Source organism: Ictidomys tridecemlineatus, chromosome 2, assembly GCF_052094955.1.
Source record: "Ictidomys tridecemlineatus isolate mIctTri1 chromosome 2, mIctTri1.hap1, whole genome shotgun sequence".
Classification (NCBI taxonomy): domain Eukaryota; kingdom Metazoa; phylum Chordata; class Mammalia; order Rodentia; family Sciuridae; genus Ictidomys; species Ictidomys tridecemlineatus.
The window spans coordinates 117,845,558-118,766,976 of NC_135478.1; the positions used below are offsets into that span (position 1 = coordinate 117,845,558).

Genomic DNA, 921,419 nt, shown 5'->3' on the forward strand with positions numbered 1-921,419 from the left:
GTCCAGTAGCATCTGTCACACTGCTGCCACCTTGTCCTCACACTGCATTATCTTCATATGAACCGTCCTTCCTGCTTGAGGGGCCGTTCCCAACCCTTTTCTCTGCCTGCCAAACTCCCACGCATCCTGCAAAACTTACACTGGTCTCCTTCAAAAAGACTCTGGCCTCATCCCTGACCTGTTCACCTGGGAGATGCCTAGGAAGACAACAATAGGCCCCGGGGTTGGAGCTCCATGGGGCATTAGTGATCCCGGCTCCGGGAAGACGGGTCAGAAGGGGGCCAGGGTGAAGAGAAGACATGATCATAAGGCAATCAAAAGGTTTTTACCATTTTCCTTCCTTCCTTCCTTCCTTCCTTCCTTCCTTCCTTCTCCTCCTCCTCCTCCTCCTCCTCCTCCTCCTCCTCCTCCTCCTTCTTCTTCATCTAATTAGTCTTCAGATTTCAGAGGTTAGGAAGTTCAAAATATTTTCTGTGCCAGGCGCAGTGGTGCACACGTGTCATCCCAGCAGCTCAGAGGCTGAGGCAGGAGGATCTCAGGTTCAAAGCCAGCCTCAGCAACTTAGCAGGGCCTTAAGCAACTCAGTGAGACCCTGTCTCTAAATAAACACAAAAAGGGCTGAGGATGGGGCTCAGTGGTTAAGTGCCTCTGTGTTCAATCCCTGGTACAAAAAATAAAATAAAATAAAATGTTTTCCTGTGGTCACCTTTGTTGGTGCTTCGACAGTCAAACTGGTTTGATTTTTATTTCCTTGGACCTAAGCTTTTTATGCTTCTGGAACAAATTGAGCCTTGACCAAACCCTCTGCCCAAAGGCAGATTGAGGACCTGGGTCCACACCACCCCCAGCCATAATGACGACCACAGGTAACAGGCTCCGTGAAGGTGTGAGGACCAGAGCCCTCCAATAGCAAAAGAGCCGGGAATCTACCCGCTGAACTAGGGTATGGGAGACCCCCGCGGCTGCCGGAGGGGGCGCGGCAATCCAGACGGGCTACCTGGAGGAGGCCTCCCTGCCTGGTGGCCTCCACCCCACTCCTCCACCTCCACGACAGCGGCCGGCCTTCTGCCTGTCCAGCTGGGGCCCAGCCAGCTCTCTGCAGCCCTTGTCAGTGTCCCCGCGCTCAGGTGAGGTGAAGAAGCATTCGAGAGCAAAGCCCCAAATTAGGTTGTCTGGAATTTCTCACTGGCGCAATTAACGGATCCCAGGCGCGGCTAACTGTGTCGCTCGTGTCCAGTGTACCCAGCGGCTGATGGATCCCTCCCTCCGTGCTGCCAGGTCCAGGGGGCGGCGCCAGGCACCGGGAGGAGAGGAGGCTGCCCGGGCCTCTCACCTGGCCAGGCTCCTGCAGACCCGGGGCTCAGCCCCCAGGCCTCAGAGCGCAGCGCCCCAGGCCACCGCACTTGGGAGGGAGCAAGAGGCCTGGTTTCTGTGTGTGTCCTGCACCCGTGGACGCCGTCACCTCGGGGTTGGGTGGCAGCCTAGGAATTGGGGAGGATGCAAACCCTCAGTCCAGACAGGGGAGATGTAGGTGCCAGCAGTCGAGTGTGCAAATAGGTGTGGAACTAAGTGTGAGCGTCCAGGGAAGTGACAGAGCGGGCCTGAGTGTGCTTATGAGAGCGAGGGACAGAGCTGTGTGCATATGCACGTCCCTGTGTCCACAGTGAGCCTGGCAGGAGGGCGTGGCCGGGCTTGGCCAGGTGTGGCTGGGGCGTGGCTCTAGGCCTGTGTAGTGGGGCGTGGCCGGGGCGTGGCCGGGGCGTGGCCGGGGCGTGGCCGGGGCGTGGCCGGGGCGTGGCCGGGGCGTGGCCGGGGCGTGGCCGGGGCGTGGCCGGGCGTGGCCGGGGCGTGGCCGGGGCGTGGCTCTAGGCCTGCGTGGCTGGCTGGCGTGGCTGAGGGCCTGTGGCTGGGGCGTGGCTGTAGGTCCCCAGGTGGCAGGAGCAGGGGTTCTTGGACGGCTGCCTGGCTGCACTGGGGGCCGCTGTATTCATAAGTGTGGCTGTCCCTGTTCTTTGCTGCAGAAGGGTCACAGTGCCCTGACGTCCAACATGGCCACAGCACTGGCTCCAGCCAATTACTGCAGAAATTCAAGAACCCATGTGCGGGTCGCTGCCGTCTCCTCCGCCCTGGAGGGAGACAATGTGACAGAAAACAGGCCCCTTGGGCTGTGTGGTGCTGAGTGTGGGATTGCGGCACACCCCAGCCCAGGCTCAATGACACGGGGACTGTGTGTCTGGGAGAGTGAGGGGAAGTGGGGCGGGTGGGAGGGAGGAAGGAGCACCACAGAGCAGGGCGCTGTCCAGTGCTGGGTTGGGGATGTTTGTTACTGCAGTGTGACCCAGGGTGCACTGACCCACACAGGGACCATGTGAGGGAAAGTGGGAGGGAGTGGGGGGTCTTGGAGCAAGAGAGTGTCCTGATTTGATTTGGGTTTAAACAAACCTCTGTAGGATACGTCAGAGAAATCCTGGAGGCTTATTGGAGTCGGATCTAGGAGTGGGGAAGGAAGTTCAGGGGAAGAAACAGAAGGCTCCAGTTCAAGGCCCTACCCCCTATGGCCCTGCTGCGGGTCCCTCTTTGGAGAGGGGGCTTAATGACATCTGCCCCACAAACTCACAGAGTTGGCTTGCAAAGCCAGGGAGGTGGCGCCCAGGACAGTGCCTGGAGAGGCATCAGACGGAGGTCTTTGGGAATGCTGCACCGTTTTCAACAAGGGGCGTGAGCATCTGCAGACTTGGGTGTCCACAGGGTCCTGGAGCCGAAGCCCTGCAGACACCGACGGCCCACGTGTAATTCCTAGTGACAGATAAGGACGTTGGCCCAGAGACGGGGAGAGTCAGTGGTATTCAACTACCACACGATACTTGGCAGCCGGTTTCAACGACTTCCGGATGAATGGATGGACCATGGCCACCCCTCCAGGGAGCCGGCCACCGTGCCCCCCTGTGCGGACCTGCATCGCTGCAGACATGGCTAGTGGATCCCCGCATGCTCTCTGCCTCCCAGGCAGCCGCCTAGGATCCCCAGGAGCTCAGAAGGAGGGAGGGAATTTGGTTCAACTTCCCTGTTCCGTTGACCTGGAGGCCAGGGAAAGGCTGTGGGAGTCCGTGTGGAGCAGCTGGTCCACTCTGACCGCCTGCTCCGTCCGCCTGCCCAGAAGCTCCCGAGAAGGCCTCGTCCAGCTGGGCGGGCAGGGGCTGCCAGCGAAGGGCACAGCTGGGCCTCTGGCACGGGCTCCTCCCAGTGTCCCCTGCCTGCGCAAAGCCACAACGGGCCCGCTGGCGAGGTCCCTGCTGCTCCTGCCCGCCCGCTCCGCACAGCTGCTCTTTTGAAAGCCCTGCATGGGAAGCGGTTGATGCGGCTCTCTGTTCCCTTTACAGACCATTGTCCCCTCCTCGGCGCCAGCCTGCTCTTCCCTGGGTTGCTTAATTAGCAGCATTATTAATGCCCAGAGGAAAGTCACCAGATCCTCTCTCTCGGCAGCCCAGCTCGCAGGACAGCCACAGGCAGCCAGGAAGCCGGGTCCTGTGCCAGGAGGGCCCTCCCCAGCCCTGGGACCTTTCTTTGCCAATACCCAGCTGGGGACCGCTTGGCCTGCCTCCCTGGGGCAACCACAAGGCCCCTGTGGGGGACAGGCAGGGAGGGGGACTTGTCGGGAGCCTGTCTGAGTCCCCCCAGGGGTGATCAGCCCTCCTCTGAGCAATGGGTGCAAGTTAAGTTTGGGGGGAGAGAGGTCAGGGCCCCAGCTGTGGGATGAGCTCAGAGGGAACAGTCAAGTCCTCACCACTCCCAGGAGCAAGAGTAAAGGGAAATGTGTCCAGGAGCTGTGTGACCTTGGGCCCACCTAACACCCTCTCTGTGCTGAGTTCCTTCTGTGTGTTCCACGGACCTGGTCCTGGGCTAAGCCCTTCATGTGCACAGACCCACCCTATCTCCTTCTTCTAGAAACAGGTCCCCTGCTGCACTCCAGCAGCCTAAAACTTAGTGCCTTGAATCACCCATGAGGTTTCCCCTTGACTCCCTGCAGTGACCAAGAAGGTGGCTCCAATAGGTGGAGGAGCAACCTGGGAAAAATAGCTGGGGGTGGGATAAAACCGCTCTTTCACATGGTGACGTTGGCCGGGAGCCCCGCTGACCTCGCCCGAGGGTGGGGATCCTCCGTTCCCTGTCCAGGGCCTGCTTGGTGGCCTGGGTAAAGGACGAGCATCCCGGGGGAACCAGGGACCAACGTGTGGCCCTTCTGTGACCTCACCTTGGAAGTCTTGCACCATCAATGGGAGGGGGAGCCGCGTGTGGCGGTGCACCCCTGTCCTCCCAGCAGCTCGGGAGGCTGAGGCAGGAGGATCGCGAGTTCAAAGCCAGCCTCAACCACAGCGAGGCCCTAAGCAGCTCAGTGAGACCCTGTCTCTAAATAAAACACAGAACAGGGCTGGGGACGGGGCTCAGTGGTCGAGGGCCCCTGAGATCAACCCCTGATACACCCCCCACACCTCAAAACAGGGAAAGGGACCAAGGGTTGGGAGGTGGGGCACGCTGGGGAGTGAGGTTGGCCAGATTAAACCGTTACGTCGTGGCCGTGCGTGCGCCTGTAGGAACAGGGACAGATCCCACCTGGAGGTAAAGTGTAACACACGATGAAAAACGTGGGGAAAGAGGAAAGAAAGCGGCTGTCACCTGCTGTCACCTCCCCTGGGCTGCGTTGTCAGGACTGTCCTAAATGCTCGCCCAGGTTCAGGGCAGGGGCTCGGGCTCCTGACAGGTCCTGAAGGTTAAGGACGATGGGTCCGTGGTGGTGAGTCTTTGGAAACACAGCCTTCCACACTCTTCACGACAACTGTGCGTGGAGTACCATCATCATTCCCATTTCACAGACTGGGAAAATGGTGTTCAGAGAAGTGCAGTAGATTACCCAGAGACACACAGCCAAGTGGCTGATGAGGGAAACGAACATATTCAGTCTGACTCCAAAACTCAGCCTTTTTCAAACTTTAACTTTTCCGTTTTTAGCTGTAAACTCTTTCCTTCTCTTCTGCCTCAGGATGTGGGAAAGAGAGAGAAGGAGACACAGAATAAAGGCCTGGGCTGGCTGTGTCTCCAAGCTTGGAGGAGCTCAGTTTCCAAGACGGTCTGGGGGTCCCAGGTGGCTGCCCCCCAAGGTCCCCTCGGGTCACACGAGAGCCTGCCCCCTCCCTGGTCCCGCTGTGTCCTCTCTGCGGTCCAGGCTGGTGTCCTTGCCTCTGGGGTCCACGCCCCCCAGCTCCGTTCCCCGAGGCCCGACCCCCCAGCTCGTGTTAGAGAAGGTGACCTGGGGAACCACTGGCAGCCACCAGAGTGACCTGCAGGTGCCAGAGCCCCGGGCTTGGGGACACCGGCGGGGAGTGGCCCGGGGACGGCGGAGGTGCACAGTCCACCCACTGCCCGTGTCCCTAAGCAACTCCCAACGTGACAGCTTCCAGGGACGGGGACCAGGGACCGGGACCAGGGCCGAGGGCGGTGACTGAGGGCCCCTGACGTCAGCCCGGCTCCCTGGCTGCTGCACGTCACTTCCCGGGGCCTGACGCGTCCCCTTGACGTGAACACGCTTTGACTATAAAAAGCAGGGATAAAAATAGCCACCATGTCATGAGGTGTAGGAAGAGGGACGCCCCCTCCCCACGCGCAGCAGCAGTGACGCGCAGAGTCACCCAGGCTTCGCGGAGCGGCTCCCGCAGCCTACCCCACCCCCCCGCCTCTGCCAGGATCGCGACAGCTGACAATGTCGGTGGCGCCTGGCAGCTGGTGACCCAGGGGAGCCTGCGGAGGACAGCGCACAGCCTGGCTCTGGACACCTGGGCACTTGGGTTCCACCCCCACCCCCTTCTTCCTTCCTTGCTGTGTGATCTTGAGCAAATGAGCAACTTCTCTGGGCCTTAATGTCTGCATCTGTAAAATGGGACCCATGATGCCAGGAGACCCCGAGGGGCATGGGGGGGTGGCACCTGGAGAGCAGGGGCTGGGGTCCCTGTGTCCCGCAGGCAGGCTCAGCCAGTGCCCATTTCCCACCAGGACGCTCTGCGGAGAAGCCCGGGGAGCGGCCTGGGGCCTGGGAGCTGAGCTGCCTGGTTAACGTTCCATTTAGTGCAACAAACAACACAATCAGCCCCCCCCCCCAAAGGAGGCAGGCCAGGGCCCCCAGCCTCGCTGCTCATGGCGTCCACTTGGGCTCAGCCCGGAACCCAAGGTCGCACCTTCTGGGCCCGGGGAGGGTAGTGTCCAGCCGTCACGGTGACCTCGGGCAAGGGACAGGCAGCCAGAGATGGCCTCCGAGTGGCTTCCCCAGCCTCCGTCACTGTCTGTTCGCACCTGGGATCCCCATGAAGCGTCCGCAGTGGCCCCCAGGCTTGGCCTCCAGTGCTGGTCCACCTGGGGGCATGGGCGAGGCGGCACCGGGTCTTGGCTGGACCTGGTCTCAGGTCCGAGTGCCGCTGGCTGTCAGCTGACCTGCCTGGAGGTCAGGGGAGGGGGGACTCAGGGAAGTCGGTCCTGCTCCGCCTTCCTCTGGTCCTGCAGTGGGCTAGCCTGGGCACGTCCCTCTCCTGGCAAGAGAGGGCACGTCCAGTCACCACGGGGATGGGAAGCCTGTGTTCTTGGCCAAAGGTGTCACACAGCTGAGCTCAACCTCAGGACACCAAAAGGTCACCCAGAGAAAGGGTACAAATGCTTCTCAACTTACACTGGGGTTATGTCCCAATAAACCCAAGCTAAGCTGAATCACAAGTAGCACAGCCGTCATGGAAAACGGTCGAGATGGCTCAAAATCTTAAAAACCACGATGGAGTACTACACAGCCATAAACAAGGACGAACCCTGTCATCTGTAACAACACGAAAGGGACCGCAGGACGTTATGTTTAATGACATGAGCCGGATTTAGAAAGACAAGTACTGCTGGATCTCATACATGGGACATGGAAAATACTGATCTCAGAAGCTGAGAGAAAACTGGTGGCTCTCAGATGGCAAGGGGGTGGGGAGGTTGCTCAGTGGGTGCTGTGTTCCCCTGGGTAGAAGCACGCAGTGCTGGTGTACCACTGTGACTCTAGATGACAATAATGAATGGCATATTTTTAAAAGCAGGAAGGACTTTTGAATGTTTTCAGCACAGAGAAATAATAAATGTTTGAGGAGGTTTATATGTTTAGCCTGATTTAAACATGACACACCGTGTACAGGTATCAAAACATCACTACCAGGTACCCCATGAATATGGATAATCTTTGCTTTTATGTGTCAGTCAAAAAACAAATTTCAGCCTGTCATCCCAGCGGCTGGGGAGGCTGAGGCAGGAGGATCGTGAGTTCATAAGCCAGCCTCAGCCACAGCGAGGCCCTAAGCAACTCAGTGAGGCCCTGTCTCTAAATAAAATGCCAAATAGGGCTGGGGTTGGGGCTCAGGGGTTGAGTGGCCCCTGAGCTCAATCCCTGGTACCAAAAAGAATTAATATGATTTTTTTTCTATGAAGAAAACAACAAAAGAGGAAAGTGCGCTGGCCCCACCGACTCCCAGGCGCCCCGACTTGGCCGCTCAGGCGCTCCAGTGCCAGCTCATCTCCGCGTGGTGCTGGGGCTGCCTGGCCCCGGGTTCACTGCTGCTGTCCGCCATCGCGAGAGAAGAAGGGACACCTGTCACAAGCCCAGGCACAGGTCCAAAGTCAGGCGCGGTGGCTCCTGGCTGCGAGGCTTGCTGTCCCACGCTGTCGCAATCATAAAGTCCAACATTCCCCAGGAAGCCTCCGAGTCCTGACCAGCTGTGGACAGGGCGAGGGGGGCACGTGGGATCAGGGCTGCCACCAACCCACCCAGCGGCCACCAGGCACAGCCCTGGGAGGGAGGAGGGTCCCTCCAGCTTCCCAGGAAGAGCTCCTGAGAGCAGGAGGAGGCAGGACCTGGGGTCCCGCACCTCCCAGGACCACAGAGGGGACGTTTGGTTTGTCCTTGGAAAAGCAAACCCAGAAAAAATGCTTTGGTTCACTGTGACTCCACCAAGGCTGAGGTTTTTTGTTGTTTTCTTAGAGGGGGCACCAGGGATCAAACTCAGGGCCCTCGACCCCTGAGCCCCACCCCAGCCCTGTTCTGCATTCTATTTAGAGACAGGGTCTCCCTGAGCTGCTCAGGGCCTTGCTGTGGCTGAGGCTGGCTTTGACCTTACCATCCTCCTGCCTCGGCCTCCCTATCGTAGGGTCTCTGGCCATCTAAAGCCGATGCCCCATTGGGAAGTCACTGCCTGAGACCCCATGGTGGAGCCCCTGGGCACCGGGAAGGACTCCCCGGAGAGCCCAATGGCGGGCACTTCCCATGGGGCAGCCGGTGCCTCTCCTGAAAGGTTGGAGACCAGCCAGGGTGCCCCCCCTCCCAGGGACGTGCCTTTCAAGCCCCCAGGCCCAGAGCTGGAAGGACAACCAGCCACCTGTGGTCACAGCCAACGGACCTCGGGTGTCAGCTGTCTTCAGCCTCCAGCCCCGTCCAAGGTGGCTCCTGGGAGGCCCACAGAGGAGGCCGGCCGCAGGACCCAGCACCCGCTGACGGTCGGCCCAAGCTGCCCGCTTCCTCCCACCCCGGGCAGTTGGTGGACTCCGCTGCCCAACGTCTGCCTGTACCTAGAGCTCTCAGCCGGGGACACGGGGACACTTACCCATGGGGACATGTCCTGATAAATGTGTCACCGAGTGACAGTCCTGCGAACGTCATCGAGCATACTTACACAGACTATGACGGCCACGAGGTCACCGAGCGGTATGATTTTCCGAGACTGTTGTCCCATCTGCAGTCTGGCCCCGACCAAAGCCTCCCTGCCCACGCTCAGCCTTCAGACTCAGACCCGACCCTCCCACGTCCTCTTGCCAGAACTGACTCCAAGGGGACCCTCTCCCAACAACGGCTCTACCTCCTACGGGTTTTGCTGAATGACAGACCACAGCAAGACCTCCTGGCTCGGAACAAGACGATCCGCACTGGATTCACAGCTCCAGGGGCCCGCGGGCAGCCAGGGCCGGGCTCAGCAGGGCTGTTCTTCTGGCCGGTGACTCTGCAGCCCGCCGCTCACCCCAGGGGCATTTGACCCTCACCCTGCAGCAGGCCGGCCCAGGCTCATCTCCATGGCTGCTGGACCGGTTTCTGAGAAAAAGTAGGAAGTGCCAGTTCCATTAAGGTCCTGCCTAGAAGCGGCACGATGCCATTTGTGAGGCCCTAGATCGGCTGACACGGAGCTCTGACTTGGATGGCACTGCTTTCCCAAAAGGCCACATTGAAGTCTTAACTGTCCGCTGCAAAGTGACTCGTGGTATCTGTAGTTGTGGGTTAGGAGGTAATGAAAGTTAAATGAGGTCCCGGGGTGCAACCCTGATCCACTGGAATGCTGGCCTTGTAAGAAATATCTCTCTGCTGGGCGTGGTAGCTCAGGCCTGTCATCCCAGTGACTCAGGAGGCTGAGACAGGAGGATCAAAAGTTTGAGGCCAGCCTCAGCAAAAGTGAGGTGCTAAGCAACTCAGTGAGACCCTGACTCTGAATAAAATACAAAATAGGGCTGGGGGTGTGGCTCTGTGGTCAAGTGCCCCTGGGTTCCATCCCTGTCACCCCACCCTCTGTCATAAAGAATCTCTCTCTCTCTCTCTCCCCCACCCCCCATGACAGGACATAGAAGTAAGGTGACTGGTGGCCAGCCATAAAGGAGTCCTCATTAGGACCCAACCTGACATCAGGCTTCCAGCATCAGAACCATCAGAACCGACCTTGCTGCTGCCTGGGCCACCCGCCCCCTTCCCTATGGCAGCCGAGATGGCTCCCACCTCCAGATTCAGGAATGGGAAACAGACGCCAGGTCTCTGTGGACGGAGTCTCTGAGCCACACCACAAGTAGGCGCAGATGAGGGAGGTGCGGGGAAGGGGGCATGGAGGCTATTTCCTGTCACTATGCCACCGCTGACCCCACGGTAGGGAATCCGTGTGCCCCTGTTGGAGTACCAGGCACGGCGGCTCTGTCGTTCTCTAGCCATGTGGCATTTGTAAGTCGCCCAAACTCTTTGAGCTTGTATTTCTTATACATCTCTGCCACCTGGGGCCATCAGGAGAACTAAGAGCAGCAATGTCGTGGAGGTGCCTGCTCTCGCTGGGCGCCCAGGAGGCCCTGCTGGCCACATCAACACCCCCACGCGGACTTGTAACACAGGGTGGAAGACTGGGCCTCCGCTTCAATTCTGTCTGTCATTGGCAGCTGTGCGGCCTGGAGTGAATCCCTTGACCTCTCTGTCCATTTCTTGAATGTACAAGAGGGACAATGATGACCACTAGCTCCCAGGGATCGTAGGAGTCATCCAATGATTCCCACAGGCAGCTCAGCTCCGTGGTGGGCAGCAGTTGGGTTGCTGGAGATGGAGGTGATCGTGATGAGTGGGACGTACAACTAGGAATACTGACATTCGGCTCTCAGGGACACGGGGGTGACCAACCTGGAAGGCCTTGGGCCAGGGGAGTCTTGCACTATCCACACAGGTTCAGTCACAGGAGACCAGGATGCCAATTCAGTTGGTTTAAGACAGAAATCTTGGCTCTTGTCACCAAAAATTCCACAGAAAGAGAGATGTGAGGCAGGACACTGGACATCGGCTTCATCTGGACATCTTCGTGGTCCTGGTCTGCTGTTCTCATCACCGGTGGCCTTCTTCCTCCTTAATCTTCATGGAGTGGGGCAGGTCATAAACTGCCCAGGACCAACTCCTGGGAGGACCGGGGGCTGCCTTCACCTGGCTCCAGAGCAAAAATCCTGAAGGGCTCTGATTGGCCAAAGGTGGGTCACATGCCCATCATTGGACCAATCAGAGAGTGGGATGGTATGATTGGCAGCCCCCTCAGAGGCTCGTGCAGGGAAGAGGAGGCGCGGAGCCTGGGGGAGAGGGCGGTGGGCGCGGTGACCTGGGGACAGAACAGAGGCTGCAGCTCGCTGCCCCGAGTGGCCCGTAAGGCCCAGCCAGGGCGAGGGGCCCGCTCAGCTCAGAGCAAGAAAATTCCTAGAAACAGACCCCACTCCCCGCTGCTGACCCTGCCGGCCGCGTCTCCTGCCCCGGTCTCCTGTGCCTGGGTGGTCCCCGTCCCCGGTCGCTGGCACGCTCAGGCCCTGCCCTGGCTTTGGTTGCCCGTTCCTGGACAGGTCGCCCAGCCCAGGGCCACCGCCGCCCAGCTGCGTCCCGTTGTCACCTTGGAAGCAACTGGCTCCACGGTCCCTGTGCAGCCCGCCCCCGCGTCCAGCGCCGTGTGCCGTGTGCTCCAGAGAAACGGGGTCCACGGCGGCCGACTCGCCTCCCACGCCCCCCCCCATCAGCGCCTGGCTCCGAGGAGCTGCGGGAAGGCGGCCTCTCTCCCGGGCCCCCGACGGCTGCCGTGCAGCGGGAGGACAAGTCCCCAGCCTCGCCTCACTGCAGCCGCCTTCAGGGCTCAGCCCGCAGGGTCAGAGAGGACAGAGGAGGGGAGGCGGGGTGCGGGCTGGGCCAGCTCTCCTCATGCCTGGCCAGAGGGTCAGCCAGGCCAGCCCGGGACCACACCTCCTGCCTTACCTCGGCTGGCCAGGGCTGACCCAGCCTCCCCGTCTCAAAAACAGGATGAATAACAGGGTGCCGATCCCCTGGGAGAGCGGGGTGCTGCTGAGGGTGAGATGAGGAATAGGAAGGAAGTGCCAGCTGATAACATCACCACCACCATCACCATCACCACCACCATCATCACCACCATCATCACCATCACCACCACCACCATCACCACCACCATCATCACCACCATCACCATCACCACCACCATCACCATTTCCACCACCACCACCACCATCACCACCATCATCATCACCATCACCATCACCACCACCACCATCACCATCACCACCACCACCATCACCACCACCATCATCACCACCATCACCATCACCACCACCATCATCACCACCATCACCATCACCACCACCATCACCATTTCCACCACCACCACCACCATCATCTCCACCACCACCACCATCATCATCATCACCATCACCACCATCACCACCACCATCACCATCACCATCACCACCACCATCACCATCACCACCACCATCATCACCACCATCACCATCACCACCACCATCACCATTTCCACCACCACCACCACCATCATCTCCACCACCACCACCATCATCATCATCACCATCACCACCATCACCACCACCATCACCATCACCATCACCACCACCATCACCACCACCATCACCATCACCATCACCACATCATCACCATCACCACCATCACCACCATCATCACCATCACCACCACCACCATCACCATCACCACCACCATCACCATCATCTCCACCACCACCACCACCATCATCATCATCACCATCACCACCATCACCATCACCATCACCACCACCATCACCATCACCATCACCACCATCACCATCATCACCACCACTACCACCACCACCACCACCATCACCACCACCACCATCACCACTACCACCACCATCACCACCACCACCACCACCATCACCACTACCACCAGCATCACCACCATCATCACCCCCACCACCATCACCATCACCATCACCACCACCATCACCATCACCATCACCACCACCATCATCATCACCATCACCACCACCATCACCATCACCATCATCACCATCACATCATCACCACCAACACCACCATCACCACCACCATCACCACCAACACCACCATCACCACCACCATCACCATCATCACCACCATCACCACCACCATCACCATCATCATCACCACCATCACCACCACCATCACCACCATCATCACCACCATCACCATCACCATCACCACCACCACCATCACCACCATCACTACCACCATCACCATCATCATCACCACCATCACCACCACCATCACCACCATCACCACCATCACCACCACCATCACCACCATCACCACCATCACTACCACCATCACCATCATCATCACCACCATCACCACCACCATCACCATCATCATCACCACCACCACCACCATCACCACCACCACCATCACCATCACCCATCCCCTTCGTCACTCTGTCACTGTTAGGCCGTCCATCACTGGTGGCATTTCCCACTGTCCTCCTGCAGGTCACTGTCACAGTCTGGGCTCTGGTCAGATCTCTCACCTGCCCCTGTCCCCTACTGACTCCTCCAAACCAGTGCTCCTACTCAGAGCCCTTCTGTCACCAGAATAAACCCAGAGACCCTCCATGTGACACGGAGCCCTTCCCTGGGCCCCTCTCCACCTTCTCCCCCCACAGTCCAGGTCCCACCCAGGTACCCGTCTACCCAGTGTGCGGGCCCCGTGTCTGTGCCTGGGCCTGGGTCCCAGGGTGCTCTCCCCCGCTGCCTGCCAGACCCCCTGGGCCCCTGTCCACCAAGCTGCCACCACCTGCCGCCACCCAGCAGTGCCTGGGAGGGTCTGGCTCCTTCCCTAAAAGGGGAGAAGAGGGGGAGGGGTGGGGCGTCGGGGACACGTCGGCACCAGCTGTCACAGGGATGTGCAGGAGCTTGCTCTCCATCCTGTGAAGGGGACTGCACCCTCCCTGGGGTGCACTGGCAGGTACCACGGACCAGGTGGCACTCCCACAGGTCTGCCTGCCCTGTGTCCTCTCTGAGCAGGACCAGCCCGCACTTCTCAGGGACTCACCCTTTTGGGAGTGGAGTGAGGACCAGGGATTGAACCCAGGAGCAGTCAACCACTGAGCCCCGTCCCCAGCCCTGTTTTGTGTTTTATTTAGAGACAGGGTTTCACTGAGTTGCTTAGGGCCTCGCTGTTGCTGAGGCTGGCTTTGAACTCACGATCCTCTTGCCTCAGCCTCCCGAGCCACTGGAGTGGCAGGTGTGCACCACCACACTGGACTATTTTATTTTTTATTGTACATATTGTTGATGGTTTCCGTGTGATATTTCCCCAAGTTCCAACAGTGCAGACTGATCCAATCAACCTCCCTTTATCCACCTCCGTCCCCAGCTCTGTAAACCGCTACTCGATGTTCAGTTGGACTTTTTTTTTTCTTTCTTTCTTTAGGTTGTACACATGAGAGGGAAGGTGGAGCACTTACCTTTCTGCATCTGACTTATTTCACTTATTTCATGCGGCTTGGGAGGCTGAGGCAGGAGGATCTCGAGCTCAGAGCCAGCCTCAGCAGCTGCGAGGCCCTAAGCATCCCTGACTTTCCCCTGGCTCTGTGAACAGGGGCCCAGGTCTCCATCCTGAGCTGGGCCACTCGAAGTAGCCACGCTGGCCTGAAAGGAAGGGCAGCCTAGACCCCAGCCCCAGACCCCAGCCCTTGGTCCCCACCTGCATCTGAAGCTGTACTGGCCGCCCACCCGCCTGGCCATTGCTGGGGTCAGAGGTCGCGGGACAGGGCAGCCAGGGTCCCGGGCACCCCTCCCAGGGCTCAGGCGCAGCCTGCAGCCAGAGTGCAGGATCCTCACCTCCTAAGGCCAGATCAGAGGCTCGAGAGAGGGGCTGGGCCCCAGGTGGCCTTTAGCTCTGCTCGGGTCCCCCACCCTAAGGGGCACAGTGGCTCACCACACCCTGTCCCAAGCCCCAAGGGAAAAGCTGCCTGCGTTGGGGTTTGAGCCCTGTGCACCTCCCAGGCCTCAGCAAGCCCAGCCCCTCAAGTCAGGGCGTCTGGCGGGACTCGAACCCAGGGCCGTCAGCTTTCCAACGTCCCGCATACCCACCTCCAGCCAGGGGAGCCAGGCTCCTGGGACCCCAGAGGACTTGGGCCTTGGGCACAGGTGGCAAGTGACTTCACATCCCTCTTCTGCAAGGCCGTCACGACCTGAAGCCCACCCCATCCCCCCAGACCCCCGTTAACACAATGCGAGGAGAAGAGTCTAATAGAACACGCGGAGTGGGAAATGGGTTCAAGTCCTGGCCTCGGACCCTGCGTCAACCCTGCTCCCTAAGCTGGCATTGCTCTGTCCCCCGCGGGCCCCAGCCTGACGCAGGGTCGGCATGTAGTAGATGCTCAGTAAACACACGCTGAGTGGCCATCGCTGCAGGTCCCCCCAGACGCAGGGTCGACGTCCCCGTTGCCCACACTCCCAGGTCCTCCAAGATTCCAGATGGGGAAACGGCTGGTCCCCAGGGTGGGGACGTCCAGCACGAGTGGCAGTGTCCTCTCCATCGAGGACGTCCAGCTCCGTGGGTCACAAACGTAACAGCCACAGATAGCACAGCCAGCCGGGGGGGGGGGGGGGGCACGCTCCTGTCCTGCTGCCACGTCCGTCTGTCCCACAGAGAGGCCGGCTGAGGCTCCCAGAGGCAGGGCCCCGGGGCCGGGCAGAGTGTGCAGGGCCTGGCCAGCTCCTGTCCCTCACTCCCCGCAGCTCCCCTCCCCCGCCTGGCCGGCCCCTCAATGAGCCCTTTGTCCCCGAGGGGCTCAAAGCTCTGAGGATCCCTGGTTGGGACAAAGGCGAGGAGGGGGCTGCTGGGGTGCCCAGCGGGGGCTCCAGACTCTGCTGAGAAGAATGTGCTCCTGGGGGTGGGGTCTCCATGGGGCCCTGGATGGGGGGACAAAGGCCACAGCCACAGTGCACGCTGGCCCTACCCTGGGCAGCCCTCACGGACCCCAGCCCTGCCCACCCGGCCAGACCTGGAGGGTTCCTGCCCCAGGAGCAGGGGACGCAGGAAAACCAGCCCCCCCCCCCCAGGATGCTCCTCCTCCTGCACAAACAGCTGCTCGGGCAGAGTCGGCCCCCACGGCCCCTCGTCAGCAGCAAGACCCCCGCTGCACTCGGGCCTTGAGATCCTGGTCTAATCTTTTTTTGGGGGGGCCCAGGGAATGAACCAGGGGCCCTCGACCTCTGAGCCCCATCCCCAGCCCTCTTGTGTTTTATTTAGAGACAGGATCTCCCTGAGTTGCTTAGGGCCTCGCTAAGTTATTGAGGCTGGCCTCCTGCCTCAGCCTCCCAAGTCACTGGGATGACAGGTCTGATCTTTTTAAAAATAAAGAGATTCGGGGCATCTTCTGTGTACCTCCCCTGCCTCTCTGGGGATAGATGGGGCACCCCATGAGGCACTGGGGCACATTGGGGCTGCCACCTATTAGGTGATCTTCTTTCCTCTTTCATGGTCGGTGGCCCCAGCCCCTCTGAGCCCCCTTCTCTCCTTCTGAAGGCCGCCAACAGCAGGGATTTACGGAACTACAGGGTCCGAATTCTTCATGTCACAAACCAGGAGACCGAGGCCTGAGATGTGTTGTCCTTGGGCTCATGAATTGCAGGTCGTGGGGACAAGTTTGAGGTCAATGAAGTGGCCTGCCCTGTCCAGGAGGAAAGACAATGTGTCCTATTCCTAACACGACCGTTTACTGAGCACCTGCGAAGGCGTGGGCACTCGGCTAAGTTTAGTTCTTTCAAGAGGTCGGTAGGAACTGAAGTTCAGAGAAGTGCGGTGATCTGCCCAAGGGAGCCCAGCATTCCCCACGCTGTCCTTCCTCCTCCATCAGCGGCCCACGAGCCCCACAGGCGCAACTCAGACATGGCTAGTGTGGCGCTGGGTGATGGAAAGAGAAGGCGTAGGACCGGAGTTAGGACTGGGGGGGTCCCGGGTGGGGTGTGAGACCCTAAGTGACCCCGTGAGTCATGGCTAGGTGTGGCCCCCTGTCAGTGCGCGAGGAAAGGCTGACCGCTTCTAACCCAGGGAGCCGGCGTCGCTCCTGTGGCGGGGTCATGCTGGCGGTCCCACGGGGAGGGGGTGTCACTCCCGGGGTCACCTTATGTCACAGGAGAGCCTGTCTCAGCAGACGGGGCTGAGAGGCCCCTGCGGCCTCAGGGAAGCCACACCGTGGGGCCCCTGGGCCACGGGGAAGGAACTTGGGGGACCTCTGAGAGCCGACCGCAGCCCCGGTCACCAGCCAGCGGAAGGCCAGGGCCCTCGGCCACGCCGCCCCCAGGAATGCAGCCGGAGTGTGCTCTGTCCCCCTGAAACTCACCCACAGGCTCGACTCTCCAGGCACCTGCAGAAAGGTAGCTGGCCCTGGAAATAGCCAAGGTCACAGGGTCACGGTCCAGTTCTGCAGAGCCTGGGTCAGTCCCCACGAGATCAGGGCTCCAACGTGGGTTCAGCTTCCTGCTCTCTCTGTGTGACCCCTCTGGTGGGCTTTCCTCCCATGGGATGCCGTCCACCATGTTGTGACACAGTCATGAAGCTCCACCAGAGGCTGACTGGACGGGGCTGCCCGATGTTGGATGTGTGGCCTCCAAAGCTGTGAACTAAATAAACCTTTTTACTTTATCAAGTTTCCACCTGCAGGCATTTTGCTACAGCAACAGAAAACGAAGACAGTAGCAACAGAAAACGAATGGACTGAATTTTTTTATAACTTTATTTTATTTATTTCTTTTTAGGTGGTGCTGAAGATTGAACCCAGGGCCTCGCACAGGCTAGGCGAGCCACAACCCCAGCCCTGAATTTGTATTCACATATTAAAGGTGTATCTAAGCCATTATTTCCACATGTACTCAATATACAGAATTTTAATTGTACTTAGTGGAATATTTTATCCTCTTATTTCTTCGTACTAAATCTTAGGAAGCCAGTGTGGTCGTCATACTTACAAACATGTTGCCGTTTGGGCAGCCGCATCTCAAGCACTCAAGGGCTACAGGGGGCTGGTGGTGACAGAGGGGACAGGGCAGGGATGGACATTTAATGGACTCTAACTCTATGCCCGAAACCTCCCCTCCAGGCAGTTTATATGCTGGGTTGAACAGAATAAGCTCCTCTTCATCCCCCAAAACCCTACACAGACGTGACCTGCCGGGAAGCTTCCTCAGGCCTCTCACGTGAGTCTCTCACAGTCCTGTACCGTGTTGGGCGCGTTCCCTGCAGGGTTGTTTTTTTTTTTTTTAATTTCAATTTTTTTTTTGAGGGGGCACCAGGGATTGAACTCAGGGCCCTCGCCCACTGAGCCCCACCCCAGCCCTGTTTTGTGTTTTATTTAGAGACAGGGCCTCACTGAGCTGCTTAGGGCCTCACTGTGGCTGAGGCTGGCTCTGAACTCGCCATCCTCCTGCCTCAGCCTCCCCAGCCGCTGGGATGGCAGGCGTGGGCCACCGCCCCTGGCTGTAATTAACTAATGAGCGCACTCGTGTCTGCGACAGAACACCTGAGGAAAGCGCCCTAAGGAGGAGACTCTGCCTCGCAGTTGGGGTGCAGGCTCTGTGGGTACGTGGCTAGGGGCCTGTCCCAGGGCAGAACCTCATGGTGGGAGGGCCGGGTGAGCAGGGCTGTCCCCTCATGGCCGCAAAGAAGCAGAGAGAGAGAAGGGGTGGGGACAGGAAGTACCCCTGCAGGGACCTGCTCCCACCTCCCGAGGGTCCACTCCACTGTGGCCGCCTGCGAAGCCAGAGCCTGCGCCCAGTCACCTCCCAGGAGCCCCCGGGAGCCGGACAGCCCGGCCGTCAGCACAGGGACCCTGGGGACAGTCCAGGGCCCAAGTCGAACAGCCAGCTCGGAGCCGTATCGGGACCCCAGGGACATCTGCTGCACCGAGTGGCCCTGGGGGGGCCAGGGCAGAGCGTCACAGAGGAATGAGAGCTGCCAGCCCCCACCCCAACAGCCGCTGTGCAGGCCTCAATGTGCCACTGTCACCTCCGCCCGTGTTCCTGCCTCACACTGGCATCAGGGCCCTACAGGAGCCCTCCAATGGCTGCGGGCTGCGGAGGAGGGAGCAGCACCTGCGAGGGTCATGTGGGGTCAGAGGTCACGGTGATTCAGAGGCCACAAATCAGGCAGCTGATGAATGTCCTGCCCGGGGCTGGGGTCCCCTGGAACACACTTTGAGAAACACCTGGAATGTTCAAGAGGAGGACAGGGAAGGTCCTGTGACGGCCTTGAGCCTGGGACAGAGGGCGCCAAGCTGAAGGTAAGGTGGGTGGCAGGGTGGGCCTGGGCGAGTCCCGCTCCAGCAGGGCCTGGGGGGACCTCTGGGGTGGACCAGGGCCCTGAGCTGCTGGGCAGGGCCCCCCACGGAGCTGTCGCCCAGCCTGAGCATGGACACCGCAGTCCCATGTGTCCTGGAGCCTGGCCGTTGGCAGGGGAGGCCGCGTCCAGGGCAGGACAGCCCAGCCCCAGAAGCCACCTGAGCCCTCTGAGGTGCTCCCAGGGGGACAGCCTGGGCTTCCGGAGCCTCTCCTGTCCACAATGTCCACACACACTGTGTCCCGTGACGACCCCATGAGCTGGGCCTGTTTCATAGGTGGGGACACACGGTACAGCACAGCCACCAAGTGGCTTTCCCTGGCCCCCTCCCTCCCACACTGTCAGATACCAGACCCAGGTGATCCCACCCCCAGGGGGCTCTGTGTGACAGCTGGAGACATTTTAGGTTGTCCCAATAGTGGAGGGGCGTGCTGCTGAGATCTGGTGGGCAGAGGCCAGGGATGCTGCTCACCCCGGAGCCAAGAAAAAAAAATCATCAGCCACATGGGGCACGCAGGTCCTCCCAGGGGCTCAGGAGGCTGAGGCAGGAGGATCTCAAGTTCAGAGCCAGCCTCAGCAAAAGTGAGGCCCTAAGCACCTCAGCGAGACCCTGTCTCTAAATTAAAAAATAAAAAGGGCTGGGGATGGGGCTCAGAGGTTAAGTGACCCTGGATTCAGTTGCTGGTACCAAAAAAAAAAGAAGAAAAAGAATCATCAGGCTCCAAATGTCAACAGGGGCCAAGGGGACCAACCCTGAAGTGACCCAATGTGCAGCAACGTCAACACACACACACACACACACACACACACACACACACACCAGGGGAATTTGAAGAATCCAGCGGAAAGTGGGAGGGGAGAAAGGCAGCCCCGCCCACAAAGGCAGCCCCGCCCACAGAAAGCCCCGCCCACAGACAGCCCCGCCCACAAAGGCTCCACACTCACCATTAACGTCATATTTATTGTTATTTAGCTGCTCAGGAAAACATATACAGGTATATACAATCTGCATGAATACGGAAGACCGCACTTTACATTAAGAAAAAAATAACACTCAATTCATGAGCTATTGTCAGTCTTCCAACCAAGCATCTCAGAAATGAATTTTTCTTTTTAAGAGTCAAAAAAGACGACAGGATTGCCTAACACACAGCAGAGTCGAGTCTCCTTATTTTACATGTGCAATAGGAACAGCTCCCTCTCCCTCCCGCAGAGCGCCCGGTGCAGGCGCGGAGTCCCGTGTGTTTTCGTCATTTGCTCTGATTCTGCCCGTGAAAACCAAAGGACAGGAAATGACATCCTTTCGCTTAAGGCTGTTCGAAAAGCTGATCCGATCTGGGGCCGTGGGGAGCGAGGACGTTGGAAGCTTCCGAAGTTTCTAGAATGGCAAGGACCACAGGCTGATGGCCACGTGCGGGCGGCCGGTGGGGCCAAGTCCAGGACACGGGTCGGGTCCCCCGGCCTCCAGCCACCAGGGAGAACCGCTCCTGTCTAGGACCGCGACCCGAAGCTCTCCAGCAGCTGCGCAGCGGACCCCAGGGGCGCGGAGGTGGTGTGGCCCAGCACCTGGCTCGTCCTGCAGCCCGTGGTGGGGACAAGCCTTCCCTCCGCCCGCCACCTGCTTCTGTCCACCCCTGTGGCCAGGGCTGCCTAGGTCAGAGGGCCCAGACCCCAGCCACAAGGGCCAGCCAGGGAACCAGGAGGAGGGACAGGGGACACAGGGTTTCCTGGGCTCTTCTCTCCCTTGGCTGAAAAGTTCTTGGAAATAAACAATGTGGGCGTGGTACGGGAGCCCGGCCTCAGGCCACTAAAGGACACTCCATCTGTAAACTCTGGGGACCCCACAGGCAGGGGCCTGGGAGGGAGCATTTGGAAAACCCACTCACCAACGAAAAACTGAAATAAAAGTGAGCGTCACCATCTGAACAAAGCAATGTCACCTCGCTTCTCGTCTGACCCACCCTGGAATCGGTGTGACCCCCACCCCCAGAGTCCCAAACGCTTTTTTCACAAGGGCCAGCAGCACCCCAAGGTGTCCGTCTGTCCCTGCCAACATGGGCCTCCAGTGACCGCCAGCGTCTGCCCCAGTAGAGGCAGTTCCCTCCTGAGACACGGGGACATGGCTCTAGTTTTAGAAATCAAATCAAAAGGGGGGGAAGGGAGTCCAAGGTTAAAGAACAAAAGGCCCGGATCAGGCTGGCAGCTGGCAGAGCCCTGGAGAAAGGACGGGACTCCAAGCAAGGGGCCCCATCCTCCCAGGACTGGCTGCGGCGAACAGGAGCAGAGAAGGGGACACACCCAGTCCCCTAGGTCCCCAGGAAAGAACAAAGGCTTCCCCGCGGGCACCTGAGGTCCCTGGGCCTGGAATCCCCGGGGGAAGACCAGAGGCCGCTTAGCCCAGGCCTAAGGCAGAGGCCCAGAAAAGGAGAGAGAAACCTCACTGCCGGGCCTCCTTCCCAGGGCAGCTGGGCGCACCCTCAGATCCAGGCGGGGAGGGCCAGCTTCCAGCGGGACAGCCAGACTGAAGACGAGCCCGGGGTCCAGAAGTGTCTGTCGGAAGGAAAATCTCTCTATTTTCTTAGGGAACAGACAAAACATAATCGCAGGCGGAATACCTAAGGGGTATGACTTGTTTGGCTCCTGTCTGGCTGATGACAGTTGGGTGTCAATAGATAATATTGCGATGACAATCCTTCACCCGGCAATATTCCAAAAGTACTCTTCTCCAGGATTTCCATTTTAATAAGCAGTGAACAAAAGGGGGGGGGAGATGGGGGGAGGGAGGAAAATAAAAGAGAATTTTTTTAAAAAAAGGAAAGCAACTCTTGTCTTATTACGAAATAACAATACTTGGACACAGAAGCTTCGGGAACAAAATAAAGGAAAAAAAAAAGAGGTCATCTAAAAGGGTCGGCCAGGGTTACAGAGAAACGGGGAGCTCTCTACAGGAAAAACCAAGGCGGAGACAGAAGTGGGCTAACTGGGCAGGGTTCACACTGCAACACAGGCGGCAGTTCCTTTAAAAAAAGAAAAGGAAAAAAAAAAAAAAGAAAACTTTTGAGGTTTTTTAATCCCCCGCCCCTTTAAATCAACCCTTTCGGGTCCATAAGCCACTGAGCGGGCACCAACCTAGACCAAAAACAACCCAATCGCTCAGCCACAGTGGCCCTTTCCTAACGGGGTGGGGACAGGTGGGGGGGGAGGGCCTGGGGGGGAGGGGGCTCTCGGCGACTCAAGTGAGGGCGGCCACGAAGGTCCCGAATCGGTTGGAGATGTCCGAGTGCAGGGACCGCCAGGTGGGCACGGAGGCGCGGGCCTTGGCGTCCCCCACGTCGTCTGTGCAGTGGACGGACAGGCACTGCAGGTGGCTGCCGGGCTGGGCCGAGGCCTTGCTGATGGCGTCGTGGGCTGTGGAGGGACAAGAAGCGAGAGGGCAGATGAGTGGTGGGCGTGGCTCTGGGGGAGGGAGGTCGAGAAGAGAGGCCACGCCTGGGCCTCGACTCCCGGCAGAGATGGTCTGGGGGTCTGGAGGTCGTGGCTGGGAGGCCGCAGCTCCTCCCTGCCGCTGGGTCCCCGTGTCCCCCTGGGAAGTGGAATCCAGCAAGATAAACCCGGGAGTCTCCAAGAGCCACTGACACAGGCGGGTGGCGGGCTTCCTGGAGGAGGGGCGTCTAAGTGGGGGCCTCGAAGGACGCGTAGGAGTTCGCTGGACCACGCCCGCGGACGGAGGCGGGGCTTGTCCCAGTCCAGAGCAGCCTGTCCTCTGGTCCTCCAGACGGACATTTGCCCAGGGCCTGAAGGGTGCTGGAAACGTCTTAAGCCAGGGCCATGCAGGCCAACCCTGGGCACCTCGACTACAAAGAAAAGACACTGAGACACAGAGGACCCACCTGCCCGGGTCACGCAGGGGAAATGCACAGCACCTCCCCAGGGGAGTGGACAGGATGGGGAGGGGCCTGTGGGTGCCCAAAGGGTACAGCCAGGGGCAGGCAGAGGCCCGGAGTCCCTCAACCCCTGGCTGGGCAGGGCCCCCACCCCACAGCTTGGAGACAGGGTGGGACAGGAGGGGGAGCCTCCCAGGACACCTGCCTATCTTTCATCCCTCCCTTCTTTGGGTTTAGCCTTCTGACTCCAGTTGAGGAGAACAGGAGCGCGCAGCCCAGAAAGGCACAGACACTTTCCTGGAGACACACAGCTCCAACCCAAAGGCTGAGAGACTTGGGTGCTAGCCCCACAAAGGGAGTCTAGTCCCCTCCTCTGAAAATGGAAATGTCCACCTAGTGCACAGACCTCTTTGAGTGTACTAGGTGTTCACAGAAAAGTGAAGGGCATTCCTCAGAAAGGCAGATTGTAAGCTGGGCACAGTGGCACCCGCCTGTCATCCCAGTGGCTCAGGAGGCTGAGGCAGGAGGATCTCGAGTTCAAAGCCAACCTCAACAACAGTAAGGCCCTAAGCAACTCAGTGAGACCCTGTCTTTTATAAATAAAATACAAAATAAGGCTGGGGATGGGGCTCTGTGGTTGAGTGCCCCCGAGTTCAGTCCCGGGTACCTTCCCCACCCCCCAAAAAAGGCAGACTCTTAAGTCCTCAAGGCAGCAAAAACCAAGGCTAGACTCCCCACCAGCAGAGAAGTACCATCCCCAGCTGCTGTGTGAGGGAACGTTACAGACCAACCGTGAGGAAGACCATGCATCCTGTGTACCCTGAAAATCCCCTCCATCTTCTCCTCACAGACCCCTAGAGACCACAGGTCGCCATGGTATCTGTTAGACATGCTCGAGGCAGAATCCGGAGGCCATTCACACCTTAGTGTGAATCAGAGCAGGAGCACACAGACCTGCGAGTTCTGAGGGTGAGGTGGAGAGAGAATGGAGCAGAGTCTGGGGGACCTTGAATTTACTGCTGTCCAGTGACCAGTGACCAGCGTCGGACTGTTCTCCTTTTTCAGAGAGGGCACCTAGCCTGCCCAAGGTCACGCAGCCAGGAAGGGACAGGAAGTTTCATTTGATCACAGACTAACGGTGACCGTCTGCCTCGGGAAACGTGGAGAAGGCTGGGATTGAGGATGGCTGCAGGGGACACCCAGACACTGAAGGCCACGGCCCACGCACCTCCACGCCGCAGGCCGACCCAGGGCCTGGGCCTGGAAGTAGCCGCTGCCGCCCAGCCTGCCCTCTGGGATTAGGCAGGAGGCCTCAGCCTACAGGAGGACCCTCCCGAGGGACAGACCCACGCCAGGCCAGGTGTGACTCACTAACTGGGTTGGGGCCCCTCCCCAGAGACTTTGGGACCTGTGAGCTGAGAGGGGCCAGGCCTGGGGAGAAAGGATCCTTCCCTCCCTCACACCATGGATGAGCCCTTACTGAGGAACTACTATGTGCCAGGCAGCACGCCCGCCCTGTGGATCGAGGCAGAGACAGGACAGACACAGGCTTCGCCTTCCCCCTGGAGCTGATGACCAAGGGGCAGTGCCAGATGGTCACACTGAAGTCACAGCGGCACTGCTGTGTGTCAGGGCTCCACCACTGTCCCTCTCTGGTCCTCAGCTGTCTCGCTCTCAAGTGGCGATGACCTCATCCCCCTTGGGGCCTTGTAACAGTCTGGCAGACATCGCGGTCCCCAGGTAGGGCGGCTGGAACTGTCACTGGGGTCTGGGAGGGCCAGGAGGCCAGGGGTCTTTGCAGCACCCCGCTTCCTGGGAAAGAGGCCTGCTGGGATTTCCTAGGCTGCAAGATCTGCTGGGCGCGGCCGAGCGCCTTGGGGACCCTCCACGTTCACATCCACTTTACAGACAGGAAACTGAGGCAGTGACAAGACCCCAACCGGTCCCCACCCGCCTCCCTTGGTGGAATTTCCCCAGCAGCATCGGGAAGGAGGAGTCCAGAGACTGTCGTGGCACTGGGTGACCCGGCGCTGGGGCCCAGAGAGGGTGAAACACATGCCACAGAGCATGGACCTGGGACTCCCCGAGCCTGGGCCCAGGAGGAGGGAGCGCCACGGCAGCCTGGTGTCCACAGGTGTCCTTAAGGGAGCGCGTGGTCGTCGGTGAGCTCTGGACACCCCAGCAAGACCAAACCCATCCTCCGGGGACTCGCTCCAGCGGGGACCCAACACGCCCTAGGACGGTGGCCCCCGGGGAGGCAGATAAATCAGTCCCAAAGAAGACCCTCAAGTCACAGCCTGCCCCAGTAGGGGAGAGGCCCCGGGTCCCCAAGCCTCAGGACGACAGGCAGCCGTCCCTCCCCCACACCAGCACCAGAGACAGAACCGTCCCCTGCAGAGTCCCTGGGGCTGGGGATGGCCCCAGGCTGTGGTACCAGTGCTGGCAGACACCAGGGCACCCAGCGGGTATTGTCACGTGTCCCACTTGGTCACTGCCAACTGTGGCTGCAGAGGGGAGGCAGGGCAGTGCCCAGAGCCCTGCAGTGACGTGGGTGGCCCTCGTCCCCACTTGACAGACTGGAAGACTGAGGCATCGGGTGCAGGTGGATGCCCCCCTCGAGGCCCAAGGTGCCCAGGCCAGCGGCTCCTGTCCACAGACCCCGGTTTGCTCATCTGTCACTTGGTGGTGGCAAGTCTGGGCCGAGCTCAGGACAGCTTGGGGTCCATATAAAAGAAAGAGCTGGCACTGACGGAGTGGGTTGGTCTCAGAGGCAGGGACCTCTGGGGCCTCTCCCCTGGGGCAGCATGGCCCGAGGGGCCTCTGGCGGGTGGGGACAGATGGGCCAGGTTGCCCAGCAAGGACAGCTGTCGGGACCTGTATGAGCCAGGACAGGCCGCCTGTGTCCCGTGCCCTTGGTAGAGGCCTGGAGGTGGGCTGCCCTTACTGTCCCTCCGGCCACGAGCCCCAGGTCAGATGTCATCTTGGGCACATGTTGACCCCCAGTGGGGACGGTCACCTTCACCAAGGGGAGGAGAGAACAGGCAGCAGGTGCCAGAGGTACTTGTGGAATAATCAGTGGCCCCTTTTCTCCCATGGGGCTCAAAAGTGACAGGGGCCACTGTGTGTGCAGCAGAGGCCTGTGTGCCTGTCACCACAGCTCCAGGGCCTGGCTTGGGGGGAGGTAACAGGCCACTCCGAGGGATGAAAGCGCCGGGTCCAGGTGAAGCGCCGCAAGCTGCCGGCCAGGGTGGCCGAGGACAGGGGAGGGCACCTGCCACCACCTGGGGACACTCGGCTGTCCCCTCCCTTCTTCAGGCCCCCACGGTGGGATCTCAGGTTTCTGAAAGTCCACCGCAGAGCCGCCTCGGTTTGAGTGAGACGCGGGAGCTGGGGCCGGGGACAGCCACCCTGCCACCCTGGGACCCTCGGGCAGGGAATTTCTGGCCCAGCCACCTTCTGTCCCTGTGCCCACCAGGGGGATGGCCAAGGGTGTGGAGGAGGAGGACAGAGTGGCCAGTGCCTTGGGCCAGCTGTGAGCCGGGGCCACATCGGGGTCCCCCTGGCCGCTGTGGGGAGAACTAAATGAGAGAATAGAGGCCAGGCCCCACGCAAAGGTCAGGGCCCCGAGTCCCAGCCCTCAGCAGCCCGGCTCTGGAGATGGCCAGGGCTGGCCCTGCCGCTTGGGGCACTTTCTGTGCTGGCGGGGACTGAGGCCAGGCTGAGTCCCCGGGATTGTTACTGAGACTCTGCAGCAGCAGCGGGGCCGGGCACCTCGTCTCCTCCAGATGAGTTTGGTTTCCCCTTTACTTGGACCTGGGAGGGGACTTCTGTGACAGGTGTCACTCGGCTAGCGGCTGGCTGCTGGGACTGGAAGTAAGGCCCCAGGATGGCGGCCACAGGGCTGGGCCAGCTCCTCTCTGGGCCTCCCCAAGGCCGCGGCACACACGCCTGTCCCCAGCCCCAGGCCTCCGTGACCCCTCGCTGCCCCCATCCTCCTGTGTGAACCGGGCGGGCCTCCGGAAGCCAACCAGAGTCCTCTCTTCGGCTAGAACCTTCCATGGCTCCCCACTGCCCTCAGGGTGAAGCCACAGGCTTGGCATGACCTCCTTCCTCCGCTCTGCCGGACTCCTGCGTCCCATCTGGCGGCCACCCTGGGGGACGCTTCTCCAATGCCCCTGCCGTGAGGTGCCGAGGCCCCGCCCCTGGCACGTGGCCCCGCCCCTGGCACGAGAACACGCCCCTGGCAGGAGGCCCCGCCTTTGGCACGTGGCCCCGCCCCTGGCACGTGGTCCCGCCCGCCTGTGACGTCACGGGACCTGGCTCTGCCTAGTCCTGGCCAGAAACGCTGCTGACCTAAGGGCAAGGTCTGAGTCAGGCCCCGCCCCGACAGGCCACCAAAGACGAGAGCCCCTGGCGCCTTCCGCAGCAGGTCGGCCTCGGGCTTTCCTCCCTGAGCCTCAGCTTTATCCCCGTGAAACAGGTAGGGGCCCCAGCTCCTGGCCCAGCGACACCCGGTCCCGTGGGCCAGCACCTAGCAGGTGCTCAGGAAATGGTGCTCCCGCCCTCAGGGCTCCGTCCCAGGCCAGGCTGGTCTCTAGTGCTGGGGGGGGAACCCAGGCTCCCAGCCCACAGCGAGAGCAGTCCCCAGTACCCCGCCTCTGTGGGTGTGGGGTCCTGAGCACTCACCCCCAAACCCAGACAGTCCTTCTGCAGAACCCGTGACCCTACAGAGGGCCCCAGGGGACATGTCCACATTCAGCCCTGGCCCCTCCCTCCTTTGAGCTGCAGGATGGGGCCCGGGGGTGCCTTGGGCTCAGGGGCAGCAAAAGCAAATCCCGGCCGGACGCTGGTGGCAGACCAGGGGTCTCCACGGCCACCAAACAAGCAGGAACACAGCGATCCCATGACCCACGGCCGGGCTGTGCCTGCCCCTGCCCACACTTGACAGCTGGGGGCAGCTCTGACCAGAGCTCGGAGGCCTGGGTTCAGATCCCGCCCTGGACCCCACAGGCCTGCCGCCCACCAGCTCCACGGTCCCAAGCAGGTCGACCTGCCAGCCTCAGTTTCCCCACCTGCAGAAAGGGCTGGCAGTCCCTCTAGTAAGGGCCAGCGGAGCCCAGAGGGGGGACCCTAGGACAAACGCCTATGTGACTCCGGACTGTCTGCTTCCTGGCATGCGGCAGCCACCAGAGAAGCCTTTGTTCACTGTTTCCATGAGGGACATCCTCATCTCGGTTCTGTTTCCCACTTGCTGTGTGACCTCAGGCAGGTCACGGCACCTCTCTGGGCCTATTTTGTCTTCTCTGAAAGGCCGGGGGTGGGTGTCTGTGCGACCCCCTGTTCCTCTGGCGCACTGCTGTCTTACCCTGATGTAGGCAGGGGCCTCCCAAAGTGAGGGGCCCTGAGATGTCTCGGCCCTAGTGCAGGGAACCAGCACCCACACCCCGAGGATCAGGGACCCAGGGACAGTGACACCCCATCTGGGCATCTCGCAGGGACCATGCAGACCCACGGCAGGCCCAGGGGACGGCCTCCCTCCAGCCCAGCCCTGCACCTGGGTCCTCTGCCGGCTCTGCACTCTCCTCTAGGTGACAATCTCCTGCCAAACCCAGCCCCCGCGGAGCCAAGCCTGGGGACCAGCTGTTCCAGGGGACCACCTCCCCCTCTCTCTGGTCAACAGTGACTTGCTTTTAGGACAAGGGCCCAAGGCTCACAGATGCGATGGGAAGGAACCAGGGTCACCCAGCAGCTGGGGATGGGCCCTGATGAGCCTCAGTGCGTGCATAGCCACTGTCACCGGGCAGCGTGGCCTGGCTGGGCTCCTGGAGAGCAGGCCCGGGTGCCCTCTGTCCCCGGTGCAGGCTGGCTGGGAGGGGCCCTGGGCCGTGGCAGCCGGTGCTGGCCGCTGGGCAGGCCCGGGAGCCCCGGAGACTGATCCGAGTTGACCGGGCTGCGGGCAGCTGTCACTTGAACTGAGCTGGCCCAGGGCTCCGCAGGGGAAAGCATCAAGGGCAGAGCGGAGCTGGCCTCCCGGAGCCCAAGGCGGACAGGACACGGTGGGGACTGAGGGCTGGGGACCTGCCCTGGCCCCGAAGGAGGGGACGCAGAGGGCCACGGTCCACAGAGTGGACAGAGGGGCGGGCGGCCTCCGGGGGCCCGGAGCTTCCAGCCATGCAGCCAGTGACCTGTGACAGATGAGGCCTGCGTACCCCAGGGCCACTCATGGCCGGTGCGCACCGAGACGTGACGGCCCAGGGCAGCTGAGCGCCAGCCCCTCCTGCCCGCACAGTCCTCCCAACACGACAGGAGACGGCCCAGCAGGGAGCCACTACCGCCCAGGCTGGGAGGGGAAGGCCCGGCCTCAGGTCCTCATCTGGACCCAGAGGGACCCACGGTCTCAGGACGAGACACAGGGACACTGCAGGCCAAGCCTCAGCATGGCTCTGGATGATGCAGTAATGGTAGCTGCCACCCAGGGTCACCAGAATCATTCTATCTGAGACCCCATGGGCAGCTCAGCAACTTCCCACACCCTATCACACCCAAGTCGCCCCTATGCTGTTAGACACAGTGCTGAGCCGCATTATGCAGGACGCTGTACCTCTCTGAGCGTGTAACCTGGAGCAACTCAGCACCGGGGAGGCCTCCCCAGGTTCCCAGGATGCACAGCGCGTGAGCCGTTCAGCAGACGGCTCCCCGAGCCACCAGTCGCTGCGCTCAGAAACAGCCCTGGGCTCCCCGGGCCGAGGCAGGGAGCCGGGTCCCCCAAGCCTGCTGTCACTGAGCAGCTCTTCCGGGCCTGGGGCTGGGGTGGCTGTTCCGGGGGCTTCGGGGACTCATTCCCCATCGGGGGCAGCGGCGGCTCTGGGACGCCGCTCAGCGGGGTGGGCAGGGAGGACACGGGCCTGCTCACCCACCCAGTCCCCACAGCCCTGCTGGGTCCCCAGGAGGGCTCTGCAGGGGGGACAGCCGTGGGACCGTCACGCGGCCTGGGTCTGAAACCACCCGCACCAGGCACTGCCACGCTGTGCCACCCGGATCAGCCCCTTGGGCTCCCCATGTCCCCATTTCCTCATCTGAGAAGTGGGTTTGGTCCCCTCTCCTGCTAGGAGCCCCGTGGGACGGCAGGAGCCCACGTGACACCCGGGGCTGGGGCCAGGGTCGGGGAGCCAGGAAGACCTTGAGGCGTGTGCTGGGGGTGACAGTTGAGCGCAAAGGTTGGCAAGGGACAGAGCAAGAGGGCCACCTCAAGCCCAGTGTGACTTCTTCAGAAAAAAATCTTAAAAAGGCCGGCCCCAGGCCCCGGGGTGGAAATAGAAGAAGAGGAAGCTGCCAGGCTCCCGTGGGATCACTCATGGGAGGAGTTCGGACCTCATTCCTGTGAGCAGTAGGGAGCCACAGCAGGCTCGTGAGCAGGGGCAGCGCACGGTGAATCTGTCCGAATTTATAAAAGCCTTGCCCAACCCCATTCACTCCGGCTGTGGCACAGGACACCCGAGCTAGGAACACACAGGGCCCCGGTTCTCCCTCTCTGTGCAAGGAAGGCCAGGGCCCCCGCCACTACCCCCTCAAAGGCCCCAGAGAAAGCCCCGGTCTAACCAGGCCACCCAGTTCTGTTCCCACTCAGCTGGTGACCCCTTCCAGGGACACCACCTCTGTCCCTCCATGTCCCCCCACACAGAGCGTGTGACCATGTGACCCATGCATCACATCAGCGAGTCCTCTCTGAGGGTACAGGGGGGTAGTCTGAGGCCCAAGGAGGGGTGCAGATGCGGCCCAGGTCACCCAACGGTGACAGATGGGTGGAGGGACAGCCACCTGATCTGTGCTTTAGTCTCCTCAGCTGTGAAATGAGATCACAGGCCCGCAGGGCAGGGCTGTGGCCCAAGTGACAGGAGACTATTAGCAATGACAGATAGGGATCACAGCCGACACCCAGCCCAGGTTGGGCTCTGACCCACGCTAATCCCCACGGAGACTGGGAGGCAGACTCCTCTCAGCCCCGTTTCACAGATGAAAAACCTGTGAGGGTAGTAGACCCCAGCACACGGGCCGGGCCGGCCCACCGTCTGCCTCTGCAAATAAAGTTTTATTGGAACACAGCCAAGCATTTTCTTTGTGGCTCTTTCCACCCAGTTGAGGCAGAGACCGTAGGCACTGCTCAGGGTCTTTTGGAGAAATAATGGCTATGTGAATATCTGGGCACCCTGGGGCCCAAACAAGTTGACACAAAAAATTAACCATCACTTTGTGTAAATCTATCTGCTCCCAGGCCCTGGATGGAGGAGGCCGGCTGAGCCTGAGGGTGAGAAGTGGTCCTTGGCCCAAGTTCCCCTGAAGAGGAAGCAGTCCTGGGCACCCAGCAGGTGCTCAACACATGCTCCTGGTATGTGACGATTTGCACCATGGCCCTAAGGGATCCAAAAGGTCCTACGGCTCACTCTGGCACGGGCCATCCTTCTTGGGCTGCCGTGGAAACCTTTCTGACCTCCTGCTTAACAATCCATAAAATATGAAATGTGGGTGGGGGAGGCCTCTAGAAATCTCTTAAATAATAATGATCCCGGCCGCCGCCATAGCGCACGCCTGTCATCCCAGCAGTCGGGAGGCTGAGGAAGGAGGATTGAGAGTTCAAAGCCAGCCTCAGCAATGGTGAGGCCCTAAGCAGCTCAGTGAGACCCTGTCTCTAAATAAAATACAGAATAGGGCAGGGGATGGGGCTCAGTGGTCGAAGGACCCTGAGTTCAAGCCCCAGTACCAAAATAATAATAATAATAATACCACCACCACCAAGATGTGTCCACAAACACAGCACAAGAAGGGCGGGTCTCTGAGGCCGAGCAAGCCTACCATGCTGGGCCACAGGAGATAGGTAGGGGTCCTGAAGCCTCTTATGGCCTCAACTCCAGTAGACAGTGACAGGCTGGGCAAGCCTGGTAATCCCAGGGACAGCCTGTGATGCTCACAGTTGAGCTGACTCATCCCCTGAACAGCCTAGGAGGGCCAAGGTGTTGCAGCTGGGAAATGGCAGGGCTGGATTTGAATCTGGGTCCACATGAGTCCAGAGCCTGTCTGTATCTTTTTAACCAGGCCCTGGTTCTTCCTGGCCTGGAGAAGAGAGATGGGTGGAGCAGTTGCAGCTATTTTGGGCTTAGAAAGAGCTGGCTGGTTGCGTCCATCACAACAATGGGGAGGAAGCCCCAAGGCTGCCCATGTTGCCCCTCAGCCCCTCCCCAGCTTCTGGGGAAGGGGTATGCCTGCTACAAACGATCCCCACTTGATCAGACTGAGTTCTCCTCTCCAGCCCCAGAAAACCAGCATGAGGCCCTGCCTGAAGCTGTGTGACCTCAGGAGCATCACTTGCCCTCTCAGAGCTGCCATCCTCTTTATAAGTGGCAGGAGAGCTGACTGCCAGGATTGTGACCTGAAGAGTAGGTGTTCCCCACCCCAAGTTCTCCTGCGGACTGCTGGGAAAAGTGCACTCATCCCTGCCCTGGGGGTGGAGAGCGTTGGGAGGTGCTGATTGGCTTGGCTGAGTGTCAGCGAGTTCTGGCGTTGACCTGGAAAGGTGGGGCGTGGGCTCCGCCAGGGAGTGTGGGAAGAGGCGGGCGCAGGGGCAGGTGCTGACTGAGTCAACGGCCTCACCCCCAGGATCTTCCCAGGACACGGCACCTTTGGCAACGCCCACAGGCAGCTCTGGAGGGATTCGGCCCGTGTCTCAGGAGGGTTAACACCAGAGACTCTGCTCCCAGGCAGAGGTCACAGTCCTTGTCCCTGAGACCAGGCTGGGGGCGCAGGCGCATCAGGGCAGAGACCTGTGCGGCCCGACGGCCCACGCCAGCGCTCCGTCCCCGCTTCACCAGAAGCAGCACACTGTCACCAAGGGGGTACACATCTCCTGCCAGCTGTCCCCTCTACCTGGGCCACCTGTGTCCCTCCTCCCTTCACCTGGCGGCCTCCTGCCTCGGGGCTCTCCCAGCCCCCCTACCGTCGAACTTGCAAATGTCCTGTGGCCTGCTGCAGCGCCCACTGCGGCCCTGGCAGCTGCCACAGATGCCCGCTACCTCCACCCCCAGGGGAGGAACAAACCCCAGGGAATCTCTAAAATGGCCAAGACGCACAGCACAACCCCCAGGCCTCCAGACAGACAGACAGAAACTTCCAGGGAGACCGTGGCACGGGGCCTCCCTGGAGGTCCGCCGACCCTGTGTCCCCAGATTGACCAGGACCGAGAGGTCTGTCCACACCCCGTCCAGAACCCCGCGGGGCCAGCTGGAATCCTCCCGGTGCTTGGGGCCCTGTCGTGACCACGAAAGCAGACGGCGGCGTCCCTACAGGACAGCGGGCCGCAGCTGACCCTCGGCCAGAGCCAGAGACCCCGCCACTTCTTCCTCCCTGGGAACGAGGACCCAGGGAGGCCCCTCCCCCAACCAGCACCCCGCCCCGCCCCGCCCCAGCAGACCTCTGGGAAAACCTCTGGGGTGAGTGGGGGTCAATTCCAGGTGTGAGCATCAGCTAAATGACCTCCCCACAGCCCTGGCGCCCTCTGGGCAGGAGGAGCCGGCTGGGTGGGGCCTTGGCTGGGTTTGTTTTGAGGGTGTCCTTAGAGAGAATCCGGGCACTGGAGGGCAATGACCTCACCCTTTCCCAGGAAAGGGACCACAACCCAGACCCATCCTAAGCACAGGTAGACAGCGCTGCAGTCTTCCCTGCAGGGGGCGGGCGTTGTTCCCTTTTAAAGGTTCAGAGAGGTGGGTGACTTGGCCCCCATCACACAGCACAGAACAGCTGACTCAAGATACAACCAAGTCAATTTCCAAGGCCTCTTCTTCTTTTGTTCACATCAGAAACAGGGACAGGGTTCAGGTGGGAGAGAGGAAGGAAAGAATAAAACGCACTCCCCACCTCCCCTCTCAGCCTGCCCACTCTGCACCTGGAACACGTGAGGCCCCTGGGGATGTGATTCCCACATACATGTCCCCTGAAGGCGGGATCTGACAAAGGCCGGACCTCACCCACTCGGGGTCTGAGCCCAGGCATCCAGGAGCCCTCCCAGGGAGGCCTGGGGTGCAGGAGAGACTGCGCAGAGCCCGCCCACCTGGACAAAGCCCGCCCACCAGCAGAACCCGCCCACCTGGACAATGCCCGCCCACCTGCACAGAGCCCGCCCACCTACACAGAGCCTGTCCACCTCAACAATGCCCGCCCACCTGGACAATGCCCGCCCACCTGGACAATGCCCGCCCACCTGCACAGAGCCCGCCCACCTACACAGAGCCTGCCCACCTCGACAATGCCCGCCCACCTGCACAGAGCCCGCCCACCTGGACAAAGCCCGCCCATCTGCACAGAGCCCACCCACCTGGGCAACACCCCTGCAGAGGCGGGGCCAGCTGCCTATGGGCGGGGCAAGGAGAGCTTCCTGTCCCTGTTGCCAAGCAACAGCTCCCACCCAAGGCCCCACCAGTGGGTTCTCCAGGAACCCTACAAGCCCTACAAGCCCAGGCTCTCCAAATGCCGGCCTGGGGTGTCCGGCAGCGCAGCCTCTAGCACGGGTGGCTTTTACATTTTTAAATTAAATAAAGTTTAGAATCAGTCCCCTGCTCACAAATCACTGCATTTCAGGGGTTTGACAGCTGCATGCGCCCAAGGACACGGCGCTGGGAAGGGCAGGCGGAGGGCATTTATGTGCTCGAGGAAAGTTTTGGGGATGCGCTGGTCAACGCCAGTCTGCGGCAGTCGCCGGGCCACCAGGGCTTTCTTGCAAAAGGCAAACTTTGTCATTTCAAACCGAAGGTTCCGTGGGCGGAGGTCTACTGCGGGTCGGGGGAGCCACAAAGGACAAAGCGCCCAGCAACGCGCACTTCTCCTGGTGCCCACAGCTGACCCGGCTGAACAAGTGCGGCACCGGCCGCTCAGGAGCCCGCTCAGCCTGGCTCCTTCCCAGCGACGCTGCAGCCAGAGGGCCCTGATCAACCCGGGTGAGCCTGACCTTGAACCTGTGGTCTGACCTAGTCCAATCACAGAGGGGGAGAAACGGCGACCCGCCTGAGGACAGAAGACGGGTCAAGGCCAGGCCAGGACTAAAACTCCCACCCAAGTCCTCTCTGGCCAGCACAGCACATGCACCCATGACCCTTTGCGGCAAGACAGAGCCAACACTGGTGGACGGGGAGACACCCGGTCCAGCAGACAGGGGGTCGAAGGGGGCCATTCCCAGATGGAGAAACTGATGCTCAGGGAGGGATGCAGGCTCCCAGGCCAAGGTGATTTCCAGCACTTCAGTTGCCAGAGAGGACCCTGGAGCCCTCCCCAGCAGGCCCTGGGGTGAGCAGAGAACCCAGCGGGTTCAGGTCCCACTCCTTTCTTTTCCCAGCTGTGTGATCTTGGACAAAGTGCTTTGCCTCTCTGAACCTTGATTTTTCTGCAATGTAAATAGTAGTCCTGCCTTAGGCAGAGAAGCACACACTCAAGAAAGGGTAAAGGTACAGGAATAAGCTGCCGAAGGGGATGGTTATCATGGTCCCTTCAGGTTAGTACACAGCTGTTTTTAACTTCCTCTTACACAAACCCACGGAAGGTGTTTGGATGTGCGGGCTGGGACGGGAGCCCAATCTGCCCCACCACGACTGTGGACTTGGGGGACTCTATTTTTGTAGCCCAAGAGATAAGAATTTTCATTTGACGTTATTTAATGGTTGGAAAGCAGGAAGGCTGTTTCATAACAAATGAAAATTACATGAAATTCAGACTCCGGTGTTCCTAAGCAGAGCTGTGTCAGCCACGACACACCCGCCCGGGTACACTGCGGCCCCGCCTGCATGACCAGGTCGCAGTTAGGAAGCAGTGACAGAGACACTCGGGGCTGAAAACCTCCAGATATTCACAGCCTGACCCTGGACAGGAAGATGGGTGGGCCCTGCATTGGATGGTCAAATCACCCCCGTTTCACAGCCAAGGAAAACTGAGGCTGAGAGGGCAAGGGTGGGGCACAAGGCCCCACAGGGAGGGGGCCTGCTGGGGTTCAGACTCTGGGAGAAAATGTTCCCCCTTGGATTCCACGGCTGGAGACCCAGCGCTGGGCTCTCTCAGAGGCTGTGGACCCAGCTCTGATTTGGGTCACTTGCAGAAGGGACTAAGTCCAGCACTCTGTGCTGAGTCCCTCTAATACACTTGCAGAAGGGACTAAGTCCAGCACTCTGTGCTGAGTCCCTCTGGTACATAGGGACAGAGGAACGGTGCTGCCAGGTCCCCAGACCAGCCCTTCCTGGAGCTCTGTGCCCTGGGGAGAAACCACTGCTCTGGGCTTAAGCCCCGTGTGGGGCTCCCAGGCCAGGACACCCCCGTCCCCCGCAGCCGCCCCGCGGAGGCCCTGCCGACATCCCCCCACGGCCTGGCTGGGCCTCAGCAGGGAAATTGCCCGCGACTCACTGGAGCGCTGTTGGACTCTGTCACAGACGATCACGTGAAATGGAGCCGGCTTCACCTGGAGCGCTTGGTGCTCCTGCTCTGGAGGAGCTGGGGAACCCGAGGTGTTCAGGGACCCGGGGAGGGCCGCCAGCGTGGCAGCTGGGACAGAGTCATCAGGTCACAATGACGGCTGGCACCTAAGTGGCACCCACTGTATGCCTAGGGGAAGGTCCACGGCTGGCCACGCCACTCCGCCTCAGGGTGGCCTTGCAGGTCAGTGGACGGCCCTGAGAACAGGGCTCGGTGGCCAGAGCCGGGTTCCGGTGGAGGCCCTGCCTGGTCATTTCCTAGTGACGACAGGAGAAGCCAGCTCACCCCGGGGGGCCTCAGTTTTCTCACCTGTCAAATGGGAACAAGGAAAATAAACGTCCCCAGGAGTCCCAGGGAGTCAGCAGCCCTGTGAGGCTCAGCGTCCTCGGGGCGGCTGGCGGACTGGGGCTCCCGGCCTCCCCTTGGAGGCTGGGTGGAGGACAGTCAGAGGGAGGGTCTGGGGAGGGCCTAACTGTCCCAGCGTTGTCCCCAAGGAGACCCCACACAGAATCTCCCAGCCACGAACAAACAAGGCCCTGAACAGGCCAGAAACCCAGCCCCCACCGCCCTCCAGGAGCCCCATTTGGGGACACAGCTCCCCAGGGGCACCAAGAAGAAAAGGGGGCCCCTCCGTCCCGGCTGCTGCTGCCAGCCCCGCGAGGACCAAGAGGGGCCCAGGGCCTCTGAAAGGCGGCCGGCGGGCGCCTCAGCTGCGTGCGGTGGCTCCGATGAGTTCATTTTACCGCGACAGAATATTAAACAGCTCCCGGGGACAGATGCTGGGCTTTGGTCTCCGAGGAGCGAGGAGCGAGGGACACAGGCCGCGGGCCGCGGGGGACTCGAGCTCTGCTCCGGCAGCTCCGGGCCTCTCGGGGCCTGGCGGGCCGCGCCCTCAGGGTGACCTCGGGCTCGCTCTGCTGGCTCTGGGGACCGAGTGGGGCACCAGCGCCCATTGTACAGAAGGGGACACTGAGGCAGGCGTAGCAGTGGGACCCCGCGGGCCGCAGGGGAGAGGGCGCTGGACCGAACCCAGGCCCCAAACGTCCCCTTGGCCCTTGACGGACAGGGGTCCCTGAGCACACCAGAGGACGGACCCCGACCCACAACGGGGTCAGCTCTGGGGCTCGGACCCCCACCCTCAGAGCCGAGCAGCACCCGCTCTCCCCTGGTGTAAGAGCCGTCTCTGAGGACGCGAGTTCAAAGCCAGCCTCAGCCACAGCGAGGCCCTAACCGCTCAGGAGACCCTGACTCTCAATAAAACTCAGCGGGGGCTGGGGTGGGGGTCCAGGGCCCTGGGTTCAATCCCCTGCACCAAAAAGAAAAGAAAAGAAGAAAAGAACCATCTGTGAGCCGGAGTGGCCCCCGAGGCCGGGAAACCTGTCTGGGCAATGCCCTTGCTCCTAAGCTTCACCGCAGCCTCCCCATTCCAGATGGGGAAACCGAGGCCCAGTCAATGGGGAGGATCCCCAAGCAGCCGCCCAGCTCAGGACAAAGCAGCAAAGCAGGCTCAGAGTTCAGACTCAGCCCACCGCTGACCAAGGATGGTGCACCCATCACCACAGCACAGAGAGGTCAAGTTACCCGCCCGGTGTCACACAGCCCCAGGTCAGAGGCCTGACCCTTGAGCTGGGCTGCAGCAGCGCTCTCTCGGAGGACTTTGGGGGACTTCTTCCCTTGGGGACTTTGTTGATACTGACATTTCTTTTTCTTCTCCACCCTCAGGAACGAGTAACAACAGCAACAGTTAAGCCGTGTGGCAGCTCAGGGGTGCGCGCTGCTAACCATGAAGCTCTATGTGAGGAGTGGGCTCAGGGTCCCAGACCCCCGGGGGGCTGACCCCGCCAAGGTCCTCCTTCAAAGGGGAGGGAACTGAGGCCCCGGGAGGACACCCACGATCGGTAGCGAAAGGCCCGGTCCTGCGTCACCTGTGCCTTCCAGAGTCCCCCCGCCCAGGCCACCTGTCTAGGCTGCTCTTGTGCACACAGCTCCCAGGTGACGGAGGCCCTGAGACCTGAGCTGAGAGCTGCTTCTCCTGCAGTGGGGTCCCCGTGCCAGGGGCAGCCTGGCCCAGCTGGCAGACAGGAAGAAGGAGGGGACAGATCTGGGTTTGCCACCTGCCGCCAGGCTCTGTCATCTGTAAAAGGGGTCCACGGCTTCCCAGGGGCAGGAGGGTCCACGGGCCACACCAACAGCCCTGATCCTTCCACGGCCACAGAAGGGCGTGGGCATCTGGGGGCCACTCTGACCTCAGGCTTCTCCTCTCCTGGATCTGGGGGCTTGGATAAGCAGAAACTGCAGGTGCAGGTCTGGGAACCCAGCGGGGCCCTGATTCCACCCCTTCCTGGGGCAGAGGCCCCCCTCCTCCCACCTGTAAATCGGAACCTCTCTGCTGATGGGGCAGAGGCCAGGCGCGTGGCCGGGCCTGAGTCTGAACGGGTGACATCTCCACCCTGGTCCCCAACACACCGCAGGTTCCACGCGCACCCCAAAAAAATGCAAAGGGCGGGCCTCCTTCTAGGGAAGGCCACCGTGCCTGCCCCCCCTGCGGCCACAGAAGTGATTTGTAGCCTGACACCTCCAGAGGGGGACCCGGTGGCCGTGTCCCTGGACTCCAGGGAAGAAAGGCCTCGTGCTCCTGGGCGGGCGGGCGCTGGGCTCCAAAGGGTTAAGTCCAGCTCTGGTCTCTGGAAGGGGACAGACAGCAGCTGAGGTGGCCCGGGGCCCCCTGCCCCCTCCGCCTGAGGAGTGACCCCTGACATTTCCACTCCGGGCTGCACTCGCATTTAAGAAAGGGAAGGAAAATGGAACCTCTGCACAAAGACAGGCAGGTTGGGGAAGGGAGGGCGGGGTGCAGACCCCTCGCTCTCCAGGGAAAAGAAAGACCCAGAAGGGAGGCAGAAGGGGTGGCGGGGAATTAGAAGGTGGCAGACCAAGCTCCCCGAATCCACAGGCTCCACGACGTTTTCTGATTAATTAACCCTGAAAGGGGGTCCCTCCCGCAGCCCTTCCTGGGGGAGGCTGGGCGGCCTCTGGGGGGACTCTCTGAGAGGTCCCGGGGGGGCTCAATCCCGTCTCGAGCCGGGGATGATAAGGAATTTACCAAATGAGATTTGCGCAGGGGAAACCCTAATTAAGAGGTTGGTCTCCGGTTAATTGCCCTCCAGCCCGGGCGGGCGGGCGGGCGGGGGCCCAGGCAGACGGTTCCCAGCCTGACCTCATTAAAGAAGAATCATAACCAAATAGACGACGGCGGAAAGCCCCAGGTCCACCAGGGCCCCGGGATCGGGTGGAGGTGGCGGGGCGCAGCTCCTGGTGGACGGGAGGGCACCGCTGACCCAGAAGCGCAGCCCGGCTCCCCCCGGCAGCCCCTCGGGGCTCCCCGACCTTGAGGTTGTCCCTGACCCGGCTCCGTCTCCCCCCGGAGGCTGCCTGACCCCCACCGACCCAGGGGGACGCCACAGACCCAAGGACTCCAGGCCTGGCCCTCTGGGGTGAAGAATGGATTCTGTCTCGAAAAAGAGAATGTGGGGGGCCCAAAGGAGCCAGCCACGGATTGTTCCAGAAATAAAAGGGGGATGCAAAGAAGGTTTGGGCCTGGTCTTTCCCGTGATCGGAGGACCCTGCCTGGGACCCACCGCCGGCGGGCAGGGGGTTCAGCTTCCCGTGAGCCTCCGGGACACCCCACTTTGGTCTGGTTCAGCTCTGAGCGAACCATGGAGGTGGGGAATCAGAAGAGGGTTTTCTTTTTTCCCCAAAAAAACAAAATCTGAGAAGAGACCTGCGGCCCCATGGGCTCTTGCCCACCAGGGTGCAGATCTGGGGGGAAACCCAAGAAGAAAAGCAGCCGGGCGTGGAGGGGCGGGGCGCACGCCTGGCATCCCAGCGGCTCGGGAGGCTGAGGCAGGAGGATCACGAGTTCGAGGCCAGCCTCAGCCACAGCGAGGCCGCGAGCAGCTCAGGGAGACCCTGTCTCTACATAGACATCCAAAAGGGCTGGGGAGGGACGGGGCTCCGTGGTGAAGCGCCCCCGGGGCCAATCCCTGGTACCTAAAGAGGAAGAGAAGCCAGGCGGGGTCTGTCTGTCTGTCCGGCGTGGGCGACCCAGGCCCACAAGGAGAGAGGCAGGAGCGCGGGGGGCGTCCTGGGGACCAGCTGCCCTGCTTGTCCTGGAACCGTCCCAGGAGAACGGGCTCCATCTACCCTCCTGTAACCACTGTCACCAGCTGTTTCAGGAAGCGCTCATCCTACCAAGGGGCTCATCCTCCACAGCCTACCCAGGCCGCCCTCTAGGGAGCACGCAGGGGACCCCAGGGACCGGGAGCTCTCCGGCTCTGCAGAGGGTCCAGCCCCTCTCGCACACTCACCCTGCAGACTGAGCTCAAGGACCGCAGCCACTGAGCGCCTGGGCCCGCTGACATCCCAGGGGCTGGGGAGGCTGAGGCAGGAGGATGGCGAGTTCAGAGCAGCCTCAGCCGTGGCGAGGCCCTGAGCAGCTCAGGGAGACCCTGCCTCTCAATAAAATGCAAATTAGGTCTGGGGACCCGGCTCCGTGGACGAGGGCCCCTGAGCGTCCTGCGGCCCAATCCAGCGCCAACCCGAGCCACCCCACCCAGACACAGCTCCTGCCGCCCACGGGAAACCAGGCGCCCGAGAAGGACTCCCGCTGCCGGCAGGGACGCCGCCCCCCACCTTCCCACAGCCACCCCTCCCCCGGGAGGTCCCCGTCCCCCTGCCCAGGAGCTGGAGAGCGGCGGTTCATGCCCAGGCGGCGGGCATTCGGGACGTGCCAGGTGCTGGCCGCGCGCTTCATTATCCCCTTAATCCTCCCCCTGCCCAGAACCACAGCTGGGGGCCGAGGCCGGGGTGGCCAGGGGGTCAGCAGCAGGAGGCTGCAGCCCTGCTGTCCCGGTCCCCCAGGTCCCCCAGGACGGGCTCTGACGTCTGCAGCCCGCCCCCTCCAGTGGGGCAGGGGCTGTCCCAGGCCACAGCGTCTCAGCGAGCTCGACCCTCAGCAGGCGGGGGGGGTCCCGGGCCTGGCCAGCCCCACACCCCTCCAGGTCTCGGGGCAGAGAGGGCAGGGCGTCAGGGTGGCCGAGCCCCGCGTCCCTGGGCCCGGGCAGGAGGCCCACCTGGGCTCACGGCCAACATGGGCAGCGGCCCCCTCTCCCTGACCCCTGGGCCCCTTCAAGACGCCGGACGAGCAGACCCAGGCTCAGGGAGGTGGCCCCACTGGCCCCAATGCCACCACGTCGTCCCCAGGCCTGGGGTTCTGACAGCCCTTCCCCTGGGACAAGCTCATGGCAGACACTTGACCAGCTCGGGGCCCGGCCTGGCCACTGCCGGGAGGGAGGCCCGGAGACTGCCCACGGCTCCCGCCTCAGGCCTGGTGGTGGGACCGCACTCTGCCACCCCCACTGGGTGGCCTGGGGACACTCGCTGTGCGTCTCTGGGCCTCAGTTTGACGGCCACTAACCACAGCCTCCTAGAACCGCTTTGCCTCTCGGGCGGCCGGGAAGGAAGGGCAAAGAAAGCATCCAGAAGGTGGGTGTCAGGTCAGGGTGGCCCGAGTCCCCTGGACAAGGCCACAAATCGCAGCCTGCACAGCACAGGGAGGAGCAGGACGGGCCTCACCATCTGGGGCAGGCTGAGGCCCAATCTGGAGGCCCCGAGCACCTCATCGTGAGGGCTAGCGGGGACGTCCCCTTCCCTAACCTGTGCCCCAAGCTATCGGGAAAGCTCTGCCTCCCCGAGAGGAGCTGGGTCGGGGGAGGGGAGACTTTCTCTTGGACGTGGCTGAGCCACCGTTAACTTCACATCTACGAGGTGCCACGGATCCCCGCTTCCTGGCTCCTTTCACACTCTGGATCAAAGCTAAGCTGCTCATCGGATGGTGCCTACAAGCCCTGAGCAGTCGGGTGCTGCCTACCAGGACTCTCTCCTCCCACCCAGCACCCCATGTTCGTTCCTGGAACACGCCAGCTCAGTCCTGCCTCAGGGCCCCCCTCACGTGCTGTTCCCTCAGCTCACACCCTTCCTGCGCAGCTCGACACAGCGGGCTCCAGGGTAGAGATCTGGGGACCCAGGGATGGGGTGGGGGGGACGTCACTACAGAAGCCTGGAATGGGCCTGATGGGAGGGTCTGCCGCTGGGGACCAGCACACACTTCAGGTGGACACTACTGTCCCCAGAGAGCGGGCTGTGCGGCAGTGACCAGAGCCCCTCTGCCCCACATCACCACCCCACGGAGACCCGGTGGCCCTGTCCAGAGACCCCCTTCTCATGCTCTGCCTGGCCCTGCCCAGCCGGTGACATCGACCTCAGCTGCTGTCTGTCCCCTCCCCTGAAAGCAGGGCCTGGGTCTCCACTGCCGTGGCGGGCCCTTCCTGCGTGTTTGGGGACTGACTCTGGACTTTCTATCAGCCGTGGCGACCAGATCTTGAAGACTGTTTCCCGTCTAACGCCCCCATCACTCTCCTGCCGGGGGCTTCTGGACCCTGGCACCACGGCTGTCCAGGTCTGGGTGGCTCTGTGTTGAAGGGAGGGCGTGGGACTGACCTGGCCACCACGGGATAGCCAGCAGCACCCAGGTCTCCACCCGGAGGGTGCCAGAAGCTACTCTTGGAGAAGTCATAGGGACTGTAACCGTTTTGCAGGGAAAACAAAACGAGGCTCAGAGAGGTGAGTGCACCAGCCCAAGGTCACACAGCAGAGCTGGGATCAAACCCAGGCCTGCTGGACTCGTAAACCGTCCAACTGACCGAGGCACAGAGGCTCAGTCTCAACCCCTCCCTCCCTCCCTCCCTGTCCCTGGTCAGCCCAAGCCTGCGGGTTCCTGAGTCCCCACCCAAGGCCAGATGCAGGGGCTGTGTTTTCTGATGGAGAGCTCCCAGGCTGCCCAGGCCCCTGGCAGAGTGCTCGGAGGCCAGGGCCACTCGTCCCGCCAACTCCTCCAGGAAGAAGGCGGACGTGGCTCACACCTGTCAGGGAACCGTCTCCCGGGAGAGCTGTCAGGCAGAAGGAGACCCCTCCGCGCTGCCCCAGCCCGAGCTCTCCAGGTAGCACCCGGCCCTGCAGCGTCGGGGAGAGACCTGAGTGTCCCCAACAAGGAGGGATGACACACCACCCGTCCCCCTGCCCCCCAGGGCCCATGCCAGGTCAGCAGCCAGGCTGCAGGGAGGGTGGACCTGAGCTAGCCCTGGGGCCAGGTTCTATATGCAAAACACCTGGCACACAGTAGGTGGTCAATAAAAGCTGGTCAATAAAGGCCTCGTACATGTGCTGTGCTGGGCAGGCTTCGGAGCCTCAACTCACCCAACTACTAATTCAGTGACTCCTCCTCTCCCCATGAGGGAGAACTATTATTACCCTCTCCAACAAGGAGGAAACAACACAGAGAGGCGAAGTAACCAGCCCAAGGTCACACAGCTGGGAAGGGGAGTTGCTGGCTCCAGAACCTGTGCTTTCCATCACACACTAGAACACTGGCCACCACCTCACAGAACCTCTGGGGGGGCAGCGCCTCTCCCCTCACCCCACCAGGAACCCAAGCTGAGCAGCTTGCTGGCAAGAGCAGACCTGAGACCCAGAGCACTCCTCTGGTGGGACGCGGTGCCGTCAAGGTCTCCCCAAGGTCAAGAATCATCCGCACAACGAGGGGGAGCAAGTACTGCTGCCACCCGCCGCTGTGTGTCATGGCCCCTTCCAAAAAGGCCGGGAAATGCCGGGTTCCAAGAGCTGTGGCGTTGGTCTGCACAAAGCTGAGCCAGGAGAAATCAGATCCTACCTTCCCAGGGAGGGGGGTCAAGAAGCAGGAAGAGAAGGTCAAAGCCAAGAGCCCTACAGTCCAGTCCTCAGTTTACAGCTCTGCTGTGTGGTTTTCGTGGAGTTGCCTGCCCTCTCTGGGCCTTCGTTTTCTCTGCTAGAAAATCTTGTGTGGAAGGGCACAGAGATGGAAGAAGAATCTTTCCAACGTTAGGAATGTTGCCTAAACATTCACCCGAGTGTCATTTTGACGGTGAAAAACCGCAAGCAGGTGTTTGGGGGTGCTCATCCACCGCAGCCAGACACCTAGGCTTCCCAACGACTCCACGTCCACACTCCCGGGCAGGGGACCTTGGCCAGCAGACACGGGCCCCGCGAGCTCCCAGAGACGTTCCAGGACACTCAGCGGCAGGCTCTGGCCAGGCTGCATGGAGCCGGCCTCCTGAGAAGTTCCGAGTCTCCACTCCTCCCCACACCACCACGGAGGCCGGCCCTGGTGGCGGGGTGCCCGCGGAGCTGTCCCTTGGTGGGACCTTGAGGGACCCGGCTGCCCTGTAAAGGGGAGCAGGAAGGGGCGCCCGGGCTGGGGGTGGGGAGGCCTCGCACCCAGAGGATCTTGGGAACGCCCCAGGACAGAGGGCGCCTGCTCCAGGCCACACAGACAGCTCAGGTTCCAGGGCCAGTCTGTCTGTCTGTCTGTTAGAAACAGCCCCAGCCCACCACGGGATGGAGCAGGGGCAAACCCCGCTGTGGGAAGACCCGCCTCCAGGGACGGCCAAGGCAGGACCTCCCGTGGCCTCCAGACCGCCCTGACCTCCAGACTCAGGACCCGGAGGGAAGGGCCTCGCCCCACCCCGACCCCGGCTCCTGCCGGCTCCACAGCAGATCAATTGGACTCTAAAGTTTAAAATGAAACATATTTCTGTTTGGGAAAAGAATTTCATTAGGGGGAAAATATAATATAAAAATACCCATTTAGAAAGAATGTGCTATTAATTCTTAGCACTTTTATGCAGAAGGGAAAATTGCTTTTTTATCTAAATGGTTTTTCTGCATAAGCCATTTACAATCTTCTTTGACTCTCTGTAACAGGCCCCGCTGCCATGTGCACAGGACAGCCAGCCAGGGCTGAGCACACCCTGGACACGTCTCCCACGTGGGCCCTGGGACTCCAAGGGCACCTCGGCCACAGGGACCACGGTCCTTTTTTAAGGAAGAGATAAATATTGCTGGGGCGGGGAGGGGGGGCTTGCCGACAAGGAAGGAATAGACCTTTCAAGTTCAAAGGAAATGTTTCAGCCCAGCGCGGTGGCGCACACCTGCCATCCCAGCGGCTGGGGAGGCCGAGGCAGGAGGATCGCCAGTTCAGAGCCAGCCTCAGCAATGGTGAGGTGCTAAGCAACTCACTAGACCGTGTGTCTAAATAAAATGCAAAATAGGGCTGGGGATGGGGCTCAGGGGTCGAGTGGCCCTGAGTTCAATCCCTGGTACCAAAAAAAAAAAAAAAAACAGGCAAGGGACAAACTCGGGATCATGAAAACAAAGTATTTTTAAACTTGAAAGCAACACACCAGGAGAACACGAAGGCTATGTTCCCAACACACCGAGTTCCTCTCCCTGGGAAAAGTGAGAGTGATCTCCAGGTTCTCAGGGCTGTGCAGACCCCGGTGCTGAGCCGCACCATTCTTACCCACAGAAGAGAACAAAAAGGGGGAGGAGGAGGAGGGGGAGGAGGAGGAGGGGGAGGAGGAGGAGGAGGAGGACTCTGCAAGGAGAAGTCAAGTCACAGGTGGGGACGGGGCAGGCTCCTGGCCACGCTGGCCCACCCTCCCCCAGGCTCCAAGTCATCTCAAACTTCAAAATTCGCTACTTTTTTTTTTCCCCCAAAAAAAAATGTTTTATAAAAAAGCCTTTCAGCTCTCTCTCCCTTGGATTCCCAAAATAACTACTTAATACCAACTGTCGGGAGCTAAATTAATTCATTAAGGGAGGCAGGGGCTGGGACGGTGCTGGGCGTGGGGCTCCTGGGGTGTCGCCGCCAGGAGCAGAAACGCCTCTGGCTTCTGGCTTCCGGCGCGTCTGGCCCATAAATTCTCCCTTGAAAACCAGGAGCCCAGAAATGTCACCGTCACTGCTGATCCAGGTAACAGGTGTGCCCCGCCGCCCGTCCCTCCCACCGCGCCTCCCTGTCCCCAGAGAAGCTTCTGGAAGATTTAGTGTCCAGCTGGGGTGCTGTGCTTGCCGGAAGGGGCTCTGGGGTGAAGGCTGCATCAGACCCTGTCCAATTTCAAGGCCGACACCGACGCCCATTAGACCTCAAGGAGCCACATAAAAAGGACACTGTCCCCTCGTCTCTGCAAACGCCCGTGTCCTCGGAGTCCAGTTGGTGGCCGCTGGCTCAGGGCCAGGGCACCCGGCCCGCGGGGCTCCCTCTGCAAGGAGGCGGCCGGGCCCCCGCGAGGGGCAGGGAGCGGAGACCACGGTGTGGGGCTGGGGACCCTTGCTGGCCACCAGGCCCGGGGTTGCTCTGGTGTGGGGGCGACTCCACAAAGCAGAATTTTGAGTCATCCCCCCCCCCCAGGAGGCAGACAGGCTGTGACAGGGCCAAGAAGAGGGGGCAGCCAGAGAGCCCGGCTGCAGGGCCACGTGTCCAAGTGACACAGCCCCCCTCTGGAGGCCGGTGACAGCCAAGGCCAAAGCCGGGCCGCCCCTGGTCCTTTCCCGGCGCACCCCGCCCCAGCTCCGGAGACCCGAGCACTTCTCCTGCCTTCGTTGCCGGTCACCCCACGCCGTGCGCGACACAGGGCCCCTACGAGCATTTGTCAAAGCGGCGGGGTAGAAGGGGCTCACGAGGACACCCCCGGTGCCCGCAGGCGCTCGGCTCCCAGCGCCTTGGGAATTGATGCTGGGGCACTCCAAGGACCAAGGGACCAGAAGGCAGCCCGCGTGCTCCGGCTGCCCCCAGGGATCTGGGAGGCTGGGTCTGCTCAGCAGCCGGGCTAAGCCCTCCTCGGCGACCAGAGGTGGCCCTGGCCCCCTCTTCCTGGGGAGACGGTGGGAACCGCGCCTGGGGGACCTTTCTCCCGTGACGGGTGAATGGTCCCCATGAAGGCGCACGCGCGCACGCGCACACACCTAATCCCAGCCAAATGCCTCTCACCCCGAGCACAGGATAAGCGCCCATTCACCAAGACTGACCCCCAGTCGTCAAAGGTACCAGCACATTCAACAGGCCCTAACCGGATTACAAATGCGGCAAAAACTGACCCCACTGAGATCAAGAAGCCTCCACCCCAGCCCGACGGGGCCCAAACTTTACACGAGCAGACGCTGGGCGGAGGGGGGGCTTCTCCAGGCTGCGTGGGGCGGTGCGTGTGCGCGTGCGCGGCTACATCCGCGGGCACCCCGAGCTGGACGCCCCAGGAATCTGGAAATAGTCACGGCGGAGGGATCGTGAAATTGCTTCCATTTTTAAAAAGCCTGATTTTGATCCCTGGCCTCCCTCCCAACACTAAGCAGCCACCCAGAGTTGCAGAGTGGGGGACGGAAGGGGTCCATTTGTTTTCAGCCAATGGTGTCGCTACTAAAGCCTGAGGCCCTGGGGTTCGGGTTCCTGGTGGTGGCTGATCTGAGTCAGGGAAACCTTCCTCGTTCTGAATTTGTCTGACTTGGGTTCCCTTTTTACCTGCCATTCAGAAAAAGAAAAATATATATATATATGTATGTATGTATGTATTCAGTAGGAGGCCAGCTGGGGCACGTTTCCGTTCCAAGAGGTGGGACCTGCCTGCAGTGCCCGTGACTGTCCCTGAAGGGTTCGGAGCTGAGAGGCTCCAGCGGTCACCTTGCAGGTCACCAGGGGAAAGGTCACTCCTTTTCCCACCCCCTCTTTGATGGAAAGATCTGGGCACATCTTCAACCCTCGACGTGCGTCTGCAGCAGGCCAGAGGGGCCATGCCTCTGCAGGAGTGGGCCACGTTTCTGGGGGGACCCATTGGGCCCCTTCATCACCCTGATCGCCTGCCTCAGCCGCTAGCTCAACAGAAACAGGCCAGGGTTGCTGAGGGGACCACCGGGCAGTGCGATCTGGTCCTGTTTATTTCCCCCCAGGAATGTGGTCCTTTGGGAGCCCCCAGCTCCAGGGGACTAAACCCAGACAAAAAGTTTCAGCCCTGAGCGATGAGGCTGCCCCCGACTTGACCAGAGGTGTTAGCGGTGTCTCGCGGGGAGACATGATTTCCCATTTCTAAACCTCAAGGTTGAAAGAACCTCTGGCCCTTGTGGACCTCCTCCTCCCAGGTCCATTCATCCCAGCAGCTAAGAGATCAACGGCACCCAGCCTCCACCCAGTCTCCCTAGCTGGGGGCAGGGGTGCTTCTCTCTCCCTGCCTTCTGCCTCCTGGAAGGGAGAGGGGGCGCAGGGGGCTTCGGGCCACACCATTTTCAAGGTTGTTTGAAGCCCCCGGAAGGAGGACAGGACAGTGACTCCTCAGCCGGCCCTGGTCCTCTGCAGAAGGCTGGGAATTGCAAAGCTGGCTGTTCTGTGCAGAGCCCCCACCGCCTCTGATCCTAGGATGGGCCTGAAGAGGGGCTGCGGCCCTGGTGGTCGGTGCCAATCACGCACAATGCTTGTGCTCCAGGCCCCGGGGCGTCTGCAAACAGGGTCTCCCAGTAACTGAAAAGGGTCATATCGTTTTGTGACATCTCACCCAGCCCTGCTGCCTGGATGAGCTAAGCTGTGTGTGTGTGTGTGAGAGAGAGAGAGAGAGAGACAGAGAGAGAGAGAGTGAGTGTGAGGTTCACTCATTAGCTGTCACCTCACGTTGCAGGGGCTCCCAAATCCAACCAGGAAAGCCAGACAGGCACACGGGCCCTCGACGCGGGACAGACCCACTTCCCGGTCACACCACCCAAAGCCAGAAAGGCCCCAGATGGTGTCATTTGTCCCTAAAGTTGGGAACCACTTGTGCTGGACAAATGAAAACTTAGCGCTCAAAGGCTCTTTTTAAAGAGTTGTCTCACCCGGAGAAGGAAAAAGTAAATTTAAATCAACACGATCGAACGCGTCTGAGGGCCACTTGGTGGTCACAGGACAGGCCCCTGGAACAGGACGCAGGAAATTTTTTTTTTTTAATTTAAGACAGTTACCAAGTTAGTGTCCAATGAAGGCAGCCGTGGCGTCGGGTGTCTGAGGACTGTGGCGGGTTTTTGAGACGTGGAAGAGAAAACAGGCCGTGGTTCCCCCCCCCATGTCTCTGAAACACCCAGCTTGACAAAGACCCTCGGGGTGCCAAGTCCGCAGCACCCCTTCACCCAAGGGGACCATTTCCTCAAACACTTTTTCTGCTGCACCTGAGTCACCCGAACCAAAGGCCAGCAAGCCCAGACCGCACCCTGGGAAACCCAGGCAACAGAGGGACCAGAACCCCAGGAGCAGGCATTTTGAGAGAGTTCCAGAACCTTCCACAGAGCAGTCAGAGACGGGAGAGAAGACAGAGGCTTCGATTCACACGGCTGATCCCACCAACTCTAGGGAAAGCGGGGTCACAGGGGTGCGCTGGGCGTCGGAGCTTGTAAGACAAGAGCGTCAGACCTGCTTCCCGCCCCCGCGACGGGAGGCTGTGTGGAGACATTTATGGGTGGTTTTGGTTTTCTCCCCCTTCCTTCTTTTGGACCAATTCATTCCATGTAAGATGCCCCTTCTGGGACCTCCAGAGAGAGCCGGCAGGAATGTGCTAAGAAACTCCAAACTGTTAAATTCAATTGCCTCAGGTTTAAAGGGCGTCCGGGTCCCCCGATGATGGATAAATCGTGGACGGCCTTGCACGCGGCTGCCATAAAGTTCGCTCTCTGATCGGCTTTGCGAGCAAGCAGTGATTATGCGGACTCGCAGCCTTCTCAGCCAAGAGGGAGAGCCGGAACTTGGGGTGCTGCGGTGCCAGAGTGACACTCACCAGGTACCCACCGTGTGGCTCCAAGATAGCCTTGTGAGGCCCACAGTGGGAACCCCTGGGAATGTGCCCTGTAAGGCCTGGGGAAGCTGTGGCCGGGTCCCCTCCTGGGCAGTGTTCTGGAAGCCGACTCCACTTCCTGAGGCCGCTGATTAAAATTCAGGCCAGGAAACAAAGCAGGCCCTGACCATCACACCCATGTCCTTCAAAAACCCTCTACACACACCCGGGTAGATCAAACTTAAGTTTACATGGACACAGGGGTGCACGCCTGTCATCCCAGCGGCTCAGGAGGCTGAGGCAGGAGGATCGCGAGTTCAAAGCCAGCCTCAGCAACAGCCAGGCCCTGAGCAGCTCAGTGAGACCCTGTCTCTAAATAAAACACAGAATAGGGCTGGGGACGGGGCTCAGTGGCTGAGTTCGACCTCTGGTAACCCCCCACACCAAAAAAAAAAAAAAAAAAAAACTTAAGTTTGCTTTTCAATCCTGGACACAAAATAAGTTTGGGGTTTGCTCACTAACTCTCAGCTCTCCCACAGCCTCTGGAGCCACAGGCCCCCAGTGAGGTCGCATCTCAGCTGCATGTTCTCTGCAGATGGAGGAAATGAAAACGACTGGGCCGCTTTCACACGGGGCCAGGACATGGGCCAGGAGCCCAGAACCAGCTTCTCCTTCAAATCCCATGTGCGGCTTCTCAGGGACCCTGAGTGGCACGGAGCTAGGGAATGCAGGCTGGGCTTCTGTGCATCAGGACACGGAGGGTCCCCGCCGGCAGGGCCATGACTAATTCCAAAGCCCAGCGTTGTCGTTGGTACCAAAAGATCACAATACAAGAGAGGCATTTCCATAAGTGAGAAGCGGCTTCCCACAACTGGGGGGAGGCTGGGGGCGGGGACCACCGGTTCCCAGAGATTCCTGCCCTTTCGGGGAAACGAGCATGGTGCATCCCAGCCACAGACACCTCCACCAGCCCCACGCACGCTCGGGTACAAAACCCAGCGAGGGGGAGCGGGCGTCTGCTCCCGAAATACCCCAGATCAAAGTCGCCCGCGGCTCGGGAGGCCGAGATTTTGTAATTAGGATCTTCAAAATCCTCCCTCTATTTTTAGGACTTGCGCTCATTCAGCCTTTTGCAGAATCAGAAACTGTCAGCTAAGGCCACTGAGACTGGAGGGCTAGCTGGCTTCCCCGGTCACCTTTGGGAAAGCAGATTAAGGGTGAAGTTGAAGAGTGACTTCAGATCTGATGGAAATACACTCGGCCGGGCCCGCGTGGGGTGCTGGGGTGGGACCAGGGGGCGGGGTGGGGCGGGGGTCCTGCACCTGCTAAACTGCTCAGGGCCCTGTTCCTCCCTGCTGACCCCTGACCTGTCACCCTCCTGGGCCACACTCTCTCAAGCCAGCCCCCCCTAGACCACTTTGCTTGGCTCTCGTGTTCGTGAGAAGGCGGGGAAGCTTGCCAAGTGTCCTCGGAATGTCCCTCCTCTCCGTCACACCTGCGTAGACAGTCAACATCTCCACCACGGGCCACCAAATCCCACGCTCAAATCTGTCCACCCGGGACGCACCTAAAAATAGACAGCGTCCTAACACAGCCACGATCCCCAGCAAGGCCAACCCCGGACGTGCGCCCAGATGAGGAAGCCGGACTCCTCGGGCCCTGCAGACCCCAAACCCGGGTGGAACGGACACGGGGTGTGGGGGTGGGGGTCCAGAAAGGGACAGAAGGTGCCCAGACCCATGACGGGGGAGTACCCCAATCAATGGAGGACCCCTCGCTGCGGCGGGATTTGGATTTTTCCCGGTGCCATGTGCCGGGAAGGCCTGCCTGTCCTCACATGTTCCCCAGACACTTGATCCTATTATATAAAGCTTCAGCCTTTTAATCTCTAAAATTAACCAAACAGAGGTAAATACAGTATTCCTGCCTGAGAGCATTTAGCTCCTAAACACTTTCGGTAACGCAGATCGCTCCCCTGAGCAAGGAACACAATCCAACGTCATTGTCACTCAAGTGGAGAAAAAGGGGCCACCAGTGGTTTGCTCAATTTTGCGGCACAGAGCGAGTCTGGGAGATCCCGTGAAATCCCAGCGACTCTGCCCTGCCACGGGGGAAAGACCGGGCTCCTCCAGTTTCACCTGGCCCTGGCGGGCTGTTTATTAAAGATGTCTATTTTCTATCAGCGGAGGGTATCGAGTGACTTCTTGGCGAGAGGAACCCTATTTTCAGGACTTATTAAGATTCTTTGTGGAAATTTAAATACCTCTGTCAGGCAAACAAAATCATATCAGGAATCATAGGATTTCATTGCTAGAGAGCGAAATCAGATTAACCAACCCACGCGTCTTTCCTAGATCCCCCAATAAAATAGGAGAACATTCCAACAGTCTCCTGCTTCCGGTCTGCAGGGGCCCTCTCCAAGACATCGAAATGAAATTTATAGGAGAGGAAGCTATCCCGAGAAAGCCTGGCCGTCTACGAAAAGTTGTCTGTGGGCAGAGGGAGGAGAAGGTCCAGGCACGTAGGGCCCAGGAGAAGGTGGTGGACACGGAGAATCCAAACAGGCCGACAATTTCAGTAGCAGAAACCATGAGAAGTTCGACCCCGCTAAGCTTCAGCCCCTTAAAACATCGTTGTCCTCTATTAATATTTAGTAGAAATATAGAATCGCAGATGTATTCCGGGTTGGGGTTTTATGTCGGGAGGCGGATCAAGAAGACAGGTTTATGTCAGCCATGAAATATTGAATAAGCACCAAGGAACAGTAGTGGGATGGCCGAGGCGAGCCAGGGAGCGGCTCCCCAAGTCAGCTGCACAAAGGGAGCCCCTATCTGTTTCCATCAGCCCTGATTAACACCTGCGAAGTTTTGGGTTACATCTTCCAGAGGCACAAAAGTCACAGGAAGGCATGCGCGCTGGGTGATCTCCCGGGAAGCGGGGACTCTGGTGTCCCCGGCTCCTCCCAAGCAAGTTTGAGAATGTGAGCCTTAAAAATTCTCTGCCTGGTGTGAGGAGGGGGGCGGGGGGAGAGGACTCGGGAAAACAGCTCTGGGCTGGGAGGCTGGGACCTCTACCCTCCCTGCCCCACGTCGGAAGAAATTCCCGGCCCGCCTCGTCTTTCTCAGGCCTGCCTGACTCTGTTCCTTCTGGAACGCTGGGAGAGAAGCATGACATTCCAAAAATTTTCTCCCACATCCCTGGAAAAACATCGGACTTCCAAAAAGGGCCAGATCGGGGACGGAGAGCAGACCCTGACATCACTCGGGTGTCAGGGTGTGGGAAGGGCCCCTCCAGGCCGCCCTGGGTCTGGAGGCGGAGGACTCCCAGCTGAAAGGGGGTCTGGCGGGAATGAGTGCAGACGTTGAGCTCAGAGTTTTGAAAAGCATCATTTTTTCCAACTTCACGTCCACCATCTCTATCCTACCCTGATCTTTCTTTCTCTCTTCTGGAATTTCCTCCAGAGCCACACACACACACACACACCCTCCTCACCAAGACAGGTGGTGGGTCCTGCAAAGGATTCTTCAGCTCACATCCCCCCTGTTGAACGGGTCCAAACTCAGGCTAGTTCCCCCCCCCCCCCGCGATGATCTCACCCTTCCCCCACCCCAACTCTGTGCCACCTCAGGATCCGCTGCAGAGTCTCATGATATAAAAGTTGTCGGGTGGGGGGGGGGGAAGTCGGGGGAGGCGGGTTGCTCTCCTAGTTTAAGAAATCGTGAAATCACATGCGATTCTGGCCCAGACGCTTCCAGACCTACCACTTGCCAATCAAGTTTCTTCCCCTGCGAAGACGTCCCAAGCCCATAAGACACTCCGGGCACGTCCCTGTGGCTATGCGTCCTGTACAGTTCTGAACCACGATTCGTTCCTCCAATCCCAGCACGGATCATTTTGTTAAATACCGACTAGTATTTTGTCATCGGAGCGGGGAATTTCAGAAACGGTGTTAATATTTAATCACATTAGTACTGGCGTGTTTTACGGTGTGACAAAATAAAATATCATTACAAAAACGGGCTCTGCTTCCAAGGGGGTGGGAGGGCGAGCAGAGGGCTTGCTGGCCTGGAACCCGGACAAGGTAGGCGCAGAGACACTGGCTAAGGGGACCCGGGGCACGTGGATTAAGGAAAGGCAGAATGGTTTTTGGCTTTAATTTTTTTTTTCCCTGACTCTATTTCCAAGTGGCACACTTCACTCTGATTTTCAGTCTAGGGACTCGGGGGCCTGTGGAAAGCTCAACGCACCTATTTACACGCCGCGTGCAGATGGGACTGGAGGGTGTGATCCTGATGAAAAGTTTGATCATCCTTATTTACTAGCAGGAAGGGAGCAGCCGGGGAGGCAGGTACCTTATAAAGCCTCCGCTAGCAGCCCCAAGGCCACAGGAGCGCCAAGAGCCTCAGCCCCCGGCCTTCTCCAGGAAAACCTTCCCACACTGCAGAGAAGACAAAGGAGGTCAAGTGGGTGTCCCCGCCCGGCCTAGAAGGCGGCCAGCCCCGCGGGTCCCCAAGGAAGCCCCCTGTCCTCTCAGACACAGGGGAGGGCCTCGGGCCGCCCAGAGGGGACCCTCCAGCCTAAGGAGACCAGCGTATGTTCCCCCCAGATATTTTTTCTCCTCTGTGATAATGAAGCAAACAAAACAAAACATTCTCTAGTGACATTTCCTCCTTCCCAGGCTGCCTCTCGGCCCCTTCCCAGTGAAGGAAGGGATGGCAGCGGCTGGCGGGAGAGCCGCTAAACATCAAAAATCTCATTAAAGCCACCACAGACTTCTCCACCTGGTAGGGCCCTCTACTAGGGATGGGAAGGGCCACTGGTCTTCTTTACTGATTCTCTAAATGGGGTGACTGTGGTGTGTTTGTTTTTTTTAAAACTTTTCTCACCCATTTTGACCAATATGTTCCTAATTACGGAAGGGGGGGGGAGGGGGAGGGCGGCCAGGCCAGGCCAGGTAGAAGTGACAGGGCTGAGATTTGTGCTAACCAGCTATCGATCGGGCCAGATCGAGATGTTGTGTACAAGAAAATAAAAGAGAAAAAGGGGGAGGGGGTGCGGCCAGCAGGATGCCGTGTCCAACTCCATTTTAAAAAGGGAGAAAAGGGAAAACAAAATAAAAAGGGCCCAGGGTCCCCAACTAACCAATTTACGGCCCTGCCTGGGCGCAGCCTGCAGAATGCCCATGCCCGGCGGCCGCGGCGTCTGCCCTGCATGCTAAACACCAGGCTTCAAATGAGAGCGCGCGTCCCTGCGTCCCAGGCTGGGCAGGGACCGGGAACAAAGAGAAAAGCCAGCCAGGGCCTCCTCATTCAAGAACGGGAAAACCTAGGGGGGACGTCGTCCTCCGCCATGGGCGCCTCCAAATCCCCAGTTCTGACCACCTGGCTCCGGGATCCACTCCTGTCCCCTCTCCCCTTTCCAAACTGACCCTCACCCAAAACCCAGGGGCAAGAGATGGCCAGACATGGGGACATGGGCTAAGGAAGGAGAAGGGAAAAAACTCCAAGCCAAACCAAGGATCAGGGCACCTTGTTTTAAAGGACAGCACTGAGTCACCAGCTCCTGACACCATGGAAATATTCTACCCTGTGAGGCCCAAGGAATTCAACTAGGGCTTCAAAGAAAAGAGGTAAAGAAATTTAAAAAAAAAAAAAAAAAAAAGGAGGAGGAGGAGGAGGAGGCTGGTGTTACTTAATTTTAAGAAACTACTAGCTCTATTTTTCTAATAAAGCCTCATTAAAATAAATAGAGACCTATTATGGCCCGGGCATCTTTAGGCTGAAAGAACTGCTTCTACTTTAGCGGGAACAGGGCTCCAAGGACCAGCCCCCGCCCCTCCCACCTTAAGGCCTCCAGGCCTGGTGAGAGGGGTGCTTAGAATGCTAAGGAGAAGTGGGACCGGACATCTGTCACCAAAGCCAAGCGAGATATTGACAAACGCGGGTCCTTTGTGTCTTAGGAATATATATACATATCCCCATCCACAAATGATTTCCTAATGGAAGGGTCTGGTCTCTGCCAAGCAGACCTCACCCCAGCCCCAGGACACTGCCATCACATGTCAAGGAGAGGCCTCCTGGGGAGAGGGCCTGCGTCCTGCAGCCGGCCAGGTCTCCAGGTTCGGGCTGTTTTCTAGTGAAACTCTGATAGTCAAGAAGAGGACAAAACAGCTCTTCATTTAGGAGCTGATGTCCAGCGAGGCCTTGTCTCTGCGTGGCGCTGCCCGACACCAAGGTTGGCAAGTTTTTCTGTGAAGATGCCGTCACCTGAGAGCCCAGGCTGGCTAACTAGGAAAAGGTGGGGAGACCCGGACAGAACTTTCCAGGTGTCCCGCCAGGAAAGGGGACACACACAACTCCTAAGAAGGGACCCCAGCCTGAATGTGGAGGGTGAAGGGGGGTCCGGGTGTGAAAAAGAAGTGGCCTGCTTCTCTGAGCACTGCTCCATGGCCCAGCTAGAAGTGGGGGGCTGGGGACAGAGGGTTAGTGCGTGGGACTCTGCAAAGATTTCCCCAGAGGGTGGCATCTAAGTTCTTACCATCTTGCGGAGACAGAATCTACCTGGCAGCACCTGGTGGTGGGCATCCCCTCGGCTCTTGATATAACCAAAGGAGGGGTACCCAGCTCTGAGTGGGGCCCTGCGCCCTCCAAGCCCTGAGGGACCCGAGGGGCGGGGGCTGAGGCCTGCCCAGCGGATGGGGCGGGTCACCCGGAAAGGAGAGGGAGCGCGTGCGCATATACCTTCTTTGCTGTTGGGGTTCTGGGGTTTGGCCTTCTCCCAGGGCGCCAGCGTCTTATCCTCGTCCGCGCCGTCCACCAGGGTCTTTTCAGCCGGCATGTACCAGGTGGCGCTGTGCTCTGCCATCAGTGAGTCCAGGTCGATGGTGCTCATGGCGCTCTTGACGGCCTCGGAGCAGCAGCTGCCCAGCTCGCTGTCTCCATTCTGCCCACCTGAGGCCCCGACGGCACACTCGCCCTTCTTGCCACCCTTAAGCCCCAGGGGCTGGTCCTCGGAGATGCTGAACTGCTGCCTCTGTAGCTGGATCTGCGCCTGGAGGATCTCCAGGGGGTGGATCTCGTCGGGTGGGGGCGCACCGCTGCTGCTCGTGGGGGTCCGGACCTGCTCCAGGCCCGGCGTGCCCGGATGGCCAGTGCCCCCGCCCCCGCCATAGCTGTCGGGGGTCGAGGAAGAGGTAGACATGATACCCAGGCCGAGTGGGGGCGGGGGCGCCTTGGGTCCGTGTTCCCCGGCGCCCACCCCTCGAGTAGGGAGTTTGGGCGAGCCGGTCACCAGGGGACTCCTGCTGGCTTTGGCCAGGGCCGGGGGGTTGTCGGAACTGGACGACACCTCGTCCTCGTTGGCATAGCTCGTGCTCACCTCGTCCGAGGCGAACTCACCCACGTGCGGTGAACTACCATCCGATTTGGCCCCACCGTCCAGGGACGCCATGAGGTCCTGCTGGTCCCCCAGAAGCAACTCCGCCCCCTTCCCCCACGACGGCGACGTAAGTGCCTTCTCGTGGGGCGTGGGCGCCCCGCGCGTGTCGCTCACAGAGCTTCCCCCGACGGCCGCGCCTGGAGCCTGCTGCTGTCCTGGGCTCACCCCAGGCGCGCCCCCGCTGTCCGGAGCCGCTGAGTACTTGTCGAAGAAGGTCCCAGGACTCACGTGACCACTGTCCCTTTTTCTGCGACCCCGTCCCCGGCCACCTCCCCCGGGGACCGGCTTGCCGTCGTTCCCCGACGTTGATTCTAGGGTGTAGTTGGGAGAGAGGCTGGTGCCGTCCCCCTGGCTGGGAGGGTTTGGCGGCCCCGAGGCTTTGGAGCCGCTGCTACTGGTCCCTGATGGGCCTCCGGGTCCTGGGGCCCCAGGAGCAGTCCCCCCCGGGAAGTAATCCGAGCCCGGGTTGCCGGCCACGGCAGTGCCGTCGGCCTCGTTCTGGCTCAGTTTCCTCTTGCCCTCGGGTGGGTTCTTCTTGTTGAAGGTCACGTTGAGGTTGGGGGCCCCGAGGCTGGCGATCATGTTCTGGCAAGCCGTGGAGAGCGCAGCCAGGCAGCTTTGGCCAAACAGGTTGTCCTTGGAGCTGGGTTTATTGAAGGAGCCCAACGAGAGCGCGCCCAGCTTGCTGGCCGAGGCGCGCTGGCTGGGCTGGAAATCCGGCTGCTGCGGGTAAGCGCCCCCGCCGCCGCCGCCGCCGGAGCTGCCGCCGCCCCCGCCTGCGTTTGGGGGTGAGTTCACGCCGGGACCGCTGTGCGGAGTGGCCTGCCGGCTCCCTGGGCCAAACGGAAAGCCCGGCTGGCCCCCAAGGGCTGGCGCAGCGAAGTCCGGCGGCGGGGGTCGGCGATCCGAAGGAGCGCTGGGCAGCCCCACCCCGGCCCCAGGCGACTGCAACTGGCCCAGGCCAGCCAGGCTGCCCCCGAACTGGAGGCCGGGCGAGGACAGCGCCGGCACGTGGCCCTCCCCGGGCATCCTCAGCGGCTCCTGCAGAGGGCCCCGGAACAACACGCCAGAGCCCCCGGGCGGAGGGGGAGGCGCCAGGCTGGGGTCATGCGGACCACAGTCAGTGGGCAGGCCGGAACCACCCATCCTGCGGGGCACCAGGTCTCCTGGCGGCGGGTGTGGGCCTGGGAACCACGCGCTCTCCTGTGCCAAGTGCGGCGCCTGCTGCTCAAAGGTGCCCAGGCGCCCCGTACCCGCGCTGCCGCCTTCGCGCTCAAAGTTCGGCTGAGCCAAGCCACCCACCGGACCGCCGTGGACTAGGCCACCCTGGCCCACGTCCCCTGGGTGGCCTAGCTGGGCCAGGCTGGGTTGGCGCAGCCGCTGCTGCTGATTCCGCGAAGCCATCTGTTTAATCATGAGGGCCGCATTTTGGCGCTGTTGCTGCTGCTGCTGCTGCTGCTGCTGTTGCTGTTGCTGCTGCTGCTGCTGCTGCTGCTGCTGTTGCTGCTGTTGCTGTTGCTGCTGCTGCTGCAGGGACTGGTGGTCCGGGGGGGCTGGGTGCTGCAAGGGAGGCCCGGAGGGGAAGCTGTCGGGTACAGGAGGAGTGAACTCGCCGGGGAGGCCCGGGTAGGCGGAGGGCGAGAGGTGGTTGTCCAGAGCGCCGTTGTGCATGCTACCATTCCACGAAGCACAGCGGTCCACTCCTGCGCTGCCCGGGAAGTCGAAGCGCGGCCTCTTGGCCATGTTCATGTAGGGGGGCGCGTCGAAATGCTGCAGCCGCTGGTTGGGCGCCTGCTGCGGAGGGGGATGCTGCATGTTGAAAACAGGCTCGGAATAAGGGTGCATGCTCCGGTTCTCCAGCCGGTGGATGGGATACTCGAACTGCGCGTGCTGGCTGGGCAGCATGGGACCCCCGTCCTGCAGGCCTCCGCTGGGCGTGCCAGCCTCGCCCTGCTGGGGCCGCGGGAGAGCAGGCGGGCAGGAATTTTGTCGAACCAGAAGCCCGGGTGGCGGAGGCTGCTGTTGCGGTTGCTGCGGGGGCTGCTGCTGGGGGGGTGGCGGGGCCTGCTGGGGAGGCTGCATTAACGGGTGCCTAGAGCCTACCCCGGGCTCCAGACCCACAGGCATCTTCCGGGCCCCGCCAAACCTCTCGAAGAACACGCCATGCTGCTGTGGCTGCTGCGGTGGCTGCTGCGGTGGCTGGGCGTGCATTTTGGACAAGCCCACCATGCCCGCGGCTCTGGGCATGGCCGAGGCAGCCGGGAAAGCGCCCCCGGGAACCTGACGACCCGCTGCATAATGAGGCAGCTGCCCCTCGGAGTCGGAGGGCGAAAACATGTCAAAATGTCCCGAGGGCGCCTCGCCCGCGTAATTGTATTCCAGGGAGTCGACGGTTCCTTGGTTCGTCACCCTCCGGGGCTCCAGACTGTGGGAATCGGAGCCGCTGGAGGCGGGCAGGCCGTGGAAAGATGCGGCCCGGTTAGGGCTCTGGTCCAGCGGCAGGCATGGGGCAGGCACGGCGTGGCCCGAGGCACCTGAACTGTGGAAGTCCGGGAGGTTTCCAGGTCGCTGCGGGCCGAAGCTCTCCGGCCCCTGGCTCTCCGCCATGTGCTCATAGCCCTCTGCGAAGGGCGGCTGGCTGCCCAGGCCGCCGGCCGCGCCTCCGTAGCCAAGCAGGCGACCCCCGTGCAGGCACGAGGCCCCCGGGTCTGGGCCGCCGAAGTTGCCCCCGAAGTGGGGGTGATGCTGGTGGGGGTGGTGGCCTCCCGGGTGACCATGGTGAGGCTGCTGACCGCCGAAGAAACCGTGCACGGGCTGCGCCTGCAGCCCCCCTGCGTGCAACTCCGAGTGGCCCCGCGCGTGGAAACCGTATGGCTCCATGTTCATGCCCAAGATCGGGGGCTCGCCCAGCGCGCTCATGGCAGGGTCCACGGGGCCAGGGGGCCCCCCCGTGTGAAAAGCAGGAGCCTTAAAGTGGGCATTCATGCTCAGTCCGGTCTCGTTAAAGTTCCTCTCGCCCTGGCCAGCGTTCCTGCTGTTGATCTGGGGCTCGAATTGGTCCAGCCCAAACATACTTGGCGGGGGGCAAGGGGGGATCAATAGGGCATGACAGCTTGCTCTCCGTGGCGCGCCTCCGGCCAGCTACGCGTTCCAGCCCAGGATTGGGCGCTACGGGACGTTCGGCACCGCGGGGGCGCAGCGCGCACGGCCACCCCGCCAGGGCGTGGGGAGGCTGGGGGCTCTCGGCTCCTCTCCCGAAGCTCTGGATCTGCCCGGGCGGGCCTCTCACATCTTGCGAGGCCGCGGGGCCTCCAGGAGCCGCGTGGGGGGGCCCATGCCCCAGGCGGTTGGCACAGCCGCGGGTGGGTTTGCGGGGAGGGGACCGGGCCGCGGGCGAACGTAGACAAAAAGTTAAGTGGGGGAAACGGGGCGGGAAGGGGGTTGGGAAAGCCGAGCAATCACCTTCTTAAGTCCGATCGGGTCGGTGGGGGCGCCCCAGGACGCCGCCCGCAGCCTCCCGGAGTCCGCGTGGAGCTGCTAGGGGCCGGGAGGGAGACCCTGAAAAGCCGCGGCTGGCGTGGGGGCACCGACCGAGAGGCCCTCCCCCCTCCCCCCGGAGTCCCTGCGCCCGGCAGCCCGAGCCTCGGCCGAGCACGATCCGCTCGCTCAGTCCCCGCCGGCCCCGGGCGAACGGCTGCTGCTTCTTCAGCGGGTCGGAGGTCTAGAGGCTCCGCTCGGCATCGTCGGTACCGGCCCCCGAGCCGAGGAAGCAGCGGGGCTGGGGAGGCGGCAGGCGCCGGGATTGGAGCGGGGGGTCGGGGGAAAGGCGCGGCTCCCCTGCCCGGCGGCGGGTGCGCTGCGCCCCAGCGCGCCGCTGCTCGGCCACGTCCCGCCGCCCGCTGCTTCTGCCCTCCGCCGTTCGGTGTCTGAGTTCGCGGGAGTCTCCGCGTCCCGCTGCAAGCTCGGGCGAGTACAGAGGCGAAGGGTTGGGTGGCTCCGAAGCTCCGGTTCCCTGCCGCCGCGCCGAGGTGCTCCGCGAGTCCCCCTCGGACCCGGGGAAGGGGGGCGTACGCGGGTTGGGGGCCGCGCGGGGCCGGCGAGCCGAGGCGTTCCGGCTGCGCTCTCCGAGCCGGGAACGGGGAGGGGGGCGGGAGCAGCTCTGGGGGGTCCGCGCACCCCGCTCCAGGCTGGCGGGGGGGCTCTGCGTGGGGCGTTCGGAGGGTCTCGGCTCCCCTCTCTGTCTGCCTCTCGCCCAGCGCCGGGAGAAGCAGCAACAAGTTTTGCATTTCAGCAATCAATTTCAGCCATTACATCTGCACCAATCAGCGCCGCCCAAGCTCCGGGCCCGGGGCGGGGCTCGCTCTTAAGGGTGGTCCCGGGTCCTGGCTGCTGAGGCCCCCGCCACGGACCCGCACTACCCCCGGCGCTGGGGTCCCCTGCTCCCGCCTCGCCTCGGGGTCCGGCGCCAATGCACTGGGGGCGCGTCCTGGCCTCCGGGCGCGGGGGGCTGGAGAGGGCGCGGGCGGAGGAGAATGGCGGGAGCTTGGCTTTGTTCACCCCCCTTCCCATTCACACTGTTCTCAACTCCCCACCCCCAACTGGAGCGAGACCTGCCGGGTGGGCAGGGGGCGGGGAGGTGGGCGGCGAGCGGTGCGGGGCGCTCAGACAATGGGGTCGCCTGGCAAAGCCCCTGGACGCGCCACGGAAAGTCTCTAAGTGTCTGCGGCTCCTCAGCCGAGGGGTGAACCCTCCTCTGCTCTCCACTGGCGGCGCCCGAGCTGGCCCGGCTGGGGATTTTGCTGGAGGTTAAAGCAGACCCGGAACCCCGAAGTTAGGGTTCTCCTGGAGAGACCCCGGCTCTTGCTCTTTCTTCCTTTACTAGGGCACGCACAATTGTCCCTTATTGCCACTGTCTGGGGTTTCCGGTTCTCAGCCTCTGGCTTGGGTTGGAGGAGCCACGATCACTCTGCCACTTCATGCGGGGATGCGGGGGGGGGGGGACATCGGAGGAGCCCAGCGCGGGAGCGGCCAGGCCGTAGCCTTAGCACCTGGGAGCCTCGGGAAGACCCGCGCGTAAAGGGCGCACGAGTCGGCCGCAGCACCTTGCTCCAGCCACCCGGGCCAAGGCCCAGGCCCTCTCCCCGGCGCGAAGTTGGCCTCCTTAAGAGATCAATTAAACTGAAGAGGCCAAAGAACGGAATTGGGTTGTGATACTAAAATCAATAGGAGTAATTTAATATCTGCCCTGCTCTTTATGAAATATTTATCCCAATAATCTTAGTTAAAATGTTTAGATCTTCCTGATGCCCACCGAGGCTGAAATCTATCTTGCAATTAGAAGTTGAAAGTTGGAGGTGATGGAGGATAGTGTTTATTCTGGGTGCGTGTGTCCGTGCCCACGCGAGCCTGTGTGTGTGCGTGCGTGCGTGTGTTCTCCGCTCTGAAGAGTAAGTAGGAGACAGGAGCAGGGAGAGGCCTTTCATTTTCTTTGCCATAAAATTGCACCAGGCGATCTGGCTAACAGACCTACACTCTTAGGAGAAAGGGAGGAAAACAAACAGAACTTTCTTTGGAGGGCCCTGATATCGCTATTAAATCTAAATAAAATTAAGCATGGTATATAAAATGCCTCCTTCCCCCCCACAAAAGAAAGTGTTTATCGCCCAAGTCTGTCTAGCGTTTGCTAAATTGCGCATGAAATCTGAAATGAAATAAACGTTATAATAAAACCAACCCCTGAGCCCTTTTTATTTAAAAACCTCGGATTAAGCACTCCACAGTCGCCGGCGCGAGTTAAAAAGTTACCATGTCGTGCGCGCACCGATTCATGGCTCCCCCCGGAGCTGCAGCCAGCAAGGTGACGCTGGAAAATGGGGCTCAACTTAGGAGGTGAGAGGAGGGAGCGGCAGGGGGCAGACTCTCCAGGGACTTCCCAAGAACCCCCCTCAAAAAAAAAAAAAAAAAAAAAAAAAAAAGAACAAATACTAAAACCCAACAACTTTAAAACTCAAAGATGAAGCAAGCTCAGGTCCAAGGTCCTTCCTGGAGTCCACAGATATCTATATTTTTTTTCTTTTTGAAATTAAAAATGAAAATCACCCCCACCAAAAATGGGGCCCATAAATAAGCACCAGGAAGAAGTATTTGTACAGGGTGGTGGAGTTTTAAAAGGATTTTTCTGCAGGATCAGGTTGTTGGTCTGTGATTAAATATTGATTTTGTGTAATTAGTTTTCATGTGAACTATCCTCTTGCTGATAGCTTAGAGGTTTCAGAACTAGAGAAGAAATGGAATTGGACATGGAAATTATTACTTAGCAAAGTGACAGGAAAGGGAGGGCCCGAGAGAAGACTGGGGCTTGGCTGATTTAGGCACAAAGAAATTAAGGACCTGAGAAGGCCTCTGGTGACCCCTTCCCAGGGCTCCTGGGCCACAGCAGGGGAGACGGGGACCTCCTGGGCAGGAAGGGGGCCCAGTGGGGGGATGGCTGCCTGTCGTGAGGAGCACCCCTCCCGGGCAAAGGCCTGTGCAGAGTCGATGACACCAGGTCACCCCTTGGCTCTGGACTGTGAGTGTACCAGGAGGCAGCCGTGTGCGACGGGAGAGTGGGGACCCGCCCGGGCCTGGAGGGGTGGGGGTGGGGAGGGCTGGCCTGCAGCCCGGGGACAGCCATGACTTCACGCCGGCGGGCGGGGGTCCCCTGCACACCTGGGCAGGTTTCCTGTGGAATAACTCTGTGCGCCCCAGGGAGGGGGGTGTGGGAGTATTTTTCTGGGGCCGTTTCCAAGACTCGGCTCTGCGAGGTGTGTGTGTGTGAAAGGAGGGTGTGTTGGGCCGCCGTGTTTCTGTCCGGCTGTGTGTCTGAGTCGCCTTTCTTGAACACTGGGCATGTTGTGCGGGGCGTGTGGCCGCGTCCTGCACTGCGTCTTCCCCGGGTGACACTCCCAGGCCCTCTGTGTGTCTGTCCGTGGCGGCGGGGCCGTGCCGGGGCTGCGTGGCAGCTCTGTCTTGCGCCCCAGCCCGGGGGCGCCCCGCTCTGGGATCTGCGTGGGCATCTGCCTGCGCCCCTGCTCGCGTGGGTCCTTGTCCCTCTCTGCAGGTGCGAGCCGTGTGCCTGTGCCCGTGCCCGGCCGGGGCCGGGGAAGCGCTGGCGTGTCTGTGCACGGCGTGGGCGCCCCTCCTGTGCCTCCCTGCCAGGGCCGCGCAGTTTCTTGGGAACGGACACACTGCCCCCTAGCGCCCAAGGAGTGCAGAGTCCCGCCGGCGCAGGGCCGGGAGCCGCGGGCGCCGCAGGGTCCCCCGCGGGCCTGCTGCCTCCTCTGGTTCCGAGTACCCCCGCCCTCCGGAGTGTGCTGGCAGCGGCTGGAGGGGACTCCTGGGGCAGGGAAGGTGAGGGAGGGTCACAGGATGGAGCCCCAGGGCTGGTGACAAGTGGGGAAACCGTCTGGAATGGCCTCAGTAAGGTGCCCCAGGCTCCCTATACAGGCTGGGAGGTAGGGATGGTGGGACCGGCCAGACTGGGGGAGGGTCGCTAGTGACCCCCCTACACACTCCAGGAAACGCAGCAGCACCCAACACTGGTCACCCACTGGACACACAGGCTCCACACCTGCCCAGATTCCAATCTCATCTTCAACACTCTGAGCTGTGTGGGCTGAGGTGAAATATTGCCTTCTCTGAACCTCAGTCTCCCTTTGGGAAAGGGGAAATGAAAGCCATTTTAAATAAGCCATAAGATTGGAGGCAGAGTGTGACACACAGAAGGCTTCCATTTGATGGTAGAACCTCTTCTCACTAATTCCTCAGCATTTGAATCTAAAGAAGTGGAGAATAGAGAAAGGATCCCGGAAAGATCTGGTTTCTTTCTTTCCTTCTTCCTTTCTTTCTTTCTTTCTTTCTTTCTTTCTTTCTTTCTTTCTTTCTTTCTTTCTTTCTCTTTCTTTTTTTGGTGGGGGGAGTTCTGGGGATTGAACTCAGGGCCCTGGATCACTGAGCCCCAGCCCCAGACCTATTTGGTATTTTATTTAGAGACAGGGTCTCTCTGAGTTGCTTAGCAACTCACTTTTGCTGAGGCTGCCTTTGAACTGGTGATCCTCCTGCCTCAGCCTCCCCAGCCCCTGGGATTATGGGCGTGGGCCACAGCACCTGGTTTAAGATTTTTTTTTTTTGGAAAGGTGGGCCCTATTCACCAGCCAGGCTTTGAGAGAAAGAGCAACCCCCTTTGATGACCCCCTCAATGCCCCCGCACCCCCATGCTGCTGTAGGGTAGATGCACCGGCTGAAACCTCTGAGAAGCCCAGCTGTGGCCAGGACAGGGAGAGGGGGTGGTTGCTAGGCAACAGCATCCCCTCCTTCTCTCTACCCAGGATGCCTGGTGTCTTTGGGGATCTCCTACTCGCTGAAGGAGTACTTACTGAATGCCTACTGTGTATTTTTTTCCTCAGTTGGGGAACTCAGAAAAAAAAAGAAAACAGTAAAGCCAGATCAGAGGACACCCAGTATTGGAGGTTCAAACGGTCATATCAATAAGGGACTAAGTAGCTATGCTGGGAGGAGAAATAGAGGAAAGTTCCCAAGGGGTTTGAGGATAGAATAGGAGTCTGACAACACAGCCACAGGCCTTTCCAAGGAGATGGCGGGTGGGCAGGTTCAGAGCAGCAGGACCTGGATCAGAAGGACCTCCAGGGCGGCTGGGGAGTTTGGGCTGTTCTGAAGCGGTTTCAAGTAGAGCCAATGACAGGGACAAGCCGGAAAAGGTCTCTGGAGACCCGAGGGCCCCCTTGCTTTGCTTGTCACGGTGGACCCAGAAGCCGGTCCACCCGGTGTCCTTGGAAATGGGGGGGGGGGGGCACAGCCAGGCTGCTTACACAGACAGGCCCCTTCACTTGGGGCTAGAAACTCTGCTCCCTGGTGGCCTGAGAAGGCTCGTGTCCTGGGTTCGAAGCCTGCAAAGCCACCCTGGCCCCTGGGCAGCGTGAGGCTGTCTGCGCGGTATTAGGGAAGCGACAGTCTAGAAGGCACGGAGCTCAGTGACAGACACAGAGCACCGCATCCCGCATCCCGCGGCCAGCTTGTGAGGTAAGTTCTGTCATTTGTTCTTTGTGGTCCTGGGGATCAACCCCAGACCTTGTGCCTGCTAGGCCAGTGCTGTACCCCTGAGCTGCATCCCAGCCCTTGAACTTCATTGCCCTGCTCAACCTGGAACTCAAGATCCCTTTGCCTCGGCCTCCTGAGTGGTTAGATTTAGAGGCATGTGTCCCTGCTCATGGATGGCTCCCTTATTTTTCCCATTTTATAAAGAAGGAAGCTGAGGAACAGAGAGGCACGGGAACTTGCCCAAGGTCACACAGCCACTAAGAGACTCCAGAAGTCTGCAGCTTGGGCCTGGGTCTGCGCCACCAGAGACTCCCAGCCCCTCCTCCTCCACTCTGTCCTTAACTTCCTGCTTCCCAGGCTCTGGGGCAAACAGACCACGGGGTTAGGGACGGGGCACACCAGGGAACTTCCCTGAATGTGGAACAAGAGGTGGCTGCTTCCCAGCTCAGTGGCCAGTGGGCTCCCCGTCCCACCATCACCTCCGCAGAGCAGCTCCACGCCAGGGCCCAGGCTGGAGGCTCCAGGGCTGGCTCCTGCTTCTAACCCCTGGGCACTCCAGGGTCCTAACAGCAGAGCCACATGCTTGGCTGTGACACAGAACCTCAATGGCACCACTGGGCTGGGAGGCAGGCAGCTCAGTGGTCAGGCCTCGCCAGCAGGGCCTGGGCTCCATCTCCAGAAAAAGCAGGGGGAAGGGGAAGGGGAGGGGGCAGGAAGGGAGAAGGAGAGGGAGAGGGAGGAGGGGGGAGGGAGGAGGGGGAGGGGGGAAGGGGAGGGGGCAGGAAGGGAGAAGGAGAGGGCGAGGGAGGAGGGGGGAGAGGGGGGAGGAGGGGAGGGAGGAGGGGGGAGGAGTAGGGAGGGGAGGAGGGGGAGGGAGAAAGGAGGGGGGAGGGAGGAGGGGGGAGGGAGGAGGGGGGAGGGAGGGAGGGAGAAAGGGGAGGGGGAAGGAAAGGAGAGGGAGAGGGGAGGGGGAAGGAAAGGAGAGGGAGAGGGAGAGGGGAGGGAGGAGAGGGGAGGGAGGAGAGGGGAGGGAGGAGAGGGGAGGGAGGAGAGGGGAGGGAGGAGAGGGGAGGGAGGGAGGAGAGGGGAGGGAGGGGAGAGGGGAGGGAGGAGGAGAGAGGAGGGAGGGGGGAGGGAAGGGCCACTCAATCGCTGGAGGCGCACACAGCAATGACAAGGGCCACCCTCTGCACAGTGCACAGCTGCTCCTTAGACTCCCTGAATCTTGAAAGCAGCCCTAGGAGGCCCTGCCCCCATCAGCCCCAGGACTGAGGCTGAGAAGCACAGAGACTGCCCCAGGCCTCTCGTGCTGGGCCTGGTGTCACTCTGGGTCCCTCCACCTCCTCCTACACAGCTTCTCTCCCCAGCATCCAGCCATGAGCTTCCATTTTCCATTCTCTAAGCAGCGTGCGCTGACCCCAGGCCCCGGGCCCAGGCTGACTCAGACCAGCCCCACAGGCTGCAAGTGAAGGCCCAGGAACTCCAGCCCGCCCAGCCTCCCCCTGCAAGAGTTCTCATGCCGCAGGGAGAGGGGGAGAGGAAGAAAAAGGAAGGGGGGAGGGAGGGAAAAGAAGTCCCCCGGGTGTGGTGGTGCACACTGTAATCAAGCGCTGAGAAGGCTGAGGCAGGAGGATCGCCAGGTTGGAGGCCAGCCTCAGCACCTCAGCAAGATCCTGTCTTTTTAAACAGGGCTGGGATGTGGCTCCGCTGTAGAGCATGTGAGGAGCGTGCACAAGGGCCCTGGGCTCACACACCTGGGCTCACACACACACACACACACACACACACACACACACACACAGGGTCATCACTGCCCAGGCCTCTTCTGCTGGGCCCGCGGCCTCCTCCTCCCTCTTCACTGTCTGTGCCCGCGGCCCTCAGGCCCTTGGCCCCGGGACTCGGCTGGAAAAGGAGCGTCATAAACAGAACCAAGTGAGCAGGTGCCAGGGGAGCTGGGTGAGTCAGCGCTCAGTCCGACTGGCTGTCCGTCCTCGGCACCCGTCCCTGTCCCCTGTGCCCTGTCACCCCTGGCTGGAGGCTCCTCCAGGCCGCCTGGGGCAGGTGCAGGGAGAAGTCCTGTCCCCAGGGCCGAGGACCCCGCTCCCAGGAAGGAGCCCGCGCCTGATGCCAGACGGGCCTCTGCAGCAGCAGGCGGGCACCTGACGGGGACAGTCCCTGTGTGCCCGGCCAGGAGGACGCTGCCACAGTGGCCTCCCCTCCCCGCCGCTGCCTGGTCTGGAAAACCCCACCCGAGCAGCACCTGGGTCCAGCAGCCTGGGGGGGGGGGGGCCCAAGGTCATGGTCAGTGCACCCTGGCCAGCGAGTGGAGGGGACGAGAGTGTGGAAAGGGGCCTCCTCCTGGCACCTGTGGCAAGAGGGACACGGCCCCCAGCTCCTGGACATTCCCTGTGCACGGAGCGCCTCTGGGGTCCCCGGGGAAGCCGATTTCCAATTTGTTTTTTGAGGGGGCACCAGGGATTGGACCCAGGGGCCCCCACCTTGGCCCCGATGAGGTCATCTGGGTTTGGTGACTCCGCAGCTGCCAGGACAGTCGCTCAAATGTTCACCCTCCGCCCCTGCCCCAGGCAGAAGGCCACCCGCCATCACGCAGGGCCGCTCCCAGGAGCCCCGGAGAGGAGATGGACGCGTCATTGGGGGTCTCCATCATCCCCATGAAACGTCCCCCGAATCACAGGAGCAGGAGAGGGGCAGGGAGGGGCGGGGCGCGGGACACGGGACGCTCCACAGGAGCCCTGGACCCCTCCCGCCCTGGTGTGACCCTTCCCGCTTCCCCGGGGGGGGGGGGGGGGGTCCCTGGTGGAGGGGGGTCTGGACGTGCGCACGTGGGCACACACGGCCACGCAGGTGTGTCCCCATCCTGTCCATGCCCAGCTGCTGGCTGTTGAAATCTCTGTCCCCTCCCAGGGCCTGACCACCACCCTCCCCACCGGATCTGAATCCCAGCAAACCAGACCGCACACCCACACCGCACCCCGCCACCCACACCGCACCCCGCCACCCACACTGCACCCCGCCACCCACACCGCACCCCGCCACCCACACTGCACCCCGCCACCCACACCGCACCCTGCCACCCACACCGCACCCCACCGCCCACACCGCACCCCGCCACCCACACGGCACCCCTCCACCCACACTGCACCCCGCCACCCACACCGCACCCCACCGCCCACACCGCACCCCACCGCCCACACCGCACCCCGCCACCCACACGGCACCCCACCGCCCACACCGCACCCCTCCACCCACACTGCACCCCGCCACCCACACTGCACCCCACCGCCCACACCAGCACCCCACCGCCCACACCAGCACCCCGCCACCCACACTGCACCCCACCACCCACACTGCACCCCGCCACCCACACCACACCCCGCCACCCACACAGAGGAAACATCCTTTGAAAATAAAAATCAGTCGGGTGCAGTGGCGCTCACCTGTCATCTCAGCGGCTCAGGAGGCTGAGGCAGGAGGATTGCAAGTTCGAGGCCAGCCTCAGCCACTTAGGAGACCCTAAGCAACTTGGTGAAGCCCCGTCTCTAATAAAGAATTAGAAGGGCTGGGATGCGGCTCAGGGGTTAAGTGTCCCCGAGTTCAATCCCTGGTACCAAGTCACTAAAGAAAAGGAAAGGGAACCTCGTTCCTCACTCCCACAGTCTCTGGGCTCTGGCGCCTCCCCTCGCCGCCCGGCCACACTGGCCCCGTTCCTCCCTTCCTGCCTTTGCAGGAGCCGTGCCCAGGGCTTGAGGGCTCTTGGCTCAGTTAGGGTCAGCTGAGCCAGTCCTTCCCGGCCACTTACACCCGATGGCCTTGACTTGCTCTCCTAGGTCTGAGGTCTGGGCGTTGTCGTCACCATCAGACCCCCCACCCCAGGGACCAACATGGGGTGACTTCTGGGCACCGTGCAAACTGAGTTCCGGTGAGCCCCCTGCATCGAGGACACCAGGACCTACAAGTCTTTAACTGAGCACTTACTATGTGCTGGGTTCCAGTGGCTCCCGCCATCCTTGGCTCTCCTGGGCTGGTGGACAGGGCTGCAGTCTCTGCCTCCACACCATGTGGCCTTCTCCTGGTGTCCCTGGGTCCAAACATCTCCATAGCACGTTCGACAGTCTGTCCACCAACCAACCAGAAACCAGGAGCAGGCCCTGCCCGGGGCTCGGGGCGGACCAGCCCAGGAAAACTTGATGAGGACGCAGCTCGCGGTGGGGACGGGCCCCAAAGAGTTGACAATTATTTTATAAAATAATCAGAATTATTTTGATTCTAATTGTGTCATAAACATTTGATCATAACTGTATGCAATGTGTCATCGGCTTCTGTTGTTTTGATCAATTGGAAGCCAATAATAATCGCGCTAACTCAAACCTGAAGGAGTCACTGTCTTTCCCAGGGCCCTGTGATCCCGGGAAAAGGAACCAGTAGGAAAACTTTTAAAAAGTTATAGTTTGGGGCTGGGGTGGGGGCTCAGTGGTAGAGTGCTTGCGTGACATGTGTGAGGCCCTGGGTTTGAGCCTCAGCACCACATACACATAAATAAAATAAAGGTCCATCAACAACTAGTCTATATTTATATATGCATATCTTTTTTTTTTAAAGATATAGTTTGACCTGAGTGGGATGAGGGTTTGGATGATCTCTTTTTGGTACCAGGGATTGAACTCAGGGGCGCTCAACCACTGAGCCCCATCCCCAGCCCTTTTTTATATTTTATTTGGAGACTGACTCACTGAGTTGCTTAGCACCTCGCTAAGTTGCTGAGGCTGCATTTGAACTCATGATCCTCCTGCCTCAACCTCCCAAGCTGCTGGGATGACAGGTGTGTGCCCCAGCAACTGGCCAAAAGTCATTTTTTAAAATGGGATTGAAACACACCTGTCCAAATATTAGCTCTTTCTTTCTTTTTAAAAATATCTTATTTTGTTTGTTTATTTTTATGTGGTGCTGAGGATTGAACCCAGGGCCTCGCACATGCTAGGTGAGCACTCTACCACTGAGCCACAACCCCAGCCCGGCTTTTTCTTTCTAATAATTGCTTTAACATTTTGGTTTTCTTTTTTTAAATTTTTTTGTTTATTTATTTATTTATAGGCCACACTGAGGATCTAACCCAGGGCCTCACACATGCTAGGCAAGTGCTCTACCACTAAGCCACAACCCCAGCCCTCTAACATTGACTTTTAAAATGAGTAATTCACCAGCAACTAATGCATCCATCACACTGTGTAGCCTCCACCTCTCTCCAGCTTCAAACACTCACATCCTTACAAAAAGGAAGTCCCAATTCTCATTCCTCCCTCCCCTAGTATCCTAGCAACCATGAATCTTCTTTCTGTCACTGGGGATTTGCATACTATAAACCCCTCATGTAAATAGAATTACACAATATATGGCCTCCTATACCGGGCTTTTTTTAAGTGGCAAAATGTTTTCATAATTCATCCACATGGTAGTGTGTATCAGCATCTCATCCCTTTTCATGGCTGCATACTATGCCAGCATATAGCTAGATTACACTTTTTTTTTTGTCCCAGTTATTGAACCCAGGGGCCCTCCACCCCTGAGCCCCATCCCCAGCCCTGTTTTGCATTTTATTTAGAGACAGGGTCTCACTGAGTTGCTTAGCGCCTCACTGTTGCTGAGACTGGCTTTGAACTCGAGATCCTCCTGCCTCAGCCTTAGATTGCTCTGTATTTATTCATCTTTGGTGGACGTTTCTGAATCCTGTTGGCTGCTGTGGACACGTGTGGACGTGAAGGTGCTTCTCTTTGTTTCATGTTGCTTTGTGGTGCTGGGACTGAACCCAGGGCCCTCCACCTGCCACCGAGCTACTCCCCCAGCACTAAGCTGCTTGGTTTTGAACATATGATGTGCCAGGCGCAGTGTGGGCGCTGCAGGAGCAGCAGATTTCTCTAGAAACATCCTGCTCCCTGGAGCCCCGGGTCTGTGCATTACAGCGAGTGACAGACGGGTGGATCGTGAAGCACGTCACCCTCTGGTGGCTCCTTTTTGGAGCCCCAACTCTGGCCTCAACAAATCATTGGCTGCACAAACGAGTGAATGACAGAAGCCGAGTCTTGGCCTTGTCCCCTACGGGCCCTCCAGGGCGGGCAGAGGCACCCAGTAGGTCCCCGCCATGCCTTTCCTGGGTAAGTGGCCCTGCACAGGTGCGGCTCAGCCCCGAGGTCCCAGCCCAGCTATCCGCTGGCCGAGGTCCCACCTGCTCCACATCTGGACGTGGAGGAGGCTGGGACTCTCCAGGGAAGGGGGTCACCACGTCACATGCGGTGTCCCTTCCCACCAGGACCAAAGGTTCCATCTCATGCAGCGGCCACGGCTGCTCAGCCTCCGGGGCACCGGGCGCAGGTCTGGGGTCAGCATCAGCTGATGAGCTTTTGGGGACGTCCCCACCGGCTGTGCGCCCCGCACACACAGGTCTCTTTGTTGCAAAGGAGTCCAGGGCCGGGGGGGGGGGGGCGCATGAGGAAGGAGCCAGCAGGCCTGGGTGGGGACCTGCGCTAGGAAGTCCCAGGGCCAGCCAGCCTCCCACTGTCTTAACAGCAGTGCGCGGCAGTCCGCGGAGTCCCTTGGGCGCACCTGCGGACACCTGCTCCTTCTGAACTGCCTCCCCTGGACTTGGCCCCATTTTACAGATGGCAAAACTGAGGCCTGGGGCCGGCTCAGGCAGGGCTGTTGGATCCTCCCAAGGGCCTGCTGTGTCCTCTCCGTGCTGCTGACAGCTCACAGGAGTCCCCCTCCCAAGCTCTGCCCCACAGGGCACCCAGGAGGGCGTCTGAGGACCACCTGGTCCCAGACACTCCTGTTCCTTCAGGTTGCACATGGGCTCCCTCCACCTCTCCTCCCCGACTGCCTTCCTCCCTGGCCTGAGCAGCTCCCTCGGTGCCAGATCTCACCCCAGAACTGAGATATTTTTGGTACCAGGGATTGAACTCAGGGGCCTAGACCACGGAGCCCCATCCCCAACCCTATTCTGTGTTTTATTGAGAGACAGGGTCTCACTGAGCTGCTCAGGGCCTCGCTGTGGCTGAGGCTGGCTTTGAACTCTTGATCCTCCTGCCTCAGCCTCCGGAGCTGCTGGGATGACAGGTGTGGGCCACCGTGCCTGGTTACTCAGAGCTTTTAACAAGTGACAGGGACAGTCCCTGATATGTGCAGTGTCCTAAAGCAGGCAGACATGTCCACTACCCTCAGAGGCAGAGGGGCACTGGGCAAATAACTTGGACTTGAATCAGAAACACCAGCTGTGATTGGGGACAGAGGTGCACACCTGTGGTCCAAGTGCCTCAGGAGGCAGAAACAGGAGGATCTCAAGTTTGAGGCCAGCCTCAACAACTTAGCGAGACCCTGTCTCAAAATTGAAAAATAAAAGGGCTGGGGACGTGGCTCAGTGGTTAAGCACCCCTGGGTTCAATCCCTGGAACCAAAAAACAAGACAAAAGAAAACAACTTAAAGGCAGCACCAGCTCTGCCTCCATCCTAACAGGCTGTGACCGAGGCGGAGACAGAAGCGGGTTCAGGTTCATTGGGAAGAGAAACTCTGACGCCGCATGCCCCTGCTCTCCCACGCCTGGGCACCTCCCCAGGAGGACTGAAAACAAGTGGCCCAACAAAATAGGGACACAAAGGTCCCCAGTAGCATTCTTCACAACAGCGCAAACCTGGAAACCACCTCCAACAGAGGGCTGAAGGAACCACGTGGTCTATCCGCACAGCAGAGTAGTACGCAGCCGTGAACAAGGAGTGACGGAAGCCCTCTACATGTGACCGCGAAGATGAACCTGGAAAACGTCACACCATGCACCACTAGCCAGACGCGAAGGGTTAGGCATGGCCGGATTCTGCTTGCATGAAACATCCAGAAGAGGCAAGTTCAGACACAGGAAGCAGCTGAGTTTCGTCCAGCGTGCTGGGTGACCTGGGGCAGTCAATGTTCTGCTCTGAACATCTCTGGGCATTAGGGTTAGTATCGCCTTTGACCCTGTCGACCTCATTGGGCTCCGAAGGCTCACACAGGGGACCATGGGCCACAGCATAAAGTGCCGCAACAAGGCTGTAATTGCCCAAGGAACAGCACCGTGGCAACAGGAGCGTCCACGAGTAGAATCCTTGGACTCCCCAAACAGCTAGACACCCTGACGTTGGCCAAACTTTCCCCCCATTTTCAAAGGGCCCTCGTCTGCGTTCTTCAACAAATTCTCTGGAAAAAGAAAAAAAAAAAGTCCAGGGCTGAGAGAGGCTCCTCCAAGTCTGACCTGCCAACGTGTCTCCCCTGGGTGCCTGTCAGGAGGACCAGGGCGCCCGCGAGGGTCTGCTCCTGCGAGCTGAGAGCAGGTCTGTCTCCTGGCAATCTGTCCTGGTAAGGGCGGAGCAGCAGCAGGAGCGCCCCCTGCTGACACTATGTGGTGTAAGCCATGTTCCTTCTCACCTCTGGGCCTTTGCACATGCTGTTCCCTATGCCTGGAATGCTCTTCCCTGGCATTGGCTTCTTATTGTGGCACTAACAAAACATCACAAAGGCTTAAAATAACATAGTCCTCCTGTGTGTCGGCTCTAGGGACCTGAAGTCCGACATGGGCCTGGCTGGGCGGTCACCAAAGTCCTGGCAGGGCCAGGCTCCTCTCTTGAGGCTCCAGAGGGGATTCTGTTCTGTTGCTTCTTCCAGCTTCTGGAAGCTTCCACGTCCCTTGGCCCCTGCTGGCGACACTGCGTCTCTCCAGCCACCCGCCCTGCTCACCTCTCCCTCTGACTGTGGTCTGGGGGGGGGGGCTTCTGCTCATTTTGGACTCATGGATTAAACTGGGCCACCCGGACAACTCAGGATAATGTCCCCATCCCCAGATTCCATAACTGTGTCCTCAGCGAGACTCCTTAGGGACAGGGGCATGTCTCTATCACCTGCACATCCCCAGAGCGCCTGGCCAACACAGACGGAGCTCTCAGGACACAGCCATTGAGTGGGTGAGCCTGGGTCCCCTCCCACCTCTGCTCTTCCTGGCCGTGTGGCCCCCAAGCCCAGGGTGGCTGGCCCAAGGTGGGTTTGTACCGTGGCTTTGGAAATTGTTGCAAGAACTAAATCAGATGAGGTCCCGAGGCACACAGTAGGTGTTCAGCTAAATGACAGTTCCTTTTGCTCTTCTGGCTGTTTTGTGGAGACAGGTTCATGTGGCTCTTGGGGGTTGATCCCAGGCCTCCGAGTTCTCCGTCCAAGAATCAGGTTATAGGAAAAGAAAATAGAGTGGGATTAGCTGTCCTAAGGTAGGGTGGCTCAGCGGCCAGTCTCCGGAGCAGACACGGAAACACCAAGGGCCGCCTTTGGAGGACCAGCGAGAGGCCTGCAATGAGAGTCTTGGCTGCGTCATCAGCAAGAAGAACACAAGAAAGCATTTCAAAAAAGCATCTGTCTGCCTAGGTGCGGTGGCCCACGCCTGTCATCCCAGGAGCTCAGGAGGCTGAGGCAGGAGGATTGCCAAGTTCAAAGTCAGCCTCAGCCACAGCCACAGCGAGGCCCTAAGCAGCTCAGTGAGACCCTGTCTCTAAATAAAACACAAAGTAGGGCTGGGGATGGGGCTCAGTGACCGAGGCCCATGGGTTCAACCCCTGGTACCCCCTCAAAACAATTTTTATGTGCACACAGTAGGAGCTTCTATCCAGCACCGGGCAGAGGTGGAAGTCTGGATTGGAGGCAAATTTCTGACCTTGGTCAAGTCACTTCAACTTTGGGGACGTGGGAATCAGAGGAGGACTCACTTGTGAGAAGGAGCTGAGAGGAGGGATAGAGAGACCCCCTTGGCACCTGGTGGGTGTGCCCAAGGGTGAGGCCACTGTGGGCTCTGACAGTCCCTCGTGGAGGGGGGCGGGAGCCGGGGCCCCTGGACGTCCCCCACAGTCAGCGTCAACTTCCCGTCAGGCGGCGACTCCTGCCTGGTTCCTGACTTTGGAAGGTGTCCCCGGCACTTGCAGCTCTTGAGCGGGGCCCAGTGCTGAAGTGGTCACAGGCTCCTCCCCTCTTCTCCTCCCCTTCTCCTTTCTGACAGCTGGAGTCAAAGAAGCTGCTTTTGAATTTCAGGAAGAGAAACACACGCACGCAGCCACCCAAACAGTCAGCTGCAGGACAGCATGTCCCCTGTGGTCCAGAGCGGGAGGCCCGGCCCCAGCCTCACAAACACTCAGCGTCACTGCGGGTTATGTAAGCGCGGTTTGGGGCCGTGAGCTTGGCCCTGGCCCGGGGTTTGCAGAGAGTCTGGGTGAGGAGCTGTTTGGCTCAAAATAAACCCAGGAGCTCAAGGCGAGGGGAGGAGACAGAAGTCCCGAGGCTCGGCCCAGGGCATATTTAGGCGAATAGTTTGGAGTGTGCAGGGCTCAGAAGAGGCGACGGATTTGGCCACCGGCTCTCGGGGTCCATCATGCAAGGGGCAGGGGCTGAGGGTGTCGCAGTTGACCCCTTGCATGGGTCTCGTTGCTCCTGGAACACGGATTCTTTTTCCTTTGAGGTGTGCCAGGGAGTGGGGTGTAGTCTGGGCCCAGCTCTCAGTAGCCTGACGCAGGGACTCGGGTGTCAACCCACCCTGTCAGGTAAGTGGCTCTGACGGGGCGGTGACCCAGGGAGCCTGGGGGCCTCCAGGCGGCTTGCTCTAAGCCCACGGCTCTCTCTGCAGCCCCAGGCCTGGCCCAAAGCCAGGAGGACACACGCCTGGCTCCTTGCCCTTGGGTCACTATGGCGGTGATCTGTGGCCACCACCACAGAAAGAAGAGCACTCTTGGCCACCACTGGCTCCTTGCCGGGCGTCACACAGCCTGGCCTCCTGGCCTCCTGGCCTCCGTGTTAGTTTTATTTGGTTCCTCGGCCACCCACCACGGGGCGCCCAGGTTGCTCCGGGTCCCCAGAACAGACCTGGGCCAAGGACCTGGGTCAGGAAGACTGAGTCAGGAGGGGGACTTGAGGGAGGAGCAGAGCCAATAAAGGATGCGGGCACTGGGTCCGCCCTGCCGGGGGCCCGGGGACACGGGGTCACCTCAGTTGACCCACAGGTGGGACTAGGGAGCTGGGTGTCCCCACCAATGTCATCCTTCCCTGGCTGGAGACACCAGAGGCTGCGGGTCTTCTGGCCAGCCGCCAACTTGTCTGGCGGGAGAGCATGGGGCCCTGCTCAGGTGACCTCAAGGGTGGCCCAGGATGTGGGTGGGGCACAGGTGACAGGAACTTGATCCACCCATCCAGTCTGCTGGCACCTGTGTGCCTGCTGACGCCCTGCTCTGAACAGACACAGCCGGGAGGGCAGGGCCACCAAATACTAGCGTGTCAGGTGCCACAGGAAAATGTCAACACGCCATGTTTGCAAAGTCCACAGGCCAAACGTCACCAGATTTTGCCTTCCCTGCTGTGGCCAGAGTGGGCACGTGCATGGCCTTGAAGCTCTGGTCTTCCCACCCCTCAGCTGGACAGGGAATTGACGCCCATCTCATAGGACTGGAAACCACCAGACACAGGGCACCCTCCATCGCTGAGGTTCATCTTGTATTTTTCTCTTCTTATCACCAGAGCTCACCACATCCAGGACACATCAACTGCAAACTCCATCTCAATTTTAATTAATTTATTTACTTATTTTGGTCTCAGGGATTGATCTCAGGGGCCCTCGACCACGGAGCCCCGTCCCCAGCCCTGTTCTGTGTCTTATTTAGAGACAGGGTCTCCCTGAGCTGCTCAGGGCCTCCCTGTGGCTGAGGCTGGCTTTGAACTCAAGATCCTCCTGCCTCAGCCTACCGAGTCACTGTGATGACAGGTGGGGGCCACTGCGCCCGGCCCACATCTCAATTTGAAAGATGTGAAGAAAGGAGAACTTCTTGGGTGGATGGGTGGGGCCTCCTTCCAGTTTTGCGGATGAGGATGTTCTTCAGTATTTTCTGTGGTGCTGGTCCCTTGAGGGCCCGGGGCCTCGTGAGTGCTAGGCAGACGCCCTACCCCGGAGTCACATCCCGGGTCAGGACATTATTGGGGTGGAGGGCAGGGATGGAACTAGCCCATTCTTCCCATGTTCCCTGCTTCCTGCCCCAGGGGCGGGGTCCTCAGCAGGTCACCCCAGGGTCAGGCTCAGGCAGACTCTGCTGTCAATGCCACGTGGCACGAGGAGTCGCGGCCGTGATGAACCGAGTTCTGCCATGTCAGAGAGAAGCCGGAGTCGCCAGCACTGCGCCAGTGGGCCACACCCTCCTCCTGGCCTGGCCAAGATGACTCAGCCCCAATCATCCCCCCAACTGTCCCACCCTGCGGACTCCAGCTGGGGCCTCCTGCCCCAAACCCGCAGGACGGGATCCTCAGGCTGCGGATGGCGAGATGCAGAGGAGTGTCCCACTGGAGGACCCACACTTGGCTCGTTGCCCTTGGGCCACCATGGCCGTGATTATTTTAATTAATTTAAAAGCTCTTGTCCACTGTCCCGGGCTTTTCCAGTGCTCCCCCCGCTCCTCTGCCTCCTGCTCCCGGCTCTGCGCACACCCTGTGGTCAAGGGCCTCGGTGATGGTGACATGGTGACGGCTGCGGCTGGAATGGCCTCCCTTTGGGGACACAGGTTGGCCCAGGGTGACCTGCCAGGGGAAGGGACATAGCAAATTTGAAGCCTCGAGGAGGAACCTTTGAAGTCTTGGGGACTTCATCCAGGGCCACTGTCCCCCTGAGCCACGTCCCGGGCCCTTTTTCCTTTCCTTTGGGACAGGGCCTTGCCGAGTCCCGGAGGCTGGCCTCCAGTGTGCTCCTCCCTCCTCAGCCCTGCCAGGCTGCTGGGACGACAAGTGTGCGCCGCTGCATCCAGGTAAAGATCTGGAGCATTTTGTGCGTGACATTCTGGTTAGGGGTGTTCAAAATCTGTGCGAGTATCCCCAAATTTGAAATAGCTGAAATCAGAAGCACTTTTGGTCCCAAGCATTTCCAATCAGGACTATGCCCAGTGTTTGCCCTATGGATGCCACAGTCCTGTGACGGGAACCAGGGTTGCTTGGAGACCCTGGGAAGGCAGGTCTTGGCCCCTGGACTCCTCGCTGCCCAGGCTGCATCCGTGTGGCCTGGGGGCGCCCCACCTGATCATTTCTAGTTGGAGGCCACAGGAATGACAGAGTCCCTCAGGGGCACTGGGGAGCAGCTCAGTGTGGTGACTAGACAGCCCTCAACCCGCCTGTCCCGCTCCTTGCTGCCAGACAGGTGCTAGCACGTTTGCACATGGTGTCACCCTCCCAGGCCGTCCCCAGCCCTCCACGTGTGCACTCGACACTCAGGACCCAGGCAGCACTGGGTGGGCCAGTTCTCCTCGTGGCTCATCTGCAACTTTGTGAATCTTAATTTTCAAGACCCATGTTTTTTTGGCAAGTGTAGTAACAGGTTTGGTTTTGGGGAGCAGCACTGGGGATGGAACTCAGGGGCGCTCTATCACTGGGGCACACCCCAGTCCTTTTCATGTGTTGAGATAGGGCCTTGCTAAGTTGCCCAGGCTGGCCTCGAACTTGAGATCCCCCTGCCCAAGCCTCCTGAGGAGCTGGGACTACAGGCGTGGCCACTGTACCCGGCCGGGGCACTCCTTTTGATGGCTGTGTGATATTCCTGCCACGAACAGCTCTTGTCGATTCTCCCACAGATGGACAAGCAAGTTCTTTCCAGCCCTGCTCTGTGACACGGGCCACTTTTTTCATTCATCTACAAAATGAGGTGCCACAGATGGCTTCCGAGTTTCCAAGGGCTGGCCAAGTGAAATGCAGCCCTCTCTACCAAGTTCCCGGTCAGTCAGAGGGACAGGACTGGCACAGGCCCCAAGGAACCCGAGAAACCAAGGCTGAGTGCTGGCTCTGGTGGGGGGTGCTGGCGCAGTGGGGGTTCACTGGGTAGACAGGGGGAGGGAGGGAGGAAGGCAGCGGAGGGAATGGGACAGAGCTCCCTGGGGCTCACAGATGAACCCAGGACGGGTGAACCCCGCGTCACGTCCAACCAAAGGACAGGGAGTCATCCTCCGCGGCCTGATGTCGGGATGTGCCCTACTTTCGCGGATAACTACAAAGAATCAAATTTTCTGGAAAACTTCACTACATGGTGGAGTTAGCTGGGTGTCAGATGAGCGCCTCCGCCCTGCCCCTCGTGGCCCCTGAGCTGCAGAAGGCAGGAGCTGGAAGGCCAAGGGGCGCTGTGGGGGAGGGGCAGCCGTGCGGAGGGATCCCAGGGGGCTCTGCGGGGCGGTGACCACACGGCAGCAGGCCAGTGGGTCCTGTCCCTGTAGGACGCCGTCTCCTGCCGTTATTTATGTCGCTACAAACTCCAGGAAGTCCTGGCTGATGTCCAGCCCCGTCCTGTGAGCATGAGCCCACGAGGTGGCGGATCTAGATCTCCTTACAGGAAAGAGACCAGAGCCCACGGCCGGGGAGCTGGGGACAGACCGACGGCCGTGCAGAGGCTGCCATATGCTTAACGTGCTCCAATTACACAGGACGCTCCAGAAATCACCGCTCTGGGGTGAGCGAGGGCAGTGGCCATCACCACATGTGGACAGCCCTGTCCAGGGTGAGGGTCTTCTCACTGCTGAGCGGCTCCCGAGAGGGCGGCCTAGGCTCACAGGGGCCGGTGCACCGCTCACGGGTGGGTGTTTCCCGGACACCCAGCACCAAGCTGGCTCCAGGCGGGAAAGAAACGAAAACAGGCTCCCAGGACCTTCCAGTCCAGTGGGGACATGCACGCACATGGCAGCCGTGTGAGTGCTAGGAATCAAGGCAGATGGAAGGGTCCAGAAAGGCCCCGAGAGGTGGGAGGGAGGGAGCTGAGGAGCTGACAGATCTTCCAGGCAGGGACAGCATGGGCTGGGGAGCTGCCTGGCAGGCAGGAGCAGCAGGTGGCAGGCCACTGTGGCTGGAGGGGATGGAGGAGAGGGCCAGGGAGGATGCCCAAGGCCTCTGAGCTAAGCGGGAGCACCCTGGGCAGAGGAGGGACGTGTCTTTGATACTTAAAAGAACCCCTGTGGTCTGAGGGGAAGCGGGGGCAAGGGACTCTTGAGCAGTCACCAGGGAGCGGGTGGTGGGAGGCGGCTGGGCTGCAGCAGGGAAGTGGGAAGTGGCACCACTCGGGCTGAGGTGGGGCCTGAGGTGGGGCCGGCAGGACGTGTGGCACTGGCCCAGCCAGGGAGCCGGGGCTGCTTGGTCGTGCCCTGGTGCTCTCCACAGGGGTCCAGAGCCTCAGTGTCCCCCTGCACACATGTGCTGACTGCTACCACATCCAGGGGTTTGACCCTCTCAGGATGATCTCAGGCTTCTTCTTGGACCCCTCGTCTCTGTCCCCTCCTGTCCTCTTGGTTTCGTGGACAGATAAAGCCCACAGGAATAACCCTGCGCCTCTGCACCCACAAGGCAGAGCCGGGTCTCTCCACCTGCAGCCCACGACACTAGAGCAGACGCGACCCTGCAGCCCGAGGCAGCGGGGCAACACTGGGGTGGAGTTAGGTCACGGACAGTCATCACCTGGGTGAGCCCCGCACAGGCTGGGGCGGAGAACCGCGGTGCTGGCTCCCGCAGAAGCCATACACGGGTCCCCTGGCCCGGCCATTCCCAGGCTCCCAGCCCACCACCCGCCGGAGACCCCCCCACCTGTCTGCAGCCTCTGAACATTTGAAAGGCCCACAGGGCTTTGCTGATCAGACACAAGGAGTCCAGCTTCTTGTTCTTTGCCTGTAGAAAACCCGTGACGACGAGGGAAGCAAGAGCCCTTCCATCTTAGCGGGTTCACGGTTCCAGTCGGTTCCGTTTTAGAATTTCTTAGATCTGATTCCTTATTTGTTCCATCTTGAAACTCTCAAGGTCTTCATTCCTTTAAAAATCCAGCCTAGCTCTAATTCCCACGCCACTAGAATACTCTTGATCTCATTTCTAACCATGTCCACCTCAGAACTCTGGAATCCAGTGAGGGAAATAGGTGTGGGTCCCGCCCAGCTACGAGCATCTGCCTGTGCCCGATATTCCTTCGTCCGTCTTTCTGAGTGGCAGCTGAAGCCAGGCGCAGAGCTGGGAACTGAGGAAAAAGAACCCGGTGGGGTGGGGTGTGGGGGGGTTAACACTCCTAAGTAAACTAAATCCATGCGACATGTTCTTTAAGTGCACTGTGCACCAGGCACACACATGAGATGGGCTGGACCCCAAGGCCTGAGGCCTTGGGTTCTCTTTCAGGTCTGTAGGGTGCACACACAGGGCGGGTGGGTTTGCCCAGATCTAAGGGGTTCGCCCGGAGGTGGGGTTCTGAGTGCTAAACCCAGGATAAAAGATTCTGGGCAAACTGGGGTGGTTGAAACCCCTCGAGTCAGGCGTTTTTCCCTCTAGTACTGGGGAGCCAGGGCCTCACGCATGCTAGGCAAGAGCTCTGCCACCGAGCCACGACACGCCCCAGTCAGAACCCTGTGCCCACTGTGAGCTCATCTTCCCTGGGCCAGGCTCTGAGTTCTAGCAGGAGGGAAGACAAGACTGGCTGGCAGGGGCAGGTAATCCCAGGCCAGGGGAAGTCAAGACTTCCTGGGCAGCCACACCCATGGGGTCTGACGCCCCAATTCTGCTGATCTAGATGGGCTTCAGAGCCCCCCACCCAGCACAGCAGGACTGATTAGCCTAACTGGGTGGAGCGGGCCAAGCTCATCGATATGAGGGGCCAATTTCCCAGCAGCCCCCAGCCGGGCACAGCTGAGCTACAGCTTCCGTGAGCTGCAGGGTATTTGGAATAGGGCTCAACCTTGGAGAAGTATTAATGAAAATGTCACAGGCACTAAAGTCAAAGCAGATGTGAAGCCGGCTACACGGGCAGACACAGCTGATAAGAAACAGCCCAGGAGAGAACAAAACCTCCTGAGATTAGGTCAAGGGCAGACCAAAAAGAAAAAAAAAAAAAAAGAAAAAAAGGCATCGGGGGTCCCCCATGGCAACTCGGAGAAACGCTGTCGCTCCCGTGGAACAAGCTGACATTTCTGTGCTGCTGCGTTATATATTGACATCCCGACAGGGCAGCGTGCGGAGGGCTCCACATCAGCAAATAAATATTACGTCTCCATCTTCAGCTAAGCAGAGCCGCGGTGCATTCCTATTACTTCATGTGGATTAACCATCTGGAAGTTGAATCAAGCCACAGAGTAAAGAATGGGATCCAATTTTGCATTCACCAAAATAAGCCGTACTAGTCTCAATTTATGGCAGATGGTTATGCAGTCTCAGCGGGCCAAAAAAATCTCTCCGCAAAAGAATAAAGTTTATGCCAATTACTGTAATAGGAACCAGCACCACAGCCGTGCGGGCCTGGCTGAGATGGCAGACAGCGCCGTACAGCTCGTCAACTGCAGGGGGCCCGTGCCACAAGGGGGACCCCGCTAATTCATTAAGATAACACGAGAGGAACGGAGCAGGGTGAGCCATAAAACAGAAATATTTCCTTGCAAAGGATGGGACAGCAGAGAGGATGGGACAGCCGAGGTGGAGTGGCTGCTATGGGGACAGGGCCTGGCCATGCTGCAGGCAGGGTCAGGGAAATGGTTAACTGAAGTGGGGAGGTGACCTGGTGGCTGAGGGCTGGGAGGACAGCGATTCAGTTCTGGGCTCCTCTGCTTCATTCGCCTGCTGAGCATGGTCTACCTGCTGAGCCAGGGCCACCGACACGGCGGGCATCTCTCTCTGGAGCTCCCAGGTGGGCCGAGACGGTGGCACTCAAGGTGTCTTTGAGGATGTGGTCCTTGGCCTGAGATCCAGGATGAACAGGGGAAAAAAGGACTCTGGCCTCAACAGGAGTAAGGCCCTCGTGGCTGAAGCTTGGAGGTGAGAGGTGGCAGCCAGGCAAGGATGGAATGGGTGGCGGGGACAACACGTCTGTCCGTCCTGAAAGCCATGATGGAACGACAGGACCTGCCTTCCTTCTGAGGGTTCTGGGCTGCAGGAGGCTGAGCACGGCTTCTTGACCTGAGGGCCTGTTTTGTCAGGCGATGGAGGTGGTCACCCCACTGCCCAGGTGGCGTCAGGGTGTGACGATGCCCTGTGGAAATGGTGGCTCTGACAAGACGTCCATGCCCTGCGGGGGCTGAAGGAAGGGAGCTTGGGGCACATCAGGCTACAAAATGACATCAACTGTCTCCTGCAGGCCCCTGGTTGTGCCTTTCAATCTGTTTGATTTCAAAGTCGCTGGCTTAAAAAACGCTGGCATTGGGGGCTCTCCCAGGTGACCCACTGTCCCAGCTCACCCAGGACTGTCCTGGCTCTAGTATCAAAAGCATGGCTTCCTGGGCCACCCCCGACCTGAGCCAACCCACAGGTCAGCCAAGGGCCAAAGCCGGAACTGCAGGGATGCCCGCTGTTGCTGCTGCGATGGCCCCGACCTCCCCTGGCCAGGAATCAAGGTGCAGAGGCCAGGACCACTGAGGGTCCACTGCTCAGCAAGTGGACGTGGCGAGAGCTGGAGCTAAGGCCCCCATGTCCAGGGTGGCTTCTGGGGGACAGCATGGGTATCAGTCGTGCCTGCTGAGCTCTGGCCTCTCTGGACTGGCTGGCCAGGAGGGACGGCAGCACAGTGAGCCGCTTCTCCCTGGCTCGCCAGACACCGCCTCCCGCTCCCACCCGGCCGCCCTCTCACGCTGGTGGCCCAGAGCCAGGGCTTGGCCAGGCAGTGCAGCCACCCTGCTCCCCCACCCCCCAGGACACTGGGCGCGGTGCAGCCCATGGACAGCCTGAGGGAGAGAGGGCTGGAGCGGGGAGCGAATTCCAGAGCAAGTGGGAGAAGCCACCGCCCAAGGCCCGGCTCTGACATGTGCGGGGCGCTCGCCAGCAGGACGCAGGCGCTGACCTCAATCGCACAAGTGGAAAATCTGAGCCCAGCGGCTGGAAGGGGCTGGAGGAATCCTGACCCCCCCCACAAGCCCCCCACCGCCTGTTGGATTTCTGGCTCCCTGGAGCAGTGAGCTCACGGGCCACCAGATGCTGACCCGAAAACCTCATCCCGCGAGGAGGAGGCACCCGCAGCCACGTGGAGGAGTGAGCTGCAGGCGTCAGGGGCTGAGGGGTCTGAAATAAGGATCTCCTGGGGGTGGGGGCAGAGCTGTTGGGGTGGGCCAACTACCCACAATCCCACCTGCTCCTGAGACCGCCTCGTGGTTCCCCGAGTGTTCAGCGTTGGAAGCTGCCCCTTGCAGCAGGCAGGAAGAGGTCCCCTCCAGCAGGTGCTCTGGCAACCACCCCTAGGTACTTGGTGGCAACTCAGACAGGAGGCCAGGGTATGGAGAACCTGACTCCCCACGTTCCCAGCAATGACACAAATCAAACTCAAGGGGCAGGATCCCTGCCTACCAAGGCGGCCTGGGTGGAGGCAGAAGGCAAGGGGCACCCAGGGCGCCACCGAGAGGGACACAAGCACTCCTGGCCCCGGGAATAGGCAGGCACAGGGGCTGCTCCTCAGTGGTGTCTGGACACAGGGTCCCAGGGGCACTCTTCACCACAGGGCTCGGCTCACACCCACCCTCAGGCAATGCCACAGCCGAGGCTGCTGGTTGTGCCCTTAAATCTCCGTTTAAATCAAAGTCTCTGGCTTAAAAATTGCAGTGGGGAGGCCATGGTCCCAGGTGGCTCTTGGCGTCAACCCTGGCTCTGCCACTATCAGCGATACGACTGCGGCACTGACCGTGCTGACCTGTGCCCGTTTCTGCATCTGTGAAGCAGGTGACTGACGGCGCCGATGTCTAGGGGCCTGGCACACAGCAGGTGCTGGGAAGAACTGGCTGGGCCTGTTTGGTTCTTTGCAATCTGACGAGCTGAGACACCGTGGGAAAAACCTAGAAAAGGGGCCGGCAAAGGACGGCCCTGAGCCAACCCAGCCACCGCCTATTTGAGTAGCTTCACTGGCACACAGCCAGGCTGGCTCCCTTAAGTCATGTCCGAGGCTGCTTTGGTGTCACAGGCAGGGACGAGTGGCAGCAACCAAGGCTCCACGACCCACATTGCCCAGACTACTTATTATCTGGTCCTGTGCAGCAAAAGCGCATCGCCCCCTGACCTGAAGGAGTGGGAGCTCCACATGGCTGCTGTGGCCTCCCAGTCCTGCTCTCCTGGACGGCCAGCAGCCAGCACTCTGGATGGGAAGCACTCACAGAACCTCACGGTGACCTCATGGGCCATGGGAAAGTGGGGACAGTGCTGGGGAAGCGCTGTCAGTATTCCGGGCTACCCGAGGCGAGGCCCCCCGTTTAGCACACACGGTAACAAACACTGCGAGTCTCGTCCCACTCCAGGAGCACCCACCCTCCTGAGTGCAGGGCAGTTCTGCTCCGACTCATCAGCAGCTGCTGTCAGGACATATAAGGGATCAACAGGGCAGAGCTGTCATGGCACTTTACCGCTTCTCAGAAAGCTGGGGAGTAAGCAGAGCCAACCCAAGGTGGGGTCTTGGGGACTCGGGAATGGCCTGGCCTGACAGTGCCCTGTCAGAAGGTGGGTCACCAAGCCTGGTGAACAGCCCAGCACTGGCACCCAGAACCAGGTCTGCACCCTACGGAGGGAACTGGACATTTGTGAACCTGTCGCCAAGCAGAGCATCTAGAGATGAACAGCTACAGACACTGGATGAGAGAAGGGGGGCAGAGGGGGAGAGAGGGAGGGGGGGAGAGAGGGAGAGAAAGGGGGGGAGAGGAGAGCCTAACTAGCCAGAACTGTCTTTACTTCACTGAATTTCCTGTGGCAAGACTCTGTCCGCATGTCCTGATTCTGCCCTCTGACCTGCGGTGGTCTCGCTGGGAAGCACGCTGAGAGCCATTTCCATGGACAACAGGCGCGTCAAGAGTGGCCTCCTTACACATGAGACTTATGTGCCTGCAGCCATGAGGCTGGCGAGTACCCTGGCTCGGCCTTCCTAGGGGCAGAAAGACGTCACTGGTCTTGGCTGTGCAGGTGACAGGGATGCTCTAGAAGTTGACGGTGGAGGAGGCTGATGAAGGTTACCTCACAACACCCCATCTGGTGGCCTGGCAAACCAGACGCGGCCTCACTAGTCAAATACGGCCTGTGTCTCAAGTTTTGCTGGAACAGATGCTGGCTTACATACCACCGTCTTTGGCTGTTTCTGCGCGAGGGCAGAGCTGAGGAGCTCGCACAGCCCGACATATTTACTGCTTAGCCTTTTGTAGGAAGTAGGTGGACCTCCATCAGAGGTCTTCGGATGGTGTGGACCAGGACATACAAGGCTGGCAGGATTCCACCTCCATCTGAGAGCGTTTGGGGAGACTTGGGGACCAACATGGACTTCTGGCTCGGCAGCCAGTCGGTGGCGAGGTTACTGACTGCAGCAGCGGTACCTTCTGGGGGTGGAGGATGGCCTCAGGAGTCTGGCTTAGGACTTCCCTAGTCCCCAACCTGCCTTGCAGGTGCCTGGAAAGGGAGGCGGCAGCATGGGCGTGGCTTCCCGCTTCTCTTATCAACTTAGTCCCATCAGCCACTGAGTTACCACAGCCTGCTGGCTGCTGCGACTTGGCTGATGAGGTCAGAGACAACATTTCTTGATTGTCCACTCAGCCCACAGGACACAAAGGGGCCTGGGCACAGGTCAGCAGATAACTGTTGTGGGCAAAAAGGAGCAGGTCCAGGAACAGAGTTTCCATCAAGGGAGGTGACTCTGGGGAACAACTGTCACACCTGCCCTTGAGGAGTGCCCAAGCTAATGTGGGACAAGACACTGGAGACTTAATAAGCTGCGTGAGCTGCGGCAGCCCCGACGGCATCCCAAGAAGACGAGGTTTCCTGCGTGAAGCGGCCCTGGCTGGCCCCGGGGCTCTGAGGAGTGGGCAGGAATGACGGCTACAGAGACAGCGTGTCCATTTCAAGGGTCTTCCAAGAAGAGAGGGCAGGAGTCCTCTGAGCTCTTTGCCTGTGCTTTGAAAAAGGGGCACCTGGAACCGAAGCCAAGACAAGACGGGTGGGCCAGGGGATCTTTTCAAAAGTCCCTCCTCATGGGACTCTAAGCTGCAGCCAGGATGGAGCACCACTGTGTCTCGAGCTGACTTTTTCAAATTGGCGCCTCCAGCAAAACAGATCAGTTACTCAAGACATGGGACCCCAAAGACCCAGCTCTCGAAGAGCCCGCCTGGGATGGGGACGTTCTTCTTTTGTCCAGGGACACATTTTAACTCACAATTTAAGTTGGTAAGAGAAATGTGTGGAGGAGTCACGAAGCAGCGATGCCCCTCCTGGGGAGGGCAAGCCACCCTGGGGGAGCAGCAGGGACAACAGAGTTCTAAAGTGTCCTTTGAACAAAACAGCGGCCCACGACATGGCGGTGTCAGATGGGAGGAAGGATGGGACACAGGATCAGCGTGTCAGACGGATGGCCTGCCTGGCCTTGGGGCTGCTGGAGAGCTGCACTTCCCACTTCTTCTAGTGCCGTCCGGGAAGAGGACTGGTTCTGAAGGGCACCGCCACTGCTCAATGGCTCCAAAGCAGAAAGCATGACCCGAGCAGCACTGGCAGCGCTCCTGGGAAGCACCCCATTCCCGCAGGAGCTCCAATTCAGCAGGACAACCTGGAAATTGGCCTTGACACTCTCCCTCCCTCCCAAGCACCCCAAGGGCTCAACTCTACAGTCACCAGTGCCACCTGGAAAAAACATTCTGGAGCCAGAACTTCTCCTTTCTGTGGCACTTAGGACACCAAATCTGAGGGTCTAAGAACCAAGTGTGAACTCCCTCCTTGCAGATGAAGGATCACGAACTCCCACACCAGGCCCTTGCAACCAAGCTGCTAGGACAAGACGGACAAAAATGCTGGTGGAATCTCTCGCTTCCTCAGAGGAGGTCAGTGCAGGAAGATGGGCTGCGAAACGATTTACCAAGCTGAAGAAGGGCCGGAGAGGTCGACTTTAAAAGCCAGTTATGATGCCCACAAAGACAGGAGATCCAAGTGAGTTCAGTAGGAGGCGGTCTGGTAAATGAGTGGGACAGGAAGAGAGCGCTCACCCAGGAAAGGACCTGCCATTTGTTAGTGATGTCTCAACTGGCCCTGGTGGCCTTGGGGCTGGGGGTCCTGACCTCCATTTCCAGATAAGGAGTCCAAGATGTGAGGAGGAGCCAGGGGTGTGCTGACTGTGCTGTGGCCCGAGGCTCCTTGGGTCCCTGCTGCCTTGGGCCAGGCGTCTGCTTTCTTGTCTGTACCCTGACTATAGTGTCTAACGTCCCTCTCCACCATCTCTCGCCTCTTGCCCGACTACCACGCTGACTTGGAGTTTATCTGTCCCTAGTTCTGTCACCCACGTTGGGCTGTACAATTCCTTTTTTCCATCTTAGACCCTCTAGTAATACTGAGTGCCGGACCCATGACTGCTCAGACCGACGAGAGCGTGAGCGACAGACCATCACCAAGAGCGCACACACCTCATCTGAAATGGAAAACCAGAAGGCTCACCTCGGAAACCAATCCGAACACTCTGGAAATGCAGCAATCTGTACCGAATTTGTCCACCCTGACGGCCATCTCTCCCAAGGCTGTGTACTCTAGAAAGCAGATAAAACCACAAAATAGTCGTCGCTCGTCCAGAAAGAAGAGACCAGAGAAGACACTGTCCAGAGGAGAGGAGAATCAGCCCTAGACCACAATGCCACGATCTTGAACAGTCAGGATCTCACTTCAAAAAAATATTCTCGATTTCCATATTTCCCCCTACTGGAAAAAAAATGTTTTAAAAACCCCTTTAGTTTACTGCTGAGCTTTTAAAGACAGAAAATTATTTCAGAAACCAAGAGTAACATCCTACTGTGTCACGCGTGCCTTTCCAAAAGAAGTTTGCAATAAAAACACAAAACCCGTTTCTTCCCCTTTCTTTTTCCCAGAGTGGGAGTGCTACATACCACAGAATTCTAGACAGACCCGTAGAGCGGGCTGCAGTGTTCCGCACCAGCCGAAGCATCAGGGAAACAACCACTCGAGCACACAAGTAGCATTTTGTGATCAAATTTATTTTTTGTTTAAATTTCATTTACTTTGTTTTACTGTAATTTACACAAGAGACTGCCAAGTAAACTAGGTATTTTACATTCACCACACATTCCCTCAAATCTCCACAGTTGTTAGAAAGACATTAAAATCCATGTGCCGGGCTCTCATTTCCATGTGTGCCCAAGCTCCCAATGAGACTGCAGATGCCAGCAAGAGTTAGGTTTGTTAGGAGAGAGGCCTGGACTCTCCACAAATCAGCATCGCCTTCCTCGCACCCGACACTCTGCATGCGACGATCACGCTCTGACAGACCCATTACCCTCAGAGCCCCGAGAGGAAACATGGTCTGTATCCTGAGGACGCGGAGGACGTTTGAGACGGGCGTGTGCTGCTGAGGTACCAGGGTCTCAATGCGGCAGCACTCGGGTCGGGACACAGGACACGTGGGAAAGCGCAGAGCAACAAGGGCAGGACTGTCAGCAAATCGGATGACTACTGCGCTCTGACCGCAGGGCCGGGGTGGGGTTAGGAGGAGCAGGGGGTTACAGACGACAGTTTGTGGCCCGAAGGCCTCAAGGATATCACTGCAGTCAAGCTTCCAGGCCTGACAGGGGAAAAGCTGCATCCAGACAGAGAAAGATCTACCCAGCCACTGCTCCTTCTTTAAAAAAAAAAAAAAAAGTGGCAGTGACGTCTAACCAGCACTTTCCTGAAGCCTCCTCAGAGAATGTCACTGGGTGTCTACCAGAGAGCAGATCCAAAAGTCGGGGTCACCAGCCCCCCCAGGGCCCTGAGCGGCAATGAACCATCCCACCTCGCAGGCAGCCCCCAATCCGAGTGCACTGCCACACAGAAAGAGCACACTGTCCCCATGGCCCCACCGGGCCCGGCTGCAAGGCTTCTGGACCGTCTGCGCGGTCTCTGCATTAACCCCAGAAAACAGCCACTTCAGAAATGAGACCCCGGGAGGCGCTGGCGCCCAGCCTTTCTATGCGGCCTCTGATACCATTCAGACTGACTTCTTTATCGATCTGTTTACCTAACAAGAGCCTGAAAATGTTCTAGTGTTTACTATAAATCACAAATCGTCATCTTCATTTTTCTAGGTTTGATGTAGAAAAATACTTGAAATTTAAAATACAAAACTCCAATAAAAACCAGAAAAAATTTTTTAAAAGGATTTTCCCTTCAAACTAGTAAAAACTGGCCTGTAACTTTACTCCTTATTTATTAGATATCATCAAATTTGGCTGGAAGATAATGACCATCCAGAAATAAATAGTTATAAATACATTCAGAGTTGACATTCCAGATTCATGGGAGTACCAAAAAGTTTTGAAGGAATCTCTCTGTGGGAGTCTGCTGCTTATGGGACTAAAATAAAAATTGAAAGAGACTGATTTAAAAGAACAGAAAAATAACAAAAGGCTATATATGTTGGTCCACAGCTTGACATTTATGAAACATACCAGCTCGTATCACATCGCAGTCAATTTGTCCATTAATGGTTTTACTCTGATAATTATTAAAATCTGTTCCAGGTATATATATTGAAAATATTTTCTTTTGCATTCTTGCTGAAGATAGGTACAGTACGTTGGAGAAAGTGTACTAATCCCTTCAGGATGTTTGTATGTACATATATACACACGCGTGTGCATCTGGGTCTGCAGCTCTACATGCGTTCTATATACAGCCACAGACACACACACACACAGACACATGTGGCTGGGAACCTGTGCGTGTGTGTGCGTTTCCACAAGCACACGTCGGAAACTTCAACACTGCAGGACACTGGTCAGATTCGTCTTCACTCGTCACTGGCTGCACTGGTTCCCCTCACTTGACCTTGATTACGTAACTGCAAGAAAAGCGGAAGACGGTGAGAATGCGTTACCACGCAGGGGACGAAGGACAGTAGCTTGTCCCGCACACTCACCAGAAAAAAATCTGTCAATGTGGCAAAACTTTTGGAAGAAAATTTATCCCAACTACTGCACCTTAAAATTTTACTCTGTTCAAACAGATTCTGGTCTTACTAATGGCATAACATTTTGTTTCATCAGATGGAAAATTAAATTAGAAGCAAAATAAATCACAGAAGCTTAGCAGAACTTAATAACAACAGTAACCCAAGAAAAACTTTTTTAAAATGAACACTATATAAAGAGAGAGCTTCTGCAGAAGCCTGGGAGAGTCGCTCCATTCTTATTTGGTACAATCACCCCTTTCCATGGATGGGCACCCCAGTCACTGCTTAGTTCTGGGAGCAGCAGCTCACTAAGGGGGAAGCAAAGAGCCATGGTGGAGAGGGGAGCCTCCGGCCCCCGTGAACATCGAGGTTCGGGGTTTGCCCCTGAGAACGGGCCGTCACTTCTGTTTCCCTACACTCCTTCCAATGTGCGGTTCCGACTGTGGTATGTATTCTTATTCCCCTTTTAGGGCAATCTGTTATCTGGGCATATGAGTTGTATTAGATAAATAAGATCATGGAAATCTTTTGCTATTAGTTAAAAAAACAAAGTGCATTTACACAGAGAAAAACTAGCTCAGAGGTAACTGAAGGTCAATCATGGAGGAGCGCTCTGTGTTGCACAGAAACAAATCTCACCTAATTTTTTTAAGGGAATCAATCACCAAGGCTGGCCCTTACAGTATGGGGTGAGGGCTCTTTGTTTCCTCACTAACCCTACAGGGCCCTACTGAGCAGCAGGCCAGTCACCTGGTTACTGGAACCAGCCAGCTTCCAAGATGATGCCTGCGATAAGCAAGGGCACGGGCAGCTGGCTCCTGATGTGGCACTAAGGGCAAGCCCTGACGACTACACTCCACAGGAGTCTCACAGTGTGACAACTCAGGCGTTCACTGTCTGTTTCTAAACTATCTATCTACTATACTTTAAAAATAAAGCCACATTTAACACTTGGTCAGAGCCCCTGTGCTCAGCAAGTCAACTCCCCCTTACCAACAGGTACAGGTTTGAAACATTCTTTTTATCCAGGTCTTCACTTACACAGTGTGATATTGTCTCTGACCCTACAGGGGACTCATCTAGACATCAGCAGCCGACGTGCCTCGGACGGTACCCTTCTTACGCATCTAAACGTAAAATAAAATCATGAGCTGCTAAAATCAGACTCTGAGTAGGGGTTAGTAAGCAAGAGGAGAAAGAGGACCTAGATGAGCTAATGAGGGAGGGCCACCTGTTGACAGCCATATCCTCCTGTGAGTGAAGTGCTGAGGCCCCGCCAACATTCCTGGCCTAAAGACTCTTGCAAAAGGCTTTCCTTACAGACTGAAAAATCTGTGGACCTTGTATCATCTTGTATCTGACAAAGGCCTACAGACGGACAGGAACTGATCAGAGACACTGATGGTACATGAGCCATTGTCAATACAATGTGACAAACTGCCCCTAATCGTGGTTTATACTATTATAGTCCCCAGACCAGGCAGAAGCCATGGGGGCAGGTGTGTGTGTGTAGGGGTGGAACGGGACCTCTGCTGCTTCTCAGACCAGGTCTCTCGGGTTCTTTAAAGCAAGGTTGCTGAAAGGAAAGTGAATAAAAGCAGCAAGCAAGCCCAGATACAGGATGGCAGAGAAGCGAGGAGGGAAGGATCAACAGAAAGGGCAGGCGTTAACAACAGACTATAGACAGACAGACCTCAACGAGCAAAACCAAAGAAAATGTGATCAACACACTGCCTCTACCCGCCAGAGGCCAGCGGGGAACCACAGGGGGGACACCTGTCCCAAGAAGCCCTGCAGGTGATGGGCTGAACCCCAGCAGCTCTGTGGGGGCCCATCCTCCTAGGTGCCAGGTCTTCTCTACCTGACCAAAACCTGGTCACGAGAAAACGAGCAGATTCTGAAAGACCTGTGAGTAAGAGCATCACAATACATTGGGTGATGCCACCAGGCATCGGGAGGCAGGACCTGAGGGCAGGGCAAAATCCTAAAGAGCATTTGAAATCACCAGGCCTCACGTGTGCATGCACCCCACCATCTGAAGATGCCCAGACCCACTCTCATGGCAGCAGAAATGCCACGAGGAACTAGGCACTCCCCGGTGACTGAGAGCTAGAGAACTTAGGTAGGACTCCATATCAAGACGGTCAGCTGTACGGGACTCGGATCAGCCTGGCCACGTGGGTGCGAGGATGCAGGGCTCATCACCTGGGGCTCTGAGCTGCTGTCTCCCCCACACCTTCTGGAACCCCATTTCCAACCCACATGTGACTTGCGTGGAGCAGCAGCTGAGCCCACAGATGGCAACCAGTCACCAGTTCCCCACCGGGGGTCCCGCCATGGGTTCAGGTCATCAGGAGACTGAACTTGCACAGGCAGCAGGAGTGGAGAAGAGGTGTTGCCGAGTTCTATCTAAGAACTTCCTGGGACTCAGAGCCCAGGCCAGGCGGGGAGGGCTGCAGCCACCCGCTGGCTAGCGCTGCCTGCTCTTCTTCATGTGGGACAATTCTTCAGTGAAACACCCAGAACCAAGAGAAGGCCTTTTTCCCAAGGGCTCAAACCAACAGAAACAAGCTCATTTTCTGTTTCCTCTGGGGGTGGCAAAGACTCGCCAGCAATGGCAGAGTTGTGCCACGAGCCTAGGTAAACGCAAGCCAGCACACAGCTCCCCATGCACAGGACACCAGCTGCACAGAGGGGCCAGAGGTGGACAGCAGTGTCTTCAAAGCCTGGGACACGTGGAGGAGGGAGCGACCATAGGCAAGGCAGGAAGAAAGCAACTGAAACTGGGTGGGGTAGTGACAGATGCTTCTCAGGGGCAGAGAAGGCACCTCACTGTTGAGAACAGGGCACAAAAGTGGGCAAGAGGCAGGGAAAGGAAGGAGGGAGGCACCACAACTCCCGCATCTCCTCATCCCACCCGGATCTGGCTCTCAGAGCCCTGCCACTGAGAAGGAGAAACTAGGGCTAATCTAGAAACCAACTCAACTATGATGTGATCCAATGGCAAAATACGCTCCAAACTTCAAACAATCAACCTAAAGAAATTTGGAGCAAACTCCATTCATAAGTTGGAGTCTGCCTATAGTTTACTTTGTGTATAAGATAAGGTTAAGACATTTTATTGCCTTATAAAGAAAATATGTCCGAGCCCTCTCAGAAGGTTTGTATAAAGCTAATTAGAAGCAGACCTGTGTAATCACCAAAAGTAAGCAATTTTAAAAACAGATTCTTTACAATGAGATGTGCCAGAGAAATAGGTTCCCTCTGTGCCAAAGAACCTGACATGCGGCCACTCTCCCCCCCCGGCTAAACTAGGCTCCCCCTCACCCGCGGGAGTTGGTCAAACACACGCGCACCTGTGGGCTTCCAGAGCTGGGCCTGCTGGCAGGACTCGAGGTGACCACATGGAAACCACTAGCAGGCCTTGGACATTCCTTGGGTTCGTTTCCCCTCTGGGGCCTTGCTGCCAACTGCAGACAAGCGTGGCCCAAGGCAAAACCAAAACCAGACACATGCAAGAGGAAGCCAGAGAAGAATCCATCCCTGAGAGAAAGGAGACACCCACTGGCGACAGGGCTGCTGCGGCTCAACCCTAACCCAGCAGGCTGACCTCCTGCCAGGGGTCCCCAGAAGACGCCCCAAACTCAGAACAAGTCAGCACTCACTGCAGATCGGGGAGGGAGGAGGCATTTTCAGATCAGCGGCCACACCAGCCTTACCTTGTGCACAGAAGAGGGAACCAGAACTTCAATCAGCTGTGACAAAACTGAGCCAAAGGCTCTCGCTTCTGACAAAAGGACTCTAAAAGGACTGAACTAATGTGACAAGTCCTTGTTCTCTCTTCTGTTAGAGAAGTAATGCATGAGAAGAACTACAAAACCACTGGGCAGTTCACAGGTGACAAAGTCCACCTTCAGGAAAGATGGTCAATAAGAGAGGAGTCAGAACCCAGGAAGCAGGCATTAGTGTCTAGAAACTCCACTGTGATGCAGACAGAGCAGAGAGAGGCTTCAGGAACACTCTTCCTAGTTCTAGGTCTACACAGTTTCAGACAGGGGAAATGAGGGGATTCCCATAGAATGGCAAGTCTTACTGTTTCTAGTTCTTTCTGAGTCTCGTCTTCCATTCTCCTAATATCCTCCATTGTCAGATCAATCCACTTGTCGATCCAACAAAAAAGCTGGCGATGAAAGTTTGTAAATATCCTTTTTTCTTGCTTTTAAAACAAAGAAGAAAAGTAGCATAAGATGGCAAAAGTCTGAGATTAATGACACACTGACATTACATGTCCCAATTAACCCACGAAACTCAGATTTTTAGTTTGAAGCCTAGTGGAAATCTTAACTCCACCCTATTATCATCTTGAACGGCAAAATAAAGACAAAAATTTCTCTGTGAAGTGGGAAATGATCTCCCCTGGCCGAGGGGTAATGATCTAGTAGAAATGGGGAAAAAAAAAAAAAAAAAAGTGGTGTGCACCACCTGATCCAGCACACTCCTGCTGGACCTGATCTATTTTTACCTTTTCCTAAAGGTCAGTGAGCAAAGGCCAACAGGATTTTTTCTTGCTATAAAATTACACATTGTCATTCTTCACCTCTCTGCATTTCAAGGGAGTACTGAGAGGTGGCACAGAAAAAAATGGACTGAGAGAAAGAGAGACCTGGGTTCCTTGGGATAAAGAGGTTTTATTAAATTAAGAATTCTTACACACCACTAATTTTTCAGTGTTGCGTTACTGCCACTACACACAAGTGTGTATGTGTTATATATATATATATATATATATATATACATGGCTTATACACATATTTGTGTCTATATAAAAGCCACGTATACTATAATGGTTTTAACTGCTGAATGACTTAAGCTGTACTCAATGTTCTTGAGAGAAGCGAGTGAAAACAGTGAGTACTGTTATATACCGAGAACAATCTTCAGCTTTTCTAACTTTTGTCCGTGAACTAACTTTATCGATTACATGTGCGACTTCTGCTCATCTAGTCCTCCTCCCACGAGGGAGGAAGCCAGTGTTCCCGCAGAGCCGGCTGTGGGCCAACAGCCAGCAGGCACTGCGGGGTTCCTGTCCTACAGCTATGGGGGAGCAGACATAGCTAGTGGTGGGAATCAGAAATATAACGGGGGCTTCCTTTGAATGATAATGAAATAAATATTCATACTACAGAAAAAGTAAAGACCAGGACACTTTCCTGGTTCCTTGTGGATTTCTAATCACGTGCATTTTGTTGTTGGTTTGCTTTCGGCACCGAAGTCTGAACCAGGGCCCCGTGAGAGCTGCACAGTGCTCAACCATAATGGGTGCTATGTAAGCGCAGCTCCCTGTCCTCAGAGATCTGAACTACCTATATGTTGCTTTCCCTTTAGTGATAAGGACAGAAAAACAAAAGCCAATTAGGGTCTGGGTCCTCAGATCATGTAAAGTTAATTCAGAGTGCCTTGTTCTCAGTGAGCACCTCTAGGGACCCCCACACGATGGCACAGTTGTGTGTGTCACAAAGACGGGGTAGGGCAGCGGAACCTTCAGGAGGCAAAGCCTACCCACTCCCTCCAGCCAGGCCCAGGATTCCCTGGGGACACGCTGTGTGTGGCAGTGCTAGGTAGGCCATAGGAAAGCCTTCTGAATGGAACCGCTCTGCACTTCCCCAAGGAAATTCCTTAAAACCTCAGGCACCTGTCTTTGTGGTTTCTAAGGATAAAAAGGGCAGAAACTGATTGCACAAATAATTTTCATCTCATAATGGAGGGGGAAAAAGTAATAGCAAAAAAAAATCTCCTGCCAGTAGCTACCTCAAATCTGAACCTGGCCCCAAGGCACCCCGTTCTCAACAGATGTTACCTTCTGAATGAAGTTCTCTACTTTGCTCTGCAAGCCCCACCACTTGAACTTGATGGTCACTAGCTTGTAGGCACACATCCGAGGGCAGTCAGTGTCGTCTGCCAGCTCCTTCTGCGTGAGGGAAATTGAAAAGGAGAAATGTTAAAACCAATGGTCGTGCGACACCATCGCAGACATATGTGAAGAAAATCAATCACAGTCTTGAGTGTTTAATTCCAATATGTGGAAATTCAAAATCATTTCTGAAAAAGCAGCAGCCCAACCCCCCTGCTGGGAACAGTCCTCCCACAGACCAAGGGACTTCCATCTGACCTCCAAAATTCAACGGGCATGCTGCTGGGCCTCAATGGCTACTCCTCTCCAGATGCCTTATTAAATACCAACCTCTACTCACATCATGTCAAAAGTGAGCTTTTACTACACATGGATCTTCCTAACACCAGTACCACACACCCGCCTGTGGAAGTGGTGAGTCACACTAAAATGTCAAGGACCTTCAGTCGTCTGTGCATCTCCAAACACTGGCCAGTGCAATGGCACTGCTCATAAGCTGCACAGATGATATAATATGGATTTTAATTTTCACCAATGATTACATCTCCCAGCCAGGGAATGAAACCCAGTCTTGTTCTGGACAATAAGAGTGTGAGGAAAAGGACCAGAGAGAAACTCAGGGATCAAATGGATTAAGAGAGTCAAAATATAATGTCTGTAATTTATTTTCAGGAGACGACAAGAAAAAAGCAATTAGCAGCAGAAGCCACAGATGTCTGTCACCCTGCTTTCAAAGTAAGAAAACTTATTCTTAATGTGTAGGTTTCACCAAAAAATAATTTAAATACCAAATGCAGTCGGGTTCCCTGTTCTCGTTTCAGTTTTCCGGATAGTTTTGAAATTTCTCACTAAATCTCCGTCAGGGGTGGCAACCTGTGGCACTTGTGCCTTCGACCATTAGTGACCGTGGGTATTTTCAGGAGGGGGCTTGTGTGTTGACTTGGGTCTGCTTAGTGGAAGGGTTCCCTTTCAAAGTGGTGTGTGCAGGAGACCCAAACAGTCCTGAGCAGGTCTAGAGAATGGAACAGGCCCCTGGCAGGAGGCCAGCCCCATGTTCCTGCCCCCGGGGCCCCCAGTCTAGTGGGCAAGGAAGGCACAAAGCAAAGAAAACGGGACACGGAGGCCGACTGCAGGGATAGTCTGGGAAAGGACAGTTCCCCAAGCCTAATCCCCAAAGCTGGTGGCCTGTGAGACCACAGTAAACAACAAAAGCCCCCAAAATGTCATATTCTGAAGATTAAATAAAGCAGTACATGTTCCATGCTTGGTAGGACTCCAGGGCTTAATACACATTAGTTTCCTCTGTTCTTATTTGTTAGTAGCTTAATTTATTTCTTTATTTATTTTTATGTAATGCTGAGGATTGAACCCAGGGCTCTTCGTGGGCCAGGCAAGTGCTCTACCACTGAGCCCCTTATCTGTGACTTTCAATCTTCACACAAGTTTAACCAAATTCTTCTTCTTCCAAGAAAACAGTTCGAGTCCCGTGCACTGCAGGGACCTCCTGCAGAAACTAAATCACCAAGCCCAAGGTGGGTGCTCCACTACACAATGCCAGTCACGCCAGCCGCCACCGCTGCTTCCTCTGGTCCCAACCCACTTGGGCATCCTGCTCTCAGAACACTGAATGTGAGCGAAGGTCCTGTCCACTCAGACAATCGATTTCAGAAAAGGAGGAATTTCCAGATCTTTACTCAAAGACCTCATGGCTATCTTTCATTTATTCGACTACAGAACCACATCACATTTCCCCAAAAGTAGGATGTCCCCATATTTATTTTATGTACCAGGGATTGAACTCAGGGACACTCAACCACTGAGCCCCATCCCCAGCCCTATTTTGTATTTTATTTAGAGACAGGGTCTCACTGAGCTGCTTAGGGCCTTGCTAAGTTGTCGAGGCCGGAGCTACTGGGATTGCAAGTGTGCACCACTGTGCCCAGCTGATGTCCCAGTTTTAAGTGAATCTAGGGATATGCTCTATGAAAAACTTCTATCTTGTTATCAGTGGGAGTAAAAGTTCTGTGGAGTCCTACATGACTAGCTTTCCTCAGGATTCTGTTCTAATGCAACATTTCACCTGATGTTTTGTTTTACCCAGAGACAGGTTCAAGGCTGTCCTTGAACTCATGATCCTCCTGTTTCAGCTTCCCGAGTAGCTGGGATTCAGGTGCACATAACTGTGCCTGACTCATCTTCTGAGCACATATCCTGGCAAGGGGTTGAATCAAGGAGGTAACATCAGCAAGCTTTAAAAAAAACAAACAAACAAAAAAAAGATGACAACATGCTGTCCCTTTGTAGGTGAGTTCCACATGAACAGAGCGAGCTGGCTGGCCTAGTTCCATTTTCCCATGATCTCTCCCACCTCACCAGAGTGCCTGTGAGATTCAGCCAGTGGATGTGTGAACATAGACACCGGGATGAATAGGTGCTTCAACCAGGGTTCAGTGGGCACCATTTACACTTCCATCCGTGCAACGTTCTGTCAGGGCACCTGAACATGGCTTAAAGAAAAGACCACGATTGGGGGCTGGAATTGTGGCTCAGCGGTAGAGCACTAGCCTAGCACAGGTAGGACCCGGGTTTGATCCTCAGTACCACATAAAAGTAAAGGCATTGTGTTGTGTCCATCTACACCTAAAAAATAAATATTTAAAAAAAAACCCCACAATTACGTATACACACAGCAATGACCCCCTCCCCCACTGTCCTTGGTGTCGGTCATCTATTTCAGAGGGGACACACCTCCTGTTGTGGCCCTGGGCCAAAAATGGGCACACTGGCATCTCTCCCTCATTTTTCTTGGTGCCGGGGATCCCACCTAGGAGCACTTTAGCCACTGAGCTTCATCCCTTGTCCTTTTGTTTATTTTTTTAGTTTTGAAATGCAGTCTTGCTAAGTTGCTGAGGCTGGCCTTGAACTTGTGATTCTCCTGCCTCAGTTGCTGCAATTAAAGAAGTGTGCCGCCGCGCCCAACCCAGCTTGCTCTCTTCTTGACCTGGAAGTCCCTGGCACCAACTTGAGTCTGGTGTGCGGGGTGGTCAACAGGCCTTCCATGAGCTGTTGCTAGCTTCGGAGGCTCAGCTTTGCTGAAATAAGGACTGTCTTCCGGAGATAATCTTTCAATAAGCACTGAGCTCATCCCGAGGAACTTTCCGACCCAGGCGACAGGACTTGTGTACGTTTGGAATATGGAACTTGAACTGTGAAGTCCAGCCTGCAGTGCCACCCTAGGAGCTCCCATCACGCACTCACTTCCTGTGTGACCAGCAGGATCCTTGACCTCTGTGGGCCTTGCTCCTCTGGCAGGAGCAGGCAGGGCAGCTGGACTTAGCAATTTTCTTCATTTTCTACTGAGGCGAAACTGAAAGCAGGGTTGAGTGAATTTGGCTCCTCAAGGGTCAGCGTTGACCCAGAACAACGGATTATAAACACAAGTGTCCTTTACATTCAAAGATTTGTCTTAAAACTTGCTGGAATCTTATTTTTATTCTATAGTACGTTTTGGCTTACTAAAACACTCACCTATCTTCCCAGGCCGGATCTCCTCTCTAGCTGACATCGCTCCCTCTTACTGATTAACCCCAAGAAATCTTCCAGATAGAACATTCAAAGGTCCTTCCTGTGAACCTGGGGTTGGTGACAGCTTCTGAAACCCCAAGCACTAGACACCGCTCTCCACGAAAACCTCGGATGTTCCTGGTGAAATACCAACTCTTCAGAATTCTACCTCAATTTTATAAAAACACAGGAGGAAGAATGGTTCTAATTAAGAGTTAGCAAAACGATGTACAAACACGCCTCTGCCCAACTCGGGTTCCAAGCACGGAGCGCACATATGTGACACCAGCAACTAACCAGGTTTGTTCATCTCATACTTTCTATTAGATCTGGGGAAGAGGCTCAAATCAATTAAATTAATACTGGCAATTTATTAGGTAATATTGTTCTCTAAAGCTTATTTTAAAAACTAAGCAATGAAACAAAAAAAGCAACAGTTCTCTAAGATGTATATCCATTCTCAATCTACTTTTTGTTTTCCATCCATTTTAACAAGTAATTATTAAAAGACTACAAATCATTCAGGGAATAATATGTAAACCAACCAAAGTTCAAACAGATAAAAAGCCTGCTACCTTTAATTTCTGGTCTCTTTGGCACAGTATTGATAGCTCACATAGGAGGCACAAAAAATAACTTCCAGAACCACAATCCCAAACAGCCCCAAGAGAAAGCTGAGCACACACAAGCTGCACATTTCTTCAATTGTTTTCGAATAAACACAGTATTTAAGGTCTCACCCAATCCTGCAAGTGACTTACAGGAGTCATCTCTTTTTCTGAGCTATGGCCTTTGAACTCCTGATTAAATTAAGGACAGGGATTTAAAAATCCTCCATACTAGATGACAAAACAGAAAACTGTAAAACTGTCCTTACTCTTTCTGTAAGCAAAGCCTGAAAGAACCCTTTTGGTGCGTCTTTCTGGGAAGAAATCTAATACTATGTAATAAAGTCTTAAAGCTGTTTATATCCTACCACAGACCCTTTAATCTGTTAATTTCACTTTCAAAAATGTATCCTATTCATCAGGTAAGGAAACAGCAACACCCTAAATTTATATGTAACAGCAAAACCCCATACTTATTAATTATTAACCTCAACACTCACTAAGAGAGTGGTGAAATACTTCAACGGCCTTCCAAACAATGGGCCATTATGCAGAGAGCCATTAAAGGCCATCTTTCAAAGAACAGCTCACAATGTGTGTTGGAGGGGGCACCAATATAAATAAGGTATCTCTATATATGGTAAAAACATTTGTAACAAAATAAACTACAGGAATCATGAAATATACCAATAGTAGTAATTAAATGATGAAAATAACAAATGATTTTTATTTTCTTTTGAGTATTATTTTTTACTTTCAAAACTCTCCTATTTTATCACGGGGAGGAAACTATGTTTAAAAAAATTGGCTCTAAAAAATGTGTTGGCACACAGCCACATATTTTAGGACAAAGATTTACTTTGCTCTAAGTTATCTAGATACTATTTCAAATGTTAATTCCTCTTTAATGATAAACAATTTAAATGTTTTTCTGCTTTTTTAATGTTTAATAAATCAAAGCTATATGAAATCAAACTAATAGTTGAATTAAGATTATTTAACAGACAAATCTTAGTTCAGTCCATATTTAATTTTTCCTAAAAATAGCCACAAGGTGTATAAGCAAAGAAAAATAGAACCAACCCTTCAGGGTCATCAGAAACATTCTTTTGAAGAAACATGTAACCTCCAGTGTGAAAAATCTCACTGGGGCAAATATTTGGAATCCCACAGGAACCAAAAAAGTTCTGGCATGTGTACCCAGACCCTAGGAGCTCAGTCAGGGGTTAGAAGAAGCCTTCTTTTTGGTCTTAAACAATACCACCTTTTCTGATTCATTCTTCTTCATTGCTTAAAAAATAACTCCCAAACCAGCAGGGCCTGGGGTGTGCTGAAGCAGGAGGATTGCTCACTTGAGCCTAGAGGTCTGAGGCCAGCAGTAGACAACACAGTGAGACTCGCCTCCCCATCTCAAAGAGTCAAAATCTGAATTCAGATCTGAATTCCAATCCAGCCCAACCTCACATTTCCTTATCTAAGGCAAGACAGTTAAAATTAATTCTCCTAATCTAGGAGCAGACAAAATTATTTTGCTGATAAATGAATTTTATAGAGATCAAAGCATGAAAATTTCAAAGGCCAATTTTTAAAGAAGGTAAAGACTCACTAGTTACAAAAACGAGCTATCAGAAGTGTATGAGATTGGAGCCATGGGCTAGCAGAAGTATCCCAAGTTATAACTCTTTTCCACATAATTTAAATTTCATCAGTAATATAGCAAGCACTGGTTGGTTCTGAAACGTTTCCAAAATTGTATTTAAATAGTTTGTATATTCACTGAATTCCTTACATTTCATTTACTAACTATAAATAAAGCTCACAAACTCAAATCATGTTTTTAATTTAACGAGGACTATTAGGTTACCCTAAGGTATGTGGATGAGGCCTACAGGGGAGGAACATGGCTGGAACCACACAGTGTAACCAAACACACACACGGCATGCAAATGGGATGGGGAGCAATCGGCCCACGCTGTCCATGAGAACTAGTTTCTTGAATCAGTGACAAAAATATACAAATGTAAAAAGATTAAAAAAAAAAAAAAGGCATTCTGGAAAGTAGGTTTTTAAAAACACAGTCCTTTTGCAGTCTCGTGAGACCTGTCAACTTTACATATACTTATTCTGCTTTAAAAATGTGTTGGGGTAGGGCTGGGGTTGTGGCTCAGAGGTAGAGCACTTGCCTAGCGCGTGTGAGGCCCTGGGTTCAGTCCTCAGCACCACATAAAAATAAATAAATAAAATGAAGTTATTGTGCCCAACTACAACTAAAAACTAAATAAATATTTTTTTTAAAAATGTGTTGGGGTAAACATGGACCAGTATGTGGTCCACTTAACCAACTAGTACGTCACAAAGACACAAGAGCTTCTAAGAGGTCCACACTCCCTTCATAGTGTAATTGTTCGATTCCAGGTAATCCGAATGTTCGATTCTGGCAGCTCACTCAGTTTCCTTCTAGAGTTCATTAAGAAAGTCCCAAGAGACACACTGCCAGGGCAGGCGCCAGTGCATGCGTCAGTAAACATCAACAAGAGGTCACAGAATACATGTAAAGTATGTGCACTGAAATTTCAAGTGAAACCCCAATTTTCCAACTCAGCCATTCTCTCAACTTTATTCAGATAGCTGTTTATTTTTTGGTGGCCTTCTAGACAGATCCATGTTAAATATTTACATTTTTCTAAGTACATGGCGAATCCGACCTTTAATTGACTTTTATTTGGTGTAAGACAGTTAACGTGAATCTAGCAAACACTTACTAAGCACCTTCTACGAGCACAGCTCTGTACTGGCCACTGCCACGTATGGAGATAAGGAAGATACAAAGGCTGTGGTCTAATATTTGAGAAAGAGGAGGTGGGAAGTTAGACAGCACAAACCAATCACCACTTGATGCAGGACACACCAAGTGCCACGAGAAGGTCATCCATGAGACCTTTCGGGGGTCAGAGGCCAGAGAGTCCCATCTGCTTGGGTAAATGGGGCATGTTAAAAAACAGAAATAGGGCTGGGGCTCAGTGGCAGAGCCCCTGCCTAGCATGGGTGAAGCACTGGGTTTGATCCTCAATGCCTCATATAAATAAATAAATACACAAAATAAAGGTCCACGGACAACTAAAATGAATGAATGAATGAATGAATGCAGAAGTAAAATGTGACAAAGGTTCAAAGAGTTAAACTAATGGTAGGTCACAATCATTTTACAAAAACAGGCAAAATAAAATTCATATAGAAAAGCTTCTGGCCTGGGAAAGGATAATCAATCACATTTTTCTAGACTTACCCCTACCATACCCCCTCCCATACTGGGGATTGAACCCAAGAACTAGCCACATGCCCAGCCATTCTTATTTTTTATTTTTAGACAAGGTCTCGCTAGGTCACTTAAGGCCTTGTAGAGGCTGGTCTCAAACTTGTGATGCTCTTTTGTCAACCTCCTGAGTGGCAAGGTTTTCAGTCATGCACCACTACACCGGGCTTCCAACCTTAATTTTTGTGTGGTTCAATCTATTTTAGTTACCAGGACTATGACATGTGCTGCATGTTTGTGTTCATTCACTGTGGAAGAGACACATGTACAAGTGAAACCACAAGTTCACATTCAAATGAAACTCATGAGGAAGACTTGTGTTCCTGACAGTGTCAGGAAGAGGCTCTGAAAGAGGCCCCCCGGGGCAAGTCCCTCAGCCTGCATCCAAGCCTGGTTTCTGCACTCAGCTCCGCCAAGAAACAGGGACATTAAGGGGCCAAGATAAGCTACAACTAATCATGTTTCTCAGGCACTTGGATTCTTGGAGACCGGGCACGGCTTGTTTTGGCACCCTGCGAGGAAGTTAACACAATACTTAAAAAGTACTAAACGTATTTAAAAAATTTAACCAAAATAAACAAGTCACCAACCCTGGAACTCAAAAACAAATATCAAACAGCATGTGAAACAAACAAACCCAGCCGTGACTGTAGGTCCAAATGATTACACTTTGTCTAAAACATGGCCTAACCAGAAACTAACCATGGAGCCTCTCTGGGTCCCCCACCAAGGGTTTCAAACCTAAGATCACAGGTGGGAAGAGATTTTCAAGCACCTTCACGTCTTTCCCAACCCTCAGACATCCTGTTCTGAGACATGAGCGCACCATCAGTCTTTCCTACTAGGGTGGCCACCAAGAAGAGGACACTGCCAGGAGCCACCAGTTTCTGGTCTCTTTCCTGCCAGTCACAGCAGGAAGATGACTTCCATAGCTGGGTGATAACGCCTTGCTCAGGGCCCCTTTCTCTTCTTCTCTCCCTAGGCTACATTCTCTTCACCTTAGGCTACTGGTGACCAAGGCTACCGCCACCTCCTCACAGATGGAGGACAGGGAGAGAGAGGAACCTTGACACCAAGAGAACAAACTAGCACCTCTGTATCTCTGCCACAAAAATGGCAGCTCTTCTCTGCTACAGTGGGTCCAGAATGGCCACTACTGCTCTTCTAAAACAATCTGAAATGTGACTAAGCAGGTAAAACAGAAAGGGAGGCCGAAAGGCCACGCTCCAGCGGCTGGAGCTCTGTCTCAGACTAAGGCGAACAACGAAGACAGACAGCACACGCCTTTATGATTAAAAAGAGCACACACAGTTAGATAATGTCCCAGCCACCGTAATTTCTGGATCAACTTCTTAGTTGACCCTTGCTCTCATCCTTCAATGTTCAGTGAGACTCCCAAGACACGCTGAGCACTCGAAGGGACAGACGCTTCAGCAAAGCCTCCTACAAAGACCTTTAGAGGCCTGATGATTAACTTTTGTACATATGTAGACACAGGAGCTTAAGTCTTCATGGCTGGCTTAAATGAAGAAAGAAATGAGGCCATGCCACAGGATAAGGATGACACCATAATCTTCAAAGGTAGTATTTCAATTTGTTCAGATGACAACTCCTCACCCAGATCAGAGGCAGTGAGCTGAAAAGCTAAAGGAATCCACATATGAAACATTTTTGATAAACCAACCAAATAGGTAGTCATGTCATTGTCACAATATGCAAAGCCCCAGAAAGGTGCAGCAGAAGCATGTACATGTGTATGTGTGTACACACACACACACACACACACACACACACACACACACACACACACACGGTGCTGTGGAGAAGCAAGACATTCACATCCATCAGAAACACACAATTCTGCCTTGAAGCAAAAACTTCCATCAGGTTACACGTCGCTCTCCCATTACTATGCACGGTCACTCATCAAGCGTTGAACCCTAAGTAACAAAATAGAATTCATGTGCTCAGAATTTCAAAAATTTGTTCTTCAGAGGGAAAAATGAATGTGCAACTAAGGTCTGCATCTCTGGGTCTGTAGTTTTAAAAAACAAAAGCTACTATATCATATCATAGTTGTTTTTTGTTTTTTTTAAATGTGCACTTAACAAAGGTGGAAAATACAAAAATCTTCTCCTGGTCAGGGAAGCTCTCCACTGGGAGATCCTCTGCCCTGTGCCTGAGCCACACCCAGCCCTCACTGAGCATAGAGGCACAGGGTGTCGGACAGGCTACCCGGAACATGTTTGGCAACCCCAGATACTCCACCGAGGGAACTTGAGGCAGCAGACAGGGACCAGCAAGACCCACGTCAGATTTACAGACGTCACCCACTCCAAGAGATGACGAAGGTGGAACAATCTCCTTATTTTCAAAGACAAAAGCAAGACAATGACAAGAGGCACAGTTCACTGTGCGCATCCTCTGCGCAGGGAACTTGCTCACTGCTCCATCACTCCTTACAGTAACCTTCTAAGGGACTAAGAGCCTCATTTTTGAGATGTGGAAATCGAGGCTCAGATGAAAGGTTATTATTCCCCCATTAAAAAATCGGTACAACATGGCTGCAAATGATGGTGTGACCTGTCACACAGTCACACGTGCACACAACATAACAGGACTCAGACTCTCCTGTACCCCCTTACCATCCCCCTCCCGTCCCAGCCCCTCTCCTCTCCTTGCCTGACCTCCCTTCAGTTTTCACTCCACACCCCTTTCTTTTCCTTTTTCCATTCCAGCTTCCACATATGAGAGAAAACACATGACCCTTGACTCTGAATTTGGTTTATTTCCCCTAACATCATGTTCTCAAGTTCCATCCACTTTCCTGCAAATGACACGATCTCATTATCATTATGGCTGAATAAAACGTCATTGTGGATATATGCATTTTCTTCATCCATTCATCTGCTGAGAGGCACCTAGGCTGGTTCCACAGGTTTTCTACTGTGAATTGTTCTAACCGCGGGTATACACGTGTTGCTACAGCACGGTGACTTTAACCCTTTGGGCTAAACACCAAGGAGTGGCATAGCTGGGTCATATGGCGTTTCCATCCCTGGTCTTTTGAGGAGCTTCCACGCTGACTTCCACAGCGGCTGTACTAATTGACAGTCCTACCAACAGTGAAACAGTGCCCCTTTTCTCCACCTCGTCTCCAGCATTTGTTATTGTTTGTATTCTTGATGGCTGCCACTCAGACTGGAGTGAGAAGAAATCTCAGGGTGGTTTTGATTTGCATTTCCCTAATTGCTAAAGATGTTGAATGTGCTGGCCATTTGCATTTAGAGAAGTGTCTGTTTAGCTCATTTGCCCACTTATTTGTCTTATTTTTGTGTTGGTTTTTTTTTTGAGTTCTTTATATTCTCTAGATATTAATCTGCTGTCAGAAGAGTAGCTTGCAAAGGTTTTCTCTCATGGTTAAGTTATTTAAGCCATAACTTGTACAGATTTAGTGTTTTTAATTCATCTCCATTAGTGCTCGTGTCACTTACAGATCCCCTGATCATGGGAAATGCACCACTGGTGTAAGAATCATGAAATTCTGACAAATATCAGGCATTCACAGAGCCACACAATTGTCATGGAACAAAAGCAAGCTGGGGGTGGTGATGGTGCACGGGATTGGTGATCTGGGGGCCACTGGATTAAGAGTGAGATTCTGCTGCGACTCCACACCTTACACACGTAAGACTAGCACAGAATCAGGTGACATTATGCTGCTGCTTCTACAACTCCTGTTTCTCTGGCCACATCCTCATGTGTAAAATGAAGCAGCTGTACTTGCCCCAGAGGAAAGTCGTGAAGATTAAATGTGACCTTGCTGAGTGCCCACCAAGGATGCCTCTCCCTTTATCCAGTCTAGTGTAGATAGGCAGTAAACACTGCAAAACTGAGAGGGAACACCAGCATGGAATACACAGGAAAAGTTTTTTGAGATCACAGGGGCTGGGACGTAGTTCGGTAGCGGGGTGCCTGCCAAGTATGTGTGAGGCAAGAGGTTCCATCACCTGCCCCAGCAAAATAAAAACACCACCAGAGGTTGAAGATCCACTCCTGGCCTTGAATTCTCCTTGGAATGTGGACTGGTAAGGCGCAACCTTCTGCTGAGCGCCCAGATGGGGGCGGCCCACAGGCCTTCTGAAGGGCTGCAGACCCAGCACCCGGCACTCACAACCCGTGCCTCGGGTCCAGAACAGGATTTCCTCTTCCTTCCTCCCATAGCTACATGTCTGTCTTCCTGATCCCTCCTCTTATTTAGGAAGTATAGCATGCTTCAACTGCCATCATTCACCAGGGTTAAACTCATATTATTTCTAAAGACCGAACCTATTCCAAAAATTTAAATAATCATTAATTTCGAAAGACAAAGCAATGTTAATCAATGCGTATATTCTAAGTTCTTAAAAGTCAACAGTCAGGTAAAAATTCCAGCATCCAATACATCTGTGACCTGTTATATAATTAGGAGTTCCCACAGGAAAAATCTGAAACCAAGAGTGCTAAACCCACCTCGGCATGCAGCACTGCCTTTTAAAATCTACGCCTGAAACACTGACAATCTGAAGAAGATTCAGAACTTAGTTCCCCTCCAAGCCTCAACTCACGCTCCTCTATGTTCTGCAGCAGCAGCACCAGCTGTAGTCAGTACCCGCTGGAGCAGGACGCCCCAGCACAGCGAAAGCGGCCTCCGGGAAGCCACTGGCGGGCCTGCTCCTCCGCTCAGAGGGAGCCCAGGGCCTGGAACAGAAGCCTGGAAAGGGTGGGAACAATCTGCAGATCCACCAGAGTGAACTTAGATCACGCATGCTGAGTCGGCTCTTTAATTTGTAAGTGGCAAAGAACACACTCTGGGGTTCGAGTTTCCAGCCATGGTCACTAAGCTGGGAGAATTCTGAACTGAACTCTGCCCAGAGGACAAACGCGAATATGAAATCAACCACAAGTCATTTCTTGTAAACCAAGTCAGAACTCATTCCTCCTTTTGGCTGATGCACCAGACGGTCCATAAAACACTCTTGACACTGATGGAGAACCGCTCCATGAGTTATCTGAGTTATCGGTGGGGGTGACAGAATAATTCCCTCCCTATAAGCAACAACCAGCACCTAGACACCCTTTACCGATGCCCTGGACCAGGGGCACTGTGTACAGACTGGTGACCAAGTCAACCCTGTGGGTGGAAAGTCTGCTCAGGGCAGGCTCGGGTCCTTCAGCTCTTCTTCTCCTGCCAAATTAGCTGCAATAACTTGCCGTCAACGTTTGGTCTGTCATTTCGTTGAGTGGAGAGCTTTCGAGTGCGTTATGCTTCCACGGCAATTCAAATCACCACTTGGCCACTGTGTCTCACTTCCATGAGGACAGTAAGGGTGCCCCCTTTATCCAAAAACAACTACTTGCCACAAGAAGTGCTCTCTGGAGTCCTGCTTTCTAAAAATGTAACTATTCAAAGGGCAGGAACATGAGCTTGGATGAAGCAAACCTGTTCAATTTTTACTAAAACTAAACTTAAACCATAAGCCTTCATTTAACATGGATTTTTGTACTGTTTCAAGTCTCAAAAGAGAACGTTACAGCCCCCAAAGACTAAATCACTTGTCTCTCTTAAGAGTTATCAGAATAGCATTATACTGAAAGTGACAGTCGGGCTCTGCTCTGTTTGTTAATGCAGCACAGACTTAACTGGCCAACTGCAACTGGTCCTAAGTTCTTATCACAAATAAAACAATTTTTGTGCCATTTCTATTTTTCACTTAAACGTCCCCAGCTTTCCAAGACTCAGGACCTGTCAAGTGCTCTGTTGCCAAGACTCTGCCTGTCAGAAAGGTCAGCCTCCAGTACCTTCCAGTTGGGTCCCAGAGGGCCTCTCTTGGTCTTGACTGACTGGAATAATGCTGGGTCTTCATCAGTTTTATAGTCCTGTAAAGAAAAACAGAATCAGAGGCTGAAAAGAAAACCAGAAAAAAACCTTTAACCTTACCAGAATAGCCCTCTTTGCAGCTACCAAAACTCATTCAACTTCCTATGCTTTTGCACGCAAGTAGTAAAATACTCCTGCATGCAATTAAGTTCACAGTTTATTCTCTTTGCTTTAAACTTTTATCTTAGGCAACATGGCTACAAAATAACAAGTAATAAAAGTCCTGATCAGCAATCCACCATGACCGGTTACCAGACAGCTATCTGAGAACGAATCTGCCAACACTTTTCAACAGTCTCAGCATTTTGATACAAAGGTAATCACATTCAAGAAATAAAACACACCACCTCATCTTCAACAACACCTGCAGATGGCTGTCCTGGACTCCTGATGCCCAGAGAGTGTCCCCTGTGACACAGATCAGAAGTACTGACCACGTCCCCCTATCTCTCCTGTGGTGAGGTCTGCTCTGGATAGCTCCAGTTCTTGGTCAACCTCTCCAAAGAGGTTGTTTTCAGAGAGCTGTAGGAGGCACAGATCTGGGTTCCTCAAGGAAGAAGGACTACATTCCTGTCAGCCTCTGTCAAAGACAGTAAAGGTCAGGTGTCATGGGACTGACATAGCTATATCATGCCACAGAGGAAGGGCGCTAAACTCTAGACTTTGTTCAAGGTTCTAGTGCATGTAAATTTCATTGGCCTTAATCCCCTATTCCTGACAGAATGGAGAAAATAAAAGGAGTAAATCTTTTCTCACCTATCTGCTTTATAAAAGTTCTTGTCATTATACACATATACATACTCTAAGGATAGAAATAAAAAATTATTTGTGAAGTGCCAAAAATAAACAAGCTGTAGCCATGCGTAGTGGTGCATGCCTATCAGGCCAGCAACTCAGGAGGCTAAGGCAGGAGGATCTTTAAGGCCAGCCTCAGTAACTTAGCAAGGCCCTGTCTCAAAATTTAAAAAATGGCTGGAGAAATGACTCAGTGGTAAAGCACCCGGGGGTTCAATCCCCAGCAAGTTATAAGGTCAGAGGTAAGTTTAACATACTTCAGAGAGAGGAAGTATACACGTGGGGAGTCCCCCCTTTTTTTTTTTTTGCAGCATTTGCGAAGGGAGCACCGACTGTGGGGAACATGTCCAGACAAGTCAGGCAGGATACCCTACCTAAACCACTGTCTGGGAGATGAAGGCAGCTCCAGCACAAAGCAGGCCCTGGACATGAACAAAGATCTAATACCAACCTTCACAAATCAAAAAAAACATGTTAGAAGCTGCCATTCAAAACTCAATCACTACTCAGTAAGCGATATAGCATGTTAATTTGTAAGGAGAAAGTTATAAATAAATTATGCAAAGAAAAAGAAATGTGAGGGTCAGGGAGAAAATAAAACTTGAAAGAAAGATAATTGGGTAAATATGTGACCTTGAACTTGAAGCCTGTCTCAAGGTTGTCCAGAAGCTACAAAAAGGCCCCACAATGGGCTAAAAATGTTGAACAAGCAAACTTAGCTGGTGACACCGAATTTTAAGGCTGTAAAAACATGCCATGTGGCACAGCTATGGGCATGAGGTCAGCCGCCATGACGTAGCAACAACACACTGAGAGGAGCTGCCTATGAGGAGTTGGGCAACTGAAGTCACTTGGTAAGCCTGGGCTTAGCGCAAAGCAATATTACTGCCAGCAGTAGGGATCCTTAAATTCCAACTGAGAACTGCACCCTCAAAACTTCACTTGTGATGAAGATTCAGTTGTACAGGTGGTCTTGCGCCTGATTCGCCGTGAGAAATAAGTCCCCTGGGACAAGTCTGCCTGTATACCGCACAGCACTGCTGCCAGTGCACGAATGCATCTGAACTTGCTACTAAGGCAGAAAGGACTTTTAGGTGATACTGGCACAATGTTTTCTTTAAAAATTCACATTAATGGTCACATCCCACATCTTTGCAGAAAAAATTCTGGCATAAAATCTGCAACAATCACATAGTGAAATAAAGTAAATAAAAGAAAAACAACTTTTCTTTTAGGTCAGAATAATTAAATTAAGTTTAAATTTAATTAAAACCCTCAATCAGGCTTGCTTTTTCCCCCCAAATTAAAAATTAACATCATATTAAATACTCCCTTTCAGCATCATTTCCCTCAATCAAAGCCTATCTACTGAAGGGCTCCACGCAGAGGGGCACACACAGGATGCTGTCAGGGAGAGTCCAAGGGCTCAGAGGAGGAGGCCCAACCAACACATCCCCGACTCCTAGAGTCAGGCCAGTTGGAAGAAACAGAGATGAAAACGAAACAAAACAAACAAGACAGCCAGACCCCAGGAAGCACATGGAACTGCCACAGAGAGCACAGCGAATTATAGGCAGAATTGGAACCAAATGAAACAAGCAAGGAACCCATTTTTAAAATGAATTTTAAAACATTTAAAAATAGAAAAATCTTACTGTTATAACTAAAATATTTTGATGATTAATTTTTTTAAAAAAGTGATTTATATATATGTGTGTGTGTTTAGTTGTAGACAGACACAACACCTTTATTTATTTTTAAGTGGTGATAAGGGTTGAACCCGGGCCTCACACAGGCCAGGCAAGTGCTCTGCCACTGAGCCCCAGCCCACCCTGAGGGTTAAATTTTAATCAGCAGTATAATGTTCCAAAGCCTGGCCAATGTTTGCCAGTTTATCTCATCCATTTTTTGCCTATTGACTGGGGAGTGTCATGACACACCACACTCATGACACTGGTGGTTTTATTTTACAAAACCTGAGCAACTAGGGAGCCTGAAGGAGTGGAACAGTCAATACCATACATTTCCTGCATCCGAGAGGCCATCAGTTACAGGATGCACCATTATTTTATGTACCATTAGGAAGAAAAACACTCAGCCAATAAAACATGCCGTAACTGGAAGAAAACTTCTGATTTTGGATTTATTAAAATATGAGGGGGGAGGAGGTGGGACTGTAGAACTGATATTCAGAGTGCAGAATCACTATGAATGTTAAACCTGCCCACTTCAAGAGAAAGATAAAATATATCCACAAAATAGAGCATACATAATTACTGCTAGGGCTAAAGGAATAACAACAATGGCAGCAGATGACAAGGGCAGTAATCCACAAACCAAGAAACAACTAATTTAAGAAAAGACAACTTGGCCTAAATTGCGGTCAGCATAAACCATTGTCACGTACAAGTAAATTAATCAAGGGGCAAGTCTCCCCAGAGATGGACCTGGGTAGGGCTATGAGCCCAGGGAAGGTTTGGTACACTGAATGGGTGAGACGGACCTCCATGCGTGCTCCTCCTCACAACACCAGTCCCATTCCAGGCTGACAGCTTCAGGAAGTCTCCATTAAAATCTGACATAGACTAACTGATTACAGAAAGTATAACAAAGATTCAAAACTTTCCTGCTTTGGACCTCATACACTGTTCCCAAAAGTCCATTTCTGAAGCTTCGTTATCAGTGCTGGGTGATCAGGGAGACACTTTTCTCCTATGGATTCACACAATCATGGAGGTGAACTGAACCTCAAGTACCCAAAGCCCTTCATTTTCTAGATGAAGAAACCACGGTCCAAGAGGAGGTGGCCAGGTCCCCTCCCTCAGGACTCTACATCCAACCTTCCCAGCCTCGTCTGGGGCTCGTTCTGGCACACCACAGTAGAGGATGATGGCAGAAGCTGCCAACAAACTCTTGCCTCATCAGATCACTTCAAGAGCACCATGAAGCCATGGCACAAGAGATGCCCAGGTGGACTTTCTTACGAGGGAGATCCATACACATGTATACGGGAGACCAAGTTTCCCCTCTCTGCCTTTTCCTCTTGAATGCAAAACAGCAAACATTAAAGATATCATACTGAAAATGCAAAGAAACCCAATTATTAACAATAGCACTTTAACCTTGACAGTTGAGAATAATGCATCTTGTCAAAACCTAGGAATTTTTTGTGCTTTTTAATGTTGGTTTGAATGTGTAAATGTTTAATCAGTTGAATTAAGTAGCAAGATATTAAAAAGCAAGTAGCAGATGTAGTTTTAACAACCTCGGTTTTGCATCCCTACAATAAACATTTAATTTTTCTGAACAGTATCTTCTCTGCTACAATTTTATTGTTGAGTATCTGGTTTGGTCTTTCTGTATTTGAAAACTGGCCGATTTATATCCGTATCACAATGAACAAATATATTCCTTCATGTATGACAGTTTCAGTATACAGAATGCAACCTCAGCTACCAATTATAGCTGCAAATGAGCAATAGTGTGGAATGAGACAGCCTGCTGGCTTTGTTAGTATTCTGTCTCCTTTGGGATCCCATGGGGAAAGGGGAGGCTCTGATGAAGAGAAGCCCTTGGCTCATGGTTTATTGTGCTTGCCACCAGCTGCAGACTTCTCATCTCATTAGTTCTTTTAGAATACTGTGGGTGAAGACAGCTGTAGCCTACTTGAGTCTTCAGCTCCTGGGTATTCTCAAGGCTGAATTTGCTATGCACTCTCTGTAATCCTTGGGAAAATAAAAAAAGCAAATTCACCAGGCCAAGGAAATGCATTTTTAAAATGGCTTTTAAAATCATGTTTAAAAGTAGAAAAATATTATTGCTAAGGTGCATTGTGTTTCAAATTTTTGAAGATCCAATTTTAATTATCTGTATAATGCCCAGAGGCCTGGCCAGGATAAGGGCTTAGTAAAACCATCATTATCAAGTTAGGTATAATGTCCCTAGACACTACTTGCTCCACCAATAACAGTGTCTGAACAACATGAAAATCCAGTGGTATCAGCATAAGGTAGATTGGGATTAGTGTTAATACAACTCTATTTAATTGAAAACTCTTATTTAAGCAAAAATGAAAGCGAGTCAAAGTCAAGAAGCCCTTTGGAGAACAAAATAAAATATAATCTGGCAAGTAAATGGATTACTGAGTCTTCATGCTGGAGCCACAGAATACGTTCATTAAATTCTTATAAATAACTTGTTTTCTGTCACTGGAATACAAAAGTTGTGCTACCTCTCGGGTGTACATCTGTTACTCACTCCAGTTCTCAACAGAAATTCTCAATAGAAACCAGATTCATTTTGAAGACAAAGAATATTAGTTTATGAATCTTTTAGCACAGTGGCTGTCCCCCAAAATCCAAATACAAAATCTGTGCAATCCAGCCTAAGTATGTCCTTCAGCCCAGGTTGAACTCATGATTATGAATGGGAAAGTGAGTTGGAGATGAGGAGCATGCTGGTAGGAGTTTCTTGACAGTTTGTGGAAAAATCAAGATGTGCTCCAGACACCAGACACTGATTAAAGAACCAGGCCTGGGTTCCCACAGGTGAGGCTAAGTGTACACTAAGGAAAGAACAGGCAAGTCAGCAAGACCAGCCACTCCCAGATACCCAACCTCTGCTCATTTCTAAGGATCAAGGCCTGCCGGCCACATCACCCCCACGCCCCGGGAAGGGGGGATTTTGCAAAGTCAAAATAAAAACTTGAAAGGGTTATTAGGGCCTTGCAAACGGGCGTAAAATACTTTCCTTTAGTACAAGATGATTAATTAGGTGTCTATTCAAATAGCTCGAAGATAATCACTAAGTTAAAAATGAATGGGTACTGCTGCCCGACTTAGCAAGGCTTACGTCCTCTAATCACATCCTAAAACAAAAAGCCTAGGATTGAAGAAAGAGCTGAAAGAAATATGAAAATAAACAACAAACATAATTTAGTAGCACTGCTCTGCATTTTTTAAAAGTGTAGTTGTACTTAAAAAAACAAAAAGTTTCTGGATCCTATCATCATGGACCAAGTGCAAAATGCATAACTGAAGCTGATGGAATTCAAGCCAGCCCCCAGAGGATAAGCCCATTTAAAAAATATTTGCATTAAATGTTGTAATAGCAAATAACAGAGGTGTAAAGAGAAATAACATTTACTAACTTGTTTAAGAAACTGATTTCAACAGTTATTTTCCAATAAGCAGCTTTCTTTTCTATTTTTAATTACATCTCCCCAGTGACTCCTCACCCTTTCAGGTTCCCACAGAGTACCATTAATATAGTATAAGTAAATCTCATTAATTCAGGCCCTACCACCTTGGAATTCATAATCACTCGGACAGGGGCTGGGTTGAAGTTTATCTTTGCATGATCTATGAAAAAAAGATCTGCTACACAAATTAATAGAGTAACAAGATCTCAGGAGGGCTGTTTAAACAGTTCAGAAGTGTTTTAGAGCAATTCAGAAGCATTCATTTGCATATAATTATTATGCTAATTACAAATCATTCTTATCTATTCATTAAAGCAGATTCCCAAAGGACCACTAATTGTCAATAACTTGTTGGCCTAGTTTCTGTTACTGAATGTACCTCAGAGGAACAAAACTGCATTAAAAAATATTCTACAGTTCAGCCCTCTCATTAATCCGTCCTGGCTTTCCACCAACGAGTTCTACAAGCTGAATTTTTAAACAACTGTACTGAGAACCGCAATCAAATCTGCACCTCAGACAGAACACTTCTGTAATCTTCTGATCACATAGAGACTCTCCCAAAGACTCCTGGTAGACAGGCATGATCCTGGCATCTACGAGGCATCCACAGGGAACCTCCAAGGAGCTCCCTGCTACCTGTGGTCACTCTGATGGGTACAGCACTATCTTCCTGCCTTCTGATCTCATCTTTTCCACAATCAGAGGTCACCAACACTGCTGTTTATGAAGGCACACCTCAAAAGCGTTTGGAAGATTACAAATTAATAGAAAAGGTGGTCAGAATTTCAGACCTAAAAAAAAAAAAAAAAAAAAATCACAGGAAAATGCCTGATACATCATTTCATATGCACAACACAGCAAGGAAAACCAAATATTATGCTATAGCATTAGACAGGAATGAGCACTGGGAAGTGAGAAGAGGGGGTTCCTGGGCAATCCTGAGCTGGTAAGGGCCCTCAGCAATTAGTAGCCTGCGGGCCCCCTCCTCCATCCTTCCCTCAGGGGAGCTGGGTTTGGGTATATTTCATGTACAAATATGCAATATATTTATTATTGTAACATTATACTTACTATATGTTTATTCTTAATTATGGCGTAAAAATGAGTATATTTAAAATTCTAGACACCAATGAAAAGAGTTTTAACATTGACATGACAATACCATTAAATGTGCTTGTCTGTCAAACAATCATCTATTTTAAAATTAAATTGCACATACTTGAAATGCAAGTGACATGTTTAGGAAAGTTTTAACAATGATATATCTGCTTTCTTTTAAATGATAGCAGATCACTGAGCATACTACATTGAATTCCCTCAACTAAAATGGGGGAAAATATCCTATTGAAAAATCTGAGTGCACCCTCTCCAGTAAAATGTTAGTTCATAACTTGACCTTCAGCTCCTAAATCCCATGATACACTTCAATCATTAGCACTAATTTAACAGACATTAAATGGGAAAATTATTAGGGAAAAAAAAGTATCATTTCTTTACAGTAAGAACAAACTCTATTAAGAGCATCATTCTTGCTACTATTTTGGAGCACTTACCTACAGCCAGGCAGCGTGTCTCCCAGTCAGCTCTCCCCACCACAGAGCAGGGGGGCAGGGAAGTGAGCATCTTGGCCTGAGCCCACCCTTGCAGAGCACAGAAACAGGGACCCAGTCGCTGCCCTATCTGATACCAAAGCCAACCACAAAGCTACATCACGAGTGTTTTACACTTATCCTTTGATTATACTCCAGTACTTGAAGGGATCTCTGCTCCTTCTCAGCCTAGAGAGCCTCCTCTAAGAAAGAGGTGACATTGATGAAAAGAGGCTTTCTATGAGGGACACACTTTAAAAACTTGCCTTGAAGCTGTCCAAACTAAGTTCTTTAAAACTACCTGCCATTAGCTGCTCAAAAACAACTTTCTGGTTCTCACCAGGGAATTCATTCCCACCCAGGGAACTGGAGCAAATTCAACTTCACACAACTCCCTCCTCACTTTTTTTTTTTTTTTTGCTTAAAACATAGAAGAAATCAGGAATGAGCATTCACATTGGTTCTAGTAAGAAGACATTTTGTGCAAAGTATGCTGTACACAAATTTTTAACAGAGTTAAAGAGCCTTGCTAGGATTTCAGCAAGCCTGAAATAAGCGATATTGCTTTTCCCACAAGAGGGCGCTGCCAGCCAACTGTGTCTTCAAACACACCTGGCGTTCTCCAAGTCCACTACTGGAAGTGATCTGAAAGAACTTGACCATGTAAGGCAGCAGAATAAAGTGGGAAAACATTTTCACATTTCTTTATAATAGGAACCATGCTTACATTTATTTATATCTTCTCTGCAGATTGGGGGAGATCTCCTGTAACTTACCACAAGAAAGACCTGGACAGTGGTTTGTTTTGCAGCATAGCAAAGGCAGGAAGACATGAACACGTGACAAGTGCAAATTTTTTAAGTATAAGCAAATTCACTGCTGCTTCAAAACCTGCACAAGCTGTTTTCTCCCTCCGTTCAGGAGGCCACTATACAGATCCATCACAAGGGAGGAGCTGGCTCCCGCTCCCCGCTTCTTCATTATGCACGCATTAATAAGGAGCCTTTGGAGTTCTCCACAGACATCAGTGATAAGTTACCGACTTTTAAGACAGAAATGAATGTCTAGGCTCATTTTAACAGCAGAAGGAAGCAGCACTCCACTGAGATCAAGTGTCTGCTCCTGCTGGAGAGAACTAACCAAAGCAGCATTTGGCAACCACAGGACTTGCTGGAGCTCAGCCACCAACTTCTCATCAACAAAAGCTCTTTTCAGATCTAAAGACTGGGTAGCCACTGAACAGTTCTGAGAAGCAGAAAGCCCTTCTTAGGAAATAAGAAGCAACAGTTGGAAAAAATGTAACATCCAAAAGGGAGAATGAAGTAGAGCTACAGTTCACGGTGGCCATCTCAGTTCTCACCGACCAAAGGCTGTGTCATTTTATAGCTCAAAAACTAACAAATATTAACAATTTCACATGGTTTGATCGAATATTTAACTTTTGTCAGTCAGATTTCATTACTTTTTTAACTTTGAAGAGAAAAAATTTAATGTTAATCAGATTATTTAAAAAAAAACAGGGCTGGGGATGTGGCTCAAGCAGTAGCATGCTCGCCTGGCATGCGCAGGGCGTTGGTTTCAATCCTCAGCACCACATAAAAATAAAATAAAGATATTGTGTCCACTGAAAACTAAAAAATAAATATTAAAAAAATTCTCTTTAAAACACACACACACACACACACACACACACACACACACACACACACAGAGTCATCCCAGCTTGGGAGGCTGAGGCAGGAGGATCCCGAGTTCAAAGCCAGCCTCAGCAACTGTGAAGCGCCTAAGCAACTTAGTGAGACCCTGTCTCTAAATAAATAAAAATACAAAATAGGGCTGGGGATGTGACTCAGTGGTCGAGGGCCCCTGAGTTCAATTCCCAGTACCCAAACAAAAAATAACAACAAAACATTGTATGACTTTTCATGTCTTTAAAATTAACACTTTAAAAAAGGCAGTGCAGTAAAATATATATTTACTAAGATTATCTACTCAAATATATAACACCTAGGCACCAACAGAATGTACAACCAAAAAAAGAACCTCCCAACCTTTCTGAAAGCACAAGTAACAAACTCTGCTTAAGATGCTGCCAAAACTTAGATGCCTCCAAATATACTGACCCCAGTGTCATCAGATTTCAATCAGCAAGGTTAACACTTACAGTAATACTCAAAACAGCAATATAAATATGTGTGTGTATGTTTATTTTAAAATAGTTCACATTCATGATTTAAAATAAAACCAAATCATATAAATGTACTTTCAAAGGCAATGAATTAAAAAAAAAAAAAGAAAAATCAAGCTTATTCCTGGCCTCATCTAAAAGGAATATTGTTCTGCCTACTAAAACAATTCACCAAATAAATGAATAATAACCAAAGAACAAATGGTGAATGGTAGGGAGAAAAAATCCAAAAAGTACAAAATTTCAAAACCACTTCATTATCCTTGACATCACAAACCTTAAAAAATGAAAAAAAAAAAAAAAAAGAAAAAAGAAAAAATATCCTAGAACTTATTAAGTTGATAAGAGAGCCCAACAATCTTATGATTTTCTGACATCCAACTAGAATGTGTGGGGGCTGTTCATTTAGCAAATTCGAATCTCCAAACTTCCCAGCTCTAATTAGCCCCTGAACCCTATAACTGGGCTGCAGCCTGGGGCCCAGCACTGGTCCATGCCAGCTGTGCCCTTTGGTGAAGGAACATCCAGCACCATCTTCTAAAGAAACAACAGTTGAAACAAACTATCTCCAGGACACTTGGAAACACTCAAGCTCATCCACAGATAAGTATCTTGTACTTTCCTTAGATACGATTATTTCTTTATGTGGAAAAATTTACTCAAACACCACACAGCAAATACTAAGTTCCAATAAACATTATTAGAAGAGCAAATGAAATAATGTATGAGTGGCGTTCCCTGTAAGAAACCAGGCCAAAACACATCTTTGGGTCTCCAAGCTTTGTATTCTATTGCATATTCATAAATCAAAATATGCCAGAGTTCAGTAGGGGAGGGAGGAAGTGATCAAGACCACTGAGGAAAGCAGAGAACTAGGGAAAATGCAGGGGAAACAGGCAGCGGTTTCAATCAGCAACAGAAAGGAAAATCTCATGATCCCATGCTCCAGAAAGGCAAAAGGCAGCAGCCCTGGGTGGAGCCCTGAGTCCCCTCCCTCTGGATACAAGGCTGTTCCTTGGGCTACAAATTTCTTAACAGTACAAATAAAGGTTGAGGTGAATGTTGTTTGACCTTGGCCTCCAAATCCTACTAGAAGTCTGCGTTCTGTCTGATCTTGATCACTAATGGTGAGTCAGAGCACAGCTTTCTCAAAGGTGAGCAAGGCCAGGAATTACCGGGAGAGCTGGACAGACCAGAGCAAGGCCTCCCCCCAGAGATTATCAACAGAGAGAGGGCAACAAATTTTCATTTCTAACATGCTTGCCCAAGGGCAGACCACCCTTGAAGGGAAAGGGCCACCAGTGTTCTGGTCTGATCTGGGTCATAAGGACTCTGACAATCTCTGAAGTTGGCCACAAGGATCCCTGGAAACCCTCAGGGAATCAAAAGAACTTCTTAACTTCCAAGGAGTGCAGGAGACTGGGCTTGCCAATAGCAGGTCGCTGCACACTGGCCGAGTGCTTTCCAAAGAAGACAAAACCAGGCAAAGAAGAGGCAGCGGTGCTGAGGGAGAAGTAATTCTAGGTACTGCAATGAAGCTGAGCTTTATCCACAGCCCACCCTCAGCAGGGACGGCCTGTGTCCTCCAGGGTACCAAACAAAGAAGTGACTAGTGAGTGACCCTACAGCTCTGCCACAGGAGCTTGTGCTCACAGAGCTGCCCACCAGAAGCTCCTGTGCTGAGACGGACAGTCCAGAGTTCAGCAGACAAGGCCCACGGCCCAGGGAGGGAAGGGTAGCTACCTGGGCAGGTACCAGGGCTGCAGAGGGGCTGTGGCGCCCTGAGCCGCACCGTCACACAGCCTTTCCTGCTTTCCCCAAGGAGAACCCTGGCAACTGGAGAAAGGCACCAGGAAAAAGGAGAGAGATCCAGGGCAAATAGGACCGCCCAGGTCATTATCCTTAGATTCAGGTCAGGACAAGGGGCATGGTGGTATTTAAGGTCGAGCATGGTGTTAATATTTAAGGTCGAGCATGGGCTCAATCCCTGCATGGGGGCATACAAAAAGGAAGAAATTGGGTGAAATCTGAGCCTTATCTTAAGAGCCGCCAAGCTTACTGGGTAACCCCCCAAAAAGAGGCCCCTCTGAGCTCTGTAGGGAAGTCCCGGTACAGGAATCTATCAATCAGGGCACCCTGCACACCCTTCCTGTGACCCAAAAATGAAATGGAACACGAGTTTCTAACTTGTGTCTCCTCATTTCTGGGAAAACCATCTCCAGTGAAACATCACTATGGTCCCCAAAATGTAACTCTTGGTTCTGAAATGCCTCATAAAGGAAAACTATTTCACCACAAATTAAAGCTGGACACATGAGGTCAACAAGTCTGCTCTCTTTAGCTTGCTATATTACAACATCGAACTGACCTATATTTTTCTGCTACATCTTCCAAACAATACTTTTATGTCACTAATATTTGTCTTTTACTGATATCTAGAAAACATATGTTAAGATGCATCATTTTTAGAAGAATACATCTAAATATTTTGAATTAACATTATTTCTACTACCAAAAAAAAAAAAGCCCATAAATCACATAACATGTACTGCAGAGGAAGGCCAATACCAATCCTTTTTGGTTTCACATAAATACCTTAAAATATGGTTCCAATTTCTCTCTCGCTTTTTTTAAACAGTGCTCATTTTCTTTCAAATTACTTCCAAAAATGAAGGTCTCTCTGATGTTAATCGTGTGTACACTTCAGCTTATACTTTAAAAGAGTCTTCCTCTCCTGGGAAGTGACTTTTGTATACAAATCATGGAAAGCTACTTAGACAAAGTGCTGGGGATGATTAAAAGGGGCCAGATTCAAATTTATACCTTAAAAAAAGCAGAAGCAGATGTCAACTGGCTTATTTTGTGTACATTTTGGAAATGAGTTGAAGATATGCATGTGCATCTCATCAGGACATTTAAAGAACCCTCAACTTTTTCCTGCAGCTATCATCAATGACAACTTTAGAAACTGGAAAAACAACAATAACGACGACAACTTTAAACTTGCCTTCTCGTGTTCTATGCTGGACACCTGACTTACCACAACAGACCTAACCTCTTTAATGTAACCAAAAAGGTGTTTGTTCACTTAGAAACAATTCAGAAGTTTTAGAAAAGACGACACATCATGTATTTTTCCTTTTTTAATATTTCTTTTATTTTTTTAGTTGTAGTTGGACACAATACCTTTATTTTATTTATTTTTATATGTGGTGCTGAGGATTGAACCCAGGGCCTCACACGTGCTAGGCAAGCGTTCTACTACTGAGCCATAACCCTAGTCCCACATCATGTATTTTTCATCATCTAAAATGAGCAAGTAGCATTTTGTTCATTTACTACTTGAACAATAAAAACTTCAGCTTCTCCAAAATGCCTCCCCCGCCTTGTTTTTGTCTGTTCTGAGAACATCGCTATCCTGAACTCATGGGCTGAGGCCTTTTAAAAAAAAAAAAAAAAAAAAAAACACTACAGAGAAAAACACTCTGCAAATTCTCTCTGATCCACTAAAACTTGACTGTCAAGCTCACTCCATGCTAGGAACCAAGCATCTTGCTGTGTCCTAGAAACACAGGACTGACAAGTATTACTGTCCTGGTCCCCAGGGAGCCCCCAATTCCCAGAGAAAGGCTATTAAGGAGTGACACCTGGGTTAGACTTAAAATGGGGGGAAGGAGGTTCGAGGGCTGGGGCCGGCAGGACGCAGGTAGGACATGTGTTCTGCTGCAGCCTGGTGAGCTCTATGCTTGCTGTAAGTAAGGCAGAAGGCCCCTTCCTTCTTGAAGATGTAACATCTTAATAACCCTTCACCCCTGTCCCTTGAAACAGGAAAAATGGTTTTGTATGGTGGATACATTCTAATGAGCCAAAAGAAACTGAGACATTTAAACAGAAATCCCAGGCTTCTCACTTGTTTCTTCAGGAAATGTTATCTTCTAGCAAACCACACAGAGCAGCGTCTAAAGCAATAGTCACATACACATTTCCCATAAGGTAGACACAAAAAGTCCTATCAACCCATGTACTGAAATATATATGATTTCTGTAGCAACTACTCTGTGAACCTGGGTCACATTGACAGATTTTTACAACAAATCCTTGTTCCTAGAGTTATTGTGACAATGTCACTCTTTGATTATGTAAACATGTCAAACCATGTAGCCAAGTATTCAGTTACACCAGGGGTCAAATCACATCTCTCCTGCACATGATGAAGTTAGCAGTTCATAATGACAATCAAAACACAGCAAGTCGACAACACCATCGATGTGGAGTCTCCCGACAACCTAGCAGAGTCAAACCCTAAAAGTAATCAGCAGTCACTCTGAATTAAAATGGTTGGGGTTGTGTTTGTGTTAAATCCACCTGCAATGACAGAAATCTCCACTAGGTGGAGCTGCATCGAGCTTCACTCTGAACAATTCTTGATTTCTTTACTCCCCAGTTATTTTAAAGTTATTTAAATTTTGATAGGACTTGCCTATTTACCCTCTCAAAAATTCTAATGTAATAACTGTTCACACGTTTATAAAGCAAGTAATATAAAACAACACAACCGCTTAAAAGTTGATTTAAAAAAATTAGCTCACTCGGAAACCCTGAGCAGTTGGACAGAGAGGGAAAAAAAAAAAAAAATCACTCAATTAGGACAAAACCCTCCAGAAGTGTCAGTGCCACAGTCTGAACTCTGAGAGATCCCCACCCTGCAGCAAACCTCAGGTTGTCCCCCGCCTCCATCCCCCAAACCATCACCAATACATTTATTTGAAGAACTAAGGGTCAAATCTTATCAACTTTTAAACTGGGTAGGATAAGACAGACACACTGCTCTGCCGAACTTTTGGGCATTCACAACAGCACAGGTAAGTAGATCTGGCACACAGACGACGGGGACAAATTCTAATTAGTTACGTGATCTCCCACTCAGAGGAAAGTGCTCTCTCCCTATCACAGAAGCAGTGCTGAGAAAAACAAAGGAGGAACCCAGCCAAGGCCTCCGAGCACAGGCCTCGACAAGCCGATCCCTGGTGAAGGTGGGTGCCCTGTGTACCCAGCAGGAGAGGGATGCCCCAGCTGAGCTGGGATCTGGAGGGTGGGTGTGACCATAAGCCAGCACCCACTCAATGCAGGCCTCCACAGTCACTCTGGTCCTCTACACAAGCACTCAGCGAATTTGGGAAGAAAGGGAATCATACCTGCGTCCCTAGTCCACTTCCCTCCTCCCAGGGTAACACAGGTGATCACCCCACTGGGTGCAGGGCCTCCCCACCCCACCTTACTTAGCTTATTCTCACTACTCAGCTCTCGATTCAAATGTCATTCCCACCCTCAAGGAACAAGTTTTCAGCATTAAAAATTAACTACTGGCCTGGCAGGAAGGGGTCTGAGGTGATCCTGCCCACAAATGAGGTGCCCTCCCTGAAGCACAGAGGGAGCCTCCAACTTGTCTCTGACCACAGACTTTGGAGACGGCTGACGGAAAGTCATTCTCCTGGATCAGGCTAGACTGCCTGGCCACTGGTGTTGTGCAGACAGCAACAGGAAACCCAAAACATCACCGAGGACATCCCCCCCAGACCTCTGCATACACCTGCCAGTCCTCCCCCTCCCCCTTCCCATCTTAGGTTTTACCCTATCACTCCACATGAAGAACAGCCAATTCCTAGAAGTGGAATTCTGCTCGGTCAAAGGACATGTATGTGTGTTAATTCTGCTACACCAGTTTGACCAATTTATACTCCCCTAGGTGAGGAGTGGGAACGCTGCTTTCCTCCCCTCTTTTCCCACTCCTCGCCCCCTTCAGGCTGACACCAACTAACCTCACATCCCAGTGTGAGCTCTCAACTCGCAGGTCAGTCTCCTCACCGTCCTCAAGCTCCTCGGGTGAATCTGAAGTCTCCCTGAGAAAGTGGGACCTGACCTAGATCCTGGAGGACATGTAGGCTTTGGACAGAGAGTAAGAAGTCCCAGAAGGGCGATGAGAACAGGTAGTGAGCCGGGACAGGAAAGCACAGGACGTAATTGATGGCAGGCTGGTTTGAGGAAAGGAAGACAATGACTGACAAAGTGGGGCCTCACCTGGAAGGACTGAGGGCCAGGGGACAGAGCACTGGACTGACGGTCAGAAAGCCCACTTCTGGCACCAGCCCAGCGATCATGAGAAAAACTAGCTCACCTGGGCTCCAGCTTCCTCACTTGTAAAACAAGAGAGGTGGGCCCCGAAACCACGCTCTGAAGCTGCAGAAGTGCACGTTCAAAGTGAACTTTAGGGTCAAGGCTAGTGTCAGACAAGCAGGACTGCAGTGGTCGAGGGGACAGGCAGGACCTCCTCAGCCCCACAGTCCAGTCACCCCACACTGACAAATGGAGGGGTACCAGGAAACTGCTGAGACAAGCACGGGGACAACTTTCCATGCCGGGACGGCAGACAGGAAAGGATGCGTTGAAGAGCGGAGCCCTGCCCACAGCTCTCACTGCGGCCCCCTCCCCGTCACTCACCCAGCCTCTGCACCCCATCAGGCAGGGCAACGCTCTGCTTTGGTCACTTTTAGGCTTCAACTTTCACCATCAAAGGCCCCTTGGCCTCTTTTATAGCAGAAAAATGTGCAAATTTGTTTTTTTTTTAATGTCAGGTTTGACAATTTCTATGCATCAGTCTTTCTTGAATTATGCACAACTGAGAAAGTGCACTGATGAAAAAGCTGTGACCCAGCGTTCACACCAGCTGAGAGTCGGACACAGCCAAGATGATCGCGGACAGATGAGAGCAAACGGAATGTGTACATCCACACGGGGGAGCGCTACTTAGCCACAAAGAAATACCTGACACCGCTACAATGTGAACTGATCTTAACAACACCACACAGCAGGCAACCCATCGACACGGAATACCCAGAACAGGCAGATCCCAAGAGACTTTAGAGATCTGTAGTTGCCAAAGTTTGGGGTGGGCAGCCATGGGAAGTGCTAGGGTTCGGGCTGTCCTTCTGGGGTGACCAAAAGACCCCTGGACTAGAGAGCATGGATGGCTGAGCATACTGAATACACTGTTACAGAACCACTGCACATTCTAAAGTGGTAAATTTTATGTTATGTGAATTCTATCACGATTAAAAAAAAAACACACTTCTGCAAATTCAATACAATTTAAAATAAATTTGCATCTACTCTTTTTTTTTTTTTTAAGGGGGGTGGTACCAGGGATTGATCTCAGGGGCCCTCAACCACTGAGCCCCATCACCAGCCCTATTTTGTGTTTTATTTAGAGACAGGGTCTCACTGAGCTGCTTAGGGCCTTGCCGTTAATGAGGCTGGCTTTGAACTTGAGATCTTTCTGCCTCAGCCTCCCAAGCTGCTGGGATGACAGGCATACGAGACCATGCCTGGCTGCATCTACTCATTTTTAAAATGTAACTTGGAAAACATGAGCTGTGAACACTGGAAAATAAAACCACACACAAATAGGTGCGTGCAGACTCCCACCCGAGGCTGGTGGACGCAGGCTCTCGGAACCCCTCCACCACTCCAGTTACTAAGGACAGCAGTGACAAGGGCCTGGTGAACTGCACTGCTCACGTGCTCACGTGTGACCCTGTGGGGTGATAAGCCTTTACCTCACACGAGGTAATGAAAGCACAATGAGGTCACGCAACCTGCCCAATATAAAATGGTAGAGTCTCAGAACCTCAGGTTGAGGGCGATCTCATTTCAGAATGTCTTAGTGCATCTCCACCGACTCACAGGCACAGGCCACACACCACTCACACAGAGTCATCTGCAGCCTCTGCGTGCGCAAAACTTCCACGACAGCACCCTCTCGAGCGCTGTCCTTGGGTGTTCTCCTGGCCAGCAGAGCCTTTGCTCCATTCCAGAGGGCACCCTGGGAGGGAAGGAAGAGCCCCAGAGCCTCCGGGCTCTACACAACCTGCCTTACTCCAGTCACTCCAACCACCAGCCATCTTGCCTGAGAACAAGAACAAAGAACTGCTTTATGCTCCCAGCAAAACCAAAGAGGCGCCCTCACTCTGCTGGTGAACAGCAGGGTCTGCACACCTGCAAACCCCAGGATCGGCTCAGTGCAGCCATTCTGACTGGCCACCACCTCTGAATTCCTCTTCCAGCGTACCCCACTGTCCCGAGATGCCACACAGTTCTTGTGACCAACTCTGGGTCAGCCGAATGACTCACTCATTCATTACCCCCAGTTACTGTTCTTCCCCTCAGCACTCCGTCACATAAAGTAAATCATGGCTGGAAAAGATACTGAGAGAAATAAAAGACTGAAAAACAGACACCTCATTTGAACGACCCTCACTTCTAAGGTTTAGAAAAAACCTCTGTATATAACTTCAAAGGTAGAAATAACCTTAAAATTGAAGTAACTTCAAATCACAGGACCACTAAAATTAAAGAAGGTTCCTTCTCAGTATCTGCTCTTCTAAGTAGAGAAGTGGCTCTAGCAGTGTAGGGACCAGACAGGCACAGGGTCACTGCTGTCAGCTCCAGTGATTTCTGAGAAAAGGTCAGAAACCTTTAAGTTTACCATTAAATTTCAACAGCAAAACCAGACATTCTTTTGGTTTATTTCTGTTTGTGTTTATTTCTGTTCAGCTGACAACACTACTCAGGTTCAGAGAATAAATACAAAAATAGAAAAGGAAGGTGATGCTGGCTGAACCTATTGTGCTTGGCCATGACAAACCAGGGCTGCTGCTTCCCCACAGCTCTGGCTCTCTGGACTAGCAGTGAGGGACTCACTGGTTGTCTTCATATGCAAAAAATCTTAAATGTGCCCTGCAAATCCACCTGGCACTTGGCATGCTACAAAATAAGATATGTCGGAGTTAATATTCACAAAACCTCAGCAATAAAATATGAGGGTCTTAATTTGGCATGGGGATTATTTTTAATGGCAAAAACTTAAATCAAAGCCTAAAGAACCAACAATCAAAACAGAAAGCTAAAAAAGTATTAAATTAAGCTATTGCACATAAAAAAACATTTTCCACAAAAAAACTTTAGCTTTGGCTCAATTACTAAAAACTTACGTGTAAGTTACATTTTTTGCCTTCTTAATCACACTTGAAACGTATGAAGGACTCATGTTAAAGAAACTCAAAGGGAGGGTGGGGAAGGGGCCCGGGAGAAGGAAAGACGGTGGGATGAGATGGACACCATTACCCTAGGTACATGTAAGACTGCACGATAGTGTGATTCTACTTTGTGCACAATCAGATAAGTGAAAAATTGTGCACCATTTGTGTACAATGAATCGAAGAGCTCTCTGCTATCATGTGTAACTGATCAAAACAAATAAAAAATAAAAAAACTCAATAGAGAACACTTCTGTAAACAATGTTTTTTCAATAAAAACACACACCTGTGTACACCAGCTATACTGTAATTTCTTAAAATGGATCACTTGCACAGAGGCAAGATATACATAGAAACAAGTCGCCTTCTCTCACTCTGAATCTCTTTGCTGAGGCTGAGCTCCAGGCTTATTTCAGTGTGCAAATACAGGTCATAAAGGAAAGAAAAAAATCACTTTTACATGTAAATTGGGATACATTAAAATGTCATCAAGTGGCATTTTACTTACTGCTGGTTCAACTTGACTTCGATCTGCAATATCTATGTGGACAATTTCGACAGTTTTCCATGTGTTTGGATCCAAACTGTGTACCTATAAACAACAAAGAGAAATGAAACAACAAAATCTAGATTACTCTTGTTAGGTAAAACTATCACACTTACATGCATAATCTCCATCTTGAATCTTAGAATACATTATGGGGAATGAAAAAAAATGCAAATTACCTATCATATTAGCTGTCTGATCTTGAGGGATCTAGGAATTATTACAGCCTTAAGCACCCCCAAATAAGGGGGGGGGACACCAACACATGAAAGAAATCTGTCAATGTCACCTGGTGGTAGTTCTCATCTGACCTGTGTTAAAACAACAAAGTCTTGAAAGCTGTAGGTCCCATGCTAACACAAGGAGTCTCATAATCAGGCTCCAGGCTGCACTGTACACTCCAAAACCTCTCCTGAATTTGCTATACCCAAAGCGGTTCATTTTCAGTATGATGTTGACTCCTCTATGCTTTATTGCTGGGCTTTTATTTCTGAAACTTCATGAACCAATTAAGGATTGTTTAAGAACTGCCAACAGATACACCCACTTGAGAGCTGAAAATGGCAGACTAACTAACCCACACATGAATTAAAACACACCAAACTATCTCATCTAAAACCTAAATTTTAGAGAATTACTATGAAATGTCAAATGATCACTTGAAAGAAAACTAAAATACTACAAATTAAAATTCAAAAGGTCTATTAGAAGGCATCAATTACAAAAGAGCACAGTCCTAGAACAATAATAGAATCGTTACCACTAACAGTATATCCTATGATTGGAATGGTAGTTCTCAAACTGGGGTGTACATCATAAAACCAACTCCTGGATCCCACTCTAGAGCTTGGGATCCAGGAGCTCTGGGGTGGGGACTGAGTATCTGCATTCCTAATGAGTTCCCAGATGCTGCTGCTGGCCCAAGGACCACACATTGTCAGTGCATCCACCAAGGATGCCAGATGCCCTTTCACATTTCCCAACAAGCCTTAAGAATCATGTCTCTGAGTCCAAGATGATGTTCTTTTTTTTTTTTTTTGGTGCTGGAGATTGAACTCGGGGCACTCGACCACTGAGCCACACCCCCCAGCCCTATTTTGTATTTTATTTAGAGGCAGGGTCTCACTGAAGTTGCTTAGCTCTTTGCTAAGTTGCTGAGGCTGGCTTTGAACTCCTGCCCTAGCCTCCTAAGCCGCTGGGATTTACAGGCATGTACCATATGTCCCGTCCTAGCTGATTTCTTGAAGCTTGCTTTGGGGATAAATGTGCATCAACTTATAACAAACCAGAAGCTTGTCAACATTTTTGTAAATTATTCAAAGGACCTTCCCCCTCCTGACTTCTGGTCATTTCTCTGACATCCACCAACCCATACTCCAGTAAAGTGGGTAGGAGGTGAAAATGAAAGCAATCATTCCGTTATGCTAGAGCAACTCTGGCAAGTACACAGAGATGATGGCATTCTACACTAATGGTTAAAACTGGGTTGGGGGATTATCAGTAAACTTTGATGATCCACTCTCTCCCCGTTCCAGACCGTGTCATGGTAAGAGACTGACAAGGAAAGCCCCCTCTGTTTCTGGTTGCTTGCTTGCCTCACCTAAATTTGACATCGTCTGATGCGGCCAGCGACTAGTCTGATGCAGGTAACTTCACTTTGTTGACGACAGAATACACTAGACACAGTAATTCCCTTTCCAGGGGCTTTCTGCGCTGAAAGTGAGGAGCAGCAACTTAATGTTTTTTTCTTGTTTTTCTTTTATCTAGAACTATTTGTTGTAGTTGGCCCTAGGTGACAGAGGAGTACACAAATGGAGCACAGCTTCTCCTTCCTCTGGCTGCACAGGGTGCAGTCACTCCAGCAGTGTGGCCATCCATGTACATGGGGTGATAATGCCTGTCTCAGGCTACCCTCCTCCCAGCCCTCACAACTTACGTTGTCTGATGTTCCCAAGTCTGGTTTGTGCCATGTCTCAATTTTAATGAAGAAATCATCTTTCATATATTCATTCTGTAGAAAACACAAGAGGAAAGTGACATGATGTTTCACCAGTTCTCTGGAGCTTGTGTACACAGGAGCCTTTACCAGCACCAGCACCATGTCATGCTTTGACTCTACCAAGAGACCTACCTCAAGTGATTAACAATCATTAGCTACTGATCTTTACAGACTTGTCAAGCAAACTAAATGCTGCATGCTTCTAAATAATGTAAACAGTCCATCTTGTCATATAGCTTATAGGGCTAACATAATAATATAGTAAATGCAGCTGTGAGGTTTGGTCAGTAAATCTGGCACTAAAAGGAGGCAACAAAAGCAAAATGAAATCAACAGGGAGATCTGGAGACAAGACTGGAAAGAGCCCATTAGCCCTGGGGACATACGGTGGAGGAGGACTGGGGGGCGGGGAGCCATGAAGCAATGGGTAATTTTAGTTTAAAAACAAAAACAAGATAATTACCAAAAAATTAAAAATTACAATATGGACTAAATAAAGATAAGAGAATGGAACACAAAAAAAGTTTTACTCACCGTTACAACTGAGGCACAATGGAGAGGCAGGCAATGAAACAGGAAAAATTTCAGAATATTAATTGGAGTCAAAACAATCTGTCCCAATATTTTATGCCACAAAGACTAAACTACCTGAAAACACAGAACATTTAGTAGCTTATGTTTTCAAAATACAGTTTGTACACAAGTGACACCATAGGATACCTTAGATTATGAGGTCCAAATAAAATATGGAGACTAATGTAACTTTAAAATAATGCTGGGGCTGGGGCTCAGGGGTAGAGCACTTGCCCAGCACTGGATTAGATTCTTAGCACCACATAAAATAAATAAAATAAAGATCCATTGACAACTAAGATAAATTTTGAAGAAATAAAATTAAGCTTAAAAGAATAATGTCACAAGAGCAAAACACTATAGAGTTAATTTAGCAAATGACAGCAGCTGTTTCAGAAGTCTGTCATCTCCCTCTCCTGTCACGTGGCAATGTACGTAAACTACTGTTGAAAGTCCACCAAGCAGAACTTCTGAGTGTGGGTGAGCTTTCTTTAGGATCTCAAAGTATGCATCTGCTCACCCTAGAGCCAGCACAGTCAGCAAGGACATCAGTGTGACTGTCATCTGGGAGTAAACCCCATGCCCTTCACAAGGTAGCCACTCTCCTGCCATCACTCAAACAACCCTTCTCAGAGACCCGGGCACTGGGAGTCCTCGCTCCTCCTCCTCAGCGCAGAGGGGTGAAGTGCTGCTGGGGACGAGGCTTACTTGTCCTGCAGTAGGGGTAGGCATTCCAGGCTTTCTCGTGAAACACCAAGGAGCCCTCAGGAGCAATCATTCTCACGAAGGTGGGAACTTTGCTGTAAGGAAAGAGAGATTGAGAATTATTGTATTTTCACTTTGGTGATTAACTTTTTTGTATCAAAAAATACTTTTATTAAATGTGATCATTACTCTAGATTAATCAGGTAGAAAATTAACATAAAAGTAACAAAATGATTGAGAAAGTTAAATTATATAGAGGGATTCTGTTGTTTTTAAATTTTTAAATAGAAGGAATTCTTTCTTGGAGTTTTTTTAATTATTCCCCTGGTATGAAATCTGAGAGTTAACCAAGCTGCCCTAGCTACACATAACTACAACACAAAATTCTCATGTAGTAAAACTATATTATGCTAGTTCCTGAAACACAAAAAGCCCCAGAATAAGAGAATAAATATCTCTAAATAAAAGTCTAATATATTTTATAGAAAAGGCCTGACAAACAGTGACAATGGGAAAGATCACATAGAAAATGAGAAATCCAAACATAACCAATTATAAAATCCTATAGGCTTCACAGGTGACTGTCACTTGCTGCCTCTAGTATGAAAAGGGCTGCATACATGACTAGCTCCCACCAAGCTTATGCAACTTCCTCATAGTCAGGAGCAGTCCCAAAAGACAGACAAAGGACATCCACCAACATATCACCAACAGCAAACACTGCCCACAGGGCTGGGTTGATACCCAGCATCGCAAGTCCGTGCATGTCCCCAACACACACACACACACACACACACACACTCTCCTCCAAGCAGCTGGGGGTGTAGCTTGGTGATGGAGCACCTGCCTAGAAAATCCTATTAACAAATGGAAAAATCAGTTACCAGTCTTCAAAGAAATGCAAACAAAATGATCATTTATTTTGACTGGAGCCTTCTGTAAGGAGAGGAGCTTCACCACAAAAGGTTTTCACACATACTAGACTCAAATCTTGACATCACTGAGAAGCTCCAAGATGACCTGGGCTATTACTGGCTTCTCTGAATGTCTCACGTATTAGTAGGGTTCACATTACCTACTGTGCAGGTTCTGAGAAGGTTCAATCAGAAAGCATCTGTAATGGACTCAGCACACTGTGCAGTACAATGAGAGCACAAATAATGGTAGTCAACAATTTTAACTATGATCTGCCATGAAGCAAATCACACCTTTACTCATTTAAATCATCCAATAACAATGTGAGGTATTTCATCACTTCAGATAATCAGCATGTAAGAGGCTAAATATCTATAAATCAAAACTATATCCTCCAACTTCAAGCAATATAAACACATATTTCCACATAGCTGTTTCTCTGAGACCTTTCAAATAAAACTTAGTTTCTTCAACTAAAGAACAAACTCAGAAGACCTGGCATCCAGCAAGGACTTTTAGCCTATAATAAGATTAAGCAGCCAGCCAGAGCTATTCTTTTGTTGAATTTTGGAGGTTAAGCAAGGTAAATGGTGAGAAACAAACCAGCCAGAGAGCTAAGCACCAACAGAAGAGGCAGTGCAGACAACCCTCCTTGGAGCCCTCAGATTTCAGGCTCGAGGTACTACAAACAGGTGCACAGCTTGGGACTTTCACCTATTCTGGCACATTAACTCAGGAAAAGAAAAACTAATGTACTATTACATATGACAGTTCAACTGAGATTCCAAGGGCATAAAGAGGTTTACATGTGCCGTCACGGACTTCAAAGATAACAACAGAGCACTAACTCTTTGATCACTGATTCTTTTCAAATCGTGGGATGATTCAAACTTCAGAAATACAAAGCCAGGATAACTGATCATAGTATTACCTTAAAAGTCCAAGAACATCTAGTACAAAAATCTCACATTGCTGAAGAGCTAAAATCAATAGCCCTTTAAATATGGGTGAGACTTAACCAAAGTATACTGCAGCACATACAATTAACCAAAGGCGAGCTACGAGATTACCAGTTTGTCTGAGAGTGGGACAAATACCTCTCAGTAATTCAGCTGGTCAACTTAGAAAAGACAGACCAAAACCAGCTATGAAACACATAGCCACCTAGCTCAGAAACACTTTTAACTTCCCTAGAGTGGCCAATAGTGACAATCTTTAAGTAGTCATAAAATGTTCTAAAATTTGTTGACTCGAATAGAAAAACAAAGTGGCAGCCATTACACAGGCTGTCAAGAACCACATCTACAAGAGGTGGCACTACTTCTCCATCTGCGTCCCAACTGCCCACTCTACTCTCCAGGACCCTCCCCCCCCATGTGAATTCCAACAATTCATTTTTTATTTGTTTCTTTTGATTTATTTAATAAGGTCCAAATCTTTGAGTTGGTTTTGTTTCAAATTTACTGTCTCTTCTACATGTAACATAAGAACATTGACACTGCTCCTAATGAATTCAAGGAACTGGCTGACCTTGAGGGACATGCACAAATGAAGTAAATAAGATTCTACTTTAAAGAGGAGCAATTGTCAATAATGGCAACCTTGAGGGTTTCGAACAAGGCAATTCAGGTGTGCCATTTATATATAATTAAAAGCATGTACATCATTTTTCCATCAGGAGGTCACTTTAATAAAATGCAGGAAATGCTGCTTAGAGGGCCTCAGAGAAGGGAAAATACTGAATGAATTTACAAAATGAGCTAGGCCTTCAAAATAGAGCACGGAAAAGGACATTCCTTCGTATGTTCTCCCCAAACTATTCATGAAATGCTATTCTCCCACAACAAGCCAATGTTCCCAACTTGATTTCAAGGTAACTTCGACCAGATCTCAGCTGTTAACATAAGAACTACTCACAGCAGAATGCCCAAAGCTGGACGGTCCCTCCTCCTCCCCACTCTAAATGCACTTTAAAGATGTTTAATTTCATGGTAAAATCCTACCACAGAATCTTATTCAATTATGTTGAAAGGAGATAGTATTAAGATCTCAGGGCTGGGCATGGTGGCACAAAGGGCTGAGGCAGGAAGATGGCAAGTTCAAAGCCAGCCTCAGCAAGTTAGCAAGGACCTAAGCAATTTAACAAGACCCTGTCTCTAATTAAAATATTTAAAAGGATTGAGGATGTGGCTCAGTGGTTAAGCACCCCTGGGTTCAATCCCTGGTACCTAAATTAATAAATAAATATATAAAATAACAATAAATCTCACCTTAATAATGGTTGTAAAGCTGTTTGTTTTGAAGCAAGGCAACTTTGTTACAGCAGTATAGGAAAAGAAAGGTTTAAAAGACACATAACAAATCACTATCATGTAACTTCTGATCTTGAAGTATTCCTTTTTAAGTTCTGATTCCTGAGATAAATACTTTGGCAAATCATTTCAAACAGCATTTTTCCCTTGAAAAATTTATATCTACCTATAAATAGCCACTGAAAAGTTCTATTTCTTATCCTTCTCCGTCCTACGGAAGAATTAAGACCAAATTACTATGCCATAAATAAAGCAATTAATCTTTCACTTTGTAATCTACTGAAAGAGATCTTAAACACACTGAGCATGTCACTCATTTACCCATACAAGTGTTTACTGAGTGTGCACGGTGCCGGGAGCTGTGCCAATACGGCTGAATAAACAGGGATCAGTCCTTACCTTCCAGGGAAGGAGGCAGAAAACAAACTCTAGACAACAAAAGGCAAAGAGAACTATCAGTCTCCTGCAGTGCAGTGAGATGAGGAAGAGTCAGCAAGGGAGGGCCCTCTGAAGGAGTGACAGGACAATGGTCACCAGAGGGAACGGATGCAGAAAAACAAAATGGCCAATCCTATGGTAGCACAAGACTTGGCCTGCTAGAGCCACTGAGGCCTCTAGCATGGCTGCACTGTGGTGACCAAAAGAGCGGAGACAAGATGAAGATGAGGCTGGCTAATGAAGTGGGAAGCCGGCAGATCACATGGGGCCCAGCCCACCTGATGGCCCAGAGTCTGGATTCTGTTCTCTGTAAGGAGGGAAGCCAGTGAGGACACCAAGAAGGGAAATGACACAACCTGCTCTTAAGTTCTGAGATCCTTCTGGATTTGTGAGGAACATTAATTAGAACAAGCAAGAATGAATGGTGGTCAAAATTTTTAACTCAAAATGGATAACAACCTAAATATAAATGGAAAATAAAATTCTTCCCAAAAAAACATAGATGTAAATCTTCATAACCTCTGGAATAAGTAATATTTATAATTGACACTAAAACATGAACAATAAAAGATAAAAAAAAAAACCAATAAAGTGAACTTCAACAAAATTAAAAACATTTAAAGCTTTTAAAGATACTGTCAAGGTCTGGGGTTGTGGCTCAATGGCAGAGCGCTTGCCTAGTACGTGTGAGGGACTGGGTTCAATCCTAGGCACCTAATAATTAATAAAATAAATAGAATAATAAAAGAAACATAAAATAGAGGTATTGTGTCCATCTGTTACGAAAAAACAAAAAAGTAAAAATAAAAAGACACTGTCAAAGAAGTGAAAGACACCCCATAAAATAGAGGAAAAAAAACTACAAATCCTATATCCATTAGATATTAGTATCCAGAATATATAAAGAACTCTTACAATTCAGAAACAAAGAAACTCAAGTCAAACACAGGCCAAAGATTTCAACAGAGAGTTCTTCAAAGACATACAAATAACCAAAGTGCACAAAGATGATGTTCAATACCATTAATCATGAGGAAAATGCAACTCAAACCAAGTAAGGTACCATTTCTCCTCCCTCCCCCCGCCAAACAGAGGGCTATAATCACACAGATAATAACAAGTGTTGGTGAGGTTATGGAGAAAATGGAATCTTGTATCCTCCTGGTGGGAATGTAAAATGGTGCAGCTGCTTTGGAAAATAATTTGGCAGTTCCTCAAAAGGTCAACCATACTTATATGACCATCTTATGACCCTCCAACTCCACTTGCTGGCTCTCTACCCTGGAGAAATGAAAACACATTCACACAAAAAACTATGTCCAGGGCTGGGGCTGGGGCTGAGTGGTTGAGCACTTGCCTGGCATGTGTGAGGCCCTGGGTTCAATTTTCAGCACTGCATATAAATACATGAACAAAATAAAGGTCCATCAACATGTAAAATAATAATTTAAAAAAACTTATGTACAAATATTCACAGCATTATTCAGAATAGACAAAAAGTAAAAACAACCCAGATGTCCAACACAAACAAAATGTGGTATTTTTACACAATGGAATATTATTGGCAACAAAAACGGCAGCACTGATACGTGCTTTAACATGGATGAGCCTCAACAGCATGCTAAGGAGAAGAAGCCGACCACAAAAGGCACCTCTGTGGACAGGGACTAGGGCCAGGAGCCAGAGGAAGGGGTAATAGACAGCGCCTACAAACAGCAACAGGGTTTCTTTTTCTTTTTACACTGTAGAAGATATTCTCAGATCAGATAGAAATGGTAGTTGCACAATTCTGTGAACACCACTGAGCCCTTTGAAGGATGAGTTTATGGCAGTAAATTATCTCTATATTTTTAAAAACCCAAATGAAAACGAGCAAACTGGATGTCTACACAGCAGTCTGGAGACGACGGGAAGGGTCGAGAGAGAGGTGACGGTGACAGTGACTTATGTGTGTCAGACCAGCAATGGAGATGGAGGAAGAAGAAAAAAGAGAGCATAAGGGAAAAAAAAAGAAAAATGGTTTAAAATCTGAATTTGTGGAAAAGGAATAAATGGAGATTAAACAACAAAAACAAAGTATCTTTCACCTAATAAGAGAAGAATAGTAATGAAAAAGGAGATAAACCATGAAGAGGAAAAAACATAATTCAGAAAATATTTCTGATGTCCTTCTGGAATAGAATTACTCTCAATTCAGAAAACTTCCCACCATGTGACACATGAAGTGACCCAACTACATACAAAGAAAAAATGACATGCCCACAATGACTGACGTTTGACTCAGGAATGAATTGATTATTTATTGACTCGTTACTTGTACAATATGTTCTCTGAATATGAAGCATCGTCCACATTTATATTTTCTGGCGACTTAAACTTCTCCTTTTTAAACATAACTTAAGTTCCTGGAAAATGATTACTTTTTGCTTACAAAAATGAACTCTTACCTTGAATAAACATGAAATTTTAAAATGACTTTCAACAAAACCCCTGCTGTTTTAACTTCTGGAAAACAGGGCCATTCTAGAGCTGACAAAGCTTTACAATCTATCATCCAGGACTGACTGACGGTGGTGATGGCATAATGCTTACAAGAACTGAAAAAGAACAAAGCTTTCCCCAAGAAGTGACAAACTAACAAAAAGAACAAAAAGGACAGATCAGTGTGTTGTCTCGGGACAGCTGAGCTTTCTCTCTTAACCATTTCAATAGCTACAACACATTTCATTGTTCTGCTTCAAATTTCTTTGCCTAGCCAGGTATGTTGGTGCACGCCTGTAATTCCAGAAACTCTAGAGGCTGAAGCAGGAGGATCACAAGTTCAAGGCCAGTCTCAGCAATTTAGCAAAGCCATAAGCAATTTAGGAAGTCCTGTCTCAAAATAAAAAATAAAAAAAGGACTAGAGATGTGGCTCAGCAGTTAAGCATCCGGCTCAATCCCTGGTCAAAAAAAACAAACAACTTTGCCCACTAAATTGCCTTCCTTCACCATCACCTACTATAGAAAGTCTGTACTAAACAAGGAAAGATACTCAACACTGTTGTAGAAAATGAGGTCCAAGACAAATAATGGAAATATATGACCAGGTGTCAAAATGAGTGAAAGGAACAAAAAGTGATGAGTTGAGGGAAGAAAGGTTAATATAGCACATGAATAGAATTCAAGAGGCCAAATGCCTCTGCACACAAAAAGGCCCAACATTAAAAAAAAGTGTGAAGGACTGAACAAACTGAGGCTGGGGGAGCAGGTGGCACTGAACAACTGACAGGTTACTTCCAAAGGACAGCAAAGAGACTGACCTGCTTAGAAATAAGGATTTTTGTTCTGAATGGAGGTGTAACAACTAAGGTCACATGAATAATCCTGACGACCTTGCTAAGTTTATTTTGGAGGACTTTAGACTTAAAGGCTTGTGAGAAATGAGATATGGTGGAACCTGAGATTCCAGAAGATTGCTCCATGTAGCCCCATGGCACTCACTTCAGGAATGGGAAAATATGCAGACTCTCCCTGGGGATCAGAAGCAAAGCAAAATGGTTAAGAGGGCAGCCTCCAGATCACAGCTGAGATTCCTGTCCTCTGCCTGCTACCAAAACAGCAGTGAGATGGGGCCAGTGATGAAGTTTCTGGGAAAACAGACTTATAAAATGTCCCTTGTCGAGTCACTACTTTGGGGGTTAGACACCTTGTGCCAAGACTGTTTCTCAATCTTCTGGTTGAGATCAAGTATACACGCTTAAAGTAGTATTCTGCTAGTGGGAAAGCACACTAGCCAGGGAATTCGGAGACTTTGGTTATTAGGAGTAAAGTGAACCTCAAAATTCCAAGCACCTCAAGTGTAAAATGAGGTGCTGATAGCCTCAGCCAAACTGTGAAATGTCACTGATGATGTTACACGGGACAGTGCACACAGTGTGGGTCAACTAATGGGATCAATGCTGGGAAAGAAACACATCCTGAAGACACAAACCTTAACTCTCCCAGGAAGAGAGCTCCATTAAGTCTCCAGAGAGGGTGGGTGCACCTTTAAAAAGCTAACCTCATGCCCCTGAGGAAACTAAGGGGATGTGCCACCAGCCATGCTCTGGGTCGAAGTTTTCTTGCAGTACAGCAAAGGCCTCAGCTCCTATTGCTAAATTAGGTGTTCTGAAATGAGACAGAAATTTGTCCTTCCACAATATAGTTGTCCTGTGTCCAATGTGCCTTCAATGTGAACTTAGGAATTTGAGTACCAGCATCTGATAGTCCTGGCCCCAACAGCCATCCTCCCTCTCAGGCTGACCACCAATCCCTGACTTGTCTTATCAACGGGTAGGATGCTGGCCCTTTCTCATTCTTACCTGAGTGGATGCTCCCTTCCCTGTCCTGTCTCCCACCTCTCTGTGCCTCCATGCTCAGCTGCCACCTGTGCCACACAGTCTCTCCACCCAATCTGTTCCCCTGTTCCTTTTCATGGGAGACCTGGGTTCTGGTCTTGTTGTCAGACACCCAAGACTGCCACTTCAATCAAAAAATCACCATCTTGCCACTTATTGGCAATGTGACTGTGGGTAAACATGTGCCTTGGTGTCTGTCTTCTTATCTACAATATGTGCACAGCCTTTTTCACAGGACCATAATGATGGGTAGGAAACAAGTGTGGGGAAAGGATAAAACTAAAGGGTGCTTGGAATGATGTCAGCTCCTTCTAGGATTGAAGAAGCTGTTCCAAAAGCCCAAGTGTGCAGGCAGGCTGGCCTCCAGGGAGCCAAGACTTTATTTAATCCACTAAAAGCCTAAAAGGAATTTTGAACCTCAGGCCCAAATAAGCTCTTAAGTAAGAATATCTTACTGACCATATTTATAGGCCTCTTCAACTAGACAGAGTTATTATTTATGGCTGTAGTGCTACCTAAATCAGATGTTTCAGAAGTGGTATTTAACAGTCTTTCTCTTTCTCATTAAAAAAAAAAAAAAAATCACAAAAGAGTAAGAATGTTTTTAAATCACCCACATCCTACAATCAATTGATAATCTTTCTTTTCATCTTAATAAATCTTTCTAGGCTTTTTTCAGATTAGTTTTTTAAAAATGTGAAATGTATTATATATACATGCATTATTCAGCAACTGACCATATGATAATGTGGCAAGCATTGCCAACAATCAAACTCTTACTATTTCAACCAGAGGATATCAGGAATCTGTTTCAACCTATCTTATTTACATGGAACGCTGATTTTAAAAGGTCTCACAGCTGGGTGCACTGCTGCATGGCCTGCTATCCCAGTGCTTGTGAGGCTGAGAAAAGAAGAGGATGGCAAGTTCAAAGCCAGCCCCAGCCACTTAGTGAGGCCCTAAGCAACTTAGTGAGACTCTATCTCGAAGTAAAAAATAAAAAAGGGCTGGGGTCGTGACTCAGTGTTAAAGCACACCTGGGTTCAATCCCTGTTATCACAACAAAACAAAACAAAAGGATATCACAGACTAATAGAGAGCTTATATACTTATTGGTTCATTTTACAATTACCAGAAAGAGTCCAACATTTATAAAAGGAACTCTAATGTGTCAAAAGAAATCAATTAATGTGTGAATTAAAACTTTAGAAAAGTAAAGCTAAGTATGTATAAGCAACACTATCATCATTCATCATCATTAAACTGTGCCATATGGAATACCCAAATATTCTGTCAAGAGATACTTCTTTAGATATTTGTTGCTAACAAATTTAAAGACACCATAAGTCAATCTCTGGATAACTGATTGATCAGTCACCAACTTCACTATTTCTCAGGTCAAACCTGCAACAGAAACAAAGAAATGCTGTATTCTATCAGAAAATAATGATAAAATTTAAGATCTATAAAGTGATAGCCTATTTTATATTCATGTATCATCATAAACCAATCTGTAGAGTTAAACTGAGAAAATAAGAAAAATACTAATCACCACAGCTCATCTACACTGCATGGAACTCTACGAAACAGGAGCATAATTTACTGGACTATGAAGAAAATAAAAGCAAGAAGAAAGCAGAAATTGCCTCCTGCTCTTAATAACCTGGGAGATGACTGACAGAGGGACTTTTAAAAGCCACTACTCATCTTTGGCTCTTGGGTGCCTTTGGCTCTGACATGCCTTTCTATTTTAAAATATTTATGGCAAAGATAGAGATTCGACTACCAAATTTAGGAAAATGTGCAAAAGAACTTGGATAAACCAAAACAACAGTGGACAGTCAAGTTATACGAGAAATCCAACTGGTCAGTTACAACGAAGATTTTCGCCCTCACTATGAAGAGATTCAAACTTAAATAAGAGGCTAATTTCTGTGTATAAAATTGGTAAAAATTTAAACAAGAATAATATGAAAAATGAACAGTAGCAAACTCTTGGAAGGGCAATTTGGCAGTAATGTCAAAATTTACAATGAATATGCCCTCCCAGAAATCCAACTTTCACAAATTTCTCTTAGACAATAGTAATCTAAGACATAAGACTTATGTACAACAAAGTTCACTCAACCGAAACATCATTTTTAAGAGACAAAAAGTAATACCTAAAAGACTCTGTAACATAAAGAATGGTTACGTAAACTATGGCATGCACATGCTAAAAAAATGTTACTCGACTTTAAAAAGAATCACATGGATATGAAATAAAAACATGGAGATGTCTGTTTATGACCTGTTATTACACAAAAAATTAAGCAATCCGTCCAGTATGAATCTTCTCATTTTAGCAGAAAACCAAAGCTGATAAAAATTATACACATACACATGCTTATTTTTTAAAAAATCTTTGAGTAAGTACAGAAAAAATGATCTAGAAAGATAAACCCTTAAACCACTCACTGCTAGTGTTCTTTTCTGTGGGTATGGATATTTGATACAAGGGCTAGGGACCAAGTTGTCTTAAAGTTCTCTTTGTTGTTTGAATTTTTGTTATAAACAAACGAAATTTGTTTTTACAACTTAAAAATAACCAATAAGGAAGAAATTCTCTCAAGAAATTAAAATGCAACACATTGTCACATTGAAATAAGAAATGTACCTCAGCATGTCTTCTAGTAAGATAGGTAGTTTTTACATAAGCTGGGAACTTATGGCCTACTGACTTAATGACTGAGCATCGAAGATGAATACCCCACTTACCTTTTCAGGTGATATATTTTGTGTGTATACTGTCCCTTTTCACCATCCTTCTCATAAGGTTCATTCTTTAAAACTTCAATTCCTTCTCCACCACCAGTCTCATTCTTACTAGCTTCTGCAACAGAGTACAGCTGCCCAACCTGATACTAAAATGTAAAAGAGCACAGATTTTCACTAAAAAATACAGAAATGTCCTATAGTAAAACCTTAATAGAGAAGACAGAGAAAAGTATATCCAAACCATGCAGCACGTGATCTACATGAAAATACAACCCAAGCTGGAAATTAACGTTTAAAAAAAGACAAACAGCAGGTGATCATATAGCTTTCAGTATTTATATATTTTATAGGATTTCCATTATTCAAAAAATGCCAGTTATAAATATTTTGTGGTTTTAACACATACTATCCATTTATGCAGAAAATTTCTTGACACTTTGTTCAACTTTTAAAAAAAAAAATTTTTTTTGTACTTTCCAAAGCATTTTTACTTCTATTGTATCACATTTAACTTCATGAAATTCTGAGGAAAGTATGGCAGGAACATAACTGTCACTGTGTCAATTAAAGCTGAGCAACCAGAATACTGTTCTCAATAAAAAGGAGGGTACAAAGTTTAATAACAAACGCTTGAAGAGTCAAAGTACAATGGGGGTCCAAATTTTAGAACTCTGTTTTTTTTTTTCCTCATGACTTACGTATGACATCCCAATTTGGCCCTTGCTCAACTAAACAGTACTGGATACCCGGAATCGGAACTTTAAAACAAAAGTCTTCAAGTAAACAGGAACTGCTTTAAAAATATCATAAATATACGAGTATTACCATAAAAGGCAGTAACTTGCTGACAAGTTTTTCATTAGTGAACCTCAATTCTCAGTGACCTGCACCTACATTTGTGAGGAAACAGCACTGTCCTCTGTCACTATCAATTCCCATAAGCAACAAAAAGCAAAGTTCTCATGGTTTAACTTGTTCTAGTGATGAAGCCACAGCACCAAACCAGCTCCAATCTCTTCAAATCTGATAAAACTTTTTCATTCCAATGAAAACAGCTTAAAGAAGCATTTTTTTCTTTATATTATCAAAGTAAAGGCACAAAAATCTATCTCCAAGAACTCATAATCCAAAATTAAAATCTGATTTAAGGAAATAAGAGTCACTATAAACTGAAAATATTAGTATCTAAAAAGCTTGAGGGGATACGCGCTGAGATGGTGGCTCAGTGGCAGAGCACTTGCCTAGCACATGCGAGGCCCTGGGTTTGATCCTCAGCACCACATAAAAAGAAATAAATAAAATAAAGGTATTGTGTCCAACTACAACTATTTAAAAAAGAAAAAAAAAAGGATGCTATCTTGCAGATTAATTTAAAACACACACACACAATTTTACTCAATTTGGAAGGGTTTAGGAAGCTGGAACCAAACAAATTTCTTACATAGTCCAAAAATAAGTGTCTAGGGACTTTAGACTGCAAAGGGGCTGTTACAACACTAGGGTTAGTCTAGTCACACCACAATCCTTAAGTCCTTCAGAATGTACTTTTCGACACTGTCATATACATAAACAGGATGAAAATGTCTCAACCAAAAGGTAAATTTGGTCTTGATCAACACAGAGTAAGAAAGTTCACAGAGACAACTAAATAACCATATCCAAAAGAAGTGATTGATGTACTGATAAATTGTGGCATGCTACTAGGCCTTCCTCTTGTTCTTATTTTAAGAATGATTTCAACCAGGCAGGGTGGAGCACACCTGTAATCCCAGTTGTTCAGGAGACTGAGGCAGGAGGATCGTGAGTTCAAAGTCAGCCTGCGCAATGGCAAGGTAATTAGCAACTGAGAGGTCCTGTCTCTAAAGAAAATACAAAATAGGACTGTGGATATGAATCAGTAGTTGAGTGCCCCTGGGTTCAACCCCTGGTACCAAATACTAATAATAACAATTATTATTATTATTTCAGTAGAGACAAGAGACATGCTTAGTAAATCTGAACAAAAGGCTATAAGTAGTGTGGGTGACAATACCAAGACTCAGAAAGATTTCAACAAACTGATTCAACCAGCTGAAACAACAAAAAAAGCCTAACAAAAACAAATGTCAAGTTGCACATTTAAGTTCAAAACAATCAACTGTGCAAATAAACAGGGGTCCTGACTTGTCTCCACTGTGCTATAACACAGTAAGACGTCAAACAATACTGGGAAACCACTACTGGGACCCACAAAGCTGTGCTCATGTCTACATCACTCAGGACCAGAAGGCTACTGGCTACTCTTTTTCAGTTCCTGCGTTTCCCCCCATCTTCTGTCAGCTGTCACCTCTTAGGTTATCAGTTTATTTTGTCCCACTTCCAATTCACTGCTTCTAATCTATTGACAGCTCTAGGAAAACCAGACAAGTAAGTAGGAACTGTGTGCAAGTAACACAAGGCCCCGGGGAGTTTTATGAGGCCTGCTACTCATATCTTCAATTAACAGACAGCTTTTTCTTTTTTTCATCATTTCTAGCTCTACTACAAGTGGCTGCAACTGCAGGACACAGTTCCTCTATAGGTGATCTATTTCTATGGCACACACAAATCAAGAAAGATAAGCTGTCCCAGTCAGATGTTGGTCAGACTGTGTCTGGAACACTGTTTTCAGTTCAAGGAAACAAATATGACACACACAGCCATGTGACCTGTTGGGGAGGAAGCCTAGAGGTCTCGTTATATTAGGCCAAATAAATGTGCTGGGATGTTTAACTTCATGACCTTTGAAACTGGAACAAAAAGTCTTGGCAGGTAGTGGGGTTGGCAGGAGAGCCACCATCAGGAAGTCTGAAGGGGTACTATAAGCAGAACAGGGCAGACTCTATATCCAAACCCAAGTGGGGTGAAGTGTGAACAACAGTCAGACATTAAGGGAAAGCAGATTTTGGCTTAAAGAAAAGACAAATGTTTTAAAATGCCCAATAGTAAAGCAGTTGCTTTTATAGGCAGCCAGCTACTTAACCTGAAAAGCTCTTCAGTTGAGGCTGGAACCTCATTTCCCTGGGATGGTGTAGAAAGAATCCCTGCACTGGTTAGACTCTATTCTTTTGGGGGACTGAACTGAAGGCACTTTACCATGATGCTACATCCCCAACCCTTTCCTAAATATTTTGAGACAAGATCTAGCTTAGTTGCTTAGGGCCTCTCCAAAATGCTGAGGATGGACTTGAACTTGCCATCCTCCTACCTCAGCCTCCTGAGAAGCTGGGATTTTATTCTTCACATTCTGCAAAAAACAAGGCAGTAGAACAGAAATTTGTTTGCAACTGATTATCTATAATATACCACAACTCATATTTTGTTACAAAACTGGAATTAAAAAAAATGAACACTACCAAGAAATGAGTTTAGATAAACACATCAAAATAAATTATGCCAATAATTTTCAGAAGAAAGACTTACCTCCTGAACAGAACATGGCAAAACCACACGGCTAAAATAACAAAAGAAAAAAATACGTATTACACTTTAATGGCTTTAAACACAGATCTCTAAGATTTAAAAAAATCTTTTACTTTAAATCCAATGATACAATAGATAGGACTCTTAAATCTGAAAATAAAATTATGTCATTTATCTAAGAGAGACTTTGCAATTCCCACAACCCTAAATAAAGGTTTCTAAACTACAGGAAAAAAGCTACCTCCCCTGAATTCCAATGATCATTTGTACTAAGTGTCCTCATTGTTCCAGGACCCCAAAGATGCAGTTGCAGCAATTCTTATAAGTAAAATTAAACAAGAAAAAAAAAAACTCATCATTGAAAATTGCAGGGTACAGAATATATTATCTGCCCTCATGAAATTTTTAGATGGTTTCATCGACCATCTATATGCTGTTCGTTTTGTTTTTATGACACTTCTCAAAGAATATGTATTTTGAATTTCATAAAAAATGTTTCCAGAAACTGTTTCTCTAGTACCCAATTGTTCAAGTGTCATCAGGTAAAAATAAGTAAGGGATCCTTTCAAATTAACACACACACCAAAAAAAAAAAAAAAAAGAAAAAGAAAAAAAAAACTCTTTTATTAAGGAAACTATCTTAAACTTTATAATTACAATAATTTTTTCCAGGGTAGACTCAATAAGGTTGATAGATGTTTAATCCTGTCCAAGAATTTTCTATTGGACATACTAAAAGGATATCCTTATAACTCCATTTTACCTATATGGATACAGTATTAAAGAATTATTTTTAAAAATATTATGGTGTTATTATATGTCAGAATATTGCACTTTTTCTAAGTTTTTACAGAGATGCCTTATTTCCATCCTTAACCATTTCTACCATAAAATCTGAAAACCAAAGTACTCTTTGTAGATTAATTGTCTCACAACACTGAGCTCCAAGACAGCAACTTCCTTTTCCCCTTACTTGGTTCTCCTTAGTCTTTTATTTAAAGTAAAAAAAAAAAAAAAAAGCGGGGGGGGGGGGGCAGAAAAACAACAACAACAAAAAAACAACCTCACAGTCACCTCAATTGTCATTTTACAGAAAATTCCCAATGGTTTTACTCACTCCAGTTTCTCCTCAGCTGCACTGTTTTTGTTTTTCTCCTCAAGTAAGTCAGTTTCTTGTTTACATTAGTGGCAATTTTTTTTACCTAGACATTCTTAGTTGGCTTTATTTTGCACAATGTGAAGAGGGTATTAACTGTACCCCAGGAATACTACATCTCGTTTTCATCTCAGCAGCACCTCCATCTCCTCTCCACAGTCCCCTCAAACATTTGCCCTGAATATTCACATCACCTTAATCTCCAACATGAACTGGACACGTCGCCTGTTATTTGCTCCCCTTGACTAAGGGTCACTTGTCACTCTTTCTTACTGATAATGGTGACTTAAAAACGATGACAATCTCAAAGTTACAATGGTCACTGGTTTCAATTCTCATCAAGAATAAACTTGTTCTAAGTCCCTCCATAGCTAAAAATCTCTAATCATCTTAGCTGTCCCCTCAGGGTACACACTCACTGCTCACTGTCTCAGTAAACAGGGCATAACTTGGGGGAGAAAAAGTTAGAAAGACAGAGGTGGGACATTTTCAGGGCTTGGAACACTATGGAAAGAATTAAATGAATTACAGGCAAAAAGGAGTCCTGGAAGGTTGTTCCAAGAGGTAAATGATGTAATTACAGAAGACCCAGGAGGTCATCCAGAGGTGGTTAAAAGCACTGAGGGTCAGGAGAATGAGGAATACAAGTCTTCTGGAAGGGTCTTCAAGTGTTACTAATAAAGACCTGAACCAAGGGGACTGTAGAGACAAAGGGACAGAGAGGAAAGAAAAATATTCCCTGTAGTCTCAAAAAACCAAAAAGAAATCATAGTTGAGTGATTTCAACAAATATGCACTAGCATGAAGATCCTCATTTTGTTTAGTAGCACTTTCAAAGAAATTTCTTTCACAAAACGAAAGTGATTAAGACATTCAGAGTGATGAGTCAAGAAACTTCTTCAAGATTTGCTTAGTAAAAAGTAAATGGGAAAAGGAACTGACAGGTTTTGATTTTCCATTATTATTCTAAAAGCAAAATTCAATTTTCAGAGTAATTTGAAAATTTACAAACATCTCTGAAAATCCTTGTGAAATTTTTTCCATTACACTAATGGCAACTTCATCTACTGCATTAGTAATAAATGGACGGGAACTCACCCACGCTCAAAGTAATTCCTGACTTTTAAATTTTTATCAAAAATAGAGTTTTCTAGGACAACAAATATTTGCCGAAGTATTTTAGTTTACCAATGTCTTTATATAGGAATGACTAATTCACTCTCCCGACCAAAACAATTTCAGAAAGATGACTGGAGAGTAGAAAGAATCATTTTTTCATTCAACCATACGAGTACTTAGACTATGCTAGACCATATTCCATACTAGACACTGGGAATGAGTTAAAAAAAAAAAAAAAAACAGCCCTTAACTAAAGAAAAGTCTATAAAGAAAAAAAAAAAAAAACCACCCTGGGAAAGACACACAAGAGAAGTAAACATCCAGAAGGGCAATGTACACCTTACGAAAAATAATCAGACTCAGGGCACACTTCAACTTTCGTTATTTCAGTGCATTTAAATTTTCATAGGGAAAGGAAACATTTGCAAAAAGACTAGTGTGCAAATTCTCAGCAGGAAATACTTTCCATGAGCTATGTACTACTTACAAAATTGTCAAAGGATCAATTGAAAACTTAAATTCACATTTTGGAGGGAGAAGATAATTCCAACAGAAGAAAAAAAATGACTAGATATCTGACCTAAAAGCAGTTCTACAACTCTCTATGGGGCTTGAACCCAGACAATTTCTTCCTGAATTATATCCTCAATTTGTCTTAATATCTGCTACTACCTACATCATATATTAAAATAACAAATGCATGATACATTGTTATAAGAAACTTGGAAGTTTTATATAAACCCAAAGTTCAGTATTATAAATGAGCTTTAATTAGAAAACGTCACTCTACAACAAAATACAAAAACATCTTTTCACAAAATTCTGTCACTGACAAAAGTTGTAGTTTTTCATCAATTCAGGAAACAAGTGTTTGTTGAGCATCCACTATGTGCTAGGGATGGTTCAAGAATCAGGGGGTAGGAAAGTGGGGAAAATGGGCAAATTGGTGGACCTTACATGTATTAAGAATACACCTAGCGCTGTGGCTGTGGCTCAGTGGTAGAGTACCTGCCTAGTAAGTATGAGGCACTGGGTCCGATACTCAGCACCACATAAAAATAAATAAATAAAATAAAGATATTTTTAAAAGACAGAGAATACACTAGGAAAATAGGAATTCATTTGAGCAAAGACCTAAAAATGATGAGTAATTGAGCCAGCAGAAGCATATTTCAGGCAGAACAAAAACCAACAGGTCTTCAACAGAGCTCATAGTTAGATCAGTGATGGAATCTTTTGAGGCTGGACTGGGCACAGACAGGAAAAGTAATCAATGGGACTACAGCAAGGAAAAAAAAATCAGATAAGGCCTTGCAGGCTGTTGCACAGACTTTGACTTTTATTCTAAAGAGACAGTGTGTCTTTGGGCGGTTTTAAGCAGGGAAGTGACATGAGTGGCTTTTTAAAGATTAGACAATTAACGCTACAAGTAAGGTGTCTGGAGACAGTTAAATTACATCAAAAAAAATTTTCTTAAAGAATTTGGAATGAAAACGTGAATTTGGGAAGAAAACAAAGAATGGGCCAAACTAAAAAATCCCAAGCTGCCCCAGAAAGGGAGGCTGAAGTCAGGAACCAGGTGTGACAGCTGAATACTGACAACCAGATTTTCTGCGATGTTAAAAGACCCCGACAGTTGGGGAAAAAAAAAAAAACTTAAGTTTTCAACAAAATCCCTTGGCCCTGCTGCACCCGACAACCTCTCCATTTGACAGTGAATGGGTCTAACGCCCCACCTTAACCAGTGAAGCAGATGGGTCCTCTAGAATCAACCCATCTAAAGACCTGGGGAGTGATACTCCCGAGCAGGGAGGAAGCTCTCGTGCCAAGGCACCTAGCTGCCCGGCGGAGCACGGCTTATCGGGTCTCAGGACTGCCGCAGAACTTCAGGGCGCCAAGCTCCCGAAGGTAGGGATGCCTTCACCTGGCAATCGCATCTCCCGCGGGTGACAAACAGACTCCACCCCGGGCGACAAATCACTGTCAGACCACCGCGTCTTCCCCCACCCCCGGAAGCTGCGGCTCCGTCCCACCGGTGGGCCTGGGAACGGGCCCGGGCCCAGACCCAGACCGGGGGTGGGGAGGGCCGGGGAAGAGGCGGGTCCCAGCGGAAACTCCCGGCCGCGCCTTCCCGAGCCACGCGCCGGGGCCCGCACGCCGCCGCCTGCGCCCGGGGGAAAAAGGCGGCCGTGTTACCGCGGCAACGCCCGGAGGGCCTGGGGGGCGCGCCGCTGAAGGCCCAAGGGTGGGCCGGGGGCGCACGCCGAGGAGCCGGAGAGCGGCCGGGGAGCGGCCGGCCGGGAGCTCACTACGCTTTAGGAAAATTTCGCCATTTCTCAGTCAATGAATCTTCCACAGTCATCGTCCCAAACCCTCCTTCGCGCCCACCGATCCACTCACAATTCCTTAATCAGCACCATCTTCCCGGAACCCCCTCACAGCTGCCGCCGCTACCGCCGCCTCTGCCGCCACCACCGCCGCTACCGCCTCTCAACACGCATGCGCGGCCCCGCCTCCCTAGCCGCCGAGCCACTGCTACGCCTGCGCGTCCACACCCTTCCGCCGCGACCCGTTGCGTCAGCGCGCCAGTAGGGGGTTAGCTCCGCCCAGTTGCACGCCCCAAGGGGCGCACGAGGCCTCCCCGGCATCTACGCAGAGCGCTGGAGAGCCAGTGCCTTCTATTGCGCCTGCGCGAGAGGAGGGCGCAAGCCTGCCTGCTTTCAGTGACTCCTCCCACCAGCGGCCGGCGCTCTAGGCACGTGTGCAGCCTACGCTTTCCGGTGAGTGTTTCAGTAGGTTCCCTGGAAGGCATTTTGCGGCTGTTAGTGCTGTGCTCTCCCTGCTCGGAGAGGAGCCCCTCTTAGCTGCCCCTCAGTTCCTCAGGCCTCCCTGCAGATTTCTGACGGGCTCTGGATGCCGGCCTTGCGGGGTCTGCACCCTCCGGGTTCTGCCGACCTGGAGTCCGCAGGAGGCTGTTCCGGATGCCCAGAAACTCGCTGTCCTCGCAGGTCCTTGCCCCGACTGCTAGTCCCCCACAGAGGTGAACTAAACCAGTTCTACCGGCCTCTCACAAGCTTAATTCACCATTCCCCGTGTATGTAATTGTGGAGTAAATAGCTCCTTACAGTACAAATGCTAGTGGATTTACTGAGGCAAACCAAAAGATTCCTGAACTCACGCAGTGGGTGAAACCCTTATTGCACCAGTTGATACAACACAGCCCTGGTCAAAGAGCGTCCCCTAGAAAGTAAGGGTCCTTTATCTGGGGTCTGAAGACGTTTTAGTGAGGCTCCCAGGAAATTTGTGAACCGCCAAAATTCATGCATCGTTTCATGTTTTTGCACACTTTTCTAGGATCTATGGCTTCATTTGCTTTTGTTTACTCAGCATTTTGTCTTCCCATTTTTCCCTCCTTCTTCCCTTCCAGGATGATCTTCATTGAAAGTATTTCCACAAAAACTAGGAATATTTCCAAGAATGCTTTAATTTTATGGAATATAAAAGCGTAGAACATAATATTGTGCCACTTTGAGAAAGGCAAGGTTGGTCTTTAGAGTAGAGAGACTTGGCCTGAATCTTCCAACTCAAGATACATGTGTCTCTCAGATGCTCAGTTGAAGGGTCTGAAAAAGAAGACAGATCTGTGTGCAACAGATTTGTTTAAAGGAATGAAGTACCTTTGTTACATATTACCTGATGTATAATAGATGTTCAGTGAATGGGAACCTTTTTAAAAGTTTCCAGAGAGCGGGTGCAATAATTTAAATTAAGATGTAAACCCTGAACAGCAAGATGGCAGGATAGAGGGGGTCATGTTCCAAGCTGCTCTGTAGTATGAAATCAAGAGAGCAGACAGACAGTTTCTCCATAAGGTGAGCAAATGAAAAAGGGAGGGGCTCTACTGGAATTTAAAACTGGACATTCAAGGCAGACAGGGGTCATAGGAGGTTGGATATAATAAAATAAGGCAAAAATCCCTAGCAGCACAGCCACTGCCATGCCAAGCCAGAAGCACCACTCAGAGCGGAACCCTCTGTGAGCACAGCGCAGAGAGAAGGGAATTAAAGGAACCCACATTTTGGGAGGTCTCAGGTGTGTCTGGCCATGGACCGTTAGAGATCAAGGACATCACCCAACAGACCTGAAAGATGTGCTGCATGATATCTGTTTGCAGGGAAAGAAGCTGCCATCTCTCTAGACAGTGAGCAGAGGACAGGGAAGGAACTATTTTGCAGCCACATGCAGAGGCTGGCATTTGAGAGAGCTAATTGCTGGCAAACCCAGGTTTGGCCTGAAATAGAGGCCTGGTAAACACACACCGCATGACACAGAGTGTGCTTACGTGACCAAGAAAATCAAAAGTGGAGAGAGGTTTACACAGGGAACAACTGGGGGTGGAAACCCACCCAGTTCTACTGCTCCCTCTGCTATCCAGCTGCTTGCCAGACAGGCTGGGAGAGACGCATCTGGCCAGGAACTCAGAAGGGCTGGGGCAGGAGAGATTGTTTGGAGACTGAACCCAGGACCAGGAAGCATGGGGTCTGAAGGTGATGTAGAGACTAAGAATTGGCTCCCCCACTACAGGAGTGGAACCCAGGTAAGATCCCGGGAGTGCAGTCCTCCAACGTGGGCTAGCAAGTACTGGGCACTGAGGTGCACTGATTTAAAATCTCCAGACCAATTGACATTTAGAGAAGAGCCTGCAGCCCACCTAAGACTAAATCCCGCTTTCAGGAATTCCACCTACAGGATTACCTCTCTCACTCCAGCAATCCAGAGGTTTCAGCATCACACTCCAGATGGCCCTATCTAAAACTGCTGAGAAGAGAAGCTGAGAATATTTTGAACTCCAAAAGAAAACTTAACTTTTTCATCAAGATTTTTTTCTTTTCCTTTTTTAAAAATTCTTTTCCTTTGTTTAATTATTATCTTAATGATGCCTGGATATTTATACATTTTCATGTATTTTTCTCTTTTCCAGCATTAGTTTTTTGTGAATTCAAATGTTCAATTAGTATATTCTAGTTTTGTTTTGTATTACTTTAATATTTTTTTAATTTTTAGTTTGTATTTTTTTTCCTCCTACCTGTTTCCCTTGATTCTCTTTTCTTCTAATACCAACTTTAACTGGTCTCTCCTTCACTGTTTCTCTAATTTTTTACTTCTCTCTTCCCTTATAATCATCACATCTTTTCTTTTTAAAGAGAGAGAGAGAATTTTTTAAAATTTATTTATTTATTTTTTAGTTTTTGGTGGACACAACATCTTTATTTTTTATGTGGTGCTGAGGATGGAACCCAGCACCCAAGCGCATTACGCTTGAGCCACATCCCCAGCCCTCATCATATCTTATATCATTTCTATTCTCTCCTGCTGAGGGCCATTGCCAAGTAGGAATGACACATCGAAATTTCCTTGCCAGCGTACCCCATGTTAAATGGACTTGCCTTGGAAATCCGCTGTGACCTTGCATGTGTGTTTGAGAAAGGTGACCCTGCTCAAGGATGAGGGTGGATCCAGGTTTAAGGTGTATCCTGCAGGTTTGAGGAAGTATCCCGTTCCTTGGGTTTAGGGCGTTCCCGGTTTAAGACAAGTTTAGGGCAGTTCCAGGTTTAAGTTTATTGCTGCTGGGAATAGGGCGTTCCTGCTGCCTGAGTTCCCGTTGAGTTGGAATTGAGAAAGTTTTTGGGACGTGAATTGGCGGCAGAACTTGGATTTCCCCAGAACGTGTTTGTAGAGGGCCGGTGTGAGTTCGGGAATAAAGGATTGCTGTTTGAATCCAAAAGATGTGTGGTGGCTCGTGATTCAGTGCCCAGCCAAGACTGTGGCACTTTCCTTGTCCACCATCTGAAACTATAAACCCTTTTGTAAACTGGCTGTTTTTATTGTAGGTAATAACCAATCACAACATTTCTGTTTATTGTGATAATTAACATTGTAGATATTATAGTAGAAACTCTTTGGTCTGGGTCCTGGGTTTGTGGCTCAGTGGTAGAGCACTTGCCTGGCATGTGTGAGGCATTGGGTTCGATTCTTGGCACAGCATATAAATAAATAAATAAAGATACATCATCAACTAATAAAATTTTAAAAAAAAAGAAACTGTTTGGTCTAATGCTGTATATTGTTTGCATTGGTTGTTGTTGTTATTTGTCTCTCCCTAAACAGTGAGGTACCAGAAAACTTCAGGGACACTATAAATCCACAGCATAGAAACTCTACTGCCACAGTTCCATACTGGTAAATGGGTAGACACACAAACAACATGAAAAAGCAAGGGAACAAATCGCCCCAAACAAACCAAGATGCTTGGGCTGGGGCTTGGGCTCAGTGGTAGCGCACTTTCTTGACATGTGTGAGGCATTGGGTTTGATTCTCAGCACCACGTATAAGTAAATAAAGATCTATCAACTACGAAAAAAATTGAAAAACAAACCAAGATACTCCCACAACAAAATCCATTGACACCGCAGTGGAAGAAATGTCAGAGAAGGAGTTTAGAATGTACGTGGTTAAACCGATCTGTGAAGTAAAAGACTGTATAAGGAATGAAACCAGAAAATACAGGAAGTGAAAGATCACTTCAATAAAGAGAGATTCTGAAAAGAAAAAAAAGGCAAAGATTCTTGAAATTAAGGAAACCATAAACCAAACTAAAAATTCAATAGAAAACATCACCAACAGACCAGAACAATTGGCAATGAAGAAAAAATATATGATCTTGAAAATAGAGTTTGCCACAGAGAGATGTCAAGAAACCATGAACAGAACTTCCAAGAATCATGGGATAACATGAAAAGACCAAATTTAAAATTTATCAGGATAGATGAAGGCACGGAGATATAAACCAATGGAATACACAATCTTTTCAGTGAAATAATATCAGAAGATTTCCCAAGCCTAAAGAATGAAATGGAAAATCAAATACAAGAGGCTTACATGACCCTAAGTGTACAAAATTGCAATTAGCCCACAGCAAGGCACATTATAATAAAAATGCCAAACATACAGAATAAGGATAGAATTTTAAAGGCTGTGAGAGAAAAATATCAGATTACCTATACGAGTGGGAAAAGGGGACCTCAGCTGATTTCTCACTTCAGACCTTCAAAGCTAGGAGGTCCCATATCAAGCTCTGAAAGGAAATGGATGCCAACCAGGAATCCTAGATCCAGCAAAATTAAGCTTGAGATTTAAAGATGAAATAAAACCTTCCATGATCAACAAGAGTTAAAAGTATTCACAGCTGGCTGCAGGGGGCACATGCTTCTAATCCCAGTGGCTCGGGAGGCTGAGGCAGGAGGATTGTAAGTTGAAAGCCAGCCATGGCAAAAGCAAGGTGCTAAGCAACTTAGTGAGATCCTGTCTCTAAATAAAATACAAAATAGGGCTGGGGATGGGGCTCAGTGTTTGAATGCCCCTGAGTTCAATCCCTGGTTACCCCACCCTCCAAAAAAATTTGCAAATAAAAAGCCTGAACTACAGAACATTCTCAACAAAATATGCCGTGAAGATGAAATTAAACAAAATTGAAAACCAGCAAGGGGGGCTGGGGATGTGGCTCAAGCGGTAGCACGCTCGCCTGGCATGCGTGCGGCCCGGGTTCGATCCTCAGCACCACATACCAACAAAGATGTTGTGTCTGCCAAGAACTAAAAAATAAATATTAAAAAAATTCTCTCTCTCTCTCTCTCTCTCTCTCTCTCTCTCTCTCTCTCTCTCTCTCTCTCTCTCTCCCCCCCCCCTCTCTCACTCTCTCTAAAAAAAAAAAAAAAAAAAAAAAACCAGCAAGGGGAAGGATGACAGGAATAGTTAAGCAAAGAAGAAACTGATGCAAATTAAAAACTAGAAATAAAACAAAATGGCTGGGAATACAGATCATATCAATAATAACCTTTGATGTTTATGATCTAAACTCATCAATCAAAAAACAGACCCAATAATATGCTGTCTCCAAGAGACTCACCTCATAGACAAAGACATCCACAGACTGAAGGTAAAAGAATGGGGAAAAATATCACATGAATGGCATAAACAAGCAGGGGTCTCCATCCTCATATCAGATAAAGTGGACTTCAAGCCAAAGTTAATCAGAAGGGACAGAGAAGGACGGTTCATGCTTCTTAAGGAAATTGTACATCAGCAAAACATAACAATCGTAAATATTTATGCCCCACACAATGGAGCAGCTACATACATCAAACAAACCCTTCACATATCAATCAAATAGATCACAACACAATAATACTAGGTGACTTCAACATACCTCTCTCACAGTCAATAGATCTTCAAATCAAAAACTAAATAAAGCCATAGAACTAAAAATACAATTAATGATTTAGATTTAACAGACATAGAATATTTCATCCATCAATGAACAAATACACTCTCTTCTCAGCAGCACATGGATCCTTCTCTAAAATAGACCATATACTATGCCACAAAGCAACTCTCAGCAAATACAAAAAAAAAAAAAATAGAGATGAAACCCTGCATTCTATCAGATTCCAATGGAATGATATTAGAAATCAACGATAAAATAAAAACAGAGCTACAATAACACCTGGAGACCAAATAATGCACTATTGAATGACAAATGGATAGCAGAAGAAACTAGGGATTTAAAAAAATACTTAGAGGTAAATGAGAACATTGATACAGCATATCAAAATCTCTGGAATACTATGAAGGCAGTGCTAAGAGGAAAGTTCATTGCATCGAGCTCATTCATTAAAAAGAAACAAAGCCATTGGGCTGGGGATGAGGCTCAAGCGGTAGCATGCTCGCCTGGCATGCATGCAGCCCAGGTTTGATCCTCAGCACCACATACAAACAAAGATGTTGGGTCTGCCAAGAACTAAAAAAAGTAAAAAATAAATATTAAAAATTCTCTCTCTCTCTTTAAAAAAAATATTTTTAAAAAGCCATTGAGGGGGCTGGGGATGTGGCTCAAGTGGTAGCGCGCTCGCCTAGCATGCGTGCGGCCCGGGTTCGATCCTCAGCAGCACCACATACCAACAAAGATGTTGTGTCCGCCGAGAACTAAGAAAAAATAAATAAATGTTAAAATTCTCTCTCTCTGTCCCCCCCCTCTCTCACTCTCTCTTTAAAAAAAAAAAAAAGCCATTGAGTAAGTGACCTAAACTTACATCCCAAAGCCCTATAAAAAGAAAATTAAGTCAACACCAAAGGCAGTAGAAGACAGGAAATACTTTTTGCCACTTATGAATCTTCACGAATGGTACATCTTTTCACTTACTTAGGTTTTCTTTAATGTTTGTCTGCAGTCTTTTATAGCTTATAGAGTACAGGCTTTGAAATATTTTGTTATATTTATCCTGAAGTATTTAATATTTTTAGATGCTATTTAAATCTTTTTTTTTTATTTTGAAGGATACTATATAATTTTCCTTGGTGGATTCAATTATAGTAGTATTTTAACGTATTTAATAATTTTCCACATAAATAATGTTTTCTATGAATAAGGATGATTTCTATCTTTGTTTCAGTCTTTATGATTTTTATTTCTTGTTTGTGTTTCATTACACTGTTTAAGAGCATCAGGAAAATGTTGGTAAAAGCGAAATCAGTCTGAATAGAGTTTATCAATTTTATTGATTGTTTCAATAAAAAAAGTTTTCTTTGATTTTTCTCTACTGTTTTTTATATAATTGATTTTGACACTTTTTTAGTCACTTTGCCCATTGTGTGTGTGTGTGTGTGTGTGTGTGTGTGTGTGTGTGTGTTACCAGGGATTCCGTTGTAGTTTTTCCTAGTATTTGCTTAAAAGTTAAAACTTCTATAATTTCTTTTAGACTTTACGCGTCTTCAAGTAGAAGCATTTAAAGTAATAAATTAATCTCTAAACTCTGCTTGAGCAGCATTTCACACTTTTTAATGTTTTTATTTTCATTCACTTAAAAATATTTCCTAATTTTACAATTTTTTTGATCTTTGGATTAGTTAGAAGTGTATTGTTTAATTACCAAATATTTGCACATTCTCTCCATATTTTTTTGTTTTAATTTCCAGTTTAACTTGGTTATAACCTAAGAATATATCGGGTATGACTTTAATTCTTTCAAATTTATTGAAACTGGTATTAAGCCCAGTTTTGCATTTTTGCCTCATGTGTTTTGAGGTCTTGTTAGTAGGTGCATACACCTTTAAGACTGCTGTCTTCTTAATTATTCTTGTCATGATGAATCTTTATGCTTGATATTTCCCTTTTATTTCCTTTGTCCTTGAAATTTCTTCTTCTGAAGTCTACTTTGCCTGCTATTAATGCAGCCATTCCAGCTTTCTCATGATGTGTTTTCATGTTATCTTCTTGTTACTGCTCTTAACCTACTTTTATATCAATAGTATCTTGTGTGCATTGTGTAGTTAGATATTGCATTTTAATCGAGTCTGACAATCTCTGCCTTTTTAAAAAAAAATTTTGTTTCTTTTAGTTGTACACAATTCCTTTGTTTTTATTTATTTATTTATTTATTTTTATGTGCTGAGGATGGAACCCAGGGCCTCGCAGGTGCTCGGTAGCACTCTACTGCTGAGCCACAACCCAGCCCCTCTCTGCCTTTTAAGGGGAATGTTAGGCCATTTACAATTAAAAAGGTTGGGAAAGTAATTGAGTTAAATCTACCAACATTATTTTTCAGTGTTTACTCTAACATTAAAAACATGATCTATAAATAATCACAGTCTATCATCAAATTAAATCATACTATTTCACATAGAATGGAAGGAACTCACAAAGGTACACCTCTTTCTCCTTCATCCTGTCCTTAAAACCTCACAGATACATCTGTTTTTAATTTTGCTTTAAAATAGTCTGTCTTAAAGAAATGAAGAATTAGGAAACAGTGTTTTTTCATCTACTTATCATTTATTCAGTACTTAGAATGTGCTGGGTGTTCTAAGTGCTTTGAATGATTTGGCATATTTAATTCTCTAAGATGACACATGAGGTGTAGGTACTACTGTGTATTTTAAAAGTAAGCACACTGAGAAATAGAAAGATGATTAACTAATCAAGGCTAGTCAGCTGGCCAGAACATGAACTCAGGCAACCTGGTACCACAACCTCAGTTTGGGATTTTTGTTTGTTTGTTTGTTTGTTTGTTTTTCTGGGGATTGAACTCCAGGACACTTGACCACTGAGCCACATCCCAGCCCAATTTTGTATTTTATTTAGAGACAGGCTCTCACTGAGTTGTTTAGTGCCTTGCTATTGCTGAGGCTGGCTTTGAATTCATGATCCTCCTGCCTCAGCCTCCTGAGCTGCTGGGATTACAGGCGTGCACCACCGCTCCTGGCAGCCTGAGTTTTTAACCAGTACACTCTACTGCCTCCTTAAATTGCCTGTAGCCTGGCATAGCAGGTGTGAAAGGAAGTATACTTGCCTTGATCCTGACTTTAGTAAGAATGCTTTAGGAGTCTCTTTTAAGTACGGCTGCTGTAGGTTTTTGGTAGCTGCCCTTTAGTAAAGGTGTTCTTTTCCTAGTTTGAGTTTTTGTCATTATTTAGTGTTGTATTTTACAAAATGCCTTTTCTGGCTTTTTTTTTTTTTTTTCCTGAGATAATGTTTGTTCTCTTTTGTTAGTTCGATGTCTTCTGTTACTAGATTTTCTATGTTGAGTTGTGCTTGCATTTTCAGAATAAACATTAGCTAGTGGTGGTTTGTATTTATTATTTTTTTTATTTCTCATTTGTCAGATAATTTTAAGTTTTAGGTCTGCTTAATAGTTCAGGAAATCAAGATTGTGAAAATGAGAGAGATTTATAACAGTCGTTATTTAACCTCAGATGACAAACTAGTGGCTTACCAGCTAGTTTTAAATGAAGATGACTTCTGTATGTTTATTTCCACTGAAGAGGGTTTTTTTAAAGCACTTATCTATTTTCTAATATGTAATACAATTGTAAAGGTCTGGCGAATCGTCGGAGGGAGAGACCACACAAGAGACTTACTCCATGCAATTGGCAAAAGGGGATTTATTGGGGATCCATTCCAGCGCGCTGGGACTCTGTGCTCACTCAAGAAGGGAGAGCAGCCCAGAGCCCAGAGCAAAGGTCAAGCAGAGCTTAAGTACACTTTTGGAGAGGGCGGTGGGCTTTGCATACATCAGAACAAATCATCATGAGGCGCGGGGAAATTGAACAACAACTCTGAGATGTGATTGGCACATTCATTGGCGGGAATAGCTCGGGCAGGGGTGATTCCTAAGCGTTTACACATTCAAACTGATTGGTTCGGGCCCTGTGACAAACTGCACAGGGCCCTAGGCTAAATGGCCAGTAGGGCGTTCCTATCTCAGGAATCTGGGTGTAACAGAGGAACTCAATAATACCTAATCTTTTACATTTTAATTCAAGCCTTCCAGCTTAGAAACTTTACCCTTTCACAATAATGTTTCACAATTCAAAATGTACACAAGACTATGCAGGCTTGATTCCTACAGAAAATAATGCCATCCATGCCTTTATATCCTTGTGGAAATTTTTTCTTATCTAAACAAAATGTTTATTCTGTCTTCCTTTTTTTTTTTTTTTTTTTTGTGTGTGTGTGTGTGTGTGTGTGTGTTAGTTTGCATTACAGGGATTCAACCAAAGACCCTGCACATGCTAGGCCAACTCTCCACACTGAGCCACATCCCCAGCCCTTTCTATTTTATTTTTGAGACCAGATCTCACCAAGTGGCCCAGGCTGGCTTTGAACTCGCAATCCTCCAGCTTTGGCCTCCTGAGTAGATGGAATATTCAGGCGAGGACCATAGCGCCCAGCTCTCCCTATCTTTTATTTTCAACATAGTTGTGATATGAACACCATCATGCGTCTCATCTTTTTTCTTTGATTTATCTTTTTTTTTTTATTGGTTGCTCAAGACAACACAATGATCTTGACATATCATACATTTGATTCAAATGGGGTATGAATTCTTATTTTTCCACGTGTACAGATTGCAGGACCACATTGGTTACACAGCCACGTTTATACATCCAGCCATACTAGTGTCTGTTGTATTCTGCTGCCCTCCCTATCCCCCCCTAAGGACTGAGGAGACTTGGTTCAGGCAGAGAAGGAGAGCTCTGGTGTGTGTTATGGCACGTTTACCAAACAAATTGGCCTTTACTGTTTGGAGTTGCTTGGAAAATGAAAGTCACAAAGGAGAGTTGGAGACTGAACAAAACCAGGCTTTGTGACAGACTGTGAAGGTGGACAAGTGAGAGCTTGTAGTGAAATCCAAACCAAGCACGTCCCTGTGGAGCGGTGAGATGGCAAACGGGAGAAGTCTTTGGAGACCTGGTGCCTCTGTCGTTGCCTCTCTGGATCTGCAGCCGGTGATCTGGTGGTTGGCCCAGGCTGCTGGGAGGCGTTCAGCAGAGCCATCATGAAGCAAGAAGAGCTGGACCTGCCTTGGAGGACAAGACGGACAACCCAAAGTCCTGCAGGTATTTTTCTCTGAGTTGGTCCCTGTATAGTGTGCAATCCAACAGGGCTCCGTTCCTGCGTAATGTGCAACCAGGGTCAGGACCCAGCTCCAGGATTCGTTTTCTCAAAACTGAAACTCTGCACCCATTAAATAATGAGCCCCATTCTCCCCTCCCCCAGTCCCTGGTAACCCTCCTTCTCTCTGTGTCACTGGAGCCCTCCACGGTCTCCACCTGAGTGGAAGCAGAGCTTGTCCCTTTTCTGTGAGCGGCTCATCCCACTCAGCCTAACAGCCTCGGTGTCTGCGCAGTGCTAAACCCCTCCCCCCGGGTCGAGTGAGACCTGCTCACACCACACATCTCCTCATCCGCTCAGCCACCTGGACACTTGGATGCTCTCACATGATGGCGGTTGTGGCCAGGGTGGCCGTGCCCGTGGATGTACAGACACCTCTCTGGGGCACTGCTCTCTCCTTCGGATCTTTAATGTCCTCCAAAGGCCCGTGTGACACAGGCGTGTCCCCAGGTGGCACTGTTGGGAGGTAGGGCCTAGTAAAAGGAAGACAGGTCACTGAGGGTGTGCCCTTGAAAGGGACTGCGGGACCCTGCCCCTCCTCACCCTCCTTGCTCCTTGGCTTGTGGTGTGAGCAGACTCACTTCACCGTGTGCTCCCATTGTGATGTCCCCAAAGCCAATGGGGACAGTCGGTCCTGGGCTGGAATTTCTAAAACCAAGAGCAAAATGAACTTGATCTCTTTATAAGTTAATCATCTCAAGTTTTCTTGTGTGTGATGGAAAGCTAACACACCTGCTTTCAATTGGGGGATGTACACCAAGAAGTGGAACTGCAGGATTGTGTAGTAACTCTGTTTCTAATTTTTTGAGGAACGTCACACTGTTTTCCTTAGTGGCTGTGCCTTTGTACTATCAATGAAGGGGGTTCTGATGGTTCACGTCCTTGCTCTTGCATGTAATTTTCTGGCTTTTTGACAGTAGACATAGTAATAGGTATGAGGCATCTCATTGTAGTTTTGATTTCATTCAACTAATGATTAGGGATATTAAGCATCCTCATATTGCTGTTTGGGCCATTTGTAGATCTTTGGAGAAAATATTATTTAAGATCTTTGCCCAATATGTGTGTGTGTGTGTGTGTGTGTGTTTGTGTGTGTGTGTGTGTGTTAGTTACCAGGGATTGAACCTATGGCCTTGTACGTGTGAGGCAATCACTCTACCAATGGAGCTATATCCCCAGCCCTTCTTTGCCGAGTTTTAAATTTAGCTTTTTTGTTATTATTGAGTATTAGGAGTTCTGTACCTATTCTGAATATTAACCTCTTTTCTTTTTTCCCTTTGGGTACTGGGGATTGAACTCAGGGTCACTCGACCACTGAGCCACGTCCCCATCTCTGTTTTGTATTTTATTTACAGACAGGGTCTCACTGAGTTGCTTAGTGCCTCTCTTTTGCCGAGGGTGGCCTTGAACTCATGATCCTCCTGCCTCAGTCTCAAGAGCATGAGCCACTGTCCCGCCCTGATTATATAATTTGGAAATGTTTTCTCCTCATTTTCCTGTTCCTGTTTTCTTCTATGTACCTCTTAGAGATCACAGCAGCAGGAGGTGTAAATTTTACTGAAATTCACACCTGAAATCCAGTTGGTTTATTTTTTTTTCTTTCATTGCCTCTGCCTTTGGTGTTACATTCAAGAAAGCATCGCCAAACTCACTATCACACATGCAGGCCTCTCATCCATCTTGAGTGAATTTGTCTCTATGGTGTGAGGGAAGGGTCTGATGTCATTCTTCTGTTTGTATATCTAGCTTTCCAAGCACCACTGAATGGTCTTGGCACTCTTGTCAAAACTTGTTTGATCACACAGGCAAGGGTGTGTTTCTGGGCTTCCACCTTGACAATACAGGTCTGTATGTATGTCTGTACCACACTGTTTTGATTATTGTAACTTTGTAGTAAGTTTTGAAATCAAGAAATGTGAGCTCTCCAACTTTGCTCTCTTTTCCAAGACTCTTTTGGCTGTGCAGAGTTCCTTCAGTTTCCATATGCATTTTACAATGGGTTTTCTGTTTCTGTAAAACAAAATAAAAAAACCCCATGCTATTGGAGTTTACATTAGATCCATTGACGGTGATGGGCTTCCTCATTTTGTATTGCTGTCTCTCTGTTGTGCAGGTGCACCATAATTTAACTTGCCTACTATTGGTTGTCACTGGGTCATATACAACAGTTGCTATTACAAGATTCCTACAGTAAATAATCTTTTACAGAAATATTCCACACACGTGTATGTGTAACTGTGAGAGCAGTTCCTAAATGTGGAATTGAGTCAAAGAGTTATGTGTTGTCATGAGCCAGCCATAGGCTGTGTGTGAGCTGTGAGCATTTGAGCGCAGGAGGGGACTGGAATGACGTTCTGCGCTGACTGAGCTGTGTGACATACGTGTCCTTTTCACTCTCTCTGCCTGTGATCCCACACAGCACCTGAGATGGGCGTGGCCTTCCCAGACGTCAGTCAATCTGCTGATCACAGACATCATGAAGTTAGACTCAACCCCCTGCATGCCTTATTTGGAAAGAGCATTCCATGGAACCTCCCTAAGTGTGCCTCCCCAGATGGCGGTGGCCTGGGGCTGGGGTTGTGGCTCAGCGGTAGGGCACTTGCCTAGCATGTGCAAGGCCCTGGGTTTGATCCTTAGCATCACATACAAGTAAATAAATAGAATAAAGATATTGTGTTCAACTACAACTAAAAAAATAAATCAAAAACAAGGGTCCAGGTGCAAGATTTCTTTTTCCAATGGACCCTTAAGGCTGAGAGTCGTCCCTGATTCCTGCAAGTAAAAGGTATTTCTGTGGGTTGTGGGCTGCTTTTGCCATTTTTCTTAAGTTATTGGTGCAGCCAGCTCTTGTGAGCCCAACTCAGGTTGCCAGCATGGCTAGGAGGTGATAATGTGTATCTGTAATTTTAACAGATTTTGCCTGATTATTCTCCCTAAAGACAGCACAAATTTACACTTATATTGGCAATATATGAGAGTATATTGCCTCAAACTCCACCGACATTCTTTTTTTCAGACATCCATTATTCCTGAGGGCCATTACCAAGTAGGAATGACGCATCGAAATTTCCTTGCCAAGCGTACCCCATGCTGCTTAGAGGACATTCGATGGGACATTGCATGCATGCTTTAATAAGGTGACCTTGCTCAAGGACCAAGGCGGATCCGGGTTTAGAGCTGATCAGGTTTGAGGAAGTAACCGGCTCCTTGAGTTTAAGGCGTTGCCAGTTTAAGATAATGGGTTTTAGGGAAGTTAGAGGTTGAAGATTATTGCTGGGATTAGGGTGTTCCTGCTGCTTGTTCCCGTTGAGTTCTCATGAGATTAAAATGGGATTTGGAGATAGCCTCGTGGAGTAGGTGAATTGTGCGGGAGACGGCAGAACGCGATTGTCCCTGGACCTGTGTGGAGGCGGTGTGAGAGCTGGAATAAAGAATTGCTGTTTGAACCTACAAAGCTGTGGTGCCTCCTGATTCTGGTGCCCCCCAAGACATCAGCACATTATTATTATTTTTTTTTTTTTGGAGGACTCAGACCCCCTTGAAGACTCTCACTGAGTTCGAGTCCGCTTAGGGAATCAAACATAAAGTATCTGTCCCAGGGTCTGAAGACCAATCAGCTAAAGCAGCTGGTACCAAAGAAATTCTCATTAAAAGAAATGAGTCCTGAGCACCTCCGAGTCCTGCTAGAGAAAGCAGCAGACTCCCTGGAGACCCTAGTCTTTCAGATGCGTGGGATCAGACAGCTAATGCCATTCGCCAACCTGGGACCGCTGCACCTGGCTCAGAACCTTCCTCTTCTGTGGGCAGTCCATCTCCACGTCTGCCTGGAGAGCCTGCTGCTTCCTGCTGCTAGGCGGATCCTGTTAAGACAAGGGCTGCACCCACCCCCGGAGTGCTGTTTCCATCTGCCCAGTTTACCAGGGTGAAGTCAACCCCGAGAAACCTGCCCAGGTTCAGTTGCAGTTGATGCAGTCCACGATGGACATCAGGCTGGCCTTGCCATGCTCCCACATTTACACCTCCTGCTGCTGGGTGCTCTAAGAGGTAGGACTTCTACTGCCTGAAGCCCAGTGGGTGGTCGGGATTATTGACATGCGCATCACATGAGCTGTGTCTCCCGGCTGGGGTGGGGTTCAGTGTGAAGTGCCTGCCTGGCAGGGACAAGGCCCCGAGAGCCATCCCCAGAACCACCCCCTGCCCACCAAAAAAAGAAAAAAAAAAGGCTTCTCTTGTAAGTGTCTCTAATTGAGTGTGTATGAGAGGGTCGCAAGTTCAAGTCCAGCCTCAGCAACTGAGGCCCTAAGCAACTCAGTGAGACCCTGTCTCTAAATAAGATACAAAATAGGACTGGGGGTGGGGCTCAGTGCCCGAGTGCCCCTGAGTTCAGTCCCCAGTACGTGCCCCGCCAAATTTAAGTTTAGCATTTTACATTTGGGTCTTTAATCTACCTGGACTTAATTTGGGGGCCAAGTACAGGGATCTAATATTTGTGTGTTGTTTTCCACATGGAAACCAATAGTTTTAGCACCACTTATTAAACAGTTTGTCATACAGTGCGCTAATTCTGACATATATATCAATTTTTTCCAGGTTTTCTTTATCTGTGACATTTTTATGAATTTCCCATTTTTGAAAAATGTGTTTTCTCCGGGTTTTGGTCGGGGTGCTCTGAGACTAGTAGATCAAGATTATCATCATGTTGTTCAAAAACCTTCCACCTTCTCAGGGATTTATTGGGGGGTGGGGCTTGATACAAGAACTGAAAGAGGTGTCTTAAAACTTCCCGTGAAGCTGGTGGATACGCCTTCTTTTCCCCTTTGCAGTTCCATTGACATCTTCACCGCGTACTTCTTCAGACTCTGCCGTCCACTGCACAACCATCTCAGGTGAGCTGACCGCCCAGGTGTGGTGCCCTTCTACCTGTGCGCTCACCTTTCACCTGGGGTTGGATGGCGGTGCCCGTGGCTTTGGCAAACTCTTCTTCTGCAATCCACTTTATGCATCCTCATGGCTCTAGACTGGTCCATCATGGGAACAGGCCCCCATTGATCCGTGTTACTGTTAATAGGAATTTGAGTTGTTTCCAGATTTTGACTATTACAAATAGGGCCCCTCGTTTTCCTGTGACATCTGCCCTCCTTTCTATTGTATGGAAGTGAAATTGACAGCAACGAGAAACTGCCAAATAATTCTCAAAAATCTTAGACACATGTTATGCTCCTACGGAAACCTGTGAGCCTTCGGTCAGTCGGTGAACTCATCAACATTGTGTTCTTGATCTTTTTAACTTTTAACTCTTCTGACAGATGGTAATGCTTCCTCATGGTGGATTTAATTGAATTTTTCAAATGATTAATATCCTTGTTGTCCATTCACATAGCTTCATTTGTGAAGAATCTGTTAAACTTTTTCATCCATTTTTAAAAAAATGGTGTCGCCTTCTTTAAATTGAGTTGTCGAGTTTGTTTTTAATATATTCTGCATATGCGTTCTTTGATACTTGTGTAATTTACCTAATGTATGATTCATCTAATGATTTTTAAGATACATAAGTTTTTAATTTTATTTTTTTATTTTTTATTTTTTTTTATTTTTTAGTTCTCGGTGGACACAACATCTTTGTTGGTATGTGGTGCTGAGGATCGAACCCGGGCCGCACGCATGCCAGGCGAGCGCGCTACCGCTTGAGCCACATCCCCAGCCCAGTTTTTAATTTTAATGAATTAAAACTTATCAAAATTTTAGACTTTATGATTCACACTTTTGGTGTCCAAAGGGTTTTCTCCTGGAGAGTCTGTGGTTTTAGTTGTTCTATTTGGGCCTTCGAGCCATCTCAAGTAAATTTTTGTAGCACAAAGTAAGGGTTGAAGTTCGTTTTGTTGTACGCGCTTATTCAGCTCCATATGTCTCTATCCTTACGGTCATAACACACAGCTTTCCTTACTGTAAGTTTGTAGCAAGTCTTGAAATCAATCCATCTTGTTGATTTTTCAGAGTGATATGGATCATTCATTTGCATATTAATTTTAGAAAGAGCTTATCAATTCCTACAGAAACAAACCTGCTGGGATTTTGAGTGAAATTGCATGGAACCTACTAATGGATTTGGGGAGAACTGACCTCATTACAATATTGAAATTTCCACTTCATTAACATAGTATATCTCCATTTTTTAGGTCCTTCAATCTCCCTCAGCACGGTTTCGTAGTTTAGATTGACAGGTCTAAAGCATGTTGAATTCGTTCCTGAGATTTTGGTTTTGGGGTGGTGTTATGGCTTGGATATGAGGTGTCCCCCAAAAGCTCACATGTGAGATAATGCAAGAAGGTTTAGAGGAGAAATGATCGGATTATGAGAGTCTTGACCGGTCACTGAACTGGTCCCTGATGGATTAACTGGGTGGTAGTGGGGGCAGTGGGGTGGCTGGAGGTGGTGGGCATGGGGCTCTGCCCCCTGGGTGTGTGTTTGGTGTCTGGAGAGTGGAGTCTCTGCCTCCTGGTCCTCATGTGAGCTGCTTCCCTCTGTCACACTTGCCACCGTGAAGTCCAGCCTCACCTCGAGCCCCGAGGAAGGCAGTCGGCCGTCTATGGCCTGAGGCCTCTGAGACTGTGAGCCCTCAAGTGAGTTCTCCGTCCTCTACGGCTGTTGGGGCCAGGTCTTTTGTCACAGAAGCAAAAAGGCTGACTAAAACACATCCTGTCCCAAGTGGTGTTTTCTTACTTGAATTTCCACTTGTCCCTACGCCTGCACCCGGGCGTCACCTGTGCACCTTCCTGCTTCCTGTTACAACGGGCGCTCCTCTCCTGCCTTGGTGGGACTTTGTCCCCGTGTCTGTCTTACCTGACATCAGTCAGCGTCTCCTTCCTCCCACTCCCACTTTCGCGATTCCCAAAGGTGCCTTTCCCCGTCACCTGCATCCTGGTTTCCTCTGTCACCCACTCAGCTGGCTCTTGGTTGTTTCCAGTCCAGGCTGACAGCCTCGTCTTTGGCCTGCTCGGGTCACTGGTGGTCAGCGTCGCTATTGTCTGGCATCTGTTTTGTGGGTCTTTGTCGCTGTTTTCTTTATTCTCACTCTTCTCTCTCTGTACCATAACTCTTGCTCCTGGCGGTTTTTCTGGTGGCTGCTGTAGGATGTCCCTGTAGGATGTCCCGTCTTGGTTCTCACCGCAGCTGGGCGCTGGCCGGACACCAGGGGGCCCTGGGTCCCCTCCTCAGCCCTCATCTAGATAGACAGTAAGAGGCCCTGGCCCACCTACAGCTAGAAGAGTATTCAAGTCCAGTCTGTGTAGGAAACCTGAGTCACACGGTGCCATTTACTCCATTTCCCTTCCTGTGCGTCACCATGGGATTGCTTTAAAGTGTGATTAACGCCCTTTACCCCATGTGATGACTTTGCCCTTACAGTTCTGTACATTTTAATGAGGTCGATGGAACACCGTGGCTTTCCAGACCCACCTCCGTGTTCACCACCGCTGGGCCTCCTGGCTGCTGCGGGAACGTGTCCCCCCCCCAGTCCCGCCTTTGCCCTCCGTCTCCCCTTTGCCTTTTTTTAACACAGGTCTGTCAACATGAATTTTCTTTCAACTAAAAATGTCTTCATTGGGCCTTACTTCTTAGGGACTGTTTTTCCTGGAGGTAAGATTCAGGATTAATCATCTCTTTTCTTTCAGACCTTTAAAGGTGTTGCTCCTGGTCTTTGGTCTTCGGTGTATGGGATGAGAGTCAGAAGACGTTTGGATCCTTCTCCCCTTGTGAGTGATGTGAGGTGGGGTGATGTGAAAGATTTTGGTTTTTATCATTTTGATGATGTTGCTCGTAGACTTTTATTTTTGTGGTTCACTGAGCTTCCTATCAGTTTATGTTTCTTTCACTCCGAATCTGTCTTCACCATTATTCGTTCCTGCAAAATTCTTTTCCACTGGCTTTTCTTTCCCTGTTCTGGGACTCCAGCTACATGTACGGTACACCTTCTCATGTCGTCCGTGAGTCCCTGAGGATCTGTTCATTTTTTAAAATAAGAGAAATGAGGTGGAGAAGGGGAAGGAAGAGGACGGGATCTCAAATGGAAATCGAATCCTCTGCTGTATGCACACCTCAGGACGAACCCAGCCACCCACTCTCTGTGTAACCATAAAGCTGTAAAAAAGGAAAAAAAGCTGGGGATTGGCTAGGAAAGACAGTGGAACAAGACGGACATCATTACCCTAAGAACGTGTATGAAGATTCAAATGGTGTGACTACGTTGTATACAACCAGACATGAAAAATGGTGCTCTATGTGTACTATGAATTGAAATGCATTCTGCTGTCATGTAAAACAAATTAGGATAAAGAAACAAGTGAATAAATAATAAAGGATTGGCTGGTTTCTGTTGGTGTCTTTCGATTCACATATCCTTCAGTCATTCTCAAATAGCACTTAATCCATCCAGTGAATTTTTACTTAAGATACAATTTGTAAGTCTACAGTGTCCATTTATTGTCCTTTATGTCTTTGGACATAGCTATCATCGTTAAATTTGGTGCCTGTGATTTTCGGTGTCTGGAGTCCTTTCTTGGTCTATACCCCGTGGATGTCTCTGGGTGTGGGTCACATTTACCTGTTTCTGTTGATGTGAGGCACTGGGGATGGCACTCAGCCCAGGCCTTGCACACACTAGGCCCTAACTCTGCCCCTGAGCCACATCCCCACCCTTACATGAGGGACCTCTGGATTGTATCTTAGACACGAAGGATACATGGTAAAGACTTTGGATTCCATTCTGTTCTTCCTAAGAGTATTGATTTTTTTCCCATTTTTTCTTTTATTCTTCCTTTCCTTTCTAAAATCAGCCATTGTGGGGGAGAAACTGGAATCTCTTATCCCTTCCTCAGTTGAGCGTTTAGCCCCTTCTCTGAGCTACTTGGAGTCTACCCTTAAGGTGTGCGCCACAAGGCAGCCAGCAATTTGGACAAAGTGCAACTGGGGCCTTTTCGGCCCCTTTAGCACATTCCTCGTCACCAGCTACTGCACTTTCTCTGAAATCTATCCTCTGGGGCATGAAAGTAAAACTGTGAACTTTTAAAATATGCTTGCTATGGGGGGCGGGGGGCAAACAGGGAAACAGAAAACCCAGCCCCCCCCCACCCCCCACCCCCACCCCCCTGCAACGGGATCTTTCTGCTTGTGATTCTCTCCAGCGCCTTTGGGTGGATGGGGGCTTTCACCATTTTGTCCGGGGTGTACAGTTGTCATATTCCGGGAGGTGTTACTTGGCCATGATGAGACGTAAAGTCTCTGGGCTGTTTTGTGCCTGCAGTTTTATAGACACCCATCCGGGGGCAGCGATCCCTCGTGGTCCCTGGTGAGTCCCTGTTTTAAGCGTGGATAGCATTAGGTGACGGGCAATGGTGACATCAGGCATTTTCTCCAGGCTGTGGCTGTTGAAGCCGGCAGCAGTAACTGGACTCGAGTTGGTCACACCTGAGAACGGGTCCCCTGCACTACCCTAGTGAGCAGGCGGCCAGCTTCCAGGGCAGGTGGTTTGAGTAGATCTTATTTCACATCCACGAAGAGCCCGATCCCAGAGGAACCCATTCCACGTGGTCAGTAAACATTAAATCGTGATGACAGACAGCGTCAGCCCTCGTGAATGATCCCCAAATCACATATCATTCAGAGTTATGATCAATTGGGGTGTGCCCAAGGAAGAGAAAATTGCCTACAATATTAGGAAGTTCAAGATACAGAACCATCTGTGACTGGATGGAGGGGGCTGTAACATAAAGATGTATGAGGCCATTTGTAAAACTAATTTCTCTTTCCATTTAATCTCTTGTTGCCTAAGAAAATGCGGCTAGTAATTAAGATACCATTCTGGTCTTGCTTGTAAATGCTGTTGCCTTCATTAAATTTCACACTTGTGAAAAGGAGCTATTAAGACACAGCCTAAGGTAACACTTTTGAATAGCTAACTTTGTTAAAAAGATGTTTTCCAAATTTCTTGCAATAAAATGTAATTGCATTTTCTGTTTTTACTTGCATAGAATCTTCTCACATATTATCAATCAGAGATAAGTCTTGGTGCTAGAGGGGATATTCTGTTAAACCGGAACAGTACAGTGACTTTTGAGTTTTCCTTCCCTTGCCATATATAATTAATAAAGTTTTCTGATTTCTCTGAGAGTTTTTCTTACAATTCACTTCTCATAAAGTTAAGGAATGGCAAGGGTTAGAGTCTAGGATAGATACTATTATGTATTTGAAATTGTGTCCAGTTTTTAAAGATTTGTGATTAAATTATCCAAAGTTTTTTAAGGAGTAATCAATAAATAATCATTAAGCCTAACACCAGAATACCTTGATAGAAGCCATAAAGTTAAATAAAAAAACAGGGAGGAGGAGAGAAAAAGAGAAAAAAACCACTATGCAGTCTTTTATTGTTGGTGATATAAAGTCCTGGCCAACGGAAACATGTTCTGCTTGTCAACTGTGGACACTTAGCCTGACAGTGGCCCACTCTGGTGATCCCAGCAACTCGAGAGGCTGAGGCAGGAGGATCACTAGTTCAAGGCCAACCTCGGCAACTTAGTGAGACCCTGTCTCAAAATGAAAAGGGCCAGAATGAAGCTCAGTGGTAGAGTACCTCCTGAGTTCAGTCCCCATAAGGAACGATACATAATAAAATCATTGCTACTATATGTACAACAGTGAACTTCGTAGGACAAATCTGTGTTTGCTGTGATCTGTCTTTTTCCAATGACCTTGTAAGTCCTAATTTCTGGGATGAGACTATCAAAACTGATGAAAATTCCTTTAGATTGAATGTTAGCATGATCTTTAAGCATCCTGTATCAGTGCATCTTAAGACAAACCTTAATTCAAATGTCCATGTGTAGCTCAGTCATGTATGAGAAACACTGAATACTTCTGTTATTTGTTTTTCCCTTTCATGATTTCTAAGAGTGACAATATTCACATGCTTGCTTCCACTTTGTTTCCAGATACTGATACCAGTATTCTTTTATTATGCATGAATTTTTAACCTCCAAAGACCACCTTAATGAAAAGTTATCTAGTTTTATTTTAGGTTTATTTTGTTCTTTGGTTTTCCCTGGATTGTTAATAGACTAGGAGTTACTGTGAACAAATACACTATTTTACATCCCCATATGAGGTCACTCATTGTAACCGTCCCCTCTCAGCCATAGTTGGCTTTCCAGTTTCAGTTACCTGTGGTCAACCAGGGTCCAAATATGTTTAATGGAAAATTCCATGGGTAGGAAATTGACAAGTTTTACATTGGATGCCATTCTGAATGACCTGATGAAATCTCACACCATGCCATCTGGGATGGGAATCATCTCTTTGTCCAGCATGTCCACCCACACTGTGCTTTAGTTCCTGAGTAGCTACCTCAGTTATCAGACAGACTGTCTTTGCTTGGCAGTGCCGATGGAACATGTCCCCTCGGATGAGGGAAACTACTGTACTCTGCGGGGCTTATTTCATTTAACATAGTATCCTCCAACACATTGCAAAAGACAAAAGTCCCTTCTTCTTAAAGACCACAGAGTATTGTATTGGGTGCATATAGCTGTAGTCTTTGTCCCTCCATCTGTGGATGGACCCCTAGGCTGGTTAGGCATCTTGGCTCTTGTGGATAATGCTGCAGTGATCAGGGAGGTGCCAATCTCCCATATCACACCGATTGCACTTCCTCTAGGTCAGTACCTAGATGAGGCTGCTGAATCCTATTTGTAATTTTTTGAGGAACCTCTGTACTGTCTTCCACAATGGCTCTATGAGTTTATATTCCCCCAACACCGGGCACGGGCTCCTTTTTCTCCACATTCTCTCCAGTAGTTACCTCTCATCTCTCTCTCTTTCTTTTTCTTTTCTTTTTTTTTTTTTTTGGTACAGGTACTGAACCCAGGGATGCTCTGTCACTGAGCTACATTCTTATCCATTTCTGTGTTTTAATTTCAAGTCAGGGTCTTTGCTGAGAGCCATTGCCAAGTAGGAATGACGCATTGAAATTTCCTTCCAGCGTACCCCATGTTGCTTAGAGGAAGGACTCGTGGAAATGGACTTGCCTTGGACATTCGCTGTGACATTGCATGTGTGTTTGAGAAAGGTGACCCTGCTCAAGGACCAGGGTGGATCCGGGTTTAGGGAGGATCCTACTGGATTAGGGTGGATCCAAGTTTAGGGTGTATCCTGCAGGTTTTAGGGAGTATCCCGCTCCTTGGGTTTAGAGCGTTCTGGTTTAGGACAATCTGGGTTTAGGGCGGTTCCAGGTTTAAGGTTATTCCTGCTGGGAATAGGGCGTATCCTGCTGCCTGAGTTCCCAGTTGAGTGGGATTCAGAAAGTATTGGGGATTAAAAGCCTGGTGGAGTACGTGAATTTTGCGGCAGAACAAGAATTTCCCCAGAATGTGTTTGTACAGGGCGGGTGTGAGTTCGGGAATAAAGAATTGCTGTTTGAATCTACAAAACTGTGAGTGACTCGTGATTCTGTGCCCAGCCAGATTGCGGCAGGTCTTGCTGAATTAGCTGCCCAGGCTATCCTTGACCTTGTGATCCTCCTGCTTCAACCTCCCAAATCCATGGATTATGGGCGCACACCACCATGTCCACCTCTTTTTGATAACAGCCACTCTAGCAGGTGTGAGGTGGTATCTCAATGTGGAATTAATTTATGTTTCCCTGATGATTAGCTATGGTTTTTTTTTTTTTCATAAACCTATTGACTGTGTGTCTTGAACCCAGGGGTACACTACCACTGAGCTACCTATGTCCCCAGCCCATTATTTAAAAACTTTTATTTTGAAACAGGGTCTCACTATGTGTCTCAGGCTGGCCTCAAATTTGTGATCCTTCTGCCTCAGCCTCCAGAAAAGCTGGGACTACAGGCCTGCACTCTTCACCCAGCTCTTTGCCCATCATTTAATCAAGCTCCTTTCTTGTATTAAGCCGAGTTCCTTTTATGTTTTTATATCAGTTTCTTATGAAATGATTGCTTTACAAATATTCTATCCCCTCATGTCGGTCGTCTCTTCACTCTTGTTTCCTTTGCTGCACAGAATCTTTCCGAGTTGTGTAAATCCCATTTCTGTTTTAACTTGTTGTGTCTTTGGGGTCACATCCAAAAAATCATGGCCCAGATCAAAGGCCCCTTAACTCGACTTGATCTGCAATATTAAGGAAGGATGGATAAATGTGGCTACATAAAAATTAAAGAGCAATTTGCATCTAAAAACACCTTAAGTGACAAACTGAGAGCGAGCCTTCACGGTTTATCGTCACAGGGGGCTCATCTCATGAATATACTCGGAGCTTTGCAAACACGAGAAGAAAAGTCAAAGCCCAATACAAGACCTTGCAGAAACTCGAGCATCCAGTTCCCAGGGAAGCAAGGCCCAGCGGCGTTAGAACCGAGGAGTGGACGCTGCGGCCACTTGAGTGAAATCAGGTCAAAGCCGCGCGGCGACGACAGGTGAGGAACCGCTGGGCGGCAGAGGGCGCGCTGGGTGGCAGGTCCCGCCACGAGGCCACACGCAGGTTCGTGACGCGCATTTCTGCCAGAGGCCGGAGGGACAGAAACCCGTGGTCGTGGGCATCAGGGTGGCGGGTGGCATGGGACGTGCGGGAGCTGCGGAGGGCGACGGAAGCGTCGCGATTTGGTCACGGGACTGCGTGCGCCTCAGAGCCCACGGCGCCGCCTCCACCCCAAAGGCGCAGGTTCCCGGACGCACTCAGCGTGCAAAACCCACACCAGGGGGGCATTTCTTACCAGCTCGGTGAAAATCCGAAAATGGGAGGTGCTGGGACAAACAGACCCGCTTACCTGGTGGGCGCGCACGACGGCAGGGGGATTTGACGACACCGGACAAAAGGACGCGCGCAGGTATCCGTAGGCCTGGCAGGTCCCTTTCTAGGAGTGTATTCCATTTTAAAAGTATTTTATTTTTAGTTGTAGATTGACTTACTAACTTTATTTTTTTATTTTTGTGGCGCTCAGGATCAAACCCAGCGCCTCCCCCTGCAAGGCTAGCCTCTACCACTGAGCCCCAGCCCAGCCCGTACTCCACTATTTTTTTTTTTTTAATTGCACCAGGGATTGAACTCAGGGCCCTCGACCACTGAGCCCCATCCCCTTGTGTTTTATTTAGAGACAGGGTCTCACTGCTGCTTAGGGCCTTGCTGTTGCTGAGGCTGGCTTTGAACTCGGGATCCTCCTGCCTCAGCCTCCAGAGCCCCTGGGATGACAGGTGTGGGCCACCACACCTGGCTCCATGCACTCCATTTTTATTACTGCCTGAGTCCCACCTCAGTGATAAAGTCTGTAAACAAGTCAACATAACACCTGGCATTTTGCCAGAGAAATGTTAGAGTTCTTAAACAAGTCTGGATGGTGCCTGGCAAAATGCCAGAGGGAGTGGTTTGAGAAGTAACAAAAGTGAGCCATTAAGTGTGGAGGTTCCTTATTGGTTGACTGATGTATCTAGTTTATGCTAACTAAGATAAGCTGTGCAAAATGTATAAATACCTCTGTTATCCTACAATAAACGGCTCCTACTCCTACTGTATCAACCTACACAAGTTATTCACCCCCCGGGTTATTTTGCTGCAGCCGGACTGCCGCACCTCAGCACACAAAATAAGAGACTGCGTTGGTTCCTGTGGGTCTGCCCAGGAGACTGTTGAATGCACATATGAACAGAGAAGGACGTTCTTCTCCCTCCCCCTTTCACACACACACACACACACACAGTACCTGCTTTACATTTCCACGCTGTTTGCTCTCTCAGGTTGTCTCAGATGCTTACATTTCATTCCATAATGAACGGCTTCTTTGTGGTTTTTTGGTGAGGATGCGGCAGGGAGGTAGGTGGTGTTTGAATCAGCCTGGCTGCATTCTACTGACTGCAGATTTTTTTTCTGAATCTCCTTCGTGCATGTTAAGATCTGCGCTGCCTTTTTCTGTTCAAGCCATGCCACAGGCAAACCCATTGCGTATATTATGTGACGTGTTCAGGGCAGATACAGGATAAATGCCCCAAACTAGAATTGCTGGATAAAACGAGAGGAAGGCGTATAACTTTGAATATTCACAGATGGCCACTGCTCGATGTCATACCTATTTCTAAGCTTACCTGTGACGCCTGAGAATACCCACCTCCTTCTGCAAGTCTTGCTGACAGACTATGTTAGAAAGTTGGGGGATTTTTACCAAAACGATGTGATTGTAGTTCCATTCCTGGGTCGGTGTAGGGTGCTGGAATCGTTTTCCTGGCTGGTGTGAATCGCAGACCTCTTTCCTTCTTTTCAGTTGGGTCTTGAATTTGCTTATGGTTTTTTTTTTTTTTTTTTTTTTAACCTAGAATTCTTTTTATGTGGTTGAATGGAATATTTCCTTTCATGGTCTGTGGGTGTCGGGTCCAGTAAACTGGTCTTTCCAGGTGACTGTTTCAAGAAGGGTGCTGCCTTTCCCTCTGGTCTTGGTGGCTTCCTTTGTGCAGTCAACTCTGGGATCACGCGGACGTGTCCTCCGGCCTAGTGTGACACACAGGTCCAGTTTCATCATTTTTTCAAATAGTTGCCCTAAGGCCGTTTACTGAGCCCTGTGTTCCCTGGCGGGGATCTGAGCCACCTCTCCTCTCATTTATTCACTTCCCGTTTGTTAGAGCTCCTGTCTGTGCCTCTGCTTTTGTTTCACTGGTCTCTCTGTCCCCTGCCAGTACCTCGACCTCTGCATTAGTCACCATGATGCAAAGCTCACGCAGGCCACCCGAGGAGGGGAAGCCTTTATTCAGCTCACAGTTTTGAAGTGAAAGGCCAAACAGAGAGTGTGGGCTCCAGGGAGGTCCCCTGGTGTGGCAGGTGGCAGGAGCCCTCCAGGGACCTCAGGGCTCCCCGCAGGCCCCACCTTTTAAAGGGCCACACCCTCTACGCCCCGGGAACCACTCCCAGCTCAGGAACCTTGGGAGGGGAAACCCCCAGCCAGGGCGCCCCTCCACAGACCGCAGCTTTGGCTATTGGACAAGAGGCTAGGTCTCCTGTTACATTTCTTCCCCTCAGAATTTTTCTACATGTTTTTCTTCTATGTTTCCAAGTGAACTTGAGAGCCACCCTGTGTGCTCCAACAATAAAACCCTGCGACGGAAGGAAAACTCATACTAATCAGAAGTTAAAAGAAAAAAAAAAAAGAATTTGCCACATGCAGTGGCGCGCACCTGTCATCCCAGAATTTATATATTCATCAATAATAAAAGTGTTAATTCATAAAAAACAACATGCAAATTGACAGGTATAAATCCAGCCGCATCAGCGATCCTATTATGATGGAGTAAATATTCCAAACAAAGATAAAGTTGTATGCTATCTAAAAGAGACACGCTTCACATTAAAAGGGTCAAAATAAAAGGTTAAAAATAAATGCCATGCAAACAGTAACCATAAAATAACTGGAGTAATCATATGATTATCAAACAAAATAGACTTTAAAAATGTCTGCAGAGGCCTGGGGATGTGGCTCAAGCTGTAGCGCACTCGCCTGGCATGCATGCGGCCCGGGTTCGATCCTTAGCACCACATACAAACAAAGATGTTGTGTCCGCTGAAAACTAAAAAATAAATATTAAAAGATTCTCTCTAAAAACAAACAAACAAGCGAACAAAAACGTCTGCAGAGCCCGGCCCAGTGGCACACACCTGTCATCATCCCAGTGGCTCGGGAGGCTAGGGCAGGAGGATCCTGAGTTCAAGGCTAGCTTCAGCAACTTAGTGAGGCCCTGTCTCTAAATAAAATATAAAAAAGGGAGCTGGGATGTGGCTCAGGGGTTAAGCACCACTGGGTTTAATTCATGGTAGAAAACCAGAAAAAAAAAACAAAACTACTACTAGGAACAAAGGAGAAACATTTCATAATGATATAAGGACCAAAAACTCAGGAACTTAACAGTTATCCACACCCTGAACATATAGCCATAAAATACATGAAGCAAAAAGTGGTAAAATTGAAAGGAAAAAGAATTCAACATTTATAGTTGCAGATTTCAATACTTGCAGTCATCTCTAGAAAGACTAGAAAGTAGGATCACAGAAAACTTCAACCACTTTGTCAGCAACTTGATGTCAATGAAACACATAGAACTGTGATAGAATGGACATCTTTTCAAATGTGTAGCAAGCATTGTTGATAAAATTGAAAGGATCAAAATTATTCAGTCTGCTCCAGACCCAGGGAATTAAATAAGAAACCAACAATACAAAGATACCTAGACAATCCAGAAGGACTGGAAAATTATTAGCACACTTCTGAATGGCCCATGAATTGAAGAATTCACAAAGGACGTTGGAGAATATCTTGAACCAAATGAAGTGAATGCAAACATAAAATTTTGGGGATGCCACAAAAGCAATGCTTTAGAAAGTTACAGCTTCAAACATGTTAAAAAGGAAGATAGATCTAGAAGTAAAAAATCTAAGCTTGTACCAGGAGAATTTAGAAACAGAAGAGCAAGTCACGCTCAGATGACTGGAAGAAGGAAAAAATAGAATTCAGAATAGAAGTCCATTAAACAACAACAACAAAAAATCAATGAAACCCAAAACTAGTCCTTTAAAATGATTTTTATATATGGTTTTTAGCAAAAAGACACAAATTACCTAAATCAGGATTGAAGGAGAAGACTTCATTACAAACTCTAGAGAAATTAAAAAAAAAAATTGTAAGGGAATAATCTGAATTTTTAAATTAGAAATTATGCAACTTAGATAAGTTATATAAATTCTTAGGACACAAATTATCAAAACTGACTTATGGGGGCTGGGGCTGGAGCTCAGTGGTAGAGCACTCACCTACACATGTGAGGCACTGGGTTCAATCCTCAGCACCACATAAAAATAAATGAATAAAGTAAAGGTATTGTGTCCAATTACAACTCAAAAGAAATATTTTTTAAAAACTGATTTACAAAAAATTGGATATATATATATTCAGTTTTATATAATATTATATATATATATATATAATTCAATTTTTAAACTTTATATATAAAGTTTAAAAACTGAATTAGTACTGGGCACAGGGGGGCACTGCTGTCATCTCAGTGGCTCTGGAGGCTGAGGCAGGAGGATCATGAGTTCAAATCCAGCACAGCAAAAGTGAGGCCGTAAGCAACTCAGCAGGACCCTGTCTCTAAATAAAATACAAAAAAGGGCCAGGGATGTGGCGCAGTGATTTTATGTCCCTGGGTTCAATCCATGGTACAAAAACAAAAACTCCAATTGAATTAGTAGTTAAATATTTTTCCTACAGAGAAAAGTCCTATCTCAGATGACTTTCCTGGAAAGTTCAGCCGAACAAGTATTCATAGCAAGTTTTCAGACTTTTTTAAAAAATGCAAGAGGAGGTAATACTTCCCAGCTTACTCTATGCAGTCATTGTTACCCTGATGTTAAAAACAGAGAAATCACTGAAAAAAACATCAGAGAAATGAATATCTTTTATAAACAGATGTGAGCCAGGCTCAGGGACACACACCTGTATTCCCATTGGCTTGGGAGGCTGAGATGTGAAGATTGCAAGTCCAAAGCCAGCCTCCGCAACTTAATAAGACCCCGTCTCGAAATTAAAAATTAAAAAAAATGATGGGGATGTGGCTCAGTGGTTAAACGCCTCTCAGTTCAATCCCTGGAACCAAATAAATAAATAAACATATATGTGAAAATCACCAACAAAATGTTAGCAAACAAATCCAGAAGTATCTGAAAAGTATTATTCACCAAGACCAAGTGAGACTCGCTGCAGGAATGCAAGGTTGGTTAGCATCCAAAAATCAATTAACGTAACTCTACATATTAATAGAATAAAGGATAAATAATACCTGAACATTCCAATAGAAAGAGAAAAGACAAGATCCAGCTCACCATTATGATAAAAATCACTCAACAAACTAGGAATAGAAAGTAACTTTTTCCACCTTTAAAGAGCATCTTTAAAAAAAAAAAAAAACCAGCTAATGTCAGACTTAAGATGAAAGACTGAATCCCTTCTCCCTAAGGAATGAGCAAGAGGTTTTCACCAGAGCATTTAGGCAAGAAAAATAAGAGGCATCCAGATTGAACATACGTCCATAGAGAGCCACGAGTCTGATCACACACACACAGACCACTGACCACGGCCCCGAGCACCACCTTCCCCCACCTTAAGTCACTGGGCTTCTTTATCCCCCAGACACCCCCCAGCCTCCCTGGGGAGGTGATTTGAGACCCCCACTCCGTGATGAGCTGCGTTTCTAATAAACTCACCCGATTTGCACAACTCCTCTCACTTCTGGGTTTCCTTACTGTGCTGTGGCAAGTGGGCCCCGTGCAGTGCAGAAAGATGCCATCGCGTACCATCCTGCCCCCATCGTCAGACGGTGCAGGTTGTTGGAGAGACGTGGGGACCCTGGGACCCTCATACATGAGCAGGGTCAGTGGCTTTTTGTTTGTTTGTTTGTTTTTGTTTTTGTACCAGAATTGAACCCAGGGAGCTTAACCACGGAGCCACCTCCCCAGCCCTTTTTATTTTTTTATTTCGAGACAGGGTCTTGCTCCGTTGCTTCGGGTCTCTGCCAGTTGCTGAGGCTGGCTTTGAACTTGCAATCCTCCTGCCTCAGCCTCCTGAGCCTCTAGGATGACAGGCACACGCCACCACACCAGGCAAAACTGAGTGGTTTAAAAAGTAGGAATTTATTGTCACACAGGTCTGGAGAGTAAAAGTCCCAAATCCAGTAGTCGGATTCCCTCTTTGCCTTCCCTCTCTGCGTGTCTGTATCTGTGTCCAAATTTCCCTTTTATAAGGCCTTCGGCAGATTAGGGCCACCTGACCACCTCATCTTTTTTTTTTTTTTTCCTTTCCTTGATCTTTTTTTAAAAGATGTTAAAATCTCTAAATATGATTATGAGTTTGGTATGTTTCCTATACATTTTGTCAATTTTTGCTTCATTTTTTAATTGTTCTTCTTAGTGATACGCAACAGTAGAGTGCATTTGACAGATCATGCACACGTGGAGGACGACTTCCCGTTCTTGAGGGCGAACAGGATGTGGAGTTAACACTGGTCACGTATTCATAATGTCCAGCTCCTAGTGCTGTCTTTCCTGTTCCCATCTGGCCTCCATTCTCCCCACTCCACTCTCTCCAATCCGTGAGCCTCTACCCCCGCCTACTGTGAGTCAGCATCCGCATATCAGAGAGTGTATTGTCCTTTGGTTTGCACGGACACTTAGCATGGTAGTCTCCAGTTACATCCATTTATTGGCAAATGCCATAATTTCATTCTTCTTTAAGCCTGAGTAATATTCCATTGTGTATATGTACCACATTTTCTTCATCCATTCATCTGTTGAAGGGCATCTAGGTTGGTTCCACAGCTTAGCTATTGTGAACTGAGCTGTTATGAATGTTGATGTGGCTGTGTGACTGTAGTGTGCTGATTTAAAATCCACTGGGTATAAACCAACGAGTGGGATAGCCAGGTCAAATGGCGGTTCCATTCCAAGTTTTGTGAGGAATCTCCATACTGCTTTCCAGAGTGGTTGCACCAATTTGCAATCCCATCAGCAATGCGTGAGCGTGCTTTTCCCCCACATCCTCGCCAACACTTATTGTTCCTTGTATTCCTGATAATTGCATTCTGACTGGAGCACAATGGCATCTCAGTGTAGTTTTAATTTGCATTTCTCTAATTGCCAGAGGTGTTGCACATTTTTTCATATATTTGTTGACTGATCACATATCTTCTTCTGTGAGGTGTTGTTCAGTTCCTTAGCCCATTTATTAATTGGGTTACTTGTTTTGGGGGGTTATGTTTTTGGGGTTTTTTGTATACCCTGGAGATAATGTTGTATCTGAGGTGCAGGGGGTAAAGATTTTCTCCCATTCTGTAGGCTCTCTCTCCACATTCTTGATTGTTTCCTGTGCTGTAAGAAGTTTTTAGTTTGATTCCCATTTACTGATTCTTGTGCTATAGGAGTCTTATCGAGGAATTTGGTTTTTAAGTCAACATGATGAAGAGTTGAGCCTTCTTTTTCTTCTAATAATAGGTGCAGGGTCTCTGGTCTAATTCCCAGGTCCTTGATCCACTTTGAGTTGAGTTCTGTGCATGGTGAGAGATGGGGGTTTAGTTTCATTTTACTGCATATGGATTTCCAGTTTTCCCAGCACCATTTGTTGAAGAGGCTATCTTTTCTCCAATGTATGTTTTTGGTGCCTTTGTCTAGGATGAGATGACTGTATTTACGTGGGTCTGTCTCTGTGTCCTCTGTTCTGTAACTGGGGGCAGTACCATGCCATTTTTGTTACTATGGCTCTGTAGTATAGTTTAAGGTCTGGTATTGTGATGCCTCCTGCTTCACTTTTCTCACTGAGGATTGCTTTGGCTGTTCTTATTTTTCCAAGTGAATTTCATGATTGCTTTTTCTATTTCTGTGAAGAACATCATTGGAATCGTTATAGGAATTACATTAAATCCTTATAGTGCTTTGGGTAGTATGGGCATTTTTTAAAAAATATATATTTTTGTTTTAGTTGTAGTTGGACACAATACGTTTATTTTATTTATTTTTTATGTGGTGCTGAGGATCGACCCCAGCGCCCCCCATGTGCTAGATGAGGACTCCACCTCTAGCCCCAGCCCCAGCCCCAGCAGTGGGGCCATGTTGACAATACTAATTCTGTCTGGTCAAGAGCATGTAGACCTCTCCATCATCTAAGGTCTCATTCAATTTCTTTCTTTAGAGTTCTGGACTTTTCATTTAGAGGTCTTTCACCTCTTTTTTTTTCCCCCAAATATATACATTTTTTGAGGTTATTGTGAATGGAGTAGTTTTCCTAATTTCTCTTTCAGTTGATCTATCACTGATATGTAGGAATGAATTGATTTAAGGGTGTTAATTTTATATTTATTTATTTACTTGTAGGTGGGCCTGGTACCTTTGTTTATGTATTTTTGGGTGGTGCTGAGGACGGACCAGGGCCTCACACAGGCCGGACGAGTGCACTAACACTGAGCCCCACCCCCACCTTGGGTTAACGGGGGCTAATTTCATACCCTGCTACTTTGCTGAACTCATTTTTGAGTTCTAGAAGTTTTCTCCTGGAGCTTTTTTGGGTCTTCTAAATATAGAATCATGCGGACGACCTCATGTCACCTTGACTGCACTCCATCTCCACCTGTCTTCACCTAAGTTCACACTCCGTGATGGCTACGGGGAATTTCTTTTTCTGTTCTGAGGTTTGAACCCAGGGGCCCTGGACCACGGAGCTACATCTGCGTCCCTTTTTATTTTATTTTGAGGCAGGGTCTCCCTGAGTTTCCGGGGCTAGCTTTGTCCCTGGGGCCCTGTCACCCAGCCGTCCACCTTGGTAGGGTCCCAGGCGCGTGCCGCCCGCCCAGCGTCAGAAGCATCCTTGGTTTCTGCTGAAGTCACCCTCCAGAGGAGCAAGCTTGGGGACACACTCCTGCCTCTCCAAGGTCGACATTAGTGGGAAACAAAGCCCAGTTCCGGGGCGTCTAGTTCGGTGCCCGCAGCTGGGTGGCATTTTACTGTCCTTGGGGGCCTGCCCCTGTCTCTGCTCTGGGAGGCCAGGTGCTTGTCATCCAGAACCTGAAGGCCCCAAAGCAAAATGTGGAACCGTTTCCTGTTGGTGGCAGCGGGGTGCCAGTTGTGTGGAGACTGTGTTGGGAGCTTCACCCAGACTCACCCCACAATTTGGCTCTCGCTTGTTCCCTTGGGGGAGCTCTGGGGAAAGGCCAGGCTTCCTTTACCTCGTCCCGCGTCCCCAGCCCCTGGACGCCCTGCTCCCTGTTCCACATCAGCTTCAAGAACCCTTTCCACTGTCGGTTTTCAGGCATGATGGCTGCTTGAATGTGACTGATAAATTGAAGACTTAACAGCATTTTGATCTGGTTACATTCGTCTTTCCACATATGCCTTTTTAACACGATCTCAGTCACACACACACACACGATTGGGGCTGGGGCTGGGGCTCATTGACAGAGCCTTTGCCTGGCAGGCGTGAGGCACGGGGTTCCATCCTGAGCACCTCATAAATGTAAAATGAAGATATTGTGTCCACAGGCTCGGGATGTGGCTCAAGTGGTAGCACGCTCGCTTGGCATGCAGGAGGCACTGGGTTCGGTCCTCACCACACCTAAAAATAAAATAAAGATATTAAAAATGAATAAATTAAAAAAAGATATTGTGTCCATCTAGAACTAAAAAATAAATATCTAATAACTACATTAATTAATTAACAAAATAAAGGCATTTGTCCATCTACAACTACAAAAAAAAAATTTTTTTTTTAAAAGAAGACTGTTTCAAGGGACAGTGTTGTCTCTTTTCCATGATCAATGGAGACCCTTTCCAGGTGGGGTGTAAATAAGATCTCTGCTCTACGTGAGCCCTGGACACAGGGCCAGTGGGTCCTGAGGGACCTTGGACGCCCTGAGTGTTCCTGTTGGCAAACTATTTCATGAGCGATGCTCTAGAGAAGGCAAACCCAAGCTTTTCTGGACAACTCGTGCCTGGTGGTGCGGGTGCCTGGCGCAGGCTGGCCCTCCCGGCTGCGGGGTCCTCCAGAGGTGGATCCCAGGTCCCTGGTCCCAGAGGCTCACAGGGACCCCCAGGCATGTTTCTTTGGAGCAGGGCTGGCAGTGCCGGGCGGTGGCCTCAGTGTGTGCACCCAGGCCAGCGGCAGAACATGCTGGTCCCTGCAGCCCTTGCTGGTCACACTAGCGCGGCCCTGGGCTCCCGCACCCTGAGCTCCTCTGCAGATGTGGCGTCTGACTGTAGGCACCAGGCCACCTTGGGGACCTCTTCTTGTCCTTCGCTGATCTCGTCCCTAATTCCCACCCCAGGTCTTTTGTTTAAAAAAAATATATATATATAGTAATGGTTTTTTGTTTGTTTTGAGGCCACAGCAACATTAAGGCTGTGGGCCTTGTCGTGGGTGTGCACTTGGAGCTGGCTGGCGGAGGTGGGGGGCCACACCTGTCACTCCCACCTCCCATTCTCAGAAACGCCCCTGCATGGGGTGAGGGCAGCCCGCGATGGAGCACAGGCCACGATTCAATCTGAAAAAGAAACCCCACTGTTTCCTTCCTTCCCCTTCTCAACACTGACCCATTTTATTTTTGTTTTTATGAATCTTAACTCTATTTTATTTTGAACTCCTTAAGGCTTTCCATAAGTCAAAGATTATCCGTGTGTATGCATTTCTGCATATATTACAACAAGAACCTATGGATTCCCAGAGAAGGGCCGTCTTCTGTGGTTTGTGGAGGGCATTATGCATGTCCCGTTGCATGTGAGTTTTCTTTCAAAAGAATTCTTTGATGACAAATTTTCAATGAAAATAAAAAGACATGGTTTGCAATTTGTTCTTCAAAAAGAAGAATACCTGCTAAATGCCGAGTATTCTTTTGTGGTCAGGAAGGTGGATCAAAAACGCATCCTTCTGCCAGGTGTGGTGGCACATGCCTATAATCCCAGCTGCTTCGGAGGCTGAGGCAGGAGGATCATGAGTTCAAAGCCAGCCTCAGCAACATCGAGGCCCTGAGCAGCTCAGTGAGACCCTGTCTCTAAATACAGAATATGGCTCAGTGGTCAGGGTCCCTGAGTTCAATCCCTGGTACCAAAAACCAAACAAACCCCCCTGGAATCAGTAGCATCCAGACACTGGACACCAGGCCATGCTGGACCCTGGGCCCTGGAGGAGGAAAAGAGTGAAGTGAGCCCGTGTCACCCCCAGCTGCACCTTCACGAGGTGCGCGTGGCTGAGCCGAGTACCAGAGAGAGACAGTGGCACAGGAAGCTCTGGAGATGCGCAGAGGATCCCTGACTGGCGTCGGGTGATGCTGGGATGGTGCCTGGTTTGGCCAGCGGGAACCTCTCCAAACCCAGATGTCCCTGGCTCCCTGAGCCTTTCCTACTTTGTCATACGCAGGAAAAAGCGGCCACTTCCCAAGGAGTCCTGGGTCCTTCCAGTGAAGGTGGTTTTAGAAGCCAAGGCCTGGCAGTTGGGTGTACTCATTGTTATTGGGGTGCTGCTGCCGCCAGGCTCCCAGTCGTATCTAGATGGAGGGACGGACGGAGGGACTGGCTGACTGGCACCAGCCTATGTCAGCACCGCCATCCTGTCCGAGGCCACAGGGTGCTCTTGGGACTTCCTCCCTGCAGGTCATCCTTGTGCACTGGGTCGGTCTTCCCGTGTGTGTGTGTGTGTGTGTGTGTGTGTGTGTGTGTGTGTCCCGGTTGTCACTGTCCAGGCCGTTGCCAGCACTGCTCCACGCCGCGTCCTGGAGGCCTCCTCCCCTGGCCAACCATCACCTGGCTCAGAACCCCCTCCCGGCCTTCGTCCCACAGCTTCAGGAGGAGGGGACTGGAGGAGGGGGACGTGCTGGGATTCTGTGAAGTCCTTCCTTATTTGGGGAGCACGGGTCATCCTGTGCTAACGCTCATGAGTGTTTATTTTGACCTCTAAGACTCTGACTCGCCCGGCCTGGACATGGGGTGGGGGAGCAGAGCTTGTCTCTGTTTGGAAAAGGGTTTGCAGGAAAGGCCCCGCATCGTCCACCAGGCTGCATTGGGCACTGGCTGAGGCTCCTGTCCCCTGTGTGGCCGTGGGCTGTCTGTGGGTGGGGGTTTCCCAGCGCCTCGAGGCCACTCCTTCTGGTTCACGTGAATCAGCCGTGGGCAGGGGACACACGCCCCTGGGTGTTTCAGGCTGGACAGGGACTCGGGGAGGGGGCTTGGCTGCTGACAACCCCCGCGGGACCTGGGGGCGTCCGCACTCACTTTCAGGGAGACAGAGCAGTGCGGAGACCCCAGGGAGCTCTGCAGACAACGGGTCCTTGCTAGAACTTTGGCCAGTGATTCACAAGAAGGTACTGAAGGCGCCAGGCGCGGAAATCCCTGGAACTCAGGAGGCTGGGGCAGGAGGATCACAAATTTGAAGCTAACCTGGGAAGCTCTCTCAAAATAAAAAAAAAGGGGGGGTTTGGGGTGCAACCCAGTGGTAACGCACCCAGAGCTCAATCCTCACCACAGCTAAGTAACAAACAAATAAGGGTGAGCGGGACCTCACACGCACCTGCCCATCCCTGGCAAGGAGCGAACATACGCCTCTGCTTCTCTGCTGCTGCTAATGTTTAGGTGAGAGCCTTTCATCAAGCACCATGGCCAGGAGTGGAGGTGCACCCCTGCTAGCCCGGTGTCTCCGGAGGCTGAGGCAGGAGGACTGCAAGTTTGAGGCCAGCCTCTGCAGCTTAGCAGAGGACTAGGCAGGGAACCACTATATGCCCAGCTAGACCACTCCTCAGTTTTTATCCCGAAGAATTAAAGTCATTTTCCTACAGTGATACATGCACAGCCGATTACAGCAGCGTGGTTCACAACAGCCAAACTGTGGAACCAGCCTCGCTGTCCATCACTTGATGAATGGATAAAGAAAATGTGCTGGGGGCTGGGGATGTGGCTCAAGCGGTAGCGCGCTCGCCTGGCATGCGTGCGGCCCTGGGTTCGATCCTCAGCACCACATACCAACAAAGATGTTGTGTCCGCCAAGAACTAAAAAATAAATATTAAAAAAAAAAAAAAGAAAATGTGCTGTATCTACACAATGGAGGTGTGTGTGTGTGTGTGTGTGTGTGTGTGTGTGTGTGTGTGCACATTTTTATTTTTTGTACCAGGAATTGAACCCAGGAGTGCTGAATCACTGAGCCACATCCCCAGCCCTTTCTTTCCTTCTTTCTTTTTAAAATATTTTTTTTGTGGATGGGCACAATAGCTTTTTTTAAAAAAATTATTTATTTCTATGTGGTGCTGAGGATCGAACCCAGGGCCTCGCACGTGTAGGCGAGTGCTCTGCCACGGAGCCCCAGCCCCAGCCCTGGCTTTGAACTCCTGTCTCCTGCCTCAGCCTCCCAGCCTCGGGGACAAAACATGGAGTTTTGCTCAGCTACAAAGAAAAATGAAACCACGGAGGGAACCTGAGAAGATCATGTTCAGCAGAACACACGGAACTCAGAAAGCCACAGGCCATGATGTGGAGGCCCTGGAGGAAGAGTCGGAAGAAATGTGGGGAAGGGTCTCGTGAAAGTCAAAGGGGCATCAGCAGAGAAGAGGAAGAGGACGGGGAGGAGGGAGAGGGAACTGTAACAGGAGTCCCATTATGCACCAGTCAAAAATATGGAAAAAAGAAACAAAGTCATGAAGATAGTCTTTTGTTTTCTTCTAAAGATTCTCACTAGATTTTCTGCCTTTTTGTTTTACCTTTCACATGGAGATGCACAGTTTATGGAGAGCTGGTTTTTATATAAGGCATGATGTGAAAGTTGTGTTTAGTTTTTAAAGATCTACATATCCGTGGGGCTGGGGGTGTGGCCCAGCGGTCGAGCGCTGGCCTAGCACACGTGAGGCCCTGGGTTCAAGCCTCAGCACCACATAAAGGAATTGTGTTAAACTACAACTAAAAATATAGATATTAAAAAAACAGACATATCCAAACAAGGCACGGTTGTGCACGCCTGTCATCCCAGAGCTCTGGAGGCTGAGGCAGGAGGATGGTGAGTTCAAAGTCAGCCTCAGCCACAGGGGAGGCTCTAAGCAACTCAGGGAGACCCTGTTTCTAAATATAATATGAAAAGGGCTGAGGGGGTGGGGTTAAGCACCTGGTTCAATCCCTGGTGCTCCCCCCCCATACACAGATCCAGCTGGCCCAGCGCCAGGCTCTCTCTGCTGCACTGTTGGTGCCACCTTGGTCATAGTCAGGTGGCCTGGGGGTGTCCCTCTGCTGGGTGTCCTCCTGTTCCCCAGTTTCCTCTAGCTCCGGTCCCACTGGCCCTGGTCACCCCAGCTCTGCGGGGAGCCAAGTCACCTCCTCCAGCCCGCTTCTTCCTCTAGGTGCCCTGGTAGATGGACTCGGCCTCTCGGCACCTCCTTATGCATCTGAGGCCCAGCTGGGTCATTTCTGCCAGACCACGCCCTGCTCTGGCTTCCCATGTGACGTGCACAAAATGAAAGACATGAGCGGAGAGGCTGCGATTCAGTGAGTCCCGACAAATGGCGACAGCCATGCACGCGCACACCTTCAAGACCAAGAGCAGCTTCCACAGAAGAGAAGACGCAGAGACACAGCACACACCCACAGCCGTGTGACACTCGATAGAGGTGCCAAGAGTTCACGACGGAGAAAAGAAGCAGACTTTAAACAAATGGTGCAGGGAAGACTAGAAGGCCGTGTGGAGAAGAAACTAGATCCCTAAATGCACAAAGGTCAGATCAAAATGGATCAGACACTTAGGAACTAGAGCAGGGGCCTTGGAACTGCTCAGGGAAACCAGGTCCACTGCTCTGTCTGTCCCCACACATTGGTTTGACTGCGGTGGGATTTGTGTCCTGTGAGCTGCCTTGTGCTCACAGCATGGCTTCTGTATTCAGCCTCCTGGGGCCACTTCACGCCTTTTGTGGGGGTTGGGGATTGAACCCGGGGGCCCTGGACCCCTGAGCCCCACCCCAGCCCTGTTCTGTGTCTTATTCAGAGACAGGGTCTCCCCGAGCTGCCCAGGGCCTCACCATTGCCGAGGCTGGCTCTGAGCTTGCCAGCCTCCTGTCTCAGCCTGCCGAGCCTCTGGGGTGACAGGCTGCCACTGTGCCCTGAGTTAGTACTTGAACCTCTTTTGCGTCTAACTGTTGCTTCCCGTGTTTCTGTTGTGACGTGGCTTCTTCCCACAGTCAGCCCAGCGGTCTCACTGTGCTGTCCGGGAGGGTGGCCGGCTGTGGCTCGAGGCCATTTCTACATAAATAGACATTGGATTCCAGTTCACCCGCGTGTCCTGGTCCCTGTCAGCGCGTCCCTGTGGCTCCGCAGCTGAGCTGTGCCGTGAGCCTCCAGGCGACTGTGGCGGGCCGCACAGGGTCCCATCATGTGCAGGGGTGGTGACCGCAGTGGCCTCGCTGTTCTCTGGCGCCCTGTAGCGGCTCTGCAGTCCCCACCTGGCCGTGGCCGTGGACGTGGTTCGGGACAGAGGGTTAAAGCTCCATCAGATGCTCAGCAAACGCTTAGCCCTTGTCCCTTGTCCCACCTGCCAAAGGCCCCTGAGCTTCGCTTCTGGACGCAGCTGCTGATGCTGTTGGGGGCGCGAACCTGGTTTGAGGGTTTGGAGGAGGGGGTCTCGGGGGGCAGCGGGGGGCAGGGGCAGGGGCAGGCCGACGGAGGACCTGCCCCTCTCTAGAACCTGCAGATGCGGGGACAAGGAGCAGCAGCAGCAGCGCTGTCCCCAGAGGCCACTGAGGAGCTGGCCACGCGGGAGGCTTGTGGGCCTTTCCTTATTCCAGGTCACAGTGTCCAAGGCAGGGCCAGTGGGCCAGGCCCAGCCCCCGGCACGTCCTCCGGCCCCTGCGCCCAGCTCCCCTCCCTGCCCCCGCAGCCGGACCCGCAGCCCGTTTCTAACCTCCGATGGCAGTTAGGCCCACCGGGTCGCCAGGGGAGGTGACTGAGCCTGGCCCTGCAGAGGGGCCAGGGACTTTGCGGCCCCTGTCCTGGTGTCTGTCTGCTCTTCCCGTCGGCTGCTGGCCCCACTGACCTCAGTTCACTGTCACCTCTTGGCTCCTGGGTCACCTTCCAAGGGAGGCAGGGAGTGACAAGTGCCCACAGCCTCTCCTGAGGTCCGCCCGCCCACGGTGGCCGGCCCTGCCACCCGCCCTGCTCCTGCCGGGTCAGCTCGAGCCAGGACAGGAGAGGACTCAGGACAGCAGCTGCCCGGGGACCCTGTCCCCCAAGGGTGGCCAAGTGAGTCTCAAGAGGGGACAAGGGGCCGGTGGTGGTTGGCTGGTCAGCAGACGGTGCTGATTGAGGTGTTCGGGTGACAGTGGCATCTAGGTGGAGCAGCTTCATTTGATGCACTTTTTAACCCCTGATAGAACTTCCTGCTTCTTTCTGACTCCTGGGTTCTGCTTACAGCAACACCAACTGAGAAACTGCTGTGACTCCATGTTTGAGAAACCAGCCTCTACCTCAGAGCAAAGCCTGTCCAAGGAAGGGGCGTGACCCTGGTCCTTGGAGAAACCCACAGAGCACTCCTAGGCACATCCCCACCCTGCTGAGTTGTTTGTCTGCAAATAACAGGAGAGATCTGAGGCGCCAGGAGTCCTGACTCAGTTAGGCTAGGTGAGGACCCATAGCAACCCCCTAGCAACCTCCAATCAGCATGAGACAGGGAAAATGGTGACCCCCCCAGTAGTTTATGGTGGTTGATAACATGTTGGGAAACCACGTGGTTTAGCAGTTCACCCCTCGTGGCCTAAACCAATCAGTTCAAAGGAATCCCTCTCTTATACTAACCAATCACACTTACCCAAATTGTTCCCACCAATGAAAGTGCTAATCAGTGTTAAGAGTTGTTGTTTGACTTTCCCGCGGTATGGATTGATTTGCTGTGTGAGGTTGTGACGCATAGAGTATCCCCCAAAACCTATAAAATCTCACTGAACAAAAGACCGGGACTCACTCCTTGGGACCACTGCATAGGAAACGGTTGTGAGTCCAGGCTGGAGATTGCAATAAAGACTCTGCATCGGATTCGGCTCCTGGAGGTCTGTTGGGGTCCCATGAATCTGGCATTACACAACTCTCGGCAGGTATTTGTGGAATGAATGACTTTTGAAATGCTGGATAAGAATCAACTTATTTTTCAGCCCATTTTATTTACTCTTGCATTTCTGGTTCAAAAAGAAAACATCTGTTCTTCTGAACAGTCTGCCGGCTTTTGGCCAAAGCCTGCCAGGCAGGTGCCCCAGCTCAAAGGGTAGGTTCCGAGTTCCGCTTCTGGGACTTCAAGTCACTGTGGAGTTTGAAACTTGTCATCTAATGTAGGTGTATTGGAGATAATTATGCATTTGGGAGTAGTATTGTTCCCTGAAGCTCAAGTGCACAGTCGCTGCCTGTTTAATAAACACCTCGAGGTGGATGGACTTCACCTGAGAAGCAGAGCACTGCCCACTACCCGGATCCCCCCAGCTGGTCGGCATCCAGGTGTGTGGCCTTGTGTCCTGAAGCAGAAGTGACTTTAACTTCTCCGTCCCCTGCTGTTTGCCATTATCTCGCCTTCAAGGCTGTAAGTGTGGAAGGGCTTTAAAGAGAAAGGTACCAAGCTGTGGTCCTTTGCAGAACCCTGAGGTTCAAACCACCACCACCAGTGGCTGCCATAAAGCATGAGGGCCTGAGTTTTTTGGGGTGGTGGTGTCAACGGGAATTGAACTCAGGAGCACTTGGCCACTGAGCCCCATCCCCAGCCCTATTCTGTGTTTTATTTAGAGATAGAGGCTCCCTGAGCTGCTTAGGGCCTCACTGTGGATGAGGCTGGCTTTGAACCCGTGATCCTCCTGCCTCAGCCTCCCGAGCCTCTGGAATGACAGGCGGGCGCCACCACACCTGGCTATTTGAAAGGAGAGATTATCCAGTCCCTGAAAATCTGGCAAAAACACATGCAAAACACTGAGCCTGCTATTTTGGGGAAGTTGGTCAAAAACAAGGTCAAAGGGCAAAGAGCTGAAGGGCTGAGATCACCATTTTAGTTTCTCTTTTCTGCTGTACCGTGTTGGCATTTTTAAATTCTATTCAAAACTTTTGACATTATTTTTCTAAAAGCTCACAAATATCATTTATCATTCACTTGTTCCTAAACTCACTAGGAAGTGGGCGGGGCCTGTGGACTGCGGAGCTGCGAGGAGCGGGGCTGTGTGCTGGGTCTGCTCTGGGGCTGGAGTGTCCCAGGGCCCCTGTGGCGGGTGGGTCCCAGCGTGTTCTGTTGTGGGGGGTGGAGCCTTTAGAGGCAGGCTCCTTAGTGCGAGGACAAACTCTGCCCTTCCTGGTCCGCGTTGGCCTCTCTTGTTCCTGGTCCTTCGTTTTCTCTCCCTTCACCTTGGGGAATTGGTCACCTGGCCGGGGTCCTTGGTGGCCTGGCCTTCCCCTCCTTGCCGGTAGGGGTTCCTGCCGCTGTGGTTTGAGTTTGCCCTTGGACATGAAGTTTTAGGGCCATCAGTTTTCCTTGAAAGTGCTGCACCTGTTTTGTGGGATGGGGAATTAGTATTATTCTTGAGCTGTTATGTCGTCACCCTCTGAATCTGGGTTTCCCATTCCTGGATTCCACCGACCGTGAGCCAGAAATATTTGGGAAAACAATTGTGTGTGTCCCTGCCTGCCTGCCCTCACGTCCCAGCAGTGCCAGGAAGCCTGTCCCACAGAGAGGCTCGGGTGGGAATCCTGCGACGTGTGAGTGGAAAGGGAGATGCTGGGGCTGTGAGCAGCTGCAGAGACTGGAACCAATCCCCAGGAGTACGAAGGGACAACTGTAGTTTATGTTTCCTGAAAGTAGCAGGGAAACGGGAATGAAAATAAATGCATGGCTTATGGAGCAAAAATGAGCTTATCGGAGTCCACTGTGTCCATTTTTAGACTGTGGAGAACAGATAGGAAACCCCAGTGTCATGAATAAAAGTAGAACCTAGGAGCTCTGTCTCCACGTCCCACAGCCTCCCATTTCTGGCGTGAGTTCTTCTTCTCACTATTGAGCGCATTGAAACATGATTAGCAGCCTTTTACCTTCCTGTTAGCGGGGTCTGGCTCGCTGGGACCGCCTTCGCACTGTGCGGTGGCGATGACACTACTTCTCTTATGTTTGCTGAGACTGATCACCTCACCTGTCCCTGGTCTATTTGAATAAGATGGTGACACGTGGGATGAGAAGAGACTGGATTCAACACTGGAGACGAGGTTCCTGTAACTGCACCTCACGGGCCTGTCTGCTGAAGCGCTTAGCCTGTCCCGCATGTAGCAGTTTTTGTCTGGTCTATCAGTTACTGAGAGTTGAGAGTCTAAAATCTCCCTTTATCCCGGGGGCTTGGGAGGCTGAGGCAGGAGGATTGCAAGTCCAAAGCCTCAGCAAAGGCAAGGCCCTAAGCAACTCACTGAGACCCCGTCTCTAACAAAATAGGGCTGGGGCTGGGGCTCAGTGGTCGAGGGCCCTGAGTTCAATCCCCAGTACCCTCCCCCAAAACATCTCCCTTTGCAACACTCTGTTTTTCCAAACTTCTGTGTCTTCCAGTTTTTCCCTTATGAATTTTGAGGCTAGTCAGCAGCATAGAAATTTAGAATTTTGCTTTTTTGTCAAGTTTCCATTAGGAAGTGAGTCTTCTTTCTCAGCGCCTGTCACTCCAGCTTTTATTGTGCTGATCCTTATATATCAGCCACGTGGGACCCTGTGCCTCAGTGGAGTTTTCTTCCAAAAAGCACCTAGTTTTCAAAGGGTGTGTGGAATATCGCCTATATCGTTACTGATTTTTTTATTTTTATTTTATTTATCTTGCTTTTTTAATATTTAATTTTTAGTTTTAGGTGGACACAATGTCTTTGTTTTACATTTATGTGGTGCTGAGGATCGAACCCAGTGCCTCGTGCATGCTAGGAGAGCGCTCCACCACTGAGCCCCGGCCCCAGCCCAGTCCTGTTCCCAGCTTTTTTAAAATCGATGTATTTATTCTCCACTAACTAGATATAAGTATAACCCTCTGCTTCTATTTCTGTTTGTAAATATGCATATTTAACTTATTCTAAAAATAATCTACTCTTTTTCTGTTCCCAAACTCCTAACACCCCAGCTCCCTTTGTTGGGGTTTAGCTATGAAATTTCCCTCGAGGCTCAGTGGGACACAGGCAGGAGCCTGCAGAGGTGAAGCGATCAGATTAGGAGGATCGTGACCTCATCCGTGGATTGACCCACCCACTGCATGACCCAGTGGAACCTGCGGGCAGACAGGGCTGGCGGGAGGAATGGGTCCCTGGGGCGGCTCTTCGGGTCTGTTTTCCCAGGTGAGCAGAGCTGTCTGTCCCTGGTTGCCCTGTCCAGAGCTGCCGCCCTTTTGCCACAGTGTCCTGCTCCACCTCAGCCCAGAGCTGCGAGGTCATTGACCAGGGACCAAATGTCCAAGACCATGAGCCCAAATAAACTTTTCCTCCTCTAAGTTGTTCCTGCCGGGCGCTTTGGTCACAGCTGGCTAAAACCCCGTGGTGACATATCATCACCCACATGAGACGGCTCTGGTTGCAGTCGGGGTTGCTCTGTCCACACTCCCTCTGTCTCTGCCCACTGCCTGCTTTTCTTGGACATTTCTGAAATACTGCCTTGCCCGTTTCCTTAGATGGGGAGGCGGGAGGTAACGGGTGTGTTGGCATCTAAAGGGGCAGCAGCTGCCCCTGGCCGGGCTGCAGAGGAGCTGGCCAGGCCCCAGCACCGTCCACCCCACAGGGAGTGCCCGCCCGGCCCCTGGAGGACAGGGCCACGTGCCCGGTGAAGAGGGCCCACGGGGAGACAGAGACGCAGAGGCAGCACTTAAAACCGAGGGAACTCATGCTTTAATAGACACTGAAATCACAAAGGAAGAAGGCCAAGCGCCTTAGCAGTCTCAATAAAAATATGAAGTTCTTTTTACATGGCAAACTTTGTAATATAAAAAGTTTAATGCTATCTGGAAACTGTGAAATTTACAAAAAAAAAAAAAAAAAGTCCTTGTAGGCCGCGGACGGCTCACACTGCATGTAAGGAGCGGGAATGCCAAGAGGGGGCGTCGGTGGCCGCGGCGCCCAGGGGACAGGGCCTGGGTGCGGCAGCGCGAGGGCCCAGTTCACACAGCACACGCAGACGTGTCAGATCACACCGGCGCTGCCAGGAGGTCACACAGTGTTCCTCTGGCTGCTCGCCAAGGGCAAACCAGGTTATTGCTGGGGTTTCTGCGACTGAACCTAAACTAGCCAAGTACATTCTCCTGGGGCCTGCAGTGCGGGGCTGGGTAGGAGGGGACAGGGGACTTGCTTGGCACCCACCCACTGGAGGGTCTGTGGGGCAGAGGAGAGCAGGGCAGGACCTGGGGGCAGCGCCTGGCTTCTTTCAATGAGGACTTGGGGAGGAGGGGACAGCAACTGGGGCACACCTGTGTCACAGCGTGGAAGGTCAGCAGCTGACCTGCTCCTGGTGATCTGACTTGGTTAATCATCAAGTACCAGAGGAGTTGGCTGGGGGGAGCTGGGGGCGTCGTCTACCTCTCACTGTGGGCCTCCCAATGTCCCAAGAGAGGGGGGCCTTCCTGCTGGTCCCCAGTGTGTTTGCATGTGAGGGGGCAGGGTCGGGGCCATCCGTTTCCTGAGCTAAGAGCACGTCAAGGCTGCCTGCAGGGGGAAGCAGATGCTGCGGTGGATTCCACACACCAGCCGGTGAGTCCTCCCCAGGATGAGCGCCAGGGCCGTGCAGGAGCGTCGCCCAGGTCTCCATGGCCATCCTCCCTCCCGACACTCCTTCCTGGGTCGCAGGCCTACGCCGGGACTTGCAAACTTTCTCTTTTAACCCGGGTCAGCATTCGATCATTTAGGCTTCGGGGGCCAAGAGGCAAGATCAAGAATATCATGTAGGTACTTAGAGAGCGACTCAAAGAGGTAAAATCCTCTCAGCCTAGGACACCCCCCGAAAAAAAATTAGCCTACGGGTCCCCTGCCAGCCCCTGCTCCTGCCAAGAAGTCCGAGTTGTCCCACCGTCTCCCACGGTGCAAGCACACAGTTTTCAGAGTAGCCTGGAAATTCACTCTGACGCTGATTTGTACACGTGGGGACTCCGGTGGGGACACTGGACCTCTATCCAGCCACTCGTTTCCCCCCTGAAACTGATGTCCAGGACCAGGTGGAGAGGTCCTGTGTGCAGCAGGGGACCAGGGACAACAGGTACCGAGGGCTAGAAGCAGGTCGGTCACCAGTACTCGCTGGCTGGACCCGCAGGAAGTGGTCTGGGGGGAGGTGTTCTCCAGAGTGGAGGGACAAGGCCACAGAACCCAGGCCCCTGCCCGAGGGCTTAGGGCATTTGGCCAGGGGACTGCGGAGGCGCCCTGAGGAGGCTGGCGGCGGGGCGGGGCTTGACGGGGGTGTGCTCTTCGTTGCTGAGACCTGACTTGCCATCTGAACACACAGTGCTGTCCCCCTGGCTGTCACCTGCTACTCTAGCACTTCTAGTACCATCTTCCCCTGTGAACATAAGACTTCTCACAATTGCCCACTGCTTTATGAAGGATCCCTCCCGGGGCGGTCAGGGCTGGACAGGGCAGCCTCCCTGAATCGGCCTGGCTGTCGTAAGCCCTCCACGATGCGCTCCTGAGAGTAACCGAGTGGAGGACATCCTTTCGTCCCCTCAGAAGAGTACACTGACCCCCCAGGCATGGGGCCAGTCATGTCGATGCAGTGTGACCCTCCCCAGGGCTAAGGCTGCAGCTGGGGTCCTGGTGCTGGTGTCCCTCTGGCAGCCCCATGTGTCCCCTCCACGTGCTGCGGTCCCAGGTCAGGTGGCTGCGCACCTTCTGTGGTGGACCCTCACAGCAAGGGAGGGGGGCTTTAACTTTAAATAAGTATCTTTTAGATAATTGTAGATTCTCCAGCTAATTTTAGCACTAATAGGATTTCCAACACTTCATTTCTATATTAAAATAAATTAAAGGCCACCCCAAGGTGGCCATTCCCTTGATGTGTCCAGCTAGCAGAGACCTTGAGGGTCCTGCTGTCTCTGCGGGAGCTGTGCCTGGTCTCTGATCCCCGACTTCCTGTCTGTTTAGCAATGGTTCAGATGCGGGTGCCCTGCGTCCCAGGACTGGCACCAGCAAGGCAGCTCACAGGGGACAGGGCCCCAGGGCTATGGGACGTGGCGGCCCATGGAGGCTGAAGAGGTCTGTGGGGCCTGGAGTGGGGAAGAGGGGGGACAATGAGCACCTAATCAAAGGCAACCGGGCTGGAAGGAGGGTCTGGTTCCGTCTAGTGAACCAGAGTTTTGTTTTGTTAGTTTTTTTCCCTCCTTTTTCTTTTTTTTTCTTTTTTGCTTAATAAGTAAGGAAACTGAATATTTTCAACCCTTTCCCCCAAAACTTGATAATTGCTTATGGATGACTATTCAAAATTTGGCATTTTAAAAAACTTTTTGAGCTTTTAAAAATAACAGCTATAAATGCAAAGTACTATTGATAACAAAACCAGGTTGTTCATCCGTGTACAAAAAAGGTCAGTAATGTTTTAAAAGCACAAAGTTGCATCTTAAATCACAATTGCATAGTTCTAAAATGCCTGGGTCGGAGTTACATAAACTTTTTAAGAAAATTCAAGTTTGGCTGAGGTGGGGCCCGAGGGCCTTGCGGAAGCGCGCTGACGGGCGTTATTGCGAGTGGCTGTGGCTGGCCGTAGGACTGCGACAGGTTTACATTGGCATTTTGAAACCGTTATTCTGTTTTTGGCTAATATGACACTTCCATGTCGAACTCGACTTGGATTTTCTGACTCTCCCGGTGGCACCTGGTACAGAGCATTGGAGTTTCTGCAGATATGTCCCCTCCACCCAGAATCATGGCCATTTTTGTACAAAATCCTGTCAAAGAATCACATCAAAGACGAGTGGCAGGGGGTCCGGGGTGGACACGGGTGAGGTGCGGAGACTCGCCCCAGTGCCATCCCTGGCCACCAGCCCGGGGCGCCTGAGGGGCGGGCGGAGCGACGTGCCCTACCAGGGCCGCCACTGGGGGCGCTGCGCGGCTGAGGGGGACAGTGCTCCGGCGGGTGGCCCCCGCGGGAGCGCGCAGCTCTCAGAGTCGTGGGCGGAAAGAGGGAAGCTTCAGCATTTGGAAGAAGGAAAAAACCTTCCTGGGGACAGGAACTTGTAGCCGTTTGCTGAAGGAAGTCTCAGGGGGCGAGCGGTGGCGGCGGGGCCCAGCGCGGTGGTCTCGGGGCGCCAGTGGCCGTTGGGGGGGGCCCTGGGGGGCGCCTCGTCCCGCGGCTGCAGCGACAGCTCCTGCAGTTCCAGCTTGTCAACCCCCTCCTCCTTCTTGTTGTGCCGAGGCGACAAGTTTAGCAGGCTGAGCACGTCTCTCTTGGAGGTGGCGGTTCCCGGGGGCCCTCGCAGCACCCTCACGGGCCCCGCGGGGGGCTGGGGCGCGCTCTGCCACAGCATCTTCAGGTTGTGCACGGCCTGCACCTTTTCGTCGATGGCCGCCAGCTTCAGCTTGTCCAGGTCGGGGGCGTCGGCGGGGCTGGAGCGCGCGGAGCCGGCCGAGGAGTAGGAGAGCGCGGGCGAGGGCGCGCTGCCCGCCGGGGACTGGTGACCCGAGCTGGGGGACAGGGTCCGCGGCGACCTGGAGATGTGGGCGCTGTAGGGGGAGCTGGGGTACTTGAGTTTGAAGAGCGGCTGGTCCGACAGGGAGGCCTGGGAGTCGCAGGGGGACGGGCGGCCGCTGTGCTGGCTCGGGGACGCGGGGCTGCTGTACCCGGAGCTCACCTTGGGCAGGGACGAGCTCCGGGCCGGGGGCTTTGGTTTGGTGGCGACGGGCGACGGCTGGCTCTTCTGGTGGGAGAGGACGGGCCTGCTGAAGGCGCTGGTTTCCGAGGCTCTGAAGACCGGGGCGCTGGGGGGCACCGGGGCGCCGTCCTCGCGGGGGCTCCCGGGGCCGCCCTGGCCGCCGCTCCTCTGGAGCCGCTCCACCGCCAGGAGGTGACTCTGCGTCTCTTCCAGAATCTTCTGAGCCAGCTCCTGGGGGTCCAGCTTGGGGCTGCCGTCCTCCTGGGACTTGACGGTGCTGTCCGTCTCGGTGCTGGACTGGTCCGACTCGCCCGTGTCGGAGCTGGCCAGCTTGCCCACCTTCTGGAAGGGCGAGTTGGGGCTGGGGATCAGAGTCATCTTGGCCGGGGAGTTGGGGGTGCTCACGCTGCCCTTGGAGCTGACCGATATCTTGGCGCCCATGGCGGCGCCCCCGCGGGCCTGCTTGGGGTCCGGGGAGAAGCGCGCCTCCCTGCCCTCGGGGTGGGCGGCCAGGGGCTCGGTGCTGACGATGGAGAAGCCCTCGTACTCCTCCTCGTCCTTGCTGCCCGCCCCCCGGGCCTGGGGGGACAGCGGGCTCCGCGGCAGGGTGGTGGCTCGCTGTGGGTAAGTGTTCTTGGGCTTGTCGAAGTCCTGCCGTCCCCTGGGGCCTCCGCCCTCCGGGCCACACTCCGGCCTGGAGACGAAGCTCATGGAGGAGGCGATGGAGCTCAGGCTGTACACGGAGATGGCGTCCGAGGCCAGGCTATCCGCCCCTGTCGGGGAGAAGGGCGGGTGCTGGCAGCCCAAGGGCAGGGTGTTGGAGACGGATTGAGCAGAGGCCAGGGACTCCAGGGAGGACGAACTGTCCAGGCTGAGGCGCTTGGGGAGCTCGGTGGAATCTGAGCACAGACACAGGGAGGAGGGTGGTTAGAATGTTAGGCGGTTTCCATTTTCTTTCAAAAATCACAGATGTCCCTAGAAACTAGCGAGAATTATGCAAATGCGACTCCTGCCGGAGTGGAGCTCATTTACACCCCAGTCCAGTTGGAAAGAGAAGTGCATCCAACAGTGGGACAAAGACACCTGGGGAAGCTACAGCCGCACTCCTGAGGCCTGGGCCAGCACTTCAGTTTTCACACCTCTGCTCCTGGCCACTAGGGGGACCCACGCCTGCCGTCCCGCTCTGACCAGCACTGAGCTGTCAGTGGTGTCCCGGTGCTCAGCCCCACATGTGCCATTCATGGCAGCTGGGTCCTGGTGGTCCCAGCAGACTCCAGGAGTCACCGGCCCTCGATGCTCCTCAGCTGCTCTCCCCTGCTCTTACAGAGGCCACCAGGAGGCCAGCACTCCCAGGCCCAGCATTCACCCTCAGACCTGCTGTGGGACACACCCTGCTCTCACCGGCTTCCCCCTCATCTCTGTGACCTTTGAATCCTGGAGTGCCCCTGGACGCGGTCCTCCTCCCCTCTAATCTGCATGCTTCATCTACACCGCATTCGACACTGGTCACCAGCGGCAGCACTGAGTGGGCCCACGCTACAGCCACCGTTCCTCCTGCTGCTTTCCTGACCAGCCAAACAGGGCAGCCCCTGGCTCTCTCCCTGCTGCGATGCACACCCCAGAGCAGATGCCATGGGTTCTGCCCTCCACGCCACGTCCAAGTTGCAGTCACTCTGCAACTGAGAGTGCGCGGTCTGGGCGCCAGCTCCTGCCAGGCCCGTGGGTCCCCAATGGCCCATGGAGGGACAGGCCTCCATGGTGTCCTCGCCCTTACCCTGCCCTTTCCTGTGCCCTGTGCCAGCCCCTCAGGCGCGCTACCTACACCTCAGCCGTCCTCTCTCACAGGTGGTGAGTTCCCTGGGTACAGGGGGTTTGTTTATTGCCCTGGGCTGGGACGGACCATCTGCCCTGCAGCTCTGCAGTCCCCAACTCCCACACAGAGCCCAAAATGCAGCCAGGAGGAGTGGGCGGGCCTCCCAGCGGGTCTTACCAAAGAGAGCCAGCAGCGACTGCAGGGCGAAGTGCACGGTGCGCCGGCTGGCCTGCTTCCCGGTCTTCAGGATGACCTCCTCCTGCCCCACCTCACACAGGTCGAACCCTGGGGAGACCAGGCACAGAGCTGTGTCCTCAGGGGGCCTCAGGTGCCCCACAGGACGGAGCGGGGCCTCTGCACTGCTCCACACAGTGGGGTGTGTCCACAGGGGCTGGGCCTCCTGTCCCTGTCCCTACACAGCTGAGTGTGGTGCTGCTGCTGCCAGGCCCTGCGCCCTCAAAGAGCTCTGGTCCCCTCCTGCCTGAGCCAGGTGCTGAGCAGGACCTAATGAGGCTCATTAACATGTCCATGTTTTCTGTTCTGCTCACACCATCCAGGGCAAGCACGGACGCTGCACTCAGCACTGGGCCCATATCTAAAGCTGGTGCTCAGGAAGGTGGCAGTTTCTCCTGGGCAAGGACAGCGTCATCACACGGCCTCGCCTCCTGGCTGATTGCCCACAGGGAGTTCAGTCATGCCTAAGCCCAGGGGCTGCTCCCTGACCCCCCAGGACCCTAAGGAGCCCAGAGCAGCACAGCCACGCCCATGCACCAGCCTCCTGGGACGAGGCTGGCTAATGAGCTGCTGATACTGCAGTGACAATGTAGGAGCCACCACAGCGGGTGTGGTGGCCTATGCCTGTACCCAGCCACGTGGGAGGCAGGAGGAACACCTGTGTCCACCAGTTCAGGATCATCCTGGGTGACACAGGAAAGCCCTTCTCTTAGGCAGCCAACAAGGACCTCTCCTCTCCCTGGGAAGATGCTAACTCAGACATGTGATTGTCACAAATGGGGACCACCAGGCATGACAAAGGTCCTGGAGGCCTTGAGCACTGAGTCTCGGCCCCGCCTCTCCCGGAAGACCACTGACTCCACCTGAACCCTCAGAAGGATTGTGCTGAGCTCCCAGGGGACAGGGCACCTGGGGTGCCACGGCCTGTCCTCGGATCAGGGCTCTGTGGCACACAGTGCGGCCACTGTCAGCAGGCCGCGTGGCTCAGGACTGCACAGCCCGTGAGGGGACAGCTCTTCCTGGTCTGTTCTTCCTCAAGGACTCTGACACTGGTCTGGACACCACCTTTCCCTTTGGAACAAGGTTCCCTGGAAGAGGTGACATTCTGATCACCGTGGAGTGACCACTAGTTACATAAATGTCACATTTCTGTTTCTGACCCTAACCTCTGCCTTCACCCACAGCTGACTTGGCTGCTCCCCCAGCCGGTGCCCTCCCCTGCCAGCCTGCGCGGGACCCGCAGGGCTCTGCTCTGGATGCCTGGCCTTGAGGGGATGCTCTCCGCCCAGCACTGGTCACCAGCCCTCGAGGACCGCCTGTGAGCCTGGGCACCCTGACTCACCAGGGTAGCAGCCCATCTCAGCCCCAGAGTCAGCATGGGCACCCTTGTGTCCCTCTGAACGGTGCCCTGTGACACAGCTGGTCCTGGATGTCACAGGTGAGGAGCAGAGCAAAGAAGTTTAGGGGCCCAAGCCACCTGGCCCCTCGAGGCCACGGCTCTCCTATCCTAGAAAGGCGTGACAAAGGCAAGTCTCTGGGCTCGTGGGGGACGGGGATGGAGGCTTGGGCCTCTGGGCCTCATCAGCAGATGTACCTGCTTTCAAGAAGCCACCACCGCGTCAAGACTGACTGGCTGCGTGAGGCACAGAGGGGGCACAGTGAGCCTCCTGGGTGGGACAGGGGCCTGCGGGGCAGTACTAGCTGCCCTGGCCCTGGGTGTCTCAGTGAGTCCTGCTTCCTCCCAGCTCCCAGTAGCCAGCAGGGGCCACACTCAACCACCAGTCTGGCCCTGCGACTCTGAATTTCCTTCAGCTGCTAATCGTGGTGGACGCCACAAATAGAACCCAACAGATTCCCAGTAAGGCGATGTGGAGAGAGGAAGGAGGTGACATCATAAGGCAGGGGGACGGACGAAGCTGGAGGGCACCTGGGAATCCCGAGGGGGGCGTCGGAATCTCTGAACTGTAAGAGGGCATCTAAGGCAGCACTGGGGGGGACCCAGGGCCCCAGCAGAGCCCGGGGAGCAGCAGGTGGTCAAGGGGCTGGGTCCTACCGAGCGCGGCCAGGAACTCGTGGCATCCCGGGAGCCGCCACAGCTGGACGCTGATGGACACCTGGATGGGGACTGAGGTGAAGTCCTGCTCCTTCTCACCAGCCTGGAGCTGCACCAGCACCTGGTGGAGCTGAGGGAGGGAGGCGGACATGAGCGCCCGGCCCGCCTGGCCTCTTCCCCTCCAGCCCGAGTTGTCCTTGTCCCCGTCACTGCTGTCACCCTCTCGCCTTGTGTGTGTGTAGTGTTTGACAATCTTGTTAAGGTGCCTTCCTGCCCAGCACCTGCTGTCCTCTAGGGAACTGAGGGGCAGCGGGACCGAGGCCACAGGCACGAAGGTCCTGAGGCCTCCCTGCACCCGGCTCTGCTCCAGCCTCAGGAGAGGAGGGGCAGGATGGGCCCTGGTGACCTCCTTTTTTACCCAGGCACTTCGTAAAGCCATCCTCAGGATACTGAGGTTCACGGGAAAGGAGTGTCCAGCACCCCAGCCCTCAGGGAGGAGCCCCGGCCTGCTCAGGTGTCCCCCGCCCAGGTCTGTCTGTGAGCTCCGCTTCCTATGTTCACGGTGTCAAAGTTCATTCAACCCCCGCTGCTCTGGGGTCAAATCGAGGGGGCTGGGGCTCAGGGTAGAGCATTTGCCTGGCATGTGTGAGGCCCTGGGCTCCATCCTCGGCACCACATAGAAACAAGTACACAAAATAAAGATGTGTGTCCGTCTACAACTAAAAAAATGTTAAAGGTCAAATCAAGGGCACAGAAGGGTGGAGCAGGAAAGGGGGAGCCAGAGCAGAGGATGGAGCCAGTGGGCAGCAGCACGGGCCCGCGGGGTCTCCAGAGCCAGGCAGCGGTGCAGCATCTGGAGCTCGGGTGGGATGGGCGGAGGCTCATCTGGGGGCAGCTGCTACTTAAAGTCATACTTACCATTCCCACCATATTTTTAACAGCCTTCGGCCAGCAGATTATAAGAAAAAGAAAGAAAGAGAGAGAGAGAAGAGAGAGTTTAGAGTCAAGCACAGGCTGTCGCACCACGAGCGAGCGCGCGCTGCCGCAGGAGGCCCCGGCTGGGGAGGAGCGAGAGCAGCAGGACAGGCACACCCAGGCCAGGGCTGGGGCAGGGCATGTGGCATCGCGGGGTTCCAGAGGGTTCCCGAGGCCCCGGGGCTTCCCCTGAAGGCAGGGAAGTGAGGACTAGCTCCCAGGAAGCCCACTGCCCTCGTGTGGTCTAGCTGTCCCTTCTGTGCTGCGTGTGCTAAGGTGCCGGGTTCCGGAAGCGCCTTCCTGGTGCTGCCCACAAGAGCAGGAAGGGCCTCCTAGAGACACAGGATGGAGGGAGGGGCGGCCACGGCAAGTGTCCTGTTCAAGTCCTGGCCGGGAACAGCCCCAGGTGAGGAGCTGCAGCCCCACTGAGGACCTCAGAGCCTGCTCCACTGGGCGGCTCATGTCCACAAGGGAAGTGTTTCTGCTGACCGAGGTCCTGAGGTCCCCCAGGGGGATGGCCAGGAAGGGCGACCGTGCTTCAGGTCACACTTCAAAACTGCTCTGTGCTCTGATCTTTCCCACCCAGAAGCCCAGATGCGCTGTCCCCTGGGCTAGTCCCAGACATTGCTGGCCAGCAGGAGATTGAGCAGGCATAGAGGAGCTCAAGGCCCAGGTGGGGGACCTGCCTGAGGCTAAGAACGAAGCCCCTCTCAGTCCCCGGGTCAGAGCAGCTCCATCCTCAGGGCGAGTGCCCGTCAGGCCTGCTGGGCACATAGCCCACTCCTGCCATTTTTTTTCAGGCATGAAAAGTACTTGGTAGCGGACCCTGTGGCCATCCTGTGGACTGGCACAAGGCCCACTGGGCTGGGGATGGTGGCTGTGACACTTGTCAATCAACTAAAAAAGTTGGGGTGGGCACTGCAAGGCGAGTGCAGGAACCACCTAGGGCTTCAGGTGACAGGCTCTGAGTGTTACCTGGCGATGTGCTGCGCTAGGACACTATGAGGACCTGCCCTTGCAGACCCAGCCCGTGCCTCCCCTCTGATCATTCAGACAGAAAAGAGCAGGAGGGCTGCGAGACTCGCAGGTCTTGTCCTGGACCACACCACACCCTCGGGCTCAGCCGGGCCTAGGCTCTGCTGTCGGGGCCCCCACTCACCCGGCTGATGAGCTGCTCCCCAGTCTCTGAGGCAGTGATGAGCTTGCAGAGGGCCTGGAGGGCGGGGTTGGGCAGACCTGCAGGAGACAAGGGGCGGGGTTACCTAGGGCCCTCGGCACCCGTGGTCCTGCCACCTTCCAGGGGAGAGAGCCCCACACGCTCAGTATTGGTGACATTTTTCAAGCCTGGACCTAACAGACATGTCCACGTGTGACTTGGAGAATGTGGCCTCTGAGGAAGCCTGACTCTGCCACACCCTCCAGGACAGTCCCAGTCAGCAGACTGTGCCACTCTGGCTGCCTTGCAGCTGTGTCAGACCCACAGCCGCCAGTGACAGGGTCAGAACTAACACTGCCCAGAGCCACCTCACGTCACCCTGGAAGGGGCAGAGCTGGGGCCTGCTTAGCCTGGACTCTCATAAAGAAGGACCCCCGGTGAGGGGCCGTGGTGGCCCAGATCAGCAGCCCAGGACGACTTGGCCCTTCCGGCTGCGGGTCCTAACCGGATGGGTCTCCCCGTCCCCTGGCCCCTGTTGTCCGAGGCTGACATCCTGCGGTGGCTCACCCAGCAGGGACTGGAGGGTGCTGCTGCACTGCTGGAGCCGGTCCCCCGGGTCGGAGGTGGGGAAGAAGACGGCCGCTGGGAGGCCGCTGGCCGGGGGGTCCAGCCGGAAGCCCACGGCGGTGAGGAGGGCCTGCCAGCCCGGGATGCCACCCACTTTGTTCTCCACGCTCTGCTGCGAGGTGTACATGGCGTTGCGCTGACCGTTCTGGATGCGCTGCAGGGACTTCTCCACCTGGCGGGGAGAGGGACAGTCAGAGGCCCTGGCCGCCCCCTGCGCTCTGCGTGGCTCTGAGGGAGAAGCCAGGGCTGTGCCAACTGGGCCCTGGGCGGCCAAGGGGGCCAGGCCTGGGGGCACCGAGGGTCACTCTGCAGGGGGTGAGGTGGGCGGTCTGCCCCTGAGAGTGGCAGGACAGGCCTCTGTCCCCGTCCTAGTCCCCGGCCAGCCCTTCCTGTCCCCAGTCTCCTCCACAGACCCTGGAGAAATTTGCCTGAAAACAGCTCTCAGGCCAGGGGCTGCCCAGGCCACGTCACAACCCCTCGCCCCACCAAGACCCCTTTGCTGCCGGTGGCCCACCCCACACCGCACCCCGCAGCACCCATCGCAGGCTGGCACTGCTCTCCTTCCCTGACTCGCCACTCGGCTTCCCTCGGCCTGACCTCTGCCCCACAGACCGCGGCTCCCCGCGAGGAAGGGCCTTCTGTCTGCAGGCCTCACCAGGGTCGGGCCTTGGCGTCCCCATCACCTGCCCTCCTCGTCCTCCACAGGGGAGCCTGCTGTCCCTGGCAGGTCTCTCTAGGGGACACCTCTGTCCACCCTGAGCCTGAGCGCCATCCCTGGGGGGCAGTCAGTCATCCAAAAGGCCCACCGAGGCTTTTCTGAGCGTGGAGCAGTGAGATGCCAGGGCTCAGGCGACCCCGGGGCAGGCCGCAGCGCACTCATGGCAGCCAGAAGGGCACAGTGCAGCTGAGCCCTGCCTGCCCCGGGGCTGGAGGGAGCACAGGGTAGCTGGAAGAAGGGAGGGGCTGGCGGACCTGACTGTGGCCACCACACCCTCAAAGACAAAGCTGAGGAAGGAGAGGACCCCTGAGTCTCGCCTGGGGGCCCCAGGGCACATGGGCAGCTGAGGCCCAGCCTGAGCAGAAGGCTCTGGGGTGTGGAGGGCAGTTCTGCCACCTAGAAAAGGCGGGCTGGGAGAGGGAACCAGGACAGAGGGACTTCGGGGGTGACAGGCACTTGAGAAGGGACCTGAGCTGAGCAACTGAAAGCATCTGCGCAGCTTCAGACACAGCTGGCGCCAGTGGAGATGCCTTCCCAGCCCATCTGCCTGCAGCAGGTGCCCCTGGGTGCCTTGGGCCACCACACACTTTGTCACACCCCATTCCTGCCGGCCTCAGGCAGACCCTCAGCTGGAGAAAGGTGCGTGACCCGTCCATCATGAGATGGTCCAAGAGCGCCCAGCCCGGGCACACGGGGTGTGCGACTCCTGCCCAGGCCCTCCATGGGACAAGGAGCATACATGGCCAAGGGGACCTGCTCACCTGGAATGCAGCCCTGCAGGGAATCCACGGGGTGCTCCCTGACAAGCCTGATGGAGTCACAGAGCATGGGGCTCCTGACCTGCGCGGGAACCCTGGGGCCACTGCATGCTCCAGGTGCAGGAAGGGTGGACACGGAGCAGCTGTGTGGCCCTGCCACTCAAGCCACAGGCCGGCCCTGGCTAGCCTTGCTGGCACCGAGCTCTAAGGAGGTTGCTAAATGGGACACGTTTTATGTCATTGTGTCTTGACTTAAAACCTTTTAAACGTGTAGCTGACGACACTTCCGCTCACGCTCACTGGGGCCCTGCAGATTCTGGGGCAGCCAGAGGCATGATCAGGAGCCTTCCGTGTGGGTGTCAGAGGGGCCAGTGGCATCCATCTGTGAAACAGTGACGTCTGGGAGCTACCGCAGCCCTACTGTGGGCCAGGTGCTCACATTGTCTCAATCTTTGTAATGACCTTGAAACACTGGCTTCATCACCACCCTCTAGAGGGGGAAACTGAGTTCAGGGAGCCAAAGTGACTTGCCCGAAGCCACAGGGAAATAGTGGGGTGCGGGTCGCTGCCCTCCACTGCCCTCTCCCAGGGTCTTGGCAAGGACTGCTGCAGCGGTCCTGGGGCCCTGTGTGGTACCACCTGCCCACCTCCCAGCTGTGGCTGGCGACTGGCTCTGGGTGTCGGTGCCCTTACCAGGTGCAGAAGCACTCGTAGGGCGTCCCGTGCTCGCTCTGGGTGCTGCAGGATCTCTGTGAGGGCCTGGCCGACGAGCGAGGAGGGGCTGTTGAGCTTGACGTCGCTCCCGATGAGCAGGAACCCTGTAGAGAGCGTGGGGCACCTCAGCAGGGCCCCTGGAGACCCGCCCAGTCTGGGTCCCGTGGTCAGCCCGGCACAGAGCTGGCCCTGGCAGGACATCCAGCCAGCACCCCGTCCCTGTCCTTTCCAGATCACACGCTTCCAGCCATTCAGGAGGCGGGGCCTGCCGATCTGCTCTGAGCAGAGCCGGGTGGGCACCTTCCAGGAGTGACTGGCTTTGCTTTCCCTGAGATCCTTCTGCATCTTTTGTCCTAGCATTTGTGGGGGGACCTGGGGGTGGGAGGCACCCTCCTGCTCTAAAAGTGGCCAGGAAGCACCATTTGCTGTCCAAGGAGCACGTGAACCACATCCCTCCCGAGCCCCAGGCTCCTCAGCACCAAGGAGAAGCTTCAGGACGGGCCTACCCCAGGCCAGGCTAGCGAGGGCTTTCCAGGAGAGGGAGCCGTTTTAAAGTTAGCAAGGCAGTGTCACCAAAAATCCCTGCCCTCAGAGCAGTGGCCACTTCTACCAACAAAGCTAAAGAGAGACCCTCTTCTAAAACGTCACATCCATATGCACAGGAAGACCAACAGGAGCAGGGACCCCTTTCCAGAATGGCCAAGCAGAGCCAGGCTCCCACAGAGCCTGGGGGGCCTTCTGTGGGACTCTGCAGGTCCCAGATCCCCTTCCATCTGCCAAGAGCACAGATAAAACAGGACATGGGCTGAGAATAGTGAGGGACCCACTGGGTCCCCTGCTTCCTGCATCTCCTGGGGGCAGCGGTTCAGCAACGTGCCACTCTGTGTGGTGATGGGTGAGGGGCCAGAAGCAGGCAGTGGGCCTCTGACCAGCCTCAGGATCAGGAGGACACGGGCCTCAGCCACGGGAGGACACAGGCAATAGTGTTTTTTTTTTTTTTTTAAATGCTGCAGATGTGCTTTTTGTGACGTGAAAGTGCTCCCCCGCCCCACACAGCCTGTCCTCCTGGCACCAGCACCTGGCGTGGGCAGCACAGTCTATGTACCAGTGGGACCAGGGGTGGCCACCACAGCCAACGTTACTTGCTGGCTGGGCCTGGCAACGTGGTGACTCCCCTTCGGGGCTGGCCCTCCTTTGGGAACATTGGCAGTGACATCAGCAGTCTCAGGCCATTCCACCTGGATTTTTGTCACGAGGGAGAGTGAGGGAAGCCATGTTGTCTCCAACTTTAAATGTGCACAGGGGCACGGCTTTTGCTGAAGCGATGAAATGTAAATACTTGAGAACAGGATTCCGGCCAGTCCCCACCACTGGGCCTGCTGCTCGGGGCCAAAGCAGCCTGGGGCGGTGGGATAAGCTCCGGGGTGTGTGGTGGGGACCGCCTGGGGCTAACCCTGCACTTGGTTCTGGACTGGAGTGGGGGTCTCGGGCATGCTGGGGCTTCTGGTGACACCGTGGCTCATGAACACAGGCTGTTGCAGGGACAGCAGCTCTGTCCATGAGCAGCCCACCCTACCCCTCCTGTGGCCAGGCCACAGGTCAGCCACCCCCTCACTCCCAAGCCCCCTCAGCACCATGCCGAGGGCCTCCCAGCACAGGCAGTGCCTTGCACTGGGCAGGGCAACCCAGGCCCGAGCTGTGGGTAGGGTGGAGCCGCAGCACCACCCCAACCACCTGCAGTGGGCACAGAGGACACTGGGCTTCAGAGAGGGCTGTAACTGTCTCAGGTGACAGCAGGTGTGTGACCAGAAGGCCAGATCAAGGGTCCTTCCCATTGGCTGGGGGTTTCAAGGTGGCAACATGGGTCCTCTGGGCACAGTGAGGCCATCTGGTGGCAAACATCTGTCCCTGGTCCAAAAGACGGTGCCCAGGAGGGGACACTCCTGGCCAGGGCGAGGACCAGGGCGAGGACCTCGGCAGGAAGGCACCTCCCCCGCCCCCCATGCCCACCTGCACCTCGAGGCGCCACGAGGCCCCCCGGGGCCACCCACCTGCCCAGTTGGAGGGGTGCGCGAAGGCCTTGCTGCTCTGCACGGCCTTCATGGCCTCCCCCAGGGCAGCGCTGGCCTTGAGCCCGTTGAGCAGCGAGGAGTAGAAGGCATGGACGAACATCTTGGAAGCGGCCACGGGCACCGGCCACAGAGCCACCAGCACACACTGCGCGCCAGCGGCTAGGAAGGCCCGCGTCAGCGCCACCACGCCGTCGGCCGTGACCCTGCCGCTGGCCTCCTGCGATGAGCCGAGCACCACCAGCTTCACGGGCAGCCGCAGGTCCAGCAGGTCGGCGGCTGTGAGCAGCAGCTCCCGCAGGGGCGGGCAGTCCGAGATGCTCTCCCCGTCGCTGGCGTCGTCCTGCACCCGCAGGGACTCGGGGATCGTGTAGGGGTGGCCGAAGGAGCTCTTGCTGCCAGCAGGGTTGCCGTCCACGCTGGGCGTGAGGACCAGGGCCGACAGTTTCCATGAGATGTGGGTGGCGAAGTGGACGCACTCGGCCTGGGTCAGGGCGCTCATGACCCGCTCCTTGGTGGCCACGCTGCCCACCAGGGGCTGGCAGCCCAGCAGCTCAGACACCATGTGTGCTTCTTCCTCAGCCGACGGCATGGGCCCCCACAGCCACCTGTCCATCACTGCCGACGGGAGCTTGGGGTTGCCAATGACAGCTGCCATGGACGCCGAGCTGGGGTATGCAGGTGGGGTCTTCCTCAGGTGGGACTAAGAGGGGAGGGACACAGCAGAACACAGAGTGAGCAGTGGGCATCTCGGGAGGACCAGGGTCCCCGGTGACCTTCACCCTGATTTTCCAACATCTCGACACAGGTGCCTGGCTGCCAGGGATTGCCTGTCCTACAGTCCCGAGATCAGGCTTGGGCTGGGGAGGGACACCACTGTCTGCCAGGTGAAGGGGCGGCCAGCCTGCCATGGCTCACGCCCAGCTGCCCTAGAGGAGCTCCTGAAGTGGGGGGCTTTGGGAAGTGACCTTGCTTCAGCTGCCAGTCAATCTGGGAACAGAGCCCAGATCAAGTGCTTCAGAAGCTCTATGTGTGGAGGAGTTTCACTCCGTCACCTTCCAGGACAGAAACATCCCAGGGTAGAAAACCAGCCCGGAGCCCCACAGTGTGACCTCCCACCAGGGCAACTTTGGATGCTCTTGAAGGAAACGTAAAGGCATCATGTTATTTCACAACGCCTGCCTCTGCTTGGGCCTCGGTCCACTGTGGGCGAGGGAGACAGTGGCCCTCAGAAGACTGTCCCCTCCACGCCTCTGGACGAGTTGACACAGTGAGCTCACTGCTGCCCCCAGTCAAAGCTCTGAAGGCTGCACTGACACCCAGAGGGCTCCGGTGGCGGCAGCGCCTGGGAGACCAGCTCACTCGTCACTGGGATCCATCCGGTCAATCACAGGGTCAGAGGAACCCTGTCGTTCACTTTGGGCTGGCTGTTCCCGTGAGGAGCACAGGATCCAGCAACTAGGACAGTCAGAGTCCAGGGCTGCAGGCATGCGCAGCAGACACTGACCCCAGGTGAACAGGCCAGTGACCCAGTGGTCAACCAAGGCCCAGAAGAGTCCCAGGGCCTGGGTTCCCAAGGCCAGCCTCCTTCCTGCCCCTGCAGAGCCGCCTGCGAGGTTACCTTGGCGTGCGGGCCGAGCGAGCGGATGGCGGGCACAGCGATGAGGGCGAAGCGCTCGTACAGGTACTCGTTGGAGGAGCTGCCCTTGAGCAGGGCGAAGGGGATGAGGTAGAGCTCCCCCTCCAGGACCAGGACCAGCTGCCGGTGCCGGCCCACGGGGCCGCTGGAGTGCATGAGGCCCTGTGGAGAAGCGCGGCAGGCTGACCGGCTGCTGCCAGGGCCCGCACACCAAGGCCAGCTGGGCCACGGGTCAGGTGCGAGAGCCACGGGCAGGTTCGAGGACTGTGGGCCTGAGGGGGGCTCACTCTGGGACCGGCTGGGTGGTCTGGTGGGTTCTCACCACCTGCAGGGCTAGAGCACTTGAAGTCCACGGGTGACCTGGGGCATCAGGGAGGCTAGGGTGCTAGTCATGAGGGGGGCTGGCCCTCAAAGACCCGGGGAGACTCCAGGGGAGACTCCAGAAGCTCCAGATGTTTCTACTGAGGTGAGGAACGAAGGCAAAGAGCGCTATCCAGAAGGGGTCCCCAGAGTCGTGTCACCCGGATCCCAAGAGCGGGAGGAATGACTCCTCTCAAAACAGGCAGCGGGACCTAGGGGCCTGTTTTCCATTTTGATGAGTAAGAGGCTCAAAGTTCAGCTCTGGGGACGAGGATGACATCTCCCACCCGAGGCGGGCAAGGAGGGGCTCCCAGAACTGGTGACTTTTGAGGTCTCTGTGCACCTCCTCTGCAGGGCCTGGTCTGGGCTCTGGAGGCACTCTGCCTTCTGGGGACTTCAGGAGATCTAGACGGCACTGGTATGACACTGTCCCTCCCGAGAGGTCCAGCAGGAGGATATGAGGGAGGGGTGCCCCTGTCACGCAGACAGACAATCCCCTTCTCTCTAGACACATTTCATTCCCAAAGGGCTAATGAGGGAGACTGAGGCCCGGGGCCCTCGGAGGAGGCGAGGTGCAACTCTGACGCTGGCCCAACTCAGGCTGAGGGCGGACGGAGCAGAGGCCGCTGCCACGGGGGAGCCCAGGTCTGTGTCGCGCTGCGGGCAAGGCTGCTCTGTGGGAGGGAGTCGCCAGGCTCTGCCCCCATCTGCCAGGCGGGAATGATGTGCGCCCCGAGGAAGCACGCGTGCTCGCCTGGCCCGTCTGCCACGCTGCCCCGGGCACTTGGCTGAGGGTGGCAGAGGCACTCGGCTAACCTAAAGTGACACATGCCTGGCGGGACAGTCAAGCCCTACAAAGCCCCGTGACTTTTTTTTTTTTTTTTTTTTAATTCTAGCTGCATTGAAAGAAAGTGGAAATTAAAACCATCAGGCCAATTTGCTAGTCGTTTGCTTTATGAGCCGACCCTCAGGAACACGGGGTGAGTCTCCATGTGACCCAGGAACAGGGGAGCAGGCTGCCCGGCCACCCAGTGCTGCCCGTGATGAGCGTGGGGTCTGCACAGGGGCCAGCAGTGGGCACCTGGGCCTGCCCCTCCCCAGCCCGAGGACCACGCCTGAAGCCCAGGCTCCTGCAGGAGGCCGTGGCCCTGGGGCACCTCTGTGGGTGGGACTGCGCAGGTGGACTGGCAGCTGGGCCTTGGGGGCCGCGCTGACAGTGCCCTGACCTTGGTCTGCAGTCAGCGGTTGTCACAATGACAGACCCTTGCCACTCAGCGAGAACTGAGCAGCCTGAGGTACAGTCATCATGGGACCCGTGCCACCTGCCACCTGCAAAACTGGCCCACCCTGTTCCATGGACACAGGGCGTGGTGACAGGATGCAGCCCCGGCCTGCAGGTCCTCCTGGGCTCCTGCTGCTCAGGCCCAAGCCCCAGGAAGCTCTGTCTGGTATATCCCACAGGCCACTGAACGTCCCTGGGACTGTTCCACAGCACCTGTCCATGTGAACCAAAGGCCAGTGGAGGAGCTGGGTAGGGGACGAGGCATACTGCCTTTCCTCAGCTCTGGATGGCCTGTCCTGAGCCGACAGGGCTCTTAGGGAAGCTGGGCAGCCATTACAGAGGAGGCCCCGAGGCCGACCGCAGCAGAACCCAGGGCCACCTGGGCCTCAGAGGTAGTGAGACATAGGCACCATGCAGGCCCTGCCCAGGAGACCGACTCGCACCAGAGGACTGGGAAGGCCTGGCCTGAGCCATGAGGCATCACTAGGCGGGAGAGAGAGGAAGACGTGGGGCAGAGAGCCGAGGGCCCTGCAGGTTGGGCAGAAGGTGGGCTAAGGCCAGCTGCGTGTCCTCAAGTTGGTCTGTGTCACAGCAAAGGGCCACCCAGTGATTCAGAGCAGGGCAGATGTGCTGAGGAACAGGGACTGGGGGACTTGCCAGGACACAGTGAAGAGTGACCTTAGGAACAAGAAGGGAGGAGCCTGCAGATGGGGAGCTCCCTGGGCCTCAGGTACATCTGTAGCCGGGAGGCCGTGGGAAGGCCGCGGGGCCCTGGTGACCTTCTGAGCCCCGCCAGTGCCACATCCCGCCCTCTACTGAAGGGCCAGCTGTGATCCGAGGTGGACCTGAAAGGGAGGAGCTGCGGGGTCTCCACCCACCATACACCATCCAGCGGAGGCCAGGGAGAGCGTTCCAGAACCCCCTTCCTGCATGGGCCCTGCCAGCCCAGGGGAGGCACCTGCTGCCTGCTGAGTCTTGGGTTTGAAAGACAGAACGGCGCAGGTGACAGCCTTCCCCAGCCACCGACAGAGTCCAGCAAACCCCATCAGGACGGGTCTCCTGAGCGGCCGGTTTCTTGTTCTTTGGAGAAGAAATGCGAGGAGGCCAGGGGTGCTGGCCTGTCTGTTCCTGAGGCGCTGCCTTGGCGTGCCCCTGGAGGCTGCGACCTTGGTGGTCAAAATGTGAGGCCAGGCAGTGGACACTGCTGAGCCCTGTGTGCCTGGCCTGGGGACAGAACAGGAACAGGCAGCAAGCCCCCGGGGACCTCGCGCCCAGCTCTGGGCTCACTAGGCGCAGCAGGGACAGGGACAGCCTTGGGGAGACCTGATCCTTGGGCTGGCCGGGGGTTGGCGCCCTGGAGGTGGCTCTGGGTAGGACTTCAGAGTCCAAGTCCCATCAGATCTGCTCTGGGCCAGGCCACCAGGGAGCCAGGCGGCACTTGGGAGGAGGAGGGTCCTAATCTCCTTTTAATCCTTAGGAGACCCTTTCTTTCCCTTTTCCTCTCTAGCATCTGTACATGAGAAAACCCAAGACCCCTGACCTTATGTTTGACTTATTTCACTTAACACGGTGGCTTCTAGTTCCATCCATTTCCCTGCAAATGACATGATTCGTTTTTCTTTATGGCTGAGCAGAACTCCACTGTGGGTATACACCACATTTTACTTGTCCACTCCTCTTCCGATGGACACCAGGCTGGTTCCACAGTCTGGCTGCTGTGAACTGGGCTGCTATCAACCTGGGAATGCCTGTGTCATTGGAGTAACACCCAGGGGTGGTGGCCGTGGTCATTTTTGCAGTACAGCTTGTCCTTGCTCCCCAGCATTCATGTTCATGCGGCTAAAACACATAAGTGGCCTCTGTGGAGCACCCAGGTCCAAACTTTAACCCAGCGACCAGGAAAGAGCTGTCCCCTCATGTTTACGTCACCACCACCACCGTCCACACTATTTCCTGAGTCGGCACCATGAAGTCCCGAAGCCAGGATCCCAATCCTGAGCTTCTCCAGGAGACTCCTAGGAGCCCTGGGTATCGGTGACTTCTGACCCGGGGCGTCTTCCTCACGACACGTGATGACCAGAGGTCCTGAGCTCTTCTGAAGGCAAATGTTAGGTTGCACGTGTCCTGATTTCTGTCTAAAGAAACAGGGGCACTCCTTGCACACTGAGGCTCAACGGATTCACAAGTGTCCTCCTGTTCGCGGGAGGACATGAGCCCAGCCAGAGGAATGAAAGCCCTGATCACCAAGGGGCAGGGAAAGGCGAACCGGTCCTGGCTGTGGCCTGCTTAGGCCGGATGTTGTGGACTCCCACACCTCCCCAGGATCCCCAGGGGAAGGGGCTGCGGGGAGTCTGGACACAGGAGTGCAGGTGTCTGGGAGGTCTAGCCGACTCTCGTGTGTGACCTAGTGAGCTGACCAAGCAGAACTGTTGGACAGTAGAGAAGTCTTTTCTGAAAGCTTCCGAGAAACCTTGCCATGGTGGATGCGTCTGGTTCAGCAAACGGCACACACCTTCTGGAAATAACCCTAGAGCTTCCCGGCACTGGGGGGCTGTGGCCGTGGGCTCGCAGCAGGGGAAAGCTCAGTGGGTTCCACTGCAACCCTTGGCCAACCCCGCAGCCGCTGGCTGACCTGGAGGACCGACCGGGAGACACCAGGGGGCTGGAGTTAGAAGGACATGGCCAATGGCCAGTGGGAGCGGGCGTGGCTGCCTGACCCCAGCTTCTAACCACAACCAATCAGCATGGAGGCAGCAGCCCATCCTCAAGATGGGGACCTCAGAAATGGCCCTGTGGAGCAAGAGGGCTGGGCCTGCCCCCACCCTGGGCGCTCCCGTGGGGTTCCAACCACAGACAGCTTGCGGATAATCGCCTCCATTTTTCCTCCTCCTAATCAGTCGTGGAAATGCTGGCTCCTTGGTGACGTCTGCCCTCATTTGCATATTCCCACAGATGTCTCAATCAGAAATCACTTAGACAGCCGGCAGGGCTGCCAGTCCCCAGGGCCTCGTGCTCCTTGGCAGACTCAAATCTGGGTCTGTTTGTACGGGCAAAGTTTCCCTGGTCACCTCCAGGTTCCAGGCCACTGGGAGACAGGCACCCAGTGTTCAGGCTCGCTCCCGCTGCGAGTGTGCAGGGTCCGCTCTTTATTGCACTACTTGATTTTGCAAGGGGCACATTGCAAGACACCAAGGGACTCCTTCCTTGGAGTGATCATGGCCAGGACCCAGGCCAAGCCAAGCGGTCTTCACTGCAGAGGGCTTGTATTCCCAGGCAGGAGGCCCTGGGCGACGTCTCCAAATCCCAGCATGCAGGAAGGCAGTCCCCAGTCTAACTGGCCTGCACTGGAGCCAGCAGCCATGGAGCCTCGCCTGGAGCAGCTGAACTGCCACTTCTCTTTCTGACCAGGGTCTCTTGTCTCGCGCTCCCGGCCCACACCTTGAGTTTTTGAGATTTCACAAACAGGAACAAACTTAAACAGGGAAATAGGACAAGGGCGACAGAGTCTATAGCTGGAACAAGTTCCAACTCCAACATCCTGAGGGGTGTCTAAGGCTGGGCTTTTGAGGAGTGACCTGGCCAAACCCCGGGAATTCCTGACTCTAAACCTGGCCTTGATGATTTCAGCATCTGACCTTGGAGGAGGAGGTGTCCGTGACCAGGAGGGTGACCTGGTGCACAAGTGGACCAGCAGTTTCACTTGGCCCAACCCAGCGCTTCGTCACACATGCTGCTGGAGTGACCTGGGGAGAGCCCAAGTCACCTCTAAAGTACGCTGTCAGCATTTGGGTCGTGGGGACAGGACGGCTCCCTTCTTTCTTTCACAAAGCCCAGTGACCATCCTTCACTCGAATTTGATTAAAAAATATCGCTGTAGACACATAATCCCAGTCCCGCTACCACCAGATACTCGGGACTTTTCCTCTGGTGGCATTTCCCCGTTGGGCATCAGACGGGCTTTGACTTAATGTCTGGTGATGGCTCACGAGCAGCTGTGACAGGCCCCTCCGAGTAAGTGGACACGCTCACTCCGTCCTGACAGCAAAGGACAGAGCAGTCCTAGGAAAGTGCCCAGACGCCGCTACCCTTGAGCCAAATGAAATCAAAGGCCGGTGCGGGGCCTAGGGTAAGGGATTATTCTGTTCCACTTTCCATACTGCCTGACCCAGGACTGCGGCGACACAAAGGCGGTTGTTGGAATAATTATACACCCCATGTGAAGAGGCTAATCGCTTCAGTCTTGAAGTGTCAGTGATTCATGATCTTGGACTTTCAGGTCTGATTTGCAGCCTCACTGAAAACGGGGACAAGGGTCTGGCTGTCAGGCGCCCACAGCGCCAGGCTCCGGGAGCCGGCTGGCGGTGCCGCATCGCCCTCTCGTGGCCCCGAGAGCCCCATGGGCTGCATGCAGCAGAAGGGACCCAGCCCAGTGGGGAGGAGAGGTGGCCCCGAGACGAAGGGTCCCCCACCCACTCCGCGCTGGCCACACTGTCTGCTCTGGTGTGGGACAGCGCGCTCCTGACGTGGCCAGTAAATATTTATAGAACGAATGGGTGAAACGGGGAGGAGAGGAATCCTAACTAGATTCTAGCTTCTCGGGGAAACATTTTTTACTAAAACACGTGGATGGTTTTATTTTTAAGTTTTAAAATTCATTCATCTGTTTTATTTATTTATTTAGTTGGGGGGGGTACCAGGGATTGAACCCAGGGGTACTTAACCACCGAGCCTCATCCCCAGCCATTTTTATTTGTTATTTAGAGACAGGGTCTCACTGAGTAGCTCAGGGCCTTGCTAGGCATGTGTCACCGCACCCAGCTGTTCATTTATTTTGAGACGGGGCCCTGGCCACGCTCCTGGCTCAGCTGGTTTCCCACTCGGCGCCCCAGGTCGCTGGGACCCAGGCGCACCCATGCCCTGTGGCAGCGGATGGTCTCTGTTGGCTCTTGCTCTGATCCTTGGATCTAAGGTTTCGCTCCCCTTTGACGCAGTCAGACTCCCTCGCTGTGCTTAAACTCCTTGATTCACAAGAAGGGGATATTTTAAATGCCAGAACTGGGGATCTTGAGATGAGGCGGTCAGCTGTGGTGGACACACCGGTGCTGCTGGTGGCTGGCAGGGCCTCTCCTCTCCCGTTCTGACCGCTGCTCTAACTTGTTCAGGTCAACATGCAGGCACGTCGCTCAGCCGCGATCCTGCCTGAAACAGCCCCAAACCTGGCATCGTCCCGCTGGGGGCAGACACCCCCAGATCCAGAAGTGCCCCAGAGCTGGCCCAGCCTGCCTTCTGCCTCACACCTTGAGCCCAGGGTCGCACGGGCGGCTGCGGGAAGGAGGGCAGCGGATTTCTCCCCTGGCCTTCTGCTTTCTGTGCCAACCTAGACCAAAGGCACCTCGGACCACGCACCACCAACTACTGAGCGTGCTGGGGACAGAGATGAGGGACAGTCCTTGCCTCAGGGCAGCGTGGGGTAGGTGGCAAGATGGAGGGTGAGAGGCACGAAGAGCTAATGGGAGTCCTGGGTCTGGTCAGTGGCCAGGAGCCACCAGACTTCCTGGTATGCAGGGCCCGGTGGGAGGGGTGGGGTCGAGGAAGGTGGAGAAGATGCCAGAAGGCTTCAGAGAGGCCACACTGGCGCTGGCCAGGAGAGGGGCCGGCTCCAGATGCCCCACACTGCCCAGGGCAGAGGTGACGGTCACAGCCAGCTCCCTCTTTGCCCTCTGCTCCCGACCACCAACCCACCATCACCAGAGCAGTAATGTGGGGACCTGGGTGAGCCAGGCACAGGGTCAAACCCCCTGAGGAGCCAGGGGGAGGGCACTGGAGGGGAGGCTGGAGGTAAGTCACCAAGGTGGTTTGTGTGACAGTTGGTGGCAGGAAAGAAACCCTGAAAGGCAGCTCAGGTTTCAGTGTCCCTTTCTCCCTCTGAGGTGCGGCATGAGTCAGGGGGAGTGACTGCCAGCTAGGGTGCCCCTGGCGCTGTGGCCACCCTGTGGGGGGACCCTAGGGGGAGGGCAGCATCGGGGAGGGGTGCTGTTGTGGGGGGCTGCACGGAGGCAGTGGCGCAGGAAGGCTGGAGGGCCCGGCAGCAGCTCAGCTTAAGAGGTACCTGGGCACAGAGGCCACCCACCAGGCCTGGGCAGGGCCTCTCCTCTCCCTGTGATGGGCACAATGGCCACCTCTGACCAGGCATCTACTGTCTCTGCCTACATGCTCACACAGGCCCAGGCCCATCCAGCGGCTCAGGAGGCTGAGGCAGGAGGATGGCAAGTTCAAAGCCAGCCTCAGCAACAGCGAGGCCCCAAGCAGCTCAGTGAGACCCTGTCTCTAAATAAAATATTACATAGGGCTGGGGACGGGACTCAGTGGTTATACGCCCCTGGATTCCATCCCCAGTTCCAAAAAGAAGAAGAGGTGGTTTCCTCAGGAGGCTGCAGGCCTCTGTCAGGCAGCTGGAGCAGAGCCAGGGCCTGAGCCCAGATCCCCATGCTGCAGTTCGGGGCCTGGGCACTGGCCAGCCACCCACAAGCCTGCGCGTCGCCAAGGCCCCAGTGCCGCGGGAAGCTGGACGTGGGCGACGCGTGTGCTGGAAACCCCGGGTTGCCTCCAAAGCTGTTTTTCTGTCTTGGGGGCTACTCGGGGGCACTGGCCAGGAAATGATGTGTCCTGACGCCGAGGAGCCTCTGTCCCCGGGAGGCACTTACCCCTTCCATGGGCGCGATGAGCAGGTCGTAGAGGGCGCGCAGCGGGGGCTTGGAGAAGGAGCTCTGCCTCCTGGGGAGAGAGGAGGTCCCGTCCTTGATGGGCGACACGGTGCTACTGAACAGGCTCGTCATGCTCTGGCAGCTCCTGGGGAGAGGACGGAGATGCATGGGGCTGGGCCAGGGTGGGCTCCCTGCCCTCCTGAGCCCAGGTGGCACGCAGTACCCACCACGTCCCTCCCGGCCTGGTCCCCTGCTGTCCCTCCCAGGTACCTCTCACACAATAGCCAGCATGGGCAGAAGCCGCGAGTGAGCAGCTGTACTTGCGGCCTACGTTTCCATGGAGCCTTTCCACAAGATCAAATGTCCCAAAGTGCGGCTCAAAGGACTTCATGACATCCTGCGTGGAGCCACAAGGTGAGGCAGATGCAGGGCCCTCAGGAGTCAGCAGTGGCCACCACCCGACAAGGAGGACAGTGTCCAGTGCCGATTAGAGCCACAGACAAGAAAAGAGCACGCCAGGGCCGCCGAGGCGCAGAGCAGCCACTGGGCACCTGAAGGCCGCGGCCATGACCTCACGGGGCAGGGACACTGCGAGTGCTGACTGTGTCAGGCCTGTGAAGGCTGCGGGGTTGAGGTTTGCTTTTCAATCGTTCTTTCTTCTTCTTGTGGGGGACAGGGGACTGAACCCAGGGCATCTGACCACAGAGCCACATCTCAACCCTGTTGTGTTTTATTTAGAGACAGGGTCTCATGAGTGGGTTAGGGCCTCGCTGTTGCTGAGGCTGGCCTTGAACTCGCCATCCTCCTGCCTCAGCCTCCCCTGCTGGGATGACAGGAGAGCGCCATCATGCCCAGCTGCTTTTCCATTTTCCTTCCTTTCCAGGCAGTTTTGTTAATGCAGAGTCTACTCACCCTAGGGACCCCAAATATCCCACCCCAGCACAGGCTGAGGACCTGTCATTTGTCCAGAAACCTCTCCTGAGTGCCAACTGTCTGCCAGGCACTGTTGGGGTCTGTGGGGAACCTAGAGGGGATAAAATGCACGGGCAAGCATGAGCTGGACAGAGGCGGGGACGCAGCCACACTTTCCTCTCAGCACCCCCTGTCGGCCCAGCCAGTGTGGCCCCAGCACAGCCATCTGGTGACGGTCTCTGTGACAGCTGGACAGTCAGGGATCTCCCAACCTCGAGTTTTGCCACATGCTGCAGGGACCTCGAGGGCAGGGATCATGTCTCACACCAGATGTACCATGGGCTTCTGGAAGCGCTGGCTGCTGGCTGTGACAGCAACATGATTGTCACCTAAGAACAAGCCAGAGGGTGGCCTTCCTCCTGGCTCAGGACCTGTGTCATCTAAAACATGCTATAAAAGCTCTGTTTATGTTTCCCAGAAATGGCTTCCACCCCTGGCGTCCCCACCCTTCTCGGGCCCTCCCCAGGGTCTCGCGGGACCTAGTCTGGGGATGGAGCCGAGCCAAGCTCTGAGCCCCCCAGCTCCCCACCTGCTCCCGAGCGGAGCTGAGCAGCGGGATGCGGAGGCCTGCAGAGCCCACTCACGTCCCCGCACTCAGGAAATGTGTAGTGACAGGCGTCAGAGCCAGTGAAGCAGAGACAGTCCTGGAGTGGCATCAGGCTTGCATGATGCCCCAGGACACACTGCAAAGAGCAGCGCTGCCCTGGGGGGCGACCGCCAAACTGCTCTCCAGAGGAGAGGCACCAGTGTGACATGCGGTGTCTGTCACGCACTGTTCAGTAGGGTGACCACAGCTCTCAGCAGGCGGGAGCACGGCCCTCAGGAACGCATGGCCGTCAGACTGCGTGGGTGGCAGGAGGCGTCAGGCCTTCTGCCCTTGCACCTTGTTTCACACCTCGCTGGGGTCTCTGCACGGGCCTGGCACTGCCCCAGGGCACCCAAGTCTGTGATTCCTCTGGGGACATCCAGGGAGGTGCCACATGCCCAGTGATGTGCAGCCCCAGGTCTGCACGGTGACTCTGCACCAAAGGACCCTGATGCAGACAACGCCCAGCCGTGGAGGTCCGCCAGCTCCCCTCGGGCTTCAGGAGACCAGGAGGGTCCCAGCTGCCCAGGCAGGCCCGGGACTCCCTCCTAAACCATCAGAACCAGCGCTCCAGGTGTCCGTCCTGCACAGGACCTGGGCCTAGGGCCCTGGACACCTGCACAGGGCGTTCCAACAGCTGAGCTGCTGAAAGAAGAGTCAGGGGAGGGCTGGAGCCCAAGCCGGCCACCAGCAGGAGAGGACACTTGTCTTCCTCTCTCCGCCATGTGCCACTCCAACAGGGGCACAGCAGCACCCGGGCTCAGGCTGCTGACTTCCACTGAGGGCAGACCCAGCTGGGGGCAGCTTTCTGAAGAGCACTTTTTGATTTGGGCCATGGGGACAATTTGGGGTCAGCTGCCTGGTGGACAAGGTGGAAGAGGTCATTCCAAACAGGGGCAAGAGGAGGAGAGCAGGTGGAAGTGGAGACGGGGTGCCGTGCAGTGTGTGTGGGAGCAGGGCTGCTGCACACTGGGCAGCAGCCAGACCGGTGGCCAGGTGGGGCGCTGGCTTCCTGTGGGGAGCAGGTCCCCCTTCCTCTGCCCACCACTGGACCGCAGTTCTGCCCATGGCATGAGCAGAGGGAGGTCACCTGCGTCTCTCCCTGAGATCTCTCCCCTGGGTCCCCTGCTTGACATCACAGCCACGATCAGGCCCTATGTCACTGTCACCCTGGGCCAACTTCAGTTGGGATGCCAGTCAGATGTCCCTGGCCACGACTGGCAAACGTGCAGCCGTCCAGGGCACCCGCCTGGTCTGCAGAGGTCTCCTGGGCCCACCTGGCACACGGCATGTTGGCATGTCTCTAGATGGTGCAGACTATCAGGAAGCCCACCTGTGGGATGGCCAGCACTGGAGCCCCTGGCAGAGACCCCATGTCTAAGTCTCAGCAGAGCCATCCTGCCTGGCACCTGACCTTGTCCTGCTCCTTCCAAGGCCACTGAGCACACCTCTTTCCCAGACACCGCACTGGGTGCTGGCTCTTAGTCTCCTGTCCCGCCCTGTCCTGACCTGGCAGCTCACTGACCAACCACATCTGGATTGACAGTTCCTGGGCACTAACCCCGCAGGCCCAGATTGGGTGGGCACCCCTGGCCCTGGCCACATGGCCCCTTGTGCTGGTCAGGCAGGCAGATCTGGAGGTCACCCTCTGGTCTGACCCAGGAGGGCGCCTATCCCTAGAGACCCTTTTCAAGTAAAAACAAAATCCCAGAAATGGTGAGTTGATGGCTTAAAAAAACCACAAAAGAACCAAACTAACCTGAAACCAGAACTGAGGTTAGAGTCACCCACTCAGGACTTCTCCAGAGCAGCAGGCACCCTGCTACCCGCAGCGGCCTCCCTGGCCAGCTCTGCGCGGCCCCCAGGGGCTTCCCGTTCACCCACGGCAGCAGCAACCAGGCCCAGCTGTCCCGCTGCCTCGCTCTGGCAGCTGCAGGCCTGGCTCTGCCTTGGCAGTAGAATCTGTGACTCATCAGGGTGCCCACAGCTTCCAGGTGCTGTCATCTGCCCAGGAGAGATGGTGCCACTGACAGGTGCCAGCATGCAGTTTAGCCCTCAGAGTCACAGTTGGAGGGCTGTCCCAGGAGTGACAAGGCCCAGGGACAGCTGAGCTGGGGAGGAACCAAGAACAGAGGCGCTGGTACCCGGCCCCTCCTCCCCTGGCGCAGGTGTAGGGGGGCTTCAGGCTGGGATGCTGAGGCAGGACACAGCCACCAGACCCAGATCTCTCACCTGCATGGTCACCAAGCAGCACAGAGCAATCTTAGGCTCAGTCCTTATGTCCACAGTGACCTGAGGCAGCTGCTGCACTGGGCCTGCTACTGGGTCTACTTGATAGCGATCAGCTAAGCAGCGGGTCCTCAGCCCTGAGCCTGGACGAGCACAGATGTGGTGTGGACCCCAGCTGTGGAGACCTCACCAGGGCACGCCACTTTCCACTCCCTTCCTACCTTTACTACGAAATGAAGGGTTGGGTTAAAGTTCTTGTTGGTCTCTTTGATTTAAAAAAAGAAAAGCTGATTCCATCTAGACGAGTCCTCCCCCTGTGCTGAGCCTCCGCACCCTGCCTGTGTTTCCTGGTGAGTGTCAGGCACGGGCCGTGAGGGTGCGCACAGCTTCCAGGTGCTGTCATCTGCCCAGGAGAGATGGCACTACTGACAGGTGCCTAGGTGCAGTTTAGCCCTCAGAGTCACAGCTGGAGGGCGGCAGGCCCCCCAGGTTCTGGGGCCCCTGGGACAGCAGAATGCTCAGAGGCTGGGGGGTGTGAACAGAGTGGGAGGACAACTGGCCCCCTGCTATCCTCTTTCCTGCACCCTGAAGGCCTGGGGCTTCTGTGGCCACAGGCCAGGGTTCCCAAGGACAGTGCCTCAGGCGCATTGCTCTGAATGTCCCCAGGACTTCCAGCTGGGTGACTGTTCTCAATCTTCCTCTCTGGGCTCCAAAAGCAGAGACCGGTGCTTCTCACTATTAGAACAGGAGCTAGAAAGGGGCACCTGCTGAAGCAGACCAGAGGCCCCTCCCAGAAGACCCGTACCATAATCAAGTAGATGCCCCTCCATTTGTAACATATGAGTTCTCTTCTTATCAGAGAGCTTTGTAACAGAATACCCACAAAATCTCTACAAAGAACTCACCGTGGGCTTGGACTTCCTATTTCCTAGGAGGACTAAGTTATTCTGTCTTGCAAAAACTAAGTTTGCCCGCAGACTTGATGATGTCACTTCTCTTGTTGTAAAACTTCTGACTAATCTAAAAACATGGGACTAAAAGCACTTTCTGTGAACTAAAAGAAAAAAATACTTTTATGTAGACTTCTGCAAAAATGCAAACCTCCAAGCTGCCCCCATCTTGGGTATAAAGTTCCAAGAATTTCCAGACTTGAGGCCCAGAGAGATTTAGGCAAGACCCCTCTGGACCCTGCAGCCAATAAACCTGCTTCCTGAAAATCCCTCGGGTGCCCAGCCTCTTCTGCCCTACATCACTGCGACACCACCAGGCCTGCCATAGCTATCTTGCCCTCCCAGGGCCATAAGGGGCGTTGTTCCTCCTTTGTAAGGGAGGAATTCAGGTCCAGAGAGGGCAAGAAGATCAGTGTGCCCTGTGCTCCCACAAGGGGGCCCACACTAGCCTCAGGGCTGTTGATGGTGGTGGGCAGGATTCGCCCCTGCACCTCCCTGCGGCTCCAGCAGGTGGCGCTGCCTCACCATCCTCCAGGCTGGCCATTCGCTGCCAGGCTCCATGGGGCTAAGCGGGCCGGGCCTGGGCGGAGGATTTCCCTCCCACACATCGTCTTTATTAGCTAATTTCTCAGATGATGCTTATTAATGTACTTCTGGAGAAATATGCATTTTCTCTGCAGCACAGCAATCTATGTGATGGCAGGAAAGGAGCACATGTCCAGGGAGGGGCCAGGCCTTGACCTAAACGTCACGCAGAGCCCTTCTGGGTGTGACGTGTGAGAGTCATCCAGTGGGGAACAGGTGTCAAGGAGGCAGCTTATGTCTGTAGGATGAGGACAAACACAGGCGACCTGAACTGTACCAGGGGGACTATAGGGCCCTGCTGGGAGTGGCAGTCCTCTGGCTTCCCACCCAGCTCAGTCTGCAGACAGCAGGGTGGGTGGACCCCCGCCCCCGCCCCCGCACGTGCTCCTTCTCTCAAGCTCTCACGCTCAGCCATTGGGGGAGCTGAATGGGCTGCCCGCCTGAGTCCCCCCATGCACATGCGCCCGGACACCACACACACACACACACACACACACACACAATTCCTTGCCTTAGCCCTCTGCCCACCCCCCCCCCCCACACACACACCTGGCTTCCAGGGGAACATTTCTGTTGCAGCCTGAGCTGGGAAATCTGGTCTCCCACCTGCAGAGCACAGCTTGTCCTCCAGCAGGGAGGCACCTGGGAGGTAGAAAGAGGAACAGGGCCTCCTTCCTCTCTGAGGCCTGAGCTCTACGCCCAGCCCTGAGAGTCTGTGCCTGGGTCTCTGCTGCAGGGCTATGCAGGCAGCGTGGAGGGCTGAGACAGCAAACTAGAACACGCACCCTGGAGGAGCCTCAGGAGCCCGAGCCCCAAGCCTCCAGGCTGGCTGCAGCTGCCTCCTCCAGGCACTGGCCCGTGCTGGAAAGGCCAGAGATGCTATAGGAACGTGACCTAGACCTCCTGGCCTGGGGAGGGGCAGGAGATTGCCCAATGGGCACAGGGAGAGGTTAGGAAGGCGCTGCTTCTGGAACAGACTGGGGCAATCTGAGGGAAGAACGAGCTGGGTCTGTGGCTTGCTCCTGACAAAGAGAAATGACGGTGGTGGTCACTCACTCGTTCTGACCAAGAGCCTCCTGGGCAGGGCCGGGGCCAGCTGCAGAGGACTGGAGCTCACAGTCAGACGCAGCTGTGCCCACGGATGTGCACTGGTCTAAGAGCTTCAAGGCAGGCTGCAGGGCTGAGGCCTCATGGAGAGTCCCCCCCTCTCCCACCCCTGCCTCCTGCTCAGCTGGACCTGGTTCCCCCCAGGCACCCAGTGCCCTCTCTGCCTGTCTAGGAACACAGCCCAGGGTACATCTGGCCTTGACAACTTCCAGCCCACTGAACCCTCCTCTGAAGCCCTCTCTCCCAGGATGGTGGGCCCTCCAGGGGGCCCCATTTTCTGGGTCATCTGTGAGTAGGACTTGGGCCAGGCCCTGCTGGGCAGGGACCAAGGAGGACAGAGGCCCTCTTCCTGGGGGTGCTCCCAGAAAGCACTCCGGGTGTGGTGGCCTTCTCTCAGGCGGCCCTGGCTCCAGGTCCCACAGCTTCTCTCTGCTGGGGCTCCCTCCTCCCAGGCCCTGGCTGGCTCCTGGGAAAGTCTTGGCAGGCCGAGTGCAGCTCTTGTCCCATCCTCCCCCGCCCCAGCCCTGACCACCCCCTCTGCGTTCTGAGCTTGGATCTCCTATTCTAAGGGATGGAGCTGGCTGAGGTTTGAACCTGGGTTTTAGGGGACTGGTGGAAAAATTAATTGGCAAATCCATTATATCCAAGTAGCCAGAGCTGCCACAATTCAATTAAAACAGGGGTTCTGATACCATTCAGCAGTGCTCCTCCATGACCATCTGCACACAAAAGGTTGGGTCCTCTGGGAGTGACACTGTCAATGCTGCATTTTAAGTACTTATTCAATAAGCTGCAGAGCTCTCTGCCTGCTACCTCCTTAATTACCAGGTGCCTGCTCTCCCGGGCTGTAGGGACCCTGTTTTCCCCGATGCCTGGGGCCGTCCAGCCCAGGAGGAGTCTGGGGCTTTGCGTGGCTCCTCTCCTGGCACGTCAGGTTTACAGCCCAGGTGCCGCGTGGTGGCATGTGTCTCCACACAGAGGTTCCAGCCTGCCCATGTCCTCTCCCCAGAACCACAGAGGCAGTGGGTGGTGCCTGGCCTCTGTTGTGATGTGCGTGGGGCTCTGTGGCCAGTCTGACAATGCCACCATGGACAACCCGTGCCTGGGCCTTCTGGGTGCAGGCTCTTCCTGCAGACTTGTCCAGGGGTCAGGATGGAGCCCAGCCAGGCAGTCAGTGGGGCAGGCCTGTCACAGGCTTTCGGATGGAGAGAAGAAAAGATGGCCCTGTGCACGGCAGCCTGCAAGGCTGATGCGTGCCCAGCAACACCCTGAAATGCCTTTCCAAGTGGCCTTGCACCCTCAGACAGCCTGTGGTCCAAACCTGTTTCCCCAACAAAACTGTGGGGTCTCACTAGTTCACAAAGAACCTCTGGAGCTCTGAGGACAGAAGACACTGCTGCAGAAGGCAGGAAGCGCCCTGTCACGGGAGGAGTTGAGCAAAGGCCAGGCCACCCATCACGTGGCAGGGGAGCTGGGGGACAGGCACCTGGGGCTGGCTGTCTGGCTTTGGAGGGTGGCGGATCTGGATCTAATGCTGACCCTGTCGTTTTCTAGCTGTGAGGCCCTGGGCAACTGATTGAACCTCTCTGAGCCCCCATGTCATAATATCACCCCTGGTGGTTGTTGGGACATAGAGCAAGAGACTGCTCAGTGCTGGGGGCCTGGTATCCAGACCACCTGCGGCCTCCATCTCTGCTGCTGCAGCTGGGGTGCCCACAGGTGTCCCTCCCTCCCTGTTTCTTTCCCTTTTTCCTTCCCTTCCCTTTCTCCCTATTCCATTAGCAAGCACAACCTGGACCTATTTAATACAAGGCGCCAGGCCAGGCACCTTGGGGGTCACAGACAGAAACCAGATGGGATCTGTCCCCAGCACGAGTGGCCTGGCCTGTGAGAGGGCAGTGCCACTGCCAGGAGAGGTGGTGACTCCTTACACCAGAAAAAAGGGCCAGGGGATCCCAGAGAGGAGAGGCTCTGTTCCCCCTGGGGCAACCCAACCTTCAGGGAAGGGCTCTGTGGCCATACCCAACGTCCAGGCAAAGGTCCTGTGGGGGGAAGGACAAGTCTGGGTTCCCCTGGGTTTTTTTTTTTTTTTTTTTTAGTTCTCGGCGGACACAACATCTTTGTTGGTATGTGGTGCTGAGGATCGAACCCGGGCCGCACGCATGCCAGACGAGCGTGCTACCGCTTGAGCCACATCCCCTCCCCTGGGTTTGTACAGAGGGACAGGGGAGGATGGAATAGGCAGTGGGAAGGATGGAAGGGCAGGACAGCAGTGGCTGGGACTCTCTGGGAGGCCCAGGGCTTGAGCAAGTTAGGAGATTAGAGGGGAGGACAGAGGGCAGAGGCCGCAGCCAGCTACCGGGAGCCACAGCCAGAGGGAAGGACCTGCTGCTTCTGATAAACCAGGAGGCCTGGGGCAATTCATCTTGCTGGGCACCAGCCATCTTGCAAGGCTGACCCCAGGGTTATGTAATAACCTCACACGAGCTGTGAGCACCCAAGGACAGCAGAGGGGATGCCCAGCAGGTAGGAGCCCAGAAACGCTGCGGGGTGACCTACATTCTCAGCAGCTGAGTGCGTTTGGGTCCTGGGGTTGTGCATGTCAAGAGGCCATAAGGGCCGTGGGGTGAGGGGCCTAGTGCTCAGGCCCACGGGAGCCACACGGAGCCAGCAGCTCAGGCTTTCCTAGATGTCTAGCCTTGCTAGCCTGCCGATTCAGATCTGGTCAGGCCTTCAGGGTAGAAGCTGGCCTGTCCACACTGCCTGCCAGCCTGTGCTGGTCCCAGCGGGAGAGGTGCTCATGCACCTAGACTTAGTCTCCACTCCTTCTCTTGGGCTTACCCTTCCCTCTATAATGTCTCTCATCCATTGTTTATCTTTTATCTGATCTAGTACCATCTGTACGCTTTGGTCAACTTGAATCATTTCTAGAACAAGAAAGTGCACAAAGAAAATAGTGCTTGTGAATTAAGTGCTACCTTAAGATATCTTGGCAAGCATGGCACTTTGTGGCAACCTTTGGGGACTTCCGTGTTGTAAAGAAGCTTGTCACTACTTGCTGGAACTGCCTGTAAAGTGGCTGCTGATGGCCATTTCCAAGTTCCCCACCGGCACCTCGCTGGTGTCTGCTGCCGGGAGAAGCACACACCCAGGGTGGATGGTGTGCGGGGGCCAGGGGCCCTGGGCCAGGACAGGTGAGGAGGCTGGTGGCTGTGCTTACTTGCAGGAAGCCGGGATGGGGCCGGGATGGGGCTCCTGCCTGAGGCGGGGCCACGGAGCCCGGCTGCTGTTGGCAGGGGCTGCCGGGAACAGCCCTGTGGTGGGTTCAGTACAGGTCAGAGTCAGGAGCCATGTGCCACCTCCAAAGAGCAGGAGACAGGGTGGCAGGGCAGGAGCCAGGACCTGGTGGCCTGAGAGGGGAGAAGCGTCCAGCAGCCCAGTCAGGTTTCTGATTTTGGTCTTTTGGGTGGGCGACTGAATCCCCCCAAAGAACCTTGGATGCCACAGAAACCTCCAATGCAAGGAGAGGAGGGAAGGAAAGAAGCCCCGGACAGAGCGTCACCTGGCCTCCCACTGTGTGGCACCACAGGACGACCCTGGCAGAAGGCAGTGTCCCCCGGTTCTCCAGATTGAATTCCACATGTATGAGTGGGTTGGGACAAGGACAATGCACGACCACCAAGCTCGGATGACAAGTAAGATATATAAAAGGCTCAAGGTGACCGGCGCACTGGGGCAGAGCCAGGGTTCAAGTGGAGGTCTGCCGGGCACCAGGGCAAGGCCCTCCCACACTCTGCCTCACCGCAGGATACCTGGGCCCTGCGTGGGCAGCACCTGCCTCCATGCTGGACTCCCTCGGGCCCACGCGGAGGTTCACACGACCACACAGGCACCGCGTGCTCAGCGGGGGCACAGAGAGAGCCATGCTGGCCACATGGACCCAGTCATCTTACCCACCGTCCCCTCCACGCCTTCAGGAAACCCTCCTGTGCAGCAGCCCTTGGCCCTCCTGCCACCCCTGCAGGCCAGCCTGCTGCTCATGGAGTGGAGGGAAGGGCAGGCTCTGGGGCAGCCCTCTCCCCACTGCCAGGGCCTGAGCTGGGGTGAAAGCAGACGGGGAGAGCCTGCCGGAGCCTCTCTGTCTTGCCACAGGCTATGCATCCCATCTCCGCTGTGGGATTCTCATGTGACCTACCAGCAGGACACATGCCTCTAAGCCTGCTCCTCGTGGGCATGTGGACCTCACCAGGCCAATCCCCTCACCAGGGCCCTGGGTTGAGTCTCTTCTCTCCCTGTGCAGTCTCCACGGCTGGCCTATGAGACGGAGATGCTTCCCTCCCCTTGGCATGACAGACTTTCTGGGAGGACCCTCCACCAGGCCCAGGATTCGTGCTTGCTGACCCCCCAGTCTTCACGAGCACCAGTGAGCATGCAGGGTGCCAGGTGGGAGGCTCAGCCAAGCACTCGCCTAGCATGTGTGAGGCCCTGGGCTCAATCCTCAGCACAACATAAGAATAAATAAGGAAAATAAGGGTATTGTGTCCAACTACAGCTAAAAAATAAATATTAAAAAGAAAAAGAAGGGAGAGACACACCACCTCTTTGTCCTCTGTGTTGGCTTTAGTTATCAGTCTGGGCACCAGGGAAGCCCCTTGCAGCTTGGTGTCATGCTACAGCCGTAGGTGGAGAATCCGAAACCTACAACGCATGTCACCCAGCAGTGGCAGCGGCAGCCGGAATGTTCCTCTAGGAGCTGGTCCTATGACCCTGGGCTGCGCCCTGCTAATGCCAAGGTGCTACCAGGAATGCAGGGTGCAGTCAAGAGCCACCCTGTCTGTCTTTTCTGTAGCAGATGTGATCTGCTGAGTACCCCAGGTTCAGTCAGCGACACGCCCCCCTCACCACACACACATACATACACACATACGCGCGCGTGGACACACACGCACACACGTGCACGTGCACACTAGCTTTCCAGGCCTCAGCATAACTTCTGAGGCCTACGGCTGCTGCTCTGCCCTCTGGGACCCACACGGGGGCTACGGTGCCAGCCAAGAGAAAGTCCCTTGTTTTCTGTTCACCAGTGATGCCTGCCTTGGGCTCAAATGCAAAAGCATTTTCTGCCAAAGTGCACAGGCAAGAAGAAAAATAGCAGCTGCAGAGACCTCAGAAACAAAGCAGAACAAAGCCCAAACCCAGAGTGGCGAGAGGAACGCTGCAGCCAAGCCTCACTTGACTTGCATTAGCTACGGCGGCCTTGCTGCCAACTCCGCCCAGCCAAGCTCTCAGGAAAGGAAGGGCAGAGGAATCCTAAAGTCCCCGAGTCAGGCAGCCCCGGAGAGGGCAGCCAGCGCCTTCAGCGCACAAGGCCCATGCCCGTGGCTGCTCCCCTTCGCCTCTGTGGATGCGGCAGGCCCTGGCCGCTGTGTGGGGTCTGCAGGAAGCCACTTCTGGGCTGCTCTGTGCAGTGACAAGCTGGCACACCTCTCAGCTCAGATCCCTGGCCCTGGAAGGGGCAGAGAGGGGACACAGGAGACACAGACTGCAGGCAGCCGGGAGGTGTGACAGGTCTCTGTCCTGCCCGTGTGCTCAGCTGGAGGACAGGAGGCTGCCCTGGCAGACCACCAGGGATTACGCTGCTAGCTGGCAAGGATGCTGCTCCCTCTGTGGGTCCCTGGCTGTAGCTCCCCACCCGTGGGCTCGGAGGCCACAGCCTCTCTGCTCCAGGCCCAACAGGAAGGCAGCAGGGGACACACTAGGTGCCGACTGTCCTTAGGGCTCTCTGCAGCGAGGCTGAAAGAACACAGGCTGCTTCCTTCCTAGGCAGCCCCAGCAGCCCCTGAAAGGCCAGGGCTGGAGTCTGCAGAGGCCCTAGTCCCCTTGCTCTCCCGCAGGGCACCAGTGTCCTGGCCAGCTCGGCCCCTGCCAAGGGAGCTGGGTACAGAGTGTCTGGGCAAGGGCTGGCCTGAGCTCCAGGGCTCTGGGCCTTACTGCTCCCCAAGGGGTCCCAGGGCTGGGCCAGCGCTGCCCCCCTTCCAGGGGACTCAGATGGTGTCATTTAAATGAACCAAGAAGCTAATCTACAACATCTTGCTCACAGGATCTTGCTCCGTCTCAGAGCTGCTCAGGACAAAACCATCTTTCTAAAATGCACAGTTCCCAAATTCATACCACCATGGACCGGGGTTGAAAACTGGGGTTCAGGCACACCTGGCCCGACCTTCTCCTGACCCTAGAGTGTCCATAACCCTGTGGGAATTGCAATCAGGTGGCCATGATGTGTGGTGGCTGCCATGGTGGTGTGAAATGAGAATCGGACGGGTGTATGGCCACGGCCCAGGACAGTCAGCACTGTCACAGAGGCACCTAGGGATGCCACCCCTCCAAAGTCTATCCACCCACAGTGTCCTGGGAATCGGGTCCAGCATGGTTCCTCCCACTTCATCCCAGCACGGGAGCCACCTGTGGACAGGCTCTGTGGCATCAGGAAGCTGGCCGGTGTGCTATTGCTACTCCCACCCCTCGGATCCCACATTAAGGGAGGCCATCCCAGGGCTGAAGACACAGAGGCTGGCAATGGCAAGACGGCTGTCCAGCGTCACCCAGCTGAAGAGCAGTGAGGCCAGAGCCGCCCGAGTCTCCGCTCTGACAGGTTACCCCCTGGCAGAGCTGCGGCCCCTGCCTCCTGGGCCCCCGCAGAGCCAGGCCTGCTCCCTTCTGGCTATGTCCCCCACAAACCAAAGCCTCCAGGGACCCTTGCGAAGGTGGCAGGGAAGAGGCCATGGGCGGGGCTGGCTGGGTGTTTCCACCTCCTTCCTAACCTCGCTGCCGTCCTCTGCCCTGGCCCTGGCGCCCTTCCCCGGGAGTTTGGCCCTGGGAAAGTAAACACACGTTTGTCACCCTGACAGCACAAGAATGAGAGGAAGCCAGGGCTGGGGGAGGGACGGGAGGGCACTTGGTGCCACCGAAATGAACCAACAAGCAGAGGCCGTGCCCCACCCAGCGCACAGCCTCCATGGCCCTGGTCCAGCCTCCCCCGAAGGCCTCCCAGGCTGAGGCAGGGACCCGGGTAGTCTGAGGTGTCTCTCTGCAGCAGTCTGTCAAAACGTGATGCTCAGGTTGCTGCCGGGGAACCAAGTGACAGTGTGAGAAGTGCCTCTGCTGATCTGGATCCGACCTGGCCTCACAGCTGGGAAAAAGGTGGAGGGGCTGGGGCTGGCCATCCCGACTCAGGATATCCTGACTGTCAAGGCCACTGGGTGGGCGCTGGGGATGGAGGTCCTGGGCTACTGGCTAGTGGCCGTGCTCACTGCTGGTCAGCCTCTCTGTTCAGCAACGCTGGCTCTGCACTGTCCCTGCCTCCCTGAGTCCCAGGCCAGGAAGCAGCACAGGTGCATGACCTGCCAGTTCCCTGCGGCAGGATGCGGAGTGACTGGTCTCGCCTGGGTTCAGAGTGTCAGCAGGGAGGAGTGTGGAGAACAGGCCACCACCTGGGCTTCCCAGCCCAGCCCAGCCAGGACTGGCGGTCAGGCCCGTAGCCAGTCCCCGCTGCAGCTGGAGGCTGCTGTAAGCAGAGGCCCCCGAGCCCACCACTTGCTTCTGCAGCTGTGCGGTGAGGGCCAGGAGCCCGCCCGGCTGGACGGAGTGTCGGCTGCGGATGCGTCACCTGGGCTGTGCCAGGCCTGGAGGAAGAGCCCACACGCACCTGTTTACCAGGTTATTGCGGCGGACCATTCTCAGGAAGCCGGTGGGGTCGGTGACCGAGTTGAGCTTGTTGTTCATCTCCTCGAACTGCTGGTCCATGAGGTCTCCAGCCTCGCTCTCCGTCTCGCTGCTGGCACAGGCCCTGCAGGGGACGGCAGAAAAGGGTGGTCAGAGAAAGGTCGGCTCTGAGGCTGGCGGGGGGCAATGCCTGTCATTCTGGCCATGCAGGAGGCTGAGGCAGCCTCAGCCACTTAGCAAGACTCTGTCTCAAAATAAAAATAATAAGAGGGCTGGGGATGGAGCTTAGTGGCAGAGCACCCTGGGTTCAATCCCCAGTGCCACACACACACACACACACACACACACACACACACACACACACACACACAGAGTCAGCTCTGAGGTCCCATGCCACCTGCCACCCTCGAACCCCAGCATGGATGCCCCCTGGTGCTGGGATCTCACCAAGCCCCCTTGGTGGCCCAGAGGCTGTCACCACACATTGCTTCTCATACTGAACTCTGGGTGGTTGTTCAGGGCCCGCTGTCCCAGCTCAGCTGTGGCCTCTCCATAGACCACAGCTCCGTGCGGACAAGCATGGCCGTCCCAGGGGCTGGCACATACACCACACCCAGCTGCCCCGCTCTCTGCAGGCCCAGCCAGGCACTCTCCCCACGCAGGGGCTAAGGCCAGTGTGGCTACAGGACAGTGCTCCCAGACAAGGTCCAGTCCAATTCCCTCCAGAAACAGAAAGATAGTTCCTCCACCATGCCGGCTAGGCAGCCCGGAAAGGCAATTTCCAGATGGACCAACACACTCAGGCGTGGCCGCCACACCAGGCCGTGTGGGCACGGACTGGCATGAAAACCTGAGGAAGGCTGCTCCGTGGCCTTTTTCCAAGCTCACTGTGAGGATGTGACCATTTTAGAGCTGATTCATATGCCCCTGTGACAGACTCTGCCAGAACACCTTGCACTGTGTCTTAAATAAAGGGACACACTCCATGGTGCCTTGATTTACCATCAGGATTATGGTGACAAAAGCTTATTAAGTGTAAATGCCATGCACTTTGCCCTAAGGTGACAATGACGGGCACAAGAGGGGCACTCCTGTCCCAGGGAAGCTGCCCACCTGCGTGCAACCTCTGCTCCTTGCCAGCCTCACCTTGACGTCGAGCCCTTCCTTGGCATCGGGATCACACCCAGCTGTTGGAGATGCCTGGGGACACCTCCACCGCGGCTCAGCCCACGGATGACCTTTCCTGCTTGCTAGGAGCAGTGAGGGCAGAGGAGAGGCCAGGGACCCGGGGCAGAGCTCTCAGCCTCTCACATGCGGGGCAGGTGGGAGGGACTCTGGGAAGGGGTGTCTTGTCTCTGGGAGGGAAGAGCCTTGGCACATGGTGATATGGGATTGTGGTGAACATACTGCACTTCAAACGCCAGGCAGGTGACACGTGGGACAGAAAGGCTGACAGCGCCTCACTGGATCATTCTGGAGGCCAAATGAAATACCATCTGCTTGGTAAACTCAACATGGTCCGTGAACCCAGGCTAGAGTAGTGGTTGACTTTATGTCCACTTGACTGGCCACAAGCTGCCCAGGTGTTCTGGGGGTCTGAGAGTGTCAGCATGAGATGGGCCTCCGAATCGCAGAAAGTGCAGCACCCCTCCCACACAGGTGGCCTCCTCCGACCCGTGAAGGCCTGAGTAGAACAGAAAGGCAGGGAGGAGGGCAATCTGTCTGTCCTGTCTTGAGTTCAGACTGCAACTAGGACCAGAGCTATGGAGTTGGCTGTCCTGGGCCTCCAGGTGGCCGGCGGCTGAGCCCAGGCCTCAGACTCCATGATCGTGTGAGCTGACTTTGTTTGCAGCAAACCTCTTGCCCTTGGTATAAGTGAATAGTGTACGTGTAAAGCCATGTCCTATCTGTATGTATTCAGCAGGTAAATGAGCATGTTTATACCTTCAAGCAGGCGCCTACGTACGTACGTATCCACGTACACGTGCCCATCTTCTCTGGCTTCTGTCTCTCCCGTGGGCTCAGGTAAAAGGCCCTGGTGAGAACCCCCAGAACCACTTGGAGGCTGGCAGCCCTGGCCACTGGCCTCCTTTGCTTCTCAAACACACTGTCTGGAACTGGCTCTTCCAACAAAGGACAGTACCTGGCACCAGGGTGTGTGTGGGGAGGGGTGGCTAAGTGACGTGGGATGGCGTGTGGGAACCCAGATTTCTCTACCTGGATGGCGAGCCTGAGCAGTCGCTCTTCTTAGTTCTTTCTTGGATCTCAGGAGATTGAGGCTCCAAGGATGGGGGAACGTGACCGGAGCACGAGGGTGGGGCTGGGCCACGAGGGCTAAGGCAGGCCCCCCTCCTACCCCGCCTGCAAGCTCCAGGCTGCTGGGGTTGGAGAGGGAGAGGGAGTTGGAATACAAGGAGGAAGAAGGAAGAGCACAGGAAACTTCTAGCATCTAAATAAATCACCAGGGCTTCCAAAGAAGGAGAGGAGGGAGGGAGGGCTGGTTCCCCTCGGGCCTGGGCAGGCACAGAGGCCAAGGCTTGGACTGCTCTCTTGGGAGTGGAGGGCTCTTCCCAGAGACCCTGGTAAATATCACTCAACAAGCTCCTCTGTCCAGGGACACATTTGTCATCTGAATGCGACTGCCTGCTTGGAGCTGAGCGATCTGCTTGTCATTCAGTGCTTTGCAAAGGGGAGAGGAATTGGCTGGGACTAGTATCGGCTCCATTATCTCACAGCTCCACTCCAGCTGTCAGCCGCAGACCGAGCCCTCAGAATCGCAGGCTTAATGGGGTTGTTTCCTATTCCCTGACCCTTTGAAGTATTAACACCGAAGGGGAAAACAAACATGAGATGTCACCGATAAGGGAATCTCCCATTTACAAAAGGAGCCTTGTCTGTATAGCAGGGTCCCAAGCTTACTTGCCACCAGCCACCATCCCTCCTCTGTCCCTCCCTCCCAGCAGGTTCTAGAGATGGCACATCACACCACTCGTGGTCACCACAGGCCCTGGGCCAATGCACTTGCCAACCGTGATGCCGAGTGGGACCTAAACAGAGAGAGTCACATCGCACCTGTCTTCGAGGCACCTACTGTCTAGCAGGACCTAGAATTCTTGGGAGTTCTCTTTCTTTCTTTATTTTTTGAGGTAGGGTCTGTGTTGCCCAGGCTGGCCTTGAACTTGTGGACTCAAGCGATCTTCCCTCTCGGCCTCTGGGGCAGCCGTGCTGCGCCTGGCTAGAGGGCTCCCTCTGACCGCCAGTCTCTGTTACAGTGAGCAGCTCTGTACCTTAAGCCATTCCTCATCAGTGTTTTGAGACTGACTGCTGTGCACTGTCAATCTAGTATATAAACTAAATCCTGTTGATTAAGGCAGTAAGTCACACTTTGGTGCCACTCACACAATGATGCAAACATAGCTGAGTGACCCTCAGGCGCTCACTGGGCGACCACTGGGTGCCATCCTTTGGCTGGGACTGGGATGACTTCATGCACAGACGGCCCCTGGGCTTCGGAAGCTCAGGAAGGGTGCTGGACAGATGGGCTGACCTCTGTGACCCAGAATGAGAGACCACACTGACAACAGTGAGCACACACACGGGATGCGTGGACAAGCGCTGGGGCCTGGAGAGCGCATGTGAGATGACACATGCGCCAACCAACAGCGAGAGTCTCTGTCACCCTTCTGGTGGCAGTGATGTGCAACACAAGTGTGGTCCCAGCTCCTCAGGGAGAGACTGGAGGGTCTCAAGGGAGAGAGGCACATGAGCGAGGTGGCAAGGTGGGAGGAGTGCAAAGGACACCCCTGACCCTGTCCCCCAGCATGGACAAGTTGGCCAGGACCCTGCCTCTCTCTGCTCCCCATGGCTGACCTGCTGGCTATCCACCTGGCCCTGCCCCCCATCCTCTCCTGCACTTATCAGCCACACTGTGTCCCTCTCCCTTGTGGCTCTGTAGGTCAAGGGTCCAGCTTGAACTTTGGTCCTTTCTACCCTGGACCCTCGAGCAGTGTGGAGGACTCTGCTCTTGCTCCAGTCCCCAGCCTGGGGCTGGGCGCCAGGCGGAGGTTCAGACCGTCTTGGGTCATGGAGAATAATTGAGGACAAAGGTCAGCACCAGCAGAAGCTGGCCTAAGGGAGGGTGGTGAGGGACACGTCCTGGAGAGGGTCGAGAGGGCAGCTGGTGAGGGGTCGGGCCAGCGGCAGGCAGTAGCCTGCCAGCATCTGCCCCTGGGACCCCATGAGAGGCCTGGCCCGCCTGCTCTGGGGAATATAAATCACACCGTCACCAGAGGCCGGATCCAAATGCTGTTCCCATGCGGCTGTCCCCAGAGATGGACATGGCTATGAATCAAGCCCCGCGGAGCCGAGCCAAAGCTCATCCTGTTCTTGGGGACAGGGCTTGGCAAGAGGCTCCAGAGAGGATTTCCATTTGCAAGCGTGGCCTCCTGATCTCTCCAACTGCAGCCTCTCAGTCATCCCTCTGACAGCCGCGACTGGGGCTCCAGAGGCAGCTCTGATTTACGCCTCAACGTCCTGCTGCCTGATTCTTCCTCCAGGCCCCGCCCTCGTCTCCAGGCCTCTCTGGCCTGGGATCTAGGCACCTGCTGAAGATCAGCAGCTGCCCACAGAGGCTGGAAGGTGGTGAGGAGTTTCCTGTGCACAGGGGGGAGCCACACCACCAGCCCTGCCAGATGGAGGCCACCAAAGGCGGCAAATGCCCCTTCTCAGAGCAAAGATCTCCCAGCAGGGGGCACTCAGCAGCCAGTCAGTCCCTGTGTCACCACTGAGATGTCTGGAGCCCACTCTGGGAGGTCGGGTCAGACTGCAGGGGGCCCTGGCTCCTGGGGTTCCCCAGCCTGGAAGCAGAGAAGGCCTCAGAGGTGAGAAAAGGGGCACCTCCTGGATTGCAGGTCTGCTGCAAGAAGCCACCTAACAAGAGGCCGGAAACCAGCATGAGACTTGGGGACCCAGGACGGGGCCTCTGAAACTCTCCCTTACTCGTCTGTGTTTCCATGGTGGTTCAGTGAACCCTACGATAGAAGGAGCCTGAGGCTTACTTTTGGGGGAGCGAGGAAAGGAGGGGAAGCATCCCACCCAAGGCCCATCTCCCCAGGAGGAGAACCGTCTGCCTCGCCCAGCCCAGGGCTCCCGATGGCTGCCTCCCCTGGGCCGGCCTGCACCGGGCTCACAACGAGCATGTGACAGGACTGCTGGGCGACGGGCATGAGGGGCGTCCTAGACACCTGTGTGGCCCTGCTGCTCCCCAGCGGCTCTGACATCAGCCAAACATGGAGACACCTGGCAGAGCCAGTGGGTAGACAGAATGGGTGCACACAGAAAAGGAGTTCTAGAATCTTCCAGAAGGGCAGGGACGGCCTGAGGCTGCTTACCTCAGGGAGTTCCTCCCTCGAACTTGCTCACGACAGGTTCCAGAGGCCACACCATGGTGCGGGGCGGTGCAGCCCAGGGAGCAGGCGCCCAGGGGAAGCCACCTGCTCACACCTCGCTGGCAGGGAGGCCTCGCCACCCGGCAGGGTAACAGTCGCTTATCAGAAAGCCCTTCCCGGTCACACACTCGTCTCTCTGGAAATGCTGATGTTTGGATGAAACTAGATATAATTCCTTGCTCCTGGGTGTCACTCTAGAAATTGCTTTTCCCTGTGTCCTCTCAAGACTGCAATCCACACTGTTATTTCACAGTTATTTATAGAACAAACCTTCTGTTGGTCTAAGGGCAAATGATTACATTTACCTGCCAGGAGTCCCCCCCACCCCCCACACACGTGCACGCACACAGGATCAATAAACTCTGATGTGTGCTTTGATTATTAAAGTGGTAAAACAATAAAGTCCTCTTCCAAAATGCTTTATTAAGAAAACTATTTGATTAAAAAAAAAAAAAAAAAAGACCTCTGGGACCCAGAACGACTGTGCAATGTCACTCAGAAGCGTCTTGAGCACCCGGCTTATCTCAGGGCCTGGAATCATCTAGTCTGTACTTAAGTGCTAAAAGGAGGATCACAGGGCTCCCCTAGCTTCTCTTCCTTCAGTAAACACAGCCATCAGATACGTGAGGAGGCCTCCCTTCGACACCCTGTGTGCGGGACTCAGAGGGACCGTGGCTGACCGAAGGCCTGGCTGCTGGGGGTCCTGTAGGTGAGAGCTCTGGGAACGCGCCGGCAGCGCAGTGCCTTCCTGACACAGTGGCTCTCGAGGCTGTCGCATCCGTGTGGTTCGCTCACATCAGCAGAGCCCGATCAACCTGCTCTGCGGTAGAAAGAGCCACGGCCTGGGAATCTGGGAGACGGGTGAGTCCCAGGCCTTCTGGACGCTTGGAGAGGGCAAGCCAGCCTCCTCCTCACAGGCAGAAGTGGGTGATGGCAGGACGCAGGACGGATGAACAGTGGGCCTTGGCGTCTGGCCCACACTATTGGACTTGATGGACACTGTCCCTTCCCAGTTCTGTGTCTGTGTGTAAGATGAATGGGAACTCGATGCACACACACTCACATGTACAGATATATCCAATGACACAGTCGCCCCAGCTACACAGCCTGAGCACCAAACAGGAGCCTGTGTGAAAGTCCACTGAAGGACAGACTGTGTGAGTCAAAGTTGTCACTCTCTGTCACCACAGTACTTAATGGTGCCAGCGACTGAACCCAGGGGTGCTCAACAACTAAGCTACATCCCCAAACCTTTTTCATATTTTATTTAGAGACAAGGTCTCTCTGAGTTGCTCAGGGCCTTGCTAAGTTACTGAGGCTGGCTTTGAACTCGTGATCCTCCTGCCTCAGCCTCCCGAGCATCTGGGATTATAGGCGTGTATCACCATGCCCAGCTTACTGGGTGTTTTGCTATACCAATATTTAGCAGCAATGCATGCTTTTCTTGGGAAAATGCCAAAGACTAGAAGATAGTACGGCCACTCAATCTTCTTTACCTTCTTTTAATTCTGTGGTAAAGGCTTTGAACTCATTCAGAAGGTGAGCAAGTGAGACTCCCCTCCCCACCCAAGTGAGCGCTACCACTGTTTGAACACACAGCAGCCTGAGCCAGGCAGTGCACACGTATCTGTGGAGGTGTGTGTGCACAGGACACAGGACGTCAGAGCACCTTCCAAATAGAGGTATCAGCACAATAATGACCAGACACCAAGGGGAGGCCCAGGAAATGTCTGTGCTGTCCCAGTGGTATGGGTCCCCACCCAGACCAGGGTCAGAGAGGAGGGAGAGAGGACACTGAGGAGCTTCCCTTGGAGAGAGTCACCCCGTACAGCGCCCCCCACCAGCTTCTTTGGGAGAAGAGGAAGGGGCCCCACCTCCCCGCTGCTGGCAGTCAGCTGTTTTCATGGGGCTCCGTTCAGAAAGCCTGGCGTGCACCCTGGAGTCAGGACAGGGCTGACCCTGCGGTCAGTCTCCCTGGCCACCCTGCCCCTGCTCCACCAGGCTGCAGGAAACGGGTCTGTGCTGGCAGAGTTACTTTTTTGGGGTCGGGTGCCATCTCAGGTCCGCCTAACATAGCCACCTGGGAGGCCAGGGGAAGTGCACCAGACGCCAAGGGCCCAGAGGAAAAGCACGCCTCTCGCCAAGGGCCCAGAAAGTGGCAAAGGCAAGACTCCACTGTAACCATCTGCCAGACCCAGAGGCCCCCAGCCACCCAGCCAAGCAGGATTCAGTACCGTCTCCTTCCATCAGCCCCAGGGGCAGCAGTGAGGGGCCACCCCCACCTCCACAGGCTCCCAGCCCAAGCAGCCCAGGTGGGCACGCTGCCTGCTTCTGTGGGCCGGTGACAGGACACACCCAGCCCTGAACTGGTCCGGGAAGTCACGGCTCTCAGGCACCGGGGGAGGGAGGAAGGTGTCTTGGCCTCTTCCTGGAGTCAGGTTGTTGTTCAAATGCAGAGTGAACCGCCAGCTCCTTCTCCCTCCTCAGGACAGGGCCCTGCACCCCACCCACCCCCTTGAGCTGTTGGACGCCCACGTGGGAGTCTTCTGACCAGGCTCCTAGTCTCTGAGCAGCACAGGTGAGGTGTCCAAAACGGAAGGCAGCATTCACCTGACCTCCGGTTGGCCTGCAAAGCATCACAAGAGAGCCGGCCCACCAAGCCTTCAGGAGCCCCAGCCAGAGAGAGAGCCAATGCAGACAAAGGCCCAAGCCAGGAGCTGCTAGAGTTGGAAGCCCGAGGGGGTGGGTGTGGAGCAAGGGCAGCACGGCACACTGAAAGGAGGCCCTTCCTGTCTTCTCAGAGACAGTGGCACTTTACAGGAGTCAGGAACACCCAGGATCAGGGCGGGTGCGGGTGACCAGAAGAGATGAGGAGGAGGAAATGGCAAAAGAGAAGCAGAGGTGGCCTCAGGGTAAAACAGACACCATCACATCCCTCTGAGAGCCAGCTCCCGGCTGGGCCTCGACTGCAGGAGTCCCGGCAGCCAGTACAGCAGCTGGTGTCCACGCACGGTCATCTTCTAACTCGCACCTCTTCCACCATGTGAGAGAAGTTGGCTCCACCCAAACCAGGGACCCTCCTCTCCACAGACGCACGTGTGCCCCTGCTTTGCTCCAGATAGACCCCCACTCCATCCATCAGCCCTGGTCCATCGTGCAGAACCCTGACCTGACGCGGGGAACTGATGCTGCCCTCCGGGACTTGCCTTGTCCTCTAGAGAGCCCGCACGCCTCTGTCCATCGTGAGCTCTCCCTTCTGTGAGCGACCCTAAGGTTGGAGCCGTGAGGACCGCGCAGCCTGCTGTCTGCCCCTGGCTGGAGTCCAGGTGTGGAGTGGGCCCATCTCTGGCCCCCACAAGGCCTAGCACAGGCCCAGGCTCTGGCAGAGGCCAGCCCAGGCACAGGGCAGCATAAGGACTGCAGAGGGCCTCCCTGACCTCATCGTCAGTGCCTAAGACACTCTCCACAGCCCTGAGCACATGACCAATTGCTGTGAGATGGTCTGCAGAAAATTCCACAAGCAGGCCAACCTCCATCACCTCCCAGGACAGCCAAGCGGTCACTGGAAGACCAAAATGTGCCCGTTAAGCAATCAGTGGTTTTGAAGCAATTGTTAGACTCTTTTCCATTCCCTTTCCAGAATCTTGAACACTCTTCCTGTAAGGTGCCCAGAGAGAAGGTAGATTCTTACAGAAAGGCTTGAATTTTGAATTTTTTTTTTTTTTTTTTGAGCAGGGTTGATTGGGGTCAGGTTTCTGGAGCACTAGAGGACAGTGTACCCTTGGAGGCTGGTCTCAAACCCATGGAACTTGGCTTTTTCTTTTCCTACCTCGGTGGGGACTGTATGAAGGCTCCTGATGGTCGCCCTTCACTTCACGGCGGGGCATGTGTGTGTGCACGCATAACGTGAAGCTGCGAGTGCGTGTCTGCAGCGTGTGGTGGGTGGGACACAAGATGAGTGTGCGTGAGGCATCTCGTGGGGGTGCATGGGAGAGAGAGGGTTGAGAGGACAGGCATTTAATCAGGTGAGTAGCTCGGAGCCCTTACACTGAGCATCTGCAGTTAAGTACCCTTTTTAATCTGTAGGCCCCAATTCCAAACCCACAGGGCAACAGGGTTGACGCGTGTCATTAGTAATGCCAAAGTCGGTTACGGAGCGTAGGGGTCCTCCTCACATGTGACCATCAGTCCTATGGCCCAGGAGGCAGAACGTCCTCTCTCTGTTAACAAGGCCTAACTGGAGACTCCAGGAGTGAGCGGCAGAATGGGCCAGAAGGAGGGAAACTGAATCCAGACCTATGTCTTGCATGACACCCTCCAGCCTCTGGGGGCTCAGAAGCCAATCCAGGATCATATTTTCCCAGGGCGATCAGGGACAGAGGAGCTCAGGTTCACAAAAGCACTTGCATCAGATGAGCTCCCCCTGCAGTTCCAGCTGCCAGAGCCACACGGGCTTTTCGCTTTCACTGTGCAACACCCAGGCTCTTATGACTGAAAATGGTCTTCAAGGTCACTCTGAGGGCCATTTCCCTTGTCCACTGCCTGCTAAGAGCAAGGTGCTCTGGAAAGAGCACAGGGAGCACAGGCAGTGTTCTTAGGAGCCTGGCGAGGCGGTGCAGGATGGGCGTGCCTCTCGCCAGCTGCTCCAGACAGACCCAGTGGTCAGGTGTACGGACTTCCGTCTCCTACAAATGCACTGGTGCAAGTCCTATTGAAACACTGACTGACCCTTAACAAGTGAGAAGCAGCAGAGGTGGAGGATAATGAGAATATCACTGCTCAGCTCCTACGGGGCCTGCTTATGATGGGAGTCCTGCGGCCAGGGCTCACCGTGCTGCAGAGCACACCTCAGCTTGCTCTAGGCACAGCAGTCCCGACACGTCACAACGGAACGCACATTCTAATCCCCCGTGATCCCCTTAATGAGGAGAACCGGAGGGGTGTGCGCACCTCTGTTTATAATCCTCTAAATCCAGGTAAATTGTACACATTTAAAATTTCTATGCAAATAATGTCATGAGAGTCACCGAACCAAGTCTCTTTGGTCTCTGTAATGAGACCACTTAACAGAGGGCCAAGGTGTGCCCCAGTGCTAGCAGCCTGGGGCGAGGGCTGCTTGCACAGACACCAGAGCCCACCACTGGCTTCTCTAGATCTCCCTGGGACCATTCGACATCGGGAAGAGACAGGCAGAGCGGGACCTCTGGGAGGAGTCATGGAGCCCCTCCGCATCCCCTTGGCTTTGGACAGTGGTATTTGTTGATGTCTGAATTGAACTTTGGGTGGAAATGGTTCCCTGTTTGTCTGCAGTGTTTGCTTCCTGGTTTCCAGAAACACTGGTTTTTTGAAGCAAGTCAAAGTAACAGAGGATTTTCCTTTGTTAACATCGGGCCTCTTACCCCGGGGAGACCCCGTCCCCTCTCTCTCTCCAAAGCATACTCCCTTCTCACTCTAATTGGATTTTCTGAAAGGACCCCTTTCCCCTTCTCTCTTCCAGATGCTGAAGATACAGCACTGTACAAAGAGCCCCTGGCTGGTGTCGTTCTTGTCTTTTTCTGCCACATTAACCCGGTAGGGGGTTTAACAGCCCGAGATTTTGAAAAGCTGTTGTCAAGTCGTGAAAGCCCCCAACGGCAACTTAAATGGTTATTAGCTGGTGGGAAACGTCCCCTGCATTCTAATACCTCCATTTAAATAACAATAATAAAGAAAATAATAACAATAAGAGTAAACTCCATGCCTTCACAGCCATGATTATACCCTACCACCCACAGTCCACACAGTCTACAGCGAATTTATACTGGGCCTGGGGGTAGGACGCAGCTTTTGGCTCCGTTGACATGTCTGATTTTGCAGCCTGCCAGCAGGGGGCGCCCAAGTCATCTAGCAGCTAAGCCTGAGCTTCCGCGACATCACATCGCGGATAATTCCTTTAAACAATCCAAGGCATAGACAAAAGAGCCAAGGGGGTTCCTTGCTCTATTAAAAGCCCTGAAACACATGTATTTGCCAAATGGAAAGGTGCAGAATTAATTGGAAAAGAGATGGAATTTGTATTCCTCAGCTCCCTTGGGGGTTTTATAATTAATAAATATTTGTGAAGCCTTTGATAAGTATGAAGTACCATCTATGTGCAGAACAAAACAAGCTTTTGCAGGTGTCACAATGTACACCTGCATTCTGCATTAGACTTGAGACATGGAAATTAAGAATAAGGGCAATAATAGTGCCACATAGTGACCCTTGATCACATGGCAGGCCTTTCCCTAAATTACTGCTTTCCTCAAAATGATCCATTGCTATTCCTATTTTATAGATTTCTGTAAAAAGCCCCAAAAGCTATGTATGATTCAGTCACTTGTCCTGGGAGACTCAGCCAGTAAGCAGAAGAGCCAGATTCAAATTGGGCTGTCTAGCCCATCCTTCCCAGCTCCAGACTGGTGTTTTCTGCCGCCCTATTGTGTAGCCAGCAAGACAAGATGTGTGCATTCCTTATGCTAAGGATTCCCTAAAGGGAAGGGCAACACAGGAAAGACCAGGCGTTCCCATTAATAAAGTACAAATTGCACAGGTAATAATAATAAAAAAACTGATTTGGCTATAGGACTTCTAAAATAACATCTCGAGTGGTTTTATTTCCTTATGTATATTCAATACTTTATGAAATATCTACAGATGTGAAAATTATAGTAAATACGTTCTGGAGTCTTAATTGCTAAACAATTACAAAGTCACTAAACAAGAGGTGGCAGGTTGCCCTGTGGCTTTATTCATCTCTTTCCAGAGAGGAGCAAAATCATAAAGTCGTCTTCGACACAACAGGTTTCTATGGTTACGCGAGACGTAAATATATTATATGTCCTGTGCGTCGTGAAAAGACCAGCCAGGCGCTGTGTGCCGCAGACCCCCAGAGGGAGCGCGCTCGAGGGGAAGGCTCTCCACAGCCAGCTAAATATTTGTTTCTGGGTTTACAATGGGTAGGAGCAGGAATAAAAGCTGCTGGTCCTAGAGAGACTGTCTACACACCTCAGGGAATGTGTCCGCACGAGGGCCTCAAAGAAATGCAGGCAATGAAATGGCTTCTGCTTTGTCAGGCTTGAAAGCGGGTCCTCAGTGAGCCCCGAGGGCACAGACGGTCCACCTCCCTCCTGGATGCAGGCGGCCCATCTTCTCCCACTGGGCCTCTGCACAGAATCTACACGGGCCCAAATTACTCTGCTGGTGGTCTATTTTTATTTTTTCAGCCTTAAAGAAGAACAGGGTAATGGATCTTGAGAAAGCATATAAGAAAAGTAACTTCTATGTCAGACAGGATCGGGGTGCAGACCTCGGCATCCAGGATTTACTATTTGCACCATAAGAAGTGACAAATTGCAATAACTATGTCATTAGGACTCAAGATGAAAGTATTGGAAAATTCAAATTCAAAGAGCAAGGGTAATAAGAGCTTCAATTTCTGCAGGGTTATTTTTATTGCATGAATTGTAGCAGTGTTAAATGAGGAAAGGCGGCTGCCCATTGAATGGAATGGCTGACACTCTGAACGAGGTCCTCTCCTGACTGGGCAGTGCCGCGCTGCTCACCTGCCCTTGGCTGCACTCGAGCTAGAGGCCCTGGAGTCCAGGAAGGTGCTTACAGGGCAGCTGTGTTCCTTTTTCGCTTTTAATGATTAGAGGAAAGAAAAGGAAGCACAGGGCAACAGTTCCTAGAAAAAAAAGAAGCAAGCTGTTCTGGAAAGACAGGCTTTAGCTAGATAAAGTGCACACTGGTGTCTAGAGCAAAAGGTAGTGCTGCTGAGGGACACTTGATTTTTAGGGGTTTAAGACTGTATTAGCCAGGTGCAGTGGCACACACCTATAATCCCAGAGGCACGGGAGGCTGAGGCAGGAGGATCATAAGTTCAAAGCCAGCCTCAGCAACTTAAGTGAGGCACTTAGCAACTCAGAGAGACCCTGTTTCTAAATAAAATATAAAAAAGGTCTGGGGATGTGGCCCAGTGGTAAAGCATCCCTGGGTTCAATCCTCAGTATCAAAAAAAAGAGAAGAATATATTAAATAATCCTTCTTTTAAATATAAATGTGTACTGATGCTTATTAGCCAGAAAAAGGCTCAAACAAATCTTGGATACATTTGCGGAGTCCAAGGGACGATCATTGTTAGGAGACTGCACAGGGTCTCTGTCGGGGAAGGCAGGCACACAGGCGGGTACTGGCCCTCTGGGAGGAGGGAGGACTGTGTTCCTGCAGCTGTGCCTCAGGATCCAAAAACGTGGTGGGGGCAGGAATGGGGAGGATGATGACATAGACCAAAGTGGGGCCATGGGGATCCCAGGATGGCCGAGTGTGGCAGGCTGCTGGCCCACACGAGGCCTCCTAATGAGTAGCTTGGACTGATCCGAAGACATGGAAACATCAGGCTGAGGCTATGCCAAGGGTCCCCCCTGGGTCTGGGGCCATCTCAGCTGGCTGCTACGTGTGCCACATGCACAACACAAAACCAACATTTCCGGGCTGAAACGTAGAGTTCCAAATGTGTCATTTGGATTTCATTTTAAAGTCAGCATTCGAGCCATATCTCTGGCCCAGATAAAAGGAGAAGGGGTCAGGACCAAATCAGTGATGAGACGGGGCATTGCAAAGGACACAGCAGAGGGAGGACGGAGACGGCTTTCCACCCATCCAAGCACCATCTTGTGCCCTGTGCGAAATGTGATCATCCTGATGTGCAGCCAGAGCCCCTCTGTGGGTTCCCTACAGCACAGATCTGCCGCCATCCCCAACCCAGATCATGTCACTCTACACCCTTGGAATGTTCTGCCCTCTTTAGACAGCCCACATCTCTCCCCGCCACTAAACCCTGCTTACTGTGAACCTCCCCCACCAAGGCCATCCCTAGTCCCGACTGGTGAACTCAGCTTCTTTCATCTGACCTGCAGCGCTCCAGGCTCCTGGTACACACGACCTCAGATCCCTCCAGCCCTCGACTACCATGGTGACGAGGGCCCAGCTTTGTGTTTCAGGGTCCACACGCCACGGCAGATCTGGGTTGGTCTCATGCCACAACATCTGTTGGCTTGAACAGCTCAGCGAGGGTGACAGTGTGGGAAGAGGGTAACAAATGATGAGACAGCAGTGTGCGCCCTGGAGAGGGCTCTGAGAAGCAGGCTCTGTCTGCCCCTTCATGCATTCCTCCTCCAGCATTTGCCGAGTCCCCTCCCCGTGGAGTAAAGTACCCACCCTGAGCCCTCAGGGATCTGTGCAGTAGTTCACGGTAGTAGAGGTGAGATGGACACACCCCCAAGGAGGCCCTACAGGAGTGACAGTGACACAGCAGCGTGGGCCATCAGTGATGACGTCCTTGAAGACACCACAGAGGAAGGAAGACACCACGGAGCCAGATGAACAGGAAGGAAGGAGGAAGAGTGCTCTGCTGAGTGTCTGCCATGGTAAGGCCTTGCCAGGGGTTCCCAGATGTGACCTAGTCCCAACATTCACGACCCTCTGTGAGGGGAGATGATGGCCGTTTCCCAGGGGGAAGAGGGAGTCTAAGAATGCCCACCTGGCCCCGTCACCCGGCTGGTAATGCGGGCCCACATCTGATTCCAAGTTTGAGACCTCTCCGGGCCCTCCCCCGCACCCCCTCATTACTCTCATGGGTCCATGCAAGGCTCACAGGCAGCGCACATCTGCCACTCGTCACTGTCGTCCCCACTCCTATTCCTTTGCCCACTACAACTACTCTATGTGCTTATTGTGGATCATTTTGCCTAAATTTCTCTGCCCAAATCTGCAGATATAACTATTTTAATCATGCCTCTGATATTGTTTTGTATAGTTCATTATCTTATTTTCCTACTACATTCTATATGCTCAAGATCTGACAGTGCAGCTTTGTAGATTTTCCCAAAATCTTATGATAAAAAAATTTAAACCTGGGGCTGAGATTGTGGCTCAGTGGTAGAGCACTCGCCTGGCATGTGCAAGGCCCTGGGTTCGATCCTCAGCACTACATAAAAATAAAATAAAGATATTGTGTCTAATTACAACTACAAAAAAATATAAAAAAAGAAAATATCCTATTAAAAAAAATTAAACATAGCCGGGTGCAGTGGCGCATGCCTGTCATCCCAGCGGCTCCGGAGGCTGAGGCAGGAGGATCATGAATTCAAAGCCTGCCTCAGCCACAGCGAGGCCCTAAGCAACTCAGTGAGACCCTGTCTCTAAATAAAATACAAAATAGGGCTGGGGATGTGGCTCCGTGGTCGAGGGCTCCTGAGTTCAATCCCTGGTGCCCCCCACTAAAATAAATAATCCTAAAAGTGTTTTATACTGGATACCCACATACCTATTGCCTTGATTCTATCATTAACATTTTTATAAAATTGCTTTATAGTACATCTGTCTTAACTACTTTCCTCTTTCCATTCAGCCATTCATTTTGCATTTGGATGCAATTCAAAGTAAATTGCATATTTCAACTAAAGTTCCCCTAAATATTTCAGAAGGCATATTATCAGCTAGAGTACAATATTTACTTAAATATTCTAATATAAAATGTATATACAATACAAAATAATGACACAAAATGAACTGCACATCTTAATGCACATAATCATTGAGTTCTGACAAACACATGTGCTTGTGCTCATGGAGCCTATGGAGAAATAAAATGTTACCATCACTCCAGAAAGTTCCTTCATGACCTTTCCCAGGTAATTTCTGCCCCTCCAGGAGGCAAGCATTGCCGTGATTTTCTTCCACCAGAGATTCAGTAAGCCCATTCTAGGACCAAGTTGCTTAGCACCTCACCATTGCTGAAGCTGGCTTTGAACTCATGATCCTCCTGCCTCAGCCCCCTGAGCAGCTGGGATGATGTGGTTCTGAGATTCACCTGCTGACGCCTGAGGGTTTGCTCCACTTCACTGGGAGGACCATCCTGCTGTATGAATGGGCACTGTGCGCTGGTCATTCTCCTACTGAGACACACCCAGCTGTTATCTCGTTTGGTTTAAGAATAAAGCTGCCAAAAACACTCATGTAGAATTCCTCATATGAACATATATTTTCATTTCTCTTGTTGGTCAACACCTCAGAGTGTTGGCCCATTGGGGATGTATACCTTTAGTTTTGTAAAAACTGTTAGAAGTCAGGCAGATTGGTCCTCATCTGTCGTCCCAGCTACTGAGGAGGCTGAGGCAGGAGGATTACAGGTTTGAGACCAGCCTGGGCAATTTAGCAAGACAACCTTGTCTCAAAATAAAGTAAAAAGGACTGGGGATGTAGCTCAGTGTTAGAAAATCTTCCTGGCTTGCATGAGGCTCTGGGTTCAATCCTCAGACTTTACAAAAAAACAACCCGTGAGAATGTTTTCCAGAGTGACTCTACGTTTGTGTCCCCAGATAACAGATGAACCTTCCAGTGTGGCACAGTGCACAGCCCTGTAATCCCAGCAACTTGGGAGGCCGAGGCAGAAGGATCCTTAATTCAAGGCTAGCCTCAGAACTTAGTAAGACCCATCTCAAAATAAAAAATAAAAAGGGCTGTGGGTGTGGCTCAGTGGTAAAATATCCCTGAGTTCAATCTCCAATGCTACAAAAAATATTATAATAAATAGACAAACCTTCTAGTTCCTCTATATCCTCACTAGCATTTGTGATGTCAGCTTTCAAAATTTTATTCCTTCTAGTGGTTTCTTCTTGTGCTTTAAATTACACTTCCATAAATGACTAACAATATTAAATATTTTCAATGTGCATATCACCATCACATAACGTTTTCAATGAAGTATCATCTGTTCAAATCTTCCCACATCTTAGATTGGGTTGTTTGTGCCGTTGTTACTGCAGGAGTCCTTCACGAGTTCTGAGTGGCCCTCCTGTCAGATGTATGATTTGTGGCCTTCCTCTTCATTGTCTTCATGAAGTGTATGATGAGCCCAAGTGTTAAGTAATGACATCTAACTGATAATTTTTTCTTTTATGGTTATTGTTTCCTATAACCTCTCTACCCCTAAGTCAGAAGCCACTCTCCTATCTTTTCTTCTGAAAGTTTTATCAGCTTAGCAGTTGCTTTTTAGTCTATGATCCCTCTTGAATTAACTTTTGTCTTTTTTTTGTGTGTGTGTGTGTAAAGATAAAAAAAATGATTATTTTCACACCTTTCTCCATTGTACTGTTTGTGTGTCTTTGTCAAAAATCAAATGACCAGACAGGCATGATAGCGTATGCCTGTAATCCCAGCAGCTGGGGAGGCTGAGGCAGGAAGATCGCAAGTTCAAAGTCAGCCTCAGCAATTTAGCAAGGCTCTAAGTAACTTAGTGAGAACCTGTCTCAAAATAAAATATGAAGAGGCCCAGCTTGCCCGGCTTCGCCCGCGCGGCTGGAGTCAAGATGGAGGAGTATACGAGAGAGCCTTGCCCCTGGCGAATTGTGGATGACTGTGGTGGGGCCTTTACGATGGGTACCATAGGTGGTGGTATCTTTCAAGCAATCAAAGGTTTTCGAAATTCTCCAGTGGGAGTAAACCACAGACTACGAGGGAGTTTGACAGCTATTAGAACCAGGGCTCCACAATTGGGAGGTAGTTTTGCAGTTTGGGGAGGCCCGTTCTTTATGATTGATTGTAGTATGGTTCAAGTCAGAGGAAAAGAAGATCCCTGGAACTCCATCACTAGTGGTGCCTTAACAGGAGCTATACTGGCAGCAAGAAATGGTCCAGTGGCCATGGTTGGGTCAGCTGCAATGGGTGGCATTCTCCTAGCTTTAATTGAAGGAGCTGGTATCTTGTTGACAAGATTTGCCTCTACACAGTTTCCCAATGGTCCTCAATTTGCTGAAGACCCCTCCCAGTTGCCTTCCACCCAGTTACCATCCTCACCTTTTGGAGACTATCGACAATATCAGTAGAACTTTTTTCCCAGGATTTCTTTAACAGAATGAGCTGTAGTTCAAGAAAGATTTCAGAAGATCAAGTTGCAGTCTGTTTTTAAAACCATAGGTGGAACAACTGTGGCCAAATAGGCTATGAAGAGACATTTAGCACTTTTTTCTATTTAAAGGAACGTGGAGGGGGGGAATAAAAGATGCCACATTTATGTATTCACACTCGGATTGCATTTGTGATCAAAATAAATATCTAATGTCCTTAAAAGAAAATATAATAAGTGCTTAGAAGATGAAGGACCAAAGGGCAAATAACAGTGGAACATGACCATCATTTCCTTAGGGACTTCTCTGCCTGGTTTTATGTGTTCTATTATTCAAACAATAAAAAGCTCCTGGAACTTAAAAAAAAAAAAAAATGAAAAAGGGCTGGGAATGTGGCTCAGTGGTAAGGAACACACATATACACACACACCCTCTTTCTCTCCTCCCACCCCCAGGCCTTGAGTCTACTGCTACCATTAAAAGACTTTTGATAATGAATTTAATATCCTCAATAAACAAAGGGCTATTTATATTTTGTTTAATCTAGCATTAGTTTTCAGTACAATAAAATTTTCAAGGGGTGTTTGTAGAATTCACTGGTGTAAGGCTGTTGTCAGGCTCTCCCTCCTGCCACTGCCACCATAGGAGAGTCTGATTTCTTATGTCATCGTGCATACTTCCAGAAACAAGGGGAAGCTCAACTGGGGTTTTGCCCTTTGTTTCCCATCCCTGCGGCTCCCCATCCCTGCTGGACACCGGTTAGCACTCTCCTCCCGCCCACATTACCGCCAGCGCGCCCCTGACACGGGTCTTCTGGCATCTGCGCCCTCTGCTCTGCCATCTAAAGACATCTTAGTTTTTCTTTCCGTCACCTTTGGCCATTTATAGAATTCCGACTGAAGACGTCACCCACTGTCTTTGCCCTGTGTCCTTCTGAAGGGACATCCCCAGTCCCTTCTATGTCATGTGCTGATTTTCTCTTGTTGCTTTCTAGATTTTTTCCTTTATCTTGTTTATAAAAGGCAGGCAGTGACATGCCTAGGCGTGGCTCTTCTCCTTGTTTATTCTTCTTAGGCTTCTCTGAGCCTTATAAATTTTTAAATGACTTATGTCTTTCACCAAATTTGGGAATATTTCAGCCATTATTTCTTCAAGTGTTTTTCTGCCTTGAAATCTTTTTTTTTTCCTTTGACTCAAATGACATACACGTTAGATCTTCCGATATTGTCCCACAGATCTGAGACTCTAGTTTTTATTTTTTCAATCTCTTTTCTCTGTGTTTTTAATATTTGATAACTTCTCACTGATCTGTCCTCAAGCCTACCCATTCATTTGTTATTTACATTATGTTGCTAAGTCCATCCAGTGGATTTTTAATTTCAGACATTGTATTCTTCAGCTCTAGAATTTCCATTGCATCATATTAAATTCTTAGTTCTCTGGTGAAATGTCTTATATTTTTAGCCACTGTGGATATAGTTCATGAGCAAATTCATAATTGGTTTGAATTTCTTTCTGCTATTTCAACATCTGAGTCTTTTTTATTTATTTTTTTGATACTAGGTATTGGACCCAGGAGCTGTTTACCACTGAGCTACATCCCCAGTTCCTTTTTTTAAATTTTGAGATAGAGTGAGTCATCTTATAGATGGTATCAACTTACCTTCTTTTCCATGACATATGAGTCACATTTTCCTGTTTCTCTGGTGATTTTGCAACCTGTCAAGGACACGGTTTTGATGTGGATTCTGTTATATTTCAATAAAAAGTAATTATTTTTTGGTTTCAAAGCAGGGAGCTAACTTCATTGAACTTGATCAAATGGGAAATTTGGGATGAGTGGCAACTCAAATCTTGATTTAGTTCTTATATCTTAAAAATCTGTCCCCTGAATTTGTGATTCAGGGATCAGCCAGAGACTTGGACTGAGTCCACATTTAAAATTTGGTTTAAAATTTGGTTTTCCACTCTCTGGGTCCTTCCATCCCAGGACAGAGGCCCCTCATTTTCCAGAAGCTGTGGTTTCCTAGAATACTGTCATCTGGTTCTTCAGATCAGAAAGGCTGTCGTTTACTACTGGAGTTTTAAATGACAAATGTGGCTACTGACCATGCTCTGACCTCAGGCTAAATGCCATAAAGTGGCAAGCACGCAGCCATGCCCTTCTGTGCTTTGGCACCCTCTAGAATCTGTCGACTTTTGTTCCCTTTCAAGCACCTCTGGGTAATAGTGTTTTGAGTTACTTGTGGGAGGACTGTTCTAGAAGGAGCTTGAGCGTGACCACTGCAATGTCCACTGCTACATAGCACCCCAGGGTGTATTCCTGCCACACTATACCTGCCCACCATACCTGTGGCAGGTATGCAACTGGGGATGGCGCCAACTCCCAGGTTTTGATGCTCATTTGTGTTACTTCTGTGCCTTCATCTTGACAGCAGCATGCTGAAAGCAGGAACTCAATTTTTAAATATTATTTGTAAATATTATTTCAAACAACCCAGGCTGGTGCTCAAATAACCCAGGCTGGGAGGCATCTGGATGAAGATTCTATACCAAGCAAAAGTCAGAGTGAGACCAGAACCTGGCCTGGGAGCGGCTGGGGAAGACAGCAGCATGGCTGTTGCCAGGCAGAGTTGAGTGCTGAAGTGGGGACCGGGCAGATGCAAGTCCACACAGCCTTCACAAAGCAGTCCACCATATTGACCGTCACCCTCCAGAAGCAAGGGGACAGAGAGTGGTGTTCTAGAAGGTTCTATGCCTGCAGAGTGTTGACTGAACCATAAAGAGACTGGGGTCCAGGGATCTGGGTTAGTGCCCTCTCTTTTGGTCCAGATTGAGGGGACAGGAACCAGGATAAGCAGGTTGGTGGGGTGGGGATGGGTGGAAGCAGGCGTGTGCTTATTGGTTTTCCTGGAGAGGAGGGAGAAGCACAATATTTTTCTTAGTTGTAGATGGACACATGCCTTTATTTTTATGTGGTGACGAGGATCCAACCGAGTGCCTTACATGTGAGAGGCAAGTGCTCTGACACTGAGCCACAACCCCCCCGGCCCGGGAAGCATAATATTGATGATCACTTTAAGTGTAGTTTGTGAGTCTGCTCCTCAGGAGACGAGATGAAGGAGCAATGGGAGGAATGTCCTAGAAAGCCCTGTCTGTGGGTTTGGAGTCTGGGGAGGTGGTGATATCACTGACACACAAATCCGAGGGAAAAGGATGACTTCAGGCTTGGATGAGGTCTTTGAATTACCTCGGGGGCCCCTCTGACTTCCAAACTCTCTGATTCTGTTTCCAAGTGTGGTTTTTATGATCACGTTATTTATGTTCCAATGCGCATTTGTGTTACTTCTGTGCCTTCAACTTGACAGCAGCATGCTGAAAGCAGGGACTCAATTTTTACTTTTCAAAGTAACATTCTGTGGTATTTTTTAAAAGAGTCTAACACTTGGATTTTTATAATCTTTTATTAACTGCTGGTAACTACTACTAATGATGTGTACTTGTTAGATCTTTAAATAAATAAAACATCTATGCTGGAGATCACAACCCTATCTGCAGCTCCAATCAGTACCGCTTGGCAGAGGCAAGTGCAGATCTGGAGGCGAATTCCGGCTGCTCCATTTTCAAGTGGTATGTGAGGTACCCTCCCTCATCTCTCTGGGCCTCTGTTCTCTCACCTGTGAGGTGGTTAATGCCGTCCACCTTACAGGGTGATTGTGACATCACACAGTCAACAGAGAGCACCTGGCTCAGCGCTGGGCACACAGAGTGCGCAGGGATAGATTTTTGGGGTGCGTTGGCTTTAATACATCTTCACAGTGTTGCTCCCTCTGATCTCTACAATTTTTCCCCCTGATATTTTTGAAGATGGGAGGCAAAGTATTTCTGAGCTCAGAACATTCCATTTACCATTTAAAACTTACCACGTGGCGACTCCCTCTGCAACCAGGCCTGGCCAGCTGACCCAAGCTGGACGCAAAGGAACCAGTAGCTGCCATGAGCCAAACCCTGCCTCCCTTTCTCTTTTACCCACTTCTTCTGGGTTTTCTAGAGTGTAACAGGGCAGAACAAACACAGACTCAAACATTGTGCTATTATAAATATCACATATTACAAAATATCACGTGCAGTGTTCAATAGGCCGAATTACACCCCTGCCCCACAGAGTGCCACGCCTTCGAGTCAGCTCTAGGTTCAGAACTAAGGTCACGAAGCAGTCTACCATATTGACTGTCACCCTCCAGAAGCAAGGGGACAGGCGCATGACGCGCTGATGAGTGATGCCACGTCTGGAAAGGCAGCCAGGAGCCGGGGACATCTTACAGGGCAACTAGAGAGGGAAGCGGGTGGTGAGCAAGAGCGCTGGAGGTGCCGGGAGCGAGCGCCACGGACTCAACACCCCAATAAAAATGTAGACAGCAAATGAGGAGGTGCACAGGGGAAAGCCCCGCTTCACCCGTGCGCTGTTCAGGTGCCTTGTAGACAGGGGCGCGCGGCTTCCCCTTGGCACCCTGAAGCCAGGAGATCTCTGGAATCCAGCCCCGCCACGCCCTGCGCCCACGGCTTGGTGGCACCTGGAAAGCCCCTGAGGTCAGCCGGGACAGAGCGACCACGCGGAGTTTTTCCTTTCAGCGATTATGGACACACGTTCTCTCCCCAACATGGTATACGCAAGGATAATTACACTTCCCACCAAGAAGAGATTCTTCCAAAGAAGGAAATGAAAGCCCAGGAACGCAGGAGCAAGCTCTGGAGCCGGCGCCACGGTTCACAGTCTGCGCACTTGGCCTTCGGCTCGTCCTTCTGCGGGAGTGCGGGCTCCGAGGTCACTGAGCATCTTTAACCTGAGCGAGCTGACATTCTCTCCAGACCGCTCTGCATAACAACATTACTATTTTTCATAAAATGGTCAGGCCAACAAGGGTCAGGCATGCTAACTGCGATCGTTTTTCTTTTAAGAAAACACCCTATAAGGCCAAGATAATTGAGGCAAACCTGTTTTCTGTGGCTAAGCTGAGGGCCAACGAGCTGCTCTGACAGCTCCGCCACTGCAGCCCCCAGACGGTACCACGGCACAGCCCTGTCTGCCCTTCAGAAAGGGGGTATTTCTTTGTTTTCTTTCTATTTATTTTGAGTGACATCAGGACAAAAGTATTCAACTTTAATTCTAAAAGGAAACTGGGTGAAGAGACTTTGATTCTACCCCGGGTTGTAGGCCCAGCCAGGCCAGGTAGGTGCAGAGGGCAGGGGTTAGGTTTTGGACTGTGGTCAGCTGTCTCTCCAAACACTTATCCCAGGAAGGTGGTTTTCTGCCAACAAAACCAAAGACATTACTAAGAGATATGTATTTTGTACTTGATTTATTCTTGAAACATTTTGCTGGATCAAGTCAGAATGTTAATTTCTGGTTTTCTCTAGAACTAGAAATTGAACCTCCCCCTGGTATGCATAATATTTCTTCTTAAAGGCAGAGACTCAATATGACTTTTAACTGTCCACCAGGATTTTTTAATAGATATTTGGGGGGGGGTTTCCCAGCTTTATTTAGGTAGAAATGATAAGTTAAAATTGTATATATTCAAGGTACATGGGATAATTTGATATAGGTATTGTGCAATGATTACCACAATCATTTAGGTTTGTTGGTTTGTTTGCAGTACTGGGGACTGAAGCACCAGGAAGCGCTACCACTGAGCTACATCCCCTGAACCTTTTATTTTTATTTGGAACCAGATTCTAGCTAAGTTGCTGAGGCTGGCCTTGAACTTGGGATCCTCTGGCTTCAGCCTCCCAAGCTGCTGGGATTACAGATGTGCACCACCATGCCATGCTCTTAATCAAATTACCCAACACATCCACTGACTCAACTACTTATGGTCAGTGTGTATGTGTGGGGGTGGGGACACTTAAGATCTACTGTTTGCAAATATCAAGTATAAAACATAGTTTTGTTAACTGTAGTCACCACTCGGTACCTTACTTAGATCTCTGGACTTACTTATCATCCTGTAGGACCGGATATGTGTACCCTTTGACCCAAATCTTCCACTTCCCTACCCCCCACCATTCATTATTCTCTGCTTCCATGAGTTCAACGCTTTTAGCTCCCACATATAAGTGAACACTCATATAGAAGATTTTTTAAAAATTCTTTTCTTTTAAAATCACAGACCACTGGAACAGAGAACAGAGAACAGAGCAAAGTGGTCCTGGGTTCTCATTGGATCTCTGGGACCACGTGATCTCTCTCCCCTGCAAGCCTGCCTTTATGTACTCCTGCCCGGCTCCTTCGTGGCTGCCCAGCACCAGTCCTGCGCACCAGCCTAGCCTCTTTCCCGTGGTGCTCTGGTTTACGTTATTCCTGTACTTTACATTCTGACCACACTGCCCCCTGCATCTCCCTTGTGTGGCTGTTGTCAGCCCCTGCCGCAGCTCAGGCTGCCCCTCTACCTGGGCTCAACATGGCAAAACCCACAGTCTCCGGGGCAGATCAAGGAGCATGTCCTGCAGGAAGCCTCTCCCAAGCCTGCCCGGTAGTGCTGGTGCCCCCGATCTGTGCGCCTCTGGGCACCTGACCCTGTCCTCCTCTCCTAACTGGGTGAGGGCGCCTATGTACTGGGTTCTGCTCTCCTGATTTCTAGGATGTCTGCATCCACATTCATCTCCTCTGTATACATTGTGATTACAAAAACTCCATGAGATTGAATTGCTTGCTAAGGACTACACATTAGTAAGTAACAGAGTCAGGATTGGTGTATTTGATTGTTTTTCTCTCCTCTTAAACTGAGGGTCCTTACAGCAGGGAATATACTGACTTCATCTCTGTAACCTGGATCCTCAGAAGAGGAACCTGCACATGGCATGCATTTGGCAAATGTCTGCTCAATGAATGGGCGTCTCAGTATTCAGGTTTCTCACAAGTTTGACTGACTGCAATATCTCGTTATATGAAATAGTAAAAATAAAAGATTTAGAAAATGTGGGGGCAGGTAAACTTGGTGCCTGCCATATGATGAATTCTAGATTGCCATGAAGCTCCCACTTGTGTTTCCAGGGCTTCTACCTGTGATGCCTGCAAAGTTACCATTTACCAGTACCTCGAGGACAGGAACTGTAATTTTTTCCCTCTCTAAATTTTTGAGGCCCAGAACAGCACCTGGCCCAAGGTGGGTCCTCAATACATACTTTCTGAATGAACAGATGGATAAAAGGACAAATGGATACTCTATTTCAAACTCTATGTGCATATAAGATTGACTCACTTGAAAAAATGCAATCAACTGGGCGCAGCAGTGCATGTATATAACCCCAGCAGCTGGAGGCTGAGGCAGGAGGATCGCAGCTTCAGTTACCTAAAGAGGCTCAAAGCAACTTAGCAAGACCTTTTCTCAAAATAAAAATTAAAAAAGGCCAAGGATGTAGTTCAGTGGTAAAGAGCCCCTGGTTCAATCCCTAGTACCAGAAAAGAAAAAGAATGCATTTAAAATTATCCGCACTATTTTGATTCCAAACATCTCCTGGCTGTTCTTTGAAGCAGAATTGTGTCACACTGACATCTTATTTATCTCCTCTTGCTACCTGCCTCTTACCCCACTTTGATTTAAGCAGCTTCAGATGTCTCCTGGAAGCTGCATGCTCACACGGCAGAGGCTAAGTAGACCAGTTCTGATACACTACTGACTTACACTTAGCTCATCTGTAAACCTTAGTTACAGCAGCGAATAACTCAGAATGTCATTATCACAGCTCAGATTCCATTTCTATAAATAATGTTATAAGACCGAGGAAACAGCCAGCCATCTCAAACACAGGAAAAACTCCATCACAATCCAAGGGTTCTCGTGGGCAGATCTTTCTAACAAGAATGTATCCACGTCAGTGCCATCTGTGAGAGAGACAAGTGGCCCTGTGGAGACTGGAGTCTGGAGACCTAGAGACTGAGTTCAAGTGCTGGGCCTGACCGTGAGCTGTGTCACTCTGGCTACCTCAGTTAGTCTTCCAGGCTCAATTTCCCCATCACAAGGAAGAGGGATCTTAGTGATTGCTGCTCCACTGTCGCCATAAGGGAAATGCTCTCTCTGAAGCTGCCCGGCAGATGCTGTTCAAGTGCCTGTGTGACAGGTGGCACTGTTGCTGTTGGAGCGGGGACCTCATTCCATTTTGGACTCCCGAAGCCTCCCTGTCTTCTAATCCCCGTGGGCAAAGGGTCTAAACCTCGGAGGTCTCTACTGCTTTAAAACTGCTTCTCTCTTTCAAATGAAATCAAATACACTACAGATCCAAGTTTGTTTCAAGGTTGAGCTATAATCACCAAGGTAATTATTTAGGAGGAGTTCAGGGAATTGTGTGTAAGATTAAACGATCACTTTAATGTTTGAATGGAAAATAGGTAAATTCTCAAGGACTGCTGAATTATTTCTTTCATGATGTGCCTTGATATGAACCATTGTTATTTCAAGAAATATCTAGGGTAATGGATTTATTTTTTTGAAAAAATTCTTCAAACTACAGGACTTTTATTTCTCAATGAGAAGCCATGCTATTTGCTCTCATGTTTACTATAGGAAGACTGTTTAATTGATATGTCAGACTGCTGGTATCAGAATATCTTCACTTTGCATGTTTTTCTACGTTTTTCTTCCCCCCACCTTACCTTTGAGGTCAGTGAGACTAGAAAATACCCAGATTTGGAGACCATGAGGAAGTTTCTAGAAAAGAAGTCTACCAACATTTCCCAAAGTCTAGAAAGGCATCTTTTTCATTCTCAAACAAAATCATCTGAAAATGTAATTCCAGAGTCCTAGGAGGCTAGCATGCCGACTTTGAGAGCCCTTCTAAAACCCATATCTGAGGGCTGGGATGTGGCTCAAGTGGTAGCGTGCTTGCCTGGCATGCGCGCAGAGCTGGGTTCGATCCTCAGCACCATATACAAATACAAGATGCTGTGTTTGCTGAAAACTAAAAAATAAATATTAAAAAATTCTCTCTCTCTCTCTTAAAAAAATAAAATAAAACCCACATTTGAATTCCAGTACCATCATTTAGTTGTTTATTGTACCAGGGATTGAACCCAGGGGCGCTTAACCACTGAGCCACATCCCTAGCCCTTTTTATTTTTTATGTAGAGACAGGGTCTCACTGAGTTGCTTAGGGCCTCGCTAAGTTGCTGAGGCTGGCTTTGAGTTTGTGGTCCTCCTGCCTCAGCCTCCCAAGCTGCTGGGGTGACAGGCCTGTGTCACTGCTCCCATCAAGCATGTAGCTTTGAGTGAGCCCCTAGACAACTCACTGAATCACTGCAAGCCTCAGGTCGGTCCTCTGTAAAAGAGAGACCAAGATCACCACACCACCTCAGGAGACACACCTAGTGAGTTCAGACACTAGTGCCTAGCACGTAGAAAAGGCCTCAAAGACGCCATTTCTCTTGTCTTAGTTCATAAAAAAGCAAGAGCTCATACACCAACATCAGCTGGGCCTGATGGGACCCCCAGCCAGGCATCTGCACGCCTTGGCTTATTAACATTACTCATTAGTGGAAGATGAAATCAGAATTTTGTCTTATCTACTGGGAAATCCTACTGCGTGGGAAACTGAACTGACCAGGATAATACAGAAGCTGGAGTCTCTTGCCTCTTGACGCACTTCCAAAGATGAGTTAGACAAATAGATTTTTTCCTCTTTACAACTTTCTTCTAACTACAATTCTCCATGTCTTTTAAACACTGTCACTTCTAACATTCACAACACTGTATTCCAAGGTCCTTCCTCTCTATAAACTCTACTGAGTTCATCTGTAGGGTCTGAAACTCAATATAGAACCAAAGCCGGAGGAAGCGGACAAGAAGAAAAATACAGTAAAGTGTTAGTCTACGCTAGACTGAAAGGAAGCCCCTCAGCGCGCGCGCGCACACACACACACACACACACACACACACACACACACACGTGCGCGCACACACAACCACACGCACACGCGCTCATGCGTGCACACACTCACGCTCCCCGTCCTCTTTTCCATTTCACTCTGGTGGCCCCTCACTTCCCTCTGCCGGTCTCCTCCTGTGGAGATCATGGGTTTTCGAGCACAGCCAGACCCATTCTAACACTAGCCAGAGCTGGCCGAGCTACAGCTCTAACAGAATTATGAATAGTGCATTTACCTGGGGAAACGGGCGGCTCGGTAGTCATCAATGACTGTTCCCTTAGAGCCAACTCTGTGCCAGGGCCTGCACCATCCATGGGGAACCGGACAGGCTCCATCCCGTCCTCAGAGGTTGGCAGCCGATGGGAGAGACAGACATCCCACAGTGACCCCACAAATACTGATACAGCTCTGCGATTAGGGCTGTCGAAGGGGAACCCAGGGTGCTCAGAGGGAAGGGGACGGGAGAACCCACAGCAGCAAGCTGCCCACGCCTACCAGAGCTTTGTTTGAAACAACCCCAGAGATTTCTTAAGCCCCCAACAGGGATGCAGCATCTAAAATATCCTTAAGAAGCAAGTCTAGAAGACAGAGGGATGGTTTGAAGGGAGAGCTAAAGACGGAAATCGATGTCGTGTGTCACTCTTCCCATTTAATCTTCATCAAGGAAAGGCTGTCTCTAGCCTTGAGGTGATGATCAATACGTGACCCTCATCAGTCTAAATTAATAAATAAGTAAATAAATATATATAAATAAATGCCTGCAGTGCGACTTGCACGTTATCTCCCAGCTAGGTTCTTCACCCTAACGCTTGGTTTTCTGTGGAAGCATCACTGCTGCTTGGTGCACCTGTGAGATAGGAGGTGAGGACCAGAAATCCAGCCGAAGTCCCCAGCGGGTGGTGGCTTGAGGTGGCCCAGTGCTGGGACCTGGGAATTCGAAGGAGTTCGTGCTGCAGCCCAGTGAGAGCTGGAAGGGTGCTCAGTCCCTTTCTAAACCCAGGAGCCTCTGATTAGGACCAGAAAATGAAGTGTCATCTCACGATGTCTCTTAATTAGCGGGGAGTGCACACAGAAATAAGAAAAAGATGAGCTTATGACGGTGACTCGGTCTCCATCAGCAGGCGTGTTTTTCAAAGTGACAGATCTTACGTCAATTCTGTCTCTCCCTGCTTGTTAGCAGCGACTCCTGGCTGCATTAACATAAGTCTTCTGAAAGCCAGGGAAGGACATCTCGCCCCTCGTGACACCTCAACAAGTCCTGACCTCACGTGCTAGTGGGAATCAGAGGCGTCTCGGGTGCTGGCCTGGAGGTGAGGCTGCACTGTGGAGGTGCCGCTCGCTGTCTGACGGAGGGAAGCCCGCCTCCCTGGGCATCTGGGGTGAGATCATGTCTTCACGACACTCCTTAGGGGTAGGAGGAGGCTAGAGAAACGGGGTGACTATGAGATACATGTTATCACTTGGGCCACCTTTGTCACGTTGACGACGTGTTGACCATCTGCTGACGATGCTCTTGGACTGCGTGTTCAGGAGAAGGCGGGGTTCGTCCCCACTTGTCCACTCATTCAATCAGCATCCCCAAGGCCTCTTCTGGCCTAGGCACTGCCAAGTGCTGGCCCTGCGGAGACTGGATGCACACCGCCCAGTCCTCTCTGGCCTCGAGGGCACTCATCACAGTGTAGGCCACAGTTCCACACACTGTGTGTCCAGAGCTCTCCGCATCCTGGTTGGGAGAGGAGGCGAAGCACAGGTGGGCGAGTCCCCTGCAGGCACCCTCCTCTTCAGCCAGTCCAGCCCTGTCGGGCTCCCCACCAGGGTGAGCAGTTCCTGCAGCACCTGGAGCGTAAGACTGCTAGAAAGGGCCACGCCCTGGGGGTGGGCTGAGGACCCCAAGGACAGAAGAACAGAGCACACGGCCACCACAAGCTTACTGAAAAATGCATGGGGCACAGGGGACAGGGGAAGCTGGCTCTGTTGGAACAGAGGGCTGGCATCGGGAGGTAGACTGGGCCACACGGTATGGAAGGATTGGCCTGATGGCACCCCCCAGCCACACCATTGTGTGTGGCCGCTGCACGAGACCAGGTGGACGGCAGTGAGTTCTTAGAAATGGCCTTGGGCAGCAGAGGACCAGAGGCACCCCCAGGACAGGAGGAAGGTAGGCCACCAGGTCCCAGGGTATGTTCTGGTTAGAGCCAGCCCACCACAGGAGACAAGGGAGGGTTCTAGGAGCAGACAGGCAAGATCAGACAACAGCCAGGCACTGAAAAAAACAGATGGCAATAAAGGAAAGGGAGATTTAGGGACAAATGTTGCAAGAGCCTCGAAACTAAGGAAAACTAAGGGACTTAGGGAAAAAAGACGAGGCTTTAATGCACTGGAACAATGCTGGGTCTAACAGCAAGCACAGCAGGTGTGCTGAGAGGGACTCTGGTTCTGGATGTGCCCAGCTGGTGGAATTCCTGGGGGGCAAGGGGAGGTAAGCCTAAAAATTAAGGGTGACAACGGCCAGGGAGGTACATCTGTGTCCTTCAGACAGACTCAGTTTCCAAGGGAAAGCGCAAGGATCAAGGGTGCCCAGAGCCCCAGAAGCGGAAGGAGGGCCTGCAGGTCCTCACCCACACCTGGCTGTGGCAGGTACTGGCAGAGCTGAGCGGAGAAATGTCCTCCGTGGGCTGCTACAGGGAACACAGCACAGGGAGCCTGAGGGAGGCCCTGTCTCTGTCTCCAGGCCCCGCTGGCAGTGGCTGTGAGTGGGAGGCAGGAGCCCTGGTCCACACACGTCACCCCGTGGGAGGACCGCATCCCGCCCTCAGATGCTGGGCGTGCTCCTGATGTGCTCTGGCCTAGGGAATGTGAGCAGATGGGGGCTCGTGGAGCTGTGGATGAGCCTCCTTGTTTTGCTGGATCTCTTGCAGTCCTGACTTCTGCCAGAAGAGTCCTCCTCAGGCCCCACTAGCCATAGGACAAGGCACAGGGCGCTGACCCAAACCCAATGGGCACTGGGAGGCAGAGCCACCGGGTGACCTGCAGACTGAGGGCAAGAGATACATGCTTGGGGCTCTAAGTCCATGGAATCCTGGGATGCCTTGTGGCATTATCAGGGAACATCTGACTAGCACAGCACAAGTGGGGTCTGCCGCGGTCAAAGGCACCCCTTGTAGGAAGGTCACCCCTCCAGGCCTCCTGACTACTGGGCAGAATCAAAAGCACAAACAGGATGAAAAACAATGCTTATTTCAGCCACTTCAAAGGAGAACTTGGTGACTGTCTTCTGGGGTTATTTTCTCAAAGCAAGATAAGTCAAGAGTTATGTATTAAATGTCTTAAATATTGATTGCTAAATAAAGCTGTGTGCGATCAATGAGAAAGAGAAGACGGGGGAGTTTCACTGGGGCAAAGGGCAGGATATACAAAGCCAGGGATATTGAGATTTGATAAGTTGAAAGAGCTTCTCCACAATTGGTTGTGGCAACACCCAGCCAACTGCTGACAGGGATCCCAGAGAGAGAGACTGGACGTCTGGACTGCTCAGGAGTCTCAGAACCGCTGCCCCTTCCCCAGACCCTCATTCTAGAAAAAAACACTACCCCAAGCTTTGGGACCACAAACTAAGCATCTGGGACAAGAGATAAAGTAGGGAGGTCGTGCTCCACAGCAGCTCTGACACTACAAGCTGGCCCCTGCCCCCCGGCAGGGGCAGCAGGCAGCCCCAGCCATTAAGGTCCCACGTCCTTGCACATGCCCAGGGGCAGGCTCCTGAAGGTTTTCCTGAATCAGCAGATCTACTTCGTTCCAGTCACCCCGTCACTCACCAGGTTACCCCTCCTGTGGACAATCCTCCTGTGGACAATGGGAGAACTCAGAGATCCGCGGATTTCAACACACCTGCTTTACAAAAAAGGTCAGGAGAAAACCAAAAGGGGACTCCACACAGACTGCCTGGGAGGCCAGGGAAAAGCCAGCCACGCCCACCACCTTGCTACCAGAGAGCTTCCAGAACCTTCAGAGCTCCACCGCTGTCAGGCTTTGGGAAGGAACCCAGGTGGGGGAGTCGCGGGAGACCGTGCGCTTGGCCCGTGTGTTCCTATGGTGCTCCGGGCCCAACCTGGCAGCATCTTACCTCCTTCAATCAGATGTGACTGAGTCTGGGCATTGCTGTGAGGCCCAGGCTGTGCCTGCCCTTTGGGGCCCAGCCTCTGCAAGGCAGGCTGAGCCAGGCGAGCCCCATCCGAGAGAGCCTTGGATCTTGCAAGAAAGAGGTGAGTCCCAGGAGGCAGACGCCCGGGGCCTGGATGGGGAAACTGTGCAGGGCTCCTGCAGCAAGGGCAGATCCACTTCCTCTCCCAGATGCCACTCGACACTGGAGGCCACGCCCCCTCCCTCCGCAGAAGAGGAGCTCCTGCCTGGGATGCACCTTCTCCCCTCAGATGTCACCTCCGATGTCCCTAGAACCATCCCCTTGTCCTCAGTTAGAGTGAGGCGGGGTCTCAGTGTTCCCACCTTTAGCTCAGCTCTTCCTGCTTGGCAACTTGCTGTATCCCACTCTGTCGCTCCTGGAAGGCTGAGGACCCCAGCCACCGCCAAGCTCCCAGTCCAGGCCGGCTTCAGCCTGGCACACACTAGGTGCTCATGAAACATTCCAAAGCGGTACTACCCGCTCACTATTAAATCCGAAGCTGTTTAAGGGACAATATCAATGCCAAAAAACAGGATATCTACTTTTTCTCCACTGAGTTCTAGAAAGGATTTGTGGTAAGAATAAAATTTGTCTTATTAAAGCAAAATCTTATCAGTTTGGATTAATTGGGAGGATGGCCTCCATTAACAAAAAGCCAGAATTGGAAAATAAGTCTATGAAGATTGTTTTTTTCCAACTGGAGTGGGGCTAATGAGGTAGCAATGACACAGTAGTCAGTACCTGGGTTCCCACCCTGAAGAACAGATCAAATAACATCACTCAGTCTATGAACAGATTACATGTGTAATAATTGCAATCTTGCTTTTGCGATCAAGTTGCATAAGAACCCTTCATTTTCTTTTTTGGAGGGATTTTTTTGGGATTGCAGTAATCATAATCTGGTTTGTGTCGCCCTTCCCTCTTGCATTGCCTGTTTTCATTTCTTTGGTAATTAAAAAATTTCTTTTAGTTGTAGATGGAAACCTTTACTTTATCTATTTTTAATGTGGTGCTGAGGATCGAACCCAGTACCTCACACATGCTGGGCAAGCGCTCCACCGCTGAACCACACGCCCAGCCCAGCTCATTTGTTTTTGAAAGCTGCCTAATATTCCATTTGGAGACGCGCCACCATTTGCTGACGCGACACCATTTGCTCATCTGCCTTCTTACTGACGGCATGTGGGTTGGTCCCAGATGTTGCACTCTTCACAGCACAGCTCTGATCACTCTCCCCTCCAGGCAAGCATTCCCTTGGGCCTCACGCCTAACACACAAAGGGTGTGTGCGATTCTTCGCCTCTAGAGGGTGATGCCAAACTTCTGCTGTTGGGGTTGTGCCCACTCACTTGCCCACCAGCCACACGGCAGAAAGCCTGTGGGCCCCATGGTCTCCCATGTCACCTCCAGTGCCTGTATGATCAGACTCCGTTAATATCTGCTGCTTGTTCTCAGAGTAGAACCAAAGGAGTCGTCAGCATATTTGAAGCAGCACGATCTAAATGAATCAGTGTCTTGAAATAAGAAAATGCCTCTGATTGCAAAACCAACTCTGACTATGGAAAAGCCCCAAATGGGAGGAAAAATCACAGCGATAGTTTACGGTTACTAGGGTGTAACCTTCCCTCCCAATGCAGGACTGCTCACCCCATTAAAGGAAGCCCACAATTGCGATTCACTCACAGCCCCTGGGAACGCTTCTGCAACGTGTCTGCTACTGAACTCAGCCCTGCGGGTGTGCTAACCAGTCCTCGGCTCCCGGAGGCCACTGAACTGCCCCAGGTGCCCAGAGAGCAGCCTCTATGCTGCAAGAGTCTGGCTACACGTCAGGGTTAAAAACTGAAGATGTGTTTTGAAATTCATGCCATCTTCCTCATGGGAGGTTCACCGTCTGCAGAGTGGTTTCCATCCCCGCCTCCTTTGATCCGGGAGGAAGGGACTGGAAGTTTCTATTAAACACTTAATAAAAGCAATTCTTTTATTTTTAAATCCATTTTCAGAAACTCCTTTGTAGCATTTTACTTCCTTTCAGCAGCAAGATGCCATTAAGGAGAGCAAAACGGTCTGTAGAATAACAAGGACACGGTGGCGAGTGGCGGGTAATTGAATGAAGGTATCCCCCAAGGCGCAGGGACTCAATTTCTAGGGGCGCGGTGCATTTTACAACCACCAGAGAAGCAGTAACCAGCCAGCAGGAAGAGTCTGCTCAGAGCACATCTTCTGGTGACTACATTCCAATCACCTATGTCCCACCACAGGCTGGGCACGGCCTGGTGAGAATTCACGGTGGGGACACAGCACCTGCTCCCCAGGGTGCTGCCATCTGCTTGGGAGGATGTGCAAACCACCAGATTACGAAACAAGAGGAGCCGAGGAAGCGCAGTTACTAGGCAGCACAGAGGGGAACCTGAGCTGGACTTCTAAGGAGCAGGGCTGTTCCGGTGGAAACTGTGAGGTTTGAACAGGGCAGAGGGTGGTCAGAATGTCTGCAGGAGATGCGCCTCCTGTGTCTGGGGCTGCAGGTGGGGCAGGTGCACAGAGCAGGAGAGACTGGGCGGGAGCATCTGAAAGGCCTGGGAAGGGAGTGTTTCCACAGGAATTTGAAATGTGAAAAGCATCAGCCACAGGAAGGGCAGGGGAAGAACTTTACGAAGGGAAGGGAGTACAGAAGTCTAAGGCGAGAATGGCCCTGGTGCCTCCTCACAGGAGGGCAAGGGAGGCTGGGCCCCATGGGAAGTCGCCAGGCGCAACCCAGCTCCAGGCTGTTGAATGTGGCAGAGGCTGATCACACGGGGTTCAGGTGTAACCAAAGGGAGCTGGAATCTAAAGGCTCTCTGAACCCTCAGGGGACTCGAGTGTGCCTGTTGGGTTTGTGACGGTGGGAGGGCAAGGTAACAGAGACCCAAACATACCTGGGCAGGACCAGTCTGGCTAAAGGGAATGGGAGGTCCAGGAGTGGGGAAGGACAAGAGAGGCAAGAGGAGGGCGTGGGGGCAGGAGACAGCAACTGCACCCTGCTGAGAGCCCTGGAGGGAGAGGCAGAGGGACTAAAAAGTCATTTTGTTGTTATTATTATTATTTTGGGACTGGGACTGAACCCAGGGGTGCTTAACCACTAAGCCACATCCACAGCCCCCCCCCCCTCTCTATCTATCTATATATATATAAATTTTATTAGACAAGGGGTCTTACTGAGTTGCCAAGTGCCTCACTAATCTGCTGAGGCTGCCTTTGAACTCGTGATCCTCCTGCCTCAGCCTCCTAGCTGCTGGGATTATAGGCGTGCACCACTTCGTCCAGCTAAAAATGCATTTTAATAGGTGACTATAGTAAAAAGCACAGGAGATTTACTACCTTAGCCATTTTTAGTGAACAGTAATATTAACTCTATGTACCTTGCTGTGTGACAATCTCTAGAACTTATTCAAGTCAGGAAACTCCAGAGCCATTGACAGCTCCTTCCCCATCTACCTCCCTGCTGACCAGCACTCCTCCACTTTCTAAGAGTTGGGCTGCTGTGGAGACCTCAGAGGACTCACACAACGTATGTCTTTTTGTGTCCAACTTATTTCCTGGGCATGATGTCCTCCAGGTTCATTCATGTTATAACATGTGACAAGACCTTCTTTTTCAAGGCTGAACAATATTCCATGGTCTGTCTATAACCCATTTTCTTTACCTATGCATCCACAGGTGGACATTTAGATTTCTTCTGCCTCTTGGTTATTGTGACCAGTGCTGCAGTGAACATGGTATGTACATCTCTCTCTGAGGTTGTGCTTTCAGTTGTTTTGGAGGTACACCCAGAAGTAGGGATAGTGGGGTCATGCATTCATACTATTTTTAATTTTTTGAGGAAGCTCCATACTGTTTTCTATAGTGGTTGCACTATTTTATATTCCAACAAACCATGTACATGGATCCTATTTCTGCATATACTTGCCAACTCTGTTATTTATTTGTTTATTTTTGGTACCAGGGATTGAACTCAGGGACACGTGACCACTGAGCCCCATCCCCAGCCCTATTTTGTATTTTATTTAGAGACATGGTCTCACTGAGTTGCCTAGCGCCTTGCTTTTGTTGGATCTGGCTTTGAATTCATGATCTTCCTGGCTCAGCCTCCAGAGCTACTGGGATTGTTTTTTGAGAGTTGCCGGTCTCCTGGGTGAGGGAGCATCTTCCTGTGGATTCCTCCTTCCTTTTTCCCTCCCTCCCTCCCTCCCTCCCTCCCTCTCTCCCCACCTCCCACCTCCCTTCCCTTTCCCCTTCCTTTCCTTACATATTCCTTCCTTCCTTTCATACAGGAGATTGAACCCAGAGACACTTTACCACTGAGTGACAACCCAACCCTTTTTGAGGCACAGTCTTGCTAAGTTGTGAGGTTGGCCTTGAACTTGCCATCCTCCTGTCTCAGCCTCCTGAGCCGCTGGAACTATAGGCATGCACCCTCATGCCTGGCTCTCATTGTGGTTTCAATTCACATTCCCCTAATTAGAACTGATCTTGAGCATCTTTTCATATGCTTGTTGGCCATTTGTATATCTCTTTGGAGAAATATCTATTCAAGCCCTTTCCCATTTTTAATTGAAATTTTTTTCCTGTGTAAGTTGTTGAATTGTAGAAGTTCTTTATATATTCTGAATATTAACTTTTATCACATATTATATCTTTTATCAGATATAATAAGGCTAGCAAATATTGTCTCCTGTTCTGATGATTGCCTTTTTACTGTTCTTTATTTCCTTTGCTGCATAGAAGTTTTTAAAGTAGATGTAGTCCTCTTTGTCCTCTTTGTATATTTTAAAATTTGTTGCCTGTGGTTGATAGCACATATAAGAAATAATTGCTAAGCCCAATGTTGTGAAGGTTTGCCCTTATATTTTCTTTAGGGAGTCCTATAATTTCAGGTCATGTTAGGTTTAGATATGAGGTGTCCCCCAAATATGCCTCTCATGTGTGAGACAATGCAAGAAAGTTTAGAGGTGAAGTGCCTGGGTTACGAGAGTCTTGACATATTGGTGCATTAATCTGCTGTTAGGGGTTAACTGAGGGGTCACGGTTGTGGCTGGAGGAGGTGGGTCCCTGGGGTGTGCTTTGGAATTATATTTTGTCCCTGGTGAGTGGAGCTCTCTCTCTGCTGCCCAATTGTCATGTCCTGGGCCACTTCTCTCCATCACACTCTTCTGCCATGATGTCCTGCCTCATCTGGGGCCCAGAGTAATGGATTCAGCCACCTATAGATTGAGACCTCTGAAACTGTGAGCCCCAAATAAATTTTTCCTCCTCTAGTTGTTCTTGTCAGGTCTTTTGGTCACAGCAGCAAAAAAGCTGACTAAACAGGTCTTTATTGCATTTTGAGTTAGTGTTTGTGTGTGGTGTGAGGTAAAGGGCCCATTTCATTCTTTTGCATGTGGATATCCTGTTTTCCTAATACTGTTTGCTGAAGAGACTGTCCTTTCCCATTGTGTAGCTTTGGTACCCTTGTCAAAGGTCCTCTGACCACACACATAAGGGTTCATTTTTATGTTCTCTGTCCTGTTTCAGTGGTGTGTGTGTGTGTGTGTGTGTGTGTGTGTGTGTGTGTGTCTTTATGCAAGTGTCGTACTGTTTTGATTACTGTAGTTTTGTGATAATGTTTGAAATCAGGGAGTATAAGGCCTCCAGCTGTTTCTTTTCTTTATACTTAAGATGAATCCACTGAAAGACAAATTAGGAAAACTATCCCATCCACAATAGCCTAAAAAACCAAAACAAAACAAAACAAAAAACTGGAATCAATGTAACAAAAGAGGTGAAAGACCTCTACAATGAAATCTACAGAACACTAAAGAAAGAAATTGAAGAAGACCTTGGAAGATGGAAAGACTTCCCATGTTCTTAGGCAGAATTAATATTGTCAAAACGGCCAACTATCAAAAACAACATACAGATTGAATGCAATCCCCATGAACATACGAAGAACATGCTTCATAGAACTAGAAAAAAAAAAGTACTCGAATTCATCTGGAAGAATAGGAGACCCAGGATCGCCTGCAAACTTGAGCAAGAAGAGAAATTAGGAATGCAGGAAGCATCCCAACACTGTCATCTCAAAATAAACATGAAGAATAATGGAGGAGAATAGAAGACACAGAGACAGACCCACACCTACTTACAATCACTTGATACTTGACAAAGGTGACAAAATTTATGTTGGAGAAAAGAGCCTTTTAAAAACAAAGGGCAGGAGAATTGGAAAGCCATATGTTGGATTAAACTAGATCCCTATCTCTCACCCTGCACAAAAGTCAAATCAAAATGGATCAAAGACTTAGGAATTAGAACAGAAACCTTGCAACTGCTAGAAGAAAACATAGGGTCACCATGCCGACACATTGATGTAGGCACCAACTTCTTTAAAAAAAAAATAAACAAACCTTGAAACTCAAGAAATAAAACCAAGAATCAATAAGTGGGATGCCATCAAATTAAAAAGCTTCTGCCCAGGAAAGGAAATGATTAAGAGTGTGAAGAGAGAGACTACAGGATGGGAGAAAATCCTGCCAGCTACTCTTCTGGCTTGGAATTAATATTCAGAATATATACAGAACTAAAAAAGCTTAACCTACTACTACTACTACTACTACTACTACTTTTACTACTACTAGTACCACCTAATCAATAAATGGACAAAATAAATTAACAGAAATTTCTTAAAAGCAATGAATGTATACGAAACATATGAAAAAATGTTCAATATCTCTAGCCATCAGAGAAATGCAAATCAAAATTACACTAAGATTTCACCTCACTTCAGTCAGAATGGCAATGATCAAAAAAATTCAAATAATAATAATTGCTGGTAAGGATGTAAGGGAAAAAGTATACTTGTACATTTCTGGTAGAATTGCAAATTAGTACAGCCACTATGGAAAGCAGGGTGGAGGTTCCTCAAAAAACTAGGAATGGAATCACCATATGACCCAGCTACCCGACTCCTCAGTATTTACCCAAAAGAACTAAAATCAGCCTGCTATAGTGATACAGGCACACTAATATTTATAACATTGCAATTTATAATAGCCAAATTATGGAATTAGCCCAGGTGCCTGTCAACAAATAAATGAATGGATAAAGAAAATGTAGTATATATGCACAGTGGAGTATTGTTCAGCCATAAAAAAGAATGAATCTATGGTATTTGCTGGTAAATGAATGGATATGGAGAACATCGTGCTAAGTGAAATAAACCAGACTCAGAAAATCAAAGATCAAATTTTTTCTCTCGTATGTGAAAGCTAAAGCAAAATAAAGGAGAAAAGTGTGTGTGGGGGGCCAGATATCAATAAAATATGGGGTAGATCAGTGCAGTAGGAGGAGGCGATCAAGAGGAAGAGAAGAGGCATGGGAAAGGGGAGGAAATGTGAAAAATTACCCTACAAGCATAAGTAAATATCTCACAGTGATTTCCACCTTTATGTGTATGTGTAAAGCACCAATCAAAATAAATAAATAAATGAGTTAAAGGAAGATCAGCAGAGTAGAGGAAGAAGAATAGGGGAAGGAGAAGGGAAGGGAAATTTGTGGTCAGGGTTGTGGGGATCGGGGACTGAAATGGAGTCAATCAAATTCTATGCATGTATGATTTTGTCAGATGAACTAAACTATTATGAATGACTATCATGCTCTACTAAAATAAATTAAAAAAATAAATAAATGTAGCTCGGTGATAAAGTGTCCCTGGATTTATCTGGGCTATGCTGAGTCCTTTAAGATTCCATATGAATTACTGAACATTTTTGCTTGCTTGTTTGATTTTGCAAAAAAATACCACTGGGATTTTGGTAAAGGTTTCATTGAACCTGTAGAATGCTTTGGATAGTATGAACATTTAATCCATGAATATGGGATGGCTTCCCATTATCTATGGCTTAATTTCTTTCAGTAGCATTTTGTAATTTTTTAAAGAGTATCAGTCTTTTTGCCTTCTTGGTTAACTCCTGAGTATTTTATTTTTTCTGATGCTATTGTAATTGGCTTATTTTCTTAACTTCATTCTCTGAGTATTCACTGCTAGTCTGTAGAGACACAATTGATTTCTTTATATCATGTAACTTTGCTGGATTTGTTTATTAGGATTCAGGTTTGGGGTGGACTTTAGGGTTTTTTACAAAGATCAGGTCATTTGTGAGCAGAGATTATTTTACTTTTTACTTCCTTCCCAGTTTGGGTACATTTTAACCCCTTCCCTTGCCTAACTTCTCTGACCAGGACTTCCAGTTCTATCTTGAATAAAAGTGGCAAACCAAGCCAACCTTTTCTTGTTCTCGATTTTAGGAAGAATGTTTCAGTTTTTCAATCGAATATAATGTTAGCTTGGCTTTTCATATGTGGCTGTTCTTTATGTTGTAATTTCTTCCTGTTCCTACCTTATTTTGTGTTTTTATCATGAAAAAAATGTTGCATTTTACAAATCCTTTTTCCTGCACCAACCGAGATCAGCATGTGCTCTTTGGTCTTTCGTTCTGTTAGTGTCGTGCATTATACTGACTGACTCCTATGCTGAACCATCCTTGTATTTCAAGAATCAATCCCACTTGGTCATGCTCTAGTATCTGTTTATATGTTGTTGATTTTGTTTGCAGTATTTTTTGAGGATTTCTGCATCAATCCACGGGGAACACTGGTCTGTCGTTTTCTTGTGGTGTCTTTGTCAGATCTTGGTATTGGGGTAATTCTGGTGTCATAAATGAGTTTGCATTGATTCTTCCTTCACGCTTGTCTGAAGGACTTTGAGAAGGATCAGTGTTCATTCTCTTTACATGTTTGGTCCTGGTCATGGACTTTCTTTATTGGGAGGTTTGGATTCCTGATTCAATCTCCTTACTAGATATAAATCTGTTCAGATGTTTTATTTCTTCATGGTTCAGAGTCGGCAGGTTGTTCAGAATGAATTTTATAGGGAGAATCTGCAAGATTTACTTATGGGTTGGAAAATGAGGGAAAGAGAGTAACAGGTGATGATCTTCTTTACATGATGATACAAGAACTGGGTAAAGATTGGGGTAGAAATAGGAAACTCAGGAGTTGGGCATTAGAAATTTTAGATTAGAAGATGCCCAGACAGAGATGTTTAGTGGATAGCTACAGACCCAGAGCCCAGAGGCACCCAAGCTGGAGTGGAGGGACCAGTGACAGAGCACACTCAGTGCGGGGAAGGTATAGCAGCTGAGGCAGGCACAGTCTCCACAAGGATCTGAAATGTCCTCCTAGGAGCAGATTCTGGTGACAGGCTTTCAAATTTGGGTGTTATTCTCTATAAAGTAAAATTACAGGAAGGTTTTTTGCCCCCCTTTTGAATGGCAGAGTTGTTTGTTCATAGCTATTTATTTCTAATTTCAAAAATAATATATTTCCACCATAAAAACACATAAAAATTAAGAATGAATAAAATAATAAGCATAATCCATAATTATAACCATCCACTTATAATTAACACTAGTACTATGCCCTATTTCCTTCCAAGAATTTTTTCTTTTCAATTGCATTACTTTGCATATATTGCAAAACTAAAATTATACTATACAAAGTAATTCTATATCCTATTTTTTCACTTAATATTTTTTTCACAAATATTTGGCTATATGATCAAAAATCTCTATAAAGATAATTTTAATAGCAATAATATATTGGATGAATGTAATCTGTTTGACATTCAATTGGATATGCAGGAGGTGTTCCCTCTCTCTATAATATTACAGGCCTATGATAAATATTCCTATGTACATATCTTTGTTCCAGTTCTCAAATGGAGAATTTGGGGCTGAAAAGACGCAAACATTTTAAAGAATTTTAATATTATTGGAAAACTGTTTTTTGAAAGGATAAACCTATTTATTAGACTCCTAGGGAATACACCTGGTCATTCCCTGTACCCTTCTAATCATTGAGAAATATAGCTTCCAAAATATTTACTAATTTAATAGATGAAAAAGGATATGTCGCGGCTGGGGTTGTGGCTCAGTGGTAGAGCATTTGCTTAGCATGTGTGAGGCACTGGGTTCAATTCTCAGCACCACATACAAATAAATAAAATAACGGTCCATCAACAACTAAAAAAAAGGGGGAGGGATATGTCATTGAGATTTTCTTAACTCTCTTCATGAAATTGTGAGGCAGAAACCAGAATCTCACAAAAATTCCATTCCATTAAATTCAAACCATGCCAATGAAGTGTTCAACTTTACTATCAAAATCAGGAACATGAGTTAACTCACAAACTATGAATACAGTTGTTTGTTCATTTTTTGGTACCAGGATTGAACCCAGAGGTGCATGAATATACATCTCCAAAATGACAGGAAAGTCCTCATTCCTGGTGGTGCAAGGGGGGATCCGAGCTACAGAGGGCAGCCCAAGTCACAGGGTATGCTGCAGTCCCTGAGGACTCATCCTAACTTAGCCTCTGCTCTAGGTGGAAGGAAACACTAACATGGGGAATTCCAGCAAGTTCCAGCCCTCCCTTCTCCCTTCCAGTGAGGAAGGGCTGAACTATAACCCCAAGCCACTCTTTGGTGGAAAAGACCCCTGGGAACAGACTTGTTCAGCCTTCAGCCTCATAAAGGAACTGCTTGGGCACAAGTGTTGGGAGCTCAACCACCACGAGTCCCCTTCCTTCTCACGGTGAGGGTTAGTCTCGATCACCGACAGCTGGGATCCAGTGCGTCTGTGTTTCCCCTGGAGAAGCCCCCTCAGTGGTCTGGGCTGTTCTCTGTGGAAGGGAGTGCACAGAGACCCCTGAGCATGTGGAGGTGATGGCAGGTGCGCACACCCAGGCACCTTCAGGTCTTCGTTCAGGCTCAGGACTGTGGCCTTCTAATTCTGATAAACCTGCCTGACCTTGCTAATGTGCCCACAGAGGCGGAATTTTTGCCTCTGGAGTGAACTTTCATTGGCTAAGCACAAAGAGAGTTGCCCCACTAGAATTCCAGTTATTACTGGAATAATGACTTTTACAGACGAGTGTTTTTACAGGAGAAACCAAATGATCACCAGAGAGATGGGCAGGACGCGAGGCTTGAAGCAGTCATGGCGGTGGGACTTCTCCACCAAGGGTTGTGCCCAGTGCCTGGGCCACTGTCTGTCTGCAGCTTATTTCTTGTCACTCCTCTGGCTCCGCTACTGTCCCCACTCAGAGAAGCCTCCACTGCTCCCACTACAGGTCTCCCCACCTCACCACAGCCTGGACCTCATTACACCCTGCACTTTCATTTAAACTCTTACCACAATTTTAATTAACTATTTGTAGGCTGTCTTCTTTGCTATTATTATTTTTTACTGTTTCCCAGGGCAGTGAGAGCGGGAGCCACGTCTGCTTCGTGCATGACGAGCCCTGTACACTGTGGACACCGGGCCTTATGGGAGGAAGACGAGGCAGAAGGGGAATGAAGAGGAACATGGCAACCGCTTGCCACCGTGGAGCAGCCTTGCCGATGGGACACGATCCTCTGTTCTCCTGATAGTGCCCTGAATGGGCTTGTTGCAGGAGTAGGCCCTGCTGACTCGGTCCCTTGTCCCTCCCTGCCTGTCGACCACTTCCCCCACCCCTTCCTCAGACGGGAACTCCTCTGATGGCCAGTCTGATCACACAGGCCCAGCCGCCTTTCTCTCTGCTGACGCGGCTTTGCATGCCGCTAGTCTGACCTAGTCTGGAGCATTTGTAACTTAAATCTCAGAGGGCAGTCGTACACCCAAGGGTGTGGGGGTCACCACACTGTCAACCCCTGTAATCACCACACTGTTGCCCGGGCGTAAGGACAGGGCACTCTCGGACGCCCAGCAGTCAAGACAAATCAGAGCACTGTGTGCCCATGGCTAAGGCCTGTTCATATTTCACAAAACCAGAAGCTACAGAACGACATTCTTACCTGCCTTGGCTATTTTCTCAAAATATGATATTGATTTTGATAATTAAAAACAGATCACACCTGGCCTAGAAGGCTGGGGGGAATTCTTGACTGCTCTGACACAGGCTCTGACCCTGCAGGGCCACCTGTTCCAGTGCTGGCTTCTGTTGAACCAGGGGCTGGACCAGATCTTGATATTTCATGCATGATCGTCTCACCCAAGAACCTCCCCCAACTTCATAAGCACCCCACAGACCAGTTTGGCTTCTGGAAACGACCACCACACACAGAGTCGGGGCAAAGCATCTCTACGGGGACTAGTCGTGGAGACAGCTCAGGACTGTGACGACTGCAGATGCCATTGGGGTGGGGGTGGGGTGGGGAACAAGCCAACATTTGTCCTTGGACCTGTCTCAAGGAAAAGCAGATTCTCTACCACCAGAGCTACTGGACACTGCGGTTCATGCCTGGAGGACTGAGGGGCCCAGGGAAGCTAAGCTGGGTGCCTGGCACCATGGTACCCTCTTCTGGTGCTGTAACCAGACCCAGGTGTTTGTGGAAACTATCTCAACAGTCAACACTATGAGCAAATGTACCCGTGAGCTGAGGCCTTCACAAGCCTGGCAGGAGGCACTTGCCTTCTCTGTTTTTGGTATTTGGAGTTCAGCTCCTTTCACCTGAGCGCCTCCACAGGCAGCAGTGCACAACTCCCTTACTCATGTTCTCCAATGGGCCATCAGCGACAGTCCAAACTCACTCATTATCATCTGTTTACAAACCAAAACCAGCCTCAGTTTTAATTAGCTGGTCTGCCACGTTCAAAGTCATGCTCACTTTAAACAGTCTACACACTCTGCTCAGGGAATGGGCGTCTCTGACGAGGCCCTTCCCATCTGAAGGGAAATTACCAAGAAGAATCAAGACGGCCCCCAGGGCTGCACACCGGGGACAGACTTGCTCTGCCACAGCAGCCGTGCGTAGATGGCGCACAAACGAGTGATTTCCACAGGGTTCCGGGTACTAGTCCAAACAGGAGACTTATAGAACAGAGGCCTGAGAGTTAACTGAGGTGGCCTGGGACGTCGCGCTCCTACCTCGAGTAGTAAGACTCCACCCCCAGGGCCTCGCGGACGCTGGCGATATGCTGTTCCAGGGTGGAGCTGGCTGCCGTTGGGAGCGCTGCACTGCTGCTGGCCTGGAAGTCGCTGGAGTTTTCCACGGTGCTGTCACCCAGGTAGTGCTCATGGAACTTCAGAATTCCTGAAACCAGACAGGCATAGCCAACATCACAGGGGGTTGGGCTGGCTGGAGAGAGGGGCCGAGGGCAGGGCTGGGAGGGCCGAGGCTACGTAAAGCGCCCCAGAGGTCCTCCTGAGCCCAGGTCAGTGCCCTTTCCACAGCTTTTGCCATCAAGGGTGGTGCCTGATGACAGGGAATCAAGATGCAGCCTTTGCTGCTGATGACACATTCAGAAGCTCCTGGGTAATTAGACTACTCCCTATGCGTTTCCAAACTCCTGCTTTGCAGAATCACCAGCTAGGGAAGGCCTGCTCTCGGGGTCTGTGCATGAACGTGCCCAGGTAGGTTCTCTGTGGAGGCTGAAATCCTGAACAAACAGGTAATTAGCCAAGTGGAAATTGTGTCACAAAAACCTGTCATGTCACAAAAGCAAATAAAAATAAACATAGAGTATAAAGGTCAAATAAAAACACCCTTTTAAAAATAAGGCTAACTGGTCAGTGGTCGTTAATGGATTAAAGGTGCAAAAAATGATGTCTCCATGAAACCAAAGCCGTCCACGCTGGTTTTCTGGCAATAAACACAGGGCAGATTCTCAAGTGGTAATGAGCTGTGTCAGCCCTGGAAAACGCCGGTCCTCTCTGATTGGATTAGAGCCCCCAGTGAAAGCTTCGGAGTGTCATTAAGAGCAAAGAGGAATGAAAAGGGAAACAATAGGGGCCTCATTACACACGGCTCATTATTACAGGGATCTGGATATGCCACCTGTCAAATCATGTCCCCAAGACGTAACAACCACAGAGAGAAAGAGCTTGATACCCGCCCGTTGTCAGCCTCCTCCTCAGGAGCACCAGTGCCTTCTGGGAGTGGGGACACTTGGGGATGCCGCTGTGGCTGACACTCATTCACCAGGTCACTCCGAAAATGGTCACTTAAAACTTGTAGCATAGAAAGGTCAGGGGCAAGGGCGTTCTTTGTGGAAAGCCCATAAGAACATGGACTTGGAGGGGAAAGACTGCAATAATAAAAGTGAGACAACTGAATGCGGAGGCGCGAGGGCGCAGGACCAAAGAGCAGCTGGGAGCTGTCATCCAGCACCATTTTTTTCTTTTTTTAAATCAAAGAGAAAGAAACATATTCAAGAAAATCTTGTCAATTCTCACTGGCAGTTGAACTTTTTACAGACATTCAAGAAGCCCATTCTTCAAGATTCCCAATTATAAGATCCACTTCCCCAGTCAATAAACTCTAATTGGATCTGGTCTGTCTCCAACTCGGTAAAGCCATCAGCATTTTATTATGCAAAAAATATGGCCCTAACAGCCAATTAGTGGTTCTGTATTCAGCGAAACTGTTCCATCCTGAACGTTTAATGCCGATTTAATCAAAGGGGATTTTTACCCCTAAAATAGATTTTTCAACAAAACTGGTAAAAAAGGGGGTTCTGTTAAACCCAGAAATTTCAAGCTGGAGACTTATAAACTGAGGGTTGCCATTATCATTTTAGTCTAAATTTGCCATGACAAAGGACCACAATTATCAAATCATATCTAGAAAGAACTCATTAGGAGTGGCCGTCTTCCTTATTAGTTAATGAGCAGCAGCTGCCTAAGAGTAGGGCGGCTACTGAAATGCCACCTCTTCCTCCTGCTCTTCCCTGACAAGTGCTTCCTGACTCACTGTGAGGGCCACGGTTTCCTGGTAGAGGGGGAAGCCGAATGTCTTATTAACTGGATGTCCCACTGTGGAATATCCACGGTGTCCTGACAATGGAACCTGACAATGGCTCCTTCATCTAGTCTTTCCCCTTTTACGATTTTTCTTCCCGAGGCTGGTGTTTCTGTTGCCTGATGTTGTGGTTTAAGTGTGAGGTGTCCCCAAGGTTCATGTGTGATGCAATGCAAGAACGTTCACAGGTGAGATGTGTAGATGAGGAGAGCTGTCGTCTAAGCAGTGGATTAATCCACTGATATGGATTGGCTGGGCTGGACTGTGAACAAGGAGGGTGTGGCTGGAGGAGGTGGGTCTCTGGGGTTTGTATTTTGTCCTTTGTCCTTGACAGGGGCGCTCTTTCTCTGCTTCCTTGTGGCCATGTCCTGGGTAGCTTTCATCCGCCAGGATGCCCTGCCTCACCTTGGGCCCAGAGCCATGGAGTCAGCCCACTGTGGACCTGACCCCTGAAACCCTGAGCACCAACCAGCCTTTCCTCCCCTGTGTTGTTCTGGTCAAGTCTTTTGGTCACAGGCATGACAAAGCTAAGACGCCTGGTCCCCAAGGGCAGCAGCCTCACCTGCCCCTGGAGCCAGCAGCCAGCTGTACAGGTAGCCAGCCGCCAGCGAGTAGTAGAGCACCAGTCCCCTCTGGCTGTTGACCATCTCCAGGATCTGGTCGATGGTGACTGGGGAGTAGGGGTCCGAGTCCTGCTGTCCTGTCTGTCGCTCCACCAGAAGATCAGCAAATGCCCTTGTCCGACCTCTTTCTGCTACAGCCAGGGCTTCATCGTGGTGGCCTAAGAGACAAAGGGACAGGCTGAGTGCTCCGTGGTGAGTGAGTCCCCTCAAGGACAACTGGCATCTGGGTTAGGCTGTAGGCAGAAACGCCCCTACCTCTGCTCCTCTAGAGTGACAGACTGCAGAGTCCGTTTCTGCCTCTGATCACCAGTGGGGGCAGGGTGCACACACAGAATCCTGTTCTGTGATTCAACAAGACCCATTTCATGTCACCGTAAGTCACTGGGCCTTCCTGTCTTGCAGCCACACAACAGTCCCCGCAGCTGGGAGCATGGCCCACTCTGCTCCTCATCCCGGGAGGCTCCCTGACTTCGCCCCCAGCACCCCCAGAGCTCACCAGCTTCCCTCCTCCACCTGCATCTGATCTGCAGGACCCACCTCTGGCTCCTCTCTCCTAGATGTGGCCCCTTCGTGCATTACATCATCCAGCCCCCGCTCCCAAGTCCCCCAATGACACCTCCATGCCTATACTGTGCCTATCCTCTGCTGGGTGCCCTTTCCCTATTCACCGTGCTTGTCTCAAAAAGAGGGATTGCACTAGTTGTCCCCCCTCTCTCAAAGGGCTACTTTCAAAATCAAGCGAGGCGCTCTGTGTGAAGGTGTTCCTGAAGCACCACCTGTATGACAAGTGGCACCTGTATGACAAGTGGCACTGTTAATATTAAAGCTGACACTTTATTCCACGCTGGCTCCGGCACACTTCCCTCTCATCTTCTCTCTTCCAGTCCCCCTGGGCAAAGGGCTTCAACCTCTGAGGTCTCTATTGCTTTAAAATTGCTTCTTTCAAGCTTTCCTCCAGTCTTTCAACCCAACTTCTCATCCACTTCCTGCAGGAAGCTAGTCTATAATGTGGCTTCAAAGCTGATTCATGGATGTGAAGCCTCAAATAATGCTGAGCCCTCTGCCTTCCAGGGGGGCTGATTTGTAAGTGGGCAGCACAATGCAGAGGACGGATCTCAGGGTAAATAAGAGCATGGAAGAGCTGCTAGAGCCTGGTCCATGGAGAGAGCATGCAGAGGCAGGGGACCAGGGCCACAGCTGAGGTGGCACATCAAGAATGCCTTGCTGCCCACCATTCAGGCATTGGCACAAAGTGGGCATTCACGGGAGTGTGTGCAAATGTATCTTTTACCCTATTAAGTTATCAATGGGAACAGCTGGGACAGCTCCTGTGCTCGCTGGAAAATCAGTCCCGTGGTGCTGGACAGACTCAGCACTGTGACTCCAACAGACAGTAAATTATAATCCTGGGCAATGAGTATTTAACTTTTCAAGGGGAAACTTGAGTGTTCCTACACACAGGAAAGGGCAGGTTACTGAAAAGTCCCCAACATTCAACTTCAAAGACTGTTAGTTTCAGTGAATATCTTTTGGGAAGAGGCAGGCGACCGAGGAGTTGGAAGGGGACAGTTGAGGCTTGGATGAGAGGAATGAAGGCTGCCCCAGTGCCCCAGATCATGCAGGCCTGAGAGGACGAGCCCCAACCGTGAACGTCACAGCCCAGAGGACAGGCCAAGAGGGTGCGCTCCCTGAACAGCGTCGGGGAGGCTGTGTGCTGGGGAAACGGAAGACACCTGTGTCTTCTCAGGTGCTTCCCCTTGGTCAGAGGCTTGAGCCAGGTGGGGTGAAGAAGGGAAGGAATGTGAGGGTCAGGGACTCCTGGCCCAGGCATCTGTCTCAGGGACACCTGCTCAGGCTCCCAGGACTGCTAAACTTCCCAGGACCGGAGTTTCTCTACTTTAGTGCAAACAATGGGTACTGAACTATGGCTCGACAGCCTGGGAGCCTCTGAACTATTATCCCCAGGGCTGGCACTGGCATGCACACAGTAGGTGCTCTATCAGTCTTTGTCAAATAAAGGAAGAAGTGTTCAACTGCTGGTTGTGACAACATATCACACTGCATCAGAGCTGTGGTGGGCACCCTGGGGACAACGAGCACACACCAACCACTCTCACCAAGGCTGACGAGCACCCGCTGCAAGGCCTGGTAGGACGACGTCTGTAGGTCGAAGAGCGAGAGTCTGCAGTCGGTGCTCAGCTGCGCCTCGTGCCGGATGGTCTCGAACAAGGCCGACGCCCTGTAGAGCTGCAGGGGGGAGAAGGTCGTCACCCACCTCCCAGAGCCAGGCCAGCTCTTCCCAGAGTACAGATGACTCTGCTAACACCTGGTACCACCCACGTGTTCTTAAAGGTTTGTAAAGAATCTATTTCCAGGGAGGCCATTGTGGGCTGAAGAAGTGTCACCCTGTCCCCAGTAAATCATAGCTTATGGAATCAACTTTGGTCAAGAGATCTAAACACAGGGTTATAGACATCAGGTCCAAAGGAAGTTAAGAAAAAACTATTAATCCAAACAAATGCTAATTTTGATTAAAACAAAAGTTCTCTTCTTGTCATCAGGCAACCATGATCCATTGTCCCCAGGAAAAGGGTGCGTAAGGACGGGAATGGGCCCGTGCGGTGGAGGCACCCTGGAGATGGAGGAGGCCAGGGCAAGGGCAGAGGCGCCACACTCGCAGGCCAGTGGCAGCCTCTGCAGGTGGTTCAGTGCCGCAGACTCAATCATTCCCCACCCTCCCCAGGGTCAGGGACCATGATGGACAAGCTCCCCAAGGGGCCACGCCCACTGGCACAAACCCCTTGAGGACTGCCCTCGCCCACTCGCATGGGCCCCTTGAGGGCGGGCCTCGCCCACTCACATGAGCACTCTGAGGACCAGACAACTGGCATCCCTAATGGAGATCCTGTCCTGTTGTTTCTCTAAGCCTAAAGAAGCGCATTCTAACACTAAGAACCCTACACGAGGAGAGCGCTCAGCAAGGACTGTGCTACTGACTGCTGTGTGACTTGGCGAGACTCAGGGTGACAGCTCCCTATCTGTGAAGGGAATAATCATCCTTTGACTTCATGGGTATTTTGAAGAAAAAATTCAGTGAGCAAAAGTACTTTGAAAATAGTAAATCACTCCATCAATATAAATTTTAACTTTTGCAGCCAGTAAATTAGAGTTAATTCTTTAAATTGCCTTTAATAGTTTAAAAGTATAATAAAAATGCCTTAACATTCCAGGAGATGATGGCACGTCCTCAGTGCTTTGAGCACCAGGGAGTGGCCTTGATTGACTTCTCCTCCTTCCCCTTGGCTAAGGGGTGAGAGGTGACCTGAGAAGCAGCCATCTCTGTCCTGCTCCAACCTAACAGAGGAAGCCGTAACTCTAGGGATCTTTCTACTCTCCAGAGATGCGTGTCAAAGAACTGCTCTTCAACTGTCTGCACTCACACAGGGGCATGGACTCACCATGGGAGAGAGGTAATATCTTGCTATAACTGGAGACTTAGAAAGACATTAAATCCAATAATCGTGAATTCTTGTTTTGCTTCTATTAAAGTTTAATGTGGAGCAGCAGCACATAATATAAGAATTCCAAAGAAATGACTAGGTCACCTATCATGTGAGTGAGCAAGGGTCTTCCCTGTGTGAAATGTCAACACCTCTGGGCTGGCACGGGCTGGGAACCCTGTGCATTGACTCAAGGCATGAGTTGGTACCAGGTGCACTCCACCTCGGCCATCCCTCCCACGCTTCTGGCCGTGAACTCCACTGGGGTCAGGGTTCTCCTGCTCACCTGGTGTTGGGCCTCCTCTAGGTTTCCACTAGCCCAAAGGGAGAGGCCTAGACCATGGCGAATTTTTGCCTCATCTTCTCTTCGGCCCAGTTGCTCAGCTAACCTTAAACCTGAAACCAGATAGAAAAATTTAAAGATTCAGAGAAGACAGATAGTTCCACTCCTCAACGAGTCCTGGCAGGTGACTTTGCTTCAGGGGTAAAGAACGCTAACAGCACAGTAGAGGGGGAATGAGACAAGAGCTCTCTTCAAATGCCACCTTGGTGGCACAGTTTCCGGGACACTCAGAGGAGGCCCAGCAAGAGCTCAGGTGATGCTGTGAGCAGCAGACAGGTTTGCTGGGGGGGCAGAAATGGAAACAAATGTAACCTGAACCTGGCGCCCTCCCAGATGCGAACCCGGAGCTTTGCACTTGGAGACTACTGGCTGAGGAATTTATCTTGTCCGATTCTCTGGCTGGCAAAAGCTTTTCCTGGGAGTAAAGCACAGAATCCACCATAATACTTCTTCCCGTGTTGCCACACAGCATCGAGTGGGCGCTGGGGGAGGCATGCAGTGTTCTCCTGAAAGCAGAACGGGATTTGGCCTGCCCCTGCGGCTGCTGAGACGGCACGTTCCAAGTCCACTCTGTTTCCTGAGAGTCTGAGCCTTTGATGTGCCTCCATGGGGTTGCAAAACCAGCACTCATGTCAAAAGACTTAATTGAGACTGTCCTCATTTTAATGGCCTCAGGTAGGCCCCTGCAGTCTGGTTCACTTACCCACAGCAAGCTTCTGGGTTTCGGGACACCAGCAGCCTGTGGGGCCTTGTGGGAGTCCAATCTAAAGGCAGCTACTTACTGTATCGGTCCCTAAGCCATTCTCAGTGTCACTCTGCCCTCATTCTCCTGCTCCCGGTACAGAGCGGCTGGCTTGTGAGGAAGACAGCATGGGGGTCCCCAGCCTGCTGCACGCAAGAAGCAGGGCTTCCCCTGGCCCACGTCAGAGGTGGCACTGCCTCTGCACACAACAACCTGTCACTTGTCAGCTGCTGGAGAGGGGCTGAGCTGGAGGAGAGGCCTTGATAAAAGGGACTCTCCGGTTCAGGTTCATGAAATACATATTTCAAATGCACATTATCTTGAATTTTGGGGTGGGGTGGGGTGGAGACTGGGGATTGAACCCAAAAGCATTTACCACGGAGCCCCATCCCCAGCCATTTTTATTTATTTAGAGACAGGATCTCACCGAGTTGCTTAGGGCCTTGCTAAATTGCTAAGGCTGGCCTTGAACTTGTGATCCTCCTGCCTCAGCCTCCCACGTTGCTGGGATTACAGGCATGAGTCACCATGCCCAGCAACTCATATTTTTAAACACCTCACAAAAAGTAAACACATGTGGAAAAAAGATGTTTCTTGAGAGAAAACCAGGAGGATACTGATTGTTTTAACTTTCAACAAGCTGCCAGGTTAGTTCTCCAGTTTGATGTCCCTGCCAGGTGTGGGTGTGAGTCAAGTAAACTGCCTGGGGAAGCCAAATTAGAAGGCATGTTTGGTGAGAACAGGAGCTTTGCTTGGTTCCTGTTGTAGCCCAGCACCTAGGACACCTAAGTAGCATTAGGCAGTGCTCTATGACAAACAGGTAAAGGCCCATTGGACAGCCAAGTGCATGGTACACACGGGCAATTCCAGCAGGAGGATCACAAATTCAAGGCCATCCTGGGCAACTCAAACCCTGTGTCAAGATAAAATTTACAAAGGGCTGAAGGTACATCTCAGTGGCAGAGCACTTGTCCAGCACGTGTGAAGCCCTGGGTTCAATTCCCAGAATTGTAAAAAAACAACACAACCCCCTCCCAGATATGGTGAGTGGCCTGCCTAGCTCCTATGTGCATCTGCTGTTCAGCTCCCTGGGGTGGAGAGCCAGAGACTGGCGGCATAACCCCAAGTAAATCACCAAACTGCCCAGTCTCCCTTTCTTCATCTGTAAGATGAGAAACCAGAGGCTTTACCCAGAGGCATCCATCCGCATCACCTGGGGAGCTTGTTCAGCTGACTTAGACCCAGCCTCACTGGGAGATGCCAATGCGGGGGAAGGGCGATGCTGATCTGCAGCCCCCTCCCCTCTGAAGGCCAGGAGAAGGCACTGGGGTATTTTCCAGCTGAACTGTCCCCTCAGTGCAAGAGGCTGCAGACCAATCTTGGAGCACACGAGAGCACCTTGCAGGGGCCTGCACCTGTATCGGCCCGACCCTGTGAGCAGGGCATGGAGGGCTGCTCTGGCTGGAGCTCTCCTTAAGGCAGACACCACGAGAGGCTACAAACACGAGTCTTCAGGTCTCCATGAGACTCAGGAATTGCAAGAAGTAATAAAAAAGGAGCTGGCAGTTTTCCCTGGTGATGGTGTGGTGTTTCGGGCAGCCAGCTGTGGCACGGAAACAGTATTTCAGGAAGGTCTGGAGAACACAGCTGAGAAGTTGTCAGATGCTGGGTCTCAATTTAATAGTTTTCACAAATTCAACTGAAAATTGCCCCTAGACTGTTGGAATTTCACCAGTCAAGTGGCTCCGGAAGCCAGAAGCCATTGTTCATATTGAATGCACCAAAGCACGGCCCCATCTGCAGGGAGTGGGAGCTAAATAAGGCCTGGACAGAGGCTTGCAGTCCCCCAGGACCCTCAGCCTGCAGCCAGCGGGGCCCATCTGTGCAAGAACAGGGAGCCCCTCCCTCGCCCTCCACTCGGCCCCTGCTTCTCTCCCAGTTCCCAGCTGGGGCTCAGCAGTAGCCAGGACAGCACCGCCCCAACCCTGCACTGTTCTCTGCGGTTGGAAATGGCCCCCCCACAGGGTCTTGTTTGGTTGGAAGTGGCCCCCCCACAGGGTCTTGTTTGGTTCCCGGGGTGAGAAAACCCAGAGCCCGACTCTGCAACTAACCAGCCACATGATCAGGAAACAAAGACCCTAACCCCGAGCCTCAAGGTGACTTAGCTGCAACCTTCAAGGTTGCGAGGATTAAATCAGATTAAATAAACTACCTGTGCAAAACCTTTTGGAAACTATAGATAAAGAGGTTTCATAGGAAAACAGCAATCATTTCCTTTCACTAGTGAGTGGAGGGCATCGCCTCTGCCCTCTCCTGTCCAGGCTCGGAGGAGCCCAGTGTCTGTGGGAGGACCTCAGATCAGAGGCCACCCAGGGTAAACAGGGGGAGGGCAGACCCTGCCATGGGGCTTCTGCTCTGGAGAAAAGGAGGCGTCCAAGGACCCACTGTGCTCAGCAAATGGAGGGAACCTGGTGGCAGAGGAGGAGGAGAAGCAGCCAGTTCCTAGGGGCACCCGGAACAGAACCCGCCACACGGCAGCCCAGCCCTGCAGGCCCAGGAGGAAAGCTGGCTGACACTCGGGAGGATGCTCAGGTTGGGCCTGTCGCTGGCTCAGAGCTGATGACTACACAGCTGTGGTACAGGTCAGGTATTTCCTAGGGGACACAGGACTTGAGGCACACAGACCCTCAGCTAGACGTGACCAGGTCTCACTTGACTTGAGTCGTTCACCCAGCAGAGGGTTCTGAGGAGCTGCTCCCTGGGCAGCTGGTGTCACTGACGGTGTGGCAGTCTGGGCCCACAGAGCAGGACAAGGTGTTCTGGACAATGACTCAGGGCTTGGCGTGTGGCTCGATGTTAGAGCACTGTCCCAGCACGTGCGAGGCCGGGGTTCGATCCCCAGCATGGCAGGAACACGAACAGAACCATCAGTGAAGCGCCTCAGAACCACCCAGGGAGCCACTGTGACTCTGGAGTCGAGACAATGTGGCCTCTGAGACCCTCACTCCATGCAGAGACGACCCCTCAAGCTGTATACTCCCCCGAGTCTCTGGCAGACGGAGCCAGGGTGGCCTGGTCACCTACCTTCCTGTAAGTACATGACGGCCTGGGAGTAGTTCTGCAAGGCATGGTGGGTCCTTCCGAGGCTACTGTAGGACACCGTCTTGGCCACCAGGTCGTTCATCTGCGCAGCGATGCTCAAGTGCTGCTCTTGGTAGACCACAGCCCTCTCGAAGGTGCCCAGGGACTCGTATGTCAGGCCCAGGTTCCCGTAGGCTCGGCCCTGGCACGTGGGGTTGTTGGTTTCCTCGGCGATCTGCAGATCGAGCTGGTGGTACTGCAGGGCCGTGTCGTACTCGCCCATCTGCTGGTAGACGCCCCCCAGGCCACAGGCCGCGTCACTCTCCAGGGCTCGGTCCTTCATCTCCCGAGCGATGCTGAGCTGGCGCTCGAGGCAGGAAATGGCCTGCTCGTAGTTCCCCAGCTGGCTGTGCAGACTCCCCAGCTCGCCGTAGGCCTGGGCTTTGTTGGAGGCCTCCCCGAGCTCGTGGGCCACCACCAGCCTCTTTTCGAAGCACACGAGGGCTTGCTGCAGGCTCCCCATGGCCCTGTGGGGATGGAGACAGAAAAGCAATGATATTATTTCGTGCAGGTGCAGACATGCCAAAGCCCCTGAGAAAATGGAAAGCATTTGTCACTGTCACTTACTATAGAAGCTCTTAACTCCTCTTCTAGCTAAAATCTATCATGTGCCCTTAGAGTGAGATGCAGAGGAATTTCATAATCTGGAAAGCAATTCAAAAGTCATCCCTTAGTGACCTTCCCAAGAGCTTGAGATTCAATGGGATATACACCCCAGAGGAAACATAAAACATATTAATAGGCACAATGATAGCAAGTGAACTGTTGGGTTCTTCGGGCTTCCCAATTTCCACTACTGCTTAGACTATGTTTTTGAAATCACTTTACAGAGGCTATAAATCTGTCACCTGGGCTTCTCAGAGCACTCTGTGGGTGATGATTTAGTTTGACCCTTCCCCTTCCTCCCATCCCGGGGCCCTAATCCCCTGCTTATGTGGTGAGGCCATAGATTCTGCAGACACAGGCACCCCACATTTGGAAGAAAAGCACCCTTGGCCAACTGTGTGTCTTTGTGTGCTGCTGGGAGATGACACGATCAGAATGGGAAGAGCACGGGACCTGGCAGCAAATCAAACCAGTTGTGTGGGGCCTAAGGATTCCCTTTCCTGAGTCTCAGTTTCTGGGGGGGGGACACATCCTCAGGCCTGGCAGGTGATAGTGCACAGAAACCAGGACTGCTCTGTCAAGAGAGCTCTGAGAGGGGCCCAGCCTGGTGAGGGCGTGGGGAGGGGTCCGTCCACTCCTGCAAATATCCGGGTGCTTTTAGGAAAAGGAGTTAGTGGGTAGGGATATACTGATAAACACATTCATAAAATGTGGGAGGTATTTAGAAAAGCCCTGTCAAATTGATTCATTCCCATTCCCATTCCTATTCCCTCTTTTATCTTGATCCTTTTGATATCATCCAAAAAACACCACTTCTGGAGTCAGAGCCCTGGGTGTGACTCTTAGTCATCCCTTTTAAGCTGTGTAATCTCAAGCATTAACCTAACCTCTCTGGGCTTTGGTTTCTTCTTCCGTAACACAAAAGTAATAATATCACCTGCTTAACACAAAGAGTGTGGGAGAAAGCAAAGGAGGTTCGTGTGGAAATGCTTTGTAGTTAATAAGCTGCCACGCAGAGGTGCCCTCACCCTCACCGCTGCTCCTGTTGAAGGCTTCTCTACCTGATCTGTCTTTTGTCATTTTTACCTGTGTCCGTTTCCTAGCCCCCGGTAAGCCTTGGCTTGGTCTTGCATGCGATTCAGACTCTGGGCCACAGATAAATACTGCTCATAGTACTTGATGGCTTCCTCGTAGTCACCCAGGGCCTCGTAGCAATCCCCCAGGTTGCCGTAGGCGCGGCCCCTGTCGAGCACAGACTCGTTGCCGCTGAGCTGCTGCAGCATGGCCAACTGCTGCTCAAAGTAGCCGATGGCTTCCTCCATCACGTTCATGTTCATCTTCGTGATGCCCATGTTGCCATAGACCTGGGCCTCTAGGCTTGGGTCCTTCAGCTTCTGCCCCAGATCCAGCTGCTCCTCGTAACACTTGAAGGCCATCGTGTACTTGCCAAGGGCCATGTAGACAGCAGCCAGGTGCCCGTGGGCTCTGCACTCCCCTGGCAGGTCGCTGAGCTCCTGGTACACCTCGAGCTCCTGCGTGTGATAGCCCAGGGCCTTGTCATACTTCTGGATCATCCGGTATGCAGTGCCCAGGGCTGCGTACGCACTGGCCTCCAGCCTTCGGTCCTTTACGTGATGGGCTAAGCCCAGCTGCTGCTCGTAGAATTTTATTGCACCATTTATATCTTTTTTACAGATGAATATATCGCCCAGGTTCCCTAGGGCCCGGAATTTAGCCTGGGAATTATTCAGGGACTGGGCTAAGGACAGCAGGTACTTCTGACACTCTTCAGCTTTGCTGAAATTCAGCAGCGCCTTGAATGCGAGGCCCAGGTTGCAGTAGGCTTTCGCCTGGCTCAACTTGTCATGAAGGTCTTTGGCCAATGCCAGGTCCTGCTCGTAGTACTTCACCGCCTCCTGGTAATTGCCAAGGCAGTAATGGGCATAGCCGAGATTGTGGCAGACCTTCCCTTCTCCCTCCATGTCCTGGAGGTCAGGAGCGAGCCGCAGGTACTGTTCGTAATAGGGGGCAGCCTGGACATACTCTCCCCGGGAGCAGTGGAAGTTCCCCAGGTTGCTCAGGGCCCGGGCCTCGCTCTGGATGTCCCTCAGCTCCCGGGCGATGTTCAGGTGGTTCTGATAGTGTTGCAGGGCCCGGTCGTGGGCGCCCAGGGCCTGGTAGGCCACGGCGAGGTTCCCGTGCGTGGACGCCTGGGAGGCGCGGTCGTTCACTTCCATGGAGATCTGCAGCTCCTGCCGGTGGTACTTGACCGCCTGGTCGTACAGGCCCAGAGCATTGTAGGCGTTGCCCATGTTCCCGTAGGCGCGGCCCTGGGCGGCGTAATCGCTCAGCTCCTGGGCGATGCACAGGTGCGTCTTGTGCAGCTTCAGCGCAGTGTCGTAGTCGCCTTTCATCTGGTGGATGATTCCTGGGAAGGAAGAGAAGGCCAGGAAGATGGGCATAACTGATGGGTAATTTGGGAAAAAAAATGTAATTTGCAACTCAATTTATAGTAAATACTATCCAGATGAATTAAAGAATTTCAAATAACAGAAGGTAGAATTAAATATTTATCAACTCTCCAGAGGGAGGAGAGCTTTCTAAGCTTCAAAGCAACAGGAAAAAACATCGACAGATTTGATTACAAAAATAAGGATTTTTCTACTGCAAATAAATATCTAAAATCAAAAGGCAACAAACACTGGGATATATGTGAAACACAAATGAAAAAGTTTAATATCTATTGTGAGTAAAGATATCATTCAGTTTTAGGAAAAAAATCAAGACCCTGATTTATTTTTTGGAAAAATATTTCTAGTTGTAGGTGGACACAATACCTTTATTTATTTATTTATATTTTCTATTGTGGCGCCGAGGCTCAAACCCAGTGCCTCGCATGTGCCAGGCGAATGCTCTACAACTGAGCTACAACCCCAGCCCCCCAATTTATTAAAAGAGGCAAAGAACTAGAAATGTTAGCAGACAACTCACATCCAAAGAAATACAAAGAGTAACCACAGGGGGAAATGCTAATTTCCTTTAATAATCAAAGAAATGCAAAATAAACCAACCCTGAAGTACCATTTTACTCCTGCTAAATTAGCAAATAAAAAATTTAAACACCCCCTATACCGATTAGGTCGCCCTGAAATTGATAAACATAGCAACTGCTGGGGACATAAACAAGAACAACCTTTGGATCAGCAGTGTGCCAAATGAAGACAGTCCCACTGTGTGTGTGTGTGTGTGTGTGTGTGTGTGTGTGTGTGTGTGTGTGAGAGAGAGAGAGAGAGAGAGAGAGAGAGAGAGAGAGAGAGAGACTGGGGATTGAGCCCAGGGAGTCTGTCATTGAGCCATATACCCAGCCCTCTGTCTCCAGCTTTTTTTGAGACAGGGTCTCTCTAAGTTGCCAGGCTGGCCTTGAACTTGAGATCCTCCTGCCTCAGCCTCCAGAGTCTCTGGGACTGTGGGTATGAGTTACCACACTCGGCATCTGGTCCTACTCTGACCCCACCATCCTGCTCAAGGGAGCATAAGCTAAGGAAATCAGTCAACGGCCACACAAACTAAGTGCCTCTAGTCTTTGCTGCAGCATTATAGAGAAGTGGAAAATCAGAAACATCTTAAATGCCAAACACTGGGGGACTGTGCGAGTGCATTTTGGCATATCAACTCAACAGACGATGACACCGTTATTAAAAAGGTCATTATGAAGTCTGTGCATTAAAATGGGAAATGATCTCACAATCGTGTTAACTGGAAAAGCAGGAAGCAACGCTGCAAGCTGCACATGACAAGTAGGAGAACAAAATTTGTGTGCGTGGACAAGACCTGGAGGGCACTCCACAAGATGAAAGTAGCTGCCTTGCTAAGTGAGGGGATTTGAGTGATTTTTGTTCCAAAGTTTCTTGTAACTCTGCTCTATGCTTTGACAATCAACAATCACAGTGCTTCAAACAACCCCCATAAACTGCACTCCAGTTCCTAAGCCAAGGCACTGTTTTATCCGAAGTTCAAAATGAGATGCATCATGAATATAAATTAGTTCCAAATGAGGGGTGTCATCAGGGTAGCCAAGGTGGCCCATCCCAGCTGGGGTGGGAGGGGCACTGGAAGAGGTGCAGAACCTTTTGTGTGCTCCTCCTGGCTCTTGGTTTTGCACATACCTTTCTGTGCACCAGTAGCAAGCTCTGCAGTGGTGACCAACACCTGCAGAGGCACAGGAATCTTAGCGTCACCAAGATGAGCTCTTGTGCAAATGTCTGATTTGAAAATGGGAGCTGTCGAATCCCTGCCTTTGCAACTTACCTAACTTTATGTCACCCTTTGTTCACTGACTTGTTCACCCAGCAAATGTGAACTAGACTTGTGATGGCCACAGGGGTACGGAGAGAGATGAAGCCACTCTGCCGTCTGTACAGAACCATAGGGTGGTGGTCAGGTGCGAATCACGCCAGGACACATAATCAATGCTGAAGTCGGGGCGTGGGGGTGGGAGTGAGCCTGCCAGGGCCACTCGATGGCCCTTCCTCCCCACCTGCCGTGGAGGTCTGCCCTGCCAATGAGTCCTGCCTGCTCCTGGGCCTGCCGCCTCTTTGACATTAACTGGACTTAGGGTACTGGGTAAATCACTTAGCCCCACTCCACTGTATTCAGTTCTATAAAATGAGAATTAAGAATAGTGATAGTGACACTAGAGAGTGGTGATAAGGATCAAATGACATAAAATATTTGCAAGTGCACTGTAAACTGTAAGTGAAATTCAAGTATTAGTACTGCAATTACTATATACTTCCAGGAAAGGGAATTCTTGAGGTGGCAGAGGTAAAATACCGTAAATTCTTCTGTGTGATTTTTATGAGTCAAATATTCCATAATCTTAAAATAACTAAATCACAGTACATCTATATTAATGGGATAACATGATAACATTAAAATGGTAATGTAGTTATATTAAGGAAATATATATGCTACAAAGCCACATTTTGATAGACTAACAGGGCACATGTATGCAAACGTATTTACTTTTTGTGTGTGGTGGCAGGATTGAAGGTTGTTTTTTTTTTCTTTTGACTTATCTGTATTTAATTTTTTTTAGTTGTAGGTGGACACAATATCTTTATTTTATTTATTTTTATGTGGTCCTGGGATTGAACCTAGGGCCTCACACATGCTAGGCAAGCGCTCTACCACTGAGCCACAGCCCCAGCCCTATAAATACATACATATTTTTAAAATAAGGAACATATAACCCTTAAAGTAATTTTGAACTCTGGTCCAATGGGAGAAGTAACGTTTCTGGGACTGATCTGGGAGTCCTCCCTGGGGTCACTGTCCCAGGCTGGCGGCATCAGGGGCGTCCCACCTGGAAGGCTGGCAGTGTTTCAGAGTCTGTCTCAAGGTCAGGAACTCTAAGGGGCCCGAGAGGAACTAATGCCTCGGCAACACCTGGGATCTCAATTTGTGAGCAGAGGGCAGCTGGGCGGGTGGCAGGGTGCCTGGATCTCCCACAGGGATGGCTTGCAGTGTTTTGGGCACCATTGCACCGGATTATTTCAATGACCTCCCCCTTCTCTGTAGCACTAGGGACCGAACCCAGGGTAACTCTGCCACTGAGCCACATCCCTACATCTCCAATCCTTGTCTTTAAAAATTTTTTTTTTTTTTTTGATGGGGCCTGCCTTGACCTTGTGATCCTCCTGCTTCAGCCTCCCGAGTTGCTGGGATTACAGGGGGGCAATGCTCCACCTCGCCTGGCTGCAATGAGTTTTAAGTCAGTATTATTACGTTTGGTTGCTACAATGACAGAGGAAGCAAGCAACAGAGGTCTTCAGAGAAGGCCACTAGAGGCAGGCTGGTCTTCATGTATGTCCCCCCACCAAAGACAAGGCCTCCTTGCTAGCTCCCCCACCCTCCTCCAGGATTGATTGTTCAGAAAGCTGAGTCTCAGGAAGGCGCATGATGACAGAAAAGGCACCAGGCTTCAGAATAAACCAGAAGTCCTGCTTTACAGGCCTGGCTCCTGCCACATTCAGCTGAGTGTCTTTGGGACAGTCAGTGTCTCTGAACTTTGCTTTCCTATTATTTTAATTGAAAGTTGGTTTTATTTTGGCATTTTTTTTGCTTTCTTACTAACAATGTCAGGTTATAATCATCTCAAAGAAGGAGTATGAGAAGCACATATGCAGCTGGGCATGGAGGCACATGCCTGTAATCTCAGCTACTCAGGAGGCTGAGGCAGGAGGATCACAGGTTTGAGGCCAACCTTACAATTAAATGAGACCTGTCTCAAAATAAAACAAACAAACAAAACAAAACAACAACCACAAAAAAAAAAAAACAATAAATGGGATGTAGCTCAGTGGTGGAGAGCCCAATTTTGCAAAAATAAAAATAAAAAACAAAACCACCAATGTGCGTTTTTGAACATATAACATGGCATGAGCAGTACTTAGAGAGAGAAAGGGAAGGGACTCTTCTTCCCTCACTCTGGCCGGAAGAGTCTGGGCTAGTTAATAGGGAGCAGTTGGTAGATAATGGCTACCCAGGGTTCGATGATTTGCGAAGGGAACTGCCTGCTGGTGACAGCAAAGTGATCTGACCTGCAGCCAGCCCTCCAAGCCTCCTCCCCCAGCCTCTGTTCTTCCTTCCCAGGGCCTCTGAAGTGTCCAGAGGAAGAGTCTCAAAACAAAGCCTTCCGCAGCAGACAAGGGCCAGCGGTGGGCCTGGCGGGGCGGGGCACTTTTTCTTCTGCCCCTCTCTCTGCTGTCCCCGCAGCCAGTCTGGGGGATTCTGAAGGGAACCCTGTGCTTGCTCTCTTTGTTGAGCGACATAAAAGCGGCCCTGAGAGCTGCCAGCAGAGCGACTGCACATGCTGAGGGGATAATCTGCAGATCCTCCTTCCCTTTCCAGACCACAGCTTGATTTTCCAGGGCCGTCACTCAGATGAAGACTTACAGAGGGCCTGTCAGCGGGGGCGCGCGAGGTGACAACGTGCTGCAGGGAGGGAATTAAATGAAGATTAGTGGGGCAGAAGACCCTCACAAAGCCCTGCTCTCACCAGGGCGTGCGGGGGAAGGACACGTGGTCGCGAATCCAACCCAGAGCGGGCCTCCTGCTCGGTCACTGCCTACTTCAGAGGCCGTGGTGGTGAGGCTGGGGGCACAGGGAGCGCTCCCGACGGCTTGATTTTATCATTAACCATTGAGAGCAAAGAGCACAGGAGCTGCGAACGGGGCAAGCCCACAATTTCAACTAGGACTCGATCGCGGGGTGTCTGAGCGGTGGACCCTGCCGCCTTTCTCCGTGGGGCCTCCGTGCCCCTCTGCGACAGTGGGTGCGCTCTTCCGCTCACTGAAGACACCCCCGTTGTGATCACCCCTGTGCGCGACCCGGAGGGGCTTCCAGCCCTGACCTACCCTCTCCCGCTTTCAAGGGAACTGAGAGCTGCCTTATCCAGCCACCCCCTAAGAAAACACAGGACCTGGGGACTGGAGGGGCCCACAAGCTCGCTCCCCGCAAGAGGCGGCGTTAGTGGGCGAAGCGGGTGAGAACCCTTGGACCCCGCCTTAGCTGCACCGAGGACGGGTGTGCCATGGGCGGTAGCCGCACTGATAAAGGTCTCCGGAGAGGTACACGTGGAAGTATTTTAAAAGGAAACAGCACGGCTTCTCCGATTTGCTCTATCAGTGCTCCAGTGGTGGCAGGGAAAGAGTGTGTGCCTGCCCACGTGCACATTTATGAAAATAGATGGAACAAAATTAGCAAATGTTGATAACGGGGTTATGAGTTTGTGGGGTTCATTACACTATTCTCTCCACCTGTGAAAATGTCCATAATAGAGAGTAAATAATAAAGATTGGTTAGAGGGGGCTGGGGATGTGGCTCAAGTGGTACTGTGCCTGCCTGGCAAGCATGAGGCACTGGGTTCCATCCTCAGTACCACATAAAAATAAATAAGTAAAATAAAGGTATTGTGTCCAACTACAACTAAAAAATAAATATATAAAAAAAAGATTGATAGTATTTAAACTGGGAACTAAACTCAGAGGTGCTTTACCACCAACCTACATCCCCAGCCCTTTTTATTTTTCACTTTGAGAAAGTCTGACTAAGTTCCTGAGGCTGGCCTCAGACTTGTGATCCTCCTGCCTCAGCCTCCTGAGTCGCTGGGATTCCAGGGCTGAACCACAGCGCCTGGCTAACGCAGCATGTTCTTGTGTAACCCCTTCTGGATCAGGAAACTTTTTTGAGTCCTGATCTGAGCTAAGTCCTGATGTGGATGGTTAAGTCCCTTTTTCTGTCTCTGGGACCTCAGTAGAGTCACTCCAGCCTTCACACTGTCTCGAGCGTGTGAAGGACGTGTGTGGACTGGCAGCAACACAGGCCTTCACCCCACTGACTGAGCTTGGGTAAGACAATGACACTTTATCTTTTGTTCTGAATGCTCTTAGAGGATAGGGTGGTACTTTATCTAGGACAGGAGGGGACAGTAAGAACAGCTGAGGCCACCTGCTCATGGTGAGAGTCCTGACTACTCCACCAGCTCCTCCTGCACACCGGGAGGGTGGCCCTGAGTACCCATCATCCCGACCTAGACACCTTTATGCTCCTGGACCCTCTCCCTTCAACTTTGCACATATAGTTCTTTCACATTGTTCATAAAATACCTCGAAGCTTGTGGTGGGGATGAGGGGACAGACCTGGCTACTACACAGATGGCTGGAATCCAGGGCGTGAGAGCACCAGACGTGTAGCTCACTGGACGTCACGTTGAACATGTTTTCCGGTGACTATGCATGACCCTGGAGACAAGTCTCCGTTGTTTGTGCCAAAGGAGGGCAGCAAAGGTATGAGACTTTAAATGGCAGATAATCCCAGAATTACCTCCCCCAGGACTGCAGCTGCAGACGGGCCCTCACGGTGGGCTCCTTCAGGAACGCTCTGGGCCTGGCTCCCTGCCCCATGACCTCATTCGCACCTCGAAACAATCCTTCAAGGTTGATCCTGTGATCCCAGAGCCATGGAAAGTTGGAGAATGTTCTCAGGCCTGCAGGGCCATCAGGGCAGGTTGGTACTAGAACCGATGTGTGTGGCTCATGGGCGGACCCTTTCCCTGCTCCTCCTGGAAAGCCTGGTGGACAGGATTCTGTGCCTGCTTCTCCTGTGTCGCTCAGCATCCAAGCTGGCAGCCCAACAGAGGGATGGTCTGACTATGTCTGTATTTAGAGAGCAGAGTGTCCATTAGAGACCAGAAAAATCCTAAGGGACTCCAGGGGGTGTGATCGCCAGTGGGCGCCACCTCTGGGGAACTCTGGGCCATCTCACTATCTCTGGCCTCCTTACACTGGTCCACTGGGTCTACCAAATCCAGCAGCTCTGCCTGTTCTCTCAGGGGTGGGTGAAGCTAGGAGCCCCATATCTTCTTTTGCTTCAATAACAGTTGAGCTGGGGAGAGTTCAATGGCACTTCTGTCTCAGATCCCAGTGCCTTACCTCTGAAGAGCCTGCTGTATGTAACAAGGTCAGCAGGGTCGAGGAAATCCCTCCTTCCACCTTCTCCCAGCCCACTCCACTGGAAACTACCTATTTTTCTTTCTTTCTTTCTTTTTTCATTTTGGGTACCAGGGATTGATCTCAGGGGCCTTGGACCACTGAGCCACATCCCAACTCTATTTTGCATTTTATTTAGAGACAGGGTCTCACTGAATTGCTTAGCACCTCGTTTTTGCTGAGGCTGGCTTTGAACTCATGATCCTCCTGCCTCTGCCTCCCAAGCTGCTGGGATGACAAGTGTGTGTCACTGTGCCTGGCCTACCTATTTTCCTAACCAAAATTGAGGATATCCAGAGGTTCTGATTGTTCAACCTGAAGCTTAAAGGGAGCAGACTCAGTTCCTCTGTGGTCCCCAACTGCTACCATCCCCAAGTCTGGGCTGCATGCACAGTGACAAGAAGCCAGCCTGGACCCCACAGATAGATATTCCTCTGGCTTCACACACGGCCACACTTCCTGCTTCCTCACACAGTGAGAGTCGGAGGCTGTAGTGAATAGCTCAGGCATTCCCGGGCTGTGTGCTGTAAATCCAGAGGCCATGGGAAGATTAATCGAGCCATGAAGCAGGAGAAGTAATAATTAAACCTATTAAAAAGGAGGTGGCTGGAGAGGGTGCTCGGTGATGGATGGTGAGGTAGGGAGTGCTAGGCACAGTCATCCCTAACAGCTCTGGCCAGGCCACTGTGGCGGGAAGCCCGGAGCGAGTGAAAAATGCGCTGGGCCTGGCTGGCCGAACCCCGCCATTAGTCACTGCTTGGAAAAGCCCAAGTGGGCCTGGTTTCACTTCGGATCACAGTAAGAGGCGGGGGGCACCTCATAAGTTAAATGTCGGGGTCTCTTCTGTTTCAGGGCCTGGGTGGACTCTGAGGTGCTGAGGTAGCTGCTCCTGCCTCCTGGTTCAGGCCTGGAGCAGGACCAGTCCCGCCTCCTAAGCACCTCCCCAGGTCCCCTGGCCTGCAGAGTGGAGGCCAATTAAAGTGGCACTTACTGCCTTTCCCACCCAGCGCCAACCCAGCCACCCCCGGGTCCCCGTGGTGCTGCCAGGGCCACCAGCTCCTCACTCTCACCTCCGGCTCCTCCCCCCACATCTTCTCCTATGAGTGACCTTCGTCCCTTCCTGGTGTGGGCCGCCTTCCTCCCCTGGCTGTGGGAGCTGCTGCACTCAGGAGAAGTCGGGCACGGCCAAGGAGTTGATGGAAATGTGAAGGGAAGTGACGTGTTCCTTCTGGGTGGTTCTGGGAAACACTTGGGCTGCGACACTCGGCTCCCTCTCGCCCTGCCGCGGGGGCTGCAGAAGCTGTGCGATCCCCACGGTGCAGCTCTGGGAAGGTGGCATGTGGCAGGCCTGGATCAGTGAGTCACTCGAGGGCCACAGGAACCTGCTGTCGGCCTCGTGTGACTCCATCACTTGGGTGTTTCAGGCCACTGTTGCTAAGGTGCCATCATACCCCGAGGGATGTGCCACTGGCACGGTGCCAACCTTCTAGGCCTTTGTCACAGCCCACAAGCTCATCCTGCATCCCAAAGAAGCCCGCGAGAGGAGAGGCATCTTCTAAGAGAAGTGTTCAGAAGAGTTTTTGAGCCATATGCAACTCTGGGCGCTTTAGACGTTAGCCCTGGATCTAGGGGGACCACTAACGTATGTCATCTTGGACCGAATTACATGGACCCAAACAGAACAGGCTCGGCTTAACTGAGGGCCCACATCCCACCCTCAGGGTTACTTGATCTGCTTCTGGTTAAACGATGCTACTTAAAAAAGAACAATTAGATCCATTATAATATTTATATAATATAAATATGATCCACTATAATATTTCCTGTGAAATCTTGTTAACATCATACATCTGTCCCCAGAATCCCCCATATAAGACCCTCTTGAGCGATTTCCTAGCACTCAGCTTCCCTCCCTGAGGAAGCCTGTGCTCCCAACTTCGCGGGAATGTGAATCATGCCCTTCTCTTTCCGTTTGGCTGTCAGGAGACTGGAAAATGAAGCTCTAATACAACAAGCGGGTCGGCCTCCTGGGCTGTGGGCTGGGCTCTTGGTTCTCCTCTTAGTGTTCTACTTTTTTTTTTTGCTACCCGGATTGAACTCAGGGGCCCTCGACCACTGAGCCCTCTCCCCAGCCCTATTCTGTGTTTTATTTAGAGACAGGGTCTCACTGAGTTGCTTAGCGCCTTGCTTTTGCTGAGGCTGGCTTTGAACTCGTGATCCTCCTGCCTCAGCCTCCCGAGCCGCTGGGATGACAGGTGTGCGCCACTGCGCCTGGCTCTACGTTTCCCTAGGCTTGAATTTTCTATTTCAATTGCATCGTCATTTGATATCTTAAGCTAAATAAACAAACAAGCCATCAAAAGCCCCTTCCACACCAGTGGCAGTGCATGGGGCTGCCGCGCCCCCACTTGGCTGCCTGAGCTCTGTGATTCATTCCCTGGGCCAGTCCTGCCGGCTTTAAGATCCCAGAGGTGCCGGCTACTTGGAGACTGCTTTATGGTGGAAAGGCTCCAGCCAGGATCTCCAGGTCCCTATTTCTGGTTTTACTACTTCACTGTCACATATGACAAAGGCAAGTTACCACTTCCTTTGGCCTTAGGTTTTCATCTTTCTCAGAAGGCTGTTGTGAAGATCAAACAAAATAGTGAATGCCACAGCCTGCTGCTCCACGTTCTAGGTCACTGACGTTAGTTAGTCCAAACAGCTTCATCATGTGGTTCTCAATATTGCAAATGACAAAGTAAAAAAGCTGCCGCTGCTCCTAACAGTATTCTTATGGAGCGTAAGTCACTCTGGGTCTTAGACGCAGAGTATTTCCTAAGTAAATGCCTTGGGCACCAGCTCATCTCACCAAAGACCAGTGCACAATTATGGGCCCTGGGGACATGATGGCCAAGCTCTGCAGGTGATGACAGAGGGGACCCATTTCCTTAAGTGTTTGGGCTGGAGGGCCCCTTGCAGGGTGTGTGGAAGTGCCTCAGGGAGTTTTGATTGGCAGATTGTCTAGGGTACCAGGAGGAGGTTGTGGGGCCTAGGGTACTAAGTGGCTTGCATGTGGTTGGATGTCCCCAAGGCTTCAGGTGCTGACACTGAAGCCCCACTGTGAGGTGGAAACTTAATCCCACTGTGGTATCTAGAGGTGAGGCCCTTGGGAGGTGACGGACCCTGGATAAGGTCATGGGATGGAGCCCCTGTGGTTGAATACTGGTGGCTTTGTAAGAAGAGGGAGAGACATAGGCAGACACACACAGGCTCCCTGTCCCTTGCCATGTGATGCCCGGTGCCACCTCAGGACTCTTCCAATAAGAAGACCATTACCAGGTCCTGGGCCCCTGATAAACCTTTCTCTTCCTAACTTAGTGTGTGGTGTTGTGTCATCAGCAATAGAAAACAGGCGAACCCAGGCGGCACGTGGGGAAGTCAGACACAGTGAGGAGCCATCGCGTCCCAGATGCCAAAAGCACTACAAAGAGAAACAGTGGATGCTCCGAGGTGATTTTTATACTCTGGAGCTACTAATTAATAATCTAAAAAAACAACTTCATTTCTGTACTGTCATCAGTTGAAGTTGTTAAAATAAATCATCAAAGCTAATTAATTGGGAAGTCTTTTGGCTGGTATCCAATAATTTAAGCAAGTCTGAGAAACTGGAAACCTTAATTTGAAAATCCAGCTTACTGGCAGATCTTATTCACCAGTTTCTTATCTGTGAGATGTAATTCATTAAGAAGATAAATTAAAACACCTTGATACATGGGCTTCCTCCCAACTTCATTATGATTATTAATAAGGGAGAGTGAACTCCTCCTAAATAGTAAGACAGTAGAAGCAATAATAATGACAATAATATACAAAATTCCCCTTTGTGATCTCAGTGCAATGGTACCAAGAAAAACTGTGACTCACAAACATGTAATCCCAGCTCAGAGTTCTGTCCTAAGCCTTGGTCTAATAAATCCAATTGCCTACTGGATGTGTCTACCTGGCTACATCTCAGCCGGAAACTCACCATCTCCAAAAATATTTGTTGTACTGTGGAGTTGAATTAAACGGAACATTTTATGGCATTGTCAAAGCCCCTGGACCTTCATAATCTTATTTCACTCTAGAACAAAGGCAGGGTGGCTGGGTCTGCTTTTGAAGATGCTCACAGATGGGATGGTGTCCCTAAGGTACAGATCTAGGACTGACCCACTGCCCACAGCCTCCTGGCCCAGCACTCCCCACCCACCCTGTTCCTTTGCCCCTCTGAGAATCTGAGGCAGCAAATGCTGCAGAATTCAGCTGGGCAGTCTGTGGTGAGGACAAAGCCCACCCCCAAGCAGCATCACGCCTTCAGCTGAGATGGGATGACAGGATGGCTTGGTCTGCCCAGATCAACAGGGAGTCCTGGAAATGCACAGGAAAAGGGAGGTGGAGTGGAAGAGCTGGCCAAAGGAGCAGCCCTTCAAAATGATTTCACTTTGCAAATTCAATTGCAAAGACAAATGGATTTTCTAGCAAGGCTGGAGAGCAAATTATGAAATCTGCTTTCCCAGGGCAATCGGGTCTGAAAAGCTTCATTTTAAAAATTCACACTGGATTGAGAATTCAAACTCTATGATTGTGTGAAGTGTTCTAGCTAGATTAAGCGTAATGCTATCAAAACAAGTGATTCATATATTCTGCTCATTTTTCTATTAGTACATGGTCTTGTGGTTAGGGCCATTTCAAAAACACGGAAAGGACCAAATGGGATTGCCATCGTGACAGCACTGACTGCTGTCAGCTGTTGTCCCCCATCTAAGGGAGAGGGTTTACTGGACTGGAGGCTCCTGAAGCTGACTTGCTCAAGCACATCACGGAGATGCCACTGATACATGTATTCCTAGAAAGTGCCTGTGATCTACTTCCAATCTGAAAACCCACTTACCTCCTCTATTTGGGTGGCAGGTCAGGATTACTAGAAATCACCCCAACTTCAGCTTCCCGAACGCTCATTGGTTCAGGACACCTCAGCCCCACCCACACACGTCAGCAAGGGGTGCTTTCTTAGCCTGTCTCTTCTTGCAGACCTGTCCACCCACCCTCCTCTCCGAGTCTCCCACTTCTGCCAGGAACCACCTATCTTTCTGCCTCTGGTCACCTAGTAGCCAGGGGGGAACATGGATGCCATTTATCTCAAGACTGAAGAAGACAACTTTCATGCCACCATGGCTTTTTTTCACACCTTTAGTTGTGCATATTTTTACATAATTGAGATTTTACAGTAGATTCAAGATCGAACATAATCTTACCTTTTTTCAATTATAAAAGTAACACATGATTTCCTCTCTCTCTCTCTGTCTGTACCCCACCTCTCTCTTTTGATATCGAGTATTGAACCCAGGATCATTTTACCGCTGAGCCATACTCCCAGATCTTTTTAATGTTTTAGAGATAGGGCCTCACTAAGTTGCTTAGGGCCTCACTAATTTGCTGAGGCTGGTTTGAACTTGTGATCCTCCTGCCTCACCCTCCTAAATTGCTAGGATGACAGGCCTGTGCCACCACACCCAGCATATTATGCTTGGTTGTCAAGGGACTTTATTTTTTATTTATTTTTATGTGGTACTGAGAATCAAACCCAGTGCCTCCCACATGCTAGGCCAGTGCTCTACCACTGAGTGCTCTACCACTGAGCCACCACCCCAGCCCCAGAATAAATGACTTTTTAAAAGGCTTACAAGGGCTGGGATTGTGGTTCAGCGGTACAGCGCTTGCCTAGCATGAGTGGGACCGGGTTCGATCCTCAGCACCACATAAAAATAAAGGCATTGTGTTGTGTCCATCTACACCTAAAAGATAAATATTTTTAAAAAAGTCTTGCAAGCAGACAGCAAAGGCTGTCACCTGGCACTGATTTTCTATCATCATCATCATCATATTTTTGTGTATGTGTGGGGAGGGGGATGGAACCCAGGACCTCTCGAGTGCTAGCCAAGTGCTCTATGGTAGAGCCACACCCCCGTCCCCAACACTCATTTTTACCTCCCTCTTTCCTGCCTGCCTTTGCTCATGGAGCTAAAAAGCTACATATTGACCTTTCCAGTGTCTGGGCAGCTAGGACTGGTCAAGGGCCACTACTTGGCTGATGAGACAAAAACAGAAGTCTCCTGGGATTTCCTCTGGGGTTTTAGCAAAAGCTTTTGCTTTATTGATGAAAGGACACAGAATCAGCTCCCTTCTGATTTGAATGAGTCATGATGCCTGGAGCTTCAGCAGCCCTCCTCATAGCATGAGGCAAATGGGATTAGAATGAGAGAAAAATCAAGAGAATTAGAAAAATAGGCTCTGTTATTCCTGGGCCTCTGAATCTATGTTGGATGCTTCACACTTACTGTTTAGTGAGAAAAACAAGCCTTTATTTGTTTACAGCATTCCGAATAATATTTTCTTTTTTCTTATAGCCAAAAGATTCCTGTTAATATAGAAAATATTTAAAAGTACAGAAAATAGCTCTGTATATCTATGTATCTTGTGTCTATCATCTATCTAGCCTTGTGATTGTCTGAGATAACCATTTGAATGTAGCTCCCAATACTCTGAGGGTTTTTTGTTGTTTTGATGTGGATTATTTTGTTCACGTTATTGGGATCGCATTATATGTGCTAATTTTAAAACATAATTAAAACAAGACCAGGTTCTTAAAGGAAGATAAAAAGGATTTTGATGACAGCTATCTGCCACTGGAGATTTGCTTAGACTTGGATCATTCAACATGGCTTTAAAGGATGTAGACAATCATTTCTCACGTTTCTTAGTAATGAAACTGGTCAGTATATTGTTCTCCACAGCTCCATTCTGCAGGATAAAAAGTGTTTTAGTTTAGTAATTCTTCTGATAGTGTTCTCACTGGGCAAAAGTAACTAAGCCATTCCTAAGGTACACTGAGACGGGACCACACCAAATGTGGCTCTTGGTATTGTCCCTCTGGATAAGGGATTCCATTTGAAATGAGGCGGGTGGGAGGGAGGATGTAGAAAAAGAGACATTTTCTAGTGTTGAGAGAGGAGCCAAAGAAAGAGGTCTGATGGGGACAGCAGGCCTGAATCTGCTTTTGCAGACAAAGCCAATACCGTGGCCACTGCACTGGGAGAAGGTAAGGTCAGGAGCCTCTGCTCAAAGCCCCCTCCCTTCTTCCCACCCCCCTTCTTCTACACCTAATGCAGCCCCCCTCTAGGTGCCAGTTCCTTGGATCGGTTCTGCCTGGTTCTGTCTAAGCAGATCTGAGGGCTAGGCTCCCTGGGTTCCTCCTGCCATCATCCAGCTTCTGGTCCATCCGATTCTTTCCCCACAGCAACCTTTTTCCTTGGAGTTTCTGCTCCGTGTCTTTGGGCATCCAGCTGACGGTGCTGGACTTTCTATAAACTATTAACTCTTAAAGTCAAACATTTTTGAAGGTCTGTTCATCTTCTGAGAATCATTATGTAGCAATATTTCACTTATCTATTTTTTTTCCAGTTTGACTTCAAATAAAGCAAGCTATATCTAGACCTTATATCCACCTATAAATAAAGAGTATGGGTTGTACTCCAAAGGGCTCTGAACCCATTCTCCAAGCATTTGGGTGCAATAGCCAGGTCTCTGTCTCATATCTGTAGCTAGGTGACAGAATGGTAACACATACAAGGCCCAGCTCCATTCCCAGGGTACAACAAATCATTTTACAATAAAGAGCTAAAATCATTGACACCTTAGTATGTGCCAGGCACTATTCAGGGCGCATCACATGTGTTAATTTAATTCTCACAGAAGAGGGTATGAATCAGGTGCTACAATTATCCTCCTGTTCCAGGTGAGTCACAGAGAGGTTAAGCAATTTACCCAGCATCTCACAGCCAGGAGGTAGCAAACAGGGATTTAAACCCAGGAAATCTGCTTCGGGAGTTCGAGGATGTAACCAACACACTGGGTAGCCTTAATGACCATGGGACAATAAAACAAGGCTTCCATGAGGAGAGAGTGGGAGCTGGGGGATGCTAAGGGTCCCAGAGTTCCAAATCATCCGCTGGACTTGCCTGCGGTCTAGCCAGGAGTCTCGGGATGTCTCCTGCCCCGCCCCCTCAAGCCCTGGGGTGGGGAGGAGTTGATTCAGTTCCAGGTGGAGGGACTGAAGTCCAAAGACGGAGTGACTTCCCCAAAGCCAGACAGCTGGGGACCTTAGCCGGTACCTGCGGCTGTCCCACCTCCTTGGGCTCAGGCTCTGTGAGCCTCCAGAGGGAAAGAGGTGGTGGTGACTCTCTATTGACCTGCTAACACGCTTTTATCATTCTTTCAGCAAACGTTTACTGAAGTGCGGAGTGGGGTTGGAGTCAGGGACAAGATAATGAGACAGGTTCCTGCTCCCACCCTGGTGGGGCACAATCGTGACCCTGGACAGGCCCCCAGCTTCTGGGTGCTCACTGTAATGGCCAGCGATGCTGCCAAAGCTCTTCAGAGTGGGAGGGGAGAAAAAGAATAAAGAATGCCTTCCCACCTGGAACTTTGGTAACACAAAACAGTCGAGATCAATACTGTGCAGGCTCGCAGAAAGAGGGTCATATTTCTTCCACGATGTGCTTCTTACCTGCGACGGTTTATACAGGACTGTTTAAAAAAAATATTATCACCAATCATTAAGAGGACACACCAGCTGGCTTCACGCTGGTTTTTAAAAAATCATTAATGAAATTTATTTGGCATAAAGATAAGCTCATAAGTAATTCAGAAATGCTCAGTCCATTAAATAATAAAAAAAATGTTGCCTAGCTTGCTACAAAAATCTGGGTAAGAGACAAAAGGATGAGCTTTCTCTTATGAGACATCTGCATAAATTAGGTGAAAAAATGCCTGGCTCGGGGCTCAGCGACTGCACACACACAGGCACGTTCCTTAGAGGACAGGAACACAGAGATTGGAAAGCAGCAGAGTGACTGTAAGCTCTATTAGTGAAAGACACTGTGCCCTCAGGGCAGAAAACAACACGTGAACAAGAGAGACGCTTAGGTTCTAGGGAGGGGAGGAGGGGAGGGGAGGAGGGGAGGGGAGGGGAGGAGGGGAGGGGAGTGAAGGGTAGAGGAGAAAGGAGGGGAGACGGAGGGAGAGGAAGGGACTGGAGGGGAAAGGAGAGGAGGGGAGGGTAAGGGAGAGGAAAAGAGGAGAGGAGAGGAGGAGAGGAAAGGAGAGGAGAGGAGGGGAGGGGAGAGGAGGAGGAGAGGAAGGGAAAGGAGAGGAGGGGAAGAGAGGAGGGGAGGAGAGACAGGGGAAGGGAGGGGAGAAGAAGGGACTGGAGGGGAAAGGAGAGGAGGGGAGGGGAGGGGAGAGGAGAGGAGAGAGGAGATGAGGAGAGAGGAGGGGAGGGGATGGGAGGATGGACTGGGCCCTGTCCTCCAAGCAGATGTGAGGTGACTCGGCAGCACTGAGTGGGTTCTACATCCCCACAACCCGATTTTTGGGCTGCAGAACAGCTCGCCCTGATGACAGTTCCTGAACCACACGGGGCCACAGGGAGACAGTGAAGCACTGTACGTTCCCAAGAACAAGCAGCCTTTCTTTAACCTACAGAGGCAGTCCACCCGTTACTCATGCCTGGGCTAAACTCTGGACAGATCCCTCACGTGGGTGAATACCACAAAGGGAGCTGGAGTTGGGCTTGACCATGGAGAAGTGAGCTCCAGGGTCCTGGAGCCCAGTGATGGGCAGGGCCCCCACCCCAGGGTGTCCGAGGGCCACCCACTCTCTGTACTTTCGGGTCCCCCTTTCTGTAGTGGTTCACTAAGGACTAGTGACTGTGGTCTAGACAGCACCTCCACAGAAACCATGGCCTTCCCAAGGTGTGTGGGGTGAAGGCTGCTGTGGGCGGCTCTCCTCCCTGTCCCGAAGCCACTGCGCAAACACGGGGTCGGCAAAGGAACAGAGGCGCATCCCATGACACACTAAGAGGTATCTAGAAGACTGTCCCGGGCCTGTGAGCTGAGTGACAGTTAAGGCAGGACTGCTCAGAGCCTTCCGCGTGCTGCCGTGGGATTCCTGGAGGGGACCTACTATCCCAAATTATCTGGCCGCCGAGCCAGCCCATCCACACCACCCTGAAGAGCGCGTCTACGGACAGCTTGTGCCCCAGCCGAGTTTTAAACACACCCCAGAAAGTGAAATGCTCCTGTTTAGATGGATTCTTTAAAGTTTTGATGTAACACAGTCATTACAGAGTCAAGCCCCCCCTGGAAGGATGTGCCATTGGCAGGGCCACCAGCAGGTCACTGAGCCCTGGTGCCACAGGCGGCTTCTCTCTGGACTAGGGCAGGGAAGGCCTCTTGGTCTAGAATCGGGGTCCAGTAATTTTGCTGGACTTTGATAGGGGAGGATTTATGACTGAGGAACTCTGAAAAGCCTGGTCGCCTGGAGGACGCAGCAGGGATGTACCCCACGAGCAGCTTTTGTGCCCCTTAAAGGAGAGAATGGCAGCAACAATCAACCTTCCTGACCCCGCTCCCTCACACAGCAAAGGCTGAGCCTGGGAGTGAGGCCAGTGGGCACCGAGAGGAGCTGCGACAGAAGGGACACGCAGGATTTCAGACCACGTGAGAAAAAGAACGTAGGGTGTCATCTCTTTCCCTGCTGGACTACATGTTGAAATAATGGGTTTGACCTATTGGGTTAGAAAAATATTATTAAAATGAATTTCACCCTTTTTTTTACCTTTTAAAATGCAGCTTCTAGAAAAACATAACTGACACTCGCGGCTCGCCTCTTCACTGGCCAGCCCTGAACTGCCCCGTTCACCTCCCTCCAGGACCCGGAGCTTGGGAAGAACACCACCTGACCTTCTCTACTTCCAGAACTCCGCTCCCAGTCTGGCCCACACCAGAGCCTCTGTCAGGGTAAATCCCCAGGAACCGGCTCTCCGGGGCCAGACCCCCTTCCCTACTAGAAGGGCAGTAAAGAGACGGGCTGTTTGGAATTATTTGAAGCTCAATCAGCAAATTGCTTAATTTCTCTGAACTCCATTTGCTCACTGAGACACAGGACAGGTGAGGGTTAAATGGAGTGTTTATGTAAAGCACACCATCATCTACTTCACCAAATGATGGACAGGATTGAAACTCTGTGACCGGGTTTCAGCTGTAAAAGGTGGGCCGAGGCCCATCCGCAGACCCACACAAGCCTAAGAGGTACGTGAAGGCAGGCCAGGCTGGTGCAAGGCAAGCCGCTGAGGAAATGGCCGTGTGCAGGGACCGAATCACAAACGCTGCAAGGGGTGCCTGCGTTAGCCAGGGCTGGAAGCCGCTTCGCTGTTGCAGGAACAGTGCATGGGGTGCTTTGGAGCTTCTGTCCTACTCTGACATCCACAGTGACAGCAACCTCAAGCATGGCCACCCAGCACGCAAACCTTTCTCCACAGAGAACATCAGCTGGGCCAGGCGTTTGGCCAGTCTGCAAACCAGAGGTTCTCAAGTTGGGGGTACAAGTTAGAATCATCGAGGGAGGTTTTCAAAATCCCAATGCCAGCCCAGACCTCAGACAATCAGACCATCATCTCAGAGGGTGGGCGTCGGTGTTTGGAAGGCTCCCCAGGTGATTCCAAACGCAGCCAGGGTTAAGATGCCCCGCTGTAATCCCCTTCGCAGTCCAGCATGTTCTCAGACTCAGGGGAAGAACAGAGGCTCAGGGTCGCCTTTCTTGGCTGCGTGATCTTAGCCACATGACTTATCCTGTAAAGCGGAGCTAGTAATACCTGTCTCCTGAGCGTGGGGAGGGTGACCACACAGTGCCAGGCACATGGGGACTAGGAACGGCCCTTGTCCTCATCATGATTCTCCTCACCTCAGGGGAAGTGGTTCCTGTGGGCGGTAGTCACCCCACTCTCTCCTCTGCTGGCTGGGGAGAGGATGCGGACACCAGCTTCTTTAAACTTAATGTGCATGCGCGTCACTGGGACCTTGTTGACACACAGAGACTGATCTCCTCGGCTTAAGGTGGGGCATTCCCAGATCCCCAAGTCCTAACAAGCCCCCAGGTGCGGAGACTCCAGTGATCACGGGACCCACTTTGAGGACCACCATGGTACACGGCAAAGGCTTTACTCAGCAAACTGCTGTGACGCGCTTCGGGGAAATACCATCGTGTTACCTAGTCTGTTGAAAGCTCAAGCCATTTTTTTTTATTTTGAGAGAGGTGACAGCAGCTTATCACCCCAGGAAGGAAACATCCCAAGTCAGAGATCCCCAGAGATAAGAATTTTTGAACATCAAAAAGGAAGAACGAGGTGAGAGCAGAAATGTGGGTACATAGAGTGACCTTCCTAGCACAGGAGAACCTAGAAGACTCCAACTGCCCCATTACCCTGCAGGAGCTGGGGTGTTGACATTCCTAGGACAGCCCACCAACAACAGCAGAATACGAGCGTTTGAATATTTATCAAGGCGGATGAAGACAACTGTTTTTCATCTTCTAGTTTTCCTTTCTTTCCCTCCCTCCTTCCTTCTTTCCTTGTTCTTTCCCTTTGCCAATGGCCAACATTAAGAACTTAATGAACACACGTTTAAATCGCCAAGTGTGGAACACACACCCCTGCCCTCCTTCCCCCGATTAAAGACCCGTCTCCCTTTGATCCTGAGGAAAAGAGGAGATTCATCACAACCTCCGAGGAGCTTTCCGCTGCTTCTCCCACTTTAGGAAAATAATAATAAACTACCTCTTTGGTGCCTCAGAAACTTCCTTAGTTTTAATTCGTAATGAAATGAGGCTGGTGATTCTTGACCATGTCCATCATTCTGTTTTAGCATAATAATCTTGATCCTGGAGAGCACTCTATTGGAATGACAGTCTTTGTTTTATACATGTGTATCCAGCTTTACATATAAATATGTCCTTTAAAACTTGGGCATGAAAAACTGCCGTGTGATGCAGATGCAGAAAGATGGCAGATGCAGAAATATAACTGGATATTTAGGGTTTTCTGTGAAAGATAATTTTAAAAACCAGCCTTGAAAATCTACTTTGTCTTTTGGAAAATTTGGATTTTCATTTTGTTATGAGTAAATTGGATCACCTCTATGTTTCTCTCTCTCTCTCTCTCTTTCCTGTGTTCTACCTCTGAACCATACATACCCCCGGCCCTTTTTATGTTGAGGCAGGGCCTCACTAAATTGTGGAGGCTGGCCTCCAACTTGTGATCCTCCTGCCTCAGCCTCCCAATTAGCTGCGACTGCAGGCATGCACCACCATACCAGGCTGATCACCCCAATTGTTGATCACCTCTACAGAAGTCCTTTCCAATATCATAGGTTTGTTTGTTTTGCTTTCTTGGGCACATGGCTTTTATTTGTCATCAGAGAAAAATCAGACAGGATAAAAATGAGTTTGAATACTTTCCCCAAAATTATAACATAGAATTCTGAAACATGGATTTGACCCAGGAAGCCACAGATCTTTCTGAGAATTGCTCAGAAGATGCTCAATTTTCATTTTTATCAGGCACCTTCCATGGTGTGGTGGTTTTGGCTAACAATGGCAATATCCAGGATGCCCACAGACGCTGGTGGTGCCTGCCTGGAGAGTAGAGTCGCCCCTCAGTGTGCAGGGGCTGCCTCTGTCAAGACCCAGATGCTCACGACCTGTGTATACAGTGCTGTTGTGTGTGCACAGAACTTAAGCACATCTTACCATGTACCTTAGATCAGCCCTGGATGACTTCCCACACCTAACACAGTGTGAGCTGTAGATTGCTGGTATAGCAGGTAACGTATAACTGAGGGGATGAGAGATGAACAGAGTCTGTATGTGTTCAGTACAGGTGCAGTTTTTCCCTCAAATATTTTCAACTCAAGGTTAGTTGAATCTGTGAATACGAAACTGAGATCAGCAGTCACAGAAGGCTGGCTGCAGGGACCTCAGTGTGAGCGGCCAGAGGTGATTAGGCAAGGACCGTGGATAATAAATCCAATAAACCTTTATTTGAAAGACTTGTCTAATAATTAGATATTATATTGAGAGGCTTAGTTTCATTTCTTAACTTAAAAAAAAAAAAACTTTTCTAAGGTAGATATTTTTGGCTAAAAATCAGATTCCTGATCAATTTTGTGAAATATATTTATCCACCAGGTATTAAATCTGTGACCTTTGGTAAACTGTTTATCTTCTCTAAGTCTCAGTCTCTTCAGCTACAAAGTGGTGATTCCACCTGCTGCCCAGGGCTGTTCTGGGGACAGGAAGGCAGACCAAGGATTCCGCACAGAGCCTGGAATGGAACCAGGCTCTATACATGGGCATTATCGCTTTTTATTATGGAGCCTGAAAATTCACTCACTAGTTTTTAATTATTTTCTTCTGTCCCTGGACTAATCCCTAAAACAGCAACCAGAAGAAGACACCAGTCACAGCTCAGAAGATTCAGAGAATCTGATTTATAAAACTGTGGCCATTATGCCAACTATGCTTAAGAGGCAGATGATTCGTGTTGTCACATCCTGGTGACCACAGTCTCCAAGGCTCATACTTCAGGGAAAAGGGGTAACGCAGAGCTATAGCAGTAAAAAGAGACAAGAGCAGAGTGAGAAGGTATAAAACCTGAGAAGACAGAAGCGTAGGCCTGGAGCTGGGGTCCAGCTCTCATGGCTCGACTCATGTTCCTGAGTTTGGCCTGTAAAGCAATCATGCACTATGAGGTCTGTACCTTCATAAATTACGCACTCAATAGGACAATCCTCTTGATGTGTAAACTGAGTGGACTGCGGTCTTGCTGCACTTCCTAAGTGCAGTTCTGAGCCTTGCTCCAGGAGCCAACATACGAACAGCCAGGAGAAACGTGTTCTTCTCTAGGCTCCGCAAGGAATCTGTTGTGTGGCCTCATGTTCATCTAAATATACCCAAGACACAATTTTTCTCAACAGCAAAGTCAAAGACTTGCAGTGCACAGTACTTTACTAAAAGCCTTTCCACTCTGGGACTCTGTTCTGAAGGCCACTTGACTCTAGAACACGCTGATGTTCTAGTTTTCTACCGTGACACTAACATTGTTGGGAAGAACTCCCTGACAGCTTCTTTGGGGTCATAAGCCAAAGGGCACAGGCCCCTCAAACCTTCAGCAAATACAGCTGTGTTGAATGACAGGCTCTCCCCCCAGTGGCTCTTGAAAAATGGCTCCAGTGGCTTCTGGGATGAATGCTGAGAGATCATCTTTGGGTGTCTAGATTTGACATTCTGAGGCAGCAAGAGCAAGGTCGAGTTTCTTGAGGTGTCAATATGGTAAACCTTTGAAAAGAATCTAAAGGCCCCATTTTCAATCCTGTCCTTGACCTTAGCTGGACATGATTTTCCCCCCACCTTTTACTTTGAAGTGATTACAGTTTCTAAGGAAGTTGCAGTCAGCATGGAGACGTTTCGGTTTCCCAAGGTAAACACCTAGGAGGGACTGTGAGGGTTGTTGCCTTACATTGTTTGGTTTTCTGATAGAGAACCAGTCTCACGTTCCTGGTATCGCACCCCAGCTTGATCATGATGTGAAATTCTGTTTATATGTTGCTGAGTTCTATTCGCTGATGTTTTGTTATAATTTTAACATCTATATTCATGAGTTTTATTGGTGTGTACATAAATACTGTATGATAAGTCTGTCAGATATTCTCTGCCTGATCTTGGTATCAGGGTAACTCTGGCTTTGTAGCACAAGTTGGGAAGTTTTCCCTGCTTTTCAATTTTCTAGAAGCGATTGTAGAATTTGTATGAAATCTTTAAATGTTTGGTAGAATTCTCCAGTGAAACCATCTAGCCCCGGAGAATTCTTTTTTGAGTCTTTTAATTATGAATTCAATTTCCTTAATAGTTAGAGCACAGTTCAAATTATTAATTTCAAGGAGTTGGTCCATGTTATCTCAGTTGTCATATTTTTCATGTAGAATTTTTAAAGGAAGTTCCTATTCTTTTAATGTCTGCAGGCCAACCATGATAGCCCTGCTTCATTTCCGGTCTCAGTCATTTGTGTCTTCTATTTTTCTTTGTTAGCTTTGCTATAAATCTGTCAATTTATGGTCCTTTTATCATCTCTTGCTTCCTGATATGATTCTATACTTTCCACTCACTGATTCCTGCTCTTACCGTCACTGCATCCTCTGGATGCTGTGAACCTGCTCTGCCCTTTTCCTGGTTTCTTCAGGCGGGAACTCGGGGACTGAGGTGTCCCTCTTCTCACGTGAGCACTTGGTGCTCCAAGTGTCCCTTCTGGTGCTGCTTTAGTTGACTCCTGCAGTTGGATGTATTTTCACTAGTTCAATGTATTTCTTTCATTTCCCCTGAGACCTGTGGATTATTTCAAAGTGTGTTGTTTAGTTTCCAAGCATTTGGAGATTTTCCAGCTCTGTTATTAGTTTCTTGTTTGATTCCATTATCATTGGAAATGGTGTATGATTTTTTTAAAATTTTTTTTTAGTTGTTGACAGAACTTCATTTATTTATACCTGGTGCTGAGAATCGAACCCAGTGTCTCACACATGCCAGGCAATTGTGCTCCCACTGAGCCACAGTCCCAGCCCCAGTGTAGGATTTTGATTCTCCTAAATTTGCTGAAATTTCTTTTATGGCCCGGGATATTATCCGCCTTGATGAAAATTCAAATGCTCATATTCTGCTATTGTTGGTGGGCTGTCCTAGGAATGTCAGTGTCCCAGCTCCTGCAGGGTAATGGGGCAGTTGGATTCTTCTAGGTTCTCCTGTGCTAGGAAGGTCTACTCGATGTACCCGCATTTTTGCTCACTTTGTTTTTCCTTTTTGATGCTCCAAAATTCCTTCTGTCATTTCCTTTGTATTAGGAATACCTTCTGAAGCCTTTTGTTTGGAGGAAGTCTGCTGGGGACAGACTCTTGATTTTCTTTTTGGTACCAAGGATTGAACCCAGGGGAGCTTTACCCCTGAGCTATCTCCCCAGCCCTTTCTTTAAAAATATTTTATTTAGAGACAGGGTCTTGCTGAGTTGCCAAGGGCCTCACTAAGTTGCTGAGGCTGGCTTTGAACTGGCGATCCTCCTGTCTCAGCCTCCCAAGCCACTGGGATTATAGGTGTGTGCCACTGCACCCAGCTAAACTCTTTTTTTTAAAAAAGTTTTGTTTTGTTTTAAGAGAGACAGAGAGAGAGAGAGAGAGAGAGAGAGAGAGAGAGAGAGAGAGAGAGAGAGAGAGAATTTTTTTTAATATTTATTTTCCAATTCTCGGTGGACACAACATCGTTGTTTGTACGTGGTGCTGAGGATCGAACCCCGGCCGCACGCATGCCAGGCGAGCGCGCTACCGCATGAGCCACATCCCCAGCCCACCCAGCTAAACTCTTGATTTTCCTTCAGCTGAGGAATGTCTTGACTTCCATCGTGGCTTGATATAGAATTCTGGGTTGACACAGTTCAGCACTTGAAAACTGTTCTGCCACTTCCTTCACAGCACTACGGCTTCTTTTCTTTCATTTAAAACAATTTGTTCTTATTAGTTATACATGACAGTAGAACACATATTATACATATATGAACTAAAACTTCTCATTCTTCTGGTTGTACATGACGTAGAATTACATGGTAATCATATGTGCACATAGGATGGTAATGTCAGGGTCATTCTATTATCTTTCCTATTCCCATTTCCCTTCCCTTCCCTTCATTCCCCTTTGTCTAATCCAAAGTTCTTCTATTCTTCCCTACTCTGCCCCTTTAATTGTGAGTCAGCATCCACATATCAGAGAGAATATTTGACCCTCAGTTTTTTGGGATTGGTGTATTTCACTTAGCATTATACTCTCCAGTTGCATCCATTTACAAGCAAATGCAATAATTTCATTTCTCTTTATGGCTGAGTAGTATTCCATTGTGTATATATACCAAAGTTTATTTATCCATTCATCTTTTGAAGGTCTCCTAGATTGGTTCTATAACTTAGCAATAGTGAATTGGACTGCTACAAACATTGATGTGGCTGCTTCACTATAGTATGCTGATTTTAAGGCCTCTGGGTATAGACAGACATCTAAAGCTCTAGAAGTAAAATCAAGAATGAATAAATGGAATGGATTCAAACCAAAAAGCTTCTTCATAGCAAAAGAAACAATCAAGAATGTAAAGAGAAAGCCTATAGAATGGGAGAAAATCTTTTCCCCTGCACCTCAGATAGAGCATTAATCTCCGGGATATATAAAGAAATCAAAAAGATTTAACACCAAAAAAAACCCCCAAAACTAGTAACTCAATTAATAAATGGGCAAAGGAACTGAACAGACACTTCACATGGTCAACAAATATATGAAAAATGTTCAACGTCTCTACCAATTAGAGAAATGCAAATTAAAACTATACTGACATTTTATCTCACTCCAGTCAGAATGGCAGTTACCAAGAACCCAAGTAATGATAAGTGTTGGCGAGGATGTGGGGGAAAAGGCACACTCACACATTGCTGGTGGGGCTCCAAATTGGTGCAACCACTCTGGAAAGCAATATGGAGATTCCTTAGAAAACTTGGAATGGAACTACCATTTGACCCAGCTATCGCACTCCTCGGTTTATACCCAAAGGACCTAAAATGGGCTCTACAGTTTCTGGTAAGAACTCTGCTGTCCTCAGAATTGTTTTTCCCTTTATATTTCCTGTGGTTGTCTGTCCTTAGTTTTCTCAAGTTTGACAACACAGTATCACTAGGCTTTTTCTATTGGGTTCATTCAACTTCTCAATTCTCTAGGTTTTTGTTTTTGCCAATTTGGGGAAGTTTTCAGCCATTATTTTAAGCCTCATCCCCCTTCTCTTTCTGGGGACTCGAATGACATGAATGTTGGCTCTTCTGTACACCCACGTGTCTCCAAGGCTCTCTTCATTTTGCCTGGTCATTCCTCTGTGGCCTAGCAGAGGTAATGTCTAGTGTTCGGCCTTGATTCTTTTGTTTCCTCCTCCTTCTGTTGCTAGCCTCTCTGTTGGAATTTTTGTTATATTTTGATAGTTCTAAAATTTCTAGTTGCTTCTTCATTAAGCTGTTTCTTTGCTGAGGCTATTTTTCCCATTTGCTTCAAGCATATTGATAATTGCTCCTTGAAGCATTTCTATGGCACTTACATTAAAGTTTTTGTCACTGAGTCTTAACATCAGTGTGGCCTCAGTGTTAGCATCTGTTAGTTGTCTTTCCTCATTCCCTTTGAGACCTTCTTGATTTGGGGGGTGATGTGTGAGTTTCAGCTGACACCTGGATGTCTTTGATGTTGTGAGCTAGGTCTAAGTATTGTGTTTTGCCAGGTCTCCTCTGACACCACTCTGGTGGGTTGAGCGCGGGTGGGGTGGGGTTGCCACCTGGTTATTACCTGGAAGTCAGGTTCCTACGTGGACCCCGGCCCCCGGGGGAGCTTGCTATGTCATTCTCTTGGTCACAAGGTCTTCAGTTGGTCTGCCCTCTATTTTTCTTTTTTTTAAAAACTTAAGTACTAGGAACTGAACCCAGGGGCACTCAACCCCTGAGCCACATCCCCAGCCCTTTTTATCTTTTGAGACAGGGTCCTGTGAAGTTGCATAGGGCCTTGCTCATGGCTGAGGCTGGCTTTGAACTTGCAATCCTCCTGCCTCAGCCTCCTGAGCTGTCAAGATTACAGCTGTGCGCTGCTGCACGTGGCTGCCCTCTATTTTTCTAAGCCATATTTGTTTTATATATAATGTCTAGGATTTCTAGTTGTACTTGGGGGAGTGCTTGCTGGATCAGGATGGGACTTCTGGCTCCTAGTGGGGCTCTGCTGATACCAATCTGGCAGGAGGGGCAGGGGCACTGCTCCCCACATTGCCTCTATGACACCATGGGGCAACCTTGTTATTACTGCAGTGAAAGTCCTTATTGGTGACAACAAGCCTCCAGAGAGGAGGTGGATGGCATCTTATTCCTGCTGGGGGCGCTGGATACTCAGGTGTCCCATGTGGTCCTGACACCAGGACAGTGTGGGCATCGTTACCACCTGGTGATCACAGTCCTCACTCTTCAGTCTCCTTAACTTCACCCCGGGAGAGGGCAGGGTGTCCAGTTCCCAGCAGGTGTGAGGGTCTCCAGGCTCCTGTGTGGTCTGCCATTACAGGGTAGGCAGGGGGCTTTTTCCACTTGGCCAGGACATGAGCCCAGCTCCCTGACACCACCTCAGAAGGTAGATTAGAAGGTAGGCTCCCTGCAGCCTGTGGAGGGAGAGCTCATAGCTCAGACTCTGCAGGCAGGCAGGGATGGGGTGGGGCAGGGTTTTTTCTGCTTTCTGTCTGGCATAGAGCAGTCTGTCTAGAAGTTTCCTGCCTTGCTAGATTTCACTCTTTGATCTTTTGGCTAAAGAACAAGCATTTCTTAGGACTGTACTTTTTTTCTGCAACCAGGTGTGTCCAGGTTACTAGTTTCTTCAGTCTGGGACACACACAAAGCAAAAAGTAAATCCAGGGAACTTGCCACCATGTGGTGTCTTGTGTCCCAAGGTCCCTCTGCCTTCTTTTTAAAATTATTTTTGTAGCTGTAAATGGACAGCATTCCTTTTTGTTTATTTTTATGTGGTGCTGGGGATGGAACCCAGTGCCTCACACATACTAGGCGAGCATTCTGCCACTGAGCCCCAGCCCCAGCCCCTCTCTGCCGTTCTTATGTGTGTTTATATATAAGGTCCAGATGTTTTAGTAGTGTATAGTGAGAGGAATTGGGAAAGGACATCGATCTCATTTTCCTAGAAGGAGAAGCTGCAGTGCAAACTTGAACAAGTCACCTCAACTCTGTGATAAGGAATTTTTGTGCCCAGTGCTCAACACATGGAAAGCAGCTCGCTCAATGATAACTGAAGCAGCCAGGTGAAATCGAAATGATCTGAAATGAAGGCATAGCTTCCTGATGCTGTGGATGAAGAGGAGTTAAGAGTGAATTGACTCCTGTTATTGTGTGTGGATAATTTCTAGTCTTTCTTTTTCAGAACTATAATTAATTCTTCTCTTTTACAATTAAGAAAATGCTTATTTCACATTATGAAAAGATTATTCACAAACTAAACAATGGCTTCTTAATTCCACTAATGAATTAAATTTCAAAAATTTTACGCTCCAAATGCCTTCGGCAGTCTGGCGAACTGGAGTTATTGAGGAGGAAACCTGGGTTGAGGGGTGCTCCTGCCAACCACAGGGGGCACTCCCCTAGCAAGGGCTTGCGGCTGGCGGGGTGGGCGGCCAAGTGCAGGAAGCAGGGCAGAGGCCGATGGACTTGGCCTCCAGAGCCTTGGTGACTTCAGCAAAGACCTTGAAGAGTGGTGGGGGAAGAAGTGAGATTTCAGGTGGTTGAGGGGAAAAAAGAGCTGAGGAAGTAGAACTTTGGAAAAGAGAACCTACGAGAAGGAGGATGAAGAGGGCAGCCACGCTGGGGAGGGAGCAGAGGCCCTGGGGACCTGATGGCTTCTCCTCTTACTGTTGTTATGAAGGTCATTTCAAAAGAGAGGCCAAGAAGCCTCAGAGACAGAGTGGACATGTGGCATAAACACAAAAAAGAAATAATTCCAAGACTGATTACTCCCTTAACCCTGTGGATTCGGTGCTTCTCGATCTACTTTGAGGAAGGGCCAGGGTGGGGATTTGGCTTTTTATGATCCTCTGCGGACCCACCACTACTGAGAAGAAAACAAAACCCCTCAGCAACACGCAGGTGTGACAGATGTTGGCAAAGCTCATCTGCGTGTCTGTGTGCTTAACTCCTCCTGGACAGTGGCAGGTCACAGGCCAATCATCGGTGCTGGGCCTGCAGGGCTCTGTAACGCTGAGCTCCCAGGTCCTGTCTGTTGAGTCGCATTCCACGGCCAGTAGGGCTGCGGTTTCCTCATCCAGAGGCCCTCCAGACGGAGCGCTCGGGGCAGGCTCTCAGAGGTCTCAAGTCACCTTCCCCCTGCTGCAGGATGCTCCTGCACCCTTGACTTGCCAAATAGGCGAGCACCAGCTCTCTGCCATGGCCTGCTCCCCGCCTTTACATCTCCCTTCTGAAAGATGCAGGAGCAGATGAGTATTTCACTACGAATGCACATCTGTCTGAAGAATGAGACTCTCCCGTTCCTGCCAGAACCTCAAATGCTGAGAGGTCGTCCCAGAGAGTCTCGGTTTTGTCCTCCGTGGAGAGCTGGGCTTGAGCATTCCCAACTCATGAAGGCTGGCTCCCCCCAGAGGGAAGTGACCTCACCAAGTGCCTCTCTTGTGACCTCACCTCTCAGGTCACAAGACTTTGCTTCTGTCATATTCCATTGGTTAGATGGCATCCCTAAGGCTGGCCCACAGGCAGGGAATGGAGAATTAAACTGCACTCTTTGAAGAATGTCAAACAATCTGGATGTATTTTAGCACCACTGTGCTCCTTCAACATTTTCTGATAAGTTTAATTCATTGTGTGGAATGAATGATAGTATCAGCCACTAGGAGTCTGAAGCAAACAACTGTCTGACACAGAAATCATTATAATCTCAAGATCCTGTCAAAGCTGTTAGGACTCCTTGTTTTTATGAATGTTTAATAATGGATAAAAGGATGTACTGCTAGACTCTTGGGAAATGCGATCCAAAAATCTTCAAATGCTCCAATACATTTCTTTCTGCCACAAATTTTAAGAAACACCGAGCAAATGTTGACAAGTATTTGTGCAAGGGAAGCTTTAATAACTAATATAACAAGAGGGTTGGAAGTGTGAGATTGTGTGTCTTTCCTCCCACCCAGTATCACCACCAAGATGTCGACCCTGGCGACAGCCCGTCCCTCCATCTGCATGGATGATGGGAGCCAGAATCGATCCAGGAATATGCTACTGTTTAGAACTGCAGTGACACTGATTTGATCCATGCAGCTCAGGCTTTAATAGTTTGGGAAAATCCTGAGCCTTATGAAGGGTGAAGAAGTAGCCCGCAGACAGGACGTGAGGGACCGTGTGCCCTGCTGGCTCCACAGCCTGTGAGCTCTGTCACTGGGCGGCGCTGCCTCTCTAAATGCCAGCACGGAGCTCAATATGCAGCAGAGATCTGAGGTGGCTTCTATTCCATTAAAAGGAAATCAATATTGTTGAGCTGAACTCAAAGAGATGAACAAAGAATCGAGGACAGTTCAGGTGAACAGAGAATAACAATGACGGCCAGCTCTCAAACACACATACTGCAGGGTGTCGGGGCAGATGCCCGAAGTCCCAGTGACTCTGGAAGCTGAGGCAGGAAGATCACAAATTTGAGGCCAGCCTTGGCAACTAAGTGAGACCCTGTCTCAAAATAAAAAATAAAAAAGGCTGGGGATGTGGCTCACTGGGACAGCATCCCTGGGTTCAATCCTTGGACTGGGGGGAAAATAAATCGCAGATACTTACAAAGATCAATGTGAACGTCAATCATAAGACTCCAAATTCTCCTGTGTATGAACTCTCAGGGGCATAGAGTGACTGCCTTCATCCTGAGTTTGGGGTTGGGGAAATGAGGTGGAGTTGGGTGGAGGCTGAGGGGAAGGAATGTGAAGATGCTACCAAAGTCAGCAGGGTGATGGAACCCTTCCGTAGGCACACACTGCGCCAGGGGCCATGGGCACAGGCTCCAGAGGACTTGAAGAAGCTCCCACCCTAGACAGGAAGGAAGATACGGAAAGAAACAGGAACACAGCACGACACCCCACACGAGAAAATGAACACAGTTTTGAGAAATGAGCGTGACCTCCAGCACCCACAAGCTCCCTTTCAAGATGATGGCAAGGATGAGGACCCACAGGGACAAGGACAGGATGGCCTTGATCAGGGCTCTTATTTCGATTCAGGGCAGCTTAGGCAGGAGGCGGTTAGGGGTCCTCGCTGGTGGAGGTGGTCCGCTAGCTGCTCCCCAGGAGAGCCTGGCCGACTCCCTTCGCAGCTTCTGGTTAGGGTGGCGCACGGGCCCCTCCACTTCCTCCTCTGCTGTTAGGGACCACAAGCACCAGAGGAGCAAGATTAAAGCAGGGAACTGTAGGAGACTGAAGGGTTTCCACTGCCGGAGGGGGAGGGGGGAAGCCTGCCAAGAGGAGGAAGATGCTACTGAGACCCACCAACGCGGGCACTGGAAACCCGAGGCCCTCAGCGTCCAGCCGGGAACCAGCTCTGCGATTCCAGCCCCTTAACTTCTCTCAGCTGAGTTTCTGTTGTGGTTTTGTAGACACCAGGGGACTGGAGAGCACAATCCCTTCCACTGCTCTCTAGCCCTGACACTGACGATCTTAACCATGTTCCCAGGAGAGCCTCCCTGGCCTGCAGGTCCCTCCGTCCCTATACAGCCTGCCTTGGCACCCAGCCGGGCCAAGCCTCCTTTCTCTCTTCTCCTGGCTGAGTTCACACGGGTGTCCAGGATCACACCAACTGCAGCCACCCAGATGATCTGTGCAGAAAGTTAGCCACCCGTCAGCAGCTCCCAGGGCAAGGAGGGTGCTGTCTCCAGGAAGGCAGCCAAGGAACAGTGCTGGTTCACAGGTTGGGCCTGGGGTGGCGCTGGCTGCCTGGGGGACATTGGATCTACCTTCCTCACCCATGAGGCCGGGAAGGTCTGTCCTGACTCTCAGCAGATTAGTGGCGGGGACAAAGGAAGCACTTCATAAAGCACTGCCGAGGTACAGAGCATGGTGGCGATGGCCAGTGTGGGACACTGCAGACTCAGGGGCCCGTCAGCCAGAAGTCTCTCAAGGACAGAGCTGCGTGCGCTGTTGCTCCCTGGGAGGACAGTTGATGGAAACCCTCAGAGCCTCGAGGCTGATGGGCCTGTGAATCTCTCTAGAACTAATAAGGTCCCAGTGGACCCTTTCTCGAAGGAAGCTTTTAATGTGACAGTGAACTGGCAGTCACGCCATCCACATCAATCCCACTCAGACTCAGCCTCTGGAGCACCTGCCCCCAGAACCCACACAACTGTCCTGTCACTTCCCACTTAGCCAATACACACGCCACCCACTGTCCTGTGAAGGGTTCCAAGAAGTTAGGATCTCGGTTATGACTGACTTCTGGATTCCCAAGATGTGTTTCTTGGCACTGTGGACATTTAACACAGCCAAGCTATCCATGGGCCTGGACCTTCCCGAAATGGCCAATTCCATGTAACACTCTTCTCAATAAAGGCAAAGATTAATTATGTGTATAACTGAATAGGAATATTTTTTATAACTCTCCAGGATATTTATTAATACAAACAAATCCATATATCAGAAGTATTTTCTTTTTAGATCAGATTCTTGAGGCTTGATTTTTTTTTTAATTGAAAAATATGATAACTGGAAATAATGTAAACTCTGGGCTAACCAGCATGGTCTGAGAATATAAAGCTGCACTTAATTTTTAAATACAAAAGGAGAAGAAAAAGAGGGAGAGAAGGAGGAAGAGGGAGAAGAGTGATGTCAAAAACACCAGGCACATGAGTTCAAGCAGCTCTGCACTGCATACAGACGAGGAAGCAGATCAGAGAGGCCAACAGAACTCACAGTACAAGGCCAGGATCTTTGGCTCACACTTGGGGTCACGCACGGAGGCCTTCCTTGACCACCTCCGAGAAGATCCCAAATCCCTCTTCTTCTCCATCAGCTCTCTGCCTTTTCCATCTCTTTACCTGGATTTGTTTTCTTTCAGAGCACTTGTTTGTTTAAAAACACAAGCAGGGCTGGTCACAGGAAGTACATGCCTGTAATCCCAAGCAGTTTGGGAGGCTGAGGCAGGATGGATAGCAAGTTCAAAGCCAGCCTCCGCAATTTAGCAAGGACCTAACCAACTTAGTTTCTGTCTCAAAATAACAAAAGACTAGGGCTGGGGATGTGGCTCAGTGGTTAAGTGCCCCTGGACTCAATCCCCACCCCCTATAAAACAAAAAACAAAAAATAAAACAACCATGAGCAGGAATTTTGCTTCATTCCCTGCTTTATCTCTGATACCCCGGACAGGCCTGAGACCTAGTTGGTGTTACATGAAGGAAGGAAGGAGGGGCCCTAGGTGCAGGTGTTCTCCATCACGTCTCCCTGAGAGGGCGCAGTGGGAAAGCAGAGGCAAGTGTATGCACTGTGCTTCACAGTCACAGTCATCCCCAAGAGCCGGCGGAAGGTCCAGACGAAAAGTCCAGGTGGCTGTGGAGACGACGTATCAGTATTTTACCAGGGGAAAGGAAGAGCTGGCTCCTAGGCACGGAGGGACAGCCTGCAGCTGCTGCAGGCCCTTCCACAGGGACAGGCTTTCCTTCCCATCAGCTCTGTTACAAGATCAAGACACAGCACTCCTCTGTGAAGAGTCCAAGAATTCAGTCAGATGATTTGTATCTTATTTTTGCCACACGAAGGACAATTTAATACCAAAACAGCCCCCAGAGCTTTTGCATAGTTAATTCCACAACCACTAAACCTCTTCTGACTCAGCAGCAAAAGCCACACAACCCAGGGACAAGGAGCCATTTATTACCCCCAAACAAGCTCTTGGGTTCTTCTGCAATGACTGTGACTCTGTCATGGTAAGTGATTTTTTGCATTTGAAGTAAGTTCCTTCCAGATCTTCCTGGGATCTTTGGGAGATAAACCTACAAAAATGCATTTCAATAAAAAGTAATTAAACAGATTATGGAATTTTGGGTGCATGTGGATTTCTGGAAGGCTTAGCATTTGCTGTTTTACCAGACTACCAGACTCTCTGACCTGGGGGGTTAGGGTTCCAAAAAAAGTGATGTGTCCTGGGGTAGGCAGACACCTGCTTTATTCAGACAGGAGGACCCAAGAAGGGTTGGTTCACAGGATCATGTATATGGCATAAAACAAATAAGTCTCAATCACAAACAACAGAGCAATTTCGCCCAGACTGGAGGGTGACTCAGGGCTGGGGAGGGAAGGCCAGGGAGCTGTGCTCTTCTCCCTGGTACACATAAGTGATACTGTTGCACAGACCCGGTTTGTGTTTTTATAATTACCCAAATTCTCTTCTTTTGTCAGAATTCATTCTCAGTAACAGCTTGAGCAATGTAGCAATCACGCTCTGAAATGACTTGTAAACCACAGACACAAATATTTGGGCCAAGAATGTGGAATCCATTGCTGTCACATTCCATTATTTCTGGTGGAGCAATTCACTAACATTTTGGAATCTAGATCATAAATTATGCAGAGCCTCAGCAAAAGAGCTGAGGACACAACTGCTGTAATAAAACTCCTGTTACTGGAGCCATAAAAACAGAACAAAGGAAAGGCAAAGAAGGAAAATCACGGATGGACTTTCCTGACGTGCCTTGTCCACCATTGCAAATGGCTTCACAAAATGAAAATGTAACATTCGGGAAACTGTCTGGCAGGCCAGCAATGCTCTGATGGGCACGCTGTCATTCATAAAAACCATCGCCACCAGAGTCCCCAGAATGGAATGAGCTTTTTGAGGAATGCCTTGATGTTAACATAAATTAAAGTGCCTGAACATACACACAACTGAGCGCTCTGTACATTTTTCACGACCCTCAAGGGGTGTGAAATGTCCTTCAACCATGGTACTTGGGCCCTGGTCATGTTTTCTGTTGGGAGGTGTCATAAAAGTCAGAGGAGAAAGAGCTCTGTGTTCCATGTGGCCCGAGACAGTCCATTTCCCTCTCGGTGGAAGCTGAGTTAATGGCGGAGCTGGGACTAGACTGACCCTCACATCCCTGGGCCCCCAAACGCCTGAGCTGGATCTTGAACAGGATGCCTCCAGCATGGTAGGGACTGAAAACAAGGGGATGGGTTGCAGGATGCAGACTGGGGAGAGCTGAGCAAATGGGGAAATGACAAGAGAAATGGACGGACAGCAGAACCATCCCAGGTGGGTCAATGTCAGAGTCAGAAAAGACCAAAGAGGACACATTATTGAAATACCCCAGAAATAAAATAAGGAGAACTGAAAAGCCAGATGGACCGTGGTGAGCAATGTTTCCAAAAAGCCATTATGGACTCCAGCGATTCTTTTTTTTCGATTGTGACACCATGTTGGACAGCACCGGTACTATATATCCACAAAGGACAAATCAGTGTGATGAGAACACAGGTTCCTTAAACAGGACTGCCATGACCTGATGGCCATCTAGCAGGACTTCCTTTTAAAAGGCACACAGTAATAAGGGAGCACAGAGGAGGGCGGGGAGGCACCAGGACAGAGGGCGACTTGCGCCAGCTGGGTGCTCCACGAGCGACCACTGCTTCTGCAATTATCATAAACACATTTAGAAGAAAACAAAATGTTTTCAAGATCACACAGAAGGTCTAAAATGTTAAAACAGGGAAAAAAGGGCTCTGTCAAAGTTAAAACCATATAAGGAAAGAAGGTTATTTTTTCACCAGCCCAGGAAGAAACTTCTGGCGAACCCCACAGCACACAAGGAACGAGTTCCAATCTTTGTGTAGGTCAGGATCTCCAAGTTTTTCAGAGAAATGACTTTTAGATTTCCCCAGAGCCTTGACATCATGTGGAGAAGGAGGGGAGGGGGGTGGAGAAGAAGTGCCTAGTGGCACTTCTGAGCCAGGCAGTCTCAGGCCTGCAGCTGCCACTGTTCCCTGGGCCTGCGTGTGCGCCTCAGTACAGTCTCACGTAATCCTTATGAGAGCCTCGCCCTCCAGGCCACACCGGAGGTTCTATTCTTAACTCCATTTCACATCCCATAACTTTCCCCAGACCACACAACAGCAGAGCTCCAGTTCACACTAGGGCCGCTCTGACACCAAGGCTCAGGATTTTCTGCTCCCTGCTACCACCGTCTCCCTGCCCTCTGAGCACCTCAGGAAGCCAGGGCTTTCCCAGGCGTGGTAGTGGAAGACGGTTGGAAATCTACCAGGTACACCTTCAAGTTCTTGCAAACCATGGATCTGAAATCACTGGCCAGAGTTTCAAAAATCTGAAACTGCTGTTCCAAACAATTGGCAGTTGTTGTCTTTCTTTGGTAAAAACCTCCTGGAAAGCCAAAATTGCTGTGCTATGGTCATTCCTTACCCAAGTCTGCATTTTAACATCCAGCTAATTGAGATGAGTGGAGACATCTGTAAGCTTATTTTAAAAGAGACAAATCTCTCGGCGCATAATGGCAGCAGTACCATTTACTGAGTGCTTGCTATGTGCTAAGCACTGCTCATCAATTCATGTGGCATCAAAAATTAACAAGCCCAGAGCTAAGCGCTCGGAATGCAGATGCTCAGATGCTTCTCCAGGACTTGTGGCCTAAAAGGGGGAAAGGCAGGCAAGTAGACCTGCCGGGAGCATCTGGGGGTGCCTGGTGGTCGCTGTGTAAGTGCAGCAGCACTGATTTGGAGTTGAGGCGGTTTCTTAGAGGGCGCGGGGTCTCCTCATAACAATCCCACAAAACTGGGATGGGACCCGAGGCCGTGCAACGTGCACAGCTGGGAACTCCCCAGGCGGCCTCACTGTGAGCCACCCTCCCTGTTCCTAGCATGGCCTCCTGGAAGACATCTTCCTAAGGTTTCTGCTGCACAATTATCAGAGAGGTGGAAAAGCCAGATAAGGACCCCGCACTCACTTCTGGGTACTCAGTTCGGCCAGGTCACCATCACCTGTTAGTCATGGAAGATCTCCACACCCGCATTCTCACCAGGAATAACAACAATCTTGTGAAGAACAAATACATTTTTGTTGCCTTTGTTCCACATTAGGAAACTGAGGCCCAGGAAGGCAAGGCGACTGGTCAAGCTCACATACCAGGTAAGGCTCAGAGCTCAGCTGGGGGCCCGGGCATCGGAGGCCTGTCCGGCCATCTGCACCACGTGACGCTGCTGGGCACAGCTTGTGCCTGAGCTTCTTGTTGGTGGTGCCCAGGGCCGTGGCCTTCCTCCACACTGGACGGAGTCCTCCCCCTGGACATCTTGCTTTGGTCTTTTATGGGTCTCTTTCATCCGAGATGTTCCTTGAGGGCAGGATGTCAGCAGATGGTAAGGCAAAGTGGGTCATCAAGAGTCAAAGACATCAGAGAATGACGTGCACTTCTGGCCCCTGGAACCACCTTTGACTTTCAGTGGATCAGAAGATTAGGAAGCGGATTTCTGTGGCATTCTCATCTTTTTTTGTGTCTTAGTTTTGTGCTAACAAATGACATACTCTGCCCATGCCATACAGACTACGATGGTGGTGTGGCGGGGTGTGCCGTGAGTTGTCCCTTGTAGGGAGTTCGTATGTGTTGGTCCATTCGCTCCTCATGCATCTTGGGAGATGGGTACTATGACTGTGCTCCCTGTACAGGCAGAAAACTAAGGCAGAGAGCTAAGCAGCTTGTCCAAGGTCACAAAGGGGCTCAGGGGACCCAGAGCCAGGCCACCTAACCCCAGCACTCAAATCCTTCACAAACACGCTCCATTAGGGTGACTGTGTCCTGGTAGGTCCTCGGCTGACACAGGGACAAATTACACGGCCACTCCAGCTGTGCGACAGGGGCCCCTGTGTGGGTTCAAGGTGGACCCTCTGTGGACAGGGTGTCTTAGCAGAATAAAGAGACAGCAGTATGTGAGTTGAGAAGTTTCTTTGCTACAACAAGAAGAAAAAAGACCAGCCCACCAGGATGCCTCTGCAGAATGCCTGGCCCCAGAGAGAAAGGCCCTCAGAAGTCACAGTGGAGGATCAGCAGTAAGTGCTGCCCACTCCCTTTGTCACAGGCAGAGCAGCAGGAGTTCTTCCCTGGTGACAAAAGGGACATCTTTCTCCATCAAGCAGTGAAGAAGTACCAGGAGTTGTGCTGACAGACACGCCAGCTTGCCCGGCGGTGCCACAAACTGGAGGCCGCCATCTGTTTTGCTAAGGTTGACAGTCTGAAATTCCTGGTTAAACTCCAGATCTCCTTGTTATGAGGGGCTCGGTGACTTTAGTCCATTACCTTCTGCTTACTAAGTCATACGGCATACACATCTTCCTCCAGAGCACTCCCTCAGCTGGGCCACGTTATAAGCTGTCTTGGTCTTCTTTGGTATTAGATAATGGATTTGGTGGAACCTTCCACTTGAATCAGGGAAACCCAATTATGGAGTTGCTGTTGTTTCAATAAGTGGCCAACTCTGACGGTCTGGCTCAGGAACACAGATTCGTTCCTCTTTTTCCACTGGGGCTGTTGTGATGAGGGCTTGCTTTACAGGCACGTTGAACACATAACGACAAAGCCTTTACTTCACTTTTTAATTGCTCTTGGAAACGTTTTAAATGGCACCGATGCAACTTTTACTAGAAAATGAAAGCATTCACTTCCCAGAGTAACTTAACTCTTCTGTAGGAGGGCAGAGAGGACCACTGTTTGAAATCCATTGAAAACCGAGAGCCCGTATTCAGAGCTAACAAAGCTGTTTGAAAGTCAAGTGGGGACACGCTGACTCAGCAGGGCCAGCTAAAAGTTGCATTCTGGCTTTAATCCAATTCAACAAATGCATTTTCTGCTGTGTCAGAGGGAGCCTTAAGAGGAATTTCTGGAACAACATGCAGAAAATGGTTCTCGGTGAACAGTTACTTTTTGAAGTCACCATGAAATTACTAATTATGCTGAAGAGAGTCTTAAACACTTGAGTCTCTTGTGGATTTCATGCTGGAAGACGGGAGCCTCGGGCTGCGGTGTGAGCGGCCACGTCTGCGTCCTGCATGGTGGGTACGTGCGCTTTTGCACCCCTGGTATGAAGCGGGTGCGTGTGAATGAGGATGAAACGAAGCTGTAGGCAGAAAGAGACTCACTTCCCGGTTTTCCCAGTTACAATGTCACATTGTCCTCATCCCTTAGAAATACTAGAGCTTGGGCTGGGGCTAGGGCTTAGTGGCAGAGCGCTTGCCTCACATGTGTGAGGCACTGGGTTCAATCCTCAGCACCACATAAAAATAAATAAATAAGTGTATTTAAAAAAAAAAGAAATACCAGAGCTTTAGCATTCTTTAAAAAAAATGTAGCCATTTTCTTTAAAGAGGTGTTGTAACAACAGAATGAGCACCAGCTCCGGCTTAGATAGCTCTGCTCAAACCCCAGCTCTGCCACATACTTGCTATGGGACCTTGGACAACTTAACCCCTCTGTTCTTTGGGCTTTTCCTTCCTACATGGGAATAATAAGCCTCATCGTTTTGAGTTTTTAAATGAAATAATGAGCTCTGCATAAGGAGCTTCAGCAAGTGCAGCATTAGCACACCGGGGGCGTCCAATAAGTATCGTTCCTTTATTCTAAGCCACTTCAAAGGTGTGTTGGCGAGATCACAAAGGCCTTTTCATATATTCTCTATGGAACCTATTATTTGAGTACCTCAAAAAGGGAAGCCAGCATCAGTTTCCTAAGGCTAGATGTTAAATACAGAGGAGAATAGACTATTAAGTTCACGTACTTAAAAGAAGAAACAGCGTGCTATCCCAGTGATTTTCTTGTCCAAAAGTCATAAATATTAGGGCTCTTCAAACCCGGATAAAGGGGCTCATTTTAGCCATACTTTGCAAACTTCTTGGATGAAGATCCAAAAGGTTAATATATTATTTAGTTAGCCCACTAAGCAGACTGTCTCACTTAGCTATAGGGCAAAGGAAGGAGAAAAATCTGCTCCATTCACTATTCCTCCTAACTGAAAGGAGTAAAATTAAAATGCAATCATAAAATCGAATCACTGCCTGCTGGTTTAACTATTTCTCCAGCTCATTATATTTTTAAATTTTATATTGTAGAAGTTTTGATACTTGAAAAAGTTTTAGGAATCAAGTTCCAACTTTGTATGCATTGTCTTTCCATGGAAAAATCATAGAATTTCAGCTTTTTAGAGTAGGCAAGAATTTTAGACATCGTTCATGCCAGGGACAATGTCAAGGAACAATATAAAGTGTACAGAGTTTGCTACTGCTGCCCAGAAGTGGTCTCCCTGGGCTCTGTGATCAGAAGCAGCAGGAATGGAACCTGGACTTAATGACAGAAGGAAGACCAAATTCATTAAGACCACAAATTTAAAAGAGGAAAGAAATCATTTGAACTCTGTAGACTCCAGTTCCTGGTGCCTAGCATTTCCCACAGTGCCTGGCTCTCAACATCCTTAATAAGTACTGCTATTCCCTCCAAAGCTCAGGTGGAAATCTAATTGTGACTGAAGGCATTGGGAGGTGGGACTGTCAAGAGGGCTCCACCCTCATGAACAGATTGCTGCCGCTGGAGTGGGTTAGTTAAGCAAGTGAGCTTTCTGCACATGCTGTGCTCTGGCCCCCTCCTGCCCTTTCTGCCTTGCGCATGCTCGATTGCCTTCTTCTGTGATAGGGCCTCCATCAGATGTGGCCTCCTGATGTCAGACATCTCAGCCTCTAAAACTGTATGGCAAATAAACTTGTGTGGTTAATAATTTAATTTAGTCCACGGTATTCTGTTATAGCAGCAGAAAAGGAACTAAGATGCATGCCCCTGTGGATCAGCAGTAGCCAGCAGGTAGTAAGGACATAAAAAAGCCTAAGATACACATCCTGCCAGTTCCTGGAACTTGTGAGCTAGGTGGCAAATAATTACACCACCCAGTAAGTGTTCCACACAAAATGTTAGGGGATCAGAGAAGAACTCTAAAACTTCTGGAAGAGTCTGAAAGGCTTCAGAGTAGTGTGATTTCTTATCAAACTACAAAAGAATAAGTAAGACTTTAGCTTCACAGAGGAGGAAGATACATGGGACAGAACAAATGGCAGGAGGAATCCACAGAGTGAATGAGCCCAGAGGTTTGGGGACAGTACATGTGAGAGGTGGGGGTGGGGAAACGTCCAATGCCTCAGGCAAGAGTTCTCTGCCCGCCCCTCCCCAGTTTAATGAGACCTCAAGTCCTTTCCGTCTAGTGTTTCAAAGACCTATTTTGTCCAAACAGGCCCTGGCAATAGCAGACGTGCCGATAGATTCTTTCTGGAAGCTGAGAGTTGTTGAAATATAGAATAACTATATGTACTAATGAGGTAAGATGGGATGTTGGTGTGTGCACACCCTGTAGCACAGGTGAGTCAAGCTAACGAGCATATCCACAGCCCAGGCCAGGACTTGGACTTCACCCTGAAAGCACTAGGGACCACTGCAGGGTTAGAACTGGTTAGAACAGGTTAGAACTTAGAATTGCAGGGTTCTAAGCTAGAAATAATATGATGAGGTGCACAGCTGGAGTTTCAAGAGGGCGACTGAGAAGCGGGAGGAGGATGCTGGAGGGGAAGCTGGAGACCAGCATGGAAGGAGCTGTGCTGATGCCAAGGGACGGGAAAAGAGCTCTGCAGAGAGGAAGAGCTGGCTGGGGAGGCGAGCCTCTCAGGACCTGTGACCAACTAAGTCTGCCTATGAGGGAGGGAGGTGGGGTTCCAGAATAACTGAGAATTCTGGATTGTACCGTGAGGAGAGAGTGTTGTACCATGAGGACATGTTTCCCCACTCACAGAAATAGGGAAAAATGAGAAATCACAGACTTGGAGAGAGGCCTCTGTTTGGGGCAGAGGGAGGTGATCAGGAGAAAGGAGTTGATCAATGACGTGGATGGAAGTCAGTAGGGGTTTGGGAGTTTGTGTGTAATAGTGAAAACCATGAGCATGATGGGATCAGTATGTCAAAGAAAACATCAACACTCCACGTTCATTTCAGCATTATGCACAACAGCCAAGGAACAAAAGCCACCTAAAAGTCCATCGACGGGGGAGTGGATTAAAGAAACAAAGATATATACATGCAATGGAGTACAATACAGGCTTTAAAAAGAAGGAGATCCAGTCATCTCAGACAACATGAATAAACATGGAGGATATTGTGCTAAGTGAAATTAGCCAAATACAGAAAGAGTAGTACTTTCTAAACAATCTGACTTATATTTGGAATCAAAAGAAGTTAAACTCTTTGGAGCTGAAAGTAGAATGGTTGTTGCCAGAGGCAAGGGATGCAGAAAGGAGAAATTTTGGTCAAAGGATACAAAGTTTCAGTTGGACAGGAGGAGTAAGCTTTAGTGATCTATTACATAGTCGGCAGTTTATCAATTATGTATTGTATATTTCAAAGTTACTAAGAGTAGGCTTTAAACTTTCTCACCATACACAAAGATAAAGAAGTGAGATGATAGCTAATTATCTTGACTTAATCTTTTTTAAATACCTTTGTTTTATTTATTTATTTTTATGTGGTGCTGAGATTCAGACCCAGGGCCTTGCTAGGCGAGCGCTCTACCGCTGAGCCACAATCCCAGCCCCTTGACTTAATCTTTCTACAGTATTTAGACATATTAACATCACAATTTACCTCATTAATATATATACAATTATCATATGTTAATTAAGGGTTTTTAAAAAAGTAAAAAAGAAAGGCATATTATTCCAAATCTAATTTGTTCTAGAGTGTTTTTTAAAAAGAGATATTTAATTAAAATATTAAATATAATCAGAAAAGTATAAAATCATATGCACACAGCTCAATGAATTGTCCCAAAGTCAGGACAGCTATATAACTAGCCCTCAGATGGAGAAGTGGAACATTTTCAGAGCCGTGAAGTGCATTTCTTTGACATCAAAGGCATCTACAGCCATGATCACACTGGTGGCTTACAGTCTCAGAGTCTACACCTCTAACTGTACCTTTCTTCAAATAGAATTCTCCATGGAGGAGAACCCCAGAGGTGGTCTGAGAAATCGTTTGCTATATCATCTCCAAATGTCTATCCAAAAGACCTAATTTTGGCACTCTACATTTTCTGCCCTTATTTCAAATTTCTGAAATCAGCCACAAGCAAATTCTTCCACAGTCACTCCAGCACAGTGAATCCCTTCAGGAAGGAACAAAAGACAGGAGCAGAGCCAGGTGATTCCAGAAGACCCCAGAGCTCCGTGCAGTCATGTGGCATGGGTCCAGTGTGCAGCGTCCAGCACAGATGGCAGGACCTCGGGTCACATCTGTACTTGCCATAGCTGGCAGAGCAAAGGGCTACCCAGGACCTGCTGCAGATGGAAAGACTTGGGGACAGGCAGGTGTGGGAGGGGCCAGTGCCAGGTGTGGGTGGCAGAAGCCAATGATTAACTTCATCTCGAGGCTCCCATGCTCCTGGCCAGGCAGCCCTGATCCGGGACAAGGGCCACAGAAGAGGGGCAGAAGGCAGGGCGAGTCCCACTGTGGCAGGCAGTGCCCACCCCAGCCTGGGAAACCAATTGTGTTCAGCAGTCGATGTTCTTCTTGGAGCTCCCTCAAGTGTTCCTCTCCCAGGTCCTAACAGAACTGTTATCAATGTTCAGGACGGGGCTGCCTAATGGGAAACGCCCCCACGGGGGCCTGTGACTCATAAACCCATTCAGCCTCACATGTTCATAACCATTTGTGTAAAGAAGAAAAAACCTCCAAGCACTAATTAGAAAGATAGAGCTGTTGTGTTTTCCTCCCGATCACCTTATCTTCTTTATTCAGTTCTTGAAGACTCAGCTATTAAAAGAAATTAAGTAATTCATCAAGCCCATTTCAATTACCTGCTGCTGATAACATCAGATTACAATTAGCATCTACAAATGAACCAAGTGCCAACTGCCAAGCTGAAACATAAGCTAATTTACTGCTCCGCTCTGCCTGCTGGAGACACAACCAAGGGACCTGGCAGCAGGCATCCACTTCATTATCCCAACGACGGTTCTGCAGCCTCTCTCGCCACAGTCCAAGTGCAGCTCGGACCAAGATTTACTGCCCCGTCTGCCTCTGCTCCCATGTTTACAGACGCTCTGTATCTGTAAGCAAATCACAGCCCCTTTTAAACAGCAATGTCTAGACAAGCCGGGTGACAAATCTTGACCTAAAGGAGCGAGTAAATATTATTAATATTTATTAGGCACTGATAGGTGTGGGGCCCGGCACAGGATGTGCGTGTCATAACCTTAATGAGGGTCTGAATCATTTTCTGCGAGTCCTCTGGTGCTTGATCAGAAAAATCTCCCGCTCTGTTGATGCTCTCCATTTCTCATTTCTCCTTTTTTAACAGGGAAAGAACATTCTTGGTCCTTTCTTTTAGATGTCTAGAAAAATCTGTTTTAGGCTCTGGCATATATTATTTTTTATATTTACATTTTTCCCTTTCCATGCTTTGGGTGAAAATCAGAGGTGTGTGATTTGTCTTCCCAGATCCAGGGCATTATTAGACTTGGACAATCTGTGTGGTCCCGTCCATGCTTCTCAAGCAGAATTAATGACACAATAAATGTGCAAAGTCCAGAGGGAGCCTGTGACCTGCGAGAGAAGAGAGCGAGCAGACCTGTGTGTGGACCCTCCCTCTGTGGCTCTGACCTACGGCAAAGCTTTGTGGTGAGGAGTCAATGAAATGCTTGCAAGAACCTAGTTCAATGCAAGGGATCCCAGAACAGCCTCCCTGGGAAAAGGAATGTGGGTGGTGGCTATTCTCTTCCTGCAGGTAGGTGTCAGCATGGGGTGGGAGAAGAAGCCCCTTTGGCTTTTAGCCCTGGGCCAGGTAATCCTGGAATGGCTCCCACTGGGATCTGCATTTCAGTGGGAATGTTCTCATGGGAAGATCCGAGGACATGGAATCAGAACTGGTCCCAACTCTGCCTCAGACTCTATGATCTTAGGTAAGCCACAGATGTCGCTTGATCTTGGGATCCTCATCAGTGAATTGGAAAATAATAGTTTGCCTCTGAGGGTTCCTGGGGGCACAGACAAGTGCTGTAAAACACAAATGCCATGGATTCCCATGACGATACCAAGAACCTGTATGTGAGTTCTCACACTCCTTTGAACATCTTGAGATGTTATTTTGAATATGGCCCTGTGTGTCATTCTGAGAATTTCCAGAAAAAAAAATACTCCATTACTGTAAATTAATTATTCCTGTTAATTACAAACATTTTACTTGTAAAGCTATGTCTCTTTCTGTTAAAAAAAAGACCAACATACAAAAATTGAAAGGTAAAAAATGTAAAAGAAAGTGATTACTATATTATAGAAAATTCTTCTAAAATTTATTGTAAGATTTTCAGGAATACCAAGTTTCAGGTGTGTTCTCAGAAAAGATTTCACCCATAGAATCTAGTGAGGGATAACTAAGGTGTAATATGGGTGGGTACTTTGTAGCTAATATGTAACATTATTCCACCTGACCTTGGGAATTCAGAATTTTCTGATTTAGACAGCTAGTAATTTTTAATAATATGGTTTCTTTAATTTTTTGGGGGTAGTACTTGGGTTGAATCCACAACCTCAAACTAGACATGCACTCCACCGCTGAGTTATACCCCGGCCCTTCTTATTTTTATTTTGAGACAGAATCTCACTGGGTTGCCTTGAATTTGCGATCCTTCTGCCTCAGCCCCCCTGAGAAGTTGGATGACTGGTCATATCCAGCATAATGTGACTTTTATAAAAGTTTTTCTAGGTCTGGGGTTATAGCTCTGCGGTAGAATGCTTGCCTCGCATATGAGAGGCACTGGGTGTGATTCTCAGGACCACATAAAAACAAATAAAATAAATAAAGTAAAGATATTGTGTCCATCTTTTAAAAAAATCTTTAAAAAATGTTATCCCAGTAATTTTTCTTAAATCCTGGAATTAAAACAGCTGAGAGCCACCAGGAATAGTGACTGTAGTTGAGGTAAGAGGAAGGATGCACCTACCACAGCCCGCCACCAACCCTTCCCTCCAACACACACCTCCCAAGACTAAAAAACAGCAAAAGGGGCCAAACATCATTGTATGAGATCTTAATGAGTTTTTAAGCCTACATGGGCTTTGATTTTCTCATATGTAAAAATCAATTAATATTCTTGACCTTGTAAGTTCGTGAGAAAGACTAAATATGAAAGGTTTCAACACATATTTGTTGAATGGAACCCAAAAGCTCCATGGGACAGGAGCTATGTTGGTTTATCCACTAAATAGCACATGCCTGTCACGTAACGAATGCTCAACCTTATACGAGTAAATAAGGACGGTTGTTGTGAAACTGTCCATCACTTTCCACAGTTAACTGGATACTTGACCTCCTCAATGTGAGATAAGCAGTGGTCTCCTTATGGCAGAGTTGAAAGATGTTCTGTCACTGTGCCTTCCTCATATTTGACCCTCTATAAGACACAACCAGGCCCGAGACTGACGTGTGTGGCAAGTGAATCCTGAAACGGGCTCACCTTTGCATCTATCCAGGTGCTCAGGAGCAACCAGGAGGTACCTGGGGTGAGTGGGGGAGGGGAGAGGGAGGAAGAGACAAGAGAGGTGGAGACCAAAGAACCGAGCCACCCTCTCGATCACGTCTCCTTTGGCTTTCCTAACTGCAACTCACCCCACAGTGAGATCAGGGTGATCCTGCTAGACCCAGTAAGTGAGAAGATGTGACCCGGAGTCAACTGAAAAAAGGGAAGAAATCAATGAGGACCTTGGATGCTATGTCACGATGGCATGGCAGGGTGGGTTACATCTCCCTGACCATGTCCACGTCCTGATTCCCAGAACCTGTGACGGTCACCTTACATGGCAAAAGGGACTCTGCAGGTGTAATTAAGTTAAGGACTTGAGACAGGGAGACTTCCTGGCCTTTCCAGTGGCCTGATGTGAGCACAGAAGTCCCTATTGGAGGGATGTGGAGGGTGAGGGTGGGAGAGAGGGTGATGTGAGGCAGAAGCAGAGACTGGAGTGGGGCCTCTGGAGAGGAGGAGGGTGACCACCAGACAGATAAAAAGGCAAAGCAATAACAGATTCTCTCCTGGACCCTGCAGATAAGCCAGCCCTGCCAACATCTTGACTTCCGCTCAGTGAAACTGACTTTAGACTCCTGACCTCCAAGAGCTAATAACCTTGCATTGTTTTAAGCCACCAAGTCTATGGCGTTTTGTTACAGCAGCAACAGGAAACTGTACAGATGGCTACAGGATGGAAAGACTTCCACAGAATTAGGAAGGTCAGGAGAATTGGTTTGGATTCACTAATGTTGACAGATCAGCATGAGAATCAGATGGAGTATCTACCAGATAGTTGGAAATGTGAAATGATGCTCAGGCAGGAAAAAGGTCAGGGCTGGGGAGTATGGATTAGGAACAATATGTACCAATGCAGCCCTCAAGAGTTGATAAGGGGAGAGACATAGAGAACAGGAAAGACTCCAGGAACGAACCCCAGGACTCCCAAGTTCAGCAAGTAGAAATATGATGGGAAAGAGTCAAGAAGCAATGTCAGGAGTCTGGATGACACGGGGGCCTGAGAGAAGGTGGGAGAAAGCACACTCAGAAAAGCACCGTGATCCACGTTTCGAAAACGGAACAAGCTGCACACACCCGTGACTGTGCTGACACTGTGTAAGAACAGAGCCAACTGGTCTGGAAAGACTTCAACTAGATTGTAACTGTAGTTAACTCAGAGGAGTGGGACAGGGAAGAACAGTCACATGAGGGGACAAGTTTCCTTTTTCTACTTTATACATTATTGTACTAGAAGAATATTTCTTCACAAGAGTAAGTACCACATTTGTAACTTTAAAATATCATTCTTTTTTTTTTTTTAAAGGGGCAAGAAAAACCAATGAAAAAGATGTAAAAAGAAAATCAGGACAGTGGTGCTTCCCAGAAACCTAGAGAGCTGGGAATTTCAAGGCCAAGGTGGCAGGGCATTCCAAAGACTGCCTGCTGACAAGGCACGATGAAAAGCGACAGAACACCTTTCACCTCTGCCACAAGGAGAGGCTGCTTATCTCTGTCAGGCACAAGGATGCAAACCAAATTGCCATGGTCAAAACTGAATAGGTGGAGCTGGGCACCATGGCGCATGTCTGTAATCCCAGCAGCTCGGACGCTGAGGCAAGAGGATCGTGAGTTCAAAGCCAGCCTCAGCAGTAAGGCAGCAAGACCCTGTCTCAAAAAAAAAAAAAAAAAAAGAGGCGGGAGGGGGGCGGCTGGAGAATGTGGCTCCATACCAAACAAACAAACAACAACAAAATCAGAACAACAAAAAGCAAACCAAAAGATTAGGTGAGGTTTGGCTTCAATGGAGTGGCACTCCTCCATTCAGACCAACGTGGTGAGCCTGGAGTGATGGGAAGAGAGTCCCGCAGGTGCTGGAGAGCAAGCAGAGCAGCCAGAGGTCCCAGAGGGGTGGGGACCAACCCACTGAAGACAGCAGCGGCCACCTTTCAAACGCCAGGGAACATTTTTAATGCACTTTTTTTCCTTTTTTGCATCAAAGCTAGCACCTGGTGCACAACGAGGATATGTTCTACCACTGAGCTCACCAGCCCAGAGGATACGTTAAATAAAACTAAGTTTTATTTTTATTTTTTGCCAGTGGGCAGGCCCCAAATAGTACCATATGGTGAGGCTAAAATTCTGGTAGAAACCCATAGTCTTATCAACTTGAAAAATCAGAGGAGGAAAATATCCCAAAGAGGGGAAAGAGCCCCAATCCTGAGTATGAACTCTTCCCTTATCTCTTTCTCTAACCCCTAAAACACATATGTGCAAGGCAGAGTCTAAGCAGCCAATTTAAGGCTAAATGATCCAAGAAAGATTTCCGAAGTCACCACCATAGGGAAGCCTGATTTTGGTGGTCAAATTCAGCCAAGTTAACTGCCTGATAAAACAACAACAAATCAACATTATTATGAGAGATCTGAATCCAATTTCTCTATAAAACATCATTCAGACATTTCAGATATGATCCTATATTACTGGGCATACACAGAAACATTAGAAAGTCACTAATACTCAGAACAAAAGGTGATCAACCTACAACTCTGCAACTATACTAAAAATCATTGAATTATACACTTTAAATTGTGTGGCATGTAGATTATATCTCAGTCAAGCTGTTACGGAAAGGAAAAAAAAAAAAAGACAAAATCAATAGGGTCTAACCCTGAGATGACCTGCATGGATTTAGCAGACAAGGTTTTAACAGCAGCTGTCATAACTAGACTCACCATTTGAAGGAAAAAACACAAGAGTAAACACACAAATCCCAGCCGAAAAAACTGAAATGTCAATGAAAAGTACCAAGTGGAATTCTTCAGCTAAAAATAAAGTATATAACTAAGGAAATTCACCTGTGTAATAAGGAATTAATCTTGCCCAAAGAGAGGTCTGGACTTTGTGTCTGGCAAAGCCCTTGGAATCCTCCTACATGACAACAGTGTCACTGTTTATCAGAAAGCATTGGCCATGTCGATGGTCTAGGCTAATGATGTGACTTCTTGTGGGGCCTTTGGTCATATGGTATCAGCTCAGCCTCCAGAGGGACTGGAAACTGAGGTCACCTACACAGGTGGCCAACTACATCTACGTGAGCAAGGTCCAGTAAAAACCAATACTAAGGTCTGAGTGAGTTTCAGGCAGGCAAATACCCTGTGCAGGCCAGAGAAACTCATTCGGACCTTCTACTCTCTTACCACGAGTAGAACAGCTTTCAGTGATTTCTATGAGTCCTTTCTAGTGAGGTTCTGAAATTGAGGGTGGTTCTCAGGGACCCCTAACCTTGCAGTTGATGGCAGAGTGAGGATGATTTTAGGGAACCCCTAAACTCTGCATCACTGGTTTTAACAGCAGATTGGAGGTGGCTAAAGAGCTAGTGAACTTTAAGGTAGATCACATAATCTTCCAAACTGAAGAAAAGATTAAACACATGAAGAAAACCTTAGTAGCATATGGGACAATATTAAAAGATCTAAAATATATGTGAATTCTTATAATACAGGAGAGAGGGGATGGGCCAGAAACAGATACTTGAAATAACAATAGGTAAAAATTCCTAAGTTTGGTAAAAGTTTTACATCTACAGATTCAAAAGCTTAAATAATGAGAAAAAGGAAAAAGACACACACAGAAAAGTCACATTTGGGCACATCATAGTCAAACTGCTGAAGAACCCAATTTAGAGAAAATCTTGAAAAAATCATGAAAAAATGGCACATGACATATAGAGTATGAAAATCTACTGAGGTTTTGTAAGAAGAGACATTATGATTGCTGTATGTATATAGGTGACTCTATGACCAGTGTGATTTTGCAATCTGTATAATTAGAAAAATGAGAAATTATACCCCAATGATTCAAATGTATGAATCAGCAAGATCATTGTAATGTCATGTGTAGCTAATAAAAAAAGTTTTTAAAAAAAGAAATAATAGAAGTCAAAAAACATTAGACAGGGGCTGGGGCTGGGGTCAGCGGCAGAGCACTTGCCTCGCACATGTGAGGCACTGGGTTCGATCCTCAGCACCACATACAAATAAATCAACAAAATAAAGATTAAAAAAAAACATTAGACAGACATCTTTAAAGGGCTAAAAGAAAGATTTAAAAACATATCAACCTAGAATTCTATATCCAGCACAGTTATCCTTAAAAAATGAAGAGGAAACCAAGACATTTTAAGGTCAAACCAGAAAACCAGTAGTAAGATAACAAACATAAATCCAACAATACCAATAATTATGTTAAATATTAAATAGAAGAGATTCTCCAATTAAAAGGCCCAAACCTACTATGAAGAAGACAACAATACATTGTCTGTAGTTGACAAACATGAAATAAATAAATAAATAAATCCAACAAAAAGGAAGAGCATTCACTGGCAGTCAAGCACCACGAGATATGCCCAGTGTGCTCTTCAGGCTGAAGGGAATGAGATCAGATGGAAACTCCGATCTTTAGGATAAATGTGAGCAGCAGAAATGGGGGAACAGTTGGTAAATATAAAATGTCATTTCCCCCCTTCATTCATTAAAATGTCTTTTTTTAAATACAAATATAACAAGGTCCTGTGGATTTAATAAGAATGTGGGTATAGTAGCACAAGTGTGACAACTGCAGTATTAAGTCCAGGCTGGACTCAGATGGTTGCAAGAAACACTTCACAGGAAGTGCAATGCTGTGAGCTCAAGGGAGACTAAAAAGTCAGTGGTAGAGGATGTGCTCTTTAGAGCAACCACTACAAAATATTGCAAAGAAACAGAGTTAAAAAAGCAAATAGATAAAATCTAAAAGGTTAAATTAACCCATGTAAAGCAGAAAAGCAACAAAAGATCAAAACATTAATGGGAAAACCAGAGTAAGAAAGCAAACATAAATCCAACAATACTAATAATTATATTAAATATTAAATGAAAGAGATTCTCCAAATATAAGGCCCAAACCAACTATGGAGAAGTATATATCAATATACAGACAACTATACATTGTCTGCAGTTGACAAATATTAAATAAAAAACAGAAATAAAAGGCAAATGGATGGAAAAAGATAAACTATAGAAATAATAAGCCTAAGAATACGGGAATGGGCACATCAGTATGAGATGAAGTAGTCTTCAGATAAAAGGATATTATCAAAGATCAAAAAGTCATTTCATAATCATTAAGGGTACAATATGTCAGGAAGACAAACTGATCATTAATGAATATTAGCTCAATAAGAGAGCTTCAAAATTCAAGAAGCAAGCTTTTGCTGAATTGTTTCATCTTTATTTTTGAAGGACAGTTTTGCGGGACATAGAATTCTAGGTTGAGAAACAGATAAATCCACAATGATATGCAGAGGTTTTTAACAATCCCCTTCTGAATAATTTTCGAAAAAAGATTTTAAAAATCACAACAAAACAGAGTGTGGTGGCACATGCCTATAAACCCAGAGACTCTGGAGGCTAAGGCAGGAGGATAGTGAGTTCAAAGCCAGCCTCAGCAATGGTGAGGTGCTAAGTAACTCAGTGAGACCCTGTCTCTAAATAAAATATAAAATAGGAGTGGGGATGTGGCTCAGTGGTTGAGTGACCCTGAGTTCAATCCCCAGTACCTACCCTCCCACGCACAATGAAACAGACATGATCTGAACAATACTATCAACTAACTTGACCCATTAGGTACTTAAAGATTACATTGAAATCCTAAAATATACTGCCTGGACATAATAAAATTAAACTAAAATAACAATACAGTATCTAGGAAAACCTCAATTTTAAAAAATTTGTTTTGGTGCAGTGCTGGGGATTAAAACAAGAGCCTTACACATGCTTGACTAGTGCCTACCACTGAGCTACACTCCAAACCCCCAAATATTTTAAAGTTAAACAATACTTCATGAGTCAAAAAGAAATCATAAATAACTTTATAAAATTTTTAAAGCTTGGGGCTGGGGATGTAGCTCAAGCGGTAGCGCGCTTGCCTGGCATGCGAGCGGCCCGGGTTCGATCCTCAGCACCACATACCAACAAAGATGTTGTGTCCGCTGAGAACTAAAAAATAAATATTAAAAAAAATTTTTTTTTAAAGCTCAATTAAGTGAAAACATATTTTAAAAGGTATGGGAGCTGAATGTGGTAGTACACTTCTGTAATTCCAGCGGCTCAGGAGGCATACACAGGAGGATTGGAAGTTCAAAGCCAACCTCAGCAATTTAGTGAGGCCATAAGCAACTGAGTAAGATCCTGTCTCAAAAATTGAAAAAGTGAGAAATGGATGGGGATATGACTCAGTGGTTAAGTGCCCCTGGGTTAAATTGAGAGAGAGAGAAAAAAAAAGAGGGAGAGAACGAAAGGAAGGAAGGAAGAAGGGAGGAAATGAGGGAGGGAGGGAGGGAGGGAGGAAAGGGGTATGGATATAGTAAAAATTTTCTTAGAGCATTACAATTATACTGAGTAGGTGGGTTCAGTGTGACAACGCCATACATATATGGAATTTGATTTCCTCCATTTCAGTCCTGGTTCCCCCATCTTTTCCGCTTCTTCCCTCCCCCATTCTCCTTCTTCTACTCTATCGATCTTCCTTTATTTATTTATATATACATATTTATATATACATAAAGGTGGAATTCTCTGTGCCATATTTATATGAGGCATGATTTTATTAAATTCACTCCATATTTCTAGAGGAAAATTCATATGTTTAAATGATTGTATTAGAAGAAGAGTATATAATCAATAACCTAAGTTTTGCCCTTAGGTAGCTAAAAAAAGGACTCAAAGTAGAATGAAGAAAACAATAAGCAGGGGCTGGGGATGTGGCTCAAGCAGTAGCGCGCTCGCCTGGCATGCGTGCGGCCCGGGTTCGATCCTCAGCATCACATACAAACAAAGATGTTGTGTCCGCCAAAAACTAAAAAAAAATAAATATTTAAAAAATTCTCTCTCTCTCTCTCTCTCTCTCTCAAAATAAAGAAAACAATAAGCAGATAAACAATAGGGAAAAATTGACAAAAGCTAAAGTTGGTTCCTTTTAAAAGTCAAGAGAATTGATAAATTTTTAGTCAGAATGATTCAGGAAAGTGGAGGGGGGCCATACAACACAAACTCCTAATATCAGTAATAAGGGAGGAATATCCCTAGACAAGCTTCAACATTAAAGTAATAATGAGACATTAAAAACAACATTAGGCCAATAATTTCAACAATTTAGATGAAGTGAACAAAGTTTTTGAAAAAAATACAACTTATCAAACTGACACAAGATGAAAAGGAAAACATTGATAGTCTAAGACGTATAACTTTCTCACTTCTAGGTTCCAAGCCCTCTACTCCATCCTGCCATCACTGCTGGACTCATTTTGATCCCCATTTTCACAACTTGCACAATTCTGTTCACGAACATACCCCCTGCCTCTTTTTTATGCCAATCTTCTATCACCCTGTAGCATATTCCTGAATTCTAATCATGGTACCATCTCTCAGATATGCAAATCTGCTACAACTCATACCTTCTTTCACATGTCCCTTGGCATCAATGCCATTCTATTCCTGGCCAAATCTTGCCAGTGCTTCAGAGTCCACCTGGATCTAATCCCCTGTAGGAAGTTTTCATTTTTGAGGCTATTCCCAGCCCTCAGGGTCTCTCTTCTAGGAATTCCATGGCAACACATCACTATCATTGTTTTTGAGGGAGGACTTTGTTGTCCTGCATATTTGTCTTATTTTTCTAACTAAATTATTAGCTCTTTAAAGATAATGATTTTTTAAAAAGTTCTCTGTCCCTTAAAGCACATATTAAGCATTCAATAAATATTTGTAAAATATTTGCAAAAAACTGTTGAATGGATATATAAAGTCAAGATCCTATTTCTGTGGCTCTTGTCAGACTCTCATACCATCTGTAAGGCTTTCTCCAACAACTAGCCAAAAAACATATGATTAAAATAAGTAGAGGTAAAGGGAGGGAGAAGTAGTGAGTGACCAAAGTATAAGAAGAGATGGGGATGCTTGGTTTCAGCAAGCATAATAAATAAAATGGGGCTGAGTTTCACATCCTGCTGCCACCAGTATCTGATAGGCATGCACTGATACCATCAACTCATTTTCTCCTTGTCTTCGCCCCACCCTGAATCCTTGTGGGCACAGAATGAACCACAAGGGTTCCAGACAGCTTATACTTCCAAGCACATTTGTACGTGACATTCATTATATACCCACATGTGTTTGGATAACAAGAGATATAACAATATCTTCTAAAAACCAGTTACCAAATACTGCTGGTCTCTTACCACTACATATAAACTATCTCAAACTGTAAATGTCTTTACTGTAACCAAGTACTAGCAAAATGGTGCCTACAAACCTATCTTTTAATCTTTCACAAAATAATTTTGCATTATACTAAAATTAACAATAGCTTTTATGAATACAGATAATTCTGAGTAAAAATACATTTTCTGTGGGGTTAGGTAAAGAAATTCCTATAAGCACAAATTCTCTCCAGTTCTCTCGCACTGGTCACTTCCTAGTAGCATCTCTTTCATTTAAATCAAAATAGCTTATATCATCTTCATTTCCCCTTCTCTCTAATTAGATAAATCTGGTTGCTCTTCTCTGTAGACAGATTAAAAGGTTGGGGTGAGGGCTGGGGTTGTGGCTTAGCGGCAGAGAGCTTGCCTAGCATGTGTGAGGCACTGGCTTTGATTCTCAGCACCAAATGTAGATAAATAAAATAAATAAAATAAAATAAAATCAGCAACTAATAAAAATATTTTTTAAGAAAGGTTAGGGTGTGTTGTTTTCCTAGTATTTCAGAGTCCAATCCTCAGAGCAATGACAACAGGAAGGGTGGGGTGGTTTAGAGGAGGCAGGCTCCAGGGGAACCTATCTCAAGGAAAGACAGCATACACTATAAGAGACAGTGGGCTGCTCCAGCTGTTTCCAGCGCATGACATCGACCCAGGGTCTTGCAAACAACCCACTCCTTACCCAGATTGGAGGAGGCGCGCCCCTCTGCTGCCCGATCCTTGAGGTCCTCAGCTATGCCCAGCTGCTGCTCGTGGTACTGTTTCGCTCTTTCCAAATCCTGCATGCACCTGGCGGCGTGGCCCAGGCCTGCGTAGGCCCGCATCTCGATGGCCTTCTCCATCAGCTCCTGCGCCAGCTCCAGCACGTAGTTGTGGTAGGACATGGCCTTGTCGAAGTTCCTGCGGTAATGGTAGGCGCTGCCCAGATTGCTGTAGGCCCGGGCCTCTTCCCGCTTGTTCCCCAGCTCCTTGGCTATCTTCAGGTGCTGCTCGTGGCACTGCACGGCGTTCTCAAAGTCGCCCATGGCAATATACACAGCTCCCATGTTGCCAAGTTCTCGGGCTTCGGAAAGCTCGTCTTTGGACTGCTTGGCGAGAAGAACACACTGTTTGTGACTGGCCAGTGCATTGGGGTAGTCTCCGATGGCTGTATACACATGGCCCAGACTGCTCAGGGCTGACGAAGCTGCCTGGAGAGAAAGGATAAGGCAGAGAAATGAAAGCACATCAGAAAATGGCTTTGGTTTGTTTCAGCAGATAAAATTTCACAGAGTTTGCCTGTAACTATCAATTCAGTCCCTAATGGAGTTTCTATCAGTGGACCACAGACCTCCAGAGAACTGATAAAGAGCACATCCAACACCAAGTTCCTAGCAGAAGACAATGGTAATTTAATCAGGAGCTTTCCATGCCTAATCTCACAGAAGCAGGTTGTGTTCCATATGACCTTTGTCTTAGTTTAAAGACTTGGTGACATTTCTAATATTCACTATGATATTACAGCTCTGTTAATACCCATTAACCTCTGTGCTATAAGAAAGTGTTGAAGAAAACCAAAATTAATTACTACATATGACAGAGTGTAGGACATTCACAGGAGAAGCCTGGGCTTGGCTTGTGGCCCTTCTGGGTGATTCTGTACTCTGGTTTTCTGCAAAGCAAATGGATGCATTAGTGGTGAGGGAGATGGTTCACCATGAGGACTGAGAATTTTGCAAACCAGGACCCACTTGAAGGTCCTGATTTCTCATCTTGTTCCTTCAAAGTGACTTTATCGGTGCTGGTTACTGTGGAGGGCTTAGATTTGGATGAGTCTCCTTGTAAATCAATGGCTGTGTTCCAACCTGTGCCTCTGAATGGGGTGGTCTCCATTTATCCTCTATGAAGCCTCCCTGCCCTCCTTAGGCTCATCGCCCAAAGAAAAGCACAGAAACCCTTTTGGGCTTAAAGGTTTCAATGAAAATAACTCTGTGTCAGTGTAGCGGATCACACAGGAACTATGAAAATATTCACAGGAGAGGTACACAAGCACATACAGTCCTAGAGCCTGGTCTTCAGTTTCTAACTCCTTTGCAGAGGTATGACAGGGAAGTTATGCTGGGCTTTTTAAGTCCTTCTTTTCATTCCACAAGTTGGAAGCTTCCTCCCCTCTCCTCCTTCACTGCCTGTCTACAGCTTAGGCCATGTCACCCCCTCTCTTCATGATGCTTCCCTCTGAAGCATGGAAACCAGACCCTGGCGGAACAAAGGCTGAACTCTCACACATGGGCAAGAAATCTTCCCCAGGGCCCCGGGCACAGGACTAGCCATGAGGTAATGCTGTCCCTGCTGAGTAAGGGCATTTCTTTGTGGGAAGGGTTCTATGTTTGTGCACTTCAGGACACTTTTATTAATATTTTATAGATATGAGTGATTTGCTACCCTGTTTCCTTTGCTTGTGAAATAGCAGTTCTTGATCAAAATGACTGAGACACCATTTTTATGGGGCTTGCAAATAGTATATTTGCAAAATGTTCCATATTGTTCTAAGTTGCTTTTATCATTTCACAGATGTTCCAACAAAAAGATTTAGAAAATAGAGAGGAAATACATCCTTAGAAATTTACTTTTTTTGCTTTCTTCTGAGTGGAGAGAACAGAAACAGCTCCACGAGAGTCACAATGCTGCAGCGCTGTGATCTGGCAGAAGCAGCACTGGTGACACCAAATGGCATGCCACTTGGACCACACTGGCCACGGGTTCCCACGGGAGAGCCCTTGGGGCTGAGCTTAGGACTTCGGGTCAGCAGTCTAGACAGGCGGCTGCTGCTCCCGGCCTTTCCCCTGCACCACCCACTCACCCACCCGACCATCTTCTCTTCCTGTGCTTTAGGCCCAGGACTCAGCCTCTTCCCTCTGCTTCAGTGGTTAGCTCTCCCAGCCTTATTCTCCCCAAACCCTCCCACCCTCAGCCCTTTGTCACCCTCACAGTAAAACACCAGGGCTCTTTTGTAGGAGCGGGCGGCGCACAGTCACACCCTGGTTCAGAGCTGCGCCGCCCTCCCCTGGCTGGAGCCACTTAACATCGCTAGGCCCAGCCGAGAGCCAGGAGCCTCTGTCAAACGCACAAACCATAAATAATTCACTAGATGGCTCCCACAGTAGCTCGTGGAGGCAGTGAGCCGGGGGCGCCGGGATGGGTTACAGGCCCCGGGCGGCTCCACACCCGGCGGGCATCGCCATTCTCAGGAACTTCTGGTTTATGGCACTCCAAACGACGGCCCGGGGAGCCTCTGCTCTGGTCCTTCATTTCTCCAATGCCAGGGAGACACAGCACTCGCTTAGGGGAGCTCTCCGAACATAAGGACAGGGATTCTGGGGCATCTCCCTTCTAGGGAGGGGAGAGGAAGGAAGGACCAGCCAGGAGCTCTTTCCTGATGCTGCCAGGCGGGTGTCCTGCAAACCAGCATCGCTACCAAGGACCATGGAACTGAGGAAGCATACACCACAGCCCCTGAGACCAGAGGGGCAGCTTGGCACAGGGGAGGAGTGGATAGGATTTGGTGTCAAGGCCCTGGCTGTGACACCCTAATAAGTCATTTTAACCTATTTAACTTGCTTTCTTTATTTATAACATGGCACTTGATGACAATACTGTCCATACTCCACAGGGCTGGGAGGGGATCAGATGAGGCTGGGAGCCCGAGTGCTCTGTGAAGGCGTTGCTAAGGGGTGCACGGTGTCTTATGAAGGCACGCTGCCTGGGCTGGGCTCTGTTACCTGAAAACATCAGTCACTGTGACCAAACATCTATATTCCTATCAGTCGCCACAGGAAATGAAGTCCAGGTTTTACAGCTCAGGGCAAATAACATGTGATGGTATTTATCAGCTAAGTGAATTACAAATTAATCACTTGTCTTTGTTCCTGTTGCTGTAGAATAAGTGTAGATCTGAAACATGGTTTCAGGCTGTTAATGAGGATCTGAAGACCCACTATCGATAGGGAATCACGGGCCCCACCTCAAGCAGATGCTGCATTTGCCACCAAGGTTCACGCTGCCTTTGTATATTAATCTCTCTGAGATTTTTGTGCTAGAATAGCAGCAGCTGCTTCCCACAGTGGAAACATTTTGGAACATCTGTATTTGAATACTAAAATGCATACAAACAGTTATGCTAACAAACTATCTGGCTGGAGTAAGACAATGGCTTTCTCTTTGTACAGACAGAAATTACTCATGCTCCTGCCTAAGCTCCATTTCCAGCTGCAGACTGAACACAGAGGAGTCAGGAGCCCCTCGCTCTGTGACCTCAATATTTGAGATGAACTGCATCTGACAAGTTAGTTTCACGGGACCTGAATCTAGAGCCGGAAATTTGCTCATATTTCATCCATCCACCTTTAAGGGGTTTTAGTTGGAGAAATAAAGTTCAAACTGCCCCAAACTATAACCACATTGATGGCACTACCATTAACCATCGTCTGAAGATTTAAACATGTTTTTCTTTCCTCTTAGCATGTTTTCCCCTGTACAATATATATATTTTTTATTAAAGTTTTATTGTGTGGGAGATTAAATGCACAGTCGTATTATATGGAAAATAATCAGTATAATTGCTGATTGACTTAATTGCATGTAGTTGGAAAAATGGGAAATGTTCTGGCTGCTAGTACTAGAAATATTTTTTTCATTTTTACTCTCCAAATCCACATGCACCATGCATGTAGACAGAGGGACACAGAAACTCAGGGATACTCTGGAATCAAGCATGCAAAGGCTCAAATAGCACAATGTGTGATAAGGCACATCATGTAGCATCTCTGAGCCTTGGTTTCCTCATCTGTAAAATAGGAATATTAATATTAGAGGCTTGATAGGCTTAAAATAAATCAGTATTTGTAAAGAGCCTCATTCATGGCTTATTATGTAGAAGATGATCAAATATTTTAGTTTTGAGTTTCTCTTCTTACTCCAACCAAAATAATACCCACTTAGCTTTGTTCATTTCAGAGATGTGGTAGAAGATGATCAGGAAATAGAACATGAAGTTCTGTTACCACAACTAAAAAGACCACCCATGGTGGGAAAGTCATCACCTTCATATACGAAGGCTGGCATGCCTTCAATTAGTCTTCTGCAATCATATTCATGAGAAAATTCACCCCTTGCTTAGGGACATCTTAGGATCATTTGCACATCCAACACATGGTCTTAGTAAACACTTTATTTCAAGTGGTTTAAGCTCTGGAGCATTTGGAGCTGGTTGGTTGGGACATCTGTTCATTCATTCATTCACACAGTCAAGAAAATTCTCTATACCCACACAAATATCATGAACTAATTTTGTCGAAGGAACAGAGGTAATTCCACAGAGAAGAATATGTTTCAAGAAATGGTACTGGAGCAACTAAATCTCACATGCCAAGAAAAGATTCTATATACAGGCCTCATACCGTTCACAAACATTAACTTGAAATGGGTCACAGACCCACATATAAAATGCAGAATTATAAAACTTTGAGAAGATAACGAGAGAAAATCTAGGTGACCTCTGATTATTAGATATAACATGAAAGAAAAAAAATTAGTAAGTTAAACTTTATAAAATTAAAACCTTATGCTCTGCAAAAGACACTGTTAAGGGTCTGGGGTTGTGACTTAGTGGCAGAGTGCTCGCCTAGCACATTCGAGGCCCTGGGTTCAATCCTCAGCACCACATAAAAATAAATAAGTAAAATAAAGATATTGAAAAAAAAGACATTGTTAAGAGAATGAAAAGACAAACTGCAAGCTGAGAAAATATTTGCAAAACACACATCTGATAGAAAAACTTGTATCCAAATATAAAAACTAAACAATAAGGAATGACTCGATAAAAAAGGGAAAAAGATCTGAAGAAGCTCCTCTCAGAGAAGAAATGTAGATGGCGAGGAAGCAAGCGAGAAGACCCTCAACATCCCTGACCTCAGGGAGCTGGAAATCAAAACAGCAATGAGAGGCCACTGTGTATCCCACAGCAAAACACAGTGACAATGCCAAACACTGGCGAGGATGCGGAGCCACCGAGGTCCTCACCTATTGCTGGAAGGAATGAAAATGGTACAATCACTCCAGAAGATAGCTGGGCAATTTCTTCTAAGACCAAGTATAGTCTCACCATGGGATTCGGCAATCCTGCTCCCAATCAAGGTGAACATGTTTGTCCACACACAAACCTGAACACAACTCTTTTTTTTTTTATTAATTTCTTTTTAGTTGTGGAGGGACACAATACCTTAATTTTATATATTTACTTTTATGTGGTGCTGAGAATCAAACCCAGTGCCTCACACATGCTAGGCAAGTGCTCTACCACTGAGCCCCAGCCCCTGAATGCAAATCCTAATAACAGCTTTCTTAATAATTGCTAGACACTGGAAGCAACCAAGGCAGCTCTCAAAAGATGAATGAGTAAATAAACTGTGGTGTTGTTGTGCAGTGTGATGTTATTCAATGATAAAAAGAATTGTCCACTGAACCACCAAAAGGTATGGAAGGTATGGAAGAAACCTTCAGTGTCTGTCGTTTAGTGAAGAAGCCAGCCTAAAACAGCAGCACACTGTGTGATTTCAACTGTGTGACCCTCTGGAAAAGCCAAGACTACAGGGTAAAAAGATCAGTGGTTACAGGGACTCTGGGAGAACTGGGCTTTGAGGGCAATGAAACTGAGCTATTCTGCATGACGCTACAATGGTGGACACCTGACATCAGGTATTTGTCAAAGGCCATAGAGCTGTACAACAATGAACCCTGACATCAATTATGAACTGAGCTAACAGTAAGACACCAATATTGGTTCATCAACTGTGACACATGTCCCGAACTGATGCAAGATATTAATAAAAGGGGGAACTAATGGGGACAGAGAGGGTATGTGGAAACTGTCTATAACATCTACTCAGTTTTCTGTTCTAAAAATAATGTCTATTAGCTTAAAAATGAATGAATGAATTGGAGTTTTCCTTCTTGGGAGAAGAGGAGCATTCTTTTGGGATATGGAAATGTCATGGTCAAGGGCATGAAGTACGGCAGAGTGAGTTTAGGTTGGAGCAGGCAGTTGATTAGCCCCTGGAGTCTGGAAGGTAAGTTTCCATGAGCTCTGTCTGTCCACAGTATGTAGAATCTGAGACACTTCTCATGTGGAGTTTCACTTGATCATTGTAACAAAGCTTTTAAGTATATGTTATGATGGTACTGATTTGTGAGATCAATCCAGACTCAAGAGAGGTCAAGATTCAGAGAAATGATGTGACACGCCCCAAAGTACAAAATTAACGACAGTGCCTGGGTTCAGAGCCACAGCCTCAGACTAGCTCTTGTGCTCACTGGACTACAAAGGGTACAGATGGCCTCTTTTGATAAATTCACAACCCGTGGTGCAATAAGGTCCACATATTTCTATGAAGTACATGAAAACCAAGGAGATCAGTAAAAATAACAATGAAATGCTTAACAAAAGTGACTAATTAGAATATAGTTTAAAAAAATGGCTAATTAGAATAAAGTTAGGTATTTTAAGCACCAGTGATGCTAAGAATAGTCTTTGGGGCCATTCACAATTATGCCAGCTTTCTCGTTCCACACAGGTGAGAGTGAACATCACCGCCTGCGTGAGGCCAAGTGGGGGTGGCCATGGACCTGCTGTGGCTAATAAATGTGACTGTTCCCCAGAGGGCAGCTTGCAGGAACCAGTGCATCTTTACACATTCTCTATTCCCTTTGCTACAGACTGTTTCATCAGAATCGATCTTCAAATGAGAAGCACGTCAAGGCGGAACAGATCCTTGTCTGATCTATAATGAATATACAGGGGGCCCCAGAACTAAGCCTTAGCTGTTGTAAGCCACAGAGACTTTGAGATTGATTGTTACTACTCCATAAACCTGGCCAATCCTGACCAATACCACACTGAACAAAAATTAATAATTTAATTCTTCAGGAAATATAAGTTACCATTAACATTATGTAGTGGTTCAATTATGTGCCAATTACCATAGGTTTCTGGATGATGAAATTTTAGGCATTTTTATAGGAAAGCCCCATTTGAAAAGAACTGGGTACTAAACGCAGCTGATTTTTGAAACCTTTATTAGTAGATGCAAAAGTCTCTCTGGAAGTACTTTATCCAAATCACAGATTGCTTAGGGGAATCATTAGCCACTCAAATACATACCTGAAAACAGAAGATTGAATCGTGTTCTGTGAGGCCTGAAGTGACATAGACTCCCTATTTAAGGAGTGGATTCTAGCCTGAAAATCTACCCTTAATCCGCAACTGAGCTGACAGAGTAATTCCATGTAAAGGTTAAATGATGGTCATGAACTTCTGGAATTGTTTACTCAATAGTCACACTGAACCATCTGGACAATAATTAAAGAAATTCTATCTCTGTATTGTTGAGGACATTGTGCAGGGTATCACCCAGTGCCATCTTTATAAGGACAAAAGAAAAAAAGCCTTTCACTGTGCTGCCATGGCTTCATCTTACTGTGACTTTTGTCCGTAGTCATATTTTCCTCTTTCTCTGGGCCACCAGGAGGCTTATGGCCAGACTCAGAGCCTCACCTTAACAGGCAGATGGAATCCCCAAATACTTGTAAAGTCTTACCTGGCTTCTGACCCTTGCCCCTCATTACTTGATCTCTCCTCTTTTATATTCTGTTTTCTGCTTCCACAAATGCTTCTTGAATTGAATCAGACAAATCAAGGAAATGCAAACAAACAAACAGTTAAGTTATAAGTATCTTAGTAGGGAGAAAGCTTCCTAAATGGGATTTCTAAGAATTGTGAACTTACAGCCCCAGAGAAGGAGGAGGCTTAACTACCACACAAACAGGGAAATTTTAATTACATGGTCTTTAATGGCCTTAAATCATTTCCATGCTGTGCATGTTCGGTAATTGGTATCAGGTTTATCATAATCAATCTAACCAGTCTATCCCAATGTTTAAATCCAAGGTTGGAGAAATATTCGGCAATTATTCCAGAAAAGAAAATAATGTATGTATCTGAATTCTTTTCTATGGTAATAGTTGAAATAGTTGGTTTGAATCTATTACTCTGAGCCTAGAGAGCTATTAGTAATAGTTACAGCTTCTCCATGGTAACCTGTCAGCCTTTTCTAATACTGTGAGGCCAGAGGAGCTTTCATAATAATTATTTTTATCAAAATTATATTAGGGTTGGAAGAATAATACAATGTCAGAAAGATCTATTACCTAGATCTAAGAGTTGCTATCACAGGTGATAAATTATTTATAATGCCCAGCATTAATACAGCGATGTTTTCACACCAAGTGTTTGTAAATGTCCTTTGCAGATGCAAATTAACAGATTAATAAGGAAACAAGCTTTCTGGTATGAGAACTGGGATGACAGATTAGCTATTAAGAGCAATTTATAGGTCATAAGATATGAAAGTTGGCAAGAAACACTACCTCTGCTGGCTCTATAAATAGCAAAACTGCATTTGGTTTCCCAGAGGTATCCTGTTAGACATTTTAATTATACCATAAAAACTGCCAGAATTTATAATGATTTCATTTTTTAAAAAACTTGATGCTCCATGTAAACTTGATGCAATCCAACAGGCATCTGTGCTATGTGCTGTAAATGCCAAGTTTCAGCCCTGGGAAGTGCTTTCTCCTGAAGGACTGGCAATGGGGAGGCTGGGGGTGAGCATCAGAGGAAAGAAATGTCATTCCCGATATCTCCTCCCTCTCTCACATTCCACCATCTTCCACTGCTATCCCCCTGGGACGACATCTATAAGAACTCCGAGTAGCTCTTTGGCCAATATGATGATCCGGTAAAATGCCTAGGGTCTTGGCAGTTCTATTGGGGAGTTGACTCTGGGGCTAAATCTCTCAGTCACTTGAAATAATCAGTTAAGATTATATTTGGAGATTTATTTCCCACTCTGTTTCACCTACATCTTCAGAAAACTGATTCCGGGGGAAAGCAGGTAACCTACCTCATATGAGTTCTCTAAGACACAATTCACTCAATTCCTCGTGTAATAATTTTGACCTGGATTAGGAAATACAACCCACCATCATGCTGTTTTAGTCCAATCAAAACTGTTCCATTTCACACTTGCCAGCCAACCTGAATTTCAGTGGGCTATAAAACATTGTTCGGTAGGGGGTTGGAACGTAGCCAATCACCTTTCAAAGACAGTATTTACACTGAGCCATAAAACCTGGCCTTGGCAAGGCAGGATGTAATGGAGAAAGGCAGAGAGATGGGAAACACACGTGTGCACCTACGAGAGGCAGGGAAGGAAGGAAGTCCCCCGAAGCATGGCTTATTTGTAGAAACACGCAGATAACAATTTAAATACGAAATCTTCAAACTGAATAAAAAAGGACCCTCAGGGATCCTGGAGGGAATTAAGAAACAACCGAGAACTTCTGCTTCCATCCAGAAAGGGACCCTGGGCCAGTCTCCTGCTATAAAGCACAGGTCCTGATGTAGTTGAGACCTCCGGCAATGCAAGGCTTTGGAACATTTAGGAACAAATGGCTTGCACCCCCAGCTCTCTGTATTTTCACTCATTCCAGCGGATTCAATCTCTATCCTTGTTGGATGATTCCAAACCCAGATTTCAGAACAAGAGATGAGGGAAATTTTTGAGCTGGAGAGGTCTTATGGATCACCTAATTCACTGTTTTTCAAGCTTTGTTTGAGCCAAATTACCAACATGTGTTTCATGTGTTTAAAATACAGCTCTTGTTGGGAGCAGAAGCACATATCTGTGGTCCCAACTACTCTGGAGACTAATGCATGAGGATACTTGAGCCCAGGGGTTCAAGGTCAGCCTGGGCAACAGGGCGAGACCCCTGTCTCAAAAACAATAAAAAATTATAGCTGTTTAGGTTAACTTGGACTGGAGTCCTTTTTTTCTCTGCTAGCAACCCTGAGGGGCATCTGTGGAACTCTCCAGGACTCTTCAGAGCAGACTTTGAAAACCACTGCCCAGTAAAATCCCTCCATGTCTTCACAAGCAGAAAACTAGGGCTGACACGCAGCAAAGGTAGGACCCGAGCCCAGGTGTCCAGGCACCAGCTGGTCCCCTCCTCACTCTGCTTTACCGAGATCCATCAGGCCATGACACAGCTACCTGGAAGCAAGTCCTCATCACCTTTTCTGGTTGTCCCCTGCTCTGTGGCTTCCATGATTGACATAGGAAGCACATGACCAGTTAAAGGTTCAGCATTATCACTACCTTTTCTCTGTATTCAATCAAGGCCTGTCCTTGAAATTATAATGACTCTAGTTTTTATTTACTAATCTTTATTTTATTGGCAATTATTTCTATGCTAAATCAGTTTAGAATTAATTTCTGGCAGTTTTATCTTAAATGATATTTAAATATTTTAAAAGTTGATGTGACAGTGTTAACAGATGAGATGTGGAACACATTCAAAATACATACTGCTTTGTCCTTAAAATCCTAGCCAACTATTTCATAACAAGTTCAGTGGCAAACTTCAGTAACTTTAATAAAACTTTAGTTACTTTCCCAGCTATTGATTCTACCCCCTGATAATCACAGCTTTAGAGATCCTAGGGTGATACAATGGTTAGAACTTCCTAGGTTTGAATCCTATCTCCTTTATTTTATTTTGTTTTGAGACAGGACCTCACTAAGTTGCTGAGGCTGGACTTGAACTTGTGATTCTCCTTCCTCAGCCTCCTGAGTCACTGGGATTAGGCATGTGGCTGGCTCTGGCTTTCTTCTTTTAAGGAATTACTTTCTCTGTCTTTGTTTCCTTATCTATACAATGGTGGTAATAATGCCTCCTGGGATTGTTAGGGTAAACATTAAAAAAGAGCTTAGAATTGTGCCTGGTACATAGTAAACATTCAATTACTGCTAGCTGAATTATGGATTTTAAATACTAATAAAACTGAGTAAATTAAGTAATTTTAAAGTCACATATTTACATTAATTTAATCTGTTTTGTATGCTTATTTAAAATTTAAATGTACCAAATTAGTGCCCTCTTTCCCCTCCCTCATTATATTAATTAAAAAAACCCAAAATGTCATTTCCCTTGTGTGGCATTCGTCACTGTTCCTTTGGCACATGAATTATTTGGGCATGTAAGCACATAAATATTCCATTTTGGAAATCCCCACAGAAAGAAGGCATTGTACCAAGATCCAAAAATGGAACATAATATGTTCACAAAAAATTAAATTTTTAATTAAGATCCTAAATTATTTTTTTAAATTAGCTTACCATAAAAATATACAACTGGCATTAAACACAGGATAAACTGTTAGATAAGGTAATAATTACAAGTATGATTAAATGATTCATGATATTATTTTAAAATGTGTTTTTCAGTGGTATGATCATTTTGTATCAAAATGAATACTAAAAAATATGCTCAATTTCAGAGGAAATACATTTGATAACAAAGGAGATGATTCATAATTACTATTTAATGTAATAAGAAAAGATACAGGCTGTAGGTGAAAGAGCACAGTATGAGATAGGTAGATGGAAGCTTCCTGAAGCCAAGGGTTGTCTTATTCAGCTCTGTGCTTCAGAGTCTAGCTTGCTGCCTAGCCCTGAGCAGGTGCTCAATAAACACATGCAGAATCAAAATGATGTTCTTGGGGCTGTGGGTCTGCATAAGGATATAAAAGAAAAAAAAAACCATCCTCCAAAATGAACACATGGTACTAATACCCTTCAGCCCTATTTCTCCTTGGGCACAATTCTGGTGCACAAAACCTCATTCCTGAATACTTTTTACTACAGCTGTAAGAACCAGAAGCATAGGCGTTTCTGAGTTGCCAGAATGTCGTGTCTGCACACAACCTTAGGTCCCTTATTACTATTCTTATTCTTCTACCTGATGCTTCTCATACAGTCAGTCACACTCTGACTCTTTTAAATCTTTTGAAATCCACTCCCATTGTCTTTGTTCTGGGCACATGAAGCATGAAATGATTAAACAGGAGCTGTTATTATTTTTGTTATAATACTCTTTTCTCTTAATAATTGTATTGACACCCAAAACCAGGGTCTGAGAAAATCAGTAGAACAGATTCTTTCTGGGTATGCTTAAGTCTTTATTAGAATAAGTATGTATACTATTCATTGAAAACTAGGCAAATGTCATGGTTTGGACATGAGGTGCCTCTGCACCCCACCCCCAAAGCTCCCTTGTTCATGCAGGAATGCTCAGAGGTGAAGTGATTGGATTATAGGAGCTGTGACCTACTTAGCCCACTCTAGGTTGAACGGGTGGGATCTGCAGGCAGGAGGGGTGATTTGGAGGAGGGGCTCACTGGGGGTGTGCCCTAGAAGGGTGCATCTTCCCTGTGGCCTCCCCCTTTCCTTTCTCTGCTTCCTGGCTGCCATGAGTGAGGCAGTCCTCCTCCACCTCACCCCTCCACCAGGATGTCCTGCCTCACTTTGGGCCCAGAGGAGGGGACTCAGCTGACCATGGACTAAGCTGCTGGAACTGTGAGCTAAAATAAACTTTCCCTCCTCTAAGTTGGTCTTGTTGGGTCTTTGGTCACAGCAATGCAAAGCTAACATGGAAATTGTCTCATAAAGTTCAAGCTATCATCAATTATAAAAACTTTCTAATATATGATACAAATAAAGGAAAATGCTGCAATTAAACATCAACAGTATACTTGCTTATTGGGTGTAAACCCATCCTGATTTCAGAGATATCAAAACATGAAAAATGTACATTTTATAGTCAATGAGTCACGATGTATCAGGCAGCTTATTTGCATTATCTCATATCTCCACAGTGGTCCATGAGGTAGGAATTTTCACCCTCATTTTTCAGATGAGAAAACAAACATTAAGCAATGAGTCTAAAGTCAAATAACTAATAAAGCCCGAGCTGGGAGTTCAGTCATGGTCTACCTGACCCAAACCCTTGTCCGAGTGAGTTCCTCCTCCAGAACTCCCCCACAGAGTGAGGAAGGAGGCCAGGCCTGTGCTCTGGAAAGACCTCCTCACTAGTGCTGTTTACAGTTAAGTGTTCACAGTCGCCTAGCAGGCAGGGTTGCTAATTTGGAATATCTTATAAAAACGACTATTGTCAAACTATCATAAACTGGACACAGACTTAGAATTTTATTGAGACCGAGAAAGAAAAAAATCCGCAACGGTTCCACAGCACAATTCGAACAATTTATATTTTTTCAAGCTTGCCAACCTGCCCATAGTCTGAAAAAACAGTGTATGTTATTTGATTAATATTCTCCTCAGGATATACACAAATTCGAGATGTGGAGTGAAAAGCTTAAAGGATGTACCTTGCCTAGATCTGGTCACATGTCAGGCATGCCTGAAAGCCCCCAGAAAGTGCCCCCAAATGCCTGTAATTACAGTCATCCAGAAGATGAGTGGCGTCAGGTATGAGTTTATTCCACTCAGGGACACAGATGGGTTTCAACAGTGATACTGGCCGTGAGTTCAGCCAGGGCCCTTTAAAAGTGCCTTAGTAATGCATATGTGCTGGGAGCTCCACAGGAAGGAAGAATTAGATCAACTCCTAGAATGGCAGGGCCCATTTCCAGAATGTTCCATTCAAAGTATTATGGTATTAAATAGAGATTGCTAGAAATCATGTCATTTTATGGAAACCTCAGAAGCCTGTTTTTGAAAAAAAAAAAAAATCTGGGATTAGGAAAGGATTGGTTTACCTTGCTTCCAGTAAAGGGTGGGAGAGGAGGTGAAGACTGGGTCACAGCTGGGGGAGGAGACGGCGAGGTGTGAGTGATGATACTCCCGATCATCGACCATTGCCACTCCAGATGGGGCGGCACGGCCTGTCCCGCTCTGGCATCTCCCCAAGAAAGTAGCAGCACATTTTCCCGGTAATAAAGCACATGCAGTATCATATCTGATTACATCCAAAGCTTATGTTACCTAATTTTATAGCTGAGAAGAGGGGGAGCGAGGGAGGAAATGAAGGAGAAAAAGGGAGGGCAAATAAATAAGCTTTGTTTCAAGTTCAAAGACTAACGGTGTGAGGGACTTCATTTGATGCTGACGAGGGACAATCAGTAGCAGGGTAACAGGCTAACATGAACCTCATCTGTGTGAAAGGACACAAAACAGAGGTCAGAAAGAAGTGAAAAATACCCGTGCAGAGACACTAGCCTAGCAGAAGTTATTTTCCATAAACGTGAAAGTGTGATAACCTAAATTTCATTTAAAAGAAACATGGCAGCTTGATTTGCATTTTACGAGTTATGAAAAAGACAGAACTCTGATTTTGTACCCAATTTTTTGGTGTAATGAGCGATGATGGAAGGGCAGAGACCCCCAGGACAAAGCTGCACCCAGACTCCCCTCAGGACTTCCCAGATGTTTCCAGGTAGGTTGCCCTTCCTCCAGGAGGCTTCTTCCAACGTGTCCCCTCTCTCAAGGTATCCGTGGTCCTCACCTGTGTGAGAGCCGTGGAGGCAAGGACATTCAGCCCTTGGGGGTCACTTGAGAGCAAAGCAGTGATTAAGTAACTGGGGCGTCCAGGATGTGCCTCAGGTGGTTGGTGGATGGAGTCTGGGAGATGTAGTCATCACTGGGAACTTAATAAAACCCTCCGCGTCGCAATGGCCACTGGGAATTCTAAGGACCCTGCGCAGACTGGGAACACCAGCTCCATTCAAAGGCGATCAGCCGGTGGAGCCACAATGGCAGACAGCCCGGCACGGGGCACTTTGCTTTAAGAAACACATTCATTTTCAAGAAAAAAAAATAAATGTTTTGCAAAAACAACAAAACATACTTTGATTTATTTATTTACTCATTCACTCCACAAACATCTGAGCGCCTACTAGGTGCTGGACCTGGGAACTATCAAAGTTAATAAGACAAGGCATGCGTTCTGGAGTTGCTCCCAGCTCAGAAGACAGACTGGGAAAAAGTGCAGTAGACATCCAGACTCCTAGGGCATGTGGACACCCCCATGTTTCTCAACCTCTGCCAGAAATCCCAGTAAAACAACAGTGAAGGATTTTTTTTTTTTTTTTAAGGCTAAGAGCCCATACAAACAAAAAGATTGAGAAAGATGACAGCAGATGAAGGATCTTCTCAAAATTCTGGAAGCTGAAAGCAGATGGGTGAATGACATCTGATTTAGTAGTGTACAGAAAAGGGAAACCAAACCGTCTGCAAGGAGAGGCAGCAGCCAGAGACCAGCCCCAGGCAGCTGCAGGGCCTTGGAAAGGGGCAGGCGTGGGGTCACCAAGGCCTCTGAGTTCAGGGGAAGGTGCAGGCTGAAAGTAGAGGGGTGGGGTGTAAATTACACAAGGAGCTGTCAGACCCCAAACCTGCAACCCAACCTGCAAAAGATGGTGCCTGCTGTCAGAGCAGTTTGGAGAGGAAGACAGGACGGTCAGCTACCCTGGAAACGCAGATGAAGGGAAGTCAGCATTCGGACTGGTAAGACGCCCACTCGGCACCCTTCTCCCAGGCAACTAGCCCCATTGCTCTGTGCAGCTTCCAGAATGTGGGAAGCCACACTGGAAGTTTCTGGAAAAAGGTCCCCCCCAAAAGGTGTGCACATATTATCACGAGGGGATCCCAAGTGAAAGCAGCTCCCGGCCTCACTCCTAATACGGGTGGCTAGTCAAATGCTACTTGTTATGGTTCAGATGTGAGGTGTCCCCCAAATTTCAGGACACCAGAGATAAAGCTCACCTGTGAGACAGTGCAAGAAGGTTGGAGGAGGATGATAATCCCAATCAGTGGATTATCCCTGAGAGGGATTAGCTGTGGTGACTGGAGGCAGGTGAAGTGTGGCTGGAGGAGGCGGGCACTGGGGGCGTGGCTGTGGGGTACATATTTGTATGGGGCAAGGGGAGATCTCTCTGTCTCTGCTGTGTGATCATCATGTGAGCTGCTTCCCTCTGCCACGCTCCTCTGCCATGTTATTCTGCCTCACCTGGAGCCCCGAGGAACGGAGCCTGCTGTTTGTGGGCTGAGACCTCTGAAACTGTGAGCCCCCAAAGATACTTCACCTCCCCTACAATTGTGCTGGTGGGGTCCCTTAGCCACAGCAGCGTTAATAGCTGAATAAAACACTACTTACTACACATTTGAGGAAACCTCTAATTTGAAAGATAGTGACCCAAATAAATAAACAGAAAAAAAATAAAGAAAGAATTCAGGGGAAATCAACACAATCTTTGTAGTGGGAAAAAAAAAGCCTTCAAAAAATATGAAGTTTCCAAGACTTAAAATGACATACTGTAGGCATGAACTCTTTGCACACCACATAAAGGAATCACTCATAAAATGACAGCAAAGTCTTCAGAATTTTAAATAACTACAAAAAATAGTATATGGATTAGAACAAACTGAATATTACTGTGTAGGAATTAGCATTTGAATACAAATATAGCCAGGCTCAGTGGTGCACGCCTGTCATCCCAGTGGTTTGGGAGGCTGAGTCAGGAGGATCTTGAGTTCAAAGCCAGACTCAGCAACTCAGTGAGACCCTCTCTGTAAATAAAATATAAAAATGGGCTGGGGATGGGGCTCAGTGGTCAAGGGCCCCTGAGTTCAATCCCTGGAACGCCCCCTCCAAAGGAAAACAAATAAAAAAGAAGACAGAAGAAAGACAAAATCAAAGAACCAAAGAAGACTATCATCTGACTAACAGAACAAGAAAACAGGAGAAATTATTAAACAATTTAAAAAAGAAAATTTCCCAGAAATTAAATACATTAGACTATAGATAGTGAAAAATTTTTAAAGAAAGAAAGAAAAAAGAACATCGTGAAATTTCAGGACACCAGAGATAAAGAAAAGATCTCAAAACATTCCTGAGAGGAAAAATCTGGTAACATACAAAAAATTGGGAACCAGAATAGCATTAGCCCTCACAATAATAATTGAAAACTAAAAGACAATGAACCACATATTTTCAAAATTCTGGGAGCTAGCATTCCATTCTATTCCTAGCCAGGCTGTCAAGGCTGAGGGTAGAGTTACAGAATTTTGAGACATCCCAAATCCCAGGAATGTTACCTACCAAGCTCCTTTTCTCAGGGAGGGGCTCCTGCAACCTAGGGGTGTCAATCTTAAAGAAGACACGGTCCAGGAGACAGAGGTCTGATCAAAGGGAACCCTCCAGATCACGGGAGAGAAGGCTCAGAATGGCAGCGGGGTGGGGTCCTAGAAGCAAGTCACCTTGGGAGCAAGATACAGAGGATGCGTGAAGGGATTCCTCCAGAGAAAGCACGAGGCATAGATGACACGATGGTCTCAAACTCTAGACAGGAGTTTCAGAGTTCCCTTGGAACATCTGACAATTGTAATTAGCACAAAGAGAAGCAAGCAGAACCATGGCAACAGCAAACCAAAGGAACAACTCACTCCAGTTGTGCAATACAGAGAGATCACGGCAGAATGGAGGGCGAGCCGGCAGGGTGGTGATGGAGACGGGAGGATGGGTCAGCCGGTCCCTTGGGAGCCTGGCAAGAGGTTCTGAGCACCTGAGCCAGAGCAGCAGGAGCGGAGATGGAGAGCGGACGACTTTAGAACTGCGAGGGCCACTCTTCCCATCTGGGCGCTTTACCCAGATTCTTTTTTTTTTTTTTTTAAGATTTTTTTTAGTTATCAATGGACCTTTATTTATTTATATGTGGTGGTAAGAATTGAACCCAGCGCCTCACACATACCAGGCAAGTGCTGCACCACTGAGCCCAGCCCCAGCCCCAGCCCCTTCTTGATGATGAAAGACAAAGGGGGAGAATCCAAGGAATTAAAAAAGGAGCCTCGTCATCACCACAGTCAATTAACTGGTGCAGCACTCTGCTTTTTTTCCTCATTAAGAAGCTAAAAGTATTTTCAAAAGGATTCAATGAGTCGAGGTACTGCTACAGTTTTGTGCTGGGCACTTTATAAGCAATAGAATTAGGAAGGCACTGCTGTTCCCCACTTTATGTGTGAAGCCACCTGCCCATGGTCACAGAGCTGCAGGGTCAGAGATGCAAACTCCAGTGTTTGATTTAATAACTACTTGAATTCTGCTTCTCACCTGCTGAGGGAGTGCTCCATGGTGAGGACTGGCCTGGACATTTACATGGAAACCCAACACACTGCATCTCCATGGCGATCCTCCAAGACACTATCTCCATCCCCACTTCACAGCTGGGAGGACAAGTGACTTGCCAAAGGCCATGGATTAGTGGAAGGCAGAGTCATTCTGGCTCAAGATCCTGCCTCTGTTACCTCTGGGCCACCGCCGCTCCTCTAAAGTTATTGCCATTCCTCCCAGTCTCCTTATTTCCCTATTTGATTACAACCAGGCCGCTGAGTCCTCCTCTGAGGTGTGTGTCCACGTAGTGAATGGTGCCAGCCGACAATTTACTTGGGTCACACCATGTTTTGCCTAATTTGGAAACTCACACAAAATTCCAGGTTTCCAACTTCCCTGATGACACTGACCCATGTTCCCACAGAGAAGAACTCCTAGCTGCACAGCAGCTGTCCCTGTGGGGTGCAAGCACGGTCAGGTTCCCCACAGACCTCACACCTGAACACATTCCACTCACTTGCAGGCTGCCTGGTTCCTTCTGGGGGTTTGTCTCCTGAGACCCCGGCTCTCACTGTAGACCTGTCAGGCTCTGGGCCTTTTCATCTCTCCCCTGCCTTCCTCTAACAACCCCTTAGCTGGTTGCCTGGCCTCTCCCCTCTCCATTCTGATGCTCTACAAGTTTCCCTCAGGCAGAGCTCTGATGGTACCAGCCTTTTGCTAAAAACCTTTTGATGATTTCCCAATGCATACTAATCCAACCTCCAGGCCCCGCAGGTAATGACTTTCACCAGCGATGCCACCTTCTTACTTAGTATTATCTCCCTACTCACAATCCGGACCCCCAGGCATATTTGTTGTTCTCTAAACATCTGCTTCATTTCCTCTTTCTAGGCCATGGTTCTTATTTGTGTTAAATTTTTAATCACAAGAAACATGTTCAAATGCAGGTTTGTTTCAAATTATGCTTCAGGCTCCTTCAAAAGTCCTGGTTATGAGATTAATGAGGAAAAAACGGATTAGTAACTAACTGGAGATGGGACAATTGGTTAAGAAAATTACACAGTTCTTCAAAATAAATACAGGATGGACCAAAAGAGTTGGACACAAAAAATAAAGCTTGAAGTGAGTGCAGGTGATAACGACCTCTGCATTGGAAAGGACTTTCTAAACCTGAATGCAACAGAAACCACAAAGAAAACAAGATACAACTATAATAATTTAAATTTAAATATGTCAAAAACGCATAAGATATAAAGAAAATTAAATGGTAAAAACGTTTTCCTGAAAAAAACTACATGCTACTAATAAAGATTCAGGAACAAGGACAGACAATTCACTAAGGGGATATAAAACCAACCAAATGTACAGAAAATTCACCTGCATTGTTAATTAAGGGGAGATAAGAGAAAATAAAATTGCACTTCATCTTTCCAACAGCAAAGTATAAAGAAATAATTTCTCACCATATTGGTAAGAAGGGTGAGGTGGGCACTCTTATGTACTCTTGTTGGGAATATAAATTAGTGAAGACTTTTTGAAAATACATTTGATAGAACAAATCAAAGGTCCTAAAAATATCATTTGATGATATAATTTTATTTCTAAACTCAAGATTTTTTAGGAATTTCCAACTTTGGCACTATTGACATTTTGGACTAGGTGATTCTTGGTTTTAAGGGGCTGTCCTGTGCCCCCACTATATGCCAGGACATAAGTCTTGACATATTTCTAACGTCTTGACAACCAAAATGTCTAAACATTCCCCAATTTCCCCTGGGGGATCTTTTCCAGTTGAGAGCTATTAATCCGTACAAGCAAAATAAGAAAATTGGATTAATATTTTTATAGAAAAGTCATGACATTGTAGGAATATACTGAAAACATGCAAATGCTCAGTAATAACAGAATGATTTAATAAATCATGACACATCCATATTATAAGATACCATACAGTTATTTCAAATGACATTTTCAGGGCTGGGGTATAACTGAGTGGCAGAGCACTTGCCTAACATGTGCAAGGCCCAGGAGGCAATCCCAGCACAGGAAAAAAAAATGTTTTTAAGACATTTAATGAAATGATAAAAATGCTCGCTCTGTTATTCAGGAGAGTGATAGCTGCTGTAACAAGCACCAAAATTTCGCTGAAAACATGAAAAAAGATGTTTAACTCTTGCTCATGAAGTAGTCCAGAGGGTGCCAGATGGACAAGGTAGAATGGGGTAGAGATGGGGCCTTGCTCCACGCAGGTAGGAGCTTCCAAAGTTACCCTTGATGTCAGTATTGACCTAGAAGTGAGATAAAGAGAAAGATCACGACTGGAAGTCACCTCTGGGACACACCTAGAAGGAGGAACTACCACTTCCACTCACATCCTATGGTCTAGAACTGAGTCACGGGCCACAACTACCTGCAAAGTGGGTTGGGAAATGTAGCCTAGTCATGGATCCAGAAAAAAACAGAAAACAGATTGGGTAAACCAATGGTTCAATCTTAGTCAGAGTCATGACGCATAAATAAAAAGAGTCATTCCATACATACATCATACATTCAAGGTACACCTAGTCTTTTCTTTTTAAAAAAAAATTTCCAGAATTAATAAATACCTTACAAGTCAGCAGTTCAACTTCTAAATACACCTTCTAGAGAAATATACACAAAGGACCACGTACCAGGAAAATAAAAATACCAGAAATGGCCTAAATGACCACATAGGGAACTGATTAAATAAAATATGGAAACACATAATATGGAATACTATGCATAAGAGGAATTAGGTAGAATTGTAAGAACCGCGTTAGAAATATCTCTGAGGAAGAGTGCTAAGAGTAAAAAGAAAGAGGTGCAATTCCAGCTACTGGGGAGTCTGAGGCAGAAGGATTACAAGTTCAAGGCCAGCCTGGGCAAAAGCAAGACCCATCTTAAAATCAATAAACAGAAACACCAAAAAAGCAAGAGCAGAACATACTTAATGTATTATGCCATTTACACTTTAAAAACAGAAAACTAATTTTTTGTGTGTGTCTCCCTGTATGTGCCCACAGGAGAATATTCTAGAACAAGTTCAGGAAGGATGGTCACTATTAACATTCTGAATCAGAGTTCTTGGTTTGGCAGGAGAGGGGATCGTGAGCTTTTCAGGATGTTTTGCAACAGCCCTGGCCACAGACACCACTGCCAACCACCACCCGGTTGGGAAGGATCCATAGTAACCGGGCAGCAGCATTACTGGAGGGAAGGGTGGGCACATCTCTTTACCACAGCATTTTACAAGTTTACTTACCATGAGAATCTATCTGTGTATTACTGTACAATTTTTACTTTTAAAAGTGAATTAAAAATAAAATATACAAAAATATTAACAGTAATCATCTTTAGGGTGTGAAACTATGTGTGACATTTGTTGTTTCTATATATATGTTCTATATATGTGTTCTATAACCATGCACCAATTTAGAAAATTAAAAATAAAATAAACTTTATTTTTGAAGAAAAGGACAAAGACCAAAAAAATTATAAAATGGTAACAGTGTTAGCAGATGGGAACCAAAATGACATGTTATATTTGTTTGTCTTTTTGATCTTTGCTTTCCAAATTTTCTACAGCAGCATGTACTAATTTGCAATTCAAAAAAGTTTTATTTGCTTTTAAAAAATCCTAGTCTTACTATCTCTGGCTTAGAAAGAATAGTGTCAAAAGAATAAAGAAAGACTGAGTAGGGTAAGAGACAGCAATAATAGCTGGCAATTCAAAATCAAAAAGATTTAAAAACCCTAGCCACAGAAGTCAACGTCCATGGATGGGAAAAAAAGTTGGGAGCAGGAGCTTAGACTGGAGGAAGGTAGCTCTTAGAACATAGCTCTTATGAAAACTTAGGAACCACAGGAGGGCAAGTCAGACACAAAATAGGTACAAACATTCTCTCTAACTAGCCACTAAGGAGCAGTACTGTCTGGGAGCAGTGATGCATGCCCATAATCCTAGGAATGCGGGAGGCTGAGGCAGGAGGATCACAAGTTTGAGGCCAGCCTCAGCAATTTAGTGAGTCCCTGTTTGGCTTAGTGGGACCCTGTCTCAAAATAAAATATAAAAATGACTGGGATATGGTTCAGCAGTTAAGTGCCCCTGGGTTCAATTCCTGGTACCAAAAGGGAAAAAAAAAAAGGGAGCAGTACTGATGGCCTGGTCAGGTAGAAGGCTGGAAATGGCCTAGGGGCACTGCTAGGTGGCAGCAAGGCTGTAAAGCAACGTGATAATAGGTTCTCAGAAACTTGTTCTACTGATTTATAAATAGAAAGTTACTTTGTGTGTGACTATCTAAATCTGTAATGTTGTTGTTTTTATATTTTAAAAGCCCATTTATATTTCCTGTGGAATCTCCATTATTCGGGCTCATCCATTTATGAAGGAAAAACTAGTGTGCATTCATTCGGCATCCAGTCTCCGCCAGGCAGTGTTACATTCATTTCAGCACTTGCTGCTCGTGACACATGAGAGTTGGGTGGTGTTGTTGCACTTTAGAGACCAGAAAACTGATGGTCAGTCTGGCCATCTAGCCAGGAGCACATGGTGAAAGATGAACCTCAAAATTCACTCATCCAGTCCAACCACCCAACCTGCTGGGCTGCAGATACGACAGTGAGCCTGATGCCCTCCGCTGCCACCAAGCATGTGGGGCTAGAGTGGAGCACGATTACGAGATGAAGTCCAGTGAAGGCTGAGGGGGGCAGGAAGAGAGGTGGACACTGAGCAAGAGCTTACCCTCATCTAGGAGTCAGGGAGGCCTTCCAGAGATGCTGAGGTTTAAAATGAAGCCTGAAGGATTAGTCAGCAAGGTGGGGGCTCAGCGGTCGAGCACTGCCGTGTGTGCACGAGGCCCTGGTTCCGTGCCGCTGAGGAGTCGTAGTGCTGCTATCACCACTGCTGTGCTTGTGCATTTAAACAAAGTAAGCTTTCCTCTCTCAAAATTAAAACAACAACAACAACAACAACAACTCAGTACTGGAATAAAAAAGAGAGAAAAGAAAAGAAAGACAAGGTGGAGCAGGAGGATATATGATGCAGGGGGTGAGAGAGGATGTGGAATTTTGAAGAGAAAACTCAGGGCAGGGGAGGCAGGCCATGCAATTTTCTTGCAATGTCAGCTGAGAGAAAGACCAGGTTGGAGACACCAAAGGAGAGACCAACAGGAACCTGGAAGACTGGAGTCAGCAAGGAGGGGGTCTGATTAAGGTTTCTGAAAGGAAACCTACATGGAAGCAGAGACCACTTGCGGGGAGCGACATGCGGCGCCCAGAGACCACTTAGGAGGCGGTTGATCAAGGATGTGGTCTGACGAGGGGTGGAGGACCTGGGCATGGAGTGAACAGAGGATACAGAAACAGGGCAGAATTGAATGGAATTGATCTGGGTATAGGGCTTCAGAGGCCAAATGAAATTGCCTACGAGGAGTACCTATTAAGTGACTCCACAAAATGTCACCTCTCACTCCCACAGCAATCCTGCAAGGTGGCACTATCTTCTCTCACAGAAGGAGCAGATGCTCAGAGAGAGTTGGTAACTTGTCCTTGGTCTCAGGGATCAGAGATGGCAGGGCTGGGATTCAAACCTCCATCATTCTGACTCCAAGATCTTTTCAAAATATCATACCACCTCTGAATGGATTCAGTAACTTCCAAATCCTGCGTTTAATTCAGTAGCATAAAACCAGGAGAAAGAGGATAGGTAGAAGAATTTTCTTTGCATCATCATTCTGTATCTTAGATTTATAAAGCCATAAAGATGTCAAACTAGCAGAGATCTTGGTCACCAGAGAGCTACAGAGTTTTACAGCCGGCCTAGAGAGACTTCGTTGCGCATGCATCGTCTAGCTCTGGCCCCTTCCAAAGCAAGAGCCAGTGAAGCTTTCTATCTGGTAATTTAGGCCTGATGTTCTTTTTGCTTTTCATCTTTTGAAATGTTTCAAACAGAAATAATGAAAAATAATATAATGATTACTCATGACCTAGCTTTAGCAAATTTTAACATTCTCTCATATTTGTTTCAATTTTCTTCTTCTTCTTTCTCTCTCTCTGGAAAATAGACATTACAGACATAGTTTACACCCCTTTCCCTTTCCAGAGCAATTATTATGTGAAATTTGATGTTTGCCACTCCCATGCACATTTAATACTATTACTATATATTATGGATCCATGAAAATTGATAGTGTTTTTGTATGTTTTTGAATTTTATGCACATGATAACAAACAGTACATATTATTCTTCATATGTGATTTGCTATGCTTATTTGCACATATTTGCATTTTGGGGAGAAGACAACGCGATGAAGTGAGGGACATGTGCAGTTTAGCATCATCAGGAATTGCTGTTTTGTCTTAAGTCTTCAGGCAAATTACTGAACCTTCCAGAACTCATTTTTTAATTCATAAAATGGGGATAAAGACCTACCTTACAAAGCTATTGGGAGGTTTAAGATAAAACCTATCTTCAGGCCTGGCACAAAACAAATATTCAATAAATGTTAACCATTATTTGTCATAATAAAACAGCACACACTCAATAAATGGTAGCTATTTTTATTGCAACCTGTAAAAGTTCTTCACATTTGTTTGGGAAACCCAAATCTTAGAATGGCCCTGAGGTCCCCAGTGGCTGCCTGTGCTCGTATAAAAGAAGGTGTGATTATTTCCAGGTTGACTTTGTGCATTTTTATGAATTCTCCTATCCAGCTGGGCTTGGCTTGTTTATTTTAATGGCAGAATTAAGCTACTAAATCTTTGATCTCTACTGAATGCCATTCTATATGCCTATGATCAGGAGTCAAACTTGCAGAAGTCTTTTAAAGTCTAACTGTGTGCCCCAGCTCCAGCCCCAGCTTCTGTCCCTTCCCACTGCCGTGGATGAGCTCCAACCCACACTATTCTGTGATATCTAGAAATAGAATGAGCATTCATGTGTGCTTCCAATAAAGATGCTAAACTGGGGCTCGGGGCCAATGGCAGCAGAAGCAGGGCTGTTTATGTCACCTCAGCCTCACTCATCACAGGGAGACTAATGCTGTGCCTGCAGACTCTTCTGATTATGATATTGCTATTTTTAAAAAAGCAAAGAAAATATGTATATTCATTGCCATATTTTTAATATTTTTATACAACTTCTCAAACCTACTTCTGCCTATCAAAATTTCATCTATTCTTCATGATTCTTTGCAACTGCCAATTCTTTCATAAAATCCACTCTGACAACCCTTTTCCCAAAAGAGTACTCTCTTGCTTCGGAATGCCAGAGCAGGGGCCTGTGGCACAGAGTGCAGCAAACAGTCCTGTGCAGATTAGAATGCAAGTGCTCCCAGGGAAAGGCACCTGCCCCCTCTCTTTGGCACTCAGTACTTACTAAGAATGGGCTGAATTGCTCGGGCACAGTTGTGCATGCCTGTAATCCCAGTGGTTCAGGGGGCTGGGGCAGGAGAATCTCCTAGTTCAAAGCCAGCCTCAGCAACTTAGTGAGGTGCTAAGCAACTCAGTGAACCCTGTCTCTAAATAAAATACCAAAAGGACGGGGAATGTGGCTCAGTAGTGAAGCACCCCTGAGTTCAATCCCTGGTACCCCTCCCCCCCCCCCAAATAAGAATGGGCTGAATTGAGCTCAGTAACTTTCAGCACTGAGCACACTGTGATGGGGTATCGGCAATCTGCAAACCGTAACGGCCCTGAGACTAGGGCAAAGCTGCCTATTCTAATGTCCACAAGGATTCGGGGTCTGCCTAGAGTGGCACAGGAACAGCTATCCTCATCAGCAGCTTCTGCCACCTGGTCCTATGATCCCTGAAGAAAAGTAGAACTGTGCCTGTTTTCCACACGGTACTGGAACCCTAACTCCACCTAACTCTGAGGACCATGCTCTCCCCACTCCTTGTGCCCAACACAGTAAACATTGGCCTGGCTCTGGTGGTTCTGTGGAAGCCTCCCCTGCCACACAGAGCCAGGCTTGAGGCATAGAACACAAGGAATAAGGACATCAGGATGCCCTCAGACACAGGCAGATGTGATCCATAAAAAATGCACTTCATCTTTCCTGTAGATTCCTAAGCCTCTAGTCCTGCCCTACCCCAGAGAAAACCCCAAACCACTTGGGATATTAATTATGATAAAAATTTATTAAGTACTCATAAATGCTAGACACTACAGGGAACACTAGAGAAACATAGCCATGCATCTACACTCTCATTCAAAGAAAATTATGTGTCTAAATGATGAGGACTCCTGGTAGCAGTAAATACCAGTTTATTACTTGCATTTTCCCCATCCTTCTCCTAAAGCTGTTTATTATTTATTTAGTCTCTTGGATTTCACACCAAATGCCAAAAACTAATATGTGTTCCAGGTAAAATATGATCGTAGTAGAGGAACCTATAAGCAAGTCACTACCAGCCTTATCTCCATCATAAGGATCCCTGTGAAATATCGCCCACAGCGTCTTCTTAGACGGAAACAGAGAATAAAAAGTGCTCAGACCTTTTAAATGAATATGGCGAGCATGAAGAGAGGCTCTTTTATTTTAATGCTACATACACATCCAGGGAGAAAGTAAGACAGAGAGAAATGATTCTGTTCAACCTCATTTACTTCTTCATTTGGACATTTTCCCCTTATAAATATCCTCAAATTCTTAAAATCCATTTTTCTCAGAGCCCCTGATTAAGTTGAAACAGCACAGTAATTAATCCACAGGATGAAACCCAAAAGGTCCTATGTACCTGAAGTCCCGACTACAATTCACACCTGATGACAATTCTGCCCAACTGCCCACTCTCCAGGGTCAAGTTGCTATTAAATTTTAATAAAATGACACTTTCATCTAGTGAATTCCAAAGGGCTGAGAGAAATGAGATTAACATAGAAAAATGTCAAGCCGGTGAGTGATTGACCTATTTGGCGGGGATGAATTAAATGAGAATTTTCAATGATGATGTTAAGTAACAACAGAATAAAACAGTCAATGGGATAAATACATACAAATTAAACTTTTGAGAGCAGGGCCCACTCTGAAATGAAGGTTTGATCCCCTAGACTGAGGAAGGAACCAAATCCTTTACCTTTTCCCATGTGTGAATTCCTTTTACAAGCCATTTATTTCACCATTAAGGAGCACACTTAAAGAGAAACAATCCCCTAGAAGAAGTAGCACATTGATTTTCATAAAACAACACTGATCCCCCAATGAGTCCTACTAAAGTTTAAGGAGACAGGTAGAAAGGGTGGTGCAGAGCCCACCTACATGAATCCCTAAGTAGCCCCGGGTGTCCCAAAGGGGGTTGTTGCTAAAAATGGGGGGAAGGGAGAGGTTAGAGTCCTGAGATCTACAGCAAAACATCACTGGACAACTCTAAGTCCTCTGGAAGGCTGTTTGAAAAGTCTACTCCCATGATTACCCTAATTGTGCACAGGGGCAGCCGCGAAGATGCTGCAGTGATGGCTAACTAAAACACAATGGCCCATGGACACAGACTGGTCAGTGATGATAAATAATTGCATTTAAAGAAGGAAGGGGAACCCTAAGATTTTGGTTATTAGCAAGTGCTCCAGCCTCCTTGGATTTTTTGGATAAAATATTCATTCACTGTGGTTCTCAACATGAGCGAGAGTCACACAGCACCTCCAGATCTTTTGTTGTTTAATTCTGTGGAGAAGTGACGATATATGTCCACTTTCTAATCATCTTTCAACTTTAATAACCTTAGATGCTAATTATAGTATTTGTGCTAGCCCAAGCAGCTCTTAAGTGTCCAGAGCCAGTGCGAGAGAACCTCTTTTATCATGAGGCTCAGACATTAGGCCGTAAAGGAAAATTGAGCCTACTCTGCTGATGTACGAATCTGGTTAATATGTCCCTTGTAGTAGATGAACTCTGATTAGTATTTTCTCTGTTAAATCATTTAAGACCAGGGAGCTGTGTTCTGCCTTAAATGGCACTAGAGTTTCATAAACAAAAGAGACAGGTCCCCTCAGCAGGGACGTGAAACGTCATTGGATTCTGGCTATGGGGAAGCAGGAAAAGGAGCTGACACAGTTCCACCCTGGGAGACACGCTGCATTCCAGCTGCCATCCTCGCTAACACGGTGCTCAGCACTGGCACCAGAAAGAGCTCCTCAAAAGTCATTTAAGGGCTACTGATTGGTGCTGTGACAGATAATGGGCAAAGTGTACTGGACAGAAGTGGGGAGGGCAGAGGCAGGAAACCTGAAGCACAGAGGAAGGACTAGTCAGGACAAGGAATTCATCCCAACGTCTCCACATGAAGAACATAAAATGTCATAGGAAGGTAAGTTTAAGACAATCCCCCAAATGTAAATGACATTTAGATTGTCCCTGCTTGGGATTATCCATTAGCAAGGTTATATACGATTTTAACAGAGTACCCTTAAGGGGAAAATTCTAAGTGTACATCACTGCAAGCCACCAAGCCCTTTGAGGAGGATGCAACTTGATTTCATAGAGTAAAAAAGGAGAGGAAAATAGCCCTCAGTGAAGACTTCACTCTGCTTCTGTGACATCGCCATGGGTTAATTCATGCTAAAAAAATCACTCGAGCATCCTACTGGAAGAATGCAAAAGGTTTGGAAAACAATGACCCTGAAACACTGCTCTTGGCCACATGGCATACTGACTAGGGCAGGGGGCCGCCTTGCCGAGAAAAACTCGTGGGAATGAATCATGGCTCCACTATGTCACATGTACAACCTCAGACAAGCTACTTGTCCCTCTGAGCCTTGGTCTATTCAGACTATGAAATGAGGCCAGTCGTGCCTGACCCTTATGGGTTCTAACATGGAAACCCACCATGGAGGGGCTGGATACAGTAGGTGTACAGAGGGAGGATTTTTCTAATCTCAGAACTACCAAAAGCATCACTGAAGGATGGGCTTGAGAGACGCTAGAAAGCTAAGGCAGAGACACGGCTTAGAGACACAGAATATTCTTTATTCTCTCTCCCAGTTCCCACTGATCCTGGTGGAGGACTCAGAAGAGACCCGAATTTATAAGCATGTATTTCAGTGAAGCACAAGGATTGCAAATGCAAGCTCTTCTGGAAAAGGAGCAGGAAATAAGAGGCACTCACAATGGAGAACTTGACAGGCAGAAGGGCCATCTTGAGAAGCTGTGTGCCCTGCAGGCAGCCAAGGGGCCAGAAAAAATAGAACTTCACTGCTCTGGATGGTTCTGTGTCACCACCTGCCTAAATGGCTGTTTAATATTTGCTAAATGAATAGGGACACAGCAAGCAGCACTGACATCCACAAATCCTAGTGTCCTGATGGCTTTAGATAAAATAACTTAGTATTATTCAAGCCTAATTCAAACCAAGCTTTGCTGTGGTTCTCCTCCTCCTCCTCCTTCACCAGCCCTTGTCGAAAAACTCCACACTGCATTCAGCTTTTCAGCCAGAGAGCATGTGACAAAACCAACAGCAATGGCGGAGACTCCTGATGTTGCTACAAATGTAAGGCACGTGCACCAAAGGAATCGGAACGGCTCTGAGCTCCAGCTCTCAGTCTGGACAGTTCTTGGCTCTTTCTGCCACAAGCCAGAAAACAGGAAGTTCAAAGATTCTGGGAATCTAGGAATATAAAGAGCCAGGTCCTCACTGATGGCCTCCCCTAATTTACCAAGCAGAGCCACAGCCTCACCTACACAACGGTAAGCAGCCTTTTTCTGTACAAATTAATATGTATGAATTCAAACCACTGCTATCTGTGCTCTTCTGAAACTAAAGTATTGAACCTCTAGCAGACATGTGTAATTTTTCTCCCAAACCTTTAAAGATGTGGACAGGTTGTAGGCAACACACAGAACTGCCTCTGAGATCTGACAGACCTGAAACCAATTCAGCCTCTGGGAAGAGTCTGTCAGAAAATTGTGCACTCAGATTTTAGGCTGAAGGTGCTTATTCTCTACATATTAGAGGATCAATCTCCAATCATTCAGGAGAACACTAACTCATTAGAATCATGTGGGATCTGCCAAGGAAAATAACTTTACAGTCACTGACTCAAAACAGGCCAGCTGAATGAGAGCGTTTCTCAGGCACATGCCTTGTAAACAGACCAGCATACCCCATGAGGCCAGTGTTCTCATGGTTTCAGATTTCCATGTCAAAGACCTATAGATTGTCTCATACTAGAGAAGTTGAGAGACTTTAGGTTAGTCATTTCACTTCTTGGTCCCACAGTCTCCTTAGCTGTAAAAGAGCAGACTGGGTCAGGTGGTCCACGGATGCCTTATGGCCCAGAAATGCCATGCTCGTTCATACCTATGCCACTGAGCTACCACCGCAAAAGGAAGGTAGAGATTCCAATAAGAGATCACACTAGTTGCGTTTTACTGTGAAAAATCATGCCTAGCTGGGCATGGTGGCACATGTCTTTAATCCCAGCAGCTCGACAGGCTGAGGCAGGAGGATTGCAAGTTCAAAGCCAGTCTCAGCAAAAGCAAGGCCCTAAGCAACTCAGTGAGACCCTGTCTCAAAGTAAAATACAAAATAGGGCTGGGGATGTGGCTCAGTGGTTAAGCAACCTTGAGTTCAATCCTTGGTACCTGCTTCCAAAAAAACCCCTGCCTCCCCTGCCCCCTTTGGTCTTTGTCTCCTTATTTGGTGATTAATTTTCTTTCTTAGAATAGCGGCCTAATTTTGGAATGTACCTCTCTAGAAATAAAAGCAAGGCCTTCTGAAGTTGACAGTCTCTAAAATGATCTTAAAGCATGCACATGTGTGCGAGAGAGGAGGTGTCTGTGAGTGTAGCCATGCTGGGGCTGAATCAGCACTAGGATCCTAGTGACTTTCTGCCTCTCATTAGCCATGTGCAAAATGGGGACAAAGCCGTCTTTTCTACTTATCCTAGAGATACTAGGAGATTCAAATGAAATAAGTATAGAAAAGAATCCATAAATCATTAAGCATGGCACAAATATAAAGCAAGTTGTTTGACTAACTTTTCTTAGTCTTAGAGACAAAGGTTTTCTTGAAATCAGAGGGGGAAAGTCACATTTGAGAGTAGATGCTCATTAAACTTTAACTTGCTTAAAAATTAAATACTAGCAAAGAGCTGTGAATGAAAAGCATTCAACCATTCAATAGACATCTTTTTGCTAAGACATTTTTCTGCCTTTCTCCATGGCAGACCCAGGGGGCAAGGCATGGGCACACACGTTGCCCGAGTTCTGAGAGGGCAGTCACTTTGGGTTACTGCTGCATCCTTAGCACCCAGCACAGCAATGAGACAGACAATCGACATTTCAGAATGAACAAATGAGACATGGCCCCTGTCACTGAAGGGTAAGAGTGCAGTACGGAGGGCCTGGCACACAGCAAGAGCGCTGTCGTGGTGGATTTGGAAGAACTCCATACAGTCAGGGCATGGAGGAAGGCATGATCAATTCAACTTGAACTGAGCTCAGTGAGTGGGGCTGCAGGAAAGTGATGAGCTACGAGCGAAATGTGCATAAATTTAGTAAGGAGTCGAACTCCCCTTCAGTCCTGAGGAGCAGGAGTGAAATACATGGTAATGCACGAGCAACATGTTGTAAATAAAACCGGGTGCAGGAAGGAACAGACAGTGTTCGTGTCATTTCGCTGTATGTAGGCCTACTGAGCTGAATGCCCCTTACATGGCTGCTACATGGTTGGGATGAATAATTCCCAAAAGGTCAATGGCTAAAGGCCCGATCCCCAGCCTGATGCTATCTCCAGGTGGCGGAACCTTTAGGAATGGGGCCTGTGGGAGATCCTTGGATCACCGGGGCATCCCCTTGAAGGGAATTCGAGGACCTGGGCCTGTTGTCTCTCTCTTCTCCCTGCCCCTCCTGGCTTGTGAAGTGACCACTCAACATGAAACAGACTACCAGTCGTGGCATGCTGCCCTTCCCAGAGGCTGTTCAATGTTGGATGTGAACCTCGAAAATGTGAGCTAAAAGGCTTTTTCTCAGCTGGACACCGTGGTGCACCCCTATGACCACAGCTATCAGGAGGAAGGCTGAGGGTGGCTCAGTGGTAGAGCACCTGTCCAGCAGGGGGAAGCCCTTGTTTCCGTCCTCACTACCCAATCAATAAACAGCTTCTTTTTTTTTTTTTTTTTACTTTGTTATACATTTATTAATTAATTAGGAAATTAAAATTTTCTTTTTATTTTGTGCTTAATTTTGAAAAAAAATTATATGTAATTTTTTTAAATTTTTTTTAAATTTTTTATTTTTTTTATTGGTTGTTCACAACATTACAAAGCTCTTGACATATCATATTTCATACATTAGATTGTGGATGTGTAACCGATGTGATTCTGCAATCTGCATTTGGGGTAAAATTGGGAGTTCATAAACAGCTTCTTTCTTTGCAAGCTAATGGCCTCAGGCATCTCAGGTAGGACCAGGAAGCTGACTCACGCAATGGCATTAGGTACTGGGAGGGGAAATGCAAACACAAGGCCTGAGACAGTCAGTGAGGGAAAAAGGATCTTGGCAGCTTTCACAGAGGTCTAGCAACATCGCCGTCGTCATTGATTCTGAGGTCCACTAATGGTGTTGGTGGCACTAAATATTATTTTCAGTAATAAACATCACACAATGGTGACGAACACTGTGTGTGAAGAAAATATCAAATGTTCTCGGATAAAGGCAAGAAATGTGCTGTGGTCAGTTATAGCATATTCATTTGGTGTTAATAAATGGCCCGTATCAGAAAACCCACTGCTCCTGATAACTGAGTGTCGGTGACCGACTGTGTGGGGCACATGTCTTCCTCAGGCTGTGGTCCCCAGAATTACTCTGCTCCACAGGGAAAGTGGAAGAGGGGTAATTAATAGTCTATAACAATTTATACTGCCCCAGGCTCATGGCTAAGGAATCATTTCAGTGGCAGTTTTGATTACATAAACTGATCAGTAAAATAATCTGCAGTTTTCTGCCATTAAAATTGAGTGTAACTTGCTAGGAAAATCTAAAATGACCTAACAAATTCAGACACAATTATGAGATAGTTCACTGTATAGCTGTTATATCAGTTCAGCCAAGTCGTGTCTAATTTATGGATTCCATCTAGTAAAAAGGAACTGTGGTGCTGAAGGAAAGTGATCATTGTGTATAATCTAATATCATCAGGAGATTTCTTTCTCAACAGCAAAATTGAGGCTAAACAGAATAAAGGTGCGACAGGCTCATTATCATTAATGAAAGGAAAATGCGTCTTAAAAGTATGTTATCAAGTTAGCCTGCTTATGACATTTCATTTTCATTTCATAAGGAACACATGGGGACAAAAACAGCACAAGTAAAGCAGCCATTCAAAAATACATTTTGAGGGCTGGGGTTATGGCTCAGCGGCAGAGCACTTGCCTGGCATGTGTGAGGCCCTGGGTTTGATCCTCAGCACCACATAAAATAAATAAATAAATAAGTAAATAAAGGTATTGTGTTTCCATATACAACTAAAAAATTTTTTTTAAAAATACATTTTGGTTTCAGGACTCTTTATATGTTTAGAAAGTACAAATCCAAAGAGGTTTTGTTTATGTGGATTCTACTCACTAATATTTAATGTATGCGGAATTAAAATGGTTGAATATTGGGGCTGGGGTTGTGGCTCAGAGGTAGAGCACTGGCCTACCATGTGTGAGGCACTGGGGTTGATTCTCAGCACCACATAAAAATAAAGATATTGCATCCACCTTTAATTAAAAAAATAAACATTAAAAAATGGTTGGATATTTGTCTATTAACCCATAAAAAATAAAAATCAATTACAGGTCAATATAAATAACACATTTTCATGAAAAGTAACTGTCTTCTAAACAAAATGAGGAAAAAAAATTTTTAAAAACATAAGTTTGCTTAATGGAAGACAACTGGATTTTCCAATCTGCTCCACATTGATTCTGTTAAAATACTTTCTCACACAGATATGTAACTGGAAAGGGGAGGAGTGGACATTATTCTTTATCACTGTACCAAAACTCAACTCTCAACATGTGATAGTTTCTGAAAGGCTGGCTGTAATATGGAATCTGAGACAACAACAGTGAACCTTTGGTTCACGGTCACTTTCAAATCCATTGTCCCTCTTGTGCTTGGCATCCTAGCCACTTGTGATTTTATAACATCCTGTGTTGGTTATTTTGGAAAATACTGTTTACTGAGCAAGGCTTCAGATCTCCCAACACATTTCATTATACACTATCAAAACTCACCATCAATCTCAGGAAGATTTTTTTTTTTTTGAGCTAGAAATCAAACCTAGAACTCTACACCTGTCAGGCAGGTACTCTCCCACAATCCCAGTTGCACAAGTATTTAAGTATTGGGAAATTGTCAACTCACAGCCAACAGGAGTGGATACAAATTTTGCAAAATTCCAAATTTTCCTTAGAAGTCTGAATTGGTAACAATCCAAATTTCCTTGGAGTGACATGTTCACTTATTTTATTCACTCATTCATTTTTGATAAAATTTCTCCAAATACCCATGTCTGAAAAACCAGTTTTTGTGTCAGTCATTCTTCCATATTAAAAAAAAAATGCGGGCTGGGGTTGTAGCTTAGTGGTAGAGCACTTGTAGCTGCGAGACCCTGGATTTGGTCCTCAGCACCACATAAAAATATATGAATAAAATAAAGGTATTGAGTCCAACTACAACTAAAAAATAAATATTTTTTTTAAAAAATGTGTTTCATGAAAGAGCAGCCACTCAGCTCACAATGCAAACAACTGCACAAGTGCCTTTTCTGGAAGCAACCACAGTGCTTTGACACGTATACAGCAGGGGCAAAAGGTACCAGGCACACAGGAGATTAAAAAGATACACTCAGCCCTATGTGGCCTGCCATCCCAGCAACTCAGGAGGCTGAGGCAGGAGGACTTCAAGTTTGAGGCCAGCCTCAGCAACTTAGCAAGGTCCTATCTCAAAATAAAATAAAAAGGGCTGGGGATATAGCTCAGTGGTAGAGCACTTGCACAGCACATTTGAAGCCCTGAGTTCAGTCCCCAATAATGCGAGGAAACATATAATTGAGGGTTGAGAAACAATAAAATTCATGTTTTCATTGCTTCACTGAGGACATTCTTAAAGTGAAACTAGCTCCCCACTCCTTTTAACTGCAGGTTCATGACAATGAAGAATATGGTGACGACCTGTACTGTTTGGTGCCACTGTCTGGATTTATATTAAGACTCTACCATTTTTTTCCATCATTGATATTGTGCAAACATCAACACAGTACCAAAAACAAAACAAACAAACAAAAAACCCAGGTAAATAACATCTTTGTATTCTCATGTAAATAGTGTTGGCCTCACGGATTCCCTGAAAGGACCTCAGGGCCCTCAAGGGGTGCACAGACCATACTTTGAGCACCCTGAGAACCACAGGTGTCGAGGACAGTTTTGAGGTCTGCATGGTCTGAGTCGTGCTTCTGAGACTTACTTGCTGTGTGCTCTTGGACACCTTGCTTAACCTCTTGTGGCCTTAGTTCACTCACTTAACAAAACAAAGATAAAAATACCCATTTCAGAATGAATCGGACATAACTTTCCTATGTGCATATAAGAATACAGAACCGTAAAACTCTTTTTCGTGTAAAACCACAAGAATGGGCTCCAAATAAAGTAAGTTATATTCCATGTATGTAGAATATGTCAAAATACACTCCACTGTCATGTATATATGTAAAGAGCAAATTAAAAATAAAAGGAAAAAGAATCCCGTTTCAGATCCCAACAGGGAGAAGGTCACAGGAGGTGTGTGAGGAGGAGCAGAGTGCTCAGTAGGTGTTCACCAATGTTATTTTTAGCTCTTTCCCCTTCACAGAGTGGAGCTTATCCCATTTCTCACATATGCAAAGGCCAAGAGAGGTCAAAGGCCTGAAGATCAGAAGAACTAATGATGAATTGCTCTGAGAACAATGCATAAATAACAGATCAACTCATACAGTTGAAACTGAGAGACTTGAAAACGCTTTGGACAAATGTTTATATTTTCTGCCAGTGAACATTTGTAAACTGTCTCGGTTTCACAAGTGACGGTGTGAACACTCTTCCTGAACCATTTATTACTGCACTTGAGATACCCTGACTCCTTGCCGACACTCACAGGAAAACCATTAAGAATCCTTTTTTCTTTGTTCTCTAGAGCTCGCAAGGTTGCTCTCAACATAATCTCTGTGATTTCAGACTTCTTCTCCAGCTGCTGGATCCCATCTGGTGTCCTTTATCTAGGACACCTGCTTCAGGAATGAGACAATTAACGCGATGAACCAGTTCCTTGTAGAAAATAAAAATTTCCCATTTCCTTAGGAATGTTAGTAAGAGAGAGAAAAAATGTTTAATAAAGCATGATTACACATCTAATTACCAGATGGCAAGTATTTAACCAGAACAGATATTCTAATTGCTGTATCTTGTTTTGCTCCACTGAGACATTGTATTAGTTATCTATTGCTGCGTAACAACATTTCCACAGGCTTAGTTGCTTAAAATAACACACATTTATTATCTTACAACCCTGTGAGTCAGGAGTCCAGCATAGCTGAGCTCCTTCTTCTGCAAGTCTGCAATGAGGTGTCCTCCAGGCCTGGGGTTCTCATGAGGAGGCTCAGTTTGGGGAAGATCTGCCTCCCTGCCTGTGTGGTTTGGGGCTGCATCTGTTCCCTGTGATGTTAGAAGTGAGAGCTGCAGTTTTTTGACATCCATCAGCGGAGACTGCCCTCAGCTCCTCAAGGCCACCCGCAGTCCTTTGCTCTGTGGGGTTCACCAACATGGCTACTAATTTCCTCAAGTACAACAAGGGAGAGAGAGACTCCTGCAAGACAGGGCTACAATCTTATATAACATCATCTCATAAACGTGATCGTGTAAACTCTGTTATGTTTGACATATCCCATTGGCAAGTCACAGATCCTGCCCATACTCGAGGGGGAGATCACACACAGGCAGGGACACCAGGAAGCAGGAATCCTGGGGACCACCTTAAGAGCATATTTGCCAGACAAGCTGGAGCATGCAACGGGGCTGGTGGGGAGTAGGGAGCAGTTGAGAAGAGTCAGGATTAGGGTGAAGAAAGTTAATAAACTTGACGATTATGGAGAAGGAGGAGTGTAGTACTACTATCAATCTAAACCTAGATTCACAGAGGCGCAGCAAATCCAGATAGAGCACAGATAGTCTTGCTACATAGGAGGTCTGATTAGTGGATTGAAGAGATGACATGGCGTGGCTCTGGAACAGCTCTCAGTTGCAGCAGGATCCCAGGGAGCAGCTGGAATATGGAAAAAGGCTCTAGGCCATGGAAAGGGTGAATTGAGAGGAGACAGACTTGGTGTCTGGGCTCTAGGTCTAGTGATGGGGACTGGAAAGCTAATGAGAGTAAGGATAGCATGAGGACCCAGGTCCAGAGCCCAGAGAGCAGCAAGCAAGTATATTCCATAGCTGATCAACAGCCCAGGGCCACTTTTGCTCCCCAGACTGACTCGGGCGTGGGCTGACGAGGTGAAGCTGGACTTTGAAGTATTAATGTGGAACACTGAGCAGGGGGAGAGAGGAAAACCGGCTTGGATAGTTCAGGACCCATTTTTACCATCCTGGATGGAGAACACACTCATAGTATGGTAAGAACCCATCAGAATCCGGCTTACTAGTCTTGTCTCCCTCTGTTTGCCACACACCAGCCTGCTGTGTCCCAAACACGCCTATGAGGCTTAGCCCCTGTTTACTCTCCCTGGACCATCCTACCTCCTCCACCTCCTCCTGGGGATCCCTACTTATTGTCAGGACCTAGTTTCAATGTTGTTTTCTCTGTGAATGGTGCCCACTGTGCAGATCTCATGGTTGCCTATTCTTGGTGTCTTTACCTAATAGACTGTGGATATGAGAGGGCAAGGACAATGTCTATCCATTCTACCTGGAATAGTGGCTGGCATCTAGTGGGGACTTGGTAAAAGTTATCAGAACAGCAAAAGCAGGGAGCAGCTACATAGTGCTTATTGAGTTTGCTTTAGGAGCCTAATATTGTTCCCCCATCCCCCCGTTACACACCCACTTCTTGCAATATTGATGGGAGCTCTGTGTCTGTGCCTGGGTTCACAGGGCTGCTGCTCTTTAATGAGCATTAATGCAGTTGAAGCCTGACATCGAAGGCTGAAAAAACAGCACTAAATCTTTTATGGACAAACTGCAAATCTGCATGCTCGGTCAGACATTTCCCCTGTTGACCCTGAGCTCTGATCACCAGATGTGAGAGGTAAAGCAGAACACAACACCCACATGTTTTCAAAAGAGAGCAAATCCCAAGTGGGGTTCATGGCTGCCACTGTGGGTAACCCAGAAAATCCACATGACCCGAAGGTGATTTTCAGTCCCTCTCCCTTTGCTGACAAGAAAAACACACATCTTGGCACTTGGTGTCTTTAGTGTCTGAAGCTACAGTAAAAGAATTTCCTCTTAAAAATTCATTCTGCATGTGAGCCTGGCTTCCTCCTGTCCTCACATGTGAGACTTTAATGACTAAACCCAATGTACAAAGTTGGATTTCCAACCCAGCAATGACTACTTCTGAGGCTACTAAGAAATGTTCCAGCTCTGCCTATCTTCTACAGGGCAGAAGACATGGGCTACTTGTCATCCTCAGACATCAACAACAGCATCTGTCAAGATGCTCTAAGATTTTCAGTTGAAACAAATCTTTCAAATCTGATTGTTAATGCTCAAGATGACCCCAATGGAGAGTGGCTGGAAATAAGGACTCAGTGATTCTACAAGAGCCCTCTTCAGCCTCTTAATATGGACATTAAACTCTGGAAATGGGAACAAATTATGCACACATCTTTTCACTTTATTTTAAAATATGCGTAGATCCATGTTTTAAAATGGCCCTTTGGCCCAAGACAATGAAAGAATTCCATTCATAATGAGGGACAAGCATTAGCTATGCTGACAAAAAAAGAATTAATTTGCTTAATATGTCCTTGGAGTGAGGCTTGTGGAGAGAACATGTGCAGGAAGTAGAGGGCCCGTCTCCACGATGCTCTCAACACCACACTCAGCAAAGTGGGTGCGTCCCCCGGGGAGAGCTGGCACCTCACACAGCATCCTGCCTGTCCGCTGCCTCTTCTGTCTTTCCTTCTTTCCGCTCAACAAATATTCCTTGGGAGCCTGCTCAGTGCTATTGCTACGATAGGACCATAGAAGGGAGTTTAAATAGTGGCATAAGTGACAAATGTCAGATATGAAAAAGGAACTTTTTAAAAAATATTTTTTAAATTGTTGATGGACCTTTACTTTATTTATTAATTTATTTTTATGTGGTGCTGAGAATCAAACCCAGGACCTCACACATGCTAGGCAAGTGCTCTACCACTGAGGCACCACCCCAGCCGGAAAAAGGAACTTTTAAACCGCATTAGGTGAAGCCAACAACGTCCTCTGGGAAACACACTTGGCTTTTTCCACCAAAGAAAAGTAATTGAAATTGAGAAAATATTTACCTCCTCTATTCATTATTAAAAGGTAACAGAGGCTACTATGAAATTCCAGCTTTTATAATCTATTCTGAAGAGCACCTGTGCATGAGGACTTAATTCTTTGCTCTGGGGTTGATCTGCTTTCTCATCCCCACAGTGGGACTTCCGGATCAGAGCCGGAGCTTCCCAGGGCGGTCCCTTTGAAAAGGTCTCACTGTTCAATGACAAGGGACGTTTTGTAGAAAACAAGTACAATTACACAAGTGGCTAAGTTCAAGATTTAATGTGTGCATGACACTCACGTGAATAAACCTTTTACTACTCTATCTCAGACATGGAAAATGAAAATGACTTTTTACATTAACACAGTTAGGTTTACAAGAATGTTATAAAACCTGACATGATGAAGAAATAAAAAACTCACTGAAAGCCTGATTTTTAAAATATTTTTATTAGAGCTTTATAGTTCTGCGCAGTGGTTGCGATATGCTGACAAATGCACATGCTTGGAAATCGATTCCAGCTCCTGACCCCCTTCTGACCTCCTGTCCTCCCCTCGCCCAGTCTCCTCCCTCTGCTCCACCAGACTTCCTTTTGCTCATCTACCAATTTATAGTTGATTGGTTCTTCATGTTGTCCTATCCTCTCAATCTTCCCTTTATTTTATTCTAGCTTCCACATATTAGAGAAAACACCCAACCTTTGAGTTTCTGAGTTTGGCTGATTTCACTTGGCCATCCATTTACTGGCTAATGTCCTAATTTCATTCTTTTTCATGGCTGAGTAGAAAACACACACACACACACACACACACACACACACACACACACACACACATACACACACACATAAATAAATTTCTTAATCCATTTATCTATTGTCAAACATCTGGTTGATTCCATACTTGTAGTTGTTATGAACTGTGCTGCTGTCGACATTGGTGTGGCTGTATCGTTGCAGTATGCTGAATTTAGATCTTTCGGGAAATACCCAGGAGTGGGACTGCTGGGTCGTATGGTGGCTCCATCTCTAGATTTTGAGGAATCTCCGTACTGCTTTCCAGAGTGGTTGTACTGGTCTGCAGTCCCACCAGGAGTGTACCTTTCCCCCTACAAGCTTGCCAGCATTTATTGTTCATTTCTTGATCATTGCCATTCTGACTGGAGTGACATGGAACGTTAGTATGGTTTTGATTTGCATTTCCCTGATTGCTAGAGATGTTGAACAATTTTTATGTATTTATGGCCTTTTGTGTTTCTTCTTTTGAGAAGTTCCTATTTAGTTCTTTGGATATTTATTGATTGGGGTATTTGGAGTTTTTTCTGGTGTTAAATTTTTTTAGTTCTTTGTATATTCTGGATATTAATCCCCTCTTGGAAGAGTAGCCTGCCAAGATATTCTCCCACTCTGTAGGTTCTCTCCTCACACTCTTAATCATTTTCTTTGCTAAGCAGAAGCTTTTTAGTTTGATGGCATCCCACTTATTAATTCTTGGTTTTATTTCTTGTATTTTGGGGGTCTTATTAAGAAAGTCAGTGCCAATACCTTCTCAATGGAGTGTTGACACTGTTTTCTTTTAGTGGTTGTAAAGTTTCTGGTCTTAATTCCTAAGTCTTTACCCACCTCAATTTGAATTTTGTGCAGGGGTCTAATCTCATCCTTCCACATATAACTATCCAGTTTTCCCTGCACCATTTGTTAAAAGGGCTGTCTCTTCCCCAAGCTATATTTTTGGCACTTTTGTTAAATATCAAGATGACTGTAGGTATGTGGATTTGTCTCTGTGTCTTCTGTTCCACTGGTCTTCATGTCTATTTTGATGCCAAAGCCATACATTTGTTTGTTTGTTTGTTACGACAGCTCTGTAGATTAGTTTCAGAGCAGTATTGTGATACCTCCTGCTTTGTCTTGCTCAGTAGTGCTCAAAAGCCTGATATTAACCTACCTTTTTATGTGAGCTTTGGTTTTTGGAGGGCAAATCCCATCAGACTGACAAATATTTCCACAGATATTAATGATTCATAAAACACTTAACGTATTATTTCTTTTAATCTTCTGCAGCAATGGTTTTCCATTGCTAGGGGCAATTTCTCCCCTAGGGACATCTGGCAGAGTCTGGAGGCATGTTTGGTTGTCACAGCTGAGGACAGGCTGGTCCAGGCAATTAGCAGGCAAAGGGGGATGGTGCTGTTAACCTCACTCTGCTCAGGACAGCTCCCCACAACAAAGAAGGAGCCAGTGCCACACGTCCACAGAGCTGAGAGAGAAAAGCCTTGAATTGAGTGGTGTTTCTTGAGCTTTAACACTCGTATGCTCTACCTGAAGGTCAAGTTCAAATGCAGTGGGCCTGGGGCAGGGCTTGGCCTTCTGCAGCTTGCCTGGGTTCCCAGGGGGTGCTGATGTTAGAGGCCCGTGGAATTCCCAGGACCCAGAGCACACGCAGTATCCTGGTGCCAGGCTGCCTCACGTAGACCTTCTCAAGAACCTGCTCTCAAAGCCCTGGTGAGTGGGCTGTGTGGATACACTTTTCAGCCATATAATTATATATTATACCTTGAGGGACCCGGAACCCAGTTTTCCCTCAGCCCTGTCCCTAGAGTCTGAAGGTCATACGCCCTCTCTTGAGAACTTGTTATCAGGCCTCCAGGGGTTCAAACAGGGTTTCTGCTGACAACCAGCAGCTGGTAAGCAATTCCAGGTGCTAGAAGTGGATGTAGGGCCAGGGCAGGAACAGTCATGTGCACAGCCCATACACCTAGGGAAATAGAGGGTTCTGAGCCAAATGAGCAGATTCCTGATGACAGGAAACACGACACATGACCTTCCGTTAGTTCCACAAGTTTGTGACCCAGCTGAACTCCCTGCCCTGGAACTCTTTGGTATCTCTATATACTACATCTATATTCTCCCCACTCCCCTCTTGTTTTGAATTTTTTGTTTTGTTTTGGTTTTGGTTTAAGTTAGTTTAAGGAATTTATTCACTTAAAACAATCAATTTCTGGGCTGTAGGTGTAGCTCAGTGGTAGAGCACTTGCCAACCATGTGTAAGACCCTGGGTTCAGAGCCACCAAAAAACAAAAACAAAAACAAACAAACCCCCCCAAACCCCCAAACAAACAAAAAGCCAACCCCCTAAGAAACCCAACTTATTCCTGCCCACAATGTCTGTCCTCCATCTTGAAGAGCGTAACCATGGCTGAGTACCTTTTCTTCTTCTTTTGCCATTCTTTGATCAAGTGTCTGTTCAGCCCTCTTGCTAATTTTTAAACTGTGTTATTTTCTCAATAGTGTCTTTCACAGAGCCAAAGTTTTCATTTGGTGAAGTCCAATTTGTCAACCCTATTTCTTTTTAAAATTTATTTGTTCTTTTTAGATATACTTCACAGGAGAGTGTGTCTGTCATGTAACTTCCCATTCTTGTGGTTGTATATGATGTGGAGTTTCACTGGTTGTATATTCACAAATGAACATTTTTTCAGTCAATAAAACTGTTTGGGGAGCTGGGGTTGTAGCTAAGTGGTGGAGCACTTGCCTCACACATGTGAAGCACTGGGTTTGATCCTCAGTACCACACAAAAATAAGTAAATAAAAAAATACATATTTTTTTAAAAAATGTTTTTATACATGGGCACCATATCTTTATTTTGTTTATTTATTTTTATGTGGTGCTGAGGATCGAACCTGGGTCTCACACATTTGAGGTGAGTGCTCTACTACTGAGCCTCTTCTGTTCTTTCCTATAGGTCTCCAAGTGATTTAGTCTTCCTGACACATGGATTCGAAAAGAATTTTAAATGGAAATTAGAAAACGTTTTGAACTGAGTGGAAATCCAGCATGTCAAAACAGCTCCCCCAAAATACATACCTTTTAAAAAACTACTCAGGTTATCTATTTATTCTTATTTTTAAAATATTTTTTAGTTGTAGACAGACACAATACCTTTATTTTATTTATTTATTTTTACATGGTCTGAGGACCAAACCCACTGCCTCTTACATGTCAGGCAAGCGCTACCACTGAGCCCCAGCCCCAGCCCTATCTATTTATTCTTGAGTGAGCTCTGCTAGGTTTTATCTTTCACACAATTTATTTCATTAAGTTGTCAGATTTATTAGCATATGTTGATGTAAATCTAATATTTCTTTGTTATGTTTTTAATATTTATACTGATATCAGATCTCTCCTTATGTCAGTGGTTTGTGTATTTTGTTTTTTTTTCCTGACCAGTCTAGCTAGAATATTAATTTTATTTGTTTTTCTCAAAGTACTAGCTTCAGAGTTTATTGATTATCTGTATTTTTTTGTTTTGTTTTCTGTTTTACTGATTTCTGATCTGATGTTTATTAGTTCATTTCTTGGCTTATGTGGGGTTTAACCTGCTCTTCTTTCCCTGGTTTTTCCCGTCGTTAGCTTAGGACTTCTTTCCTTTTGTAATACAGCTATTCAGTGCTACAAACATCTCCCTAAGCACTGTCTAGTGGCATCCCACAAGTTTTGACATGCTGGATTTCCATTCAGCTCAAAACGTTTTCTAATTTCCATTTAAAATTCTTTTCGCATCCATATGTCAGGAAGGCTAAATCACTTGGAAAAGAGGTGGGATTTGAGTCCAATCCTCTCTGATTCTGCCTTTGTCCCTAGTCACCATGGAGCCACAGTGCATGACAAGCCTTTCCACATCTCCATCATTAATACTTGTGGCTATTTTTGCCTGGAACACTCTTCTTTTATCTAACTTCTATGTGACTTCCAAACTACCTCAAGCATTATCTTCTCTACAGATAATAGTGAAATTTTTTAAAAATAGTACATGCTAATATTTGTTCAGGGGTTCCTGAATTCCAGGTACTATAACCAGTTACCTCATTGAATACTTAAAACAACCACGTATGACTGGCATTTTAATGCTGAGAAAATATCCAAGGTCATAAGCTAGTAAATGGGTAAGTGGTAGAGGTGAGATTTAACCATTTTCCTCAGGTAAAACCTTCCGAGGAGCTGGGGAAGGCCTAGCTAAAGACATGCAGCGGAGCTCCCTGAGAAGTTTCTGCAATGCACACACTCAAGCCAGCTGCATTTCTATATTCTATAATCTGAAAACAAAATAAAATTTTAAAAATGAATTCTAGGTACAATAGCACAAACAAGAATAAGATAAAATGGTTTACATAATACAAATAATCTAAATAAATAATTTAACCAAGAGGCAAGAGATTTATGTACTGACAACTACAAAATATTACTGAAAGCAATTAAGAAAACATAAATGAATGGTAGGCCATCCTGTGTCACTGACTGGGAGAAATAATATTAAGATGACAGTGCGGCCCAGAGTGAACTTTAGATTCAGAGACATGTTTATCAAAATCTTAACGGAGTTCGGCTCCTGCCAAACATCCCAGTTGAGTCAGGAGGAGGGAAAATTTGAAGCCATCCTGGGCCAAACTTAAAAATAAAAGAAGCTGAAGATGTAGCTTAGTGTGTGATGTCCAGGGTTCAATTCTGAGTGCTTAAAAAAAAAAAAAGTCTCAACTTTTTGCAGAAATAGAAAAACTCATCTAAAACTCCTATGGAACCCTAAAGTACCCCCCTCTACTCCAAAATATGGAAGAAGAACAAAGTTGAAGGATTCACACTTCCCAACTTCAAAACTTACTATAAAGACAGTAATTAAAAAAAAAAAGTAGGATACTTGCATAAAACAAATACACAGAACATGGGGGCAGAATGGAGGGCCCTCAGGTGGAGTCAATTCATTCCCTACAGGAGCCCCAGGACCAATCAATGGAGAAAGGAGAGTCTTTCCAACACATGACACTGGAAAACTGGAAGCCCACCTGCAAGAGAATGAAGCTGGACCCTTAACTTTCCAACATACACAAAAATTGACTCTGAATGGATCAAAGACCTAAATAAGAGCTAGAACTATAAAGCTCTAGGATAAAACATGAGGGAAAAGCTTCATGACCTCGAATCTGACAGTGACTTCTTAAATGACACCAATGGCACAGCAATAAAACTAAAAATAAACCAAACTTCATCAAAGGTCACTGAAAAGAGAATGAAAAGACAATACACAGGAGAAGACAAAATGTTTTCAACTTCTATACCTGATAAGGGTTGACACCTGGAATACATGTGTACCTCTTATAGCTCAACAATAATTAGGAATCACCTCATTTAGGCATCAAGCTTGATCATTTCTCTAAACAAGAACCCAAATGGCCAATAAGCTCATGAAAAGATACATTACTAGTCCCTCGGGAAAACCACAATGAGAGCTACTTCACACCCACTCTGAAGCTATTATGTAACAAGGATTGGATGTCAAGAGATTGAAACCCTTGCACACTATAGAATGGCACAGTTGCAATGGAAAACAACGTATGATTCCTCCAAGAATGAAACACAGAATGACCACAGGACAGGACACATGGGTTCCACTTTGGGGAATATCCCAAAACAATTGAAACGAGAATCCCAAAGAGATAATTTGCACACCCGCATTCATAGCAGAATTACTCACAATAACTTAAAGGTAGAATCGACCCAGTGTCCATCACAGGTGAACAGATGAACAAAATGTGATGTACATATACAAATAATATGAGGCTTCACTTATATAAGATACCTAAAGTCGTTAAATTCATAAGCAGGAAGTGGACTGATGGCTGCCAAAGGCTGGAGGCGGGAGGGAGTGAGGCATGAGGAGTCAGTGTGCAGTGGGTACAGAGTTCAAGTGGGGAAGATGAAATATTTCTGCAGATGGGTGGTGGTGATGGCTGCGTCACGGTGTGACTATACCAACAGCACTCAATTGGACAAGAAAAAGTGGTCCACATATTTATTTTGTTGTATATGATTTATTATAATAAAAAATGAATTTTAGCTGGATGTGGTGGCACATGCCTATAACCCCAGCTACTGGGGAGGATGAGGTGGGGGATTGCAAGTTCAAGGCCAGTCTTGGCAACTTGCCAAAACCCTGCCTCAAAACAAGAAATAAAAAAGGCTCAGGGACTGGGGCCGTGTCTCAGTGGCAGAGTGCTTGCTAGCATGTGTGAGGAACTTGGTTCAATTCTCAGCACTGCATATAAATAAATGAAAGATAATGGTCCACCAAAATTAAAAAATAATTTTTTAAAAAAAAGGTCTGGGGATAGAGATCAGTGTTAGAGCACCCATGGGCTTAATCCCCGGCACCATGATCAATCAATTTTTAAAAATATACATGCTCAGATTCTACCCCAAATCTGAGAAGGGTCACTCTAAGACAGCAAAGACCCCTCTATGGGTAGGAACTATTCTTTTAAATTTTAAATTAATAAATAGTATGTAAATATTTTTCTAAAATGTTTTAAAACAAAAACTATACCCTCTCTGATAAGATAACAGAGTCACTTACAAGGGAAAAGATAAGCCAGTCTTGTAGCTCTGGATAGACCATCTACTGCCTTTACAAATCATATAAAAGCCAGGCACCGTGGTGCTTGCCTGTAATCCTAGCAATTCAGGAGTCTGAGACAGGAGCATCTCAAGTTTGAGGCCAGCCTCAGCAACTTATCAAGACCCTGGACCTCCAGGGTTTTTCAGAGGTAGAGCATTCCTCAGTTAAATAAATCCCCAAACACACACACACACACACACACACACACACACACACACACACACACACACCATACATAAAACAATAAACCCTTCATTTGGCTTTAAAAATACAAAACAAAAATTAAGTTAAACTAGCTAAAATAAAGGGAACCCAACAGGATGAAAAGAGAATTAACTTTTAACAGTTATCATAAGGACCGCTGTCCACTATTCGTCCACTATTCCCAGCAAAGCCTGATTCCAAAACCATTCAATTCAACCTCCTCACCTTGATGGAATGTAGGTGAATATGGAACCAACAACCCAGGTTCACTGAACCCCCAGATCCACAGACTTCACCACTTTCTTATTCTCTTAACCATGAGACTGTATAGCTGAAGTCGGGCTCTCCAAACAGTGACCTGGGTGAGACAGGTGAGCGGCAACAAGCAGGTTCCTCCCGGCTGCTGGTCATGAGAGCTTTTCCCTGCCCGCTGCAGCTCTTCAGCGTGTGGGCCAGGAGTTGAGAAGGATGTTGGGCTGCATACCCACAACTCCAAGCCTCCTTCCAAGCTCTCTGAGTTAGAGGAAACATAACTTCCCAGAACATCTTCCCCAGAGAGAAATGATGATGCTTTCCCTTCTCCATGAAAGAATTTTGAGAATCACAATTCTTTAAAACATTTTTGAAAAGCCTAAAGTTAAAAAAAAAATATCTCAAGAGGGCAAAATTCTATTACTAATGACTGCCTCATGGTGTGGTAATAAATAGGATGCTCACCACAATGTCTCTGGATTTCAGACGGAATATTCAAAGAGAGAGAACCTGCTCTCCAACCTGGCCACCAGCTGACATACCAGTTGGAAGTGAAGGAATGGAAAAACTCAAGTGGTGGTCGCCTGCATTCTGCAACAGCAGATTCTGACTGGCATTACCTCCAGTGTGAGAAGTAACAGAACGTGACAAAAATCCAGGCACTTTTACCACTGCAGTGGCCACACTATGACTCGCAAGAGAGACTGTGAAGAATGCAAGCAAAGATTTCCCGCCAGGGAGAGGCCCCTTCTAGCCAAGCCCAGGAGGGACTTCTCCAGGCAAGGCATAGAGCTCTGCGGCCTGTAAAAGGCTTATTGATCCTGCTGGAACTTTCTGCAGGCTATTAAATCTAACTTGAGAGATTCAGACAAGATTTACTGCAATTCACTCACAGGTGACTGCAACATTAAGACCATGCCTTCACACAAGGCAGGGAGGTTCTTTTCTCCTCGTTGCCTCCAAAGAAAAACGCTCTTTTATTCTTGAGTGACACCTGGCACATCACAGGACAGTCTTTGAAGAGATTCCTCCATAGCATTTCCTTCATATGCCATGAAGGATTCATCCATCCGAGAGAGCCTGTGGGGGGGGGGGGCTTAGCAGAAATAGGATATTTTCCTCTGGAAGTACACCCTACAGTGCCAGCTGGGAAGGGTCTGAAAGTTAAGTGTTGAATTATATCAAAGGCAGGAAAACCTTCCCAGAACTGTAAACTACTCTAGTTCATTCCAATCCCAGGATTTTAATTCTCCTCAGCCAACGGAAATGACCTAATAGGAAGTCTAACCTCATTACTCAATTTTGTGTGTGAGTTTTTGTCAAAAATGTTTAAGTAAAAGAGATGTGCTTGCCTACATGGTAAGCTTGTATTGGTGAAAAACACATCAAACCTGGGGCTGGTATGAATGATAATAAGAATTAGTATACAACTTAGGTGATGTTTCTATTTGTACATACTTAGACACACTATAATGTCAGTAACTCTATTTTTTCATCTACAATCTCTTCATGCCACAAATTCTATTATACCCTAGCAGGACTTAGATATGTAAATAAATGGCATTACAAAACGATAAGTGCTTTAATACATCAGCTAAGGCACTCAAAGAGAAGAACAGAACATCTGAGCCTGGGGGTTTTGTTTTGTTTTGCTTGAAACACAAGCAGATGAATGAACCTAGAGTCCGGTTTTCAAGTTTTAAGTCCATATCCCTGAAGAGGTCAAAAGCACAGCTTGAATCTATCAGTATTGTAACTCCTCCTAGAATCCCAAGATAAACTCAGGACAAGAGTGGCTGGTGTCTGGAGATCACAGCTGGGAACAGGTCTGGGTCCTGTCTGGTTTACAAGTCCTGTGGGAAGTTGTGGAATGTTTGCAGTTGACACTTGGTTGAGGGGGAAGCAATTCAAGACCATCAGGAGCTCAGTTCTAACAGACCAGGCAGGGCTGTGGGGGAACTTCATGGAAATCATGTGTGGAAGGAAGAGAGCTGGTGAAAGAACCAAAGATGTTAAACATCAGGTCACCTGCCCTTCTCACCATACATTTAGTTCCAGCTTTGATAAAAGCAATGAAAGAATGGCAAATGGTTTATTTATGTGAAACAAAGAATCAATCAATGACTTGTAAATGCAAGGGAGGTTTTCTTTCAGATTTGATACAAAGCTTAAATACTTATTCTAGATGTACACAAAGGGGCTACTGTGGTTCATAATGACTGAGAAAGTATCCTGCTGAGATTTGGGAACCATAGATAATTTTCTAAAGGATTTACCTACAACCACGTAAGTCAGGTATTAGTTTTTTCATAGCAGACAAGCCAATGATGGGAAACGCATGCCCAGATCCCTTTTTAAGGGAAACTGCTTCTTGATGGCTGGATTCTGATCACCCATTCAAAACTGATTGAACCAGGCATGGGCACGGGTCTGAAAGACAGCTAATCTATGGAATGACCAATTGCCTACTTGTGGTCTGGAATGAAGAAAAGAGCTCCGACCGATCAGATTAATCCACTTTCAGGAATTTAAACTAATAAATTTTAAAAGGAGGAGTCATTTCAGAGTGAAACTAACGCTGAAAGGATGTATAAAAAGAGAGGCCTCGGGACTGGAGCTGGGGCTCAGAGGTAGAGTGCCTGCCTGGCATGTGTGAGGCATGGGTTCGATCCTCAGCACCACATATAAATAAAAAAATAAAGGTATTGTGTTCATCTGTGACTAAAAATATTTAAAAAAAAAAAAAGAGAGAGAGAGAGAGACTGAGGCCTCATGATGCAGGCTTTTGGGCAACGGCACTCACAGCAAGCACGAGGCTAAGGGAAGGCCTCGGCAGCAGAGATCGGGAGACACCTCACAGTTCACTGGGGAGAGGGCTGCTGGTCCTTGCTGGAGTTTCCATGACAAGGACGTGTCCTCCTAATAAACTCCTTTTCTCTTAACAAGGTTTTCATAAGTTTCTGTTTCTCAAACCCAAAGAACCCAAGAATAATCTCGATTTTTCAAATGAAGAAAACATGACTCAATGTAACTCAGTACTCAGTTGAGTGACAGGGCTCAGACTGAGTCCCACGTGTGCTCAAGCCAGAATAGTAGTGTGAACAAATACAACAATTTGACTGTTGTTTCCTCACAGATTTATGAATGAATATTTTCCTTTCTTTTATTTAGAGTTACTTTGATGATATTATGTTTATTATGCAGCTTTAAATTTTTCCCATTTTAATTCTGAATTGCCTTTGCTTTATTGCTTTATAATTATTAATGCCATAATAGAATTTGAGCCCTAGAATTCTGGATTTCTTTCACTGGTAATTTTGAAGAAAATCAAATACACTAGCAGAGGGAGTACTCTCTCCCAAATGATTTACATTTGAATGTTATCTTTCTCGTTCTTTCAAAAAGAACCATATATTGTTACACAATTCTGCTCATATTTTAATTATTTTCATATTCCTTCACCATAGATATGTCTCTACACCTCACAAAAGGTACATATTTTTATTAATGTACTATTTGTATACTTCTATAATGCTGCCATATTGTTTAATATGTGAGAATCTGTCCATTACACACCAGTGAAACAGTGAAAAACTAAATCAAATGATGATTAAAAAACAACCCAGGGATTGGTTCCCTAGTTGGACATACATATCCCATACATCATTCAGACAGTAAATATTCACCAGCAATGCATACACTACAGTAGCTGCATGCTGTATTTGCTACAGGAGCACAAAGAACCTTAACTAATGTGCATTCCATAGCCTTATACATCACGGGCTAAATGACAATGGAAGAAAAAACTATTAGAAAGAAAGGAAGCCATCAAGATCTAAAAATTCAGGGCTGGGGTTGTGGCTCAGTGATAGAACACTTGCCTTACATGCTTGAGGCCCTGGGTCCGATCCTCAGTACCACATACAAATAAATAAATTAAACAAAAAGAAGATATTGTCTCCCTCTACAACTTAAAAATAAATTTAAAAAGATCCAAAAATTCTGCTACATGAGCTTATCTTCTAATTTAAACACTAACAAAATTAGGGAGAAGCTGAGATTCCCCCAAAGAGACATGCTAAGAAAGCACCTAAAACATAGAATTTACTTCTAAACTAGAAATACACTGCTGAAGTGTTTGAATGGGCTGTGAACTTACATACAATAAGCTCTTAAAACATGGTCACTGACAGACACTCAGCCAACGATGACCTCTGAGTCGATGGTGAAGGGGCTGCTTCCTCTCTTGGGCTTTTCTTGTTCTGCTGTGGCAGTGGGGATGGGCCCAGGGCACTGCACATGGGAGGCAAGGGCTCTGCCACTGAGCTGCATCCCCAGCCCCTGTATCTCAGGTTTTTTTTAAATTATTTTTTAGTTTTAGGTGGACACAATATCTTTATTTTTTATTTTTATGTGGTGCCTCATGCATGCTAGGCAAGCACTCTACCACTGAGTCACAACCCCAGCCCCAGTTTTTTTTTTTAACAGCATTAGGAGGGTTAGTCATGCTATATTAGAAAAGTGACACCTGAGATGTTTAGCATGTCAACTCATGTGACAGGTGGAAATCAAAGCCTAAAGAAATAAAAGGACTCTCCCAGAGTGTCACAGGGTGTGTCAGTGGCAAAGCCGCCACTTGGGCCACTTTCTCAGCCCAGAGTAGCCTGCTCACCCAGGTATTCTCAAGCTATCCTCATTGTTTTGGTTTTGGTTTCTTCACTAAAATAGAAAAGACCAAGAGACCAGGAATTTGCACTAGCGTTTGGTACCTGATCTATTGCCTCCATTCAACTCCACATAAGAAAGAATAATCCCCTTCACCTCCACTGACTCCACCATACTCAGGGTAATGTTAATTGGAATCTAATAACTCAGGTCTCTCCTGTCCGTTAATAATATTAATAATTCCTAATATTCAAGGTGAAACCCTGCTTAAAGTAAGGTTCTAGCTATAGGAGACAAAAATGAAGTTAAATACAGGCTTTCAAGCTATAAAGGAAGACTAGCCCTATTGTTATGAAAATATTCTACAAAGTCTGTAGAATAAAAAATGGTAGAAGTGCTTGAATAAGCAGAACAGTGGAATAGAATACAAAGCCCAGAATAGACACAGTGAATCTTAAACATGATAATGGTAGCAACTCATAGAACTGAGGCAGAGATAAGCATTTTACCAAATTTCAATGGGGGAAAACTGGATAGCTTTTAAGAGATGAAATTATCCATAAGAATAAACTCAAAATGGATCATAGGCAAAACTGCAAAATCTGAAACCACAGGATTGTTCTGTCATTAACTTGGTGAAGCTGGAACTATATTTCATAGACACCTCTTCTTTTGGATGAGTTCAGTTAGAAAAGGCTAACAGAAGGACTCTTGAGAAATCTGGGGTGGGGGGTAGAAGTGAAGTGACATCTATTATGATCAGTGAGTCTTCATGGTCTAATACCCTGTGAATTCCAACTTGTCTTTCTCTTCTATCCACATTCAGGTGACTGCAGCTTTGTGGTGGTCCCAGGTCCATCCCCAGATGCCTGGCAACATCTTCCACACAGACTGCTCCACACATGTCCCTTCCCAATCCTACTTCAGCAGCTAGACAGGCTTAGCTCTGCCCATTCCTCTGCAGACTGAAGCTTGTGCTTTGGACTTCTCACTGACCCTCCAGTCTCTCTGGGCTTCCATCTCCTTCGCTACTCGCACATTTGCATAAGGCCTAATTCCTCTATTGAACCCCTTTCCCCTAACCCTCACTGTAGATTTGCTTGCATGTCTGGTATCACTATTGGTCTTAGAAAGGGAGTTCAATGTACAGAATGTTAAGGGTGGAGATCTGAAGTTGATCCCACTACCCTTTAAGACCTTGGTGACTCTATTGCTGGTGGTAAATGGGACAATGGTGGTATGTGGTACACAGTGCAACCCAATGATAAAACTATCACTTGCAGTCACATGAAGTCAAGTGTCAATAAAGTACAAAGCTCTTGTTGGCCTAGAAGCTACAGCTAAATAGTAACTGTAAGTGGAACTAGAGTGGAAATAAGGACTTGATTGGTTGATTGTAAGCATGCTAGAGAACTTGAAGAAAGAAAGTTACAAGCTTGTACTTTCAATTCCCAGCTTAAGGTCAGGGTAAGGAACCAGAAAGTTTCTATGGTTGTCCTGAAAGAAGCCCTTATTTCCTGAAGCCATACCATAGGTTTGAGAGTTCCTATCACTAAGTAGCGTATTCAAGGGGAAGGAACTGAGTCCTGACAAAAAAGGATGACGACATACAGGTATTCTCTGATAAAGCGAGGACCTCGAACCCCTGTAAATGGCCTCTCCGAAAATAATTGCCTGAAGTAATGGCTAAACCTGCAACTACCATTTCTCCTTTGGTCTTTTCCCCTTCTTTATCCTGCCTTCTTCTAGATCCAGTATGTATTTTTTAGAATTTGATTCTGTCCCTCCTGTTGACTTCTTAGTGATTCTGCCCCGCCCACCATCAGCACCGGTTTTACCGCCCTCTTCAATGGGACTGCTTATAAAAATGATCTATGGCTAGAGTTATCTTTTAAGCAAAAATCTTTTTAATAAATGAAAAAGGCGGGGGAAGTCCTTTATATCTATCTACATGTTCACAGTTTGGGTTCTCTTCTGTCCTTTGTCGATCCAGGTTTCTCTCTAGTATAATTTTCCTTCCACTTGAAAAACTTCTTTTTTTTTTAACATTTATTTTTCAGTTGTAGGTGGACACAATATCTTTATTTTATTTTCATGTGGTGAGCGCTCTACCTCTGAGCCCTAGCCCCGAAAAACTTCCTTTAAGCTTCTGTGGTGCGAGTCTTCTGGTAACAGTTTTTCTTGGGCTTTGTTTGTCAGAAAATGCCTTTATTTCATCTTCATTTTGAAGTATGTTTTTTGCTAGATAGTGAAATCTAGGATGACAGTTTTTCTTCTTTTAACACTTCAAAGGTGTCGCCTTATTGTTTTCTGGCTTGTGTGGCTCCTGACGAGGGATCAGCCATGGCTCTTGCCTTTGTTCTTCTGGATGGGCGTCTCTCTTCTCTGCTGTGCATCACATATTCTCTTTATCATTCGTTTTCAGCCTTTTGATCAGGGTGAGCCTGATACAGTTTACTCTGTGTTTATGCTGCATGGAATGTGTTCACTGAGATTCTTATGTATATTGATTTCAAAAAACTTAGGAAATTCCTTGATTTTTATTTCTCCAAATATTTGTATGCTTTTGTTTTGGGAATTACACATCTGTTAATTACACATGTGTTAGAACACTTGTTGGTTCCACAGGCCACTGAAGTTCTGTTTGTGTTGCTGTTTTTTTTTTTCCTTTGTTTCTGTTTGGGTGGTCTTTTACAGTTGGCATCTTAGGGTCTTTCATCCCTTCTGTGGCTCATCTCTTATTAAGCACCTCCATAATTTTTCACTTCCCAATTGTATTATTCCCAATCTAGAAATTTCACTTGGTTCTTTCTTATAGTTTCCTTTTCTTTCTTCTTTATATAAAATGTTTCTTTTAACTCCATGAACATATTAATTCCATCACTTGTACCATTTACTTACAGATCAAATGTCTTCTTTTAAATCCATGAACATAGATATAGCAGATCAACTTGTTGATTTCAACTTGTCTTTGTCACCAGGGATACTTGGTCCAACTCCTATGATATAGCCTTTATAACGGTCTCTCCTGAGTGTCCCGGGGGCCCAACAAGACCTTTGCAATGTGGCCCTGAGTCGTCCTGGTAGTTGGTCAGCTTGCAGGTGGTCATCCTTTCCCCCAGGAATATTCTTTGCCAAGATTCATGGAAACTAACCTTATGCAGTTACAGCTTAGCATTCATCCAAAGACCCTTGGGGACCCTCAAAAAATTTCCAGAGATCTCTTTGTTGCCTCTTCCCATCTCTGCCCCACAAATTCCAGATACTTCAGATTCCCCAAACTATGATCTAGTCCTCATCAATTCAGTGAAAGCACTGTGCTCCTCTTGCGCTGCTCTCTCTACACCATGACAGGCAGGGTGCCTCCAGGGAAAACCAGGAACTGTGAAGCTTGGTGCCGTTTCCCTTCTCTTAGGAACCATGACCCTGCAGTACTTATCCAATGTCTCAAAACAGTTTCTTCATCTGGATTGACCAGTGATGTTGCTGTTTACAGTGGGAAAGCAGGTGGATGATCTGTAACTCCCTCAAAACCAGAACAGGGTTTTCCTTTTCTTTTGTTCTCTCCAATTTCCTTCTATGAACACAGTGCTGCTGCTCGATACAACATTTTGCAATGATGGAAATAGTCTTATTTTTTCTGTCCAATGTGATGCACAGTAGCCACATATGGCTATGAGAACTTGAAATATTACTAGTGAGTTTTGGTTTCAGCTTGAAAAATGTGGAAATGCTGGGAAGAGCACTGCTCCATCGTACAGTAGGAAAAAAGCTGGATGAAGTACCATCAATGACTTTTCTTGAACTGATCAGTCATTTGCAATGGGGGGGGGGTATATACCTGAGTGCACGCATATAATTATACTAATAGATATTTTCCCCTAACTTCTTTTCCAAAGAGGACCCCAAAATGTTGCACCTCATTGGCAATGAGCACACCTAGAACTCAGATCTTAATTTCTAAACTGTGCTCTGTCCTAAATGGAAGCAGAGTTAACTGAGGAAAGGTGGGCGCTGAGATTCGGACAGGGCTAGCAATCCACGAGTCAGGAACACCTTTTGCACCAGGAACTAACGAAATGTCAAAGAATAATGGAGACACGTCGAGGACACAGGGACCAGCTCTCGAAAGGACTCCCAGTTGGGAACAGTGTCAGTATCAGATCAAATTCAATAATAGCAGAACCGGCCTTCTAGCCCACTTAACAAAATGGAAAATAAAATAAGAATCCAAATAATTATAGAAAAGGGAAATCTCTTCTTTCTGATAAAACATCAGCTAATAACATAAGGATGAACAGGAAATGTTTATAGCCTAGTCTCCACAAATCATTTATTAAGGAAGCCCTAAAGAACTTAGTGAGACCCTGTCTCAAAATTATAAACTACTCAGTAGTGTAAACATCAGTAACTTCACAGTGGAGAAACCTGGAAGTCCCCACCTGAGCCACAAGATCAAAGTTTACCTCCCCAGGAAGGAGGCACCTAACACCATGTGACTACTGATGTAACCACTGAGAAGAACAGTGCTTCTGTGACATTCCTGCTCCCTAAATACACAACCAACATCTAATGCTGAGGAAACTCACAAGAATCAACCCGAGTGGAGGAACATTCTACAAAATTAACAGCCTGTATTCTTCAAAAGAGTCAAGGTCGAAAATGGCTAAAGAACTGCTTAGATTAAAAGAAGACTGAGGAGACAGGAAAACTGAATGCAAAGTATAATCCTGGATTGGATCCTGGACTAGCAAAAAAATAGCCAGACAGATGTTATTGGAACAATTGAAAAATCTGAGGATGAGTTGTGGATATGATAACATAATTAAATCAAGGTAAATTTCATGAATTACGCTGGGAATGTAGCTCAGTGGTAGAGCACTTGCCTAGTGTACCTGAGGTCCTGAGTTCTATCCAGTATTGAAAAAATATCCTGAGTTTGATAACTATACCAAGGTTATACAAGAGCATCAGGTTCTTATTCTCAGTAAATACAAACTGAAGTATTTAGGGGTAAAAAGGCAAATATCTGTAATTTATTTTCAAAAGATTAAAAATGCATATATATATTTATGCATATATATGTAATATGTACATTTGCATATATGTATATTGAAGGAGAGAAACCCTGGTAAAGACAGTAGAGTAAAATATTGAATGAAGATGGGTGTGATGGTATACGTCTGTAATCTCAGTGATTCATTTGGTAGGATTCAGGAGGCTGACACAGGAGGATCATGAGTTCAAATCCAGCCTCAGCAACTTAAGAAAGCCCTGAAGAACTTAGTGAGACCCCATCTCAAAATTAAAAAAAAAAAAAAGGCCTGGGATATGGCTTAGTGGTTAAACACCTCTGGATTCAATCCCAGGTACCAAAATACTACTACTACTACTACTACTATTACTACTACTACTATTACTATTATTACTAATACTACTAATACTAATGCTAATAAAAATAAATAAAATCTGACTGGAGGGGATATGGGAGTTTCTTATACTCCTCTTACAACTGTCTTGTAAATTTGGAATTATTAACAAATAAGAAGTCACATAAAATAATCTTCACATGCCCACAGGTTTTAGGTATAGGACTTAAAGTGGTTTGATTACAACATAAGAAAGTAATATGGAACAAGAAAAGTCTGGAGAAAAATAATTATAACAATAAGAATTTTTTTAAAAATCCCTGGGATGGGTCACTTGGTTCTACTCTAAGACCAGGCTCTTTGGTAGGGAGGGAAAAATAAGCTAAGTGGAGACATGAATGAAGCATTTACATCACAAATAGGATGGTTAGAAAGAGATTCATGCAGTGGGATTCTAGGAGTCCCACTAAAAACTTAAAAGTGGTACTGTGGAGATTAGAATCACTGGTTAGTAAAATGGCCCAATAGATATGATTTTTAGGGATCTTCATAGCAACTCTGGTTTCTGAGCTGGGGCCAAGTACACCCCTCACCTGTGAAGGTCACGAGACCCAGCAGGCCCGGCCCGCTCCTCCTCTAGTGAGTGAGTGGGACACCTGCCAAGAGTCTCTTCAGGCTGTTCCCAAACATGTTCCCGCTTATGCCACATTTTCTTGTTACAGTGACTACATGTCATAATGTAAACCATGAACCTGAGCACAGTAGGAAAGCTCTTGTTCCCTACAAACAACACTGGATACTTGGGAAAGACAATGCAATTTTACTGAATTTGATAAAGGAACTATAATTAGAAAAATCATACAATACACTTAAGATTTCTTTGCAAACAATGCACTCAATTCTTGCACCCCTTTGAAGAAAAAGAAATTATAAATGGGTTTATGCAAGAACGACTACAGAATTCTAAGCCCTGCATTAAGGAAAAGGCATTGGCTCTGTATCTTAAGGTTTTTGCATCGGTGGGGTTTTTGTGTTTGTTTTAGTTGAAATAATACATTTGGATGTGTGTGTATCTTTGTTATGATTCCTATTCAAATGATTTCCCCATTAACTAACCAATTACCTGTACTGGTTGGATTAGATAAGTTGCCATTTTACTTAACCTCTGTGATCAATAACATATTAATAGGCTGGAAGTAATAATAAGCAGATTTACTTAGATGATACATTAAAACTGAAGTGACATCAAATTGGGTAAACATGACCTGACACATTGCTTATCAACCTGGCACTGCAGACTGGGGCTCACCTGAAATCTGTCATGGGTCTGCAGTGAGATATCTTTGGTATATTAGAATACACATGTCATATATAAATGCATAAGAAATTAGAGTATTTAAGGATTAAAAACAATTTGGCAGTAATTTTATGTTTAATCTAATAATTTAAAAACTGGGACTTATACCTGACTCTTTTCATTTAATTGCTTTTCTATTTTTCTTTTTTTGTATTTTATAAAAGTACCAATTTATGATAGATTGGAAATTCACTCCCCTAATATGGTGAGAATTTTGTTGCTTCTATCACATACGACGAACTATAAAGCAAGACAAAGTAAGATCGGACCCAGCAGGTAAATGCTTGGAGTTTAAAGCTTGGGTTCTAGGGAATGTGGAACAGTTACCTACAGAAACCCCAGCTCACTGCTTCTCACTGATGAACTCATAAGCTCTATAGGGTGAGGTGGGGTCAGAATAATGAAAGAGCTCTCTGACAACAAGAGACAAGCAGTCGGACCAAAATAAAAGTCAGTAGGAGCTGGGGAAGAGGAAGGCGCAAGGATAGAGGGGTAAATGTTGAAGAGCTCTCCCCAACTTCCTTGGACCCAGACAGTTCATTCACTCCATTCAAAAAATAGTCATTGAGCAACTATTATGTGGCAGGCATTAGAGATACACAATGCACAATAAGAAGAGCAATCTTTGCCCTCATGGAGCTTATATGTTTAGGGGTGAGAAAAAGACAATTCATAATTATACCAACTTGTTTTACAGATGTTAGGATGTTGTCGATGGTTAGATACATCCTGATTTCAGAGATGTTAAGATGTGAAAAATATATATGCCCAGAGTCCATAAACACAACAAGAAGTTAGACCGTGATAAGCTCTGAGGGGAAAAGCAAGCAGGAAGAACAGCAGGTTGGGTGGGTTTGGGTAAGAGCCAGGAGGAGGGGAGAGAATGAGCTGAACCGGCTTCTGGGAGAAGGGCAAAGAGAAAGGACCCAGGCCAGATGGAGACCAGCCACTGCTTGAACCTCCAGAACCCTTGCGCAAGGACAGAGTGGACGCTAGCCAGAGAAGCCTCTTCCAGCCACCACTCCTGTAGCTACCCTTCGCCTCTTTCCCAGCCCGGGAAAAGAATTTGGTGAGACGGAATTCATCTTGATTTTCTATTCAGAAGTCGGCAAAGGTGATTTAACTACGAAGGGGAAAACATTGACACCCACATCAAGAACAGGCAGAGAGGTGCCTTCGAGAACCGTCCTCTTGCTGGAGGAGATAAAGAAGGCAAAGGAAACCTGAAAAGGCCTCAGAAAAAAAGAACTGAAGCCCTCTTTCCCACACCCCAGCGCTAAACGTCTGCTCTGAAGGCTCAGCACCTCGGCTCCCAGGGCTCGGGATACATTATTCAATGTTTTTAATTCATGACAAATTACATCTAAATTTTCTTGCTCATGTTCATTTATGGGACAATTTTATCTTGTCATCTTTTTTCATGTACCGTACAAGCAAGAAGAGACCATCCAGCACAACATAGCCTTCAGAAGCAAGCTAATGGCACAATTTGGTGTCAATTTCACAGCTCAGTGAAGTGAGAGTGATCTAGCCGGCCATCCACACACACCTAGAAGGGGGTCTACTGCGAGTGCCCAGCCTCGATGCTGCTTGTGTCATGCCTACAAGCAAGATAAGTTCAAGTGGCGACATTATGTATTAAGAGAGAAAGCAGTTATCATTCAAATGCCCTTAGAGCTAGCTAGAACAGAATGCAGCGAGAAAGCAGAGCCGGGCCTTCATTTTTATACCGTGAAAAGTTGTTTTTCAGAAATCATGCTCATATTCATAAATAGCAGGGAATAGTAGCTTCCCTTTGGGGGTTTTGATAATGTTTAGAAGCAGAAATTTTCTTTAACAGAAGTATAAAAACTGAATAACCATTTTAACAGTTTCCCATGATGGGAAAAAAATCAGAGATCCAACTATATTTAATATAAAACCAGAATACAGCAGGAAGATCATGACACCAGCTATTAACAATTACAGTCATCCCAATGCCATCCTTGCTGGCACACAGTGAGGACTCTATTTCATCCTTGGGCTAATTCTGCAAAGTAAGGGGTACACAGTAACAATTTTTCCAGTTTGTAAAAATATATTTTGTATTTTTCACTGATTTATATTTATAGGGGATAGTGTGACATGTTAATATATGTATACAATGTTCAATGGTGAGATCAGGGTAAATGGCATGTCCACACCTCTCATGTTTATTATTTCTTTGTGTTGGGAACATTTAAAATCCTCTCCACTAGCTATTTTGAAAGGCACCATTAATTGTTGTCCATCTTAGTTATTCTGCTGTCCTCCAGAACACAAGAATTCATTCCTCCTATCCAACTGCACTCTCGAACCTGATAACCATCCTTTCTTAATCCCCCCAGTCCCCATCTCTGTACCAGGCTGTGGTAACTATTCTTCTACCCTCTACTTCTATGAGATCAGCATTTAAGTTTCCAAATACCAGCAAGAACATGTGGTTTTTATCTTTCTGTGTCTGACCAATTTCACTTAACATAATGTACTCCAGTCCCATTTATGTCTGCAAATGACAGGATTTCATTCTTTCCAGGGCTGAATACTATTCCACTGTGGGTATGTACCCATTTTCTTTTTCCATTCATCTGTCAATGGGCACCTTGGCTGATTTTGTATGTTGGCTATTGTGAATAGAGCTGTAATTTTCCAGCTTTATAGATGAGGAAACTGAATCTGGGGTCACACAGTTAATAAACTGTTCAGTCAGAAGTTAAATCCTGTTTTGTGGCAGGGGGGTGTCTAGACATCACAAAAGAAATGAACAATCCACCATATGCAAGCTTATGAGTCATAATTAGAATGTTCTAAGCCATAATACTCTCCATGTGCTAAATGTTTCCATATGATTAAAAAAAAAGTAACACAATTTTCCGGCACCATGACATAGGCCTATAATCCCAGAGGCTTGGGAGGCTGAGATAGGAGGATCAAGAGTTCAAAGCCAGCCTCAGCAACTTATTGAGGACCTAAGCAACTCAGCAAGGACCTAAACAACTCAGTGAGAACCTATCTCAAAATAAAATAAAAAGGGTTGGGGATGTGGCTCAGTTGTTAAGCACCTCTTAGTTTAATCCCTGGTACCAAAAAAAAAAAAAAAAGAAAGAAAGAAAGAAAGAAAAGAAACACAACTCACAAACAAAGGTTAACCTGTGGCATTTTGCCCTTAGAATTGGATTAAGTAGCGAGACTGCCTTCTGTTTCCTTACTAGGGCCAGGTTGTCATTTGCCCATGCATCTAGAATAAAGATCAAGGGCTTCAACCTGGCCATGAGACTCTCACACAGGCTCCATTCCAATCTTGGTGCCCTTCACTAGCCCTCCCCTCTAACCACATACCCCTGAGTGCTGTTATTCCATTTGCAATGACATCCACATCTTCTCCTGTTAAACACTGCCCATTCTTCAAAGGGCAGTGTAAATCCGTGACATAGGCCTATAATCCCAGAGACTTGGGAGGCTGAGTGCCTTTAGCTTCATGGAAAGCTTTCCATGAAGCTAAAGGCACACAGCTCCATTCCTGCTACTTTCTGGCAGCTTCAGTGGTAGGAAATCCTCATGCCCCTGAGCCCAACACTGGGCTAGTCCTGTGTCTTGCATGCACTGTCTGTAACAGAATCTGCTGGGAAAGCCACAACACCTGGACACAAGCAACCTGGGTGTGACCCTTCCTGGCCACTTGCTGAGCAGATCATTTGACCTCATCTATAAAATGGTGAATAAAAACATCAACCTTAGTCTGTTTTGGGGATTAAGTGAGTCGTAAGTCATAAAGTGCCAGCACACCAGCCTAAGGTTGGGCATAAAATAGGTGTTCCACAAGTGTGTGTGAATATGCAAAGCCAGGAGGCGAGGGAGCCGGACCCCAGGCTCTGTTCTATCTAATCTGAATAACACTGTGACTGTGGAAGGGGCAACCTTGCCATTTTTCATTTAAGACCTGATACTGCTACTCGCTCGTTTGATGTGTCAGTATTTCACGCCCCAGCTGGGTTGTAGCTTAGCTGCATATAGTGATGACCACAGTGACCAAGTACTTGGCACCTTTCACACACAGATTATCTCACTGAATTCTCACACCAACCTAAAGACACAGGGTCTAACAGGCCAGTCAGTGGTGGGGCTCAGCTCTCTGCCCAGGGGCTGACTTCAAAGCTCCTGTTACTCTCACAGGGCTACGTGGCCTCCTGAAGAAATGACAAGGAGGAAGACTAAGTATCACAGATTAGTAAAAATAAGGCAGGACAACAAGCGGGATGTGCCTCACCTCAGTGGACTGGGTTGTTTTTTGTTTGTTTATTTGTGTGTGTGTGAATGAAAAATTTATTAGTTAAAAACTATTAAAAAACAAAACTTTTTTTGACCAATAACTATAAGGATCATAAACAATTATAATCTGATTGGAAGCAATCATCATATATGGTAAGGTACAAGGGCAGACTCAGAAGTGCCCTCACACATCAGCCAAGGCACAGAGGACAAAGACTCACTGCCTGCTCACTGCCACCCACCAGCCGGTCTCCTTTGGTTTTAACCCATTTAAGCTTGTGGACAGACTGGTTTTTAAAGGGAGAAGACTCTGCACACTGAGGACCTGCTTGGGAAGCAAATGCATTTCTTGAAAGTAAACAGCAGGCAGGCAGGCACTCTCGGAAGCAGTGGGAACCCTGTGAGATGGGCCTGACCCCGGGTGCACCTCTGCCAAGTAAAACAGGAAATGATTAAGAACGAGATCCCAGACACGCTTTTGAAGACACTCTTTTTCTCCCAAGTGTAAACAATAGATGTGGCTCCTAGGTGCCTGTGAGGACGGCCAGGGACAACACTCAAAGAGCATCTCTAGTGACAACACTCACAAATCAGACTGTACAGTTTGGATATCTGGGCTCTTCAATCATGGAAAACTGTGGGGGTCACACTGCTGGCCAGTTCTTCAGCGTGGCCTTCCTCGTGGTAGGTGTGTGTGGCCCGGGATGGGCATGTGATGAGAATCATCTGTGGCTGTGTCGAGTGAGGCCCGGAGCTGCTTACCAGGCAGCCTCGCTCAGCCCCAGAACCTCTGATGGCTGCCTGTGGCTGCTCCAGGCCCCACTGGGCACCTGCCACTGGGTGAGACAGGAGATGTGTCCGGAGACAGAGGAAGGAACAGATTTCTTTGATGCAATGGGGTAAGAGCTTTGGATGGCATCTCCCCAGTCTCTGAACACACATAGGAGCACCCAAACCCAACTGGGGGAAAAGAAATAGGGAAGGCTTTCTGGGAGTCAGACACGATGCCTGACCTAAGTCTTAGAAAATGAGAAGGCTTCCCTTGACAAAGAAGGCATTTTGTCAACAAAATGAACAAACTGAGGTTATCTGTGAGGTAGTTTAGCCTTCTAGAGGTGATAGAGGGGGTGAGACTTCTGAGAAAGGGGTGCCCAGTCTTGAATCCTTTGGATTTTCATGAGTTATTAGAAGGGTTAAGTGAGATAGGCACAAGGTCAGATTTGCATTTTGAAACAAGTAAGTCCCCTCTAAATATCAAAGCTATCAAAGCGCAGCATCTTTGCAATGAATTTGTGAAATGTTAAGAAATTATGTCATTGTACGGTGGCGTTCTAGAACTAAGTCGCACTGTTCGCTGCTTGTTCCAGGACCTGACACCCAGTCAGTATCAGTAAGTGGCCTATGATAAATGACCCATCCAACTCTCCAGTAAGGCCAGGGACAGAGAGGGGTCTGAAGTGTCCCTAATGGAAACAGCATGTGTTCGTGTATTTGTATTCACTGAACACGCCACATGTGGTGCCCACACATGGCTGAAAACTCCAGGAAACCCTAGAGCCCCCATCTGTCTCCCTGACAGTTCCCACTGTAGCCAGCCTGGAAACCAGGGGCCAGGCCGGGGGAAGGATTTACATTAACTTCCACAACTTTCTCAGACCTGTATTCACCATGGAAAAACAGAGGTGCTCTCAAATTAAGGAGGACACTAGAATTTAAAACAGAACACACTTCTCAACACTGCCAACCATAAAAATAACCCACACACACCCAATACCGTACACTACCCAAATGAGGAGGATTTGTTTTCCAGTTAGATAGTTAACAAAGAGGAGGAAAGACGTGGAGTATACCCAGCCCAGAAGGCACACTGGGGTGGGTGTAGGCACACAGTGAGGCCTACTTACAGAGACAGAAAGGACCTACCAAATTTGTGGGTCTTTAAAATCTAGGGGGCTTCTTTCTAGGAGGCCAAGAATAAGGACCGCACTCTTATATCAGACCATAGTTGTCTTGCAGATGTTCCCCCTAATTTTTTCATGCTTCTCCACTTCTCCACACAGCAAGAATAGACTAAAACTAAGAAGCAGGGGATATTTGGCAAAGGTGGAAATGCAGGACGAGGCAACCTGCTTCCTTTAGGACCAGACCTACCATGAGAGCGAATATTTCTCTCCACTCTAAACACTGCACATGTCAATTCATAATAGGTAAGGCTCAGAGGAACGGCATTAATTCCTTAATCCTGCAAATCCTTCCATTTACACTGGGTTCTGTGATTCTTTATGTATCCTAATAATTTATCCCCCGCGGAGAAGCACAATAAGCAGCCAGGCCAGGCACCGGAGTGGGAGAGCAGACGAGTGGCCTTGGGAGTGCCACAGACCCGGGCTGCGAGTCCCAACTCTGCTCCTTGAGAGCTCTGACCCGAGTTTTCTCATTTGCAAAATGAGGACAAGAACAGAGTGTGCCCCACTGGGTGGCTCTGAGGATTAAATAAGTGAACGTAGAAAAAGCCCTGGCTTCAGTATCTGGCACACGGAAAACGCTCAAGCTTCGTGAGCTCTAATTATCTTTCCCATCCTCACTTCTCATAGGGTGGCAAGGCGACCCGCCATCCCTGCAGATCCTAGGACTAGGTAGCACAAAATCTCCCACAGGTAATTTTTAAAAAATCTTTGAAATTAATTTTTAATTATACAAGTAGAACATGAAGACATTCTCCTTTGCCAGAGATAATTTAAGTGAATTCCTGCTTGGAGTCAGAGGGTGGAATGAGATAATGTCTTGTAATCTCTAGTAGCTCTAGGAACTGATGAATTTCCCAAGGACAAGGGCAGAAGGGCAGCACCTCCAGCAGGACCCGCAATGCGGCTGGGACTCGGCCAAGCTTCACTTCCCCCTGAGGCGGGCTGCAGGCCCCCGAAGGCCACCTCAGCTCTCACTGGGACCAGCAGGCCATTAATGGTAAACACACTGTCCAGCAGAATGAGAGGATGGATGGGTTTCCAGCTCAGGAAACTTAATAAAAATTCTTTATCTATTTTATTGAAAACTCTGTTCTGAGACATTACCTCAGAGGTCAGCCTGAAGACCAGCCATTCCCTGGGTTTCATGTGGAGACAGAGGCTCTGTTTCTCGGAGCTGGATCTTTGAGAATTTCTCTCTTCTTGTTGTGATTAAAATGAGGACAAAATTTCAATTAACAGCCAACTAAGAAATTAATAGAGAGGTGTCGAATGGAAAGAAGTGGCAAATCACAGTCCTACAAGACAGGCAGGGAGATTCCTAAATCATTTTCAGTGGTCTACAAGGGAACACAGTTTTGCTTGGAAACAGGAAACTGCGTGATCAACCCAAACATCATGTCCCTCTGCTGTGCCCAGGATCCTGTCAGCACAGCAGAGTCGCCCTGATCACTCCCACCGGTCACTCTGGCGTGAGATTCTTCTTTTTAATGCCCCAGAGGATGTCAACAGAAAAGACACCCAGTGCTCTTTTGCTTCTTTATTCATTTTGTTACATTTCAATATTCAAAACTCAGGATTTTAAATTATTTTCTCATTATTCTCTATCATCACCTTTAAAGAGCGATTATTACCGCAAACACTTATGTTTACAAATGTAATACATCCCATTTTTTCTTCAAGTACTCTAGTAATCTGGCAAGCCCATTCAAGGGACATAGGTGACTCTTGTAACTCAGAATTCAGATATGATAATTCTTTGGTTCTAATGTCATTAACAAATTTACAGTTCTAACTCAAAATTGGAGGTCTAGTTAATAACTCAGCTACAGGTTAAGAATCATGAGGTTAGGGGCTGGAGTTGTGGCTCAGTGGTACAGCACTTGCCTGGTATGTGTGAGACCCTGGGTTTAATCCTCAGCACTGCATATAAATAAATTAATTAATTAAGTAAAAATATCCATTGACAACTAAAAAAATTTTAAAAAAAGAATCACAAGGAGGATCCATTAATTGAGTAGGCAAATTCTCTTAAATATTAAAAGTACATGTTTCCAAACACATACACAGAAAACCAACATTAATACTAGGATTAGAATTACTTATGTTTTTCAGTATATAATTCTAAATAGATGCTTCTCTGTCTGAACGATTATGGCATCCCAAACCTACTAGGCTTCTTTGCACAAGCACTTTCAAGGATTCACTTCTTAGTTTGGTGAGGCTGCACAGTGACTGGAGAGAGTGGCTGGGAGGCAACCTAGAGATGCAGACATCAGGAGCTGTTTCCCACACGATGGCAAGTGGGTCCTTTTATGTGGTTGGCCTGCAGCAGACCACAGAAGCAAACAATAAAGAGGTCATCAGCTAGCCTAAGGCCAGGACCCAGGGGTTACGTTATAACGTTATCTAATTTTCAAGACATCAGCTCGGTGGCCATGCCCCGGATAAGAAATTGGACCAAGGGATCTCAGGCCACGGTGACTCAATGATCACAGCTTTTAAAAAATATCACTACAACAGGTTTGGATTGGTACTTGTTTATGTCTCTGATTAATTAAAACATGGAAACGAGCTCATTATTATTCAATACCAAGTCTGTTTGAAAGTTCAACTTTTTTTTTTGAGAGAGAGAGAGAGAGAGAGAGAGAGAGAGAGAGAGAGAGAGAGAGAATTATTTTTTTTAATATTTATTTTTTAGTTTTCGGCAGATACATCTTTGTTGGTATGTGGTGCTGAGGATCGAACCCAGGCCGCACGCATGCCAGGCGAGCTCGCTACCACTTGAGCCATATCCCCAGCCAGAAAGTTCAACTTTTGAAACATAGGAGAGTAGAAGGAGTCACATATCAGAACCATAAAAGCCTCCTTAGTAGGGAAAAGTTAGAAGCAACTGTTTAGAACAGACGTCTGCCAAGCCCTACTCAACACCTACTGCTTTAAATAAAGTTTTATTGGAACACAGCCACACCCACTTATTTATTATCTATGGCTGCTTTCATGCTACAGTGGCAGAGCTGATTAATTGTGATCAGAGGGCCTGAAAACCTAAAGTGTTAACCTTTTGGCCCTTCACAGGAAATGCTGCCTACCCCAGGGTCAAAAGAATAGCTATAGAACTGGAAATGAGAACTGGACTCCATACCTGACTCTGACAATGCTGAAGTGCTAACTAAAATATGTGATTCACAAATTAATAGTAATTAATAATAGTAGTGGTGGTTACTGTTAGTAAATAATTTATGATCTCACACAAATTATTTGAATGCTTGGAACTACATTTCACAATCTAATGTATCGAATGACAGTATTTATCCTAATAATGATATAAAAATATAAGAAAATACATGTTTGAAACATTAAAAGGGCAGTGAGACAGGCTAGTTCCATTTCATTATCTGTTTCTGAAAATCCTGAATCAGCATTCCCTTTGCTCATGCTCGCTCTCACTCGCATGCTCTCTCTATCTCACATACACTCTCACTCTCTCTCTCTCTCTCTCTCTCAAAATTTCATATCCCATGTGATTAACAGCAAAACACATGTCAGGACTAGGATAGGGACATTTTTCCTAGATCCCCAAAACAACTGGCTGTTAGCCACATCAACTAGCTACAGAACATTCTCTATTCTGTTAATAAATTTTTAGCTGATGAAATTTAGTTATATTATATACAGTGGGCACACAACTCAAAATGGCCATAAAATTATTTGGTGTCATAATTTGTGCACATGAGATGGTAATATGCTGTAACTGTCTTTCCAGAACAGCCTGGGGCCAATATGAAGTAATTCCATTTCTATCTTAGGCTTCAACTCATTTGACAGAGCAATTCCAGCAGGTTTTCAATAGCTCTTTTCCCATTAACCAGGAGTAGCTACAGCTACTGGGAAACAGCTTTTCTTAGGGCTGAAGTCCCTAACAAAAACAGTGCTTCAGTACACCACGAAGGGCAACAAGAGGTGAAGTCCCCATTCACCATTTTTACCCTGCCTCACCTGCTATTCTCTATTCCAACTGCTGAACTGGGCTGATCAGATAATGGCAGCAGGATCAAGAAAGGAGGGGCAGGAGTGGGTGGTGGGAACTGAAGCCAGATAATCAAGCTGTAACTTCCATGATTAAACCCATAAATGCAAATGGCACTGTCTCATCTTCCTAGAAACATTTGTCTAAATGAAACAGCTGAAACCAGAGCTAGATGCTGGGACTCTTTCCCCTCTCATTTCAGACAGTTAGGCTCATCTCCATTAGCCCTGCTGGAGTCTTTTAAAGACGTGACCATTCAGGGAAAGACTCAGGTTTGCGCTCAAAGTCCACAAAAGACTTGGCACCATCCTCTGGCAGAACCTGACTTCAGGGACAGGTGTGATGGTAGTTAACTCACCTGGCAAACCAGATCCGTGTTCTGCCTTTCCTCAAGGGGAGTTATTAATTATGTGGTTTAGTTATGGTTTGAGAAACATGTTGACTGATTCATCACCAAGTGTAGCAAGCCAAGAAGAACAGCATAATGTGGGTATAAAGATACCTCTATATACACCCTGTCCATTAGATACAGAGATAGATTTGAGTATGTTCGTGCTCATTCAAATCAGCTGCCTAAGCTGAGTATGATGGTGCACACCCATAATTCCAGTGACTCTGAAGGCTGAGGCATAGGATCACAAGTTCAAGGCCATCCCAGGAAATTTAGAAAGACTTTTGTCTCAAAATGAAAAGGGCTGGAGATGTGGCTCAGTGGTATACAGTCCCTGGGTTCAATCCCCAGTACTGCAAAAAATATTTTTTTAATCATTTGCTATAGTTTGGTGTTTTTCTTCTGAACTCAAATCATGTTAAAACCACCTATAAAAAGTTTGCACAGATATTTCAGAGAATGGAAACTGAAAAACAAAATGCCTTATGAACATTTTAAATATTCTTGAAAGGGAGTATATTCTTCCACTTCCAGAAAGTTTTCCAAATATAGCTTTTTTTAAAAAAACCATATAAAATAACATATCTATGTAATCACGTGTTTTTGAATAGGAACTCATTTCAATAATATAATGGAAACAACTGTTTAGACTTACAACTAAGTAAACTTATGTTTGGAATATCTAAATTAAAACTCAAGGAAACAGTCATATGCAGCATTTTCTGGCGCTGAACTTTAATTGTAGATGGAATCTTTAAGAGAGATTTTATTCACACTCTGAAAACCAAGCCTGCAATGATCTAAATCCCTGCTAGGTGACAATGCACTGTCACTGCCCTTCAGTGGCTTGCTGCCCTCTAGTAATATGTTACATGTTTATTTGTTCACTGTCTCCTCTGTGTGAATGAAAGCTCCATGGTGGCAGGAACTTTGCTTCTTAGTCAGTAAAAGCACCTGACCCCTCAGCACCTGGCACTCAGAACCTGGCACATGATAAGTGTACCCATCATGAATTTGTCAAATGAACTAATAAGTGAAAAGTGAGGACTTAACTACCTATGGTGGCGGGAACAGAGAGAGATGATCCTGGGTTTATAAGTATTTAGGAGGTGAGTCATTGAGTCCTTCTCTCTGGCCAGACGAAGGTCTGAGGAAAGGAGGAGTCTGGGAGGAGGAGGCTGGGATGAGGAGTCCAGTTTCCTCTTTGAGTAACAAGGTCAGTGTTGGTCTCATCACAAGATGGCAGGAATTCACGGAGAAAAATTAGATTTGAACAGAAACTAATGAGTCCAGGTTTAAGAAAAGCTCTGTTTGGAGCACTAAAAGTTGTGTCCAGCAGACCTCTGAGTGGATAAGAAAGGGTGAGGCTGGAAATAGGGTTATCTTCATGAAAATGTAGGGGGTCATACAAATGAGAGAATATAGGGAAAACATGAACTTGAAGAATGCTGACATTTGGTAAGCAGATATATTTGAGAAAGCCCCAGAATGAAAGTGAAGAATAGATACAAAGCACTAAGATGCAGATGAGCCACCAGGTGGTGCACACGTAGTCCCAGCTACTCAGGAGGCTGAGGCGGGAGGATGGCTGGAGCCTGGGAGTTCAAGACCAGTTTGGGTGACATAGCGAGACCCTATCTCTAGAATGAATGAATGAACTAATTAATATTAAAAGAATCAGAAGAAAAGTATTTCAAAAGGAGTGTTTATGAAGGAAAGTAAAACACTGCAGAAATAAAGTGTGATTGGATAAGAAGCTGAAAAGTATCCCTGAGATTTGACGATGAAAATCAATCAAAACCAATGAACAACAGTCCACAGCAGTAAAGGAAGAACAGATACCCTATAAAGGCTGGAGGGTACTGAAGTCTACACGTCGACCTCCTCCTACCAAAACACATGCTAATGTCAAATAAAACAGCATGGCAAATGTCCTGGGAGCTAGACACCAAAAGGGAACTCAAAGCCCACATATGGAGTCTGGGAGCCAGTAGGGCGTTGGCCCAGGGGCCAAGATAAGGACCCATACATGAATGGGGTGTTAAGAAACCTGGTCTTAGGGTCAGCAGAGGCCATGAGCCAGAGCTGACGCTCTTATTTAAAGTAAGGACCCAGGAAAGGCCTTTGCTCTCCAGGAACAGGGGACAAAAAAACCATCTCTGAAAGATGCAAGAAAACCTGTCACCAGTCTTCTACCCAGAAACACTGTATCCAGTGACAAATTAAAATCAGGCCTGGTGATATACAGCTGTGGAGTCTGAATTTATATTTCCTAAATTAAGAAATAAACATTAAGAACAATTTCTCAGCTGGCGAAACCCTTGAGTTTCTTCAGCAGAAACATATGAAGCCACTTTGTAGAAACTCTTCTACAATCATCCCCAACAAAGAAGATGTCACAACTCAAAAAAGCAGACTACACAAGAAAGCCATTTGCCAAGAGGGGGTAAAAAGCCTCAGTAAATCAAGTAATAGCACATTCCCTCAAAGTGACACTATACATCCCTGGTTGTCACCACTGCTCTAATATTTCCAGTCTTTGGCCTTCTGGCACGTAAGACAACACCTGCTAACCCCCTTGCAGGAAGAGCTGGGCAAGCAACTTGCTTCAGCTCCAGTTGAGACCTCTTTATCCTCTGGGATAACAACTGGAGGTGTTCAAGATGGTGGCCTGCTTCTTGGTGTAGGTGCTGAGTGACCACAGTGAGCACAGCCTTGCTCATGACCTGCAAACACACAGCACAAAGAGAATATGCACCTTGCTGTTCTAGATGACCGAGTTTTTGAGGTGGTTATTATTGCTGCAGGATAATCTAGCCTGTCTCATTTGATATAAGAATAACTTAGATGCACTTATAAATAAATACATTTAATATGACTAAAGAGATTTTAAAAAAAAGAAAAAAGGAAGAGTGAATAGCAAGTGTCAGAGCTGAATACAGGTTATGTTTTCAAGAACTGTGACTCACTGTGGTGGCAAAGAAACCGTACAATATTTAAAAGATGACGCAAGGTTGATGAAAATGTTTTCTAAGATAGGAGAGCCCCCAGCATACTCACAGGCTGACGTTGAGGAGGAAGAGGGTCACATAAAGGTTAGAGACAGAAAAGAGAGATGACATATCATTTATTAACTATGGTTTCTCTGTTCACCATATGCTTTTCTCTCTGTTCATTCCCTAAGTTCTGCAAGCGAATCTTATAGGAAGCACAGCTGGTTTCTACCACCACAGTCCTTCTGGAAATCTCATATCCTTTCTCTATACTAATCAAAAACTACCAATCAGTCTCCAAAGTTTGCCCTCTCTGGTCTGTCTGTCTTCTACCTGAATTAGCAGAAATCAAATATAATTTTATGAGCATGTGATAGTTGACCAGTCAGTGCCCCCTAAAGTGGTGGTTATCACTTAGCAGTGCCCTTGTAACTGGTCTTCAAACAGAGCTGTGCTTGACTTTGGAAGCAAAATTTGTTCTTGAAAATGTGAACAAAGGCTGGATGTGTGCAGGTCAAACAGTGGAATGTCATACCGGGGGGAGGGGGTGTTGTTACAAGGGATCTTCAAAGAGAAATTTTCAGATTATTTTTTACATGTGTTCTTCTAGTCTTGTTCTTTTCCTTCATTTACCAACAGAAGAAATTGAGGGCAAAAATGAACTATTTGGGGTGGGGCCAATAATTTTCCATCTTCATTTCAACTGTATTAGATTATAAGACCTACACATCTTTTTGCTACTCATCTTTATAAATAGAAGCAAAAGGGAAAAAAAGATAAATAACTGCACAAACTCACAACAAAAAATGGCAATGAGACAGGACACGTGCAGCGCTTATAACTGTCAAGTGACCTGAGAAATGCCTGCAAAGCAACAGGAGGAGATAGCACATCTCCCCCCGCCCACCACACTCACACCAAGAGTAACAATGTAGAGAAGAGAGAACTCAAGGGCTAACAAGCACATGAATAGATGCTCAAACTCATTAGTAATGAAAGAAATGCAAATTAAAACAATGAGGCAATATGCTACACTTCTTAGATCAAGGAAAGTTAGAACGCTGAAGAATCCCTGAGTCACGGACAGGAGGGACAGAGGAACACACTGTGGATGGAGGTGGAGAATGTCCCTCTGTTCCAAAGGAATCGGGATGTGCTTTGTTAAGTGCATGTATATCCCATGACCCCACACTTCCTCCTCCGAGTACATACTCAAGGAAATTCTCACACAAGGGCAGGAGGTGAGGAATACGGTGGTGACCTCTGAAGCACAGCTATGGGGGAGGGAGCTTGAGGGGGCCTGCTTGTCCACCGGTGGGGGAGTCCACAGTGCAGTTGGGGAGCATGTGCCATGGACACACAACAAACTTCAGAAGCAGCATGCAGTGGCTGTCATTGTGACTTCTCTGATCACCATTCTCTCTGGACTGTGAGCTCTTCAGGACAGGATCCAAGCAGGTTCATCCTCGAATCTGAGTCACAATACACCATTTCTACCCCATAGTAAGCATATATTAAGTATTTAATAAATGAATTAAAATGTGTTCAATAAAACTCTTAAGATGCAAAACCAATTAGTATATTGGTCTGAGAACACAATTTTCACTTCTGTGTGAAACAACAGTGGACAGTTACACAATAATGGTGGCAATTTAACATTTTGTTTTCCTTTTATTTATTTTTTCCAGTTTGGACTTAAGAGTACTGGAGAAAACAGAGTAATTGCTGATAGTTCAGAAATACTTAGTATGTCACAAAACTAGGAGAGATGGCTGAACCTCTAAAATAGAACACAAATGCTAAAAAAATCTAGTAGAGACTATTGTGGATAGCCTCAGATCAAATCACATTTCTAAGGAAAAAAAATGTGTTGCATGTTCAATGGATGAAGCATCAAATATGAAAAGACAGCTCAATGGTTTTGCATCATGATTTTTTTTTAAAAAAGAATTGGCTAGCCACATTTATGTATGATGTCTAGAATCCACTAAGAGCAGCTCTAATGGAAATGTCAGATGAAACTACTTCACTATTTGCCTTTAAGAGTGTTGTGCTGCATTTTAAAGACACTTAGATATTTAGCATTTAAAAACTATGGTGACATGGTCACATGATTTCTCCCAGAGGAAATTGCAAGGAGAGGGGAAAAGGGCAGAAGGAGACTCTGTCTGGCAGTGAAGGCAGAAAGTCAGTGTGCAGCCCCAAACCCCTGCCCCAGAGGCTTTCCACCATTCACAACAAATCAACTGTCCACACAGTTATCAGGAAAATGTCTTCCTACAATTCTGATATTTTCAGTCAAGGCTGTGTTCTCTTGGATGAATGCTTCAGAGAAAAGACAGGAGCAGATGTGGAAGACGTAATAATTTATTAGGAACGAGTAGAGCTTGTGCTTTTCTCAGGGCAATCACATGTCCTAACACCAAATCTCATGGGAACATCAACAGGCCTCTAAACAATTCGCTTTTCATGAAGTAAGAATGGAAGATGCAGAAAGCAGGTATTTATGATTTTGTACTCTAACATTTTATACCCATTCTATTTGGCTAATGGAACAGGAACATATTTTACCCATCTAGAAAAGAATGGGGTTAAAATTCTTACTCTTATTTCTTTTTGATAAATATATGATAGGAAAGTAATCCCAACAAACCATTCAACTGGGAAAAAAAAACAACTATATTTCTTTGTGGCAAGAACTAGAATGATCACGATAACACTATGACTTCAACCTAGGCTTCTATTGGTTTTTGAATGACAAAGAAAAAAAAAAGGAATCATTTTTAACTTGATGATCTAAAAAATGAGAAATTATCGAAATCCATAAATGAAACAAATAAGTTTTGCTAAACCAAATAACAATACACAGATCTTTCACTGTAAAAATACCATCTAGTCCTGTATAACTTGTTTGACATTATTTGGCACCCAGAAAATCTGTGTCTAAAGAATGAGCTGGGTGCGGTGGCACATGCCTGTAATCCCAGTGGCTCAGGAGTCTGAGATAGGAGGATCACAAAGCCAGCCTCAGCAACTTAACAAGGCCCTAATCAACTCAGTGAGACCCTATCTCTAAATAAAATATAAAAAGGGTTGGGGATGTGGCTCAATAGTTGAGTACCTCTGGGTTTCATCCCCAGCACCCAAAAAAAAAGACAGGCTAGTGCTTTCTGGACTCAAGACCAACTGAGCTCTAGACTAAACTAAGAGGTCACTGTAAGGCCAAGCCAGAGGGCTGCCTTTGTCCTTGCACATAACACTGGCTGTAATTCCAGAAGGTAACACCATAAGATGATCACCATAACCTACTTCTGTTTCAGAAGCATTACCCCCCAAACTTTCCTCCTACTTCTTCTCACCCTGGGTCCTAAAAAAGGGAAGCTATCACCACATTTATTGTACAGGATCATAGCAGGAGTCCTCTTTTCTCACAGGGACCTCCTGGAGGGGTCCTCCTGTTCTGATGGAGCCTTGGTCTCCTTCCTGGTCCACACGGAAGGGGGTGGCTACACTGTACCTTTCTTCCTAGTCTCAGGTGTGTCTCCCTAATTCAGACTCTCTTGATCTCTCCCAAAGGTAACTAACTCATCCAGCAAATAGCTATTGGCTACCTCCTACGAGCAAAGCATTATACTAGATGCAGGGGTCACAAAAGAGAACTAAATACGTGGAAATTTTTGTCATTGTAGAATGGTATTCTAGTAAGAGGAATTTGAATCAGACAATGATGTAGCTAGTATTGAAAGAACCAAGTGCTATGGAGAAAACTGAGCAGGAAGGAGGATGGGGAACACTGGCAACAGGATGATCTGAGCAGGTCTCACTGAGGGCCAGGGTTCCTGGACAGTGGGAGGTACAGAGAAGACATCAGGCCCTGCAGGTCTACTGAGGTCAGAATCCTGGTTTTTATTCTTTCTGAAGTGGGAAGATATTTTGATGTTAAAAAGAAAGAATAAAGAGATGGGGTCTCACTCACTAAGCTGCTGAGGCTATCGTTGATCTCACAATCCTCCTGCCTCAGCCTCCCAGTAGCTGGGATTCTAGGCACAACCACTATTTTGATGGTTTTGAATAGCAAAGAAGCATCCTCTTTCTGACTTGCTATTGTAACTGGATTGTTCTAGTCAATGCTAATAAGTGTTCCACATAAAAATAATTCAAATATCTGGGTGACTTTCCATATTAAATGTCTCCCTTTAGCATTAGCAGTATGCCTTGTTAATTTAAAGCTCTGAAAACTGCTGCAGAAAGACCACTAAGTTTATCTTTTAACCTTGGAAATCATGTATCCATGAGGCCCAGAGAGTCCTTTCTATCATTGAGGACTGGGTATGTGTCTTGGAGGCAGAACACTTGCCTATACTTCAGAGATCCTGGGCTCAATCCCCAGCACTGCAGAGAAATTTTTTTTTTAAAAAAGTGTTTGAATAATTTTATCATTTCAGAGATCAGAGACCCTAGTTCAGAACCCAGGCCAGGAAACACTGGGCTAGATGACCCATAAGCTCCTTCTTAGGTTCTTGTATCTGACATTTTGACAGAAGACCCCTAACTAAACTGACATTATACAGGGTCAACAAAAAATTGTTGGAAGAATAGATGAGGACACTGCAGGCTTTAGATGGCTATTCATTCTCAATCTCTCTCTTGCTATAGTGAAATAATGACAAGGAAAATGGAATCAAGAATACATGGAAACAACGTCAGGGCCAAGATATTCCTCAGCATACTATGATACTGGGCAAATCAAAAGTTAAGGTCATCAGGGCGGAGGTTGTGGCTCAGTGGTAGAGCGCTTGCCAGGCATGTGTGGGGCACTGGGTTCGATCCTCAACACCACATAAAAAAAATAAAAAAGAAAGTTATAAAAAAAATTTTTTTAAAGTTAAGGTCATCAGTACAAGCAGAGAACCTCAGTGGCTTGTTAGCCACATCAGAGTAGTTCTACAGCTTGAACTATTACAAGAAACACAACCTCGCAGCCATTTATATCTGACACAAATGTTTATTTCAGCTACTGACTTTGGAAATTATGCAAACAATTGTTCTGAGTGACTAAACTAGACAAATGGAGTCTTGCACACTGCAGCAAGGCTAAATCAAAGTTACACCTTTCAAAGCAATATATTCATTATCCAATTTATTTCTTTGATCTCCTCTTAGTTACATCAAAGTATCTCAAATAAGTTTTGTATGTCCATAATATCTCTTGTCCACTGAAGCTTAATATAAACTAACAGCTTACTTGTATAGTTTCATTTCTGATATAATCAACTATGAGATTTCCCCTTTAAAGTTAAAAATATCTGTAAGTGAAATGGGTGCTAACACTGATGGGTCTAAGAGTAAGACTGTTATTAGCTGAGTGCCCAGGAGCAGCAGCCGCCTCCTCCAGGTGTCATATACATAACAAAGCCAAGTGAGCCATCCCTGAAGTCCCAAGTGGCCGCGGAAAACCAGGGCTTTCCTCATGGGAAGGGAAGGGATGACACCTAGAAGGATGGTCAGAGAGCAGACCCTTATGAACGCTCAGACGTCCAATGTGGTGACAAGAAAGCACACCAGGTGCAGAGTGGAAGCAGGTCACACTGTCAGGAGCAGGAGGCAGGTGGGGCCATGAACTAGGTCTGGCAGACAAGAAAGAGGACAGCAAGCAAGCTGGGTAGGCAGCCCGGAGCATTCCAGAATAGGGCTGGATGACCAAGGTGGGGTTAAAGGAACCTCAGTGGGCGGGGTGTGACGCAGTGGGAGAGCACCTGGATTTAATCCCCAGCACTGCAAAGAGAAAAGAAAAGCCTTGAGGTAAACCTTCATGGTGTAGTATTAGGTTTTATATTGACAAGATGAATGAGAAATTAATGAGACAGTTTCCAGCATCAAGAGATCATAATAATTATGGCCCACATCTATTAACATCTTTATTGTGGACCCTGCATTACAGGATGCGTTAACATACATTTAATTTATTTAATAGATCACCAAAGTATATTCTGTTTCTGTCCCCTTTTTACAGATGAATAAACAAATTTGGTTTAGAGAGGTTGAGCAGTAACTCAACTATTTTTAAACAATAAAACTCTTATCACATCTGTGATTCACATACTACATTACATATAATAGTCCAAAGTAAGCATCTCATGCCAAGGGAGCCACAGTGGACATGTAGTAAAAATTAAGATTTCAGCCATACGTACATTACTTTATTCTTTGATAAAAAAACATTTGACTTTGAACTGAAACCAATTCATGCACAGATGGATTCTGCCTTTTATTTCATATAATCATCTACTTTTCTATACCTACACTATTTACTGTGTTTCCAGCGTCAATTCTTTTATACATGTGGAGCAAAAAAAAAAATAAAATAAAAGAGCATAATGCTTTATATTCTCACTAGGGTGATGGTGACAGGTGAGTCCTCAGGGTCTGTCTGGCGGGGGTTTGTGTTGACCCATAAGTTTAGGGAAGGCTGACTACAGAAGACGAAGTCTGACCCAAGTGTTGATCTCAGGACAAGAGGAGTAGGAGTTTACTCAGGCTAGAGGGCAGGACCCACACAGTGGCAGAAAAGGATGGTGAAAAGGTGGTTAAGAGGGGCTGGGGATATAGCTCAGTTGGTAGAGTGCTTGCTTTGCATGCGCAAGGCCCTGGGTTCTAATCCCCAGCACTCCAAGAAAAAGAAAAAAAGGTGATTAGGAGCTGAGTCAGAAAGGAGCACTATTAATGAGTTTACACTCCTGTGGGCTACAGAGAGTCATTGGCGGATTTGATTCAAAGGTCTTAGGAACAGATTAAAAGAAGCGAGTGAAGAGGCACAAAGACCAATTCAGATGCTATTTTCATTCCACAGCTTCCATCATTTGTGAAATAACACAGAACATAAGTAAAATTTAAATGTGTTCAGAAGAAGATGATGAAGGTGACCAAGACAGACTCTGGGAGGAAATAAAGAATATTTAAAAGAGATGGAGCAAGGGGCTGGGCTGGGGCTCAGTGGTAGAGCGCTTGCCTAGCATGTGTGAGGCACTGGGTTTGAGCCTCAGCACCACTTAAAAATAAATAATATAAGGTCCATCAGCAACTAAAAAAATTAAAAATAAATTTAAAAAGAGATGGTAAATATCATACATTCATATATATTATATAAACATATTCATATGTGAGGGAGACAAAGCGAGAGTGCATATGTTAGACCGGCACTGAGGACTCCTGGGCTACGGCCAAGCCCAGAGACCACGTGACAGCTGGGTTTCTGCACAGGGCATTAGAGGAGTCGGAGACACGCTGTGGGAGAGACAGGAGGTGAAGACCTGCTGAGCAGGAGGCGCCTGCGACAAGTGCGGAGTTGTCCAGAAGGAAGTCGGAATGAGGCTTGAAGCTTAAGAGCAAGACCCAGGGTGGACACATGTCTCTAGGGATTCTCAGAGATTCCTCATTTCCCCACACAGATGACACTACTGACTATGAGGTTGAAATTTTTGAAGCTACCAATATTCTATTTTTTTGATGTATAAAATAGTTATTTCAATACAATATTCTACTTTACCCAACAGCTCCTTGAAAATAAGACACTAAGTAAATACACCATGATTTCTAAAACAGAATCTACAACAGACAATTCTAGATAGACTAGAAAAATAAAGTGATTAACCTACAATTATGTATCCCATACATAAAAGAAAATTGAGGTTTTATGAAATTATTAGAACTTGCACAAATTACACAATTAATGGAACTGTTAAGACTGATACAGGCTTCACTGTCCATTCCAAGCAACCACTTTGTGAGGCCATGCATACCAGGCATCCATGCTGGGATTTTTCTGCCTATGAACTAGTAATTGCAGTTTTCAAATGGCTTATCAGTGCTTATTAATTCACTCCTTCCAAACAGTCTTTTAGAGGGAGAGAAACTTAGAACAGTGGGTACAAATAACCTACTAAAATGTGTCCACAAAGAGGGCCCCTCGGTTCCCACATCTGCAAGACAAAGTGGTCTCACCTGTCTCTGTGGCTGGCTGAAGGGACTGCCACATGCAGACGCCACATGTGCCCCATGGGACATCAGAGAGATATCCTCACATCGGTTTGGCCAAATAACCAGCAGCTACTTCTCAAAAACCAGACCCTATGCCAGGTTGCTGATGGCTGACGATACACGCTTATTTTAAACACTTAAAATTCTTGGGACAAGACAAACATTAAGAGAGAGTAATGCTGAAACAAAAAGCCAAAGTCATTTGGCCAAGATAACAGAGCAAATGAGACAAATACCCAGACTATGTAGTAACCGCCAAATCATACAGATCTTAGAATAGAAATGGCCTTTAGAAGTTATCAACATTCCTTTAACAGCACCCAGAAGTAAGGAAGCCCAAACACTTCAGGAATAGTAATAATAGTCATAATTAAATGGAGTTCTTTTCGTAGGTTTTCGTGGGGTTTAAATGAAAAACAAAGACAGTATTGGGTAAATGAATTGGAGTCCCCATTTCTTCTGTTTTTCTTTCTTTTTTTCTTGTGGTGGGGAGGGGGTTACCAGGGATTGAACCCATGGGCATTCCACCCCTGAGCCACATCCCCAGCCCTATTTGGTATTTTATTTAGAGACAGGGTCTCACTGAGTTGCTTAGGGCCTCGCTTTGAACTCACAACTTCCTGTCTCAGCCTCCCGAGCCACTGGGACGACAGGCATGTGCCAACTGCACCCACTGTTCTTCCTTTCGATGGCATAGATAGTGAGTTTATTACTTTCTTGAAAGGAATCATATTGAGAAGAACACACAAGAAGGCATCTGCAACCTGAGTGCCTCATTTTCAACCATGCTCCTTTGTGGGACAATGACATCCCCACCCTGTGGTCCAGTGATAGCTGCAATTCTTCCCTCCTCCCACTGGGGATGTGGTGACGACACTGAGCTCAGTCAAGTTCACTTGTTTAGACAAAGAAGATGTTAGTAAATGTGATGCAAATGCAAGATTGACACATGATTGCTCCTCTGACTTCATCTAAGCGTGTGCCTGGGGTGACCTGCTGCCAGATGAAAGCCTGACGGGCACACATGTCCCAGGAGAGGCCTCAGATAGGTGCAAGAGGCTGGGCAAGATCAGGTAGGCTGGCCAGTGACTGCCCCCACAAACTTCAGCTGGCTACAGACCAAGAAAAATCCCACTGGGCCCAACTCACATCAAAGCTATGTAAGCAAAAAAAAAAAAAAAAAAAAATGTGTATAGTTTTATGTCTCCAAGGTTTTGTGGTTGTTTTGTGGTTGTTTTGTCATTCAACATCACTATGGCAACAGAAAACAGATACACATGATTATTAAGCATCTGAAGATTGTTTACTCACTAACCCCAGAAAAGCCCAGACTTGGCCAGAAGGACTACGTGATAGCATCTGAACCAGGCCACGAGTCACATGGGTATGAAAAGGCATTGGGGAGCCATGTTCTTCAGGTGCTTATGAACAATCAGTTTTTAATACAGAGCTACACCAAATATTTCCATGATACTACTTCTAAATTCCAAATTAGAAGAAATAAGAATATTGAATTGCTACGATTGTGACCATTTGAGAAAACTGCAATCGCTGACTAGGGGCCCATGGAGACTGGTTGGGTACTGTACCAAACCTGGGCCGAATGACCGACATCAGCCTTCCTATACCAATTTCTTGATTTCTTATTCTGTAAATTGATAGAAGCCAGCTGCCTAACTGAACAGAAGCACCATTTCTGGTGAGAAGAAAAAGCAGTGAAATTTCTGCTCCTGTCTCCTGGCAAGGCTTCTTCAGCAGGCTTCTCCAGAGCCTCGTCTTGGCATTAAAGCAGAAGAAACTTACAGGCTGGGAAATACATTCTTGTTAATAGTCACTTGGGACAGTAAAGCAGCCAGAGGCCAGGGCCTGTAGCAAACAGGAACAAGGTAAGCCCAAAATATCTACTTCTGGAATTTGTGAGGAGGACCCAAGTCATTGCCTTCGTGTATTACCTATGTCAAATTCTTCTTGTAAACAAGAGAAATAGAGCAAAAAGTAAATGAGGGCACACGAGGATCATAACAATAAATATGCAAATATGTATAAATATTTGGAGTTCTTCAGAGGAAGATCAATGTATAAATAAAACCTACACTATTAATCCTACTGTCTAATCACACCACATGAATTAAACCTGCGGTACCTAATCAGAAGTGGGCACTCCCTAGACACAGGAAAGCCAATAATATCAATTAGAACATTTCTGAATTCAAATGTCTTTGCTTGAGGTTTCAATAATTGTTTTGCAATCTCACTAAAATGATTTATATCACACATTCCACCATAATCGCACAGGACAGAGATCAAGTCCTTTGGGACCAGGGCTGGTCAGCTGCAGTGAAATCCTTCCACTGACATTTCAAAGTCTAATATCAGGTGTTTTGTCTTATTTAAACCTAAAGGGCATGTCGAAGCCTAGTGTACCGTCAAGAACAGGCTCTTTATTGTCCATTTAGCATGGAGATGCACACACTGTGGACTTCAGAGAGTACAGCAAATGGAGGATAGGAACTAGACAACGGTCTGGCCCCGCAGCCTCCGTGCAGAGTTCACTTAAAATGAAAGCTCCAGATGCCCATCCAACTTTTCAGATTTCACCAAGCTTCTTACTAGATGCTCTCAGAACAGCATTAGCACCGAAATCCTCCAGCTCATTCTTTCCAAGGTTTCTAGAAACAAGAAGACTGCAGAGAAATGTGATCCACACTCCTGCCTGCCGTGGGCGCGGGAAGTTCAACAGCAGAGACTCTGGGGATCGTGCCAGCAAAGTGCTTTTCAAAGACCAATTCACAGGGTTAGGTAAAAATCTTTTCAACCAGGTCACTGAAAACATCCTTGAAGGCAGCCTGACTCCAGGACTCTCTGGGCTAATGATGTATGTGGGAACGAAAGCCAAGGGCCACCGTGATGCCTACTTAGTAGCAGGAACCACTGAACCAGAGCGGGCTCAGCAACACACTGGTTTGAAAATATCTAATTCTGAAAGAGAATCCGTTTTCCTTTCAAGTAGTAATGAGAATTCCAGATCTTCTGCAAGTATGCACTTAATGCACCCTACCTCCATGTCTAATTCCTACTTTCCCCCTTTCCCAGATTAATGGGGAGTTAGGTTTTTGTTGTTCCTTGCATAGGCGTCTCATTTCTTAGCTGCTCGCTCTTAAAACGCCCTTCATTTAATCATGGTCTTTTTGAGAAAAGCAATGATATTTCTTCTTCAGTCAATGTTATTTAATTTTAACTTTATTTTGGTGAGGAACAGGTAATGTATTTGTTTATGATGACAATCTATTTTTTTCTGATCCATTTTTCTTAAAAAGACCCCTTAGCACTCATGATCATAAAGAAAGGCCAATATATCTTTAATAAAATGCTTCATTCAGGTCTCCGTGTGCTGGCCAGTGAGGGTTTGGAGACTGCCAACACCCAGCGGCCTGCTGGCAGCTCCGGGCCTTCTCAACGCTGTGCTCTGGCAATAGTCTTTCACGCAAGCACTAATTTTATTATAGCTAGTTTATGATTTTCCCTTATTTCCTTGCTATTTTTAAATATGAGGCTGTAACAGGAGGCGTCTGGAGACCCAGGAGATGAAGGAACCATTACACACTGTTGGGTCTCTGTGGTATCAGTGGCCTTTGGAAGCTGAGGATTCAAATGCAGTGTCAAAGAGTATTTGAATACAGGGTCCCGCGGGGGAGCTCTGCCCAACCAGAAACACATTGCTTTGCTCTCCTTATTCTACTTTTAATTTCTGCTTTCAAATCCTTGTGGTCTCTCAACACTATTCCCAGTTTTGTTGTTGAAGTTATTTTTGTACACTGGCCGTTCTAGCTAGACCTATTTAGCTACATTTAATAACACCGTCTTGGGGATGAGTTTTTGACTTCTAGCACAATGTACCTACGCGGATTTCTATAACACAGAGGAGCAGCTTGTGATATAAATAAGGCCTTGCCTTAAAAATGCCAAATGTACTTGATATCTGTCCTAAATTACTGTGGGATGAAAGGCTTTAGAAAGACTGGCTAATTAAAAAAAAAAGTTTGGGGAAAGGAGTCTGTGAGGATGAAGAAAGACACTTATGAAATGGTGTGGGGACAAAGCCAGGTGCTTTTCTTAAACCAGCCTTTTTCCTGTCACCTAGGATAAGCAGAGCCCTCACATAGGAAAGAGATAACCTAGAGCCCAGGATCCAACCGCTTCATCCAGTCAATCTCTGAGATCTGAAAAGGGAGGGAAAGCGTGCCCAGGGTGCACACTGATAAGGAAGGCCTCCACTTCCGGTTGCAGGAGAGGGTGGTAAGGACTTTGGGCTAGAAGGCAGGAGGCTGCCGACTCTTCCACATCTACCCCAACCAGTCACACTTAGGACGCGTGCTCCTAGGTCTTTTCATCTAAAAAAATGAAGAGAGCTCTGGGTTTCTCCCTGAGTCCTTAACACCTCTCAAATTTGGGTTCTGGGATTCTTAAATGACCCCTCCCCCAACAAAGGATTTGCTGATTTATTTCCTGTTGTTTACCTTAACCACCTCTATTTGTTATCCTTTAATTCCTGTGGGGGAAACGGCAAAAGATAAAAAGAGACATTGACAAGCATTTGAATCCTAAAACTACAGTTTTAAAAAAGTGCACATATCCCAAATATGACTTTTCAGGATTACCTTCATTCTGAAACAAAATAGGGAGATGAGCGGTCAGAAGCACATAAAAGAGGGCTCTGGTGATGCTATTAAAGACCAGCAGTCCCTGAATCAGACATTCCCTAACAAATGTGCTTTGTCTAGAGATGATGAGAACCTAAAGCAACTCCAGAGTTCTTTTCCAGATTGTCAGTAAGTGCAGATTACACTCAGTCATAAGAAAAATTTAAAAAACAACCCACAAAATTTAAAGTAGCTTTTAAAAGCACAGAGGTCAAACACTAAGCAGTATTTATTCCCCATTAATGTCATTTTTTATTCACCTATTTCCATTAGCTATATTTCACTTTTCCTAACATTAAAACTAGAGGGCAAACAGATATGCTACCTAGAAGTTACTTTATACACCCTTATATAGGAAGAAACACCAGGTAATCAAGCGATGGTACTATAATAGCCACTGTCAATGGCTCCTCTATCAGATCCATAAATCAGATTGAACTACAGTGTGCAGTGGCACACACCTGTAATCTCAGCAGCTCAGGAGGCTGAGGCAGGAGGATTACAAGTTCAAGGCCAGCCTCAGCAACTTAGCAAAGCTCTCAGCAACTTAATGAGATCTTGTCTCAAAATAAAAAATTTAAAAAGGCCTGAGGATGTGGCTCAGTGGTAAAGTACCTCTGGGTTCAATTCCTAGTAACAAAAGAACATAAATAAATCAGATCAAACTCTGTAGTCAGGGTCAATTCTGTTCATTCAACAGTGTATTCTCTGAATTTACAAATAAATTTATCCTTTGTAAGAGAAGCTATCAATTTTACTGATAAAAATAAGGTTAAGGCTGGTACAGTGGTGCATGCTTGTAATCCCAGCAGCTTGAAAGGCTAAGGCAGGAGGATCGGGAGTTCAAAGCCAGCCTCAGCAAAATCGAGGTGCTTAGCAACTCAGTGAGACTCTGTCTCTAAATAAAATATAAAATAGGGCTGGGGATGTGGCTCAGTGGTTGAGTGCCTGGTTCAATCCCTGGTACCCCCCCCCCCAAAATAAAATAATGTTAAGTTGATCTAAATGTTCTTAAAATAAATTTTAAATAAAATTCAAGACAGTATTCTTTGTAAAATGTGATTTCATAATTGTATGTACTTATTCTCCTCTGGCATGCCCATTGAACTGAGCTACTATGGTTTATAACTATTTCTTTATAGCCTTATATATGGGCAAATCTGGTAGTGTTCTTTCTGAATTAACCTCTCTAGATTGAAAAAAAAAAAGCTCATTTTACATGTAGAGACTAAGAAAAAGGATAAAAAAAAATGTATTGTCTAACACAGATAGGACTTCATAGATGTCACAAAATCCGACAATGCTGTCACAGCTTGAAGCTTAAGCTCTCTTCTCATAAGATGAAGCCTGGCAGTGCACTGCTATCACTTAGCCAGGTTGAGTTGAGTTGGTTTACAGAATGTTGGTTAGACATGGTCTATGATCTCAGAGAGTAGACAAGACGCCAATACTACATTATGAGGAATGCAGTGTAAAAGCCACTGGGCTAGAAGCTGAAAGCCCCTGATATGAGAACAGCCATTAATTGGTGCTCTGTCCTTGGGTGGTTCTCTCTGTCGGAGCTCTAGCTGTCTCAGCAGGGTATTAAGTCCTTACCTGATCCAAAAGGTGTGATTCTAAACAAATAAATAAATACCTGGAATCCATATACTCATTAATAAAAAAGCACATAATACACAATTTCTAGCTATGATAGACTAGATTATAATAAATAAATTTATTTATCAAGAACAAGAAGAAAACACATATAATTTTAAAAATCCATTCAAGGCACTGGTGTGGTGTCCAGCACTCCAGAAGGAAGAGATGGAGACGCTGAGCAAAGAGAAACACTAAGGTAGCGAGCACCCTCTGGAGCAAGTTTCCAGTTTGAAAAGGTGATGGGGGAAAGGTTGAAAGGTCAAGTGGCTACTGTGAAGCACAGAAAAAATAGAGCTTCTGGCAACCCCCTGAGACCAGGAAGATAAAAGTGAAGTTCAGGGCTACCTAGGAAGCCGCGATTTGAAGGGCCGACACTACAGAAAAGTGACCCCGAGCCAGAGCCAGCCTCACTGCACTGTAGGGCACACCTGCGCACGCTCCCCAGGCCACACTGGTTCATAAGCAGCTCCCCCCAGAGGAGGAAAAGGCAAGGAGAAATGATTCCAGGAAATCATGTTAGTGGCACTCTCCTGGCACTGGAAAGATAAGATTAAAGTTCCATGCTCACCGAGGTGGTGGCCCTCAGAAGCACCGCAGCCACAAAGCTGGGGCAGTTGAATTAAAGCCTAAGAGTAAGTCTGAACTAGAAACTGGCCTCACCAAAACCAGCTTTGAAGGATCTCATTTTTTAAAATGATATATGCTAGAATTTTTTATTTTTTAGTTATAGATGGACATAATATCTTACATTTATTTCTATGTGGTGCTGGGCAAGGCAGGTGCTCTACCACTGAGCTACAGCCCAAGCCCTGAAAGATCTCATTCTTGACTGGAGTATGATGATCTACTCCTACTCCAATGCCTACCAGAGAGTCAAGAAAATGCCATCTGGAGAAAGATAATACCACTGATATTTTCTTAATATTTTTGTATGTAATGGTTGGCACACAATACAAAACTGGATTCAGCACAACAGTAGGACCAAGAGGCGGGGGAGAAACAACAACAGAACACAGAAACAAACCTATAGATTATTGGACATGAACTTTAAGATAACTGTTATTAGTATGTTCACTTATGATAAGATAGGTGGTGCAGGCCTGTGATCTAACTACTTGGGAGGTCGAGGCACCTTGGGAGGAGGAGGATACATGTTCGAGCTAGCCTGGGTAACTTAGGAAGACCCTGTCTCAAAAAGTGAAAAGAGTTGGGAATGTGGCTCAGTGGTAGAGCACTTGGCCACATGTGCAAGGCCCTGAGTTCCATCCCGAGCACCACCAACCCTCCCCCCCCAAAAAGAAAAGATAAGTTAGAGAATTTCATCAGAACTAAAATTTCTTAATAGAATAGCCAAATTGAAATTATGGAAAAATATAATAACTAAGAGTGTGATATATAAGTTAGACATAGCTAAAGAGAGAAACATATTATCTAGAAAACAGGATGGAAAAAAAATATCTAGACTATAATACACAGAGATAAAAAGGACGGAAAATAAAGTGTGAAACGTAAGATTGAGATGGAATGTGGTACAAAGGTATAACACACCTGCAACTGAACCTTAGAATGGGAGGAGAAAAACAAGGGGGTGGAAACGATATTTGAAGAGATAATTGCTAAAAATATTCCAATACTGATGAAAACCATCAAGCCACAAATTCAAGAGGATTGATGAATCTCACACAGAATAAACATAAAATAAATCACACTCTGTAAAATGGCTAAAAGGGAAAAAAGAAAACAAGAAAAAACAAACAAACAACAAAAAAAATTGTCTTCAACAATAGTAACACTGAGGTAGAATTTTTCAATAGAAAAAAAACAAACAACCCAAATGAAGAGTTTGGAAAGTCACATGATAGAATACCATTTAGAACTGAGAGTTCGAACTACGGAGAAACCAAGCTCACAGTGTTGAGCACATGCACCACACACGAAAGAAGTTAGACTAGGAATCCATTTGTATAGAGTTAAAAAAAAAAAAGAGAGAAAGCTGGTGTATGCTATAAAAAGTCAGAATATTGGTTGTCCCTTGGGGGTGGTTAATATTGGAAGGAGACAAGAACCAGACTCCTAGCTGCTGGTAACATTCTAGCTCCTGATTGGGTAGAGGTTAGGAAGATGTGTTCCTAAAAATCTCATTAAAAAAATTTTTTTTGTTCACTTTTCCACATGCATGTTATACTTCAATGAAAGTTTACTTAAACACATACTCACATTAACATATACCAGTCTTTAAATTACAAATGTGGTCCACAAATTATGCATACACAGCTTCTTTCTTTTTTACTCATTGCTAACAGAAACTATAATCACCCCTTCTTTGGGTTCAGAATGCACTATGGAATGAGATGGTCTCAGAAACAGCAGCTTAAATTTATAGTTCATCTGTAGATTGTTTTTATCTTATAGAAACAGGTATTGAGGACCAGACTTAAAACTTGATCTTATTTAAGATATTTCAATGGGAAACTAATTTTAAACATAAGTAAAACAAAAACAATCTAAGATGGAAATGACTGTTTATTAAGAGTAACCCCCCTCCAAAAATATAATGTCATGCATGAATAGAAAAAATGCTAGCAAGAATGCATTAGGAAATGAGGCATTTGGTAGAACAGATCAAGAAAATCAATATGTGAGGGAAGGGGAAGCCGGAGGTAGTATTATGGTTTGGATATGTCCCCCAAAGACTCATGTGCTGCAGGGTTGGCCCCCAATTCAGCAGTGCTCAGAGGTGGGGCTTTGGGGAAGTGACCGGATCGGGAGGGCTCTGAGGACAGTGGACTAACCCACTGACAGCTGAGTGGACTAACTGGGAGGTGGCAGCAACTGTAGGCAAGCGAGGCATGGTTAGAGAAGCAGGTCCACAGTCACTGCTCAGGAAAGGTCCCTGGCCTTTTCTCTCTTTCTCTCTCTTCCCAAATGCCACGAGCTATTCAGCTTTCCTCCGCCATACCCTTCCACCATGATGTTCTACCCGACCTCAAGCAGAAAGCAACAGTGCCGGCACAGGGCTGAAACCTCTGAAACCATGAGCCAAAATAGATTCCCCCACGCTAAGTTGTTCCAGGGTTTGTCCCAGTGACCAAAAGCTGGCTAACACGGTGGGTGGACGGAGGATGGCTACTGGGTTCTAGAATACATTTGAATAGGAGGAGTAAGGCCTAATGTTTGCTATCAGGGTAACTATGTTGAACACCTAACTGTTTTGAAATAGCTATTAGGAAGGATTTTGAATGATCCCAGTTTAAAAAAATGATACAAGTTAGAGTTGTAGTTCAGCAGTAGAGCACCTGCCTAGCATACCAAACAGATTCCCTCCCCAGCATCAAAAAAGGGAAAAAAAAGAAAGAAAAGATAAATGTTTGAAACAATGAACATGCCCACTTTCCTTATCCAATTATTTAGACATTGTGTACATGTATTAAAACGTCACACCATAGCTGTACCTAGAAATATGTACAATTAAAAAGTGTCCATTAAAAATTTTTGTAAAAAAGAAAAGAAAGACAGTGTCTTGAACACTGAAGAATTCATTTGCACAGAGTAAGCGTTTAGCAATCACAGAAGAATTTTAAAATAGTCTGGACTATACAGGCCACTATCTAAGTTCTATAAGAAATACTGCATTTCTAAAGCAACTTTCAGAAAATCCATCAGTGTGGCATAAAAGCTTTGGCAAAGCCCTTTTGCAACCTCACGCACGTTTCACTTGGAACAAGGAGAGTGGGCCCTCAAATTAAATTCCCACAATCACCATGCGTTTGCCCCAACAATAAAATCAGCACACAGTTTGTAATACAGACTGTTAATAAAACAATCTTATTGATTTGGCCATTGTTTTTCCCTAATCATTTTCTTACAGCGTCTCACATGTAGTGGAGGTGGCTCTAAAACACACTGAACAAGGTTAGGAAGCAGAACCAAGGCCAAGCTTTACGGGTATTGAATATTTTTCCACTTCAGTGATTCTGCAGTCTCTGCAGAGACTTAGGAAAGACAGTCGCCCACAGAAATAGACATACTGAACTTATCACCGTGCTGATATGAAAACGCCCTTGTCCTCCTCTAAGGCAGGAAGGCTCCCCCTGCTTTTCTGGAGGGAGTAAATATATTGTATTCTGCAGTGGAGAAAAGGAATAGGGTTTTTTGTTGTTGTTGTTTTTTGTTTTTTTTTTGTTTTGTTTTGTTTTTTCAAACTCACAGTAGGAAGGAAGGAAAGTGGAGAAAGGCTTAAAAAAAATTTTCTCCCTACACCATGCTGCCTACCCTCCATTTCACTGATGCTGCTATGTGAAAACATAAGACAGAATCGGTTTGGGGTGGGGGTGGGGCTGGTAGGTTTGGTTTAGGAAAGTGACTCTGACCGCTAAATTGAAGCAGCACTGGATGGAAACACACAAGGTAATTGATCTACAGAAAGAGTCAGAATTTAGAGGACGGTTTTATAGGTGACTAAGAGAACAACAAAATAGGTACTGTCAGCACAGTTTTTATTATGGGGACGCTTCAAATGTATCAACACTCAAATCTTAGCTAACCTAAGTAACTGGAATCATAAACTTACAGCTAAAGTAATAGAAAAACATTGTACATCAGAGGAAAAATAAGTACGCTGCTGATTTGGGTTCAGGAGAAAGATGGGTCTGGGTTACTAAGAAGACATGATTAGACACAGGTAGTTGTGCTGCTGTAAATATACCCAGGAACTAGAATGCTAATGGATTCCTGGCCAGAGGAGAGACTCAGGGCTGTGGTGGTAGGAACTTACGCAAGGGCACAGAGTGAGGACTCAACCACATTCTGCTTCTAAGCCCGGATCAGGATAGTGAAATTCTTATACTCTAATATTCCAGAGAATTTATGAGTGCATATTAAGCATTTTAGCCATTTTATAATCATTTTTAGCCTCTTGGTTTTACCTACAAACATTTCCTAAAAGATAGGTAAAATTTAGGCTCAACCAATTATCACAATTTCTAAATAAAATCAATATAATGAACTAATTAGCAAACCATTACCAGTGACAGAAATGGTAAAAATTCAGAGAATTCTTGGCTCTCTCAACCTCTGTCTCCCAGGAAAGGCCAAAAGACACGTGCCAACACACCTCCAGAAACCACTGAACACCTGTTCGGTGAGTCTACAGAAGAATATGGATTCATAAATTAAAGCCATAAGCAATTTAATGGGGATTTGTTTGGGATGTGATTTCTCAGTGGAAAGGAGAACTTTGGGATTCATACGTATTTTATGGTAATTAGAGGGAAGTGCTTTTATTCAGGAAGAATAAAAGATTCTGATTGCTGCTTCAAAAACAGGCTTTTTTAGTGAACTAAAATTGAAAATAAGAAAGGATTCCTAATTTGGATCATCTGTAGTAGTGGATGGGAAGGGCATTGTTCTTACAATCTATTCTAATCAGATTTTAATTGTTCTAACCCACAATGACATAAAATTGAACAAACCTCAGTGATGCCCTTATAAAATTAAAATGGACTGCAGAAATTATCGTTTCTGTTGATATTTTTGTTTTGGAAATTATCTTAACAACTGGACACAGGGTAGATTTCATTTCAGCAGAAATTAATGATGTGTACCAAAAATGCTATTCAAAAGCTAGCAGAACATATTTTATGTTGTTTTTGAAAACCATCACTCTAATAAAACTAGCTGTGTAGTCTTATGAAAAATCATCCATCCTCTTTAAAGCCCTCGATTCTTCCTCTATAAAATAGAAATAAGATCACTAATTGGCTCTAGTTTCTCCAATATGGCCTTCAGAATAGGTTAAGTTCAAAGTTACAAATCAAGTAAATAGGAGCTTGGGCTGTAGCATGCATAAGGCACTGGGTTCAATTCTCAGCATCACATATAAATAAAAAATAAAAGTATTATATTCATCTATAAGTAAAAATATATTTTTTTAAAAATCAAGTGAGTACAAGTTTATCTAGCAGTCCTTCTGTCTGGATGGCATCTTGGCTACAAAAAAACTTCATTTTAGCCTTTCAGATTCCTTTAAGAACAATGCCACTTAAACTCCTCTGAGTCCCTAGATGATGCTACAGCCTCCAAGATGTCAAATTTTATCTGTTTCTGAGTTTTTTATTTTGGCCCTTTATAATCAAATCTCTCAGCTCTTGGTTCGGTCCACAGTTCCCAACACGTGGCTCACTCATTCTCAAGCAAAAGGCTTTGGGGATTGCTCAGGGCCTGGCTCTGTGAGAAATTACAAACAACAAATTACAAAATAAAAACCCATTCCTGATATTCAAATACCTCTTTTGGATTTTTGTGAGAATAACATGAAATAATGTAAAAGAAAATAAGAAAATGACCTATGAATGGTTAACATTAATCATATACAAGCAATAATTCATTAGTAATGATAATCATTATTTTAAATGACTAGGATCCAGTTAATATGCTGTGGATTGTAGCATTATAGGTTAAAAAGTGACCAAGTAGGGCTCTTTAGAAGTGCCACAATTATGACAAAAACCACTATCCTCAAACATGAAAAATTGAAGCAATTTACTCTATCTTGAGTGAAAAATATTTTTTTAGTTGTAGATGGACACAATATCTTTATTCTTTTATTTTTATGTGGTGCTAAGGATTGAACCTACTGCCTCATACATGCAAGGCAAGTGCTTGCCACTGAGTTATTTTTTAAAATATTTTTTTAGTTGTCAGTGGGCCTTTATTTTATTTATATATATACAGTGCTGATAATTGAACCCAGGGCCTCACACATACTAGGCAAGCGCTCCACCACTGAGCCACAACCCCAGTCCATGTCTCACCATTTCTACAGGCTTCCAATTTTTCAGGATAGAATGAGAGGATTAGCCTGAGTGGTTCTACATTGCACTAAAAACTTTTTCCAAAGTTTTGGTTGGGGATTTTTTTCTTTTTCTTTCTTTCTTTTTGGCTTGGAGGGTAGGGCAGGGGCACCCAGTGAAACTCCACATGGGTCAGCTCTCACCAAGAGTTCTAATCACTAGAATTACTGCTCATCCCTCTTTCACCACCAAGTTCTCTAGTCTTCATTTCCCCCCAACATTTTATGGTGAAAATTGTGAAGATAAAGTCAAAAGAACTGTAGAGTGAATACTTATATATTCATATTAGGAATGTGTCATTCCTGAAATTTTGTACCTTTCCTAAACATGATTCATGGTCCATCTTTTCATCAATCCATCTGTTTCTTTGACACATTTTAAAGTAAGTCAGATTATTATACTTTACTCCTAAATACTCTACCATGTATGTCACTAACTAGGATTCAATATTTATGTTTTTCATGAAAATCTCACATATAATGAAATGCACAGATTTTAAATATATTACGTGATGAGTTTTGACAAACATACAGCCAAGTCACTCAAGACTAAAACATTCCCATCACCCTAGAAAACACCCTTTTACCCCTTCCTAGGAAATCCCTGTCCCTACCTTAGGCTCCCAGTGACAACCATAGATCTGACTGCTTTCACCACATATTGGTTTTGCTTGTTTTAGAACTTTTTATTGCTGGAATCATAAAATGCATTTATTTTTGTGTCTGGCTTTTTTTCACAGAATCTACTGTTTTTGAGATTTATTCATTTTGCTGCCCATATTTTATGAATATTCAGCAGATAATATATCTCCCTTCTTCCATCGAGGAACACTTGGGCCATTTTCAGAGTTTGCTATTATGAATGAAACTGCTATAAACATCTGTATGAGTCATTCTGTGGACACACGTCTTCAATTCTCTAAGGTAAACACCTGGGAGTGGTCTTGCTAGGCCACAGGGGTGGGGTATGTTTATATTTTAATGAAATTCTAGGGCCTTTTTCTAAAGTAGTTGTTCCATTTCACATTCTCAATAACAACACGAGAATAAAATATAGTCATACATTTATGCAAGAAATCTCATGATTCAATGTTATAATTGTTGCCTTAAAAATCTTATGACTTTTTGGAAATTAAAAAGTAAAACAATAGATATAGTCTTTTATATTTATTATCTCTGGTGTTCATCCTTTGCTCCTGAAGATCTGTGTCTGTTTGGTATTATTTTCCTTCAGCTTGAAAATCTCCCTGTAGTATTTCTGATAATACAGGCCTCTTGGTAATTTTCTTGGTTTTCACTTATATAAAACATCTTCATTTTGCTTTCCTTCTTGAAAATTATTTTTGATGATTATTGAATTCTGGATTGACATTTCTTTTAGGAATTTAAATCTTTGTTCTGTCCTCAATTATTTCTGATAAGAAATCAGTGATTAGGCTAGGGTTGCAGCGAAGTGGTAGAGCGTTTGACTTGAAAGCGTGAGGCCCTGGGTTTGATCCTCAGCATCACATAAAAATAAAATATAAAAATAAAGACATTGTGTCCATCTACAACTAAAAAAAAAAAAAGAAAGAAAAAAAATCAGCCATGATTTGTATTGTAACATGTCGTTTTCTCTGGTTGCTTTCAAGATTTACTCTTTATAATTGGTTTATAGCAGTTTTATTATAAAGCACATAGGTGTGGTTTTATTTGTATTTGTCCTGCTTAAATGAACTGAGCTGTTAGAATCATACTTTTATTTGTTTCTTACTAAATTTGGAGTAAATTTTAGACACTATTTCTACAAATATTCTATTTACATGATCTTCTCTACTCTGTCTTTTAGCACCACATATATAATTATACCTAATAAGACCCTTTGATATATCCCACAGAGCACTAAGGCTCTATTAATTATTTTTAATCTATTTTCTCTAATTTTCAGATTGGGTGCTTTCCACTGATTTTGATTCAAGTTTATGCCTCTCTTTTACCTTGAATATTCTATTAAAACCATCCAGTCAATATTTTTATTTCAGATATTGTATTTCTCAGTCCAAGAATTTTCATGTTACTTTATTACAGTTTCTATTTCAAAGTTGAGATTTCCTATCTGTTCATTCATATAAGCATATTTTACTTTATGTATCTGAATATAGTTATAATAACTTTTTTTGAAATAGGGTCTTGCTATTAGCCCAGGCTGATCTCAAACTCCTGAGCTCAAGTGATCCTCCTGCTTCAGTCTCCCAAGTAACTGTGATTATAGGCAGGTACCGCCACACCTGACTAGTTGTACATGCTTTTGATGTAAAAATATGGTAAGATGATTTTTTAATGTATGAAACTTATTTGAGACACTAAATGCAAGTGCCACTGCACTTGGTTTATATTAACTTTTAAAAAGTCTTTTCTAGCCATCCCAACATCTTGTTCTTCTTGGAATCACTCTTATTGGATGCCTTTTCTCCTGAGTAATAGAAATGTTGTGTCCTGTTTCTTCCCTTGTTTAATAGATTGGGAATATATTTGGACATTGTAAGTAATACAGTGTAGACTCTTGAGATATTGTTGTGTTTCTCTAAAATAGAGTGTGAGCATTTTTCTTTCATCAGGCATTTAACCCTGGTGAACTCGCCTACCAAACTGTTCCTCCTGCAGTGGGCAGCAGCTGGAATCTGTGTTCAGTTCTTCCAGCTTTAGTTGTTTCTTGGACTCTGACCTCACATCCTTACTTCAGGGTGACCTGATCAAAAGTGATACATAAATATGGGGTTCCACTACATGGCTCCTTGCTTTCCAGGATCTCCTCCTCACTTTCTAGTTGCTGTTGCAGCCCAAACTCTGTTCTCAGATTCCTCAATCAATACGACTAAAGGCTTCCATGTAAGGTTCAATAGCACTGTGGGACAGGGGCCTGCATTTCTGGCAAAAAGCAAGCAAGCTAAAAATGTCATAAAGACAAGAAGCCAATGTTATTTCCTTCTTCCAAGTGTTCATTCTCTTTCAATTTCCCCCTACTTTAAGCTACTCTCCTGTATCTCCACAGTCACTTGTTTTCTATTTTGTTCCGAGTTTAAAATTGTTCTGAGTGGTTAATATGTGCAACTTTGCCATTACCAAAATTAAGACCTAACCTCTTTCCCTTGTTATCTCAGATAATACAAGTAAATCGTTTAACATAAGTAGCAAATACCATGTAAAAATAAAGATAGCCTATGATCCATACTGAAGCATATTTTGTCTTCTGATTAAAAAAAACTTTAATAACATTATCCAGTAAAGCATTCTAATAAAAATCTTTTCCTTTGCTGTCCAATATGGCAGCCACCAGTCATACTAGGTTATTAAACACTTAAAATATAGATATTGTAATTGGAGAATTGAATGTTTTATGTTATTTAACTTTAATTTATTTAAATTACCATGTGTAGCTATTAGCTATAGTTTTGGGCAATTTGGCTCTAAAAATTATCTAATCTGCTCTTCCTGTTTACAGATGATGAGGCCTACACATCATATATGAACCCTTGTGGAAAACCAGGATTTAAATTTAGACCTCCTAAGTCCTAACCTGAAATTCCTTCTATTCTAGTTAAGAAGAGACTACAAGGCATTATGGCTGGAAAATACGGAACAACCAAGGGCAGAGGGACCTGCAGACACTGGGTATGCAGTTTCCTTTGAGGTGATAACTATTTTATCGGCAGGTAAAAAAGAGCCTTTTGTAACTCAGTTCAGGCCCAAAAGGTCGGACTCAGCTGATTTATAATATGAAGTACAGAGAGCACAATCAAGAGATGGCTGTCCTGTTTCCATTCTTCACAAGTGTCTACTTTCCAGGTCTACAGCCTTCAGGGACTTGAGAGTTTCCATTTAACAATCATATTTGTTTCTCAAGCCTCTAGACACACACCCCAGAAAAGGTTCCAAGCCCTTCCTTCATGAACCCCATACTCCCTGTGAGGTTAGCTTCTCTGCTTTAACGGGATGCTTTTTGCCCCATTCCTTGTACTAGTAGAAATAGAATAATTACCTCAACTACATTCTTTCTGTCTCTGTCTAACATACACACGCACATGCACATACCACAAACCTCTGTATGGATTTCATATTAGCACTACTGCAAATTATATAATAATACACACACTGTAGAAAATGTCTGCAAGAAGCTCCAAGAAAAATAGCATTGTTTTAAGAGAAAGTGCTATGGTTAGAATGATGTCATCAAAAGTCATCTGATTAATTTCCTGTAGTCACATCCTACAGGAAATCCAGAAGGCTCGGTTTTCTCACAAAGTCAATGAGTCTTTTCTTTCTTCTGGTCAGTAACCATTCATGTAAACCCACAGGTGTCACAAATTGATGATAATCACGATGCACCTTTGTCCTTCACAATCACAAAGAATCAAATTTCACTTTAAAAGATCTTTTATGTGAGAGGCAATATCAGACTATAAAAGGGATTCTTATTGACTGTGAACTTCAGATTTTAGTTATTAAGAGCAAAGTTAATTGCAAAAAGAGAGAAGACAACTGTAGTTTGTTACTAATTGGCTTCCTAAGACTTCCTCTCCAGCTCCAGAGAAACAGACTTCCACTGATAAGAAGCAAGGAGAGGAGAGCCCTCGTGACCTGCTGTCACCTGGCTGCTTCTCCTCCAGGCCCACAAGCATCCATCCATAGTAGCCAGGATGCTGGGAGCTCTCCAGGGGGCTGGAGCTCCGGAGGGAAAGAACAAGAGCACGTCCACCTGCACACCAGAGGCGCCCACGCTGGCACGCAGTAACTGCAGACGATGGACAAATGGATGTGACCTTTGATGGGAATAAGCTTTGGTCCCTTCCTTACAGAAGCTTCCAGTCACAGTGGGGAGAAGACCTCCACAGCAAGTGCTGTGGCTGAGCGTCACTGAGGACCACAGGTCACCCGTCAGTTTGAAAAAAGGAAACCTAAAAGATGGCAATGAATGCTGACATGTTTAGAATGGGCTGGCTTTCTGGTAAGAAATTTGGGGACTCTTTTAATTTTGAATGTGTATTGGATCTGACACCAAGGCACAGGCAACAAAAGGGAAAATAAACAAGTGACACTACTTCAAACTGAGAGCTGCACACAAAGGAGACCATCAACGAAAATGAAAAAGTGAGCCACGGAAGGGGAATACCAGACCACCTGTCAGGCAGGGCTGATACACAAGACACAGACGGACTCGACACTCCAGCAAATCCCCAAATAGTCCAATTATTTGGGGTGAAGAAGGGAATAGACACATTTATTTAAATATTTAAAAGAAGATATACAAAAGGCTAATAAGTATGTGATAAGGCGCTGAACATCACTAATCAGAAAGAAAATATAAAGGAAAATGACCAAAATGACATCCCATACTGGTGGTATGACTACTATCCAAAAAACCAGAAATGAGAAGTGTAAGGTATACAGAAAAGGGAACCCTGTGTACTATTGTTGGAATGTGAACTGGCAAAGCAATTATGCAGAACAGTAGAGGAATAAAATATAGTACTATTTCCCACAGGAAATAACATTATCATATTACAGAGATGTCTACACACCCGTGTTTACTGCAGACCACTTGTAATGGCCTAGAGTTGGAATCAATCAAGACATTTATCAATGGATAGATGTGTTTTTTAAAATGTGGTGTATATCTACAATAGAATATTACTCTGCCATAAAAACAAAATCCTGTCATTTGCAGCAATGTGGATGGAACCGGAGGATATTATGCTAATTAAAATAAGCAAGGCAAAGGAAGACACATACCACATATTCCCACTCATCTGTGGAAGCTAAAAAAGTTGATCACATAGAAGTACAATAGTGGTCTCCAGAGGCTAAGAGGAGAACAGGAGAGGAGACAGAGGTTGGATAATGGGTACCAAATTCAATTCAATGGGAGGAATTCATTCTAATGTTCTAGAGCAGAGTAGAGCAACTATAGCCTCATTTATCATGTTGTCAAAATAACCAAAGGAGAAGAGTTTAAAGTTACCCAACATGGAAATTATAATATTTAAGGAGATGGAAATGCTGATTACTCTGATTTGATCATTGTACTTTGTATACCTATATCAAATTATCATATTGTATGCCCTTGCAATAAGTATAAACATTATTTATCAATCAAAAACATTATATATTAAGAAAAAATAAGCACAAAATATACTCATTTTCTTGGCATTAAAAAAAGAGGAAAAAAAGGGAATATAAAACTATACTTAAATGCATAGAAAATGGGCTAGAATCCCACTATTAAATAAAAATATAAGATAAGCCACAAATGTAATTTAAACTTTCTAATAACCACTAAAAAGATAAAACTGAAAAGTGAAATTGATTTTATTAATGTATCTTATTTAATTCAAGGTATTTAAAATATTACCACTAAGTAATAATCAATATAAAAACAGTCTTGAGATACTTCACATTCTCCTCATTCATTCTAGGCATGGAAGTCCAGAGCACATTTTACATTTTAAGCACATCTCAATTCAAACTCAATGCTCAACAGCCACACATGGTAGTAGATACTGTCGTGGACATACCTATCTAGAGGGACACACTTCAAACTGGTAGTAGTGGTTACTTCTTTAAAAGATAGCACTGTAATCTCTTATATTAATAACTAACATACATTATTTATATAATGATAAATAAAACAAAGTAATATGTGAATATAGATGATTAAACAAATAATCCTATCCCTCGAGTTGCTGACTGCATGGGTCAAGAAGGGGGAACAGAGAAAAGTAAAATACAAAAAATATCATTTATAGTAGCAAACATATCCCCAAAGAAAGACATGCAATTGTTCCACATTGGAAAGTACCAAAACATTGTTGGAAGGGATTTATAAGGCCTAACTAAATGGAGAAATATTCCATGTTTATGAAATATAAGATTCAAATATATTTATAGATTCAGTGCTATTCCAATCCAAATTCCAGCAGGTCTCTTGAGGAGAGGAAGGGGGAGCTGACAAGCTGCTTCTAAAATACGTTACATTCATGCAGGTGAGGAAGCTGGAATGGTCAAAGCAATCTTGAGCTAGAACAAAGCTATAAGAATTACATTTTCAGATAAATAGAACCATTAGCAAGCTTCAGCGGGAGTCGGTATGTGGCCAGTGGTGGAGCACTTGCCTAGCATGTATGAGGCCCTGAGTTCAATTCCACTGCAGAGAGAGAGAGAGAGAGAGAGAGAGAGAGAGAGAGAGAGAGAGAGAGAGAGAGAAAGAGAGAGAGAGAAATACAAAAGAAAAGCTAAAGTAATTAGGCAATATGCTATTGGCATAAAAACAGACAAACAGATCAAGAGAATGGAATACAAAGTCCTTATACCTAACTGAAGGACAAAAGTAGCAACCAGGCAGCATCCTGAATACATGGCACTGGGTCAACTGGACCTCCACATAAAGGGAAAACTGTGAACCCTGACCTCAGCCCAGAACAAACTGGGTCAGTCCCCAGGAGGGGAGATCTCATGCAAAAGGAAAAACGATGAAGCTCCACAGAAGGATTTATTTCTGACCTTGGGAAGCACAAACATTTCCTTCAACAGGACACAAAGGTGCTGACAAAATGACAGATAAACTGGGCTCACCAACTGGAGTATGATACTGAGCAGGAAAGATGGGAACTGAAAAAGAGCTGTAGTGAGGAAGAGGTGATTCGGCTACACCTGGAGAAGGAGAACCTGCTGAGGAGTCAGGGTGGGGTCTTCCTCGAAGAGGGACGGGAATGAGGGGTGAAAGCATCAGGTGCAGACTTGCTCCAGCGAGCTGACCTTAAAGTGTGAGAGAGTGGGCTAGTTGAGGAGCAGCAGGGAAAGGTTCGGGAGGGGTGTGGACCTTATCCTGGAGGCAGCCGGAAGTCCACAAATGTTTTCAGGGGGACAATCACATGATCAGACCTAAACTTTAGAAGGGTGATTCTAGGGCTGGACAGAAGAAATGATGGAGAAGAAACCAGAATCAGGACAAAGTCAAAACAGGGCTTTAGAAGCCAGAGAATTTACAGACCCCATGTGCCAAGTCGCGTGCCAAGCCATGTGCCATAATGGCAAGGCTAATGCCCAACATGATGGTGAAAGGGGTCTTGAAAATCAGGATCTGGTCCTGTTCCCCAGGGTTGAGGTGTTGAAGACTGAACACCCAAGTAACGCTGAGGCAAGAGCAGAATGTTTTATTTAAAGGACAGAACAGAGAAAGAGAGAGACTTCTCCAGAGGGGAGGGGGTCCAGAGCTGGTTGGTGCCCCAGGGACTGGGGGTGTCTTGCCCCTTTGATAGATTCCAGGTTTCCTTTCTTCTCAGGTTCCCTCCTCCAATCCTGTCCAAAAGGTGGAATGGCCAAGGGCAGGAAAGGAGCCACCCATGGGGCACTCATTAACAACTGCTCCCTGGAACAATTCCTTGGAGGCAGGTGACCTTATCAACCAGTGGAGGAGGGGGAAGAGCTCTAGAGCTATTAGCATTTTATTTCCTTTTGAATCAGCCCCATCTTCCTACCCACCATTCATTACCTGCACTGATGTCCTTTTGCCCATCTCAATGGTAGCATCCTTTTGAATCTTTATTATGTCTCACTGGGCTAAGCAAGCATTTCCTACAGAGCAACTCATTTAATTCTCACAACATGAGTGAATTAACTACACACCTGATTACACATACAGAGTTATGTGCTCAGACACTTGTGTTTCCAAATTCCTTCTTCTTTTTACTTTTTATTTATTTCATTAGGATTTAATAATCCCTTATATTGCTGATGATATAACTTGGAACACCACTTTAAAAAACTGGCAAAAATATTGACTAAATCTAAACATATCTATAACTAAACATGGAACAGAAATAAGTGCTGATGCTCATCAAGATACAGATAAACTGTATAACAGACAAGAATTAGAAACAACTCATGTGTCCATTGGTATATTTAAAGGAATTAGATACTTTTCAGGGCCACATAGTAACCAATGGGTAGAAACAAAATTCAAGCCCAAGCTGTCAAATACCTGCATCCATACTCTCCAGCCACTGTACTGGAAGGAAAGCATGTGCTCGGGCAGCAGCTTCAGGCTAAGCTCGTGGACCCGAGCAACACACACTCTTTCCCTCTCCTCGTAATAAGATTTCCATGACGAAGTGTGAAAAGTTCCTAGAAGAGGCTTCTGCAATGGTCCAGATGAAAGGTATGGCAGATGGGCTGGGGCTGGGGCTCAGTGGTAGAGCGCTCTCCTAGCACGTGAGGCCCTGGGTTCCATACTCAGCACCACATAAAAATAAATAAAATACAGGTATTGTGTCTAATATGTCTTATTTTTTACAACTAAAAAAATTTTTTTTTTCAAACAACCTATGGCAGAAGGGAGGAGGCATAAAAGAGATTTCTATTACAGCGAGAAGAGGACCAGTAACCAACCAAACATGAGAGTGAAGGGAGGAGGCGGCCTGGGCAGGAGCATAACAGTGACGTCAGAACCAGGGGTAGACTGAGGCTCAGGTCAGGGGCGCTGAACTAGCTGAAGGTGTGTGTCTAGGAGACAGACGGGTAGAGAAATAAGAAGCCCCGGAGAAAAATCACATGGATACAACACTCTGAAGTCATCAGCCATTTGCATATCAGATTTCCTGAATAGAGAACAACATCTTTAATACACTGTAATTTATACACTCTTCTGACAATTAATATTAGCCTGCAGGAAGGTCTCTGGGGGCACCTAAAATTAATTTTGAAACCATTAGAGCAGACAGAAGGTTAGTCAGAATAAAAAATCCTGTGGAGAAGGTACCACCTCTCCCATTAAGTATCTGAGAGTAATTGTGTAAAAGAAAGACCTATTGCTTCTTAAAGGTAAGCAGACAAACTGGGTTTCAGGTTGCTCTCTTGCTATTTGGAAAAATCATTAAATTTATTATAGCCCAAGATGCAAAAGGCAAGAAGATATTGTTTGGTATCCTCATCATTCATAGCATTTAGAGTGGTCAGTTTTACTTCAAAAGACAGTTTCCTGCATTTGATTTCAATATAAAGATAATTTAAAGGGCAAATAAGGTTCAATTTAAGGTCATAGATACAATGTTAAGATTTGGATAATCCTAAAAAAGTACATTCTCAGGCTGGGGCTGTAGCTCAGTGGTAGAGCCCTTGCCTAGCATGTGCGAGGCACTGGGTTTGATCCTTAGCACAATATACAAATAAAATAAAGGCATGCTGTCCATCTACAACTACAAAAAATAAAAAACAAAAAAGTACATTTTCTGAATGTTTCATACTGAAGAGGGTGGGACTACTAGTTGACAGAGTTCTCAAATTTCTAATCAATGCAATAATTAAAAGAAAAAAGTAGTCTATAATGTAAGGACAGAAGTATCCAAATTTATCATTATTTGCAGACAATTTTTATTACAAGAAATCAAGAGAACCAACAAAAAAATGTAAGCTATTATGAGAATTTTTGTATGACCAGTTACAAAATATGAAACATGAACGCCTTTCCTATTAAATAGTTTAAAGACAGTGGGGATAAAAGCCCATTTCCAACGAGATATGTTAAATAGGAAGGGGAAAAAACCTAACTTGAAGAATATTTCGACCAGAGGCCATAAAAGTATAAAAGGAAGAACAGAGTAGGTTCTTAAACATAATACATCAAGTTTCTTTCGTTAATATGTAAATTTAATAGAAATCCCAATGGAAGATTCTCCAAAATTTACAAAATAATTTAAAAATTCATTAGCAGGGGTAGTGACCAGCATATCCTAGACTTTTTTAAAAAGAGGATGGTATAGGATTTGTAGCAGAGGTAAATGTGCTAAAAGGCAATAATGATGTAAGCTGTGTGATTTTAGAACAGAAATTGCTACAACACAGAGGGATGATATATAACAATTCTCAGTATCAGACCAACATAAAACACCAATTATCACTATAGAAAATATAGGTTAATATTAAAGTTCTTTTGAGAGAAATTTAAGCACATAGTTCTTTAAAAAAGAACTTAGAAAAAATAGTCAACCCAAATAGTGCTCAAAGAAATGCAAATTAAAACTATAAATACTACTTTTTATCTTACCAAACTGACCTTCTTGTTTTAATTCTAATGCTCAGAGTTGGCAGTGCAGGGAAAGGGGACATGGGACATTGCAGGACTGAAGCAATGACCCCTACATCTAAGGAGACAGAAAACTCTTTCCAAACAAGCCCACTTCTAACAGTTTAACCGAAGGAAAGGGCACAATGTGTTCAAAGATTTATCTACAAAGATGTTTTCTCTTCTTCTACTATGCAAAAAAAAAAAAAAAAAAAGTGAAATAACCTAAATATAAAATAGGAGGGGGCAGAGGAAAAAAGATATATATGTAAAGACACAAGACTTTCAGTAAAATGCTTAATAAAATGAAGAAACTTTTAAAAAAATTAAGTGGGGAAAACATAATAGTCCTACAACAGAATTTTAATTTTGGTTTAAATAAACAATTATAACTGTGTATATGACCAAAAGAGAATACCCCAAATTATTAATATAAATAGTAAATAATAATAATAAATATATTATGGTTGTGTTTCATGTATTTCTTATGGAATTGGTTAAAACTACTAAATATTTACTTTTGAAAAAACCCAGATTCTGTGATGTTCCTGAACCCCAAGATTCTGTGACCCTAGTGTGGAACTCTCTTTTACCCTCCAGCAAAGCACGATGGACGTGCTGACTAGGTTTGCGGCCCGTTCAGAGCTGGGCTGCTTCACAAAGTCTAAACGAGTCCCTGGTTCCTCCAGAATGCCAGGATCTTGGCATTGATGAAGACAGTATTTGTCATTTATTGTCAAACACATTTTAACATTTTTGTGTCCTAAAGGTCTGCCTCAAAGAGAACCTAAGCCATTTGGGGAGAAACCTCGTACCACACTGGCCAGATCCGAGCCTAGGCATAACGCAAGACGTGTAAGCAGATTCCATGCTTAACCGAGTGGGGGGGCAGCTAAATGAAATTTAGGTCATGTAAACCTACATAAAATATTTGCTATTCTAACACTTCCTTTTAGGCCCTCTGTATATTCTTTGATGTTCTGAACCAATACTAACTCTAGTCTTATCAACTGGTATTGGTTTCAGAGATATAAAAATAAAAATTTCTAGTTATTCACAAGCAGGTAAGATGCAGGATTCAAAAACAATCTTTGAAAGTGAGAGACATGTCCATGCTCATTGCAGCATGGGTCATAAAAGCCAAGATACGGATACAATCTAAGAGTCCACCAACGGATGAATGAAGATATTGTGGTGAACACCCCCTCCCCAATATTATTCATCCTTAAAAAAAAAAAAAGGTGTAAAAAAAAGGTAGGAAATCTTGCCATTTGAAACAGCATGGCTGAACTTGGAGGACTTCATGTTAGGTGAAATAAGTTAGACACACGAAAAAAGCACTGTATGATCTCAGTAATGCAGAATCTAAAACATCAAATCCATGGAAGGGCGGTTACTGGTGTGAAGAGAGTGGGCAGGCGCTGGCTCAAAGGCATAAGGTGTCAGTTATGTAGCATCAGGGCATCCAGAGCTCTATGCACAGCAGGGCACAGTTAATATACCATGATATACACTCGAGATTTGCTGAGAGAGTAGATCTCAAATATTCTCACCACACCAAAAAAAAAGAAAAGTTTTTAAAAAGTGTCATTGAACACTTGCTATGTCTCAGATATAGGAAATAAATTTACCAACAAAAAATTAAGTGGTAAGAAAATAACATTAAATTTCATGAAAACAAATGCTACCTTATAACTCCAGAGACAAGCACAACAGAAGAGACACAGCAGGAGAAAAGGGAAATTGTGAAGGTCAGATAAACATGCTGCAGCAACACCAGGCAGGAGTGTGGGCTAACAGCAGGGCCACCTCACAATGAGGCCTCTGCTGGGGTGAAGCTTCAGCTAAGTGACAACCCAGGTCGGCCAGCGCGAAAGGGAAACAGCCTGAAGAGGGTCATTAGGATTATTGAAGTGTTAATAACGTGAAACTTTTTTCTTTTGATATTGGAGATTTCATCCAGGGATGCTTTACCAACGAGCCACGTCCCCAGCCCTTTTTATTTTTTATTTTGAGATGGGGCCTCACTAAATTGCTGAGGCTGACCTCAAACTTGTGATCCTCATGCCCTAGCCTCCCGAGTTGCTGTGATTGCAGGTGTGTGCCACCATGCCTGGCTAATAATTTAAAAACTTCAAGGAGAAAAATGAATGGAATTATTCCATTTAGACAAGAATGTGGTAGCTGGACATTCTCTATATTCCCACTGGGGGAAGACAGTCAGTCCCAGGTCTCTTATCGTGGATGGATTGTCTATAGGCAAGTTTGTGAAGTACTGCAGTGTGCCCAGGCAAGGGGTGACAGAAAGGGAAGAGATAGGTGTCAACTCTAAGATGAGACACGTAGAGGAGGTAATAGCACCAGTATCTTCTCAGGACCCCTCTGCCCTCATAATTCAATGATTTCTTAAGAACATATCATCCTGGAGGGGTCTCATGAAAACCAAAGGGAGACAGGAAGGAAAAGGGACTGGGGAGGGAGGGAGGGAGGGCGAGAGAGAAGGGGGAACACTGGGGAATGATACTGGCTGAACTGTTGTATGGTGCTCATGAACAAGATGTGACAACTAATCCCACCATGATGGCTAATCATAATGCACCAATAAAAAATAGGGAGAAAAAAAAGCATCCTTGTACACCAGTGGTTTACAAAACCCAGAAAAAACGGGTGATAGAAAATTACACTTCTAAGAAGAGGGAAGGCAGGAAGTCTTCATTCCTCCTTCTTAATCTCCAACATTACTATGACCCTAATTAAAAATCTTTGCACCTGACCAGGAATTGGCTGATACACACATTTTGAAGTTTAGGGGGAAAGAGTACAAAAAGCCACTTTGACACGTTTATAGTTATCTGGTCTTTTACTAAATGGCCCCATCTAGACAACTGTGCTCTTTCAGTTCTTGATCCCGGCTCTCTTCTAAAGGCCATTAGTGTGTCTGTCCCTACAAATCTGGTTCCTCTTTTCATTCCCGGAACATCAAGAAATCCGATCATCTGGCTCATGAGAACTGTTGTTAAAATAAGGGTAATGAGAGAAACGCTCGGGGCCAACTCTCTAGAGGTTGGAATTGCTAAGTCTGCTGCCCTTTGCAGTGATCCCTTCTGTAGCTGGCTTTTCGATTTCTCTGACAGGGTCTTGCTATGTCCTTCATTCAAACTGGACTTGAACTCCTCAGCTCAAGTGATTTTCCCGCCTCAGCCTCCTGAGTAGCTGGGACTACAGGTACATACCACACCTGGCTCTTATTGGTTTTCAAAGACTTTTTTTTTTCTTCACCAATTCCTTCAGCTCTTGGTGCCATTATAGTCATAAGCCAGACTTATCAAGTTCTGCAGAACTGAAGTTGCAGGGTCATTTAAATAATATGATTAATCTTTATGATGTCCCATAGTGGAATTCTTAGATATAAATATAACTAAACATATTTCTCAACATACAAAATGATTCATAAACTTACTATTGCCTCTGATATTAATCATTTCTTCTCTATTAATTTAATAAAAACTATCACTTATGAAGTTTTAATGGATGGCCCTATAGCATTCCAGGCACTGTACTAGGCGCATCACATGTTTCACTTACAGCTCGACCATAACCGTGAGTGGGATTAGCAAAATACCCCTCACTACCTGAATAAGAAAACAGAGGAGAGAGAAGGAGGTAAGTAACCACTTCCCAAGATCCCTCAGCCAGCAAGGACCGGAGCCAGGTGCACAGCGGGGTCTACTGATTTCAGACCCATCCTCTATCCAAGAAGAGAAGAAGTGCAGGTCCCTGTCATCACATCACATCTACTGGCCGCCAACTTTTTGATATTACATTCCATTTTGCTAATAAAAACTAGGATAATATTTATCATTACAGTTCAGGTCAATCAATAAACTTACTATGTTTCCATACTGCAGGAATTGCAGTGATACCTCCAATGAAGCATATTTGCTTCTTACAATTTAATGAGAATGTCACAATGTATAGCTTTTTGCTAATTTTATGTGTCTACCCCATGGCACATTTGAAGAGAATAAGGACAATGCATCTGACCCAGCTAGGAAGTCCTGAGGACAGGGACAAGTTCTTATGTATCTGTATACACCCAAGGCCAAAGTGCAGTAGACATCCAACACCTGATGGTCAAGGAAAGGAAGAATCAATGATGATCAAGTTCAGAAAGTAATATTTTAAGATACATGAAACATTTCTTGCATAGATAAAAGCAAGTCATGTTGTTTAAAAAAAAAAAAATTCATCCACAGGTGAACTCCTACCTCCCGATCCTTGAGTTTCATGGCGAGCACCAGCTGATGCCGGTGGCTGGTGAGAGCCTCCCGGTAGTTTCCTTTGGAGAAGAATGCAGAGCCCAGGTTCCCATGAGCCCGGCATTCTCCTGTCTGGTCACCTGGATTGGTTAAAAAAAAAAAAAAAAAAGGATAAAATTTCTCTAAGTTATAGCATTATTTGTAAAATCTAATGGTCATCTTGATTTAAGAGGCACAGATTTAGTAGCTCAGATTTCATTTCCCTTTCTCCTTTTACAAAAGGACTTGCCTCTTCCACAAGACCCTATATAGGAAGTTAACGTTCTAGAACTTAAAGCTCTGGACAACTGTTATCATTATTGTAACTTACAACCATAGGCAGGCACTTAGCTGTCCTGGAAATGAGAGGTCACAGACCTCCACATAAACCAGCTGCTGTTTAAATCTCCTCATTTCTCTGCTAATGACCTTTGATTCTGAACAATTATCAGCTTGTTGGTTCAGTCATCTGACTCCAAACCTACATAATCTACTGCTTCTTTACAAGTACCCTGATGGTAGATTCGCCATATCCTTGCTCTTCCTGCAATCTTATAAGTCCTTGAGTAATCGTCACAATGACCCATTATAGTCATAAGCCAGACTCATCTTACAAGTGAGGCACAAAGAGGTTAGGAAGCTTATCCAAAGTCACACAGCTAGTAAATATCAGAGCACTAAACCCAGCAGTCTGGCTCCAGAGTACATGCTCTTAACTTCTAAACCATACTATCTCCTTTAACAAAATGAAGCATTCTTGTGGAGGTAAAAATTAGAATTAAGACAAAAGATCGACACACCAATGCCATCATTTGGATATTAAATTTGTGAGCACAAATCTCTGGGGAAGGCAATGAATCTGTTAATCAACATCTCTTGGCCCTTTGGGAGCCTCAGTACCTTGTCATGTGAGAAGCCCTAAAGTCATGATTACTCTAAAACGGAATGTTCTAGAGACACCCTCACTGTTCACGGTCAGTGCTGTCCCCATGCCGGTCAGGCTCATCAGCCTTGTTTCCCTTCTGTGCTGAAATAAAGGAGAGAAGCGCGACTCTACCTAAGGTCTTGGCTACGTCCAAGTCCTGCTGCATGTATCCAGTGCTCTTCTCTGTGTTCCCGAGAGACCAGTACGCGCTGCTCAGGGCAGAGAAAACGGAGCCCCTCAGCTTGAGGCTGCAGGTGCCAATCTTCAGGGCGGCTTCTAGGACAACCACAGAGGCCCCATGGTGGCCGGCCGTCAGGAGCTCCTGCCCAACCACAGACACGACCACAAAGGGACTCTTGTCCAGTTTCATTTTCTGAAGTTGCTGATAAGTGGGTTCCAGGGAGTCTGAAGAAAAAGAAAACAAGAGAACCCAGGACAATACACAAAACGATCTTTTCCAGTGCCCTCTAGAAACACACGCTTAGGACCCAGTTCAAGTGCAACCTTCCAATCTGTGAGCAGGTGCCCCTCACTGACTACTCGGCCATGTGACTAGAAGCACCCGTGGGCCCTGCAGCTTCCTTCTCCTGGCTGTGACACGCGTTGCCACGCCCCTCTTCTCTCTGGGCCTGTCTGCCATCCTGGTGGCCACTTTCCCACCCCCTTCTTTTCTGGGTACTAGGAGCGCATCTTCAAGCCCCGCCTCCACTGCAAGCCCCCCAGCTCCTCCAGCCGCACTAATTCTTATATCTAAGCTTCTTTTGGTCTTTATGGTTAGCATTGCACAATGTGCCCATTAATTATTTAAAAATTGTTCCACGAATGTCAATTTTTGAAATATTTCCCAGGTAGTCTGAGGACCACATTTGAACTGTTAGAATAACTTGAGCAAGTGGTACAACACTGGCATGCGATTTTAAAAACTACCCCTGAGCCAGGCGTGGTGGCGCACACCTGTCATCCCAGCAGCGCAGGACACTGAGGCAGGAGGATCCAGGTTCACAGCCAGCCTCAGCAACTTAGTGAGGGCCAAAGTAAGTCAGTGAGACCCTGTCTGTAAATAAAATATAAAAGAGGGCTGGGGTGTGGTTCAGTAGTTAAGCACCCCTGGGCTCAGTTCCTAGTACCAAACAAACAAACAAACAAAAATCTCCCCCCCACACATAGGCGAAAGTCCCTAACATCTGATAAACATTTATTAAACTTGAATTTGAATAACTGACTAATAAAACCTGCCCTTATTTTTTTCCTAGAAGAATCGATAAAGGAAGCTCTACCAACAAGAGCCAATCACTCTCACTGGTGACCCAATGTCCACTGCTGCTCTGGGTCTCAGAGGTCAGTCTGCCCAAATAAAAAATTACCAAACAAGACCACAAAGAAATCATCTGTGTTTACTAAAGTAAGATAGAAGATAAAATTACTGTTGATCTCATTTTATTTTCACATGCTGTCTGTGAAGGACATAGATTAAAGGTGACAAGCACAGGGATTCTCTCCATCTGAGGCTGGGTTTGAGTGCAGATGACCTCCATGCTCCTTCTCCCCTGGCTCCCTTTTGATTTTTCTTTAAAGGCAATTACAAAGCTATTAACTATTGCCCTGTAAGGAGAAGGCACTCACAGCCATTTGTTGTTAGCTTTCCTGAAAAACTACCTCACATTAGCGGTTTCAGTAAACAGGTAAAAAACTATAAGAGGATGGGTCTCTTTAAATCTTGAATCTCCTAGCCAACAGTACTGCATTAAAATGTAATTTTTACAATTTATGACTTCTCAACTCTCCACTAAGGGGCTCTCGCCTGAATCAACATTACCACGGAAACCTTGAAACTTACTGGTGCCTAAAGCATTTTTTCCCTTCAATCAGATCACTAAACAGAGAACAAAGAACATTTTTACACCTGTCAGGATGCAAGCAGTGCACAGTACCCGTAAACAGCAGCTAACCAACAGGGTTAGGCACAAACGCAGGAACCAGGAATTACTAGAACAGAACAATACCACACTGAGATGCCAGGAGCAGAATTTTGGTGGTGCCCGCTGATGAATTTGGCAGCAATGATGGTCACAGCAGCCTCCCACTGGCCAATAACAAACATGATTGATTTTTAGGGCTGAAAGACTTAAAACACTCTCTTCTGGGCTGGGGCTGGGGCTCAGTGGTGGAGCGCTTGCCTGGCATGTGTGAGGCCCTAGGGTCAATCCTCAGCACCACATAAAAATAAATAAATAAAATAAAAGTCATTGACAACTAAGAAAAATGTGTGTTTTTTTTTTAAACCCTCATTTTAGAAATGAGGAATCTGAGCTTTCTTTGTCTTTTCTTTTCTTTTCTTTTCTTTTTTTTTTTTTTTGGTTATTTTTTGTTTGGGGTTTGTTTGTTTCATACCAGGGATTGAACTCAGGGGCACTTAACCACTGAGCCATATACTCAGACCTTTGTATTTTTTGAGACAGGGTCTCGCTAAGTTGCTTAGGGCCTCAGTGAGTTGCTGAGGTTGGCCTTGAATTCGTAATCCTCCTGCCTCAGCCTCCTGAGCTGCTGGGATTACAGGCGTGCACCATCAAGCCCAGAACCATTTGTTTGTTTTTATTTTTTTCCTGGAATTGGGGATTAAAGACACAGGCACTTTGGCACTAAGCTACATCTTCAGTCCTTTTTATTTTTTATTTTGAGGTAGGGTTTCACTAAGCTGCTAAGGCTGGTCTTGAATTTGCAATACTCCTGTTTCAGCCCTCAGCGTCTCTGGGATCACAGGCTTATGACCCCACACTAGATTAAGGATCAGAGTTTTTACAATATCCACCCAAGGTCAGATAGCTTGGAAAATATCCAAGAAAAGAACCCATTACAGTGCTTAAGCCCAGACTCTGAAACTTATACCAGGCAAGATTCCAGTGTGGTGGCTGATGCCTACAATCCCAGTGGCTCTGAGGCTGGGGCTGGAGGATTTTGAGTTCAAAGCCAGCGTCAGCAATTTAGTGAGGCACTAAGCAACTTAGTGAGACTGTGTCTCTAAATAAAATATAAAAAGGACTGGGGATGTGGCTCAGTGGTTAAGTGCCCTGGGTTTAATCTCCAGTACCAAAAAAAAAAAAAAAAAAGATCCTTTTTTAAAAAATTTATTTATTCATTCTAATTAGTTTTACATGACAGCAGAATGGATTCCAATTCATAGTACAAATATAGAGCACAATTTTTCATGTCTCTGGTTGTACACAGAGTCACACCATTTGTATCTTCTTAAATACTTAAGATAATGATATCCATCTCATTCCACCATCTTTCCTACCCCATGTCCCCTCCTTGCTCCTCCCTCCCCTTTGCCCTATCTAAACTTCCTCCCATGCTCCCCATCCCCATGCCCATTATGGATCAGCATCCACATACCAGAGAAAATATTCCGCATTTGATTTTGGGGATTGGCTTACTTCATTTAGCATAATATTCTCCATCCATTTATCTTCAAATGCTAGGATTTTATTCTCTATTAATGCTGAGTAATATTCCATTATGTATATATACCACAGTTTCTTTATCCAGTCATCTATTGAAGGGCACTTAGGTGGGTTCCACAGTTTAGCTATTGTGAATTGAGCTGCTATAAACATTGATGTGGCTGTGTCCCTGTGCTGTTTTTAAGTCCTTTGAGTATAAACCGAGGAGTGGGATAGCTGGGTCAAATGGTGGTTCCATTCCAAGTTTTCCATACTGCTTTCCATATTGGTTGCACCAATTTGCAGTCTTACCAGCAACGTATGAGTGTACTTTTTCCCCCACATCCTCACCAATTCTTGTTATTGTTTGTATTCTTAACAGCTGTCATTCTGACTGGAGTGAAATGAAACCTTAGAGAAGTTTTGATTTGCATTTGTCTAATTGATAGAGAAGTTGAACATTTTTTCATATATTTGTTGATTGATTGTACATCATCTTCTGAAAAGTGTCTGTTCATTTCCTTGACCCATTGATGATTGATTGGGTTATTTGTTTTGTTTGGTGTTTAGATTTTTGAGTTCTTTATATATCCTAGAGATTAGTGCTCTATCTGATGTGCGTGCAGTAAAAATTTGCTCTCTATTCACCTCACTGATTGTTTCTTTTCTGAGAAGAAGCTTTTTAGTTTGAATCCATCCCACTCATTGAATCTTGACTCTATTTCTTGCACTATAGGAGTCTTATTAAGGAAGTCAGGACCTAATCCAATATGATGAAGATTTGGACCTACTTTTTCTTCTATTAGGTGCAGGGTTCTGAACCTTCTCATCCACTTTGAGTTTTATGAATGATAACAGAGGTTTAATTTTATTTTGCTACATATGGATTTCTAGTTTCCCCAGCACCATTTGTTGAAGAGGCTATCTTTTCTCCAATGTATGTATTTGGTGCCTTTGTCTAATATGAGATAACTGTATTTATGAGGGTTTGTCTCTGTATCCTCTATTCTGTACCATTGGTCTACAAGTCTATTTTGTACCAATACCATGCTGCATTTGTTACTATTGCTCTGTAGGATAGTTAAGGTCTGGTATAGGGATGCTACCTGCTTCACTCTTCTTGCTTAGTCACTAGCAACAGAAACCAGTCTTGGCTGGTTTTAGTAGAAGAGAAATGCCCTGAGCAACTGAGTATTGGGAAAGGTGAAAATCCAGACCTCCAAACCCACAGTCAAAATCATGCCACAAAAGCTGCCCACTGAAGGCAACATAACCGCCACCACTCAACACAGGATGCCACAGCTGCAATGCTGCCCCTACACTGATCACCACCCTGGGAAAATGGACATTGCTCTTGTCACCCACCAGCACCAGAAATAATTCTGTGCTGTCCTTTCTTCTTTGAACTTTCTGCTCTTAATTCAATGGTGGTGAAAATTAGGATTTGATGCTTTCAGCTCTTATGGTAGAAGGCAGAAAGCAGAAGTATAAAATGGGGAATTCCTAAAATATAGGAAGATTGTTCAAACTCCGACAGCCCACAAAGACACTCTGCTTCATTTGGAGATATTTTTCCCATAGCAACCATGGCTACGTTAGAAAAAGACCCACCTAATTAAGCCTCTAAAACTGTACAACAGAAGTAGAAAGAAGAGAACCTTACAACAGCTAAAAAGAGTCTTAAAAGAGAAAGAAATCTTTAATTGTGCAAGTTTCCATGAGATGAAATGAAATTGAAGAAATGAGAAGAGATCAGATCCCCACTTGTAGAGAATACATGCACATTAAAGGACAAACGCCAGTGTGGAGGTAACCCTAAAGCTGACAGGAAGGGGGATTAGCAGGGGCAACTGGAAAGCTTCCTGGAAGCAGAATTGATTTCTTGAAGAAAGGGCAGGACCCAGACAGGTCTTTGCTTTTCAAGAGCCAAATAGTGCAATGGCGGCTGGAGCTGGAGCTCAGGGGAAGAGCGCTTGCCTGGCACATGTGAGGCCCTGGGTCCAATCCTCAGCACCATATAAAAATAAATAAATGAAATGAAGGTACTATGTCCATCTACAACTAAAAAGTATTTTTTAAAAAAGTTGCAAAGGATTTGTCCTAACCAGAGGCACCAGGAGAAGGTGGGTGCACAGGAAGCAGAGTGCTAAGCAGGCCAGCCGAGTTGACCAGAGGACACCTGTCAGGGAAGGAGGCTGAGGTGGAAGGGTGGAGAAAACACTGAGTTATGGACGAAGAGATGGGAATTTCAAAGCCACACAGCCTCAGCCTCCTCACTTTGTCAAATGTAGTACACAAATCTATACATGTGCACATGTACATAAGTGGATACACAGATGCGTATGTGTGCACCTGTGCATGGGTACAGACACGGACACAGAATTTCCATTTCACTGTGTGTAAATTTTCAAAAAATTTTAATGTCAAATTTCTTTGTTTTTGGCTGTAATTGTCTCATTGGTCCATATTCACTAATCAGAAACTCTAATTAGCAGTTGTACGTGTTTTTTGTTGTTGCTGTTGTTTGGAGAACTGGGGATTGAACCCTGGGCTTTGTACATGGTAGAAAGGTGCTCTACCCCTGAGCTACACCCCCAGCCCTGAAAATGCTCATAAGCTTTTTGCTGTGTGTTTCTGAGACAGGTTGCTACGTTGCCTAGGCCAGTCAGTCTCCAACTCCTGGCCCTGGCTAGTCTCCTGCCTCAGCCTGCCTAGCAGGCTCTCTGTGCACACCAGCACACCTGGCTAGTTGTACATGCTTCTGATGAAAAAGAGATGGTGAGATGATTTTTTTAAATGTATAGATGATCTCTAAGATTCTTTGCAACTCTATTATTCTAATGCCTGTTCCAGGGTAAAGTTGAGTGTTTAGAAAAGAGACTAACTTTGTGATTTTTGTCAGGCTAGATACAACAGAGATTTGGAGTCTACAGCTATTAAGATGTTTTTCTTTCTAGAATCTATGCATAATACATGAAATAGTCAAGGTCAAACCAGCTCCATAAGAACAAAAAGGCCCTTCCCAACACTGATTGATTCACGGGTATGGGTTTTTGAAATGTAAAGGTTTTCAGAGTTTAAGGTAAACAAAGTCACATTTCCTGACACGTGAAGAGCTTATAGGGATGTAGTACAGGCCAACAAAACAACACTCTGAGCTGAGAGACATGTGATCCTTATTACTTCTGAGGTGCACATTCACTCACGTATTAACATTTCTGAATTTGGGATTCTGTATCCTGAACTTAAGGGTGCCTCATGATGGTTTGCCACTACATCTGAATAGGTCTAAAAGATCTCTTTCAATATATACAAATAAAAAGTGAGAAGAAAGGACCTTGCCAGCATTTAATCATCAGTGTCTTCTTCTTTCTTGGTAATATGTAAAATAATGAGACAGCTTCCAAGCCAGAGTTCTTAGAACCGGTAGAAGGTGCTATGTGATCGTAAAGGGAAGGTATGGGGAGGCTCCTTAGAGGAAGCAATGTCTGCAGGAAACAGGACATAATGGAAAACACAGTGTTTTTCAAGAACAGCAGGGGGTTAGCTGGGATACCTGGAGAGGAGAATAAAAGGGAGCAAGCTGTCTAATGCTCAGGCCTAAGAGAACTTCTCAGCGAATGTTCATATGCAGAACCTGGTGTACTGGGAAGTGTTCCTTCTGCCACCACAACACAAGAGCAGGTTAACACTGCTGCTGCCTCCCCTCCTCAGTGAGACTCTGGACATCATTGGCAAAGCAGAAGGCCCCCTATAGAGCTGCCTTCGTAGGGCCTGGCCTGTGCTACCATCTACCTCTACAGAGGAGCACTGTGCACAGCCGGGCAGGGCCCTTGCTCAGCCAGTGGACTGGCAAACGGCAGTGCTGGAATTAGATCCCACCCTTGTTGGCTGGGAGGAAGCCTGAGTTTTTCACACAGCATTTCAAAAATAGGCCTCCTGTGAAAGGTGCATCTAAAAGAAAGTCAGAGGGCAAGGGTCCACTGAGGTGGACATCAGGCCAATAAAAGGTGAGCCCCGCTCAACCTGAGAGAAAAGTTTACGCATTCAACAGCCATTTTCTATGGGCATTTTATAAAAGCAGCTTCCTGGGATCCTCTAGAGCTGTTAGAAACACAACAGGTGACAGCCCATAAATGTAATAGCCTTTAGATCACTAAATTAACAAAAGGAGAGAAAATACACACAAGAGAACCCTCAGCAAGAAGCCGCCCTGCATCTTTAGAGGAACAAATAAAGGCAAACTCAATCTCGCTTTCTAATTGTCTTATTAAATCCACGGTCGGCAGCAGTAGTGTGCTACAGCCTCCAACTCTGCTTAAACAGCGACCAGATCCTGTGACCTGAAACTGCTGAAGGACCAGCTAAGAAGAAATGGAAAATGTCAAAGGGTAAGTTGAGAAATCATGTGAGTACCAGTTTATATCTCTACTTACTTTTATATTTCTGTTAATGATTTAAGAGAAATTCATTGTATACCATACTGTAACCAAATGCACAAAGAGAAATAGTTAAACTGACAGCCAGTTTGTGAATATAAGTCACACTATAAAAATAAAGCAGACTTAATTCACTGAGAAATATGGGAAATAATAACAATAAATTAAGTTAGTTTTCATATAGATAAATACAGTATTTGTATAAATATAGCAAACAGAGTATATTAATATAAATTGGTTCCACCTTAACAAAAATGAAACCTTAAAACTTCCAGACAGACCCACCATAGAAACACTGTGTTGGTCATGGAAGTTCTGTTTGCTTTTATAATCTCCTGGACTAGAGAGTTTTCTCTGATGCATTCAAGAATTACAAAACAGCCGGGCACGGTGGCATACTCCTCCAATCCCAGTGGCTTGGGAAGCTGAGGTGGGAGGGTCGAGAGTTCAAAACCAGCCTCAGCAATTTAGCAAAGCCCTATGTCTAAATAAAAATATAAAAAGGGGAAGGGATGTGGCTCAGTGGTGGAGCATCCCTTGGTTCAATCCCCAGTACAAAAAAAAAAAAAAAAAGAATTACAAAATAAAAACAATTCATACAACAGAAAAGACCTACCTATGAAGTGTCCAGATCCCTTAGCCATGTGACATTGGGGAAAACTTATAAAGATGCAGGAAGGTGGGCTGTGTCTATAGCTCAGTTGGTAGAGCACTCTCCTAGCACATGTGAGGCACCATATTAAAAAAAAATGAGATAAAGGTATTATGTGTCCATCTACTATAAATTTTTTTTAAAGATGCAGGAAGGTAAAATAAATGGTGGGTAAATAAACCAGCAGCAGGTGATGATAGATATTGTAAATTACAATCACATGACAAAAAAGAGGTCATTAAGATGTCAGATGCCCAGTAGAAGAGAGGAAGAGCAATGGGGAGGGACTGGCGGTGGGAAAGGAAGTACTGGGGACTGAAATGGAGCATATTACATTCCATGTGTGTGTGATTAGGCCAAATGAACCCCACTACCATGTATAACTGCGATGACTAATAAAAACAGTTTTTAAAAAGATATAGGATGATGTGCAGAACAGCAGTGTGCAAAGCAACAGCCTATAAAATGTTAAGAGAAGCCCACCTGGAGTAGATACAGTGGTAAAGGCAACGCTGAAAATAAACCAGATAAATTAAATTGCCTTAAGGGAAGAGGAGAAAATATTGAAGCGCTCCAGGCACCTGTAAGAAGCAGCCTTCTCCAGGGTCAGCCTTAGGTCACTCACTGTAAGACACAAAGAAGTGGCACAGAAAACCCTAAGGGTGACAGCAGCTCTGAGCTATTTTTCTCAGTGCAGGGAAGGTTTCCTTACAGTTATCTAAACAAATTGCTTCAAAGGAAAAACTATAAGTTTGATTCTGCTGATAGCAACACATTCACTCCAATATTCTAAGGCAGCAGCACAAACATCTGAATAAAGAAGTGATATCCTCATGAACTAAATAAAATATCCCATGTATATTCTTTGTGGGGGATTTAAGGAGAGGATGGGAAAATGTTAGAAAAAAATACATAAGAGAGACAGGTTGGTTTTTGTGTCAGTCCCTCCCCTCCCCACCCCCAGCCCTAGAGCTCCAAAGCGCATCTGCTCTGAGTCAGAGTTTATTAACAGCAGGCCCCACAGTGGGAGAAGCCATTAGGTTCCTGCAGCAAAGACTCGGCTCTGTATGGCTTATAAAGTTGCATGAAGGGAGGTTTTCTTACCACATTTTTTTCTAAAGCACAAAATCCCTAACTTTCAGGAAAAAGATGTTTTACAGATATGAATCGTCCAGAGACCATACGAGCAGCATTGAGTCCATCACACTTTTATTTAACACATATTTTGAGCCAAGTACGATAGTAGTCAGTATAATAAAACCATCTAATGCTACATTTCAAAACTAGATAAAATGTCAAATTATACTACCACTGAAATTTTTAGGTTTATTCTCCCATATGAAAAATTCAAAAGTGCATCATTTTTGAGTCAAAATCAGAGTTCTGCTTGACATACCTAATTAGGGTCAGACATTAGCTGCCTTCTGTATGCCATGACTACGCCTTAGTGACTCCGTTGCCACTTAAAGACAACAACTGGTACATGCTTTCAGTCAAATATTCCCAACAGCTCATTCCTCAAAAATCAATGTTCCCAGGCTGGGGGTGTTGCTCAGTAAAGGTAAAGCACTTGCCTAGCATGAGCAAGGCCTTAGGTTCGATCCCAGCAATGCAAAGAAAAAAGAAAAAAACAGAAAATCAATGTTCCTCAAAATGAAGCCAATCTATTTGGAGCCAGAAAGCTACTCTAACCTTTACAGTACCATTTTCATTCCATTCGCTTGTTCTTCCAGAATACTGGTTACAATAACGTAGAAAAAATAACAGGGAAAAATAAATGTAAACTATAGTGTCTATTCATCTTGTTTTGCTCTCTCTCCTTTTTTATTTTTTTTACACAATGCCTTTATTTTTATTTGTTTTTATTTTTATGTGGTGCTGAGGATTGAACCCAGGGCCTCGCACGTGCTTGGAGACCACTCTAGTGCTGAGCCACAGCCTCAGCCCCTCTCTCCTTTTAATTCAACATAATCTCTTATTGCTCCTCTGGAAAATATTAGATACCACCTCTCGTTAGGCATACATTCTCTTTTAGGAAACAAAAGAATGTCTATTATCTTCAGTTATTTATTTCTAGAAGGTATATTGGTTCGTCTGAAGAAATCAATTTACTATTAGAGGCATTGTGGTTTAGAATTACAGAATCTCAGAACTACAAAAACTAAAAAAGGAAATTATTTAAAGAACCATAAACTCTGGAGAAGTGGTCAACTCATGGTCATGTAGTTAGTAAATGAAAAATTGAAGAATATATTCCATGTCCAGGCCAGTGGTCTTCCATACTCTTCTGCCTCATTAACATCAATGACTGGCCATGTGTCTTGATCTTCCTTTGTGTAAGATGTCAGATCTTAGCCAATCTGAGACCACCCTTTTGTCCCACCAACCTGGAGACTGAACCCAGGCCCTGGCCCAGGCTAGGCAATCGCTCTACCACTGAGCCACACTCCCAGCCCATTAAGTCTTATATCTTATCAATTTCCTGTCCCTGAGCCTAAAGTCTTAGAAGGTTACAAATGTTTAACTTTAAATTAAGGTCAGACCAAGTACTTTCATCATATTTACCTCTCATGGGAGATTTCATGGCGGCTTCTACCATCCCCACCAGAAGCTGGAGGCTCTTGGGGTCTTGAGCCAGTCCAGATGCGAAGGCTGCCAGGGCATCGGCATGACGTCCAAGGTACTGGAGGGCAACACCCTGTCGGAAGTATGCCTGGAAACAGAGGAGGACAATGCGAGTTACCCAGCGGGGCTGACTGGGGTTCTTCAGTAGAATAAACAGGTCAGCAGAACCAAAGTGGATGGCCTCGGTCCAAAAAGAAGACAGGCGGTTGGTAACCAAATGAATGGAGTTCTTCTAAGATCATCAAATGTGAGCATCCTCACTTTCAGAACTTTCATTCTTTTTACTTTTGGGACACTCTTTTTTTTTCTGGGGGTTGCTAGGGAGAACTCAGGAGCACTGGACCACTGAGCCACATCCCCAGCCTTGTTTTGTATTTTATTTAGAGACAGGGTCTCACTGAGTTGCTTAGCACCTCACTGATGCTGAGGCTGACTTTAACCTCAGGATCCTCCTGCCTCAGTCTCCCCAGCTGCTGAGATGATAGGCAAGTACCACTGCGCCCAGCTGGGACACTTCTTAATTTTATCATATTCCTTGGCATTTACCCCCATAATAAAAATATATTTAAAAAATCTTCTATGCCATCTTTAATTCCATAAGCCCCTGAAGGACAGTTCTTTATCTCTTTCCAAAGTATATGGTACAGTGCATAATAAGTAAGAGAGAAATTCAACTTATTTTGAATTTTCTCCCTTCTGTAATTAAAAGGAAAAATATCAATTTGTGATTACTATTAAGATAACTTTAATAATGAGTAACATAACATGCTTATGTACTTTTTAAAAAATATTTTGTTACTGTTAATAGACCTTTATTTCATTCATTTATTTATATGTGGTGCTGAGAATCAAACCCAGTGCCTCACACATGCTAGGCAAGCGCTCTGCCTCTGAGCCACAACTCCAGCCCCTGCTTATGTACTTTTAACGTTGTGTTTCAGATGCAGTATTTAAAAAATACTTAAAATATATGTTTTTCAAAAATCAACTTAAAGTGGATCAAGGAAGTAGGCATTATACCAGAGACCCTGCCCCTGATAGAAGAAAGTGTAGGCTCAACTCTCAATCATGTCAGCTTAGGAACTAACTTGACAAGACTCCTAAAGCACAAGAAGTAAAATCAAGAATCAATAAACAGATGGGATCAAACTAAAAAGCTCCTTCATAGCAAAGAAAACAATCAAGAATGAGAAGAAAGAGTCTACAGAATGAGAGAAAATCTTTGCCACCTGCACCTAAGAAAGAGTATTAATCTCCAGGATATAAAAACAACTCAAAAAACTTAAAAAACACACACATTAAAAAATAAAAAACCTAATCATGTGGCCACATCAGTATTTATAGCAGCTCAATTTACAAAATGGGAAACCCAGGTACTTCACAGAAGAAAAAATAAAAATGGTCAACAAATATATAAAAATGGTCTAGCAATTAGAGAAATGCAAATTAAAACTCACTTCAGTCAGAATGGCAACAATCAAGAAGACAAGTAACAATAAATGTTGGCGAGGATGTTGGGGAAAAAGCACACTCATACATTGCTGGTGAGACTACAAATTGGTGCAACCACTCTGGAAAGCAGTATGGAGATTCCTCAGAAAACTTGGAATTGGACCACCATTTGACTCAGTTATCCCACTCCTCAGCATATACTCAAAGGACTTAAAATCATCATCCTACAGTGATGCGGCCACATCAGTATTTATAGCAGCTCAATTTACAAGAGTCAAGCTATGGAGGCAACTTAGGTGCCCTTCAACAGATGAAGAAAAATGTACATATATATAAGGGACTCAGCCAAAAAAAAAAGAGTGATTTTATGACTTTTGCCGTTAAATGGATGGATCTGGAGACTATCATGGAGACAAAATAAGCCAGTCCCCAAAAAACCAAAGGTTGAATGTTCTCTATGATATGTTGATGCTAACACTCAGTAAGAAGGAGAGGGAAAAATAGAAGTTCATTGTATTAGACAAAGGGGAATGAAGGGAAGGGAGGAGGATGAGAAATAGGAAAGACCAAAGAATGAATCAGAAACAACTTTCCTATGTACATATATGAATACACGACCAGTGTAACTTATCATGTACAACCACAAGAATGGGATCCTAATTAGAATAGTCATACTCCATGCATGTAGAATATATCAAAATACATGCTACTGTCATGTATATTTAAAAAGAACAACATTTTAAAAATCACGTAGGAGCATAAAAGGAAAAAAAAAATGTGTGCTTTGCTTAAAAAAGGTTTTTGTCCGCTGTGTCTTTTAACTAGATTAGTTTTAAAACTAGTATAATCATCTGTGATGATAGTAAAACATTCCCCTTTATAGATAACTGAAGAAAGGATAAGTGAGTTAAGAAAATATTTAAACTGAGAATTTAAATATTTGAATTTTAGAATAGTTTTAAAAAACTGCAGTTTGTGGCCAGGCACAGTGGTGCACCCCTGTAACCCCAGCAGCTCGGGAGGCTGAGGCAGAAGGATTGCAAGTTCCAAGTCATCCTCAGCAAAAGTGAGGTGCTAAGCAACTCAGTGAGACCCTGTCTCTAAATAAAATACAAAATAGGGCTGGGGATGTGGCTCAGTGGTTGAGTGCCCCGACTTCAATTCCTGGTACTCCAAAAAAGAAAAGAAACTGCAGTTTGTTTTCAAGTACACAGAGTAAACCCAAGTATATGGACAACATATTATAGTATGTAACCAGCAAAGGGCCCTGTACCCAATTAAATAATGCATTAAAATGACATATTATTAATGCATTCATTGCTTATATGACAACATCTGCTTCTAAAATAGTTGGCTTCCTATTCCTTCTAAACATTCTTACAATACTGTTTATGACATAAACTTGACCTTTTCAGTCCAACATACTTAAGACATTTTCACTATTTGTACTCATGGAATCTAAATGAAGTTTCAAACTCTTAAAACTACTCCTCAGTAAGCTTAGCATATAATTTTACATCACATGTACACACAACACAGAGAATAAGAGAGTAAGGACCTTTCATGTTTGCAAAATTTATTTACTTATTCCATTTTTATAACAATACTTTAAGCAAGACAATGCTATTCAGGGCTCCCATTAAGAAGCAATCCATAAACGCAATGAATACTCAAATTATTACAGGCTATTCAGGCCTCTGTTAGTTAAAACTATCAGCAGCTGTTAAAACTCAGACCCCAGAAAGACAATAACCTGTAAATGCACTTTCATTACTAATTCATAAGATCAGTTGGTTTCCCTGGTCTCAGCCTTTGTTTTAATCTTTAATGTGTTTACAGACATTTTTCATTTACCCCCTTCATTTCACATTTTAGGTGGTTTCTATAATCCCAAAAGTAATACACAGTATGTTCCAACTCAAAACAACTATAGTTTATATAAGTCTAGAAGTGTTCTATTAAAGCTTAACTAAAAATGTATATTTATATACATATGTACATATATTCATATATAAATATACCAAATGCCTATAAACTGATTACTATTTACAGAACAAGACAAATGGTATCTGTAGTGACTGATTTTGTGTAGGATGTTCTATTAGAAACACAAAAATCTTAAATTAGTCTCAATTTTGATGATTTCTTGCATTTGTAAAATAAAGTTTTACACATGTCCTACTTCACTGAGATAGCAGCTGATTTCTCTGTCTGCCAAGTATCACCACTGAAAGGGAGATTTACCTACCCCTAAGGGGTTGGCAGAGTTCACTGTCAAATCACACTCTGGTCTCAAGTTCACACAGCAGCATGTTTTATTTTCTTAGGACACTCAGAAATTTGGATAATAAGAGACAAGAGAAGACCATGCCTTCCACAATCTTGGATTCCCTTTCTTCAGGAAAGATTTCTAAAGGTTTTCCTGTGCCCTTCCTGGATTCCCCAATCCAGCTTCAGAAGAGCTCAGCTGTTTCCCCTTAAGGATCTGACAAGCCCCAATCCAGACTCCATGAAGCTCTCCCAACTATCCCCATGCTTTATTCATTATATGCACAAACAAATGTTGAATAAAATTACTTGTCTGTATTTGAGTGAGAGATACACCACTGGAATTCAAGTTGTTGCTGATAAAACCTAGATTGTGGGTTATGGTGATAGAATAAGTGAACTTAGTACAGTAGCTGGCACAGAGTAACTACTTGATTAAATGAGCTATTTTCATTATTAGTTATCTTGATGAGAACACGTAATTTTAGGCTAACAGAATATAAAGGGATTCCAATAAATATTTTCAGTATTCAATCCTAGCATTGCTTCATTTATTTCTTCTCTTGCTCCAACCAGGGAGAGAAACGACATAATTAGCAATCAGGAAACTACAGAATCAAGACCCCTCATTGTTATAAGGCTTTCAGACAAATCTAAACCACTTCACTAAAAGTCACTGGTGTTATCAAGTCTTGGGAGAAAGAGAAGCCACCAGGATCCTCTGCCAGCTTCCTCCAAAGTCAAGGTTAAGATGTGCTGAGATTGACAGCTGTTTATCAGAGCTTCAAGAGAACCGCCATGACATCCTCCAGCCAATCAGCTCCCCACCTACTGGTTCCTGCTATTAATGTGGTTCTTGCCATCACAGCTTTCACAGGAAGCCACTTCATGGGGAGAAGGGCAAATGTTGACAGCAGATGCAGCATGCCACAGGAAACTGGAGCCTTTGAGGCAGGACTGAATACCTGGTGCCCGGTCAACCTCAGAATCCTACCACACACACCACATGTGGGCACTGGCAATGTCACAGAGGGAGAAGGAAGAACAACATGGTTTAACTACTGAGAATACCTATACCCTGAGAACAGCAGTTCTCAATTGAAACCTCAGCCTGAAAGAAGATGTTTACAGAGAGCAGGTGATACTCCAGACTAAATGTGGGATACCTAATCCTGCAAGTGTCCTGTGGTCATTGGTTTATTTTTGTTGTTCTTGTTCACCAAAAAGAAACCGCAGGGATTATTCTGCATGCCAGTAGTGACCTTACAAATAAAAGAAGGCAACTGATTATGAGAATAAGTTTCCATTCCTTTCTTCCTCCCTTCAATTGCCATTCCCTAAAATCTCCCATGCCAGGCACTCTAACACACAGGACAAAGAAACAAAAGGCAGGACTCACACCCTCACGGTGCTCACAGTCTAGAGGGGAAGAATATAAAACCTATAAATGTCTTGACTGCCAGCTGCAGTAAATTCTAACTAATAGTAACTGTTGCTGTAATATTTCAGCAGTAACAAAAATGTAGTGATGACTAAAGTATTTACAGCCTCTTGTTAAAATTGTTAGTATTATTAGCATTTGCTTTTTATTAAGTGGATGTCCCCAGGGTTGAAGTAAAAACGCTCAAAGACGAAACATTTACAACTGTAAACTAGGCACCTCACCAGTACCCTGGAAATAGTGCAGGACCTTTAAGTCTTCACTCCTAACACTCCATTGACTCCAGAACTTCACTAAACCCAGTGACAACCTAACTCTCTACTCTCCCCTGGTCCACTGAACCATAAGGCAAACTACTCTGCACAGGGACACAGGCAGACCAAACATGTAACTCTATATACAATGTGGAATCATCTTAACTATACTTATTGTTAAGGGTGTGTATTCATATGAACAATGAATAATCTGCTACTTAGTGCCAGCATTTGCAGATTATCTGCCTTTTGATTTGGATTTAATCTGCACTTTCAGATGTTTTACTTAAATATTCACAACCTGCATTTTACAGTTGGAATTTCAACTTTTTATATATCTTCCAGAGAAGAATTCTCTCTAATTAGAAGACTGTGGTATACCTGTAGCCAGTGTAAACTTTCCACATTATTACCAGCTTTTTCTGATAATGTTTGTAAATCACATGACTTTTTAACTAAATTTTCCCTTATTATCTTATTTTTTAAATGAATAGAAATGGAGAAAATAGATATGCTGATTCTAGTTTTTGAAAAGCAGCAGCATTGCTTTGTAATTTAACACAAGTGGGGTCAAAAATGAAAATGATTATAGGATGTCAAAACCAGGAAACCTTTGGCATCACTGTATGCACACAAACAACAACGCTCAATTGTGATGGCAAAGGATAAAATTAGAGAGTAGGTGAAAAATGACTTTAAAAAGAAAGGCATGATTTGAGATTGTATTTTTAGTTCTCTGGGATTAACACTCCTCACTTGCTGAACATACGTCTCCCACTTGATATTTGCATATTTAGTATTTTACACAGTTAACTTTCATATACTTTTTCAGGAATGCATTATGTGAGTAAATAAAAGACTGCTTGCATTACATGAAACAGATGCTAATCATGAGCAAACTGTAAATATACACATATTAGCTACCATGAAAGTTGTTATTTTTTACATATTATATATGTAGCGTGTCTCCTGTAGCCAGTGAGCACTTGAAATGTGGCTGATGTGACTAAGAAACTAAATTTTAAGTTTTATTTTGATTACATAATTTAAAGAGCCACAGTGGCCAGTAGGTACTGTATTTGATAGTGTAATGGAGAGTTTGGTCTTCCTGTAACAATTAGCCTATGAACACGTATCTAAATGGGAAGAAACTGAAAAGGTAACAAGTGAAATAACTGTAGAACATCTCATCTGGAGCCACACACATTAGTCCCAAGACAGCTTTGGTAAAAGAGGAAGAACATCTAAGGCTGAAGGGGACCCTGACCTAGTCACTCCATAGCCATACATCTCTGACCAGGTCACTTGATCTCACCAAATCTTATGTTTCATTTCCACATACAGCAAGGATGCTAACATGACCTCAGTGGGTTGTGATGATGGCTGCTAACTGATGTGAAATGGAAGACACAAAGGCAGCACTTCACAAGTACTCAGCTGAGCCTAGTGTCTCACTGTGTCACTTGCAGTTGGGCATTTGCTATTTGGTCAGGTGGGCCATCTGCTTCCCAGCTTACACATTATAAATTGTCTTTTCTTTTTATTTATTTATTCTAATTTGTTTTACATGACAGCAGAACGCATTTCAATTCATAGTACACATATAGAACACATGTCTCTGGTTGTACACAAAGTAGAGTCACACCATTTGTATCTTCATACATGTACTTGGGTAATGATGTCCATCTCATTCCACCATCTTTCCTACCCCTACAACTCCCCCCTGCCCCTCCCTCCCCTTTGCCCTATCTAGAGTTCCTCCATTCCTCCCATGCTCCCCCCTCTTCTATCCCCATTATAGATCAGCATCCACATATCAGAGAAAACATTCAGCATTTGTTTTTTGGGATTGACTTACTTCATTTAGCATAATATTCTCCTCCACCCATTTACCTTCAAATGCCAGGATTTTATTCTCTTTTAACGATGAGTAATACTCCATTATGTATATATACCACAGTTTCTTTATCCAGTCATCTACTGACGGGCATCTAGGTAGGTTCCACAGTTTAGCTATTGTGAATTGAGCTGCTATAAACATTAATATGGATGTGTCCTTGTAGTATGCTGTTTTTAAGTCCTTTGGGTATAAATTGAAGAGAGGGATAGCTGGGTCAAATGGTAGTTCCATTCCAAGTTTTCCAAGGAATCTCCATACTGCTTTCCAGATTGGCTGCACCAGTTTGCAGTCCCACCAGCAATGTAGGAGTGTGCCTTTTCCCCCACATCCTCACCAACACTTGTTGTTGTTTGTATTCTTAATAGCTGCCATTCTGACTGGAGTAAGATGAAATCTTAAGAATAGTTTTGTACAAATCGCCTTTTCTAAAATGGACCAGGGGCTGACAAAATTAAGCACAAAAAATTAAAGATCATGATGATCACCTTGAGTCGCTGAGGACATAGTGCATGTATATATGTCATCATCTGTTTCACAGTAGAGGATACACTTGAAATACATTTCTCAACCAAAATTGTTTTTGAAATGTTTACACTCTGTTGATTGAGAAGGCTTCAATGACATAGTAAGTTTATTATTTGGAACAAACATTAAACTCAAGTTAAATAAGGTACTTTGGGCTGGATGGAAAAGAAGGAAAGGGCTGGTGGAAAGTATGAGACCAAAAATCTATCTGTAGGAATATGAAGCTCTCTTTCCTTTCAGAGACTTTACCCTGATACACTAATTATTAGAATCATTACAGGGTTTTTCTGAGGCCCAAACCTGACACAAATTTTAGCATTAAAAGGAACCCAGTACTGCCATATCAATATGTTATCCTGTTTTACTCCATATATGTAGTTATTTATTTTCCAAACCTTTCTAAGATCTAGTTTATTGAACCATTCTAGGCAGACATAGAGCTGGGTTCTTTCCATAGTTTATCAATGGCCCTTGTACCACCCTCAAGAAGTTCTGATGAAGACCATTGCAAAAGAGAAGGTTATGAAATATACCCGAAATCACACAGCTATGAAGTGACACAATCCTGCTGGCAATCCTCTCTCCTTCCACTATTCCACAGTACCTCTTTGATAAAAGAACTAATGGTGTGCAATTAACCTCTAACCCAGCTTTCTGTGTGGGAATTCTTATACTTGTAAAATTCAACGTATAGAGGCAAAAATGAAGGAAAATCAGAAATGACACAGAAAATTTATGAACATGAATATTTAATCTCTATTCCATTAGCAACCGTTGATTGTAGAACAATTTTTAATGAATTGGATGGAGGGAAAATTCATTTCATTAACCTTTCATATAAATGTATTATTATTGAACCAAACAGGCCACTGTACTTGCAACTCAGTTCGATGTTAATTAGATTACAGGCATGAGGCTTTAAATCAAAGGGAAACAAAAGGAGCCATCAGCAAGCTTCTCAGCCAAGCCTTGCCTGCTTGCTGGCTGGCTACAATACAATTTGCTGCGCTTCTTTTATCTTCTGATATTTTCAAGTGAGTTTTCTCTTGCTTCTATTTGCTGACACTTTATATTAAAAATTAAATAAAATAAAACCTTGAGAATCAGCAGAGAACACATTCTTCCTGTGGCAATGTGTTTTACCTGCCCAGCTGGGAGTAATCATTCCTCCTTCTTCTATTTCTTACTTTTTTTTTTTGTACTGGTCTGTCTTATTGTATGCCGAAAGCACATGTAAGAGATCGGGGGCTATTTTAGAAAACACTGTTATTTAGTTTGGAACTCAGAGTCAGAGGACCAAATGGCCTAAACAGAATGTTCTAACCAAATCTGCAGCTGTGAATTGTTTTTCTGTTCAGTGTTGGCTTTTGGTATGTTCAGAATCAATTTCTAAAGGAAATCTGCTCTCAGTTCTCATTGTTTCATATCATATCAGCCATTTCTTTTCCCCAAATTAGTTATAAACAAATTGTTTCAAAAGTGTTACTAAGGTGACACACCTATGCGAAAATTTAATCATATTTTAAAAAGGAATCAGAAATTTGATAAGAAATTAAAGATGAAATGCCAACCAGGAGTTAAATAACTAAGTAGGTGTCACTTTCTAGCACTGGAGACATTCCCAACGTTAGAGTTCATGTCAGATTATAAAGTGTGCCTACATCATCTGGAGTTTCTCTTCTAAACTTTAAAAATAAACAATGAAAGAAGTCTGCAGCCCCTCGAGCCACAGTTCTGAACTTTCCATATCTCATGCTCTCTTTCTGTGGGTGTGGCATAGGAAGCGTGTAATGTCATGCCAAGAAGAAAACCAGGGAATTTCCTGAACATGCTCCAAGAAATCATCTGGTTTCAGCATGAGTTCTGTGCCCTTGCCCTACCAATCTTCCCTCCACCCCAGAACACGGAGAACGTGTGCTTCCACACACACGTCTGGTTCTGGGGAATGCAGTAAGACCAGAAGCAAAATGGAAAAACCGAATGGTGGGCCCAGAACAGCAGATTAGGAAACACACTGACGCCAACCACGTGGGAATTAAAGCAGCCTGATTCTCACTGTTGAATAAAAACATGGCATCGTGCCTACCATAATGTAGCTATGCCCAGACCATACCAGATTAGTGAAATCCACTCCTTCAGAAGCAGTCTATGAAACGCATATGCATCGGTGCTGTACAGTGGGGTCATAGGTGCGATGTGTGAGGCTTCCTTGGGCAGATGAAAGTCTACCATGGTGGTTCACCCCTTGGGTCAACTCTCTGACTACTAACTCTTACTTTTTTATTCAAATTCTAATCCATAGCATTGTACCAGGGAGAAGCACAAAGCCACCCATCTTCTACAATGTCAAAGTTACTTAGTTTTGGGGTCAGAATATTTTTTAATAAATGAACTTTATTTTTGGAGCAGTTTTAGATTCATAGTGAAATTGAGCAGTAAGGACAGAGAGTTCCTGCAAACCACTTCTTGCTCACGCACGACCATCCTGCACCACAGTGGAACATTCCTTATCATCTGGGGAGAAATATTTTTATATAAAAACGACAGAACAAAATGAAAAGCTCATACAATATTTAAAAAGAGAAAATATAAAGAAATGCTCATTTCCACTCCTTCCCAACCCCAATCCTTTCTGACTTTAGGTATTTGGGAAACATAGTTTGAGAAATGCTGCCTACACCACTAGCAACCATAGCTTTATGAACTGCTTCCATTGCTACCAGCAGTAAGATCCCCAGGGCAGGTGTATGTGGGAGAGGGACCTGAACAGGGTGGCAGGAGCAACCTGAGAGGGCAAGGCTGAAAGGAAAACATGTATGCCTAAAAACACTTGCAGGGAGAATTCCTTAGAGTTTTTCCAAATGCTAAACTTCCCAACCTACCTCTTTCCCAACTTTTTCCACCAAATACAACGAACTATACCCTCAGGGCGTCTTTCTGAAGAGTAAACCAGCAACAAAGTTCCTGTTTGGTTTTAGTTTTTTGTTTTGTTTTGTTTTCCTCTCTCATCTGTTTTCACCCAGCTTGACTCCAAAGACAGGCACTTCTTGAGTGCATTGAAGGGTACCAAGAAAAGCCTTCTCCTTTTGGTCAGAGAAAGGGGACTCCTACGGGTCAGGAGGAATGGAGAAAGCCCTGTGATTTTAAAATCTCTGTCCACTCTCTCCCCGCCCACACCCCAGGCAGGCATCGGTGGCTGCTGGGCAGGGGCCTGCAGTTCCGAGGAAGAGGACCTCCTCACTGGCCCATGCAGCTGTGGTCTCAAGAGTGCAGGGTGCACTCCAGTGCCTTTCCCGCCCTCTCTATCCCCCTCACTGCTGGATGTAGTCACAGGATCACAGGGCAGCACCGGGAACTGGAGTCCTAGCTGCTGGTGGAAGACTGGGAAGGGGCAAGTAGAGAGCTGGAAAGTGTCAAGAGAGGACCTAGAGAGGGAGCTTAGGAAAGTCATCCATACGGTGCCCAGAGAACATACCACAGGAGAGTCCAGCACTCAGTCCCCGAGGGGCCAGCACATGAAGATCAGGTCCCAGTACAGCAATGCATTTCTGAAAACAAGACATTGGAACTAAAGTCCACTAAGTAGGAACTGGACCTTGTAGGCTGAACCTAGCCAGGTCAATTATTAAAACAAGCGAAATAATAACTACATTCTTCTTAAACTGTAAATAAGATGTTCAGACTCATAAGAAAATACCAAAACATCCCAAATATAAACCACAATTACTTGACCTATGAAGAGCTAGAGAAAATCTCAACTCACAGGAGATCAGACAATTAACATATAAATGCAGAGAAGACATAGAGATGAACCCGATCACAAGATTTTAAAGTGGTTATTATAACCGTGCTCCAATAATAGGGGCAAATGCTCTAACACAAACTGCAAGAAACAGTCAAGAGAGAAAGAAAAGATACCGAAAAAAATTCTGACATCAAAACATAACAGGATGGGGCTGGGGCTGGGGCTCAGTGGTAGAGCACTGTGCAGCATGTGGGAGGCTCTGGGGTTTATTTTCAGCACCACATAGAAATAAATAAACAATAAAGGTCCATCGACTACTAAAAATAAAATAAAACAAAAACATAACAGGTTGGATAAAATATTAGCAGCAGGATGAAGATGACAGAAAAAGGAAAGAGAGAAGACGGATGGAGCAAGAAAATTTTAAATAAATTATGACTAAAATTTTCCTGCATTTTCATGAAACCTAAAGATGCAAGGAACTCAGCAAACCCCAAACAGGATGAACCCACAGAAGTGCACGCCAAGCCAATCTACAGTCCAACTAGTGAAGCTGAAGATAAAGAAAAAGAATTTGAAAGCAGCCACAGAAAAAAACACATTTACAAAGAAGGGGAAAATAACTCAAATGATCAAATGATTGGTTTTTTAAAAATATTTTTCGTTTAGATCTTTATTTTATCTATTTGTACGCAGTGCTGAGAATCGAACCCCGTGCTCCACACAAGCCAGGCAAGTGAGCTACCATCCCAGCCCAGCCTTTGTGTGTGTGTGTGTGTGTGTGTGTGTGTGTGTGTGTTTTAAAGAAAGCACAGAGGCAGTAGAAAAGTATTTTTGAGTTGCTGAAAGCACTGTCACCCAGGAATACTACATCCAGTGATAGCATCCTCTGGGAATCATGATGGAATAAAGACATGAGATGAATGAAGATTAAGGGAATAAGAAGACCTGCTACAAAAGAAATGCTAAGAAAGGACTTCAGACACAAGAGAAATACTAGAGGAAAAGATGGCAATGCAGGAAGTCTAAATAACACAAACAGATGGCAAAAAAAACTTTCAAAAGAGATAATATGTGCCCATTTACAGCCAATATGATTATATTACATAGACAATCCCAAAGATTTGGCAAAAAAACTCCTAGAATTAATAAATGAATACAGTAAGGTTAGTGGATACAAAGTCAACATATAAAAATCATTTGTATTTCACACTAGCAAGGAAGAGTTAGAAATGGAAATTTTAAAAACACTAGCTTCAAAAAATGAAATAGTGAGATGTAAATCTAACAAAAATGTGTATAGGATGTTCACATTGAAAACTAAAAAAAATTCTCACTTAAAAAAAATCAATGAAGACCTTACATAAATAGGGAAATAGCATGTTCATGAACTGAACAACCGAATGTAATTATAATGTCAATTCTCCCCAAAGCAAAGTAATGCCACTGGATTCAACACAATCCCAGTGAAAATCAAACAAGGTCTTCATGTATATATATAGACAACTAAGTATTAAAAAACATATGGAATCGAGCATGGTGGAGAACTCCAGTAATCCCAGGAACTTGGAAAGCTGAAGCAGGAGAATCACAAGTTCCAGAGCAGCCGGGGAAACTGTGAGACCCTGTCTCAAAATAAAAAATAAAAAGGGCTGGGGATGTGGCTCCTAGTAGAGCACCCCTGGGTTCAACCCCCAGTAACACAAAAAAGGGAAGTGAAAAGACAATATCCAAAATGGGGAAAAATACTTGTAAGTCATATATGTAATAAGGTTCTAGCATCCAGAACCCTTACAACTCAACAACGAAAAGACAAACCCTAAGGATCAGAACAGACTTCTTTCCAAAGAAGATATACGAATGGCCACAAACACATAAGACCCTCAACACCAGTACCCAGGAGAGAAATGCAAAGCAAACTCCCAACGAGATACCATTTCACACCCACCAGGATGGGAATAATTTAAATTTTTTAAATTAAAATGGGGCCAAAAGGTTGGCAAGGGTGTGGAGAAATTGGAAACTTCATACATTACTGTGGGAACATAAAATAGTTTAGTCATGTACAAAACAGCGTGGCAGTTAACCCTAGAGGGGTTGGAGTGTAGATTAGTGGTAGAGCATGTGCTTGGAATGATATTTCTGATACCCAGGGCAAAAATAAGTAAGTAAATAAACATAGAATTACCTTACAAACCAGCAATTCTGGCCCCAAGTATATCCCTAAAATAATTGAAAACAGGGAATCCAATACTTTTCACATGTACGTTCACAGTAACATTATTCACAACATTCAAATGGTGGGAAATAATACAGTGTCCACCAGTGGATGAAAGAATAAATAAAATGAAGAATATACACATAGGTAAATATTATTTAGCCATAAAATGAATAAATTACTGTTACATGCTGCATAAATGAAAGAACTCACACACAAAAGGTCACAAACATAGGACATTATTGGAGTTAGGTGTATCCAGAGAGATGGAAACAGACTGGTAGTTGCCAGGGATTAGACAGATGAACTGGAAACTCAATGGGTACAGAGCTTTCTCTTTTGAGATGATGACATGTTTGAAACCAGACAAAACTAGTGCTATAATTTGGGTCCTGAATGTCCATGTCCCCAAAGGCCCATGTATTAAAGGAAGTAGTAAAACCTTTAGGAATTTGGATGAGTGAAAGAAGTTAGGTCAATGTGAGGGGGGGGCATGCCTTTGAAAGGGACACCAGAACCCCAACTCCTCCACATCCTCCCCCTCCCCCCTCTTTTGCTTCCCTCCCACCATGAGATGAATAGCCTCCTCTGCACATGCTCCAGCCATGATATACTGTGCCACGTAGATCCAAAGCAACAGGGACCAAATTGCCATGGACTGAAAACTCTTAAACTATAAGCCACATAAAGCTTTCCTCCTTTTCAGTTTATTGTCTGAATTATTAAGTCATAGTGACAGAAAGCAGACTAATGCAGATGGTATTTGCACAATATTGTGAATGTACTAAATGCCACTATATTGTTCACTTTAAAATGGTTATTTTTTTAAAATATTTTTTTAGTTATACATAGACATTATATCTTTATTTTGTATTATTTATTTATTTTATGTGATGCTGAGGATCGAACCCAGTGCCTCCCATGTGAGGCAAGCACTCTACTACTGAGCCACAACCCCAGCCCTAAAATGGTTAATTTTATGTTGTATGAATTTCAATATTAAAAAATAATAAAACAAAACACAACCCATAAAGAAAATTTGATAAAGTAGACTTTCTCAAAATTCAAAGATTTTGCTCTGTGAAAGACATTGTTAAGAAGATGAAGCATCAACATACAAATTAGAAGATATTTGCAAAGCATGTACTTGAAAGAGGATACATACCCATTATGCATAAAGAACTCTGAAAATTTAATGGTTTGAAAAATACTTTTTTCTTTTTAATTGGCAGGAAATTTGGGCACTTCAACAGAGAGGACACTTGGATGGCAAACAAGTACATAAAACACTGTTCAATTAAGAAAATGCAGGGCTGGGGCTGTGGCTCACTGGTAGAGCACTCACCTAGCATGTGTGAGGCATTGGGATTGATCCTCAGCACCACATAAAAATAAATAAATAAATAAATAAATATTTAAAAACAAAATGAAATAGAAAGCAATGTAATATTACCACTATGTGTCTATTAGAATAGCAAACAAACAAAAAAACAATGATAATAACAAGTATTGATGAGAATACAGAGTAACTGGAACTCATATACTGCTAGTGGAATGCAAATTTTTAGAAACAAATTGTTTTTTTTCTCACTAAGTGAAATTTAGACTTATCTATCATCTGGCACTCCCATTCCTACATATTTATCGTAGAAAAATAACAATTTATGTTCATGCAAAATCTCTACATAAATGTTTACATCAGCTTCATTCATAGTTTTCTCCTTCAAATGTCCTTCAGTGGGTGAGTGGATAAACATGCTTTATGCATACAATGGAACAGTACTCAGCCACAAGAAGGAATAAGCTACTGATGCCTGCATCAAGTCAAAGGCATGATGGTGTGGTGTCAAAAGAAGACATGTTGTATTACTTCATTTATATGACATTTTGGAAAGACAAAAGTATAGTACTCAGGGCAGGGTTGTAGCTCAGTGGAAGAGTGCTTGCCTAGCATGTGTGTGGTACTGGGTTCTATCCTCAGTACCAATAAAAAATAAATAAAATAAAGGTATCATGTCCATCTACCATTAAAAACATTATATATTATTGTAAATATTATATATCGTATAATACAAAATCTCTACATATATATTATATGTAGAATCCTGAGTGAGGCACTGAGATTTATATTTATATAGTACTCAGTGGTTGCTGGGGCCAAGGGGAAGGGAAAGCCTAACAATAAAGGGAGTTCTGGAGGTATTGGAACTCTTCTTCTGTATCTTTTTTAAAATTTATTATTATTTTTATTTATATATGACAGCAGAATACATTACAATTCTTATTACACATATAGAGCACAATTTTTCAGATCTCTGGTAGTATGCAAAGTATATTCATACCAATTCGTGTCTTCATTCCTATACTTTGGATAATAATGATCATCACATTCCACCATCATTAATAACCCCATGCCCCCTCCCTTCCCCTCCTTCCCCTCTGCCCTATCTAGAGTTCGTCTATTCCTCCCATGTTCCCTCTCCCTAGCCTCCTTATATCAGAGAAAACATTCGGCAGTTGGTTTTTTTGAAATTGGCTAACTTCACTTAGCATTATCTTCTCTAACTCCATCCATTTACCTGCAAATGCCATGATTTTATTCTCTTTTAATGCTGAGTAATATGCCATTGTATATATATGCCCCAATTTTTTTTATCCATTCATCTACTGGAGGGCATCTAGGTTGGCTCCACAGTTTAGCTATTGTGAATTGTGCTGCTATAAACATTGACATGGCTGTGTCCCTGTAGTATGCTGTTTTTAAGTCCTTTGGGTAGAGACTGAGGAGAGGGCTAGCTACGTCAAATGGTGGTTCCATATCTTAATTCTAGTGGTAGCTGAACGAATAAATGTGTTAAAATTCAAAGACTATATGCACACAAGTGGATTTGACTGGGAAGATCAGGGAAATAACGGTGACAGTTGTCCAACTTTGGGAATGTACTTAATGGCACTGAATGGTATGTGTGGAAATGGTAAATTCTGTGTTACACATATTTTTTCAAAGCACTGGCCTGCAACCTTGTTATTTTTACCAATGAGTCAGTTGAGAGGCAGATGCTTGTTACAATGGAAGACTAAGAACAAAGACACCTCCTCCTCACATGTATCCTTTGAAGCGCTGGCAGCTCTGTGACAGCAAGGTCAAGGCACATGCTCAGAGCTTTCTAACTGACTGCTTGGCAAGTTTGTTTAACTTTTTATTTTTCAAATCTGATGTTGTTACACACATTTAAACCACTTGCAAATTTCTCCAAATTGGGTCAAATATAAACCCAGATAAAGCCAAGGAAGATAAACCTATAAACAACCATCCAGGCCTGTCAGGTTTATTTGTTGTTGTTGTTGTTGTTAGTTTAATTAAGGTGTTTTTAAAAACAAAATAATGGGGACTGGGGTTGTGGCTCAGCATATTCGGGACCCTAGATTCTATCCTCAGCATCACATAAAAATAAATAAATAAAATAAAGCTTTTGTGTCCAGCTACAACTTAAAAATAAATATTAAAAAAACCCAAAATATTGTTTGGGGGAGGAAAATCATTTTTTATGTAAACATCATTTTCATATAAATGCATATTTTTCATAAAAAGACAAATTAAATTATGATATTATTAATTATTAAGAATGGATAGAAATGTGTATATTATCTCATTATTCACAGATTCTGTATTTGTGAATTTGTCTAAATACTAAAATTTATTTGTAGTTCTCAAATCAATTGTGGAAAATTTGAGTCTTGGGTTCCACATATCCCCAGCTGAGGTCAAACAAGCTGATGTTCTGCCTTCTTGTTTCAGCTCTCACACTGAAAACCAGTGTCCTTTTGTGGTGACTTTCACTTGGCAATGAGATGCTAACAGGAGTTCTTAAACCCAAGAAGTCCATCTTGGGCCTTAGGAAGTGCATGTGAGGTAAGCTTTGTTCAGACGTGAGCTATAGTGCTCTTGGCCATGAGCTCAGTGTTAATGAACCAACAACACGTATTTAATCAGATAACATTAAACAGAAGCACACATAAAATAAGATTTTGTAAGCCAGATGTGGTAGGGCATGTTGTAATCTCAGTGACTGGGGAGGCAGAGGAAGGAGGATTGCAATGTTGAGGCCAGACTAGGCAATTCAGACCATAGACCTTGAAAATAAAAAGTAAAAAGGCTGGAATGTAGCTCAGTGGTAAAGTGGCCCTGGGTTCAAACTCCAGTATCACAAAAACAAAAACGAAAACTTGGTTTTGTATTGATCAGTTGATAAAAATGAAATGTGACTGAGGATCACAAGAACCGCACCCTGCGTTTCCCCTAGGAGCAGTGGTTCAGTATTTCCTAACTCAGTTTTGTAGACAGAATATAACCACCAAGCATGACAGAAATCAACTGTATGCTTCAAACAGAGGCAAGGAAAACCACTCTCCCCTTGTTCAGACTCCCAGTGAAGTGGCCACTGTGCAAGGCCTGCCAGCCATGGCCCTCTCTCAGAGGTCCAGCACAGGAAGCAGCTGTAAGCAGCAGTTCAATGATTAAAACTAACCACACAGTGACTTGTCATTAAAAGTGCTTCCTAGTTCACCAACCCTCTTCAGGTGTTTTAAAGACTTCACTCTGTCTTTAATAAACACCTGCAAGACAGTTCTGTGCTAGACATCACCACTGAAAATTCAAGGAATAGGAGTTAGACATACCCGTGTCCCTGGGCTACCTGGTGTTCATCTGTGGTCAAGAAACAAGCAGTAAACAAATACACAGACACCCTCCCGCCCCCAAAAAAGAACTGTAAAAGTTTAATAATGAAACAAAACATGTATATAATAAAGTATAATTGGGAAGTAAAGATAATTTAATTAAAAAGATGTTCAGAAAAGTTCCCGTCTAAGCTGAGGGCGAGAGTGGTACAAAGTTAACCAAGAAAACAGCACTGCAGGAAGGGGGGCAAGGCCTGTGGCTGCAAAGGCATGGGATTCTCAGGGGATGCAGAGAAAGACAGCGCATCAGGAAAGGATGGCATGCGATGGTCGTTTAGTTCCCACAACCACCTTGGAAGACAGTCTTTAGATGGGTTTCTCTTTTTAAACACGGGGCTGAGTTCAGAGAGGTAAAGAAACTTGTTCAAGTCGCACAGCTAATAGCCAAGAATTCAATCTCAAGGCAGATGGATTCCAACATCTGTGTTCTTTACCTACAGCCTGCTGCCGCCCGTTTGTTCCCTGCTGGCCTTTGACTCACCCCCAATGACTCCTACCAACTGTGTATGTTAATATATATCTCTACACACATATTACATAATATATATGAGAAAAATAAGTAAAGCACAGAAACCTAACAAACAGGATCCGAGTCAGTGAGTCCCGTTGAGATCTGCCGTCTCTCAGTCAGTGTACACGCCAGGATCTGATGCACTTCCACAGTCGCCGCATACTGCTGACACGTGTTCAGTAATTACATTATCATCCCCATTACATCTCTATAACCCCTGCGTGCCAGGGCTTTCTCTCAATCACAAGCTAAAATTGCTTTCCTCTATGAGACATGAAAAGAAAATGGCTTTTATTTTACAAAAATAAGGTAAAGAGAGGGTAAAGTTCATGATATCTTCTCCTTGGCCATTACAGTTGTCCTAACAAGCAGTTCTGTTTTGCACATATTATTTACAGGCACTTTAATCCCAAATGTTCTGTGCCAGGGACTCAGGTTTCCCATTTTCTCCCTTTGTTTTTGTTTTCTTAGATAGTTATTTATGTGACTGTCCTCCTAACTAAATGGACCAATCTGGGCATAAACCATTTTCTCATTTTCTCTGCTTATAGGAAGGAATGGTTTATTTCAGCACTGCAGATAACATCTTGAGGTCTCAGGAGGATGACAAATTGAAACAGTCTCTTTCTTGCCTAACATTTCTTACCCAAGAGTCAAGTGATGATGTTGAGGAACAAATCTCTTCTCCTGACAATTTGCACTTATTTTCTTAATAGCTCTGCTAGGATTCAATGAATTTTAGTTTGCTTAGAGACTACTTAGTGCCTGCCAACAGGCGCAGGAAGCTTTTATTCATCAGCATAATGGTGCTATTGGTGACACCTTCCTATGAAATTATGACAGCAATTCCAAAAAAGAGATAGCAGGGATGGGGCAAATGAATTCTCTTTCAAAAGAAGAACAAGAAAAAAAAAACTATCAGAATAGCATAGAAGTTCCTATATAACTAGAAACTGAATAAATTATTTTGATTCAGAAATGTTCAGCAATTGTATTCAGGTATGATATCATCACAATTTAAATGACCTATTCCTAGGATTCTCTATATTTTGCAAAATCATTTTAAATCAAGCACAACTACCAAATACGACTGCATAATTCTATTAATAACTCACTCTTCACATATAGACAGTAATATTTACTGGCAGCTGACACCTCCAGATTTATGGCTTTCTCTGACCCACTGGGGCTTCCTGCACGCTTTATGACAGGTAGCTTTTGTGCCACAAGGAGGTGATTCTGCAGCTTTTGCAAAGATCACAAATTGCTAATATCATTCTGTCACTTAAGATCTCTTTCTGTAAAACATACACATTGAAACTTACTACTTTCTAGTATTTGTTGACTAATTTTAAATGGCCGAATCAATGATTCTATATTTTTAACAAAAGTCATGCTTGGCACTTTTCTGTAACTATTTCAGCTTTTATCAAGAGTGTGTTCTCTAACATGCACTAATAATTATAATAAAAAAGAATATATTTTCTACTTAGTATATACTAATGTATTCAGTGCTTCCGTGATACACAGAAATAGATAATTAATCTCAGTCAAAGCACAGCTAGTCAACTTGGGGACACACATAAGAGCTGCACATTAAGAAATTACAGAGTTGTTTCAAACCAATGTAAGAATAAGTGCTATAAAAATTTAATGTGAGCCTTCCCCAACTCACAAAAGAATTGTTATAGAACTTAATTTTCAAGTCAGTTGTTTACAATGTTTTAAGTATTTTTCCATTAAAAGATTATGCTTTCAAGAGTGGTGATATTCTCTAGCCAGTCCACAATGGCCTCATTCATGGAAAATGTCAGGGGATTATACGATCAACAATATTATAGAAATGAAAAAAAATGGAAGTGACATTGGCTATTAGGGTACAAGTACTTTCACACAATTAATCTTATTTAGTTTTAATAATACTGCAAGGTAGATTATTATGTCTTCCTTTAAAGGTAAGGACCCTGAGGCTGATAGAGGTTAAGTAACTCGCCCAAGGTAATAGATTGTAAATGACAGAAAAGATATTCAAAAGCAGAACTGTCTCTGAAGTCAAGACTGCTCCTACAGAACACAGCTTTCCTTTTCAAACAGCATTTAGAACGGACTTTTTTTTCCCACATTCCAAATGGGAATGTCAGGAATATATTTGGTAACCCCAACGATTCTGCAATGCAGAGATATTGCTTCCATATCTTTGTGTCTCTGGTATAGTGCTTGACATAGAACAGGTACCCCATGATCACTGAATGAACAAAATTACAGAAAATGAGTTCCTCAAAGGCAGGGATCATTGTGAATTCATATGTATACACATGTGGCCTAACACAGATACATAATCTATCCATCAATAAATATTTTATTAACCAAAGAACTCCATCCCATTTCTACACCTCACAGTCTGGAAATTTTTTCCAAATACACAATCTTGGCCACTTTCAAATTCATTACTTAAATTCAGTATCTTTCAAACTCTCTGTTCCTTGTTCCTTCCTTTCTTCAATGTTGAAATCCAAAGAGAATAAATCCCTATTTACATCTTCTATGTTGCTGCTCCTGCTCCCAGCGAGGACGGAGATGAATTTAACCTAGGACGCTTTACCCATAAGGCGCTTGGATCTCTGATTTTGAAAAAGATGCACTGCCCCTTGGGGAGAAATTATCCGAACTAATATCAAGGAAGTGGATTTATCCTGTCCAGAGGAAATGCAAATGAAACTGGGCTGCATCAACTTTCTGAAACTATACTTCTAAAGCAAATTAAGAAATTCATTTCAAGTTGTTTGAAAGGAATGTTGGCTGACACTTGCAAATGAATCTTCTACAGAGAAGCAGCTCTGATTCCGCAGCTTATCATTTCAAATGGTCTTAGAGATGAATATTCAGATCTCACATCAATTTTTAATGTAATAGAATCCCAAATGCTTAAAAACTAGGTTCCACTTCATAATCTGTCATCCTTTCTACATTCTTTCAGGATACATTAATTTTTTAACACGTTCTTTTAACTTAGCTCCTAAGATACATTTTTAACCACTACAAGTTCAAAAATGATGCACAAAGCCCCTCATTTAATTGATATCTTCTGTAAAGAATCCTTGTTAAGTATAAAATTATGACCATAATTAAATAAAAATATAGAAGTAATGAAAATAGAGGTTCTGAATTTCTCACATTAGAAGTCCTTGGGGAAAAAAAGTCCTATTGTTTTCTTAAGCTCTTGGATGAGTATATTCAATATTCTTTACCAACTATGTTGATTATGTTTGACCTTATCCCTGAATATTATTAATGGCAAATGTTAAACTAGAGAATATCTCGTAATATTGATAAGCAGTCTTTAAAGACATGGCTCAGCAATTTCATGTATACACTTGGTGAAACAAGAGAACCAGCAGGACTTTCAAGAAAGAACAACAAAATATTCATCCCCTTCAGCACAATTGGCTCAGAGCAATGAAACAGAAATACTTGTTTTTAAAACATACTTTATATCCACATTTTAATGCCTAATTAATCCTAATAATTAAATGCAACCACTAGCCACATTCTTCGCAAGATCTCTTTTTTATTTCCATAAACTCTGGAATTTAATGGAAATCATTGTGTCATTATGGCTAGGGTAATAAATGCCTATTGGTCAATAAGCTCTGAACCTTAACAGGCAGTTAACTAATTCAGTTGGAAATAAGACCAATAGTTCTAATGGCCTCTAATTTCACTGCAAGAGTCCACCCTTATGAACTATGGATGGTTTTCATGAGCTCTTCCTACAGCAGAGAACAGCAATTTAAATGTAAAAAACATGCATTTGAAATTCAAGTGCTTCCACTGATTTCATTTGCCAGGGAGACCACAGATCAGAAGAGGTCTTTCCTTGAGAAATATTTAAGTGCAGTAAGGAGAGCCAATGCAAACAAAAATCAAACGATCTTAAATTGCAAGAGCCAATTTAGTCTATTTGAAAATAATTTATATTTTCTTTTACTTATTTGAAACCATCTGAATAATTCTTTTTAAAACTGGACAAGAGGAACAAACGTAAATACACCTTGTAATAAAATTAAAAAGGGAGGTTTAGAAACGCGATCTCTTCCTGCTGCCTCCTCCTCCCCTAAGAGGAAAGGCCTATTGATTTCAACATAAATAGGTATGACTTAGTGTCCAGACATCAGCACACGTGGAATCAAAACAACATGTGGGACATCAGGACCCACTCAGAAGCTCATCCCTTCACTGTGCCACTCACACCAACAGCAGGGAGAGCTTCCAAGTGATGAGGTAACAAGGTGCCTTTGCCCTGTGGTGCCAGCAGGTAGACGCTATATGAAATCAACTAGGTTATGCTCGTTGCCCTGCTAACATCCAGATCTGACATGGTCACTGTCTCTAGCCACACTGTGTCACAGCTATACCTATTTCCAAGAATGTCTCCTGAATTACACACTTGAACTTCTCATTCCAAATGACATTTAAGTTAAAAAGCATTTTGCATCCTAAATTTAAAATCCTTAATACTTACTCAGCACATACTTTTTATTGTGGAAAAGCAATTAAAGTGAAGTTTTCTGACACAATTTGGTACCAGACTTTTGAAAATGTGTCACTATGTTTTCTAACATTCAGCTCAATCACAGTCGCATTTCCTCCAGAACATTTGGACTGATCCTCCCCCACCCGCCATGACACCAGAGAGGGAGTAAGGGAACCTTGGGCTGACTCTGCCTTGTTACTGACCAGGTCAGTGAACACCAATCACTGTGTTTCTCTGGGCCTCAGTTCTAGCATTTCTAAAGCGAGGGACTGGGTTAGGTGATGTCTTAGGTTCTTTACATCCACAGCCTTCTGAAATTCTATCTATGAAGTGCAATCTTCTTCAAGCTTTGTTTATAGAGTACTAACTAACTACATAGGTATCCCAAACCTCTCCTTAAAGCTCCAAATTATATCTAATCACTATAATTCCAGCCTTGTGATTACCACACCTGATTTCACTTCAATGTCAATTTACCTTTTTTGCAAACATCTTTTTCCTAAAAAGAAAACCTAACATAAAAGTCTTGGGTAAGAAATCCACCGACACCACCCTGCCAAAGCAGAGCAAGATTATCCTCTTAACAAAAACAGGTGTGATTGGCAAGAGGGGTGTGAGCCAGTCTATTTCATTCCATGTGTTAATGAACCACCTATTGCCAAATGGAACTCTTTCCTTAATTCCAGACCAGTACACACCATTCTCTGATGATGTAAAATGACAAAGTACTAATTAGAAGGAACCTAATCTGAGTCACAATTCTCATTAATTGGAAGTTACTACAGTAATTATTAACAAGTCACATTATTGTTAAACCAAAGAAAATGTCAAAATTGATTTATGTATACAGGAGCCTCCAATAAACAAGGTCTACAATTAAAGTCCTTTATAAAATGACCAAAGTACAGAAAATAACATTTTGTAGGTTTAATGAATGCTCTGAAAAATCACATTTTTTTAATGCTCAGATGCCTTTTTTCCAGCATTGAACTAGTGAATTAAATTAGATGACTCAGAGAAGAAAATATTTTAAAGTAGCATTTTCAGAAAGCTAAAACAATCCCAAAGACAATTAATGTCCTGAGGATCCCAAGATATATCTATCAGTAAGGTCGAAATGATCCTGCCTTTGATCCAAGTCCAACTGCCTAATTAAGATGAATTACAGAGGACATTTTAAGATGGCCGCATATAGAGTGCATCACAGCCCGTGTACTGCGCCACCGGTGAATAATGAGTTAGAACAACAAAAAACTATCTTGTTAGGAACTTACAGCAAAATGGGGGTGCACCGAAACCTAAAGGAAGGATTTCCACCACTGAGGTCCGGTAATTGAGTCTCATACATGAGCCAACTATGCAACCAGAGATCTGGGCTGACTGATCCTCGAGGCCCGCCCCGTGGCTGCAGATGGCGAAACTCCACCCGCTGTCCGCACGACTGGGCGGCTGGAGTCCGCACCCCCATTGGCGACCTACCGCGCTACTGGGCAGCTACAGATTGCCCGCCCACCAGCAACAGCCGGCCCATTGACCCTGCGACTGGGTGGCTGGAGACCGCACGCCCGCCTGCGACAGCCGGCCCATTGCCCCTGCGACTGAGCAGCTGGAAACCGCACACCCACGGGCAACCAATCGCCCACCGGCTGCCCACACAACTGGGCAGCTGGGGACCGCCCGCCTGCCTGCGACAGCCAGCCTATTGCCCCTGTGACTAGGTGGCTAGAGATCACCCACCTGCGGACGACAGCCAGCCCGCTGCCTGAGCGACTAGGCGGCTGAAGACTGCACACCCACCGGCGACCGATCATCTGCCCACTGCCTGTGCGACTGGGCGGCTGGAAACCGCCCACCGGCCAGCGACAGCCCACCCACTGCCCGCGAGACTGGGTTGCTGGAGTCCGCACGCTGGCCAGCGACCGATTGCCCACCGGCTGCCAGCGCGACTGGGCAGCTGGAGACCGCCCGGCCGCCAGCGACCGGGAGCTGAAACCAACCAGAAACAGTCCAGTCCCACCCCTCCATTTGGACACCCCAGTAAGGAGCCTGGGGCCCTCCATAGCAGAGAGGTGACGTCACTGGAGCTCGGCCGTCGGAATTCCTTCCCAGCGGAATCTACTTTAGCAAGCATGATCTACCAACACAAAGGAGAGACAACAGAGATATAAAAAACCAAAACAAATTTATAGAAGAGAGCAGAAACACAGCAATCAAATAGAGCTGGAAAGTAGCGTGAACATCATGAAAAAACAAGGGAAAAAAGGAGTACAAACAATGCAGGACAACTTAAATCTACAGGAGGACCTAGAAGCATCAGAAACAGGGATAGAGAAAGAACTCAAGGCATACCTAACTCAGATGGAAAGGAATATTAGAGAAGACATGAGACAGCAAGTCCAAGCAATAAAAGTATATTTTGAAAATGAATTAAACAAACAAATTCAAATGGCAAAGAATGAGCTTTACCAGGAGATAGAGATCTTTAAAAAAATCAAACAGTAATCCTAGAAATGCAGGAAACTATAAACCAAATTAAAAACTCAAACGAGAATATTACAAATAGACTAGATCAAGTAGAAGTCAGAACATCAGATAATGAAGACAAATTTTATCAACTTGAAAAGAATATAGTCAACACAGAAAAGATGCTTAAATCCCACGAGCAATCTATTCAAGAGATATGGGATGTCATAAAAAAAACAAATTTGAGAGTCATCAGGATAGAAGAAGGCATAGAGATTCAAACCAAAGGAATGGACAACCTATTAAATGAAATAATTCTAGAAAACTTCCCAGAGATGAAAGATGGAATGGATTGCCAAATCTTGGAAGCCTACAGGACCCCAAACATTCAAAACCATAATAGACCAACTCCAAGACACATAATTATGAAGATAGCCAACATACAGGACAAGGAGAGAATATTAAAAGCTACGAGAGAAAGGAGGCAGATAACATTCAGGGGTAAACCAATTAGGTTAACGACTGATTTTTCATCACAGACGTTGAAAGCGAGAAGATCCTAGAAGAATGTATTTCAAACGCTGAAAAATAATGGATTCCAACCAAGAATACTGTATCCAGCAAAATTAAGCTTCAGATTTGACAATGAAATTAAAATCTTTCACGATAAACAAAAGCTAAAAGAATTAGCAGCCAGAAAACCAGCACTGCAAAGCATTTTGAGCAAAATACTACAAGAAGAGGAATTGAAAAATAGTGCCCAAAACTAACAGCAGGAGGTATCTCAGTAAAGGGGGAAGAAAATAACCAAAAAGTAAAAACTAGCCAAACTAAAATAAATAAATAAATAAACATGACTGGAAGTACAAATCATATTTCAATTGTAACCTTAAATGTTAATGGCCTAAACTCACCAATCAAGAGACATAGGCTAGTAACCTGGATCAAAATAAACAAATCCAACAATATGCTGCCTTCAGGAGACTCATATGATAGGAAAAGACATACACAGGCTGAAGGTAAAAGGTTGGGAAAAATCATATCACTCACATGGCCCTCGGAAGCAAGCAGGAGTGGCCATACTCATATCGAATAAAATCAACTTCAAACCTAAGTTAATCAAAAGGTGTGGGAGGCCAACCTTATGGGTGACTGAGTTACACTCCCCAGCTGGGTGCTGAGGCACTCAGTCACAGAAATGGGTGTGTCTTGCTACAGCCCCATGGGTGAAGCTATGCTCACCTGTTCCTTTGTAATATAACCCCTTGCCCTGTTTAGGATAGAATCTTCCATGGAAGTGCCTTGTGTGTGTCTCCTTCTCTTACTGTGCCCTTGGGTGTGGCCTACCCAGGTGTCAGTCAACCTGCTGACAGTGGACATCATGAAGACAGACTCAGCCCCCTGAAACCTGACCCCTTGCCTCATTTGAATAGCTTCTCCTCAATAAAAGGGGTCAGCGCGTGCTCTCGCGCTCTCTCTCTTTCTGCAGACCCTTAAGGTCAGAGGAGCTGTCACAGCGACCCCAAAGAAAAAGGTATTTGTGTCTCTTGTGTGGTTATTTCATGCAGCCCAGTCAGCCCAGTTAACTAGAGTGACCCCTGAGCCTTTTTGAAACCCGGCAAAAAGGGATGAAGAAGGACACTATATACTGTTAAAAGGAACCATCCACCAACAAGACATAACAATTATCAATTTGTATGCACCAAACAATGGAGCTGCAACATTCATAAAACAAACTCTCCTCAAGTTCAAGAGTCAAATAGACTACAACACAATAATTATGGGTGACTTCAACACACCGCTCTCACCATTAGACAGATCCTCTAGACAAAAGCTCAATAAAGAAACTATTGAACTCAATAGCACAATCAATAACCTACACTTAACCGACATATATAGAATATACCAACCATCATCAAGTGGATACACGTTCTTCTCAGCAGCACATGAATCCTACTCAAAGATAGACCATATATTATGCCATAGGGCAACTCTTAGTAAATATAAAGGTGTGGAGATAATACCATGCACCATATCTGATCATAATGGGATGAAACTGGTAATCAATCATAAAAGAAGGAAGAAAAATCCTACATCACATGGAAAATGAACAATATGTTACTGAATGATCAATGGGTTACAAAAGACATAAAGGAGGAGATAAAAAAATTCATAGAGACAAATGACAATACAGACACAACATACCAGAATCTATGGGACACAATGAAAGCAGTTTTAAGAGGGAAATTCATTTCTTGGAGTTCTTTCCTCAAAAAAAAAGGAAAAACCAACAAGTAAATGAACTCACACTACACCTCAAAAACCTAGAAAAGGAAGAGCAAAACAACAGCAAATGTAGTAGAAGACAAGAAATAATTAAAATTAGAGCAGACATCAACGAAATTGAAACAAAAAAAACACTGAAAAAATTGAAAAAACTAAAAGTTGGTTCTTTGAAAAAATAAATAAGATCGACAGGCCCTTAGCCATGCTAACGAAGAGAAGAAGAGAGAGAACTCAAATTACTAACATACGGGATGAAAAAGGCAATATCACAACAGACACTACAGAAATACAGAAGATAATTAGAAAGTATTTTGAAACCCTATATTCCAATAAAATAGAAGATGGTGAAGATATTGATAAATTTCTTAAGTCATACGATCTGCCCAGATTGAGTCAGGAAGACACACACAATTTAAACAGACCAATAACAAAGGAAGAAATTGAAGAAGCCATCAAAAGACTACCAACCAAAAAAAGCCCTGGACTGAATGGGTATACAGCGGAGTTTTACAAAACCTTCAAAGAAGAATTAATACCAATACTTTTCAAGCTATTTCAAGAAATAGAAAAAGAAGGAGCTCTTCCAAATTCATTCTATGAGGCCAACATCACCCTAATCCCAAAACCAGACAAAGACACTTCAAAGAAAGAAAACTACAGACCAATATCTCTAATGAACTTGGATGCAAACATTCTCAATAAAGTCCTGGCAAATCGAATACAAAAGCATATCAAAAAAATTGTGCACCATGATCAAGAAGGATTCATCCCTGGGATGCAAGGCTGGTTCAATATATGGAAATCAATAAATACTATTCACCACATCAATAGACTTAAAGATAAGAACCATGTGATCATCTCGATAGATGCAGAAAAAGCATTTGACAAACTACAGCATCCCTTTATGTTCAAAACACTAGAAAAACTAGGGATAACAGGAATCTACCTCAACATTGTAAAAGCTATATATGCTAAACCTCAGGCTAGCATCATCCTAAATGGAGAAAAATTGAAGGCATTCCCTCTAAAATCTGGAACAAGACAGGGATGCCCTCTATCACCACTTCTATTCAATTTAGTTCTTGAAATACTAGCCATAGCAATTAGACAGACAAAAGAAATTAAAGGCATAGAAATAGGAAAAGAAGAACTTAAATTATCACTATATGCGGATGACATGATAATATATTTAACAGACCCAAAAGGGTCTACAAAAAAACTGCTAGAGTTGATAAATGAATTCAGCAAAGTGGCAGGATATAAAATCAACACGCATAAATCAAAGGCATTTCTGCATATCAGCAACAAAACTTCTGAAATGGAAATGAGGAAAACCACTCCATTCACAATATCCTCAAAGAAAATAAAATACTTGGGAATCAACCTAACAAAAGAGGTGAAAGATTTATACAATGAAAACTACAGAACCCTAAAGAGAGAGATAGAAGAAGATCTTGGAAGATGGAAAAATGTACCCTGTTCATGGATAGGCAGAAATAACATCATCAAAATGGCGACATTACCCAAGGTTCTCTACAGGTTTAATGCGATGCCAATTAAAATCTCAACGGCATTTCTTGTAGAAATATATAAAGCAATCATGAAATTCATATGGAAAAACAAAAGACCCAGAATAGCAAAAGCAATTCTAAGCCGGAAGTGTGAATCTGGAGGTATAGCGATACCAGAATTCAAACTGTACTACAAAGCAATAGTAACAAAAACAGCATGGTACTGGTACCAAAACAGGCGAGTGGACCAATGGTACAGAATAGAGGACACAGAGATCAATCCACAAAATTACAACTTTCTTATATTTGATAAAGGGGCTAAAAGCATGCAATGGAGGAAGGATAGCATCTTCAACAAATGGTGCTGGGAAAATTGGAAATCCATATGCAACAAAATGAAACTGAATCCCTTTCTCTTGCCATGCACAAAAGTTAACTCAAAATGGATCAAGGAGCTAGATATCAAATCAGAGACACTGCGTCTGATAGAAGAAAAAGTTGGCTACGATCTACATACTGTGGGGTCAGGCTCCAAATTCCTTAATAGGACGCCCATAGCCCAAGAGTTAATAACAAGAATAAATAAATGGGACTTACTTAAACTAAAAAGTTTTTTCTCAGCAAGAGAAACAATAAGAGAGGTAAATAGAGAGCCTACATCCTGGGAACAAATTTTTACCCCTCACACTTCAGATAGAGCCCTAATATCCAGAATATACAAAGAACTCAAAAAATTAAACTATAAGATAACAAATAATCCAATCAACAAATGGGCCAAGGACTTGAACAGACACTTCTCAGAGGAGGACATACAATCAATCAACAAGTACATGAGAAAATGCTCACCATCTCTAGCAGTCAGAGAAATGCAAATCAAAACCACCCTAAGATACCATCTCACTCCAGTAAGATTGGCAGCCATTAGGAAGTCAAACAACAATAAGTGTTGGCGAGGATGTGAGGAAAAGGGTACACTTGTACACTGATGGTGGGACTGCAAATTGGGAAAGTTGGAAATGGATCCACCATTTGACCCAGCTATTGCCCTCCTCGGACTATTCCCTGAGGATCTTAAAAGAGCATACTATAGGGATACTGCCACATCAATGATCATAGTAGCACAATTCACAATAGCTAGACTGTGGAACCAACCTAGATGCCTTTCAATAGAGGAATGGATAAAAAAAAATGTGGCAACTATACACAATGGAGTACTATGCAGCAATAAAAAATGACAAAATCATAGAATTTGCAGGGAAATGGATGGCATTAGAGCAGAATATGCTAAGTGAAGCTAGCCAATCCTGAAAAAACAAATGCCAAATGTCTTCTTTGATATAAAGAGAGCAACTAAGAACAGAACAGGGAGGAAGAGCGTGAGGAAAAGATTAACATTAAACAAAGACGAGTGGGGGGAGAGAAAGGGAGAGAGAAGGGAAAGCATATGGAAATGGTAGGAGACCCTCAATGTTACACAAAATTACATAGAAGAGGATGTGAAGGGAAAGGGGAGGAAACAAGGGAGAGAATTGAACAACAGCAGATGAGGTAGAGAGGGATGATGGGAGGGGAGGGGAGGGGGGATAGTAGGGGATAGGAAAGGTAGCAGAATACAACAGTCACTAATATGCCATTATGTAAAAATTTGAGTGTGTAACCGATGTGATTCTGCAATTTGTATTTGGGATAAAAATGGGAGTTCATAACCCAATTGAGTCAAATGTATGAAAGATGATATATCGTGAGCTTTGTAATGTCTTGAACAACCAATAAAAAAATATTTAAAAAAAGATGAATTACAGATAAATGCAAATAGGCATTATGGGTATTTGGAGACCAATGTATCAAAACAATAGAAGAAAAAATTGCTCAATTAATTGCAGAGTCATAATATCATGAGTAAATTTCTTTTTTCTTTTTTAATCTGAGGGACTTCTTGATCATTTGCTTTCAGATTTTTGCAATTTTGAACTACCTAAGCTTTATCATAAAGAATTCTGGAGGTTTTTTTGCCCTCATGGTGCTAAGGACTGAACCTTGTACCTTGCCCATACCAGGCAGGTGCTCTACCACTGAGCTACAACCCCAGCGTTATCATAAAAATTTTTTAAAAAAAATTTAATGTTAATAAATTTTGAAATGTGTTTATACTCTGAACATAGTTTAAAACTCTGTATTGAAGCCAGGTATGGTGGCATGTGCCTATAATCTCAGCAACTCAGGAAGCTGAGGCAGGATTGCAAGTTCAAGGCCAGCCTCAGCAATTTAGCGGGGACCACCCCCCCCCACTCCACCCCCGCCCTGTCTCAAAATAATAATAATAAAAAAGGCTGGGGATGTGGTTCAGTGGTTTAGCACCCCTGGGTTCAACCCTCAGTACCAAAAGAGGAGGACTGAGGAGAGGGATAACTGGGTCAAATGGTGGTTCCAGTCCCAATTTTCCAAGAAATCTCCATATTGCTTTCCATATTGGCTGCACCAATTTGCAACTCTACCAGCAATGAATGAATGTACCTTTTTCCCCCACATCCTCGCCAACACTTATTGTTGTTTGTCTTCATAATGGCTGCCATTCTGACTGGAGTGAGATGAAATCTTAGAGTGGTTTTGATTTGCATTTCTCTAATTGCTAGTGGTGATGAACATTTTTTTCATATACTTGTTGATTAATTGTATATCCTCTTCTGAGAAGTGTCTGTTCATGTCCCTGGCCCATTTGTTGATTGGGTCATTTGTTTTTTTGGTGCTTAGCTTTTTGAGTTCTTTATATACCCTAGAGATTAGTGCTGTATCTGACGTGTGAGGAGTAAAGATTTGCTTCCAAGATGTAGGTTCGCTATTAACCTCACAGATTGTTTTGGCTAAACTGTGGAACCAACCTAGATGCCCTTCAGTACATGAAAGGATAAAAAAAAGTGGCATATATACACAATGGAATATTACTCAGCAACAAAAGAGAATAAAATCATGGCATTTGAAGGTAAATGGATAGAGCTAGAGAAGATATGCTAAGTGAAGTTAGCCAATCCCAAAAAAACAAACACCAAATGTTTTGTTTGATATAAGGAGGCTGATTCATAGTGGGATAGGGAGAGGGAGCATGGGAGAAATAGACGAACTCTTGATAGGGCAGAGAGGTTAAAGGGGAAGGGAGGGGGCATGGGGTTATTAATGATGGTGGAATGTGATGATCATTATTATTTAAAGTACATGTATGAAGACACGAATTGGTGTGAATATACTATGTATACAACCAGAGATATGAAAAACTGTGCTCTATATGTGTAATAAGAATTGTAATGCATTCCACTGTCATATATAAATTAAAAAATTAATTTTAAAAAAATGAAAGAAGAGGAGGAAAAAGAAGAAAACACCCTCTATAATAAAAAGTTATCTATCTTTGGCTTATAGAGTTAACACTGTTTTGTAAGTTCAAATTTCCTAATTGCTGCATGTGGTCTTGTTTAGAAAACTATGTTCTCAGTATATGACTAACATGTTATTTTAATGGTAGAATTAAATGGTAATATTACTTAAAATAATTTTACAGTTAGGTTTGACATTCAAACTCGAAAGTTATTGATACTAATATCACATTTCTTAAGGTAGAATAAATAAGTTTAAAATATTTCTTTCAAGGAAATTTGTTTGAAATAAACCTCTTTAAAATAAATTACATTAGGGGCTGGGGTTGTGGCTCAGCAGTAGAGTGCTCGCCTTGCATGTGCAAGGCCCTGGGTTCCATCCTCAGCATCACATAGAAATAAACAAACAAACAAATAAATAAATAAGCAAGCAAACAAATAAAATAAAGGTATTGTGTCCAATTACAACTAAAAAAATTTTTAAAATAAATAAATTACATTTATTTTAAAGACTGATTATTCTAATTACTCCTAATTCCATTCTAGGAAATATAGGAAAAATATAAAAACACAGCAAAAATTAATCAATTTTTTAATCCCACAGACCATCACTTTAACTTTTGTTTATAAGTTGCCACTATTTTCCAATTCAGACATGTTATTTTACAAAGCTTGGAATTCTTCTCACCTTTTATATTGGCCTAAATTGTTTTAATCATTTACTTACATAATCTTCATAGCTAAAAGTGAACAGAGAAAGATTTACAAGTCAGTTAGGATTTATATATGTCTGTGTGTACAGCACACACAAAAATACATACAGATGCATACATGTGTATATATGAAAAAGTATGTGTTAAGTGCTCACCTGTTCTACAGACCCACTCAGATTTACATTTTAGAGTTGAAGCCACCCCATAATTACATCAAACTAGTATATATACACAGCATGACTAATTTGCAAACTGTTGACTATATAATGGGGACTAATCAGGTAAGAGAAATGAGATTAGTTTTCAAAAAATGTGAGACTTTGACACTCAGATCTAGACTCAAGTTTTTACTAAAAAGGAAGTTACAAACACCTTTCCTTCACTTTAGACTCTGCTAGGCTGTTTCTCTCTCTCTCTCTCTCTCTCTCTCTCTCTCTCTCTCTCTCTCTCTCTCTCACACACACACACACACACACACACACACACACAGTAAGATGAAAATAATTCTATTCACTACGATACCTTCTAGCTGGTGCAGAGGGAATGCACATGTACATCCATAAGGAAAAGCACAACACCTTATGAGTGATGTATACAAAGATTACAGATTTACTCAATAGTGACAACCATCTCCAAAATATGTAATCCACAAAGTTGTTTGATTCTACCTAATTTTTTTCCATTGCTGGGGACTGAACCCAGGCCTTCCACATACTAGGCAAGTGCTCTACCACTAAGCTATACCCCCAGTCCAGTTTCATTTTAGAATAAAATAAATTAGAGATTAGAAAGCAAAACCTGGATGGAAAAATCAGATTTATCTTTAAAAGCTTTTGTTACAAAGGTATAGCACTGCCCTCTATCTCTTTTGAGAATTCTGAAGATTACTTTTATGGAGCACAGGTAAGTCCTTCTTGTGAGTTTTGTAGGATGTGGCACTGATGATGGACATGCTTAAACGAGGAACATGTGCAAATATCTGTAAGCATCTATTGGAGCCTGTTCTGTTTGCACCAACCTTTTCACTGAGTTATGCATTCTGCAAGCCAGATATAGCCACTCTATAGCTTTCAAGTGCAGGTATAAAACTAGCTTCTACCTATTTAAAAACTCTTGCAAAGAGTAAAAATTTAACTAATTAACCCATCATTAACCCATTATTCTGGTATTTTTTAATTTCTTTGGGGAGCTTAGAGAAAGAACAAAGGAGTCTTTATTTCACCATTAAATGTATCATTTTTAATAGATGAAGACAACCACATGTGTATACATTCGCTGCCACGCTTTAGCAATACTATAAAATTCAATAGAAACAAATAGCATTTACTATTTTAAAACAACCTCATTCTCCTAGTCATTTGGCATCTGGCCTATGCCTGTAACAGATCGTGCTAACCACATATATCCCAATCCTGTGGTTCCTGGCCTAGCAATCTAGTGTGGTATCTCGCACACAATTGAGAAATTAGGCCATGTTCAAAACAAGCAACTTCTACCTCTGTCTTAAAGAAGAGCTGCTGACCAGAGAGAAATAAAGAAACACACTCCCTGAAGCACCATTTCCAAGAAAAGACAGCAAATTCAACCAGATTTTTTTTAAAAATTTTAAAATTTTCGCACTGCTGGGGATTCATGCCAGGCAAGTGTTCTTACCACTGAGCTGCACCCTCAGCCCCAGGCTTTCTTTAAAATAATCTCAACTCAAAATTTCTTCAGTTTTCTTTCTCAGCGTAAAGAATCTGAGATTGGGCCTGGATGTAGCTCAGTGACAGAGCATTGACCAAGCATGTGCGAGGCCCTGGGTTAAGTTCCCCAGGACCACAAACCAATTCTGAAACTAAGATCCCTGTGAAATACACTTAAGATCTAAGGTGTGAGAAATATCTTCTTGGTAGCATTAGACTAGCCAAACCCAAGAATCTGAAAGCATTAAGGAGACTGTAGGAATGGTTCTATACCATGCTAAATATCTGTAACGTTTATAGGAAATATAACTAAAAATAACAGGTCTGTTCTTCTGGTTGGCATTCTTAAAGGTAAGAAGGGTCACACATAACAGCCAGACTTTCCATTTAAGCCCCAAACCAGTAGTCATCCTCTATTCCTCTTCATTCTTTAATCTGCATCAAGATAAGAGTCCAAGGTCCAGACAGGGAAGTTTCCCCAGTGAGCAGGAAAATGGATCTCCTGAACCTTAATGAGAGGAGGAAGGGAGGGTTTTTCTCTCCTTTCATCTCCAGAGGAGCTCCTAAGGCGCTGTCCTCCTGGGAAACCAGAGGTTGAATCATTCTTTTAAGAATAAGGAGGCAAAGAGGAAGGAAAAGAAATACAGGGGCTGCCACAGGGAGACTTTTACATATCAGACATTTTACATAATGCTCCCAACCACCCTGAAACATAAGGTCTACTGATCCATTTTCCATCCAGCATTGGAGAGCAGCCTCAGAGAGGTCGAGCAGCCTGCCCCGTGGTGTCACACACATTCCTGAAGCCACTCAGATCTGACTTCAAAGCCCCTGCTCTTCCCACTGCAGCCTGCTGCCTCCCTGACGGGTCTCTTTCAGCATGGTTTAGTCAGAATACCTTTCTGTATCAAAATAAATAACTTTAACCAGCTGGTCTTAATAGCACAGGAACTGAGATTAAAAAGAAAAATCCACAACAACCACAAATATTTGGAACCACAAAGGAATACAGCATGCTATAGCCAATAAAAGTTCTAGTTAATAGGACTTTCAAAGCTAGACCCCAAAATAAAAACTCACAGGAAGGAAAAAAATAATAACTGCTGCAAAATGCTAATAATCACCCCCTAAAACTCCTTGTACAGTGCACGGGACTATTGAATCCCAAGCCCAGAACCATCTCCTCCCCAGGCCTCCTGTCCTCCCTGTACCTCAGCCCACTCTTGTCGGGGAACAAAGGAGGCTGGGTTGCTCAGTGCCTGTCATGACCTTTTATGGCTCTGCCTGTGCTTGCTCACAGAGCCCAAGGCAAAGCAACTTTGAGGGTTGGCAAAGAAACTCATTTTTCGTTGTTTTTATTTTTAAGAGAAAACATCATCACAAAAACATTAATGCTCCGGTTACAAAAACAAGAAATATTTCTTATGAAGCTCAGTCTCTTTTTCAAAGACTTTTACTGCATAGAAATCAGAATTTAAAACCCAGAAAGGCTTATTATATTGGTTTTGCAAAAACAACAAAGAATCATAAAACTACAGGGCTTGGGGGGATCTTGAACAGTTACGTAGTCCATCCTCATTTCAAACAAAATCATATTAAAATAAATGGGAATTCATTCAATATTAAAACCTTCTCTCAGAAAAAAAGACACTATTCATGGGCATGAAATTATTTCTTCTCTTTTTTATTTGTTCTTTTTAGTTACACATGACAAGAAATGAGTTCTTATACCTAACCTGAATCATTCTTGCTGCCTACACATATTTAAGTTTTTGTTCTATCTTCAGGGTGTTGGTAGGGAGTGGTTTGTGTGGAAGAAACAAAACATTATTAGTTATCAGTTACTATCCTGGATGCCTTTTCAGACATGCAATCCTCTAATCTCTACCACCACCTGTGAAACAGGTACTGCTAGCCCATTTTCCTGAGAAGAAATTGAGGCTCAGAAGGGTAACAAAGTAGCACGAGACCATCCAGTATTAGGCAGCGGATCTGGGAGATAAACTCCCCACGTTGGATCATAGTACATCAGGCTTTGTGCCCAAAATCACAAAACATGCCAAAATGGAGTACCCTTTGGTACTGTGTTACTTTTACTCTAATGTGTCAGCCTGGATTAGGGACTGCAACTGGAATGATGACGGATGAGGACACGCACTGGCCAACAGCTCTTATCTGAAACACTGAAGCTATTTTATATTCATGGAAACTTCTAGAACCTGGAAGGAGTGACAACAGCTCCAAATCCTCACCAGAGTTTGAAAGCAGGAGATCCAAGTGGGCTGACAATAGTCCACAGCTATCACCTGTTAGGGCAGGTGGCTACCAACAGCTCTCGCAGGTGACAGACAGTGGGACCTGTGAACATAATCTTTCTGTGTATCCATAAAAATGGCCTAATGATCATCCTTGGTGTACACTTCACACAACGCCTGTCTCTGTAGCACACAAGACTCTCACAGAGCAGACAATGTGGACGATTTAGAGGAAGGGGAGCAGAAAAAGGGTGGGAGGAAATAAAAGTTATCCTGGGCCATGAGGGGGGAGGGGAAGGCGTGGATAAGCACCCTGCAGGAGCGTAACAAAGACACAACCTAAAGAGAGAAAAGGAAAACAAACAAAAGTAACAGTCAAGGAACAAGCAGGTGAAATAAAACTTGAAGAAAAAATATTCAGTGAGGTGATGAAAGTGGAAACAAATTAAAAATTTTAAATTTTTGAAAAGCTCTTGAAAGTCACCACCCTTTTTTCCTCAGTACATGCGTCTTCAATTCCTTCTACTTTTCTACCAGTCTCATTCACAGTGCACTCCACTCCATTTCATATTTCATTCCTAAAGCTCTGTTAATTGTGTTTCCCCACAGTATCAGAGCAGCAATGATTTCTATATCAGTCAGGCATTATGTAAGTGCAGACACCATCTAACACCGGAGCTACCTGCTCACTCAGACCTCATTCAGGGCAGGCTTGGCCCCCTGAGAAGGGCAAAAGGACCAACATCACACATGCTCACTTCCACAAGGGAGGGCTTAAAGCAAGGGTTGGGACATCTCCCCTAAAACCCACCAGACTGGTATCAACCAATCAAACCAAACGCAGATTTGCCACTCAAGAGTGAACAGGAATGAGTCAAGCATATTATTACTGTTCTAAGCCATTTTAAAGTCTGCACCTCTAACTGTGACAGAAGATTCCCTCTAGGGTCAAATTTATAGGAAAAAAAAAAAAACAGTCCTTACTTTCCAAGACACCAGGAGTAACTGCAGACCCAAAGGGGTGGCCTAAAAGTAAGAGACGTTGGTCTGGCTGCTGCCCACCTGCATGGTGGCCTAAGTCCTTCGTTGTGCTGCTCATCACTGAAAGGTACAATGTAGCTGGGGCTGAAGGAAGAGCTGCTGTCAGGGACTCACTGGGTTCTCTGCACAGGACTACTTAAATGACTGTAAGAGGCCAATTCTAAGGATTCTGTAAAGACCACTGTGTATTCCAAGGGAAGCCCAGTGTGCTAAGAAAGCTCTCAAGATGACACACAGATCTTCTGAAGTCCTTAGAATTAGCTTTCACCTGAGACGAGCTGAGGCTCCCTGCAGCCTCACTGAACCAGATCCTCATCCCCACATCTGAGCCAGAGCAGGGCAGACCTCCACAGGCTGCAGATAGACCCAATTATTTGGGGGCTGATTTCCAAATGTGCGGAGCTTTCATTCATGACCAAATGCTACTTAAGAGTTATAGACTACTGCTAAGCAATCGATGGCTTCTGATCCCATACTCCCTGCTCAAGTGCACACAGAGAAACGAAATGTCAGGCTCTTTAAACATGCCAAGTGGAAATCAAAGTGAAATGCTGAAGGAGAAGTGACAGCTCAGTGTTTCTCTCTAGTATAAATTCCCTGATGTTCACTCTTAAAAGAATCGTCCCAGTCCTTTCCTGTTTGACATTTCCTTCCCAGCTCAAGCTAAAGTGGGTCCTGTGCATAATCACTGATGAACTAAATGCCCACAAGACCACCTCAAGTGACACACACAGTGCCCTGACACAAAAAAACAAAATCAATAATCTTCTGCTCTGTGTCACATGGAAATCCTGACTGCTGTCAGCAGATAGGAGGTGGTGGCTTAGGGGTTGCAGCAGCGGAGACAGTTATTGCCCTTGGAAAAGCAGAGCAGAAAGTAATGAAAGCTCCCAAGTTCATCTGTTACACACACACACACACACAGAGAGAGAGAGAGAGAGAGAGAGAGAGAGAGAGAGAGAGAGAGAAATGAAAAGGCCACGTAGCCAGAGGTCATATTTTTCCAGTCTGCTAAATTAAAATGACTCAAAACCTCTGTAATTATATGGAAACAGACGAAACTGTTATCTTAACTAAATTGTAAAAGCACTTTAAATGTCATAAGTTTTGATGCAATTTAATATTTTAAATGGACATTGCTTAGTATAGTCACTGATTTTCCACCAAGCAGATGGGGACATAATCCATGTCCATTATCAGAACAGAATAAATGCCCATCCATCTGCCTGAAGAGTATAAAAGAATAGTGGAGGGAAAGCTAAGAAGAACCATCTCAGACCGGAGGTCCAGCAAAGAGCCCTGGAAAAGAGCCCAGAGTCCAGTTCCCATCTCAGCTCTGCAGCTTCCCCTGTGACCTTAAGCAAGTCACCACCTCTGTGGGCCTCAGTTCACTCTTCAGTGAAATAGAGATAATCCCTGTCACATCTGTGCCACTAGAAACTGTGAGGATACAGTGAGATCAAATAAAATGTTTTGTAAACAGTTACATAAAATGTAAGCAATTATTACAATCTGTCATTGCATATTGGGGCAAAATATGAAAACAAATAGTTTCTTACCATAACTTAAAAATATCTGAATTAATTTTGCATTAATTGGCAAAATAAGCAGTGAATGAATGACATAATCCCAGTACAGTACTAATAATCCCCCAGAGTGCCCAACACTTCTAAGAAATCAACCTACTAACATTATGTTACCTTGAAGATGAGAGTAATGCTGTCTCCATGTAGGAAATTGGCACACATGTACAGTACATGTCTAGAAGGTTCAAAGAGTAAATGCACCTCTTTCTGTAGCTAACTCATTAGCAGAGAGGACACAGTAAGGGAAGGAGACAGATCCATTATCTCTCACCTTCCTCATCCCTCTCTTATACACTGTATATAAAACAGCAACTGGAGAAGGCTATAAAAGCTGTACTGAAGGAGCAAGTTTAAATATTAACTGCATTTCAGATGGTGTACACTTTTCTCATAGCTATATTGACTTACTTTCTGATTATATATTCTGTGCATCCAGCAAATTCACTAGCAATTTTAGGAATAGGATGCATTCTGTGTATGAATTAATATTGTAAGAAAATCTGGATCTCCCCATAAAAAGAGAAGGGAAACAGGCAGAAGAGGAAAGGGACCAAGGGGAGGAAGGAGGAGAGGGAAAGGGGAGATATTGGGAACAATATTGACAAATTATATTTTTATGTTGTGTATATGTACAAACACATAACAATGAATTCCACTATTATGCATAATTATAATTACCAATATAAATACATGAAAAAGAACTTTAAAAAAAGAAAATCTGGGTCTCAATTCTTAGCTTCTATCCCTTTCAAAGGACTAATAATATTTAGTTAGTCATCAAAAAAGTTGGCTTTTTATGGTTTGATGTGTTTTGCTCAAACTCTAAAAATCTGCCTTGGGGTTAATCATAGGAATGGAAAATTCAGCAATGATGGAATATTTTTGAAGTCTGGATTAGGTTAGATGAGAAGACAGTTCACACTCTCAGCTACACAGAACATGGGTGAGATTATATTTCTGTAATCAGCTTCTTCTGAAATCACGGGATCTCCCCCACACAAGCGCACATGTGCACACACTCACATGCACACATCCTCTTAAGGACCCCTGAGTTAGTGGGCACCACCACAACAATGCAATCAGGAGCAAATCAGGCTGGAGTTACCACGCCAAGAGAAAAGCAGCAGCTGATTCAAGAGGCATTCAGGAGACCCCCCTTGCTTGACGTTAGATCTTAAAGTGCCACTTGGTGCACAGTCAGGCAGCCCAGTTAATGGTTTATAGTAAATAAAGTTTAAAGATCACTGTGAAATCCTAAGAGTACCTCTCCAGAGTGACCAGGCAGGGGCTGGTCACATTGCACATAAAGGACATCTCCTGACAATCTGTGCTCCCCAAACCAAAGAGCTCACATTGACAGTAAATGGATCTCAGTTTTAAGCATAGAAGAAGGGATTTTGAGTCCTCCCCAAAGACAAATAGTACCAAAACCAACAGGAGAAAATCACATCTTAATATAGTCTTCCATCGTTTCAGCCGTGGGCTCGCTGGATCTCCAGAATCCCATACGTGTTTGAGAGGTGAAAAGACCTTTGTGAATAATTGAAGACAAAATAATGAAACCCTAGAATGTCAGAGACATAATATAGTTTTGTAGAATTCATCATGGAGCTTTTAAATTCCCAAATACTACATGCTGAATAATTTATTCCTGTGTCAATATGGGGCCAGCAGATGTTCATTCAGAGCCAATATTAACCCTCCTCAAGCTGAGGAGCAGGAAAATAGGCTCTGCCTGAAAGGGGAGAAAGCACTTAGCTTAAGTGAGATTATCTTGGTGTTTATGAGAAATTAAAGTAGCTTTGGAAGTCAAGAAAAAACATACTACTAAGTCTGCGATCTTTTATCAGAGTCTGCTTAAAGAGATAAGGAGGTGAGTTTCATGAAAAAACACAAATGGTTGATAAAGGGAGAGCTGATAACACTGCTCTCTCCTTTCAGAAGTGTCCCTGGGGGCTTTTCGCTGATTCTGTCTAAGAATATCTCTTAGTGGCTTATTGATATTTACCTCCCTTTGAATCACTGTTTCCTAGTTCAGTTTTAAACACTCTACTGTATTCGTTTCTGGATATTCTCCCCCCTATGATCTACCCTCTAATTCAGTTCACGTTAATTAACATAGAGTATGTTGTTCATTTAAGAAAAATAAAGCAGGAAAAAATGCAAAATTAAGCAATTGTGATTTATAAAACTCCAAAACTGGAAGCAATGTCTTAGATCTCATTTGTTTATTACCTCATTTGACAGCTAGTTACTGAGCACTCTCTATGAACAAAATACCATGCTAGGGCTGAGAAAAGAGGGGCTATTAATCAAAGATTCTAAAGCCTGGCTGGACAGGATATGCACATGTGTATGTCCAGCCATGTACAGAGGCTCCCAATCACTATGGTAAAAATGGTGTACTGGGCTACTGTGGAAAGACAGCTGTCAATTTCAAAACAAAGAATGGGTAGAACACATGAAAATAATTTTAGGCTAAATTTCCTGGCTCACATCCTAGGAGGGGAAGTCTACAAGTGCCAGAAACAATGAGGAAATGTTCAGAAAACTGATCAGAAACTAAAGCCCAAAGAGCCCCCCAGAAGAAGAGTGGGTGACAGGTCAGACATAGCTTCAGTCCCGGAGAGAAGTCACCGGCGCTCCCTCTGCTCCAGACGCCAGGGCTACAGGCCATATGCTTGCTGCTCAGTGGACACAAACTGAATAAAGCAGAGTGACCCAGGTCTGCCAGTGAAACAGGGGATGGAAAAACTCCAGTCACCACCCAGGATAGTAATAGGGATGGGAGATCTGTACAACGAATGTTAGCTGAAATTTAACAACCAAAAAAAAAAAAAAAATATATATATATATATATATATATTTATATATATATATATATGTTTAAAATATTGAAGAAGATAAAGAAAGGAAGAAAAATAACAAAGTAAAAAGATAACAGTATAAAAAAACATCCAGGCAATTTTTTTTTGGAGGGGGCGTGGTTTTTGTTCGTGACTGAAGCTAAGTCTGATTTTTTGTGGTGCTGGGGATTGAACTCAGGGTGTTGTGCGTGCAAGACAAGCATTCTACCAACTGAGCTGTATCCCCAGCCCCAACCCAGGCAGTTTTGAAAGAAAAAAAATCATATAGAAACACTAATAATTTTAAGCTACATTTCCTAGCTCACAAGAAAAGGAGGAGGGTCCTCATTGGAAGGTGGAACCTCAACAAGTAAACCAAAAAATACACAGCTGATAAACAGTAGCTAGGAAGAAAGTCCAAGGAAATCCTAAGGGAAATCAAGTGTAAATCCCAAAATGCAGGGCAAATGAGATAAAGATAGGAAAAAAAAAGATGAGACAAGGAAGTTCGAATAAAATAGTTCAAAAGGCATCAAATGACAGTTCAGAAGAAGAAAGAGAAAGATGAGTGGAAGACATAACTGAAGAAGGATAGCTGGAAGAGACCTTATTTCACAGGTGAGAACATCCCGCTCTGGAAACCACCTGCAATCACAGCTTGGAGGCGAGGCTGGGAGGATCAGAATCCCACATCCTCCTAACAGAAGAACCCCTTAAAAAGAAACTACATTAGCCCCACATTTCTCTCAGGTATCTTACAACTTGAGGACTATTTAAACATGAGTAACACTGCTAAAGTTCTACAGTCCTGAGTTACAACACTTAATTTCCAAAATAACTCTGGCATTATTTTCATTTCACAGAGAAGGAAACAGGCTGAGAGAGAAGCGGCTTGCCCAAAGTCACACCTGTAGAGAATTCCAGAGCCAGGATTCAAGGGTGTCTAATTCCAGCCCATAGGCCTCGTCACTACCTAACGGTGTCTCTCTATTGATAGAGCTTTGAAACAATAAGGCATCCCTACAAAGCACACAAAGATCAATTACAATACAGGACAGCCTCTCTGTGCATGGGGAATGGGACACTTTTAAAGCACTATAGCTCAAGTCTTATATGTAAGTAACCACATGCAGCCTTAAGGATTTTATTTTCTGGAATACTCACAATTTGTTTTAACTGTTAATTTTTTAAAATTTGATGAAGATGAATATTAAAACAGAACAATAAAACAAAAACCAATCCTAAAATTCATATGGAATATCAGGGGGCCTCTCCAAAACAGTCTGAAAAAGAACAAAGTTGGAGGACTCCTGCCTCCTGATTTTAAAAAGTTACTACAAATCTGCATCAAAACACTGTCATAATAATGTAAAGACAGACAAAGATCAGTGGAAGAGAACAGAGATCCCAGAAATAAACCCACACATGTATCTCAATTGATTTACAAGACACAGAGACCACTCAATGCAGAAAGGATGGGCTTTTCCACAGAGGGTGCTGCAGAAACCAGACGTTCACGTGCAAAAGGGTGAAGCTGAACATTTACCTTACACCAGACGTCAAAATCACTCAAAATTGATCAAAGACCTAAATGTAAGATATATTCATAAAATGATAAATCTCTTACAAGAAAACATAAGAGAAAAGTTTCAAAACACTGAATTTGGCAATGATTTCTTATACCAAAAGCACAGGCAACAAAAAGGAAAAAATAAATAAAAATAAATTGGACTTTGTCAAACTAAAAACCTTTGTGCATAAAAGGACACTTTCAGAGAGTGAAAAGATAATAAACAGAATGGGACAAAATATTTGCAAACCTTACATCTGATTAAGGATTAATATCGAGCATATATTTTTAGAAGTCCTATAATTCCACAACAAAATAAACAAACAACCCAATTTTAAAATGGGCAAAGGACTTGACAGACATTTCTCCAAAGAAGGTATACAGGTAACAAGCACTTGAAAAGATGCCCGATGTCATCAGCCGTTTGGAAAATGTAAATCAAACCACATGACACACTTCACACCCACTAGGATACCACAGTGTTGGCCAGGACCTGGAAACGCTGTGACTGCAGGGCACTGAAGGTGGAACTGCAGAACGGGGCCACCACTGAAGAAGAGCTCGGTGGATCCTCAAGAAGTTAAACATGGAGCCAGATGCAGTGGTGCATGCTGTCATCCCAGCAGCTTGAGAGGCTGAAGCAGGAGGATCTTGAGTTCAAAGCTAGCCTCAGCAATTTAGTGAGGCCCTAAGCAATTCAGTGAGACCCTGTCTCAAAATAAAAGGATGGGGATGTGGATCAGTAGTAAAGCACCTCTGGGTTCAATCCCCAGTACAAAAAAAAAAAAAAAAAAAAAGAAAAGAAAAGTGAACATAGAAATACCTTATGACCCAGTAATTCTACTTCTAGGTATATATCCCAAAAATTGGAAGCATGGACTCAAGCAGATACTTGCACACCGATGCTCACAGCAGTTTTATTCATAATAATCAAAAACAGTATAAACGAGCAAGTGTCCATCAACAGATGTGTGGCTATAGATAGCTATATAGAGACATATTTATATATCTACAAGGGACTATTATTCAGCCATAAAAAGGAATGGAACTCTGATACATGCTACCACATGGCTGAACCCTTAAAACACTATGCTACCTGATCTAAGCAGACACAAAGGAACAGATATTGTATGATCTTATATGAGGTACCTGCAAGAGTAAATTTAGAAAGAAAGTAAAATAGGGGTTATCAGGGATTAGTGAAAGGAGAAACAGAACTAGTGTTTGATGGGTTAAGATTTTCTGTTTGGGGTAACTGGAGGGGTTTGCACAGTTAAGAATATACTTTTGAATCTACTTCATGCTTGTGAATCATCTACTTAGAAGTGGTTAAAATGGTAAACTATATATATCTTATCACAATTGTTTAAAGTTAAAAGGCAAATTTATGACATGCATCTTTTACCACAATAAATAAATAAGCAAACAAGCAGATAGAACTGGCAGGTGACTCAGCGAATCTCTCTCTAATATTATTAATATATACTAACATATCATAATCATCTTTAAAGATGAAGAACAAATAATATTTTACTATCACTAACAAGAGCATAAGTACTTTTAAAAGGATCCTTAAATAACCTAAAAGTAATATGCCTTTGTAGAAAATAATAATTATTGTTAATATTTTTTTAAAGAGAGAGAGATTTTTTTTTTTAATATTTATTTTTCGGCAGACACAACATCTTTGTTTATATGTTGTGCTGAGGATCGAACCCGGGCCGCACACATGCCAGGCGAGCCCAGTACCACTTGAGCCACATCCCCAGCCTTACTGCTAATATTTATTGAGTTCTTACCCAGTGCCACTATTCTCACATAAACTCCTTAAGAACACTAAGTATGTATTATTATATTGACTTTACAAATAAGAAAAGAGTGATCTGAGGCTGGGGGTATAGCTCAATGGTAGGAGAACTTGCCTAGCATGTATGAAGCCCTGGGTTTGATCCCCAAGTACCACATACAAATAAATAAAATGAAGGTGCAGTATCCATCTACAATTTTTAAAAAATTTTGTTTTAAAGTAAAAGAGATCTACAGAGCTCACAAATCTACTGGTCCTTATTTAAATAAGCATTATGGAGAAAAGAAAACTTTTAAAAATAAACTGGAGGTAATGTCTTTACAAAAGTAGTTTCCCCTTTTGGAAAAGGAATGATTACTGAAAGCTTTCTTTTAATATCCATTCCACTGGCACAATTAAGCTTAAGTTGATTTTGCACATAATTTTTGTGACCATCTCTAATGTAACTAGATATTTTATGTATACAACATTTAATTTAGAAACAAAAGATGAGGCTGAGGATGGTTTCATCCCCAGCATCACAAAATAAACGAACAAAAGAGGAATAGGAAGGAAGCTAATAATTTGTCAAGCTCTGAGTGCCAGATACTGTGGGAGCATTTGACATATTGTATCTAATTTAATCTACTCTCAACAATTTGTGAGGCAGGGATTATTATTCCCATTTTACTGATTAAAAAAAATTCAATGATCCTAAATATGCCTGTTTGGTACTTTCAAATTCTGATAAATATTCTATTCAAGTGGAAGCCAATTAATTCTAATTCCCCAGGGAGTCAAAGAATAGTAGTCACTGCCAAAAGCTGTCCCAGATCCTGGAAGGAGACAGCATGACAGCTGCCCCAGCATGCTGCATGGCTGCATATTCAAAAGCCCAACAGATCTCACACCCAAACACACTGCTCAGGGCACAAGATCACCCCGCTGTACCGCGGAGTCTGGGAGACCGGATTGGGAGGCCTTCTGCTCCAGCACCAGCCCAATGCCACGGAAAAGCCAGCCAAAGAAGGATGGCCCTGAGCCACAGGGAAGGGAGTGTGTTGCTCTCCCCAGTCTGGGGACAAAGAATTGAGTCTAAGGCACCTTCTGGTGCTTTGGAAAAGGGAAAACTTTCAAACCTCAAGAGTGAACAGCAAAACCTATATGATAAATTTTCAGTAAATATTTTAGAAGTGATTATATCTAACTTTTCCCTCTTGACTAACTTCCTCTTATTAACATTTAAACATGCTTGGTGTTCTTTGAAAAATAAAAAACAAAAACCCTTCTCTCTAGCTCCCCCTCCAACTCCCACTCTCTTCCCCAGTCTTCAAAGCTCATCTTTCTTTCTTTCTTTCTTTCTTTCTTTCTTTTAAACTGACATATAGATTTGTACTTCTCCATGGGGTTCAATGTTTTAATTCAATACAGGGCACATGTTCCCAACTGCCACCACTCCACCCACTGACTTCCCTATGCCTACAAAGGCCTTTGTCACAGTCACTATTCCCTATTGACAGGCCCTGAGAAACCCTGAGGGCTCTGAAATACAGAGTTGGTTGTATATTTTCTGGGACAGTCATATAATTTGTGGGGGCAATAAAAAATAAAAATTGGGGGCCTATTATTTTTAAAGCAGAAAAAAAGAACTTTCTTCTTTTCCATGTGTGTTATCTACATCTCTCTCAACAAGTTATATTGATAATTTTTCATTTTATTAGTTACTTAATATTGTGTAGAGTGTCCACCGATCCTTTTGGTGTCCACACAGGAACCCTGTCGTGGGTGGGGGTGGCACCAGCCCCTGGACAGAACAGGTCAGTGGCCAGCTGAGATCCTGTAGCAATGAGGAGAGGCGGCAGAAAGGCTGGATCACGGATCTTCCACGTGGCTCTTTCTTTACCCTTATTCCACATATTTTCTATAATTCAATCTTTCCAGATAGTGAAATTGTTGCTACCTGCTATGTTCTAATAAAGTACCTTATTTTAAGACTTCAATTCATTTCAGTTTCCTAATTCACTCATTCACAAATCTCCCTTAAAAGCAAAAATACAGTATTTTTTGGTTGAACTAATATGCATTTGTTACAACCACTCACAGTGTCAACCCTTCACACTGGTTGATCACCCAGAAAATATCCAAGGAAAAGGAAGTGCAACTGCATGTTAGATCCAAACAGCACAATCTCTCAGCTCACTAGAGCAGAATCTTCTCTAATACACTGGTCACAGGCTATATTACTAGCTCTTTTTATCCTATCTCTAGGTAGGAAAGCCATAATTTAAACTGACAGCATTACTTGTCATGAAGTCCGTGGGTTTACAATTTCTAAATGTCAGTTTGAACTTCTGACTAGTTCCTTAGAGCTCTACTGTTTGTTTCTAAATGAGGCAACTTGTCAGCTCCGCATACATAAAAGCAGTTAATCAGCAATTTGCAGCACAACACTGGAGGAATCAGCGGGTATGCTAATAGTGGTCCCGCAAAGCACCCCCAATTAGGAAAGAAAGTCTTGTCCTGGGCCAATAATATCCTCATATATCACAAAATTCACCCCTTTAGTCAGTAGATGAAGTATTTCATGCCAAGGAACTTATTATTTTGAAGTCATTGTTTGCATTCAGCGTAAGGTATCCACGGTCCACTGGCCCAGAACAGAGGAACTGCAGGCCGTGAGTGAACAAGGAGCTATGATCCCTGACCCTCCCGGCTTGTGGCTTCCATTCAGTTCCCAGTGGGTTCCTATTATTGATTCTGTCCCTGTTTACTATCCTGCTATCCCTGTTCTATGCCGCCTTCACATCTCCTGCCTTCGGCTCCCTAAGTAAAACAGGGATGGGATCTTAGCTGAGAAGTAAGCTGCTTCCCCATCCTCTTTTTTTTTAAATTTTTTTTATTAGTTGTTGATGAAATTTTTATTTTTATTTATTTATTTGTATGTGGTGCTGAGAATTGAACCCAGTGCCTCACACATGCCAGGCAAGTGCACTACCGCTGAGCCCCAGCCACAGCCCCTCCCCATTCTCTTTTGTTATACAGCTCAATAATAACAATAACTGAAAACACATGACAAAATTAATTCCTAAGAAATCAATACCAATAACTCATAATCAGATTATCTTATTAATAACACTCCACTGCAAGGGGAAAATAGTTTGGCACGGGGCTGGGACTGTGGCTCAGTAGTAGAGCGCGCGTCTTGCATTTGTGAGCCCTGGGTTCAATCCTCGGCACCACATAAATAAAATAAAGATATTGTGTCCACCTATAACTAAAAAAATTTTTTAAAAATAGTTTCACATAATTTTTAAGTACTAATAGGTTTGAGTCTTTGGACTGAATTCTAGAATATGGATTAAAATGACTAACGTTAAATAGTAAGTAAAGGAAAGAAGTTGAAAAAGCTTTTAAAGAAAATCTCTTCCATTAACTCTAGTGGCTATTTTAGGTATCATAGCAGAATCACATCAAGGAAAAAAAAACATGGTTTGACTGCAGTCATGGACCCTGCTTGCTTACATAAGAGCCTTTGTCTGTGGCAGCTTCTCACAATTAGAAATTGATCAGGCCCATTGGTTTAGTTGAGTGGGTCAAGGAAAAGAGCTACCCCGCCAGAATCCAAGTGTGTTTTTCCTCATATGAGACATATTTTACTGGAGTTAGAAAACAAGTGCTTCTGTATATACTCAAGAGTCTTCTTAGTGCCTAAGACTTTGGTGGGACAGGGAGTTCTTTTCTAGACCCAACAGTGATAACCTGCTTGTCAAGGAACAAGTAGTAAATATGTGGGCAGATACCAGGAACAGAACCCAGCTCCTGGCAAGGTCAAGGGCCACCTGCCAACTGTCCAGCAGGAGCACCGGTAACCAGAGAAGCTGTGTTTATAGATTACAGTAGGCCCGTGGGCATCACTCAACATGGGAGAATCTCAAGACACTGGAGACTGGAGACTCTTATTAATGTCAGGCTTAGATGTCTTTTTTGTTTGTTTGTTTTGTTTTTAAAGTTGTAGATGGACAAAATACCTTTATTTATTTATTATTCTGTGGTACTGAGGATCAAACCCAATGCCTCACAACTGCAAGGCAAGCACTCTACCGCTGAGCTCCAACTCCAGCCCTATATGTCCTTTCATGATGCCATCTGGTCCAGGGCTATGAGTGGCTGGGTCAGGGCAGAGGATTCCAACCTGCATGCGTGTGCTCAGGCAGCCCCCATTCTGATAAAATACAGGATATGAAAGAGACACCACACACCTTGAGATCATCTGCCGTAAACCTTTCCTCCCTCCCCTTTTTACAGAAATGAAAATCAAGGCCCAGAAGTCATTTGCTCAATATGACATAGAGCTAGCAGATTTGAGTCTAATTCTAAACATCTGATTCCCAAGTCGATGGGGGTGCAGCTCAGTGATAGAGAACTTGACCAGCATGCAGAAGGCCCTGGGTTCAGTCCCTTGCATAATAAATAGATAGATAGATAGATAGATAGATAGATAGATAGATAGATAGATAAATCTGATTCCTGATCTAAAACATGTAATTTTCTCCTTTCTCTTCTCTTTACTCTCTCTTTCTCCCTTCCTTTTTCTTTATCATTTTCAGCTTAAAGTAGCCAATAAAGTCCAATATATAAAAGAGATTTAAATTGACCTGCTTAGCTGCAAACTGAGAAAGAAGTAAGAGCACATGTTCTAGAATCCTGCCCACTTAACTGAGCCTACAGTCTCTGGGATCCTAGGCAGGATACCTACTTTCTTGATATTTTGCAATAAGCCTAGCTTCAAACACTAATTTAGATCATGTTATTTTGACATGAAATTAATATTCTCTAAAACAATAAAACACATGTCAGGAGGCAGCTGTTTTTTAAAAAGTTATTTTCTTTCTTTGGTTTTCTTGTTTATTTGTTTTCAAACAAAGTCCAACATTCTCAAGGCTAGGTACAAGGGTACCCTGCTCACCAAGACATCAATATTCAGTCCAAAACACAGAGGCATTAGATTTCATTCAAAACTATCAGTACAAGTGAATTACATTGGTGTGATAGATTTATTTAACAGATATTCACAATTAGGCAATAAGGCCAGGAAGTGACAGGGAGCGAGGAAGCACACATGTCATCCTTACCAGCTTAGCTACCCGCAAGAAGGCACATGAACCTGAACACAGAAGCAAGCTTTGGGAAATTATTTGTAGCAGAAAACATACATGAGATTAGCACACGCAAACATAAGCCATCCATCTTATTCCCTTGGGTGACTCTTTTCATTAGTGCTAATGCGCTCAGGGCCTGTGTTTAGAGGCTATTTCTGCAAATGTTCCAAGAACACAAATCTTTTCTCTTTGGTGAAGTCCATTCTTGTAAACAAGAAAAGAATGAAATCTATGCATTGATATTAACATGTGTACATGCATATTTGTATGTTTTACTTCCTATCCCCTCTCCTTCTAATTTGAATTCATCAGTCTATTAGAAAATATGGCCAAATCTTAGTGAGTGACACAATGCAGAAACAAAACCCAAATTAGATCCCATGCACATTTCTAATTAAATCTCTTTTCATCAGGATTAAGGGGGGGAAAAAGAAACTGTGTAAAAAGGAAGCAGTATCGAATGTCACTCACCCCAAGTGGCTTAAAGCAATAACACAAAATATGGCACATGTCAATCAAATATTTATTAAACACCTATTTGCACATGGCTAAGTGCTAAATGCTATGTAACACAGAACCCAAAAGGAAAGCATGTGTCAACTAATTGAACAGCTGCTAATTGAACATAATTGAACAACTTCTTTCCTTTTCTTTTGCATGTATACATAATGAAACACCATTCTTTTTTTTTTTTTTTTTTTAGGTTTTTTTTAAGTGGACACGTCTTTATCTTACATTTATGTGGTGCTGAGATCGAACTCAGTGCCTCAAGCTTCCCAGGCAAACGCTCTGCCAATTAGCCACAACCCAGGCCCATGAAAGACTATTCTTAACATCCCTTTCTTGAGTACTGTCTTCTGCTACTTTCCTCTGTCATTTACTAAATGCATTTAAGTGTACGGAAAAATAATGCCAAATTTCATCCAAGAATCCTGTGAAGTTGATAAAGAAACCCATGAAAAATTATATAGTCCTATATAAGATGTCTATTGCCCATATGACATCTGCTCAAAACCAAACCAAATCTAATCACAATGCATTTTCTTTCAACAGCTTTTCTCTTAAAACACCCACTGCTACTTTCTTCTTCCTTCTCTCCACCACCTACTGTTCTACATTTTCTTACCTAGCCAGGTCTAGCCCTGGGATACAAAGATGACTCAGTCAGGATCCTGGTCCCTGTCTTCTTAGACAATAGCTTAGGAAAGACAGATATGCAGATACGCACAATAAAAAGTTGTAAGTGCTCAGTCGGGGTCTGTCTACTGAGTCTTGGGGACACAAAGGAGGGGGCAGTGAACCTAGGTTGTGGGCGGCTCCTTCCACTCTTCACTGGGGTAAGAATAGCCCAGCAGAGGAAGAGCTGTGGAAAAGCAGAGGCATGAGAGCTAGGGGCGCCATGCCAGGAGGACAACGCCACACAGCCACGACAGGGTGAGAAGTTGTGACCGAGGAACAAGGAGCATAAACTAGGGCCAGATTACTAAGGGTCTGGCTGGCTACTCCAAATAGTTTGGTCTTTTACGTGTTCTTCTGTGTGTACAGTGCTAAACAACGTAACAGAAAGCACAAGGGCCCACTCAGAAAATCCTTTTCTACAAAGGCACAAAAAGCAAATGCAATTGGAAAAGGACTGGCTTTTCAACAAAGGTGCTGGGACAACTGATGGCCACATGCCTAATAATAAGGAGGAGGATGGCAAGAAAAAGGGGGAGGAGGGAAAAAAAGAATAGAAAAGAAGAAAAACATTGATCTACACCTAACACCAAATACAAAAACCAAATAAAAATTGATGATAGATATCAAATATAAAACCTAAAAGCATAAAACTTCTAGAAGAAAACAGGAGGAAATTTTTGTGACTTTGAGACAGGAAAAGATTTTTTTATGTAGTATACCAAAAGTACATTCTATAGAATAACAAAATGATAAATAAGACTCTGTATTAACAATTGCTTCAAATTCACAATTTCAGATTAACAACCACTGTTTCTTCAAAGACCATTAGGAGCCAGGCCCTAGTAGGATTACCTGACTGTAATCCCAGCTAACTCTGAAGGCTGAGGCAGGAAGATTGCCTCATCTCAAAATTTAAAAATTTTAAAAAGTGCTGGGGATGTAGCTTAGTGGTAAAGTGTCCCAGTTCAGTCCCTAGTACCAGGGGGGCAAAAAAACCAAAAAGACCATTAGGAAAATTAAAAAGACTGAAACTGAAAGAAAATCTTTACAAAGCATATATAGGACTTTTATTCTGGGTATAAAGAGTTCTCAAAAGTCAACAACTAGAAAACAAATAATCCAATGAAAAAAATTAGTAAAAGAGTTAGACACTTCACCAAAAAAGATTCATTGAGGGGCCGGGGCTGTGGTAGAGCGCTTACCTAGCATGCATGAGGCACTGGGTTTGATCCCTGGCACCATATAAAGAAAAACAAAAACAAATAAAATAAAAGTATTGTGTCTATCTACAACTAAAAAAAATATTTTTAAAGAAGATACATAGATAACAAAGAAGCACTTGATATGATGCTCAATACCATTAGTCACTAGAGAAATAGAAATTTAAAATCATAATGTGCTACCACTACACAACTATGACAATGACTCCAATTAAAAAGACTGGCCATTCCTACCAAGTGTTGGCAAGGTGATGCAGAAACTACAATTCACACAAACTGCAAGTAGGAATGTGAAATGATACAACCATTTTTTTTGGTTGGACAGTTTCCTAAAAAATTTATAAATTCACCCACCAAATAACCCAGCCATTGTACTCCTTGATTTTTACCCAGGAGAAAGGGACGATTCAGACAAGGCTCACACACAAGTGCCTACAGCCGTATGTGAAAGAGCCGAATACTGGGACGAATCCAGATGTTCACAAACAGGAGAATGGACCGTGTCATATCTGTACAATGGAACACTACAGCAATAAAAAGGAGTGAACTATAGATAAATAGCTCCACAGAGAAATCCTCAAATAATCATGTTGGGTGACAAAGGCCAGGCACAAAAGTGTACATACTGTATGATTACATATAAAAAAAAATTTGGAAATCCAGTGAAAGAAAGGAGACTGGTTGTTGTCTGGGTAGGGCACTGCAAGGAGGCAAGGACAAGAAGGGGCACAAGAAAACTTTTCAGGGTGGGGGGTGTTGGTGTGTCCACTAGCTTGACTCTGATGGTAGTTTCATCAGTGTATAACTACGTCAAAACTTACAAATTGCGCACTTCAGGTATATACAGCTTATTATGTGTCAACTATATCTCAACAAGAGCTTTTTACAAACATAAAAGGGGCTGGGCACGGTGGCCCACACCTGTCATTCCAGTGGCTCAGGAGGCTGAAGTTCAAAGCCAGCCTCAGCAAAAGCGAGGCGCTAAGCAACTCAGTGAGACCCTGTCTCTAAATAAAACACAAAATAGGGCTGGGGATGTGGCTCAGTGGTAGAGTGCCCCTGAGTTCAATCCCTGGTACCCACCCCCCTAATTTTTTTTAATTTTTTAAGTATTTATTTTTTAGTTATAGTTAGACATAATAACTTTATTTTACTTATTTATTTTTTTATGTGGTGCTGAGAATCAAACCCAGGGCCTCGCACATGCTAGGTGAGCACTCTACTGCTCAGCCACAATCCCAGCCCCCCAAAACATTTTTTAAAAAATAAAAGTGTTATACTGAAGCATTAATAATCATTTTTGTCCCCCACACTAATTTCATTCTTCTTTGTAGGAGAACTGAATACGTGAAGACAGTGCAACAAAGACACTACCTGAGGTTTGTATTTCTAAGTAGTTTTTCGTTTATGATAACTTACTCATAAAAAAGTGAAAAAAGCAGATGAGGACGGAAAACAAAACTCAGTAGAGGTCATACTTTCACATACCTCCATGAGCAACTTAATAGCTATGAAATAGGCTGGGGTTGTGGCTCAGAGGAAGAGCACTCACCTAGCATGCATGAGGCATTGGGTTCGATCCTCAGCACCACATAAAAATAAAATAAAGGTATTGTGTCCACCTACAACTAAAAAATAAATGTTTTTAAAAAATAGTCATTGGGGATATTTTATGTTCTGTTCAATTTATTTTTTTCCATGATCGCAAAAGCTTAACTATACAGAGCAGTTTCATCTAACAATTTCTTTTACCACAATGATGAAAGACTCCAAAGAATGTTTCTCTTTCATCCCGGTAACTGGGATGCTGCAATATCACTGTGAAATCACATTTGAGTATGTGCACTACAACATGTAAATACTAGTCTAGTGAGATGTGTTTAAACTCATAGAACAGTGGGTGGTGCTGGAAAATGTGCAAAAACACATAAAATTGAGTGTGAAGACTTTTAAATGTTTACCAACATGCATTTCAAGATTTTATAACAATATGCTAGCAAAATAAATACTGTTCCCCACTTCGACTCTCTCACCTATATGTCCTAGCTAGATGCGTGCACTTGAAGTTCTTTTTTCAATCTACAATGGTAAGCTGATACACTTAAGATCTGATTCAAGAGCTAAAAGGGTCTCTGGCTTTTCAATGAGTTAACACTTAGAGCATCCATTGCTCTTTTTTGTCTGTTCTAACCTACTCTTGCCAAAAAAAAAAAAATGATCCAAGGTGACTTATCAAGGGTATCAGCCCCTGAGTGTAGACAGTACAAGGGAGACAGCAAGGCTAGAGACTCACATCCAGAACACACTGGGGCTATATTTAAAGCACCTGTATATTTAAAAACACTATGAGTTTTTGGGTTGGCTGTTGTTGCTTTTTGTTTTAATGCAGAACTCTCTTGCTTGGGGGATGAGTCTCACAGCACAATATGTGACTCCAATAGGTCACCAATTAAGCTGAGGTGGTAAACCTTTAGACAGGTAATAGGTGATGGGAGATCCAAAAAGAATCATGAAGGTACATGCACTACAGAAATCTCTGAAAAAAGATCATGCTCTGTGTGATCAGTTGTAACAAGTACTATAATTAGATTAGTAACAGATCATTCAAAAGAGAAGATGGGGTGTTGAAGTAGAAAGACTCCTTTCTTCACACAGTCCATGTACTTCAGAGAATTAGTAATGTTTTAAAAATGAAGAACCAGCAGGTTCTTCAAAGATTCATGCTTAATTTAAAATATCTTTCATCAACTTTAAAAGAAATGTCAACACTACTAGCTAGCTCATCTCCTTTTCCTGAGTGTAATAAAGATTTACAGAAGTAAACAAGATCTAGAGAACAAGCTGAATTTGGATTTTAGCAATGAGATAGAACTCCTTCTCCTTAAGGGATTTACAAGGCACAGTGAAAATTATTATCTATAAAAAGCTTAAGGGATTAATGCTAAAAAAAAATACACACATAAGAATAAAGGGACTGGGGCTGGGGTTGTGGCTCAGTGGTAGAGCGCTTGCCTGGCATGTGTGAGGTACTGGGTCTGATACTCAGCACCACATAGAAATAAATGAATAAAATAAAGGTTCATTGACATCTAAAAAACTATTTAAAAAAAGAATAAAGGGACTGTATAGTAGAGGAGACATGAGGTAAAATCACAGAATGCTGCATTTTAACTTAAGGTTGAATTCTATCTGTAAATCAAAAGGTACCCATTTTGTGCTGACTGTGTTGTTAGCCAACTTCACCCTCCACCTCCACCCTCTGCCTTAGCAATTCCCTCTGCCCCCAGTTGTCCAAAACAGCTGGACTCCACTGCCTTCTGGTTGGGCTCGGCCAATGGGAGGCACTCTGAGAGACCAGAAAGCAAGAACAGGAGGTACAAGAGTCATTCCCCATCTCTCCACCACCCCAGCTCATCCTCTTCCTTGCAATGGCTTCAGTAGCTTCCATCAATCACAAACTCCCCTTCCACAAGCTCTAATCAGGCTTCAATGACACTATTTCCTCCACTTCTCCTTGCCTGGGGAGGTGGTTCCAGCTTCCCAGTGATACTGGTCCCCGGTGGCCCATCATCCTTTGCGGACTTCCTTACTCTGCTGGACCGCCTGCAGACAACACCCTCATCATATGCTCTTCAGTAAAACCCTGGCTCTCTAAATTCTGCATTTCTCTAAAAGAAGGCATGCCTATTCTGAGAGATAAATGAACAATTTATATATAAAGACTTATCTTAGTCTTATCCAATCCTGCCCTTCCCATCTATCTGAACTTCACCATGATACCAGTGACTGAACACACACCAATGTACACGCAGCACTGCGTTTGTGATTATATACTTACCCAACGCGCCTTCCCCTTATAAAACTGAAAGTCTTATCTCAGAAGATAATCATCTCTGGTTTCTTGATAAGTAAATAACAGAAAACATGTAACACTTGATATTTTGAGATGTGAAATCCAAGGAACATCAGAATAGTGCCAGTGTGTGACTATCACATCCAACAAGAAGGAGCCATTTATAGAAGCTCCAGAACCTAAGGAATTCAGTTCCTCGTTTCAGTTCCTGCATCCTCATTTCTCCTCCACCAAAACCAAACACCATGGATACTTCAAAAGCCACGGGATCTTATAATACAGCTATGAACTTACCTCTGCTGAGTGGCAGGGAATAGGAAAGAGTCTGCAGAGCACTAAAAGGTGGAAGGCCCCCAGCTGGGCCCCCGAGGCCTCAGAGTACCTACTGTTAGATCCCACACCCAAATAATGATGGCTCCAAAAATGCAAACTCTGTCAAATACAAGCCCAAGAAAACTGGGAAGGAAATTCTGTTATAATGAAATAACGTTTCCAAAGTAAGCAAGAACGACTTTTGTTTAGACTTCACCTCCATTTGTTTGGATAATTGAGAGATTATCGAAATACACTGATTAATCTTCAAATTAAAACCCAAACACATCAAGTCTAGTCCCATTTCACAGAAAAAGCCATTTAGATTTAGATGGAGAAGTGATACAGTCAAGGTTTACAAAACTGGTTCAAAGGGCTGGTTAGTCCCAACCTTATCACTACTAACCCTTGGGGGCATGAAGAAGTATGGCTTCTTAAAAGGAAGCGATTAAATCAGGGAGGAAATGCAGACTGTGGGCTCTGAATTACCATTGTAGGAGGGGGGTCTGTGTTTTTATAATACACTTGAGGGAACCTCGATCACTTCAGAAGGATTTCTCAGAGTCCAGAATCCCAAGGATGAATAACAATTCAGGCAACCACTCCTGCATCTTTGATATTTTCTTATCTCTGAGAACAGGAAGAAAGAAGGCATTAAGTTGGACGCAAAATGGGAAAGACATCATCAACATAATTAAATACTGGTCAACATTCTTCACTGAGCTTCTGTGTACCTGGTATTGTCCCAGATTACAAGTGAGCAAATACCCAAACTAACAATTCTCCTAAATCATGTGATTCTGAGAGAGAGAGAGAGAGAGAGAGAGAGAGAGAGAGAGAGAGAGAGAGAGACAGACAGCAAGGGGAGAGGGGGAGGGGGAGAGGGGAGAGGGAGAGGGAGAGGGAAAGAAGGAGAGAGGAAGAGAAGGGGGGGATGAGGTGCTGTGATCTGGATACAGTTTGTTTCTGCCAAAACTCACAGTGAAGTTCAATTGCCTATACATTGGTATTGACAAGGGACAGGGCCTTTAAGTGGCCTTTGGTTTGTGGGGGCAGAGCCCTCATGAATGGATGAACGGGTTTCTCACAGCACTGGGGTCATTATTACAAAGAGGGAGGGCTTTCTCCTCTCTCCCCATTGGAGCACCCACTCCCCTTCGGCTTTTCCACCATGCACACAGTAGCACAAGGCCTTCCCCAGAAGCCAAGCAGATGCTGGCATCATATTCCTGGACTTCTAGAACTATCAACTATTAAACCTCTTTCCTTTATAAAATTACTAGCCTTGACTTTTCTGTTAGAGTAACAAAAAACTGACTAAGATAGAAGGGGAAGGCTGAAAGGAGATGGGGCAGAGAGGCAGAGTGGCTGAGAGAAAAGGAAGAGAGAAAGAAAGAGAGGAAAGAAGGAAGGGAGGGAGGGATGGATGGACAGACGGAGGGAGAGAGAGAAAAGGGAAAATCAGAGAAGGAAAAAGGAGACAGAAAGGAGGTAGAGAAAAGCAGAATGTCACAGAAGGAAAGAGAAAGCAATAGAAACAGCAGACACACACACACACACACACACACACACACACACACACACACGTGTGGATAAAAGAATCACAACGCGGTTCGGTGAGTGGTTCCATGGCAGAACCTGCCTGGCATGAAAGAGGGCCGGCACCACCAAAAGGAAAAAAAAAGGGAAAAGAAACACAAAGACAGCGCTACAGAGAGTGCAGGGCGCGGGACAGAGCGAAGCCAAAGCAGCCAGCCTGGCCCTCCTCTCCAGGGCCAGGAGCACCACTGCAGAAAGGGCTGTTAGGAGGTGGGAGCTCCCTGGGCCCAGAGCTCCTCCATCAGAAGCTGCCTTTTAAGAATGTCCCCAGGTGATTCAGTGCACTTTAAAGTATGAGAGGCACTGACACTTGGCTAACTCAAGGACATTTTAACTGTCATCAAAGCAGGGAAAGTGTTGCTCCTGTATGCAAAGTCACAAGGTCCCAACACTTAGAAACCCAGAACACCTGAGCTTCTGCCTGGGGCCAGGAAGAAACAAGCCTGTCCAGATCCCACCTGCCGCCCTGGCTACCAGGTCTCTTTGTTATTGTTGTTGATCTGCTTTTCACAGTGGGTTAAATGCAAGGAGTTAATAATATAAACATTTTTCTGCACAGAAATTTCCTTCCAAGAGTTCTGGAAAACCAAGACTTGCAATTGATAGATTTAATCAGGTGGCTGTGAATTGCTCATGCACTATTGGAAAATTTCTGAGCAGTTGCTACTAAAAACATCTCACTTCCTTTTTCAAAAAAATTTAAGAGGTAGCACCCATCTCTGATGACATATGTTTTTAAGATATTCTGCATTTCAGATAGAGTCAATATGTAGTCATCTCATACAAGATGTTTTGATTAAACAGCCAAGCACGGAATCGGAGGATTTTCACTGCAAAATTACTGCTGCTTTGAAACTCCAGCATCTCTCTCAGCCACATGGCAATGTTTCTTCTCCCTTCAGACCCAGCCATGTTCCCCCAGCCCTCCGCCAGCTGCCACTTTATCTCCCCATGTCCCTATTGTTCAAAGTTTGTCCTATTGTTCTTTAAAAACTGGAAGAAAAGACATGTAAGACGCTGATGCCTACTTTTTCCAGGACTGTGCACTTTGTTCTATATACAAGGTAGCTGTCACTGTTCCTAACGGGAAGGCCAGGCCAGGGACACTGGGATGCTGACTCGAAGCTTTTCCCTCTCCTTCCCCTTGTCACCTCCCTGCCAGTCAATCCCAGTGGCCCAGGTAGGAAGCATCTACAGAGAGAAAAGCAACAAGATTTGTACTACTAGAGTGTAACCACTCAAAGCAGAACTGTAAATCACACACTGATGGACCCAGGGCCCTGGACAGGTCATTTCCAAACTCAGGAATGCTCCCATCAGAAAAAGGTATGTTAGCCACACTCCTTCCAGAACAGTGTGCCTCTGGCTAAAGCTTATGTTTAGCTGAACCCCTAATATACAGCAAGGGGTGGAGGGGCATGAAATGCCACACAGTGAGGGTAGAAAAGCACCAAGAGCAAGAAAAAAAGAAACAGTAAGGGAACAGTGGATGGTGACCTCATCCCTAGTGATGGCCTTATTCTTGGGGAATACCAGAACCTTTCATTTATTCAAATAACAAATATTTATCCAGCACTCATTATGCCAGGTACTATCCAAGATTCCGAAGGGATCAACATATAAGGCAAGTTTTATTCCTATTTTACAAAAGAAGAAAACAAAAGGACTTTGGAGGTTAATTGCCTTTCATTTTTACTCCTTCAGGCACTATCTGAGGCCTCGCACACAGTACACAAAGTTTGATATCTTATAAGCATTCAGTGCTTTGAAAGAAATGAGAAAATCAAACTGATCCCAAATGCAGGGCTGCCTTGCTTACACAATAACATTCACCATTCGAGGCATTATGTGGCTGTTAACAGAAGCCTTCCATTGGAAAAGAAAGGATAATGGGATCAGAGTCTATGGATTCCAATACATCCCCAAAACTACCAGTGTTCAACATCTGTATTCATTGGATATTTTAATTATAACAACAAATATGGAAAATAGATCAATATCATCTAGAGGAACAGATTTTTCACATAAGTATGTTAATAGTTAATTATGAAGAGTACAACCAGCAGCTAAAGATAATAAATAATACTACCAAAAAAATTAAGTTTAGAGAGTGTTTGACCAAAACTAGTTTCTGAAAAGGACAGCAATCCTCTGCCTAAATCTATAAGCAGCACAGATAACAGAATAAAAATTGGCCCAAATAGGCTCTTTGGATCACAAATTCAAAGCCATCCTTAGCAACAGCAAGGTGCTAAGAAACTCAGTGAGACCCTGTCTCTAAATAAAATACAAAAAAAAGAACTAGAGATGTGGCTCAGTGGTCGAGTGCCCCTGAGTTCAATCCCTGGTACCCACCCCCTACAAAAAAACGGCTCCTTAAAAGAATACAACTATTCTAATACTAGGTAGACCCTGGTAATTAACCATAATTAAATGCCTCAAGGAACACTGTCTGTCTTGTTTGCTAGGATGAGCCTAACAACTATGTATAACAATTAAGCCCTAAAAAAATAATAATAAATTTTTAAAATAAGTTAAAAAAAAGAACATTGCCTCCCTGTAAGAAAAACATAGTGTAGGTTTAAAAACATGAAATACAAGTTGAAGGTGATTTTTTTGTTTTTTGGTTTTTTCTGAAAGCAAATGACACACACAGTTATGTTTTTCAAAATAAGGGCTATTTTTCAAAAGAAACTATTGAGAACGTCCATCACTTGAAACATTCTGCCTCCCGTCTTTGTTTTAAATTCCACATGTTATTTTGAGCTTATTGCTTTGATTAGATTTAGCTGTGAGTAATTATATTTAGTCATAGACATTTGATCTATAAATGGAATCTACTAAAGGAATTACTACAACTTCCATGAAATTGGCAAACAGCAGCTCCATTTGATGTGAATTCTAAAAGAGCTTTTAGCCTGAAAAGAAAACGTAGTAAATTCACCTACAGAAAATATGCTTGCTTTCAAAATTAAAATCTCTTAAGAATAGAGTTACATATTCAAGAAGAAATTACCACTGAACAATGTCAAACAAATATGTGTTAATTACTTAATAATCATCCTCAATTTAGGGAATTAAACAGTAAAAGAAAAACCATGTTTTTCTTTTCATAGATATTATATAAATAATATGCTATTATGTATAATATCTTTACATTGAATGTTAGCCACTAAATGAAACAAAAGGATTAAGACTCCTCACTGTCCTGACTCTGAGAGAACATAAAATCCATTGCGGGTGAACATATATAAACAAGTAAAATGTTCCTCTAGGAAGCCACATGGACAGTGGAAGGAACGTCTTTCTATTCTTTTCTGAGACAGGGTCTTGTAAGTTGCCCAGGCTGGGCTCAAACTCCTAGGCTCAGGTGATCCCACCTCAGTCTCCTGAGTAGCTGGGACTCGAGGTGCACGCCACCTCATGTGACCCTCTAGGCGCTCACTGATCTAGCTGGGCTCTGGAATTTACTAGTGTTCTGCCTTAGGCTCACTGTTTATTTTCTCTGAGTCTCAGTTTCCTGATTGGAAAATAAAGACAAAGATTCAGACTTCAAATAAGATAAAAATGTATGTGAATATATTATATAAATTGTAAAGGAATATACAAATATTATTAAGTAAAAAGCATATTAAAAATTTAAGGCCACAAGCGGGGTGGGTGGTGCACGAGTGTAACCCCAGAGACTCAGGAGGCTGAGGCAAGAGAATCGCCAAGTTCAAGGCCAGCCTCGGCAAATTAGCAAGACCCTAAGCAACTTCGAAACACCCTGTCTCAATATTAAAAAAGGGTTGGGGATATGGCTCAGTGGTTGAGTGTCCCTGGGTTCAATTCTTGGTACTAAAAAATAAAAGGCCACAAGGAAAGCAAGCCCCAGGACGTGGAGCTCAGATGTGATCTTTCATTTTTAGATCTCTGGGATGGGCTCTACTAGGTCAAGTTCACAATAGGCGCTGTCTATTAAGACCTAACCGTGTGGCAGGCGCTGTGCAAAGGTCTTCATCTATATTAACTTATTTGATTCTCCCAGCAACCCTGGCAAGTATGTGATGTTGCCTTACTGGTAAAACTAAGGGCTGGGCAGCGGAGGAACTCTGGCAGGAGTGAAGGGAAAGCCAGCCTTCTCCCTGGCCGGACGCCACGGACAGCACTCCTGACTGCTGAGCACACAACGACCCAGATGGCTGCAGGAAAAGTCAGCCCCGTCTACACAGACCAGCACCTTACGAAGAATGTTTCAGTCCTGGTCGATAAGTAAGTAAATAGTGGAGGGAGGGTGAAAACCACTTTCACTAATTCCTCTTGCTTTGATGCTACAAATCAAAGAAAGGGAGTCAGAATAAAATGGATTAACTTCTCATCCTAGTTTCCCAGACTGCTAAAAGCCATGTACTCCTCTTTTTATGTGCTAACAATAACAGCAACTAACATTTACTGAGCATTTAGTATGTGCTAGGAACTATACCAAGTGCTTATCTTATTTTATTCAATCTTCATTTTATAGATGAGTAAATTAGAACACAAGGATATTAAATTAGTGGTTCAAATTCTGCTTCTGGACAAGATGGAGTAACAGGGATAAGGTCTATCTACCTAATTTTTGCTGTTTGTTTCTGTTTTGAGACAATGTCAAGTTATAAAAACAATATTAAGTACCCCAAATATCTTTTCCAGAGACACCACTAAAGTTTTACCAACTGTCCAAATGTCCTCAAGTCAAGGCATAAACAACTAAAAAACTTGGGAAAAATACAGATTTAACAGTTTTTAGACAGTGGATGAGAAGTAACACAAGACAGTAAGCCTGAGAGAGAAGGAAAAAAAAGGTAAGACCTGCGATTGCCCAGCCCACGGCCTGGAGAGCCCAGAGAAGAGCCCTTCTCTTGTCTGAGAAGACAAGAGTTGGGAGCTCAGAGAGGCAAAGGGGCCGGAGGGCCCAGGGCAGATGAAGGGAAAGGACTGTGCAGCACTAAGCCTTCAGAGCCCCTCACCCTGTCTTCAGCTGAGACCTGGTCAGCACATCATGGGCTAAGATCACCTGGACCAGGGAGAAGCAAATGGAGTACTCTCCAGAACTCACACAGGGCAGGGACAGCCTCCTCACTGGCCAGAGTGAAAGCCCTCCATGAACACACAGGACATCCTAACTAAGGGTGTCGCCTCAATAGTGGGGCAAAATGAGCCTAGAACAAGAGCTGCTTGGTGCCACCCTAACAAACACTGAAAGGATGAAACCATTTTCAAGTAACTTAACAGTAACAAACTTCCACAACGAAGTTCAAAAAATGTTTCATGAATCAAAGATACCTAGTATCAAATAAAGAAAAACTCACAATGGCAGATGTATAGTAAAAAGTTACCAGGATGGCAAATAAGAAAGAAAATACAATCCATCATGGGGAGAAGAATAAGCCATTAAAAGTCAAATAAAATGACACTGATTAGTACACAAGAATACTGTCTACTGAAAAAGACTAACGTAGAATAACAAGATTCTGTGTGTTCAAGATGGGAAAACATGAAAATGTTGAGGGGAGACTAGAAGACTTTTTAAAGACAAAATCAAAGACCTAGGGACAAAAATGCAATGTCTTATATATTAAAAAAAAAATCTCAGAGGATAGAATTAATAGCACATTTTGAAGATATATCAACTGAAACAAATGAGAATGAAACACAGCGGGTGTCAACAGAGAACCAGTGAGCTATGAACAACTTTGAGCAGCTTAATAGACACACAGCTGAGTCTCCAAAGGAGAAGATAAAGAAGAAAGGGTAGAAAAGCATGTCTGAGAAAATAGGAACCAAAAAATTCCAGGTTTAGCAAAAACTTATTCTTAAAATAAAAACTATTTAAAAAACATGACACCAAGCCACACATCATGATCAACATTCTTACACACTTTAATAAAGAAAAATCACTTAAAAGCAGCCAGGAAAAAAAATGAAGACTTTTGGAGAGAGGAGTACAGCTAAGAATGACAGCAGACTTTTCATTGGAAACAATACAAGAGAAATAAGTGGAACAACCTCTATATTTTTTAAAAGAAATCTGCAGACCTAGTGAAAATATCTTCCAAACATCAAAGCAAAAAGAAGGAATTTTCAGATGTATATAAACTGATATGGGAAGAGCATGGTGGTCCTCAAAAATTAAAAACAGAATTACTATATGATCTGCAATATCAGTTCTAGGTATAGACTCCAAAAATGTGGAAATGGGAACTTGGACAGATACTTGTATATCCATGTTCAAAGCAGCATTACTCAAAAGACCCAAAATCTGGAAGCTACTCAAGCTTTCATTAATGGATGAATGGGAAAACAAAATGTGGTATAGGCATACAACGGAATATTTTTCAGCCTTGAAAAGAAAGGAAAACATGACAATATAGACGAACCTCAATGACACTGTGCTAAGTGAAATAAGTTAGTCACAAAAAGAAATACCGTATGATCCCCCTTATGAGGTTCTTAGAGAAATCAAATCCCTAGAGACAAAAACAGAATGGTGGTTGCCTGAGACAGACCGAAGTGGGCACAGGCAGTTGTTTATGGGTAGCAAGTTTCAGTTTTGCAAGATGAGTTCTGGACTTGGCTTCACAAATGTCAATGCACTGAACCTGACAGAACTGTTCACTTAAAATTAGTGAAGATGCTAAATTTCATGTTACATGTATATTTCACTACATTAAAAAAATAAATAAAATGAGGTTTTCAAAAAATAAAAAGCTGCAAGGATTCGTTAGCAGCAGACATTCACTACAAGAACTGTGAGAGAAGACTAATGCACAAAAGACAAGAAAGGTCATACATCAGGAGGTAACAACAATGAAACTCAACATGGGCTCCCAGTTGAATCCTAGAATGGAAGAAGGACATTAGGGGGAAAACGTGGACTTTCTGTGAGCTATCGCTTAGTTAATAGTATTATATCCATGTTAATTACACTAAGTAAATGTTAGCATTAAAGAAAGCTGGATGTAAACAGGAACTCTTCTCTATTTTTTGCAACTTTTCGGTAAGTCTGATATTATTTCAAATAAGTTTTTAAAAAGAGGAAGACATTGTTAGCATACTACTCTGACAAGGGCCAAAAGCTCCACTGTTAACATAGGTGAGTAAATTCTAAGGGGGAGCACATTTTAGGTCTAACTCAGAAAACTAAAGTAGTTTTGTGTTGTTTGGGTTCTTTTTACATTTACTTTATTTTATTTCTTTACTTCATGTGTGCTGAGGATTGAACTCAGTGCCTCACACATGCTAGGCAAGTGCTCTACCACTGAGCTGTGGCCCCAGCCCTGTTTTTTTTGTTAAACAGGAGTAGGTGGGGTAATATCACCCAACACTTCGGCCACCACATCAAGCTCATGGTCCAAATACAACAAAGCAAAACAGCTCCCTTCCCCAAATTGAGACACATGACAGTAAAACAAATCCCAAAACTAATCCAAAGAAAGTAGGGATTTAGGTACACAAGAAATGTAGGTGGAATTAAGAATAAAGAACATGCAATGAAGGGTTGGTTTGTGAGATTCTAGATGCTGTATTTTGTGTACAAAATCTAGTCACTTATCAATCCTTTCTGCAAAATACTAATAATTATCTGGTTAAATTTCCAAAGCATGTTTTTCCCTCTACTGTTCCTGTCCATAAGATGAAAGTAAGTCTTCTTACCCACTTCACTCTGTAGAAACAATTTGATGGAACAGAAAAAGCATGAAACTAAAACTAATATTTATTGATCAGCTATCTGTGCCAGGCAGTGTTCAAAATACTTTACACAGGAGTCATCTTATAATCCTTTTAATCCTCACAACAAGCCTAAGGAGAAGGTTTTATTATCTCCATTTTTACAGGTGAGTGCTCCAGCCCTGGCTCTTCCATTAGGGAAATTTACATGAATCACAGCTCTTCTGGGACCTAGGAATCAAGGATTAGATTGTCACCTCTAGCATTGTTTCACACCTGCCTTATGGAACCTACTGAAAACTCCTACAGGATGACAAATATTCACCTTGGCATCAGGCACACTCTAGACTAACAGTTGTTACAAAAGAGAATGGTGGTGGGAGGCTGAGCCAGGAAAACAAGCCACCAAAGTTCCTTATAGCAATCCCATCACATTCTTCAGAAAGACAAGAGGATGTGGAGGGGAGGGAAGAATGAATGAATGTGTGGAGACTAGTGGAAAGGAATAGACTAGAAATGAGGAATTTGGGATTTGATCCCAGCTCCACCACCGATTAGCAATGTGGCAATTCATAAAACCCTTTAAATCCGAGATTCTCAACTATTCCAATGTAAATTACACTATCTGCTCTTCTAGATTCAGCAAAAAACTCATTGTTAGTTGCAAGCTTATTGCAAATAGAAGAGAAAACATGCCTAAAGTTCCTGATGTGAGACGGGTGCCCAATGACACCAGTTCCCTCCTTCCCAATCCCAGGACTCCAGGATGGAGCTGCCCTATTAGCAGATGGTGCCTTCCTGTCTGCAGCATTTCAGTAACCTGGCATTACCACTCAGATGATATTTTTTGTGGTGTCCTACAAATGTTGGTATAGAGAGTGATTCATCGTGTAAACTAAAATCACTGCTTGCAAGTAAATGCAAACTGCAAATTACAGGGAGAACAGAGGTTTAAAAATGTACTGAAAAATAATAAAAACTCAAGCACAGTCACTTAATCCAATATTTTATTGGAAATTGGACCAACTCCAATTCTCTTAAGGGTACCACAGTTTGGTAACCAGATGTTAATACTTTTCTTCTGCCAAAGAAAACTGCAAGATTTAAAGGCTATTTTTTCCATAAAAAATTATGTCCTATTTATATTTCCAAACATATATTTTTCTGATGCCTGATAGTTTAGATTAAAACCTAATCAAAGTATCCCCTCAATCCCCTCCAAGATGTACTAGAGGTGCCCACGCAGGAGGCATAGGAGGGAGGGCGCCCAGTCTGTGAGCTGGCTGGAGAGAGCAGCAGACACCGCGCAGTCAACGTCAGGGTGCAGCTCAAAGACAAGCAGAAGCAGCCCAGACCCAACAGTCGGGCTTGATTACTCCACTGTAACTAACAACACGCGCCTCGTTAGAGAGTGGGCACAGGAGTCATGGAGGAACGTGACTACTGGTAGGATCCAAGCTATCAAAAGAATTTAAGTGAACCATCATCTGAATCAACCAAAATTCAAAGTAAAGTAAATCCTCTGCATTTCCCTCAAGATACAAATATGAATATAGTAATGTGCAGTGTCACAGTGGCAATCACGACAATTACACCGAGGCCTTTTATCACTCCCTGCTAGACTTGGCAGAGCCCTGGCCGTTCTCTCCACATCATCCTTGAGGTTCTCAACGCTGTTTCTGATGTAAATGAGGCACAAAAAAAGAGGAAATTCACCTTGGGCCATCTTCAAAGTACAGATAACAGAGCAGATCTGATTCTTGGATGGGATTATCTATGGGTTTGACCTTTGGTAATCTTTCCTTAATTCATCAGCCATCCCACACCAATAAACGATCACATGCACACGAGGACTAGAAGAGCAAATCCACACCCCCGTGCAAATGCTCCCAACTTACAGCTTGGTTATCAAAGGAAATAAGACCTAAAAAACACACTGGACCAAATCGACACCTAAGGGGGGTCAAATAAATGTCAAATAAAGTTGGCTTCAAAATTAAGAGTAGCATCAGAGATAATGACATTTTATGATTATAAGTAGGTGAACCCCTCTGAACAACACATCATCTTCAGTGTGTGAGCACCTAATAAGAGAATCTCAAAACTACCTATTCTTATTGTTACTTCCATTTTCTTGAACCACCTTCACCAAAACTTGTCTAAGCAAGATAAAAAATGACATCTCTGTTGTTAAATACAGTGATCAATTCTCAATCTCATTTTACTTGATCTTTCATTTCTTTACCCTTGAAACATCTGGGGACTCAAGGGCTTCTTTCTCTTTCCATTCTTCAGAAGTCTATCACCCTCCAGACAGCAGGGTGTTGGGCAGGTCGTATGCAGACAGAGCAATGGCACTGATTCATCCATTGCCCTTCCTTCCTGTGTGGTTTCTCTCCTCGTTCTTCACCCGACCTTTCTAACGTTGGAATACTCAACACTCCTCTGTATGACACATTTATTGCTTGATCTATGCACTTCCTTTGATTAAAATGGTACTGTGGAGTCTGAGACACCTTGCTTTGCCCACAGCAGTGATGTGTTGTCCCAAAGTGTCCACATCCCCTCACCATCTCCAATGACACTCTGTGATTCAGGGGCAAATAGCTGTAGCCATGACCTACAACTGGCAAAATTTTAACTCTATTGAACTCCAAACATGGACTCCCATCTGCACTGGATGTTTAATAGGCATCAAAAACTAAACTGTTAATTCCAACTCCCTTTCCTCAAAACCTTCTCAATCCACATCTGCCCCTCCTCAACAAAGAACAACTTCAAGCCACCCGCTCTGTGGGCCAAATAACTTGGCTCTGTTCTTTTTCTCCTAGCCCACACCCAATCCTTCAAAAAAATTCAGGTAGCCCTACTTTCTAAAAAAAGGACCAACCAGTCCTCACCACTCTCTCCACCACCTTGGTCCAGGCCGCCATCTCCTCTTGGATAGACTACAGGGTCTCTCGACTGGACTTTCGGATCTGTCCCTGACACCCCAACGGCCTATTTTCCACAAGCAGCTGGGATGATCCTTCTAAGCATTAGTCTGATATCACTGCTTTGCTCAAAACCCTCTGGTACCATGGTTTTCAAATCCTATGTGATCTGCCCTCCTGGTGACAACCTCTGACCTCGTCTGCTGCCATTATGTCTTCTATTCACTCCAGTCACCCAAGCGTTCCCCTTGCTATTTTGGAGGCACAGCAAGCACATCCCCTCCTGTGGGATTTTGCCTTTGACGATCCTTCTGCCTGGACAACCATTCCCAGAAGCCACATGGCTTTCCCCTACTCCCTGCCTCTCAGGGTGTGGCACCTGCCCCACGCATCCCTTAAGCCAACCTCCATCCCACCCAAGGGGGAACTGCATCCCACCCCCTCCCCACTCTGTACCTCTCTTTCCCGCTTCTTCCTTCTGAATGCTGTCGTCATCTCCCACACAAGGAGCAGCTCGTCCCTGCCACGGTGGAACACAGGCTCCACAAAAGCAGGGACTTCATTGGGTTCAGTGCTGACTCCCAGTTGCCTAAACCAGCATCAGGCACGTGACGGATACATGTGACATATCTGATGACCAGATGAGGTATTCTCCCAGTTAACCGGGTATCCTCAATACTTCCTCTGCCTTGTCACCACATCCTGTCAATCTCTAGGGTCCCATGTCCATGACACTTTTTTTCATCTTTCTACTTCCATTTCCACTGCTATTTCGGCTCCTTGTCATCTGTGGTCTGTGACAGGCTCACCATTGCTCTTCCTGCATCCAATTTTGTCTAATGGAAATGGAAGATGACAGACTGAAAATCAGGCAGAGAGAGGCTTTCACTGAGCAGTCATTTGCCAACTAGGTGACCTTGAACAAACCATTTGAAATGTTTGGGGCTTAAATTTGCTCACTTATAAAAAGAGATAACAATACCTACTTTAACAAATTGATTATATATTTTAAAACTGTTTTAGGTTCACAGCAAGATTGAGCAGAAGTTCCAAAGAATTCCCATTCCTCCCTCTACACATAATACATGCTTTTCAGGATTATTATAAGAAGTAGATAAAATAATGTAAAATAATATATGGTGTTGGTAGCACTGTACATAGTAGACACCTATTGTGAGTTTTTTTCCTTTCTAGACTCTGATTAGGCTATTCCCTCTCTCAAAACTTTACCTGGCTGGGCATGGTGGTGCACACCTGTAATCTCAGCTACTCTGGAGGTGAAGTCAGGAGGATCACAAATTTGAGGCCAGCCTGCGTAACTATGATCCTGTCTCAAAATAAGAAATAAAAAAACTAAAAGGGCTGGGGATATAACTCAGTGGTGGAGCATCCCGGATTCAATCCCCAGTTCTGGGGGCGGGGAACCTTTAACTGGTTTACTACTACATATAAAATTCAGTCTGTTATTCACAGACTTCCACAGTTTGGATCCAACCCACTTTCCAACTTTACCTTTCACTTAACCTCCTGTGGGCCAGCCCCTTGCAATCTTCACTCCACCCACAGTTCTACTCCAATTCCTGATCACATTCAGCATTTTCCTCCTTCTGTTCTTTGTTCCATCTCTGCCAAAAATACTTTTCCCGCATGTCTGCCCAAACCTCCCAATCTTTCTAAGCACTGCTCAGATCCCATTTTCTGCCACAAGACCCCCAGTTTTACCAATTGGCATTGACCTCTGCCTTTCCTACATGTGCATGTTACTTGGTTTAAACCTCTCTTCTGCTCTCTCCTCATGAGCAGGGACTACATCTTTTTCAGCCATCAGCATGGCGCTGTGTACTTCACAGAAGTCAGAGAAAGTCTTTGAATTGAATCAACATTTACCGATCACAAGTTGCTCCCACTAGAGGAGAGGCTAATGATCCAACCCTAAAATATTTATCTCTGAGTGGGTACTCAGGCAGACATAGATGATTTTTCTATATTTTAACTCTATCAAGTATTCTACTTTAAGAGCTTTAATTTTATTTTATTTTGGTACCAGGGATTGAACTCAGGGGCGCCACATCCCCAGCCCTATTTTGTATCTTATTTAGGGATAGGGTTTCACTGAGTTGCTTAGTGCCTCGCTTTTGTGGAGCGGGGCTTTGAACTTGCGATCCTCCTGCCTCAGCCTCAAGCCGCTGGGGTTACAGGTATGTGCCACGACAGCCAGCCTTTAAGAGCTTAAGAAAAAAAAAAATGCTTAGGGTGAGAAGGAGGAAATACAAGAGAGAACACTAAATACCTAACAGCTGCAGAATTCTGTAATGGTGTAACATCTCAGAAGCATAAGTTAAATGATGATTTTACTTGGCTTCATCTAGAAAATCAGAGGTTTGGAAAAGGAAATTGAAGCCAATGAGTCCCCTTGTCCTAAATGTCGCTGACCATACCTTTCTGAAGTCTCTTTTCCCAGCTCTAAATTCCTAGAGCAATTCTATTTGCAGTAATCATATGATAATAGTACCATGCCTTGTCAGTTCTTGCAGTGTTTTCTTTTAACCACTTTTGTGCGGGTGTGCATGTGTGTGCAGTGCTGGGGACCAAATCCAGTAGGGCCTCCTGATTGGTAGTCAGGTTCTTTACCCCAGCCTCCTTCAGCCACTTCTAAACTTCTCATCATTGAATTTTATTTCTCATATCACCAGCTAAATGATCAATTCTGTGGAGAGTTCATATCTCGCAGTTTCACAGTCTGTTCTGCTACAATACACACTTTCTACAGCACCACTTAGCTCGCGTCAATACAACACAGAAGTTGTATTGGTTCACGTGTGATTTTTCCCCCCTAGGCAAAATGAGCATAATAATGTAATAGAATTCAAAGAGAATAGTAAAAACAACGTCAATGGGGCTATTTTGCAGACAGGGCACTTCACTTTATTTAAGGAAAATTCAAAGTGAATACTTACACAGAGGCTAAGAGAGGCGAAATTCCTGGTTCTCACCTCAAGCAAGACTCACCTCTTTTTGTGTCCACCTTAATGGCAACCCTGCTGGCGCCGGGCTCCACTTTCAATGCATTATCTCACATTCCTGCAAGCCAGCATTTTTACTCTATTTGTGTGTGTGTGCATGTTTAATATCTTCCATGGCACTTGCACCCATGCTGAGCTGCCTCCCAGCATGTAGTCCCTGCTATTGTGTGTGTGTGTTGTTGTTGTTGTTGTTGTTGTGTTGTTTTATGGTTCAAAGTTGCATAGATTTTTGAGTGGTCTGTACCCATCCCTTTTTCCCCCCGTTACTTTTAGTGGACAGTTTTACAGAATGTATGTATATCATGGTGTGGAAGAATGCCTGATTATCTGAAGTAAACTGTATAGTACCTTGAATATGTAACACAAAAGGCTACTGTTTAGTTGTTTTTAAAACAACTAAAAACATTTCATTCTGTCACTGTTCCCAAGGTCTTATTCTAAAATAAATCTGTCATCTCCAAATCTGAAATCCCTAAAAACCCTCAGCCCTACCTAAGGAGCCTTTCCCTGCTGAGGTTTCCATTCATCACACCAAAATCACTACTGAAACAGATTCTGCTAGTAGGAGGTTCTGTTCACTGTTAAAAATGATCTAATCTACAACAATATCACTACCACCCTTAAACCCTGATAAGCAAAGCCACCTCTCTGCTTGGTGATGCTAAACTTTGGATCAAAATGAATTGAAAAGCTGAGACAAACAGGGACAGTGAACAGAAAAATTCACTTTCACAGCTGCTTGGGCTACTGCCCAATCTCCATAATGAGGGTGGTCTCTTGCTTTGTTTTCTTGAAACCTATAGCATGTAGAACACACAGCATTTCAATAATGTATGAATTTCAGCCTTCGGGATATTATATTGTCCCCAGTTACTCGATATTTTGTCTCTCTCCTCAGAATAGTCAAAAACCAATGGAGCTAGAACATGAACTACAGCTCCTACTTGAACCAGCTTAAATGATCTACTTATTGTCAACAAGATAAATAACCAACTAGCCATTTTAAGTCAAAACCTCCATACTTTTATCTTTAATTTCAAGTCCCCAGGCAGGGACTTGAGTTTCAATTTAAAAACTTGGAGCTCAGAAGTATATTATACTGTGTACGCAATCAGCCTTGACAATCCTCCTTTAACCCAAGTTAGCAATATGCATGCATATGTGCTTTTATGGGTACTGCAGCAGGATTTGTGAACACACACAAATATCTGCGGTACATAATTCTTTAAAAAGAAAGAGCAAATTAATCCATCTTCCTTTCATTCTTCTCTCCTTCTCTTCCTCCTTCCTTCCTTCTGTCCCTTGGGAGGGGTGGGGGGTGGAGTAGCTTCAGAAAACATTTTCCTTTATAAAACAGCAACAATCCCAATCTCCATTGTTACTTTGTATTTACATAAACCCTGTGTACACAACCCCTTGTCCTTGCAATGCTACTTCATCCCTGACATATGCTGCACCACCAAAATATTTACATTATAAAATGTATTCAAACAAAAGCAATAACATTTTTAAACATCATACTCAAAGCCTAATCACCATTTGGATGTGAGCTATAGCTTATTGTTCATCAAAGTAAGCAAAATCAGAAAGACCCTTGTAAACTTCACATAGAAGCCCTAAGAATTTAAAAAATATTCACAACTATGAATAATAAAGAGACGAATAATAAGAACCTTCAAGCCACAATTTTTAGGTCTTGAATGCTAGGTCTTTAAAATATCAACCTAATTTGGGTGTGGTCCACACCTGTGATCCCAGGACTCAGGAGGCTAAGGCAGGAGGATTGCAAACCAGAGACCAGCCTAAGCAACTTGGTGAGACCCTGTCTAAAAATGAAAAAAAAGAAAAAAATAAGGTCTGGAGATATAGCTCAGTGGTAAAAGGCCCCTGGGTTCAAATCTCAGTACCAATAAATAAATAAATAAACAAACGAGAATCGCATCATTTTTGCTTGAGAAGATTCAATCTTGGCAAGGAAGTAACTAGTCTAAGGTCCTATTGCTAAACTCCCAGGTCCACTGATTCTTGACTACCACAATTCCTCTTCTCATAGCTTAAAAAATGAGTTTAAATTCAAGAACTGGTAAAACATCACTCATAGGAAACTTTTGCAGATTTCAGAAATATAAACATTAATTAAGCAAATGTACTTAGTTAACTGTTTTCTTCTTATATATTCTTCCATGTTTGTAACTTCAAGATGACATTTCCCTGTCATTCCTCAAATTTTTGGTAACCTTTCTATCTGTTGCGATGTTTTTTAGAAAATATGTCCTACATTAAGTATTTATTTAAATAGAATCACTAAGAAGGCAAATTCACTGGGAAAACAAGTCAACAGTAGCACTTACTAAGTGTCCAAGTACTGCTTTACATTTATTTACATTAATTTAACCCTTATGAAAGTAAACACTGTTAGTATCATTTTATAGATGAGGAAACTGAGGGGCAGAGACAGAATGTCTAGCCAGGAATGACAGTCAACAGTAACCAGCAGAGCAGGACTCCACTCGGGCACTCCACTCCAGTGCTCCTGCTCTGAACCCCTGGACTACAGGGCCTCTTTACAAGGTAACCATACGATCCAGATGAAAATACGTATAACTTTTGGATTAGCTGAAGGTTGGAAGACTAACCACATTACATTTTATAGAAATAAAATTTCCTCCAGATGCAGTGGTACCTATCTATAATTCCAGCTACCTGGGAGGCTGAGGCAGGCGGATCACAAGTTCAAGGCCAGCCTCAGCAACTTAGTTACACCCTGTCCAACACAATTTAAAAAAAAAAAAATTAAAAGGAAAAGGAAAAGGGGTGGGACTGTAGCTTAATGATAGAGAGCCCCTGGATTCAATCCTTAGTATGGGGGGTGGTAAGTATATACATAATTTCCAGCCTCCTAGAAACTTTAGAAGTCACTTATCCAAATCTCCATTTTTAAACACAATGAAACTGATGTTCAGGGAGGTTAAGTGATTTGTCCAAGGTCACACAGTGGTTTAGTGGCAAAACCTATTTGTCACTATAGCACAGTCTTCTTCCCATTATTCCACACTCCTCCTCTGCTAACAGACAGATGAGAGAGTACAGTATTTAAAGTAGCAATGCTAAGTATCACATAGTCTAAAAGAAAAACCAACTTTAGGGAAATCAAATTTCTAAGGAGTGACACATCAAAGAACAAAGTATGCGTGTAACTTGGTGATCACATGGTCCACCAACAGGAAAGAGAGATCTCACTAGTTCAAAGAAGGCCAAAGCCAAAGGTTACACTCTCCCTAGAAGAGAAGAGACGTTTCACTCGTATCGATTGTCCCGAACTGAACCTATAAGAGCTGTCTGTCCATGGCTGACTGTTCACCCTTGGCCACGTAGCTCAACTTGTAAGGCTGTGATTCTGAGTTATCAGCTTCTGGAGGCAACTGTTAAACAAAGCCTACAGCAGCAGCCCACACCATTTCCTCCTCCCCTCCTTTTTTTAATGAAGCCACAAATTCAGTGGAGTCTGGAGATTTAAATTCTAATCATTTTCCCTTTGCCCTTTAACATAGGTGCTCCCAAGGGAACCTTTACTTCCAAGCATTACTATTCTAGGCCCCCGAATCAATAACCTACAGCTCTAAAAGGCAAGAATGCCAAGTAAATGCTATTTTCTTCCTCCCTCCCCATCCCAATTAAAGAAAATGAAATCTATAAGGCAGTGGAAGAGCCTCCAATAGATGCACAACAAAAATAAAAACCACTTCTATCTCAAACCAGATTAAATAAAATGCAGCGCTCGGCCTTCCTGGAGCAGCCATGGGACAATCCAGCTGAGCACTGGAAGAACTTGTACCGAAAGAAGGCACCTAAATCGGATTGCCTTTCTGCCTGCAGAAACACCAGCACTCACCTTGTCCCTCCACACTGAGGAGACCTACAGGACCACAGCTGGGCCCTGCATTATGATCCCACTTTCCACAGAGGAGGCTGGCTGTGTGGCAAATCAGTTCAATAGAGAATAAAAATGTTAAATTTTAGTTTAATGAATATTTATTGAATAACTTTTATATACCAAACATTAAGTCAGATGCTAGAAACAAAGTAAAGGGGAAAAAACTGTCTCTGGTCCCAGTAATCTCACAGTCTAGTAAGGCAGAGAGACAGGGACAAGCAAAAATGAACAAAAACCCCTGACAGTCCCACAGCCCTCAGAACTTCTGCAAACCTGGAGCATACCTTGTAGCACCTGATCCTCACAAGGTCCTGAGGTAGGCAGAAGAGTTCTACCATCCCCACCTAACAGGGAAAGCACAGGGTCAGAGCGCAGTGCTGCCATAAGCAGAGCCGGGGGAGTAACACACCATAAAGCTGCGACCACAGCAGTGGTGTCTCTGTGGAAGCACCAAGGACTCTCCATTGTGATGACCACAGAGAGCGCAGGCAGGGAGCCAAGAGCTCTGGGAGCACACGGTGTGGACAGGGTGGCCAAGTTATAGTACCCAAACAGGCACAGAGATTCTGGATCCCTGATTGGAACACTGCGGAACCGTTTCTGACATGGTACTGCTGTTCTGAGTCTTTTATTCCCCTCAACTGTGCCACCAAGATTCTACTATTAGAAAATATGCCACACACTTAAAAACCTGAGAAACACCAGCTTCAGAACGCATTGCTAGGGTTTTTTAAAACTTTTATTCTTAAGTTTTAGGTGGACACAATATCTTTATTTTACATTGATGTGGTGCTGAGGATGGAACCCAGTGCCTCGTGCATGCTAGGCAAGTGCTCTACCGCTGAGCCACAACCCCACCCCCCACCCCCCGAACACGTTGCTTGATACAGAACCAAGTTTTTGATTCTTCATTAAGGGTTCTTGCTACTATAAAATATAACTTCTCCAAACATACAAAAGAAATCCAGGTCACGTGAATTGCACCTTTGCAAAGGACTCCTATAATCCAGGGGTCAGTCCAGGATTGCTGAGTATATCCCAAGTCAAGAGGAACCTCATGATAACCCTGGAAGCCCACACAGCCTCTGAATTTGGGAAGTAGGCCTGATCATCTGCAAAGCACCTCCACCAGACTGGAAGCCCTGAGGATTCAGTTCAGACGAACTCTTCAAAGTGACATCAGTTGTCCCAATATTAAGTGGCTCCAGAAACAGGGCACAGTAAGGCACAGTGCAAGTCTGCTCAGCCTAGAACACTGGCTCCCATTTGGAATCAAAGAGGATCCTCACTGGGCGCAGTGGCTCATGCCCATAATCCTAGTAGCTCAGGAGGCTGCAGCAGGAGGATCTCGAGTTCAAAGCCAACCTAAGCAAAAGTGAGGCCCTAAGCAACTCAGTGAGACCCTGCTCTAAATAAAATAGAGCAGTGGGTGTGGCTCAGTGGTCGAGTGCCCCTGGAAAGAGAAGGAAAGCCTGGAAACCAAAAACCCAGAAATGTGGGCCTGAGTCAGGGGTGGGGAGGGGAACCTGCTCTTCCTGCAGCCAGCCTCAGTCTCTCTGAGCTCCCATAGTGTGGATGTTTTGACATGCTGAAGGTGGCTCCAGGGTGTAAGTATCACTTGTCCCTAGATGTTATAGCCCCTAAATAGAAACCACAGATATCTAAGGCACAACCAAAGAAATATTGTCCTGTTGTAATACTGGTTGAATTTACTGAGCTCTAACATATAATTTCTTTCTTTCCTTTTCCTTCCTTATTTGCGGTTCAGGGGATTGAACCCAGGGCTGCTCCCCACTGAGCTTCATTTTCATTTTTCACTTTGAGACAGGGTCTCACTAAGTTGCCCAGGCTGCCCTCAAATTTGTGATCCTTCTGCCTCAGCCTCCAAGTGAATGGGATTACAGGTGTGTGCCACCATACCTGGCCCTCTCACATTTAATCTCTAAGGGGATGTTTCAAGGTAATATTGACTATGCCACTTCTCACTGGAGGTACTGGACTGGAATCCAACTTCTTCAGTAAGGTCTAGCTTCATAAGATTTTTCTGAAGGTGAATGAAAATGACTTCCCTATCATCTGAGCGTCACAGTCCTTTGTCATTCTTCCTCCTTGTGATTTCTAGCGTATCACTTCCATAGCCTCCTTCCTACTTCAGTTTAGAGAAATAGGACTACAGTAGCTGGTTCAGATATAATGTGATTACTGAACTGAAATATGGACTACAGAAACCAAAATGGCTTTTTAAAATTTCTAACTACAGTGATTTGGCAGAGAAAATGCACTGCGTTGGTGAGGATTCCAGTACACGAGGCTCTTCAGCTCCACCAGACTCGAGGGTTCTCCAGCCAAATGTCTCCTGTCAGCCTTTGTTTGAAATTCCTTAACTCCTGGGGATTTCTGCCAAACTCCTAATACTATGATCCCTGCATTATCTCTGTGAAATTTAAATCCCAGCCTGACTTCTCCATCCATCCAGCTCATCTCTGAGCTCTTTCTGGTACGATTGTGTATACTCTGAGAATAGAAACTAATTTTATTATCAGTCTAAGACATAATTAGGAAAGTGAAGTGTCTTGTACTCATACAAGTTGATAAATGTAGCCTAAATACTATCTGTTAAAAGAGGAGTTTTTTATTCTTGATGTCTATCAAAGCTCTGTATGATTCATTTCTCTATTAGCCTTCAAAGTTTCCCTCACTTTTCTTGTCTCACCTGGGCCATCCTCATCTATAACCAAGAGAATTTACCAGCTATTCCTCTTCAACAGCCAATTTTAAAAGCAGAAGAAACATGTACAGTACAGAAAATTAGAAAATACAGATCAGCAAAAGTATCATAATAAACATTGCACATTCTCATCATCCAGAGAGCAGCACCACCAACACCTTGATATTCAGCCCAGTGGCTTTGCCTCTATCCCATACATACATTCATATACACATTTTCTCCAGAATAGCATTATACTCTGTACTCTTCTGCAACCTGAGTTTTAAAGCCAACAATCTTCACTGTTCCAGTTCCATAAGTTCTCATCTCATCTAATTCCTAGATCAAATTTGAATATCCCAAATGGGCCCCAGCTAGCTTGTCCAACTTAGTACCAAATCTGAGACTATCACCAACCAATTTTTACTGCAAGCCATCTCTCCATGGCCAGGAATGACCTACCTACTTCCCTCTGCCAGGACACATAGCTCAAGTCTTGCTGGTAACTCAGAAAGTGCCAGGTCCCCTCCCCTAAGCTGCATTATACACACAGTGCGACAAGCCAGGGTAGTAGAGGCAGAAGCAAAGCAGCAACTGTAACACCACCACCTTGTACCTGGAAACACTTATCATGCACAGGCAAAGCTCACTGCAAATCGAAGCCCTTCAAGCTATCAAGCAGCTCATCCTCAACCTGGAAAAACAATAGAACCTTGGATTTAGAGGTACATTGTCCAGACTGATTGAGATCTAAATGAATTTTGTTACTTAATGTGTAAATATTGGCTAAAATCTTTAGGGTAGCCCAGATGGTAACAGCAATAGTGCCAATTTTCCAGGCTACTTATTAATGCATATCTACTATGAGTATTTCAGTCTTCTATATTCCCAACCATTGTATATAAGATACCCAATAAGAATGTAATCTAATTTCTTCAATTCTTAGATGCAAACATTTTGTAAAAGGTATAAATACATATTCACCAACCATTGGAAAGGCACAATTTTTTCTTCTTTTAAATCAGTATTTTAGCTTTTGCAATTCTTGTTTATATTTGAGTTGAGAAAGAACCTCAACTCAAATATAAACAAGAGTAGGTAAGTAGTAAGGGCAGGAAAAGTGGGGAGCAGGGAGGTATGGCAAGAAAGGTAACACAAAGGTGTTTACGGACTAAAAAGGATGTAGAAAGTTAAGCTGGTGGAGGACCAGACAGGGAAACTTAAAAGCCTTTCCTAGTCAGCCAAAGACCTTGAGAGAGAAGCAAAAGAGCCTTCTACTAAGTGCAGCCCCTCCACTCAGCAGCAAGAGTTGCTACTGACTACGAGAGCATGCAAGTCGTGTGGCCAAATAAAAACAAAAACCGAACCTTCTGGATATGCTTGAAAGACATTCAGAGAAACCAAATTCCTAAATACATTTGGATTCCTTCATTCATTCACCAAGTGCTTGCTAAAACCTGCAACGTGGAAAGCACCATATAGTGAGCAATGAACATGCTCATGTCGCACACCTCTAAGGTCAAGATGATTATTATCAAATTAGTGTTGTCTCTTGATTAGCATAGCAATCATAAAATGTCCTTAAGTGACAGGAGCCTGTAATCCCAGCTATCAGAGAGGCAAGGATCACAAGTTCAAGGCCATCCTGGGTAACTTAGCGAGACCCTGTCTCAAAATAAAATTTACCCAGCTCAAATAATATTCTTAATGGGCTGAAAGTCTCCTAATGAAGACAAGAGTCGTTTATTTAAAAACTAAGCCATTAGACCTACAGCAAAACAAAGACATAATCAACTAATTTACTAATCCATAATGCAAATCTAAACTTCAACATGTTGGAAAAGACATGAACACTTAATTCACAGTTGCTATATTTCAGACAGAGAACTTTTAATTCACCTTTCCTTAGATAAAAGCCAGGATCTTCCATCTTTGCTTACTGGACAAGTTCCCTTACCCTTATTCCAAACTTGAACTGTGACTTCAGCATTAATTACACTTAAGTATGGGTTCCCAACAAGTACTTCCTTCAAGAAGGGTGAGGCGTGGAGCCTGAAGCCTTCTGTTTAATCTCCAGAAACAGTTAAGTACACAGAGCAAACACAATACCACCACTCACATGAATGGGTCAGAGGAAACTTTGGACACGAGGCTTAGGAGAATATCTGTTTCCAGGAGAGGTGGTTGATGGAAAAGAATAGGTTTTTAGTGTCCACTCTAGATAATGCCTAACATGGTGACAGGGACACATGCTTATGAACACTGGCACTTATGAAACCTAGAAAATCAGTTTACATGTGGCTATACATGAAAAAAATAAGACATATTAATACCTTCCTTTACTAAAAAGTATCCCAGCACGTTAGCTAAGTAACTTGCTTCTTAATTCATTCTGATCATCCCATGTTACTGTTTGTGATTTTTGCTAGCACATTGAAAGCTCTTTTTTCCTGAGATTTTATGCCTTACAAGTTTGGGGCACAGCTTCTGCTAGGGCTGTCTGTAATCCTATCTCACCTTAAAGCACTCACGCAGAGAACCATAGCACGCCTGCGCCAGCCACAGCCTGCGCAAATCCCAGATCGCTACTCATAGGTCTGTGGACGCTAGGAAGTTACTAGCCCATTCTTAGACTCTGGTCATTGTGAAACTCAGCACTGTCACCACAGGGGGAGGGTAACAATGCCACCACACTGCCCAGCACCAGGGCACTCAGTGATGGCAGCCATTCCCATCATCAGTGCTGACAACCTTCCTCCAGTATTTCTATGCCTGCTTAGCTCCGTCTGTGGAACTGAAGAAGAATTTTTGAAAGTTTTATTTCCAATCATGCTCTTAAAGCCAAGGTTTCTGATGTTTTTTTTATTCTAACCGTCATTACTCTTGGATCAGAGATTAGCAAAAGACTTGTCTAACTTCTAGGTAATCTTCCAGTCCCTAGAAGGTAATTTGATCTATGGAGGTGGTCCATGTCAAAGGCTACAGGGGTTGTGCCTTTTTATCTCTTAACTGGACATTAATCTAATTATGAAGCAAAGCAGGAGAAGTATATACAAAAGTTGATCTCAGCTGAGTCTTGCCAAACTTACCAGAGGGAGGAAAGAACACAATCACTGCTCTTTGTGCTTGGCCAGTAGTCTGTTGAACCCGGCACCAGACGCCCAGCACAGCTACCTACAAGGCTGGCTTGTGGGGAAAACATGGTCCAAAACATTTTGTTGGAGCCACAGACAACTGTGTTATGAATAAAGCTGTTATGTCCTTATGAATGTTAGTGACACTAACATGTGGAGGGGACATGGTGCAGAGAATAGTGATACTGCAAGCCATCAGATGGGCATCTTTTGTTCTGAAGTCAAAGCCCTGCTATGCCCCATACTCTTAGGCCCCTTATAAGAGGACACCCTGAGCCACAAATGTCAGTTTTGCCCTCCCTCCAGCTCCCTTACCCAAGTGCTTCAAGGGAAGCATTAAATCGCTTCTAGGACTTACAATGGACCTGGTGGCCAACTAGAGCTGTCTCTTAGCAGTAAACAGATTCCTGCCTTGCAAATGTCCCCTTTAGTCGCTCCACATATAATAAGGGTGTGAGAGGCTAGAGGAGAACTTTAGACAGGTTTGGCTTGGCTTCCTGCCATGGGGTAAACAGCTCTGTGTAGTTCAAAGCGGTCGTAGCTCTCATTTCCTCCTGAAAACAATCTCTGCGGCCATTCACGCCCTGGGTCTGAGGAGGTCACTCAGAGCTGGAAAGGCAATAGGGAAAACGGACTTTCTTTCTTTCTTTCTTTTTTTTAAGCTAAGAAACATCTGTCCCAAAAGCTTAAGTAACAAGCTTCCCTAGTCATGTGACTGTGGCTTGGCTCTCCATCTCTGCCTCTCAAATGACAGGCTCCAGAAGCAAATGACATACAACTACTTGTGAAACGGCACCCTAAATATTCATAAGGTGGAAAAAACTAGACTATATGCATCGTTGTCTGTGACATACATGCAAAAGCAATGTGGTGCTGCTATGGACATGGCCCACCATCCCCCAAGGCTTGCTCCCCTCTCCTGGGGCCTCCCACGCTGTCCCCGCCTCTCTGCTCCTCCCTCATGCTGCCTCCCAGCACTGACCCTGGGTTTCCTCTGACTCTCAGCCGCTCTCACTCACCTCCGTCCCACCCACCCCGTTCCCTCACACGGTCTTGCCAGGTGTACCTGTGTGACCCTTTCCTAGGAACACTAACAATGTCTTTATCGTTGGGTCCTCACGGTTTTAATTTTGACAGTGATCTGTTGCGGGGAGCCTGACAAAGTGAGGATGATGGTGATCACCACCAAGGACACCACCTGTGGCAGCAAAGGCAGAATCTGTTTTGCGCAGGGCTGATAGAAGCTGGACAGAATATTTTTTCTTCTTCTATCTCCTGAACTCATGGCAGGGCTGTTTGCCCATCAGTTCACCATTTAATAGTATATGTTGTCAAGGCAAGGGATTCAGGGACACCTTTGAGCTCTGAACAATTAGTGAGGAAGTCTATCTTCATTTGGGTTTTCTGGAGGAAAGCCAAGCACAACGAATGCAAGATTATTGGTTCTGATAAAAAGAATCACGTCAGTTTCTCCTCATATGAAATTCAGCATGCAGAAGTATTTTTTAAGAGATTTTGACTTTTTTAAAATATATTTTGGGGATTTAAAAATAAAAACATCCCTATATGCCTAAAAACAGTTCCTAAGTCCCTCCTCAAGAATTTGAAATGATTACATAAAAAGATTGCAGTCTATGATAAAATGCGATTTCTTTGGATTTGTCATTCACTCAACAAACGCAGAGTGAGCCTCGATGCATAGGCCATCGCACCAGGCTCCAGGGGAGACAAAGAGGGCGCAGAGGCAGCCTGCCTTCAGGGAGGAGCATTTACACCACTCGCAAACAAAGAGCTTCAGCAGAAGGTGAGACTACAAAGCACCAGGAGCAGGATACAAAGCAGATAAAGCTCTCTGTGGTCCCTCCCAGGGACTCACAGAAACAGTGACGTTGCATGGCTCAGACAGGAGGCTGCAGGTGAACCACAGGAGCGGTTCAATCTCTGTGACCCTCTCTGGGGATGTCAGTCTCCTGTGGACTTCATGGGGACTCTGCCTGTTGACAGAGGCTGTTCCTGCAGCCTCTCTCTAGTTGCTGCCTCCATTCCCTCAAATGAAAATGTAAGAAAAAAACGTAAGGACTTAACTCTTAAATTACAAGGAAGTTAGGAAAGGGACCAAATACAAGCTTAATTCACTCAGCTAAGCCTCATGCCCTTTGTATCTGATAGTGATAATCCCATAGCAACTAGAAAACACACTTATCTTATTAACGAGACTGGAATTATTTTAATTAGGTATCTCCACATGCACCAACTGTTAGAAATCAGACTGTTTTGAAACAGTTGTTAATGACTTAACACGGCAAACGTTCTCCTCCATTTCAGGCTGAAATCTTTGTTGGAGACAGATGGGGAAGAGCCTGGCCCTGCTGTGCAGCACAGGAACAGCCTTGTGGGCCTAGGGATGCATTTTCCACTGGGATCCAGCAAAACAGTCCTAGACACCCAGAAAGACAATTGTAAACTTTGGTAACATCTGCTACATTAAAAGTTTGAAACCTGGCACTTAGTACACATCAAACTATGTGAAGAAATGTTCTCTTAAAAGGAAATCTCTAAATATCGACGTAGAATAGCACTGGTGCAACACAATGGCACACACTTGTCATCCCAGCAGCTTAGGAGGCTGAGGCAGGAGGATCCGGAGTTCAAAGCCAGCCTCAGCAATGGTGAGGCGCTAAGCAACTCAGTGAGACCCTGTCTCTAAATAAAATGCAAAACAGGGCTGGGGATGGAGCTCAGTGGTCAAGTGCCTCTGAGTTCAATCCCCAGTACCCTTCCCCCCAAAAAAGGTGTATAGCACCTAATGAAACCATCAGTAGCCCGAGGTCTCACCTAGCCTTCTGGTTAACCCCAGTGACTTTGCACTCTCCTTCTGACAGATCCACTCCTTAGAAAAATCAGGACTTGAATGTTGTTCCAGTCCTCACCTCACTTTCTAATGAAAATTAGGCTGTTTTCAGTTTATTATTAATTTCATGAAAATGCTTCAGAACTTTGAAAAGGTTATTAACAGATTTACAGAAACATTTATAGGGCCAATTTTGGTTCTCTGAAGCAGCAACATACCCTATACATTCTCACTGCGGTAAGGAGGTTTCGGACCTGCCTGAAGCAAGACAGAGATGAAACAACTGTGAAAGGAATATATTTTATGTTTTAGCAACTGACTGTAAGTATCCTTCCTGGTCCTTCTTAGAGGATGCATTTCCACCACATCGAAAAATAATGACACACAAATGGAAATTAATTTATTCTAACTTAATTTTCTTGCCTAATTAGGAAGGAAAAAAAACAGTTCTCTTCTAATCTTTCTAGACTTTTCTTAAGCCTACAACAAAGATAATCCTGTAGAAGGCAGGGAGGAGAGCAAACACAGCACAGAAATGCCATGTCCAGAGTTTCAGGCACTCTGTATCTGCTGTCTCTAAGGCTACGGGAACAAAGTCCTGTTCCTGGCATGCCTATCCAGAGTGCCTGGGCTGCAAGGTTTGGGAATATGGAAGAATGGTTACAAGTACTTACACAGGAGTCTCTCTCTCTCTCTCTCTCACACACACACACACACACACACACACACACACACACACAGGCTTTTACAAGGTTTTGGTGTTTTGAAAGAATATACTGATTCTACGGTTTAGGATTAAGATAGGTGTGGTTAGTAACCCGTGTAATTGCTTCACTGTCTGATGAATTTCTTCAGAGCTCTAATCTTATCTTCCAGGAAAGAAAAAAATAACAGTTGTTACAGGTACAATACCATTTTTAGCCTAGGCATTTTTGTGATGTTATGTGCTTTGTGACTTGCACACATGACGAACACGAAGACTGAGTCACCCCAATGACAAATTCTTCTCCATTTCTCTAGTCTCCCATGGACAACCACAGGTGCGGGTGCTTAATGATGGTAGGACCATGCTATTGGTCATAAAGTCAAGTAAATAACTCAAGGGACTAAACAGAATGCTATATAGTCAACATCTTTGTAAGGGACATGCATTGGACAGAGGAGAAGTTAGGGCCATGTGGTGGCAATCCGAATGACATGCTGAGGTACAGTTAGTTCTGTTACTAACAGTACTCCAGAAAAGGTGTTTGTGAATTCTTAATAACTTCTATTTTACTAATATCTCATATTTTAGTTATATTATGGGAAGAATTCTATAAATTTCACTATGGTTCCTATTTTTCCCTGTTTTGTAAACATATTTTATACAGTAGATTTGATTAACAAGGTTCTAGGAAGAAATCTCCTAAAAGCTGCAAAGAATGGAAAAAATAATAAGAAAAGGAAATTCTAAAACATTACTCTTCTATGTAGAAACACAAAACTGTTCAGACCCATTTTTCAATGAGCTGTTCTAGTTTCTTGGAAGAACCAGGAGATTGGACTTCCTAAGACTTGTTCTACCTAATTCCATGCTTTTTTTTTTTTTTTTTTTTTTTGGAGAGTGAGAGAGTGAGAGAGTGAGAGAGAGAGAGAGAGAGAGAGAGAATTAATATTTATTTTCCATTTCTCGGTGGACACGACATCGTTGTTTGTATGTGGTGCTGAGGATCGAACCCGGGCCGCACGCATGCCAGGTGAGTGCACTACCACTTGAGCCACATCCCCAGCCCAATTCCATGCTTCTTGAAGCAGGGTTCACTTCATAAAACACACAACCAGCAAGCATTTTAGGACAAAATCCCAACTCTAATTTTATAAAGTGTCAACCTTCAACCAGGGCTTTTCTACCTCTCACTGTGGGCCACAGTGTGTGTTGGAAAGTAACTTGCAATTGCGGTGAGCTCGAGTGAATCCTGAATGACCACCTCCAACTCAGAAAGAGAAGGTGAACAAAGAGCTGCTTCCGCGTGCAGCAGACGGCACAGTTTCCAGAAGTCACTGAAGACCCAGGCAGCAGGGCACTGCTCACCCAGGAGCTCTTCAGATCACTTGTCATTGATTAAACTGAGAGCCGAGTCTTTCTGAGCTCCCACAGCATGGAGGAGTCGCAGCTTCTGGCTGTGATTCCGGACTCTTCCCCTTGCTTCTTCCCCATCCTCTTGCGATCTTGCAATGTTATACAACACTCACCCTCAAAACATGGGAGGTTCACTCCACCCTTCCCCTGCTGTGACAACTGGTGACAATCATGAGAAGAAAAACAGCAATTGTGAAACAATAGAGTTCTACAAAACCAAAAAAGAGATCATTCTCATAACCAAATCTATTGTTTACTGACCCTTGTATTATTAAAGAGCTGAGAAAAATGCATCTTTCAGAATCAAAGAAATTCAGCACAGAGGTCATCTAAGTCATTCTTCTCCTGGACGCCCATGTCTCATCAATGGCAGCCCCTCAGTGCCTGGGAGCAGCTAGGCACAGAAAACTCACCTCCAGAGGCAGAGCATCAGGTCTGGAGAATATTCTCCCTTTGAAATCTTTCCCTTAAATAAAACAAATAAGCCAAAATACATCCTGCCATTTCCACCCACGGTCCTCATATATATACATTTATATTATATATAAATAATTCATATGCCTTAAGTTTAAAATTCACCCCTAGTAATACTACCCTTTAATACTACTACCTTTTAGTACAATGCAGAACAGGGCTAAATTCTCCATATGACAATCCTTCAAATACTTGAGAAGTTATGATAGATAGTCTCCTACTACTAAACATATTCATTTCCTTCTGTCATTCCTCATTTTAGAACACTTAAAAGCCACCCCTCTCAGCCACTCTGTTGGCTTTTGTGTCTATCTTGAACATATTCCAGTTTATCTATGTTCATATTAAAGCTACACCAAACATGCCAAATAATGAACAAAAGTAAGTTATGGAATTCTTGCAAGCACTGCATTGTGAAAGGAATGTGGATTGTATCAGTGTGAAAGAGAAGGAATCATGAGGGCTGAAGCTGGGGCTCAGTGGTGGAGCACTTGCCTGACACACAAGAGGCCCTGGGTTCGATCCTCAGCACCACATAAAAAGTAAACAAATAAATAAAAATATTGTGTCCATCTACAACTAAAAAATACTTTAAAACAGAAAAAGAAATCATGAGTCCTAAGCTCAGATCTTAGTGATCAAAGAAGCTACCTGGAAAACAGAGGGAAAAAAAATTAGGTCATTTGAAAAGACAGAGTAGCCAAATAGGTTGGGAGGAGCCTAAGAGAGAATAACACAGTTTGCATATAACAAAACTGGTGTTTAGTGAGATACAAGCATAAAGGTATTCAGGATGTATTCATGAGAATAAAAAGATGAAATGTGTAGAACCAGAAGGAAAACAGTAATTTAGTGAACTAGCAAATAAAGTGACTGCATAGGGTAGGATTCTTTCCTTTTCACCATTTCCAAAAGAAAAAAAAAATCTGTCTTTGGATTCAATACACAATTTTTTCATTAATAATTCTCACCCTGAATGAAATTAAAACAAAAGTGACCTGAACAACCATTCCTTAAACAGTTATTTGGGTAAGTTATTGATAACTTAGTTAGTGTTTATTCCTTTTTGGGGGGAGTGGGTATGAGGATTGAACTCAGGGCCACTTGACCACGGAGCCACATCCCCAGTCCTATTTTGTATTTGACTTAGAGACAAGATCTCACTGAGTTGCTTAGGGCCTTACTAAGTTGCTGAGGCTGGCTTTGAACTTGCGATGCTCCTGACTCAGCCTCCCAAGCCGCTGGGATTACAGGCCTGTGCCACACCCCTGGCTCAATTCCTTTATTTTCAAGTTGTTTTTTTGTTTGTTTGTTTTAAAGGGGGACAGATTAAGTTCCCTTGCTTTACAGGTAACTTGTTTTTCCCCGTGCTGGGGATGGAGCCCAGCCAGGGATTCAAGCACACTAGGCAAGTGCTCTACCACTTGCTGCACCTCCAGCCCCAACTTTTTAAATATTCTCCAGTCAGTTCTGTAGACATTCATTTTTTAATATATTCATTAATATTCAGATCAAATACTTAATACCGATTTTAGAGACAAGCATTACATTTTAGTAATATCTTGTAACCCTCAAAAATTTCGCTCAAGACCAGCTGCAGAGCCAATGACAGCAACACTTGCAGGTCGCTGCAATCCAGAGCCAGGAAAAGCAACTGCACAGTGGTTCAACTCATAAGGGAAGGATTCCCACTCCTAAAACAGCCAAGCATATGGCGTTTAGTGATCTAAAAGCAAGCTTCCTCCCAAATCACAGTCTTGGAAAACAATTTTGATTCAGAAGGTCATTCTTCTCCATCCTGAGAAACTCAAAAGGAAATATGCAAAACAAAAATCCCAGTTTCCCTCCTGAAAGACTTCATAGGAAAGCAACGCTTATATGATAGCACAATGTTCCTCCACCTGTCCACGAAGACTACAACCTATCCAAAAAGGCATGGGGTCAGTGATGCCTGCAAGAAAACTCTGGTTTCACAGCAACCATTCCAATGCCAGTTTGATGGTGTTCACTCTTGATCTCCACAGTGGCAAAAGCAGTGAAAATAATGCCTTAAAACAACAGCTCCAAGCCCTACACATGTAGCAGCCATTAAACAGACATAATCGTACTAACCCTGTCATTTAAGAGAGATGAGAAACAACCAAAATCAAAGATTTTTGTTGCCAGTCTGAGATCTGGCCAACAGAATCATAAATACAGGTTCCAAGATGCTGCTCTCAAAAAAGGTCTAGAATCCTCACAGGGTGCGGTGACACATACCTGTAATCCCAGTGGCTTGGGAGGCTGAGGGAGGAGGATCTTGAGTTCAAAGCCTCAGCAACAGCAAGGCCTAAGCCACTCAGTGAGATCCTGTCTCTAAATAAAAATAGGGCTGGGGATGGGGCTGAGTGGCTAACCGAGTTCAATCCCTGGTAGCCCCATCCCCCCAAAAAAAGGTCTGAATCTTGCTGAAGTTTCCTAAAATAAAGACCTTACAGCAATGCTATTTCAAAATAATCAAGTATTCTAAAGCACAATAATTTTAATAATAGTATAGTCACATAGAAGGCATGAGCACAGAATAGCAGGGCAAGGTTCAAACGTAGATTAACAAGTCATTGCTCTTTATCCATTTATCCACTGTTCAGGTAAGAGAGAAGAGATAGGACCACATAGATGCCACAAATAAAAACCACAGAACTCCTTTCTGACTTCTAAAGATGGGTTCTACAGAAGATGAATGAAAGCTGTGCCCATTAGAATCAACTCGATATCTGAGTCCAGCCCTGGTGACCCCCAGATTAGAGCTATTGCAAACTGAATGACAGTGCTCTGCTGGTCTTCCTGCTACCTCTTTTCCACGGCTACTCTCTTCCAGTTCATCCTCTACAAGCAGAGACAGACACAGAGAGAGAATCATGGTTCTCTGCCAAGTTTGGAAAGTGTTGAATGTTCATGGGATCCTAAAGCCCTAAACTTCTTAGCTTGGCACAGCAGGCCTTCATGGTATGACCCAATATAGCGTCAGCCCTGCCCCTGCGCAAACGTCTCTGAAATGCAATGAGACCCACAGGGTCTCCTCGGCCTACCTGTTGTGCCAGAGGGTCCACACTTCTGTGCTGGACGCATCCTAGCCTTGCCCTCCTGCAACTGACAGAACTTCACTCCCCCTTTAGAGCCAGCTCTGCTCTCTCTCACAGTGACACCACCATGCCTCTGTTCATTTCACAGTTTTAGCCTGTCCTGTGTTTTCTATGATTTTTTTCTTGTATATTTAGGTGTGGTGATGCTTGGTGACACAGAGGCAGAGAATAGGGAAGTGGACTGAAAAGAGACAGGAATGCAAAACAGAGTGATGAGCAGACTTTCTCCATTTAAAATATTTGCTCCAAATCACTAGCTATCACCTTTGTTTAAAAAAAAAAATTGACTGGTGCTGTGTAACTCAGATCTCTAATGCCTAGGAGCACTTCAGAGAGGAGTCCAGGAAAGGTCCAGATCAGGCACCAAGATACTTATCACTCCTTTAAGGCCCGGTTGGTTCTAGTCACTGATGTGTTATGAGGAAACAACGTGAATGGGGATTTTATTTTCATGAAATACTTAGCTATGAGAGCTTACATGCTGCAAGGAACTCTGGTACTTACACTGATATCAGAAGCCTCCCCGAAGGCAGCCACAGGGGTTAAGGAGAATCAATTTTGTTATAGGAGAACTTATTTTAAATTTATAATGCATGAGGAATACTGAACATTTCAAACAACCTGTCAGAATTATTTAGAATGCTAAAGAAGCAAATCTATATTTTCAGAAAATTTTAATTAAGGTTGAGAGTTCAAAGAAAAAGTGGCTAACGTACCACCATTGCTATAGGCTGTGGTCTGTATCATGAATGATGATGTTGACAGTGAAATACATGAAGGGACATTACTTGCTTGTGCTTTTTTTTTTCTTTCCAGAAGCCAAGTACTATGTCAGCCAAATGACATTCAACCCAAAAAATAGCTGGAAAGTTATGTTGTCTTTAAGTTTCAAGGGGTTATTACAATGACAAGAATGAACTACAAATTCAAACTCAGAAACAATTCTTTATTTAATTCACTGTGAAACGTAGACAGATGTCAAAGCTTAGATGAGCTTAAACATTCTTCTTATTTTCACCCATGTCTGTCAATCACTGATATGTCACATCATCATCTAATTTTGTGTGCTGTGCAGCACATCTGAAAGGAACTTTAATTTTTCTTTTCCAAGTAAGATGAGCAACAAGAGGGGAAAAAAAAGTCTGTTCCCTGGCTTGATCTCCCTTGGTTGGAATTCTCACCAGGAAATGACCTTTCAGAAACAAACACCCCGCACAGATGCAGCATGGCTCTCTAGAGAACAGCAGTAAATCTGAGGTTGATCACACTGCAACCGGGGAGTGTCTGCAGGAGGGAATATTTGAAACATCTGGGATGCTAACTGCAACCCTCTCAAATAATGTAAGGTGACGGGGAGTGTGGGGAGAGCCCAATATGTCATGTTGCAGGGAGATGGCTCTTGTCAGACCCACGCAGCTCGGGACTGAGCAGTTGGTTCTCAGCTGGCGTTGGCCTATGAGGGGAGAAGCGTGCTGGAGACAGTGACCCAAAGGCACGGGCTCCAGAGAGTCAGGGGCAACGGAGACAACGAGGAAGGGGCGGCAGGATCAAGATCTCAAAATTAAGCTTGTCTGTCCAGGCATTTATAACAGTGAGTGAGGAGAGGGAAGAACTGAAGAGGGACGGGCCAGGAACGCAAGGAGTCCCCGAGGAGCCACAGTGACTGTGCACTGACCACAGGACCAAAAATGGAGCAAAATTCTGCTAATAATCCAACAAATTCAGTCTGTGTATTTCGATTTCCAATTTTGTATAGAAACCTCAAAACTATCTTCCTTTGAAGTAAATGGAGTAATTAAGTCAGTATCTACAACTTAAAAAAAAAACATGGAATCAGGTTGAACAGACTTGGTCAATTTACTTTTAATATTTTAATCACATAATTTATTGAATTATGGCAAAACCAATGACCTAAAACTGTATTCCAGTAAAATATATGAGATAGTGTCTCAGAGTGTCTAATTCACAAGCTTAATTAAAACTGGCCTAATATGCGCACTGCCAGATGGATTGAAAAGTGGCTCTGAGATCACACAGAAAAAAGATAGAGGAAAATACCTCAAATGAGGAGAGGGTCTGAAGCATGTGCCAAGGTTGGTATCAGGTCTGAGTTTAATTAATATAATCCTTAAATGACAGAAAAAAAATAGTAAGACAATATCAGATAAATGAAATCCCCTCAAGATAAATACAAGAAATTTTAAATGAAGAGAAAAGTGGAGACTATCCCTTGGAGGCATGCAGGTGAGCAATTGCAATTTTTATTAGAAAAAAGTAATATATGACACAGATTTATTATTTAGACACAGAAATCTATTATTTTATTGAATCAGAATGAAACATTTTCCTTGTGATTCTAGAATTAGGGTGAATACATTGGGAAATTTAAAAGAAGAAATTAAATACAGACTGATTTATACTAGACCAAAGACACCAAAAGGTAAATATGACTCAAAACTCCCTTTCGGGGAGATGATACTAATGTCTTGCTTTACAGTTTTCCAAATGCTTTCATACCACTATCCTGCAATCCCCCCCAAAGCCCGTGAGAAGGCAAAGTTCCTTAACTAATGTAACCTAGAATAAGGCTCAGGCTCTGACTGGGTACAGACTGTGCCCATGGTTACACAATAAGACACAGAAAGACTGCCAGCAGACATAAATTTACTAATTTCTATTCCAATAAGAGGAAAGGGATCACAGCCCTTAGGAAAACACTGATGCTGATACAATTGTGAATTTTCCTTCAGCTCTTCATCAGGTGTTTCAACTTCTCAAACTGGGCAAAGTGCAAATAATGATACAACTTATTAAAAGGGCCAAATTAATTTAATAAATTTTTTAAAACACCAAACACTTGTATTTTTTAATAACATAATACCTTTATTTTATTTATTTTTATGTGGTGCTGAGGACCGAACCCAGTGCCTCATACATGCAAGGCAAGCACTCTACCACTGTATTTTTTTCAAGTACATATATTTCCACATTTTACAGTCTTCAACCAAAAAATGAGATATACATAAGAATGTATATCTCCACAAAAAGGATAGAATTTCTGGAAAAGTCCTTCAATATAGAAGACTTAAAAGATTTCTTTTAAAGGAGCATCAATATTTCAGCATTATAATTTCAATTTTCCTAAACATCTCCCTATCTATAAAAGAACACTGCATAATAATTGCCTGATTTTTTTAATGAAAATACAATGAACTCTAAAAATACACTGGAGGAAAAAAAATTCTCATGATTACAAGGAATATGTTTCTTATTTTCCCACCTCTAGTTGATTAGACTGAATATTTCATCGATTTTTTTCCTTTATCCTTTGAAACATTTCCTCTCACCAAAAATATTTGTTAACTGAGAGAATATTAGTGGTATATATACCCAAAGGAAATTACTCAGCCATAAAGAAGAATGAAATTATGGCATTTGCTGGTAAATGGATGGAACTGGAGACTATCATGCTAAGTGAAACAAGTCAATCCCCAAAAAACAAAGGCCAAATGTTTTCTCTGATATGCGAATGCTGACTCTCAATGTGTGTCGGGGTGTCACTGATTTGGACAGGGTGGAGTCAGGAGAAGGGAGAGGGGTGGGAATGGGAAAGACAGTAGAATGAATCAGACATAACTTTCTATGCTCATATATGAATACACAACCATGGTAACTCCACATCATGTCCAACCACAAGAATAGGAAGTCATACTCCATGTATAACTGATATGTCAAAATACACTCTACTGTCATGTATAAACTAAGAAGAAGAAATTTTAAAAATCAAACAAAAGAGAGAGAGAGAACAATAAAGGAAAATAACATACCCAGTCACAATTTCCTATAGAATTCTGAGCAGCGTTAGTAGGTCCATCCATGCGTCAATTTGAAGTAATGAAAATTATTTGAAAATCCTGTGACTTGAAAATTCGAAAGCACAGCACACATATTGAACAAGGCCCCCCTCACCCTAAAGAACTTTTACTTGGCTGGGGAGAAGCCAGAGGAAGATTCGCCAGGCTGTCAAGGCGGACTTGCTGCTGCTGCTGTGCTCCTAGAAGCATTCTTACGCCCATTAATCTCACTGCTTCAGCAAAGCATGACAGGTTCGAGTGAGGGCCATCAACACAACTTGGCTCCGTCCCACCACTCCAAGCTTTTAGAGTCCACCTACCAACCCTCACAAGCCACTGGGGAAAGCACAGCATACAACAATGAACAAACGGCTCCATGAGATAGAAGCATGCCCTATAAAGAGAGCTGGGAACATTTAAACCAAACAGGAAGACTGGAATGAAAGGCAAGATTTAGAACTCCTATGCTAAAACCTCATTACATTCAATCAACAAATATTCACTGAGCACATTCTCTCTGTATAAAGAACACATTCATGGAAAATGGCACATCCATAGCATAGCCATAATATTAGGAACTCCATAAAGCAAATTTTCAAAAGAGTTTCTTTTAACATAGTCATTTTTTCCTAGTTTGGATAAAGTTCAAAACAGAGGTTTGCTTGCATGATTCCAATAAGAAGTACCTTCTGCCGACATGGACCTTATGAAAAAGAATGAAATCACTGTGCTCCATGTTGGATGGACATTCTCAAAAGGCAGACAGCATATGGCTGACTTAGATGATGCAGGAATTTACCGGATTTAGGTTCTATCTACCTACCAAACGCTATGGTAGACTTGTTCATATAGTTTCATTACCAAAGCATATGCACATGCATTTCCATTACATTAGTGAATTACAATACCCCAAGTCAAGATTCATGACAGAAAAATGGCACAATACTTGATTACTAACCTGTATACTGGGCATAGCTATGGAAGCCCTAGTGATGCTGATCCTAAAACCCCAAGCCCTTTCAATAACATAGAAGAGGGCACGTGGCATGTGTCTTCAGCCAGGAATTACTGTAGCTTGTAAAAATATCAATTGTCTCTTGCTCTGAATGGCACTACTCTATGGCGTCTTTAAAATATAACCAACCTCTTACGGCACTCCCAACACACTGAAATGTAGGCCTTTCACCTTCTGTCTGATTGTAACTAAGAAAACCCAGATTAAAATAGCACACAAGTATAATCTACAATGGAGGCAATCTCTCAAGATTTAAGCAAAGAAGAATTAAGAGGGAAAACCTTGAGAAGACAGTAATTGGGCCATTGGAGTTTCTTCTCACTAATTATCCCAGAGTGGCCATTAGCTATGTAACCAAGGAGGAAAGTGTGTCAGACTTCAGCGAAGCTGAGACTTCAGCATCTTATGGAATGCACCCTAAAGCCACGTTGTAATTAACTGCCAGGAAAATGCTGAGCGGGTAGAATAAAGAAGCTATAACAAATCAAATATACTGCACAGTTCAACCCCCAATGACAGCAGTTGAACTGCTTAGAACTTCAAAATACTCATCAGCATGCAGTCCCTCTTCAGAATCTCAAGAAAACAGATTTTCTGACTAGTGAAAAAGCAAAAGTACAGGCTACAGAGGAGGCTTCGAATTAAAGAAATCCCCAGCAATATGACTTGCTTTATATAGCTGCCCTTCACAATGACAGGGACTTAACTATCAGTGAAGCTCAAAGTGTGGGCCACAAGGAAGCTGCGGGGCTTTCCCAAACATTTAAGAGAATCTTATTTGGGGATCAAACATAGAAGAAAAGACGGGGGGTGGAGGGAGGAGGAAAGAGAAAAGAAAGAAAAATGGAATATTTTCTAATACAATCTTAAGATTTTTTTTAGTATGTTTATTCTTATCTATTCAACAAATATTTGTTGAGTACATAGTACCTATAGCTAACAATAAATTCCAAACCCACCTGAACAATGAAATTTCAAAAGAATCCAATAACTAAACATAGTTTGGAACATGCCCACTTGTTTGGTTTAGGTTTGAGAGATGGGGAATCAAAGGAATAAAGGGTGTTAGTTTATCATTTGTTTTTTTATTTTAATGTGGGCATAGAAAGTTCATGCAAATGGACAGAATCACAGCGATGCTAAAAACAGAACCTTAGCTGGGCACAGTGGTGCACACCTGTCGATGCTAAAAACAGAACCTTAGCTGGGCACAGTGGTGCACACCTGTCACTCCAGCAGCTTGGGAGGCTGAGGCAGGAGCATCTCGAGTTCAAAGCCAGCCTCAGCAATTTAGCGAGCCCCTAAGAAACTTAGTGACACTCTTTCTCTAAATAAAATACACAACAGGGCTGGGATGTAGCTGAATGGTTAAGCACCCCTGGGTTCAATTCCTGGTAGCAAACAAACAAACAAACAAACAAACAAAAAAATAGAGTTTTGAGCCCTACCCAAGATTTCCTGGGACAAACTTTATAGCAGCAGGATCCACAAATAAGTACTTTATCCCTAGTTCTAGATGATTACAATGACCAGCCAGGCTTAGGAGTCAATATTCTACTGAATGTTTTGTTACTCTTAAAAACCTACAAGCTAGGGGCCAGGGTTGTGGCTTTGTGGTAGAGCACTCACCTAGCACGTGAGAGGCCCAGGATTCAATATAAATAAATAAATAAAGGTATTGTGTCCAACTACAACTAAAAAAAATAAATATTTTTTTAAAAAATAAATATTTTTTAAAAACCTACAAGTTAAATAATCTCTATGAATCATAGAATCATAAACAAGAATCCTGTATAATTATCTGAAACCATAATTTCTCATTGTATCAACATTTTCTCTTAAAGACATATTACTTAAAAAAATACATCAGTATTTTTAAATACTTTCATCCCCTTGTCCACTTGTTGAACTTCTACAGTTTTTCATGGCAAATAAAACATTATTTTTTCCAAGAAGCCTTCTGTGATCAAGCAGGAACTGTCACCTCCCCATGTCCTATAGCACTTAATAATATGCTTTTTATATTGTCTTGTATTACACTAGGTTGCATTCATTAACTGATAAGTAGTTAACCTCTTTAATGGAACAAACTCACTTGTATATCTATTTTAACACCAAATTCTTTATTCTAAGTAGGAGCTTCACACATATTTGTTTAATTGAACTAAACTCCTATTCAAAAATATAGCTTCGTCTTCTTCCTCACTGTCTAGGGGCATCATTAAGAAACATTGCTGTTTAAAACTTTTGCTGAAAACATGATGTTAAACTGGAAACCAACGACATAAATAATTTTTTTTAAAAAGCTACCTTCCAGACATGGTATGTCCACACTCTGTTTAAAACAGCGCACTCAATTCTGAACAAACTGATCACAACAAAAGCAATTGTTTATTTCACTTAAAATCAAAATCTCAGAATCATACTCTAACTGCAAGATCATACAGTGTCTCTGTTTCACTTCTTCCAAGTAATATAAATATCCAGTACCTCAGAATGCTATTTTCCCAGGAACAGCTCTAAAATGAGACTGGAACTCATTGTCTTCTCAAGAAAGAGGACTACAGATGATTATAAATACAAACAAATTGAGGCTGGGGATGTGGCTCAAGTGGTAGTGTGCTTGCCTGTCATGTGTGAGGCAATGGGTTCGATTCTCAGCACCACATAAAATAAAATAAAGATGTTGTGTCCACCTAAAACTAAAAAATAAATATTAAAAAAAACTGTTCTGAAATCCAGATTACAGGATATTAATTTACAGATTTATTGGAAATTAAGCAATCTTATGAAAGGCTGATTTATTTTCTATGCAGCAACTTTGATTTTGAAAAGTTACATTTTTGATTCTTTGGCAGCTGCTACTAGTGTTTGCACAGCCCTTGCCATCACCCCAGATGCCTGCTGATTGACAAGACTAATAGACTTTGTTTTAATTGTAGAAGACACAGATGAAAGCTTTTGGCTGGTTGACTAAATGCTCATCTTTGGCAATAAACATGCCTATCTATTACTCTCCCTCTGTACTAAAAAATCTATCTTTAATTTACTATTAACTAATAATTAGGGTTGTAGTTAAGAAAGCATGAATATAGTACAAAATTTCAAGCTTATCTCATTGAAAAAAACAGTTTTATTTTTCTAACTTTAATACCAATGAGAAATTACTAAACACAAACATTGCATGAAAGTTAAGTGCTTTCCTGGTTGCTTCTTGTCTCTCTCTGCAACAGCAGATTCTTTAAAAAAGGAGAAGTGAGTGAGACTTCACTCTTCAGCTTTATAGCTGTCCTTTTTTCTCCCCAAGCAGCAGAAGAAAAACAAACAAACAATTCTGTTTCTATAATCATAAAACCAAGAAATATAAAAAGTTAAACATTATTTTAACTGAGTCACTTGGAAAAGAAACTAGATGGCTGCCCTCTATTTGCTATATTTTCTATTTGCTGATATAAATTCAAATGTATAATGCCACATTTTATCCAAATGCTATTATCAGTGGGCACAGTGACCATACCTGTAATCCCAGCTACTTGGAAGGCTAAGGCAGGAGAATCTAAAGTCCAAGGCCCACTTGAGCAACTTAAGGAGACTCTTTCTCAAAAAAAAATTAAAACGGCTGGAGGGCTAGATATATAGCTCAGTGGTAGAGTGCCCTGGTGTGTTTTTTGTTTGTTTAGTTATAGTTGGACACAATATCTTTATTTTGTTTATTTACTTTTATGTGGTGTTGAGGATCGAACCCAGTGCCTCACATGTCTTAGGCGAGCGCTCTACCGCTGAGCCACAGCCCCAGCCCGGAGGACCCTGGGTTTAATGCCCAGTACTAGGGGGGAAAAAAAAATGAGAGAGAGAAAACCACTTATAATTATGAATGATCTAATAAAATGTTCTTTGTCATTCAAATGGTGTAAAAAAGCAGGCTTCACAGATACTCTGTCTTTCAAAATTAAACAAAGTTGCAACCCTGGAAAACCAATTTGTTTCAGTGGAGGAAAATATAAGTAAGAGAGGGACATCTCTAAAAAGAATTATTTTTACTCCATTTTATATGGCAACTTACTGATGTTTTGAAGAAAATTACAAGTAAGTATATCATCAAAATAAACTGAAGGAGGGCTGGGATTGTGGCTCAGTGGTAGAGCGTTCGCCTAGCACGTGTGAGGCCCTGGGTTCGATCCTCAGCACCACATAAAAATAAAGGTATTATGTTCAACTAGAAAAATGTTTTTTAAATAAATAAACTGAAGGACTGGGGCTGTAGCTCAATGGTAGACTGCTTGCCTGACAGGTGTGAGGTACTAAGTTCGATCCTCAGCACCACATAAAAAAATAAATATACAAAAAGATATGTGTGCATTTACAATTAAAATTTTTTTAAAATAAAATAAACTGGAACCCCAAAAAGGGATGTCAAATTTCTCTGATAACTAATAAGGTTGGAATGTATATTAACAATAATTACCAATTGATGGCTGACTCTCAAAGAAATTTTTTTAAAAATGAAATACCATTCATAGAAGAACTGGTGAAATTCTGACTGTTCAAGGCATTTCACAAAATGCTTACACTTTGCTACTTCAAATTAAGAAGAGATATAATAAATACCTCACCAAGGGGAGTGGGTAGAATAAGAAATGTGGTCTAACTTAAGCTTTCAACAGATTTGATGTAGCTATTACAATCTTCAGTTGTATTTTTTTAAAAGTTCATGATTATTTTCAAAGGAAAGGAGAGGAGTAAATGAATATAAGTATAACTTAACAGAACATGAAATGTTAAACCCAACATAATACAAAGTAACAGTGTAACACTCAAACACGGGGAAGAAAGTTGTCTTCCTCCCCTTCATACTTGAATGGTCTCCCTGCTAAATGTCTTTGATGAGCATAAGGGATTCTATACATGAATGGGCAGATGTATGGGTGGACTTCAGAGGTTAAAGGTTAACATCCTTTGCTAGAGACAAATAACACCACAAACACTCTGCTCCTGGCATCCTCTCAGCTGTGATTTAAAACTGCACATGCCGGGCTGGGGTGCAGCGCAGTGGTAGGGCGCGTGCCTCACATGTGCAAGGCCCTGGGTTTCATTCTCAGCTCCACCCTCACCACCCCACCCCCAAAAACCCTCCATGTACCTCCAAATTCTACGTAGTCTGCACCCCATACCAGTAACATTAAATAAGTTAATCTGTATTCATGCCTCTATAAGACTTCAACAGCATTTTAAAAATCAGTGAGCAATCCCTTATATCATGAACACTAAAAGTCTAATTTTTATTTTAAAAATCAATGCTAGGGGGCTGAGGTTATAGCTCAGTGGTAGAGCGCTCACCTACCATGTGCGAGGCCCTGGGTTCGATCCTCAGCACCACATAAAAATAAGTAAATAAAATAAAGGCATTGTGTCCAACTACACCTAAAAACTAAATATTAAAAAAATCAATGCTATATTTTTTATATATATTTATTTTTTAGTTCTCGGCGGACACAGCATCTTTGATGGTATGTGGTGCTGAGGATCGAACCCGGGTCGCACGCATGGCAGGCCAGCGCGCTACCACTTGAGCCACATCCCCAGCCAATGCTATATTTTAAAAATTATATTATTGACATTAGCAATCCCTAACAATCAACAGATAATGTAAATTGCCATTTTCTTATTTATAGTCATTGAATCTTCACTCAAAAAAATGAGAGTATAGGGTTTTTTAAAATAATGTTATTTTATTTTTTATATCTTTATTTATTTATTTTTCTATGGTGCTGAGGATTGAACCCAGTGCCTCACACTTGTGCATCAAGTGCTCTACCACTGAGTTACAACCGCAGCCCCCAGTTGTTGTTTTTTTTAAAGAAATAACAGATCTCTCGATCTCTCTCTCTCTCTCTCTCTCTCTCTCTCTCTCTCTCTCTCTCACACACACACACACACACACACACACACACAAACACACACCATCATTCACACCATGTATCTGTCAGGTAAAAGTTCCCAGATTAACAGTTTAAAAAAAAAAAGAGTATTAAAAAAAAACTGTGAGAAACTTCTATTCCTAAAGATCTCTGAATCATTCTAAATCCCCAAATTTGCAAATATTACTATGGTAAATAGCTTTCTCTACAAATTCACTGAAGTATGCTGAAATTTTAGGTAACCCTTTTCGGGCCCTCAGTGACTCTATAAATACTGAAATAAAGTAATTCATAATTCCATTAAAATAAATCTGGTCATGCAAATAAACTCTAAGCTCCATTAAGTTACATCATTACAGTAGCTCCATTAACCTTACCTGTCTACATAAAACCAGAGCATGCTTCCAGGTGCTGATGACAGCCCCCAGACAGCACAGAGCTACTGTGATAAAGAGGACAATGATGGCCACTGCTTACCAGGGAGAAGTAGGTTGCATTAGCGGTGATCCAAATGTGGGTACATTTGTTAAGTGGTCTGATATGAGGTTCCTGAGTAGCCAGCTAAGCAACTCACATAGTGTGCTTGGGTAAAATCACAGATTCTGCATCACTCTGTGGGATCACTAGAATGATTTAAATCTTGAACATTGCATCAGGAAACACCAACATTCTCTGGTGTACAGTCATCCCTTGGAATCTGTGGGGAATGGTTCCAGGGCTCCTACAGACATCCAGATTAATGGACACATGTGAGTCCCTCATGCAACAGCATAGAATGTGTGTATAATCTACATACATCCTCCCACATCCTTTATATCATCTCTAGATTACTGATAATACCTAATACAATGCAAGTGTTATGTAAATAAGTTGTATGCTATATTGTTTAGGGAACAATAGTGACAAGGAAAAAAAAGTCTGAACATATTCAGTATAAACACATTTTTCCCTAATATTTTTTATCTATGCTTGGTTGAATCAGTGGATGTGGAACCTATCCATATGAAGAACCAACTAGTACTCAACTCACATAAATTAACCTTATTAAATAACTTGGAAAAAACCTAATAAAATAAAAAGATGCAATAGAAGTTTGTCCTTTCACTCATTTGACAAATACTGTATTAAATATTAGAAAATGCCAGCCAGGCACAGTGGCACGTATTTATAATCCCAGCAGCTCAGGTGGCTGAGGCAGGAGGATTGAAAGTTCAAAGAAGCCAGCCTCAGCAACTTAGCAATGCCCCAAGCAACTTGGTGAGACTTTGTCTCAAAATAAAAAATAAAAAAGGGCTGGGATGCGGCTCAGTGGTTAAAAGACTCTGGGTTCAATCCCTGGTAGAAAAAATAATAGAAAATGTATACAAATACAAAGGCCCATTTTTCTGGTTATTTACCATTGTGTTTGTGTCAGAGCTGTTTCCTGTAAAAATCTTTCCTACCACTTGGTTTCAATAGCAGGCCATTTCTCACCTTTGGGCTTCACCATAGCAAAGTATAACCACATTTAGTCAAACATTTAGGTCTTTGCTAATTTCCAGTTAGTCCCTATCCATATGCTCCCCTTTCACAAACCTCCTGGATTAGATCAGCAAGGAATGGCTGCTGGCAGCTGTTTGCCATTCAATTTTGCTACCACTAAAGCATGTGAATATTTCATTGTTTAGGCATTGTAGAGACTCTCAGCAAACATTTACTCTGGATTCTTGGATTAGAGGAACATTTGTGGTAGGCAAAAGGTAAATAATAAACCACAATGCTACTCAACCAGTGACCTAAAAGCCTTCTGACATCTGACTTCATTGCTTACTAAATCATTATGCATATAAACAAAGATCCAACCTTTTATTTCTACTATAAATGATATTTCTAAAACACAGTCCTTCAGGGGTTTTTTTGGGGGGGTGGTATTTAAAATAAGCTAAAGTAAAGCATAATAGGTCAGTGGCTTACAAAGTAACATAAAATGTATCAGAATATAAATTCATCTACTACTGACTTACTAAATACAGCTGAATGTATCATTTAATATAACCTGTCAGAACTCTGGTTTCCTAAAATGTAAGCCTGTTAGTACAAACTTAAATTACCCAAGACCAATATCCATGAATTTTCAGTTCCGTGTGTGCAAGAAACAAAAACAAATCCAATATATTCAAGAGCACTTGCTGAATGCTTTATAGGCCAGGCACTACACTAGGCACATGAGAAAAGAGGAATAAGAACCCATCACCGCCCTTTGAGTAGATCAAGTGGGAAGAACCAATATAAACAAGCAAAAGAAATGCTTGACAATTAGCTCCTTGCAGACAGGAATGGATTCTTACCCATCAGCAATCTCCTTGATACATTATTTAATGGCTGATACAGTGTGTGTAACAAATACTCATCGAATGAATGAACTAATAAATCAATCACAGGTCAATGGATCAAAATGCAATAATTGTTCTAATTAGGGTAAAAGAGTGCAGTGAAAGAAGAGATTAATTCTAGAGGAGGCTCATGAACAGGAGGCTTAAATAATAAGTTCAATATGGCAAGCTGAGATGAGATGGGGGACTTTGGAGATAAAGTAAGGGAAACTCTTCCTCACTAAACCAGAACCCAATAATAATTCCTCAGACTCACTGCCCTCTGAAGCTGTTCCCTGGATAATGGCTGTCACCCCCTCACCAGCACCTAGAGATGTGTTGCTTCTCTCACCAAAATTCAACAGACACGTGGGAAATACTTGTTCAATGAATGACCCAACCTAGTGGGAATGGAGGAAAATAATAAAAACTTTCTTTGGTTCTCTTCAATACAGCTGATAACAGTTTTAAAAATACTTAAAATTCTAAGGCTAACAAAACAAAGCACAATAGTAATGTTTAAAACACACACACACACACAGTCAGGCTTACAATCATATTTCTGAATCTATCTTCACATAGTTACTTGATTCACCTCACAGTTGGATCAGGCTGTTCTTATTTCCAAATAACTATATTCTAATTCAAAAGGATCCACACAACTTCCCAATTTTGTCAATTCTTACTTCCTTGGCCTGCTTAAACATAAGGGAATCAGTGGAGATCCACCATACAAGAGCTCACCAGCATAATCTGACACGACATAGGGTGTGGCCCTCCCTGCAACCTCTGCTCCTCCCCATCTGGCAAGACTAGAGATGACAGGCTCAGTGGCCTGGCCTGCCTTCCCTCTAATCAAGCTAAGAAATGGCCATTTTTCCCAGTAGGGTCCAAAAGAAAAATAATGCCCTATTAAAATAAGTCATCGAACAAAAATCCAACCCTTTATTCAAGATGTAAAGATGGTCCACCAGCTCACATAATCACAGGTGACATCACACTTCCTGTTCACATTACCTCAAACTTCAAATCACCTCAACATCACCAATTCTTTTCATATCACCTCAATTTATCTAAACACTCAGGGAGGGAAAATGCTTCCCCAGTTGTGAACACTGCCAAAAGAACTGTACCCTCTTATTTAAGTTATTATTAAAACTTATTGTTTAGTTTTTTTGTTAAAGTTTTAGTCCTTCAATAATAAAGTGAAATCCACAGATATTGTTTTTCAGGAAAAATGGTAGGGAAATGTTTTAAGCACAGTGAAAAATTAAATGTTAGAAAAAAACACTTTGGCACTTGGCAATATTTTCATGTCTCTGGGGAAATATTAAATCCAGGAATCTGATAAGTGGATTTTCACTGTGCTACATTTTAATAACATTTTGTACTTTCATAAAATACATTTTCTTTTTTACCTTTCTGCTGCTACCCACATTCTCCTCTCACATTTTTCTACTGTCGACAAAGAAATCTTCTCATTTTATTTCCTTCTTTTGCCTCTTTGCTTCTTTTATTTTCTTCTAATTAAATTCAACCATAAGAGGAAAAGAACATTTCTATATTGACTAAATGTATAAATTCTCAGATCTAATCTAAAAACAAAGATACATTAAGAAAACAATTTTCAAAACACATTTTTGTGTTATCAAAAAAAGTCACACTGGAGCTGGGGCTGTAGCTCAGCAGTAGAGCATTGTCTAGAGAATGTGAGGTACTAAGTTCAATCCTCAGCACCACATAAGAAAAAGTAAATAAACAAAATAAAGGTGTTGTGTCCATTTACAACATATATATATATATATATATAATTCATATATATATATATACAGCATTCATATATATATACACAGCATTCATATATGTATATATACAGCATTCATATATATATATACAGCATTTATATATATATATACACACACACACACACCACATACACACACACACACACACACACACACACAGGTATTCCAAACTGCAAAAAAAGTATATGTGTGTGTATATATGTATGTATGTGTGTATATATATATATATATATATAAAATGTATATATATGTACATATAATATATATATGTACACATATACACACACTTTTTTTTTAAAGATTCTTAAAAAAAGTCACTGAGAAAATGTTGGTTGAATAAAGGTAAAGAAGTTTGTCTGTCTCTCTCCCTACCTCCTTCCCTCTCTCTCTTTTCCCAGTGCTGGTAGTAAAACAAAAACAAACAAAAAAACTCTTTAATTATAGGATTTCTCAGGACCTTTACAATGTGCCAATGTGTGCTCCAAGAGGAAAATAGCGTATAGCCCTTTTCTATGCTTTTTTAACAATTGAATTTTTCCTTCTCCAGTGAATCTCATAGAAAATACTTTAAGAATTGCTATCCCTTGGCACTAGAGCAGATTATGCTTAGTGAAGCTAGCCAATCCCTAAAAAACAAATACCAAATGTCTTCTTTGATATAATGAGAACAACCAAGAACAGAGCAGGGAGGAAGAGCATGAAGAAAAGATCAACATTAAACAGATACACTAGGTGGGAGGGAAAGGGAGAGAAAAGGGAAATTGCATGGTAATGGAGGGAGACCCTCATTGTTATACAAAATCACACATAAGAGGTTGTGAGGGGAATGGGTAAATAAACAAGGAGAGAAATGAAATACAGTAGATGGGGTAGAGAGAGAAGATGGGAGGGGAGGGGAGGGGCCATAGTAGAAGATAGGAAAGGTAGCAGAATACAACAGTTACTAATAGGGCATTATGTAAAAATGTGGATGTGTAACAGATGTGATTCTGCAATCTGTATTTGGGGTAAAAATGGGAGTTCATAACCAACTTGAATCTAATGTATGAAACATGATATGTCAAGAGCTTTGTAATGTTTTGAACAACCAATTAAAAAATAAATAAATAAAAAATATTTTCTGTAAAAAAAAAAAAGAATTGCTATCCCTGATTTTTAAAAAATCAAGGAAAACCAAATTAATATGGGCATCATACATTTAAAAGGTGTATATATCCCAGTGCCTCAGGAGGCTGAGACAGGAGGATTGCGAGTTCAAAGACAGTCTCAGCAAAAGTGAGATGCTAAACAATTCCATGAGACCCTGTCTCTAAATAAAATATAAAATAGGCCTGGGGATGTGGCTCAGTGGTTGAGTGCCCCTGAGTTCAATCCCGGGTAACAAAAATAAATAAATAAATAATAGAAATTTTTTTCTTGAAAAGAATAAAATTACAGAAGTGGAAAATGCATTGACCCCACCTGACCTCAGGAGGCTGAAGCAGGAGGATCCCTAGTTCAAAGCCAGCCTCAGCAAAAGCAAGGCACTAAGCAACTCAGTGAGACACTCACTGTATCTAAATAAAATATGAAATAGGGCTGGGGTTGTGGCTCAGTGGTTGAGTGTCTCTGTGTTCAATCCGCAGTAGCCCCCCGCCAAAAAAAAAAGTATATATAATTAAAATATTGGGGAAAGGAGGACATTATACCATAAAGAGAAAATGTTAGCTGGATGCAGAGGCCCCAGGCTTATAATCTCAGTGACTCAGGAGACTGAGGCAGGAGAATCACAAGCTCAAGGCCAGTCTCAGCAACTTAATGAGGACTTAAAAAACTCACTGAGACCCTGTTTTGAAATTTGAAAATAAAAAGGGCTGGGGATGTAGTTCAGTGGAAAAGCATCCCTGGGTCCAAATATCCAGTACCCACCCTCCAACCCACCCCGCAAAAAAGCACCCATCTAACAGGTATATCTAAATCTGAAATCTGAAAATCCAGAATCCAAAAGTTTTTAATGACAGGATGCCACAAGTGGAAAATTGCACAACTAACCTCATGTGATGGATCACAGTCAAAGCACAGGTGCACTAAAAATGTATAAAAGTAACCTCAGGGGGCTGGGGTTGTGGCCCAGTGGTAGAGTGCTTGCCTCGAATGCGCAAGGCACTGGGTTCAATCCTCAGCACCATATAAAATTAAATAAATAAAATGAAGGTATTGTGGCCATCTACAACTAAAAATATTTTTTTAAAAGTAACTTCAGGTTATGTATATAAGGTTCATACAAAACATAAGTGAATTCCCAAGATATTTCATTATGTATACACAGGTATTCCAAACTGCAAAAAAACACAAAAAAACAAAAAAACCCAAATCTCAAACAATGCTGATCCCAAGCATTTTGAATAAGGGATGCTTAACCTATAATAAAAATCTGTGAAAATCAAGGATAGGTAAATATGTAGGAAATGCACATTAATGTAGGAAATGCACATCTTCCAAAAGTATTTAAGAGGAAATCAAGCCATATGAACAACAAGATACATGAATGGAAATAATACATGAATTTGAAATGGCAAAGCCTTTTAATTAGCTTAACTTAGTTACATTTGAAAATAAAGGGATAGATTATGAGAAAGTGTATACCATGGACATACTTAATGATTACTAACCTAGACAACTTCTACACAAAATTCAATGCTTAGCTCATATCGCCTCTTCCTCCTGTTTTTCATTGTACCTACAGCACTCTGTATGTGGTACGCTGTTAGCATATTGTCTTGGAATAATTCATTTTCTCATCTGACTTCCTGTCTAGACTGTAAGTTCCTTGAGAAGGGAATCACATTATATCTAAATCTGCATACCCAAGGTCTAATACTTCACCAATTAGAGAGCTTATAGTTAGAAAATCAGTTTGTTCTTAAATTCCTCAAATTTTCACAAGGTAAACTGAAATACCCCAAATTTTGGAGTAAAGTAGTCACCATTAATGTGACTCAATTTTCCTACTTATTATAACATTAACACCCAGCATGTGGCACATAGTAGACTCTTAAGAAATGCATACTGAAATAATCATTCAATCCATTCACCCAAGTTCCAGTACAAGTTTAGCCTTGGTAAAAGGGGCTGGACTCTTCAAAGAAAAGCTTTTGTCTCACTAGCTCTGCCTGATCCTACCTAAAAGCTGCCATACTTGAGCACGGCTTCTGACTGCGGCTGAGAGTGGTGGACAAGCCACCTTTCTCCTTCCCAGACCCCAAAGAGCGAGAAGCACTGCACCTAGGGCCGGGAGTACAAAGGTCCCCGCACTAAGGCACTGGCCTCAACTCACTGCAGCAACTGAAATCCCCAGATAAGAAACAAGTGCTAACTGAAAAAACTCGAGGTTTTTTAAATAACCCCAGCAGCTCCAAAGGCCAAAATAATTTATTCTTGTAGACGATCGTAGCCTGATAATGACTTAACTTTCTACACTTAACATCTTTGTCACCTCTCTAGACATATGTCCATCAATTATTTTTCCATATCCTTTCCAGTTAATTATATCCTACTATAAACCTACTCTTCCCACTTCAATTTCTGTCTTAACCTACATACAGGTTACCTTTCCCAGATGGTATAATTAAATGCTTAAAAATAAAAAAGTAGTCAAAATTCTGTCTTCACAAAAATGCCCAGAGACACAGCATTGCTTTTAAGCCACAGCAATTACCCATCAGCCTAAAGGCCATCTAAATCTTAAAGTCTTCAGGGAACAACATGACAGGATGCTCCACCTATGAGTTAGACTCTTCACCTTCCCGCCTCTGACTTCCTCTTGAGTTTATTCTCCTAATAGAGATGTATTATTCTTGGGATGGACGTGTAAATCCTCTCCAAGAAGGGCTCTGGAATATGATTTTTTTTAAAAGGTGAAGGCTGCATTTAACCAAAATTCCAATAGAAGAATGAATTAAAGGGGTAATTTCAGATGTAGTGAAAAGCTGTAATGTCCATTCAAAGTAATGAAGGCACACGGCATTAATCTCCTAAAAAGATTCAAATGCTATGAGTAGAGCAATTCTATTTCTTAGTGGGAACAAATTAAGATGATTTCCCTTACAGAAATTGCCATAATTACAAGTAATTATCTTGTACTCTCTAAATTTACCACTATAGCACATTCTGCAAATATCATTCCCTTCAAATACTTTATTTGGAAATACAGGAGAGATTGTTGCTTTGTGAATTGTGCTACAGTACACAAGCTTATTATCAATACCATATCATCTGTGTAGTAAAGAGATGGCATTCTGAAGTTGGAAGAGTTTAGGATTCCAAATTTACGATATTCCCTTCATCAGGTAACTAATATCACCCAAAGGAGTCCCAACAAAATGAGAATGGCAAACATTCAAAGATAAACTTGAATTAAATGTGGGCTTATGCCTGAAACAATGGGAAAATCATCCTGATATGCACAGGGCAATCGTGAAAAACACGTAAACAGCTGCTGGAGTATTTATAAAAATCCTTTCAGAGCCAAATGAAATCCCATCATTTGCAGCCTACTCAGTTTTTCATTTTCCTTTAATACGAAAATGTGAGAAAAAACAGTTGCTCAGTGGGCATTAGGAAGAGAATAAGCATGTGAAAACCTAATTTCACCATCTTTGGGGCCAATTACCGTCTGGATTTCAGCTGGCATTTGAAGTCTCCTCTCCAGCCAAACTGGGATTCCTTACCATTGTAAAAGAAAAAACATGCCCCAAGCTTGCCTTTCCCTAAGTCATTCTCACTGTCTGGAACAGTCTCATCTCTGTTGGAGAAAAACCCACGGACCCTCATGTCTAGCTGAAACGTCCTCCGCTCTTGGTCTACTCATTCGCACCCCAGCTCCCAAGCCCTTCTCTGTCTCCCACTCCACTCAGCTGTGACAGTTCCTTTTATTCAGTTTCCAGAGAACACTCTCTGCCACTCTGGTGATACTTAACATATGCCCCCTCACTTTTCAGATAACAGTACACTTCTCTTACCCTCTCTTCTAGATTGTAAGCTGTGAAGTGTATTTTTATTTATATTTGCATCTCCTCCAGTTATAACAAATGTTTAATAATATGATCAATTTAAATGAATTTGACTTAAAAAAGTTTTCCCATTTAGAAGCATATCATTGAAACAATCTGTAAAATGACTACAGAATGCAAATAAATACCTGGTTTTATTGAACTGTAATTTTTATGTTAGTGTTTAAAGCTCATCCTTGGTGAGATTATAACTCTGTGCCTATTAATCTTCCCTGGTATATTTGGTTGATACAATTTTGTTTTACTTTTACAATACTGGGGATTAAACCCAGGGATTCACAGGTATAGGCAAGAGCTCTACCATTGGGCCACACCTCCAGCCCGGGTAAGGATAAATGTTAACTTATTTGTACATGTATTTATACATAGTCAGTAACCTCTCATTTAAGATCTCACCTTTAATTGGTATCTCTTAAGCTTAGAATTTTTATGCTTAATTTTTAAACAAAAGGATAATGAAATGCACTCAGTTACTCCATATTTTCAAACTGTTTTAATAAACATTTAAATGTCACAAGTATATTCTATAGATTTATAATACTTAAGAATTAGCTTTAAGTATTTTACATTCTTGTTCATTCTTAGTCCAGTATGAGGAAATGCAAATATAGTTTACAGATTCACTTAAAAAAAATAAAGTCATAGAGTTCTGCCTAGATTAACAAGGAAATTTTGCCAACTTTACAGTTATTTACTGTAAATACTGGCTCCATAATAGCCCAGTTCTAAATTGTTTTTTTCCCATAAACCAAATAAATGGGATTGCATTTATATGGTTCATTAAAATTTCTTGAGAACCCTATAGCTAGCATCAAAAATAATTAGAACAATGGCAATGCAGTTAGATATAATCTACTTATCAAAGAGTTCTATTTTATATTTGTGCAAGCTGACATAAACAGTTTGCTTTTCACACATTATTCTACCCTTATTGACAGCAGTCATTAATTTCTCTTCCCTTCCTCCTGGTCCTCTTGCGTTACCTACACTGGCCTAGACAGGTCCTTTCTTGGAATTATGAAGTCTGTAATATTCTGTCCACAACTCCCTTCTTGTCCTGTCCACAGAAGTGAAGATCCCCTGCTGAATGTTGTTTCCTAGCTACTCAAGGTCCCCACCAAAATAGCCCCATCTCCACCTCAAACCAGGTCCCTCATGGACTATGGTCCTGCCATTTCATGTTACTCCCTACCAGCTACACCAAGTGGTTATATGGACACCCCCTTTTTAAGATGTTGCTGGGGGACAGACCAGTTGCTAACAAATGCTATTATTTATAGTCAGCACATACGCTACTATTATACTTGTATTTTACTGTGGGATTTTAAAAGAAATTGTAGGTATAGATGGACAGAATGCCTTTATGTTATTTATTTATTTTAATGTGGTGCTAAGGATTGAACTCAATGCCTCACATGTGCAAGGCAAGCACTCTGCCACTGATTCTCAGCCCCAGTCCCTACTGTGGGTTTTTAAAGCCTCAGCCCAATGGGATGTTAGAGAAATAAGTTCTAGATGTGTGTGTCTGAAAGCTAATAAACTTCTTGATGTCTTCAAATATACCATTCTTTTAGCTGTCTTTTCTTATAAACGAGCCCAACCCTAGCTGCTAACTTCTTCAGAAGAAGGAGAGCAGAACAGTGGACAGAGCTCTCTCATTAGGGTACCCAGGTCAAGGGCCACCCCTGATTAGCTAAGTGATATGAGGGGGTCACTTTACACTCTGGCACTCTCCTTCTTAGTCTGCAAGATTAAATGCTCCTTAAGGTTCCTTTCTAAAAAAATTTTAGTCTAAGTATTATAAATTCTCTCCAGCAAGTCTAAGCTAAAACAAAAAAGTTGTTTAAAATAATTTATATTTCAGTAAAGAAAACAATGTTTTAGTTAATTAATGTGCAACTAATTAATATTTAAGTAAATATTATTTATTAATAACTGAGTTCCTTGGTTATTTCTTCTCAAAAGCAATTACATGTATCCCCTGGGATGGAAGTAATACCCTCCACCTGAACCACTAATACTGGTTCCTTCTGCAGTAGTTTTGCTGCTGTTGTTGGTTTTGTTTGGGGTTTTATTTCCAGATGGGCTCAAATTCCTGGTCTCAACAGATCCTACCTCAGCCTCCCAAGTAGCTACCACACCCAGCACTGCCATGGCTTTTCACCATGTGTAGTTTTTATTATATGTAAGTTACATGAAAAATAAATTCCAAGTCAGATACACCAAAGCAGAGTCAGGAAAGGAGAACTGCAGTGGCATTCCACATCACTCAAAATGTTTTCAAGCCTATGATGCATTCACAACTGTATCTAACACTTATTAATAATGAATAATAACTCATTTATCAAAAGATCACTACATCAACTATCTAGAAAACTGCCTTAAAAAGAAATTACAAAAAGAGAACAAATGTCAAGTTTTTGTTTAATCAATTAGACTTTCTTTAATTTCCAAATATTTGAATGGATTTAATATTGATATAATTAGATCTGATTGGCCACCTTTGTTCTTCTTCAATACTGGGGATTGAACCCAGGGGTGCTCTTCCACTGACACACATCCACACAGCCTTTTTTTTTTTCTTTTTCTTCTTTTGAGACAGGGTCTCACTAAGCTGCGCAGGCTGGCTGGAACAAGCCTCAGCCTCCTGAGTAGCTGGGGTTACACACATGTACCACCACATATGTCATGGTCACCTTTTTAAAAGTGTTGATTCCCTTACTGGAGCACTTTGTGTTTCTTTAATAAATAGACAGTCCATGAACCTACATGAGAGCAGCATTACTCTGGGCAATGCAGAAAGAAAAGTAAAAACAGTACAAAGAAGGCATAAAATTATTTTAAAAGAAACAAGACATCAATCTGGGGTCATTCCATATGGGAACAAATAATTCCACATTCCTTAAAAGCTCTTATAGAATGACTGTGTCACAGCAACAGAACCATTCATGTTTGTGATGATAATCCTATGTAATCAGGAGATTAAATCATCCTATCATTCTTAGCATCTTTTGTTAAAGAAGATGGAAAATATGTACTATATTTTAGAAAACTTCATATTTAAAATGGTTGAAATTTTTTAAAGGTTGAAAGTTAATAAATTAAGTTTGGGTTACTGTGGCAATTACAAAAACACCACTTAGTGCAATGATTTTCCATGGATACCATAGTGACCATGGAATATCAAAATTCATAATCAATTCCCCAAACTTTTTTTAAAAATATTTATTTTTTAGTTGTGAGAGAACACAATACCTTTGTTTTATTTTTACATGGTGCTGAGGATAAACCCAGTGCCCATGCTAGGCAAGCGTTCTACCTCTGAGCCACAGCCCCTGCCTTCCCCAAACTTTTTGATATTTATCACCACCATTCCTACCCTCCTTTCAAACATCAGTTAAGCCATAGTAAATCTCTACTATTGTATTTCAAAGATGGTCACACATAGGCCATTTCACATTCTAATAAATTTACTAAAAAATTATCAATAACTTTAATAATAATAAAGTGATTTTCATATTATCTTTATTACTGTAGCTCACACTCTGTTGGAAAAAAATCTAATTACTAGGTAATAAAAAACGTCCACCAAAATAGTATAGGCCCCCATTTTCTTTCTACTCCTCAGTCAAAAATGTAGCAATCCTCAAGCACAGTATGTTGGGGCACACCTATAATCCCAGCTACTTTGGGAGGCTAAGGCAGGAGGGTTGCCAATTTGAGGCCAGCCTATGCAATTAAGCAATATCCTCTCTCAAAAAAATTTAAAAGGACTGGGAATGTAACTCAGTGGTAGAGTGTTCATCTAGAATTAAAAGAATTTTTAACTAATAAAAAACAATTTTATTTATGCCTGAAAATCTCAGTCTCAAAATATGTAATATATCTAGACTTAATCATTACAGCTTTTCACAGATACCAAATCTAGCATAAACCTGAAAATATGTCTATGTGTGCATTCTAGTTGTGTTCATTTATTATAAATATTAAAATTACAAGATATGCTATTAAGTTAGAACAATGAATTAATAATCCAGAAAAATGTAATGGATGTCAAGATTCTCAGATATATAAAACAAGTTAGCATGCAGTCTATTGTCAAATTTTAAATATTGTATTTTTACTTTCCTTAAAATAAGGGATACCTGCTTTGGACAAATCAGAATAAGAAATCATTTACCCATAAAAAACACTAACTATAATCTATTATGTTGTTTTGCCAGCATAGGACTATACCAAGGTTGTCCCAGAGAGTGCAATAAACTTCCCGGTGGGTTTCTCCCTCCCTTGCTCCCCTCTCATTACGGGTCTAGATTCAAGTCTGTGTATAGCGTGTGTTTGGGAGAGTATGTGTCCAAACAAAACCAGTTCTCACAACGACTTTCTGACTTCCAACTCCACTGGGCCCCTATTCCAAATGTTTACGGTATAACTTGAACTTGCCTTAATATCTGTGCTTCTACAAGACCCAGCCCCCCAACATTATATACTTCCAAAATATTATCTCTCACAAAAGTAAACAATGCTGGAAATACAGGTGTATTTATGAATGGACATTGGCTTTCATTACCAGGCATATGCTAGAGAAATTCCATTCTTTAACAGTCTAAACTGAGAGATATCTACCAGCAAAATAATGATAATAATAATAATAAAAGCTTATTTGCAGCTTTGACAATACTCACCAAACTTATTTCATGAGCCTTTCCTAGAAATTCAATTTATTACACAGAAAGTATAAATCAAAGGATACAATTTTATGGTTTTTCTTAAACTACATGTAAAAGAAGAATAGTATACTCAAAATAACAAAGACAGGACACTCTACTAGAACAATCTAAAGGACAAAGTACGCTGGAAAAGGAATGTAGTTAAAGGGCTCAGTCATGTGAGAACTCTTAGCTTAAAAAAAAAACTAAAAAGGGGGGACTAGCAAGAAAGTTCAGGACAAAAGCTTCATATAAATCCTGAAAATGTCAGTTAAATGATATAATTTTATAGCTTTCAATAAAACTACATGGTTTTAGCACATCAATAAAAGCAAAGTCTTAAAGCTGAGACATACATTGTTATTAATGATGGAATGAATTCACGGTGGAAGCAAGAGCTGGCAGGACTGGCCGGGAGTTTAGGTTTTTCTCTGCTTCCGCTGTATTTTCCACAGCATGTCATCACTGTGACTGACTAGCAAAATGAAGGTGGCTGCTGGCGCCCTTTCTTGAAGTTGGGCCAATTAAACTCTGTAGCCTCTCACACTGGCAAAGCTTACTGGCTAGCTCCTGAGCAGTGACGGTGCCAACTCAGATTTCCTCATTGCTGACTTCCTTCACTTCTTATCAAGTCTACCAACCATTTCCACCGTCTTGAGTGTTCCTGGAAGTAGTCTACTACAGATGACCATTTCTTACCAAATATACAGAATAATAAATATTGAGGGTTAAAGGGAATAGAGATGTACTCTGGTAGTTTACAATCAGGGTTGGTGCACAGACATCTCATGATCAGTATGAGAAGAGTCACAAATAACTGCAACTTTTTACCATTTTTGAAAAATTGAGGCTAGGTGTGGTGGTCCACACCTGTAATCCCAGTGATTCAGGAAGCTGAGGCAGGAGGATTGCAAATTCAAAGCTTGCCTCAGTCATTTAATGAGGTCCTAAGCAACATAGAGAGACCCTGTCTCAAAAATGAAAAGGAGAAAGGGCTGGGGATATGGCTCAGTGGTTAAGCACCCCTCAGTTCAGTCCCCACTATCAAAAATTTTAAAATTAACAAAAATTGAGGTGAAAGTCACAGAACACAAAATTTATCATCTTTTAATATATATTGTATACTTTAGCATATAATTTTGTGACATTTAGTACATGCACTGTGTTATGCAACTACCACTTTTTAATTGGTATATAGTTCAGCTCATCCCCTTAATGAGCTGCTCTCACTTCTCTTCAATATGGCATTCTAGGAGGGTGAAAATAGGTAAACTTGCAAGACAGTCATTTCTAGTAACTGGCAAATCAAAGGATCTTACCAACTGGCTGAAGATCCCAGAGCATCTCATCCCATAAACGCATTCATTCACACCAACATTCACTGGTTCAGCTCCTCCTCTGTGCCCATCCCCTCAAAATCTTAAACTGGTAGAGACAGACATACTGACAGATACAGTCCAGGGCTGGGACCGCAGCCCATACAAGTATGGTCAAAAGAATGTATGGCCATCAATGCCCAGCAAGAAAAGAACTGTTCACAGGAAGACTGACTAGGAGGACAGAAGCAAGGTGAGTTAGGAAAAGTATGAAGAGAAGGCGTCTAGGGAGAGGAAAGAATCCCAGTGAGCCATGTCCAGCTAGGCTGCAGGGTAACACTGTGCCACAAGGAAAAATGTAGGAAGCATTTTTTATATGCCAAGCGCTCTTGTAGGTGTTTTGCATTATATCTTCAAAGTCATACTAAGAGCGAGGTGCCATTCATTTTGAATAGCAGAGACCCCAGAAGTACAGAGAGGGTAGGCAGCTTGGCTACACAGCTACTGAGAAGCTGAGCTGGAATTCCCTCCCACGCAGCGTAGCGGCAGAGCACATCTTCCTTCTCATGTAGTCTGTACTAAAGTTTTCTTCCATTCATCTCTTTAATAAAGTTAGTTGCTTAAGACAGATCTTTTATGATGGAAGCTACAATATGCCACAACACACTGAAAGTAAACCATGAATGGGCACCACCAAGAATCCTTTTGGCCTCTGAGCAGGTGAGAGAGTACAGAACAAACTCCTGTCATTTTCTTGCCCAGCACCTCCCTCCCCTGCCCAGAGATACAGGGCAAGACTTAACAAGGTGAGCAATGGCAGCCTGTGTTTTAAAAACAATTACTTGAAAGGAATGAAAAGAGAGAACCAGAGAAAAAAAGAGACCAGAAAAAGAAAAATCATTAGGATGCCATTTGCAGTAGATCCAGCAAGTGATAATGAGGCGCTAAACTTGAACAGTGGGGAGTCAGATGTGAGAGATTAAATGACTTGCCCAAGGACATGAGTCAAGGGAACTGCCAGCACCAAAACCTGGGTTTCAGGTCACACTGATCTGGGAATGGTGTTTGGATTGGATTTGCAGAAACATCTCAATCAGGACATTTCTACGACTTTAGAAATTACAACTACCTAATCCACAAAGCTTATTTTTTAAAATCTATTTTATACTATTAAACAAGCTGTGGCCCAAAATGAATAATCTAATATCAATTGCACAGCATTCAAGCAGGTGACTGTCATTTGGTATAACTGTATTAAAATTTGAGACTTAGCCTTATAATCCTGAAACAAAATACTTATTTCATCATAGAGAAAGTATAGAGATCTGAAATACACTCTTTCATAAAAGTAATAAGCTATCCTAAGACACAGATTTACAGAACATAATCCTCACAAGTGAGCTTCCAAACAAGCTTTTTAAATGAAGCTCTGTCAGAGAAGTCATTTAAGAAGCCAGATTCACATTTTATTAATGTGACAAGTGTAACAAGATAAATATATCATATGATTCTCAAATGACATAATTAATGTAGCTTATGTGGCATATTCCTATTAATGATCTTTTATTATGTGTGAACAGTAAAATAACATTAGATGAGCAATGAAAAAAATCCAATCAGCAGTTGCCTTCCTGAAGGTTCTGACTGCAGCCCTATTTACACAGTGTTATCTGATAGTAATCCTTGGGTTTTAAAGAACAGAAATCGCTTCAGATTTGTAAACAAACATTTTCCTATGAGATAAGCATTTTAATTGCTATCATTTCTGCAAATATAAGATTAAAATAATGTGATGCATGATAGCCTCTTAAGGTGGAAACAAAGGAAAGCTTATTTTGCCAGGCCAATTAGGTTATGTGAATAAAAGGATCATGACACTGGATTGTGAGCCCAGTCTACACAGCCTGGCGCTGTGACCTATCATGACTTCCATGGAGATTTTGTGGCGAGTGGCTGCCCCCTCCCTGATGCTGTCTGCAAATATAAGAAGTAAGTGACAAAATAATTCTGGTTTTCCTTAGTAATCTACTACAGTTCAATAACTATGAATCAACTGAAATATAGGAAAATCTAAAAATACAAGTTTTATAAGTAATAGTTTAATAAGTAATAGCTCTTATTACTTTCACATCAAAGAAATATTTATTGAGCAATTATACTTCCCTTGGCATCAAAAAAGAGGGGAGATGGTTCCTGAATTTAAGAAGCTTGAAGTGGTAGAAAGAGGTTAGATACATACATAAAGTGATGGAGATATACATGGTAAAGAGGAAACAACATCCCAAGACATGAAAGATAGTGCTCCAAGAATTCAGATGTAGGTAAAATCACCACATTTCAAGAGGAAAAAGGGCTGGGTGGGGACATCTTTTTGCAAGCACCTTGAAGTGAGAGAGCAGAGCTCTGGTTAAATATAGTATATTGAGATCAACTCAGGCTTATCTTTCTTGGATAAATAGCCCTTTTCATCAAAGTTCCCAAGTACAATGGTAAAGAACACACACTCTGAAGTAAATAAAGCCTGGCCCAATCCTAGTTCTGACCCTGTATAACTGTGGGTAAGTCACTCCCCCCCCCTAAATCTTAGTTTCCTTAAAGTACAAGTTATAACACCTCCCATCTCACTGGATAAGAATAAAATGAGCTCATATAGACCAATTAGAGATGTCCAGCATAGAGCAGGTGCCTCAGAAATGGTAGCTGCTGGAGCTGGAGTTGTGGCTCAGTGGTAGAGCATTTGCCAGCATATGCGAGGCACTGGGTTCAATTCTCAACACTGCATATAAATAAATGAATAAAATAAAGGTCCATCAACATCTAAAAAAATGGTAGTTGCTATTTGCATGATATCAAATGTTGCTCTTACCATGATGCAACAAGGACAATTGCTCAAAATCTTGCTTTAAAAAAAAAAAAACTATTAAGGTATAATTGACTTAGAAAGAGCTGTCCATCTTTATACAACTTGATAAGTTTGTAGATATGTATATACCTCTGAAACATGCTTTTAGGCCTACAGTGTTTTGGAAGACTGGGTCCCAAGCTCCTCACTGATCATGGGGGGCAAAACATGATGAATCTTGTCATGTTCTGATGGTTTCTTTGTGAAAAGGTTTCAGACCCTAATAGAATACGCCAGACTCTCGTGTTTAAAAAGCTTGCATTAAATATCAAGTCTAACCCAGCAAGTAAGCAGAGAAAAGAGGAGGAAAGAGCTCCCCTTCAATCATGTACCCCAGCTGCATCCTCGGTTAAAACAAAGAAATCTTGAACCTATAGTTACTCTCTTACAGTGAACCCAGAATTTAGAAAAGCCCCAACTAGTAGAGGCTGACAGGACACCATGACAGCTAACTACCCACCAATTCTAGTCATGAGGCCAGCTGCACACAGACACTGCTTGAGGCAGCATTCTGTGGATGATCTTCTTAGCTTTGTTAAAATCACATCAATGCAGTATCACTTTTCATCTGTAGTGTAAATGGTTTTATGAAACAGTTTGGTAAAACACATGGCATGTGACTGTACCATTACAAATGTGTTAGCTGACATGGCCAGAAACCATCACAATGATCTGATCATGTGAGTATTCTGGCAAGAGTACAAAAATAAGCCTAATCTTTGTGAAGACTTACTAGTGCCCTAATGAGTTGAATACTGAGTCTTCTCTAAAGTAGCTTCCATTTCCAGTGCAGGAGAAACAAGATCTGTTCTCAACCACCAAATAATCATACAGCATTTGATGGCTCAGCTTATTTTTTTGTAATCTTCTGTGAACTCCACAGAATTAGATCTGGATCCTAATAATGTGATGATTTGAGATTATGAATACAGTGAATAAACACAACCTTCTGGTATAGCAATTGAAGCATCACAGAGTGAGTAAATACTGAGAGTGAATCCTAACACTTGAAACAGAATCTTCCAGAGTCTAGAAATCCACCTGACTGCCAAGAATAATACTTCCGTGGTTCAAGCAATACCCATACCCAGAGGGGATTCCACAGACATAACCACATGAGTTACTGCATATTGGGTAAAATAGAAAAAACAGACATTTATAAATGTACAGTTTGCAGACATCTTTAAACTACTCATAAATATTCAATTTACAAATACAGAAGAAATGAAGGACTTTAGGAATATGCAGGATCTGTTTAAATTGCTTAATTATATGGTTCCTTCTATGGGTTTTCCTCATCCTAACTGTTTTTATTGGGGGTGGGGTGGGGGTGGGGAAATACATGGCTCTCCCGACCTAAGTGAACGAAACCAACCCCACTGAAAGAACCTCTAGGATGAGAACAAATACATAAGAGATTCTGGATGAGGTAGAAAAGACAATGTCACAGGACAAAATCACATCAATGGGATGTCCAAGAAAACCTTTCAAGTCACCAGGCTATTCGGAGGCAGGGTTTGTCAGATTCCGGAGCAGTAAAACAAATGCACAATATCTTCTCAGGCATTTCACACATGATTTCTATTTCAGCTCTGATGTAAAACTCGGCATCACACATCATGGCACAAAGAAAGAGTCATTTTAGCTAGTTCAAGTAAAACACCAGACAGCTGCTAACAGACACAGGTCGCGGCTGGGGAGGGGCACAGCAAATCCAGCTCTCTGTGTTTTCCTCCAGAAGAATGTCAATAAAACCCACGTCCAAATGAGGTCTTCGCAGGGGGAGGGAAAGCGCGGCCACGCAGTGAGCCACTGGGTTCACCTAACAGTTATGGGCAGTCAGACAAGTTAGCAAAGGGAGCCCTGGCCAACAACTTGAAGAAGGCTGTCTTTCCCCCTCAACATCCTGGGGTGGGGACCAGTCCCACGTTTGGAAACGTTATTTCTGGGACCAATAGCAATTTATTTTGATAGAACCACTGGATTGTTTTTTTCTTGAGTTCTCAACAAAGGAGCCATATTAGGAAATAATCTCGCAAAAAGCGAGGTGTCCCCTCCCCTGCCCACGCTCGGGGCACACACGCGGCTCACGCCGACCGCAGACACCAGCCCGCGCACAATGGCCGCGCTCCGGGCCCACGCGGCCGCCCGCGCCCCACGGCTCGAGGCCCGGCCCGGGGCGCTCGGGCGGGAGGCCCCGCGGCCCGCCGCCCGGGAACCAGCCACCGCGCGGTTGTGCTGGGGCTGTTCGCCCCCCAGCGGGGCCCTGGGGAAGCGGCTGCCAGCGGCTTGGAGACGGTTAACCCCTTGGGGAAGTAGGTGCTCCAAGACCCACCTGCGGGGCCGCTGGAACGAGTCCCGGGCAGCCCCAGACGGTCCCCACCCCGAGACCCTGCGCCGCCGAGAACTCGGACCCTGGAAGCTCTTGGCTGGCTCGGGCAAAGCTAAGGATGTCACGGGCTCCACAGGGCTCTAGAGCGAACGGGTGTTTCTGAGCTGTCACCCCCGAGGGTCCACGCATACCAAGAAGGAAAACTTGGAGGGCAGTGGACGCAGACCAGACTTGGTAACTTGTCCCGAAGGGAACGGCGCGAGTCCCTCAGGGTCCAGGGCTGTCTGCACCCCCGGCCCAGAGAACTATGAAGGATGTGGAGGGACCGAGGGCCGACCCCAGTCACCCGTCCCTGAGTGGGGCTCCGGGCCCCGTCCCCACTCCGTGACACTTACCTTCTTCCGGGGCTGCCATTTCATCATATTTGTACAGCCGATACGTGGAACATCAAGATGTTGGCTGGGGGCTGGGGGCAGATGCAGGGCAGCGGCGACTGCAAGTCATGCTGCCTCCCTCCCACCCCCTAATTCTTCCCCATATTCACTGCAAAGGGAAAAAGCCCAGGAGAGTCCAGTCTTTTCGCCTTCAGTTCAATGAAAAGTATCCCCAAACCACGAACACACTTCCCACCGGGCTAGGAAGTCCCAGCAGCCACCAGTGTACTCCTGCCAGAGCGGGGCATTTTCCCCGGCTGGCGCTTGCAAAAGGAGCCTGCGGCAGGGGGTCTCGGAGCCGGCTAGAGACCCTCTCTCAGAGAAGAGACTGAGAACGCGAGCTGCTGCAAAAACCCAGCCGGGCTCCTGCCATCCAAACCCCTTTGGCGAATTCTCCTCTTCTCAAAAAAGATTAGACAAGCAATCAAACCCTCACGAGCAGCCTGGAGCAATTCCCAAAATTCTGGGTGTATTTCTCGTTTGTAAAATTTAGCAAAGAAAATTCCAAAGATCTGTAATCAGAGCTTCTTTTACGCTGTTTTCTCTTCCTTCTTGGATAACTTGGGAAAAGGATCTGCCCTTCCCGGAATGCCTACCTTCCCTGAACACTGTAAATAGGAAAACTTGGTTTGTGTGTTTAGATTTTTTTTTTTTTTAATTCCCAAGAACCTTAGTGGGGAAAGGCTGGAAGGAAATCCTGCAAGAACCCAACTCCACAGCTCAGTCTGCACTAATGACTTCCTTCCCTTCAGTGCAAGCACAGCCTGCCCAGCTCCAGCCACACAGCAAAACGGTTTCTGGGTCTTAGTGCCACGACATCTGCTCAGATGCAAAAAGTAAGGCAAAGCGTACAGTTCTGGAGGACCCAAAGGCTCCAAAGAAACAGACCCAGAAGAGATATACGAGGTTAGGAAACCCTTTCAAAAGACATGGATTTAGGATTTATATTCAGAGAAAAAGGCAAAGGAGATTCTAGACCAGAAGGCTTTAAAAACTTAATTTCCGACTTGAAGAAAAGAGATTTGAGGTATCTATCAAGGTAATCAAGAGTTTTGCCCAAAATGAAGCTAAATATAGATTCTAATTGCTTCTCTAAATTTAGTGCTAATTTTATTACATAAAAATATTGCTATGAGGATTTTCATTCATCTTCTATGAGATGATTCTATCTTTAGTTAAGCAGATTAATCTATAAATAGAAAATACTATGTAATTCTATTATTAATCATCCAACATGTCTATCAAATCCCATGCTATCATGATTCTGTTTTGATAGCTGTCAATATAAAAGGTAGTATTAGTTACTGTAATACCAACTGATGTACATTATGATAATAATGGATGTACTAAGTCCAGTGTTCCCAGTGTTTAACCTAACTACTCTCAGAGTGCTGAATGCATTGTCAGAACTGACTGATATGGAAGAAAATATACAGATGGATCACTAACTATATCATATTATAAATAAATCATCAAAACACCCCAAACAATTACAGTTGACCCACAGTATCCATGTAGGACTGGTGTTATCATTCCATTTCAAGGATGAGGACAGGTGATTCAGAGACCACACATAGAGCATGGTGGGGTTAGAAGTCAAACCCGCAAGGAACTTTTTTCAAAGCCTGTATTCCTTTCATGTTAAGCCTCATAGCTACATGCCAGCTCATCTCAATAACCTCACCTCTCATCTCAATAAGCCTATCAACTGCCAACAACAAGCACCTGTTATTTGCCAGCTCCTTTTCTAGACACTAGAAACATGAGGAAGAGGCTACCCCCTGCTCTTGAGAAGATTACATGACTTCAGGCAGCAGTCACAAGTAGCTCCAATTCTGTTTGTATTCTGATGCATCCATAATATTCTGGGCAACTTCATGTGGATATCCTATTAGCAAAGAAAATTCAATAAATTCAAACTAAATTGATCCAGTCTCTTCCTAAATCAGCTTCTCTTCCTAACTTTCCTTTTTTTGTCCATAACAGCATTATCCTTCCAGGATCACAAACTGAAACCTTAACACCATTCCTTATATCTAATCTATCACCAAGTCCTCTCACTTCTTTCCTGTACATCACTTTCAAATTGCTCCTGCTGACATCTGAAAGAAGAGCCTCACAAGACAAATACATATTAAGTATCAACTCAGTGCACAGCATCCTGTGGGATAGAAAGGTATGAAACTAAGTCCCTAAGCCAGAGGAGGTTACAAAGAAATTAGGACAGATCAGAAATCCTATAAGAAGACAGCCAGGCACTTGCTGCCTCAGTTAGTTGGACAACTAATGAGTTCTGTGGTCCACAGGTATCCTAGGAATTAGGAGAAATCATAAGCAGGGTGGCCAAGGAAGGCTTCACAAGGAACTTGAAGAAAAAAATCACAAGAGATGACTTATTCTGGCACCAAAACCCCAAGTGCTTAGCATGGCTGCAGTGCCTTTTAGGACCTTCCCATGTCTCTGAGCTCACTCCTTCTCCTGCTCCCTTACTAATCCCTCAATATACCAGCCCTCCCACTGTCCCTTAAACATGCCAGGTATATATTTGTGGTGCCCTCTGCCTGGAAAACACTTCCTCCAGATACCCTTGTGGCTGCATTCCTCAGTTCCTTCAGGACTGTTCAAAAATCATGTTAGGAAGCTGTCTCTCACCATCACACCTAATATAACAGTGTCATGACCCTCACCTGGTACTATCTGTCCTCTGACCCTGCTACATGTTACTTCAAGCCCAATCACATATATAGTTTGTTTATTATAAAACATCTATTCACCCCACAAAAACATAAATTCCAAAGGAGCAGGAACTTTGTTAAAACACCAACACCCAGTGAACATTACCTCACACAGAGAAGGCAACCAATAATACTTGTTGAATAAAACAATTTTTAAAAGAGAGAGAAAAAGGAGAATTCTGTGAGCAAAGGAGATGGGCATATGTAAGATGTCTTCAAAATACAAAATATTGACCTGCTTACAATATATGTCTTGGATGGAGGATGCTGCTCTGAGCACTTGCCTAGCATGTTCAATTCCCAGCACTAAAATATAAATTTATTTTAAAATATAAATATATATACATACATACACACACACACACACACACACACACTCACACACTCACACTCACACACCCCAATAGACAGATAGATAGATAACCTAAGTATGAGAATATTAGAGACAGGGACTTTGTCTTATTCAACTTTGTAATCTCCAGTGTCTAGAACAGTACCTAGCACAGAAGTATTTAATATTTATGTGATAAAAAGAATGAATGATGAGCCAGATGTGGTGAGGTATGCCTGTACACAGTGGTTTGGGAGGCTGAGACAGGAGGATCATGAGTTCAAAGCCAGCCTCAGCAAAAGCAAGGTGCTAAGAAGCTCAGTGAGACCCTGTCTCTAAATGTAATACAAAATAGGGCTGAGGATGTGGCTCTTGGTCGAGTGCCCCTGGGTTCAATCCCCAGTATTCCCCTTAAAAAGAAATGGTGAATGAATAAAATCATCTTCCACATTGTACAAAATAGATATTTTAGAAAGATATATTAAAACCAAATTGCTGGGAACATAAACCAAAAAAATTTAGACTTTATCCTATAGAACGTAAAGCATTGAAAGGATTAATAATGGAAGGGGGCAGGTTGAAGGAGCTCTTTGGTGGGGACGGGGGATACTAGAGATTCAACCCAGGGGTGCTTTATACACCATCACTGTGCCACATCCCCAGTCCTTTTATCTTTTTTTTCCTGAGACAGGATCTCACTAAGCTTCTTAGGCCCTTGCTAAGTGGCTGAGGCTGGCCTTGAACTTGCAATCCTCTATTTCAGACTCTGAGACACTGGGATTACAAGCATGTAACTCCGTGTTTTTTTTTTGTTGTTGTTGTTGTTGTTGTTGTTGTTTTGTGTTTGGGGTTTTCTTTGACCCCATGTTGCCCAAGCTGGTTTTCAACTCCTGGGCTCAAGTGATCCCAGTGCCTCAGACTGCTGAGCAGCTGGGACTACAGGCATGCGCCACTGTGCCTGGCTTGAAACAACATTTTAAAATAACCTAATGTAACACAAAATATTGACTATTATTTTATGGGGCTGTTTTTAATTTTTTAAACTATTTGCATGATTAAAATGCTATGGCCATTTGACAAATAACAAAACTGGAGTTCAGAGACGGTAAGCAGCCAGTTAACACCATGCTGCAAGTCCCTGGCAATGGGAAAGCACTCCTTCTGTTTACAAACCACTGCTTGAGTAATGGAGGTAGAAACCTACAATTGCTTTAGGAGTCAAAAGAAGTTTCTACTCTTTAACATGCTGTATGACATTTTAAGAAAGGCAAGGCAAGTAACATGAATAAGTGAAACAGGAGAGAATTGTGAGGAGTATAAACCTGGAGATACATGGATCGTGTAAAGGGGGAAGATGCGACACAACTCCAGTGAACTGATGTCATACAGGAATATCAGTCCAACAGTGCCAGAGTCTCTAATTTTCATGAGAAGCTAGAAATTTCCTGATTTCTGTTTGCTAAAAAAAATTTAAAGCATCCTAACAGACCAAACAAAACATGCCTGGAGGACTAAATTTCATCTCAGGTCCTAATTCGTGACTGCTGATTTAACCACTCAGGGCTTCACTTTCTCATACGTAAACTAAGAGATCTAATAGTTCCTAATCTGTGGGGTAGTTTTCCTAAGGCATCTGTGACTCCACATGCATACTACTCTTGGTCTGTGAACTGAACAGCGGTCTCCCTGCTCAGAAGTTGTTGGACTTCACAGTACACAAGTTATTTAAACTGGGGGTGGAGGGTCTGAGAGGAGTGGCCATATCAGGAGACAAAAAAAAAAAACCAAAAACTTTCATTTCTATAGAAAGAATCAATCTAAAACTTTACAGTGATGCAAGGTTTTAAACCAGTTTTCAATTTTTTAGTTAAATTGCCTTTGGGTCACTTATTTGTAATCTGTAGGGCACTTCTGTCCCTGCTGTCCGGTGAGCTGTTTCAGCTTTCATTTAATAGGTACCACTCGGTAGAGGACCATACCCCCAGAAGCCTTTAAATACCAACACTGTCTTAAATCATTTTATTCTTTCTTCTCTGTGCCTTTATTTATTTATTTTACTTAACCCAAATTGAATTGGTATTTGTACTTGAAATCTTTACAGATTTAGTATTGCACCAATATACTTTCTCCATCAAGAAGAATTATTTATGTGGAGTTACCAAGCTAGCACAGTTAGTTCAAAATGTTGTCATTTAACATTATTGTTTCAGAGATCCAACACTGAACAGTAAGAACACATTTTCCCAGATCTGTAGCTACTAAAAAGCATTTTTATAACTTCCTCATTTTTAACATAGCATTTGCAAATCACTTTCCTAAAAGCAGATACTGTAAAACAGTCTATTAAAATAATATTTTCCTCAATAACTACTTGTCTATTCAAATCTGAACAAAAGCAAGAAAGAGGAAATGAATGGTGAAAACACACCTTTTTTCATTGTTGTGAATTTCTTCAAGATTTCCTAAGGAGTGATATGTCTGACATTGATCATAGGGTAAATGCCTGCAAAAGCTGGCCTCATACTTATTTACATTTGTCGTATTTTAGAAGTACATTATTAAGTTCAATGTGAAACAGTATTTGGAAAATACATTAATTTTCCTAAAAACCCTTAAATGACTTTCAAGTACTAAAGAGGTAAAGGGAAAAATAAAGGGACAAAGGTAGAAGTATATTTGATTCCCAAAAATCTTGCCTCCTTAGTGATATTTCACAAAATTGGATGCATTAAGAATGTGAAGGCCTGGCTAGGACTCAAGCTCAGCTGGTAGAACGCTTGCCTAGCATGTGTGAGGCACTGGGTTCGATCCTCAGCACTACATAAAAATAAAATAAAGGTATTGTGCTCATCTATTATAAAAAATATTTTTTAAAAAAAAGCTTTGCTTTGCTTGGGGGAAAAAAAAAACTAAATTAACCTGTTACAATAGGAATTCTGCCACTCTGCCTGCTGATACAGGACCAGGCTCCCATCCTGTGGCAGGAAACCGTGGCAGATGGCTGGACAACATCGAGTCTAACCTCACCCACCCACACCCTCACCTCTGTCCATTATCAGGCAGCTCCAGAGAGGTTGAATCCCAAGCCTTTGATTCAACACTCATTTACTGAGCACTCATTATGCACCCTGGACAGTACGAGGCTCTGTGAGACAAGACAAAAATAAATCAGATAATTTTTGTCCTGGAGGAGATAGCTGTTTGGTGGAGGTCAAAAGGGAAGACAGGTACATGACTAACAGAAAAAATAACAACAGGGGCAGCTAACACCAATTGATCTTGCTATTTCCTGACTCTCAGGAGCCCAAGGACTTAGCCCAAGCTAAGCGCTAGAAGAATGGAATAATTAATGGCATATTCTCTCATTAAGAATAAAGAAGCCCTAAAGAGTAATTACTTCTGACTGTGGTAAGTGAGAAAGGTTTCACAGGAGAGGTGGCCCAATACTCTTTCCACAAGGAGAGAAAGGGTGTGGGTGGCAGTGCTTCAGACTGAATGAACAGAGCAAGAGCCAAAACCTGAAGGTGGGAAATGAGGCCACGTTAGCAAGTCATCGAATGCCTGAAGGCAAGAGGTAGTGAAGCTAAGTTTAAAAGGTGGTAAATGCTTTTCTATTCAGAGTAATAGTAACTATCATTTATTGAGTATGTGCCAGGTGGTGAAATATTTTAAATATTTTTCATTTCATTGAAATAAATGCTTTTATGAAGAACTATTATTATGCCCATTTTATGGAAGAGGAAACTGAAGCTATAAGGTTAAGTAAATTCTCAGCATATCATGGCTAGAAAGTGGCACAAAGAAAATTAAGGTCAGACTTCAAAGCCTTGCTCTTAATTCCTAATTTAGATTACAATGATGCAACAGCACAGGATTTTTTAAAAATATTTTTCTAGTTGTTGATGGGCATTTATTTTATTTATTTGTATGTGGTGCTTAGAATCGAACCCAGTGCCTCACACATGCTAGGCAAGTGCACTATCGCTGAGCCACAACCCCAGCCCAGCACAGGATTTTTTTTTTTTTATTGGTTGTTCACAACATTACAAAGCTCTTGACATATCATATTTCATACATTAGATTGAAGTGGGTTATGAACTCCCAATTTTACCCCAAATGCAGATTGCAGAATCACGTCGGTTATACATCCACAATTTTACATAATGCCCAATTAGTAATTGTTGTATTCTGCTACCTTTCCTATCCCCTACTATCCCCCTCCCCTCCCCTCCCCTCCCTTCTTCTCTCTCTACCCCATCTACTATAATTCATTACTCTCCTTGTTTATTTTCCCATTCCCCTCACAACCTCTTATATGTAATTTTGTATAGCAATGAGGGTCTCCCTTCATTTCCATGCAATTTCCCTTTCCCTCCCATCTCATGACTCTGTTAAATGTTAGTCTTTTCTTCCTGCTCTTCCTCCTTGCTCTGTTCATAGTTGCTCTCATTATATCAAAGAAGACATTTGGTATTTGTTTTTTAGGGATTGACTAGCTTCACTAAGCATAATCTGCTCTAGTGCCATCCATTTCCCTGCAACCAGCACAGGATTTTAATCATGGTAATATATAAATCTATTTGCGTCTTATGCTGATAATTCTGCAAGTACTGGAAGGATAGAAAGAATAGGAGAACAATAATGATGGGAAGGCCAAATAAGTTTCTGTTACAATAAATCAACAAGGGACCTTATGAGGGCATCTTGAATTAGGGCAGCAGAGATAGGAAAAGGAACTTCTTGAGATACATTTCAGAAGTAAAACAGGTCCTAAGAAAGGGGAGAAGTCCTATCGTTAAGGGGAGAGAGGGAAGGATTTAAAGGTGATCCCAAAGTCTCACCGTCTTTTAGAAAAAGACTCTCCACTAATTGATGCACAAGTCACAAAAAGAGCAGAGGATACTGAATGCAGTTTGAGACTTGTAGAGTCTGAGTGATGATAAGAGAGATACAGGAACATGAAATGTGTAGGTGGAGTAATAATCTAGAGTCAAGGATAAATGGATAGAGGGATAAACATTGGTGTGCATATCAATAGCTAGATAAATAGATATGTACATACAAAGAGCTATCAAGAGATTTGGGGGTCTCATTCACATAACAATAGTATGTATAAAAGGTAATGGTTAAAACTCTTCCAGGGATGGAGTCTGAACAATAAAGGGGAGGGGCATAAAATTAAATCTTGAACAATGCTATGGTTTTAAATATAGCAACTTCATAGGAGAGGTGGCACAATATTCTTTCAAATTCATCCAAATGAGACAGAAAACATACTCAGTTTCCTTAAGTAATTTTTTATTTTCCTTAGCAACTTTCATTTGGCCAGTATTGCCTGGTTCAAACCCAAGAGCCATCATTTACCAGCTGTGTGACCTTATGTTACTTCATTTTTCTTTGTCCCAATTTCTAACTCTTTAAATGGAGATGATAATAATAACACATACCTGAATAAAGTTGTTGGAAAGATTAAATTATATGTGCAATTATATACACACATAGTACATCCTGTAAATAGGAAAATCCTGCATGCTTAATACTGTTATTACTGTTATTGTTTTTCTGTTATAATTCTGATTTTCTTTTCTCTTTCTTCATCATACAATGGATTTTGTATTAATTACAATTTAGATAGCACAGAATACCAGAGCTAATGCTCATGTGTTTCTGTGATGATTATTTTTCTAATGAGACTTCTACCTGCCCATTGTTAGCATAATTGCAGCCATCTTCCTTTTCCATACCCTCACTTTATGACTACTGTTCTTATTCCCAAGAAACAGAGAGTAGCCCGAGATAAAACCTACTGGCCTGGAGACATGCTGGTCTCTCCCTGTTCTCTCTTTGAGAGACAGGAGACAATTTGCCAGCCCCTGGGATGGGGACATACTGGTTTCCCTGTTCTGTCCTTGAGAAGATAAAGGGACATGCCAGTTTCCCTGTTCCCCCTCCAAGAGATAGGAAAACTGCCCGTCTCTGTTCCCAAGAAACAAAACTGCCTTCCACAAGATCAGGGGGTACTTACTATGTCAATCAAAACTAAACCTGCCCCCCGGGCAGCCATGATTCTCGCCTATAAAAGGGAACATTCAAGGGGAGCTGCTGCTGCTCTCCCTGTCTGTTTGCAGACCCACTTCCTGTCCCAGGTGTGTGTGTGATCAATCCTGTGCCACTTTTCTTTCAACCATGACAGAGCAACTGGGACCAGTCTCACTACACTGGGAAAAATAGAAAAGAAAAACTAAATAAAAATAAAGAAAACAAAACAAATCAGCAGCCCAGTACTTGAACAAACCAGAGGAGCGGCCATCACCCTGGCTTTCTGCCTGGAGATACATTCCACACCAAGAGCAGGAAGGAAGTCCCAGGAAGAGCACAGGGTCTCACAGAGTTGAAGGGAGAGACGAGTGTTGGAGAAGGATGAAATAGCTGGAACAGTCAAAGTAGAGAAGTGGACGAGGCTAGAGAGACACGGAGCTCCAGAAGGCAGCAGAGGGTCCCCTTGGGTTTTAGCTGAACACTCACTTGCCCAGTGTAGGGGAACTCCACAGGCGAGGCTAAGGGACACTGCAAGGTAAACAATCCCTGAGCTCATCAGGACTGGAAGACTCTCAAGTTCAAGCCAGCAAGAGTGGGGCATCATCGCTGAACACGCAAGACATCCAGTAGTGACTCAAAGAGGTCATGTCTTCACAGCATGGGTAAGAGTAAAGCACACTTCGACCTCACCTTAACAAAACTTAGCAACAAGCCGCAAAAGGAGCCAACTTAATCTGCAAGTAACCATCTGTCAGCATTCGATGTTAATGTCCAACATTCATTTTCCAATGATGCTTATAAAAGGTACTATCCTGGAAATACTTTGTTATCTCATTGGCATGCAATCCATCTTCTATCACAAGAATGCTGTGGCTATGTTAGGAATGTTCCTATATAAATCAGATCAATGAACTATAATACCTCGGGCTACAGTCTTGTTACTTTCTATACTAAGTAGCCATAGCTATAGAGCATGCATAATTTTGCTGTTATACAATTTACCAATCAGGAAGAAAATTCAGCATATATAATCTTTAATTAAAATTTATCTTGAGTAGCTTCAGTGATAAGCTATTTGGGCCACAATATGGAGTTTGGGATTTATTAACCTTCCTAAAGGACCCTGATTATACAATAATAGTAACTTCAAGTGTGTAGGGTTTGTTTATTTAATATGTAGGTGTTACTTTTAAAGATGGATGAGGAGCTGGGGCTGTAGCTCAGTGGTAGAGCACTTGCCTTGCATGTGTGAGGTACTGGGTTCGATCCTCAGCACCACATTAAAAATAAAGAAAGAAAGAAATTGTACCAAGTACAACTAAAAAAAAATTAAAAAAAAAGATGGTTGAACTGGGGGATTATTTATGTTTATCAAAAGAGACTATTATTTTCTTGGTAAAAGAGACAGTGAGTTCTTCTTAATCCTAGGGCAGGAAACAGGTTGTGTGTGTGGGGGGGGAGTGGGTCCTTTTGGAAGCTCTCTGATGACTTACTGCTAAGCTCCATAACCATAAGTTCACTGGCAATCAAATGGATTGCATTCACATAACTAAAACACGAACGATTTGAAAATATAACCATAGTCCTTTTTTTTGTAAACACACTTTTATGGTGGTTGTTGAATTGCCTGGCTTCTGAACTCCCATCCTCTGTTTTGGGGGTCTCTTTTGTTCTCTGATTCTGGGTAGAATGGAGGTGATCCCTCTCATGAGAGCAATTAGAAAGCAAATTATTACTGTCCCCCATCACCTGGTAGCTAGAATGAAAACACAACACCTAGACCCAATTCTCTGGCAGGACACTGAATACAAAGTAAGTGACACAAAGAAGAGTGACAGAGAATTTGCAGTAGCCACTGAAACATCCAGTTTCTAGGGTCATCAGTGCTGTTGGACCTCAGAGTAGTATCCTATACCATCTGCTATCAATGGTTCCCATATTAATTCTGAACCTCACCTGTGTAAACAGTGGCCTACTCCACGTCTTCATTAAGATCTCTAATATACATCTAACTCATGTAGCCCAAGAACCCGGGTTTCCTTGAGCTATATTTCATCTCAACTAAACAGCATCCTTATTCATCCAGCAGTTCCAGCCAAAAACTTAACAGTCACCTTGATTCTTCTTCTTTCCTGACACTTCACATCTAATCCATTAGCAAGTCCTCAACTCTCGCTCTATAAAATCTAATCCAAATCCGGCCACTTGTCTCATCTCCTCCGCCCACAGATGCCATCCAACCATCTGGACTACCATGCCTCCTGGAACTGGCCTCTCAGTGTGGCCAGAACGATCTTCTGTTGTGTGGATCAGATGGTGCATTCTCACTTAAGCCTTCCCTCTGCACAGCCAAGGAGACCTGCTGCCTCTCCACAGCCCTCAGGGTCCTGCGTGGTCTCACCTCTACTCTTCACCCTGGTTCTCACCTACTGGCCCTTCACAGGCTGAAGCCACACCACCTTCCTGAGCTCTTCGTGACCTTGGTAGTTTAAATTAGTCTGCCTGGAAGGCCAGAGTAGGGGTTTCTTTCTCCACATTCAGGTTTTTTGCTTGTTTTTGTTTTGTTCTTGTTTTTTCAAATGGAAAGTCATCCGAGAGGTCTTCCCTGACCAAAATAACTCCCCTCCCCAATCACTAAAATATCCTATTTTCTTCTTCAAACCACTTATCACAATTAAAGATGTGCCAGTATTTGGAAGGCTGGGGTTGGAAGACCACTTGAGCCCAGAAATTTAAAGCCAAGTTGGGTGAAAAGACCCCACCTTTAAAAAAGTATGTTTAATATTTGAAATTACATTATTTCCTCATTTAACCTGTGTGTTCCCCCAACAGTTTGTAAACTCTATAGAACGGTATCTGTTCACCATGAAGTCCAGTTCTTAGGAAAGGTCCCAGCATACTAATTTACGTACTCAAATATTTGTTCAACCAATGGCTGAATATAATGCTGGTTACTCATTATGAGATTGAATACATAGGATTTCTTTTTGTAATAATATTTTTGGCATGGCAATTTATTCACCTATCAAGAGATACACCCTCCCAAGTGATATAACAAGAGACCATTACTCATAATTCATAACTCAGTACTACAGCCAACCTGTCAGAAGATGTTGAATTGAAAACAATATAAGTTTCTAAAAAATAAGTAATAATGATTATTGTCCAATAATTATTTTATTGCAAGAACTCCAGTACTATCACTTTCTATCTTCATTTGTATTAGGTAAAATCTTGTATTACCCAAAGATGAATAGATGAAATGATCTTTAGATAGTTTAATAAATAAATTAAAAACACTTTGAAATTCTTAGATGGAATACAAATCACTTGTCAAAAGTACAATCTCATTTGTCAAAACATGAAATTGAAAAAAGGAGAAGACACAGAAATAACAGGCTCAGAGCTGCCAAACTGACAGGCTGTCTTAAGTGAGATAGTCAAAACATTCATATGCTAATTTTTAAAGTGCTGTCTATCTGGCCATCCATATAAAAACATCATGGGCTTTTTCTTCCTATTTCAAAAGTATAGGAATGGGTCACTTAGTGGGCACTCTGATTACCAAATTAAGCAACAGTAATTTTGATCATAAAGAATTTCCCATTTAAGTTCTGAGTCATATAAGGCAACTACTGACTGACTTGCCTGGGAGGTAATTCACAAGATTCAATCCCCACCAAAAAAAATACACACACACACACACACACACACATACACACTCACACATTATTGTCACCTACACCACCTAACACAATTATTACCAGTCTACTGAGGGTAGAACACAATGCTAGAGGTAACTTTTCCTGTTAGTAGCTTAGGTTGGCTATATAAAATAAATAGCAAAATTTGAACTACCATGTAAAATGAAAATAGGGTTAAAAATTTAACTGAAAGGTATAAATATTATTTTTGATAATTTCCTTTGGGGGGGTTATACCAGGGGCTCTACCACTGTCCTACACCATACTCCCAGGCCTTTAAAGAATTTTCTAATTCACTTTGCCCCCAAGCAGTCCTCCTTCTTGAAGCACTAATAATTCTACACAAAAAGCAGCTCCTTGAACAGTTTTTTCCATCTGGTTCATCTTCATACCTATATTCTCATGTCTCTCAACTTCTGGAATGTGGAATTCAGTCTAGCAATAAAACTGCAGTTTTGCTCAAATTTGTTTGGGTAAAAATTTCTAGACTTGGATTCAGATATTCCACTGCTAAAAAAGAATGTGGTCATATAGTACATGATTCCATTTCTGTGGAATGCCCAGAACAGGCAAATCTATAGAGACAGAAAGTGGCTCAGTGGTTGCCAGGGGCTGGGGAGTGGAGAGAATGAGGAGTGGCCGCTGGTGGGTGTGGGGTTTCTTCTGAGGAGATGAAGATGTTCTGGAATTAGATAATAGGGATGGTTGTAGCACTTTGTGACTACACAAAAACCACTGAATTGTGCACCTTGAAAGACTAAACTGTATACTATATGAATTAGATCTTAATAAAGCTATTATTAAAAAAGAACATGACCAGCTTTTTATAACTCAGAAGTTATTAATATGTAATTCTCTCAATTGAAAACCTTTTCTCTCATAAATTATTCACTTTTTTACAAATATTTCTTTAGGTTGTCAATGGACCTTTATTTTATTTATTTGTTTGTTTATCTATCTATCTATCTATCTATCTATCTATCTATCTATCTATTTATTTATGTGTGGTGCTGAGGATGGAACCCAGTGCTCACATGCCAGGCAAGTGCTCTACCACTGAGCTACAACCCTAGATCCCTTACATGTATCTTTTTAAGAGGTGGAGTCTTGCTATGTGGACCAGGCAGGCCATGAGCTCCTGGGTTCAAGTTATCCTCCTGCCTCAGCCTCTCCAGTACCTAGGACTACAGGGATGTGCCACTGCACCCAACTTCTGATAAACTTTTTAAATCATTGACATAGCTACTACTTGTCTTTCACAAGGGACAACAAAAACAACTAGCAAACTAATGTCAGCATGAAAAGTTGTGAAAACAGATCAACATTCTTGGTTAAATGGCTGATTTTTATTCATAGGTATGTGCTGATGGTATGAAGTTATGATTGCATTGTACCATCAACTAATTTTCACAATTATCCTCATCTGTAGTTCATCCAAAAGACAGAATACAGAACAGTATTTCAGAGCACTTCACTAAGAGCATCATGGCTCTAGATGGTGTCTTGTCCAATACATTTAAGCCAACGAAAGAGAACAAAGCCAATATGGCCAAGTAGAGATGAAATTAATGTTTATCTTAGTAACAGCATATACTAACCTAATCTCAGCTATACCAACAAACTAGAAAAATAAAAGCTGTGACCAATCCCTTTTCTCAATCCCCTCTTAAAAAGCAGTTAAAAGGTTATTTTATACAATTGTCAATTATTTTAGCATCACTACTTCAAAAATAAAATTTTAAAAGTCTAACCCTAAAACACAGTGCCTATCCTAAATGCCAAAATCAGTTCCCATCTAAAATGAACCCTTTGAAGAAACCTCTGTTTTCTGAGGCACCATGACATCTTCACAAGTAACACTCCCACAGTCCCAACTGTATCTGAAAGTCCAGAACTCAATGTTGTCTTTCAGAAATTTCCAGCTTCTTATCATAGTTACTTTTATTAACATGAGTTTTAAAGTGAAAATGATCCATTCAAATAATATAATTCTGTTTTAATTATAGCTTTTAAAAAATTACACATTATTGGGCTGGGGTTGTGGCTCAGTAGAAGTATGCTTGCCTTGCATGCATGGAGCACTGGATTTGATCCTCAGCATCACATAAATCAATAAAATAAAGGTATTATGTCCATCTATAATTTAAAAAGTTTTTTTTAAATTATGCATTATCATACTATAATAACAAACCCTTTTTATTAGCCTTATTTTTTAAAAATTGTAGTATTCTTACCTATAAATAAATTTCAAATAAAAGATGACAAATTCCAAAGGAAATTTAAGTTGAAATTTTTTAAATTAATTAATTTATTTTAATTAGGTGTGTATGACAGCTGAATGTATTTTGATTCATTGTACACATTGTACACAAATTCATTGTACCCAATTTTACATTTAAGTTGAAATTTTTATTACTATCATTATATTTCCAAAAATAGTCACAGATGGAGAATACGTCCATTTAATCATGTTCTACTTATATTAAATAAAGTTCTCATATAAAAAAATTATATAAACTCATATGTGATTCTCACTTACATTATTCTTAAGTCATTTTTGATCATCATATATATAAAGTGCCTTTTTTCCCATTATAATGCCTAAGTTGGATGTTAAGTTAGAATGTTAAGAAGAAAGTTACTTATTAATTGAACTCTTGATTATACTAATATCTTAGTCAACTTATTTTGACTTTCTAGGTATAAAATGTTTACTATAAGTATCTTGTCTTCATTTTATATAAAACTCTGTTTAAAAATTTGACCTTCCAGAGCTGGGGTTGTGGCTCAAGTGGTGGAGCACTTGCTTAGCAGACGTGAGGCACTGGGTTCGATTCTCAGCACCACATAAAATAAAAAAAAGATACTGTGTCACCTAAAACTAAAAAATAAATATTAAAAAAAATTGACCTCCCACTTGTCTAGCATGCCTAAAGCCCTGGATTTGAAATACAGTACCAAGTAAATAAATAAATGAAAATAAATGTTTGACCTCAAAAAACTTAAGAGTATAATTCAAAGTAATGATAATTAAATGGTTCAGAGAGCAATGTCCTAGGATTTCTAGAAATATAAAATAAATAAAAGATTAAACAAGGTAACCATTTCATGTCAATAGAACCTGAGATAGCAGATTTTAGTTTGTAAATAGTATACATTTCATATCAAATTCACATATACAAATCACTCTGAAATGGGTCAGACCATTTGAAAACTCTCAAACATGCTAAGTCCATTTTCCTATAACTTTACTGATACTCTCCTGAAATAGATGTTCTAACACCAATCAAGATTTAGTAAAGGGCTGGGGATTTGGCTCAAGCGGTACCGCACTCGCCCGGCATGCGTGCGGCCCGGGTTCGATCCTCAGCACCACATACCAACAAAGATGTTGTGTCCGCCGAGAACTAAAAAATAAATATTAAAAAAAAAATTCTCTCTCTCTCTCTCTCTCCTCTCTCATTCTCTCTTTAAAAAAAAAAAGATTTAGTAAAGATAAAAAAATCTAAAATGTGTTCCTGAATAAGAGGACTGATATCCTTCTTTCTTAAGTCATTTTCCAAAACATAGTATTAAAATATTTACCAGAATAATACCAGTGAGCTCTAGTTTTATCAAACCAAATATATCCCGCATCTCAATAAAAAAGATTCTGTTGAACACAACATCCAAAGCCCAAAACACACCCTAACTGTGGGTGTAAGTGTCCATCTGTGTTTTTATGTGTGTGTTTTGACAAAGGCAGGGTGAGAAAGAGAAATGTTTGGTTTGGGGGTTTTACATTCCTACTCCAAATATCTAACCTCCTTTATTTCCTAACAGAAAGCCTGAAGAAGGAGATGAGAAACAGACAAAAACCACCTTTCCAGCTTTTCAAAGTAAAATGTCACCTACTTCCCTCTTCCAGGTCGGATACCATCCACACCCCAAAATCAGCTCCTGCTATTTGCAGAAAATATATATCAGCAGTCCCCTCTCTTTCTTGCCACCGCTGTTGCTCCATTTTCAATTACCTTGCCTCTGTCATTGGAGACCTTTGCAGAGTCCTGAGTTTTTGCTGCCTGCCCTTATCCAAAGGCTTTACTCCTTGTCTTTGATTATCCAGATATCTGAACCCATGCCTGGCTCTTTCCTTCAAGGACACCTTGACACCATGACCTACTCTCTGATATTTGGTACGTGTCTCCTATTCTGTTTTGTTTGTTTGTTTGTTTTAGTATTTATTTTTTAGTTGTAGTTGGACACAATACCTTTATTTATTTATTTATTTATTTATTTATTTATTATTTATTTTTACGTGATGCTGAGGATCAAACCCAGGGCCTCGCACATGCTAGGTGAGCGTTCTACTGCTGAGCCACAATCCCAGCCCCATGTCTCCTATTCTTGATTGTCCCCTGGTCTCAAACACTCCAGGTTTGGCTATAACTATTGGTAAGAGGTTGTCCGCTTAGGAAATGTTGATTGTCCTTACTAGAGAGAATGGTGCCTTGAAGGAACATGTTCACGGGAGAGTGTTACTAAAAACAAATACACAGTCAGGATGATGGTGCACACTGGTAATCCCAGCTACTCAAAAGGCTGAGGCAAGAGCATCACAAGACCAGCCTCAACAACTTGGCAAGGCCCTAAGCAACTTAGTGAGACCCTATCTCAAAATAAAAAATAAAAAGGGCTGGGGATGTGGCTCAGTGGTAAAGCACCCCTGGGTTCAATCTCCAGTACCAAAAAAAAAAAACTGAGTAAGATGGTAAAAACTAGGGATTACCACGATAAAACAAAAGAAGCCAGATCAAAATTAGATTGTTATATTATGTGCATGTGCAAAAATGTAACAACAAATCCCCCATTATGTATGATTATAATGCACCAATTAAAATATGGGAAAAAGAGAAGCAGGTAAAAATTAAAGAATTTTTAAAATTTTTTTCTGTAGTTGTAGATGACAGCATGCCTTTATTTAATTTATTTTTTTTTAGTTGTAGATGGACACAATACCTTTATTTTGTTTATTTATTTATTTATTTATTTTATAAGGTGCCAGGATCAAACCCGGTGCCACACACATGCTCGGCAAGCACTCTACCATTGAGCCACAACACCAGCCCATTTGTTTATTTTTTTATGTGGCATTAAGGATTGAACCCACTGCCTCATGTGTGCTAGGCAAGCGCTCTGCCAGTGAGCTATAGCCCCAGCCCCAAATTAAAGAATATTAACAAGAAGATTTCAGTATCAGGATGTTTGAGAACAGAGACAAAATCATGCTAAAAGTTGATTGTGATGAGATTTTTGTTGTTGTTGTTTAACAAGTTTTAAAATGCAAACAGATAAAAGGACATTAAAAAATCAAGAATCATTCTTCCCATCACTACCTATTCCTCCCCTTATATCTACTTGCTGAAACTTTCTGTGCTTTTACAAATGTTTTTTCCAACCAACATGGGGAAACACTTTACAAAATAGTATCTAGGACCTATCAGGAGCTACCTCCTTTGATTTTAAGTACTATATCCTATTCAAAATATAATAACTTACCTGACACATTGGTAGGACTGGTTTGCTCATGGGCTGCCTCTTGAAGAGTGTCTAGCATGCTCTCAGGCCTGTTTCTTAGTGTCCTCCTGGCTTACTGCCATTCTTTAATTTTCCATAGTGTTATGGTTTGAATCTCTAATGTCCCCCAAAGGTTCATGCGTTGATCCCCACTGTGGCAACCTTTAGAGGTAGGGCTACTGAATGTGACTGGATCATGAAAGTCCTGATCTCATCGAAAAATTAATTCACCTGTGGGGTTCAAGGCTGAATGGACTACTGGTAGGTGGTAGAAACTGTCGAGGTAGAACCTTGTCCTTGGGGTCATGCCCCAGAAGACTATATCTTATCCCCCACTACTGTCTTTCTTTCTCCCTCTGCTTTCTGGCTGCCATGAGGTAAGAAGTTTGCTCTATCACACTCTCTCTGCCCTGATGTTTTGCCTCACCACAGGCCCAGAATCAACAGAGCCAAGTGACCATCAACTGAAATCATGAGTCAAAATAAAATAAGTTTTTCCTCCTTTCAGTTGATTTTCTCAGGCATTTTATCATAGCAATGAAAAGTTAACATATACAGTTACCTTTCAATTGCCTGAAACGTTGTTAAAAGCAGGATTTCTATTAACACAGCTTTTTATCTGTAGTATCTACACTGGTGCCTAATACATAGTAATGCTAAATAAGATAGAATAAATAAAAAAATACCATTGACTTGTTCAAATACAAATAATTAATAAGTGACAAATGCCATTATATTTCTCAATCTTGTTCCTTCTTTCCATTGAACCATATGGTCTTCCTAAATTTCAAAAACTAGTCAGCAAAAATCTCTTCTCCCATAATGTCAAATCCAACTTGCTTTTTTTTTTTTTTTTTTTTTTTTGAGGTGGGAGCAGTACTGGGGATTGAACTCAGAGCATCATGCATACTAGGCAAGTCCTCTACCACTGAGCAAACCTCAGACTCCCCACCCCTTTTTCCATTTTATTTTGAGACGCTATTACCCTAAATTTCCCAGGCAAGCTTGAACTTGCAATCCTCCTGACTTAGCTTGCTAAGTACCTGGGAGTACAGGCATGTGCCACTACGTGCAGCTTCAAATTCAGCTTTTTCCCTGGTCTTTGAGGTCATTCATAATCTGGGCCTATCTACTCTCACCAATCTATCCTCCTCAATTTCAAAATCAGGTCACCCAAGTCCATAAATAGTGGCCTCTTCTCAGTCCTTTACACCAGTCACACTGACCCCCATCAGATCATAGCTTAATTTGTTGTTCTAATGTATAATTCCTTCCCAGGTCCTGCCACCCCTCCCCTAATCCAATTACAGCCATCATCCAGGACAAAGCTTGTCTCCGAATCTTCTCTAAACCCATGTTGCATCATACTGTATACAGCTTGGTTTTAGTTATTCTCTGGGGGTTTCATTTATGTTAGTATTCCTCCCTTATTACCTTCTAAGGTAGAAACTATATTTTTAACAATATTATAATAGCTACAATTTACTTATTGAGTGACTGATAAATGATATTATTTGTTCAAAATATTCACTGTCTCCTCTTCCTGGCTCATCTGAACAGAATCCCTCCCTTTGAGATGAGTGTGCTTCCTGCTCCAGTCATCTCCAGGTTGAGATGCGTAACGAACTTTGGCCAACAGGATGTGAGTAGAAGTGTTATATATCATATCTGAACATTTTTTTAAAGAGACGTGTTGTTCTGTCTTGCCTCTTTCTCGTCTGCCAGGAGACTGGCCGGTCTCACACAGGGGAGAGCCCTGTCTGGTCCTAGAAGAAGGAAGTTGTGGAGCAGGTCTGCTGCTGACCTGAAGTCCATGTGAACAAGTAATGTGGGTGAAAACTAACATTGGTCCTCTTAAGCCACCAAGATTTGGGGACTGTTTCTTGGGCGCAACATAAGATGATACCCCAAATAACTCCTACAGCTGCTTTCCCCATCCTTGCTTCTCTAATCTTTGCAATAATGACAACAATATCATAAGAAATTCCAAGAAGTTATTTGGGAAGTTCTATGGCTTACTTTACCTTACCCCAAGTTAAAGTAGGATTTTGGGCTTCTCCCCACCTCCCCGCAAAATACACCCTTCATAAAAATTGAGAATACCTGTAGTAAAAGAAGAGACATCTCCTTTCCCATTTGGATAGTCATTAAGACCAGCTGTTATCAAATTTTAGATGCAATGGAATTATCTAGAGGGTTCATTAGAACAAAAACTATTTTTATAACAAATTTCCAGATGAGGTTAAAGCACTGTGCGAGGGAGCAGTCTTTGAGAATTAGTGGGGCAGGTCATGAGTAGTTGATGTGCCTGATAATCTGAAAGAACTGGCAGAAGGGTGGACCACAGTGGAACAGCTTAAATGTCCATCACTTGGCGTGGCAAAGATGCATGAATTTCTAAAATATAGATACCACAGAAGATGGCTGGGAACATCTTCCTGGTATCCAGCTAGGAGGGCTGCCTGAATGCAAGGGGACTGTCACAGGCTTGCAGGCGGCTTTGGGGTACATCACTAAAGGTGGATGCTGAAAGAAGTTGGAAGGGGCAGAACTGGAACTTATACTTTCTCACATCAAGAAACTGTCATAGAAAGACTCCATGTATTAACATTTTGATGGCAACATAAATATTAATACATAGGCTCCAGAAGAGAATTAGCACTTTGATCCCTGCCCGGGGTTGACCCAAAAGCCTGCAACAGTCAACAGTGAGTGAACTGAAAGGATTAGGTGACAGACATTGAGCCCATTCCATCTTCCTTCGCACACTCACACACAGTGGAAGAACTGGAGGCCTAGAAGAGAGGAAGGTGAGAACCTTAAAAGAAAAATGTCCCCTCCTAATGAAGCCTGGCCTCTGTTCTGGAAAAAGAGAAAGGAAGAACTTTACATTGGACAGGATATTGGAGTTTTAAATTAGACCAGAATAAAAATGTTAAATATCTAAAAATACACAGAAAGCTATGGAATTTGGAATCTATCCAGAAAGAGAGCTCTGGCAAAGCATGGTTGAAGGAAGTGATTGCCAGATGCTGACCTGCCACTCTGACACCTTTGTTTTCCTGATTACAGAAGTATCTTTTTATTATCTCTTCTGGCTTACTTTTCAATTTTCTTTAGAAAAGGTTTTCTCCTCTGTACAAATATATATATATATATATATATATTAGATGATGATGAGACTCTGTCTTCACACTTACTTCAGAAAGGAAAAAATTCTTAAGACCTGAATCCTCTTTAGAAAAAAACTTAAAATGAAACATTCACTTTCTCTCTCGGAGTCAGGACTTCCATTTTATCTCGGCTCTTTCTACTATCTCCAGGTCCCTGCCCCCGGCCACCACCTGTTATCACTCCATTTTTAATACCAGAAGGGATGATGGTCACCGTGTCAGCCCTCCCAGGATTTCTCTCTCCACCTGACTGACTTCAGCATTCTTCACTGCTTGCACCTCCCCTTCCAGAACAGCAGGAAACGATCCACTTGGAAGCCATTTATGTTGAGGCAGATCTCATCACACAAAGGAACCTGAAATGACCTGATACCACGGTCTTTTATAGACTTCACGCCAGATGCTTTCCATTTTATAGACTCCCCAAACTTCACTCTCCCATTGCATTTCTGCACCTCAGTGTATCCGAAGATCATACATAACCAGCAGAACTATAAAACACAGACTGACATTTTCTGGTTACTGACTTACATCTGCAACTCCAGTTTCTCTCATCTGAGATAAAACACTTTTCTTCAGCTGTTTTCCTAAAAAACAGTTATCCGGGTTAACTGCATGTGGGAAAACTGCAGGAATACAATAAATAAGGAGAAAAGAACTAGAGATTAAATTTCTATTTAAGTCTTGAATGTATTTGTTCATTCCAGAAACTGTCCATTTGGCCCAAAAATAGGTTTATCTGATTTATCAGTTAAGGTTAGAGTTAGCAGCAGGTATTAGATAACTAAAAATAATAGTGATTTAAGAAAGAAGCTTAATTTTCCCTGAAACAAAGCTCAGACAAGGTTGATACATCATCTCAATGTCACCAGAGACCTACGCCTCTCTCCTGCCACCCTTCTCATCACCCACACTGAGCTTTCCAAGATATCTGCTCAGGCACCAGCCACCACATCCACACTCCAGCCAGCAGAAAGGAGAAAGGAAGAAACACATATCCCTCTCTATAAAGACATGTCCTGGAAATTGTACTTGACACTTCTGCCTACCGCCCACTGCCTGGAATTCAGTTTTATGACTAGCTGCAAGGTTGGGAAATATAGCCTTTATTCTTATGGCCCAAGTTCCAGTTAATAAGTGCACAGCTTATTGCTAAGGAAAAGAGGAAAGTGAACACTGAGGATAGCTAGCAATTTCTGCCACAGTCATGATCACATTTCAGTGTTTTGAGCACCAGAACCCAAGTTTGACCTCAGGCAAGTCAATTTACATTTTCTCACAAACAAACGTCTCCCAACTCTTGGCATGAAGAGTATCAAGTAGAAAAATGCCAGAAAATATAGGGTTATACTGAAAATACCAAGAGTTCCTCAACATAGAGGCAATAGTGAATGTACTAAGGATTTTAGGTAGCATTTGTACAATGAAATAAAACAATGCTGATTTCATGCTTTCTGTTTCCTCTTTCCCCTTGAGACCTTCCCTCTGTGTTGCAGGTACAGACATGGAGAAATTCCACAGCACAGCATTAACACTGTATAAGAGATGCTATAGCAAACAGAAGTAATAAATCTAAAGAAATCATAGAGTACCAAGAATGTGAGATGCGATTTGGCACTTAGACCAGCAAAGAGCAGCACAGTACGTGATTAATCCTGCATGGCCACATTTACATCTCTAATTTGCTCATATAAATGCATTAAGCCAGATGGTTTTAGAGACTATCACTCTACATATACTTGTGGGTCAGCACCCACATCTTCTGTGCTTTATGGGTGCCCAGGCTTGGGTAGTGCCCCCCTTCATCCTTCATCAGTTTCCTAGCATAAACCACTTTATTCTTATTTCTCCCACTTCCTAGAATCAGTATTCTCACATTCAACATACACACCTACACTAACATCTTCCTGACCTTGATAAGTAATAGATTAAGAAGGCATGACAAGGTAGCTCTCACTTTAACTTAGAATACATCAGGAAGATCATTTTGAAAATGGGCATTTTATTCTATTTGTGAAAAATCAGCATCCCCATCCAAAAATGGGAGTCATATACTTTGCTAGTTTGAATCCTCCTCTATCTATTGAAGAAAAAATTCGCTGTAATAATTGGAATTCTTGAAAATTCAATAAAAATTATAAACCAAAGCTTTTATTTGTTAAAATTTAATACTGGTTTTCAATTATTACAATAATTCTGTACTTATTGATCTGCTGGCATCTAGCTCCAACCAGACACATCATTGAGCCTATTCAGTGAGGCAGCTGTGGTAGCAATTTGCTTCTAAACTAACAATATGCTGTTGAATATGGTCATTTTCTCCTATCTCAAGTGCCATCAATTAATGGATCTCAAATTAGTCTTCACTATGGAACTGTCGTATTAGGAATTGTACATGACAAGCAAATATAAAACCAAAGACAGGCCTCAATCATTAACAAACTTAGAATTTGTATCAGAAAAGTGAAATAATCTGAATGTTCCCAGAGGAGATCTATTTATTTTAGAGAAATAAGGTACAAAGTAAGAATACTATGAAAATATGATTATATGTTGAAAAGGAAACATCCTGAAAGAGTGTGAGCCTCTCTGGGGCTGTGGGCATGACTCTCCCTGAGAAGAAGCTGAATGGGGTCCCCATGGGCAGGGCTGCAGCTGGCCTGCAAATGGTGGAGTAGTCAAGGGGGGGAGCCCTCAGGATCAGGCTCAAGTCTGCAGTCCAAGACCCACAGAATCTATCTGCGTGATGGCAGAAGCTATTTAAATCAACAGTCTGAGGGGAACATAAACAGTAACTGTCTGTTTCTCAGTGTCTGCGTCCTGTCCCTCCTCTAAACTCTGATTATTTCTTTCATAGTCCTCTTCTTTCATGTGTAGAAGAGTTCACCTTTTATAATGCTATCATGAGGCGCTAAGAAGGATTATAGGATTGGCTCTCACTTGCTTTTGAGAGCAAAGAGATAATAATCATAAGTGTCTATCATTTCTTGTTAGATTCACCTGCTTGATGCAACCAATACATTCCAATTATTATTTTCAAGAACATGTATATATTCTGTCTCTAGTTATGGCTAAAATAACCACCTCAGCAGAGGCCCCATTTTTATGCCTTTTTTTTTTTTTCTTGAAAACTACATCTCCTCAAACAAGGTTGAGAAGTCTGAAGTCATGTTTCACAACTGGACCAGAACTGAATACCCGACAAGTTAGGACTTCCAATTGCCTCTTTGGGGATTAAAATTGATACTCAATTATTAATCTTAACTGTTCTAGGAGAAACACAGGACCTACGGCTGCCATTATGGGTTAGATAATGTCAGGGGCTCAGAACATGATACCCCAAATGTAGTGCCTTAGCATGCTAAAATCTTGAACTGAAGGAAAGGATTCCAGAAGAAGGTCTTTCTGACCTTCTCCTGTCCTTCTTTTTTTCTGTCCCTTTCCCCCACAAGGTGCTATACACTAGAATTCCTCTTCCAAAGATGGGTTACAGAAACTAGAACACTCAAAGTCAGCCATGAAGCCTAGAAATATCACTCTAGCTTCCCCTCTGGGTGAGAACTGGCCATAAAGACCCTCTGACCTACCTTGTCTAAGGTAGATCCCAAGACTTTCTTTCCAGAAGGGGTACTACCCTGTACCCAGGAGGAAGGCGGGCCACAGGGAAAGGACAAGAAGAATCCAAAGAGCCCTTCCTGTGCTCTAGCCCAATGTCTGTTACTATTAGATCCACACATTTTCTGTCCAATTGCATTTCTACATGGTTGTCCTTTACTGAACCTAGGAATTAAAAACAGATAGGGTCTTTGGGTCTTCATTTCTGAAGCCTCCTGTGATGCATAAAACTTCAATTAAATACATTTGTTGTGCTTTTCTCCTGTTACTCTGTTTTTGTCAGTTCTATTTCAAACACAGCCAAGAGCCCAAGAAGGGGAGGAAAAATGTCCTACAATATGTTTGGTACCTATATACCAAAACAGAGAAAGGGTCTTCAGAAAGAAAGAGAGTGGTGGCCAACTGCAGAGAGAGAAGCAGCTACTAGAGACCACAGTAAACTCAATGTGACCCCTAAAGAGATCCAGGTCCTAATCCTATAACCTATGAATGTTTCCTTTGATGGCAAAGGTTCTTTGCAAATGTGATCAAATAAGGATTTGGGGGAGAACATTCTAGATTGTCCAGATGAACTCTAAATATAATCATAAGTGCCCTTCTAAACAGAAGATTTTACTATAGAAGGAAGCAGTACAACTGCTTTGAAGATGGAGGAAGGGGATGTGAGTCAAAGAATGTCAGGAATGTACCTGTGGAAGACAGAAAAGGTAAGGAGACTTTACCTGGAGACTCTGCCCTAGAGGCACCATGTGAGCCCAGTGAAACTGATTTCACACTTCTGAGCCTTCAAAACTTTAGGAAAATAATTTGTGTCATTCAAACCACTAAGTGTGTGGTAATTTGTTGTAGTGGCAACAGGAAACTCATACAGAAACCATGTGGCCTTAGACAGACTGACAGGTGGTTTCCTGGATTCCAAACTGCTTTCTGCACATTCTTTCACATGGTCTAGCTTGCACATATTGCCATTGGGTTCCACGAAATACCAATGTGGCTTTATAACAAAGTCAACAGTTTTCTTAGACCAATCAGAATCTCAGGTTATAAATAAGCAAGCTCAATAAAGTCAATACATACGAAACTATGCAGTGCAAAAGAGAAGAACCATAATTCACGGTTTCCATGGGGAAAGTACCTTCCAAAGTTGAAAATGATGCCCCAAATTTCTACCATAAGACTCACCCACATAGCTTTAGATACTATCTCTAAAATGCTCCACTTTAAAATGCAACTCTGTTTTTACCTAAGAGGGGAATTCCCCCAACAAAACTGCATCAACTGAACACATCAGCATGGATTTATTGACAAAATAATGTAGTAAGATTTTATACTTTGCCTTAAATAAATAGAACAAGAAGAGATTCAGTTGCAAAAAGGAAGTTGGAAGTAACTGAAATGTAAAAAACAATCATCTGAAAAGGCAAAATTCAGAAGGTGGAAATGTAAAAGGAGGAGTTTTTAGCAGGGACCTGAAGAGTACAAGTACCCAAGAGAAGTGGGCACCCAGGGAAGGTTAGATTCAAGACCTGAGGGACAGGAACCATTTTTCCCACATTTCAGCCTAAGGGCTACAGATTCAGAGAATCAACAGAGAAATCAAATGTGCTCCACAAACCAAACCTATCTTAAAAGCTCAGGACATAAATGACACTCTCTCGTCATGAATCCCAGACCTCCGTAGAATGAGAGACACGGGCTTCCATTTTCAACAATGAGAAATGGACAAGTTCACCAATCCTATCCTCTTTCAGAGCTTGGAAAGTTGTACTTTTATGAATACTTATTAAAGTCTATTGGTCTTTTATTTGCCTTTCAAAATTCTTAACAGCATACAGCACAACTGTTCTTTCAAAAAGGTTTATACTTCCATATTGCACCTTCATAAGATAAGTAGTTAGGAGCTGGAACTTCTCTAGTGCTTAGATATTCAATTCACATCAAAAGACAAGTGTTGTTGGGCATGGTGGTGCACACCTATAATCCCAGCTACTTGGGAGGCTGAGGCAGGAGAATCACAAACTCAAGGGAAGCCTCAGAATTTAGCAACAATCTGTTTCAAAATAAAAAAAATAAAAGGGGTTGGGAGATGTAGCTTAGTGATAGAACACCACTAGTTCAATCACCACTACCAAAAATAAAGAAGAAAAAAAAAAAACAGTATCATTAGAGACTGTTTGACTAGTCATCCAGAAAAGCAAAATCCCAACACAACAGAAACCTAATCCATGTTGAAATGTTACAGCTAAAGTCTCAGAAATAAAGATATGCTTACCTAGAAAACTCTCTGTGACAAAAGAAAAGACCTAGGGGGAAAAATGCATGCTTAACATAAATTGGAAAGATTGGTGAAGAAAAAGAGACCATTCTGCCCAATAGATAACTAAAGTAATCATTTATCACCTGGAAACGACAGGGAGCAGAGAAGGTCAGAACAAGGGAGCACTCACCCAAACGGGATTAGCTGTGAACTCTAAATGCTTGTCACTAATTACAAATTATCCAGTAATACTGTGAAATGATCAAATAGGTTAATACAGGATTTGAATTAATCTTCCTGGGTTTAAGATTTACCTCTAATCCACTGAAAACTTGGGATCAGTGGAGTGTGATTTCTGCATAGTACAAGAAAGGACACTGGGAACATTAACATCATATGCCAATCTCTTGCCAGGTCCGTCTCAGATACATCTCTTTTGCTGGATAAAAACAGTGCTTCATGTTCTGTCCTTTATTAGGATCTACCTTTTAAAGAAAGCTCCATTTGAGGCAGAGACATAAATGACATGGGCAGTAACTGCTCCATGCATCTTTGTTTCTTCTTCAGTACTGGGGATTAAATCCAGGGTTACTCTACCACTGAGCTACATCCCCAGCCATTTTTGTTTAAGTCTTGCCAAGGTGCCAGGCTGCCCTCAAACTTGTGATCCTCCTGCCTCAACCTTCAAGTAACTGGGATTACAGGCATGCATCACCATGCCCAGCTTCAATGCATCTTTGAATCTTCAGTGCTTAATAAAGGATGTATGGCTGATTGGTAAATCAATGACCCAAGTTAATATCACCAGCCTTTCTTCAAAGATTCTGCTTTTCCTGTATAGTTAATTAATGTTTCAAATACAAACGTATATATCGGCCAAACTAATATATAAGAAACACAAAGAACATCTATTTATATCCAGCATTCTCTTAATTTATGTCAAACATCATACCTTCCTTTCAATTTCTAGTTTTCCACCCTGTATGTTTTTCTTCCAGTTGTGTCTGTCACTCTTTTTTAAAAAAATACAATAACATTTCTTTGATTAAATGGTGGCCATCCTCCATATAAAGAATAATGCAAAGACCAATTTGTGTAATCATTCTTTACAGTGGGGGATATGAGCCTCAAGCAGTGAAGAAAAGACTCCTAGGGGATTGAAGGCCAAAAGGAGAGGATGGGAGACTTCATTCTATTACCTGTCCTAGTTTCATAGATGTATGTTAACTGGCAAACAATTGAATTATATATTCAGTTTTGAATGTCTTTGTGTTTGCAGATCACACTTTGAAAAAAAAAAGCAAATGTTTGCGCGCTCACATATCCTCAGGTATTTAAAAGGTGAAACAGCAAGCACTAAATAAGAACAACCTACCTGAATTGTTTTGGCACCATGGATTGAACCCAAAGGTGCTAAGCAACATCCCCAGTCCTTTTTTTTTGAGATAGGTCCTTGATAATTTGCTAAGGGTGACCACAAACTTGTGATTCGCTGGGATTATAGATGTGCAGACATGTACCACCACACCTGGCTAGAACAGATAACTTTTTAAAAAATACCATGAAAAACTGCAGAGAGACAAAAAGATCTCTTGGAAATTTAAAATTTAACAAAAATTAAGGATTCACTAGGAGGATAGCTAGATATAACTAGAAAAGTCTCTAATAAAGTAGAGAGAAAAGGAAAAGAATTTGAAATCAAGAGAGAAAAGATAGGAGGAAAAATTCAAGCACTGGCCCAGGGAGGCCAATATCTGCCTAACAATCATTTCAACAAAAAAAAAAAATGGAGGAAATTGTCAAACAAATTATTCAAGCAAATTTTCAAAGGACATTAATTTTCAGATCAAAAAGGTTCACTAAGCACCCAACGCTGGTAGGGATGAAAATACACTCACCTCCAGGCATACAGTATCAAAGAATTTCAGAACAATGAAAATTTCATAAACTTCCAGAGAAATGAAGATGTTCATGAAAAAAGCCTTTGGAATCAGAATGGGTTTTAGACTTTTCACCAGCAACACTATTTAAGCTTGGTCGGGTTTCCAAAAGTGCCTTAGCAAAAACATTAATGATCTCATTGTATTTGGGAAAAGCATTGGGCTAGGGACATAGCTCAGGGAAACGCATATTTAAAAATAAAAACAGGAAGTGACCCACCATTATTCCTATGAATATAAAAGATATCTTTATAATGCAATGAAAATGAAAAAGATATACAGGCTAAAAGTAATAACCGATTTGTAAATGTCCATGGCTGAATTCCTATGTTGAAGTCCCCACCTCTAGGACCTTAGAATGTGGCTGTACTTGGAGATAGGACCCTTAAAGAGGTAATTAAAATAAAATGAGGCCATGTGAGTAGGCCTTAATCCAATATGACTGGTGTCATATCGCAAGAATAGATGCTCAGGACGCAGAAACACAGAGAAAAGACCAAGTGGAGACGAAGGAAAGGACAGTCATCTACAAGCCAAGGCCAGCAGCCTCAGGAGAAATCAACCCTGCCTCCAGAATGTGGGAAATAAACTTTTATTTTGTAAAGCCAATCTGTGGTACTTGTTATAGTAGTCCTAACAACTAATAACATTTTTATACTCTGTTATAATAATTATTACTGTTAAACATGATGGGTTTATCATGTGCATTTAGGTCTTTATTCTTCCAAAATCCCACTAAAATGATATTAAGAGAACTCTATAAATGGTACAAGTTCATAAGGGAAAAAATAAGAGCAAGAAAGGAGGCAAAACTAGCAAAGCATTAAAAGGTAGAAAGCAGATGGTCAAGAGGTAACTGCGTAGCAGAACCAAGGAACTGACTTAGGAGAAGCAAAACTTAAGCCAGCGAGGAAAGCAGAGAAGCAAACCAATTTTCATTTAAATCAGAATGCCTATCAGGCTCAGGAAGTGGCAGCACCATGGGCCTCTGACACTTGAGAGGGAGACAGGGCCAGAAACTAGAAGATAGGTTGACAGTCCACGCAAGAAGCAGCTTCACTCCCAGAAGACCCTCCCTCTACGGAGAGCCTGGAGAAAGGGAAACAAAGGTCTGTGGGCCAGGGATGGAGCATGGGTAGAGGTTCCATAATGAAAATACCCGAATGAATTAAAGGCTTAAATGTTTGACATATCCTCAAGCAGAAAAGTGGAAGAGTTGGTGCTGGAGAATCTATTAGAAAGAGGGACCCAAAAGAATTCTATCAGGCATTCTCTAAGGATACAGCCCAGCCAGATCACCATGGGAACCTATCAACCAATCTCACCCTTGCTCAGAGAGCTTGCATTAAGTTGTATTAGAGCTCACACTTAAAACTAAGCAGAAAATAAGGTTGACAGGCATTTTCTGGAAATGTCTAATATAAAAGACAGATACCAAAACAAACAGAAAAAATAGAGAAAAGGGGAAAACAGCGACTGTGCACATAAATTAAACATCTTTAAGTTATTATTAATACCCTTAAAGATAGTAAGAGAACAATGGTTCAATTAAAAAAAAGAACAGAGTGTACTAAAAAAGAATACTCAGAAAACAAAAGAAGACATAAACTACAACATTGAAAACATTATGCTAAGTGAAAGAAGCCAGAAATAAAAGACCATGTATTGTATGATTCCATTTATAAGAAATGCCCAAAATATGCAAATCCAAAGAGGCAGAAAGTAGATTAGTGTTCTAATCTACTAAGAAGATTAGTGATTTTAACTCCTAGTTATCCCAGGGGCTCAGGGGTAAGGAGCGTGAGGAATGACTGATGGGTAGGGGTTTCTTTTGGGAATTATTAAAATGATAATAATTAGTGATAATGGTTGCTTAACCTAGAGAATATACTAAAAATCACTGAATTATATATATTTTATATAATATATATATACATGTTTTATTAAAATGGAAATTTTTATGGTAGGCCAATTGTATCTCAATAAACAAATAGAGCAAAAGGAAATTCTAAAATTCAAAATATAATAAAAAAAATGAAAAACTTGTAATAAGACTTGAAAATAAGGGTGAGGAAATGTCCCAGAAAATACAGCAAAATGACAAAGAGATGACATTGAGGGAGAAATCATAAGAAATTAAGAACAGGCCCAAAATCTCAATAATGGAATTCTAAGAAGAAACAATAAAGTAAAAAAAGTAAACAATCAAAATTACCCTGAACACAGAGAATCAACACAGAACATACCAAGGCATACTGTTGTGAAACTGCAGAATTCTAATGACAAGGTTAAGACCTTGTAAGCTTTTAAAAAGAAAGAGGAGGAAAACCCAAATTTCAAACAAAGGATCAGGAATCAAAATGGTACTAGACTAGGAAAAGGGGATGTACTAGGGACTGTATTAAAGCAAATTTTGTCCATGTTTATATAATTATGTCAACATGAACCCCAATATTATTTATAACCATAATGCACTAATTAAAAAACTTAAGAATAGCACTGGATTTCTTAATTGCAGAATTAAAATGAAAAAAAGATAAATTAATCCCTAAGAATTCTAAAGGAAAATACTTCCTAAGTTAGAATTAAATTAAATGTGAGGGTAAAATATATGTCTCATGTTTCCTTTCTTAAGAGAGAAAGTTTGTTCTATCAAAACGAGAAAGTACATCAAAAAAGATGAAGATACAGGATCAAGGAAAAAGAAAGTCCAAAAAGATATCAAATCGCCTCCCCAGATGATGATAAAGGGAAATCCTGGGATAACACCTATGTAACAGACATAAAACTAGGGAAAGGGAGAGGGAAAGTCTCAAATTATAAAGTAAAATACTACTCTTCTTGGCTGGCTCCTGTGTATGTGAAGAGTAAGATTTCATCAATCCATCAATAAAGATGTATTCTTATAGTCCAAGTAATAACATAAATCCTGTAACTAAAGCAAACCAGTCAGATGCTGAATGAATGGATACATACTAAATTAATGCTATAAATGTACATTAAGTAAATGATTTCTGAGTTTTAAAATGTCACCAGTACTAATTGGTGGGAATTTGGATGAACACTGACATGTGAGGGGGAAATCACTAACCCAAGAATCCAAGATCCCTGGTGGATGACATGTCAAATAATGCCCCTGTCAAATAAAGTTCTCTTTCAAGGAAAAGGCCTAAACTAATTTTTCCTACAATAGCTGTAACAAATTCTTCTTTGAATGAATTTTTGCCTCCATTCTTCACACAAAAGCCAGAGTAATTTTTAAGTTTGCATGATTTTTTAAATATAATCTTTGATATATCATGAGATTATATTTAAGTTATAAAGAAAATTACCAGGAACTTGCATCTAACTCTACTACTCTATCCACCTGCCTCCTGCCTGATAAATATCATTCTTAATGTTGTATTTATTACCTCCTTGTCTTTTTGTAATAGTTTTATCACATTATTCCTGAATACAACATTATTTAGTGTTGCTTGTTTATTAACTTCATCAGTGATGCATGTAATTGTAGTTCATTCATTGTCCCCCAATGTATAACTCTGAAACATGTGACTATACACAATTTATTCTTTATCCTGTCAATGGACAGCTGAGTGCTTTCCAGTTTCTTGTTATTATAAATATTGTTGCTCTCAAAATTCTAAATTAGTTCTTAGTGCTCTTATACAAATGTTTTTCTACCTAGGAATCCAATTGCTAAGGTGAGAGTAGGAAGTACAAAGCACAACTTTAAAATATTGCCAAACTGTTTTCAAATTTGGTTATACCACAGGGTGTGGTGGCCTATGCCTGTAATCCCAGCAACTCAGGAGACTGAGGCAGGAGAATGGCAAGTTCAAGGAACTTGAGCAACTGAGCAAGGCCCCAAGCCACTTAGCAAGACCCTGTCTCAAATTAAAAAAAAAAAAAAAAGGTGGGGATGTGACTCAGTGGCAAAGTGCCCCTTGCTTCAATCTTTAGTACCAAAAAACATTTTTTAAAATAATTTATACCAATGTACATTCACACTACCAAGATGTAAATGCTTTCACTGAAACTGTCCCCCACAAAACTGAGTTAAATGGCATTTCTGTAAATCTTCTGGGAGGACACAGTATCTCACTTTGTTCTTAATTTGCATTTCCTTGATTAATGATGACATTATATGAACAATTTTGAAATTTGGTTTGATAGTTTCTTATAAAAATTAAAAAACACTACACCATCTGACCCAGAAATTAAGAATTTGTTCAAGAAAAATAAAAATGTCACAAAAGACTTCTGTATGAATGTCCATACCCACTTTATTCATAATAGTTTTAAAAAAAATCCTAGAAACAAACCAAATGTCCACTAATAGGTAAATAATTGTGGTATATGCAAATAATTACATATTACACAGCCAAAAGAAATAAGTTGCTAATGCTGAAACAACACGGTTGAGTATGTTGCATGAAAGGATTCAAACACAAAAGGAGCTGGGGTTGTAGCTCAGTGGTAGAGCACTTGCCTAGTATGTGTGAGGTTCTGGGTTCAATCCCCAGCACCATATAAAAAAAATAAAAACAAATAAAATAAAGTTGTCTTTTCTTAAAAAAGAATAATGTTAAACTTATTCCACTGACATGAAGTTCTATTCTGGAACAGGTATAACTGTAGTTATACAACTACTCTAAAGAAGTCAGACCAGTGGAGAAGGAGAGAGTGACTGCACTGGAGCCCGGGCATCAGGGTACGTCCTAGGGGGCTGGAACTGTTCAATACCTTGACTAGGGTAGGGGCCACCTGAATGCACACATTATGAAAACTCATCTGTGTATTTTACTGCATGTAAGCACATCTGAGATCAAAACAAAATGTGCATCAGATCATGTCATTCCCCAGCTCCCAACCTGGCATGTCTTCCCAAATGCTCTTAGACTAAAACCCAAGCTGCTTTCCTTGGTCCACAAGACATTGAAAGAATTAGTATAGACCCTCCAAACTGCATCTATCACCCTGGTTCCTATTAGCCACATTAGCTTTCTGAATGTCTATTATAAATTCCAAATTCTCTTTTTAAAAAATCAACTATAAAGAAAAATATACATGGGGTAGGAACAAAGAAATAGAAATTAATCACAAGTCGTAGAATTTGGATTCTGATTCAAAGAAACTCATATTAATGCAGTGGTAGGGTCACTGCATTAAAACACCAGTAGATGGCTTTCCGAAACTCGCCCTGCTTTGTCCAGCACCCTTGTAGTCCTGCTATAGTCTCTATCTCAAATGCCTCAAAGGACCATGTGCTAAGGCTTGCTCCCAAACATGGAGCTATTAAGAGGTGGTGGAACTTTTCAGAGATGGCCTAGTGCAAGGTCTTCAGGTCACTGGGAATTGCCCTTGAGGAGGATAATGGCACCTCCTTGATCTCTTGCTCCCTGGCCATGAGGTGAGCAGTTTTGCTCTGTCATATACTCCTGCCATGGCGTGCCACCACAGGCCCAAAGCAATAGGTCCAATGGGTCATGGCCTGAAACCTCTAAAACGATAAGCAAAAAAAAAAAAAATCCTAGAAACAAACCAAATGTCCATCAATAGGTAAATAATGGATAATAGGTCATGGTCTGAACCTCTAAACCTTTTCTCTTTGTAAGTTGATTATTTCAAATCCCTGATGCCGGCATTGGAACGTAGTGCTCGTGCAGGGACGGTCTGTGCCAAAGGGTCCTCTCCTTCCAGCCACTGCCTGTGCATTTTTCCGAGAGAATGAAATTGGGATGGCCTGCTGCTCTGCTTTGAGCACCCCATTTGGTTGTAGTCATGTGAAGACATCTCAGAGTTGGTTTTGTCTCTTGTGCTTAGCCCATACACATTGCTTTGATTTATGCACTTGAAACAGTCAGCTGGGACCTGATTTCTTTATTCTTTTAGCACCTACAATGAGCCCAAAGTCTGCTGGATGCTGTGAAGGAAGAAGTGAGCAGGAGAGGCAGGACTCTGTTTAGATGGAGTTTGAGTTTCAGGATTGCAGTGGTGGTGAGAAAAGAACAAGGGAATAAATATGGTGATTTTAGATGTCCTTAAATTCTGAGAAGACATTCAGGAAGATGTGATACAGAGTGACCCAGGAGAAGGTCGTTTTAGACAGGGTGATCAGTAGTCTCTGTGAAAAAGTAAGAGTCTAGCTGGGTGAGTTGAAGCAGAGGGAGCAGCAGCAAGTGCAAAGTCCCTGAGGTGGATGGCTTGGATTTTTTTCATTTTTTATTATGATTTTCAAATATATGTAAGCATCGTAAGTTTCAACAATTATTAACTTATGTCATATATTGTTTCATTGAGGAATCTTTCTACCCTACCCTACCCTCATATGATTTTAAAATCTTAATGTTTTCTAGAGAGCATATAATTTTATCAAATATTTCAATATGTGTACCTAAAAGATAAGGATTCTTTTTAAAAATATATACCAGACACTATTACCATAACTAGAAAAAAAATTCACAAGAGTTTGTTGATATCAAATATCTAGGTTTTATTCAAACTTCTAGTTGTCTCATAAATATTTGGCCAGTTATCTGTTATCACAATTATGCAAAATAACAACCATAAAACCTCAGGGGTATACACAGATAAACCAAGAGTCTGTGGATCGGTTGGGTGATTGTGTGGCTGTAAGTGGGGCTTGGAGGGACCCTAGGATCAGCTGTGGCTAGACTGGGTGATGATGTTGACCTTGGGTGGGTTCTCTCACATGTTTAGGGCTTCTGTTGGGCTGTCATGATTTCGTCCCCCTTGTCTTTTCCTGCAGCAGGCAGTCTTGGGTGTGTTTTCATGATGAAGGGAGAGGGATAAGAGCAAAGCCCAGTTCTGCAAGAGGGCAAGTGGGAACAAATGCTTTTTAAGCCTCCTTCCTCACTTTCGCTGAGGAATATCTGCACATATAGCCTCTCGATAAACTCTCAAACAAAAGATACTACTTCTTTTCTTTGGAAGCATAAAGACTTACCTAGTCACATGAAGATGACAAACCTGACCTCAATCTGACTGTACACTTGTCACTGGTGTTGCATCTAACAGGATTTCCATTCTGGTAGGCTTCTCTGATTTCCCTATGTGGAATGAAACCTCTAAGGACTCAAGTATTAGAGCTGGGGAAGCATAATTAATTAATAAACATTTTAAAAGCCAGCAGATTATAAGTGAAAATCAGAATCTCAAAGCTTCAATGGGATGTGTTTGTACTCACTGCCGCTGACCTCGAAATGATTTTCCTTGTTCTCTCTCCTCTTTTTCCACTAAACCTTACACCCTCAATCTTTTCATCTTTGCCATTCTACCACACATTCTCAATTTCTCTCTTCCATTCTCTTTATTTTCCTCCACACCCATGCCAATCTCTTGTCTTATCCCCTTTCTTCCCTTATCCCCAAGCCTCCATTAAAAGAGAACTCATTCATAATTTTAAAATGTTTATTGATGAATATAAAGAAATGAAAAATAAGACTCTAAAGAAATACCACTTTTTACCCATCAGACTTGAGAGAAAAAGAGAAACAGCAAGCTCACAGCACAGAAGATGAAGCAAAGCCAAATGGGGATTATCAATATGCAGATTTTACAAGTCTCCAGATGTGAACTGTCAGTCACAATGATTACCACAGCAATCTCACTACAGCTATATAGAGAAAGAGTGCTGCTACAAGCATTCGTTCTAAAAGCATTTGTTTAATGAGACTTGGGGAGATTTTTACAAACATACCCAACAATTTTCTCTTTCTCTTGTTTTACAGACACTTATTTCGCATGTAACTAAGCTATACATAGATCCTAAGATTTTTTTTGCCAACTATCTTGCCATAACTAAAATTTTACACTTGTGACCTCACCATCAACTTTTTGGCACTAATCTCAGGTCACAGGCACTACAGAAAGATTTAAGAATATAAACTCAGTAGGAATCTTGAAATGTTCAGAAATTAATTAGTATTTGGCATGCTGTTTAAAAAGACTTCCATTCTGGTTCTGTCAAAAGCAGTCTGGCACATTTCTCTAGTACACTAACAATCTGATGATTGGTGAACCAATGTTTTATTTACATCCCTTCTACAGTTCTTCAGTGTTTCATTTGCATACATACATAAGAACCAAGTCAAAAGCTGAGGTTCCAGAAGGTAGAGGAGGAAAGGGGATTTCATTAGCAGGCTAATGCTTTCTAAGACTGTTTCCCATCAAGCAAGACAACAGTGAGAACAGCTAGGGAGGAAAGCAAACCAAGAAGGAAAAAATTCAGTCAGGTGTTCACTGCATAAACAGAGAAGGTATCTTGTGATTTTTCTCCATTTTATTTTCAAAATCTTTAATTTAAAAGAATAATCACCTCTGACTACATGCCAGGCCCTAATTTTCTAAAAAGCTTATCATAACAGATAGATAGGTTGATTATCCTCGTTGTTTAAGTGGCTAGACTGAGGAGTATTGAAATTAAATGGTTTTTCCAAGGTCACACAGAGAGCAGAGACAGGAAGCAAGTTCAGGTCTGATTCCAAAACTTGGTGCCCTAAACCACTAAGCTATTTTTTAATCCATTTTTTTGTTAACCATTGTATTACATCAAAATTTATTTAACACAAAAATTTAAGATAGGTTCTTTTGAAAGAAAGAAATGGTTTTTTTTATTCCTGTGTAATATGACAGGTGACATACTACAATTTTGGTTGTTCATTATTAATTTCTACAGAAAAGCAGTTAGGACACACATTTGAGAAACATTCGGGGCTTACTGCTTAGATGTTTCCTCATTTTCAGAGATGCCTATAATAGAGAAACCATTGCTAATATGCATGGGAATACAAACTGGAAAAAGGACAAGGGTAAAATTTTGAAGTTTTTTTTTAAAAAAACAATCAATTGGTGGACTTGTAGAACCTACATACGAGGTTATATTTTAGTAGGGGGAAATATCTAATCTGGACAATTCACTATAATAATCCCAATATACCTAGATTCCGTTTAGAAAAATGCAGAAAGTCCTCATCAGCACTGTGGAGCTCAACAAAGTTACAGAAAGATGTGAAGTGAGTAGACAAAAATAGGCAATTTGTTCCAATTTGAAGAGAGGCAGGCTGGTGGGGTAAAGCAAATAAATTCAAATGCTGAGATAGAATTTGGATTAATTTCTTGATATTATTCTTTCCTTCATTCCCTAGAAAGAAAGATCGTGTCAACCAACAGTGATTTTTCTAGCCAATTAAAGGTTGGTTTGGGGCTGTAATGCTTCCACTACACCCCCACACCAGAAGGATTGCAGCTATGATATAGGATCCACAATAAGGATAAGGTAAGGAACAGGAGGTCAAATGAGCTCTGTCGCACAGGCAGTCAGTCCCACGGGAAGGAAAGAACCAAAGAATTAGCATTTCTGAACTTGACAAGTGAATGTCACATGTACACAGCAGTCATATGCACCAGCAATCTTATTTGCTCTGCCCCTCAGTACTACATCAGATTTTAGGAACCCTTTCTAAGTGTGTTCCATGTCAATCAAGTATTTTCCTTCTCCCATATGAATTGAATGGTATTGTAGATATTTTAGTCTAATCACTGCTCGTTCCCATTCTTCCATTTTTCTCAGAGAGCAGAGCTAGTAATTGGCAGTTTTATATACAATAACATACCCACAGCAAGCACTCAAAACAAAATGACCACATTCATTCATTCATCATGCATTGAAAAATAATTTATTGAGGTTAAATTCATATAACATAAAATTACTATTTTAAGGTGAACAATTCAGTGGTAGTATATTCACAATGTCATACAACCACCGCTTCTATCTAGTTCTGAAACACTTCCATCATCGCATAGAAAATCCCACACCCGTTAGGCAGTTCCCCCAGCTCTGCCTCTCCCCCGGCTCCTGGAAACCATCAATCCACATTCTGTCTCTGTGGACTTGTTCATTCTGGACATTTCATACAAATGGAATATAATATGTGACCTTCTATGTCTGGCTTCTTTCATTGAAATTATGTTTTTTAAGGCTCATGCATGTCATAGCATGTATCAAAACTTCAATGCTTTTTATAGCTGAATGATATTTTATTGTACATATTTGTCACACTTTGTTTATCCCTTCATGCACCGACGGTCATCTGGGCTCCTCCTACCCATCAGCTACTAAAATGGTGCTGCTATGAATATACATGCATGTGTTTGTTTGAGAATCTGTTTTCAGTTCTTCTGGGTATTCATCTAAGAGTAAAATTATGGCATATGGTAATTCTGTTTCATTTTTTGGAGGAACAAACTGCTTTCCACAGTTAAGCAAGCATTTCTGACCAATCAAGTTTTACATTCTAATGAAAAAATAATAAGTAAATCACTAATTATACACACACACACGTATGTTATGTCAGGTAGCAGTAAATGCTATGAAAAAATTAAGCAGAGTAGAGTACAGAGAGCAATGGGAGAGTGGCCAGTGCACTCACAATGTCATACACCCACAAGCTCTATCTAATTCTGAAACACTTCCATCATCCCATAGTAAAATCTCACACCCATTAGGCAGTGGGTATTAAGCACCCCTTATAAAGAATGGTTAGGAAAGGCCTCTTTGATACATGAATAATTTGAAATGAGATCACTGAATACTTTCAGACATCTCAATAATCAGCAAAATAATTGTGTGTGTGTGTGTCTGTGTGTGTGTGTGTGTGTGTGTGTGTGTGTATACATGTAGGTAGTACTGGGGATTGAACCCTGGTGTGCTCTACAACTGAGCTAAATCCCCAGTCCTTTTTATTTTTTATTTTGAGATAGGATCTTACTAAATTGCTGAGTTTGGCCTTGAGCTTGTGGTCCTCTTGCCTCAACCTCCCAAATAGCTGGGATTACAGGCATGTGACACCACCCCAGCTGAAACATTCTTACATGACACTTTCCTAAAGCACTTTCTTTCTTGTTTGAATAATGTCCCCTTTGTTACTTTCTTCCCAAATGCTAATTCAGAATGGTAACTTTATATAAAGATCCTTTTTGCATTTGTATAATATAAAATAAAAACCATCTGGTGAATTTTGTTGATCACTGATATACCTTGTGTCAATTTCTACATTTCTAATATGATTTCTAGAGCTAATCATCAAATAAAATATCATGAAATGTCAGAACTCTTATGATCCCAAACCATGAATTTCCCAAAAGAATATAATTAACAAATCTTGAAAACCACAGATAAAATATTAAACCCCAGGGCTGGGGTTGTGCCTCAGTGGTAGAGTGCTTGCCTAGCATGTATGAGGCACTAGGTTCAATTCTCAGCACCACATATAAATAAATGAATAAAATAAAGGTTCATTAACATCTAAAAAAATATTTTAAAAAATTTTAGGGCTGGGATTGTGACTCAGAGATAGAGTGCTCACCTGGCATATGCAAGGCCCTAGGTTCAATCCTCAGCACCACATAAAAATAAATAAATAAAATAAAGATATTGTGTCCAGCTACAACTAAAAAATAAATATACTAACCCCTAAACATGTGGTAAATATTTATGGCTAAGAGTTAAGAACCCTAGTCCTAGATCCTGTTCCACCACCCTGGGCAAGTCCTGGATGTCAGTTTACAGACAGGGTAGTGGCATAGAGAAAGGATGTAAGCTCAGCACAGAGCATTGTAAAACTGTCTTTTTATTGACTAGTACATTCCTGGCACAGTTAGGTAAAATATATATCATACATAAAATACATATATATGACACATATATGGAAATATATATCTTACATGAGTTATATCTCTTAGAGACATAAAGTAAGTGTTCAAGATCACACAGATATACCCAGGTCTACGTAGCAACAGGGGATTCTAACCCAGGTAGGACTGAATGATTCAAAGTCCACTGTTACCATGAAAGATCTTAACAATATAACCAAAGATGTCATTCTTCACTTAAGTTTTCAACACTTTACTCATATTTTAAAAATCCAAGATGTTAAAAAAGTCCCAAATTCATAGCTAAAATGAAGACAACTTTATTATGTTTCTTCATCTAAAAGTTGAATTTATTGTTCCTTTACAGTAAATTTTTTAAAACCCATTACTATTTAATTGACTTGACTTTTCTTTATTTCACAGACAACATATATTTTAGAACAAAATTCTCTAGTATAGAAATATACTAGGTCTTAACATATTCTCCACGAACATCTCCCCAGATGATTTTATTCAGTCCTACCAAATATATGTCTATGACTTCAACACAGAGTCTCATGCCTTAACCACTCCATTGAGGTGCAGGCAAGACTTGCTAACCTCACAATGGAATTGGTGACTAGGTAACAGAAGTATGCTTTTTCATAATATAGTCAGTCCTCTGCATCTGTAGGTTCTACATTCATGGATTCAACAAACCATGAACTGAATATATTTGTGGTTAAAAAAAAAACCTTCATCTGTACCAAACATGTAAAGACATTTTTCCTTGTCATTATTCCCTTAACAATACAATATAATAACTATTTATATCACATTTACATTGTATCAGGTATTACAAGTAATCTGGAGATGATTTAAACTATATGGGAGGATGCATGGAAGTCATAAGCAAATACCCCATTTTACATGAGAGACTTGGGCACTGGAGATTTGGGTATCCAAAGGGAGTCTGGAAACTATCCCTTGGGGATACCAAGGGACAACAATATACAATTCAACTCTTGAAAGACTGAGGAATAATAGCCTTTCATCCTTGCTCTTCTAAATCTCTATTAAAACCATTTCCCATTACCCCATTACCCCCAAAATTTTATCAAAAGGTTTATGACTATCTCTTTTTTATTATTATTATTTTTATTGTTGGTTGTTCAAAACATTACATAGTTCTTGATTTATCATATTTCACATTTTGATTCAAATAGGTTATGAACTCCCATTTTTACCCTGTATACAGATTGCAGAATCACATCAGTTACACTTCCATTGATTTACATATTGACATACTCGTGTCTGTTGTATTCTGCTGCCTTTCCTATCCTCTACTATCCCCCCCTCCCCTCCCCTCCCCTCCCCTCTTCTCTCTCTACCCCCTCTACTGTAATTCATTTCTCCCCCTTGTATTATTTTTCCCTTTCCCCTCACTTCCCCTTGTATGTAATTTTGTATAACCCTGAGGGTCTCCTTCCATTTCCATGCAATTTCCCTTCTCTCTCCCTTTCCCTCCCACCTCTCATCCCTGTTTAATGTTAATCTTCTTCTCATGCTCTTCGTCCCTACTCTGTTCTTAGTTACTCTCCTTAAATCAAAGAAGACATTTGACATTTGTTTTTTAGGGATTGGCTAGCTTCACTTAGCATAATCTGCTCTAGTGCCATCCATTTCCCTGCAAATTCCAAGATTTTGTCATTTTTTAGTGCTGCCTAATACTCCATTGTGTATAAATGACACATTTTTTTTTATCCATTCATCTACTGAAGGACATCTGGGTTGGTTCCACAGTCTAGCTATTTGAATTGTGCTGCTATGAACATCGATGTGGCAGTATCCCTGTAGTACGCTCTTTTAAGGTCTTCAGGGAATAGTCCAAGAAGGGCAATAGCCGGGTCAAATGGTGGTTCCATTCCCAGCTTTCCCAGGAATCTCCATATTGCTTTCCAAATTGGCCGCACCAGTTTGCAGTCCCACCAGCAATGTACAAGAGTATCCTTTTCCCCACATCCTCGCCAGCACTTGTTGTTGTTTGACTTCATAATGGCTGCCAATCTTACTGGAGTGAGATGGTATCTTAGGGGGTTTTGATTTGCATTTCTCTGACTGCTAGAGATGGTGAGCATTTTTTCATGTACTTGTTGATTGATTGTATGTATGACTATCTCTTAAAAAGTGTCAAACTTGGGGCTGGGGATGGGGCTGAGGCTCAGTGATAGAGTGCTCACCATGCACACATGAGGCACTGAATTCAATCCTCAGCACCACATAAAAATAAAATAGGGTATCGTGTCCACCTACAATTAAAAAATATATTTTTAAAAAAAGTGTCAAAATTATTTATATAAACAAGCAAATCACATGATTTGTTATTTTTATATTTGAAATTCCTCTGAGTCCTCCTGGAAGCCTCAGGGATACACAACCTCAAGTATTTCACCTACTAGTCCTAGAAGTCTACTTCTGTTCTTATTCTCTTTCCATGATGCTCAGGGCCTGTTCCAAGGGTCTCTCCTATGGATACTAAACTTGTAATACAACAGGGTCGGCAGGCACAATGGCATATGCCTGTAATCCCAGGGATGTGGAAAACTGAATCAGGAGGATCACAAGTTCAAAGCCAGCCTCAGCAATTTAGCAAGGCCCTGTCTCTAAATAAAATTTAAAAAGGTCTGGGGATGTGTCTCAATGGGTTCAATCCCTGGTACCAAATAAAAAAATAACAGGACAAGCAAGGAATACATTCCAGAACTCTAACCCCAAAGAACTCAGAATAACAAAACTGAAATAATTTAAGGAAAGTACAAGAGGACTAAGAAGTATGATGCTAAAACAATAGCCATCCAACCACACAACTATTCTCTGAAACCTGAAAACTCTGAGTTATCTCTAGAATCTTCAAATATGATTTATATGTCTGATCTACCTCCTCAGCTTGACACTAAGTATACTGAATAGCACAGCATCTGTAAATCTCTCTAATAAAAATATCTGTAAATTGCTCCCCCTAGAATGGTCCTCAAAGTCCAGTGTATTTTTACTATCTTGTCAGCTTTCTGCCATGATATTATGACAGGGTTATTTCATCTTAAAGGTTACCATCCCTTCAACTGCCAGATATCAGCTATCAGAGGGGCAAATACTAGAATAATATTTCTATAATATACATAGAGTCAACATTTTTTAAAGGTTGTCAGTGAATGGAATGATCTCAACAATTCTAAAACCTCATCTGATGAAAAAATTAAAAAGAATATAAAATCTTAGGGAAAATACAATGCTTCCATTGTTGTGTCAGTAATTCAAACCTAACTGAATCAAACTATTTCATTACATTTCATTTTCAGTTACATGAAAGTCAATATTCTACATATGCAATAAAATAACCTAGAAACCAGAATAATCTATAAGTGATTTTCATATTGCTTTTATTTAATTTTAACATAAATATACAAACTGCTATCTTAACACAAGTTATTTGCTTAATTCCTAATTAACTTCACTTCCATCCTTTCTTTCCCAGATCTTTCTTATTCAGCTGGCTTTAAATATATTCATGCCGATTCTCCATGTTCTTGCCAGCATGATTAAAAAAATTTTATACAACATTGGTATGGGAGATGATTGATAACAATCTTATTCTTCTCAAACTGATTCCTTGCTGGGTCTGTGGGGTGGAAAAAAATGTTAAAAAGTGATTTTTAAAAGCTAGATTTTGTGAAATCCCATTTTTTTCAGATGAATATCAAAAGAGCAAGAAAATGAGCAGAGTCATTCTATCTTTAAAATGAGAAGTCCACGGTGTGAAGAGAAAGAAAGAGATATTCAAAGAGACAGTAACAAACTGCTCAAGCCATTTCCTGAAAAGAAACTGCACTTCTGGTTGCAATTGTTAAGATTATAGAAAACAACTCTCTGTCCTTCAAAAACCACTAAATATAGCTCTGAAACCCTAGGTTTTATTATAAAAAATGTAAAGGTATTAGGAATAAAATTATTGTGTTGACAAATTTAAGTAATGAACTGCTGTGGTAAGATACACACAATACTAACCCATCTTGCCAAAAAGAAGACAAAGAGTAATAAAGCAGTGATAAGAGAAAATTGATTAAATCACTTTTAAAGAGGCACTGGTGCCTGTACAATTCTTTAGTATGGAATTTTCTTCCTATGGGATATTGTGCAAATGTCTTTGTCTTGTCTAAAGTGTACTAAAATTACAAATACACACCCACACTGAGGAAAATTGCTTTTACTTATCAGGCTAAAAGAAATAAGGAAGGCTTGGAAAACAGATATTTCCAGGGAAGAAAAGTAAAGCAGGAAAGTGAAGGTATAATAAAAGGACTATAATCAGAGATATGGGAGGAAGACAAACTGCATTAATTAATTTTCTTTAAGAAATGAGACTAGCTGCACACTGAGATGAATTGTCTCATTTGCCAAGTGTCCCAAGTGGCAAAGTCAAACAAATAACTCTGTAATTCTTCATTAGTATTTCATCAAGTTTAACCATTTGCAGACTGCCAGAAAAGGGGGAAGGGGATTCCTCAACTCTTATGACAACCACAACTAATCAACTTTTTATGTGCATTTTCCAATATATTTCTGTGTTGAAATAATCATGTGACCTATGAAAATTGTATAAAGATAGAGCAAAATCAAATAAGATAAACATCAGGAAGGGTCAGTTCTTCATGGGAGGCCATGCTTTACTATGAACTGAGAAAAGCCTTTCCAATCGTTCTCAAGTGGGTTAAATCTGGCTTCTTGCACTTCCTCATTAAATAACTTTGACCCACCAATTATCTCTTACATCACAATTTTTGACACATGTACATAGTGAAGGTTACCCAGCACCATAGGATAGTTGTGAGATTAAGATCATTCTAAGGGCTGGGGTTGTAGCTCAGTGGCAGAGCACTTGCTTAGCATGTGTGAAGCCCTGTGTTCGATCCCCAGCACCACATAAAACTAAATAAACAAAATAAAGGTATTGCATCCATCTACAACTAAAAATATTTTAAAAATAAGATCATTCTAACATTAAGTGTTATGTATGTAAAGTACCTCAATAAAGTACCTAATGAAGTCCACAAGTCAGGTAAATATTTACTTAATTGGTTAAGGTTTACTCAAGTGATTAAAATCTTAGGGCTGGAGTTATAGCTCAGTGGTAGAGTGCTCACCTAGCATCTGTGGAGACACTGGGTTTGATCCTCAGTTGCCGCATAAAAATAAAAAAAAAAAAAAAGGTATTGTCCATCTACAACTAAAAAATATTTTTAAAAACTTTTAAGCATAGTATGAGATCTCTAAAGTCAAATGACTCTCATTCAACATTTAGTTAAGAAAATGAGAGGCTGTAGTCCTCAATTTTTAAGTACTTTCACCACAGAAGTAAGAATTTTGTAAAGATCCATCTTGCCTGTTTTTTCCCTTTGTACATAAGCTTTTTTCCCACCTCGCTGCTACTAAAAGATAAAGGTTTTAGTCAAAGCCTAGTTTTTATAGCAATAGAACATTTTTCAAAATAAAAATGGCTTTAGCTGGGCACCATGGCAAACGCCTATAATCCCAGTGACTCCATAGGCTGAGGCAGGAGGATCACAAGCGCCTCTGGGTTCAATACCCAGTACCAAAAAATAAATTAAAAAAAAAAGAATTGACATTTTTTTGAAATTATAAGATTAATAAATTATCTTTGTTTTTAAAAACCAAATATTGCAAAATATCATAAAAATAAAATTTTGAAAATTACTTGAAATATTACCACCGAGAAATAATAATGGTTAAGATTTTCATATGAATAAATACATACAAATACATATTCTAGATTTTTTCTCTGTATAAATGCATATATTGATTTTAATAAAAACTAGAAAATTAATGCCGATTGAATAGGTTTATGTATATTTTGTTAACTATACACAATCATAAAAACACTAGAATCAAATGAATAAAAATTCTGTAATCTTAACATCCTAAATCAACTCTTCTTATCTTTGCCATGTGTATTTCTAATGCTTGCCCACATGAACACATAATTCATATAATCATAAAAGATACTATTTTATATTCTTTTTTCATCTATTTTAAGCATGTTCTAAGTTGCAGCATGCCAAATTACAATAAATGAACTACTTTGTAACAAATTACTAATACCAAAATATTATTCCTTGTTATGACTTACCCAGTCAATTCCTTATTCTTGGAAATGACAATTTTTAGTAACAAACATACGTACCTTGGTTTTTTAAGATTTTTATACTTTGTTGCTGTGTAGATTAAATTCGATAAGACATGTGAAAGCTCTTGGTAAACCTGTATTACCAATGTGAACATAATACATCATTATTATCAGTGGAATAGAGAATATGATGAATGAATATTTTAAGTATATATGCTGTCTCCCAACATTCTTAGGAATGACTTTCCTAAGTCTTTTGTTTATGGCAGGCATAGTAAGTCTTTATTACAGCACTTGATTCGGGATGTGGGATTTCTTTAAAAAGTAGTTTTAGGTAAAATTATACTTTTCATTGTAATGTTGGTGTGCGTGCCAAAATTATGTTAATGGTAGAAATGACTTTTAACTGAAGTCTCCAGAATCTTCAACTTGAACTCATTTTTGAGTGATATAGTCCACACTGAAGGAATAAATTGTGCTATGGTTTGATTATGTAGCATGTCCCCTAAAAGCCCACGTGTTAAAGGGTTAGTCCCCCCCCACAGATCCTACTGGAAGATGGTGAAAGCTCTAAGAGGTGGGGCCTGTGGGAAGGTCCTTATGTCACTGGGGCCTTGTCTCGGGCTGGGACTGTGGAATCTGTCCTCTTCTTTCTTTACTCCCTGGTTCTCTCCCACACGTGCTCCTACCACTGCCATCTACCACCCTCACTGGAGGCCAAAGCAGTGGTCACCCAAACTTGCATTTGAACTTCAAAAACTATAAGTTAAATAAACCTTTTCTTCATAAATAAAAATAAAGTTAATAAAAAACTTTAAGAATTTTAATTTTAATGTATTTCTGGATTTATAAGGGATCTCTCTGGGAGGCAGGGTTAAAAGAACAATGAGCTGAATAGAGTTGAGGGACTAAATTTGGGTGAAGTGAGAAACACCCCTCCTCCAAATAAAGACAAGATTTTTAAAGGATGTCAAATAGTGTCAGGTCTATAGAACCCTTGGCTTTGGGAGAAATCAATGAGAATTCTTCCTGGAAATAAATAATCCCCAATTTAGGCCATTAGGATTCTCACAGATAAAGTTTAACTAAATATGTACTTAGGATTTTCCTCCTGAAAACACACAAAAGAGGACCTATCTGTATTTGTTGATCCAAGTTTCCCAGTGATACAAATGTAGAGTCAGTATTTAGAAGCATGCATCTAACTAAAATCACAACTTTACCACATTGGGAGACAGTGGGTGAGAGCTTAGGTAGGTGGTATTAGAGACAAGAGGTGTGAACAAGAGTTAAGTCTTCATCTTTCTAAACTCCAAGTCACTGCCAAAACTGAAAAATCGGTACCATTATACTTCAAAAAGAAGCAGCTATAAGAATTAAAAAATGGCTATTTCTGGAAGCAAGAAGTAGGGGAGGGGGCTGAGGATGGCTACTTTTTATAACAAGTTATGTTGAATATCTGACTTTTAGACTCTGAATTCATATAATTTTGATTTTAAGAAACTAAAGTCAAAACTTTAAACAATATTTTGAAGTTGGAACAATTACTTAACAAAGGAAAAGAAGAGAGTGTGGTGGCTGAGTAACTTGGGGACAAAGTTAGAGACCATGATAAAAAATAGATGACCAAGATTTTATAAAAGGAGGATAAATATTCCATCTTAAGCTGGCTGTGGTGAACAGAACACTGTACCGAGTCTTCAGTTTTTTTAAAAAAGCCCAAAATGTGAGGAGAGGGAGTGGTAGCAAGAAAACCTTGGCACTTCTCCAACATCAGGAGCCTCTCCCTACAGTGAAACAGAACAAGTCAGGGTCCATCCAGTTCAACCCTGTGGAAGGGAAGAGTCTTAGAATCCTCCCGGGAACTTCTTAGGCAGCCAGGAATACAGTAAACACAGTTTTCTTTCTTGTGTTTTGTTTTGTTTTCCTTATCCTTATACAAGTGGGAAAACTTAAATTGTGAAATAGCAAGTCCACTCTGAAATGTGCTCAAAAATAAAATGGGAGTCTGAAGTATGCATTATCCCTAAGTAACACATAAAAGGGAAGAGGAGAGAATTATAGGAAGAACCTGTGTTAATCCTTTACTTCTACATTTCACAGACTCTAAATTCAAGTTCCACTTCAAACAATATGCAATATTTATTCAAAAGTGACTCCTTTGGTGTCACTGTAAAACTGTTACATAGTAGGCATCCCCGACTGGAGTCCCCTCCTGCCCCTGCAAGCATTCTGTTTGTATTCTTCACACTTGAATAAATCCTTTCACTACTGAAAAAACACTATTATAATGTAAAAGTCATATATTATTTATTTAAAGCTCTCTTTTCACCTAAGGGAACATGAGTATATTGGGCCATCTTATTATTCTTCAGGATCACAAAGAGCACCCTACACACAAAGTTCCTACAACATTCTAGAAGAATAAGCACACACTTAGTTGGAGTCCATTCCTAGTGATTTAATACATGGGCAGCTCCAGTTGTGAACTTTTATAAGAAATGTTGAAGATTATGGTTTTTGTCTTTACTGAGCCAGTATCAATAAAATAGTGACAATTTATTCATAATCAACAAGTGTTTTCTGAATCCTTACAAGATCACTGGTCAGAAAAATGTGAAAATAAAAGTTCAGATGTTTCAAAAGTTTTAAATACATAAAATAAAAAGCAAACTTCATCTAGTATTTTTAAATTCGTTAAACATAAAGAATAAAATTAATGACAAAACTATGTGATTTTCACATCTTCCATTAAACAAAACTATTGACTAGAGTTTGCTATAGTTTTCAAGGCAGGGGGACAAATTGACAGCCTCAGTCCCATCTTATGATTACTATTTATGTTACAAGAAGAAAACACTTTCCCTGAATAAAAATGCAGATTTTTGCAATATAACATGTTATTATTCCCATTAAATAAATGTTTACTGAACTATAATATTGAAAGATTACTAGGCCCTAGAAATAAAAGGAACCATAAATTCATGGCTTCTATCCTGAAAGAACTTAAAATATCACTATGGAGATAATACACATGCATAAGACATTACAAGACTATAGGTCTAAAATAGCCTATTAGGCAAACTCCAACACTATGGTGTTTTACATCGCAACTTTATTGAGATATAATTCACACATCATAAAATCCACCCTTTTAAAATACACACATCAGTAATCTCAGTATATTCAGAGTTGTACATCCATTATCACAACCAAGATTAAAACATTTTCATCGCCCCAAAAAGAAATTCCATATCCATTAACAATAATCACTATGTCTTTCTATCCCCAGCTCCTGAAAACTACTAATCTACCTTCTGCTTCTATGGATTTGCCAACTGTACACATTATTTATAAATGGAAATATATAATACATGATCTTTTATGTCTTGCTTTCTAGAAGACCTAGGACAACGTTTTCAGGGTTCACCCACACTACAGAATGCATTACCACTTCATCTTTTTTACGGTTGAATATTATCCCACTGTATGGATGCATCACTTTTGTGTATATGATACTAGGAATTGAACCCAGGGCCTCACACATGCAAGAAAAGCATTCTACCCCTGAGCTACACCCCCAGGGATATATCACATTTTATCTATCCATTCATCAGTCGATAGATTTTTTAATTTTTTCCACTTTTTTACTATTAGGAATGAAGCTGCTGTGAATATTCTTTTAGAAATTTTTGTGTGGGCTTAAGTTTTTAATTCCTTTGTGTATATACCTAGAAGAATTGGTGGGTCATATGGTAACTCTCTGTTCAATATTTTGAGGAACTGCCAAACTGTTTCCCAATGTGGCTCACCATTTTACAATCCCATCAGTAGTATTTCAGGGTTCTGACTTTTCTACATACTTGTCAGGACTTGTTATGATATGACTTTTTTATTTTATCATGTCAAATAGGTCCAAGCTATGATTTTTGGTGGAAAAATTATAATTCTAACTTACTTCCAAATAATACAAATAGTAAGTATTGAATAAATGTTTGTTCAATTAATGTGCCAATGTTACATTCCTGGGAAAGCCTGCAAAAGTGAAAGAAGTCTCCAAGAAGGAACCATCGCCACCTTAACCTAAAAGATTACCTGTCAGACAGTTACAGCAAATGTCTGCTGGCCTCCATTCCAGTGCCTTCCTGTGAGAATTCCTCTGTCAATGTGTTTAAGATCATTCATTTTTGCCATTGTATCATATGGCTTTATCTAGCTTTCTCTAAAATAGGAGGTAAAAAAAATTCTTAAAACAGGAAGTTAAGACTTATATCTTGGATACATGTAAAAATTTTTTTAAAAATATTATTTCTTATTTAAGGATCCATTATTACAAAGAGAAAATGATTATAAAATAGTAACAGTAAAAGCAATATAATGTGGAGCCAATCTATCCTTAATATTCAGATTAGTTTTATCTTTTGAATAATATATAATCTTGCTAGGACATAGATAATTACATTAAAGTCTACAATATGCAGAAACCTCAACATTTATAATGGACAATTCCTTATTACAGCAATCCCATAATTTTCATTAGCAACAAAATTTCTATTTATTAGCAGTAACAATTTTCTACAGTTTCTGATAACATGAGTTTCATAAAGCTATATCAAGAATCAAATAAAGATGTAGTCAGCAATTTCACAAAATGAGACAAGAAGAAGAAAAACTAGAAACAGATCAATCACTTGAGACACTGCATTCTTTGATTAGAATTAAAAACCTTTTCAATGACTCCATTTTATTTGCCACTATTTTGCTTGCAAACTGGCAAAATAGGAAAAGCTGATTTGATAAAATTTCATAATTGAAAGGGTTATTTCTTTTTTTTTAAAGAGAGAGTGAGAAGAGAGAGAGAGAGAGAGAGAGAGAGAGAGAGAGAGAGAGAGAGAGAGAGAGAATTTTTAATATTTATTTTTTAGTTTTTTAGTTCTCGGCAGACACAACATCTTTGTTGGTATGTGGTGCTGGGGATCGAACCCGGGCGGCACGCATGCCAGGCGAGCGCTACCACTTGAGCCACATCCCCAGCCCCCAGAAAGGGTTATTTCTTAATGGTGTGAAATTTATCAGTGTTTATTTCCAGAGCTTTTTAAAAAACTCATAAGATAAACATTTTTAAAGCACATACTACATGCCAGGTATTGAATTAGACACTAGTTACAAAAGGAGGAGGAGGACAAAGAGGAAAAAGAAGCAGAAGAAAGTGTTCACTGTTCACAAGGAGTGCACAATCTAGTGGATGCAGAAAACATGGTCAACATAAAAGCTAACATTTTTATTGAGAACCTGCAGTGAGATAGGTCCTGTTTAATTCAATTCCGGTAATATGATTCTGGAGCCTTATTAGTTATATGAAGATGTGATACATAAGGTAGCACAGATAAAGGAAATCCCATGAGTCTATAGCATGAAATGGCATGGTATGTGAAGACAACCGTGGTTACTTCAGTAGATGAGGAAAAAGAAGTTAGAGCTGAGGAGTGGAAAGAAATGGAACTAAAAGTTTTAGCAGGGTTAATTAGATCATGATGGAAATGAAATGATCTATGAAATGAAATATATATATCTATGAAATGAAATGAAATATCCATGCCACATTCATGCATTGGAAAATTCAGTGTTGTTAAGATGACGGTCCTCTACAAATTTATCTATAGATTCAATATAATCTCAATCAAAATCCCAGCTAGCTTTCTTCAGAACATGACAAGTTGATTCTAAAAGTCATATGGAAATTCAAAGGACCTAGAATAGTCAAAACAGCTTGGCAAAAGAAGCAAAGTTGAAAGACTTATAATACTTTAAGACTTACTCTAAACAGAAGCAATCAGACAGTGTCAAATTATTGTTAACAGTGCATGTATAAATCCATGGAACAGACTAAAGAATCCAGAAATAGACTCAAGTATTTACATTCAATTATATATAATCAATTCATTTTTAACAAAATTGCCAACTTAATTCAATGATAGAGAAGATTGCTGGGTTTTTTTTTCAGTGATACTTTTAACTACTGGATATATGTATGGGAAAAAAGTAATCCTGTGATCATTAATATACACCATACATAAAAAGCAACTCATGGTAAATTATACACTAGACATAAAAGCTAAAACTATAAAACATCTAGAGAAAAATATTCACGATCTTTGAGAAGGCAAACAAATCCTTGACGTAACTCAAAAAGTATGAACCACAAAATAAAAACTTGATAAATGGATTTCACCAAAATGAGAAACTTTTTGGTTTTTTTAGTTTTATATTGATTACATGTTTTTTTAACATTTTTTTATTGGTTGTTCACAACATTACAAAGCTCTTGACATATCATATTTCATACATTAGATTGAAGTGGGTTATGAACTCCCAATTTTACCCCAAATGCAGATTGCAGAATCACGTCGGTTATACATCCACAATTTTACATAATGCCCTATTAGTAATTGTTGTATTCTGCTACCTTTCCTATCCCCTACTATCCCCCCTCCCCTCCCCTCCCATCTTCTCTCTCTACCCCATCTACTGTAATTCATTACTCTCCTTGTTTATTTTCCCATTCCCCTCACAACCTCTTATATGAAATTTTGTATAGCAATGAGGGTCTCCCTTCATTTCCATGCAATTTCCCTTTTCTCTCCCTTTCCCTCCCATCTCATGTCTCTGTTTAATGTTAGTCTTTTCTTCCTGCTCTTCCTCCCTGCTCTGTTCATAGTTGCTCTCATTATATCAAAGAAGACATTTGGTATTTGTTTTTTAGGGATTGACTAGCTTCACTAAGCATAATCTGCTCTAGTGCCATCCATTTCCCTGAAAATTCTATGATTTTGTCATTTTTTATTGCTGCATAGTACTCCATTATGTATAGATGCCACATTTTTTTAATCCATTCATCTATTGAAGGGCATCTGGGTTGGTTCCACAGTCTAGCTATTGTGAATTGTGCTGCTGTGAACATCGATATGGCAGCATCCCTGTAGCATGCTCTTTTAAGGTCTTCAGGGAATAGTCCAAGAAGGGCTATAGCAGGGTCAAATGGTGGTTCCATTCCCAGCTTTTCCAGGAATCTCCAAACTGCTTTCCAAATTGGCCGCACCAATTTGCAGTCCCACCAGCAATGTACAAGAGTACCCTTTTCTCCACATCCTCGCCAGCACGTGTAGTTGTTTGACTTCATAGTGGCTGCCAATCTTACTGGAGTGAGATGGTATCTTAGGGTGGTTTTGATTTGCATTTCTCTGACTGCTAGAGATAGTGAGCATTTTTTCATGTACTTGTTGATTGATTGTATGTCCTCCTCTGAGAAGTGTCTGTTCAGGTCCTTGGCCCATTTGTTGATTGGGTTATTTGTTATCTTATTGTCTAATTTTTTGAGTTCTTTGTATACTCTGGATATTAGGGCTCTATCTGAAGTGTGAGGAGTAAAAATTTGTTCCCAGGATGTAGGCTCCCGATTTACCTCTCTTATTGTTTCTCTTGCTGAGAAAAAACTTTTTAGTTTAAGTAAGTCCCATTTGTTGATTCTTGTTATTAACTCTTGTGCTATGGGTGTCCTATTAAGGAATTTGGAGCCCGACCCCACAATATGTAGATCGGAGCCAACTTTTTCTTCTATCAGACGCAGAGTTTCTAATTTGATATCAAGCTCCTTGATCCATTTAGAGTTAACTTTTGTGCATGGCGAGAGGAAGAGATTCAGTTTCATTTTTTTTGCATATGGATTTCCAGTTTTCCCAACACCATTTGTTGAAGATGCTATCCTTCCTCCATTGCATGCTTTTAGCCCCTTTATCAAATATAAGATAGTTGTAACTTTGTGGATTAGTCTCTGTGTCCTCTATTCTATACCATTGGTCTACCCACCTGTTTTGGTACCAGTACCATGCTGTTTTTGTCACTATTGCTCTGTAGTATAGTTTGAAGTCTGGTATCCCTATACTGCCTGATTCACACTTCCTGCTTAGAATTGCTTTTGCTATTCTGGGTCTTTTATTTTTCCATATGAATTTCATGATTGCTTTATCTATTTCTACAAGAAATGCCATTGGGATTTTGATTGGCACTGCATTAAACCTATAGAGAACTTTTGGTAATAACGCCATTTTGATAATGTTAGTTCTGCCTATCCATGAACAGGGTATATTTTTCCATCTTCTAAGATCTTCTTCTACTTCTCTCTTTAGGGTTCTGTAGTTTTCATTGTATAAATCTTTCACCTCTTTTGTTAGGTTGATTCCCAAGTATTTTATTTTCTTGGAGGATATTGTGAATGGAGTGTTTTTCCTTATTTCCGTTTCAGAAGTTTTGTCGCTGATATACAGAAATGCCTTTGATTTATGCGAAACTTCTATTTATGAGAAACTTCTATTCTTTGGAAGATGTAATTAAGAAAAATCAAAAGGCAAATTACTGACTAAGAGAAAGCATTCTTAATACATATGCCTAATGAGAAACTGTTATTAGAAAATATCTTAAAGCTCAATACAAGAAGAAAACAACCCAATTCAAAATTGAGCAAAAAATTTAACAGAAAGCTTACAAAAGTAAACAACTTATTGCTAAAAAGCACACACACAAAAATGTGTATCCTCATTATTCATCAGAGAAATGGAATACCTCAGACGCCATTATACATCCTCAAGAATGACTGAGATTAAATAGAACTGTGCAATGGACCAAACAGTTAAGTTCCTCAAAAATGTATATGTTGACATCCTAAACACTAGGGTAATGGTACTAGCAGGTAGGGTCTTCAGAAAGAGATTAGGTCATGAGAGTTTGCCTTCATGAATGAAATTAGTGTCTTGATTAGAGGTCCTAGAGAAATCTTTTGCCCTTCCTGTCATGTGAGGACACAGCAAAAATACAGCCATCCATGAATCAGGAAAAGGACCCTCATTAGACACCAAATCTGCCAGGTGACTTGAATCTGGGCTTCTCCACTTTCAGAACTGTGCCAAATAAATTTCTGTTGCTGTAGACCCCCCCAGTTAAGTATTTTGTGTCATATTTTGGTATTTTGTTATACATGCCCAAACAGACTATGACAAATGGCAATTGATCAAAGGAGAAATCATAAGGGAAATTAGAAAATATTTTGAGATAAATAAAAAAGAAAACAACACACCAAAATATATGGGATGTGGCAAAAACATTTCTTAGAGGCAAGTTTATAGCAGTAATGAGTCACAGATGAATAACCTAACACCTCAATGAGCTAGAAAAAGAACAAGCTAAATCAAAAGTTAGCAAAAGAGCAGATATAATTAAGATTAGGGCAGAAACAAAATAAGAAGCAGAAAAAAATAATCAATGAAACCAAGAGCTGAAATTTTTTAAAAGATCAATAAATTAACAAACATTTATCTAAACTAATTCAGAAAAAGAGAAAACTCAAATAAGTAAAATCAAAAATAAAGAAAAGATATTACAATTGACCATAGAAATTAAAAAAGGATTATAGGGACTGCTATAAACAATTATACACTGTAAGATTGGATAACCTGGAAGAAACAGATAAACTGCTAGTGAATACCACCTGGATCATGAAACATATGACTGAATCCTGAAGAAATAAAAAACCTGAACAAATTTATAACTATTAAGGAGTCTGAATTTATAACCTAAAATCTCCAACAAACAAAAGACCAGAGTCAGATAGCTGGCTACACTGGGGAATTTCACAAACATTAAAAAAGTAACACCAGAGGCTGGGGATGTGGCTTAAGCAGTAACGTGCTCACCTGGCATGCGCCGGGCGCTGGGTTCGATCCTCAGCACCATATAAATAATAAAATAAAGATGTTGTGTTCACCAAAAAAACTGAAAAATAAATATTAAAAAAATAACACCAATTCTTACAATCTTCCAAAAAATTTAAGAGGGAACACTTCCAAATTTGTTCTATGAGACCAGCACTACCCTGATAACTAAAGTTAAATAAAAGAAAACTGCAGGTCAATATCCCTATTGAATATTGCTGAAAAATACTCAACAGAATACTAGCAGACTGAATTCAACAGCACATTAGAAGGATTATACACCATAACCAAGTTGGATATAGGATGATGATTGGAATAAGATGATTCAACATACAAAAGGTCAGTTTAATACAACACATGAAGGAGTGAAAGACAAAAGCCACGTGGTCATCTTAATTGACACAGAAAAAGCATTTGACAAAATACAACACCTTTTTGTGATTAAAAAAACACTCAAACTAGGAAGAGAAGGAAATTTATCTCAGCATAATAAAAGCCATATATAAAATTCCAGAGCTAACATCATAGGAAAAGCTAACATTTTCCCTTTAAGATAAGAAACAAGACAAGGTTGACTATTATCATACTTTTTATTGACAGTATGGAAAGTTCTAGACTGAGCAAGTAGACAAGATAAAGAAATAAAAGGCACCCAAAGTGGAAAAGAAGCAATAAAATTTTCTCTTGCATGTAGAAAACATGCAAACACATACATGCACTACACAAAACTAGCAAATTACATAGAAGTAATGAATTTAGCAAAGCTATAAGATTCAAAATCAACACACAAAAAAACCTATGTTTCCATCCATTAACAATGAAAAATTCAAGAAAGAAATTAAGAAAACTATTCTTTCACAACAGGCACCAAAAAGAATACAATACTTATGAGTAAACTTAATCAAGGAGTTAAAAGACTTATACATTGAAAACTACATAACACTGCTGAAGCAAATTAAGTATGACACAAATAAATGTATAGATGTCCCATGTTCATGGACTCCCAAGAATTAATATTGTTAAAATGTCCTCAGTACCCAAAGCAATCTATAAATTCCATGCAATTCCTATCAAAATTCCAACTGTATGTTTTTTGCAGATAGGAAAAAAATCCTAAAATTAATATGGAATCATGAGTACCAAAAATTTCCAAAATAAACTTGAAAAAAAAGAACAAAGTTAGAGATCTCCCACTTCCTGATTTCAAAACATTATAAAACTACTGTAATCTAAACAGCATGGAACTGGCAAAATGACAGACACATTGATCAGTGGAACAGAATAGAGAGACTAGAAATAAACCCTTGCATATATAGTCAAATGATCTTTGACAAAGGTGCCAAGACCACCTAATGGGGAAAGCACAGTTTTTTCAATAAATGATGCTAAGAAAATTGAAGGTCTACAAGCAAAAGAATGAAGTTGGATCTTTACACCACATACCAAAATTAATTTAAAATGCATTACAGACCTAAAAATAAAACCTGAAATTATAAAACTCCTAGAAGCTTCATAAGATTAGATTTTATACTAGTTTCTTAGATATGACCCCAAAAATATAGGCAATAAATGCTAAAATAGATAAATGGAACTATATCTAACTTAAAAGTTATGCACTACAAAGGAAAGAATCACAGAGTAAAAAAGACAACCCATGGAACTGGAGAAAATAATTCTAAATCATATATGGATTAATATATGATGGATTAATACACAGAATATATGAAGAATTCTTGAAACTCAATAATGAAATAACAAGTAACCTGATTTTAAAATTGGCCAAAGAAATATACAAATGGCCAATAAACATATGAAAAGATGCTCAAAAATCACCAATCAGGGCTGGGGTTATAACTCAATGGGAGAGCATTTGGCTAGCCTGTGTGAGGCACTGGGTTCTATTCACAGCACCACATATTAAAAATAAATAAAGGTCCATCAACAACTAAAAATATATTTAAAAAATCATGAATCATTAGAGAAATGCAAATCAAAATGACATGAGATATCACCTCATACCCATTAGGACAGTCACTATAAAAAAAAAAGCAGAAAATAACAAGTGTTGGTAAGGACGTAGAGAAAATTAAACCCTTGTGCACTACTAGAGGGAATGTAAAATGGTGCAGCCACCATAGACTACAGTATGGAGATTCCTCAAAAAAACTAAAATTAGAATTACCATATGAAAAATCTGTGTCTTAGCACATTTTGTATTGTTATGACACAATACTTGAGATTGGGTAATTCGTACATGATAGAATTTTATTGGCTCATGGTTGGTTCTAGAAGCTAAGAGTCCAAGAACTTGATGCTGGCATCTGGAGAAGGGCTTCATGCTGTTTTATATCATGGTGGAAAGCAAAAGGGTAAGAGAGTTTGAAGGCAAGAGCAAGAAAGGGCTGAAGTCATTTTTATAACTAACCCACTCCCTCAATACACATTTATATATTTATATATATATTTTTTCACCTATTATTAGGCCCTACTTCTCAACACGGTTGCCTTGGTGTTTCAGTTTCTAACACATGAACTTTGGAAGGCACATTCAAACCAAAGCAGCCTTAATCCCACTTCTGCGCTACATATCTGAAAAAACAGAAAGCAGTGTCACAAGAGAGATTCACATACTCATTTTCACTGTAGCATTACTCACAGTCATCTTTAAAGGTAGAGGTGACCAAGTATATCAACAGATGACTGGGTAAAGAAAATGTAGTATCTGCATACAGGGGAATATGAGTCAGCTTTTAAAAAAAAAAAAAAAAGGAAATCCTGTCACATACTACAACACAGATGAACCTGGCACACATTATGCTGAGTGAAATAAGTGAGTCACAAAAGGACAAATATTGTATGTTTCCAGTTATATAAGACACCTAGAGTGGTCAAAATCATGGAAACAAAGTAGAATAATGATTGCCAGAAGCCTAATGGAAGCAAGAGTGGTTTGATGATCGGGGTATAAAGTTTGTTTTTCAAGGTAAAAAAGTTCTAGAGATCTGTTACATGACAGCCTGAGCAGACTCAATACTACTGAACTGTACACTGAAAAACAATTAAGAAGGTAAATTTTTTAAAAATTGTTAAAGAAGGTAAATTTTATATTACATGTTTTGCCATGATTAATTTTTTTAATTTAAAAGAATGAAAATGCCAAATGTTTTCAAGGATGTAATGCAAATGAAATTCTCATTCACTGCTGGTGGGAGTATAAAATAATTTGTTAAAACTCATTAAACAAAATAATGGTTTGCCAGTTATCTATACTATTAAGTGTACCATTGCTAATAATCCTGCTCTGAGGAATTTACCTAAGAGAAACCAAAGCAAATATCTATACAAAGATAGATATTTACAACACCTTTTTCCATAAGAGCTGAAAACTAGACATATTCTGGGAACACAGCTTAGTTATATAGTGCGTGCTCAGCATGCACAAGGCCCTGAGTTTGATTCCCCAGCACACATACACACAGAGTAACAATAACAAAAACAATTGACATAGCCCAAATATCCATCAGTAGATGGATAAATTAATCATGATATATTCACACAATGTAATACTACTCAGTAATAAAAAGCAACAAATTACTGACATGTACAATTTATATAAATCTCAAAAGCACTGTGTTAAGTAAAACAGGAAAAATTCGAAAGATTACAGAGTCTATATGATTCTATTTATAGGGAATTCAAGAACTTTAATCTATAATGACAGCAGATCAGTGGTTGCCTGAGGCCAGTGGAGAGGGTGGCTTCAAAGAAGCACAAGAAAACTTTTGGATAATGGAAATGCTTTCTATCTTGATTGGGATGGTCATGTTTGGGATGTATGCACTTGTTAAAACTTATTAAACATAAAACAGGTATATATGTATTTCTTTTAATTTTTATTTTTAGATGTACATGGACACAACACAATGCCTTTATTTTGTGGTGCTGAGGATCGAAACCTGGTCCCACCCATGCTAGGCAAGCACTCTACCAATGAGCCACAATCCCAGCCCCAAAACAGGTATATTTTATTGTACGTAAATGATACTCAATAAAGTTGACATTTTTAAGCAATTAAATATAGGATAGGCCATAAAATTACAAAGGATACACAATATTTAAGTAAAGACAAAGTATTACACATAAAAATATGTGAGATCCTAGTTAAACTGAGCTCAGAGGAAAATGTATAGTTTTAAATGCACACATGTGAAAATAAAAAGATAGGGGCTGGGGTTCTGGCTCAGTGGTAGAGCACTTGCCTAGCATGTGTAAGGCCCTGGGTTCAATCTTCAGTACCACATAAAAATAAATAAATAAAATAAAGGTAATGTGTCCAACTACAATTAAAAAATAAATATTAAAAAAAGATTTTAAAAAATCAATAACCTAAGCATCTTTCTCAAGAAGTTAAAAAGCAATAAATAAGATAAACAATTTTTTTAAAGAGAGAGAAAGAGAGAGAGAGAGAGAATATTAATATTTATTTTTTAGTTTTTGGTGGACACAACATCTTTGTATGTGGTGCTGAGGATCGAACCCGGGCCGCATGCATGCCAGGTGAGTGCGCTACTGCTTGAGCCACATCCCCAGCCCTAAACAAAAGTTAATAATATAAAAGAGATGATCAACAAAGCAAAGGTGATTCTCTAAGGAGTCTAATAAATTTATAAACTCCTCAAAAGGCTTATCAAGAAAAAAAGCATATAGAAAGAAAGTCCAGATAACCAACATTATGAATAAAAAGAGGGGAAATCATTACAGGCCCTACAACCATAAATTCCTTGTTTTAAAAATGTTCATTCTCCCTAAATGCATCTCTTACAGATACAGTATAATCCCAATCTCAAATCCCACGAAAATGAATCTTGACAAGCTGGTTTTAAAATGTATATGGAAATGCAAAGCCAAGATAACTTTGAAAAAGCAGAACAAAGTTGAATAAGCAGAATAAAGTATAAGCACTTATTCTGAATATCAAGATGTAATATAAAACAAGAATAATCCATACAGTATTAAGCAAGAGAAGACAAATAAAACAAAATAGAAATTTCGGAAAAAAAATATATATATACACACATGCAAATGTACACACACACACACTGGATTTATGACAGTAATATCACTGCAAAACAATAAAGAATGGACAAACTTTTCAATAAATGGTGCTGGGTCAATTCATATTCATATGTGGGTGACAAAACATGTTTTAACCTTTTACCCCTTCACAAAAAAATTAACTGAGGTAAATTACAAATCTAAGAGTAGAAGGTATAATAATAAAACTTTTAGAATTTAACAGAATATCTTCATGACTGAGGTGGGTGTTCAGTTTTTTGTTGTTGCTATTTTGTTTTTTGGTTTTGGTTTGGTTTGGGTTGGGATTTGGGGGCACTGTTGGGGATCAAACCCAGGATCTCATGCATGCTAATCAAGCAAAGTGCCACTGAGCTACACTCCCAACACAAGATTTCTTAAGTATGATACAAAAGTGCTATCATAAAGATGGTGGAATGAGATGTCTATCACTACCCTAGGTACATGTAAGACTGTACACAGGATGTGATGCTACATTGTGTACAACCAGAGAAATGAAAAGTTATGCTGCAATCATGTACAATAAATCAAGATGCACTTTGCTATCATATATACTAATTAAAATAAATTTTAAAAAAATAAAAGAAAAAGAGCAGTACATTAAAATCAAGAATTTCTGTTTATCAAAGACATCATTAGAAGAATTTAAAGGCAAACCTCTGAGTGGAAGAAAATACATGCAATATTCACCTTTTTTTTCCAATGAAATTTTTTTTCAATATTCATCTTGACCAACAGTTTATTCGCAGATTATACAAAGAACTTAAAATCAGTAAGAAAAAAAAAACCCACCCCAAAATTAAGAGATTCCAGTATGCACTCTACAAAAAAAGATCCATGGGCTGAGGCTGAAGCTCAGAGGTACAGTGCTTGCCTCCCAGTGTGGGTCACTAGGTTCAAACCTCAGCACCACATAAAAAAAATAAAATAAAGATTTTTTTAAAAAGATATCCAAATGTCCAATAAACAAAAGATTCTCAATTTTATTAACCACCAGGGAGCAAAAGACATAAGGAGATATCACTACCCAACACCAGAATGGCTAAAATCAAATATAATAAAAATACTACATGTTATCAATGAATGCAGAGAAACTGGAATTCTCATAAACTGCTTGTGTAACTGCCTGGTGTTACAGAATGATCATAGCATTACTGTTCATAATAATAAAACCTGGAAACAATCCCAACATCCATCATTGACAGAATAGAAAAGTAAATTATTGTGTATACAGCAATAAAAGTGAACAAACTACTGTTATAGACAATATAAGTCAATCTCACATATTAAAAAGCCAAAGGAGCAAGAGTACAAAGAGTCACAGAGAACGCACATTATTTGAATTCTATATAAAATAACAGAAATATCAAAATCTGGGGTGTTAGATATTAGGATAGTAGCTATGTCTGAAGAGGAATGAGGAGGCCATGATTAGGAGGGAATGAAAGGAGGTGCTTCCAGGACACTGGCAATATTCCATTTCTTCAAACTGAGTGGCAGTTAGGGCAATGGTAATGAGAATGGAATTTAATTTTTTAATTGTAGGATGAAAATATTTGATGTAAGAGGGATATAAGATAAACATAAGAACAGGAGACTATTTAAAACATTAGTTTATATTTCATAACTGACAAATATCAACTTAACATATATGATATTTATTCCTATTTTACTTCTCCAAAAACAACTTTCAGGGGGCTGGGGTTGCGGCTCTGTGGTAGAGTGCTTGCCTAGCACACTTGAGGCACTGGGTTTGATCCTCAGCACCACATAAAAAATAAATAAAATAAAAATATGTGTCCATCTTTTAAAAAAAACAACTTTCATATAAGCTTGAAGAAATCTCACTTGCTTATCCAGAATTTTTAAAGGAATTAAACTTTATGGAGAAGTTCTTTTCCAAGTAAATTCAAAACTTCATATTTTCATAATAATGCAAGTCTTATGCTGTTCTTTTTGCTTTATTGAACATAATCTATGCAATGTAAGAAAATATCCTTTTTAAAAATCATGACTGGCCTACTCAATTTTTGTATTTACTCCCTTTGGATGCAATGAATTTTTTAAATGCCATTAAGTTTGGGGTCTTACCGTGTGTTCTGATGCTGTAAGCTGAAGAGCAGTCTGGTACTAAAAGCATTCTCTGGTACCTATAAAAGCACATGTTTCTAACCATATCTTTATCTTTTAAGATTTATGTGGTTAATACAGTATTCTCTTACATATTCTTCAAATAGGGCAGAATTACTATTTTTCGTGCTGGTCTATAACTAAAGCCTTGAAAATCCAGCTGATAACAATCAACTAAGAGATAACAGTTGTTTCTACAATGAAGCACCAATATCTATCTAATATAGCTTAATCCCCATCATCCCTACACCTGAGAGGTTACAGCTTGGAAAACGATCATCAACTGATTTCATATCACTACATATCACTTACGGACTAGCAACACAGTGGGAATCATGCAGGCTCCTTCCAAAAAATGTTATAATAGAAATGTAAAGTAGCATTCTAAAGTCCTTCAAAAGAGCTTTCCACAGGATTCTGACAAGAGGTTGTCAGAGTAGAAATCTTGGATAATATAGATATCTAACCTTCCCAAAAGTGACAAGAAAGGAATTACTCTTGCAAACAAAGGGTAAAAATAACCATACCCAAGTTTGAGCTATATACTTACTGATAAAAATTAATCATTTAATACCACAATACCCAAAGGGGTCCATGACTTCCTTTGGCCTTACACTCTCGGAGGGTGAAGGGGGAGGAGGGGTATGTGTATTTTCTAATTTAGGTTGGAGATTCTTTCAGGCTGCATTGCATTGCCTCATGAATGGTGAGCAATGAACAATTTGGGGACATGAGATTTGGGGGCTGGGGTTGTAGCTTGCTTACTAGCATGTGTGAGGCACTGGGTTCAATCCTTAGCAGCACATAAAGACAAATAAATAAAATAAAAGTGGTGGGTACATCTACAACTAAAAAAAAAAAAAAAGGTACTTTTCATTAAAAAAAAAAAAAAAAAAAAGCATGAGGCTTGGGACTGGCTCCTGATCGCCTCATCAGACATCTCTATCCCTCACTCATTCTTCGTGCTCCAAACACTCTTGCCTGATCTGTTTTGAAACCTAACAATATCCTTTCCCCCTCAAGATGACTGCCCACGCTATCCCCTCTGTCTGGAACATTCTCTCACCTCCCCTAATATCTTTCTTTTTTTTTTCTTTTTATTAGTTATTGATGGAGTTATTGTTTATTTGTTTGTTTGTTATATGCGGTGCTGAGAATCGAACCCAGTGCCTCACACATCTAGGTGAGTGCTTTACCACTGAGCCACAACCCCAGCCCCTCCCCTACTTTCTTGTGAACTCAGGTGAAATATTTCCTCAGGGAACTTCCAGACTACGTCAGGTCCTCTTTTTACAAAATGTTCTCATCCCACGCTATACTCTTGGCACCACTCATCACTGCTGTAATTAAATAATTAATTTTCTGTGATTGATCACTTTAATATCTAGCTCTCCCTTAGGATGTAAGTGCCATGGCTTTCACATCATTTTCTCCAGGTCTTTACAAGCAGACTCAAAATGAATATTTGTTGAATAAATGGATAAGTTTGGAAACTAGCTGTGCTACTTACCAGGTAAATTTGAAAAGTATACTTAATATCATTAGACTTTAGTTTCATATCTATGAAATAAAGATAATGAAATTGCCTCAATGAGTTGTTGGTAGTTATAGTGAATTCCAAACTCTTAAAATGTTGTTTAAAAATATTAGTCTATTATTCTCAACAAGGATGTTTTTCATATATAATGTTGTTTTAGCCATATGTTAATAATATTAGCTAAGATCATTAAAAATATTACATATTATAAGATGCTAATAAATAATGGAACTATCTGACAAAAATTAATAAGCAGTCATTAGTTCCAGTCAGTAGTCGCCTGTGACAGATTCCAAGCACTGATCTAACGATTGCCAGTTTCATAATAACTGTCCATCTTACATGAAGCCTGGCAGGCCTACTGTAACTCATGCTTCAGAAAGAAACATTTCCTATAGAGTCAGCCTCATGAACAAATACACCAGCTAAAGTGTGGATCAATAGTGAAAGATGAGCTTCTCCAATTCACTCGTAACTACTCCTGAGTCAATAAGACTCATGTAAATCAATAACTTGTTATATTTGCTACATTTACAGACTTTGATCTTTAATATAAACCTGGCTATAAAACAACACACATTCTTTTCCTGTGTTCTGCACTAATCTGGTATAAATATGGTAAAAAGACATTTTCTCTTTCCTCTATAATAAAAAATACACACCAAGTTGTTTATTCACATCTTCCAGGTATTTCTTTCTAGTAACTATCTTTATAAGGAGAAGATTTTTTTAAAAAATCATATGTAAACAACTAAAAGCCAGACACATAAAGGCCAATTGCTAATCACATGTAATTTACATTTTACACTCTCCCCACGCTGACATTTTTCTGATGGCTAATTCACACTAACAAAGAGTCAACTTCTGGGATTGCCCAGCTCTGAAGGAAATGCTCTTAATAAAAATATTTTTCTGATACAAGGTTGGGCATTTGCTTAAAAAAAAAAATCCTGTGGGAGGTAACATGAGCACTTGAGGTAAAATAAGCTTATAAGCTGAAATTGTTTTAAAATTTTTATACAGTTCATTATAGAATTCTCTTTACTTTTGTATACATTTGAAATTTTTCATAATAAAAATTTTAAATGCAAAACAATTTTAAAAGTTAAACTTTCCTTTTGAATATTTTCACCTGGAATTTTTTTCTCAATATTCACCTCAGGACAATACAATACAATAAGTAGTGGTTATTACCAGTGCATACTTTGAATGCAAAATGTTAGCTCTTGCTTGGCACAATGGTGATGCCTATAATCCCAGCTACTTAGAGACTGAGGCAAGAGGATCACAAGTTTGAGGCAGCCTGGGCAACTTAGTGAGATCCTGACTGCAAATAAAATATATAAGGATTAGGGAGATAGCTCAGTGGTAGTAAGCTTTCCTGGCACATGTGAGATGCTAGGTTGGATCCCCAGTACCAAAAAAAGGAGCTGTTGCTTTTTTCTCTCTTATGTTTTTTTCTTGGTGCATTGTAATTACACATATAGTGAGATTGTTTTTACCAATAGGAGTCACGCCCAATGAAGAACGAAGAGTCATTGTGAGAATAACCTGTCATTGTGATAATTTCGACCACCTCACTATTTAATTCTACCCATTGCTTTCTTGGTTATAATTTTAGGAGCTGAAATGGAAGCAATGTGATGACTTTTTCTAGTGCAAAAGGCAGAATTTACCTTCTAAAACATCAATTCATTTCTCATGAAAAATAAGATTCCTGGGTATGCTGTGGCTCAGTAGCAGAGCACTTGCCTCACACGTGTGAGGCACTGGGTTCAATCCTCAGCACAATGTGAAAAATAAACAAATAAAATAAAGGTATTATGTCCATCTATAACTAAAAATTTTTTTAAATAAATAAATAAGATGGCCAAAAACATTTTAATTACATGAGAAAGTCTCAAGATGTGTTATTGTGTAAAAATAGCACAGAAAATATTAATTTTGGAGAGTTCTCAAATTTTGTAAAAATTAAAATATATAGATGCTCCTCAAATCCAGAATGGGGTTATGACCTGATAAAATCATCATAAGTTAAAAATGTGCATGTCAAAAATTAAATACACCTAATCTACCAAACACATAGCTTAGCTTAGCCTACCTTAAACATGCTCAAAATACTTACATTAAGGGCTGGGTTGTGGCTTAGTGGTAGAGTGCTTGGTCTCACATATGAGGCACTGGGATCAATTCTCAGCATCACATAAAAATAAATAAAATACAGGTATTGTGCCCATCTACAGCTAAAAATATTTTTAAAAATACTTACATTCGCTTATAGTTGTGTAACATTATCTAGCAAAGTCTATTTTATAATAATGTGAATATCTCATATAATTTCTTGAACACTTGTATCCAAGAAACGTTGGCAGCCTGACACAGTGGTACATACCTGTAATCCCCAAGTGATTCAGAAGACTGAGGCAGAAGGGATCACACAAAAAAAATATTTAGTAATGTATTATTTACTTACGTAGCATTAGAGTGTGACATCTTAAATAATATTAATGAGAATAATTATTATTCTCATCTTTAGTTCAAGGCCAACCTCAGCAACTTAGCAAGACCCTGTCTCCAAATAAAATTAAACAGTCGTGGGATTGCAGCTCAGTGGTAAAGTGCCCCAGGTCCAGTTCCCAGGATCAAATACAAAACAAAACACTGGCAACAGTACAATTTTGTGCATCATACTGGTGTTTTATTCACACAATTCTGTGGCTCACTGGGAGCTATGGCATCACAAGAGAGTACCACATGGCATATCACTAGCCTAGGAAAAGCCTAAACTCAAAGCACAGTTTCTACTGAAGGCATATCACTTTTGTACCACCATAAAGTTGAAAAATCACAGGTTGAACCATCCTAAGTCAGGGACCATCTGTATATTTATATCTATATTCACATGTATGTGCACATATACAGAAAAACATTCTTGAATGAAAGATAAAAATGTTAACAGATTTCTATTATAATACTTTATTATTTATGTTTTCTGTACTTTCTCATGTCCTGCAATGGACACATATTTCTTTTCTTTTCCTAAGTATTATTTTAAAATCATACTGCTATATAAGGTGATCTTTGTATAAAATACAAAATAGTTTTAAGATTTTTAAGATGTTATCTATTCTAGCTTAAGAAAAAATGACATTGGATTTTTTCTAAGAGTAAAATAACTGAGATCTCACATTTTTTGTATCTCCATGTATTCTTCTATCTTACAAGCCATAAATTCCTAATAGAAATCAGTTGCTTTATTTACTTATATATCCATTACTATAGCATTAGAGTATAACATCTTAAATAATAGTAATGAGAATATTTAAAACACAACAATTATACTCTTTCTGATATATTAATGAATGAACAATGGTTAGCACTATGAATCTCTGATACAACCTTGCTGTACTGGGGAAAAGAGAATAAATTGGCAAGTTAACTGGATCAATTAATCATTTCCATCTGCTGCAACCATGCACACTAAAATACCCTCCCAGCTTTACTTTAATGGATAAAATGGAACTTTCATTTGGTGTTCATATCATATCAATAGAAAGAACATGCTGAATAAGGCCTTCTGAATGGACTACTTTCGAGAGCCAACAAAAGGGCGGAAGCTGGAGAATTAAGAAGAGAAAACCTTACAGGGAGTATTAGTACTTGGCAGCTACTGGTGATCTGATCAGGCTCAGGACAGAACATTCTTGTTTTACTTCTCTATATTTTCATAAAAATGATTTTTCCATTCCAACACTTACATATGCCTGTGCACGACAGTGAGAATAGCATTCACAGACTCTCAATACATATGGTATGCATCCGATGACATCATTCCCCACTGCATTTGCCAAGTTTAACCTCTCCTGTAGACCACCAAAACACAGTTTCACAGTCCCTGTGGGGCTAAGAGAGTGGTTCCAAAGCAATAGGTCGATCCTGGGGAACGAAGAGGTTATTAATGCTTCATCCCATATATACCATACTCTCCCTATCCCCCAATAAATAAAAGCCTTTGTAATCTTGTAATTTATTCAGCTTTTATTAACTCTTTCACTGTTGTTTTTGCATAGTGGAGTGAATACACGCTTGATGGCTCTTGTAGCTTCAACAGTGCTCTGGCAGGTGCTGCTTACTGTGTTTTTATGAAAGAGATTACAGAATGAATTTTTATTATGAAGACAGATGAAAATTACTATGTGAGCTATAAATCTTAATTCATGTAAATAATATTTTCATTAATGATTATGAAATAAAAATCAAAGCAGATTTCCTGTCAAAGAAAAGCTTTCAATAATGTTCTGATTTTTTTAATTGAAAGTAAACATCTTAAGAGATTTTAAAATGACTATGTAATGAACTCATGATCCTTCGAGATGGTTGAAAACCTTGATGATTATTTTCAATAAGCTATCATAGGTCCTCCTTAATTATTTTTTAAATCAGTGAAAAATTGGAAGAAAAATCAACATTACTAATATCAAATTATTTTTGTCCATGGCCTAATTATAAGACCACATGTGTAAGTATAAGAAAACTAATATGAGAAGAAACTGCTGCAAGACCTCAGGTGGGGTCTAGGTCGTTCAGGACTAGGTGGTTCAGCAAATAGAGCTCTCTCACACAAACTGTTCAGGGTTTTAAGATAAGTGTCAAAAAAACTAATCTTTGAGCAATACAACAGACTAGAGTACTCTCTTTGAAAGTCCTCAGCAGCTCTTCATTCAGCCTTCAGGGATACAGGTTACCCTATCATATAATGGTAGCAATATCTGAAATTTGGCAAGCTACAAAAAATAAGCCAGGTATTATACAACAAACTTATTGTACCTTTTTATAAAAAATGGGTAATGACATTTTTATTTATAATTAAACTTCACTAAATTCATCTGATTTTATTGTCATATTTTCATATCAACAGTAAACCAATATAACAATGCTATAAAATTTTTGAGGCGTGAGATTGTCTACTAGATAGACACTGTGATATTTCTTAAGAATTGCTTAAGCATTTCTAAAGCAAAATCTACCCAGAAATGTAAGATAAGAATGGTTCTAGAGGGGGGATAGTAGAGGATAGGAAAGGCAGCAGAATACAACAGACACTAGTATGGCAATATGTAAATCAATGGAAGTGTAACTGATGTGATTCTGCAATCTGTATACGGGTTAAAAATGGGAGTTCATAACCCACTTGAATCAAAGTGTGAAATATGGTATATCAAGAACTATGTAATGCTTTGAACAACCAACAATTAAAAAAAAGAAAAAAAAAGAATGGTTCTAAAAAACATCAACGATTCATTTATAAAATAGGTGCCATGCACCAGGATAATATAATGATTTTCAAATATTATCAATAATATTCATCACCACAAAAAGAAAGTAACTCTGTGAGGTAATATATGTTAATCAGCTTGATTTAGCCATCCCACAATGTAATCATATATCAAAACATTATGTTGGTGAGCATGGTGGCGCACACTTATCATCCCAGTGACACAGGAGGGTGAGGCAGGAAGATCACAGATTTGAGGCCAGCCTTAGCAACTTAGCAAGACCCTAAGCAACTTAACAAGATCCTTTCTCAAGATAAAAAATAAAAAGACTGGAGATATAGCTCAGTGGTTAAGTGACTCTGGATTACATCCCCGATATCCCCTCTACACACACAAAAAAATCATGTTGTATACCCTAACTATATAAAATTTTCTTTGACAATTAAAATATAAAAATTAATTAATAATAATAATACAAACTCACTGCCCTGTACTGACTAAATAATACCCACTATAACTCATTTTATACTTGAGGAACTTGGGCTCACAAGCAATAAATATTGAACCTGGGGCTGCACAGGTTAATAAATGGCAGAACTAGGTTTTCAAACCAATTGTTTCTGGCTCTAAAGTTCACTAACTTTCCTCCATCAAACTGGCCAAACTGAAAGAGACTTGGGGCTGGAGTTGTAGCTCAACAGTACAGCGCTTGCCTCATACATGTGAGGCACTGGGTTCAATTCCTAGCATCACATATAAATAAGCAAATGAAATAAAGGTCCATCAACAACTAAAAAATGTTTTTTAAAAAATTGAAAGACACTTAAAAATAAAGTATAAAACAATTTCTCTAAGGACTACAGTGGTCCCCTTATCCATAAGGGATATTTTTGAAGACATCCGCCCCCCACATGGTGCATGCTTGAAAGCACAGGTTAGTACCGAACCCTGTATATACAGTCATACAGCACAATATGTTTCATTCAGCAATAGACTGTATGCATGAGAGTGGTCCTATAAGATTATAATGGAGTTAAAAAAAATTCCATCACTTAGTAGTCACATGTTTATGATAATACTAGTGAAAGCAAACCTATTATGCTGTCAATCATATAAAGTACAGACCATACAATTATGTACAGTACATACTTGATAATAAACAACTGTTTTGCTTTATGTACTTTCTATACTATACTTTCAACAGTTATTTTAGAGTATATTCTATTCACACACACACACACACAAAAAAAAAAAAAAACTTACTGTGAAATACATGCCATGTTACCCCTGCAGCAGCCTCATACATCTCATCATTACTGTATCTCTTAATGGAATCAAGAGATCATATCAAGTGACTGACCTATACCATCCAGGTTTGTGTAAGTACACTCTATAATGTCCCCCTAATGATATATTATAGAATGTATGCCCATCATTAAGTGAAGTTTAGTGACTTCCCATTATGACCCATATACAAGCTAGGGGCGAAGCTATCTTTACAAAATGTTTCAGCCATCAAATAAGAATTCCTGTTCTCAATAGTCAAGTTAACCTAAAATCAGACAATTCGTTCTAACTAAAAAAAAGAAAGAAAGAAAGAAAGAAAGAAAAAGAAACTTCACAAAGGCATTTATATTCCTTGAATATACTTGCTAAACATTTATTAAAACAATGTTTTTACTCTTTTTAATTAAGACTGTAGGGTGAAAATGCTTTCAACTCTACTTCACCAACATTGCTTCAATACTTCATAATATATATTAAATGTGTATAAATAATGGCAGAACTAGGTTTTCAAACCAATTGTTTCTGGCTCTAAAGTTCACTAGGCAATTTTTCTCTTTTCTTAAGTTTACAGAAAGAGGGTTCTTCAAGTGTTTATTAAATTTATTAAGTTTTAATGACACATTTACTATAAATACTAGATACGATATGTTCAGTGATTTTAAGCAGAAATCTTAAAATGTTCTTATCATTGGCTTTTTCTGGCTTTTGCATAGAATATTCATTTCATAAAGAATGCCTTATGGACTTTGGTGAACTGAGTAGTTACCTGGTTTATTAACAGATAACTATTCTAAGATCACAGATGACTGATTTAAGTTCTTAAGAATTAAGTATAAGAATGAATAAGGCCATACATACAAACTAAACTTATACTGAAGTAGCATGTCTAGCAGAATTCATCTACCAATTAGGATGGAAGTAAAATGATCTCTAAACATTCTGATATGCTTTATTCATTAGAGTCTCTCAAATTCTCATTCAGGGACTAAAATATAAAAGTCAGGAAAAAAATTGAAGACCATGTACTATTACAAAGAGAAGAACCAGTACTTTTTCCAACTGTGTTAACCAACAAGCTGTGTGCTTCGAGCAAATCACTTCATTTATCTGATCTTGATTTCATTACCTATAAAATTACCTATAAAGTTAAAAAAAACACTCTAAATACCTGCTAAATCCCTAAGATGATATTCTTATTTTTAATACAATTTTAACATCCTTGGTTATCTAGCTTTCTGAGCAATAGCAAAACAAAAATAAAGAGAGAAGAGGGAATTGTACCAAGAAACCAAGCAATGACAATGGCCAAGGTGGAAGCTAACAAAGGAGATGACTGGAAAAAAAGTAAACAAATCAGATCCAGAGACCCTCACAATAGTATTATGGATCCATAAGGAATAGAAGAAAATGACTCTGAATTCATAGGTCTTCTGGTTTTGCCTTAGTCATTTTATTAAGCTCAGAATGAAGTAAAATTGTCCTTGTCATGTGTTGGCAGTTAAGAACACAGAACTATTGTGAACTGCACATTCTAGAGAAATGCTGGGGGTCTCGAATATATCTATAAGTGTGATACTTCCTTACAGTTCTGACACTTCATAGTGTACTATCTGGCAGAAGACAAACTGTTTACTCAAGAACCAACTGCTATAGTTCCAAAAAGATGTGGATAGGAAAAAAAAATACTAGATTTGATGTCACATGATCTGCATTTGAGATCTAACTCCCTCTGAAAGCAGCAAATTAAAGATAGAAGCAAGGGCTGGGGTTGTAGCCCAGCGGTAGAGTGCTTGCTTAGCATGTGGTGAGGCGTTGAGTTTGATTCTCAGCACATCATATAAATAACTAAAATGAAAGCCCATTGACAACTAAAAAATATTTTTGAAGAAGAAGAAGAAGAAGAAGCAGCAGCAGCAAGTCAGAGTTCTGGAAACTCAACTCTTTTCATTGGAAAACTGAAGATAATAATGCTTATTCTTACAAAGTTGAAAGGACCAAATGAGTTAACCTCTGTGTGAGTGTTTTGTAACTATATAAAAGCCTTTCACAAACTAATATCTCATATATACATCTTACAATCTCCAAGGCTTATAATAATTCATACCAAAATATTCTCTTTCATTGTGAGGTCAAACCCATAGACAAGGAAATTACAAAAGCTAGTGAATTCCTAACTGACAATTATTCAGTTAGGTCAAACTATTGATCTCAAGTAGGATGGAGTAGATTATAGCAAACCAACTCTCCCATCAAAATTATCTCCCTGAAATCCAAATCTTTTATGTGGGGACTTTTGTTGTTTTGTTGTTGTTGTTGTTTTGTTTTTTGCTGCATTACGGATTGAGAACCCAGGGCCTCATGCATATGAGTTAGGCACTTCACCTCTGGGCTATAGCCCTAGCCCCAAATAACAAATTTTGTAAAACAATCTTTTTAAAGACATTAGAGAACACTGATCAAACAACTGGGTTTAAAGAGGCCAAGATTTCAGACAGGAGAAAACATTGGGCTGAGCAAAGATTCTGCAGCCTCCCTTTGGGGCCGTTGCTAATTCTGAACAAAGGTCGAGGGGCTTAAAATCCATCAAGGCTCCCCACACCCCCAACCTGCCCCAGACATGAAGTTGCTTTTGGAAAACATAAAAATGAGCAGTGCTTTAGTTGCCTCCTGGGGACAGTAAGGTAAAATTAGAACTCTAAGGGGCCAATCTCCCAGAAAGGACAGTGAAGTAGAGAAGTAAACCTGATACACAGCCAGCTTCCTCTCAAGGTATCTGCCAAATTGTGCAAGGTAGGAGGCCGAGCAGTGATCTCTGGATGCTAAGGAGAAAAGAATTAGATTTCAGAACCCATCAGGGCAAAAAGTCCTGCTGAACACAAAGCAGAGCTCTGTCAAAAACTCTACAAGGCTAGCCAGGCACAGTGGCACCTTTAATCCTAGTGACTCAGGAGGCTGAGGAAGGAAGATCACAAGTTGGAGGCCAGCCTCAGGAATTCAGAATGATACAGCCTCAAACTAAAAAAATAAAAAGCACTGGGGATGTGGCTCAGTGATAAGACACCCCTTGGTTTAATCCCTAGTACTCTATAAGGCTGGCCCTTAGTTCCATCCCTAATTAGATTACAATGTTCAATCCCCATTCTGTTTTCCCTAGCAGAGGAAAGAACAAACATCTCTAAAGAACACATTATCTGTAGATTCAACAATTTTTATACACAAGGTTCAACTTTCTACCAAAATTTACCATATATATGGCAGACAACAATGAGAAAACACAAAGAGAATCCCAGGTAACTCAGAAAGTAGAGTTAATAAATAAAAACTCTTAGAGTACACAAAGATTATTCTGTTTAAGAAAATTAAGAAATAGAAAATATTGAGAAAAAGACTGAGAATCCCAACTGAGAATTAAAATGTATTAAAAGTATAAATTGAAATAATAGAACTGAAAAAAAGTCGTGAAATTAGCATTCAATAGATGAGTTTAACAGCACATTATTGATGAAGTAGAGAGCAGGTCAATAAAAATAATAAATTAAAGCACAGCAAGAAAAAAAAAACACTAAAAAAGGAATTAAGTATTAATACATGCTACCATATGGATGAACCAAAAAACCAATCTAAGTGAAAGAAGCCAGGCACAAAAGAACAGATATCACATGCTTCTATTTACATGAAATATCCAGAACAGGCAAATCCACAGAGGCAGAAAGTAGTAGCAGTTGCCAGAAGCTGGAGGGGGAAGAGGGAACAAGGAGCGAACACTAATGGGGACAGCATTTCTTTGGGGAATGATAAAACTGTTCTGGAATTAGATAGTGGTGGTGCACAGCACCACTTGGTTAATATAACTAAAACCCACTGAATTATATATTTCAATAGGGTAGATCTTACATCATATGAATTATATTTCAATAAAGCTGTTATTGTTAAAGTGAAACAAATTCAATATGGGACCTAAAGAGATAAACTTTAAATATACAGAAAGATTAAAAGTAAAAGAGTAGACACATACCAAAAGAAAACAGTACCAGGCTTTATCTGGCCACCTCATTGGCTTTGGCTAGGGGACTTTCAGTGACATAACATGAGCAGAGTTATGTGTCTGCACAGTTAGGACTGTATCTTGTGCTTACTGATACACCATCAGAAGAAAATGTCTACAGTAGCCATCTCAGGGGCTGCAAAACAAATACACATGAAGCAGAACTAAATTAAACCTGCAACCTGAAACACAACTCCTCATTCAATCCATAAGCAAAATACACATGCTTATAGTATATGCCACAGAGATTTCTAGGATTGCATGTTACAGAGCAAAACCTGACTATTACCTTAACATAACATTAAAATATACAATACATCCTGAGTATAGTTCAGTGGTAAAGTGCTTGTCTAGCATGCACAAGGCCCTGAATTTGATTGTCAGCAGCACTATAATGTGTGTGTGTGTGTGTGTGTGTGTGTGTGTGTGTGTGTGTGTGTAAGACAAAAACTGACAAAAAAACTAAAAGGAGAAAGTAGATAAATCCACAATTATTGTGGGACACTATTTTTAACCCACTTAAATGACTGACAGATCAAGCAGATAGAAAATATGTAAGAATCTAGAGAAACTGAACAGCCAATTAAGTATAGAAAATCAGTAGTCTATCTCCTTGGTTATCAACAAAAACTTAAAAACTTGTGCAGAAAAAATTTCAGCAAAAGATACTGTTTCTCATGTTCTTACAACAGAATAGAAATGAAATTTAAGTACTATTAATTTGAAAGTGTAGCTTTAGAAAATATATGATCCAATGCCTCCTTTTCACAGGTTTGAGAAAATCAGGTATGAAGATACTGAGAAATGCAAAATATTAAATACTCTCCATTTCTATGGTTCCATTCCCAGGTATATTTCTCCAAAAATACTGCCCCCCACCCCCAGCTTGTTCAACTCCTTACTTTCTCAAACTCACCCCATCACAGTTCCACTCACATAGGGTGGTATCTGGCAGCATCACTCCACTGGAATCACTTACCCCACAGCCAACTCACCTGCACAGTGTCAAACACAATGGTCATTTCTCTGAAAATTCATCTTCCCAATGGCCTTAGACACAAAAGACTGCAACCCTTTATTGAGACGAGTCTTTCTCAGCTTTGCTGACACTACATGCTTCTGGTTTTGCTCCTAACTGTACTGTAACCTCTCAGTCTCCTCTGTGGCTCTTCTGCCTCTTGTCTAAGCCCTGCAGTCCCCTAGGGTTCAGTACCAGGGCCTCTTCTCTTACCCTGGTTGCACATGATCAACAGCACCCTCACCCCATCCCCTGGCTTTAAGGACCATTTATATGCTAATAATCCCTAACTTTTATCCCAGTCCTGTCTTTCCTGAGTTCAAATATCCAAATGCCCATCTGCTCTCTCCCTTGAGTTCATCATGATATCTCAAACAGCAAAGTCCCCAAGAGAACTCTGTATTATTTCCTAATTCTTCTTCCCTAGTCTGTTACCTCCAACAGCAGCAAAAGTCATGGTTTTTATTTTTCTATGATCTCAGGGAAAAAAGAAGTGGATTTAAACAATAGTTAAAAAATTGACTGATAAATACAGTAAATCGGGACTGGGGTTGTGGCTCAGTGGTAGAACGCTGGCCTAGCATGTATGAGGCACTGGGTCTGATCCTCAGCACCACATAAAAGTAATAAATAAAATAAAGGTATAAAATATATATGTATAGAAAGTTGGAAATTTAAGGAAGAAGATCTAATAAAGAATAACTTTTTCCAGCAAATAATTACAAAGAATTGGACAGACTGCCCGAAGCTGAAAGCCACAAAAAAATAAATTCTACCAAAGACCATGTTAATGATCATTTAATAAGAAATTAGCTAATGATCTTATCTTCCTTTTCTATATTAGTTTTGGGTCTTTAGAATTTACTAAAACCTAAAGTCTGCTGAGTAACAAGAGAATTAGTGTTAACTAGCCATATAAATAAGGCAGTCTTCCTATGACTTCTAGAAACCACTTCAATAAAGACTTTTAAGCCTGTAATACTCTGTGGTAGAGAACTGTAGAGGCTGATTACAACCCATTATATCAGAACCGGGATGAAGATAAATCAGTCTTTCCAGCCTCATCAGCAAGTCATCTCCCTCATGGATTTGCTTTGGGGTGGAGGGAAGCTAATGAGACCATTACTTAATAATGTTTTGTCCCCTCTTATCAATCTACACTGTCATTTTTTTAATCATGTTTTCACCATTCAAAATAGACCAGAGGAGTGGCCATTTTGAAAGGCAGAGCTTCAGGCTTACAAACACCTGGACTGGTATATGAAATTTCTGTCTGTATTAGTGAATTCTCTTCTTCCTTTCCAAAAATGCAGTAACTTCTTGTAAGTGTCCTCCTTCCCACCACATATGGAAATAACAATCAACTGGCAGGATGAATATCAAGTGAGAAACCCTAAAGCTGCTCCCCACTCAGCTTTCCTCCACCACTGCCACACTGTCTGAAGTCCCCACCGCTGAAGCTGCGGCTTTGATGGAACCATGTTTTTCAGGAAGATCCTATCACTAAGAAAACATAACTGGTGAAATATAATCCATTAAATCAATAACAATCCTTAAAACAATCATTAACTGATCATTTACTATGTGCTAGCACTGAGCTGAACACTATATTCATTGTAACATATAACCCTCGCACAAAATCTATGAGATAAATGTTAATATTTCCATTTTAAAGAGAGACACAGACTCAGAGAGATGAGGTAATTTGTTTTAAGTTACACAGTCAAGTAATAGAGCAGTGAACTGAAGCCAGATCTACCAAACTGCAGAACCCCAATAGCCAACCCCACCACACAGACATACCACTGGGGATCAAACGCAGTCTCTTGCACAAGCTAGCCAGGCGTTCTACCTCTGATTACACACACCCCTTGCCAAATAGCTAAAATCTTAAAAAGTAGGGTTTTAAAGAAACCCAGTAGGAAAAAAAAACACCTAAGTTTTAATGGTAACAACAGTAATAGCAGGGATAATAATACTTTTTTACAAATTGCTTAATAAATGCCAAGCATACTAAGAGCTTAACGTTGATTTTCTCATATTTCTCCCCCTTTTCCTCTGACACCTTCAAACTTACATGAAGGCAAAGTAGTAGTTGATAGGGAAATATGGAGAAGGAAATGTGAAAAGGCAAATTTTGAATAATTCACAATTTTATCGAGATTTACCCCTACTAAAAATATGTCTAATAAAGTCTATTTGAATTTTTTAAAGTCATTTTTTCAAGAGGTGGTGAATGAAAATTAGTAGTCCTTTACCCTCAAAAAATTAACATTATCTAATAGGTATATGCCAACTATCTCCCTTGCTATCAATCAAAGAAATACAAATTGTTCAACAAGCCATTCTTTGCATCACAAAATATAAAATATTTTAAATTGTAATTCCCAGCACTGTAAAATGCATGGTAATATGAGCATTCTTATGTGTTGCTGATACAATTCTGTTATCTTAAGTTTAAATATTTTTTCCTTTTCCCTAGAGTGATCCTAATTTTAATCATCCAGTTTAAAAAGATATGTGTTTCTACCTGAAAAATTTGTACATGTATACATGTACATGTATATAATAAATATGTGTATGTGTATATATATCTATGTAGACCTCAAAACAGAAAGCCACAGTCTTTGAGACCTGGGGAGTTAGAGGATGGATGGATATTTATTGCTTTTTAGTTGCAAATTCACCCTTCAGTATCTGCTCTGAAGAACAGATGGCACTCTTTCTTACAATGAACATGGTATGTCTGGAGCTTTCTCAGTAGAGGGCGCTGGAGGACTACTGCAGGAAGAAGCTCTCCTGTTTTTTCTGGCTGCTGCACAGGCAATCAATGGTGTTGGTATGAGAAGGGGGGGGCGCGGCACTCTGCCCCAGGCAAGTGCTGACAATGTAGAGTACCTCAGCAAATTCTCAACTCCACCTCAACCTAGTGATCACCTTTCTGTGACCCTTTCAACACAGAATGTTCCAGATCTCCAGCGCACTGTGGTGCTTCAACTTATTCTGCTCACTCCTCACAAGAGGCTTGTCTCCTGCAACTCCAATGCCACAGACACGCCAAACATAGGCAAGACATGCTCCAGGCCTCCATGCCTCCTGCATGCACTGGATTTCCCAGCTTTCTCTCTACTCCCATGTGACTGATCATCATCTAAGGATACTTGTGCCTCGGAGTTGCTTCATGCTTGCTAAGCAACGGCAGACCAATACTAATCTAGGCAAACCAGAAATTTCTCTGCCATCCAATGAGCTACAAGTACATCTTTTCCAACAAAGTCTCCAACCTTGAGAAAGGGGCACCCTTCCAAGTTGTCCTTTCTTTGGTCCTTTAATTTCAAGGATACCCTATAGAAATCTTTTAAATTTTATAGATATATGACTTAATAATTATTTATGCTGAATTTCACGTTTAAGTGACTATCTCCTGAATGGACCCAGACTGATAAAGAATTGTTTCAGAAAAGTTCCCAGAAAACAGACCCCTAAAGATGGGATTCTGGGATTGGTCTGGTTGGGTCCTTGGGTGTCAGGGAAGTATAAGGTCCTCATCAATGAGAAAGGGGATGCTAACAAACAGCAAGCAGTGTTATCACAATTAATCAAAATATCACCAACTGTTTGTGTGATAAAGTGTGAACTGAAGCGTGTGCCTTTGGGGCTCAAGTGGTTGATGCACATCACAATGATGACAATAATGACGAGTAAAAGGACTGTGGTTTGGCAAGAACGCTTTTGAGTGCATTTAGTGCTTGTAGACAGAAAAGTAACAACTTAAAGCCCACTGGCTCTCAACTAAAATCATGAAGCAAGATCCAGAAGGCTTCTTTCATAGCCCTAGTGTAATCTTTTATTTCTTGTAGATATAGGGTAGATCTTGCTGAAAATTAAGAAGATAAATTTAATTGTATAGGATGCTAAATTAGCACAATAGGTTGAATTCATAGTTTCTCATCTGAAATTTATGACATTGATAAAGAACTGTATCCTAATACTTCAAATATGGAAGACTAAATTCATATCACAAATAATGAGGCCAGAAGACAATGGAATATATTTAAATGTTGAAAGGAAAATTTTTCCATCCAGAAATCTATACAAGTGAAATAAGTCTTCAAAAATGAAGACAAAATAAATATATTTCCAAGAAAATTAACAGAGGATTATTAAACTAAAAGAATTGATACCAGATTAAAATTCAGATCTGTGGTAGAGAATGAAAAATTATAAATGTGTGAATAAATATGAAGAATACATTTCTTCTCTTAATTATGTAAAAATACATGATTGATTAAAGAAAAATTAAAATGTTATGGAGACTATAATGTAACGCACAATATGTGTGGTACAATATCACAAAGGGTGAGAGGGTAGAAAATGGAACTATACTACTGCAAGGTCCCTGTCTTTTTCTTGAAGTGGTTCTATATTTATTTTTCAGTAGATCATCAAGGTTGCATGTGGTAATCCCTAGATTAGCTTTTAAAAACTGTTTTAAACACCAATGAAAAGCCAGGCATGGAGAATACCTGTAATCTCAGGAAGCTGAGGCAGGAGGATCCCAAATTCAAGGGCAGCCTGGGCAATTTAACAAGATCCTGACTCTGAATGAAATTTTCCAAAAAGGGCTGGGAAAGTAGCTCAGTGATAGACCCTAATAAGTGTGAGGCTCTGTGTTTAATTCCCTGAACCAAGGAGTTAAAAAAGCCAGTGTAAGATTATTTAAAATTAACATATCTTTATTCTGGAATATTTTAACACGATGTAAAACATTTTGACTCAGACTGTACCAGTGATTTTGCAAAACTGTCAACCTGTTTCCAGTGGGAAAAAAATTTATTGGCTTTTCAATTACTGGAAAACCATTGTGCTTTTATTATTTTTTTTTGTTTCATTTTCAAACAGACTACTTTAAGGAGAATAATTTGAACACATGACTAAAATATCCATGGATTTATGAAACTGAAAACCATAAATCAGCAAGATGACAAATAAATAAAAATTCCAATACCATGTAATCAACACAAAGTTTGGAGGCTTTAGTTTCTAAAAAAGTCTTAATAAATTAAAAGGACAGAGCTAGCTGTGTGTAGTGATACATGCCTATAATCCCAGGAATTTGGGAGGCCAGGCATGAAAATGGCAAGTTTAAGACCAGACTGGGCAACTCAGTGATACCCTGCCTCAAAATAAAAATTTTAAAAGGGGCTTTGTATGTAGCTCAGTGGTAGGGAACCCTTGGATCTAATTCTTTGTACCACAAGTAAACAAAAAACAAACACAAACTGGTCTACTTCTTTAACATACTAAAATGGAGAAAAGGTCAACCTAAAAACCAGCATATCATGTCCAATAAGAAAACTCTACAAGTATTTCCATAGAAGTCAGAAAAAAGCTAAAAACATACCCATCTTATAATTACTTAGCATTGTTATAAAAGTAATAGTTAATGCAAGCAGATAAAAGAATAAAATCTAGGAAGAAGAAAGTAAAATTATATTTACAAATAATAAGATTAAATTCCTAGGAAACACAAATAAATTAACTGGAAAACTTTTTTTTCCAATTTATAACTTTTTTTTTTTTTTTTTTTTGAGTCAGGGTCAGGGTCTCATGCTAAGTTTCTTAGGGCTTTGCTAAGTTGTAAGAGGCTGGCTTTGAACTTGCAATTCAACTTCCTCAGCCTCCCAAATTGCAAGGAGTACAAGCAGGTGCCATCACACTCAGCAAGAAAACTATTTAGCGGGTGGGATAGGGTTATTTGGGATTGAACTCAGGGGCACTCGACCACTGAGCCACATCCCCAGTCCTATTTTTTGTTTTATTTAGACACAGGGTCTCACTGAGTTGCCTCACTTTTGCTGAGGCTGACTTTGAAACTCTTGATCCTCCTGCCTCAGCCTCCCAAGCCACTGGGATTACAGTCGTAAATCACCATGCACAGCAAGAAAACTATTTTTAAATCAATAAAAAAAATCAATGGCCTTCAAATATATAAGCAACAATTCAAAAAATATAAAGTTATTCCAATATAGGAGCAACAAAACATAATAGATGACCTAAGAATAAAGTCATCAAAAAAAGTGCAAGACCTATCTGTTAAAATCTTTTAAAACTTAGAAGCACTGAATAAATGTAATTGTTTAACCTATTTTGGATGGAGAGACAAATTAAAGTGTTAACTTTTTATCTATAATTTTTGTATCAATATAATGCAACCCAAACAAAATGCCAATAAAATTTTTAAATGAGGTCACTTGATTCTAAAGCTAACAACAACATACGTGTGAGTCAAACTGGACAGATACTAGGGGAAAAAGTAATAACTTCAGGCATGGTGGTGCGTGACTATAATCCCAGGGACTTGGGAGGCTAAGGCAGGAAGATTATAAATTCAAATCCAGTCTGGGTAATTTAGCAAGGTCTTGTCTCAAAATAAAATTTAAAAAGGGCTAGGGATGTAGCCCAGAGGTAGAACACTTAAGCATATGCAAGACCATGGATTGAATTTTCAGTAACACAAGAAAACAAAAAGAAAAAAGTAGTAATGAGGAGTACTAGCCCAACTCAGGTGATAAAATACAGTTATATAACTATATTAGTTTAATTATATTGTTGAATTTATTTAGTTAATGATAATAGTTATAATAATTACAAGCATGGTTACAAGGAGATATACATACAACAATGAAAAAGAAAGTACAAAGATAATCTAAATAACATGAGAAAATTTAGAATATGATAACAGTGAAATTTTATATCAGTAGTGAAAAAAATGGATTGGTAACTATCTTGGGAAAAAAATCAAGATGAGTACTCTCAGACTAAAAGAAATTCTAAATTAATCAACCACTCTCAAAGAGTAGTTGAAAGACAAAGATTGTAAAATTAAAGATTAATGAAATAAAATGTGTGCAAATTAAAATTTTATGCATGTAAAAAACAAATAATAACAAAATATAAAAATACAAGGAAATATATATATATATATATGAAATATTTATTTTTTGGTGTAGATGGACCCAACACAACGTCTTTATTTTTATGAGGTGCTGAGGATCGAACCTGAGTCCCGCCCCTGTAGGCGGGCGCTCCACCACTGAGCCACAATCCTAGGCCAGGAAATATATTTATTTGTTATATAAAATTTAACAGCAAAGGCTTGGAAACAATGTATTAATTGAACATAAGTAAATTTAGATAAATTTGTTCAATATCAAGAAGCAAGTAGATGGGTAGCTCTCTATAAACAAGATATGGAAAAAAATAAGATATTAAAAAAATTTTAAAAACATGGGACAGAATAATGCACATAATATGCTACTTCAATGTGTGTGTTTGCATACATATAATTGTACATATAGTTTTAATATTTATAGGTATACCTTTGAATGCACAGACTATCTGTGGGAGTACAAACAAGAAACTGATAATAAAAGTGGACTCTGGGAAGGAGTCTACAAAGATGTAAACCAGATTGCTGAAGGTTGGAATGAGGTGGTAAGAAGATAAACTGATATATTTCACTGAATTCCCTTTAGTATTTTTCATATTTGGAAGTATGTGCATGTTTTACATAATCAAAAATAGTTAATATTTTAAAGGATTTGGGTGAGAATTTGTAATAGAGATTAAGAATTTAATATCTATATATTTAGTTGTATTTCTCCCTGCAGGAAGTTGTTTCTAAATGAGATCCTATGCAAACCCAGAAATAGGGCTTTACCATCTATTTGCATAAAACACTGCTAGAATGTGCAATATTTATGAATATTGCCCTTTGTACTATAAAATCCATTTAATAATGTTTTCACTCTAGATTTATTATTTAACTAGATCAAATTAGGAACAAACTATGCCAGACCCAGAACTCAGACTCTTCATTTTTAAACAATGCTCAACTAATTTCAAGAGCTTTGGTATTCAACCTTCAGTAACATTTATAGATATAATACAGAATCACAGAACTTCAAAACTTAATATGAGTTCAGATTTAGGTCAGCCTTTTCTTTAGAACAAGGGAAACTAGTTAGAAGGAAACAAAACCAGAATCTCTTCATAGACTTTTGCTTTCAAATAATCTTTATAAAATTTATACTTAATACACTTATATGGTATTTACCACATCCTCAAAAGTGTTATGAACTAGCATCAAAGCCAGCAATAGCTTCTGTTTTCAGGCATGATGGAGTAATAAAGATAATATTTATGCTCTGCTGTAACAACTAGAAAACTGAATGAAGCATGAAACTGGACAATAAGCAGCAGCACAAAACTGTGATGGATGAGACAAGGGATACAAAATTATCGAGCCCTGTAACTGCCCTGACTTTTCTGCCCTTTAGTACCTTTTGACTCTTAGGAATGCTCTAGGACAGGAGCAAAACAAAACACAGAGATTGCTGGCTTGAAGTCAGAAGTCAGAACCCTTAGACAGTTGAAAGCAGCAGAGCAGAGCCCCTAAAAGTGAAAGCCCCACAAATCTGCAAATAACTGCCTGCCAAAACACAGCCAAACACTTTCAAAAGGAAAACAACCAAATCCAAATGCACAACAGAAAAATATTAACAAGGTCCATAATCTAATTTTTTGAAATGCCAGGAAGAGGATAATGTGAAACAATCAGAAAAAAATAATCAATAAAAAGATAGCCAAAAAGACAGAAATTATAAAATCAGCAGACAAGGAAGTTGAGAGTAATTATATCTATTTTCAAATGTTTAAAAAACAAAAATGTATTCAAAAACCCAAAAAAAAGCCAAAAGGAACTCTAGAAAATAAAAATAGATCTGAAATTTTTAAAAAAATACTAGATGGATTACAAAACAGACACTTGTGTTAGGCAGTTTTCTGTAAGTATAGCAAATACCTAGGATAACAAACTTATAAAGAGAAAAGGGTTATTTTGGTTCACGGTTGAGAGGTTTCAGACCAGGGCCCATTGGAGCTGGTTCCTCTGGGTCTGTGGCTGCATGTCATGGCAGGAACACACAGCAGCACAAAACCCCTCACCTCATGGCTAGGGATCAAGAGAGCAAGGAGTGGGTCAGAATCCCACCATCCCCGTCCACAGCACAACCCCAGTGACCTAAAGACGCCCAATAGACCCCACCTCTCAAAGATTCCACTACCTCACAATGGCACCAAGCTGGAAAGCAAGACGTGGGTCTTTGGAGGACATTCCATATTCAAACTATACCAACACTACAGAAAACAATCACTGGATCTAAAGACACAGCATGGAACCTTTACACTGAAGTGCAGAGAGAAAAAAACTGAATAAAAATAAAAAGAGCATCCCTGGCCTATAGGACAATATCAAGCAGTGCACATACATATACCTGGAGTCATAGAGGAGACACACAGAAAGGGAAGGACAGAAAACAACATGAACAAGTAGTGGCTAAAATTTTTCCAATTTTGATAAACCTATAAATCTAGGTATCCAGAAACTCAATGAACCCAATCCTGGATAAACACAAATAAATTAATGTCAAGAAACATAATCAAATTACAGAATTACAAAATTACATTAAATAAGAATGGTTTAACATTCAGTCCAATAAAAAGGCAGAATGTATCAAAGTAAAAAAAAACAGTTATCTACATGCTATCTATTTTTTTTAAAAGTCATTTTAAATATAATGATATAAGTCAGCTAAAAGTAAACAATATAGGAAAATATACAAAAGTACAACATGGAAAAGCTAATCATAATAAATCTGGAGATACTATACTAATATGTTAATTATAAATCAACAATTAAAAGTACAAATTACCAATTATATGCTAATATCAAAACAAACTTAATAATAGGTAATATAATCTAGGAAAAAGAGAAAAATCATATATATAATAAAGGGGACAATTCACAAATAAGACAGAAAATCCAAAATGAGTATACCCACCTAACAAAAGAGCTGTTGAAGAAAATTGACAGAATGGGAAGGAATCATGGATAAATCTACAATTTTAGTTAAATATTTCAATTTTTCTCTCATAGTAAATGATAAAAAACACACAGAAAATCAGTAAGATATGTAGAAGACATGACTATCACCATCAACTAACTGGATCAGACTGGCATTTATAGAACATTCCGGTCCATAACAGCAGATTACACTTCTGGAATGGGGAATTGCTGTCTAATTAGTACAAAGATTTATTTTTACAAGATTAAAAAAGTTCTGGATATGGACAGTGGTATGGTTGAGTAACAATGTGAATGTTTAACATCACTCAATTGTACATTTTAAAATGCTAAGATGGCAAATTTTGTTATGTATATTTTACCATAATTAATAAATAAGCAATTTATTAGAATACTGAATTAAGCATCAGTAACAAAGATCATTTGGGGACATCCTGAAATACTGTAATTAAAATACATTTGAATAATCCATGGCTCAAGGAATAAACACAAAGGACAACAGAAAACATTTTGAAGAGATTGGAAATGAAAATATAGCATGCGAAAATTTCTAGAATACAGCTAAACCAGGGTTTGGAGAGAAACATGTAGCTTTAAGTGCTTATTGCAAAAAAGTCAGGTCTAAAACCAGTGATAGAATAACATGAATAAAGTAAAACCAAAGTAAGTAGTGGGAAAAAATAATAAAAGTAAGAATTAGTACAAATAAAATTAAAATAGACAAAAACATAAATAAAAATCAATTAAACCAAGTTTTCCTTGAAAAAAGAAATTAATAAAAATTATAAAGTAACAGCTAAATTCACTAAGAAAAAAGAGAAAAGTCATAAGTTATCAGTAACTAGAAGGGAAAAGTGTACATTATTTTATATCTACAGACATTAAAAGGATAGTAAGAGGGGATGAAGATGTGGCTCAGTGGTAGAGTGCTAGCCTCTCACATGTGAGGTACTGGGTTCAATCCTCAGCACCATATAAAAACAAATTTTTAAAAAGATTTTTTTAAAAAAGGAATAGTAAAGTAATGTAATGAAAAATGTTATGCCAATAAATTCAACAACTTAAAGGAAATTGGAAAATTCCTTGAAAGACATGATTACCAAAACTGAATCAAGAAGAAACAGAAGGGAGGGGAGATGGGAATGTGAAAGACAGTAGAATGAGCCAGACATAACTTTCCTATATTCATACATGAATAGTGTAACTCCACATCATGTACAACCACAAAAATATCAAGTTATATTTCATATATGTGGGATATGTCAAAATACATTCTTCTGTCATGTATAACTAACAAAAACAAATAAAAATAAAAAAGAAGAAATAGAAAATCTGAAGAAATCTATATCTTTAAAAGCAATTGAATTTGTAATTTAAACATCTTCACAGAAAACTCCAGACTCAGCCTCACTGGTAATACTATCAAATATTTAAAGAATAAATATTGATCTTACAAAAACATTTTCAGAAAAGATGCAAGGAGGAAACACTTTCAAATTCCTGTGGTAAGGTAGCATTCTACTCACACCAGAAGCAGATAAAGAGGTTTTAAGAAAACTTCAGATCAACATCTTTCATGAACACAGACGAAAAAATTCTGAATAAAATTTGAGTAAATCAAATCTAAGAACATAAAAACTCCAACAACATCTAAACAAAGAATACACCATAACGAACTGGCATTTATTTTCAAATTTTAAACAAACCTTGCATCCCTACAATAATGCTCACATGACTGGCTGACACGTGAACACAAATTAATTGTAAACCACTACATTAGACTAAAAAAAAGAAAGCCCTTTAATCCCTAAATAAATGTTTTTTAAAAAGCATTTGGCAGCATTCAAGATCATTTATTATTAAAAAATAACTCTCATACTATGACTAGAAGAGAACTTTCTGAACATAAAAGGGACTTCTACAACAAAATCTACAGCTAACTTCATACTTAATGGTGAGAGATTGAATATTTTCTCCCTATAGTCAGAAACGAAACAAATATATACAATATCATAATTCTCTTCAACACTGTCAAATTCTGGTCACTGCAATAAGGCAAGAATTATCCCAAGGAATCTACAAGTAAAATAATAATAATAATAGTATAACTAATATGATTATATCACAAGGTCATAGGATATAAATTCAATATACAAAAATAAACTGAATTTCTTTTTTAAAAAATTATTTTTCAGTTGTTCATGGACCTTTATTTTATTTATATGTGGTCCTGAGAATCAAACCCAGTGCCTCAACATGCTAGGCATGCGCTCTACCACTGAACCACAACCCCACCTCCAAAAAAAAACTGAAGTTCTAATACCAGAAATAGATAATTGTATATTTAAAAACCTTTTAAATATATCATTTACAATGCATCAAAAAAATGTGAAATACTTAAATTTAATAAAATATATATAGGACCTACATAAGAAAAATTACAAAACATAGCTGAAAGAAATTAAATAAGACCTAAATAAATGTTCCTGGATTAGAACATAATACAGTTAAAATGTCAATCCTTCCCATATTAATCTACAAATTCAATGCAGTTTAAATCAATATTCCAACAAACTTTATTAGAGAAATTGGTAAGTTGATCCTATATTTTAACTTATATGAAAATGCAAAGAACCTAAAGAAACAAAGCTAGAAAATTTACACTATCTGATTTAAAGACTTATAATAGGGCTACAGTAATCAAGATAGTATGAAACTTGCATAAGGATAGGTATATAATAAATCAATAGAACAGAAGAGAGAAATAGACCCTGTTTATACAGTCACTTGATTTTTTTTTATTGGTTGTTCAAAATTGGTTGTTACAAAGCTCTTGACATATCATATTTCATACATTAGATTCAAGTGGGTTATGAACTCCCATTTTTACCCCAAATACAGACTGCAGAATCACATCGGTTACACATCCACATTTTTACATAATACCATATTAGTAACTGTTGTATTCTGCTACCTTTCCTATCCTCTACTATCTCCCCTCCCCTCCCCTCCCCTCTCATCTTCTCTCTCTACCCCATCTACTGTAATTCATTTCTCTCTTTTTTTTCCCATTCCCCTCACAACCTCTTATACGTAATTTTGTATAACAATGAGGGTTTCCTTCCATTTCCATGCAATTTCCCTTTTCTCTCCCTTTCCCTTCCACCTCATGTCTCTGTTTAATGTTAATCTTTTCCTCCTGCTCTTCCTCCCTGCTCTGTTCTTAGTTGCTCTCATTATATCAAAGAAGACATTTGGCATTTGTTTTTTAGGAATTGGCTAGCTTCACTTAGTATAATCTGCTCTAGTGCCATCCATTTCCCTGCAAATTCCATGATTTTGTCATTTTTTTAGTGCTGCGTAATACTCCATGGTGTATAAATGCCACTTTTTTTTTTAATCCATTCATCTATTAAAGGGCATCTGGGTTGGTTCCACAGTCTTGCTATTGTGAATTGTGCTGCTATGAACATCGATGTGGCAGTATCCCTGTAGTACGCTCTTTTAAGGTCTTCAGGGAATAGTCTGAGAAGGGCAATAGCCAGGTCAAATGGTGGTTCCATTCCCAGCTTTCCCAGGAATCTCCATACTGCTTTCCAAATTGGCCGCACCAGTTTGCAGTCCCACCAGCAATGTACAAGAGTACCCTTTTCCCCACATCCTTGCCAGCACTTGTTGTTGTTTGACTTCCTAATGGCTGCCAATCTTACTGGAGTGAGATGGTATCTTAGGGTGGGTTTCATTTGCATTTCTCTGACTGCTAGAGATGGTGAGCATTTTTCCATGTACTTGTTGATTGATTGTATGTCCTCCTCTGAGAAGTGTCTGTTCAGGTCCTTGTCCCATTTGTTGATTGGGTTATTTGTTATCTTATTATTTAATTTTTTGAGTTCTTTGTATACTTTGGATATTAGGGCTCTATCTGAAGTGTGAGGAGTAAAAATTTGTTCCCAGGATGTAGGCTCCCTATTTACCTCTCTTATTGTTTCTCTTGCTGAGAAAAAACTTTTTAGTTTGAGTAAGTCCCAATTTTTGATTCTTGTTATTAACTCTTGTGCTATGGGTATCCTATTAAGGAATTTGGAGCCGGACCCCACAATATGTAGATCGGAGCCAACTTTTTCTTCTATCAGACGCAGAGTCTCTGATTTGATATAAAGCTCCTTGATCCATTTTGAGTTAACTTTTGTGCATGGTGAGAGGAGGGGATTCAGTTTCATTTTGTTGCATATGGATTTCCAGTTTTCCCAGCACCATTTGTTGAAGATGCTATCCTTCCTCCATTGCACGCTTTTAGCCCCTTTATCAAATATAAGATAGTTGTAACTTTGTGGATTAGTCTCTGTGTCCTCTATTCTGTACCATTGGTCCACCCGCCTGCTTTGGTACCAGTACCATGCTGTTTTTGTTACTATTGCTCTGTAATATAGTTTGAAATCTGGTATCGCTATACTGCCTGATTCACACTTCCTGCTTAGAGTTGCTTTTGCTATTGTGGGTCTTTTATTTTTCCATATGAATTTCATGATTGCTTTCTCTATTTCTACAAGAAATGCCATTGGGATTTTGATTGGCATTGCATTGAACCTATAGAGAGCTTTTGGTAATATCACCATTTTGATGATGTTAGTTCTTCCTATCCATGAACAGGGTATATTTTTCCATCTTCTAAGATCTTCTTCTATTTCTCTCTTTAGGGTTCTGTAGTTTTCATTGTATAAGTCTTTCACCTCTTTTGTTAGGTTGATTCCCAAGTATTTTTTTTTTTTGAGGATACTGTGAATGGGGTGTTTTTCCTCATTTCCGTTTCAGAAGTTTTGTTGCTGATATACAGAAATGCCTTTGATTTATGCGTGTTGATTTTATATCCTGCCACTTTGCTGAATTCATTTATTAGCTCTAATAGTTTCTTTGTAGACCCTTTTGGGTCTTCTAGATATAGAATCATGTCTTCCGCAAATAGTGATAATTTAAGTTCTTCTTTTCCTATTTTTATGCCTTTAATTTCTTTTGTCTAATTGCTCTGGCCAGTGTTTCAAGAACTATATTGAATAGAAGTGGTGATAGAGGGCATCCCTGTCTTGTTCCATATTTTAGAGGGAATGCCTTCAATTTTTCTCCATTCAGAATGATGCTAGCCTGAGACTTAGCATAGATAACTTTTACAATGTCGAGGAAAGTTCCTGTTATCCCTAGTTTTTCTAATGTTTTGAACATAAAGGGATGCTGTACTTTGTTGAATGCTTTCTCTGCGTCTATCGAGATGATCATATGGTTCTATCTTTAAGTCTGTTGATTGGTGAATAACATTTATTGATTTCCGTATATTGAACCATCCTTGCATCCCAGGGATGAATCCTACTTGATCATGGTGCACAATTTTTTGATGTGCCTTTGTGTCCGATTCGCCAGAATTTTATTGAGGATTTTTGCATCTAGGTTCATGGTCTGTAGTTTTCTTTCTTTGAGGTGTCTTTGTCTGGTTTCGGAATCAGGGTGATGTTGGCCTCATAGAATGAATTTGGCAGAGCTCCCTCTTTTTCTATTTCCTGAAATAACTTGAAAAGTATTGGTATTAATTCTTCTTTAAAGGTTTTGTAAAACTCCGTTGTATACCCATCCGGTCCTGGGCTTTTCTTGGTTGGTAGTCTTTTGATTGCTTTTTCTATTTCATCCATTGATATTGGTCTGTTCAAATTGTGTGAGTCACTTGATTTTTGATAAAGGTGCCAGGGTATTCACATGAAATAAAAATCAACCTCAATCTCACCTTAAAATATACACAGAAATTAACCTAAGTAGGTCATAGACTTACATGTAAATGTGAAAACTATATTTCTAGAAGAAAATCTTCATGACCCTGGAGTAGGCCAATAGTTTTTAGATAGTACTCAGAAATCATGATCCAGATTAGAAAATATAAATAAACTGGACTTCACAAAATTTCTCTACAAAAAACAAAAATTTTTTTAAAAAGTCTCTACAAGCACTATTAAGAAAAAGTAAACTTCAGACCACAAATAAGTTTATAATAGATAGATATCCAGAAATTATTGAAAATTCTAACAAACCAATAATAAAAATAAAAACAATAATAAAAAAACTTTTAATAAAGCATATTTTAAAAAAAGAAACTAAAGGTTTACAAAAGAAAATGTACTAGCAGGGCATGGTAGCACACACCTGAAATTCTAGTGGCTTAGGAGGCTGAGGCAGAAAGATAACAAGAAAGACCAGTCCTGGCAACACAGTGATACCTGTCTCAAAAAAAGAACTGGCATTGTAGTTCAGTGGTAGAGCAAGCACCCCTGGGTGCAATCCCCAGTACTACCAAAAAACCGAAAGGAAGGAAGGAAGGAGAGAAGGGGGAAAGAGGGGGCGGAGGGAAGGAAGGAAGGAAAAACAAAAAAAAAAGAGAAAATGTGCTGAAAGTCAGTAAGCATATGAAAAGATGCCCAACCTCATTAGTAACTAGGAAAATGTAAATTAAAACCACAACAAAATATCATTAAGCATGCATTCAAAAGACAAAAATTAAAAAGACTGACAACACCACGTGTTGAAAAGGATGTCAAACAACTGGAACTCTATAGTGCTAGTGGGAGTATAAAATATTAGACACCATAACAAAATAGTTCAGTAGTTTCTTTAGAGTTATACATACACTTACCACCATGTGACTGAGGACTGAGTAATTCTACATCCAAGTACTTACCCAAGAGAATTGAAAACCTATGTACATAATCCATAGTTGAATACTCATAGAAGTTTTATTCACAATACCAAAAAATTCCATCCAAAGACCAATCAAGAAATAAACAAATAAACTGTAGTATATCTTCAATATATAAATAGAATAGTACACAGAAATAAAAAGAAATAAATTAGTAATATAAGAGCAGCATGGATGAAAAACACGCTGATCAGCATGCATTTGGCTGGCAAAGAGGCCAAACACTAAGTCCATGCTGTACAACTCCACACATATGAGACTGGAAAAGAAAATCTTATCTATAGCAATAGAAAGCAGGTCACTGGTTGCTTTATGGATGGGCACAAAAACAAAGTGATCAGGAATGGATACAGGAAACTTTCTGGGAACATGGAAATGTCCTGTATCTAATTATACTATTCAGTCATGATAAAAATAAATAAATCTGATTACACAGACTAATATATTTCTGGGTTCATTGAAATACATGCTTAAAATGGGAATCTTATTGTATGTAAATTATATTTTGATAAAGTGACCTTTCTTGTTTTGTTTTTCTTTTCTTCTTTTTGTTTGATTTCTTTTGAGAGGCGGTTTTGCTTTGTTGCCTGGGCTGATCTCAAATTCATAGATAGGTTCAAAGTGATTCTCCTCTCTCAAATGCAGACAAAGAGGTGGTTAATCACCACTCCAGCTGAAGGAATGAAGGTGAAATAGTACAAGTCTCTATATTTTTTCCACAAAGTGGTTCTACCATTAATAAACAACACAAAACTACAAGAAATTAAGATTAAAGTCAAAATCAATGAAATAAAGATTTGAAAAATATAAATGATAAATAAAATAAAGAGTTGCTTCCTTGAAATGATAAACAAGAGAGATAATCCTTAGTCAAACTAACCAAAAGAAAAAGAGAGAGGCCCCAAATTAATTATATTAGAGATAAAAAAAAAAATAGATACCACCACAGATAGCACAGAAATCTAGAAGATTGATAGGAAGTATTTTGAAAACTTGCATGCTAATAAATTGGAAAACCTAGAAGAAAAAGGATCTAGACATATAAGACCTGCAATATTGAACCAAGAAGATACAGGAAACCCAAACAAACCAAAAACAAGCAATGAAGCAATACGAAATAACCTTCCAACAAAGAAAAGCCCAGGACCAGATGGATTCTCAGCTGAATTCTGAGAACTAATAACAACACTGCTCAAGTATTCCATGAAATAGAAAATGAAGAAATACTCCCAAATTCATTCTATGAAGCCATTATCACCCTGATACCAAAATCAGATAAATACAAAGAAGGGAAAAAAATACAGACCAATATCCCTTATAAACATAAATATAAAAACCTTTAATAAAATATCAGCAAATCAGGGGCTGGCTTTGTGGCTCAGCAGTAGAGCACTCATCTAGCACATGTGAGGCCCTGGGATGGATCCTCAGCACCACATAAAAATAAAATAAAGGTATTGTGTCCAACTACAACTAAAATTATATATATTTACACACACACACATACATCAGCAAATCATATTCAACAATACACTAAGAAGACTGTACCTCATAATCAAATTGGTTTCATTCCAGGGATGGGAGGATGGTTCAATGTACACAAAACAATAATTGTAATTCACCACATAAACAGAACCAAGGACAAAAATCAAAAATCACACAGTAATTCAACAGATGCAGAGAAAGCCTTTGGAAAAATTCAGCACCCATTCATGTTGAAAACACTGAAGAAACTAGAGATAAAAGGAATTTACATCAATATTATAAAGAGTATATATGACAAACCCAAAGCCAATATTGTAGTGAATGGAGAAAAACTGAAAGTACTTCCTCTAAAATCAGGAACAAGTCAAGGATGTCCACTGTCACTACTCCTATTCAATACAAGACTGGAAATTCTAGCCAGAGGGGCTGGGGTTGTAGCTCAGTGGTAAAGCACTTACCTAGCACATGTGAGGTCCCAAGTTCAATCCTTAGCACCACTTAGAAATAAATAAATAAAGTTTAAAGATGTCTTTAAAAAAACAAATAAAATAAAGGTTAAAGTCTTTTAAAAAGAAAGAAAAGAAAATAGAGCGATTAGGCAAGAGAAGGAATTAAAAGGGAAACAAATAGAAAAGAAAAAAGTCAAATTATGACTGTTTACAGATGATACAGTCCTATACTTAGGAGACCCAAAAAGCCCCACCAGAACACTGCAAGAGCTAATATACAACTTCAGCAAGTAGTAGGACACAAAATCAATGTACAAAAATCAATAGCTTTCCTCTACATCAATAATGAACTCACTGGAAAAGAAATTAAAAAAAAAAAATTTCCATTCACAATGGTCTCAAAAAACAAATAAAGTACCTAGGAAAAAATCTAACCAAGGAGGTGAAAGACTTCTGCAATGAAAACTATAGAACACTAAAGAAAATAAATGAAGAAGACACAAGAAGATGGAAAGACCTTCCATACTGATGGATAGGCGCAATTAATATTGTTAAAGTGGTCATATTAACAAAAGCAATAAACAGACTCAATGAAATCCCCATCAAAATGCCAATGACACTCTTCATAGAACAAGGGGGGAAAAACAGCTCTACAGTTCATTTGGAAGAATAAAAGATCCAGAATAGTCAAAGCAATCCTGAGCCCAAAAAAATCAATGCTGAAGGCATCATAATGCCTGACTTCAAATTATGCTACATAGTTATAGTGATAAAAACTGCATGGCACCAGCGTAAAAACAGACACATAGACCAATGGAACAGAATAGAAGACAAAGAGACAAACTCACACAGATACAATCATCTGATACTTGTTGAAGGTGCCAAAAACATATGTTGAAGAAAAGACACCACAAATGGTGCTGGTAAACTGGTTATCCATATGTAGAAGGATGAGGCTAGATCCTTCTCTCTCACCCCGCACAAAAAGACCAAAGACCTAGGAAACAGACCAGAAATTATTCAACTCCTAGAAGAAAATGTAGGGTCAACACTCTAGGCACAGGCATTAACCTGTGCCTCAACAGGGCTCCTAATGCTCAGGAAAAAATACCAAGAACTAACAAATGTGATAGCTTCAAATTAAAAAGCTTCAGCATAGCAAACAAAAACAAGATTGTGAAGAAAGAATCTTCAGAATGAAAGAAAATATCTATTTCTATAAAATCTTTCAGTCATTGTCAGTCCCTCAAAGACAGGGATAAGGACATGGTTCCCCTTGTCTTCCCAGTTTTAACTACACTGATTAAAGTTCCTTTCATGGTTTTCATTAAAAAAAGAAGCAGGGGGGGGGGAATCTTTGCCAGCTACTCTTTTTACAGATGATTAAAATCTAGAAATATGAATAATTCAAACAACTTACCACCCAAAAACCAAATAACCCAATCCATAAATGGGCAAGTGAACCAGATATTTCACAAAAGAAGAAATACAAATGGCCATCAAGTGTGCAAAAAAAAAAAATGTTCAACATCTTTAGCAATCAGGAAAATGAAAATGAAAATCACACTGAAAGTTTATCTCACTCCAGTTAGAATGGCAGCAATTAATAATACAAGTAACAGAACCAGGTGCAGTGACACACACCTGCAATCCCAGTGACTCAGAAGGCTGAGACAGGAGATCCCAAGTTAGAGGTCATTCTACACAACTTAGTGACACTGTCTTTACAATAAAAACTAAAAAGGCCTAGGGATGTAGCTAAGGTGTAGAACACCCCTGGGTTCAATCCCCAGTATTGGGAAATAAACAACAATAATAAACGCTGAAGAGGATGTGGAGGAAAAGGAGCACTTTTATACTGTTGGGGGGACTATGAATTAGTACACCCACTATGGAAATCATTATGGAGGTTCCTCAAAAGACTAGGAATGGAATTATCATATGACCTAGCTATCCACTCTTTGGCATTTATTCTAAATAATTAAAGTCAGAGGCCACTGAGCTGGGAGTTTTGACCTTGGATGCAGGGTCTCAGGATTCGGGGTCTCAGGATTTCGGGGTATCAGGGCCTAGCCCTGCAGAGCAGCATATGGAGTACAAAGTACCTGGCTTCCAATGGCCTATGACAAGGATCTGACTGAAGAGCTATCTTTTCTGTGGGCAGCTCCCCTGAAGGACACCTTAGAACGGTGATGATGATGAGATAGGAAACAATATGACAGAAACAGACGCCTGCTATAAAAGCGAAATGTTTGATCTGTCAGAAAAGCACAAAATGGACCACAAGATGAGAGGAATTAATCTTATCTTCAATCATGAGAGGTTCTTCTGGCACTGGACACTGCAGGTGAGGCGGGGCACAGAGTGGACAGAGAGAACTTTACTTGCAGGTTTTCAGATCTAGAATTTGACGTGAAATACTTTAATGCTCTTAAAGCAGAAGAACTTCTGCTCAAAATTCATGAAGATACTTTACATTTATTAAAGAATACCAAGTCAGGTGCAATGGTACATGCCTGTAACCTTAGCAACTTGGGAAGCTGAGGCAAGAGGACCACAAGTCTGAGGACAGCCTAGCCAACTTTAGGAGGCCCTAAGCAATTTGGTGAGATCTTGTCTTAAAAAGTGAAAGGGCACGTCTAGGTTTAATCTCCTGTACCAAAATAAAGAATACCAAATCCTCCTATCATGACTGGATTGTTCTTCTAGTATCAAATTAAAAATTTTTTTAAATAATTATTTTTTAGTTGTAGTTGCACATGATACCTTTATTTATATGTGGTGCTGAGGATCAAACCCAGGGACTCACACATGCTAGGAGAGCCCACTACCACTGAGCCACAAGCCCAGCCCCTCAAATTAAATTCTTATGTGTAGGTAACAAACATCTTGTTTTCATTCCTATAAACATTTGGGTGGCCCTTCACTGTGTCAACCTTTAGTCATATAGATGTCTTTCTGGGGGGGAGGGGTAAGTGGAGATTGAACTAGGCAAGTGTTCTACCACTGAGCCACAACCCCAGCCCCCAGCACCAATTGTTTTTTATGTTCCTAAGCCACAGTGAAGGCAATCACATTTATGCATATGATGCCAAAATTAAAATTCAGACATTAACTGGCTTGTTCAAAGGAGACAAGTGACAGAGCCTGATTGGAAAACCCAAGATATTTATCATTCAGGCATGTTAGGGAAACCAACACGGTGTGCCAGTCACTCCTTTGGAAGTCATGGACCATCAGACAGACAAGCTACAGGACACAACTGAGGTGGATACTGCTTGCTGGAGCAGACTTCCTCAGGTGCTACTCTGTCACAGGGGATATTATTTTCATCCAAAAACTGTGAAGGGCTCAAAATCTATGTGAGATGCTGGGAAAATATGGCTCCTCCTTAGAGTTCACAGATAAACAGAAAGGTTCTTAGCACCAAGCAGACCCCTGTAAACATCAAGTGCAACTGGAAAGAAGCAGGTTCCCCGCTTTGCCTCAGTGCTAACTAAAAGGCTTCATTTCTGGGGCTGAGGCTGCAGCTCAATGGAAAAGCACTTGCCTTGCATGCATGAGGCACTGAGTTCAATCCTCAGCACCACATAAAAATAAATAAAGATACTATGTGTCCATCTACAACTAAAAAATATACGTAAAAATATATTTTTTTAAAAAATGCCTTCATTTCTCTCCAAAATCTAGTAAGTAGGGGCCATTGTGCCTTATTGTATGCATTCCATATATTTCCCTTTTTATATAAATAAGTATCACTAAATTGGAGCAGTTTGGTACATTTCAAGGTTTTAATGCCCAGCAGAAAGAGCCTTTTTTTTTTTTTTGTAAGTCATGTTGTACATTGTGAAAGGGTTTGAAAATAATCTTCAGGAAATTACTATATATAAAAATCTATAAATATTTATCTTTTTCTTTCTTTTTTTTTGCAGTTTACTAAACTGCAAGGTTACTCAAAATATTTAGATGATTTAGCTTGTGACCTTTTTTGTTGACTTTTTAAAAAATATTTATTTTTTAGTTATAGGTGGACACAATATCTTTATTTTATTAATATTTATTTTTTTAGTTGTAGTTAGACAAAATACCTTTATTTTATTTATTTATTTTTATGTGGTGCTGAAGATGGAACTCAGTGCCTCACGCCTGCTAGGTGAACACTCTATCTCTAAGCCACAACCCCAGCCCCTTTTGTGACTTTTTTTTATTAAAAAAAATATTGTATAATGTTTTTGAAACCCAATATTTAGATAATTGTTTTCCTTTAATAACATACTTGAAATTCATGTTTTATTAAAATTTTCTAATTCAAGAAAAGAAAGAATTAAAGTCAGCATACTGTAGCGATGCAGGCAACCCCATGTTTACAGCAGAACAGTTCACAAGAGCAACTATGGAACCAGCCTAGATGGCTGCCAGTGGATGAATAAACCAAGAAAACACGGTATGTATACACAATGGAGTTTCATTCAGCCATAAAGAAGAATGAAATTATGTCATCTGCTGGAAAATGGATGGAACTTGATAACACTGTTAAGGGAAATAAACTAAACTCCAAAGTCAAGGGTCATATGATTTCTCATATGTAGAAGCTAGAGAGAAAAAAGGAAAAACCATGCAGGAGGGCTTCATGGCCACAGACGGGAGACCAGCAGAGTAGAAGGAGAGGACCTGGAGGAGAGGAGGGGAAGGGAGGGACTGGGGAATATAACCAGCCAAATCATACTGTTATATTGTGTGCATTTATACATGTGTAACAATGACACCCACTAGTCAGTAAAATTTTAAAGCATCAATAAAAATAACTTTTTAAAACAACACTCAAGATTCTCATCTGAGGGATTCCTTTTTCCTCACATCTTCTCCAGCATTTATTATTTGTATTCTTGATGGCTGCCACCCTAATTGGAGTAAGATGAAATCTCAGTGAAGTTTTGATCCCAAAGTGCTAAAGATGTTGAACATTTTTTCATGTATTTGTAAGGCCATTTGTAGTTCTTCTTTTGATAAGTATCTATTTAGTTCATTTGCCCATTTAAAGAAAGCAGAGATCTTCTCACCTCTGTTCCCAAACCTTCCATCCTTGCTTTGTGTAAATGAAAATACCTACTTGCTTTAAAAGGGGGAAAAAAAAAACAGATTCCCTCTCTTCTTTACAAAATAGGGAAAATATGTTCTTCCTCTCACACTAAGTAGAGAGTCCTGCCTGTGTCTCTCCTCCCCCGTCTATGAATCTAGTATTCTGAGTCACAATTTTACACTGCAACCAAATCCAAGAAGCTGTCATTTTTTATTTAACATCCATGGGCTGCAGTCATGAAAAATTTACTCACTGTAATATGGTTGCATTCCTTCCATAGTCAGACTCTTATGATATAATGCAATATTCTTTAAGAACGTTTTAATGCTGAGGCATGTTTTTTAAAAGTATCATAAAATAACTCTAGAGACATGTATCATTTAACTCTTCCTGGTCAAAAAAATTAAACTATGCAAAACCAGAGCCAACAATTAAACACTGGCTAAAGATTAAATCATTCCAAATAAGGACATCTTTAACTATAAATTCTTAGCACTGTATCACTCTATCAAGAACATTATATATAAAAATTGTAGGTCTCTAATCTGTATCTATTTTTAATCACTTAATACCCTTACTCTCTTGCAATTCTTTTGTCATTTAATTCTAATGTACTAGCTTTTAACATTGTTATCTAAATACTGTCTTTAAAACAGACAGTGGAATGAGGTGGACATTATTACCCCAAATACATGTATAAAGACACGAATAGTGTGACTCTACTTTGTGTACAACCAGAGACATGAACATTTGTGCTCTATATTGTACTATGAATTGAAATGCCTTCTGCTGTCATATATAACAAATTAGAATAAATAAATAAATATTTTTTTTTAAAAAAAAGGACAAAATCTCACCAGGCGTGGTGGCACACGCCTGTAATCCCAGCGACTCCAGAGACTGAGACAGGAGGATAGTGAATTCAAAGCCAGCCTCAGCAAAAGAGAGGTGCTAAGCAACTCAGTAAGACGAAGTAGGACTGGGATGTGGTTCAGTGGTCGGGTGCCCCTGAGTTCAATCCCCATTACCTGCCCCTCCAAAAAGTGACATTTGCTTTCTTTCTTCACCTAAATTCCCCATGCTCTTGACACTGATGTAAGTGGTTGTAGTCATTCTGAGGGACACAGCCTAGTCCCTGATCATCTTAAAATAATAAGATCATCTTGCCAGACTCTGGTGGTGCATGCCTGTAATCCCAGCAATTCAGGAGGCTGAGGCATGAGGGTTCCAAGTTCAAGGCCAACCTCAGTAGTTTAATGAGGAGCTAAGCAATTTATCAAGACCTTATCTCAAAATAAAAAAGTGCTGAGGATATGGCTCAAGCAGGAGTTAAGCACCCTTTGGTTTATAATCCCTGGTAAATAAATAAATAAATAACAAGGTAATCTCAAAGAAAATACAGGGATTGAACTCTGCTGTGAGGCATGGAAAGGTTGATGCAGCATAAAGATTCTGTAGTAAACTTGGCCATGTGCCCTCAGCCTCAGTATTCAACCAAAATATCTTCCTAAGGCTCTGAACAGAGGCTTCTAAAGCTAAAATTCCAGACTCATTCTACCATTCACCAGCATTGCTGAGGTTCTACCAAAAGAGATAAGCCTTGTAAGCAAGTATCTATTGAAAGGTATATTCAATATTAAACTGTTGTCATATCTAGTTATTCAGCCATTTATAGTCTAATTCTACTGAATCAATAAAAAATTACTGAAGAGCTCAAATCAATCAATATATATACTTAGGCAGTTCATATAAATTATGATTTTTAAATATATTAATAAATTGCAATATAAATATAACAAAGCTAACAAAGAATTGAACAGCATAGCAGAAAGATACAGACTTTTGGCCTTTAGAAAAGAAGTATATAACCTGTAAACAATTGCTAGCTTCACTCTATTAGAAAAAACAGATGCATCCTTCAATTAAATACTTACATCCAAAGTGCAATTGTCTGGGGTTTTGCTATATATATATATCCATGGATTTCATTCCCAGCTATGTTGTTCTATTTCCCACAAAGATTCATAAAATTTTAGAAGTCAAAGAGAACTCAAAGATTTACCTCATCAGTTTCTCTTAATCCTCAATAAGGAACAAGGAATCTATCTACTTAACAGTAAAGATAGGTAGAATGCAAATTCAGATCTTCTCATTACTAGTCCATAATGTACAGGTCTACCCAATCACAAAAATAAATCCTAACATACTACAAATACCTATAATAATAGTAAGCCAATCTGTAATTATCTCCAGGTAAAACTATGATCAACAATGTCACATTGATAAAAGTCATAACTGGCTTCTCTGGCCTCTTTCTGCCCTGCTCCCTCACCGAGTGGTGTTCCCATACTGTCTTTCCTACTTCACCAGGTATTCAGTGAGCTTCTGCTCTTTGTATCCCCTGCTCTAGGAAATCATGATCTTAGGGACAGATTCCAAAACAATTATGAAAAGTTGAGCGTGAACCCTTCTCTAAATTTTATATATATATATAAACAGTGGGCAAAGAGATAATCAATTGATTCTGGCATCTCAGGTGCTGAGGACATTGTGGGCGAGGTGAGCAGAGAGGCCCCCTGGCCTGGCATTGTGACCACAATGGTGAACTCTGGATAATAAGGCAAGCCCGGCCAGTACTATACAACTTAAAGCCACATTTTTTTATTTAATATCATCACAAATCATCAGCTACAAAGCTCAAAGTCATAATGATTTGCTAGCTTTCACAGAGGGCAGCTTTACTGACATTAACAGCACCATTTCTTACCACCTATGCATCTGTCAAACCATCTGAGCAAATAGCTGAGAGGCAGTGTGCCAGGCAGGCTCCTGGCAGATGGATATGGCTGGAAGCACTCAGCAAATCAGTTTTGGTGGTGAATGGCAAAAGTGCCATCTGGGAATCTAAGCTACTCTGCCTAAATACCACCTACCTGTCCAAATTTATGACAATTTAATGTTTTCCAATGAGGTCATTTTTCTCACCAGCCCAGAAACATGCCTTCTCACCCTCACATTAGTCAAGATGTTCCCCTTACTGAGGATGCCTCCTGTATTCACACCCAAATCCTACCAATCCTGCAAAGCTCGTTCAAGTCCCACTTTCTTCAGGAAGACTTCACCTGACCTTGCCACACTAAGTTCTGATGTAATAGTCCAAATATCATGCTTGCAAATTATTTTTGTGTTTCCTCCAAGTTCTAATACCTCTAAATTCTAATTAATTAGTGCATAATTATTGTCTATTCTTGAGTGTGGTTTTCTATATACTTATTTTTTTATATTTAGAGGCTCTAAGTTCCTTGAAGGCAACTATCAGGTCATTCTCATTCATCTACTCATTAAAATAACCTTCAGTAAATGCCTACTGCTGCCAGGCCCTGTGTTAGGTGCCATAAATAAAAACATAAAAACAGTCCTCCTCTCAAAGTACTCAGATTTTGTCATTTATTAAGTGTATCTTAATTCTTTTGTGCCTAGTATAATGGTAATATATAACTAATCAAATATTTGACAATTAATGAAACCAGAACATCTTTAAACTTAAAAATACAATTGTATTTTGTAATTCAGATTGCTTTTCAAAAGAAGACCTATGTGGTTTAAGGCTTATTACAATTAAGAAATTTAAAACCAAACAAGAAAAGTGGGCCAAAGGTGTGGTAGGGCACTTGTCTAGCACGTGAAAGACCTTGAGTTCTATCCTTAGGAGCAGAGGGAAAAAAATATGCTTGATTTGCTAGTTGGAAGGGACAGCAGAAATCATAATCTTCAACACTGTTTTTCAATCTAAAGATTAGAGATTCACTGATTTTACAAAACATGATTATAAATTATTATTTTCATAGCCCAAATTGCCCCACTTCCATATTTTGTAAACCAAAGTTTCTCTTGCTCACAATCATATAAGATCTATATATGATTCTCAAAATTTTTAGTGCAATGAGGGTGTGATCAGTCCATTTTAAGATCAATGTTAACCACCTTTTCTATAGTTTCTTAGTGCAAAGGTATTTTTCTAGAGATGAGATACAAAACTTTAACAGATAACATTTTTCCATTTTCTAAGAATTAATCCTCGCTACATTCCTGAAAAAGGAATGATATTACTGACATTTGAGAAGTAGACAGTGATTCTTTTAAAGAATTTTTTAGGATTAGAAAGCCATAATGTCAAAAGTATGACTACAATTTGCTTGAAATTTTAACTAAAGCAACTTCAGATCTCATTTCCTTTGTAAAAATATAATATGTCAATAAGTTTTATCTATATTACCATAGTTTCATAATTTCTCATTCAAGCTACAATTCTTTAAGGACAAGACTGTTTTAGTCCATTTCATCAACTACAAGGGTTCTTAAATAACCATGTTCAGGAATCAACTATAACTGCAATGTACTCTCCTTGTAAGCAACACCATTAGTGACTACTCAAGCTTCTGGGCCCTACTTCTATCAGGAGCACACACCTCTCTCATTTGTATCAGTAGCAAAGCTAAGGCACAAAATGATCTTTAACATTATTTTTCCCTATGAATAATATGTAAAAAAAAAAGAATGAAACATTAAAAAGTACCTATGTTCCTTAAATTCAATTCTATAGTGAAATGATGTCACACAAAGGTTTAATGGACTTGCCCTGCAGCAAAGTGTAAGTTTTCATAGAATGCCACAGATTACTTTACAACACATGTAGTACACGATATTTAACTTAGATAATATAATAAATATAAATATATAATACATAAAATTTATATATTGATGTTTAATGTATAGATATTTAATAATCATCTGTTTACACATACACGTTTAGTGTTTGAAATATATTCATGTTTTCCATATACAAATCTTGATTTTCAAAATATTCTCCATAATTATATACTCGTATTTAATGTCTAGCATTTTATACTGTAGTTAATAAATACTAGATTTTTATTCTATTCATCATATTTTAGTGCTGGCTGCATTTTCACTGTGAAACAAATACAATCTTTACTGTTCATTTCCTTGTTTAAACTTGAATTATTCTGGAAAAGTTAAGTTTACTAGTTTTTCAAAAGCTAACAACTATCCACAGTGGAATGTACATTACCTCACATACATTAGCACTTGATAGAACATCCAAGGTATCTATAAAACTTACCCCTGATCTAAATATTACTTTTTTACTAGATTATATAAAGGATTTGGGGTTTTTTTTCCTGATTCTATATTTCTATTATTCAATTGATAACCTTTGAAATATCTCCATGCATACATAATTTAACAGAATCTAAGGTTAATATCTTAACCAACTTCCTTTCAGATAATATGAGACTCTAAACCTCCTCCCTCAACATATACATACACCAACTGATTTACCACTAGAATGTAAGGTCCATTAAAACAAGAATGTTTATCTGTTTTCTTAACACTAAATACTATGGGGGAGGGAAAGATTTTTTCTTTACTATGCTAGGTTCATGATTAAGGGCGTTATAACAAAAGACAGATTAACAAGAGAAAAGCATACAGACTTACTTAATGTAAGTGTTACTTGACTTGTGAGCCTTCATAAGGAAGCAAAGGTTAACCTGAGTACTATCAAGCTAGGTGTGAGAGGACAGAGCTGGAGAGATGCAACAGGTCAAAGGGGTACCTATGACCTAAGGGACACCTAGCAAGGCCTATTCATTTAGGGTCCTTTCTGAGTCCCTTCATTGTCAGAGGGAAGGATGTTTCTTTCCACGATTATAGGTAGAGTGTCTCTCCACATGAGGTCTTACAACCTGCTTCTGCTTCAGGGGAAGGTCAGAAACTCCTTCTGAGGGAAAAGGATGGGGAAGATGAGAGTGATCTTTATGCTTCTATTTGCTCAAATGCCAATGTGCTGTTATGTTTTGGGGTAGCATGTCCTGATCCCCATCAATACTCAATGCCTAAAGCAGAAGTCAGCAAAACACAGACCATGAATCAAATCTTGCAGACTGCCTGTTTTTGAAAATAAAGTTGAGTGGAACACACCCATGCTCATCTGTTTACATGCTGTCTGTGGCTGTTTTAGTGCTACAATAAGATTGAGTACTTGCAACACAGACCACATGGCCCACAATGCCTTGTTATTTACTACTGAGCACTTTACAGAAAATTTCCTGGCTCTTGATCTAGAATAGAAGTAGTCAGCAAATACTTGTTGCAGAATGCAATACTTTATTTATGTCTTTTTTAATTTCACAAATTAGACATTCATGTGAATTATAGGATTTTGGTTAAAAACAGTAATCCACAGCAGAGCACGACTATTACTCACTTCAGCTGGGAAGGCCAGAGAAACAATATACCTGGGTAATAAATGGCTAGGCTCTGTTTCCATAAAAAAAAAAATTTAAAACAATGTTAATCATCATAGTTTCCATACAAAGTTAATTTGCCCACAAAATGTACCAAAGAGAATACTTATGATACCTGGACAGAATATTAGAGAATAAATAAGATATGGTGCTTGGAGGATTTAGACCTAAAGTGCTAGAACACTATCAAAAAGAGTTACTTGATTACACATTTTGATACATTCTTAACACACATATCTGCACAGAATCCATCTTTCTAAGACCTGGACCCAAAAACTCCCAAATTAGAAATAGCTATAGTGGAATCTGCAACCTCTGGAAGTACCCTAAGAGTATAAAAATAGCTCTTTAGTAACTGCTTACTAATTTCAAATTTTGTTCTGAGATTACATTTCACAAATCATAAGAGACTGATTCAGAGTTGAAAAAAATTATATTTACCAAAGATGGAAAAAGTGGAGAAGTGCTAAAATCATTTTAAAAGATGACAAATTTTCTCCTGCTACACAATGAAATGATTCATTAATATAACTGGGATAATATTTTTTAAATTTTCTCTTAATGGCAAATCTTTCTCACAAAACCTTATTTGCCATATGGCTCCAGTCAAAAGAGCAAGAAAACACAACTTTGGAAAAGAAAGGGCTGTGAAATAAACCATCTTCCGAACGTTACGAGACAGAAATCCCATCTCTTGTAACAAAGAGTGAGTAAAAAAGGGGAAAATTAAAAGGCAGGATGGGTGTTTACCTATCTATACCATGAACACTGAGTATAGACCATCATATACATAAATCCATTCATGGATGATCTGGGACAATATGGTCATAGAGGAGGATTAAGAGCTTTGCCAGAGGTCGGCAGCAAGTAGATGAGCCTGAAGCAATGCTCCTGGACCCCCAGCGCCTCCAGACAAGAGAAGTTCCATAAACTCTGAAAATATCACTCCTAGAGGAAAGAGGAAACAGATCCATCTAAACAGTGAAGATGGTTTAAGATAAGACTAATGCTATAGTTTGAATGAGTTCCCAGAATTCATGTGTTAGAATTTAGTGCCCCATGTAAGTCTTGAGAGGTGGGACCTTTCAGAGGTGCGCTCTCAGGAATGGACTGTCATCATCACAGGGGTGGGCAGCCAACAGCAAGAGTGGGCTTACTATAAAAGTGAATCCAGCCCTCTTTTGCTCTGTTATTGTCATCTTTGCCCTTCTGCCATAGGATTATGCAGCAAGAAGGCCCTTTCCAGATGCTAACCCCTTAACTTGGACTTCCTAGCATCCAGAACCTTAAAAAATAAATATCTGTTCTTTATAAATTTCCTAGTATCAGCTATTCTGCTACAGCAGCAACAAATGGTCTAAGATAATTAAACACCTATGGAGAGCAATAACTGATACAAGATTGCAAGACACTCTTTACCATCAAATAAAATCACCTAAGGACTACCCCATAGCATTTCCATAGCATGTTTAGGCATAGAAGAGAAAAAAGAAAGGGGAGATTATTTAAAAGACTGAGCATATACCTAAGAGAAGCTAAATTCCCTAATGAGACAAACGTTAACTGGCAAGTTTGAGCTGTCTAATACCCTAATCTGCTCCTTGCCTACCACTACCCTATTGGGTTATATGCTTGTAAGAAAGATTAGAGCCATTACAAAAATAAATAAAGAAGCTACATTTTCTTTGAAGTTTGCATGTTGGAGGATAAAATTTCAATATTCCTACATTACCAAGTTTACTCATATAATTTTTACTTTCTTCTAAAAGTCAATCAACATTCAAAAATGCTATCACTAATATATTCAGATAAGACTCTGCATCCATAAAACAAGACAGAATGGCATTTAAAAATAACAAAGAGAAAAGGGAAAGTTCTCAGGCATCAGAAATCAAATGACAGAAATAAAAACTCAATAAAAGGACTGGAAGATAAAATTTTAAATGTCCTGACAATGGAGTAAAAAGACAAAAAAAATCATAGAAAGAGAAGAGAACAAAAAAACTAGGGAATCAATCCAGGAGGCCCAATATCTATACAAAAGAAGTACCAGAAAGAGAATTAAGAAAAAGATTGAAGAGGAGTAAATCAATAATAAAAAAAACAACAACGCAGAATTGGACTGGGGTTGTGGCTCAGTAGTAGAGCACTCGCCTAGCAAGTGTCAGGCCCTGGGTTTGATCCTCAGCACTACATAAAAATAAATAAAATAAAGGTATTGTGTCCAACTACAACTAAAAAATTAAATAAATAAATCAATCAGAATTGATGACATGGGTTTCCAGATGGAAAGACATCATCAAAGACTGAATACAGAATATCTAATATAAAATACATCATCAGGAATTTCAAAATTCCATGAATAAGAAGAAAATGCTCTAATACTTCTGAACAAAAAAAAAATAAGTTTCATACAAAGGGTTAGGATTCAGAATGGCTTCAGACTGAGAAAACCTGGTAGAAGAGCATTGTAAGAAGAAGACAACTGAAACTGAGGGAAAATTATTTTTGACCTAGCATTCTAAAACAAGTCAAAAGATCAGAAAAGTATTTTGAGACTTGCAAAGTCTCCATTTACCTACATTTACTTTCACAGGAAGTTGCTGGAGGACATCTACCACCTAATGAGGGAATGAATGATGATGATACAAAATCGGAACCAGAGTTCAACACAAAACACAGGAGGGCTGGGGTTGTGGCTCAGCGGTAGAGCACTCACCTAGCATGCATGAGGCACTGGGTTCAATCCTCAGCACCACATAAAAATAAAATAAAGATATTGTGTCCACCTAAAAAAAAAATCCAAAAAATAAATATTAAAAACAATAGTCAAAAGGAATTTTCAGATTGATGAGGAAGGAAGATTCCAAGATGACATCTGAGCAGGAAGGAAAAGAACAGCCAGAATTAATTGAAACCATCAGAAAGAATGTCCTCAGGAAGATGAAAATTATTCATTGTGTTTGAAATGTAATGTGAAGAGATTTGGAAGTTTGGGGGATAATATTGGAATGAATTAGTGATAAACACATGGGGGGAAATGAAGAAAAACACAATTATCATTGTGGCTGGGAGTGTCCACGGTGGCAGAACACCTGCTTAGCATCCACAAGGCCCTGGGTTCTGTTCCTAGCATAATACACACACACACAAAATTAGCACAAGGGAAAGCAATCATAGTATACCAAATGATTCAGCTGTGAATTGCCTTTTCGAAGTAATACTAGTATAAACAATCAATTCTAATTTGTACAAAATTATGACATAATTATATTGGGAAAATGGGAGCACAGAAAGAATACATATGTACCAGAAAAGCAGAAAGAGTAAAAATCCTCAACTTTCATCATGGGAAGACAATATATATTTTAAAATTAAGAAATAACAGCACAGTTGTTAACTGTTGCACAGTAATGTGAATATATTTAATACCACTGCATATTTAAGAATTGTTAAAATGGTAAATTTTATCCCAGTGCAGTGGCGTGCACCTGTAATTCCGGCTACTCAGGAGCCTAGCGCAACAAGACTGCAAGTTTGAAGCCAGCCTTGGCAACTAAGCAAGTACCTGTCTCAAAATAAAAGGGAGCTCAGTGGTAGAGTACCACAAGGATCAATCCCCAGTACCACAAAAAAAGGGAATATGAATTTAATGTTGCATATATTTTACCACAATAAAATGGAAAAGTAATAGCAAAACATATGGGAAGCAAATTGCAAAACAAACTTGTAGAAGAGTTAAACTTCACTGCCTTTAAAGATCAAGGAAGCTGTAAGGTTGAAAAGAAGACAAATAAATACAAGGCACTGAAAATTTGAAGTTCCCTGAGCCCTTTGAAGAGGTGTATCCTAAAATCTTAATAAAATGAAGACTAAATTTAGAAATGAAATCAGGTAAATTTTTGGTGGGGGGTGGTATCAGGGATCTCACTGAGTTACTTAGGGCCTCCTTAAGTTGCTGAGGCTGGCTTTGAACTTTCAAGCCTCCTATCTCAGCCTTCTGAGCCTCTGGGATTATAGGTGTGCACCACCATGCTGGGCCCAAATCAGTTAATTTTAAAGCCATTAATCGTCTGAATGTATAGATAAGATTTTATACTATTCTTTAATTTTCTCCTTAAGTACAACATATAAATTGATAATATGCGTAAATATTTGAGGAAAGCATATGTCCTGAATAGGTCTATGCTCATTAAAATACATTTATGCCTATTCCTCAATACCAAATATATGAAGCTGTGCACAATTTGATTAGTGGCCAAATTAAGCAAAATATAAATGTGCCAAGTAAATCTTTGGCAACATTGCTTCTACCTTACTCAAGTTTCTGTATCATAAGTGAAGCCCTGTATATTTGTTCTCATTGAAAGAAACAATCTGGATAAATTAATTTTACATGAAATGGTACAAATTCTCTATTGTAGCCCCCTCAGCAATTTAGATACTATAAATTCAGAACTTAAAACAATTCAGCAAGGACATAAGTCATTCTCTTTAAGAACATGTTTAAAATTAATCTGCTTTCAAATCAAGACTCAGCCCTATGTTTTGTTGGTTTAAATAGCTTAAAATGCACTGTAATTCGTTTAAAGTGTGATAACGAAGTGTTGGCAAGAATGTGGAGCACATTCATCCAGCTGGTGACACAGTAAACAGGAAAAAAAATGAAAAAAAAAATTGTACTATGTAGTAAAGATAAAGATGTGTATACTTTGTAACCCAGCAATGTAACTCAAAGAAACTCAAAGAAAAACTCTTTTATAAGGAATTCTTCACAATAACATTTAGAATGTTCACAGTAGCTGGTGTGATTTCTATATGAGGTGTCCCCCAAAAGCCCACTGATTAGACAATGCAAGAAAACTCTGAGGTGAAATAATTAGATTATGAGAGCCACCTTATCAGTGGCTTAATTCAGTGATATGGACTAACTGGGTGGTAACTACAGGCAGGTGGGGTGTGGCTGGAGGACATAGGTCATTGGGGTTGTGCCTTTGGGGGTTATATTTTGTCCCTGATGAAAAGAGATGCTTCCTGGTTGCCCTGTCCTGAGCTGCTTTTGTCTGTCAGACCCTTCCTACCTACAGGATGATATTCTGCCTCACCTTGCTTGGTTCAGGAGCTATGGAATGGGCTAACAATGGACTGCACCTCTGAAACAGAGCCAAAAGAAATGGTACAGAATAGAAGACACAGAGACAAACCCACACAAATACAATTATCTCATACTAGACAAAGGTGCCAAAAACATACGTTGGAGAAAGAATAGCCTCTTCCACAAATGGTGCTGGGAAAACTAGAAATCTATATGCAACAAAATTAAAAACAAAAATCCCTATCACTCACCATGCACAAAACTCAACTCAAAGGACCTAGGAATTAAACCAGAGACCCTGCACCTAACAGAAGAAAAAGTAGGCCCAAATCTCCAACATGTCGGATTAGGCCCTGACCTCCTTAATAAGACCCCTATAGCACAAGAATTAAAATCAAGAATCAATAAATGAGATGGATTCAAACTAAAAAGCTTCTTCTCAGCAAAAGAAACAATAGTGAGGCAAACAGAGAGCCTACAAAATGGGAGAAAATTTTTACCACACACACATCAGATAGAGCACTAATCTCTAGGACATATAAAGAACTCAAAATCTTAACACCAAAAAAAAAAAAAAAACAAACCCAATCAATAAATGGGCCAAGAAACTGAACAGACACTTCTCAGAAGATGATATACATTCAATCAACAAATATATGAAAAAATGTTCAACATCTCTAGCAATTAGAGAAATGCAAATCAAAATACTCTAATTTCATCTCACTCCAGTCAGAAGGGCAGCTATTAAGAATACAAACAACAGTTAAGTTTTGGTGAGGATATGGGGAGAAAGGCACACTCACACATTGCTGGTGGGACTGAAAATTGGTGCAACCAATACAGAAAGCAATATGGAGATTCCTTGGAAAACTTGGAATGGAACCACCATTTGACCCAGCTAACCCACTCCTCGGTTCATACCCAAAGGACTTAAAAACAACATACTCTAGTGACGCAGCCATATCAATGTTCATAGCAGCACAATTCATGCTAGCTAAATTGTGGAACCAATCTAGATGCCCTTCATAGATGAATGGATAAAGAAACTGTGGTGTATATACACAATAGGATACTACTCAGCATTAAAAGAGAATAAAATCATGGCATTAGGTAAGTGGATGGAGCTGGAGAATATTATACTAAGAGAAGTAAGCCAATCCCAAAAAATCAAATGCCAAATGTTTTCTCTGATATGAGGATGCTGTTCCACAATTGGGATGAGGGGAGGAGAGCATGGAAGGAATGGAGGAACTTTAGATAGGGCAAGGGGAAGGGAAGTGGGCAGAGGGGGAGGAAAGATGGTGGAATGAGATGGACTTCATTACCCTAAGTCCATGTATGAAGACACTAAAAATTAATAATAATAAACATATGTGAAAGGATTTTGGAACTATTTAAAGCAATCAAATGGTAGATTTTCATAGGAAGTACATAATTTATAACATCACTTAGTTTTATACATTAATAAAAGTCCATTAAAATTTTTAAAAATAACATTGGAATTTTGATAGGGATTGCACTGTAATCTGTAAATTGCTATGGGTAATATGCGTCTTTTAATAATATTAATTGTTCTGATCCATGAGCATGGAACATTTCCCACTTATTTGTGTCTCATTCAGTTTCTTCTATCTATGTTTTATAGTTCCCAGTGTTCAGATCTTTTAGCTCCTTGGTTAAACTTGTTTTCAAGTACTTTATATTCTTTGTAAAACTACTATAAACAGGTACATTTCTAGACTCATATGACCTGCCATAATTGAATCAAGAAGACAGAAAACCTAAACAAACTAATAACTAGCAATGAGATATAAGTAGTAATAAAAAGCCTTCCAACAAATACCAAGTGAATTATGAGCTGAAATGTATCAGACCTTTAAAGAATAACTAATGATCATGCTCCTCAAATTATTCCATGAAATAGAAAATGAAAGAACACTTCCAAACTCACTCTAGGAAGCCAGTATCACACTCAGACCAAAAACAGATAAGGACACATGAAAGAAAGAAAACAAAGACCAATATCCCTGGTGAATTTAGATTTTTTAAATCCTTAATAAAATATTAGCAAATCATATTCAACAATGTATTAATAATGTTAATCATCATGACCAAGTTGATTTTATTTCAGGGGTAGAAAGGTGGTTCAACATACACAAGTCAATAAATATAATTCACTATATAAATAGAATTAAGCACAAAAATCACAAAGTCATCTCAAAAGATGCAAAGAAAGCCTTTGGGAAAATTCAGCACTCATTCATGATGAAAACACCAAAGAAACTAGGAATAGAAGATACTTACTTCAAATCATAAAGTCTATATGTGGCAAACCCAAAGCTAACATCATAGTGCACAGGGAAAAACTGAAAGCATTTCCTCTAAAATCAGGAACTAGACAAAGATGTCCACTCTTACCATGCCTATTCAATATATGACTAGAAAGTCTAGCCAGAACAATTAGGCAAGAGAAGGAGTTTAAGAAGAAAAAAAAAATAGAAAAGGAAGAAGTCAAATTATCACTGTTTACAGATGATACAATCCTATACTTCAGGATTCAAAAAGCCCCACCAGAACACTGCAAGAGCTAATATACAACTTCAGCAAGTAGTAGAACACAAAATCAATGTACAAAAATCAATAGCTTTCCTCTACATCAATAATGAACGAGAGAGAGAGAGAGAGAGAGAGAGAGAGAGAGAGAGAGAGAGAGAAATTCCTTCACAGTAGACACACACACACACAAAAAAAAAATACAGTATCTAGGAATAAATCTAACCAAGGAGGTGAAAGACTTCTGCAATGAAAACTATAGAACACTAAAGAAAATAAATGAAGAAGACACAAGAAGATGGAAAGACCTTCCATATTGATGGATAAGCATAATTAATATTGTTAAAGTGGTCATATTAACAAAAGCAATAAACAGACTCAATGAAATGCCCATCAAAATGCCAATGACACTCTTCATAGAACAAGGGGGGAAAAAAACAGCTCTACAGTTCATTTGGAAAAATAAAAGATCCAGAATAGTCAAAGCAATCCTGAGCCAAAAAAAAAAAAAAAATCAATGCTGAAGGCATCATAATGCCTGACTTCAATTATGCTACATAGTTATAGTAACAAAAACTGCATGGCACCAGCATAAAAACAGACACATAGACGAGTGGAACAGAATAGAAGACAAAGAGACAAACTCACACAGATACAATCATCTGATACTTGTCAAAGGTGCCAAAAACATATGTTGAAGAAAAGACACCACAAATGGTGTTGGTAAACTGGTTAACCATATGTAAAATAATAAGACTAGATTCTTATCTCTCATTCTACACACAAGTCAACTCAAAATGGATCAAAGCCTAGGAATTAAACCAAAAATTCTGCAATGCCTAGAAGAAAACATAGGTTCAACAGTCCAACATATAGGTGCAGACAATAACTTTCTCTAAATAATTTATAATTTTTTCAAGAAAAAATAATAAATGAGATGGCATCAAATTAAAAAGTTTCTGCACAGCAAAGAAAACCAATTAAAATATGAAAAGACAATCTACAGAACTGGAGAAAATCTTTGCCAGCTACTCCTCAAACTGAGGATTAATATTGAGAGGATATTAAGAACACAAAAAAAAAACACTGAAAAAACAAATAACCCAATTAATAAATAGGCAAATTAACTAAAAAGATACTTCTTAAAAGAATAAATACGACTGGCCCACAATACATTTTTAAAAGTTCAAGGGGCTAGAGTTGTAGCTCAGCAGTAGAGCACTTGCTTCACACATGTGAGGCACTGGGTTCGATTCTCAGCACCGGATATAAATAAGTAAATAAAATAAAGGTCCATCAACAACTAAAATATGTGTGTGTGTGTGTGTGTGTGTGTGTGTGTGTGTGTGTATGAAAAGTCCAATATCATTAGCAATTAGGGAAATGAAAATCAAAACTATACTGAGATTTTATCTTACTCTAATTAGAACAGCAGTCATCAAGAATACAATTAAGGTAACTGATGTGATATAGCAATTTGTATACGGGGTAAAGTTGGGAGTTCATAACCCACTTGAATCAAACTGTGAAAGATGATGTATTAAGAACTGTGTAATGTTTTGAACGACCAACAATAAAAAATAAAAAAAAAAAAAGAATACAATTAAGGGCCGAGGATGTAGCTCAGTTGGTAGAGTGCTTGCCTCGAATGCACAAGGCCCTAGGTTCAATTCCCAACACCACACACACCAAAAAAATATTAAGGGACTGGGATTATGGTTTAATGGCAGAGCGCTTGCCTGGCACATGTAAGTCACTGGGTTTGATCATCAGCACCTCATAAAAATTAAAAAAAGATATTGTGACCATCTACAACTAAAAAAACTTATTTAATAAAAGAATGCAATTAGTAACAAATGCTGAGGAGAATGTGGAAAAAATGGAACACTTTTGCACTGTTGGTAGGACTGCAAATTAGTACAACCACTATGGAAATTAGTATGGAGTTTCCTCAAGACTAGGAATGGAATTACCATATGAGCCAGTTGTAACACTCCTCAGTATTTATCCTAAAGAATTAAAGTCAGCATAGTATAGCAATACATGCACACCCATGATCATAGCAGCACAACTCACAACAGCCAAACTACTGAACCAGTATAGGTATCTGTCAACAGATGAATGAATTAAGAAAATGTGGTATATATATATACACAGTGAAGTTTTAGTCGGTCATAAAGAAGAATGAAATTATTACATTTGTGGGAAAATGAATGGAACTTGAGAACATTATGTTAAGGGAAATAAGCCAAACTCAGAAAATCAAAGGTCATATTTTTTTCTCTCACAAAAAGAAGCTAGAGAGGAAAAAGGAAAAGAAAGGTGGAGGGCACCTCATTAAAATCAAAGGGAAATCAGGAGAGTGGAGGAAGGGGATCAAGGTGACAGAGAAGGGTTAGGGTTAGGAGTATTAGTGGGGAATGATATTGGCCAAATTATACTGTTTATTATTTATTGTGTGCACGTATGAATATAAAACAAATCCCACCATTATGTACAATTCTAATGCACCAATAAAAATATGGAAAAATGAAATAGTTAAGAAAAAATTCTTATACAAAATGAGATAAAATTAATTTTATTTTAATAATCTTACATATCCCTAAAATACCCTTAAATATCACAAAATAGAGATTTGGCAGTAAATTTCAAAGTAAAAACAAATAGCATGCTACAATTTAGTAGAGAAAAATATAAATAACTAATGCAGGTATTTAAGGAAGAAAATAATCATGTTTAATTATCAAACATATATAGATAATTTGAAGTTTCTATAGGAACACAATATCACTAACAAAAAGAATCCAATAATTTTACCTATAGATATTACTAGAACATTTCTTCCTTTTGTTACATAGCTTATTTTCATATGTGTCTATGCCAGTTATTATAATTTTACTAATAGATTATGTATCTATAAGCTTATAAACAATATACTAACATATGTGGCATTTCAAGTATCTGATACAAGGTCTAAAATACCGTTCCAGAATTTTATAAACTTTTGAAGATTGTTTAGAATACTTTGATAAGCACCATGTTTCTATCTTAATAGTAAGTAGTTTCCTTTTGAAAAAAATAAAACAAAACCATAGTATTATAATAATTTTGTGGTCTATAAAGCAAAAATTCATACCTATAGTTACTACCCATTGAATCAATTCATGATAGGTAATTACTATACAAGTTTTCAGATTTATCTTATCTGAATATATTAGGATGATTAACTGACCAAGTGTTGTCCAGTGTTGGAAGCAGAATGCCATAAACATGGCTTCAGTATTAAGGGGTGACAGGGAGAAGATCCCAGAAAACAGAGGAAAAATATCTGTTTCTTAGTACTACTAGGAAGATAGAGTAGAGAAGTTCCATATTTAAGACAAAACAGCCTTAAAAGGACACACAGATTATATCACACATATTTCTTTCAGGAAGAACTAGTTGGGTCTCTAGAGCACTCTATAAAAACAGTCTAATAGATGCAACTGTGAGTAATTTAAGGAGGTCTAAAGATAGGAGCCATCTAATTATTTTTAATATCAAAGAAGTAAATGTAAATGTGCAAATAAGAAAAGGGACTTGAAACCCAAGAAATGATACATGTTGAATTTTAGGATAACCCAATATGAATAGAGAACCAGCAAACCCAAAAAAAATCCATTAAAGAGTTTTATGTTTGAAAAATTGGAATGCATCTTTTTCACAAATTAAAGACAGATTGTAAAGACAGGGTTAGAGCTGGAAAGTTCCCTGCTCATCAAATTAAAAACAAGAGCTCTATTCATATAAAAAAAAATACTTATGTGGTCAAGTCACATTCTTTGTTCTCAAGTTTTTATATGCAACTTGGGTTGAGCATTTTACTTGTGATTCATAAAGAAAAATGATCACCGTAACAGGAGCTCCTAGAGCACATGAGTAAATTCCAGGTGATATGTAAGTAGCCATTTAAGATACCACAGGAAAGAAGGAAACACATCCTTCATACTCGAAGGAAGGAGCATGTTCACATGACCAACAGCTGGACTTGATTAAAAAGAAATACCAGGTTAGGCTCCATGGTGGTTCCTCCACAGCTGCATGACGACACAAATGAGAAATGCTACATTGCTCACAGCCTGTAGCCTAGTATCATGCTGCCCACCCCTTTATCCACCCTCATAATGCAGCCACCTCTCCTCCCTTTCTTCCTGTACAGGATTTCAGTATGCTTCTCATTTTACAGAATCTTTCTTTTTAAAGGACATCATGGGGAAAAAAACAAAATCTAAATAAAAGATCAGTTTCACTTATAATTTGTGGTTCATTTTTGTCTTTTATCCTGCTTGCAAAAGTAAACAAGTTTTCTACTTAATAAGTAAATAAAAGTTACAAATGTGTATACTACTATTTTTTAAAAATACACTAAAGTGTGCTGGGATAGTAGGATTCATGCTGTCTTAGAAGTGAAAGTTAAAATGCAGATAAAAAGCAGATGACAAATGTAATACATCTTTCTTCCTTAAAATTAGCTGTGCAATACAACAGATGGTTAATACAGAATGGAATACTATGGAAACAAGGTTTTATTGAACTGTGAGCTAAAGAGTTACATTAATACCCATAATTCCTTGTGAACTCTCTTTGTTTTTCTGCTTGTCAGCATCTGCATTTCACAACTACTTCCTTCGGTATGGACCCGTCTTGCAGAAGTTCAGGGACTTAAAACATTAATATCCAGGAGCTTTAAAAAAAAATCACAACATTAATAACTTATACAGATGTGAATAAAGCAGGCTCCACAGTCTTGACTGTAAGATGAACAGAAAATAAATCTAAAGACTGGAGGTGATTATACTCATTTACAGAATATGAGAATAAAAATCTCTCAACTTGGCAAAAACATTTATACCTGCCAAATAACTTGAAGCCAAGAAAGCAGATGGGTTAATATCAACTTTAAGGTGTCATTTACCAAACGGTTAAAATCCCAAGAAATTGCTTCTTGATTACTTATTTTTTTCTCTTAATAATAAAAGTAAACAACATAGGTTTTCTTTTTTTTCTTCTAAGATATTCAGCTTAACGCAAGAAGGAAATTTTCCAGCAGCATTCCATCTATTTCTTTCAATGTGGTTCTTTTCATCCTCATCAGTAGTTTAATGTAAGGACAGAAGCAGCTCCCCCATCTCTCCAGATACCACCGTCACTGCTGCTGCCCTTGCAAAGTGCTCCTTCTTTTAAGACAGCCCAGGTCTCCCCAGGAGGGCTCGACTCTGCAGGGTAATAATAGGAACTCTCCAGCATCATCACCTGGGCTTCCCTTGTCCAAATCAGCTGAAGTCTGTCTGGTGTGATTCCAATCTCTCATTCTTAATATACTGAAGTTAGATAAGCACTGTCCAACAGAACTTTATGTGATACTCCGTATCTGAGCTGACCAATTTGGTAGCCATTTGTCACATGTGGCTACTGAATGTTTGAAATGTAACTAGTGTAACTGAAGAAGTATTTCTTATATTTTATTTCATCATAATTAACTTGATTTTAAATTTAAATAGCCACATGAGACTAATACCTACCATATTGGACAGTGCAGACATAGATCAAGAGAGCTTTTATTCCTACCAGAAATGATTTACTTTACCATGCAGATGACAGAGAGTTACTAAAAAGCTGGGTTCACATTTTGAAAAATTTCCTTGGGTGCTCTGTGGCAGAATGATGTTAGGAGTAGGGAAGTGAAAGCAACTTCTAAAGATCTGAAAAGTGCTCACTGATATGACAATTAGAAGATCTCCATAAACTCAACAGAAAACTTTCAATTGAGTAGTGGGGGAAGAAATCTAGGCTGGAAGTAGTGGTTACAAATCAGCCATTATTTAAAGAAATCTGACTGTGAAGGAAGAAAGAAATGATGTGGAGGACAAACATCATGGAGAAGTGATCAGGGCTAAAATTTGAAATAAGGACCTTCATGTTGATTATGCTATCTAACTTGATATTCTTAAAACAAACTTGGAGTAAATCTTATTGTCACTTTGCAGAACTTAAGCTTCAGAGGGACCCTGGTGGTGCTAGGATTGTAAAGCAAGCATCTTCTAGCACGAGTGAGGCCCTGGGCTCCATTCATACCAATGAGGTCAAAAATAAAACAAAAACTAGGGTCTTTTTCATGCCAAAATTCATTCTTTTTAAGGTTAACTTAGAACTAGGGAAAGAAATTCAGGATTGAAGCAGTAAACCATCTATGGAAAGATTAAAGATACTATAAGAGAGTGAGAATAATTGATGGGAAAGGCTCCAGAAAAGATAAGTAGAAATGGAACTCAGAGTTCAGGCAAGAGATATTAATCTTGGATGGAAGAAGAAAATCGCTTCCTTTGAGATGGATGGATAGAAAGCAAGTAGGCGTGAATGTACATATATTTATACTGCAGGGGCTTAGGGATGACAGGAAAATAGGTGAAATTAAAACCTAATGATCTGTATTTTCACTGTAAAGCAAAAGGCAACACCTTGTGTGAGCAGATGATATCAAAAAGGAAAGTTTAAAGACGATGGTTTGATGCAATCAGCTACTGTGGGAAAGTAGCTTACAACACTGGATAACTGACACATTTAAAGAAACAGGAAGTGCTTAAACCAATGTCTTCTTATGTGAGATCAAAATTCTTTTATATCGGGACTGGGGATGTGGCTCAAGCAGTAACGCGCTCACCTGGCATGCGCAGGGCGCTGGGTTCAATCCTCAGCACCACATAAAAATAAAATAAAGATGTTGTGACCACCGAAAACTAAAAAATAAGTATTAAAAAATTCTTTTATATTTATGTAATTTTCAGCTATATTTTTTCATAAATAATACCAAGGTATGAAATTTCACCTTTCATTGGATTTATTAAAAATTAGGAGAAACTAAATATAATTGATCATTATAATTAATTATACTACAATTATGCTTTTGTACCATAATTTGAATTTTTTTAAGGGAGAGAGAGAATTTTAATATTTTTATTTTTTAGTTTTCGGCAGACACAACATCTTTGTTTGTATGTGGTGCTGAGGATCGAACCCGGGCCGCACGCATGCCAGGGGAGCGAGCTACCGCTTGAGCCACATCTCCAGCCCCCGCATAATTTGAATTTTTATAGGACTCTCAGATCTATTACCTTAAATTCTGAACTCTAAAAGAATCCTTTTAATTTATTTTTTTAATCCTTTTAATTTAAATTTTGAATTTAAAGAAGCATTCAAGTCAAATATTTTTTAAATATCTAAAATTTTACTGATTTTTTTTCCTAAAGTAGAAAAGCATATGCATTTACAAAAACATGTCATTACTAAGAGTAAAGTATAATTTTAAATGCATAATAGAGCTACAAACTTTAGTAATGAATCATATGTAATTTCTTTTTTTTTTAAAGGAGAGAGAGAGAATATGATTCTTTTCTGTAGATGGACACAACACAATGCATTTATTTTTATGTGGTGCTGAGAATCGAAACCAGGTTCCACCCATGCTAGGCAAGGGCTCTACCGGTGAACCACAATCCCAGCCCTCATATGTAACTTCTATCATTTGTAAATATAATAAATTTACCTTCAATGTCACTCAAGTTTGGTTACAAGATCAAAGTTTAAAATTTTTAAGTATCATAAATAATTTCTGGCTTCCATTCAGCATGCAGAATGCTGGAAATAGGGTTCCTCACCTATTAACATCATAAAAAAGGTAGCTGATGGAAACAAATATAACTTTTCTAGAAACCATATGAGAGCTAAGGTTGCTGGACAACTAACTACACTGAATTTTAAGGAGATCAGTGCCACCAAGGAGAAAAAAAAGGTGAGCTCTTGCTTACCTGGAACAGACTCCAGGTGCTATACCTTGAGGAAAAAAAAAAATCAACTAACATTTTTAACAAATCACTAAAGCCAAGTATAGTAGCATGAGATTCCCAGAAACTGCCAGCATGGGGCCTTCTGGAAGGAATTTTTACATATATGGGATTCTTTTTAAATAGTAGTATAAGAACTATACAAGGAGAATGAAAGAACAACAGGGTGTGCTGAAAGCCAAGGAATGAAAGTTTCCAAAAGAATAATTATAAATATAGGTTGCATATCCCTGATCCAATGATCCAAAATACTCCAAAATCCAAATACTTTTGCATATGCTAACAAAATGCCACAAATTGAAAATTCCACACCTGACCTCATGTGACAGGTTGTAATCAAAACACAGGTACACTAAAAATACTGTACAAAATTATGTTCAGGCTATATGTATAAGGTGTATATGAAACATAAATAAACTTCATGTTTAGACTCATATCTCATCCCCAAGGTATCTGATTATGTATATGAAATACTCAAAAACCAAAAAAATCTGAAATCTGAAACAGTTCTGGTTCTAAGTATTTTGGATAGGGCATACTCAAATTGTAGTATAAATTAGTGTTGATGAAATTAAAGTATTATGAGTACACCATAAACTCTGTGTCAAAGAAAAATAACTATACAAATCTAAAAAACAAACAAACTCACCCTCTGTACCACAAGAATATTATCCACCAAGAGGTTGATGGGTACATAATGGCAATAATGTCATGAAAACCAAATGTTAAAAGTTTACAACATACATGAGGAATTAATTTTCCAAGTATCCAAACAATGAAACCGTGCCTTTTGGTTAATTATTCTCTTCCAGATAATAGAATCTTTAAGTGATTGTTAAGATAATATTTCAAAAGTAACTTGAGATATTATTCATGTTTTCAGATCCTAGAGAAAGGAACTATGTAACTTTAATTGAGTATCATCCTTAACTTATAAATATGCCATGGTTAAGCCTTCATAGCCTTCATTTCTCTTTTATAACTTATGGAAAATAAAATAGAACTAGGAGATCAGTGCCACCAAGGAGAAAAAAAAAAGAAAGGGGTTTGAGGCTTTTTTTTTTCTTTTTTCTTGAGATATTAGGAATTGAACCAAAGGCCTTACATATGCTAGGAAGTACTCTCCAACACTGAGCTACTTTTTTTCACAAATTCATTTAAATCAATTTAACCTTTAGTTCTCCTTTCTAGAGCTGATTCTTTTTTTAATATTTATTTTTTAGTTATTGGTGGACACAACATCTTTGTTGGTATGTGGTGCTGAGGATCGAACCCGGGCCGCACGCATGCCAGGCGAGCACGCTACCGCCTGAGCCACATCCCCAGCCCCTAGAGCTGATTCTTGTAAATTTGTTTTTATCTACAACAATGAGTATATTCTCAACACTGTGTAGACCAAAAATTTGCAGCAGGGTATGGTCCCTTTTTGATTAAAGCCATATTTTTATTGTCTTAAGAACAATAGTTGAAGTCATTATTTGCAAGGTTTGTTATCCTTTGTAAGACTAGTAGGTTTTATAATTTTTTAGGCTAGATTGAACAAAAAATAGTTTGGACTCATGACTCATGAGTCCTTAGCCATTGACAGACCACTGGCATATGAGATTCAGTTCTTTCATTCAACAAATGTTAACTGGGTGTCTGTTAGGCATAGAGACTGTTGTATGCAGGTTCTTGGCATACATCTGTGAACCAAAAGAAACAGTTATCATCAACTGAGTTGGAGCCTCCTAGGGAAAAGACAATAATCAATATTCAAAGTAAATGAATGGTACATTAGAAAGTGGTAGGTGCTGTGGAAAAAAAAAAGAAGTGAAGGTAATACTAGTGGGATAGGTGGGAGTAAGATAGATTTTATGAAAAAGGTAACATTTGAACAAAGAATTAAATGAATTGAGGAAGTTAACCATGAAGGTCTCTGGCAAAACAGTACCCAGGCAGAGGGGATAGTTAAAGCAGAGAGTGCTTGGTATGATTGAGGAAGGAGTTGGAGCTGGGTGTGTGAAGGGAAAATAATAGGGCATTAGTTCAAAGAGGTAAATGGTGTCTACATCATATAAGCCATTGTGAGAACTCTTGGCTTTTCCTGGGGAAATATGGAGTTGTAAGGAGGTTTTGAGCAGAAGTGGCAGGAACAGACTTACCTTCTAACAGGATTACTCTGATTGCTGTGTTGGGATTGGATCGTGGGGTTCAAGGATAAGGAATAGAGAAAACTGTCAGGAGGCCATTGAAGTAGATTATGGTACTAATGTGGAGGTAGTTAGAAGTTGATTCTGGCTGCTTTTCTAAATAGTGGTGACAATATTTTTAGATAGTTTGAATGAAGTCAAAGATATTTCCTAGGTATTTTGCCTAAGCATAACTAGGTTTGCCATCATTTGGGATGTAGAAGGTTGGACTGAGACTGGAGTTGGACTGGGAAGAACATCAAGAGTTCATTTTTGACTGGGCATCTAGTGCGTGCCTGTAACTCCAGCATCAGGAGGATCACAAGTTCAACACTAGCCTGAGCAAATTAGTGAAGCCCTAAGCAACTGAGAGAAACCAGACCCTGTCTTAAAACAAAACAAAAAAAAAAAGGTGAGCTCTTGCTTACTTCCAGCACAAGTTAGAACTGCAGTCTCATTGGTGCAGAGCAGAGCAGTTTTCTAGGTCAAAAATCTTATGTGCCATTTGTCTGGACAACTGAGCACAACCAACCACAGCTCCAAGGTCTTCTATGTGTTTCCTGGAATTCCTTTTCCATCCTTAGCTAGGTTAGATTTTACTAATGAAAGGCCTTTGAGTATATGCCAGGAGAGCAGGATAGCAGGGTCAATCGGTGGTTCCATTCCAAGTTTTCTGAGGAATCCCCATATTGCTTTCCAAAGTGATTGCACCAATCTGCAGTCCCACCAGCAATGTATGAGTGTGCTTTTTCCCCCACATTCTTGCCAACATTTATCATTAATTGTATTCTTGTTAATTGCCATTCTGACTGGAGTGACATGAAATTACAGTGTAGTTTTAATTTGTGTTCCTATAATTGCTAGAAATGTTGAATATTTTTCATATATTTGTTGGCCATTTGAACATCTTCTATGCAGAGAATGTTCAGTTACTTTGCCAGTTTTCTGATTGGCTTTACTTGGTGTTTTTGGTGTTAAGTTTTTTGTTTGTTTGTTTGTAGATGGACACAATACCTTTATTTTATTTATTTATTTTTATGTGGTGCTGAGGATCAAATCCAGGGCCTCATACACCAGGGGAGCACTGTACCAGTGAGCTACAACCCCAGCCCTGGTGTCAAGCTTTTTGAGTTCTTTGTACATCCTGGAGATTAATGCTTTATCTGAGGTACAGGTGGCAAAGATTTTCTCCCATTCTTTAGGTTCTCTCTTCGTGTTCTTCGTGGTTTCCTTGCTGTGAAAAAGCTTTTTAGTTTGATTCCATCCCATTTGTTGATTTTTTATTTTACTTCTTGCACTCTAGGTATCTGTTATATCCAAAGAACTAAAAATTAGCATACTATAGTGATGCAGCCTATCAATGTTTATAGAAGCTCAATTCACAATAGCTAAGCTATGGAGCCAAACTAGATGCCCTTCAACAGAAAAATCAATTGAGAAAATATGGTATATATACACAGTGGAATACTACTCAGCCATAAAGAAGAATGAAATTGTGGCATTTGCCAGTAAATGAATGGAACTAGAGATTATCACGTTAAGTGAAACAAGCCAATCCCAAAAAACAAAGCCTGAATGTTCTCTCTGATATGTTGATGCTAACACTCAATAAGGCTTGAGGGAAGAATAGAAGTTCATTGGATTAAGGGGGCTAGGGATATAGCTCAGTTGGTAGAGTGCTTGTCTTGCATGCACAAGGCCCTGGGTTCAATACCGAGCACTGCCGCCCCCCCAAAAAAAAAAGAAGTAGTTCATTGGATTAGACAAAGGGGAATGAAGGAAAGAGAAGAGGATGAATTGGACATAACTTTCCTATGTTCATATATGAATACACAACCAGTGAAATTCCACATCACATACAATGGCAAGAATGGGATCCTAATTATAATAAGTTGTACTCCATGTATGTGTGATAGGTCAAAATAGACTTTACTGTCATGTATATCTAAAAAGAACAAAATTTTTTAAAAAGGAACACACGGCGTAGAGAGCACAAAACTTATTCCTTGGAGGTAGCTGGAGGCAAAGAAGCAGAGTCGCAGTAGCTTTTGAGAAAGGGCTTGAAAATCACTTATTTTGTGGCCAAGACACAAGACAGAAGCTTTCTCAAAGGTGCTTATAACTGTAGCAGTTTCTACTGAGCTTCAGAGACCTGCAGGTCTTCTGCTTTCCTCACCTTTCCATCCTAACTTTCCTTACGTTCTAAGGTCACTTGTACGACATTCATTTCCCTGGTTCTTTCACTATTCATGCAGGCTCAAATTCTCAGATTAAAACTCTTATACCCGAGGTCAGGCCCAGCAACCTGCAGAGTGACAGAGCTGCCACAGGCGCCTGCAGGGAACGCGGAACTGCGACCCACCAGCAGGACAGGTCCAGCGGCCTGCTGAGGGGCAGGCCCGCCCCCTCCCCCAGTGCCTGCAAGGTAGGCGGGACTGTGACCACTGGCAGATCAGGCCCAGCAGCCTGCTGAGGGGCGGAGCCGACCCCTCCCCCCACACCTGCAAGGTAGGCGGACCTGCGACCCACGGGCAGGTCAGGCCCAGCAACCTGCGGAGTGACAGAGCTGCCACACGCGCCTGCAGGGTAGGCGGACCTGCGACCGACCGGCAGAGCAGACCTAGTGGCCCGCAAGCGTGGTAGACAGATCACCCCAATTGGAGGAGGATCACAGCCACTATCTGCCCTGCAAGGGAGATTTTTCAACTATACAAGAGCAATATAAATAAATAGAGGGAAAATTTAAAAAACACAACAGTTTCACCAAGCAGAAAGAAATGCGAGCAGTATGAAAAGACAAGGAAACAAAGGACCACAAGCAATGCAGGTCAACTCAACTCTAGAAGAGGTAATAGCTGCAACAGATGGAATGTCAGATAAAGAATTCAGGATATACATGCTTCAGATGATCTGGAGTCTCAAGGAAGACATGAGACAGCAAAACCAGACAATGAAAGATCACTTTGACAATGAATTACATAAACAAATCCAAGAAGCAAAAGATCAATTACACAGGGAGATACAGGTAATAAAAAAACAAACAAATAGAAATCCTAGAAATGCAGGAAGCAATAAACCAACTTAAAAACTCAATTGAGAATACTACCAGCAGAATAGAACACTTAGAAGATAGAACATCGGACAATGAAGACAAAGTATTTCAACTTGAAAAGAACATAGACAGCTCAGCAAGACTGTTAAGAAACCATGAGCAGAACATCCAAGAAATATGGGATAACATAAAGAGACCAAACGTAAGAGTCATTGGGATACAGGAAGGCATAGAGATCCAAACCAAAGGAATAAACAATCTATTCAATGAAATAATACGAGAAAACTTCCCAGACTTGAAGAATGAGACAGAATCCCAAATCCTAGAAGCCTACAGGACGCCGAATGTGCAAAACCATAAGAGATCCACACCTAGACACATTATAATGAAGATGCCCAACATACAGAACAAGGAGAGAATTTTAAAAGCTACAAGAGAAAGGAGGCAGATTACATTTAGGGGTAAACCAATCAGGATAACAGCTGATCTTTCAACACAGACTCTGAAAGCTAGAAGATCCTGGAATAACATATTTCAAACACTGAAAGAAAATGGGTTCCAACCAAGAATCGTGTATCCGGCGAAATTAAGCTTCAGGATGGAAGATAAAATTAAAACCTTCCACGATAAACAAAAGTTAAAAGAATTTGCAGCTAGAAAACCATCTCTTCAAAAAATCCTCAGCAAAACATTACAGGAAGAGGAAATGGAAAATAACAATGAAAACCAACAGTGGGAGGTAGGACAGTAAAGGGGGGAAAGTAATCAAAGAGGAAAACAAATCAGGTTTACTAGCATTAATAAACAAATATGGCTGGAAGAACAAACCATATCTCAATAATAACCCTAAATGTTAATGGCTTAAACTCACCAATTAAGAGACACAGGCTAGTTGAATGGATCACAAAACAAGATCCAACAATATGCTGCCTACAGGAGACGCATTTGATAGGAAAAGATATACATAGACTAAAGGTGAAAGGTTGGGAAAAATCATATCACTCATATGGACTGCGGAAACAAACAGGAGTGTCCATACTCATATCAAATAAAATAGATTTCAAGCCAAAGTTAATCAAAAGGGATAAAGAGGGACACTACATACTGCTCAAGGGAACTATACACCAACAAGAGATAACAATCATAAATATATATGCCCCAAACAACGGTGCTGCTATGTTCATCAAGCAAACTCTTCTCAAGTTCAAGAGTCTAAGAGACCACCATACAATAATCATGGGAGACTTCAACACACCTCTCTCACCACTGGACAGATCTTCCAAACAAAAGTTGAATAAGGAAACTATAGAACTCAATAACACAATTAACAACCTAGACTTAATTGACATATATAGAATATACCACTCAACATCAAGCAGGTACACTTTTTTCTAAGCAGCACATGGATCCTTCTCAAAAATAGATCATATATTATGTCACAGGGCAACTCTTAGACAATATAAAGGAGTAGAGATAATACCATGCATCTTATCTGATCATAATGGAATGAAACTAAAAATCAACGATAAAAGAAGGAAGGAAAAATCATGTGTCACTTGGAGAATGAACAATAGGTTACTGAATGATCAATGGGTTTTAGAAGACATCAAGGAGAAAATTAAAAAATACTTAGAGTTAAATGAAAACACAGACACAACATATCAGAATCTATGGGACACAATGAAAGCAGTTCTAAGAGGAAAATTCATTGCTTGGAGTTCATTCCTTAAAAAAAGAAAAACCCAACAAATAAATGATCTCATACTTCATCTCAAAATCCTAGAAAAAGAAGAGCAAAACACAGCAAAAGAAGTAGAAGGCAAGAAATAATTAAAATCAGAGCGGAAATTAATGAAATCGAAACAAAAAAAACAATTGAAAAAATTGACAAAACTAAAAGTTGGTTCTTTGAAAAAATAAATAAAATTGACAGACCCTTAGCCATGCTAGTGAAGAGAAGAAGAGAGAGAACTCAAATTAATAGCATATGGGATGAAAAAGGCAATATCACAACAGACACTTCAGAAATACAGAAGATAATCAGAAATTATTTTGAATCCTTATACTCCAATAAAATAGAAGATAGTGAAGGCATCGATAAATTTCTTAAGTCATATAATCTGCCCAGATTGAGTCAGGAGGATATAGACAACCTAAACAGACCAATATCAATTGAGGAAATAGAAGAAACCATCAAAAGATTACCATCTAAGAAAAGCCCAGGACCGGATGGGTATACAGCAGAGTTTTACAAAACCTTTAAAGAGGAACTAATACCAATACTTTTCAAGCTATTTCAGGAAATAGAAAAAGAGGGAGAACTTCCAAATTCATTCTACGAGGCCAACATCACCCTGATTCCGAAACCAGACAAAGACACTTCAAAGAAAGAAAACTACAGACCAATATCTCTAATGAACCTAGATGCAAAAATCCTCAATAAAATTCTGGCGAATCGGATACAAAAACATATCAAAAAAATTGTGCACCATGATCAAGTAGGATTCATCCCTGGTATGCAAGGCTGGTTCAATATACGGAAATCAATAAATGTTATTCACCACATCAATAGACTTAAAAATAAGAACCATATGATCATCTCCATAGATGCAGAAAAAGCATTCGACAAAGTACAGCATCCCTTTATGTTCAAAACTCTTGAAAAACTAGGGATAACAGGAACATACCTCAACATTGTAAAAGCAATCTATGCTAAGCCTCAGGCTAGAATCTTTCTGAATGGAGAAAAATTGAAGGCATTCCCTCTAAAATCTGGAACAAGACAGGGATGCCCTCTATCACCACTTCTGTTCAACATAGTTCTCGAAACACTGGCCAGAGCAATTAGACAGACGAAAGAAATTAAAGGCATAAAAATAGGAAAAGAAGAACTTAAATTATCACTATTTGCAGGTGACATGATTCTATACCTAGCAGACCCAAAAGGGTCTACAAAGAAACTCTTAGAGCTAATTAATGAATTCTGCAAAGTGGCAGGATAAAAAATCAACACGCATAAATCAAAGGCATTCCTGTATATCAGCGACAAATCCTCTGAAATGGAAATGAGGACAACCACTCCATTCACAATATCCTCAAAAATAATAAAATACTTGGGAATCAACCTAACAAAAGAGGTGAAAGACTTATACAATGAAAACTACAGAACCCTAAAGAAAGAAATTGAAGAAGATCTTAGAAGATGGAAAAATATACCCTGTTCATGGATAGGCAGAACTAACATCATCAAAATGGCGATATTACCAAAAGTTCTCTATAGGTTTAATGCAATGCCAATCAAAATCCCAATGGCATTTCTTGTAGAAATAGAGAAAGCAATCATGAAATTCATATGGAAGAATAAAAGACCCAGAATAGCAAAAACAATACTAAGCAGGAAGTGTGAATCAGGTGGTATAGAGATACCAGATTTCAAACTATATTACAGAGCAATAGTAACAAAAACAGCATGGTACTGGTACCAAAACAGGCGGGTGGACCAATGGTACAGAATAGAGGACACAGAGACTAATCCACAAAGTTACAACTTTCTTATATTTGATAAAGGAGCTAAAAGCATGCAATGGAGGAAGGATAGCATCTTCAACAAATGGTGCTGGGAAAACTGGAAATCCATATGCAACAAAATGAAACTGAATCCCTTTCTCTCGCCATGCACAAAAGTTAACTCAAAATGGATCAAGGAGCTTTATATCAAATCAGAGACATGGCATCTGATAGAAGAAAAAGTTGGCTACGACCTACATACTGTGGGGTCGGGCTCCAAATTCCTCAATAGGACACCCATAGCACAAGAGTTAACATCTAGAATCAACAAATGGGACTTACTCAAACTAAAAAGTTTTTTCTCAGCAAAAGAAACAATAAGAGAGGTAAATAGGGAGCCTACATTATGGGAACAAATCTTTACTCCTCACACTTCAGATAGAGCCCTAATATCCAGAGTATATAAGGAACTCAAAAAATTAGACAATAAGATAACAAATAACCCAATCAACAAATGGGCCAAGGACCTGAACAGACACTTCTCAGAGGAGGACATACAATCAATCAACAAGTACATGGAAAAATGCTCATCATCTCTAGCAGTCAGAGAAATGCAAATCAAAACCACCCTAAGATACCATCTCACTCCAGTAAGATTGGCAGCCATTAGGAAGTCAAACAACAACAAGTGCTGGCGAGGATGTGGGGAAAAGGGTACACTTGTTCATTGTTGGTGGGACTGCAAATTGGTGCAGCCAATTTGGAAAACAGTATGGAGATTTCTTGGAAAGCTGGGAATGGAACCACCATTTGACCCAGCTATTCCCCTTCTCGGTCTATTCCCTAAAGACCTAAAAAGAGCATGCTACAGGGACACTGCTACATCGATGTTCATAACAGCACAATTCACAATAGCAAGACTGTGGAACCAACCTAGATGCCCTTCAATAGACGAATGGATAAAAAAAAATGTGGCATTTATACACAATGGAGTACTACTCTGCATTAAAAAATGACAAAATCATAGAATTTGGAGGGAAATGGATGGCATTAGAGCAGATTATGCTAAGTGAAGCTAGCCAATCCCTAAAAAACAAATGCCAAATGTCTTCTTTGATATAAGGAGAGTAACTAAGAACAGACTAGGAAAGAAGAGCACGAGAAGAATACCAACATTAAACAAGGATGAGAGGTGGGAGGGAAAGGGAGAGAGAAGGGAAATTGCATGGAAATGGAAGGAGACCCTCAGGGTTATACAAAATTACATACAAGAGGAAGTGAGGGGAAAGGGAAAAATAATACAAGGGGGAGGAATGAATTACAGTAGAGGGGATAGAGAGGGAAGAGGGGAGGGGTGGGGAGGGGGGATAATAGAGGATAGGAAAGGCAGCAGAATACAACAGACATGAGTATGTCAATATGTAAATCAATGGAAGTGTAACTGATGTGATTCTGCAAGCTGTATAAGGGGTAAAAATTAGAGTTCATAACCCACTTGAATCAAAATGTGAAATATGATATATCAAGAACTATGTAATGTTTTGAACAACAACAATTAAAAAAATTTTTTTTAAAAATCCAAAAAAAAAAAAAAACTCTTATACCCAAAATTTTTTAAATGCCTCTCTTTTCCTTATCAGTCCCAGACTACTGACCTGGTAGACAGATAAGACAGACAGATTTCAATTAGTTTGTTCAACATATTCATCAAATACATGGAGAAGGAAACAAATCAATCTAGTAATGGCAGTTGCCTTTAGAGAAGGGAAACTGGGCAGCTGGAGAACAGAAACAGGAAAAAAAAAAACTTTTTTTCTGTATACCCTTTTGAACCTTATTGAGTCACAGTTTAATCATACATCATCTATTCAAAAATAAAGTCATTATTTAAAAGTATATACTCACATTTTTTCTAATTCCTCTAATGGCTACACAGACATGGGGGTTTTCTGTGTGGTCATTTATAGGTCTGACTATCTCTCAGACCTCTGGGCTGTAAGTAGGACAAGAGTAAGGAGGAAAAGAATGGATGTCAGGAATGAGGTTTTTGTACTCATAGAGAAAAGATCAACTATAAAGGTAGAGCCAAGGCTTCTCGAGTTTGGAAGAAGAAATTTTCTCCGTAACGCACTGGTATATTTAACAACTACTCATGACAGATATAAAGACAAAAATGTCCCTACTGCTATAATTAAGGAATAGATAAAGTGCTATGATGAGAGACATTGATGTTGGGCCTAGAACCTCAGACAAAATAAATTTTAGAGATTATTTAGTCTCTAGCATTATTTTTTCATTGCTAATAAGCTAATCTTATCTTTCATCTCATCCTCTAAGAAATTATAGCTTTTTAAAAAATTTATTATGAGACTGATAATTTCAACATATTACCCTGAGAGTGACTAGTTCAGAGCATGATACAGGAATTGTAATAAATTAAGGGATTTAAATCAGACAAAATATAAATTACCACAGTTCACTAGACCTTTCAATATAAAATGTATATTCTGGGGAATGTGGTAAAATAAAGCAATGAAATATTTTCCCAACTTTCAGTGCCAAAGCCATTATTACCAACTGGTAGTATCTCTTTACCAAAGAATTCAAGGTTTTTCTATGATTAAAAGAAAAAAAAATGAGGGGCTGGGGGTTGTAGCTCAGTGGTAAAGCATCTGCCTGGCATATATAAGGCACTGAGGGGCTGGGGATGTGGCTCAAGCGGTAGCGCGCTTGCCTGGCATGCATGCGTGTAGCCCGGGTTCGATCCTCAGCACCACATACAAACAAAGATGTTGTGTCTGCCAAGAACTAAAAAATAAAAAATAAATAAATATTTTCTTTAAAAAGGCACTGGGTTTGATCCTCAGCACCACATATAAATAACTAAAAATATTAAAAATACAACTAAAAATATTTTAAATGAATTTTTAAAGTTCTATTTCAATCCTTGTTAATTAAAATGAAGGAAAAAAGTCTTCCTTGCATCTGTCAATGAGCCCCCAACAACTAAATTAACAATCATAGTGAGAAGTGTCACACTGTAATTTCAAGTATTTTTGAAAAAATTTCCTCATTTCGGGGGGCCTGGGGTTGTGGCTCAGTGGTAGAGTGCTCACCTAGCATGCACGAGCACTGGGTTTGATTCTCAGCACCACATAAATGTAAAATAAAGATACTGTGTCCACCTAAACCTTAAGAATAAATAAAGAAAAATTCCTCATTTTCCTGATGACATAAAACAAAAAAGAACAAAAACTACCCTAGGTAACATAAAGCCACAGAGTTTTTAGAGCAGATGATAGTAATGAGGGTGTACTCATCACAACTATACACAGGTGAAAGTGCAGAGACACTCACTTCCCGGCCAAAGACCACCTATCAGGAACAGTGCTTTATGATGCAAATCTATTGAAACTACCTGGTTGATGGCAATGTACTAAACTGTGTATACTGACTCTAAAATCACCCTTAGGAAAGTACAAGAACAGGCTTAAGGATAGAGTAGCAAAGGAGTGAAAGCATCATCAAGAATGTAGAATGTCGGGCTGGGGATGTGGCTCAAGTGGTAACATGCTCCCCTGGCATGTTTGGGGTGCTGGGTTCGATCCTCAGCACCACATAAAATAAAAAAGATGTTGTGTCCACCGAAAACTAAAAAATAAATATTAAAAAATTCTCATCTCTCTCTCTCTCTCTCTCTCTCTCTCTCTCTCTCTCTCTCTCTCTCTCTCTCTCTCTCTCTCTTAAAAAAAAAAGGTAGAATGTCTTACATAATATGATGGGGTTTTTTAAAGGGGGCAGGACCAATACAAAAAGTTCATATCAAGCATCAACACCTATTATGAAATTCACCAGAATACTACTTCTCCTCTATTCCACATAATTTCTAAGAATTAATAATCAACCAAACAATATGCCAAGTCATCTTCTAAAAATAATACCTATACAGACTCCAAATCTTTGTTTCAGAAAAATAAAACCAGTTTTAAGTATCCATGGTGCTACAGAAAGTGGCACCCTCTTTTTCCACAGAAAAGCCCTCTTCACCATGGCTGATTTTAAGACTGTCAGCAAAAGAGTCTCTGCGAAAGGGTCCAATGTAGATAAACTTCCTGTTTTCATGTCGCCCTGTTTACTTGGCCACTGGCCAAGAAGATACCAGCACTCCAGGTGCTCGATACCCCCTTACTAATTTTTCACAAACATATCCAGTATAGTACTTTGTAAAAATATGCAAACAAGGCCTCTGGCCTTGAGCTGGCTTCACAGAGATGTCTACATTTTTAAGATAAGTTACAAATAGGGTCCATGGTAACAGCTGGCAGGGGGAGGAAAGAAAGGGGAGAAGAAGCCCTCCACTTCTCAGGTGTTGTCCTTGAAGAGTTAACTTGCCCAGAACAGTGAAATAAAAAGCTGATTTCATGTGAACTTCTGCAAACTGTGAACTTCTAAGCCCCTCCCCTTACATGCTAGGTATAAAACTCTAAAACTCCCTGAACTCAGGGTTCAGGGGATTGGTTGATTACAGCAAAAGCTGTGCTCTCTGAACCTGGCTGCAGCCAAATAAAACTGTTTCCTGCTGTCTTCGGTGCCTTGCTTCGTTTGTCCCTACAACACTAAAACCAGTATTCCCAATCAAAATTCCCTAAAATATCACAGATACAATGCATTGCGTAAAAGAACTCCCAGTCTCTGAGCAGAAAACTTGTACAAATGGTTATCTATCTCTGCATTAAATATCTGTATTTAAAATTTCTCAAGTCTACACAAATCCATTACTTTACAATATATTGTTGAGCACTCACTACTTGCCAAAACACTGGGTCTGGAACACATATATGAACAAGACAAAGTCCCCACCCTAAAGAAGCTCACAGTCTAGGGACAGAGAAAACTCAATTATATCCAGGCGATAAGTCAGTACATAAGATAGGGATGAGGAGAATAGAGGGGCCCTCAAGGAGAACCTGTGTGCCCCAGTGCTTTACTGTTAACCACTTCATTTCCACACTTTAGGAAACACTGTTGCTAATATGTTAATATTATTTTTTTAAAAAACTCTTTAAGAAATAAGTGATATGCAGAGGTTGACTAATAAGAGTAACATTCTTTTGATGGTCACCAGCCCTAATTCCAAAAAGATGGTTAATCCTAGCTCTCTAAGGTAGGAGTCTTCAATTAGTCAATGTAACAGGAAACTTCTGAGATCCGGGGGAAAAACTGCTGTAAGTCAAGAATAATTGAAGCAGCAAGCCACTGTTAGGGTTTTATGTATATCTTTAGCCACTGTAGGAGTTTATATACCTTGGGATAGAAACAAAAGGTGAGACCTATTGCCATAATAAATGTAAAGTAAGATTCAATTTATTAAAAATTTAATCTACTCCTAACTTTTAGAAAAATCTACAGCAGAGTATAATGCATTATAAAGTGAAATACTTTGTATATAACAATCCTTAGATATCATTACACTCCACGTATTAAAATAGAAAAGACCCTCTCTTTGGGAAAGGAAAAAAATCTTCAACACGAGATAATATAATGCTATAGGAAAGGAATAGTTAAGATATCTCTTGAAATCTTCATCTGATGAGTAAGAAGGGAAGTCTCTTCCTGTTAAATCAAGGCACTAATCACTAACAGCCCTGCAGTCCTGTTTAGCAGGATAAGCACACATTCTTCCTGGCCTCTACCGCCTCCTGGGGGTTATAGTACGTTACTACTCTTCTAAGAAAATAAACAGAAAATACAGACATGATTTTCTACTAACAATATGGTGCAAAAGGTCTGTAAAGCTCTTTTAATAACAAATAGGCCTTTCCAAAATAATCTTTTTTTAAGAAAAACAGTCAGAAACTAAGTACATAATAAAACTTAATTATAGAAAGTGGTTGCTAATATGATTAAGAACATCAAGGTCTATACAGCATTTTTGTATTTTCAAAGCACTTAGCCAACATCAAATGATTAATCTTTACAACATTCTTCAGGTCAATATCATCAACATCTTTTTACAGAAAAGAAAATAGCAAGGTTAAGTGAGGTATTAGAAATTCAAGAATTAGTCAGTAACTAATCAGCAAAGTGCCTCAGGAGAATGATTTAATGTAAAATATAAAGTAGTAATACATTAATTCATCTCTAATACCCCCTGACCTATCTCTAGGAGAAATTAATTATTCTCTCATCTGTGGTCCCATAGCATTTTATAGATTCCTCTATTGTAGGACTTAACATTTTCATATTACAGTTCTTGGTTTGTTAATCTCCCTGACTAAACCCTGTTCTTCCACAGGGCATTTCACACTGCCTACCACATATCAGGACACAATAATGAATCATGCAGTCATGTGTTCAACAACTATTAAGACTCTACTACCACCTACTGTGTTTCACTCACTGTTCTACACAAAAGGGATATACTGGTGAAAAAGAGAGCCAAGTTCCCTACTAGGATGGAGCATATATTCTAGAAGAGAAAGGCAGATGACCCCAAACCAAAAACAACCAGGTAGTAATAGCAGCTCAATTAACAATAACTAAGCCATGGACCAACCTAGGTGCCCTTCAACAAATGAATGGCTAAAGAAAATGTGGTACATATATACACAAGGGAATATTACTCAGCCATAAGAAAGAATGACTTTATGACTTTTGCCAGTAAATCAGTGGATCTAGAGATAAGTAAAATAAGCCAATCCAAAAAAAAAAAATAAAGGTCAAGTGTTCTCTTTGATATGTTGATGCTAAAATACAAGGGGAAGAGGAAGAATAAAAGTTCAGTGTATTAGACAAAGGGGAATAAAGGAAAGAGCAGGAGGTTGAGAATAGGAAAAAAAGAACAAAATTCATTTTGAAAATGTAAGAATAGATTTATCTTTCCATACATAATCTTTGTCAGTGGATGTAATTTTATTAACTAATGCCTTCAATTGCAAAAAAAAAAGTGATAATTATTTATATCTAAATAATTAACCCATCTTAGAAAAAACTTTAATTGTTTCAAAAAATTTTATAGATTTTTATGAGAGATCTATCAGAGAATAAAATGAAATAAACTAGTGTTTCAATAAACCTCTAGCTGCTTAATGGAAAGAGAAAACTGGTGTTAGAATAACCCAAAATAGGACCATAAATAGTTTTAAAGTGAATTTATTTTTATTTAGTGATCTTCTGTTAGTCACAAGAAATGTCTTTTATTCTTTTTCATTAGAAATAAAATATAATCCCATATTTCAAAAAGAGAAGCACCACAGAGATGATAGAGAATGAAAAAGAGACTACAATACAGTATGACTAGAGACAGCTGAGTGGCTTCATCAGATCAGGCCATGGTATCCCAGCCGTGCCAGGGAGTAAGGAGACAATTCCTGGTGGCAAGTGCAGAAGGCGCAAAGTGGGGAGAAAGAGGAAGGGGTGGGGGAAACTATGGTTACAATATGGTGGCAAAAGGGTGAGCAATAAAAGATGAAATCAGAGAGGCCAGATCAGAGCTTTCTTGGGCTATTATAAGGATTTTATTCTGAGATAGAAAATTATTTAAAGCTTCATAGTATATATTTGCTGATTTGAATTGCTGTGTTTGCCTAGTAGGTAGCACTAAAATTAATACTTGGAAAAGAAAATTGCCATGCTATTGGTTAGGGAGCTTTTCTGTTTTAATAAATTACTTTTTAGTGAAAAGCTATTTCATAATTAAATCTTCAGACTAAAGGATGAAACAGCAGTGTCTACTAACATTTTAATAGAAGATAGAATAATGAGATTTTGACAGTCATTATTGGAAGAAATTGAAGAGCTTCTGCATAAAACACTGTACATTATAGATGACTGTACTAGAATCTTATGCTAATCACTTATTAATTTTGCAAAGCCTAAGATATCTCCAAATAGTTCACACGAAGCACCAGAAAGACATCTGGAGAGGAGGCTCCTGAGTGAAAGTATAGAAAAATCATTAAGCACAATAAATCTTTTCCTCTTACGAGAGAAACCAGAATGAAAAAGTAACATATGAGAACACTCTTGCCATATTAACTGAACAAAATACAGCAACAGCCTAAAAATTAAGGTCAGATTCGTATTTCACCTGAGATGATATAGGTGCTGTAGAAGCCTCAAGGATAATACCAAGCCATTACTCCAAGATTCGGTTAGTCTCACAAATACTCACTGTGGAGAAAAATATTATCATTTGCTCACTCAAAGTGGCAGATTCCTAAATGTTTGTTAAACTGCATTTTCTACCTTTTCAATGTTTTTTAATTGTCCTAAAAAATACATATCACAGGTGGAAGAGTGAAAACTTATTTACCATACCTCTTCTCATACCAGCTACAACATGTTAAATGCTTAAATTTAAACAAAGCCCTGTGTATGTGTGTGTGTAAACACATGACATTTCCATATAAATTCAATTTTACATTTTCCTTAAAAAAATACATATCACAAAATTTTCCATCTTAGCCACTTGAATGAGTTGAGTTTCATCATTGTTAAGTATATTCATATTGTTATGCAACAGATCTTTAGAACAAATCATGGCATTTGCAGGTAAATGGATGGCACTGGAGAAGATAATGCTAAGTGAAGTTAGCCAATCCCAAAAAAAACAAATGTCAAATGTTTTCTCTGATATAAGTGGGATAGGAAGGGGAGCATAAGAGGATTAGATGAACTCTCGATAGGAAAGAGGGGTAGGAGGGATAGGGAGGAGACAGGATTACCAAGGATGGTTGAATGTGATGGACATCATTATCCAAAGCACATGTATGAAGACTTGAATTGGGTGTCAACATACTTTATATACAGAGATATGAAAAATTCTGCTCTATATGTGTAATAAGAATTGTAATGCATTTCACTGCTGTTATATTTTTTAAAATAAAATCAATAAAATCAATAAAAGATTAAAAATAGAACTTTTCATCTTATACAACTGAAACTCTACCCCCACCAAACAGCAACATTTCCTTTGTACACCCTAATCCCATCATTCTACTTTTTATGTCACTTTTTTAACTTACAGCATTATAAAAATATCAAAACCCTACAAAAGAAACTTCATATACAAACATTTGAGTTGGTGTTTTGGATTTGTTTTTGCTTAAATGACATTTCACCCATTTCCTAAACCACAATGTGGATTGTGGGAGGGACTAAGAATAATCTTCAATATGTAGGCAAAAACAAAAGAAGTGAATTGAGATACACATTGTAACAAACACTGCACTATTTCCAATCTGCCATGAATACTATCAAAATATTTACAGATAAAAGGGTTATTGCTAAATAGCAGTACGGCAACTAGAGAAAATGACATGATTTATTCATATGGAAAAAGTACATAATATAGTGGAAGAACGGATACCACATTTAAAAGACCTAAGTTTTGACAATAGCCTAAAAAATTATAGTAAAATCATCATGTTTTTAGCCTTTCTACATTTTACAAAGAACTTCCACATGTACAAGTGCATTTAGTCAAATCACAATTTCTCCAGATCTCAGATTTCTTTAGATATAAAACAGTGATAAAAATAGCCACCATGATAACCTCAGAGATTTGAACCACAGAGGGAAAGTGAGATAAATGTAAATGCAATTTGAACACCATAAAACTCAATGACACCCATAAATTTCCTTTTTAATGATTTTTTAATATACATCCATATTTTAATCTTTTGTTGTAGTTATTTATTTATTTTTTATGTGGTGATGGGGATTGAAACTAGGTCCTCATGCATGCTAGGCAAGTGCTTTACCACTGAGCTATCTCCCCAGACCCACACATAAATTTCTAAAAATAAATTTTAAATTTGTTACTAATAACAAAGGAATAGCTGACATAGTGCTATGCATGCAATTCTTTACTAAATATTTTTCAAATAATTTATAGCATATTCCAGATAAGCAGTAGAATTTCCTCTATTTTGGGCTAAACAACAACAAACAAAAAAAAACTCTTAAATCTGCTAATAGCAAGGTCAAAGTTTTGATCAAGTCAGGCACCATGACACATACCTGTCATCCAAGTGGCTCGGGAGGCTGAGGTAGGAGGATTGATAGTTCAAAGCCAGCCTCAGTAATTGAGCGAGGCACAAAGCAACTCAGTGAGGCCTTATCTCTAAATAAAATTCAAAATGGGGCTGGGGATGTGGCTCAGTGGTTGAGTGCCCCTGAGTTCAATCAAACAGTATCCCCCCCCCAAAAAAAAAAGGTGATCAAAATATAGATCTACATACTATTATATAATGAGAACAAAAGAGTGGTATGTTTTATTCCCATCACATTAAAGGGACAGAATTATAGGTGTGGTTATTCACCATACATAGCAGCAAATCTTTAAAGAGATACATTATATGTAAGTAACTTTTTCCAAAAGTTACTAAATTTTGAGTTACAAATTTAGTAGTTATGGAGATCCAACATGGCGGCAAGCGCAGAGAGATCAAGTCTCTGACCTCTTCAGCTGCGTGGACATAGGGAGTCATAAACTGTCTAAATGCTGTTTGCTCAGGATCACTAGGCAATGCCGAGCTGACGTGGATCTGGGGCGAACAGTTTGGGCCTCTCAGAACACACACCGAGCCCGGATCGGCTGCATTCAAGCTCCGGTTTGCCTGCTTCCCGTGACTCAGCATTAACGATCCCGCTGAAATAACTTGTCAACCCTTCTGAACTTACAGAGGTAAAAGCCAACTGAGCCTTCATAGGCAGTGGCCACAGGATTGAAACGGGGCTTGGGAGAAATAGTCAGGACCCACCCGTTGCATTGGTCTCCCGGCAAAGGGATACCACCATGGCAGAGAACTGATGTCACGGGCAGAAGAGATAACTTCATTGAAACCAGCCGACAGGTGTATAATCCCCTAGCCATCCCTCTCCACACAGCAAGGAAACCTTAAGGGCCCCTCGCAGGTCTTCCATGAGCACGATAGACAGAGGGAATCAGGAGTGGCACAGGACTCAAGGCGCGGAACTCCCGCCTACCGCTCCCACCAATGCTGACAACTGAGGTCTCTTGCACCAGCTACCGGGGGCATGGCTACCGGAGGGCAAGCAAATTTGCTGGGGGTTCTCAGCCCCAAGCTCTACAAACTTAGGGTCTGAGGGAGGCAAACAGGGAGAGTGTGCCCAGGCGTTCATGAAAATAGGGCTCCAAGGAGCAGCAGACCTGGTGTGTAGCCAGTATTGTGGTGAGCATCACCGGTGAGCAGGGCCTGGCTTGAGGAAACACAAGAGAAGGCCCTAGACACTCAGGATTGGAAACCCGCCCAGTCTGGGAGGAAGAGCTTCTGCACAGTGATTGGTTCCCACCTATTGGGAGGAGAAGCTTGGCCCAGTGGGCACAGCTCCACCTACTGGAAGAGAAGTTAATCTAACTCTATGACTGCATTTATTATTATTATTTTTTAATTTGGGGTTGTTTTCTTTCTTTCATTTTCATTTTTTGTTGTTGTTGTTGTTCTTTAACTTTTTTAATGTTTTTAATTTTTTAATTTTTTAATTTTATTATTATTATTTTTTTAATTTTCATTTTCATTTTTTTAATATCATTATTTTTTTAAAAAATTTCTTTCTTTATTCTTTTTTTTCTCTTTTGTCTTTTCATTTCTTTTCAATTTTCTTATTCCCCCTTCCTTGAATTCTACCTGCCTACTCTTATTCTCTTTAGTGACTTCTTCCCTTCCCTTCTAATATCTTTCCTCCCAAACATCAAATAAATTTATAAGAGTAAACAGTAACTCAGCAGTCAAACATAACAAGAAGTAACATGAGCAGCATAAAAAAGCAAGGAAGAAAAGGAGTACAAACAATGAAGGACAGCCTAAATATTCAGGAGGACCTAGAGTCATCAGAAAAATGGTCATATAAAGAACTCAAGAAACACCTTAGACAGATGGAAAAGAACCTTAAAGATCACATTGAAAATGAATTACATAAACAGATAAAATAAGAAGTTAAGCATCTTTATCAGGAGATAGAGATTATTAAAAAAATCAAACAATAATTCTAGAAATAAAGGAAACGATAAACCAAATTAAAAACTCAATTGAGAGTATCACTAACAGAGTGGAGCAAGTAGAAGCCAGAACGTCAGATAATGAAGACAAAATATATCATCTTGAAAAGAGTCTAGCCAACTCAGAAAGGCTGGTAAAAAATCATGAGAAAAACATCCAAGAGTTATGGGATAACATAAAAAAACCAAACTTACGAGTCATCGGGATAGAATAAGGTACAGAGATTCAAACCAAGGGAATGAGTAACCTGCTGAATGAAATAATTACAGAAAACTTTCCAGAAATAAAAAAGGAAACGGATATACAAATTGAAGATGCATACAGGACACCGAGCACACAAAATCACAGTAGACCAACGCCAAGACACATTGTTATGAAGATAGCCAATATACAGAACAAAGAGAAAATATTAAAAGCTAGAAGAGAAAGGAGGCAGATTACATTCAGGGGTAAACCAATAAGGTTAACAACGGATTTTTCATCAGACGCTGAAAGTGAGAAGATCCTGGAACAACGTATTTCAAACACTGAAAGACAATGGATGCCAACCAAGAATTCTGTATCCGCAAAATTAAGCTTCAGGTACAACAATGAAATAAAAATCTTTCATGATAAACAAAAGCTAAAAGAATTTGCAGCCAGAAAACCAGCATTGCAAAGAGTCTTGAGCAAAACACTACACGAGGAAGAAATGAAAAACAACCACCAAAACCATCAGTGGGAAGTGCCTCGGTAATGACAGAGGGCAGGGGGTAAAAGTTAATCATGGAGAAACAAACTAAATTAAAAAAAAAAGATAAATAATCAAACATGGCTGGCAGTACAAACCATATATCAATAGTAACTCTAAATATTAATGGCTTAAACTCTCCAATAAAGCGACATAGGCTGGTAACATGGATTACAAAAACAAATCCAACAATATGTTGCCTCCAGGAGACACATCTGATTGGAAAAGATACACAGGCTGAAGGTGAAAGGTTGGGAAAAAATATACCACGCACACGGACCTCATAAGCAAGCAGGGGTGGCCATCCTCATATCAAATAAAATTGACTTCAAGACTAAGTTAATCAAAAGGGATAAGGAAGGACATTATATACTGTTAAAAGGAACCATTCACCAACAAAACATAACAATTATCAATATTTATGCACCAAATAAGGGTGCTGCGAAGTTCATAAAACAAATTCTCCTCAAGTTCAAGAATCAAATAGACCACAACACAATAATTATGGGTGACTTCAACACACCTCTGTCACCATTGGACAGATCCTCCAAACAAAAGTTAAATGAAGAAACTATAGAACTCAATATCACAATTAATAACCTAGACTTAACTGACATATATAGAATATATCAACCATCATCAAGTGGATATACTTTTTTCTCAGCAGCACATGTATCCTTCTCAAAAAATAGACCATATATTATGCCATAGGGCAACCCTCAGTAAATATAAAGGAGTGGAGATAATACCATGCATTTTATCCGATCATAATGGAATGAAACTGGAAATCAATGATAAAAGAAGAAAGGAAAAATCCTACATCACATGAAAAATGAACAATATGTTACTGAATGATCAATGGGTTACAGAAGACATAAAGGAGGAAATCAAAAAATTCTTAGAGATAAATGAAAATACAGACACAACATATCGGAATCTATGGGACACAATGAAAGCAGTTTTCAGAGGAAAATTCATCGCCTGGTGGTCATTCCTCAAAAAAGGAAAAACCAACAAATAAATGACCTCACACTTCATCTCAAAGCCCTAGAAAAGGAAGAGCAAAACAACAGCAAATGTAGCAGAAGGCAAGAAATAATTAAAATCAGAGTGGAAATCAACAAAATTGAAACAAAGAAACTACTGAAAAAATTAACAAAACTAAAAGTTGGTTCTTCGAAATAATAAATAAGATCGACAGACCCTTAGCCATGCTAACAAAGAGAAGAACAGAGAGAACTCAAATTACTAACATACGGGATGAAAAAGGCAATATCACAACAGATGCTACAGAAATACAGAGACAATTAGAAATTATTTTGAAAACCTGTATTCCAATAAAATAGAAGATAGTGAAGACATAGATAAATTTCTTAAGTCATATGATTTGCCCAGACTGAGTCAGGAGGATACACATAATTTAAACAGACCAATATCAATGGATGAAATAAAAGAAGCAATCAAAAGACTACAAACCAAGAAAAGCCCAAGACCGGATGGGTATACAGTGGAGTTTTACAAAACCTTTAAAGAAGAATTAATACCAATACTTTTCAAGTTATTTCAGGAAATAGAAAAAGAGGGAGCTCTGCCAAATTCATTCTATGAGGCCAACATCACCCTGATTCCGAAACCAGACAAAGACACCTCAAAGAAAGAAAACTACAGACCATGAACCTAGATGCAAAAATCCTCAACAAAATTCTGGCAAATCGGACACAAAGGCACATCAAAAAAATTGTGCACCATGATCAAGTAGGATTCATCCCTGGGATGCAAGGATGGTTCAATATATGGAAATCAATGTTATTCACCAATCAACAGACTTAAAGATAGAACCCTATGATCATCTCGATAGACACAGAAAAAACATTCAACAAAGTACAGCATCCCTTTATGTTCAAAACATCAGAAAAACTAGGGATAACAGGAACTTTCCTCGACATTGTAAAAGTTATCTATGCTAAGACTCAGGCTAGCATCATTCTGAATGGAGAAAAATTGAAGGCATTCCCTCTAACATCTGGAACAAGACAGGGATGCCCTCTATCACCACTTCTATTCAATATAGTTCTCAAAACACTGGCCAGAGCAATTAGACAGATGAAAGAAATTAAAGGCATAAAAATAGGAAAAGAAGAACTTAAATTATCACTATTTGCGGAAGACATGATTCTATATCTAGAAGACCCAAAAGGGTCTACAAAAAAACTACTAGAACTAATAAATGAATTCAGCAAAGTGGCAGGATATAAAATCAACACGCATAAATCAAAGGCATTTCTGTATATCAGCGACAAAACTTGTGAAACGGAAATGAGGAAAAACACTCCATTCACAATATCGTCAAAAAAAATAAAATACTTGGGAATCAATCTAACAAAAGAGGTGAAAGACTTATACAATGAAAACTACAGAACCCTAAAGAGAGAAATTGAAGAAGATCTTAGAAGATGGAAAAATATACCCTGTTCATGGATAGGCAGAACTAACATCATCAAAATGGTGATATTACCAAAAGTTCTCTATAGGTTCAATGCAATGCCAATCAAAATCCCAACGGCATTTCTTGTAGAAATAGAGAAAGCAATCATGAAATTCATATGGAAAAATAAAAGACCCAGAATAGCAAAAAGCAATTCTAAGCAGGAAGTGTGAATCAGGCGGTATAGGAATACCAGATTTCAAACTATATTACAGAGCAATAGTAACAAAAACAGCATGGTACTGGTACCAAAACAGGCGAGTGGACCAATGGTACAGAATAGAGGACACAGAGACTAATCCAACTAATAGTTGTAGTAAAGCTACAACTATCTTATATTTGATAAAGGAGCTAAAAGTATGCAATGGAGGAAGGATAGCATCTTCAACAAATGGTGCTTGGAAAACTGGAAATCCATATGCAACAAAATGAAACTGAATCCCGTCCTCTCCCCATGCACAAAAGTTAACTCAAAGTGGATCAAGGAGCTAGATATCAAATCAGAGACTCTGCGTCTGATAGAAGAAAAAGTTGGCTCCGATCTACATATTGTGGGGTCGGGCTCCAAATTCCTTAATAGGATACCCATAGCACAAGAGTTAATAACAAGAATCAACAAATGGGACTTACTTAAACTAAAAAGTTTTTTCTCAGCAAGAGAAACAATAAGAGAGGTAAATAGGGAGCCTACATCATGGGAACAAATTTTTACTCCTCACACTTCAGATAGAGCCCTAATATCCAGAGTATACAAAGAACTCAAAAATTAGACAATAAGACAACAAATAACCCAATCAACAAATGGGCCAAGGACCTGAACAGACACTTCTCAGAGGAGGACATACAATCAATCAATAAGTACATAAAAAAATGCTTACCATCTCTAGCAGTCAGAGAAATGCAAATCAAAACCACCCTAAGATACCATCTCACTCCAGTAAGATTGGCAGCCATTAGGAAGTCAAACAACAACAAGTGCTGGCAAGGATGTGGGGAAAAGGGTACTCTTGTACATTGCTGGTGGGACTGCAAACTGGTGCAGCCAATTTGGAAAGCAGTATGGAGATTCCTGGGAAAGCTGGGAATGGAACCACAATTTGACCCAGCTATTGCCCTTCTCGGACTATTCCCTGAAGACCTTAAAAGAGCGTACTACAGGGATACTGCCACATCGATGTTCATAGCAGCACAATTCACAATAGCAAGACTGTGGAACCAACCCAGATGCCCTTCAATAGATGAATGGATTAAAAAAAAAATGTGGCATTTATACACCATGGAGTATTACGCAGCACTAAAAAATGACAAAATCATGGAATTTGCAGGGAAATGGATGGCACTAGAGCAGATTATGCTAAGTGAAGCTAGCCAATCCCTAAAAAACAAATACCAAATGTCTTCTTTGATATAATGAGAGCAACTAAGAACAGAGCAGGGAGGAAGAGTAGGAAGAAAAGATTAACATTAAACAGAGACATGAGGTGGGAGGGAAAGGGAGAGAAAATGGAAATTTTATGGAAATGGAGGGAGACCCTCATTGTTATACAAAATTACATATAAGAGGTTGTGAGGGGAATGGGAAAAAAACAAGGAGAGAAATGAATTACAGTAGATGGGGTAGAGAGAGAAGATGGGAGGGGAGGGGAGGGGAGGGGGGATAGTAGAGGATAGGAAAGGTAGCAGAATACAACAGTTACTAATAGGGCATTATGTAAAAATGTGGATGTGTAACCGATGTGATACTGCAATCTGTATTTGGGGTAAAAATGGGAGTTCGTAACCCACTTGAATCTAATGTATGAAATATGATATGTCAAGAGCTTTGTAATGTTTTGAACAACCAATAAAAAAAGAAAAAAAAAGAAAGAAAAAAAATTTTAGTAGTTACTAAATATCAATGAAATGGTTGTTCAATGAAAATTGGAAGACCACAATCACAGGGACAATTCTTAGAAGACAAATTAACACTAAAATCAGAACAAAACTGTATCTCGGGGGCTGGGGTTGTGGTTCAGTGGTAGAGTGCATGCCTAGCATGTATGACGCACTGGGTTCAATCCTCAGCACACATACATAAATAAATAAATTAAATAAAGATATTGTCCATCTACAACTAAAAATATTTTTTAAAATACTATACCTCTGTGATACTACATAGCCACAAAACTACTGGGACATAAGCAGTGGCACATACAGTACACTACAGTAGCTTATAGTCCCAGTTACTTTGGAGTCTAAGCAGGAGGCTTGCTTGAGCCTAAGAGTTAGGAGCCATCCTGGGCAACACAGCAAGACCCCATTTCAAAAAAAAAAGTGGATTTCACATGGAAAAAAATCTCACATCTCATTCTTTAAAGGGCAGGTTGTATTAAATTTAAGAATATAATTAAGAAAGCCATATCAAATCTTTCCTTGTAGTGCATTTTTAAAAGAATGATGTAAAAGGGAAGGTAATGAGAAATCTTTTCTAAATTGTGTGATTTAGCCTATGTTTTGCCTATATAAACCAAATGTAAGAGTTTTTTAATTATCTAGTAAGCAGGAAAGTCATTAGCAAATGCTGGACTTTTGGTAAGTAAGCCTTTAGAATCACCTTTTTAATTCCTCCCCCATTTGAAAGGAATGCTTTGCTTAGACCCCATCTGTAAATTTCTAAAATCAGCTTGGCACAACAGTTCAAAAAGTCACACAAAAGTTGCTCTGATTCTGATAGGATCCACGAAATCCAAATAACAGCCCCTGAGGGATTCAAATGAAATGAGGTCGTGGTTCCACGTCAATTATTAGGCTAGAGATTTGAGATTGAATATGGTTTGTTAAGTATGATGAGGAATAAAATGTTCTACTTTAATTAAATACTAACCCACAAATTAAAAGTCATTCGTTCCTTGACTTCTTTGGAACAAGAGTAAAAATCCATCCCTCAGAATTTAGCAAATTCACAACCAAACAACTAATTTTAGTTCTTTAAATCAACTAAAACATTAGGTTGTCAGCCACGATTCTTTCATTTTTCCTTTCCACAAATATTTATTGAAAAAAATATATATATATAGTTATTGAACACTTAAAACACACCAGGTACTTAATATTCTAATCACCCTACAACAGTTTACAATTGCCTCAGAACCTTCATATAAAATAACAGTATAGGGCTGGGGATGTGGCTCAAGCAGTAGCGCACTCGCCTGGCATGCGTGCAGCCTGGGTTCGATCCTCAGCACCACATACAAAGATGTTGTGTCCACCAAAAACTAAAAAATGAATATTAAAAAATTCTCATTCTCTCTCTCTTTCTCTCTCTCTCTCGCTTTAAAAAAAACAGTATAAACATTGTCATTCAGCCTCTCTAAGAATGATATATATATTCAAGGACATACATCTCAATGAATACATTAATTAAATATAATAAATACTAATATCGAATATACAAAAGTAAATGTAAGGAATATAATCAGGGAAACACTTAAGTGTTTCTCCAATTGTACAGTTCTACAAAGATAAAATAAGAGGCTGGGTATTGAATATTTATCATTAATAGCTCAAAATTTATAATCTCTTCAAAGAATACATTATAACAACCCAACCTATCAATCTAGAAAAGAATACCAAGAGCCATGTAACATACAGCTCTAACCATAGCTGAACACAAGAGGGCGTATGAGACTGGAAATTCTTCATACAGCCAAAGGCTCAATAATTCACAGCTCTTTTTTTTTTTTAATACCTTTATTTTATTCATTTATTTTTATGTGGTACTGAGGATCGAATCCAGTGCTTCACACATGTGAAGCAAGCGCTCTACCACTGAGCCACAATCCCACCCAATTTACAGCTCTTACTAATGCAGGGTCATGTGGATTGATAAAGGATTCTTCTTGCATGTACATGACACATAGTATACTAAAAATGTTTCCTTTTCTAAATATACTTTCCAGAAATCAAATCATTGCTTCCCTGAAAACCCAATTTCTTATCGAAATTAACTTTAAACTTAAATTTAATATTTTTATCATTAAGAAAAATTAAGGGGCTGGGGTTGTGGCTCAGTGGTAGAGTGTTCGCCTAGCACATGCAAGGCCCTGGGTTCAATCCTCAGCACCTCATAAAAAACAAATAAAATAAAGTATTGTGTCCAACTACAACTAAAAAATAAATATTTTTTTTAAAAAAGAAAATAAAAATTAAGAGGAGCTGGACATAGTAGTGCAGACTTGTAGTGCTAGCCACTTACTAGGCTGAGGCAAGATGATCACTTGAGCACAGGAATTTGAGAACAAAAAAAGTATACGCATATGTGTATATAGGTATGTATATATGTGTGTGTGTATCTTTGTTTATATATAAATATACACATATATATGTGTACATATATACATGTATCTGTATACAGATATATATACATACAAATTCACATACATAAATATATTACTTTGAGTCAGAAGTTCATATCACTTTTTAGTCTAAATTCTTCTGGAAATACCTCTACAGAAACTGGCCAACTCTTAAAATGTTTATTTTTTAATATCAGAGCTTAACCACTGAATGACTATAATTATAAAAAATGTCTTATAAGGAATAATTTCTGACTTTTAGAAATGTAAGTAAATGCATATCATAATAATATCAGCCATTTAATTCTTGAGCAGTGACTATTCTATCTTTATATTCTAAGAGTTGCCAACTGATCTCAAATGATAGATAAGAATTTTATTAGTTTACTCCCTCATAAAATAACAAGCCACCACCTAAAATTATATACTAGGATCATAAAATCTATTGGCTGAAGCATAATCCAAAATAATTCAGGAGTACAATCTACTTAATACAAGATTCACAGAATACTATGTACGTATACATGTACACACACACTCTTACACATATACATGCATACATAAGTTCCAAATGTGTACCTCTCTTCAGTTTTACATAGACCTAATACTGGCTGGACATGTAAAATTATCCTGAATGCCAACTCCTACTCGGTCATATTCTGCCTAACCCCTGCAGAGAAGAGGCATCTGGCATGAGGACTCCAGACAGACACACACAAAAAAACATTACTTATCCCTTCATATTATCAAGCTAAGGAAACAAAAGAAAGATGAACTGGCCGCTAGGAAGAATTTCTTTTCAAAAAGAGTCCCAACCATCAGCAAGGAGCTACATATTAGGTAGTGTTATAGTTTAGATATGAGCTGTCTCCCCAAATCTCCTGCTAATGCAGGAACATTCTGAAGTAAAAATGATTGGATTATGAGAGTTGTAATCTGATCAGTTAATCCTGATTTGAATGGATTGACTATGTAGTAACTGTTAGGCAGATGGGTTATGTCTAGAGGAGGGGTCACTGGTGGCACATCCGGTGGCCACTTCCTCCTCCCATTCTCACTCTGCTTTCTGACCCCACCAAGAACTAAGCAGCTTTCCTCTACTAGGTCCTTCCCCATGATGCGCTGCCTCAACTTGGACCCAGAGTAATGGAGTCTATGGAATGAAATCTCTGAAATAGTGAACCCCAAATAAACTTCCTCTAAGTTGTTCTTATCAGTTGCTTTGGGCACAGTGATGAAAAAAACTAACTAAAACAGGTAGTATGAGCAAAGACTTATACTCAAAAACAAAGAATTAGGAATACAACATTAGAATAATCAAAGGCAAAGGCACCAACCAAAGAAATAACCATTAGAAGCCAAAGAGTGCTCAAAACCAAGACAATCAAGAAAGTTACTTAAAATGTGGGCAGGTGGTACAGATCTGGTACCTCAATCTGACTATCTAGAGATTCCTTCTTGTAGGGTAAAATGGATCCTGGACCAGAAAGAAGGAGTATCCATAAAGAACATTACTGAAGAAGTCACTGAAATCTGAATGGGATCTGTGGATTAGATAGCAGTATTAAACCAATGTTAGAAGAAGTGATTTTGAGTGATAAGACATCATATCTGCAATTTAATCTCAAATGGTTACAAAAATAACAACAATAATAATTCAAGCAGAGAGACAATTATAGGACACACATAGTAAAATGTCAACAATTGCAGAATCTAGAGGAAAGGCATACAAAAGTCCTTGTACTAATCTTGCAATTTTTCCTCTACTTTCAATTTTTCCTTTTTTTTTTTTTTTTTTACCATGGTTTGAATTTAGGGGCACTTAACTACTGAGCCACATCCACAGCCCTTTTTTGTATTTTATTTAGAGACAGGGTCTCAATGAGTTGCTTAGCACTTCACTTAGTTGCTGAGGCTGGCCTTGAACTTGAGAACCTCCTACCTCAGCCTCCAGAGCCTCTGGGATTACAAGGGTGCACCACCACATCTGGCTCAAATTTTAAAAATGAAAAATATTTAAATAAAATTTTAAATGCTTTGACAATGAATATAGTACATTTTAGGAGAAATATCTAAATTGATAAGTGAAAGAAATTATTTCAAAATAAGTTAAAAACTAAAAAGATATAATACTTTCACAATTCAATGTAATACATTTCAAAAAATATCTAAACTAATAAACACATGAAGCATTCTAACTTTAGTTCTTCAAAGCCTCACCCGACTTTAATTAGCAAGAGATAATAACTTTCTTAAATTAAATTAAAAGGTACTCTTGCCAGAGAATTAAATGAAGGTAATAATGTAAACATCCTACAAAGTTATCTACAAGTAACTTTTAAAATATGATGTAAAAACAATGCTTTTGAGATCCTTCCTCAAAACTGAAACAGCATAATTAGTACTTCTGAAATAAGCCAATCTGTGTAACAAAAGAATCACTAAATTTAACCTTACTAAATTTTTCCAGTGGCTTTCAGTATTGCTATAACAACACAAACAAAATGAATGTTTCTGTTTTTGTATTAGTAATACTTCAATTTCCAAGATACTAATTTTATTTAAGTATACTGGTCATCTACCAATCTTATCACTTTAAAATACTTTTTGGAAAAACTATTTCTTTGCCAGCATTTCTGGAGTTTTTTGTAACTTCTAATCTGAAATGCTTTTTTTGAGACCACTGAGAAACATTTTTATTAAACAATTAGAAATCTCTAAGGTAGTTTCCTCTGTTTATTGAGACAGAAAGTGCTACCAAACTTTATAACAGGAGAAAAGACCAATGGAAACCTTTAAAAGTTATATGATCTAATGAATTTTAAATGTCACCCACAAAGCACATATCTGCATTTCAATCAATGCCATTGACAAGCATAAATGACAAAAAAATATGCAAACAAACTTTTACTTAATTTTAAACAATACATCCAAACTCTTTAGTGATAAATTCATACCATGTAGGAGCCAGAAGTCAAACTTGTTACTTATCGTATATTTATAATATGATCATTAGGACAGGTCATTCTTAATATGAATAATGACAAACAAACCTGAGCATGTAAATAATTGAACTGCTGTTTCCCGAATTTCCTTAATAGCAAGACTTCTCTTCTTGCCAGACTTCCTGAATCATTTCCTAGGACACAGAATCCATGTTAAAGCAGTTGTTTCTATCCCACAAAAGCTTGGTTTCCAAGGAGATACTGTGGACTCTCACATTACTTCAGGCTGACATTTATAAGAAAAATCCCTGTTGGTAAAATACTGTGACTCTCCTCTTAGATCAACAAAAGTAAAATAAATGTATAAGAAAATAAACAATGAGGAATAGGCTTAAGAAAGAATCACTTCAACAACAAATTGAAAAGCTACCAATCCAATGGTGGCAACTAAAAAACATAACTTTTGTTTGAATAACAAAGAAACAAAGACCACTTTGTGTCTTATATGTACTCAAAAAAAGACAGAAACCTTTCAACCACCTTCCACCTCATGGCTTATTATAGGATTCAGTAGAAGATAACAGCCTTCCCCAACAGGAGGACCCTTCTCCAGCCAAGGGTGCAAAAGTCACTGAGCCTTCCCCCCAACCCCCGACAGACCCTCCAAACAAGCCCTCATCTCTATAAATTTTCTCTTCTTTTTCAATAAAAAAAAATCAAAAAATATTAAACTGGTATATTTATAACATGAAATAGTATGTAACCATTAAAAATAATTAGGCACGTAAACTGACAAGAAATAAACACGCTGCAAATCCGACATCTTAAAAGTCTCCCTTTTCTTAAAAAAGTATGTAGGTGTATATATGTGGGTGTGTAAAGACATATTACAAAAGGTCTTAAAAAATACGTGTTATGGTTTCAATATGAGGTGGCCCCCAAAAGCTCTAGTTAACGAAGGAATGTTCAGAGATGAAGCAATTGGGATTATGAGAGTCCACCTTAGCCCAAATGAACTGACTGGGTGACAACTGCAGGCAGGTGGGGCATGGCTGGAGAGGTGGGTCACTGGGGGCATCCCCTGGAGGGGGCAAGTTCCCACTGGCCCTTTCCCCACATTTCCTCCACTGGGACCTTCCCCCATGATGTGCTGCCTTGCCCGGAGCAATAGAGTCGACCATTCAGACTGAGACCTCTAGAACGTGAGCCCCAAATACACTTTTCCTCCTCTAAGTTTTTCTTGTAGGACATCTCGGTCACAGGAATGCAAAAACTTATTAAAATCAATACTAAAACAGGTTAAAAGAGTTAACTTTAAAGACTAAAATGGATAAAATAAGAAGTAGTAGAAAACAGAGGAATATATTCTTATTTGAAAATATATTAAAAGTAACTTTGAATTCATTTTGTGACTGGAAAAATGTATATATTTAATTTATATATTAGCTCAAAAGACCTGAACATGGCTTCAAGTGCATACAAATCATAACTTTATCACAAAATCATTTATTTAAGCATATGAAATAATGGCCTATATTAATAAAAATAAATAATTTATTTTCAAAGACAAACTGGTAATAAAAATTGTTTTAAAGAAATTCATGACAAACTAGCTATTATGTAATTTAGCTTATGTTAGTGACAGGGTTCAGGACATGCTACTCCTAAATATGGCACTTGGGCAAATTAAAATTTTTTGATTTATATATGACAGTGGAATGCATTAAAATTCATATTATACATATAAAGCAAAATGGTGGAATGTCATGGACAACATTATCCAAAGTATATGTATGAAGACATGAATTGGTATGAATATACTTTGTATATAACCAGAGATATGAAAAATTGTGCAAATTAAATATTTTAAGATGAAGGAATCTGAGAAATCACAGGCACAAGAAGATTTCTCTGACAATCCTCTAAACCAAGTCATAAGGCCTTCTCTACTATGAGGAAAGGATTACCCTTACCTCCAAAGAAGGAGGGACAGTGAGAAAAATCCAAAAAAACAGACCTTAGCTAAATTTCCCCCAGTTTATTATCCTTAGCTCATAGACCCTTTATACTATCATGTCTTTCTATGGTTTTTTTTGTTTTGATACCCTTTATCAAACCTAGCATAAAAACACTGGGATTTAACCATTCATTTTATGAAGGCTCCCATATCATATAAAACTTATATTAAATAAATGTGTACACTTTTCTCTTGTTAGTCATCTTTTATTGTGGGTAGGGACCCTACAGAGAACTTGGGTAACAGGAAATATATTTTTCCTCTCCTACAATAGAATATAAAGTTCAATTCAATTTAACTGGATGTGTCACATTCTTACATATGAAAAATCCTCTTTCTTGATGATCATTCCAAAGGTCTACAAAAAGCTTCTAAATAACTAAATTTTTACCTCCTTAAAAACAAGAACAGAACTAACAAACCTGGCAAAAAGAGGAATTTGATTTCCAAAGTTGCCACTTTATATAACTTAAAATGTCCACTTTTCATGAAAAAAAAAATCGTACAAATATAAACAGGTAAATATGGCCCATACACTGGAGAAAAAAATAGTCACCAGAAACTGAAAAAATCAACATGTTAGACTTACTGGACAAATTAAATCAGGAGGCAGAGATGTAACTTAGTGACACAGCAGCTGCCTAGCACATATGAGTTTTATCAAGGAGAGCAAGGAGAGGAGGAGGAGAAGGAGAAAGAAAAAAAAATCAATCAGCCAAAATGTATACGTTCAAAGATCTAAATAGATAGATGTATATATATCTACAGATGTATATAGAGAGAGAACACTGAAGAAAACTGTAAGCATGATGTCTCACCAAATAGAAAATGTCAATAGAGATATAAATTATACATATTTTACAAGGAACAAAATAGGAATTATGATATTTTAAAAATATAATAACTGAAAATAAAAATTCACTAGAAGGGATCAATAAATTTCACTAGATAGAATGCTAAGCAAACTTTAAATAGGTAAATTTCTGAGAAACAAAAACAAAAAGTAGAATATCAAAAATAAACAGAAATTCAAGAGAACAGTATTAACACAATCAAGCTACCAACCTATGCATAACGGGGCTCTGCAAAGAAAAGAGAGTAAGAAAAGAGCAGAATATCTGAAGAAAAAAATACCCCAAAACTCCCTAATTTTCATCAAAAACATTATTCATCCAGTAAGCTCAATGAACTCCAGGTGGGATAAACTCAAATGGTCAAAAAAAAAAAAAAAAAAGAGAGAATTTTGAAAGCAGCAAGAGAGAGGCGACTCATCACATACACAAACAAACAAAAACCCTTATAATATTAACAGTTGACGTCTCATCAGAAACCAAAGGGTCCCTACTAAGATTTAAATACACGACAAGGCCACATCATGTACAACCACAAGAATAGGATCCTAATTAGAATAAGTTATACTTTATGTATGTATAATTTGCCAAAATACATTCTACTATCTTGTATAACTAAAAAGAACAAATTAAAAAAAAAAAAAAAAAAAACCTAAGGGTCCAAAACTCAAAGGAATGATGAATTCAAAGAACTGAAAAACAACAATTCTATATCCAACAAAACTATCCTTTAAAAATGAAGAAGGCGGGCGTGGTGGTGCATGCCTATCGTCCCAGCAGCTTGGGAGGCTGAGGAAGGATGATCGAGAGTTCAAAGCCAGCCTCAGCAACAGCAAGGCACAAAGCAACTCAGTGAGGCCCTGTCTATAAATAAAATACAAAATAGGGCTAGGGATGTGGCTCAGTGGTTGAGTGCTCCTGAGTTCAATCCTCAGTAACCGCCCCCCAAAAAAAGAAAAAGATTAAAAAAAATATTTATATGAAGAAGAGATTGCACAATGGTGTGATTCTACTTCAAGTTCAACCAGAGATGTGAAAAATTGTACTCCATTTGTGTAAAATGAATCGAAGAACATTCTGCTGTCATGTATAACCGATTAGAACAAATAAATTTTAAAAAATTTTAAATGAAGAAGAAATTGAGATGTTCCTAGGTAATAAAAACAACTATTTGGGACTGGGATTGTAGCTCAGCAGTAGAGTGCTTGCCTAGCATATATCCTCAGCACCACATAAAAGTAAATAAACAAAATAAAGGTGTTGTGTCCATCTACAACTAAAAAAAAATTTAAAAACAGTTTGTTGCTAGTATGGATGTTCTACAAGTAATATTAAAGGAAGTCTTTCAGGCTACACTGAAACACTAGAGAGTCACTTATATCCACATTAAGAAATAAAGAGGACCTGAAAAGGAAACTGCATAGATAAAAGATAATACAAATATGTTTAGTTTGAAGCTTTGTTTTTCCTCTTATCTGATTTAAAAGAAAATGTCATACCATAAAACTAAGTTGATGGACTCATAATGTATAAAATGTAATTTTTATGACAATAGTAGGACAAAGGAATATAGAAGGGAATAGTTATACTGGAGTAAAGTTTTTGTATACTATTTAAATTAAAATGATGTAAAGGAAGGAAGAATAGAGCTATATGGAATGTTTTTGCATACCATTTTAAAGTTATATAAATTCATACTACATTGTTTTAAAGTGAAACATTAGTTATAATCCCTAGGCAATCACCAAGAAAACTTAAAATGCATACAGTTGTTGGGCATGGTGGTGCACAACTATAATCTCAGCTACTTGGGAGACTGAAGCAGGAGGATCAAAAATTCAAGGCTAGTTTAAGCAACTTAGTGAGACCCTAACCCAAAATAAAAAGTAAAAAGGGCTGAGTGGTGTAGCTCAGTGGTAAAGGACTTGCCTTGCAAGTGAAAGGTTCTGGGTTCAATCCCTACCACTGAAAAATACACACACACACACACACACACACACAGAGAGAAAGAGAGAGAGAGAGAGAGAGAGAGAGAGAAACAATTGAAATGATATACTAGAAAATATCTATTTAATACAGAAGAAGGAAACAATGGAAGAACAGAGAGCCAGAGAAGCCATAAGATATACAGAAAACTAGAAAAATTGCAGGCATAAATCCATCTCATCATTAAATACAAATGGATTAAGCATTACAATCAAAAGAAAGAGATTAGCAAAAATGGTTTAAAAAACATGATGCAACTATATGGTGTCTACAAGATACTCATTTCAAAAACACAAATAAGTTGGAAAGAAAAATATGGCAAAAGACATACCATACAAAGTAGTAACAAAAAGAGAGCTGAAGTGGCTATATTAATATCAGACAAAATAGATTTTAAGACAAGAATTCTTACTAGAGACAAATAATATTTTGTAATGATGAAAGAATCAATCTTTCAGGGAAACATACATTTACAAAAACCTATGTACCCAACAACCCACCAAAAAATACATGAAGCAAAAACTTACAGAACTGAAGAGGGAAATAGAAAATTCAACAGTAATATCTAGAGACTTCAGAACTTCACTTCTAATGATAGGACAATTTATAATGTAAACAAAGAGAGCTGAGTGGACTGTCTTATTGATCTGGGCTTGTGGTCAACTAGAAGTTAGGTTCTATAATCTGGGACTATCTTATTCACATTTCTGGTATTGGTGTGCTGTTGGCCAGGGGAACAGCAGCAGCTGAGTCAGGTGTCTGTGATCATCCAGCAGGCCTTCCTGGGCTTCTTGGAAAAGGAAAAAAGAGATAAATATTCTAATACATGAAAGTCCTAAATGGGGACAAGGACCCTAGTGAAAGAACTCAAAATATCAAGAAGGTGACCTGGGCGGGGTGTAGTGGCATACACCTGTAATCTCAGGGACTTGGGAGGCTGAGGCAGGAGGAACATGAGTTCAAAACCAGCCTCAGCAATTTAGCAAGACTCTGAGTAACTTAGCAAGACCCTATCTCAAAATAAAAAACACACAAAGGGCTGATGATGTGGCTCAGTGGCTAAGCACCCCAATATCAAAAACAATCCGAGAAGGTGACCTGGTCCTGGTCCAGGGAGACAAGATGAGCTTGTTGGGAATCCACTGGTCATGAGGAACCTTAGGTCACTGAATGATATCAATTCTGCTTCTAATAATGACTAAGCAAGATCCTACTGGACTCACTCTCACACAGAAAACCACCATAAAATCTAGATGTGATTTTTTAGAAAAGCTCCCTGAATGCATCGGACAGTAAGGGGAGGGCACATTCTGGAGGAAGGAAGCCGTGAAGTGCATTCTCATTTTTTGCAAGGATCACATGCAGTCAGAGGAGGAGCAGTATGACGGGAGTACTGGTAGGGGGAAAAAAGTCTTTCTGGCCTGGGAAACCAAAACAGTGAAGTCCAGGAAACTACAGACTGACCAAGGAGATGAAAAAGTGAGAATGGGATCCCAAAAGGAAAAGAGAAAAAAAAAAATGATGATACTCAAGTCACATATGCATGGAACAATCCAAAGCACTTCAATAAACAACAAAGTATCTGAACTGAGATTGAGCTACCACTCAAAGATACAGTTCATAGTTCTATTCTAAGATAATCATCTGCCAAACAAATTGACCACAATCAAAAACTATGGAAAACCTTCTCAAGAGAAAAAAAAAATCAACTCTAAGAAGTATTCAAATAAGCCAACAAATGGCAGGAAAAGCAAAGAAAAGGGAAGACAAATTTAAAAAGAAATAATAAAACGGTAGCTGCAAAATCATTACCACCAATAATTACAGTCAGTGCTAGTGAACAAAAATTCCAAATAAATGGCATAAATTAACAAAATTTATTTAAGAAGTAAGATATAGCTATATGCTATCCAAAAGAGATGAATTTTGAATATAAGGTCACAGAGATTGAAAATACATGGATAAAAATGATCTACAGAGCTTGGGTTGTGATCCTCAGGACCATATAAAAATAAATAAATAAAATAAAGGTATTGTGTACAACTACAACTAAAAAATAAATATTTAAAAAAATGATCTAGAGGGGCTGGGGTCATAGCTCAGTGGTAGAGCACTTGGCTCGCACATGTGAGGCACTAGATTCTATCTTCAGCACCACATAAAAATAAATAAAATATTGTGTTCATCTACAATTAAAAAAAATTTTTTTAAATGATCTAGAGTAAAAGACAAAGAGTAAGTAGAAGAAGGCTGGAGTACTTAATATGAGACAAATAATTTTAAGACAAATATTACTACCAGAGAGAGATTCTTTATCATCATCTTTCATGAAAATAAAATGATCAATTTATCAAGACATAATAACATATGTATACATTAACAGTATGAACCTTGAAAATACAGAAGCAAGTCTAGAGTGGTGGTGCACACCTATAATCCATGCAACTCCGGAGGCTGAGGTAAGAGGATCACAAGTTCAAAGCCAGTCTCAGCAACTTAGTGAGGCCCTAAACAACTTAGTGAGACCCTGTCTCAAAATAAAAAATAAAAAGGGCCAGGCTCGGTGGCACACGCCTGTAATCCCAGTGGCTCAGGAAGCTGAGATAGGAGGATTGCAAGTTCAAAGCCAGCTTCAGCAACGGCAAGGCACTAGGCAACTAGGTGACACTCTATACGGCTGGGGATGCGGCCCAGTGGTCAAGTGCCCCTGAGTTCAATCCCTGGTAGTAATAATAATAATAATAATAAAATGAAAAATTAAAAAGGACTGGGGATGTGCTTCTGTTGTTAAATGCCCCTGGGTCCAATTCCTGGTACAAAAAAATAAGTAAGTGAATAAACAAATAAATGTAAACAAAAAACCCTATTTTAAAAAAGAAAATACATGAAGCAAAACTGACAGTATTGCTGTACATGGTTGGCATATCTGTAATCCCAGTAACTTGGAAGGCTGAGGCAAGAAGATCACAAGTTCAAGGACAGACTGGGTAATTTACTGAGACACTGTCTCAAAATAAAAAATAAAAAGGGCTGGGAATGTAGCTCAGTGGTAGGATGCCCAGTACCAGAAAAAAGTAAAATTAATAATATTAAGATGTTAAATAGAAAATTTCAAAATCTTAGTTGGAGACTTTAACTTTTTATTGCAGCAACTGACAGAATAACTAGGCAAATAAGTCAGCAAAGACAGAAGATATGAACATTAGCAATCATCTTAACTGATATCTGATATCTACAGGACTATATCTGACAACCATAAAATTTATATTCTTTTCAAGTACTATGGTAGACCCTCCAGTATAAACTATATGCTAGGCAATAAAACAAGCTTCAGTAAATTTAAAAGCACTCTTTATGATAGTTCATAAGGAAATTTTGATATTTCACAAAGGGTATGTTGTTTGAATGTAATGAAATCAAATTAGAAATCAGCAATAACAAAATAACTAAGAAAATACCAATATTTGGAGGTTAAACAGCATTTTTTTAAAAATACCAAGGATTGAACCCAGGGGATGCTTAATCACTAAGGCATGTCCCTAGCCCTTTTTTTTTTAATTTTGAGACAGGGCCCCACTAAGTTGCTGGGACTGGCTCTAAACTTGCAATCTTCCTGCCTGCCTCAGCCTCCTGAGCTGCTGCGATTATAGGCATGCACCACCATGCCCAGCTAAACAACAAATTTCTAAATAATCCATGGATCAAAAAGGTTCTTAGAATAAAAATCAGAAAATATTCTTAACTGAATTACAATGAAAATATTATGTTAAAACTTGTGGAATGGGTTGGGGACATAGCTATGTTGGTAAAGAATGCTTGCTTCACATGTACAAGACCCTGGGTTCAATCCCCAGCACCACACACACACACAAAAAAAAAATCTATTGGCCAAATTATATTGTTGTATTATGTGCTTGTATAATATGTAACAACAAATCCCATCATTACCTACAACAATATTCCAAAAAAAATTATGAAAAGAAAAAAATCTGGGAATAAATAAAAACAAAACATATGTAACCCTGAACTGTAAAAACTACACAATGAATAATAATAGAAGGCATAATAACATGTTCACAAATTGGAACACTCAAGAATGTTAAGATGGCAATTCTCTCCAAATTTATCTAAAATTTCAATACAATCATTTTAACTTCCCAGGATACTTTTTGAAGAAATTAAGTCTGCAACTTACATAGAAATGTGAAAACATAGAATACCAAATATAACTGAGAAAAAAAAATGAACAAGGTTACAATACCTGATGTTAGACTTTCTGTAAATCTGCAGTAACTAAGGCATCGTGGTTAGGGCATAAGAATAAATACATAGATCAATGGACTACAACAGAAAATTCAATAACAGCCTATAGGGTCAAATGACTGGATAGTCCCCAACTTACTTACAATGGTTTAACTTATGATTTTTCAACTTTCTAATGGTACAAAAGTGATATAAATTTGGTAGAAAACAAACTTGGAAATTTGAATTTTGATCTTGTCCCAGGCTTGCAGGAATGGGCTGGAGACATCTATGTGCACAAAATAAAGATCATGCAGTAGGATCATGCAGTAGGGTGCCATCTAATGAAGCTGAGCAGGGGCAGTACACCACAGTTCCTATCAGCACACAATCACAAGTGTCTAACCCTCTGCAGTGTGTTGTACAGTGTACAATACCTTATAGCATCCTAACAGTGTGGCTAGTGTTTTTTGATGTAGAAACTTAATAAATTACATTAGACAGTCAACATTCTATTATACAACAGGATTTAATGTTAGATAATTTTGTCCAACTTAGACCAATGTTTAAGTGTTAAGAGCACATTTAAGGGAGGGTAAGCTAATCTATGATATCTGGTAGATAGGTGTATTAAATACATTTTTGATTCATGCTGTTTTCAATCTAGGATGGGTTTATTGTGACATAGCCCTAGTGTAAGTCAAGAAGCATTTATGTGCCCAAAACAAAGATAACAAAGCAGGGCACAGTACACCCATAGTCCCAGCTACTTGAGAGTCTGACACGGATCACTTGAGCCCAGGAGTTTGAGAACAGCCTGGGCAACAAAATGAGAAAAAAAAGGAAAAAAAAAAAAAAAGTAACAACTCAAACCTTTCAGTATTCAAGAAAATATAGATAATTACAGTGATTTATTTAAAATATGAAATATCTCTGATTAAATAACATTCTGAAAACAAGTAGGTATGACAAAATAAAATTAATTAATTTTAAATTTAAGGAGAGAAACATGACCTCTGTACCCCATCCAAAACATCTGCCCAAAAAAGGACGTCAAACAATCCAAATAACTAGAAGGAATCCTAACAAGAGGGTGAGAGAAAAGATAAAATTCCAAACATACAGAAAAAGAATTAAACTTGGAAAGAGAAAGTATATTTCCAAAGCATTAAAAAGGAATCCAGTCACCAGCATACAAGCTAAATGAAGTCATTCATTCCACATTTTGCTAAAGTACAGATTATTTTACTAATACCTGTACTGAATCAATAAATATTACACTGAACTAAAAGATTTCACAAAAGATTCTGTGAAATTCAATAAACTTCTACCTTTGGCCATTTGGGATTGAGAAGCCGGGCTTTGATTGCATCATCCAGTGCCTTGTCATACTGCTGGATTTTCATGTAGGCTGCAGATCTATTGCTGTATAAAATGCAGTTCTGAGGGTCAACAGCCAGGGCTTCATTGTACAGGACAATAGCTGTGTGGAAATCGCCATCGTGACAAGCCTGGTTACTCTGACGAACTTTCTCAACAAATTCAGCTTTGCTCAGTACTGGTTCATCAGGACTTCTCCGGCCAATAGTCTTAGCACCAAAAAGAGAAATCTACAAAGAAATTGTCAAACACAGTTCAGATAATCCAGTCAGGTTCCTTGTTTGAACCTAAATAAAACAAGGATATTCTTCCCCATCTGCTTTACATTATATTTGACTTTTGTCCCCTGAAATATAGTAAACTTTCCATGAAGCAGCCAACACAGTGCCTTGAATACATACATACATTTGTATAACAGTTATATACATTCATATTTGTATAAATATTTGTACAAATTTATTGACTGACAGGATGGAGGAATGAATGGGTGAATGAATGAATAAATAAATGCATGCAAAAAAAATACTGAAGTTTTCCTTAGCAATTTAAAGTTAACTAGGGAAAAACCAAAATAAAAACATACATAGACAACATGATTTCAACATGTTAAGATCGTTCTACTTCAAAAAATAATGAAAGCATAAAATCAAAATACTAACAATGCTAAGCTGTTACTTACTTGATGTAACATTATGGAGCATTTTTTACTTTTTTTTTTTTTTTAAAGAGAGAGAGAGTTTTTTTAATGTTTACTTTTTAGTTCTCGGCAGACACAACATCTTTGTTTGTATGTGGTGCTGAGGATCGAACCTGGGCTGCACACATGCTAGGCAAGCACGCTACTGCTTGAACCACATCCCCAGCCCATTTTTTTTACTTTCTTAAATTTTCTTTCCTATCCAAATGTAAGCGACGAGTACCCGCAAGTTTTAAAAAAATTAAAGTATCTTAATGTTCGATTCAATCTTTTTGGACTGGCAAATTTGGTAACTGAATTTGACTACTACCATGAAATTTCAACATCAGATTAGGGAGACCACACACAAAAAAATTCAGCTGTGAAGTATATCCTGCAATCTGAGATCTGTTTTTCAAAATCCCTAAATTTTCTGTGATTTGATAACAGTGACCTTAAAACCAAAGAGAGTGAATGAGTCAAGTTTTAATTCATTTTTAAAACTGCACTAAGTTTAAAGAGAAAAAATTTAACACAATAGTATCAGGAGAGATATTTCATAATTCTAAGCAAACCTAACCTAAGCAAAATTTTTTTTAAAAAAAGTATAATTTTCTACCCCATGTCTTCATTTAAGACCAAGTTCAATACTGTCCTTCAAAAGAGGATGAATCTGGGGCTGGGGGTTGTGGCTCAGTGGTGGAGCGCCTGCCTAGCACATGTGAGGCACGGGGTTCAATCCTCAGTACCAAACAATACATAAATAAAAGAAAGGTATTGTGTCCCTCTAAGTGTGTGATAGTGTGTGTGTGTAAATTTAAAAAGAGGATGAATCTGATTTGATGCAGTACGCCAATGTATACAACATAACAGATTCCTCACCAAAATGTCTATACTAAAAAGAACAATTTCCACAAAGACAGATCTAATCTACATTTGTGACCATTGTTCTTCTCTTCATAAGGATAGTATATCCTAGACTTTCAGTATAATTCAAAATGCTAAAATATTCTAGAAGTTTCAAATATCTGTGTTTAAGGTATATCCTTCAACTTCCTCACACTGGAAGTAGCTAATCAATGATGTATTATTAAAGGTTTTTTAAAAATAATGATCATGAAACATATGTTTGAAAGTGAATGAACTATGTAATGTTTACTAAACAATCAGGATTTTCCTAAATAGTTTTGATTTTTAATTATTTTATCCCATCGTCAAATCAATGTACAAGACATTGAATACATGTAAGACTGATTTTACTTGGAAAATACAATCATCATGACTCTGCTTAACGCTAGAATTAGCCACAAGTTGTAGAAATAAATTCTATTTCTGGGTCTCTAAAAAATAACTAGCAAGAGGTCATGAAGATTTTCCTCTATGTTTTCTTCTAGGAGTTTTAGGGTTGAAAGCCTTAGTCTAAATCATCAATCATTTGAGTTGATTTTTTGTTTTGTGTTTATTTTGGTTTTGATACAGGGGATTGAACCCAGGGCTGCTTTATTACTGAGCTACATCCCCAGTCCTTTCAATTTTTTTATTTTTGATCTTGCTAAGTTGCTGAGGGCTCACCAAGTTACTGAGGCTGACCTTGATCTTGCCATCCTCCTGCCTCAGCCTCCCAAATCACTGGGATTATAGACAAATCCCTATATCCATCTTGAATTGATTTTTGTACATGGTGTAAGATAAGGATTCAATTTCTCTTTCTTCTTTTTTGCCTGTGGATATCCAGTTTTCCCAGCACCATTTATTGTAGACTATCCTTTCCCCATTGTGTATGAATGTAAAATAAATTGTTATAACTATGGTTTATATGAGCCTTATGATAATCACAAAGCAAAAACCTACAGTAGGTATACAAAAGTTAAAGGCATCAAAGCATATTAAAGAAAATCATCAAATCACAAAAGCAATAAAATAAATTTTTAAAAAAAATCACAAAAGCAGATAGTGAGAGGAAGAAAAGAACAAAAGATCTTAAAAAGGGCAAGAAAACAACTAACAATACCAATTTCTTTATCTAACAATAATTATTTTTTATGTCAATGCATTAAATTTTCAAATCAAAACACAGAGTTGTTGAGCAAGTAAAAAGACCAAATCCAACTGTAGGCTGCCCACAAGAGACTCACTTCAGCTTTAAATACAGACTGAAAAGTAAAGGCAGAGAAAAAGATATTCCACACAAATGAAAAACAAAAGACAGCAGTGACTGCTATACAGACAGCAGCAATCATAGTTGTGGCTCAGTGGTAGAGCATTAGCCTAGCATGTGGGAGGCCCTGGGTTTGACCCTTGGCACCACATAAAAATAAATAAAATTAAGGTAACGTGTCCAACTACAACTAAAAAATAAATATTTTTTAAAAATTTTTAATTTAAAAAAAAAAAAAACAGGCCAGGTGCAGTGGTAGTCCTAGTTACTCAAGAGGCCAAGGCAGGAGCAGGAGGACAGCTTGAGCCCAAGAGTCTAGACCAGCCTAGCAGGGCCCTATCAAAAAACATTTTTTAAAGCCAGGTGCAGTGGCATACACCTGTGATCCCATTGACTTGTAAGGTTAAGGCAGGAAAATCTCAAGTTCAAGGCCAGCTTGAGGAACTTGGCAAGACCTTTAAAATAAAAAATAAAAGGGGCTGGGAATATAGCTCAGTGAAAGAGCAACCCTGGGTTCAATCCCCACAAGATAAAAAAGAGAGAAAGATGACATGTACAAATTTCACTAGAGAATTGACCACGGAATAAAGAATTCAATGTACCTTACTAAACTAAAATATATAATACCAGAAATTAAAAACTATATGAATAGATTTAGATTTAGCAAGATTTTATGCAACAGGATTAATAAAGTAGAAGACAAGTCCATAGAAAATACCCAAACTGAACCACAGAAAATAAAAAGAGAGTAAGATGAGCATATTAAAGACATAAGTAACATGCTCAAGAAAGAGGTGTAATACACACATGACTGAAATTCTGGAAAGAACGGAGAGACAAGGGAGTAGAACACTGTTTGAGTATCTTTTTTTAATGTTTTTATTAGTGCATATTAAGGTTATACATAATGGAGTTCATTTTGGCATAATACATGCATAAACTTTGAATAACTTGTGACCAAAAATTTTCTAAAACTGATGAAAGACAACAACTTTAAAGCAATATTGAACACATTGCTTTAAGAATTTCATCCAACCCCAAGATAACACAAAGAAAATCACCACTGCACATGTCATAGTCAAACTGCTAAAACACAAAAATAGAGAAAATATAAAAGCTGGGGGAGATGCATTTCCTTCAAAAAGCTATAAGCTGTGTACTCAACAGAAAAGATGAAAACTGAAACAGGACCTAACCTAAAATTCTATACCCAGAGAAAATATTTTTCAAAAATGAAGGTGAACTAGGGACACTTACACATTGTTGGTAGGATACACAATGGTGCAACTGCTGTGGAAACCACCTTGGCAAGTCCTCAAAAGATAAAAGTTATCTTATGACCCATTAAGTGTACTCCAGGACATCTACTGAAATGAACTGAAAATATAAAAACATAAAAACTAGTAGCCAGGTGCGGTGGCGCATGCTTATAATCCCAGCAGTTCGGGAAGCAGAAGCAGGAGAATTGCAAATTCAAAGATGGTCTCGGCAACTCAGCAACTCAGCGAAGACCTTGTCTCTAAATAAAATGTTTAAAAAGGGCTAGGGATGTGGCTCAGTGGTTAAATGCCCCTGGGTTCAATCCCTAGTACCAAAAAAAAAAAAAAACTAGTACACAAATGTTGAGGGACATTACTTATAACAGTCAAAAAGTGAAAACAATCCAAATGTCCATCAACTGATGAATAAACAAAATGTGACAAAACCATACAATGGAATATTAAATCAACCACAAAAAATGAAATACCAATATATATTTCAACATGTAACCCTGTAAATGTCAATGTGAAGTGGAAGAAGCTCTAGACACAAAGTATGCAGGACTGCACATATTCTATGATTCTCTTTGCGTTAAATATTCATAATAAACAAACCCACAGAGACAGAAGGCAGATTAGTAGTTGCCAGGGGTTAGCAAAAGGGAGAAATGGGGGCCCTGGGATTGTAGCTCAATGGTGGAACGCTTGCCTAGCACACATAAGGCACTAGGTTCAATCCTCACCACCACTATAAAAAATAAATAAAATAAAGATATTATGTCCACCTACAACTAAAAAAAATTTTTTTTTTTAAATATTTATTTTTTAGTTTTAGGGGGACACAACATCTTTATTTTATTTTATGTGGTGCTGAGAATCTAACCCAGTGCCTCACGCGTGCTAGGCAAGCGCGCCAACACTTGAGCCACATCCCAAGGCCCTAAAAAAAAATTTTAAAAAGGCAGGGGAGGAATGGGGAATGACTCCTAATGGCACAGAATTTCTTTTGAGAGTAAGCCAATGTTTTGGAATTAGATAATAGTGATTGCTGTATATCACTGTGACTACACTAAAAACCACTGAACTGTACACTTTAACATGGGTGCATTTTGTGATATGTGAAATATATCTCAATTTTAAAAATAAAAGTAAAACAAAATTTGATGAATCAAAAACGGGAATTAACAGCAGGCCTACATTAAAAGAAATATTAAGGGCTGGGGATGTGGCTCAAGTGGTAGCGCGCTGGCCTGGCATGCGTGCAGCCCAGGTTCCATCCTCAGCACCACATACAAACAAAAATGTTGTGTCCGCCGATAACTAAAAAATAAATATTAAAAGATTCTCTCTCTCTCTCATTCTCTCTTTAAAAAAAAAAGAAATATTAAAATAAACAATGAAAGAAAACTATCCCAGAGAGAAACATGGAAATGCAAGAGAGAATGATTAACACTAGAAAGAATAAATAAAAATGAATATCATATATGCAAAATAATAACTGTAATGTGAAGCTTAAAATATTTATAGCACAATAAGTAGGAGGTGGGAAATAGAGCTAAAGTTCTATATGGTTTCTCAAGCCTTAATATATACAATCCTCACTTGAGGATTGTGTTAAAAGGCAGATTCAGATTCAACACATTCATAGTGGGGCATGAGACTCTGCATTTCATAAAGTCTTGATGATGTAGATGGGCTAGACTATATGCCACATTTTATCAAGGTTCTAAGGTTCTACCAGACCCAAGTAAAGAGTAAAATTATTAATTTCATTAGACTATATTAAATCAAGGATTTGCGTTATAATATAATCAAGTCAAGGAAATTATGACTGAAAACATAATTAGCAAGTTAACAGAAAAATAATAAAATCATTTTAAAACTTGATTCATCTAAAAGAAAGTGAAATAGAAAAAAAGAAACATTTTTTAAAAGGGGTTTGCCCTGCAGTGCAACCTAGCCAACAGTGAAAGAAAGATAATAAGATAGGTGGAGGTAGGGAATGGGTCAAAAATGTTAAGAGATAAAACTTAAGGCCTTAGGTTAAGACCTAGAATATTCCAGAGCTAGAATACAATAAGATTATTTTTAAAAAATTTTACCCATATTTTATTTATTTATTTTTTTATGCGGTGCTGAGAATCTAACCCAGTGCCTCACACATGCTAGGCAAGCATTTGACCACTAAGCTACAACCCCAGCCCCACAATAAGATTATTTATATTCCAGGTAAGCTCCTAGGCACTACAGAATAAAAATCCAGAGAAAAAAACAAAATAGGTGGCTTGTTAAAAATCAATAAATAAAACATTGACTCCATCTGTGAAAATTAGGCTTTAGGCAGTTCTTTATGTCTTGCAAAGCCCTGAGCTTCCATAGGGGAAGAAGTCTTCCTACACAGGCTGCACCTAATAAGACCAGTGATCAAAGACCAGATCAAAGAGTAACTAATCAGAAGGAAGTAAAGAAGTTGGCCATGCAGATAGAAATGAATTTAGGTATCTAAAGGTAGGGGGAAGGCAATAAGGACTAGCCATGTTGGAGAAAAGGCAGAAGTCAGTGTTAAGTGCAGAATAGAAAGTAAAAGTATGTAAGGTAAGAAAAGTAAATGGGATCCAAATTATTTACCAATATGGCAGCCACCAGGTATATGTGGCTCTTTAAATTTTTATTTTACCAAATTAAAATTAAAGAATCAGTTCCATAGATGTACTAGTCACACTGCAAGTGCACAATAGCCACTTGATAGCTAGTGGCTAACAAACTACAGTGCAGATGCAGAAATGACCATCTTCACAGGAAGTACTATTGGACAGAGCAGGTTTAGAGCTTTATAGGCTGTCAAAAAGAAACAGAGAAACTACATCATCAGCCTAGACCAGAGGTCATCAGCTCTTACAAGGCCAAACCTTAAAGCAGAACTGCCACTTATCCCAGGACAACTAGGCAAGTACTTCTCTTAAATGATCTTAACAGGCATTCTTGAGAATAGAGGAAAGGCACCGGGGAAGGAAGAGAGGGTGTAAGGATGGCCTTAGGCCTTAGCCTAAGCAACTCCATCTTAAAATAAACTGCAGTCTCACCCAGCAAGCCACAGAGCCCTCCGATATGTCAATCAGGCATAGCCCGATAAAAGCAAGTCACTTTCCACAACCCTAACAAGAGTCAGGGTGAAGTCACATGTCATTTGTCATAATCCTGATAAGAGATAGAGGGGTCTCAGGGCAGAAACCACCAGACCACGTGTCCTCTTTAAGATATAAGATGTCACTAAGAAACCTGGTAACAGCTGATAGGGACCCATAGATCGAGCAGAAGCTCCCAAAATTTAGTAAAAATAATGGAACAAATTAACAGACACTTAGCCAGCCAATACTAAGGCACACATGCTGGACAGCTTGATGAGGACCTGGACTGACATCCCAACACTCATCATCATCTGCCTGATCCTCTGTGTTGTCCTCACTGCTCTCAAACTCTATAACAGTCTCCTGACCCTGGTGAGAAATGCGACTTCTCCTTACAACCATCTCCTCAGCCAGCCATCAACTCCACACCAGGAGAAGCCTCCATGAGTTCTTGAGGATCCCTGCCATCTGAGTGAGTGCATCTGCTGGACTTAAGGCCTAAGACTTAAGTCTTTAAATCTAGCACTTAAGCTTTTATCAGCCTGAATTATTTTGTTTGTAGTGCCCAGCAGTAAGGATTGTCATTTTCTTGATTAAGAACCTATAGAGTAAAATTGTATTAAGTGATTTGAATGAATAAAACATTAAAAAAGGAATTAGCACATGGACATTCTTTATTTCTCCCCGCGACTGCATATGTTACACTAGTGCCTATCGCAAGAAGGAAATGGAAAATACTGGGGAGTGATATTAGCCAAATTATATTGTTATATTGTGTGCATGTACAAATATGTAACAACAAATCCCACCATTATACACAAGCCTAATGTACCAATTTTTTAAAAATGGGAAAAACATAGATTTTAAAAAATAGGCATCCTGGGCTGGGGTTGTGGCTCAGTGGCAGAGCATTCACCTAGCACGTGCGAGGCCCTGGATTTGATCTTCAGCACCACATAAAAATAAATAAATAAAATAAAGGTATTGTGTCAACTACAACTAAAAAATATTTTTTCTCTGTTAAAATTCTTTTTTTATTTATTTATTTTTAGTTGTACATGACAGCAGAATGTATTTTGACATATAATACATACATGGAATGTACATACATCAATCATATTGTCTATTCTATTCTGCTGCCCTTCCTATCCTCCTTACTCCTCCCCTCCTCTCCCATCTTTTCTCTCTATCCAATAAAATATGGAACGCTTCACGAATTTGCGAGTCATTCTAGTGCAGGGCCATGCTAATCTTCTCTGTATGGTTCCAATTTTAGTATATGTGCTGCCTAAGTGATCACCTAAAAAATATTTTTAAAAATATAGGCATCCTTGGGGCTGGTGTTGTTGCACAATGGTAGAGTGCTTGCCTTGCATGTGTGAGGCACTGAGTTCAATTCTCAGAACCACATAAAAAAATAAATAAGTAAAATAAAGATATTGTGTTCGTCTACAACTAAAAAAAATATTTTTAAAAAACTGGCATCCTTGAAAAGCTACTCCATGGTCAACTTGGAGGGAATTAATATAAATAATTTGAAATTCCTCACCCACACCTTTAAAAGTTTCATTTCTTAAGATACGAAAGCCTTAGCTGATTCCTGATCAATTCTTGCCAATACTTTATAATAATTTGGAGGAAGATAGATTTGGTTACTGCATGACTTCCTTAGAGCCTTTAATATGCTAATATATAGTGTGAGCCTCCAAAAATCAGATAGCATATACAGTGTTTCCCATTAAGAATAATTATTGTGGGGGCTGGGGATGTGGCTCAAATGGTAGTGCACTCACCTGGCATGCGCGGGGCACTGGGTTTGATCCTCAGCACCACATAAAAATAAAGATGTTGTGTCCACCAAAAACTGAAAAATAAATGTTAAAAAAATCCTCTCTCTCTCTCTCTTAAAAAAAAAAAAAGAATAATTATTGTGGGACTAGGGTTGCAGCTCAGTAGTAGAGTGCTTGCCAAGCATGTGTGAGGCACTGGATTCAATTCTCAGCATCGCATATAAATAAAGTCCATTGACAACTAAAAAACTTTTTTTTAAAAAAAGAATGATTATTGTTATAATCACTGAACAATTAGTATGTGCCTGTCACTATTCTAAGTACTTTTTAGATGTTCACTTGTTTATTATTCAAAATCTCTATGAAGCTATACTACTGCAAAGGAAGACAAAGGTTAAATAACAAAAAGGGAGGAAGTGAAAGTATCAAGGGAATTAACTGTAGGGCTATAATTCAAATCCAGCTTGTCTGGCTCTGAAGTCTCTACTCTTAACCATTTTATACCTCCTCTCAGAATTATTTGAAAACACAATATTTTATGCACTACTTGGATGCCTATTAAGATCTGATAAAACATTGTCCCTGTAGTTTGGGAAATGATGAAAGACTACTCAGGCCTATCTTTCTTACAGACTGAACAAGCTATGCTAAAACTATGTCTAAAACTACTTTTGCTCATTTAAAAACGTTCCAGTTCCAGCCAGGTGTGGTGGCACAGGACTACAATCCCAGAGACTTGCAAAGCTTTGGCAGGACGATCAGAAGTCTGAGGCCAGCCTCAGCAACTGAGCCAGGCTCTAAGCAACTTAGTAAGACCCTGTCTGGAATTTTTAAAAAGTAAATAAAAAGGGCTGAGGATGTAGCTCTATGGTAAAGCACCTCCTGGTTCAACTCCCAGTACAAAAAAAAAAAATTCACTTCCCAGTTTATAGTTTTTATAACACTAAAATTGCATTTATTTGTTAATTCCCACAGTTTCAACCTGTCAATAACAGAACCTACACCACAAACATATACTCACAATCTAAAATAATTTGGAGATTTATCACAACAAAATTCTGATATTCATAACCTCTGCATCTCTACACTATTGACTTTACTTGATATGGTTATAAATAAATCATTACTATTTTATTTGGTGAATAGCCAGCTTCCTTCTTTTAAGTCTAATGGAGAAAACAGTTTGCTTCATTTACTTGTAATAACAGATATCCAAATATAGAAGGTCAAAAATAATTATTAAAAGTTTAAATTCAATCATTACAAATAAATGCAATTTAAACATGCAACTCATAGATATGAATACTTTATATCACATGCCATTCGATTTTTAAAAGCATTATCTTCAGCAATTGTGAAAAATAAAAATCCATGAGGGTATTACTGATTTCTGAACTTGGTACTTTCACCCCCTCCTTTGCTGATAGGCTTTGAGAGGGGAACCAGTGAATAAAATCTACTAAAGAACCCTGATCCTATTTTCATAATGATAAGATCATAACTCTCACACAGTATCAAATGATCCCACATCAAAGACTTGAACTCATCAAAAACTTTCACTCCTTAATGAGTGACCCAGGAAAATACAACAGCCAGTTCAGAGGAGAACTCAAAGGACAACACATGTACAGACAATCAGGAATGCTGAAATTAATTTTTGGATATATGCAAAACTGGCCTTTTCAGGAGAGGAAGAAAATCAATTGCCCCTCTATATGGAAAGAATCATTTGCATGTCCAGGGACAAGAATCACTTGTATTACTATCCGTTATCTAGGAGCTTCCCTCAATAGTAACTTCTGGGAAATGAGGCTATCACAAATTCCCTTTTCGGGGCAAGTCTAACCCCAGGAAGAAAAATGAAAATAATCCTTCCATAAATACCCTTTTATTTCACGGTCCTGGATGAGATGGAGAGATCACTGGTACCTGTATAAACAAGAGATTTCCACAAACTTTCTTATTTCCCTTCAATTCTAAAAACTCATTTGTCTAAAGAAACCTATTTCTTCTCACAGAAACTGTATCTCCCTATTCTTTTTTGCCTACTAGTTAGGGATATAAGGCTTTAACTTTATGCATTTAATAAATCAGCTACTTCTTCTGTCAGCTCCCATGTGCATACTATAAACCTTTTTTCTCTGTTAATGTCTCATCAGCTTAATTTGCAGACCCCCTTCACTTAATTAAAAGGGTAGAAGTTCTACATCCCCTAAAACACCATATTAATTATTCTGCCTTAAGATACTGTTCACTGCTTTCACATCTTTTGTTTGCCTCTATAGCTTCTGTGGTTTAGAACTGTTGTGTGCTAAACTTCTGTCCTTGTAAAGTCACCTATTTACAGTAAAAAGAAGATTGATCTACTGATAGATGGATAGATTGATAGACAGACATAGAGATATACACATACACACCAGTCATTCTCCCTTCCTTCACTGTCCAATGTTTTCTCAGGATATCCTTTAGGGATTTTTTTTTTTTTTTTTTGAGACAGGTCTCACTTTGTTTACCCAGGTTGGTTTCTAACTCCTAGGCTCAAGTGATCCTCCAACCTCAGTCTCCTGAATAGCTGGGATTATAGACATTCTTAGTATATCCTTAAAAAAAAAAAAAGAAGTTATCACAAATTTGTCACTTTATCCATCTGCAGTGACAGCAAATCCTTCTTACCAGAAGTGGGAAATGTTTCCTCACTAAGCTACTTAATTTTTTTTTTAAGAGGGAGTGAGAGAGGAGAGAGAGAGAGAATTTTAATATTTATTTTTTAGTTATCGGCAGATACAACATCTTTGGTTTTTTTTTTTTTAAGAGTGAGAGAGAGTGAGAAAGAGGGAGAGAGAGAGAACTTTAATATTTATTTTTCAGTATTTGGTGGACACAGCATCTTTGTCTATATGTGGTGCTGAGGATCGAACCCGGGCTGCACGCATGCCAGGCGAGCGCGCTACCACTTGAGCCACATCCCCAGCCCGACTAAGCTATTTAAATACCCCAAGTTCTCTCAAATGTTCATCCCTTGATCCAGCCATGTTTTAAGATGCTCTGTAGTTAACTAATACGTTCCTCTAAAAATATGATTTCCAAAAGTAGACTCAAACTCAGAATTGAGAAGCAACAGCTATCAGCTTTCTATATTTTAATACTCTATATTCATTAATGAATACTATGGCTATATTCATCAGTGATTAAATATAGTTAGTTCTTGTTACAGTTACAACCTCTTTTCCCACAAATTACTGATAAGTAAACTTGTTCACAAATATTAGAACCCAAATGCAGAACCTCATTTATGATTGATGAATTTTGCCTTGATTTGTCAATATATTTTTTTAAGAGAGAGAGAGAGAATTTTAATATTTATTTTTTAGTTTTTTGGCAGACACAACATCTTTATTTGTATGTGGTGCTGAGGATCGAACCCAGGCCACACGCATGCCAGGCGAGCACGCTACTGCTTGAGCCACATCCCCAGCCCATTGATTTGTCAATATATTCAACTACAAAGCACATACTTCTGTACCAGACATTTAATAGAGACTGGATGTAAGTGGGTGTGATGGTACATACCTGTAATCCCAGCATCTCAGGAGGCTGAGACAAGAGCATCACAAGTTCAAAGCCAGCCTCAGCAACTTAGCGAGGCCCTAAGCAAATTAGCAAGATCCTGTCTCAAAACAAAAATAAAAAGGGCTGGAGATATAGCTCAGTGGTAAAACACCCTAGATTCAATCCTGGTACCAAGGGGAAAAAAAAAAAGACTGGACATAAAAAAAGAAAATAGACATGGTTCCTATCTTCCAGATCATAGAATATTTTGGTGGTTTCATCATATCATTCTATTATGTCAGTACTACTTTGAATCTTAATTCTTTCGGTGTAATATCTATCTCATATTTGTGAAAACTATAAATTCAACAAACATGCCTTCATCCAGGAAACAGTATACTATTACATAAGATTAGATTTTTTAAAAATAGAGTCCTGCATCTTGGTGCAGACTTCCTATAAGTTTCTATCACATATCATAATTTATGATTATGTAATTCAGCTTTACTATCATTAAATCCAAAAGATTCATATTTTCCATAAGATTATCATGAGATAATATATCAAATTACTTAGAAAAAATAAACTATCATCTTAGAATTACTCCTTAAAAAAAAAAAAAAAGTAATCACAAGTATTTAAGTGAACCCACATGGACTCCTACTTGTTACCACCTCTATCAGCCAGAATTCAGTCAGAGGACAGAAACCACACCAGTTATTTGAACAAAGAGAATTTAATACAAGATTTTGTTAACTGAATTTCAAGTTTTTCAGTACACGGCTAAAGGGACAAAAAAAAAAAAAAAAAGAACTCTTAGCAATCATAGTCTTGACAACTGCAGGAAGCAACTACCACCCCTAGCGCAGGGCTAACAAATGCTTAGAGGAAGAACTCAGGAACTCAAACTCAGACTTCTGGGAAGGCACTGCTCAGCTGGTGCTGATGTCTCAGATTTCCAAGTAGAGGACCAATGTGCCTGTGACCCAGGCCTCTAAAGAGCGGTGCTGGCTGGCGCTAGTGGTCTCTGAAGAAAGCTTGATGAAACTGGTCCTTGGAAAAACTGCAAACTGGATCCAGCAACTGCTACAGGAAGGTACTGCTGCTGCAGGGATGAAGAAGTGTTGTTAGGGCAGCAGTCACAGGAATGGCAAGCAGAGCAGAAAAAGCAAGTCCCTCCCTCCTCTTCTAGGCAGTCAATGCCCTTGTTCGCAACAGGGAGCATGTGGCCAAGCAGAAATGTGAGTTGTGGAGTCTGGGCCTCAGGATCACAAGGCAGAATAAATAAATGGATTTGGAGTTAAAAGAACAATAATTTAACTAGCAAAACATTTTCTGTTCTAAGGTCACACAACTGTTTAAAATCTAACACTCTGTATAAAGGATCACAATCAATGACATCAATCCCTATCTAACATTTAATCACCTCCTCCTACTCTGAAGAGTAAAACAACCACCACATCTAACACTTGCTTAGTAATTACTTCATGCCTGGAACTGTTCAAAACAGTATACATGTATGAATTGATCCAATCCTCACAGAAACCCTGTAAAGTAGGCCATAGCAATATTTCCATTTTATAGACAGCAATAAGGTGAAGAAAAGTTAAATACCTTATCCAATATCTCAAAGTTGTGAAAGATTTCAGACTAAACCCAGGCAATCACACTCGAGTCCCCATGCTTAGGATCACGACATGTGTTACAATGCCACAATAGGCAATGCTCTCTAAATCTAAAGAAGCCTTTGAAATGCAACTTCTGTTGAACAAAATTTTCTTATATGCTTTTAAAAGTTCATATCTGATGAGGTGCAGTGACACCTGCCTGTAATTCCAGCAATTTGGGAGACGGAGACAGGAAGATTGCAAGTTTGAATACAGCCTCAGCAAGTTGGCAAGAATCAAAAAAAATTTTTTTTAATTTTAAGAAAATGATAGGGGTGTAGCTGATTGATAGAGAAACACTGACTTCAATTTTCAGTATGAAAAAAAGTTACATCTGTATTTGTAACCCTATGGAATATCATATTGTCACACATAGACATTTTTCAACACTTTGCAAAGAATCTGCAATATACTTCTCATGCCCTAAACAATAAAGGAGAAAATGAACATACTAAAGGCAATGAAATAATCTTCCACTTGCAAAATTAAACTACTACCTTCACTACTATCTCACTCAGAAATCAGAAGTAAATCTATTCATGGTAGATGTACGTAGTTTATTTTGAAAAACTATTATTTCTATTGACTGAAGCTCAAAAACATGCTGGGTTGAGAATATAAAACTAAAAATGGCTAGGTATGGGGGAAAAGAAAGAAGCAGCAGCTAGGTATGGTGGTGTATGCCTATAGTCCCAACTGCTGGGGAGGCTGCACAGGGGGATCACTGAAGCCCAGAAGTTTGTGGCCAGTCTGAGCAAAATAATGACACCCTGTGTCTTAAAAAAATAAACTGGAGGCTAGGCTTGTGGCTCAGCAGTAGAGTGCTCACCTAGCACATGCAAGGTGCTGGGTTTGATCCTTAGCACCATATAAAAATAAATAAAATAAAGGTATTGTGTCCAACTACAACTAAAAAAATATTTTTAAAAATAAATAAATAAATAAACTGGGCATGGTGGCACACACCTATAATGCCAGCAACCCAGAAGGCTGAGGCAGGAGGATCACAAGTTCAAGGTTAGCCTCACCAATTTAGCAAGACCCTAGGCAATTTATCAAGACCCTCAACAACTCAGCTGGAGATATAGTCCAGTTGTAAGCACCCCTGGGTTCAATCCCAGTTCCTAAAAGGATTTTAAAAAGTTTTTTAAATAATTTTAAATAAATAAATATATTAACCAGGTGTGGTGGCACAAGCCTATAATTCCCAGCTACTCAGGAGGCTGAGGCAGAAGGATTGCAAGCCCCAAGCCAGCCCTGGCAATTTAATAAGACCCTGTCTCAACTATAAAAATAAGTGTCTGGAGGCCATTTATTGCCTAGCATACATGAAGCCCTGGATTCAATACCAAGAACTAAAAAAAAAAAGGAAGGCTGAGGATATAGTGGTAGAGTACTTGCAAGAAGTGTTGGGTTCAATACCCAGTACTGAAAAAAAAAATTTTTTTATTTAATAGTCCATGAGGACTGTGGATATGGCTCAATGGTAGAATGCTTGCTTAGTATGTATAAGGCTCTGAGTTTGATCCCCATCACTGCAAAAACAACAATAATAAGAAACAGTATCAATACCCATTCTTTTTTAAATTTTATCTTTTAATTTGTTTAAAATACTCTTTTTATACTATTATTTTTTTACTTTGTTGGACACAATACCTTTATTTTTTTTTTATTTGTTTTTATGTGGTGCTGAGGATCAAACCCAGGGACTCGTGTGAGCTACGCTCTACCGCTGAGCCCTCAGGATCAAGAGTATTTGAAACAACCCCAGCCCCCTGTTTCAAATACTCTTGAATCATCCTAGATTCAAATTCTAGAATACCATACCAACCTAACCTTAAAACTCACAAAAACTAGGTATTAACAAAATCCCCACGGGAACTGGCTGTGTCATTTTCCATCAGTAGGCATTTATAATTGATCACTATTGTTGGTGATCATACAAATCAAAGACTATCTAGTGCAATGGTTAAGAGCACAGATTCCAGAGTCAGACTGCCAAATCAAGATCCGGAGCAACTCATCTTCTTAGCTGAGTGATATTGAGCAAGTTAACTTTTCTGTAGCTCAGTTTCCTTTTGTGTGTAAAAAGGGGATAATAATAGTATTTACTTCATAAGGTTGTTGTGAGGATTAAATTAGTTGATAATATGAAGTACCAACAGAGCCTGACAGAGTATGTTAACTAATGAAAGTAAGCTGTTCTACACAATACTTTATAATTTACATGTTCTTCCAAATATGTCTAATAAAAATTTTCATTTTTCATAAAATATTTAGAATTTGTAGTTAATATATGGAAAAGTTTGCTGTTGTTGTTGTTATTTGGTACTGGGAATTTAACCAAGGGGCAATTTACCATGGATGGAGCCACATCCCTAGTCCTTTTTATTTTTTATTTTGAGACAGGGTCTCACTAAGTTGCTTAGGGCCTCACTACTAAGTTACTGAGGCTAGTCTTGAACTTGCAATCCTCCTGTTTCAGCCTCCTGAGCTGCTGAGATCACAGATTTGCACCACCATGCTCAGCTCTGGAACATGTTTAAATGATTTTCATAAATCTCTATGGAAATTGGAAACAATGAATTTAACAAGAACATTATTTGGCAGTGGAGCAACAATCAAAAATTCAGTTTCTACATAAGCTAAAACCACATGGATCTAAGACAAAAGCCAATGCAAAAACATACATACTGAATGGAAGTAACTATGGCTGTGTTTTTAGTGCCTTCTCAGCAAACTGTTCAACCTTCTGCAACATAATTTTCCTCATGATAAGAAACTACACACAAGATCAAATGTCTAACACAAGTGCCTGAATTCACACTGGTAACATGAAAATTCCTGAAGTAAAAGAAAAGTATACCTAGATGTTTGACCGGTTAATTCCAAAATATAAGTTACAATTCCACCTAAGTGCTTGGTCTTATTAAATACATACTCTCTAATATCACACTACATTAATTTAAAAAATCAGAAAACTCAGCTCCTACAGAGGGAAAGTCACAGGGAAAGCCTTGTGAAATTGACAGTTTCCTCTGTTCTACAAGTATGTACAATAATCTCATAAGTATAAGAGTTAACATGCTTGTACAAAAAAATGTTCATTTATAGGCCTGTTGCAAGGAAAGCTCAGATATCCTAATGTGTTCACATGACATTTTTTTCAAATTCACAGAAAACTTATCTATTTTAATATCAGGTATTTTCCAAATAAATGGTGGATATTTATTTGTTTTCTAGAGACAAATCTTTATTCCACTATTTCTTAAATACACTGTGCCCATTTATTGGCAAAATGTTAATAATTTTATCAAACTGAAGTGATGAGAAAATATAAAGGTTTATTATTGGATTTACTCTTATTTTTCCATGTGCTTGAAATTTTTTATATGTATATACTCTATTTTAACTATCACAGTTGAATTTAGTTTTTCACTTCATAATACAGCCATAGATAAAATGAACAATTTCTTGATCCTGTTATCACTTATTAATGAAAACAAAACTGAAGAGGTTAAGGCAAACAAAGATTTTATGAGAATACCTTTCATGATGTTTTAAGAATAAGACGTATTCCTTTCATTTTCTAATTCTTTTTATACTGACATATTACAACTACTGACATATTTCACACATCATAAAATTCACCCATTTAACCTGGTCAGTTCAGTGTTTTTTGTTGTTCTGTAACCAGTGTCACAATCTACTTTTAGAATACATTTATCATCCCATGCAAGTTAGCTGTACTCCCAGCCAACTTAAGGCAAACACTGATCCACTCTCTGTATGGAGCATACAGGCATATGTATAGGCATATGCTGAATTATCTCACACAAACACAATATGTGATCTTTTGTGATTGTTTTTTTTTTTTGACTCAGAATGGTTACAAAGTTCACCTTTGATGTGTCATGTCTCAATCAGTACTTCTTCCTTTTATAGCAAAAATAATATTCCACTATTTAGGTATGCTACATTTTGTTTATTCACTAACAGTTGATTGATACACTGTGGGCTGCTTCCATATGGGGGCTATTATGAATAACAAAGCAATGAACATTCAGGTACAAGTGTTTGTGTGAACAAATATCTTCATTACCCTCAGATACATACCTAAGATTAAGAATTAATTAATTGGGCTGGGGCTGAGGCTCAGTGGCAGAACGCATGTCCAGCATGCGTGAGGCACTGGATTGGATCCTCAGCACCACACACAAAAAAATAAAATAAAGGCATTCTGTCCATCTACAACTACAAAAAACTATCAAAACAAGAATTAATTAAGATTAGAATTACTGGGTCACATGGTAAGTTCATGCTTAACATTTTGAGCAACCCTCAAATTGTTTTCCAAAGTAGCTGCATCATTTCTCATTCCAGCAATGTATAAGGGGGTCCAATTTCTCCACATCCTCACCAACACTTGCTACTGCCTTTTTCATTTAAACCACCCTAGTAGAAGTGAAGTGGTATCCCATTATTTCACATTTTAATTTCCCTGATGACTAACGATGCTGCACACTGTTTTATTTGCTTTTTGGTCATTAATATATCTTCTTTGAGAAATGTCTATTCAAATTCTTTGTCCATCTTAACTGAGTTGTTCATCTTCCTATCATTAAGTTGTATCTTTTATATATTCTTACAAATATCTTCTCCATTTTCTTAGTTTTCTCTTAATTTTCTTGATTGTACCCTTTTACATTTTTTTCTAAGAATTTAACCTTTAGGGCTGGGGATGTGGCTCAAGTGGTAGCGCACTCGCCTGGCATGCGTGCGACCCGGGTTCGATCCTCAGCACCACATACAAACAAAGATGTTGTGTCAGCCAAAAACTAAAAAATAAATATTAAAAAAAAATTTTTTTTAAAAAGAATTTAACCTTTGTTTATTTTTATGTGGTGCTGAGGATCAAACCCAGTGCCTCACCTATGCAAGCAACTGCTCCACCACTGAGCTACAATCTCAGCCTCTCCTTTTAATTTTGATTTATTTCAAATTAACCACTTTTTTCTTTGTCTGTACTTTTGGTAAATCTAAAAATCGATGTCTAACTCAAAATTTATTCCATAAAAATTTTTTTAAAAATTATTACAGTGTTTCCTTCCAAGAGTTGTACTGCTTTTGCTCTTTGTTATTTCTTTTAAGTTAATTTGCAGGGAGAGTTGGGAGTGGTGCTACAGAATGAACACAGGGCCCCAAGCATGCTAGGCAAGTGTTCTACCACCAAGTACATCACCACCCTTTCCTAGATTGTATTTTGAGACAGGTCTTGCTAAGTTGCCCAGGCTGACTTCAAAACTTGTGACCTTCCTGCCTCACTCAGCCTCATTTGTACCTGTATGAAGGAAGGGTTCAAATTCATTCTTTTGCAGGTGGATATCAAATCGTACAGAACCATTTGTTCTCCAATTGAATAATTTCTGCACTACAGGATTAACTCCCTTAATTTGAAATCTGATATACTCCAAGATCTAAAACCTTCTGAGCACCATCATGACAACACACACAAGTGGTAAATTTGACACTTGACCTCGCAGCACAACACAGGCATACTAAAAATACTGTATAAAACCCTTCTGTCAACGTGTAGAAGCTGTATGTGAAACCCGAATTTCATGTTTAGACTTTTGTCCTATCCCTAAGACATCTAATTATGTATATGCAAAAATTCCAAAATCCAGCCAGGTGTGTTGGCAAATACCTGTAATCTCAGCTACTCAGGAGGCTGAGGCAGGAGAATTGCAAGTTTGAGAACAACCTAGGCAACTTAGTAAAACTCAATCTCAAAATTTAAAAAATAAAATAAAAGGACTGGGGATGTACTCAGTGGTAGAATGCCCCTAGGTTCAATTCCCATTACTTGGGGGTAGCAGGTGTCAACTGACCATAACTGTAAGGGTTTATTTTTGGACTCTCAGTTCTATTAATCTATGTATTATCCTTATGCCATTAGCACACTATCTCGATTAATGAAAATTTGCAGTAGATTTTGATATTGGAAAGTGTGTGTCCTCTAACTATGTTCTTTTTCAGGATTAGTTTGGCTATTCTGGAGATCATGAATTTTTATATGGATATTAGAATCAGCTTGTCAGTTTCTGCCAAAAAAAAAGGCAGATGTGAGTTTAATAGGGATTGTATTTAATCTATAAATCGTTCCATTTTAATATTAATTCTTGCCCATGAACATGGGCAGTCGAGTAAAATGTATTTCTGTTTTAAAACTAAATTCCTGGGCTGGGATTGTGGCTCAGCGGTAGAGCACTTTCCTAGCACGGGCGGGACCCAGGTTAGATCCTCAGCACTACATACAAATAAAGGCATTGTGTTGTGTCCACCTACACCTAAAAAATAAATAAAATTTAAAAAAAAAAAACTAAATTCCTGGGCTGTGTACATATCTGTGATAAAGCATTTGCCCAGCATGTTAAAAGCCCTGGGTTCAATACCCAGCACTACAAAAACAAAAATAAAGACAAAAGACAAAAACTACATTCCTTAAACAACTCAGTCAGTCCAATTGCTAAAAACAAAATAATCAAACAAAACACCCTGAAACCTAAGGAACTGAATCCATCCCAGCTTTATTTAATGCCACGGAGTTCAATCACAAAAGAGTAGCCCAATTAAAAAGAGATTCAAATATTTTGTTAGAATCTCTCCTTTAATATAACCAAGCCTGGTGCAGTGGTACACGCCTGCAGTCCCAGCTACTCAGGAGGCTCAGACAGGAGGAGTGCTTGAGACTAGAAGTTGGGGTTCTCCTGGACAAAACAAAGAGATCCATTTCACAAAAAAACTGAGCTGGGAATGTGGCTCAATTATAAAGTATTTGACTAGCATGTGCCACGATCTGGGTTCAATCCCCAGCACCACAAAAATAATAATTTAAAAACACTAATAAAATTAAATATGTAAATCTAATTATCATCCTCTTTTCTTCTCCCATCTCCATTTGCTTCTGCTTTCTACTTATTTGATTCCAACATCTTTTTTTTTCACTTCTATATTATTTTTCCCCTTCTCATCTCATTATTTTCTTCTAGTCTATAATCTTCTAAAAATAAAAACTAATCTGCTTTCCATATGTACAATTTGGCAAAATATAAGTAGTACTAATTCTATTTTCCTTTTATGTAGATTGACAACATTAATCTTAGTAATTTCATCTTTTTTAATATCTTTATTTTATTTATTTGTTTTTATGTGGTGCTGAGGATTGAACTCAGGGCCTCACACATGCCAGGCAAGTACTCTACCACTGAGCCACAACCCTAGCCCCAGTAATTTCATCTTTATTAAAGTAATATTATTCATGCTATTCTGTAATTGCAAAAACTATTGGTACCAAATTTTGAAGAATATTGATATTGAATGGAAGAAAATATTTGCAAGAATATATTAAAAAACTCTTACAACTCAATGATGAAAAGGTGAACAACTCAGTTAAAATGGACATGAATTTGAATAATTTATCAAAGAAGATATACAAGCAACCAACAAATTTCTGAACTATGTCCATAGTTAGCTGAAATAATACCACAGCAATTTTTTAACTACCCCTAGGTCAAATGTAGCTGGCGATAGTAATGGAAATTACAAGTATGCAATGTGTACATAATGGTGCCTTCCTTTAGTAACATTCAGAGCTCACTTTTATTTTTCTTTTTACTCCTAAGAAGTTAAGGTCAAGTTTGTTGTATTATTTAGACTAGTTTTCAACCGTAATTTCTAAGTAATCCTAAATATTTACCCACAAAATAAATCATATCTAATAATAAATTATCGATTATTTGTCAAATGGAATCTCAAAAAGTCACAATGTAGATTATAATACATTAACTTCATACTATTAATCATTTAAAATACCATAAGGCATGTTTTTCAGACCAAGATGCTCACTCCTAGAATCAGTGTAACTATGAGACAAAAAAGGGGGTTTTAGTAGAGGTCACAGTGAAACCATTCTATTGACAACTACTCCCCTATTTCTTGTGTCCTACCCTCTAGAAACTATTACTGCCTATTCAATCCTCCCATTACTACTTTTCTGTAGTAAAAGGGACTTGTCTTTGGTCAGTCAGAATACTTTCTAATCCTCAGAATATTTTCTCAAAAAAAAGAAATTGCTAATGATTTTCTTTTTTTTTTTTTTTAAAGAGAGAGTGAGAGAGAGAGGGGGACAGAGTGAGAGAATTTTAACATTTATTTATTTTTTCTTAGTTCTTGGCGGACACATCATCTTTGTTGGTATGTGGTACTGAGGACCGAACCCGGGCCGCACCCATGCCAGGCGAGCGCGCTACCGCTTGAGCCACATCCCCAGCCCGCTAATGATTTTCAATGATTAAAACGTTCTCAGTGACAAAGGCCTTATTTCTATTTTTATTTTTGTGATTAAAAAAACTTTATTTTGTATTGATAAGGTTTTAAGTAATAAAGCCTTATATTGAACCATTTAGTAGACATCACCAATACTGGAATCGAACCAAAGAATATTTATCTTGAATTCATCAAGTCTTTTTTTCTTTTTTCAATACTGGGGTTTAAACCCTGGAGTGATCTACTACCAACCTACAACCCCAACCCTTTTTTATTTTTACTTTGAGACAGGGTCTGAATAAGTCCCCAGGATGACCTCAAATTTGTGATCCTTCTGCCTCAGTCTCCAAGTAGCTGGGCTTATAGGCATCACCACCACAGGCCCCACCAACCCTTTACACAGCTTTCAGTTCATCGGCAACAGAAGAACATGATAGGAGCTGGGGATGTGGCTCAAGCGGTAGCGTGCTCGCCTGGCAAGCGTGCGGCCAGGGTTTGATCCTCAGTACCACATACACACAAAGATGTTGTGTCCGCCGATAATTAAAAAAATATTAAAATTCTCTCTCTCTCTCTCTCTCAAAAAAAAAAAAATCAGAAGAAGAACATGATAAATGACACCATAGGGCAGTTACTAGAGAAGCCCAGGAGGAAAGATACTCGGGCGGGACAACTGTTTTGGTCTTTCTACTGAGTCTCATGCAATGTGTTGTGAAAAAGGGGACCATGCCAGATTAAGAGACTTGCACATTAATTAAGGCATGGTCTATGATTTAGACAGACCCAACAGCTTTAAAGAACATTTTGGGGTTGACCAGAAATTCTGAATATTGTCTGCACATTTAATAAAAGGGAAGTAGGACAAATCACTGACTGAAAAAAAAAAGACTAAAGTTTCTTTCTATATTTGCATTGGTATATTATAATTATATATAATGTTGAGATTAGTTGTTACATATTCATAAGATTAGGCAAAGGGGAGTGAAAGGAACAAAGGGGGATGGGAACAGGAAACAGTAGAATGAACTGGACATAACTTTCCTATGCTCATGTTGAATACACGACCAGTGTAACTCCACATCACATTAAACCACGAGAATGGGATCAAAATTATAATGGGTTACACCCCATGTATGTTTGTCAAAATACACCCTACTGTCATGTATATCTAAAAACAACTTAAAAATTAAAATAAACATTTTTTAAATAAAAATCTCAGTTTCAAAAGAGTATCCATATGTGATGCAAACCAGCAATGCCACTTTTATGTATTCACCCTCTCCCCCAAAAAATAAACACAAAACAAAGACTGGTAAGTAAATGTTCATAGCACCTCTAGTCACAGCTCAAAAAAATGGAAAACAACCCAAATGTCCATCAATTCATGGATAGATGGCTCATGAACTATAGTATACACATATAATAGAGTAATACTGAGTAATGAAATGGAATGATCTATCATTTCTATTGACTGTGGTAGTAACTATACAACTGTATATATGTCTGAATTTGTAGAACCACAAACTTTAAATTGGTAACCTCTGTGGCACATAAACTCTACCTAAATACAACTGATTCTTAAATATAATAAAATTGAACATACTTTGTAGTTTTCTTATTTTATTTAAAATGCCAATGTACTCTTCTGTGTGTGTGTTGCTGGGGACTGAACCCAGGGCCTTATGCATATGAGGCAAGCCCTCTACCAACTGAGCTATATCCCCAGCCCCTAAAATGCCAGATTTGATGGTTAAAATTGTATGTACTCTCGTATGTATAAAAATATTGGGGTTATGGCTTAGTAGAGTGCTCGCCTCGCATGTACAAGGCCCTGGGTTCAATCCTCAGCACTACATAAAAATAAATATACAAATAAGATAAAGTTAAAAAATCTTGATAGAAAGATGCACAGAGGGGCTGAGGCTATAGCTCAGTGGTAGAGCGCTTGCCTCACATGTGTGAGGCACTGGGTTCAATCCTCAGCACACATGAAAATAAATAAAGATACTGTGTGTTCATCCACAACTAAATAAATACTTTTTTAAAGAAAAGAAAGATGCACGGAGAGAGTTCCAGCAGGGTATGTATTAAGGTACTGATGGCAGTAATCACTGGGTATTGGCAAGTTATGAAGTCTAATGGGAGCATTTTGCTTCTTCCACTTTATAGTCTTATACAATGTAGTTTTTATAATAGTAAGAGACTTTTTTAAAAAAATAACTATCAGCTTTGATTTTTAAACTTAGAAATTCTGTTTTCTTATATTAACATCCATGGGCTATCAATTTGTGGATTTGTAGGTTATCAATATACTTACAATGGTAATTTTAGAGGTAAATTTTTATTGCTAAAATAATATTTACAAAATAGATGTTTTAGCAAAAGTAAATATTATTTTAGCAATAAAAATTTACCTCCAAAATCACCATATTTACAGAGTAAATATTATTCTCTTTGGTCACAGTGAATACACATTCAATGAACACAATTTGTTCCAAGCATCATATTTGAATCATATTATGTCTCTGGTTTCTCCCTTAAAAATTAATGTTAATTTTTTTAATTGGTATCAGCTACTACACAGATACCAATTAAAAATACTTGCTCCCTCTCCCCATGCTCTACCAATGAGTTACACCCCCAGCCATTTTTATTTTGAGTCAAAATCTCCTTAAGTTGATCAAGCTGGCCTGAACTTGTGATCGTCCTGTCTCAGCCTCCCCAGTAGCTAAAATTATAGGTTTGAACCACTACATCCAACCCAAAATAAAATTACTTCTAAATTTAACTTCAAACATCAGCATTTTTTTAAGAATTTTTTTTCACAATACCTTTATTCTATTTATTTGTTTTTATGTGGTGCTGAGAATTGAACCCAGGGCCTCACTTGTGCTAGGCAAGTGCTCTACCACTGAGCTACAGCCCCAGGCCAAACATCAGCATTTTTAAGCATTAGCAATAAGTATGGTGGCACAAGCCTGTCGTCTCAGCTACTCCAGAGGCTGAGGGAAGAGAATCACTTGCGTCCATGAGTTCAAGATCAGCCTGAGCTGTTAACATAGCTAAACTTCATTTTAAAATTAAATAAATAAAATAAAATTTAGCAAAAAGTCAAATGAAACAAGAATTGTAACCATCAAATCTAATTTTAAAAATGCTACTTCAGGGCTGGGGATGTGGCTCAAGCGGTAGCGCGCTCGCCTGGCATGCGTGCGGCCCGGGTTCGATCCTCAGCACCACATACCAACAAAGATGTTGTGTCTGCCGAGAACTAAAAAATAAATATTAACAATTCTCTCTCTCTCTCTTTCCTCTCTCACTCTCTCTTTAAAAATAAATAAATAAATAAAAGTTTTAAAAAAATGCTACTTCAGCTTTTAAGAGAAAAGTGATGAAAAAAAGCACACTAAATAAGAACTGTGGAGTAAAAATGAATAGCTTTGAATCACACTTTTATTATTGTTAATAATATTTGGAAATACAGCATCAAATATCCTATACAGCAACCTGAATTTATCATGCTTTTATAACACAACTATGTGGTGTGTGTGAGACTTTGTCTTCTATCTATCTCCATTCCTCAAGCACTCACCAGGATTTCTTGGGTTACAGGAAAGTGATGGGGACAGGAAGAGGTTTGTGGGTTTTGTTTGTGGTTTTACATCTTTCTGGGTTTTGTGTGGAGGGAGGGGGCCTGTGGTTTGGGAGGTTTTCTGAGTTTTGTGTTTGTTTGGGTTATTTTTAGCTTTGTTTTTACCTTTGTGTGTGTGTGGGGGGGGGGGGGAATATCCTTAACTGGAGTTAATTACCAGAAGAGAAACAACAAACATCAGATCCCTGCCACACGCAAAGCATGCTTCTAAACAACTACCTACATTCTTTTATTTAACAAGACTTTGGGATGGATATCACTGTCTCATTGTATGTATGAGAACACTGAAATGCACAACAGTTCAGCCTTGTGAACACTCATACAACTAGTTAGGAACACAGCCAAACAAAGACATATGAATCTAGATCTGTATTCAAACCATTCTTCCTTGTTAATTTTAAGGGGAAGATTTTAAAAAGAAAACTGAAATAAACAACAACTAAATGATGAAGTTAAAAGGTATATCCAGGGCTAGGGCTGGGGCTCAGTGGTAGAGCACTTGCCTAACATGTGTGAGGCACTGGGTTCGATCCTCAGCACCACACAAAAATTAATAAATAAAAGAGATGTTGTGTCCATCTACAAAAAAAAAAAAAACATACACACACACAGTGAATCCAAAGTCAACTGTATTTTTAGCAATGTGCAATATAAAATTTTAAAAATAGTTTCATGGCGGGTTGCAGATTTAATTTGGTTGTAGAGTGCTTGCCTAGTATGTATAAGGTCCTGGATTCCACTCCCAACACCTCTCTACTCCCTCAAAAAGTTCATGTACAATCCACATCAAACAGAAAACAAAATTTTTGAAAATACTGTTAAGTGCAATATTCGCACACTGAAATAACACATCACTATAAAAAATCCAAGCTGTCTTTTTTGCAAAAATTGATAAAATGAACCTAAAACTCATATAAAAATATAAAGGACATAAAATGGCTTAACAGTCTTGGAAAAAAAAAACAATGTTGGAGGAGTTACAATTAATTTCAAAATCCATCACAAAGCTACAGTAATGAAATCATGAGGTGCTGGCATAAGGACAGATATATAGATCAACAGAAGAAAATTCAGAATTCAGGGAAAAAAACTTCACATATGGTCAACTGATTTTCAATAAGAGGTATAAATGAGGAAGAGAACAGTCTTTTCAATATATGGTGCTGGGAAAACTGAATATCCATAGGTGAAAAAAAATGAATTTTGACCACTAACTCATACCATATACAAAAATTAACTCAAAACGGATCAACAACCTAAATATTAGATAAAGGCATAAACTCTTAGAAGAAAACATAGGAATATATATTTCATGACTTTGTATTTGACAATGAATTCAGATATGATAGCAAAAGCATGAGCAATAAAAGAAAAAACTAGACTTGGTTGAAATTAAATACATTTTTACATCAAAGAACATTATTTTAAAAATTGAGTCGGGGCCAGGGCTATGGCTCAGTGGTGGAGCACTAGACTAGCATGTGTGAGGCACTGGGTTCAATCCTTGGCACCACATAAAAATAAAATGAAGATATTGTGTTCACCTAAAACTAAAAAATAAATATTTTAAAAAATTGAGTCATGTGTGGTGGTGCACACCTGTAATTCCACTGACTGAGGAGGCTGAGGAAGGAGACTGAGGCAAGTTCAAAGCCAGCCTCAGCAACTAATTGAGACCCTGTCTCAAAATAAAGAATTAAAAAGGTCTGGAGATGTGGCTCAGTGGTAAAGCACCCTTAGGTTCAATTCACAGTATAAAAAACAATTAATACCACAATAAAATACCATTTCATACCTATAAGAATGGCTAAAGTTAAAAATACAGTCAGTAACAGGTATTGGTCAGCGGTAGAGAAACAGCAACCCTGGTGCATTACTAGCGATGGGATGTAACATGCAGTAGAGCCTCAGAAAATAGTTTGACAGTTGCTCAAAATGCTTAACAGAGTTATGTGACCTAGCAATTCTACTCCTAGAGATACACCAAGAGAAATTACAAAATATGTCCACACTAAAACTTGTACACGTTTATTGCTGCATTATATAAAGAGCCCAAAACAGGGGGAAAATATATATCCACAGATGAATGTACAAACAATATCTGGTATATCCATTCAAAAGAATAATATTCAGTAATAAAAAGGAATAAAGTTCTATACATGCTACATCATGGTTGAACCTCAAACACTCTGTGCCATAAAAAGAGTCAATCTCAGAAGACTACAATAGCCCAGAACATAAAATTTCCAGAATAGCTAATTTCAGAGATAGAAACATTAGTAAATGGCACAGTCTGGTGGAATGAGAAATAAGGAAAGGACTGCTAATGGGTAAAGAATTTTTTGTAGGGTGACAAAATGTTTTAAAAGTAGATAATGGTGATGGTTACACAACTATGAAAATATTAGAACTACAAAATTACACACTACCAGGGTTAATTTTATGGGAGGTAAATTATATCTCAATAAAAGCTTTTTAAAAGATTTTTTAAAGACACTTTAAAAAGACATCCAAATAAGCTACAAAAACAATACACTGGGAGACTGCAGCACCTAATTTTTCCATTTTCTTCTTCAGATGCAATCTCAAATCTGAAAGTCAAGTCTTCCTACATTTGCATACTTTGTTCAGTGAACAACAACAAAAACCCTACCTAAGTGAAACCAACTATCTGAAATTCAACTTGATGAAAAAAAATGCCTCTGAAATATACAACATCTTTATTTTAGCATCGACTCTGAACTAAAAAATCTGAATTTTGATGCATCACATAAAAACTAGACATACTCAGAGTTTAAGCAAATTGCCAACTTTCCAAAAAAGATAAACAGTAATTCAGATTTGCTCTGATGCAAATATAAATGTTTACCTGCCTCAAAGGAACAAAATCTTGTAAGCCTAGTGTTCCCACGTGAAAGAAATATATATTTTTTTAATTCAGAATTTTGTTTTAGAATCAATTTTAACCTAGCTAGGGTATACAGAGTTGATCCTTTATACTAAACAACAAATACCCTTCTCTTAACTAGAACATACTGAAAACACAGCATTATAACCAGACAAAAGTTGGGAGCTGAGAAAAATCACAGTACACAATAAAAATAACTACTCTCAAGAAGCTCCTGAAAATGCCTCAAGAGTTCCAATGTTGCAAACTCCTTAGTCATTTAGTCTTCCTATAACTATTTACCGAACATATACCATTTGCCAGGCAGGGTGCAAGGTACCAGGATGCCACAGTGAGGTATAAACAGAGCAGGTCCCTGGTTGCAGGAAGCTTGTTCTCTACAGCTTGATAAACCTTTCTGATTTCAACTTCAAGAACCTGCTAAAAATTCAGTCTTGTCCCCTACATTGAGGAGCCAGGGCTCGTGGGCCTGCGGTGGAGCATGCAAGCTGTATTTTTACAAAGTGCTTCCAATTATTCCTCCACTGGACCATCCCACCCATCCTGCAGGAGCCCCACATTCAAAGTCCGCTCAGCAGCCTTCACCTTGACAGGCACCACAAACACACCCCGAGGCCAACGTGGACGGAAGGCTTTCTGGTATCACTCTGGTGAGCCACCAGCAGCTTGTTGCCCTCCTGGATCGGAGAGCTCACTCCCGCCCAACCTCACCTGAGGCTGGCAGCACCTGAGCCTCCCCAGCGGCAGACACCTGTCTCCAGGAGGATGCAGTCTGCCACTTAGGTGGACCAAGGTCCCAAGGTTCCGCCCCCCCGGGGAGGGGTCAAGGAGGCGGCGCGCGGGAGTTAAGCGCCGACTGCATACCACCGGTCCCGCTCCCGCACACACTCACACACTCCCGAGGAAACTGAGGCAGGCGGCGGACCGGGTCCGGCTGCACAGCGGCTCGCGAAGGGGCTGGAACCCCGACGACGAGGTGGCTTCCGCCTCGCGGGCACTCGTCAGCCGCGGAGGCCCGGCCCGGGCTTGCACCGACGGAGTTTCACAAAGAAAGTCTCCCGGCCCGCGCCCCTCACGCACTCACCGGCGCTGGCGCCGGCGGAGACTCGGGCTCCCGCCGCCTGCGGCTCCGGGCCGGGGTCGACGCTGGGGTCGGTTCGGACGCTGGCGGCAGCGGCTGCTCCATCCCCGCGGGACCCGGGCCGCGTCCGCCTCGAGCTAACGGTCCCGCCAGCTAGGCGCGCGCACCGCTCCCGCGCGCCATGTTCCCGCCGTGCCGCGCGCCGCCGAGGCAACCCACAACGCCCCCCCGGACCGCGCACGCGCGCCCCCGCGGCTTCCTCGCACACACCGCGCACGCGCGCGCTCGCCGCGCCCCCTCCCGCGCGCCCCGCCTGGAGCCTGGAGAAGCCGGTCGCTGTTCCCGGCGTCGCGTTCACCCCCGCCGTGCCTGTCCGGCCCAGGAGGGAGAGCGCGCCGTTCCCCGCTCTGCGCCGCCGCCTGCCGCACTGCGGACCACCCCGGCCAAGCCCACTTCTCCACTGCCTCCAGTGTGTCACCCGCATCGCGGGGCCTGGGGCGAGGGTCCGCCCAGGAAGTGCCAGACGAAGGACGCCCTTCGGTTGCTGAGACCCCACTCCTGGAGGTGGGCAGGCCCGTGCGCGAATGGAGGTGGCACCATGAACTCCAGTATCCTGGGGAGAGCCAGACTCTGGAAACCTGAGTTCAAGTCCCGCCTCTTCACTGACCTCGGACATCAGGGTCAAAATCCAGCACCGCCCCAAGTGCTTGAGAGGTGGGCTCTCCTTAAAGGGTTCAAGTGCCACCTCCATCTCCCAAACTGGGAGACTGGGCATGTCACTCGACCAACCCAGAGAACCTCGATTTCCACGTGTGCAGCTGATTTCCCCGGTTGACAAGGGCTTTCGGGAGGCATCCACACCCCTCAGCACGCTGCCTGGCACACAAGCAGCCTTCCAAGGCTACGTATTGTAGCTCCTGCCTTATCCGTCCAAGACTCCGAAAAGTTTAATGAAAGGGGTTCTGTCCCAAACTCTGCGGTATAATTAGCTGGGAGTTCACCCAACCATGGGGCTGCAAGAGACTCTTACTTCCCACGTCTTCACTTTCCACTCTGCCTCAAAACCCTAAAGCTGGCACCAAAACAATAGCAGAGAACATTTTCCCTACTAGAAAAAGAAGTTTTCAAGAGTCTCTTGGAATTTGTAAATGGTTGTGCTTATTTCTCTTGGCATTTTTCAGACACAAGTGACACAAACAACCTGGAGGGGGGAAAAAAGAGAAATTTACCTGCTCCCATAATTGCAAAATTCTGGCTAGAGCCTCACTTCTGGCATAGCGGAATCCAGTACCTCAAACCAAACTCAGCCTCTCTGACCTGTTTCAGGTTTCATTTGCTCTCTAATAACTTCATTTCCATACAGTTTCTTCCACTTAAGTAGCTTCATCTACCAAGAAAGCAGAGGCTGTTTCCCAGTACAGGTCGAGTATCCGTAATTCTAAATGCTCAGAAGTGTCTTAGATCTTGGATTTTGGAATATTTGTGTACGTATAATAAGATATATTGGGGATAGGACCCAAATCTAAATATGAAATTTGCTTATGCCTCATACATACATTAAACATAAAGCCTGAAGTTGACATTATACAATATTTTTAGTAATATTGTACATGAAACCAAGTTTCATGTATGGAATTTTTCACAATCCATCATATCACTGCTCAAAAAGTTTTGGATTCTGAAGCATTTTGAATTTTCAGACTAGGGATGCTTAAACCTGAGTCTAAGCATCCAGCCAGAGTCCCAAGGTTGATTCATCATTGGACCCATTTGGGCTACATGCCCTTCCTGAGCCAATCCATATTGGCTAGAGCTGGATGTATGGGAAGGGATTGAAGTCAGACCCTCCAGAAGGATATAAACAGGAAGGGTAATTGGGAAAAAAGGATGCTTCCACCTGAAAAATTGGAATGCAATTACCAGAAGAGGCATTGGTCACAGGGCCAGCACAAACAAGAGATATCCAGGACACCATCAAATAGGCATACAGTAGGTCCACCATAGAGCCACCCTGCCTGTTCTACAAAAGGGAGTGGCAGTTACTTCCTTCCGCCAATGAGAAATGACTCTCACCGCCAACCCCAGGCCCAGCATTTGCCAAGTCTGCTTAGTCAAAGGCAACCCAATGACCCCACAAGTGCCCAAGCAAGAACTGAAAGATGATGATGTTTTCAAGAACTGACTACTTACATGGGTATCCTACCTCATGATGGAAGACAACCCTTACCACATACCAGGCACTTTATGGACCTTATTCCACTGAATCCTCACAAACAGCATCAGAGATGGTTATTTTCACTGAACCCATTTTATAGATAGGAAGCCAAAGCTTATCAAGAAACTTAACCAAAATTCCAGCAAGTAACTTACCCAAAAGCCAATGTTGGGTAAGCACAATAATGTGCCCATCATGAATGTTGTCATCCCAGCTCCTATTGCTCATATTTCAAGCTAGATGACCAGTATGAATTCCATAGCAGAAGGAACTTCTAGGACCTCTTCAGCTTCCACAGTTGGGAAGCAAACACTCATTTTCTGTCTCCCCACCTCACCTTGAAGCCCCCATGCCATGATTTCATGTAATAAAGGAAAAAATTCTCCTAAAAGGAAATTACAGTGAGGCTAGGAAGAGAAAATCAGTGTCAAGAGGCCCTCATCAGCAGTCAGTGTCTCCCCTTTAGTAAATGTATTAGTCTCCTATGGCTGCTGTAACAAGTTATCACAAACTGCGCAGCTCAAAACAAGACAAAATTACTTATAGTTCTATAGGTCGGAAGCTTGAAATCAGTTTCAGTTGGTTCAAGTCAAGTTGTAAAGGACCGGTTCCTTAAAAGAGCACTGAAGGGAGAATCCATTGGCTTCCTTTTTCAATTTCCATGGTTGTTTATAGTCTTTGGACCCCTCCTTCCATTTTCAAAGCTCATCAATCCAATCTACGTTCAGTTATCCCATCATCTCATCTGATTCTGGCTTCTCTTGGGTCCCTCTTAAAAGGATCTTTGTGATGACATTGGGCCCACAGGATAAGACAGGATAATCTCCCCACCTCAAGATCCTTAATCATGTCCATGAAGTCCTTTTTGCAATATAAAGTAACATTTACAGATTCTGGGGATTAGAATGAGGACACCTGTTGAGGGTCATTATTGAGCCTATCATGGCAGGTATCATCAGAGCGAGCCACAGTGTGCCATGGAAACAGGGAAGGGCTGGCTAACTGTGCCCAAGAGGGAAAATGCCCTAAGAAACCTCAGCCTCCACATTATTCAAATGAGCTAAACCCCAGCTAACTTGGCAATCCCAACCTCATTCCTTTCAATATTCAAACCACCTAAATCCCATCAAACCCCTGCACCAGGCTAGCCAAACCTTAAAATACTTGCATACCTTTCTAATAGAAATTGCCAACCCCACTCCCATCCCTAGTGCCAGGGGCAATAGTTGTATACCCTTGACACTGTCCTAGCTGGTAAGTAGCAGTCGAACCATGGTATGGCCAGTGAATTACAATATGATCTAGTGTCAACCAGGCAAAATTGAAAAAGCAGCAGAGGAGCTAGGGCTGGGGCTCAGTGGTCAAGCGCTTGCCTCACATGGGTGAAGCACTAGGTTCCATCCTCAGCACCATATAAAAACAAATATATAAAGATACTGTGTGTTCATCCACAATTAAAAATAAAAAGCAGGGCTGGGGATGTGGCTCAAGTGGCAACTCGCTGGCCTGGCATGCGCGGGGTGCTGGGTTCGATCCTCAGCACCACATAAAAAAATAATAATGATGTTGTGTCCACCGAAAACTGAAAAATAGATATTAAAAAAATTCTCTCTTCTCTTTCTCTAAAAAAAAAAGAAAAAGAAAAAGCAGAATCGGAAAGGAAGCAGGCATTAGAAATGCCTGCATTCCTGATGGCTCCAGATCCAGGCATCTGTGACCTCGATACACATCCCCTCCATGAAATGATGTGAGTGGTCTGTTTTCTGCCAAAGATGTTCCAAATTCTACAGATCATAGGGCTGTCCCTGAAGCCAGCCTGGAGGGACTGATCGCACTTGATGGTAAGCAAGGATATATGCTCCTTTGGGCAGTTCACTGAACATGCTGACATTTGAGTTTAGACATCAGTTGCTTGTGCATTTTGTCAGCAAGTCACCATCCATGAGTCTGAACATGAAACTAGGAAGACAGATATTAGTTCTGGATTCAGAAAAACCTAGGTTGGATCCCAGCTCTGCCGCTTATCAGCTGTGTGGTTTTGGAAAAGTTACCTTACTTCTCTAAGCCTGGATTCCTTACCTGTAACATGAGGGTGGCTGGGTGACTTAGCTTATAGGATCACTGTGAGGACAAGATCAGCCAAGAATAGGGCTTTTTGCACAAGGGCCTTCCTAATCATTACTGGGTCAATGTAACATGCCTACATGCCTAAACTCCACTTCCAAAATAAGTCATCCCTAATTCATTTGGGAGAAAAGTTTGACATGCATTAACATGGGACAACCTCCCTCTTTCTCTTCCCCTTTTGCTGTGAATATTTGCTGCAGAAATATCAATGAGTATGGTTATGGGACCCCCCTGGGGTATTACACATAATATACAATAGAAGTGAATCCGCTTCCTAACCTCGGAAAATTTGAATTTCACAACTTATCTAGTCCCAAGGTTTCAGACTGTGAAGACATGTATCTTTAACACAAAGGATGAGAATTTAAAACTGGCACATGATATATACATCAATGTACCTACTACCATCTCTTGAAATCTCTGAATGTGAGTCACTACAAATGCCACCCCCAACCTCCCTGTGCCCCTTTCCCTGTAACTTTCTAAGGGGCCTTTAGAATTTGTATTTAGCTGTCCCTGGCTGAAACCAGGTGACATCCAGAGAAACCTGCCTGGTAACAACCCAAGTAGGGCTCTAGATGAAAAAGCACACAATAACTTTTTTATTTTTTTCATTTTATTTCTTTATTTTGGTGTTGGGAATCAAACACAGGGCCTTACATTTGCAATGTAAGAATCCAGTCACTGAACCATATCCCACCCCTAACATTTTTTTAGTTGTAGATGGACACAATATCTTTATTTATTTTTATGTGGTGCTGAGGATGGAACCCAGGGCCTCACCCGTGCACAGCAGGCGCCCTACCACTGAACCCCAGCCCCAGCCCGCCCCCTAACTTTTTTTAAAAAAAAAAAAAATTTTTTTAAAAAATAAAAGGCATTCAACCAAAAAGTTGGTTGAAGCATAAGCACAAAGCCCACATTCCATCAGGTTTTTAATTGAATTAACAGGGATTGTGGAAAAGCAATTATTCCCATAATTAAAATACAAATGATTAAAAATAAAAAGATTTAGAGAAAAGGAAGATGACAGCAGAGTGAAAGAAGTACATTTCTTCAGGTTCAGTCCAGTGTTCACAGCATAGCCATACACACAGCCCGGCGCTTTGAGGACTCTGTGTCTTCGGCTTCCCCTTCCAGGGGCCGCTTTTGACTAGTGGAAGGCTGCAAATAAAGGAAAAGGGAGAATGTTTAGAAGAAAATCACCAGCTTCTATTAAAGTTCCCTATTAGCTATAGTAAACCAGGGTCAATTCATGTGAAGCATGGTACCAAGAATAACTGGTGATCACTGAATCCCCGCTGGACTCCAGTACACTTATCTAACATTTCTCTTCTTGCGGCTTCCAACCACTTAATGATGTAAGGACAGTTCAACTGCAATTTTGTTTTATAAGAAATCTTGCCAGGCGTGGTGGAGTGCACCTGTAATCCCAGAAGCTCAGGAGGCTGAGGTTGAGGAAGGAGGATCAGTTGCCTTGGCAACTCAGAGAGACTCTGTCTCTAAATAAAATACATTTTTTAAAAAAGACGATGTGGTCCAGTGGTTGAGCGCCCCTGGGTTCAATTCCCATTATTAAAAAAAAAAAAAAAAAAGAAAGAAAGAAAGAAAGAAAGAAGGAAAGAAAGAAAGAGAAATTTTTAAGGGTATTGTATTTTTTAAGATGTTTATTTATTTATTTTTATGTGGTCTGATGATCGAACCCAATGCCTCACACATGCTAGGAAAGTGCTCTACCACTGAGCCACAACCCCAGGAACACCCACCACCCTTTTTGTTGATACTGGGGATTGAACCCAGAGACACTTAACCACCGAACACTTTTTGTATTTTATTTAGAGACAGAGCCTCACTAAGTTGCTGAGGCTGACTTTGAACTTCAATCCTCCTGCCTCAGACTCCCGAACCACTGGGATTTACAGATGTGGACCACTATACTCAGTTCAATTACAATTTTTTTTTCAACTACAATTTTTATATTTTACAATGGTTCATAAGCAAATGCAAACAGTAGAAAGTAAACTTTGAATCTAAATCTAGATATCTTTTTTTTTTAGTTGTAGGTGGATACAATACCTTTATTTTATTTATTTTTATGAGGCACTGAGGATTGAATTCAGTGCCTCACACATGCCAGGCAAGCACTCTGCCACAGGGCCACCAAACCCCAGGTGCAGACTCTGAACATCTTTTTGTAGGCTAGCAATATTCTCTCCTGATGTGAGGCAACTGTAGCTCCTGGTCAGCAAGATCACAAGCGGAATACTGTACACTGGTGTGCAACTGTTGCCAAGCTCAGTAGATTTGGAGTATTAAATGCATTTCAGTTTAAAATATTTTCAACTTAAGATAGGGATACTAGGGTGTAATCCCATCATTAGAATATAGGAGCTGGGCTTACAGCTTAGTGGTAAAGTGTGTGCTTAGCCTACGCTAAGGCCCTGCATTTACTTCCTAGCACCAAAAGAGAGAGCTACTTGGGAGGCTAAAGCAGAAAAGACAGACAGCTTGAGGCCTTCAGGATAACTTAGTATGACTCTGTCTCAAAATAAAATAAAAAGGGCTAGGGGGTATAGCTCAGTGGTAGAGTATTTGCTTAACATGTGTGGGGCCCTGGGTTCAATGGTCGATATCACAAAAAGTGAGAAAGACCTCTCACTTAGAGCCCCAACTTTAACTCTTTTATGGGAAAGGCAATCTTTTCTGCCTTGCTTGCTTCCCCATTTATAAAACTGGGAGGGAGAGTGGGAAAAAAGCAGAACTATTGCAGTGCTTGCAATAGTGCAACCAGTGGTGCACGTCTATAATCCCAGTGGCTCAGGAGGCTGAGGCAGAAGGATCACGAATTTAAAGCCAGCCTCAGCAAAAAAAAAAAAAAAAAAAATTAAGGTGCTAAGCAACTCAGTGAGACCCTGTCTCTAAATAAAATACAAAATAGGGCTAGGGGTGTGGCTCAGTGGACAAGTGCCCCTGAGTTCAACCCCCAGTACCTTAAAAAAAAAAAAAAAAAAAAAGGCAGAACTATCATTAAGCAAAAGAAAGCTGGACAGAAATGAAGTGATATTTATTTATACTTACAAAGAATTTTAGAAGAATAAAATTATAACCAAGAAATCATCATTTGTCCAAATTTTAAGTTTTCCAACGAATTTAAAATTGAGCCTCTAACAGATTGTTTAGTCTTGCCCTGCAGGAGAACTTTCAAGTGACAGGCCCTACCTGTGCTTCACTAACATATTAAGCAATCTTATAAGGACGCTAGAGTAGATCAAGTTGAAACGTAACACCTACTACATAGATCTTAAAGAATGTGAAGCAACTGTCACTCTCAAGACTCTTCAGACCTGGGACTGGGGTTGTAGCTCACTGGTAGATCATTTGCCTTGCAGGTGTGAGGCACTGGGTGTGAATCTCAGCACCACATAAAAATAAATAAAGATACTATGTCCATCTACAACTAAAGAGAAAATATTTAAAAAATAAATAAAAGAGAAACTTTAGACTCATTAGGCTCACTCATCAGCTCTTTAAACCTAGACTACATTTATTAATCATTAGTAGGGATACCTGGGTTGGGATTTGGGATAGAGCGATTGATTTATTTTCCTCGGCCAATAGCTCCTGAAACTTTCTCTTCATGTCCTCATCCTGTGAAGAAATGAAAAACATACGTAGGCTGTGTCTGGGGAAAAGAAAACTCCTTTAGAAGGACAGGGCAAGGCACCCCTGCAAGGATGGCAATTGTCTGCTAAGAATCAGCCCCTTGCTCAAGTTCCCGAAGTGAAGGGCCCATGGGTGCTCACCTCTGCCTTCTGAGTAGTCTCATGAGCAGTCACAGCTCAGTCAACACTGACTGAATCAAACCCATGGTCCTAAGAGCTCAGTGGGTAAGAGAACCACAGACTCCAGATAACCAGCAGATCCTGAGAGCCAAAGGCTGGGGCTGACTCCATGCAGCTCCCTGAATCCTTCCACATTGCCCCTTTGCCCTGCCATCAGCAAGGCCATTTACCCAGATACCAACCGAACAACGGACTCAGCACCTAAGAAAATTACCCAGCAGGTGCTGTACAAAGTGCCACATGGTCTTGAAGCCCACAGTATCCCAAGCTCAGCTCTAATGAGAAAGGACAACAATGAACATGGCATAGCATTACAGGTGCTTCATGCTACAGGAGGAAAAGGTGGGGCAGGGGAGGAGTGGGCAAAGAGAACAACTGCCCAGATGTGTGAGGTGTGAGGGCAGCTCTACCTCTCCAGATGCTAAGTTCTACAGGGTTCAAGGATTTGCATTCGAGAGTCTTGATGGGTGGCCTGGTCCGGTTCTCCCCATCTTCGAAAATGCAAAACATGTCTAAGAATGTGGACTAAGCTCAGCCACTCATCAGTGAAGTGTGCAGTATACAGATCTCAAGCAGTTCGATTCCAAAGCCCCACATACTTTACCAACCAACCCACCCTCTCCCTACTCTTCCCCATAAGCCACCGGAGGGAGAGGACGACGGGGTCTCCACCGCTCAGCAGCTGCATGATGCTAGAGGACTACCAACTGCTTCATCTCTTCTCTATCTAGCAGCTAGAACCACCACCTGCTTCCATCACTCTGCCTAGTCCCTCAGCCTATCTTGGTAGGGTCATGCTCACCTGGATTCCACTCTAGACTCTCCCATGGCTAGAGGATGTCACCTCTCACGTACTGTCACTTGCCAAAGCCCATCCATTCTTTCCTCCCATATTTGTTCACACCACAGCTCCCCGAGGAATGCCCTCCTTACCTCCCTGCAACCCACTTGGCCCACCTTCCTTGTTCCAATCAGTGAACAAATTCTTCCTGAGCATCCCCTAGATACCAGTCACTCTCACACGCACAGGGGCCTTCCTGGCAGAGGGACCCAGTAAACATTTGAAAATGCTGACACTCACCCCCGACACTGTTGCCAGATCATGCAGGCTTCAGACCTGTTCACACCATGTGAAACCTGTTCACACCAGAGCCCTGTGGGCAGCGGCCCTGCCTCCTCCTGGTTAGCACTATACTCTGCACCTACCCCCACCCCCACCCCGCCAACAGATACATCACACCACACTGTACAACTGCAGTCAGCAACTGTGATGCAGACGTCAGCTCCCTAGGCAAGGACTTATCTTATTCCTCTTTATATCCATGCTGCCTAAGAGTATTTGACACAAGAGCTCATTGACTATTCTGAAGGAATAAATGCATGACCCAATGAAATTACAATGGAGTAATGGTAGGATTGTGTGTCTCAGCACTACCGTGAGAGGGCAGAGCCTCAGAGAGGTGGTGCCTAGTGGGAGGAAGTTAGGTCATTGGGGGCATTCTCCAAAGAAGACTGTGGAAATCCAGTTTCTTCCTCTTCCTCTCTCATATTTTTTCACACTAGCCATGAGACAAACAGGTTACCACCACACACTCCTGCTATGATATGCTGCCTCACCACACGCTCAAAGCAATGGGGCCCCTTTGGTCATGGACTAAAATCAACAAAACTGTGAGCCAAAATGGACTTTTCCTCTTTTTAAGTCAATTTATCAGGTATGTCACAGTAAGAGGCAGCTAACACAAACGCCCTTCTCCTTTAAACCTTCAGTGACCCAAGTCTATTAAGTATATTTACAAGTCATCAATTAGCAATTACATAAAAAAGAACCTCATTGTTGAGGCAAACTGTTAAGTTTTTTTTATTATTTTATTTTGTTTAGTTTTGTTTTTTGCAATGCTGGGGATTGAAACTAATACTTCACTTATGCTAAGCAAGGGCTCTACATCCTCAGCCCCCTGGTGGCAGAGTTTTTCTGTAAATGTCCTTCCTTTGAGATGTCCACAACCTATTCAAAAGTATTAAATTATCCCTTGAAGTCAAGCAGGAAGGAATCCTCTCAGGCACTCAACATGAGGCAGGAAGAGGACGTGAGGGGGGCTGGGGCTGGGGCTCAGTGGCAGAGCGCTTGCCCAGCATGTGTGAGGCACTGGTTTGATCCTCAGCACCACATAAAAAATAAATTAATAAACAAAGATATTGTATCCCTCTACAACTAAAATTGTATTAAACAAGAAGGAGAAATGAGAGATGCTCCCCAAACCAGACACTGCTACTGACAACACAGAGACCACGATTCACATTCCCAGTGTTCAGCCCAGTGCCAAACCCATAAAATCATTTGGCTTCTGAAAAACACTGAACTTTCCCAAAATAAAAACCTAACCATCACTAACTGATGTTTTAGATAACCCATCTGCAGCCTTGTCCTCTCCACCTTTGGCTGCAAAAACAAAATGTGGATAAAAGAGTATTCAGAGGAGACCCCTGTGGCAGAGTTGAACTTCACCTTCTCAGTTGTAAGTTTTCTTTTGAGACAAAAAGTACAAGAAAAATAGGCTGTGCTGCCTCATAAATTTCAGGCAGATGCAAATCCTGTCCCTAGGACTTGCTGGCCAGCTCCATTTTTTTTCCAAGCCCAACACAGCTCCTCCAACCTCTCCACATGGGGACCCCAAGAGTTTCCTTACTAGGATACATGAAAAGAGCCAAGAGGCGTGTTTCTCTTTTTTATCAAAATCAAATCCCTACATCCAAAGGCACCCTTTGTTTCCAAACTCCTTTTCTCCAAGGTCCCGCTGTCTCAAATCTGTGTGGTCTATTAAATGCTAAATCATCTGACAGATTTCTTCTGGGGAGACTGCTGTTTCCATGGCAACATCCCAAACACATATATCTGGGCTTTTTTTCCCCTCCATTAAGGATTTGTTGTTCTCAACCTGAGCTGGCCTGGGCAAAACTGTTAGGTGTAGAGGGTTGGAAAACAGAATGGGGACCAGCCCTCCCCTGAGCCCCAGAAATATAGAGCTGAGGCCAGGCTGCCCAAGGAGTTTGTGGACCAGTAATCCCCAAGAGTAACAGTGTCTTGCTCAAACTACCTGATTAGTTAAGTGCCTAATCCCCACAGAAAACAGATCAAAAGAAAATTAATAGAAAGAGGCATGACTGTGCTGAATGACGTCACAGGAAATGGAAGGTCAGACATCCATCAAAAACCTGCCTGGCTGGGCACAATGGTGCAAACCTGTCATCCCAGCAGCTAGGGAGGCTGAGGCAGGAGGATCGCAAGTTCAAAGCCAAACCCAGCAAAAAGCAAGGTGCTAAACAACTCAGTGAGACCCTGTCTCTAAATAAAATACAAAACAGGGCTGGTGATGTGGCTCAGTGGTCAAGTGCACCCGAGTTCAATCCCTGGTACAAAAAGAAAAAAAAAACCTCCCCGATGCTGTAGCTAATTCTAATGCCAAACACGAATCTGACAAATCCACTAAAGACTTCCAACTCTGGCAACTCTGAATGAGGTCCATGCAAGATCTAATGGCAGCCAGAGTTCCCAGCAAGAACAGAGAAGAAATGCAGGCTTGAAAGACGCAGGTGTCAGCCTGCACTACAGCATGCCTACTCACCAGGAATAAGAAGTGAGACCCTTCACACCCAATCACATGGAACTGAGAAATGGCTGGATTCTTCCCAGGGAGGCTGCCATCCTCCAGCTCCTCCAAGTTCCCTTATTTAAGGTGGAAAAATGGCTGGAATGAAGCCCAGCCTAGCTCACCTGTTGGGTGAACCTACAGTTCAACCTAAAACAGACCCAACATTGCAAAGGTTATGTTTCCATCCTCTTCCTCACTTAGCTCAGGGCTCCCTGTGCATTTCATGCTAGTGGGTACTGCCCCACACCCACCTGAAGCCACGGGTGACTTAAGGCTTCTTCTGTCGTAAACCGTGCCTTTGGATCCACAACCAACAACTTCTTGACGAGATCCAGAGCTAAGGTAACAAGAGAATTGGCAAACTATAGTGAAAAGGATGACAATCAGCAATATTAAGGTATGCAGAATGACAGGCCACCATCCAGAAAGAGATCATTATGGAGTCAGCAGACAGTGGGCAGGACCCCCGGTCCTCCTCCCTGTGTGCAGAGGACTCTAAACACCAGGAATGATGGGACACCGAGCTTCTTAGCTCCCTGCTCCCTCTCTTGTTGCTGGACTCAAACTAACTAAAACTGACCTTCTACCCAGTTCTGAGACATTTAAAATGCTACAGCCAACTCTCCCTGACACCCCAGGACTGGTAATGAGAGTCCCTCAACCAAAGAGGGGCTCCGTGAAAATCTGGTTTGTCAGAAATAAAGCCTGACTACTCCAGCAAGCAATGAAGGCTGGCTTGTCTACTGCAATAATATTATTCCTTAAAGAGCACCCATGCTTAGCACAATCACCTATGTTACACTACTGGATATTTAGTTTTAAGTTTCCACTTTTTCTTCTGGAAATTAAAAGGTTACATTTTTTAATTATAAAATACAAAAAAAGTAAGGGGCTGGAGTGGTGGCTCAGGGGTAGAGCACTTGCCTAGCAAGTGTGAGGCACTGGGTTCGATTCTCAGCACCACATACAAATAAATGGATAAAATAAAGGTCCATCAACAATTAAAAAATTAAAAAAAAAAAAAAACAACAACAAAGTAACTGACATTGAGCTTTTTATATGGGGATAACTCAAAGGAAAGTTTGTAACTAAAAAGTTACTTATTCTTTTGCACACTAAAATAGGTACCAGTCACTTGTGTACATTACACTTAGCACTCAGAAAAACCATTTAATTTAAGGTGAGGACTATCAGAGGAGGATCTTTACAAATAAAGAAAATAGAAACTCAGAGAAGTTCAATAACTTGCTGAAGGTCACACAGCTAGGAAACAGTAGACTAGGAACTTGAGCTCAATGTGCTGAATGAACAATTTGATCATTTGTTCTAATTTTCAAATTCTGTAAAAACTAATCAAAACTAGAACAGACTGATAGGAGAAAACACCACAGAGTTTGAAAAGACACTCCCACCAAGAGCATACCCACATCGTAGTAAACCACATATTCTTAACCCTTTTCGTATCCATACCCTTCTCTGAAACATCTGCCCAGACTTCGGGAATGAAGTTGTATTTTCCACTGGTGATCTGATCCTTCAGTGACACTTGAGTCTTATGCTCAGAGAAAGGTGGATACCCACTAAGGCTTTATATTGTAGAGAGAAAAAGGGAAAGAAATCAAATGGCATTCTTAGAGGCATTCAGATATACAGATTTCTTGGTTTCAGCATCATGAAAAAGCAGGTTTTTCTTTAAATCAGTGGTCGAAAAGTGACCTAAATGAAACATGACCTTGCTACCTGAATATGGTTATGCTTTCATCTAATTACCTCCAACCAGATTGTGTAGCAATGAAAACTTTTCTTACCAGATAAAAAGAATAACTCCTAAACTCCAGCAGTCCACAGCACGGTTATACCCGGCAGTTCCAATGGAAAGAAGAACCTCGGGAGCCAAGTAAGTGGGGGTACCACATAAAGTTCTCATGAGAGAGGTCTCCCCCAAAATCTTGGACTGCCCAAAATCAGTAATCTAAAATTAAGGACAAAAGGAATAATTTTTAACAATGTCCTAAAATAAAAAGAGTATCATAGTCTGCTGGTCCCACATCAGCTACATCAGCTTTTATTGTGTGCTTCATACCTGTGGTTCATCTGAAGTCTGCAAACTCATGGCCTGCAAGTTCCAGTACTAAATTTTGCTTAAAATCCCTAACTTAAGAACTTCAAGAATTAGGTTTTCCATTTTACCTATGTTCTTTATAACCTTATAGAAAGTTTGTGATCCCTATGACAAACACCCGAGGATTCTAGTTAGTTAGTTACACGATTCTTCTTAGACCCTAGGCTCTCAAATTTGATTAACTGTGGAATATCTGGGGAGGTTGAAAAAAATTCTTGCACCTGGGTGCCACCCTCAGATTCAGAGATACAGCCTGGGTCTTTTGAGATATAGTTTATTTTCTTATTTATTTTTAAATTCTAACAGGAGATTCTAAAAGGAAGCTTGAAAAAGAGGTCCAGGCAGGATATGTAATTCATTCACCTGTTTAGACCCCTCTGCACAAAGGTGGATTGTATACAATGGAGCTAATAAATGCTCATTAGACTCCAGAGAGACAGGATATCACCTGATCTCTACAACAAATGCTGAGTGCAAAAATCAGATTCTCAGTCTTTTTTTTTTTTTTGCTCCCATTTTTCACACGAGGAATTAAAAGACAGTTTCTACTGAAATGCTCACATACAGAACATAACTTTTACCTTTATAAGACAGTCCTCTTCTTGAGATGACAGTAGAACATTCTCTGGCTTTAAATCCCGATGTATAATGCCATTTTCGTGAAGGTACTACACAGAAAGGGAGGCATAGCCCTTAGATTTATGTTTTCTAGGAAGTCCTTTTTTTTTTTTTTAATGTGAAATCAATTTTGTTGGTCATTTAAAACCTGCCCACATTGACTTAAAAAGAAGATAGACTTCAGTGACTTATAAATGGAAATTCAAAAGTAGAGTGGGGTCAGCACTAGTCACAATTTAGTCAAGGACCTGGTTCCTTTTCTCTATTTTCTGCTACATTATCGTGTGTGTGTGTGTGTGTGTGTGTGTGTGTGTGTGTGTGTGTGTGTGCACTCTCACGCGCGCACATTTCTGTGTGTGTAGATTTGTCTTAAGAATGTTCTTACCTATGAAAAATGACTACCAGAAAAGAACACTTTCTATCTCATTTAGGAAGAGAAAGAATGGTATCCTATCTCTCTTTAGGGGACAATACAGAATTTTCCAGAAAACTCTAATTATTCTCTCCTCTGAAATGGGACCAAGCCTATCCTAGAAGAATTACTGAAAAAAGGAATGATACTTCCCTCAGGAAATCAGACTCTATCTTTAACTTGAGGTCAACTGCAAAAACTACACTGCTCTTTTTTATGGTGGAGGGAGAATATTAGGAAGTTAATTACAGCATTCAGTAAACTCTCAGAATTCTCTAAAAAAACAAAAACAGCAACTGAGACAATAAAGCTTGCATTTCACAATTCAAGAAAACACATATCCTTTCACATTGGCAGAAATATAAGGTATTTAATTCAATAAAACTCAAATGAGTGATACTAAAAATGTCTCATAGCAATTGCTCCATATACTCAATCCATTGTAATATTCTTTTAAAAAAAATTTTTTTTGGTAGTTGTAGATGGACAGCATGCCTTTATTTTATTTGCTTTTTTTTTTTTTTTTGTATGCGGTCCTGAGGATCACATTCCAGGCAAGAGCTCTGCCACTGAGCCACAGCCGCAGCCGCAGCCCCTCACTGTAATATTCTTGATCAGTAAATATAAGAAGGGGAAAAACCAATAAGGGAGATAAACACTAGGTAGGTGACAGCCACCATTAAAAAGACTTTGAACTTCAGCCTGCTCTGGGCACTTTCAGTGGGAAATTAACCTGATGAAACCTTCAAGGCCAAACCCAGATGGACCTACCCCAGAAAAATCTCCCTCAATCCTCACCCAATAAAAGAACAGCTCCCAGCCAGACGCAGTGGCACACACCTATAATCCCAGGGACTCAGGAGGCTGAGGCAGGAGGATCAAAAGTTCAAAGCCAGCCTCAGCAAAAGCGAGGCCCTAAGCAACTCAGAGACCCTGTCTCTAAATAAATCGTAAAAAGGGCTGGGGGGGCTGGGGTTGTGCGGCTCAGCAGTAGAGCACCCGCATACCATATGTGAGGCCCTGGGTTCGATCCTCAGCACCACATAAAAATAAATAAATAAAATAAAGGTAGTGTGTCCAACTGAAAAAAAGGGTTGAGGACGTGGCTCAGTGGTTAAGTGCCCCTGAGTTAAATTTCCAGTCTCCCTCCCCCAAAAGAAATCTGCTCCCTCCACTGCATTTACTGCATGGAATAGGTTTTCAAGAAAAGAAATCTTGGTGGGGAATCACCATAACCGATTCTGCTTGGAAAATGGTGGTATTCCTCAAGGCAAAGTGCCACCAACAGCTTCTCTATCAACACTTTCACTGAACAGAGAAGGCCAGGCACATGCCTCACCCCCTGTCCACTCCCATGACCAAGATGCTGCATCTGGAGGGAACTGAGTAAATGAGCCAGGAAGAGCACGCCATCCCCCTCGTCCCCGCTTGCCCACCGTCCCCTCAACTCTGCCCAGTCCCAGTTTACAGGAGGTTTTCTACAAAGATAAGGTAGTCGTAGTTCTATGGTTTAGATATGAAGTGTTAGGTGTGAGACAACACAAAAAAAGTTCAAAGGTGAGAAGATTGGGTTATGAGAGCCTTAATCTAATAATCAACCATTAATCCACTGGTAGGGGTTAACTGGGCGGTTCCAGCAGGCAGACAGGGTGTGGCTAGAGCAGGTAAGTCGCTGCGGGCATGCCCTGGGTATGTTTTTTGTCCCTGGTGAGCACAGCTCTCTCTGCTTCTTGAGCTGTTTGCCTCCTTCACACCTTTTCACCATGATGGCTTGTGGGTTGTTTTTTTTTTTTAATATATATTTTTTAGTTATTGATTGATCTTTATTTATTTACATGTGGTGCTGAGAATCGAACCCAGTGCCTCACACATGCTAGGCAAGTGCTCTACCACTGAACCTCGAACCCAGCCCTTGTCATGATGTTTTGCCTCACTGTGGGCCCAGAGTAATTGAGCCTGTGTTCTATGAACTTCGACCTCCGAAACTGTGAGTCCCAAATCAACTTTTCATCCTCTAAACTTGTTCTTGTCAGGTCTTTTAGTCACAGGGTAAAAAAGCTGACTAAAACAGGTAGAAATCAATTTCCCTCCAGGAAGACCTCCAAGCTAAAGAGTGGAGACTTGGGGGGGTGTTGGTTTTCTAGTTCCCTTCCTTACTGTCTCTTAACTTCACAGCAAAAGCTTTGTCATCTGAGTCAAAGGGGTAGGATGTTTTTTCCAAGAACAGAACAAACACAGGATTGCTTCAGAGTTTTAATTCTCAGTCCTTCAGTTTCTCCCTAACCCAGGCAGTAATTGCACCACACAGAAACTAGGTTGTCACAATAACTGAGGACTTTTCTCACCTGTACAGCCAAGAGCATCTGGTAAAAATAGAGTTTGCAGGTAGCTTCTTTCAGCCGTTTATTCCCCACCACCCTGTCAAAGAGCTCTCCTCCTTCCATCCTGAAACACAGACAAAGGAAGGTGTTCATTCCTAGAGGAAAACTCACTTGCATGGTATAAAAGACAGAGCAAACTCATTCAGATTAGCACAGAGTTGCCATTTTTATTCACCTTTGACTCACATTATTAGAGCTAATGAGCTAATAAGGTTCATCTACAATCTGATGTCCCCACCAGAAATAAGGAATATGAGAGAAGGAACGTGCAGTGGGAATTGGCAATACTTGGGAAACTTTAAGATCTGATTCACTACCAAGGTGGGCCCAGGAGCCTGCACGTTTATCACGTACCCTGCGTGATTCGGAGGTGATGAGGAAGAGCAAGCCAGAACTTACAATCAAGTCAACTCGGGTCTAAACCCCAACTCCACTACTTCCTAGCTGTGGGACTTTGGGCTATTTAATCTCTCTAAGCTTAAAAAGTGGGAGTAACACCACCTGCTGTGATGGTTGGTATAAAATAATAGAAATGATTGACATAGGTAAGGCACCTGGCACAGGGCTCAGCAATATTATTCAAATTCTCTGATTCAGTTTCCTTTTCTTTAAAGTGGGTCTAAATATAGAAACCCACCTGTGACATGTAAGTAACCTGTAAGATTATTATGAGGGACCAATGAGTCAGTCCACAGAAAGTGCTAACTTAGCTTGCAGGAAAGGGCTTAATAAATACCAGCTACTATACTGTACTATTATGACTATTATTCACTATGTCAACCAGATCCAGTCAGATAACAATCTCCTATTTGGTAACAGCAAATATTCCCTGAGGAACCCTAGGACATTCATCTCTCCCAGGGTTATAATCAGGATTGCTGTTTATTTTATTTTATTTTATTTTTTGCAGCACTGGGCATTGAACCCAAGAGCACTCTACCACAGAGCTACCACCCCAGTCGGTTTCGTTTTTTTATTTTGAGTCAGGGTCTTGCTAAGTTGCTCTTGCCACTCAATCTGCATAGCCTCCATTTTTCAGCCAAGAACAAAGCATTCCATGCCTGTCACAACAGCTGCTTCAAAAATGTGAATTTAGGCAGGAATAGACATAAGACAGGCCTCTTCCAGGAATGACACAGGAAATTATTTTGGCTATACCAAAGAAGATAGGACATTCTAACCATGAAGTAAAGCAGCAAGACACTGAAAGATACTTGGGTACCACCATGCCACCAGATCCCATCATCTTAAGTAGAAAGGACCACCGAAAGCAGATATTTTTAAAGTAATAACATCAACACACATGGAAGCTGGGCACAGTGGCACACACTTGTAATTGCAGCATCTCAGGAGGCTGAAGCAGGAGGATCACAAGTTGGAGGCCAGCCTCAGCAATTAGGCAAGGCCCTCACTAACTCAGTGAGAACCTGTCTCAAAATGAAAAATAAAAATGGCTGGGGCTGGGCTCAGTAGTGCATCCCTATAATTCCAGCAGCTCAGGAGGCTAAGGCAGGAAGATCATAAGTTCAAGGCTAGCCTCGGCAACAGCAAGGTGCTAAGCAACTCAGTGAGAACCTGTCTCTAAATAAAAGGGCTAGGAGTGTGGCTCAGTGGTTGAGTGCCTCTGAGTTTAATCCTTGGTTCCCACCCTCCCCCCAAAAAGAGGGGCTGGGAATGCAGCTCAATGCTCTGGGTTCAATCCACAGTACCAAAAAACAGGGACCCCATGTCAAGCGCCCACATGTGCCAGGTACTCTGCAAGGCTTTCCATCCCTCATAGCATATAAACTTCTCCAAGACTCTGTACTATTATCTGCATTTAACACTAAGAAGATGAAACTCAGAGGGATGAAAGAAACTCATCCATGGGTGGTCAACTAGTCACCTGCAGAGTAGTGTTTAAACCCAGGACTCAGATGCAGGGACTAGAATCCCCTGCTACCTGCCTGTGGAAATACTGCCCGACTTCTAGAATTAACACTACCTAGACGTGCAAACACACTGTGGATCCCACCACCACATACTTAAGGGAGGGCCCCAGCATGAACAAGGAAAGTCTACATTCAAGTCTATGTTGGCTTTTAAGCATTTAAATGAAAATGTCAAGTTTAAAACATGTACTACTTACAATTCCAAAACAATGTAATAATCTTCTGCATCAAAAAAGTTTTTAATCTTGATGATGCAAGGCTGAAAAAAAAAAAAAGAGAGAGGAAAGAATGAAAACAAGTGAGAAACTCCCAAGAAGGAAACCATGAAAGCCACAGAATTTGAGACATCTGCCCAGGGAGTCGGGAAGCCCAGGCCCAGGCTTTGGGCCCGCTGACTCTGGTAGCTTTGAAGTCGGGGGTGGGGGTGTGGAATCGGACAGACTGACTCCTCCGTGAGAAATTGGAAGAAACAGCCCACACCCTGCCATGACAGTGAGGAGCGGATTCATATTTCACATGAGGATGTCCTACCGAGGAACAAAGGCCAGTCTCTTCCCAGCCTTCCTCCTCCAGCCCTAAAACAGAGGCATTGAAGGAACCGGGTGACGCTCTGAAGAGCAATATGAATGAAAAAGCAGGCCAGGTGCAGAGCCAGGCCACGCTGCTAGACAGAGATCACCCAGCTCCAGTTCTAGAACCAAAGGGAATGGGACCCCATGTGACAAGAGCCTCCCATTGTGCCAAGGAAAAGAGGAAAATTCTAGTTTCATAATAATTTTATAAGTTAAATTATTTTTCCATTATATTCTAGTTGTAGATGGACACAATACCTTTATTTTATTTATTTATTTTTATGGGGTGCTGAGGATGGAACCCAGGGCCTCACACGTGCCAGGCAAGCGTTCCACCACTGAGCCACAATCGCAGCCCCGTTATTTCCTAAGAACTTTAAGCACACTTGGAGGTAGGGGATAGAGACACAGTGGATGAGAGTTGTGACCTCTGACCACGGCAGAGAGCACAGAACACTGAGGGTAAGGGAGCAGTATTGTACGTTTTTAAAGTCCATATTTAATATTATGACTTCATACTTAGCAGAGCTATTTTTTCACAGTTCATAGCCAACTTCAGGTGGCTGTCAACACATGCCTGTATTCCCAGCTAATGGGGAGGTGGAGGTGGTAATCCTGAGCCAAGTTAGAAACAAACCAGTTCCCCACTCCTGGCCTATGATCACTGTACACTACTTGACTCTACATGAGCAATTTTATTACACAATAATGAAAACACTCAGGGCTGGGGTTGTGGCTCAGTGGTAGAGCACTTGCCTCACATGTGTGAAGCACTGGCTTCAGTTCTCAGCACCACATAAACAAACCAATAAAATAAAGGTCTATCAACAACAACAACAAAATTTTTTTTAAATAAAACACTGACTACTCCTTGTAAGAAAAGAAAGAACAGCTAAAATCTTCATATCCCATAACAGGAAGCCAACAGGCTATTTAAAGTGGATAAACCAAGAGACAATGGTTTATACATATTATGTAGAAACATGGAGGCAAATTCTAAAAAGCCAAGAAAGAGTTTTTAAATATTTATAGAGAGGAGGATTAGGAGGAATGAGAAGTTGCTGGTTTGTGCAAAATTATTAATACTATTTGACTCTTTAGATTATGAACTTGTGATGTCTTGGCCAAATTATTTTTTAAAGGAGAAGCAGAAGAAAACTCATAAATGGAAAAGATGACTAGATTAGAAGGGAAAATGGGAACTGCTTGGTTCCTCTTGGCATCAAAATGTGCAGTGCAGGGGGCTAGGGTTGTAGCTCAGTGGTGAAGTGCTTGCCTGGCACGTATGAGGCCCTGGGTTTAATCCTCAGCACCCCATAATCATGAATAAAAAAGTAAATAAAATAAAGGTATTTTGTGCCCATCTACAACTAAATAAATAAATAAACAGCGGGCAGGAAATGCTCCAGGAAACTGCTAAGAAATATATCAGGGACCTAATCATTTGGGAATGGATGGGGCCAAGAGCTGACTGAATGTAAAGAGGTCCCCAAAAATCAAAGCCATGAACTGTCTCTAGTCTTTCCTACCCAAGGTCACTGGCTAGGGCTGTCACAGTGTCTCCCTAACAGGAACCAGAGACTATTAACCCAGACTTTCCACTTAGGTCACACGGGGAAAAGAGCTCAAGGAATCCAGCTCGCGACCACGATCTCAGCCTGTTCTCTGTGCTGAAAGCTTTAGGAGCAGATCCACAGAAGTCTCACGCTGACCTTGTGAGGTAAGAATCCTTATTGTCTCCATTACACAGAGGAGCAAACAGTGGCTCTGAAAAGTGGATGACCTTCTCAAAGCTAAGAGGCGGTACAAATGAGCTGGGAGCTCAGGTCTGTCTGCACACTAGACGGAAGACACGGGGGAAGGGGTGAACCGCTCCATCTCAGCTCAACACTGCCTGGGCCTAGAAGATAGTCTTGGCCCACTAAGTGTTTGACAATTGACCAAATCGGTGTTGGACAACTAAGGCCAGGTTCTTGGGCTATGGAGACATTGTCCTCAAACACCCAAATGTTAGCCATGGATCCATGTTAAATTCCCAAGGTTCCAAATGCTCCAGGAAACTACTAAGAAATATGACAGGGACCTAACTAACTGTTAGTGTTCTAAACAGCACTGGACACTGGATTTGTATATACGTTATGTTTGAGGATCATCTGACATCAGAGAAACTCCTCTGAGAATTCTTAGTGTTTATTTTAAGGGAATGTTTGATGCAATTCTACCCCTAGAAAACTAGATGGCTCTGCTCTTCCCCTATCGCCCCCCGCAGGACTGGGGATTGAACCCGTAGGTACCTTAACACTGAGCTACATCCCCCACCTTTTCTATTCTTGATTTGAGATAGGGTCTCACTGAGTTGCCAAGGGTGGTCTTTTTTTTTTTTAACCTTTATTTGTTTATTTTTATGTGGTGCTGAGCAGCAAACCCAGTGCCTCACACATGCTAAGCAAGTGCTCTACCACTGAGCCACAGCCCCAGTCCCCCAAGGGTGGTCTTGAACTTGCCATCCTCCTGCCTCAGCCTCCCAAGTCACTGGAATTACAAGAGTCACTGAGACTTTAAACATACCCCACATGCCTTAAAGAGAGCTCTGCTCTTTAAAGAGGCTTCCAAGCTCTTGGAAAAAAAGACCTGGCAAGCTGGGGTACAACACTATAGTCCCAGCTACTTAGGAGGCCAAGGCAGGAGGATCACTTGAGCCCCGGAGTCAAAGGCCAGAGAGACCCCATGCCCTCCACTCGCCACCAAAAGACAAAATTCAAAGAGTACACGGAAGAAGTTACAAAGAAATTATTAAAAGATGGGGCTGAGGTTGGTGGCTAAGTGGTAGAGCACTTGCTCAACACATGTGAGGCACTAGGTTGGATCCTCAGCGCCACATAAAAATAAGAAAGTAAAATAAAGGTATCATGTCCATCTGTAATAACAACAACAACAACAAATCAAAATGTTTAAAAACAATTATTAAAAGAAAGCCAAGCAGGAAGATCAGTCCCTCAGATTCCCACGGGCTACCAGCTCCTTGCACAGGATTCTCAAGGAGCCTGTGGAAGTATTTTGTCAAGGTAATGATTGTATTCTTGTTCTTGGTTTCTCCCTGTTCTTTGAGGAATTTGGGGAGGTATAAGAAAAGAAATTTTGTTGTTGTTTAGAGAATAAAAACCAGAATAAGATAATCATAGTCAAACAGTAGACAGACTACAGGATTTGTTTCAAGTGCAGGGACTACTGAGCTTATGACATGGCTGCTCATGAATAAATGAGGAAACTGAAAGAACCAATAAACAGAAAAGCAGGATCAGACCACATTCTAATTTTTCTTGTCACCTTTTTCAAGTGACACACCTTCCGATGACACTGAGTCAAAGTCTTCATCGAGACAATGTCATTGTACAAAAGAGGGAACTATTTATACCCAAAGAGGCCACTGACACACCACTTTTACCAGATATAAGGATAGGATGTTGTCATTATTTGATTTATCTGGGTCACTCCAAATAAAATGTATTTTAAGGTGTTAAAACTTCAGGTATAACCAGGCACAGTGGCACACACCTATAATCCCAGCTACTCAGGAGGCTAAGGAAACAGGATCACAAGTTCAAGGCCAGCCTGGGAAACTTGGGAAGAGCTTCTCTCAAAATAAAGAATAAAAAGGGCTGAGGATTGGGCCGGGGATATGGCTCAGTGGGCAGAGAGCTTGCCTAGCATGCAAGAGGCACTAAATTCGATCCCCGGCAGGCACCATATAAAAATAAACAAATAAAATAAAGATATTGTGTCCATCTATAACTAAACAAAAACAAAAACAAAAAAACAACAACAACAACAAAAAAAACCAGCCGGGGATGGAGCTCAATGGCACAATGCTTGCCAAGCATGTGTAAAACTCTGGGTTCAGCTGGGCATGGTGGTGCACGCCTGTAATTCTGGCAGCTCTGGAACTGAGGATCGTGAGTTCACACCAGTCTCAGCAACGGTGAGGGGCTAAGCAACTCAGTGAGACCCTGTCTCTAAATAAAATACAAAATAGGGCTGGGGATGGGGCTCAGGGGTTGAGTGCTACTGGGTTCAATCCCTGGTAACCTAAAATAAATGAAATAAAATAAAGCCATGGGTTCAATCCCCACTACCACCCAAATAAATAAATATTTTAAAAATTCAGGTACTATTAAATTTACTAAAATTAGCATTGTCTTTGCAAACATAATCAGTTGATCAATTCTCCATAAGATAGAATAATTTTATTTTATTTCTCTACAAGAATAACTCAGGGGGCTGGGGCTGTAGCTCAATGGTAAAGCTCCTGCTTTGCATGTGTGAGGCACTGGGTTCGATCCTCAGTACCACACAGAAATAAATAAGGATACTGTGTGTTCATCTACAACTAAAAAAATGGAAAAAAAAAATAATAACTCAGGCTAGGCAGGGTGGCACACATATGCAGTTCAGCACTCATGAGGCTAAGGCAGGAGGAAGGTTTGAGCCCAGGAGTTCAAGAGACCAGTGTGGGCAACATAGCAAGAGCCCATCTTAACAAAAAAAAAAAAAAAAAAAGAAGAAGAAGAAGAAGACCTCAGTAGAAATGTCATCAGGCAATTATTTAATCATAAAACCTTTATGCAATATTGCCCTCAAAATTTTGGAATTAAACTCTTCCAAGCTAAACGAGAGCTAGGTGTTTGAGCATCCATGCATGTGCACATAGAAATTAAAGAACCCAGGTCAACACTAACTGCATCACGTTGAAATACTTTATATTCTTCCATATTTAGAGATAAATAAATTTAAATATGAGCCATGTCTTACAGCAATACTTACATGATTTAGTTTTTTCAAGATTTCTATTTCAGTTTCAACATTGAGAGCTGGATCCTTTAATAAACAGAAAAACATTAGAGTTTACTAATAATAACAATAATGGCCAATATTTTTAAAATGTTACAGTTATACTTAATTGACTGCCTGAGATCCAAACCAGGCTGTATTTAATGCAAAGAAACCCAGACCCAAAATACAATGAATTAAATAACTCAGCTAAAATCATTCTGCAAAGTGCTTCGCAAATTATAAGCAGTCAATAAATGCCCAGGCCCTGTGCTAAGCTCTTTATTCATTCAAATCATCTCACATAAGCCTCATAATCCTCAACTGAAGAGGATTCTATAATTACCCCCATTTTACAAATGGAGCAACTAGGGTTCAGAAAAGGGAAGACATGGGCCGGGGCTGTAGTTCAGTGGTAGAGCACTTGCCTCGCATGTGTGAGGCAGTGAGTTCGATCCTTAGCACCACATAAAAATAAAGATATTGTGGGTAATGTCTTCCCTTTATTTTTTATTAAAAAAAAAAAAGGAAGACATTACCCACAGTTCCACTGCCAGAGAAATGTGTTTCCATTGTTTGCATCTGTAACTAGTAGCCAGTAAGCTATACTTATCTCATTAACTAAGGAGTTATTTACATTTATAAAAATGATGACAGAGGGGCTGGGGTTGTGGTTCAGCGATAGAGTGCTTGCCTAGCACATGCAAGACACTGGGTTCAATCCTCAGCACCACGCAAAAATAAATAAATAAAATAAAGGTAGTGTGTCCAACTACAACTAAAAAATATTTTTTAAAAATGATGGGGGCTGGGGCTGGGGCTGTGACTCAGCGGTAGCGCATATGCTTGGCACGTGTGAGGCACTGGGTTTGATTCTCAGCACCATGTATAAATAAATAAAATAAAGGTCTATCAACAACTACAAAAAAAATTTTTTAAAAAAATGATGAAAGAGCTGGGTGTGGTGGCACACACCTGTAATCCTAGTGGCTCAGGAGGATCATGAGCACAAAGCCAGCCCCAGCAACTTAGTGAGCCTTAAGCAACCTAGGGAGACCCTGTCTCAAAATAAAAAGTAAAAATCGGGGCTGGGGATGTGACTCAGTAGTTAAGTGCCCCTGGGTTCAGCCCCTGATAAGAAAAAAAAAAGAAGAAAATAAAGAAAGAAAGAAATGAAGTCCATGAAGAAGCAGGTGTTTAATGAAACTGTATGAAAAAAACGTCAGGTAAAATTTCTGAGCAGACAAAAGTTCCAACTTCAACCGTAAGCTGACAGTGTTCACTGGAGAGAAGCCAGACAGCCCCAGCTACTCAGGAAGCTAAGGCAGGAAGACTGCTGAGCCCAGGAATTCAAGGCCAACCTGATCAACATGGTGAGACCTTGTCCCATCCCATCCCCCGCAAAATTAGAGAGCAAGTTGAGTTAAATAACTCCACTTCCCAGGTTACACCCTCCACAAGCAAAGAGGATATAAAGTGACATATTTATGTAGAATGGACTTCTGCTAAGAAACCCCAGATGTTTAATTTTTAAAGCCTGCCTCTTCCTGTAATCCATTACTCATTACCACACCAGGGTGTACATACTCTGAAAAGAGAGAGGTCACAAAGAGTCCAATTTGACTCAAAGAATGAAACTAAGAAGTAAAATTTTACTCTCAGTTCTAACAATCTGGTAGATATTTTCTTCTCTCCAAAATGGGAAGCAAATCTAGAATCACAAGGGAAAAGATCCATAACAAAGGGAACACAGAAAGGAAATTCCTCTTGCCATGCAAGAACAGCACTGTCTCGAGGGGAAGAAAAAGATCTTTAAAGAATGTTAAAATATAATACCCAGGGGCTGGGGATATAGCTCAGTTGGGTAAAGTCCTTGCCTCACATGTACAAGGCCCTAGGTTCAATCCCCAGCACTACAAATAATAATAATAAGACCACCCAGAAACAATTGGCCACAAAGAAAAATATTATTAGGGGTTGTTTATCTATCACTTTGTCCAGTCACATGTGGACAGATCAATCAATGTATTTGGCTACTTCACCTCTATAGTGAATGTGGACTACAGAAAATGTAATAAAATGAATAGCTACTAGGCTGGGGCTGGGGCTCAGTGGTAGAGCACTTGCCCAGCATGTGTGAGGTACTGGGTTCAATCCTCAGCACCATATAAAAAAGTAAATAAATAAAATAAAGTTATTTAGAAAAAAATTTTAAATGAATAGCTACTATGGAGAAATAATTTCAATATTTTAAAATTTAAAAATATGAAACTCAGAGCTGGGATATAGCTTCAGAGATAGAGCACTTAGCTAGCATGTGTGAGGCATTTGGTTCAATCCCCACCACATAAAAATAAATGAATTAAATAAAGGTATTGTGTTCATCTACAACTAAAATATATCTTTAAAAAAGAAAAGGAAAAAAAGGGCTGGGGATGTGGCTCAAGCGGTAGCGCACTTGCCTAGCAGGCGTGCGGCCCGGGTTCCATCCTCAGCACCACATACCAACAAAGATGTTGTGTCCGCCGAGAACTAGAAAATAAATATTAAAAAAAAAAAAAAATTCTCTCTCTTAAAAAAAAAAAAAAACTTAAAAAAAAAGGAAAAATAAATTTAAAACTAACCCATAAATAACAAGATAGTCATTGGCACATCACCCAAAAGAGCAAACAACTAGGAATTACCTAAATGACCAACCAGAGAAACGGCTGGGTAAATCATCATAAGTTGGGACAGCTCCTTCTTTGTGGATGACTTTGACAAAGTCTACAAATCTGTCCCCAGGATCATCCAGAGCATCTGACAGAGTTCTCCTCACAGTGTCCCAACTTCAAGTTAAAGGAGGCAAAGCACATCTGCACATCCCTTGCTGCTCTTCTGCTGACTCTGGACAACCCCAGTACCTTCTGGGTCACACGAGGTGGGAAAGGCGTGGGTAAAATACCAGCCTTGGGTAAACACGTGCACTGCTACAGCTCTTTGCCTCTTGGTTTTTTATACTCCAAAACTTGGAGTCAGAAAGAAGGTCACCAATTTGTAGAATGAGCCACAATGATACATTATTTTGAGGTTGCTGGGGATTTTACATTTTTGATTTCTGTTGTCAAAATCAGTGGTCAGAATGGAGTGCAGCACTCGTGACAGGCTCACACTGAGGTTTTCTGAGATTTTATTTTAATTTCTCATTAGAACCCTATAACCCTCAACAAGTTTCATTTGTGCTATGAACATAAGAGTTGCTTAATTAGGGCTGGGATTGTAGCGCAGTGGTAGAGTGCTTGCCTTGCACACACAAGGCCCTGGGTTCGATCCTCAGCACCTCATAACATAAATAAATAAAAATAAAGATATTGTGTCCATCTACAACTAAAAACAAATATTTAAAAAAAAAGAAGAGTAGCTTAACTAACCCTTTGAAAGGACTGCACGCCAAAAGTAAAAATCAGGATAGAAGTTGATGAAATCAGCCAGGAGCAATGGCACATGCCTATAATCCCAGCAACTTGGGAGGCTAAGACAGGAGGATTACAAGTGCAAAGACAGCCTCAGCAAGGGCGAGGCCCTGAGCAACTCAGTGACCCTGTCTCTAAATAAAATTCAAAATAGGGCTAGGGATGTGGCTCAGTGGTCGAGTGCCCCTGAGTTCAATCCCTGGCACCAAAAAAAAAAAAAAAGAAAGAAAAAGAAAGTTGATGAAATGAAGAGTCAGTTATCACAAGGGATGAATGTGCTAAGGGAAAAGTCTATGCTATCCTGCATCCTGCATTCATGAAAAGCAGAATACCCAGCTGTATACAACACAATTGAAACCACTGAGAAACATGAATTCATATGAGCCAAGAAAGAGGAGAAAGGAAAACTGAAAACAGCTATAAGACTGTAACAGTCACTCTCTAATTTCAAGTCTGGTAAAAACAATCTTGCAACAACTTTGAACTGGAATAAACAATCAAAAATTATTGGAACAAAATTATCTATAAGTAACAATTTCTAGATTAATCAAAAGATACTTAAATTTTTCAATGTTCTTTGACAGTCACAAATTACTGTCTGAGCAGTCAGTTGTTCTTGAGACTGAAAACAGTCATCTTACAACGATTTGGGGGATGTTATGAAGAAGCTATAAAAGCTGCAGCTGGGCACAAGGGCGCACGCCTATCATCCCAGCATCTCGGGAGGCTGAGGCAGGAGGATCGCAAATTCAAAGCCAGCCTCAGCAACTTAGCCAGACCCTGTGTCAATATAAAAGATAAAAAGGGCTGGGGATGTGGCTCAGCAGTCAAACACCCCTGGGTTCAATCCCAGTATCAAAAAAAGGAAAAAGCAGAGCTACCCAGCCAGAAATACAGGTACTTACTGCCTCTCTCGAAGAGCCAATAGCAAATTTCCTTTTGCTGATGATCTTTATGGCGACTTTCTTACATGTTTTCCTCTCAAAAGCCAGTTTTACCTCTCCACAAGCACCACTAAAAGGAAAAACAGAGTGATATGGGGGATGTTTTTAATCATGAGACCCACCGTGCCCATCTTCCTCTACCATTAGAAGTAAAGATAGTCTGTATAAACAACCCTTTTACTGTCCCTATTTTCAGAGGACACAGTGAAACCTCACCAAGGTGAAAGGTAAGTGGGGCATCCAACCACACTGAGTCAGCTCCAAATACCAGTTCTGAGCTGATACAGAATTAATCTTATTACAGCCCCAAATTATGAAATGATCAGAAAGACAATAAAAAAAAAATGAGAAATTTGTCTCAGAAGTCAGAGACATCCACTGCAAGAATCATCGCAGGTCAAAAAGGAACCCCCCCAAACAAGAAAACAGAATCTGTACATGAATTACTTTCGTTGGTACATTTCTCTGTCCTCACTCTCTGTCTTAAAAGGAAAGTGAGGGGCTGGGGAGCTGGCTCCATGGTAGAGCACTTGCCTGCCTAGCATGTGTTAAGACCCTGAGTTCCATCCCCAGCACCAGAAGCAAAAAAAAAAAAAAAAGAAAGAACAGTTGGGCATAGGTGGCACATGCCTGTAATCTCAGTAATGGAAGGCTGAGGCAGGAGGATCACAGTGTGAGGCTAGCCTCAGAATTAGTAAGACCCACAGTAACTTAGTGAGGTCTCAAAATAAAAAAGGACTGGTGATGTAGCTCAAAGATAAAGCCCTTGGGTATGGGGGTGGGTACACATAAACAGTTGATTTAGCAAGAACTGCTTTCTACCTCAAATCCAAAAGTATTGCACAATTAACCTGCTTGCTCTCCTACAGGATTTCAAATTAATTGGGATACTACTAACGAGGAAGGAATGCTTATCCAGGACGTCAGGCAACACACTCTTAATCCTAAGTAGGATCAGTTCTCCAAAGTCTGGCTCAGCCCAAGGTAACAGCTATCAAAGTATCAATCATCCATTATCTGCCTGAAGTGGATTATTAGACTACTATAACTACCGTTGGTTCTGAAGGAGTGAGGTGAGGGGTTTACCAAGACACTTTTTTGTTTTATTAAATGTACATGACAATTTACCAGTCATTTTATGTCTACAACTTGGTCACATGAAGTATATTCACAATGCTCTGTAACCACCACCATCTAGTTCCAGAACTTTCTCATCAGCCTAAATGAAAACCTGTTACACAATGAAGCAGTCACTCCGCATTCTCCCCGTCCCCAGCAACTACTAATCTGCTGTCTCCACTGATATGCCTATTCTGAATATCTCACAACGATGAAGTCATATCCTGTGTGGCCTTTATGTATGTATGTATGTATGTATGTTTGGGTGCTGGGGATTGAACTCAGGGCCTTGTGCTTGTGAGGCAAACACTCCACCAACTGAGCTATATCCACAGTCCCGTGTGTGGCCTTTTGTGTCTGGCTTCTTTCACTTAACATATGCTTTCAAGGTTCATCTAGGCTATAACATCTATCAGCATGTTATTCTTTTATTCTCTCTCTCTTTTTTTTTTTTTTTGAGACTGGGTCTCACTATGGTACCCAGGCTAGTCTCAAACCCATAACTCAAGTGATCCTCCCAAGGAGCTAGGACACACACTCAGGCCACACACAGGCATAACATAGCATCGGGCTACTTCCTTCATTCTTTTTTCCTTTCTTTTCTTTTTTTTGGTACTAGACATCTAACTTAGGGGCACTTGACCACCGAGCCACATCCCCAGCCCTATATTGTATTTTATTTAGAGACAGGGTCTCACTGAGTTGCTTAGCACCTCTGTATTACTGAGGCTGACTTTGAACTCACGATCCTCCTGCCTCAGCCTTCCTCCCCAAGCTGCTAGGATTACAGGCATGCGCCACTGCCCCCAGCTTCATACCTTCTTATACCTGAATGATCTATGTAGAAGTACAACTTCTGGTTAACCAGCTATCTTTTGATAGACATCTATTTGGGGGTTTCTACCTTTTGTGAATAGTTCCTTAAACTCTAAGTATAAGCAACAAAAGAAAAATGAAAAAAATGAGAATTCATCACTGAGATAAAGCTCTTATAAACATTTGTGGACATGTTTTTGTTTGTACACCTGCCCACAGTGGCCTCAAACTTGGGATCCTCCGGCCTCGGCTTCTCAAGATGCTAGGAGACAGGCGTGCGCCACCGTGCCTGATCTCAAATTCAACTTCTAGTTCAGGAAATAGCAGTAGATTTAGGCCACACAAACCAAGCTCTTTGTGCTCCTTAATGGTTTATTTATTATTTTTTAATTGTTTTTCAGTGCCTGGAATAAAACCTTGGGCCTCGTTCATGCTAGCTAAGTGTCTCTCTCTGAACCACATTCACAGCCCTTTCCTCAGTAATTTTTAAGAGCTTAAAGGGTCTGAATCTGAAAATCTTGAGAACTTTGCCCAAGGTTACATTCAACAGTTGTATTACTTCATGTCCCAAGATGGTACAAATTCTGAACAGTGCAGAAATACAATGATTGTGGGTTTGGGGAAGGTGATAGAAATGTTCTATAACTGATTATGGTGACAGTTTCACAACTCTGTGAATATAGTAAAACCCACTAAATTGTACCCTTTATCATGCTGGGAATTGCACCTAGAGTCTCATGCTAAATTGTACAACCAATTTAAAAGAATGAATTGGGCCTGGGGATAGGGGCACGGTACTGGACTATGGTGCATCAAGGAGCCCAGGACTGCAAAAAAAAAAGAAGAAAAAAGGGGACAAATTACATGGTATATGAATTATAGTTCATTAAAAGCTGCTTTTAAAAAATTATCATCAAGCCTGGTGTGGTAGTGCATGCCTGTAATCCTAGTGACTCAGGAGGCTGAGGAAGGAGGATCACAAATTTGAGGCCAGCCTCAGCAACTTAGTGAGGCCCTAAGTAACTTAATGAGACCCTATCTCAAAATAAAAACCTTAAAGGTCTAGGGATGTAGTTCAGTGGTAAAGTACCCCTGAGTTCAATTCCCAGAACCAAAAAAATAAAGTTGTCAATAAAATTTGTAAGGAAAGAGTTCATTTCAATTGATCATCATCATATCAATCAATAATATACCTATCACAAATAGTTTCCCTACAACTATATTATGAACAGATTATGAAAGTCATAAAATCAGGAATGAAAAACTAATAACAAACGTATAGGAAAAAAGTGAACTTCAATTTATATAAGAAAAAAACTTTACCTTCCAAGAGTTTTTGACATGATGTACTCATCTCTTAATTCCTTAGGATAAACTGACTGATCATCTACAGTCAGATCCAAAAATACAAAAACTAAGGGGATAAAAAGGGCAGAAATGTGCTTATTAATTCATAACAACTAGAAAATTAATTAATTCTAAAATATAGCTATATGGAATAGTAGACAAATGTTTTTGATTATATTTAACACATAACCCTGAAGGAATTATTTAGCTAGGCAAAGGCATGTTATAAAACCCCTGAGAAATGATAATCAAATATCATCCTTCATTGGAAATACACAGCATTGAGCTCACAATAGTACAGGAAACGTATAACATAATGGCTGCCCACATTCATTGACCTCGGAATATTAATTAATTGCACTAATACAAAATACCCATGCAGCTTACCACAGGCCCAGAACAAAAAAGCAATTAATTTAAAAACAGGCCAGTACTGACCACACTCATATTATCCTCTCTCAGACATTTCTACCTTGACCTATCTGGTATTTTATGGTACAAACCATCTTGAACCTATTTGTAAAGTTAAATAGCATTGTCTAAACTAATCCCTTTTATTTCTACATTTTTAAGGCTGTATCTCAAAAAATAAAATCACTCATTTAGGGAGATTCGAATGGCAAATTAGAGGATGCATTCCTAGTTGCCCAAGATTCAAGCCGCAGGAGTACTGCTTCTCAAGTGCTTGGGATTAGACCCGGACTTTGTGCGTGTGCTAGACAAGCACTCTCACTGAGCTACATCCCCAGGCCTCACATTTTACTTTGCCTTAATATATAATTTATACTAGTTTGTACATAAGAAACACATAACACTACATTTCCACTTGTCCTATCCACACTTTGTAGTATTATCACCGTATATTTTAAAGCTACATGTTGAAATGTCCTCAATATAACATTTGCATTAAAAACAAATAAAACTGTTCATTTAATAATTCAACAATCCCATCAATGCCAAATGTGCATTCAGTTATGAGACACCTCATTTCTACAAAGCCACCAATAACAAATTTGTACCTGCCTATAATGTTGTGTTATTGTTTTTGGTTTGTTTGTTTGTTTTTTAATATTGTTAGTTATGGATGGACACATGCCTTTATTTGGTTTATTTAGTTTTTGATGTGGTGCTGGGGGTCAAACCCAGTGCCTCCTGCATGCTAGACAAGAGCTCTCCCACTGAGCCACAACCCCGGCCCCCTATAATGTTTTGAAAGAGTGAAATTGGTTAAGACCCTTGAGTTTCTGAGATTTCAGGTGAAGGGTTTGGCCCTCCCTACACCAACCTTAAACCCAGCCTCTGGCACAGACCCCAGTCACCTGAGTGATTTCAGGCTGAGGAAAAGACAGTGGGAGCTGACACTTCCCTGATGTCCACCCAGGGACGAATCCCCCTTTATGCCTGTGGCTATTTATGAACTTATATGTTCCAGTGGCATCTGAAACAGGGGAATTTGAGGGGTTCTAAGAATGCTTTTCTCCTCAAATGTCAAGGTCTGCTTCAGAGACTACAGTTTCCCACACAAACCAGGAAGGGAAATGCACCCAAGTTTAGCTGGGTTGAGTTTAAGGTTAAGATGGAGAAGTGAGGATTTTAACAGGGAAACAAATCCCTCAACCAAAGGAGGCAGCCTCTACTCAGAGCCTGCAGATCCCCAGGTTGCAGGTCTGTAGGCTCGCCGCAGCCAACTTAAAAAAAAAAAAAAAATCTAAACTTTCAAGTTATAAAAATTGGCAAACACCTAATAAAATGTCTGTAAGCCAAGAAATAATAATAAAACAAAATCAGAAGTAAAATACAAAACAAAAAAAGGAAGAAAGAAAACATCTGTTGGCTAAATGCAAGTTCACAGAGCACCTGTTTAGTCTACATTATCAGGGCCACGTTTGACCTACATGACATCTTTGTTCAAATTAGAAAAAAATGAATAGATCTGTTCTACAACAACCATAGTTAATAATGACATGCTATCTTCTTGAAAATCACTAAAATAGATTTTAAGTATTTTTATCACAAAAAAAAAATGTTAATAATGTGAGGTAATTGTGGGTGTCAATGTGAACTAAGTATATTCACATACTTTTTTTTTTTTTTTTTAAGAACCAGAGCTTGAAGCCAGGGGTGCTCAACAACTAAGTCACAACCCTAGCCTTTTTGAATTTTTTTACTTTGAGACAGGTCTCACTAAGTTGCTGAGGCTGGCTTTGAATTTTAAATCCTCCTGCCTCAACCTCCTGAGCTGCTGCGATTATAGGCATGCATAAAAACTGTACATACATATGGAATACCATGTGATGTCTCAACATATATATACATCATGCTGTATACATATACTAAAACATCATATTGTATGTGGCAAATACATAGAGTTTTATGTCAAATAAAACAAACTAAAGTTTTTCTCATTATTTAAAAAAGAGAAAAAATTTAAAAAGGTGTCCCTTAGATGACTAGGCAAAAGGTGGCACACTGCCTGACCAGAAGAGACCCAATGTTGTCCCAACTGTTCCTTCTGCTAGGTGACCAAAAAAAGCAAAAACTGCCGTTACCCCAATTATAAGAATCAGACAGAACACAAAGTAGTCAGAAACAGGGAAAACTGTCAATCATAAAATGCAGCTTTGGAGACTAGGATAGCTCAGTGTGTGTTACAAGCACAAGGTCCCAGGATCAACTGCACACACCAAAAATAATTAGATGCACTTTATGATGCTTAATATAGTTACAGTTCCCAGATGTCAGTCTGAAGATGACTGCACAAGAATCACCTTTTTAAGGACTCCCCCCCCACACACACAGTACTAAGAATCAAACCCAGGAATGCTCTACTACAGAGCTACACTCCCAACCTTTCCTTAAATTTTGAGGCAGGGTCTCACTAAGCTGCCCAGACAGGCCTTAAACTTGTGATCCTCCTGCTTCAGTCTCTCCAAGTAGCTGGGATTACTGGCATATACAACCATGCCAGGCTTTGTTGTGATTTTTCAAAATATTTTTTTTAGTTGTAAATGGACAAAATACCTTTATTTTATTTATTTATTTTTATGCGGTGCTGAGGATCAAATCCAGTACCTCACAGGCGCTAGGCAAGTGCTCTACTACTGAGCCACAACCCCAGCTCCTGCTATGATTTTTCAAATATCTAGAACTACTGGATAAAAATCTGTAAGAGTGCTTATGTGAACCTCTATATTTAATATCTCTCTCTCTCTCTCTCTCTCTCTCTCTTTCTCTCTCTCTCACACACACACACAAATACACAAATTCATTCTCTCTCTCTCTCTCTCTCTCTCTCTCCAAGTCATTCTGCTCTCAGATGGTTTCTGGGAAGTTCTATGGTTTATTAATTAAAGATGAAAAGTTTTCCTGAACTAGGGCTGTGGCTCAGCGGTAGAGCTCTCACCTAGCATGTGTGAGGCCCTAGATTCGATCCACAGCACCACAAAAAAATAAAATAAAGATATTGTGTCCATCTATAACTAAAAAACAAATATTAAAAAAAAAGTTTTTCTCTTGCTCCAAGATTTGAAATCACTATGATTTTAATTCTTTTAATACTTTTAATTCTGCAGGTCAATTATCAATTTTTCTTATCAATCATTCTTTCCAGACTCTGCCCTAAGTGACAACTGTTTGTTTTAGATATGATATTCATGAAATTTCATAAGTGAATGTTTTTAAAATGTCTTATAAAATTTATAAAATGCTACCTGATAACAATCAACAGCTTCAGTTGCACAAGACCCCTATGTAGTATTTAAGAAGGTGGGCAGGGGGTGTAACATACTGGCAGAGTATTTGCATGGACCCTGGGTTTGATCTCCAGAATCACAAAAGAAAAAAAGAACAGAAAGCTGAGTGCTCTCAATTGAGCTCTTAGAGAAACACTCAGCCTAATGCCTGGCATGTAAAAGGAGCTCAAAGAGTGTATGCAGAAATGCATGAATGGAAGAAATGAAGAAAGGACCAGAGTAGTGGCTCAGCGGTAGAGCACTTGCCTAGTATGTGCGAGGCCCTGGGTTCCATCCTCAGCACCACATAAGAATAAATAAACAAAATAAAGGTATTTTAAAAAGGAAAGAATGAGGGAGGAAGAGAGAGAGGAAGCAAGGGAGGAGAGAGGGAAGGAGGATGAATTAATAGCCTCCAACAACAATAACACATATATCTAAAGCAGATATGGCATAACAATCAGATATGGCATAACAATCAATCAAAGAACTGTAATTTATTTTAACCAATAAGATAATTCAATTGACAACACATGGCTTTAAATAAAGCCAATCAAACCTAAGAAAATCTGTCTGGATAGGACTTTTTCATGATTTAAAAAGGCACCTAGGGCAATAGAATTAAATCTTGCATGCTAACTGAATTTTACTCACTTAAATGGTGCCCTATAAATTCACAAAGTTAATTTTCCTTTTACACAGGAGGGGAAAGAAAATCCAGTAAACATAGGATAATAATGTTACCTTTATTTCTACATAGTGAAAGAGCAATTTCAGAATTGTTACTCAAAGGACGGCGTTTTCCTTTCCCTACAAGTTCTGTGTTTACAAAGGTTCCATTCCCACTGTGATCCTCTAGGTAGGCGATGTAAGAGTTTTTAGGACCCATTTCCTAAAATAGAGAACATTTTATTTCGAAGTTTAACAGCCGGGATTTATAGTTGGAAGACATCCAAGAGCAAGGACCAGATTACCAGCTCTCCCAAGTATAGGGACATTTGTCACTTACCCTGAAAATCCGGAAGTGCTTCTTGCTATACGTCCGGTATTTATTTGTCGTTTTCAGCAGTGGTTCATCAAAACAATAGTCACAGCTTTTATCCCTCCCAAACCAGTAGCTGTCATTAACACACTCTGCAATACAAAAGCACATGCTGGAGCTGTTACATTGCAAGTATCAACACCTTTAAAAATTGCCCATAAAATCTACTTGTAGGAAAACAGCCTGAGGTGGTAATCTATAAATTTGATTATCAAAAGTTTATAAGATTAAAAATTCGAGGGGAAGAGCCAGAGGGTATAGCTCAGTAGCACAAGGCATACTTAGCATACTCAAAGCCCTGGGTCAATCCCCAGCAGGACTCCCCATCCCCCCAAAATAAAATAATTAAAAAACTCTGCATGGGTGGGGAACACAAAATTCTACGATTTAATAAGGAATGGCTAATCTATAACCATGAAGCAACATGCAGTCATTAAAACTTAGTAATTTTAATGACTTGGGAAAATACTATATGATAACTTCTGCTCATTCCCGTCCTAAGGCTTCCTACCACATTTAATATAAAAACTATGCTCTTCCTTATGGCCGGATTGATGCTCAGGGTCTGGCCTCACCTCCATTCCAGCCTCACCTTGGACACCTATTCCTTTGCTGGCTACACCCAGTCCCACTAGCCGGGAGAAATTTGTTCTGTGGCCTTTCCCTAACTACCCAAAAGGCTCATTCCCTATTGCTTTTTGTGTCTGGCCTCAAATATCATCTCTCATTCAGTTTTCTATATAAGCAGCCTCCCATTTCACCATCCACTTGTCAGGATAATGTACCCTGCTTTATTTCACTCTACATACAGGCCATAACTGGAAGTTATCCCACCTTCCCTTGAGAGAACGAACATAAAGCCTAGCGGGCAGCATGGGACTCTTGATAGGAGCAAGAGTCTAGGTGTGGTGCTGCCACCTGTAATCCCTGAGACTTGGAGGATTGCAAGTTCGAGGCAATTTACTGAGACCCTCAGCAATCTGATAAGATCCTCAGCAACTTAGCAAGTCCTGTCCCAAAGTAAAAAATAAAAGGATTAGGGATTGTGGAAAATTAACCCTGGGTTCAATCCCCAGTGGTTTAAAAAAAAAAAAAAAATACAGCTCCACCACCTGGGACAATGAGGAAATTATCAGCAATTCGTATCACAAAGGACTAACTTCCCCAATAAAAGTATTGATTCTATAAATCAATAAAAAACAAACCTGGACAAAATGAGTAAAGGATATGAAGAAACAATTTATAAGGAAAAAAATACAAAGAGCACTAACATGAAAAGATGGCCAAGTTAACTCAATACAAGAAAATTTTGAAACTAAAAATATATTAAGTATCTATGTTTTATCTACTAGATTAATAAAAATCCAAAAGTCTCATGCTACAGTTTTAGCGAGCAGGTACTTCACACACTGACCATAGGAAGAACAAAATTTATACAAATTATATACAACTGTCTAGCGAGAATAATTTGGAAAGATCTATCAAAATTACACATGCAGCCACTTCACATCCACAAAAATGGCTATAATTAAAAAAAAAAAAAAAAAAGCTGGGCATGGTGGTACAAGCCTGTTAAACCCAGCAGCATGGGAGGCTGAAGCAGGAGGATAGCAAATTCAAAGCCAGCCTCAGCAACAGCTAGGTGCTAAGCAACTCAGTGAGACCCTATCTCTAAATCTCTAAATAAAATACAGAATAGGGCTGGAAATGTGGCTCAGTAGTCAAGTGCCCTTGAGTTCAATCCCTGGTACCAAAAAAAAAAAAAAAACACAAGGGCTAGGGTTGTGGCTCAGTGATAGAGCACTTGCCTAGCACATACGAGGCACTGGTTTAATCCTCAGCATTATATTAAGAATAAATAAATAAAATAAAGGTATTGGGACCATCTACAACTAAAAAAAAAAAAAGACTCAAATTTACAAATTTATTAAAAGGATTAAAAAAAGAGTAATATGAACAACTGTACAACAAAATTAGGTGAAACATATTGAAATACACAGAAGTCTAAAGAGATAAAAATTATCAAATACTGGCACAAGGGGCTGGGGCTGGGACTCAGTGGCAGAGTTCTTGCCTCGCACATGTGAGGCACTGGGTTTGAGCCTCAGCACCTCATAAAATAAATAAATAAAATAAAGGTATTGTGTCTGTGTATAACTAAATATATATATATTTAGTTTTATATATATATATATATTTAGTTTTTATATATATAAAACTGGCACAAGAAGAAAATGTTAACAGAACCATAAAAGTAAAGAAATGGCGGGGCTGGGATTGCAACTCAGCAGTAGAGCACTCACCTAGCACGCTGGGTTTGGCCCTCAGCACCACATAAAAATAAAATAAAGGTATATTATATATAAAGGTATATATAGATATATATATATATATATATATATATATATATATAACTAAAACAAAATATTTTTTTAAAAAAGTAAAAAAATGGAATTAGTCATCAAAACACTCCCAACACAGAAGAGCCTATCCCCAGATGACTTCACTTTAAATTCTCCTAAACATTTAAAGAATATCAATTCTGCCAAAAAGCCAAAGACATCATCAGAATACTACAAACCAATATCTATTATGAATGAAGATGCAAAAATCCTCAATAAAATAGCCAACTAAATCTAACAACATACAAAAATAGTGTATGTGTACAGATGGATAGAGAGAAAGCGAGCCAGCCAGGTGTGTCTAGGGTCCCAGCTCTCGGGAGACTCAGATGAGAGGATAACGAGCTCATAAGCTCAAAACCAGTCTGGGCAACAGCAGAAGCCCCCATCTTCAAACTAATAAATGAACAAAAGACTGTACATGACTGAGAACCCAGGAAAGTATGATTCAATTAACATCTGAAAACCAACTAATGTAATACACAGTAACAGTAAACCACCAGACAAAAACCACAAAGTCATCTCAATAGACACAGAAGAAAAAAAAATTAGGGGGTGGGGAGATACCAGAGATTGAACTCAGGGACACTCAACCACTGAGCCATATCCCCAGCCCTATTTTGTATTTTATTTAGAGAAAGGGTTTCACGGAGTTACTTAGCACCTCACTTTTGCTGAGGCTGGCTTTGAACTCATGATCCTCCTGCCTCAGCCTCTTGAGCCACTGGGATTACAGGCGTGCACCACTGCACCTGCCTCACAGAAGAAATTTTAACAAGTCCAACAGCCCTTTACAATGAATGAATGAATGAATGAATGAAAAAGGAAAGAAAAGAGAAGAAAAAACTAAAAATAGAAGAGAGCTTTGTCAATTTGAGAAGGGGCACTCATGAAACACCCAGAGATATCATCACACTTCAGGGTAAAAGACTGCAAGCTTTCCCCTTAACATCAGAAACAAGGCAAGAATCAAAGTTCTCACCACTTTGATTCAACATTCTACTAAAAAAAGATCAATATAAAAAAATCACCCATACTTCTATATATTAGCAATGAACAAACCTAAAATGCAATTCAGAAAAGAATTCCATTCAAAAATAGTAAAAAAGTAATAAAACATCTGGAAACAAATTTAACAAAAGAACTGCAAATCCTATGGTCTGAAAACTACAAAACGCCACTGAAAAATAATTAAAAGACCTATATAAATGTTCATAGAATGGAAGACTTAATATTGATGGCCTGGGGATCTGGCTCAGTGATAGAGTACTTACCTAGGATGTGTGAGGCCCTGGGTTCAATCTTAGCACCAAAAAGGAAAACTTAATGTTATGAGGCAATACTTTCAAACCCATCTACAATTCAATACAATCCCTATAAAAACCCTGATTATATTTGTTTGCAGAAATTAACAAGCTCACATTAAAATTCTTAGCAAAAAAACAAAGACTTAGAAGAGTTAGAATATATTGAAAATTAAGTACAAATTTAAAAGATTTTGCTGGGCACAGTGGCCTGTCCTTATAGTCCCAGTGACTCAGGAGGCTAAGATAGAGGATCCCAAGTTCAAGGCTAGCCTCAGCAACTTAGCAAAGCCCTAAGCAATTCAGTGAGACCTTGATGTGTCTCTATGGTAGAGGACCCCTGGGTTCAATCCCCAGTACAAAAAAATAAAAAATAAAATTTACTTATACTTACTATAAAGCTGTCAAGACAATGTAGTACTAGCCTAAGGAAAGGCATATAGATTAATAGGGGGAAAAAAAAAAGGAAATAAACCCTCACATTAACAGTCAATCAATATTCCACAAGCCTTCAAAACAATTAACTGGGAGGGGGGAGAGGGAATCCTTGTTTTCAACAATAGTGTTAAGAAAAATGCATAATAAAAGTGCATTTGCATGTATAATGCAAAATAATGGAGTTGGAATCCCCATCTCACAACATAAATAAACTAAAACAGTATCAAAAACTTCTTGTAGGTGTTAAACTTATACAGTCCCAAAGAGAAAAAAAAGGTGATAAATCTTCATAAACCCTGGCTAAGTACCCTCTTCCTACATAGGATGCTAAAACCACAATTAACAAAAGAAAAACAAAAAAATTGGAAGGAAGCCAACAAAATTTAAAGTCTGCATACACCAAAGAACAACATCAAGAGAATGAAAAAGACAAGGCTGAGACAGTTAGACTATATTTGTTAAACATATCTGATAAAGGACTTGTATCTAGAATATATAAAAGAACACTTACGAGTCAATAATGAAAAGAGAAGCAATCATGGCCTGGGGTTGTGGCTCAGTGGTAGAGCGTCTGCTGAGCATGTGTGAGGTACTGGGTTCGGTTCTCAGCACCACAATTTATTAATTTATATAAATCAATTAATAAATAAAAGCCCATCAACAATTTTAAATTTTTTTTAAAAAAAGAGAGAAGCAATTAAGAAATGAGCAGAGGATCTAAATAAACATTTCTCCAAAAAGATGTATCACTATGGAGAATGGTTTGGCAGTTTCTTAAAAGGTTAAACAAAGAATTTCCATATTATCCAGCAATTTTACTCCTTGGTATATACCAAAAGAATTGAGAAAGGAGATTCAGATATTTGTTTGCTAATATTCATAGCAATATCATTCACAATAGCTATATGCTGGAAATAACGCCAGGTGATCATCAATAAAAAACTGGAGTTGGGGGGGCTGGGGTGTGGTTGAGTGGTACAGCACTTGCCTAGCATGTGTGGCTCCAGGTTCAATCCCCAACATAGAGCAAATAAATAAATAAACAAACAAACAAACCATGGTGATAGACATACAGTGAAATATTATTCAGTCATAAAAAGAAAAGGCTGGGGGTATAAGCTCCATGATGAAGTAAGTATGTGTTTAACATGGGCAAGACCCTGGGATTCAGGCCCAGCAAAGAAAGAAAGGAAGGAAGTTCTAACACATGATATAGCATGGATGAACCCTTCAACATGATGCCATATGACATAAGCCAGAAATAAAGAACAATTGCGTTATCATTCCATTTCCAGGAAGTATCTATAATTGGTAAATTCCCAGAGACACAAAGTAGATTAGAGTTGCAAGTGGCTGGGGGAGGGGCAATTGGTAATTGTTCAGTGGACATAAAGTTTCTGTTTAGATTTTTTTTGTATTTATGTGTAATTTTTTAGTTCTAAGTGGATACAATATTTTTTTTAATGTTTTATAGTTGTAGATGGACAGAATGCCTTTATTTGTTTTACTTTTATTTGGTGCTAAGGATCGAACTCAGTACCTCAGTGCCTAAGCGAGTGCTCTACCACACTGAGTCACAACCCGGCTGCTCTGTTTAGATTTTATCACAATCAAAAGGTAAACATTAAAGCAGAGATTTGGGAATAAATTCTTTAAAGTGCAAGTCTTGTATAGTGAGAACTATAAAGTTTTATTCAAAGATATTAAAGAAGAACTGAAATAAATGGAAAGAAACTCCATGTTCATAGATTGGAAGACAATATTATAAGGTTGTCCAGACTCCCCCAGTTACAGACTCAACTACCCTCAACTGCATTCTTTGCAGGAAGTGACAAGCTTAAAATTCATATGACAATGCAAGGAATCCAGAATAGCTCAATCTTGGAAAAGCAAATTGAGACTCATGTTTCTGGATTTCAAAATTTAGTAAGCCACAGTAACCAAGATTGTTTGGTACTGACATAAGGATACACACATAAATCAATGGAACAGAATTCAGAGTGCAGAAGTAAAGCCTCACATTTGTGCTCTCACAATTTTTTTTTCCCCAGTACTTGAGGGGGAAAAAAAAGGTGTTCTACCACTGGAGCTTGAGGATGTAGCTCAGTGGTAAAATGCTTACTATTAGCATACATAAAGCCCCGAGTTCAATCCCCAATACGGTGGGGAAGGGGAACACTTTTATTATCTACTGGTCACCCTCTTAGGTTCTTTTTTGTTTTTGTTCTTTGGTGCTAGGGATTGAACCCAGGGCCTGGTGCATGCAAGGCAAGCACTCTACCAACTGAGCTATATCCCCAGTCCTCTTAGGCTCTTTGAATGTTTTGTGACTACTAAAACGAATGCATCCCATTTCATGATTTCTTACCATTTCTGTTTCTCACTCACCTAAGTCTATAAGCATATCTTTAAAATATGGCTCAAAAAAAGGAACAATAACTCCAAATATATACTTCTAAATTTAAGATTATACCAGGTATGGCAGCACATGCATATAATCCCAGTAAAACTTGGAAGGCTGAGGCCAGGAAGATCACAAGTTCAAAGCCAGACTGGGCAACTTAGTGAGACTCTGGCTCAAAACAAAAAATAGCCTGGTAATCCCAGCGGCTTTGGAAACTGAGGCAAGAGGAACACAGTTCAAAACCAGCCTCAGCAACTTACCATGGCCCTAAGCAACTTGGTGAACCCCATCTCAAAAAAAAAAAAAAAAAAAGGGGCTGGGAATGTGGCTTAGTGGTTAAGCACCCCTGGGTTCAATCCCCAGTACCAAAAACAAATAACAAACAGGTGGTCAACAAAAGAGCGAGCCCAGCAACAAAAGAGCCATCCTTATTCTTAAATAATTTTTTTAGTGGTAATTGGACACAATATCTTCATTTTATTTATTTATTTTTCATGTGGTGCTGAGGATCCAACCCAGCGCCTTGCACATGCTAGGCAAGCACTCTACCACTGATTCCCCAACCCCAGCCCAAGAGCCATGCCTATTCTGAACAGCTTTGAAGCTATATCAAACCACATCAGGGGTTAAATGGCAAAGATTCTATGATTAGATAATGTTTTCAACTTTGCATGAATCGGCAATTTTTTTTTTTATACCAGCGATTGAACTCAGGGACATGTGGCCACTGAACCACGTCCCCAGCCCCTATTTTGTATTATACATAGAGACAGGGTCTCCTGGAGTTGCTTAGCAGCCTTGATTTTGCTGAGGCTGGCTTTGAACCTCCTGCCTCAGCCTCCTGAGCCGCTGGGATTACAGGTGTGCGCCACCACTCCGAGCGGAATCTGTAAGAGGATCCACAGCTCTCTTCAGATTTTCAGATGCACAGCGTATTGCAAATGCCCCATTAATATTTGAATAAATGAAGGGAATCCACAGCAAGTAAAAGCCAGTGCACTACCCACCAGTGGCTCTTTTTTCTTTCATCACTTTCAAACTCCAGAATCATGCCAAAAGTATCCTGAGTTTTATGCTGCAACAATCATCTGTAATTGCTTTTCTGAATAGAATACAATAACACAACAAAGGTCTTACCAAGATTGGTGAACCCATCCTGAAGGGCCCATAATCGAGCCCAAGGGGCAGGGGCAGGTTCCTCAGGTTCTTGGTCCTCGGGAATAGAATAGAGTTCCTGAGTGGACACTGTCTCTAAGGAGCTTAGCGTCCCGGAGCTGGAGTGAGAGGACTGGCTGGAGGTGGGTGCCGTGCTGGTAGAAGAGCTGGATGTGCCTTGGGACTGTGAGGACCCGTGGGATTGTGGGGAGAGGACTTGGGACTGTGAAGAGACACCACTGGTGTGAGCCTGAGGGGAGGTGCTGCTGTGGGACTGTTGACTCTCTGCATCCGTCTCTCGAGACATCACGACTTCAAAAAGTTAAGTGTCCAAAAATAAGGTGAATTTCAAAGAACAAGGCTTGAAGTTCAAGAGTCAAGAATGGACATATTACAGTGACAAAAAAGAAAAGAAAAAATCCAGGTCAAGCGTGCTCTGCAAAAATTAAAATCTTAATAGTCCACTTCTGGTTCTTCTGGGTTGGGCTTTTCATAAGATCACTTTCACTGGATCAGCATTTTGTCTAACAGCTATAAAGCACAAGAGAAAATATCAATATATATATATAAATATATATATATATAAATAATTTGAAGATTACATATACACAAAAAACAATAAAATTGAATTGGGAGGCTCATAAAAAATTCCATGCATCCAATTATTGAAAATTAGGATACAAGTGTATTAATATATATCAATAATGCAATTAAATTTCATATACGCTTTGAAAGGAAAAGGGACATGGAATACAAGATTGATAAAAAGAAACTGTACAGTAACTCCCTTTACCACTTTAAGGAAATCATTTGCATAAAATGTCTGTGCCCCTTATACCCACTGTATTCTCCAGTAGGGTTGGAATTAAGTCCTATTTGTTCAGTCTAGGTTCCCTGACACCTAACTAAGGGCAAGTTCACATAATGAGGCAGAACCCAAAGAGGACTGCTCTAGACAAATCCACCTAACCCTTTTTTCTTTTATTTCTCAGTTGGAGTTGGACACAATACCTTTATTTAATTTTATTTTTTATTTGGTGCTGAGGATGGAACACAGGGCCTTGCACATGCTATGCAAGGCGAGCGCTCTACCGCTGAGCCCCAGCCCCTTTTGATGCTAACTAACACGTGGCTCAAAGTTGCAAACACTTTCCAGCCTTGATAAAATCTTAAAGGAATGACTGGATCACAGGAGATCATAACAGAGCCTCTGACCCTTTAATTCACTTGATAGACTCTGAAAAACAGAATCACCAGTAAAGCCAAAGAAAATTTCAATGATCTAATCAGATTTTGTTTTTCAAAATAAAAAGGTACATTCCCTCCAACCCACACTCTGGGCCAGTAAAAAGCTATACTCATACTAACTGCATTTACATAGCTTTGGAGATACAAAGGTCCAGATGGTTATCCTTCAAACATATTCAGGAAAGTGATGCCATGGCGGAATCTACTACTCCAGGACCTGCTGGTCTAATACTGCCTCAGCCAGGCTGAATCCCTCTGATGCTTCCCTGTGCCCCTCCCTCCAAAGCTGGGGAACCCAGGACATCATACATGCTAAGCATGCACTCTTCAACTAAGCTACATCCCAAGCCCCTCTGCAGTTTTGTTGAGCAATACTTCTCCAGTCTGACAAGTAGTGAGCTTTCAATAAATCACCTCTCTGACCTGCTTCCTCATTTGAAAAAAAACAGATGAACCGTGAAGATTAACTGAGGTAATGCATGTAAAGTTCCTCCCCTCATAATGTTTGCTAATGGAGAGCTATTTTTAATGGAAGACCAGTGGTGAGTGAAAAAACAAAGTAACCAAAGCAAATCTATAAGACTAGGAACAGAATTCTAGTCCCAGGGAAATCAAGAGGCCTTCCAAATGCCAAACAACCTTTCTTTCAAATAGAGAAACTGAGTCCCAGCGAGGACTGATCCTCTCCTATCCATTCCTTGCCACCCCATCCCACACACTTAACTTATGAACACTTAGAATATCCTACTAACTGCGTTTCCAGTTCCTGCAGCGCCTAGCAGTTAAGGTTGGGTTCTCAAGAAGTATATTTTTAGAGATTGAATCTAAAGAATGGCAATAATTACTAATGTTTATAGAAGTCTTTACAAAGTAACTCCGCTCTGGTATTGAGAAGCACAAGTCTGTTCTTTCTCATCCTGTACATCCAGGCCTGTTTCAACCTGTAGTAAGAGGGAAAGTAAATTTCACCTCGAAGATTAGCTACAAAGGAAGAGTGTCGCCCACGCGCTCCCCCCTCCAGATCAAAAAAATCCAGAAATGCGGAAGCTCGGAGGACTCCCCTTGCTAGGACCCTAGGAATGGGATTCGAACCCGCAAGCACCCAAGTTAAGTTTTCCACTATGACTCACCGCGTGAGCCCACCTGAAGCCGCAAATTTTCCGCAGCCGAAGCCAGCAGAGTGGCGCTAAACCTGCAGATACAAACTCCACCCTCAGCCAATCAAAATACCCCCCGCCGCAGCCCGACCAATGAGGAGCAGCGGATGTGACCACCACGTGTGGCCTCAATGCTTACTGGGAATTGTAGTTTAGAACGCAAGCGGAACTCAGCGTCCAAGTTCCCCCCAGGAGACCTCGCCCCCTCAGCTCTACAGCCAATCAGCAGCACTCGTGTGTGCGGCCACGCTCTCCGCTTTTCTCCCCGACAGGTGACCGCGGCCAGATAGGCCACGGGCCAGATGTGGGGTGGGAGGGCCCAGGTGTTGTGTCGGCTATGGGGGTTGCGGCCCGCAGGGGTCCCCGGAAGGAGAGTGTTAAGCTGCCATGCTGCGTCGGAAGAGGGAAGCGGTTCGGCGAGGTGTTGGAACTGCGGCAGCCCCGGGCGGGGGGAAGGGTTCTTCTGCCACCAGTGCCGAGCGCTGCAGCCGCCGGACCCGACTCGAGACTACTTCAGCCTCATGGATTGGTAAAGGAGGTCGGGACGGGAGAGACGTCGGGGGCTGGCCTGCGTGAGAGGAGGGCCGATCGGGCTTGGGAGTGGGAAGGCCGGGCTGCTAAGATAGTGGGTGGAGCCCTAGAGAGCGAGGTCGGGGAGGGGTCTCCAGGAGGAAACCGAGGGGCGGGGACTAAGGGAAGGGGCGTTTGAGGATGGAGAGGAAAGGGGAGGGGCGGGGAATGGAGGAAATCGAGGGTGACTGGGGAGGGAGACTTGAGGGGCCAGAGCTTCCTGACTGAGAAGGGAAGATGAGAGGCCGAACTTGAGAGAAGGGAAAGGCTCCAGAAGTTGGAGCTGGGTTAAGACTTTTAAAAAAGAAGTATCGAAGTGGAGTCCAAGATTAGAGAGTGAGGGTTGGAGATGTGGCCTTTGTCTAGCATGCTTGGTTTTTCCCTTCATTATTCTGAAGATTGAGTAGCCTGGAGAGGTGTGGGTAGAGCTGAACTGGTAAGCAAGTAAGGCAGATTCTGGGAGTTGGAAGAGAAGGAGATTGGGTTAAAGTTGGAGACAGGGATGAAGGAACCTGCACGTTGGAAAGATAGGTTAGATTTCAGAATGACCCTTCCCCTAATCTGTTCCCACCAGTCACTGAGCACTTATGATGGGCTGTAGTAACCCGACTTTTTAAGTTGTCAAGTGTTTGTGTGGAAGGGGGTGTACCTGGAATTGAACTCAAGGGGCCCTCGATCACTGAGCCACATCCCCAGCCCTATTTTGTATTTTATTTAGAGACAGGGTCCCATTGAGTTGCTTAGTGCTTCGCTGTTGCTGAGGCAGACTGAATTTGTGATCCTCCTGCCTCAGCCTCCTGAGCTGCTGAGATTATGATTGCCTGGCGTGCAGCACCAGGCCCTGCTAAGTTTCCAATCTTGCCTCCCATCTCAGAGTCTTTGCACTTGAAGTTCTCTCTGCTGGATGACAGTTTCCTCTGATCTTTGATTAATCAGCTGTATCATTCAGGATTTAGTTCAAATGTCATCTCTCTCCACACATTGCCACCTTCTCTGACCCTGTTCAACTTTCCTTCATAGCACCTAACCACTTTTTGAAATTCTCTCTCTTCATGTTAATTACATCTTCCCTATAAGAGCCAGTCTCATAACATATAAATCTATAAACATCTGTGACATGAATTTTATCTCCCAATTTCCTTTTAGCAACCGTTCCTTCAGAGTTAACACTACAAAACTCCAGCACAGGTTTCAGCAACTACAGCGTCTTGTCCACCCAGATTTCTTCAACCAGAGATCTCAGGTAATTTATTGGCCACCCCAATATTCCCCAGACACATATACACTGGGTAGGTAGCAGTGGCCTGTGATTATGTGATTATCAGGGACAAAGTTAGACTACCAGCTCCACCCTGTGGCAGCGGGACCCCACCAAGCAGGCCCTAGAAATGTCATTCCCTCACATTGTTTGTCGGATTACATAGACAACTTAGAACTCATGAGCTAAAATTAAAGACCTCACCCAGCACCAGTTCTACTCTGGCCACTTCCTTAGATGACTGCCTATCAGCCTATTATAAAAGTTTGTGAATGAGAAGGCAGATTTCAATGATAATAAGACTGTCTTCTTCTCTATTATCAGACTGAAAAGGACTTCTCAGAGAAGCATTCAACCCTGGTGAATGAGGCCTATAAGACCCTGCTGGCCCCCCTGAGCAGGGGACTATACCTTGTAAGGTGATTTCTCAAGTCTTTTATGAATAACTTCCCCCTGTATTCAGCAGAAGTGTGCTTGAGACCTTAGCAAGTCCAGGAACCCAGTGATATTTAGCCTCAGAGATCGTATACAAAGAAAAAAAAATATTATACAAGTGTACTTTTCTGAGTATTCTTTGTAAATCTTAATTGCCCCAATTGCATTGTTTTAATCATTTTCTATAAATTTCAAGGATTTGATAATGATAGTTTTTAGGGAAGAGTAACTTCAGGGTTTTATTTGTTGTTGTTGTTTTTTCCTCCCAAGAACATCTTAGAATCCAGAAAATTTTAAATAGAAAGTTTACAAACATCTATTTTAAATTCAGGGCCACACAGTTCCAGGTAACATAAGGTGGGATGCTGTTTCAGAACTCCTGTCTCTGTTCAGGGTTTTGACAGCCTACCTCACACTTTTATTATTGAGACGGATCAAGTGTTCCCCATGAGTGGTATTTTATTCTGATGGGTAAGCAAGATTTACATGACTCTGGTCATAGTTTTTCTAACCAATCTTATTTTCCTTGCTCTATGCTTCAATAGCTAAAGCTTCATGGGATAGAGATTCCTAAAGGGACAGATTATGAAATGGATAGTCAGTTCCTCGTGGAAATAATGGAAATCAATGAAAAACTTGCAGAAGCTCAAAGTGAAGCTGCCATGAAAGAAATTGAATCCACTATACAAGGTGAAAGAGCAAATGTTGAATGCATTTTATTGTTGTTATGCATACATGTCTGGGATTAAGTTAAAAAATGGACATAGAGTACATGTTGGGTGTTGGGATTCTGGCTCAAGGGTAGAGCACTTGCCAGCACATTGTTCATAATAAGGAATCAAGGAATATTTTTTTTTCCTTAATCATACTAAAACCAGTTTTGCTTGAAGTTAAAATTTGCAACACCTCTAACCATGTGGAAGGCAGTTTTTTGTTGTTGTTGTTTTGTTTATTTTTTGGTACTGGGCATTGAACCCAGGAGTCAGGAGTGCTCTGCCACTGAGCTACATCCTCAGACCTTCTTATTTTTTGAGATAGGGCCTCACTGAGTTGCCCAAGCTGGCCATATACTTTTGATTCTCCTGTCTCAGTCTCCTGAGTAGCTGGGATTACAGGCATGTGCCAGTGTACCCAGCTAGAAGGCAGCCTTAAACCAAGAACATAATTATATTTTGTATATTGCAGTGATCTTTTTTACTCACAATATGATTTAGATACTATTTTTATCTCTAACAAGTAAAATGGGCTTCAGAAGTTGGCAGAAATGTCCAAGATCACAAAGCACAGGCACTCAAGGTCACAAAGTAGATACGCAACAGGACAAACCTTGAAATTCTGACCTTCTGATCCTGAATGGGTTTGTTTCTTATTTTATTCCATAGTATATCTGTCAGGGTTTTCTAGAAAACCCATATGATACAGATAGGTTTATTTGAAGGAGTTGGCCTGAATGATTGTGGGGTCTGGCACATCTAAAATCTATAGAGCAGGCCAACAAGCTAGAAACTCAGGTCAAGTTTCTATGTTAAGTCTTGAAGTAGAATTCTTTCTCCTTTTTTATACTTAATGTGTTTACTTGATTGGAGGACACCCTCCCACGTTACCAAGGGTAATCTTTACTTAAGTCAACTGAGAGCTGAGGATGTAACTCAATAGTAGACACTTGCTGAGCTTGGGAAAAGCCCTGGGTTTGATCTCCAGGACTGCAAAAAAATAAATACAATAAAGTCAACTGATTATAAATATATATATATATATATTTTTTTTTAATGTTTATTTATTTTTTAGTTGTAGTTGCACACAATACCTTTATTTGTATGTGGTGCTGAGGATCGAACCCAGGGCCTCACACATGCTGGGTGAGCACTCTACCACTGAGCCACAACTCCAGCCCCATAAATATTAATCACATAAAAAACACCTTCACAGTATCATCTAGACCATTGTTGTTATTGTTTCCCAGTACTGGTAGTTGAACCCAGGGATACTTTACCACTGAGCTATATCCCTAGTCCTTTTTATTCTTTTTTTTTTTTTTTAAAATCTTTATTTTATTTATTTTTATGTGGTGCTGAGGATCGAACCGAGTGCCTCACACATGCAAGGCAAGCACTCTACCACTAAGCTACAACCCCAGTCCCCCTTTTTATTCTTTATTTTGAGACAGGTTCTCATTAGTTGCCTTGGCTGGCATTGAACTTGTGATTCTCCTGCCCCACCCTCCTGTGTAGCTAGCTGGGTTAGAGGTATGTGCCATCAAGCCTTGTATAGACCAGAGTTGATCAACACCCAAGCACCATAGCCTATCCAAGTTGACACATAAAATTAACCATTCTATTTAGAAAAGACTCCCAGGTTTTCATACAGATTATATGTGCTTATGCACTTTTTCAAATATTTATAGTCTGCCTACTATGTATCAAGCACTATAAATGACGTAGAATATAGGAAGGAACAAAAAAGATATGGTCTGTGTCCTCATGAAGTTTATATATTCTAACCCAGCATGTTTAAACTGAAAGTTATGTGTCTCCTTTCTTTGCCTTTCCACCAAATCACCTGTGCCTCTTCCAATGTTCCCTCTGTTACATGAATGACACCATATAGCTGAACAAGTATAAACCCTTAGCAGATATCATAACAAGTTAATTCTCTCTTCCCTTCATAATCAATCCATCACCAAGTCTTAAAGAGTGACCTAAATGTGTCTCATCCATCCCACCCATCATCACTATTTTCACTGCTACAACCCTGTTCCAAGTACCATTCCCTCTCACCTGGACAACTGCAATAGCTTCTAACTGGTCTGTCTGCCAGATTTAAATATTCCTGTCATTGTGTAATCTTTTTGAAACCCAAATTAATCACCATCCTTGGCCTTCCTAAAAAGCTTTAAGTGGTTTCTCACTGTCCTCGGGTTTAAAACTAATTTTTTATTTATTTTTTTTTTTAGGCAAGGTCTCACTATGTTGCCCAGGATGGTCTTGAATTTCTGAACTCAAATTATCTCTTCCTACCTTGTCTCCTGAGTAACTTTTTTTGGTGGGGGGAGTAACTGGGGATTGAACCCCGGGAAGCTCTACCACTGAGCTATATATCCAGCCCTTCTTATTTTTAATTTTGAGACAGGATCTCACTAAGCTGTCAGCGGTGGCCTTAAACTTGTGATCCTTCTGCCTCACCCTCCTGAATCACTGAGATTATAGGTGTGCACCACCACACCTGGCAAAACCAAAATCTTCAGCATGGCTTATAAGACGCCATATGCTCTGGCCTCTTCTCCATTTTGTCCGCTTCACTATAGACACAGTGGCTTCCATTTCCTCATCTGTACCAGGCACCCTCCTATTCCAGCGCCTTTGCATATGTTGTGGTTGCTGCCCAAAATCCTCATCTCCCCCAGACCCCATCTAAGTTAACCCCTTCAGATCTGGGAGCAGTCACCACTCCTCAGAGAAGGCTTTTTTGACCTCTGTACCATTTTGACCTCTATACCTCTCCTGTTTAAGATTAATCACAGTTATAACTATACACTTCTGTGTGACATTATTTGAACAATATTGATCTCCCCACTAGATTTCTAAAGAAGCAGAAATTATGCCTGCTTTTTTACTTTCCCCACATCTTCAGCTCACACTACAGTACTCAGAGCATAACAGGAACTCAGGAAATATTTATTAAAATAGAATGTTTTAATAGCATTAGGAATGGGTGATGTAGAGAAAGGAGAGACCCAGAGCATGCAATCAGAAGGGCTTGCTGCTTCAGAAAGCAAGGCAGCATGAAGCTCTGAGGGGAAGGAGACGTGGGTCTATTGCTACCACTGCTTCTGACTTTTTTATGTGACCTTGAGCAAGTGACTTCACGCATCTCGGCCTCAGTTTCCTCATCCATAAAACAGAAACTATTAGTACTGCTTGTTGTAAGGAAATGAGGTAAAGATAAAAAAAGCGGGTCACACACTTAGTCTAGTTCTTGACTTCGAGCATGTAGAACAGACCTTGATTTAGATTTAATTCCTACATTTCCTCCCCAGCCGGTACCAGTCAGGCCTTATTAAGTAAATGTACAAGGTCACAGAACCAGTTAGTTTTGGGATTAGGACTTCAGAGCCTGTGGACTTACCGTCCAGTGCTCTTTCGTTGATGCCAGTTGCTATTCAAGAGGCAAGATTCAAACACTGGGCTAGAAGTCAGGTGCCTGGGCTTCTTTTCGCGGCTCCCGCAGTTCCCAGTCATGGAACAATTGTCTCCCTACCTATCTTTAACTACCTTGGTAATATGATGTATTTCAAAGTTCTTTGAAAGAAGGCACTGTATAAATGATTGGTATTATTTATATCTGGAAAACTCGGTAATTTTTAAAATTCCACATTTTCTAATGAAGAAGCAAAAGAAATATGAGATAGCTTCCTAAAATACTTGGTGTGCCCTGCTGATACGTGATGCTCAGGTGTTAATTTTTTTTCACTGATATCTGGAAGACTACTTGTTGGAGGCAATGAGGCATATCCTTGTCCCCTGTGTTAGTCAGCTTTCCATCTCTGACAAAATACCTGAGGTTATCGGCTTACAAATTTAAAAAAAAAAAAAAAGGCTTATTTTGGCTCACATTTTTAGAGGTATCAGTCTCTTGAGGAGGAGATTACTAGAAATTGAACCCAGGAGTGCTTGGCCACTGAGCTATATCCCCAGCCCATTTTGGTTTTATTTTTTATTTTGGTACAGGGTCTCGATAAGTTGCTTAGAGGCTTGCTAAGTTGCCAAGGCTGGACTCGAATTTTTTATTTTCCTGCCTTCCGTGTTGCTGTAGGTACATGCGTGCGTTTCCATGCCCCGTTGAAAGTCTACATTCATGTTTGGTTGAACCAACTGCTCTGGAGGCCCATGGTGAGGCAGCACATCATGGCAGAAGGATACAGTGGAGGAAGCTACTCCCCTCAGAGAAACCAGGAAGCAAAAAGAGTGACCCACAATGGCCTAATTGCCTCCCACTAGGCCTCGTCTCCTAAAAGTTCCACCATTTTCCAATAGGCTAGTGACCAAGCCTCTAACACAAGGACCTTTGGAAGATTCTTATCCAAACTATAGCACTCCTCCTATCCCTTTTTTTTAAAATTTGATTTCCTACAATTTTATAAACCTCAGCGATTGCCTCTCAGACCTTCCATGGGCTAAAAAACAGTGTAACCTAGTATAGTGGCACACACCTGTAATCAGTAGCTCAGAAAGCTGAGGCAGGAGGATCACAAGTTCAAAGCCAGCCTCAGCAACTTAGCAAGATTTTATCTCAAAATAAATATAAAAAGGGCTGGGGATGGCTTGGGATGTCGCTCAGTGATTGAGCGTTCTTGGGTTCAATCCCTGATACAAAAAAAAAAAAAAACTGTGAAATGAGGTTCAGCCAGTGTTGCTTCTTTTTATTTTTTCTTTTTATGTGTTTATTTTTGGAGGTAGTACTTGGATTCAACCCAGGGGTGCTCTACCACTGAATTAAACCCATAGCCTTTTTTATTTTTTATTTTGAAACAGGGTCTCATTAAGCTGCTGAGGTTGGCCTCAAACTTGTGATCCACCTCCCTCAGCCGCCTGGCCTGGTGCTGCATGAAACTGCAGCCACCATTGAGGTATATTCAGAAACAAAGGTTATGAAACTATAATCTTGAATCTAAGCTTCCTGCCTTTACAGCTAGATGATTACAAAGTGGTATTATGAGTCTATTTAAATAGAAAAACTAAGATAATGGTTTCTCTTTCAGCTAAACAGAAAGAATGTACTGACAGCGTGAGCAGAGCTTTTGAACAAGGTATTCTATTTTTTGACTTTGTTAAATATGGAAAGAAATTTTAAGCATTGAGGTATAACTGTTCATTCAATGAGTAGCTTTTATATACTTATCCTCTGATGGGTACCTGGAAATATAAAATATGTATGAATTATACTTCTGTCTTTAAAGAGTTATAGTCTTGCTATAGAAACAAACTGTGAACCAAAAACAGAAATATCCCAGTGAAACATTAAATAGGAAGAAGGTACTTCCATTCCACTTTAGCAAGAAACTAAGGTAAGGTATATAAGTGAAATATTGGGCCGGGGATATAGCTTAGTTGGTAGAGTGCTTATCTTGCATGCACAGGGCCCTGGGTTCAATCCCCAGCAGGACCAAAAAAGAAAAAAAAAGTGAAGTATTTAAAGTCTATCAACCTAGAATTCTGTACTATGGTATCATCCTTCAAATCTGAAGGAAAAGTACTTAGAGAAACAAAAACTAAAGGAATTTGGTGCCAGCAGACCTGCCTTACAAAAAAAAGCTAAAAGGAGTTCTTCAGAGAGAAAGAAAGACTGGGTATGGCTTAGTGATAGAACACTTGCCTAGCATGCACAAGACTCTGGATTTGATCCCCAGCACTGCAGGAAAAAAAGAAATAGAAGAAAATGATACGGGTCTGAAATTTGGGTCTACATAGAGGAAAGAAGATTATTGGAAAAGGAATAAATGAATGTCAAATACTTTTTTTTTTTTTCATTATTCTCAATTGATCTAACAAACAAGTTCAAAACAGTAATAGAAGCCAAGTACAGTGGCTCACATTTGTATTCTCAGCTAGTCAGGAAGTAGAGACAGAAGGATCACAAGTCTCAGGCTAGCCTGGGAACTTAGTGAGACCCTGTCTCAAAAAGAAAATAAAAGAGCCTGAGGGTGGCTGAGTGGTAGAGAGTCTCTGTGTGCAATCCAGTATGGGGTGGGGTCAAGGACAAGACCCCCAGCCATACTCAGTGCCACATGTTTGTAAGCCACTACTTGGGAGGCTAAGGCTAGAGGATCACTTGAGCCCGGGAGTTCAAGACCAAAGGCAACAGTAAGACTCTCAAAAAAAGGAAAGAAATAAAAAGATGCAGGCTGGGCTGGGATATATAGCTTAGTGATAGAGCACAGTACGTCCTCAGTTTGATTCCCAGTACCACCACCACCCCCCCAAAAAAAAAAGCCTCACTATATAAACATAACGACATATAAGTTATGAAGTAAAGGAGTGAAGTGAAGGGCCAGGGATAAGGCTCAGTGTAGAACACTTAACCTAGCATGTGTGAGGCCCTGGGTTCAAATCCCTACACCACCAAAAAATAAATAAATAAATAACCTGATAAATTGTATGTTTTACCCTAATTTTCAGATATTTGGATATTTAAAAAGATGCCAGATACAGTGGTGCACATCTGTAATCCCACAACTCGGAGGATGAGGCAAGATGAATGCAAGTTCAAGGCCAGCCTCAGTAATTGAAAAAGGCCCTAAGAAACTTAGTGAGATCCTAACTCAAAATAAAAAGGGATGGGATGTGGCTCAGTGATAAAGTGCCTCTGGGTTCAATCCCCAGTACCAAAATAAATAAATATATACATGCCAATATACATACATAAATACAATAAAATAAATATTAAGGGCTGGGGTTGTGGCTTAGCAGTAGAGCTCTCATCTAGCTCGGGCAAGGCCCTAGGTTCGATCCTCAGCACCTCATAAAAATAAATTAATTAGCTAATTAAAAGATATTGTGTCCAACTACAAGTAAACAACAAATATTTTTAAAAAATAAAAATAAATATTAAAAAAGTAAGGATAGCCAGGCATGGTGGTGCATGCCTGTAATCCCAGCAGCTGGGGAGGCTGAGGCAGTTCTTAAGTGCCTCACTCAGTGAGACTGTCTCTAAATTAAAAAAAAAAAGAAAAAAAGAAAAGAAAAAAAGAAATGGTGTTCCAAGCTCCCTGCAGACCCTTTGCTATTCCCTTTCACAGTGACCACTTTCCCAAATTTTCTATTAATCATTCCATTGCTTTTCTTGTAGTTTTAATGGATATAACAGTAAATCACTTTTGCATATTTTTTATCTTTGTATAAATAGCATCATAGTTTATGTATTCTGAAACTTTTTTCTTTTCTTTTTTTTTTTTTAAAGAGAGAGAGAGAGAGAATTTTAATATTTATTTTTTAGTTATCGGCGGACACAACATCTTTGTTGGTATGTGGTGCTGAGGATCGAACCCGGGCCGCACGCATGCCAGGCGAGTGCGCTACCACTTGAGCCACATCCCCAGCCCTCTGAAGCTTTTTTCTGACATTTTATTTTCAATCTGGGTAATTTTTTATAACATATATTCACTTCAGCACTCATCACATTATTTTGTATTTATCTAAGTCTGGTTTTCTCAACCTCAGCATTACCAACATTTTTAAAAAAATTTTTTTTAGTTGTAGATGAACATAATACCTTTATTTTATTTATTTTTATGTGATGCTGAGGCTCAAACCCAGTGCCTCACACGTGCAAGGCAAGCGCTCTACCACTGAGCTACAGCCCCAGCCCCACATTACCAACATTTTGAGTCAGATAATTCTTGGTCATAAAGGGCTGTCCTTTGCACTTTAAGGTATTTAGCAGCATCCCTGGCTTGTACCCACTAGATGCCAGTAACACCTTCCAGGTTACAGCAACTAAAAATGCCTCAGACATTGTCACATGTCCCCTTGGAGGCAAAATCACGCTCACTTGAAAGCCACCAGCTTAGGGCATCATTCTCAGAGACTGAAAGCCATCTGAGGACAGCTCTGTGCCTTGGCACCTGTCTTTTTTTTTTTTTTTTTTTTAAGAGAGAGGAGAGACAGAGAGAATTTTTTTTTAATATTTATTTTTTAGTTTTCGGCGGACACAACATCTTTGTTTGTATGTGGTGCTGAGGATCGAACCTGGACTCACTCATGCCAGGCGAGTGCGCTACCGCTTGAGCCACATCCCCAGCCCCTTGGCACCTGTCTTAAGAGAAGCATCTGGTTCTTCTACGGCCTCCGCAGGGCTACTACCATATGTGTTAGGGGAAAACTGTTAAAACACAGTCCATTTATTATTTGGGACCCTCTCCAAACCCTGTAAACATGTGCTCTTGCCTCCTTTTGGTTAATCTCTTTGTCCCCTTAATAATTCAGATGTCCTCACTCCCCCTTGCTGATTTTCTGAGTAATTGAGGGCCCCTCCAACAACCCAGACTTGGCTTTGATCTAGCTGCCATGGTTGCCAGAGTAGGTCTTATTCTTGCTTAAAATGAAGCCTGACGTCAGTGTCTCTTGTTTATTTCAGATGACTTTGAAAAAGCCAAGGAAATTTTAACAAAGATGAAATACTTTTCAAATATAGAAGAAAAGATCAAGTTAAAGAAGATTCCCTATAGTTAATTACTTATTTAAAGTTTTAAAAACAAATTTCCTGTATTCTTTCCTGGCTTCTGCTAATTGAAAATAGGTATGCTTTAACCTTTATATCATTTTATTTCAGTCTGTGGCTCAAGCTTTAATGGATGGCAAAGTTCACTGTGCTGGAGGAAAAACAATCAGGTCAGAGCTTGAGTGGTCACTTCTTCAACTGACTTCATGTAATACCTGATACAGCAAGCATCCCACCTAGGCCAGTGGATGAGGAGGTGGGGAAGGGACAACTTGAGGCCCTTTTTCTACAGATGTCTAGATAGTGACTATTTTAGGCTTGATGGGCTTATATGACCTCTCTTATAACTTCTCAACTCTGTCATTTTAGCACAAAAGCAGCCAAGACAATATTTAAATGAAAGAATGAGTTCAATGTTTCAATCAAACTTCATTTACCAGGAAAAAAGAAAGAAAGAAAAAAGAGAGATAATGTTTTATTTACAAAACAGGCAATAAGCCAGATTTGGTTGGAGTTGACTAGCTTCTGCCCAAGAGCCACAACTTCTTTTTCATGGTATGACCTTCACTTTGATGGGCAGTGCCCTTAGTTACTGTGGCCTTGGGTGTATTCTGTTTGATAAAAAGCAAAGCCACCTAGAGGTCTCTTTGGCCTGTAGATAATGCTAGCAAGAACTAGTCTGATAGTAAATGTTAGCCCTAGTTCTACTCCTCCTGGGTAGGGTGGAACAACTTTACTTATTCTCTGGATAATTGACACTCTCTTGTCACTATTTCCATGGTCTTCTAATTCAGCCCAAAACAGCTTTACCTCCCACTTTTGGATCTTAAGAAATTCAGTTTAAGTTTTTGATCCATGTCCAGGAAAAAAAAAAAAAAAGTTGGTTTTTTTTGTTGCTTTTTTTGTGGTTTTTTTGTTTGTTTTTTGTTTTGGTTTTTTAAGTCTCTGATCAGGAAAGATTAAAATAGCAAACAGAAAATTCTGATTTAAAAAAAAATACATTCAAACACTTCTAGAAAGAATCACTTACTAAACCAATTTGTTCAAAAGCTTAAAATTGCAGTTATTTTGCATTGTCTAAAAATTGTGTTTTGTGAATACTGATCACATTACACTCAGTGAACATTTTAGTATTCAAGAGGCAAATTAATTAGAGCAAGTGTTGGACCTAAAGGTACTTAGGACTATCTATACAATCTCCACCCCCACCCCTGACCCCTTAAATCTGACAAGAATGTCTTACTTGTCTGAAAACACACCAGGAGTCCTTTAAGTAAATGATTTTTAATGCAAGCAAATGTCCCAAATACCTTTAGTACTTTTGCAAAGAAGGAGGAATGAAATGAAAAGAGGTTTGAAATACTTCTGTAGACAATTTTTATTCCTTCCTCAGAACAGTTGTCAGGACCCAAACAATCTGACCACAAAAAGAAATTGCCTCAAACACATCTTTAGAGGAACTTGAAAAAAACTTTCCCTTTACCTGTTGCCATCAGCTGGAAAAACTGCTAGGCCCCACAGCAAACCATCTCTGATTTGGGGGATTAATTTTAAAACACTGTTCTGGGTCATGGCTTCTGAGGTCAGTGGGATTGTTTTTTTCTTCTTCCAAATGCCTTCCCTTTTTGTCTAAATTCCAAGTTTAGTGGGACTTCTAAATCCAGGAACCCTTTCTAGTGTTCCTTAACAAAGCTCTGTGGGAGATCTGTTGCTAGATGTCTAAAAACTTGTCAGCCCCACTTGGATTTGTTTTTGACCAACAAGTGAAGCAAATTATTCACCCCACTTCCCACACCTATCTTAATAATAGTATCAGGAAAAAAAACAGAAGTTTTGATCATTTTGCAGCTATATCTTCCCAGGCTTTGGTGCCAAACAGTGCTGGTGTTGTGGACTGAATGTTTGTGTCCACCTCCCCAAAATTCATATTTTAAAGTTCTAACACCTAAGACAGCTATATATGGAGATGGGGCCTCTGAGAAAATATTAGATTCTGCAACCAAACTGACCACGTTGGCACTTTAATCTTGGACTTCAAGGCTTTGGGAATGTAAGAAAATGAACTTCTGGGGCTGGGGATGTGGCTCAAACAGTAGTGCGCTTGCCTGGCATGCGTGCGGCCCGGGTTTGATCCTCAGCACCACATACCAAAAAACAAAGATGTTGTGTCCGCCAAAAACTAAACAATAAATATTAAAATTCTCTCTCTCTCTCTCTCTCTCTCTCTCTCTCTCTCTCTCTCTCTCTCTCTCTCTCTGTCTCTCTCTCAAGAAAAAAAGAAAATGAACTTCTGCTATTTAAGCAGTCTAGTTTCTAGTATTTTGTTAATAGCGGCCCAGGCAAGCTAATACACCTACCTGGCTTTGAATCCAGCTCTCCTACTTATTATTCTAATTTTTGAAAGGGTGATGGAAGGAGGAAGGTTGATAAGGACTAGGATGTGGCTCAGTGGTAGAGCACTTGCCTAGCACTTGTGAGGCCCTGGGTTCAATCTTCAACACCACCAAAAGTTAAATTAAAAAGTAGGTCATTGGGGCTGTGGTTGTGACTCATGTGGCATGTTCAAGGCCCTGGGTTGGATCCTCGGCACCACATAAGAAAATAAATAAATATTTAAAAAATTAAAATGGGTGATTTGGGGGCTGGGAATGTGGCTCAGGAGGTAATGTGCTCGTCTGGCATGCGTGCGGCCCAGGTTCGATCCTCAGCACCACATACCAACAAAGATGTTGTGTCCACCGAGAACTAAGAAATAAATATTAAAAATTCTCTCTCTCTCTCTCTCTCTCTCTCTCTCTCTCTCTCTCTCTCTCTCTCTCTCTCTCTCTCCCCCCCACTCTCTCTTTAAAAAAAATAAAAATAAAATAAATAAAATGGGTGATTTTCTTAGTCTGTATCACTGTAACAAAATACCTGAGATAATTTATAAGGGGAAGGATTTATTCTAGCCCACAGTTTCGGAGGTCTAGTCCATGATCAGTTGGCCATATTGCTTGGGGCCTGTGGTGAGGGAGCACATCACAGGAAAAAATTGCTCACCTCATGGGGACCAGAAAGCAGAAGAAAGAAGGGGTCAGGTGTCAGAACCTGACATAGAAGCAGTTACCAGAGCTGAATCAATGTCTTGGAAGGATCCCCTTCCAAGGAACAACTTACTGCTGACTTAATTTCTTATAAGTAGACCCCACATCTTAAATCTTCCACCACCTCCCAAAAGCACTACAGCTTAGGGACCAAGCCCTTAACCCATGGTCCTTTAAGGGATATTTCAGATCCAAATTCTAGCAGTGATAATATTAGTACCTATCACACAGGTTATTGTGAAGATTAAATAAAGTTAATTATCTATGGGAACTACTAGCTTAGTACATGACACATAGCACTCAAATGTGCTTTGTAAATTATAATTACTTCTAATTTGTGTGTGTATGCATGCACACATGCACACTCACATGTGTGCTGGGGATTAAACCAAATACCTTGCACATTCTAGGCAAGTGACCCACTAGTGAACTACACCCCCAGTCCTATCTTACTATTTTTATTTTTTAATATTTATTTTTTTAGTTGTAATTGGACACAATACCTTTATTCCATTCATTTATTTTTATGTGGTGCTGAGGATTGAACCCAGGACCCTATGTGTGCTAGGCGAGCACTCTACCTCTGAGCCACAATCCCAGCCCCACTATTTTTATTTTGATGACAAAAATCAAGCCTTTCACAACAGAGAAAATATTATCCTTTTAATGAAATTCCAACTCTGTACTTTCACAGCGCTGGGAGAGATAATTCAGATTTGACTGTTGTCAGATGCTTCCTCTCTGAGGAGATGACCAATAACCAGAACAATAATAAAACTTCCTACCTGCTGCATGATTACTGTATACCACTGTGCTCACTATTTTACATTGTGATTCCTTTAAATTAAACCCAGTTCAACTCATTTTCCAGATAAACAGGCTGCTCCAAGGTAAGAGAGTCAAGATTCAAAATTAAGTACCATCTGAGAAGTTAAGGAGTTCCTGCCAAGAGGTGCCATTCACCAGGGGGTGCACCACACCATAGGCAGGTTTTGACCTGAGGTCGTATCTCCAAAGCCTGTGCAGGCAGCTTCCCTAGGCCTCAGGAGGGGTCACTCCCTCTGTGGTAACCATGGAAGAATAGGAATAGAATCCACACAAACAAAGAGAAGCTGTCATGGGCCCCCAAGACCACCCAGAGGTTTAATGGTTTCCTGGAAAAATTCATAGGACTTAGTATATGTAGTCCTACTCACATTTGTTTTTTTGTTGTTGTTGTTTGTTTTTTGTTTTTTTTCCCTCCTGGCAAAGAGAAACATTATGCTTTCTGAGCCACCAAAGCAGTCATGCCACCTAGTGCGTTCAATGGCAAATAACAAATGGCTGCAGCCAACTTGGACCTAAGTTTCCTGAGTAAAAAATTCCTTTGTCTTGCCACTTTGGAGGACATGTTGGTTATATCAGATGTCATCTCGAAAAAATTAAGACATCATCTTTTCCTTTCTAGGAATCGCTTCTGGAAAGCCAGGGAGACTCAGAAATTAGTGGTGAACCTCAAGAGGGATAAAGGGGCCAGGCAGGAAACACACTATGACAGTGCTGGAGGTGGACCTGAAAGGAGAGGGCACAGTCTTTGAGGAATTGGAGAGAATGTGCCATCTCCAAACTGGGGACAACAGGGAAAGAAAGACATTGATTCAGCTCTGGTAACTGCTTCTATGTCAAGGTTCTGACACCATGTCAATGATCTCTTGATCATTTTCTTAAAAGCTGGAATTAGGATCTTTTGGAGGAGGAGTGGCTACCAGAGATTGAACTCAGGAGTACTTGACCACTGAGCTACATCCCCAGCCCTATTTTGTATTTTAGTTAGGGACAGGGTCTCACTGAGTTTTTAGTGCCTCGCTTTTGCTGTGGCTGACTTTGAACTCATGATCCTCCTGCCTCAGCCTCCGAAGCTGAGTCATTCAGCACCAAGCCCAGTAGAATTGGGATTTTTTTTTTAAGAGACAGTGAGAGAAAGAATTTTTTAATATTTATTTTTTAGTTTTCGGTGGACACAACATCTTTGTTTGTATGTGGTGCTGAGGATCGAACCCAGGCGGCACACATGCCAGGTGAGCTCGCTACCGCTTGAGCCACATCCCCAGCCCTGAATTGGGATTTTTAACAGGAAATTTCCCTGGGGCTCCCAGATCACATGAAAACACTAAGCAAGAAACAGGTAAGTCAGCTATGGAAGGGGAAGAAGCAAGATAGCAGACCCAAAAGGGTCTACAAAGAAACTACTAGAGCTAATAAATGAATTCAGCAAAGTGGCATGATATAAAATCAACACGCATAAATCAAAGGCATTTCTGTATATCAGCGACAAATCTTCTGAAATGGAAATGAGGAAAACCACCCCATTCACAATATCCTCAAAAAAAATAAAATAAAATACTTGGGAATCAACCTAACAAAAGAGGTGAAAGATTTATACAATGAAAACTACAGAACCTTAAAGAGAGAAATAGAAGAAGATCTTAGAAGATGGAAAAATAAACCCTGTTCATGGATAGGCAGAACTAACATCATCAAAATGATGACATTACCAAAATTTCTCTATAGGTTTAATGCAATGCCAATCAAAATCTCAACAGTATTTCTTGTAGAAATAGATAAAGCAATCATGAAATTCATATGGAAAAATAAAAGATCCAGAATAGCAAAAGCAATTCTAAGGAGGAAGAGTGAATCAGGCGGTATGGCAATATCAGACTTCAAATTATACTACAGAGCAATAGTAACAAAAACAGCATAGTACTGACACCAAAACAGGCAGGTGGACCAATGGTACAGAATAGAGGACACAAAAACCAATCCACAAAATTACAATTATCTTATATTTGACAAAGGGGCTAAAGGCATGCAAAGGAGAAAGGATAGCATCTTCAACAAACGGTGCTGGGAAAACTGGAAATCCATATGCAACAAAATGAATCTGAATCCCTTTCTCTCACCATGCACAAAAGTTAACTCAAAATGGATCAAGGAGCTTGATATCAAAACAGAGACTCTGCGTCTGATAGAAGAAAAAGTTGGCTCCGATCTACATATTGTGGGGTCGGGTTCCAAATTCCTTAATAGGACACCCATAGCACAAGAGTTAAAAACAAGAATCAACAAATGGGACTTACTCAAACTAAAAAGTTTTTTCTCAGCAAGAGAAACAATAAGAGAGGTAAGTAGGGAGCCTACATCATGGGAACAAATTTTTACTCCTCACACTTCAGATACAGCCCTAATATCCAGAGTATACAAAGAACTCAAAAAATTAGACAATAAGACAACAAATAACCCAATCAACAAATGGGCCAAGGACCTGAACAGACACTTCTCAGAGGAGGACATACAATCAATCAACAAGTACATGAAAAAATGCTCACCATCTCTAGCAGTCAGAGAAATGCAAATCAAAACCACCCTAAGATACCATCTCACTCCAGTAAGATTGGCAGCCATTATGAAGTCAAACAACAACAAGTGCTGGCGAGGATGTGGGGAAAAGGGTACACTTGTACATTGCTGATGGGACTGCAAATTGGTGCGGCCAATTTGGAAAGCAGTATGGAGATTCCTGGGAAAGCTGGGAATGGAACCACCATTTGACTCAGCTATTCCCCTTCTCAGACTATTCCCTAAAGACCTTAAAAGATCGTACTGTAGGAATACTGCTACATCGATGTTCATAGCAGCACAATTCACAATAGCTAGACTGTGGAACCAACCTAGATGCCCTTCAATAGATGAATGGATAAAAAAAAAATGTGGCATTTATACACAATGGAGTATTACTCAGCACTAAAAAAAATGACAACATCATGGCATTTGCAGGGAAATGGATGGCATTAGAGCAGATTATGCTAAGTGAAGCCAGCCAATCCCTAAAATACAAATGCCAAATGTCTTCTTTGATATAAGGAGGGCAACTAAGAACACAGCAGGGAGGAAGAGCATGAGAAGAAGATCACCATTAAACAGGGATGAGAGGGGGGAGGGAAAGGGAGAGAGAAGGGAAATTGCATGGTAATGGAAGGAGACCTTCATTGTTATACAAAATTACATATAAGAGGAAGTGAGGGGAAAAAAACAAGAGAGAAATGAATTACAGTAGATGGGGTAGAGAGAGAAGATGGGAGGGGAGGGGGGATAGTAGAAGATAGGAAGGGCAGCAGAATATAACATACACTAGTATGGCAGTATGTAAAAAGGTGGATGTGTAACCAATGTGATTCTACAATCTGTATACGGAGTAAAAATGGGAGTTCATAATCCGCTTGAGCCAAATGAGAACCTATAGAGTAAAATTGTATTGAGTAATTGAGTGAATAAAGCATTGAAAGGGGTAAAAAAAAAAAAAAAGAAGAACCAAGATAGACTTTGCATTGGAGCTGATATGTGACCAATGAACTAAAAAACAAGAGACAGAGCTCATCAGTAGCAAGGGAGCAATTACAAATCATATTTGTTATGTTATAAACTCCATGGAGTCAGATAGATCTGGTACACATAATGGGCTTAATGTCTGATAGGTACAGCACAAGGTCTGAGAGAGTTCTGAACCCAGAGCCTCCACACCTTCTCCTCATGAATTTAGGGCATGTCCAACCACAACTAATATGTGTGTGTGTGTGTGTGTGTTTATTAGCATCTCCCTCCAGGAACCAGTGACAAAAGTCAGCTGAATTCTTTATTATACAAAATTGCATTTCTTTTTTAATTTAACCATCAGCCTGTTTTTTTCTGAAAAAAGGTAAGCTGGAATTTTAATAAGTTTTGCATTGAATCTGAAGATCAATGTGGAGAGTATTCAGTATAAAAACAATATTTAAAAAAATAAATAAAAATAAATAATATTAAGTCTTCTTATCCATGAACATGGGCTATTTTCTTTTCTTTTTTTTTTTTTAAAGAGAGAGAGAGGGAGAGAGAATTTTTTTTTAAAAGAGAGAGTGAGAGAGGAGAGAGTGAGAGAGAATTTTTAATATTTATTTTTTAGTTCTCGGCGGACACAACATCTTTGTTGGTATGTGGTGCTGAGGATCAAACCTAGGCTGCACGCATGGCAGGCGAGCACTCTACCACTTGAGCCACATCCCCAGCCCCTAATTTTCATTATTTCAATCATTTTAATTTCTTTGAACAGTTTTATACTTTAAGTGCAAACACCATTTCCTCCCCTCCTCCTCCAGTGTTGGGTATTGCCTAGGATCTTGTTAACAAGTTATTCCTAAATATTTTATTCCATTTTTTAAATTATTCTTTAAATTTCATTTTCAGATTATTTCTACTTTACAAAACTATAATTGATTTTTTTAAATTTTGAGTTTGTATCCTACAAGTTTACCGAACTCAATTATTCTGATTTTCTTTCCTTTGTACTTTCCAGAGTTATAATCATGTCATATGTAAATAGTTATAGTTTTACTTCTTCTTTTCCAATCTGGATGCTTTTTGGTTTTTATCTTACCTAATAGTCTTATCTGAAACCTGTAATATAATGTTAAATAGAAATGGCAAAAATATACATCTTTTTCCTGTCCTCAAACTTAGGGACAAACATTGTTTTTTTTCAATTTAGTATAATGTTACCTGTATTTTTTTTTAATAGATGTCCTTTATTAGGTTAAGGAACATCCCTTCTCTTCCTAGTTTGTTGAATGCTTTCATCATTAGAGGTCTTGGATTTGGTCAATATTTTTGTGTCTATTGAAGTGATCATATGAGTTTTTCTTTTGTAGTCTGTTGATGTGATGGACTAAATTTCTGGATTTTTGATTATTCAGCCAGTGTTGCATACCTGGAATAAATCCCACTTGCTCATGATAAATCTTTTTAATATGTTGCAAATTTGGCTTGCTAGTATTTTGTTGAGCATTAAAATTTTTTAATTTTATAGTTGTTGAGGATTTTAGTAGCTATATTCTTTTTTAAAGGCAACTATGTTTATTAAGACTCATTGCAGTAAGAATATTTTACAGAGTCAGTGTTTCAAAAGGGGCTTGATAGCTATATTCGGAAATATGTTGGTCTGTAGTTTTCTTGTGACAACTTTTTCTGGTTTCAGTAGCAGGATCATACTGGTCTTATAGAATAAGTTGGAAGATTTCTATACTGTTTTCTGGGAGACCTGGTGAAAGATTGTTCTTGATTTCTCTTAACTATCTGGTAGATTTCACTATCTTACAAGGACATGGTCTTTCCTTGTAGGGTTAAACTTACTTCAGTTTGTCTAAAGCTACTTTCAGACTTTTTTTTTTTTTTTTTTTTTTTTGATACTAGAGATTGAGCTCAGGGACACTTTACCACTGAGCTTAGCACTTTTTATTTTATATTCTGAGACAGGATCTTGTTAAGTTGCTGAGGCTGGCCTCAAACTTGTGATCCTCCTGCCTCAGCCCCCAAGTTGCTGGGATAACAGACATGACCACTGTCCCTGACTAAATTAACTAATTTGTTGGCATTCATTTATTCACTACTTTTGGTTTTGTTGATTTTTTGTTTGTTTATATTTCTTATTTCATTTATTTCTGCTCTAATATGTATTGTTTCCTTCCATTTGATTTGGGTTGTCTCCTCTGTTTTATGTTTCTTAAGGTGGAGGTTTATGTTAATGACTTGAAACCTTCCTTTTCTTTTCTAAAATGGATGTTTATAGCTAAGAATTTCCCTAGAAGCATTGGTTTTGTGGAATCCTATAAGTTTGGTTTTGCTGTATTTTCATTTTCACTCACTTCAAAGCATTTCCTAGTTTCCCTTGTGATTTCTTCTTTGGCTTGGGGTCAGCCAGGTGTTAATGGAAGCAGATTTCCCATAGAATTCTGCCTCCTGTGAGGACATGTAGAAGGAAGCACAGAACAGCCACACAACTTACTCCAAAAGCTCCAAGTCCCACCTCTGATCCTATTTCTCCAAAAACTCCTTGCACAGAAGGTTCATCAGAAGCAAATGAAAAAATATTCAAGTGGCAGGATTTGACCAAGAATTCTCCCACCAGTGTGAGGCATCAGACTATTTAAGAATTAAGCCTGGGGCTGGGGATGTGGCTCAGCGGTATCGCGCTCGCCTGGCATGCGTGCGGCCCGGGTTCGATCCTCAGCACCACATACCAACAAAGATGTTGTGTCCGCCGAGAACTAGGAAGTAAAAATTAAAAATTCTCTAAAAAAAAAAAAAAAAAAAAAAAGAATTAAGCCTGGGCTGGGTTTGTGGCTCAGTGGTAGAGTGCTCACCTAGCACGTATGAGACCCTGGGTTCGATCCTCAGCATTACATAAAAATAAATAACTAAAATAAGACATTGTGTCCAACACAATTAAAAAATTAAAAAAAAAAATTAAGCCTAGGCAGGGCACTGTGATACATGCCTGTAATCCCAGTGACTTTGGAGGCTGAGGCAGGAGAATGGCAAATTCAAGGCCAGCAACATAACAAAGCCCTAAGCAACTTAGTGAGATCTTGTCTCATAAAATAGGAAAGGATTAGAGATGTAGCTCAGGAGTTAAGCATCCCTGGGTTAAATCCCCAGTACCAAAAAAAAAAAAAAAAATTAAACCTAGGATGCCATCTTGAGTGTGGAAAGGTAAAAAGCTCACCAGATTTTATGCTATTTTAATGCCAGTAAAGTAATTCTAATTGATCTGCATTTTTAAAAATGTTTTTTAGTTGTCGATAGACCTTTGTTTATTTATATGTGGTGCTGAGAATTGAACCCTGTGACTCATACATGCCAGGCAAGTGCTCTACTGCTGAGCCATAGCCCCAGCCCCCACATTATTTTTGTTGTTGTTGTTGTTTTTTAATGGTGCTGGGGATTAAACCCAGGGCCTCACACATTCTACCCAAATGCTCTATCACTGAGCTATACCCTCAGCTCAATCTACATGTTTTAAACCTGTTTTTATTAATGGAAACTCCATTCTAACACTGATAATGTTAATAAGCAAAACCTCTAGAGTTTAGAATAGTGAAAGACAGCTGAGCACTTGCAGAAGCTGCCTTTGGAGAGTGCCTTTGGTTTGATCTCCATGCGCTGTGGTTAGGGAGGAAAGTACCTTGAACTCAGTGGAGCAATGCCAACTCCTGCGTTCTGTCATCCTGTCCATGCAGAAACAATATAAAGGAAACTGTAGGCCATGTTCCAGTGCCTTTCTCTCTCTCTCTCTCTCCCTTCCCTCCCTCTCTTTTCACTTACCTTCCTCCTTCCCTCCCTCTTCCCCTCCTTCCTTCTCCCTCCCTTCCTCTCCCCCACCTACCCCCCTCTCATTCCTCTCCTTTTCTCCCTCTCCCCACCTCTCCTAGTCCCTCCCTCTATCCTTCCCTCCCTCCCTCTCCCCACCTTCCCTCTCCCTCTTCCTCTTTTTCCCCTCCCTCCCTCTCTGCCTCTCTCTCTCCCTCCCTCTCCCCACCTTCCCTCTCCCACTTTCTCTTCCCCCCCTCTCTGCCTCTCTCCCTCCCCCTTTCCCATCCCTCTCCCCCCCTCCTACCCTCCTCTCCACCACCCTCTTTCTGTTCTTGGCCTCCCTCCCCATATTCAAGTGCCTTGCAAGAGAAACTGTGTCTGGGTAAACCTATTAATAAATCCATTTGGAAAAATAAATAAATAAATTTGATTTAAACAAACAAACAAACAAACATGAGAGCAGTGAGTGTAATGAATAGCCAAGAATGTGTTCAGGAGCCCCTTCATTCTTCTTGGGACAATGTGGAGACAAGGGGGATGCTTCATTGCTTGGCCCATTGTCCCTTTTTCTGCCTCAGATATGGGCACCAAGGAATAGCGTGGTCACTTTCATTGATGTTAATCACAACAGGCTGTGTCAAAAATCTCTAATTTCCTATTTTTAAGCCTACTCATTAAGAATTAAGCCTGGGCTGGGATTGTGGCTCAGTGGTAGAGTGCTCACCTAGCATGTGTGAGACCCTGGGGTTTTTTGTGTTGTTTTGTTTTGTTTTTTTAAAGACAGTGTCTCACTATGTTGCTGAAGGTGGTCTCAGTCTCCTGGGCTCAAGTAGTCCTCCTGCCTCAGCTTCCCAGGTAGCTGGGACTGCAGGTATAAACCAACACACCTGGCTACAAGGCTAATCTTTAGAATATTGTTAATATATTTTAAGTTAACCTATAGTATCAAGCCTACCATTTTTGCTGCTCTTTTTTGTTTCAGGAGATTGAATCCAGGGCCTTGTATATACTAAGCACATGCACCATGACTGAGCTGCATACACCCCTAGCCCCTGGAGCCTACATGACAGAATACATTTCACAGAGCCAGGCATAATGCTGCTCACCTGTTATCCCAGTGACTTGGAAGGCTAGGCAGGAAGATCACATGTTTAAGGCCAGCCTCAGCAACTTAGTGAGGTCTTAGGCAATTTAGCAAGACCCTGTATCAAAAAATAAAAAAGGACTGAGGATTGTCTAAGTGGTTAAGCAACTCTGGGTTCAATCCCTGGTACAAAAAAAAAAAAAAAAAAGATGAAGGAGAAGGAAGAAGGAGGAGGAGGAAGGTGAAAGAGGGAAAAAAAAGTAGTAGTAGTAGAAGGAATACATTTCATAAAGTATTCCAAGAGTTTCAAATAGAACTGCTTACTCTCCCCCCCCCTTTTTTTTTTGGTACTAGTTATTGAACTCAGGCATTTTACCACTGAGCCACATCTCCAGTCATTTTTTGCTTTTATTTTGAAACAGAGTCTCACTAAGTTGCTTAGAGTCTCACTAAATTATTGAAACTGGTCTTGAACATGAGATCCTCCTGCCTCAGCTTCCAAGTCACTGAAATTACAGGCCTGCATCACCATGGTGAACTACTTACTCTTGCCCATAATCTTGCCCTTCTGGCCCCAGAAACACCACAATATTTAGTGTACTGGAAAGCTCAGTTTGGATGCAAGAGATAGCAGTTGTTAACTGTTAGACCAGGACGCAAGAAAAGACCACTGACTCCAATTAAAATCAAATTAAAGCAAGCTTATTATTTCGACCGGCCAGGCTGCCTCTCCCTCCCAAAATGGCAAGAACAAGACAGCCACCCCAGCTTTCCTGCAGCCCAGCTTTATAGCCCAGAAAGTTACACAAAGGGAGGTTACAGATAACAGAACTCTGACAAGCATCACACTAATGGTAGTTTACATTTTTTGCTGGCCCCAACATCAGAATTTATGAGGACCATTAGAGCCTCAGAGAGGGTCGTTGTCTGGCCAGGGAAGGCCAAGATTTATGAGGTGTCACTAAAGTTTCAGAGAGGGCTGCTATCTGTTCAGAGAAAGAGCCAGGCCTGGGTGAGTTCAAGGCACGGGCAGGCATTCCAAGCAGGTTCAGAATTTGCAGTAATTTATAGTAAAGCTGAAATTATCTTTTATTTATTTATTTAGTTTTCAGCAGACACAACATCTTTGTTTGTATGTGGTGCTGAGGATCGAACCCAGGCCGCACGCATGCCAGGCGAGCACGCTACCACTTGAGCCACATCCCTAGCCCAGCCAAATTATCTTTTCGTGGCTTTGTGGCAAGATGGCTCCCAATTTTAAGAAAAGAACAGGTTGGGTCTATCATTAACCACTGAGCAGGACAAATAAATATATGCAAAAGTTTGGAGGTGACAGGGAGGGACTGAGAAATTAAATAGAAAATCTAGGTGGTTTCGGTAGCACATGCCTGTAATCCCGGTGACTCAGGAGGCTGAGGCATGAGGATCTCAAATTCAAGGTCAGCCTGGGCAATTTAGTAATCTTGCCTCAAATAAATAAATAAAATGACTAAGGATAACTTCTGTGATAAAATGCCCCTGGGTTCAATTCCCAGTATCAAAAAAAAAAAAAAGCAAATATGATTATTTACCAGGAGAAAAGAAAAGAATCAAGAAGGGATTGTCTTAAGTGTGTATGTCTCTGCCCCAGCAATGCGATGAGATGAGATGGAACAGGCATGGCTGGACTGTCACTAGGAAGAGGGGGTGCTTTCAGGGACCACCGTCAAGTTCTGTTTCTACTCTCCCCAGGATAATATGGGAGAAAATGCACAACAACTCTCCATAATGTGATTTCAGGGGTTCAAAACCCTAAGGAACATTATAGTGGAACTTACACTGCCTTCTTCAAAGCAATTTTTTAAAAAAATTTATTTCCAGTGCTAGGGATGGAACACAGGGCCTTGTGCATACTAGGCACATGATCTGCCACTGGACTAACCTGGGTCCCTGCTTTGTTTTCATGTTGTTTTCAAAGTTGTTCAATAGGACACCAAGGCCTAGCTAATAGCACCAAAACAGCTTTTGCCTTTCTGACGAAAAACCAAAAAACCACACCTAGATCCCGGGTCATTTCTACAGATGACCACTTTATTCCTCACCTTAAAAAAAAGAAAAAGAAAAAAAAAACTGGGGGATATAGCTCAGTTGGTAGAGTGCTTACCTGGCATGCACAAGGCCGTGGGTTCAATCCCCAGCACCACACACACACACACACACACACACACACACACACACACACACAAATCCTTCTAGGGCTGGGGTTGTGGCTCAGTGGTAAAGAACACTTGCCTCACACCTATGAGGCACTGGATTTGATTCTCAGCACCACATACAAATAAATGAATAAAATAAAGATCCATCAACAACTAAAAAAAAAATCCTTCCAAGGCAGGCATGTAATCCCAGCTGCTCAGGAGGCTGAGGCAGGAGAATCACGAATTCAAAGCCAGCCTTGGTAAGTAACTCAGTGAGATCCTGTCTCTAAATAAAATGCAAAATAAAGCTGAGGATGTGGCTCAGTTGTGGAGTGCCTCCAAGTTCATTCCCCTGTACCAAAAAAAGGAGGGGGTACTGGGGGTGTATCTCAATGGTTAAGCGCCCTTTAGTTAAATCATTAACTTGAACATCATCCAAACTGCAAAAATGAACAAAAACCCAGGTCTAGTGCCTTTCTTTGTCCCTCCCACCTTCTTGAAAAGATTAAGATAAACATCACAAAATTATCTCTGCTTCTTGACAGTATTAACTCCAGAGCAAAGCTCCTTTCCGGAACCTGTAATGCCAGATTTGTGGGACTCCAGTAGACCTCCAGGAGCCCAATCTGATGCAACCACACAAGAGTCTTTATTGCAAGCTCCGCCTGGACTCACAACCATTTCCTATGCAGTGGTCCCAAGGAGTGAGTCCTGGTCCTTTGTTCAGTAAGATTTTATAGGTTTTGGGGGATACTCTATGTGTCACAACATCACACAGCAAATCATTTCACACCGCGGGAAAATCAAACAACAACTCTTAACTTTGATTAGCACATTCACTGGCGGGAACAAATTGGGTAGGGGTGATTGGTTAGTACAAGAGGAGGATTCGTTTGAACAGATTAGTTTAAGCCACGAGGGGTGTACATGCTAAACTACATGGTTTCCCAACATGTTATCAACCACCATAAACTATTGGGGGGGCATCATCTGGCATCCCAGGTATTTTCCCTGTCTCATGCTGATTAGTGGTTGCTAGGGGGTTGCTATGGGTCCTCACCTAGCCTAACTGAGTCAGGACTCCTGGCACCACAGATCTCTCCTGTTTTTTGCAGACAAACAACTCAGCAGGGTAGGTATGTGCCTAGGAGGGCTCTGTGGGTTTTTCCAAGAACAAGGGTCACGCCCCCTTCCTTGGACAGGCTTTGAGGTAGAAGCTGTTTTAAAAAATGGAGTCACATCAGTTTCTCAAACCTTCCCCCAATGACTTAAAGCAACACTAAATCCTTTAAGAATCTCTTTAGATGAGCCACTCCCTCACTTTATTCAGTCATTAAATCCATCTTTATTCTATGTGGTCTTTGCTGAAGGACACTGACAATGTCATAAATACTTAAGGCAGATTGGATGATGGCGCTATTCAAGACATTTTAAAAATGAGGCCTAATTGCCAAGCACAGTTGCACACACCTGTAATCCCAGCAATTGGGGAGGTTATTCAAGGTCAACCTCAATAACTTAGGGAAACCATCAGTAACAAAAACACGGAGGATGTCTTGGTGGTAAAGCACCCCTGGGTTCAACCCCAGTATCCTCCCCCCAAAGGCATGATCAGTAATGAAGGTGGATCAACTGTACTAGGCTGTCTACCAAGCTTAATCAAGAGGCATTGCCTGTCACTTCCGGATGTTCCAGGGGGAAGCTAAAAGTACCTTTCACAAGCATTCTGAGGTTTTCGCTGATCCTCCATGCTGTTCCCTCTAAGGCATCACCAAGTTCATTTACATTAAAACACAGAAGGAATTGACAGTTATACTGAGTGCATGTGTGATGGGCTGTGTTCCAAGGGGTCTAGATATTTTCTTCATATTTTTGAGGTGCTACTGAGTGACCGAGGGCCATATGTATGCAGAGCATGCGCCCTACCAGTGTTACTCCCACCAAGTCCTAGAGGCTTTAATTCATTCACTCCTCACATCGGCCCCCTGGAGATAGATAGTGTTGATATTCCGTTTCATTCCGAGGAAACTGAGGTACAGAGCCTTTACTTGAGGACCGAGGATTCGAACACCTCTCACACTAGAAAGCTGGCTAGGTCTGGGTAACCTCAAGCCGCACGACCGAGTCTGGGGCAGCCATCTTGCTTGTAGTCTGCAAGGACCACAACTCCCAGCATCCCTCGCGGCGGCGGCTCTCCTTCCACACACAACAAATCCCGGCGTGCCCCTGGGCGGCCCGGGGTGGAGGGTTCTAGAAGGCGTGACGTGGGGTCGAAGCGGGCTTGGAGGCGGGCGCCTCTCGGCAGTCGCAGTGGCGGCAGCTGCCGGGCCTGGGGACGCGGGTGGCCGGGGCCGCGGTCGCAGCTTCCTCGACTCTCCGGCCATGGCAGCGCTTGGCCGGCCCTTCAGCGGCCTCCCCTTGAGCGGCAGCTCGGACTTCCTGCAGCCGCCGCCGGCCTTCCCCGGCCGGGCCTTCGCGCCGGGAGCCGACGACTCGGAGCTGGCCCCGCGGCCGGGACTCCGCGCCGCCCCGAGCTGCCCCGGCGGGAGCGCGGCGCGCGGACGGTGAGGAGCCCGGCGGGCGCGGGGCGGGCGGGCTCGTTAACCCTCCCCAGCACCCTCCGCGGGAGGCTTCCCAGCCCCGCGTACGGAGGAGGAGCCGATCCCGGAGACGTTAACCGTAGATCGCCGGAGGTCGCCCAGCCCGGGAATCCAGGCGGAGCCTCGGGCCGGCTGCGCCCCGGAGAAGTGAGACTTTTCCGATTGGAACCTGGCGACCTGAGCCCGGGTGTCCCCTCGGCGTACTCGGCGCGCTCCCCTTGCCGACCGCAGCGCGGCCGCAGGTGGTGACAACTTTCAGTGCCTCTCGGACGCTCGGTTCCTCGTCGGCAGTGCGGGGACAGACATGGGTCCGGAAGGAGTGCCGAGCACGCAGCCTGCACCGACGGCCCCCAGTGTGGTCTCCCTAATCTCCCATTACCTTGACAAAACGGCAAGGTTCCATGTCAGTGTCTCTGGTTATGTCGGGACCACCCAGCATTACCCGACTGACCTCGTGACCTGTCTCCATCCCACTCAGCAAGGAAGGGGACATTGGGTGTGTGGCGGGTGAGCAGGATTGTTGGCTGGAGAGAGCGGGATGCTGGAAACTGAAGCCCACACAGGTTGCTCAATTGACTGGTTTTTGTTTGTTTCAACAGTGTTTCCGTTCACTGTAAAAAGAAACACAAGCGAGAGGCGGAGGATGATGAGTAAGTCTCAGGGGCCGTTTGTTCATTTTATGGTCACTGTTAATTTAAAATAGGTCTGTCCTAAACTCCGTTTTAAGTGAAAAGGTGAAACAGGTGTGCATCTGGAAGCAGGCAGAAGAAACTGATAACATGGGTTTCCTTTTAGGCAGAGAAAAGGGTGAGTGGCACATCAGAGGCAAGCTTCACTCTGTAACGAGTTGTAATATTTGGATTTTAAACTATGTTAACATTATTAGGGTTACAGATCCAAGTAAAAGAACCAAAGGATACATATTGAAAAGTCCTACGTGTACTCTCAGTTCTCTCCAGAGGCATCTCTGTTACCTGTTTCTTCTTTAGAAGATAGTCTCAACATTTATGAGTTTGTAATTGTATATGCCTTTGTTTTTTTTTTTTTTTGCATAGATACTGCTCACAGTGCATAACACATTGGTCCTTCATTTGACTCTGCTGTAGCTTGTTCCTTATCAGCACATAAAGTTCTACCCTTTTTTTTTTTTTGTCAGTGGTTATATACAGTTCTTTTGGAGGATTAGGTGTAGATAACCAGTCTCTAAGTTGTTTCTATGTTTTGCTCTTATGAAGGAGTCTACCATATCTATTCTTTTGAAGTTCTTTGTGTGTTTGCAAGTGGATGAATGGTTGTTTTGTTGTTTTGCCCTGCTGCAGATCTAACCCAGGGCCTTGTGCATGCTAGGCAAGTGCTCTACCACTGAGCTACATCCCAGCCTGATGAATGGATTCCTTGATGTGGAATTAGCGGATCTTAACCTGTGTGCATTTTAAGTTTTAAAAAAGAGTTGTTGACAGTTTATACTCCTGTTAATAGTGGGAATGCCTTTTTCTCCATCTTCTCACTGAACTGTATTTTCAAACGGTTTGATTGCTGCTTAACTGATAGGTGAAAAGGTGTAACTCATAGTCAGACTAATGGAAAAAAAGAGTAAGAAAGTGCCCCAAGAGGATATCCAAGTGACCAGCCAAATGAAAAGGTGTTCAATCTCATTAGTCTTTTGGGAAATCATATTACGCTTCAGAGGATTCTGCCACTAGTTATTGAAGCAGATGTGGAGCACCAGGAACTCTCAAACACTATGAGTGAGGTTGTAAATTGGTGTAAACACTTTGGAAAACAGTTTGGCATTCTCTCACAAAGTCAAAGGCACATATATCCTTTTTCCCAACAATTCCCTCCTGAATGTACCTCACAGAAGTTCATACATAAGCACGTAGGAGGCCATGTACAAGAAAGATCCCAGCATCCTTGTTCATGATAGCTTAGGACTGGAAATAATCCCAGTGTCCTGTAGAGTGAAGTAGATAAAACAAATTACAAATTCATACAGTAGAATTCTTTTTTAAAAAAAAATTTTTAGTTGTAGATGGGCACAATACCTTAATTTTATTATATATTTGTATGTGGTGCTGAGGATCAAACCCAGTGCCTCACCTGCTAGGCAAGTGCTCTACCACTGGGTCATAACCCCAGCCCCAGAGTTCTGTATCTTGCATGATATTTTTATAGATGTTTATTTTGTAATTACTCATTAAATTGTGTTTGATATATTTTATGTAGGATTTTATTATTAAAAGTGAAAGAAATTAAGTCACATGTTTTAATTTTACTGAACATCTTTTCACTTAAGCTATTTGTTTCATTTTTTGTAGATTGTTCATATTTCTGCGAATTTTTTATTGGCTTATTGAGGTTTTTTTCTCGATTTATAAGAAGTCTCTGCTAAGGAAATTTATAGTTTATATGTATATTGTAAAAGTTGACCTCATTGCCAGGCGCCACCCACCTATGATTCCAGCGATTTGGGAGGCTGAGACAGGAGGATCAAGAGTTCAAAACCACCCTCAGCAACTTAACAAGGCCCTAAGCAACTTAGGGAGACCCTGTCTCAAAAGAAAAAGGACTGGAGTTGTGGCTCAGTTGTTAAGCGTACTTGGGTTCAATCTCTTCTACAAAAAAAGAAAAATTAAAAAAAAAAAAAGTTTACCTCAGCTCTACACAGTGGTGCATGCCTGTAATCCCAGCAACTCAGGAGGCTGAGACAGGAAGCTCACAAGTTTGAGGACATCCTCTGCAATTTAGTGAAGCTCTCAGCAAGTTAGCCACAACCCTGTCTCAAAAAGTAAAAAGGAGGGGCTGGGATGTGGCTGAAGCGGTAGCGCGCTTGCGGGGCCCCGGTTCGATCCTCAGCACCACATACAAACAAAGATGTTGTGTCCGCCAATAACTAAAAAATAAATATTTTTTAAAAAAAAAAGTAAAAAGGAGTGGAATGTAGCTTAGTAGTAAAGCTCCCCTGGATTAAATTCCTAGTACAAAAGAAAAATTCTTGCCTCAAATTTGTCCTTCATTTTTTAACTTTGCATGTGAATTTTTTTTTCCCCCGTGCTGGGGATTGAACGCAAGGCCTTGTGCATGTGAGGCAAGCACTGTACAAACCGAGCTATATCCCCAGTCCCTCTTTTTCTTTTTCTTGGTTTTCATCAGACACCTTCTAATTTTGTTACAGTTTTATGGAACAGTAGATTTAAAGGTTGCCTTAGTTTAAAAGCCACTAGACCAGATAATATTTGTTCTTTCTTGAAATTGCTGTGAATGATGCAAAAATGTTTTTTTCTTTGTTTGTGGTGCTGGGGATTGAAACAAGCATTCTACCACTGAGCTATAGCCTCATCCCACTTTTGGCTTTTGCTTAGTTCCAGTGCTTAAATACAATAAAAATTTTAATGTGTGGAAACTGCCAGGCATGGTGATCCACACTTGTAATCCTAGCTGCTTGGAAGACTGAGACAGGAGAATCATGAGTTCAGGACCAGCCTGGGGAACTTTATGAAATTGTCTCAAAAAGGCTCAGTGGTAGAGCATTTGCCTAGCATGTGCAAGACCCTGGGTTCAACACCCAATACCACGCCCCCCAAAAACCCCACTTTTTATGAATAGAGAGACTGAGGCCTTGGGAGGAAGTGTGGCTAAATAGAGTCAGGGTCAGCACTAAGTTGCTGAGCTGATTTTGAGCTTGTGATCCTCCACCCTCCACCTCCCAAGCTTCTGGGTTGATAGACGTGCACCACCATCTCAAGAGAGCATTATTACTTGGCAGATTTATTGACGGAGACTTCAATGTTGATTTTCAGTCCTTAGCAAGTTTTAAAATACATGCAACTTCCTTTGACCCTTGATTTAGCAAATTAGAAGCTGTGGTAGCCATTAATGATTTTTTTTTGGTTACAGAGCTGTGTTCTGGTCTTGAGATTGCACTTGCTGATGCTCAGGCAAAAAAGTACTAAATACTTAGAACGAATAGGGCCACTTGTCTATTTTACTTGCTTCAGATAAACACTGGGCATACCATAAACTCTTGCAAATACAGGTTTATAGTAAAAGCTTGAAAAAGCAGTTGAACTTTTTGAAGGAGGTAGATCGATGTAGTGAAAATGACATAGAGGTAGGATTCAGGAACTCTGGGATCTGGACCCCAAGGTGCAACTCATTACCTTACTGTGATACTTTGGAGGGGCCAGTTTAACTTTTCTGTGTCCTAACTTCCAAATCCACAAAAGGAGGAAGTTGGGTTTGTTGAATTTTAAGGTCTCTGTGAAATACAAATTTGTCCAGAAAATAGAGGAGTATGTTACAACATAAAAGTGGACCCATTGTTATCAGGGACATTTTGTGACATTTTGGAGGAACTAAAAAATCAGTGATGTCACCTGCATTTGTAATACTTGGAACATGCTAGGCATACAATTTTTGCCCTAAGGAGATATAGGCTATATGCCAGCCTACTACTGTGTGTTTGAGGGAACAGCAGCAATTAACAAAGTATGGCTGGTTCTGAATTGCTGTTTTGTCATTTTTGGTTTCTTTGCTTCCTGCTTGACCTTTTCCAGAACCAAATAACTAGAGACAATTTATTTTTTATTTTTTAAATTTTAGTTGTGGATGAACCTTTATTTTTATTCATTGATTTGTATGTGGTGCTGAGAATCAAACCCAGTGCCTTACATAAGCTAGGCAAACGCTCTACTACTGAGGCACAACCCCAGCCTCTTTTTTTTTTGTCAGGGCTGGGAGGGTACTTGGGATTAAACTTGGGAACACTTGACTACTGAGCCGTATCCCCAGCCCTATTTTGTATTTTATTTAGAGACAGGGTCTCACTGAGTTGCTTAGCATCTTGCTTTTGCTGAGGCTGGCTTTGAACTCAGAATCCTGCTACCTCAGCTTCCTGAGCCACTGGGATTACAGGCATGTGCCACCTCTTTTAAGTTCCCTCATTGAATGCTTGTAATCTTAATAGGTAAAATCTTGCTGATGCTTTGTTGGTGAAGAACAGTAGAAGAAAGTGTCTCAGGGAGGCTGAGAGTCGCAGGCAGGGAAATGGATAACTTTCTATCTTTTATTAACACAATGTCAAAAAAATAATTTAACCAAATAAAGATTTTGGTTACAGATAGAGATGATTGGGGGTTTTATTGAATTTCCTTCCTTTTTTTTTTTTTTCCTCCTTTCTTTTTTCCAGGTGTCCAGTAAGAAAGAAACGACTTACTGAAGCAGAACTTTGTGCTGGTCCAAATAATTGGATTCTGTGTACGCATCAGGATGTAGAGGGTCATGGAGTAAATCCATGCACTAGTGGCCTTTCTGTACCTGGAATGTTGGATGCTGTTTTTGAAGAAATGGATCAGACATCTGGAGAACCACAATGTGAAGTTGCTCGAAGGAGGCTTCAGGAGATTGAGGACAGGTAAGTGGACAGCACACATAACTAACTTGCTGCTGCTCCTTTATAATGTCACTCCTCTTTTAAGCTAGACGAGTTAACATTTGGTAATAACTGTGATCCTCAGCCTCTCAGGAAGACTATAAAGATCAGGGAATCCAAAGTGTACCCTTTAAATGTTAAAGTGAGTTGTCAGAACTGTACTAAACATTTTTATTTATAATCTATAAATATTTATTTTGGTTTATGAAGTAGTTCTCTGGGACACGTTCTTCATATTCCATTGTTTGTAAAGCTTTTTTATTAAATGGAATGTTAAACAACTCTTCCATACATACTTTTCCATTAACATCATTTGATCTTTTTGTTTTTATTTTTTGTACTATAGATTTAACCCAGGGGCACTCAACACTGAGCCATCTCCCCACTTTTTTAATATATTTGTTTTAAATTTTTATGTTTAAATAATTATTTTAAATATTTATGTTTAGGTGGACACAATATCTGTATTTTACATTTATGTGGTACTAAGGATTGAACCCAGTGCCTCATGTGTGCTAGGCAGGCCCTCTACCCTGAGCCACATCCCCGCTTTTTTTATATGTTATTTAGAGAGAAATTGCTGAAGCCTGCTTTGAACTTGAGATCCTCCTGCCTCAGCTGCTCTAGCTGCTGGCATGTACCGCCGTACCTGGCCCATCTTTGTGTTAAACTGAGGTGTAGCCTAATTTGATCTTTTGCTGTAACACCTGTTGCTTTTATCTAGTTTATTTTTGAAATGTTGTCTAGTTTCTAGAAGAATATGTAATAACTTGACTAAATATTTTTTCTTTCCTTGCTCCTGCCTTAATTTATTTAGAATAATTGACGAAGATGAAGAAGTCGAAGCTGACAGAAATGTTAACCATCTCCCCAGTCTTGTCCTTTCTGACACCATGAAAACAGGTTTGAAGAGAGAATTTGATGAAGTCTTTACAAAGAAGATGATTGAGTCTATGTGAGTTTTGATATCTGGTTTCCATTTAATTATGATCTTGAAAGGAAAACCCAGTATCTAGTCTAGACATTGTTCATCCTGTCCTAGTCAGCTCTTCACCTTCTCCTCACCGGGCAAGTGAGAGCAGAGTGGGTTTATATTCATCGCAGGTTGGAGACAGGATTTTTCTTAGTTGATTGTGGGTGAGCACAGTATTGTGCAAGCAGAGTTTGAAGTATGTAGGAGAGGCTACCTTGCTGCTTTCCTCCTGGGTTTGTTCTTAAGCTCTGAAATGCACTGCAGTTTAATATTTGTGAAAGGGAAAACTGACAAGAGAGTTCCTTCTCTTAAATTCTCATGGTAGGATATAGGAACCTAATTTTGAAACTTCTGGTTTATCTGGTTCTGTTTTTCAGAAACACCATAGAGACCTAGGCAGCAAAGAAAATAAAGTGTCCCAGGATTCCAAATAGTTATCACAAAGGCCACAAACCAGAGCCCATATTCTTGGCTAAGAATGTAGCCTCTCAGGGCCTTTAGCAGAGCTCTTTTGCTCTTAATTTAAGACATAGAGGGCTGGGGATGTGGCTCAAGCGGTAGCGCGCTCGCCTGGCATGCATGCGGCCCAGGTTCGATCCTCAGCACCACATACCAACAAAGATGTTGTGTCCGCCGAGAACTAAAAAATAAATATTAAAAATTCTCTCTCTCTCTCTCTCTCTCTCCCCCGCCCTCTCTTTAAAAAAAAAAAATTTAAGACATAGTTTAAACCAGGCCACACACCTGGAATCCTGGTGACTCAGGAGGCTAAGGCAGGAGATCACAGGTTTGAGGCCAGCTTTGGCAATTTAATGAGACCCCGTCTGAAAATAAAAAACCAAAAGGGGTTTGGGTATGACTCAGTGGTAGAGTGCCCTGAGTTCCATCTCTAGTACCATGGGGAAAAAAAAAGTAAATCATGTTTTAATAAACTTAGTTTTCTCGTTGTCTAGATTATCAGAGTAGAAGCAGAGAAAGAGCAAGTGAGAACAGAACAGACTCACTCCTGGTAGAGGAGTAGTGACTATAGCAGAGGTCGAGGAAGGAAAACTGGGATGCAAACACAAAAACCTAAAAAGCAAAGTGGCCTGGGACCCATTAATATAAAAACTAATGGGGGGACTGGAGTTGGAGTCGATGGTAGAACACTTGCCTGGCATGTGTGAAGCCCTGGGTTTGAGCCTCAGTACGGCATATGAATTAATTAATTAATTAATTAAAAGATTTATTTACAACTAAAAAGAAAAAAAAAAGTAATGATTACCTCCATAATCCTGTAGTCCCTGAGCCTGAACAATCTCAAGTGATTATTATATATTGCATACAGTAGTAGACAAGTTCTAAAGTACCATTTTAGTATTGTCTACAAAAGACCATGTATACACGTGGTACCCAATGAAGGTGAATTTTGGGTGTCCAAAAAAGCCTCATATGATGCTAGTCTCCTTGATGCCAGAGAGATAAGGCACTATTGCCTTCTGACACTGAGGTTCAACTGTTGCTTGGTGTTAGATCACAGAGCTTTGCAATAGAGCCCTGGCTTGAGTTTATAATTAACTACGAGTATTGAGGGGAGACTAAATAGTTTAGCCAAAAGTAAGCAGGTCACCTTGCCCTCGAGCCTGAAACAGAGCACCTGCTGCTCTTGGCAGTTTTCCAGAAGCTAGCCTTTGGGGTTGTCCTTTATTGTGTTGTATTTTTGCTTTACTTGCCCTGGGTCCCAGAAACTTGCACTACCACAGGGTTTGGGAGAATATGTGATTGAATGTGCATGACAGATTATTTTGGCTTAACTGCAAAGCATTATCCTTTATAACTGTACTAAGCAAAAGGCATGTGAGATACTTTAATATGTTGGTCCACTGTTTCATTTTTGTTTATAATGATTTGCTATAATTCACCCATAGGGCTGAGGGTGTGGCTCAGTGGTAGAGTGAGTGCATTGCATGCTTGAGGCTCTGGGTTCAGCATTGGTGGGGTATAGGAGATTGTTACCCAAATCTGCCATTAAAAACATAATAACATTAGTCAGGCATAATGGTGAACACCTGTAATCCCAGCCACTCAGGAGGCTGAATCAGCAGGATCACAAGGTCAGGGAACCTCAGCAACTGTCTTAAAATAAAAAAGAATTGAGGATGTAGCTTAGTGATAACATGTCTCTGGGTTCAATACCCCACCCCTCACCCAAATTACATCGACTCTGTTTTCTACATTGGATGTTTATATTGCTTTGTAATCATAGCATCAGTACAACTAGTTGGTTTGGTTAAGAATATATATATAGGATTGGAGATATAGCTCAGTGGTAGAGCACTTGTCTTGCACATGTGAAACCCTAGTTGTTTGGTCCCCCAGTCGCCCCCCCCCAAAAAAAATTACAGAACTGTGAGATTTTATGTATTTTAGTGCCTTCCTGATAAAAATCTATTTTGTATTTTAGGAGCCGTCCTTCCATGGAGCTTGTGCTCTGGAAACCTCTCCCTGAACTCCTTTCTGATAAGCCAAAGCCATCATCTAATGCTAAGAACTACACGGGAGAGAGCCAAACTAAACATGCATCTGCTGGCACTGCCTTCCCGCAGAGGACTGAACTGTTCTTGGAACCTCGGCAAACAGGGATGCCTATTTACACTAGTTTGGAAACAGCTGCTAGCACAGAAGAAGAGATGGAACTCTAGAAACCAATTTCTACACTACAGTTGTCAAATTTAGAAGGCTCCTGTGTTTAGTGATGAGCCTACTTGCTTAGTGTAGGGACTTGAAAGTTTTATGAAACGGGTGTAATAATATCTCCACCTGTGATTTGGGGTGGGACTCTCATTTTGGGTAGCCATTTATTGACTTCAACTTTTTGCCAAGGAAGCTTGTCTTAAGGGAAAAGTACCTAGCAGGCTTATTAAAGGAGTATTAGTCTCCTCAAAGGCAAGTATAGAAGCTGTATGTATGTGTAAGGGTGACTGAAGTCATCTGTCACTTTGTAAGCCATTCATAAACTTGGAGAACATTCTTGAGTTGAAAAAGATGAGAAAGAGGGAGTCACAGCATAGTCTGTGGATTTGAGCTATTTACAGCTGGGACTATATGTGATTGGGGAGCAGGAGGAAAGAAAGCATTAGCTTAAGCCTCTTCCTAAAAAATTTAACAGGCTATGAAATGTGTGTATTAGTTGTCAATTCAACATAGCTGTGTTGATTATATAGCCAGCATGTGACTGGCTATAAATAGCATGTGGCTCTCTGTGCCTCAGGTAAATGCAATGAAAATACAAAGAAAAGGTTTTTTCCTTCTAATGTTGCTCCTTGGTCTCCCTTGCAGAGTTGATAAACCAGGTTGTTCCACAGTGTTTACAGCTTAATTAACTTTGATAGTTAAAAAGATTGTGAGCTAACCCATCTGCAAATTGCCTATGGGAGAAGCAAGCATCCTTTAATTAATCCTGAGGAAGTGCAGTGTCAGCTGAACCCAGCATTGATAACCTCTATAGTTTTAAAAAAAAAAAGGCAAGATAGTATTAAGAAGTTGTTAAATGTTAATTTCAAAAACAGTGAATGATTAATTGAGAATATATGGGCAAGTGACATTGAGATTTACTGAAATAGCCAATTTGTCTGGTGCTTAAATTATTGTGCAGTAAGCCTACAAGTTAATAGAGGATGGCTTCCTGCTAGCAGGAAATCTTTATCTTCTTGAGATAAAGTAAACCAGGCTCAAGATGTCCTTTGGGAATAGCCAGGATTAAAGTTCTTAATTTCTCAGGAAGAGCTCTTATGTGTGGCAAGGACTCCATGCAAGGTAAAATGACAATTTCTTCATTGCTACAGAACACTCACTAGGCGTTATTAAATGAGTGTAATACTGGCCCTTTCATCACCCAACAGGAGACCACCCCAGTTCTTATTTTTTTTGGTTTCTTCTCCCTTTGTAAGAAAGAGATACCTTTTGTAGAAAAAAATTGGTTTATGCCAAGTAGAGGTGAATTTATAGAAACCAGCTTCCAGGCATTTTTGAAACCCATGCTGAAATCCCTCCCCTTGTTACAGATGGTGTAGAAGTCACAAGTCTGTTAGACTGTTTCTTCTCTTGCCTGTTGTTTCTGCTTTCTCTATTTCTGTCTGGATAGTCAGGAAAAGATTTAATGTTTAATATTTAAACAAAATATTTAATGTCTACACAGTAAAATTATTCAAACTTCAAACCAGTATTGAAACCAGTTGGAAACCAGCTAATAGTTTCTTAATCTCAAACTTAGAGATGAATGTAAACTGTATTCTGTTGAAATGTGCAAGTGTTTGATTCATGCAGTTTGAAAAACTCCTGCCTTGAGGTCATTGTTTAATGGGACCAACTTGTAAAGTTTATAGCCTTAAAGAAATCTCTGTGCTAAACATTTGTTTTAGTACAACTCAAAAGCATGAAGGGACTTCCTAGGGTTTGGAGTTAGTCCCAGTGTAGGGTGGAAAGGCAGATGGCAGCTTTCCAAAGACAGATCCAAAACACACCAAGATTATCTTCTGTGGGAATTGTCGAAAGGCCTCTGATCAGGGGTCTGCACCATGAGAAGGGAGGGAGAGCTCCAAAATGAGGCTCTAATACAACGGGTAACATGGGGGACAATTGAGATTCTGTTAATTAAAATCCAAGCATTTGTTTCTGAGTCAAGTTATCTGACAAAATTATTTCTGCAGGAAAATGGATGTTTTTGCTCATTTTTGGACTTTTATATTCTTACGTATGTTTGTACAAAAATTTTCTTCATCATCCTTGTGGTGCTTATTCATCTGAGCCATCTCCACCGCCCCAGTACATTTTATTTTTCTTTTGTAGCATAAAGCCTTTGCTTTTGTCTTCAGGTTTCTCTTGGGAATTAACAGATCTTTTCGTTTTGTACAGTTTTTGCGGCATGGATCAAACATTGGCTTATGATGCTAATGTGTGAAGAGAAAAAAATAATCTAAAGCAGGTGAGCTTTAATGAACAAATGTATATTTTCCTCTGAGTTTGAATAGGGTGTGTGTGTGTATGCGTGTGTTTTGTTTTTTTTTTAATTTGAAGAAAGTCCAGTTCTCACAAATATTAATCAGTTTTTTTTCAGTGCTACTCATTCTAGAACCAGGTACAATGTAAAATTTAGAAAAATTAAGAAGGTAGGGGTTAGAACCATGAGAAAAATTTACCAGCAGGTTCATTTGTTCTTTTGGATCTGGAACTTGGTTTTGTTTTTGGTGCAGTACTAGAAAAGTTCTGAAAGATGCTGTCATTTTTACTTTAAAATGAGAATCTGGTGTTTCTGTATTTTATCATTTTCAATAAAACTTCTTAAGTGTTTTGGACTTTTTGAGACATTTGTATTCCTGCACTTAAGTAAATGAAATAGTTACCCTCTTTGCTTTCCTCTAAGATGTGATTGAAGCAGCATTCATATCAATGAGGAACATAAATTGTCACGAATGGATAAGTATTTTGGATAAAAGATAAATTTCATAGCTGAGATTAGCAGGAGACAGACTGTGTTTTGCCATTCTGAAACCTGTAGACTGCTTCCCACTGAGAGCAGCTCACTGCTGTGGATTGTCAGTATTAGAAAGCAGTTATGATCATGTTAAAAATGTTCAATTCTGAAACTGGAAATGGTTTCTAGAGTTCACAAAGAAGGGTTTGGGATCTTCAAGAATGAGGGATAGGAAAATTCTACGTCTACATGCTTTACGAGCTGACAGGTCGCTGGGTGGCAGTGTTGCTTGCATATTTGTGGTCATTCTTTGATAAATGTGGATCCCTGACTTGCTGGAAAGGGGAAGTTACCTTTGGCTTGTAGTTAATAGAAAGCAAAAGATACTGTCTTGTTTTTAACCAAAATTGAAAATAATAGCTAAAAGTGATGCTTTAGTATTATAATCCAACTCAAATCCAGGGTTCTTGGTCAGTTGGTTTTACAGAATCTCTTTGTAGCAGTACCTAACATGTCATTTAGATTTCATTGAAATGGTATGGTTCAGAGGTGGACACAGTGGTGCCCATCTGCAAACTCAGCTACTCAGAAGGCTGAGGCAGGAGGATTGCAAGTTTGAGGCCAGCCTTGGAAACTTAATGAAACCCTGTCTCAAGGTAAAATGAGTGAAAAGGATGGGATGTAATTCAGCAGTAAAACACTCCTGGGTTCAATCCTTAGTGCAGCCAAGAAGTGTTGAGACTTGAGCTGCAGTGAAACAATGTCGTCTTTCAACACCCATTTGGTGTGTCAGCCAGTGTTGGAGTCCCAAGTCGCAGGGGTATAGAGTCTTAAACTAGAATTTGATACTTTAAAATACTCCTGGAATAGGCATTGTTACCGTCTGCCTAGTTGTCTCAGCTCCAATAGCACCTCTAGTAGAAAAGCAAGGAGGAAGTGATTGTAGGCATCTTGTCACTTGCATCTTTAATCTTAATCATGAAACACGCCTTTGCATTTAGTATAGCTCTTGTTTTGGTGTTATGGAAAAATCTTGATTTTTAGTTAAAACCATTCAATTTGGTGTTTCAATATGAAAATGTCCTTGAGTACCAGGTGTTTTCTCAAGGCTGAGCAGTGTTTAGTAATTCTCACCCATCTGTGCAGGAAATGAAAACTACTCAGGTTACATATGGCCTCTCCTGTTGGCACAGCTGCCTCTTTCATATGATGCCAGTTTGATGTAAATGACTTGAGCTTCAACCTCCAGATGCTTGTGCTGTTGTGGGAGGACAAAAATGCCTCTGTGAATGCACTGGCTTATGTAATCCTTAAAGAGAGATTTGGCCCTCAACTTTTCATAGTGAATGAGGCAAGATAGTTTTCAACCGGGGGGACAACTGGAGACCATCCTTGCAACTTACATTTGCAATATAGAAACAGTCTAAGTAAACCTGCACTGCTGGATAGTAGGATTGGACTCAGGCCACCAGATCTGCCTGCCTGCAAGTGTATTTGTGGACCCACTTCAGTCACCTCAACCAGCACATTCCTTTGTACTTGTCTGAAACTATAGCCTGCTTTGCCTTGCTGCTTGGGATTCTCTGAATCCTCTTACCTTTTTTTTTTTTTAATCTTTATTTTACGTTTGTGTGGTACTGAGGATCGAATCCAGCACCTTGTGCATGTTAGGCAAGTACTGTACCACTGAGCCACAACCCCAGCCCCCCTTTCTTCCTTTTGATTCATTCACTTTGACTCCCCAGAGGTAGTCTTAATAACTCTAAGAAACATGTCATTTAATTGCTAAATGGACATAGGATAATTTCATCTGCTGGTATAGTGAAATGATTTCTTTAAATAAGGAAATTCCCAAGGAAAAAATGCAGTGCACCATGAAGGATGATATTGTCGAGTCTGTAGTTTGGGACTATTTTGTTTCTGCTTTTTTTGAACAGAAGTGTTTTGTAAAACATACTGTTATACAAGTATAAGAGACTGAAGACTTTACAAAGCAGATTAGGAGATAAAAAAAAAACTTTCACTTGCTTACAATGGTGCCTGGCATGACATACTTTTAAGGCATCCTTTAAGTGTTCTTCAGAAAGATACTATTATCCTTTATAATTGAGGAAGTGATGGCATATCCTTGCAAGGTTATCCAGCTCACCAATGGCAAGAATTGAAACCATGGGATCAGAATCTAGGATATGCTCTTAATTCCTGTAATAATGGCAAGAGAATCTTGATTTTTGATGCTATGCCCTCTTAAATTCCCAAAATGGTATAGCAAAACAATAGGGTTCTAGCTCTGCCACCTACTAGCTATGGTATTGGTCAATTAGGCTGAAGGAACTCTCAGATTGTACATTAGCATTGTGGCAGCCAGGAATTGAAACAGGCAGTGATTAAGGTGGAAAAGTCTTCAGTCAGTCTAGAAAACAACGTGCACTCTAGTTGGATAAACTGGAAACAGTGAGGCATCTATAGGGGGAAAAAATGACTTATGATCCTAGAAAAAGTCAAAGAACATGGACACTGCATTGCACTTTTTAATTGCAAGGGTAGTTTTAAATAAAAGAAAGCACCTTCCAGAAACTACAGTAGCAGGAAAAGATTCCATCAAGCATTTACATAGTAAATTTCTATATAATTTTACAAGATTCTTGATCTTTACTTGAATCTATTCATAAGGAAAAAGGAGCCCCCTCAGACAGGTGTTTTTTCTGCTTGCAGAGGCAAACTAAAGGACCTAAAATTGGAGGCAAGCCTTGATGCTTGAGAAGGGGTAAGAAAAACTGGTTAAGAGGCCATTCATAAATTCCATTGTCTACTCTAAGACGCATCAGATGACCCTTACATAAGAATCATAGGGCAAACTACTGCCCTTAAAAGTACAATCTCAAAAGTTGTAGCTCTAAATTATAGTAATACGTGTGAGTAACTTGGACTGCTGGATATGAAAAGACAATACTTGGAGTCATCTGAGGTCTGAATAGACAAATACTTTAGAGGAATTCTCTAGGACTGTCTGCCCTCTACTTTGGCTTTTTTTTTCCTAATTCACTCTTTGTTTTTTTTAGTTGTTGATAGGCCTTTATTCTATTCATTTATTTATATGTGGTACTGAGAATCAAACCCAGTGCCTCATATGAAGCAAGTGCTCTACCACTGAGCCACAACCCCAGCCCTCTACTTTGGCTTTTTGAATAGGCTTCTCTGCTCTCCTCCTGGCAGGGTCAATAGTCAAGGAAAAGGGCAACAGTCCTTAGACACTAATCAGCTGGGGAAAGAGTTCATTGGCAAAAGTGTCCTCCCAAGAAGGGTTCACACCAAGTGGAGAGGACATGTCACTGAAAGGGGAAGGGGAGCCCTCATATCCACAGTCACTATAAGCATCCAGCAGGCAGGAAGATGGCTTCAGATAGTGGCTGGATGAAAGCAGATTAGAGATGCCCAGCTCTGGAATGAAGTCATCTTCTACAGGTTCTTCCTTCACCGACACAATGAATTCGGGGTGATCATTCTCAGAGGGGCTAAGAGGTGCTTCCTCAATTTTCACTACCACATTAGTTTGGCTTTCTGTCTCAGAGGGCATCTCTAAGACTAGAGGCTTGGTGTATACATGGTCAAAGCGAATTAGTTCATTAATGGCTTCCAGCTTGGCTGATGACGTCCCCACTGACAGAGAAAGGGAGGCTGGTAAGGAACTAGGTCCTTCTGGATAGACCTCTGGTAGCTCCTCCAAGCTGGTAGACTCTGGGGAAGGACATTTGAAGAACATGATGGGGTCCAAGTTGTCCAGAATGCCCAACAGGATATCAGACTGCAAGAGGCAAAAAATAAGAGTACAACTATTAGACTACTTAGAATCTGTTAAGAACACTCTTAGTACTGGGCTTCAAAATGTAAACAGGGCCTGAGGCTGTAAGATGACCTTAGGACCCAAATGACTTGTTTATCCTTGTCCTAAGCCTCTGAGAACCAAGGAGATAGTTGATGTTCATCTCTAACCCACTAAAACGAACTTTCATCCCGAAACGAACTTTTTCCCCATCTATCAGGGATGTCAGACGTCAAGGACATGAAATGACCCAGTTATACAGCTCTTAGTAAGACAGAATGGTCCCTACCTCAGAGTCTGAAGAGTCAACGCTGTCAGAATCCACAGGGAGATGTTCTGAGGGGATGACAACTGGGCCTGCACCTGCTGCAGAGGTGCACGTAGTCTGAGTGCTGCGGACTCAGCAGACCCGGCCACCGGCCTCACTCCATTCCCCTGAGAGGGAAAACCAGGGTGAGTAAACAGCCAGGAGTACCCAAAGAAATGCTTACCAGCCTCTCAAGAAAGATTATTCCTTAGAGATGAAACTTTTTCCTTACCATTGTTACTTCCATTTTCTTCAGATCTCAAGAGATGAGGATATGATTTTTTTTAATACAGTGAAAAATTTTACCTCCCAAGCAAAGAATCAGGTAGGATGGAGAGTCTTAATGTTCCTAAATAATAATATTCTATAGTGATTTAAGCCTAGAATCTTCTGGTGCCAATCTTGGACCACTTAGACACCATCACTGAATTTTCTATTATCCACAGACTAAAACCCATCCATCACCACTCTTTTTCACACTCTTCAGTGAATCCTCTCTCTTTACTCATATTCATCAGACAGCTACTCTAGCTATAGTATGATCTGACTAGCTCTCATACTCTGGTTCTCCTTGATGCTTCTATGGTACCTGTTGTTGGCTACTGCATTTGTTAGCACTTACTCTGAGAGAACCATGTAACTTAATTATTAGCACTTGGTACTATTCACTACCCACCTGAAATGTCATTCAAGAAAGGACATCCTGCCTACATGGAAATGTCATAAAAGTAAAGCAAAACCTCAAGCATACTTTTCATCAGAGATCCATAATGCAAACATAATTTAGGCCATTTTACTTGGAATCAGTTCTCACATGTGACACCAACTAAAAATGACTTACCTTGGCCTCTGTCTCCTCTTCAGCAACCAGGGCATCCATCCCCAAGCGCAGTCGTAACTCCTGGTTTTCAATTACAAGGCCATGAGTTTTCTCTCGTAAAAGCTGATTTTCTAGCAAAAGTTTTTGGTTCTATAAGAAAATTGGTAAGAGGCTATTTAAACATCTAATTCTTTCACTTGAGAATCCACCTGAAGTTTTACTACATTGGTTTTCTTCTTGAAATTTTAGAAAACTCCACATTTATGCATTTGTTCACAGTAGGTATTAGAAGGCTGGCCATAATTATGAAAGACATAAAACCTATTTAAGAAATGCCATTTCATGGGGTCAAAAATAACAATGCGTGCTGGGGTTGTGGTTCAGCGGTAGAGAACTCACCTAGCACTTTTGAGCCTTGAGTTGGTCCCCAGCCCCACATAAAAATAAAGGTACTGTGTCCAACTACAACTAAAAAATATTTTTTTTAAAATAACAATACCTCCCACTGCAAATTGGATTTCAGCAAAGGATAACTTTTAGCTTTAATTTAGATATATCTTTTAAATATCATAACTTTTTAAAAAGTAAAAAATCTTACCTTGAACTGAAGGTTAAAAAATAGTAGTTAAGGACTATAATACCAAAATATATTAAAAAAGCAAACTGATACCGAAATGATTCAAACTTTAAAACGAACAATCTAGGGACTGGGGATATAGCTCAGTTCATAGAGTGCTTGCCTAGCATGCACAAGGCCATGGTTTAATCCCCCACACCACAAACAGTAATCAAAAGAACATAAATAACCCTTGTATTAGATAGCAGGTGAATCCTAGAAGGGAAAGGGAACTTTTAGCCAAGCCAGGAAGAATCTAAAGTTAAAGCAATGATTTCCTTTCTGCCCTTGCTAACTTCTTAGCACTCACTGACTACATGCTGTGAATACATGTAGCACCAAATTCCAGAGGGTCAGTCACTTCCAATCTCTACAACATTCCAACTACCTATCTAACCTAACTTGGTTAAACTTTAATTACACATTCAAACAAGATCTAAAAGGGGCTAAAACAACTTGGGACAGAGCAAAATATCAAGATATTCACCAAGGAAGGACACAAAATGTATAAGAGTTTGGCCTTGAGAAGTTTTACCTCTTCTTCCAAATCTACTACTTGTTGTTCCAGCTCACTCATCCGAGCTTTCTTCCGATCTCTGGCAGTCTGTGCTGCTACTCTGTTTTTCAGTTTCCTGAGAAGGAACATACCACACTGAGTCATCTCAAACCTTATTTATATCTTTATTTGAAAACTTGGCCAGCTGGTGCTTTCCTTTTAATTTACAGTATAAGGCAAAACAATGGTAAAATACTTCAGGCTCCTCCCTACCATAAAACCAAAAGTACAGCCTTCTGTCAGTCTAGATTGAAGACTTGCTTTATTCTCTCCCATCTGGCGTCATCCATCTCGGCTCATCCTGGCCACAGCATCAGGACTGAACACAAACCCAATTCATGTTGCATCATAAGAATCTTTTCCCGTCCCCCCCTTCCCTCCCCCGCTGCTTCCTGATTCCAGTTTTCTCACACAGGACCCAGCCTGGACAGATTAAATCTAGTGAAGGTTGCAATGGCTATGACACAAGCTCTCCCTCCCCAAAACCAACTCAGATTGCAGTAGGCGGATGACTGTTGCTCTAGGTTTGAGATCCTAGGCTGTGTCCTGACGAACGGACCCGTGTCTGGCTGGAGGAGCCATGTCTTACACCACAAAAGGCACCGTGATCATGATCATAAAAGAATGAACATTTGGGAAGGACCAAGTGCCAGGCACATTATATACGCCTCTCATTTTAAAGCCACTGACGAAGCTTGAGCCTTAGCACTTCCAGCTTTTTCAACAGCTGTCTTTTCATCTCTGCGCCCCTCCAAGACAGTAGGTAAATCAAGAAGAGGCGAATCGACTTCACGTAACAGCCCCAGTTTTCAGAGAGGCAGAGCGACCGTTCTGTGGTCACTCAGCAAGGTCTGGAACACAAGCCCGCATCCCCAGCTCCAGTCAGCTCTAATGAATCAGGAAAAAGTAACGAAAACCGGCCTGGGAAGCCCTGGACTCCACCCTGCACTGCGGGTCCGGTCAGTTCAGCCTTCCTGCCCCGCCCTGCCCTGCCCTGCCCCGCGCCACGCTGGCACTGGACCGGCCAGGCCCGGGGCGCTCGAGTGCGGCGGGGTGGCCAACTCCCGGCACCCGCCCAGCCCCCTGTCAGGACTTCAGGGCTGTCCTAGACCCCGGCCCTGCGCCCACCTCCTCAGCGCCTTCTCCTCCGGGCTCAGGTGCGTGAGGCGCTGTCGCTTGCGCGCCTGGGGCGGCCCCCCGCTTGCCGCCTCGGGGCTGGCCCCTCTCTGACCCGGCACCATGAGCGGCAAGGCCCGGCCGGCCGGGGCTCCTGCGGCGGCGGCGGCGGCGGGCTGGCCAGATAGAAGCAGTACTTTGGGGGCCCCAGAGGCCGGGCTCGGCGCCGCTGCCACCACGACCATTGCCCACGACCGTCTACGCGAGTGCACGCCGCCGCCGCCGCCCAGCTGCCGGCCCGCCGCGCCCAGCCTTTCTAGGGTCGTGGCCGAAAGCGATTGGCCAGCGCCCCGTGACGCGCGGGAGAGCTCGCCGCCCATTGGTCAGACGGGTCCACCAGGGGCGGGGCCTGGGCGCGCGGCGTGGCGACCGCGATCCCCGGCAGAGGGAGCTGGGGCCCTTTCGGCTCTGGTGACCCGGGGGACACCGCGCGGAGACTGAGGGGACCTCCGGGGGGGCCCGAGGCTGGTGTCGCGTCCTCAACAAACGAATGTCTCCCCTAGGCTGACGCATTTTGTACCCGAAATGCCAGATTTTAATTCAAAACCAAGAGATTTCCAGACTTTATTTTTACCGAGACTCACAGATGATGACCTCAACCTGACCGCAGTTTATCTCGTGCGTCACTTGGAGCCCCGTGGAGCGGAAAACAGGGTCGGATCGCAGATCCGGCCTTGGGTTGCGGGGAAACCCAAAACCCCTGGAAAGAAATTCCGCGAAATAAGAATGCACATTTCAAATTGAGTGCCAGGTGCTTCTGAAAGAGGGGTCTCCGTGCAGCAAAAAGGGAACAATTCTGGCACACGAAATATTAAAATGGAAAAATCTGAGACAACTTCTCATATATGCATGTCCCCTCTCATTTTTTTCCCTTTTTTAAGCAAATTAACAAAATGTTCAGTTCCTTGGAATTTCAAAGCAAAGGTTTTAACAAGAACTTCCTCCTCTATGTTCAGCAACATTCTGGATTCTAGGGATGCAAAGATTACTAAGAACCGATTGGTGGTGGAAATTATGCAGAAAGTGAACGCTTAAAACAGCAGAATTCTAAGTAATTGTTTAGTGAATTAAGTCAGATTAACTCCCAATTCTTTTTCTGTGGGGAGGGAACAGAATGTGAAGAAGGAAGACCTTTTAAAGGGACACTTTTTTTTTTTTTTTTTTGTAATTCCCAGGACTGGACTATGTGTCTCCTAACATGTATTTTCTTCTTCCTTTTTGGAATGGGGAAATCAGGAACTATTTCTTTGAACTGGACTGGCCCTCTCAGGAGGTCCAGAGCACACATTGTTTCTGTGGGTTGGAAAAGAGGTGGGGGTAATCAGAGTTTCTTCAGGACAAAGAAACCCGCCTCAGCTTTAATTTCAACTTTAATCTTATCATGAGCTACTGGGTGCTCAACCCTGGCCTCTGGGATCTTTTGGAAGAAGTCTTTGAAGTATCTTCTGGTTGAGACCTACAAGTTTATGCGAAAAAACTGGGAAAGCTGTGAGGCTCTGAAGAATGAGGAAATTTTTAAAAAGTTAAATCATTTAGGCATAAAAAGAAGATGCATGCAGTCCATATTAATCTAGCAGGGTAAGAATGAGCAATTGTGGAGAAGGCCCAAGATGTGGGGGTAGAGGAGAAAAAAATGGTGGATGCTGTTTTAGTCCTGGCTAAACGGACAGAGAGGGAGTGTTGAATTTGACTCCCCACAATTTGAGGAGCAAGGACTGAGGATTGAACCCAGGGGCACTCCACCACTGAGCCACATCCCTAGCACTATTTTATATTTTATTTAGAGGCAGGGTCTCACTGAGTTGCTTAGCACCTCACTTTTGCTGAGGCTGGCTTTGAACTAGCGATCCTCCTGCCTCAGCCTCCTGAGCCGCTGGGATTATAGGTGTGCGCTATTGCGCCTGCCCCCCCACCCAATTTTTTTCAAGGCTTTTTATCTTTTGGACAAACATTTAACATTACACTGAAAACAGTAATTTGACCCTCTGTGGATTGCTGTCCATGAAATCTTTATTTTATTTAATTTTTTTAAGAGAGAATTTTTTAAAAAATATTTAGTTTGTAGTTTTCGGTGGACACAACATCGTTATTTTATTTTTTTATGTGGTGCTGAGGATTGAACCCAGCGCCCTGTGCATGCCAGGCGAGCGCGTTACCGCTTGAGTCACATCCCCAGCCCCTAAACATTTATTTTTTAGAAGTAGTTGGACACAATACCTTTATTTTATTTATTTATTTTTATGTGGTGCTTAGGATCAAACCCAGGACCTCGCACGTGCTAGATGAGCATCTACTGCTGAGCCCTCCATGAAATTGTATAGTCAACTACAAACCCTTGAACAGTTTCATATTCTCTGCTCAAGATCAACCTGATAATTCTTGCATCAGATGCCATTAATTTTTTTTAAACATTCACTAGGCCCCTCTGATAAGAGCTATGAAATAAGTAAAATACAAAGGTCTCAGTCTTCGTGACATATGAGAAGCAGTGTTAATCAAATAAACAGTAAAACATTAGGTTTAGGGGCTGAGAGAGCCCTTTTGCAGCATGCACAAGGCTGGGGGACCTAATCCCTGGCAATGCAAAGAAAAAATAAAAAAGCAACAATCTAAAAGCTAAATTCATTTTGAACGACCAACAATAAAAAAAATAAAATAAAATAAATAAAAATAAAAGCTAAATTCAGCAGCTGCTCTTTCTTCTATGATATCCACTACCTATTGAGCACTTGAAATGGGTCAGAGTTAAACTGCTTCATGCCCCAAAATGTGAATGTACTTAATACCACTGAACTATACCCTTAGAAATGTGTTAAAATATTAAATTTCACGCTCTGTGTATCCAACCACTATTAAAAACAAAACCAAAAGAGGGGCTGGGAATGTGGCTCAAGTGGTAGGGCGCTCGCCTGGCATGCATGGGGGCACTGGGTTTGATCCTCAGCACCACATAAAAATAAAGATGTTGTGTCCACCGAAAACTAAAAAATAAATATTAAAAATTCAAAAAAGTGTGCTGCAAATATGAAACACATTGGGTTTGAAAATTTAATATTTTTAAAAAATTGTAAAATATCTCATTGACCGGGCTGGGGATGTGGCTCAAGCGGTAGCGCGCTCGCCTGGCATGCGTGCGGCCCGGGGTCGATCCTCAGCACCACATACCAACAAAGATGTTGTGTCTGCCGAGAACTAAGAAAAAAAAATAAATGTTAAAATTCTCTCTCTCTCTCTCTGTCCCCCTCTCAAAAAAAAGAAAAAAAAATCTCATTGACCAATGTCGATTTAATGTTGAAATGAAGGTATACTCAGCTCTGGCAGGTTCTGGTTTTTGTTCGTTTGTTTTTGGTTTTGTTTTGTAGTTTGGGCATTGAACCCACTGAGCCACATCTCCAGTCCTTTTTATTATTATTTTTTATTTTGAGACAGTCTTTCTGAATTGCTTAGGCCTTGCTAAGTTGCTAATGCTAGCCTTGAATTTGTAGTCCTTCTGCCTCAGCCTCCTAAATCCTGAGTCATTTAGGTGTGTGCCATAATGTAGTGCCTGGCCCTTTTTTTTTTTTTTTTTTTTTTTTTTTGGTACCAGGGATTGAACCTAGGAGTGCTCAACCATTGAGTGACACCCCAGCCCGCTCTGTATTTTATTTATTATTATTATATTTTTTAAATTATTTTTTAAATTTCTTACATACATGACAATAGGGTAATGCATTACAATCATAATTGTCCACTCACAGCACAATTTTTCATAACTCTGTATATAAAGTATGTTCACACCAAATTATGCCATTATACATGAGCTGCTATTATTATGATGATTATTATTACATTACAATTCTTAACCATTCTGTATTTTATTTAGAGACAGGGTCTTGCTGGGTTATTTAGAGCCTTGCTAAAGTGCTGAGGCTGGCTTTGATTTTGTGCTCCTCCTGCCTCAACCTCCTCAACCACTGGGATTACAGGTGTTCGCCAGCACACCCAGCACTCCTGGTAGGTTCTTGACTAAGCCACCGAAAGGAATTTCAGAACACATCAAAAGAGGCATAGCCAGATGCAGTGGCACAGGCCTGTAATCCCAGAGGCTCAGGAGGCTGAGGCAGGAGGATGGTGAGTTCAAAGCCAGCCTCAGCAGGAGCGGAGCACTAAAAAACTCACTGAGATCCGATCTCTAAATAAATACAAAATAGGGTTGGGGACTTGGCTCAGTGGTTGAGTGCCCCTGAGTTCAATCTCCAGTACAAAAAGAAAAAAAAAAATAGAGGCACAAAGAAAGATATATAAGAAAGTGAAGAGATTTATGTAAGCTAGCACATGATAGAGCAGAATATACATTCAAAGGGAGAAAGAATGTGGGTACTTAAGAAAGAGACACATTTTGGTGATCTTGCGTTCTTTTTAAAGGACTTTTTGTAAATAGTGAACTTGAGAAGTAGGGAGGTGGTGAGGTCAATTCTATTAATCAACCCTATGAGCCCAATTCTATTAATCATGGAGCACAAAAGACAGGTCACAGTGGTCTGGTACTTTCAGGCTCTCTAAATTAATGTCATCTGGTCAAAAGATAATATTTGGAATATATTCATATCATAAGCCTATAACAATATTTTCCCATGACTTTACTTAGTCTAAAGAAAATATATAGGGGCTGGGGTTATGGTTCAGTGGTAGGTGCTCACCTAGCATGCATGGGGCACTGGGTTTGATCCTCAGCACCACATAAATGTAAAATAAAGATATTGTGTCCACCTAAAACTTAAGAATAAATATTTTTTAAAAAGAAAGAAAGAAAGAAACTATGTATATAAATTAGCAATGCGCCCAGCTTGGTAATTAATGCCTGTAATTGGAGCAATTTGAGAGGCTGAAGCAGGAGGATTGCAAGCAACTTAGTGAGACTATCTCCAAAAAATAAAAAGGTCTGGGGATGTGGCGCAAGCGGTAGCGCACTCGCCTGGCATGCGTGCGGCCAGGGTTCGATCCTCAGCACCACATACAAACAAAGATGTTGTGTCTGCCAAAAACTAACACTAAAAATAAATATTAAAAATTCTCTCTCTCTCTCTAAAAAAAAGGCTGGAGATGTCACTCAGTGGTAAAGCACCACTGTGTTCAATTCCCAGTACCCAAAACACACACATAACACACAAAAAAACTAGCAATATAAGTAGGTATTAGTCACCTAGACTCAGAATATTCTAAGATTCGAGAGTGTTGTAAAGAACTTTGGCTCTCTGATCACACAGCTGGCTGTCAAGATGGTTCTGCATTATGATTATGTTAATTTTGTAGCAGAAAGAAGTTTAATTTGGACCTTGCTCATCCTGTAGAAGATGGAATTTTATTCTGCGAATTTTGAACAGTTTCAAAGGGAGAAGGTTAAAGTCAATGGAAAAACTTAAAATCTCACTGAATATTTCAAGAATAAAATCACAGTTGTTTCTGAGAAATAATTCTCTAAGGTATTTGAAATATCTTAAGAATAATCTTTGCGATTGGTTTCATGTGGTTGCTTCTGACAAAAAGATTTATGAACTTTGTTATTTCCAGATTAGTCACGATGAAGATGAATCTGAGGACTAACTAGTCTCCCTTCTTAGGGTTTTGCCTTTTAATAAAACAAATGAAATATAAACTAGAAAGAGCCATCTAGAAATGGACTTTATCAATGAAGAAAAAATTGTTCTCAAGAGAGGGAGAGAGAGAATTTAGGTGTGAGCAGCATGAGTAGCCCATGCTTGTAATCCCAGCAAATCAGGAGGCTGAGGCAGGAGGATCACAAATTCAAGGTCAGTTGAACAACCTAATGAGCCCCTGTCTCAAAACAAAAAATAAAAATGACTAGGGGTATAGCTCAGAGGTAGAGCACCTCTGAGTCAATCCTCAGTACCAAGAAAAAAAAAAAAAAGAAGAATAATTTAGGTCTAGAAGAAAACAGGCTTGTGGAGTAAAGGTGAGGATGATCACAGAGCTCCTCTGATTTCAGATTACAGTTTCTCCTGTCTATCTACACGTGTTTCCTCTTTCCTACCTCTGTATGTTTGAAATGAGGGTAAATAAAATTAATTTTATTAAGTTAAAATAATTTTACCTGTTTGTGTGTGTGTGTGTGGGGGGCACACCTACTAGAACATGACATAAGTAACTTGCATTGTATTTCTTTGCACAGTGCTACTCGAGATTTCAATGTGGGAGATGGCATAGGAGAAGAGGAGAGGAGTAGGGGAAATAAAAGTGTACAAAGATTCCCGTCTCGCTCAGGAAAGTTTCACTGGTTCCTGGATCTAAAGATCCAGACATATTAACATAAATAGGTGGACTCATAGCCTGCCTCTCCTCCCTGTGCCCTCTCCCGCCCTGTCCCCTCTCCCTCTCTCCTCTTTCTTCTCTCTGTTTTAGCCCCACTGTTTCGAACAGTGATTTTAGGATGGGGGTGCAGCCAGGGGTGATGGTACATGCTTCCGGTTCCAGCTGCTCAGGAGGCTGAGTCAGGAGGATCACTTGAGCTCCGAAGTTCCAGGCCCACCTGGGCAACAGGAAGATCCTGTCTAAAAAATAAAACAAACAACAAGAGAAAACTTTCCAACATGAACTATATGACATTGGGATAAATGTCCCCGAGAAAGTAGAATAAGAAATACAACTTAAGGGGCTGAGGTTGTGGCTCAGTGGTACAGTGCTCACTTAGCATGTGCGAGGCCCTGGGTTTGATCCTCAGCACCACATAAAAATAAATAAATAAAGGTAGTGTGTCCAACTACAACTAAAAATAAAAAAGAAAAGAAAAAAATACAACTGAAAGAGAAGAAATGGAGTAAAATATCTGACTCTGACTCCTGGGGGTTTAGCCCAGTGGGAGAGCACTTACCCAGCATGCTTTGGGTTCCATTCCACACTTAGCAAAGCAAACTTTTTTTTTTTTTTAACTTTTAATTTTCATCAATTTCTTTTTTCTTTTTTTTCCTGGTGATGGGGGATGCGGGGAGGCTGGGAGTTACAGGGGATTGAACCCAGGGTGCTTACCACTGAGCCACATCCCCAGCCCTTTTTCATTTTTTTTTTTTAATATTTATTTTTTATTTCTCTGAGGACACAACATCTTTGTTGGTATGTGGTGCTGAGGATCGAACCCAGGCCGCACTCATGCTAGGCGAGCGTGCTACTGCTTGAACCACATTCCCAGTCCCCTTTTTCATATTTTATTTAGAGACAGGGTCTCACTGAGTTGCTTAGTGCCTTGCTCAATTGCTGAGGCTGGCTTTGAACTCACAATCCTCCTCCTGTCTCAGCCTCCTTAGCTGCTGGGAATACAGACGTGGGCCACTGTACCTGACATCAATTTAAACTTATAGAAAAGTTGCAGGAATATGGTGAATAATTCCTGTATATTCTTCATCACAACAACCCAATTTACTTTAACCTGGGGCTCTACACCTGGTAGGCAAGTGCTCTACCACTGAGTTGCCCCAAAGGTTTTATTTAAATATTGATACTTCTAGTTTCATTAGAAATGACATCCTTTGGGTTAGGGATAGAAATCAAGGGTGGAGTTCTGGCCTCGCATGCCCAAGGCCCTGGATTTGATCTCCAACACTGCAAAAACAACAAATTTTTTTTAAAACAACAATTTTTAAAAATGCATCTTTTGCAAATATTTAAGTCTACAATAAGAAAATTTTAGATGTCAAATGAAAATTGGGTGAGGGGTGTTAAAGAAAAATGATGCAAAACACTGGTTAAAGATGCTAGGGCAGACCCTTCAAGGGGGCCACTACCACTGCGGGTGTGTAAACAGTGGATGTTGCGGTGGGGCAGAGACACTGGGGTCAACTCTGGACACAGCACGGGCAAGTAGCTCTAGATGGCTGAGGGGCAGGGTGGGGGTCAATAGGTGGAAAATTACTAAAAGGAAATATCAGGGGTGAGGGAGGCTTTGGCTACACTGACCTAAAAGAATTTTTTTTTTTTACAAAATGCCAAGGTGATCAGACATCACCTGAGGGGTGTTGGGAGATATGAGGAACCCATCAGATATGGAGCGTGAGCAGTTATCAAGGATGGAGGATCCCTGTTTAACTGATTCGCCAAGTTCTGCTTGCTGAAACTGCACTTTATAAATAAGTACACAGACGGATCTTAAGAGGAGGTTCAGGAGCTTGAGTAAAGTTTGGCCAAGCAAAGAATGTTTGTCAGGGATACATAGTTTTACCTAATTATTTTAGGGACTGTGTGAACAAAAAGTTTGAAGACCACTCTAATAAAAGTAGAACCAAAACATTAGGAGAGAGAAAGAAAAATGAGAGTGAGACACAGAGAACAACAAAAATTGTTCTAGAAAATAAAGGGAAAGCACAAGGCTCCTAGTAGTGGGAAACTTGACATAAAGAGGCAGGAGTGAGACAGCGAGGTGGACCGGGCAGGGAGGGCGAGTGCCTTGTAGGAGGGAAAAAGGGAATTTTTTTTTGAGGGAAGCGGGAGGGAGACTATGCCATCCTAGGACACACCAGGCCTGAAGAACAACCTGTGCCTGCCCCTGACAGCTGCAACCACAGGGACTTTTCCTTAGCTACCCCTAGCAACGGCCAACCACAAAACCCACCCCTATCCAAAGCCCCGAAGCACTTCCTCTCGCCAACAGACATGCTCAATCCCAAGGCCCAGGTCCATCCTCTTAATTATGTAAATAAGGGGTTAAACTTGTGCACTTCTAACAGATCTGCCAACTCAGAGCGTGACTGAGCTGGACTGATCCAGACCAGCACCTCACATTTACCTTGGCTCCACCAATCACCTGGCTGGGCCTTCAGAAATGCCTTCAAAAGCCCTCCAGAAATGGAGTTCAGTGCTGGAGTGCTTGTCTAGCATGTGCCCCTGCACCCCATAAAAATAAAGGAATTGTGTCCAGGAAAAAAAAAAAAAAGAACAAAACAAAAAATCAACAACAAAGAATAGCCAAGGTTCCCCTTCTTTGGAGCCCTTCCTTACTGCAGGATCCTTTTTCTGCTTCAAATAAATCTTGCTACTCTACCTTCCACCTGTCTGTGGATCTCATTTTTTGAATTTGCAAGACAAAAAAACCCCACCTGATATCATGTTCCATGTTACAGAAATAAGTCTAAATAAATAAAGAATCAAATATGACAAGGTACGGTCATGCACACCTGTAATCCCAGCAACTCAGGAGGCTGAAGTAGGAGGATCACCAGTTTGGCCAACCTCAGGAACTTAGCAAGGTCTTAAGCAGCTTAGTGAGATGCTGTCTCAAAATTAAAAATAAGAAGGTCTGGGGAAATGACTTAGTAGTAAAGCACCCCTGGATTCAATCCCCAGAACAACAACAACAAATGTAAATGGATCATATTCTCAAAAGAGAGAAGCTCTGATTGAGTGAATAACTCCAAATCCAGCTATATACTGCTTTTAGAAGATACATATATGGCAGGGCATGGTGGCATATGCCTATAATCCCAGCAACTCAGGAGGCTGAGGCAGGAGGATTGATAATTCAAAGCAAGCCTCAGCAATTGAGCAAGGCACTAAGCAACTCAGTGAGACCTGTCTCTAAATAACAAAATAGGGCTGAGGATGTGGCTCAGTAGCTGTGTGCCCCTCAGTTCAATCCCTAGAGGGGGGGAGAGAGAGAGAGAGAGAGAGAGAAGAGAGAGAGAACAGTGTAAGAATAGAAAATGGCTTATAAGGCAAATGTTTACAGAAAGAAAGTCAGGTACAGCAATATTAATTATATTAATTATCCGATAGAATAGAATTAAAGTAAAGGAAAGTAAAAAAAAAAACAAAGAAGAGTGTTTTGTATCAATGGAGGTTACCAATTACCTGGTGTAAATCTTTATTTGCAACATTATTTTGAAAAGTATAAAGGAAAGAGTGGAATCAATGAAGAAAATGATGATTCCACAATCACAATGGAACACATACACCTCTCTCAGAATCAACTGGTAAAGAAGACAAAAAAGATTGAATAGCCCAATTAACAATAAAGGTCTATCAACAACTTCAAAAAAAAAAAAAGTTTGATCTCATAGAGAACATTCTTCCTTACCAAGTACATCTTCTTTCAACAGACACCCCCATATTTTATTCCTGAATCACTTTTTATTCCTGAAAAGTAAGACCAACTATTGTGGTTTAGATTTTGAAATGAAATTGTTTCCACTGTTTGTGAATAAAACTGCTGTCAACATTTGTGTACAAATCTTTGTTTGGAATAATTTTTTTTCATCTGTACTAGAGATAAACCCAGGGCTGTGGGCTGGGGATGTGGCTCAAGAGGTAGCGCGCTCACCTGGTATGCGTTGTGGGCCCGGGTTCGATCCTCAGCACCACATACCAATCAAAGATGTGTGTCTGCCGAGAACTAAAAAATAAATAATATTAAAATTCTCTCTCTCTCTCTCTCTCTCTCTCTCTCTCTCTCTCTCTCTCTCTCTCTCTCTCTCCTCTCTCTCTTCTCTCTTTAAAAAAAAAAATAATAATAATAAACCCAGGGCTGTGCATATACCAGGAAATGTGCTTTACCATTGAGTTACTCCCAAGTCCTTTTTAATTTTATTTGGAGCAGGGTCTCTCTAAAGTGCAGAGGCTGGCCTCAAACTTGTGACCCTCCTGGGTATCAGCCTCCTGGGTACCTGGGATTACAGGTGTGCAACACTGCTCCCAGCTATGGAAGAAATCTTTCTATTTAATTTCTCTTGGGTAAATACCAAGAATGGAATTGTGGAATCATATGGTAGAAGTATGTTTGACTTTTTTTAGAAACTACCAGTTTTTCAAAATGATTTTTCTAATTAGAGAACAACATACTGCTTTCTTTTTCTTTCTTTTTTGGTTCTGGGGATTTAACCCAGGGGTGCTTTACCTCTGAGATACATCTCCACTCCTTTTTATTTTTTAATTTTGAGACAGAATCTCCTTAAGTTACTTAGAGCCTCGCTAAATGGCTGAGGCTGGCCTCCAACTTGCAATCCTCCTGCCTCAGCCTCCCCAGCCACTGGGATTAAGTTCATGTGCCATCATGCCTGGCAATCTACTGCTTTCTTATGTTGTTATTGCAGGTTGTTATTTAACTGTATCACTGTTACCCAACTTTTCTTTTGCCCATGCTGTTTTTTTCCAACTGGATTTCTACAAGATCATGAGAAGCAAAAGCCATGGTTATACTTCTCTGTGGTCTTTTGTGTTTACTATAATGCTGTGTACATACGAGGCACTCAATAAATTTGTGTGTGTGTGTGTGTGCGCGTGCGTTTTGTTGTTGTCATTATTTGTTTGGGGATTTTCTTTTTTTCTTTCTGTATGTGTGTCAGGGGAGGGGACAGAGTCTTTCTATGTTTCCCCGACTGACCCCAAACTCCTGGACTCCAGTGATTCTCCAGCCTCAACCTCATAAGTAGTTGGGACTACAGCTGTTCGTCGCCATACCCAACTTGAAATAAATATTTTTGAATGATCATTTATTTATTTAAGTGGTGCTGGGGAGGGAACCCAGAACCTTGCACATGCTAGACACACACTGTACCACTGAGCCCAGCCCCAGCCCCTTGCATAATTATCAAACGATTAGAATGTCTTCAGTTTACTCCCCAAGGCTGGGGATGGAACCGAGGGCCTCGTACATACTATGTAAGTGCACTGCTAACTGCATCCCCAATCAGGTCTGCAATAGACTTTTTTTTTTGGTACCAGGAATCAAACCCAGGGTGCTTTTCCACTGAGCCACACCCCAAGCTCTTTATTAAAAAAAAAAAAAATTTAGAGGCAGGGTCTCACTGAGTTGCTTAGGACCTTGCTATTGCTGAGGCTGGCTTTGAGTTCAAGATCCTCCTATCTCAGCCTCCTGAACTGCTGGGATGACAGGCATGTGTCACCACATCCAGATGCAATATACTTTAAATGACAAAATATCTTTTAATTTACTCTGGAAGATTGCTATATAATATCATTCTCTTGAAAGTAGAATTCAACATCAAGGTGGTCTACCTTGAACTCACTGTAAGAACCTAGCATGAACTCATTGAAGGCAGCAAGGCTGCATCCTAGTTGCCTACACTCTACTAGTCTATTTTCTCTCCTTATTGAAAACACTGATTTGGGGCTGGGGTTGGGGCTAAATTTAAAGTAATTCTTCCATTAAATTCTTTAAAAAAAAAAAAAAAAAAACCTCTGATTTGTTCAAAGTGTCCACCTGAAAACACGGAGCCTACCCATCCCCGTGAAGCTATGGATCACCATGTGCAGGTCAATGTATAAGCGCAAGTTCCAGGCCTAGAGGATTCTAGGAAAGTTTGTTCAATGGAGAAGACTCGGCTGGGAAGCCTTTCACCTATTGGCTTTACTTTTTGCTTTTTTTCTTGTTGGAATGCTGATGTAAGTTCCAAATATTGAGAAGGTTCAGCAGCCATTCTGCAAGCATGAGGAAAGAAATCATGTACTACAGGTATGAGAAGGGAAAGATAGAAGGAGTCTGGGTTCCTGATGGCATCATGGAGTGGCTGTCTAGCCTTGACTGACCATTCCCAGACCTCAAGTTATGTAAAAATTTAAATACCATGGCATCTGGGGTGTGTGCCTGTGTGTGTGTGTGTGTTAGTTCCCTGGGGTGCTCTACTACTGAGCAGTTGCTGGGATTTTAGGTGTGCACCACTTGCCTGGCCAGTATTGGGGTTCCTGTTACCAATATATATATATATTTTGGTACCAGGAATTGAACTCAGGGCACAAAACCATGGAGCCCCATCCCCACGCCTATTCTGTGTTTTATTTAGAGACAGGGTCTCACTGAGTTGCTTAGGGCCTCGCCGGTTGCTGAGGCTGGCTTTGAACTTGCGATCCTCCTGCCTCAGCCTCCGGAGCCTCTGAGATGACAGGCGTGGGCCACTGTGCCTGGCTGACCAGCACTTTTACCTGCCACGTTGTTCTCATGAGTAGGTTACCAGCAGTGCTGAGGGACAAGTAGGGCAACAGGAAGGGGGTGGGGCCCAGAGACATAACTTTTTATCGGCAGTACTTTTTTCTAATACCAGGAAAACATATGAGTCATTTAGTGTCACAGGGTCACTGCTCAGGAAAACTGAGGTTCAAAGGGAAGACACAGCGAGCTCAAGGCCAGGGTCACCTTTCCAGTTTCTCGTCCCACCCTGCAGTCCTCCTATTTTCCTGGAATGTGGGAGCAGGCTCACCATCTGTGACTGCATGTGACACTGGGAGGACTTTCAGGCTGAGTGTTTCTGCATCTCCCTGATGATGGATGAAAGAGACTTTTAAACTGGTTCAGGAGAAGAATGGGAAGAGAATTCAGGAATTCCATTTTCTGGATGCCATGATTTAGTTGTCTGGTTGTTTTTTGGTGCTAGGGATGAGCGCCTGCTAGGCAAGCACTCTCCCTAGCAACCTTCCCAGCCCTTCTTTCTTTCTTTCTTTCTTTCTTTCTTTCTTTCTTTCTTTCTTTCTTTCTTTCTTTCTTTCTTTCTTTCTTTCTTTCTTTCTTTCTTTCTTTCTTTCTTTCTTTCTTTCTTTCTTTCTTTCTTTCTTTCTTTCTTTCTTTCTTTCTTTCTTTCTTTCTTTCTTTCTTTCTTTCTTTCTTTCTTTCTTTCTTTCTTTCTTTCTTTCTTTTTCTTTCTTTCTTTCTTTCTTTCTTTCTTTCTTTCTTTCTTTCTTTCTTTCTTTCTTTCTTTCTTTCTTTCTTTCTTTCTTTCTTTTCCTTTTGGTACCAGGAGTTGAACTCGGGGGCACTCGACCACGAAGCCCCATCCCCAGCCCTATTTTGCATTTTATTTAGAGACAGGGTCTCACTGAGTGGCTTCGTGCTTTGCTGTGGCTGAGGCTGGCTTTGAATTCAGGATCCTCCTGCCTCAGCCTCCTGAGTGGAGTGGGGATGACAGGCGGGTGCCACCGCGTTGCATTGAGACAGGCTCTCACTATGTTGCCCAGACTTTCCCCAGGCTCCTGGGTTCCAGCAGTGCTCCTCCTTAACCTCTCAGTAGCTGGGACGACAGGCGTGCGCCTCAGTGCCCAGCCCAGGGCCCTGATTTTGACATTCACTGTTAAAGGCTTACGTGTCGCACGCTTTTGCTTGGAGTGGTGTTTTATCCATTCCCAGGCTTTTGTGAAGAGGCAGATTCTAGTAGGGACATGTCACACTGTTCCTGGATCTAAATGTACCTATTGAAATGGAAAAAGAGAGGAAACATTTAGAGTAACATCTTATGTTCTCACAGAGAAAGAAAGAAAGAAAACAAAACAAAACAAAACAAAACTCTTCAATGATCCAGGAGAGAGCAAAGGGCAAATTCTGGATGGGTGTTTTTGTTTCCCTCCTGGAATCAAAGTTGGGTCTTGATCTTGCAGGAAGTGCTGAACACACTCCTTTCACTTCCCGTTCCCCTGATGTCATCACGGTTTAAATGATCAGGGTGCAAGTACCACAAATGCAGAAACCAACTAGCTGCCTAGGACTTCATTACCTTCTGTAAATGGACAAAGTCATTTTGGACTAGTCATTCTACCGTGTTTAATTATTTTATTTAAATATTTGTGGTGCTGGGGATTGAACTCAGGGCCTTGTGCATGTGAGGCAAGCACTACCAACAGAGCTGTATCCCCAGCCCCAATTATTTTATTTTATTTTATATTTTGGTATTGGGGATTGAGCTCAGGAGCCCTCAACAACTGGAGGCACATCCCCAGCCCTATTTTATGTTTTATTTAGAGACAGGATCTCACTGAGCTGCTTAGGACCTCACTTTTGCTGAGGCTGGCTTTGAACTCTCGATCCTCCTGCCTCAGCCTCCCAAGCTGCTGGGGCTACTGTGTTTAATTTTATTAGTATGTTTTTATTGACTGATTGATTGATTGATACTGGGGATGAACCAGGGGCACTTTACTGCTGAGCTACATCTCCAGTCCTTTTAATTTTTTAATTTTGAGATAGGATTTCACTACATAGCTGAGGCTGGTCTCAAACTTGCAATTCTCCTGAGTCATTGGAGTTACAGACCCGTGCCACCATGCCCAGCAGTATCTAATTTTGTTTTTCTTCGCCAGTGCTGGGGATGCAACCCAGGGCCTTATCCATGTTAGACAAGTTCTTTACCACTGAGCTACATCTCCAGATTTGCATTTCTTTTTTTTTAAATATTTTTTTAAAGAGAGAGAGAATTTTAATATTTATTTATTTATTTATTTATTTATTTTGCAGACACAACATCTTTGTTGGTATGTGGTGCTGAGGATCGAACCCGGGCCGCACGCATGCCAGGCGAGCGCGCTACCACTTGAGCCACATCCCCAGCCCAAGATTTAGCATTTCTTCAAGAAGGACCTTTAGGAACCATTTAGTAACATTGAGATGCCTGGTGTACGGGCAAGAAATCCTCCTGCTCATAAGGACAGACACTCTCCTCAGTCTTGTGGCTGCTAACCCCTTTCTGGAAAATGTTGCAACACTTCCTGCAGTTCCCTTGTGCATATCAGGGTTCTAAGAAATTTAATCCACCTCTGGTTTCTGCAAAATGCAGCAGGTCACTTGTACAGTCAATCAAACAGGGACTAAACGGCACGACGACAAATGGAAAAGGTTTACCTGAAAACTGCGAAGATGTCACTCTGTCTCTCTCCTCCACTTGGCAAGGACCAGAGCTTCAAGTGGCTCTGTGCTGGGTTTTGTCTTTTTAAGAAGCACACACTCTATTGCTGGTAACTATTCTTTATTTCTAAGTTTAAAAGCAGCAAAGGAGGGGCTGGGGATGTGGCTCAAGCGGTAGCGCGCTCGCCTGGCATGCGTGTGGCCCGGGTTCGATCCTCAGCACCACATACCAACAAAGATGTTGTGTCCGCCGAGAACTAAAAAATAAATAAATATTAAAAAAAAAAAAAGCAGCAAAGGAAATAAGTTTTATCTTGTTTGGAAGAAGTTTAAGTGCTCCAGGCTCCCATCTCTTCCCTCCTAGGAGAAATAAAATCAGCTCACTGGTATGGAAATTTTTTAAACAAAAGTGTGTGTTTGTTTTTGTGGTTTTTTTTTTTTTTTTTTTGGTACCAGGGATTGAACTCAGGGGCCCTTGACCCCTGAGCCCCATCCCCAGCCCTATTCTGTATTTTATTTAGAGACCGGGTCTCACTGAGTTGCTCAGCGCCTCGCCGTTGTAGAGGCTGGCTTCGAGATCCTCCTGCCTCAGCCTCCCTAGCCACTGTGATGACAGGTGCGTGCCACTGTGCCCAACTTCAAATAAAGTTTTTATTTTGACATCATTTAAATATACAGAGAAGTTGCAAAACTAGGGTGGAGAGAGGACAGTTCATGGGTAGGGTGCAGTTGGATGAGAAGGATAACTTGAAATGTTCTGTAGCACAGAAGAACTGTGGGTGACAGCAGCTAATTGAATATTTCAAAATGTCCAACAGAGGATTTTGAGTGTTCCCCACACAAAGAAAGGATAAATGTTGGAGGTGATAGGTATTTCAATCACCCCAACCTGATAATTACACAATACATGCATGCATTGAAATGTCATGCTGTACCCCTTAAATATTCATAATTGTTATGTGTAAAATTAAATATTTTTAAAATATTTTTTTAGGTGTAGATGGACACAACCCAATACCTTTATTTTTATGTGGTGCTGAGGATCGAACCTGGGTTCCGCCTGTGCTAGGCGAGCGCTTTACCGCTGAGCCACAATCCCAGCCCCCAAATTAAATATTTTTAAAGTATTTTTTAATGTTGCCAAGTGAGCCAGGCTTGATGGCACACACCCGTAATCCTAGTGACTCAGGTAACTAAGGTGGGTGGATCAAAAATTCAAGGCCAGCTTCAGCAATTTAGCAAGACCCTGTTTCAAAATTAAAAAGTTTATTTTATTTTTTTTAGTTGTAGGTGGACACAACGCCTTTATTTCTATTTATTTACTTTTATGTGGTGCTGAGGATCGAACCCAGTGCTCCGCACATGCTAGGCGAGTGCTCTACCGCTGAGCCACAACCACAGCCCCCAAATTAAATTTTTTTAAAAGGGTTGGTGGCTTAGTGGAGGGACAAAGTTTGCTAAATGACTACAGAGAATTCCCACATACCCCTCACTCAGCTCCAGGGTCCCCTAATGTTATCAGCTTACATTATTGTGGTCCATTTGTTAAAAACTAAGAAATCAACACTGGCACATTGCTATTAATTAAACTAGCCTTTGTGTGGATTTCTCCAGGTTTTCCCTAATGTTTTTTTTCATACTGGGGATTAAACCCAGGAGCACTTAACCACGGAGCCACATCCCGAGCTCTTTTTTATATCTTATTTACAGACAGGGTCTCACTAAGTTGCTGAGGCTGGCCTCCAACTTTCAATCCTTCTGCCTCAGCCTCCTGAGTTGCTGGGATTACGGGAGTGCACCATAGTACCCAGCTTAATATCTTTTTCTATTGCAGGATCTGGCACTGTTTTCGATTACTTAGGTTCTGGGTAGAACATTTGTTTTGGAAAAAATGCTTTGTGATTAATTTCAGTAAACAGTATTTATCTAAAGAGCTAAACTTCTCAGCCCACAAAGACACTGCCTTAGATAATGCTGGGAGTTTTTGCACAACCTGGCTTCGGGGAGACTGGATTTCCTGAGAGTGGCCCAGGGATTCTCAGCATAGGGAAAAGAGAAAAAGAAAAAGAAAAGAATTCTTCCCTTTATTTACAACTGACTTTGCACATCTAATATTCATGTGGAGAACGACGGCAAACCATAGTTTTCAGCTCTCTAATAATTTTTTTTTTTTTATGAAAACACCCAGAATTTATGTGGTTTCAAAGGTCAGCTGGGTAAATATAGACCAAACTCTGGTTTGGTGAATAAAAGGGATATGAGAAGAGAAAAGTTTCAGGCTTGGAGGAGGAAGTAGAACTGAATATATATCCCAGAGGACCCTGGAGAGACCTTCCCTCATCCGTCCGTTCATCTTCTAATCATACACCATCCGTCTGTCACTGCAAGATGGGGGCAGGGAATGTTTGAATGTGAAATGATGGACATGGGTAGGTTTTCAGCTGTAGTTAAAAACACACTATTTGGATAACCTTGAATGAGTTGCTCAATCTTCCTGAGACTGTTTCCTTGGCTGTAAAATGAGAATTAAGTTTTTTTTTTTTTTTTTTTTTTTTTGTTGTTTTTTGTTTTTTGGTACCAAGGGTTGAAGCCAGGGGGCATAACCACTGGGCCATATCCCCAGCATTTTTTCTTTTTTCTTTTTGACAGGGTCTTGCTAAGTTGTTTAGGGCTAAGTTGAGAAAGCTGGTTTGAACTTTCGATCCTCCTGCCTCAGGCTCCTAGGTAGCTGGGATTACAGGTGTGCCCCACGGCACCTGGCTAAAATTGAGTATCTAATAAGATAATGTATTTAGCACAGTGCATGACATAGAGAAAGCACATGATATATGTTAACTGTTATAATTATTGTTACTGTTATTATTACTTTATTGCCAAAGGTATTCCACCCTAATGCCAACAAACTTTTTCAAACTCTTCTTAATCAGTCATTAGTCTCATCTGCATATGTAGATATTCAGGAGCCAAGTTGACAGTTCTCAGTCTAAGTGGAACAATGGCGTATCCAAGTTCTTTTTTTTTTTTTTTTTTTTTAAAGAGAGAGAGGGGGGAGAGAGAGAGAGAGAATTTTTAATATTTATTTTTTAGTTTTTTAGTTCTCGGCGGACACAACATCTTTGTTGGTATGTGGTGCTGGGGATCGAACCCGGTTCGTACGCATGCCAGGCGAGCGCGCTACCGCTTGAGCCACATCCCCAGCCCCCAAGTTCTTAAAGTATGTCTAAGAAGTGGCGCACAGGGCTGGGGCAGGGGCTCAGTGGTAGAGCGCTTGCCAAGCACATGTGAGGCACTGGGTTCAACCCTCAGCACTGCATAAAAAAGATAAATAAAAATAAAGGTATTTGGGCTGGGGCTGGGGCTCAGCAGAAGAGCACTCGCCTAGCACGTGCAAGGTGCTGGGTTCAATCTTCAGCATCACATAAAAATAAATAAATAAAATAAAAGTGTTGTGTCCAACTACAACTAAAAAAAAATAACATTTTAAAAAATAAATGTATCTAAAAATGGTTATTAAAAAATATCTACTGATTTAAAAAAAAAGAAAAAGAAGTGGGGCACAGTGGTGTACTCCTGTGGTCCCAGTTATGAGTTTTCTCCAGTTGCCCCCTCCCCCACCTGAGAACATAATGCCTGCCTGGCCTCCGGGTGGACCAGACCCTGCCACAGGCTGCCAATTAGCTGCCCTGTTACTGTGACCTGAAATAAAGTTCCCAGCAGAGGACTACAAACATTTGCTGAACACACAGACCTGTGACCTGTGGCTGCAACTGCAGGATTGGGGGGGGGGGGAAGGGGGTTGGATTGCACCATCACTGCGGGTCTGTGGCTCCAGGCGGCTGTGGGCCCCTAACAAGGTGAGTACCTAACAAGGTGAGTACGGCTGTCACATCTGGGAAAGAGGAGGAGGTTGTGATCTGCAGTTTTAAAATGCCTAGCATGCTCAAAAACCTGGGTTCCATCCCCTGCATGACAAATAATAAAGTTTCTTTTAAAATGAGACTGTTGTTTTATACAATAATCATTTTCAGCCAGGCGCCGTGGCACACATCTGTAATCCCAGCGAGTCTGGAGGCTGAGGTAGGAGGATTGCAAGTTGAAGGCCAGCCTCAGCAACTTAGTGAGGCATTAACCTTCTCAAGGACTCTCCCCCACTGTTATTTGTTTTTATGGGAAAAGGTGGAAATGTATGTGAAAACAGCCGAGGAGCCTGCCTGGAATACAGGAAAGAGTTTAACGTTTATAATTCAGGGCTCCAGGACAAAGGTGGCCTATCCCCATCTGACTTCACTTTGGGAAATAATGCCGAGATACGGAGAGGAGGTGACAGAAACTAGAAGAAATCCCTGTTTGAGACATCCACCTGCTCAGAAACAGCCCCTCAGCTCACAGAAACAGCACGAGCCGGTGTCTGGAACTCACGCAGGCTCAGAACCTCTAGCTCAGAACCTCACAAAGGGCTCGTTGTACAGAGGGCACAAGCCTAGAAGAAACAGGCCAAGATTCTCTGATAACCCACAGACACCTGCGGGAGGGACCGCGTCCTTCAGATTCATCCGCCAGGTGACCTCGTCCCTTGGCATCTCCAGGGGTCTATGAATATAATTTTTTTCTTACCTTCTAGAACACATAAAGGGGTAAAGAAGTAGCTGGCCCGTTCACAGCTTTGGATGGGAATAAACATTTCGCATATTAAAAATTTTCTGCAGGGCCCTGAAAAATCAGATTTGGCCAGGTGCAGCAGTGCACACCTGTGATCCCAGCCACTCAGGAGGCTGAGGCAGGAACATCCCAAGTTGAAGGCCAGCCTCAGCAACTTAACCAGACCCTGTCTCAAAATTTTAAAATAAATAAATAAAAAGAGCTAGGATATAGCTCAACGGAAGACCTGGGTTCAATCTGCAGTACTACCAAAAAGAAAGAAAGCAAAGAAAACCCAGATTTGCTCAGGATTGCTGAAAGTGCATCATCTAAATTTAATTCAAAAATATTGGATGTCAGTGGCTCAGGAGGCTGAGGTAGGAGGATCGTGAGTTCAAGGCCAGCCTCAGAAATTTAGCAAGGCCCTAAGCAACTCAGGGAGACCCTGTCTCTTAATAAAATATAAATAAGGGCTGGGGGTGTGGCTCAGTGGCTGAGAGCCTCTGGGTTCAATCCCGGATACTCATAAATAAATAAGTAAATAAAATTAAATATTGACGCCTTCCCTAATCTCTCTCCCTTTCTCTTTTTCATAGGGCACCTGGCCCCACTCCCCTCCCTTTGATCCAGTGTTCCACACACACCCCAGGAGCTGAAGGGAGGGGGAAGATGACGTATCGACCTGAGTTTCTCCTGAAATGCTCCCCTGCACCTGTGCTCACGGCTGCACATTCAGTGCTTTCTGACTTGGTGTTCAAGGTAAATAAACTGGCATTTCCAGCATCCTGATCAGCCTCCTGGCCAGCAGGCCTTGGTTTGAGGTCATGCATTCATCCTGCACACGGTGCTGCCTTTATGCTGCTCTCCGGGAGGAGTATCTAGAAGATGAGTCCTGTAGACAGTTCCGGTGCAGAATAACCAGACCCTCCCATCACAGGGCCATGGGGGAAGGCTTCATAAAAGAGGGCGTGTCTGCGTGGACTTTGAAGGACGGACAAGGGTTTACACAGGATTTAGCTTTGTTTTCCCTCCTGTCTCCCTTTTCCCTGCTAAAGAAGCTAGATGCCACCTGGCACCTGGGATAAAATCTCAATAAGGAAATAATGTTTATCTGGTGCCAAAAATGACCTGAAACTGACCATATATTATAGAGAAAACCTTGAACACCTGCTACTGTGCCCAAGACAGCGTAAGACCCTTCTGAATTTCTGCATACTGATTTTAACTGTCTCTTTCCCTTTCTTACCCTCATTTATTTTTTGAGAAGCACGAAGCCCCAGAATAATAACAGGAGAGGACGGGGCAGGTGTAGGACAGGGAAAGAGAGTCTATCCTAACCCTTCTTGCTTCTTTTTTTGGGGTGACACTGGCGATTCAACTCAGGGGCACTGGACCACGGAGCCCCATCCCCAGCCCTATTTTGCATTTGATTTAGAGACAGGGTTTCACTGAGTTGCTTAGGACCTTGCTGTGGCTGAGGCTGACCTTGATCTTGGGATCCTCCTGCCTCAGCCTCCCGAGCTGCTGGGACGACAGGCGTGTGCCACCACACCTGGCTCTCACCCCTTCTTTTAGCTTTAAATTCTGCATTTTTGTCCCCACTTCTCTGCTTTGAGGGTCTCCCTAGAGCAATGGGAGGGAACACTGGGTCTCTGGGCCTGGGCAGCACTGTTGCTCTCCCTGGAAGTCTCAGAGGAGGTTCCCTCTTGGGGTAGGAGACTGAGATGGATCACAGGCTTGCTCCCTGCCCCTGTCCTCCCCCTCACTTTGCACAACCAGAAAGCCGACCTTTCAGTATTATTCTTCTCTCTGCAGCCCAATTGGCTTGGCAACAATAAATCCATATTTCCTCCTTGGCATTTCTTTAGATGTGTACTGCTTGACTTCAAAACTCAAAAGGAAGTTGCCTGGCGGGAGGCCTTGAACCGCTTGCCTTCTGGCCTTGGCCACTGGCTTGACGGGTGTCACAGAGTCTCCTGGGAGAGCTGGCAGCTGATGAAATCCCAGAGGCCCTGAACCTCCCTTCCAATGAATGCTCTTATTTGCAGATCCGGGTTCAGAACAGGAACTGCAGGTTGGAAATTGGTCAGAAGGTAGAGTTACCGACAGAGCAGATTTGCTTCCAGCTGCTTCAGAAAGAGAGAATTGTCCATCTGGTTTTGCAGATTAAAAGCTCCCCTGTTTATGAACTATTTGTAAAAGTTCTTGGAGTCCCTTTCCAGGAAGAAGCTAGGAAATCAGAGTAGCAAAGAACACGAAGCCCTGTTTCGGTCTGCTTTACTCTAAAGCATCCTTATTTGTAAAGAGACACCCACGTGGATGCGTGACATGAATATTAGGAACAGTGGCTAATGAAGCTTGATGTGAGCCATGTACTGTCTGAACACTCACATCCATTCGGGCTCTCTTTTATTTCTGCAAGTTAGGAACTGGCTCTGTTTCCCAGAGAAGGGAGATGAGGCTGGGAGAGGTTAAGGCCAAGGTCAAGGTCACACAACTAGTCAGTGGTAGAATGGAGGTTCAAATCTAGATCCCTGGTTAGACCTTGCTCAGTGCCCTGGAGTTTACACAGGCATGAGAAAAAAACCAGTTCCACTGTTTCTGAATGTGACCCTTCTCAGGTACCCCTCCAATTTTTTTCTTTATTCTTTCTTTCTTTTTTTTTTTTTTTTCTCTGCTGGGAATCAAACTCAGGGCCCTGCACATGCTAAGCCAGAACTCTACCACTGAGCTCCGCCCCCAGCCCCTGATTTCATTTTAAGAGACAGAAACTGAAAACTCAAGTGGGGGCATCTGAAAGCAGCAAAAATATGTTCCTCTCGGTCTTTGTTCCCATTTCCTTGGTTGGGAGTGTGGATTGGTGGGGCCTAGGTGACATTTACTTTGCAAACAACAGACCAGAAACCAGGCCGAGTCCACACCTCACTGAGTAAATAGCACAGGGAGGCCCTGGCTGGGCTGGCCTCCTCCCTAGGGGAGATCTTGCTTTGAGAGAGGAGCAGGAGAATGTAGCCATGACAGGGGGGTGGGACCCAGAGCTCTGGTCCCAGTGATGCCATCCTGAGCACCTCGCCCTTCCTGACTCCAGTGTGGAGGAAACCAAATCGATTGTGTCTGTGGTCCAGGCTTCAGGGGCAGTTCTACCTGGGCAGTGCAGGGGGTGGTTAGGTACCAGATGGTGCAGTTCATTGTGAGGTTCAAGTTTGAGATTCACCCCTTACAAACTCTGTGATCTAGACTCATGCTTAACTTTTCAGAGCCTCTTTTTTTTCTATCAGAAACCAAGGTTAATAGTAGGACCCACCTCCTGGGGGTGTCAAGAAGTTAGAGTTAGAAGGACTTACAGAGGGCGGGGGCGGGGACGCAGTGGTAGAGAGCTCACCTAGCACGTGTGAGGCCCTGGGTTCGATCCTCAGCACCACATAAAAACAAATAAATGAAATAAAGGTATTGTGCCCAACTACAACTACAAAAAAATAAAAAAATAAAAAAATAAAAAAAACAAGGGCTGTGGGGTAGCTCAGTGGTAAAGTGTCCCGATGTTCAATCCCCAGTATAGCAAAAACAAAAAACAACTATCAATGATTCGCAAATTCTGCAAGTATGCGCTGAATGTCCGCCACACAGAGGGCTCTGTGTTAGCTCCACAGACGATAAAAGATACTCACATGGACTTTGTCTTGAAGGTTTCACAATCTAGTAGGAGGTGCACACAAATTGACAATGGAATGGAAGGAACAGTCACCCATGAGATTAGGAGCCTGCTCTTCTGAGACCACAGGAATTTCTCCAGAGACCCGAGCACTGCAAGTCACATGGGAGAAGGTAGACCTTGTGATCGCCCATAGCACATTTTCAGGGATCATCTTGAGCAATCTACATAACTTCCCCGGACCACTTCCCTTCCTGTGGTGGTTCTGTGTGTCAACCTGGCCAGGCATAAGTCCCAGTTATTCAATTCAATTCTAATTCAAGTGTGCCATGAAGGTAATTTGTAGATGTGGTTAATATCTACAGTCAGTCGACTTTAAGTCAAGGAGGTAACTGAATGGGCCTCTTCCAGTCATGAAAAGGCCTTCTTCAGCCGGGCATGGTGGCCCACGCCCGTCATCCCAGTGGCTCGGGAGGCTAAGGCAGGAGGATCACGAGTTCAAAGCCAGCCTCAGCAAAAGCAAGACCCTAAGCAACTCAGGGAGACCCTGTCTCTAAATAAAATACAAAATAGGGCTGGGGATGGGGCTCAGTGGTGGAGTGCCCCTGAGTTCAATCCTTGTTAACAAACAAACAAACAAACAAACAAAAAGGCCTTCTTCATTCAGAGCAAACCTGAGAATTCTCCCAGAAGAAGAATTTCTGTCTCTTCTGCTGACGGTTCTAGCCTGCTGGTCTGTCCTGTAGGCTTCAGACTTGCAGCTCCCACAATCACATAAGCCAATTCCTTGAAGTTTACTTCATCTAGATCTACATCTGTCTCCCGGTGCCTGCTGTCTCTGATACTTCCTTTTCCCCTGCCAACTGTCTCAGACCTCATCTGCCTCCTGGTCCTATTTCTTTTTTTCCTTGGGGGTGGGGTACCGGGCATTGAATTCAGGGGCACTTGACCACTGAGCCACATCCCCAGCCCTTTTAATATTTTATTTAGAGACAGGTCTCACTGAGATGCTTAGCACCTCACTATTGCTGAGGCTGGATTGGAACTCTCGAACCTCCTGCCTCAGCCTCCCAAGCTGCTGGGATGACAGGTGTGCGCCACCACATCCAGCTTCCTGGTCCTATTTCTTTCTTTTCTTTTCTTTTTTTAAAATTTTTTTAGTTGTCAAAGGATCTTTATTTTGGGCTGGGGATGTGGCTCAATCGGTAGCGCGCTCGCCTGGCATGCGTGTGGCCCGGGTTCGATCCTCAGCACCACATACCAACAAAGATGTTGTGTCCGCCGAAAACTAAAAAATAAATATTAAAAAATTCTCTCTCTCTCTCTCTCTCTCTCTCTCTCTCTCTCTCTCTCTCTCTCTCTCTCTCTCTCTCTCCCCTCTCTCACTTTCTCTTTAAAAAAAAAAAGGATCTTTATTTTATTTACTGATATGTGGTGGTGCTGAGAATCGAACCCAGTGCCTCACACATGCCACTGAGCCACACCCCAGCCTCCTGGTCCTATTTCTACAGCACCCAGTTATGAAAGCACAGAACTGGGACCAGGAAGAAAGCTGAAGGCTGTGGAGTCCTGTCAGTGGGTGTTCAGACAAATGCCAAGCAATTGTTCCTGGTCATAAAGACTTATGGGTAGCACTTAGGGCTGCCCTACAAGACCGGGATGAGGGTAAGGCAGGGTGAGATGTACAGGTGCAGGATTTAAGGAGCAAACCAGAAAATTCAGGAATCAAGATAAATAATACAAAAACAGTATTTTTAAATTAATGAAAAAAATCCACGATGAACAAAATAACCGAATTTTAAATAAAGAAGGCAGGGACTAGGGATGGAGCCCAGTGGTAGACTGCTTAGTAGTGTGAACAAGGCCCTGGGTTCAATCCCCAACACTGGGCAAAAAGAAAGAAAAACCATGAACCATTAAGCTGGGCATGGTGCCACATGCCTATAATCCCAGCAACTGGGAAAGCTGAGGCAGGAGGATCTCAATTTCAAGGTCAGCCTGGGCAACATAGTGAAAGCCTGTTTCAAAACAAGTCTGAAAAGGACTGGGATGTAGCTCAAGGATAAAGTAATTGGTAGCATGTGCAAGACCTGGATTCAACCTCTAGAATGTGGCTGCAGGGGAGAATTAGTATTCCTGATTTTTCTTTTCTTTGTTTGCTTTTTCAGTACTAGGGATTGAACTCAGGGGCTCTTAACCACTGAGCCCCATCCCCAGCCCTTTTTCTGTATTTATTTAGAGACAGGATCTCACTGAGTTGCTTAGTACCTCACTAAGTTGCTGAGGCTGGCTTTGAACTCCCAATCCTCCTGCCTCAGCCTCCTGAGCCACTGGGAAGACAGGCATGCGCTGATTTTTCTTTTTCTTTTCTTCATGGTGCTGGGATTGAACCCAGGGCTTCACATATGCTAGGCAAATGCTCTACCCCTGAGCTCCACCACCAGCCCGGGTGTGTGTGTGTGTGTGTGTGTGTTTGTGTGTGTGTGTGTGTGTTTGTGTGTTCTTTTTGTTATCAACTCTGGTATGGATGGCACAACACCCTTGTCCTGAGTCGGCTGGGCTCTCTGTGTTCAGGCTAGAATGGCAAGCTACCCTATGGTCCATGTCACTATTGCATAAATGTTTTCCTCTCCCATCAAGATCCACACAGGTGACCAACTATTCTGGTGTGTCCAGAACTGAGGGGTTTCTGGGACTGAGGGGTTTCCTGGGGTGGGGGAGTTTTAGCTTATATTAGGACAATGACAACCAGCCAGGATGGTTGGTCACCTCTTCAGAGAAAGAAACAGGGCATTCATCTTAGGTGCCTTTGTCCCCTCCAAGCCACTTGTGAGCACTCAGTGATTATTCTGGACTGAATGTGTCTCTCCAGGCAGAGCTTCTGGCAGGCCCCTGGTCCCTTCCTAATCACTTACACATCTGAGGCACAGAAAGGATACAAGTGACACAGCCAGATACACTGGCCAGTCCCTGTGGCTCCAGCACCAGTCTTATCAAATATTTTATATTTTGTTTAGAGGATGAGGATGTGTCTCAGTGGTCCACTGCCCCTGAGTTCAATCTCTGGTACAAAAATTAAGAAAATGAATTGTTAAAAGTCCTTGTCAAAGGACTTTTATTTTAATTTATTTCTATGCAGGGCTGGGAATTGAATCCAAAGCATCACACATGCTAGGCAAGTGCTCTACCACTGAGCCACAACCCCAGCCCCTGGAAAGTTTTTGTGTTGTGACTTGGACACAAATGATCATTTTGCTTCTAGAATCATTACACTATGCCTTCTGGGAACTGGGGACATTCTAGGAAGGTCACTAACTAGGCTAGCTCTGTCACTTGGGTCAAGATCCCTGATGTGTACAACCACAAGAATGGTTGTACTCCATGCATGTATAATACATCAAAATGCACCCTACTGTCATGTATGTCTAAAAATAACAAATAAAACATTAAAAAAAAGGATCCCTAACTGCTTGGGCTTCTGGTTCCTCAATCTCCAAATGAGAGGCTTGGACCTCTGTGTTCTGGCAGATAGCAGGATACCCCTGTGACTCTAAGTGTTTTCATCTATAAAATCAATAACATGATAACTTTTAAGGTAATTGTGATGATTAGGGATGCGGGTTGTGCGTGTAAACCAACCTGGTATAGCACTTATGGGATCTCACTTATTATCTGATTAGTTATTTTTTCCCCTTTCCCTTTAGTTCTGCAAAATACAGTGGTTTTATGATTCCATTTTTAGAATCAGTAATAACAGATGGTTAATTCTGTTTTTTTTTTTTTTTTGTTACTTGTTTATTTGTTTTTGAGATGGGGTCTTGCTTTGCTGCTCAGGTCTCAAAACTCCCGGGCTCAAGCAACATTCCTGCTTCAACCTTCCAAATAGCTAGGACAAGTAAGTGTGTGACATTCCAAAAAGCCCAGCTCTCATTCCAAATTTTTTTTATTGTTCACCTAATATGTGGCAAACCACATTATGTAGTAGATGCTAAGGAGATGATACTGACCAAGAACCTGGTTAGAAAATGTCAGAAATTGTCCAAAACAACCCAGGAATTAAAAAAAAAAAAAATGAACTAGCGAATGGATTCATGAAGCCAGGCTGGCAACTGCACACCTGTCATCCCAGCTGCTGGGGAGGCTGAGGCAGGAGGATCACAAGCTCAAAGCCAGCCTCAGCAACTTAGCAAGAACCTGTCTCAAAATAAAACATAAAAAAGGGCCAGGATATGGTTAAGTTAAAAAAAAAAGAAGAAGAAGAAAGAAAAAGAAAGAGAAAAGGATTCCTGATAGATGGCCTCCAGAAGCCAGAAATCACAGGTTCTAGGATTGTTTCAAATGAATTCTGAGTAGGTGCTGCTACTTGGCCGCTGGTGGCTGTCCCCCCCCTCCCTGCCACTGCTCTTCTTGCATTTGAAGCACCTGCTGCGGTTTCCAGGATGCTGACATTTACTTTGGCCTTTCTGTCAATGTCACCGGTAGAGAGACGCCAGCTGTCCCCTCCTTCAGCCCTGCCGGTGAATGGTGCTTTGTTGATTAGGGAAACCCTGGGGCTCACCCGCCGCCCGGGCTGAGCGGGGCCTCTGCCAACAGGAGGGGGCACGTCACCTCGTCCTCAGGAATGTTTTCCTTCTGGGCGGGATCCTCTGGCTGCAGGGGACCTCACCTCCTGTTGCGTTTTGTCCTCCTCCCTCTGCTTCTTGGGAGGCTGGTGTGGGATCTTACCAGGCCATAAAAACCCGATGAACCGTACAAGAAGGAACCGCAGGTGCAAGGCGGAGTGCGGTGGCCAGGGCGGGGGAGGGGAAGGGAGGGTCACTGCTCCCCAGGGACGAGCCTCCTTTGGGGTGCAAACAGGAAGATCCCTGGACCAGTTCAGTTTAGTGGAGCTCCCCTGAGCGAGTGCAGCAGACAGACGGCCAGTGAGCTGGGAGCCCGGAACAGAGGGGGCTCTGAGAACTCCCAACCGGTCATCTTCAGCCTTTGTCGAAAAGCAGAGGGGCTGGGGCTGAAGGTGGGTCTGAGCGGGGGTCCACCCCAGCTCAGCAAAACAACAAAAGAAAAACAGGTGCGACAAAGGAAACAGCTCCATCCCCCTGTCAACGGTGACAGCTTCACTAGTTAATGGCTTCCAGGTCCATTAGGTCATGACCACCCGGTCTTCCACCACCAACCAGAGCTCAATGACTAGGATGAAATTCCGTGTTGGCTTGGGTTTAGGGGCCAATCCAAATCCAAGGTTTTCCTGCAGAGTTCTCCTTCACAAGAGCACAGCCTGTAACCCCAGCTGCTCAGGACACAGAGGGAGGAGGATCACAGGTGGGAGCCCATCTGGTCAAGATAAGGAGACCCTATTTTTATTTATTTATTATTTTGGTATCAGGGATTGAACCTTAAGCCCAGGGGTCTTTAACCACTGAGCAACATCCCCAGACATTTTTTTTTTTTTTTTTTGAGACAGGATCTGCTAAGTTGCTTAGGGCCTCACTAAACTGGTGAGGCTGGCTTTGAACTTGGGATCCTCCTGTGTCAGTCTGCTGAGCTGCTGGAATTACAGGTGAGCACCACAGTGCCCAGCTGAGACTGTCTTAAAACAAAATTAAAAGGGCTGGATGTGTAGCTCAGTGACAGAGAATTTACCTAGCCCTGGGTGCAACCCCTAGTGCTGTGGCTGGGGGTGGGGTGGGGGTGGGGAGGAAGTGTCCTGGAAAGAGGTCAGCATTTTAGTTGATGAATGTATCTAGGCTCAATCTGTTTTTATTATTTTTTTTTCAGTTGCAAGTGGGTTCCCCTACCTTTAAAAAAAATTTTTTTAATTGATATATAAAATTTGAGTAGCCGGGCACAATGGTGCATGCCTGTAATTCCAGTGGCTCTGGAGGCTGAGGCAGGAGGATGGTGAATTCAAAGCCAGCCTCAACAACGGTGAGACCCTAAGCAACTGTCTCTAAATAAAAGCAACCTGTCTCTAAATAAAATACAAAATAGGGCTGGGATGTGTCTCGGTGGCTGAATGCCCCAGGGTCCAATCCCTGGTACCAAAAAAAAAAAAAATTGATACATAAAATTTGAGTATATTTACCATGTGATGCTTCAATACATGTTGGTCATTCATTTAAAAAAATTTTTTTAGTTGTAGATAAACACAATACATTTATTTTATTTTTATATGGTGCTGAGGATCAAGCCCAGTGCCTCCCATGTGCGAGGCCAGCATTCTGCCACTGAGCTACATCTGCCCCCATTTTTATTTTTATTATTTTTTTTGTAATATTTATTTTTTAGTTGTAGGTGGACATAATACCTTTATTTTACTTTTATGTGGTGCTGAGGCTTGAACCCAGTGCCTCACGCATGCTAGGCGTGCACTCTATCACTGAGCCACAACCCCAGCGCCCTGCCCCCATTTTTAAATGTGTTACCCCACTCAACTGTTTTCCCCTCCTTCATCAGTTGTTTTCATGAATGCACTTTCTGGAGGGGAAGAGGCTGCTTTATTATTCCCATGTGGGGCTTTTCTAAATCAGTTTATTTCAGAAAACTTATACTCTGAATGCAAGGAGCCTCCTCCCAAAGCATGTTGTTGAGTTTCACTGTCTCTTGGGAGGGACTTTAACACAGTGGTCACTTGTGGTGGTTTTGCAGTTAGAGGCCCTGGATTTCCATCCTGCCACAACCGTTTGTCTGGCCCTTGCCTCATCTATCTGCCTCTGCCACTTGTGCCTTATGTGACTTTGGGCAGATTGCTTAACCCTCAAGGCAGGACTTCCTGCTCACGGAATGCTGAGATGGGAACGACCCCCCTCGGATCTTTGGAAGGATCAAATTAGCGCCCAGACCCTGGCACTGGGCTCACACAGGTGAAGGGGGCAAGAAAGGCTGGCTGTGTGTGTCAGACTATCAGATAAAGGGCAGGACATCCAGTTCAATTTGAATTTCAGAGAAACAAATCATTTTTTTGTGCAAGTCTGTCCCAAATATTGCATCATTGCATGAGACTCAAATTTAATTGGGAATTCATTTACTAAATCCTAGCAACCCATGTTTGAGGCATGGTAGAAAATCTTAAGGGATAACGTGGTATGATATGTCTGGTGAAAAGTGAACAGATTTCAGTCTATTATTTGGTTCCTTAGAAACTTCCATATTGAAATAGGGAAAAATTGAGTCAATTTGGGGACCTGTATTTGTCAGCTTCCAATCACTATAACAAATATCTGAGATAATCAAGTTATAAACAGAAAAGGTTTATTTTGGCTCATGGTTGTGGAGTTTCCTGTCTATGATTGGTTGATCCCATGGCTTCAGGCCTGTGGCCAAGCATCATGGCAGGAGCATATTGCAGAGCAAAACCACTCCCCAGAGGGTCAGGAAGTGAAGGAGAGGAAGAAGAGCCTAGGACCCCACAATTCCCTTCAAAGCCATCCCATAAAGACCTTCCACTAGGCCCCACCTCTTGAAGTTTCCACCACCTCCAAATACTGCCAAGCTCAGGAACAAGACTTTGGAGGATGTTCCAAATCCAAACTGTAGCAGAACCCCAGAAATGGCAGAGAATGGAGATAAAACTCGGGATTAAGAACAAAGGGATTGCTGTGGGCAGTGGCACACACCTGTAATCCTAGCAGCTTGGGAGACCAAGGCAGAAGGATCCTGAGTTCAAAGGCAGCCTCAGCAAATTAGCAAGGCCCCAAGACAGTGAGACCTGGCTCAGTGGTGGAGCGCCTACCTAGCATGTGTGAGGCACAGGGTTAGATTCTCAGCACCATATATAAATAAATGAATAAAATAAAGGTCCATCAATAACTAAAAAAAAAAAAAAATTAAAAACACGAGATATCACTTAGATAAAATGCCTAGTGATGATACTATATGAGTGGCCATAATACAAAAGACATAATAATAAGTGTTGGCCACAATGTGGAGAAATTAAAATCAACCTTCATACATAGCTGAAGGGAATTCAAAATGGTACATCCAGAGGCTGAGGGTGTAGCTCAGTGGTAAAGTGCTTGCCATGTGTAAGGCCCTGGATTCCATTCCCAACACCGCAAAACCAACAAGCAAAATGATACCTGTGCTTTGGAAAACAGTCTGTCAGTTCCAACTCAAAAACACAGAGTTACCAGACAACCCCAAAATTCCACTCCTAGGCATATGCCCAGAAGGGATGAACACTTCACCCAAAAACTTGTACACAAATGTTCCTTCTACCTGATTCATAACAGCTAAGAAGCAGAAACAACCCAGGGCCCATCAATGGAAGAATGGATAAATGAAATGTGGTCTATCTACACAATGGAATATTATTCAGTCATCAAAAAATGAATGAGGTTGGCCGAGGTGGCTCATGTCTGTGATCCCAGCAGCTTGGGAGGCTGAGGCAGGAGGATATTGAGTTCAAAGCCTGCCTCAGTAAAAGTGAGGCACCAAGCAACTCAGTGAGATCCTGTCTATAAATACAAAATAGGGCTGGGGATGTGGCTCTGTGGCTGAGTGCCCCTGAATTCAATCACTGATACCCCCCAAAAAAGATGAATATATACTCAAAAGAATTTAAAGCAAGGACTGAAGATATCTATATCTCCATGTTGTTGTTGTTGTTGTTGTTGTTCTTCTTCTTCTTCTTATTATTATTATTATTATTATTATTAGGTCCCTTGACATTAGTAACTCCAGTTTGGTTCTGGAACTCCATCTTGACCCCAAACCAAAACTTATAAACTGCCAAGAAAAAGAAACTTCAGATACGTTGTTCCTGTATTCATCCCCACCAAGGTCCCTAAACATACACACACACAAAAAAAACTGTTGCTACGCAACCACCTGCACCCAAGGTCAATTATAGCTTGCTCTTGTTTCTGGTCCAAAAGATATATAAACTTCCATTCCAGTGACGATGGCTACTGTGTCTTGCAGAAGGGCAGCCTGGAAGATATTCTCAGTCAATAAACTTTGCTTGAATTCAGAGCTGTCTCTCGGGGGTCTTCGTGCCAGCTACCCCAACAAGTATTATTTTGGTATCGGGGATTGAAATCAGGAGTGCTTAATCCCTGAGCCACATCCCCAGCCCCCTTTTTTATTTTTATCTTTTTAAATTTTGAGACAGGGTCTCACTAAATTGCCAAGGCTGACCTTGAACTTGAGATCTTCCTGCCTCACTTCTGAGTTGCTAGGATTATGGGCATGTGCCACCACGCCTGGCTAAAAGGAAGGAAATTCTGACACAGCCATAGCATGAATAAACCTCGAGGATATTATGCCATGTGAAATAAGCCAGCCACAAAAAGACAGAGAGTACATGATCTCACTTACAGAAACTATTGAAAATAGTCAAATTCAGCCAGATGGAGTGGTGCACGCCTGCAATCCCACCAACTCAGGAGGCTGAGGCAGGAGGATTGCAACTTCAAGTTCAGCCTCAGCAATTTAGCAAGACTTGATCTCAAAATCAAACATAAAAAGATGAGGGCTGAGGATGATACTAGGTCAGTGGTAGAGCACCCTGGTTTCAATCCCCAGTACAAAAAAAAAAAAAAAAAAAACCAAGAAGGTACTGATACATGCCATAATCTATGTGAACCTTGAAAACTTTTTGCTGGGCTGGACCATACCTCAGTGATTAAGCTCGTGCTCAGCATGCACGAGGACCTTTGTACAATCCCTAGCACCAATAAATAAATAAACATGAATAAAAACCAAAGTGAAAGAGCCCATTCACAAAAGAATCACATATTATTTGTTTTGGTATATAACAAAATATCTGTAAAGGCAAAATCATAGAGATAAACAATAGATAGGGGGTTGCCTAGGACTGGGTTTGGGGGTGATAAGAGGGGTTGGGGATGGTGGCTAAAGAACATGAAGTTTGGGGCTAAGGTTGTGGCTCAGTGGCAAAGCACTCGCCTAGCACATGCAAGGCCCTGGGTTCGATCCTCAGCACCACATAAAAATAAATAAAATAAAGGTATTGTGTTCAACTACAACTAAAATAAATAAATAAACAAGAAAAAAAAAGGATATGAAGTTTCTTTTTGGGTGGTGAAAATATTCTAAAAAATTGCTTGTGTGGATAGTTTCACAGCCACGAAACCCACTCGACCAAATGGCGTTTGCCTATAATCCCAGGAACTCGGGAGGCCAAGGCAGGAGGATCACAAGTTTGAGACCAGCTTCAATAATTTTAGTGAGACTTTGTCTCAAAATAAAAAATAAAAAAAGGGCTGGGGATGTGGCTCGGGGGTTAAATGCCCCTGGGATCAATCCCTGTTACA

The 921,419-nt window shown here is 43.7% G+C and overlaps 7 protein-coding genes, 4 long non-coding RNA genes, 1 other non-coding gene and 2 pseudogenes across 24 annotated transcripts; 7 read left to right on the forward strand and 7 right to left on the reverse strand.

The window, feature by feature from the left end:
- Nucleotides 1–19,928: 19,928 nt before the first annotated feature.
- On the reverse strand, nucleotides 19,929–61,831 carry Mn1 (MN1 proto-oncogene, transcriptional regulator). The gene is made up of 2 exons (XM_078039656.1): nucleotides 56,824–61,831; nucleotides 19,929–22,395 (listed from the first exon to the last, which is right to left on the reverse strand). The coding sequence occupies exons 1-2, from the start codon at nucleotides 60,590–60,592 to the stop codon at nucleotides 22,220–22,222; spliced, it is 3,945 nt and encodes a 1,314-aa protein (XP_077895782.1). The 5' UTR covers nucleotides 60,593–61,831; the 3' UTR covers nucleotides 19,929–22,219.
- A 28,782-nt stretch (nucleotides 61,832–90,613) lies between these two features.
- On the reverse strand, nucleotides 90,614–153,660 carry Pitpnb (phosphatidylinositol transfer protein beta). The gene is made up of 11 exons (XM_005336031.5): nucleotides 153,510–153,660; nucleotides 148,835–148,865; nucleotides 145,394–145,539; nucleotides 134,598–134,689; nucleotides 133,851–133,858; nucleotides 133,254–133,328; nucleotides 131,279–131,362; nucleotides 111,824–111,901; nucleotides 98,444–98,554; nucleotides 96,680–96,802; nucleotides 90,614–92,475 (listed from the first exon to the last, which is right to left on the reverse strand). The coding sequence occupies exons 1-11, from the start codon at nucleotides 153,527–153,529 to the stop codon at nucleotides 92,425–92,427; spliced, it is 819 nt and encodes a 272-aa protein (XP_005336088.1). The 5' UTR covers nucleotides 153,530–153,660; the 3' UTR covers nucleotides 90,614–92,424.
- Nucleotides 98,550–108,865, forward strand: LOC144375313 (uncharacterized). Its single transcript, XR_013434995.1, has 2 exons — nucleotides 98,550–102,361; nucleotides 106,965–108,865. It is a non-coding gene; the product is annotated as an uncharacterized LOC144375313 (long non-coding RNA).
- On the forward strand, nucleotides 153,401–156,894 carry LOC120892016 (uncharacterized). The gene is made up of 2 exons (XR_005736646.2): nucleotides 153,401–153,889; nucleotides 154,537–156,894. It is a non-coding gene; the product is annotated as an uncharacterized LOC120892016 (long non-coding RNA).
- A 42,152-nt stretch (nucleotides 156,895–199,046) lies between these two features.
- Nucleotides 199,047–792,503, reverse strand: Ttc28 (tetratricopeptide repeat domain 28). Of its 4 annotated transcripts, XM_021733755.3 has the most exons (23): nucleotides 792,259–792,503; nucleotides 762,011–762,289; nucleotides 473,688–473,835; nucleotides 462,724–462,996; nucleotides 461,637–461,767; nucleotides 352,211–352,718; nucleotides 295,652–296,993; nucleotides 293,903–294,426; nucleotides 290,020–290,129; nucleotides 288,351–288,480; nucleotides 286,173–286,391; nucleotides 283,738–283,903; nucleotides 238,265–238,405; nucleotides 224,131–224,275; nucleotides 215,767–215,946; nucleotides 214,128–214,848; nucleotides 212,056–212,180; nucleotides 209,827–210,058; nucleotides 209,263–209,339; nucleotides 208,047–208,070; nucleotides 207,129–207,258; nucleotides 205,019–205,126; nucleotides 199,047–203,927 (listed from the first exon to the last, which is right to left on the reverse strand). In XM_021733755.3, exons 1-23 carry the CDS (start codon nucleotides 792,358–792,360, stop codon nucleotides 202,348–202,350), a joined length of 7,395 nt encoding a protein of 2,464 aa, XP_021589430.2. In that variant the 5' UTR covers nucleotides 792,361–792,503; the 3' UTR covers nucleotides 199,047–202,347. The 4 variants fall into 4 exon arrangements, with proteins under 4 accessions (XP_021589430.2, XP_077895784.1, XP_077895783.1 ...); XM_078039658.1 differs by lacking the exon at nucleotides 762,011–762,289; XM_078039657.1 differs by lacking the exon at nucleotides 208,047–208,070.
- LOC144375314 (mitochondrial import inner membrane translocase subunit Tim17-A pseudogene) lies at nucleotides 256,069–256,831 on the forward strand (annotated as a pseudogene).
- LOC144370009 (uncharacterized) lies at nucleotides 483,948–485,259 on the reverse strand. Its single transcript, XR_013429917.1, has 2 exons — nucleotides 485,063–485,259; nucleotides 483,948–484,101 (listed from the first exon to the last, which is right to left on the reverse strand). It is a non-coding gene; the product is annotated as an uncharacterized LOC144370009 (long non-coding RNA).
- Nucleotides 696,442–696,918, forward strand: LOC101969328 (caspase-6 pseudogene; annotated as a pseudogene).
- Nucleotides 770,475–770,580, reverse strand: LOC120892173 (U6 spliceosomal RNA). Its single transcript, XR_005736825.2, has one exon. It is a non-coding gene; the product is annotated as a U6 spliceosomal RNA (small nuclear RNA).
- Nucleotides 792,504–797,204: 4,701 nt separating the features above from the next.
- On the reverse strand, nucleotides 797,205–839,794 carry Chek2 (checkpoint kinase 2). 3 transcript variants are annotated; one of them, XM_040292002.2, is made up of 15 exons: nucleotides 839,654–839,794; nucleotides 837,092–837,640; nucleotides 829,374–829,498; nucleotides 829,109–829,256; nucleotides 824,610–824,700; nucleotides 821,313–821,421; nucleotides 816,950–817,003; nucleotides 811,754–811,815; nucleotides 809,590–809,689; nucleotides 806,796–806,882; nucleotides 805,901–806,064; nucleotides 805,563–805,678; nucleotides 804,344–804,429; nucleotides 800,165–800,245; nucleotides 797,205–797,761 (listed from the first exon to the last, which is right to left on the reverse strand). In XM_040292002.2, exons 2-15 carry the CDS (start codon nucleotides 837,414–837,416, stop codon nucleotides 797,672–797,674), a joined length of 1,638 nt encoding a protein of 545 aa, XP_040147936.1. In that variant the 5' UTR covers nucleotides 837,417–837,640; nucleotides 839,654–839,794; the 3' UTR covers nucleotides 797,205–797,671. The 3 variants fall into 3 exon arrangements, with proteins under 3 accessions (XP_040147936.1, XP_005336090.1, XP_077895787.1); XM_005336033.5 differs by lacking the exon at nucleotides 839,654–839,794 and adding an exon at nucleotides 839,488–839,594; XM_078039661.1 differs by lacking the exons at nucleotides 797,205–797,761; nucleotides 805,563–805,678; nucleotides 839,654–839,794 and adding an exon at nucleotides 839,488–839,594 and having other exon boundaries at nucleotides 800,176–800,245.
- A 22-nt stretch (nucleotides 839,795–839,816) lies between these two features.
- On the forward strand, nucleotides 839,817–853,237 carry Hscb (HscB mitochondrial iron-sulfur cluster cochaperone). 7 transcript variants are annotated; one of them, XM_078039662.1, is made up of 7 exons: nucleotides 839,817–840,043; nucleotides 841,231–841,327; nucleotides 841,667–841,756; nucleotides 842,323–842,467; nucleotides 847,536–847,583; nucleotides 848,953–849,054; nucleotides 850,910–853,237. In XM_078039662.1, exons 1-7 carry the CDS (start codon nucleotides 839,817–839,819, stop codon nucleotides 851,002–851,004), a joined length of 804 nt encoding a protein of 267 aa, XP_077895788.1. In that variant the 3' UTR covers nucleotides 851,005–853,237. The 7 variants fall into 7 exon arrangements, with proteins under 7 accessions (XP_077895788.1, XP_077895791.1, XP_005336093.2 ...); XM_078039665.1 differs by lacking the exon at nucleotides 848,953–849,054 and adding an exon at nucleotides 850,472–850,540; XM_005336036.5 differs by lacking the exon at nucleotides 848,953–849,054.
- A 14,491-nt stretch (nucleotides 853,238–867,728) lies between these two features.
- Nucleotides 867,729–879,837, forward strand: Ccdc117 (coiled-coil domain containing 117). 2 transcript variants are annotated; one of them, XM_005336037.5, is made up of 5 exons: nucleotides 867,729–868,064; nucleotides 868,700–868,750; nucleotides 873,289–873,513; nucleotides 874,349–874,486; nucleotides 876,948–879,837. In XM_005336037.5, exons 1-5 carry the CDS (start codon nucleotides 867,883–867,885, stop codon nucleotides 877,183–877,185), a joined length of 834 nt encoding a protein of 277 aa, XP_005336094.1. In that variant the 5' UTR covers nucleotides 867,729–867,882; the 3' UTR covers nucleotides 877,186–879,837. The 2 variants fall into 2 exon arrangements, with proteins under 2 accessions (XP_005336094.1, XP_021589434.1); XM_021733759.3 differs by lacking the exon at nucleotides 867,729–868,064 and adding an exon at nucleotides 868,113–868,607.
- A 2,632-nt stretch (nucleotides 879,838–882,469) lies between these two features.
- On the reverse strand, nucleotides 882,470–887,494 carry Xbp1 (X-box binding protein 1). The gene is given in 6 exon segments (XM_078039667.1): nucleotides 882,470–883,761; nucleotides 884,069–884,152; nucleotides 884,155–884,214; nucleotides 884,928–885,056; nucleotides 886,058–886,154; nucleotides 887,207–887,494. Coding segments are annotated over 6 exon segments (1,161 nt in total). The 5' UTR covers nucleotides 887,440–887,494; the 3' UTR covers nucleotides 882,470–883,203.
- Nucleotides 887,495–906,653: 19,159 nt separating this feature from the next.
- LOC120891682 (uncharacterized) lies at nucleotides 906,654–909,350 on the forward strand. Its single transcript, XR_013429922.1, has 2 exons — nucleotides 906,654–906,709; nucleotides 908,090–909,350. It is a non-coding gene; the product is annotated as an uncharacterized LOC120891682 (long non-coding RNA).
- The last annotated feature ends 12,069 nt before the right edge of the window (nucleotides 909,351–921,419 follow it).

Coding starts and splice junctions, on each gene's coding strand:
- Mn1 (XM_078039656.1), bottom strand. CDS start 60,592: ATGTTTGGGCTGGACCAATTCGAGCCCCAGATCAACAGCAGGAACGCT. Junction 22,396..56,823: donor GAACCCCAACAGCAAAGAAG/GTATATGCGCAC, acceptor GTCCCTCCACAG/CCCACGACGCCATCAGCAAG.
- Pitpnb (XM_005336031.5), bottom strand. CDS start 153,529: ATGGTGCTGATTAAGGAATT. Junction 145,540..148,834: donor TGCCATGTTCTGTTCAGGAG/GTAAGTCTTTCT, acceptor TTTACATTTTAG/TATCAGGTTGGGCAGCTGTA. Junction 134,690..145,393: donor AAAATATATCACCTGAAAAG/GTAAGTGGGGTA, acceptor CTTTCCTTACAG/CAAAGTTCCCACCTTCGTGA.
- Ttc28 (XM_021733755.3), bottom strand. CDS start 792,360: ATGGAGCAGCCGCTGCCGCCAGCGTCCGAACCGACCCCAGCGTCGACC. Junction 283,904..286,172: donor GCTGCTGGCTCCAGGGGCAG/GTGAGGCTGCTG, acceptor GTCTGGTTTCAG/GAATTCTGAAGTTCCATGAG. Junction 210,059..212,055: donor TACGAGTGCTTCTGCACCTG/GTAAGGGCACCG, acceptor TCTCCCCGCCAG/GTGGAGAAGTCCCTGCAGCG.
- Chek2 (XM_040292002.2), bottom strand. CDS start 837,416: ATGTCTCGAGAGACGGATGCAGAGAGTCAACAGTCCCACAGCAGCACC. Junction 821,422..824,609: donor ATGTCAAAAACTCTTGGAAG/GTAAAGTTTTTT, acceptor TTTTCCTTTTAG/TGGTGCTTGTGGAGAGGTAA. Junction 809,690..811,753: donor TATTACATTGTTTTGGAATT/GTAAGTAGTACA, acceptor TCTGTGTTTCAG/GATGGAAGGAGGAGAGCTCT.
- Hscb (XM_078039662.1), top strand. CDS start 839,817: ATGTGGGGTGGGAGGGCCCAGGTGTTGTGTCGGCTATGGGGGTTGCGG. Junction 841,757..842,322: donor TGAGCAGGGGACTATACCTT/GTAAGGTGATTT, acceptor ATGCTTCAATAG/CTAAAGCTTCATGGGATAGA. Junction 849,055..850,909: donor CAAGTTCAAGGCCAGCCTCA/GTAATTGAAAAA, acceptor TGTTTATTTCAG/ATGACTTTGAAAAAGCCAAG.
- Ccdc117 (XM_021733759.3), top strand. CDS start 868,405: ATGGGTCCGGAAGGAGTGCCGAGCACGCAGCCTGCACCGACGGCCCCC. Junction 868,608..868,699: donor GGACATTGGGTGTGTGGCGG/GTGAGCAGGATT, acceptor TTGTTTCAACAG/TGTTTCCGTTCACTGTAAAA. Junction 873,514..874,348: donor CTTCAGGAGATTGAGGACAG/GTAAGTGGACAG, acceptor TAATTTATTTAG/AATAATTGACGAAGATGAAG.